Source organism: Bemisia tabaci, chromosome 6 (assembly GCF_918797505.1).
Source record: "Bemisia tabaci chromosome 6, PGI_BMITA_v3".
NCBI lineage: Eukaryota > Metazoa > Arthropoda > Insecta > Hemiptera > Aleyrodidae > Bemisia > Bemisia tabaci.
The window spans coordinates 45,574,526-46,551,572 of NC_092798.1; the positions used below are offsets into that span (position 1 = coordinate 45,574,526).

General features: G+C 40.2%; 14 protein-coding genes, 3 long non-coding RNA genes and 1 other non-coding gene across 38 annotated transcripts; 13 read left to right on the forward strand and 5 right to left on the reverse strand.

Annotated features, from left to right (window-relative positions):
• Window positions 1-13,956: 13,956 nt before the first annotated feature.
• On the reverse strand, window positions 13,957-320,415 carry LOC109031673 (uncharacterized). 2 transcript variants are annotated; one of them, XM_019043332.2, is made up of 15 exons: window positions 319,892-320,415; window positions 306,213-306,258; window positions 31,926-32,027; window positions 30,775-30,903; window positions 28,512-28,838; window positions 27,368-27,630; window positions 26,643-26,760; window positions 25,662-25,818; window positions 23,273-23,567; window positions 22,345-22,508; window positions 21,640-21,730; window positions 19,226-20,627; window positions 18,412-18,532; window positions 15,951-16,032; window positions 13,957-15,535 (listed from the first exon to the last, which is right to left on the reverse strand). In XM_019043332.2, exons 1-15 carry the CDS (start codon window positions 319,943-319,945, stop codon window positions 15,431-15,433), a joined length of 3,456 nt encoding a protein of 1,151 aa, XP_018898877.2. In that variant the 5' UTR covers window positions 319,946-320,415; the 3' UTR covers window positions 13,957-15,430. The 2 variants fall into 2 exon arrangements, with proteins under 2 accessions (XP_018898877.2, XP_072157789.1); XM_072301688.1 differs by lacking the exons at window positions 30,775-30,903; window positions 31,926-32,027; window positions 306,213-306,258; window positions 319,892-320,415 and adding an exon at window positions 29,440-29,588.
• On the reverse strand, window positions 49,266-119,165 carry LOC109031674 (uncharacterized). 2 transcript variants are annotated; one of them, XR_011900069.1, is made up of 3 exons: window positions 118,042-119,165; window positions 113,139-113,214; window positions 49,266-49,404 (listed from the first exon to the last, which is right to left on the reverse strand). It is a non-coding gene; the product is annotated as an uncharacterized lncRNA (long non-coding RNA). The 2 variants fall into 2 exon arrangements; XR_011900070.1 differs by lacking the exon at window positions 49,266-49,404 and adding an exon at window positions 79,520-79,941.
• Window positions 320,416-332,527: 12,112 nt separating the features above from the next.
• Window positions 332,528-846,622, reverse strand: LOC140224856 (uncharacterized). 11 transcript variants are annotated; one of them, XM_072301692.1, is made up of 5 exons: window positions 846,125-846,622; window positions 820,684-820,751; window positions 819,041-819,066; window positions 732,448-732,493; window positions 332,528-334,158 (listed from the first exon to the last, which is right to left on the reverse strand). In XM_072301692.1, exons 1-5 carry the CDS (start codon window positions 846,263-846,265, stop codon window positions 334,155-334,157), a joined length of 285 nt encoding a protein of 94 aa, XP_072157793.1. In that variant the 5' UTR covers window positions 846,266-846,622; the 3' UTR covers window positions 332,528-334,154. The 11 variants fall into 11 exon arrangements, with proteins under 11 accessions (XP_072157793.1, XP_072157801.1, XP_072157791.1 ...); XM_072301695.1 differs by lacking the exon at window positions 332,528-334,158 and adding an exon at window positions 460,847-460,956; XM_072301691.1 differs by lacking the exon at window positions 332,528-334,158 and adding an exon at window positions 528,440-529,178.
• LOC140224797 (maltase 1-like) lies at window positions 346,895-356,608 on the forward strand. The gene is made up of 5 exons (XM_072301481.1): window positions 346,895-346,910; window positions 347,565-347,660; window positions 353,768-353,928; window positions 354,822-354,947; window positions 356,309-356,608. Exons 1-5 carry the CDS (start codon window positions 346,895-346,897, stop codon window positions 356,549-356,551), a joined length of 642 nt encoding a protein of 213 aa, XP_072157582.1. The 3' UTR covers window positions 356,552-356,608.
• LOC109031671 (maltase A3-like) lies at window positions 357,398-362,218 on the forward strand. The gene is made up of 5 exons (XM_072301784.1): window positions 357,398-357,664; window positions 358,567-358,786; window positions 359,814-360,009; window positions 360,849-360,998; window positions 361,503-362,218. Coding segments are annotated over exons 1-4 (609 nt in total). The 5' UTR covers window positions 357,398-357,472; the 3' UTR covers window positions 360,850-360,998; window positions 361,503-362,218.
• LOC109031679 (probable maltase) lies at window positions 363,003-391,321 on the forward strand. 2 transcript variants are annotated; one of them, XM_072301653.1, is made up of 10 exons: window positions 363,003-363,339; window positions 364,085-364,264; window positions 365,255-365,415; window positions 366,977-367,102; window positions 368,389-368,627; window positions 369,887-370,082; window positions 370,661-372,094; window positions 375,269-375,464; window positions 389,155-389,304; window positions 391,047-391,321. In XM_072301653.1, exons 1-7 carry the CDS (start codon window positions 363,177-363,179, stop codon window positions 370,877-370,879), a joined length of 1,284 nt encoding a protein of 427 aa, XP_072157754.1. In that variant the 5' UTR covers window positions 363,003-363,176; the 3' UTR covers window positions 370,880-372,094; window positions 375,269-375,464; window positions 389,155-389,304; window positions 391,047-391,321. The 2 variants fall into 2 exon arrangements, with proteins under 2 accessions (XP_072157754.1, XP_072157753.1); XM_072301652.1 differs by lacking the exons at window positions 389,155-389,304; window positions 391,047-391,321 and adding exons at window positions 376,498-376,647; window positions 377,348-377,621.
• Window positions 379,406-388,458, forward strand: LOC109031680 (maltase A1). The gene is made up of 8 exons (XM_072301651.1): window positions 379,406-379,791; window positions 380,330-380,509; window positions 381,974-382,134; window positions 383,632-383,757; window positions 385,090-385,328; window positions 386,471-386,666; window positions 387,241-387,466; window positions 388,235-388,458. The coding sequence occupies exons 1-8, from the start codon at window positions 379,629-379,631 to the stop codon at window positions 388,441-388,443; spliced, it is 1,500 nt and encodes a 499-aa protein (XP_072157752.1). The 5' UTR covers window positions 379,406-379,628; the 3' UTR covers window positions 388,444-388,458.
• Window positions 407,687-415,032, forward strand: LOC140224798 (uncharacterized). Its single transcript, XM_072301482.1, has 3 exons — window positions 407,687-408,353; window positions 413,050-413,151; window positions 414,600-415,032. The coding sequence occupies exons 1-3, from the start codon at window positions 407,687-407,689 to the stop codon at window positions 414,995-414,997; spliced, it is 1,167 nt and encodes a 388-aa protein (XP_072157583.1). The 3' UTR covers window positions 414,998-415,032.
• On the forward strand, window positions 418,081-421,212 carry LOC140224847 (uncharacterized). Its single transcript, XR_011900064.1, has 2 exons — window positions 418,081-418,171; window positions 419,330-421,212. It is a non-coding gene; the product is annotated as an uncharacterized lncRNA (long non-coding RNA).
• On the forward strand, window positions 562,318-567,630 carry LOC109031675 (uncharacterized). Its single transcript, XM_019043333.2, has 3 exons — window positions 562,318-562,557; window positions 564,225-565,767; window positions 566,883-567,630. Exons 1-3 carry the CDS (start codon window positions 562,492-562,494, stop codon window positions 567,602-567,604), a joined length of 2,331 nt encoding a protein of 776 aa, XP_018898878.2. The 5' UTR covers window positions 562,318-562,491; the 3' UTR covers window positions 567,605-567,630.
• On the forward strand, window positions 747,492-749,003 carry LOC109042789 (uncharacterized). The gene is made up of 2 exons (XR_002010110.2): window positions 747,492-747,923; window positions 748,691-749,003. It is a non-coding gene; the product is annotated as an uncharacterized lncRNA (long non-coding RNA).
• LOC109041555 (uncharacterized) lies at window positions 760,936-769,379 on the forward strand. Of its 2 annotated transcripts, XM_072301677.1 has the most exons (4): window positions 760,936-761,401; window positions 766,510-766,998; window positions 767,932-768,139; window positions 768,170-769,379. In XM_072301677.1, exons 2-4 carry the CDS (start codon window positions 766,630-766,632, stop codon window positions 768,403-768,405), a joined length of 813 nt encoding a protein of 270 aa, XP_072157778.1. In that variant the 5' UTR covers window positions 760,936-761,401; window positions 766,510-766,629; the 3' UTR covers window positions 768,406-769,379. The 2 variants fall into 2 exon arrangements, with proteins under 2 accessions (XP_072157778.1, XP_072157777.1); XM_072301676.1 differs by having other exon boundaries at window positions 760,938-761,401; window positions 767,932-769,379.
• An 8,788-nt stretch (window positions 846,623-855,410) lies between the features above and the next one.
• LOC109030105 (gamma-glutamyl hydrolase) lies at window positions 855,411-862,742 on the forward strand. 2 transcript variants are annotated; one of them, XM_019040904.2, is made up of 5 exons: window positions 855,411-855,558; window positions 856,445-856,665; window positions 859,022-859,133; window positions 860,803-861,038; window positions 862,083-862,742. In XM_019040904.2, the coding sequence occupies exons 2-5, from the start codon at window positions 856,445-856,447 to the stop codon at window positions 862,498-862,500; spliced, it is 987 nt and encodes a 328-aa protein (XP_018896449.2). In that variant the 5' UTR covers window positions 855,411-855,558; the 3' UTR covers window positions 862,501-862,742. The 2 variants fall into 2 exon arrangements, with proteins under 2 accessions (XP_018896449.2, XP_072157805.1); XM_072301704.1 differs by having other exon boundaries at window positions 862,099-862,505.
• A 4,717-nt stretch (window positions 862,743-867,459) lies between these two features.
• LOC109030104 (uncharacterized) lies at window positions 867,460-893,120 on the reverse strand. Of its 6 annotated transcripts, none has more exons than XM_019040902.2 (9): window positions 892,903-893,120; window positions 890,947-891,045; window positions 887,825-888,082; window positions 885,287-885,594; window positions 883,823-884,120; window positions 881,825-882,013; window positions 880,635-880,747; window positions 879,257-879,326; window positions 867,460-875,404 (listed from the first exon to the last, which is right to left on the reverse strand). In XM_019040902.2, exons 2-8 carry the CDS (start codon window positions 890,996-890,998, stop codon window positions 879,300-879,302), a joined length of 1,245 nt encoding a protein of 414 aa, XP_018896447.2. In that variant the 5' UTR covers window positions 890,999-891,045; window positions 892,903-893,120; the 3' UTR covers window positions 867,460-875,404; window positions 879,257-879,299. The 6 variants fall into 6 exon arrangements, 5 of the variants coding, with proteins under 5 accessions (XP_018896447.2, XP_018896444.2, XP_072157806.1 ...); XR_011900071.1 differs by having other exon boundaries at window positions 875,326-875,404; window positions 879,257-879,464; XM_019040899.2 differs by lacking the exon at window positions 879,257-879,326.
• LOC140224946 (U11 spliceosomal RNA) lies at window positions 886,506-886,630 on the reverse strand. Its single transcript, XR_011900167.1, has one exon. It is a non-coding gene; the product is annotated as a U11 spliceosomal RNA (small nuclear RNA).
• Window positions 893,121-908,612: 15,492 nt separating the features above from the next.
• On the forward strand, window positions 908,613-927,435 carry LOC109030028 (uncharacterized). The gene is made up of 9 exons (XM_072301706.1): window positions 908,613-908,772; window positions 911,072-911,322; window positions 914,613-914,817; window positions 917,166-917,743; window positions 919,676-919,784; window positions 920,944-921,224; window positions 923,843-923,942; window positions 925,429-925,475; window positions 927,116-927,435. Exons 1-9 carry the CDS (start codon window positions 908,709-908,711, stop codon window positions 927,359-927,361), a joined length of 1,881 nt encoding a protein of 626 aa, XP_072157807.1. The 5' UTR covers window positions 908,613-908,708; the 3' UTR covers window positions 927,362-927,435.
• Window positions 927,436-943,028: 15,593 nt separating this feature from the next.
• On the forward strand, window positions 943,029-957,244 carry LOC109030026 (uncharacterized). Its single transcript, XM_072301397.1, has 6 exons — window positions 943,029-943,527; window positions 945,820-945,928; window positions 948,775-949,076; window positions 954,831-954,930; window positions 955,499-955,545; window positions 956,976-957,244. The coding sequence occupies exons 2-6, from the start codon at window positions 945,913-945,915 to the stop codon at window positions 957,195-957,197; spliced, it is 687 nt and encodes a 228-aa protein (XP_072157498.1). The 5' UTR covers window positions 943,029-943,527; window positions 945,820-945,912; the 3' UTR covers window positions 957,198-957,244.
• A 3,693-nt stretch (window positions 957,245-960,937) lies between these two features.
• LOC140224899 (uncharacterized) lies at window positions 960,938-961,381 on the forward strand. The gene has a single exon (XM_072301939.1). The coding sequence runs from the start codon at window positions 960,938-960,940 to the stop codon at window positions 961,379-961,381; it is 444 nt and encodes a 147-aa protein (XP_072158040.1).
• Window positions 961,382-977,047: the final 15,666 nt, after the last annotated feature.

Consider the following 977,047-nt stretch of genomic DNA (forward strand, 5'->3'; position numbering starts at 1 on the left):
CGAATTTAAGTTTTTTGATCTGCCTCAAGCAAAATCTTATCAGATTCTTGAAGAAAAGTGCTGCGGAGTAATTTGAGCGAAGAAAGGAAAAATTTTGTCGAACTCCTAGAAGACAAAGTCGATTTAAAGGTATTTTGGGGCTAAAATACCAAAATCACCGGTAGTATAAATCCCGTTATATTGTTGAAAAGAAATTGACTCGATATAAATGCAATTGCTTTAAATATGTCTTGATTTTTTTTACTTTAAACGTCTTTCCATGGAAAGAAGTTCAACCATGTTTATGCTTTATTCATTCTTGAATTAAAAGTAAGAAATCTACATACCGAAGATCTACCGATTTGCCGTAAAATAGTGCAGAAACGTGATATACCAGGTCGATGTACCCACTCGTTGAATTTACGAATCAATTTCGTGAGTGCACATATGTAAAAGTCAATATGCGATAGTCATTTTGGGTGCCTTTATTTTTCAAGAAACAATTACAAGTGATTTCAATCCCGAAGAACCATCAATTTTCCGTATAAAATCGAAAAAATCAAAATATTTCCACTCCCTGACGTGAAAATTAGATTCTACATGTGAAAATGCTTGCTTATGCATCGATATGCTGAACAGAATCCATGCCTATCTCAAAATTTTTCTCAGAGGTTTCTGTTATTATCAGCTTCCCTTTAAACCCCGGTTCGATGGCCGAATCGGCTGCCCAAAAAGCAAGTCATTTTTGAAGGGTTCTATGAGAAATTCGTGATATTATCGGCTCTCAGGAAATCACCTCATGGCTAAAACTGGTGGTATAAATGTTTGCGTGCTTAAAATAATCGTATTTAAGAAACTAAGGCATTAAACAATGGATTCAATTTCTTTTTAATAATATAACGGGATTTACTACCGGTGATTTAGCTAAAGCGCCTTTACGTTTCCGAATCTCGACGGATTTTTTTTTTGCTTAAACGACTCAAGAAACACTGTAGTTAAAAATATAAAAAATTTTCGATTTGGATGTATAAAACATGTTTAACTCGTTGAGGCATATTGTGTATTGTATGGAGTACTGTTGCTATTCGACCCTTGTCTTCAGGTCAAAATTCTTACAAGGAAGTCCCTTGCAAGAGGCGAATTTTTTGTAATTACTCCCAATTTTTTCTCCGACATATAATGGAATTGCTTGTCAAATTCTGAGGTCAATTTTATCTAATTGTAATTTATACATTTCTTTTTTCCCCTTCATTTTATTTTTTGTTTGAAGAATTCGAGGTTTTGTTGATTTCTTCAGATTTCGAATACTGTAACTTCTCTTCTATTCGGCCGATTGTTATGAATGAGACCTCCTTTAATTTGTGTTTTAACGGAGAGTAAGAAAAAAATTGCTAAGTACACGCGAAACATTTTTTTTTTGAAAATTGGACGAATCCTAGCGTGACGGTGAAATGGTTAATGAAGCGTAATAAGTAGGGTCGGGTTCTCGGCGCGCGGCGGCCACCTTTTTCTCGCAGGCCATTGTCGCCGACGCATTTCTAACTTTCTATAAAACCTAACCTAACGTAGATTCTTGGTATTCACTGCACATAAACTAGAGAGCCCCCGAATGAGAAACAACTTTAAATCATAATTATTGTCGGATAAATAAACTTTTTACACGCTTTGGGAGATCTCAGAAGTTTGCGGTAGTCACTTTTCGGTAAGGAACTAAGGGACTCGGTTATTGTATCGAGCAGGGTTCGAAACGATCGCAAAGGCGGTATACTACGTATACGCGCCAAAATGTACCATCCAATTTTCGTGGTTACAGAGAGGTTACTTGATGGCAGCCCATGTTTTGCCGTTACGCATAAAATCGGCCACGTTTAATAGAGATACATCTAGTCGCTTTCAGTTTGAACCAAGTTTCAGGTTTGAAGTTTCATTTATTCATAAAACTTAGGTAATGTTAAATGTGAAGTTTAACGTGCTTTCAGGCTTAAAAATGTTTTCTCGACTTTGAATTTTAGCCAGGACTAATTGTATTAAACTACTTCAAACTCTCCTCTTTTCAAAATGCGGCATGGTAACTGGTAAGTTCCAGCTGAACTTGGTCCAATTCGTTGCTCCTATGGCGTACGGGTGTATCTCAAATTCCGCATGAGTCCCGGCACAGTGGTTTTGAAGCAAAAAAAAAAAAAAAAATGCGACAAAAATGTACCCAAAAATGATTTGCTCGGGGTGAGTCCATGGTACGTGCACACTTAAAATCGCGAAAAATCAAAATCTTGGCTAGTGCTATTTTCGAAGTACGCGCTTTGAAATTTTCATAGTAAATGCAACTTTTCTACTGATCTTGATCCCTTTTTTTATTTATTTGTACATTGAATCGGTGTTGATCGGTTCACGTTTTTATTTTTTGTTCGAATCAAGTCGATCGAATACATGCCCTCTCTTTACACGCACACTTCCTTTCATACTCTTTTTTTCAACCGAAAAATTCGCTTTCTGCTGCGTCTGCTGCAATTGTTGTTACGAGTATGCGGTGCGTGCTGGTTTCAGGTAGTTACATACTCGACTCTTTGAAGGCGTTTTTTGTGCGAGAGCAATTCGCCAGTTCTCCAACAGGGTACGCCACTTGCGCACATAAAACGCCTTCAGAGAGTCGAGTATGTAATGACCTGAAACCAGCACGCACAACATATTCGTAACAACAATTGCTGCAGACGCAGCTGAAGGCGAATTGCTCTCGCACATAAAACGCCTTCAGAGATTCGTGTATGTAATGACCTGAAACCAGCACGCACAACATATTCGTAACAACAATTGCCGCAGACGCAGCTGAAGACGAATTTTTCAGTTAAAAAAAAGGGTATGAAAGGAAGTGTGCGTGTAACGAGAGGGTATGTATGATCGACATGAATCGAACGAAAAATGAACACGTTAACCGATCAACACCGATTAAATGTACAAATAAATAAACTAGAAATGATAAAATTTCAACTTTTTTTTCTTTTTTTTTTTTTCTTGGAGGATGACAATACTTCCTCTCTACCCTATGGGAGCGAGAAAGTAAAAATCGGATCAAAATCAGTGGAAAAGTTGCATTCACTATGAGAATCTCAAATCCCGTATTTCGAAAAGGGGATCAGTCAAGATTTTGATTTTTCGCAATTTTACGTGTACACGTACCATAGACTCGCCCCCTGCAAACCATTTTTGGATACATTTTTCTCGTTTTTTTATCTTTTAGATAAAAAATCTCGGCAGATTTTGAATTTTCAACAAAAAAAGGACGATAGCCCCTGCGCATGAGTCTAAAGACTCATTCTAAACCCAAAAATCGGCAAAATTAAGAGAAATGAAAGCAGAATAGTGTTTCGAAAAAAACCTCACATTCGATACAGAAATCGGTCAAAGGTCAATTCAAAGCGAGCTTACTTGGTTCCAACCCTATCGGCGAAATTTCCATTTTGACCCGAAAAATATAGTCCATATTATCCGTGTCGATTTTTCTCGATTTGGGACGGGGAAAAATATTCAAGATTTCAGTCGTATCCTACGTTGCTGGAAGCGTAGAATCGATTCCATACGGTCCCGACTCTCGGCGAGGCTTCCTGAGCCGAGAAACAGTAAAAAACTGGTCAAAAACGAGCTTTTCTGACCACTTTTTGACTCTTTCTCTAGAGCGTTTTCAGCGGCTAGCTCGAAGCAAGGGACTTGCGGAGCTATTCCGACTAAAAAACCGTACTCGGCGGGTCAATTCCAAGCGAGGTTACTTGGTTTCGGCCCGATCAGCGAACTTTAGATTTTGACGCTAAAAATTTAGTGTATGTAACCCCTGTCGATTTTTCTCGATTTGGGACTGAGAAAAAAATTTCGAGATTTCAGTCGCATCCTACGTAGTTGAAGGCGAAGAATCAATTCCGCAGGGTCCCGACACTCGGCGAGGCTCCACGAGCTAAGAAACAGTCAAACATTGGTCCAAAGCTAGCTTTTCTGACCACTTTTTGTCTCTTTCTTCGGAGCGTTTTCAGCGGATAACTCGTAGCGAGGGACTCGAGGAGCTTTCCCGACTGAAAAATCCCACTCAGCGGGTCAATTCCTAGCGAGCTTACTTGGTTCCGACCCTAACGATACTAAAGCATTTTATAGATGGTGAAAGTGCAGAAGTGCGAATCTCGGAAAACACGATTTTCCAGGAGAGTAAAAAAACTGTCTGCATTCCTCTTTATTGTATTTATTTATATTTAGAAGGGATTACCCTCCTACCCTTCTTAATATTAATTCTTGAGGATGGCAAGAATAAGATGTTTTTTCAAACTCCATCAGCAGTTTCAATGATTTCTCGAACTGTTACAAAATACGGCAGAAATGCCGAGATTCGCGATTTTGGCACTAAGAATCGACCCTTCATCAGTAGATTCGCATTTTTGCACTTAGTGTTTTAAACTTGTTGGTGGATTTGGATCATTTAAAGACGGAAAAAAGGGTTTCACACGTAAATTTCCCTATCAGATAAGATTTAGTTGGTCATCCGATGCTCCATTAATCCATGCTTTACGCTTTCCTAATGGACCAGTGGACAAAGTACTTTTTCTTCAATTATGATTATTCACAGTTAATCAAAGAAACCTCATTTTATCCGTGCGAAACTATTTAAATTCACGACCGCTTTTGAGTGAGTTTCGATCTTGTAAACGGCGACTCTTTCAGTTTCACTTCAGAATACGATGACCGAACCAAGGGACTTAAAATACACAATCTGATCCAGCCACCTGCGCTCTCTTCATTTAAAAAGGACGTAGATACCAAAAACAATCTTAATATTATTTCAAAATAATATTCCTCGGCATTTTCCCAATATGCAACTCGATTTAAACACCCAAAAATATGAACTTCTTGGTCAACATCATTGTACAAGGCCACTCATAATGGATACAGAAGAGCGCCTTCAAATCAATCCGTAAACTTAATGTAAAATTCTGATACCACTATTCGTGCGTCACGGCAGATATTTTGCATACCCGGCCATTTGAAGGCGTCTCGTTGACTTCAGGCAAACTGGTCAAAAACGAGTGTTTCTGGCCACTTTTTGAGTTTTCTCTGGATCGTCTTCCGCGGATAGCTCGAAGCGAGGGACTCGCGGAGCTTTCCGGACTCGAAAATCGCACTCAGCGGGTCAATTCCAAGGGAGCTTACTTGCTTCCGACTCGATCGGCGAACTATCTATTTTGACGCTAAAAAATTTAGTCCAAGTAATCCTAGTCGATTTTCCTCGATTTTGGACTGAGAAAAAATTTCGAGATATCAGTTGCATCCTACGCAGTTTGAGGCGTAGAATCAATTCCGCACGGTCCCGACTCTCGGCGAGGCTCTCTGAGCCGAGAAACAGTCAGAAACTGGTCAAAAACGAGCATTTCCGACCACTTTTTGACTCTTTCTCTGGAGCGTTTTCAGCAGATAGCTCTAAGCGAGGGACTTGCGCAGCTTTTCGGACTCGAAAATCGCACTCAGCGGGTCAATTCCAAGTTACCTTCCTTGCTTTCGGCTCGATCGGTGAACTATCGATTTTGACGCTAAGACTTTAGTCCATGTCGATTTTTCTCGATTTGGGACTGAGAAAAAAATGTCGAGATTTCAGTCTGATCCTACGTAGTTGGAGTCATAGAATCGATTCCGCACGATCCCGACTCTTGGCGAGGCTTCTTCAGCCGAGAAACAGTCATAAACTGGTCAATAACAAGACCACTTTTCTTTAACAAGCCTCACCGAGTGTCGGGACCCTGCGGAATTGATTCTTCGCCTTCAACTACGTAGGATGCGACTGAAATCTCGAATTTTTTTTCTCAGTCCAAAATCGAGGAAAACTGACAGGCTAATGACATGGACTAAATTTTTAGCGTCAAAATCGAAAGTTCGCCGATCGAGCCGAAAGCAAGCTTGGCCGCTTGGAAATGACCCGCTGAGTGCGATTTTCCAGTCGGAAAAGCTCAGCGAGTCCCTCCCTTCGAGCTATCCGCTGAAAACGATTCAGAGAAAGAGTCAAGAATTGGTCTGAAAAACTCGTTTTTGACCAGTTTTTGACTGTTCCTCGGCTCAGGAAGTCTCGCCGAGAGTCGGGACCGTGCGGAATCGATTCTACGCCTCCAACTACGTAGGATCCGACTGTAATCTCGAAATTTTTTTCTCAGTCCAAAATCGAGAAAAATTGACATGGGTTCCATGGACTAAATTTTTCGGGTCAAAATCGAAAGTTCGCCCATCGGGCCAAAACCAAGTAAGCTCGCTTGGAATTGACCCGCTGAGTGGGATTTTCTAGTCGGTTCCAAAAGGGGGACGGAAAAAGCTATTTTTGCATCAAGCTCTTTTAGTCCATGAAACCCCAGTCGATTTTTCCCGATTCATTCCGATGAAAGAAAATAATCCGAGATTAGTATCAAATCCCATGTAGGTATTTGGAGGCGTAGAATCGATTCCGCGTGGTCCCGAGGCTCGCCGGAGCTTCCTGAACCGAGAAACAGTAAAAAACGAGTGTTAATTTCTTGACGTTTCGGGCATGGTCGAATATCCGCGGTTATCCGCGATTGTCAAGTCTGATCGACTCGTGAAGCATTTTGGACCGGAAATTCGGACTCCTCGACTCATTTTATGGGGGACGAGCTTCATTTCAGCCCGATCTGAGAACTTTCGACTTTGACCCGAAAAGTAAAACCTGCATGGTTACCCGACAAACACAAAATTTCAACAACGAAGCTGCTGAGAGTAAGGTAAGTCTCTAAAGCATAGGAAATCTAAGTAGTCCTTGAACAATGAACTTTTTTACAGGTTTGTAGAATCTTTTGGGATTTTACGGTGCTTCCGCAGGGCCGGATTTATACCTACCCACTTGCCGCCCGTGGGCCGCCCCTTTTTCATTCGTTTTGAAATATCAATACAAACCATCAAGTGAACAAGCCGGAGTAGGAGGGGTGCATAAGACGTGTTTATGCGTGTTGGGCACATTTTTTTGCGAAAGCCCTGTCAACACTAGCCAAAGTTCACGGAACATAGCGCGAAAGTTAAGTTCCGTAAACCTACCTCTGTGTGGTCCTGGCCTTCCATTTATAAGAAATGAACGAAAAAATTATGAAAGAATAAATATGAATGTGGTTTAATAATTTTAATTTCCGCCACCGCGGTAACCGCTCTGTTTTTGACGAAATGCATTAAGTATTCATGCAGTCTTGTAGGCACTATGAGTCTCACGCCAACCGCTGCTGACCGCACTGCGTTTGACGCAATGCGTGAAGTATTCGGGGAGTCTTGTAGGCGCTAAATGTGTTTCATGCTGACTGGCGCGGCGCGCGAAGGGCTTTTCCTTTTCAACTCAAATCCTCGTCATCATTGCTCTTTGCGCTGCGCCGCTCCAGGCCAAACTGCGTGTTTGGTTTCTCTCTCAACTATACCAATGAAAGGCGCTGTCTCTTGTATCGCTGAAAGACGAACAAATTCAACGCAAAAAATTCATTACTATACGTATACTTTAACTCTCAGGAAATGAGAGATTTTGTCGCCTTTTCTCGTTTTTAATTTTTTTTTCTGAATCGCGGAGACGCTATTACAATATTAAGCTTCCATCGCCTTGCTAAGGCGCAGGGGTGCAACTATTTGAACTCTCCGGAACGCGTGAGGTATCCCAATCGGAAATTTGACCTTGGGCAGATCGGAATAATATTGTGGCAACCTTAGCGAGATTGTGAGCATATTTCAACAGTTAGGTTGGCCTGAGAATCTTGGTACAATATACCATCAATACTGGATATATAACCTTAGTATTTTAATATTGCACCAATATTAGCAACATTAGAAATCCAACGTCAGGTGGTGCTCGGTGATTCCAAGATTGTCACAATGTTGTCACAATATTGGTTATACAATATTGGTAAACTAATACTGTCGTAGAGTTATGTTTTCAATATTGTAGTAATATGTTAGTTTTAACATTGGCGCATTATTAAAAAAAATACTGAACATAGGCTTCTGCTTATAATATTGACACAATATTGACACAATATTAGGGAAACAAAATTGCTAAAATAATATCGAGACGATGTTATCTCTGTGATACTGCGGTATCGTTATTATGTTAACATTCAATTAACGTTAGAACAACAAACATAACAGGCTTTTGTTCGTAATATTGTCATAATATTGACACAATATTGGATATCTAAAACTGCTGAATTGATATTATGCTAACATTATTTTTACAACATTGTGGTAATATTCGCTCTTTAACATTGTCACAAGATTAAGAAAATAAACATTTTAGGCTTCTGTTTCTTATATTGTCATAAGATTAACACAATATTGTGCGCGGCGAACACAATTCGACCGCGTTTGCTATTTCCGCCACCAGGGCGCGCTCGCCGCTGATCTGCCGTTGCGGTCCCTTTAAGGGCAAATTAAAGGGCAAAAACTGCGACCTTTCGCTTTTTGACGTAATACGCACATGATCCATAGGCGTCTAACCCATCTTACCGATATTTTTAGGCCAAGGGCTCAAATGGAGCTTTTTGGCAACGGTCCGCGCGCGGCCGCCCCGTCAATGGGGCTGGTTCTCGTTTCGCCTGGGCAGTGCCCGTTACAGTTGGGATCTACGTTGAATACTTCAGCCAGTGCAAGCAGCCAAGAAAGTAGCTGACTTAGGAAGGTTCCTCAGTACTCCAATGTTCCGTAAGCCTGCTTTAAAGGCATTGCGACGTTAAGAAATATCTTCCGCGAAGACGGCAGATAATACAGCGTTCTGTCACCTACCTTGCCTCAGAGGTAAGATTGCAAATCCAAGCTTGTCTCAGAGGTAAAATAAATATCCTGCCAATACTGTGGCAATATTTTAACATCAAGTCTATGGCAACATCATGATCACAACAACCGCTGAACAAGCTTGGAGCAATATTATTAACATAACGTTGTCACAATATTGAATATCCAAGCTTGTCTCGGAAGTAAAATAATGTCCCACCAATATTGTGGCAATATTGTCAGGATAGGCTTGGAGCAGTCTTACAAACCTAACCTTGGCACAATCTTTGGGCTCAAGCTTGTCCCAGAGGTAAAATAAATGTCCTGCTAACATTGTGGGAACATTAGCAAGATAAGCTTGGCAACTCTATTCAAATGTGAAAAAATGTCATACTAAGCTTGTACCAAGGTCAAATTTCCGATTGGGATAACGCTTCAATAATTGAAGGCGTTTACGAATCTTATGTATTTACATGACGAGACTTTCCAAATTGTTTTGCATTATATTGTAGATTTGAGTTCCTTTTATGAATTAGTTAAATTGCTCCTGCTCCTAAATTTTTAGTTATTCTGCAAGCACTATCCATTTAAGAAATACAACCCTGGCTTTAGAGCCCTTAAACTGCGTTAGTTTCTTGCATTATATTGTAGATTTGAGTTCCTCTTATTATTTAGTTCAAATATTCCTGCTTCTTAATTTTTAATTATTCTGCGAAAATCATCTTTTTGCGAAATATTATCCTGGCTTTAAAGCCTTTTAACTTCGCCCTTAACGGTCGAAACTGCAGTAGCGGCACAGGAAAGCCGAAAAACCAAACGGAGACGCTACTTCAATATTAAACTTCCATCACCTTGCTAAGGCGCAGGGATACAACTATTTGAACTCTCCGGAACGCGTGAGGTATAACGCTTCAATAATTGAAGGCGTTTACGAATCTTATGTATTTACATGACGAGATTTTCCAAATTCGTTTGCATTATATTGTCGATATGAGTTCCTTTTATTATTTAGTTCAAATATTCCTGCTTCTTAATTTTTAATTATTCCGCAAAAATTCTCTTTTTGCGAAAAAATATATCCCGGCTATAGCCCCCTTAAACTACGGATTTAACGGTCGAAACTGCAGTAGCGGCACAGGAAAGCCAAAAAACCAAGCGGGGACGTTGCTTCAATATTAAACTTCCATCGCCTTGTTAAGGCGCAGGGATACAACTATTTGAACTCTCCAAAACGCGTGAGGTGTCACGCTTCAATTGAAGGCGTTTTCGAATCTTCTGCATTTACGTGACGAGATTTTCCAAATTTTTATGCATTATACTGTAGATTTGTGTTCCGTTTATTATGTAGGTAAATTACTGCTGCTTCTTATATTTAAATTATTCTGCAAAAATTATCTGTTTGCGAAATACAATCCTGGCTTTAGCGCCCTTAAACTACAGATTTAACGGTCAAAACTGCAGTAGCGGCACACGGGGGCGGACTGTTAGTCAAAAAGTTAGGAGGAGACCTAAATGTATGGGCCCCTCCTGTCGTTCGGGGGCCCTTCTAAGAAGGTCCAGGGGCCCTTCCCCGGTCAATTTTGAAAATTTCACACTTTTTAAACACGTCGGCATTATTGGAGTTGGATTCTGCAGTACTTGAACTTTAAAATAACCCATTCTCAGGATTCATCGGGGGTCCCTTCATCACAAATGCTTTCGGCGACCTTCCATGTCTCTTAGAGACAAATTGTCAGGGAATTCGGGGCCTTTTTGTGATTGAAAAGGATAAGAAAATTACAACATTACGGGAAAAAAACGATGACTCGAAAAAAATTCGCTGCGGGGGCCCCTTCGAGACCTCCGCGGCAAACTGTTAGGGGGCGATCGCCTCCCCGCCCCCATGGCTAGTCCGCCCCTGTCAGACCAGTTTTTCGCTGTTTCTCGGCTAAGGAAGCCCCTCCGACCCGCGGGATTTTGCGCAATCCATCCAGCGCCTTCATCTACGTAGGATCCGACTGAAATCTCGGAATTTTTTCTCTTGACCGGAATCGAGAAAAATTGACAGGGGTTACATGGACTAAATTTTTAGGGTCAAAATCGAAAGTTCCCCGACCGGGCCGAAACCAAGCATGTTCGCTTGGAAATGACCCGCTGAGTGCGATTATCCGGTCGGGAAAGCTCCTCGAGTCCGCTGCTTGGCGCTATCCGCGGAGAACGCCTGGCAGATACAGTGAAAAACTGGCCAGAAACACTCGTTTCACACCAGTTTTTCGCTGTTTCTGCCAGGCGTTCTCCGCGGATAGCGGATAGCCCCGCCGAGCCGCGGGAATGTGCGCAATCCATCCAGCGCCTTCATCTACGTAGGATCCGACTGAAATCTCGGAATTTTTTCTCTTGACCGGAATCGAGAAAAATTGACAGGGGTTACATGGACTAAATTTTTAGGGTCAAAATCGAAAGTTCGCCGATCGGGCCGAAACCAAGCATGTTCGCTTGGAAATGACCCGCTGAGTGCGATTATTCGGTCGGGAAAGCTCCTCGAGTCCGCTGCTTGGCGCTATCCGCGGAAAACGCCTGGCAGATACAGTGAAAAACTGGCCAGAAACACTCGTTTCACACCAGTTTTTCGCTGTTTCTTGGCTCAGGAAGCCCCGCCGAGCCGCGGGAATGTGCGCAATCCATCCAGCGCCTTCATCTACGTAGGATCCGACCGAAATCTCGGAATTTTTTCTCTTGACCGGAATCGAGAAAAATAACAGGGGTTACATGGACTAAATTTTAAGGGTCAAAATCGAAAGTTCGCCAACCGGGCCGAAACTAAGCATGTTCCCTTGGTAATGACCCGCTGAGTGCGATTTTCCGGTCGGAAAAGCCCGTACTCCTAAAGGATGCCTGTAATCCGTTATATGTTGGAGCGCCTTTAGTTTGTATGATACCTACTGTGCAACTCCTCTGTTGAGGAATAGTTGCTTGAGGCGCCGTGGCACGCTGAGGCGCGGCGGGCGGCCGGCCAGTGCAAAACACGCATAGGCGCTCCAAACCTAAGTGGATACTTCAAGCATTGCGCAATACGTGAAGTATCCCTGTTAGGTTTGTAGGCGTCGGTGCGCGTTTTGCGCTGGCAGCGTGCCACTCCTTTCTCTATTTGGCTCTAATATTTAAACTCGCAGAGTCATCGTTTTTCAACTCATGATTTTGAGAGTTTTGCTCACTCTGCATGGATTGGATTATTCTCATTGAGGCAAATTGAAGGAGAAAAATGTGTAGGTATTAATGGAAAATGTAGTGTGCGTTTTGTAAATATTTAGGTGGTTCCGTGTCAAATTTAATGATCCTCAGAGCTTTTTAATTTTTTCTTTCATATTTGGTGCATTTACTATGTCGCAGTGTATTGTAGGCGCAACCAAACACTCAAAATTGGACGTATATGACTCTGAAAGATTGACCTACAAATGGGTTAAAACCAAAGATCGCGTGTTTTTTGGTTTTTTCCTCTTTTATTCATTTTTGTAAAGCATCTTTCAACACAACTACCGCTCAATGATGTTAATATCGATCCCAACACTTGGGAATAGTTTTACAAATATTTGCTATTTTTTAAAAATGTAAATGACTTCAAAATGAAGTCATATTTTTATTAAAAAAAAAGGTATATATAAGATGTATTTTATATCGAAAAAAGAATTGAAATAAAACCAAATATTCACCAATGACAATTTGAAAAGATGAATCAAAAGGAGAAAGTAACATTTCATTTAAAAAATGAGTTACCATACCCATCAACACCTCCTTATCTCTCAATTTTCTCACTTCGATATTGTCAAAATAATTTTACATACAGACTAAAATATAACGCTTGGACCAAGTCACCGTTGCTTATTTTATGCGTGCACATACACTACTGAACAATAAAAACACACTAAAATACAAAACAAAACAAAAACAAATGGGTATACAAGGCTAGAGGAGACATGAAACAAACCAGGACGTTTTGGGCCAATTACATGCCCATTCTTAACTGGAACAAAAGCTAAAAAATGTAAAAATTAAAACAAGAAAGTTTGTACTGTTTCCTACCTCGGTCAGTTGCATGCTCATTTTCTTGTTTTAATTTTTGTATTTTTTAGCTTCTGTTCCAGTTGAGAATGGGCATGTAATTGGCCCTAAACGTCCTGGTTTGTTTTATGTCTCCTCTGGCCTCGTATACCCATTTGTTTTTTGTATTTTAGTGTATTTTTATTGTTGTCGGCATTTGGGCTATTGTGTCTCTCTCTCTCTTATACCACTGAACAAAACAGGTTCACGGACAAAAAGTCGTTGACGGAATGTCCTGAAACCTTTCGGACTTCAACAGAAGATCGTGCAACATCAGTTTATCATTGAATCACAGCAAGAATCAAGATGGTGGATCTTCCGTCGCAGTCTAAATGTGTGAAAACTTATTTGGCGAGGACTCTGAATTCAGCAGAAAGTGGTCAAGCCAAAACAGTCTGAAACGGTGGAGAGTTTGATGTCCTACTTTTCCTTGAGATTTTTATTCTTGACAGGGAAAAATTTGTGTAAAGAAAGGGCAGTTTTACTGAATCTCCTTCATAATTAAAAAATCACTGTAATGGAGAAGTGCCCTCTTTGCATTCTTTCCTCGTACTCACATTGAAAAAAAGACTCAGCTTCAGGGTCATAGGTAAATGAGATGGTTAGAAGGTCCACGCCCTGTCCTGCTGTCCTAGCATATTCATAAAAAGATACAGTAATTCATAAATTATTCGAATTCGAATAAAATATTCCGAGGAGACTCGGAATTTTTGTATTTTGAATATACAAACAAAGGAGGACAGGAAGTTCCTCGACAGGATCGATATATTAGACAGGTAGAGGTGTCGTCAGCTAAGTTGAAGGTTGTTTACTTTCGGTTTGCAAGCGCCAACGACAAATTTGTATAACAAGATGGGATTTTCTTGAAAGATAATTAAGTCCTGTTGTACCGAAGAGGTGTAGAAAGTTTTAGTGAATTTGCCCTCATGGAATTGATGCTCTCCCATTTTTACCAAAATCTCGATTATAAATTTTACTCCATTGGACCAAATAAAACTCCCTGACATGCCCCATAACCGTCAAGAAGGGCTTAATCTTATTTGTCGTGGACTCTAATTCAATTACCACTCTTTGGCTCTTAACTGCACACACAGACTGTAGGATTCTAGAGGAATGAGGAAAACGAAAGACAAATTTTAAACTTGGTTCGTTTATTGTTTAAACTTATTTTGTCTAAATCAAATGAAAAACCAAGTACTTATGAAATTATTAAAAGATGGAAAATATTGGCTGTAAGTATACAATGTATCTTGTAAAAACGAAAAAGGTAAAACAACAAACACTGTGAAAAACAGCCTCTACTATACACAAAACTGATACTGACTAGGCAAAATGCACCAAATTAAATTAAGAATTTATACACTTTGTACAATCAAAGAAGACTTGATTTAGATACAATTGAATAGTTTCACTCAAAATTCTTTATACTTCCTTATGCAACTCATTTAATTTTTCTTGCATACATTTTTCAAACCCTCAAAGAGTTTTTCAACTCTAGGTGTCGGTAAAATTTCAAAGGTGCCATCAGCTACGTGAATGTAGCCTTATATAGGCACATAACAGATGCTCACCATCATACTGAGGTAAGTCATAAACATGTCTTTTCCAGGCAAAATTTTACAAAGATTATCGTCATATAAAAGGTAGTTTGTAGTTCTAGACTATTCTTGGTTGTAGAAAATTAATTCACAGAAAAAAGTTTGAAAGAAAATTGTGTATCCTTCACTCATCGGAAGTTTTTCGATGAGGTTTCTCAAATGGCAAATTCAACAGATGATTATATGTTCCTCTTCTCTTCACACATAAAATGAATAGAAAAGAGAATATGAAATTAATTTCAAGTCTCTATTCGTGTCACAATTGTGGTTCACTACCTTATTTTTGACACAGTACTTATTCTGAAGGTCAGGTATTCTTAGTTGGTATTTGAAATAATATTTTGAGAGGGACACACTTTTTCCTTGTAATATGGAATACTACATATGTATAAATAACACTGTCTTTGCTTCATTCTCAAAAAAATGAATACATCTTTCGAAGTTAATTAAGATAACATAAAGCAAAGAACGTTGTAGGTGCTAGTTAGAGCTACTTGTGAACACACGGTTCACAATTAGTGCTTAAAAAGTTTAAGTTATTATGTGATTTCATAAAAGTTGAGCTTTAATTTGTGGTTAGTTCATCAGCAATAGATCAAAGATGATTACTTTGACCTTCTCAAAATCAGGAGTTGCATGTGATAAAGATACTGATACACTATGTTCTAACTGAATCAGCAAAAAATTGACGGGTAAAATGGATTCCTGTGAACTAAATTGCGCATTAATTTGCAAGGTTAATTTTAAATTTTTTCTCTGTTTCATCGATAAATTAGTATTAATTGTAGTCATTTAAGAATGATTCAGGGCACAAGTAAGTCTGAGGAAAAATTGGCATTGGGAGCAAATCTTCATTAACAAAATTTTTTAAGGTAAGTGCTCATGACAGAAGAAAGTAGTGGTGTTCCCTCAGGCTAGTTGAAGCGATAGACTTTAGGGGGAAAATGTTGATAGGTTGGCAGCTGCCACAGAGTGCTTGAGGTCAGGATAAGATCTGGTTCCACATGCTAATGAAATTCTTGTACGGATGAATATCCAGATGAAGGCGAAAGTTCAGGCTTTTCGAATAAAGGCGTAATATTCATATACGGTGGTAACTGTTTGCCGTCCATCTGAAGCAATGAAACAGATTTAATAAAATTTTACATTTTTAGAAGGTTGAGGGTGAAAAAAAAAACGGAGGGATAATTTTACAGTTCAAAAATCGGAAGAGTTAAACATTTTCCAATGTAATTTTAGAGTGTCTTAGCAGCATCAAATCATCTTCATAAAGACCAGGAAACCTCTTGGGTGAGAAAGTGCACTGACTAGACGCTGGAAATAACATACTCATGTAAAGTAGGTAAATATAACTTTGAAACAATATCTTGACCGTCAATATATATATGAGAGGTGTTAAAAGTCAAAGAGGCGACCAATTTTTGTCCGTTGGCCATACAAACAACTTTACTAAATTCCTCCATTTACGAGGAAGGACTGGTGATCATGATAGGTAAGTTATTGGTGGGATTCAATTTGAGTACATACCTTTAAATCTCCAGAAAGGAAAAATCGGTCAATCTTCTGATATTCATTTCCTGAGCGAGGCCTCAACGTAGTTCTCCCCAATCTGAAATAGAGGTAAACATAAGCTTAAAAATAATATAAAAAATATAATTCCAAAATTTAATTGTTGACTTTACAACTAAACTTCTGCAGCTATGATTTGTACTGAACGGATGCATCATCAATATTGTGGTGTCACAACAAATCGTTACAGTTTAACTCTTTTCCAACTTAACAGCTATACCAATTTCTCAATAAGAGACACAAAAGTTGTCATTATTTTCTGTAACCTGGCAGCTGAAGAGCTTGATGCAAAAACGGCTTTTTTCGCCCCCCCTCTGGAAGTTCTTCAGACTTTGTCTATTGATTACTCATACTTGAGCGCTTCTTTTCCCAAATTTTCAGACCCCCAAAAAATTTTGGGGGGGAGCTAGGGGGGAAGGAAGTCAAAACCTGTGAACCTCGATATCTCTTGAACAAAGAGAGATATCGAGGTCCGGTTTGGACGAAAAATCGTCTAAAATTGCATACTTTAAGATTCTAAAGGTCAAAATCCCGATATCACATTTTTAAGTCAACATATGTGCTTTTTTCCAGTTTTTAGGTCTAGAAAATTTCTTTAAAACGAAAAATTTACAAAGATCTCAATTTTTTATTTGAACCAAAACCAGTTTTTTAAATTGTTCGTCTTTTTCCGCATCCAACGAGTGGTCCATTAAGCTGGGGAACCAAACGGTTCCGGAGTTATGATAGATTGAAGTTTTCGCTCAACGCGCGCCGACCGATTTTCGCGCGCAAAAAAGTCGGATTTGACTGTTATTAGATCAGATTGAATGTTCAAACTGAGCAAAATGCTTTATTAGGGACTCTTGAGGGTCGCTGAGTTCAGAAATTACCGATACTTCCAAAAAATTCACGTTTTTTAAATTGCAGCTTCGGACAGGACCACTGAGCGGCCGGTCGGCGCTCAGTGGGCCTCTAAAATAGCGCTGCGGAGCTGTAATTTTAAAAACGTAAATTATTTGGAAGTATCTGTAATTTCTGGACTCAGCGACCCTCAAGAGTCCCTAATAAAGCATTTTGCTCAGTTTGAACATTCAATCTGATCTAATAACAGTCAAATCCGACTTTTTTGCACGCGAAAATCGGTCGGCGCGCGTTGAGCGGAAACTTCAATCGATCATAACTCCGGAACCGTTTGGTTCCCCAGCTTAATGGACCACTCGTTGGATGCGGAAAAAGACGAACAATTTAAAAAACTGGTTTTGGTTCAAATAAAAAATTGAGATCTTTGTAAATTTTTCGTTTTAAAGAAATTTTCTAGACCTAAAAACTGGAAAAAAGCACATATGTTGACTTAAAAATGTGATATCGGGATTTTGACCTTTAGAATCTTAAAGTATGCAATTTTAGACGATTTTTCGTCCAAACCGGACCTCAATATCTCTCTTTGTTCAAGAGATATCGAGGTTCACAGGTTTTGACTTCCACCCCCCCTAGCTCCCCCCCAAAATTTTTTGGGGGTCTGAAAATTTGGGAAAAGAAGCGCTCAAGTATGAGTAATCAATAGAGAAAGTCTGAAGAACTTCCAGACGGGGGGCGAAAAAAGCCGTTTTTGCATCAAGCTCTTTAATTTGGTCAAAATGAAACCTCAAACTGAACCTAGCTTGGGCTCCATATTGGTTTTGGCAATACAGCAATTCAAATTAAACATTTTTAGCACAAGTACACAGCGAGACGTCAGATCTGTCTTTTTTCCAGTCAAGTCTTCTTGGGGATTTTCTCTCAGTCATTTCTTTGGACTCCGCTTGATCACATCCACTGACCCCGAAAGTGACTGTCTGACTAAACTTCCAAGTTATTTTTCTCTTTGTTTCCACCTGAATCTCATCTCACTATTTTATGCCCAGGGATGTTTATTATCACTTTTTATTTTAATGTTCCTCCCACTTTTTCTCATGTCATCATTTTCTAAAAACCTGTAAATCGAATTTGCTTGTAACAGGCCAACAGAAAAGTATTTGACAGTCTCTTTATTTTCCTGTAAATTTTAAGCACACCTTTTTCAACTTTAATGTTTCTCAATTGCAATTTGATTTAGTTTGATCATTTTTGCTCTCCCACACTATTTCAGGAGGTGTACATTTTAAAATGCTCTGGGCCCACAGAGTGGTGAGTTAGTCGGAATATCATCTGACTACCCACTCTGCCAGTGATAGATTTGCCTCCATGTAAAATATCTGCAAAGCTCTGAGGATATTTTACACAGAGCCAGGTTTTCATTTGACAGAAGGAGGTTCTGTCTCTCTCTTTGTTTTCTCACTCCTTCTTAGCAGAGATGAATCTCTTAAATCGAATTGTCTAAACTTCCATTCCCTTCTTAATGGCTCTCTGTTGCGACTGTATAAAGCTTGACTTTGATAAAAAATAATGCAGTGGGTACCTGAAACCCTCTGGTGTGTCAGAGGAACTATGAGAGGACAATGATAGAGTCTCGATGTAATCACTCATATCTGAAGTTCCACTACTTGTACTACGTGAGTCAGTATAGACAGGAACACACTCTGAAAAGATTAAAATAGCAAATCAAATTAACGAACGTTAGTTGCATTACTGTTATACACCACAAGAAATTGCTTCCAATTTAAATTTATAAAATTTATAGATATGTAAAAAAACTAAAATTAGGGATAAAATTGCTAAAACTTTAACTTAACAGAGAGTCCGCTGCCCTCCCTCTTCTGCGGCGATAGTGCCACTATCATTATCATTTTTAAAAAAAAACTGTTTAAAACTAAAATTAGATGTTGAGTTATGAATGAATCACAGAAGTTAAATCAAATGTTAGGGCAAGGAGAGGGAGCTTCATCTTTTTACCTGCAACAGGCATTTCCAGAAATTAACAGTCGCCCTCTCATCATCAGTTGCCTTCAAGAATACGAGTCAATCAATCTATTCCATGTAATTAATTCAGGTGATGTTAGATTGATTTTTCATTAAAAACCTAAGTAAAGAAATTTGATGAAAAATGTATACTTTTAAGGATTTGTAATTAATTTTTCACTAGGCAATCAAGTTAATTTACTCATTGAATGGATCTAGTGTCATTGATCATGCTTGTTATTCTGTAAAGATATTTTTTAAATGAAAATCACCCACATTTCGCTGCAATGCATCTCATATTCACTCTCCTTCTCACTAAGGACAACATATCGTATCTCACTGTAAAAACATAATACAAAACATGAGGTATTTACCTTTGGAAGATTCTAATTTTGGAACACAAACAGGAATCTCGGCCTCAGCAGAGGAAGATTTGGCAGGTACCTTTTCTTTTTGAAATTCAAACATCAACTCTCCTAACGGGTCCTGGGACTTGGACTTTCTTGGTAAGGAAGCATGCAGACAAGTCGAGTGGCCAACAAGTCCTTGACTCATCGCAATGTTATGCTGTCTGGTCGACCTTGAGGTAGTTGTGGGAAGCTCAAAATCTGTGAAATCGCTTCCTCGTTGCTTCAATGAGCCTGTAGAGACTCCTGAATCATTCGAACTTGAGGAATCTCTGTTGTTTCCTGGTTTGCAAGGCACGCTCGAAGATCTCCGGATGTGTACCGTTTGAGACTGTGAGTCATCGACAGTGTCACGGACTAATGTTTGCAACGAACTATCGCTGTCACTTGACAGTGCCTTTTTATCATTCTCAACAGTACTTACAATTCTTTGGCTTGAAAGAGAGTCGATAGAAGAGTTCTGACTACTGGCAGTATGTGTGGGTGTTGCGGACGAGAGGCGTTCTGATATACACTCGAGGTCCGTTGGATGCCGCGTCGACTCAGCAGAATTGGATCTCTTCCTATCTACTGAATGCCTCCTCAAGTACGGGCTGGTGCATGCAGATGCTGGCCGATTGATACCCAACATAGCTGAGCCAGGTATCCTCACAAAGTCTGATTCTGTTCTCCGACGACACTTATCGAAGTTCGGACCGTACAGACTTGGAATGCTGGCTGAGCGTTCATGGTTCCTCTCGTTATTTAATTTGAGCTTAAGCAGCTCATTCTTGCTCAGACAACTAAGATTTGAGATGGGTGACATTGGCAAGTATCCTAAGAAATGTTGAGGTGGTCTTGAAGGATTGTCAGTCAATGTCTGGTTTTGAACACCACCAGGCTCCATTACGAGGTAATCCTCGTGACCTTTGCCGTTCATCTTATTCTGATCGCTAAAGTTTGAGTTAGGTGTGCAGGCGTGTCCACATTTCTGACAGAAGTTTGCTCCGATATCATTCGATCCGTTGAGACTAGTTCTGTATTTTTCACTCGAGTTACTCTGAGCTGATTCTGTTCCGTCACCTAGAACTTTTTCTCTCAACTGTTTTGAATTCTCATAATATTCTAAAGACTGTTCAAATTCAAAATTTTGGTAATTTGAAGTACACGACGGTTTTTCAGAGGAGCAGGATTTGTTATTTTTGGCATCTATGTTCATGTAATTGTTGCTAGTTTCATGGTTTACCGCTGTCTCTTCTGTTTTTGAATTTTCACTATTTAGCTCTTGGGCATACTTGGTTTTCATTGCTTTATTTACAGTTGCATAAATTGCTAGTTCTCCAGACTGTTGGTTCACAACAGGCATTTTGCCTTCTCCACTCAATTTTACCTGTAAAACAGAGGAGAAACATTTTGTTATCAATCACAATTCAATCCAAAACTGATAAAGAAACGTAACACTAAATTTGGATTGTATTTGAGGATGGTTCCGATAGAGGAGTCCATAATAACAGTTCAGCTATGCATATTTCTGTAAGCAGCAGCTATAAACGGCAGCATAGCTGCGACAAGAGCTATCCCTTGTTCCAATAAAACAACCGATAGAACCAACTCCATGTTGTATGGGTCCTAATTCCTCTGAAACCCTCCTCGATTTTAATCGCTCATTATTGAGGAACATGAAGTTATGGATGTATGCTAAGGCTAAAAAAAAACGATTGCTATAACTGGATTGAGTTTTAAAGGGAGGAGTCAAGTCTTACAGCAAATGTATGGAGTGCTCGTGCCTTACTCAAACAAACTCTAGAGGCAACAGCATGCATTTAGTTCCTTTCTATAAATTAATCTGGCTCTCTTTACATCAAAAAGAGGGGAATGAAATTATTAACAATTGAATAAATAATTATTTTTGCAGCAAATTTGATTTTCTTGGTTGAAAATAAACAAACAAAACTCTTACAGTATATTGAACATGCAATTTGTTAACAAAAGCTTTTCTTCATGAGAAATAAATATTTTTTTAAGAAAAGCAGACCTCTTGTTTCCCAAAAAACTCAGTTCCTTTTTGCTGAACTCAGTCTAATTTTAAAGGATGAATGAAACTTTCATTTGTGATTGATTCATATTCACTTTAGTAAAAGCTGAAAATGTATGTAATTATGTGCTCTAAAATGAAAAAAAATTTTGTCTCAACGGTAAATTTTTCCACGATTTTAATTTGTCTTTCAAAATATATTGCTATGTGTAACAGCTAAAAGCCTCTTTTGAATAAGATATTTGGAGTGAATTAGTTTTGAAAACTTAAAGCATACACAAAAAATCGTGAAAGGAAAGTATGTTTAAAGAATTTTCCGACTCAATTCTTCTGCATCTTCTAGGTGCTTAAAAGGAGGGGTACTTACTCTCTGAATTGTGTTGTTAGGGACACAAATTCCGTTTTCCACCGAGCAATAGTGAGATGGCGTACTTGAATTGCTTTGATCAAGAATTTTTCTGAGAAAAATAAAAAAAAAACACAATAACAATTACCAAGAGATACTAAGGGATGAGTTCATCATAGCCATTGAAATTATTAAAATGAGAGAAAAGTACATAAGTCAGGGGAACATAATGTACATCTGAAAACAAAGAAGGACAGAAAGTGCTTAAACCCTAAAATGAAGATTAAACTTCGTGTTCCTGTAAGTTATTAATTAAAAGGAACTTCTCCAACGGACCCTCAGTTTGTAATTTCCTGAGATTGGCATTGCAAACGGCTGACAATGTCACTTTATTTTAGTTCTGTCTTACAACTACAGTGTGTGTTCCTCCAAGCGCAAAGAATCATCAAATCATATCGTTGTTCTTGTTCTCGATCCAAGGAATTGCTTCACGGATCGTTGTGGAACTTTTACAGTTCAATATACTTTCCCGTAATAGATTATGCAAATCTCAAAATTACCGAATTTTTAGTGGAATAGTTTTGTGAATTTAAAAGGTTGTACTAGATGCAGTGAACATTTTTTCTTGAGGGTTTATTACAGCTTCAAATAATAACAAAAACAGCTCTGAGTATATCTGATTTATAAGGGGTCCAGAATGAAAATTGGGTAAAAAGAGAAACGCACCTCTCACTTCCTGATGAGGTTTGGTTTAGGGCTACTGGTATAGGTGGTGTGTCATAGTTGTCAAACACACGACTAGTTTCCAGGGCAGATTTTATACTGCGCGGCATATCATACAAATCACCATTTTTGTGAGAGTTGGGTATTCGGTTCATCCGAGAGGTATCCTGTAAAAAATTGAGGAAAAATATTTTAGGACAAATATTTGAGACGTAATTTCAGCACAAGTTTTATACTAAAATTTAAGAGCTAAATTAAGTTCTTGGATATTATTTAAGTGATTATGGTGAATGCTTTTATACTTATATTTTGTAAAGAGTAAGTGACAGTGACCTGTGGCACATGAACATAAGGATTATATTCATCTAAATTGGACAGTAAAGACATTTAATTTCACAGAGGCTTTTCTGAATTAGATATACTGTTAAGCGCAGATTCCTCCTTCAGCGAGAAATAATCTATCTGAAAAATTGAGCTGGAAAAGGACTAAAAAATAAGGGTATGCTATTATATTAGAAACTCTCATTGCAAGATCAAAATTTAAAGAAATTTCAATTTAAATAGATCATGTAGTTGCTGAGGTAGCCACTTGAGCAAAAAGTGATGGTGACCCTTCAATATTTGGTGGTAGATAGTATGTACATTTATTATTTTTGCTACTTGTCATCCTTCACAATTTCTAAAAAAGTTACTGCAAAATTTTGCTCTGAAGAATTCCAAAAAAGTATTTTTTGCTACATTTCTTATATTCACATTACTGTTTGATGAGAATTCATTCATACTTTGACGATCTATCAAAGATCATAAAGTCAGGGTTGCCACAAAATTTGGAAAATGAAATTCCCTGACATTTCCCGGTTTTCCCTGACTGTGGCAACCCTGTACAGTGACTGAAAATTCACAAAAAAGGGATAGAAATTAATGAACTTACCTGTGAGTTGCAGCAGAAGTTCAAAGTTTTTGGCACATCGTAGTTATTGTAAGGATTATTTGAGAAGACAACTGAGCAAGATGGGCACTGATGGACATTGGTCGATGAGGTACTAATATTGGGAGGTTGATATGTTGAGGCTACCGTTACCGGTAGAGGCATTGGAGGTTTTCTGAGTTTCTTCTTGATTGGGGATGATTGATTACTATTGGCTTGTACACTGAGTTGAGCTGGCTTTGGAGGCCGAACGGGCGGACAGCAGTGGCAATGATCCATGGAGGGAGGTAAACTAGATCTGTAAAAAAGTTCATACACGAATGAAAAACAACTTAATCAGCCAAAATTCACATAGTAAAATAACAACTTAATTTGGGGAAAAGTCTGCAAAAAAAACCAACAAAGGATAAACAAAAAACCGGAACGTTTCAGAATATTAACATTTCCATTTTCAACTGGAAAAATAAAAATGAGCCGTCGATTTGCTGTTATTGCGAGACCGAGACTGATTACAAGGTAAACAGACTCTGCATAGAGCAGCAAAACCAAAGCACGCAAGACAAAGATTACGAAGGATGGAAATTTAATTACCAGCTCCCTCTCAGAAAAAAACTGGTGATAAGAAGCACAAAGACCTTCAACATCAGCGCGGTAATTACAAAGTTTGTCCCTGCGCTTCAAGATGTTCATCATTTTGAGGAGAAAATGAGAAGGATTTCATACACGAGTGAGGATATGAAATCTCAGACGGAACTCATGGTTCCAAAAAATTAATTTGATTTTGTCAAGTTCATTTTCAGTAATGTGATTCGTCTAAATTTAAATTGAGCGAATGATTGGTGAAACCGATTTTGCCGCAACTAGACAAATTTTTAAAGAGAATAATTTTCGTCCGATTGGGTGGAAAAGTTTGAATTCAATTCTTCACTGAAATACACTTCTTTTTCTCTTTATTATATTCGAGTATTAGTTTACTCGTTTAATTACTTGGTTTATTCAATCTTCCTTTCACACTTTATTCATACTCTCATTCATATATTACAGGAGACCAGAAATGCACTTCTCAGCGTCTTGAAGAATGAGTTGTGAGCCATTCAGATTCGTTGAACCAATAGAGGGCACAAACTTGAATTTATCTACTCTGAACATGGCAGATAAGGATAATGTTGATTTTTTTTGCACGATCAACCTGTGTTGACTTTTCAGCTAACTATCACCAATTTTCTGAGTAAAGCAGAACAAGTTTCTCTTGTACAAAGAAATATTGCATTTTGCTGACAATTTCTGCACAAAAAAAATGCTGTTAGGAGCAACACAAATTATGCTCCGTCAGGAAGGCAGTTTTGGACACATAGAAAACCTTTTCTGATTTACTCAGAAGATCAGCGCATGTTGGCTGAAATACCAACTTTGTCTGTATGACTTTTCCAATAAAGCCTCTTATTAGCTGACAGATTACTATTTCTAATCACTATTTTTAGTATTATTATGAGTTGAGTATTTCAACTCATTTAGGATTGTGTCATGGTATTTGTTGCAATTCCACTCGGCAAAAACAAGTTAGATCCTTAATTATCTTTAACAAATCAAAGCACAAGTCTCAAGAGTTAACATACATATCGACAGTGTAAGTCGGCAATCACATAACTCGGTTTGTGAAGTTGCAGACTTCCTGTCATACTTTATTTTTTAAACAGAAAACTACTTAACAGCAATTCTTTAGAGCTGCCGTGATTTTCCTTCTTTGTGCGAAGAAAATTCGGCAAAAACTTCAAGGAATGATGTCAATTTGCTCTCCTTCAAAAAAAATAACTTAGAGGCGGAGATTTTCAGGTACCGCAAACGCGTTCTGTGATTGCTGACTTACACCGTCCTTAGGTTAGGGAAGCATTCCACTCTTGCGTACGGCATGTCTACCTGCATAAAACAGCTGCTCTACATAAAATGTTTAAAAACTTGCATACTGAACTGCCAAGGTAGCAGTGATCATGAAAAATAGCAATTTTATCAGTTAATTATCGCAATTATATCAATGGCAATATATCGAGATATTATTGCATTAAAAATTGCAATATATGGCGATTAAATCGCTACGTATTGCAATTTTTTGTTCGATAAAATCGTGATCAATTTTTGTCGATAAAATTGAGATTAAATTGCCATTTATCGCGATTTTCATTTTGAAAATATCGCAATCAATTGTCAGGCAATAAATGCGCGATTTTATTGCGATAAGATTGAGGATACTCACTCAAATGTTGATAATCCAGGCGATTTTATCAGCGATAAAGTCGCAATATACAGCAATTTTTCCGTTGAGGAATGCTACTTGGGTGGTGCACTTAAAATGCACTTATTCTACAGTGATTAGCTTTGATGGAATGTCACTTACAATGGATGAGGTTGATGTTCACGTGTCGGAACAGATGTGGCTAGATTTCGTAACGAAGTTCTCGGCACAGAATATTCCATGCCACTACCGCTTCCACTCCCGCTACCCCCACTTGTGCTACTGTCTTGAGAGTACACACTCAGGTGCCTACAATTCACTAAAAAATAAATAAAAACACTAACAATCAGTACTTCGAGAGGTGATAAACACTGAAAAACAGCCCCAATAGCATGGACTGTCAAATTTGATCTTCAAAAAATGCAAAACAAACTTCAATCATGTCTTGCTGTCTTGTTTTCAAAAGGGAATGAGCAGTAGAACATTACGTATGTTGCAGGCAACTGGTAAATTCAGGCATTTTGTCAAATGCCTGGGCAAATAGTCAAATATTCCAACTTAGTTTGAAATTATGATTATTTTCCTAATTTTACAGAAAATAATTCATTGCTTATGTGAAAAAACATTCTAAGTAAAAATGTGCATCATACAATAGTATTTTAAACAATTTTTAGCTTCTGAGCAGCCATTTATCTTGAAATTTTCAGCATGTCATAATTACAGAATTTTCGGAATTTCAACATTTGCAAATATGAGAAGCAATTGAAGAGGAAGAGACAAAAAGAGTTCGTCGGTTTCATGAGTTATTCTTCCAAAAATATTGAAAACCGTCAAAATTTAACTATCTGCCTAGGCATTTGACAAAATGCCTGATTTCACTATTTGCCTGCGATATGTCCATAAAACTGCAATTTCGAGAGAGGTTATAACAAGAACGACTGTATTGAAACATACAAAATAGGATTCTACTCGTACATCTGGCAATTCTTATGTAAACTTTTTGTAAAGTACGGGGAAAAAATGTACGAAAAACGATTAGACAAATTTCTTTTTAAAGTCTAAAAATTGTTAAGTGATGCTAGAGCAAAATGCAAACTTAACTGCAAAACTTGCTTTAAAAGAAATATAGTTGAATGAAAATACCTGAGTTTTCCATAGTCCAGGCAGGGCTGAAAGCTGTCGTAGCAGTGGACGATCTAGACATCATACCTAATTTACTAATACAGCTAGCGCATCTTCCCAGGGTATTTTCACCACATTCCTGCATAGAAAAAGATATAATAAAGAAACATAGACATAAAAAAATGTTACATTCTTCTTTGTAGAGATGTACCCTTAGAGTTCATTATGCTACAATATTTTTGATGAGTCTTAATTTTTTGCCATGCTAATCGTTAAAAGATTGATGCGTTAATCAGAGCTGGTTAGTTAAAACATGCACTGTGAAAATTATCTACCACAGATCTCAATGGGGAGATTGTATTTCAAGGGAGTTGAAAGATTACATTGAGCCTTTCTCCAAATTCAATTAAATTTCAAAAAAATTATCAATTTCTATTAAAGACTGAAATTAAATGAAAACTATTCCCTCCATACACTTGGAATTTTTCACTGTTAGAATGCGGTAAAAAAAAAACCATTTAGGTAGAAGAAAATCCCCTTTCACTTGGCCTGCTCGCAACAGGACTGGTCGGTGGTCAAAAAGTCTCTACACTCCTGCTATGTTTAATTTCCATTTGAAAAAATAACACCATCATTTAAGAGTAAAAAAATTAGTATGATAGTACGAAGAAAAATCTTCTGCTAATTTTCTGGGAAAAAAGTACTGAAGCTATAGAGTTTGGAGTTGATTAAAAAAAAATGAATACCGGTATGTTTGGGGCAGGACCGTACTCTCCAACAGAGGCAGTATCTGCGTAATCACAACTTCCGGGTCTCGTTTCTGAGGAAGGCCAACCAAGAAGGTCCTCTGCACTTTGCCGACTCATCGAGAAACTTGTTCCATCATCATTTATCCTTTGGTTTGAGTCTAAGACACTGATTCGTTGGCTAGTGTATGATTCGGAGCAACTGAAGTCGGGAGTCCTTGTTCCTGCTCGAGAGTTCATCATTTTTCTAGGACTATCCATGACTGGAATAAAAGGAGAGCAAATTACAGAATTAGTCGTTTAACATAAAGAGACTTACTTATGTTCACTATGCTTGTGGATTGGATACAATAAAAAGAACGAAGGGTTATGCTAATTCCAACAGATAAGAAATTGCTACCTATTTATTTAATTGATTAAGTTAGAGATCTTGGCAGATTTTGAATTTTAGCCAAAAAGGGACAATAATCCTTGCACATGCCCAATGAATAATTCGAAACCAAAAAATTAGCAAAAATCAGAGTGATGAAAGCAGGATTCTTATTGAAAAAGCCATTGCATTTGATATAACAATGTAAATCTGTTGTGAATGCAACTTTTATCCCCGAGAAGAATCAAACTTTCATTTCTCTGAGTTTTGCAAACATTTACTTAGGGTGTGAATGATTTTCTCAGTTCATACCTACGCAGGAACCATAGTCTTTTTTACTGCTAAAAAGTCAAAATATGCTGAGATTATTTACTTAATCGATGCAATACACCTATCGCACGCCACTTTAACCACGCCAAGAACGTAGGACGAGTCATCTTGAAAGTTTCTGTTCATTCGTTTCTTAAAGAGATTCATGAAAATTCACTGAAATGTTTAATAGAAGAGTGCACTTGCTGATGAATGAAGAATAAAGTTGTCAAGAAAAATTTTGCAGCTTTGCAATGGAATCTAAATTTATTGCATCAAAAATATGTTTCAAAATTGAATCTTCTGCCTATTCATATGCGCTTTCGATAAGAATTGCACAGAAACTTGGCACAGAATCATTCTTTATGAATAATTTATTCTTGACATACTCACCCAGTAGAAATAAATAAACAAACCAAGCAAAGCCTATCAAAATTAAGAAAAATTAGGTGCAGCCATTTTTACCTGACATGTTTCGGGCAACAGGCCTCCTCCTGGTGGACAGTTTATTTTCTGCCGCTGCCTGCATTGTTTGAGTGATCTGTTCTCCTTGATCGCTCAGAAGAACATAGAGTCCCTCGCCTCGGCCGCATTGTGAGCCGCCTTCAAAGCAAAATCTATTTTCTACAACTCCGTACCGACGGAGGTGGCTGATGTTCCAACAGCCTGCTAGCCGTGGAGGAACACCTGTGGTCAGACAGAATCGTAAATCCTGAACATGCAGTCTTGCTGGACCAGGGCTTATTTTGGCTTTTGCTGGAGCTGATGCCAGTTGAATTAGGAACTGGACATCTGAAAAATAAAAAAACCCGTAAAGAATGAGTACACATGAGGGTTTGTAACCTGGTATTTTATCATTAAATTTGTTGTGTGTTTGATTGATTATACATATTTTGACGGTGTAAGTCAGCAATCACAAAACTTCAAAGAATGATGTCAATTAGTTCTCCTTTAAAAAAATAACGCATCTAGAGGTGGAGATTTTCAGACACCACAGACGAGTTATATGATTGCCGACTTACACCGTCGATTTACTCATAGAATTACTCACTAAAATGAATACATTGTGCATAAATCGGATAAACGTAGTTAGGTAAGAATGTGCCAAAAGGAGGCGATTTGTGTAATGAAGGCAACCAGTGAGTTCAGGGCTGAAATCATCCCGCATCATTTTTCAACTCCAAAAGTTTATTCCTCCTTAATTTAAATACGATAGATTTATTTGGAGGTAAAGTATCTATGTCTATACATATATGAGATGTAAATACTACAGCCAGCTGTGGTATGATGATTATGAGGGAAGAAATTAAGTAAACTACATTTGATTTGATTGATGAACCAATTTTTTGACCAATCTGCATGTCACATTTGAAAAATTAAACATTAAACATACCGAAAATTTACGTTCTTCAGATGTTTGCTTAAATTTAAATGATGATATAACATCTTAACACCCTTGATTTCACACATTATTTGATCAACCAAGAAATCTGCGTCGAAACAATCAAGAGAAAAATCACCATTGCTTCGTTTGTTTTACAACCAACGCTCCATGCCGCCCGTGAGCGCTCGCGTCGCGTGCTGCGCATGCGCCATGAGCACTACGCAATTCATGAATGAAGCATTCAAAACAGAACGGACCAATAAGAGGCCAAGAAATCGTCATCGTACTCATCGTAGTACTACACGTAGTATTTTGTAGTGAGTGTTGCCAGATCGAATGAGCGAATGACGGTAAAAGCTTTCTAGCCCGTAAAACATGATGATATACCCGCGATTTGAATGGGAATTTCGCATTTTCTCGTCTTGCGCGCTACAGTGGCACGAAAATTAACTAAACCCCGCGGATGAAAGCGGTTTTCGTCGAAATCTGAAAATATTGTTTTCTGATTCCAATTGACGCTAACAGCTTATTGTTAGCTGAAAATTTTCTGGATTTGAAATAAATAATGCATCTTGTCACTAGGAAATTTTCTTGGTATCAACTTGGCAGCAGCGATTTGAGAAAATACCGCTAAAATTAAATGGACTGAGTTAAGCAGAAAGGAACCAACCCACATTTTGGAAAAAAATGAGTTATGAGTGGTTTTTAACTCAACCACTGTTCTACTATCCATCGCCAAAAATTCAAAGTTTTTGTTGGAGCAAATTTTTCAGAAAGTGAACTTGAAGTTTATCTTTTACATTGATTTTTATTCAGGAGCTAAACTTTAAACCTCTTTTTCTCGGTTCGATCCCGATGTGGCTTGGTTCCTTCCTGTTTAACTCCGTCCAAATGAAACCCGCCAAGTTTGAAATCACGCAAGTATGATGGAGGGTCCGTAACCGGCAGAATCTGATTTTTGGTGATAGAGTAGGTACACTCTTAAGTTGACGCACTACTGAAGTGCGACAGAAGATCAGCTAACTACGCATTGAAAGTAAATCCAAGAATCAAGTAATGGATTTTCTATTGCACTCTAAAAGCGCGAGAACTTACTTGACGTGGGCTCCAATATTTACGCTCTTCATTCTGAACGTGAGAAAAATTTGAATCTGAGAAGAAAACTTGAAATTAACGTAATTGTCTACTTACGGAACATGTAATATTGCGGCATGAAGAAAAATTTAATGAAATTGATTTTCTATCTTTCTTTCTTTTTTAAAATACCAATTTCACAGTAAGTCTATAAGTTTGGCTGTTTTATCAGAAATTTAAAATTTTGCGGATAAATTGGAAGTTGCTCACCTTCTCCTAGGTTACTGGCAACTTTGACCTGCCACTGAATGAGCCTCTCCCTCGTGTCGAACGCAAGAACAACGATCACATCTTGACAGATTATCGCAAACGTATTAGATTCTTTGTCGAGCGTGAAACCTGGGAACAAAATAAGGGAAAAATATGGGAAACGGGCTACAACTATTAAAAAATGTATCAAATCGTTGTTTCCTGGACGAAAGAACGTAACTTCATTCCAATGTTGCCAGATTTTCCCTCGCAAATCGCCTATTAATCACGAGAATTTTGGGCATTTCTGACTGAAAATATCATTGATTTTTTTCTAGATTCCAAGCAAAAAACAGAGATATTTTGGATACAAATTGCTTAAGTACATTTTTGTAAAAAAAAGGAATTTTTTGAGGCAATTTGGCAACTTTGCAATGGAGTTACGTTCCTTCGTGCGGGAGACGACGAAATGTGCCAACATATTATTGAACAAATACATCGATGCGTGACCGTGCATAGGAACCTCAATACAAATGAACTGCGTTTAGCAGAAAGGAACCAAGTCACAGCTATTTCCAAATTAAACTTTTTATTTTGGTGTGTGTGTGTCGCACTAGGTGGTTTTAAAATTTCGAAGGAAGCGGGCAAGTTAATTTTTTACCAGAGAACATTTGTGCGGATTCCTTAGAAAATTTTCAGTAATTTGCTTCAAACTATGCAGAAACTTCACTGAAATTTGCTCAAAAATCTGCACAACCCTTTTTTGGCAAGAAATTAAATCGCCCAATGAAATTTGGCAGTAGCTGATGTGGCTTGGTACCTTTCTGCTTAACGCGGTCTATTTGTGCAACCCGGTTAATTCAATATACTTATCGCTGCTTTGTTTTTCTACCTCTAATTTTTTCTCTCCTCCGTTTACACGTATTTTTATTTTTCTCTCATTTTAGCACCCTTGTGACGATGGGGCATGGAGCAGTCGCTCCTCATACCCCACTCAAAACCAGCCCTGCTTCTCCAAAAAGTGTGCAAAAAGATCATCAGCCTATCATGAGAACAGTAAAGATTTAAAAAAAGAAAATTACAACGCTGCAGACCCAGATAAGGAGTTTGGTACTTTCACCGTTGATATGGAAAGAGAAGGAAACAGAAAGTATGATGAACTGAAGATTTACCAGATTCTACTCCTAGGAAGTACTGCAACGACAGGGACGCTTTGGTCTGACCCTGCTTGTATCGATCCCGACTATCACGGTAAAGTTGTAAGTGTAAGCAGTCTGAAACAATAAAACAAATGCAAAAATATATTATTATGAAGAATAAAAATTAAAGAGGAAAATGCGTTTGGAAACATTTGATTCTTAGGCATAAATAGGTATCTCTTTTTGGCGATGAAAACACGTATCTTACCTGCGACGTTTCAAAACCTTTGCGGACATTTTATTTTATTTTTTTTTTTTTAAAAAAAGAGAAAACTTAGTTTCTCATAGAGCATCAATGGCCATAGTGCAAGTATTTTCATTGCGGTGTTTCAAAACTTACGCTCATATTTTCTTTGCTCAAAGAAAAGCAAGCCAACTTCATAGGTCGTTTACTCAGAATATTCTGCTAACAGAAAATAATGAGGGAAGTTTTCAGTGTGACCAGTTTTCCAAAGAAGCAACCAAGTCTGAAAGGAAGTCTTCAACATCACAAAAGGAGATACGAGGTTTCGCACTTAAACCATCGACATTCTATAAGAGAGAGTAAAAATTTCAACAATAAAAATATTCATCAGTTTTCCGTCGAAATATGAAATGCGAAAGTAAAGTCTGCAACATCGCGAGTCAAAATACGCGTTCTTCGACTTTTCCCGTCGTATTTGTTCGCAAAAGATATGTAAGAGACTCTGAATTTTTTTAAAAATCTGCAACCATGTTGGAGGCCAGGGAGTCCCTCAGAATCAAAGTGGGTAAAGTTCAATGCAACACCAAGCCCGTGGGCAAGGTTTCTCTCGAGACTGAAACGAGCTCGTAAAAGTCACAAAAGCACGAGGGTGACTTTCATCGGACACGCAGTATTGCCAAATTAGTCTGCAAATACACGCAAATTTCAAGTACATTTAACTTTGCGAATGAAATCCTAAATAAAAAAGCTTGAAAATTCTAAAATTTCCCAGAAACTTCGTATTCTGGCGGGAAAAAAATGGCGACTCCCAAAGATTCATATACGGCGCCTTTCCTCACCACAGCAGGAAACAGTGGCGAGGCATGGCTGTTCGATTTTCGATATTTCCCTATTCGAAGCTATGGTAAAGAATCGATTATTAAGATGTTCGTCGCGAACGCCCTATCTATTGATCCTTTTTCATTGGTTTAAGTGGCAGATCAATCTATACATCATGAAACGCGCCACGCCATTGGCAGGAGAGGGGAAAGCGGTAGCTAACGCCGTTTCAAGGAAGCTGCCTTAAGTTGATTCTAGAACACTGTTTTCCCTGCTTTCACTAGAATAATCAATTCTAGTCAAGGCAGCCTACATCGATATAAATCGATTGATCTTCATAAGTTTAAACGGACGAATTCCAGAATTACGAACCGACGAACATGGCAAACCGGGTGCATTTGAAAACGTGCCCGCAGGCACCCCACCCTCGACCTACCGTGTTTAACATTTTAACATCTAACGTCCGCAACATCATTTATTGATGGCGGCTCCCCTGATTCCCTCTCTTTGTTTCTGATGGGTCTCCCTGCAAATTTCATGCTTGTTTTGCTTCGCGCAAGGCCTTTTCCCCTTCAGGTATTTGAACGCCGCTTACCGTTGACCACACTACTGTGCTACTAAGGAAGAACGCCTTATGAAGATTCAAGAGTTGCCAAATTTCCTTCGATAAAATGTTTATTTTTGAGGAAAGTTATGAATATTTTTCCTTGAAATTTTCAGGAACTTTAGGTGAAATCGCGAACAAAATTGGAGGAAAAATATTCGTAAATTTTACCGAATATTCGTGATTTACTAAAGGAAATTTGGCAACGCCTGAAGGTTTATACGGCATTTTTCCTTAGCACGGCAGAATACGTACCGTCTTGCTTCTGCCGAAGCGAAGCCCCGCGAAGAATCGATTGTTTTGCACACATGTAAATGGAGGAAACACAGTGTTGCCGATTTTTAAGAATCACCAATGCTTTTCAGTGACGTAGCGTGTTTTGCGATCTCTCGATATTTCCTCATTTGAAGCTGTGATAGATAATCGATTATTAAGGTGTTCGCTGCGAACACGCTGCTTGTCGATACTTCTCCATAGGTTTAAATGACCGATCGATCGATATATCGCAAAGTACGCCCGCCACTTCTGCTTTTAGCTCAAGCGCAAGCTGCAGCAAACCCGACAAAAGACAGGATTCCACATCATATCGAACAATTTATCACAAGAGCAGCATACTCGGAGGGGGAGTGTGTAAGCACGGTGTGGCGGTGGGCGAGGGAGGGGGGGGGGGGGTTGGATCCGTCATTCGAAGACGTCGCATGACTGCGCAGCAAAATGAGCGCTAATATTGTACTTAGCTCCGAGTCGCAGAAATGACGTTCGTTAAAATTTCGTCTCGGTGACGGCGGAGTGAGAAAGCTCCCGTCTCGACTGTTGAGCCGGTGACAAAAACTCCCGGGCCCAGGGAAAACGGAGTATCAACATCCCGACGTTGCCAAATTTCCGTCGATAAAATATTTACTTTTAAGGGAAAGTGAGAATATGTGAATGGGTCAGTGAAACCTCCAAAAGTCAAGTTTCGAGAAAGCACCGATGGCTGAAGTGCGGAACGTACCTCCGTTTGCGACGTTGCAGTCTTCCTGTCACACTTTATTTTTTCGTTGGAAAGCTAGTCGACGCACTTTCATTCAGACTTCATTGATTTTTAATCTCTGTTAGTGGGATATTATGTATAAAAGTTAGCTTGTTTCTTCTCGAAAAAATACAGGAGCAGTCACTGAAAATTTGGCGGCCAAATAACTTGTGTACTTGCGAGTAAAATTCTCTGTAAAGTTGGTTGATATCACCAGCTTCTCAGAAAATTAGTATTTCACAGGAAAGTTTGGCAACATCTGAAAGCTCATACGGCGTTCTTCTTTGGCACGTCAGAGAAGGAAACGCAGCGCGCCACGGAAAACGTGTGGCAATATAATGAAAATCTTTATTCGGTCCTCAGCGAGCAGTGCGCTTTTCGCTTTTCACTCGATTTCGGATCCGCAATTATTTTCGCCCCCCTTTCGTTTTCACCCTGGTCGTCTTAATGAGCGACGAATTTTCTATGCTTCTCGTCTGGAATTGAGATCAGGTTCAGGTGAGTCGAGTCAAGCTGGAGAACCCTACAAGCAATAAATCTGAAAGAAGTTCGTTAAAAACGTTATGTTCGCAATTCTTGAATTTCCTCCTCTACGTCTACCGTCGTAACCGTCTACGTGAAGAGGTGCCGTGGTTCGAAAACTTTAAAGTGAGTTATTGATATAATACGACGATGAAGTAGTACACGAACATTTTCAGGAAAACCAGTTCAAATATTTCACATTTTTTAATCTAAAATATCTGAAACTTTCAAGGAAAAATAAATGACTTTCCTCCAAAATGGAGATTAAAGGCTCAATTGGAAGAAATTTGGCACCGTTTGAATGATCTTACGACGTTATTTCTCATACCGAACGTATAGTGGTAGAAATTGCACCGGAAAACATTCTCTCACTGCGAGCAAGGCTGGGAAAACGTGAAACTATTGGCAGGCGCAAGGATACAACTATTTCACCTCGAACGATGGTCGGGCGGTATCGTGAAAAATTGAAGGCGATTTGAAAATGTTTCGCGCTCTATTTGGAATGTTTCGATGCTCTATTTTCTCTTAGTCTACCAATTTCAATAACAGCCCGCTGCACTGGTGCTCTAAAATTGGTAAGTTTTACTGGGAAATAGGACTACACTGCCCAATTTGGAACATCTAAATCATAACTGCGAACTCGCCCTGTGCTCAAGAGAACGCACGATGAAAAGATGGGAGAGTTGTAAATTCCACGAACTGATTAAGAATTCGAGAATTGCTACCGAAGCCCCTTTCATCATTGCTCGAATCAATACCAAAGCTGACTCTCGTCGAAATTTACGTCCGAAAAGTAAAACTTTCCGTGGGACGTGCAAAGAGACGAAAAGGCTGCTAAAATTGCGGGTACTACAGAGACGGCAAGTTCGTGTTTTCCGCGGTAGCATTTAAAGAGGGAGGGTGACATTGTTGTAAAATATTTCGATAAAATACTTATTCACGTTAGAAATATTCATAAGAGAACTGTGTCTGATTGTAAGACACACCGTTGCACTCGTAAAGAAAGTATATTCTAAATTTCATTAAGAGGACAGCCACAAAAAACGCCTGCCGATCCTGTGGATGCAACATGCGTTGCAGCAAAACGCATGAGGACACCTTTTCTTCGGTGTTCAAGCTCAGCTCTCGGTTATATTTGAGGAAGGGGGGGGGGGGAGCGAAGAGGAGACAGAAGAAAAAGATAAAAAAGAGAGAAAGAAATACGTGAGGATTCTAAGAAATTTGATAACTGAGATACCTTGGTAACGTATAGCAACCATCTATTTAACATTATGTTGATCAGAACAGAGGCTTTAAAATAAACACGAAGAAACCTTCGTCGGGAAAGATCCCATAATTTTTAATTCTATTCATTCATCCCTTAATCTATTTCCTCCCTCGAATTTACGGCTATCGAGTTTCCGCAAAACAGGGGGGAAAGTTAAAACGATTATGATGGAGGAGACATTAAAATGTTCAAAACTTAAATCAGAGCCTTTGAGGCAGTCGAGTAAAATAAGAGCCTCCGAGGTAAGAGGAGGTGCAGGGAGGATTTTAAACTTTCTTTTTCACCCTCGGCTGACAATGCGTCGCTCTTTTGGCATAAGGGCGTACCTCCAATTTGACAAAAGCCCTAAAAAGCGTGTAATTAAATGGATTTCAAGGCTTCTCGAACGGTGTAGTGTAGATACGTTCAGAGACGCGACAATTCTCGTGACACTGCCGGCAAAGTTGTGGACTTAGACTCTTTAACCCTCTTTGAGAGCTCTATGATACTTCATGGAGAAAATTCTCTGTTGCAAGCACCTGCGAAGGGGTGTTTTTAACGGGGATGAAATAATAAGAATATATAAAGCTTTCTTCGATTTTCTTTAAAATCGGTATCTCAATGCCATATCGACTAATTCGACTTCATTTTGCAATTAGGAACTACAATTTCTGGATCATTTGTAAAAGCACTTGTCTGTTTATGGAAACTTACGGCACATGCGTTGTTTTTAAATTGAGCCAGAAATCGTAGTTCCAAATTACAAAATGTAGCCCAATTATTGTTTCATCAATCGGTCCCGTCTTTGTATCGATATATCGTCACCTTCCGGGCAAAGTATCACAAGCGCCATGCGACGTTTAAAAATTTCCGCCGCCATTTTATTTTTTTACAGAGAAATTGTTCAACGAAGCTGTCCAAAACTTTCACTGAATTTTCTTTGTGCTGCCAATAAAATTCAGTGAAATTTTCAGACAAATTCAACCAGAAATTTCTCTGTAAAAAAATAAAATGGCGGCGGAAATTTTTAAACGTCGCATGGCGCTTGTGATACTTTGTCCGGAAGGTGACGATATGCACTCGTAAAACTGCTCGTGAGATATAATCGATGACCGAAGTACGAGACCACATATCTCCGATTGCGACGTTGCACACTTCCTATCATACTTTAATTTTTCCTTGGAGAACTAGTCAACGTAGTCTCTTGGAAACTTTTTTTTATTTTTCTTCGTTGTTAGCAGATTACTCTGTGTAAATTTCAAGCTACACAAGGTTGAATTATTTCTCTGCAGAAAAATAAACTAGGGGCAGAGCTTTTGAAACACCGCATCCAAGATACGCGGTTCCACACTTTAGCCATCGACGTATGCTTCATAAGGTATGCACTCTGTCCTTTTTCTCAGATTATGGCACTTTCCAGCAGGCTTTGGGATTTTTTGCATCAGTGGCAAGGCGTGCATAATAGATTATCGATTATCGATATCTCCCCATCAGGTATATGTTGAAGAATCGATTATGGAGGTGTTCGCAGTTTATCGATCCTTTTCCTAGGGTTTAAATGATAGATCAATCGCGCTACCACTCCTTTGCCTAATCTTTTGCCTACTCCTTTGCATGCAGCAGCTTAAGGTTTGAACTATGCAACGAAAGGTTGAATGAGGTAATGAAAACCACTCATAAAAGCAAGGTCGGTGCGTTGGCGCTAGAAGCGTGATCAAGAGACTTCGAACGACACCCTTTCGAAGACTGTCACGTAGAACTATTAATTCCCCTCACCTGTCTCCAAGTCGCAAAAATCTCACCGGCAGCGAGACACTCATGAATAAACAAAACAATAAGATTAATACCTCGTAGAACCTGCCGCGAAGATTTAATTACGGTGACAAACCCCATTTGTCAAACGATCCCGAGAATCCTCCCCCTCCCGGATTTCACCCCTTTCAGCTCTCACTCCAGCTAATTTATTAATTAACAGCCCCCCAGACGTCGGGGAAAAATCACCGTTTTTCCCGGGTAAGTCCGTGCGTCTTGGGTGCTTTTTCAGTGAGATTTATGAGCCTTCGGCTCTGTGGCGAGGCGTGAAAGATCGATTATTGATATTTCCCCATTTGATGCCACGGTAAAGAATCGATTACAAGGTGTTCGTTGCGAACACCCTGTTTATCGATCCTTTTTCATAGGTTTAAATAGCAGATCAATCGATATATCGCAAAACATACCACGCCACTGCACCCACTCCGCGTGGTGTCGTGATTTAAAGAAATTCCTCAGCTCTCTTGTGTCCTTTGACACTTTTGCTCGCTGTTGCCAACGCAGACATGTGGAATTTGACGATGAATCTTGTTGATTCAATCCATTTCCTCGATGATTGCCCTTCTAAAACCGGGTATCTAGTTTCTTTTTCATTCTGGGAAACCCTAATGAAATCCTGATTTTTCCTGATTTTTGACTGCTAAATCCTGATTTCATGATTTTTCCAAATCCTGATTTATTTTGCGGGGAATAATTGAAACTTCACAAAATAGCTCGATAAAAAAATCCGATCGGACGGCCGAATTTTCTAAAATCCTGATTTTACGACCGAGTTCTCCTCAAATCCTGATGAAATCGGAATTAAATCCTGATTGACCTCAAATCCTGATCGAATCAGAAAAATCCGGATGCTAGACACCCTGTAAAATGTTAGATAATTTCAGAAATTCTGTTTCAAAAAGTTTTGGGAGAGGTGATATGTTATTAATTTAGGAAACTTTATCGATTTAGTATAATATGCACTTTTTCAACTATCATTTTTAAAAAGGAACGTTATAATTCGATGGTTCGCAACAGCGGTCAAGTAAACGCTTGGTGACCGTTTTGGGCGAGATGCAAGTTTGCAAATGATGTTACAGGCGAAAACAAATATTTCATGATGTAGTAAAACATACAAAAAGGCAAAAAAAATTAAATGTTTTTAAACAATTTTTTTTCGTGGGAAGAGTGATCTATTTCATTATCAATTTTTTCTGATGAAAGGGATGAAGTCACAGCCTATCGTAAAAACTTGGCTACTGATCAAATCTGGGATATCTCCATGAGAAAAGAAAAGAAAACTCCTACAGAAATGAACTTTTAGATTTTTCATCCCAAATCTTGCACCAACGGGAGCGCTTGAGCCTGGATGTCGCGTGCAACTATCACCCTTTTGAAAGTGAGCCAATGATTAATGTCGCAATCGCGCAGATTGCATGGTCCTTTCTTAACTCCTTCCTCCACCTCACTCCCTATCGATACTTGATTAACCACTACTCCTGGCACACCGGGAGCTACTTCAATACTTCAATTCATTTGTTTCCGCTCTATTCATTTACTTCTGTCTTCTCTTAATATTTTATTATCCTTATCAATCACTAGAGATAATTTATAAAATTACCCTATGAAGAGTGTGGGAAAAATTCATCGCAAAAATTGAAATTTAAGAACCTTTCCTCCATTCTCTTTTTTGTTAATACTTATGGGACCGCCGAAATCTTCTCACAAAATTAGTTAACACCAAATTAGAGGTGAATTATTATTGTTGATAATGAAAATGAATAACTTTCTAGCTACAGAATAATGAAATTTTTTTAAAAAATGGAAATTTGTATTTACAGCTATTGATGATTACGTCTATTAAGCATAAACAATTTGATCAACTTTTAATTAATTTCAATCAGTAGATCAAGCCAATAGGAGAGATCGGACAGGTAGAAACTTTGAGAGCTCATATCTTCGTTAATACCTACAAAACGTAAAATATTGCAAGTGGTTTCATTGGTTATCTTGAAGAATTTTATTCAAGAGGAACCCCTAAAAATTTAAAATGTGACAAAATTACATCAAATTTTCCAGTTTGATTCAAAACTGTCAAATCCGGTATATCCAGAGAATCATCTCCAGGTATGTCTACAAGGGAATTTTTTTTTTATATTCTGGAAGATTGGGCTATACTGTGGCAATATAGTGCCAGTATTGGCTAAATCATCCGTAAACTGCATAGCATTTTGACCGAAAGTGGTTCGTAAATCGAACGAGGTGTAAACGCGAGGGGGAAAAAGGGAGAGCAGCCGCATGTTTCGTTGATTTTTCAAAACCACCGTCGAACTAATTATCAATTTATCACCTCAACCACAACAAGGAAATCATTTGAATAATTGAATTTTTCCGCGCGGCAGGCAGGCAGGCACACTTTCTCTCCTGAAAAAATTATTTTCTTTCATCGGCGAGACAGAGTCGTCAAATTTCCCCACAAAATTCCCATTTCCTACACGCGGGCTTCACTCAGAGTCGAAATTTTCGATGCGAGCTGGAGGCGTATCTCGGACAGATGAGCCTTTTTTACGGGCGAAATCCCAGGGCTATATCGGCGGCGCGGAGGGAGAATATTGATGAATCGACAGAAGCGCGTAAATGGACGTGAGAGAAAAAGCGGCTCCTTTGAAAAGCGGGCGACTCGACTACTCGCGAGCGAACGGGGGAAAGATGTCTTTGCATAGCTGATGAATGGAAACGAAAATAATTTCCCCCGCGCAACACCTGGGTCCTGCAAACCCCGGCGAGAAATCTCCCGGAGCAATCCCTGCTTTCTCTTCGGGGCGATGTACGAGGGGAACTAAATTTTGGCCCACGCACGTGTTCTTTTCCTACATTATGCTGTGTATTTATTAACATCAGAAGGGGGTGGCTTGGTGATTTTTTGGTTTCAGGACGATTCGTCCATTCTTTTTCGACCAAACTTAATTTGTCCTCTTTACTAATGCTTCCACCGCAGTTTTTTGACCAATAAATTTGTTTGTCCAAATGCAAATCTTGTTCAATTGATATTTGACGAGATTTTGGACGATTTCCAGGCAGGACGATTATGGACCTTTTTTTTGGCAAAATTTTTATATCGTATATTCGTCTAAAAAAATATCGAATTTTTCCTATCAATTTTGTAGCTTTGAAATGGAGATATTCCCTTTGTCTGAGGAACGAACAATTCAAAGGTTTAAACAACTTTCTGAAAGAAAAAACTAACAGGAATTTTTTACTGCGCTCATCCAATTTTCTTCAACACGGTGACACCCTAGACATCATGCACAATAATTTTCAAGAAAACTGTCTCAAGTCTTCTGCTGGAAATTATTTCGTTGGGGCTGATCATCCTCTCTGAGAGAAGTCCTCTCGAATTCCAACGTTATGCTGCGGTGATAAGAGAAAACGCAGTGTGAGCTTTCAGACGTTGCCCAGTTTCTTCCGATAAAATATTAATTTTTTTTCCTCTAAGAATTTCCGAGACTTTTCTCCGCAATTTCACATGGTGCAAGAAAAAATTTCAAGGAAACATATCCATAAATTTAGTCAAAATTAAATATTTCATCAGAGAGAAATGTGGCTGCAAGGCCAAATTCTTTGGATGCTCTAAGGCCATGTTTCTACGAGACGTTTTGATGGGATTTGTCCCAAGTTTGAATCGCAGAAATGAAACAGTACTTTTTCAGGACATTTCCAATACATTCAGTACTTACTTCATAGAAAAATTCAGTACTTATTCAGTACCTCGAAATTCGAAAAATTTCCTTTGAATTTCTCGCTTAAATTGCCACAAGAATGGCAAAAAAATGAAAAAAATTCCGGACCTATTGCGGAATTTCCGTACTTTTTCAGTACTTCCTGACCGCTCTTAAAAAATCAGTACTATTTTCGGACTTTCCGGAGATTCCGGATTTGTAGACACCCTGGACAAGGCCTTACAACTTTTTCGTTGGCAAGGCAGGAAAAATATCCCGCTAAATTTGGAAATTTGGGGACACTGCGAAGACAGGAGACGGTCGCGGAGAGGCGGGTGAGGACAGGTGGAATATGATTGAAACAGAACGTAACAATATGAGAAGCGCACTCTTCCAAAAACCAGGAACGAGGTGGGAGGGGTGCGCTACCCCCACCCCCTCCCCACTTTCGCGGGTTTAATTCGGCTTCTTATTTCTATTCACGTAGTTACTTTTCATTATCCAATTTCCTATCCGGCTCCTTCTCGGGGCTTGTTTGCATTTTCGGCGCCTTAACGAGCCCCAACCGACATTGTTCCCGACTCTGAAAACTGATCTCCGTTTCGGCGTCGGCGTCGCGGCGTCCAGGAAGATGGGAACGAGACGCGCTACGAAAATATGACGAAATTCGCCGAGGAAATATTGGATGGCATTTAGCAGAAGAGTACCAGCGACCGGCGCACTTTCCAATGGCGTAGCGTGCTTTGCGATTTATCGATTGGTCTGCCATTTGAACCTATGAAAAAGGATCGAAAAACAGAGTGTTCGTGACGGACGCCTCAATAATCGATTCCTTGTCACAGCTTTAGACGGGGAAAAATCGAAAATCGATAATTCACGCCTCTCCACTGGCGCTTTCAGCTGTTTCGAGAATCGGGTCGAAAAGTTTAGCGCTCCCATTTTAGAAAATCGCTCAGAAAAGCCAGAGATACTGTTCTGTCAACTGAAACACAATTTTTTGGACTGAAGTAAAACGAAGTACTTAATTGAATTTATATCATGATCAAATTCATAGTCGTTCCTTAAACACCTCCTTCCTCAGGAAGCTCCATGTAGATTTACGCTGTGGTTAAGGGACATTTGGACGTATTTCTACCAAACGGAACTGTAGATGAGTGGGAAAGATGGAATGTGCTCTGGAAAGCTGCATAAGTTGCAAGCTGCATTTATAATAAACTGTTTATGAAAAAAGAAAATACATGCATATATTTAATACATTGAAAAGAATGGCTTTAGGCTCATTCGGATCAACTGTTAACTCGCTTTCCACTATAATCGCGTTGTGTCTCTTCCGTTACATGAGTTCCCATTAGAATGCTTACATTTTAGGGCTGATCAGATCATGGAACGTACGGTTTCAACACCAACAGACTCGTTTACCACTCTTTTTACTGTATGGTGGCCCCTCGAGTATTTCCATTGAACATTTGCTTTTCCCCGCCACAGTCTCGTTCGCAAGCACGTATTTTATAGCTTCCCAGACAGGTTCCCTCGAACAAAAGAGAGGCTCGAAATGAAAGCGGGCTCCCAACCTACAGCCCACGTCATCGTGTTAAGGAGAAACGCCGTGTGAGCATTCGGGTGGTGTCAATTTTCCCTAAATATATTTATTTTTAAGAAAAGTTAGTGATGAGTTTTTTTAAAGATTTTTGGGAAGAAGCGCTTCATACAATTGTGAAAACTTTAACAGTTCGTGAATAATACTCACACAGTTTTTCGTTGCAATAAATTGCCCTTAAAAAATACGAAGAAAAAATAATTTTTTTAAGATGAAAGACGACCTGTACAGCCTGAAACAGTTTCTCCATCATTTTTCCAGTGATAATTTTGTAGAGAAAACTAAACAATAAAAGTTCAGCCAAAAAATATTCATAAAATCATAGAGAAAAAAATGTAGTATTAAGCTATATAATTCAATTTTTGACGACCGTCGTAAGGATAAGGACAAATTTTCATCAATTTTTTCTCAAATGCATGAATTTTTATCAAGTTTATCCACTGTAATGCGTCCACATGCCTGATACTGCAATGTCTGGACAAACATGGCTTATTCTCTAATCACGGAGGAAGAAAAAGAAGAATAGAAAAAAGGGATAAAAATAAGAAGAAAAATGTGAAAAAGAAAGAAGAGAAAGAGAGGAGGAAGATGAAGTATGAGAAAAAAAGAAGAAGAGAAAAACAGGCACATTTTTATTGACACGGAAAAATTACACATGCTTTTAGAGTAAAAACGTCTTTCGCCGGAAGAGATCGAAGGAAATTTGACAATATCGGAATGCTCATACGGCGTTCTTCCTGACTCGGGACCCACGGGTTCATCCTGGAAATCGAAAGTCGCGATAAATCGTAGCCACGCGGTGAACCAGAACCGGGAAACTCCGACCCGCGACCGGCGGAACGGGGAGAAGGGCCCGGGAAATTGTATTGCGCCTCCTTTTCCGAGGGGGAAGGGGGGTTTGCGGCCAGACCCGCGGGGAGGGGCGGGGGTTATTGTTTTCGCCCTCGATTACCGGAGAGAATAAAATAATGTCTAATCGAAGTCGCTATACCGGATAATTTATTTGGTTCCTTCACGAATCCCCCCGGAAGTTGCGGAACCGGGCGAGAAACGCCCCCGACTTGGGCCGATTTCGGTCGAGAGCGGCAACGTTGGGTCGCTCCTTTTCAGGGGGATAAAGCCCCTGTTTACGCACTTTTCAGCGCTTCCGTTACACACGACCGCGACGTTGCTCTGACTCGAAATTGGATGTTTTTAAATCAAAAGGAAGTATAGCCATTCTGACATGAGCTCTGGGATCAATAATAATACATGAAGGACAGAACCCATGTCGCAATGGCTGTAGTTCCTCTCGGTTTACGCGTATGCGGTTAATACGTAAACGCGTATCGGTTAAAACGTATTAAATGCGTACAATTACAGTCTGAGCTGGATACAACTCTTCGATAGCAACGACTCTTTAAAAAAAAAAAAAAAAAAAAAAAAAAAAAAAAAAAAAAAAAAAAAACTGAAAAACTTGCAAATTTTAGGATCTCTGTAATGTCTTAATTTTCTAATTATCTGATTTCCCTAACTTTTCCCTGACTGTTCTGCTTCTCCTCGACTCCAAATTTTAGGATTCCCTGATCTATCCTGGCCCCTTGAACAAACCTTTTACTTACATTTTTCCTTTTTAAATATGCTGGCTTTCTGCTGGGTTCTGCTCGTAGAAATCCCTGAATTTTCGTATAAATTTGTTAAAAGTTAATAAAGTTGCCATGAACTCCCTAATTTCTCAAGTTTCCCTGACTACCGGAAACCCTGAAATTTTGAAAAAACAACCCTAAGATTGTTTAAAATTTACGTGAAAGAAAATCCATTCGGTGTACCTTTTAAGGTACAGTTTTACGACTTCAAGGAAAAGTATTCATGACTTGTCTCCAAAATGAACACTTTATCAAGAGAAATTTGGCAACCTTCAAAAGATCTTAGGACATTTTCCCTTAAAGGTGCGGAGTAGAAATTGCACCAGGAATTGCTAGCAGCAAACACTTCCTCAATGCGCGCGAGGCTAGAAAAACGCGACATTGTTTGAAGGCGCAAGGATACAACTATTTCACCTCGAGCGATGGTCGTATGGTATCATGAAAAATTGAAGGCGTTTTGAAAATGTTGCGTTCCTTAACCGCTTAGAAGTATCAGAAGTTTCATTGGTAATCTCTAACCTTGGCAAAGGTGTTCTGCTAATTGAATGATAAATCTCGTCCACCTTTTGAAAAAGTCAATTTTAATGTTAACAGTTTTTCCCGCTTAAACACATATATTTTAGCAGAGTAGATAATTTTGTCATATCTCCCCCAATAACTGTTAAATCCATGATCCAAAGGTATCCTCGTGTTAAGTTCACTTGATGGTTATCACCTAAACACGAAATTCATCAAATTTCAAACACCTGCAAACTCTCCATCATTATGCCAGTTTGAGTAAGGAGCCAAGGAGTTAAGTTCACTTTTATCTCATTTTAAAAAAAATTGTTTACAATTACAAATATAAAGATGAAACTTTTCGGATCTTGGCCATCATAAGAGTGTAGAGGGTGCACGTATAACATTAGTAAACAATAAATTATAGCAATTCGTATTAACAACAGAAAACTTTACAACGGTCAGAATCAAGTCAGTTAAATTTCTGTTGTTAATACGAATTGTTTTAATTTATTGTTTACCAAAGTTATACATACTGAAAGCCGAAAAGCTTCAGCTTTATGAAAAAAATTGTTTTAAAGAAAATAAAAGTGAACATAACACTTTGGCTCATTACTTAAACTGGCATATTAAAAATGGTGTTACTCATGAACGATTTCATAAATACTCTCCATTATTCTTTAAACGATGTTAGAAGAAATTCCCGGTTCCTTGAACCGATTCCCTGATTTTCCCAGACATTCCCTTATGGTTCTCTCGGTTTTTCCCGGCCCTAGATACTATGCACTGAAGTTAGGGAAAAGTTGCAACAGCCGAACTGGCAGTCGGACTTCTCTCCGACTCGGGTGAGCGGCTACGTGAGCGTGCACGGATAACGACCCCTCCATCCGATCCCTGAGTAATCCCTTCGAGTCGGTCTGTTCCTCCCGCGGAGTGCAAACTCTTAAAAATCCCCAACAATTTACTAAAGTGCTCGGGCTCGACCTGGCCGCCGATGACACGTCGTCGTTCGATCGGAATCGCGGCACGGCGCTGGATACCGCCCGCTTGTCAACCGGGGTTAACGCCGCTACGACGCGACGCGTCGCAGACTTGCAATATCGAAAAGTTTTCAAAACGCCTTCAATCATTTACGATACCGCCCGACCATCACTCGGGGTGAAATAGTTGTATCCTTGCGCCTGCCAATAATTTCGCGTTCTCCAGCCTTGATCGTAGTTAGAGAACGTTCGCTGGTGCAATTTTTACCACTACGCTCCTAGTAAGAGAAAACGACGTAAGAAAATGCGAATGTTGCCAAATTTTCATAGATAAAATATTCATTTTTACGGAAAATGATATCTCTATAAATTATCCAATACTTTGAATCAAGATGAACTTCTATTTTAAAAAAAATTGGAGGACAAATATATACAAGTTCTCCTGAAAACCTGTGTTTTATTGACGGAGATTTGGCAACTTCTGAAGGTTATACGTCATTTTTCTCTGGCACTGGAGTCTATTTTTTAATTGTATAGACTTATCTTAAATCTACTTTTTTAATTGAATTGGTAAAATACACCTTCACACTTCACAGGTTAAAAGGTATCAATGCAACTTCTAGAGAACGGTTGCGGAACGAAACATTTTCAAATCGCCTTCAATTTTTCGGATACCGCCCGACCATCGCTCGAGGTGAAATAGTTGTATCCTTGCGCCTGCCAACAATATCACATTTTTCCAACCTAGCTCGCACCGAGAGAATGCTTGCTGGTTAACTTCTATCACTACGCACCTTGCAAGGAGATACGACGTAAGATTATTCAAACGTTGCCAAATTTCTACTGATAAATTATACATTTGAGAAGAAAGACATGAATAATTTTCGTCGAAATTTTCAGATGCTTTAGATTTAGCTCATAGGAGGACTACATTAAGCGCCAACCGCATTCAAGTTTTACGTAACGCACGTTGGCGCAGGCAGGGGGGTGGGTTAGAGCATGTTCAGGTGTATGACGATTAAGAAGAGATTGAAAGTTAGGGTAACGCAATAGTATAAATTACTACATGTGAAGCAGCCACTGGAAAAAAAAACACATTGGATCTAGAGTCCAGACTCTTAAAAACATCGACAAGAAAAAGTACTCTTGATTCAATCGGATTTTTGCTTAAGTCAAGAACCAAGCCTCTTAATTTGAGCGGATTTCCTTTTGATCTAAGCAAACATCTGATTGAAACAAGAGTACTTTTTCTTGTCGATGTTTTTAAGAGTCTGGACTCTAGATCCAATGTGTTTTTTTTCCAGTGAGTTTCTAAGCGGTCTAGAATTTTTCTATGTTTTACTGCGGCCTAGAATACATGGATTGAATGATTCCCAACTCGTACATCTTTAGCGATTTATTTTTTCAGCGATCGCAGAGTATAAAATAAATTCATTTACAGGGTATATAAATCGAGCGGATGAAATCTGCGACTCCACTGGAACAGTACACATTCGCGTTTTCAGTTTTACGGTCCTCGGTTGATTAAAAACTTCTACTTCACCGAGCCGCCGCGCGTTTCAAATTAATTACGTTAAAAGCGAAATGACTCGGTATGAACGCTCCTGCCACCCTTTCCGATCGTGCCAACACTTAACGGGGAAAAAGGTAACACTTCACGTTTAATAGTACTGCCGTGTTGAGGAACAACATCGTATACATCTATCGGATATTAATACAATTTTCTTCTTATAAAATCCGAATTTTCATGGAAATTCACACTGGGAAAAAAAAACACATTGGATCTAGAGTCCAGACTCTTGAAAACATTGACAAGAAAAAATACTCTTGATTCGATCGGATTTTTGCTTAAATCAAAACGAAATCCGCTTAAATTTAGAGGCTTGGTTCTTGATTTAAGCATAAATCTGATTGAATCAAGAGTACTTTTTCTTGTCGATGTTTTCAAGAGTGTGGACTCTAGATCCAATGTGTTTTTTTTTCCCAGTGAAATTCAAGGAATATTTTTCTTTAAAATTTTCAGAGAATTTAAGTCGTATTACACCCTAAAGTATTGAAACATTTCGTCAAAAAATATTGATAATTTTGCTCAAAAATAGATACATTGGCAGGGAAAATCTGTCATAACGTCAGAATGGCTACACTGCGTTATTCCTCGGTGACGCATTGATTTTAAATGTCGAGGGAGGATTGTTGCGCGTTCGAATGCGAGAAGCTACCGTTTGGTAAAATTTGGAGTAAATTTTGGTAAAACTTTGAGTACTTATTTCCGCGGCTGGAAAATGACTGGAGATGGTTATTAGAAAAATATTCTGTCTCTTTTGATACATTGACTTTTAAAACCGTCCACAAAAATTCAACACGACGAAGAAATGATATCATCGTGAAGCACACTTTCATGATTTTAACGGCTACATTGACACTAATACATTTTGGTTTTTTGGCGAGTTGAGAGATTTGAATCCGCGAATTCGGAAAAGTTAATTTCTCCCTCATGGATTGAATTTGGAAACCATCAATAAACCCCGCATGTTTTACATGCGATTTCGATGGGTACACATGTGCTATGGTACTTAATTCATCACTCGTCCTAGAGGTCGATCACCCCAAACCACAAAGTTTCAAAGTATTCAATTGAAATTAAGGAAAAAGCCGCTAAAAATATGAACTGATGAGAGAAGAAAAAATTTAAGTCTTGGGTACTCCTTTTTACGTATATTTGCAGAGGCTACAACATGTTTGAAATTTAATGGAACGGACTAGATTTATACAGACTTGATCCCAATTTGGAAAGTTTTCGGCTTTAAAAGGTAACATGTTTCGGGGAAAACATCAGTCCGCATGTTGGTGTTTACCTGTAACAGAGAAAGAAAATATACAATGTAAAAATATTGTAATTGAACAAGCGTTAATTTCACTCAGCGGATAAGTTATAAAGAAGATGAAATGAAAATGGGTCCATGATGAATCAGAACAGATTCAATACCGATCATATTATGTTTTCACTAAACCTACATCTTGGTTTATAAGTTACCGGTTAAAAACTTATTGAATAGCACCTCGCTTTTCACCCTGTGAAATGAAGTTTCCCGATGAATCGCCGGACTCGAAATAAAAAACGACCAAAATACACCTCATATAAACCGGGCCTCACGCTGTTTTCTCATAGAAAGCGGTAAGTATGAAAAGCGACTAGGCTCTCATTTACGACGAAAGAGATCGGCTGGACCGGAAAAAACCGGGCGAAAAGTCAAGGATCCGTTTCCACAGCTCGTGCGAGAGCAAACAAAAGTTCAAGGGCACGCCAGGAGAGGTGACTGCAGGACGGCTGATCATTATTTTTCAAGTTCAGCAGAGGGCGGGCTTTCACATTTCAGGAAAAGGGGGGGGGGGCAGGGGGCACTTAACGCACGCTCCGTCGAGCGACAACAGTTAAACGTAATGAGACCCCCCTGGATTCTGGATACGCCCCCCTGCCCCCCATCCCGGCATCATTCGCGCATTTTCTATTCTTTTTCAGGGCTTTTGAACTTTACTATACTCGTACAACTCTCACTCCAACAGGGCATATTATGATTCTACCAAAAATCCGGAATTTTCAATCCGCAATCCGGATCAATTGGACGTATTCATGCTAAAAGGAACTACGTCACACGCACTCCCTATGCACATAGTTCCTTTTAGCATAAATACGTCCAATTTCGGAATGTGTGGAGAGAGCACCAATAATTCGGGGTGTCGACGTTGCCATAAACGAGGGACCCTGCTGAAAATGAAGAGTATACGGGGTGATTTAAAGTTAAACTACCAGAGGGTGGAAACGTATCCTATCGGTCATAGTAGGACTTGCTTCTCCAATGAAATATTTTCCAAAAGCGCTTTTTTAGGGGGCTGGCCCAAGTAACAGTGATCGTGATAAGTTGCGATTTGATCGGAAAATGTATCACAATTTTATTGACGTCGATTATTGCAATATTAACGGACACAAACTTGTGATTTCATCGCTTGCAATTGAATCGCGGTTTTGTAGACGGCGATTTATCGAAATATTCGAACAAAAAACCGTGATAAATTGAGATAACTTTCGATTCTATCCAAAGCGATTTTATAGAGATAAAATTGCGACCAGATCGAGGATAACGTTATTGATGATAGCGATTTTATCGCCGAAAAATCTAAAAAAAATTGCAATTTAATTCTAGAATATCGCAATTTATCCGAATTTTTCGATTCATCGGAAAAAAACACATTGGATCTAGAGTCCAGACTCTTAAAAACATCGACAAGAAAAAATACTCTTGATTCAATCGGATTTTTGCTTACATCAAGAACCAAGCCTCTTAATTTGAGCGGATTTCCTTTCGATTTCAGCAAAAATCTGATTGAATCAAGAGTATTTTTTCTTGTCACTGTTTTCAAGAGTCTGGACTCTAGATCCAATGTGTTTTTTTTCCAGTGTGCAAAAAGCTACTTGGACGACGAGGCATTATTATTCTACTTCAAAACAAAAGAAGTAAATAAATCGTAGTTGGAAATACTAAACACGAAGATCCAACGAAACCGGGCAAGAGGAGATGTAGAAAAGCACGATTTTGGCAATAAAAACAGACTACCCACCGTTGCCAGACAGGGTATTATCATTCTAATTTGCGCAAAAAAAAACCGAAATTAAATTGTAAATCCTCTGCGGAAAGCGGGACGGGAGCCCCTCTTGAAACAACAAGAAAAACAAGCGCTCGTCAACGGCTCGTCTCGGGCCCGGAAAGCAAAACAAGCGAGGGGATATGGACGTATTTCTATCAACCGGAACTATGTGCATTATAAAGTGAGCCCTGTTGTGCATGTATTCTTATGGGTATCAGGGCTCATGCCATCATGCACATAGTTCCGTTTGATAGAAATACGTCCATTTAATATATACGGTATCGAGTTTGAGTAAATAAAGCTTTTGTGCTTTTGCCGAGTTCCTGCCGTGGCGTTTGCGTATAGAGTAAGTTGACGCCCCCTCTACCTCGAGGTTGGGAATGCAGCGCTGCAGGGACATCTGGACTAGATTCCGCTGCATGGAACTGGTATTTCTGGGTAATTTTAGAAATAGCATACGTGCTATTGGTTTCTTTTTGCAGATAGGAGATTTTACCAATATGGTAAAAATAGTAGTTCCTTATTTCAATATCGATGGCTGATGAATAAAAGCGTCTAACTGACGATTTTGGCAAAATAAAGTTGGCAACTTTGCCGCATTCTACAGTATAAAGTACGGAAACTGATGATTTTAGTTTTTTTCCAATTCTGTGGGAGAGCGCTTCAGTATATGAAAAAATTGCAAATCTAACCCCATAATTACAAAAATGGCGAAGTTTTCCATTTGCTTTGCAAAATCGTCAGAATCAGATAGGCGGTATTGTCTGTTAGCCATCGATATGTAAGCAGTAGCTTTAGGTGTGATTCTTGTCACACCAGTTGCCGCAGCTGATATTGAAGGCGTTTTGGAACGGACCAGTGCAGAGCCGCGTTGCAGCGAGGAAGAGCAAATTAATTAGAGAATTGGACTGCACTTTGCGATTGGGAATTACAATTTCTGACTCATCCGTGAAAACACTTATATGCATAGGGAAACTAATGGTACATATACGTCGTTCAAAGTTCCAAAATTTCCAATAACGAACCGTATTTTTACTGGAAAAATGGTGGGCGTTTCTAATTTAACATTTCATCGATTTTCGCCAGGTTACACTCGCAAATCAGCAACATTCCATTTAGAAATTGCATTATTTATTCTTTTTTCTTATTGGCATTTTCCGTGTCAATTCGTTCTTCCACAGACAAAGGAACGTAACTCCATTCCTAGGTTGCAAAATTGACTCAAAAAATGCAATGTTCTACAAGAATATGACTGCGCAGATTTCACCCACAATTTTGCTGATTTTTAGAGGCGGATCCAGGAATTTGGCAACACCGGATTTCCTCCATTTGAACCTATGCTACATAATCGATTCTTGTCGGAGCTTTTGGCCCCTCCAAGAATCGATACATTTCCATAGGTTTAGATGGAGGAAATCCGGTGTTGCCAAGTTGCTGGATCCGCCAATGCTGATTTTTCCGGGTGATCAGAAGAAAAATCACCGACATTTTTAGCAAACACATGAAGCAGTTTCCCAGGAAATAAACAATGTGCGAAGAGAAATTTTGCAACTTTGAAAAGTAGTTAAGTTCTTTCGCCGGGAAAACGACGAATTTGGCAACCTTGGCTTCAGTTGCGTTTTTTCGTCTGTGGAACAACGAGTCCTCGGATTTCTCCTATTTTTTCCGTCGCTGCAACTGCTGTAAGAATCATGGGTATGTACATGTAAACGCGAAAGCACTTCAACGCTTAATCTTTGACAGAATAGCCGTCTTGGGAGACTCGATCTTCAAATCATTTTGTTTCGTAAAGTTAGAATCCTCAAAATACACAACAAAAGAGCGGACGCTAAGAAAGCTCTATCCCGTGCGATAAATTTCGCGAAACTTTCTGTTTTTACAGGATTGTGGCGGCGGTACATGAGCGAAGATAACATTTCGTCACTCCGGCGATAAAAGAATGTAACCGCGTTCCCACGCGAGCCCCAGAGACTTTAAAACTAAACGAGGAGAAGGAATTATGCCAAAGTGCAGTTACGCTCTTTTGTCGCCGAAGAGACGATTTCCTCTAACGCACGACTCCATGAAATCCGTATGCATGCATATTGGAATCAGTTGTTTTGGAGAGGGAACAGGCCAATTTTTCGATGGGTCTTAGGTAGCATGTCCTTTCGTGCAAGCCAAGGCTCATGTAAAAATGGACTTGTTCCCATTTGAAAACAACTGATTCATTGTTCGGAAACGACCCAGTTCTCGACTCCCGGAGAAGTTGGCGCTCTGGTTATGGTCCAGATAGTTTTCGTGCATTTTATACGACGAGATTTCGCTCGAGATTTGTTCGGGGGGGGGGGGGGGGGGGATGGTGGCTCCGAATTAACAACTGCTAAACGTAACAGTTCAGTCCCCGCGAAGAAACAGTGTGCGAACAAAACTTCACGAGTCGTGAAAAATAATAAACTTCACGCGAACGGCGGTTAGGAAGGGATGTGCCGGATTTCATAGGCAACCTTCAATTCTTGGAAAAGGACATGTCTTCTGCTAGGAGGAGATTTAAGGGATCTCCGATGATATTCATGAGTTTTTCCACGTTAATTTATTATTCATTGGTTTAAATCATAATGAAAACTTGACAAGATGCTCACTATTTCAATGGAAAATGGTGAATTCTCGGCAGAATCAGCTTTCCTGGACCCAAACACATTTTCGCCTTGATTTTATTGACAAAAAAACTCATAATTCGAGATGCTCAGAACTAAAAAGTTCAACTCTTCCAATGAATTTAAAGTTCTTCTTTGTTTTTTTGTTTTTTAAATTGACTTATCGTTTTTCAAAATGATATTCTCCAACTTTGAGACATAGATGGACGGATTTAGCAGGAATCAGTCCAACTATAGCAGACGTTGCCTGAATGTCTCTGAAGTTTTATTCTTTAAACAGAAAACTATGGAACATCAAAACTTGTAATTTCGTGAGTATATTCTCCACAGTCATTAGAAACTTCACAGAGCGTTTGATGATGTTAATAAGTTGAGTGCTTGTTTTTAAGTAGTAAAACACGAAAAAGAATCAGTGGCGTGGCGTGAACAATCGATTATCGATATTTCCCCATTTGAAGTTACAGTAAAGAATCGATTATCGAGGTGTTCGTTACGAACACCCTGTTTAGCGATCCTTTTCAATAGGTTTCAATGGCAGATAAATCGATATATCGCAAAGCACGCCACGCCACTGGAAAGAATTAAGCAACGTGAGATGCAGTTAAGCTGAATCCGTCTATATTATTGCCCAATCTACAGCTCGATTCATCGATCTAAAACAATGGCGAGACGTGAATGATCGATTATCGATATTTCCTCTTTTGAAGCTGTCGTAGTGAATTGATTATACTATTAGGATGTCCATGGCGAACACCCTGTTTATCGATCCTTTTCCATAGGTTTAAATGGAAGATTAACCGATACATCGCAAAGCCTGCCACGCTGCTATAGTATGAAGCCGGAGCATCCAAGATCAATATTTTGAAGCTCAGATAGTCCGTCGAGACAAGTCAAGAAAAAGCGGTTGGAACATTTAATATCTTTCGGTGGGAAAAGTTTTTATCCACCCCCACCACAACCCACCCTCTAACTTTCTTCCCACTAGTTTAGAATAAGTCCTTAAAAAAATACTCTTTGAGTCCTTTCCTGTCCCTGGGTGTGTAATATTCATGCCAACGACCCAACTTTCGTAAACACAACAGGATGAGCCCACGCATAAGTTCTCGTGCGCCGCAACATCGTTTCCTCCGTGCTCTCAAATTTCCGATGGGAAGTTTTTTGAACCCGGGAGGCTCGGCTTTTGGGACGGCAAAACTGTCGTGCTGGAGAAAAACAGCGTGTAAAATTTCAGACGTCGCCAAATTTCTCTCGATAAGAACATGGTTTTCTGTAAAAAATTCGGAATAACCTCCATTGAATTTGTAGGAAATTTCGAGGAGTTATGAAATTCGTTAAATTTTTTTGATAAGTGGGATTTTTTGCGTAAGCGACAAGTTTTACTATCGCGTTTGAAATTTTGTACTTTGGATTCCGTATGGAATATTTTCCTGAAAATGGCCAAAAATCGAAGAATTTTTTGCATCGTGGTCCCGGGTTTAGAATCATCGGGTGCTTTCAGTTTTGAGAAAAGAGAGAAACCCCAATTCTGTCTCACTTTTTATGGCGACATGTTAAAAAAAATGTAGCATAAACCGCCACTTCCCAGACAAGGGAACGTAATTTTAAAAGTAAAAAATAAAATGACATAAAATTCAAATTTTTGACAAGAATATGACCGTGCAATTCCTATCCAAAATTTTACAAGATCTTCCGTTTCATCGGAAGGAAAATTATGAGAATTTTCAAGCGAAGACTTCCAACTATCCTATTCAAAAATAAAATTTGCGAGTGAATACTGTGCACGCTTGACATGTCACAGTTACGTTCTGTCGGCTGGGAAACGGCGAAATAGCCAAACTTACCCCGACAATATTCCTTTGCGGAAATTCGGCAACGTTAGAAAACTCATACACGGCTCCTTCTAGAAAAGCCTGGCGACGACCTTTGCCGCGCGGCGGGAAACGGTCTGGACCCCTCGAATCTAACATACGCTCGGCCGGCCGTTAATCGTGTGTTTTTGATTCGATTTATCGGGGCATAGATTGCGAGGATCCGCCGAAAAATGGTGTTTCCCAGTCGGGTATCGCCCTCAACTCTATTCTTACGCCAAGATTTATACCCCCACTCGGACACCACCCTGGCGCCCCCTTTTTCTTAGTCAAGGGTTCAGAGTCCCCCGCCCGCCCTGGCGCCTAGACACGTGTCGAAGACCCGGTAATTTCCTTCGCCGGGCAGGGGAACAGGCCATTGAGTTTTGTCGGACATGACATTTTCAACTATAAAAACTGCAAATTTTGATGTTCATTTCGTCATATTATTAATTTTATTAGGGGGCGTCTGGTGAGGAAAATTCTACGGGAAGACAAAGTAATGAGGCAACTTTCAAGAAAGTAGAAGTCTGTGTTTTGTACCAACAAAGATATACTTAAGCTTTTAAAGTTTCCTCTTCCTCGTCATGTTCGACTTCTACGGCTCCAATGTGCGCTGCGATCTTCGTTCGAGCCTCAGGTTTGAACTTATTTCATTTTCTTTATTTCCTTCCCGGCGATGCGACTTCGTTATTGTCATCCCACGTATGCTTTGCCGAGTTTCTATTCGATTAACGGCCTTTTAATAATCATCCTCTCAAAGAAAGCGGGAGGTTGTTCGATTGCAACTCTGAATCAACTACACCCTACATTTGATGGTTCAAAAATTAAGTAGAGTTACATCGATCCAAACGCCTGTAATTTCTGCGTCCTATTTCAACGCAGATATCACCCTTCGAAGAGCACGGTGTTTGATGAGATCCACCGCCTTATCATGGTTTTTTCCACGTTGGGTTCATCAATTAATGATATTGATTTTTTACTAGGAGAATCTAGGGCATTACAAACTAAACATTTTACTGATTTTTCCACAGAATTCATGCAAAAAGCAGATAAATTGTGGGGAAAATTGCACATGTACATTTAATTCAAAAATTAATTAATTAATTAAAATAAATTAATTGTTTGAGTCAGTTTGACAAACTTGAACTGGAGTTACGCTCCTTCGTGCAGGAGTCGGCGAGATGACCTATCCAAGAAATCTGCCATGAATTTCCCCTGAATTTGCTTCACATTTTTACTAACAACGGTATAGAAGAAACTATCGACTGTGAATACATTTCATTTGCTACAAACGCTGTGAAAATTGCACAATCATTTACTTTTCTGTGAAAATAATCACATGTATGTGTAACTTGGTTCCCTGAAAATTGTATACAAAGTCGCACAATCTTAGCAGCATTGAAACTCTTATACGCCCTTTTACGGAAAAAGGCCTCAATTATAGTTTACTTTAGATTAAAATGTCTGGTTGTAAAAATTACAGTCTACTATAGATTACAATGCCTGGTTGTAAAATTGGTTGAAAATCCGTCAATTTCAATTGCGAAAATCTAGTAATGTCTGCGGCAATTTTGTCGCGAAACTCGACAAGCAGGGACCCGCCCGTATGCCGCCCAGTCCGGCGGGTGCTTTGATGATACGCTTAAATAAACAAACACATTTGTCCTTTGTCCGCGGCGGCGGCGGCGACTCTTGCGGTGGGATCCCTGCCATGATGTGATTCAGCCGAGTGCCATTATTTTTATGCAATTGCCCCGCCCGCCCCTCCCTTTGTCGCCCCGATCTTGTCTGATCCTTGATTAATCCCTGTCAAACAATGATCGTAGCCCGCGTTTTCCGTTTTTTTGCACGGGCCCCCTTCTGTCACCCTCTTCCAGCATTGCCGCACTAGTGTGCGCCCTGATTGGATTGTAATCCTACCAAATTAATAACCAGCTAAGAGCTGACCGGCAATACTACCGTGCTAAGCAAGAACGCCGTAAATCCATCCAAATTTTCCCGCGTTTTTCGGAACTTAACTCTTCATAAAATATAAATTGTTTTACCCACGGACCTCACATTTTCAGGTTAAGTTCTTGATAGTATTTGCGAAACAATTCAGTAAAAACATTGTCCCAAGGTACACAAGTTTTTCAGCTGTGGTACATTGTTTCCAAAAAATTCATAATGGCGTTTACTGCGTTTTTGCGTTGCACGGCAGAGTAATTAGACCACTATACTGCCTTGCTAAGGAAAAACGCAGTATGAAGTTTCATGCGTTGCCAAATTTCCTTCGATAAAACACAAATTTTCAGCTAAACTTATGAATATTTTCCTTCACATTTTTCAGATAATTTTGCTCGCAATTTCAACTAAACTGCCTGAAAATTTCGGAGAGAGTTACAGCTTTAATGAGCTTGTTCAGCGATTTTACTTCTGGCACTGTTGAAAAAATAGTGAGGGCATTTCGTTTTTGTATACATTTTTAATGATTTTTTTGGACGACACTAACTCATAAAAAACGAGTTGAAAATTGTGGTCTGAACATTCGAGAGTTGACAACTTTTCCTCAATTGATTTTATTTTCCAGGGAAAATATTCATAACTTTCCTTAAAAATAAACATTTTATCGAGGAAAAGTTGTCAACTCTCGAATGTTTAGACGACAATTTTGAACGCGTTTTTCAGGAGTTGATGTCGTCCCCAACAATCATAAAAAATGTATAAAATCGAAATAATAAAAATATAATATATAATAAATACATATAAAATGCACTTCAACAGTGCCAGAAGTAAAATTGCAGAACAAGCTCATTAAAGCTGTAACTCTCTCAAACAGTCCATTGATGAGGAAACTTGCAATTCAACCGGGAGATTCACGTCTAAAATAATTCAATGTCTCTTATTGACTCTTTCAATTGTTAAGGAGTCGCCCACGGAATCGGGAGAGGCTAAACTGTTTCAAATCGTATTTTCTGGAGAGAAAAAAAAACCGAACAACTGGACGTGTATAGGTACCTTTCAGTGCAAAAGCAAAACGATAACGAGGTCGCATTTCGAAACAAGGCACGGATGAGTTGAGGGAGGGGCCGATCCCGAAAGAATACCGCCGTGTTAAGTAAAAACGCCGTGTGAGCTTTTGAACGTTGCCAGATCGTTCTCGACTAGACACGAATTGCCTGAGAAACTTGTGAATATATTTTATCCAATTTTCCGGAAAATGTTATTCGTGATGCACTTTAATGTATCTAAAAATTTCAAGGAAAAACATTCAAGTTTTTCCTCTGGAATGTATACTTTTTAAAGAGAAATTTGGCAACATTCGAATATTCATTCGACAAAATTTTGCGACGTTTTTCCATACAAGGAGCTTAGTGGTAGATATTGCACCAACAAACACTTTTTCAATGTGAGCGAGGCTGGCAAAACGGTGAACTGTTTGCAGGCGCAAGGATACGACTATTTAAACTCGACCAGTGGCCGGGTGGTATCGTGAAAAATTGAAGGCGATCTGAAAATGTTTCGTTCCGTGACCGTTCTCTGTAGTGAGCGACGTCGAATTGGTACCCAGAGACCTAAATTGTGAACATTTCGGAACTTCCATGAAAAAGTCGTGAAAAATCGGAAAGTTTCAAGGAAAAGTATTAAAAAATTTCCTGAAAAATAAAGATTTCATTGGGGGAAAAAAATAACACACTGTAAGCTTTCAGACGTAGCCAAAGTCGCTTCGATGAAATGCGACTTTAACAGGAAATTGATGAATACTTTTTTGCCAATTTTTTGGAGGGTTTTAGTCGCAACTAATTCCAAAGTATCTGATAATTTTCAAAAAAACTATTTAGAACTTCTCTACGAAATGAAAATTTAATGGGGGAAAGTTTATGAAAAAGTTTGTAAGAATGCGATTTTACAGGAAAATGTATGAATATTTTTCTTCCAATATTTCAGAGAGGTTTATCGGCAAATAGACTGTGTTTACCACGTCAGCTACAGCCAAATTTAACTGGGCGATTTAATTTTTTAAAAGAAAACGTGTGTGCAGATTCCTTTAAAAGTTTCAAGGAATTTGCCTCGTACCATGCAAAAAATACACAGAAATTAGTACGAAAATCCGCACAAACGTTTCCATGTAAAAAATAAAATTGGCCGATTGAATTCGGCAATAGCTGATGTGGCTTGGCTCCTTTCTCCTTAACGCGGTCCAATTCCGTAACGTGCAAATGTTGATACAGCATTTTTCTTTCGCGCCGTGCTAAGGAAGAACGCCGTATGAACATTCGAGAGTTGCCAAATTTCCCTCGATAAAATGTTTATTTTTGAAGAATGTTCTGACTCTTATTCTCTGGAGTTTTCAGGAGCTTTAGATGAAATTGCGAACAAAATTATCCGAAATAGTGGAAGAAAAATGTTTGCAAATTTTTGCGAAAATTCGTGATTTACCAACGGAAATTTGGCAACGCCTGAAGGCTCGTACGGCGTTTCTCCTTAGCGCGGCAGAATAGAAAACCGGACCACCTTGGAATCCCGGACAACGCACGGAAGGGATCGTTAAAAACGGAGCCGAAGAAAACGCGTGATAATGGAGGAAACCATCCGCGGAAGAGGGATTATCCCTGAGATTGCACTCCTAAAACAACCCAACTCCAACGAAAACTCAATGAGAAATACGACGTTTCTACCCGCAGTGTAACGTGGATCGAGAGGAAGAGAGTAATAGAAAATAAGGAACCGGAAGCGACGGTCATTACGACTGCAAGATGTAATACTTAGGTAATTAACAGTGAGCCGAGCTTTAACGTCATAAAAATGCAGCGCCGAGATATTAATGCTGGCGCTCTCTGCAGATTGAAAATAAAAACTCCGCGCAGTTGGGGGGGGGGGGGGGAGAGAGGAGGAGGATGCTGCAATTAAGCGAGAGCAGTTTATCAGGGATCCTTTCCGCGCTGCATCCCGAGGAGCAACGTAGCGACTCGCTAATGGTCGAGACGCGATTCGAATCGTGATGAAGGTGCTGCGATCTGGCGTTTGTTCTGCAGCTTTGAGAAAAAAACCTTGTGTGAGGGAGCTCCTCCTACAGTAAGCCGCGAATTCAATCGTTGCAGGTGAAGGGGATAACGTGGTGTTCTTTAATGTAAGGTGCCTTCATTTCACCAGGGTAGGCTAATACACTCGGTAATACACTCGGTGGGGTAATACACTCGGAGGTGCCGTGATAGGGAAGAGCCGTAACTCTCAACTTTTCGAAATCGAGTTTCTTTCAAGATTCATCTGACTCATTCAGATAAAATCACTGAAACAGTTGAAACAGTACGATTTTTCTTATGTATCTGAAAACTAGAGTTACGAGAAAGCCGCGAGTGTACAAAAACTGAAGTTGTCTCAGACAAAACAGAGGTCAGGAGCAGTTTACCGCCGGAGAGTCTGTGTTGCTCACGTAGCCTTTGAGGCACTACTGCAAATAAGACGAACGAAAAGTAACACCATGGAAATAGAGCAAAGGAAAGGACCCTCGTCCCTCGTTGATGACGGCGCAGAGATACAACTATTCGTGCTTGATGGATGTCCGTGTTGCATCTGGAAAATTGAAGGCGCGATGGCACGCGGTATGAACTCGTAATCTCTGCTGCCTTTGAGGAGTCCCTCAGATTCGAGAGAAAAATTAAAAGACGAGACCGGAGTACATCTTTCCTATCTTCGAATAAGTAAACAATCGATTTTTATATTTTTTTAAATTTTATGATTACTTCTTTATTTGAACTTACGTCCTAAGCTCGTATGTACGAGACAATCCATGCAAGCCCATACAACCCGCGCGGCAGGTGTTTTTAGCAACTCTCGGGTCAGTTTGACCCAGCATGGGCATCTGAGGATTATAAGGGAAGTTCAGATTTATGACGTCAGCTATCCACACGATTTTTCACTTTCAATCGTCCAGTTTCCAACACCAGACAAAAATTACAACAAGCCTTATGATTCCAATTCGAAGAGCGTTCTTCCATACAAATACCAATGGAGAATTTGCACACTAAAATTGTATTGCTTCATCTGAGAGTGCCTGATAAGCCGAGTTCGCAGTATTTTTCATAATTTTTTTCTGACATGTGAAATTGGAGAAAAATGGATTTAAAAGTGGGAAAATTTGCCGCCTTGTGACGTCATCTGGCGGCATTTTCCATTTAAACACATGTATTTTAGCAGATTAGGTTATTTTGTCATATTCTCTCCAATAATTGTCCAGTTTAGAAACCAAGGATATCCTAGTACTCAGTTTTCCTAGCAGTATATTTAAAACACCTGCAAATGGAGATATTGCATATGAGAGGAATTTGCGATTTGACTGTTGATTCTTTGTTGATTCTTTGATTGGGAGCAAGTGCATTGACAGGGCTGCCACTTTATTTGGGGACCCCAAAACTGAGAACACGGCAACCCTGCTAATGTATTTGCTCCCTATCTTTGCATGGAGCGTTTGTCTTGATGTAGAGGTGGACTCTCAGGATAGCGTGGGATATCCCCTCCATTTTGGCCACAACATGAAAGCTTTTTTTGAGCTTGGGAGTTGATTTCAGAGAAAATCAGTGGCACCATCGTGTTTCTCGCAAACTTTTACATAAGAATCGACAGTCAAATCGCAAATGGAGATGTTGCATGTGTGAGGGATTTGCGATTTGACTGTTGATTCTTTTGTAAAAGCTCGCGAGAAACACGATGGTGCCACTGGTTTTCTCAGAAATCCACTCCCAAGCTCAAAAAAAGCTCTCAAGTTGAGGCCAAAATGGAGGGGATATCCCACGCTATCCTGAGAGTCCACCTCTACATCAAGACAAACTCTCCATGCAAAGATAGAGAGCAAATACATTAGCAGGGTTGCCGTGTTTTCAGTTTTGAAGTCCCCAATTAAATTAGCAGCCCTGTCAATGTATTTGCTCCCTATCTTTGCATGGAGAGTTTGTCTTGATGTAGATGTGGACTCTCAGGATAGCGTGGGATATCCCCTCCATTTTGGGCTCAACTTGAGAGCTTTTTTTGAGCTTGGGAGTTGATTTCAGAGAAATCCAGTGGGACCATCGTGTTTCTCGCGAACTTTTACGTAAGAATCAACAGTCAAATCGCAAATTCCTCACACACGCAACATCTCCATTCCAGCGTAAATTTCACTTAGCATGAGAAAAACAAGGGGCTCAAAGACAATAGAGGCTATCGCCGCAGGAGCTGCCGTGGCAATCGCGCAATGCGGCTTAGCCTACCCTGAAGCAACAACGCACCAGATAGGCGACAAGCTTCTCTGTACCCCTTACGCCCCTCTCTTTTCCGCCCTCTCCTTTCCTTATCTATCTCTTTCTGCACCCCTTTAAGCCCCATTGGCCCCCTGCATAACTCCGTACCGTGTAAACCGGCTCACGCACAAATCGTTTGCAGTTTTCTTCCTGCATTCGTGCTTCTACGAAGCCTATTTACCAACTCGGCTTTCGCTCCTGCCTCTACTGCGATCCCTTATTTGTCGCCTTCGGCTCACCAAGTCCCTGGATCAAAAGAATCGCGCTCATGTATAAAATACGTTGCCGAATATACGGACTGCATTTTGCAATTTGGAACTATAAATTTTGGCTCACCTGAAGAAAAAAAAAACTTATGTGCATAGGGAAACTAATGGCACATACGTTGTTTTTAAACCGGGCTAGAATCTACAGGTTCAAATTGCAAAATGTAGTCCATATGTCGCAGGCAAATAGTGAAATCAGACATTTTGTCAAATGCCAAGGCAGATAGCTAAATTGTGATGGTCTACACAATTTTGTGAATTTATGGCGGAGAGCTCACGAGTTCCGATTAGTAAAATGCAGTCTATTTAATCCTGTGTCGAATAATCGATTCTTGTCGGAGCATCGAACCCCTCCAAGAATCGATAAATTTCCGTGGGTTTACATGGAGAGAAAAAAATGTTGCCAACTTGCTGGATCCGATAATGCCTACTTGAGAGAGTAAAAATCAGTTGTGTGGCCATGCTTTGCGATGTATCGATTGATCTGCCATTCAAGTCTATGTTAAAGGTTCGATAAACAGGGTGCTCGCAACGAATCATGGCTTCAAAGGGGGGAATATCGATAATCGATCATTCACGCCTCGCCACTGGTATGAGGCCATTGATTTGTGAGGAAATCGAGAATTTTGACCGTTTCGCAAAGAGTCAAGGTTTATAACTATACGAACTCAGCCAACAGCAACTTCAAAGAGCAGATGATTGAGTATGGTCTTCCCATTGGTTAATTTTTTGGCGAGAAGCGGCAACAGTGGTAGTAAGTGTCGGCGGCGAAAAAAGATTTCAGGCGCCTTATTAGTTTCAAAAACGCGTTCCATCCGTTCCGGCTCAGACGTCAAAGAACTTTCCTCCGCCCTCGCCCCCGCTGCACGCCGTAAGTTTTCGCCCCTGTCGTCCCCCCCACCGCCACCCCGAAGTCGGCGCGTCAAAAACAGCATCCGATCCGGGGAAACCATCGGACCTGTCTGATTGAGGCCTCCTCATCACAGTTTGACGGTGATTTGGAGAAAACCGAGCTCAGAATAGAAATTGATGCACCGACCAATAGAAGAACAAATTCTACAATACAGACTCTGATGTTGGACTCACGGCAACCCTGTTAATATGTATATTTGCTCTTTTTCTGTACATGAAAAGTTTGACTGGACATACAGGTGGACTCTCAGCATCTGGTGGGCGCTCATCTTTTACACTGAAAAAAATATGGTAGATTTTACCAAACTTTGACGCAGTGATCCGAGTATGGTTCCACACACCAGACTCTATGATGGTAGTCACCATATTATGGTAAGTATAACCAGAGTTCTGATGAATACAACTATAATTCTAGTTATTGCCACTAAATAGTATCACTGTGTAAAAAATCAAGTAGACTTATAATAGATGCCGCCATTCTTTCTTTTTAGTGAATATGCCCTCAACTTTGAGAGCTTTTTTGAGCTTTGGAGTTCGTTTCGCGATAAACCAGTGGCACCATCGTATACTTCGTAAAATCTAACGGGTGAAAAGGTTCTTATTTCGCTAATTCCTGAAGCATGCAAGAGCTCCGTTCATTTCAAATCTTGATTTTTTTCAAATACTTTTCTCCGGACTGATGTCCTATCTATTTGAGAAAAGTGCGGGAACAGTGAGTAATGTGTCGCAATACGCGCAAAAAGCGACGGATCGCAAAAATGATAAAGGCAAATCACGACAGGAGCTCTTCGCGACACGCAAATGCTGCCTTGCTAAGGAAGAACGCCGTATGAGCATTCGAGAATTGCCAAATTTCCTTCAGTAAATTGTTCATTTTTGAAGAAAGTTATGAGTATTTTTCCTTTAAATTTTCAGAATCTTTAGGTAAAATTGTGAACTAAATTATCTGAAAAATTGGAAGGAAAGTTTTCATGGATATACCAGGAATTTCGTGTTTTATGAAAGGAAATTTGGCAACGCCTGAAGGTTCATGCGGCGTTTTTCCTTAGCATGGCAGAATGCGACGAACGCCGACGCAAATTATCGCACAAGTAGGTTCGTGCGATCACACCTTATTTCATTATATTCACTTCCTTTCGCCTCTTCGCCGCGAGATAAATACTTAATACGGCTGACAAGGGCCTTAAACTTTTGTCACGAGAAGGGAGAAGGGAGGAGGGGAGAGGGGAAAGAGGAGGGAGGGGGAAAAACTTTGAGACGTAAATTAGAATGTCGTGTACAACTCTGACCTCTGAGCAACACTTCATCATAAAACTCTGTTAACGACCGTTTGGAAGTTGGGAACTTTTCCTCAAGTAGTTCAGGAAGAGTCGTCTCTTTTTTTCCAGTCCATTTGTCACGTTTGTCTGTCAGAGCGCAATGACCTGTGCTCGCTCCTCAAAATTAAAACTTCGGGATGTTTCCATGTTACTGATAGTGAAAGGTCCAGAAATCATGGATTTTAGAGACCCCACACTCCAAGTATCTTCCATATGGACTGAATATTGCAATTTGAAGCTATAAATTCTAACTCATCTGAAAAAACACTTATACGCATAGGGAAACTAATGGCAGATACGTTGTTTATAAAATGGGTCGAAATTTATAGTTCTTAATTGCAAAATGTAGTACAGTCTTAAAATCAGAGAGCCTATTTGTGGAGGGGGAGGGTATTGCCATGTCTCTCCTGCTCTCTGATTTGTTCATCAGTTTTCAATGGTGACCGATGTAAACAAACCCAATCGAGAGGAATTCGTACTACTCTACCGTGCTAAGGAAAAACGCCGCATGAGCCATCAGGCGTTACCAAATTTCCTACGAAAAAAAAATAATTGGTTGGAAAATTTGTGAGTATCTTTTCTCTGATGTTGCGGAGAATTTTATACGAAATCTGAAAATTTTAAGGAAAACTATTTATAACTTTCTTCAAAAATAGACATTTTCTGAGAGCAACTTGGCACCATTCTCTCTACGTCTCTACGCAAAACATAGCTCTGATCAAATTAAATACAACACATTCCAAACATAGCAAAAAAAAGTTGACACATTTTCAATGCAACGAAGTGGAGTCTCCCATTACTTCCTCATTCCTTTCCACCGTTCCTTCTCACCGCTCGGCGAAGGAGCGAAATGAGGGATCGCGCCGGATAATTCGGAGCAGGAACAAAAAAAGGAAATTAATCGCAATTCCGTTAACTTCCCGCGAAGCCGTTAAAAAAATGGGACCAGAAGCGTCTCCCGGTTGCAGTGCCCTTTTTACTCCGCCACCCCCTCCCCCGGGCCGGCGCGGCGCGGGGGTTGAAAGTAAATAAATAAATTAGTAAATAAAGGAGTTTGAGTAAAGAAAATGAGGCAAGTCGTATATTCGGTACCTTGATCGCATCCCTTCCCCGAAACCTGGAGCGGCTCCAATTCGGCGACCTATGGAGGGTGGCGACGGTTGCCAAGATTTTAAGGGATGTTGCCGGATTAGCGCGTCGCAAGCCACCCCTTCAGTCGAGAATAAGAATTATTGAATTCTAGGCTCTGAAATTGCTGTGCTCTGCAAATAGCCGCCTCCCTTGCCGTGCTGGAGAAAAGTACGGCGCACAGTTGGAAAAGCTATTAAAAGAGGTCACACGGGAAAAAAACGGAATGCTGATTCAAAAATTAAATTGTTAAAAAATATGCCCGCCATGTTTCAAATGTACATTTTACAATTCAGCTAAATTAACCACGGTGTTGGTTAAATTAGAGTTTTTTAAGGTAAAATCTACATTGAAACATGTCGGACACTTCTCTTAAACTACACAATTGTTAGATCAGCAATATAATTTTTTTCTGTGCGAAAGAACAATTTTTGACTAAAGCTGCAAATTTTTATGTACCTTCCGTGACATTGTACATTTCAAGTGATGCTTTTTGTCAGCAATTTTGCGGGTAAACCAATGGATGTAATATTGAACTTCAGCGTTTTCAAATTGAAAAAAATAAAAGCATTTTCAGTTTCCGCACATCCGTACATTGTCTCAACGTCCCTTTTCTCGTTGACGTTGACATCTCCGAAAAATCTACCGTGGTATTTCGTTAACATTGGCAACGAGCGTGTTGGAGTCGCCCTTCTTACGGTGGAAAGTTCAGCCCGCGACGAACTTTTGTCGGGAGAAAAGCGGCGCGTAGATAAGGCGGAATAAGTGAGAGTTGTGTGATGTACTGGTCGATGATTACCAGAGATGTGCCGTCGTTTCCTTTCAGTCTCCCCCGCCCCCATCCCACTTTCTTCCGCCGGCTCCCTTAATCGTCTGCGAATAAATCGCCCAAATGTACCCCAATTGCATCTCTCCGTCTCGCGCCAAAATTGACGTCACAAAATCATTTTATTCCCCCCCCCCTTCCCCTTCCCCCGTCACCGTTTTAGTTTCCTAGTTTGACGTTTTTATATGCTAAAAGAAACAATGTTCAAGTAAACTAAAGACAAATGAGATATGTAAGAAGGATTCGTGTGCTTCTTGGTTTCTTTTCATTTACTTCACTTACATATAAGTCGTTTAAACATCTTGTTGGAGCTTGTGTGTCTATGCGTCGTTCATAAAAAAAAGAAAAAGGAATTCGCTTCATTATCAATCGCTTCCTCCTTTAATACTCATTTCATCATTTGGCTAGACTAGAGTGAACAGCGAGCGAGCTGAGATTGTAGGATACAACTAAACAAACGCGGCTGCAACTCCAGGTGGTATCTCACCGCATTGAAGGCGCACTTAGTTTCAGCTAGAAATCCAGGATCTGTACGATTCCTTAAAACATACTTTTCAACCACTCTTAACTATTCAAAGGAGGTGCTCGTGTACTGTTCGAGATGATTTGAGAGAAAACTAGCAATTAATACTCTTGGAATCATATTATGATCATGAGAATGACTTTATTACTGTGAAACAAACTGCCAATTAAGGAATAAGTTGGACTACGTTTGGCAGAAAGGAACCAAGCCACATCAGCTATTGCCAAAATTAACCTAGCAATTCAATTTTTTACAAAAAAACGTTTGTGCGGATTTTTTTGAGAAAAAGGCATTTGTTTCAAGTTATGCAGAAAATTCACTAGACTTTGTACAAAAATCCGCAGAAACGTTTTCATGTAAAAAATTAAGTTTCCCCACTTTTGACAATAGCTGATGTGGCTTGGTTCTTTCCTGCTTAACACGGTCCAATTGATGAAAATCAAGTTTTTGTAGTTTTCTCCATGCACCTGTCTGATCGACTTGATACATGGTATGCTCCCACTGCATCGCAAAAAAAAACAAAAAGAAAAAGCAAAAAAACCTAAAACTTTGTTAGAGCCCTAACATTACAGTTATGCAATGTCTTTCAAGGGTTTCTCAGTAGATTTTAGGATGCATCAAAAAATGTTACCCGAGTTTCAGCGTTTTTAAACCCAGCTGGTCAAGAGCTTTTTGACACAGACTTCGGACACAACCTCAATTAATTAAGCGCCAATAAGAGATATTTAGGCGGAGTTCGCTTGTCGGACTTGAAAACTGTCCTCATATTTTACGAATGGCCATTTACGTCGCGCATCAGTCATCTTTCGCAGAGAAAGTTTCGATACCCGGGGTTTTGAAAGTTTTGATAACTTTATAAAAATTGCAAAACCGTTCGTAACTGGTCTCGAAAATACTCCAACGCTCCGGCGCCAAAAAACATCGCCACTCTCAACCAATCTACACTTTTTTACATCGTTACTTGAAACAGCGAGTTAAACACCCCAACTTCATTAATATTGATTAAACTCGCGTGGCAAGTCGGGGGAAAAAACGGCACAGATGCAAGCTCGCCACTGCTTTGCGATATATCGATTGATCTGCTGTTTAAAGCTACGGAAAAGGATCGATAAACACGGTGTTCGCACCGAACACCTCATTAATCGATTCTTTACCATAGCTTCACATGGGAAACATCGATAACTGATCATTTACGCCTCGCCACTGATGCTCGCCCCGTTGTCCGAACTCGGAAACAATAACCCCTTCTCGAGACGAGATATGCAACGTGGACTACGATAGGGTTCGACGGATGCGATGCATCGTGGGATTGGTCAATTGTTATCGAATGAGATTGATCGATAGTTCACATTGCTGAGATAGGGTGTTATCGATGCGATAGATCGACTCGCGGGTGGACTGCACGGTGCACACATTATGCCTCGGTCAGGGATGATTAATGATGGCACTTAACCGCACTTCACTTCATCATCGGGTTTTGACTCGGTTCCCGCGGGAGATTGCTCCGAAGAGAAGGATTACTTCTCCAGACGGGATTTGCAACGATTGCGATGGATTTTGGATTGACTGGCAGCCCGATGTATGGACTTCTCGCACGTGTATCTGTATCAAAACTCTTTCTACGTTAGTATTGTATGTGGAGGACTATTCGGGAAAGGGAAACAAAAATCATTTTTTGCTGCTGAGATTTTGTATGAGAGGCAGAGGCGTCGCGTGGGCTTTTGCAGAAAATAGGTCCACTCACCGGGGAGTCTAGGAAGCCTCCCCGGAAAACTTGGACATTTTAGCTTATCTAAAATGCAATTTTAAGCTATTTTTGCTAATTAATGCCCTTAGATTATCGCATGAAAACCGCAACATTATCGCTAAAAATGCGACTAAAGCTCTCATAACTCTCTAGCTCTAAAACTCTCTGACCCGGTCTCTCAAAATCTTGCACCCTTCACGCGCCGCCAATGATGAGGACCTTATATCTAGTCTATCATTCTCCCCCTTAGTCAATAACGACCTTCCGTTTCAACCAATAGGATCGCTCTAATTTCTCTTAGTCTTCTTTCTCCATTGCTTTTTCCATCGAACTCAATAATCAGCCTTGAGATTCTGGTGGAATACACCTAATTAAACTATAAAAGGCTATATTGCACGGAGATACTATGCCCACAGTTCCGATGCCTAAATTTTCGCTGGCCTCTGCCCCAAGAGCTCTGAGGGCTGATTATTTGAATTGATAGACAAGGCCATAGATAGAGAAGACACGAGGGAAATGAAGCGATCCCATAGGTGGAAGTGGGTGGCTGCAATGGGCAAATGAGGTAAGTAATAGACTAACTAACAGCAACCCGCAAGAGTCCCTACAGGAAGGCTGATTGTTGAAAATGATAAACAAAGCGATAGACAAAGAAAACGTAATGAGTGAGGAGCGATCCTATTGGTTGTAATGGATGGCCATTATAGACTAAGGGGTTAAATGATGGACTAACTAACGGGTCTCTCCTGAGTTGTCTTTAGTTCGTCTATCACGTACGTTCTTTGTCCATTGCAACCACCCGCTCCACTAATATATTTTTTGTATTTTCTTTGTCTATCACTTTGTCTATGAATTGTAACAATCAGCCTGCAGTTAGTCCATCATTTACCCCTTTAGTCTGTGAGAATCACCCGTTTCGACCAATAGGATCATATGGACGTATTTCTGTCAAACGGAACTAAGCGCCAATTTGTGTTCCTTTTGAGGAATTTTTAATGCCGGATAGCGCGTTCTGTCAAACGGAACTAAGCGCCATGGAAAAGCATTGCGAGTATAGGACGGAACGAGCCCGACGCCCGATTTCGCCGCCAATCCAAGCCCCCCGCTACCTTCCTCCACCGATGGCGCTTGGTTCCGTTTCACAGAAATACGTCCATATGTCTTCTTTGTCTAGAGCTTTGTCTATCAATCTCAATAATCAGCCTGCAAATACAAGATATTACCCCCGCCGAGCCCGAGCGGCCAGAATCCGGGGGAGCCATTACTCACGTGTAGCCTCGCCGTTGCCCCGACCCGGGCGAACCGCAGAGCGTACGCTTTCAACACGCACGGTGCCCCCGGCGCCTTCATCGAAAATAATACCGCCCGCACCGCACCGCGCCGAGCGCAACGCAGGCCTAATTCCCTCCGCCCAATTAGTTTAACAGGTTCTGTATGAATATTTATCACCATCCGGGCCCGGGCACTCCCGCGGGACCCGGGGGAACCCGCTTTATCCGCGGGGGGCAAAACGGGATATCCGGGAACTCTCGCGCCGTGCACGTATTAGTCCTACTCCTCTCCCGTGGTATGGAAAAACGTCGTATGAGTCTTCGGATGTTGCCAATTTTCCCCCGGTAAAAAATGTATTTTTAAGGAAAGATCCTCATATTTTCCATTGAAATTTTCAAATATTTTAGATCAATATGCGAACAAAATAATCTGGAAAAATCGAAGAAAAATCTTCAAAATTTCCCCGGTGAATTCGGTTTTTATTAAGGGTGATCTGGCAACGTCTGAAGATTTATACGACATTTTTTCTAAGCACGGTAGCACTCCTGTCTGGGCTCTTTTATCCCTAAATTCGCGATCTCGCCCTACGATGGAGGGAAGGGCCTCGATTCGCAGCCGTGATTCCTGGTACTCCACACGCTCAGGCGTGGGGAGACTGCCACTCTTGCCCATTGTTGCCAGATCGTGGTGAAAAATCAGCGATATCTCCCAATTTATTGACCCTATGTAAAATATCCACATTCTATGTCAAACATAGCACCCTTGCTCGGTGCTCCTAACTTTCCGGATAGGTGTCTCGGATTTTGAATCTCTGCCCCCTTCCTCCCCAAGCATCTTCCGCTATTGAGTAAGCCACGACGGAGGAGGGGAGGGGAGGTAGATTTTATTGAACTCATATTAAATCGAAGTTTAAGTGAAACTAGTAAGAGTCATATGAGGGATGTATTCTTTGTCTTTCCTGACACAGTTCCTTTCCGTAAAGGAGGCCCTGTCTAGTTTACAGTGTCATTGCGGGAAGTTTAAGATGATCCTCAATTGAACGTATTTATGCCAAAAGGAACTATGGCTCACGCAAACCCCATGCATATGGTTCCTTTTAGCATAAATACGTCCGATTTAACGTCACAAAATAGGAAATGTTTGCGAACCGAGAGTAATTCAGTGGTATGACTTTGGAAATGGATTGAAATGGTTTGTCATTGTAAATTGCACAAAATATGGAAGAACAAATTTTAGGAATTAGAAAAATGTTTCAGTTGAGCGTGAACTCGCCTTTTTAATTCAATTTTTTCGCATGGGAAACGACGAACTGATAATTCTTCACGTTGCTCAATCTCTGCATCTACCACTGTCTATTCGAATCGTGAATGCGAGTAAACTAAATTTCCAGTGAGGCGTGAAGTATCTTTCGAAACTGAAGGGGCACTCAATTTTATGCTGACTAGTTTCTTCAAGTTGCGTTCTTCAGTTCAGTTGTAATAATACGATTTAAGAGTGATAATGTTGCAAGGCCTGAAGTATCTTTCAAAACTGAAGGGACACTCAATTTTATGCTGACCAGTCTATTCAAGTTGCGTTCTTCAGTTCAGTTGTAATAATACGATTCACGAGTAATAATTTTGCAATGCCTGAAGTGTCTTTCAAAACTGAAGGGGCACTCAATTTTACGCTGACCAGTTTCCCCTAGTTGCGTTTTTCAGTTCAGTTGTAATAATCCGATTTACGAGTGACAATGTTGCAACGTTGGAATGTAGTTACACCTCTCGTCCGGGAAACTAGGAACCGTGACGAGTGTCGTCCAGGAAAACCAGAGGCTCGACGAGACTTTACCCTCCCTCAACACGCGGACTAAACGCTGGAAGGTGATGTTTAATTCCACGCTCTGCGTTTTTTATCCCCGTCAATATTTCATCCCGCCCAGCGTTGCCGCTCATCGCGCACAATCCTCCCAATTCACAGCCCGTCTCTGCCTTTCTAAGGAACAACGTCGTATGAGCCTTTAGACATTGCCATGCTTCCTTCAACAAGAAGTAACTTCACCGAGGAAATCGTGAATATTTTTCTTCAATTTTTTCAGACAATTAAGTTCACAATTTAATCTAAAATATTTGAAAATTTCAAGGGAAAATATACATAGTTTTCGTCTAAAATGCATGTTTTACGGGGGGAAATTTGGCAACTCTCGAATGTTTATACGGCGTTTTTCCTTAGTTCTCGCGGATTTCCCGGCGAAATCGGGCGTCGCGATTCCGCATTCCGGGTCGAGCCGTGCGCGGGACGGCCGTCGCGTCGTCGACTGCGTGCGGAAAAAGTCCTCCTTTTATTTATTTATTTATTTATTTATTTATTTATATATATATATATATATATATATATATATATATATATATATATATATATATATATATATATATACACGCTTTATAACGCACTCTGGCGTTCTACGACACCCAAACGCCACATATGCCTGTCTTCCCAGAGACAAAGTCCTCCTTCCGGGCCTAATTAATTAACCAGCGCTGCGGCTTTCCACCGTAATCACGCCGCTCCCCGCCAAATCTGGACGGCACGGAACACTGCACTCCCGAGCGAGAACCGCGTAACTCTTTATTGGAACGCTATTCAGATGAGTGGTTTTGGAATTGGGCGGAAGAGCGAGTCGCCTCTGCGTCAAACGCGTCTCGCCTCGGGTGAAAGCAACCTCGACAGGGTTGCACTGAATAAAGCATTTTCTTTTGTACAGTTGATTCTTTTCAGTGGCAAATTATTATAATCCCATGCAGGGATCCATTTCCAAAGTCAAACTGGTGAATTTAACTCGAGTTCTGTCCTTTTTTTTATTTTTATAATGCTACGTTCAAGGCATTCGTACACCTCCTTTCATCGCAATGTAAATAATTACAGGTCGTGTTCCAGTCGTTCCTTGAACAGCTTCTTTTCCTTGGAGATCCCATGTTATTTAATGTTGCAGAGTTTCCACTCACGAATCGTATTTTTGCAGAGCAACTGTTCGGCATTTCTGCGACCGATTTCGGGTGGGTAACTGGTGGCATCTGGTGCCCCTTCAATTATGAAAGATACTTCACGCCTTACCTGAAAGTTGAGTTGCATTCACAAGCCGAAGATAGTGACTAAACTGCCGTGCTAAGGGAGAACGTCGCATGAACATTCGAGAGTTGCCAAATTTCTCGTGTTAAAACATGTGTTTTTGATGACGTTTATGCATATTTTTCATTGAAATTTTCAGAAATTTTAGATTAAATTGCGTGCAAAATTGTCTGAAAATTTTGAAAAAAATATTCACAATTTTCCTATTAAATTCGGTTTTATCGAAGGAAACTTGGCAACGTCGAAAGACTCATACGGCGCTCTTCCTTAGCACGGCAGTAAAGGAGAGGTTGAGCAACTTAAAGATTAAGCGTTTCATCGTTTCCTATACGGAAGGACGTAGCTACGTTCCAACGTTGCATAATTTCACGGAAATATACCTTGCAAGTGCATAGATCCACACTCCAATTTCGTCCATTTTAATTTGTTTTTTCCGCCCGACGATCACCTCTAAGAAAACTTCACAACGACTCTTTTAAAACCTTGAAGCACATGGTGGATGCCCCGGCCAATTAAATAATAAGATAAAGACCTCGCACAGAGGAGACCACCGAACACAAAGACAAACGAGAAACGAACGAGCCGTCTCCCTACATGAGCCCCGAAACGCTAGTATTTCCACACAGCTCGGGGCTCATCCGAAAACGTTCATGCTCTCTTTCAGAAACGACTCTTCAAATTGCAAGGTCCCTTTGACACGCACCGTAACGCGTTTGCAATTCCGATAAGCTACTTTACGTCAAGAAAACGACCAACTTCGAAAGCTCCAAGCACGAGATTAAAGCTCGGGAACTTCCCGATTAGAGGGATCCGAGCCCCGGCAATCCACGAAAAAAGGGGGGGGGGGCTCGCTTTTATTCAAAGTTTCCGTCAAAGATCCGAAACTAATTCGAAAAGTGTCCGAGAAATTAGCCAGGGCTCCTTCCGTCTCCGCTCGTCCGATTTGTCTCCTGAGGGAATCTCGATTTCTTCGACGGACTTTTAAAGGCCCGGGACTTTTAAAGTTCCCCGCCGGTCTCGCGAAGTTACCGGTACCGCAGAGACTCGGACCCGGACGCCGCGAGACTAGGCAACCCGCAACATGAGCCCCGGTTCGGCCACGAATGCACACCACCCGGGGCTCAAGTCGGAATGACAATGCCTTTTCTTTGCGCTCAACGCTGGCCACTTGTCGGAGGAACATTGTGTAAACAGAAATTGAATTCCGAACAGTTGAACGAGTGTTCCTGAAAGCGAACACGTCTAATTTCGTGCGAACCCTGAGCTGTGTGAGAATATTACAGTTTCGGGGATCGTGTGAATCTGGACTTTGGGGATAGCTGAAGCGACGATTCTAAGCTCACCAGAAATATATTTTAGGAGTGGGAGGAGACTTTTTTGCTTGAATCGTTTTTCGTTTCACTTTGAGGACGGGTCCGGATGCCTGATACACTGGAACGCTCGAGGAAACTGACCGCGGTGGAAAGGCGACAGAAACTTCTACAACTTTTTTGATCTATTTATCACGGTCCTAGCAGACATATTTCTTTCCGGTTTTCTCCTCTGGAATTATTTTAAACATGAGAGGTAAGTTTTTCGCCTTCTAGTTCATGGCGTGAGACGTTTCTGTAAGGCGATGTCGCAATGATACGAAAATCGATGACGAAAATTAAAAATTTCCTTTCCTAGCGGGCTGATTGTTCAAATTGATGGATAAAGCTATAAACAAGAAGACAGGCTAGACAAAGAAGAAAAAAAAAAATATGGAGAGATCCTATCGGTGGAAGCCGGTGGTTGCAATGAACAAAGGAGGTAGGTAATAAACCAACTAACGGCAACTTACGAGAGACCCTTTAGTTAGTCTATCGTTTAACCCCTTAGTCTATAAGAACCACCCAAATTAACCAATAGGATCGCTCCATACTCATTATGTCCTCTAAGTCTATTGCTTTGTCTATTCATTTCAACAATGAGCCCGCAGTTTATCGATGAACAAATTTCGAAACCACTGTCTGTATTGCGGTGTTTTAGAATTTCCGCTACTACTTTTTTTTCCGAAGAGAAACAAGCCATCTGTACAGTTTGAAATTCATGCAACATATTTTGCTGGCAATGGAGAAAAATCAAGGTGATTTTCAATAAATTACGATATTTTTTAGTATAGTAAGAAATACAATGTTTCGGTAAAATTTTAGAAACGTTTAAATGAAAGGTTTGGAGGACAAGGCGCATAAGTTCAGTTTTTGCTATTTCAAGAAATAGGTGTTTAAAGGTTCAAAATTACGTAGAAAGTATTAACTCACTTGTTGATGCTTTAAAGTCGTAAATTTATCACAAAATATACCTTCAAACTAGTTTTAGTCGAGCTTATGAATACCTCAATTTTTTCAAATACTTCTTTTATGTACCTTGTCCTCCAAGCCCCTCAAACTTGCTTACATACTTTCGTCTAGGAAACTACGAAATATGCGACATCGCAAACTATGACGCATGGTTTTGTATTTTTGTACAATCAAATTATGTTGCATATCTCATACATGAGCTATGGACCTGACTCCTAAAAATGTGAGAAGAATTGCGAAGAAGTGCTTGATTTCTGTGATCCTTTAAAATGTATGTCGATCAATTTTTCATTTACAAAAGCTCAAACCTTCTCTAACGCCGTTGGAATTTTCAAAATACCCTTAAAGTAAGCAAGGCACAGAAATAGATTGACGTGATAAAATGCAGGTGCAAGAGATACTGCATGCAAAGGCTTCGAGTAATGCAGAAAAAGGGCAAGCAAAAGGGACGAAGAAAAGAGGGAACCAAAAAAAAAAGAAAGAAAAAAACCTCGACTGGAGGATTTCCGACGTTCTGTATGGACGGTGGGTTTTTACGGGACTTTTATCCATATTTACAGTGGGCCGCGAAGCTTCACGGATTGCGAAGTGCTGATGAGAATTTTTATTCTTGGCGAACTCTGCTGTGCTAAGGGAAAACGCCTTAGGAACGTTTGAAGGCTGCCTGACTGCCACTGAGAAACTGCTATTTTCCAAAGAAACCATGAATGATTTCCTTTGAAATTTTTAGGCACGTTGGATATGAATGTCTGTGAACGATTCCTAGAGAAGATTACAGAAATAGACCCTATTTCAACAAAAAAACGACCCGTCCATAGAAAACGGGCTCTCAGTCGACGCATAAAATGTACTGCAAAAAAATAGTACGATTTTTGATCGAGGTGGGTTGAAAAATCAGATTTTGCGATTTCTGAGGATACTCTCTCTCTCCCTATTCCCCTGGAGAATAAGTTCTGATGGAGTAAGTTAATTTCTGTACCGATGATGTGCACTAAGTGACAATCCAACAATTCCATTCTCTAAAGAAAGTAAAATGTAATTGTAGATAGCTCCCTTCTGAGACTATGTATTTAGAGCTGCAAAAAACCACCATGCTACGGTTCTATTTAAATTTCTATTGAAATTTACGGTCTTTAAATATTCGCGAGAAACCCGATGTACTCTCCCAACAATGATCATAAAGTAGAGCTCAAACATTTTTATTCCACTTTCTAAGGTATCAGATTTTCAATTTGAGCTGAAGTACACGAACATATCAAGGAAAAATATTCACGACTTCCCTTCAAAATGTATATTTTATCAGGAAAAATTTGGTAACGTTCGAATAATCTTACGGCGTTTTTGTTACAAAGGGCGTAGTGGTAGAAATTGCACCAGCAACCACTTCCTCAATGCGCGAGCAAATCTGGAAAGACGTGGTGTTGTTCGCAGGCGCATGGATACAACTATTTCACCTCGAGCGTTGGTGGGGCGGTATCTGCAAAATTGAAGGCGACTTGAAAACGTTTCTTTGCTTAACCGTTCTCTAGGAATGGGTGAAAAACTCTGTCAATTTCAATACTCATCCTGTAGATAGTGAACGGGCCGACAGAAACACTTAATACTGTTTTCCTTACCTTTTAATTTCTGAATTTATCAGATCCTTCACCAACACCATTATTAGAAAGAAATTTTTGGATCTAACGAAGTAAAGGTGTTGGATTTGGATTATTAATAACACTCATGACGGTGATGCCACCGCATGTTGAAATGCAAAATGTAAATAAAATGAACAAGTTAATGCGCCAATAAGGCGTACCTTATTAATTATACAAATCCAACACTTTGGCTAAATTCAAAAATCTATTTTTAATAATGGTGTTGCTGAAGAATTTGATAAATTCAGAAATTAAAAGGTAAGAAAAACAGTTTAAAGTGTTTCTAATGGTCCGTTCACTTTCTACGGGATGAGTATCGAAATTAGTAGACAAAGCTTCACCCATTTCTAGAGAACGGTTAAGCAAAGAAACGTTTTCAAGTCGCCTTCAATTTTACAGATACCGCCCGGCCAACGCTCGAGGTGAAATAGTTGCATCCATGCGCCTGCGAACAATACCACGTTTTTCCAGACTTGCTAGCTTGGTCAGAAAGTGGTTGCTGGTTCAATTTCTACCACTATGTCCTTTGTAACCAGAACGTCGTAAGATTATTCAAACATTGCCAAATTTCTCTTGATAAAATACACATTTTGAAGGGAAGTCATGGATATTTTTCCTTGATATTTTCGTGTACCTCAGCTCAAATTGAAAATCTAGTACCTTAAAAAGGAGGAATAAGTGAAGAAAGGTGAGTCTTTTTGAGAACGGCATATTCAGTTTTAATTTTTCGTCGACTGAAGTTCCTTTTCCTGTGGAAATTATGGCTTCTAGGAAGAATTCAATTTGTACCGGCAGAAATAAGGCAACGGCTGGATGTTCATACGGCGTTTTTCCTCGGCATGACAGAGTGGATGCCATTTTTAAAGGCAGTCACGTGGCTGCACTCTGCAAGTTATTTAGCCTACTTCCTCAGGGCTACGGCGCGTTCTTACTATTTAGATTCTCACCTCGAGAATCTCCCTCGCCCCTTTGCGCTCGCATTTCTTTTCTGCCTACCTTCTACTCGTACCCATTACATTATTCCAACCTTTGTTCGCAGTCCCTTTGTTCTATCTTGTTCACGCTTATCTGATTTGGCTCGGGAATTTTTTTACATAAAGAAAGTCTCGCACATTTTCCGACCGTTGTAGGCTTTAAAAGTTCGCTCCGCTTGAGATATGAAAAACTGTAATGCTACAAGGTGAACTGGACCACATTTCGCAATAAGAAACCACTGTAACTGGCACATGTTAGAAACAACATAAATGCCATTTATCTCTTAATGCAGAAGGGCATTTTTGTGGAATAGTGAGAGATAATGGTTCCTGATTGCAAAATGTAATCCACCTAAGGGACGAATCTCGTGTATATTTTACAAAAGGATACGGTAAAATTGAAAAAATAAAAAATAAAAAAAAATAAAAATAAAAAAATCAATGAAATTGCAATAAAATTATCATGTGTTAGCACAGTTAACTTTACAATACCTTGTCTCCTAGACAAAAGAACGTAAATACATTGCAAAGCTACGAAACGGAATTTTTGCTTGGAAATAGTTCTGTATTTTCAACTGATAATTTAACTGAATGTTCATCTTATTATAAGAAAAAATTGGTAACATTTAGGAAAAAATCGCACCGTCGTATTTTCGCAAATTGCTTTGTTTGAGTGAACTTTGCATTCTCGTAAGGTAGTTAAAGTCCCTTCGCCTGGGCAGCGATGATTCAAGGCAAGGATGGTGAATAAATGTGACAAAATTCTTCATTTTGAAGTGTTTCGATACATTCCAGTGGAAATGTAACTGGACAGGCCTCTCAGAGGGTATAAATAAGCATGCGAGAAATAATCGTTCATTAAAAAACATACAGGTTTCCAATCGGGTTGAATTGATTATATTCTCAATGGATAGATGACTACCTTAGCCGCATCTTTTTTTTTAAAACATGAATACATCTGAACATGACTAACCTGCAACAAACAAAGAAAAAAAAAAAACATTACAAGCGAAATTATAAAGAATACAGATGGGTGTTTGGCCATCAAAGCATGCATCATTTTGTATTTTCTGCGAACAAACGGAGAAAAACGAAACGACACACAAATGCTAATGCAACAGTTAGGTCATGTAAGAAGGACTTCAGCGGGCCGATTTTTGAAAGTATAGGGCAGCACGATAAGATATCAAAATACGATGTATTATATGATTAAGATAGGGCTAGGCTCTGTCTTGTCTTGTATCGACATAGATTCAATAATCGGGTCGCAGAGGTCGCGTCCGAAATATTCATCGCGAGCGATGAAGCAGCATTCCATTGGGCGGCGTACAGTGGATCGAGTCAGTTAGAGAGGTCGGACATGCATTTTTTTACTAAAACTGCAAAGTTTGATGTTTGTTTCATCACATTTTAAATTTTAAGGGGAGCTCCGACGACAAATTTTTACGAGGAAACCAATGGTCCCACTTTTAGAACGTCAAAACTTTATATAAATGGAGTTATAAGCTTTTAAACTTTCAAAATTTTGTCCGACCTCTCCTTTTGACTCGATCCACTGTGCGGCGTTTAGTGCCTATCAAGAAGACAAAACACATGAAGAGGCTTTTCATCGTCGAATCAGCGGTGGAGCGAAAGTTCAAACCGCCGAAAGAGCGATTAATTAGACCCATTACCCTTAAGCAGCCGGTGCGAGAGGGAGCTAATTGTAAGCATCGCTCAAAAGCGGCAACTTCATTAACCACCGCATCCACCGTCGTCACGGTTATCAACTCCTGACGTCATACCTTTAGCCTTATACAGTAAGAGGCACGCAAAGTTTTAATGAAATGTTTAAACACCGAATGTGGTTCGTGTTTCGTAAAAGCTTCGAATCAAAGTCTAAGAGATGTGCTGCACTGCTAAAAAAAAGCGCCGTAAGGGGGTTTGGGCCTTACCAGATGTCTCTAGATGGATTTTTTGAAAAATTTGTGTTTTTTGTAAATTTTTCAGGGATGTCGCTTCGATGATCTGAAAATTTTGAGGAGAATCCGTTGTTTCCCGGACGAAAGAACGTAACTCCGTTGCAAAGTTGCAAAATTGACTCAAACCATTAAAATTTTTCAAAGAGCGTACCTGCGCAATTTTTATCCAAAAATATTCTGATTTAGGCATGAAATCAGGAGAAAGCTCAGAGAAATTTTCAGTTAGAAATGGCCGAATTCTGCTGGTTAAAATGCGATTTGCGAGGAGCAATTTGGCAACATTGAAATGCAGTTACGTTCCCTCGCAAGGGGATTGACGAATCGCTTCATTTTCCCTTTTCGGCAGTCCGAAACAGCGTATCTCAATTGCCTCTTGAGCCGTATTTTACATGTAAATCCATGCTTTCTGGGGCTCATGTGAAAATCGAGATACACCCTTATGTCAGAGGAGTAAAGTTCTGTCCTCTTTGTCTATAGCTTTGTCTGCCAGTTTCAATAATCATCCCGCTAAGCGTCTTCTAAATGTGCGTAGAGAAATTTCTGGTTCAACCAATAAAATAATATACCGTGAAATAAGTCAAGATGGTAATTTCTCATTTTACCCGAACTCTCCTCATTTTGAAAGGTACTGCTATTATTTTACAGAGGCGTGCAGTCCAGTCGCTTTGAGGAGATACCAGTCGACTCAACGAAAAATCATGTCTAAGCAGATTTGAACTTCATTATGCAATTAGGAATTATAATTCCTAGCTCATCCATAAAAACACTTATGTGTATAGGGAAACGAATGACAAGTATGATCTATCTAAAATGATCCAGAAATTGTATTTCCTAATTGCAAAATGTAGTCCCTTTGCGAGGAACATCACGCATCTCAGTGCAAAGCAATCCTGAATGTTGATTTTTGAGAATCAAGGCCTTTTCACAGTAATACGTTGTTGCCTTTCAGTTCGACGGGTGGCTTGTGATTTCTGTCGGTGTAAGCTTGTAATGTCAACATGTTGCGGTAGCGGAGGCAAACACAAGAGTTTATTTACTCCGTCATCGGAACTTGCATGTGCCCTCCGGATATGCGAGGGGATGTGTTCCAACTTCTGTGAAGCGCCTTATTAATCGTCAGAAACTTCCGACGTTACCTAGTATGGTGAATCTATAGTGATAAGTTTAATTTCCTCGTTTTTGCACGAATTTTCGCGTTTTCTCCTCAAACCGTCCAACTTAGAAAAATCCAAAATAAAAATCTCAAACAGCAAATTTCTAGTTTCCTAGTTAAAATAAATCATCATCATAAAGTTCAAATGATCATCACGCCAAAGCTGTCATATCCTGTAATTGCTTTTGAAATTCGGAACTTTTCAAATAATTGGACATTCGCTCGGAATCCTTAAAATTGCTAAAATTTTAGCTATTTTAGAAATTTTGTTGTATTTTCTCGGAATGTCGGGATTTTTTGTCATCAAATTTGATGATCTTCGAGACTAAATTCGGGCGCATTTCGGATTTTCCTCAGAACTTTCGAAACGAACGGAATTTTTCTCGGAACTTGGAGGGTTCGGAAATCTACACGAATGAAGTATCAAAACACGAATCTAAGACCAGCGCAACTCACCCACCGTCAGGTCAGTAACAACTCTCAAAAAACAAAATGCAGAATACACCATTCAAATCCCGTCGACGAACCGCGTCAAGTCCCGTGGAAAAACACGGAGAAATCCTAGCTACGAGGGAAAAATCTGGGCGAAGGTGAAAGTCGTGGACGCGGGGCGTTTCACGGGGTGGGTAATTGGGTAGGGCGTCCCTGAGGACACTCAGTTAAGCCTAAGAGACACGGCGTCCTCTGTAAAACACGAGACGGGCGAGGGATGCGTCGCTTCCAAGGGTTTCGCGGACCTCGCACGGTCCCCCCCGGCAGAGGGCAGCACCGGCGATGCTCTCGAGGGGTCACGAGACGAGGGAGTCAAGTGTTGCCTCCCTGTTATCTCTTACACTTGAAATGATAAATAAAATAAGTTTCAACAGTCACCCCGCCCTCCGACGCGACGCCTGGGTTTCCAAATCGGGCCGAGAATATTTGGCGAACACTGCCGTGCTAAGGAAACACTGGGAAAAAAAAAAAAAAAAAAAAAAAAAAAAAAAAAAAAAAAAAAAAAACCACATTGAATCTAGAGTTCACACCCTTGAAAACATCGACAAGAAAAAATACTCTTGATTCAATCAGATTTTTGCTTATTTCAAAAGGAAATCCGCTCAAATTAAGAGGTTTGGTTCTTGATTTAAGCAAAAATCTGATTGAATCAAGAGTATTTTTTCTTGTCGATGTTTTTAAGAGTCTATACTCTAGATCCAATGTGTTTTTTTTCCAGTGAATGTCGAACGAACATTCGAGAGTTGCCAAATACCCTCGCATGAAACATAAATGTTTGAGGAATGTAGTTGATATGTTTCCTTGAAATTTTCAGATAATTTAGATAAAAATGCGAACGAAATTTTCTAAAAATTTGAAAAAAAATGTTCATGATTTTCCCAGTAAATTCGGGTTTTATCGATGGAAATCCGGCAGGGTCTAAGTTCGCACCTACTTTAAAGTTTGTCAAAATCAAAGAATTTTTGCTTCCGTATCGTGTGTTATTTGCACTGGCAAATCCTCGAAATACCTTGCAAGACTCAATTTCCAAAGTTACAATGATACATTTTACTCGAAGTTTGCGAAAATTGTCCTTCTTACGGTGCTATGTCATACGGATATCCTGCACCTTCTTCAGTCATAATGTAAACCATATGGGGCCTTCCTGAGAAAATGATGTATTTAAGGAACAATTATGAGTATAAAGCGGCGCCTAAATAACATTATTGAATGTGTTGCCTTACGTCCTTACGTAAGAGAATAGAATGTGGCAACCTTGCCAAAATCTTGCCAAATCCTTCATGCAAAAGAAATTAATAGTCTACTTTCAAGATTCATTCTCAGAAAATGAAGGGAGCTGAGGATATACCTAAGAAAACTGTCATAAGAGCTACCTAAATCTATTGTTAGTGTTTTAATAATTGTTTAGCCTTATTTACCCATATTTTAATTAAATCTCCTCCTTACTCTATTGTAAGGATGCAGTATTGATTGCTCAAAATGTTCTACAAACGAACTCAATGCGAGACGATTTTTATGGTGTAAGGTTAAACAATAGATTTTTATTAATTTTATATACTGACAAAAGAGAAAAGTCATTGATGAAACGAGCGTATTCTTTGCGAAAGAAAATTCTTAATAAAGACATTACTTTTTCAAAAGATCGACGAGATTTATCTTTGAATTAACAAAACACACTTGCTCGGATCAGTGGGTATCAATGCATGCAACTTCTAAGGAGCGGTTACGGAAACGCTTTCAAATCGCCTTCAATTTTTCAGATACCGCCCGACCATCCCTCGAGGTGAAATAGTTGTATCCTTGCGCCTGCAAACAAATTCACGTTTTTCCAGCCTTGATTGCATTAGGAGAGTATTTTCTGGTGCAATATCTATCACGATGTTCCTTTTAAGGAAAACACCGTTAGATTATTCGAACGTTGTCAAACCTCTCCCAATAAAGTATACATTTTGGAGGAAAGTCATGAATATGTTTCCTTGAAATTGGGAAAAGAATACTCCCATGTTTTTAAAAACATCCGCACTTTATCAAACGAGATTTGGCTAAATCTTAAGGCTCACACGACGTTTTTCTTTCGCAAGGTAGAGCGGCTCAAGAAAAACTGAAAAATTCAAGAGTTTTCAAAAAGTGAGTGTAATATTACAATCAATTTCAATTTTGCAAAATCCTAGGGAATGGTTACGGAACGGAACATTTTTACATCGCCTTCAATTTTTTAGATACCACCCTTGAAAAAAGTTGAAATAGTTGTACCCTTACGCCTGCAAACAATTTCACGTTCTTCCAGCGGTTACGCAACGGAAAATTTTCGAATCGCCTTCAATTTTTCAGATACCACCCGACCATTCCCCAAGTTGAAATAGTTGTATCCTTACACCTGCAAACAATTTCACGTTTATGCAGCCTATCTCGCAGTGCAATTTCGACCATGAAAAAACGGGAAAATACGAGAGTCTGAAAAATAGTGTACTATCATACGAGCCAGGCTCACGGCAAGAATTAAATGGACTTTCTAATGCCCAATTGCGAGAATTAGCGTCAACAAAATTGCTTGGCGGGACGATCAAAGGTTGATCGGTAATTAAATTTAGGATAACGGCGGGGGAGAGCGCGAATTTAAATATTCCATCATTGCGAGGCTCCGCTAATGAAACATCAGCATTCATCCAGTGGCGTGGCGAGCGTTGCGATACATCGATTAATTTGCCATTTAAAACCATAGAAAAAGATCGATAAACAGGGTGTCCGCAACGAGCGCCTTATTAATCGATTCTTTACCACAGCTTCAAATGAGAAAATATCGAAAGTCGATCTACCATGCCTCGTCACTGCATTCATCTCTGCGTCCAAGGGCGGTAATGACTGTCTTCCACCCCTCTCCGCCTTTTTCTTTGGCCTTTTTCCCTTTCTGAGGGGCGCCGTGGATTTTAATACAACGGAAGAGGTTGAATGCTTCATTTTCCGAAACTTTTAATGAGTTGGCTTTTTAACGCTCGTCCGTTGATTATACTTTTATATCTCCGCTTTATAACGGGGAATCGGAGGGGTCACTTTTAATGCGATGAATAGTCAATATCGCAATGAATTAATTACTGCTTATCGAGAGATGAAATGTAGATATTCACGGTACTGATTTATATTTACCGAGGGGGAAGCGGTTGAAAATATCAATGGTTCGGTTATTTTACCGACACGAAGGGACGGGGAATCTCCTGAAAATTTAAATCGCTGAAGTTAGCTGGTATTTTTTGAGTCAAATGGACCGGGATAAATTGGATGAATGGTTCTTTCAAGTCTTTGATACGTACAAACGTTCTACGGGGAAAAAAGACCAGACTGGACTTTCGTACTTTATCAAACTCATGATCAAATCGAGAGCACGAATTAAATGAGTGCCCATCGCTGATTCCTTAAAATCACACTCCCTGATGAGAAATCACACTTTTCCCCCTAAAAATTGGAAAAAATATGGAAAATTCTTATCTTGTCGGTCTCTTTGATATCGGAGTGTTCGCTAAAATAAATGAGCTTCTAGCTCAAGATTCTGCAAAAAATAGGATCAAAAACTCGCTTGCAACCGTGTTCATCCGTAGCTGTAAGAAAATTCGCCGCTCATTGATTCAATCCTGTTTAAAACCATGTCTTGCTGACCATGAATTGATAAAAGGAAAGGGCAAAATTACCAAGAATTCAGGGTTCTATTGGTAAAATTATTGAATTTCTCGGTAATTTTACTGGACCTTGGTAAAAACGCCAATATTTTTTATCGACTGTGGTAGAATTACCGAGATAAAATGGCAAAGTTACCGGGAATTGATTACCAATAAAAGTGGTATTCTCACCTGAAAAAAACAGTAAAAATACCGGTTTTTAAGTAAGCTTACCAGTCTGTCATGGTAAGATCACCAATAATTGGTAAAAAAGTGAGATGGTAAAGGTACCAACGGACCTCGGTAAAATCGCCGAGAATTTTTTTTCAGTGTAAACTCCAGTTCTAACTTTTCCTTCAAACCGTTTCTAATTTCTAAATTGGTTGAGCAGCAAGACTCCTCTCTGACGTTCCCTCGAAAAAGAGACATCCCGATCCCGCGTGACGACACGACACGTGTAACTACTCTAAAGCCTCATTACCCGGTGCCTCTATCGCGCCTCATCCTGCCCTCAGCAATCTCGCTCGGATAGTATTACGTTCGATAACGCGCGATCAAAAAGCCAGCCCTAAACGAATTCCCCCAGACAAGACGCGTAGAAAGCGACAGGAAAGGCATAAATAAGGTAAAATAATAAGTGCAGGCAGGGGGATCGCAGGTAGGGAAAGCTGCGAAAAAAAGCGACGAGACGAGAGCAACGTTGCCACGTTTCACTCAATTTACTTCAATCTCTGCCGTGCATGGGAAGAACACCGTGTAAGACTGTAAGCCTTCAGGCGTTGCCAAAGTCACTTCATAAAATTGGACTGTATAAGGAGATTGACTGATAGATTTTTTTCGATTTTTGGGAGGGTTTTATTCGTAACTAATCCTAAAGTATCAGACGATTTTAAGAAAAAGTATTTAAAACTTACCTAAAAAATACAAATTTAATCGAGTAAAGTTTATGAAAAAGTTTGTGAAACTGCGATTTTACAGGAAAAGATATAATTATTTTTCTTCCGATATTTTAAAGAGGTTTGAATAAACCTGACGCAAATGCATTATTAATCCTGGAGTATCTGAAAATTTGCGGGAAATGTTCCTAAAAATATCATGAAGGTATATTATCGGGAAAAGTTTGACGACATTTTGAAGTCCATGCATCGTTTTCCCTTGGATTGATGGACAAAGGAGGCAACACTGCAACACGGATACGGAGGGATCCTATTGGATGGTGGAAGCGGGTAGTTGCAATGGACATAGAGGCAACCTACGAGAGACCCAATAGTTAGTCCATCATTTTGTCCCTTAGTCTACAAGAACCAACCAATTCAACCAATAGGATTACTCCATACTTCCTATGTATTCATTGTCTATTCCTTTGTCCATCAATTTCAACAATCAGCCCGCTGGCGAGAAAATGCGCATAAACTCATGCTGAGCGGCAACTTTGGACGGGGTCTATGCGTCTTTGAGACCTCCTCACATCGGCGCGGCGCCCGCACAAGACATGCAGTAATTGATTTTACCCATTTGAAAAAGTTAACGCTATCAGTCTCGGAGCTTTGCCAGGGGTTTGATTGCCATCCCCATCCCTTTCAGGGGCAATCGTTCAATATTGTCCCCGTATCTTCGGTGCGTACTTACGCTCCTCCCGTGTTTTGCGCTTTTTGCTTCGGCGTTAAATCCTCGCTCCTTTGACGTAAGGACGCATCTCAGTTTCCAGGTGAGCCCTGATCTCAGTGTAGCCCTATGATTTCTGGGGCTCAAGAGGACATAGACATACGTCATTGCGTCAGGGAGCGAAGAAATGTCTGCCCACTTTTGCTGAGAGCATTTTTTAGTTTCTCCGGAGCGTTTTTCTACAGCCTTAACTACCTCGACTTTCCGAGTGAGAATGAGGAGAGTGTTCGATTAACTTGAATTCTCGCCTCCAAGGGCTGATTGTTGATATTGATAGACAAAGCGATAGACAAAGAAGACGAAAGGGTTGTGGAGGGATCCTATTGGTGGGAGCGGGTGGTTGCAATGGACAAAGACGGTAGGTATAATAGACTCACTAACGACAACCCACGAGAGACCCTATAATAATTAGTCCATCATTTTCTCTTTTAGTCTCTATAGGAACCAATAGGATCCACTTCTTGCACCAATAGGATCGCTCCATACTCCCTAGGTCTTTTTTGTCTGCAGGCTTGTCTATCAATTTCAACAATCAACCCGCTGGCAGTTGAGGGTCTGAGATTCATTAGACTGAATCATTACCCTGAGCTCTTTGACCCCTTAAATTTCAGAAGATCGACGAGATTTATCTTTGAATTAACAAAACACACTTGCTCAGATCAGTGGGTATCAATGCATGCAACTTCTAAGGAGCGGTTACGGAAACGCTTTCAAATCGCCTTCAATTTTTCAGATACCGCCCGACCATCGCTCGAGGTGAAATAGTTGTATCCTTGCGCCTGCAAACAAATTCACGTTTTTCCAGCCTTGATTGCATTAGGAGAGTATTTTTTGGTGCAATGTCTACCTCTAATGCTCCTTGTAAGGAAAACGCGATTTTGGCGCGATTAATGATGCGCGACGGAAATAAATCAAAGTGTTTAAACCATAAAATACACATTCAAAACGTCTATCCAACGATCAACTTTCCTCCTTACTTCCTAAAAAGGAAGCACGTGCATGCATATTGCACCTTTAATCTACCCCTACAAATCCCCACCCCATAAAAGAGACCACGAAAGGTAACCACTCCCTTTCTGCCACATGCGAAAGCTCCTCCAGGCCACCCCCGAATCAATTAAAATAATCGCGTCGAAAGTTGGCGCGCACATACACCTCATACATTCCGCGGTAGCTTACCACGTGGCGCACAAGGTCGCCAGCAGGTCGATTATCGAAGCAATATCGAACGACCTCGATCGATAGATCCCTATCCTACCCGGGCTATCTATCGATCGATCGATTAATCGACAACGATTCGACAGTCGCAGCGCCGGTGGGAACCCGCTGCATTCATTTAGATTCCGCCGAACTATTCGAAAGGGGTGGGGCGCGTAACAGCCACTCAAAAGACGTCGGTGAGGGGCGCCGTCTGGGGGGGGGGGGGGGGGGGGGGGGGCGTCGTCGTGAGCCAGATGTCGAGGTGCGCGACAACTTCGATGCGTCGCGACGCGCGAGCGAATTAAGAAGTTTATTGAAAACAAACGGCGGTTATAAATAAGTGCGCGACGATACCGAGAGCGACCCCCGGTAATAAATCGGGGAGCTGCAGTGGCGTGGCGTGAATAATCGATTATCGATATCTCGCCATTTGAAGCTATGGTAAAGAATCGATTACTAAGGTGTTCGCTGCGAACACCCTGATAATCGATCTTTTTTCATAGGTTTAAATGGCATAACAATCGATTAATCGCAATTCACGCCACGCCACTAGGGAGCTGTGACGGGCGGGGGTCGGGGGTGCGGGCGAAACGGTCGCGAGCGTGTCGGCGTTACATATTGAAAGTTTGATCTAATAGAGAAGTGGCTTCTAATTGCTAATTGGAGAAGTTTGACAACTTTCGGCGCGTAGTTTAGCGGCGGTACGTGTTGCCTACCGCGTCGGGGGCGGCGCGGGCAGCCCTCTTTCTTAATTAAATGATTCTGCGGTGTCGCGTTCTATGCCCCCCTCCCCCCCCCCCCCCCCCTACCCGCGGTGATATCTGATGTTGACAGTTCCTCGGTTAATGCCTCTCGACGCGGTGCGGCTCTGGAAATCGGATACGAGAAGTTTCGACTTTGTGCGGCCCTACCCACCCGCTCGTCGAATTTGTATTTCTTGTTGATTAGAATGCGTGCATTGGGAGTTCGAACACTGGGATGCGGAACCGAAAATTGTTGCACGAACTTCGAGTGCGACTCGTGTATCAACAGTGAAGCTACAAAACTGCTCACTAATTTAGAGAAGTTCCTGATTTTCTGTCTCTTTTTTTCTGGCGGTGACTAATTACCATTCCATTCAAAGATGTTGTCTTTTTTTCTGCCTCGTCAGGAAAGTAGCTTGTAAAGTGGATGGCATTTTGGAAAAAGGAACCAAGAGTATTCCAATGTTGCTAGGATTGTGCAACTTACAATCTTTGCAATAAAATTACTGGAATCTTGCAAAAAATTAGATTGACCAAGATAATTTTTGACTTGAATTTATAGTCGATTGGGAGTAAAGATATAACTTGTTTAGATGATCAATTTATATTTACAAGGTAAAAAGAGTTGGACAATCTTAGCAACATTGACATGCTCTTGGTTCCTTTTTGCAAAATGCAATCCAAGTATCCTTGTGATACCTCTGCAAATGATTCAGTCAGACATTAAAGCCCTAGAGATGAGAAAAACAAATATGAAATAACTGTATCATAGTTTGGGCATAGCATAGTTAATTATGCAACACGTGGAAAAAAGTTCACCCGAAAATTACTGAACTGTTCCGTTGAACCGAACGATAAGAATTTTCATCTCGTAGACTTCTTTGCCTGACTCTGTGATATAGTTCCTAAGAAAGCTAAAATAGTCAACGCAATTTTGTTTTCTCTTTGAAGAGGCCATATTGCGCGCTAATAAATAGAAAAAGTGTTCCTTCTCAGAGCGGAAGTCCCCCTTATTTGATAAATTGATTTATGGTTCACTTTAAAATAACGGCACGAAAATCTCCGCACTTGAAAAGGGGTGTCGCAGAGTTGTTACGATGCGATGTTTAGCTAATCTCCTGTCATGAAAGATAAAATCCGCTTGTTATTTCCTGCCGAATGTTGTACGGCCAATTTTATTCATATCGAACAAAGCGGATTGCCGAATTTATCGATAAACTGATGCGCCCTCCACTTGTTTCAGCATCAAATTCTATAAGAAAGATTTTCTGTCTCGCTCCGTCAGGGAATACATGAATGTTATAATCATGCAACGATGGATATTCGGGCATCCGTTCTGATGTTTCAATATTAGACGGGATTTATTTCCACAGAAAATCTTCATTTTCGTCAGATACTCCACGCCTCATCGGGCAGTTAAGTTTAGTTGCACCGATTGACCGAATAAATATCAGCAGATATACGTGGCGGTAAGCTGCAATGAAGAGATATGGTATTTTTATATGTTGAAACCTGGAGGATTTCCACCTGTTATAGGCTTTGTTCTAACTTAAGAAACGGGTATTTGTATTTTGTCATCGTCAGGTGAAAGGACGTAACTAAATCTCAACGTTGCAACTAATCTCAACGTTGCAACTTTTGCATAGGCTAAAATTAATTCATAAATATCAGGGAAGTTAAGGGAGTCGCAGACAGACAATTTCACTCATTTTTTTTTTTTGATTACACTATAAACTCAGCAAAATTTTGGACAGGAATGGCACAGATATAGACGTGGAAAATATTGAATCATTATGGTAAATTTTGCAACCTTGGAATGAAGTTACGTTCATTTACCACTGACTTAAAATCTTAAAATTGAAACGCACGTTTGAAGTGGCAGTGCATTCGTTCGTGGCACAGCTTACGGTCATCGAACTGGGGGACCCGGTAAATCCTCTTATATTTTATCGATAAGCTCCGCATCGAAGGGACGCAAGCGGGAAAGGGCGGAGGGTGGAAGACAAACCATTGGACGAAGAAGTGAGGTTAGAGGTTGTTACGGAAATGCTCTTTGAGCGAACGATGAAAGCGGCGCAGTTTTTGCTTGAGTAAGCCCCGAACTGAATTAAATCAAAATAAAACCGCACAAAATAAATACCGGCTCCTGATTCAGTTTTCCGACCTCGCGAAAAGCCGCGTGTTTTTCAGAAAGGTGGAAGCGTTTAATCAAAGTGGGGCTGGCGTCTTCGGATGGAAATTGGAAGCATGAATCCCTCTCGCTCACATCCTCCGTCTTTCATCGGATGAAACTTTAGATTCATCGCCACAGGCGACTTAGCCGGACCCGCAGAGGGAAGTCTACGAATACTGTTGATTTAAGTTTTCACTATGGTTAAGAATAGGATCGAATTTAGCAAAAAGGAAGCAGCGCGAGTATAGTGTTTTCAAAATTGTGCAACTTCTACTTTTCTTTTGAAAATACTCAATATATGGAAAGTTTTTTCTTTGTGTGTGTTTTTTCTTGATGAATTTTATTTAAATATAACGTAACTACTACAAGTATCTATTTACATGGTTTAAAACTTAAACTAAACGAATTGCATTAATGTTACAGGGCAACGTTAGATAATACGATGATTATCTGAAAAAAAACAGGAATTGTAAAACTCTCTGCCTTCTTTTTTAGAGATATTAAAACTTGAAGGTTTTTAGTTTAATTTATATGGGAAGTGTTGAAATTTACAAAATTATTTTCCTTTGTCATTGAAAATTTTTCTGTGGGAAGCAAAACAAATTTCTGTTTTGGGAATTTTTTTTTAGACATAATTATGAAGAAGCAACATTTTTACAACACTGTGATCGGTTTCTTTTTGCTAAATGCGATCCAATAAAAGTAAAACATTATTAACTCGTCTGAATGTTTATATTCCTCATCATCATTATTCCTTGAAAATGATATATATTTCATTTTTAGATCCTAGAATTGTACACTTCGATTAGCGTTCTGCCATACGAAGAAAAAACGTCGTATGAGCCTTGCGATGTTGTTAAGTTTCGTTTCATAAAATTAAGATTTTTTAATGGAAAAAATTGGGATTCTTTTTCTCTTAACTTTCTAGGAGATCATTTTGACAATTTGATCTGTACATCTGAAAATTTCAAAAAAATATTCACGACTTCACGCTAAAATGCACACTTTTTCGGGAGAAATTCGGCAACATTAGAATGGTCTTACACCGTTATTCCGCACACGGAACGTAGTGGTCGAAATCGCACCAGCAAACATTCTCTCAATACGAGCGAGGCTGGAAAAACGTGAAAATATTCGCAGGCGCAAGGATACAACTATTTCACCTCGAGCGATGGTCGGGCGGTATCGTGAAAATTGAAGGCGTTTTGAAACTGTTCCGCTTTTTAATCTACTTCTCTGGAGGGAAGGAAAACGCGACAAAGCGTAACTACATTTCAACGCTGCATTTTTTCTTACTAACTGCAACCTAAACCAAACCTAACGTGGGAAACCACGATACTTGCTTCCAAATTCCACCATCGATCTTTTAAACTTCAAAAAATACCAAATCGTGAGGGCGCTAAAAATAAGGCGTCAAGCAGCGCGACACTGACGAGACAGCTAGAAAAAGAGCTCGTGCGACGGACCATACGTCATCCGCTCGTGTTTCAGGACGATATCATCGAAAAATTGACTTCTGGGTGAACTGCCGTTCCACGGAAAAACGCCGTACGAACATTCGAGAGTTGCCAGATTTCCTTCACTAAAATGTTGCTTTTTAAGGAAATTTTTGAATATTTTCCCCTGAAACTTTCAGGAACTTTGGTTGAAATTGCGAACAGAATTATCTGAAAAATTGAAGGGAAAAAATTCATAAATTTACCGGAAAAGTCGTGTTTTATCGAAGGAAATTTGGCAACGCCAGAAGGTTCATACGGCGTTTTTCCTTGGCATGGCAGTGAAGACGCACAGCGTTCAAAACCCGTCGAAACTCGTGAAAACGGAGAAGAGACCGAAATGAGCGGATGAAGGACCATTAATCAACCCGCGAATATATATGGAAGTCGCCGGCCCGGGCCGCCGAGAATCGAGAATCTCCTCGAGGGGGGGGGGGGCGAGGAGGGAGGGGCTGGGAAGTGGTCGAGTGAAATGTTGATTTTCGTTTGATTCAATAACTGGATGAAAACACTTTAAAGCCATTTATCAAGGCGCTTGCATTAGGACTAGGCGTGGCGCGGCGCGTTCTTTCATGTTGGCGGCGTCGGATTATCCGGTTTCCCGGCTTTTCCGCCCTCGGCTCCTTGATTTTCCGATTTTCCGGCCCGTCCTACGCGAGACAGCAGTATCTCCGCCCGGCTTCGAGCTACGCTTAGCACGCTGTCTTACGCACTCCAAGGCTGAACCTGGAATGGAGTTACTGCTCTCTTGCGTAGTAAAATAGCGGACGCTTCTCGAGCTGCTTTGCTATCGAGCGGTGGCGTTACGTGCTTTGCAGGTATCGATATTTCCCCGTTAGAAGATGTGATAAATAATCGATTATTAAGGTGTTCGTTGCGAACACCCTTTTAATCGATACTTTCCCATAGATTTAAATGACCGATCAATCGATAAATCGCAAAGCACGCCACGCCACTGCTATCGAGTCGCTCTGAGGGTTTCGTTGCTGCTTTCTCTTACCCTCTTTCTAACCGTAAAGGATAATGCCGAGAGGTCTTGCAATGTACAGGGTGTGCCAGATTTCGCGACAAAATTATTGCGGAAAATGCGTATCGATTGAAGCGTTTACAAATTTTCGATTGTGTTTTATTTTTCTCAAGGAATATGAATCGAAATGTTTCCTCTCAATTTTGCGTGAATTTTAAAAGGCGAATAAAGAAAATCCACAAAACAAGTCAACTGAATGAATAAAAAAAAATATTAATAATTACTTAAAATGCTTATATATCTAATTGATAAATGTCAATGTCTGGTTCCTCTTTAAACATATACAACTTGGGTTGAGAATATTCTGCCGCGCTAACGAAAAACGCCGTATGAACATTCGAGAGTTGCCAAAGTGTCCCGGATAAAACATGTATTTTTGAGGAAAGCTATGCATATTTTTTTTTTAAATTTGCAGATATTTTAGATCAAATTGCGAACCAAATTGTCTGAAAAATTCGAGGAAAAATATTCACAATTTTCCCAATAAATTTGTCTTAGCACGGCAGAATTGACACCACATTATGAGATACATATTTTTCCTCTTGAGCGTCTATATTTGGAAGATTATTCTGAAGTCAAAAGTGGAATCTTTTGTCCTTTGAATATGGGCCCTAAAATCGAAAATTAGAGGAAGGTGTGTTAATTTGAAGGAAAACAGTTTTAAAAAAAAATCCTCTCCACTTTTCATCCTTGAAGTTCGGAAGGGTTGGATTTTTGGACTCGTGTCTACGGACAAAAAATGTCTCATTAAGACCTCTGAGAAGCCTCTCGACTTTTTAGACGTTGACCCTGAGGCACCCTTCAGCGGAAAATAGGAAAAGTCAGCGTAACGTGATTCACTATTGGAGATATTTCTGCCAAACGGAACTATGAGTATTATGGCGTGAGCTCTGTCATGCATAAATTCCGATGGGTCTCAAGGCTCATGTCTTAATGCACATAGTTCCGTTTGGTAGGAATACGTTCAATTCAAACTTTACGAAATTAACATGGTAATAACAAAAATCAACCTAGAGGGCTCAATAGATTGGTTTCGTGGGCACTTCGTCAAGTGGAAGCGCATAATTCGTCGCCCTCCTGACATAAGAGCGTAACTACGAGACGCGATGAGCCCTGTCGTCCGTACAACTCAATGCTTCCCCGAGCTCATCTCAAATTGTGGTTACGCCCTTTCTCCGGCCAATCGACGATGGACGTTCCGATGACCGGAGGCAAATTCGTTACGGTTGGCGCGGTGCATGCTTATCGTTTGGGCCGGTGTTTTATTGATAGTCCATAAAAGCACTTACGAGATTCCGAACACTTGGGCGATTAATCCCTTTCAATTGCACCGTGCACGCCCCCGACCCGATCGCAATCGACCTAGCGAATAATCTCGCCGACCCATTACGTCACATTACACGGCCGCACGGTTTCGGCCTCCGCCTCCGTTTAAGCCCCCCCCCCCCCCCCCCCCCCGCCTCGGGTCAGCTGCAACTGATTTAAACGCTCTCACAGCTCTGCGCTGTTGGCTCCTGACCTCAGTCGAGTTGCTTCAATTTTGTGGAGAGAAACGTTTTTCGTTTTGACCTGGGTACGTTATAAGGAGAGTGCGGCATTAGAATTGCACTTGGAAAAAAAAGAAAAAAAAAGAAAAAAGAAAGAAAAAAAATACTGGATCTAGAGTCCAGACTCTTAAAGACATCGACAAGAAAAAATACTCTTTGCTTCAATCAGATTTAAGCTTAAATCAAGAACGAAGCCTCTTAATTTGAGCGGATTTCCTTTTGATTTAAGCTTGAATCTGATTGAATCAAGAATCCTTTTTCTTGTCAATGTTTTCAAGAGTCTCTAGGTCCAATGTGTTTTTTCTTCCAGTGAACCGAAAACATTCCTTGCGAAAGTAAGATGTACCTTCGAAATTGACTTTTTCAAAAGATCGACGAGATTCATCCCACCCATCCGTCAATCAACATGCGTAGAGCGAAAAATTTTCAAAACGCCTTCAATTTTGCACGATACCGCCCGACCATCGCTCGGGTTAAAATAGTTGTATCCTTGCGCCTGCCAACGATTCCACATTTATCTAGCGTCGCTCGCACTGATTGTGAATGTCTGCCGGTACAATGTCCACCACTACGCTTCTTGTGAAGAAAAATTTCGTGAGAAAAATTGACAATCGTCGTACGAATGGCGACAATGGCGAATGAAAATTCCAAGGTTACAAAATTTCTCACGATTCAATACTCATTTTTCAGACAAGCTATTAGTATTTTCTCTTCTAGTTTTTAAAGACATAGCATCGACTTGTGAATGTGCTAAATTTAAAGAACAATAATTAATTACAAACTGTCCGGAAAATTAGTAAATGTTATCAAACGGCAAATGAGAAAAAACAGGAAGGAGAAACAGCGAGCAAAATACAAGGGAGGGGAAAAAAGAGAGATGACTGCGCACAATTTTAAAATTTCTCCTAAATAAAATTGTAAAAAATTTACGCGAGAAAACGCGGCAAATCGGAAGCAAATCGGAGGTCACCGGAAGTCCCTCGAAACGTTATAGCTGCGTTAGGTTAACGTTCAACCCGCTTCGACCTCTGCGAACCGACACGCGATGCTTTTATTCACCACTTTTATTGGCGCTTTGCATCCGCGGAAATTACAGTCGAACGCGTGATCCCGAAATTACAGCGGATAACTGCCCCGGGATGCAAGAAACGCGTAAATCCCACATAGATCGTACCCAGATACGCTGTTTTTCTGCACCGTGGATGAGCATGGCGGGTTCGGCGTGGCCTGGAAGTTGAGCGCAACGCAATAAAAGTTGGGGTGTAGTACGCTCCGGGGTTCGATGGAGGAATGTGGAAATTGATACCTCGCCGAAACAAAGGCAGGGCCAAACACGGTCTTGAATATTGCATGCATTATAGAGCGGAAGCTTACGCTCTTGGCTGAAATCTTCTTCTTCTTCGTCTCCTCCAGGAGGTTTTGATAGGTCGCTCTAAACCCTGATCATGCTTTTCTCAATTTCCTCCGAGGACTCCTTATCTTTACACGTTTTATGGAACGGTTGCCGTTTGAATCTCTGGTATAATTAGCAATAAGTAATAATGGGTCTGTTGCATGCACAAAAGTGTAAAATTTTTTTAGTTATCTTCAATTTCACATATTAATGTTTTTATTAACTAGTTGGATTGAAACAATTACCATATCTGGATTGATAGGAATCGAAACTATTGGGATAATGTGTATAATAGAATTATTGGTATAAATTGGATTACATTTTGCAAACAGGAACCAGGAGCATTGCAATGCTGCTAAGATTGTTCAACTTCTTTTGTCTTGGAAGAAAAATCTGATTATTCATCAACAGTTTCTATTCTACTCGCTAAAAACTGTGAATTTAAGACGAAAATTCTCATGTAAGTTTTATATTTTGTCATGATATCGGCAATTGTATTGCAGAGGATGAAGTTGCACAATCTTAGCATCATTGTAATGCTTATGGTTCCTTTTTGCAAAATGCAACCCAATTGAAACAATATTATCAACATTTGTTCGATACCTCGATGTTTGCGTTCTTCCGGCGAAGAGTATACCTCAAGCCACCGAAGTATTCCTCACCAACTCTTCTGGTGCTCCTCAAAGCTCTTATCTGCTCGTCTTGTCAAAATATTCTTTACGGTCGACAAAGGGACCCATTCCGTTGACGTTACTCGAGGAGTTAATAAAACTAATGGATTGGACTCAAAATTATCGGCACGACATCAACGCTCCGGCGTCGTAAACCAAAACCTCTCGCTCTTCTACTCCCATTAGTGGCTTCGCCCTTACACTTTGTTTATTCTCGGCTAACCTCTTCGACTTTCCTGCTATTAATCAAGCTAAAATTAACGCCGTCCCCGTATTTCTTGGCACCTAATTGAATGAAGGACTTCAGAAAAGTACTGAGATTCTGTGGTGTGATCAAGGCGAGAATGATCGATTGACGAGATTTCCCCATTTGGAGCTATGCTGAAGAATCGATTACTAAGGTGTTTGTTACGGACACCCTGCTTATCGATCCTTTTCTATAGGTTTAAGTGAGAGATAAATCGATATATCGCAAAGCACGCCACGCCGCCAATCGCAAATGATGAATTGAAGAGATTGCCGTCAAAACATAGCTCCAATGAATCTTCATCTTGACTCCTTGATCTCCGAATGCGACTGTTTGAGGGAAATGAAAGCTATAAGGTTGGAGACGGATTTTGTGGGGAAGTGATACTTGTCGAGATGGGACTGATACTCAGAATTTGAGGTAGCGATGGAAAATACGCTTACTTCCTTTTATTCTCTTTGAGGAGAATGGTTCAACATCATTCTTTGAAGTTTTTTGGAATTTGCCTGGCACAGAGAAGGAGAATCACGGAAGTTTTTAAGAATGGACGTCCAGTATTTCTTTATTGAAAAAATGAAGTATGAGAGGAAGTCTGCAACGTCGCAAACCGAAATGTATCGTTTGGTAGTTTCACCATCGATATACGAATTGTCCATAATATTATCTCTTTATAAGTGTTATTACAGAATTATTTCAATCAATTTGAAGTTCAGAGAGACAATTGACAAAAAATTCCTCATAAATATACAACTATCGCAAACCGGGAAATTCAAAAGCAAGTGGCTTACGAGTCCAGACTCGTAATAACATTGACAAGGAAAAATACTCTTGATTCAATCAGATTTTTTCTTGAGTCGCGGAGCCGAGCCTCTTGATTTCGGTGGATTTCCTTTTGATTCAAGCAAAAAATCCGATTGAATCAAGAGCATTTTTCTTGTCAATGTTTTAAAGAGTCTGGACTCTAAATCCAAGCGACTTTTTATCCAGTACATCTGACTCAAGCTTGAATGTTAAAATTAAGGGATCTTTCAACAACTTCTGACGAATACCGCGACTTTTCCTAGTCTACATAATGCAACCTTTCTATGACATACAACGCGCACAACTACTGACCCATTTTCGGGGAAAATTTGATCCCTTCCTTCGACCCTCGAACAAGGCAACTCAACAAGCCGATGAGGTAAAACTTGCAGCTTTGAGCTTTAATGAGAGGCCACCGAAGTAACTGCGACCAAGTTACTCTCTAAATTCCGTCGGCAAATTTGAGCCGCGACCTCCTCCCGGCTTCTACTCTTTAAGTAAATCCGACCCCCCCCCTTGATCCTTAATCTTCGGCGCCCGGTATCGCAAGTAAAGACGAGGGAAATTAAGTAATTAGTCCGCCATTCAGGTTAATTCGTCCCTGCAGTGCTACCGCGCTAGGGAAAAACGGCGTATAAACATTCAAGGGTTGCCAAATTTTCCTGGATAAAATATGTATTTATTTGAAAAATGATGCGAATTTTTCCTCGAAATTTGTGGAAGTTTTAGATTCTATTGCGAGTGAAATTGTCTGGTAAATTTGGAGAAAAACATTGGCAATTTTTCGAGTAAATTCGGTTTTTATCGAAGGAAATGTGGCAATGTCTGAAGGCTCGTGTAGCGTTCTTCCTTAACATTGCAGAGTGCTTCTTGCACTCAAGTCGAGAGTACTATAAGTTTTCTCGGCCAAACTACCCGGCCCAAAGAGAATAGAGGCTGGGCCCAATCTTTGTTGGTTCACGATCGACCGCAAGTTGAGAAACCTAACCTCTAAATCCGATTTTAAGTCAGGAAATCTATATTCTAAACTTGATTTGTACGCAAGTTGAGCTTTTTTTACAACAGGGTCGAGCCATCCTTAGTTTCTCAGCAGTGGCGCCGCGTGGCGTTAACTACGATATATCGATTGTTATGCCATTTAAACTTCTGGAAAAGGATCGATAAATAGGGTGTTCGCAGCGAACACCTTAATAATCGATTCTTTACCATAGGTTTAAATGGCATAACAATCGATGCATCGCAATTCACTTCACGCCACGCCACTGTTTCTGAGCGGTGCAAACCATCAATCAGCAACCGAATAACAAAGTCGACATCCTTGCCTCAAATTGCAACGGACCGCAAATCTACCAACATGAATCGGGCCATGGTGTTTTACGATACCGGTATCATACCGGTCGATAGCTATACATTGGTTAACATACATGCGTAACAGCATTCCAATGTTGCCAAATTCCCCCTCCCAAATTGCGCACATTAACCAGAGGAATCTTGGACATTTCTCACTGTTTATTTCACAGTTTTTTCCTCAGAATCCATGCAAAAATTTGACAAATTTGCATTAAAATTGCAAATGTGCATTTTTGTAAAATTAATATACTGTTTGAGTCATTTTGGCAACTTCGGAATGGAGTTACGTTACTTCGTCCGGTCGACGACGATTTTTGTCGCCACTAGTCTCGAGAGCAAGGTGTTTAAAAACAAACAAAGTGACGAGCACTCGAGTCTAAAACACAGCCCCCCCCCCCCCCCAGTCGCACCTTGAGCTTCCGCAAGAGCCCTCTTCACATTCCGCCAAACTTTCGTGTTTTCGTTCGGTTTCGCCTCTGTTTTCCTCGGTTTAGGACTTTTTTCTCTCCATCGCTCGCACTCGGAACGTGTCTTAAGTGCACTTTCGCACCACCCGAGACTTTTTAGGATCCAGACTGCGTGTGGGGGACGGGGAGGGGGTAGTCTAGCGCCCCGACGCTCTACCGACGCCAGACCCCCCCCCCCCCCCCGATGAATCCCCCGGTCGATAAAACCAATACCCATGAAAGCCTCACCTCGGTCCCGGTCACAAATCTTCGGTGACGTCGATTTCACGCGGGAATTTGCTTCCTTTAAATCTTGTCTCGGAGGACGAGGACTAGTTGTCGTTGCGCCCCGCAATAAGAAACGCAACTCCACTCCAAGGTTGCAAAATCGACTCGAACAATTCAATTTTTTACAGGAGTAAACTTGTATCATTTTTGTCGAATATTTTTCTGATTTTTGCATAGGATTAGATGAATAATCAGTAAAATTTTCATTCAGAAATTCCAAAGATTTTCTTAGTCAAAATGCAATTTGATGGTGAAAATTTGGTGGCATTGAAATGTAGTTGCGTTCTTTTGTGACGGGAACGACGTTGTGTGATTGCAAACCGAGTGGTGATATTGCTATGCGATAGACACTTTTATTTGAGTCTCAGTTGAAATGGGATAACGTGGGCTCGATATGGTGGAAAGTCCTCTCGCGTTTCGAGGACATGAATTCTTATTTCAAGAGTATTGATTGGGTACTGATGCGTATATACATTCATCTTGAGGCCTAAAAGGGCAACCATCCTATGAATACAACTTAGCCAGAGTACTTCATTATTTCAATTGTTACTGCCCTTCGTTCCTAATGCAAAAATTGAACTTAGCTCTTGCATAAATACAAATTTTCGCGGAATGATGCTCTTGTACCACCATTCTGCTGTGCTAAGGAAAAACGCCATATGAATATTCGAGAGCTGCCAAATTTCCTCTGAGAGAATGTTCAGTTTTGAGGGAAATTTTGAATATTTTTTCCTGAGATTTTCAGAATATTTAAGCCACATTCTGAACAAAATAATCTGAAAAATTTGAAGACAAATATTCAAAAACTTTACTGAAAATTAGTGATTTGTCACAGGAAGTTTGGCAACGCCTGAAGGCTCATACGCCGTTCTCCCTTATCACGGCAGTATCTTGACCATCTTGGTTTAATATTGGAATCTGAAAACTGCTGGCGAAATTTGTCTAGTGTATGTCTAGTAGGAAAGTTGACTGCCTTTTTGGGCCCTGGTGGCCACATGGATTGCATTTTGCAAAAAGGAACCCAAAGCATTGCAATGATGTGTGCATTTTCATCCTTTGCAATAAAAGTAATGAAATCATGAAGAAATATGAAATTTACATGGTAATTTTTGTCTTAAATTTACAGTTTTTAGCGAGTGAGATAAAAACTGTCAATAGATGATCAGGTTTTTTTCTCCCAAGACAAAAGAAGTTGCACAATCTTTGCAACATTGCAATGCTCCTGGTTCTTTTTTTCAAAATGAAATCCACAAGGCAATACTATATCTCTAGGCGTTTAAGAGAGAGGGTTTCCAACACACCAGGTCCGTTTTTTCAGCTTTCAATTGAATTGCCAGCGCGCGCCGGGTCGGGTACTTAACTGAAAAACGATGTTGCACGGGATGAAGACCACCTATATTTCCACGCTTAAATATCTCGAGTTACATTTTTCTTTAAGCGCGGGCACGGGTAATATTTCAACTCACCGCACGAGCCACGGATTACCGTAAAGCGGATTTATTTAGGAATGGATCTGAGGAAGAACTCCTCTCCCCTCTACCTAATGTTATTGCCGCGAAAAAATCCCATGTTCCTCGATTTCATAACTTAAATACAATTTCAGCATTACCTTTATGCATATCAATTCTTCGCTCGAGTTCAGGTTTGTTAGATAATTTCGAATCCTGCTTTTCACGTTGCCCGATTTCGTCTCATATTTTATTTTTCAAAATGAATTTGTAAAATGTTTTAAGCGAAATCCTATTTGAAATTTCTAGTATATCATGTAGTATGTATTTCGAGAAGGTTACCAATAAGTCTCGAGGTATGCCGTAATTAAAATGTTTAAAGGAAAATACTATTTGAAATTTCGAGAGTATTTTTTTAGTGCATATCCTGTACTAAATGTATTTGGAGAAGGTTCCCAGCAAGTTTCGAGATATGCTATAATTTTATATTATAGATTAAAACGACTGTATATGAGAACAAATTAGTCAACGTAAAATGCAATGAGACTGAGTTTTGCAGTTAGGAACTACAATTCGTCGTCTCCCGTACGAAGGAACGTAACTCCATTTCAAGGTTGCCAAATTGACTCGAACATTAATTTATTTTACTAAGTTGTACCTGTACGATTTTCATCAAAAATTTGCCTGATTTTTGCATGAAATCTACGGGAAAATCAGTGAAACTTTCAGTTAGGCATGCTAAAGATTCTCATAGGAATCTCTGCGATTTGCGAGGAGAAATTTGGCAACGTTGAAATGAAGTTACGTTATTTGAACGACTTGTCTTCTTCCATGAGACTTTATCGAAGATGATGTTTCGCACATATATTCATAATTATAAAAAATATCATTTTTTTTTTCATATTGTCTAACAGGGAGAAACAGAGGAGAATTGAGCTTAAAACAACGACAAATGCATTTTCCATCTATATTTTGGCTTTCGTTCTACTGAGCTTTATCCAATTGATAAAATGAACGATGTTGAACGTAAAGCCTATCCACATAGGTCTTTTAGCATAAACACTTCCTATTGAGCCTGAAGTAGTGGATCTTCACGGTGTCATAATTATCCCCCTCCTACCCCTGATTACTAATTGGATGGGATGGACACAAATATAAAAATCACGTATCTGCGTGAGTAAATCAATAGGAGATGAGCTTTCTGAAACGAGCCAAAAAAGTTGAATCCTCTCTACTAAACTTCAATTAAAGGATCCCAGGCGAAAGGGTGGGTGATAAAATGAAAGAGTTGGGGCTAATTAAATGGAAAACCTTACCCTTCATGAATAGACTCTCTCCGAGCTTTCATTGAAAGCACGCATGCTTTAGAAAATAAATCTTACCAAGAGTCTTTAAAATCACGCTGCTTACAACCGGTGGCGTGGCGTGCTTTGCGATTTATCGATTGATCTGCCACTTAAAGCTATGGAATAGGATCGATAGACAGCACGTTTGCAATGAACACTTGAATAATCGATTCTTCACCACTGTTTCAAGTTGGGCAAAATCGATAATCGATCAGTGGCGTGGCGTGCTTTGCGATTTATCGATTGATCTGCCATTTAAACCTACGGAAAAGGATCGATAGAATGTTCGCAACGAACACTTGATGAATCGATTCTTTACCACAGTTTCAAATGGGGGCAAAGTCGATAATCGATCTTTAACGCCTCGCCACTGCTTACACCAGACGGCTCCTCAGAATCACTGTTTAAATTTTTGCAATCTCAAAGATCTGAGGGGTACGAACGGGAAAGAGAAAAAAAATCTTTTTCTCAACGCGGTTCAGTATTTCATTGACCCCTCTGACATAAATGCATAATTCCTTTTTGACGTTAGCCTTGTAAAGTATAAAGTAATATGGGAAATAGGGCTCATCCCATAATGGAAATGACGTAATAGTCTGTCCGATTTTTCCGATCTTGGTATGAGATCAAAGGAAAAACTTGTAAAATTGTCAATTAAAAATACCCAAGATAATCCTGGTAAAAACGCAATTAGCGCGGGAAAATTTGGCAAAATTCAAGTGGCGTTACAGTCTCTTGAGATTGAAACGACGAATTGTCCCTCCAGCGGGCCGATTATTGAAACTGTTAGACAAAGCGATGGACAAAGAAGATATAGGGAGTATGGAGCGATCGTATTGGTTGACATGGTTGGTTCCAATAGACTAAGGAAGAAAATGATGGACTAACTGTCGGGTCTTTGGTGGGTTGCCGTTACTTAGTCAATTGCCTACCTCCTATGAACATTGCCACCACAGGATCTCTCCAACTCCCTTTTGTCGTCTTTGTCTATAGCTTTGTCTATCAAGTTCAATAATCGGCCCGCAGGATCGAAGGTCTCTTTTACAACGGAGGTCACAAATTCTAAATACAGTCCTGGCAAAATACTCTGCGATAGAAACTTTGAGAGCAGCCCGTCATCAATGCCAGGTTGTACGATAAAATTTGAGTATTTTACATGCTTTTAAATAGAGACAAGTGCTAATTTTAAGCACAATCTGGCAACAATGAGCCCGATCATCATGCACATCGAGAGGGTCTCCCTCACAACAACGTACAGTGGGGCGAAAAGATAATCATGGAGGACATGAGAGCAGTTAAAAGCGCGGTAGAAATTCATTGGAAAAGCGGGAGAAAGTTGCAGCGGAACGATAAAGCCACAATGAAGAAATCAAGGGGAGATAACTCGGGGTTCGGGCAGCGGAAACGAATTAGAGTGGGGACGCGGTTGATGGGACCCCATCTCGCCCCCCCCCCCCCCGATCGCCCCCGCACCCTCGATCGCTTAACACGCGAGTGCGAATCTGCGGAAGGGATGAAAAACTACTACATCTAACAGCGCTGCGTTGCTGTTCGACGCTCAGTTGAAAAATTGGTGGGCTTCAATGAGGTAATGAGGGTTGCATACATGAATACACCGCAATTTTTGGTTTGATAAAATCGCGAGTAATTTCCGTCGATAAATCGCGATTAAATCTCCAAAAATCGTAAAAACTTCGTAACTTAATAGCAAAATATCGCGATTTGATCGGCGGTGAAATCGCCAAGATCATCAACATCCGAGCGTCTATTTTCGGTCTTGGCGCAATTTTATTTCTGTTACATCGCTTTCGATAAAATTGGGATTTATCTCATTGTATCACAATTTTTTGTTAGATTTTTCTTCTTCTTCCGTGTCCGGAGTAACAGATGTAAAACATGATCAGCGATCAAACTTGTTCAAAATTCGATAAAAATTAGACCTGAGAGCTTCAATAATTAGCAACATTAGTTGTGACGTCATTTGCTGAAATTAAGTTATCCCAAGTGCAAACCGATTTCAGTTGAGGGGATTCTGCCAGATGCTTGAAATCCTAGATTTCCCCACACCCACATCTCATTAGCTAAAAAAGTCGCTTGGATCTAGAGTCCAGACTATTGAAAACAATGACAAGAAAAAATACTCTCAATTCAATCGGATTTTTGCTTGAATCGACAGGAAATCTGCTTAAGTTAAGAGGCTCGGTTCTAGATCGAAGCGAAAATCCGATTGAATCAAGAGTATTTTCTCTTGTCAATGTTTTTAAGAGTCTGGACTCTAGATCCAAGCTACTTTTTTTCCAGTGGTCGTCGCTTTGTTCCATGATATTGCGATTAATCACAATCAATAGAATTGCAATTTTGTTGCACCTTTGTGTGATGAAAGTTGTGGTTCCCTTTTCATCCCCCGATTACACACCCGACGAGTAAAGCTCGATTCTGATAATAGTGCCAAAATTTCCAAGACGATGGAAAATACCTGGCCAGGCGCGGCGGAACACGCGAAACACGCAAAGCACCCTTAATGAAGCCAGAGCCCCACCCAGCCCCAGCCCCACCCCCACCACCCCACCACCCCCTCGGCCCCCGTTAATTATTGCGTAAACGCGACGACTCGTTTTATCGCATGATTTACATCCATTCTCTTGTAATTTGTTCCGGCAACGACACGATAATTACAACGCCGGAAAAAGAGCTATTAATTTATGGCCCCCGCCCCCGTCCCCCGGTGGAAATTCCCTCCTCCCTTCGGAAGCGGTTAAATCATTTAACTACCTCCGCGAGATGGACACTTTTTCCACGCGCTTCTCCTGCGACTCCACCTCCGATACGAGATTCCTCCATTTCACGGTGCGGCAAGCGTACAAGGAGCCGATGCAACTAAACTAACTCCTAGATGAGGCGCGAAGTATCCGAAACATTGAAGGCGTTCTCTCCACGACCAATTACCCAAGCATCAAGCAGCTCGCTATTCTGCCGTGCTAAGGAAAAACGCTGCACGAGCCTTTAGACGTTGCCAGACTTTCTTCAATAAAAACTGAATTTACCAGGAAAATTTGGAATATCTTCCTTCAAATTCATCACACGATGTTGTTTGCAATTTGCTCTAAATTATCTGAAAATTTCAAGGAAAAATATAAATAATTTTCCTCTAAAATAAATGTTCTATCCGGAAAAATTTGGCAACTCTCTAATGTTCATACGGTGTTTTTCCTTAGCACGGCAGTAATGTTTACTTCGTTTTTTGGTGTATTTAAACATACTCCCCAATTAGGCTTAAAAACAGGGTTTCCACAGAATTTAGAGAATGAAATTCCCTGACATTTCTCTGACACATTTTGGCGAAATTTCTTGACAATTGAAGATGTGACGGATGGTTAGAGGGCATATTGAAAATATTTTTCGGGCAAAATTTGTTGTTCGAAAATTCAAACCCATTCTAGAAAGCAAATAAAGGTGATTTAACAAATTTTCCCTGACATTTGCGTCATTTTCGTCATTTTCCCTGACATTTCCCGGTTTTCACTGGCTGTGGCAACCCTGTAAAACGTTCGGTTTCAACAAATTCTAAACTTTTAAACCCTCAAAATGTGAGTATGACGAAAATCCGGCTTAATTGATTTTGATCCCTACCATGACGTCAGGATACACGACTCCATCACTACCGTCAACAATAGACGGACTCCTGACGCCTAACGCTGAGAGTAACGCCCAAGCTAACGAACCTCGGAATGAAGCGGGGGGGGGGGGGAGAGTGACGTCGCGGCAACGAGATAACGATGCGTCGAACGGAGCCGCTACCCCGTTCCACGACGTGTATCAGTCGAATCACCCCTACTGCTGCATTGGCCTCGTCACGTCGCGTCAGTGCTCTCACGTCATCCACGTCATCGGTTAATGACGTCGTTTCCTCCGGCCGTCGCCACCGCGGTCACCCGACCCCTGCCCTATCGATGCAGCGTTGTTCATGGCTGCTGTCTCTTCACCAGGAGTGGGGAGAATGAAGAAATGCAGTGAAAATGATAGAATTTTTCTTTAAAAGCTCACGATCTGAAAAAAAGAAACGAAGGCTTGCGTTCCAAAGACACTGAAGTAAATTTAAATAAAAGTAAAAAAAAATATCATTCTATACTAAAAATCTTGAAAATAGAGAGAAATCGCCAAAGAAGTACGAAGAATTCTACGGTGCCCCAGCGTGATTTTGAAAAATCATTCACCCTCTGCGAAATTTTTAGGTTAAATTGTTCACTTTTCCTCATAAGAAAAGCGTTACATGTGAGTTCGATACCAGGGACCCAGTATCCTCCTCCCCCTTCCCTTGTGACGGGTCTGAATCGGGCCGCTGAAATCGAGTACGTAAAATGGCTCACAAGGAGGGAAAACAATACTACCGACTTGGAAGAGCCGATGGAGGCGCAATCTAGATCTCCAGTGGAGGATTACGAGTATTGCGAACGGATAACACTCTCGCAAGGTTCGCTAATCGCATCGCGAGCGGAAAATACGATAACCAACGCAGGGCCTGTTGAGTAAAAACCACGTAACGAGAAAGTGTTTTACATAGGAGGAATGAGGTTTCCGTTCGGCTGGAATCTGCTAGGATCGTCGTGAATTAAGATAGAACAACACGCGCATAAAAAACTATCCGGAGTCCTGACAAGAGCACACAACACTATTTCACACAGACACAGAGACACACCACGAACGCAAAATAGGGACGAACAAACAGCGGCAGAGGCAAACACTCCGAGGGGGAGGAGGCAAGGGACAAGGCGCCCGTTCTCCCGTGCTGAGGAAAAATAGCGTATGGACATTAGAGCGTTGCCGAATTTCACCCGGTAAAATAGGAATTTTCCGAATGACTTGTGGGTATTCTTAATCTTAGCCTCGTTTTTTAGCATTTCTCCCAAATCTGAGCCGCACACCTCTTTGGCAGTACAGATCGAATGCATTGCAAGTTCACGCCTCGCGCTTTCGCGCCTTCAATTTTTTATATGAGACACGGACAACCATCAAGCATGAATAGTTGTATCTTTGCGCCGGCATCAACACGCGTATTTTCCCTTGCTATATTTCCAACTTGTGCTTCTTTCCATTTCTCTAATTCGTGGTGATGCTCCAAGGGCTATATGAGCAACACAGTCGAGGATGAGAGACAAGCAATCGGACCTTGTTATTCAAACCTCCCCCGAATCTAAGCAACGTCTCATTGGCAGCACAATGCGGAGAATTGCGAGTTCACGTCTCGCGCTATCGCGCCTTCAATTTTGTAGATGCGACACGGACATCCATCAAGCATGAATAGTTGTATCTCTGCGCCGGCATCAATCAAATCTTTGGGTTTAGAGAATTCCACTTTCCTGGAGTTCTACTAAACCAAATTTAAAAATCTACACCGCGTTAGAGACCTGACAGTAGTGGTTTTTCAACGCATTTTACATAGTTTCACTGTCTAATTTAATTTAGGAGATATTTAATCAGAGTGTCTACTATAACAGGCTGGCCAAAAATCAGTATTTTTACAATACTTTTTCAGTACATTCCTGAGATATTCAGTACCTCCTCAACAGACAAATTCAGTACTTTTTCAGTACCTCCATTTGACGAAATTCGAAAAATTTCAAAAATTTTAATTTCTCGCTGAAACTGCGACAAAAATTAAATTCCGGACCTTCTTGCAGAATTTCCGCACTTTTTCAGTACTTCCGGATCGCCCTTAAAAAATCAGCACTATTTCCGGACATTCCCGACTTGTAGGCACCCTGTTAATAGATAAACTTACTTTCTGGATGACTCCCCTCCCACGTCTTGGTTCAATTCGTTTTCAAAAATTGTAAAATGGCGTCGTTCGATGCAAAGTTTTCAAATATTCTATCGAGGGTAATCCGACAACGTCCAGACGTCGATAGGACGTTCCTCCGGAGGACGCGGGAGCCCTGGAGGTGCCCTTATCGATTGCCGACAACAGTGGCATGAATCTTAAGCTGCGTCCCGCTCTTGAACCGCCGCCAAAACGGAGCAACGGGTCCGATTCCGAAAGCGCTATGCATCGAGTGCTCGTTGAGTGCTAGCCACCCCCCCTCGGAGGACGGGGGTGAAGAAGGGGCGAGGGACTCGACATCTTCATCACCTTGCAGCGCATGCAAAACAACCGTCGCACAGTGAATCGAGTCAACAGGAGACGTCGAACAAAATTTGGAAACTTTAAACGCTCATAACTCCGTTTATACGATACTTTGAGGTTTTAAAATTGGTTCCATTGGTTTTCTCGTGAAATTTTCTCGCAGGGGCAACCCTCAAAATTTAAACTGTGATGAAATGAACATCAAAATGTGCAGTTATAATCGAAAAATATTTGTCCGACCTCTCTGATTGACTCGTCCCACCGTGCGGCGGGCCGCAATATCGTCCTGAAATCGGAATCAATTCACTTGCTTTATATTCTCGCTCCGCGAAATGGTCGCAGTCGGGATTGGATGGTTCGTCGCTCCTCTGACGTAAGGGCGTATCTCCGTCTCTGAGTGAGCCCTGAGAAGCGTGAAGTTATATGGAGAATAGGGCTCACGAGGACATTGAGATACGACCTTACGTGAGAGGGACGACGGGTTTTGGTGGGGCGACACCCACGAAACGAACTTAGGATAGAGTTTCGGAGTGATTTCTTCGGCGAGGAGTTTTGCGTTTGCTGGATTTTAACTTCAGCGGGTTAGCAGCAGATTTCGAAACAAGGGTGACCCATAATCAGGGTAAGAATGATAGCACTCGACGGAATTCTTTCGCATTGGTAAAGCTCAACTTTTTTGTTCCTCCACCACCCCTCGTCCGTATCATTTGAGATTTTTAGGAAGAACACGGGCTCGCAAGTGAAATACACTCTTGATTTCACCCCGGAAGTTCTATCAGTGTACATTGCGAATGATTTCGCATCAGCAGCATCAATTTCAAAGCACCAACTGAGTATAGGTATTTCTTCAACTTTGACGAGGGGCGAGGATGCTACAAGCGTCACAGAAACGAATCTAGCAGATCAGTTTTGCATACGGAAGCCATCGCATTCCCTCGCGAGGGATGAGAAACTAATTTGGCTCCTCGCAGACGCCGTCAGAAGCGCCAGAACTTCAATAAAGAGTTAATGAGTCGTATCCTGAATCGTCTCATAGTCTGAGTAAAAAATAGACACGTCTCGGCGGCGGCCTATTTCGGGGGGGGGGGGGGGGGGGGCTCCACCGTTGACTGCTCACCGGTTTACGTTGCCCTAGACCTTCGAACCACCCCCTCCCCGAACTGCACAGCCCATTATGCAAATATAAAGCAACGAGTTGTAGGCTGTGGAAAACCAGGGGACGGATCGTGAATATTAAATGCGGGGCTTCTTCCTCCCCACCCCCTCCGACGCACAGTGGGTCGAGTCAGGGTGGCAAAATTTCATGAAAATTAAAATATTGACATTTCACGTGAAATATTTCATGAAGTTCTAGAAATTTATGAAAGATATTGAAAAATACTGGTGCTTTTTCACGTTTCGCAGAATTAAAAAAATTGTGACTTTCTTCTACTTTTGTGTGTTTGAGTGCGGGTTGCATGCCCTAGCCCCTGAATAATATGAATATTTCACAGCCTTGTGAATAATATGAAATATTTCACAGCCTCGTGAAAAATCATGAAGTATTTCACTGAATCCATTATTTCAGTTCTTTTTTACGTTTCATGCCACCCTGGGTCGAGTCCATCAGGGGGTGCAAAGAGGTCGGACATAACATTGTTTACTAAAACTGCTAATTTTGATGTTTATTTCGTCACATTTTAAATTTTGAGGGGTATTCATGGAAGAAAATTTCAGCAGCGCGGCGCACAGTGGATCCAGTCAATTAGAGAGGTTGGACATTAAAATTTTGACTAAAATTGACAATTTTGGTGTTTATTGCGTCATATTTTAAATTATAAGGGGTGCATCTTGAAGAAAATTTCACGAGAAAACCAATGAAACCCTCTTTTTTGAACCTCAAAGTTTCGTATAAATGGAGTTACAGGCGTTTAAAGTTTCCGAATTTTGTCCGACCTCGCCTATAGACTCGATCCATCGTGCGACGTGGGGGTAGGGGCTGGTTCGCTCATTTCCCTCTCGAAGCCGTTCGGCGACGGGGTAAGCCGCATTACGGTCATCCCGTGTTTTCTCCGGGGAAAAATTTCTCAAAGGACGCGGCGCGCGGTTTTACTCGATCATTTGTAGAATTTATGTTTGGCGGTGAAAGGCGGGCGCCGAACGGAAAGTCGTTTGATTTACGCGGGTCCGCCGAGGGTTTTGCGAGACGGGAACAAAGCGATTGAAAAATGCTTTTCGATGTTGCGAATCCCCGCTGCCGGGGTTCGTAAAGAAATTTCTCCCGTTCTACACGGTTTTTTAATTGAATGATGATGAAATGGTCTTCTGGACGAGGATTCGTAGTTTTTAAGATGAAAAGGCGTGACTCCGTTCTAAGATTTCAAAATTGACTCGTACAACTCAATTTTCCGATGTTGCAAATCGGCGTTGCCGGGATTTGTAGGGATTTTTCCCCCTTCCTACACGGTTTTTCCATTAAATAATGAAAATGATCTTTCGGAAAAGCAATTTGTCGTTTCCAGTATGAAGGAACTCCATTTTAAGATTTCAAAATTGACTTAAATGACGCAGTTATTGTCTGGAATATGAATGTCAAAGTTCTGTCCTTATTCCATATGCAGAGGAAAATTCACTGCTTTTTCAATTAAAAATACTCGTTGGTCTCCTGGCAAAAATATGATTTGCGAAATGTGATTTTGCACTATCGAAATTTAATCACTTATTTCGTCTAAGAAACGATAGATAGTGCCCGTCCATGAGAAAATAAACATTAATTCAAAGTGATAAAATACACGCCTTTCATTTTTGCAGAGGATGTTTTTTTTTTTTTTTTATTGCTATTACTATTTTTGGGAGAGGAAGGACAAAGAGGATGGATATTTTTTTCCTTGCTCATACTCAATTTTCAAAAACATTTTCGCTGATTGATTATGCTATAATCAACAAGCAAATTGACAATTAACGAATGCTTACTTGTTAAAAGACGTCACCACGTCCGAGTGACATCATACTTGATCAGCTGTGTTTTTGAAAATGAAAATTTACGAACCTGAAACACACAAACATATCAAATTTAAAAAAAAAGTCGGAAACAAAATGTCGGTAAATGATAGTATAGGGGCCGTCCACAAATGACGTAACGCTGTACGGGGAGGGGGGTCAAGGAGACCGGTACGCCATTTTGTTTTCACATGTTAAAGGATAGGAACCTACACGGAGAAAAAAACTTCGTGCGTGGGACCCGAAGTTTAGGTCATATGGATCTCTGAAGTTTTCGGATTGAGCATCTGAACACTTAAGGGCTAGCTGCCGAAGTTCAGGTCAGACATCTGAAAATTCAGTTCTTACATCTGAAGTGCTTCAGTTCTTACATCTGGAGTACTTCAGATGTGAGAACCGAAGTTTTCGGATGTGAAAACCGAAGTACTTCGGATGTAAAAACTGAAGTTTCAGATGTCTGACCTGAACTTCGGCAGCTAGACCTTAAGTGCTCAGATGCTCAATCCGAAAACTTCAGAGATCCATATGACCTAAACTTCGGGTCCCACGCATGAAGTTTTTTTCTCCGTGTACGTTACAAAAGCGTTACAAAATCAAAAATGACGAAAAACTGCGTTAAGTAAATTTTTGGACGGCCCCATAATGACCACAACAAAACAAAAGTTAAAACTTGCGCGGATAGCGAGAACCACTTCAAAATGAGAAAATGGATTCTCCCTCACAAACTTAAAATATTTCACTGTCATTCCGCTTTAAAATTGCTACTGTTTAGAAAGTGAAAGCAGTTGAACATTACGCCAAAAAGGTGGGCGAGGCTATTAGAAAGGGACGCGAGGGCGCGTGAGGAAAATTGAGGTTATGAGATGGTTTATGCATAAACGTGAGGGTCGAACGGTCACTTTTGGGCCGGACACTCGAAATGAGCCCGTAATAACATGGAGGAACGTCGTAAGGGACAGTCGGGTGTTGCCAAATCCCTTCTGAAAAATGAAGAATTCGTCGATAAGATTGTAAGTATTTTTCCTTGAAATTTTTAGATGATATTGGTTTCAGTTGCGTCTGGTTTATTTAAAAATTTCATGGGAAAATATTCATGTTTCTCACCAGAAAATCAAGTTTGAGAAGAGGAAATTTAGCGATTGGCGTGGGTTCATGCGATATTCCTACTCAGCACGTGAAAGGGAGGTGCTATAAACGAGCAAAAAGGGTCTCCCCACTGGAATTGATAAAAACGACCGGACGTTGCCAAGTTTCTCACAAAATTACGGATTTTCTTGAAAATTTTTGAGCGGTTTTCCTTGCAATTTTAGAGAATTTTGCCAGTTTAGTTAAACTTTTAGAGGTGGTGGTAAAATAGTGCTCGGTTCACACTATTTTGCGGGGAAAACAAGGCCATCCGTTCAACAATTTCTATCATTAGCTAAATTAGTGCTCGAGATTTTTGCCTCTAATTGAACTTATTGGCCTCGTATTCCCCTCAAAATAGTAAGGACCCAGCACCATTTAACCACCTTGATACATCGTCACCTTCCAGGCAAAGTATCACAAGCGCCATGCGACGTTTAAAAATTTCCGCCGCCATTATATTTTTTTACAGAGAAATTGTTCAACGAACCTGTCCGAAAATTACACCGAATTTTCTTTGTGCTGCCGATAAAATTTAGTGAAATTTTCGAACAGATTCAACCAACAATTTCTCAGTAAAAAAATAAAATGGCGGCGGAAATTTTTAAACGTCGCATGGCGCTTGTGATACTTTGCCTGGAAGGTGACGACATACAGTTCAAGCCACGTTTCTCAGTGTTTTTTTTCTGGTATATCATTTAGATTAACCTGATTTAAAGCAAAATATTCATGACTTTCCTGATAAAATCCTTCTTTTATCGGTAGAAATTCGACGACATTGGAACGCTCTCACGTTGTTTTTCCTTGAAACGACAGAACGGGCGATGGGACGGAGCAAAAAGGGTCTCCCTCCCCGAATTTGCGGACCCTCCCGGCTTTGATAAGAATTGATATTCCGGTCACACCCCGCACGGAGCCACCTCCACGATAAGTGGCGGCGAGTTGATAAACGAAATCCGAGGGGCGAATCCCCCGCGTAAAAATCGCCCCTCCCACAGCCAAAACCTCATATCCCCACGGGGTTCCAATATCCCAGTTACGTCGTTTTTGACCAGAAAGCAGAGCCGTGATAATGACGGCGGCTTTGAGATACCGCGGAGCCTCATTAAACGCGACAGGTTCGCTGCGGGCCCCTCTTCGTTCGGCCGTTTGGCCCCCGAAAACACCCCTCGCTGGGGTTTCAACCGGTGGCGTGGCGTGCTTTGCGATATATCGATTGATCTGCCATTTAAACCCATGAAAAAGGATCGATAAACAGGGTGTTTGCAGCGACACCTTCACAATCGATTCTTTACCATAGCTTCAAATGGGGGAAACATCGATAGTTTTTCGCCACTGGTTTCAACCCCCGGACCGCGAAATGGACCTGACCACCCCCGGTCAGGGTGAGGTGGTCTGGAATAGATTGAATAAACGCGCTACGCTTGCGGTTTTCATTGAATTGAAAGGTTATTCAAAGCAACGGTAATAATGAAAAAACAGAAATAATTGATTCTTTATGAGTGATGTTTGAAATCAGTTATGATAATTTTGGACTGTACTCAAAATAATTAAAAAAAGAAGGAAGTCAACACAGACGAATCTAAAACTTACTCTGAAACCTTAAGATACAGGCAATAAAATATCGTAGGTTCGCGAAAACAGATTCTGATCATTTTCAATTCCTTGATGAAATTTTTGTGGGTGTTTTAAATGCCAATCAGTTCAAAATGATTTTTTGTCTTGCGATGAAAATCTGATAAATTGTGTTCTTAAATGACATGTAATTCATTACGTATTGTATAAAATTATGAGCGTTTCTTATGATACTCAAACGTTGAGTTGAAAATGCACGGAAGCCTACAAAAAAATCGTCGGAATTGATGATATTTCACTGAATTGTCATTAAAAATGTTTAAAATGATGGCAGGAGAAATTGAAATTTAGAGTACTAAATTTCTCTCAACGTGCTGAATCGATCGAGATAAAGTTCGTGAGAATTTTTTGGATTAAAATCTTTGGCATGTCTGAGAAGTCATTTATTGATTTAAGATTAATGTTAAAAACGAATTCATAAGATACAAACACCTTGAATACGGTTACGTACAGTTTCGGGCCATTTTTTTAGTGTTTTTGTCGTCACCATGAATACTTAACATAGAAGTTGCACTTGAAGTTTTTTCTTTTTTTTTTATTACGTTGACTCCATCGAACATAGATGAAACGAATACCGCAAGAATGAAGCAGCCGCGATATCAGTTTATTCGTTTAAAAAGTCGACGCAACTATATGAGCTCCAAGGAAGGGCGTAAAGTTTGTTTCGAAACTGAAGGCGCACTTCATGCAGTGCACTCAATGACTCTATCAGTCCCTCCACTCGGTCAACGCAACTAAACTAACTTCCAGGTAACGTGTGAAGTATCTCGCAAAAGTGAAGGCTCGTTGAATGCGATACATATATACAATGAGTGCATCTCCAAAAAAAGAGAGAAAGGGCTCGGTCCGAGATGGACAAAAATTTCCGCGAGGATACGTTCACTTTCCGCGTAAATATTTTCACAGCTGCACCGCTTAATGAGGTCGTTTTAATTAGACGACCGCGGGGGAAGGGGGAAGGGCGAGAGTGGGGGCGAAGATGTAATACGTCAAAAGCGTGTTTACATAGCGGGCGGAGAGACTGGAAGGGAGGCAGGGCGGGGGGGAGGGGGAGCAAACAAATAATGCGAAATCCAGGGTGTAACTAACGGGTGGAGTCGTGAGTTTGTGACCGGAGACAGGAGAGAGACATACCGTCGTCTCTTGGAGGAAGGAACGTAAGTCCATTGCAGGGTTGCCAAATTGACTAAAACAATTATCTCATTTTACAAAAATGTACCTGTGCAATTTTGATCCAAAATTTGTCCGATTTTTGCATAGAATCTGAGGAGCAATCGGTGAAATTTTCAGTTAGAAATGCCTAATATTCTTGTGATTAACTTGCAATTTGCGAGGAGAAATTTGGCAACATTGAAATGGAGTTACGTTCTTTCGTGAGGGAGATGACGTGTGTGTATTTTTAATGCACCGCGGATTAACCGGCCTTCGCGAGCGGGTCCCGTCGATTGTTGAATCGATATTCGAATCGATTAATCGAATGAATTAAATCGATGCAGCCCTATCTCGGCAGCGCATTATATCGATTAGATGTTAGATGGGTTGATTTTGGGTAAATCCGGCCACATATCAGTTGGTTTTCTCGTGAACGAAGGAACGTAGCTTCATTTCAAAGTTGCCAAATTGACTTAAACGATTGATTCATTTTAAAAAGTTGTACCTGTGAAATTTTCGTTGAAAATTTTCCTGCTTTTTGCATGAAATCTGAGGAAAAATCTGTGAAATTTTTGGTTCGGAATGCTCAAAATTCTCCTGGTTCATTTGCAATTTGCGAGGAAAATTTGGCAACATTGAAATGAAGTTACGTCTTTTCGTGAGGGAAGCGACGATTCCTGTTAACCCTTGTCAAATTAAATTGGAAAAAGGAATCATACACTGAAAAAAAAGTAGCTTGGATCAAGCATGATGATTCTTGAATTTGCCGCCAAGAATTTTTTTTTTATCTTGCTTTAGGCTGACTTTTTTTGATACAAGAAAAGAAAGTTCGGGTTAAGCAAAAAAGTAGCTTATATTACACAGAAAAATTCTTGATTTAAGAAGAAATACTTCTTGGCGGCAAATGTAAGATTCTTTTTTTTTTCAGTGTAGGAGACTGACATTATAATTGATCATTACATACCTACAGGAGAGGTCACTTGATTAAAGGAATATGACACCACTCTCGGCCTCACAGGATTCCATCGGGCATACACGTAATTTAAAAATATTCGTCGGTGTTTAGATAGGGCGATAAGAACATCGTTGGTGTTTCCGTCTCTGATCCTTTGAAAGACATGATGAAGGAAACCGTCGTATGTAATTGACCATGTTTTGGGGGGTCAGGGGAAAAGCTACAGCTCAAGACTAGGTCATCGGGGTTGAAAAGTGACGCAACTCTGTAGGACAGCAACTTGAAGAAACAAACCAAAAATGTATTGACAGCCATTTTTTTTCAACAGGTGATTTCGGTATGGAAATGTTTACTTTTTACAGCGCTTATCTACATGTTGATTTTTCGATTGGAAAAAGGGGCGAAAGCACATTGATCAGGAGAAAGGGGACGGAAAAATGGGACATTTCTCCAAATGTAGATTTTTTTGGAATATTCCTCAGCTTCCATCACACTGGTTGGTAAATTTCTAGCTTCAGTTATCACTCTAAGCTTCTCATGACTAAAAATACATAAAACTCGATAAGAAAACGGACACAATTCTTCGAGCAACAAACTAAAAATATTTTAACCGGCATGCTACTTTTACAGGTTATCCAGGGGGAGGATTCGTTACTTTTTGAGTGATTCTTTTTCCGGAGGAAAGGAGGCCACAATTTTTATTGTAAGCTGTTCCGCGAGAAATAACAGAAAAATTACTCACAACATAGCAGTGACGTCACCATGACGGTGGGTCACGAAGCGAGTTCGCGTCCTCGAGATTTTGGCAACATCTGGGATCACCGCTCGTTTCACAGCTGTTTGAATACTATCCATCCAATCGGCACTTATTCTAGGTTAGAAAAATATACACACTTTTTTCCTCGGTTTCATAATTTTATACAGGAAGAATAACCCCCAGCATACCAGACAGATATGCCAAAACGTTAGAGTTGCGAAGAAAAAAGGGGACTGCTCGATCCCACGAGTGGGGGATTCTAAATATGTCTCTCGTTCCTCTGCGTGGATAGGTAATAGATGAAATATCATGGTAACAAATTAGGTGAGTGGTGAGAGAAAAACTATCGGTCCATCAGAATTTTTTTTTTCTTTTTTTTTTTTTGCACGGACTAGCGCAGGATCATGCGGTTACCATGGTTACGACTCTCCTGAATCCACCAAATGCAAAATAATTAATAGTGTGACTGACTGAGCTGCTCGCAACTGCAAGTGCAGACCGAACACTCTAAAATGGGGTTTCAGTCAAAAACTCGATGCCAGTTTTTAAAACCAACATGACTGAAATTTCTTACATGAAGTTTTGCTTAAATATTTTCTTTTTATGTTTTCGTTCAGCTAAGTAAGTTGCACCAGCATACACTGGAAAAAAAAATCTTAAATTTGCCGCCAAGAAGTATTTCTTTAAATCAAGAATTTTGCTGTTTAATATAAGCTACTTTATTGCTTAACCCAAGCATTATTTTTCTTGAATCAAGAAAAAGTCAGCTTAAAGCAAGATAAAGAAAATTCTTGGCGGCAAATTCAAGAATTATCATGCTTGATTCAAGCTACTTTTTTTTCAGTGATTCACGCAACACATTCAGGGATAGATTAAATGGTTCCGGCAGCTTTCCTCGTGTGAAACAGGCACAAATTCACAATTCGGATGCAAAATGGCACCGCGGTTGACTGCGGTGAGCGAGGGTTATGACCCCGGGGGGTAAGGGGGGGGGGGGGCTGAGGCTGGTCCGCTTCGACTTGGGGACAGAAACGCCCGGTATTAGCGAATGTTTGTTCCGCTAATATTTATTCGACATTCTTAACTTTCCGTTATGATCAATGGCCCCTAATACACTCCTCCCTCGATCCGTAATCAGTTACGTATCTGTCGGCCACCCTCCGCCTACTTAATACTAAGTCCTCTTAAGCCCACCCCGGAGGACCCTCGACAGCCGGGAGTAAGGGACATGTCTTCGTCCCTTACACATAAGAGCGCATCCGTATTCTCACTTGAGCCATGAAAAGCGTGTAGTTATATGGATCATAGAGCTCAATAAGAAATATAGTTACGCCAGTTTGACAAGGGAACGACGCGACGACTTAACGCAAGGGAAATTGATTCTTACGACCATATGATGACTATGCGGTCTCTTTAATGGGTAATAGATGAATGATGCCGATGGCTTTTTCCTTGAAAATGGACTCACTCATGCTGAAATAGCATGCAAGCCAATGATACCACTATTCGCACTCTGCGGTGGGAAGTAAGTATCCTCTTCAATTGAAGGCGAAATGTAAATTCTTGAGTACACTTGAACGAGTAAATCAGCGCGTGCTGTGTTAGATGAACGCTGAATATGAAAAAAATGCAACAATATCCTAACGATCAAAACTTCGGGACTTCTTTGTCAAATAATATTGATCGACGAAACCTACTCGCTATAAGATATTTGTCGATCAAGAAGATTTGACAATTGATCGACACCTGAAGACAGCGGATCAAGACCTTTGATTTGGAAGAGCAATGCTCAACAATTGTATCGATAAGCAAGCGGAGAGTAAATTATTTTAAAGCTGTACATCATTTTTCCAAAAATGTTAATTTTTTTCGGCTATCAAAGGTTTTGGTAAAGCTCTACTTTTCTTTGCCTCCACTGAACTCTCCTCAACTGAGATACTCGCAAGTGAAGCAGAGCTTTGCCAGAAACTTTGCGATAGCTGGAAACAATTAAAATTGTTGGTTATCACATCAATGTTCTATTTCGATCGGCTCCTTTTGATGGTGAAAACAAATTTTGAAGTTTTCTCAATTTCAGCTGTGCATCAACATATAAATGTCGCAGGCAAATAGTCAAATTAGGCATTTTGTCAAATGCCTAGGCAAATAGTCAAATATTCTAACTTAGATTGAAATTCTGATTCTTTTCCTAATTTCAGATAAAATAATTCATTGCTCCTGCAAAAAAAAAATCCTCAGTAAAAATGTGCACGCACAATAGTATTTTAAACAATTTTTAAGCTTTTGAAGAGACACGTATCTTGAAATTTTCAGCATGTCGTAAACTACAGCATTTTTGGAATCTCAACATTTAAAAATATGAGAAGCAATTGAAGAGGAAGAGACAAAAAGAGTTCGTAGGTTTGATAAGTTATTTTTCCAAAAATAGTGAAAAATCGTGAGCTCTTCGCCATAAATTCATACAATTTCGTAGACCGTCAAAAAACTTTATGCCTAGGCATTTGACGAAATGCCTGATTTTACTGTTTGCCTGCGACATAGACATCGAAACGGTAGTCACACATTAACCATGAAAAGTTCAGCCACAGCGTGGCAAGTAACTGTGGGGAAAAAAGCAGCCAACAGCTTTCCAACCCCGGTACATGACAGTTTCAGTGAAACGGAGTAAAGGCTCAGCCACTCGTACATTTCAACCGTCTCTTCAATCCTGTTAACGTGATTGTGCTCGACCATTCCTCCGTAATAAAAAAATCTCGAGACTCATGAGCGGAACGGAAACGAGAAAAACTTGAATAAACACAGATAAGAGCGAGATTTTTTAATTAAGATTGCCCCCGCCTCGCGAGTTATTCCTACTCGCTGACTGGAGTTAATCATCTAAAGATCTTTATTTAGCGGGAAACTCTTTCGCAGCGTGAACTTTGCACGGAGCGAATAAGTTGCCAACGGAGATTTCGCCTCGTTCGGACTCTTTGAAAGTTGATTGTTAACCGCGCTGAAAACATTCGCTCCTTCCCTTTGTTCTTAACCGTATCAGCTATCAAACGGCTCGATTTCAGCCGTGATAGACATTTAATCTAACTTCGCCCGACTGAAAGCCAACGCTCAGAGGATTGTACCCAGCGACTAATATTTCTTTGTGAGGGATTTACTGCCCCGGTTAATATCGACGTTAAGGGTTCGATGCGGTGGTACTTTGCGTCAATTTCTTTCGGTAAATTCTACTGAACAGTGGTGCGGCGTACTTTGCGATAGATCGATTGATCTGCCATTGAAACCTATAGAAAAGGATCGATAAAGAGAGTGTTCGCAACGAGCACCTTAATACTCGATCCTTTACCTTAGCTTCAAATGGCATGGGGATACATCAGAAATCGATCATTCACGCCTCGCCACTGAGTAACTGTCTCGTAACAAGAGGGTGGAATGCTGGATAAGTGTAAAAAATACAGAGGGTAGAGAAAGTACTTCAATACTGTCGTGCTAAGGGAAAACGCCGTATGAACCTTCAGGCGTTGCCAAATTTCCTTCGATATAACACGAATTTCCTGGTAAACACGTGAACATTTCCTTTCCAATTTTTTAGATAATTTTGCTCGCAATTTCACCTAAACTTCCTGAAAATTTCAAGGAAAAATATTCACAACTTTCGTCAAAAATAACTATTTTCTGAGAGGAAATTTGGCAACTCTCGAATGTTCATAAGGTGTTTTTCCGTAGCACGGCAAAATAGAGTATGGGGTAGTTCATAAAATACATGACTCTCTCAGGGCAGCGGGGTATGCACTCATTTCGTACTGGTGCGCATTAGAGTTCTAAAAATGTATTTTTGACTCTAATTTTAATTTTTGGTGTTTCTTGGCTTTGTTTCCCCGCGAAATGGTGTGGACCCAGCACTATTTCTCCACCTTGTTACATACAGTTCGGGCCACTTCTTAGTGTTTAATTTTTTCACTAAAAAATAAAGTAAGCGCGGGAATGTTGAAATCGAGAATCGTGTTTTTGCAGTTCCCTGCGCAGTGTGGCAACTTGCACCCTCGACACGACGCGGTTATTCGCGGATCATTTATGCATTTCCATGTGTGTTCAGTTCCAATTACTCGCTACACCGACGAGCAAACACTGCGCCGACGGAATATTGTTTATTACCGAGTCATTGTGTCCTGTTTGATTTCCACCGCGCCGTTGCCGCCCACCCCGCGCCCTTAACAACAGACTTATATTTCACGGGGCTCTGAACCACCCCTGGCACCCGCGAATTCCCCGGCCCCTTGTCGATTTTTTTCCTGACCTCGCAGGACACGCCCTTGTTGAAATTTGCGAGAATCGGACCAGAATTTACAGTAAATTTAATCCATTTCTGGGGAGAATCTGGCGACGTGGTACAAGGGTCATCGGTCGCCAATCAAGCCCGAATTATGACTTTATTCAAACACAACTTTGGCTCCTCTATGCCTTTCCCGGCTGAGTCAATTCCGCAATTAATAGCGAGCTTTCGTTGATTACGGTTTGCCAATAATGCGAGTGCAAAAACGCCCAGTGCATTGCCATGAAAATTCCGCTTTTCCTTCGAATTTTTTAGTGTTTCTTATGAGAACTAAATATATGATGCATGGTGAAATCTTATTCGCAGAAGTCAAGCTTCGTCGAGGGAGAAACAATAGTGTAGAAAGTTTTTCGATTTCTGGGGATTTTTTCCTTTCTCCACAATTTTTTTTTTTTTTACGAACAGAAAAGCTACGGCACTTTTTTTTAAACTCGATTTTACCTTGAGATGTGCGAAAAGTTTCCAAAAAATTGTACGGGAAACTTAGAGCAGGTAGTAACATCGCACCACCGACTCTGCATGGTTTGGAGTCCAGTGCGCCTTAATTTTTTTGCATATGCAACACGCACGACACCGCAGCACGTGTGTATTCAACTAAATTGCTATCGACATTCAATATACACACTGTAGTGTAGAGGAAAACCGTCGTCGTGAGATCAATCAGAATAATTCACCAAAATTAATTGGATAAAAGACAAGTTTTCTGGGTGGGAGAAAAAGAAAAGAAGAAGAAAAAAAAGAAGAAAAAGGAAAAGAAAACATAGCCTTTTAAGAGGAGAACGTTATTGTTTGGTTTAATTTTTTAACGCTGAAAATCTAACACCCCTATCCTTCTAGCAGTAAATTGAGTCTCAACAACACATTCAATCATTATACTAAATAAATCATACACACTAGACACCCCTACAGTAATTGGATCGGAAATTCAACCCGACTTGTGAGAGTTTTTTAATTTGTTCAGATCTCCTACAGCCGCGACTCCTTTTAATTCTTCAACCTCTACACAAATCAGCGCAGAAGTAACCATTTCCCGGTCTCTCTCCAGCCGTAACTTCAGCCGAAATGGACGAGAAACTTTCGGACAGTTACAATCTGCATAACCGACAAATCTAATGTTGGAGCCAGTAAATTTCTGATGAGAATGAGAGATAAACGCACGTGAAGCGAACTACGAGAGAGAATATGACAGGCGGGGTGGAAAAGGGGTGGGGAATCTCGGAAAAGTGGCGGGCAAGATTCCGTTCTTCTGTCCTATTGGAGAGTGGAGAGCACCGTAAGAGCATTCAACCCTTGCCAAATGTCTTCGGTTAATAATTCACTTTTGAGATAAATGGGGAGTGAAAATTCAAAATCTGTTAAGTGCCATAAGGTGTCAATTTAACAATTTTCGTCATGGATATAAAACCAAACTGCAGAAAATTTTTCGATAGCACATCTAAGAAGAGAAGGTATAAGTTTTTAACAGTGATGACAACCATGCGTAATTGAACTAGATTTTGCAATTAGGAATTTAAATTTTTAGCCCTTCTGTAAAAACACCAATTGGCATAGGGAAACTAATGGTAAATACGTCGTTTCTAAACTGAGCTACATCTTGTAGTAGCAAATCGCAAGATCAGTCCGATTTTATAGTAACCGCTGGCGTCGCATAACCAGGTTTTGAATATTCAGTAATTTTTCACCCTTCAAATCATGATCATTTGTCCTTGAAATTTTTAGGTGTCCAATAAAAATACATATCCTTAAGTAATCAGTCCAATATTTTTGCAGATCTCTTTTCGAAAAATCGAATAGATATGGGTCCCCATTGATTGGCTCCTATTCTTCGGAGGATTTTTTCTGGACTTTTATGCAGTGGCGTGGCGTGCTTTGCGATATACAATGATCTGCCATTTAACCTATGAAAAAAGATCGATTAACAGGGTGTTCGCACCCTTAATAACGAATACCTCAATAATCAATTCCTGACCATAGCTTCACATGGGGAAATATCCATAATCCATCATTCACCTCTCGGCATTGATTTTAAGGCGGGTCAATTTGACTGAGCGACGTGTTAAATTTTAAGCTTTCAAAAGAAAAAACTTCACAAGTTTTCCAGAAAATCAGAGATTTCTCAGATGAAATACGGCAACGTCTGAACGTTTATACGTCGTTTTTCCACCTAACGGCATAGCTGCTCTTTCTACCGCTAATACGGTCCTAACAACACTATATTACAAGCGCGGGACATAATATTCGAGCAGATATTTCTTAAAAGTTGGAGCGGGAAGTTCAAAGAAAATTTCCGAGACGAGAAAAAGTTTCGATAATTCGTTGCGAGGCAGGAGGCGCGTCCCAACTTTTCCGCAACAAATTATTTCAGCGCAAATATTCATCGCGCTTTATTAAATTTAAATTCGTTGGCGGCTACGGCGCTGATTCCGCGTTGAAATGTAAGACCCACATGTTTTGCCGTGCTAGGGGAAAACGACGTATGGAACTTCCAACGTTGACAAATGGATCGCGTTCAGCAGAAAGGAACCAAATCACATCAGCTATTGCCAAATTTAATTCGGCAATTTGATTTTCTACATGAAAACGGTTGTGCTTTTTATGCAAATTTCAGTGAATTATCTGTGTGGCGTCCACGCCACACAGGCCACGCTCCTGAGCGTGGCTCACGAGTTGGCAACTACGCGCCCCGCCAAGCGCCGCGCGGAGCCTTTTCCCGGAAGGTTCTCGAGCCTTCCTGCATTGTTCCACCACCGCTGCGCGCTCCCGCATCTCGGCGCCTCTGGACTCTTCTAGGATCCTTCGGACCCATATATATGCCACCGGCCCGACCGGCCAGAGTCAGTCTCGCATCTTTCACCTTTGCAGCTAGTTTCGTAGATTATAGTGCTGTTGTTCTTTTAGTGTTCTTTTGGTGTTCGAATAAATATTCTCACACCGATCCACGCGCGTCTTATTTCCTTCGTCCCCCACACTGGTGACCCCGACGTGATCTTGTTTCCCCCCGTTCCGTGAAATATAATGGCTACCGACGGGGACCCCCAGCCGACCAACGTCATACTCTCCGCCGACCAGTTCGCCGCCGTCCAACGTGTGACACTCCGCCCCATACCTATGCAGCCCGAGGACCCGGAGCTTTGGTTCGACTTACTAGAGCAACAGTTCGCCCTCCACAACATCACCTCGGAACGCACGAGATTTATCCACGCCAGCACACTCCTGGAGGGACGTTTCGCGCAGGAAGTGAAGGACATCATACGGAACCCGCCCGCGGACACTCCTTACACCACACTCCGACGTGAGCTGATCAGCCGTCTCTCCATCTCCGAAGCGCAGCGCATCCGTCAGCTTCTCGGCCAGGAGGACCTCAACGGCCGCTCCCCGTCACAGTTCCTGCGGCACCTCCGCTCCCTCGCCGGATCACTCAGCATCCCGGATCCCATCCTGCGGAATTTATGGCTCCAGCGTCTCCCGCCGCAGACACAGGCCATCCTCCAAGGACATAAAAATCAGCCACTTGACGAGCTCGCCAGCATCGCAGATGGCATCATGGACGTGTTCCCGCAGCCACCCGTCCCCGCAGTGCACGCCTGTTCCAGCACGCCACGCGCTACGTCTGCTACCAGTCAACTCGCCGACATCGACGAACTCCAACGAAAGCTCGAGGCGCTGATGACCTACTGCAAGGACATTTGCCAGTCACGGCCCCGCCACCGTTCGCCGTCCAGAGACCCATCCCCGCACCGCGGTTACCGCGACGACACATCACGCCGCCGCTACCGGGACGACGACACGCCGCGCGACTATTATCCTGCCCGCGACTACTACCAACCACGCGAGTACTCCCGCGGCGCATCTCCGTCCAGAAACCGCTACCGAGACCAGCCCTCCGAGCGTCCACGCAACCACCACCGCTCGCCACCCAGACCTCGACGCCGCCTCCTCGAGCCGAAAGATGGAACCTGTTTCTACCACACGAACTTCGGGGATGATGCTCGCAACTGCGCCCAGCCCTGCAATTACCAGTTAAACTCCACCGGCAGCCGTTAAAGGCGGCGACCGACTGCCCCCCGTTCTCCAGCCGCCTTTGCGTCGTCGATCGCACAACGCAGCACCGCTTCCTCGTTGACACTGGCTCCGACGTCTGTTGTTTTCCACGCCGACTTCTCAAAGGAAAATTCAGCCCCTCCTCCTACGAACTCAACGCAGCCAACAATTCTAGCATTCGCACTTATGGCCTCCTGCCATTCACGCTTAACCTGGGCCTTCGCCGCGATTTTACCTGGCGATTCATAATCGCCGACGTCGCGGTGCCCATCATCGGCTCCGATTTTCTCGCACACTACAACCTGTTGGTAGACTGCCGTAATCACCGCCTCGTAGACGCGCTGACCAGTCTCCAAATTCCAGGCCTATCCGCAAACCTCAAGCAACCCAGTGTCAAAATGCTCAGTCAAGATCTCAACAACGAATACGAAATACTTCTGGCAGAATTTCCTGAACTCACTCGCCCTGCAGGGACGCCACGCGAGATCCGCCACTCGACGCAGCACTTCATCCGGACCAAACCTGGCCCGCCAGTGTCCTGCCGCCCACGGCGCCTCGATCCTGAGAGGCTCAACATCGCCAAACAAGAGTTCGACATTATGGTTCGTGACGGTACGGCTCGCCGCTCTGACAGCCCCTGGTCGTCCCCCCTCCACCTCGTCCCCAAGAAGGAAAAAGGCAGCTGGCGACCCTGCGGCGACTATCGCGCCCTCAACGCACGCACTATTCCGGACCGCTACCCTGTCCGCCACATCCACGACTTCTCCAACAACCTTCGAGGCTGCACCGTTTTCTCCAAGATTGACCTCGTCAAGGCATACACTCAAATCCCCGTCTATCCACCGGACATCAAGAAAACAGCCATCACCACGCCGTTCGGCCTCTTTGAGTTCCCGTACATGACATTCGGTCTCCGCAATGCCGGTCAGACCTTCCAGCGCTTCATGGACGGAGTCCTCTCGGACCTGGATTTTTGCTTTCCGTATATTGACGACATCTTGGTCTTCTCTCGCAACCACGCCGAGCACAAGAAACACCTCCGTATCCTGTTCCGCCGTTTGGCCGAGTACGGAATCCTCGTCAACATCAAAAAGTGCGTGTTCGGCGCCGCCTCAGTCTCCTTCCTTGGCTACCAGGTCTCCGCCGAAGGCATCCAGGCCCTCCCAGACCGCATCAAGGCCCTACAGGACTACCCACCTCCAGCGACTGCACGTGGCTTACGCCGCTTCCTTGGAATGATCAATTTCTATCGCCGTTTTCTTCCCAAGGCTGCCGAGTACCAGGCACCGCTCAGCTCCGCACTAGCCGGCCTACGCGGCAATCAGCCCATCAACTGGACCCCGGACTTACAAGAAGCCTTCACTAAGTGCAAGGACAGTCTGGCCCAAGCTACACTCCTCGTCCATCCCCATCCACATGCGCGCCTTGGCCTTTTCGTCGACGCCTCGCTCCTCTCTGTCGGTGGTAGCCTCCAACAGTACATAGACGGGATGTGGCAACCGCTCGCCTTCTTCTCCCAGAAGCTCACCCCGAAGCAATCTCTCTGGCCAACTCCCTATCGCGAGCTCCACGCCATTTACACGGGCATTCAGCACTTCCGACACCACCTCGAAACCCAGACTTTCTCGATCTTCAGCGACCATAAACCTCTAAGCACCATTTTTGACCCGAAGAAGGACAAACTTCCGCCAGTACAACTGAACCAGCTGACCTTCATTTCACAGTTCTCCACGGACATCCAGCATATACCTGGCGAGGAGAACGTCGTAGCTGACGCAATGTCCCGCATCGAAGCCGTCACCTCCACAATCACTCCTGACCTTCTGAATATCTTAGCCAATTCTCAAGCTCAGGACGCAGAACTGCAGCAGCTTCGCGCCTCTCCGGACACGTCCCTGCGTTTCGAGCGCATCCCCATACCTGGCTCCGATTTTCAACTATACTGTGACGTCTCCACGCCTCGCCCACGTCCTTTCGTACCTGCTCCATTACGCAAGAAAATCTTCGACTCATTACACAACCTCAGCCACCCAGGGACAAAAGCCTCTGCTCGCCTGGTGTCGTCACGCTACGTCTGGCCTCACGTCAAGCAAGACTGCATTGCCTGGGCCAGAGCATGCCAAGCCTGCCAGTGCGCCAAGGTCTCTCGCCACGTTCAGACTCCTTTAGCGACCTTTTCACCCCCCTCATCCCGGTTTCAGCACGTACACATCGACCTCATCGGACCGCTTCCACCTGCTGGCCCCTACCGCTACTGCCTCACCGCCATCGACCGTTTCACTCGCTGGCCGGAGGTTTGGCCCCTCCAGTCCATCACGGCAGAGGAAGTTGCCAATGGTCTCATCTCCTGTTGGGTGTCTCGCTTTGGCTCGCCGCACACCATCACGACGGACCAAGGAAAACAGTTCGAATCTGAGCTCTTCTGCGCCCTCGGCAAGATCCTCGGCACCCACCGCTCCCGCACAACCAGTTACCATCCGGCCGCCAACGGCATCGTGGAGCGTTTTCATCGCCACCTCAAGGCCGCCCTCATGTGTTACCCTAACGAAACCTGGCTCCAGGCCCTACCTATGGTTCTCCTCGGCATCCGCACTTCAATCAAAGAGGACCTACACGCATCTCCAGCTGAGTTGGTTTACGGGGAGCCTCTCCGTGTTCCGGGCGACCTCCTCACCACATCTGCCCCTGCCGACGCGGTTTCAACTCCAGAGCTATTACATCGTCTTCGCCGCCAAATGGCCGATCTACGCCCAGTGCCAGGCACGCGTCACGCCAAACCACACTCTTTTGTCTTCAAGGATCTGTCAACATGCACACATGTTTTCCTTCGCGACGACACCGTTCACCGGTCACTCCAAAAACCATACACTGGCCCACATCAGGTAATCTCCCGAGACGACAAGACCATCACACTTCTCATAAAGGGCAAGGAGTCCCGCGTCAGCCTCGACCGCGTCAAGCCCGCCTACGTCACGGCTCCTGATGGCAACGTCTACACCAAGCCTGCACCACCAGCACCACCTGCAAGGACTGCATCTCCAACGACGCCAATTCCTGCGCCCCCCGGCGCAACACCTGAGACTGCTCCTGCCACCACTCGGCCCGATTCTACTCATCCTTCGGCACTCTCGGACCCGCACTACACCACCCGATCAGGCAGACGTGTACGCTTCCGGTTTCCGCCCCAAGTCCGTTTTCTCTCACCGCGGAGGAGTGGTGTGGCGTCCACGCCACACAGGCCACGCTCCTGAGCGTGGCTCACGAGTTGGCAACTACGCGCCCCGCCAAGCGCCGCGCGGAGCCTTTTCCCGGAAGGTTCTCGAGCCTTCCTGCATTGTTCCACCACCGCTGCGCGCTCCCGCATCTCGGCGCCTCTGGACTCTTCTAGGATCCTTCGGACCCATATATATGCCACCGGCCCGACCGGCCAGAGTCAGTCTCGCATCTTTCACCTTTGCAGCTAGTTTCGTAGATTATAGTGCTGTTGTTCTTTTAGTGTTCTTTTGGTGTTCGAATAAATATTCTCACACCGATCCACGCGCGTCTTATTTCCTTCGTTCCCCACATCTGCATTGTACGAATAAAATATCTACAATTTTTAAAAGAATTCGCAAAAACGTTCTCTTGTGAAAAATTAAATTGCCCAGTTAAATTTGGCAACAGCTGACGTGGCTTGGCTCCTTTTTGCTTAATGCGGTCCAAATATTCCATCGATTAAAACATTTATTTTGAAGAATGTCTACTTTCAAGATTTATTCTCGGAGAACTAATAAGGAAGCCAGAGGAAAATTACCATGGGAGCTATCTAAATCTCTTAAGAATGCAGTATTGTTAGCTCAAAAGAAATCAACCGAAACTACCAGACCACGTATCTCAATTGTGGTGTTAAAAACTCCGCTCTCATTTTGTTTTTGTTCTTTTTGGAAAAAGAACAAACCAATATCGTTCCTTGAAATGTTCACAGAGTTTTCTTCGCTCAGAGCAGAATTATCACGGACATTTTTAAAAAATAGCGTGCAGTAGTTTCATTTGAAAAATCAAATATGACAGGAAATCTACTGAAGTAATGAAACCCACTCTGGTTAGTGGGTATCAATTCAAGTGCAATAGAGAACGGTTACGGAACGGAGCGTTTTCGAGTCGCCTTCAATTTTTTAGATACCGCCCGACCATCGCTCGAGGTGAAATAGTTGTATCCATGCGCCTGCAAACAATTTCTCATTTTCGCAGCCTTGCTCGCATTGAGGAAGTGTTCGCTTGTGCGATTTCTACCACTGCGCTTCTTTACGGAAAACGCCGTAAGATTTTTTGAACGATGCCAAATTTCTCCCTATAAAGAACTATTTTCCTCGAAAATTTCAGAAACTCTGGACCAAGCTACGGATAAAAATCTCCAGGGTGACGCTTTCTTGAATTTCAAAATTCCCTGATCTTGCATGCTAATCTTCTTTCTTCCCTTTATTGGGTGACGGAGGGGGGCCCTTTTCAATAAAAAACTTCAGCGTGAAGTCTTTTGAATTGAAAAAAATAAAAAAAAAGGATCTATCTTTCAAGAACTTAGAGGCAGAGGCTCTAATTTTCATCTCTATACTGAGTGAAAATGTACCGCCGAGAATCCCTTTTCAGGGTTGAGCAAAATTATTTGACTTTTTCAGGTTTTTTATGTCTTTTCAAGTTTTTGCTTTACCTTCTCATAAAAATTGAAAGGAGAATTTCTACAAGTTAAATAATAACAGTAATTTGTCAAGTTAAAGTTAGAGTTATTTCGATCTAATCATTGAATATAGATAAATAACTAAACACAAAGTATGTCAATTACACTGATACTAGTACCACATTTGATCTTTATCTTAAAAATGTAAATTTTAAATAAAAAGTTTACGAGTTTCCCCTGAAAATCGTATCGTATCAAAGGAAATTTGGCGGTGTCTGGAGGTTTATACGGCGTTCTTAGCGCTGTTCTTTTAATTCTGCATACCTCCGCGCATCGGCAATTCTCTCCGCCCACTTGAATCCATGTAAAACAATCGATTTATATCAAGGCATCCGCATCGATTGATTTTCGCTTTGAGTCTCGTCTCGCCCCCCTCCTCCCCGCCTCCCAACGACGCTGGGTGTTTGAACTTTTTCAATTTTCAATTGGATCCCGTCTCGGTGCCCTGCGGTTGTTTCTCGATCATTTTCGAACTTTAATGGCAATCGAACGTATTTATGCCAAAAGGAACCATGTTTCGCGCAAACCTTATGCACATAGTTCCTTTTAGCATAAATAGTCCAATTCTTCTTTGCCTTCTTTCGTTCCCCATGCTGCACCACTCGCACCTTTATTTGCAAACATCGAAGGAGTGTCAACTACAAAGTTCGAATGGTTATTGACGGGAGCGAGGTTCGCTACCAGGACTAGCGCTGCCGTGCTAAGGCAAAACGCCGTATGAACATTTGAGAGTTGCCGAATTTTTCCCGATAAAATGTTTATATCGAAAGGAAGTTATGTATATATTTTACAGATGAAAAAGATGAAAAAGTATACCGAAACACGCATATTGTTGAATAGTTCCCAATGCATTTTTGACCAGTTCCCAAGTGTTTCAGTTCGCTTTGCCTCTCGCTATTCTTCTCCATCATGCATTGTGACAATGCTTTACTGTAATTAACTTGTTTCTGTGTTTTGTTTTATGTGCTTGCTGAAGATGGGCTAAGCCCGAAATGCATCCAAGCCATTAAACCTTATTCAACAATATGCGTGATTCGGTATACTTTTTCATCTTTTTCCTCTTTATCATAACAGCGCGCGAGATGCGTTTTTCCAGTTATATATTTTACCTTGAAATTTTCATGTATTTTAGATTGATCTGGGAACAATATTGTCTGAAAAATTGGAATAAAACTATTCATAAGTTCTCCGATAAATTCGTATTTTATCAAAGGAAACTTGGCAATATTTGATGGCTCATACGGCGTTCTTCCTTAGCATGGCAGAGCGGCTCTCTCTGTGCGCGAAGATCAAGACTTTCAATCAGAGGATTCGAAAAGAGAAAAAATCCTATTTCCTGGAAGCTTTCAGTGATTTAGCACTAGTAATAAATAGAAAATTGCATCAAATCGACGGATTAATAGTGGGAAATTCAAGTTGCCGACAGGGACAAAGCAATCGGTTTTCGTAGGGTCATTCTTTGATCTGTTCTCAGATCATGGAAGTCGGGACTGACATCGTATTCGACGCCATGACCAAGCAGTGAGTCTGGTATGTTCATGAACAGAGATTATTAAAGTAGCGTGTCATTGATTAGGAAGAATCAACTTAACAATGGGATATAATACTTGTATCTATTTTTATTTATTTTTTCTATCCACTCCAAAAAACAAACAATAAAATGATGGCAATATTTATAAATACATACTTAATATGAAGAACAAATACAAAATGTAATAATGGTAAAAAAGAAGAAAAGAGAAAGAAAAGGAAGGGATGGGTCTTGCCCACTAAGCTTAGGCTTGTGCCGGGCAAAACGCAATCTGATTTTTATTTTATTTGTTTAAAATTTTTTCTTCTTTTTTTCTGAGGAATGTTATCAAAACAACGTGTTGCTCATTGTAGCGCATCGACCGTTCTTGTTTTATGAAATTAACCAAATCGGTGGTTATGGAGAAATGAAGCCCTGATTATAAAATCACAAAATCCTATTTAAATACATTCAAATAGTCGTCTTTTTGAAAACTGAGTATACCTCAGACGAAAGTTAAACCATCAAAAAATTTAAAAAAATTGGCACACATAATAAAAATATGCCAGGGGCATCGATAGAAATAGTTTAAAAAAGAGGAAAAACCCTTTTGTTTCGTGGTAACGATAAAACGTGCGGTTTTCATCCGTGGTTTCAGATTTTAAAATATCGCGCGGGGAGGGGGGAGGGTGGGATGATCGTTGCTGAACCCCAGCTGGTGATCTACCCGAATGAGGTACTGAGCGCACTTTATTGGATTAATGCCCTGTTCGTCACAGCCTCGTTCACAATTATGTTATCCGACCAGAGATCAAAGCCACGGATTATCCCGAGGCGATCGCTTCGTTTTTGCTCTCGACATTTAAATATGTGGGCGCGAAAAAAACGCGGGATGGTGACCTGAATCGCGGCCCAAAAACCGGCAATCAAGCTCCGGGAAAATCGTCATTATATGTAGAGCGGAGTGTACCCTCATTGTTTCGAATTGCCCACTTACTGGAATAGCTTTTAGCGTGTTTACACGCAAGTTTACACGCGCGTCTACAAGTTTTACGAAAGAGAGAGGGGGGGGGGGGTGAGAGTAGACTGTGCTTTCAGGAGCATTCTCGAGGTGCATAGAGGTGCTCTCGTCTATTTTTCAGGGCGAGAAGGCTTTGGAAAAAATTCTTCGCTTTTCAGGATCCGTCTCAAGAGTGTATGTTCTTGCTCAGCTCGTATGGTTAAGAAACATGTTACTTTTGAAAAATATATCGACGGTGTAAGTCAGCAATCACATAACTCGTTTGCGGTGTCTGCAAATCTCCGCCGCAATGTTATTTTTTTAAACGAGAACAAATTGACATCATTCCTTGAAGGTTTTGCAGAATTTTCTTCGCATAGAGAAGGAAAATCAAGGCAGTTTTGAAGAATTGCCGTTGAGTAGTTTTTCGGTGTAAAAAATAAAGTATGGCAGGAAGTCTGCGACGTCGCAAACCGAGTTATGTGATTGCCGACTTGCACCGTCGATATGTTACATTAGTTCTATGGCGAAGACGGAAATGAAACTAGAGCATGTTGAATTGTTGAAACATATCTCAGTTGCGACGTTGACCTTCTGCCATACCCTATTTTCGTGTTAATTGTTGAAATTGATCGGCAGATCGGTAAATGGAGAGGACACAGGGAAAATGGAGTCATCCGTTTGGTCGACACGAGTGGTATACGTAGACCAAGGGACAAAACGTGCCGATAGTTAGTCTAATACTTCGTTCATTGCAACCTCAAGCCTCTATCGATATAGGATCCTTCCATTTTATCTCTATCTTCTTTGTCGATCAGTCTGTTTTGACGGTTACTATACCGCTTTGCCCGTAAGTACTATGCACTTTATTACTTCTTACAGACTCTCCTGAATAAAACGAAGACAAATCAGCGCAAATTTTAAGAAATAACATTCGTAAATTTTTTGGGTAAAAATACGATGTTGAAACACTATGCCCGTCACAAAACTATACACTATCTACCAACTATGCTCGTTATCTATCATCTAGGGTAGAGTACCTATATTGAGAAAGTACGGCCACTGAGCCCCAGGGAGAGGCTTAGGACCCAAAAATGGCGGTACTTTGTTTTGGTTTTTGTGGATGGGAGGGGGTCATCGCCAACTTTTGACGGTTATCACCAATCGCACTTGCTGCCAACCTTACTACATCTAGGATAATTTTTCTCAAAAATTGCACACGATTAGCCTTAAAAATATGTAAAGAAGTCGCAATAGGGCATTTGGGTAAAGTTCTCGTTACGAAAAGCAAAGAAAACTACATTTTGAGTCATTTTGCATTACATTAATTTATGGCGTCCGCCATTTTTGGGTCCTAAGGGCTCCATTCAGCCTAAGATGAGCCAATCAGAGGTGGTAACACCAGTGGCCATACTCTCTCAATATAGGTACTCTAATCTAGGGTTCTCACAGAATATTCTGAATAAAACGATGAAAAATCAGCGAAAATTGCAATAAAGAACAGTCGTTGGTTTTTTTGCACTGGAAAAAAAACACATTGGATCTAGAGTCCAGACTCTTAAAAACACCGACAAGAAACAATTCTCTTGATTCAATCAGATTTAAGCTTAAATCAAGAACCTAGCCTCTTAATTTGGGCGGATTTCCTTTTGATTTAAGCTTAAATCTGATTGAATCAAGAGTATTTTTTCTTGTCAATAATGTTTTCAAGAGTCTGGACTCTAGATCCAATGTGGTTTTTTTTCCAGTGTGGGTAAAAAGACAATGTGACGAAAAGTTTGCGATGTCGCACATCGAGATACATAATTTAATAAGCCCACGATGTCTGAATTGAATGATTCTAAATTTTTCGTCCTTTTTTTTTAAAGACAAGCGGGAGTCACATAATCCCGCCTGCAAATCCTCATGGCATTTCGTCTCCATCTCCCATACGTCTTTCGAATTAAAAACCCTGTTGAGCACTCCACCACAAAAGGTACGAGTATTAAAAGCCACGACAGTTAGCTGTGTGTGAGCGTTATAAATAAGCCTCAGAATTTCAATTACGTCAAGAGCGTTTTCTCGGTGACGCAATTAGAAAGGGCTCAGCGATCGCCCCGCTCGTCAACTGTGACAAAACGTCGTACTCGCGACGAAAGAACGTAACTTCATCCGAAGATGAGCCCTGTTTTCCACGTGATTCAACGCTCTCCAGAGTTCACGCAAAAGGGGATTTACTTTCTTTCGTGGAGTTTCGCGGTCCTCAAGACCATCGAGTGGCGAGGAGGGAATGTAACGTATTGCTACGTCTCCGCTTCCAGCAGTGGCGTCGCGTGAATTGCGATATATCGATTGTTATGCCATTTAAACCTATGGTAAAGAATCGATTATTAAGGTGTTTGCTGCGAACACCCTGTTAATCGATCCTTTTCCATAGGTTTAAATGGCGGAACAATCGATATATCGCAAAGCACGCCACGCCACTGGCTTCCAGAGTGGTAATGAAACGCGAATCGTACCGACACGAGAATGGAATTAATTTTAAGTAGGCTCTTGAGACAGGCTCGTTGGGTGAAAAGATTACGAGGACCCAGCATTTTTTTTAAAGAACGCGCGGAGAAAATGGATATAACGTGAAGCATAACCAGTCATATTTACATTGGACCATTTTAGCGGAAAAATTTGGGTTGAACTCAGTTGTATATAGACGCTAAGTTTGGGGTGATTCCGTACAAGGAGTCTTCATGCTTCGTGAAAATTGCCCTTTCTGCGGTGCTTCGAATGAAGTATCTTTAGAACTTTTCATACAATCTCAATCTAAATCATATGGTGCACTGCATCCCATGGAAAAAAGCATAATATATGTACCGCGTTCAGCAGAAAGGAACCGAGCCACATCAACTATTGAAAAATTCAAGTGTTTACAAGAGAGCGTTGGTGCGAATTTATTTGAAAATTTTGAGGAAGTTGCTTCGTACTATGCGGAAAGTTCACTGAAATTTGCAAAAAAAAAAAAAATAAAAAAAACCCGCACAACCGTTTTCATATAAAAAATTACTGTCTAATTAAATTTGGCAAAAGCTGATGTGGCTTCATTCCTTTCTACTTGACGCGGTCTAAATCCTATTTAACTTACGAGTACATTCTAAGAGTATTTGCAATTGTTTGAATCGTATTCACGAACGTTTTTTATGCAGCTCATTTCCTTTAACGTGATCTAGGGCGATTCAAAGATACCTTTAAGATAGCATCATAAAAAAACCATTTTTGCTAACCTCTAGTGAAATATAGTAGTTTCATATCTGAAACAAATCCTTGCGAGTAATTTCAAGGATTTACCACAATTACAAAACAAAACCAGATGTAATACGGGATTCGCAAATACGGTAAGTCTATCGTGTCAATCTTGGAGTTTGCCAAAATTATGAGACTTCTCTGTTTGTATTTTGCACTTTTTACAATGGCGAATGATTAGTAATCCTTTGCTAGCATCCCGCCATAAAATAGCTGAATTTTACTTAAAGTTTGCAAAGATTGTCCTTTTCATGATTCTACGTTAGTAAGTATTATACCTTAAATCTCCCTTCGTCAAGATGTGACCCGCATAGAGCGTTTCTGGGGAATGGAAATGTTTAAGGGGCGTCTAAAGATACAAGCCTTAATGTCATCTTGCGTGAATTTCTGATCTCATCCGGAATATGGTAAATAAAAAAACATCAGTCTGCTCAACCACATCAGTGATACATGGGAACGATATGACTGTAAGGTCCTCCACCCGCCGAAACGAAACCTCCAATTTCGAAATGCCCGGCGCTGCCGAGCGCTTGTGAGGGGGGTGGGGGGCGGCCATAATTTATCAAAATCGAATTAAGATTCAGAGCCGACAAGCGCGCTGGCTCTGGAAAAATAACCAGCCATTCGTTTTAGGGCCTCTTTAAGTGCAGCTTAATTATTATTTATAGTCGGGAATTTTTCTCCCCAGCTCGAGATTCCGCAATTAATGCGAGTTTTAATATCCGGCCTTAAAAGCCCCCCTCCTTGCCCGTCATTACGCCCAGCGCAAGCTGCCAATTTGAATATCCCCTTGCGTCCTTCCGGTAATGTTAATTTCAGCGGCTGAAATGAACTTTGCTCCAGTGTGGAGGCAGGATTTTGGGGGCAAGACTGACGAAGGTTCGAGTTTGCAGCCGGCTGATGGTTGGAATTGATAGCCGGAGCGACAACCCACGAGAGGCCCAATAGTTAGTCCATCATTTTCTCCCTTAGTCTATAAGAACAAACCATTTCAACGAATAGGGTAGCTCCATACTCCCTATGTCTTTTTTGTCCATCGCTTTGTCTATCAATTTCAATAATCGACCCGCTGGATTCAAGTCATCGCAACTCGATCGTTCTCTAGTCATGCCGGTCCGATCCGTTTAGAAAGACATTACACGTTCGTTTTAAAATAATTCGGGCTGCCTGGATGTGAAACTTTTCCGCTTTCATGCACTCCGCGCCAACTCTCGAAATGGAAATATGATCCCCCTCTCCTCCCTCGAGCTGTTTTTATCTTGACCGGAGCGTTATTTATGGCGGATTTTTGCGAGAGCGTGTATTCATTACTGCGCGCGCCAGATAAAAAGCGCGACAATATTTTCACTGTAAACATTCATCTCAGACGTTTTGTTTCATCGGGGTGTGTTCGCGCGCGGAGCTCCGCGAATTCCAGGGGGAGGGGGAGGTATGAAAGCTCCTTCCCCCGAGGGTCAACAGGAAACTTTGGGACTTTTTTTTAGCTGTGCGAATTCAGCTCGCGTGTTCGACTTTTTTATATCGATAGTGGAAATCCGGACGCGAAGTATTTCGATCGTCGTTTCCAAAAGATAACTTTTCAGTTGAGTAACTGGCAGTTTTCAGTGCCCCTTCGATTTTGCATGATACTTTACGCTTTACCGGAAAGTTAGTATAGTTGTGTTCACGAACCGAATGAATACTTCCAAAAGATAATTTTTCAGTTGGGTAACTGGCAGTTTTCAGTGCCCCTTCAATTTTGCATGATACTTTACGCTTTACCAAAAAGTTAGTATAGTTGCATTCACGAACCGAATGAATATTTGAGGTGGTTGCTTGAAGCAGAGGTTAGGCAAATTAGTGGCATACAAACGCATTAAATATCCCGTGATCTGGACTTCATTCAGCAATGAGGAACTACTAAAATAAGTCATCCAAAGAAGTAATTATCTGCATAAGAAAACTTACAGCGCATACGTTGTTCCTGAAATCAGTCAGAAATATTACTTCCGTGCTGCAAAATGTAGTCCATTATAAGATACTGGAGAGTGATTTCCGTCTGAACTGCGACGTCTGATTTTTGACTCAACCTGACAGAATTATACTTGGCGTCAATGCAGCACTAAGATCCCTTCTTCGTGTGGATGGTCACAATTCTTCGTTTCTCTCACGATAAAACGTAACTATATTACAATGTTGCCAGATACTTCTGCGTAAATTGCATTTTTCCTATGAGAATTTCGAGAGTTTTTAAGCGAAAATTTCACTGATTTTTCCTCTCATCCCACGCAAAAATCGAACACATTTTCGATAAAAATTGTGAAGATTCATTCTTGTAAAATATTAAATTTTTTCAGTCAATTTGGCAATATTGGAATACAGTTACGTTCCTTCGTGAAGGACAAAGGATTACGGCCTCTCAATTGGACGTATTTCTATCAAACGGAACTATGTGCATTAAGAAATGAGCCCTGGGACCCATAAGAATATGTGCATAACAGGGCTCACGTCATAACGCACATAGTTCCGTTTGATAGAAATACGTCCAATTCGTGAACTTTTGGCATTTGGGCGATTACCTTTTTACTTCCGCCGTTTACCTCAGCCGATTCAAGTCTTGCGGGACTAAACAATTCATCTACTTCACCGCCTCACCGAAAATTCAATGGGCAACTCGAAGATTTTACGTCTGGTCTGTAACCATTTCCGCGTTTTCCAACAATAGACAGCCCGCTGAAATGTTGTCACCCCCTCAAGAAGCGGTGTGATGAAACTGCCGCGCGGCCGCACAACGCCGTTGGAGACTCCAGCCGTTGTCAAATGGACGTATTTCTGTCAAATGGAACTATGTGCATTTAGACATGAGCGTTGAGACCAATAAGATTACATGTATAACAGGGCTCACGTCATAATGCACTTAGGTCCGTTTGGTAGAAATACATCCAAATGAGGGTCTTGGAGGACAATAAGGCGCATAAGTGCAGCTTTCGCTAATTTGAGAGAAACGTGTTTCAAGTTTCGAATTCACATGGATCCTCATGGCGGAAAGAAAGTTCAAACTGACTTACTGATGCTTAAACATTGGAAACCGGGGAGCGAATTTTTCAGAGAATGTGCATTGAGACCAGTTTGACTTAAAATCATAGATATTTAATTTTTTGTCTAAAACTGCACTAATGCATATTATCATCGAAGCCCCTCAAATTTCCTCTGATGAGGTATGCACTTTCCAGAAAACTTATAATTTTTGTCGGAATTTTTCCAGACATTTTTTCCCGACTTTCATCTACGGTTTCTGGGAATATTTCGATAAAATATTCATGACTCTCCTCAAAAATTAATAATTCATCGAAAAAGCCTTCGCAAACTTTAAATTCCATCATTACCAATTTACAATATTTCGCAGCGTTCTGCGAGCACAGCTGGTTCACACAGCTTTCTGACTTACCGCAGCGAAGGGAGCAAAGTATTGCTACGGAAAAACACCGCATGAACATTCGAATATAGCTAAATTTTCCCTGGCAAATATTCATTTTCAGGGATGGTTATGAATATTTCTCCATGAAATTTCCACCACGGAAATCCGCTAAAAAATGAATGAAACCTATGCACGAATGACGTAGTTCATTATAGGAAATTTGGCAACGTCTGACGGCTCATACGGCGTGCTCCAGTGCTCCTATACTGCCCTAGTCAGGAAAAACACAGTATGAACATTCGAGAGTTGCCAAATTTCCCTTATTAAAACCTGTGATTTTGACGACATTCATGCATATTTTTCTTTGAAATTTTCAGATATTTTAGATTAAATTGCGTACAAGAATTGTCTGGAAATTTTGAAGAATAACATTCACAATTTTTCCCGCAATTTCGGTTTTTATCGAGGGAAACTTGGCAACGTCTAAAGGCTCATACGACGTTTTTCCTTAGCACGGCAGTATCTTTGCGCATTCTAGTGCGCCCATTTGACACCGTAACCACCAATTCCACCACACGATTTCCACCGGCGCACAGTGGATCGAGTCAATCGGAGAGGTCGGACGTGAAATCGTTGACTAAAATTACAAATTTTGATGTTTATTTCGTCACATTTTAAACTTTTAGGAATGCTCCCAGAAGAAAATTTCACGAGGAAACTAATGGAACTACTTAGAACTTCACAGTTTTGTATAAGTGGAGTTATACGCGTTTAAACTTTTCAAATTTGATCCGACCTCTCCGATCATAGAGAAAAAAAAGGAGGTGTTTGCATTTCGGGCATCTTGGAATTTTTTGATGACTTGATGACGTAGGTGGGTACAGGCGACGTTTTTATCCTGTCGATTTTCTTGGAAATGGTGGAATATAAGGGAAAAAGTCATTCTATAAAAAGTGCTTGAAATTATATAATGAGTTGATTTAAGTAAAAAAATCGGACATTATGTTCCGTTTTTCATATTTAGCTAAACGTCGCTGTACCCACCTACGTCATCAAGTCATCAAAAAATTCCAAGATGCCCGAAATGCAAACACCTCCTTTTTTTCTCTATGCTCTCCGATAGACTCGATCCACTTTGCTGCGATTCGGTCGTGATGCACTCCTTTTTCGCGACAATTCTGCTCGTAATTGGCGGGTAATCGCGCGGATTTCGGGCGATTTACCCCGTCGTCACTAAGTGCCGCAAACCGAACAATGGGCCCCGAAAGTGGCGTATGTACGCGTGTCAGTGTGTTTGTAGGCTCGAGTATTCGTATGGAAGTGTTTGTGCGTCGCGTGTTCACGATTCGAAGTGTTTGAGCACGGAGTTTTATCTTGACGCTGCATCTAATTAACTCTAATGGGCCTCCGTTTAGAGTAAGTGTCTCGGCGCGTTGCCGCTGATTGCGTTACTTAGGGGTATGATTTCAGCGGCTTCAGTTGCTGAAACGAGAATTCTGCAATAACAAGGAAGAACGCCGTATAAACCCCCGTACGTTGTCAAATTTCTTTCGGTACAATACAAATTTTCAGGAAATCTTGTGAATGTCTTCCGTCCGATATTTCGGAGTCTTTACTTCGCAGTGTAAAATATCTGAAAATGTTTATAATTTGTCTCAAAAATTAATTTTATGAGAGGAAATTTGGCAATCCTCAAATGTCCATACGACGTTATTTCTTGGCACAGAAAAATTGCAATATGCACTGGAAGAAAAAACACATTGGATCTAGAGTCCAGACTCTTAAAAACATTGACAAGAAAAAATACTCTTGATTCAATCAGATCTAAGCTTAGATCAAGAACCAAGCATCTTAATTTGAGCGGATTTCTTTTTGATTTAAGCTAAAATCTGATTGAATCATGAGTCCTTTTTCTTGTCAATGTTTTCAAGAGTCTGGACTCTAGATTCAATGTGTTTTTTTTCCAGTGTGGTGAAGAAAGGTGTTGGTAGTTTTCGAAACCAAAATTTTCGAAACCATTGATTTTCAAAAACTTTTCAAGAAGATCCGGTAAAGAACTTAAGGAATTTTGACACGGTTCTTTCAATGAATTGCGAATAGATTAGAACTAGGAATGGATTAAAAACGAAAGTTTCTTTTTTGTACACTTCATCTTCCGCTCCTAGAACACTTTTAAAAATAAACGTAAAAATGAAGAAAAAAAAGAAAAAAAAAAAAAAAAAAAAAAAAAAAAAAAAAAAAAAAAAAAAAAAAAAAAAAAAAAAAATACATTACAAACGCACGAGACTCCTCGGCACTCCCGAACTCCTCATGGCAAAAGAAAGCATCTTAAAACGATATGTCAAACGTATGAAATACAATTTCGAATTTGGCAACAGTGGCGCTTCTTTGCTCCCCGCTGAAATTTCTCGCGTGCTCCCTTCTTGTTTCTGAAACACCGCCCCCCTCCTTCCCTCACTCAACTGCCAATTACTGTTTACATTGTTACGAGTCGAACCGAAAATTTGCTCTAATTGAATAAGAACGGTAACAGATCTTGATAAGGGCAGGCACCCCTTTCTACCCCTCGCTAAATTGACGCGCGTAGAGAGCTGGCACACAGCACAGCTCAAACAATTTTTCTACACTCTTTTTGTTCTTGTATTTTTAGATTTTTTCAGATTGGCTCGCACTGTTTTTGTCACTACAATTAGTATATATTTGCGTTTCACATGCCTCATGATATTAATAATTATTTGATAATTGAATCAGTGAGAACGAAAACACACCAACTCGGAAAAATGAAAATAGTTAAGACACACAAAAACTGCACAGTAGATGAAGAAAATAGTCCAAGAAAAAGATTTTTGGTGCCAAAAGACAAGCACTTACGGACATTTTAAAGGTCCAAGTTGGAACAGTGGCGCGAACTTCAATAACCTTCATAAAAATTGACCGTCTTCAATGAAAGTTGCGCATTGTCGAGTTACCGAGTTGGTGCGTTTTCGATCTCACTGATTCAATTATTTGAAATAGTAAAACATGAATAATTTACCGAAACCGACAAAAACTTGACAAAAAAGCGTTCTACAAACTACGTAGATCACGTGCTTAGGAGCGGATTCCAGACTTTTTTGACACGTCCAACGTGTTTTTTGAGCGAGCTTACCCTTAGAATCGTGCATTCATTTGGCTGAATCTCTTGAGGGTAACAGACTCATTATGATTTCAATAATATGCGAGACAGTTCCCGCTGCCTTTTTGTCATATTCCCTGATGCCCTGATGAAAACAGTGCAAAACTTTGGCGAGATAATTAGGAATGGCAGGAAAAGACAGAATTGGCGGTAAAAGAAGGAGGAGGAGAAGTTGCTCAGTTCGATGCAACAACTTGGAAAGACACAGGTGTTGAGGAGCGGAGGAAAAGAACAGGGACTTTTCTCATATTAGGAGGGCGAAAGGAGGAAGAACAAATGCTGCGAAGCTGTTTGCTTTAGCATTCGAACCGAGATTAACCTACGAGTCGTAATTAGACGGCGTCAAATCTGTGATTAAGCGAATCCCTCGACGCGGTGTTGCCGGTTGCCGCTGCGCCTCTCGTAAGGCGCTGAAGCAACCCTCGGAAATCGAAGTCTCCTCCTGCGGCTAGTGCAGTTAGGGCTGAATGGACTCCATTTTGCAATCCGAAACTATAATTTCTGCCTCATCTATAAAAACACTTATGTGCTTAGGGAAACTAATGGTGCTTATGTTGTTCCTAAATTGATCCAGAAATTGCAGTTCCTAATTGCAAAATCCAGTTCAAATGTCCCGTGGAAAACGCCGTATGAACATTTGAGAGTTGCAAACTTATTTCTCTTAAAATTAGGATATTTGGGGAAAATTATGACAATTTCCGGATATTTTAGATCAAATTGCGAAAAAATTGGACGGAAAATATTCACAAGTTTTCCTAAAAATTCGTACTTTATTAAATTTGACAACGTACGAAAGTTCATACGACTTTGTTCCATAGAATGACAGAATTTTAGTCTAGCAGCTGAAACCGTTGAAATCATCTCCGAAAAACACGCAATCACCAGCTTCTCTCTTTTCTGAGAAACTGAGAGGGGTGCATTTTCCTGGCTTGAAGATAGAAAGTAAGAAGGAAGAGAGAAAAGAGAAGATAAAGAGGTAGAGGAGGAGAAAGTGTGATAAAGAAGGAGAATTAAAATATTATGAATTTTTTTTAAACCAATTTTTAAATAGCCGACGGGCTAATCCCACATAGCCCCAGGTGACCATTGCCTGGGGCCAAACATTTGTCAAACTAAAGTGACCTGGGTGGGAATCGAACCTAGGACTTCTTCGTCCTAAATTGGGTCATATCGGTGGAAGCGGGTGGTTGCAATGGGCGAAAAAGGTAAATAATAGACCGACTAACAGCTTGCCACGAGAGACCCTACAGTCAGTCCACGATTTTCTCCTTCAGTCTGTACTGCCGTGCTAAGGAAGAATGCCGTATGAACATTCGAGAGTTGCCAAATTTCCCTTATTAAAAGACGTAATTTGACAACATTTATGCATTTGTTTCCTCGAAATTTTAAGAAATTTTAAATTTAATTGCGTACAAAATTGTCTGAAAATTTTGGAAAATAATATTCGCAATTCTCCCAGTAAATGCTGTTTTTATCGGAGGAAACTTGGCAACGTTTGAAGGCTCATACGGCGTTCTTCTTTAGCACGGCAGTATAACAACGACCCGTTCAACCGATAGGATCGCTCTATTTTCAATTTGTCTCCTTCGTCGATCAATTTCAGTAATTAAACCGCTGATCAGGCAACCGGGCAGCCGGTAAATTAGCCCCGTTTCGGGGAGGGGGGAGGGGCGCCCTTTGTTAATTGATCGGAAAAGTTCTCTGTTGACTGTTGACAGTGGGGGCGGGTAGTCGAAGATAGCGGGGGCTCCTCTGCGGAGAACGCGCTGACAAGTGGAAAGTTGTAACGTCAGAATTAATAAGCCCGCATCAAACATCTGCGTTCGAGCTTTGAGCCGGGGGTGGGTGACGGGGGTTGCGGCTAGGGGTCGAGGAGGAGCCACGGGAGGAATTAACCCCGACGTCGGGGACGACCAGGAGGCCATTGTTTCCCTCAAATACGATTAAGTTATTATATTTAAGCGACCCGGGCCGGAGTCTTCACGCTTCGATGGCCGTTACGGGGGTCTGCAATGCCTTGCTAAGGAAAAACGCCATATGAGCCTTCAGACGTTGCCAAATTTCTTCTGATAAAATAAAAATTTCCCGGGAATCTTGTGGAGATTTTTCTCCCAAATTTCCAGAGAATTTATCTCGGAATTTAACCCACAGTATCTGAAAATTTCAATGTAAAATATTCATAAATACTCTCGAAAATGAATGTTTAATAAACGGAAATTTGACAACACTCGGATGTCCGTAAGGCGTTTTTCCTTACCGCGGTGGTGCACTACTCAACCTGGTCCGCGAATGTTGCGGGAGGAAAGGCCTCTCTTGAACGCGCCCTTGATTTCTGCGAGTCGCGTCCTGCGACCCTGTGATTTTCCCAGTAGCGAGGCGTGTATGATCGATTATCGCGATATTCTCCCATTTGAAGCTGTGGTAAAAAATCGATTATAACGGTATATTCGTTGCGAACACCCTGTTTATCGATCCTTTCCTATAGGTCCGAATGACAGATCGATCGATACATCGCAAAACTCGCCACGCCATTGGATTTGCCCCCTCGGAGACATGATTTCAAGGTGATAGATATGGCTAGCGTGAAGGGAAAATCACGAATTACCTACCAGTGTAGCAGATTTTCAAGATTGATAGTGATAAATGAGCTATTCAGATCGCGTTCAGCAGAAAGGAATCAAGTCACGTCGGCTATTGCCAAAATTAAGTGAGCGATTTAATTTTTTACGAGAGAACGTTTGTGCGAAATTTTTTTAAAAGTTGAGGGAGTTGCTTCGTACTATGCAGAATATTCACAAAAATTTACTAACACACACAACACACACCGAAAAAAAAATAAATAAAAAATCCGCAACACCGTTTTCATGTATAAAATTTAAATTGCCCAATTTAATTTTGTAATAGCTGATGTGGCTTGGTTCTTTCCTGTTTCACGCAGTCTGTCTATCGTCAATTTATTAGGGTTATCTATTCGTTGGTGATTTTTAAACTAATTGTCAACGATTGAGGGATGAAGCCTCCCTTAGGAACCCGAGATCGATCGGACCAAGTTTAAGACTTGGCTTTACGCACGCTGACATTTAATATAAGTACCTATACTTGTAAACACTAAACAAGCATTAATGAGAGGTTATCGTTTCCGAGAGAGTAAAAAAAGGGATTTTTTTATCCCTGTCAACATCCAAGAAATGACCAGACGATTACAGTTGATTCGTGAATCGCTGACCTTTCGCGGGTTCTGCCACAAAAACGGAATAAATGTACAAGTTTGGTCCCTTCCCTACTCTCGGAGTGTCTTCGAACGGACTTGGGGTAATTTTTTACCAGTTTCTGAGGGGTTTTCGTCCCCTCATTGCACCCTCGTGCAGTTTATTTTCCCGGGTGAGCTCCACTTGAGCGACTCGTAAATATACATTTCCGTCACGAGATCCTCGCTTTATTCCGCGCAGAAGTGTCTTTAACTTTTATGACCGCAGTTTTTGCGGTTTCAAGAGGGATAAGAGGTTACCGTGCTAGCTACCCTCTATATAAGTAGAGATATAAATACAGATGGACGGCTAAATGCGAAAAATGCGTACCTCAATTGAATCCGCTATTTTTATAAGTCGATTTTTTAAAAAAAATGTCCCTATTGTTTTTTCGGACTTTTTTGGATGTACGCGTACGCACATCTACTGTGTAAACATGGCTCCAGTCCAATGCATAGAAAAAGCTTGTCAAAGCTTGACTCGTTTGGACCTTTTGAGCAGTTGTCTCTTTATCCCGAAAAATTCGGTTTTTTGACTGCCGCCCTTTTAAAAATAGTGTGACTTCAATAATACCATTGAAAATCTCCATTCGATTATGTTTTACTTTCTTCAAATAAAACTAAAATCAAAATGTTTTCTAGCAATAATGTGTGCTTTTTTTAAAATGAGTGAAGATACTGTCAGAAAGATTCAATGGAGATTATTGGTCAGTTTTCATTTCATAAAAATAAAACGTCTGGAAAGACATAATACGGCTTTCATGGGTGTGCTACTGCAAATATTTTCTCTGTGTAATTACTTAAAAGAAACTTACAACCTTAGCCAGAACTGCCAGCATGGGGGCAAGCTGTAAGCTTGAAATGATATATTCATACCTGAAACACAAACCAAAAAAAAGAATATCAGCAAAATTTCGAACGATAACATCTCTCAGAACAATGTGATATTTGACAGAAAACTAAAAGAGCCATACAGAAGTGCTTACTTTGACCTATACTAACGCGCAATCGGTGAATTTCATCTTCGTTTCACTTAATTATTATGGCTTGTTTATTGAACGAGCTCGAGAATTTTTTGGCAATTTCTTGAATCAAGGTAAAAGATGGTAGAAAAATGTGCCCGAAATGTAAAAACCGTAATTTATGGGGTCAACTTCGTTAAGTCGATGTAAATGATCAATACTACATCATGAAGCAGAAAATAGTGATTTTGCCTTCAGTACTGATCCCTGAGGTATCGATAAATGCAGACCAAAAAAAATTAGGTATTTGATCAACATCTTACGGATTTTAAAAAATTTGGATAGACCCCAAACTGTTTGTCCCGAGTGCTCTCACTGTTAACTTAACATCTTCAGGATGGGAAATTAACAGCTGAAGCAGTTGAGACGAACTTTTTGAGATCGTCACACATGTTTTTATAGCCAGAATGCTAATACAATCCTAATTTTTACTTAGTGAACTTTCAAGGCCCGCTTTACACTGAAAAAAAAACACATTGGATCTAGAGTCCAGACTCTTAAAAACATCGACAAGAAAAAGTACCATTAAATCAATCAGAATTTAGCTTAAATAAAAAACCAAGCCTCTTAATTTAAGCGGATTTCGTTTTGATTCAAGCAAAAATCCAATTGAATCAAGAGTACTTCTTCTTGTCAATTTTTTCGAGAGTCTGGACTCTAGATCCAATGTGTTTTTTTTTCCAGTGTATGAATTAAAATTGAAATTTTTAGTGTTGTTGGCCTGCTTTGGGGCCAATCGAGATCCATGCAACAATGGCTCAAACTCACAGATTTGCTGAACCCGAATTGATGCGCGTCTAAATAACTCAAGGATGAAAAGCTTACATGAATGCCCGGATACTGCACATACCTCAGCTCGAGTATTCAAAAAGAACAACGGAATCCGGGGAAAGGATGCGAGGAAGGCAATGAAAGAAAGGGATAAAATAACATGGGCCGGAAGAATTTACGAAAATAACGCAGACTGAGTGGTTGCTGGAAACGGTCGAAGAAGGAAGCGAGGTTAGGAGCTTGTGGCGGGGGAGGTGGGGGGAAGAGCCGGCCGATGTTTGCACAGAACCGATTTGGCAGAGGCAGGAGTTGTGAAAAGGCATGAAAGCTCTGTTTTAATCGAAACAAGCCATCTTTGTCGAGGTTCACGGAATGTTGCCGTTTAGAGTATGAAAGTGAACATTTTTGCAAGCTATCGCTACCCATATTGACCACTGAAATGGTCATGAAATTAAAGCATCTTAAGGACTAAGTGCTTTAAGATAAGAAGGGGTATCGATGGAGACTTTTTTTGGGCCCATACCCTGAATTTCCTCAACTCTACGATTTTTAGCGCATTGAAGGTCTAAATTTTACGAAATGCATCATGAGTTGGTCATTTTTTGTCTCTTTACAGGTCTAATACTGGCCTCAACATGGATTTGAAGGCTAATTATGGCGGAAAATGCAAGTTTTGCGGTTATCGCTGTTGAACGCCACAAAATTCACATTTTTCGCCGAAATCTTCCTTCAAATTCACACCCATATTAAGGCTGGTGTTAGACCTGAAAAAAGGCCGAAATTGACCAAATCATGATGCATTCTGCGCAATGTAGACCTTTAACGAGGAAAAATTCCGTCTCCCTAGTCAAGGAAATTCATATTGTCGAGAAAACACATATTTACATTAAAATATTCGCATGGTGTGGAGAAAAAGGTGCATTAATGAAGCTTTTGTTATTTCGAGAAATACGTTTTAAAGTTTCAGAATTACATGCAGCTTTTTCGCGGAAAGAGAGGAGAGTTCAAACTCACTTTTTGATGCTTAAAATTTCGATTTGAGCGATGAATTTTTCGCAGAATATATTTCGAGACTAGCTCCAGTTTAAATCATTAATAACTCAATTTTTTTTTTTTTAAAAAAAAAAAAAAAAACTGCTCCCTTGCGCTATGCCCACCAAGATCCTCATTTCTAGTCTATATCAACCTATTCAAAATTGGTGAATTTGCTATGAATCCGACAACGCCATTTTGCAAAACCGAACGAGAGCCCGACTCCAAATCAGACTGCACGACCGACAAAATTAAATTCCACATTTCCCCTCATTAAAAGTTCCCTCCCCCTGGCCACCCCCTTACGATTTCCACCCGTGCCCCCTGTCCACCCCCTCCCGCCATTCCCCAGCCGCAGCGGCAACATTTTTAACGATGATATTCCTTTCATGTTGCAAAATTACGATTTCATTTTCGAGTCGCCGTAATTTCTTTGTTCCTCGGCGGTCGCCTAATTGGATAACCTGGGAACTTAGCCCGCGCGATTGCCCTGCAATAACCGCGTATCTACTCGAGGCTTACGGGTGCAGTTAGGCGGTTCTTGCCGGGGTTGTCGTCGCGAGCGTTTTTCATCTTGTTTCGGTCTCCGCTACTTTCAATTAACCCCGTTCGGTCCCCTGGATTTAGAACGGCCTTGGGGCTATGCGCTCCTACTTTCAACGTGCAAGGCTGTATGTGAAAGGAATGGTCTACGCTGTAAATTTCAATTTAGAATATTTAGGGGCGTTCTGGAGAGAGGGGCCTTTCGTTCATGGTATCTGGAGTTTCTAATTCTTTTCTCATGTTTACATGATTTTCCCTAGTCTCCAGAGGAAAATTCTCACGTGAAAACTTGGGATACACTCTTTCAGAATTCAGTAAAAAACAGATTTTTCATTCTTTTGTCAAACTTTTTTCGGCTGAATTAATGCAGACTACCGAATTAAAAAAAGTAGGGAGGATAGACGGCCAACCTGTCCCAACCCCGCTTCTCACCAATATACTAACTGAACTCGATTTTAATATTAGGAGCTGGCTTATCCATGAAAACACTTATGTGCATATGGGGACTAATAGCGCATAAACTGAGCTATACCAGAGTTGATAATTGCAAAACGTAGTCCAACTGATGTGCGGAATAACGAAGGAACAAAAAGTCATGATCTCGGATCGCAAGGAAAAGAAATTGCTGGCATCAAAAACAAATTCCACAGGGGTTCCGGTAGCATCCAATTTTCCCAAATTCTTGTTGCCATGTGTTATTGCTTGATACTAGCAAATGGAAATGGTACGCAAAATGGACTACACCTCGCAAATAGGAACTACCCACTATATTTCCGGCTTATTCATAAATGCAGCAATTTGCAGAATCCTAATTGCACTTGTGCTGTTTCTAAACAGAGTCAAAAATAGCAGTCCCTTATTGCAAAATGTAGCCCAAATAATGCGAATACGAGCAGCCCCCCCCCCCCCCATTTTTAACTTCTTGTTAATCTCGTTGAGTTCATACTGAATTTAACCGGTTATAGACGTTATTTTAGGGTTTACGTAGACGAGACTAGAGAATAGAGATGTGGCGGCAATACATGTTTTCTCTTCATAGCAAGGAAAACGAAAGCTTGAGCAAACAAAGTTGGCTTCGGCAAGTAGGATACGATGATCAAACAGCGATACTCGGACATCGGACAGTAGTCGAAAGACTAACGCAACTCTAATCTACGTCCCAGGGAAACGGTCCAGCCCACTGCACTGGACGCCATAAAAATTCCCCCACCGGCCCTTCCACAGCGAGGCATACAACGTAACAAGCAGGATGCTTGGTTGCCGTTTTAAGGGAACTTATTTGGATTTTTAACACCAGGGTGGGCTACGTGTAGAAAACTTTCGTTTGTCGATGACGTAATATTAAGGCATTCTGATTGATCTGGTCTCGACATTTTTTTTGACCGGGAAAACAAAAGGAATACGTTTGGACGTATTTCCGCCAAACGGAACTAAGTGCATTAAGACATGAGCCCTGAGACCCATAGGAATATGTGCATAACAGGGGTCACATCATAATGCACATAGTTCCGTTTGATATAAATACGTCCATTTGTTGTGTCAGTTGTAAACTTTCGGATAAGCGAAAAAAAAGTTGCTTCTTGAGATAAAATGGCTCAAAAGTTGGACTACATTTTGCAATTAAGAACTACTAGTAATTCTCAATCGGATTAAGGGGTCCAATTACGACGAGAATTACGGGACAACCCCCTTGAAAATCGACAATATTTTGCTATCTTGCCCAAAAATCTATTCTACACGTATCGAAATTCAAAAATATCTCCCTCCGAACATCCATCCTTTAAGTTCTGAAGATCCAAAAGTTATTACCGAAATTTTAAAGCTCTTAAAGCAAGCCCTGGCAAAAATTTGCAGTAAAATCTGTGTTCCAAAATACCATAGACCTACGGCCGGCTGTAAGATTTCCAATATCTTCTACAGCCGGCTACACAATTTCTTATAGCCTTTTATAGCCCACGGCGATTAAGCAACAGCCAGGCGATAAAGTGTACGCTAAACGTTACTAATTACGGATGCTAGAACTTAGTGAGTTTTTGGACCACTGCTCTCTTTTTGGGCCGTGGTATCTGGATTTATTTTGCGAGGAAAGCTCCGTACTTTTGATGGATGCCTGCCATTCCCAATATATTAGAGCGCCTTCAGTTTTGTATGATACTGTGCAATACCTCTGGTGTGAAATAGTTGCTTCAAGCGCCGTGGCACGCTGCGGCGCGGCAGGCGGGCAGCCAGCGCGAAACGCGCATCGGCGCCTACAAACCTGACGGGGATACTTCACGCGTTGCGCAATGCGTGAGGTATCCCTGTTAGGTTTGTAGGCGCCAGTGCGTCGCCGCTCCGCTTTGTGTTGGGCTCTAATATTTAATCGGGCGGAGTCAGCGTTATTCAACTCATGATTTTGAAATGTTTGCACATCCTGTACGGATTACTCTCGTTTTAATTGATGAAAAAAAACATGTATTAAAGGAGAATATAACGTGTGTTTTGTAAATATTACGGTGGTTGCGTATCAAACTCAATGATTTCCAAAGCACACGAATTTCTACACAATTTCTTATACCCTTTTATAATCGATGGCGAAAAAGCAACAGCCAGACGATTAAGTGTAAAGCCCGGCGATAGGAACTATAGCCCGGCTGCATAATTTTTTATAGCTTCGTATAGCCCGACCGTATGATTTTCTCCGCATTCTACAGCCAATTATATGATTTTCTGTAGCCTTCTTTAGCCGGCTATAAGAATTCCTATGGTATTATGAAACGCAGCTCTTATCGCCAATTTTTACCAGGGAGTAAGTTCAAAATTTAAGATAAGTTCCTAGTCTCCGGCGTAAAAAGCCTAGTTGCTGATCGTCGTAGTGTGTTAACTAAGTATTACTAAGTAACCAACAGGATGTATAGAAATGAAATTCGCCTGTACCGGACTATATTCGGCCGTATGCGTAGGAAGTAGCGGTTCAGTGTCCACCGATCTAAGACCGGATTATCACCAAATCTGCGTTAATTGGTGAACGATTCGGCAACTATGGCATCAGGTGATTTACCGCGAAGATCCAGCGACGACGGAATAAGAGCTTCGAAAAGCTTTTGTCTACAGTTACTTTTCCTTTTTCGCAGAAACAAATTCTAAGTACATATCTTAAATGCGCAAACTTTTTTTTCCCTCCGACTCGAGATGTTTCCCTCCCGCGAGCTCAAAGCGCAAGAGTCTCTCATGGCCTCGAGTACTTACATCACTTCATAAATCTGTTCTGCCCTTGCTGCGCCCCCTTTCGTTGTATCCAGAAAACGCTTTCCCCGGACCAGACGGACGCGAAAACTTCCTCCTCGTCGCCGCTGCGTTTGCGGATTTTTCCGACGCACTTTGACTCGATATTGCCACGTTTGACTGATTATAAGTACAGTGAAGAGGCAAAAAACAAGAAAATTGGAAACCAGGGCTAAAATGAAGCCAAATGCCGGTTGCAATCCCCTCCTCGGCCAGGAAGCAAATTTATAAAAGTAGGTATAAAAATAAAAAAAAAACCTCAGAACATTATTTACGATACACGAAACAGAGGTCACACTCGAAACATCAGTTATTTTGAGTTAAAAAAGCGTCCTTTTTATTGTTAAGCTTAAGTTCAAAAAACGATGACAAAACGACGTTTCTTTAACTAAAATATAAACTGACTTGATATTAAATCCGCACTGATTTCACTTTAAAAATACCAAATTTTGTCGACAAAAAACGACGCTTCGAGTCAAAATAATATCTCAAGAATTTTTTTTTTCAGGGTATCAATAAATCAATGGTGCCTATCAACAATCAATTAAGGCTAATCAAGGAATAATATTGTTTTTATGTTTCTGTTTTTTGGTTAAGGAGGAGGTCGAAACCACCCCGAAACGTCCCAGTTGTTCTGTTTCTTTATTTCCAGCCTTGGTTTCCTATTTTCTCGTAATTTGTTTCGGTAAATTATTGTGTATCATTCTAACAGCGAAGAGTTCTATTCATCAGTTTTACCCAAGTCTATAGGTATGCTTGTCTCATTACTTGTATTATGAAGACCTTGGGCGAAGACCCGCCTTTGACAGCTATTCTGCCGCGCAACGCAAAAACGCCGTAAACGACATTTTACATTTATTGGGAACAATGTATCACAGAAGGGAAACTTGTGTACTTAGGACAATGTTTTTACAGAATTCTTTCGCAAATACTATCAAGAACTTAATTTGAGAATTTGAGGTGCATGGGTAAAACAGTTTGTACTTCATAAGGTGCACTGGGAAAAAAAACACATTGGATCTAGAGTTCAAACTCTTGAAAACATTCACAAGAAAAAATACTCTTGATTCAATCAGATTTAAGCTTAAATCAAAAGGAAATCCGCTCTAATTAAGAGGCTTGGTTCTTGATCTAAGCAAAAATCCGATTGAATCAAGAGTATTTTTTCTTGTCGATGTTTTTAAGAGTCTGGACTCTAGATCCAATTTGGTTTTTTTCCAGTGTGTTGAGTTCCAAAAAACGAGGGGAATCTTGATGGATTTACGGCGTTCTTGTTTAACACGGTAGTGTTTCTCGTTAATTTCTCCGTGTAAATTTGAATTGCCCGTAAACCGCTCTCAGATAAGCGTGTAACTGATGAAGTCCGTTCAAACTGAAACACTAATGAGCATTCCCTCGGAGAAGTCATTTTTACCAACTTTTTCATCGCCCAGTCTCAGTCCACGAAAAAAAAGTTCCAAAGTGGAGTGCGCTATCCGTTAACTCCCAACTTGACGGAACAAAAACTTTGACCTGCATAACAAATCTATTTCATAAGCGGATGCGCGCCGGCTTTATTAATTCCGTATTTCGCTACAAAGCAGCTGGTTATAAAAATGGAAAAAAGAAACCCCGGTGGGGAAATAAAAACTAGAGCCCTGTGTCCCTCGCTCCCTGCCGAGTGCCCTCGAGTAACCAACCAAGGGAATGAAAATAACGATGATTAGAGAATTTGTTTTTGTTGGGAACTTGGTGGATCCTCGTTGAATATCTCGTTGAGTTCGGATCGAGGCTTTAATTATAAGTTTCGAAGTCCACAAGTGCGGTAGATGACCGATGACCCGAGCGTCCTGCACTCCCAGGCTAAGGAAAAACACCGTATCAACATTCAAGAGTTGCCAGATTTCCTCGGTATTTTTGAGGAAAGTTTTGCATATTTTCCCTCGAAATGGAGATGTTGCATGTGTGAGGAATTTGCGATTTGATCATTGATTCTTATGTAAAAGTTTGCGAGAAACACGATGGTCCCACGGGTTTTCTCTGAAATCAACTCCCAAGCTCAAAAAAAGTTCTCAAGTTGAGGCCAAAATGGAGTCCAGCTCTACATCAAGACAAACTCGCCATGCAAAGATAGGGAGCAAATACACTGACAGGGCTGTCACTTTATTTGGGGACTCTAAAACTGAAAACACGGCAACCCTGCTAATGTATTTGGTCTCTATCGTAGCATGGAGAGTGTCTTGATGTAGAGGAGGACTCTCAGGGTAGCGTGGGACATCCCCTCCATTTTGGCCTCAACTTGAGTGCTTTTTTTGAGCTTGGGAGTTGATTTCAGAGAAAACCAGTGGCACCATTGTGTTTCTTGCGAACTTTTACATAAGAACCAACAGTCAAATCGCAAATTCCTCACACATGCAACATCTCCATTGTCCGTTATTTTAGACTGGACTGCGAGCAAAATTTTCAGAAAAAATTAGAAGAAAAATATTCTCCATTTCCTCGGTAAATTCGTTTTGTGTTGGAGGAAATGTGGCAACGTCTGAAGGCTCATACGACGTTCTTCTTTAGCAAGGCGGTGCAGTCGGTCATTCATCGGCGCTCGACGTTTGCATCGAAGGGCGACTGTCGGTAGGACGGGAAACAATTATGTTAGAAAAAAAGAGAAAAAAACCAGGAAGCCATAGAATCATACGGTAAATGTGATGTAAGTTGATACTTTCATTGCCTCGCAGTTCTCTTTCACTGGAAATAAGTTTGGTAGTTCAGCGTTCCGTAATTTGATTCATAATGAACACTGTAAATGAACAACCAAATCTTCAGTCCGCTCGCCTAAACTTATGTAAGATTCCATCTCTATTTAAATTTTCAGACAGAATCCTAACCATAGTCTGACAAACCATGTCTTTTGGACACTTCACTGAGAAAAAATTATGTTTATAATTACTATATTAGTGGTGTTCAATATGAACTCATAATTAGTAGTTGCCATTACCAATAATAGAGATGTTTTTACCATTAAATGGTAATTTTACTACCGCACACTTGTAAAATTACGATTGCTCCAGTAAAAATATCACTATTATTGGTTATGGCCACTACTAATTAAGAGTGCATATTGAACACCACTAATATGGTACTTATAACCATAGTTTTTTCTCAATGTAGGATGAAGAAGAATGATGCATATGTCAGTGGTGTGACTCAATTTGCGATAAACCGATTTATCTATCATTTAATCTTCTGGAAAATGATCGATAAATAGGGTGTTTACAACGAACACTTTAATGATTGATTTTTTACCACGGCTTCAAATGGGGAAATATCGATAATCGATCATTAACTCCTCGCCACGGGTATATGTGCTAAAAGGAACTATTTGCATAAGGTTTGTGTGGAAAGTGGTAATTTTTAGTGTAAGCACGTCCAAATCAAGATGTAAACAGGGTAGCAATAAGTGTAAGAAGGAGACGCATTGTATCTCAGAAGATGAGAAATTAAGTTGAAAAAGAGTTGAGGAAAAAGAAAAAAGAAGATGAAGAAATGAAGAAAGGAATGAAGAAGGAGAAAGAGAGGAAGAGGTTGGAGAATAGGCAGAATCCTCAAGAATAAGTCAGTTTTTTCTATTTTACAAATAAATAAAATAATAAAAAAGAGCGAAAAACATTAAAAAAGGGCGCCATGGAGAATAAAACCCTTCAGAGTAAAAAAGGGGGCGCTGAAAGGGACTAAAAGAAAACCCTGGCGATGATAAAACAGAGATAAATTTACAGACGTGAAGGTTGAAAACCTTTACAATTACGATACAGTTTCATAAAAATTTATGACGCTCGTATACGAGGAAAAGTTACGCTCACATCGAACCGTTCGGGTTGAGATCCAGGAGTGGTGGGGGAATCCTGAAAGGCGTTGGGATAGGAGGACGGAAGCATGCATCACGGGAGGTGTAATGCCTTTTTGAAGGCGCAAAGTTATCGCGTGATTAGTGGATAGCCTGCGACACTCGCCGTTCAGATTTACAGCGCTGTCCTCTCTTCTTCGGATCTTATTGAATTTTACAACGGCAATCAACGGTTCGCGCAGACGATCGTAAGACTTGATGGCTCTCTTCAAAATCGGAAACGGTCAGCAGAAACCAAAAATTGCTCGGTTGTTCCGGACGCGGTGCCGGATGTACCCCTGCATTATGGGGTATTTGGAACAATTTTTGCGGATGCGAACCAAAAGTTTTGGCAAACATGCAGAAGTATGCTGGAAGATGCTAGTCCTGGGTCTCTCTTATAAATTGTCTCTGGCTTCACATTTAGTATTTTTTCAGGTATGTTATGTAGGTTCTTCTTGAAACCAAGCTCCGAAGATTTAAGAGGATATCACCCTCAGCGGAGAAATCGTTCTTCTCACGACAAAACGTAGCTAAATTTCGAAGTTGCCAAATTTACCTCCTGCAAATTAAATTTTTACCAGTATAATCTTGGGACTTTATAGCTGCAAAATGTTTAAGATTTTGCGTTTGATCTCATGCGAAAATCACAAAAATTTTGCACAAAAATGAGCCAATTGCACTGGTCTCAAAATTGTGTTTTGATGCCTATTCTCGTCCATTAGCTGAGAATAATAAGATCCATCCAAACAGCAACTTTCTACGTTCGATATTAATCGAGATATTGCCCTCTGAAAAGTCGGGTCTCTGACGTCATCCACCGAGGTCGAAGGACCCTTGGTTTTTTCCACCTTGCTTTCATCGATGCATAGGTCACTCACCGTGAAACTCGCATGAAAGCAAGGTGGAAGAAACCAATTCACTATTTTTAGCTAATCCATAAGAATCAGGCATCAAAACACGATTCTATGACCAGCGCAACTGACCCACGCTGGAAAAAAAACACATTGGATCTAGAGTCCAGACTCTTGAAAACATTGACAAGAAAAAATACTCTTGATTTAATCAGAATTTTACTTAAATCAAAAGGAAATCCGTTTAAATCAAGAGGCTTGGCTCTTGATTTAAGCGAAAATCCGGTTGAATCAAGAGTATCTTTTCTTGTCGATGCACTGGAAAAAAAACACATTGGATCTAGAGTCCAGACTCTTAAAAACATCGACAAGAAAAAACACTCTTGATTCAATCAGAATCTAGCTTAAATCAAGAACCAAGCCTCTTAATTTAAGCGGATTTCGTTTTGATTAAAGCAAAAATCCGATTGAATCAAGAGTATTTTTTCTTGTCGATGTTTTCAAGAGTCTGGACTCTAGATCCAATGTGTTTTTTTGTTTCCAGTGTGTTTTAAAGAGTCTGGACTCTAGATCCAATGTGTTTTTTTTTCCAGTGCATCGTTTGAATCGATGTTGCAACCTTGAATTGAAGTTAGGTTCCTTCGTTCGGGAAACGACGAAATCAGTGAAAACGATGACTATACAATAATCGAGGAGCGGATTAGATTCTGCGGAGGGCGTTGCGAAGGACCCCGATTCGACGAGGAGTGATTGGTCGGAGGGATTATTGAAAGAGCATTTCGGGGCTTCGGGAGGAGATGATCTGTTGGAATGGCTCCGAGCAGACGGTATATAGGGGGTGCGGCGAGCCACCGTCGCATTCTTCACCCCCGCAGCCCTTGCACCCGATTCGGGGGATGAAATTATGAGCTTCGGAGGGGAGTGTCGGGCACCGTGTAGCTTTCGATGGTCGTTCGTCGAACGTGAGGTCACTCTGGAATTTTCTCGTCGAGCTTTCGAGCTTCCGTCACAAGTCGTCGTTTTCCTCACGAAAGAACGTAACTACATGAATTCTTGTAGAAATCGAAAATATTTTCAACCAAAATTGCGCAAGTATAATCTCAGAACAAAAAAATTCAACTTTAAAATCTTCCACGATTGGCAATTGGTAATTCGTTTTCTTGAGGAGACTCATTTAGAGGATCCCTTGGAAATTCGCAAAAAAATATATCGAACTTTTCCCCCAGGGTGTCTACTGAAACAGGCTAGTCAAAAAAAAAACTTTTACAGTACTTCTTCAGCACATTCTCGAGAAATTCAGTACCTCCTCCAACAGAAAAATTCCGTACTTTTTCAGTACCTCCATTTGACGAAATTAGACAAATTTCCAAAATTTGAAATCGTGACAAAATTGATAAAAAATTAAAAAATACCGGACCTTTTTCGGAATTGCCGCACTTCTTCAGTACTTCCGGACCGCCCTTAAAAAATCAGTACTATTTCCGGACTTTTCAGAAATTCCGGACTTGTAGACACCCTGTCCCCACATCATCTCGCGTGCAAATTCCGGGTAGTGTAGACGCATTTCATCCACTCGCGGAAAACTCGCGAATCTACGCTTTCCCCCATTTCCCACCCCACCCACGCCACGGCCCGCCTCTCCACCCTCCCGGCGACTTGCACTTCCGCCACCTAGAAGTACCCCATAGGATTTTATTTAAGAATCGTATTGGAACCTTTATCGACGTTTTTACGGCCTTGTTACGCCTTGAATTTATACCCGGCGGCGGAGGCGCGATCATTTCGATCGTTCCGAAACCTTTTTGTTACCTTTTTAAGTGAAGTTTATGAACTGCGTCCCTTGTCCCTCGTCTCGCGACTCCCGTCGGGTAATGAGGGAGAGCCCTTCGCGTCCCTAATTTCACCGGCAGCCTTTGCAGGAATCTCCGTCGAGTACTCCGTTTTATGGCTCTGGCTCTGGTGCCATTCCTCGAAAAACGCCGCAAGAGGATTCGAAGGTTGCGAAATTTACCCCGGCGAAAGTATTGATTTTAACGACGGCCATAATATTTCTCCTAGAACGTTTTTACTGAGATCATTTGGACTGCATTTTGCAATTTGGAACTATAAATTCTGGCTCGTCTGGAAAAACACTTATGTGCATAGGGAAACTAATGGCACTTACGTCGTTTTTAAACCAGGCTAGAATGTATAGTTCCCAATCGCAAAATGAAGTCCATTTGGACGTGTTTCTACCAAATGGAACTATGCGCATGACGTGAGCCCTGTTTTGCATATATTCTAAGGGGTCTCAGGGCTCATGTCTTAATGCACATAGTTCCGTTTGGCAGAAATACGTCCATTCAGAACTCTCCGTTTTTCGTCCAAGAACTTTGGGTTGCTACCGAAGCATCAATTTGGGAATTTTTTCGTGGTTTTGTGCCAAATGATGTACGGTTGGAGCACATTTTGCAATTGGGAACTACGATTTCTGGCTCATCCGTAAAAACACTTAAAAGCACAGAGAAACTATGGTAAATACGTTGTTTCTAAACCGAGCCAGGGACTGTAGTTCTTATTACAAAATGTTGAGTCCAACTGATACCTCTCATATAGTTGAACTGCATTTTGCGATTAGGAGCTGAAATGTCAGACTCCGTTCAAGAACAACGTATGTGCTATTAGTCCCCCTATGCCCATACGTGTTCTCATAGGGATGAGCCAGAAATTGCAGTTAAAAATTGCATGATGTTATCTCATTCTCTTCGTCCCCCTCGCACTCTACGGCATCTTTTGGCCTACTGCGTTGCAAATATTCACAAGTGTTGTAGAAAATAATGTTTTTTATCCAGTGCTCCCATTCCATGTCCATTGCAAAAGTTCCGAAATTCGAATTTTTTGTTCCAATTTCTTCCACTCCATGACCGTCAAAAGTTCCGGGATCTATTTAAGATTTTTTCTAAAGTTCCGAAAAAGTCCCGGAAAATTCAACAGATCCGGAACATTTCAAGAATTTCAAAAGTTCCGGGAAACATTCTTTTTTTATCCAGTGCTCCCATTCCATGTCCACTGCAAAAGTTACGAAATTCGAAACTCTTTTGTTCCAATTTCTTGCACTCCATGACCGTCAAAAGTTCCGAGATCTATTTTAGATTTTTTTTAAAGTTCCGAGAAAGTCACGGAAAATAAAAAAGATCCTTCCGGATCTTTTCATTTCGAGAATTTCAAAGTTCCGGGAAAAATTCAGGAAAATCTCATAAGTTCCGGGAAACGGAAGAACTGTTTTTATCAAATGAAATTTGGCAATGCGTTAGAGATACGGCGTTCTTCCTTAGCAGAACAGATTGAGCGGATACTTATTTTATTCGCCCCGCGTTTCCGCGTTTTACTCGCGCTTGTCCTTGAAAAAAATCAATCGCCAGGGCTCCGTGAGACATGCCAGGCGGCTGTTGTGAAATACCCCGCATCCCTCACTTCACGCGGTATCGGTGTGATGGGATTCACTCTCACATTTGGCAAGTTCGGGAATCGGGGGCGGGGGTAATTAGTTGGGCCAGATTAATTAAATCCATAAAAACGCCGTCTAAACGCTCCTCATTGGTGCCGGATCGGTTGTTGATTCCCACACACTTCCTCCAATCTTCGCTCTGGAAAAGCACTGGAAAAATGTTCGACTGGATTTTATCACCTTTAATCAGTACTTTTTAGTTGACCCCAAAATCAGCACAAAAACATATACTTGTATTTTTCTCTTTCTTGCAGTGGAGGTTTGAAGAATAGCTAAGACTAGCTAAGCCCAAAAAGTAGAACAACTTATTAGAAATGGGCTGCATTTGGCGACTGGGAGCTCAAATTTCGACGCTCCTCTGACGTAAGGGCGTATCTTGATTTCTTCGTGAGCCTTGTTGTACATAAAACTCCATACTTTTTGCGACTCATGTGAAAGTAAAGAATTTGCGATTTGACTATTGATTCATATGTAAAAGTTCGTTAGAAACACGATGGTCTCACTGGTTTTCTCTGAAATCAACTCCCAAGCTCAAAAAAAGCTCTCAAGTTGAGGCCAAAATGGAGGGGATATCCCACGCTATCCTGAGAGTCCACCTCTACATCAAGACAAACTCTCCGCATGCAAACATAGGGAGCAAGTTCATTGACAAAGCTGCCACTTTATTTGGGGACCCTAAAACTGAGAACACGGCAACCCTGCTAATGTATTTGCTCCCTATCTTTGCAAAGAGAGTTTGTCTTGATGTAGAGGTGGATTCTCAGGGTAGCGTGGGATATCCCCTCCATTTTGGCCTCAACTTGAGAGCTTTTTTTGAGCTTGTGAGTTGATTTCAGAGGAAATCAGTGGGACCATCGTGTTTTTCGCGAACTTTTACATACGAATTAATAGTCAAATCGCAAATTCCTCACACATGCAGCAACTCCATTTGCCGAACCAACGTTCCAATCCAACTCAACCATGCGTTCCGACCGAAATCTGGACTGTATTTTCCAATTTGGAACTATATATTCTGGCTCTTCTGGAAAAAGACTTACGTGCATAGGAAAACTAATGGCACATACGTTGTTTTTAAACCGGGGTAGAATTTATAGTTCTCAATTGCAAAATGTAGTCCATCTGGCGTCGTCGGCGGGATCGGTCCGGCGTCTCGGGTGACGCCAGCCGTCGGCGCGCGGAATGAGCCCTTAAAGTCCCGCAGAAAAAGGTGCTCTCGCTCTCGGTGGCGTTTTCAATTAAAGTTGCGCCGGAGGTTGAAAAAGGTTGACTCCGGCGAGGTTTAGGGTGATCCGCGGGCCGCTGTTTACCTCCGCGATTTGCTCCTCTGGTTTCGCGGCCGAGCGATTGAGAGCTGCTTTTATTTATTCTCCCCCCCCCCCCCCACCCCCTCCCCCGGGCCCTTGATCCCTCCGTTCGGATTTACAGCTGTCGCGTTGCGGCCTCATCAGGGATTCGATGCGTGTCTGAAATAATTTCGAGACCCATAAACTCGATCGGAATGAAGTCACCGTCGGCTGTGAAACTTTTCCGAGGGAAACGAGTTTCCGCAGTGTCTACAGGTCCGGAAAGCTAGGGAAAAGTGCGGACTTTTCGATGTTGGTCCGGAAAGCTAGGGAAAAGTGCGGACTTTTCGATGTTGGTCCGGAAAGCTCAGAAAAAGTGCGGACTTTTCAATGTTGGTCCGGAAACACTGAGAGTGCGGAATATTAACGAATGGTTGAAAATTTCTCGAGGTATCGGTTCCCTCAATTGAGGGTTTATATTCCTGAACCGAAAAGCGCTTCATCAACTTTACAGTTCATATAAACTGGATTCTATTCCCCGTGCGTGATGCACAGGATGATCGATAAGTCCCGCCCACCTCTGTAACCCGAAAGGTCCGGCCTAGGGCCCCGTTCCGGGGTGGTCCCATAAAATTATGGAAGTTCCCTAAGTTGACCTGGAGGCGCTAATAAAATTCAATTATTTATCGCAAACTGTTCGAAAGTTACAGGGGTAATGCCTAGCGCTGTTCTGTCATGGTAAGGAAAAACGCCGTATCTGCATTCGAATGTTGCCAAATTTCCTCTCAGAACAAACTAGTTTGAAGATGTTCACGAATCATTTTCTTTAAAATTTTCAGACTTTCAAATCAAATCACGGAGAAAATCCTCTGAAAAATCGGAGCAGCAATTTTTACAAATTGCCTTGAAAATTCACGCTTCGTTGAAGGACATTTGGACATATTTCTGCCAAACGGAACTACGAGGGGGGACCCCAAAAAAACCGGAATTTTGCTGTAACTTGGCAACAATGGAAAATATTCAGGTTCCACCGCTAGGAGGTGTAACTAGGAGCTATGAAGAGTCACTAGACCAAATTTCAACATCGTAGCACATTTTCTTTCCATTTTGGCGAGACTTGGCTTCAGGAGTGTTTGGCGACTTCGTAGTTTTTTAAGATGGTTCAATTTCAGTAACAACACTTAGAGCTCAAATTTTTCTCTCTTGCTCGATAAAAATACGGCTTTCTCCGTTAACCTTTTAAAGTGCTGCTTCTGAAGGACAAGCCTTATCAAAAAGTTCAGTGTAAGTGCGGTTTTTCAGTTTCAAAATAGTCTGTATCGCCCGAAACCCCTGTACGGCTCTAAACCGCTATCGCCATCGGCTAGAACCGATGAAAACATGAAATAAATCGCGTTTTTGTGAACGAACATGGTTAAATATCGTTTTGTCTACTAGCAGATATCACTTGGATGTAATACAGAAATATTCAGAACATTGCTGTGAAAAATTTTGGCATAAAACGCGTTGTTGCCGAATTGATCCCCTATTTTGCGCGCTAGCCGGTGACGGCCGCCTGGCGTTCAGCCTACGTTCGAACAATAAATCACACTTTAAAACGAAGAAAAACATTTTTTCACTCATGTCATAGGTAAATCATGTTCCCTGTAATATTCACTCCAAAAATTGACCGAGTTTAGCCACACATAGCCTATGAAAATCATCCATCTTAAAAAACTACGAAGTCGCCAAACACTCCTGAAGCCAAGTCTCGCCAAAATGGAAAGAAAATGTGCTACGATGTTGAAATTTGGTCTAGTGACTCTTCATAGCTCCTAGTTACACCTCTTAACGGTGGAACCCGAATATTTTTCATTGTTGCCAAGTTACAGCAAACTTCCGGTTTTTTTTGGGTCCCCCCTCGTATGCGTATTGAGACAACAGGGCTCACTTCATAGTGCACATAGTTCCGTTTGACAGAAATACGTCCATTTGGCAACGCCTGAAGGCTCATACGCCGTTTTTCCTTGGCACGGTGGTGTTGGTGCAGGACTTTTGGATCAACTTGTAGACCCTAGCTACAAAAAGTACTCCGCAAAAACAGAAAAAATTCCCGCCAAAAATTCATATTTTACGGAAGGAAGTTCGACAAGACCCATGCATGTTCTTCCTCAGCACGTAATCGTATTCACTCCGACTTATTCACACCGCACACTACCCAGAGCACACAGCACCTCCGCCTTGGCTCACCGACCCGCGAATAATTTTCAAAATGCGGTTTCGAAACACACCGCACTCCGACTTCCTTCACGGGGCCTGGCACGCGCGTTAATTAAGGCCCTTCGCATCCGTCAAGTCGGTAATTAGAGCCCTGTATTTTTCACCTCGAACAAAGCTCCCTCGGCCGAAGGGGTAGTGGCGCTGCGCCGGGGGGGGGGGGGGGGTACGCAAACGAAGAGGAAATACTTTGACGGGAGCGCTGCGGAAGATCAAAGACCTTTGCACTGTCGATCGGTTGTTTAACTCTTGGCGCGCGGACCCGCGATAATGGAGAGGCGCGCGCGAAGTTTCTTGAGTTAGTCGCGGCCGGGGCGGGGGGGGAGAGGGGAGGGGTGGGGGAGGGGGAGTTTGGGGGGTCGGAGGGCGAATGTTCGATCACTTGAGAGGATAATGAGTCAAAAGCCTTCTCTGGCGGCTCTAAGCCTCCGGCGCTCGCACCTAGACGTTGCTCGACGAAGGGGGGGCCTTTGCGTAGGGAGGAGGGGGTTGTCTTTGGGGGAAGGGGGCCTTTGTGTGGGGGCTCGTCTGTCTCGTGGCGTCGTGTTGTAGGCGCATCGAGTGCACTTTGCGCAAGCTCGTTATCCGGGGAGACTCGTTGTTTCGCCGCTGGAATAATGTTATTTCCATTTCGGGGTGGAAAATCTTTACGGGGGTGCGTTCTTTGGAGGTCGATAGACGGCTGGACTGAGTTTAACTTGAGGATGGCAGCTTTGGGGTCTTTAAGACCCCTACAGAGAGAGTTTTAAAAAATCGCGTGCCCTTGTTTATGATACAAAGGAGGGTAACTCCATTCCTAGGTTTGGATATTGCCTTGAACATCTTGGTTCTTATAAGAACGAAATTACTATGGAATTTTTGTCTAGATTTTGCTGATTTTTGCAAGCAGTTTGAAGAAGGAAAGTCAAGGAGTTTTCAATTAGAAACACTCAAGGGTTTCCTACTGATAAGATTTGCGAGTGAAATTATTCGACGTTCGTTACTTATGTTCATTACGTTCACGAAGGAAGAGACTTCGTGCATAGGACCCGAAAGTTGAGGTAATATGGATCTCTGAAGTTTTCTGATCACGCATCCAAAAACGGTCGAGCTGCCGAAGTTCGGGTCAGGCATCGAAGCACTTCGGTATGTATCGGAGTACTTCAGATGAGTGACCCGAACTTCGGCAGCTCGACCTCAAGTTTAGATATGTGATCCGAAAACTTCAGAGATCCATATGACCTCAACTTCGGGTCCCACGCACGAAGTTTTTTTTCTCCGTGTGGAAGAAGTTATTAGTTGTAATAGCTTACACGGAAAAAACGAGCTTAGGGTTGGGACCTACATGTTAGTGCTGGACACTAACGACCCAGTCAGCACCGCAATATTTTTAAAACATTTTTGACATTATTTTGTAACTATTTTTAAAACATTGTCAAAATATTTTCAAAATTGCTACGTATGTTAACTCCATGTACATATTTTAAAAATATTTCCAAGGAAAATTTTAAAAATATTTTCAAGGAAAATTTTAAAAATATTTTCAAAATATTTTATCGAAAATATTTTACCGGAATGTTTACCTATTTGTATACCATGCGCGCTCCATCAATGGTTATTGACACTATTCCCTTCTGTATACTCAGCGCGCTCTGTCAAGTAGATGTGGAAGTACAGGCAAATTTCGTCATTTTCATAGTACTGCAATTTTATTACATTTGAAACATGAAATACACAAGTACTGAACATTTTAAACCACTTACCTGAATTCCTGCGACATTTAGGAGCGTAAAACACCCGGACGCCCTCGTGCGGACTGGAACGTGGGCCGCGGGTTTGGTAGCCGAGCACTCTAGCCACTGAGCCACAGAGAGCTCATGGTGGGCCGGATTAAAATCACGCCTGTTATAGCATGCGTTGCGTCAGTGCGCGGCTCGTTCCTGTTATTTGTTTTTTTCGATCTCACGTAATAGGTACTTACATTAAATTTACACTAATGTAAATAACACCTCATAATAACTGAAAATAAGGACTTGAAAATATTTTTAAAATAATTCAAAAATATTGTTTGTAAATATTTTTTACCAGGATGGAAGGACGGATCAAGCTATCAGGGAAAGGAACACCTTAGCAAGGAAGGCTATAGCGATTTTAAATGGAATCCTCTGGGATCAGCGGATTTCCAAAGATAACAAGAGGAGGATATACAACGCTGTAGTCAAAAGTATATTAACATACGGATGTGAAGTTTGGCAGCTGAAGAAACGGACACAGGATATGCTAAGAGCAACGGAGATGGATTTCTGGAGAAGGTCAGCAGGAATTTCTAGGAGAGATCGGGTCCGTAATGATAGAGTGCGTCAGATAATGGAAGTCGAAAATGACATCGTGTTCGACGTCATGACCAAACAACTTGTTTGGTATGGTCATGTCAATAGGATGACGGAAGAGAGGCTGCCAAAAAAGATGCTTGATTGGGTTCCTCCTGGGAGGAGACGTAGGGGACGCCCAGTGAGAGGTTGGCGACAGGGGGTGTTAAATGAGATAAGAGATTGTCAACTCCCTGATGACCTGTGGGAAGACCGAGCTTTGTGGCGATTAGGCGTCGCACAGCGCCAAAGAGCGCTATAAAAGCGACTCATATTTTAAAACTCTTCAAGAAACTAAATTTAAAAATTTAAAATTGCCTAGTCCCCGACGTAAATAGCCTAGATGCTGATCGTCGTTAAATAAAATTAATTAACTAATTAATTAACTAATTATATATATATATATATATATATATATATATATATATATATATATATATATATATATATATATATAAAATATTTTTTAAAAAATACTTTAAAAATATTTTCAAAACATTTTTTATTAATATTTTAAAAATATTTACAGACAATATTTTTGAATTATTTTCAAAATATTTTCGAAAAAATATTTTCAAAATATTACTTTAAAAAGTTTTGAAATATTTTTGAAAATAGTTGGAAAATATTTTTTAAAAATTATTTACGTGACAATATTATAAAAAATATTTGTATGCTTTCATTTTATAAATAATTACATTAAATATTTTTACAATATTGCTATGTAAATTATTTTTTAAAAGTATTTTCCAATTATTTTCAAAATTTTTTAGCAATGTTATTTAAAACTTTTTCAAAAATATTTTTTAAAACTATTTTAAAAAAGTTGTATCAATATTTTTCAGAGGATATTTTAATAGCAATAATGAAAATATTTTTAAAATGTTTTTAAAATATTGCGGACTGACTGGGCGAGGGTTAGGTCAAATGGAGCCACCAAGTCAGAGGAGTGCTGGGCACTAAACAGCTCGAGGCTGGGTCACTAAGGAAGAAGTAGTGTCAAGCCCTAAAGTGACTTTGGAGCGAGCGTAACATATGTAACGCCTCCGCATGGGATCGAACTCGGATTACGCCGGTGGAAGACCAGCACGTTACCACCAGGCTATGGTGACTCCGACGTCTCACGGGTGAATGTACACCTGTTAAGCGCAACTACGTCTCGCGGCACCTGATTAGCACTACTCATGTTCAGTGCCCTCCTGTACTGCCTTCCGGTGTTGAGCTGTACAGCGCATAGACGCCAGCCCTCAACTACTCCCCACTAAACGGCCAGTAGTGCTCAACACTAGTCTTGTTTTTTCCGTGTAGAACCCCCAATTTATGTCAGGTAGGGAAGCATTAGAAGAGATCAAAAGAAGAGAAGAAAGAAGAGAAAAAAGGAGAAGAAACAGAAGGTAAAAACTAGTATAGAAATCGAGAGAAGAAAGAAGAAAGAACAAGGAGAGAAAAAGGAAGGAGAGTAAGGAGAAGAAGAAGAAAATGAATTAAAGTAGGGCAAAGGAAGACCATGATTATTTTCTCAGCTTTTTTCTCTTCCTCCTTCTTGTGTACCTACATCTCTTGTGTGTGACAGACCCATTCTCCTTCCTCTAACTATGAATAAAAAAATATCAAGGCTTAATTGAACTTTTGGAGCATAGTTTAAAAACTTTATGATAAAAGGATCCAAACTAAGTCGCTTTGATACAAACTTGCGAAAAAAAAATAGCTCTGATGATTCTTCACGTTATTTTGAGGATAGACAATTTTTGCGTTGGAAAGTCAGTTTTACAGAGAATAATACATTTATTTCAACTTCTTAGCTATTTCAACAAGCAAAGGAGAGAGAATCACCAGTACAAGAGAGGTGCAATAAGAAGATTTATTCCGTCAACTTTAAAAAAGAGCTTTGATTTACGGACCGGAACCAAGAATACAATTCGAACCGAGGACAACTCACTCGAGAGCACGAGTATCCTACTAGAGCGTAGCGAAGAGGTTTATTTTGCCACGGCAAGTAGAAACATCGCATGTGCATCCAAATGTTGTCAAAATTCTCCGGACACAATATTTATTCGTGAGAAAAGATACAGTTATTCATTTTGACATTTTCAATCACGATACACTAAACTGCCAACATAATGGAGATGTTGCATGTGTGAGGAATTTGCGATTTGACTGTTGATTCTTACGTACAAGTTCGCGAGAAGCACGATGGTACCACTGGTGTTCTCTGAAATCAACTCCCAAGCTCAAAAACAGCTCTCAAGTTGAGGCCAAAATGGAGGGAATATCCCACGCTATCCTGAAAGTCCACCTCTTTATCAAGAAAAACTCTCCATGCAAAGATAGGGAGCAAATACATTGACAGGGCTGCCACGCTGCCACTTTATTTGGGGACTCAAAAATTGAAAGCACGGCAACACTGCTAATGTATTTGCTCCCTATCTTTGTACGGAGAGTTGGTCTTGATGTAGAGGTGACTCTCAGGATAGCATTGGATATCCCCTCCATTTTGGCCTCAACTTGAGAGCTTTTTTTGAGCTTGGGAGTTGATTTCAGAGAAAACCAGCGGCACCATCGTGTTTCTCGCAAACTTTCACACATGAATCGAGAGTCAAATCACAAATTCCTCACACATGCAATACCTCCATTCTCTGGGAAAGTCACAGAAAAATGTTCTTTAATATCCCAGAGAATCTTCGTTTTATCAGAGGGGATTCGGCAACAGTCAAAAGCTAAAACATCGTATTTCACATAGCGCGTGGGTGGTTGAGGCGGGGGCTGGGGGTGGATCGGACACAACCGGGACAAATTTGGGGCGGAAAATTGGCGCGGAAACAAGGGGGCGAGGGAGCCGGTGTCAGCGTATGAATAACAACGGATTTTCCGCGGCGAATGACATCGGGCGGAATTTGGACAGTGAAAATTATCGCCGCCAGGAACAATGGGACGGGCTTCGAGTCCTCGACGAAACAATCAGGGCGGACCACTTAGGGATTCGAGGCACGGGGTGTCTTCAATCCTGAGTGTTTGTCGCGTCCCTCCGCCATCCAGGGATGTAGGGATGGGGGAAGGAATGCCGGTCTCCCGTCAGAGAACAACCACCGCATACTGCGATTACTCCTCGGAAAAAAATGGGTCAATTCTTAAGTTGAGCGATTTTCACGGAAACAAATTTTGAGATGCAGCCTAGATTCTCTAAAAAATTTACAATAATTTTACGAACGATTTTAATTAGAATCACGGGAAATTTCGTCGCGAAATTATATTTAGTCCTATTTTCCTTTTCTTCTTTTTACGGAAAAAAAACCACGGTCCCTGATTCTAAATCTTAGCTTTTAGAATAGTTATTTTGTTTGTTTAAGTCGAAAATTAGATGGGAGTCATAAATAATGACGCATCGTCTAAGTGTCGCAGCGATTTTAGCGTTTGTCTCACCCGCCAGAGTTGGCAGGGCGGTCAAGACATCTTCGCAGTTTGACGCGCCTTCAATCCGGCGAAGCTGCAACATGCTTACAGCCGTGGTCAAATAGTTGTATGGCGCCGCCTGCCGTAAACGAACTCAAATATCGATGGTTCCACGCGAAAATCAGCATATATACCTCGATTGCAACGTTGCAAACCACAGTTAATGCTTCAATTTGAATCAATATTTTTTAAAAGTCGGCGCACAGATTCTCTAAAAAATTTACAATAATTTTACGAACGATTTTAATTGAAATCACGGAAAATTTCGTCGCGATATTATTATTAGTCCTATTTTCCTGCTTTTTGACCGCTAAATACTGATTTCAGACTTTTTTCAAATCCTGATCAAATCCTGACGTTTTGCGGAGAAAAATTGACGGACGGATAGTGGATAATGAACGGCCAACTTTTCTCAAATCCTGATTTTACGACCAATTTTTCTTCAAATCCTAATAGACCTCAAATCCTGATGCTAGACACCCTGTTAAAATTTAGGTTTTGTCGAAGGAAATTAGGCAAGGTCTATAGACTCGTACAGCGTTCTTCCCCAGCACGGAAAATTACACCTGCTGCATTACATCGGATAATCGGGATTCGACTTCGAGCTGAAAATGAGCGTCTTCAGCTTCCGTTTCAGGCTGAAATCGCGAATTAAACGACACAGACGAACAATATACAGCTCCAGAGCCGTGACTAATTTATCCTTCGTCGCCGAGAATGCGACTCGACAAAGCGACGCTAAGTTATCCCGAGAGAGCGATCTGCGAGCTCGTTAAACGCGCTCACGTTCTTCGTCGAGTCGACGTCTTGACGCGGCTGTCAAACCGTGTTACCGTAACCCCGAATCAAATCACTCCTCGGGAACTCAGAGACTCCGTTTTTTCATCCTCTGAAACCGAGTAATGTGCATCTACTCTGTATCCAATTGAGATTATCATCGCGGAGGTGTCCCCGGAAAAACGCCTTCACTTGAGAAGATATGCAACACGCTTTCCTGGGAGTTGAAATAGTGGTATCATTACTCAGCGAGATGCATCTACTCTTCATCCCGATGCGATTATTATCACGGAGATGTCGTCGGAAAATCGCCTTCATTTGAGCAGATATGCAACACGCTTTCCTGAGAGTTAAAATAGTGGTATCATTACTCAGTGAGGTGCATCTACTCTTTATCCCAATGCGATTATAATCACAGAGATGTCCTCGGAAAATCGCCTTCATTTGAGCAGGTATGCAACACGCTTTCCTGGGAGTTAAAATAGTGGTATCATTACTCAGTTAGGTGCATTTACTCTTTATCCCAATGCGATTATAATCACGGAGATGGCCTCGGAAAAACGCTTTCACTTGGACAGATATGCAACACGCTTTCCTGGGAGTTAAAATAGTGGTATCATCGTTCAAGAAGCAGCGAACCGAGCTATCCTCATCGTACCTTATCATAGAAATGGCGTGGAAAAGTCGCCCTCACTCACAGGAAGATATGCAACACACATTTTTGGATGTTAAAATAGTGGTATCATAACTCACGAGACGGCAAAACAAGTTTAGGGGTCATGCGATTATCATCAAGGAAACGTTTCCGGATAATCGCCTTCACTTGAACAGATATGCAACACGCTTTCCTGGGAGTTAAAATAGTGGTATCATTGGTATCACTCAGGAGGCATAGCAAATGGAGTTTGAAGGCAATGGCAATCGTGAAAACGTCCTACATAGCCCGTAACGTTTTTCCCCAGTAGAATAGTGGTTGAAAAGTCTTAATTTTAAAGGAAAACTACACTGAAAAATTATTTCCTGAGATGTTATTTTGACTTAACGTGTCGTTTCTGGTCGACAAAATTTGTTTTTTTCTAAGTTCTAAGTTAAAAAAACGATACAAGAAAATGAAAAAAAACTTTTCTTTGATTCAAAAAACCCAATTTTGTCGATAAGAAACGAGACTTTATGTCAATTTTTACAGGAAAGAAGAAGTTGCACTAATTGAAAAAACTGCAATCGCGTTGATTCTCTCTTCTGCTAAACACGATCCATGTTTACTTACAGCTGTTCAGCTACTAAGACACCCTGTGCAAAACTTATCATGATTCTACAGCTTGATTTCAAGTTTTTCATTACTAGCTCCCTTTTGACACGAGCAAACACTTATTCCCACTTGCCTTTTTTCAAATACTTCAAGGTAGTTTGATGGCAGGGCGATTATGCCGAATTATCAATCATCGATATTTCCCTATTTGAAGCTATGATAAAGAATCGATTAATAAGAAGTTCATTTCGAACATCTTGCTTATTGATCCTTTTCCATGGGTTCAAATGACAGATCAATCGATATATCGCACAGCACACCATGCCACTGAGGTAGCTTAGAGACACATTGTGCATAACTAGAAGTAATTTGCGGCTGAATTTGACTTACCACTATTCGAATACTTCAAAGACACCCTGTGCAAAACTTAAAACGATCCCTTCGCTCTTCGCTCTACGCGGAATTCGAATTCCATCTTCGACTGAAAGAGGAAAAGAGCAGCGCCAAAGCTCACTTTCAGAGACAAGGCGAGTTCGTCATAATAAACGCAGAGGATTGAAATTAAATACGCTCGGCTATGAAACAGCGACTAAAACGATCTCAATTATGATTCATTTCAGCGGGCTAATTAGGAGGAGCTTGAATTGAAGTGTAATTGAGAAGAAATAAATGGCTTTCCCGGGAAGTTCAGCGCGCGCCATAACTCTGCACCTCAGACATTCTAGTGGACTGCATTTCGCAAAAAGGAACAGACTTTTTGGAAACGACGTGCGTTCTTCTGATCTAACTATACAGATAGGTGCTTTTGGAGATGAGCCGTAACGTTAGCTCTTTTTAACGTGATGCAGTCCAGTTTTAGCAGGACCCCTTTTCAGCAGTGCCATAGGGGTGAATTTGCTCATTACAATTAAAGCTTTGCTTACCTCATACAATTATACATATCGACGGTGTGAGTTTGCAGCCACGTACTCGTTTACGGTTTTTCAAAATCTCAGCTCCTATTTTATTTTTTCAAAGGATAATAAATCGACATTATTCCTTGAAGTTTTCGCCAAACTTCCTTCGCTCAGAAAAGAATAATGACGGCAGTTTTTCAAAATCTTTGTTGAGTAGTTATCCATTTAAAAAATAAGACATGAAAAAAGGTCTGCAATGTAGGAAACCGAGATACGTGGTTACGGATTTACACCGTATATACACTGCCTTTCTGTTGATCTGGCGTCTAGAATTCTTAACTTTTTTAATGCCTGGATGAAACTGATGAAAACCTAGGGTTTCCTTTCTATTTAATCCGAATTCTTTCGGAAAAACTTATACTTTCTTTAGGTATTAGAGGAATATGAAAATGTTTCCATTTATTTTTTTGTCATCAAAACGAAAATTTTGCGCTTACCAGGAAAATTCCCGTAGCAAATCGTCCAGGAGTTTGGAAGCTCATCCGTTTCAAATGCTCGGAAAAATTAGTTTCATTATTTTAATTGGCACAGCTGGAGAAAACTACTTTTTCCTCCTATTTTATTGCGAATTTAACTTATTGGTCGTTAGATTACTTCATTCATCGATTTAACATTACAACGACACTCCGTAAAAGAAGGTAAGGGAGAGAGGGAACAGGAAAATTTTGACAGAACTTTTACGACTCCTTCCTCACATTTTTCTTCTTTTTCCTTCTATTTTTCTGAGAAAATTCGTACGACGAAAGAGCAAAAATTGCGAGGAAAAACGAACAGGACACGCACAGACACGGGACTAAACAACCGGGAAGCAGGAACGACCACAAGGTTGCCAGATTGCGGTATACAAACTGAATATTTTACGTGGGTTCAAGGGAAAAACGTGCTGAAATTCAGCACTATCCGGCAACAATGGAACGACACGTCGAGAGCCAGGAAAAAGGAGAGAAAAATAAGCCGGGGCAATAAAATATCACCCACAATAAAAAAGAATCCGGCGTGACAAATTGGGACGGAACTCCAGAGGTAGAACACCGAAACTCGCGAACGTCGGAAATTACGCGAGCCCGCGAGAAAAACCGCGTATCCGACACGAGCTTTCGCGTGGAGTTGCGGGGTTTTGCGCGGAGTCGAGTCGAGACATTACGGTGCCGGACACAATTAATTGAAAATTTAACGTATCATTTTGCCGGTTGCTGAGACGCTTCGGGCGTCGGGGGCGTCGGGGGGAGCGCGGGGGGGGGGGGGGGCGTCGGGAAAGGATACCTGGGCCCTCCGTCTTGCTCACGGAGACGTTTACTATTTGCCGGGACAGCTTAATTGATCAAGGGCCGCGCCCAAGCTACACGGAAACGCATCTACATCAAGTGTGTGCGTGTGTGTATGTGAGGAACAATATCAATTTGTGAGGAAACTGTACGGAAGTCTTGACCCGGCTCGCCGTTTGAACCAGCTCTGCCAAATTTTCTCCAGGGTGTCTGGAATTTAAAAAAAAAAAAAAAAAAAATCCCTGATAAAAACAGCCGAAAAATCGGAGGAAATTTTAAATTTTCCTGACACTGCTGGTTTAATGTCATCGAAGACGGAATGGTCGTATTCTGATAAACGGAACTAAGCGCCAAATTGAGTTCCTTCGGAGGATTTTAGAATCCTGGATAGCGCGTTTTGACAAACGGAACGAAGCGCCATGGAAAAGCACAGCGAGTATAGGACGGAACGAGCATCGCGTTCCGCAACACCCGCCAATCCAAGCCCCCCTCTCCATTCCTCCCCCTACGGCGCTTAGTTCCGTTTGATAGAAATATGTCCAAATGTACAACTAAAGTGACAATTATCAACCACAATAAAAAGAAAAAGAAAAACATTGATTGTCCATTTGGGGGCAGAGACAAGAGACTCTCCACTAGTATCTTGGCATAGTGGAGGCTTTTACTTTCTGAACCCCAACATTCAACTGTTGACCTACCTACTTGGTTGATGGTTCACAAGGAATTGGTAGTTTCGTTTGGCTAACAATCCGAAGTTTGGGAAATTTGTTTGGCTCATGACGTCTCCCCGAAGCTCATCATCCACCAAGCAGGTAGGTCAACAGCCGAAAAAAGAGTGATGACCGTTGCTCCATTATAATTGTTGAATCTGTTGAAGGAAGAGTTGAATCCCCGGAAGTAAAAGCTTCCACCTGTCGCCAAGAGGCCGGTGGAGGGTCTCTTGTCTCTGTTTGGGGGTGTCAAAAGTTAAAGCCGTCTAAATGAATGTACTTTCAAAATATCTCTGAACCCTGAGAGAATACTTACAAAAAAATATCGGGGAGAAACGAAATTTAATCCTGTTCGATGAAAAGATATTGTCTTTATTTGGTGGCAACTGGAACATCCCTTATTTCAAATTACGTATGCAGTCAGTGACAACACTGTGTAGTAAGAGAAAACTTTCAAACAATCGTATGCGATGACACCTCAGTGAATTCCAGTATTGATAACAATTTCATTAAAACCTAAACAATTCTATTTGAGCGATCCGCTTAATGATGTAGGAATGCGAATGGTTAAGGGTGTTGCTTCAAAATAACAAGCAGGCCGAGCAAATTGTGTGTGTAACTTCGGTATGAATTCCAGCATTGACAATTCATGATAATTTTGACGCTCAGAGAATCGGCTCAAGTGCGTTACACGTTGCCTAATTTAATCCCATATTTTATTTTTTCGATCAAAAGCAAAGTATAAACAACGTTGTGTTAAGCAACTTTCTCTGAATGGAGATGTTGCATGTGTGAGGAATTTGCGATTTGACTGCTGATTCCTATGTAAAAGTTCGCGAGAAACACGATGGTGCCACTGCTTTTCTCTGAAATCAACTCCCAAGCTCAAAAAAGCTCTCAAGTTGAGGCCAAAACGGAGGGGATATCCCACGCTATCCTGAGAGTCACCTCTACATCAAGACAAACTCTCCATGCAAAGATAGGGAGCAAATACATTAGCAGGGTTGCCGTGTTTTCAGTTTTGGAGTCCCCAAATAAAGCGGCAGCCCTGTCAATGTATTTGCCCCCTAATTCGCATGGTGAGTTTGTCTGGACTCTCAGGATGAATTTTATTTATCATGAATTTTATCTTTTTCAGCTTTTCTAATTTAAATCCGACAATTTTCGTTTTTGTGTCGTTTCGAACCAAAAGATACACCGAGTCACTATCTAATAAGATCCATTGTTTTAGTCATACTTGTCGCCGTAAGTAGCGCGCTTCAGTGCGTTAGCATGTTTTCGTCATTGCAACGTCTAAAATAAGGAGAAAAAAAAAGCACCTAGTAAGAACACTCACCTTGTCTCTTCGCGAAAATATAAAAATTTCGGGAGAGTGGTGAATGAAGCTGTTATTTACCTGCAACAGACAAACAGAATTTCACGGATGAGAAGGTTAAACAGAAAGAAAACAAATTAAATGAACATACTCGGAGTGTCACAGACAGGAGGTGAGAACGAGAGGAGCAGGAGAGACGTCGAGTTACCTCTGGAAATGAATCTTCACTTTTGGCAGTCAGGCGCCGGGATACAACTTATTTAACGTCTAGGTAGTGTTGGAAAGTATCCATTCCATTTGAAGGCGAATCTTGCGCTCGCAAGACACGTATTTTATCCGCTCCTCGCGACGCGACGAGACGGTTGAGTGTTGGAGCTTCGACGTGGAGGAAGGGTTCAAGCTCTGCGCCGCGTAGTTTGGTATATGCATTTTTCAGAATTTACTAGGATCAAATATTTAATAAGCAGGGTGTCTACTAAAATAAGCTGGGCCAAAGTCAGCACTTTTGTAGTACTTTTTCAGTACCTGAAATTGACGAAATTCGAAAAATTTCAAACATTTGAATTTTTCGCTCAAATCGCGACAAGAATAAAACAAAATTTAAAAAAATCCCGGACCTTTTGCGGAATTTCCACACTTATTCAGTACTTTCGAACCGCTCTTAAAAAATCAGTACTATTTCCGGACTTTCCGGAAATTCCGAACTTGTAGACACCCTGATAAGTGACCGATTCCAGAAAAATGAATCTGAATTCAAACGGGGCAACATATTTAGGATAGCTGATGATGTTGAATTGGGTAAAAAAATCGGAATCTCATAGTTTTTTTACAGGAAACACGCCCTAATGGAAATTGTTTTAAAAAAAATAAGCGACGAATGGAGTGGTTTATGTTAAACCAACCAGGAGGGTAAGATGCATTATAAGCCGAAAGTTTAAGACTTTAAAGCTGGTAGATTAAAACTGCAAACGCTTTTCCTCAAAATGATTTTTTTTTTATCTGTCCACCTCAAGTCATTATGACTTTATAGAGTAAGCTGTATTGGTCATTTCGGGGGTCAACATGTTCCGAGGACTATCTTTCAAGCAGTCACAGCAAAGCCTAAATTTTAAGTATAGTTTGGCATAAAAAACAGAGGTTGATACGTGATGCAGTGCTTTACTTGGGTCAAAACTTCACCGTTCAACTTTAGAATCTCTACACAAATTCCTGAAGACCCTCTGTTTTTTGCTAGTAACAGCCACGGGCTTAAAAATTTCTATAACCGAGCTCAAGTTCTGGTGACATCAAATCCACTTTTCCTTGTCCGTCATTACGTAAGTGCGCGGGGGTCCACTATTCTGCCGTTCTAAGGAAAAACATCGTATGAACATTCGATAGTTGCCAAACTTCTTCCGATAAATACTGAAAAAACAATTTCTTGAGATATTATTTTGACTTACAGCGTCATTTCTTGTCGACAAGATTTGTTTTTTTTTTCTTTTTACAGTTTAATCCGTGCGGATTAAAGATATACGGTAAGTTTTTTCGAGTTAAAGAGACATTGTTTTGTTATCCACTTATTTTTTTTATTAAACCAAACGATAGCAAACCGACGCTTTTTTAACCACTAAAACTGACTTTAGGTTGAATCCGTATGATTTAACTATAAAAGAAAAAAAAATTCCGTCGACAAGAAACAACGCTTTCAGTTAAAACAGTACTTTTAAGTTGTTGTTCTTTTTTTCAGTGGTACCTTTATTTTGGAGGAGAGTTTTGAATATTTTCTCTTGAAATTTCCTGAAAATTTAGATCTAATCGCGGATGAAGTTATCTGAAAAATTCGAAGAAGATACTCCCAGATTTCTCTGATAATTCATACTCAGCCAAAGGGAATTCGGCAGCGTCTGGAGACTCATACGGCGTTTTTTCTTAGCACGGCATCATTTAAGACTTCAGTTTTGATGAAACATGAAGCCGAGGGCGGGGTGGTGCTTCCACATCAGGAAGACGAAGGAGGCACTGAATCCGTTGGAACGATCCTCTGGCTCAGGTAAGAAATTCAGAGTAATAATCTCCCTAAGGAAATTGTCCTCCTATCCAGTTACTCCGCGACCCGCCCCCTCCCACTGCGAGGGCTAATCTACTTTTATCCCTCCTCGCCACTATTGTGTCTTGAACTCATCCTGACGAGTTCTCTGCTCTGTGAGCAAAAAAGAGGAAGGCCGCGAAAAGTTCAGGAAATCTGGATACGGATGCCTTGTTGCCGGGTTCATCCGAAAGACACGATTTTTTCCGATTTTTTTTAGAATTTATTTTTTCAAAAAAAAGTAAAGAGTACACAATGGTTACATTGTGCATGTGCAACATGCGTCAACAGCACGTCAGGAGATGACCCCGAAAGTCATGATTAAAAACAAGATGAATTTTGATCCAATTTAATAAATCAGTAAGATATTAGATAAAAATCGGTAAATTCAAAAGCTAAGGAGACCAATTATGAAAGGATAAATTGAACGTATTTCTATCAAACAGTCCTATGTGCAAGTGAGAAATATAGGGTGTGCTCGTTAGTTCTCTGGCCGTAAGAGTGAGTGAAAATAATAAAGCGCCAGTGACGTCAACGGAGATGGAAATGCCGCCGTTCGCCGCGGTCCCGCCTCCGCTTCGTCTTTAACTCATGAGCCCTGTCCACAACGCTCTCGTCCCATCCTCGCGGCTCATGAATCCCGCATTCAATTGGCACATAGGTCTGTTAGATAGAATGTAAGATCCCGCTTTTCCAATTCTTCAAAGGGAATCACGCACACTTTTACATTGCTTCTTATGCAGCTTCGACGAGCACACCCCATATTTCTCACCTCCACATAGGTCTGTTTGGTAGAAATACGTCCAATTAAAGGAATAAACGTGACACTTCCACTTCGACAAGAGCAATTACTGTTATCTATACCGTGTTACGTAGAAAGGAACCAAGCTGCATCAGCAATGGTCAAATGCAATTGGGCAATTTCATTTTTTACATGGAAACGGTTGTGCGGATTTTTTTTTGCTAACTTAAGTGAATTTTCTGCATCGTACGAAGCGAATTTCTTGAGAATTAAAAAAAAACCGCACAAAGAACGTTCTCTTGCAAGAAATTAAATTTTTCATAAAAAATACAATAAGATTAGTTTTACTTGAAATTATTCATATTTCAATTTTTTCAAAAACTGCACTTATGCGTCTTGTCCTCCAATCCCCTGAATTTCTCATTGTTTCAACGAATCGCATTCCCTCGAACGTCTGCAAAACTGGCAATAGAGACCAGCGTGCTGTCGGTGGCAGGCAGAAAATTGTTTCATGCGCCCGTGCACTCCCGACACCCCTATTCCCTCAACGCCCCCACATCATCCCTCCACCCGCCCCCTTCCCACAACGCCAAGTGAATCTTTCATTTTCTCACCTTCCGCAGCCTGATATTTGATGTTTTTGTTTATTTTTCGTCCGAGCTTTCTGCCTCAAACTGTTTCAAACAGAGACAATATATTTCAGAGACCCCGCACCGCTTTCCACCCTTGTAGAGTAAAAGGTACTCTCGATGGGTAATGCTCCGATTCGCTTCATGATGAATGATGATCAAAGAGTTGAGAATTTGGTTTGGCAATTTTGACCTAATTCGCAATTATTCGGCTGCTAAATTGATCATCTGGCCATTCATCAGTCAGTCATCATTAGTCTTGTAGAGTGTCTACTAAAATTTCATTTTGGATTTTCCTGATTTTCCCTAATACTTCAAATATAATTTCCTGGTGTTATGAGCGAAAATTTTTTCGCTCGTTTCGCTTTACAACCCAATTTATTTTATAGGGTGAATCAATTGTTTCCATTTTGCACTGCTTAACAGCCCTTAAAATTGCTCGAAGTATTTCGAATTTTCTGATCCACGACCGATTTTTTTTTTCCGGTTTTTACTGACGGTCGACACCCTATTAGACAATTTCTCATGTGATTTCTTGCTTCAAAATTTGTACATCAATCATCAAAAGGCGAAAAATGAGTCTGTGTCTGCTACACGAGCGTAGGTCCAAAAACTCATAAACCCTAGCGTCCTGCGTAATCACCGAGATTCAGGGCTTATGAGTTTTTGGTCTTACGCCTTTTCAGCAGGCATATATTCAAATAACATTGACATGTGCGCTTAATTTTTGCCTCACCCTTGATTACATCGCTCGAATTGACAGTGCAAGGTCTTAAAAATATTCCGTCTCAAAGTGCTTCTCATCGCGCAAATCCAAAAGCTGGAGATCACCGGAGAGGATGCTAATTAGTGGGGAAGCCTGAATGATCGACTATCAATATTCCCCCGTTGGAAGCTATATGGTAAAGAATCGATCCTTAAGGTATTCGTTGCGAACACCCTGTTCAACGATCCTTTTCCATAGGTTTAAATGGCAAATCAATCAATACATCGCAAAGCACGCCATGCCACGCCACTGATGCTAATAGAAAGTAATAACGATAGAGAGATACACGCGTCAAATTAGACGCGATAATGGAGCGATCAGTGTTAACAAACGCGGCGAGGCGGCCGGGGCCCGTGACGTAGGCGGGGTACGCGCGGGGCACCCGCACCGCCCCCCCCCCTCCCTCACTCTCGCGGGCGGCTCAATTAACTTGTCGCGATTCGCCTAATCGACTCCGATGCCTCATAAATCGGGCGCCCGTCGAACACCCCCCCCCCCCGCGCAATTCCACCCCCTCCCGCTCATCGATGCCCTGAATCAGGGCTCGCATTTACATAAACTGGGAGTTTTCTTCCGCCATTGTTCAGATTTGCCAGTCGGGTGGACCCGGTGAATGGGCCAATTTCCACCGATCGTCATTTCGTTTCCTCCCGCGCCCGCCCCCTTTTTTCTCTCTTTTGTGTCCGTTAGGGAATCAAATTTGCGACGTCTCCGTGCCAAAGCTCGCCGGGCGGGTGCCGGGTGGTGCCGATAAATTGCGCGCTAGAGTTCGGTGGAAACTGGAATTTTGGGATTTGTGTCCGTTTTGGCAACGTTGCTTGGCGGTAGCGCGCGCCCCGATGACGTAAGACCGCATAGTCCGCATATACCTTTATCAGCGGACTGATTGCTTAAATTGATAGACAAAGCTATAGACGAAGGAGCCAACAGGGGTATGGAGGGATCCTATCCTATTGGTGGAAACGGGTGGTTTTAATGGGCAAAGGAGGTATGGTAATAAACTAACTAACGGCAACCCACGAGAGACCCTATAGTTAGTCTGTCATTTACCCCATTCGTTTATAAGAACAACCAATTTCAACGAATTGGATTACTCCATACTCCCTATGTCTTCTTAGTCTATAGCCTTGTCTATCAATTTCAACAATCAGCCCGCAGAAGGCCTTACTACTTATGATATTATCTATACGACCCAAGATGCAATTATTCGTGCTCGATGGATATCCGTATTGATTAAGCCAACAATTGAAGGCGATCTTGTTTTCTTAATGAAAACGACTGAATGGAACCATTTGTGCTCCAAATTGGACACCCGTATTGCATGAGCCAAAAATTGAAGGCGCTCTTTCTTTCTTAATAAAAACCACTGGATGCAACTTTTCAACTAATTTTGCTGGCTAATCTATGAAAGCTTGGATCCGCATCTGGAAGTTAGTGTAGCTGGGTCCAATTTGCAGCAATAAAATCATCACTTCAAGTTCTTCGACTTCTAAAAAACCCATTTTCTAAAATAACCCTTTCCCGAAAACATCTTTTCTCAACCAAGTGACGAAAAATGATCGACGTATCCGTACAGACGTCTAAAGAAGCGCTGTCCACCGTTGATGTGAGATTTCGAATAAAATCCATCTATTATATATTGTGTCATACGATAAAAGGTAACCAACTTTACACGGACAGGCACCACTGTCGGATGCGCTTTCGAAAGGAGGCGGAAATAGGAGAAGGCCCCGGAAGAATTCCGAATACGTGGATACAAATAGGTTAAGTAGGGCTTCTCTCGTGGAGTTGTTGGTTCATTGGTTTTCTCCGCGGGCAAGTGGAATCTCAAGTCGAATTTCGTTACAGTTGCCAGCTCCTTGAAGGAAAAAAAGGAGAAACCAATCCCCAACCGATTGCCTGCTTATTCCTTTTAAAAAACGACGTAATCACACATTCAGGCGAGTCCTATCGTACCTAAACCTCAATGCAAACCATGGCTCACGTGAGAACGGAAATATGCACTTGAGTCGACAGATTGAACGCAAAGAAGAGCGTAAGTGTCGGGGGATCTCTACGGCGTCTAGGTGTTTTTTGAATAGGGTGTTCGATTTCTCAGCGTTGGGAATCCGACTCAGTAAAATATACAGCCGGGTCCTCCCGAGGTGAAGTTGCTTCCTTTCAACTTTCCTTTCAGCTTCCGTTTCAATATTTGCTCTCCTTCGACGACTGAAATCATCCCGGATTTGCCGAAGCCCCCGAAACTGCTCCGGAAAGATTCGTCCGGGGGTTTTTTCCCTTCGGTTCCCCTCCGATTTCCGAGCGTGCCCCTTATAAGGGATGAAAAAAGTGACGTCTGCTCACCGCCGTTACTTGGTGGTTGATTTTTTGGAATCCTCGAAAATTAAAACGATCTCCTTCCATTGCTACACGGAGAAAAAAACTTCGTACGTGGGACCCGAAGTTCAGGGCATATGGATCTCTGAAGTTTTCGGATTGAGAATCTGAACACTTTAGGTCCAGCTGCTGAGGTTTGGACTACACATCTGAAACTTCAGTTCTTACATCTGAAGCACTTCGGTTTTTTACATCCGGAAAACTTCGGTTCTCACATCCGAAAAACTTCGGTTCTCACATCTGAAGTACTTCAGATGTAAGAACTGAAGTTTCAGATGTGTGATCCGAACCTCGACAGCTAGACCTAAAGTGCTCAGATGCTCAATCCGAAAACTTCAGAGATCCATATGACCTAAACTTCGGGTCACACGCACGAGGTTTTTTTCTCCGTGTATAATTACCTCCACCACGTTTTGAAAGGAAGGGACACATATTTCTGGCTCATCTTTAAAAACATCAATCTCCACAGGGAACCTGGTGGCACATGGGTTGTCTCTAAAATGGACTTCATTTTGCAATGAGGAACTACAATTTCTGGCTCTTCTGTAAAAACACTTATACGCATAGGGAAGGTTATGGTACATACGTTGTTTGCAAACCAAGCCACATATTATAATTCTTAATTGCAAAATGTTGTCAAAATGTGAGTTTAAATGGATTTTGAAAGTAGAAACTACAATTGGACTGCATTTTGCAATTGGGAACTATAAATTCTGGCCCGATTTAAAAACAACGTATGAGCCATTAGTTTCCCTATGCACATAAGTGTTTTTTTAGATGAGCGAATTTATAGTTCCAAATTGCAAAATGCAGTCCTATTTCTGGCTCAGTTCAGAAACAAATAGTCTGGCCCAGGGAACTGAATCGTTCGGTCGACAGTGCACATGAACCGAACTTTGTTTCTAGATGCGAGGGAGGATAGAACAGAGAGAAACCCAAGGTCGGAATTTAAAGGAGCGAATACGTCACCATCACAAGAGACAAGCGCTCAAAAAATCCAGGAGCCTGAACGTGTGAGGGGAAAAAACACCCCACGAAACCATTAGAGAAACCAAAATTGGAATAGGCGCCGGAAACAGACGGGATTTTTCCTTTTGAGAGACTTCAAACTTTTCATTCCTTGTCTCGATTTTCTCGCAGCTGAACACACCCCGACCAACGGGGTGCTTCTCGCACCCTGCGAAATCCCTGCCACCCCATTTCGTCGCTCCCCCGACGCAAAGGCCGAAGTCAATTCAAACATGAGCCCTAGAAAGCACGGATTTACGTAGAATTCATGGTTCGTTTCAAAAAGCAGTTACGCCCGTGCCTTGGTGGAGAGACGATTTTCCAGCTTCCAGATTACGGTGTCATTAAAACAGACACCTTTTCTTCCCGAGTATAAAGCCATTGCCAAGCTCGCGGCTCCCACACGTTGTAAGATCGAGCATGATAATTCAGCATTTCAACCAGGGCACTATTGGGAAACTTGAACGATTTTGCAACGTCCAGACACCTATTTGTTCGCGCATCTCGGGCGAGGTTTTTTGTGTCGTTTGATCCGCATTTCCTCCCAGGAACATATCCGTTTATTTTCCTCGCAGTTCAAATGGGACGGGAAAAGAACGGAAATTTCAAGAAAGGAGGAAAAAAAGGAAGAGAAAATGATAATAATATGTATCCGAGATTTGTGCGGCAGATGGGCTGGCTGTCCGCTCACCGTTTTTGTTATTTCTGCCAGGATTAGAAAATTGAAATTGGAACCGATGAAAGAAAGCTTGCGAACACGCGAAATCTTGAAATTGATTGAAACGTGATTTTACGTCAGGCGTTTTCTGACCGAAACTTTAGAGGAAGCGAAATTGATACGAGGAGGGAACGGATAGGTAACGCGCTTGCTATTTCGCCTTCAATTTATGAGGTATGCTACATAACATCCTCGGGGTACGAATACTTCGTCGTTTTTTTTTCACGAAAGAGCCGAATTTACGCTCGTATATTGCATTTCTACCACGAGAATTTTGGAAATTTCGCACTGAAAATATTGTTGATTTTTCGTCTGATCTCATTTAAAAATCAGAAAAATTGAGGACAAAAATTGCATCGGTACACCCTTATAGAGAAATTAAACGTTTTGTGTCAATTTTTCAAATAGTGTGGAAAAATTAATGACAGAGCTATTTGATAAGATACATTACATGTCCTTGAAGAACTACGTTTCACAACTTTAACAGCACTAGCGGAAGCCTCATACGTCCTTTTACCATACAAGTCCTCAATTTTACCTCCAGTTGCAAAGTAATAGTGCAATATTGGAACACAATTTCGATGCACTTTTCCAAGATGCACAACATTACCGCGCCACTTGGTCCTTCACGGACCGAGCGCTGGAACTTGAAGCACTTTCGACCGTGTATTGTTTACGCTCTGATTAGTGGGACCAATCTGGGAACTTGCGGCGCAAGACCCGACAACAATCAGCGTCAGTCGTGTTGATTGATCAAGTGTTTCCGCTGTCCTTGTCATCGATAAGACTCCGGCTTTGGGGCTCAAGGGATTTCACAATATGTATAAGGGTTGTGGGCTTCGACAGTGTTGGAAATTGACGGAAAAATGCACCTGCTTGCAACTGTTGTCGGGAAAAACTAATCTTTTTACATGAAAAATACACAACGTCGATTTCGATCTCTGGAAAAAAAAACCGCATTGGATCTAGAGTCCAGACTCTTAAGAACATCGACAAGAAAAAGTACTCTTGATTCAATCAGAATCTAGCTTAAATCAAGAACCAAGCCTCTTAATTTAAGCGGATTTCGTTTTGATTCAAGCAAAAATCAGATTGAATCAAGAGTATTTTTTCTTGTCAATGTTTTCAAGAGTCTGGACTCTTGATCCAATGTGTTTTTTTTCCCCAGTGATGATTCGGTGACTCGATGAATCGAATTTCGAGTTTTTACTCGGAGTACGTAAGGAGAGATATGAACCCGCGGAAACTTTTGCATAGGGTTGACATTTTTTATGAAAAAATAAAATCTCGAAATTTTATGTGAAATACTTCATGAAATTTCAGAAAATATGAAATACTGAAAAAATATTTTCGAAATTAAATGCGAAATTAAAGGAAGGCAAATGGTTTTTGCTTTTTGCGTTTTTTAGTGAGCGTTACATACCCAGCCCCTGAAAATTTCTTTCATATTTTTCACAGCTTCGTGAAATTTCATGAAATATTTCATGGAAATATTCAAATTTTCGTTCTCTACATTTTACTTGTGCAACCCTTACCTTTGCCGGGTCTATTTACATGTTGCGATCATTGAAGTCAAATGGACTACATTCAGCAATCACGAACTACTATTACGGGCTCATTTTACAAGCCTTCAAATGGACTGCATAATACAAGTAAGAACTACAATTCACAGCTCAGTTTAGAAACGACGTATGTACCTTTAGTTCCCCTATACAAATAGAGGTTTTACCGATGAGCCAAATATTGTACTTGAACTTTCCTAGAAACCACCATGAGCATTTTAAGAACAACTAATCGTTTTTTCTTTAAGCAGATCACTGCTGAATATATCATCAAAAAACAGTAACTTTGAAAGAATTAATAAAAAATAAAAGCTCCAGTAACTCATCTTAACAAGACGAGACATTCGAACCATTGATGGCACATCAAGGCAACCTCGCATTCGGCTGATGGTGATGAAGCTGGGCTTCCTGCTTTTTCTACAACTCCCTTGATCCTTGTTCCTTTCACACACACCACCTCCCGACAGCACGAATTTGACACCTAATCAATGCTTAAACATCTAGACTCAAATGCGCTTGTTCAGGAACATTTCCGGTTACTCTCTCAAGCCTCATCGCATAAGTATTCTTCCGCTCGATGATTAACCAAGATCTTGTCGATATCTCCCCATGTGAAACTATGGTAAAGAATCGATTATTAAGGTGTTCGTTGCAAGCACCCTGTTTATCGATCCTTCTCTATAGTTTTAAATAGCAGATTCATCGATATATCTCAAAGCACGCCACGTCGCTGCTAAGGGGGTACCACAACACAACTGAACTTGAATCACACGTCAGCATCTTTTCGGGAGGATTTACCGTCATTTAGGGCCATTTGATGTCAGTTAGTCGATTCTTGGACCCCTCCATATCTTCCGGAATAATGATGTAGCACAAAAATGGTGATTATGTTGGATGAGAAGAGATTTTTAGAGTAGTATCTGAGCGCAAAATTTCTCCATTTACTTGCGGGACATTTTTTCTTCATATTTTTCTCATATAAGGAAGATGTGATCCCGTAATATTCCAAAATGTTACTTAGAAATTTTGTTTACAAAAACAGGGAAGAATATTTTAGAAAGTTTTTCATGAGAATAATCAACTCGATCGATTTCGTAATTTATTTTCTTTCGAATTAGGGTCATTTTCAGCTACCGCTTAAATGGCTCAATAAAACATATTATGTGGGTCTTCATTCACTTAGCTTAATAATTAGGTTAAGATTTTAACTTACAAGTACTGCAAAAGGATATTAGCAAACCAATTCTGAGTGGCCTCACCTATAACAGAAAGAAATTATAAAATACGGATTAGTTTAATAAAATGGGCGACAGTTAATGTGATTAGTTCCTTTTCAAGCGCGACCTCGGAAATCCGAAAGTCATATACACATATTTTGTGTAAAAAAATAGGTAAAATGACATCTGGACTACATTTTGAAGTTCGGAACTGTACAATTTCTGGCTCGGTTTCAAAACAACGTAAGTACCCTTAGTTTCCCTATGCACATACGTGTTTTTACAAAGGAGCCAGAAATTGTAGTTCCTAATTTCAAAATCTAATCTATTTAAGTTCTAAGATTGACAAAACAGTAAAAGCAAACAAGGGAACAGTGGAAACAAGGCTAAAATTCTAAAATACATAAAAATACACAGGACGTTTCGGTGTTTCACGACACGATTATCAACCACTAAAAAGGTACAAAAATAAAAAACACAGATCACTGCAGTCTTTCATCACCATGTAACGCCGTGCTGGTCTCTTTTTATTTTAATTTTTTCTTTTTTGTTTTTGTACTTTTTTAGAGGTTGATCATGGTGTCGTGAGACACCGAAACGTCCCGTGTATATTTATGTATTTTAGCCTTGATCTGCTTCTACTATTTCCGTTTTGGGCTGCCTGTGTACTTTTGCCCTTGTTCTATTGACAAAACATTGTTTTGCAAGATTATGCGCCGACTTGTGATCGGAGGTAAGGGATTGATGCTCAAAGATAGGCCAACAAATCTTGCAAATCTCGTACAAATCTTTCACACTATTACACAGAAAAACAAGGGTGTTTGATTCTAAGAAACTTTCAGAGCCTTAATGAGCGGTCTGCTAGCAAGGGTTTTAAGGGACGTCCTGCCTGGTTCCGCCCCACGTTTACTTTTGATTTATCCTCGTGCGCGTTGCGTTCAGGCGCCCATGTTTTGCAAGCTAAACGGCAGATGTCACGACTCTTAAATGGACGGAGTTAAACAGAAAGGAACCAAGCCACATCGGGATCGAAGCGAGAAAATGAGGTTTAAAGTTTGGCTCCTGCATAAGACTCAATGTTAAAGATAAACTTCAAGTTCAATTTCTGCAAAATGTTCTCCAACAAAAACCTAGAATTTTTGGCGATAGATAGTAGAGCAGTGGTTGAGTTCAAAACCACTCATAACTCAATTTTTTCCAAAATGTGGGTTGGTTCCTTTCTGCTTAACTCAGTCCAAATTTACTTAGCTAAAGACTCGGTGTCATTTCCGAAAAGACGCGTGCCACGGGTTGAGATACGACCGACATTCTTCAAATTCAGGAACACCAATTATCGCACTGAGGGTTCGGGTGGGCGTGCACTCAGATTGGAAACAGCGCTAAGATGAAGTCTGCCAAGCTAAGGAAAAACGCCGTATGTTTTTTCAGGCGTTGCCAAATTCCCTTTGATAAATCACGAATTTTCGGGAAAATTTGTAAACGTTTATTCTCCAATTTTTCAGATAATTTTGTTCGCAATTTCACCTGCATTTCCTAAGAATTCCAGGGAAAAATATCCATGGCTTTCTTCAAAAATAAACATTTTATCGAAGGAAATTTGGCAACTCTCGAATGTTCAAACGGCGTTTTTCCTTAGCACGGCAGAAGTGGATACGGTTTTCTGCAGATGCTTTGCAGATAATATTCGGAGACCAATTTGGTTGGATAAACTGATTGCGGAAGACACACGGATCGTAAGACACAGATATGCCACAGAATTTAGGAAATGAAATTCTCTGACATTTCCCTGATTTCCCTGACAAATTTTGGTGAAATTCCCACACAATTGAAGATGTGAAGGATGGTTAAGAAGGCATAATTGAAAATAGTTTTCTGGCAAAATTTCTTGTTCAAAATCTCAAACCCATCCTAGACAGCAAATGAAGGTGATTTAACGAATTTTCCCTGAAATTTTCGTCATTTTCCCTGACTTTTTAAAATTCCCTGAAATTTCCCGATTTTCCCTGATTGTGGCAACCCTGTAGACAGTATTTTGGAATTTTTTAGCCAACGTGCGTTAAAAATCAGCATAAAGCTTAATATCTCAATACAGAGGGGAAAAACTCACGAACGAGCACAATTTTCCCTCGAAGAGATACGCTGTTCGGTGCAACACTAGAAACGACCATTCAAGGAATTTGTTTAGGTTATTGAAAGGTTTAAGAAACTTTTTCCGACTCATTAAGTCGATTATAAAAATAATCAAAATCGTTCAAAAAGATTGTTTGGAGCATAAAATAAGTTGAGATTGAGAGAACTCTTCCTCCGAAGGATTCGCGAACAGTGTAAACACAAAGCACGATGAAGCAGAAGTTCTGATGTTTCTGACCCCGTCCATTTTATGAGTTCAATAAAACGCTCGGCTTCTGATTCAGCGAAGATTTTACGATCATCGAGAGAATTGTCATCCGAAGCTTATCTCCATCTTCCTTCTTAACCAGAGGACTACTTCAGTATACTTCATTCTTAAACATTGCGAACATCGCCTTCTAGTTTTTGAAACGGTTAATCCAAACGAATCCAAAAATTGGGAAAATTTCGACTTTTAAAATTTCAATGGGTCGACGCAATTCCTCAGTTCTTCCCAGATGCGCAAGGGAGACAGAAGGGAGACTTACGCAATAAAATCATTCAAGCGGTTAAATCTTAAAAACTGAAAACGTCAGTACTGTAAAAAGCGAAAATTCACTACGTTTTTCAGTTGTTTCCTCAAATTTCCTGTGCCTCTCGATAGCTTTTCCAACCACATGGAATTCCATCAATTTTCCTGGTTTTCATTATTTTCCCAGCTACTAAGAACCCTGGATTACGAGTCATATATACGCAGATGTTACACACATTGTCTCTATAAAATATATGGGGACCACATACCCTGGTAAAAATTGGCAGTACAATGTGTGTTCCAAAATACTATAGACCTAAAGCCGGCTGTAAGATTTCCAATAGCTTCTGTAGCCGGCTGTACAATTTCTTATAACATTTTATAGCCGATGATGATTAAGCAACAGCCAGACGATAAAGTTTATGATAAACGTTACTAATTACGGATACTAGGACTTAGTTAGTTTTTGGACTACCGCTCTCTTTTTGTGCCGTAGTATCTTGATTTATTTTCCGAGGAAAGCTCCGTACTTTTGATGGATGCCTCCCATTACTGATATATTAGAGCGCCTTCAGTTTTGTATGATACTGTGCAATACCTCTGGTGTGAAATAGTTGCTTCAAGCGCCGTGGCAGGCGGGCAGCCAGCGCGAAACACGCATTGGCGCCTACAAACCTAACAGGGATACTTCACGCGTTGCGCAATGCGTGAAGTATCCCTGTTAGGTTTGTAGGCGCCAGTGCGTCGCCGCTCCGCTTTGTGTTAGGCTCTAATATTTAATCTCGCGGAGTTAGCGTTTTTCAACTCATGATTTTGAAATGTTTGCACACTCTGTATTTTTGATTTTGACTATTTGACTTTCGATTGACTTTTGACTATTGATTTGACTATTCTTATTTTAATTGATGAAAAAAATAAAAAACAAGCAGAAAAATCCAACATGAATATGTTGGAAAAGCGTGCCGAATAACTAAAATGTTGGACACATACCTACTATTTTCACGTCTTTGTTATTTGCATCAATTGGTACTTTTTGCTAAATTTGGGAGAAAATATTGATTCATGAACGTTGAATGTAAATTGATTTTAAAGATTCCGTCCAATTATCTTGATTTTAAGCTGATATGCGGCATTTCGCACGACCGTGATTTGGGCGAACTGCCGTGCATCGAAATCGCGTTGAGTTAATCTCTTTGGATTTCGAACTGTAACTTCTCTCCTATTCGGCCGATTTTTACAAATGAGGTCTCTTTTTATTTGTACTTTAACGGAAAGTAAGGAAAAACTCGCTAAATAGACGGAAAACAATTTTTGTGAAAATTTGGTGGATCCTGGCGTCACGGTGAATGGTTAATCGGCGTGGAAGATAATAGGTTCGACGAGGCGACCCTCTCCTCGCCGTCTTTTATTGCCTTGCTCGAAACCTGACACCCAAAGCTATATCGGGAGATAACTGCAGTGGTTTGAGTGGATTTCTGCAGGGGCCACGGTTAGTACATGGTATAAAGAGTCACGAGGCTCATCACAGATTGCACTTGCAGTGCAAGACGCTCATTGGCTAAACAGTTTTGGCGGGAAAGAAGGTTCTAGAGTTGAGTCCTCCGAGCGTAAGAAAGCTTCTATGAGGTTTCTGTCAAATTGAATAATACGGTTTTGACAGGAAAATGTTCTCAAGGGTTCCCAATTAGCAGTTCATTCGGTGTTTTGGTAAGAGACCATCAGGGCTTGACAGTATAATGGTTCAAAGACAAGAAAACGGGTCCGAGGAAAAAAATATTTGGACGGCCCGTTGAATAGCATTGGTTGATCGGTGTGCTGTACTATGGTGCATCCGAGTGATTTCAAAAAGCGAGCCCTACTGGCACGCTTAAAAAAAATTAAAGGAAAATATAATGTGTGTTTTGTAAATATTAAGGTAGTTCCGTATCAAACTGAATGATTTCCAAAGCACACGAATTTCTACACGATTTCTTATAGCCTTTTATAGCCAGTGGCGATAAAGTGTAAAGCCCGGCGATAGGAAATACAGCCCGACTGTATACTTTTTTACAGCTTCGTATAGCCCGGCTATATGATTTGCTCCGCTTTCTACAGCCAGCTATATGATTTTCAATAGCCTTTTTTAGTCGGCTATAAGAACTCCTATGGTATTTTGAAACGCAGCTCCTATCGCCAATTTTTACCAGGGTACAAAATCTCATGTACGTACAAGTTAATTTATTTAAAATTGTCGGAATGAAATGCGTTTTGAGGAAACAGCGTTTTCAGTTGAAAATGGAGCTTAAAAGGCTTAGCATGACGCGGACACGTTGTAAAATTGAAACGATATCTGCACGAGTCACCGGGTTTCACCGCTTTTCACGTGCAGGGCTTTAGCATTAAGCTATGCATAATTTAAGCTTCTAGGTGCTTTCCACGGATAAAGAGTTTTCCGCAGTATAAAATAGTCGAACTATTGCGATGAAAAATGAAAGGAAAAAGAGTCACATGTTAAAGTAAAAGCCATACGGGAGCGAGGACAAAACAAAAACGAAAACAAACGACTTCTGAAAGGAATTTGGACACAAGAAGCGTAAACTACGCAGATCAAAAGCGCGGTGACGTAGATTACACGCACAGATACGCAGGAACACACGAGAGATATCGCCGATGAAATATAGTTCTTTCACCGACGCGGCGACATGTTCGGGGTTGAAAAGGCTTACAACCGAGGAGCTGAAAAAGAAACTGAAACGAAATTGAAAGAATAGCCCGGAGAGTATTTTTCAGAGACTTAAAAAAGGAAAAATATGGCGGGGATAAAATGTGAAAGAAAGCAAATTAGGGGCGGGGGGAGGAGGGTTCCAGCAGTAAATACAGGGAGTGGCATCGAATAATGTTTGCGAGGGGACGATTTTGAGTGCCACGAAAATGACTTTAGTTTCGTCCCTGGCGCATCGGGAATTGAGGCTCCAAATCGTGATTAGCGATAAATTTGCCGGGTGAAACGCTCCGTTGCCATTCGGGGTAGGTTTTAAGAAAAAACAGTGTGACGAAGCATAAATGTCCCCTTCGATACTTAGATCAAAAGTCGCTCTTTACACCCACTTGGATCTTATCTTACGCATGGGCTCATTTGAACCGCGTTTAACAGAAAGGAACCAAGCCACATCAGCTTTTGTCAAATTTAAATGGGCAGTTTAATTTTTTACGAGAGAACATTTGTGCGGATTTCTTTGCAAATTATAAGGAATTTACTTCGTACTGTACATATGAAAAAATTACTAAAATTTGCACGAAAATCCGCCCATCCGTTTTCATGTAAAAAATTAAATAGCCCAATTAAATTTGGCAATAGCTGATGTGGCTTGGTTCCTTTCTGTTTAACGCGGTCCATTTAAGCGACGACTATTCTAACACACCTGTCAAAGGGTTACCATATACTTAATTTCGAAGGCTAATGGTACACGGGCAGTTTGAGCTGGAGGCAAGTGCTCCTTGATTTCAATATTTGCTGACTTTTAATGGTTTTTGCTCAACAATTTTCGAGGATGTATCGACACCTTCCGGCCAAAGCGCCACAAGCGTCATGCGACATTTCAAAATTTCGGCCGCCATTTCATTTTTCAGGGTGTCTAGTTTTTTTCATTTTGGGAAATCCTGATTTTTCCTGATTTTCGGCCGCTAAATCCTGATTTCATATTTTTATCAAATCCTGACTTTTTGCGAGAGGTATTAACAGACGAATAGCGAATAATTAGTTGAAAATAAGTTGACAGCTGACTTTTCTCATCCTGATTTCACAACCGATTTTTCTTCAAATCCTGACGAAATCGGGATTAAATCCTGGAACCTCAAATCTTGATAGAATCGGGAAAATCCTGATGCTAGACACCCTGTTTTTTCCAGAGAAATCGTTGGTTGAATTAGTTTGAAAATTTCGCTGAATTTTATCGGCAGCCGAGGAAAATTCAGTGAACTTTTCGAACAACTTCGTCGAAAAAATTTTCTGTAAAAAAATAAAATGCACTGGAAAAAAAAAAACACATTGGATCTAGACTCCGGACTCTTGAAAACATTGACAGGAAAAAGGACTCTTGATTCAATCATATTCAAGCTTAAATCAAAAGGAAATCCGCTTAATTTAAGAGGCTGGGTTCTTGATTTAAGCTTAAATCCGATTGAATCAAGAGTATTTTTTCTTGTCGATGTTTTTAAGAGTCTGGACTCTAGATCCAATGTGTTTTTTTTCCCCAGTGTGGTTGCGGAAATTTGTAAATGTCGCATGACGCTTCTGACACTTTGGCCGGAAGGTGACGATACAAGGGAAAGTCAGAAATAACAACATCTTCCTGGAAAATAAATTTCCCTTATTCTCGGCAACACGGGGCAACACCCGGAAAAGCGGACCTCACGCGCGGAGGACTTCTGAACTTACGAACTTGCGCTTACGGCGTCGCGTCGGTGGCTGAAGCCGGGAGTTGGGGGTTGGGGGTTGCAAGAGTGGCTCGCGCGAGCCGATGCAGAACCTTCGATTGTGGCGCTAATTTCGCCCCCCTCCCCCCTCGGGTGATTTTCCAAGATTCCACTTTCACGGCTTCTGAGTCCTCTCCCTTTTTCCAGTCGCGTGGAAAATTTGTAAAATGTTGCCCGGCCTGTGACTTCCCGGCTCCCTGCCCCTCCCCTCGGCCGAACAATGCTCCCGGGGGTTTGCCCGGAGGAGGGTGGATTCGATATAACCCCCCGTGATTCCGATATCAATATGAAGGCGGTGTCGATTTTTGAGAGTCGGTAAATCTTGTCAGCTGCGTGAGATTGTTGGAATTTTGGTCTATTTGGTATAAATTACGAGATTCACGCTGGTCAAAGAAGATTTTGAAGAAATTCAGCCCATGCACATTACGCGAATAAACATTGTGTCGATAAATATGATACGTGACTGTTTAGGGAAAAGGCACCGTAATGCAAGGAGGCAATTTCTTTTATTTTAGAGACAATAACTTCAACCCGTCATAAATTCCTATTTTGAAATTGAATCAGCGAGAACGAAAACACATACCAACTCGAAAAAATGAAAATAATCAAGACACACACAATACTGCACAGTGGGTGAAGATGTTAGCCTAAGAAAAATATTTTTGGTGCCGAAGGACAAGCACGTAAGGACACTTTGAAGGTATAAGCTGGAACATATGCGACCTTTGTGAAAATTGACTGCCTTTAATGAAAATTGAGCATATTCCAGTTACGGAGTTTGTGTGTTTTCGTTCTCACTGATTCAATTTTTGGAAGAGTTTGCTACTAAAATGTTATCAAAATAATATTTTCAGCGATGATGCCAACTGGTGGCAAAATGTTATGAATTTTGACTCTATTTTATATTTATGCTTTTTTTGGGAGTTATATTTTATGCTGTACTTAAACCAAGAAATTAATTACACAAAATTCCTTGAATTTTTGAGTTAAATGGACATGGAGTTGCTTTCCTTCCGTGAGACAAAAAGTTTACAACGTCATAAGTCGAATTTAGACCTTCTAATTACACCATCAATGTATACAGCAAAACTTGCAGCTCCAAGTTTAAAGTGCTTGTCATCTGCTTTGCACGTGTGAGATGTCAATTTTTACAATTGAGTACGAACACCTCTACTACTCTTTTAGCGAGAGTGCAAGAGTAAATCTGTGAGCAGAAAAACGTCACCGTCGGTAATGAAGACCAGCCAGCCCGCCTCGACATGACTTCCACCCCTCCTTCTGTCAATCAACGAAGACGCAACTTCGCTACTTTTTGCGAAGCTGTTTTCGTCTCCGGCCCACACAGAGTCACCACCAGGAGTCTGTTTAACCTTAGCCAGTGGCATGGCGTGCTTTGCGATGCATCGATAGATCTGCCATTTGAAACTATGGAAAAGGATAGATAGGACGATTGGTCGTTCGCCGTGCTAAGGAAGAACGCCATATGAAAGTTCGAGAATTGCCAAATTTCCTTCGATAAAATGTTTATTTTTGAGGCAGATTATGAATAAATTTCCTCGAAATTTTCAGTAACTTTATGTGAAATTGCGAACAAAATTGTATGAAAAATAGGAAGAAAAATATTCAGATGTTCACCAAGAAATTCGTGTTTTATCGAAGGATATTTGGCAACGCCTGAAGGTTCATACGGAGTTTTTCCTTAGCACGGAAGTAAAGCAAGGCAGATTGTCTACTCTGGCCAAGCCTGCTGGGCAAAAAGGAGTATTCTGGCCGCTACGCGACCCAACCCATGGAGGAACCGACGAAGCTGGTCCCTCATTATAATTCACTTTTTTGCTGAAACATAATGTAAATTCTCCGATAACCAAGCTCGGTCGAGCCCGAAGAAAAAGAAAATTAGGCAATCATCACGCAAAGTGAACAAAAGGGACGCACAAACGCGGGACCACTCGCGGACTCCGGGGCACTCCGCTCGGAATTCGGTGAGCAGCCCCATTTCGTAAGCCTTTTGCAATCAAGGTTCCGGGGGATTAGGTTTATCGCGGCGACAGCAGTGCAGCATTAGCTCCACTTTTTGGGACGCTCCGGCCCCGTAAGCCGAATGAATGTCAATTATTCGTCGGATCCAAATGCGCTTGTGAATAAAGTCACGTGGTCCTCCCCCACCCCCCTCCCGCGGTGGGGGAGGATTTGGACCCTTCATTTCATGACTTCCCTTTTTCCGTCGTTTTTTCTCATTGTTGATTTGCGCGGTTCCTATTCGTATTCGACCCGATTGTGATCTTCCAGAAAGACAAGAGTGCCTTGCTACCCGTGCTCTCTCATAAAAATCGCGTTTATTGGCAGATTAAATATGAATTTAATAACTCGTATTCGTCGCGGAGGGGATTTTCAAGTTAAGAGTATTTCGATGGCTGAAGTGCGAAACCACTTATCTCCATTGCGGTGTTGCTGAATCTCTGCTCCTATTTTATTTTGTCGAAGAGAAACATTTAAACTAAATGATTTGACCGAACATTCAGCTGATGGTGAAGAAAAATCAAGGAAGGTTTCAAGAAATTCAGTTTTTAATTTTCCAAAAAATAAATAAATTATGACAGAAAGTCTGCAACGTCGCAAGCGTAGATACGTGGTTTCTCACTTTGGCCATCGACTCGGTCAAAAAAGATACCCGAGGGAAAGAGTGAATGAAATAAAGATTCAATTTCAAAGGAGGTAACTAAAATATGATTCAATATTTTCAAGAAATTTCCTGTAAAATAGAACCTTTCGGCTTTAGAAAAACCCACGTGCTAGATTCCCAACACTTTTAAAAAGTCGGTTTTTTTTTCTAATAACTCACGACTTTGAGATTTCGTGATACTTTAGCGTCTAGGCCCTTACAAAGGTTCAATTTCGTGTAAAATATCTTAAAAATTAGAAGTAGATACCACAGGCTTTCGGCTTCATTTTCTTACTACAAACACCATATCGGAAGGAATCCACGATATTCGAAAATTACTACGCAATTTCCCTCGCCACGGCAAAATAGTTATGATGATTAAAGGACATAAAACTAAGGGCGGGTCGTTCATTTGGGGAGCGTTGATGAGAAACGAAAACCACTAACTACCCCCACCCCTGACCGAGCCGCGTTCAAAAATGTTACCTCGCAGCGCGGGGCAACCCGACTAATAATGGTCTGCAAACAAAACAGAAAATTAGTGGAGAGGTAAGCAACTTCCAAAGCAAACAACCCCACCTCTCGGCCTCTTCGCCGCCGCAGCACTGACCCGTTAAACAAAAACCACCTAACACCAAAACAAATTCCATTCACATCCGCGGTTCTTCCCCAGGACGACAGGGCACACTTTCACCCCGGACGGAACTTTGTACCCCCTTTGAACGAAAGCACGTAACTGCATTTTCGGGTGAACTGCGGGGGTTACACGGCGGATGGGTTGCATCTTGAGGTGTAGATACGCTCTTTCGTCGGCCGAAAGACGAGACTTGCCTGCTTGAGAAAACAACCGCCCGTGCTTCGGGGTTCCGGCCCGAAATTTTCGCACACAGCTCGCCCGGGCGGGGTGCAACTTAAACAAGAAAGAATGGGCTCGAATGACTAAGGTCTAAATTAAAACGTTTTTGTGTGCGTTGGTTGAAAACTCCGCAAAGAACACCGCGCGGTGCACACACAGCGAAAAGTTTGAAAATCAACACCTAAGCAAAGAGCGAGAGCGCATGGTTTCCGCGGATTGGATCCTTGGAGTAAATTAAGCAAAAAAGACACATCTACATTTAGATCTTTTTAAAAAGACCTATGTGCAGCATGCTCATCACTTTATTTACTTAAGCGGAACTAGAACCGTATTTTTAGTTGTTCCTTAATTAGCTCATTTCATTAGGAGGACTTACAATTGGACTGAGTTAAGCAGAAAGGAACCAACCCACATTTTGGAAAAAATTGAGTTATGAGTGGTTTTGAACTCAACCACTGCTCTACTATCTATCGCCAAAAATTCAAAGTTTTCGTTGGAGCAAATTTTGCATAAATTGAACTTGAAGTTTATCTTTTACATTGAGTCTTATGCAGGAGCCAAACTTTAAACCTCTTTTTCTCGGTTCGATCCCGATGGGGCTTGGTTCCTTTCTGTTTAACTCCGTCCAATTAGAGATATTATGAGACTTTAGCGCCTAAGCCCTAACAATATGGTTCAATTTCATGTAAAATGTCTCGCAGTTTAGAAGATCATCTCATGGAGGTTCACATGGTAAAACAGAAGATTATCCTCATCTACAGTTCAAAGTAAAATCGCCGTATCTCCATTCAACGTTTTTTCAATTTTTTTCTGACAATATGCCGTTTTATAAAGAACTCAACAAATATTCATCCTTTGTTTTTTCAATACAACTCCGCCACACCATAAGGAATTAAAAATGAGAAAATGAAGCCTTGTGGCAATTGAATTTATCTTGTGATAGAGCAGTGCGTGCTGGAAAAAATGAGAACATTTTGAATGGAGTTACGGCGTTTTTGCTATGGACAGCAGTCGTGTGGTTTTACTCCTTCATTTGCTATAAAGAGGGGAAAAGTTTGAAAACGTCGAGTAAAAATCAGTGGCAAAAAAAGGCTTAAAAACAAGAAACGTACACTTAAATTTCGAATAAAATCGCTAAAATTTAAAAACTCCAAACTTTCCTTACTTAATTTTCGTCCCGGGCAACTTTTCAGCGGTGACAGTGCGATTCAAACATTAAGTTGATTGCATTTCGGAAAAAGGAACCAAGAGCATTCAAATGTCGCTAAGATTGTGCAACTTTTTTTACCTCGCGAATGTAAACTGATCATCCAAACTAGTTTTATCTTCACTCCAAATAAACCGTAAATCCAAGACCAATATTACCTTTGAAAATTCCATTTTTTGCATGAATTCTGTAATTTTATTGCGAAGAACGTAAGTCGCACAATCCTAGCAACAGTGGAATGATCTTGGTCCTTTTTGCGAAATGCAATCCGAGTAAAGAAAGTTCTGAGTTTCTTAAGTTTCAGCGATTGTATTCAGTAGCGTGGCGTGAATTGTGATGCATCGATTGTTCTGCCATTTAAACCTGCGGTAAAGAATCGATTATTGAGGTGTTCGCTGCAAACACCCTGTTCATCGATCCTTTATTCTTATTTTATTTAATTTTTTTTTTATCTGAAGATCCCTTAGCCCCCTCCCCAAAAGCTCCATCGGCAACATCGCGACCTCAACCTTGACGCCGGCACGAGGAAGCTCACGCTGGGATCTCGAGCACCCTCGGTGGGCGGGAGCGGGGGGAGGGGGCGAATTCCTCCTCGATGAAAAGTGGGCCCATTGAATCCATCGAATCCCACTCCCCCTCCCACACTCGGGATCCCATTGTCGCTCATTGATCCCGATTGAATTCGGCCGGGCCCGTCGACCACTCGACCACCGGAAAAGAGCAGTAAGTGCATCGCGGATGAGCCCCGCAGCGCGTGAGGACGAGTGATACCGCGGTGAATGTCGCAATGCACATACTGCTGTCTTGCGGTCGAGCCGCGATGCGTTTTGACTCGCAACTAAATCATGCCACCGTTGAGTGGTGCTGTCATCGTGATGGTCAATCCGAGGCGCTTCGATCAATCAACCAATCGTTTTGGACCGCGTCGTCGGCGCTGTGTTGACGTTTTCGATGAGCGTCGTGTGAATCGAGCTCGAATTTCACCGCGAGGCAGTGGCGTGGCGTGCTTTGCGATACATCGATTGATTTGCCAATTAAACCTATGGAAAAGGATCGACACACAGGGTGCTCGCGACGAACACCGTAAAAATCGATTCTTTATTGCAGGTTCAAATGGGGAAAAATCGATAATCGATCAATACTGCCACGCAATCGCGAGAAGATCGGAGGACTATGCCGAGTCTTGAGGTTGGTTTACACGTGTCTGCGGTTGCATACACTAATTGAATGATGCAAGTTACAAGAGGAACGCTGAGTTTGTCAGATTTTCCCATAGTGAGATTCATTTATCGCTTAATTGATATAAGACTTATCAAAATTTTCGAAAGTTTCGTTTTCCCTCAACAAAGAGCAATGGCGTGGCGTGCTTTGCGATACTTTGGAAAAAAAACACATTGGATCTAAGGTCCAGACTCTTGAAAAAATCTACAAGAAAAAATACTCTTGATTCAATCAGATTTAAGCTTAAATCAAGAATCAAGCCTCTTAATTCAAGCGGATTTCCTTTTGATTTAAGCTTAATTCTGCTTGAATCAAGAGTCCTTTTTCTTATCAATGTTTTCAAGAGTTTGGACTCTAGATGCAATGTGCTTTCTTTCCAGTGTATATTGACTGCTCTGCCGTTTGAACCCATGGAACAGGATCGATAAACAAGGTGTTTGCAACGAACACCTCAAGACCTAGATCATAAACTCTACACGCTTTCCACTGAACTTAGTTTGTCCAAAATTGAGTTTAGGACGGACAATTTTCTACTCCTTGTGATGTCTGTATACTTTTCGACTTGCTAGCTTCTGCAACTCTGTTACTCATGTTAGTTGGAAATCAATATATCAAAGCTTGGAATGATCTCATTAAAGAACTAGTCGTAGTGGAGGTTTCTTAGGGAGCTTCATTCTTTTTCTCAGTCTGGATGTCAAACAAAAAGAAAACCAATTATCACTCTCGATTAGATAGCTTAGAAAGAATGGAATTCACCTTCCCCTATAGAATCTTTTGACCGCTGAGGAGGTCACTGGCCCCGTGGGTTTTGTGCCCTCATATTAAAAGAATGTTGCAGCGGTGTCGGAATTGGAAAGGGGCTCATTTGGATGTATTTACACCGAAAAAAAAGTGAAGTTGATTTAACATTCTGGATGTAAAAGAAAGTGAGCGAGAACTTTTAAAATGCTGAATTTCCCGCTACAGTGGTTACTTTAGCAATGCCAAAATGTGAAACTAACTGCTTTGGCGGATAATTCTGCATTTTATAAGTTCTCGCACACTTTTTTTACATCCAGAATGTTAAATCAACTTCAAATTTTTTTCGGTGTAGATCAAACGGAACAATTTTCATTTTGACTTGAGCCCCAAGATCCATAAGAATACAATCATGATAAAACTCGGATCAAAACGAATATTGCTGCTTTTCATTCATATATACGTCCATTGCGTTGAGCGAAGTGAATTTAAGGGAGGTTTTTTTCACTATTTTTTTTAATATCAAAAACGAAAAAAGTTGAATTTTTTACGGCAGGCAATTTTTCATAATTTCAACGAATTTGGAAATAAAGGTTAATAAGGAGTAAAATTATGGTGAGGAGTGAATATGAGATGAAAGACCCTCTTCTCTGAGAGACTTTGTTCTCCTTTTTTCCGAATGCAATAAAGGAGAAAATCCAGGATTTTTGACGCAAGTTTGTCCCTAAAAGTTTAACAATTGAAGGAGATTTGAGTGCCGATCATTCAAGACAAAAAATTTCAAGTTGTAGAAAAATGCGGTTTGAGATTTTGAAAACAGTTGAGGTTTTTCCCGGAAGGAGAGGTCCCTTCTATAGATTCGGTCACAAATCGTCGCTTCCCGCACTAAGGAAAGTTGCTCCTTCGAAAATTTTTCTGATTTTGGCATGAGATCAGAAGAAAAATTGGTGAGAATTCCAGTCAGAAATTCTCAAAATTTCCCTGGTAGAATGCAATTTGCGGGGAAAAATCTGGCATCATTGAAAAGTAGTTACGCTCTTTCGTGGGGGAAACCACAAAATGCACAGTACGATGCTACGAATAAGTCGCGCTTTTTTTTCCGCTGGTTCTTTGAATTACGCGGCTTACGGTTGTTCTCCCGTGCAAAGGCAGGAAAAACGTAAAACACCTAACAAAGCTTGAAGTCTGCGCGAAGTTGAGAGAGAAATCAAAGAGATTGACCAACCGTTGATCCGCGTAATTTCCTTTGTGGAACAGAATCCCTCCCCCCCCCCCCCCCCCGGGTCATACAATTAGGTTTTCCTTGTTTTTCCTCAGTCGGCTTCAACCTGCCAACGTGAAAACGGCGCCCTTGGTAATTGGTTCTTCTCGGAGAAGCTCCTTTTGATCGCTAACGATACTGGCAGACTTTTCAAAAAACAAAAAGAAGGTTCCTTTTTTACCTTTTTCTCCTCGAGGTATCCGAGCAGAGAATTCGGGGCTAAATAAATGTACGCGCCAAGTCGGGAAGTTTCAAGGAAGTTCCTCTAAGAAAATGACAATCTATCTTTTGAAGAGTCCCTCGTGGTTTTTTACGTATATTTTTTTTAAACAAGAAAGAAAATGACTGTTTAAAAAAAAAAGATTATCGTCGATAAGAATGATAAAATACAAAGCGGGAAAAACGTCACGAAGCATGAGTGAGTTGAGTTTAGCCACAGTCGATCATGAAAGTTATTTTCTTTCTGTTTAAGAACGTGTGATTTATTTTCCTGCTTTCAAGGTGGATTATGAAACAACTGATCATATCGGTTTGGCAGGAAATACGAGGATTTTTTCGCGAGAGCTTCTGAGTGTTTATTCAAAAAAAAAATCTGCATCCTGAATTGAGTAGTGCTCCACCAACAAAACGCAGGTGCAGTTGCTGTTTAATCTTAATGTTTTGATGGATTGAATTTTCTCTTACGAAAACGTTTCGCAGGTCTTATATGCTCTCAAATGCTTCCTGTATGTGAATGCAGATTACTTTTACGGCAACCTTAAAAGATGAAGCGCTTTCTATTTGATGGATTTGAGCTTTGTAAATTGTGTGCGGAAAGAGAGAATGGAAACTTCGCTTACTATGAGCCGAATTCCGTCCGATAAAGAACAATTTTACGAAAAAGTTATGGATATTTTTCCTCGCGATCTCAGGAGCGCTGGATTAAATTATGATTGAAATCTTCAGAAAACCCTAGCGGAAAACTTCTCGAGAAAATCTATCTGTTTCTGAAAAAAATGTTGACAACCACTGAATGCTTGTGCGGCATTTTCCTCAGTCCGGCAAAATAGCGATCTAACAGTGGAGAAAAAGAATGAAGAACTTTATGCAGTCAAAGTTCGACCAATAAAACAACCATTTAAGGGAAGCACTATGGAGTTTCCTCGTAATTTTCAGAAACTTTGGCGAATAATTTAGGCGAACAAATTCTCAATTTTTTGGAAAATCAGTTTTTCAACAGGAGAAAGGAGAAGTTGAGATATGGGCCGAAATCGGCCCCTCCACGGAATCGGGACATTTTTGGTTATTTGAAGGTTGACGATGCATATTTTGACAGAAATAATCGAGTTTTGCCGATAATTGGATTTTTGGCTGCGAAAAAGGGGCCTAAACATGGCTCCGGGGCCCTTTATTTTCAACTATTTTGGGCTCAGGAACAATGTTTATTGTTTAGGTCCCTGCTTCGCACCCAAAAAATGTGAGTATCGGCAATCTTCAAACGCTCTCACGATGTTTTTCCTTCAAATGACGGAATACGGCCCCAACAGTTGCGAAGAGTAGACTGCAACGCAGATGGACGGATCATCAAGGAGCCCCGTGCGTCTGGCCGTGACTTGAATGCCGGGCGCGGCGCCTGGGCGGTAGGCAACCCGCAACCGTCGATACAACCTCCGACCCGGCCACGTGTCCCGCGGCGAGGGCCGATCGTGACGAGGGTTTCGCGGAAAGCCCTGACGAGACCGCGAAAACGAGACCGAAGTTGCCGAATCCCACGGATTCAGCGCTAGATAAACGCATTTTTAAACGGAAATTTGGCAGCGCGGCTGGAGGCGAATAACTAAATTTTACAAAATTTCACCGCGCGCGGACGTGCCTCGAAACGGAGGTTCCTTTTTGTTCCATCGCCTCGGTGAACTTTCGGAATGAGTGATGTGTTGTAAGAGGCTACAGTAAGAGATGGACGAGGTGATCTGTGGAAAAGTTATACTTTCTTGCTCAAATACCGATTAACGATTAAATACCGAAAAAAAGGATGTTGACTCAACGTTCTAGACGTGGAAAAGTGTGCGACAAATCATAAAAAGCTAAATTAACCGCCAAAACAGTTACTATGCACTGGAAAAATCTAGAGTCCAGACTCCTAACAATATCGACAAGAAAAAGTACTCTTGATTCAATCAGGATCTAGCTTAAATCAAGAACCAAGCCTCTTAATTTGAGCGGATTTTGTTTTGATTCAAGCAAAATCCGATTGAATCAAGAGTATTTTTTCTTGTCAATGTTTTCAAGAGTCTGGACTCTAGATCCAATGTGTTTTTTTTTCCTGTGTGCTAATGTCAAGAGGTAAAGCTAACTGCTGTGGCGGTTAACTCAGCGTTTTGTGAGTTGTCGCACACTTTTTTACATCCAGAATGTTAAGTCAGCATCCTTATTTTCGATGAAGAATGTCACAATTGGACATATTATTTTGTTTCTCGGACAAAACGGTATAACTACCATTGAGGGGCTTGGAGGACAAGGTGCATGAGTGCAGATTTTGAGAGATATTCACGAAATTAACGATAACTAGTTTGAGGGTATATTTTGTGAAAAATTCTCAGCTGAAATCGAGCATCAAAGAGGGATTTTAAACTTCCTTTCCGCCTTAAGGCTCCATATAATTTTGAAACTTTTAACAAAAATGTCTCCGAAAAACAAATGCTGCACTTATGCGCCGGTGGCGTGGCGTGAACTGCGATGTATCGATTTTTATGTCATTTAAACTCACGGTAAAGAATCGATTATTAAGGTGTTGGCTGCGAACACCCTGTTCATCGATCCTTTTCCATAGGTTTAAATGTCATAACAATCGATATATCGCAAAGCACGCCACGCCACTGTTATGCGCTTTGTCCTCCAAGCCCCTACAGACCATCATTTTGTTTCTTTCCACGGATAAGCTTCAATGGACCACTAGACTAGGTACGAATTTCAGCATTCTGATACAATGTTTCTGAACTAAAATTTCACGTAAAATGCGATGCTCATAGCAAAAGTTACCGAAATCAACGCCTTACGAAGATATTTAATGATTCATGATGCGTGAATTCAAACCGCCCGCTCATGAAAACTCAATGCTCTACATGATTCACATCGCGCGCTAAACGTTCATCATGATAGTCTCTGCGATATAAAAATCTGGAAACCTCAATCTTGACGGTTTGGCTCAGCTATAGCAAGTTTCTTGTGGTTTAAACAACATATGATGGGAAATGAACATTGCTCGATGGAGAAGCTTGCTGAAACCGTTGTAGCGCGCGATTTGACTCGAGTAGAGCTTTGAGTTTCTTGTGAGCAGGCAGTTCAAATTCCTCGTAACCAATGTGAAATAAAAACGTTGAAATCTTCGTTAGGAGTTAGTTTCAGTAATATTCGTTGCGCTAATCGTGTCCTACGTGAAATTCTGGTTAAGAAACATGTATCAGATTGCTTAAAACGTACCTTGTCTAGTGGTCCATTATGGTTTCATCGACGTTTTTTCCACCAAATTGCTGATCAAGGGAAGCGTCGCCTCACATCAAAAACTTCGTCAAAAATTCCTCGAATTACTGTCCAGACATTTCCGATGCATCCAGAGGACCCACTAATGAAGAGATAAAACACGAGATAAACGATTCGGGACTCAAAACGATGCCGCCTGAGTGACGTCACCGCGGTCCGCGATCAAAAACGAAATAATTTGGTGGAAACACTCGACAAATCTGTCCATAAAAAAAAAATCCAACCGGGAGACAGCATGACGGTCAGGGGGACAATTTATGGGCGGAATATGTAATGTCCCCTCATCGGAGCAGCGGCACCTATTCAACGGTTTTCGGGGAGATTGGTGGATAATGCTCACGCGGTCCTTTATTACATTCCTCAATGGACGTATTTCTATCACAAGGAACTATGTGCATTAAGACATGAGCCCTGAGACCCATAAGAATGCACGCATAACAGGGCTCACGTCATAATGCACTTAGTTCCGTTTGATAGAAATACGTCCAATGATGGTTTTATCGCTGCGTACCTTGATTCATATCTTTGGCCGCGGAGTCTAATACTGCCATGCTAAGGAAAAAACGTCGTATGAGCCTTCAGGCGTTGCCAAATTTCCGATGATAAATCACAAATTTTCGGAAATGTTTAGGAATATTTCTCCTCCGATTTTTCGGAGGATTCCGTTCGAAATTTGGTCTATAATGTCTAAAAATTCAAAGGAAAAATATTCGTAACTTTCTTCGAAAATAAATATCTTCTGATACAAAATTTGGCAACATTCGAAGGCTCAGACGACGTTTTTTCTTAGCACGGCAGAATGATGGAGATGCAATTTGGACGCACTCACGATATAGCTTTGTGTTTTGGATAAAATATCATGCGAAGGGACTTATTCGTGTAATTCTTTTCATTTTAGCAGTTACCGCAGGGTGGAGTTAAACAATGTACTGGTTACTGTGGTAATACATCGAGAGAATTATGGTCAAATTTTAAGTGGAATGACACAAACATAGTGGAGGATGATTTGTGTATCTGTGGCTTATGTCAAAGTTCTTGAAAAACTTACAAAAACTTTAATCGGTTATTCGTCCTTTCTGGAAGTCTACAGCAATTGAGAAATAAAATGTAATGCAGTGATCGTATGCTGAATTCACTATCAATCTGTAAGGTATGTCAATAATACTGCTTCTGATATAAGTTCCTTTGCTTGGAGAAAACGCGTTTATTACGTAATGATCAACAAATATTTTTTTTCCTGTTAATCAGCGCTGAGAGGAAAATTCACGACATATGACGGGCTCATTCTGAAATGAGGTGAGAATTGAGAAATAATACGTTTCATGCTTTAGTGCTATATATAAAAACCCATGGATTTATTTTTTCCAAAAAGAGGAAAAATTATTTTGAAATTATACGTCTCATATTTTAGTGTTAAAAATATATAGAAACTCTTTAATTCTCTTTTTTAAAAAAATAAGTAAGTGTAATAAAAATAAATAATATTTTTTTTTATTCATACGTGTACAATCGTCTTGTCAGAACTTTGAAGTAGAAATAAATGACTTGATGAATTTTTACAGAGTTTTATACAGTCGAAAAGTAAATGGTCGTTCATACTGCGAATTGCTCACCCATGCTTAACTGTATCTTCAACCGTACTTTAGATTTACAAAAAATGAAATGATAGAAATTCCGACGATGATCTTAAAAGAATCAATCGACCGCAACTTCGAACTCTTTCCATTCTTCTTTTCAACTTACTCAGAGCAAACTCGAGAAAAAAAATTGAGATCTACCGACTGCATTTGATTCTCTCTGTCTTCCTTTGCAAAAAAGCGCGAAACTTAGGGAACTTACGCCGGTGAAACTTCCCAGACAAAGACGAAAAAACCGAGCGAAAGAACAGAGGAGACATTTTGAAGTAAGAGGAAGTATAGATGCAAAACAAACGGATCATGACTGTCGCAAAACAGAGGAGGAAAGTTGAATCCGTTGCTTTCGAAAGGTAGCGAGTACATTTGCGGATAAACCCTGGTTCACGTGTATTTATGTGTCTTTCAGGGCTCTTGTAAAAACTGCCTTGTTCCTCTCTGGAAACAACCGATTGAGTTGACACTGGGAGGACTTTAAACAAGATATTTGAACTGACTGTGTCCTTTCGGTAAATAATTGAAAGATAACATTTTACTCTTTTCCGTTCGGGCGGAAGAGGGGGAGGAAGCTCAACTCGCAGTTTAACAGAAGTTCATAATCTCATTAAGCCGCTACAGTACGAGGAGACTGTCTGAATTTAAGCTCGCGGCTCTTCGTGTAACGAAAAAGACGCCGAGAGCGGGATTGTAGGGGGGGGGGAGGGTAGGAGGAAGGCAAAAAACGCAAGAAAAACGATAAAAAGGACGAGGCATGAGGGTATAAATTGGGAACAACTGTTTAAATGAATGGACTGCAAATTTCTCCCGACTTTGCCAGGGTGCTTCAACTATTCAAGCTTGCGTTAGCGTTAAGCGAGAATCCTTTGTCGTAATACGCGAGGACCGAGGACTCGGAGAAAAAAGTTGCGTGTTACAGTGTGGATTATTTCAGAAGTGGCGTTTGTTTAATCGAGATGCGTTTTTTTTAAGATTTATTTTTATTTTGTCCATTTTCAGAAAATTGAACAGAGCCTCAACTTTGAACTGCAGTTTTTGGCTGAGTTGGGGGATTTTTATCATGGTTTGAAATTTGGAAGTGTGGACGCCTTGCTAAGGCAAAACGCCGTATGAACATTCGAATGTTGTCAAATTTTATTCTCAGGATTTACCATTTATGAGGAGAGTTATAAATAGATTTCGTTGAAATTTTCAGATATTTTAGATCAAAATGCGAACAAAATTAAGAGGTGTTATCTTGTATTCAAAAGCAGAGAAAACGTACAGAACGTTCGTCTTTGGACATCAATGGAACAGCATGAAAAATTATTTCGCAAAATTTTCTCTCACTTGAGCACTCAGTAAGGCTAAAATAAGAATAATATCATTCCTGGGAAACATCATAATTTCAAACGATAAAAAAAAATTCTGATCTTCTTTTTAAAAAAAGTGATCGGAAATCTTAAAAAAACATCCGAAAATCCAGAAAGTATCAATCAATCGTTCGGGTATACTGCCATGAAAAGGAAAAACGTCTTGCGAATATTCGAATGTTGTCAAATTTCTCCGCATAAAACATGTATTTTTTAGGAAAATTATGTATGTTTTTCCTTGAAATTTTCAGATACTTTAGACTGAATTGCGTGCAAAATTGTCCGAAAAATCGGGCAAAAATATTTACAACTTTCCAAATAAATTCGTATTTTATAAACGGAAATTCGGTAACTCCCAAAGGTCCGTACGGCGTTCTTCCCAATAGCACGGCAGTATTGAATCGTTCTCAAAAATGCTGAAGATACTAAAGGCGCGGATCACAACGCACAAACGAGCGTAAAACAATCACACTTTGCAAGCTAGCTCTAATCGGACACCCCTTGAACACACAAATCTCATAATCTCCGACTAACCCAGCCTCAGCTTTCTTCCTCCCTCACCCACCCCACTCGCCCCCTCACCTCACCCACCCCACTCACCCCCTCCAACCCCCCGGGCTCGACGAAGGCATTGGTATTCCGTGGATAACCTGGATAGTCTAATGAATGCATTAGCCGATCCCGACAAGTGCTTTTCCGCGCTCATCATTGCCGACCCCCCCCCCCTCCGCCCCCGTCGGCCATGAATTATTTATAAACAACGGATTTTTCCGATTTTCCCGCGAAGCTCTTGCTCTCGGAGCAATGAAAATATGAGCCCGTCGCCGTCCGACTCGGATAATTCCGCGCTTTTCCAACACCGTATCCTCCTCGCGCCTCCTTTTGTTCACGGTCCAATCCGCTCTCGCGCACAATGGGATTTCTTTGCAATACATCGAAGGGTATGCCATTTAAGCATATCGACGGTGAAACTACCAAACCACGTATCTCGTTTGCGGTGTTTAAAAATCTACGCTCGCATTTTATTTTTTTGAAGTAGACCAAATCAATATCATTCCTTGAAATTTTCACAGAATTTTCTCCGCACGAAGAGGAAAAATCACAGAAATTTTCAAGACTGGACGTTAAATAGTTTTTCATTCAAAAAATAAAGTATGACGGGAAGTCTGCGACGTAGCAAACCGAGATACGTGGTTTGGTAGTTTCACCGTCGATATGGAAAAGGATCGATGGACAGGGTATTCACAACGGACGCCTTAGTAATCGATTCTTTACCGCAGCTTCAAATGAGGAAATATCGATAATCGATCATATCGAGTGGTCTGCCATTTAAGCCTATGCTGCCGTGTTAGGGAAGAACACCGTATGAGCCTTCGGTAACGGCCAAGCTTTCTTCAATAAAAACCGAATTCACTAGGAAAATTGTGAATTTTTTTTCTAAAATTTTCAGACGATTTTGTACACAATTTAATGTAGAATCTCTGAAAATTTTAAAGTGAAATGTGCATAAATGCCGTCAGAAATACAAGTTTTGTCAATGGAAATTTGGCAACTCTCGAAAGCTCGTACGGCGTTCTTCCTTAGCACGGTAGTATGGAAAAGGATCGATGGACACGGTGTTTGCAACGGACGCCTTAGTAATCGATTCTTTACCGCAGCTTCAAATGAGGAAATATCGATAATCGATAATCACGCCTCGCCACCGCTCGAGCACTGGCTATCCTTCTGTTTCGTTTCATTTCACTCGACGCTAGAATGGCAATTCATTCAATTTTGCGGGAACGATGGATAAGCACCGATCATGAACCCAGGTTTTCTAAGCGTAGGTTGTGATAATGTCAAAGTTTTGGGAAAATTGTACGTTAAATTTTCAATTGGTCAGTTGCACCTGCGTCTTTACAATGTTTTTACGGTTGAAACAGCGTAGTCAAGAAGTCGTATGAGTATAGCCTACCTTAATCACAATCTAAACCATTTGCGCCTTCACAAGGAAACGAGCTGCACAAGCAGCAAGTATAAATTCGGCCGTAAAACTCGCTTTGATGCCTCGTGATGAATGATACCACTATTTTAACTCCCAGGAATGCGTGATGCATATCTGCTCAAGTGAAGGCGTTTTTTCGTGGACGTTCCGTGATGATAATCGAATGGCCCTTAAACTCGCTTTGCTGTCTCGTGAGTAATGATATACCACTATTTGAAATCCTGGGAATACGTGTTGCATATTTACCCGAGTGAAGGCGATTTTCTACGTTGTATTTACGATGAGTCGTTGTGTTAGTAGTTAGCTCAAGGGTCAGAATTGTCGGATAGCACTTTTGAGCCCACTACTAAAACAAAGACTCATCGTAAATACGACGTAGAAAATCGCCTTCACTCGTGTAAATATACAACACGTATACCTAGGATTTCAAATAGTGGTATATCATTCCTCACGAGACAGCCAAGCGAATTTAAGGGCCATGCGATTATCATCATGGAAACGTCCACGGGAAATCGCCTTCACTTGAGCAGACATGCAACACGCTTTCCTGGGAGTTAAAATAGTGGTATCATTCATAACGAGACAGCCAAGCGAGTTTAAGGGCCATGCGATTATCATCATGGAAACGTCCACGGGAAATCGCCTTTACTTGGGTAGATATGCAACACGCTTTCCTGGGAGTTAAAATAGTGGTATCATTCATAACGAGACATCCAAGCGAGTTTAAGGGCCATGCGATTATCATCATGGAAACGTCCACGGGAAATCGCCTTCACTTGGGTAGATATGCAACACGCTTTCCTGGGAGTAGAATAGTGGTATCATTCATAACGAGACAGCCAAGCAAGTTTTATGGCTGAATTCATAGTCGATCCAGTAGCTTGTTTCCTTGTGAAGGCGCAACTGGTTTAGATTGTGACTACGGGCTTGTAAAGGCGGAGATCTTTCACATAGCAATATGAAAACGACGAGCTCAATAAATCTAGATTAAAATCCAACGATATAATTTTTTGTAAATGGACCCTTATGTGACATTGAGAAAATGCGATGATTGACCTTGGCAAAAAGTAAAAATGCAACGAAATTTCATATCCAAAATTTTGGCAAACTTTACGGTAGGTCTGAACCTATCTTACCATTTTCGAAACTGCAAAATTTTCGTTTTGTATTTTGAATTATTTGAAGAGGCAAAAGCCCCGATTTTAAATACTTTGGCTTAAAGTATCTCTCTCAATAAAAAGTATTAAATTCATTTGTAATGAAAGCATCGTTCTTTAAAAGCACTTAAGGCATACATCTCTTATGAGCAATGGCATCTATGTTCAGTTGGTATGAACGTGACGAAATTGAAAATTCATGTTCCCAGTCAAAATGTTAAAAATCGTGAAACGCAGTGCTACACCGCCGCAAACTTCCGGTTCACTACTTAAAGTACATCGCCGGAGTATTTCTGACTCTTTGAGGAGGTCTGTCTGTCTTTGAACGGTGTTCCGTCGATAATTGAGGTATAGGCAGTGGAGTGCGCGCAATTAGCCAGCTGCAAACATCGAAGTTAAGTTTGGTACAGATGGCAAGAATAGGTTACGGTATTTAACCGATGGCACGAGCCAATCGAGACAGCCGAGGTCCTCAAAAGATTTTTTTTATTTGACGTGGAAGATGGTATTCTGGCACCCTGAACATTATTGACTGAACACCTCTTCCTGGCTCTGTTGCCACTTCGACTCATCCACTGAATCTGTCGCGATGGTGGGAGAAAAAGAGGAGGGACGGATGGAAAAGACAGAGACTGATTTTATTTATTTATTTATTTTTTTTTTTAGAGATAACATAGTCCACATGGACTTCATTTTGCAATAATGTACTAGTATTTCTAGTCTATCCATATAGGCATCTACGTGGGGAAACTAATAGCACACATGCTTTTTCTAAAATGAGCCAGAAATAATATAGTTCCTCAATACTAAATGTAGTTTAATTGTGAAATGTGGTTCAGCTGAATCAAGATACGTCGGAGGGAACTTTCTTAGAAGAGAATAGCCTTTCGAGGGGAGAATTGCATGCAAAAAACTTCTTTAACCTAAAAAAGCTTACTTTGTCATCGATGACAATGTGATATTTATTTTAATTTTTCAAAACTTGCTTTAGGTTTCAGCCTGGTTTCTTTTTTCGTTTCGAAAAAACTGATTTCTTTAATGAATTGATAAAACTGAATTTATATAGATAGAAAGAAGATAATAGAAATGAAGTAAGTATAACTAAAATGTACTTTTTTTTTAAATGATAGATAATTCTTCTTTTAGATTCGGAAAAGCAACTACAACAACAACAATAAATCAATCAATTTCTCGGTGCGAATAAAGATTGGTCTCAGTTCCTTTCCTTCACTGGGAAAAAGTTCGATTCCAAGGACTGACATTTTTTCAAACAAATCAAACTTTTCTTGTTCAGGAAACCTAATTTTGATTTCTGCAACCGGAAACTTCGGTTCTTTAGGCCGAAATTTTCTCCTTCGTGTAAGCACCCAAAAATACCGAGACTCTCCAAATCGAAGGAGCGGCAACCAAGCATCGAGTGGTGTAAAGCGGAAGTGTTTATTAATACACCCAATCGGTGTGGAAAAGGTGGGTGGTCCCCGATCTCTGGAACCGAGATTCCGTGTGGAACGTGCCCTTACGTGGGGGCCCGCGGCCCGCGAGGAACCCCTTCCACCCCGCTGCCATCCTCCCGATATCCCTCGATTTCCCCGTGAGGAACAATATACAGTACTGCCGTGCAGAGGAAGAACGCCGTATGAGCCTTTAGACGTTGCCAAGTTTCCTTCGATAAAAACCGAATTTACTGAGAAAATTGTGCATATTTTTTTCCAAAATTTTCAGACTATTTTGTACACGATTTAATTTAGAATATCTGAAGATTTCAAAGAAAAATGTGCGTAAATCGTCACCTTCCAGGCAAAGTATCACAAGCGCCATGCGACGTTTAAAAATTTCCGCCGCCATTTTATTTCTTTACTGAGAAATTGTTGGTTGAATCTGTTTGGAAATTTCACTAAATTTTATCGACAGCACAAAGAAAGTTCAGTGAAATTTTCGGACAGCTTCGTTGTACAATTTCTCTGTAAAAAAATATAATGGCGGCGGAAATTTTTAAACGTCGCATGGCGCTTGTGATACTTTGCCTGGAAGGTGACGAAATGTCGTCAAAAATTCATGTTTTATCAAGGGAAATTGGGCAACTCTCGAATGTTCATACGGCGTTTTTCCTTAGCACGGCAGAGTAGGCGAATTTTACCCCGAACTGGTAACCCCGCATCGATGGCCCTGGTGCTAATCGGTGGCTCAACGTTTCCGCTCTCGTGCGTGCCGGAACCGGGAACAAGGACTCGGGGCTCACCGTCCATCCGCGCACCATCCATCATAATCGAGCAAACATTTGCGCTCCGGATTAAAACGGCTTAGCCCGGTCATCCCCCGCCCCACCTCCTTCCGTCCGGAGTCTCTAAATTTCCAGCCTCGATGACATTCGGCTTCGAGTGCCTTTTCGACTTCAGCGGGCCGATTATTGAAATTGATAGACAAAGCTATAGACAAAGAAGACAAAAGAGATATGGAAGGATCCTATTGGTGGAAGCGGGTGGTTGCAATGGACAAAGAAGGTAGGTAATAGACTAAGTAACGGCAACCTAAGAGGGACCCGATAGTTAGTCCATCATCTTCTTCTTTAGTCTTGAGAAACCACTCATTTCAACCAATAGGAAAGCTCCATACTCCCTATGTCTTCTTTGTGTATCGCTTTGTCTATCAATTTTAATAATCGGCCCGCATCAGAGAGAGTATGAAGTCGATTAGTTGAACGATTTTGTCGTTTTTTAGACGAAGGAACCTAACTCCATTCCGAGGTTGTAAAATTGACTCAAACAATGGGTCACTAAAACTTTTGTGGATTTTTGTGTGGGCTCTTCCGTGGTTGAATAGTGATATCATCGTAAATGTATTCGGAACACACACAAAATATCCTCTTTCCGAGCAGGGAAAGGTATGATTCTGACGCATTGCTAGTTCGCCTTCAACTTTCGAGGTAGGCAATCTGGGCACCCACGTGGTCGAATAGTGGTATCATCGTGTAATGTCACGCTTCGGTACTTGGATGACATAAAAGGACGCGAGAAAGTGACTGTTATTCTTGGATTTTAAAACGCTAAAAGCAAGATAAATGGCTTGGGAGTTCACCAGTAGTCCGTGCAACGCACTTCCTATCAGACCGAGCACTCTCTTTCGTCGTTGTCAACAATCAGATTTGCCCAGAAAGGGATGTGTAAAAACCTAAGCTTAATTCACGAAGAGGTGATTTCTGATTGAAAATAGTGTGTACGTGAATTTTATGGATTCTATGCCAACGCCTCGGCACAATAATTGAGGGGCTTGGAAGAAAAGGCGCATAAGTGCAGTTAATGAAAAAATTGAGATATTGATTATTTTAGGTAAAACTAGTCTGTATGCATATTCTGTAAAAAATTCGCTCCCAAATTCCGATTTTTAAGCATCAAGAAGTCAGTTTAAACTCTTCTTCCGCCATAAGGATTCATGTGATTTCGAAACTTCAGACGCAAATTCCTCTAAATAGCAAAAACTGCACTTGTGCGCTTTGTCCTCCAGGCCCCTCAACACAATTCATCAAACAAAAGGCCAGGCATCTCGTCAATTCTTCGTACACTTCAGAAGCTATGCAGTAAAGAGAGACCAAGAATCAAGACATTTTGGCGCTTGAGTTCTTGAGGAGGCTTCGGTAAAATTAAAAAAGATGAGTCGGGAGCTTCAGGCGACTTTTTAAACCTTCCATAATCCGTGACTTTCATCTTAAATCTGCGAGAATGCCTGAAGAATGTGTGTGTGCGTTCCTCACCATTGTTTTTCTATCGGCTCTTTGATGTCCTATCATTTCGCGAATCGAGGGGGACTAGTGAAGCTGTGCGCTTTCAGCTGCAGCTCTGCAGTGAAATTGAGCATGACTGCGCCGTTACCCCTCATCATCGCAACTTCTTGCAAGTCTCGACAGTGAGCGTATTCTAGGGAATTATACAAGGGGGAATGAACAACTTGGAAAGTGGCTTAAAAACAACAGCGTCCTTTTTTGCGTTTCTGGATGTAGACTTCCAAACAATTTTCTCTCTATACTCGTAAAATTCACTGACAATTAATGAAGATATGCCAGATGGTTAAAAAGACATAAAATCAAACAGTTTTCACGCACAATTTATTGTTTGAAACGTCAAACCTAGTCCAGACAACAAATAAAGGTGGCTTGACAATTTTTCCCACACATTTTCGACATTTTCACCATTTTCCCTGACAATTCCAGGTTTTCCCTGACTTTTTAAAATTCCATAACATATCCCAGTTTTCCCGGTATTTCCTGACTATGACAGCCGTGTCTAGAGTAGCCCGCCAAGACGGGAGATCTGAAAAAAGTTTTCGATAATGTATGAACGATCCCCCACGTAGATCCAAAACTACGCTCCTCATTGCTCGCATTGAGGACAAACACACAATTTTACTACTCAAACTAAACAAACGCACATTTAAAAAAAAGAAAGAGAAAACAAGGAAAAAAACGAGAGAGAAAACAAAAATCGAATGACAAAGAGCTCGCTCCAGCGAGCCGAGGCGAATCTGGAGGATCGGTCAATTAACCCTGTCCCTGAGTTGACGCTGAAGCCGCGGTTACAGCGGCCAGGAGGAGGCGAATTTCAAAATTAGACGCGCAAACCGCGAGCCTCTGCTCCGTTCTCGGCGGCTCTGCTTCCGTGACTCCTTTTATCTTCGCTCGCGCCGAGACCACCTAAACCGCGCGCAGAAATCTCGAATCATTTAGTTCGACACGAGACCCTACCTCCCTTTTAAAGTTTGCCCTGGCTCAAGCTGGCCCAGGTTACGAGCTCCAAATGATCCACATCGAATCCGGCACCGTAAAGACCAGCGCTTGAAAAAACAATTCACCGACAGACCTTCGTGGATCTGGGTTCGTTTGAAGATTTTGAGAATGAGACCCTTCCTTGGGAACGAAAATACCAGCCCGCAGGAGTATGCGTAATACTGCCGTGCTAAGGAAGAACGCCGTATGAACCTTCAGCCGTTGCCAAATTTCCTTTAATAAAACGCGAATTTTCCGGTAAACTCATGAATATTTTCCTTCCCACAATTCAGGTAATTTTGTTCGCAATTTCACCCATAGTTCCTTCAAAATACAAGGGAAAAAGTTCAGAACTTTCCCCAGTTCTTCTGATTAATATACATTTTCAGGGCATATTTCAGAAAATTGAGTTTGCAATTGAAACGCGTCAAGCAGAAAGGAGCCAAGCCACATCAGCTATTGCCAAATTTAATTGGGCAATTCAATGTTTTATAGGAGAACGTTTGTGCGAATTCTTTTGAGAATTTTAAGAAATTTGCTTCCCACTTTGGCAATAACTGATGTGTGTTGGTTCCTTTCTGCTGAACGCGGTTCAACTGGAGCGCTTGCATGGTGAAGGCGCCAACCCTGAAAAAAAATTCAGGATCCAATTTTACAGGAGGCAAGGGTTACTTTTCCGTAAAAAACTCAATTTCGGAAAAAATCCAACTTGGCACCTCTCCGAAATGATCGCTTTAATTTATGTATTGAAAAATTGCAAGAAATACATTAATTTCTTTCCTTGAAAAAAATGACAACATTAGATCGTTCATAATTCGTTTTACCTTTAGCCCGGCAGTTTTTTTTCCAGAGACCAATCTTTCGCCAATCTCCCTGCATTTGGATGATTTTCTAGATGGTAGGCTGCTCGCATTTTTCCGAGTCCGCGATCATGAAAAACTCCCCGCAATATCAATATTTCCCGAACCACGACCATTGGAAAAACGAGAAAAATCAACGAACTCGGGATCGACAGAGATGTTTGTCTTTTAAAACAAACCGATTGCACCGTTCGAAAAGTTCAAAAGCCCGGAATCCACCACCCCTTCTCCTGAATTCCGGCGATAAGAAAACTACAAGGAGCTCACGGTGGTGCAGCGGGGAGAGGCATCAATCGTCAAAAGTTCAGGACCGATGCGGGTGTGCAATTAATCAACCCGACCCCAAAATGATTGAGGGGCGGGGTAGCGCGGGAGGTGGGGGGTAGGGAACAAGGAAGGAATCAACAAAACAGGAGCGGGCAGAGGTGGCAAATCGTCGTCTCGGGGACCGAAGAACCTATCTACGAATCAAGATGAGCTCTATCGACCGTATAACTTCGTGTTCTTCGGGGCTCAAGTGGGGGTTGAGTTGCGGGGTTTTGAAGGCGAGTCGCTGTTCCGGGGCTTGGAGCTCTCCCAGACCAATTAATTAGAATGGCGATGGATGCCAGCCTGGAGCCGGGCCCGGTGTTTGTGCCGCGCAAAAAGTTTTCGGATCGAAGCTCCAAGCTCCGTGTTCCGACGACGACGACGAAATTCGGACGGGTGCCACCACAGACGAGACGCCTTCGACGTGACGGTGCCGCGCTTCTACCCCTCCCCCTCCTACTCACCCCATCCCCACCCCCGACCCCACCTCGCTCCCGAACTTTCGCTCGAAAATACGAGCCTATCTGAAAAGATGGGGGAAATTGGGGGGGGGGCTACATATTGCTGGCAAACAAGATCCAGATCAGAATGTCTAGTTTTTTTCCATTTTGGGAAATCCTGATGAAATCCTGATTTTTCCTGATTTCTGACTCCTAAATCCTGATTTCAAAATTTTTCCAAATCCTGATTTTTTGCGGAGGAATATTAAAATTTCTGCATAAGCGTATGCGCAAGCATAAAAAAATCTGATCGGACGGCCGACTTTTCTGAAATCCTGATTTAACGAGCGATTTTCTCTCAAATCCTGTTGAAATCGGGAAAATCGGGATAATCCTGATGCTAGACACCCTGCGGACAACTGTCGGAGAGGGGCCATTCGGTGAGAACGAGTGGGTGATTGAGGAAGGTCACCCTCAGCTCAAAGGGAGAATTTAGGGTGCCTCTCCCAAAAAATGTTCGCAAAAACAGCTCCGAAACTGTTGAAAATTGCGGAGTAAAATCAGGATCCCATTTCATTCCAAAACTTACTCGGACCAGATTTTGCAATAAGGAATTACAAAATTATGAATGTGCCAATCGTGTCTTTACTTATTGTGTTTAGAAAGTGTTTTTATGGATGAGCCAGAAATTGTGGTTTCTGATTGCAAAATGTGGTCCATACTATCGAAATGATATCGTCACCTCCCAGAAGCGGAAAAAAAACTCTATTTCTACATGCAAATTTGACCTTCAAAAATCGAAGTTTTTAACTAGAATATGGTTATACAGTTTCTGTCTGAAATTTTGCTTACTTTTGAATGTAATTAGAAGGGAAGTGAGCCTCGTTTGACCTATGGGAGCTTTCACAAAATTTCAAATCTCCATCATCAATAATTCGTTAAAGTTTTATAGAGGGATAAAGTTTCATGGTGCAGTTGATGCGGGACTTTCAAATCACCCTGTGGGTATGCAAAGAGTGCACCATTCACTAACTGCGCAATCCACCATTATTATTATCAGTGATGGATCTGTGCTTTAGACTGCACACTATTTTCAGTCATTCGTTATTTTATCTTCAATTCCATTTTGTGTGCCCGACAACGACGAAGCTTTTCCACCACAATTTTATCACAGCCGAAGTTTTTGGATTGAACTATATCGGATTTGTGTCACGGGGGACAGGCGACAGGTGACAAGCGATGGCAATCGCAGGTAGAAGACGAACGCTGCGCCTGATTTCATTAGCTCCGAATCGCCTCGGCTTGACACGGAATTATCGGAAAATCGACGCAACAAGGTGACAGCCAAAGTTCGCGACACCTCGCCTCCCTAATTGTTTTAGTTTTCTATTAGCCAGACTTCTCGCGGTACTTGACTCGATTTCCGCGTCTTTTTCCACTTGCCTGTCATAATAGACGTCAGTTCCATTCTTTCGGCTTGTCTCGACTTCTTCGTTGAAAAATTTCAGGACACTGCTGCTGCAGCGAGAAGAAGCAAGCTGTTGGAATTTGCGGTGACGAAGTGCAGCAAAGAGGATGCACTTCTCTTCGATACAGGGAAGCTAATCTTGGTCAGATATGGTGATTGACAGAGAAAAAAAGATGGTGGAAATTTGTGATTTTCTCACACTATGACGTCAATGGACACAATGTAGTGATATGTAGATTTTCAAAATTCACAAGTTGGAAAACGGACCGCAGTGCACATTTTTCTTTATTTTGCGTAACTCAATATAATATGGATTACATTTTGCAGTAAGGAACCACTACCTCTGGCTCTTCCATAAAAACGCATATCTGCATCGGGAAACCAATGGCACATATGTTGTTTCTAAAATGAGCTAGAAATAGTGTTTCTTTATTGCAAAATGTAATCCATATGTAAATTTGAATATCGACGGTGAAGCTACCAGACCACGTATCTCGTTTACGGTGTTTTTTACAATCTCCGCTCCTCTTTTATTTTTTTGAAGGAGAACAAATCAATATAATTTCTTGAAATTTTTACAGAATTGCCTCCGCAAAGAAAGGAAAAAGCGTGGAAGTTTCCCAGAATTGACATTGAGTGATTATCTATCTAAAAAATGAAGTATGACAAGTAGTCTGCAACGTCGTAAACCGAGATACGTGGTCTGGTAGTTGCACCATCGATATACTTCATACATTATGATTTCCATGATAAAAAAGTCAGTGTTCACTTACGTAGTATACTTCTTTAAAAGCTGTTGGAAAAGCCTCCACCTTCTTTTTTCTGTGTGGTGGAGTGGCATTTATTAAAATCGCCCATGAAATAGGTCACGTTATGCCGAACGGAGGGTGTTTCACAATGGGGTAGTCAGAAAATATCCGCGCAAAGGGGCCATTTTTAAAAATAACATTTGACAAATTTGGTTAATATCTAACGAGATGCCGATTTATCGCATTTAAATAGAAAATAGTACAAGCAAATTGTTACGAATTTTCCCTAAAATTGTTAATTCTCGACCAAAAAGTTTTCAATTTTTTACTGAAGTTACCGAACGTAAAGCAACGGGGGAAGCTGAGGCAAACCTGAACTTCTTGTACTGGAAAACCCTGCTAGCATGTTAAAAATTACATATGCAAATAGGTGGAGCTTTATTTAGATTGCTACGAACGCGATTATGGATAATAATCCACAACCCCTTGGAGCATTACAACTCCTCGTTATGAATCGCTGTTAGCAACTCGCTGTTGCTGCAATGGTTTCTTTGATTGTTGCCAAATCTAATCGCCTTCCTTGAAATTCTTCAGAAATGGTTCAGAGTAGCTTCATAAATTTTTGTGCTGAACGGAAAGTAAAATATCCGTACATTTTAACTATGTATTGAACTCTGAGCCAGTTTGAAGTCTTAGAGATAATGATTCCATCCGAACTACTTTTTTTGAACCTTTATTTCAATTCGACTTAACGTCAACCGTGGCTTAAAACCTTGGTGCTTCCCACTTAGGTGTGCATTTTAGGGCGTTCTTTTTCTTCATGTTAAATGTAAAAACGTTGGATTCCCGGCGTTAGTTTTGAAGAATGCAAGTTCCATTAACCAAAACTAACACAAGAACACAGACATAATTACCAGAGTAGGATGCATGGTGATTTTGCAGTATTTTTGGTTATTCTCGTGACTTCGACTGGTATTTTTTAGGATTCAGTGAAAAAATCGGGAACAGCGAGGAATATTCTGCCGTGGTAGGGAAAAAACGCTGTAAGAAACTTCAGGCGTTGCCAAATTTCCTTCGATAAAATAAGAATCTCTTGAGAAATTTGTAAATATTTTTCTACCAATGTTTCAGATAATTTTGTTCGCGATTCAATCTAAAATATCTAAAAATTTCAAGGAGAACTATGCAGAACCTCCTTTCAAAATAAATTTGAGGATAGATTTGGCACCATTCGAATGCATATACGGCGTTTTTTCTTAGCGCAAGGTGGAATTGATAGTAGCTATCTCAGTAAAGTGAAGCTTTCCCCGCTTCCGACTCGGCAACACGGTTGTAAATGGTGAACATTGAAACGACGAGAAAAGAGGGGGGGGGGGGGGGCGAAGAGTGCGAGGACGCATTAGAGACGCGGGGGAAATCATGCGTATTGTGTGAATGTGCGTCTCGGCGCATCTTTTTACGCGGCGGCGGAAGTGCCGGGGAGCGAAACGCGCGCTTTCCGCGTCAGAAATAGAAAAATCCCTGAAAAAAGGAAAAGAGCCGTGCGACGCGCCGAGCACCCCCGAGTTTAAAACAAAGCAAGTATTTTCAGTCGCCACCCCCGACGAGAGCCGACCCTCTTGCTCACCCTGAAACTTGCGTTTTGCTCCCAGCAGCGCTGCCATCGTCGGTGGAAAATAATTAACGCTGTCGTTCGGGATTCGAACTTGGAGACAGATCTGCCGTGCTAAAGAAAACGCCGAATGAGCATTGGGGCTTTCTCAAAAGTTTCTTGGATGGAGTACGTATTTTCGGGTAAAATTATGGAGTGAAATTCTATGTTGGAGTCTATACAGTGCCCTAACACCTCGAGTGATTTGAATGTGGAGCGGAATCAATTATCCTTAAGGAATAACTTACCCCATGATGGAACGGAATCTACACTTTTAGCGAGAATACAGACGCTTCTAAGTGAAATCAGGTGAAATTTAAGTGAAATTATTTCACTTCACATATTCATATCACCTGGGGCGTTTGGGCGCTATACAGCCTCCGGCATCGAATTTTACTCCTCGATTAACTGTATGTGTCTTTAAAATGTGAGGAAAAATTAATTTTCAATTTGATCTGGTGCAGTTAAAACATTCAGAGGCATAACTTTCTCCAACCGTAAATATTTATCACATGCAGAAAATTTGGCGACTTGGAAATGCTCATACAACGTTACTTATCCTTGGGGATAAAATTTCCGGGATAAAATTTGTCGGTCTCCTCTTTGATACCATGATCATTTTTGAAAAATTCGAAATTTTGGATTTTTTAAAGGAAACAATTCCCCCAAGAGTATTTGTTTCCAGCGAATTCATCAAACTTTTTAGGGTCTTTCCAGACTTTTCCTGAGAGTTATAGAACGAAAGCTGGCGTTGAAAAAAATCCATCCCGTTAGGAATTTCTACTATTAGAAGATTTCGATTTTTTCTCCTAAAAAAACTGATGGAGGCTCCTCAGTGTACCGTAATTTGCAACGAGTAAGAATTTTCCAATTCAAGGAGGAAAAAAGGACAGAGAGAAATTAAAAAGATTGCAGATAAATCGATTTTTTTTAGCGGGGAGGTTTTCTATAAGCGAGAAACCACAAATGAACCAAGGTATAATTTCCGCAGTTGAGCTTGGCATCAAGGCGCAAAGCAGCAGGACCCTGCAGCCCCCGAAAAGTTCCATAAAAAGTTACGGGCATAATTTTTCACCTTGCCCCGGCTAATTCACGAAAAGCTAATTTCAAAATACGCACGTTTCACCTTCTAACGACAGGGGTGCGAGGCCACTTCGACTTCCGCAACCCCCTCCCTCCCTCGACGCGTTTCCGCACCCGCTGCCCGCAGGGAAAACCCCAACCCCAACCCCGCTGATCAAATAAATTTCAAAAGAAATTAACGGCCCACCCTGTGAGTTTAAAATCCCGCTGAACTCCGCATATTCAAAGGCGGGTCCCTAACTTGGACCCAGCGCTGCTGCTTTGACGAGGAAATCTAAGTTAAAATGTTTTGATTGTGAAACTTTTATGAAACAGTTTTCTGTTCTTCAAATCTAACCTTTAACAGGGATGCAGAAAGTAAGAGGAAGTAAGCGGTAAGTTCGCGCGTGCGTCCGGGCGTGTAGTAAAATTAGTCACAAGTCCGGATAGGCAACTAAACTAACTGCGTAGCAACGCGTGGAGTATCACGGAAAAATGAAGGCGCTTTAGGCTGAGTTTGTGTCTCGTCCAGATAGACAACTAAAATAACTGCATAGAAGCGCGTAGAATATCACGGAAAAATGAAGGCGCTTTAGGCTGAGTTTGTGTCTCGTCCAGATAGACAACTAAAATAATTGCATAGAAGCGCGTAGAATATCACGGAAAAATGAAGGCGCTTTCGGCTGAGTTTGTGTTTCGTCCGGATAGACAACTATAAACTAACTACGTAGCAACTTGTGGAGTATCGCGGAAAAATGAAGACGCTTTAGGCTGAGTTTGTCTCTCGCTCCTTCGCCGATGAGTTGTGCACTATAATACTAAGTTGCGTTAGTTCCGTTCGTGATATTGCTCAGGCGACTCGAAAGCAGTTTGCAAATTGCCTGCAACTTATATCTGTGATGAAGAAAACTTACCGAATGAAAATAGAAAGATAATTTATTTTCAAGCAAAGGTTACTCCAGATTGGACCTTACCTGAAACAGACAAATAACAAAAAGAACTATTAAAATGTGGCTTACGATTATGACACGTTTGATTGTAGATTAGTCAAGGAATTTGTAGAAATAATGTGTCCTTTGCTGCTGCTTGATACATAAACGAGGGGTTTGGAGGATAAGGCGCATAAGTACAGCTTTTGAAAATTGAGATATTAATTATTTCAAGTAAAACTAGTCTTGATGCTTCGTGAAAGATTCGCTCCCAAAATCCAATTTTTAAAAGTATAAAAACGTCAGTTTGAACTCTCTTTCCGCCATAAGGATCCATGTAATTTCGAAATTTCAAACGCGTTTTTCTCGAAATAGCGAAAACTGTACTTACGTGCCTTGTCCTCCAAGCCCCTCAATGGCTTTGCTAATTTTAATTAAACAGAAATTGTGAGTCTCCGTAACTTTTCAAATATCTCCTTTTACTTGTTCAGTTTTGAAATTTTATAGTGCAATAGTCTGTCCATCGGCTCAATCACCCCGAACACTCTTGGCTACTTAATTGAAAAGGGAAAAAATAATTCGTGGGGAAGCCTCATGGACATACGAGCGTACATATTCCACGGATCCGAAAATGAAGTAAACGACCTTAAAATATTGTCCTACGGTACATCCAGTAGCCCAGTGCTCGGCCATTAACTTGAAATTTGTGCTCGTAAATTCGTAATTTAATCTAAGGTGGAAGCGAGTCGGTAACCCTAAATCGACCTCGTCGCAATAAAGACAGAAATAAAATTCAAGGGACCCGAGACCAAACGAAGCAGGAATTATGACGATACCTGGCCGAGGACAGGACAAGGACCGGAGCTGCTTATCGACGGTGAAACTACCAAACCACGTATCTCGTTTGCGGTGTTTAAAAATCTACGCTCACATTTTATTTTTTTGAAGTAGACCAAATCAATATCATTCCTTGAAATTTTCACAGAATTTTTTCCGTACGAAGAGGAAAAATCACAGAAATTTTCGAGACTGGACGATAAGTAGTTTTTCATTTAAAAAATAAAGTATGACAGGAAGTCTGCGACGTCGCAAACCGAGATACGTGGTTTGGTAGTTTCACCGTCGTTATGTTGTTTAGAACACAGTATGAACATCCCAACGTTGTCAAATTTGCCCGAGAAAATAATTGTTTTCCAGAGAACTTAAGAATATTCCTCCTTGCAATTTTCAGAAACGCTGGATTGAATTACGCTAAGAATGAAGATGTTGCGTGTGTGAGGGATTTGCGATTTGACTGTTGATGCTTCTGTACAAGTTCGCGAGAAACACGATGGTGCCACTGGTTTCCTCTGAAATCAACTCCAAGCTCAAAAAAAGCTCTCAAGTTGAGACCAAAATGGAGGAAATATCCCACGCTATCCTGAGAGTCCACCTCTACATCAAGACAAACTCTTCATGCAAAGATAGGGAGCAAATACATTATTGACAGGGCTGCCACTTTATTTGGAGACTCTAAAACTGAAAACACAGCATCACTGCTAGTGTATTTACTCCCTATCTTTGCATGGAGAGTTTGCCTTGATGTAGAGGTGGACTCTCAGGATAGCGCGGGATATCCCCTCCATTTTGGCCTCAACCTGGGAGCTTTTTTTGAGCTTGGGAGATTATTTAAGAGAAAACCAGTGGCACCATCGTGTTTCTCGCGAACTTTTACATAAGAATACACAGTCAAATCGCAAATTCCTCACACATGCAACATCTCCACTCTCTTAAAAAAGATACGGGGAAAAATTCACACACTTGCAAGAAAATACGTGTTTTATCGGAAGAGATTTGGCAACGTTTGGATGCACATAGTATGTTCTTCCTTAGCACGGCTGTTCACCGGGAAGGTGTATTTCGGGAGCGCGACGGGCTAAGAATACAGGGCGGGGGGAGGGGGCGAAATTGGAGCCGGCGAGATGACAACGGAATACGCCAGGGGCCGTGTTTACCCATCCACCTGTGCGCTGTTTGATCATCGAATTACAGAAAGCCCCTTTGATAATACTAAACCGTTGTACTTTTTAGTTCCCCTCCCCCGAGACCTCCCGCTCCTCGTCTTATTTCCTTCTTGCCCTTAAATTCGAGCCCTTTGCCTTTAAAATTGGGTTTTATGCCATGGAGACCACTTTGCACAGTGATGCTTCAGGTTTTCGCAGTGCTGTCATTTTATTTTATCAAAGATTCTGGAATTCTCGGAATTGATTCCGATTTCTTAAAGTTCCGAATAAAAGTCCGATTTGTTCAAAAGTTCGGCGGGAAAATTCCGAGATACCCTCGGATTTGGTTCCGAGGATTGTCAAATTGGATAAAACATCAATCACACGGAGAAACCCCGAACTTCCGTGAATACTCCGAACTAGGAACTTCCAAGGTTCCGGGAAAAGTTCCGATTATTTGAAAAGTTCCGAAATTCGGAATTATTTTCGGGAAATGGCATCACTGGGTTTTAGTAAAGCCCCTCAGCGCTTATGACAGCATTTGATGGACAAAGTCGAGAACTTTTTGAAGAATTACAATCGGAAAAAGAAGTACGGAACAGAAATTCTTGAGATATTATTTTGACTTAAAGCGTAGTTTCTTGTCGAAAAAAATCTTGTAGTTAAAGAGACGTTACTTTGCTATCGTTTTTTTAAACTTAAAATTAACGATGACAAAAAACCGTTTATTTAACTCAAGAAACTGACTTTAAGTTAAATTTACACAGACTGAATCATCGTACTTGAGGATTTGAAAAGGGGAAATATTCCAGTGTATGTGAGGATTTGAAAATTCAGAAAAAAATTCGAGCATACTGAAGGATTTTTCAACGCGATATGAGCCCAGTACATAAACGGGTGAGAGTACAGTTATACCTAGTTTCTTTACAAAGAACATTAATACGTTAAGTTAATTTCGTTACGCAGATAGGTGTTTTCATGGATGAGCCACAAATACTGTGTCCGTATTGCAAATTTTAACCCATCGTGCGTGGTCGTAACTAGCTCAGTCCCTTAGTCATCTCTATCTTCAGAAAAAACACAAGTGCCGTTTATTATTTTAGGCTGATAGACGCTTCTATGAATGAACTAGAAATAATGGCTCCATTTTGCAAAAAGTAGTTCAATGTACCCACCGTGCGTTGTCGTAACTAGCTCAACCCCTTGCCTGCGCGCTCTGCATTTATGGGCTCCTTTCATCCCCCAGTTCGCCTCCACTTAAAAATCCCTCCTTCCGATAACTTCATCCCTCCCTCAAAGCCACGTTTCCACGTAAGGCACCGGAAAAAGACCGTGGGTACGCCGCACAGGGGATCGAGTCAATAGAAGAGGTAGGACAAAATTTGGAAACCTTAAACGCACTGGAAAAAAAAACAACACATTGGATCTAGAGTCCAGACTCTTGAAAACATTGACAAGAAAGAGGACTCTTGATTCAATCAGATTTAAGCTTAAATCAAAAGGAAATCCGCTCAAATTAAGAGCCTTGGTTCTTGATTTAAGCTTAAATCTGATTTAATCAAGAGTATTTCTTCTTGTCGATTTTTTTAAGATTCTGGACTCTAGATCCAAAATGTTTTTTTTTTCCAGTGCGCTTATAACTCCGTTCATTCGAACCTTCGAGGCTCTTAAAGTGGTTCCAATGGTTTCTTCGTGAGATTTTCCTCTAGTGGCACCCCTGGAACTTTAAAATATGACGAAATAAACATCAAGATTCGCAGTTTTTGTCAAAACTTTCATGTCCGACCCCTCCGATTGACTCCATCCACTGTGCGCCGTCTTAAAATACGGGGGGTAACAATGGGTTTTTTAGACGCACTTGGCAGTGTGAACGGGCCTTAGGCCGCGGTTTTATTGCGCCTTTTACAGCCCCGAGGGAAACAGTGAAACGAGCTCGGGTATAAAAAAGGTAATAAATAGAGCGGTCGAATCGACGAAGGGCTGATTTACACAGAAAATACATCGCCGGGATGGGCCCATCATTTTTTTAACTTTTCGATTTGGGCCTCTCCTTTTCCCCGGATCGGGGTTCGGCCGCCCCCGAAAGTTACGAGCCACCAGAAATTAGGAAATGAAATGACGGAATTTGATGTTTTCATTCGGGACGGACGTAAAGGACTTGAAGGTTTTCTGCGGTTGATTTTCTCGACTGAACTTGGACGGAATACGGACGGAGGGGTTTTTGGAGTCTGCAGTTGGGTGGAGCTTTGGAGAAAAGATGATCTTTTGAGTGGATTGTGCGGTAAAGAAGCTTTAACATGAAAGGATTGAAAAATTTCACCTTTGATTTTTTTTTCTTGTACGTGAGTAAAACTTTAAGTCCATTTTACTCGGGTTCAACTTGTGACTTAATCTATTTTTGCTGATGTCGGTCCAAGTACCGAATAGCAATTACACGACTTAATTTAGGTTTGAGATTATATGAATGACCTTAACAGCATAGTTCAGATATACCTCCTGAATTATTAAGAAGTAAATTTTTTCGTTAAATGTATTGTTATCGCTAAGTTTTGTTACGAACAAAACAAATACGAAAGATTTTTTCGGGTATGCGACTTTGTTTTATTAGTTTATTTTATAAAATATCAGGCCCTTTCACGACCTATGCTGTCCGTCTTTTCAGAGGCATTTTTAAAGATAAACAATAACACATGACTCTTAACATGAGACGGAACTTTATAATGCTTCATTTTAGGAAAACAAGAAAAACGAAAAATTGGCTTGAGCCCTCGGCAGAATTCTTAGTTTGCACTAAAAAATATGGTTACTTGAGATATTATTCTGACTTAAAGCGTCGTTTCTTCTCGACAAAATTTGCCTCTTTTTTTTGTTAAAAAAAATTTGCACGATAACAAAACAATGTTTCTTAAATTAAAAAAACCAAATCTTGTCAACAAGAAATGACGCTTTAAGTCAAAATAATATCTCAATATTTTTTTTTCCATTTAGTGTGATTCTACTTTGTGCCAAAAGGGATGGACCCCATTCCTACTTAAACATTCTACAAAACATTCTAGATTTACCTGAAAATGTGTGTCAATGCTCTTTTCTTTTTTGTTGTTTCTCAAAAATTAAATATAAACGAAAATTTTCAACATTGCATGCTGGTTTTTAAATATTACTGGAGTGCAATTCCGCAACAACTTGAACTACCATCCGACCGGGGGGATTTTATTGGTTCAATTCCCCGTGTCCACGCGGTATCGATTGGTAGTTTTCTGTCATGGACAACCGCAGTCCGCCGACCCCTCAGGTCGAGTAATGATTGATTATCCCACAGTCATCCATGAGCAACGTTACGATAACAGCGTTCCCAGCTCTGATAAGAATTGCATATTACCATCAGAGTAAAATCTTGCTCATGAAACAGAAAACGCGAGATCCGCACCAGAATTGACAACGTTCGTTTTTTCATGCCATTCGACCGAAGAGGAAGCCTCGTCAAAAAATAAAAATCAAAAAGCCTTGCCATCTCGTGTTCGGGTATCCACCAGGCATTTATTTCGCTGTGTAACAAGATATCGATCCCGATGACATACAGAAGCAAAATAATCAAGTGGGAGTAGAAAAATTGGATGGTCGCATGACTCTTATCTTACATTCCTCACGATGCAATATTGTAATAGCTTCCGTTTCCGCTGGTTGTTATGATTCGGAGGGTCTTAGGTCATCAACTTCTCATGAGCCCCCGAGGCAGTAACCCACGGTTCACCGCTTTTGGTGGCTTTTGGAGAGTTGGGACCGAGAAAAGTTGAAACCATTGGCGGATCCAGCAAAGTGGCAACATTGTTCTGCTCCATTTAAACCTATGCAAATGTATCGATTCTTGGAAGGTTCAGGTGCTCCAACAAGAATCGATAGTTTAATATAGGTTTAGATGGAGGGAATCCGGTGTTGCCAAATTGCTGGATCCGCCTCTGGTTGAAACGAATTGAAAACGCAGAGTTGGAGGGGAATATAGTTCAAAAACGGTTGGATAAGGCTTAAACTGTCACGATGAAAACATCCCCTTTCAATATGTTTTACTGGTTGACTAACAAAATTAATCGAAGAATTTTATTGCGTTTGGGAACGAGTAAAGCGAGTTCGGTTCGTGCAACCGAACTCGCGCGGTTAAGTGAACTGCCGAACAAATTTCGGTCATTTTTATGCGAAACGTTCGGTTACACAAACCGAAAGTTCAGTTTGACGAACCGAAAGTTCAGTTTGACAAACCGAAAGTTCAGGTTGACAAACCAAATACATGGGGTGATATGGAACACCGAACATGATAGGTTCAAATGATAGAATTTTTCTTTTTAGTGGCATACAACCCGAAGAGAATGAAGTCGGCAGCCGTGCAAAGCTTAGGTGTCGCGGACTGTCGACGGATTAAAATAAATTGACGGACCCCGGAACCTCTCGCCGTCGCCGGGTAGGCTGACTCACGTGTTAACGTCACTAACGTCACTGGGAAAAAGTTTAAAGTTAATGAACTTGAGTCGAAACTCAAATTTAACTCGCGGGTTTCGCCGGCGTTATTATTTACCTTGGGCTCCGATTCTCTTTCGAGCTTCCCTCGAGATAATTGCCATTGTTTTCACATCGCTCCCGGGAGAGCACCGGTCCAGGAGCGCGGACCGCTCATCTGGCAACCGCGGAGGGGAGGGTTGTTAGGGTGTTGTTAAAGGTGGAGTCAGCGAGTTTTGTAACTTTTGGAGACCCCTAACGATGAATCGATTTCCTGTTTTAAACTGGACCCGTTTGACGAAAATAACTCTGGACGATGGGGTTGCTCTTACGTTCAAAGGAAACAATCAAGAGGGAGAAAAACTATTCTTACCCGATCCACATGGCATCGTTTCCAGGACAAAAGAACGTATATCCACTCCAAGGTGCAATGTTGAGTGAAAGAATTGATGTTTTACACAAATATATCTCCACACTTTATGTTGATTTTTTTTTTATTTTCGTATGAGATAAGAAGAAAAGTGAGCGAAATTGTCGGTTAGAGAAGACCAAGATGCTTCTGGTATGTATGCATTGTTCGAGGGGAAGTTTGGCAACATTGAAATGCAGTTACGTTCTTTCGTGAGGATGACAATTAACAACGGCACGACCACAACTTGTTATAATAAAAATATAGTGGATGTGTCGCACGACCACAACTTGTTATAATACAAATATAGTGGATGTGTCGCAGGCAAATAGTCAAATCAGGCATTTCGTCAAATGCCTAGGCGCAAAAAGTCAAATATTCTTACTTGAATTCAAATTCTGATACTTCTGCTAATTTTAGACAGAATAGTCTCTCGTTCAAGTAGAGAATAATTTTTTGTAAAAATTGGCATCACGCAATTGTTAATAAATCATATCATGTCCTTAAAAGAGCTTTCGTCGCGAGATATTCAGCTTGTCATTAAATATCGAATTTTTAGGACGGTAACAGTTGAAAACATATACGAGGAGCATTCGGAGATCAAAATACAAGAGTAAATGTGGTTGGTCAGTAGATCGTCAAAAATTTATAGGTCCGGAGAGAAAAAGTCTAGGAACTGTAATTTAATCACCGCAAATCATGTTTTCCTTTCTTTTTCATGTTTATCTCCTCGCGGCTTCAATTTTTATTTAGTTTCCAAAGTCCTCAGACTCATTCTAATTCAAAATTAATCCTTCCCTTCGACGAAAATCCTCCAAGTAACCCAAAAACCGATTTCAAAGAGGATCACTTAACCGAAGAACAAACGAACCTCCTGCCTCTCGCACCACTTAGCAGTTGGTTTGCAGCCACGATCCACCTCTATCATTTTTATGCTTGAAATTTCTCATTAAGCGCCTGAAAAGCTGGATGTGGTTTTTAAGGGTGGATCACTAACCTCATCAACGTCGGTCCTAGTCGCCGCCCCCCGGCCATTACCCCTCGTTTTTCCGCGCTTCTGCGCATTGTTGCCAAATTGTGCAGAAATTGGGCATATCTTCTCAGTCTAAATCAATCCAAAAGTTTATCATACAAGCCGACAGTCTCGGTCCGCCGTTTCATCCTCCTCATTTTGAAAATGCAGTGTTTTTGTTGTGGAAATTCCGCGCCGACACCCCTAAGACCTCGCCAACTCGATGGTAAGCCCTCGGGCTTTATTATCGCGACGAGCTGGGAGTCCCTTTGTAGGCTGTAATGAAGCCCGATTTTTAGAAATGACTGACGAGCGGTTTAGATGACACTGCGCATGCGTCATTTTTTCGTCTTTGGTTTCGGATGTTTTTATTTTTCAGCTGAGCTAGCTTTTTGCAGCCTTACGGTACGGCAAAGATAACTACTCAACTTAAGAAATCACTCTTTGATGATCGTATTTTGGAGGGTGATTAACTGCACTTAATAGTATATTATTTGGTATGTTAAAAAAACACAACTATGAAAATTGGTTATCCATCCTTATGCATACTATTAAGAAATGAATTAACTATTCTACTGGGGTAAAGGTTCTTTGGTCTGAAAAGAAACATAGCTAAAAATGAAGGCGAACATATTTGGAACCTGAGTAGATTTTTAAGTGCGCAGTCTATCAAAATGCTGGTTATATTTACTGTATTTTTGCGCAATATATTTTCGAAAAATTCGTAAATAATGCTAGGAGTTAGACTGCCTTCACTCAAAAGTCTTCTCGAGTCTAAAATCAGGTGTAGAGTAAAATTTTCTGTACTAATTTCCGCGTGTAAAAATTTTTGAAGTTACCAAAAACATATTCATCAGAGGCAACATATTTATGTTAAAGGGAGCTATGTGTGTAGGGTTTGTGTGTAACAAAGTTCTTTTTAGCGTAAATACGTTCATTTAAGTCACGCAACTTCCAGAAAAATACTAACGAGAACTTGGTTATCAACTCCGACTCAACTCCGGACCATCCCCTAAACCGATATCCCGTCACGTCCGAGCATTTTTCACACTTTCGAATTCCTCCCCCACCCCGCCCGCCGTCTAATGATTCGATAATGAGAGTAGGAAGCAGTCGTCCGGGGGTTGAAGAACCAGCTCCACTCACACACACACGGCCGTCACCCCTCGAGAGAGTGGTCGACCATAAATCAAACTGGAGTGTCACTCAGCATCCGCCGAGGAGTCCGAGACCAGCCGGCTGGGCTGACTCGGGAACTCGGGGGTGGATAGGGGAGGTTCAGGTGTAGCCGCAAGCACACCCCCTCCCTCGCCGACAACCCCTTGGACGTGGACCGCCCTTAAGAACGGTTGTCAATCATAAAGTTATGCCGTCGCGTGCATGTGCGTCCGATGCCGGCAACAGAAATGCTACGGGAGAATGTAAATATTGATGTTCGGTTGCGTCCAGCGGTGGGAGGGGGTTGGTTGGACCTTTGTGCTTGAGGCTCGGATTAAAAAAACGAGGGAGAACATCTGAGACCGCGACGTGTTTTTTAAAAATAAATATGGTGCATGTGTTTGTGCTGCTCTTGTATTCATTTTTCAAAACACAAAATACTGTACGGACACAGCCGCCAAGAGGAAAAAATTAATAATTTTCCTCATAAAAGAGGACAGCAATGGTTTTGTACTATAAGGAAGAACGCCGGATGAGCTTCCAAAAGTCACTTTTCTTCAAAAGAGAGAAAAATGATTTCAGGGGGAGAATTGTGAACATTCCCGTACAAATTCTTCAGAAAATTGTGTTCAATTTCACTCGATTAGTCATATCGAGCGGGCTATTTTCACGTTTCCATTCTCCACGTCTCCATCGTTTTCAGCGCTAAATTCACCAAGAACTGCATCACCAAAATCAACACAGAATTTGTGTTAGTTTGTGTTTTACTTCAAAGTTTAGGTCATATGGATCTCTGAAGTTTTCGGATTGAGCATCCGAACACTTGAGGACCAGCTGCTGAGGTTTGGATCACACATCTGAAACTTCAGTTCTTACATCTGAAGTACTTCGGTTTTCACATCCGAAAAACTTCGGTTCTTACATCCGAAAAACTTCAGTTCTCACATCTGAAGTACTTCAGATGTAAGAACTGAAGTTTCAGATGTGTGACCCGAACCTCGACAGCTAGACCTAAAGTGTTCAGATCCTTAATCCGAAAACTTCAGAGATCCATATGACCTAAACTTCGGGTCCCACGTACGAGGTTTCTCCGCGTATATTAGCCAAAAGTAACACAAGAACACAAATATTTTTATCGGTCATAATCGCTCCGTATTAACAAAAACTCAAGATAAAACTAACATTTTCGCAAAATGTGTTTGGCGTCTCGATTTTTGCTTCCTCTCGCTATAGGTTCACCATAAGTTTGCCTCATCGTTCACCACCAACGCCGCGCCGTCTCCGTTTCAGCTGGAGCACTAATTCACTTAGCACGAATTGTAATTTCTCGCTTTGCCGAAAGTTGCGTCCCAGCCACGGAAATGCAGCATCCCCGGGGACCAGACGCGAGGTGGGCCGAGACACCCATCGTCCCGGGAGCCAGCGAAAGGTGAGCTAATTAATTTATTTATTTCAGCCCCCCCCCTCCCCCCAGCCTGTCCGACGAGCGATCATTACATGGACCGGGATGATTAATTGAGCAATTATCAGGCGCTCACCGGTGGCGCGATGAGTAATGGAAGCGAAATTTTCGAATCCATCCTGCATACTCATGCCATGTGTTCGGGTTTATGAACCGCGCTTGCTGCCGCGACCTACGGCTCCACCGCGCAGGACAACCGGTTCCGTGATGGATTGGACGTATCGGATCCCAGGAACTTCAGATATTTTGTTTTTCAGTTGGAACCGTGGACTATTTTGAATCACACGGGAAATTGCATTTGCTTGCATCAATACGATATCAGTCTAAAACATGATGATGTTATTAAAGAGGATTAATTTAAGAGAGGATAGGCGAGAGTCTATCAAAACATACCCTGGTAAAAATTGGTGATAGGAGCTGCGTTTCAAAATACCATAGGATTTTTTATAGCCGACTAAAAAAGGCTATTGAAAATCATATAGCTGGCTGTAGAAGGCGGAGCAAATCATATAGCCGCGCTATACGGAGCTATAAAAAAGTATACAGTCAGGCTATATTTCCTACCGCCGGGCTTTACACTTTATCGCCATTGGCTATAAAAGGCTATAAGAAATTGTGTAGAGATATTCGTGTGCTTTGGAAATCATTAAGTTTGATACGGAACTACCTTAATATTTACAAAACACGCATTATATTTTCCTTTAAAACATATTTTTTTTTCATCAATTAAAATGAGAATAGTACATACAGAGTGTGCAAACATTTCAAAATCATGAGTTGAAAAACGCTGACTCCACGGGATTAAATATTAGAGCCTAACACAAAGCGGAGCGGCGACGCACTGGCGCCTACAAACCTAACAGGGATACTTCACGCATTGCGCAATGCGTGAAGTATCCCTGTTAGGTTTGTAGGCGCCAATGCGCGTTTCGCGCTCTCTGCCCGCCCGCCGCGCCGCGCCGCGCCGCAGCGTGCCACGGCGTCTGAAGGAACTATTTCACACCGGAGGTATTGCACAGTATCATAAGAAATTGGAAGCGCTCCAATGTATTAAGAATAACAGGCATCCTTCAAAAGTACGGTGCTTTCCTTCCAAAATAAATCAAGATACTACGGCACAAAAAGAGAGCGGTGGTCCAAAAAGTAACCAAGTCCTAGTATCCGTAATTAGTGACGTTTAGCATAAACTTTATCGTCTGGCTGTTGCTTAATCGCCATCGGCTATAAAAGGCTATAAGAAATTGTACAGCCGGCTACAGAAGCTATTGGAAATCTTACAGCCGGCTTTAGGTCTATAGTATTTTGGAACACACATTCTACTGCCAATTTTTACCAGGGTATGTCCGTTAAAAATAGGGAAAAGGAATAGTTGAATTTTGAAAACTTCGCGACTTAATATTTAATTACAACATGATGTCTAGTATTATCAACTTTTTTTCATTCCCTTGTACTACCCCGATTGTTTCTGTTTCCATGGAAAGTTTCCCTGGATTTCCTCTCATTTTCCTCCATATTTTTTTTGTTTTTTGTTTTTTTTTTTTGTTTTTTTTTTTTTTTTAAATAAAGTTTCACTAATTTTTTACTAGTTTATTGCCAAATTTTGGTTATTTGAGAGTTTATTGAAAAGTTTTGAATGATAAATTACAGAAACCCCTTTAGAAATTCCACATTTTTCAAGGAAATGCATCGGGAAAGCTCTGGCCTCGCTCAATACTGACAAAACAATGGACTCCGTTTTGCAATAAATTAGGAACTGCAGTTTCCGGCTCATTCGTGCAAATAGTTATGCGTATAGGGAAACTAGTGGTACGCATGTTTTTTTTAAAACTGAGCTAGAAATTGTAATTCCAAATTGCAAAATGCAGTCCAAATTAAGTCCAGAAAACCGAACGACAAGCTCCACATTGCGGCCCACCTACCACACACGCGGTCCTTTGATTAAACGATTCCAGGATGGGTCCTGGTCCAGGCATTCAAAACGAATGCTCCTGTTCTCTAGCACTGTTGTCGTGTTGATAATCATCATCCTAGCCGTTAAACCACAACGAAATTTATATTTAATGCTGTCTGATTTGACAACGTCGCGCAGAACACGAGCAAGCAGCTAAGCACCTATTAATCGTTGCTGGTGGGGAGGCCTCGCGCACATACCTAATTTGACGCATTAAAAAGGAGGGGCTCGAAAAAAATTTCCCCGGTGCTCACTGAATCATACGAATACAAACTAAATGAATTAAAGAATTAATTTATTATCCTCACTGGGACAGAAAGGGACCCGCGTGGATACGGGAGAGACGCGTGCGGCTAAAATAATGAGGTCAAAAGCAAAGTAATTTTGACAGTTACGATTTGAACTACCGGGGGTCATTTTTCACTCGACATTTTAATTTGGTTGGATAATTGACAAAAAGAGCCTCCAAGAGGGAATCCATTTTAGAAATACACACGAACTAGACGAGAAAAAAGTAGAAATTGTTTGAATTTCGATAAATGAACCGGTTAAATTAAATTAAATATTTAGCCGATTTGTTACGTGTTCATCATTTAGGCGGCGCCTTTTCTACACATGCTCCAAGTGTTTGCGGAGAAGGTAAAATTCAAGAGGGAAAAGTTTCGAGGAGCCACTTAAAACTTATCTCTACGCGGTGAAATGGTTTGCAAGGGGTGGTGATTAACCAAGCCTCCTCCTTTTTTCCATGAAATCGTCGTGTCACATCGGAAAATGTTGACTGATGCTGAAGTAAGGAACTACACACATAAAAAAAAGAAAAAAAATGAGAAAAATGACTATAACATTCGGCTCAAAGGTTAATCTTAAAAGACAAGTTGTTTTTGAACTAGTACTATGTAGTTAAATATCTTCCAGAAGCGGGTTAAACTGATTCAATGTTGCGTGGAAAACTTGTTGTGTATTATCACGTAGAAGGGTACAACTCAAGGAGTCAAAATGCCTTCGTTTTTTCAAGTGATCGTATTTCTGCTAAACGGAACTATGGAGCCTAAGTCAGCGCGCCTTCAGTTTTTTGCATATGCAATACGCACATCCAACGAGCAGGAATAGTCTTATCCAGGCGTTGGCATTGAGAAAGTCAGCGCGCCTTCGGTTTTTTGCATATGCAATACGGACATCCAATGAGCAGGAATAGTGGTAACCAGGCGTTGGCATAGAATAAGTCAGCGCGCCCTCGGTCTTTTGCTTAGGACGATTGCGACAAAAAAGACAACGGAACAGCTCATATACCAACATAAGGCTTGCATTGCCTCAATCTGTGTTCACTTTCCATTTTAACGAATCCCTGAATTAATTTCTCCCTTAATTTAACTGGTCCTTCAGCTACATTAGACAAAGTGAGAATCTTCAACGTGAAACCCAAACTAAGATAAAAGAATAAATAAGTAAAAGTATGAATAAAACGCAAGACGATTCTTAGACGTCGTTTCTCGACAAGATTCCCGGCGTCGTCACTCTTCTAACGTAATCGCGTACCTAAATTTCCACGTGAGCCCTGTTTAACGAAAGGGTCCATGCTTTCTGGGGCTCATGCGAAGATCGAGGAACGCCCTTACGTCAGACAAGCGACATCATGAGCCCTTATGGGATTAAAAACTACGGATACAGAGAGCAGGGCCGCTCGCCCGAACTGCGAAGGAAATGAAACGACGGTGAAACTGCAAAAACGCATATCTCGATTAGCGATGGCGCAAACTTCCTGGCATATTCTACCTTTAATACAGAAAAATATCTCATGTCATTTTTTGAAAACTTCCTTCATTTTTCACCTCTGTGTATAGAGTATTCTGTGAAAACCTTGAACACTGAAAAAAAAAATTTCTTGACGTATTATTTTGACCTAATGCGTCGTTTCTTTTCAATTTTTTTTTTTTTTTTTGTTTTGTTTTTTTTTGTTTTTTTTTTTTTTGTTTTTGTTAAATCCGTGCACATTCAACTCAACATCAGTTTTTTTGAGTTGAAAAAACATCGTTTTGGTACCGTTAAGTTTAAGTTTAAGAAAACGATGACAAAACAACATTTCGTTAATCTAAATAAATCAATAAATGAATTAAAAAAAAAAAAAAAATGTTGACAAGAAACGACGCTTTAAGTAAAAAAAAAGCAATACTGTATTTCCTTCGGAAAATACACTAATAATATCTCGAGAAAAGGAAAATCAGCGAACGATAGTGTTGGTTTGTTCTCCTTTGATATGATGGGCTTTTTTTCTTCGGTTTAAAAAGAAAGTCTATTCATCAAATATAAATGTTCACAAAATTAAATATGTTCTGTCTGTTAACTTGTTTGTACTTTCTATAGAAAAACTATTCTTACAAACTAAGGCTGTCATTCTGATATGATAAACTGAGAGCGGAGATTTTGTAACACCGCAAAAGAGATATGCGTTTTTGCATTTTGAGCGTCGAAAAGTTGTTGCCCGCGTTATGAGGAGGATGCGAAGTTTAAAGTCTGAGCGGCTCAGACAGGAAGTTAGATGGGCCGCCGGAGGGAGCGACGTAGGACTGCCGCCGCTCGCGGCACATTTAATCACGTTTTCCGGGGAAACGAGCTAAGTAGAAGACATTCAAAGTATCTTAAACAGCGAACAGGGCAACTTAAGAGGGGCCGGGCCCCGACGAAGAACCTACTCTATGCTGAGACTAATGGCATTTTCCATGAGCGCCCGACGTCGTCGCATGCGTTTTCACGCGGGGGTGATTTCGGAGATGACGCGCCCAAGGTGTGCTAAGGGTTGTTTCGTAGGTTTTGCTGCGCGTGGGGAGGCTGTGGCATGTGTTCTCGTGCTTGAAAAATTGATTCTGGTACGGTGAATTGAGTTTAAACTGAAATTTAATCGGAGGATCGAGTTTTAATGGCATGCAGACAAAATATGGAATACACAACACTGAGAACATTTTTCTTGAGATATTATTTTGACTCAAAGTGTCGTTTCTTGTCGGCAAAATTTGGTTTTTGGGTTAAATCCGTGCACATTTAACTTGCGGTCAGATTTTTTAGTTGAAGGAACGTCGTTTTGTTGTGTGTTTTTTTAACTTAAACTTGAAACTTAACTTAAACTTAAACTCAAAAACGATAGCAAAACGACGCTTTTTTAACGAAAAAACCTGATGTTGAGTTGAATCCACACAAGTTTTACCAAAAACAATGAAACCAAATTTTGTCGACAAGAAACGACGCTTTAAGTTTAAACAATATCTCAAGAAAAATGTTGTTTAGTGAACGATGACTTCCGATTAACTAATGAGGAAAATTACGACGAAATAGCGTTTGGCATAATTTATGTTTAGGGAGATCTAGAGGCGTCAGAAAAGGAGGAAACGGTGAACAAATTTGGTGACGTAATTTATAGGCAGTCTATCGTGATTTCACATTAAATTTAACTTCGTATTCAAGAAATTAGATGGAGGATGGTGGGGATCATTCAAGACGGGTAGGCCCAATTTTGAAAAATATCGTATGATAAGAGAATCACAGTCGATTTCCTGTGGTGACCGTTGGAATTCCTCGCTTCCCAGGGTCGAAACCACCCTGTGTTGTCCGTTCTTCACGAATCTCACAAATCCCCACTGAGGAAGAGGGATTTCGAAGTGTTCCCATTCGAACTCCGACACCGGCCGCGACAAGTGTAACCCGAATCCCAGAGAGATCTCGACATCGGTGACAAATTAGGAGCTGCTCGCTTCGAACGGAGCGAAACACCCCCAACCCCGGCCCGCGGGGGGTGCCGGAGGGTGGGCCGTTGTTGGGGCTGGCCCTTGTGTCCTTACTTAAGTTGTCACACAGAATATTTTCGGCCGTGTTTATTATTTTCCAACACGATCCTCGGTTCCGGCCAGACATCGCTATTGTCTCAAGTCCGTGTTTTGTAATTCAAGTCACTTTTTGTTGAACTTTGAGAACACTCTCTGAGACACAAGATTACTAGCGTTTTGGGACTCATCTGAAAACTAACGCATGCTCTGTTTAAAGAACATTTGTTTCTATTGTGGTAGGCTTGCGGCGGTGCCTTTACGGGACGAAGACGATCTTAAAAAGGTTTTAATTGCGAATGAGAAGGGTTTTCGGTCCAATCGACCGTAAAGGACCCCCTGGAAATTTGGAAAGCCAAACATTACTGGCGGGGGTCCAATTATTAAGATGGATTTTTGGCCTTTGATTTGGCCGCTTTTTGGTGGAAATGGCTTCATCAAGAGACCCGAAGGATTTTGGTAATGAATTGAATTAGAGAAAAAGGGCGGGTTGGTAGTGTTTTAACAATTGAATGTTTGACACAAAAATGCTTGGTATTTGGGGAGAGCACAATTATTTCATATCACCAGAGAATTATTTTACCGCTATTAAGGCTCACGTAATTTCTTTTAATTAACATGTACTTAGCTTCTAGTAATTTAAAGGCACTGTGGTGCAAGGAAAACTGGCAGAAGAAATGTAAAACTAAAATCTCATTCAATAATTAGCTTTGTGAGGTGAAGAATGCGAAACTCATTTCAGTCGCTGGTTCCGAAATTTATCTTTCACAAATTAATAAAAAACGGTTTACATGATCCAAGTTCAGTAATTTAATCAATCGAACGGACTGGTGTACTCACAGCATGAAACCAAAATCACACTTCTGAGACTTAAAATCGCGATATCTTGCTTTTTCGAGTGTACCCTTCTGTTTGATCAAACTAAGGTTGAAACTTTTAAGAAAATCCGACAATCCTTGGATCGGACTTTCCCGCTGAAAATTTCTGAGGGTGAGACAATCCCCATCCAGGATTGTTTATTGTATTTCCGCGGAGCCAAAAACAAAAACAGCGCCAGAGAATGAATTAACGACCGAGATTCAGGATGAACGGGTAAGGGGTGAAAAGTGGTAGCTTTTCAGTTGGCAGCGCCAACTGAAAATTAAGCTGTCAATAAAAAGTAACCGGCTCATTTTTCTCCACGTCAGCGCCGCTTGATTGCGCCAGAAATCATCAAATTAAGACAAATAAAAGAACAACGGCTGCACAATGTGGCAACGGCTTCCGGTAATCGACCACAACGTTTCTTTGATTCTTTGCCCTCAACCCCATCACCGGGGGCGGTCGATATATTTAAGGTTATGTCGTAAAGAGTCTCTCTCCGTTGTTTTTTCTAGCTTTCTATCTGCCTTTCCCGTTTGTTTTTGTTGTGATATAATAGTTTCCGCGGTTTGAGAATGAACGCTTCCACGCGAACGGCCGTCGGTCCTCCTTCGGGAGAAAGTGTATTCGTCGAAAAGGAGATAAAATTAATGGTTTTATTTATGGGGAATGAGTCGGGCTTAAAAAGGGGGAGCCTTTCCCTTCCATCGCGGGCTTTGAGGGATGAGTAGGTTTATGATCATTATTCTTTCGGAATCGTTTTAATGAGAGTTCTGTCAAATGTTCAGACGTCTCCTCCCCCTCACTTTCTTTTATTTTTTTTTCATTTTCATTTTTTATTCCGCTTTATCTTCTGGTTGCATAAGCTACGGAAAATACCTGGGATAAACACAGTAGGCTTGCAAAGAAACATTCAAGTGTACGTTAGGAATTTTATGTTGTCTAAGAAGTATCATTGAAAATTGCAGGAGCTGCATGTTGCTAGAAAACTGAAAGTGATCTCCCCCGTTACCTCGTCATCGATCGGAAGCAAAAGCGCCTTCATATTTTCTAAACGCAATACGCACATCCAATAAGCACGAATAGTTGTATGAAGACGTTATTAATGAAGTCACTATCATCTCCTGTGGAGGAGATTCGCACATCTTGCAAATATTTTTATTTATCAGAGCTTTGCCAAATGTTCATAGGTGTACCCTATGAACCCCCCTCCCTTATTTACTTCTTTCTTATTCTTATTTTTCATTTCATTCCATTCTTTGGTTTCATGAGCTGTGGGAAAAACCGGGGATAAAATTCATAGTCGACTTGCAAAGAAGTATGCAAGGATGTATGGACCGTGTTTAGCAGAAAAGAATCAAGCCACATCAATTATTTTCAAATTTAACAGAGCAATTTAATTTTTTTTACAAGAGAACGTTTGTGCGGATTCCTTTGAAAATTCAAAGAAAGAATGCTTTGTACTGTGCAGAAAATTTACTGAAATTTGCACAGAAATCCGCAACGCGTTTTCATGTAAAACATTAAATTGCTTAGTTAAATTTGGAAATAGTTGATGTGGCCTAGTTTCTTTCTGCTTAACGCGGCCCAATGTTACATTCCTCTTGTTGTGTATGTGGTGTCATTGAAAGTTGCAGGGGCTGCATGTGACTTGAAATCAAATGCGATCCCCTATCCCCGTTCCTAATATGTATATTCTTTCACAGAAATCCGCAGTTAAAAATTAAAAATTGTAGTTTAAATTATGAAATATATTTAGGGAAATGAGGCCAATTTCAACCCTCTGCGGAGTTTAAAACTTACCCTGATCGGAGTGAAAGCTCAATAAGACTTAAGCCAAACTTCTCTCAAGTCATGAGCCTACAGATTCAAAAATTTGAAAGGCACTAGACCAAAATCGGACGATGCCATAGCTGGTAACATCATGTAAAATTCATCTCATTCATACGAATTTCGGATTTATATCTACGTAGGTTACCCCGTTGCGATTCTTGCAAGCTGGCAATTAATTCCTCCATTTAAATTCATTGAGAAGATAAGTCTGGGTGATGTGCGTCATTTTACGAGACGTCGATTATTTGACATAAAATTAAATGGAGGAAAAATAGTTCCACCGTTTGGAAAAAATCGTCACTGGGATTACCTCGAGCGTGGAAAATCGGATCAATGAAATAAATATCTGGAGACAACCCTCCAACGACATCATTCGATGTTGGTTTAGTGTTCATTTAATTCTTTCTAACGATGAACATTCAACAGTCAGCCAGCTGGGAAAAACAATGGATTTTCAGCAAACTTCACCGACCTGCAACAGACAACAAAGAAAACCATGAGTTCCGTTAAAAAGCACAGTTTTGAAATGCAAATCATATGCTAAAGTTCACGCAGGTCATCGTGGAGCGATTGCGAACAATCGCAGCACACCGATCGGCGGAGTTGCTGTTCGAACCATAAAAACAAAGGAAATTCTAGGCAAATTGAAAGGTATTCGGAATAAAAGGCAACCCCTCATCGAGCCGTGCGAAAATCAAATCGATGTAGGTTTGCGGTCTCTGGCACGCGGAAACTCTGAGAGCATCGCTTTGAAAACTGGTGCAGTATCACGGTGTTATCACAAAGCCAGTGGTGAGGCGTGAATTATCGATGATCGATATTTTTCATTTTTATTTTGAAACTATGGTGAAGAATCGATAATAAAGGTGTTCGTTGCGAAGACCCTGTTTGTCGATCCTTTTCCATGGGTTTAAATGGCAGATCAATCGATTTATCGCAAAACGCGCCATGCCACTGTGCATTTATCGCGGTGTTATCACGGAGACACTGGAAAAGGAGGCCAGAGGTTAATAACTGCGCGCCTTAGGATGCGAGGTGATTATTGCACTTGCAAATTAGTTGGATTTAATGAAAATCAGGTTGATTGCAATTTGCTATACCTCATTCTCTCGCACGTTTTATTTTTTTTTTAGAGAAAATTGAGAAACGTAACGCCTTGAAACTAGCTAAGGATTTAGGGGTTGAATTCACAAAATTTTCAAGTGCAAAGTTACTTAGATTTCTTGGAAAAAAATAAAATAAAATAAAATAAAAATGAAAGATTATCAGGCAATGTCTCATTTAGATACACCGATTCTGATTGGTTACGTTCGATTGAACGTCACTATGTGAAAATGAATAAAATCAAAAGAAATGTGTGCATAAGATTAGCATGTCACATATTTCCTTCTGATTCGACCCTATTGAATGTAGTTCCATTCGGCATATTTACGTCCAATTAATAGTCGGTAAACTTATGATGATGATAATAAGCAGATGAAACAGCCTTAATTTATTGATGAGTGAGCTTCTGTGGTTCTGATAAAGCCACAAACAAGAACTTTTATCATAATAAATGTTTCTGAGTAGTTTTTTTTTGGCGTTCTCCCTCTTTTCCTTTCCTCGATTTTTCCCCAACACATCACATAACTCATTCAACCATCAATTGGACTATACATTTTGTCATTCGGCACTACAATTTCTGGCTCATTGTAAAAAAACATACGTGCCTTTAGTATCCCTATGTAGATGGAAGCAGTTTTATGTGCGAGCCAGAAATTGTAGTTTTTTTTTTTTGCAAAATTCATTCCATCTATTGAATTAACGTTAATATTTGGAGTGTTACAACACAAAGCATCGACATAGATAAAGAGACCTCGATTGAGACAAACGCTGTCACCCCGTGTTCCTCAAAAACCTCGTGGGTAGATAAACTCATTACAGTGTCCCATTAAAACTTATAATGCCATTCTGCGGGTCACAAAATTCGCGAGAATGCTCAAGAGGTGAGCTGCGAGAACATCTTCTTCGGTTGGGATGCTCATTATTGCTGATAAAACTTTTCATGTCCCTTCATTTTTTCTCCCTTTTACGGTGACGGGGCAGAACAAGAAACTTGAAAGTGAAAGAACGCCGTATGAGCACTTAAATGTTGCCGATTCATCTCCCTGACTTCTCACGGAAAATTCTCGTCTTTGCTGACAAAAACTCTAAATACTTGAACGGAATTTCCCTGCTATTCCCTTCGTGTTCTCTGGGGGCTGATTTTTGGAATTGATAGACAAAGAAGGGATATGAAGGGATCCTATTGGTGGAAGCAAGTGGTTGCAATCGACAAAGAAGGTAGATAATAGACTGACTAACTAACGGCAATCCAGGGGCGCGTAAAAATGTGGAAAAGCCCCCGAAAATGTGGGAATAGGGAAAAACAATTTAGAGCCATCAGTCGAAAGCTAACGGAAAATAGACAAAAAATTCATCTTTTTTTAGATTAGTGGGAAATTTGTGAAAAACCTATGAGAAAAACGTGGAAACATGGAAGATTCTGCACCCCTCCCGCAACCCACGAGAGGCCCTATACTTAGTCCATCATTTTCTCTCTTAGTCTGCAAGAACCAACCATTTCAACCAATAAGATCGCTCCATACTTCCTAAGTCTTCTTTTACTTTCGGTTTGTATATGACTTTCAACAATCAGCAAGCTGGTTTTACGAAAAAAAAAAAAAATGAAGAAAAATAAAGTATGTTCAATGACTTTTTAAGACGCCACGAGCCGTGTTCCTCAAAATTGGATTCACCTAAAAAAAAGTGAAATTGATTTAACATTCTGGATGTAGAAAAGGGTGCGAGAACTTATAAAATGCTGAATTACCCGTCACAGCAGATAGTTTTACATCTCGGCATTGCTGCAGTAACTGATGTAGCTGATTCAGCATTTTATAAGATCTCGCACACTTTTTTTAAACATCCAGGAGGTTAGATAGATAGAATTTATTGACGCATACAGTCTATCATAAAAAAAGCTCTGGCTTAAGTCAAATTTACTATTTATACAACAATTACAAAAATTTAAACAAAATGAATGATACAGGTTCTTGGAAAAATTCTTGTGGACTATAATAGGCCTTATTTTTAAGCTTTATGTTCAACTGGTTAAGGAATATGTTGACGGAACTTTCCCTATACATCACTTTCAATAAAATGTTAAATTCAATGTTAAAACTACTTCACTTTTTTGCGCTGTTTTTATCGAGAGCATTTAGACAACATTGGCGCCTTGATACGGCGTTTTTCTTCACAACGCCGCTGAGATGTAGACGCTGGCGTAACTTCACTACCCCACTCTTTTCTTCGGTGAGATGGGCTCGCAGGGCGGAAATGAATTCCACGGCGACACCTTTTACGAGCGTCAAAGCGCGACTCGAAACATAAAATATATTCAAATTGAGTATCAAGGGTTGTCATACGGCGTCTTCGGGGTGAGAGGACGCGCTTGAGAGGTGATAAAAACGTTACACCCCCGCTGTAAGAATCCGGCTCGAATATAGACGTACGGTGTATCGCCAGGGGTGAAATTTCCAACGGAAAACGGGTTATCCCTGTTTTCTAACACGTTAAAGTTTCTTCTTCTTCTCCTCTTTTTTTTTTAAAGGAAAAGGTGAGGGAAAAAGCACTGGGCGAGCATTATACGCGGGTGTTGATGCATGCCTAGGGGTCGCAATTTTTCGAACTCTTTAAAACTCCCTGCATGAGTATTCAGGGATTTTGAAAACATTGAAAATTTCACGATAAATTCGAAGCCCCAAGTTTTTTTTCCAATTTTAACAAATGCGATGTTCGATTGAAGGGAAAAACTGGAATTTCGGAGCAAAATTCCCTGATTTTTCAGGGTTACACAGGAACCCTCGATCTTTTTTCATTTCTATGACTTTTCGAGATTTACTTCTGTAATGCATTTGGGAACCTTAAAACTCGTTTAAAAGGTAAATTAAACCTTGCAAGCAATTTATTGGCACGGCAACCAATGATAGTCAGAAATTTCCTGAATTTAGTATTTCATACGTAGATCTCGTTGGTTAAAGGCACATACCATGACACTAAATTATGCAGAATTGTCAAATGTACACATTTATGAAAAATATTCACGCAAAATTAACATTAGCAGCGAGCAAAAAATTTCCTTGATACGTACAAAACTCAATACTTTTCTTTGAAATATCTAACCCCTTATGGCCTTAAATTAATAAAAAAGGCAACCGTCTAGAATTTCTATCTTCGAACCCTCCCTTGAAAAATACCACGGATCAATAAATTAAATGTGTCTGGCAGTGCTGCTGTAATCCCTGCATGTATTGAAATTTTGATGAAATTTGAGAATAATTTACGTAAAACTCATTCCAAAGTTTTATCCGACCTAATGCTCGTTTTAAATCGGAAACTCGTAAACTTGTCCGGTTTTACATTCTCTGTTTTTCCTCAACCGATACTCTCTCGTAATCACTAGACGTCAGTCGTCACTCCTAACGAACGCAACAAGCAGAGCGGAGCCGCTGCGATTTTTGCGGCATCATTTTCGCAATTTTTTACACTACAGTGGTCGAGGTATGCATATTAAAGATACGCGCTTACGAGAATTCCCCCCCCCCCCCACTACCCCACATTCCCCCACTTTCCCCCAAATTACTGCCCGCCGAAACAACAACGAGGAGGCGGATAATCCGACACAACGAGCAATAACATCGAGGCAACTCATTTTTCGGCCTAAAACGAGCCAAATGAAAACGTTTGCAAAGTTTGAATTATTATCGCTCCGGAGCCCGGCCGGATTTGCACCCCCTCCCCACACAGCTGCCAAATAGGGGTACTATTTGACAATTTTGACGTTGAAATTCAGATTTCAGGGATATTTTAAAACAAAATTGGCAAACGTGTTTGGGGCCCAACGCAATTCTAATTAATTTCAATTCGCTTCCGTCCTTGGCGCCCCCCACCGAGGGGTGGGGTGGGGGTGGAGGGCAGGTCCCGATTATTTATTTTTCCGGCGTGTTTTGGTGTCATTACCCCACTTTTGTCAAATATTCATGTTCGGCACCGCTCGCTCTTTCCTGGCTCACGTGCGATTTTGCGTCCTGCCGTTAATGGGAAAGTCGCGTACTCGTGCGTTGGAAAGTGGGAAACGCGAGCGTTCCAGAAAACGCCGTGCTCCAACCCTGCCAACGACAGATTTCATCGATTCTCTTCGTTTAAATGAAAACAGTTGTTTTTTGTTTTTGTTTTTTTCGTGAGGAAAAAACGATATCGAATACGGAAATAGCTCTTCATACGAGAGAAAATTACAACGACGATTCACTTGGTTTGCCCTTTACCCTTTTCGCTTAGCGACCTGCAGCACATTTACGATGCCGATGCTCCTACAAAAAGTTTAGAATATGCAATTCGATTCGCTCTCATGATGCCATTTCAGATTCTTGGTTAACAAGCATGCAACACAAATTGCGAAAAAAAGGGGGAAAAAGATTGGATAAAAATTCACGCACAAGAAACACTCGGGTTTGTGCACACATCAGTGGTAGCGGGTTTACAACTCGCGAGTTAAATATAATGAGCATTCAATCTTTTTGATATGTAACTCACAGTGCACCTGATATGCTCTTTCAATCCCCGATGCCCGCAATACACCTTGCAATTAGATACACTTACCTGACTGCGGTGACCCCTGGGACATTTACAATGTGTCCCCCAACTCCTGGAAAGGCAACTCGGTTGCAGTTATTGCTATTTCCAGAAATACACGTTTGAAGTTTCGAAATCACATGCATTCTTATGGCGGAGAAGAAAGTTCAAACTGACACGCCGATGCTTAAAATTTGGAATTTGGGAGCAATTTTTTCACAGAATATGCATTAAGACTAGATTTACTTGAAATAATTAATATATAATTTTTTTCAAAAACTACGCTCATGCGCCTTGTCCTCGAAGCCCCTCAAATAAACTTTCATGGGGTTCGAGACCTGTGACACACTCCAAAATGTTCCTTAAACTGCTGCATGTGCAGCTCGCGGTGGGCAAACGAGGCATGTGTCTAACTTTAAAAGCATACATGGAAAATGAGAACCGTTCTAAAAATAAACCCGAAGCAATAACTTAATGCTACCGAGATTCTCAGGCCTATTAGCATCCCACCCATCCCGAAGCACAGAAATAAAATTAGGGGGTGTATTCCCGGCTCCGTTAACCTGGGAGCGGAGGGGAGACTGCGAGAAGCGTCTTGGAAAATCGTGAAAACCCGCGGAATGAAAGAAAAACAGGGAAAACAATGCAAGTGCATATCATCGTAGCTTCCGGCTCTCCGCTCCGAATTCCGCGTTTTTTGTGCCCCCTCGCTTTCTACGGGACTGGCCAGCCTTTTCCCGGCGTTCCCCTTGGAGAATTTTTCATGACTCGCTCCATCCCTTGTTTTCCGCCCGTTATTCCTCGTTTATGATTGATTCCTTTTCCGCCCTCTTCTGCGCCCCCTTTCCACACCTTCCCCGCTCGTCAATCTCAAGGTCCAGGCTCGTATTTTTAGCATTTCCGGCGTTGCTAGTTTTAGTTGATTGTGTGCTTGAAGGAAGGAGTAGATTCTAAGGTGAGGTTTGAATCGAAGGGTTGAATTCTTTTTATCTCTTAAAAAAGGGACCATAGCTCAATTTTAGTTTTTCGGTGAGGAGGTCTCATTTCCATGGAGAACCTCACAAACTCATATTTTAATGATTTTAGTCCTTGGTATATACATTAAGACTCCAAAATTTAGATAGTATGCGTAATCTTTACGGATAATAGAAACTTCGAGAGCCTACGTTTTTATCTAGGTAACGGGTATAGGAACCGGGCTTGGATTACAACTAGAGACTTAAGTTAAAGACGACTAGATTTTTAGTGACCCGCCAGTAAAAAATTCGCTTGGATCTAGAGTCCAGACTCTTAAAAACATTGAAAGGAAAGAAATAGTCTTGATTCAATCGGATTTTTACTTGACTCGAGAGCCAAGCCCCTTGGTTTAAGCGGATTTCCTTTCGATTCAAGCAAAAATCCGATCGAATCAAAAGTATTTTATTTGTTGAATATTTTTAAGAATCTGGACTCAAGATCCGAGCGAATTTTTTTTTTCCGGTGCTCTTCTAAAGACTATGTAATCTCAGGCTTTGGTTATCTGAGCTGAAGTTAAGGGGTAGAACCGGTTAACTTTGATCTTCCATATGGACCGAGGTTCTTTTTTCTGTGATGATTTTAATTTTAACCATATGACGTACCTGGCAACCGCGTCATCTTGGTTCGTGTTGTTGCACTTGATTCAATTTATTACTTCCAAACTCGAGTCTTTCACCCTCCCTCCTCTTCCTTTTCTTCCCCCGCCTCGATTGTCGGATAGCCAATATTTCACCAGGCTGTTACCGGAGCCGAGCTCGAAATGATGACCTTCGGCGGATTAAATTATGGTTAGGAAGCTTGTTATGTTTACTGACCGTCATATCGTCCCTTCCTAACTTCTCGCTCCGATGGACATCGGCGTTATAGTATCGGTCTCCCAGATGGTGCGGCGTATCGAGAAAGAGTTTCTATGAAGTAGCTTAAAGAGGTAGAAATAGAAAATCATTCTGCACTCGCAAGATTCTCCAATTTACGGGAGGACACTTTTAAGGAAGACAAAGTTGGTTATCAGCCGACATGCGATTTTTTTTATTTTTTATTTTTATTTTGTAAAATAAAAATCGAATACTTATATGGAGAGGGAATGCATTTTACTGACATTCCTCCTCATAAAGTTAGATGCTGTTAGGTGCGACATGAGATAGGTTCACCAAGTCGTTCGTCAGTCCAGTCAAAGTATTATAATTTACTGTATTTCCTCGAATAGATAACTATTCGCTCTCGAAGGTGCGTATGTTGCCTATGCAGAAAAATTGAAGGCAAACTTGAGATAGATAATAACTACCAACAGGATCACAACGCCATTCAATTAAAGCCCATAAAGCGATATGAGTGTGTGCACTTTGAATGGATAACCATTTGCGCTCCGCGGTAGGTAAGTATGTTGCCTTTGCAGAAAAATTGAAGGCGAACCTCAAGTGGACGATATCTATTTACACAAGGCCTAATGGCTCAAGTTTATGGAGCAAGGTTAGTGAGCGCTTTTCGAATAGACAACTAATCGCGCTCTGCGGTAGGATGCTGCCTACTCAGCAAATTGAAGGCGAACTTCAGATTGACGATATCTATTGATACCGATTAAGTTTTTATACAACCTCGTTTATCAGCTCGATCAAAGCTAATCGGAAGGAAAAGAAGGATAAAAAGAGTGGAAGAGACGAAAGAGAAGAAAAGAGAAAGATAAAAGGAGGAACAAGCAAAATAAGAAGAAAAGAAGAAAGAGAAGTAAACAGGAATATAACAAGAGAAAGAGAAGAAGAATGAGAAGTAAAGAGAAAGATAACAAGAAGAATAAACAAAAGAAGAGGAAGAGAAGGCGGAAAACAGGAGGAGGAAGAGGAGGAAGACGGAAATGAGAAAGAAAAAGTATTAAGAAAAATGGAGAAATTAGGAAAAAGGTGAAAAAAAGAAGAAAAAGGAGTCAGTTTTAACGCGCACGCCCCCCTTCTTTCTAGTCCCACACTATGCCCTAGATTCCTGATATACTCGTACTCGTACCGTGTAAAAAGGAAATTGGAAAACATGTGAAGAACAGATGAATACGTGCAGAATGAGAAACGGAACCAGTTGAGAAGACACGGACCAACGGACCGCGAATTGAGAAACCACGGATTAAGAAGAACCTCGACGTAAACAGCATTCGATACCACTCGAGGGCTGCGCGACATGAATGATGTCGCGAGTGGTGGGAACAAAGCGATTTTAAGGCTACATGTTAATTTTCCGAACTCCTTTATTTCCGCACAAACTCGGGGTAGACGACGAGGACGGTAAATCAAGCACACAATGAGAGGTGACAGAGTTTGGTCCAAGACGCTCGCGCTCGCCGAGCAGGCCGCAAGACACACACAGAACAGGAGAGTGCGGAGCGAGTAAATAAAATACGCTGCCATCCTATAGAAAAACGCCGTAAGAGCATTCGAATGTTGCCACATTTCCTCTCATAAAATATTGAGCTTTTAAGAAAGTTATGAGTATTTGTCCTTGAAATTTTCAGACATTTTAAATTAAATTACGAACAAAATTCTCTGAAAAATCGGAAGAGAAATACTTACAATTTTTTTCCCGAAAATTTGCGATTTATCCAAGGAAATTTGGAAACGCCTGGTGGCTCATACGGCGTTCTTCCTTAGCACGAAAGAATGGGGGAGGCTCCTATGCACCGCTTCGCGAGAGGAGTGAGGGGGGTGCTAGGGGGTCCTTTCTGAGAGGGGTGATCGAGAGGCTGAATTCGTTATGTGTGTTCGAGTGCGCGCTGGTTCCAGGTCGAGCCAAGTAAACGCAAAATTTCTAGTGAGTATCGGAGAATCTGCTCACATAGAGCTGATGGTGATGGCTTTAAAAATTTCGAAATCTCATCTTAAAAGGGAATTTTGGAGAGTTTTGGATCTTTCAGCGTAAAATAACTTGAGCCGTTACCCTAGGACTCCGTGAATTCCACATTAAACTTAAAGTTCTATATTTTTGAGACCACCGATGCAGTCAGCGCTACAATCTAGGGAAGGAATCCATTTCCTAAAGTTTTGGTTCATAGCCGTCTCCAAAATTCAACTAAAGCTACGATTTTCTCGAAACTTTCGAAAAGAGTCGCGTTGCTTCCGCTTTTTCAGAAAAACGTTTTAAGGAGAAAAATCTTATTTGAACTTATAGAACATGTACCCACATGTTCTGGCAGCGCGCCAAATAAAACACCTTGGTACCCAGACCCGGGGAAGTCCGACCCAACCCTGGGTACTGTAATCGACAGCCCTGAATTCGAACATCACATAGCAACACCTAGATGCATCAGTGTAGGGTATTTTGACTTACCATTGTCAAGTCACTTGGGTTCGATCCACTTTCGGTTTCCTACGGTGTAGTGGTTGTACCTCTTGCTCTTCGACCGGGAGGTTCCGAGCTCGATCCTCGGCCAGGCGACCCGAGTTTGACGGTCTCAAACACCGGCTGTCTGGGGCTGGCCTGATTAGGAATTGAGGGGGTTGGGGCGTTATGGACGGTAAAGGCGCAAAATTATCCCTCGTGGGATATTTGAAGTAAAGAAGAAAATAAATTAAAGTACATATATTTTACCGAAACTGCTTCAGATTTTTCAGAGCAATACCTACGACGAGCAGAATCAGCATGACTTGGCAACGTGGCAAATAATGAAATTCACGGGCGCAAGAAGTCAAGAGGTAAGTCGGTGACGCACCTTTTCAAATATTTACCCCGTCACCACCGCGTCGCGTGCAGCGACATCTGGCGGGGGCCCGGACCCGAAATCTTAGCACGGATGCATTCTCGAGAGGGAAACCCGAGTCCCTTATCCCTTTGTGGCCCTCGCGCATGATTTACGGCTCTCCAACTTGTCAAAGATTATTGACTCGCCGTCCAACCAGCGAATCTTCCGTTCCGGCAATGTTGACGCAATATCTTATCTTGCGCAACGCCGAATATCGAGTCGGACTGTTGCCGGCGGGTGGTATTTGACACCCCACGCGGCATCGGCAGCTGGGAGGCATCCAGGAGAAGGAATTGTGGGAAGTTTCACAAGGAGCCACAAGAATAACAGAATGGACAGATTTAGAGGTTGGGCAATTGCCCTGTGCCTCTATGATTAGGTGGAACCACGGGGATGAGAGATGAAGGGAGTAGGTTCATCCCACAACATTATCCAAGGAAAGGTCCAAAACTGGATAAAATGGCAAAATAGGTATTTCTTTGGACATCTTAAGGCTGAAAATTTTAAACCCGTCAATACATTTTAACCCCTGCGAAGAGTCAGCTGAAATGGATGTGTTATGTTGGAACGAACGATAAGTAGATGAATTAGATCAAAAGAAAGTATATGGCAAGCCAATTCTATTAACATAGTTCCTTTTGACTCATTGCATGTGCACACACTTTTTTGGAGAATTAATGCGTGCAAATTATGCCCCTTCGAATTGGGAGGCAATGACCATAGAAAAATGAGAGTTTCCTGGAAATTGACTTAATTTTTTCCGTCCTGATTCCATTTTCTCTCTCTTCCTGGCCTTCCCGTTCAAAAAATTTGTCAATTTCCTAAAATTACACCCAGTAAGCTGAAATGTCACTACCTTGTGGACAACTCTGAGCAATTTATAATTTTTCCCTAGAGAAATTAGAGAAATGAGGTCCCAGAAAAATTGCAAGAGGATAAATAAGGGGTGGCAGAAAACAATTCCTTGATTCAGGCGTTTTCTTCACAAATTGTCGAAATTACCTGATAAAAAACTGACAACAAGTGTGATTGAAATAAACTGGAATTTTCGATGGACTAGTTGGGCATTTTGCCGACTTGTAGGGTCAAAAGCATTTGAGAAAATTAGACCCTCGTACTGATATAAATCTTAATAGATTTTTCTCCACAACAATCGCGCATGTCACCGACACGAGATCGAAAGCCGTCGATATCCAATTCGACTACCCTCATTTACGCCACCATAAATCCAATTTTAATATCATTAATCACCACCAAAAAACCACACACGACACCATTCGCAATTAGCCGCGAGAATTTGGCAGTTGACAACTCGCGGACACGTGTCCCTCGAGGAGAACAAATTCAGCCAACACCTCCGCTTTCGTTGGTGTGGGGGGGGGGGGGGGGGGGGGGGTGGCAATATGATCGCGGTTGTTTTCAACGGTGGCGACTCCATCAGCTAACATCCAACAAACACACCGCCGCACCGCGGTGCGAATCGTCCGGGGGGTGGCACACAGCTTCACACGCACCACACACAGCCACCAAATCTCCTCCAGTTAGGTTTTAGAATCTAGAAGTTTGTACCTAAAGGGTGTCCTAAAGTTGACGGTAAAAAGGATGGGTCGATTTGGGCCGTTTATGGCCCACTCTGATTGAATTTTCTCAAATCAGCGATCTTTTGCTCATCGAAAGTCTATATTTTACAGAATGCATCATAATTTGTTCATTGCCGGTCACTTTTCGTGTCTAATACTGGCCTAAACGTGGGTCTATAGGCCGATTTAGGGGGGAAATGCAACTTTTTCGGAATTCGACTACTAACCCGCAAAATCTCGTATTGTTCGTCAAAATCGGCTTTCAGAATTCTCTCCCCCATTTTCTTGATGGAAGGGCTGGGAGTGTAGAGAGGTACTCATACAATGTGTGAAAAAGCGATTTATTCTCTCGCGACTCTGCATCCCTTTAGCTCGACAAGATCTAATTTTAGAACCAATGCTCGAAGAAAGTCAGTCTAATTTCGAGTTATCTCGGATCGCCTCTTGAATTTTGTGACATTATCCTCGGGACACCCTGTATATATTTTTAAAAAAATATTTCACATGAATTTGGCATCGGTGGCTACAAATAAATCTTGGGAGATGACGCCCGAAGACGCGGGAACGTGGATCTGAGCCGGCGTTGATCGATGGTCGTAATTAATCGGTCTCAACGATGGCGACTTATGATGTTTCGCCGTTGAGATGGCACCTGCGCAGATGCGCTTGCACTTATTTCCGAGCTCAACGGAACATGTGTTCGGAGAGCGAATCTTGACACCGGTTAGAGGATCGTTTATTTTTAGGTTAGTTCGAAGACCCCGTTGGCGGTGTCATGTCGTGTCGCGCGGTGCACTTGCTGCGCTTGAACTTCTGACACCGTTGCCGAACATACCAACCCTTGAAAAAAAAAAAAAAAACCATACGTCAGTGGATGAATGTGGTGTAATGGTTTTAACTAGGATTATAGAGGACTCTGTTTCGATTCCCGGCCAGGGGCTGAATTTTGTCCAGATTTTCTTGACAAAATTTGGCCCTTAATTTACAAGAACCTAAAAATAATTAAATTGCGGCAAATTTTCAAATGGGCTGCAATGCCGTAGTTTCTGCTCATCGATGGATGCTGCATTTTGGTTCGAAAATACCGACAAAATTCAGCTCTTAGCAACGTGGGTCTGATCGTCTCAAGCTACAATTAGTAGGAGTTAGATGCGGGTTCAAGCGTGGAATTAGCCCATAAGAACTACTGAAGTCTGAAATACAGGGTATTTTTTTAGACTCAAAAATGGAATTGCTTAGAAAGCAGTAATACGAGTATACTTCCGAGACACAGAAATGGTGAGTAAAAAGAAGTACTAAACTTCTGTTGTGTCTATTACTCATCGGTTTAGGGCTGAGATGCGATCCTGCCTGGAAAGGTTTCTGTTTTTTATTTGACTTGAGGATGTGGTCATTTTTAATAAATTGATTTGTACATTTTCAGTTTCATCATTTGAATTGTTTGCGCCCTTATCAAAAAACCGTTCGATATAACAATCCAAAAAATTGTCAATGTCACTTTTCATCAGAATATTAAATGAAATGCGTTTGACTTTTATAAAAAAATAAATCCTTTTTCAACACGCTTGAAAAATCACGATCGTTACTAGTAAGGCTACTTCGATAGATAACACTCCCACACGAAAGAAAAAAAACGGACTGAGAACTTCGCGAGGAACATTTTGAGATAGTAGAGGTGTTCCTCCCGTGCCAACCGCGTTTACAATGAAAAATTAGAGGAGGAGAAAAAGACAAGGACGGACCGGGGAAAAATTTCTCCCCGGAAGGGAGGTCGTTAACTTAATATCTCCGAGTTTCAAACTGCAGTTTTTCTTTCCCCGACTGCGGACTGCACCCAAGTTTATATGGGCACTGAAATAGACGAGATAATAGATACCTCCTTCCGTTATGACTTGGCACTACTTTCTCATCCCTCGCCTTTAGTGCTTTCATTTGAGCGCGAAAAGAGCAACAGTAGCGATAGGGTGACTATTTACGGCTTAAAAATTGCAAATGGGCTATTCGGGGCCGGCGCTTAGACATTGATTCGATTTGATTCATCTTTTCGCGCGGTTTCGTGGCCATAAAAAGTTCCTCGGATGGGTTCCTCCGCTCACTTTGGAAGTTCGTCGCGTCAGCTTAAACGTTCGAACGTGCGAGCGTTTTTCACGTACACAACACGACGTTCGTGCGGATCGATGCGGCGGAATCCGAGATACTGATGGAGCGCCGAAGTTTTGAGTGGTGGTAATTAAAGTTTCTGTGCGAGAGTGCGCCAACTTCACTGGTGGGAGTAAATCACTTAGGAACACTTATCGGGAATGTCTGGTGTTTGTGACTAATTGACTTAAAAGTTGGGTTCAACACCTCGGTTATCATTATCGGAAATTTTGGAAGTAAAGTTTAGAAGATTCAGGTTTATACAGCTGAAGTTTTTGAATACGTTTCGTTACAATGTGTAAAATTGTTTGTTTCTTTAGGATCACATTGTTACAAAATTGAGTTCGGGAAAGTAAACATTTTTTTAGCCCAAGAAGGCACGTTTTTCACCACTATTTCGGACTCATTTCAGAGAAAAAATTGTCATTCGTCTTCTTACGCTTAAAGGTGCTTCGATGCACGGACAAACGAGTTTGTGTTGAAGACACAAAATGGGTAGGTATATTAGTGTTACCTAGCTTACTTGAGTCCACACCTGCCGGCTCAGGGCTGCGACACAAACCGACGTATATTGGCAAATGTGGGTCCTGTGACTAAGACGCAAATAAGCTGTAGGTAACGCCAGTTTGCCTACACGTCTTATGCCTCCAATGCAAACCATTTTTCCCATAATGAATGAACCAGAGATACCTATAGGTTCCTTATTGCAAAAAGAACTCCAATTGTGGCACTTTTCTTTTAAGCAAGTACGTGGTTTTATGGATGAACCAAAAAGAGTAGATCCTGAATGGAAAATAAAGTCTGGTTATGCCGATAGTTTCCTTGAGCAGAAACGTGCTATTATGGACTAGCTGGATTGCATTTTGCAAAAAGGAACCACTAGCATTGCAATGTTGCTAAGATTGTGCAACTTTTTTTGTCTTGGAGGAAAAACCAGATCATTCATTAATAGTTTCTATTTTACTCGCTAAAAACTGTGAATTTAAGACATAAATTACCATCTAAATGTCATAGTTTTTCACGATTTCCGCAATTTTATTGCAAAGGATGAAGTTGCACAATCTTAGCATCATTGCAATGCTAGTGGTTCCTTTTTGCAAAATGCAATCCAGCTGGTAATCCACCCAAAATAAAAAATTTCAAAATCCAAATCCATGGATTACTTGCTCCAAATTCTAGTCTAGTAGTGAGTGCAGGAGAGCCACGTTAACGTTGAAAAGACGGGGGAACAAGAAAGAACATTTCGCTCGCTATTTAAGTTCAAAAACGCACAAGAGTCAGCGCTTCCAATCGCGCAACGGAGCGGGTCGGGGGGGGGGGGAGTCGGGGACAAACCGCAGCGGAAATGAGGAGGCCCGCGAGTTATTAGATTCAAGAAAAACGTAAATAAATCGACGGGAGAAACGCCCGTAAATCTATTTTTCGGAAGCTCAGCATCCATTCCCGTCCCGGCGGATCCCCAGTCGATCGTAAGCGATGACACAATTATAGCATCCGACCGCCCCGGAAAAACCACCTATCTCCCATCGTTCCGCGGCTGCAGTTACGCGGTTCGGGAAGTCGCCCAAGACGAGGGAGCTAACCCACTATCCCGCAAAAAGGACCTATATTCAGCTGATCTACGAGTGCAGTTGCGTGGTTTGGTTCGGGAGTTGGGCCGGGGGAGCCCGGCGTGACGTTAGTCACCTCTTTGTCACTTCCCGATCTTGCGTTCGGGCTTTGTCTAGGAAATGTTTACAAAGGGATTCTCAGCCACCCCGCCCCGATTTTATTGTCCGCGAGCAGATAAATCCTGTATCGGTCTCGATATTGCCGTTGCTTGAGGTGTAGTCGGTGCTGGGAGCGCGGAAGAATCGCCAGTCCATTGAGAGATTATGGCTGGAGCTGGATGACATTTTGGTCTGGCTCCATCTTCGTTGCGACGTCTTTCGGCCATAAAATGTGCGAAACTACAAGTTTCAAGGGCCGATTGGAGAATTTGCAGGTGTCTGAAATTTTTTAAATTTCATGTTTGAAATGAAACCGCCAAGGGAACTGAGCACGAGAATATCCTTGGTTTTTAAATTGAACAATTTTTAGATGAACTATGACAGAAATCTGACCTAATCTGCTGAAATACATGTGTTTAAATGGGAAATGCCGCCAGATGACGTCGCAAGGCGGCAATTTTTCTCACTTTTAAATCTATTTTTCTCCAATTTCCGATTTCAGAAAAAAATTATAAAAAATACGGCGAACTCATCTCATTCAGCGCCCTCAGATGAAACAATAAAATTTTCGTGAGCAAATTCTCCATTTCTTGGGTGGCAGAGATATATTATGGACACTACACAATAAGAATCTACTTAACCCTGTATGATTTGAAGACAAATCTCAAGTCAGCTATATCCACGGTGGTTACGAATTGGTTCTTTCAAAGCTTATGGAGCTAGTCTGTGTTTCGAATAGATAACTATTCGCGCTCTGCTGCAGGTATGTTGCCTATGCACCAGAATTGAGGGATAAATTTCGATGAACGATTTATACCAATCAGTTCACAATGTATCAGTTCAATCTAAGTTCATGACGCGATGCAATTGTGCGTTTTCCGAAACGAAAGTACTACTAGTACGAGAGTAATACTGCCAAAACCCGGGCAATTTCATTTTTTACATGAAAGCGGTATTCGGATTTTCGTACGACTATAAGTGATTTTTTTGCAAATTACGGAGCAAATTCCTTAAAATTTTCAAAGAAACCCGCATAAACGTTCTCTTGTAAAAAATTAAATTGCACAGTCAAATTTAGTAATAGCTGATTCGGCTCCTTTCTGCTAAACGTGGTCCATATCGACGGTGCAAGTCGGCAATCACATAACTCGTTTGCGGTGTCTGAAAATTTCCGCCTCTATGTTATTTTTTTAAAGCAGAACAAAGTGACATCATACCTTGAAGTTTTTGCAGAACTTTCTTCGAAAAGAGAAGAAAATTTGGTAGTTTTCCGTTTAAAAATGGAAGTGTGACAGGAAGTCTGCGACTTCGCAAACCGAGTTATGTGGTTGCCGCCTTACAGTCGATATAGCCTTCTCAGAAGGATTCAAGTAACAAGATCGAAAAATATGATGGGATAGTTTACTTTAACCCGAATTCGAAAGATCCCTTGAACTAATCCATTCTTTGCTTATGTAAATTAGTGCAGTATCCCAAAGGTAACCGCATTCCTGCCCAACTCCAACGAAGATACCTTCAGCTTGTTACCAGATGTAATGGGATATTCGTATGCTAAGATGTGTACTGTGTAATGTTGCACTGTTCCTGAAGACAGCTTAAAATATTGATTTTTCAGGCTCATTACTCACATAAGCTCTACGCGCGTCTCGAAGCGATGCAATCGTGCATTAATGGAGCAGAAAATCCCCTGCAACCGATGCGACGGGGGCAATTTGCCGTCGAATCAGCGCAAGTCGCACTTCCACCCGAAATCCGGAGACGTTTATCGGGTTAAAAATTAGCCCTGTCGGATCCTTGGGGCCACTTAACGTGAGAACTCCCCATGTTTAACGAGGCCCGCATCCCTGCGGCTCAGAAACATGCGTAAACAATTTCTCAAATAAACAAACAATGAGAAGGAAACGGGCATAATAAAAAGAAGAAAAATGACGGGGTGAAGGGTGGGGCGTGGAGGGGGGAGGGAGGCCCTGCACACCTTCAAAGGCAGAGACTGTCACTTACGGTCGCGAGGGGAGGCTGCGACTTTCCGAACATGAAATATTACTCATATCTTCGACCCGGCTCCGGCCGCAGCGACCCACAGGCACCGCAGTTCTGGGGTCAAAAACCATGCACTCGATGTCGTTGACGCAGCGCTGCCGTTTTCCGGAATAAATTCCGAACTTTCGTAATTCCTCAAAATCTTCAGAATTCCCGGAATTTCCATCTATTTTGGAATTTTGGGGGTTTTTGGTCAGGATCAATTATTTGATCAAATTTGACGACATTTGAAACTAAATCCGGGCGATTACGGAATTTTTTCCCGGAACTTTTGGCAAATTAGAATTTTTCTCGGAACTTTTGAAAAATTCTAATTTTTCTCGGAACTATGAAAAAATTGGAATTATTTTCGGAACCTCTGAAAAACTGGAATTTTCCTCGGATCTGCAAGAATGATTGTACAATAGGGCTCATGTCACAATTGAGATAGTTCCTTTTGATTTAAATGAGTTCAATCATATTAATTTTGATCGTCTACAATAGAGTAATTTCAAAGTGACCAGGACTTCCTAATTTATATTTTAGAAATAAAACTATTGGGCGAATATTCTGAAATGTTTAGTTTCCAGCATCGTAAAATCATGAGGAAAATTCTGTAAAAGTTTTAAAGAATTACATACATTTGTTACAATTAAACTGTATGGAACGCTAACGGAGATCCTGACGCACCGAAACCAAGAAAACACCTTCCTGTAACCAACGCTTCAATTCACGTTGAATTCAAGAGATTAAAATTTGAGTTTAAATTTTGAGTTACATATTAGTTTGAAAAAAAAAAAATAATATTTGAAGGGCAAAGCACTTAAAACCATCATTTTCAAAATACATTTCCGATCTGAAGTTGCTATACTGGCAACATGTTACTAAATCTACAGTAGGAGTCGGATGCATATCATTCTGAGAGAGCCGATTTTACGCGCTTCCTCCGTTGCAGTTTTCTTCTTCCTCCCTCGATTTTGAACTCATTTTTTCAAAGGAGATTCCTCCCAGCGCAGAACAGGACCCTACACTAACATCTGGTCTTGTTAGGAGGACGAATAGTCAATCTCTTCTTAATGTCGCATGAAATATTTCACCACTTGCCCCACCTTTGATGTCCCGCAGTCCTCTCGATCCCATTCATCTCCATGTCATAAATATGAGATTCTCCAGCTATCTTGTGATGCTGAAAAAGTTTGCGATGAGCTTACAAGCGTATTGAGGCAGTGAAATTTTTCTAACGTCTGAAAAGCCATTCATAAGGTGTCTGTTGGTCCGCTGCTCTACGGAATCCTTACTTACTCGTTGCCTTTTCTTTCATTTTTCCATAATTCGTAGTTTCCCTCACGACGTAACTTAATTTCAATGTTGCTGAATTTCCCCTCGCAAATCGCATATTGGCTAGGAGAATTTCGGGCATTCCTACCTGAAAATTTCACTGATTTTGCCTCAGATTTCATGCAAAAATCAGGAACAAATTTTGATAAAGAATTGCAAAGGTTTATCAGCTATGTAGAAGAAATTAATTGTTTGAATCAATTTGGCAACCTTGGAATGGCGTTACGTTCCTTCGTCCAGGAGACTACGATTTGTCAAGGAAATTCATCAAGGGACGATTGACGACTTGGACGTATTTATGCTAAAAGGAACTATGTGCATAGGATTTGCGTGAAACATGGTTCCTTTTGGCATAAATACGTCCAATGAAAAAATATTCTCGGCGTTTTTACCACGGTCCGTTGGTACTTTTACCATCTCACTTTTTTTACCAATTATTGGTAATTTTACCAATACAGACTGGTAAGCTTACCTAAAAACCGGTATTTTTACTGTTTTTTTTTCAGGTAAGAATACCACTTTTATTGGTAATCAATTCCCGGTAACTTTGCCACTTTATCTCGGTAATTCTACCACAGTCGATAGAAAATATTGGCGTTTTTACCAAGGTCCAGTAAAATTACCGAGAAATTTCAATAATTTTACCGAGATCTCTCGGTAAAATTACCAATTCCATGAATGGTAATTTTACCAAGAAAAAACTGGGATCAAATAGAACCCTAAATTCTTGGTAATTTTACCCTTTTTTTAGTAAATACACCGATATTTTTTTTTCAGTGTCCACTTGAAGGAAATATGGTGGCATTCGAAGGCTCATACGGCGTTTTTCCTTGGCTCGGCAGGATAGTGGGATGATGGCGTCTCTGGTCTTATGATCGGCAACGCTGCGTCGATAATATCGAATCAGAGTTGCTTCGATCTTTAAACGGATTAAATCGCCATGGTACAGTGTCGATCCCACTGTTTACTTTCAAAACACATCACGCCCGACCGATATTCAGGTGTGAAATACAGCCCGGGGGCTATCTATTCCGTCGAAGCAAAGCCAACCCAATGGCGTGATAGTTGAATCGTTATCGAATGACCTTGATCGATAGAAAGCATTGCAAAGATAGGGATTTATCGATCAAGTCGATAACGGTTCAACAATTGACCCGCCGGACAGAGCAAAGTTAAGAGGTTACTTCGAGAAAGCGCCAAGCTCTGGCTCCAACAAACGAAGGTAATTCACAAGAGCTGAGTAGTCTCAAATGCTCGTCATAGAGACAAGTAGAGACCCGAGACCCTACACGATGGCAATGGTGAAAGCTTTTAATTTTGCATTTTTTGAACTCTATTAATAAATTGTTTCCCATTTTCTCTCCCCGCAAAAGGGAGTTTTCGGCTAATTGTAGAGTATCTGTATTGGAAACCGTTTTGAGAGCGCTGACATTTGAAACTGTCTTTTCATGCGTGTACACTGCTTAAGTGCTCCTTCTTCAAGACGAAGACCATGATTCGTTTTTAATGTTCCTGGAGGGTGAAAGCATGTAATTTTCTTGTCTACTTCCCTTTTTTCGAGTCCAGTCAACTATTATAACATCAAGGAGAGAAGCGGATTTGAGCCTTGACTTCACTCGATATTAGCGTTCGACTGCGCAACACGTTACTACTACAATGCAAATCAAAAATTCATAAAAAAAACAAAGAAATAAAATCAGAGTAGGTGTAGGAGCCGTCAAATAATTATGTAAAGTACATTTTTTTATATTTAGACCCTTTCTTTCCTCCCACATGACATCCGTGAGGCACCTTTTCATTCATAAATTGAGGTTAGCCCACTTTCCTCCCATGATGCATGGTTCATGATATGGCGCGCACAATTAGATGGAGAGGAACACCTGATACAACTATTTCGACTTCAAAGTAGGTAAAATTGCATACCCTCAAAAAAGAGGGAGAATTTTGTCGCTCTTCCGCAGACCAAGAGACTTGAACGTAGAGTATAGAAAAATTACATGGAGAGAACCCCATGATACAACTATTTTGTCTTCTAAGTAGGTAAAATATTGCATACCCTCAAAAATGAAGGAGAATTTTGTCTCTCTTCCGCAGACCAAGAGACTTGAACGCAGAGTGTAGAAAAATTACATGGAGAGAAACCCGTGATACAACTATTTTGACTTCCAAGTAGGTAACATTGCATACCCTCAAAAATGAAGGAGAACTTTGTCTCCTTAAATATGATATGGTAAATTCATATTATCTAGGTCTTAAATACAATCATGCGGCCGAAAATACGAAATTGTTTCGTCTTTGAATGGCAAAGCAAGATTTTTCTTATGCCTTGGAGTCGGTCACTTTTCGAAACGAAGGAAATTCTTGCCTATCTTCACAATGTTTGTAAGATGGGGAAAAAATAAAATAAAAGTTTCGTATGATACTAAACAACTTTTCTGCGATAAAACAGAATTTTACATTTCTTCCGGGGTAGTTTTTGAGGAAAAAGATTCTAACATAAAAAATATAAACGAATACGAAAACACTCTTTAAAAACTACAAGCACTGGAAAAAAACACATTGGATCTAGAGTCCAGACTCTTAAAAACATCGACAAGAAAAAATACTCTTGATTCAATCGGATTTTTGCTTAAATCAAGAACCAAGCCTCTTAATTTGAGCAGATTTCCTTTTGATTTAAGCTTAAATCTGATTGAATCAAGAGTCCTTTTTCTTGTCAATGTTTTCAAGAGTCAGGACTCTAGATCTAATGTGTTTTTTTCCAGTGTATGACCATTTTCTAACACTGCTACATCCAATTATTTGGCCAAAACGGGGCGAAAATTTCAGAACTGAACCTACGATTCGACAGCTGCGCGTATCAATGTTTACCTCCACATTCGGCACAGTTCGATTTCGAACGCTCCTTGATATCACGAGTCAAAATTGGAGCGTGTTGAGAGCTCGAAAAGAATCCATCACAATAGAGGTCCTAATTTCTACCTCTTCATGGGGGCGCGAAGAGGTCCCACCGTTTTACCGCCTCAGGTGAGAATTTCAATAGAATACCTCCGCTCTGAGAACGGCGTCTCGGCACCTTGACCCTGATGAGTTAACATGAGGCTACTGTGTCACAAGTGGCTCCCGACACCTTTTTCGGACTCGACTTGTAGCCGTAGTTGTGTGTCCTCATTTTTAGATGAGCCCTACTGTCCATATAACTCTATGCTTTCTAGGTGTCAATCGAGACTGGAATTACGCCATTACGTCAGAAGAGCGAATCGAGCGTTAGAAAACAGGGCTTAATAAGGTGGGGACTTGCTTCAGTACACCCCCACCCCCCGTTCCTGATCTAGTCCGCGTAACACTCATAAATTACAACCAATAAGAGCATATGCTTTTTGATGTCAACAGAGGAGTAACGGTTAGTTAACCGCGGTTTAAAGTCAAGGGGATTGTGTTGAATTTGAAGGGCTAGTTAAGGTATTTCGAATACAAAAAGGAATTTAAAGTGGTTTCAAGGGAAAGTCTTAAAAGTAGAAAATTAAGGATTGAACTGGAAATGAGCTCACGGAAAAAACGAGTTTAGGGCTGGTACCTGCACCGAAGGTCCCAGCCCTAACCGGGTAGGTAAAATTGCTTCACCTCCACCGCCATAGGGGCAGGCCCGGCGCGCGTAGCGCCCAAATCTACCTACTTCAGGGTTCAGCCCTACCTGGTAAGAGCTGCACCCTGTCCAGGTAGGGCTGGGCCTTACCCCCGCAGGGCCTGCCCCTGTGGCGGTGGAGGTGAAGCAATTCTAGGGCCCAGCCCTAATCTCGTTTTTTCAGTGCTGTTCGACCCAGAATTTAACCTTGCAAGGCTCTAGATATATCAGTAATTCATAGACACAGCTTATGCATGCATAAATTTGATGATACTTCAATGCATTGTTGCTCATTTATGTCACAGACGGGAATGCACTTTTTCATCTTCTCGAGGATATAATTCATACAAGTTTCATACGCGCAAACTTAAGGTTCGAGAAAATACGAGTGTAAAAAAAAAAAAAATAAGAAAGAAATTATTCAACCACACAGGAATACGATTAGCAGTGTAAATATGAGACGTGATTCGATTTGTGCAACGGGTACATAAAAGTTAAAAACTTTTAGATGCGGTTGAGGTCACGAGGTGTATCAACAGTGCATTTAAGCTAAAAAAATACCTCAAAGAAAAAAAAAACATTAAAACGTGATTGAATTACTAAATCATCAATTAAAAAAAAAGTGAGTTCTAAGACTAGACATTAAAATGCTGTTCCCTCGAAGCTCAGGGATGACATTTTAATTCAAAATTAGTAAAACGTCTGTCATCCGAGGTAATATAGGCATGATGTTTATCCAAAGACTTGAATTCACTTCCAACAAAGCTGGGGTATTTATATTTAATGTTGATGATGTCGAGTCCATGAGGGCAGTCATGTGACAAATATCTCATTTAACACGGTGACTGGCAGTTACGAAGGTGACTTTAGGGCTGTTCTAACGCGAGGGGTAGTGGCGATGGACCACGAAAAATCGAGGGATGATCAAACTTCAATTATTAGAATGTAAGTCCGCGCATCGCTTATTTCTTTTTTCCTCATGGAATTTTAAAAAAGAAAGTGGAATGCTGCCGTGCTAAGGAAGAACGTCGTATGAACATTCAAGAGTTGCCAAATATCCCTGAATAAAATGTTTATTTTAAAGGAAAGAAATGAATATTTTTCCTTGAAATTTTCATGACCTCCAGTTGAAATCGCGAGCAAAATTATCGGAAAAATTAGAGGATAAATATTCACAAGTTTACCAGGAATTTCCTGTTTTTTCAAATGAAATGTGGCAACGCCTGGTGGCTCATACGGCGTTCTTCCTTAGCACGACAGAATTGGTGGCGACTATCATTCGGGTGCCGACAAAGAGAGTTTCGTCGTATCTTGGTGTCAAAAATCGGCCGGAAGATCAAAGAATTAATCAATCAAACCAAACCTGTGATAATAAATAGGAATTTGAGCGTTTTGGAGTATTTTTTAGGTGTCACCAATCTATCAAAATCACACGTCGATTGCAAGTGACAAGTGTCTCCCAAGGCGCGCGCGACATTCCTGACCGCAGAAATGACACTTCATGTCGTTAATCAACTCGCCGATAAGTTCGTGCCGACTGACGGTTCCGAGGTGACCGTGTTGACCACAATTGGACCTCATTTTGCGATTAGGAACTACAAATTGTGGCTCAATTATAGAGACGCTTAAGTGCATACGGGAAGTAATGGTACGTACTTTGTTCCTAAACTGAGTCAAAAATTGTAATTCCTAATTGCAAAATGTAGTCCAATAGTTAAAGGTTGCCGTCAAATCTATTAAATTAAATCCCCTGACCTATCCCTGATTTCCCAGACACATTTTGGTGTTACCTGACAATTGGAGATATTCCAGATAGTGAAAAAGACACGATGAAAAATGGTTTTTGACCAAATTTGATGTTAAAAGCGTCAAACTCTTTCTAAAAAACAAAAAAAGATTCTTATAAATTTTTCCCTGACTTTTAAAAATTCCCTGACCTATTCCGGTTTGTTCGGTATTCCCTGACTGTGGCAACCATGCGATATTCTTAAAACAATTGCAATCGCATTAGATCTATCGATAAGTGAAATGTGTTAGTGATTAGTAGATGTGTCGCAAATTCCCTGATTTTTCCAAGTCGTCGCAAAGTCCCTGATTTTCCAGATTTTCCGGACCGCTGGCAACCCTGAATATAAGTATCTCCGACTAATTAACTCGCGTCAAACCTTCTCTGCCTGTCGCACATTTCAACCTATCCTTTCCTCGTCGTCCATCTCGGAACAAAATCGTGAGCGCTTGACCGCAAAATTCCGCGCGAAAATGAAATGTCGCGTTTCGAATGTCACTTGAGTCTGTGTCCGACCATCTGGCTCGGCGATGAAGCGTCTAATTACTGCAGTTGCCATTTTTTTGAAAATTTGATCCGTCATCGTACACGAAAGCTCAGATGACTTGCTTTCTGACGAACTTTCAAGTCAGCCATCCGGATTTTTTTCTTCTCTGGATAGCGGCTGGATTCTCGTGTGTCTTGTGATCGAGTAATTGGACAGGTCACGCTCCGCTCTTGGGAGGAGAGAAAGGGCTCTATGGATATTTCCGGTCGTGAGTTCGCTTCGGAAGCGGATAAACGGGATTAGTTTGGGTCTAAGGTTGTCGGATCAGATGAATTCTAGCCACAGTTTAGAATAAAATTGGATCCACTCTGGAAAAAGTCAAGGGGAAAACATCCATAGATCGAGAAATTTGGGCGTACGGGTCATGAGCTCTCGGTTGAGTTATTACATGCGACCATTTGAACGTATTTATGCTAAAAGGAACTACGTTGCGTGCAAACCCTACGCACACACATAGTTCCTTTTGGCATAAATTGGTCCATTTATGGGAAAATGGGACTCCAATGCCAAGAACTGAAAACTGAGTATTACTTTAAAAAAAAAAAAAAAAAAAAAAAAAAAAAAAAAAAAAAAAAAAAAAAAAAAAAAATGCGTTGCTTGCAGGTGATTAAAATTTCATATTTTGGAGGATTTTCTGAGCTTTGAAACCAATTTTGCAGATTGAGTTTGAAAAACTGTTTCTAACGCAGAACTTTACTTTGTCGAGGCTGAAAACAGGCGAGTATAGGTGATACCCGTCAGGGTTGATGACAAACTCCACTCACCCAGAATCGCCGTCATTTTTGATACTTTGGCACCTGGGAACCATGAAAAGCCTTGAGGTGACGGACCAATCAGAGAGCGTCACAGACATGCATGGCAATAATCACACCGTGAGGATACTCTGATTTTTCTCGTGACGAAGCGGCAACAGTGGAAACGGAAGAATAAATCCGTGCTCGTTGACGTTTTGACTTTTGACGTCCTGGGACGAAGACGGAGGCGTCAAGGTCTGGATTTGGAGCGGGATGAGGCCGGAGTGAACGGAGTCCCGGATCACGATGAAGAACGAGGAACGACGAACGAGGGGCAAGTGTCAAGCAAACAACGCGCCGGGTGTCAGCGCCGCGACGCCACGCCACGCCATCCGACGCCGGGCGAAGCCATCGAGAATGCGACTTCCATGGATGCGGCTGCAGGCTCCCGAAACGGAGCTTCCATGTCGGAGGCGATTTTGGCAGATCATCAGGAAATTCATTGACTCAGAGGCGATCAATTGGAAGCGTTTGTGCGAAAGAGGCTGCAAAAGGCAAGTAAGAGTTGGATAGGAAAAGTGCGTGATCCCCAGATCTTCCGGCGATTTTTTTAAGGCAATTAGATGTCCGACGACCGCTTGTTCATCCCTAATGGAAGATGACGTGGGAAATCGAAACTATACATTTTCCTCGAATTCGCTCAATTTTTCGGTAATAATATGTTCACAACTAAGTTCTTGAGCATTTGGCGTTTCTACAGAAATATATTAGAAATTTGTTCTACTCTCTTAAATAACCACCAAAGATCTATATTTTTGAAATTTTAATTTTCTTCCTCTCAAGTCGATGTTTTGACAAGAACTTTTACCGGATGGTCAAAACCAACGACCCGAGTGGAGAAAAATTGAAATTTCAAAAATTAAGATCTTCGGCGGTTTTTCGAAATAAATGGAACGCATTATACATTAAATCATCGAGATGTTAGTCGTAAACATATTTTTGCCAACAAAATGACCGGCTTTGAAAATTTACTTTACGATTATACTAAATGTGCGTAAAACTTGCACCTTTCAAAGCGTAATGCGTTTAGGAGTTATGCCGTTTCTACAATAAACCAGAAATAGTGTGAAAAAAAGAAGAAAATTGTTTTCTATTTGTGATTCAATTACTTAGTCCAACATTGAGCGCATTCGTTTATGCAAATTATTTCAATGGAATTTCTTACGGTACATCCCTCAGAACACAAGGAATATTAGAACTCACTTTACATTGCATCCTGGGTGCAAATATTCCAGTATCATGACTCGAGGTAGATGATCAGAACGTGGCATCATTAGCATTGCATGAATTGACAATATAGTTCTCGCTGAAAAATTGAGTTCTTCCTTTCCCGCGTGTATTTTCTCTCCATCCAAAATAAAGCTATGCTTTCAAAGAATGGTAGCGAAAGAGGAATGATAATTGGGACAGAATGAAACCTCGCGATTCGGCGAGAATTTTTGGTGAATTTAAATATGCGCTGATTTAATGGGTTGACTAAAGAAGGATCCGAGTATGATAGGTCTGAAGGGAGGGGCGGAGGCAGGAAATCGTGAATGCTAATGACACTGCGACTGCACTGTCATAGCTGCCAAACTGAATGATCGCGCATTGTACAACTGTCGGTGAACTGTTAGAAAAAGACAAAATTCAGAAATAAATGAACAATATGGGGTACTAATTGTTTTGCCTTGAATGTGAAGAGACATTTTTTCCTCCTTAAAAACATAGTAACAGGCACACTTGGACAGCGTTTTGCAATTAGGAACTACAATTTCTGGCTCAGTTTTGAAACAACAAACGTAACCATCAATTTTCATAAGCACACAAGTGTTTTTACAGATGGACCAGAAATTTTAGTTCCAAATTGCAAGATGACATCCACACAAGAGGACGTGTTTTGAAAACCATGACCCTAGTTGAGTTTGGTTCAAACAGGCAACTAAACTGACTCCGTGACAAAGCGTAGAGCATCATAACAAGTGAAGGCGCTCTAAGCTGAGATACTGCAATTGATGGTCATTACCCATCAAACTTTCATCATACCAATGCGTAAGTATTGCGACTCATCGAAACAGCAAGCAGACCGCTTGCAAATAGAATTCTAAACCTTGTGCATTTTCTTGCATATTCTGAAAGTACCAGGTGAGTAGACTACGTAGGGTTTTATTAAAACCATAAACTATTTGTTTGTTTGCTATGTTGTTTTTCACCATTATTTGTTAAAAAACCATAAATCCGGCAACTTGGGAAGAAAGAGCGAGGTCCTCAGCATACATTAATGAACTAGCGGGAGGATGGGCCGCGCCTAGTGGAGTAAGACCATTAGCGCGCAGTGAAACTGTACATGCTTAAGCACCCTTCACCGGCAGCTCACGATAACTCACCACCCCCACGGGCCGCGGGGGTGTGGGGTACAGGGACTGGGGGTGCCTCCCACCCTCCCACCCCCTCCGAAGCCGCGATCCGAGCTGCTTATCTGCTAATACCTTCCGCGTAAATCCACGGATAAGAGTGCCAATGAAGTGACGTCACGGAGACCGACACGTTATTCGGGGGGTCGAAAAACTTTATATTAGGGGTTGCAAACTCTGGTTGATGGAGTTTTACTAGCCTCACTTGACACGATTTTATTTTCTTAACCCTATGGTATGCAATTTATATAATCTCATTCCCTGACACCTGAAATTTTCTTGATTTTCACTACTTTTTCGGTAGTTGAAGAATTTAAGGTATGATTATTGAGATTTTCAAAGAGGTTTCTCCGGTGAGATTTGTTTATTTTACTTCTGCTCTCATATTTTGAGGATATATTTGTAGTAGTAGCTAAATTGAATGGACACGCAATACTTTTTCTGAGGAAAAGGCATTCCTTCGTTGTGGTACATGCTTGTGCGGTATCTAGTCTCAGGACGGAAAACTAAGAAAATCCTGATATAATTTTTTTTTTATTGTTTTGAACATAATTCCGTGATGAATTCACTGATTTTGAGGCGCAGTTTCGTGCGCAGGTGAATTCCGGTACTCCTCGCTTTTTTCAAGGCCTGGACACCATACCTCGTAGTAAGACACTCGAAAAATTAACGCTAGATTTTAACGTCTGTAACGCACAGTGATGCAGAATGAGTCCCCCTGAAAGTGTGTATGGAAATGCTTCAAAGCAACGCTTCCAACGAATACATCAAAAGCCTACCTCAGCTACCATTCGCCCATCGCTCCGACGAAAGTTCCTCGCTCTAACCAACCAACCCTTGCCGGTTCGTTGACAGACGTTGCGGATCGATTTTACTTTCAAGCGTCAAGAATTCTGCCTCCTCGATGGGAGACTTGGAAGTGTTTTTTTATTCATCGCACGCACCGTCTGTGACCTCCGCCCTCTGAACTTGCAGACTCGAATTGTGCTCTCGATCCTCAAAGGTTGCAGACGATGCGATGCTTCACCTCGGGGGAACCTTTCTCCGAGAAAGGTTTGCGATGACAAGGCGAGCATGATCGATTATCGATATCTTCCAATTTGAAGCTATGGTAAAGAATCGATTCTTAGGATGTTCGTTGCGAACGCCCTTTCTATCGATCCTTTTTCATAGGTTAAAATGGCAGATCAATCGATACATCGCAAAGCAGGCTACGCCACTGCGATGGATACCTGCGGGGGTGAAGCTCAACCCATGTCCTTTCCGTCTCGCAGCTCGCAAGATCGGTACTGCGAGTTTATATCAGAAGAAAGCTTTTCAGGAATTCGCAATTTCCCGGACAAGGGAACTTAACTCCATGTAAAGGTTTCCAAATTATCTAAAAAATTGATTTATTTTACAAAATTGTACCTGTAAAATTTGTTTTCCCAAAAAATTTCTGATTTTCGCACGACATCTGAGGAAAAAGCAGATTTTTAAGTTCGAAATTCCCAATATTCTTTTCGTTGATATGCTGTTCGAGAGGGGGAATTTGGCAACAACGAAATGTGGTTACGTTCTTTCGTGCGGGAAACTACGAAATGTGGAAGCTTCTTATCGAATTTTTGAATAATAATTGATGCAGGTTGCATATGTAGCCCTTGGAGAATTTTTGAAATTTCATTGAAAAAGAAATTTCATTACACATCTCAGGTCAACTGGTCACTACGAAGCCCATCCTCAGTATACTCTCCTACATTCACGAAGTTAAAATCGAATCGCGAGTTATTACAAGGAACCGCAAGTTTGAGACAAAACGGAATTCGAGATGACATCGTTTTCCCCGAAAAGTTACCTCCAGGCTCGTAACTCCTTCAACTTCTCGACGACGAACGCGAAAAATTAGCATTCCGGGTTCGGCCGGGCACAGTTCTACCGTACTAAGGAAAAACGCTGTATGAACATTCAAACGTTGTCAAATTTCCCCATGATATACGTATTTTCTAGAAATGTCACGGGTATTTTTCTTGGAAATTTTCAGAGACTTCCGATTCGATTGCGAATAAAGTTTTCAGAAATTTTACTCTCTCTTCAATGAATATTACTCTCTGCTTCTTGTAGATTACGTGGAAATATTGATACAGGGTGTCGAGTAATTTTCTCAATATGTCTCTCTTCTCTCTCTTTTCCCTGAGAAAAACGGCTAAAAAACCGGGGAAAAGTTTGAAATTACCCGATAGACGGAAAAAACAATTCCCGACAAAAGGAAAAACATTCCTAATTTTTCAACACTGTTGACATAAAATGTATAAGAGAGAATTTTTCGATTTTTTAGGAACATAATGTAATAAATAGAACATAAAATATAGTGCCTACACTTAGACCAGATAATTTTGTCTCAATTTTAAAATTCAAAAGACATCAGCAGAAATTTTTGTTGAAATCTCCGCGAGAGTGAAATTCGCGAAAAATTTTCCGGAAAATCTGCATTTTTCGATTTCTCTAACGTTTTCCTGAAACGAAAATCGCTTGCAAAAGATAATGCCCTGACATGCCGATTTTTCGCGGATTCTCTGACGTTTTCCCACATTCCCCTAAGACGAAACATTCCCTGACATTACCTGGTTTTCACTAGACACCTTCAAACGCCCGACCGTGAGTGGAGCGACGATTATCTGGACCACGTTTTGCAATAAGGAACCGCTATTTCTGGCTCATTTTAGAAAGAACATAAACGCCATTGGTTTCCCTGTACAGATAAGGGCTTTTATGGAAGAGGCAGAGATAGTGGTTCCTTATTGCAAAATGTAATCCATCTATCGATGAAAATTTGGCAACGGCTGAATGTTCCTACGACGTTCATGCTTAGGACGAGAGGGTTGGTCTCGGCGCCAGCCCTAAGGAGGCTCTTGAATTCATTAGCGGAATTTTCTCGCTCGAAAACTGGGTCGGTCGTCTTTCCGTGGGATCCTCGTCGCATTATCATTCAAATTCGGTGTCATCCTGCAGTCTCAGCAATTTTCGCTTTTCCGGGAAGTCGCCCGACTGTAACTTCTTTCGCCGTGGAAGTTGGAGGCGCTGCGCAGCGATTCGCGCTCTGTAACTAGCTCCCAAACTGATGCTTCGTAAATTGGATGGATTTACTACCGTGAGAAATTATGCCGGTTCCCTGCCTTACTGAGCAACACATGCGCAATAGGGAGTATATTTCTATACTTAGCCAGAAATTGTAATCCCTGATTGCAAAATGTAGTTCAAATGTTAATTGGGGACGTCTTGGAAATCGGAGGAAAATATAAGAAGAAAGAGGAGAAGAAGAAAAAGACGAAGACGGAGAATAAGAGGGAAAAGGGGTGGAAAAAAGAGGAGGGAGAGGAAAAAAGGGATGGAAAAGGAATGGGAGAAGAAAATGAACAAGAATAGAAACGGATATTATTCTGATTCAATCGATTTTTCTTGAATCAAAACGAAATCCGCTTAAATTAGGAGGCTTGGTTCTTGATTGAAGCTAGATTCTGATTGAATCAAGAGTACTTTTTCTTGTCGATGTTTTGAAGAGTCTGGACTCTAGATCCAATGTGTTTTTTTTCCAGTGTGCCGTACTCTTTCACGAATGGCTTAAAACGAAAAATACAAATCTCTTCACTTTGCAAGTCGTTGTGAAACGTAGGAATAGAAAGGAATTTGGAGTAGAAACATACCAGGGCGTGACGAAAAGAACTCCGCGAAAGAAATTCCGCTTTTGAATAGAATCATTTACCTGCAACACACAAAGAAATACTTGAGATTAGAAAAATGAGTAGAGAATCTAGAACGTAAAAATGCGGTAAAGAAAAAGATGAAGATTGAAATACACGTGCGGAAGCCGCTTGATATCTCCCGTGGAGGAATCTCCCATACACGGATCAATCTGAAGCGCGTGGATAAAAATTCGCCGGTGAGATATGCAATACGCCGTACGCCACAGATCAACCACGGCGCGGTATATTGAAATTCCCCTCTGAGCCGCGCGATGCGACCCCGCGGGTCTCGCACGCCTCCGAATTCTGCCGTGCTGCAAAAGAAAGCCGTAAAGGCATTCAAATGTTGCCAGATTTCCGCGATGAAAGACTTACTTTTTAAAAGTTATCGATGGGCCCCCGACTAAGTTTCAGACACTGTAGGATTCACTGCAAATGAAATGATGACCGTATACTAGCAAAAAAGGCATTGATCACGGAGGAAAAAACTGCAATGGAAGCAGTTGGCAAGCAGATTAGGTCGAAGAATCGGCTTATTCAACTTTCGACATGAAACTGAAAGGCGTATACGGTTCAGATCATGTTAGGATGTTGGGATCAATACAGGGCAACAAATTGCAATATTTACGAGCTGCGAATAGCTCTGGATTGAAGTTTGAATAGAAACAAGCAGGAAGCTCCAACGCATTGGCGTCGGAGAGCGGCTCTGGGGGCAGTAGTTGTAGTCAAGAATGAGGGCCTAGACACATTTTGTCATTGATGTACAATCCGACAACTGTCGATTCATGTTTTGTAACTTAGCAGATTTACGTAGCCGGTGTATAAATGTGTATTGGGCTTTGATATGGCGAATACATGGCATTATCACTTGTTGTATACTTTTAATTTTGAAAGCTCTTTGGAGGTCCGCTTCCTAAAAAATCTCTGGTTGATAAGTCGTTTAGCGAGGCTGCAAAAAATTTGCATTTTTATATCTGAAAGTGTAGGTATTGGTTTTTTGTATAATTGTTTTTTTGGATTGCTGGAAAAGTAACGCATACTTCTATAATTTAGGACTGAGTCAGGGAAATATAAGGTTCGTTAAATAGTAAATATTCCTAGTACCGTGTGACACTATTGTTAACGAAAAGTTTTTGCAACTTGTCAAAGAGGTTGTTGAATGATCTAGTTGAGCAGACAACTTCGAGTAAGGTACGGTGGAAATGGGGGGGGGGTGAAACAGGGGTAAAGGGGGGAAGGAGGAAATAGGTGGGGTCAAAGTTTATGAACCATAAAGACAGAAAAATAATTCCCCACAAATAACACCTTCATATCTGCCGCACAGGAATATACACTTGAGAGGGAGTGTTTAGAATTGGGGGGGGGGGGAGGTTAAAAAGGGAGAAAGGGGGAGACAACATTAGAATTGGTCAAATATAAAGAAGAAGAAAGATTCCTAACAGAAAATACCATCATGATTACGGCGTGGAGAGGAGTCGAGAACGAAGCAATTAATGCCAGTAAGACGTATACGAACGGTCATGATAGTATGAATAAAGCTCCCCCCCCCCCCCCGAAAAACCATTTGCGGGTTTGTAAAAGATGTGAAAAAATAATCCAGAAATAGCTTGACAAATCACCGCAAACCGCGCTTCAATATCTACATCCGGTACCTTGTAGCAGCCGAAGTTCGACTATAAAATACCTGCAAATATGAGTAAAAATCGGGGACTTTGCCCCCCCATATTTCAAAAACGGTGCGTATACTCAATCTGAAATTTTATTATGTGTAAAGGGTCACCCTATAGATGAAAAAATACCTCACACCGACCCCAATTTCGAGGGCCCAAAACGGGCGAATTTGTGCATGGCTCTTTACTTACTTCAGCATTTTCGGCAAAATCACTGCAATTTCCGAACCTTTTTCTGGCCAGGGGCCAAAATTAAATGATTATGAAGGGCCACTTAGATGTTGTAGATAAAAATAGGACTGTTGAAAAAGTCGCCGTTTTCAATAAATATGTACCCGGAATGGAAGACATCTAGGGGAAAATTGTTACGATTTTCCGATGCAAATATTTTCCTACAATCTATTTTCCTGCGTTTTGGGATTATACGTACTAAGCAGGCTAAGGGCCCGTTCGCCAAAACTAATCGGAACTGTATGAATGAATTGCTCCTTTTAAAAATCAAAACAATATCGAATTGCGATATATTACACAGTTAAGATAGGGCTATGTCCTGTCGTAAGCGGCGACATAAAGTCGATATCATTTCAATAATCGCCCCAATGGCCACGATAGTTGTTAGACGTTTACGGTTTCCCTGGTAACCTTTGTTTGCTATCAGCTGATATCGAGTAAATGACTAGGAAGCTCCAACCAGTGGTTAAAGCTTCCTTAACCGCGAAAACTTTAAAATTCAAATTTTCAAATTTTGAACGTAAAGTACATTTTTTCCATCACGAGATAAAAGCACAAACAAGTTTTGAATTGTTGACTGTATCACCATGATTCCAAAAATACAATACACAACATAGCATTGACTAACAATAAAACAGTATGCAATAAAATAAAGTCATGACAAGGAACATAGCCGAAAATGGCGCCGATTCCCATCAACCAACGCGCGGTCTCTACAATGTAACATGCTGCATTGATACTCCCCAGCTGGGACCGTCCGGAATAGCAGCTCTAGTGCAAGCACCAGAGCCGCTAAAATGGCATAGGACTGGAAGTAAATCTCGTTTTCCTTCATTTTAGTTGATATGCAGTTTGAACTACTCGAGGGTTAAATTTGTTGTATCACGAAACTCATCCGCAGAAAACTAGGATGACTAAGTTTTCCTTCAATTCGATGGGTATGCAGTTTGCGCTCCTTAAACGTTGAAATAGTTGCATCGCATATATTAACCGATCTGAATAACTTATCTTATCAGAATAATTAAGACGGAAAAAATTCGCATGTTATCTCGAAATGTCCCAATTTTCCTCATGAAATTTGGCACCGCCAACAAGGCCATACTCCGTTCTTCCTTAGGAGGGCCAAGCTTTCCCGCCGTTTCTCCGTTTCACATAAAACTGATGAATAATGTGTTTTCGTAGCCCGGCGTCTTTTATTGGTTTATTTCAAAAGCTGTCAAAATCGGGGCGGAGGGGTGGCGGAGGGGGAGGGAGGAAGGGGGGACTTTGCCCCCGCATTCCGCCTTTCGGGAGATTTCGGGACTCGTAAATCAACATCCCCGAATGTGCGCGGGATGTATTAAAAACATAAAAACAATCGCCTAGGCGCGGAGCATAGGGCGCGGGACGGGGGAGTTTACGGGACCCGCAAGGCGCAGCGTAACGGGGCGGAGAGAAAAAAGGGAGATTAAGGGAGGTTTACGTTCCGATCGTAATATAAACGACAGGTTTATTCCCGCGCTTTCTGTCGACGGGCCGAAGGGAGGATTTTGATTGCTCGAGCTTTCGCGTCGCATCATCCGTTATAATTTAGTGGGCGTTTATAAACCGAGTTAGGCGTTTTCGTCGTTTTTTAATACTTCCCTTTCTCTCACCTGAAATACCTAAAATTTGAATAGGAAAAACTGCGTGAAAAAAAAAAAAAAAAAAAAAAAAAAAAAAAAAAAAAAAAAAAAAAATTGGGACCACATATCGTCGTTTCCCTCACGAAAGAACGTAACTCCATTACATTGTTGCTGAATGGGCCTGTTGCAAACTTTTGCTAGAGCAAAAATAAGAGTTGTTTCTTATAGACAATGCCTCAAAAATCACGATGAGCGCATCGGCAAAGTCTGAAATGCACTCATAACTTCACAATCTGCGTAAGAAATTTGCGTTTTTTTAAGCTTCCCGCTTCAAAAACGATACTACGGCATAGGTGAACATTTTGTTAGAGGAGTCGCTCCATCGTCGGCGATATTCATCATGGCCGACGCTTGCACGCAGTTCCGCGCGTAATTCAAGGAGAGTTCAAGGTCAATCAATTCGGGCGTGGAAAATATGAACGTTAACACACCGATTGTTATCTGGTCTAATCCAGTTCAGGTGTTATCTCGTCCCATCAAACGTGTTTTGGCGGATTGGCGTCGGCTATGATGATTATTGCCGACAATGGAACGACTCCTCTTACAAAATGTTCACCTGTGCCGTAGTATCGTTTTTGAAGCGGGAAGCTCAAAAAACCGCAAATTTCTTACGCAGTTTGTGAAGTTATGAGTGCATTTCAGAGTTTGCCGATGCGCTCATCGTGATTTTTGAGGCATTATCTATAAGAAACAACTCTTAGTTTTGCTCTAGCAAAAGTTTGCAACAGGCCCATTTACCCTAGGAAATTTCACATTAACCAGGAGAATCTTGAGCATTTCTAACTGGAAATTTCGCTGATTTTTCCTCACGTTTCATGCAAAAATCGGGGAAATTTTGGATAAAACTGCACCGGTACATTTCGGTAAAACAAATTAATTGTTTGACCCAATTTGGCAACCTTGAAATGGAGTTAGGTTCCATCGTACCGGAGACGACGATATGAGGGGCTTGGAGGACAAGGCGCGTAAGTGCAGTTTTTGAAAAAATTGAGATATTTATGATGTCAAGTAAACCAAGTCTTGATGCGTATTCTGTAAAAAATTCGATCTTGAACTCCAATTTTTAAGCATCGAAAGGTCAGTTTGATTTTTCTTTCCACCATAAGGAGCCATGTAATTTCGAAACTTCAAACGAGTATTTCTTGAAATAGCAGAAACTGCACCTATGCGCCTTGTCCTCCAAGCCCCTCATATGTTTTCAGATCGCAGAAATCGCCCTGACTTGAGAAAACGCAACTTCCACGGAAAATGATGAGCTTGATTTTTCGATTTTTTCCACTCTGATATGTTCCCTATATGAAATTTTCACCCAATACCAAAACATTGAACATTTTGCTACTCTGAACAAACAGCAATTTTCGTAAACAATTTTAAACAAGCAGCAAAATTTTGAAGAGGAGGTCAAGCTGATGCTTACACCGAAAATAGATGGGATATAAATGAGGCACAGGTGAGAATATTTTAGGTTACTTTAATAATAAAGGCTGTTGAAATCCAAGGGAGTGAGAGGACCCGTAATAAAGGCCTAAAGAAATTAGGTCAAATAAAATATGAGAGCATTCCACTCCCTCCAGGTCCTTAATTTAGAGCACATGTGCTTTTTATGGTGCGGTCTCCGTGGATGGCTGAAATTAGGCCAGTTTGTATTTAGGTCTATCGTTTAATATTTTCTGAAATACTTTAAGTCGTTGAACCAGAAAATGAACTACGAAAAGAAATATAGAAAATATATGGACACGATGACACTATGGCATAATAAAGAACATTCAGTGCAAAACTGCATTTAAACATGTTATTTAAAAATCTCGTTTCTACAAACGTTTTCAATGTATGTATAAAATTAAACATTCAAAATCTGAAAATTTGATATTTCTATTTTATTAATTTAAGATATTACTTTCCATCATAACCACGTATAATATTTTTATTTTCCTTTCCTCTCGACAAAATAAGTTTATATTTCTAGATTTCAAAATCACTGGAAACAAAAATTTGCAGAACTGTCAGATACAACTCTACTTAATTACTATTGTGTCAACATTGAAAAAAAAAAAAGTTCACGAGGGGTATGGGCATGGGCATACCGACCCTTCTGGGCTTTCGGCTTCTGAGCCCGGAACGCGGACGGTATGTACATTTATAGTCCGTAAGCACGGCTTCCACGGCCGGAGTTTTTTTTTTGCAGTGAATTCGTGCATCCATGATGGGATTCTAAAACGAGATTTCTTTTAAATTAAAGATTCCTTTCGAGGCTAAAAAAACCCGCAAGAATAGTTTTACTACCAATACTCATCGAAATTGCGTTTCCACGCCTCTCTCTTCCTACCTGCGCCTACCCCTACTTTCGACGCAATACTAAAAGAATCAACCCCTAGTGAAAAATTGTATAGTGACTGTCTGATAATCAAATTGAACGAGGGTTTCTTGACGATGATTGCTTGAAATAAAGTGCGCTTTGGGCAGGATTAAAAGTCACTGAACCGAGCGGAAACCACTACATAAACTGTCGTTTAAAGTTGTTTATCGGGTCGGATGGAGTTAGGTCATGGTGTCGAGCCAACTCTGTTTGGTTTGAAGGCAGTTGAGCAAATTGTTTCCAAAAGGGAACACGCCAATATCCCGGATGAGCCTTGGGCAACGCCGGAATAATCGTGTTTCGGGGCTCATCTAAAAAACGCTCATGTTCCTTTCGGGAAAAAACTCGTTGTGTTCGGATTTAGGGATCTGCATTTGGCATTGAACTGTACAACGGAGCCCGATGAAGCTGAAAAAAGGAAATAGAAATCGGGCTCTGCAGATGAGACCCGACCGCAACTGTGCAAATATTTGATAAATAAATGACTACGGATACTTGTTTGTCCCGCCCTCTTCTTGTTCGCGCGGGTTTTGTTTCTGTCGGCGATATACCGGGCACCGCTTTACTGCCGTGCTAGGGAAGAACGCCGTATGAACATTTGAGAGTCGCCAAATTTCCTTGGATAAAATTTTCATTTTTGAGGAAATTTATGAATATTTTTTCTTGAAATTCTCAGGGATTGTCGGTGGAATTGTGAGCAAAATTATCAGAAAAATTGGACGAAAAATATTTATGAGTTAACCTGGAAATTTGTGTTTTATCGAAGGTAATTTGACAACTCCTGAAGGCTCACACGGCGTTTTTACTTAGCACGGCAATTTACAGATAGTTTATAACACCGAGCAAAACAAGATGAAATGATGATATTGATTGCGCGATTTGCCGCGTAATGTCTACAGTAAATTCGGTATCTGACGTCTTCCGAAATGGAGTTTTTTTCTCTCGAATTTCTTTCAGTTCTTTGACGACTATCTCTGGTGCTTCCGATCGATTCTCAAAAACGGAAATCCGTAAATTCTGGAGTGATTGCCTGTTAATCTCTAGGATATAGTTCAACAATACGCACTGAGAACATATTCAAATTGGTGAAAAAATCGGATCCGGAGAAATATTTTCGTTCTCTGATTTTCATGTTTCTTCAGAGGTCGTCGTGCGAACTGAACGGTTCAATGTCAGCTGTGAAGAAGAGGGCGCGGGAAGGGAAGCTAAAGGATAAACCAGAGTTATCAAATCTATGTCATTAACCCTCTCGAGGTAATAGACAATTTTTCGGGTCTCCCGATTCTCATTCAAGTGTTATCGTTCCCAATTATTCTCGATGGCGCTCTCTGGCGCGCTATAGGAAAGAACGCATTATGTGTCTCAGAATGTTGCCAATTCACCAACAATTATTTATTCAATCGTGAAAAATATTTTCATTGTTTTTCCTTTGAAATTGCCACTTATTATTCTCGGAGAGGCTATACGCCAAATGTTCATGCGACATTGTTCCTTAAAACGACAGAGATTGAGTTGTCGTTTCGACCCCGGTGTGTCACCGAAGTCCAGCGATTTGGAATCGTGCTAAGCGAAGAATAAGCGTTTTCGGACCCATTTGACACTCGCCTATGCAAGATCGTTCCCAACTTTTTGATGATGCCATTAAACGCCATAACTATTCATTTTGGCACGATTGTCGTCGCACGCCACGAGACGACCTCCTTATCTCGAAAATGATGGGGGTGGGGATTTGTTTCCAAACGTAGACTTTTCCCATCATATCCCCAATTCTTTTTCCGTTTGCTTCATCTTATTGGAGCTGATAGAGGAGCACTTTAAAAACAAATCCTCGAGGAAAATTTTTAAGTCTAATTTTGGCTAATATTATTCAACCCATTGGAAGCCTCCCTTATTAGTCCCTTTGTTATACCCTTAAAGCAACTACTAAGTCTACATTTTCTAACTTTGTATTAGATAAAACTAATGAAAGCATTATTGTTATAAGTTTACCCACTTCGCTTTAGAACGAGGAGAAGAGTCATCGTTCGTTTGTCAGTGCCGTGGCGTGCTTTGCGATACATCTATTGTTACGCCATTTAAACCTATGGAAAAGGATCGATAAACAGGGTGTTCGCAGCGAACACCTTAATAATCGATTCTTTACTATAGGTTTAAATGTCATAACAATCGATACATCGCAATTCACGCCACGTCACTGTCGTTTGCCATCGTCCAATGTTGTATTAATTCACCTCTATCGGATTGTTTTCACTCATTATGAATTTTTCTCTGCATTAATACGTCCTTAAATCATATCGTAACCATCAACACTTCGTTTCACTGATTTATTCCTTGCAGGAGAACGTTAATCACCTGCGTGAAGGCTGTCACAATATGTAGTTTTGAAATAAACCACACGACACGAGTGAAAAATAAATGAAAGACGGTTGCAAGGCAGAGCTGTCAATTGGAGCTACTTTTTTTCCACTGCTGTTGCAGTCCACCTGTCGCATCACTTGTCTTCATATGTAACCCCCCTTCCCTCCAAACCAACATCAACCCACCCTCAACCCTTCACCCACACGCCCACGTCACTGAAATTGCATCTGTTCTGTGTTGCGGCTCTAATTTGGGTTGTTTGCAAAACAGCCCTGAAAATACACATTGTTTGGACTTGGACACTATAAATTAAAGTAAATCCGCAGAACTGTGACAAAGATTCGGCAGTCACTTAATAATTTAATAATTTCTGGATTTCCCCCTTTATTTCTCTCTCTTTTTTTACTTTTTTCCAGCCATCGAAAGTAGCACCTTACTCAGGAGCATCGCGTATTCAATAACAAACGATTCAAGCGAGTATAATTTTGAAAATATGTGATTTTGCCACGATTCGAGAGGATATCGTAAATCGGAAGGCAAAACGACATGTGATATTCACTTATGACATATTTTGGAGTTATTTTCAAATATATATCGATTAAAGATTTTGTGCGAATACCTTACATACTATAGTATTCGGACTTTTTTGGGGAAATGTTCTAAAATCCAGGGAATACCAAAACTGATAGATCAAATTTCGAATCGTTCTCAAAGGCTCTAAGGCATCACATTAAACAGAATTATCCAAATGGAGAGGGAGAGATAAGTGAAATAAATGTGTAATAGATATGAAGAAGTCTTTGTTTTAGCTGTTGCTGCAGAAAATGTTCCCAGGTATTTCCAAAATTTAAACATCAACGGCTTTTCTCGGACGGTATGGCAACCCTGAAACTTTTTGGATGGCTATTTTGAAACTACATACGGAGACATTCTCTCTAGAGTTAAAAAGCCCACCATGTATCTTGACACAGCTATGACATTATGAGGGCGAAAACAGGGCATGCAACATCTTTTGATGGTCCTGATTCTTAGTAGCGTTAACTCATTTCGTTTATGTTAAAGACTAAACTTTCAACGTTGATGCGCCAGAACTTCCGCGCTACGGCAGAACGCCGTATCCACACTTAAAAGCTGCCAAATCCTCTTCGATAAAATGTTAATTATTGATGGAAGACAGCAATAGTTATCTTCGAAATTTATGATTATTTTCAATTTTATTACGAATAAAATTTGCTGAAAAATTGGACGAAAAATATTCACAAGTTACCCTGAAAATCCGTATTTTATCGTACGTAATTTGGCAACATCTGAAGGCTCATACGGCCTTCTTCGTAATCACGGAAATATTGCGATGGTCTCACGGGAGCCCATGTCTTCATGAGCCCGAGCCGTAGAGCACGCCTCCTCAAAGAGTTGGGGATTGCCGCGGGTCCCTTAATAATTACAACAGATTTAAGGGCCGTAGCTCAAAAGTTTAACCGCGTTTGAGTTCGCGGGCCGCCAAACTCGCAGGAACAAATTGTTTTAACGACGCCCGTTTAAGTCGAGTTTCCGGTTGCAAGTACTTTCCGTTTCGTCCTTTCGCCCCGGGTTCGTGTTCCTTATCTCAGGGGTTGCCGCTCAAACGACCTGAAGGGGAGGTCGATGGTGAAAGGTATTTTGCCGGGCTAAGGAAGAACCCCGTATGAACATTCGATAGTTGCCAAATTTCCTTCGGTAAAATGTTTATTTTTGAGAAAAGTTGTGTTTTTTTCCCTTGAAATTTTCAGGAACTTTAGGTGAAATTGCGGAAAAAATTATCTGAAAAATTGGGAAGAAATATATTCATAAGTTCACCAGGAGATTCGTTTTATATAAATTGAAATTTGGCAACGCCTGGAGGGTCATACGTCGTTTTTCTTTAGCACGGTAGTATTTTGCCGGGCTGAGATGGAAAACGTCGTATGAATATTTAGCCGTTGCCAAATTTCCTATAGGTAAGAGTTTACTGGAAAAATTGGGAATTTCTGTCTTAGAATTTTCAAGAGAATTTTATTCGCGATTGAAGTGTTCCTGAAAATTTCAATTAAAACGTCCAAAAATAGTCGTTTTCCGCCCGAACGAACGTAACTCGATTTTAAGGCTGCGAAATTGACTTAAACAATTAAACTTTTCACAGGAGTATGAATGAGTCATTTTTAGCCGGTGCCAAATTTTTTCTGATAAAGTAAGAGTTTCCCGAAAAAATTGGGAATTTCTTTCTCAGAATTATATAGGGAATTGTATTCGCGATTAATCTTGTGTTCCTGAAATTTTCAATTAAAACGTCCATAAATTTTTATTTTCCCCCGAAAGAGCGTAAATCGATTTTATAGCTGCTAAATTGACTTTATATACGATTCAACTTCTCACAGGAGTATGAATGAGCCATTTTTACCCTCAAATCGTGCTGATTTTTGTGGGTAATCGGAGGAAAAAGTAGTGACCTATCCAGTTGTAATTCTTAAACATATTTACATCAACGAGTTACAGACAAATGGACTGAATTTTGCAATTAGGAACTATAAATTCTAGCCCGGTTTAAAAACAACGTATGAGCCATTAGTTTCCCTATGCACATAAGTGTTTTTTCAGATGTGCCAGAATTTATAGTTCCAAATTGCAAAATGCAGTCCGAATTATCGTTTTCCGGACAAGGGAACGTAACTCCATTCCGAGGTTGCAAGATTGACTCAAACAATTCAATTTTTTACGAGGACATGCACGTACAATTTTTGTCAACGATTTTTCTAATTTTTTCACGAGATCAGAAGAAAAATCAGTGAAATTTTCAATGATGAATACCCGAGATTCTCACGGTAAAAATGCAACTTGAAATGGAAATTTAGGCAACGTTGGAATGGAATTACGTTCTTTGGTAAGGGAACGACGAAGTATAAGAATTCCATAAAGACTAATCATTAGAGTGCGAGCCAAGCGTTGAAACTCATTGTCGGGCGAGAAACTCATATTAATAATATAAAGCAGGCATTTCCCCAGGCCTTTAATCATAAATGAGCCCACTTACGATAGAAACCAATAATATTTACCCTCACTTAATTACCAATAACGAAATGAATAATTCCAAAAGTCGCCCTCGATAAAAAAAAAAAAAAACCCCACGTGATAGTGATAACAACCGCTACGGGGAAACCTACACCATATAATAACAATGAAATCTCAACGCGGAAATGACAAGCTCAATAAATTCAAATGCGTGCCCGTGATAGCGGCGTAAAACACAGGGATGATAAGCGACCGTAACCGAACAAAACCACGTTTCTCCATTCAATTTTCCATGAGAGTTACGCGAGTTTAGCGTACGTGCGGGCCACCGTTTTGAGCGGCTATCTAATTACCCGATTCCCATTTTAATCGTTCGATTAACGTTAAATTAATTATTCGGATAACGGCGCATTTTTGAGCGCCGCTGCGAAACGGAGAGGCGCCAAGGTCGGCGTTAACGTCCCGTCGAGAGTTGCCGGATCGTGCGAAAAAATTATGATTTCTCTCGCGTTACTTAACGTGGAAAATGCGGGGTTTTGATGGTATTGGCGGCGTCGCGCCGGCTTTCACGCCTTTCTTATCAGTGCGTTTGTTCGCTGGTGCGGAGATCGCAGTTGGGTTACCTCATACTTTAAAGAGATAAATTGATAAATTATTATAGGCCTCAGTTGGCTAGGCTTCCGCAAATGGATATATTTCACGCGATTATTTAGAACTGGGGAAGTACTTGGTAGCCGCTACGCGACCCAACACTCAGGGAATGCATCGCGCCCTGAAGGGCTACTTCTCGAGTTATATTTCAAAATTTGAAAAACAATTTAGAAATTATGGTCTGCCAAAAGCTGGAAAAATCATGGAGACTGGCGCAGTAACTCTCTGAAACGAAATATGACATGACATAAAATGAACATTTACACTGTTTAAATATGAAGATTTACGACTTCATCAAGTTGAATTGAAATACCTGAGACATTTCTATTCGTTTTACTCCAAACAGATTTATATGCTTTTTTTCCATTCTTTTTTTTGGGGTGTTTTGGTGCAGATGTACCTATATGTCGCAAGTAATCAGGTATCTCCGGAAATTTGTAAGCTGCTTAAATTTTGTTTCGATAACGTGCAATGATAAGCATCGGTGAAATAAAGATTCGATGAGTAATGGTTTTCAAAGCACAATTCGGGCTTTGAGCGCCTTCAATTTTTAGTGATACTCTCAGCATTGCCACGGAGTTAGTTTAGTTGCCTGTCCGATCGTAACCTAACTAAAGTTACGGATTTCAGTACATGTTCGATGAGTGTGCCCTTAACTACCATGTTTATAAAGAGGAAAATGTTTCTGTTCACTTAAAAGGCAAACTAATCTATACTTCTTCTTCCCGCATTTCTGAATCGTATGGTTTAGAATTTGTTCACTGGGGGTTTGCAAACTACCGGCAACATCCACTGGAGTGAGGAAGTTGTGGATCTCGACTACTATTAACCGATCACGTTCTTTGATATACACTGAAAATAAATTTCTTGAGATATTATTTTTACTTTAAGCGTCGTTTCTTGGCGACAATTTTTTTTGGGGGGGGGGGGGGGTTCAATCCGTGCGGATTTGACTTAAAGTCAGTTTTGATGAGATAAAAAAGCGTCGTTTTGTTCTCGTTAAGTTTAAGTTTAAAAAAAAACGATAACAAACAACGTTTCTTTGACTCAAAATAATTGACTTTAAATTGAATCTGCACGGATTTAACTCCAAATTTTGAAAACCGAATTTTGTCGACATGAGTCGACGTTTTTAGTTAAAATAATACATCAAGACGAACAATTTTCAGTGCACTCTGCGAATATTCAAAGCTGTTTCATTAGAGCAGGAACGGCACCTCATATTTCGGATGATCCGAGTTCTTGAAAAAAGAAGCGACTTTCGCGAGGCGAAGAGTATTGTACTTGACAGTTCTCAATTAGAATAATTCTGTTCTGAAGAGTTGCAAAGTGGAAAGGAACTTGTATCAAGCCGTAAAATCGCGGGTGCTGCGCTGAAGACTCTCGAGACAAATTGTACTTGACTCGAGTAACAACCCGCAGTTTTTTCCCACCTCGCGATTTGCGAAACGAAAAGCGAACGTTCTTGATGAGAGGAATAGAGAATCTTCATGCATTCGAGCATATTTCAGCAAAATCTGTTACTATGAATGGTTGAGTTCGTGTGCAGGGCAAAAGGATTGAATTGATCCAAGAATTTGCTTCTTTCTCTTCGAAAAAATAAAATAAGAGAAGAAATTTTGTAACGCCGCGATGTAGATACATGGTTTCGCACTTGGGCCATCAATTTCGACGGGGAAACTGCAAAAATACGAATCTCGATTGCAGCGTTTCAACACTACAGTTCCTACTTTATTTTTAGAAGAAAGCCAACATTATGTCTTGAAATTTTCAAAAAATATTCGTCACACAGAGAAAAAAAATCACCGGCGTTTCCAGGAAATGACGCTTGGCAATTTTATCGTTGAAAATATAGTATGCCAGGAAGTCTGCAACGAGATATGCATTTCTGCAGTTTCACCATCGATATGACGTTTTTATGGACTGCGTTTAGCAGAAAGGAACCAAGCCACATCAGCTATTGCCAAATTAAACTGGGCAATGCACTTTTTGACTAGAAAACTTGGGTGCGGATTTCTTTGAAACTTTTGCGGTAGTTCGCTTCGCACTTTGAAGAAAATTCACCGAAATTTCCACGAAAATCCGAAAAACCTTTTCTATGTAAAAAATTGAGCTATACTGGAAGAAAACGCATTGGATCTAGAGTCCAGACTCTTGAAAACATTGATAAGAAAAAGGACTCTTGGGTCAATCGGATTTAAGCTCGAATCAAAAAGAAATCCGCTCAAATTAAGAGGCTTGGTTCTTGATTTGAGCTTGATTCTGATTGAATCAAGAGTACTTTTTCTTGTCGATGTTTTTAAGAGTCTGGACTCTAGATCCAATGTGTTTTTTTTTTTCCAGTGTGCCCGATTGAATCCAGTGGCGTGGCATGAATTGCGATAAATCGATTGTTATGCCATTTAAACCTATGAAAAAAGATCGATTATCAGGGTGTTCGCAGCGAACACCTTAGTAATCGATTCTTTACCATAGCTTCAAATGGCGAGATATCGATAATCGATTATTCACGCCACGCCACTGATTGAATCTGGCAATAGCTGATGTGGCATGGTTCGTTTCTGCTTAACGCGGTCCAAATGAGGCTAGAGATAGTGTTTTTCCATCGCAAAATCTAGTCCATTTGCATACGTATGTCTCAATCCCGGAGCGCCCCGAAATAACGTCATGAGCGGGCGAGGTGGACATCTGTTCAAACCGGAGTTGTTCGTCAGCGACCCGTGACGCCGCCGCGCCGTGACGTGGCCGCAGGCTTGCTTAAAGGCCGCGGGTCAAGCTTTTTAATGGCAGTTTACTCGTCGATGTTTTCGCAGTGTGATTAAATCAGGCGTTGTTTGCGCTCGCGGGGCCGGAACAAAGGCCCGTCAAATTACGCGCGAAAAAAGTGTAATTACGCCCGCCGAGGCCGCCCTTTGATTCCCGAAGCTCCGCCGAGCTTTCCCCGCTCGTCACCTTCCGCCGTTGCCACGTTTCGGGGGAAAGTGGCGATTTTCTTGAGTGGGACTGTTGCACACACTTGTCACACACTATCGTCTTTGGCGTTTGATTTTCACATGAGCCGCAAAAAGCATAGCGTTATACGGACAGCAGAGCTCACGTGGAAATTGAGATACGCCTTTACGTCAGAAAGGTCTGAAATCCAGTTCTTCCCCACAATTTGTCGTTTCCTTGACGAAACGGTGTCTTTCAGTTTATTATATTTCATCGTTAATATTTCTCGTTAATAGCTCGTATATTGCACGTTTATATTTCAACGTCGCAAAAACTCCGTTAAAAGTTAGCATTTTTATTCGGGAATCAATGGACAATTTTACTGAATGTTTCACAAATTTTTGATGCATTCTATAGTGAAAAATCAGTGAAATTTAAAGCGACCATTGCTCGTTTATTTTAGTGGGAGAAAAATAATTTTAGGCGTAGAATTTGCAACCTAGGAATAAGATAATCAGGTTTGGACGCAGCTCACAGATATTTTTCCCCGATTAATATATTATTAACCAACAAAAAGAGAGTTCAAAGTTGTGTATTTTGAGCATCCTTCAGAGTGCATTTAGCCGATGGGTTTAGCCAAGATGGCGTCCGAGAATATCTGATGCGCAACGGATGGACATTCGATTGTCGGACTCTTTTGACGCGATTTATAATTTTTGTGAATAATTACTATATAGGTGAAGCCCGCTCAAATGGGAGCTCAAAATACGCAGCATTGAATTTATTTTTCGTGGATGGACATTGTTGCATGAAATTAGGAAAAATTTGGTTGAAGAATTTGTTTCTTCCAATGACAGGACCCTTACAAGAAGGCTTAAGATTTTTCTCTCTCTCTCGTTTTTTTCTTACCCTTACAAAAAAGCTTAAGATTTTTCTCTCTCTCTCTCGTTTTTTTCTTACCCTTACAAAAAAAATTATGATTTTTCTCTCTCTCTTTTTTTTCTCTTTTTTTTGGACAAGGAGGCAATGGCGCAGGTAACTAAATCGCTTTTGAAACTAGAGCCGGATACGGCATCAAACGAGTTTGGATTCAAAAAGAATCGCTTGCCCGAGTTGAACGAGCAATCGTCCCTTGCCACCCTCCTCCCTTTCCGCAACCTGAAAACGCTCTTGTTCAAAGTTTATCTTCTCTCCCATCATTCACTAAAGCGCCGAGCGACGAAACAATCGCCACCTTCCAGTCGCGACCCCGATTCGTCAAAAGCTCACCAGTTTTTCCACCGGCCGTCGCGCCGCGCCTCCATTGGACGTATTTCTGTCAAACGAAACTGCGTGCATTAATACATGAGCCCTGAGACCTATAAGAATACGTGCATAAGAGGGCTCACGTCATAATGTACATAGTTCCGTTTGATAGAAATACGTCCAATTGGACCGCGTTTAACAGAAATGAGCCAAGACATTTCAGATACTGCCAAATTTAACCGGCCAATTTCATTTTTTACAGGAGAACGTTTGTGCGGATTTCTTTGAACTTTTTAAGGAATTTGTTTCGTACTATGAAGAAAATTCCCTAAAATTTGAGCAAAAATCCGCAGAACCCTTTTTACAGAAAAAATTGAATTTCTCGGTGAAATTTCGCAATAGCTGATTTAGCTTGATTCCTTTCTGCTTAACGCGGCTCATTATTATTGACTGGCTGAGGAGAAACGAGGTAAACACATTCAAACGTTGCTAAATGTCTCCTCATTACACAAGACTTTTCTGGAAAACGTTATTACATATCTTTAAATTGATCAAAACAGATTTATTCAAGTATGCCTGGCCATATCAACTAAAAATACCATTACTTATTCTCTTTAAAATAGATATTTTATCGGAGAAATCCGCCCAAGTCCGACAGGTCATCGCTATCGATTTTTCGATTCATTTCTTGACACTAGGTTTCCGTTAAAAAAGATTAAAACAAAAGTAGTTGGACTCTCCGCTCAGAAAAACGCCTCACTATGATCCGAAGTAGACTCGTTTCAAAACTCGAATCAGTCTGCCGTATTTTAATCCCGAGCCCTTCACAAGAGAAACACTCAGAAAATACTAAAGAACGTTCAGTTCAGTTCCCAGTTTCCTGAGTCCCCTCTGAGCTTCATCGGTGGAAGTGACGTTGGCTGGAATCAATCGGTGTAAACACAAACAGCGATCTCCTGTTTGTTTACCCGGCGGGAGAATATTAAAATCAGCCGAGCGCCACCATAATGTCGCCGCGGTGCGCCACAGAGCACTTATCGCAGCGCAAACACTCAAATTCTTTCTGTCGCCGTCGGTTCACCGATTTTGTCGCGTTTCAGGTTAATGACGGTTTCCGACTAATTTTTAAGCCACTAGGTGTGAAACTATTCGCACGAAGAGCTGCGACTGGAAATATGTTCCTTAACCCTCTATGGCATAGAGTTACGAATTCGTGGAAACATATTTTTGGGGTTCTTAAAAATTGAATATTTCCTCTGTGGCATGATTTTGCAAATTTTTATTGGTCCTTTCTCTTTTGAGCAAACTAATTCAAAAATTTAAAATTGTGAAAAAAAATGCGGTACCCTATGTTTTAAATGCAAGCTACAAAATAGATTTATGTCCCCCAGAATCTGAGATACAACATTAATTCGTGCCGTAAAGGGTTAAGGTGATTGGAGGGACGTGAACAAACATCGATATATCGAACAAATTTTGCTAAAATACAAGTTTTGCCTCCAATTCTTGGAAAAAACAGAGATGCAACAGTGTGTGAGCATACCTTAGCAATCTATGAAAAATCTCTTCCGAAAACCCTAAATTAAAGCCAAAGAAAACTAAGCTCAAAAGATTGCATCAGATTAGTCAAATCAAACTGGAATTTTAGCGTTAAGTCTCATTTTACTTTAATTTAAGGATTTTCTGAAGAGATTTTTCACCAAAAGCGAAAATGTCCTCAATTCACATGCTGAATTCATTGTAATATTAACTGAAGATGCGACAATCTCACTTACATAAATATGGAGGGAAACATGGTGAGAGACGGAACGAAATTCATTCAGAAATCGTGAATTGAAAACATCAAAGCATGCTTTATTTTCAGCTAAATGAGGGCAACTAATTTTACGGCCTAATTTCGCAGCTATTTCCGATGTTCATTAGGTTGAAGAAAGGAATACGCAGAACCGCAGGGCTTTCCAAAGATGAAAAGGCAACGAAAGATCCGTATCATTCCTCCTTTATTGTTCCGAGTGTTGGTAAAAGTCACTCCAGCGCCTGATATTTTGTAAACCGAAACAATCGAAGAGACAAGCTGAGTCGAAACACGAAAACAGGACCTTTTCAATGGCTTCGCGGCCTTAAAAGGTTGCCGATTTGAAAGCAGCGAGGCGCGCAAGGTTGAAAAGGACCGCCGGGAAACGAAGGCGAGAGGCTGGAAGACAAACAAATCAGAGCTGGATCGACACCCGGAACGCAAAAATATGACGCTGGCGAATTTTTCACGAAATCCAGGCTGCGGCTGGAGTGGAACAAATCAGAGGCGGAATTGGACGTATTTCTGTCAAACAGAACTATGTGCATTATGACGTGAGCCCTGTTATACATGTATTCTTATGGGTCTCAGGGCTCATGTCTTAATGCACATAGTTCTGTTCGATAGAAATACGTCCAATTAATAAGTGTTTACCATCACAAAACTCACACTTGATTGTGTCTCAGCCCCCTGACAAAACAAGGGCACCGTTGCCACACACAAACACGCTGATAAAAATATTCGTGTTCTTGTGTTACTTTTGGTTAACATAGGGAGTGAAACACAAACCAACATAAATTTTGTGTTGATTTAGGTAAAGTTTGCGGTGAATTTAGCGCAGAAAACAATAAAGAGATTAGGAAAGTGCATTCCTCCGATTGCGAGACGTTGGTATTCACTACTCTTTTTTTTAAAAAATGTTCTTCAAGAAAAGTGGCTGGCATTTTCTCTTGAAACTGTCAACCAATGGCTATTTATTTTGTGTTTTACTTCCCGTAATAACCAAACTTCTGTGTTGTTCAGATAACCGGAATTTTATTAGCTATTCACGGTGTCTACTAAAACAGGATGGCCAAAAATCAGTACTTTTACAGAATTTTTTCAGGACATTCCCAAAAACTTCAGTACCTCCTCAACAGAAAAATTCAGAACTTTTTCAGTACCTACATTTGACGAATTTCGAAAAATGTCAAAAATTTGAATTTATCGCTCAAATCGCGACACAAATGCCAAAAAAATGAAACAAAATTCCGGACTCCTTGCGAAATTTCCGCACTTTTTCAGTACTTCCGGACCGCCCTTAAAAAATCAGAGCTATTTCCGGACTTTTCGGAAATTCCGGACTTGTAGACACCCTGCTATTCTGGGACTCTTATTCTTCATAGAGGACTTCGACTGCGTATATCTGAAATAAAGTTTGCTCCCTAAAACTTCAGAACCCAAGACTTCAACGTTACGTACGAAATGAAGTTCAGTCTTTCCTTATAACGGAAGTTTCTTCCTCGATACACAGGCGAAATGAATGTGACCAGCTTTTCTCGGTGAAATTGTGAAGTTTCCCGCACAATTTGGCAACTGAGAAGACTCGGGGCGGATAATAAAGCAATAAACGGCGACAGAATGCAGCGAGATGAAGACGATTGGGGCACAATGAGTGGCGGGGGGTGGGCGGGGGCGGGGGCAGTCGCGGCCTCCGAAGGGTCCAAAACAGACGTCTTCGTCGGAAGGCAAGGTCGCCGGCAGATGACATCGACAGCCTCTTTTGTCCTGGTGAAAGTGAAATCTTCACTGTTGCACCGCATCGCTTCGCAGCCCTCGGACCAGCAGTGCAACCCGCGGCAGGGAAAAAGAAACGGCCATCAAAGGCCACTTGCTGAGAGGGTTTGGATCGGCCGAAAAACAACACTGCTTTGTCGATCGATTTAACCGTGTACAGATCGATTCACGGATTTGACGATCAACTTTTTGCTTTTGTCGATCAATTTAACGGTGTATAGCTTGATTCACGGATTTGTCGATTGACTTATTGCTTTTGCCGATCGATTTAAGGGTGAATCGATTGAATCATGGGTTTAAGGATTCACTCACGGATTTCGTCACGTACTCACGTTTGTATTTTTCGATCGATTCAAATCGAGCGATGCACGTCGATTGATTCATGTCGATCAAGCTGACACCGGCTTAATAATCATTATTCATTTGTCGATTGAATCGGTGTCGATCAGTTCACGCCAATGGATTCATATCGGTCAAATTCATACCCTCCCGCTAATTCAGCCACAGATTTTCACGAGGGTGTCTGAAGAGCAAAGCAGGGCCGTACTCATGGTCAAACATAGACGTGAAGTCCTAGATGCGTCTACAAATTAATTACTTCAACCCTAGCCTCATCTTATATATCCTGTGAAAATTGCCTTCACTTGGGCAGATATGCAACACGCGTTCCTGGGAGTTAAAATAGTGATATCATTTCTCACGAGACAGTCAAGCAAGTTTGAGGGCCAAGGGATTATCGACGTTGAAACATCCACACAGGAAATCGCCTTCACTTGGGCAGATATGCAACACGTGTTCCTGGGAGTTAAAATAGTGGTATCATTTCTCACGAGACAGTCAAGCAAGTTTGAGGGCCGAGGGATTATCGACGATGAAACATCCACACAGGAAATCGCCTTCACTTGGGCAGATATGCAACACGCGTTCCCGGGAGTTAGAATTGTGGTATCATTACTCCTAAGACAGACAAGCTAGTTAAAGGGCCATGCGATTATCATCGTTGAAACATCCACACGGGAAATCGCCTTCACTTGAGCAGATATGCAACACACGTTCCTGAGAGTTAGAATAGTGGTATCATTTCTCACGAGGCAGCCAGGCAAGTTTGAAGGCCATGCGATTATCATCGTTGAAACATCCATGTAAATCAAATTCACTGGAGCAAACATGCAGCACGCATACTTGGGGGATAATTTAAGAATATCATTGATTTTTTCCTTTGAGGAAAAACAAATAATTATTCATTTATTTCTGGGTGAGATTCACCAACAAAAAATTCTCTAAATAGAGGAAAGATAAAAGAGTGACAAGAAAACTGACAACATTCTTAAAATGTACAAACTGAATGTGAATTTACGAACCATCCTGTGGTTCGTTAAATGCAGGGCACAATGGTCTTGCCCCGTAACTTCCCTCTCAACGGATTAAGCTGAAGGACCTCGTTTGAGGGTACGGGCCTTAATTGGTGGGTTTGATTAAACGAACTGGTCAAACTCAACCCATTGCAGTTGCAGTGCCTAAATAGGTATACGGAACTTATATCAAGGAGAAAACCATCCTTCTTGGATGAATATCGTGCGAGCGTGCGTAGTTCTTAAAATGCCTTCGATGGGAAAAATGATGAACATTGTTTTTATATTGATTCACTCACATAATGATTGCACAGAGGAGTGGTCAAAAATACAAAATAAAATCGTGAAATTTCACGTGAAATACTCAACAAAATTTCAGAAATGCATGAATAAAGTGGATATGAATCTCAAATCTTTGATAAACCAGCCCATGCTGATTAATTATAAAAATGCTGCCAAAACTATTTAGGTGCCTTGCTCAGTTCGTTTTTATTATACATGTTTTCCATACCAGAGAATTAAATATAATTCCAAGGTTGGATGAAAAAATACGGAATTTTGTCTTGTTTTGTGAGTTTTAGTGCTGGTTGCATACCCTGCTCTTGAATCGAATGTTTCATATTTTTCAAGCTACTGTATCGTGAAATTTCAGGAAATATATCACTTAAATTTCTAATAATTCCTACATTTTATGCCACCTTCTTGCACAGAGCACAGACACTGTGGGTTTTTACAAACGAAAACGTTTTTTCATTGAGTGAAGTAAAAGTCTTAATACAAATCCATGACTTCATGATATAAATACAGCATCGGATCAAACAGCTTTCAAATGAACTGCTCTGAAATGAAAAAGTTCTCGATGGAAAGAGGATGCAAAAAGTTCAAGATTGAATGATGGATCTGCGAAAGAAACCTCCACCTTCTTTCGCGCATCGGAAGGTATTCCTTCATGTATTGATTGCTAAGTTTGTAAGTAATAAAAGCTTTTCCACGACAGTGAGTTATTATCGTCGAGGTTTATAGGCTTTATCGAGCTCACTTCCTCAAAGTGTTTCCGTTGTAAAGATCGGGAAAGTTTGAAAGTTTCCCGCACTTAATTAAATAACGATGTTGAGCGGGGCAAGCTTATAAAAGGAGCCTTGCCACTTACTGAGTCGGCATTTAGCAGCAAGCGATCTGCGTTTGAAATCCTTCATTTTTTTTACAACCTTCAAGGTGTAGAGGGAATATATTTTTATAGATGAGGAATTTTTTATCCGTATTATGATGTGATAGTTTACTTCAATTAAACTCAAAGAAAGTTTTCAGGCAGGTTCACTTTAAATGAAAAATAAATATTTTATAAAACGCGACGGGTGAAATTGCCAAAATTTGGGCTGTCAACAGTCACAAGTTGAGAACCAGGATTTAGCCGACCTAAACTGTCGTACTATGTAAGAGCGCCGTATGAACATTCGAGAGTTGCCAAATTTCCTCCGATAAAATGTTTATTTTTGAGGAAAGTTATGAACATTTGTCCTTAAAATTTTCCGACACCTTAGATCAAATTACAAACGGAATTATCTGAGATATCGGAAGAAAAATATTCACAAATTTTCCAGGAAATTAGTGATTTGCCGAATGAAGAACAGAGCATAAAACACTGGAAAAAAAAGAATCTTAAATTTGCCGCCAAGAAGTATTTCTTCTTAAATCAAGAATTTTGCTGGTTAATATAAGCTACTTTTTTGCTTAACCCAAGCATTATTTTTCTTGAATCAAGAAAAAGTCAGCTTAAAGCAAGATAAAGAAAACTCTTGGCGGCAAATTCAAGAATTATCATGCTTGATCCAAGCTACTTTTTTTCAGTGAAGAATCATGACCGTAAAAATAGTATCGATAGTTTAACGCCTTCAGATACCTACCTATAATTCGATCACAAGCGCGTTTTTTCTGGATTTCTTGGCTAACTTAAAGAATGAGACAGAAAATCTTCCATCTTAGTTCTTCCATTCGGATCCAACGCTTAAATTAGGACCGCATATCGTACCTCACTCCAAAAGTCGGCCAAGATATTTCACGAGGACTTTTTAAAATGCAGCAACATTGTCAAATGCTCCACAAAACGCACAATTTCGATGCCCCACACTGAAATACCAATTTTACATGAGATATGACAACGCAGCATTCCAAGTTTCCACGATTCGCGGGTGAGGAAACGTGGCCGATAAAGAGCATAGAGCACGTAGAACAGGAATAATCAACTCGTTTCATCAAGAAAAAAACATATGTCATTCGTGTAATGGGGCGACAGAGGGCGTGGCGGCAAGCGGGGCTCTGAGGGCTGTCAAATAAATTTGGCAAAAAACTAAACAAAAAGCCACGTGCATATGTTGCAGAGTCCATGCTAAATTTGCAACCGGAAGTTCAATCATTTTTTCTTTCTCCTCTCGTGACAGGCCCTCTCTTTTTTTGGCCCGCGTGAGTTGTTTGACCCGTTAGGTATGCGTACCTGGCAGACGAAAAATACTCGGGTTGAAAGAAAAAACCGTGCATCCAAAAAAAAAAGAAAATTCTTGGAAGTAAGTTACTGGCACTCCATTCTAAAGTGTCTGAATAAAACGCTATGAGAGTTTGATGTCAAGTGAAGCTTGATTTTCGAGCACTGAACTGGTTTTTGGCGTTTTCATGTTAGAATCATGGATTACACAATTGCATGAAGTGTATGTGGGATTATAAAAGCATGGAATTACTTTTTGTAACTTTAAAGTACCGCACAAAATTGTATGTTTTTGTGTCATGATGGATTTCATTGAAGTTAAAACTTTAATTATTCTCGTAGATTTAGACCAGTGTGATGACTGCTATGAGAATTTTCAGATTTGCCTTAAATTATTATGTAGATTTCTAAGAAGGAAAAATGGATTTGTGGTTTTTCAATTCTAAAGTATTTTTTTACGATGTTAAAACTCATTCATTTTTATGATTTTAAAATCTTAATATTTTAATCAAATGGTGTAACTTCGAAATTTTTGGGGGAGAGGGCACATGGTAATGTGAAAGGAGGCGAATTATGAAATTTTCGATGGATGTTTTTTGGTGCATTCATTTTTCTGGGTAAGTTTTAATTCAGCTTTTGAACACTCTTAAAATTTTAGGAAAACCTCCGAACCTTCAAACTGTTATTTTTGCAGAATACTCCACTTTGAGAGCGTGGCGTCAAAAATTTCTCATCGTGACTTGCGTTTTCAAAAGGGAAACAAAATACAACATTTTTGTAATACATTTTCAGTCAATAGTTGTAGATGAGAAAAATCACGCGGAATTTCACCCGAAAAATGGCGTAAACTTCCCGATGTCGCAAACCGAGAAACGTGTTCTCTAATTTCGCTATCGATGTTTCCCTTGAACCATCTCGCAGCTGCGGTGAGGTCAGTCAGTGGCGACCAGGTACTCGAACTCTGAATTGGCTGGCTCGAGAGTGTTAATGAGCAGTACCGTCTCCCAACGACACTTTCTTAGATGTTATCAGCCGTATTTTTTCCGAGGCCACTACGTATACAATCAAGTCACCCTACAGCTGACTTTTTTCACACCTGGATACCCGAGGCCGATGGAACCCGTGGATACGACTGAATTCGAAAACTTCTCTTCATCGTATTTGCATCAAACTTTGCAAGACCTATCGGCAGCGAGGCGTGAATGATCGATATATCCCCATTTAAAGCTGTGGTAAATAATCGATTGTTCAGGTGTTCGTTGCGAACACCCCGTTTATCGATACTTTTCCATAGGTTTAAATGGCAGATCAATCGATATATCCTGAAGTGCGCCAAGCCGCTGAGATCTATTCATACTGCGATGAAATTCAGACATACATGCTGCCTTCATTCATAGAATCCCTTCATTCCTTAAGAATTCCCTAATTTTTCCAGATTCTTAAAAATAAATTCCCTGCTTTCTTGTCGTAAATTTTCAGATTTGCAGTGAAAGCAAAATAGGCAGATATAGAAGGGCGAGGGGACGTAAAGCCCCCTCCTCGCGTTTGCCCAAAAAAGGATGAAAAAAAGGGAAGGGACTGGTGAAAAAGAATGAAGGATACTTGTAGTTGGTAATTATTCACGACGAAACTGACTCAAACTGCATGTTAGATGCTTTAAAATTTCAAAAATTTTAGTTGGGACCGCCCCGGACATGCACTGGATAAAAAAAAACACATTGGATCTAGAGTCCAGACTCTTGAAATGATTGACAAGAAAAAGGACTCTTGATTCAATCAGATTTAAGCTTGAATCAAAAGGAAATCCGCTCAAATTAAGAGGCTTGGTTCTTGATGTAAGCTTAAATCTGATTGAATCAAGAGTATTTTTTCTGGTCGATGTTTTTAAGAGTCTGGACTCTAGATCCAATGTGTTTTTTTCCAGTGTGTATAATAGCAGATTAGGTTAATTTCTCATATTTCCTCCGATACTTGCTCAATTTAGAAACCAAGAACACCCTCGTGCTCAGTTTTCTTAACAGCTTCATTTTAAACACGAAATTTACAAAATTTCAGAAACCTGCAAATTCTCCATCCCGTTGTTTTCCATGTCCTAGACAACATGTTTTCAGTCGACGCAAGCTATGACGTACTCATCATCGGATCCCGATTCCCCGACTCGAAAACCCGCAAAAAAACTTGTTGACAGAGTCTGTAATACTCGCAGAAGGATGCGCAGAGCGAAACCACGATCGCGATTGTGGGGGGGGGGGGGGGTAGAGGGGGGAGGGGGCACGCAATCGAGAGCGATGGAGGAGGAGGAACGCGGCATGAATAACGCATAGCGTTATTAGTGCTTAGCGTCGGATAAGGAGCCAGTGCTTTGAGAGATCGATGCTCCGAGTTTGGCCCCCTCAGCGCGGCATGCCCGGATTCATAAAGGCTAATTTAGTTGTTCGCCACTCGAGAGCGCCCGCTAAGTAGGCAGCCTGCTCATCACGGATTCCCTTTTCGGAACCCCCCGCCCGAAAATCATTGCCCTGGCGCCGGGGCGAAACGGCATAAGTGCATTTTGGAGAGGAACCCAACAGTGGCGTGGCGTGCTTTGCGATGTATCGATTGTTATGCTATTTAAGCCTATGGAAACGGATCGATAAACAGGGTGTTCGCAGCGAACACCTTAATAATCGATTATTTATCATGGTTTAAATTGCAGAACAATCAATACATCGCAATTCACGCCACGCCACTGGAACCCAATGGGTATACGATCATACAGGCGTTTCGGTCAGTTGCGTCCTTTTATAGGCAAAAAGACGGAAAGGCGAGGCGATGGGATGAAGAACAAACGGCACTACGTCGCTTTGCTGCCGAAAGGGCGTAACTGATTTTTAAGATGACCCCTGACGTCGGTATGACTCCATGCTTTCCAGAGCCATACCGGGGTGGAGATACGCGCTTACGTAGGAGGAACGATGGCTATTGGTCGCTAGGCAAACAAAAGTGCGTAGCTACGCTTGAAATTGAGCCGGAGAAAGCATTGGATTATATGGAGGACAGGGTTCATCGCAAAGTGTGGTTACGTCCCTGTTAGGAGGGTTGTGTAGGGGTTAGGGCAAACGGCTGAGTGGGTGCCTTTGCCCTTGACTTTCGGGGATTCAAACAGAATCGGTGAGAAAAGCATGGATAGTGCGCTTTTGTCCGAAAGTGGAGGATCCAGACGCGATAAAGCAGACTCACGTCGAAATCTCGGAGAAAGAAGAGAGATATCCTGTCAAAATGTCCTCGTCGGATATCTATTTGAAACAACTATAATTCCCGTTTTCAGATGGAATTCTCGTTATGGCACTTACAATCCCACCAGGATATCAGGAATTCCGATTGTTTCAAGAAGAATTTATTAACAGGAATTTTGCCGGTTTGAGACATATTTCTTCGTGTGAAATCTGAAAAGCGTTTAGTCCGTAGCTTGATTTGACTCATGGAAATCTGATTGTCAATGATAGGAATGGGAGCTGAGTTAACTCTGCAAACGGAGTTGATTCCCTAAAAGAGTTAATTCTACTCTGTAAGAGCGGCGTTCACTCCGCAAAAAGAGTGGATTCCGCTACACACTAGTGTTACTTCGGTTTTTTGAGAGTATTCGAGTAAAATCCACTCTGAAAATCATATCGAAACTTTTAACCGTATGGAATGGGTAAAAAATGTAGATATTATTCTCGGTATACGATTCCTAAAAATAATCCCGTTCGCGTCATTCTTTCTACTTCAGGTTTAAGCAAAAACCTAAAAATATAAATACGAGTGCCAACGATAATTATATATCGTGCTTGAACTTGACCGCTTGACTATAAAAATATAATCTTAGACCTTCAATCTATGTTACAGCAAATGAAAGTAAATTTTGCGAGAAAAAAGTCAAAGAGCCCCACTTGCAAGCGACAAAAATGAAACAAAAAACTTACAGGCAAAAACGAAATGGTAATGTACCGTCTGCACATCATTACGAGTCAAGTTTTTATTTTTTTTTTTCTTTTATATATAAATCCAGGTGGCTTTGTTGATGAGGTTAATTTCTGAGCAAGGGTAGGCCCAATTATTTTCTTTATATAAACGTCGAGCACAAAAGGTCCAGGACAAATACACCGGTGATGTTTTATTAGAACTGCTGATTTATTTCCAACCCCGAAAAATGTGATGGTGACACAGTTTGATTTCGTGACAGGGTGGCGCCGCGCCTGGAGGGTTGTAATTGAATGAGCGTTTAGACAGCTGCGCAGACGACCCGGCCCACTTCGGCAAGGAAATCGAAGGCAACAATCGTGATGGCCTAATTGATTTTTACCATTTCTCCTCTCAAGGCTCATTTTGTTTCAGCTGCTCTAGTGAAAGAATTTATGTTTTAACAATAAGAGGACACGAAGAAGGTGCTAATCAAAAGTTAGCCGACATTCATTGGGGGCTGATTTTTTGCGATTAGGAACTACAATATCTGGCTCGGTTTAGAAACAACGTATATGCGTATATTAGTTTTCCTAAGCAAAGGAGAGTTTTTGCAGTTGAGCCAGGAATTGCTGATCCTAATTGCTGAATGAAGCCCATTTATTTCAGATTGTCTTGTCACAAAAAAGATGAAGCTGTTTTTCAATGGAAAAGAAGTCTCAATAACCTAGGGTCCAGACCCTCAACAAATTTGACGAGGAAAGTTACGTTTGATTCAAAATCGAGAGCCAAACATCTTAATTTGATAGGATTTACTTTAGATTCAAGCCAAAATTCGATTAAATCAAAAGTAATTATTCTTGTCGAATTTTTATGAGTCCGAACTGGATCTAGATCTTTTTTTTTCCAGTGTGGCAAATATTTTTTTTTTTTTGTGATAGAGTCAATTTAAGAATGCATTCAGATGGTTCAGTATACCTACGGTGAAAAACCCAATTTTGCATCTAGAATGCATTCAGATGGTTCAGTATACCTACGGTGAAAAACCTAATTTTGCATCTAAAAAATCGATTTTCATTACGTTGAGCGCTTCATAATATTTTCGCGGATGTTGGGTCAACATTTCAAGGCATTATTTGTATGTTTAAGAATGTTGTGAACATCTGAAATGAATCATTCCCATGGTGGAAACAGTGCCGGCAAACTTCAACGTTCTCTTCCTTAAATTCTCGATGTATATTGTTCTTGGACTTTGAAATGTTCAGAATCGGTCAATTTGTAGGCGTTCTCTAGTGGTATATCTCCTTTTATTTTTATTTCATCATAAGAGAGATCATTTATTCAAGACTCCATCACATTCTGAGAAAATAAGGAACGGATATTTTGCACCATTGTACATATTTTCTCATGGAAATTGCCCTCAGAATACAATCGATGTATCAAACAATCGCAAATGTAAGAATTCAATGCTTAAAAGAGAAGAGAGCGTTTTCTGCAATCAACCATTCAAACTCCCCGTTAGCTGAAAAATTATGATCAACATTTGGTTACGAAATATCTTTAACGGGCATTAAAATTAAAAATTCTAAACGTTGAGTTGAATTTTTCTTTGGAGGATACAATGTGATGGAAATGAGCTACAGGTTTTTACATTATTCACTGCCATCAACTCATCATCAACTTCCGCGGTTCATTTACGATCCTCCGCCACAAGTTATTATAAATATTTGTTCCTTTTAGTCATTGTGACTTTTGCTACATAGTCACAATCGGTCAAAATTATTTAAGCAGGAGCTGAGAGGGGCTGTGAAAAAATCCTTTCGCCATGAAGTCGGAGACATCATTACCTGCAACGGGAGACAATTTCCGCATGACACACCATCGCGGTTTCCACTGTAACAAAGAAATTCGCAAATTAGTTGATACGCAAGGACACATAATATCAAATTTACAACATTTTCAAAGAGTTCCGCACAGCATTTGATGAGCAAACATTTTATGCGAGGCTATAATTCTGACCCCATGTAGTGGTCCATTGAACCTTTGAAAAATGAGTTATTACCATATTGCGGCTAAGAGACCTGTAAAGAAACGCTTGATGAGACTTTGAAAAATGGGAGGACAGTCCATGACATGTTGACGCCCGAAACCGCACAGTGTTGGTCATTTAAAAGCAACAACGTTGTTCCAGGCGTTACAATAATTTCCAAGAAATTGAGCAAACATTGGCAACACTGTAATGATGAGTCAATGTGCGGTCATTGCGTCGCGCTTTATGCGTTAGTCTGGATACCGTAAGGTGTTTAGCTGATTACCGCGTGGGATTGCCCGTAATTAGAACGAGCGAATCGAAAAGTGCTCGCACTTATGCAAAATAAGTCTACCTTCATTTCTGAATGAGTTCTTCTGAATACTCACTTTAATACGATCGAGAGCTCATGTTAAAAGGCGGATGGAAAACGGCGTAATGGCATTCTGGTGAACTCTTTCTTTGGTGATGTATAGTGGTGAAAACTGATGAGGAGGAATACCGTAAATGGGATGTTTTAGAACACGCAATAATTTAAAATACAGAATTTGGGCTAACCACTAGAAAGCTTAACGACATATCGATGGCCAAAAAGCAAAGCCACTTATCTTCATTGCGATGTTCCACAATTTTCACTCCTAAGCATATTTTTTTTTCTCCTATTGGGAGAGGAGGAGGAGGAGGAGGAGGAGGAGAAAAAAGCTATTTTTAAGACTATCTTAAAAGGAGAGGGGCTTTTTTTGGAGCCACCCTAGCTTAGTGCCTTCAACTCAACTATTTTTCGCTCATTTCCAGTCTTTTTTGGGTCCATAACTGGCCATAAATTGGATCTGAAGGCCGATTTTGGCGAGAAATGTGGACTTTTCGGCATTCATTCAACCGCATAGCCACAACCTTCGAATGTTCTTGCGGCTCGGCGTTTTTATTTAGCGCTGCAGTGTACATACTGCCTTTCTTCGGAAGAACGCCGTATGAATATTCGAGGGTTGCAAAATATTTTCCGATAAACCGTTGATTTTTGGGGGAGGATTATGGATATTTCCTCTCGAAGTTTTCAAATAATTCTAAGCTAATTACGAATAAAATTCGCTGAAAAATCGAAGGAGAAATAGCCGTAGGTTCCTTGAGAGGTTCAGGTTTTATCAAAATAAGTTTGGCACTTTCTGAAAGCTCATACGGCGTTTTTCCGTAGCACGGCAGCGTGATAAACTAACGCGGAAGAAGTGTAGGACCAGAATACTCCCGACGGCGGTACCAGAACATAAATAATATCGTGTTACCATCCACAAACGACACAAATCCACACAAAAAAACCTTCAACGAGCGAAAAGGGCCAGGACGGAAGTCGGGGGAAAAAATTAAGTAGATAGGTTACTCCCATCAAACATCAAAGTGACTGTCAGCTCGGCGGCAATTCTCCCATGCTAAGCAAAAACACCGTAAGAGCCTTTGGGCGTTGCCACATTTCCTCTCATAAATCACGAATTTATGGGAATATTCATAAATAATTTTCTTTCAATTTTTCAGAGAATTTTGCTCGTAATTTGCTCCAAATAGTTTAAGAATTCCAAGGAAAAATACTGATAACTTTTCTAAGAAACGAACATTTCATCGGAGGAAATTTGGCAACTCTCGAATGTTTATACGGCGTTCTTCCTTAGCTCGGCGGCTGTTGACGGTGCCGCGGTACCCACATCCATATCCACATCGGCACATGAACGAGCTACTTCAAAACGAAAACTCCATTCTTTGAAGACCCTCGAAACGCTAGTGATTCATCATCGCCTGGGGTTCATCCTGAAACGGACATACGCGGTTTCAGGAACAATCCGCGTTCACATCTAATTAACCCGCGGACGAACCCGGGGCCAAGTGACCCCCCAAGGGCGTGGGCTAATGGGGTTGTGCCCGACCCCGGCGGAAACCTCATATCTCCGATGGGGATCTGTTGGTAGATACGCGGTTTTTGTTCGGCTCCTAGCCTGCGATGACGACCAGACACAATAGTTTAACTTGAAGCCTCGCTGTGGATTTCCGGTTCGTGTGTACACAACAATCACACATCCGAATAATTACGCCGTGTCTCGCACGTAGGAACTACGCACACACAGACGGCTGCGGCGTAGGATGTGATCGGGTGACGGGTAATTCGGCTGATTTGAAATTTAAATTCTTGTTCTTGGAATTCTTGATGAAAGGGAGAAAATTCGACCGATATCCGTTATGTGTTTCGGAACTTGAGATTGGCATAATTTAGGAGATCCTTGGCAAAATATGACTTGCAACTCCTCTAAGATTGTGCTACTCAGCTGTTCATTTACTACTCTGCCGTGCTAAGGAAGAACGCCGTATGAGCCTTCAGATGTTGCAAAGTTTCCTTCGATAAAAACTGAATTTACTGGGAAAATTGCGAATGTTACTCTCCAAAGTTTTCAGACGATTTTGTACGCAATTTAATCTTGGCTAAAACGCATAGAAACAGTATCCTTTCTTATCAACCCCTCCTTCCCACCCTTTCTAGCAAAGAAGAAAGAAATAAAATAAGCGACTTTACGCGGGAATACCTCGACATAATTCAAGTATAGCCTTGCCTAAGGGTTGAATGAACTTAAAGAACACTTTTTCCCGTTTTTGCAGGAGCAGAGAAACCAAGGCAAGGGTAGGCGGTGCAGCAAAAAACTATCTCAGTAAATTGAGAAAGAAGAGATGTGGGGGAGAGAAAACGCCATCGCAGGCTAGGGCGAAGGAGGAAGCGACTTATATCTCCAGGAGCTAAAAAACAGAAAGAAGGGAGGATGGAAGTATGATAAGAGTGCAAGTGTGCTTTCAGGAGATAGTGTGCATGTGCAATCTCGGCGTAGGGGAAAGAAATATTCCAATACAGGTTTAAAGCCGGTGTTGTCAGCAAATGCTCCAAAAAGATTATGTGAAAAATTCAGATTTTAGACTAAATTTGAATGCGGGTGAGCCCTTCAGGACGCTTTACGCTCCGACCCTCAGTTAGTGATCTGCACTCTCAAAGGGTCAATTTGACTAGTGTCACGATTCGAAATTTTGAGGGCAATGAGCTTACCTGCAGATAAGTTTCCCGAAACAAAGGAACATTAGTCCATTCCAAGGATGCGAAATTAACAAAAATTCAATTTTTTAAGAGGAAATGATTGAGAGGTTTCTGTCCAAAATTTTGCCGATTTTAGGAATACCTACCTAACTAGTCAGAAGAGAAATCAGTGGAATTTTCAGTCGGAAATGCTCAACATTTTTAACTTATTATGAAGACGACACAGAGAAAAAATGACAGAGGTGAAGAAGTTGGGACCTCAAGGCAAAGGTTAACCGTTGGAATGAACCTCAGAATTCCAGGTGAAAATTCTGCGGCCACAAGTAAATGGACGTTCCTCGAAACTAAATAGAAGTAAGTGTGAGGGCATGGTTGATTATTCGCCGCACATTCGACACTGGTGACGATGAACTGACCTCGTCGGAACTTAAAACGCTTTGGACACAAATTCTTGCGAGGTTGGAAATGGAAAAATCAAAGATTACTTACAATAAAAAGCATATAATACTTTGGAGGATTTTCCGTTATACACTGGAAAAAAAAACACATTGTATCTAGAGTCCAGACTCTTGAAAACATTGACAAGAAAAATACTCTTGATTCAATCAGATTTAAGCTTAGATCAAAAGGAAGTCCGCTCAAATTAAGAGGTTTGGTTCTTGATTTAAGCAAAAATCCGATTGAATCAAGAGTATTTTTTCTTGTCGATGTTTTTAAGAGTCTGGACTCTAGATACAATGTGTTTTTTTCCAGTGTAGTTTTTGTTTGCTCGTTTTTATTAAAGAAAAGATTCATTGAAGGTTAATGACCGACGCTCTGTGACTATGTGGACGGGGAAAACATATTTGTGAAAAATCAAGGAATCTTAATATAGTTGTAGCCAAAGAAGAAGCTCCATGAAACGCACATGAATATTGTTTATTTAAACTTATAAACAGGGATGCAGAATGTTTACGAGCCAACGATCGATCGGTAGCTCGCGAACTACGTGTGCAGGGGGAAGGATAATATGGATTACATTTTGCAATATGGAACCACTATCTCTGGCTCTTCCATAAAATCACTTATCTGCACAGGGAAACCCATGGCATATGTGCTTTTTCTAAAATGAGCCAGAAATAGTGGTGCCTTACTGCAACACGTAATTCATATGATATTAATTACGATCTGATTAAAATGCGCTCCTTTCATGGGTGCACCTTCCAAATTTGTGTGTACGCGCGTTTCCAAATAGCGTGCGTATCTGGGAACTTAGCGGGATTCAAGAGCCAGTGCTCGAGATAAACCGTCAATTTTGCCGGCGCTTCCTTCGATCGTTTTACGCTCCAGTTAAAAGTTGCAGAAATTTTTCCTCGAAATATCAAGTCCCTCTCCATAGATCCGATCAAAATTATGAGGCAACAAAATTTTCTCGCGTGACCCAAGAAAGAAAAAGAACTTAGTCTTTCTTCGGCTGACTCAGGGATTTTAACGTAGGAATAAAAAATTTTGACGAAGCAAGGTACGTGATGCATATACAACAACTTCCAAGTAAGTAAAAGTGCGTAACCACAAAATGAAAAAGACTCCTCAAATGACTCGGAGACTTTAACGCAGGGGAGGAAAAGTTGGATGGAGCGAAACACGTGATACAACTATTTCGACTTCCAAGTCGGTAAAATTGCATATCCACAAAATGAAGGAGAATCTCTTTTCCTCTGACCCAGGGACTTTAAGGCAGGAGCGGAAAAGTTGGATGGGGCAAAAGTGTGATACAATTACTTTAACTTCAAAGTGCGTAAAATTGCATATCCACAAAGTGAAGGAGAACATGATGCTCTATCAACATTCGGTTAATAAAATTAAACTTAAGAGGTTAAAATAACTGATGAAAGAAGTTCCGTTAAATGAACCGAAGTTTCCTGACACGAATCAAAAAAACTGTTTTATTCTATAAAGTGACCACTCGACGAACTGACTGTTACGAGAACTTATAAAAAGGATGTTGTTATTTGGTAACAATTATTGCGAACTCTATCCAATGTTAGATTTCGATGACTGTCTAATTTTCGACTCAGTATGTCTCATGTCCAATAGGTTATTTATTGTTTTGAAAATTATTTCATTTATAGATTTTCAGAAAATTCTGTTTTCTGTTTCGAGTGAAAACACGTTTCTTACAACGAGATTAATTATAAGGCGGCAACGTAGAAATCAGGACTTGAGAAAATATCAAGCGCATATTGACATTTTACTACAGACCGGTGGGACTTTCAGTTGTGGGAGTCCGTTTCCAGAAACTTATCTCAACGCAGACAGATGGCACGGGAGAGAAGGGGGCTTCCAGACCGTAGCCCCCCGATTCGGGGAAACCGGCCTGAGTGAACGAGACATACACTGATTTACGATTGATATGTGGGCTAGGCATGTTGATTTATGGCCCTATCTCCGGCCCAGAAATGGGTCGCATTCCCGAAAGTTTCACGAGCGGCACGGGAAAAATGGAACCGTGAACTGATACGCACTTTTTGGGAGAGCAATAATATTGCTATCAGTTCTAGTAATAAAACGAAAGGGTGCAAAAATAAGGTTTAGAAATGCTGCTGCAGCGTTACTAGGCAATACTGCTACGATCATATCAACGTTTAGCATCATTGCTACAAAATTCGTTCGTCGGGCGGGCAAGGATTAGACTTAATTGGACTGCATTTTGCAATTTGGAACTGTAAATTCTGGCTCTTCTGGAAAAAACACTTAGGTGCATAGGAAAACTAATGGCATGCACGTACGTTGTTTTTTAACCGGGCCGGAATTTATAGTTCCAAATTGCAAAATGCAGTCCATTAAAACGGAACTAAAATTTCCGGCTCAGTTTCGGAACAACGTGAGTACCATTATTTTCGCTATGCACATACGTGCTTTAACGGATGAGCCACAGATTGCAGTTCCTGATTGTAAAATGAAGTCCAATTTATGATCGGAATGTGCGTTATGGATGGTGACAAGAGTGATACGAAGATGCTACCACTTGATTTTTCAGGAGGAGGCAGAAGATGAAGATAAGGTTTGGCGGCTTCGAAGACGCAACTATATACGAAATTGACAGCGGTATTGAAACCTAACACCAGTCTGACTTTTTTCAGATAACAAGGCGAACATGAAAGTAAAGCTGACGAGGCAATTCAGAAACTTGAAAGTTAAGAGACTGACAAATGATACGTGTCCGAACTTGCCCTGATCGGATCGAATTATCGATGGAGGTCGATAATCTACAGGACGCGAAATGTCTGATGACACATCTTATTGCCAATTCGGTAGAGACAGGTAAGCGATTGAATTATGATCTTTTAATAGATTCGCCTTCAATTAGTGATGACGTAACAATGCACGTTAGGATATAGCAGTCATGCATCCAACGACTAAGTATTCTTGAACTTTTCGCAATACTTACCTCACGCGCATAGCAGTTATATGAGAAATATCTGCTTTCCCTTTAATTTAAAGTAGGTAACACGGGCAACTGTGGCCATCAACGTATCTACAAGTCCCAAAGCGAAATTTTTGGGGAGTCCAATTTTCGTTCAGTTCGGTCGAAGATCAGACCTTGACCTTAAGTTTGTGTCGTAAAATACTTAACAAAGTTAAGAAATTGTGAATGTCTCCGTTCATTTTATCGTATTTTAGACGAAAGAGGGTGACTACTAGACATTTTAATAGCACTTTCCACACAGAAATTGTGTTTTCACTTGGAACCCACACCTTGGCATTTTAAACGGAAAATTTCACTGATTGTTGATCAGATTACATGCAAAAACTTCCAAATTTTGCACAAGTTTTGGAATTTCATAAGGAAAATTAAATCGTTGAAGACACTTTGCGACCTTCAAATGGAGTCACGACTCTTCGCCTGGTTTATGCAAATGAGGAGCGTAACATTGCAATTCTAAACAACGATCTTCAATCTAAGATAAGGTGGATTGAAATTTTAAATCATAAATTCAATGAAACCCTCCGATCTAGAAAAAGAGGGAGAAAAAAAAACCCGAGTAGCATCTATCTCTACCGCGGCACGATGCAATCGGGACAATCTTTGTTTACTTTGACAAAACTTAGCTAGACAGTAGACAGCCGTATCTACATCCCCATGTGAGCCTCCAGACTCGTTAGAATGCTTATGTGCCGGGGATCAGTTGAAATCCTCTTAGGACTTGGCGAATCTCGGTTTATTTTTCCTTCGCGCGGTGATCACGCTTGAAAGGGAAAGTGAGAGGGGCGATCAGACCGTGTCGGTGGCTCACACTGCGGCACCTGCAATATCTGCAACCCCCCGGGCAGGAATTGAGCCTAGAGTAAACATATCGTTATCGTCCCCGATGAACTCGCGATTCTGCTGTTATTTTTTCCGACCGGATCAAGGCCCCGCATGCTGTGTGGTGTGGTATCCGCTCGCAAACAAGGGGCATCCTTCGAGACCCTCCGGTTCTGTCAAGCGTGCGCCGCGGGCTTTGTCAACGGCACCTGTCGTTTCACAACCCGACAAATTCATTTCGTAGTTTCCCGGACGAAGAAATGTAACTCCACTCCAAGGTTGCAAAATTGACTCAACCAATTTGGTTTTTAAACAAGAATGTAACTATCCAAAATTCCTCTGATTTTACTCGCGATCAGAAGAAAAATTAGTGAAATTCCTGAGATTCTCCTGGTAAAAAAGTAATTTGCGAGTGGAAACTCGGCAACAGTGAAATGAAGTAACGTTTTTTCAAGTGGGAAACGACGATTTGGTGTGATCTCACTAAATTTTTCGTTCCTCTGACGTTAGGGCATAACACTATTTCTGCTTGAGCCCCAGAAAGCAGTAAAGTTATACGAAGCATAGGGCTCACGTCTCACGTGAAAATTGACGTATCCCCTTACGTCAGAGTAGCGACAATTTTTCGCATGCGCAATGCGCATGTCGCAGAAGTTAAGTTTCAGCGAGTCAGTGGCAAACTTTTTCTTCCCTGGCAAAAATGGTATTTTGGAAAATCAATAAAATTTTCGGAGACCCGCACAATAAAACAGATTATAAAAAAAATACCTACTTAAAAATCTTTTTTTTTTTTTGTTTTGTTTTGTTTTTTTTTTAACGATTTTGGAATACGGTCTGAGTTTAGGATTGTCATTGCCCTAAAAGCGTATAGCTAAGCCATAGGACACTAGAAAATTTTAGAGGCAAGATATGCAGTGTGAGCAACAGGAAGACCCACCTTGTAGGAGAACGACTTAAAAAGTAAAACATCAGGGTTAGAAAATTGGGAATGTCTGAAATTCACAACTATATCAAATTCACAATCTGCTTGAGAATCGTGCGTATTCTTAAAGTCCCCGCTAAAAATTAGTTGAACAACATATCAGACCGCTCAGAATTTATTTTACCAGGCGCTATGGTGCCTGCGAGACACCGCGAAAAACCAATTGTGAGAGTTTTTGAATGGAAGCCTACCATTGGGAAAAAGCTGAGATGTATTCAGCACAGCAATGCACCAACACTCAGAATGAATTCGAGAATTCGAGCCGTGAGGGATAGTATCAAAAAACGAGTTTAAAAAATCCGATTTCACTTTAACTCCCTCACCTACCCGTGCATGTCACATGTTCTCGCGTTCCTGTTTTAAACGCAGCATCCGACTCGACAACTCTAATTGATACCAGTGGCGTGCTTTACGATACATCGATTGATCTGCCATTTAACCCCTGGAAAAGGATCGACAAACGGGCTGTTCGCAACGAACACCTCAATAATCGATTTTTTACCATAGCTTCGAATGAGGAGATATCGATAATCGATCATCCAAGCCTCGCCACTGTACTCTAATTGATACGTCCTCGAGAGAACGGGGAGAGAGAAACGGGAATAGTCATCAAACCTGCAGAACGAATAGCGAGGGGTGGTCTCATTGCGGGGATGAAATTCGAAAGGGTGGAGAGGGTAGGGGCACTGTTCGGAGTCATTACTCAGAGCTTGCATTGTGCGGATACGCAGTCTTTTGCACACGGGAAAGTCGCGTTTCGGCCCGTTTCAGTAGAGAGCAACGTTGTCAAATTGCCTGTTGACTCCAAGTGGACCGAGTTTGACAAACACGCACTGATTCGCATCGAGTTTGGATACAAAAAAAAAATAAATAACCGTTGAAGTTAGAGATATTAATTAAATTATTAAATTGATAAATTGATGGGAGATTTACTCAAAGAATTACATTAAAATGTCAAGTTAAAATTAGAATCAAGTCTAATCCAAGAGGACCGAGTTTGAAAAACACGCACCGCGTCGCATCGAGTTTGGACACAAGAAGAAAAAGTAAAAAGTTTGAAAGTTAATAAAACGTTAACTTTTGAAGTTAAAGATATTAATCAAATGTATTAAATTTATAGGAGAGTTACTTAAAGAATAACATTAAAATGTCAAGTTAAAATATGAATCTTCAAGTCTAATCTTCGGATATAGATAAAAAAAACTAAATCCAAACGAATGAATGTTCAAGACAATGTTTAACGACTGTTCTCGCGTTGAAAATATATATTTATTTCCTCCGATTTTGAACTATTGATAGGTACCAGGGGGAAATCTACGATGAGATGAATTACTATTTTTGAACTAATTTTTTTCCAAAATTTGAATTGGTGCGTTTCGGTTAAACTCGATCCATGCACAGCTCTGCCGCGCTAATAGAACATCGTTCGAGCTTTTGGACGTTGCCGAATTTCAGTCGATGAAGTATGAGTGTCAGGAGGAACTTGGAAATACGTTCTTCTTTTACTTAAGTTTGCAGAGAATTTTTCATCACATTCATAGGAAAATTAACTGCGAATTTCAAGGATGTGCATTCACAGCTTTTCTCAAAAATTAGTATTCAGTCGTGGAAAATAATTATACAGTATTTTGTATTGACACGAAGTGGTCTGACGGAGATTAGACCACGTGTCGATGAGGAAAGCTCCTGATGGCGCTCGGCTGGAACGAACAGGTTGAAATAAGAGATGCTCGTTTCCCACCAGAACCAAAGGCTTAGATTGGGCGATACGAACCATTTTAACAGATTCGGCAACGATGCTGTGGATTGCACAGCGCCATCGCGTGAAGTGCCGTGGGCTCTGTATCGTGCGGGGGGGGGGGGGGGGGGTCGCAGGGCTGACTAAAAAGTTCGCCCTGACAAAATAATGACAAAAGATGGAACAAATCGTGATAAACGCCGACGCCTCTCGATGTTGCCGCCAATGGGGCAGAAAAGTATGATGCCTTCGCAAAATCGAGACGCGCTTGTCGAATCACTATAAGCGGGCTGATTATTGAAATTCATCGATAAAGCAATAGACAAAGAAAATATAAGGAATGTGGAGTGATCCTATCGGTCGAAATGGTTGGTTCTTACTGACATAATGAGAAAATGATGGACTGACTGTAGGTGTGCAGTTAGTCTCTTACTTGTTCACATTGTGCATTCCACAACCCGCTTTCGCCGATGGGATTGCTTTATTTCCGTTTTGCCTCGTTTGTCTATCAATTTTGATTATCAGTCTGCTAGTGAACAAACAAACGAACAAATAAACAAACAAAAAAAAACGACCTAATTTGTCGTTTTCTGGACAGACGGAGGACCATACCTCCATTCCAAAGTTCCAAAATTGACTCGAAAAGTTCGATTTTTTACAAGAATGAATAGTAATTAATAAAAAACGTGCATTTTTCTCCGTGAGAGGTGGAGTATTTAGTTAGAAACGTTCAAGATTTGGTAACACCGCGATTTCCGAGGGGACATTATTTTGACGACATTGAAATGCAGTTACGTTCTTTCGTGAAGGGAAAAACGACTTATGCTCTTCTTAAAATGAGAGATTGAGAGACCTCAAGCCCCTCCCACGCCTCTGGACGCTTAATTGCATCCCAAATGGCAACAGTGTCGCTTGCCGTGGACTAGAGAACTTGCAGCTGGAATTACGTTCTCCATTCATGAGACTAAAAGAAATCTAAAAAGCGGAGTAATCGAATTATTTTACAATTTACTGCGATGCTCTTCACGCCTTGTTTCTCTCCGTGCTTTCCTCCAGACTCGCCAGGACTGTCTAGGTCTTATTTTTAAGTCCATTTCGTTGTCTCCTGAACGCGAATTTCAAAAGATTGCTCGGTAATGAAATAATACAAATATGTGAAGGAAGATAGTAATTTATGTTTTCAGTACGATCGACGGAGGGTTACGAAACTCACTATGGACCACTAAACAGGGAAAGGAATGAAAGTCCAAACGCCATGCTCCTTCATTTTCACGTGGACACTACACGTTGAACATATTGAAAAGTTTCAAAAGCATGTCATACCTAAGTAGTTTCAGTAAATTCTTTTCCTTGAAATTCTCAGGTAATTTACTTAGACTAAAATGCGAAAAAAACTGTCTGAAAAAATCGAATATTATGGAAGAAAAAATGGTAACGTATAAAAGCTCATGCGGCGTTCTTCCTAAGCACGGCGGCGTGGGGCAAAAACAAAAACAGCACACAGGAGAACACTCCCATCTAGAAGTGTGCCGAAATAAGTTCAATTCTCAATTTGACTCGAGTGGACTTCAGTTGTTTGTGAGCAAAAGTGTGAATTAACTCAAACCAAAAACGATGTTCCTGTTACATCAGCAAAAAGAAACCAAGCCACAACAGGCATTGCCAAATTTAGCTAGGCAATTCAATTTTCAATAGGAGAACGTTAGTGCAAATTCCTTCGAAAATTGTAAGGAATTCGCTTCGTACTATGCAGCAAATTCACTGAAATTTGTATACAAAAATTCGCACAACCGTGTTCATGTCAAAAATTTAATTGCGTGAATAAATTTGGCGATAGCCAATGAGGCTTGGTTCCTTTCTGCTTAACGCGATCCAGTTACGAGTTGAATATGAAAAAATGTCAATGTGTTAGTAAAATTTGAGTTTTTTAGATTTACTTTTCTAAAATTCACAAGTTTTTTTTAGAAGAGAAAAAAAATCCGCGATTGTTGCTACTGAAACCCTTTCTGCTTAATTCGGTCCGAATAATGAAGTGGTTTGAGCGGGAGAAGAGCTGAAAAACAAAAGCGGAGAGAAAATAGGGGGAAAAGGAAACGAGAAAAGCTTGTTAGCGGCATTTTGGCGTCAAGCTCGGAGGACGACGAAAGGGTAGTTCGACAACTGCACCGCAAGGAAAATAATTTATGAGCTGAAAAAAAGCGATGCACCGTATTTGTTTCTAACTCGACTCGAAAGGAGTTTATTCTGTAAATACTCCATCTCGCCTCCACTGCATGGGGTAGGTCTCGCATCTTGCAGTTTACGACTGGCGAGCTTTCGACGGCTCAGCAGCATTGGAGAAAAGACGAGATTACGATAAACTCGTCGTCGAAAGCTGTTTCATCCTACGGGTTTCGATACCGATTGCTTCTGGTACCTACATCAATGAATGACCACACTGCCGTGCTAAGGAAAAACGCCATATGAATATTCCAGAGTTGCCAAATTTTCTCTTAGAAAGTATTTATTTTTGAAGGAAGGTATGAATATTTTCCCTTGAAATATTCAGCAGATCAAAAGACCAAAATTCTCTGAAAAAATCAGGGGAAAATATGAGGAAAAGTTCCCGAAAATTCATGATTTGTCGAAGGACATTTTGCAATGGCTGATGGTTTATACGGCGTTCTTCCTTAGCATGGCAGCGCAGTTCAATGATAAAAAAGTTCGAAAGCACAAATCGATTGCTAAAGTGCGAAACCACGTATCTCCGTTTGCAATGTTGCAGACTTCCCGTTATTTGTTCTTAGGAAAACTAAGTATTTGACGTACCTAATTTCACGGAAACTTCCATGATTTTTCTCCCTCTGACAGTAGAGTACCTATCCTGTGTAAGCTTCAAGCTAAAAAGTTGGCTTGTTTCTCTTTCAAAAATTAAACTAAAAGCAGAAATTGCGAACCGAAAATGGAGATACACGTGGTTTTGCACTTTGGCCATCGATAATTCGATTGGTGCATCTGAGACGTTGCAAAGCTCCTTAACAACACGGTCGGCGTTCCTGTTGAATCGTGCCGTGCGAAACCCGTAACTTTTTCTTACTTTCCGTTTTTAGTGTTAGTAATATACTTCTCAAGAGTTAGTACAATAATGAATGCGGTCCACTCGTTGTAGGAGTATGATCACTTACTCTAAAACGAGTACAAACGTACCATTTTCATGGTAGCATCCATCTCTGAAAAGTACCTAGGTACAGTCAATCTCAAAAAGCTCAAGACTAGAAAAATGAGCAAAGCAATTTTCTCACGAAACGATTCAATGAGAGTCAAATGGTCTTCCATAAGCACGGTTAATCAACTTTTCCCCATTCACCTGTGTGAAAGGAACCTTATTTGCCAAGTTGTTTAACCTGAAATCAATGAGGAAAAATTAGAGGTAAACAAACCGTGCTTACCTTTTTGTTGTCCCGGAATTTGACAGTCCCCTCGATGATAGTGTTAGTATCCATTTTGAAATCTCAGCAGATGACTAATAGAAAACAATCACATGACACACAATAAAATCTGGAAAACCATGATTACACACAGAAAGGATCACTGCACTGATATCCTTCGGTAAAGCCACAATCCGGTGGCTGGTTGATCGAAAAACACACCTCGAAAATCACATACCACGATTGGCGAATTTCAAGATGGACACTTCGATTAGAGCGAGACGAAAAATTCGATCATGATTATCAACACGAAGTACAACACAAAAATCCACAATTTTCAGGGTGGAAGAAACAAACCACGAAAGAAAGCGCCGGTCACGAGCGAAAAACGTGTTTACGAAATGCCGAGAGACACTCGCAGCACAGCGTCTTACGCGCATTGACAAAATCGTGAGACTGGCGCCGCGCGCTCCGTCGCGGCACGCGGACGCGAAGGGTGCACTCTTGCGGGTGTCGCGGTAACTACCGGCGGTGGAAGTTCACCGACACCTTCACATGGGGTTGAAATGCGCGAGTTTTTGTGGGCAGGTGTCGGGTGCAATTTTTCTGATGATGGCATTATAAATGCGAGTGGTTTCAAGGGCAGATGAGTACTTCGGCCGGTGCTAATTAAAACGTAAGATTGATGAGCTGAGACGCTACTAATTTGATACGATCAAGTTGGCTTCTGATTTATCTCGCTGATAGGACGGAACTGCCTCCTTCCTAGAAAAATAACACAAGCGCTGTTTATATTTGCCAATTTAGGAGACTGCTGCATAAACACGCATGCGCGAATACCTGGTTTTGGGGAAAATGCATTTGAAGTTAAAAATTTCCCATTACTCGTCTTGTTTTAGAGAAAAAGGATGAGTTTTCATGCATCATGAGCGTCATAAAGATTTTTGAATTGTTTGTACTTGTATGAGACGAGGTTCTCGTAAGGGCTGTCTTTTACAGCCGCCGCCTTAAATTCTGATATTGATTTTCTGCTATTTGATTTTGTGCATTGTTGGACTAACTATTCGAAAAATTCTTTGAATTTTTTTTCGAAAGCAATTGGCAAAATCCTTAAACTTGATAGTCCAACGGGAGGTGTATTGCGCAATTATTTTAATGAAATGTTAGAGCAATTTTTGACAACGCTGGATCATATGTTGTGATACCTCTCTCGATTCATGTAATATTGATTTTTTTTTTTTTGGAGTGGCAGATTCATAAAATGAAGCTGCTAATTCCGTCAGTGTCAGCACCGTTCATGATCTAAAATTTCGAGAGGAATAAAATTACATGGATGTCAGCTTCGCTCTGAGAAAATGTACGGACTGTCGACTGGACTGCACTTCGCAAAAAGGAAATACTATTTTTGGCTCATCCGTAAGAACACCTTTTTGCATGGCGAATCTATTGGCACAAATTTTGTCTTTCAAATGAGCCAGAAATAGAAGTTTCTTATTGCACAATTTTCCTACTAAAACTGCTGTGACATGATTCCTCGATGAACCAACTAGATATCTCTTTAAAGCGACAAGACATCTTTTTGAATCAATACGAATACAGTCTGAAACGAGGGAATTTAGGTGTGAAAGGTAAAATTAAGGCAATTGCCATGCAGAATGATGTACAGAAAACAAATGTGTAATCCCCTCGTCCTTTCTTTGAAGTATTTTTCATCGCAAGATTCTCTTGCTTAGTAAAAATCAAAAATTGCAACTACCCTCTGGGTTTTTTTTTTTTTTTTTTTTTTTTTTTTTTTTTGGAGCAGTATATTTCTCGTGCGACTCTGCGGGTACTTAAGGTTTCAGAGCATTGAAGCTCCTTTGCTACATTTTGTTCTGTTTTCGTTTCGCGAACTTAATAAATTTTCTACCAGGGGAATTAAGACAGGTCTTGAAATATGGAATTATGCGATGAGTTGATTAACCCGAACCGAATGCAACATAATAAACATTTAGATAAAAAAATTGGAACGAAAAAAAAAAAATGATAACCTGGTAATCATTGAACAACAACTCAAGATAATTCCACGTATTTGAGTCACATTTTGTGATTAATGCTCTCTGAGAAACGTAGTCAACCAGACGACACGATCTCACGTGCGAAAAAAAAGTTTTACTGATAATAATTGTTGCGTGAAAAAATTACAGGAAAACTCAAATGATTCAATAAGAGACTGCATCAATAAAAAAATGAGAGGGAACGGTGGAGGAGGAGGAGTTATCAAAATGTTTTGATGCTCCATGAACGACGTTTGATTTCTAATGTGCGGAGCAGTTTAGGCGATAGATAAGGGGAAGGGTGGGGGAGAGGGGTTTTGCGGCTGAAATGGGGCGTAAGCTGAAAACAACTTTTGCGTCAGATCGACTCAGATTGCACCCGTGTCACCCGCTCTGTCACCTGCGTCGCTCTGGATTTGACTTCGAGATCGACTTGAAGGAAGCGCTGTTGTCAACCAACACAACCAGATGTAAGTACCACGAAGACTCAGAAAATCAAAAATAAAGTTTAGATAAGCGAATAAATAAAGTCAATTTTACTCGATACTCATTGATCAAGTTGTGCTTTTTCTAGAGCTTTCCCTTCGGATTTCATTTGCAGCATGTGGGATCAAAACGGCACAACAAGTTTCAGAGAAAAGCAAAGCTTTTCTTGAAATGATGGGTTTCTTAGAGCTGAAATTCATTGGAACTTCGGAGCAGAGTGATTAGACCTGAAAATTTCAAACGTCAAAATCTTCATTATTCTGGGGGGGGGGGGGGGGGGTTTAGAAGGAAAAATGGATGTGCGTCTTTCTGATCCTTTTATTCACTACTATTTTGATGTATGTAGTCGTGATCCCAAAACTTCAATGGTCGAACCTCGGAAATGTTTTGTGGTACATTACTCCATTTTTATGCTTTCAAAAAAAAATGTGACTTGTGCCGTTTTATTCCTACAAACTGCGTTCAATTCGAAAATAAGATATGCTAGTTTCAAGATAAAATTTTGTCATTGCAATGTTTGACAACTTCGGTCAGAACAATGTGCGATGAGCGGTGACAGCTCGAATCGATTTTTCGTCATCTGGCAAGTATTTACGACCCCTGATCCACCAGTGATTGCCTCACCAACTTGTCTCAGATTATTGTAATATTCTATTTTCTGCTCTCAATTACGAGTTAGTGACAGGAGGAAAATGAGAGATAGCGAGACGGGGTGAGATGAGAGGGAGAGGAGAAAGGGACGAAGACGAAGGAAAAGGTGATCCTCCCCTTTTCGTATAGTAGTTAGATACTGCGGCAGACGAAGTTAGAACTTCACCCCTACCCCTTCGTAATTCTGGCGAATATAGAAATTAATTCCCATTGATACAGGAAATAGACAGCTCTACATATATTAAACTAATGCATTGCTTGTTTACATTCTTTGATTAAACTCCATGCTGTGGTTCAATTGTGTTTCATTGCTTTCTTTTTGGTTATTTATACTTAACTCACATTTTATGTAAGGCTTTTGTAAGATTCCGATGCATGTTGCAAGTAGACAGCAATCATATGCGATTTGCAAGCGGCTTGCGAGCTAACTCGTCAAATTGAAACAATTCTCATCACAGTGAAGGTTTTATTGGTATAAAACTTCAAAAATACGATCTCGTTTCGGGGCGCCTTCAAATCCTGTGTGATCTCCGCCTTGGCCGGCTGTTAGTTTAGTTGCCGATCCGAACTAAACCAAACTATGGTTACTTATCTCGTTACAGGCAATCCCTAGTGTGCCAGCTGGTGCCATTCGTCCAAGAAGAAAAAAAAGTCTGTTTGAATTACAAGCACAATAAACTGTGTTTTCTATCTTGTTTCTTTACTTCTAATTCTGTACATCTTTCTTTTTCAACATAAATAGATAGCAATTTGCCGGTGATTGCTGTTGGCTGCGACATGTATTGAAGGCTAAAGTGCGGAACCACGCACTTTCGTTTGCGACGTTGCAGACTTCCTATTATACTTGATTTTTCCTTTAGAAAACCAATCATCGTATTTCTTTGAAACTCCTTTGATTTCCCTTCTCGGTCAGTAGAATATGCTGTATACATTCCAAGCTATAAAGTTGAATTGGATTGCATTTTGTAAAAAGGAGCCACTAGCATTGCAATGATGCTAAGATTGTGCAACTTCATCCTTTGCAATAAAATTGCGGAAATTGTGAAAAACTATGAAATTTAGATGGTAATTTTTGTCTTAAATTTACAGTTTTTAGCGAGTAAAATAGAAACTATTGAGGTATAATCAGGTTTTTCCTCCAAGACAAAAGAAGTTGCACAATCTTAACAACATTGCAATGCTAGTGGCTCCTTTTTGCACAATGCAATCCAATTGTTCCTCTTCAAAACAGTGAAACAGGAGCAGAAATTTTGAAACACAGTGGAGGTACGAGATTTTGCACTTCAGTCACCGATATATTCTCGTTCTCTATATCTCTAGCAATAGTAGTGACACGCTCTTAGCCTAATTTTGAAGCTACCCTTTGCTTTGATCACGCTCTCATCTTTCTTAGTATGGCATTGCAGTCTGATATCTACCATGCGGTTCCTCTTGGTGTGGTTTGAAAATAGCAGTTGAAAGCAGATAGGAAGCAGGCGGTGAAGTTAGGGACTAGATAGGCGACCTAAAGGGTCCACGAGCGGACAGTGTCTCCTGTCTCAGGCTGTTGGGAAAGCTCTCTAGCTCTTGATTGTAGAGTGTTAAATCATCGGAACGGTGTAGATTACCGTGATATTAATATTAATGATCGTCAAATCTGGATTTCAGGAGTGCTCCCACTAAAGCAGCGTTGTCACATTCAGCCGCGAAATAGGCGTCGCGAGACTGAACTCCTATGCTGTCGTGCTAAGGAAGAACGCCGTATGAACGTTTGAGAGTTGCCAGATTTCCTCTTAAAAACGTTCATTTGTGACGAAACTTATGAATATTTTCCCTTGAAAATTTCAGACAATTAAGATCAAAATTTTCCGAAAAATAAAAGAAAAAATTATTTACAAATTTTCCTGAAAATTCGTGATTTGTCTAGGGAAATTCGGCAACCTCTGAGGGCTCATACGGCGTTCTTCCTTAGCACGGCAGTATGTGGATGCACTCTAAATTCTGAACGTGCATGTTAGTACACGCTTTGAGGTCAAGACAAACGTATGCAAATATTACTGTGATTTTGACATGGTCCTTATCAAATTTCTGGATTTTTTTCACGTTGACTAAAATGTTTTTAAAGCAAAAATATGCACTTATTTGCTATCGCACGCATCGCTAACATAATCAGAGACTCTCAGTCTCAGAGACTTGAATTCTTTTCAATTTTTTTTTTTTTTTTTTTTTAAACCGTCACGTTTGCGAGGTACACAGGAAATGTGTCACTCGCAATGCAATCCCCAAAATAACGACAGTGCACACTGCATCTCGAGTTGGTTTTCAAAATCCTTTTCCTCATTGCGAACATTCCTGTTTCGGAGATTCTCAGTGAGACGGAAAACAATATTCAACGAGTATGTTTAAAATGTTGCAAAATCTTCCGACTATTCTTAAATGTGTTTAAGTTTGATGACAGTATTCTTATAATTCTTCATGTTTCTGCTGTTTAGTAAAAAGTATGTACAAGGGGATAGTGTCGAAAAATGCCTACCTCCATTGCAACATTTCAACAAAGCCGATTATCTTTATTTTTGTAAAAGAAAGCTAACCCACGTTTCCTCTTCACATTTCCTGTGAATTCATATGTCTATAAAATGGAGGTATATAGTTGACTAAAATTCAACGTAAATTTCAAGAACTGATCTGAATTAAAATTTGAATTGTAAAACGCTTTACAAGTCAAAATAGAGATATCCCGCCCAACACGGAAATATTTTAAAAATATTGCTGAAATATTGTCAAAAACATTTTAACAATATTTTCACAATATCGAAATAATATTGCTGCAATAGTTTGTTGTCCGCCCCCCTGACAATATTGCAGCAATATTGTCAAGGTAATATTGATAATATATTTTAAAAATATTTACTTGCGATGAGGTTATCATATTCCATATCCGTGTGCGCGCACTCTAGGAGACGTCTTTGGTACTAATTTTCTTTCTAACGTACACATGCGTCCAGGTTGTGGATCGTAGAGTTGTTACTGACCTTAAAATCCGCGCCGTCCTTTAACATTATTTTGGCTTAAGTTTTCAAAATATGTATAGTTTTGTTCATTTCAGAGACAGAGAACACGAAAAATTTTATTTCTCAAACGTTTTGTCAATATTTTGGAGATATTTAAAAGAAAAAAAAATAATTAACAAATATTTTATAAAATACTACAAATAATGACACCTGAAACAGGTATGAAAATTAATAAGAAAATACACGGAAAAAAACAGATTGCTGATTTCATCATTAAATTTTTAAAAAATATGTCCGATAGGTTTCAAATGTTCATTTTACAATAGTGGAAAGCTATTTTAACCGCGGGGATTGTTAGATTAGCATATTTTATTGTAAAATCTGCATTGGAACATGTCGGACACTTTTTTTAACTACAAAATTGTTAAACCAGCAATTTTCCGTGCATTACAATCAGCACTTTTATCAAAATATTTCCCCTCCAAGCGGGATTGCAACGGGGCACGCCTCGGGCATCCACCAGCGGCCCCTCCCGTAACGAGGTCGGGGTTCGATCCCCGATCTAATCTGTGCCCCTGTCGACTTAATGAATTCATGCGCCGCGAAAGATAACTCGGATCCGGGGATGGAATTCCCGCTGATTTATTATATTTACAGGAAAGTCTCGCTCCGCCCGCGCCGCGCGACTAATGACGCTTCCTTCTTTCCGACTAATTAACCATTATTCCCGGTCGCACGTGTTTCGCCGGCGGGGGGAGGGGAAGCTGCGGCCGAATATGGAGCAATTAATTGAATCGGATCCGAGTCGGAAAAATGCAAAACGGAGCGCGGAATGTTTATCACTCGGGCGCGGACGATAAAGTCCGGATTTTGGAGACGGAGATGCATTTCCCTGGGAATTGTCGTTAATCGCCGCACGCTGGACCGAGTCAATGGGAGAGGTCGGACAGATATAAAAAGCTTTAATAGCGTAAATCTTTATTAATATGAAATTTTGATGTTGTAAAAGTAGTTTCATTGGTTTTCTCGAAATATTTTCTTTAAAAAGCAGCCCTTAAAAATAAAATTGTCATGAGATAAACGTAAAATTTAACACTTTTTTTCAAAAATTTCATGTTCGACTTCTTCCAAAGACTTGAACCACTGTGCGCCGGTCGCATTTTGTTGCCATCAAACTGAGCGGTTAATTGAGAGCGGTCGTTTTTTATTACTTTGCCGTTTAGCAAATTGCGCTGCATTTTTTTGGTTTTTGGTTCCGAAATTAGCGTGAGGAGATTTTTTCGAGATCTTATCAGGCATATGTGACCGATATTAATTGCGCAAGTAGAATTTTAATTATTTGTGTTGATTTTGGTACAGTTTGCGGTGAATTTAGCGCAGAAAACGATGGAAAGACTGAAAAAATGCATACTTCCGATTGCGGCGTTGGTATTCACCGCTCGTTGTTTATTAGGTTTCTTCAATAAAAGTAGCTGGCATTTTCTCTTGCAATTGTCAACCGAAGGTTAGGGTTATATTTGGTGTTTTACTTCCCGTAATAAGCAAACTTTTTTGTTGAAATTCCTTGCTGTACATGTTCTTTCTGAAATGAAACAGAAATAGTAGTTCCCAAATGTGAAATGCTGTCCACCTCTGTGTGAACATCAGGTCTTTCCAAAATTTGTCTACGAAAATTCTAATTCTATGGGAAACGTGTAAAAAACTTTCTTTGAATTTTTCAGAAAATTTTCATTTTGAGTTTCTGTGGGTTTATAAAAAAATTATAAAAATATTCACATACATTTTCTCAAGAACAAACATTTTACTAGGGAAAATGTCGCAGCATTTGAATTTTCATGCAGCGTCCTTCCATAGCACAACCAGTGGCGCGACATTCTTTGCAATATATCGATTTATTTGTCATTTAAACCAATGGAAAAGGATCGATACACAGGGTGCTCGCAACGAAAACGATACAAATTTATTCTTTGGCTTCAAATGGAGAAATATCGATAACCGATCATTCACGCCTCGCCACTGAGCACGAAAATCAACGAATCTTGTCCACCCTGCTTATTTTGGAACGCCAGTCAATATTTTAGAGTATACGGAGTCACTCAATACACCCGTTATATACCCATCGAATCATGAATCTGCATCCAAGACGAACGAAAAACAGATCATCTCGAACTTGCAACCTAAATCCCAAAACCGCGGATTCCATCCTCGAGAGAAAAATCACGACGTGGAAGGGCGGGAAGGAAAGGGATTTGATTGGCAGAGCTGAGCGGGGCGCAGGGCCGGGAGCCGTGATGTTAGCGGTGAGTGGCGACCCGACCGGGAACCCTGCGAAGACGTCCGAACTGATATAAAGGAGGCTTTTGAAAAATGAATGCACATGCATCAAGTCGACGCAACGAGGATTACAATTTCCTTTCGGGCCACTTGATTTCCGACCCGGGGGTTGTCGGATTTCGGATTAGGCCGTCGAGCTCTGTCCAAAATTCACCCCGGAAATCGCGCGTCCGGGGCTAAGCCGCGTGGGCCTCTACGTCTATTCGGACGAAAATGCACTGAACATTTTTTTCTTGAGATACTGTTTTGACTTAAAGCGTCCTCTCTTGTCGACGAAATTCGTTAATTTTTGTTTATTTTTTTTATTTTCGTTTGCGGATTTGACTTAAATTCAGTTTTTTTGAGTTGAAGAAACGTTGTTTTGCCATCGTCTTTTAACTTAAACTTAACGACAACAAAACAAAGTTTCATTAACGATAAAAAATTAACTTTGAAATTATATCCGCACCAGTGGCGTGGCGTGCTTTGCGATAAATCGATTGATCCGTCATTTTACCTTTTTCACCATTTTTATCATTAAACCTATATGACCTATGAAGATCGATTAACCAGATCGAAGAATTGAATGAGAATCGATTTTTTACCACGGATTCAAACGGGGAAGTATCAATAATCGATCATTCACGCCACGCCACTGATCCGCACGACCTTAAATAAAAAAATAAACTCAATTTTGTCGACAAAAAACGACGCTTCGAGTCAAAGTAAGGAGCTTGGAAAACAAGGCTCATAAATGCATTTTTTGAAAAATTGGGATATTAATGATTACAAGTAAAACTAGTCTCAATGCTTATTCTGTAGAAAATTCGCTCTCAAATTCATATTTTTAAGTATCAAAAAGTCAGTTTGAACTTTCTCTTTCCCATTAGGATCCGTATAATTTCGAAACTCAAAACACGTATTTCTGGTAATAGCAAAAACTGCACTTGTGCGCCTTGTCCTCCAAGCCCCTCAAATGGACGTATTCATGCTAAAAGGAACTATGTTCCACGCAAACCACATGAACATGGTCCCTTTTAGCATAAACACGTCCGAATAATGTATCAAGCATTTTTTTTTCAAGGAATGACTATGTAAACGACCCCTAGTGTGTAGAATGAGACAAATAAGAAAATCAAAGCACCAAAAAGTGTAGGCCTCTCGGTCATTTAAAGTGACAACAGCGTATTCCTCGGCCCTTTACGTCTGTCTCGTGTCCCCTTCAAATCCGCGTAAAGGGCCTTGTTTGGATTGCATATCTACATCCTTCTTTCCGGGGTTTTTGCCGTTGTGTACCAATTTATCTCCTCCTCCGCCCTCGTCCTTCGCGTGTCATCACTCTCAGACACTTCGACCACTACAAAAACCCGAGGAGCGAGAATGATCGATAATCGATATTTCCCCATTTCAAGCTATGATTAAGACTCGATTATGAAGGTGTTCCCTGTTTATCGATCCTTTTCCATAGGTTTAAATGGCAGATCGATCGATATATCGACACTTCGGCCCCTACAAAAACCCGAGGAGCGCGGCGAGGCGTGAATGATCGATACTCGATATTTCCCCATTTCAAGCTATGGTAAAGAATCGATTATTAAGGTGTTCGCTACGAACACCCTGTTTATCGATCCTTTTCCATAGGTTTAAATGGCAGATCGATCGATATATCGCAAAGCATGCCACGCCACTGTCGAAAAGCGTGTCCGTATCCGTAAAAAGCATTCCATTACTCTGGTCCGCGTCTCGGCTCATTGTTTTACACGTGCTAGTTGTTGCTCCGCTATGGCGTGTCATGCGATATATCGATTAATCTGCCGTTTAAACCTATGGAAAAGAATCGATAAATAGGGTATACCTTAAGGATCGATTCTTTACGCCAGCTTCAAATGGGGAAATATCGATAATCGATCAGTTATGCCTCGCCACTGTTACACCGGCACCGGCGCTTGCTATTCTTTTCGCGCTGCTTTTTTTCAATAACGAGGAGTGCTCCATCTCCCGCCCTCCTTGACATTCGATACGGCGAGATTTTCGTGATTTAGTGCTTCGCATTTTCTTCGAGGATGCGTTTTAGTTCCGGGTGGGGAATCGATCATCGGTGAGAAAATTTAAGGAGAAGAAACAACTTTTCTACGATTCGGTTGAGTGATTGAACCAGATAGATGCAGGTATCAAGAAGAGGTTCATTCCACTGGTTTCCATTTTTCTGGTTCAATGACTGGCTCACTGGTTCTCTGGTTCACTAATTCATTAGTTTAATTCATCTTCGTGGTTCAATCACTCGACCAGATTGTAGATTCATTGATGTGATGTGTGATCCTTCAAAATAAAAAAATGCTTGGATTTATTATACTTGGTTTGAGCAAACATCGAGATAGCACACTTCTGCGAAAACACTAGCTTTAAATTTTGGGCAAAAAACAGATCCATTACACCTGAAAGCTTCATTCCTAGAAAAAATGTTTTTTTTTTTTTTTTAAAGCAGCTTTTTCCTAGGGTTGACAAACAATATTTGGTGAAAAGAAACAGCTCTAATGGGGCTTCTGGCGTGATGGATCCGTTTCCCTCTAAAACTTCGTGCTGAAACCAGTATTTTAGAAAAAGTGTTCAATAGCTTGATTTTTGGAGTCCTCTTTCAGTTTAATTCCGTCTTAATCTGTGAAATGAACGATAACTTGCACAGTCTTTCCATTAGAGGTATCACACAGATGTCTTTTCTAAAAGTCAATTTTGGAAGAAGACTCTCAGATTCGCCAAAAAAGTCTGATGATCAAACTGAAGAATCTGGTTTGCAAAAAGCACCAAATTTTAGGAGGCATGCTTCGTAAAAAGCTGGGTATAGTATTTTTGATGAAAAATCGAAATCTCCAAGGGTCTACCACTATTCGATCACAAGGAAGCTCGTGTTGCCTACACTCAAAATTGAGGGCACCCCGGCAACGAGCTAGTCACCGTTCCACGGTCGGTGAAGTCTATTCCCGCTTCTTTCCTCGAGCAATCGTGACACCTGAGAGTGATACCACTATTCGACCACATGAGAGCTCGCATTGCCTACACCAAAAACTGAAGGCGAACCGGCAACGAGCTAAAGTCACTCAACCACACTCGGTGAAGCCTAAAATTCTGCCGTGACAGCGAAGAGAGCAGTAAGTGCATGCTGGGATGTGCCTTGAAACGCATAAAAGCACACTGGAAAAAAAACCACATTGGATCTAGATTCCAGACTCTTAGAAATCTCGACAAGAAAAAGTACTCTTGATTCAACCAGAATCTAGCTTAAATCAGGAACCAAGCCTCTTAATTTAAGCGGATTTCGTTTTGATTCAAGCAAACATCCGATTGAATCAAGAGTATTTTTTCTTGTCAATATTTTCAAGAGTCTGGACTCTAGAACCAATGTGTTTTTTTTTTTTCCAGTGCATTTGCTAACCATGGCTTATACAGAAATGCACTTACTGCTCTCTTAGCTATCATGGCAGAATTGTCCGAAAAAAGCCCCGCGGACCCACCTACGTCAGTTAAATTTGGTTTCAAGCCCTTCGCAGGGATAGTTGATACCTTCTCAAAATCTAGGTAACGCCATTTTACTAACTTGCTTACGTATTTCGGCGTTAGGTGATTTTTTGGGAGCAACTTGAGTCAATTTAGCACCACTCTAAATGGTCTTAAACTTAAATTCTCATCTTACTTTCTTCAAATCCTGCGCTAAACCGCACCACCGGAGCATTCAAAGAGCTTCACTCGTTCCAAACAGCAATATTCAGCGTGCGGAGCTGAAAGTACCCCCGATGTAAACAAAGAACGAAACCGTATCCTCCAACTTAAACGGTGCTCGACGTCATTTAACCCGAGAGACGAAGAAATATCATATTAATAAATAAATAAGGCATCATTATACTGCCGTGCTAAGGAAGGACGCCGTATGAACCTTCAGGCGTTGCCAAATTTCCTTCGATAAAACACGAATTTTCTGATGAACTCAAGAATATTTTCCTTCCAACTTTTCAGATAATTTTGTTCGCAATTCCGCCCAAAGTCCCTGAAAATCTCAAGGAAAAGTATTCATAACTAACCTCAAAAATAGACATTTTATCGAAGGAAATTTGGCAACTCTCGAATGTTCATACGGCGTTCTTCTTTAGCACGGGAGTACACGTCATTTTGTTAGGGGGGGGGGGGGGTAAAAAAGCTTCACCGCGACATTGCAGGATCCTCGCTTTTGAGGTTATGTTCATTCGAAAGTTTAACAGTAAACAACGACATTAATTTCAAATAGCACGGAATTCATCGGTCCTCTGATAAAAGGGCGTAGCTCCATTTTAGAGCGCGTTACGGAGAGAATGGAGTTATGCGGGCTACAGGATTCATTTTTAAAGGGAGTTATGCTGTTTTTGAAGGATTTGGAGCCGCGTAAAGCTCGTTCATTTTGATTTCTGGAGTTCATCTCGAGTTCACGGAGCCCACTCTTCAAAAGCGTGCGCGAGTCGAGGTACGGAAAGCTTTGCTTTATCTTATATCAGTGCTTTTTACTCCCTCGTGTGGAAGGGGCTAAATAAAATATACTCGGCGGGAGAGTGTGACGGTTGGTGGCACCTTGTTGTTGTTACCGATGTCTTTTCAGCTTCCCAGACTCATTCTCGAAAGCGGTGGAACTTATCAACTTGTGTGGCCCGCTGATACATTCGCGCTTGAAATTTTCAGCTAAAGATCGATGTCTGAACTTGAAAAGTGCGTGCCATATTGCAGTGCTTCAAATATCCGATCGATTTCCATTTATTACAAGTGAGCTGATCAAAATATCGCCTTGACTTTTAATTTTGTGAACATTTCTGCATAAGTGAAAAAATTAGACTACAATTGAGAGGAAAGCCGTATGTTGTTGGTTTTTTTAAAAAAAAAAAGTAAACATGAGAGAAGATTTGTGACATCCAAATCGAACAAATATTTTCCGACTTAAAACAAATTGATATTATTCATCTTATTTATTCATTTCTTTTTGTTATTCATTTCGTTTTGTTCTTCTTGTTGTTATTTTGGCATGGCTGTTAAGCCAGTATCTTTTCTAAAAAACTAACGATCACAGACTGTCTATTAACATAATTTACATAAAATTCATCGCTCGCAGAAATGACAGTCAGGCCGAATTGGTCGCTGGGTATAAATGCATATCTCAGCAGTCAGTGCCTAATGAGTACTAGGATGGGAGAAATATCAATGCGCCTTCAGTTTAGAGGGTCGGCAACAGATGTTACAGTCCTACCTTTCGAACTTTCGGCGAAAGAATTCAAATGAGAAAAATAGTTTAGACACCTTTAAAATGCGAAGTGCATTGAAACGACATGCATATCTGTATTTCGCGTTATTAAAGATGAGGAGTTTTCAAAGAATTGAAAATTAAAAAAATATGATCCCAGTTTTTAATATGCATGAGTGCATGACATCTAGATTCTCACGCACGGTATCATTTTACACTGTAAAAAATTTCATCGTGAAATCTAAAATACGTTTCCCTTTCGAACCTATTTTTCTCCAAGAAAATCTGAAGGATATGAAAGCGGAGCGAAAATCTACTACTTCCGCGGAGTGAATACTCTGCTCTTAGGGAGAAAATATCACTCCTAGTTCATGTCACTCGGGATTTCTATGAGTGGGGGAGATAAGTGAGATTTCTAACAGTATATTTCATGGTCTGTCAGAATCATTGAACAATTAAAGCTTCGATGACTCGAAGAAAAATTGACAAGGTATTACTCACCAAATCAGTCACGTGATAAGTCCCCAGTCCGCCATTAATTTAAAGTTTCTCTCTTACCTGGAACAAAAAATTAAACAAATTATATTCTAAAATTTTCGTAAGATTTCCTATGTAAACATTTGAACTTTGAGATACTCGTAGTAGATATATTTTTTTGTTTCGTTACTCATATGATAGGGAAATTACAGCGCCGTAGAATGAGTTTGAATTTTGGTCCCAACAGGACTCAAGTGCAGGCTCAGATCGGCATGCGGAAATTTGAGCTTTTTGAGCTCTATACATTTCAGTAACCAGAAGAAAGAGATTGCAGTAAAATAACCGACAAAACTGCCCTGGATGGCAATACGTTTTCCACGTAAAATACTTCATAGTTTGCATTAGCAGGTGTTTCAGTATTTCTTTTTTTTCGTTCCGTGAAATTTTCATCGCGGATCTCATGTTGTGCATTTGTTGCAGACCCAACATCGGCAACGCGTTGCAAAAAGCGTCAATTCTATGAATTGGCTAATCCCTTTGACTATTTCTATGGCTTGAATAGTTAACAAGCTACATTCACATTCATTTACGTCACAATATTCGCTAATGGATTCAATATGACTTGCTGAGCACTGCAGGTTCGCCGCTGAATTTTAAATTTCATCGTTCGCACTGATTTCAACTCACAGAGATGGCGAAATGTTATGAAACGAGTGGATTTTGCCGCATTTTAGCCACTTTTTCTTCGAAGTTCTCCCTTCATCTGACTTCTGCGGGAACTTATACCTTCTGAAGAAGTAGGGTTTGAGAAACTGCATTCTGCATTTCATTTTCTATTTTTAACACAAGATTTTGTTATTCTTCTTCATGCTCGTAAAGCCACAGACTATTGACATTAACGAAGAGAGGAAAACTTTTTGCTTTAAAATGGCGATTAACGAGAGGCCGCAAATACGTAAAGTTTGTGTAAAAACTTGACCTGTGGTAGGAAGGAAATGAAGAAAAAAAATTGAACCATTATGAAAACAATTAAATCTAGAATAACGACTACAAGCTTATTCGTATCCCCGAATCTGGCCTTAAAGTAAGCATTAATTTGCTTTACTTATACATGTATTAAAATAGGAAATAACACCAGATCACGTCACTAGGCGGTGCATTTTCTCACTTTAAAATCCATATTTAAACTGTACCCATGTCAGTCATGTCAAATTAAACTGCGAAATCAACTCTTTCAGCAGTTTCAGATGAAGTGCTAAAAAATGTTGGTGCAAATTCTCCATTCTGATTTTTATTCTATGAAAAGTATCTCGCCTCCAAATGTATTTTGGGAAGCAATGCTGTCATTGACTTATTGTCTTCAGTAGAGGGGCTTTGAGGACAAGGCGCATGAGTGCAGTGATTGTTATTTCGAAAAATACGTGTTTCAAGTTTCGAAATTACATGGATCCTTTCGGCGGAAAGAAGTTCAAACTGACTTTTTAATGCTTAAAAATTGGAATTTGGGAGCGAAATTTTCACAGGATATGCATTTAGACTAGTTTTACTTGAAATAATTAATACCTCCATTTTTTTCAAAAACTGCACTCATGCACCTTATTGTCTACCGAGCCCCTCAGTAGCTTCTCGCCCTTCTCCTACAATGTCGAAAACGCCATTATCCTAAGATTTTCATGTGAAAATTGAAACCTCAACTGAAGTCCTCTCTCTGAACATTTCGTCGTTTCCCTTCATAGAGTACAATAGAGTCGCAAAGTACTGGATCGCCGATGAAGTCACTTTTCGAGGCTGTTTTGTCCAGTTCTCCGGAGACTAGTGTGCGGCGACTAGCGATGACGCATACGCAGAGACTCGCGCTCAGCGCTCCCCACTCCCGACAGTCCCGACTCGGCTCCGTTCGTCGGCTAGACACACACTGAACCAGCTAAAATAAGTAGGCCGGTAATAAGTCTGAAATTGAGTCCATATATGAATATTATCTCGGAGTAACATACATTAATGGATTCATTATGGCTTTGAATATCTATTTCAAGCAAAATTTGCACAAATTAATACCGATGGAATTAAAAAAAGTCGAAAAAACACAAGCAGTCGCTGATTTCTCCATAAGCCACCGTGTAAAAAAATGCCGGTTGGTTCACACTTGGTATAAGTCAGAAATTAAATTCCTATATGAATTTTATCCGGGAGTAATATACATCAATGGATTCATTATGACTTTGACTATCTAATTATAGCAAAATTTGCACAAATTAATATCGATGAAATTAAAAAATGTCGAAAAAACACGGACAGTCGTTGCTTTTCCCGTAAGCCGCCGTGATAAGAAATGCCGGTTGGTTCACACTTGGTATAAGTCAGAAATTAAATCCCAATATGAATATTATCCAGGAGTAATATACATCAATGGATTCATTATGGCTTTGACTACCTTTAAATAGCAAAATTTGCAAAAATTAATGCTGATTGAATTATGAAATACCTAAAAAACACAAGCAGTTCTTGATTTCTCCATAAGCCGCCGTGTTACAAAATGCCGTTGGGTTCGCAAATGGTTCACTATTTTCGGAGCACACGCGGCTCGGAAACGCCTGTTCATGGATTGGCTTCATCGCCGCTCCAGTACTTTGCGACTCTATTGTACTCTATGTTTCCCTTATGAAAGAACGTAACCTCATTTCAATGTTGTCGAATTTCCCCTCGCAAATTTCAATGTAACCAAGATCATCTTGGGCATTTCAAACTGAAAATTTCACTGATTTTTCATCTAATTTTATGAAAAAAATCAGTGAAAGTTCGGAGAAAAATCGGACAGATACATTCTTGGAAAAAATTTAATTATTTGGGTCAATTTTACAGCCTTGGAGTGGAGATACGTTTCTTCGTCGGGGACACGACGATTTAACCTTGAGTCGCGCTAAAAACCAGACACTCGTCATTGGTAGCGGGGCCGGAGGGCGAGTGTTTTTTATGGGACGGTGAGTGGAGCGGGTCAGTTGGGATCGATGGTGCCGTTTACGATGGGATCGGCGAGGAGTCTTGCGCTAGAACAATACGCACTTCTTTTGACGATCCATTATCCGAGGTCATTAAAAGCGGGTTAAAGTCACTCTCAACCCTACCCGGCGCCCGGCCCGACGCGACGCGACGCTGAAGCGTGCTCACTACACGGCTCCAACCACCCTCTTTTTCACCATCCCCGCGCTGTCGCGTCCTCACACATTCGCCATCGCCATCAACACCGTTGCCAAACTGACGCATTTTTTCGACAGAGCTTTGTTTGATCTCTGAATGGAGATGTTGCCATGTGAGGAATTTGCAATTTAACTGTTGATTCTTATGTAAAAGTTTGCAAGAAACACGATGGTGCCACTGGTTTTCTCTGGAATCAACTCCCAAGCTCAAAAAAGCTCTCAACTTGAGATCAAAATGGAGGGGATATCCCACGCTATCCTGAGAGTCCACCTCTACAACAAGACAAACTTTCCATGCATAGATAGGGAGCAAATACATTGACAGGGCTGCCACTTTATTTGGGGACTCTAAGACTGAAACCATGGCATCCCTGCTAATGTATTTGCTCCTTATCTTTGCATGGAGAGTTTGTTTTGATATAGAAGTGGACTCTATTGATAGCGTGGGATATCCCCTCCATTTTGGCCTCAACTTGAGAGCTTTTTTTGAGCTCGGGAGATTATTTCAGAGAAAACCAGTGGTACCATCGTGTTTCTCGCGAACTTTTACGACAGAATCAGTAGTCAAATCGCGAATTCCTCACACATGCAACATCTCCATTGGAAGATTTAATGTGGTTCCACCACTTTCGAAAACGATCGTATAGTCGGTCTATTAATGGGACAGTTGCGCTGGCCACAGAATCGTGTTTTAATAATAATTTCTTGTAGATTAGCAAAAAATTATCAGAATCTGTCCAAACAGTAACTTTCCACGTCAAATAAACTGAAAAAGAAATTCTGTCATGTGAACCGAACGTTCCTTGTCCCATATCATCTTTAATATTTGGTTTGTCGAACTGAACTTTTGGTTCTGGTAACCGAACGTTTGGTACATATGACCAAACTTTATTCGTCAGTTCCTTTTACCGCACAAGTTCGGTTACACGGACCGGGAATTCGATTTGACCAACCAAAAGTTCAGTTTGACGGATCGAAAATTCAGTTTGACGAACCAAATTCGTTGGAATGATATGGACCATCGAACTTCGGCGCATGTCACCGAACTTATGTTTTCAGTGTATTAACCGAGAAATCGCACTTTGAAGAATTCGGTTTATGACGTCATTCACGGCGGCAGTGACACCCTTGGTTTCTTCCACCTTAATTTCATCAGTTAGAGAGACACACATTTGTACTGGTCACCTAATGTAAAACTTGGATGAACGCAAGGTGGAAGAAAACAAGGGTGTCACTGCCGCGGTGGATGACGTCAAAACCCCAACTTTTTAAAGGGCGATATCATATATATTCGATATATAAGTCTAGTATTAGCACTAAAATTTGACCGGAGGAAATAACTTCGTAAGCACATTTACAGCGAATATTGCTAATTGTGCTTTTTCGATTTGCGATATTTACTCCGAGGTTATTTTGAAGTGTTTTTAGATGAAACATTGTATACAAATACTTAAAACTACTTCAAAATAAAGTGACACTCAAGGGTTTGAGGTAAAATGTCCAAAAAAATCCAAAAATTATCATTCCAGCGATCCGACGTCGAATTTTTCTCCTAAATGATATGAATCAATCCATCTAACTGAGAGAGTGAGAGACCCATCGGATTTTAAGTTTGTTAAGTTAAGTCTGAGGTTAAGTCCAATAGCTGTTTAGCCGTATGATACTGTGCCACACTCCTATTGGGAAATAGTTACTCGAGGTGCCGCGTCGCAGCGCGACATGTGCATTGGTGCCTACAAACCTAAGGAGATACTTCACGCATTGCGCAATGCATGAAGTATCACCTTAGGTTTGTAGGCACCAGCGAGCCTTCCGCGCTGGCAGCACGTCGCTTCGCTATGTGTTTGGCTCTAGTACTTAAACTCGCGGAGTCAGCGTTTTTCAACTCATGATTTTGAAATGCTTGCGCACTCTGAGTGGATAATTCTCACTTAAATTGATGGGGGAAAAAATATGTATATATAATATTGAACTATATACTCTTAAAAAACTTAACCTGGAATCGTCAACTTGGCGGTCTATCACACCCAGGTCCAACATTCCCAGACCGTTTCCCAACGAATTTAAATTCCGCGGCGCCAACATCGAAGGGACCGCACCTGGGATCCCCCTATTAATTTCCCCCACTTCCAAAGCACGCGCACATTTGACAATCCCGATCCGCGGGCTCAAGTGTCGCCGGTAATGAGGTCGGAAAGGGTTGAGCCCCCCCCCCCCCCTTCCATTCACTTTTCGAGTGGCAGGGAGGGTAGATAAAACCCCGCAGGAGGGGCGACGGAAAGCGATAGGACGTTCGGACGGAGAGGAGAGTCGACAGAAAAAAGGGGCGTGTGCGGTGGATCCTCTAATGTAGTTATTATTGGCGTCTTGAGAGTTGCCCGGGGGAGGGGCGGCCCTCGAGATCTGCCCGGGGTAATTAGCCTTTGAGCCCCTCCGAATTTGCTTGACGGGCCCTCGCTTCGACCACCCCCCCTCCCGTCCCGCGGTATCGCGATATCGTGTGCGTGTAAGTACGGGAGATAAATTTCAATTCGTCTTGATGGCTCCGGACGCCTACCGCATCAGACATGCTGGATTTGAATATTTTTGAAAGACAAGAGGAAGAGCGCCTTAAATGGAGAATAATTGGGTTCCGCGAGTCGTAATGACTGTCTTGTATGATATGAGGATCAGCAGCACCTCATCAGAATTGGACTGCATTTGGATATGGAGTAAAGCGAAACAGTCACATCTACTCTGCGGTGCTTTATAAATCTCATCATCTATTCTGATTTTTCGGATGAAGACGTTTCTTGGTTGCGGTGTTTCAGAATCTCTCGTGCTAATTTTTATTTCAGAGAGGAAACCATCGGATGAATTTTCTGAAATTTTAAGTTTTTAGCGCCGTAAAATCATGAAGTATGTTCATCAAAAGTTAAGTGCACACATCTATGCTTTAATCATATAATGGATGAAATGTTAGCAGAAAATTTGAGACTTTACAACCAAAATAAGCCCTTTCAGTTCCAAGATCTTTTCAATTTCGAAGTGTAGTGTAATTTTCTCAGTATATATTGGACTACGTAAGATCATTCAGCCACTCTCAGTGTAAGATAAGAACAAGAGTATTTTTCTGTAGGAAAAGGACACACAATCGTCTTTTATCTGCCACTAAAGAGAAGCTCTTTTCATCCTAACCAAGACTGCGAATTGTGAAGAGCGGATAAAATATGGTAGACTACCTTCTTTTCTCGTTCCTCGTGAATTCAATTTTCGGAGGGAGGTATAATGTTTGCAACTGGAAATTGATCAATGTAAAATAATATTCCCGGGCATCGCGGGCGAAATGCACATAGCTGCATTCATGAATGCGAGACGTAATTGCTTGCCATCGCGGACTTGCTTTCATAATTGTTAGAAGTTGCGGAAAAGACACGGAAGAGAGTTCGCGAATTAAAATAATTTACTCTCGAAACTTTTCCGTTAGTTATTTTCTCGTGCGAAAGGCGCTCGTTGACAGCTTGCTCCGAGGGCGCGAAGGCGAATGCAACTGAAAAGCACTCTCCACCACTTCCCGTCGGGAGGGATTCGCGGAGAAGTTGGTAGCTGACGGTAATTTTAATTCTTCCGAGAGGATACCAGGTTGAGCTGGTGTTTTTGCCTCTGTTCCCAGCTTATCTCCGACTACGTCTAAGAGGATGATATAAAGTGGTTGCTGAACAACCAAAAATAGAGAGAAAAGTGAGCGATGTCGTTTTATCCTTGAAATGTACCTAGAGAAACACTACGACCTAAAGAAATAGAAGAGTGAATTCTTATTTTTATATTATTAAGTCATGATCTACCAAACTGCCAATGAACTGATCTAAGAACGCCATATGAAACATTCGAGAGTTGCCACATTTTTCTTAATAAAACATGTATTTTTGAGAACATTCGTGTATAATATTGTATATACATATAGGTCGCTTTACAGCACTCCCTCGCGCTCTACGACCCCTAACCTCCACTGCTCTCTTTCAAACCACAAATCTTGGGGGATTGAGCACCTTAACATTTCCGCTTCAATCCCTTCCCTCCAACCTTTCATTGGGCGCCCTCTGCGTCTTCTCCCAGGAGGAACTGAGTCAAGGACCTTCTTCGGCAACCTGTCTCCTGCCACTCTCTGGACATGACCATACCAAATGAGTTGTTTTGTCATAATGTCATGCACGATGGTCTGCTTGGCATCCATGATCTCCCGTACCGTCTCATTTCTGACGCGATCCTTTCTGGAAATACCAGCGGATCTGCGCCAGAAGTCCATCTCTGTTGCCTTGTCAATAATATTGTATATTTTTCCTTCACTCAAAAAAAAAACTACGGCCCTGTGACCCGGTTGCTCTGGACACTGGTGATCCCGGTGCTAACGCGCCGTCAGCCAGCTAGTACCGGACGCCGCGGCCGATGTCCCGTGGAACCCGAGCGGCCTTCGTGGCCGTAAGACCGGCTAGGAGCCGAGCGTAAGTTACGGGTTTCAGGATCGGAACCAACCGCTTCCACGGCCGTTGGCAGTGAGGTGAGATTCAGTTTTCGGAAAATGGCGTCACCATCAGATTAAAATTGAGACGGCTCCGTGTATATTCGCAGAAAATTATAATATTTTACGTCAATGTTATTCAGTGCGTGAATTTAAAGTTGCCGCCAGCCTTGAAAATATTCGGGAGCGATCGAGCCACCACTCAGCGTTGTTTATTGAGGTTAGAATCTAGTCACTAATGCTAAATTGCTTGGTCATTGCTCATTACGTGTGTTCGTTTTTCGTTTAATTTTGGAGGTTTCCGATATATTTTCTTGATTCTGTGTGGTGCACGATTGATTCTAAAGTTCTGTGTGATAACGCTTGTCAAATACTTTCGGAAATGCGACGAGAGTTAAGTGAAAATTGTCAGTTTTGGTAGTACCTACGCACTGAGCTCATATCCTCTCCCCTTGTAAGTTCGTTTGCAATTCACTTATTTTCCCCCTACTAAGAGAAAGAACTTAAATTAAAGAAAAGCAATCAATTACCTGCCACGCATCTTCCCACAGAGTAAATTACCGCCACACTAAAATACTGATAATGTAGGCACGAGAATATCCATTTATTGCTGACTGTATTTTATCATCACTTTTGCTTTGTTCTGCCTGTGTAAGAGGATACAGTTTTTATTCCATTTCGATCTAATCTCTAACTCATAGATGTTTTCAACTGTGAGTAGTATTGCAGTCTCTGACATCTTCCCTCTCTGTTACAAGGACAGCTGTTTGATAGCGGAAACTTTACAGATCCCATCCTGCGCAGATTATCTGATAGTGAGAGCAAGCTCGAACGTTGTTGCTGTGAATAATCTCTCTGATTCCATATCCCAATTCTAGGGAGCTCAGTGTTACTGTAATAGTGGTAAAATTTTGTGTGAATCGCGCTTCAGTTTGCTGAAGGGAAGATCTATAATTTTAACAAGTGTGACAATTTTCGGTGGTATATTTCTTCGCTAATATTTTGTGGAAATTGCATCCGGTAGTTATTGCGGAGAGTTATATCTCGAAGTTTTGTCAACTTTTACTACTGAATTTACACCTTGAAATATTCTCAACCTCATTTTCAAGATCCTGAAGCTCTTCTAGTCGTAAGGAGTAAAAATCTGTAAGTACCTAGACCTACGCTTGTGGTTTTCCTTTGTTCATCATTTAGGTGATTTCCTACTTTGCATTCGTATTTTTTATTGAGGGATGAACCAGGTTTTGTTTTTGACAAATGCTGAATTCTCATTGAGTGAAAGTAATTACATTTATTGAGAACGGGCTGCCAAGTGATAAAAATGATTTTTCAATTTACATTTTTCGCTGCAATGAGTTTTAGCAATTCATCATACCTTGGCAGTCTGTTCTAAATTTAAAATAGGTAGCAAGAATTTTTGATCTATCTACATTTGTTCCTTCCAGTGCTTCCCCAGTGCTTTATTTATTTCTAGGAAGGCTTGCAACATTAAAGTTAGGTTTTTGAAAATTTCTCTTGATATCTCTACACGATGAATAAGCTAACATTCATATGCTGATTTTCTTTCTCTAAGATTCATCTCTTTTCTCAAATTGACTTGCTGAACTATCAGCCAAGGAGTTCACATCTCTCTTGATATCTGAAACATGATCAACAAGCTAACGTTCATATGCTCTTTTTCTTTCTCAGACAGTGAATTATCCATTACTTTCCTGAAACTAAATTGTTATGAACTATCAAGAAAGAAATATATACCTATTTTAAAGAGAAGGAAAGAAAAAAAATCTTGTTCAGAAATTGACACAAGATAATTCACTCAATGTTTAAAATTTTGCTGGAAAGTTTTTCTTTTGTATGTACTTTAAAGGTGAATTTTCAGCTGTAGTTCCGAAAAAATCCACCACGTCGCGGACAGCGGCGGCGCGCAGAGCTCCGGCCGTCCAGCGCGTAAGTAGCGCCGAGAGCGCAAGCTGCCTATGCCGCTCGAGGCCGCGACTTACGGTTTTCATGTCCGTAGGACTCCGCGCCGTCCCTGCACGTAGCAACCTGACCGTCAGGCGCGTAGGCGAACGGTAGTGCCATATAGCACACCCAGATAAGACAGGAATATTTAGCCAATATTTAAACAATATTGTTTTGGTATTTATGCAAACATTGGGCCGATATTGGTTAAATATTGAGCCAATGTTAAAATCGTACACCATCTTTCCTTTTGGCATAAATACTGTGCCAATACTTTGGCTGAGAATACTGTGCCAGTACTTCAAAGGGAAAGTATTTGGATATCAATATTGAGACAATACTACACCAATATTGAATCAATTTAGGGGTTCGCAGCTAGGGGATGGTGGAAAAGGGTTAATTGTGAAAATAATTTTAGAAACCATGAAAAATAAAAATAATGAAATCACTGGGATGTTATTGAATCGATTTTGCAGATTAGAAATTTTTCATCCACCTTGGGGATTGAACCCGGGACCTACCTAACACTAACCGACGACCCTACCGATTGAGCTTCACCAGACGATGTATTTTAGTGACTTAAAACCGGTATTTAACGTCGAGTTGGACGGGCAACTAGGATATTTTCCATCTGCCTGGATTTGTCCGTGTATTTATTTTACTTTTTACTTTACTATATTTTTTAAATTTATTTTATCGTTTTACTTTGTTTTATTTCCTTGCTGACTCTATTTTTTTCTTCACTCTATTTTTTTTTTTTTTTTCAAGCACTTCATTTTTTTTCTTTAATTATTTACTTCTTATTCCTTTACTTTGTTTTGTTTTACTGTAATTTATTTTAATACTTCATCATAATTTTTTTGACTTCAGTTAATTCTTTAAATTCATTCTATTCTTTAACCTCATTTAGTTTTTTCCCTTATACTTTATTTTTTTCTTCATCTCAGTTTTTTTACTTCATCTCCTTGCTCCCTCTAATGTTTTACTTCAGTTTAGTCTTTGACTTCATTTTATCATTAATTTGATTTATTTCATTTTATTTCTCTTCTTTTGTTTCTGTTATTCTATTATTTCCACCATTCTATTATTTTATTTATTTTTTTCTCTTAAATTTTTCATCGACATTCTGAGATGCATTTTGCATTTGATTGCAGTTTGATGTCTTCCTCATAAAGACTATGCAGGTGCGATTGCCATAATCTCACAGCTGCACAGCTACTAAGTGCAAGTTCTACAGGAGACCAATAAGCACACGAGATCAAGAATTTCTTCTTCAGTTGAATTTAAATGTTTCATTTGAAATTTGAAAAATAAAAAATAAACAACCAGATGTGAATGAATGATAACATTCTCATTCAATGATAATATTCACAACAGTACATGAACTACAAACGAAACAAAAAAAGAAATAAACTGAGATCACGCGCAAATACATTGAAAATGACCTCAAGGAGGTGGAAATTCAACAATTTCTTGGGAGGCAAAAAAATATATATTATATTATATTATATTAAATTTGACAACAACTGCAATAACCTTTATGAATAATAAGGTTGAAAATAATGGATAATTGTTCAGAAAGAACACATTTGAGCTACGTCTTAAATCTAAGCCTTATTATGTTTAATACTTTTCGTTATGGGCAGGCATTTAGTATGATGACTTATACCGATTAGGATATTGAAAATATTTTAAAAATATTTTGAATAGCAGTATTATTGTTTAAAATATTTTCAAAATATTTTGAAAATACTTACCAATGCATTACTGTCTTTTAAAATGTTTTTAAAATATATAATAAATATTTTGAATATAAATATTATATGTACTGATATTTTAAAAATACTCTCACGATATAAATTTTTACAGTATTGAAATACAAATATTTTGAAAATATTTTTATGATGTTTTGGGTAAACATATTATTTTTAAAAATACTAAATGATGATTCTTTAAATATTTTCTAAAAAAATAATTTTGATTATAATATTATCAAAATATTGTCAGTATTGTGTAAATATTGCGACAGTACTGACAATATTTGCCCAATATTGTAAAAATATTATGTCTTATCTGGGCATACAGTCCGTGCTCCAGGTTCGGTGCTTCTGGCCTCCACGGCCGGAGCTTTTTTTGAGTGTTTGAATTTTCAGATATTTTAGATTAAATTGCGTACAGGATTGTCTGAGAATTCTGGAAAAAAATATTCGCAATTTTCCCAGTAAATCCAGTTTTTATCGGAGGAGACTTGGCAACGTCTGAAGGCTCATACGGCGTTCTTTCTCAGCACGGCAGCATAGCCATTTGAATAGAAGACCGAACTAACGTAAAAATTATCAGGGATGAGTTTAACCAATTCCTACTTAGCATTTCTGGCAACGTGAGTAATAGTGTGAGTGTGTATTGGTAATTTTGGCGGAGGGAAATGGCCGAGCTAGGAGTAGCACGCGAAAGTGGGAATTTTCGCTTTTCAGGGGTACAGTTTCACCCATTGAACTCTGTAAAATGTTACGTAGCTCGCAAAGTCATATTCTTTAAAAAAAAAAAATAATCCTCTGAATTGATTTCTCAGCCTCGGAATGGATTCACGCTCCTTCGTCTGAGGAACGACGCAACATCCTAGGCTCCAGAGTGTATCATTGGTATCAAGATTAATGCGTTGTTTATTTATTTTGAGCGGGGGCTCAAACCGGAGATAATCATTTTTAATTCGTCGTATAAGTTCCCGTCGACTTCTCTTTTGATCTGTTTCCCGCATTCGCGGCCAAGGCGCAAGTGATGTCACTGGGACACAAGAGACCCGCATGACTTTCAGATGAACTTTCTCAGCTTACATGCACGAGATCTCCGCCCCCCCTCCCCCTCAAAACACAGGCACTGCTCGCGATGGGTTTCTTCCACAGCTTCCAAAAAAACCCAAAGAATTAAAACTTCCCTGAGGAGGGTGCTCGACTGCGGTGACGAAGAGGGAATAAATTAGGGTTGAAAGGGTAATACGGCACGGACGAAGTACTCGTTCCAATCGCGGACAATTGGACGTATTTCTGTCAAACTGAACTACATGTATCACGACTTGAGCCCTGTTATACGTACATTATTATAGGTTTCAGGACTCATGTTTTAATGCACAAAGTTCCGTTTGTCAGAAATATGTCCAATTAAGATGATCGCGTGCTCAAGTATGTACCTCCTTGTCAATCAATCTATTTTGGGTCCTTAGCGGTCGTCCATAAAATACGTAACGCAGAAAGTCTGATCGTATTGGAAGTAAAATTTTAAGAAAAATTCACACATTTTTCACAGAGTCCACTCTTCAGCAGGAAAAAATCGTCAAGGGTCGATGGTTCTTACGGAGATTATGCTCTTACCATAGGAATTGGTGTTTGCATTAGGGTGTTTCAAAAAAAACCTTTTTTTGAGAAACCTTTGGTCGGAAAAATCACATTTTTAATGAATGAAAAAATTATTTCGGGATTGAAATAGGCAGGCAAGAGAGGGTTCACGAACTAAATAGTTTCAGCAAACTAACAATGAACTATAAATGACTGAATAATAGTGTCAATGAACTGCGAACTGAATGAATGGTTATCTTAGTCTAGAAACGCATTACATCCTGGGACCTATGATAGGATAGGTATAGTCTTATCTGATTCCTATCCAGTATGCTTCAGCGTGGGATTCTCGTCTCTATAGGTAACCTCTTCAAAATTCGTCTGGTCTGAATAACTCATTACGAGTACGAGCTTTATGCACCTATGGCTTCTTCAAATTCGTCCTTCAAATTTCATCCTTCGTCCTATAAAAGGTAACGTTTTTCAAATCTCCAAATGTAGATTTTGGATTTGATGTGTCTGATCATAAAGCTGTTGACCCAACGTACGGGACAAGTGAAGATGTTAGACGCTTGGTAGACGCCATCCACGAAAAAGGTATGAAAGAGAAAATTTGAATTTTGTTCAAAACAAAATTTTACAGGATCGAAGCAGATTTCAATGGCAAGGCGTGCTCTGCGATGAATCAATTGATCTGCCATTTAAATCTATGGAGAAGAATCGATGTCGGGTACTCGTACCCGTATAAAATGAAGTTGTTAGCTACCGATCTATTTGAGTGAAAATGAATACTCGAATTCAAAATCTATTTAATTTGGTTTTATTGATAATGAAATCAAGAAATTTTAATTTTCAGTATTTTATCAAACTCGTATCTTGTGTATAACTAAAATCTTTTATAAGCAGTTTATAACAGTTTCAGCCAAATGAATCGGGTACGGGTACAGGTGTCTTTTTGTATGGGTGTTCGCAACGAACACTCTCTTAATCGATCCTTTTCCATAGGTTTAAATGGCAGATCAATCGATGTATCGCAATGCACGTTACGCCACTGGCAAAAACTTTAACGCGGGAGGAATTTGTACCGTATTTTGCACATAAGGACTACTATTGCCAACTTATTTTACAAACGACGTGTGTTGCCATAAGTTTCCTTATGCAGGTAGATGCTTATATGAAAGAGTTAGAAATTTTTGTGCTTTTATTTTTCAGGTAATTTAGCGGAACAATGGTTGACTTCGGAAAAAACACCGAAAATTAAGTAATTTCATTTTCAACATGAAATTTTCAAAGGTCCAGTTACACGATCAAATTGAGCCATCAAACTGAATTTCTGATTGGTGGACAAAGACCTGACGTGAGGATGCGACCAATGAGAGGCCCAATTTGATGGTTCAATTTGATCGTGTAACTGGACGTTAAAATTTTAGACCCCTGCAAATTCTGCATTCAAAGTTGACTCGGTGCAAGCCAGCTCGTTTGCCCTTTTAATTGGATTCCATTTTGCAGGAAGGAACCAGAAGAATTGCAATGATGCTAAGATTGTGCATTTTCATCCTTTGCAATGAAATTACTGAAACCATGAAGAAATATGAAATTTACAGGGTAATTTTTGTCTTAAATTTACAGTTTTTGGCGAGTAAAATAGACTCACTGGGAAAAAAACACATTGGATCTAAAGTCGAGACTCTTGAAAACATTGACAAGAAAAAATACTCTTGATTCAATCAGATTTAAGCTTAAATCAAAAGGAAATCCGCTCAAATTAAGAGGCTTGGTTCTTGATTTGAGCAAAAATCCGATTGAATCAAGAGTATATTTTCTTGTCGATGTCTTTAAGAGTCTGGACTCTAGATCCAATGTGTTTTTTTTCCGGTGCTGTAAATGGATAATCAGGTTTTTCTTCCAAGACCAAAGAAGTTGCTCAATCTTAGCAACATTGCAATAATGCAATTGGCTCCTGGTTCCTTCTTGCAAAATGCAATCCAATTAATTTGAGTCCGTTTTCCCAATACGTTCCCAAGCGGCAGTCGCAACCAGGACATCAGATCCTAATATGCGAATTGCTCTCTCAATGAAGATAGAATCAACGTTCGATCACTGGCAAGGCGCGACGCGACGTGCTGCCACGCAACATTATCCGGATCCGATTTGACGATATATACATCGAAAATGTATATATCCGGCTTAACTGGCTCCACCAATCGACAAAAAGTGGCTCACAATCGGGGCTCCGACCCAGTTCGAGAATTTGAGCGCGGGTCCGCAACGCGGCTCACTCAGCGACACCAAACCGGTTTACCTGCTACTTGTTTCTGATCCCCTAATACCCGCGCCGTGAATCTCGAAATGCACGGTATTTATCCGCATCACAGATCGTCGACCCAGGGCGTATCTCAATCTCCACGTGAACCCTGTTTTGCATATGACGCGATTTTTTCCAGGGCTCATGTGTAAATCGAAATGCGCCCTTATGTCGGAGGAGCGACGAGATCAGCAGCTGTGTTCATGCGGAAGATGTATTCATTATGAACCAGCTAGAATTGTGCAGACGCACTACCGTGTTACGTCATTGAAGAGCGATATATATCGATTCACTCTCGTTCTACCATGCTCGGGAAAAACGCCGTATCAACATTCGGGTGTTGCAATTTTGTTTTTTTGACAAAATAAGAATTTTCCGGAAAATGTTTAAATTTTTCTCTTCGAATTTCCGGAGAACTCACCTGTAGGTGAAACAACTTCTTATCAAAAAATTTTGAATGTAACCCATTTTTTTATGTACCTAAGGCACTTTCTCTGTACTTAACTTTATGCTCATGAATTTTAATTTAAAATCTACGTTTCCCTCTGTTTTTCCTTCTTTCACAATATACCTTCCTTTCACATCCACTTACATTTCAAATTTAAATGTTATTTTTGCTACTGCTCTCGAAATTTTCTGAGAAATGTGTATTTTTTCAATTCAGAGCTTTCAAATAATTTTAACCGTAATCTAATTTAGTGTATCTAAGAAAATCAAGAAACATTTCCCAACTCGTCTCTGAAAAATTAGTATTTTAATGGGAGGGGGGAGGGGGGGGAGGGGTGTTCATCTGACAACAATGTCAGTGTCAGCTGATAAAATGTATATTTTTCTCATAAGAGGTTAATAAAAGTTTTCAGTCAGTCTTTGACATCTACCGAGAATTGTTTTGGTATTTATTTATAATTACTACGTAATTATATATTTTTCTTATTAAAAACTAAGAAAAACATGGTGACCCCGACGTGATCTTCATCTGCGCAATTTAGAAGACGTCAACAAACATTAAAAATTTTCATAAAAGTGGAATATACGGCCGAATTGAAAAGATAATTATCATCTTTTGGTTGAGACATGCAGTGATCGCTCGATCTCCGTGTCAATACCAAGTATGTGCAGTAATGGATTTGTCTCCACATACCTGAGCTATTAAAAATCGTGCAGTAATCGACCGATTTCCACGACTCGATTGGGCAATATCAAGCGGTAATTCGGCCTAATAATGCAAAAAGCGAAAAAAGCCAGCCTTTTGGCAACAAAATTTCATCTTAACTATCAGCTGTCAAGCCTTGAGAACTTCGTAGCTCAAGAAAACGTTAAGTAACATGACGAACTTAAACATTCGTTATGAGGAAGCCAAGCAGATCTTTACCCAATTTTCCCAAGCAAATTTTGAACTTCAAATGATCGAACCAGATGTAAATCCAAATAAGTTGAGTGAATTTGAAACAAGATTTTACGAAACAATGATAAAAGTCTAAAGACGCTAATGGAAGAAAAGAGAGAAGAAACTGACAAAAATACAAAAAATGATTCTTCTAACAACAATAAAAAAAAAAAAATAAACTCTGGGGGATATGAAAAGTATGGCAGAACGTCGAGCCATTTTTCATTTTTCAACAATTGCGAAATTCTATCATCTCGAAGGTGCATTAAAAAAAAAAAATATGGTATGAAAAACTACAAATAATTTTATTTCAGTTTTATATGTTTTATAGTCAAATCATCGTACGATTTAAATATTGTTGAGCTATGTTCAACGATTGGATAACGTTAATTTAGGTTGGCATCGGTGCCAAGTAAGTTGCAACATTTGCTACAAAATCACATAGCTTATCTAAGCGGAAGTGCATTTAGGCAATAAAGACCTAACGAAGCAGGTATAGGCAACAACGTCGAAAGACAGTCGTCTCAAAAAGAAAGCTTGACTCCAATTTACAACCTGAGTGAGAAAAAGAAAAAAAATATAAATTTGAGTAAGAAGAAATAACCTACATGCGAAAAAAAAGAGTGTAAATCTGAATGAGAAGAAAAAGTATGACCTATAAGTGAGCGGAAGATGTTAATGAGGTTATGATCAGAGACTGATTGTATGAGTTTTAAAATCGAGCATAATGGAGAAACGAAGCAAGTTTAACATATATGGATTTAACTAATTCTAATTTATCATCGTTGCAGATTAATTATTATAAACTATTTTAACTCATGGTGAAAATAATGCAAAATTAATAATTCCTCAGTAAATTATTATGGCATACATAAAAATCGAAGCGGAAGGAAATCATCCAAAATGATTGATGTATTTATACTTTTAATAATCCTCTTGAATAGAGATAAAAGACTTAAGAAATTCATTGTGAGAAAAAGTAGAGACATTTAAAGAAATATTTAAAGATTATATTTTGAGCTGAAAGACTGTGGAAGACTAATAAATACTGGTGAAATAAGAAAATGAAAGAAAAGTATTAACAAACGAGTCTGAGTTCAGTGGTTTACATAATAAGAGTGAAGATCCTTATTGATCGAATGTGCCACTGAGTAAAGTTCAAGAAGTATTAAAATTCCCGTATTGGCGATTAAAGCTGTTCTTATTTCTAGCTGAAAATAAGTGGCATCTCTGGATTAGAAAGAACCTAAATAAGATTTTACACTAGGTGCAGAAGCAAGACGGATTAAATTATCTGATATTATCTGACTTATCATTATGATCTCAAGTTAATATCAATGTGCAAAATAGATAGTTCGTTTTTCTATTTCTGTTGTCATCTTGTTTCAGGCAGCATACTATCAACAAAGAGCAAAAATACTGCAGGAACTAAATCGAGCCTATCCATATCCTCTGCTGTCCCGTCCGTCCTATGTTCTCCTGTCCATCTTGTGTTGTCCTATATATATCCTACATCCTATGCATGTAATATTGTATGTAACCCTGACTGAATGCTCATCGCCTACTTTGCTGTATTACCTATAAGCGCCACCACCCTCCGTTGATATACAAATTAACAAAAAGATGAGAGACGATGATGAAAAGAAACGCAAAAGAAGAAAATAATGAACAAAAACAGAACTCCTCCTTTAACTTCCTTTATCTCTAGACCGCCTAGAATAACGAGCAGAGCAGAGAGTACTTTAACATTTACAATTTTATACGATACTATACATATATTGTACATACTTTAACAATTTTATTTGGCCAGGAATGATTATTCAAGAAGAATAAAAAAAAAAATCATCACCTGTGATCGATTACCCAAATCAAATGATTGACATTTGAGGTCTTATGTGAAAATCAATCATCAACTTCAAACAATCTCTAGATGAACTTGAGACAAACTGACAGAGCTTATCGGAAAAGAATAGATTAACATCGGAAAACTTCGGAGAAGGCGACAACAATCATTCTGTCAATGCTTATTCAAATCAAACAAATCAGAATTCAATCATACATTGCACTCTTTTTTCCCTTGCCTATGTTTTTATCCAATGGTTTTTCATATGGTTAAGGTTTTTAATGAGGCAGTATTTCTTGTGGATAATGAAGTTCATAAAAATCTAATTCCATGCAGTGATCGATTTGATCTCCGTGGGCTAATAAATCCATGCAGTGATCGATTTGATCTCCATGGGCTAATAATTCCATGCAGTGATCGATTTGATCTCCGTGGGCTAATGATTCCATGCAGTGATCTATTTGATCTCCGTGGGATAATAATTCCATGCAGAGATCGTTTTAATCTCTGTGGGAAAAAATCAGTTCTGAAACACTGGACTGTTCGACTGCAGGGGACGCCCGTAAGACAGTCACATTTTAACTGCAGGGACGCCCGTAAGACAGTGGCATTTCAAATGCAGGGGACGCCCATAAGACAGTGACATTGTATGCATATAGCAGCACAAAAAGCCCATAAGACAGTGACATTGTATGCATACAGCAGCACAAAAATTGCATAATTAGCATATAAAATGGACATCCACAAATATATCAATACATTATAACATGTCATGTATGAATTGTAATCACTTTCGCTCCCTCGGGAGAATGTTCATCTGACAACAATGTCAGTGTCAGCTGATAAAATGTATATTTTCTCATAAGAGGTTAATAAAAGTTTTCAGTCAGTCTTTGACATCTACCGAGAATTGTTTTGGTATTTATTTATAATTACTACGTAATTATATATTTTTCTTATTAAAAACTAAGAAAACAGGGGGATTCCAAAGCTCTCGTCGCGTCCTCTCGATAGAACGGCGTCTCTTTCTCTTGACAAAGCAATACTCCTAAATTATGTAACGACGTATACTCATTTGAGCGTTTTATAATTTCAATATTTTCTCCTCTCTCCCTGTAAAAAATCTCTATCCCTTTGTTATATGCCTGAAGAATCATATTTGTTTAAAGGAATGAGAGTGCTGTTTGATTTCATACCGAACCACACCAGTGACAAAAATGACTGGTTCATAAAATCGGTGAATAGAGAGGACCCTTACACAGATTTTTACATCTGGAGGGATCCGAAAGGTTTTGACGCGCAGAATCAACCGATACCTCCTAATAATTGGGTAAGTAAACGTTCTGGCTGATAAGGAATATGAAACGCACCTTTACCTTAATGCATAAGAATAATAAAATATTAAAGTGTCTGAAATAGCAATTACAATGCAGAATGAAACACACGGAAAAATCTCGGAGTGAAATCCAGAGATCATTTGACTGCGCAGCGCAGTCTCCGCTGCCTAGCCCCGCTTCCCGGGCTGATAAATAAAATATTGATAGACACAGTGATAAAGAATACTAAGGGAAAATGGAGGGATCCTATTGGCTAAAAACAGGTGGTTCTCATAGCGCAAGAGAGAAAATGATGGACTAACTGAAGGGGTCCCTCGTGGGTTGCCGTTGTGACATACGCTGTATATCACAACGCTGTGATATGTGATACGTATTATACGATTATCATCTTTCATGAATTACATAAAAGAAACTATGTGCACGTTAACCCCATGCACATGGTTCTTTTTAGTTTTAATAGTACAAGCGTCTGCACTTTTGCGACGTCGCGTCGTGAGTGCGTTCACGTGTTCGCCTTCAATGTGCATGGGTAGGCAATTTCTCGACTTAGGATTACGTAGATTTGTATCCTGTTCTGTATTTGTATTCTGTTGCGCAAATCGTGTTCTAAGTAAAATTGTGTACAGAACAACCGCTAACTTGGTTCCTGCGCCGACCCTAGAGTGCTTTCTTCTCCAAAAAAGTGACTTGAAGTATGAATCTCGAAAGCGACAATTTCCAATAAAAAAATTCAGAATTTTTACTATTTTTGGATTGAGTGCCACGCACACGTACACTACAAAGCTCAAAACCTATCGGCCAAACAAAACCATGGCCACCGACTTGCATTGACTGCATCATTCCTCATATATTTCTCAGTGTTGATTCCTTCTTTCTATTTTTGTAGCTGAGCATTTTCAACGGCCCAGCCTGGCGATGGAATGAAAAAAGACGTCAATTTTATTACACACTCTTTACTGCGGCTCAACCCGATTTGAACTATCGCAACCCGAAAGTTCGCAGCGCTATGGAGGTGAGTTTAACGATTTTGGTTTCGAACAATACTCCTCAACATCCTTCGCTCACATCCTAGAAACACACATTTTTCGCTGTATTACAGAGGAGCGGCGAATTCTCGCGATGGATTGGATGGATCTTGTGAATCTGATCCAGTCAATTCGTATTTTCTCGTAAATCCGATTCCCATTTTCGGAGCTCACCAAACGGATGGTTGGTGCTCACCGAGGTCATCTTTGGGTAGCAACCTACTCCATGAAATTCTAGGGATTCGATGAATCTGGAGGGAAGCTTAAAGATTGGTCAATTCTGATGGATGGATCTGTTGACCCACTGATGGCTCCGATGTTAGCATTTTAATCGGATGCACACGATCCATCCGACTCAACGTAAACATTCGCTTCTAATGTGTGATTTTCGAAAAGTAATTATTCGCGCTAAGTACGCTGTACAGTAAAATAAAAGGCGAACTTCAAATAGACGATATTTGCCAATAAGTTAGGCATGGTCTATTAACTTTATCAAAGTTTACAGAGTAAAATTAAGGTGTGTTTATCCGAATTTCCTATTCGCACCTCCAGGTATGTTTGCTACCTGAATGGACGATTTTTGCCAAACGGAACTATATGCATGAAGACATGAGTCCTAAGACCCATTAGAACATATGCATAACATGACTCACGCTATAATGCACATAGTTCCGTTGGGCAGAAATATGTCCGTATAGCAAACGCGTGGCATTAAATTCACGTATTGTGTACCGGTTCGAGTAAAACCTATGATAACTAGGAGTTTTTAAACAGACGTAAAAGTTTGCACTCTCAAGTGGAGTTGTTGCGTATGTTGGTCTGTATGAAAACAGCTTGTGCGAATCATCACTGATCTTGACTAAGCTTATAGTAGGCAGATGGTGAAACCAGTGTAATTGAACTTCTCAGTTAAAAAACGACCCATCTCGGAAAAATGAAATTTTTCAGGAGCCGATAAAAACTACATATCAGCCATGAGAGGAGTGTTCCTATACGCAAGAAAAAAATGAACACTGTAAAAAACCGGAGTTGGGGCGTCTTCGAATTTAGAGGTAGGTACAATCGGATTGCATTTTGCAAAAAGGAATCAAGAGCGTTCCGATGTTGCTAGGATTGTGCAACTTACATTCTTTGCAAAAAATTTACTGAAATCATGCACGAAGTTAATTTTACAAGGGTAATTTTCGTATTCAATATTTATAATTTATGGGAGTGAAAATTAAAGTTGTTTGAATGATCAGTTTATATTTGCAAGGCAAAAAAAGTTGCAAAATCTTAGCGGCATTCGAATGCTCTTGATTCTTTTTTGAAAAACGAAATCCAATTGTATAACCCTTAATTTTTATAGGATGTGATTCAATATTGGTTGGATTTTGGAGTTGATGGCTTCAGAGTGGATTTCCCGGCCGGTATTTTTGAGGACGAACAACTACGGGACAACCCATGGGTTTCTCCGGAGAGTGTAAATTCGACGAATTACCATGCGCAAATTCACACTTATCAGTACAGTCTTGACGAAGTTGCGGGACTGGCACAGGAATGGCGCTCACTCTTGGACAGAAACAAGCAAAAAGACGGCAAAACAAGGTGAAATTTTGATACTGACCTAATCAAAATATTTTAAAACTCATTTTCCAATACTGCCATGCGAAGGAAGTACGCCGCACACGGAGAAAAAAACCTCGTGAATGGGACGCCGAAGTTGAGGTCATATGGATTTCTGAGGTTTTCGGATCACGCATCCGAAAACTTGAGGTCCAACTGCCGAAGTTCGGGTCACACATCTGAAGCTCTCGGTATGTACCGAAGTACTTCAGATGTGTGACCTGAACCCTTCGGTACATACCGAAGTACCTCAGAAATCTGACCCGAACTTCGGCAGTTGGACCTCAAGTTTTCGGATATGCGTGATCCAAAAACCTCAGAAATCCATATGACCTCAACTTCGGCGTCCCATTCACGAGGTTTTTTTCTCCGTGCATGAGCCTTCGAGCGTTGTCACATTTCCTCCAATACAAAACGAATTTACTCGAAAAATTGTGGATGTTTTTCTTCAAATTTTTCAGAAATGTTTTTTCTCATATCATCTAAACTATCTGAAAGTTTCAAGGGGAAATGTGCATTCTTTTCCTTAAGAATACATGTTTTATCCGGGGAAAGACAACTCTCGGATGTTCATACAGCGTTTAAAAAAATAGTTCATTTTTGTTAAACAAAAAAAAAAGCTGTATTACAAATAAGTAATGTGTGTCTCGCTGACTGATGAAATTAAAGTGAGGTGGAAGAAACCAAGGGTGACACTACCGCCGTGGATGATGTCATAAACCTTCTTTTTCAAAGGGCGATATCTTGGTTAATACTGAACGGGGAAAATTGATTTTTGGACGGATCTTATTTTTTTTAGCTAATCTACATAAATTAAGCAACAAAACACGATTCTGCATGTGACCAGTGCCACTGACCTACTAACTCATTGTACTCATTAGAAAATCAATATGCTTTATTTAGATTGATGGTTTTGGAGTTCTTCCTCCATCCGGATGGACTCATCAAATTCTTCGGTGACTCAACCGATAAGACGTCTCTTTTACCATTTTATTTTAGGCTCATGTGGATGGATAACTCCTGGAGAGCGACGGATTTGAATCACACTATTCATGGTTTCATGGATATCTTACCAGCGAACGGAGTCCCAAGCTGGATGGTAAGCAGTGGCGGAGTGTGAATGACCGATTGTCGATATTTCCCCATTCAAAGCTATGGTAAAGAATCGATTATTGAGGTGTTCGTTGCGAACACCCTGTTTATCGATCCTTCTCCAAAGGTTTAAATGGCAAATCTATCGATATATCGCGAAGCACGCCACGCCACTGATGGTAAGTTAATCGAGAATGTACAACATAACTCGCCCATTTTTTTACTGAGAAAACCCTGAATAAATAATATTTCTTGGAACATCTTCATTTGTCTTGTTGGTAAAGGTACAACGTAGTACTAAGTTTTAAATATTTAAACATTTTTCATATATTTTATCCAATTGAAGAATTCTGTTGCGTTTCCAGCCAAAGGCGGATCTAGCAACTTGGCAACATTGTCTATTCTCCATTTAAACCTAGGCTAAATAATCGATTCTTGTCGGAGCACTTGGCCCCTCCAAGAATCGATACATGTCCATAGGATCAAATGGAGAATAGACGCAATGTTGTCAATATGCTGGATCCGTCAATGTTTCCTCCTGAAATGTCTCGGTGAATGAGTTCTTTTCTAGCTTTGTTACCGGCAGTTGTATTTTATAAAACATTTATTTCTAAATATAATATAATTACTGATTTTTCAGTGCGACATATTCCCTGAAAATGTTGATCAATAACCGAACACTCCCTTTTTCTTTTATATAAAAAATATAGCCGCAGCAGAGGTTTTTAAACGTGGCAATTGAGAAACTCATTTTGCGATTTCACCAACGTTATTCACCTCTTGTGGTTGGCAAGTTTTCTAAAGAAAACTTAGTTTTTTCGATTTAAATCAAAGTTAAAGTTTTTTATGATGTTATAGAAAACAGCTCCAACTAAAATTTCTTAATATTCGTTCCTTTTTTTCCCTCAGGCTAGCACGCACGACTTTCCCCGTATCGCCACCAGAGTTGAGCCTGAATTTTCAGAAGCAGCGTCCATGATTCAACTTATGTTACCCGGACTGGCGAGCATCTACTATGGCCAAGAGATCGGTATGACAGACGTTAGAATTCGAGCAGATCAGCGACAAGAGGATAATGGAAGAGATGGTTGCAGAGGACCCATGCAGTGGGACGAATCTTTAAATTCAGGTGCGAAATGCAAAAGTTATGATTTAAAACGAGAATTTAAAAATCACCCTTGTTGAATGTTGATAATAGCATCCTTATCAATAATATTCAATGTACGTCATTACATACGCAATAATAATCCTTCATCTAAATTGTATATCCATATACAGGATGATCCAAGGTTAAACGGCAAGACTGCAGGAGCTGAAATACCCCCATACCCCCTCTTTAAATTGAGATTCCAATTTTTTTAGATCATCTATGAATAATTCAGGGCATTCAGGGGAGTACAAATTTTCATGAGATTTGGTTCATAACCGTTGCCAAAATTCAGGGAAAACAATTTACTATCCGAAATTTGGGGGGAAGGGGGCGTAACTCCAACTGAGGGCACATTTGGAAAAAACTTATGCGACAAAAAGTCTTAATTTGACCCATGGAACACGCTCTTGTAGTCTGGCCGTTTAACCCTGGATCACCTTGTATAACGCAGGAACAGACAGTCAGCAATTACCGGCAATTTACGAGCAGCAACAGTGTAACTCGTCAAATTTCAATTATTCGCCGACATAGTAAGGGCCTCGTAGACCAAGAACTCCAAACGCACGACCTCGGATAGCAGCGCCTTCGAATCGCAGCGATACGCTCCGCTTTGCTGAAGCGGAGTTGCCTGACCAAACTGAACTCACCCAGAGTCACGAATTTCATTATGCGCACTCGCAAATGTGATCGAAGGTATCATGCTTGCAAGGAGGAAAATAACGCGTGTTTGAATTTCAAGCATAATAATCAGTGTTTTCTATCTTGTTTCTGTACTTTTAGAATTTTCAATTTTTTCTTCTTCTTTAAACACAAGTAAATTCAATTTGCCGGCGATTGCCACTTGTCTGCGACACATGTAACAGTTATGAGAAGAATTTATTAAACGTATACCTAATAAGGATGAGTCCAGCATTTTGGCCGTATGTTTTGATTATACTTGAATATTCCTCGTGCTGTTAGGACATTATTCCCTCAGTTTTAACTCCTTTTGCGTTCTCTCTTGAAGGATTCACAACTAACAAGAAAGCATGGCTACCCGTGAACCCTGAATATTGGCGACATAACGTGAAAGAGCAACTTAAAGATCCTCTCAGCCATTTGAATATCTTCAAACGTCTACTGGAATTACGACATAATCCGGTTATTAAAAACGGAGAATTGGAGACATGTGTTATATCAGAATGGATGTTCTTGTTCGCATGGTAAATACTTTTATTGTTTTAGCATCGATACCTCTTCGGAGATTATCGTCCTGTCATTCTCGGCAGATAATAGAATCGCTTGAGAGTCGTTTAAGTGCTCTTCAAAATAAAATTTTTCAACTCATTTTCGTAACGATTCACCAGCCGAATATTCACAAAATCTGGTTCAAAGAGCTGCTTGAAGGTATTGCAAAATCAAGCGAGGATAATCGCAATTTAAAACAAACTAGCATCAAATGGAGCAAGTTTAGCAGAACCGTACCTGGTCCCACTTAGAAAAAAAATGAAGGGTTATTAGTTTTGAATTCAACTAGTCGTACATGTTTCTATCAAAAACCCAAAGTCAAGAAAAAATACTTTAAATGTGAAAATAGTCACTAAGCTTCGGCCTTAACATTGAGTCTTATAGTGGGAAAACACTCCAAACCTATTTCTCTTGGTCCAAAATTGAAGCAGCTGAACTCGGTTTAAAAAAAAGCAGTCGGTAGAAAATCAACAAAAATTGCCCTTAGTCCGCGCATTCAGATCTCTGATAATTTTTAGACCCTGAATAACAATAGAATAACGATAAAACGCTCAAAAGCTGACGGCTGCCTTGGCCAGTATGCAATCGGCAAATGACAAAACGTTTTGCAAAGCGGCGAATCGCAATTCGAAAGCTTGAGCAATAACTTTAGAACTGTTACCCACACAATTTATCTTGGACTGACGACATGATTTCTTCCATCCATCAGCTTTCCTCTCGTACTTAAATTCAAGTATAGTCTAGGCTGATTGTGTTACGAGTGTGTCCTCATATTCAATATGCTAAAAATGTACTTAATTTACGTTCCATTCAGAAAACTTCAAGGCCAACCTCCTATTTTCATCATCGTAAACATGGGATCTGAAACCGAATCTATGTGCCTGAACCAATGTGCCATTTATAAAAATCTGCCAGACTCACTGGAAGTTCATACAAGTAGCGCGAACTCAGGTCACAGCTTTGGGTAAGCTCAAAAAAATTAGATAAAACAATGTTTAATAATGTTAAATAAGCAGATAAACCTGCGATCAGTTTTCAGTTAAATGCATTCCGGGCTTCTTAGGACATCTTCAGAGACCATTTCAAAATATGCCCATCAAAAATCGGATTAATATAACAAATTGAAATGAGCTGCGCCTTCCTAATTTAATGCCTTAATACAGCGCCATTTATGATTTATAATTTATTTACCTCCTTTCAGAGCTCTTTTCTTTAAAAAATATTTTAATATTAATCGAACTTATAACCCAATCCAACATTATTGCAACTCTAATTATCATGGCGTACTATGAACAATTTGACGTTTTGACATTTATGATGCTTTTAAACAATTAGTTCAAAACTGTTGTTCCTTGTTTGTTGTCTAATATCATTCTAAATAATTTATTACCGACTGAGATTGCCTTGATATTTCATAATAAATGAAAAAGGATGATTTCACCCACTCGCGCTAAATTTCATATTTCAGGGATGAAGTGATCGTGCTGGGATCAGATTCCAAGTGTTCCAGCTTACGACCAAAATCTGGATTAGTTCTCACGTCTACTACAGACAACCACACCTCCGGCTCCAAAATGATATTAACTGATGCAGTGCTGATGATCCCACTAGCTATTATATTGCAACGAATTACTCGAAGAGATTTTTGACCTATAGAAGTCAATGTCTGCCCATAGCCTTTTATTTGAATAATGGTGATTTTTGCCGTAACTTTTAGCACTTACACAGAAGATCACAGCGAACAGGTGATAAAAGGCTTGGACTCACATCTTTCGAGTGGCTGACGCTGAGCCAAAATTACTTTGTTTCACTTGACTAATGGTCCATTTGCAAATGGACTCTTAAGTGTATTGTATCTCAATGAATCCTGGCTCATCTTCGAAAAAATGACGAAGGATGTGGGTTTTTTGGTCCCTTAACGTGGCATGCGTTGTTGCAAGCTACGTGAAACTGTTGTTACCGGTCAAAAACGCCTTCAGTTTCGCGCGATACTTCACCGCTCACACCAGAGTTAAAATATTTGTATCATGAAGTGTCGCGCAAAATCCTCCGGTTTCCGAGCATTCATGAAGGATTTGTTTCGCGTTTAGTCGAAAAAACCTTCGTGGGACTGTTGGTATTATTAGTATGTTGTTTCTGAAATGAGGCTGAAATATTTCCGTGTTGCAAAATTTAGTTCAGTTGTACCTTAGCATCCGTAAAATATACATAGGTAAAATAAATACCAAGCCAGGTACCTCTGCTTGAGAAGCCACTGGTTTTGTATTCATAGTACCTCAAAGTTTTTGCTCAAATTGAATCACTAAATACAAAAAGGGCACATGTCCAGAAAACCAAATTGTTCAGGAGACACAAAAAACTGTTTATTTTGTCTCCTGAACAATTTGGTTTTCTGGACATGTGCCCTTTTTTTATTTAGTGATTCAATTATGACCGCGAGAGTCGCAAACCGAGGTGCAAGATTTTGCAGTTTCATCTACCATATATATGCTTTCATAACATGCCAAAAATGCTAATTTTTGTAAATACAGCGTAAAAATCATTTTTAAGGCTTCATTTTACCAAATTTTATTTGAAGTTTATGTAATAAAATACGATAATGTCACAATTGTCACATACGCTTATTTTCATTAATTCAGTCAGCTCTCGAATCATTATTCCTGCACAGAATTGAACTTTTCACCTTTAAATGTAAGTAATTAAAGTCTGCAGCTCTCCATGGAAATTGTGCGAGTTAAATTGTATGATTCTTCACTCTTTATTTTGCTCTTTTTAAGTGACCTTCATGACTCGTCGTCTGTGGGCTAATTTCAAGTTACTGTTTTGATCAATTGACCGGATTAATTCTTTATATCTGCATGAGATTTTCACAATCACAGATTAAAAATTATTTTTAAGACAGCTCTTATCTTTGAGAGCAAAATGCATGTTTCGGTTGTTTCATATCACACACTCTAGTCTTTGTGCGAGTGGACTAACTCAAAACCTTGGCATTGTTAGAAGAACTATGATACTAAATCGAGGATTAGCCTAGGCTTAAAGAGTATATTCTTGTGTTTAAATTAGGTTCAGACGTATTCATATTGACGATTAAGTTCTATTAAAAGTGTCACAGCTTCATTTTTAAAACGTACCGTAAAAAATGCGGATCTCTTTATTAGTCGTGTTTCTTGTGCCTTTGGTGTTTAATTCGATCCAATGCAACGCAAATACGGAAAAAGATTGGTACGAGACAACAGCTTTATATCAAGTATATACAAGATCGTTTAAAGACTCGAATGGAGACGGTATAGGGGATTTGAACGGTAATTATTCGTTATAATTTATTAGATTCAATTTCTTTCATTTACTTTTAATGTTTATTGAACTGGATATTAAAAATATATGATTGAAACTGATAATAGTTTTGTTACGATGGATAAAAAGAACAATAAAATTAATCAAAAGTAAGATATATGTGATTCATTGAAAATTTAAACTTGCTAACAAATATTGTATTTACAAGCCAAACAGTTGCAATCATGAAAACAACAGAAAAGAGAATAGTGTTACTGAGCTGAGCAACTTTTTTGCTCCAATTTTTTTTAAACCAATTTTCAAACATAGGATTACAGAATCTCAACGTATCAGGGAGGGAAGGGGGTTCTTTATGTTTTGATTTTTCAAATAATCATAGGAGCAATATCATATTTGATTTTATTTTATAACGTCTAAGTCATTGAAAAACGAAATCAAATAACAGCATCAAATTGAAACGCATTACTAATCCTTCCGTGTTATAAAATGAAATATACCGACCGAGGTAATTTGAATGATTTGAAATGTGGAGGAGAAACAGTTAGAGCGTTATGTTAGAAACAAATTCTTCTTACTGGAGAGAAAAATTAAAGCGAGTCTCATGAGAACACGCTCCTCAGCCATTAAATTATGAAATATGAAAACAAATGTAGTCAGTAAAACGCGGAAATTAAATTTAGGGGCTCTGAGATTTGGATGTCAGAGGACTCGAGATTAGTGTGCATTATTATTTCAAAGTGGAATATTCCTCAGGAATCTTCGAGAAACTAGATTACATCAAGGATATCGGATTCCAGACGGTATGGATTCAGTCATTTTTCAAATCACCAATGGTGGATTTTGGTTTCGACGTAACAGACTACAAGACGGTTGAGCCAACATACGGCTCAATGGATGATCTTAGACGGCTTGTTGATGCTATCCATGAAAAAGGTACTTTTCGCTACCTCTTCCCATCTTAATAATCAAATCTTAATAATCCAATCTTAATAATCTTGATAAATAATGATAATAATCTCATAATCTCAATAATAGCAAAAACCCTGTTCTCAATTTGGAACAATTTTCAGACGTCAAATTGCTCGTTTATTTGACTATTTAAGGCAAAGGAACTATGTCCACTGTGACTTGGACATCGATCAGACTTATGAGAACGCATGCAAGACAGGCCTCATGTCACACCGGAGATAGTTCCAGTGGCGAGGCGTGAATGATCGATTGTCGATAAATCCCTATTTGGACTACATTTTGCAATTTGGAATTATAAAATCTAGCCCGGTTTAAAAACAACGTAAGTGCCATTAGTTTCCGTATGCTCATAAGTGTTTTTCCAGAAGAGCCAGAATTCATAGTTCCAAATTGCAAAATGCAGTCCATTTAAAGCTATGGTAAAAAAGCGATTATTAAGGTATCCATTCCGAGCACTCTGTTTACCGATCCTAATCCATAGGTTCAAATGACAGATTAATTGATATATCGCAAAGCACGCCACGCCGCTGGATAGTTTCCTTTGCATTAAATATGTTCAATTATCTCAATTCGACTGATTTCACAAGAATTAGCATAGTAACAACAGAAATAACTTAATCGTCTATCATGATTTATTTTTTGGCAGAAGAATGTCATTCTAAAAAATACCCTGTATGTTTACCCCCCCCCCCCCCCCCAATGTAAGGGGTACTCAAAAGAGTTTGGGGGCGCTAAGTTTTTAGATTTCTATTTTTTAAAAAATACATTAATAAGGAGAAAGAATCAGATAATGCAAGTTACGGTCAAGCTGACCCTGGTCAGATCTACTAAAATGATAGTCATTAGTATTTATAGCCAATTTAGCCTCATTATTCCTTCTTATTCTATTTCTCTCTCCCTCTCCTTTTTAAACCAGTATATTGCTCCTCATTGATCCTATATCTTTGGCTCAAGGAATGAAAGTGCTGTTTGATTTCATACCCAATCATACGAGCGATGAGAGTGAATGGTTCAAAAAATCTGTTAACAAAGAAGATCCGTACAAAGATTTTTACGTCTGGAAAGATCCGAAAGGTTATGATGCGGATAATCGACCTATACCTCCAAATAATTGGGTGAGTAAAGTTCAGTATCACGATTAGAACAGTCCAAATATGAGATACTTACAGGAACGAATGTTATGAAAAATCAAATGGTTTTTGAGTTTATGGTTTTGAATCGTGCTGTGCAAACCTGCTGCATGAGTTATCAATAATTAACAAGACAAGACCAAAATTGCAGCATTTTTAGGCATACCTCCTCATCATTTATGCAGAATATGTTGAGTTCATTGTGAATTTTCAAAATCAACTGACCGCCAATAATTAACAGGACAAAGCTAACAAGCTAGAGTAAAAAGTAAGTTTACTTAAAAATCAAAAGGAGCTATTTAAAACTCCCCTATATCTCGCTTATTATTCATATTTTAATAGTTTTGACAACCTGTGGTCTTTGAAAAACTTGTCAGCTTTCGAACAAGCTACAGAAAACAAAAATCCGTTTATTAGTACACAGACGCCAATACTTTTTGCAGAACTTGCTCTACTGCAAAGTTCGAAAATAGCGTATGGTTCCTTCCAGCATAAATAATTAAATACGTCAAATTATTGGCAAAAGCGTATATTTCTTTTCTCTTTAATACATTTTAAGCGTGCCAGTAGGGCTCGCTTTTTGAAATCACTCGGATGTACCATAGTACAGCACACAGATCAACCAATGCTATTCAACGGGTCGTCCAAATACTTTTTTCCTCGCACCCGTTTCTTTGTCTTTGAACCATTACACTGTCAAGCCCTGATGGTCTTTTACCAAAAAATCTAATGAACTGCTAATTGGAAACCCTTGAGAACATTTTTCTGTCAAAACCGTATTATTCAATTTGACAGAAACCTCATAGGAGCTTTCTTACGCTCGGAGGACTCAACTCTAGAACCTTCTTTCCCGCCAAAACTCTATAGCCAATGAGCGTCTTGCACTGTAAGTGTAATCTGTGATGAGCCTCGTGACTCATTATACTATGTACTAACCATGGCCCCTGCCGAAATCCACTTAAACCACTACAGTTATCTCGCGATATCGCTTTGGGTGTCCGGTTTCGAGCAAGGCAATAAAAGACGGCGAGGCGAATAACCGATTAACCATTCACCGTGATGCCAGGATCCACCAAATTTTCTCAAAAATTGTTTTCCGTCTATTTAGCGACTTTTTCTTTACTTTCCGTTGAAGTACAAATAAAAAGAGACCTCATTTGTACAAATCGGCTGAATAGGAGAGAAGTTACAGTTCGAAATCCAAAGAGATTAACTGAACGCGATTTCGATGCACGGCAGTTCGCCCAAATCACGGTCGTGCGCAAATGCCGCATATCAGCTTAAAATCAAGATAATTGGACGGAATCTTTAAAATTAATTTACATTCAACGTTCATGAATCAATATTTTCTCCCAAATTTAGCAAAAAGTACCAATTGATGCAAAAAGCAAAGACGTGAAAATAAGAGGTATTTGTCCAACATTTCAGTTATTCGGCACGCTTTTCCTACATACTCATGTTGGAATTTTTCTTCTTGTTTTTATTTAGTGTCAAAACTTTATTTCATCTTAACACTCACAATGATTAAAATTTTGATTTCCTGCAGTTAAGCGTAGTAGGTGGCTCAGCTTGGCGGTGGAATGAGAGAAGGAAGCAATTTTATTACTCAGTATTCTTTCCAGGTCAACCAGACTTAAATTATCACAACCCGAAAGTTCGCGGATCCATGGAGGTAAGTCCGAATGTTTTTATGTGCCTATTTCCAATTATGTCTGATCCATTGGAAACAAGTTTACAAAATTACTCAATTTCATGGATCAAAATCATGTATTACCATTAAACTTATACTCACGTCGAGCATAATTTTTTACGCATATTAATTTGTGTACGATTGTTTGTTGAAAATAACTTAACGGTGGACCTATATTGTCTGATACACTAGTATATTTGGACTACATTTTGCAATTTGGAACTATAAATTCTAGCCCGGTTTAAAAAAAACGTATGTGCCATTACTTTCCCTATTCACATAAGTGTTTTTTCCAAAAGAGCCAGAATTTATAGTTCCAAATTGTAAAATGCAGTCCATTTATGTTAATAGGACATTTTTAGGGCCCTCGTGGCCCTGTATGGTGTATTCTTGTTTGATTATATTGTACCTGATAAATATATGACTAGCACTAATCTCTGAACAAAAGAGGGAGGAAAAAATACTCAGACATGATTAAAATAATGAGAACTTTGCGGGGAATGTAAGTTAGGGGTGAATAATGTGTATCGAATTGTGTAATTGCTTCACTACACTTTTTGCAGCGAAAAGGCAAACACTTGCAAATTTCTTACGTAAATTGTGAAGTTAAAGAGTAGATTTTAGACTTTATCATTCCAATTTGCTCATTGTGATTTTTGGATCAGTTTTCACATGAGACAACCCTTTTTTTATGCTCTAGTTAAAGTTTCGATGCCTGATGTGGGACTATACTACCTATCTGCAAACTGGCAAATTTGCAGGACGAAGAGAAAACTTTACCATTTTTGTAATTATGAGGTTAGATGTGCAGTTTTTTCACACATTTCTGTGTCTTTACAGCGTTCCCCTGAAGAATTTAAAAAAGAAACTAAAAACATCAGTTCGTATGTCGTGAAATGGGGGTTAAGTCGCTTACTAATTTTTGCCAAAATTGTCAATTACGCGGTATTGTTCCTCAGCCTTGGGTTTGCGGGAGACCCATCCTGCTGTGCCACGGAAAAACGCCGTATGAACATTCAAGAGTTGCCAAATTGCCCGTAATAAAACATTTATTTTTGACAACATCCATGAATATTTTTCCTTGAAATTTTCAGATATTTTAGATTAAATTGCGTACAAAATTGTCTGAAATTTTCGGCAAATAATTTTCCCAATTTTCTCAGTATATTCGGTTTTTATGAGAGGAAACTTGGCAACGTGTGAAGGCTCATACGGCGTTCTTCCTTAGCACGGCAGCATACGGAACGTTATTGGGTATTTGGTTCCAGGATGTTCTTCGATTTTGGTTGGATTTCGGATTTGATGGATTCCGAGTTGATGCCCCGGAATTCATATTTGAAGACGACCTCATGCGGGATAACCCTTGGGTCTCTCCGGAGGTGGTGAATTCAACAGCTTTTACTTCTCAGATCCACACCTACCAAATGGATTTTGAGGCCGTTCTACCGCTTCTTTACGAATGGCGCACGCTTTTGGATGGATATAAAGAGCGAGACAATGTCACAAGGTGAGATTTCAAAATTGAAACACGTTTAATTTAAACTGAAAAAGTATAACGTAGCCACTTAGCCAGTTCTGTTGTTTTCCTGCTAAAATTTTTTTACACAGGAAATTTGTCAAATGTATATTTCCTACAGAGGCATTCCCATGATTTTCGGCTGTCGGCAGATGGTAGTCCCTAGATGAGCCCGATCTGTCCAGATTTTGGAAATATGACCCAGGGTGTTTATATTCGGGATGACTGGTGAGCTTAGCATGATTAGGGGCAATAAGCAACATTTGATATTCCCGCCAATGAAAAATGGAGGGAATTTAAAATTTGGCGGAAAAGTGTCCAAAGTAGCTTATTGAATCTTGGTTTGTTCCTACATTCTTCCACATAATTCGATTCAAGAACGGATTGCCGAAAACGTTACGAGCAAAAAAGGCCTGCTAAGTAAGCCTTGGACGGCGCGACGAGCCCTCGGGGGAGGTCTGCGTGGCTGCCAAGGGGCATACCCGCTGGTGTCCGAAAGGATGTGCTCGAATTCTTTTCAATCTCAATGATCATTCTCAAAAGCTGTGTTGTAGATACTAGGCTTTTAATCCATAAAAAATGTGAAAAGTATGAAATGGGCCTGTTGCAAACTTTTGCTAGAGCAAAAATAAGAGTTGTTTCTTATAGATAATGCCTCAAAAATCACGATGAGCGCATCGGCAAAGTCTGAAATGCACTCATAACTTCACAATCTGCGTAAGAAATTTGCGGTTTTTTGAGCTTCCCGCTTCAAAAACGATACTACGGCAGAGGTGAACATTTTGTTAGAGGAGTCGTTCCATCGTCGGCAATACTCATCATGGCCGACGACAATCCGCCAAAACACCTGTGATGGGACGAGATAACACCTGAACAAGATTAGACTAGATAACAATCGGCGTGTTTACGTTCATATTTTCCTCACCCGCCTTGATTGACCTTGAACTCTCCTCGAAATACGCGCGGAACTGCGCAAGCGTCGGCCATGATGAATATTGCCGACGATGGAGCGACTCTTCTAACAAAATGTTCACCTCTGCCGTAGTATCGTTTTTGAAGCGGGAAGCTCAAAAAAACGCAAATTTCTTACGCAGATTGTGAAGTCATGAGTGCATTTCAGACTTTGCCGATGCGCACATCGTGATTTTTGAGGCATTATCTATAAGAAACAACTCTTATTTTTGCTCTAGCAAAAGTTTGCAACAGGCCCATTGGATATGACAGCTTATTTTTGCTCCTATTCTGTTTAGAATAATGGCACCGGAAACCTTCGCAAAACCATGGAGAGTTGTTAGATACTTCGGTAACTCAACTCATGAAATTAGTCATTTTCCATTCTACTTTGGACTATTCGGTTTAAAGGATACGGCGAATGCAACAGACTTGGAAAGGATAATTCATAGTTATATGGATATAATGCCACCGAATGGGGTGCCCAGTTGGGTGGTAAGTTGATTTTTTAAAACTCCCGCGACTTCTTACCTTGCAAACTTTAAATGTAAAGAGAAAACTATTAGAAGAGAAAAACGGGAAAAATTAGCGAAGAGAAAGAAAGAGAAAGTCAACGTAAAAAATAAAAGAAAAACAGAGGAAAGGCAGATAGTTCGATTGCGAAGATTTGAAGATTTACATGTTGCACATATTTTATTCGATTCATTATTAGCTACTGCTGAATAGAACATAAAAAATTATCTTGAATTGTAATTTTCTATGCTTTTGGTCTATGCCTAAATAAATCGGTGAGAATGAAAACACACCCACTCGGTGACTCAAAAATGCTTTATTTTCATTAGACAGAGTCAGTTTTCATAGAGGTCACTGGAGTTAGTGCATCTGTTCCAACTTGGACCTCTAAAGTATCCTTTAATACTTGTCTTTTGGCACCAAAAATCTTTTTCTTGCACTTTTTCAACAACCGTGCAGTTTTGCCTGTGTCTTGATTATTAGTGTAGTTTCCGAGTTGGTGTATTTTCGTTATCACTGATTCAAATATTGTATTATGCAAATACTGTTTTATTTTTCAGTCAGACACCCATGACTTACATCGCTTACCGAGTAGATACGATCCTGAGTTCTCAGAGGCTGCATTCATGATTCAACTTTTGTTACCAGGAGTGGCCAGTGTTTACTACGGTCAGGAAATTGGCATGAAAGATACCAAACTCCGCCCGGATCAGAAGAGAGAAATCAAAATAGATAACCGTGGGCTGCACGACACTTGCGCACACTTTTCGTACCGATAACGGTTGCGCACAAAATTCCGAATTTTCATTTGCGCACAGTTTTACCGATAACGTTTGCGCACACTGCACTATGTGGCAACGCTGCACCTACGCAACGCGAATCACCCGGACACCGGCCCGGGTTTGTTATTGTCGGCGAGGTGCATTATCGTGTTGTGATAAGGAAGGTCCACGACAAAAGGAGGAAGAGGTGTGTCTGGAAAGGAGTAACTCAGTAACCTGCGGACCGTTGCTGTCAACACAGTGCCGAATTTTAAATTTTTGAATTTTATGCCGAGTTGTTCAATAAACGCAAGGCTCAACAAACGAAAGATGATGAAGTTATTGTGCTGACCAGTGCTTTTCAAAGTAAAGACCTCGATATAATGGAGTTCCTTGAAATGATCCGTGATGTGAAATATGCGAAGCAAGATGCATCAGACTCAAAAAATGACTCGGGAGCTGAAAATGACTCCTTCAATGAAGACGATCTGGACGAAGAAATTTCCTTTCATGAACCACCCACCAGCCATCCTGAGAATACTATTGGCTCCAGTTCAGACTCCTTCAATGAAGACGATCTGACGAAGAAATTTCCTTTCATGAACCACCCACCAGCCATCCTGAGAATACTATTGGCTCCAGTTCAGACTCCTTCAATGAAGACGATCTGGACGAAGAAATTTCCTTTCATGAACCACCCACCAGCCATCCTGAGAATACTATTGGCTCCAGTTCAGACGACTCTGACGATGGCATTTTCTTCCGGCGAGAGTATTTCCTTTCATGAACCACCCACCAGCCATCCTGAGAATACTATTGGCTCCAGTTCAGACGACTCTGACGATGGCATTTTCTTCCGGCGAAAGTAAAACCAAAAATCTGTAAGTATAGCCAATACTATTTATTCAATTAATTTAACTATTTTTTACATAATTCATGTGGAAATAAGCACCTCACACACACTCTCAAACTCACTCACTTCTGTTTCATCACTCGTTTACTCGCCCCCTCTGTTCGGTTTTAAACAATGCGTGCGTATAAATATGCTCCGTATAATGCAGCGTTGCCACATAGTGCAGTGTGCGCAAACGTTATCGGTAAAACTGTGCGCAAATGAAAATTCGGAATTTTGTGCGCAAACGTTATCGGTACGAAAAGTGTGCGCAAACGTCGTGCACCGTAACCGTGGTGCATGCAGAGGACCTATGCAGTGGGACGACTCCATAAATGCAGGTTTGACAGCAACAGCCCGCTGATTGTTAAAATTGATAGACAAAGCGATAGACAAAGAAGACGAGGAGAAAATGGAGTGATCATAATGTGGGAGGAAGCGGATGGTTGCAATGGACGATGGATGGCGGTAAGTGATAGACTATAACTCACGGCATCCCACGAGAGAATCATAGTCAGTCTATCATTTTCCCTTACGTCTATAACCTCAAGATGAACCGTTTCAACGAATAGGATCGCTCCATTCTCTTCGTCACCTATATCTATTACTGCGTCAATCAATTGCAACAATCAGCCCGCAGTGGTTTTGGCGCGTATACGTAGTATACCGCCTTTGCGATCGTTTCGAACCCTGCTCGATACAATAACCGAGTCCCTTAGTTCCTTACCGAAAAGTGACTACCGCGAACTTTTGAGATTTTCCAAAGCGTGTAAAAAGTTTATTTATCCATCAATAATTATGATTTAAAGTTGTTTCTCATTCTGGGGGTCGCTAGTTTATGTGCAGTGAATACCAAGAGTCTACGTTACTTGGTTTTTTTAAAAAAAGCCTAAGAATGGGGCGCGCTGATTTAAAATATGCATATATAAGCAGAATCAAGCGAATTGATTCGAGGATGGCTGAGCAGGTCGACACTCTCGGAATGAGAATCTAACTCCTCCGTTTTGTTCAAAACGTTGCTTTGACAGATCTGTAACCTCGGTTATACTTTTCAAAAGTTGGTACCCGTGCTCTGAAAAACCCAAATAAGCCAAGTTCGTGTAACTATGGTGTCATTGCCTCGACCGGGCTGTGCTGTGTTGCCAATTGTTGGAGGATAGGTTACTTGCCCGGTGGTGGCTACCGCCACTCATGATAGTGCAATCTGTGTAAGTGCAATCTGTGATGAGCCTCGAGACTCATTAGACCATTAGCTAAACGTGGCTCATACAGGAATCCACTTACCCCTCTCTTCCCCACGCTCCTGATCACTGCGTCGGCGTCTCGACGAACAATAGCTAATGACGGTCGCCAAGCGAGGCCGGGATCCTCAGCCCCTCGCCCAATTACTTACGCTTCATTAACCATTTCACCGTCACGCTAGGATTCGTCCAATTTTCAAAAAAAATTGTTTCGCGAGTTTTAAGCAATTTTTTCCTTCCTCTCCGTTAAAACACGAGTTAAAAGAGGTCTCATTCATAAAAATCGGCCAAATAGAAGAGAAGTTACAGTATTCGAAATCCGAAGAAATCAACAAAACTTCTCCAAACAAAAAATAAAATGAAGGGGGAAAAAAAGAAATGTATAAATTACAATTTAATATGATTGACCTCAGAATGTGACAAGCAATTCAATTATAAAAAGGAGAAAAAATTGAGTGACATTACAAAAAATTAGCCTCTTGCAAGGGGCTTTCTTGTATGAGTTTTGACCTGAAGACAAGTAAATCCCGTTATATTATTAAAACGAAATTGACTCCATAGTTTAATGCCTTAGTTTCTTGAATACGATTATTTTAAGCACTCGAAAATTTATACCAGCAATTTTACCCATGGGGTGATTTCCTGAGAGCTGATAATATCACGAATTTCTCATAGAGCCCTTCAAAAATGGCTTGCTTTTTGGGCAGCCGATTCGGCCATCAAACCGGGGTTTAAATGGAAGCTGATAATAACACAAAGCTCTGAGAAAAATTTTGAGATGAGTATAGGAACGGTTTGTAAATTACGAGGAGAGGCGGGCATTCTGTTCAGCATATCGATACATAAGTATTTTCACACGTAGAATTTAATTTTCACGGCAGGGAGTCGACATATTTTGATTTTTTTAATTTTATACGGAAAATTTATGGTTTTTCGGGATTGGAATTACTTACAATTGTTTCATGAAAAATGAATGCACCCAAAATGACTATAGCATTTTGACTTTCACATACGTGCACTCACTAAATTGATTGGTAAATTCAAAGAGTGGGTACATCGACCTGGTATATCAAGTTTCTGCGATTTTTTACGGCAAATCGGTAGATTTTCGGGATGTGGATTGCTTACTTTCAATTCATGAATGAATAAAGCATGGACATGGTTGAGCTTCTTTGCATGAAAAGACGTTTAAAATAACAAAATCAAGGCATATTTAAGACAATTGCATTTATATCGAGTCAATTTCTTTTCAATAATATAACGGGATTTATAATACCGGTGATTTGGGTATTTTAGCCCCAAAATACCTTTAAATCGACTTTATCTTCTAGGAGTTCGACAGAATTTTTCCTTTCTTCGCTTAAATTTTTCCGTAGCACTTTTCTTCAAGAATCTGAAAAGATTTTGCTTGAGGCAGATCAAAAAACTTAAATTTGTTCGAATAGCTTTCTAGATTCACAATACACGGTCTCGTGAAGGTGCGTCGCTGACCTTGCAGTGTTGGATCGTGAATTCTCTTGTTGTGCTGCTTGCCTTTTTTGAAATCTCTGTAAATGAAAACTAAAGGGGTTGATATGTGCGAGTTAATGACGCGCCTTATCAACACATTGTGTTGGAGTTCACTGCTTGTTTTTTTTTCCTTTATTAGTGGTCGATAAAGCTGGTTAAAACAACAACTGTATTCAACAACTCAACAGCGGTTCTGATCAGCATAACCAATCGAAACCTTCCAGGAGTAGGAGAGGCGTGTTAAAAACTTAAAGAAGGTTAAAAAGGCTAAGTCATGACTATTCCGCAAAATGGCGGGCGTAATAAGATATTAAGTAGAGTTACAAATAGAGCTCTAATCAGTATCCCGATGGATGTGCTTGAGCTGAAGACCCCATCCCCCTCTCAGTCTTTTACTGATCCCTATTAGAGCTCAGTTGTATGTACGTATAAGTCGCTCTAACGGCGCGCTAGGGCGCTCTGCTGTCGCCACAGGAATCTGTCATGGTTGAGATCTTCCGGAAACTGGCATCTCCGCATCTCTTCACGGATGCTCTCTACCCACCGGTTGGCTGGACGTCCTCTCCGTTACCTACCTGGGCTCAAATTTTTAGCTCAAATTTTTTACTCTAATTGAAATTTTTGTCATTTTCGGCATTATTTTTCTCGCAAAACAGTGTGCATCCAGCACTCTTTTACCACCCTGTCGCATACGATTTTGACCACACTTTTGAGTGTTTTTTCTTGCTTATTATTAATTTACTTTCCTTCTACTCCTTCACGAAGGTTTCACAACGAAGAAAAACGCATGGTTGCCGGTGAGTTCAGATTTTTGGAGAATCAATGTGAAGAAACAACTTGAGGACCCTCGGAGCCCCTTAAACACATTCAAGCGTCTGATGAATTTAAGGAGCTCTCCAGTCATACAATACGGCGAGTGGGAGACTTGCGTCGTATCAGAATGGATTCATATGATCTCGCGGTAAGCGGAAATGAAAACGGCATATTTGTAGAATAACACCCACACTGAAAAAAAAAACACATTGGATCTAGAGTCCAGACTCTTGAAAACATTGACAAGAAAAAATACTCTTGATTCAGTAGGATTTTTGCTTGAATCAAAACAAAATCCGCTTAAATTAAGAGGCTTGGCTCTTGATTTAAGCTCGATTCTGATTGAATCAAGAGTACTTTTTCTTGTCGATGTTTTTGAGAGTCTGGACTCTAGACCCAATGTGTATTTTTTCCAGTGCATTACGAACTATCCTCAAAAAAAACAACTTTAAAAAAATAGCTCATGTAATTTTTTTGTGAAGTTGTATAAAGCAAAAAGGGACCTTAGTCCACTCGATATTGAGATATTGATCCGAGAACATGGAGTTTTCTTCTAAGAAAATTTTGGGGGAAAAACGGTTGAGACTCTGAGACTCTACTGGAATTATAAAGCGGTTTGAAGTATTTCTACGAATACTTCAAAAAATGAAGTTTCGAGAAGGCCACTTAAGTACCTTGACGATGGTGGAGGCTTTTTCTTTCGGGACTGCAACATTCAGCTGTCGACCAACCTACTAGGTTGATGGTTAACAACGTGTTGGGAATTCCGTTTTGCGAACAAACCGAAGTTTGGGAAACTTGTTTGGCTAAAAACGTCAGCCGAAGCTCATCATCCACCTAGTAGGTAAGGTAGGTCAACGGTCGAAAAAATAGTGATGACTGATGCTCCCTTACAATTGTCTATAAGGAAGTGTTGTATTCCCGAAAGTAAAAGCTTTTACCTGTCGCTAAGAAGCTAGTGGAGGGTCTCGTGTCTCTGGTTCCACTGCATCATGCCGCTACCCAAAGCAAATGCATCAATGGATACTTGCTTGAGAATTGAATTCCGCACCAATAAATCATTTTAGAGTATGACTTTGGAGCTTATCAATATCAGGTTGTCGGTTGTCAGGGTGTCAGGACTTATGACGCCCAATTCCAATTTCACTAACGATGAAAAGCCGTGACATTATTTGTTTCAGAAAACTTCAGGGTCACCCTTCAATTTTTGTTTTGGTGAATATGGGGTCCGAAACAGAGTCAGTATGTCTGAATAACTGCGCCCACCATCAAAACATATCAGCCTCTATGGAAGTTCATACGGCTAGTGCGAACTCCGGTTACAATATTGGGTAAGTTTAAAGTATCGTGTTGATAATGGCGTCCCTAAGAGACGACTTACGAATGAACAACAACAAACCTTACCTCGAACAACAACATTTTCTAACACATTTTCTCTAACATTTCCTCTGAAAACCCCTATCTTTCTTTACGTTGGGTTTGTTCGTTCAATTTGGTAAGTGAATTCTGTAATCACGTGACAACGGAAATTCGATCTCAAAATTCGATAAAAATGGCAAGAAGCTAAAAATATGGAACTAATCGATGCGATATATCGCAAAATATGACGTTCATTGAATCTCCTTAACTCGTCAAATTGCTTCAATTCGCAACGATTTAGAAAATGTTTCACTCATAAACGACTCCAAAAGAAGGAACTCGGCTTGAGGTGCCTTCAAATCCTGGCGATACTTTTCGCTTTGCAAAGTTGTTAGTTCAGTATGTTGCAAAACGAAACCAAATCCAACTGAGGTCACCAAATTCACTGTATGCGCTCGCGTGTGTGCTACCTGATATCATTCGATTGAGAAGAAAAAATAGTGTGTCACGAATTAGTACAATCTATCTTTTTTTCATCTGAATTTTTACATGTTTTTATTCAACTTAAATAGACTGCAATTTGCCAACGCAATTGCTAATTGCCTGCGACATTATCAGTATCATGTAATTTGATTTAAATTGCAAACTCAAACTAAACATTTTACATTTCAGGGATAGAGCCATCGTTTTAGGAGCAGACTCTGATTGCTTTAGCTTACGGCCGAAAGCTGGGGTTGTACTGACAACTGCGCATATTTCTTCGACCGGTTTCAGCACAATTTCGTCAACGCTAGTGTCCTTCACAATTTTGTTGCTGAAATTTATGGTGTTGGATTGTCAATTCGGATTGAACATCCATTAATGTTGTCTTTGCACTGCGTAATTTATTAAGAGCTGTGATGTAATACATTGGTTTTTGAAGTGTCAAAAGAGATGGGTCAACATTTGTTTCTTTCTTTCTTACTTTCCCTTCACAGATTACTGGACTACAAGACAAAATGTGATTTAACATTTAGAAAAAAAAAAAAAAAAAAATTTTCAAGATTACATTCAGAGCATTTGGAATATATTGAAAAATTTCAAAAATTGATTTCTGAGCGAGAAATTGACGAGTAAAAAAACATAATGGACCACTAGACAGGGTACGAATTTTAGCATTCTAATACATGTTTCTGAACCAAAATTTCACTTAGAACACGATTCGTGCAACAAAAGTTACTGAAACCAACTCTTAGCGAAGATATTAACGTTTTTATTTCACATCAGTTACGAGGAATTTGAACTGCCCGCTCTCAAGAAACTCAAAGCTCTACGTGAGTCAAATCGCGCACTACAATGGTTTCAGCAAGCTTCTCAATCGAGCAATGTTCATTTCCCACCATGTGTTGTTCAAACTATAAGCAATTTGCTACAGCTGAGCCAAAGTGTCAAGACTGAGGTTGCCAGATTTTTACATCGCTGATACGTTTATGATAACGTTTAGCGGGCGATGTGAATCACGTAGAGCATCGAGTTTTCATGAGCGGGTGGTTTGAATTCACGCATCAAGAATCATTAAATATCTTCGTAGATAGTTAATTTCGGTAATTTTCGTTGTGCGTATCGTGTTCTACGTGAAATTTTGGTTCGGAAATGTGTATCAAAATGCTGAAATTCGTACCCTGTCTAGTGGTCCATTATCATGGTTCACATTAGCCATTGAAAACAAATTTAAAAAAACGTCACTGGAGCGTAGTTCCACACAAACATCCTTCCTTCGCTGATACACAGCACCTCTAATCTTGTCAAAAGAAGTAAGTAAATACAAAATTTCCCTGTAAATGTTCCTTCCACCGTAAAATTTAACGAAATTAGTTGAATAAGTGATCTATCTGAGTCGAACGAAATTTGGTTCTCTTTATCAGCGGGAAGGTATTGACGCATTCACAAAAAAAAAACGACATTTGCTCACTCACTAATCAATTACGGAGGGTTTTAATACATCTGTTGTATTTCACGTAAACTTTTGAGGTAATAAAAATACTAGGCCACGTACCTCTGCGTGAGAAGCTACTGGTTTTGTATTCTCAGTACCTCAAAGTTTTTGCTCAAATCGAATCACTAAATACAAAAAGGGCACATGTCCAGAAAACCAAATTGTTCAGGAGACACAAAAAACTGTTTATTTTGTCTCCTGAACAATTTGGTTTTCTGGACATGTGCCATTTTTGTATTTAATGATTCAATTATGACCGCGAGAGTCGCATATTTGCGTTCATGACGAACCGAGGTGCAAGATTTTGCAGTTTCATCTACCATATATATGCTTTCATGACATGCCAAGAATGCTAATTTTTGTAAATACAGCGTAAAAATCATTTTTAAGGCATCATTTTACCAAATTTTATTTGAAGTTTATGTAATAAAGTACGATGTCACAATTGTCACATATACGCTTATTATCATTAATTCAGTCAGCTTTCGAATCATTATTCCTGCACAGGATTGAACTCTTGACCTTTTAACGTAAGTAATTAAAGTCTGCAGCTCTCCATGGAAATTGTGCGAGTTAAATTGTAAGATTCTTCACTCTTTATTTTGCTCTTTTCAAGTCACCTTCATGACTTATCCTCTGTGAGCTAATTTCAAGTTGCTTTTTTGATCACTTGACCGGATTAATCCTTTAATTCGGAGATTTTCACCATCACAGATTAAAACTTATCTTCATGACAGCTTATCTTCGAGAGCAAAATGCATGTTCCGGTTGTTTCACATCACACTCTCTGGTCTTTGTGCGAGTGGGCTAACTCAGAAACTTGGTATTGTTAGAAGAACTATGATACTAAATCGAGGATTAGCCTAGGCTTAAAGAGTTTATTCTTGTTTTTGAATTAGGTTCAGACATATTCATATTGACGATTAAGTTCTATTAAAAGTGTCACAGCTTCATTTTTAAAACTTATACCGTAAAAAAATGCGGGTCCCTTTACTAGTCGTGTTTCTTGTGCCTTTGGTGTTTGATTCGATCCAATGCAACGCAAATACGGAAAAAGATTGGTACGAGACAACGGCTTTGTATCAAGTATATACAAGATCGTTTAAGGACTCGAATGGAGACGGTATCGGAGATTTGAACGGTAATTATTCATTAAAATTTATTACATTCAATTTCTTTCATTTACTTTTAATATTTATTGAACTGGATATTAAGAATATATGGGATTACAGAATCTCAACGTATCAGGGAGGGGGGAGGGTTTCCTTTATGTTTTGATTTTTCAAATAATCATAGGAGCATTACCGTATTTGATTCTATTTAATAATGAGTAAGTCATTGAAACGCGAAACAAAACGAAACCAAATGACAGCATCAAATTGAAACGCATTAATAATCCTTCAGTGTTATAAAATGAAATACCGACCGTGGTAATTTGAATGATTTGAAATGTGGAGGAGAAACTGTGAGAGCGTTATATTAGAAACAAATTTTTCTTACTGGAGAGAAAAATTAAAGCGAGTCTCGTGGGAACACGCTCCTCAGCCATTAAATTATGAAATATGAAATAAATGTAGTCAGTAAAACGCCAAAATTAAATTTAGAGAGAGATTTTTATGTCAGACTCAGAAGATTCAAGATTAGTGTGCATTATTATTTCAAAGTGGAATATTCCTCAGGAATCTTCGAGAAACTAGATTACATCAAGGATATCGGATTCCAGACGGTATGGATTCAGTCATTTTTCAAATCACCAATGGTGGATTTTGGTTTCGACGTAACAGACTACAAGACGGTTGATCCAACATATGGCTCAATGGATGATCTCAGACGCCTTGTTGATGCTATCCACGAAAAAGGTTAGTATTTCGCTACTTCTTCCTATCTTAATAATCTTGATAAATAATGATAATAATCTCATAATCTCAAGAATAGCAAATAGCAAAAACCCTGTTCTCAGTTTAGAACAATTTTTAGGCGTCAAATTGCTCGTTTATTGGACTATTTACGGCAAAGGAACTATGTCCACTGTGACTTGGGCATCGAGCAGACTTATGAGAACGCATGCAAGACAGGCCTCATGTCACACCGCGGGGCGATTATTGAAACTGATGGACAAAGCGATAGACAAAGAAGTCATAGGGAGTATGGAGCGATCCTATTGGTTGACATGGTTGGTTCTTATAGACTAAGAAAAAAAATGATGGACTAACTGTCGGGTCTTTAGTGGGTTGCCGTTAGTTAGTCCATTACCTACCTCCTATGTCCATTGCCACCACCTGCTTCCACCAATAGGATCCCTCCAAATCCCTTGTGTCGTCTTTGTCTATAGCTTTGTCTATCAGATTCAATAATCGGTCCGCTGGAGATAGTTTCAGTGGCGTTGCCGATAAATCCCTATTTAAAGCTATGGTAAAGGAATGTGTTCGATTATTTTAATTCGACTGATTTCACAAGAATTAGCATAGTAACAACGGAAATAACTTAACCCTCTATCATGATTTATTTTTTGACGGAAGAATGTCATTCTGAAAAATACCCAGTATGTTTTACCCCCAATGTAAGGGGTATTCAAAATAGTTTAGAGAAGCTAAGTTTTTTAGATTTCTATTTTTTAAAAAAAATACATTACTAAGGAGAAGAAATCAGCCGTGGCGTGGCGTGATTTGCGATATATCGATTGTTATGCCACTTGAACCTATGGAAAAGGATCGATAAACAGGGTGTTCGCAGCGAACACCTTAATAATCGATTATTTACCATAAGGTTAAATGGCATAACAATCGATACATCGCAATTCACGCCACGCCACTGAAATCAGGCAGCGAGAGTTGCGGTCCTGATGACTCCGGTCAGATCTACTAAATCGATAGTCATTTACAGTCAATTGATCGTATTGATCGAATTAATACATTAATTGGACATATTTTTACCAAACGGAACTATGTGCATTATGACGTGAGCCCTGTTACACACATATTCTGAAGGGTCTCAGGGCTCATGTCTTAAGGCACATAGTTCCGTTTGGCAGAAATACGTCCAATTGAAAGTCAAACTAGCCTCATTATTCCTTCTTATTCTATTCCGCTCTCCCTCTCATTTTTAACAGTGGCGTGGCGTGCTTTGCGATATATCGATTGTTATGCCATTTAAACCTATGGAAAAGGATCGATAAACAGGGTGTTCGCAGCGAACACCTTAATAATCGATTCATCACCATACGTTTAAATGGCAAAACAATCGATACATTGCAAATTCACGCCACGCCATTGATTTTTAAACCAGTATATTGCTCCTCATTGATCCTCTATCTTTGGCTCAAGGAATGAAAGTGCTGTTTGATTTCATACCTAATCATACGAGCGATGAGAGTGAATGGTTCAAAAAATCTGTTAACAAAGAAGATCCGTACAAAGATTTTTACGTCTGGAAAGATCCGAAAGGTTATGATGCAGATAATCGACCTATACCTCCAAATAATTGGGTGAGTAAAGTTCAGTATCACGATTAGGACAGTCCAAATATGAGATACTTACAGAAACGAATGTTATGAAAAATCAAATTGGTTTTGAGTTTATGGTTTTGAATCATGCTGTGCAAACCTGCTGCATGAGTTATCAATAATGGGCCTGTTGCAAACTTTTGCTAGAGCAAAACTAAGAGTTGTTTCTTATAGAAAATGCCTCAAAAATCACGATGAGCGCATCGGCAAAGTCTGAAATGCACTCATAACTTCACAATCTGCGTAAGAAATTTGCGGTTTTTTGAGCTTCCCGCTTCAAAAACGATACTACGGCACAGGTGAACATTTTATTAGAGTAGCCGTTCCATCGACGGCAATACTCATCATGGCCTACGCCAATCCGTCAAAACACGTGTGATTGGACGAGATAACACCTGAACAGGATTAGACCAGATAACAATCGGCGTGTTTATGTTCACATTTCCCTCGCCCGCCCTGATTCACCTTGAACTCTCCTCGAATTACTCGCGGAACTGCGCAAGCGTCGGCCATGATAAATATTGCCGACGATGGAGGGACTCCTCTGACAAAATGTTCACCTGTGCCGTAGTATCGTTTTTGAAGCGGGAAGCTCAAAAAACCGCAAAGTTCTTACGCATATTGTGAAGTTATGAGTGCATTTCAGACTTTGCCGATGCGCTCATCGTGATTTTTGAGGCATTTTCTATAAGAAACAACTCTTAATTTTGCTCTAGCAAAAGTTTGCAACAGGCCCATTAACAAGACAAGACCAAAATTGCAGTATTTTTAGGCGTACTTCCTCATAATATGTGGAGTTCATTAGGAATGTTCAAAATCAACTGGCAGTCAATAATTGACAGGACAAGGCTAACAAGCTAGACTAAAAAGTAAGTTTGCTTAAACATCAAAAGGAACTATTTAAAACTCCCCTATATCTCGCTCATTATTCATATTTTAATAATTTTGACAACCTGCAGTCTTTGCAAAACTTGTCAGCTTTCGAACAAGCTACAGAAAACAAAAATCCGTTTATTAGTCTACAGACGCCAATCGACGGTGAAACTACCAAACCACGTATCTCGGTTTGCGACGTCGCAGACTTCCTGTCATACTTTATTTTTTAAATGAAAAACTACTCAACATCCAGTCTTGAAAATTTCTGTGATTTTTCCTCTTTGTGCAGAGAAAATTCCGTGAAAATTTCAAGGAATGATATTGATTTGGTCTACTTCAAAAAAATAAAATGTGAGTGTAGATTTTTAAACACCGCAAACGAGATACGTGGTTTGGTAGTTTCACCGTCGCAATGCTTTTTGCAGAACTTGCTCTACTGAAAAGTTCGAAAATAGCATATGGCTCCTTTCAGCATAAATACGTCAAGTTATTGGCAAAAGTGTAAATTCCTTTTCTCTCTAATAGGTACATTTTTTTTCATTTAGTATCAACACTTTATTTCATCTGAACACTCACAATGATTAAAATTTTGATTTCCTGCAGTTAAGCACAATAGACGGCTCAGCTTGGCGATGGAATGAGAGAAGGAGGCAATTTTATTACTCAATATTCCTTCCAGGCCAACCAGACTTAAATTATCACAACCCGAAAGTTCGCAGATCCATGGAGGTAAGTCCGAATGTTTTTATGTGCCTATTTCCAATTACGCCTGATCCATCGGAAACAAGTTTAAAAAATTACTCAATCTCATGGATCAAAATCATGTATTACCATTAAACTTATACTCACGTCGAGCATGTTTCTTTACGCATATTAAGTTGTGTACGATTGTTTGTTGAAAATAACTTAGCGGTGGACCTATATTGTCTGATATACTAGTGTATTTATATTAATAGTATATTTTTAGGGCCCTCGTGGCCCTGTACAGTATATTCTTGTTTGATTACATTGTACCTGATAAATATACAACCAGCACTAATCTCTGAACAAAAGAGGGGGGAAACAATACTCAGACATGATTAAAATAATGAGAACTTTGCGTGGAATGTAAGTTAGGGGTGAATAATGTGTATCGAATTGTGTAATTACCTCACTACACTTTTTGCAGCGAAAAGGCAAACACGTGCAAATTTCTTACGTAAATTGTGAAGTTAAAGAGTAGATTTTAGACTTTATCATTCCAATTTGCTCATTGTAATTTTTGGATCAGTTTTTACATGAGACAACTCTTTTCTTTTGCTCTAGTTAAAGTTTCGATGCCTGTGGGACTATACCACCTATCTGCAAACTGGCAATTTTGCAGGACGAAGAGCAAACTTTGCCATTTTTGTGATTATGAGGTTAGATGTGCAATTTTTCACACATTTCTGTGTCTTTACAGCGTTCCCCTGAAGAATTTAAAAAAGAAACTAAAAACATCAGTTTGTATGTCGTGAAATGCGGTAAAGTCGCTTGCTCATTTTTGCCAAAAGTGTCAATTACGCTGGCGTACGCCCTCCTGGGAGAAGACGTAGGGGACGTCCAGCAAAATCGTGGATAGGTGGCATTCAAGATGTAATCACGAGATGCCATTTACTAGGTGACCTCTGGATCGATAGGCAGGGATGGCGATTAGGTGTCGCAGAGCGCCCGTGCGCGCTGTAAAGCCACTCGAATGTATGTATGTATGTCAATTACGCGGTACTGTTCCTTAGCCTTGGGTTTACGGGAGACCCATATTGCCGTCCTAATGAAAAACGCCGTATGAACATCCGAGAGTTGCCAGATTGCCCTCAATAAAACATTTATTTTTGACAACATCCATGAATATTTTTCCGTGAAATTTTCAGATATTTTAGATTAAATTGCGTACAAAATTGTCTGAAATTTTCGGCAAATAATTTTCCCAATTTTCTCAGTATATTCGGTTTTTATGAGAGGAAACTTGGCAACGTCTGAAGGCTCATACGGCGTTCTTCCTTAGCACGGCAGCATACGGAACGTTTGGGTATTTGGTTCCAGGATGTTCTTCGATTTTGGTTGGATTTCGGATTTGATGGATTCCGAGTTGATGCCCCGGGATTCATATTTGAAGACGACCTCATGCGGGATAACCCTTGGGTCTCTCCGGAAGTGGTGAATTCAACAGCTTTTAATTCTCAGATCCACATCTACCAAAAGGATGTTGAGGCCGAGCTACAGCTTCTTTACGAATGGCGCACGCTCTTGGATGGATATAAAGAGCAAGACAATGTCACAAGGTGAGATTCAAAAACTGAAACACGTTTGATTGAAATTGAAAAACGTTACGTAGCCAGTGTTGTTGTTTTGCTGCCAAAATTCTAATTGAGAGCCGAGGGGGTCTTGAAAAAATTGGAAAATTCAAATCATGAGAGTGTTGATAGTGAATTTTAAAACAAAAGCAAACACGATGATCGATACTGATCTATTATGACTTCAAAAATTTGGAAGGATCGCGATTTCTCATATGAGTGTAGTGAAAAATTTTGGGCGCAGTGCAAATAGTGTATATCTGTGTAGAGAGAAGACGATCATTTTTATGCATCTTTTAGCACAGGAAAGTCAGATTGCATTCCCTGCAGAGGCTTTCTACCAATACGCCACAAGCTGGTCTTATACGGTTGTAGTGTGATAGGCATCTATACTATAAGCTCACAAGCCTCCTAAATTTTCATTTCTGGTAACGCTTAATTCTACCGTTCTACCGCGCCGATATGCATGGTTCTTGCGGCTACCGACAGTTAATTGTCTCTAAATTAGCCCGCTGTATTTAGATTTTGGAAATATGATCCAAGTTTTTGTATATTACGTGTCAAAGTTGCTAATCCTCCCATTCAAACAATGAAAATTTTAATTTTTTGTCACAGTTCGTTCGAGTGTTCCATGGGGCAAATTCCCATGATTTTCGGCTATCGGCAGATGGTAGTCTCTAGATGAGCCCGCTCTCTCCAGATTTTTGAAATATGACCCAGGGTGTTTATATTCGGGATGACTGGTGAGCTTAGCAAGATTAGGGGCAATAAGCAACATTTGAAATTCAAATTTGGTGCAAAACTGACTAAACTAGCTTATTGAATCTTGGTTCGTTCCTACATTCCGCCATATCGTATAATTCGATTCTATGACGGATATTCGAAAACGTTACGAGCAACAAAGGCCTTCTAAGCAGACCTTGGAGGGCGCCACGAGCTATCGGGGGTTGGTCTGCATGGCTGCCAAGGGGCATACCCCCCGGTGTCATTTTGATGTACTCGAATTCTTTTCATTCTCAACAATCATTCTCAAAAGCTATGTTGTAGATACTAGGCTTTTAATCCATAAAAAATGTGGAAAGTATAAAATTGGATTTATGAAAGCTTAATTTTGCTCCTATTCTGTTTAGAATAATGGCACCGGAAACCTTCAAAGAACCAAGGAACGCTGTAAGATACTTCGGTAACTCGACTCATGAAATTACTCATTTTCCATTCTACTTTGGACTATTCAGCTTAAAGGATACAACGAATGCAACAGACTTGGAAAGGATAATTCATAGTTATATGGATGTAATGCCACCGAATGGGGTGCCCTGTTGGGTGGTAAGTTGATTTTTTAAAACTCCCATGACAGCTTACCTTGCAAAATTTAAATGTAAAGAGAAAACTATTAGAAGAGAAAAACGGGGAAAAAGTAGCAAAGAGAAAGAAAAAGAAAGTCAACGTAAAAAATAAAAGAAAAGCAGAGGAAAGGCAGGTAGTTCGATTGCGAAGTTTTGAAGATTTACATGTACTTATTTTATTCGATTCATTATTAGCCATTGCTGAATAGAACATAAAAAATTATCTTGTATTGCATTGTTCTATGCTTTTGATCTATGATTAAATAAATCGGTGAGAACGAAAACACACCAACTCGGTGACTCAAAATGCTTTTTTTCATTGAAGAAAGTCAGTTTTCATAGAGGTCGCTGGAGTTAACGCATCTGTTCCAACTTGGACCTTTAAAGTATCCTTAAATACTTGTCTTTTGGCACCAAAAATCTTTTTCTTGCACTTTTTCAACAACCGTGCAGTTTTGCCTGTGTCTTGATTATTCGTGTAGTTTCCGAGTTGGTGTGTTTTCGTTATCACTGATTGAAATATTGTATTATGCAAATACTGTTTTATTTTTCAGTTAGACACCCATGACTTACCTCGCTTACCGAGTAGGTACGATCCTGAGTTCTCAGAGGCTGCATTCATGACTCAACTTTTGTTGCCAGGAGTGGCCAGTGTTTACTACGGTCAGGAAATTGGCATGAAAGATACCAAACTCCGCCCGGATCAGAAGAGAGAAATGAAAATAGATAACCGTGGCGCATTCAGAGGACCTATGCAGTGGGACAACTCCATAAATGCAGGTTTGACAGCAACAGCCAGCAGATTTTTAAAATTGATAGACAAAGCGATAGACAAAGAAGACGAGGAGAAAACGGAGTGATCATAATGTGGGTGGAGGCGGATGGTTGCAGTGGATGGCGGTAAGTGATAGACAGTTAGTCTATCATTTTCCTCCTGCGTCTATAACCCCAAGTTGAATCGCTTCGACTAAAAGGAGCGCTCCATATTCTCCTTGTCTTCTTTGTCTATTGCCCTGTCAATAAATTTCAACAATAAGCCCACAGCGATCCTTTTTTTTTTGCCTTTACTTTTATTTATTTTTTTTTGTTTCACTAGCGGTGGATAAAGCTGGTTAAAACAACAACTTTATTGAACAACCCAACAGCGGTTCCGATAGCATAATTAATCGGGACCGTCCAGTGGTAGAAGCGGCGTGTTAAGAAGTTAAGAAGCTTAAAAAGGCTAACTTATCACTATTCCAAAATAGCGGACGTAATAAGACGTTAATAAGATATTAATTAGAGTTACAAATTTAGGCTCTAATCAATATCCCAATGCATGTATTTGAACTGAACACTCTCCCCCTAATTCTTGTACTGATCCTTATTAGGGCTTAAATTTTATACTGTAATTAAATTTTTGTCGATTTTGACCTTGAGTCTCCCGCAAAATAGTGTGGACCCAGCACTCTTAAACCACCTTGTGACATACAGTTCTGGCCACACTTTTTAGTGTTTTTCCCCTGCTTATTATTTATTTATTTACATTCCTTTTACTTGTTCACGAAGGTTTTACAACGAAGAAAAACGCATGGTTGCCGGTGAGTTCAGATTTTTGGAGAAATAATGTGAAGAAACAACTTGAGGACCCTCGGAGCCCCTTAAACACATTCAAGCGTCTGATGAATTTAAGAAGCTCTCCAGTCATACAATACGGCGAGTGGGAGACTTGCGTCGTATCAGAATGGATTCATATGCCTCGCGGTAAGCGGAAATGAAAACGGCATATTTGTAGAATAACACCCATTACGAGTTATCCTCATAATTAATTGTGACTTAACTAATTAAACATAAAAAAAGTAGCTCATTAAATTTTTTTGTGAAGTTATATAAAGCAAAAAGGAACCTCAGCCCACTCGATATTGAGATATTGATGCGGGAACATTTGTATTGCATTTTGCAAAAAGGAACCGCACTAGCATTGCAATGTTGCTATGATTGTGCAGCTTCTTTTGTCTTAGAGGAAAAACCCAATTATCCATTAAAGGTTTCTATTTTACTCGCTAAAAACTGTACATTTAAGACCAAAATGACCATCTGAATCTCATAGTTTTTAATGATTTCCGTAATTTTATTGTAAAGGATGAAGTTGCACAATCTTAGCATCATTGTAATGCTAGTGGTTCCTTCTTGCAAAATGCAATCCATTTAGTATTCCTGGTCAACATCCGAAAAAAGAGTGACAACGGTTACTCCCTTATAATTGTCCTTAAGGAAGTGTTGAATCCCCGAAAGTAAAAGCTTTTACCTGTCGCCTAGAGGCTAGAGGAGGGTTTCTTGTCTCTGGTTCTACTGCACCAATGGATAATTGCTTGAGAATTGAACTCCACCAATAAATAATTCTAGAGTATGACTTTGGAGCTTATCAATATCAGGTTGTCCCCCATTTTTGACTAACACCGAAAAAACCGTGATGTTGTTCCTTTCAGAAAACTTCAGGGTCACCCTTCAATTTTTGTTTTGGTGAACATGGGGTCCGAAACAGAGTCAGTATGCCTGAATAACTGCGCCCACCATGAAAACGTATCGGACTCAATGGAAGTTCATACGGCCAGTGCGAACTCCGGATACAATATCGGGTAAGTTTAAAGCATGATGTTGATAATGGCGTCCCTAGGAGACGACTTACGAACTCCCAAAACTCCGAACATTTCGAACATTTTACTCCGAACAACACAACATTTCCTAACATTTTCCCTAAAATTTCCACTGAAAAACCTCTGTCTTTCTTTACGTTGAAATTGTTTGTCAAATTTGGTAAGTAAAATCTTCAATCTCGTGAGAATAGAAATTCGATCTGAAAATTCGATGAAAATGGCAAGTAGCTGAAAATATGGAACTAATCGATGCGATGTATCGCAAGTCGTTCTGACACAAAATATGACGTTTATTGAATCTACTCAACTCGTCAAATTGATTTAATTTGCAATGACGTAGTAAAGGTTTTACTCATAAATAACTTCAAAAGAACGAACTCGGCTTGGGGTGCCTTCAAGTCCTGACGATACTTTCCGCTTTGCAAGGTTGTTAGTTCAGTTTCAAAATGTTGCAAAACGAAACCAAATTCAACTGAGATCACTGAATTCACTGCATGAGCTCGCGTGTGTGCTAGGGTGATTTCACGATAATAGGCATAGTCGTGTCGCCGTGGGTTCTGAACGACATAGGGCAAAACGATTGAAAACCAAATTAATTAATCAATAGGAATGATGTCCCTGAACCTATCCATGCTAAAAAATATGATGAATTATTATTATATTTAATAATATGAGACTTTAAAGGCCGAAAATGTCCGGTCGGTTACGCGTCGCCAACCCCGATTTTGAAGCAAAAGAGCAATTTGCGGTAACATATCAGTACTGATCATGAACTCTTTGGCAATATTTGCTGAAAAGAGACTCTAGTGTTCAAGAAAATTGCCAGTTTGAACTGAAATGTTTATTATTGAGCGAGAAAAGTCATAAGAAAGAGATGTCGCAACATTTGGCAACAAATTTTTGCAGTTGTATTAAGTGCAGTGTTTATCTCGCCAGATGGAGTCAGGAGTTTCAAAACTGCCATCAAATTGTTCGCTAAAGTCTTCTTGACAAAACCATTACTGATAAGTCAGTTTTTTTTACAATGAAAACTTAAATTATTATGAAAACCAGTGATTTTTACGTGTGTAGCACTAATTCCTCACTACGCAAAAACCTCAATTTAATAGTATTAAACTAAAATGAAGTCTCCAAAGTCTAGAAAACTTTTAAGGCAGCATTAATTCCACCTCATAACTCAAGAATTGCCAAGTTTCATCTTTTGTATCATCTTTAATCTCACATTTTTGAGTGTCGGTTACGCTGTATCTGTTACGTAACCGACACAATTTGGCAGGGCCGCCATGTTTGCGTGGACCTCCAGCAGTCCCGCGGGAAGCGCTGATACCTGATTCAATGGCTTGTTTATCAATCACTTTAACTTTGCACTGAATCAAAATAGAGCGTGCCAGAGCTGGAAAAAGGAAGTTTAATACCTTTAGAATGAGGTAATGAAATCCTGTTAAAATTGGTGCACTTTTATTTCTCAGGTATTTCATATTTTAACTATTCCTGTTATCGTGAAATCACCCGCTATAGTTGATATCGTTCAATCGAGAAGAAAAAAAGTGTGTTACTAATTAGTACTTTCTATCTTTTTTTTTTTTCATATCTGAATTTTTACATTTTTTTATTCAACTTATATAGATTGCAATTTACCAACGACTGCAAATTGCCTGCGATATTTTCATTGTCATGTAATTTGATTTAATTTGCAAACTCAAACTTAACATTTTACATTTCAGGGATAGAGTAATCGTCTCAGGAGCAGACTCTGATTGCTTTAGCTTACGGCCGAAAGCTGGGGTTGTACTGACAACTGCGCATATTTCTTCGACCGGTTTCAGGACAATTTCGTCCACGCTAGTCTCCTTCACAATTGTGTTGCTGAAATTTATGTTGTGGGATTGTCGATTTGGATTGAACATCCATTAATGTTGTCTTTTAACTGCCTAATTTATTTAGAGCTGTAATGTAATATATTGGTTCTTGAAGCGTCAAATCAAGAGATGGGTCAAAATTTGTTTCTTTCTTTCTTAATTTTCCTTTAAAGATTACTGGATGGACCACAAGATAAAATGAGATTTAACATTTTTTTTTAAAAAAAAAAAAAAATCTTCATCAAAATTACATACAGAGCATTTGGAATATATTAAAAAACATCAAAAATTGATTTCTGAGTGAGAAATTGACATTTGTAGTTTAACTGTAAATAGTAACTTGGAACTCATTTGAGTAAAGAAAAATAATTATCGTGATTCACAAAAGCCATTGAAAACAAATTTAAAAAGCGTCGCTGGAGCTTAGTTTCATGCAAATTTTCTTCCTTCTCTAATACACAGCGCATCTAATTTAGTCAAAAATGTAAGTAAAAACTTAATTTCTCTTACCGTAAAAAAATAAATTAGTTGGGTGAGTAATCGATTTAAGTCGAGCAAACTTTGGTTCTCTATGTGAGCGGGAAGGCATTAAAGTATTTACACAAAAAACGGCATTTGCTCACTCAATCACTCATTAATCAAAGGAGGGTTTTAATGCATCTGATGTATTTCACGTAAACTTTCGATGAAGTAACTTTATGACACGGTGCTTAATTTCGGATACTGCCGAGTGCAGCGGTGATTCTTGCATTTTAGCAACAATGTTTTTTCACCATTTAAATGTACGCGAAATAGTTGATTCTTTGTGAGGCACCTTGCTTAACCTAAAATTGATACTTTTAATGTTTTTAGCGCTTGAAACACTTAGTAGCATCCATTCTCTGTTCATGGTGGAAAAGTTAAGGCATCAAAACCTCTCGATCTTGATTGGGATAAACGCTGCGTAACCAAAGCAGCTCTCGGAATCCCCCAGACAGTTGAACGCTTACTTAGTTGGGGGATTATTACCGACGTTGAAGTCATTACAAAACTTGTGGGTTCTCTCTAAATAACTCCCAAGGGCTAAATTTTTGCTGAATGGCAGTCTCCTGTTTGAGGTACGAGGTACGCTCGGCTCATGGTTTCCTGCAGGTGTATTTATTCTGACGGCCTGCAAATAAAGGAGAATTTCCTTCTCCGTCAATCTTTTGTTGCTATACGTGGAACTCTCCTTGCAGATGCTAGACACGAAGTCAATAACCCACCAGAAAAAAATAAAAAACTCTTCTCCCAATCCTGATCAGAAGCCGTGCTTTGTGATACATTGATTGATCTATCATTTAAACTTATGAGAAGGGATCGATAAAGGTTAATCGAATAAGGTTGGCAGCAAGTGCGGTTAGTGATAACCATCCAAAGTTAGCAATGACCCCCCCCCCCCGCCCACCCGCAAAAACCAAAACAAAGTGCCGCCAATTTTTGAGCCCTAACCCCTCCATGAGGCCCAGTGGCTATACTCACCCTGTAAAGGTACTTCACTGAAAATTCGAATGTGAAAGAAAAAAATGAGCGACTATAGTCGCTCAGATATATCATATGGACGTATTTATGCTAAAGGGACTATGTGGATAGGGCTTGTGTGGAACATGGTTCCTTTTAGCATAAATACGTCCAAATATGATACGAAATCGAATCAAATATCAATGGCGAAACTCTCAAACCACGTATTCCGGCGTTTAAAAATCCCCGCTCCCATTTTATTTTTTAAAGGAGAATAAATCAACGTCATGCCTTGAACTTTCCTCAGAATTTTCCTCACGCAGAAGAGAAAAACGAAGGAAATTTTTGAGACGTGATGCTGAGTAGTTTTTTATTTTAAAAATAAAGTATGGCAGTAAGTCTGCTACGTTGCAAACCGAGCTACGCAGTTTTGGAGTTTCGCCATCGATATTTGATAGCGAAAAGTCGCGTTGAACTGAATTTAATAGTCTCTATATTTTCCTAGACTCCCTTTATTAAAAGAGTTGAGACAACGCAGATTATGTATGTCACAAACAGGAATAAAGATTATACAAATCGGACGTATTAGCGGCTCTGGTGCTTGCACTAGAGCTGCTATTCCGGACGGTCCCAGCTGGGGAGTATCAATGCAGCATGTTACATTGTAGAGACCGCGCGTTGGTTGATGGGAATCGGCGCCATTTTCGGCTATGTTCCTTGTCATGACTTTATTTTATTGCATACTGTTTTATTGTTAGTCATTGCTATGTTGTGTATTGTATTTTTGGAATCATGGTGATACAGTCAACAATTCAAAACTTGTTTGTGCTTTTATCTCGTGATGGAAAAAATGTACTTTACGTTCAAAATTTGAAAATTTGAATTTTAAAGTTTTCGCGGTTAAGGAAGCTTTAACCACTGGGTTGGAGCTTCCTAGTAATATTACTTGATATCAGCTGATAGCAAACAAAGGTTACCAGGGAAACCGTAAACGTCTAACAACTATCGTGGCCATTGGGGCGATTATTGAAATGATATCGACTGTATGTCGCCGCTTACGACAGGACATAGCCCTATCTTAACTGTGTAATATATCGCAATTCGATATTGTTTTGATTTTTAACTACTGCCCCCAGAGCCGCTCTCCGACGCCAATGCGTTGGAGCTTCCTGCTTGTTTTTAAAATCTACGATCAACCCATTCTCGAATTCCTGTCTCCGCTTATTCCCTCTCTCATTCATTTGTTCCTTGTCGTGCTCCCCATTCTCCGGTCCATTCCAGTTTATGATCTTTGCAGTTGGTGAAACTGTAATCTTAATTCCCGTTTGTGACACTGAGAAGGCCCAAAATACGGGAACCAATCAGAAATGGATTCGCATTGTCTTTACTAGTATAAAGGGACTCTAGTCCGTGATGGAGGCGGCTTGGCAACAATTCCGACGGCCGCAACCGCGGACCGGGCCCGGAGCAGGAAGCGCAGATGCGAGGCAGCATCCATCCGAGAGGCAGCGGCGCGGCGGCGTTTCGGTAACAGGGTTATATCGTTACGTTTGACATTAATGACGATAGCGGATCGGACAAAGTGAAATTACATTTGTAAATATGAGTTACGTGAGACGCGCATGTATGTCCGATTGCCTAGCCGCCCCGGCCCCGGCCCCGGCTCCGGCAGATAAGGGCTCCCGGTGATGGATGAGGGTCGCGCATCGTGCTTTCGCTCCCAAGTGCCACGCCGACCGTGACACTTCAACCCCCTCCGCCGACTCCTGTCGGGCACCCTCGTTAAAGGGGTAGTTGCGGGTTTTCGCCGGATTCGGCAACTGTATGACTGCTTTATGTATGTGGATTGAATGGTCCAGTAGACAGCCGTGATAAGGAAAAACGCCGTATGAGGCATTCAACGTTGCCATATTTCATTCAATATAGATGTGTTACTGGGAAAATTGTGAATATTTTTACTCCAAAATTTCAGACAAAATTGCTCGCAATTTTATTCAAAATATCTGAAAATTTCAAGGAAAAATATCGACGGTGTAAGTCGGCAATCACATAACTCGGTTTGCGACGTTGCAGACTTCCTGTAATACTTTATTTTTTAAACGGAAAACTACACAACGGCAGTTCTTTAAAACTGCCATGATTTTTCTTCTCTGTGCCAAGGAAATTCTGCAAAAACTTCAAGGAATGAAGTTAAATGGTTCTCCTTTATAAAAAAATAACATAGAGGCAGAGATTTTCAGACATCGCAAACGAGTTATGTGATTGCCGACTTACCCCATCGATATGCATAACTTTCCTTAAAATTTCACGTTTGAGCCGGGGAAATTTGGCAACGTAAGGCTTATACGGCGTTCTTCTTTAGTACGGCATAGTAGATGTGGCTATGAGTTTGAGGGATTTGAACAGAAACGAATCAAGTTTGAACCCGAGAAAAGAAGGTTTGAAGTTTAATGGGCCTGATGCAAACTTTAGGTAGAGAAGAAAGAAGCGTTGCCGGCCAGGTTGGCCTAGTGGTCAGCGCGTCTGACTCTAGGTCAATAGGTCCCGGGTTCGAATCCCGGTGGTGGCGTCTAATTTTCACGGAATTGACGAGTAGATCTGCTGAAACAGATTCTCCTCGGCCCTAATCCCTGATAATTAGAAAAGCCTGGAGCATGGAGCCTGATGTCTACGGACACTAAACATTGTCTAAAGTTGGCTGAAGGTGCTATAGACACGAAGCCATTAAACCAGCAGAAAAAAAAAGAAAAAAAAAGAAAGAAGCGTTGTTTTTCAGAGAAGATGGCTCAATAATCACGATGAGCGCATTGGGAAAGTCTCAAATGGATCGCGTTTAGTAGAAAGGAACCAAGCCACATCAGCTATTGCCAAATCAAACTGGAAAATTTGATTTTTATAAGAGAACGGTTGCGCGGATTCCTTCGAAAATTTTAAGGAATTTGCTTCGTACTATACAGAAAATTCCCCGAAATATTCACAAAAATCTGCACAGTCGTTTTTATATGAAACATTTTATTGCCCGCTTGAATTTGGCAATAGTTGATGTGGTTTGGTTCCTTTCTGCTTAACTCCAAATACACCCCTAACATCAAAATCTGCGTAAAAAATATGCGTTTTCTTAAGCTTCCCGCTTCAAAAACGATTTCACCTGTGCCATATACATTTCATATGAGAAGTCGTTCCATCCAACCCTGGCGCACTGGGGTTCAGCTTCCAATTTTTAACGACAGAAAATTTACGATTACTTGGATTCAAAACAAACCCCCCTCCCCTCCCAAAAGTGAATATAAGTGCGTTTTATTTAAACTCGATCAAAGTGTAGGATTATGTCACGTGACTTTGCATACACAATTTGGTAGCACTGACAAGCAGGACTTTTGTTTGCGAAAATATTGGGTGTTCTTATTCACTGAAATATTTAACTTTTTCACGCCAGGCAATGAAGATGCGCTCCTAGCACATATATGATTGAACGTGTTCACACATGAGGTCCTATACATTTTGCAAAAAATTTTGATTGTTACTCGCTCAAAAAAAAATCGAGTATGATCAGGCAACATGCCTCTAACATACATGCCCCACCACTCCGCGGTAATAAAAGTGGGGTACCTCACCACCCTTCGCGCTCATGCAAATATTTTTTTCATTTCCCCCTTTTTTTCACATTTGACTTGTTTAGTTTTCATTGCGGAGAAAGGGCATTACTAAAATGAGTCGACCCGGTTCCCTCGACTTTTGTACCGCTCCGTGCGGAATCGTGCTTTTGAAAAATTATTTCTTGCGCTTTGTTAGAGAACTTCACGCATAACTATTTTCGCTACGGTTTCATTTCCGCTTATTTTTTCAAATATTGGGCGAGATGTTGAGTTTTCCTGTAAATTTCCCGTGGGATGATTATAAATTGAAGTGGACAAGTTTAAATTAAAATGAACGCTTCACCTCGGCTCGGTGATATTACCTCTTGCTACGAGTGTAAAATCTGGCTAAAATTTGATGACTGCTGTAAATACCTATCAAGTTTTGGCTGGAGGTCAAGACGCTCGGTTTTAAAATGTCAGACACGAGTAAAAACCGTCATTCGAAGCATGAATTCTATTGTACAAGCTCTAAATTCTCTAAGTATATCGCTTAGAAATTTGATTTAAGAAGGAATTTATGACCGAAAAAGGTAGAATCGGTCCTAATTTGTCTTACTTTCAAAATCATCCGTCGCAAATTTAAAGTTTACAAATTTTCGCGGAAACTTAATTTTTTCGGGAGGAAGAAGAATATTTTAGGGATCGAATCAAGTTTTCCACTCTTAATGGGCCAGTAAATGAACCAGGTTGTTTCCTAGTATCCTAGTGCACTGGGTTTTGATAGAGCGACACCTCTAACGAAATGTTCATCTGTGCCAAGGTATAGTTTTTGAAGCAGGAAGCTCAAACAAAAAAAAACAAAAAACAAAAAAACGCGAAATCCTTACGCAGATTGTGAAACTAGGAGTGCATTTCAAACTTTGCAAATGCGTTCATCGTGATTTTTGAGACATTTACTGTTAGAAACAACTATTTTTTTTTTTGCTCTAGCAAAAGTTTGCAACAGACCGATTGAAGGGAAGAAATTCAAGGCCATAAGGGTATTGCTACCATCGTGTAACTGTTCTTATTTGATGGAAATCATGGTGATAAGAACAAAATGTATCGAAAGTTTCTGTATAAATTGTTCATGAGACGAAGGCATCTAGGTGATACCGACCATGCAAAATCCAGCAACACCCAACACCTGATGGCGCTTACCAGGTTTTAAATTGTAGCTCCCCCAGCGTCTTTTACAATAGAGACCCCTTGCAAAAGTCCAGGTCACTTTATAACCGGACAAATAATCCCCGATTTCCTGCTCGAATCGGCACCAAGAATTGAAGAGCCAAATCGATGAGGATTTAGGCCAATCGAGAGGTTCGCGAGAGTCTGTCCTCCTCGTATTTCGAGCTTAAATTGAACACTTCAGCCCGAAAAAAAACGTAACCGTCGCAAAGATCCGCATCACTTACGCCGTTACTCGCGAAACCCACTCGGGGTAGGGAGGATACTTAAGAGTATAATACTCGCTTTGTGTGTCGAAGGGGTGGAAACAGTCTATCAGATGTGCGGCGAAATTTTGATTGAAATCTCCACCCCATTTTATTGTTTATTTGACACTCTCCGGGCCCGGTGCTTATCCTTTAATCCCCCCCCCCCCCCTAAAAGCTCTCACCCGCTAAGCACTAATGATCTCCCGTATATATATCTTCACCTTCCGACCCCTTTTAATTGACGCAGAAATTGGAGGTGTGCACGCGTGGGTTTCAGTGGCGTGGCGTGAATAATCGATTATCGATATCTCGCCATTTGAAGCTACGGTACAGAATCGATTACTAAGGTGTTCGCTGCGAACACCCTGATAATCGATCTTTTTTCATAGGTTTAAATGGCATAACAATCGATATATCGCAATTCACGCCACGCCACGCGTGGGTTTGTTTGAGTGACTCGGGATCGGATCTTTTTGCTTTGTTTGTTTACCGTCTGTTCGAGCCTCATCGATAGCTCGTGAGGGAAAACGTTTTTGAAATCCTTTTAGCGAAGGTTGTTGGCTCCGCGCTGCCAACTGTCGAAACGGGCTCGGTATTTGCACTCTTGTTGCGTGGAGAAAGGAGTGGGCGGTCCTGTCAATATCAACTAACCATACTTGCGGGCGGATTATTGAAATTGATAGACAAAGTTATAGACAAAGGAGGCAAAATAGTTATGGAGGGATCCTATTGGTGGAGGCGGGTATTTGCAATGGACAAAGAGTGTAGGTAATAGACTAAGTAACGGCAACCCACAAGAGACCCGACAGTTAGCCCATCATTTACCTCTTTAGTCTAAGAATCACCCACTTCAACCAATAGGATCGCTCTATACTCCTTATGTCTTCTTTGTCTATAGCTTTGTCTATCAATTTCAATAATAATCGCCTCTGTTTCAGGATGTCGCTGCCGTCCAAAGTAAAAACGCCGTATCTCCATTCAACAGTTTTTCAATTTTTTTCTGACAAAATGCTGTTTCGCAAAAGGCCTAACAAATATTCATCTTTCAATGCAACTCAACCACACCATTGGGAACTAAAAATGAAAAAATGACGCCTCATGGCAATTGAATTTCCTTGTAATAGAGCAATGTGTGCCGGAAAAAAGGAAAACATTTTGAAGGATGTTAGGGTAGGTGGGGGTAAAAGGCCGCATTTTTCCGTTTCGGCCGTCTGTAGGCCGCCGTATCGCGTGAACATTTCTGGAATGTGGTAAAATATGTGCTAAATACCCTTAGGCACAAAATGGCACACTTTCCAGAATTTTAAAAGCATTTTCGAATTTTTTATGAATTTTTTTCAAAAATTTCGTTAGTGCGGCCTTTTGCCCCAAAAATGGGGAAAGAGGCCGCACTTCCGGAAAAGTTCGTAAAAATTTCGGAAATGCATTCAAAATTCTGGAAAGTGTGCCATTTCATGCCTAAGGGTCTATAGTTGATATTTTTACCACATTTCCAGAATTTCCATGCGATACGGCGGCTGACAGACGGCCGCAACGGAAAAGTGTGACCTTTTGCCTCCACCTACCCTAAATTTTAGGATCTTTGGTAATTATTAATAATATTTCGTAAAATATGTAGTAAAAGATTTAGTATTGGTAATATTAGTTGATAGATTAAGTATTAGTGTTATTTTAGTGAAGACCGTATGCGGCCTTTTGCCCCATTGGACCTGCGGCTTTTTGCCCCATTTGATGACGTAGGTAACCATAACCTCAAAATTTTTTTTTTTTTTTTTTGCTGGTTTAGTGGCTTATATTCCGTTGGAACCTACAGCCATCGATAGACAGTATTTATTGTCCTTAGACATCATGGGATTTTAGGCACATCCATGCTCCAGGCTTTCAAATTTTCAGGGATTAAGGCCGAGTGGAATCTGTTTCTGCAGATCCACTCGTCAGTTCCATGAAAATTTGTCGCCACCACCGGGATTCGAACCCGGGACCTATTGGCCTAGAGTCAGACGCGCTGACCACTAGGCCAACCTGGCCGGCAACCTCAAAATTCTAAGACAAGGTCATTAGCCGAAAAGTGACGGCGGGATATTTAAACCATCCTTATCATTGTTCGAACTGCAGCTCGTCCGAATTTTTCTATCAATTATAAAACTTGAAATTGACCAAAACAAAACTGGAAAAATCGATTTTTCTTCACGAAAAATCAACTCTCCTCATATTTTCGAGGGAGCGCGTCCGTTCGGTCCGAAACTTCGTCAACACAACAGCACCACCACTACCAACATAACTGACACGGTCCCGGTGCCAACCTAAAAAAATTTCGGGGAAAAAGTCGGGTGCGGCCTTTTTCCCCGTGCGGCCTTTTACCCCCACCTACCCTACGGTGTTTTTGCTATGGACGAGAGATCTGGTCAAAGCTATGGAGAGCATGCAGGATCGTAAAAGGAGGACTTTTTTTGTTGTGGAAAAAGTGGATTCGTTCCGAGCATAGACATTTCAGGCGAATTTCTCGGAAAAAATTGATCGAATGAAACAAACCTGTACGACAGAATCACATTTTAAATGAGGGATAAATGATTTATCGTATGACAATATGGGGAATATGAGGATCCAGATGCAATCTGCCATACGTATACATGGACGAGGGGGTTAGGAGGATCTGAGGTTCCAGCTGCGATAACAGCTTTTCTTCAATACTTTTAATTCTTCGCGGCCAAAAATGTCATATTTCAATCCTGCAGATTAGAAAGTCTCATACTATGGAGTTCATTGGATGAAAAGTAACTGCTGAAAGTCGAAAGTAAGCGCTTTCGCTCGCTACTTACAGCCCGGCTGTTTCCCTCCGCAGAATTTGCTAACACACTCTCACACAATTTCTCAAGTAGCTAGGAACTTTCAGTAGGAATTGGCTCGGTTCATCACAGCAGGCGATGTATCACCAACACAGTGTTAGATCAACAAGAAATTTCCGCAGCTCGACTCAAAATTGTGTTAGTCCGACATAGTTTCGTGTACATGCAAAAAACTGAACGAACTCAACCAAAATGAGCCCCACTACTTTCACGTTGCGTAAGTTCCTCTCATGTTTCATCTATAAATGTAAATATTTGAACGGATAACTGAGCAAATTAACGCTTCGCAATTTCATATAAAAACCTACAAAATACACTCATGGAATTTTAAGTTAAAGAATGTTCCTTTCTTTTCTGTAAAAAACTAAACTTACTTTCAAAAGCAGGTCTTGACGATTACGATGATGCGCTGCTGTGCAACGATTGTGTGAAAACTTACCTGCAACAGAGAAATAACGAAAAACACGAATAAGTCGATGCAGAAAAATAGAAGAGCAGAGTGAATATTATGGAGGGCTCTAGAATAGAAATTTAAATAGGCACATTTATCTTTTTTCGATGGAAATGAACCTAGATTTCAAAGCAGTTAACAGGTATAACAGGCGTAAGACCAGTAAAGCAGTGTTCGATAATCCGAAAATTTCACTCATAATGTTCATTTTATATAAACATTGCGGTATCCAGCAGGCTGATTGTTGAAATTTATGTCGGCACGACAAGAATCGAAAATCGATTTATTACACAGCCCAGATAGGACTATGTCTTGTCTTATCTTGCTGAAGAAAGTTTCAACAATGAGGCTGCAGATACATTTTGGCAAATTGATATCAAATAATTTTGTGTTGATCTTAAATAACGTCACGATTCAGTGAACTGGGCCAAAAATGCATTTTGCTTCTCTTCATCGCAAAATGTAGTCCAAATGTACCTCGATGAGGCGATGCAACTCGATGATAACGCCTGGATGCGACTATTCATGTTCTTGTGTTGTCAGTGTTGCATACGGAAAAATTGAAGGCGCACTGGATTTATAGCTGACACTTCGCAAGATCAATACATCGTCACCTTCCGGCCAAATTATGACAAGCGCCATGCGACGTCATTTTTTCATAGAGAAATTATTCAACGAAGCTGTCTGAAAATTTCACAGAATTTTCTTTGTGCCACCGATAAAACTCAGTGAAATTTTCAAATAGATTAAACCAATAATTTCTCTGTAAGAAAATAAAATGGCGGCGGACATTTCTAAACGCCGCATGGCGCTTGGGATACTTTGGCCGGGGGGTGACGACATATTGTGTATAAATAAACACATTCGAATCCGATCAATGAAATTTTCTGTAGGCCAATTTCTTTAGTGATAGACTCAAATCCTGCCAAAAATAGAGGTGCATTGTTGAAGTATAAATCTCTTAAAATTACGGTATGCGCAGGTCCATTTGGCACCTTCCTGAGCATCCCCCATGACTAGCTTTTTCAGAAGTGGCGGGCTGGGCGGGGGTCTCTAATTGACATTTGATGTCCGGCTGCCAATTTGCAGAATCGTCACGGCGAAGCCGCTATCCGCTGAAATTAATTGCGAGTGCGTTTATAAATCATTCGCAAGTCTCCATGTAAACACCGATAAAAATGAATTCGCCACTTTGTCAATTCCCGCCCACGCTGTTGGTGAAGGGGGGAGGAGAGGGGGTGGCGTCCACTCACTGCGAACAATTGTTTCCTCGAATATTAATGGGCGGTGGTCCGCACATACACCTTTGTTCGGGGTCAGTCATTCTGATCCGGGAATAACTCAGGGGTTGAGGTAAATACTGCCGTACTAAAGAAAAACGCCGTTTGAACATTCAAGAGTTGCCAAATTTCCTTCGATAAAATGTTTATTTTTGCGGAATGTTATGAACATTGTTCCTTGGAATTTTCAGGAACTTCAGGTGAAATTGCGAATAAAATTATCTTAAAAATTGGAAGGAAAATATTCATAAGTTTACCATGAAATTCGTGTTTTAACAAAGGAAATTTGGCAACGCCAGAGGGTTCTTACGGCGTTTTTCCTTAGCACGGCAGAATAAGTTGGGTGGACTGAAAATTCGTGAGCTCCGCGGTTACTGTGCAGGGAACGAATCTGCGGTTCATGAGTTAACAGGGGACGTTTTGTTTCATCATCCTCACCTTTTACTGTGTTCAGAGAATTTTGATTTAAAGCGATGTTCCTTATTTGCCTACATTTGCGCTTTCGTTCTGGCCCAGTTTGTAATGGGTTAGTTCGCTGGTCACGGAATCGTGTTTTGATGCAGGGTTCTTGTAGATTAGCTAAAAATAATGAGAGCCGTCCAAACAGCAACTTCCTATGTTCAATATTAGACGTATTATGTTTGCCGCAACAATTGTTTCCTGCTACCGATTTTGTGTTATTTGCGTCACTTTTTCACAACCAATGAGAGCAAAGCAGCTAGAAGTGAGGTTAGAAACCTCGTAACAATTCTGCAACCTGCTCCGGAGCACGTTCCAAGTGTTTCGCATCAAAATGTTACGACAGCGTTGCCATGTTGTGCAAAAAAATCCAATTAAATAAGCCACGCCCCCTCATTTCCGGTAACACTCAAACAAAATACGAATGTTACACACTGATGCGAAACAGTTTCGATTGTTACGCCAAACAAAATACGTCTATTAACAGAGATGTCGTCGATTGAAAATTCGGTTCATGACGCCGGGGTAGTGACTTTTTTTTTCGGCGAGTATATTTTTATTTCTCCGGGTTGCGGAAATGATGCCATAAGTGACACCCCAGGACTATAGATTTCTCCCACCTTGCTTTCATCAGTCTGTGTGACGCAAATTTGCAGATCCGGCCGACTTAAATGTTTTACACCTCTGCTGATCTCTCACCGTCGTATTTCAGGAGAATATCTAAAAAAAAAAATTAAAAAAAAAAAACTCCGAATATTTGTCAAGCTGCTTTCTCAGCGGTTAAAGTTGGGGTGGGACAAGCCAGCGTTACGTAATTCAATTGAGGGGGTGTGGGACTGCGTTACGGGTGCGTTACAAGAGATAGATGATGGGGGTAAAAAATCGGAAGAAGTGCGTTACGTTAAACTTCAACAGTCCCTTAAAGGATGACATGATTTTTTCCCGTTGTAGGCACTGTATAGGCCTGTATAGGCACGTTCCGCAAAGGGTTGGCGGCAGGGCGTTGACGAAGAGATGTTGCGGTGTCAGTTGCCCGAGAACCTCTGGGAAGACAGGCATATGTGGCGTTTGGGTGTCGTAGAACGCCAGAGTGCGTTATAAAGCGACTATATATATATATATATATATATATATATATATATATATATATATATAATTCTAATTTCATGGTTATTTTATGTTTAATAAAGCGAACTTCATGAGTTGTTTAACCGTACATTTATTTATTTTAAACAAAAAATTTTTAATGCGACGTTTCGGTGCTTATTATTCGCACCATCTTCAGGCAGAGACTGAGGCGACAAAACAACAAACAAATTATTATACAATATTATACAATTATACAATTAGACAATTATTATTATATATATATATATATATATATACACTGTATTAGGGCAACTTTGCTTCCTACGTCAATTCTTTTTGCCGCGACTCCCATTGGTTATTACACCCGTTTGGAAAAAAAGTTTGAAAGTCTAAAGAGTCCCAACATTATCTTTTTTTATAGGTACGTGACTGCATCACTGCCGTTTTGCACTTATCTACATCTTTTACTCTTACGCAAGTACTCTTACTCTTAGTACGTGAAATCTGAACTGAAAATTACCCGGATCTATAAAAAAAGTCTGTTCCCATTAACGGAACACTTATTTCACGCCTCACGCTGCGATTTGAACGATTTACAGAGTTACCCACTTTATTTTTTTTTTTTCCTTTCCTGAGAACGATACATTAGTGCGAGGGAAGGAACGTGGAATTTAAAAGCCTTCATTTTAAAAGCCTTGATTCCGATAAAAAAGGCATAAAAAAGTATATCGACAGAAAACGCAGTTTTTTACGTGCAGGAAAGGTATTTTTTGCAGTCCGGAAAAAAGGAAAATCAAAAATCGGTGACTCGCTAGAGTGTTCATAAATGATGACACGTGTACGTATCGATCCGTAGCTGCTGAAAAAATATGTTCTCATATAAGGTATCCCTTAAGTGAAATTCTACGTCAGTTTTCTTCGTCATTTGGTAGTAGGTAGTTATCATTCTGAGCTCTTTTCGTTGGCTGTTCAAAGTAAATTTACTAACTTTCTCCTGTGGAGACAAGCTCCTACCAGGATGAGTCCCCAAAGATCCGTTTTTCCAAATCTTACAATTAGTTTGTTCGTTTTAGTATCAATGTTTTTCTACCGAAATGGAGAGGCGGTAAGTTATAGACACTGACTAAAATTTGATTTTACATTAAGCTTATGTTTTATTACCTATAGATTTTGAGCCTTCATTTTATTAATTTTTACAGTTCCCGGTAGACATGAATGTGAAAACCAGTGTGAAACGTCTCAGGTATTTTTATTTTTCCCTTCCTTACGTCATGTTTGGGTATCCATTTTAGCATGACCTATGCCAGGCGATTGCACTCTTTTGCTCTGAATGACCAAAAACATAATGACGATGTCATGATGTCGTAATATCGACGATAAACACTAAAACCACGTATTTCGGTTAAGAGTCTCACGTCCAGTAATCAGTGCACATGCTGCCGTGCTAAGGAAGAACGCCGTATGAACATTCGAGAGTTGTCGAATTTACTTCGATAAAATGATTATTTTTGAGGAAAGTTTTGAATATTTTTCCTTTACATTTTCAGAATCTTTAGGCGAAATTGCGAACAATATTATCTGAAAAATTGGGAGGAAAATAGTGATGAGTTTACCAGGAAATTCGCGTTTTATGAAAGGAAATTTGGCAACGCCTGAAGGTTCATACGGCGTTTTCCCTCAGCATGGCAGCATGCATGTCACACCGATTGATGAGAGGAGGGTGAAAGAAACTAAGGGTGTCACCACCGCGGTGGATGACGGCATAAACCGAATTTTTCAAACCCTGGTAAAAATTGGCAGTAGAATCTGTGTTCCAAAATACCATAGACCTACAGCCGGCTGTAAGATTTCCAATAGCTTCTATAGCCGGCTACACAATTTCTTATAGCCTTTTATAGCCGATGGCGACTAAGCAACAGACAGGCGATAAAGTGCATGCTAAACGTTACTAATTACGGATGCTAGGACTTAGTGAGTTTTTGGAATACTGCTCTCTTTTTGGGCCGTGGTATCTTGATTTATTTTGCGAGGAAAGCTCCATACTTTTGATGGATGCCTGCCATTACTAATATATTAGAGCGCCTTCAGTTTCGTATGATACTGTGCAATACCTCTGGTGTGAAATAGTTGCTTCAAGCGCCGTGGCAGGCGGGCAGCCAGCGCGAAACACGCATTGGCGCCTACACTTCACGCGTTGCGCAATGCGTGAAGTATCCCTGTTAGGTTTGTAGGCGCCAGTGCGTCGCCGTTCCGCTTTGTGTTAGGCTCTACCTAATATTTAATCTGGCGGAGTCAGCGTTATGCAACTCATGATTTTGAAATGTTTGCACATCCTGTTTGGATTATTCTCATTTTAATTGATGAAAAAAAATATGTATTAAAGGAAAATATAATGTGTGTTTTGTAAATATTAAGGTAGTTCATTATCAAACTTAATGATTTCCAAAGCACACGAATTTCTACACAATTTCTTATAGCCTTTTATAATCGATGGCGAAAAAGCAACAGCCTGGTGATAAAGTGTAAAGCCCGGCTGCATGATTTTTTATCGCTTCGAATAGCCCGGCCGTATGATTTTCTCCGCATTCTACAGTCAGCTATATGATTTTCTGTAGCCTCCTTTAGCCGGCTATAAGAATTCCAATGGTATTTTGAAACGCAGCTCTTATCACCAATTTTTACCAGGGAAGCGCGACATGTCGCTTAATTGAGCGTTAAAGGTTGCTTTTCGGACAAATCTTATTACGTCTATAATTAATCTCCATGAATCAAGAATCAAAAGCGGAGGGTATGGATTCCATCGACATGAATCAACCAACACCGATTCGATCGACGAATTATTACACAAATCGATTCGATCGATATGAATCATGGAAAACTTCAAGCGGAAACCGATCCAATCGACACCGAATCGATCAACAAAACAGTGAATCGTTCGACTAACAATTGAATCGTTCGACTAACCCGTAAATCGTCCGACAAATCCGTAAATCGATCGACAAACCCGTGAATCGTTCGACATACCTGTGAATCGATCGACAAATCCGTGAATTGTTCACTGAAAAAAAAAAAAAATTACGGGCTATATAGACATAGTTCTGGGTGCTGGAACCGTACGTTCGATTGCTCTGAGCTCTACGCCCGGATTTTTCGGCCTCTGGGCCCGGAATGCGGACGGTATGTCTATACAGCCCGGAAGTACGGCTTCAATGGCCAGAGTTTTTTTTAGTGTTCGACAAACCCGTGAATCGTTCGACAAACCCGTGAATCGTTTGAAAAACCCGTGAATCGTTCGACAAACCCGTGAATTGTTCAACAAACCTGTGAATCGATCGAATTTCGTCGATCGATGCACGTTTTCGTTTCGATCGAGTCCATACCCTCCATCCAGAGGTTCAATTACACGATCAAATTGAGCCATCAAACTGAAGGTCTGATTGGTGGAAAAAGACCTGAAGTGAGGATGCGACCAATGAGAGGCCCAATTTGATGGCTCAATTTGATCGTGTAGCTGGACCTAAAACACGACCCTTTGACAGGCCTCGATAGAAGATCAAATTCCCGAACCAGTTCCGATCAAAGTAGCATCAAAGTGTCGGGAGTCATCAGTCATAAACTCATTCATTTGCTTCGTTTTAAAATGAAAACTTGGCAGAAATGTTTCCTGTGGCAGGAAATGATGAATGGTGGCACTCCGTTCTGATCTTAATTTGAACAAAAAAGTGCGGCACGTCGAAATTTGATGGTAGATGGTGACCATCAGTTATCAGCATGACTACTTTGATCGGAATTGGTTCGGAATTTGATCGTCTATGCAGAGCTGACCAGCGCAACCAACCGATTTGCAGATGAAACCGGCGGAGCAGTACAACTACTCCTTGGCCAGTTCCGCCGTACCGCTCAGCAACGAATGCAAGAGCATCTCGCGACAATCGCTCTACAGGGACAAGGAAAATGCCGACGACAGATGTCTCCAGGCCTTCGCCTTTCTGGACCAGGCCAGATACAACGTCTGCAACGGTTACAGCGAGGCCAAGTGCCGCTTCATCCCGCTTCCTTCGAGTACCAGTACCAGTTGTGGGACTTACCTCTGTACCGCCGTGGTCTCTAATGTGATCAAGTCCTTTGAGGACTGCGCTCCGGCCCTCGGACTCCCGACCTTTGGCGAGGGGAGCACCTCCAGCACCGGTGGAGACGGATCCTCCAGACTCTTGTGTTTTGCATCAGCCAAAAGGTTACAGATCGGAGAAGTCGGGAAGAAACGTCGCGTATCCCCACCACCACCCTTTCCAACCCTAAATTCCTCTTGGGGCGCTCAAAGCTTTGGGTCCTCTAGCGTTAAAAGATCCAATACCCGTCCTACATATGCAGGTCCTACGTCGCAAGGAATTTCGTCAATACCCCCACCGCCCCCTGCGATCATGGATCCCTCTTGGGGCCCTCAAACCTTCGCGGGGTCCTCTAGCGTTAAAAGAGCCGATTACCCTTCTAGATATACGTATCCTACGACACAAGGTATTTATGGCCAGAATCTGATATTTTCATAATGTCCAAGGTTCTCTTTTCACTATTTAATACTAAAGGGCTATGCCCCCTGCCCGCTAAGTGGGCTCTTGTGAGTGAATATCAATAGGATTGCATTTTGCAAAAAGGAACCGAAAGCATTCCGAAGCTGCTAGGATTGTGCAACCATGCCAAAAATTAAATTTACAAAGGTAATTTTTTGCATGAATTTATAGTTTATTGAGAGTAAAGATAAAACTTGTTTGGATGATCAGTTTATGTTTGCAAGGTAAATCAAGTTGCACAATCTTAGCGACATTGGAATGCTCCTGCTTCCTTTTTGCAAAATGCAATCCAATATAGTAGAGCGGATAAGGGGGAAAAGTTCCCAGAATCGTGCATTTCTGGAAGAAAGCATGAAACTTTCAGGATATCATCTTTACCTATAGAAGGTTCAATTTCGCAAGTGAGCCCAAAATTCTGAGGCCATGGGGCCGGAGGGGGGGGGGGGCAGGGGGCCCTGATTTCGCTATGTTTTGTCGAATTTTCGCATTGGATCATCGTGAGAAAGCCGTTAACAATGTAAAATGTTATCAAAACCTGTGTAAACGTCATTAATAGGTTCTCTCAAACAGTATCCTAAAATGCTAGCACTGTCCGATCCCGGAGCACCCCTCAAAATGCCTAAAATTCAAAATGGCGCCCATAATAAGGCCTCCGGAATATCGGTATTTTCACTTGTGCATATCCTGTCATGTGAGGTATCGTTTTCTATGTAATTTTGGTCGCAGATCTCATATTTGAAGTCAAAACAACCCCCCGGTCAAAATTGGTGCCCCCAATCCAAGATGGCGTCCAGATTTGAAAGGCAGGAGGGTGCATTTTTTAAACTTTTACGCGATAAGGCAAGTGATATGTCATTTCCTATGTAATTTTGGTCGTAAATTTCATTACTGAAGTCAAAACAGTCCTCCGGTCAAAATTGGTGCCTCAAATCCAAGATGGTGGCCAAATTTTAAAGGCAGGAGGGTGCATTTTTTCAAATTTTTACGTGATAAGGCAAGTGATATGTCATTTCCTATGTAATTAAGGTCGTAGATTTCATTACTGAAGTCAAAAAAGCCCCCCGGTCAAAATTGGTGCCCGAAGTCTAAGATGTCGGCCAAATTTGAAAGGCAGGAGTATGAATTTTTATGAGAAAAATAATCACGTGAGATGACAAGAGAGGTAGGTATCAATTCATACGCATTTTTAGTCAACAAAACGAATCTAAATGAAATGTAAAAAAAAATCTTTTACACCAAAATGATACGAGATAATTAAGAGGGTGATCAGTTTGGCCGTCTACGGTAGGGATGATTTTAACAGGAGCATCTATAATGAGCTATTTTATTCATTTTTAAGCCCATATAATTTCTCAATAAAGATAAGGACATTTCACGCGACGCACATGCCGTACCCTCTCCAGTCAGTATAGGAGAAAATCCTAATCAACACATGCTGATTCACATTCCCAGTGAGGCTCTTCAGGATCTTCCTCCTACGGTTCTGTAAGTTTTTACAGTTGGAGTCTTCAGAACTTCTGCATGAGTCTAAGAACGAAAGTATTATTTTCTCGGTGGTACAGCATGGTGTCACTCCCTTTCTCACAATTACACCGGATAATTTTAAGCGGGGATTCCGGAAGCTGGAGGCAAGTCACTTAAACTTAAAATAGGATGAAGCTACTTGTTTTTATTAATCCATCCCCAAAGACAAGCATCCAGATCACTTCATCCCATCCACAGTTGAGTATCAAAGTAGCTCCTAAATTAATGTTACCTACTTCATTGCTGATGATATCGAGGGTAATTTCTCTAATTGAATGAAGACTTTGAAAGCTGGAAATTTTTCCTTCGATATATGATGACGGAGGTCTTCGAAAGTCACATTTTTTTGGCTACCATTGAGGAGTAATATTTCGACGGTGAAACAGCAAAAGTGCGTATCTTTGTTGCAGGATTTCAAAATATTCGCTCCTATTTTATTTTTTGAAAGGGGACCAAACCAAAATCATGGCTTGACATTTTTACAGAATATTCCTCACATAGAGAGTAAAAACAAGCAAAGTTTTCAAGAAATGACTCAATAAGTATTTTTTAATGAAGGAACGGAAGTATGACAAGAAGTCTGCAACACCGCAAACCGAAATAGTATTTAAGCAGTTTCACCATCGATTTACTCCTTTCCAGCTCTTTATATCCGTTCATGGTTTTGATTAGGTTCCAAGAACCTTTCTTTAGATTCTTGCAGGTAAGGATCACATAAAAGCGTACAGAATAAAGTTGCTGTTCCTATTTTATGGATGTGAGGGGTTGAATGGCAACCAGTAAACGCATGCAAGAACAGCTATCATCTCGGATTTTGCGCGTTTCACATCACTTTGAAAACGCAAAGAAACATTGGTGTCTGCTCATCAATTTGATGGAACATAGGTTTGTGCAATGGATTCGTAAGTATGCCTATGCTTCGATCGCACTCGATGGAGTAGAGACCCACCACCTGAAACCGACTGAAAGTTTTCTAAATTATTTTCGGTACTTATTAATTGTTCATCCTTTGAGTCTAAGGCATCTGAAATTGAGTTCAGGGTTTTTGTGCAGTAACCAGCAAGACACCTCACTATTAGTGGCTCATCATTTTTCACTTGTCAGCCATGATGGCAATCATCTTGATTCGTTTCATTTTTATGTAAAAGATTTTTTTTACATTTCATTTAGATTCGTTTTGTTGACTAAAAATGCGTATGAATTGATACCTACCTCTCTTGTCATCTCACGTGATTATTTTTCTCATAAAAATTCATACTCCTGCCTTTCAAATTTGGCCGACATCTTAGACTTCGGGCACCAATTTTGACCGGGGGGCTTTTTTGACTTCAGTAATGAAATCTACGACCTTAATTACATAGGAAATGACATATCACTTGCCTTATCACGTAAAAATTTGAAAAAATGCACCCTCCTGCCTTTAAAATTTGGCCACCATCTTGGATTTGAGGCACCAATTTTGACCGGAGGACTGTTTTGACTTCAGTAATGAAATTTACGACCAAAATTATAGGAAATGACATATCACTTGCCTTATCGCGTAAAAGTTTAAAAAATGCACCCTCCTGCCTTTCAAATCTGGACGCCATCTTGGATTGGGGGCACCAATTTTGACCGGGGGGTTGTTTTGACTTCAAATATGAGATCTGCGACCAAAATTACATAGAAAACGATACCTCACATGACAGGATATGCACAAGTGAAAATACCGATATTCCGGAGGCCTTATTATGGGCGCCATTTTGAATTTTAGGCATTTTGAGGGGTGCTCCGGGATCGGACAGTGCTAGCATTTTAGGATACTGTTTGAGAGAACCTATTAATGACGTTTACACAGGTTTTGATCACATTTTACATTGTTAACGGCGTTCTCACGATGATCAAACGCGAAAATTCGGCAAAACATAGCGAAATCAAGGCCCCCTGCCCCCCCGGCCCCCATGGCCTCAGAATTTTGGGCTCACTTGCGAAATTGAACCTTCTATAGGTAAAGATGATATCCTGAAAGTTTCATGCTTTCTTCCAGAATTGCACGATTGTTATGCTTATCCGCCCTACTAATAGATCGGTCGTCTAGAGACTGTCTGTTATCGTTAGGCGCATAAGGCATGGGAATCGGCCCTGTAGAACGGTGGAATGAGTTGTGACAGAAGAAAAATGAACATTTACGTTGTTCAAATGGGAGAGGTCATGATTTTATCACGTGATGTAAAAAACTTAGGTCATAATTCCAAATTCTGAAAAGAAAGGCTCATATAGAATGCGATCAGAAGCGATTAAAGTATGGAAATCGGCCCGGTATATCTGTAGAACAAACTGTGAGAAAAAATGAAAATTCAGGTGGTCAGCGAGTATGGAGTAATCATCACATCACACTATAGATTCCATAGTCCCGATCTTTTTCTGATAATTCCGCGATTTCCATGACAAAAACGAAACGAATTCTCATATTGTTGGCAATTTTCGGAAACAGTTTCCATGAAATTTCTGTCATTTCCCCGGAAATTTTCTTCGGTTTCCGAGAAAATTCTGATTTTTTTCAAACACGAAAGAGAATATTTGATCACCCATGAAAATTTCTATAACTGACCAATTTTATGCAAAAGATCCACGACCTTTTTTGAAGTTATTCCTTGTGCCAAAAATTCCCCGATTTTCTTGCTTTTCCAGGAGGAACAATTAATCCTCAGTTGAATGAGGGAACGGAAATGTTCGACCAAGGGAAACTGTAACCCGCGAAAAAAGACAATTTTTTTTTCTGCTATTTAATGGCTTTGTGTCCAAGCACCTAAAGACAAAATTCAACTTTTGGACATTAAAAACAATTGGATTTTGGCCGTTCCTCCGACGGCAACGAGAACCATCCATTTGTCGCCACGGACACGGGTAATGCTAAAAGAAATTGATTGCAAAAGAGCTCTCCCTAGTGGGCGAGCTTAAAAAGCGCAAATTTTTTACACAAAATGTGATGGTAGGAGTAGATTACAGATCCTCTCGTTGTAATCATCGTGTTTTTTTAGCCACCCTCTATTACAAACAACTTAGCTCGTCGCCCTGGCTTACAACATCATATACAATGATAATATTTAAATATTAATGTCACATTACCATGGTTCTAGGAGGTGAAAGTCAAGAGAGAACGCCTTTCCAGTGCTACAAGTGCAAAAAATATTACAAAACCCAAGCCATTTTAGAGTTGCATTTCAGGACTCACAAAGAAGGTAAGCTCATTGTTGGCAATTTTCGAAAACAGTTTCCATGAAATTTCTGTTATTTTCCCAGAAGTTTTCTTCGGTTTCCGAGAAAATTCTGATTTTTTCAAACACGAAAGAGAATATTTGATCACCCATAAAAATTTCTATAACTAACCAATTTTATACAGAACATCCACGACATTTTTCGAAGTTTTTCCTTGTGCCAAAAATTCCCCGATTTTCTTGCTTTTCCAGGTTGCCAGACGTCCAGGTATTTCTCGTTAATTTTTGCCAAAATATACGCCTTATACAAGGTCAAAGATTTTCAAAAATCAGTCAGAGGAACTCTTGGCCTCTATGATTTTAGAGAGAGTTTTATTTAATGAATTCTAACCATAAAGAAATACGGGCGCTTTAAGAAGGAAAATTAAAAAGAATTGGACAAGTCTCAATTTTTTTTCATATTTTGAAGTGCAGGCATCTTGCTTTTTACAAAAAAAAAAAAATATATATATTCTTTACAGACACTTGGAAATTTTCATTTGGTTTAAAATAGTTAGCATTTAAACGACGAGAGATTATGTCCTCTCTATAATATATGATGCTTTGAGGGATGGGAGCCCACATTAAGTGAAGAATTCAAACTATGAAACTTGTCTAATTTTCTATTTTTAAATCATAATGGATCCAGCTGCTGCATTTGTAATTCAAATTTATTTTTTTTTATGAAAATATATTAAGAATAATTTTGGCATCGATATCATTGGTAGGAAGCAAAGGAATTAAACAAAAAATTCACTCAAAGTAAAGCTCACTTTGTGTTGAAATTTGACTCGGATTGGAGTTAAATTCTACCAACGTTAAGTCAAATGCACTCCCTCCCCATTCAGATTGTCAAGGGGGCTTTCCTCCCATTTCATCCTAATTTTCAATTCATCTCTCTTTAACCCATTGACTTATGATTTAATTTGACCCTGCCGGGCCAGGAATTACGATTTAATTTGGCGAAAATCAGCAACTTTGAACACTTCAAAATAATCCAGAAATTATTTCTCAAAGGGTGAAAATTGACAAAATAAGCATTCACAATACGACGTTTGAGAAAAATGGTGAAAACTTTGAACACAATGATTTTTTTATGTGGTTTATAGCTGTCAAAATCGCAAAAATCGCAAGATCAGCGAAAATCAGAAAATTTTGAGGTTATTTCATGTGCAAACGCACAGTAATATGAAAATACCGCAACAAAACAAGAAATTACCGTACACAATAAGTCATAGGGTGGCCACACTACTCATATAAACATTGATGAGAACGCAATCTACCGGAGAATTGCCGAAATAACGCGAACAATCAGCGGACGGCTCTGAGCCGTCATTGTAAGTCAATGGGTTAAATCTGGTCTCGGTAATGTCAATTATGCCCTCCCTGAAATGCGGGATTCAATTCATATGCAGGTTATTTCCTCGGTGTAGGTCAATCCAGCAGTCGTCGTACTTCACCTCCTGGAGGTCAGTCCAGCAGTCGACGTACTTCACCTCCTGGAGGTCAGTCCAGCAGTCGACGTACTTCACCTCCTGGAGGTCAGTATCCACAAGATCCGTCCGGACTCATTCAAGATCCCACTTTTGGTGTAGCTGATCTGGATGGTGCCGACTCGCAATACACAATGTTCTTTCAACCCGGTACTTCACAGACGGGATCCGAAGCTGGACACTTCAGAGGTTCCAGTGGTCTCGATGAGGCAGGTATGTACTGTAGCAGAGACATTGAGGAAACAAGGAAACATAGAAAATATTCAGAAAGGTCGAAAAGCGCCCCCCCCCCCAAAAAAAAAATGTGGTATGAAGTAGTGAACACGGTCCGAGTTTAGTACATTTTAATATGCCAAAGATGACTGGCTAAGCTGTGTAAAATTAAAAAATTCCGATTATTCTATCTTCATTGAATTATTTACATTAAAAGCGACCTACAGAAGCATAAAAACACGAAAACTTGCAACCTGCAGGCAATCCGGGGGGCGCAGGTGACCTTGAGACTCGGAACATACAAGGTTCCCGCGCGCCGCGTCAACTTTAAAGACTCATGACTCCGGTTGTAATCGTTTCCCCAAGCTGAACTTGGGCTTGTTTTAAACCTTATGCCCTCTACTTTCATTTAAGGTTGTTTTTGTTTTGCTCCGTGCGAACCGAACGACCGAAAATATCGAAAAACGAAAATTTACGAAAGGGGGACCTTGTATAATTCCCCCAAAAGTGGGTCAAAATTTAAAATTCTATTAATTTCATACATATATTCTAAAAGCTCTCATTTTTTTTGGAAATTTTGACACCAAGATCATCTTTCTACGACAAACCGTTGAGAAGTTATGCTACTTTAAAGTTTTTGACTTTGACCCCCCATCCCCCCTTTTCCCCGGGGGTTAGGCAAAAAATATGACCAGTTTTGAGTGTCCGGGAAGACCCTCTTTCATCCCTGAGAAAATCGTAGGATTCCGTGTTTAAGCCGATTTGGCCGTTTTGTTGTAGGGTCCTTTCCTTCCATAAAATGTTTATTTTTGCGGAAGGTTATGAATATATTCCCCTGCAATTTTCAATGTATGAAATCGCGAACAAAATTATCCGAAAAATTGGAAGAAAAATATTTATGAGTTTACCGGGAAAGTCGTGTTTTATCAAAACGTGTTGTATAAATTTGACAACTTCTGAAGGTTCATGCGGCGTTTTTACTCAGCACGGCAGTGATAGTATTTTGCCTACAATCCAAAGGCGGCAAAAACCTTGCACTTTTTGATTAGAATGTGCCGCATTTAGAGCTCATTAATGGCGTCCTCAGGCGTAATTCTGGAAGGGCAACACTCTGAGACCCGCGACTGGAGCAAGATGGTGGACATTAAAGACTGTCATTTTGGTTTTTCCAATGCGCTGTCCCTCGATTGCTATTGATCCGATTTTGATCAACCCTTTCTTCAATGAAAGATACACTTGTATTTCCCAGGAGAACAAGTTTACTCCTATTGAAATAGTTGAAAACTACATATACCTAGGTGTAAAATTTACAAGCATTTTTTTTAGGTGTCTTTTTGTTCAACATGGAAATGATGCGACAGCAAGAGCGAATATTTCCGCCGCACAAAGGATTGAGTCAATGGGAGAGATCGGATACGCTTTAAAAACTTTAAAAGCGTATATCTTCATTAATATGAAATACTAGTGTTTAAAAGATAGTTTCTTTGGTTTTCTCGTAAAATTTTCCATAAAAAGCACCCTACACTGGTAAAGGAAACAGATTGGATCTAGAGTTCAGACTCTTGAAAACATTGACAAGAAAAAATACTCTTGATTCAATCGGATTTTTGCTTGAATCAAAACGAAATTCGCTTAAATTAAGAGGCTTGGTTCTTGATTTAAGCTGGATTCTGATTGAATTGAGTACTTTTTCTTGTCGATATTTTTAAGAGTCTGGACTCTAGATCCAATGTGTTTTTTCCAGTGTATCAAATTAAAATTGTGACGAAATAAGTGTACACTTTTACAATTTTCATTAAAAATTTCTTGTCCGACTTCTCCTGAAGACTCGATCCACCGTGCGCCGGATCAGTTAAATAAATTCTTTTGAAAGCAAAAAATGTTTCTATTTTATCGTGTTTAAATTCCGACGCGGCCGTTGCACGTCGCGTCATAGTTGGTGTATTGTCAACAATTTTGGAGTAAAATGTTGGGATAGAGTGTTTATAGTCATAGAAGGATGCGATCGAAAGTGACTTGAAGTAATCTCTCAAGGAGTGCATTTCGCTCCTCACCAGTTGTTATATTTCCGAGTTGATTTCATTTATCATCATGAATTCATGCACTCCGTGCGCGCAATTCACTCCAAAATTTTAGGAAATTTGCGGCGTGAATTTCCCCCTGCAGTTTTCCCCATCTATTAATTTTTGACAGGCAAAAAATAGTTATTTTGCCCAGTGGCGTGGCGTGAATTGCGATATATCGATTGTGGTGTCATTTAAACCTATGAAAAAAGATCGATTACCAGGGTGTTCGCAGCGAACACCTTAGTAATCGATTCTTTACCATAGCTTCAAATGGCGAGATATCGATAATCGATTATTCACGCCACGCCACTGATTTCGCCTTATCTGACGGAGCCGTGGAATTGCCTAATCCTCAATTTGATACCAACACCAGTTTTGTGCGGTTATAAATAAACCCGTGAGGGCTATTGGACGTATTTCTATTAAACGGAACTATGTGCATTATGACGTGAGCCCTGTTCTGCACGTATTCTTATGGGTCTCAGGGCTCATGTCTTAGTTTGAATCTAGTTTGAATTCCGACTGGGCCGTCAAGCGTCGCGTCCTAATTACTGCACTGTCAAAAAGGAGTAAAATGTTGGACTAGAGTGTTTATAGTCATGGAAGGATGCGATCGAAAGTGGCTTGAAGTAATTTCAACTACGGCATGGAGTGCATTTCGCTCCTCACCAGTAGTTATAATTCCGAGTTGATTTCACTTATACATCATCATGAATTCATGCAGTCAGTGCGCGCAATTCACTTCAAAATTTCAGGAAATGTGCGGTTTGAATTTTCCCTTGCGGTTTTTCTCATCTCTTAATTGTAGCATATTCAAAGAGAGACACAAATAACAATTTCAGCCGTCCGAGTGTTGTGATTTCGTGGCTGGACAAGGTAAGCATGAGAAGGTAATCATAGTGCATTTCGTTCCTCACCAGATCTTATTCTAAGTTGATTTCAGGCGCACCACATCACGGTTCCATACACTCTGGCCTCACACTTCATTCCAAAATTTCAGACCAAGTGCAGTGAGAATTTTCTCCTACGATTCTTCTCACATCTCATATTTGCGATAAATTCAAATCAATACATTTTAAACATGAGTCGTTCATCCAATTTGTCAACACCAAACGTTGAAATTGACCGCTTTATTTCTTGATCGCATTTTTATAGGAATATAATTCAAATCTCTGATGTTTTATTTCGTTCACTTTTCAGCTAAGCGCGGCAGACCCCTCGCTTACCCACCAGGTAATTTTGAAAGTATCTTCTCTTTTGTGGTTCTTGTGAATAATAATTGTTATGGTGAGACATCAAAGTAATAATTGTCGGGAGGCAATCCCTTACAATCCTTGCTTTGGGATCCTCGTAGGATGTGAAGTTAATGGAGATGTTGCATGTGTGAGGAATTGGCGATTTGACTGTTGATTCTTCTGTAAAAGTTCGCGGGAAACACGATGGTGCCACTGGTTTTCTCTGAAATCAACTCCGAAGCTCAAAAAAACGCTCTCAAAGTGAGGCCAAAATTGAGGGGATATCCCACGCTATCCTGAGAGTCCACCACTACATCAAGACAAACTCTCCATGGAAAGATAGGGAGAAAATACATTGACAGGGCTGCCACTTTATTTGGGGACTCCAAAACTGAAAACACGGCAACCCTGCTAATGTATTTGCTCCCTATCTTTGCATGGATAGTTTGTCTTGATGTAGGCGTGGACTCTCAGGGTAGGGTGGGATATCCCCTCCATTTTGGCCTCAACTTGAGAGCTTATTTTTTGAGCTTGGGGAGTTGATTTCAGAGAAAACCAGTGACACCATCGTGTTTCTCGCGAACTTTTACAAAAGAATCAACAGTCAAATCGCAAATTCCTCACACATGCAACATCTTCATGGGCTTCATTTATCCAATATGAGTGATATTTTTAAAACTCCGCACCATGCGATTATACATAAGGTTTAAGGGTTAATTGGCAGCAGCAGCGTGTTATATGGGTTGAAATATCATGTCTTTCTCATTTAAAATGTGACACAATAAACATCAAAATTTGCAGTTTTAGTCACAAAAATTATACGTCCAACCTCTCTGCTTGACTCGATTCACTGTGTGCGGCTCCAGTTGAACGCATTGCCACAAGTATACTAGAATTATATACGCAGGTTGGAATAAAAAAGCGCTCCCTATCGGCTGAGCGCTTGAAACAGGCGGTGTTGTCGAAATTCCACGGTGAAATCTCAAACGCGGTAAATATTAACGGTAGAAATTTCTGTGTGGCAATTTTGTCTGAAAATTTTCCATCTCAGTTCTCGGCTCGTTCCTGTCGACAGTGTAGATTCACCCGACAAGGAACACTCCTCGAGTATCTTCGATTTTTATTTTTTGATCGTTTCATTATTTCTTTTTGATAGGTACCATGTGTCTTGCGTGCAACAAAGATTTTCATAACCGGATGAAGTTAATAAACCACATAAAAAAAGAGCACGAGGGAGCAACTACCTGCCCTATTTGCCAGCAGGTCTGCTCAAGTACTTCAGCCTTGACTGCGCATAAGAAGAAGATCCACAAAATCAATTGACCACGAGCAACAAATTGGACCAAATTGTGCTTTGAGGATTTATCACTACAATCAATATGTATTACAGTGGCGTGGCGTGAATTGCGATGTATCGATTGTTATGCCATTTAAACCTATGGTAAAGAATCGCTTATTAAGATGTTCGCTGCGAACACCCTGCTTATCGATCCTTTTCCATAGTTTTAAATAGCATATTAATCGATACATCGCAATTCGCAATACGCCACGCTACTGATGTGTTAGTCACTTGCAGCGCACTAGGGTGCTTGCCCCCCATCCACCACTCTGTCGTGCTAAGGAAAAACGCCGTATGAACATTCGAGAGTTGCCAAATTTCCTTTGATTGAATGTTTATTTTTGAGGAAAGTTATGAATATTCTTCCTTGATATTTTCAGGGACCTTGGGTGAATTTGCGAACGAAATTATCTAAAAGATTGGAAGGAAATTATTCATAAGTTTACCAGGAAATTAGTATTTTATCACAGAAAATTTAACAACGCCTGAAGATGAAGGTAGAGATTTTCTGGAAGCTGGTATTCCTCAAATTCTTTTCGTATGCCTTCTAACCACCTTTTTGCTTAATGTCCGCCTCTTTTACGACACCTACCTGAAGGAGCCCATAAAGTCACTTATCTGCATAAGAAAACTAATGGCACATGCCTTGTTTCTGACACTAGCCACAACTAGTACTGCCGTGCTAAGGTAGAACGCCGTATGAACATTCAAGAGTTGCCAAATTTCCTTCGATAAAATGTTTATTTTTGCGGAAGGTTATGAATATATTCCCCCGAAATTTTCAATAATTTTGGATGAAATTGCGGACCAAATTAACCGAAAAATATTCATGAGTTTACCGGAAAATCGTGTTTTATCAGAGGAAATTTGGCAACGCCTGAAGGTTCATACGACATTTTTCCTTGGCACGGCAGTGTTGAAAGTTGTCATGCGGTTCTTATTTATTTCAGCTGATCACGTCCCTGACCAAGTGTCAGCACCGAGATGCATGAAAATGTCTGCGCATGGGCAGGTGTTGGCGACGAAGACTCTTGCAAGTTGGTAGTATTGTGTTTCCCATATAAAAACATGTTGAACAAGTGAGACTAGAGTCCTTTATAGAGAGAGTATGGACAACTCAATTTATGTAGCTTTGAGGGCCCAAATGGGCGACACCGTGTTAAACGAAAATCACTAGAAATATGCCACTGCCAACCTACGCATTTGAAATATTAATCAATACGGCCAAAAACGAATTGTGAGCCAGCACCTCCAAGGATTAAGACATTGGAACAGAGAAAATTTATATTCAAAAGAAATTTATGAATTAATTATAATAAAAATACTAATATAATTATATAATTAATGAAAATTAGTACCAGAGGATAATTCGAGTTCATAGGTTGGCAGCCCTTTCGGGCCCCAAGAGCAACATGACCTGATGAAACCTAATCTCCAAATTTTCGAGTGTCCATACTCTCCCTACAAAGGTACTCAATGTGAGACCTGTCTTGCCTAGAATGAATATATTCAATGGATTTAAAAGGAGTATTAACAGTGTTGCCAACTAGCTGGAATACCAGACCTTAAGAAATATTAGAACATTAAGTAGTGTTAGTTTAATTATTATTAATATTAATGCTGTATTTTGTTCTCATAGTATTCAACTTATTTGTAATTCTTGTAATAAATGTCTCGTTAAAAAAAAAAAAAAAAAACAAGCAGTGAACTCCAACACAATGTGTTGATAAGGCGCGTCATTAACTCGCACATATCAAACCCTTTAGTTTTCATTTACAGAGATTTCAAAAAAGGCAAGCAGCACAACAAGAGAATTCACGATCCAACACTGCAAGGTCAACGACGTACCTTGACGAGACCGTGTATTGTGAATCAAGAAAGCTATTCGAACAAATTTAAGTTTTTTGATCTGCCTCAAGCAAAATCTTATCAGATTCTTGAAGAAAAGTGCTAGGGAAAAATTTAAGCGAAGAAAGGAAAAATTCTGTCGAACTCCTAGAAGATAAAGTCGATTTAAAGGTATTTTGGGGCTAAAATACCCAAATCACCGGTATTATAAATCCCGATATATTATTGAAAAGAAATTGACTCGATATAAATGCAATTGTATTAAATATGTCTTGATTTTGTTATTTTAAACGCCTTTTCATGCAAAGAAGCTCAACCATGTCCATGCTTTATTCATTCATGAATTGAATGTAAGCAATCCACATCCCGAAAATCTACCGATTTGCCGTAAAAAATCGCAGAAACTTGATATACCAGGTCGATGTACCCACTCTTTGAATTTACCAATCAATTTAGTGAGTGCACGTATGTGAAAGTCAAAATGCTATAGTCATTTTGGGTGCATTCATTTTTCATGAAACAATTGTTAGTAATTTCAATCCCGAAAAACCATAAATTTTCCGTATAAAATAGAAAAAAATCAAAATATGTCGACTCCCTGACGTGAAAATTAAATTCTACGTGTGAAATACTTATGTATCGATATGCTGAACAGATTGCTCGCATCTCCTCGTAATTTACAAACCGTTCCTATACTCATCTCAAAATTTTTCTCAGAGCTTTGTGTTGTAATCAGCTTCCATTTAAACTCCGGTTTGATGGCCGAATCGGCTGCCCAAAAAGCAAGCCATTTTTGAAGGGCTCTATGAGAAATTCGTGATATTATCAGCTCTTAGGAAATCACCCCATGGGTAAAATTGCTGGTATAAATTTTCGAGTGCTTAAAATAATTGTATTCAAGAAACTAAGGCATTAAACTATGGAGTCAATTTCGTTTTAATAATATAACGGGATTTACTTGTCTTCAGGTCAAAACTCATACAAGGAAGCCCCGTGCAAGAGGCTAATTTTTTGTAATTTCACTCAATTTTTTCTCCTTTTTATAATTGAATTGCTTGTCACATTCTGAGGTCAATCATATTAAATTGTAATTTATACATTTCTTTTTTCCCCCTTCATTTTGTTTTTTGTTTGGAGAAGTTTTGTTGATTTCTTCGGATTTCGAATACTGTAACTTCTCTTCTATTTGGCCGATTTTTATGAATGAGACCTCTTTTAATTCGTGTTTTAACGGAGAGGAAGGAAAAAATTGCTAAAAACTCGCGAAACAATTTTTTTTGAAAATTGGACGAATCCTAGCGTGACGGTGAAATGGTTAATGAAGCGTAAGTAATTGGGCGAGGGGCTGAGGATCGTCGCTTGGCGACCGTCATTAGCTATTGTTCGTCGAGACGCCGACGCAGTGAGCAGGAGCGTGGGGAAGAGAAGGGTAAGTGGATTCCTGTATGAGCCACGTTTAGCTAATGGTCTAATGAGTCTCGAGGCTCCTCACAGATTGCACTTACACAGATTGCACTATCAGAGCACGGGTACCAACTTTTGAAAAGTATAACCGAGGTTACAGATCTGTCAAAGCAACGTTTTGAACAAAACGGAGGAGTTAAATTCTCATTCCGAGAGTGCCGACCTGCTCAGCCATCCTCGAATCAATTCGCTTGATTCTTCTTATATATGCATATTTTAAATCAGCGCGTCGCATTCTTAGGCTTTTTTTAAAAAAACCAAGTAACGTAGACTCTTGGTATTCACTGCACATAAACTAGAGACCCCCAGAATGAGAAACAACTTTAAATCATAATTATTGATGGATAAATAAACTTTTTACACGCTTTGGAAAATCTCAGAAGTTCGCGGTAGTCACTTTTCGGTAAGGAACTAAGGGACTCGGTTATTGTATCGAGCAGGGTTCGAAACGATCGCAAAGGCGGTATACTACGTATACGCGCCAAAAAAAAAGAAAAAAAAAAAAAAAACTAGCTGGAATTGCCACTGCTCCCTGTACAAAAACTGAGAATGCTAAAGATTTTGTTCTTGTCCATCGTGCGCCCGGAAAATATCATACGAACATTTGAATGTTGTCGACTGTCCCATTGTAAACGGTGTATATTTTTGAGAATAATTTTGAATCTTTTTCCATCACATTTTTTAGATATTCTACACGAAATCCGAATAAAATATCTGAAAAATTGAAAGAAAAATATCCAAAAATATCTCGGATAATGCGTATTTCATGAAAATAAATTTGGCAACGCCTGAAATAGCTTTTAATTACAAAGTTCATTGAAACTGAGACAAAAATAATTTCTTAATGAAACGCGCTAAGTGAAATTCTTGTTTTATTTGCTTGGAAAATATTCGATCCCCCAATATGATTGGATGCATATTTATTTACAACTTTTGGTAAGATTTGCTTGAATAATTTTACATATTTATTTTAAATAACCGTTTCAATATTATATTTTTGGGTACTTTTAATATTACTTTTCTTATTCATTTTATATACTATGTAACTTTTAATCATAATTTGTACAAATTTGCTATAAATATAACCGAAAATAAAACTTCAAACCACATTTAAAAATATATGTTATGTGTCTTTAACATTTGTTGATGGGTCTTCTACGGAAAAAGAATTGTTCATTTTCAGCAATTGTGATCCTGCGATTTCAGTGGAATTTTGCAATCTAACTCATCTACTATTTTTCTTTAAACAAATATTAAAAAATAAAAGAAACTAAAAAAATAAAAATCATAATAACATCTCAGCAGAAAGCAGTAGTGTTACGGACGGCTCATATAGTACAAAAGGCATACATGAGACAAATGAACATATAGAATGTAATTGCAAGTAAACGATGCAATTTTCCACTCACAAACATTATGTCTACAAATAATAAGTTGGGTGTTCCAAACTGAAATTTTCACTGATTTTTACGCTCATTACGCATGAAAATCGCCAAATTTTGGACAGAAATTGCACAGTTATTTTCATGCAAAAACTTAATCTGTTTGAGCGAATGTTCTAATTTTCGAGCGAAATTACACACGAGATACTAAAGTACTGATGTGGCGAAAGTATTTCTATGTACATCATTTTAATACAGGGAATGTGCGCTGCTCTCTGATTGGTCGGCGGGTTTTAGGCTCCCATGTAAGCCGCTTCTCTTCTAGATTGATCTCAATAAACAAACAAGACGGTGACCGAATTCTAGGCCTGAGAGAGATTCTCCTATTTCCAATTTCTACATTGAGTTCTGAACAAACTTTGATGGATATTTTTGTCGGGAATAACACTATTCGTGTAAATATCATTCACTTCTCTCCTGATTGCATAGATTCCTCTGGATCGAATTTGGTTACATTGGTCCACGAGACCCCCATGGGACGCCTAAAAGTTTTGAACCAATCAGAAAGTAGCGTAGGTACGACATTACTCTCTAGGCACTCGACGGGAGACGAAGGAGTGAATGGAGATAGTCATTAATTTTAAGGTCTCGGCCTTTTCGGAGAAATCGATGGCTGTTCTGGTTGCAATGCGTTTTAAATTGAATAAATCACCGCATATGTCGTCAATTCTAATTTCTATGTACAGAGAGCAAATGATTCGAAATTAGTAAAAAAAAATAATTAAAAAAAAAGTGATATCACAAGCGCCCTGCGACGTTTAAAAATTTCCGGCGCCATCTTATTTTTTTACAGAGAAATTGTTCAACGAAGCTGTCCGAAAATTTCATTGAATTTTCTTGGCGCTGGATAACATTTACTTAATGCAATTTTCAAACAGATTCAACCAAAAATTTCTATGTAAAAAAATAAAATGGCGGTGGAAAGTTTGAACCACAAAGCACAGTAAAGCGAAGCATTCCACAAGCGAAGTACTTTGGCCGGAAGGCGACGATGTATCAGCGGAGTCTTGGTCGGTTGAGTGGTACCTTGGATCGGTTGCAAAAATAATCGGAATGCATTTTGCATTTTGGAACTATAAATTCTGGTTCTTCTGAAAAACATTTATGTGCATAGGGAAACGAATGGCACATACGTTGTTTTTATACTGAGCCAAAATGCATAGTTCCTAATTGCAAAATGTAGTCCAAATCTTCTTGAAATAAATGAGCGGCCAGACACCTGAAATTACTGTACAACTATCAAATGGATTGCCTTTTGCAAGAAGGGACCAAGAGTATTCCACTGTGATTGTGCGACTTCTTTTACCTTGCGGAAGGACTGATAAACTGACCATCTAAACAACGTTTATGAACGTTTACAATAATTTTGTGTTGATCTTAAATAACGTCACGATTCAGTGAACTTGGCCAAAAATGCATTTTGCTTCTCTTCATCGCAAAATGTAGTCCAAATGTACCTCGATGAGGCGATGCAACTCGATGATAACGCCTGGATGCAACTATTCATGTTCTTGTGTTGTCAGTGTTGCATACGGAAAAATTGAAGGCGCACTGGATTTATAGCTGACACTTCGCAAGATCAATACATCGTCACCTTCCGGCCAAATTATGACAAGCGCCATGCGACGTCATTTTTTCATAGAGAAATTATTCAACGAAGCTGTCTGAAAATTTCACAGAATTTTCTTTGTGCCACCGATAAAACTCAGTGAAATTTTCAAATAGATTAAACCAATAATTTCTCTGTAAGAAAATAAAATGGCGGCGGACATTTCTAAACGCCGCATGGCGCTTGGGATACTTTGGCCGGGGGGTGACGACATATTGTGTATAAATAAACACATTCGAATCCGATCAATGAAATTTTCTGTAGGCCAATTTCTTTAGTGATAGACTCAAATCCTGCCAAAAATAGAGGTGCATTGTTGAAGTATAAATCTCTTAAAATTACGGTATGCGCAGGTCCATTTGGCACCTTCCTGAGCATCCCCCATGACTAGCTTTTTCAGAAGTGGCGGGCTGGGCGGGGGTCTCTAATTGACATTTGATGTCCGGCTGCCAATTTGCAGAATCGTCACGGCGAAGCCGCTATCCGCTGAAATTAATTGCGAGTGCGTTTATAAATCATTCGCAAGTCTCCATGTAAACACCGATAAAAATGAATTCGCCACTTTGTCAATTCCCGCCCACGCTGTTGGTGAAGGGGGGAGGAGAGGGGGTGGCGTCCACTCACTGCGAACAATTGTTTCCTCGAATATTAATGGGCGGTGGTCCGCACATACACCTTTGTTCGGGGTCAGTCATTCTGATCCGGGAATAACTCAGGGGTTGAGGTAAATACTGCCGTACTAAAGAAAAACGCCGTTTGAACATTCAAGAGTTGCCAAATTTCCTTCGATAAAATGTTTATTTTTGCGGAATGTTATGAACATTGTTCCTTGGAATTTTCAGGAACTTCAGGTGAAATTGCGAATAAAATTATCTTAAAAATTGGAAGGAAAATATTCATAAGTTTACCATGAAATTCGTGTTTTAACAAAGGAAATTTGGCAACGCCAGAGGGTTCTTACGGCGTTTTTCCTTAGCACGGCAGAATAAGTTGGGTGGACTGAAAATTCGTGAGCTCCACGGTTACTGCGTAGGGAACGAATATGCGGTTCATGAGTTAACAAGGAACGTTGTGTTTCATCACCCTCACCTTTTACTGTGGCCAGAGAATTTTGATTTAAAGCGATGTTCCTTATTTGCCTACATTTGCTCTTTCGTTCGGGCTCAGTTTGTGATGGGCGAGTTGCGCTGGTCATAGAATCGTATTTTGATACGCGATTCTTGTAGAGTAGCTAAAAATAATAAGAGCCGTCCAAACAGCAACTATCTACGTTCAATATTAACCGGGATATGGCCGTTTGAAAATTCGGTTTATGACGCTGCGGTAGTGACTTTTTTCTTTCGGTAAATATATTTTTATTTCTCAGGGTTACGGAAATGATGCCATAAGTGATACCCTAGGACTATAGATTTCTCCAATCTTGCTTTTATCAGCCTGTGTGACGTACATTTGCAGATCCAGCCGACTAAAAGGTTTTACACCTCTATTGATCTCTAACCGTCGTATTTCAGCAAAATATTAGAAAAAAAAAAATTAATAAAAATACTCTGAATTTTTGTCAAGCTGCTTTCTCAGCGTGCTCTTGATTTTTTTTAAAGTTGGGGTGGGACGAACCAGCGTTACGTAATTCAACTGAGGGGGTGTGGGACTGCGTTACGGGTGCGTTACAAGAGATAGATGATGGAGGTAAATAATCAGAGGAAATGCGTTACGGTATACTTGAACACTCAACAGTCCCTTAGAGGATGACCTTGATTTTTTCCCGTTGAAGGCACTCTTCGAGGGCACCCTTGCCTCTTACGTCAATTATTTTTGCCACGTCTCCTTTTGGTTATTACATCCGTTTAGAAAAAAAGTTTGAAAGTCTGAAGAGTACCATCATTATCTTTTTTATAGGCATGCAACTGCATCACTGCCGTTTTGCACCCATCTACATATTTTACGCTTATATACGTACACAGTACGACAGTATGTAAAATCTGAACTCAAAATGACCCGGAACTGTCAAAAAAGCCTGTTTCCATTAGCGGAACACTTATTTCACGCCTCACGCTGCGATTTGAACGATTTGCAAAGTTACCCACTTCATTTTTTTCGCTTTCCTGAGAACGATACATTAGTGCGAGGGAAGGAATGTGGAAAACGGAAAAGATCCTTTAAAAGTTTGAGATCCATTTTAAAAGCCTTGATCCCGAGTACAAGGCATAAAAAAGTATATGACAGAAAACGCAGTTTTTTATGTGCAGGAAATGTATTTTTTCCAGTCCTGAAAAAAGGAAAATAAAACAAGCAGTGAACTCCAACACAAATGTGTTGATAAGGCGCGTCATTAACTCGCACATATCAACCCCTTTAGTTTTCATTTACAGAGATTTCAAAATAGGCAAGTAGCACAACAAGAGAATTCATACTGTCGATGTCGAAAAAATTCTGTCGAACTCCTAGAAGATAAAGTCGATTTAAAGGTATTTTGGGGCTAAAATACCCAAATCACCGGTAGTATAAATCCCATTATATTATTGAAAAGGAATTGACTCGATATAAATGCAATTGCTTTAAATATGTCTTGATTTTGTTACTTTAAACGTCTTTCCATGGAAAGAAGTTCAACCATGTCTACGCTTTATTCATTCATGAATTGAAAGTAAGCAATCTACATCCCGAAAATCTACTGATTTGCCGTAGAATATCGCAGAAACTTGATGTACCAGGTCGATGTACCCACTCGTTGAATTTATGAATCAATTTCGTGAGTGCACATGTGTAAAAGTCAATATACTATAGTCATTTTGGGTGCCGTTATTTTTCAAGAAACAATTACAAGAAATTTCAATCCCGAGGAACCATCAATTCTCCGTATAAAATCGAAAAAATCGAAATGTGTCGACTCCCTGACGTGAAAATTAGATTCTACGTGTGTAAATACTTATGTATCGATATGCTGAACAGAATCCATGTCTATCTCAAAATTGTTCTCAGAGCAGGTTTGTGTTATTATCAGCTTCCCTTTAAACCCCGGTTCGATGGCCGAATCGGCTGCCCAAAAAGTAAGCCATTTTTGAAGGGTTCTATGAAAAATTCGTGATATTATCGGCTCTCAGGAAATCACCTCATGGCTAAAACTGGTGGTATAAATGTTTGAGTGCTTAAAATAATCGTATTTAAGAAACTAAGGCATGAAACTATGGAGTCAATCTCTTTTTAATAATATAACGGGATTTACTACCAGTGATTTAGCTATTATAGCGCCAGAATACTTTTAAAGCGCCTTTACGTTCCCGAATCTCGACGGATTTTTTTTTTTTTGCTTAAACGACTCAAGAGACACTGTAGTTAAAAATATAAAAAAAATTCGATTTGGATATATAAAACATGTTTAACTCGTTGAGGCACACTGTCTATTGTATGGAACACTGTTGCTATTCGACCCTTGTCTTCAGGTCAAAATTCTTACAAGGAAGTCCCTTGCAAGAGGCGAATTTTTTGTAATTACTCCCAATTTTTTCTCCGTTATATAATGGAATTGCTTGTCAAATTCTGGGGTCAATTTTATCTAATTGTAATTTATACATTTCTTTTTTTCCCCTTCATTTTATTTTTTGTTTGGGGAATTCGAGGTTTTGTTGATTTCTTCAGATTTCGAATACTGTAACTTCTCTTCTATTCGGCCGATTTTTATGAATGAGACCTCTTTTAATTCGTGTTTTAACGGAAAGTAAGAAAAAAATTGCTAAGTACACGCGAAACAATTTTATTTGAAAATTGGACGAATCCTAGTGTGACGGTGAAATGGTTAATGAAGCGTAATAAGTAGGGTCGGGTTCTCGGCGCGCGGCGGCCGCCTTTTTCTCGCAGGCCATTGTCGCCGACGCAGGGGTCAGGCGCGCGGGGAAGAGAGGGGTAGGTTGATTTTTTAAATTGCACGTAGCTTCCTGTATGAGCCACGTTTAGCAAATGGTCTAATGAGTCTCGAGGCTCATCACAGATTGCACTTGCGGCTGCCTGGCTATCAGAGCAGTGGTACCAAATTTTGAAAAGCATAACAGGGGTGTGGAGATCTGTCAAAGCAACGTTTTGAACAAAACGGAGTGAGTGCAATTCTCATTCAAAGAGTGCCGAATTGGTCAGCCATCCTCGAATCAGTTCGCTTGCTTCTGTTTTTTTTTTTTTGTAGTTTTTCCGGAGAAAAAGTGGCGAATCTTCTCGAAGATATGACAATTTAAGCGACTTATTCCGCCGGCTATGGAAAACCAAAGTTGGGGGTTTCGATTTCCATCCGTTTCGCACTACCACCCCAACATGGGGTGGGTTTCGGCCGGATGGTCATCTAGGCGGTTAAACTATCATATGTTGGTTTGGCTCTAAATGAGAAAAGCTTTGATCAGAAGCTGGCTAGGGAGATCGGGGACCGAAGTCGAGCCGACCAACTAAACCAAACTCACGGCTGCATATCTGCCCGGATAACGCCGGAATGATCCCTGTTGAGGGATATTTCTCCGGCTGCAACACTGTGAGGTGTTGAGGTGCTGGGGTTGGAACCATTATGCTTCATTTTTAATCGAATCACTTTAGTAATGAACAAATGAATTTTGCTCCAAGAATCCTTGGAGTCCATCATGAGAGGCATGATGTTCTTAGGAGAAATGTTACTGTTGAATTCTTTTTCGAGATCTGGTTTAAGTTGCATCACCGAGTTGCAGCCGAAGAAAGCGTGTTCCGGCGTATCCTCGGCAGACAGGCATAGGGCGCATAACGGGGAGGGAGTTAATTTGAATCTATAAAGGTAACTATTAAAGCAGCTTGCTTCTGCTTATATATGCATATTTTAAATCAGCGCGGCGCATTCTTAGGTTTTTTTTTTTAAAAAAAACCAAGAAACGAAGACTCTTGGTATTCACTGCACATAAACTAGAAAGCCCCAGAGTGAGAAACAACTTTAAATCATAATTATTGACGGATAAATAAACTTTTTACACGTTTTGGAAAATCTCGGAAGTTCGCGGTAGTCACTTTTCGGTGAGGAACTAAGGGACTCGGTTATTGTATCGAGTGGGGGGTCGAAACGATCGCAAAGGCGGTATACTACGGCGTATACGCGCCAGAAATATCGACTTTTGTCACATGCATAAATACATTTTAAACCCCTAAAGTTGCTGTTTTTTCTTCAAAAAGTCATCATCAAAGTTCATCAATAAAATTATTTCGTTGCTGAGAAAAATGTTCGCGAGAATACAAATATTTAGTGAGCACCTGTTTTCATGTTTCACACTGACATTCAAATTGATTCGCAGAATTACAAAGTCATTTTTTTGGTGCATTTCTGAGAACGATAGACCTATACGAGGAAAAGAATGAAAAAAAGCAGACATGACGCTTTTAGTTCGTGCACAATTTTAAAAAGTTTGCTAACAAATAAGAGGCATGAAAAAGGGGTATGATGGTAGGAGAGGGAGCACTGGAGAGTCCTCATACGGTGTTTCGTGAGCTCTCTTCGCCATATGGTCGAAAATGGTTAATTTTCTGAGTTCTTTTCGTTGACTGTTCAACGTACATTTACGAATTTTCTCGTCTGGAGACTAGTTTGCTCGTAATGTACTAGAGGAGAACTTCTCTTCAGGATGAAGCCCCAAAAATGCGTTTTTTCGAGTCTCAGCTTATCCATTTTGACATCGTTGTTTTTCTACCAACATGGGAAAGCGGTAAGTTAGGAAAATTTACTAAGATTTAATTTTACATCTATCTTTACATCTATTCATCATTACTCCCAATGGACTTTATTCCTTTTATTTTGTTAATTTTTCCATGTCCTAGTTCAGACAAGTAAGCAAATCAGTGGCGTGGCGTAAATTGCTGTGTATGTTGTACCTTTTAAACCTATGGAAAAGGATCGATAAACAGGGTATTTGCAGCGAACACCTTAAAAACCGATCCTATACCATAAGTTTAAATGGCATAACAATCGATATACCGAATTCACGCCACGCCACTGGTGCAAACCACCCCGAAACGTTTCGTGCATTTTTATTTTTCCCTCCCTTAGTTGCATCACACTTGGTTATCCATTTTAGCATGCTTCTCATTCGATTGCTCTTTTTCATGCTAAATGACTACAAACATCCGACTTAATATCGACGGCAAAACACAATAACAACGTATCTCGGTTTGCGATGTTGCAGACTTTCTGTCATTCTTTATTTTTAAAGTGAAAAACTACTCCACGTCAGCCCTTTAAAACTGCCGTGTTTTTTCCTCTCTTAACGAAGATAATTCAGTGAAAACTTCAAGGAATGATGTTGATTTATGGGGCTTGGAAGATAAGGCGCATAAGCGCAGTTTTTGCGATTACCAGAAATGCGTACTTGAAGTTTCGAAATTACATGATTAATTATGACAGAGAGAAGGTTCAACCTGACTTTTTGATGCTTAAAAATTGAAATTCGGGAGCGAATTTTTCACAAGATATGCCTGAAGACTAATTCCACTTGAAATCATTAATACCTCCATTTTTTCAAAAACTACACTTAGGCGCCTTGTTCTTCAAGCCACTCATTTGTTCTTCGTCAAAAAATAAAATGGGAGCGGAGATTCTTAAACACCGCAAACGATGTACGTGGTTTGGGAGTTTCAGCGTCGATATGTCTAATCTGTCATGTTGAGAGCAGGAACATTCCGATCTGCAAGCACAGTAACGCAACGCGCGTTACTGTGCTTTCAGATCGGAATGTTCTTGCTCTCAACATGACAACATGAGCTATTATTGATTCTAGTTAACTGGTCCGTTCGCAGATGCAATCTAGGGACCTGTACACCATGGCTCTTGTCGCTCTGCAACGGAGCGAAGCTTGCATGAACGTCGGGCCGCGATCGCTCTTGAGGGCCAAGGGCAACGCCGACAAGGAGTGTCACGTGGCCTTCCTCACTCTGGACATGGCCAGATACAACTCCTGCGTCGGTTGGCAATCAGCCGAGTGCCGCCGTATCCAGACCACTGGTCCTTACTACTGTTCCGCCTACGTCCCGGCCTCCGGAGCCTTCAGGACCTTCGAGGACTGCGCGCCGGACCTCCCAAAGGAGAGGAGTACCACTGGCACTGGCGGCGCTGGAGGGAGCGGATTGAAGAAGATACAGTGTTTGACATCATCCGGGAGAGGGACCGAGGATGTCAGGAAGAAACGTCGCGTATCCCCATCAACCCCTGCACCCTCTGCACCCCCCGCACCATTTGCACCCCCTGCACCATTTGCACCCCCTGCACCCTCTGTACTCCCTGCACCTCCTCCACTCCCTACACCTTTTGCACCCCCTGCACCGTTTGCACCACCTAAAATCCTCAAGTCCTCTCGGGCCCCTCCAACTCTAGAGACCTCTAGGGTTGAAAAATCCAAATCCCGTTCTGGATATGCTGATGCTACGTCACAAGGTATTTATGACCAGACTTCGATATCCTCATAATGTCGGAGGTTCTCAGCCGTGCTGAGGAAAAACGCCGTATGAAAAATCGAGGTTTACTTTTGCGGATATTTATACATGTTTCTCTTTGAAATTTTCAGATGTTTTAGATTAAATCGTAAACAAATTGGTCGGAAAAATTTGATGTAAAATATTCATCATTTTCCAAGTAGATTCGCTTTTCATTGAGTGAAACGCGGTTTTTCCTTGGCACGGCATTTCTCTCATTTATTATCTAAAATACTATGCGGCTAAACCCCCTCGCTCAGTCGTGACGTATTCTCCGAGGGTACTTCGCACCCTTTGAGCCCCTTTTCGGTTAATTTAAATATCGCGCTTGCTTAGAGACTCTTTTTTGTCGACAGTCGCAAAAATCATGGGAATCGGCCGAGTAGAACGGTAGAACGCGATGCGACAAAAAAGTAATCTTTTGAATTGCTTGGGTTGTAAATGGACCACTATTTAGGGGGCAAAATAGAGCATTCTGATGGATATTGCTAGTTAAAATATCACGTAGTTTTACTCACTTACAGTAATATCAGTGCTGCCAATATCCGGAATTAATTCCGAATCTCGGAACCTTTGCAATTCCTCGGAATCTTCAGAATTCCCAGAATTCCCCTCTATTTTCGGGAAACTTCGGGGTTTTTCGTCAGTTTCACCGATTACTTGATCAATTGTAATGATTTATAGGTCAAATTTGACGACATTCGGAAGTCTGGGAGTATTTCAGAATTTTTTCCAGAAATTTTTGAAAAATCTGAATTTTTCTCGAAACTTTTGGAAATTGAAATCAATACCGGGAATCTCGGAATCTTCGGTAAAATAAAAAAGCACCTTTTTTGTGGTGTTTTTTGCACCCACAATTCAATTTTCCATAACCTGATAATATTTGAACATTAGTTGAATATAGTTGTATTTATAGTAATCGTAATGGGCATCTGAATTGGACGAATTTCTGCCAAACGGAACTATGTGCATTAAGACATGAGCCTGAAACCCATAAGAATGTATGCATGACAGGGATCACGTCATAATGCACATAGTTCTGTTTGAAATACGTACAATTAAGGGTTTTACTTAAGTAAATTTCGTCTCAAAAATCATGTTCTGCTGGAAACTTTGATCGGAAAATATTTATCAGAGTGTCTTGATTAGTATCTTGTCTAGTGTCTTCATCTTCATCTTCATCTTCATCTTCATCCTTGTCTAGTGGTCAATTCACAACTTTACGTATAAGAAGCTGAGTTTTATTTACAAAATCTGACATAGAAAGACTATCACCAGTCGATGGCCGCAAAAATCATAAAAATTTACCCAGTAAAACTGAAGAACGAAATATGACACACAAAAAAAAAAGAGTTTAGGAAGTCCCGGAGCTCATAATAATGAAGATATATTATTGCAGCCACACCACACTGCGATTTCAGGGTGATTTCGACCCAAAAAAACAGCAAAATGTCTCTCAAGCAATAAAAAATACACTTGACATCCTGGATGTGCACCCATTGCATGGTTTTCGAAAATAACTTATTGCCAGAGCGTGTCTAGTACGTTTCAACCAAAAAAACGTTCTTTGGTAATTACATGCCTTCCATGACGAAAACGAACAAAAAATTAACAGATCGTCGGCAGGTTTGAGAAAACGGTTTTCATGACTTCAGTATTTTTCTCCAAAGATTTTCCAGCTTTTTCGAGTGAGTCCTGATATTTTCCAACACGATAGAGAATATTCCATGACCCACATAAAATGCTATAATCAACCAACTTTTTAAAAGATCCACGACGTTCATCAAGGTTTCCTGATACTGAAAAATTATATGACTTTCACGATTTTCCAGGTTGCTGAACGCTCTGGTATTTCTCGTAATTTTTGACAAAAATTACTTCTTATATACGGTTGAAGTTTTTCAATAATTAGTAAGAAGAACGATTGGACTGTATCATTCTTGGGAAAGTATCTCAATAAACACCAATCGTAGAGAAATACAAGATGTTTTAGGAAGAAAGGAGAAAAGAGGAGAGGAAGAATATAAATTTCGGACACTTCTCTGAAGAAATTCATTTTAAAATTTCGTTTTTTCACTTTAGAAGTAAACGTTTTTCTTTACATAATTCGATACTTGATCCCCTTCCTCCCCCCCAAAACAGCCGTAAAGTACCTGCAGACTCCAAGTCCACTCTTGGTATTCTACGAAATTTATGAAAAGACGGCAGTGGAAAAGAATTTGAACGATGAGAGGCGTTAGGATACATTTAAATGTCAAAATAGTGCATTTTCTATAACATACGATGTTTTGAGGAGGTCAAACCCACATGAAATTATGAATTCAAGCCTAGAAACTAATCTGGTTTCCAATTTTTGAATCATCACGAATGCCAATGATGCATTTGTATTTCAAATTTACATTTTTTCAAACATTTTAAGAACATTTTTGGCCTCCGCATCATGAGTACGAAGCAAAACATTTAAGTAATAAAAACGCACCCGTGGTAAATTTCAACTTGCTGCTCACATTTGATTTGCATCAGAGTCAGATTTAACTAAGGTTAGGTCAAACTCCCTCCCTTCTCATCCAGATTTTCACGGGGCACAGTGGAACGAGTCAAAAGGAGAGGTCGGACGAAATTTAAAAACTTTAAAAGTTTATAACTCCGGTTATACAACATTTTGAGGTTTTAAAAGTGGTTCCATTTGTTTCCTCGTAAAATTTTCTTTCTAAAGCACCCCTTGAAATTCAAAGAGTGTTACGAAATTAACATACAAATTTGCAGTTTTAGTTAAAAATGTCATGCCCGACCTTTCTTATTGACTCGATCCACTGTACGGAAGCTTTCCTCAAGTCCTCACCTCTTATCCTATTTTCCATTTCTCCCTCCTTGTATCTGGTAAAAGTAATGTCAATTGGACGTATTAATGCTAAAAAAAAAATAGGTGCAAGTGAAAGGTGGGGTGTGCTCGTGCAAGCTGCAAAAGAAACAATGTAAAAGAGGGGTACACGGACTTTATGTCCACTTTTTTTACGTCAACAGACTCTTCGTCCACAATTTTTACGTCCACAGTTCTAAAGCCCACACTATTTTTAAGTCCATTACTTGAACGTCCACTAAGTTAAGTCCACAAATGTAAAGTCCACCAAAATCAAATTCAAGCGTCATATTTCAGTCCGTGTGTAAAATTAAATCAGTAGTCCATATTTTTTTTCATCAGTTTAAAAGGGAATAATCAATGCAGAGAGTGTAAGCATTTCAAAACCATGAGTTGAAAAACGCTGACTCCGCGAGTTTAAATATTAGAGCATAACGCAGAGCGGAGCGGCGTGTTAGCAGCGCAGAACGCGCACTGGCGCCTACAAACCTAACGGGATACTTCACGCATTGCGCAACGCGTGAAGTATCCCGTTAGGTCTGTAGGCGCCTATGCGCATGTCACGCTGGTTGCCTGCCGCGCCGCAACGCTTTAGGCAACTATTTCGCGTCAGAGGCGTTGCATAGTATCCTACAAGATTGAAGGCGCACGAAATAACTAGTTAAAGAGGACTTTCAATTTTGACTGCATCTGTTACTGAAAAATGATTAATTTGGCATTGGAGCGTTTCCTAGGCTCCCGCTTTGGTTTTCATCTTATCATATCCGTACAGAGTACACATGAACATATGTTTCTTATCTGCTCTTAGAGTCTGTTCTCTCTTGATTCATGAATGAAATGTTTTTAAGAATGAAGGAACTCTTCTCCTCTCTTAATTTAAAAATCTAAATTTTCGTATATACTCCCACTTTCAAAATTATCTGTAAAGACGTTAATAGCCTGTGACATTGAACGTCTTAAAATATACCAACTAAGTAACTAGTAGTAGTATGCATTTATTTTGGAGGTGGTTCCTGTCATTTAAATGAGAAGAAAAAAATGTGGACATAACGTGTCCACAATTTGGACAATTTTGGACATATTCATAGTTGGACATTAAATCGTCTGGACTTAATAAAGACTGGACTTGACGTTTAGTGGACATAAATAGCAGTGGACATTTATTTAATGGACGAAAGGCGAAAGGTAGGTTTACATAAAGTCCTGGAAGCAAAAGAGGATATAGTTCCTTTTTGAGAAAATGGAAAAGCGGGAGTTTCAATTAAAGCAAAAGGAATTGAGCGCTAACTCGTGAGCCGTGGGCATGTGACAAGAGCGGTGTGGGCAGGGCTCATGAGTTGAAGACCGAGTTGCCGGTCGTCATCGCTCCCGTCGTTGCCGCTGACGTCACTGGCGCTTTTAAATTCCCATTCACTCTTAAGGCCCGAACACAAACGAGCACACCCTATCTTTCCACTTGCACATAGTTCCATTTCGCATAAATACGGTCAATGGACCACTAGACAAGGTACGAATTTAAACAATCTGATACATGTTTCTTAACAAGAATTTCACGTAAAACACGATTCACGCAACGAAAATTACTGGAACCAACTCCTAACGAAGATAATAACGTTTTTATTTCACATTGGTTACGACGAATTTGAACTGCCCGCTCACAAGAAACTTAAAGCTCTACGTGAGTCAAATCGCGCACTACAACGGTTTCAGCAAGCTTCTCAACCGAGCAATGTTCATTTCCCGCCATGTATTTTTAAAACTATAAGCAATTTGCTTTAGCTGAGCCAAAGCGTCAAGATTAAGGTTGCCAGATTTTTACATCGCAGAGACTTTCATGATAACGTTTAGCGCTCGTTGTGAATCACGTAAAGCATTGAGTTTTCATGAGCGGGTGGTTTGAATTCACGCATCATGAATCATTAAATATCTTCGGAAGGAGTTGATGTCTGTAATTTTTAATGTGCGCATCGTGTTCTACGTAAAATTTTAGTTACGAAACATGTATCAGAATGCTGAAATTCGTACCTTGTCTAGTGGTCCATTATGATTTTTTTGTATAATATATGATGCCATTAAAATGTAGATTATTTTCACTGTGTAGGTCAATACCTCAGTCGAGGTCCCTCATTTTCTGGAGTTCCGTATCCGCAGAACCCGCCCGAACTCGTCGAAGATTCCAAATTCGGCGTAGATGACCAGGATGATGTTTATTCTCAATACAGTATGTACTTTCAGAGCGGTGCTTCACAACGGGGACCCGAGGTTCCCGAAGCTGCCAGTGGTGCAGATGAAGCAAGTACCCCATACTTCTATTTTCCAGGATTGTGCGACTTTATGCGAAATTTTTTACACAAAATGTGAAGGTAGGAGTATAGATTACAGATTCTCTCGTTGTAGTCATCGTGTTTGTCAGTCACCTTCTATTACAAACAACTTAGCTCGACGCCCTGGCTTACAACATCATATATACAATGATAATATTTAGATACACTGAAAAAAAAAGGATTGCTAATTCACCGATTTAGGGTGGAGCAAAATTTGCTTCACTTCGTAAAGCTTTCTTATCCGTGCACGGTGTTGAATCAAGTGAACGACTAGCACGAATTGCTACACCGATTTGCTATATCTGCGCGCCTTCATGCAGTTAATCTTGCATCGAGTGGCTTGGAAGTGTAACTGCATTTTTTGGTATTGGTACTTTGCGAACAGTAAAAGTAGCTCAGTGGTTAGGCTGAAATAGCGGGATTTACGGGAAAATAGTGAAATTTACGGAATAATAACTAAAAAGGTAACAGACGTAGCTTTTCAGAGAGCAAAATCACCTACACGCGTGTGTGTAAGTTGGCTGAAATTTGTGTAGCGATTTTACCTGCATGGTTTGCACGTTCGTTTTTTAAGCTACACCATGCCATGAAATACCCGCGTGCACGGCAATTTCAGCAATATTTTTTTTTTCAGTGCATTAATGCCACATTACCATGGTTCTAGGAGGTGAAAGTCAAGAGAAAACGCCTTTCCAGTGCTACAAGTGCAAAAAATATTACAAAAACCACGGCTTTTTGGAGTGGCACGTTAATAACGAGGAAAATGTGCATCCAGCCAACAGGACGTGCGGACGTTGCAAAACGCAATTTGACACGATAGATTCCTTCAGGTCTCATCTGGCACAGGTGCACGGAAAAGGTAAGCTCATAGTCTTCTCACCAGGTTTTGGCACTCCTCTTTATTTTCAACTTTTATTGAGAGGAGAGAGCAGAGTCCTGATAGTCCTTCGCCTACAATCCAAAGGCGGCAAAAACCTTGCTACAGTGGCGTGGCGTGCTTCGCGATCTACCGATATTTCTCCACTTGAAGCTGTGGTAAATAATCGATTATTAAGATGTTCGCTGCGAACACCCTGTTTATCGATACTTTTCCATAGGTTTAAATGGCCGATCAATCGATATATCGCAAAGCACGCCGCGCCTCTGCTTTGCTCTTTTTGATTAGAACATGCCGCATTTAGAGCTCATTGTCGGTGTCCTCAGACGTAATTCATAATTGGACGTGTTTCTATCGAACGGAACTATGTGCATTAAGGCATGAGCCCTGCGTCCCATAAGAATAAATGTGTAACAGGGCTCACGTCATGATGCACATAGTTCCGTTTGACAGAAATGCGTCCAATTCTGGAAGGGGCAACACTCTGAGACCCTTGACTGGAGCAAGATGGCGGCCATCAAAGTCTGTCATTTTGGTTTTTTTAAAGCGCTGTCTCTCGGTTGATATTGATCCGATTTTGATCAATTCTTTTATCAATTAAAGATTTTTGTATCTCCCAGGAGAATAAGTTTATACCTTCACAATTTTTCTGTTGACCTTTAAGTTTTTTTATTGCGAAAAAGTAAACATTTTGGAAATTTTGAAGTCAAATAACTTTTTTACAGGCAAAGAAATGGTTATTTTGCCTTATCTGACGGAGCCGTAGAATTGCCCAATCCTCAATTTGATACAATAACCGCATTTTTGTGCGGTTATAAATAAACCCGTGAGGGCTATTGGACGTATTTCTATCAAACGGAACTGTGTGCATTATGACGTGAGCCCTGTTCTGCACGTACAGGGCTCATGTCTTAGTTTGAATCTAGTTTGAATTCCGACTAGGCCGTCTAGCGTCGCGTCCGAATTACTGTACTGTCAAAAATGTTGGAGTAAAATGTTGGACTAAAGTGTTTATAGTCATAGAAGAGTGCAATTGAAAGTGGCTCGAAAGTAATCTCGACTACGGTATGGAGTGCATTTCGCTCCATACCAGCAGTTATAATTCCGAGTTGATTTCACTTATATTATACATCATCACGAATCCATGCACTCCGTGCGCGCAATTCCCTCCAAAATTTCAGGAAAAGTGCGATGTGAATTTTCCCTTGTGGTTCTCCCCTATCTCTTAATTGTAGCAAATTCAAATTAAAAAATTGTATACATACATGAGTCAATGACCCAACTTATCAACACCTAGTGCTGGAATCGGCCAGTTTTTTTTCTTGATCTCTGTATGGGAATATGATTAACTGTCTGATAGTTTATTTTTATTTTTTTTTTAGCTCTTTCTCTGGTCCAACAAATTGGAAAAGGTTAGTCTGAAACTATGCTTCTCTTCTGTGATACTTATGAAAAATGGATGTCAATGAGTGTCTGGAGTTAATAATTGACAATCTTCACTTTCAAATCCTTGCATGTTATGAAGTTAATTGGTTTAGGTTCCATGGGAAATTTTAAAGAAAAAACATACACACACTCGAGTCGCTTTACAGCGTGCCTGGACGCTCTGCGACATCTAATCGCCATCCTTGCCTATCAATCCAGAGGTCATCTGGTAAATGGCATCTTGTGATTTCATCTTGAATGCCACCTATCCACGATTTTGCTGGACGTCCCCTACTCTTAAGGCAACCGAGATGGATTTCTGGCGAAGATCAGCCGATATCTCTGGGAGGGATCATGTAAGGAACGAGAGAGTGTGTGAGATCATGAACGCCGAGCAGAATATCGTGCATGAAATTATGACCAAACAGCTTGTCTGGTGTGGTCATGTTCAACGAATGGCGGATGACAGATTGCCTAAGAGGTACTGGATTGGGTTCCTCCTGATAGAAAACGTGGGGGACGTCCAGAAAACACATGTAAAAAAAAAACTAAATAAATAAAAGATCGATGTACTTTAATTCATACCTCGTCTAGAGGCCCCTTGCGCCTCTCTCGGACTGAAATGGAAGACAGGCAACGTCATCGAAATTTTTAAAGGTAAAATTTCAAACGTGGTAAAAAAGAATCGAAATTTCTGCTTGGCAATTTTGCTGGAAATTTTCAATCTTAGCTCTCAGCTTGTTCTTGTGCACAATGTAGATTCACCCGAAAAGTAGCACAAAAGAAAAATTTGAACGCTGCTTCAGCATTTATAATGTTATAAAAATGTGCGACAAGGATAAATTCTGATTTTACAATAAAAAAAAATGCTACGTTAGCTACGTCCACGGTTAAATTAGCAAATTCAATGCTGAATTAGTATATTAATTTAAATGTAAAATCAGCATTTGACACTTGTCACACATGTTTTTAACAGTATAAATGCTAAATCGACATTCAATTTTTTCTGCGATGCACGCTTCGAATATCATCAGTTTTAGGTTTTTGATTATTGCATTATTTTTTTTGATAGATACCTTTTGTCTTGCGTGCAATAAGGATTTCGGGTCAAAGCACGCCTTACGAGATCACATGCAAGTTCACGCTGGAAGAACACGCTGTCCTTTTTGCCCTCTAACCTTTACAAGTGTTGGAAACAAGAATAGACACATAAAGAGATGGCACAAAAAAACAAATTGACGACCATGATCCACAATTTGACCAAATTTTGCAATAAGGAGCCACTAATTCCGACTCATCCAGTTTGTACTTATTATGTATTGTGCGCACATAATATGTATGTGAACTTTCCGAAGGCTGGTATTTCTCTGCATCTTCTTGGACATCTTCATTCCACTTTTTAGCTGGACGCTGGGACAAAAAGCCCATAATTTAGCTTATCTGCATTAAATATGTGCGTACATAGTATGTATGTGAACTTTCCGGAGGCTGGTATTTCTCTACATCTTCTTGGATACCTTCATACCACTTTTTTGCTGGACGCTGGGACAAGGAGCCCATAATTTCACTTATCTGCATGCATTAGAAAACAAGTAGCACGTGCGTTGTTTCTGAAATTAACTAAAACTAGTCGTAGTAGTTGCGATACCGTGGAAGACCTTACTGCTGTGCTAAGGAAGAACTTCGTATGAACATTCGAGAGGTGCCGAATTTCCCTTGATGCAACATGTATTTTTGACGACATTCATGAATATTTTTCCTTGAAATTTTCAGATATTTTAGATTAAATTGTGGAAAAAATCGTCTAAGAACTCGATATATGGAGTGAAATATTTACACTTTTCACAGACATTCGGTTTTTATCGAAGGAAACTTGGCAACGTCTGAAGGCTCATACGGCGTTCTTCCTTAGCAGCTTAGTTGTTTGGCGTAATAACCTGAGAATGCTGGAGCTTTACACTTGCCCACTGAGCGCCCGGAAAAACATTACAAGAACATTGAATGTTGCAGACTTTCCTCCGTAAAAACTGTATGATTGAGAATAATCTTGAATATTTTTCCCTGACATTATTTAGATATTCTCCATTAAATCCGGACAAAATACTTGAAAAATTGCAAGAAAAAAATATTCTCAGTTTTCAGAAATAGCGTGCTTTATGAAAAGAAACATACCAACGCCCAAAAAAGCTTAAACTAAGCTCAAGGAAACCGAAAAAAGAGAATTTTGTTATAAAACACGTTTGATAAGATGTTTAAGTCATCTGCGTCGGAAATTTTCAATCCGCGAGTATAACTGGACGTATTTATACTGAAACAATTATTTGTATTTACGTGCAACGTAGTCAGTAAAATTTACTTGAATCATTTTCCACTTTTATTTTTGAGACAACGGTTTCAATATTGTTTTTTTACTTGGTCCTTTTCATATTATTTTTCATAGTTATTTCATTTTCGCTTTTTAAAAATACTTTGAAATTGTTCATAATAACTTGTATGTGAATATATCCGAAAATCCAAATATCAAACTACATTGTAAAGTATATTCAATGTGTTTTACAAAATGTACCGATGGGTTATGGACAGAATATGATTAGTTGTTCATTTTCAGCAATCATCCTAAATATTCAGAGGAATTTTGCATTCTGACTCAGCTACTACATTTTTGCAAAAAGAAATCAAATAAAATGAAAGCAAATAATCTTTTTACGCAAAAAAAAAAAAAGTTACAAATTCCATCTGGAGTTCATCTTGATACGTGAGATTTAACCAAAATTAAAATTTCCGTATGATTATCAGTCATATTTCGCCCGACTTCACGCATTCCTCTTGATGGGGTTGTCTGCATCGGTATGTACCAATCAGAGCGCTGCTCAGACATGACAGTACTCGCCAGCGGGCTCATCGTTGAAATTCGTAGACAAAACTTAGATAAAGAAGACAAAGGGAGTATGGAGAAATCACTATTGGTTGAAAAGGATGGTTGTTCAAGACAAAGGGGGAAAATGATTGACTAACTGTATAGGGTCTCTCGTGGGTTGCCGTTAGTTCATCTGTTACTTACCTCCTTTGTCCATTGCAGCCACCCCCTTTCACCGATAGGATCGCTTGATTTTTAGTTCGTCATCTTTGTCTATCAATGGACCACTAGACAAGGTGTGAATTTAAGCAAATTGATACATGTTTTTTAACCAGAAGTTTACGTCAAACACGATTCGCACAACGGAAATTACTTAAAGCAACTCCTAACGGGCGGCACCCGATTCCCTCCCGAGATTCCCTCCCGGATCCGATTCCCTCCCGCTAATGACCGCTGCCCAAGTCCGTTTCCGATTCCCTCCCGCTAATGACCTTTAATAAAATGAAGCGGCAACGTCGCATTAATCATTCAACTTACCATTTCCAGAGAGATGCGCTGTTTCCGGTGAGTGTTCCAGGAAAATTAGGGTATATTCACAAAATTATGATGATTTGATGAAGAAAGTGGGCTAGGTTGATAGAAAGTTTTCAAAGTCTATTTCATATGCATGCATAAAACAAAATTTGAGAACCCTCTCTCCCTTCTATGACCCTCTTCATGGCTGCCGGATGTTCACAGAAAAACTAAAAGGGGTGTAGAGAGCCCGATATGCGTCACACAAAAAATAAAATCACAGTAGTAAGTCATGTTCATGGCTGCCGGATGTTCACAGAAAAACTACATACAACATGCATATGAACACATACATATGAAACAGACTTTGGGAACTTTCTATCAACCTAGCCCACTTTCTTCATCAAATCATCATAATTTTGTGAATATACACTAATTTTCCTGAAACGCTCACGGGAAACAGCGCATCTCTCTGGAAATGGTAAGTTGAATGATTAAAGCGACGTTGCCGCTTCATTTTATTAAAGGTCATTAGCGGGAGGGAATCGGAAACGGACTTGGGCAGCGGTCATTAGCGGGAGGGAATCTCGGGAGGGAATCGGGTGCCGCCCGAAGATATTAACGTTTTTATTTCACATTGGTTACGAGGAATTTGAACTGCCCGCTCACAAGAAACTCAAAGCTCTACGTGAACCAAATCGCGCACTACAACGGTTTCAGCAAGCTTTCAATCGAGCAATGTTCATTTCCCACCACGTGTTGTTCAAACTATAATCAATTTGCTATAGCTGAGCCAAAGCGTCAAGATCGAGGTTGCCAGTTTTTTATATCGCAGAGACTGTCATGATAGCGTTTAGCACTCGATGTGAATCACGCAGAGCATTGAGTTTTCATGAGCGGATGGTTTGAACTCACGTACTAGGAATCAGTAAATATCTTCGTAAGGTATTGATTTCGGTAAGTTTCGTTGAGCGCATCGTGTTCTACGTGAAATTTTGGTCAAGAAACATGTATTAGAATGCTGAAATTTGTACCTTGTCTCGTGGTTCATTTCAATAATCGGCCTACTGGTACTCAACAGGAAATGACGGAATGAATTCAGATAGTTATTAATTTTGAAGTCTCGGTCATTCGGGTGAAATCGATGGCTGTTCCGGTCGCGATGCGTTAAAACTAAATAAATCACTGCATCCATCGGCGAAGTCTCCGCCGGTTAAGCGGCCGCTTACATCGGTTGCAAACCCAGATGGAGAAAGAAATCTTCTTACAATAAACGAGACCAATGGGGAGCGACGCGAACTCATTATACGCAATTGCTCGGCAGGATGATGAACTGCTCCGGGGGAATTTTTTATTAAAGCTCGTTCCCACAAGTTTTTCATCGATAAATTTCCCACTCGCCGCTGACCAACGGATGTTTATCATCGCGGAAAGACTCCTGCCCCCGGTTCCGCCCGCTGGGCCCCCGTTGAGAGCCCGTCAGGTTACGCTCGTACAATATTACTTTCGCCGGGAAAGGGTAATGGCATTTAAAGGGGGCTCTTATGAAGGGGCCTTTTTCGCCATTTGGAACGGGAATGTACGGAGGCGGACTCGTCGTAGTCATCTGGGGAAGCGTTCCGGCCATAAAAGGTTATTTGAGGAGCAAAGATCGTCGAATCTTTGGAACGTTGAGGGGCTGTCTGTCCGGTAGATGGAAGGATGGATGTATCTTCAAAATAAACAGATTTGAGAGAGAAGTGCAAACCCAGTGACGTTGCTCCGAAAGTCGGTTAAATGTTCATATCGTCCACAGCAAAAAAGCCGTAACTCCACTCAATTTTTTTCCAGCACGCACTGCTCTATTACAAGAAATACATGCTTAACTGTAAATACATAAAAATCGGAGAAAATAAGGAAACGTGTAATGCAGTGCGCCTTCAACTATTGAAAGAGGCACCACGGACATTTGGAGAGCAGTAATAGTTGCACGATGGCGCCGTATAACGACTTGAGCTCCTGGCGACATAATACGTGATGGAGCCGTATAATGAGTTCAAACTTACGGAAAATGTTCCCCAGGTTACGAAGAATATAGTCACAAAATTTCAAAGCACAGTGTATAGGTTAGTTTTTTATTTGTAAACACATAAAACGCGAGAAAACAACTGAGAACCGGGGCGCCTTCAACTAGTGAGATAGGCACCATGGCCATCCTGAGTGCAGTAATAGTTGCATGAAGGCGCCTTATTACGTTTCGAGCACCTGGTAACATAATCCGTGATGGAGACTAAATGTGTTGAAACCTTCGGAAAATTTTCTCCAGATTACCAAGTATATAGTCCCAAAATTGCAGAGCAGAGAGTTGCTTATTTTATCATTTTTAAACAAAAACGCGAGAGAAAATTAAGAAAAGTTCTCTCCAGTTGATCACAAGGAGAACGAAACGGGTAATGTTGTTGTGTGTTCAACTATTGAAATAGGCACCATGGACATCCATAGAGCAGTAATAGTCGCATGAAGGCGCCGTATTACATTCTGAGCGCCTCATAGCATACTACGTGATGAAGTCGTGATGTGTTGAAACTTTCGACATATTTTCCCTGTGTTACGAAGAATGTGGCTCAAAAATGTCAAAGGAGATGTTGCTTAGTTTTTTTTTTTTGTGAAAAAAGTGTAAAATGTGATGAAAATGGCGATGTGAATGTAGTTTGGCTGATTCGAATAAAACCCCCGTCCAGTTATTGTACCGAACCACATTCAAGAAAGTTAAATTGCCATTCTCTCTCAGCCTCAACTTTGACATCGGACAAGCCGAGAGAAGCAGCAGGGATCGATCAATAAGAACATAACCATGAAATCATTTCGGCACGATTATCCTCGACCGCAAACGCCTGTACTTCCGCGCTGAGGAAAAACGCCGTACGAATATTCTTAGATTGCCAGATTTCTCAGGATAAAATATTTATTTTTTATGAAATTTACGAACATCTTTACGGAAAATTTTCGTGTACATTATATTAAGTTGCGACTAAAATTCTTCGAAAAAATGGAAGAAAAAAATTCACTAGTTTCTCTGAAAATTCGTGTTACATCGGGGGAAATTTGGCAACGCCAAAAGGCTCATACGCGGTTCTTTCTCAGCACGGCAGTGTAGACCCCTTCCTCGGACAGAACTCGGAGCTCAGGTTCAGGAATTGGATTAGTTGAAAACAAGGAGTTAGGAAGTGAGACTTTAGGACTCGCCGCAATAAATTACATTCGCATGCGAGCAAATCCCCCGTTCGATCCCCACTTATAGCGTGCGCCAGTATAAGCGACCGCAGGCCTCAGTCCTATTATGTATAGTTCCTTATTTGTTATGTCTCCCACCCCTCCCCCTTTCGCCCGGCTCTCCTCCCCACCCGTCGTGCAGTGGATGGAGACAATGACAATTGGCGGATAAACACTAGAAAAAATGGTCTGAAACTCTTTTTGGAGAGAGAAAATGTCTTTAGGCAACACTTTCTTCGAATAAAAAGAATTGAATATCTTTTAAAGCAGAGAAATGCTTTTTGACTTAGAAAATCTTTCGATAAAAAAAACCAGATTTTACAACTTTCTTTAATTTAAAAAAAGGTTTTGAAACCATTTCATCTCTATGAAGGCTGAAAATCCTATGCTTAAATAAATAAAGTAAGGTTGAAAATCTTAGCCGATTCCTGGCTTCGGATTTTTTACACTAAAAAGTGATTTTAATTTCAATGAAAATAGGAGGTATGCATTCATTTGTCATAAATGGTTACATTTCATACCCAAACAAATGAGCCACTTATGCTAAATTGGTAATTTGTTTGCAAATGTAAACGAAATTTTATGGTAGGTTTATATTATTTCTGTGCAAAAAAGTCGAAGTTTGAAATCAAACCATGGTCGCACCTTCATTGGTCCCAGCTATAAGTGATGTACGCATTTGCGCACATTCACACACACATAACATTGGTTTCATTTGTGTTGCTAAACAAAAATGAAACCTGTCTCGTTTCTTCTGTTGTCACCACGGTGAATGACATCATAATCATACTTTTTTAAGGGCGATATCTTTGTTAATATTTGACGTAAAAAGTTGGTGTTCGGGCATCTCTCAGATTTTTTATGGTAAATATGAGCGATAATCTAAAATCATCAAAACATGATTCCGTGGCTAATACACCTGACGAATTTCGAAACTTTACTTTTGGTTCAATGTCCGCTTTTCTCGATCCACCGTGCGCGTGCCGTGGTTTCGCGTGTCCATGACAGCGGTATTTCACCCCGCGCCGATTTCGCCCGAATATTTGCTTCTCATTACAGAGTTTATATTTTTAGAGCCGGCCCAAGTTGGCCACAAATCAGGCCTCCTCTTTTATCATTTACGCGACGACTGTCTAAACAGGGCTTCCTTTTTATTTATCGATTTCCCGAGCGGAGCTTCAATGAGCCGCTCTAAGCCGCGATTCCTCACATCCGATTTGTTTGTTAATGTTCGCAGTATTTTACTCCTTCCCGACGTTTAATTAGTGAACATGTTTAAGCTTTGGGGTGTGTCACTCATCCACTTATGGCTCTCTTTTCGCTTCTCCGTTTGATTTAGTTGCTGCTGAACTTTTGCGGTTTAAATGGAGACGTGGTGTGAGTGAAGGAGCAGTTGTTCCTTTCGGTTTTTTTATTTTATTTTAAATATAAGTGGGTTCAACGAACAATTGAGATGTAAATGCGCTTAAATAACCTCTGGCTTTATAATACATTAAGTAGGCGAAATATTTGTTGCGCGGCTGGTAAGAAAAATCCTGAATCATTGTGACCATTAACGGGACGATTGTAAAATTATCGTGCAAGGTGTACTTCAGACGGAAATCAAATCACCCTGTAATAAAATAAAACATGATTTATTTAGTTAAAAAGATATTCCCTAGAATTTTTAAGGCCAAATATTTGAGAAACTAAGAATATCTCTTCTACTTCCTAAAGACATTACGAATTTCATTTTCTTCCAGCACACTTTAATGAAGTCATTGGCATTTCGAATATCACGCTGAAGTGAAAGTGCGCGATACAACTATTTCAACTCCTAAGCCGCTCAAATTGCATCCATCGAGTCGAAGGCGTACTCGCCTTCTCGTTCCCTTCAGTTAATGAGACGTTAGTGACGAGAGCGGCGCTACGCTCTAACTTTTGCAACTTATCTCAATATCAATATCTGGATATTTTTCTGCGGAGAGAATCGAGAAAATCGCACCGGACGTTTGCTGGAATGGTCATTAAAAAAATGCAGACTTAAAACTAATGAGATTAATAATTTTTAAAGTAATAGCTATCCAAAGTATGTATTTTTGGAACTTTGCTTAGAGGAAAGAACTTAGGAAAGTTTGGACCACGGATCAAAAATAAAATGGAGGAAAATAATGGCCACGCACGACCAGCAACCATTAAAAAGTTTACTGATTACCTTCCTATGGTATAGGTCCAAAACCTCTAGGTGTACAACTATACTTTGGCTGAAGCTTCAATTTTTCCCTGTGGAACTTCGCTTATTTTTAAAAAAAATAATGTACGTATATTGTAACATCTAGTATTAGCTTTACTGCAAGAAAACACCAATCCTCAAACGGTTAGTGCCTCCCAACCATTGGCTAAAAAAAACCATAAACTCTAAGAAAACCCTCTTCTAGACCTTCGACGAAATCTCTCATACGATCAAATTGAAAATCAATCTCTTGCATGCGTGTTTAATCCAAGCTCTTCATAAACCATCCCCTCCCTCCACGCAGCAGTAAAGGGCTGGTCGCGAGCGACTCAATCAAATCTGGCCTTTCCACGCTCATCCCCTCTCCCCCTCCGGAATTTTTGGAATTCGGAGATTGCGGACTTAATGTCAAGAGCCGGAAAAGATCCGGAGGAAACGCACTCTTACGGTCGGATAAAAGACTCCAAACCGTTAAAATGGAATAAACTCAATTTCAGATGAGTCCTATACCACTGTTATCCTTATGCGTTCCAGGGATCTTCCAAAAGAGGATATGTGGGCTTTCAATGAGAATGGATTCGAGGCGACTGCAATGGCACGCTTGCCGATACGGAAGGCTGCACTCTGCTGTATGAGCGATTTGGTGCTCCTTATCCGGCTAATAAGTCCTAAGGGGTGACGAAGATGATTCCGATGAGTCATTGAAGACCCCTTCACGAGGACCGTCCAAGCCTAAGCGCTCTGCGGGTTGTCGCTATGCATGCTTGCCAGATTGTGTGTTTACTCTGACATGGGACTATCGCAAGATTTAGAGATTGATTTTGAGATTACGTGTCTTTAAAGTTAGTTTTAGCGAGACACGCGTCTCCGGGCTTCGAAAAGCTGAGAATGGCTTTCTTGACTGCATGGAGGCTTAAAGCTGACGTTATGGAAAGAACGTCTCTCAAAAGGTCTGAGGTGTATGACGTCATATAAGGCGACGACCCTTAGTTTTCTGAAACTGATGCCATATACGAAATCTCCAGAGAGAAAGAAAGGAAAAAAGGAAAGAAAAGACACTCAAGCTCATAAAAGGTTGAGGTACATACACTCTTGCTGCAATTACGCACAGAGAGAAATGAACAAACACAGGTAAAAGGATACACGGTAACCAATTTTTCCCCGTAACTTTAAAAATCTCATGGCGCGATATTTTTTCGTTTGAAACGGGGTGAGATTTCTAGCGATTTTGAAAGTCTTTAATTCAACAAAAATTTGATGATCAAATGATTATATTGGGTTTGTTGGAAAAATAGCTCAACTTCCAGAGTTAAAATCGTTCATATTAAAATTTCATTGTGAAAGAGTAGGGATTAAATGTCAGTCTTAGAAGGCTCAACAGATGAGCACAATTCCATTCTATTCTCATTTTGAGTTCAAGCTGCGACGGTGCTCATTTTGAGCACAACTGCACACTTCAAGCACTACTGATTGTGCTTCATGTGTTGAATTTTGCTCAAAATAAGCCCTTAAGCACAATTGCGCTTGAAGTGCGCAGTTGTGCTCAAAATGAGCACTGGTGCAGCTCTTAAATTCAGAGCAAAATGCACGTGTTCTAATCTGGTTTGTGTCCAAATGCAGACATTCGGACTACATTTTGCTACAGGAAACTACAATTTCTGGCTCACTTTAGAGACAACGCACTTGTAAATAGTTCCCTTGTGCAGATAGGTGATTTTGTAGAAACACCAGAAATAATAGCTCTCTATTGAAAAATGTAGTTCATTTCATCCCTACTTTAAAAGACAGAAAATGTTCATGCTTTCAGCTATGGAGCTCTCTTAGGATATCACAACATGCGCCAGAAGCATTTAACATTCACCAAAAATTCCGAAATTCCCAAATTTTCTCCATTTTCTGAACTTTTTTGGAGTAGGGAACTTTTCAAAACAAGCTACTCGAACACACTCGCACTCCAGCGGCGCGAGTAGACCCTGATACACGTGCAGCGCGGCAGCGGGTTCCCCTTTGACCTCTCGCTGGAGCCGCGGGACACTCGTCACAGCTTGTGACATTTATATCCTTCCTTTCCAGTCCTCCACCAGTGGGACCAACTTTCGTTTCAATTAGCGCCCTCCCAAGTCCCGCCCAGCCGTGCCTGCCTCTCGGCGTCTCCTCTCCGGCGATTTATCAGTCGCGAGGGGTGCCCGCTGCCGGCCCTGGAAATGATACTCTTATGATGGGGGAGTCATTCCGAGTGGAATTGATTTAACCCTCGTTGGATATGAATGTGATGACGCTTTTACGAGCCTTTTACAGCTCTCAAATGACTATTGTCTTTTAAAGGCCGCACTGCATCAGCGCTGGCTGCGAACAACTTTCTGGTAGATGCTTTTGGACGCGTTGTCGTGGAAAATTTCTGGTCATTGTGAAAGAAGCTGCCGGACTGTGGTTGTGTCGGTGTAATTGCATCACTGGCGCCAATTTATGTGCTCTAAGTACATACCACCGTGACGTTTTTGACTGGCGTAAGAAGTTAGACCACACAGAATGACATGGAATGTGTATTGTGTATGGAGATGATATGCATCAATATTTCGCCTGCAATGGGACTCAGGACAAGGTATGAATTAAAAGCACGACGCTATGCGTTTCTCTTCAAAATTTTATGAAATAAACAAATCACACAACGAAAGGTATGGAAATCAACTCCCTATCAGCACGATATAAATGTGTTCTATTAAAATTATCAGGAGTTGATTTCAAAACTTCCAGACGTACACATTGTTTTCTATATGTACGATTTTGAAGAGAAGACTTGTGACGTTTTCCTCTAATTCAGACCTTGTCTGATAGTGATCTATTTTCTAAGTAAGCTAGAAAACATCTTTAAACAACAACAGTTATCTATTCAAATATTTAAGAAACAGATCATGTGAACAAGTATATGTCCTTTCTCGAGTCCCCTAAGTAGATCGATTTATTTTGGATAAATGAGTCCAGTTGAATTACATTTGGCAAAAAGGAACCACTTTCTCTGGCTCTTCTGCAAAAGCACCCTTCTACACACGGAAACCAATTGCATACATGTTGTTTCTAAAATAAACCAGAAATAGTGGTTCCTCATTGCAAAATGTGATCAAATTCGAACAGAGTGGTGCGAAAGGGATATAAAGGTGGCCGAGGTGGCAATTTAGCCTTAAATTTTCTAGCTTGGCCAAAAATCATCCTCTGTGCATTGATAGTTATACATATACATTTGAGGATTTGTGTCTTCGAGTCGTCGATATATCTTGTTTCACAGTGCATCATGTCGAAATCCACACTAGCAATTTAAATGCAGACTCTTTTTATTCAAGTTCCTGAATTGATAATAAAAAATCGCCTGAAAATGTCATTTGTTCTCTCAAATTCTATTCATGCTACAAGACCCTTTGTATCATCCGAAGTTGAGTTTATGTAATAAACATTCAAGTTGATCCTCGAAAGTAACTTTAGGAACTGCGGAAAGCCAAAAGCGATTAGTGCAGGGTTTCCGTGATATTTTATCTCCGGATGAAAACGAAGTCGGAAGGCTGGGGATTAGAAAAATTGCAAGAAAAAAGGGCGCGGAGAAAAGGAATAGGGGGAGTCGAGCATCATTACAGTATATTGTGCCGTGCCGCGATGAATTTGGGGATGCTGTCTGCAAGTCGCAGTGTTGGCGCCCTCTGTTGACAAACTGTGCAATAAGACCTCATGTCGAATTATGAGTTTTGAATGTCACAAAAGATATTTTGGATAGTTATTCTTCGATTTAAGAGTTAACAGTATACTCTGATCTATACGTAATTGATTATTGAATCATGATTATAAATAATTAAAGTTTTTAGAAGTTAAGCACCAAAAATACAACTTAGAAAAAAAAAATTATGTCTCAACAGAGCTGATAATTTTTAATTTTTAAATATAACCCAAGTAAAATGTAATATTTAGTTTATAAGGATTATTTCAATTGGAAAAATTACGTTGAATACATTGTTGAGAACTGTCATTTGCTTAGTAATTAATTGCACGTTCTCATAAGCTAAAAGAAACTAAAAACAAAACAAAAGTAACAAAATGAATACATTTGAGGGTTCTTTTCACTTTGATGGCTGCCCTAATTTGGTTTTGTGCTCATTTCTGTTTGAGGTCCGATCCTTTGTTTCTGTGTAAGGTGATTACGCGATGGCAATTTTGAGCCTTACTATCCAAACAAACGGATCGGACCTCAGAAAAGTGAATATAAAACCAAAAAAAGTAAAAAAAGTAACATCAAGTATGAAACCAACAAATCTTATGTATTTAATTTATTTTGATTTATTCCACTTGCATTTGGTTTTTTTTAGCACGCATGCGTCAAATTTTTGTAATATCTAATTGAATTATTTTTTCAATAAGATCTTGGTACATTTTCAATTAATTATTAATTGCAGCGTATTTGTGAATTGGATGTTTTATTTCTGATTTTTCGTATTCTTAAACATTAAGACATATCATTTCTCCTTGGTTATAAACTATGTTTTTACTAAATTCACATATTTTTGTATAACTGATGGCGAGCAATCGGCTAATTAAATTGGAAATGTGTGTTAAATTAGGCATCATCGGATACTCAAGTCGTCGTAAAGACACGGCAAAGCGCGCGTCGCGCCATGCCGTAGTATCACGCGCTGCACCGATTTGTCGTCGTTAGAGTAAGAACCTACCCCCCTCCTCACCCCCTGCCGCCCTTGCATCAGCTTCCCTTCCGAGCTAAATGTTGTTTAACGTAAATTTCGTAACTCAATTTGTAGCGCGAGTTGTAAAAACTGCTCGTAAGTCCCGCGGGTACGTTTGGGAGAGCAAAAATAAGTCGTTATACGTATCTTTTTCTGAGAACGGTTAGAAAAGCTCTACGAAGAAGTTTTCGTTCCCCAGTTGTTCCGGAGTGTGCGGAGCTAGGGAAAATATCTTAAATTTTAAATATTCTTGCTGTATTTCAAAAGAAAAAGAAAGTGGGAATGTATTAATGCATTCTCTACCATTCCGTTTCCACGCGAGACTCTTACTAAAGACGAGGCAGGAGGCTTAAGTTTCTTAAAGTTTGTCCATTAAAAAAAAGGACCCTTTTTCTGGGAAACGGCATGCTCTTTCTTCCTCAGCGAAAATTACGGATCAAAATGTTAAATTTCACTACACTATTTTTAAAGAAAGATATTCCATCAGTTAACAGAGAGCAATAAGAACCGCAGCTCTTACAAACACAAAAAGTTACCAAAATGTTACGTAAGCGCTGAGCTTTCGTTTTGAGAGGGGAGGGTAAAGCAGGATTTTATTCTGCTCTCTTATGGATCTTCAATTTGTTCTGATCAAAAAAACATGATTCACATCACAGAATTAGTGGTATTCTAATGAATTCATAATTCAGATGACCAAAACTATTAAAATAGGTATCTTTTAATTGATAGGTAGTTTCACCAACGTGGTGGTAGAGATATAGCAACGTAGTGGTGACAGTATCAACACACGGAAAAATTACAACTGCAGAATGGACTTGTAATTAGCCGACGCGATTTTTTCATCGCTGATTCGTGGCATTTCTTACATGACACGACAGAAACCGATATTTTGGCCAAAAAATGAATATTTGTGTAATTTTCTGTTTTTTTTTTTTTTTTTTTTTTAGTGCAATGCATATTTCACACATACGACAGGACATCAGAACATCTCAAATTTTCGCAAGATTCGAAGATTTCCACCCCAATAGTGTCCACAAAACTTTCACGACGTCGAATCCCAACGCAAAATCCAAGCTCCCCAAAGTGACTCCCCGACCGGTTGAAGAGGGGGGGGGGGTAGGAGTTGCCTCAAAAGACGACGGATTAATGCGGCGGGCGATTTCGAGTGTGAAATCGGTTTTCCGGGCCCGGTCGCTCATCCCTCCCCCCCTCCCCCCGGGCGCGGGTACTCCCAAGAAAGTAGCTATGAATTATTAATTAACCATAACCGTTTACATCGCGAGATGAGCCTCGAGATCGGCCCCCGGCCCTCTTCTTAACTTCCGGATGCTATGCATAATTCAGCCGTCGTCGTAGTTTCGGATCGCCTCCCCGCCCCCTCCCCCCTCTCCCTGGAAAAGTGGTTTCCGCGAATTCCCGCGACGACGCGGCAGGGTCTCAATCCGGCGGAATCGGAGCAGTCTGTTGCATGCGAATATTCCTCCCTCCTTCGGGATGTGTGTAGGTGTGCGTGGTGGTTGTCAAACCGTGCCGATGGTAGGTTCGATTTCTCAGCTCGGAGGTAACCTAACTCGAAAAATTCCAATCATGGAAAAAAGTATCAGAATCCCACCTATACTCCTGCGGGCTGATTGTTGAAATTGATAGACGAAGCTAAAGACAAAGAAGACAAAAAGGATATGGAGGGATCCTATTGGTGGAAGCAGGAGGTTGCAATGGACAAAGGAAGTAGATAATAGACTAACTAACAGCAGCCCATGAGAGACCCGATACTTAGTCATTATTTTTTCCCTTAGTCTATAAGAATCACCCATTTCAACCAATAGGATCGCTCCGTACTCTTTATGTCTTCTTTGTCGATCGCTTTGTCTATCAATTTCAACAATCACTCCGCTGGCTAGAGTACCTATGTAGGGAGAGTACGGACAACTCGAAATATGTAGCTCTAAGGGCCAACAGGGTAGGTAACCTTTGAAAACGAAAAATGTCACTGTCAATCTTTAGACTCAAATTTCGAACGAAAATGGACAAGAAAATTCATAAGTAAGCATTCTTCCGCAAAAATGAGTAATTTTGTGCAAATACCAAGTCAAATACGTGCTTTCCCAACGACAGTTCCCAACAATTGTGATTATAAATCATTCTGGATAAGTTGAATTCATAGATTGCTTACCCTTGGGTCTAAGAGCTACTCCATCACCTAACCTCGAAATTTTCGACATGTCCATACTCTCCCTATATAGGTACTCCACTCCTGGCCGATTTTGGAGTCAGGTATCAGGGTAGTTGCACAAGCCAGAGGTATGGTTAATCGGTTATAAGTCAGCTGAAAAAGTGGTTGGATTAACTATAATTGCTGGATGGTGCCTTTACACTTCTACCTAGTGCAAGTACTCTTATGAGTGGCACGAAAATCAGATGGAAGTATAGTTGAGATTGTGATTCTTTCTTTTTCAGTGACGATTCATTTTATGGTAAGGGAACAGTATTTGAGGTAAGACCCATCTCTGGTTTGTTATTGATTTTATATAACTTTTTCCCCCACAAAATTTTGTTCAAATCCAGAAAACATGCTCATTTGGACTATATTTTGCAAGTAGAAACTACAAATTCTGCATCTGTCAAGAAACAACGTATCTACCATTAATTTTCGTAGACGCATTAGTGTTTAAACGAATCAGTCAGAAATTATAGTTTCTAATCGCAAAATGTAGTCCGTTTCTCCTTGAAAGTGTAGAAACAGCTGAGACAAATTCGTTTTTATCTAGTGCAATCGTGCGTTGAGTTTTGGTCGGATAGGCAACTAAACTAACTTGGAAGTAAAAAGTGAAGTATCGAGGTAATCTGAAGGCGCTCCAAATTCCGATCGTGATCGACAAAATCATGCGGAGACCCTGGTACATTAAAGTAGTCAATCTATATTGGCTAACAAAATGCAGTAAAAATATTCTCAAATCTTTCAAAACTACCAGCCTCAATCAGCTTGTTTCGTTTGTTGCATTCTCACCTATCCTCGTTGCTGGGTCCTCGTCTAATTAAACGACTTAATTTGCAATCTGTTTACAAATAGGTTTCAAATTAATTCGGTAAATATCCGCCGAGCCGGCAACCAGGAAGCAGCGATGTGGCTAACTGTTTTAATTTCCGCCTAATGTACAAGATTACATCCCTTATGGAACCTGTTCTGTCTACTTAGTGACAGTCTGTGTGCAGACATGCAAGGAAACCCTCTGTGCGCGTTCTGCAAACTGGCGTTTCCATCTTGTCGTGTATCACCTTGCAATATGGGGTATTTCAGCGACCTCTTGAGGGTCCAGACTCTCAATGTAAATTTCGCAGGCAAAATTAGCAATCGTCATCAAATTGCACGGCACAAGTCACAAACAGAGTCACGTCTGGTGATCATCTTGATTAGCAGGGTACTACGGTCCTTCACTTTCTCACATCAAATCCTTAAATACTAAATAATTTGATGCAAACAGATAAAAAAACCCCTCTTCAAATGTGCGGTAGCAGCTGTAACACTCGTAGTTGTATCTAGTGAAATTAGTATCTTTGTTTGCATTTTGCAATTAGGAACTACAATTTTTAGCCCATCAGTAAAAACACTCATGTGTATATATACGATAATGGTACATAGGTCGTTTTTTAACTGATTCAGGCATTGTAGTTCCAAACTGCAAAATGCAGTTCATTTGTGTTTAGGTCGGATAGGCAGCTAAACTACCTTGGTGGCAAAGCTTGAAGTATCAAGATGATATGAAGGCGCTCCGTTCAGATCCCGCTTGCCGCTTGCCTCAGAACCCTCGGCCGCTTAAATCTTCATTATAGTGCGCTATTTTAAAAACCTCCCTAAACCGCTTTTAATTTTAATGGTAACTATGTAAAATCTCCCTGGGGTAAAGAGCTGATAGCGGAACACGAATGAATATTACTCTTCCAGCATTACATTATAAATACGACACTCAGAATTTGGATAATTTAGCTGCTCTAAAATTGCAAAAAAACCCAGCAGGGCGTGGAAAGACAACTGATTTATGTTTTAACGCCACAACAGGCATCTTAAATCTGTTTCCTTTTTCCTCCTTTTTTTGGAAAGGGGACTCGATAGGAAAATAAACGGACTTAATAGACCGTTAAGCTTTCAGAAAAAGCTCATACAACAGCAGAATAAGAACAAGTATTGCCAGGAGGGAGAGGGAGAGACAGCAATAAATAGTCGAAATGTATGCGTCTCAGACTCCAAGACAACGGCACGGCTACGTAGGTCGGCCGGAGGGGGAGGGGGCCGTCGCGTCGGTGGGGTAAAAACTGCAATTTTCCAGTCATTAGTGAAGTTCATTGTTGCTACGTGCTAGAATTATTAACTGTCCACTTGTTTTCGGGAAAAAATCGATCGATTGAACGGAGAGAAAATTGCAGGCCGCCTCTATCCTTGCTTCCGTAGCCTCTCCTCATTGACGTGTATCCTAGCTCAAGATTTTCAGTTTCCATCCCCCTATCGCAATGAACCCATTTCACCCCTATGCTGTCATGCTACGGAAAAAAGCCGTATGCGCATTTGGACGTTGTCATATATCATCCGATTATTTGGTAGGGGGAGGGGGGTTGAAAACAATTCTCAGGAGAAGTCAATCATCGCAAAAGAACAGCTTCCAGCTATTGATTAGTATGAGTAAAATACTTCTTGAGTCAACAGGACGATCAATTACAATGATTCACAACATTATTTTTAATGATGGTGACATGGGGAAGTGTTCTCATAGCTTTATTGGAGCTCACATTTTTAATGGGAGGAATCATTCGTTGTCAAACCAAAGGTATGCTTTCTTTCTCATTTACTTTCGATCATGTTACAGGAAGAACTTCCCTTTGAGATTTCTCTTTGGTCTAAAAATAATATTTGTTGCACTAGGAAAGTGAGGCAATACTACAGGTAAACTCTTAGGTGTGACGATAGAATTTCACTTGTCTTATAATGAAATGTGTCTGACGGACACAAACAGAATTTATTATCACACACGGAAAAAAATTGCGTGTTGATTCAGCATTAATACTGTTAAAACAAGGTGCGACAAGGATCAAATGTCAATTTTACATTAAAAAAATTTGTTGACTCAACACTGAATTTGTTTATTTAACCGTGGAAGTAGTTAATCCATTTATTTTTTATTGTAAAATCAGCATTTGTACTTGTAGCACATTTCTTTAACTTTATAAATGTTGAACTACATTCAATTTTTTCCATGCGTGAGAAGTTAATTTATGGTATCACGTCTAAAATTTTACAAGGCAACATTAACCGCTTTTTTATGACGCAACAAGTCTATTCCTTGGTGTGAATGGAGCAATTCCGAAAATGAGTTTTCCTCGTTTTCTGTTATTTTTTTTTGTTTTGTTTCCGTGACACTTATTCTACTCAATTTTTGTTTCTATGAAATGACTGTTCACTCAAACGACTCGCGAAAAAAAATTCTTGGAGGCTCAAAGCAAAATTCCTCGAAATCAAAGTTTTTCCCGGTAATACTAAAAATGTATCAGGCACCTTTCTTGAGTACATACGGATACGGAGTTTTTCCTTAAGAAAACATCATCGACGTACCTCCTGGTTCTGGTTGTTGAATCTCCCTCCCTTCCTCTCAAGCCGAACCCCCTTATAACCCCCCTACCCTCCCCCATTTCATCCCTGTGACGCGATCGCTTCTTTCTCTTTACTTTTCCCTCTTCACTGCCAAACGCACAAACGAAATTCATTTTCTTTTCAGTCGGAGATGATCTTAAAACGCGGGGGCGGTGAATGAGGCGCCAGATGAGACGAGAGGGAGAAAGTGAAAATATATTTTTTCCGAGATTAAATTTTCTCCCCGCCAGGTGGGGTTTTAATTTAGAGGGATTGTTGTGTTCTCTCTGCATTCTGTTGACCTTGGTTCAGGTTACGAAAAAATACGCAGTGATTCGAAAGGGTGGTGGTAAACAAGGAACGTCGAAAAAATCGCGATCCATCGGTAATGTACTAATCAAGGGACCCTAGGGCTCAAGGCTTTTCAGGACCTTGGGTTTTTTTATCCTTCCATCCTTCATTTGATGAGAAAATGAAGGGAGAGTAGCGTGTCTTCGAGGGGATGAAAATGATGAGTGTAGTTTAATCGAATTATAAAAATGTACAAAGACTGAGATTCAAATGCGCGGAAGAGGATACGATACGAATTAATTTAATAGCTGATTAAAAGATCTTAGTTAAACAATCCAAGCGGAGTTGCAAATTTGCGAGAAAAAATCGCGAAACTTTGAGGTTTCTGGGTTATAACATGAAAAAAAGAAAGAAAGAAAGAAAGAAAAAAATCTCAAGATGAATGAAGATGTGCTTTCTGCCATGTTCTAACGGGTTCATTTTTCATGGCTTGTAACCGTCCAAGGGAGAGGGGGAGGAGCCCTAGTCGAAATGAATTTAAAATTAAATTAATAATAGAAGCACATAGAGAATCATTCCTCGATTTTTGTTTACCTTATTTTCACATGGCTGACTACTTGAAGTGACACTCTCGAGATCATTTTGAATACAATCAGGATTGTGGCAATTACCTGAAACAGAGAAAATAGCACCAAAAGAGTTAGAGATCATGATTGAGGTAAGCATTTTGATTTTTACTCAATGCGTCGTTTCCTTCACGAAAGAACGGAACTCCATTTCAATGTTGCCAAATTTCCCCTCGCAAATTGCTTACTAACCCAGAGAATCTTGGGAATTTCTAACTGAAAGTGCCACTGATTATTTCACAGATTTCATTCAATAATCATACAATTTTTGGATAAAAACTGCGCATGTACACTTTTGTAAAAAAATCAATTATTTGAGTCAATTTGACAACCATAAAATGGAGTTACGTTCTTTCATCCAGGAGACGACGGATAGTCGGTCCGACTGGTGATTAATACAAAATCCACGGGCATATTGTGTAAAACCCAGCATGCTGTTTTTTTTGTTTTTTTAAGGTCTATTTTAGCCTCACGAATGCGCTTTGACTGGAGTTAAAAGAAGAGAAAATTCAAAGTCTTTTGAAAAGATACAGCAGAATATGACATAGTCAAGAGAAAAAAGTCTAAATAAAAAATCAACATTCAAGGTTTTGTGCGTCATTCTATCCATATAAGTCATCCACAACTCTGGACAACTTTTGAATTTACATGGGTAATTATAAAGATATTCACGAATCTTTATTTCTTTTAATTCATATTTTACATATACCTAGTTTTAGTAAACTTCATTGCACAGTAATTATTTACCAAGAAATGGTATCATGGTTCAAACCAATTTGAAATCCCCTCAATCAGGGTGTGACAATACGGTTGTCTGCAAGGTTGGCTAAATGATTCACACATTGAGTCAACTGTTTCTTCATGGATCGTTGACCATACACAGTGCGTGCCGCGAGGTTTATAACAGGTGATATGGTTTTACAGCTCAGGTGCATAATTGTCCAATTTAAAATTAAAGTCTTATTATTTCGATTTTATATTCAGGAAGTTAATGCATCATGATCGTACTTTTCAGAAGACTTTTTCGACATAATTTCTTGCTTTATTTTAGAGGGATTGATCATTGTGTTCGATCGGCAGTATACGTATCATGCACCTACACGCGTTCATGTAAAAAATGCGACTGTTGCCACTTTGAATGACTAATCCTTTAAAGATTGGTCGCTTTTTTCAATTAATCTGAGATGGTGCTGTATTCAGATTTGAAAACTGTGCAGAGATTCAAAAGCCTTAAAAAGGTACTCTGTAAGAATGTCATATTCAGCCGCGAAAATATTGCAGATATTCAATGTTCCTTTAGAGGGTTCCCTCGAGGCGGCTCCCACGCTCAAAGCTTCCATGGGGGTTTACTTTCACAATAAATGTATTCTTTAAGAAGTTTCCAAAGTTCAATCATCGAAGAGTTAGAATCAAAAGTGCATACATTCAAATGGTATTGATATTTGTGAAAATTTGATATTTGTGATATTTGTGGATCAACAGGGCAAAAGTCGTTTTATCTTTCGAAATGATCCTTAGAATAATATAGACTTTGACTTTCAAAATGTTCGGTCCTGGTCAGTGGTCACTCAGGTTCTGAGATGTAATTTAAGCTTTAGCTGAAGAAGTTGGCTGAGAAAATTTTTGTTGAGGAATTATTTTGACTTATAGAGTCGTTCCTTGTCGACGAAATTTGGTTTTTCACAACTTAAAGTCAGGTTTTTCCCCTTTTTTTTGAGTTGAAGAAACGTTGTTTTGCAATAACGCTTTTTAATTAAATTCAACGATAGTGAAACGACGCTTTTTTCACTGAAAAACCAAATTTCGTCGACAAGAAACGACGATTTAAGTCAAAATAATATCCCAAGAAATGTTTTTACGGTGCGTTATTCGTGCCAAAAAAAGTTTCAGTTTTTTGCAGTCTCTGCAAATTAGAAAAAATGATTTTAAGCCTTCATATTTTGACACATCTGCTGCTGTAGCATCATCTCTTTACTCGAATATAACGCAACTTCCTCCAACTGACAACAGCGCATCAGTTGAAAGCTTAACGAGTTATGTGGCCGTTTACAGGGTAACACGGCCGGATCGCGTGTCTTAAAATCCCACTCGTTGCAATCCGAGGGATATGACTCAATTAATAGAAAAATAAGCTGTCGGGAGCCGAACGACCCTCCGGAGGGCCATTTGCAATATTGACTCGGACCTAATTAAATTATTAAGATTGCGTGTTTGGCGCTGTTTGTCGTTGTTCAACACCGGTGTCAACGATGACTCAAATCGCGCGTCAGCTGCGAGCTACCCCTCCACGACCTCGGCTCATTTTAATGATAATGGGACCACGCGTTTTAGTTGGGTGTTGACTTCGCTTTTGTGTCGCATTATTTATTATACTTATCGTTTTTTTTTTCTTTTTTTGCGGGAATGATAAAAGGATGGCTCCATCGATGATAGTTAGGCGAATTTAAAAGAAATACCCTCTTGATCTGTGATGATGAAATGAAAAAGTTGAACACTGTCGAAAAGGTTTGCAATTTGCTGCGCTTGAATTCAGCCTTTAAATTATATCGACGAGGCATAGTAATTGAACGGAGTTAAGTCATTAATAACTTCATTTTTACAGAGTTCAACGGATAGGAACGAAAGAAATCATCTAAGCTTAGAATGGATAAAAATAGTATTTTAGTTGTACTCCTCTTAGGATGAATATTGGAAATGAACTTCAGTTCATAGACGGAAAAAAAGTATCACAGTCCCAACTATACTCCTGACTGATTTTGGCGCCAATTATAAGAGTAGTTGCACCAGTTAAAGGTATGGTAGAGTAAGCCGAAAGTGTAGTAGGATCAACTATGCCTCTGTCAGGTGTAACTACTCTTATAACTGGCGCCAAAATCAGCTAGAAGTATAGTTGAGATTGTGATTCTTTTTTTTTCAGTGACGTCCACTTTGAATGTTTTTACTTTGGACTTTAGTTTGTCGGACTTTTGTTGTGGATCGGACCGAATTCTGTTATTATAAGGAACATTTTGTTCAGACACTGCCTTTTCTCTCTAATAACATATTACTTTTCTGAGAATTTTTTTGAATATTCCTCTCAAAGGAGGAATGAAAGGTTCCAAGTCCTATAAATTTTAGAGATATTAATATTGCGCCTTCTTCAGAATATTTAATCTGAATACAAACCTCCAGGGCTGGACCACAAAAAGTAATGGGATGTGAAACAATTGGTGCAAGGACGGAACAAACAGGAACGAGCGAACACTAAAAGTGTTGGTGTTGAAGGTGTATGATAATTGGTAGGACACAAGATACACCCTGAGAAAATATGAGGTAGGGAAATGATAATGTGGTGTGGCGTAATGCGCGGAAACCACGGTGAGGCAGGGTAATGTGCAAAGCTTGAATCAGAAGAAAAATAAGAGTGAAAAAAGAAACCGGTAAAAAATGCACCTTCGTACTGACGCTTGCATTGCTGAGCAGGACTTTTATTTTTACCCAGGATGCCGGTTTGGTCACAATTCTGAATTGCGAGAAGATGTAGTTTTTAAATTTAAAAAAAGGATATACATTTCATTAAATTTCGATTGGACCCTCTGTAATAATTGATATAGACTTGAAATTGAAAACACGGAATAATTTGTGCGCGAAATAGAGAATCCCGTTACTTAAGGATTGAATGCTATTTTGGATTGAAAAAATGATATTTTTCCTGATTTTAGACAAATCAATTATTCATCAATATAGGTAAAAATCGACTTGGAAATATCGAATCATTTTGAAGTATTGTCCAAAATGCCGTTTGCCTAGTTGTTAATTGTTTAATTGTCTAATTTTGCATTTTCTACAGATAGGATTAGAAAGTTTGACGGGAAAAAATTACCTGATAAATTTTAAACTCTCGAATTCCTCGAAAAACTGAAAAATTCCGACCTACTCTTCCTCAGGACATGGACAAAACTTAGTAAGTCTCTATACGGACTACATATTGCAAAACTGAACTACTACTACTAATTCATGAAAACTCATGTCTGCAAAGGGGGGGGGGGGGGGTAGTGGCGCATATGGTGTTTCTAAAATGAGCTGACAATAGTAGTTCCTTATTGAAAAATTCAGTCCAATTGCCTATTTGCCTATAGGCATCTGACAAAACGCCTGATTCGGATTTGACCTGCGAGTATTTTGTATTCCATTCCTGGAGCCTCAACCTGGTAACAGCGCACTCTCGTGGCGAAAAGCACGAAGCACTTGGGTCATCGTTCTGTTGTCCCAGGCGCGAGAGGAAGGAAAACTAAATATTGAATTAACCGCCGCAGACAGAGTTGCGCGATTTTTATGACGGTCACGTAGCGCAGAAATATAAAAATGTTTTATCTCAGCGAAAACCGCATAAATCAGGGCCGACGTCAGCGGCAAGGGTCGATGTTCCGGGTCAGGAACAAAAAAGCAAGACTGACCACCGACCGACCTCGGGGTGGAGACGCGGCGCCTGGCGACAATGCAACCCGCGCGACACGAGGACCCGTCTACGTGCTCGTACGACGCTGCGGAATCTCGTGGGATTTTGGAGGTCGTTCTCGGCGAAATGAGGACATTTTGGCAACCCTGCGTCGTTCTGTACTAATCGTCCGACTGTTTTTGCCGACGATATTTCATCTCCTCATTTTTAACGACCCCGCTGGATGGTTCCTTCGGGAATGGAATGGAATGGACGGAGTAATTTTATTGCGGCGGCCGCTTGAACAACTGGCTAAGAATCATTATCCGCAAACGAAAAGAACTGCGAATAAATAGGAATAAGTAAAATAAGATTTTAGAATAAATAGTTTGATTTGCAATTTTTGAGGCCAATAATGTCAATATGTACAGAAATGCTGCCATCTTTAGGAAAAACAAAATGAAAAACTTTCGAAAATTGGCTGACTATCTTTTCCGCACAAAGTACATTTGTGGTAATTTTTCCGAATATCGTTGCCGCACAAAATCATTTTTGCGCAAATAATTTTCTGTAGTATGTGGCAACGTCGAGAAAAATATGAGGCATATTTAAGAAAAATGAGTGAACAAAGATTGGAAACATTATTGATGTCGTCAGATGTTTGAGGTCTGATTTGTATGAAAATGATTTTGTGCGGCAACGATAATCGGAAGATGTACCAAAAATGTACTTTGTGCGGGAAAGATATTCTGCCCGGAAATTATTTCCTTTCACGTTATAGCTCGATTATACTGTGGCGTCTTATGGACCATTCTTATTTCTACCCTCATTATTTGGATATTAACGAGTCCATACTGTAATTTATCGTACGGCGCTTATTAGCATAATACAAGATTCAAATGGAAAGGCTGATAATTACTTTTTCCAGCGATTTGGATATTCGCCTACCTTTGGGCTTATCTTTCTGTTAGACATTAATGATATTTGGTCTTTTTGGATTTTTGGACATTTTGATCGAGCATCCGCAAAAAATGACGTAGTTTTAGGCAAAACAGCCGTAAGTGACATTATATTCCTTCGAGAGCGAATAGAAACAGTATGCTTTCTTGAAAATGTCACTCACCTCAGCCAATTTCCAACCTGAGAATGTGTTTATGTTCTGTGTCTGAAACGCAACCACGAAAGCATGCAGAAGATAGCACTTACGGCTGTCTTGCCCATAACACTAGCCTAACATGAAAATAAAAAATATCCTTTTTGTGTAATTAAAATAAAATCGGTCGATTTTTAATCAACGAATTCGAAGAGTCTTTCGGATGATTAGTGGCAATTTGATAAAGAACGGAGGCTTCTTTCGATAAAATTTCCCGGTCAGACGCTTATCCGAGCCCATTTTCTCGAAACTTCATTTTTGCACTTCTCTCTCTCTTCGCTATCACGGCAGAGTAGTGTGGAACCGTTTCGAGTTAACCACCAAGACAATGCAATTGCCTGACTCCAAAAACAGTACGGCAGTATGACGAAATTATTCGCGGGGACTGCCGCCGTCGTCGCAAATTGCCGAATCCGTTTGCCATCATCAAGTTACCAACTTCGCAAGTTGCAAGCCTGGTTGTCTCCCCACCGCCACAATAGCACGGCCCTCGAATCATAAAGTCGGAGCAGCAATTTTCACTCAACCTGGCGATTATCAAAGTTCCTTGTGGGGGAACTTTAGCTCGAATCAAAGAAACCCGAAACTCTGCCGCGCTAAAGACAAAGACCCTATGAACGTCTAACATTTGCCGAATTGCTTCTGATAAACGTGCATTTTCTGGCGAACTTGAGTACACTGAGAAAAAAAGTTATGGGCTGTATGGACTTTCCGTCCGTTCCGGGCTCAGAGGCCGAAAGTTCCGGGTGCTGGAGCCGTAGCTTCGATTCCTCCGGGTGCTACGCCTGTAACTTTCAGACTTTGAGCCTGGAACGCGGACGGTATGTCTATATAACCCGTAAGGATGGCTTCCACGGCTGGAGTTTTTTTTTAGTATGTACTTTCTACCTAAAGTTTTTACGTGGACCACTTGACTTAATAACTTTAGAGTCAATTAATAAATAGACTTGCCTTCACACGCATTTTGATTCTTATTTTGGTTTTACTGTATGTACATTGCGGACTACGAGTCTTTCCTCAGCACTATTAACACAATCGTCACGGAAAATTCACTTAATTAATATGGTATCGCAATGTACACTGGAAAAAAAAAACACACATTGGATCTAGAGTCCAGACTCTTAAAAATATCGACAAGAAAAAGTACTCTTGATTTAATCAGAATTTAGCTTACATCAAGAACCAACCCTCTTAATTTGAGCGTGTTTCGTTTTGGTTCCAGCAAAAATCCGATTGAATCAAGAGTATTTTTTCTTGTCAATGTTTTCAAGAGTCTAGACTCTAGATCCAATGTGTTTTTTTTCCAGTGTATTTTTCGGGTTATTAAAAATAATAAAATAAGATCGATTAATCGAATGACAAATTAAACATTCACTAACAAAAATTATCTTTCAGTTCAAATTGAACCACAAATCTTAGTTCCTAATTGCAAAATGTAGTTCAAAATATACTCTCTCTGGATTTTATTTGAAACTTCCAAGAGGCACGTTGGTAACTTTCCTCAAACCTAAATATTCTACTTCAATCGCAGGAAATTTGGCAAAATTTGAATGCTCAAACGACGTTCTTCCTTAGCGTTTCTCGGCAATTTCCCGCGAAAAGTTGGCCGTCACCTGGAGGCGGGGAACAACAGCGCGTGGACCTCGTTGAATTAGCCACTGGAGATAAGCACTCTGTTCCGGTTGCCAGGTCGCACATAATTCCTATTGTTTTAATACGAAAATCATCGATTATTTCCGTGAAACTGGCAACGATGCCCGAATCGCGGAAACTCCTTGGGCAATAATTAAATCTTGGATTAGCCGACCGTGTGCGGTTCCCATTGAGAACTGAGAAACGACTTACGCCACCTCGAGAACTATAAATTAGCCGCTAAACGCAACTCGCCGAGACGCTCGCAACTTGGATGCCTACACTATCGAGTTATGGAAAAACGACGTATAAGCCATCAGACGTTGCCAAATTCCCTTTGAATCGACGCAAATTTCCTAAGAAACTTGTGAATTTATTCTCTGCAATTCTTCAAATAATTTTATTCGCAACATAGTTGAGCGTTTTTAAAAATCTTAGGGGGAAAAATTCATAGTCACCCTTGAGAATAACTATGTTATTGCGGGAAATTTGGCAACGGCTGAATGATCATACGGTGTTCTCCCTTTTGACGACAGTAACTCCTTGCGTGAGACTTCTAGACATTGTCTTTCTGCCAGGAACGGGACATAAACACTTTTTGACCGTAATTTTCGCGAAAACGAGCTATTTTAGTTTTAAAGATAGAGAGAGAGAGCGAAGGCAATTAAGACAATATGCTAGTACCCCTAATCCAACGTAAAAAGTGTCTCAGAGTTAAATCACTTTTCTGCATGGGCCAAAATAAGAGTGTTTTTTTCTTTGCAGTTTTTTAAGTTTTTCAATGTTTATGGACAGAATGATAAGCTGTATTTGATTTCATTGTACTTTACGCTATATCTTGGTAAGGTTTCTGGATGAGATCTGAAGGCTCCGCCCCCTGACAGCCCTCCTACCCAACCCCTCATAGCGCTTCGCATCTCAGCCATTATGTTAGTCGCGTTATTTATATGATTTTATACATATCGTAAAGTATGATAAGCGAAAGTTTTGAAAATTTTTCAAGGATGCGAGGAACATTGGATAGATGCTTAATGATACAATTAGGAACAGTCACTATTGAAGAAAAAATATTTGTTATACAAATTTCGATTTTGTTTAAAGCACATTGAGAGAATTCAGATCGATTCAATTAGGAACACACAGTTAAATCTAAATAAGCTGATATTTGAAAACTGGTGCTTGATCAATTCATTTTAAATTATGGGTTATGAGAGAGAAGCTCGACTGAGTCCATACTAATAACCACATTACACATTAAACTGTATTTTTGAGAATAATTCTTTGAATTTTTACTCGCTACTAACTGGTCAGTATCAATTAAAAAAATTGTCATGGAGCAATATTTGGATTTCTGTCATAGTTCTTGGTATTCGAAATTCTGTAGATTTGTTTATAAACATTCTCCTATTCAAACGCACACAAAGTTCACACACACACACAGTGAGCTGATAAAATCTGTGGATAATCGGAACCCTTTTTTAAGTGACAGCCGGAGCCATGCACGGGCCCTTTCAGGTCTTCATCGTCGGTGATTAAAGCGATAATGATGACGATAAAAGTCCCCTAAAAAATGATCACGTAAATAAATTAGAGCGATGAAGGTAAAACCGGTGACAGTTGATGAGGCTGGCGCTAAGAGGGAAAATTGTTACCAGACGTATTATCATCATTTTAGGCCGCTCAACTCCTAGCATCACAGCGTTGCCGATTCTAGAAATATAACTCGATTCCCACATTCTGTTGATAAATTTTAGACCTGCGGGCTGATTGGTGAAATTGATAGACAGAGCGATAGACAAAAAAGACATAGGGAGCATGGAGCTATCCTATTGGTTGAAATGGTTGGCTCCTATAGACTCGGAGAGAAAATGCTGGACAAACTATAAAAGGCCTCTCACGGGTGGCTGTTTGTTAGTCAGTTACTTACCTTCTTTGTCCATTGCAACCACCCGCTTCCACCAAAAGGACCCCTCCATATCCCTTTCGTCACCTTCACCTTTAGCCTTGTCTATCAATCTCAAGAATCAGCCCGCAGCGGACTGATTGTTAAAATTGATAGACAAAGCAACAGACGAAAAGGACAAACTGAAAATGAAGCGATAATATTGTTGGAAGCGGGTGGTTGCCATAGACAAATGAGGCAATAGACTAATTAACGGCAACCCGCGAGAGACCCTATTGTTAGTCCATCATTTTCTTCCTGAGTCTGTAGGTACCAACCATTTTAACCAATAGGATCGCTCCATACCCCCTATGTCTTCTTCGTCTATCGCTTTGTCTATCAATTTTAATAATCAGCCCGCAGGGGTTGCGATTTCGTTTATTTAATAATTTAGTTTTATTCGTAATTGAATCAGTGAGTTCGAAAACACACCAACTCGGTAACTCGAAATTGCTCAATTTTCATATAAAAGACGGTCAATTTTTATTGAAGTCATTGAAGTTAGTGCGTATGTTCCGACTTGGACCTTTAAAATGCCCTTAAGTGCTTGTATTTCGGCACCAAAAATCTCTATCTTGGACTAATTCCTTCATTTACTGTTCGGTTTCGTGTGTGTCTTGATTCTTTTCATTTTTCCGAGTTGGTGTGTTTTCGTTCTCACTGATTCAATTGTTCATTGGAGAAAGCCACACGGGTAAATTTTCAGCAGAAATATGTTTAACTAACTAGAGAACATTCAGAGACCATTCTTACATGGGATCGCTCCATGTGCCCTATGTCTTCTATGCCTATCACTTTGTCTATCAATTCCAATAATCAGCCCTCAGGTCGGCGAGCGCGAGGGCGTTCGTTTCTCCGATGACCCGGCAACTTAGGCCTCGACTTCTGTTGTGCATTTATCACCCTCTTCTCTCCGTTCCATCCTCCTCGTCTGGTGCAAGTCTCCGAGGGGGCTTTGGGTGTCGACGAGATCTATTAATCACGTTATATTAAAGTCGTATTACCGTCCCGGGCTCGGGCAGGGCCTATCATTTTTTCCCTCCAATTCGGGAAAATGTGCGTTTGTTAAGTTGATCCGTCGATAAGATCATGAGACCTCCATCATCTCCGTGCAACCCCTCCAAGCTGCCGGGAAGTGCCACTCCCGAATGTTTGGTTTCGCCCTGTGTTCCGACGTGAAGATATGAATGAGTTTTGATGTCTCGAGCTAATGAGATTCAAATAACCGATCAAAAAATGCATGGAAAATTGAGGGATCTCGAGTATCAAGTGACAAGCGAGATTTTATCTTCGTAATTAAGGATATGTGAAAACGGAACTAAAATACGGCGTAAGATGAACATTCTGCCCATCATTGAACGAGCGTATGACTGTCTAATGGAAAAGGAACTTAAGCCTATAGGAACAAGATTCTCTTCGGAGAGGTTTTAAGATGTTAAGTTCAACTAACGGTGGAATTAATAATTTCTAATCGCGTTTTAAAGATAATGAACTCACAACTTTCACTTAAAGACGGAGCAACCTTAAATAAAGAGTAAGTGAGTGAAAGTTGTGAGTTTGTCTATCATTTCATGCGATTAGAAAATGGGGAGTTTTTTGTCGAGTTGGATCGAGAAATTAGATTTGGCAGTTTAATGTAAAAATTCTCCAATCCAAAGAAAAATAATTCAAATTCCCCATAATTCAATTCCCCAATCGGGTTGCTTTAAAGTTCCAATAATCGTCCCGCAAAACTCGAAAATAGCACGCAAACAAGTGATACCAATATTTGTACTCCAGGGTAGGCGTGAAGTATCACCAAAATTGAAGGCGAAATAAGAAACGCACAACTTCGGGTCAACTATTATTCCGATATTTGTTTTTTTGCTGTTGTTTTTCTTGAGGCCCGATTGTTAAAACTATGTCGCTAGAGTCGCAAGAGTAGACGTACAAACCTATCTTAATCACGCAATACATCGCATTTCGATGGCAAATCGGGTTACTTTAAACTTCCAATAATCGGCCCACTGATAATCATCCCACAAAACTCGGAAACAGTATGCAAACGAGTGATAACGCAATTTGTACTATGTGATGGGCATGAAGGATCACTCTTAATTGAAGACAAAATAAGGAACGCATGACTTAGGATCAACCGTATTTCCGTTGTTAAGTGCTTTTGGTGCAATTTCTCGTCAAGAATCTCGAGATGCTTGTTTCCAATCTGAAGATACCACTATTCGTACTCTGCGGTGGGTTTGAAGTATCACTCTTAATTGAAGGCGAAATGAGGAACGCACGACTTTTGGTCAACCGTTAGTTAGTACGTTGGTTTTGTGCGTGTGTTTTTTTTTTGCAGTATGTCAGTACAAATCTAGAGATGTTAGTCACTGATCTGAAGATATAACTATTTTCACTCTGCAGTGGGCGTGAAGTATGACCGAAACTGAAGATGCAATGAGAAACCTGGATTGCGTGTCATCGTTTTTGGGTTGGTTTCTTGTTTTTTTTGTGCAGTTTCTCATCAAGAATCTCAAGATGTTTGTTATCTTTAGTTTTTTCGGTTACCGTAAGGAAAAAAGGCGAAACTTCTCTACGATATGACAGTTTAATCCCAGAGCAACTTCCACTCATTTTGCGCGACATTTAACAAAAAAAGATGTTCGTGGCTCATGTGAATAAATCAAACATCAAGTGAATTACATTTTGCAATAAGGAGCCACTATCACTCGCTCTCCCATAAAAGCACATATCTGCATAGGGAAACCAATGGCATGATGTTGTTTCTAAAATGGGCCAGAAATAGTGGTTCCTTAATGCAAAATGTAATCCAAGTATGAAACCTCATTATGGTCTACACAATTAAAGAGCCGATTCATTGTAACTTAAGCCCGCGACTGACTCCAAGGCTAAAAGTAACTAATTGCCAGTGAGTAAGATGAAAAGCGTCTAATCAAACGTCGATTGAAATCGATGATCCCCGCAGACACGTGGCACACCCTCGACACGTGTCGGCGCGCATCCCCTCGGCGGAATCTCTCGAGCTTAAAAATCGCTGCGCGGGGCGACAATGGCCCCGGAAGACGCTGAAAAATAGCGCGACTTCGGCCGAATAAATAAAAAATAAATAGTCCGACCGACGTGAGCTACCCAACAGCTTGATAGAGGGCTTCGTAATATATTGCTCACCTGCGGTTTACCGGACCGGATAAGAAATTGCTTCAATTTATTTGGAGTGTGTTTCTAAAGTGCTGCAATTTATTCGCCGGCCGGCCCTCCTTGGGGTGGTGAAAAGCCACGCGGGGATGAATATCCGAGCGCGCTCTGTCGGGGAAACGATGAACTAAGGGAGTGGAGGTTGTCTTGTGCTGCGCTCCGCAGGGTGAGCTTTGAACTATAGTGACTTGTGGCGGTTTATTCGATTTCACGCGCTTGTCACACGATAGCGCCATGTATCGCACCTTCCTATTTGTTCAACGCTTTTCGTAATTCTATACTGCTGCGTGACTGGATAGAGAGGTGACAATCTCGTTCTCGAAAATGAAGATGTTTCAGCATTTGACTGCTCTAATTTAAGTGAGCATTGACCCAGCTAATACAGCAAAATTTGTTCAAAAAACGATACAATATACGAAAAAAGCAGTAAGTGGACAAAAATTGACGTCGATTCAAACAGAACAACATTATTTTGCATTCTTATATTTCATTGGAGAGAATCATCTTCTGCTGTCTCCGGCAAATTACCACCAGTTCATGCAAATTTCCTGCTAGAAAATTGGTTTATTCTCCATTCAAAATCAACGTCACGCAAACATGCTGAGGATATACTGCTGTATTGCAGAAATAGGAGCATTTCTCGAGGGTCTCGGCATTGCAGATATTGCACTAATTTCTCTACGGAACGGATAGAATATGCAAAATCCAGCAACATTTTGAACGGAAATTGCTCGGTCATTTTTGTGTGACATGGTGAGCTCCCATGCCACTCATACGTGTTCGGTGCTGAAACTCGACCATGGTTTCAAACCAAGATGGGAATTTCGTAAATGTCGAAAATTTCCTCCTCATAACGTTCAATTTGTTCAGTCTACATCTCAAATTTTCATTTGATCAAGAATTTTTTCTTGCGACACGAAGAAATTCGAAGGGGAATTATTGAAATTAAAGACGAGAATTGTTTGTGGGATGGTTCGTCTGTTTGTTCAGCATAAATTTCCTTACACGTTTCTCTTGGCGATCAAAGTAGCAGGTTATTGAGGGAAAAATGCGTATGGACGCGGTTAATTTGAAATTGTGCCAAACAGACTACGCAATGTGGGCGTTTAGGATTAGACTTCTAAACATTAAGATGTCACCGAAAAAAATAATATGCTGTTTTAGCATCTAGGATGTCAAAAATGTGTCTGGTGATCCCAAGATGCTGCTTTTACTGCCCCCGCAGTTAATTTTACATCCTGTGAATGCAAATTCAACTGCGGGAGCAGTTAAGGCAGCATCTTGGGATCACCAGACACATTTTTGACATCCTAGATGCTAAAACAGCATATTATTTTTTTCAGTGTGCTCATTAGGTCTCTCAGCATTTTATCCTATCAAGGCACCTATCAGTTGGCTGTGCCTCCTGTGAATAGAGCATCCATTCAGATCTCTGTTTTTTTTATTCAGGGTGTCTAGCAATTTTCACATAAAAAATTCCCTGATAAATTCCCGATTTCGCTGACAAAACGGCCAAAAAACCAGAGAAAAATTTAAAATTGTCTAACAGACGGAAAAAAATAATTCCCTGAAATATTCCTGACAAAAAGGGAAAAATACCTAATTTTTCGATACGATTGAACTAATTAGATGTAAGTAAGATTTTTTTCATGTTTTAGGAAAACAAGATAATAAATAGAGCAAAATATACGGTGCTTGAACTTATGCGAGCTGTTTTAGCCTCATTTTTAAAATACTAAAGTCATCATCAGAAATTCTGGTACAAATCTCCGCGAGAATGAACTTCGCTAAAAATTTCTCGAAAAACCCGCGTTTTTCGATTTCCCTGACGTTTCCTTGCTACAAAATCGTTTGCAAAATAAAATTACATAACAGTCTGAATTTTTTCGATTTCTCTGGCGTTTTTCCTGATTTTTCTGACAAAAGAAATTCCCTGACAATTCCCTGTTTCCCAGTCGCTAGACACCTTGCTATTCCATATTTGAACTCGAATTGAGAGGAAATTGAAAGTATCCCAGCATTCAACGAGGATTTCCATCAAAACTTTGGCATCAGAGTCGTGTTTTGTTTCCGCCCGGATTTCGCACGCATGTTTTTGTTTTCCCTTCGCGGGTGCGCAGCGTCTAATGTGAACTTAAAAGATCTAAATTTCGACGAGCGGCGGAGGAGGATTTGGGCGGCGAAGAAAACATCCACGCTGCGGAAATCCGCGGAGCAGATGCTGATTTCCCGTCTTCCACCGAAAGACGGGAAACGGGACTAAAGCCGATGAGGGCTCCGCCAACGAGGGGGGGGGGGGAGGGGGCGCGGCGGGTAGGAAAATTGAGGGAGGCACGAAATTTGGTCGCGGCAAGGGGCGCAATTCCCACGCAGGCCCCCAGAAAACAACGTTGCCGAGTTTCAGACCCTTTATTTGCGTTTGATTTTAGCTAATAGTTTATGAGAAACGTTGGAGAGTTTGCAACGTCCGATTCAGGCATGGGAACCGGGAAGGCGGAACGAATTACACAGTCAATCTGAGGCCACTCGAAACTTCTTCATTTGTATTAGGGGGCTCTGAAAATGGGGTCCCAAAAATGCCTTCGCTTCGGCAGTCAAATGTTCTCGAACGGGTTTTAAATTCAGAGGAGACGATAGAAACGAGTGTGTGACTTTTTAGGAGATAATGGATTCTAGGTTACATGGTGAGATTTTCATTGGAGAGATTTTATGATGTAAATTTCAGCAAATAGTGAGAGTAATACTTTCTAATCGGAATTTAAACAAGAAGAAAAAATCCAACATGAGTATGTTGGAAAAGCGTGCCGAATAACTGAAATGTTGGACAAATACCTCTTATTTTCACGTCTTTGCTTTTTGCATCAATTGGTACTTTTTGCTAAATTTGGGAGAAAATATTGATTCATGAACGTTGAATGTAAATTAATTTTAAGAATTCCGTCCAATTATCTTGATTTTAAGCTGATATGCGGCATTTGCGCACGACCGTGATTTGGGCGAACTACCGTGCATCGAAATCGCGTTCAGTTAATCTCTTTGGATTTCGAACTGTAACTTCTCTCCTATTCGGCCGATTTGTACAAATGAGGTCTCTTTTTATTTGTACTTCAACGGAAAGTAAAGAAAAACTCGCTAAATAGACGGAAAACAATTTTTGAGAAAATTTGGTGGATCCTGGCATCACGGTGAATGGTTAATCGGTTAATCGCCTCGCCGTCTTTTATTGCCTTGCTCGAAACCGGACACCCAAAGCTATATCGCGAGATAACTGTAGTGGTTTAAGTGGATTTCGGCAGGGGCCATGGTTAGTACATAGTATAATGAGTCACGAGGCTCATCACAGATTGCACTTACAGTGCAAGACGCTCATTGGCTATAGAGTTTTGGCGGGAAAGAAGGTTCTAGAGTTGAGTCCTCCGAGCGTAAGAAAGCTCCTATGAGGTTTCTGTCAAATTGAATAATACGGTTTTGACAGAAAAATGTTCTCAAGGGTTTCCAATTAGCAGTTCATTAGATACATACATAAAGTCGCGATTATAGCGCCGCCTCGCGCTCTGCGACGCCCAATCGCCATTGCCCCCTATCCTCCCAGAGATCATCAGGCAATTGGCACCTTCTGATCTCCTCCTCCACCCCTTGTCGCCAACCTTTCACAGGACGTCCACGCCATCGCCTTCCGGGAGGAACCCAATCGAAGACCTGCTTGGGCAACCGATCATCTGCCATCCTTCGCACATGTCCATACCAGACCAACTGCTTGGACCTGATATCGTGCACGATGTCCTTTTCCACACCCATTATCTCGCGTACCCTTTCATTGCGGATACGCTCTCTTCTCGATATCCCAGCAGACCTTCGCCAAAAGTCCATCTCGGTTGCCCTAAGCATGTCTTCAGTTCTTTTCTTAAGTTGCCAGACCTCACTCCCGTAAGTTACGATACTCTTCACGATGACGTTGTAAATTTTCCTTTTGGTCTCCTTGGAGATACTCTGGTCCCAGAGAACCCCATTTAGCATCGCGATAGCTTTCCTGCCTTGCACATTCCGATCTTTAATGGCCCGATCCAAATTTCCGTCCTTAGTTAACCAAACTCCGAGATATTTATACTCTTCACAGTCCAGGATCTTCCGGCCATCCTCCAGTTCAATGCTTTGCTGATCACCACCGATAACCAACTTCTCCGTCTTAACCACATTTACTTCCATTCCCCACTTTCGGTATACTTCCACTAGCTTCCGCGTCATGTAATTCGCATCTTCTTCGTCCTGAGCTATTACCACCTGATCATCAGCAAAGCACAGAGTATAAAGGGTGCCATCTTCGCGTAGCGGGACGCCCATTCCCGAACAGCATCTTTTCCTGTCATCAGTCCTGTCCATCAGTTCATTAGATGTTTTGGTAAAAAACCATCAGGGCTTGACAGAGTAATGGTTCAAAGACAAAGAAACGGGTGCGAGGAAAAAAGTATTTGGACGACCCGTTGAATAGCATTGGTTGATCTGTGTGCTACGTACTATGGTACATCTGAGTGATTTCAAAAAGCGAGCCCTACTGGTACGCTTAAAATGAGAAAAAATTGTGTTAGTCACGAGCATTCTGGCGGTTGTTTATTACTTACCGCAGACGTGTTTCTCCCCCCCCCCCCCCCCATGCGGAGCTGACACATTATATACAAGAAACTGAGACACTAGATAAAAAATGATAATCTTCGCGAAACTGAACGCAATTGATAAGAACATGCAGTCACATTAAAAAAAAATCCGATCAGGTTGATGCCACGACAGTTCATGGCTCCAACTTTAATTTAATAATGAGCTCACAACGTTCACTTAAATATAAATTAACTTTAAATAAAAAGTAAGAGAGTGAAAGTTGTGAGTTCATTCTTAAAATGCAATTAAGAAAAAGGAGAATTTTTAGTCGAGTTAAATCGAAAGATAAGTTGTTAAATCTTTTTTTTGCAGCGCGATTGTTGAAATTATGTTGCAAGACAAGGCTAGACACATAATCATATCTTATTCACGCAATATATCGCATTCAATTTCCAATTAAGCTGCTTTAAACTTTCAATAATCGCCCGCTGATAATCGTCCCGCAGCTACAAAGCACGCAAATGGCACGCAAACTGGTGATACCACTATTCGTACTCAGTTGTGGGCGTGAAGTATCGCCAAAATTGAAGGCGAAATGAGGAACGCGCGACACCGAGTCAACCTTTCTCCGTTGTTTTGTGTTTTTTGGTGTGTTTCTTTCATCACGAATCTCGAAACGGTTATGACTGGTCTGAATAAATAAAACACCAAGTTAAAATTCCTATAATCTACCGAAACTTTGGAACCGTTGATGAAGTATTTAAGTTGCCCTGTTGTGAATAGATCTGGGCTTTTCTTGGTAGGATTTCAAAACTGCATTTGATGGGTCATCCAAGTATTACTCAGGTGGGTGATACTAATCAGAGACAATCTATAACGACATTGCAGCGTTTTGAAGTGGTATTTAGGATTTTAACCACCCCCCTCCGCTCACACACACGATCCACTGGAAAAAAGTAGCAAACCGTTATCAAAATATTTTGACATTTGATTCTGCGTGATATTCTTAGGATTTAGTAAGGTATGAAATGAACACGTTTTTATGGAACGACAAAGTTCACTCCAGAACGTTGCACTGCTACATGGTGTGCGTTTTGAGGGGACATTCAATAATGTGATTTGTCTTTTTTTCATTACGTGACGAAATTTTTGAACCCTTCGTTTCAAAGGCTGCGTATTATTTACTTTGCTAACCCATGGCTAGAATGCAAATTAGAGAGCTTGTAAATCCGAGGAAAATGCAATGAAAGGAAGAGCATGGAAGTCGACTAGGACATATAGAAACCACTAATCTCGATTGCCGGCTTTTTGAACATCCGTCCCGACTATATAATTTCAGTTGGATACTGTCCACAGCCGTTACCTTAAAATGTTTGCGGTTCTCCTTCCGTCCAGTATAGATACTGTTTAAAAATTCTGAATAATGATATTCGGTCGTTTCACTTGAAAAAATATAACAGGAGTGGAGATTTTGAAACAACGCAATCGAAATGCGCGGTCTGGAACTTTTGCTTTCGAAATGTAATGAACAACAAGTGAATGTGATTAAAAGGGACTGCATTACGATTTCGCGCAGCTGAAATTTGCCCACTCGAAAAAAAGGGATTTTGGGGCGAACGCTCGGTTGACAGCTTCCGTTTGGATCCTGAGTAAGCTGCTTAGAAAACAAATCCTATTTTTGTCGACGGAATCGGATAATTGTATTGCTTTCCTCGATTGCCACATTTCGTAGTTAAAATCAATACTTTACGATGAAGACGTGTTTTTACAAGCAAACTGTACTGATGGGTGGCAAAAATGTCAACACTACTTTCACTATTCGCTGAAATAGAACGTATCAAACTTCATCACTGAGGATGTTGGACTCGAATCAAATTCGCGGGAGAAATTGTCGTTTTCTGCGAGCAGGAACGTAACTTCATTCTGAGGTTGCAAAATTTACTTGAACAATTCAATTTTTTACAAGAATGCACCCGTCCAATTTCTCTACTTTGTCTGCTTTTCGTATGAGATCTGGAGATTAATCAGTGAAATTTCCGGTTCAAAATGCCCAAGATTCTCATAATAAAAACGGACTTTGCGAGGGGAAATTTGGCAACATTGAAATGCAGTTACGTTCTTTCGCGAGGGGATGACGAAATGAGAAGATATACTCATATTTCATAAGAGAGGTCCTTTTCCGCCACGTTTACATCACTGGGAAAAAAAGAAAAAAAAAAAAGAAGAAAAAAAAAAAAACATATTGGATCTAGAGTCCAGACTCTTGAAAACATTGACAAGAAAAAGGACTCTTGATTCAATCAGATTTAAGCTTGAATCAAAAGGAAATCCGCTCAAATTAAGAGGCTTGGTTCTTGATTTAAGCTTAAATCTGATTGAATCAAGAGTATTTTTTCTTGTCGATGTTTTTAAGAGTCTGGACTCTAGATCCAATGTGTTTTTTTTTCCAGTGATCGATCTGGATGAGATTGGCTCTTTTTGAAAGCATTAAGATTTTTACATCGAATAATACGGTTTTAATCTGCGATTTTAAACTTCACTCGCACTATATTGTCTAACGTAATTTTCCGACTTCAAACGCGTTCCCCTTCCCTTTAATGGGAATGTTACTTAGCCTGCACTTCTCTATACTGTGTCGTAAAAATCCGGCTGCTTTCGTAGAGTTTCTTTCATGGGTAATTCCGATGAGAGAGATCCCTTTATGCAAGGCGAATTCATCACGGAAGCTTAAAGTTTCGCACATAAATCGAACTTGATTAAATTTAACGACCCTCCGAGTGCAAAAGTAAGCCCCTCCTTCATCTCACGCTATTTACCGGTTTTTAAGCCTCCCCCAGCGCCCTCAGACCCCGTTCGTCTTTCTTTTGAGAAGATGCATGTAAGAAATCGCTTCGAAGGACTATCATCACTTTTTCCGTTTTATTGTGTTGGATCAACGAAATCTGGCTCAATTTTACGCAAGCATGTGTATTTCCTTAAGCCCCCAAAATGGGAATTTTACGTCTTCATCAAGTGATTACGCAGCCCCCTACGAGGCATTTTCATTAAGCTGCGTTAAGTTTAACGAAGTTAAGGCTGGGGTTAAAAATACTCCTTTGAGTTAATCCCCTCGCCCAAGACCCTTCATAACTGGTCGCCCTCTGTTCTGTCCCCTAACGTTCAATTTAAATGCATAATGGCTATCCACCCATTTCTTCAAACAAAGAAACGCGGGCCTCTAATGAAAGATAAGTGAATTTCGCACAAGGAAGATGACAAATAAAGAAAACGGAGTGTTTTAATTCATTTAGCCTCGAGGCGTATCTCGTCTTGTTTCGGTCTTGCTAACTTGAAGTCATGATGATTAACTCTTAGGGGATTATTATCTACTTGCCGAAAGGAGATTAAAAGAAAACAAAAGTAACAAACGTAATTGTATGGGCTTTGGATCTAGTTTAAGTTGGATCACTTTTAAAAATAGTGTACTTAAACTTGACCATGACATCTAGCATTATACACGTGGGAAAATTATTCCCCCGGTATAGTTGAATATATGATCGTGTACAGAATCGAGGATTTTCTGGAATTTTCTGCGGTTAATTGTGACTCTATCATTTTGTCCATGTTCCGAAGATATCACCTTCTTGGATGTCAGAAGCATAACTGGATGGGCATGCATTTGTTTTTCCGCGAAAAAAATCATTCCTACGATGCAGTAAGTGATTGTGCAAAATATTAAGAGAATTGAGAATTTTCCGCGGTGAAATTATTTCCCGCATGTTTCGATGGTATCTCTGTTCGATCAATAACAGCCAAATCGGATTGACCAGCAATGGTTTTGCAGCAGAAAAATTATTCCCGCGAGATATTTAAATTTCTATCGAAACATCGAAGAACACCGCCCTCTGACGTCCTAAAAAATAAGCTGCGATTGCTTTCATTAATTTTCAGAGTGAATCGAATTGCTTAAATATTTTCAAAAATATTTTATGCGTGATGGACGCAAAAATCATTTAAAATTCCAAGATTTGATACCAGATAATCTGAGAAAAAAAATTGACGAGAAAGCATCGTTGGAAATCTAGATTCTACATTTTGCGACTTTCGCCATTGGCTGTTTTCGCCATTGTCAACGTAGTGGCGATTCCGCAAATTGGCAACATTGTTTTTCTCCATTCAATCCATTAAAAATATCGATATTAGGCGAGGCAATAAGAATCGATTGTTTTACATACATTTAAATGGAGTAAAAACAGTATTGCCAACTTTCACTGCGTCAACAAGCCGGGCGCCCTCCGTTCGGAATATGGAATGAGGCCTGAGGACCCCCCAAGAAAGTGATTAGAATTTTTGAGATTGTGTTCGCGAACCGGAAATATCGTTCCCCGGGGAGCCGATCCCAACGAGCTCCAGGTTGAAAAATTAATCTCGCTCCGGGGCCGCCAACCAACACTGACTCCCAACTTCGCGATTAATTAAACTGTTTCGGCAGTCGAGCTAAAGCAAGCATTCAATTGCAGGCAGGAGCCAAGTCTTGGATAGTCTCGCTCAAGACCAGCTGTTGCAGTTGTTTCCGATCTCTAAAGATCCAAAATACATGGGAAAAAAACGACATTGCTGATTTAACAAACTTGTATATAAAAGGAATACTTGGAAATAAGATAAGGAGGAATCATATTGATCACTTACATGATAAGCCAAATGCAGATGAAATACTGATCATCGCCACTCACCTGAAAAAGAATTAGAGAGGATAATTAGTTTTAAAGTGGAAAAATACGGACATTATTCATCCCTAGCGTAAATATTACCTTGCGGTGAGCTAACCATCACCTTGCGGCAAGGTATCGGCCTATCCACCCTCACCGAGCCCTATCCGAGCCCTCGCCGGGTCAGTTCGTGGAACTTAACGACTGGGAATAATTATGCATGGCAACGCTGGAGACGAAAATCGTACCCAACACGGGGTATTTCCCGATGCAATGTCGCCTTTTTCAAGCCCTGCGTCTGGATTTGGGTCTACAGTGTTGTCATACGGTTTTAATCCTGGTCGTCGAGTTCCTTGAACTGGCTTGGCGAGGGCTCGGATAGGGCTCGGAGAGGATGGATAGGCCGATACCTTGCCGCAAGGTGATGGTTAGCTCACCGCAAGGTAATATTTACGCTAGGGGCAAGGAAAATACGAAATTGCTGATTTAACAATTTTGTAATTAAAAATATTGTCCGACATGCTTCAATGTAGATTTACAATAAAAAAGTGCTAATACACCAACTCCGTGGTTAAAGTAGCTTCCCACTATTGTAAAATGTACTGTCTGAAATATTTTTCAACAATTTAACTGTCCAATCAGCGATCCATTTTTTCCGTGTAGTCGAGGACGCGTCCTTTCGATATACGAGCGCCTAAAAATCCTACTTTTGAGGGAACGAATATTTGAGATTGGAAAGATTTCTCTATGTCTGTTAATTTTTTGTGAAAAAAAGATACCAGATATCCTTAAAATGACTGATAATTATCCGCGAAGCATTATAAAAGGAAGGATTTTGAGATTTTTGTACCGTCAATTAACGATCAGCAGGCAGGTTATTAAAACTGACAGAGAAAGCGCTTAGCCAAAGAAGATGTGGGGAAAGTGTAAAGCGATCCTATCGGTAAAAATGGGTGTAATACAAAATATAGGTAATATTAGACTAACTAGAGGAACTCCACAAGTGACCTTTTAGTTAGATTATCATTTTCTCTCTTAGTCTATAGCATCCACCCGTTTCAACCGTAAGATACTCCATTCCCCCTTTATCTACACTGAAAAAAAAAGAATCTTAAATTTGCCGCTAAGAAGTATTTCTTCTTAAATCAAGAATTTTTCTGGTTAATATAAGCTACTTTTTTGCTTAACCCAAGCATTATTTTTCTTGAATCGAGAAAAAGTCAGCTTCAAGCAAGATAAAGAAAATTCTTGGCGGCAAATTCAAGAAATATCATGCTTGATCCAAGCTACTTTTTTTCAGAGTATAGTTTTGTCTATCAATTTCAAAAATCAGCCCGCAGTTAGGTGAATTACATTATGTAATACTTGCAGATCACCTATATTTGCTTCTCTCCTATCGATTATGGGTAGCTAATAAAAAAACCAAGTATACGGACACCGAAATGTGGATTGCACTTTGCAAAAAGGAACCAGGAGCATTGAGATGTTACTAAGATTATGCAACTTGATCCATTGCAATCTAAATATTGGAATCATGTAAAAATATGAAATACACATGATAATTTTTGTTTTGAATTTACAGTTTTTAGCGAGTAAAATAGAAACTATCTTAATATTTAATTTGAAAAATAGAATGAAATTGTGAATCAACCACTGTACTAATTGCGAGGGGCGTTGGTTCATTTGAAAGGTGTTGTTCTCAATGCTTCGGGAAAACTATAAATTATTTTCTGGGGTTCGTCCCCGATTTTTAAATCCCTAAAAACTCATAAATTGGATGAGGGGAAGTGGGGGTTTTTTGTTTTTTGTTTTTCGGAAAAGTTTTGTTGCTACGCATCTTACTTTACTGTTTGCTGTCTTTTTATCAGCTGTTTTCATTCAACAATCATCATTAAGTGAGGTTACTTCCAACACTCAACTGCCATCAACTTACATTTTTCTTTTCCCGCGTTTTTTTTTTTTTTTTTTTTTTTTTTTTTTTTTTTTTTTTTTACGGGTTTTTCATGATTGCTTCCATCTTTTTCCTATTGCCAATTTTTCCTCATTAAGTCAATAACCTCCAAGTTTTTTTCTCATTTTAACATACCAAAAAAAAAAAAAAAAAAAAAAAAAAAAAAAAAAAAAAAAAAAAAAAATTCCGATCAGAACTTTTCACGCTGTTTCTTTTCAATGTGTATAAATATGTTTATTATTAATTTCCATTTTCATTTCATCCTTTTTCTTCTGATTTATTTTTTTTAATTTAAAAATTGAACTTTTCAGTTATGATTTTGTTAAAATAATAATAATTTTTACTAATTTTAATTTTAAATTTAACAGTTGTTATGAGTGAAATTTTCAATGACCGAGGCGGTCGTCCTCCAAAACGTGGTCGCGTTTTCCAGAATTCTTCGCATGTTCGTTTAGTGAAGCAAGAACTTAACTCTGTTATTAGTATAGAAAATCAAAGTTTCATTTCTTCATTTCGGAAGTATAAAATTGATGATCAGAACTTTGATGAAAATTTTGTTACCAAATTTTCAGTCGGTTCAATGAATATAATTTGTCATCATTGTGATGCTCGCCATTTTCAGGGTGAAATGTCCAATGGTCATTTTAATAACTGCTGCCAAAATGGCTTAATTTCTTTACCGAGTATTTATATTCTCCAAATTTCATAAAGCGTATCAGAAATTATAATAGTGCTGTTGCTTTTGCCTCTTTCTCTGTAAATCGAATTGATATTCCGGGTGATGGACCTTACTGCTTTAAAGTTCAAGGATAGATATATAGGTAAGTTTATTTAATATTTACCGTTACGTAACGTACTTTTTTCAGTTTCTCAGTCCGTCCCTCCCTCCTTCCCACCCCTTAACGCATCCGGAATGCAGCTGCATTCCCCGGAAACCAGAAAGCAGACTGAACATGGAAAAAACGAAGAAGAAAAAGCGGAAAAATTAGATGAAGTTAAAACAGGAGCAGAAAAAGAAGAAGAACCAGAAGGAACAGCTACTGAAGAAGAAAAGAAGAAGCAAAAAAATAAAAGACAAAAGGAGGAAAGAAGAAGAGCAAAGTTGTAGGAAATATAGGAAGAAAAGCAGGACAGAAATGGCAAAAGAAGAATCAACAATTTAATCGAAAAAAAAGCAAAGTATTTAAAAAATAAAAAAAGATCTTCTTTAAAATTAGTTTGAAAACAAATGTAAAACCTAAAAAATAATTTTGTATGAAGATTAAAACAAAATTTTAGTTTAAAGTTTACTAAATAAAATTACAATTTTTGAAAACATTTGTTATATTTATTCTCTCAAAAAAATAATTAGACCCGATTCAAAGACAAAACAGAAAATTAAATGAAAATAAATAAAAAAAAAAAAACATGTGAAAGTGAAAAGTGTACAGGAAAAATAAGGGGCTGCGAAGCAGCCCCATAAGCCCCTAGTTTATAGATAATTAGGTTTTTCTTCCAAGATAAAAGAAGTTGCACAATCTTAGCAACATTGCAATGCTCCTGGTTCCTTTTTGCAAAATGCAATCCATGTAATAATCACTAAAACATACCCAAACTTGAGTATTAACCTAACTTGTTGCATGTGGTTTAACTGGGATTACAATACAATAATTTCTGTGAGTGGCTTATGGTCAGCGTGACTATTTCACTTTACCGCCCAGTCTAAAAATGGTCCTAATTCGCTATTTATCACATCATATGAGGTCACATAAAAGGCAAACAGAATCACCCCCTTGACTTCCATTTTTGCAATTTTTCATCGTACAAAAAAGGGAAAAATCATAAAGTAACGACTAACTCCGACTTAGACTCAAGAGCTGTAAGAGTGAGGACACAAGACCCACAAGGCAGAAACAAAAGAACAGCGAGATCAGGAGCTATTTTCAAAGCCCAGAGGAGGTAATAAAAGATCATAACTCGAAAAGCCGTGAAAATAAATCTTTTCTAAGCGGTCAGACTCCTCTATTTCCACACTTCCCGCTCTAAAAATGGGGATATTACGAGGAGAAAGGGGGCAGTGGCGAGACGTGGATGATCAATTATCGATATTTCCTAATTTGAAGCTGTGGTAAAGAATCGATTATTAAGGAACACCCTGTTTATCGATCCTTTTTCAAAGGTTTGAATGGTAGATTAATCGATTTATCGCAAAGCACGCCACACCAGTGGAAAGGGGTCAAGTTTTATCGTCGAGTCCAAGCACAAGGGTACAAGAAGTCGGTGAAAGAATCGGTAAATGATGCGAATAACCTTGATCCGTCGTCTGAGATGAGCTATGGTCGTCTTGCGCCGGTGTAAAGCTTTTTTGGTGAGTTAGGATGGCTCATGTACCTAAAGCATTTGATTCTCACTTGAAATATAATGCGAATGGACTAGAAGACAGTTAGTTAGTATAATTTTAAGACATTCAGCGTCTCAGGCTATAAACGTCTTTACAGATAATTTTGAAAATGGAGTATAAACGAAAATTTAGATTTTTAAATTAAGAGAGGTGAAGAGTTTTAGAATTTTGATGGAAATATTGGGTTCATCGCATGTAAGTGGGTTTGTATTTCTGTTGATTGTAGGGGAGTAGATCTGTGATTGTAGATATCGGAGGGAAGAGCAGTCCATAAGTATGTGTTTGATAAGTACGAATTTAAGCACTGTAATACATACACAGAGAAAAAACTTGGTTGTTTGGTTATCCATGGATTTATCTTTAAGTCAGTTTTTTGGGTTAAAGAAATGTTGTTTTGCTAGGGTTTTTTTAAATTTGAACTTAACGTCACCAAAAAAACGTTTCTTTAACTCAAAGCAACTGACTTTCAGTTAAATTTGCATGATAAAAAAAAAAAAAAAAAAAAAAAAAAAAAAAAAAAAAAAAAAAAAAACATATTTTGTCGACAAGAAACGACGCTATAAATCAAAATAATATATATATATATATATAGAGTCGCTTTATAACGCACTCTGGCGTTCTACGACACCCAAACGCCACATATGCCTGTCTTCCCAGAGGTTATCGGGCAACTGACACCGCAACATCTCTTCGTCAACGCCCTGCCGCCAACCCTTTACGGGACGTCCCCGTCGCCTCTTCCCAGGTGGTACCCAATCCAAAACTTGTTTGGGCAACCTCTCCTCCGACATTCTTTGCACATGTCCATACCAGCATAACTGCCTGGACATGACGTCGTGCACGATATCTTTCTCAACCTTCATCACCTGGCGAATTCTCTCATTACGGACACGGTCCCGTCTCGAAATGCCGGCAGATCGCCGCCAAAAATCCATTTCAGTTGCCCTCAACATTTCTTGCGTTCTTTTCGTCAAAGGCCACACTTCACTACCATAGAGCAAGATACTTTTAACGATGGCATCATATATCCGGTGCTTGTTTGCCTTTGAGATGCTTTGATCCCAGAGCACCCGTTCAGCATCGCAATGGCTCTCCTGCCCTGGATGATCCTGTCCTTAATTGCTCTATCCATCCTTCCATCCTGATCGAGCCAAACACCGAGATACTTATACTCGTCACACTCTTCGATGCGCCGTCCATCCTCAAGCTCTATGCTTTGCCGTTGATGCGCTGCTCCCACGACCAGCTTCTCTGTCTTGGACACACTAACGTCCATGCCCCATTTCCGATATTCTTCGACCAACTTCCGCGTCATGTAATCTGCATCTTCCTCATCTTGAGCTACAACGATCTGGTCATCGGCAAAGCATAGAGTATAAAGGGTCTGCCCATCAACGAGTGGAACGCCCATTCCCGCAACCTTATTTTTCCATTCCTTTAAAACGTGCTCTAGGTATACCTTAAATAGTGTTGGTGACAAGCAGCAGCCTTGTTTTAGCCCTTTTGTGACGAAAAAACCTCCGGACAACTCTCCACGACATTTAATTCTTGCTATCGTCCCGTTATAAAATGATTTAATTGCCCCCACAAGTCCTTTGCTAAAACCCCTTTTTTCCAAGGCTTCCCAAAGCTTCACTAACGGCACGCTGTCATAAGCTTTCTGAAGATCCACAAACACCAAGTGCAGCTCCTGGCTGACCGCCCTTTTCTTCTCGATGACCTGGGTAATGGTGAACAGATGGTCGACGGTAGACCTACGGCTCTAAAACCAGCCTGTTCTTCGGCTTCCTGGCCGCTCCAAAACTCTTCGACCTTTGCCTTGAGAATTTTACCATAGACCTTGCTCAAGGTTCCTGTGACCGATATACCTCTGTAATTATCGCAATCTTGTTTACTACCTTTCTTATGACTGGGAGTAATCCAAGATTCCTTCCAATCCTTTGGTATTTCGGAACCATGCAAACAGTCTTGCATGAGTTTCCTCAGATGTTCAAATAGTTTACCGGTGCCACATTTTATCAACTCCGCCGGTATACCCCCAGGTCCAGGAGCTCTGCGAGTTTTCAGCTCCCTCACAGCCTTCACTACATCTTGGAGCTGGATCTCCACGTTGGAATCTTCTTTAGTGCTTATGACTCCGCCTTGAAACTCGGGTCGCCTCTCCGTTAATAAATCTTTAAAATAGTCCTCCATCTTGTCAATTGGTATCGGAGATATGATGTCGCGCATTTTATTTCGTCGCAACCCTTTGATCACTTTCCAGCCTTCCGTACTTTTCCGGCCTCCAAGGTAGGTATTTATCTTCATACAGCTTTCTTCCCAAGCCTCATTCTTCTTCCGAGTGATGACCCGACGGACCCTTGCTTGAGCCTGTTTGTACATGATTTTATCATCCAACTTTTGAGAAGAGAGAAACTGATGATACCTATTCCTTTTCACATTTATTTCCTCCTCTACCTCCGCATCCCACCAGTACGGTTTTTGATTATCATTTTTTGGATCAGAAACCCCCAGGGCCTCCGCTGCCGCCGAGTGAACGCAATTCTTGATAAACTCATACCGCTCTTCCGTACTGCCATCGCACGCATCTCCTAACTTTTCATCCAGGCGCTTTGCGTACAGAGCCTTGACACTCGGGTGCTTTAGGCTATCGATGTTATACTGAACTTGATGTACGCGTTGTCGCTCCGGTTGTTGATTGTCGCCTTGATCGTTCTGCGACACACGAGCGGGAAAGGCTACATCCGCTCTGAGGAAATAGTGGTCACTACCGCAGGAGAGTCCTCTACATACTCTCACCTGCTGGATCTTAAGGTTTGTTACCTGTTTAACGAGCACGTAGTCAATGATGGATCTTAAGCCGCGAGTAGGTTGGACCCAAGTATATTTGTGAATATCCTTGTGTTGGTAGAACCCGTTCAACACTTTTAGTTCCCTCTGCTCGCAAACGTCGATAATGCGGCTTCCGTTGTCGTTCACCGTAACTTCACCGAACGGGCCGACGACTTTACTGTTCACCCGGGATCCCGTTCTACCGTTTAGATCTCCCAACACAAGGACTTCCCTCCCAGGTCCTACCTTCACTACCTCCTCGTCTAGTTCTTCAAAAAACTGATCCTTAAGTGCAATGGTAGCATCATCATTGACCCCGTATACTCCCAAAACAGTGACTCTGTGACCGTGCAATGTTAGGTTCATCTTAATCATGCGAGCGTTGATGGCCTCCCAGTTCTTAATATTTTTTCGAAATTTTTTGCGGATCAGAATTGCGACACCCTGTTGTGCACGCTGATGTTTCGGCACTCCACTGTAGAATAAATCGTAGTCCCCAAGGCTCTCTGATCCGTGGCCTTTTTTCTTTGTTTCCGTTATTACCGCCACGTCGATCCCGTTGTTCTTTATCTCCGATACCACTTCCGTCAGTTTCTTGGAAATGCCTTGCACATTCCAAGTACCAAAAGCGAGTGTCGTTTTCCGTAATCTAAGTCGAAGAGTCCGTTTGTTTCCATGATTACCGAGGCATATGTTATTGGGTTTTTTGACATTGTACATTTTTTCCAAGGATCGGGGAGTCAGCCCGATGCCCCAACCCCCAACCTGGAGGACCAGGGTTTGATTTCGGAGTTTCCTCTCCTAGACAGGTTGCTTCCACCACAGCTAAGAGCCCTGTCTACCCACCCCCTTTGAGGCAGGGGCTACCAGCTGGGGTCCGCAGGATTGCTAAACCTGTGACAGTATAGTCCCCCATACGGAAAATCAAAATATCATCATAATCAAAATATCATAATCAAAATAATATCTCAAGAAATTTTGTTTCCAGTGATGGCATAAAATGATGGTCATGGGATCGAAAAATTTTAAAATCAGAGTAATTTCATAATATCTTACACTCTCCAGACGAATGTATACTTTTTAGTTTACGTCTGGGGAAACTACCTAGATATCTTCTTACCAGAAGATGCTTTAGCCAGACCACGTCAAAACAAAATTCACAAACCCTCCACGTTTGATCTGTTTGAAATCCTGCGATTTCGACCATACGTCGCTCCGGTAATTTAGCCGAGAAAACCCGCCGGGCAAGTTGATGATACCGCACCCGAGGCCCTTAAACGAGAGGTAGCGAGGCTTTGAACTTTTTTCAAAGTTAAGTAAGCGGAAAAAGGTGACTCTAATACGTCCCTGTTGTTGCCTGTCGGCTCAAAGCTTAGACACGCTCGAAATTACGCACCTTTGACCAGAGCGCGTAATTGAATTTTGAGATGAGTCCTATCTACCGCAAAACTCTATGCTTTCCCTCACTCGCAGGGATTTGAAGTTATGCTTTTTAGTCAGTGGTGACAAAAAAAGGTGGGGAACTAACGGCGCAAGCTCCAGAAATTTATGAGCTGCAGGGCTTTGAGATCAGTGAGAAGGACGGGTGTAAAGAGTTTTCAGCGTTTGTATCATTATTTGGACGTATTTCTAACAAACGGAACTATGTGCATTAAGGCATGAGTCCTGAAACCTATAAGAATATATGCATAACAGGGTTCATGTCATAACGTACATAGTTTCGTTTGACAGATCCATTTGATTCCGTCCTTCGCGCGATGGGGTTTCGCGAAATCTGATAGTTTTCACAACAATCTGACGCGGGGGTGGTGGGTCGTCAGGTAAGAGTGGATAATGGGTCAAAGGACGAGCCACGGCTTGATCTCCTTCGACCCCTGCCCCTGCAACCCGCCTTACATTACACCACACTTTCGGCTCCGTCGTTGAAAGCGAGATTTTACGCAGAAAAATTACAAGGGCGCACAGTGGATCGAGTCAGTTAAAGAGGTCGAACATGAAATTTTTAACCAAAACTGCAAATTTTAATGTTTATTTCGTCACGATTCATATTTCTAATGGTACTTTAAGAAGAAAAATGTAAGAGCAAGCCAATGGAACCACTTTTAAAATTACAAAGTTTTGTATGAACGGAGTTATGAGCTTGTGAAGTTTCTAAATTTTTCTGACCTCTCCTGTTGACTCGATCCACTGTGTGGCGTGGCGTGCTTTGCGATACACTGATTGATCTGCCATTTAAACCCATGGAAAAGGATCGATGAACAGGTTGTTTGGGACGAACACCTTAACAATCGATTCTAGACCATACCCTCTAATAAGGAAATATCGATATTGATCATTCATGCCTCGCCACTGAAAAATTATATGTTCGAGTAGCGGCTTATGTGAGAACCAGGCTGAACTTTTCCTGCCAATCGTATCTATCTTCATGGGTGATATTTTGATGGCCAAATTGCGAAATTTCGTTCGTCCGTTTCCGATGTCGCAGACTTCATGGCATATTTTATTTTTTCCTTGGATGACTAGTCTACGTTCACGGAAAAAAATAGGGTAGTCGACACAACCAGTGGCTACTTAAAAATGCGCCAGCCACCGTGCGGTAGTTACGATAACTACCGCGGTGGAGGTCACAGCTAACTCGGCAGTTACATTAACAACCATTAACAACCGCACGGTAACTGTCGCATGTTTAACCCGTCACTGGTTGTGTCGACTACCTTATTTTTTTACGTATAATTTCTTTAAACATTCATGGCTTTTTCTTCTCAGTTAGAAGAATATTCTGTATTTTCAAAGTATAGATTTTGCTTGTTTCTCTGCAAGGAAATAAAATATGAGCGAAATTTTTGAAACACCACGAGTTAGATACGTGGTTTTGTAGTTTGGCCACCGATTGGTGTGTCTCTGGGTTCTTTTATTTTGAATTCATAGCCACCTCTTTTGAAGAAGAATCTTTAACATAAAATATTTTTTGTATTATTACTTAGATTTGGACGGATTTTACGGAAATCAGGCTTTTTCATTTCATGTCGTCTGTTTCTCTCTCATTTTTTCCCGTTTTTTTCTTTGTTCTTCTTTTTTTAATACAGATAAATAAAGGAGGAACCTCCACTCCCTTTGGTCCAAGAATTACCCAGGTGCTAGTGCGCACGGCGTGGCGCGGAACGCATGGTGGCGCCTTACAAGACCGCAGGATACTTCATGCATTGCGCGTACTGCACGCGGTGCCTGCAGCACATAGCAGCGCCTTACAAGTCTGAAGGATACTTCATGCATTGCGCTCTCAAGTCTTTGGAAAGTCGTAATTTCTTGGTGTCGAACCTATCCCAGTGCGCACCATTTCCGAACAGATTTGCAATCCTGTATGTTTTCCGCCGAAAATAAAATTTACTGGTGGTAATTTTTCAAGTTGGAATGCTGTTGCATTGTATCGTCCGGAAAATCCCGAACCTAGCTAACTTCCGGGGAGTGGAATAGTCTAAGAACTATACGACAAATTCGACCCGCTAAGGAAAACAAATTAATAACACATTTTTAGTCAATTTATTTGAACTTTCAACTTTAAACCTTAAAGCTAATGGTATCATTTGATCTTTCTATCAGTTTGATCGACATATTTTTATTTACTTATTATCTATGTTTAAAGATTACATTTAAACATTCTAATTTTAACTTGACCGCCTGTGATCCCTTGAAAAAATGTACGTGCAAAATAACACTTCACAATTCTGTTCAAAACGACTATCTACGAACACGGCCCGAATTTCCCCCGCATTTTTGATGGAGGAAAATTAGCCATAACACCGGGACCAATTACGGCGAAAAGTTTACATTCCATATTTTAATTGATAATCATTCGCGCTATTCACATACGGGATCCGCTCAGCAAACAAACAGAGGGGCTGCGGGATAAATGATGCCGCAACGCAACATGTTTGCACCCTCATTTTTGCGGAAAGGCGATTCGGTTGATATCTCACTCGAGTCACGTTCGCGTCGTGTTGTGTTTTTGATACACTTCATGTCCAACGCCCGAGCTCGGCAGATAAAACCAGGATCCTCCGTCGCGAGGAGAAAAAAAAAAAAAAAAAACGGGGCGAATTAAGCGGGCGAACGGTGAACGAATTAAAACGTCAAGACGGGAGATTAGCGAGGAAAGCTCGTGTTTTTAATCCCCCCCCCCCCCGCCCCCCTCGCCTCTACGGCCGTAGCGTCGCGCAGAGTCAATAAACCGAGAGCGAGACGTCATGTTCATCGTCACCGCGCTCGGGTAATTGACTACCATATAGGGTATGAAATTGAGGATCACACTGTATATTTTGTCTTCGAAATTTCACGGCAAATACGCAAGGGTGGATTCTCTGGCGTAAGGGTTCTCTAGCTCTCAATTCATACGTGAGAAAATAAACTTTTTCTGTTCGCGGTAAATTAAAGTTCTAGCACATTTGGACGTATTTCTACCGAACAGAACTGTGTACTTGTGGGAAGGATGGATTGTGAGCGAAAGGAAACATTTATAGAATTAAATACAAAATTCCAATTTTTTCTCCCCTTTAATTATTTGGTATTTCTGAGTGTACGCTGCATTGCACAGATACCCTGCCTCTGAATGTTCCATTAAACACTATCTCGTTAAATTTGATGAAATTTTCAAGAAAATGTCTTCTTTTTTGAAAGTCTCTACCGTTTCATGACATCCTGGTCCTCTTGCCTTGAGTGGTTCTTCATTCAAAATTTTCAAAAAACGCGGATATAATATTGAAAGACAAAAGAGACAAGGGAAAGATGGAGCGATCTTATTAGTGGAAGTGGATTGTCGTGATGGACTGAAGGAGGAGTAGACTAGGGAGTAGGTAACGGCAACCCACCAGAAACCCTATAGTAAGACTATCATTTTCCTCCTTAGTCTATGAAAACTACCCGCTTCTACCAACAGGATAGCTCCGTTTTCTCCTTTGTCTTCTTTGTCTATCGTCTTCTCTATCCATTTGAATGATCAGCCTGCAGGGAATCAAACCAATACTGCCGTGCTAAAGAAGAACGCCGTATATGAGCCTCCAGACTTTGTCATATTTTCCTCTATAAAAATCCAATTTACTAGGAGAATTATGGATATTTTTCTTTTATTTTTTCGCACAATTTTGTTCGCAATTTTACCTAAAACGTCTGAAAATTTCAAAGAAAAAAATACATAATTGTGTTTCAAAAATGAACGTTTTATTCGGGGCAATTTGGCAACTCTTGAATGTTCGTACGGCGCTCTTCCTTAAGATGGCAGAACAGCAACCATATGCTTTTGTTACTCGTGCGAAGTAATCACGATTAACGAAGTTTCGACTGCAATTTGACTAATACGGGCGGGGTCCTAATCGCGCGAGCGGAGGGGGGGGGGTGGCCCGGGTTCAAAAACGAAGTGGAAAAAGCTCAAAATGCGGGACATCACGCACAAAGTGCACCTATCCTCCCCCTCCGACAAAACACACCCACCAGCTGACGGTTCCCTAAAACAGATTGAAAGGGTGGCAACGCGGACCGGACGCCCCCACCCTCCAACCACGCGCGCCCTATCATCCCCCAATCGGGGTGACAAGTGCCGGGACCCCACCAACCGCGTCCCTAAGATGCTCTGTTTCCGCGTTTCTGGAAATCAGTCACATTTTCACACCCATGATGACACAATCGGCGAAAAGCAACTGTGAACATGCGATTAAGATGTTCCAAGCGGAGAGAGGATAGTGTAATGCATATTTCGTAAACGTCGGAACGACTGAAATCAAAGAGCAAAAGTATGCTTTTAATTTTTAAAATACCATCATTTTTTTTTAAAACAAATTTCGAAATTAAAGACTTTCTCTCTCGAAATATATTTGATTTGAAGTGTCCTTAATATGGGAACTGAGTCAAAGTTAACTCACTACCATTCGTCATGAAAGGGGTTTTCGTTGAAGGTTTTTTTTTTTTTTTTAATTTTATTTTTGTCAGCTTTTTCCAAAAAGAGAGAGAATATATGCTTTGAAATAATAGAAACCACATGCGAGAAAGATTATAAAGGTTTGCGGGGTTGCTTGTGTGTGCAGATTGGTTTTCTTAAACCTCTTTCTGGGCGAGCCTGCTTCCTGACAACTAGGATTAAATTACATGCAAATATAAGAAATTTAGAACCATGGTACAAACCACGCATATTGTATGTAAAGGAGTGAATTTAGGACTTTTTTGATGTGATCATCGAGACTTTAGTGCAGTCTCCTTCAAAAAAGTCTACCTTTACCTCATATCGTCCTTTCTCTTACGAAAGGACGTATCTACATATCTATGTTGCCAGATTTTTTCACGCAAATTGCATCTTTCCAGGAGAATTTTGAGAATTCCTAACGGAAAATTTAGCTAATTTTCCCTCTGATCTCATGCAGATCTAGCTGACAAATTTTCGACGAAAATCATGCAGGTTTACTCTCGTAAAGTATTAAATTGTTTGAGTCAATTTTGCAGCCTTGGAGTGGAGTTATGTTTCTTGGTGCCGGAAACGAGATTCTGTGCACCAGATTCTTCCCATAGACAGTCTTCACTGCCCACGCTTCCTTTATTTTGGAAAAAAAAGTATGTATAGACACAAGTTGTTCGATTACATGATCAGCCCAAGGTGATGTAATTTTTCTGACCATAGAGGGAAAAGCTTGCATGGAGTGTCATTTCCTTCATGGCGTTAAGACGTAAGGCACAGCGCTATGACGTCACCTTGGGCTGATCGTACAATTATTAACCAACTTTTGTTTATTTAACTGGTGCATCTAACCGCTCTATTCTTTGTAAATGTATCTATGCCGCAACTTTAACTGGTCAAAACTTGTGGGAGAAAGTTTACGCCACACGTTGGCAACAGCGTCAAGGAGACAGCACTCGGAAAAGTGCACGGCGTGTTGTCGAATTCCACGGCGCGGCGCCGGATGAGGAATTAAAAATCCCAAAGGGTGCATATATTGCGCGGGGCGGAAGAGGGGCTCGCTGCAGCTCACGTCTCGGATTCCGAGGGCTTTTTTAAGGCCTCCGCGCGGATTTGCTCCAATCCGCGCAGCGCTGAATTCCGACGCAGATAACAATAGTAAATGAATAAATAATCGTTCGGGACCGTCTCCTTATTACTTTTCCACCCCCGAATAAATCAAAAAGAACGTGCGATAATAATTAATGATTAAGGGAGGGCTTCACCCTTCTCCTGTCTTAGGTGCGAGGTGAAATTGAGAGGCTCGCCTTCTGAGTATGCAACCCGCATGTCTCGCACGGTGTTCCGGCCCACAACTCTGCCGTGCCAAGGAGGAACGCCATATGAGCCTACAGACGTTGCCAAATTTCCTTTGATTCAATATGAACCCTCAGAGAACTTGCTACTTCCCCCACAGATCAAAATTTTCTGAAGGATTATGAAACTAAAAACTAGAATGCTTGGGAAAATTAGTACGCGGTGATAATAACCAGCGGTGAGAAACGCCTTCAATAGATGGCTTATGCAACATGGACATCCATAGAGCTGGTATAGTTGCATCCAGGCGCTAATAATTGTTGACTTTTAAGTCTGATCCAGCAGCATAATTGGGTATCGAAATTTGCTGGGTGGATTGGTGTTGTATTATCATTATGTCGTGCTCCTCTTTTATTGCAACTTTCAATCTCAAAGTATTTGAATGTCTCTAGGAAAATATTCATTATTTCACTCTGAGTCAAATATTTTATTGTGAAAAATTTGGGAAAGGTCAAATTTTCATCCGCAGCGTGGCAAAACTATACGGCCATGGGCAGAATAATCACCGTACGAACATTGAAACGTCGCCATATTTTATTCCTAAAAATCGGAATTTTCCGGAAACCTTAGGAATTTATATTGCAGAATTTTTCAAAGATTTGTTTAGCGATATAATCCGGCTTTATTAAAAATTTCATGGGAAAAAAATCATAACCTTCCTCAAAAATATATATTTATCGCATCAAATTTGGCGACATTCTAACACCCGTAAGGAGTTCTTTTTGAGCACGACAGTGTAAACTTACGATTTCAACCCTTGCCCCTCCCTCCTTTCATACCCTTTTACAATTCGAATGCTAGACGTCTAATCAGGGTTCATCTTTCATTTGTGACTGAGCAATAATTAACGCAGAATGGTACTGGCGCACTGTGAGAAATTACGGAGAGAAATATAGACTACTTGAACGATTATAATATCCGAACGACTCGAAATTGACTGTGGCTGGAAACGAAATGCGCCTCAAAGGGAACCTTTGAACGTCTTAAACTCTTTTTGCCATTTGCTAATTTTTTTATATACTTCAGTGGTCTAAATAATATTTATATTATATCTCGTCACCGTGCACTGAGAAAAAAACTACGGTCCTATGAACCAAATGTACGGTGTTTGGGTTCTGGGAACTGTCCATGCAATCGAGCTATTTCGTTAGTTCTGTTCGGTTTGAATGCTCAGTTTCCAGAACCGAGATTATATGAACAGGACAATACGGCCAATATTGAACACTGTACATTCGGTTCACAAGAACGAGGTTTTTTTCTCAGTATGTATCTTATAAAAAATTACATCTCAATGTAGAAAACCATTACTACCAATTTAGACTGAAGTGCTTTGAAACTGGGTGTGCGGTGATAATGATTAGAGCTGAAAAACGCCTTCAATTCATTGCTTATGTAACACGGACGTCCATAGCGCTGGAATAGTTGCATCCAAGCGCTGATACGAGAGACGTCTCTAATTTTGTCTGTTTTTTGTGAACGCTTAACTTCTTATCTAAAATTTTTTTTGGATACCTCAACTGTCTGAATTTTTTTCAAACTATTCCTCTTCTCCATGTATCTTACACAATGTGTTGTTTCCCTCACGAATGAACGTAACTTCATTTTAATGTTGCCAAATTTTGCCTCGCAAATTTCATATTAGCTAGGAAAATCTTGGGCATCCCTTTAATTTCACTGATTTTTCCCCAAATTTAATGCAAAAGCCAGATTATTTAAATTTGTTTTACATAAAAATTTTTCAGGTACAATTGTGTTAGATAAATTATTTGTTTTAGTCAATTTGACTACCTTGGGATGGAGTTATGTACCTCCTTTCGGGAGACAACGAATTATGAGCCGTAAGCAACCATTCAAACTAAAATGCTCGGAAAATTTAGTACGCGGTGATAATAATTACCGCTGAGACGCGCCTTCAATTCACTGCTTATGCAACGCGGACATCCAAAGAGCTGGAATAGTTGCATCCAGGCGCTGTTACAAGAAGCCCCAGACTACCCAACAGTGTTTCAAATCCTCCGCACAAATCAATGCAAAATTTTTTCGCCCACATGGCGCGCCGGCGAAAGCGGTGAATAATTGACGTGTCTCCTTTGCCTGGCGCAAACATCGCGCTCCGGTGGGTACGGCGAATTCCCGGGGGGCACGAGGTGGGTCCGGGTCCCGGGGGGCGCCGCCCCCTCCAGGGCGGGGTGGGGAGGGGGGAGGCGCAGCTTCGGGGGCTGGAGCAAATTAAACGAGTCAACATAATTATGAGCCCCACGGTACGGTAGAGCGGCAGCTTTAAAACGTGATTAAGTCAACAATGATCCGTTGTCGCGCTGCTGGATTCGCCGTTCCTCTGAAAAAGGACGTGACTGAATTTCCACGTGAGCCCTGGAAAATATACAATTATATGGAGCATAGAGCTAATTACGAGATGCAGTTACGCCCTTACGACATAGGGGCGACGAATTATGCACCCGGTTACGTGAGCGAGATATTTCCACAAGGGAACATGTTTCAATTTAGATGAGCCCTGAGCTGGATAAGAATACGAGTGGTCTGAGGCTCGTATGAAATGGATATGTGTCCTTTTGGAAACAACTTGTGCATGTGTCTCGGACTTAGACGTGCCTTACGGTAATCGTTGATTCGGTCCAATCTGTTGCGGAAAGGAGCCCATGGGTCAGTAACGTATGATTGGGTTTCAGCGGTTGAATCTCAGATCAATCGAAGGACTTGAACGACAAGGCGCATAAATGAACAGCATTCTGCAATGAGGATCTGCAATTCCTGGCTCATGTTTGGAAACGCCTATCTGCGTAGGGAAGTTAATGGCACATACGTTGTTATTGAAATACGCCTGAATTTGTAGTTCCTAATTGCAAAATGTAGTCCAAATGGACTGCGTTTAGCAGGAAGGAACCAGGCCACATCAGCTGTTTTCAACTTTAATTTGGCAATTTAATATTTTATAGGAGAAAGTTTTTGCGGATTCCTTTGAAAATTTTGCTTCGCACTGGGCGAAAAATTTACTGAAATTTGCATAACAATCTGCACAACTCTTTTCATGTAAAAAATTAAACCGTCCAATTAAATGTCGCAACAGCTCTTTTCTGCTTAACGCGGTCCAAATGCAGTTTTTGAATAATTGAAATATTAATTTTTTCAACTGAAACTAATCTCAATATACATTCTGGACAAAATTCATTGCTAAAATTCAATGTTTATGCATAAAAATGTGAGTATGAACTTTCTTTCAGCCGCGAGGCTTCGCATAATTTTAAGCTCAAACATGTATTTCTTGAAATAGCAAAAGCTGCTCTCATGCGCCTCAACCTCTATGCTCAGAGGCGGGTCTACCAATTTGGCAACACCGGATTTCCTCCATTTAGACCTATGTTAAATAATCGATTCTGCTTGGAAAATCTGGCCCCTCCAAGAATCGATACATTTTCATACGTTTAAATGGAGGAGAGACAATGTTGCCAATTTTTTGGATCTGCCAATGTCTATGCTCCTCAATTATACGATGTTTAAAAAAGAAAAATGCAGTCATAATGAACCGCAGGGTAAGAAGTAAGCCTCAACAAAACATGTCCCTTTTTCAAACTTTCTCAGAGAATACATTAAAGGATTAGAAACTTCGGCATTTATTCCGTAAGAGAATAGTAGACGTTCTCAGATCACATTAGAATCAGCCAATTAAAATCACCCACTCACACAAAAATCAAAATCGACGCAAGTCAAATCAAAAAACAAGTTGATTTATCCATGAAAACTATCTCATTCATTTGACAGAAATCAGTGTTTGATTAACCAACATTTTTGCCCATCTCAAATTCACAAAACTTCAAAAAACTTGGGAAGTAAAATCAGCACAGGAAAATAAATTAGAATGACAATACTTTCCTCATCCGGCAAGGAAAGCAAGAGAGTGAAAATTGGACGTATTTCTATCAAACGGAACTATGTGCATTGAGACATGAGCCCTGAGACCCATAAGAATATATGCATAATAGGACTCACGTCATAATGCACATAGTTCCGTTTGATAGAAATACGTCCAAGTATACGATAAAACTTACTGAAATCAATTGAGAGCTCCATTTAACTCGAGTGGAATTCGATTTTTTACTAATGCAAACTTTGAATTAACGTATTCAAAATGATCTTCATTTTCCTCGTTTATAGAACCGCGAAAAATTCAACACGTTCATCGTATTCCACGAGAAATTTTAACGAGTAAACATGTCGGTACATGTGTTTCGGTGCTTAATCTCATAGCCTCTCCATTAGTCCGGTGATTTATCGATGATTGGTCAGCGATACAGCCCAGCATATCCCTGATTGGCACCCTGTCTTGTCTCCTAGTTAGATAACACGCTTGTCACGCGACAAAACGGCTGAAATTGCAAATTAGCGCTGTGAGTGCTGAATTATGTAGCTGCGAGAGAATAATTGCAGCTACGACGGCGATATGACACGTTTTGGCGGCGGTGGTTGATAAATTCCGACATTCTCTCATTGTCTGCGGCTGCTCCAATTAATTATACACATTCTTGCTCATGTTGCCGCATTTGATTGATAATCAGCCGGTCACTTTGGGCTTTCATAGGAAAATCTATGTGATTTTCAGAGTAAATCGGCAAGTCTTGTTCGAAATAGCAGCAACAGATTGCTGCGGGGATTATCTGTGAGCTAGTGGATCACGGTATCCCTGCTAAAAATGATCATGTTGGTAAGTTACGTATATGTTACTACGTATGTTACCAAAGAATTACCATGTTGAGATCAGTCTGTAAACGAATGTGGTAATAGAATGGTTTCACAAGGGTCTCTTTGACCTGGCAACAGTTCGCTAAAAATGATTATCTGTGGGCTAGTGGATCACGGTATCCCTGCTAAAAATGATCATGTTGGTGAGTTACATACATTTTACTACGTATGTTACCAATGAATTACCATGTTGAGATCAGTCTGTCACCGAACATGGTAATAGAATGGTGTAATTTGGGTCTCTCTGACCTGGCAACAGTTCGCTGAGATTGATTTTCTGTGGGCTGGATGATCACATTATCCTTGTCGAAAACGATCAAGTTGATGAGTAGCCGAAACATATTGAGATCACTATGTTAAGACGATTGAGCCGACAGGGTAAAATTATTTTTTCGCGAGGGTCTTTTTAACCAAGTTGCCACCATGTAAAAAATTTGTTAATTGACATCAACATGGTCCGAAACAGGTCATAAATGGTAACAAGGGTGCCTTTTTCCATGCAGATAGAATAGATTATGATTGAAGAAACAAATTTAAATACCTGGGAGAATTTTTACTTAAAACTAAAACATTTGTATTCTTGAGATAACGACAACTGACCATTAGTTCTACATAAAAAATGAATAAAAAGGTTTTTTTATGCTCCACATATATAGAATTTTTCTAGAAGAACCTATCAAAAATAATTTGAAAAGGAGGAGAGGCTCGTGTTTTTTGCTCCGTCAACTGCAATATGGTGATATAACGTCTTAACCTGCCATGCTAGGGAAAAACATCGTAAGAGCCTACAGACGTTGCCAAATCCCCTTGAATAAGATACAAATTTTGAGAAAAATTTAAGAATATTTTTCTTCAAATTTTTCGGAGAATTTTATTCCAAATAAGGTCTAAATAATTACCTGAAAATTTCAAGAAAACAGAATTTAACACTCCTCAAAAAGAATCATTTTATCAAAGGAAATTTGGCAACTCTTGAATGTCCATACGGTGTTCTTTCTAAGCACAGCAGCATAGTATGAGTGTCAATTGGACTGTATTCTGCAATTTGGAACTATAAATTCTGGCCTGGTTTAAAAACAAAGTATGTCCCATTAGTTTCCCTATGCAAATAAGTGTTTTTTCAGTTGAGCTAGAATTTATTAGTTCCAAATTGCAAAATGCAGTTCAATTAAGAAGTGTATATCTTACAAGCTTAATATTGTGAATAAATATCGTTTACACGGCACTGTTTGTTCGGTTATTTACCGCTAAGCTGTATAAAACGTTACCTTTTGGGCCGATCGCGACTTTAATCAAGGAAGCTTACATTTCTTGCGATAAATTCCCCGAGATACATGAGAGTGAGAAATAGGTTGTATGAATATTCATATGAATTATTCAAATGCAATTTCAAGCCGAGAAGAAGAGGGTAAAAGTGGATATTTGAATGTTTTATGCGCTAATACGGGATTATACCCGGGTTTCGCTCCACACATCCGCGTGCACGCAGCATTATTTGTCTTCATATTTCCACGAAGTTTCTTTCGGAGGCAATGTGCACCAGACTTTAGGTTAAATTAGATCAGCGAACTGATTGTTGAAATTGATAGACAAAGAAGACAGAGGGAGTATGGAGCGATCCTATTAGTTAAAACGGGTGATTTTTTTAGATTAAGAGTCGTACAATGATGGACTCACTGTATAGGGTTTCTTGTCGGTTGCCATCAGCTATTTCAATACTCACCTCCTTCATTCATTGCAACTACCCGCTTCCACCAATAGGATTGCGCCATGTCTTTGATGTACGTCGCTTTGTCTATCAAATTCAATAATCAGCCCGCAGGGTGGTCTGAAACGGTAGAAACATTCGAAAGAGAGTAAATTTCCGAGACTGTTTAAATTGAAAATTCATTTCAGGAATAAGCTATCTAATACTATCTATGCAACGTGCACTCAGAAATTCACACGATTTTTTTCTTTTTTTTTCTTTCTTTCCTCCTTTTTTTTTAAAGAAAATCCCCGAGGTTTTAGTATAGGGTCTCTTGTGGGATTCCGTTCGTTAGTCTTTATCTACCTCCTTTGTCCATTTCAACTACCCGCTTCCACCAATAGGATCCCTCCATGTTCCTTTTGTCTTTTTTGACGATCAATTTCAACAATCAGCCCGCTGAAGTCAATACTGACGCTTGATACTCCTCGTGATTATATTATTCTATAATTGAATTTCTGGTTCCGCGAAATTCCCAACTCAACAACGAGAAGAGGAAAGGAATGAAAAATGAAAGAAGAGAGTGGGAAAATCAGGATAGGCCGGAAGGATTTTAAAGAATTGATAAAAGGATTTTCGGTCATCTTTTGAGCCCACTGTGAGAACCAGTGGACCAGTTGACTAGATATGAATTCAAGCATGTTGATGCGACAACGACATTAACATGTTTGACTGAAAAAATATCAGAGTTTTTCGCGATGGTCTTTAATTTAGCATTATGGGCTGCATTTTGCAACAAAGAACTACCATCTCCTACAGACACAACCAATGATCCATCAGTAGCCCCATGAAAATAGGAACTTTTATGAATGAGCCAGAAATAATGGTTCTTAATTGCAAAATGAGGTCGAAAAGAGCTGTTGCATTTTTCTTTCCAAAACTCAATCTCAAATATATATTGTGTCATTATGACCCCTAAAATTAGTACTACTGATCAGTAATCACACTTTGAGTTTTTCACACGAGTGATCACACTTTTTGAGCTCGGTAGGGAAGTGTTTTTGACAGCTCGTCAAATTGTTACTGATGCAGTGCCATTACTTCCTACTTTCCAAGAGGTTCAATGCACCACTCGCTGATCAGAGACCATAGTTACGATCGTTTTTTTGTAGTATCTTTTTTTAAAAAAAACCTTTATGTTAAATAGAGGGAGCGTGCCGCTGGGGAACCAAATGGTACCATCACCAAGTAACTAATTAAACTCAACAAACCTTATTATTACTCGATAATGGCGCTTCTACTTGTGCCGATGGGTGCCAACAGGTACCTCATTCCACCTCGGTTTAGAAATTGACTTCTCAACAATCAAATACCGAACAAGGGTGATGTTTATAGACCTTAAGCATGCAAGCGGTCCGGCTCTCTCTTATGTACGGGTGTCTCTTCCTGAAACATGCACTTTCGGCTCGTAGGGTCTAATTTTATGCATTCAAATGGTGAGAAATTCATGATATTGATTAATTTATACCTGAAATTTTGGCGGATTCTCAGGGATGTATGGGTTTTTGTGCTTCGAAAACATGGTATAGAGAAGGAAATCTTTGGCTTGGAGTTACATTTTCGTCCCTCCCCCCTCTGTTTTTTTGGGGGGAAATTCCGAAGATTCTTTTCTGGAGATATTAGCACAGATTATTTTACGGACCACAAATTTTGTTACACTAGCCGAAAGAACAAATCTAAACAGTTGCTCCTAAACATTTCTTCCTCAAGGATCCCTATACCTAGATTTAGTTATGTGACTTGAATGGCATTTCTATTTCGTCTCACTGTCCCTTCGACTTAACTCAATACTATAAAATTCTCGATAAAATAGAGATGATTGTGAAACCAAAAAGATAAAGCAATGACATTTCCTCTATTAAGAATGATCAGTCAGAACGCTGCTTACATTTTATTCTTAATTTTAAATTCTCTTATTCTGGGTTGATCGCCCCGGCTTTTATCATTATTTACCAACATTGACACACTCCTCAATCTTTCTGTATCATTTGTACGTTCGTCCGTGAACCCTCTAGGTCCTATATTGCCGTGCTGAGGAAGAACGCCGTACAAACATACGAGAGTTGCTAAATTTCCTTGAATAAAAGGTGTATGAGGAAAGTTATGCATATTTATCCTTCAAATTTTCAGATATTTTGGATGAAATCGCGAACGAAATTGCGTGAAAAATTTGGTAAAATTGTTTCTTATTGCAGAAAATATGACAACGTCTCATACGGCGTTCTTCCTTAGCACGGCAGCATAGGGAAGTTTAGAAGCCGCTTTACTAAGAAGAAGTCTAATTACGACCTAAATGAATGATGTCAAGAGGCTTTTTATCACTATCAGCGTTGAAAAGACTTTTTACCCTCATGGTGAGGGTTTTGTGCAAAAAGTCCGTCGAGTACATCGTATTATACAGAAGCTTCTCGGATGAGTAAAAACACACCGTAACTCTGCTATTCAGACCTCGGACCTCTCAGACGTATTTATGCTAAAAGGAGCTATGCGGAAATAAATAAAAATCAAAAGGAATTATGAGTCACGCCAGTGGCGTGGCGTGAATGATCGATTATCGATATATCGCCATTTGAAGCTACGGTTAAGAATCGATTACTAAGGTGTTCGCTGCGAACAACCTAATAATCGATCTTTTATCATAGGTTTGAGTGACGTACCAATCGATATATCGTAAAGCACGCCACGCCACTGAATCACGCAAATCCAATGCACATAATTCCTTTTGATTCGATTCATTTTTACACGGTTCCTTTCAGCGCCGTAAACGCGTCCGGCTCATTGAACGGCGAACACGGCACAAAGAAAAATGTTCGTCAAAGAACAAGAATTCAATAAACTTTGCTGGCGGCGTTTAATTCCTGTTGAATATTTCATTTCCTCCGACGGGGAGCTGCGAGGTATTTCGTCGGGCGGGAACGGAGGAGTTCGTCATGAAGTGGGGAAATGAGCGCGCGGCGCGGTAAATGAAAAAGTGTTCGAGAGTCGGACGGACCCGCTTTTCGAAATGAACGTGAGCAGCTCAAACGGAACGCCCGCCTTGCCCCGAATTTAAATTCAATTTTCGATGGCGGAAACGTCAATGGTGTCAAAGCTGCGAGCTGAGAATGCATTTGTCGGGGTGTAAAACAATAGAGTGCTGTCAGAGTATCACGTATCTAAAATTTTAGTGATATTTTCTGCGATTTTTTGATTTCCTGAAGACCGGGTTAATAGTTTGAGTCAGGCCGGAGTGTCAAGAATGGACTTACAATTAAATACAAATATCGACGCTGTAAGTTAGCACCGCGTATCTCGCTTTGCCACGTGGCAGACTTCTTGTCCTACTTCCTTTTTAAATAGAAAACTACTCGACAAAAATTCTTAAAAACTGCCGTGATTTTTCCTCTCTGTGTGAAGGAAATTCTGCGAAAGCCTCAAGGAATGATGGCGATTTGGTCTCCTTGAAACAAATAAAATAACAGCGGATATTTTCGAACAACGCAAACGAGATACGTGGTTGCGGACTTACACCGTAATATAGTACATACGCTCCTATTTTGGGTTGATTTGAAAGGTGGGTACAAGAATCATCGACACAATTCGATCGAAAAATGAAAACATAATTCAATCGACATAGATTCAGTCGACACTTTTTCGATCGACACAATTCGATCGACATTTTCTTCATCGACATACTTTCAGTCGAAAAATTTTTCATCGACATATATTTTAGGGTTTGAATTTTAAATTTTCGAACGAATCAATGTCGTTCGAATCTATGTCGATTGAATTGTGTTTTCATTTTTCGATCGAATTGTGTCGATGATTCTTGTACCCACCATTTGAAAAGAATAAAGCTTAAAGATTCAAATGAGTAACTCAATGTGACAGCTAAACGTAACTATCGTAATACTCTGCACTCGCTGCAAGGCGCAGGATAGACCAGTATTTTAACTCTTAGGAATGCGCGTTGCATACTAGCCCGGATGAAGGCGAAAATTATTGCAGAAAACGTCGGACTGGAGACTGCGTAGCGTGATACCATCTGAGCCGCTCGTAGTTTTGCGTATTGGGCAAACTGTTGTAAACTACGAGGGTCATCCAAAAAGTAAGTTTCCCTACCTTGTATCTTCCGAACGAAAAGAGATAAATCAAATCGGCAAAAACGCACATATTAGGCATACTCTAAGCTTTAAAAGAAGCTCAAGTTTTTGAAAATCGGTCAAGGGGTTCGCGAGTAAACTTAATTTTACTGAGACAACCTCCTGTCGCCGCGTGCCCACCTCCGGGGTCAGGATGCGCGGAGAGACGATTATAGAAGACTCGGGTTATCGCCTCTAGATATCACATCAACAAGGAATTTTAATGTTTTCATTGAGTAGGCCTTACCTTACTTTTTGACATAGTCTCCACGTCTTTTTTGATATTTTTGGTATCATCATAGCAGCTTCTTGATGCCTTCCGCGTAGAAACTTTCGCCTTGACTCTGAAACCAGTCATTGACAGCGATCTGTACCTCTGAATCGGTTGAAAATCGCTTCCATCGTGGAAGTTTTTCCGCTTCGGAACAAATGAGAGTCACATGAAGCTAAATACGAAAGTTTGAAGGATTGGGGGAAAATTTCCCTACACAAAGCAACTATAATTTGGGAGTTCAGATCGCTGTCAATGACTAGTTTCAGAGCCAAGACGAGATCTTCTACGCGGAGGGCGTCAAGAAGCTGCTGTAATGATACCAAAAATGTCAAAGAAGATGTGGAGAGTACGTCAAAAAGTAAGGTAACTACTACTAACTACTAGTAAGGTAGTTATACTCAATGAAAACTCTAACATTTCTTGTTGATGTGATGTATAGAGGCGATAACCCGAGTCTTCTATAATCGACTCTCCGCGCATCCTGACCCCGGAGGTGGGCACGCGGCGACAGGAGGTTGTCTCAGTAAAATTAAATTTACTCGCGAATCCCTTGACCGATTTTCAAAAACTTGAGCTTGTTTTAAAGCTTAGAGTATGCCTAATATGTGCGTTTTTGCCGATTTGATTTATCTCTTTTCGTTCGGAAGATACAAGGTAGGGAAACTTACTTTTTGGATGACCCTCGTATTCAGTTTCGCTGATTGACAGTCATTCACAATTCTTTGCTGTTTGCAAATATGAAAAAATGGTTGTTTTAACATGACCATAAAACAACGTCTACAAATAAATGATAATAATAGTGTATTGTTTGCGGATTCTGTAGCCGTTTTGGGGTGATTTCAAAAATTAAGGCGAGTAACAATAGATGAAAAATGAAAAATTGATTTCAATAATATATCATGACATATTTGTGATTATCAATAATCAATCGATAATTTCTAGGACAATTCCATTAAAAATTGTAATGTAAAATCTACCTCTCCAGTGCGGGTATTTTTTACTCTTTTTGTCACTTTGGTTTCTGAAGAGAGAATGTGGGACACAAATTTTAGACTTTATTTACTCATAGAGGCTTCAAATAAAATGTCGTTAAACATTCCTCCCCCACCCTTTGTTTCAAAGAGGACTTGGTCCCAAAGGAAGATGAAAAATTAAGGTTTTTCTTAGGCTTTTCAGTGTATCATGAGAATATCCGAGTATGCACATCTTTGAGCTTTTCAGCAAAAATATTGAAGACAAGCACAAAAAATCCTTCCGCATTTTTGTCTTCCTTTTTTTTACTTTAAAGAAAGTTCCTCCAACTTGTAAGCATTTTTTACTTTTAATTTACCTAAAACCAAGAATCAGCGAATGGGAGGAGCAAGAATAGCGAGATGTGCGTCTCTCTGGAAGCGGGATGGAGTGCGGTCTGAAAGAACAACACGAGGCGACGGACGGAGTAAAAAACCCGGGATGGGAAGGAACAATGGGGGTGGAATTAATAGAGTGCGTGTGAGGAGGATGAAATGCTCACGATGCGAGATAGGGGTGAGTCCGCCGCGGAGGGGGATGAGGGGGTGCGGTAGGTACTGCGGAGCATCCGCGCGCCGGCCGGGTTAATACAATGTTACTCGGGGCTTTTAATCAGTGCCGGCGTAATTTTTTCCATTGAGAAAAAGCCCAAGATTTACTTTTTCCTTTTTTCATTAAAACTTGTAATTAAAAGCGGGGCGACTTCGAGTACACTTTCCTCGGTGCGTTTTTGCCGAGGAGGGGGGGGGGGGAGAAAAAATTGTTATGATTATAATTGCTGGGGGTTTTTCCGTTATTTTTCCCGCGTATCATTTTAACTGGCATCGTTTTGTTTGGGTTTGTTTTTGTCCGCATGAAATTACTGAAACTCGATTAAAACGGGTTGGGTCGGGACGTGCCGCGGTCAATGTCGTGTCTTTATGGCTCAATTCGTCGTTTACATCGTGAAAGAACGTAACTGCATTTCGCTGTTGCCAAATTTCTCCTCGCATACTGGATTTTTACCAGAAGGATCGGGGGTGTTTTTGACTGAAAATTTCACCGATTTTTCTTCTAATTGCATGCAAAAATAAGACACATTTTTAGATAAAAATTGCAAAGGTATATTCTTGCAAAAAATCGAATTGTTTGAGCCGATTTTGCAACCTTGGAATGAAGTTACGTTCCGTCGGGAAAATGGCTACTTGTTAGTGATTTGCATCGTGGGGATTATTTTCTGCTGCTTGAAGCGGCATGGTTTTGCGAAATGCATTTGATGATCGGAAATTTGGGGGTGAGACTGCACGATCACGCATCTCGGTTTGTGATATTTCCATTTTTCGGTATCATTTTAGTTTTTCGATGATTATGGAAGCTCTAAGTTCGCCTTCATTGAGGTGAGTATGCAACGCGCGTTCTAGGAAGTTGGAATAGTGGTATCGTAATTAACGATGCGTGCTGCTGAGTGCAGACCATCATTATCGCACCTAATTTTGTTATCATTTTCTTGCCCAACGCGTAGTCGGAAGATGTATTCTCCGAAAATCTTGCATTTGCGAGATGCTTATCAAAACATTAACAAAAACATTCTCCAACCATTTCGCAATGCATCACATTCAAGTTGTGTGATTGCCTTCATTGAGGTGGGTAAGCAATGCGCGTTCCCAGAAGTTAGAATGGTGGTATCATGATTAACGAAGGACACAGTGCAGTGAGTACTGACTCTTTGTACAGGGTGCATAGCACTCAGTGGCGATTCTTGAATTTCTTCAATACTGTTTTTCCTCCACCATGTATATAAAACAATTGGACTGCATTTTGCAATATAGGAACTATAGATTCTAGCCGGTTTAAAAACAACGTATGCACCATTAGTTTCCCTATGCACATAAGTGTTTTTTCCAGAAGAGCCAGAATTTATCGTTCCAAATTGCAAAATGGAGTCCAATTGGGATATCGTTTTATTTTAGGCTACGAATGTTTATATTTTCAGCTTGGCAGCTCATATTCACATGGAAATGTTTTTAGCGGAATGAATATTACTCACAATTATTTTGAGGCGTTTCTATAATTCGTTCAGTAACTAAAAACCAGGATAAGCCTGAATGAAACTATTCAGATATATGCTTATGGCGCGCTCTTCCAACACTACGTGTTGGATTTACCAGCTTGTTTAACCATTGAGTATTTTTATAGACTTAGAGTCATGCCCTTGCATTTCGCCTTCATTTACGTGTGATACTAAACGCCTATCGCAGAGCACGAATTGTGGTATGACCTAACTACACGCTGATCCTGTGACACGCGGGTCGGTTTTTAACCATTCAGTATTTTTATTGACTTGGAGTCATGCCTTTTCATTTCGCCTTCAGTTACGTGTGATACTTAACGCGTACCGCAGAGCACGAATAGTGGTATGACCTAACTACAGGCTGATACCGTGACACGCTGGTCGGTTTTTAACTATTGAGTATTTTTATTGACTTAGAATCACGCCTTTTCATTTCGCCTTCATTTACGTGTGATACTAAACGCCTACCGCAGAGCACGAATAGTGATATGACCAAAATGCAAGCTGTTTTTGTGATCTGCGGGCTTGTTTTAAACAATTTGAGCATATGCTGCAAAACAAATCTGCCACACATACCAATGATAGGCATGAATATTCAGACTCCTTAATGACTTATACGAGGGTCTCTCTTGAAGAAGTTTACTTTTGAATTTTCATTATTACAAATTCTCCGTTGCAAGGGAATTCAAAACCCTAAATTAAGGAAAAATTGAGTAAATTTGTGTAAGAAATTAGGGGTCGCAACCATCATTTTCTCATTTTTTGCGTCATGTGTAATGAGTTGACATTGGACGAGCAATGGTTTTTCCCGTGGAAAAATCATTCCTTCGTCGTAGTAATTGTAAACGTATCTCTCGTGCGAAACAGACCCATTAGTTTGGCAATTTTGAGGCCCCGGTACCTGTCAAAGCGTGCAACGCGTGTCGGCTACATAAACGGCGCATGCAAATTCCGATGATCCGAGCACATCACTCGGGCAGGGATTAAATAAATAATCGGGTAGTTTGACTTTTCACTGGACTCCCAACTTGGTTATGAAAGCGCAGTGCGCTTTCATAACACTCTTATACGGATGCCAATTACCGAGACATTTAAGAGACTCAAGGCGGGAAACAAGAAAAAAGCCATTGATCAAGGCTAATTAAAGCGTTCGATCAGGTACTCGGTGCGAATTAGGAGTCGAATAAATTCGAACAACCGCTCCCGATTCCCTTTTTTCCCCGGTGTCGAGGCCTGTAACCGTAACCAACAAGCGAAATCCGCGCCGGGCTCCCCCCTCGTAATTACCGGGAGGCGACGGGATTTCCCGGATTTGAATGGCGATCACGTAAATCTAAACACATTTAATTGTTTATACTAGCCATAAATTTATCCGACAAAGCTCCCCATTGACATCCCCGGCCCCCGGGGAGGGGGGGGGGGGCGAGGGGGTGCAAGAGCGCCGCGCCGCATCGGCCGCGAGCATCACTGTTGCGGCTTCAGTTTTTCTCGCGGAGCCCAGCGCCGATTCCGCCATGTTGCCAGGTCTTCATAATTAGTGCTTAATTTGGTTGTTTAAAAGAACAAGGGCCATGATCATTGTCGATTGTTACACAGCACCTTTCCCCAGGAGGCATCATGTAGTTTACGGTGTGATCAAGAGAGGTCCAAGAAGCTGCTTTATTAAAATTTAAACTAGAATATTTAATTATAATTTTGAAGATTATTAGTTTTAACTTAACTTAAAATTTTAATAAAAAAATAAATAGAATAAAATAAGATATCAAAAATAAAAATCTTAATAGCCCAAATTTAATAAAATTAATGGTATATCATTTTACTCATCTACTAAATAGTAGTATAGCAAAAAAAAATATTTGTAAATAAAAATAAACTGCCAAAATCGAAATTAGGATCATTAATCTTACTAAAAACTTAAAACCAAGATACCAAAGATAGTTAATTACCAATCATTTAATTGGAAATCCAAGAAAAGGAGGAAATCCACTGAGGAGCTAATACACTGGAAAAAAAACATATTGGATTTAGAGTCCAGACTCTTGAAAACATTGACAAGGAAATGGACGCTTGATTAAATCAGATTTAAGCTTATATCAAAAGGAAATCCGCTCAAATTAAGAGGCTTGGTTCTTGATTTAAGCTTAAATCTGATTGAATCAAGAGTATTTTTTCTTGTCGATGTTTTTAAGAGTCTGGACTCTAGACCCAATGTGTTTTTTTTTTCCAGTGCATAGCATAATAAAAGAGACAATATAATGGTGATTTTACCCGCTTTGATACTTAATCTGAAAGCACTTTTGATACAAGGGTTTCTTTGTGTGTTTAATTATTTTAGTAGAATTGACTCAGACACAAAATGTATCGAATTTCAGTCACCGGCCAATTTTCCATGTATGCCAACATCGGGTGGAATTCAGCAATATAACTCTGGAAATGGGTTCTTCAAATGATTAAAATGATTTACCACTGCATAAAAAAAGAATACGGAATAAAATACCTTTTGAGTTTTGTAAATGATAGGGTAAGTACGGACGCACCCCTTTTTAGAATGTTACGTTACGTTCCTAGAACATCCCTTAATCACAATGTAGACCACATGGGATTAGGAAACCCATGGGTTTCCTGAAGAAAGGAGCTGATTACGAAAAGACTATGACTCTAAGTGTCTAAGTCTATAAAAATACTCAGTGGTTAAAAACCGACTCGCGTGTCACGGGATCAGCGTACAGTTTGGTCATACCACTATTCGTGCTCTGCGGTAGGCGTTTAGTATCACACGTAAATGAAGGAGAAATGAAAAGACATGACTGCACGTCACAAAAAATACAGAATGGTTGAAAACCGACCTGCGTGTCACGGGATCAGCGTGTAGTTTGGTCATACCACTATTCGTGATCTGCGGTGGGCGTTTAGTATCACACGTAAATGCAGGCGAAATGAAAAGGCATGACTCTAAGTCAATAAAAATACTCAATGGTTAAACAAGCTGGTAAATCCAGGTCTGGTGGATCAAGGTCATCAGGCTGGTAATCTGGTACGGCCGTTGAAACTGTCGCAATGGCGCAGTTGGACTAGATTTTGAAAATAGGAACTACAAATACGGTTTAGGAAGAACGAGTGAAGGCCTTGAAGGACAAGGCGCATAAGTGCAGTTTTTGAAACATTCAGATATCAATAATTTGAAGTAAGACTAGCCCCAATGCATATGCTGAGGAAACTTCGCTCCCAAATTCCAATTTTGAAGCATTAAAAAGTCAGTTTAAATTATCTTTCCGCCATAGGGCTCCATGTAATTTCCAAAACTTCAAACACGTGGTTCTCGAAATAAAAAAAAAAAAAAAACTGCACTTATGCGCCTTTCCCTCAAAGCCCCTCAAAAGTACCATCAATTTCCCTATGCACATACACAAGTGTTTTTACGGATGAACCGAAAATATTAGTTCAGAATTGCAATTGCCGTCCAATTGATGATTTCCAAAAATCGGTCCGGCAACGCAGCGACGCGCGGAGCAGGCAGTGGGCATGTAAAACAAGTGCGTATTATCGCCGCTAGGGGGTTGTGAAGCGTAACTTCACCCGCATTTACATATTAATATCGCGTGTCCACTGCGAAATCGCAATTTTCCACCCCGACCACCGCGGTAACTCCTTCATCTCTCCAGGCTTCGGTCAGAATGCCTTAAGAGCGCTCTTGATTTCTTCATGAGGACCATTTGTCTCCTTCTCTCTCCTTTTTCTTTCCTCTCCTTCTCCTTTTCCTCTTACACCGCCTCCTTTTCGACCCTTATCTGTCTGGGCGAGGCTTCATGGGCTTCAGAAATCACCCTTTTTAGACCTTTCGAGATTCTGATTTGCCACGCTTGGCGTAACAAGACTTTTTACACTTTTTGGGAGGAGATGTTCAACCTCCTTAACTCATCGATTCATTTAATGTGAATTGGACTGCATTTTGCAATTTGGAACTATAAATTCTGTCCCGGTTTCAAAACAACGTATAATCCATTAGTTTCCCTATGCACATAAGTGTTTTTTCAGATGAGCCAAGTTCCAAATTGAAAATTGCAGTCCAATTGACGGAGGGCTGAGTCACTGACCGAGATAGGGATCATCGACAATGAAAAAGTCAAAAAATTAAATTGAAATCTACTCATCGAATTTACATTTTTTAGGACATTTTGAAGATTTTATCATCTCTTTCTCTCATTACATTCATGCCACTTAATTGAAATCGACAGTGTTTAAATTAGATGGGCTCAATCGTCATTTCCCTGAAAAAATAAAAAAGAATGTATTCCTTCATCAACGTTGCAAAATGACGACTTACGAATTTTATTTTTAAAAGGAAACTATAAGGCGTTTCTAAATAAAAATTCCACCGCTTCTTTCTGATGAAACGCAAAAATCAACAAAATTTTTGATAGAAATTGTTCACTCATATTGTTATGAAGAATTTAATTTTTTTAGTCAATTTCGTGATCTCAGAATGGAATTACGTTTTTTTGTTGGGGGAACAACAAATCTTGCAATCTTTCCTAACTCGTTTCCAGAATTGTTTAAACTCAAATTGGACTACATTTTGCAATTTGGAACTGTAATTTCTAGCCCGGTTTAAAAACTACGTATGTGCCATTAGTTTCCCTGTGCACATAAGTGTTTTTCCAGTTGAGCCAGAACTTATAGTTCCAAATTGCAAATTGCAGTCCAATTCATCACTGAAAATCGAGGGAAAAATATGGAGGCAAATCCCTCAATTAAAATGGAGTCAATGAGCTAATATCCCATACCGCTCAAATTAGAAACCACCCCCTCCATTTTATTCAACACCTCAACCTCAACACGAAGTGATATTGAACTTAACCTTGCTCCCTTCCATGCCACGCGCTCGCGCTCTCCTCAGGAGATTCCTCATTTTTTACCCTCGCACCCTTGGATCCCATAAGTCCCTTTGCATCTGACAAATGCCCTTTTAACTCCACTCCCTTCCCGTGCGTGTCACAATTGCGTTTGCGAGCATCTTGGATTTACAAATAATTATCGAGGCGGTCGGTTCCACGAGGCGGAGGTGAAAGAGGGCGTTGTCACTGAATAATAATGTCCAAACTAATCTTCGTCACGCCAACATCCCTCGCGTCATCCCCTCTTGTTCCTCCCCGCGGCAGCGATGACGTTTAAATTCATGTTAGGTTACATGTTTAACCGCGGGAAAACGATTGAACTTCTGCTCTGATGTAAAATGCGCCCGAAATGTAGTTAAAACTGTTGTTAAAGTGGAATGCTGTAGCATCGCTCCTCTGGCGTATGGGCGTATCTCAGTTTTTGTGTGAGCCCTGTGATCCTTATGACTCTACGCTTTCCAGGATTCATGTGGGGATAGAGATACGCCCATACGGCAGAGGAGCGACGGTGTAATGACGGTGAAACTCCCAAACCACGTGCCTTGTTTACCGTGTCTCAAAATCTCAGCTTCATTCTTATCTTTTTGAAGGAGAACAAATCAACATTATTCCTTCAATTGGGGCAAATTTTCGGTCAAGTAAAAATTCGGATACATAACGAAAACCGTTGATTGTGGTTTCCGGTCGGCCAAATTACCAGGTGCCAGGTGGGCAGCCCCCCCCCCCCGGCTTTGGCTTCTTAGGGTTCAGGGGGGCGACCCCCGGCTTTGGCTTCTTAGGGGTCAGGGGGGCGACCCCCGGCTTTGGTTTCTTAGGGGTCAGGAGGGCGACTCCCGCCTTTGGCTTCTTAGGGGTCAGGGGGGCGACCCCCGCCTTTGGCTTCTTAGGGGTTAGGGGGGCGATCCCCGCCTTTGGCTTCTTAGGGGTCAGGGGGGCGCGGGCGACCCCCGGCTATGGCTTCTTAGGGTTCAGGGGGGCGACCCCCGGCTTTGGCTTCTTAGGGGTCGGGAGGGCGACCCCCACCTTTGGATTCTTAGGCGTCAGGGAGGCGGCCCCCGGCTTTGGCTTCTTAGGCGTCAGGGGGGCGACCCCCGGAGTTGGCTTCTAAGGGGTCAGGGGGGCGAGCCCCAACATTGGCTTCTTAGGGGTCAGGGGGGCGACCCCCGCCTATGGCTCCTTACTTGCAAGGGAGGCGGCCCCCGGCTTAGGCTCCTTAGTTGCCAGGTGGGCGGCCCCCGGCTTTGGCTTCTTAGAGTTCAGGTGGGGACCCCCGGCTTTGGCTTCTTAGGGTTCAGGGGGCCGACACGTAGCCCCGTCTCTTGGCCTCTTGGTTGCCAGGGGGGGCAGCCCCGTCGCAGGGCCTCTTGGTTGTCAGGGGGGGCAGCCCTGTCTCTGGGCTTCTTTGTTTGCCAGGGGGGGCAGCCCCAGTGCGGGGCCTCTTGGTTGCCAGGGGGGGCAGCCCCGGTGAAGGGCCTCTTGGTTGCAAGGGGAGCAGCCCCGGTGCAGGGCCTCTTGGTTGCCAGGGGAGGCAGCCCCGGTGCAGGGCCTCTTGGTTGCCAGGGGGGGCAGCCCCGGTGCAGGGTCTCTTGGTTGCCAGGGGGCTCAGCCCCGGTGCAGGGTCTCATGGTTGCCAGGGGGGACAACCCCGGTGCAGGGCCTCTTGGTTGCCGGGGGGGGGGGGCAGCCCCGGTGCAGGGCCTCTTGGTTGCCAGGGGGGGCAGCCCCGGTGCAGGGCCTCTTGGTTGCCAGGGGGCTCAGCCCCGGTGCAGGGCCTCATGGTTGCGAGGGGGGACAACCCCGGTGCAGGGCCTCTTGGTTGCCAGGGGGCTCAGCCCCGGTGCAGGGCCTCTTGGTTGCCAGGGGGGGTAGCCCCGGCGCAAGGCTTCTTGGTTGCCAGGGGGCTCAGCCCCGGTGCAGGGCCTCTTGGTTGCCATGGGGCTCAGCCTTGGTGCAGGGTCTCTTGGTTGCAAGGGGAGCAGCCCCGGTGCAGGGCCTCTTGGTTGCCAGGGGAGGCAGCCCCGGTGCAGGGCCTCTTGGTTGCCAGGGGGGGCAGCCCCGGTGCAGGGTCTCTTGGTTGCCAGGGGGCTCAGCCCCGGTGCAGGGTCTCATGGTTGCCAGGGGGGACAACCCCGGTGCAGGGCCTCTTGGTTGCCAGGGGGCTCAGTCCCGGTGAAGGGCCTCTTGGTTGCCAGGGGGCTCAGCCCCGTTGCAGGGCCTCGTGGTTGTCAGGGGGGGCAGCCCCGGTGCAGGGCCTCTTGGGTGCCAGGGGGCTCAGCCCCGGTGCAGGGCCTCATGGTTGCGAGGGGGGACAACCCCGGTGCAGGGCCTCATGTTTGCCAGGGGGGCAGTCCCGTTGCAGGGCCCCTTGATTGCCAGGGGGCTCAGCCCCGGTGCAGGGCCTCATGGTTGCCAGGGGGCTCAGCCCCGGTGCAGGTCCTCTTGGTTGCCAGGGGGCTCAGCCTTGGTGCAGGGCCTCTTGGTTGTCAGGGGGGGGGGGGCAGCCCTGGCTTTGGCTTCCTAGGGTCCAGGAAATTCGTGCCCCGTTGCTTGAAGTCAATGATTCGCCTTCAAATGGCCGGGTATGCAAAATGACTACCGTGATGCACGAATAGTGGTATCAGAATTTTGCAGTAAGTTTACGGAATGATTTGAAGGCGCTCTTCTGTATCCATTATGAGTGGCCTTATATTTTGATGTTGACCAAATAGTTCGTAATTTTTTGTTTGAAATCGAGCCCCACATTCTTCGAGTAAAGCCGAAGAATATTATTTTGACAAATAATAAGATTGTTTTTTGTCTCTACGTCTTCTTATAAAGAAGACGCGCAGGCGGCTGGATCAGATTGTGTATTTTAAGTCCCTTGCTTCGGTCATCGTTTTCGGAAGCGAAACTGAAAGAGTCGCTGTTTACAAGTTCGCAACTTACTGAAAAGCGGTTGTGAATTTTGAATGTTTCGCGCGGATAAAATGAGCTTTCGTTGATTAACTGTCAATAATCAAAATTGAAGAAAAGGTACTTTGTCCACTGGTCCATTAGGAAAGCGTAAAGCATGGATGGATGGAGTATCGATGACCAACTAAATCTTATCTGATCAGGAATTTCAAGTGTGAAACCCTCTTTTCAGTCTTAAAATGATCCAAATCCACCAACAAGTTTAAAACACTAATGGCAAAAATGCGTATCTCCTGATGAAGTGTCGATTCTTCGTGCCAAAAACGCGAATCTCGGCATTTCTACCGTATTTTCTAACAGTTCGAGATATTATTGAAACTGCTGATATAGTTTGAAAAAAAATCTTATACTTGCTATCCTCAAGAATTATTACCCTTCTACCGACAATAAAGAGGGATGCAGACAGTTTTTTAGACCATTTTCTCTTGAAATTGTTGACCGAAAACTAGCGTTAACTTTTGTTTTACTCCTCGTATTAACCAAACTTCTGCGTTGAAATTTCTCTCTGTGTAGAAAAAAGGGAGAATCTACCCGATTAGTTTCGGAAAAATGTAGAGGGCGAAATTTTCGTGCGAGAAAACAATTAATCACGTCGTCCGCGGCCGAGGAAACTAGTTAAGCGTCGAACATAAATGTGCGGGGGTGCGGAGAGGGGGGAGGGGTGGAAGGAGGGGGGTGTTTGCAACTAATACGATACATAAACAAAGTCGGGATCCGCAGTGACGGCCACTCGAGAGTAAACAAACGGTTGACAGTTTACAAGATACTTCGCTGCCTCGACGTTGTGCCGGACTCGTTGCGTCGAAAGGCTTCTTCACTGAGCCTCGCACAGGCACAGCTCGTCCGTCGAGGGAATGAACTTCCTGAGGAAAAAGCTCTCTTGGAACTGAGGATGATGCCAGGCCGGTCGAAAAAATCATTCGCAAAAAAAAAACAAGCGGGAAAGCTCTAATACGTTGGTATTAGAGAAGCGCTCAGCATTGAGGGTCTGCCTGAAGTGAAGAAATATTTAACTTTTAAACCAATATATATTTACTTTATTTCAGAATTTTTATTAAAAACTAAATTACAGAAACTACATTAAAGCTTTCTTAAATATAATTTTTTTTTTCTTAAAATTTGAAAATTCAAATCTATAAGTTTTCGCGCTTTTTTCGAAGAATGCCGTGGTTGGAGCTTCCTATAGTCATACTACTCGACATCAGCTGATAGCAAACAAAGGTTACCAAGGAAACCGTAAACGCGTAACAACTACCTACCGTCGCCAGAGCCAAAGACAAATAAGTCAAAGACACATAACCTAGATGTAAGCGAATTCTACTAAGGTCTCCGAATAAAGTTATCACCGGTGGAAAAGTTTTCGGAAATCAGAACGCGCATCTTGAACTTTCGAAAGTAATTATAGAATAACTATAAACCGCATAGCGAAGAGAGTTTTAGGACTGTTATTTATTTCTCACGCTAATTTGCATTTAATCGTATTCACAGAGCTAATATGAGGTAATCAAAAAATAAATTTTCCTAAATGACGTTCCGTGCATCGATGAGTTGGTGCGCCATTTGACCGCTTGAGCGCCCTACTATACTAGAGCTCTAGTGGCAAATCGAAATCAAAAAGCGCCGCCTATCGGCTGAGCGCTTAACAAGACGACGGTTCCAACGTTAAGACGTTGGAAAGCGTTCACCGTAGCACCTCGTCAATATGTAAAAGTGGTTTTGCGCGGATGGAAGAGAGCGCTGCAAGACGCTGTTGAACTAAACGTGGAGTTAAAACTAAACTTATAAAATCAAGTCAACACATAATTTTTTAAAAATGAAGTGGGTTACATTTAAATTGATTTAATGGAATAACTAGATAACCAAAGTTTTAAAAAGAATTTAGAAGTAAGCTGAAATCAAGTTATTTAGCTAAATTTGATATAAGCTATGTATAAATCGCCCGTCATTCCTACATAAATTAAGACAAGTCATAACAAAGTAAGATCACTGGAAAGTGATATTAGATAAAAGCTATTAACTTGAGTTTTAAACAGTAACCTTTGAAGTTAAATAAATTAATTAATTTTAACAAGTTCATAATTTAAAGATTTAGTTAAAATGCCACAATAATAGGAAACATTCATATATACAAGAAATGACTTGTCTTCATAGAGTAAAATATAGGGGTCATTAGTGAAGGGGTACTTTGTACCCAACAATTTTTTTAGATCTCCGACGACTAATTTGAACGAGTCCTGAAAGAGTCATTAAATAAAAGTACGTTGCAGAGTTTTAAAACGTAAAGATATTAATTTATTAAAGACAAGCCTACAGGCATTACATAAAGTGGACAAAATAGAAGAAAAAAGGTAGAAATGGTACATACAAAAAATTAAGGAAATAGGTATTGCTTCCCGCCACGAAAAATGGCGCCGATTCCCATGGAGCAGTGCGGGCCTTTACTTTACCAATGGATACATTATTAACATAGCCGATGCAAAACGACGGAAAAGAGCGCACACTACTAACGTGGTGAACGCTCAAAAATTGAAGTTAATTGAACATTCTGCATTTTGAAAAGTGTGCATGAACTTAAAAAATGCTGAATTACCCGATGCAGCAGTTACTTCAACAATGCCAAAATGTGAAACTAACTGCTGGGTAATTCAGCATTTTATAAGTTCTTGCACACTTTTTTTACACCCAGAATGTTGAATCAACTTCACTGTCGGTAGATATTTCCCAATTTGAAGCTATGGCAGAGAATCGATCATTAATGATTTTGTGTTTCTGCGAAAACCCTGTTTATCGATCCTTTCTCATTGGTTTAAATAGCAGATCAATCGATATATCACAAAACAAGCCACGCCACTGATTGGCGCCTTGCCAAAGGTGGTCAGTTTTGGTGGCTATGGGTTCGATGTGCCAGTCATAGAATCGTGTGTTGATAGTTCAAGCTTGTAGATTAGCCTAACTGATAATATCTGCTCACTTGGCTTTCTGAGTCCAAACGGATCATCGCGAATTCGCGCCTCGCGCCATTGCGCCGTCGATTTTACAGATGCAACACGGACATCCATCGAGTGCGAATAGTTGTATCTGTGCGCTGTCATTAACGCGTGTTGTGGTGTCTCTTATGTTAGAAATTTGAGAAATGTTGAGGGTGAGTTTGCTCAAAATATGCTCCGATATGTCCAAATTAAAATTATTTAAAGAGGAGGTGGGAGTGCTAAGACATCTCTAAGACATTCTCTCTCTCTAAATCTAAACTGTCCACGCCTGAAAATTGGTATTTTGACGAGAGTTGTGTCGTGTTGGGGATTTTTTTTGACGAGTACCCCTTGAAAGGAGGCGAAGATGAGAAAGCGCCAATATATTACCAGCTTGGGACATCTCGACCTAGGACTTCGCGTATGAAAAAAGTCTTGGTCATCTAAGAGTTGGAAGTGATGGACATGATTCTAAACATTACGTTTTCTCTATGGTCACCACGATGTTGAAAATTCGAGCCTGCCACATTCAGGATACCAAATTTCCAAATGATGGCGATATCGCATATCCTCGATTCGCACGGGCATAAATTGAGCCGCTCGAACAATTTTCGGGGGACCAAAGAGAGATTTAATCGTCAGAATCTCAAAATTCGATTCTCGACCGAGCTCAAAAAAATCACACTACTAAAAATGCCAAATTAGTTGCAAATACGACTCCCTGAGAAAAATTGATACCAAACGCAAAATACAAGCCTCTCTAGAGTTGCAATGGGGCATATTTAAATCAAAATGAACTAGATCCATTCTGACTTGGGCTCTGATATTCATAAGAATACGTGTAAGACGGGGCTTATGTCACAAAGGATAAACACTGTGAGTAAAAACCTTCAGTCATATGAACCGAATGCACTGTGTTCAATATTAGCCGCATTTTTCGGTTCATGTCGCCGCTCTCTCGGTTCTGTATCCTCGGTTCATGCAAACGAGCATTAAAACCGAACAGAAGTCCGACAAAACAAAAAAGACCGGTTGCATGAACCGAGGATACGATTCACAGAACCGAGAGAGCGGTTACATGAACCGAACAACACGGCCGATATTCTGCCGTGCTAAGGAAGAACGCCGTATGAACCTTCACGCGTTGCCGTTCAACAATGTTACCGAGATGCGCTCCTTCATTTTGGGAGATATGCAAAATGAGTTCCCGAGTGCCGCAATAATTGTATTCCGCAGCCGTTCAGGAGATAATATTCCACAACTTGACACGGGAGCTTAACTCTCCGGTATTCACAACATGAGCGGCGGCTGGGGTGCGAAGATTTTTTCCTAGTTTTCTTTTGTGAAAGTTTTTCACTCTCCTACAAACGTAGTTTTCAATCAGTGGCGGCGATTGGAAAAGTTTAGTCTCTCGGTCGCGGCAACTTGGCGTATTGATTCTTGACACGATCACACCTGCTCGCATTCCTGGCACACTTCCTAATGAAATCTGTAAACACTTTCCGTTGCCAACTCGGTCATGATTAAAATTCATCGAAGAGATTTTTTTTAGAGAGGTCCTTTCAGTATAAAAGAAATGAATGATAAATGAAAAATAATGGAGATACAATGGCTACTCAACAGGGTCTGAACTAAAAAAAAGTCACATATCGATGATAAAAGTGCAAAATTACGTATCTACATTGCAATTTTTCAAAATTTCTATTCCTATCTTATTGTTTCGAAGGATAAAAAGCCAACATAACAGCTTGAAATTTGAACAGAATATTCTGCTGACAAAGAAGAAGAATCACGATAGTTTTCAAGAAAATACAGGCACTAGTTTCCCGAAGAAAAAATGGAGTGTGACAGGAAGTCTACGTCACAAAAGGAGATACGTGGTTCTGCACATTGGTCAACAATATTTTTTCTAAAAAAACCTTAAGAAAAAAATGTGGTAAAATTCCCTGAAAATTGAAGGCACACCAGATGGTTGAAAAAACATAATTTGAGATAGTTGCCAGGCACGATACGCTGTCCGCAACTTTAGACCTGTTCTAGAAAGCAAATGAAAGTGACATAATAAATATTCCCCCACAATTCCATAATTTTCTCAAAAATTTCCAGGATTTCCGTGATATTTTGAAATTCCATGACATTTCCCGATGTTTTCGGTATTCTTGACTGAGGCAACTCTGATCAATTCCTCCTTTCAAAATAGATAAAGTCATTTCCTTCGTGTTTAGCAATTATATCCGCATATTCCACACGACGAGAAGCTATACAGCTTTCATCAAAACACGCAACCAATCTCGTCCCTTGGGATTCCGCAACCCCCTCCCCTCCTGACAGTACAAGATGTGCATTTTGGGCGAAAACACCTCGTCGCGTTTAATTTTCCGCGAAAGGTCAATACACGGAATCCCTCATCAGTCGCTACTCGCTAGACGCAGGCTCTCAAAGAGAGACACCCTTCTCCGTCGCATCCTACCACTCCGAAAGTCTTCCTCCCCCCCTACATCCCCCACCGGCCCCCTAACCCTACCCCGTCAGTGCCACTCCAAGAGGTGCGTGCAGAACGGGGAGGGTGCGTAACAGTTCAAATAAAAACAGGAAGAAGTAGGTGGTTGGAAATTTGCACGCACCGCCGAGACGTCACTCGCTGAGATGTGAGAGGTAGTAACAGCGGTGCCAAATTGGAACAGAAACCAGGAATAGTTCTCCGGGTTACCAATCTTTTATCGTCACTGTTCCCTGAAATCCTGAATTTTATATTCTTCCTATCCGAAATAGTTATTTAGTTGATATATTTGAGGACATTCAGCGTCACAGGCTATCAACGTCTTTACAGAGAATTTTGAAAATGATTGTATGTACGAAAATTTAGATTTTTAAATTAAGAGAGGTGCAGAGTTTCAGAATTTTGGTAGTGACATTGGGTTCATCGCATGTAAGTGGGTTTATACTTCTAGGTATTAAGGTGGTAAAGTACACAACATAACATAAACTAAAACACGAGCTATGATTGATGTTTCGCAACCCATGACAAGTTATATGATATTAAAACAAATTACACAGCGGGTAACAATGTAATATGACTAATTTTCACGTAAATATCACCTGAGCGTTTCGGCTGAAAAGTCAGCTTTCCTCAGTTGGATGAAACAATGAAAAATTATAAAAATCTAAAAAAGTAGAACTTGGCTGTACCTTTCAAAGTTAGAACAATGTTGTTATGCGATTTTCTCTCGGGAGAGGAAAGGATCCTCTCGGGAGAGAAAAGTATTCTCTCGGGAGTGACAACTATTCCCTGAGGAGAGGAAACTATTTTTTCGGGAGAGACAACTATTCTCTCGGGAGATACAACTATTGTCTCAGGAGAGAAAACTATTCTCTCGGAAGGGAAAACTATTTTCTCGGGAGGAAAAACGATTCCCTGAGGTCAGAAAACTATTTTAATAGGAGAGAAAACTGTTTTCTCGGGAGGGAAAACTATTCTTGGAGGAGAGAAAACTATTTCCTCGAGATAATATTTTCTCTGGAGGAAATACTTGTCACTTCGGAGAGAATAGTTGTCTCGTTCTCTTTCCTTAACCCTCGATGTGACTTTGTCTATCTCGGATCTTGTCTAGAGCCCCACGCGTGAATGATATAATAGAACTAGAGGTCTGATTCAATTATTCAGAGCTTGGGCGACGCCCGAATCTCACCATTCGGCAACCGTGGAAGGTTGCTTAGCCCCAGCATCCCAGGGAAGTGTGTGCCGTGGGGGTGGCGAAAGCCGGAAACAACCACTTATTGAATCGCAATGTCAGCTTTGGAGGGAAAGTTTAAAGGGATGACAGGCAACATATTGGCAAAGATGCGCCTCCCTGGCATCCTCCCCCTCACCCATCCCAACGTGAATTCCAACGGATCGGCTAAGATCTTGACGTTGCGTTCGCGAATTAGCACCACCTCGGATTTTAATCTCCACGTCTTCAGGTCGTGTGATTTGTAAGACGCGCCTCCTTCGTAATGCTGTCATTAAATGCCACCAATCAGAAAATCACAATGGAACATAAACGGATCCAAGCAGCAATCGTGTGAAAATGAAATTCTAGCATTTTGCCTTCAATTCTTGAGATAGGCAAAAGCGGTCACACGGGAAGTGCATTCATTAGGGTGTTCACGATGTAAGCTAGTAATAGGACAGTGATGTCATCTCCGATTCACATAGGCATGACTCGTTTCAGGGCTCATTGGGAACTCTGTCGTGCTAAGTAAGAACGCAGTATAAGCCATCAGGCGTTACCAAATTTCCTTCGACAAATTTAGAATTTGACGGAAATATTGTGAATATTTCTCCTCCGATTTTTCGAAGGATTTCATTCGTAAGATCTCTAAATAGTCTTATAATATCAAGGTAAAATACTCAAGACTTTCTTCGAAAATAAATATTTTCAAAGAAGATATTTGGCAACATTCGAATACTTTCACGGCGTTTTTACTTAGCAAGGCAGCTCTATAGCTAGAGCAGAGACTAAAATTGTGCCTTATGGTACATAGCTCAAAGCTAACGATGAAGGCATTGGCAAAGTCTAAGATGTATTATTAACCCCAGGATCTACTTCAAGAATTTTGCAGTATATCCGCTTCAAAAAAGTATACCATGACATGACGTAATCTCATGATCCATACTCCCTGGATAAACTCAACCAGCACCAAATCACTGCATATAACCGTCTTGCAAAACTGCCGTACCTAGGGGAAACGCCGTATGAACAATCAAGAGTTGCCAAATTTCACCGGATAGAAAATGTATTCTTAAAGAAATTTTTCTATCTCTTTCCTTGAAATTTTCAGATATTTTACATTAAATTACAAGCAAAATTGTCTGAAAATTTTGAAGAAAAATATTCACAATTTTCCGAGGAAATTCGGTTTTTATCAAAAGAGGCACGGCAACTTCCGGAGGCTTATACGGCGTTCTTCCTTAGCAGGATAGAAATGATGGCAAAAATGATGAATCTCGACAAGTCGACGATGCTAAAAATTTGCAACCCGCGCGATTTTCTGCGTAACGATAAAGTCGAGGTTAATCATTTCGGCGTTCCCATTGTATTTTATTTCTCGTTCGACGTATGAAAACTCCATACGAGATTTTCCCGATGACGTGGCATGTCAACGTCAGCGTGATGATGACGTCACATTGTGGCCGCAGCTTTGACGCGCCATTATGAATCGATGTGTCGATGCTATAACATCCCTCTCTCGCCGTGATTAATGGTCCGGTTGTGTTTGCATTCCCGCTTGGGCGGCGCGACTGTGGCTCTTGATTTACGGGAAGACAGCAGTATGTGCGACGCGGCGTGGGTCGCGGGTGCCACGTATCTTTACGCAATCCGAGAATCACGACGAAGTGGAGTTACTGCTGTTTTTCGCGGTGCTGTCGTATGACTGTTGATTTATCGATCTCGCGCCGAAGAAAATGGAATTCAACAAATTAAACGGAAATAAACGTCTGCGAAAGAAATATTACGCGCAGCGAGGCCAGTGCACGCACCCAGTGATATCCTGCGAGCTGTACCGAGGAAGAAAGCCGTATGACCATTTGCACGTTGCCAAATCTCCTCTGGTAAAACACGCATTTTTGAAGAGACTTTTGAATATTTTTCGACGGATTATTCAGAAAACCTCAACTGCACTTAGATCTAAAGTTTTTCGGGGAAAATATTCTTAGCTTTCCTCAGAAACAAGTATGTAATTGAAGGAAATTTGGCAACATTCATATGTTCATACGTCGTTTTTACTGAGCATGACATTCTGTTGAACGCCTCTGCATGCAGATGCATCGACTCACACAGTTTGTTGCTTCTCTGGCGTAAGAGTGTATTTTAATTTCTACATAAGCTCTGGAAAGTATGGAATTATATGGACAGTAGGGATTATCTCAGAAAGCAGTTACGCCCTTAAGTCAGAGGATGAATGGTTCTAGTGCTCTGAAAATAATTAGAGATCGTGAAAAAGTCCATGCAACGTTTTAATTTATTGCGATTAGGATTTCAACGTGAAAAAATGAATTGGGTGTCAGGGTATGGATATTTATTATCATTTGAGATATGACCTCATATCATTTTTTGTGGATATGTTTTATGTCATGCTCATACGCAAATCTCGTCGAAATTCGTGCACGGTGCCAATCTAAGCCCTCTAGATGTGTGCACTAAGTTCAACGAATGTGCACCTGAGCCTCTACAAATGGAATCTGTAATGAAGGATATAATCAATCACGCGAGAATCTCGAATTTCTAGTCTTTATGCTTCAAGGTATTGAAATCAAGTATCATCATGAGAAGATTCTGTAAATGATTCCATGACATACTGGTCACTTATGTATAATTATCTGTGAAAGAAAGCTAACCTTCTTTCGAAGAGGGATGGTTTACCTGGATTTCTTTGGGTAATATCTAAGGGAGACTGAAAATAGTAAGACTTAAGAGAGAAGTTTCAGTTTCCCCTTCGTTTTCACAAAAAAAAAAATCTATGAGCTGTTTAATGATGTCTCTCAAACATTTTAGGGGGCCTTTCGAATGTAAATTTTTTTTTTTTTTTTTTTTTTTTTTTTTTTTTTTTTTTTTTATTTGACAAGTTCTATTACAAAATTAGTACAGTTCATTATTTCTCAAATTAGTAATTATCTAAAGAATAAATAGACAAGGAATATAAAGAGTAAATAAATTATAAATAGTGACATTTGAAAAGTAATGATATAGTATGTGATTGACTAATTGTGAGTAACACTGGACGGCAGGTCGGGAACTTGTTGTCAGCCTTTTGCTGACACACCGGAACCGCCCTCTGGCATTTCATCGGTGGGATGATTGGGGGTGTTGAACGCGTTATTTTTTGTCTTTAATATTGCAGTTATCATTTTGTCTATTATGAGCCAATTTTCTTTGCACTCAAGCATGGTCTCAACTATATTTTCTCTGTTTATTTTGTGTTTCAGGTAGGTTTCAGCATCGTATCTGTCTTTTTCAAATTTGGGGCAAACAAAGAAGGCGTGTTCCGGTGTGTCAACCGCCCCGCAGAACGGACAGTCCGGAGACTCCCTCAGATGGAATCTATGGAGGTAGCTTCCAAAAGAGAATTTTTGTTTTTAAAGAAAAAAAACTGAATCTCATATTTTTACAAGGAAACATGCACAGACAATCTTCTGAGAATGCAATAGGTTGAGTAGTCCTGTTTTCAATGGATCGTGTTGGCCAAGACTAGGGTGATAATATCCAAGGACGATGGTTAATCATAAAATATTATGGGAACACTAACATGCACAAAAACATACCAAAAAAGTTTGAAAAATGTGGTGGCATTCACACAGACAGTTTATTCGTACGCACCATTATTGTTTTAATTGTCAGCGAGGAAAAATTCGAAGAGCTGCACATTTACCTGAAACAAAAAGAATACATCCTAAATCAGTAAAAAATAAAGAAATCAGGAAAAGGACATAGGATGTTAATATCAATCAACGTATACAGGGTGATCCTAAAGTCCCGTACCACCGTACCAGTAGCATCAGGCACCAGCCCTGTAACTATTGAACACATTGAGTAACAGGCTTGACATTTTTTGAAAGCCAGGTCAAAGGCACGACTTTTGGGACTCTCCAAAGTGTAAAGAGGGTCACTTTTAAAAGAGGTAAGAACTCCTGGAGAATAGGTATACTGTCGCCTAAGGAAGAACGCCGTATGAGCCTTCAGACGTTGCCAAGTCTCCTCGGATAAAAATATAATTAACTGGAAAAATTGCGAATATTATTTTCCAAAATTTTTAGACAATTTTGTACGCAATTTAATACAAAATCTCTGCGAATTTCAATGAAAAATATTTGAATCAGTGAGAACGAAAACACTCCAACTCGGAAAAATAAAAATAATCAAGACACACACAAAACTGCACAGTAGGTGAAGAAGTTTCTTTAAGACAAATATTTTTGCTGCCGAAAGACAAGTACTTATGGACACTTTGAAGGTCCAAGTAGCAACAGATGCGCTAACTTCAACGACCTTCATGTAAATTAACTGTCTTTAATGGAAGTTGAGCATGTTCAAATTACCGAGCTAGTGTGTTTTTGTTCTCGCTGATTTATTTATGAATTTCGTCAAAAATACATGTTGCACGGAAATTTGGCAACTCTCGAATGTTCATACGACGTTTTTTTCTTAACACGGCAGGCGAGTCCGCAGGGAAAAATAGAGTAAGAAGTGGTGGCGACTAATCAGGATCGGTTATCTAGGGTGAAGAAAGGGCGCGAGAAGGCCCCGCAAGGGAGAAAAGCACGATAGCTGGATCAAGAGGGCTGTAGTGGTTTGCAGGAACCGACAGGAGACTCCGGTGCCGCCATCCAGCGGAGAAAACCCCACAAAATACCCCGTAAAGCTTTGATTTCGAGTAACATCTGGCAGCGACGCTCGTCACCGAACAAAAGACGCTCTTCTTTTAATCTTCGACGTCGCTGCAGGTCGTCTAACGAGATAACGTCAATTAGGTCCGGCTTTGAAGTGCTTTAACGCATCGGCAAGCAAATGGCGCTGCTACTGCGGAATAATTCTCGATTCGCGGAAGAACGGAGCGGGATTGAGGCGAGCTTACGCCCTTGTCGAACGGGTTTAACGCCCGTTTTGCGGAAAGAGAACAGTAACTCCATTCGGACAAGAGCCGTTGTTAGGATGTGCTCTAATGCAATTGAAGACTCGATCCTGGATTGAGTTACTGCTCTGTTCCGTAACACGACACACGTGTCACTTAGTGCAGAGAGTACTAACTCCATTGGGACTTGAGCCGCGGTTAGCAAGTGCTCTTATGCGCTTCAAAGCTCAACTCAAATGGAGTTACTGCTGTCTTCCGTAACGCGGCAGCGTGACTCCGCTGCGAATCTTACGTTGAGATTATTCCAGATTCCTGGAAATTATGCCATCGTTAATAAGATCACTTCCTGATTTGTGAACATGATAATTTGTCTCATAATGGGTCAACGGGCTACTAACTGAAACTGATAGATAAAGGAATAGACAAAAAAGACAAAACGAAAATGGAGCGATTCTAATCGTTGAAACGGGTGGTTGTTAGAGACTGAGGGGTAATATGATGGACTGACTATAGGGTCGCTCGTAGGTTACTGCCAGATTGTCCATTCTTCACATATTTTGTATGACGCAACCACCCGCCGCCACGAATAGGATCACTCGATTTTCTCTTTGTTTTCTTTGAATATCAATTGCATTAGTCAACCCAGAAAGATTTCTACGCGATGAACATAATTTTGAGGTGATGCAATTGCAAATTAGCCAGTTTTTCTAAAAATTACGTGCATTAAGCTTTACAGTACAGACAAGACATATCTGCCGTGCCTTCAGTTTTTTGAGTATGCAACACGGACATCCATAGAGCACGAATAGTCGCGTCTAGAGCTAAGTACTGCAGAGCCAGTGGAACTTGGTGCGTATTATCGTAGTGTTCCGGGCGAAGCAAGAACTAGACTCTATTTCATGATCGCAATGTTGATAATAATGGTTATTAATGACACCCTGAAACGCTTAGCAATTTTCTAGGATAAATAAATTTTACGAATGGAAATTTCATGTTGCTAAATTTTCCCTGGTAATAAAGGAGGGGTTGCGATTTGGGCCGAAATCGGCCCCTCCTCGGAATTGAGAAATTTTTGGATATACGGCAGTTGACGGTGCATATTTGACAGAAATAATCGAGTTTTGCCGATACTCACGTTTTTTGGCTCCGAAACAGGGGCCTAAACATGGCTCCAAAGGCGAAAATAGCTAAAACTTCGCATTCTTCGCGGTTCTACCTCAGATTTCGACCTCGGCCCAAAGGCGACGGGTGATGAGCTTCGAATATGGTGTCAAGGACACCTAGACACGTAACATACTTGAATATGATCAAACGTCGCCTTTGGGCCCAACTTCAAAATCGAACTTTTCCAACTTTTTAGCCCGAAATAGCTGAAAATCCATGTTTTTCGCGGTTCTACCTCAGATTTCGACCTGGGCCCAAAAGCGACGGGCCATGAGCTTCGATTACGGAGAACACGAATTCATATTTTATGAGAGAAAATTTGGCAACGCCTGAATGTTCATAGGTCGTTTTTCCTCAGCACGGCAGTATAATCGTCGTGATTTTTGAGCGGTGTTAAATATGATAAGTTCATTCATTATTCAGAATATTCTGGATGCCAAAACTCCATTTTTCCACTTTCCAAAGCACTTTTACCAAATGTACACCAAAATTCTACGACAGACTTCCTCGACGACCGGTCTATGTAAGAGGCACTTAATCTTTCAAAATATTTCTCACGACCTCCGCGCCGCGACTATCGTGTGCGGTAAGACAATCTACTTTCTCCGCGGAGTTTGAAAGAAATACGAGCGCCTTCCAGCCGTTTTTTTAACGGCTGGATTTTTCCAGTCGCCCCACGCATTGTGGCGCTAATGCAAAGTTGGAGCCGACCCAAAAACACGTGTACCTCGACCCGACGAATCCGAAAGTTCCCACAAATCAACTTCAAAGTAAATTGCAAACGACTCGACTCCGGCTCAAAATAATGCAAAGGAGTCACGCAGAGTTATTCCATTATTCCTCGCCGGAAATTCAATTTTTCGTAAACTTTTACCGGGCGCACTTGCGTAAGTTTCCTCGCGTGTTCTCGTCGCGAGTGCCCCCTCCCCCTCACTTGCTGTTTTTTATGAATCCCCCGTGAATGATACTGAAATGAGTCTGTCCATGTTCAGCCTGACACTGGCGAGCCCGGAGGTTCATCGAAGAGTGTATACGGGGTGATTCGGGATTATGAGCAGAGATTCCGCCTCTGTGCAGCCAAAACAGCAGTTATCTTGGGAATCGATGACGAAACTGTAGAAATGCATATCTCGACTCACGGCGCACACTGGATCGAGTCAATGAGAGAAGTCGGACGAAATTTGGAATTTGTAAAAGCTTATAATTCGTTTAATCAAAACTTTGAGGTTTTAAAAATGGTTCCATCAGTTTCCTCGTGAAATTTTCTTCCAGAATCACCCCTCAAAATTTAAAATGTGACAAATTAAACATCAAAATTTGCAGTTTTAGTCAAAAATTTCATATCCGACTTCTCTGAGTGACTCGATCCACTGTGCGGCATTGCAACTTCCTGTCATACTAAATTTTATGCGTGAATAACTACCAAACGTCATTTCTTGAAACTTCCGTGATTTTTTTCTCCATGTTATGAGTATTCTACGTTTTCAAGCCATGACGTTAGTTAGGTCTTTTTTTTTTTTTTTTTTTTTAAATAGAATTAGAGCGGAGCTTTTGAAACACTACGACCGAGTTACGCATTTTTGAAGTTTCACCGTCAAAATGCATTTAAAATGTTGAGTCTGCGTTGTCCGGCAACTCAGAGTTGTTTTGATATAATTTCAACTTGAAATTTCAGCGCAAACTTTCATAGATATTTCAGATATGCTTCTTAATGACGTACATGGTGAATGTCGGATCAAATTTCTGGTTGATTTAGTTCACGGCTGCTTTCCAGCATTACGTCGAAGCTCAAATGACACTCTTGCTCCTTGTAGCGTTGTTATCACAAATACGACGAACGAAACAAATACAATATAAAAATAGATGATGTAAACATACTCGTTTTGATGAAGGCGCAGAGATACAACTATTCGTGCATGATGGATTTCCGTGTTGCGTCTGCAAAATTGAAGGCGCGATGGCGCAAAGAGCGAACTCACAATGCTCCGCTCAGTCAATTTTCTTGGAAGAAAAAATGTGAAGCAGATTTTATGGGTAGTAGGTAGTAGAGGTGCCTCATAGGGGGCATAAAAGATTCTTGTACTCTAAGCTAGATCACTATTTGGATTACATTTTGCAAACAAGAACCAAGAGCATTTCAATGTTGCTAAGATAGTGTGACTTATATTTTTCGCGATTGAATTACTGAAATCATGCCAAAAATCAAATTTAAAAAGGTAATTTTCGACTTGAATTAATCATTTATTGGGGATTAAGATGAAACTTCTCTAGATGATCAATTTTCATATGAAAGGAAAAAAGCCGCACTATATTAGCAGCATTGGAACGCTCTCAGTTCCCTTTTGCAAAATGCAATCCAATTATTCATTATACGTAGCCAAACTACAACTACCTACAACATGTCTTATTTGGATCCCATTTAGCAAAAAGTAACCAGCGCAATGTCAGTATTTTCAAAATCGTGCGAAGGTTTCCTTTCTTTTAAACATTCTCAATTTACGTACAGTATTAAACCTGGCGGAATTATTTTCTTTTAAAATTAACACTTTTCTGGTGGGAAGCAAATACTATTTGCTCTTGTGGAAGAATTTCTAGATAATTATGAAGAAGCTACATTTTTACTACACAGTAACTGCGCTGGTTCTTTTTTGCTAAATGTGATCCATTGGACCCATGTCTCACTAAGCACATCTTATTATGTGGGAAGTAAAGACGGAATGAAGTATGACACAGGGCATGAATGTTGTAGTATGCGTTTCATTGATAAAAACATAGTTTTATACCACTAGATTAAGAACTAGTAATTAAGAAAAATTAAAATAAATGTAATTGACACCCCAGTATAGGGGTGGTTGTACACTTTCTAATTAATAAAAAAAAAATCTTATTATTACTTCTCAAGATTATACATCTAACCCCGAATCACCCTGTAGACGGAGGCAGGCTCGCAAGAGTTTCTGCACGGCCTGATCCAAATAGACCCATAATAGCGTTCGCGTGCCGGCGATAAGATTACGATACTCTGCCTGATTAGACGCGACAAATCCCTTCGCGGCACCACCCCGCGCTCCGCCAGATTGCGCCACTGACACAATAATTGCATCTCGCATTCATACTCTGCGGTTTCCGCTTTCCGCTCGGCTTTTTTAGGCCCGTGCCCAAATTGAATCTATTCAATTTGACGAACCTCCCGTCGAAGGCTATCCGGGGATCGGGAAGGGGGAGGGAAAAGGAGGGGGTTCCCGAATCGGAGTAACGGGATTAGCCGCGAGCAAATACAATCGCAACATTCGGCGTTTCCCCTCCGCCAATCAAAGGGAGTCTAATGAGTGCACCAACACATCTGACCGCATGACTGGCCTCGTGACTTCATTTCCATATGCGCCTCCGTCATCTTGGCCTTTGCGAGGTTCGGGCAAGATTATTCTGTGAGCGTCGGTCACCAGATTGCACTCTCTTTCCGCTTATGTTGTTCGGTAATGCATGAGCGGTAACCCGCTGTGCTGTTTTCCCTGCATGCCCAAGGGCGGTTCTAGAGAACAATGCTGCCGTGCTGAGGAAGAACGCCGTATGAGCTTTCATGTGTTGCCAAATTTCCCCGTATAAAACATGTATTTTTGAAAACATTCATGCATCCTTTTCCTTGAAATTTTCAGGTACTTTAGATTAAATTGCGTAAAAAATTGTCTAAAGTTTTTGGAAAAAAATATTCCCAATTTTCTCAGTAAATTCGGTTTTTAATCGGAGGAGACTTGGCAACGCATGAAGGCTCATACAGTGTTCTTCCTTAGCACGTAGAATGGACCCTGTATCCGTAGGCGGATAAGGGGCCGGCGGTTGCTACCGGACGAGGAGCTCATTACGTCGTACGAGACAAGTCTTAATATGTACTTAGTATGAAGTACATATTGAGTGCGTATTTACTTATACTTAGTATGTATTTTAGCATAAATTTAGCCTTGACAAAAATCTTAGTACTCAATACGTACTTATATCAAGTCAGCTATGGAACACATTTTAGAATATTTTTCACTTGATAGTTTCAGTAGCATAGCATTTGATGAGGGTTGAAACTATTTTAAATAATTTTGAACGCTTACGATCAATACATTGTACGGGTAAAGAGTAGATTTTTCAGACATTATGAAAATCACAATTTAGCTCTTAGATCATCGAGCCGGGTTCAATTGGACGTATTTATGCTAAAATGAACTATGTGCATAGGGATTACGTGTAACATAATTCCTTTCAGCATTAATACGTCCAATTGACTCCTGGCATACTAAATAAACGTGGCCGTGGGTTGCACGGATCCAGTATTTACAAGCTTTCGATTTATGTTTGTGCAAATACATCGTAAAAAAATATCAAACATAAAAAAGAAGAAAAAATTGAGGGTGACAGATTTTTTTTTTTTTTTTTTCGACACCTACTCTAAAAAATCCTAAGGCAGGTCACATTGACCCGAATATCTCTTCTGGAATAGTAATGGTGGTGATGAATGTGAGCAAAAATACATCCTAAAAAAATCAGACATTAAATTAAAACAAAACAAACAAATAAATCGAGTTTCAACCAAGCCAAAGAAAGGAAAGACGTAATCGGGCCTCGTGTTTTAACTATACTCCAGAATCTGCAATGGCAACATAGAGCGGAACCTTGATAGTTCACGCGTCGCGCCATCGCGCCTTCAATTTTGCAGACGCAACGTGGACATCCATCAAGCACGAATAGTCGTATCCCTGCGCCGTCATCAACGCGCGTAGAAGACAACACGGTACTGACATGCCAACAGGCTTAACACATCGAGATAGTCGCATTTTCATCTTTCCCTTCTCACATCTCACCTCTCTCTCTACTAAACTATGTAAATTTCTTTACAATGTTATTTTTATTGCTGTGTTTTGTTAATTTTCTTTGTTTTTGTAAATTGCACGCTGAAGATGGCGCTAATGCCGAAATGCATTGGTATGTAGATTAAATTAATATGTCTAATTTCATGCATCTAGGCTAATCTTGTTAAGTTACTTTCATTTGTTTCTTACGTTTTTTACGTTTTGGTAGTTCACTCATCAAGCTGAAAGCTACATGGAAAAAATTAAACTGCTGATTTAACAATTCAATTGTTAAAAAATAGTGACTGTAATGTTTCAATGTAGATTTTACAATAAAAACAATTCTAATGTGATTAAATTAGCTTTCCACCATTGTAAAATGTACATTTGAAATATTGCAGTCACTTTTTTTACCGACTCGGTTGCTTAATCAGCAGTCCATTTTTTCCGTGTAGCCTTTTAATAGTAATATTACCGAACGTGAACTCAATTTCGTCCCATCCTCGAAGGCCGTTCCCAAAGCCTCCAAAGCTTTTCGTTCTCGGTGAAGATCCGTTTTTACCCAGGAAGAGTGGGTGGAAAGCCTCACTGGGCTCGACTTGCGACAAGTTATCTGCTTCACGCCCAACGGAACAGGAGCCGGTCGCGCGGGGGGTCGGGGCCATCAACAATTCCTCATTCGGAATTCTCGTTTGAATAATTTCACGGAAACGTCAGCATGATTGTCAGGAAATCAGTTCGGTCTCACCCTCGCCCTAACCCCGTCCATCCCTCCGTTGCCCTGTGCCACCTCCTCGTCGCACTCAACTTTTCCTTGCCGATGCGGAAGCTGTCCATCCGGTGTTGTCGAATTATGAAATATATTTATTGATTTTTATCGTGACACTTTTGTACAACATTTTGCAATAGGGAACTATGGCTCTTTTCTGATACAGTGCGTGCCACACAGGAAAAAAAGTATCACGATCCCAACTGTACATCCGGCTGATTTGCACCAGTCAGAGATATTGTTGGTCCAACTATACTTTCGGCAAACTCAACCGTACCCCTGACTGGTGCAACTACTGGCACCAAAATCAGCCAGGAGTATATTTGGGATTGTGATACTTTTTTTCTGAGCAGTTATTTTCTTTTGTAGATAAGTGCTTAAGTATAAGCCTCTAAAAATAGCTTTTTATTGAAAAATTTAGTCCATTTGAATGTCCACAAGAGGAGGAATCTAAATCTGGAGAATCTCAAAATTGAATTCAGGAAGTGAAAGCAAAAGGAGTGGTCTCGGTGTTTTTCGGCATAAAAATTCCAAAGGTGTCTTAAAAAAATAATTGGTCGATAGTTTAAATTTGCAGAATCTTAAAAGTTAATTTAGGAAGTGAAAGCAAAGGAGGGTTCTCGGTACATTTCGGCACAAATAAGTCCAACCTTTGCGATTCAAAAATCTAAATTTAAAGGAAGAGGTTTTCGTAAACCATAAGCTGTCATGTCTAGGATACAAAAGTGCTGGGTCATATTGAGTCACTTGGCGCGATGAAGGTTAAAAAGACCGTGAGCAAATTTTTTCAGGACACCTGAGAGAATTTCTAATCGAGAGATCAAAATCTGATTCCTCTACCTGTCTGCCATACTGCCTTCAGTCTGACGACTGAATATTTGGACTGCATCAAGCAGCAAGGAACCAAAGCACATCAGCCTTTTCCAAATTCAATTGGGAAATTAAATTTTTACGTGAAGACAGTCGTGCGGATTTTGGTGCAATTCTAGTGCAAAGCAAATAGTGCTTTCGTTTTGTAAGTTACAATCTCTTAGCAACATGGCAACAGCCTCGAAACCTGCCACCAGAGTGTCAGGGTTGTATCATTTTCGGATTACTCCTCCACTCGCTCCGAAGAGGGGGCGGGTTGGGGGGGGGAGGGGGAGGCGAAGGGACAGATGAGCGCACCTCCGTGCCCCGCTCCCCGGCCGGCGTCCCGCGGTCCCCCGGTCCCCAGGGACGTCTTTTCAGCGACGCCGGTCGCCGGTGGTATCCGAATCGGGTTTGGGCTCGGGCGCCGCTAAAAATTGTCACCGGGGCCTATGATTCGATTCCTCTTTCGCTCACTGGACTGTGCTGATCGCCAGGGGACGATAGCCGCACCGAGGTCCGGTCGAGGAAGGGGAGGGGGGCGGGAATCAATCATCCCTCGCGCGGCCCGGCGCAACCCTCTTGTCTCCCGCTCAAATTATTCGAATCGCGAATTAAATCGCTCTGATGGAAACCCGAAACTGAACGAATTCATCCTGGAAGGAACTATGAGCGAATGGGTTGAAGCAAAATGACCTATGAAACGCGATAAACCTGGGCGCATAGTTCCTTTTAACTAGATGCATTTGGACGCAGGTCATTTTTGCATGGAATGTACTCGGTCTCGTTGCACGTCTTTCGTCGCGTTTGATTATTCGTAGGTGACTTACTTGCCGAAATAAAGTGGGCCACAGCGCTGACTTTTATGACTAGTTTCAGCCCTTTATGGCCTTATATTTGTATAACAACTAACATCGCATTTTATGGTTTTTTTAAAAATTGAATTATTTTTCTGTTGCATGGTGCTGCGAATTTTTATCCCTGTTTTTATTTTTTTTTAAAAAAATGAAAATACCGAAAATTCGAGACAAAAATTTGGGACTCTACGTTTTTAACAGAAACCATGTCACAGATGTGCGTGCCGCGGAATCCAAAATCCATAATTAATTCATGCCAAAGAGGTTTAAAAACAATATTGTATGTGCCGTAAGAAGCGCGAAAGACTCATTGAATTAAGCGCCATACAACAAACTGAATCTTCCTGAAGTGGCCTAGTGCGTAGTACGTAACTGACTATAAGTTTCCTAAGGTAGATACGTGTATCTTCAAGTTTGAGGGTGGAAAAATACTGACGTACTAAGAAAAAAGTCGTATGAACTTCAGACGTTGCCAAATTTCCTCCAATAAAAATCGAATTTACTGAAAAAATTGTGAATATTTGTTTCCAAATTTTTCACACAATGTTGGAGGCAATTTAATCTAAAATGTCTAAAGGTTTCAAGGGAAAATACGCATACATTTCGTCAAAAATACATGTTTTATCGAAGGAAATTTGGCAACTCTCGAATGTTCACACGGCGTTCTTCCTTAGCGCGGCAGAATACCCGGTTTCCTTGATGACGTCAAATTGACAGTAAATTTTCGCTCATCGCAATTTCTGGTTCCTCCCACGCAATCGTGTATTTTCTTGATGGTTCTGACCTTCAACTTCAAGTACGGGGGAGAAAAAAAGAAACTACGAAACTTAGGTCCGTTCATCGAAATTTATTCAAGTTGCGTGCAAAGTTCCGAGCGGAATCGTTACTCGCGACTATTAGCAGTCAAGATGGTGCGTTCGGATGAAAGTTTTTATGATCGAGCGAAGCGGTGGCAAGGCGTGATTGATCGATTATCGATATTCCCCCATTTGAGGCCGTAGTAAAGAATCGATTATTAAGGTGTTCGTTGCGAACACCCTGTCTATCGATCCTTTTCCATAGGTTTGAATGGCAGATCAATCGATATATCGCAAAGCACGCCGCACCACTAGAGCCCGCTCTGACCCTCAGCTCGTTTTGGATCATTCAAATTCGGAAGCCCTCCAAGTTATTTATGCTCCAACTTTTTACCAGCCCTTCTCATATAGAGTATGAACCCATTCTACTCCTCCCACCTCCTCCTTCAATTACATGAAATATTGAGTCTCGTCGCGAATTTGCGAAACTCCGTGTTGTGAGTAACAAGTTTTTTTCTAGTCAAAAAAATGAAGAAAATGGGATCTCCAGTCATCAATACATCAAAAAAAAAAAAGGAATCGATACCAAGGGAGGGTAATAATCAGTGACGTGGTGTGCTTTGCGATCTATCGATATTTCCCCATTTGAAGGTGTCGTAAATAATCGATTATTAAGATGTTCGTTGCGAACACCCTGTTTATCGATACTTTTCTCTAGGTTTAAATGACCGATCAATCGATATATCGCTAAGCACGCCACGCCACTGGTAATAATCATCGTTCCCCGGATGATGGGACGTAACTCTGTTCCAAGATTGAAAAATGAACTAAAAAAATTCGATTTTTTACAAGGATGCACCTAAGTAATTTTTGTCCAAAATTGTTCGGATTTTTGCATGGCATCAGCTGGCAAATCAGTGAAATTTTCAGTAAAATTGCAATTTCCGAGTGAAGAATTCCGTTAATTTTCTTTAGATCACTAGCAAAAAACACCAAAATTATGAATAAACATTGCGCAGTTGCATTTTTGTAATATGCATATTAATTTCTTGATTCAACTCTGCAACCATGGAAAGGAGAATTTGCACGCAATTTTTTTATTGCTTCATCTGAAAGTGCCTAATGAGCTGAGTTCGCAATATTTTTCATAATTTTTTTCTGACATGGGAAATTGGAGAAAAATTGATTTAAAAGTGAGAAAATGTGCCGCCTTGTGACGTCATCTGGCGGCATTTCCCATTTAAACACATGTATTTTAGCAGAATCGGTTATTTTGTCATATCTCCTCTAATAGTTGCTCAATTTATGAATCAAGGGTATCTTCGTGTTCAGTTCACTCAGAGGATTCCACTTAAACAGGAAATTCATCAAATTTCAGACCCTTGCAAATTCTCCAATGGAGTGGTGTTCTTGCTTTGTGTGGGAAACAACGATACAACGCACCAAGTTCCACGGGCTCAGCAACACATCGCTAATACAACTATTCGTGCTCTATGGATGTCCGTGTTCCATACTCAAATAACTGAAGGCGCTAGATACAACTATTCGTGCTCTATGGATGTCCGTGTTGCATACTCAAATAATTTAAGGCGCGCCAGAATTGTCCTTGCTGCAAAGCTCGTACGTAATTTTCACACAAATCAGCTTATTTGCAATAGCAACCACTTCAGACTCATCTATATATTGCGTAGTGACCAGCGGGTTTATTATTGCAATTTTTAGACGAAGCGATAGACAAGGGAAAAACAGTGAAAATTCAGGGTTGCCGCAGAATTTAGAAAATTAATTTTCCTGACATATTTTGGTGGAATTCCCTAACAATGGAAGATTAGCTAGATGGTTGAAAAGACATCGTTTGAGAACATTTTCACCTATTTGTTGTTCGATACATCAAACCCACTCTAGTAAGCAAATAAAGGTGACTTTGCAATTTTTTCCTTGCACTTCTGTCATTTCCCCTGACTTTTCTAGGTTTTCCCTGACTTTTTTTATTTTATTTTATTGATTAAATACATAGGACTCTACAATGTACACGTATTTACCCAATTCATTATAACTTACATACTATTTGCAATAATTTAATGGGTGGGCCGGAGTACCGGTCCTAACTACTTACAAATTGCACAGTGGCTGTACACTAGGATTTATATTAATTGTTGACTTTTTAAAATTCCCTGATATTTCCTGGTTTTCGCGGTATTCTCTGACCGTGCGGCAACCCTAAAAGGAGCGACCCGATAGGTGGAAGCGGCTGATTGCAATAGACTAAGGGGATAAGTGATATAGACTAACTAACTCACACCCACACACACCTTATAGTTTGTTCATAATTTTCCCTTGTATAAATAAGTTCTTTTTAGAGTAAATTCCATTTTCTTTCTGTTTCATTTGTCTATCGCTTTGTCTAACAATGTAAAGAATCCGCCCGTAGAGAGACTTGACTGGATACCAACGCCGATCGCCTGTTGGGTCCTATCAATTATCCCAAGTCGTTTTCCTCGCTAGTTTTCCCCGTGGCTCATCCGAAAACTTTCCTCCCGACCGGGCCGTGAATTACACGAAACGGTAACTTTCAATACTCTGCCGCGTTAGGGAAAAACACCGTATGATCAACCGCTTGTTGCCAAATTTCCCCCTGGGAAGCATTCATTTTTGAGGTAAGGGACCGCTCAAATATTATGGAACACACTTTTCTCTATTTCACCCCCTTTCCAACCCATTTTAAAAAAAAATCAAGAAAACTCTGAGAATACAAATTGAATAAAATTCGAGGTTTTCTTGGAATATTTTTTGCTGAAATACGACGGGAAGGGATCAACGAATATGTGAAAATACATGATTCACTGGAAAAGAACACACTGGATCTAGAGTCCAGACTCTTAAAAACATCGACAAGAAAAACTACTCTTGATTTAATCAGATTAATACTTAAATCAAGAACCGAACCTCTTAATTTGAGCGGATTTCCTTTTGATTTAAGCTTAAATCTGATTGAATCAAGCGTCCTTTTTCTGGTCAATGTTTTCAAGAGCCTGGACTCTAGATACAATGCTTTTTTTTCCAGTTCTAGATTTGTTTGATTCACAATTTTAATGGAAAAGTGCACTCGGACAATTTTGAATAATAGCGAGATTTTCAATTTTGTGCAAGTTTTTTTTAAAAAATTTCCCCCTCCGCTTGGATTTGTTACGTAACGCTGAATTTGACCCGCTCCCCCCTAAATGCGTTACGCAATACTTGAACGGCACCCAATTTATGAATATTTTTCCTTAAAATTTTCAGATACTGTGGCTTATAGGTTGCGGCTGAAATTCTCTGCAAATTAAAAGAAAAATACTCACAAGTTTTCCTGTAGATTTGTATTTCATCATAGAAAATTTGGCAACGTCTAAAGGCTCATACGGCGTTTTTCCTTAGAACGGCAGTATTAGTATCCAATGGCGGGGAATTTGAATGGGGATGGTGGAGCCCACGGGGGCGACTTTTTTTGTTAAGAGGGTCAGAAACCGGGTCGAGCCCAACAATGGGACCATTCAACTGGGAACTTTCTCACGGAGCCACGGGCGAGAGGTCCATCGACTTTCAATCATGAGCCCCGGGGGTACTGTGTCCTTACGGCAACGAGGGCTCACGGCTGGATTTAGATAGGCTGTTTCTGCTCAGCGATCAAGTCCGGGATCGAGAGCTTTTTAACAAAGTCCAAGATAGGGAGCTTTCGTCGAAGAATTGGCCGGATCGAGTGAGCTTTTTTTCGGGGGCTTGTTTGCACTTTCTCCGTTTTCAGCCGGGGGAACAATGGAAAGCTTTGACGAGCGTTCACGCTTAGCGCTCTTTTCACGGGATGAGTTTTATTAAACCAACGTCTCTGGAGGAAAGGAGACATTTGATTTTTTTTCGGGTTCTATCGCGGTTGTCTGGCATGCGGCCTGTTAAGAACCTGACACCCTGTTTTGTTAAACCACTTTGAAAATTTTTCGAGCAAATCATCATTCATACTCAATCTACATATTTAATTTCCGAGAAGTTTAATGATGTAAAATAGATGATGTGAAAATACTCGTTTTGATGAAGGCGCAGAGATACAACTATTCGTGCATGATGGATGTCCGTGTTGCGTCTGCAAAATTGAAGGCGCGATGGCGCAAAGAGCGAACTCACAATGCTCCGCTCAGTCAATTTTCTTAGGAGAAAAAAATGTGAAGCAGATTTTATGGGTAGTAGGTAGTAGAGGAGCCTTATGGGGGGCATAAAAGCTTCTTACACTCTAAGCTTAGATCACTATTTGGATTGCATTTTGCAAAAAAAAACCAAGAGCATTCCGACGTCGCTAAGATTGTGCAACTTACATTCTTTGCAATAAAATACTGAAACCATTCAAAAAACTTAATTTTACAAAGGTAGTTTTTGTCTTGAATTTATTTAATTTCTAGAGAGTGAAGATAAAACTTGTTCAGATTATCAGTTTATATTTGCAAAATGCAATCAATGTAGGAAGCAAATTCGAAGTAAAAAAAGAAGAAAGAAATTCCCCGTTGCCATAATGGGACATTTAAAACCGTGCTTTTTTTCTAAATACCAAGATAAAAATCGATTAACAAAGAAATATGGCCAATCGTGTTTTTTAGTCCGAGCATGTCAACCAAAAAGGACGCGCCACAACTGGACTACATTTGGACCGAGTTTATCAGAAAGGAACCATCCCACTTCAAGTTGAAACTGAGAAAAAGAGGTTTGAAATTTTATTCCTCCGGAAGACTCAATATAGAAAGTAAACTTTAACCCCGTTTTTTACAAACTAATATTTTTTTTCGACTTTGAACTTTTGACAGAAGAAAATATGCAACTACAGGAACTCAAAACCTTTCTCACTCGATTTTTTCGAAAATGTGGGTTGGTTCCTTTCTGATGAACTCTGTCCATTTTGCAATAAGGAACTAATTTGTTTGGTTCATCCAAAAAAGAACGTATCTGCGTGGAGAAAATCTAGTCACACACTTTTTTTTCTCAAATGAGGCGAACATAGTAGTTCTTTATCCCAAAATGTGGTTTAACTAAACCAAAAAGTAGCCACCGAACACTGGAAAAAAACACATTGAATCTGGAGTCCAGACTCTTGAAAACATTGACGAGAAAAAGGACTCTTGATTCAATCAGATTTAAGCTTAAATCAAAAGGAAATCCGCTAAATTAAGAGGCTTGGTTCTTGATTTAAGCTTAAATCTGATTGAATCAAGAGTATTTTTTCTTGTCGATGTTTTTAAGAGTCTGGACTCTAGATTCAATGTGTTTTTTTCCGGTAAACTGCATCGGTTCACATAACCAGGTTCTTTCCAGGTTCTCAGCACACGCCTTTGGCTCTGCCGTGCAATCTGCATAATCATTTTAATGCAGGGGCAACACCCGGCTCTCCATCACACCTCCCGGCGCGCGATCCCCGAACAGAACGTGCCCTCGACTCCCGGTGACTGAGGGCCTTCCTGACGAGTCGCGACAAGACGCAGCGGTCGAAAAGGGATTACAGGGACGCGAGAACGAATAAACGAATCAACGTTACCGTCCAGACGTTTATAGACGTCACCTGACTTAAATTATTGTGCGCCCGATCCCCGTCTCTCTTTTTATTACCACTTAAGTGTATTACAGCCGGGACGGGGGGGGGGGGGGGGGGGGGGGCTCGTGGGGGATCGGGGGAAGGGGGTGCGAGGGCGGAGCGTCCGGCGACAGATTCGGGAAAAAATCGTCCCTGATAGTGATGCATGACCGATGTCGAGTGCCAAGTTTCTTTTTATCAAACTCGAGGGTGACTCTCGAGATCTTAAAAGCGGGTTGATTGGACCCTTACAACCCCCCTCCCCCTCCCACGGTTTCGTCTCCGACGCTGTTACCCTCGTCCCCCCCCCTGCTTCACCCCGGCTCCGCTGGCTTTCCTTAATTTTTATTTTGTCTGTGATGCTTTTCGTCGATTCTCAGGGGAGGGAAGTCTATTCCGATGATGCAAGACTGACTCTATTTCGATGTTAGAGGTGCATGACCCAGTGGCGTGGCGTGAATTGCGATGTATCGATTGTTATGCCATTTAAAACTATGGAAATGGATCGATAAACAGCGAACACCTTCATAATCGATTCTTTACCATAGGTTTAAATGGCATAACAATCAATACATCGCGATTCACGCCACGCCACTGGTAAAACCGCGTATCTCCGTTGCAGTGTTTCAAAATTTCAGCTTTTATTTTATTTTTCCGAAGAGGAACAAGCAACTTTATAGCTCGAAATTACAGCATGTTCTGCTGATAGAGAGGAAAACTCAAGGAGCTTTTCAAGAAATTTTATTGACTAGTTTTTCAGAGAAAAAATAAAAGAGGGCGGGAAGTCATTTAGTTTAGTTGTGGTAGAGGCCCGGTAGCAAATTAACTCTTCTTTTCAAGTACTAATTTGAGTCACAAGAGCGCTGCACCGACACCATTGAATGACTTATAGGTGAGCTCTAAGTTTCTATTTTATGCTGCAAAAGACAGATCAATTTGTTTGCGATTTTTGACGATGTGAAAAGTAAAAATGCGAAAAGTTCAAATGGACTCAGGACTGGAACACCATAAGAATTATAAAACCTTCTGGTTTTAGGATGTTGAATCCATGCGCAGCTACAGAATTTGCGAATGTGCGGGGGGGGGGGGAGGGCGTAAGGGGTGTCTGGACCTCCCCGGAAAATTGATGAATTTTTGAAGCATCGTATATACAATTTGAGTCAATTTCGTCATGAATAATCATTGAATGTAAGCGTATTTCCTTCTACTTTTCTCCATTCCTTCCTCCTTTCCTCCTTCTCTTTTTCTCCTCCTTTTTTTCGGACAAACAGAGGGGCGTAGGCCCTCTACGCCTGCCTCCCTGGATCCGTCCATAGTTAGATCCACGAATTCCAAGTAGATAACAAGATAGTCCAGAATGGATTCAAAGTGCTCAGAGCAAATAACCAGACCCACACCCCCTCGCGAGGGAATAAAAGTCAAAGCGGTCGGTCGGAAAAAAGTGTCTGCGTTCGCAATGTTCGAATTCTGCGACGAATCACCTCGTTACATGGACGGCAAAAAGACGAGACGATCCACTTAATTCGTTTCGAGGGAAAGACACAAATGAAACGAGTTTCCCTCGCGGAGGGAGGACGGAGGAAGGGACTCCTTTTTAAAAAAGCTAATATGCGAGCGAGAGTGCCTCCCGATTCTTTTGATATATTTTCGTATTTATTGGATTGCGTTGTCATCGTTTCAACCGTTTAAAATCGCTTCAACTCGCGTTTCAATAAAGGCCATTCTTCTCGGCCGACGTTTAAAAAACGAGCGGGGACTAAGACCTGCCGGTCGTCGAGTGCATGAGCTTTATAAGAATTTATTTATGTTGAAAGGAACTATGTGCATAGGGTTTGCCTGAGACATAGGTCCTTTTGGCATAAATACGTTCAGAAAATCCCCGAGCAAGTGTCTTTTAAACGCGAGGAATCCGCGGCGATGATGCACAGAGGATCGAGTCAATAGGAGAGGTCGGATAAAATTTGGAAACTTTAAACGCTTATAACTCCGTTCATACAAAACTTTCAGGTTCTAAAAGTGGCTCCATTGATTTTATCGTGAAATTCTCCTCTAGAAGCCCTCCTTAAAATTTAAAATGAGAAGGAATAAACATCAAAATTGGCAGTTTCAGTCAAAAATTTCATGTCCGATCTCTCTGATTGACTCGATTCACTGTGTGACACCCCCCGCGCGCCTTCACAGTGGTCTCTAAGCAAAAAAAAAATGCGACAAAAAAGTACCCAAAAATGGGTCGTAGTAGGTGAGTCTAAGGAACGTGTAGATTTGAAATTGCGAAAAATCAAAATCCTGTCAAATCCAATTTTCACGATATCACAATTTGAAATGTTAATAGTAAATGCAAGTTTTCTACTGTTTTTGCTGATCGATTTTCTCCCCGTTTAGTGCGACTGCTCATCTGAAACATGATGATGGTAGAATGAAAAATATTGAAATATATGTGGTTTAGATGTCCAGGAAGAGGTAATCAGTGTTTGAAATTCCGAGCCCCCCCTCCCCTCTCCCCGATTCAAGTAGGCAGACAAAATTGCCACTTTAATGGTGAATAAATCATTACCAACTAGAAATGGACTACATTTTGCAATTAGGAACTAAAAATTCCGGCTCGGTTTAAAAACAAGGTATGTGCCATTAGTTTACTTATGTACATACGTGTTTTTTCAGATGGAACAGAATTTATAGCTCCAAATTGCAAAATGCAGTTCAAATAACGTCAAGAGAGGTGCCGATTCCTATGTTTTTTGGACGCAGAATCCAGATTTTAAGTGAAAAACCGACATTCATGCGAAGAGAGTTCCAAATCCAAAGTGATAGCTGAAAACCGTCCGCAGCAACTATAATTACGAATATGTTGTGCGTGCTGATTTCAGCTCATTGCATACTTGACAATCTGGAGGCGTTTATTGTACATGAGCAATCCGCCTTCAGCTGCATTTGCTGCAAATGTTGTTACGAATATGTTGTGCGTACTAATCTCTGTTCATTACATACTTGACTCTTTGAGGGCGTTTTTTGTGTAAAAGCAATTCGCCTTCAGCTGCGTCTGCAGCAATTGTTGTTACGAATATGTTGTGCGTGCTGATCTCAGCCCATTACATACTTGACTCTCTGAAGGCGTTTTATGTGCGAAAGTAGAGCACCCTGTCGGAGAACTACAGAAGTGAGATTGAAAAATTTTTCCTTACTTCGTTTGTTCTCCAACAGATGGCGATGCTTGCACACATAAAACGCCTTCAGAGAGTCGAGTATGTAATGGGCTAAAATCAGCACGCACAACATATTCCTAACAACAATTGCTGCAGACGCAGCTGAAGGCGAATTGCTTTCGCACATAAAACGCTTTCTAAGAGAGAGAGCCAAGTACGGAATGAACTGAAATCAGCACGTAAAATAAATTACTAACATCAATAATTGCTGCAGTAGATTCAGCGGAGGGCGAATTGTTCTGTTAAAATAAAGAGTCTGATTGGAAATTTGCACGCAACGAGAGTGTATGTAATCGACAAAAACCAATCTATACCGATTCAATCGAGGAATAAATAAAAAAAAAACAGAATTCAAATCAATTTGGAACTTGCATTTATTTACCATGAGGATTTCAAATTGCAATACCTTGAACATAAGATCGCCAAGATTTTGATTTCCCGCGATTTTAAGTCTACATGCACCATAGATTAACCCCCCTGCAATCCGTTTTAAGAACCATTTATATGTAAAAACGTAAAAAGTCCAATCACAAACTGCTCGAGGATTTTACAGCAATATAGTGATGAGGTCTTCAACTGACAAATGTTTATACAGTATGTCCCACTCATCGATTCCGCAGTATATCTCCCCCATCAATCATAGCTCAAAAATCTGTGAGCTTGCAAGCTGCGAAGTTGCGCGACGTGCATCGAGAAGCAAGAATCACACATGCGAGCAGAAAAAAAAACCGATATTCACTGCAATTCCATCGCTCTTCTGACGTAAGAGCTTATCTCGATTTTCACATGAGCCCCAGAAAGCATGAATGTATATGTAAAACAAGGCTCACTTGGAAATCGAGATATACCCTTATGACGAATCGAGGGGAGGGTAGGGGCGGTGACCCACGACCATCAGTGTCGAGACCGTCGGAATCTCTATCGGCGGATAAGAAGGGTGGGAGTTCTGCAGTGCTTAGGAAGAACGCCGTATGAACCTTCGAGAGTTGCCAAATTTCCCCGAATAAAACGCGTATTTTTGAAGAGCGTCGAGCATATTTGGACCGCGTTAAACACACGGGGAAAAAAACCTCGTGCGTAGGACCCGAAGTTTAGGTCATATGGGTCTCTGAAGTTTTCGGATTGAGCATCTGAACACTTTAGGTCTAGCTGTCGAGGTTCGGATCACACATCTGAAACTTCAGTTCTTACATCTGAAGGACTTCAGATGTGAGAACCGAGTTTTTCGGATGTGAGAATCGAAGTTTTTCGGATGTGAAAGCCGAAGTACCACAGATATAAGAAGTAAAGTTTCAGATGTGTGATCCAAATCTCAGCAACTGGACTTAAAGTGTTCAGCTGCTCAATCTGAAAACTTCAGAGATCCATATGACCTAAACTTCGGGTCCCACGCAGGAAGTTTTTTTCTCTGTGCAGAGAGGAACCAAGCCACATCAGCTATTGCCAAATGTTATAAAATTTTTGTAAATTTTAATTTTGAAATTAAATGTTTGCAAAATTTGTGTAAAAAATTGTATTGCCCATAGTTAAATTTTGGCAATAGCTGATGTGGCTTGGTTCCTATCTGTTAAACGCGGTCCATTTTTCCTTGAAATTTTCAGATAATTTAGATTAAATTGCAAACAAACGTCTCTGAAGATTAACTATTCCGAATTTTTCGAGTAAACTCGCTTTTTACCGAAGGAAATATGGCAACGACTGGCTGCTCATACGACGTTCTTCCTTGGCACGGCAGACTGTCGGCAGGAGGTGAGAATAAAACAATAACCGCAATTCAAGCTGTGTTTCGCCGATCCGCACTCGATATAAAACACCCGAGTTTATCGAGCAGGAAATTTGCTTCGTCCAACCGCGCCCGCTGCATGCGGGGGTGGATGGGGGTGGGGTGTGGAGGTGTTGGCTGATGATTCTTCTTCCATGAGCACACCGTGAAGCAAGGACCGAGTTTTAGCGATTCCAGACCACACGGTCGCTTTGGGAGGGCGCAGACTATGGCCGGGGGAGGGGCGGGGTTGAAATAGACGCTGCTGCACTCTGTATGTAAGTCATAACCGACGACATCAATCATTTCCAAGACGTGATTGGTGAGCGCATCGTTGCCGCATTAAGAAATATCTCACTCTAATCCCTCGTATAACGTACACTTAAAAAAAAAAAAATTCCGGCTCCAGGAGCCGTAATTTCGAGCTATACAGCATTACCGTGCGTTGCAGGTTAGGAGACCGTAAGTCCCACATTCAAGAGCCAGATCGGCCTCTCTACTGGGAACTCTTTTAGCTACGGGTTTAGAGGCCGTTGCTCTGGCTCCTGAATGGGGACTTACGGTCTCCTCATCCGCAACGCACGGTAGTGCTATATAGCCCGTAATTACGGTTTCTGGAGCCGGAGTTTTTTGTCCCGTGTAGATTGCGTTAAATCGTCACCTTCCGGCCAAAGAATCAGAAGCGCCATGCGACGTTTAAAAATTTCCGCCGCAATTCTATTGTTTTTACGGAGAAATTGTTTTCAACGAAGCTGTCCTAAAATTTCACCTAATTTGGCCATGCTGAGGCAGAACGTCGTATCAGCCATCAGGCGTTGCCATATTTCCTCCAATACTAAACGAGTTTACTGAGAAAATTGTGAATATTCTTCTTGAAATTATTCAGACAATTTTGTTTGAAATTTAATCTAAAATATCTGAAAATTTCAAGGGAAAATATTCCTTTTATCCTCAAATATACATGTTTTATCCACGGAAATTTGGCAACGCTCGATTGTTTATACGGCGTTTTTTCTCAGCTTGGCAAAAAAGTGAATCCACCTTGAGAAATTTTAATGCGATCTGGCTCCTCAGCTATGGTACCTTTTGTCCCCGCTAGGCCTTGGAAAGAGTGCACCCGATGGAAAGCCGAAATTCTCCATTTCCTGTGTTTGCTTAGGCAACCGCCTATACATGCGAAACCGCGCTACTTTCCCCTTTAGCCGCCGGGGAACACGCTTTTACTCAAGGAGCCCGACGCCAGTCTTGTCACGGCCTACATTTTCCTCCAAGATTTTCCGCTTTTATCCGTGAGAATTCTCATGTCAACTTCGACAACTTCTCATATCAAGCCTGCAGCTCCTCAAAGAAGCAAAATTCAGGGCAATGAACGGGATGCAGAGTAAAAATCTCACGGGATAATAAGTTAGGACAAAACTGAAGTATAATTTTAGTGAAATCTGGAAATATTCAAATATTTATAGATTAGAATACCTTATTAAAGTGAGTTTTTGTGATCCAGGGACGAGGTTTGCCACTAAGTTGCTATGTTATGCAGTTTGTGTCTTTGGGAAGAAACCATTATGGTAATGTACAAGATAATGTAAGAAACTTATCCATAACGAGTAGCAGTATGTATTATTACTGAGTAGAGTGACAACATATTTGTGTAGATTCACCGCAAATTTTTACGAGAATGGACGTCGCCCATTGACTCAATACGTAAGGGAGAGTTATTATAGCAATATCTCTCTCTTACGCAATGAGTCAACGGGTGACGTCCATTCGTAAAAATTTGCGATGAATCTACACTTTGATGTCATTCTTCTCAGTAATAATGCGACTACGCGTTGCGGATGAGTTTTTTGCATTATCTTGTACAAGCATATGGCACCTGATTTAATCGTCTTCACTGGAAGAAAAACACATCGGATCTAGAGTCCAAACTCTTAAAAACATCGAAAAGAAAAAGTACTCTTGATCCAATCAGAATCTAGCTTAAATCAAGAACCATGCCTCTTAATTTAAGCGGATATCGTTCTGATTCAAGCATAAATCCGATTAAATCAAGAGTATTTTTTTTTTGGTCAATGTTTTCAAGAGTCTGGACTCTGGATCCAATGTGTTTTTTCCCCCCAGTGTTCCCTCTTGATTCCAAAAGGAAGTCTTTTCTGTGGTGGATTCGAGAATATTTCTGCTTGAATCGAGGAGCTGCTACCGTTATATTTAAAAAATTTTGAAATTGACAAATCTAACATAAACTGGAGATAAAAATAGCTGTACACCAAGCGAGATCTCTCAATCAGACACCTTCGGTAGCACGGATCACAAATAATATTAAATCGTTCCGTAAGGGATGAGGGTGGTTGGAGTCGGGGCGAATCCAAGCGTGGGGAGGGGGGGGGGATTAAAAGACTCGTCCGCACGCGCCTATTAATTAATCGCCCCTCCCCACCCCCTGCGCGACGGGAGGGGGGAGGGGGGTCACACGTAGCCAATTGTCTGGTGGATGTGAAAGACAATTAGACCCTTCCACCTTGGATCCCGGTGCACGGCTCCTTTCCCGCCCATTAAACTGTCCCTCGCGGGAACATTGCATTAATTAGTATAATGCATTCGCACTCTCCGCTTCCGTGTAGCCTTCATTTTTAATTTTCGCGCCCCAGATTTTCCCGGAGCGGGATGAATCTCGTTCCCGTTGAGGCGTGGGATCCCTCCAACATGCCAAGGAAGAACGCCGTATGAGCCATGAGGCGTTGCCAAGTTTCCCTGCGAGAAATCATACTAATTTTCAGGAAAATTCGTGAATGGTTTCTCCCAATCTTATTGAGGATTCCGTTGATAATTATAATCCGAAAAGTCTGTAAATTTCAAGGAAAAATATTTGGAAATTCTTTAAAAATAAATATTTTCTGAGAGGAAATTTGGCAACATTTGAATGCTCATAGGGGGTTTTTATGTAACGCGGCAGACCTGTTAGCGAGATGTGCACCGCGAGTCGCGTCGGTGAGGATGGATCTCGCTTGCGTCGAATGAGTCATTACTTGTGAAAAATATGCACTTGCATTCTGAGTTGCAAAATTTATGGTGCGAATGTTATGAAAATTTCGTTGAAACTTATTTTCTTATGGATCTTTTGGAGACATTAGAAACAAGCAGGAAGCTCCAACGCATTCGCGTCGGAAAGCGGCTCTGGCGACGGTAGTTGTTACGCGTTTACGGTTTCCTTGGTAACCTTTGTTTGCTATCAGCTGATGTCGAGTAGTATGACTAGGAAGCTCCAACCACGGCATTCTTCGAAAAAAGCGCGAAAACTTATAGATTTGAATTTTCAAATTTTAAACGTAAAGTACATTTTTTCCAGTGCGAGATTAAAGCACAGACCCGTTTTGAATTATTGACAGTATCACCATGATTCCAAAAATACACTACACAACATAGCATTCGCTCACAGGAAAAAGATATCAATTAAAATAAAATCAGTTCCCCCTAAACAGCAGAAAATGGCGCCGATTCCCATCAACCAACGCGCGGTCTCTCCAATGTAACATGGTCCAATGATACTCCCCAGCTGGGACCGTCCGGAATAGCAGCTCTAGTGCAAGCACCAGAGCCGCTAAAAATATACACTGGAAAAAAAATACATCGGATCTAGAGTCCAGACTCTTGAAAACATTGACAAGAAAATGGTCTCTTGATTCAATCAGATTTAAGCCTAAATTAAAAGGAAATCCGCTCAAATTAAGAGGCTTGGTTCTTGATTTAAGCTTAAATCTGATTGAATCAAGAGTATTTTTTCTTGTCGATGTTTTTAAGAGTCTGGACTCTAGATCCAATGCGTTTTTTTTCCAGTGTAGGATGTATATACGGTAAGGCAAACGAGGACTTTTTTCCCCCGAAAAAGTTTTTATTTTACCCCAAAAAGGACTTCTATTTGAAGCTGCGGCTCCTCAAAATGTTGCACCAAATATTTGGGGAAAGATTGAGCTTTGGTGAGTTTTTTTTTTTTTTTGCCCTTTAGCGAGATGCCAGTTTTGGACTATATTAGAACGCCGATTGGCGAAATCACCGACACTCTTTCTGTACGACTCGTTCGTCAAACGACAATCTGTTCGTTATTTCAGGACGTCTTGGGTCTTTTAAGCTAAAAAACTTGATTCTCCATTGGACACCCTAAATTTCCCCTTCCATCCAATATATATTATTTTAAAGCTTATTACTGAATGTAGCACTGATATTACGGGAGCAAGTCATTTTACCTGAATTTGGTTTTTTGAAACTAAAATTTAAGAATTCACTATAATTGAGATAAACCTGTGATTCTCCAAAAAAAATTGAGGGCGTCACTTCTGACTAGGGCGCTTGAGAGGTAAAAACTTTGAGGGAGGAAAAAGTCTTATTTTGACCCACAAAACACTCCTGCAGTCTAGCGGATTGACCCACTACGCGTCCCGTATTCGCATTTTTAACTTCCGCGATGAGATGTAAACCATGTGGATTAAATCACACAAAACATGTTGAGGCACGAAGTATGAAAAAGAACACCAAAATTATAGCAAGAATCTAGCGTGCCATTTGACATTAATAAAAAAACATAAAAACCCAACAGTTTTTTTTAATAATTTTCTCCATAAGGGTGAAAGTCAGGCTTGCTCATAATTTTCAAAAATTAAATTCTATCCCCTTTGTCTACCACATCCTCTCTCACCAGTCGTAAACCCCTACAACGTATACAGCTTCGAAAATAGGGGGTGCTGCCAACCCCTAATCGCAGGAAGGGGGTGACTCACGGCTACCGCAGGAGTCCAAAATAAAAGAAGTGTGGACCCCAACCAGGGTTGTTCTAAAGAACAAAAACAAAACCCAAATTAAAATAATGAAGATACGACATGGGTGTCGTCCAACATTGCCAATTCCTACCCTAAAAATACTATCTTGTCCTGGAAAAAGGAGAGTATGGGGAGAATTTCAGCACAGACGGGCGACCCTGTTGCGCCCGGCTGCGCCGGCGAATTCAATGACGCAACCAGCGAGACAATGCGGTCCAAGATCGAAGGAACCACATATCTACACGAGGTATACATAAGCGTTTCGTGGTTGTGCCTTAGGAGGCTAGAATTGGGCTCCCCCTTAAAAATCCTCCTTCCGGGGTTAGTGCCCGAATTACTCGCGCGCAATTAAACCTGTCGTTGCGCCGTTGCGTCTACTCTTGGGTCGTTTATCTGACCATTATTTATCGGTTCGGAGGTTTTGTTGTGCACTTCCTTATCGGTTGTTTCTGGTGCGCCCCGCCAGGCGGGCCGCGCGCCACCGTCGTCATTTTTCGGCGTCCATCATTCCCGCTCGATAACGTCGGTCAAAATTGCCTGGGATGTATTTTAACGCGGTTAAAAATGGAGATAATGTATCGTTAATTTAGTTATGTCGCCCCATGTAATTTGTGGGTGTACGGTCATGTGTCTCGTCTCTCGCTCCCCAGAGAGGGTGAGAGGCTTGAGATGGGCTTCCTCCTACACAAGGTCGATATGCTCTTGTTAAAAAGGCTAAATGTAGATACTTAGTTCTGCTGAGTGAAATATCGCGATGATATTATTTTGTTGCTAAGACTCATCTACTAGCATAGCAGCCGTCACTCGAGTACATTTTTAGAAACGACGACTGATTGCTATTAGACGTACGAGTCATTTAGATGATATGATATCATTTAGTCGATAGGCCATCGTGTGTTTAAGTTTAGTGAAAACTGAAATTCTATAGGCAAATTGTGCTCAAAAAAGCTTTTTCTCTCTTTTTCTCCTTATAATGAGTATTTTAGTTTCAACCTGACTTTAATGCACGTTGGCTGAATCACCAACATTGTGTAATTTTTAAAATGTTAAAGTTCTCTAGAATACAGAGTCTAAAGCAGGGAAAAAAAGAGCAGGGCGTTGTTGGATGATATGGAAATGTCCAATATACTGACTGACAGTCACTCACGAATGCCCTATAGTTGGACCACGTTAAGTAGATAGGAACCAAGCAGAGACGAACCAAGCCACATCAGCTATTGGCAAAAACTGGGCAATTTAATTTTTTATATAAAAACGGTTTTTGTGCAAATTTCAGTGAGTTTTCTACACACTACGATGAAAATTCCTTAGAATTTTCAAATGAGTCCGCAAAACGCTCTCTTGTAAAAAATTAATCGCCAACTTAAATTTGGCAAGAGCTGATGTGGCTTGGTCCCTTTCTGCTTAACGCGGTCCAGTTGGTTCGTCATTTTCTCCCTCAGTCCGTAACAACCGCCCGTTTCATCTAATAGCATCGCTCCATTTTCCGTTCATCTTCTGTATCTATCGCGTTGTCTATCGATTTAAATAGTCGCCCGCTGGACTTTTCCCCACCCCCATTTCACGCATATTTTCATTCCCCTGTACCAATACGTATTTTTATAGATAGTCCAACCACTACAACGGAACCGTCATTTTTCCGCATTGACCCCTTCTCGAAATGGACGAACCAAACGTTCATCGCATGAGTTTCCCAATTCCGCGCATCAGAAACTACCCTTTCAGATACCGAGATAAAACGCCACGAAGCGCGCGGTAGCGAAATGAGAATCATTGGCGTTCAATTCAACAAGAGTAATAAATTACCGTAAATTCCTCTTAGAAAATCATACATTTGGAAAAATTAGTGAACTTTTTTCCTAGAAAATTTCAGACTTTTTAGATTAAATTATGAACTAAATTCTCTGAAAAATACGGAATAGAAATATTCCCAAATATTCCTAGAAATACGAGTTTTGTCGAAGGGAATCTGGCAACGCCTGACGGCTCATACGGCTTTCTTCTTTTAACACGGCAGTTTACCGATTCGTATTTTATAAACGGTCCAGCCACTACAACGGAACCGTCATTTTTCCGCATTGACCCCTTTCAAATGTTCATCGCATGAGTTTCCCAATTCCGCGCATCAGAAACTACCCTTTCAGATACCGAGATAAAACGCCACGAAGCGCGCGATAGCGAAATGAGAATCATCGGCGTTCAATTCAACAAGCGTAATAGATTACCCAGTTGTACGGTCGGGTCCGGGTTGGGGAAGGGGCCATTCATTAGGAGCATTAGCGCTCCATAAATATGTAATTCATGAGCGGGGTAGGTAAACCACTCGAAAAGGTATTAGCTCGAGTCCGGGACCGGCACGAGTACCCACCCACCCGATGGCCATGTCTGACCGTTTGCGCTCGTCGCGCCGTACAGTGGAGCGAATCAATGTGAAATGTCGCACATGATTTTTTTTTTACTAAATCTGCAAATTTGGATGTTTATCTCGTCAAATTTTATATCTTAAGGGTTGATTCCTATAGAAAATTGTACGAGAAACCCAGTAACCACTTTGAAAACTTAAAAGTCTTGAATAATGGACCACCAGACAAGGTACGAATTTCAGCATTCTGATACATGTTTCTGAACCAAAATTTTACGTAAAACACGATGCGTACGACAAAAATTACCGAAACAAACTCTTTAAGAAGATATTTAATGATTCTTGATTCTTGAATTCAAACCACCGGCTCATTAAAACTCAAATGCTCTGCGTGATTCATATTGCGCGCTAAACGTTACCATGACAGTCTCTGCGATATAAAATTCTGACAACCTCGATCTTGACCCTTTGGCTCAGCTATAGCAAATTGCTTCTAGTTTGAACAACACATGGTGGGAAATGAACATTGCTCAATTGAGAAGCTTGCTGAAACCGTTGTAGTGCGCTATTTGTTTCACGTAGAGCTTTGAGTTTCTTGTGAGCGGGCAGTGCAAATTCCTCGTGATCAATGTGAAATAAAAACATTAATATCTTCGTAGGAGTTAGTTTCAGTAATTTTCGTTGCGCGAATCGTGTTTTACGTAAAATTCTGGTTAAGAAACGTGTATCAGATTGCTTAAAATCGTACCTTGTCTAGTGGTCCAATATGAGGGTTGATACCAATAGAAAATTTCACAAGAAAATCAATGGGACCACTTTTAAAACCTCAACGTCTTGTATAATCGGAGTTATGAGCTTTTAAAGTTTCCAAATTTCGTCCTCCCTCCCCCATTGACCCGATCCATTGTGCGCCGTACCCGCGGGTACCCGTGCTCCCGCTTTTTAAATGGACGTATTCATGCTAAAAGGAAGTATGTTACACGGAAACCCTATGCACATAGTTCCTTTTAGCATAGATACGTCCAAATACAGGGTGGGAAACTTTCGCGCGCCAACAACGATCGCCCCACTGTGATGTTTGGAGCTTGCTCGCACGCAGCCGAAAGCTTGGTTGCCGAGCTGAAAATTGAAAATATGCTGCAAGGAACATGTACATGTGGATCATTTTTTTTTAAAAAAAAAAATTATATGTATAACGTGCAAGTCCTCTGCAGGGGTGGAAATCTGACTTCATTTTGAAATTCGGAACTACGATAATTTCTTACTCAGTTAAGAAGGACGTATGTACACGGAGAAAAAAACTTCGTGCGTGGGACCCGAAGTTTAGGTCATATGGATATCTGAAGTTTTCAGATTGAGCATCTGAACACACAAGGTCCAGCTGCTGAGGTTTGGATCACACATCTGAAATACTTCGGTTTTTACATCTGAAATTCTTCGGTTCTCACATCCGAAAAACTTCGGTTCTTACAACTGAAGTACTTCAGATGTAAAAACTGAAGTTTCAGATGTGTGATCCAAACCTCAACAGCTAGACGTAAAGTGTTCACTGTTCAGACGCTCAATCTGAACAGCTCGAGTAATAAGATATTCCTTACAGATCAACATTTTGTTAAAATACCTATTCTGCCGGAAACTTGATACATTGTTTTTACATCGGGAATAAAACTCATTACCGGACAAATTTTACATTTTCTTCCGGTAAAATGTTGAAAAATCTAGCTCACTATTGCACATGTGCACTAGCACACGTACTGATGCTATTTGTCAATATTTTGGTAAAGAACATGAGTAATAATAATGCCTAGGAAATAAGTTAAAATGAACCTCACAGGGACCGTGGTCTGAGCCGTTCCTAGCGTGGAGGTATAGTGGAAACTCACCTAGAACAGACCAAAAAACAATCACATTAGTTTCAAAAACGATGCACTGGTTTTTTACTGGAGATCACTGGGTTTGCCAAGTAAAATAAGTACAATTAAAAATGAAAAATTATGTTGAAAACATATTGTAAATTTTAAAAAATAAAGATATATCGAGAAAATGGACTTTTTTCTGCACGAGGTGGCAATCCCACCCAAAAGCTCAAAACCGTTCGCCGTTGACCATCCCTTAGCGTTCATTATGAGCAATTTATATTCTTTACACAGACTCCTACTTTAAACTTTCATTTTAAGTTTTTTAACTTCCTTTTCTTTGAATTTATCTAATAAGTCCGAGGGGTTCCCGCCCCTCCACCGACTGCGCCAGTATGGTCTGGGAAGTATCAACGATAACACTCAGCTTTCCCCCTCAGTTTTTTACCCATCGACAACCCAACCCCCTCCCTACGTTATAATCAAATCCGCCTCCTGATTATCTTCACGAAAGCTTCTTTTCATAGAATAATAAATATGCAGCGAGCCAACGTCGAATTTGCGTGTTAAATGCGTTTATTAATAAAAATATCTCCGCTTTGAGGTTTTTCCGTTACTTTATTTTATTTTTATGTTTATGAGCCTTTGCTGTATACTTTGGCTTGTCCTTTTTCTAAGCTACTATTCTCTCGGTGAACTGTTATCACAGTGAGGGAGAGGGTGGGGGAAGGGAAGAGAGTCCCTTTATAATTCGTCCGCGTAACAGATTAATTAAGCAGAACCTTCCTCTTTTTTAACCGCTTTCATAACTGCCTTTTTCCCAACAGTAAGGATACTTTGTGGAAAATGTGATACCGATCATGGTGGAACTTTCTTTTAGGTTTCTGGCTTTGCTTTTTAAACGTGGATTTTTAAGGCATGCAATTTTTTTAAATAATTTTTTTCTAAGTGTAGGAAAAACAGCGTCAGGATCCCCTGGTAAAAATTGACAGTAGAATGTGTGTTCCAAAATACTATAGAACTAAAGCCGGCTGTAAGATTTCCAATAGCTTCTGTAGCCGGCTGTAAAATTTCTTACAGCCTTTTATAGCCGATGGCGATTAAGCAACAGCCAGACGATATAGTTTATGCTAAACGTTACTGATTACGGATACTAGGACTTAGTTAGTTTTTGGACTACCGCTCTCTTTTTAAGCCGTAGTATCTTGATTTATTTTGCGAGGAAAGCTCCGTACTTTTGAAGGATGCCTGTTATTCTTAATATCTTGGAGCGCCTTTAATTTCTTATGATACTATGCAATACCTCTGGTGTGAAATAGTTGCTTCAGACGCCGTGGCACGCTGCGGCGCGGCGGGCGGGCAGAGAGCGCGAAACGCGCATTGGCGCCTACAAACCTAACAGTGATACTTCACGCATTGTGCAATGCGTGAAGTATCCCTGTTAGGTTTGTAGGCGCCAGTGCGTCGCCGCTCCGCTTATTAGTAATAGGCTCTAATATTTGATCTCGCGGAGTCAGCGTTTTTCAACTCATGATTTTGAAATGTTTGCACACTTTGTATGGACTACTCTCCTTTTAATTGATGAAAAAAAATGAATAATGTTTTAAAGGAAAATATAATGTGTGTTTTGTAAATATTAAGGTAGTTCCGTCTCAAACTTAAGTAATAATTTCCAAAGCACACGAATTTCTACACAATTCCTTTTAGCCTTTTACAGCCAATGGCGATAAGGTGTAAAGCCCGGCGATAGGAACTATAGCCCGACTGTATACTTTTTTATAGCTTCGTATAGCCCGGCCGGCTATATGATTTGCTCCGCTTTCTACAGCCAGCTATACATATGATTTTCAATAGCCTTCTTTAGTCGGCTATAAGAAATCCTATGGTATTTTGAAACGCAGCTCCTATCGCCAATTTTTACCAGGGTCGTAAAATAAAAATCGTTTCACCTCATCTACTAGCATATTTAGATAAATTTGCCTTAATTTTAGAAAACAGATAGGATGCACGCACCAAATTCGAAAAAAAGGAAAGAAAGTGTTTTGTTATTTATTAAAGGAAAGTTTTCAGAATCTTTGGTCCAATTTTTTGTCCATTAATTTTTTCGTCCAATGTATTTTGTCCACGGTTTTTTGCCCTCGAAATCTCATCCGAATTAAATTCGTCCTAGTACATAGTTAGTCACATGCTTTCTCTCTTTCGACAGGGTTTTGGACCTACATTTTGAACCTAGTTTTTGACCTTACTGGACAACAAAAATATGACCTAAAAACGCTAGACCAATGAGAGTGTAGGACTAACTATTTAGTAAGCTGCACTTCAGTTGGACAAGATTCTGAGGGCGAAAAACCGTAAATAAAATGAATGGAGAAGTTGCATGCAAATTTTTTATTGCTTCATCTGAAAGTGCTTAAGAGCTGATTTCACAGTATCTTTTATACTTTTTTTCTGATATGAGAAATACTATTAAAATACGAGTATATTTAAAGTGAGAAAATGCACCGCCTAATGACATCATCTCGCGGAATTTCCCATAAACACACGTATTTTAGCAGATTAGATCATTTTGTCTTATCTTCTCCAATAATTGTTCAATTCATGAACCAAGAGTATCCTCGTATTCAGTTCACTTAGTAGTTCCCACTTATCACGAAATTCATCAAATTTCAGACACCTGCAAATTCTTTGTTGGGTGAAAAACTTCATGGAAAAAAAATTGGACCAACCTGGAACCGAAGGAGATATGGCAACATTTGAATTCTAATACGGCGTTGTACCTTAGCATGGCAGCTTTGGCGGCCGTTGCGGCCCTGGAAAGCCTCACGCCGAGGCCTTTGCAGCCTTTACATGGCCGACGAGGTCTCAAAGGCGCGTCCCCGCGTGCGCTGATTAACGTCACGTCTAAAGTCGACGTACCTCTGAAGTAAACGCGCATTCACATTTTAGAGTAGACCTTGTTTTTCATATTACTCCATGCTTTTCAGAGCTCCTACGAGTGTAAAGTTACGCCTTTACGCGAGAATTTCGACGAAATGACGTAGATTTTTCCATTACCCGATCGATCACGAACTGCATCGACACGGCATTTCCTCTCACGCGCATCGGACGTCGCTTCTCGCTCCATCGCGGAGACAGTTTTCTGGTCTGCCAGTTCAAAAAATATCACCGTCCTGAAAAATTCAACGTCTCTGCTTTTGTCTCATTGATTGGAATCTTGCGTGCTTTATTGTTTTCCTCGTCTGTTTTTGTCCGGGCGCAAGGATGCGGTTACGACGCGCGGCTGGGTGTTCGGTAGTGCAGTTCTTCGTCTTGGCACTTCTTGTAGAGGTAACTTGATGACATTTACAAAGATTTGAGAGGGTTCTCTGTTCATTTTGAATTTTCAAATTCCCTGAGTTTCCCTGATGTCTCACTGACTTTTTCCGATATTCCCTGATACACGGAAAAGAAGTTCTAGGAATTCTGACGTGCTAAGGAAGAACGCCGTAAGAACATTCGAGAGTTGCCAAATTTCCCTTGAATAAACGTCTATTTTTGATGCAATTTAGGCATATTTTTCCTTGAAATTTTCAGACGTTTTAGACCAAATTACAAACAAAATTATCTGAAAATTTTGGAAAATAATATTCACCATTTTCCCAGTAAATACGGTTTTTATCGGAGGAAACTTGGCAACGTCTGAAGGCTCATACGGCGTTCTTCCTTAGCACGGCAGAATTATTCCCTAAAATTCGTCGTTCTCAGGACGAAGGAACGTAACTCTGTTCCAAGGTTGCAAAATTGACTCAAACGATTAAGCTATTTTTAAGAATGTACCGGTGCAATTTTTGTCCAAATTTTTTTCTGATTTCGCATGAGATTAGAAGAAAAATCCGTGAAACTTTCGGTTAGAAATGCCAAGATTTTCCTGGTAAAAATGCAATTTGCGAATGAACTTTGACAACATTGAAATGAAGCTACGTTCTTTCGTAGGGGAAACGACGAACTGTGGTACCATCCCATTTTTTTTGGATGATATGAAAATTTCTGATTGATTGTGGTAGTACCGCGATTCCACTTAGGGGAACTACCGTAACATTTGGGTTCGTAACTTATTTGATAGGGTACTACCAAAATTAATTGGGATACAACCAAAATTACTTAAGGTATTAACACAGTTAATTAAAAATGCCCATATCATCCAACAATCCCTTGCCTCTTTTTTTCCGTATAGTCTAACGAAATATTCATTTCTGAAAATTCTCAAGAATTCAGACTTTTACTGACTGTTGCAACGAAAATTCCCCCATTAAAAATGTTTTGAGGACACTGATTTGTCGAGACGACGTGCCACTGAAGGAATTTTCCAACCTTTTTAAAAAATCCCTGACTTTCTCAGTCGTCAAGAATGGCTAGACTTTCCCGGTTTTCTAGGTTGCCGTCAACTCTCTTTAAGGATCTTGGCACTTGGTCAAAATGCAAAAAAACTCCTGCGTCAAATTTAAGCTATTGTGAATTTTAACGTTAATTCTAGATGCTTTGATGTCGACATTTTTTTCACTTAATACTGGTTTCAGTTCTTTAAGATTTGAGTGAATGAGCTATTAGTAATCGCCTTGTCATAATTGACCGGAACTTAGTAGAAAGGCTCTACATAGACATCTTAAGCTACGAAAAAAGACCAACGTGCCTATGTTCAAAACGCATGACATATGCATACTAGGTAGGAACGCATATGAAAAACCACGGAAGGCTCATTAAAATTAAAAGTGTCTTTAATTTTTTTGGAAATGTGCTTATAAGCGATTCTGCGATTCTGCGTTTCTGCTTATAAGCGATTCTGCGTTTCCGCTTACCGACTTACGGTTGTCCCTATATTCCGTATGCTCACACTAAAAGCACGTGGTTGGACGTGCTGAATGCAGTTAGGTGCTTAGGCAAGGCCTTCAATTTGACGATCAAGTTTAATCCTATCATTTGATTCACCTGTTATTCGTTCTTTTCGCATTCTCTAGGGTTCAAATACAGCGAGGAAGAAATCAGATTCCAGGGCTAAAAATTATGAAGTAAATCGATATCCAAGTCGATCTGTCACTACGACTGTCGACTACGCAAAATATCTAGACGAGAAGTATACCGCTCCTCCTTTACTGACGGTGGAACGATTGGCAAAAAGAGGCTTGTTGGATGCATACAACGATCCAGATTTAAAAGCCTTGGAGAAACGAACAGAGGAATCTTACAGGCAGAAAAATAACCTCAACGCGGACGAAGAGATAGACGTCTATGATGCTGAGTTCCTTGAGACTTTGCAAAAACAAGTTAAGTTATCAAAAGGCGAATCCAAGACGACCTCCGATGAGTCGGAGAATCGTTTAGCAACTAGAGGATTGTTATTACGTATAGTATTTGGAGGCTCACCATGGGGAACCAATTCTGCCAGTAAAAATGAACCAAAAGGAGTTGATGCTTCGCAAGGACAAGCCGATCCCTCATCTAAAAATGAGCCAGGAAAGACGCAATCTCCTTGGAGCTGCCGCTCCTTGTTTTCAAAAATATGGTCCTTCTATTCAAGACCAAAGCCAGCAGAAACAACCAAGCCACCAGAGATAACAAAGCGAGATCTTGATGGAAGTAGATGGTTCAGCGACAAATTCTCAGGCAGGCAAACTGAAGCAACTTCGAATCAACAGGAACAAAAACTGACAACGAGAGGACTTTTAGGCGGTATTTGGGGGAGTCCAGCACCAAAAGCAAAGCCAGCGGAAGACGATGGACAAGCGCAAGGACAAGCCGAAGACACATCTAAAAATGAGCCGGAAAAGACACAATCCTCTCGAGGCTGTCGCTCCTGGTTTTCAAAATTATGGCCCTTCCATTCAAGACCAAAGCCAGCAGAAATAACCGAGCCAGCAGAAATAACTATACCAGCAGAAATAACTAAGCCAGAGGCAACCAAGCGAGATAATGAAGGAAGTAGATGGTTCAGCAAAAAATTCTCAGGCAGAGAAACTGACGCAACCTCGAATCAACAGGAACAAAAACTGGCAACGAGAGGAATTTTAGACGGTCTTTGGGGGAGTCCAGCACCAAAAGCCGCTGAGAAACCAGCCGCAACACCAGCGGCGGACGATGGTCACGGGCAGGACCCACCAGCTGATGGAGATGTAGACCCGGGTCAAGGTGACTATTATTACGACGACCCTACGGCGGACCAAACCGGACTTCCGGCGTTCCAAGAACCGGAACAAACCGGAAAACCAGAGCAAAAACCGGAGCAAACCGGAAAACCAGAGCAAAAACCGGAACAAACCGTAGCCCAGGACACAACGCCACCGGCGTCCCAGAACTGGTGGCAGCGAGCCTCGAGATGGGCATTGCCGTCACCGCAATCTGAGAAACCGCAAGAAAAAGCGCCTGAACAACAACAAGGCAAACCTCCCGCACCCGATAAAGCAACTAAACCTGAGGATAACACTGGAGGAGGATGGTTGAATTGGGGAGCACCGAAACCGAAAGCTCCCGAACAGAAGGCCGAGCCAAAGGACTATGCCGCAGGTAATTAAACATCTCTGCGGGCCGATTATTGAAAGTTCATAGTGGTCCGGTAAGACATCGAATTGCGATATATTACATGGTTAAGATAGGGCTATGTCTTGTCGTGTCGGGCTGACATAGTATCAATAATCGGGCCTCTGCAATGAGCGAGGTAAATTAAGCACAATCTGTATGCGGAAGTTATAAGAGTGACGTGTTGATTTTGACGTATAATATTGCACTTTCTTTGAAAAAAAAGTTTCTTCAGAAAAAATTTGCCAAAATTCAAATGTTCATGAGGCGTCTTGCCTTAGCATGGCAGTCAAGTATTATTATGCGTGTTTTAAAATTGATCTATATATTTACTTTTCCGCCGTGGTTTGGAAAAATGCTGTACGTACATTCAAACCTATCTGTATTTTTCACGACGAAATATAAATTTTCCATGAGAAGTGTGTATGTTATTCCTTGAAATTATCTCGTACTAGATTCAGTTGTAATCGGATTTATTTAAAACAAAAACAAAAAAAAACAGGAAAATTCAAATTTCATCGCAAGGAATGAGGCAATGTCTGATGACTTCTTTCTTGACATCGCAAATTATTGAAAGCAAGGAATGACTGAAAGTTTACTTTTATGACGTATTCAAATCAAAAAGAACTATCTCACTTGTAACATGGGCTCTAACATACATTTTGACAGGGTTAGTCCGCAATCACGTGTCTCGTTGTCCTGAAGGAAAACAGATTCACATCATTCCTACAGTTTTTGCACAAATGGGAACAATCTCGGCAGTTTTTCAGAATTGCCGTTGAGTAGTTTTCCATTCAAAAAGATAAAGCATGACAAGGAGTCTGTAAACGGAGAAACGTGGTTGCGGACATCGGCGGATCCAGCAATTTGGCAACACCGAATTTCCTCTATTTAAACCTATGGATATGTATCGATTCTCGGAGAGGCCAGGTGCTCGATTATACAGCATAGGTTTAAATGTAGGAAATCCGGTGTTGCCAAGTTGCTAGATCCATCTCTGGTTGCGGACTTTTACCCCGTCGATTTATTTTTATGGGTCTCATGGCTTGGAGTTTAATGAGGAGTTCGATTCGATTGAAATAAGCTTATTTATAATTTCGCAGGTGCAGGTCAAAGCGGGTGGCTTTGGGGCTCCCCCGCCTCCCCCGAAACCTCCTCCCGGGCACCTCCAGTTCCCGCCTCGAAATCCGGCTCATCCGGCGGTCTGCTCAGCTGGTTGAACGGCGGCGAAGACGAGAAACCCAAGAACTCACCACCGAAGCAACACGGACCCCTGCGCTCCCTCGTGAAAACCGTCGAGCACACGATAATGCCGTTCAAGGGCGTCCGGCGGGCTCTCAAATCCATCCCCGGCGTCCGACCCACCCGGAAGACGATGAAGTCCACCCTGGACGCCGTGGACTCGGTCGTGGACACCGAGTACGTGCGCCACATCCGGACGGCCGCTGCCGAGAGCAGGAAGCGGGTGGGCGCCAAGGCCGTGGGCTTGGCCGACGCCGTCTGGGAGCTGGGCACCGGGACGACGGACACGACGCTGAACATGGTGGACACGCTGAGGAAGGAGTCGGCGCGGACGCTGGACTCGGTTACGGTCGCGTTCCCGCCCACCCGCTCCGCCGTGGACTACGTCAAGACCAAGATGGCCGACGGCGTGGGCTTCCTCCAGGAGGAGAACGATCGGATCCGGAAGCAGGGGAAGGGCGTGTTGTCCAGGATCTCGGGTGGGGCCGTTGGTACGGCTCAGACGGAGGCTCCGACGCCGGCCGCTGGCGGGGCTGGTGGAATTGGTGAGAGGGACGTTGAAATACACAGAATGGAGTGCTGATTTAACAATTAAATTGTTGAAATATATGTCCGACAAGTTTCAAATGTACATTTTACAACCGTGCCACATTTTGCCTTCAATTGTTCGGTTATACTCAAACACCACACCGGAGTTATAATAGTTGCTCACTCGAGAAATCATGAATTTACGTTTCTTCTACTCATCACGTTCGTAGTGTTCTATACCTAACGCCGCGAAATATCAGTCTTTTCTCGACATTGAACCTTTTCCTTGCCCTACACTATTCTGATAAGAAACACAAGAAAAATGAATTGCTGAGTTGACAATTAAATTGTAAAAAATATGTCCGACATGTTTCAAAAGTACATTTTACAATAGTGGAAAGCTAATTTAACCACGGGTGTAGATAAATTAGAATTTAATCGTAAAATCTGCATTGAAACATGTCGGACACTTTTTCTAACTACAAAATTGTTAAAGCAGCAGTTTCATTTTTTTTCCGTGTAGAGTACTGGATAATGATTTCAGTGGTGCACAATATTATATTTATACATACATTTATCCTCGTGAGTCTTCGTTTAAAAAGCAAAACAGAAAACGAGGGCAAACGAACAAAACCGCTTAACTGACAATTTTGGGAGGATGAGTTATAGAGACCTTGCCGCATTCTCCAGTATAAAATGCGCAAGCTGATGTTTTTCGTTTTTTTTTTTTTTTTTTTTTTTTTTTTTTTTTTTTTTTTTTGTAGAAGAGAATTGCAGTGACGCTGTAATGTATGAAAAATTGCAAATCTCACCTTAGATTACAAAAATGGCGAAGTTTTTTCTTCGTCATTCAAAATCGTCAGTTTGCAGATGAGTTGTATTGTTCGTTAGCCATCGAAAAAGGTAGCACACCTCTTTTGAACGATTAGTCAGACGAGTGACAAACTCATGGCGCGAGTTTTGATTACTTAAATCGATAGCCGTGCGTTATCCGATACGAAAAACGGTCGTATGCCACGTTGTAGCGTAGGCTGCGATAGGATTGCGCGAATGCCCCCTTATTTTCCTTTTTGGAGAGGCATAGGATTGCGCAAATTCGTCTGGTACTGAAAATTCACATGTTTGGGCGAATAGTAAATATTCAACGAGAAAGTATTAATCTGGCAACCTTGGTAGTTTTTGGTAGATAACGGCATCGCGGAAGACTGTTTATCCCATCCTCACCTACGGGCATATCTCTCTTCGATGGATAGCCCTCGCAGCACAGAGAGCCTAGAGAGCCCAGATAGCTCCAATAGACGTCTATAAAGTGAACTAGGGGCCTGTGGCTGCTACGCGACCGCCAACCACTGAAAAAAACTACGCGTAAAAAATCGTAGAACAACTAAGTTTTTCAAGGGATGAATGGATTCAAGACCCGACGGGTGCTCCTGAAAGAAAGCGTATATTTATCCCTGATTGCAATGTTATGCACCACTCTCATGTATTACTTGTAATAAATATTTATAAAGAGCTACACACCGTTTTTCTGAGAAGTTTCCGCGAATTTGCTTAAATGATCTCAAGTAAAAGTATCGAACATTTCGACGCGATATTCGTTCGTTCTATTTTCTTTTAAAATAAATAAATAAATAAATAGAAAAAATCAAATATCATCCGAGTTTCTAAATCGTTGAAATGAGGATACATATTTCCCCTTTAACTATGGTAAAAATTGGAGCAGAAAGTCAAGAATAATACGCAGTTCTACATCATTCCTGCAGTATTGTAGGCGCTAATATACGGTTCACGCCAACTAACCGACTGCACTGCATTTGGAGCAATGCGAGAAGTATTCATGCAGTCTTGAATCGCTAATACAGGCCGCATGCCGACCGCACTGCTTAGCGCAATGCGTGAAGTATTCCGAAAGCCTTGCAGGCGCTAATATACGTTTATCACTGTATTTAGCATTGTGTTATCACGGTATTTGGCACGATTATTCGAACTCGTGTTAGAATAATCGCGGCATCGATTAATGGTACTTCAAGATAAAGGCCCATGTTGTGTTTCGACGCTGTATGAACATTCCAACGTTGCCTCGTTTCTCCCGATTGAAAATTTTTTCCGAGAAAAGTAGGGAAAATTCTTTGTACCCGCGACCATTATTCAATCATATCACTTCATTTATCATCGAATGCTAAGACATCGATGACTTGTCAACAACTAATCTAAACTAGCGTTAACAGAAAAATGCGTTTAATTCCCAAATGCTTTCTGTTTTGCCAAATTTCTACCTTACATAAACTTCATTTTAAATTCCCACATCCCTGTAGCAGATATTAAGGTTTCTATTCGCGCAATCCGCGTGTATTTTCCTAGACCTTCCTCGCAATCCTGGATTACTGGTAGCGTGTGCTGTGCTCTTACGTGGCAGACAACTATTTTTCGTATCAGTGCAGATTTAAGTGGTCAGAGCTCGTATCACGATTTTGTCACTAAATATCGTCTGGCTCTCGGACTTGGTGATTTGATAATGATTTACGTTTCAGCTGTCAATATTGGGTCAGTATTTTAAATGTTTCAGGACAGAGACTTGACACTCATGTCTAGAAATTTGACTTTTTTAAGAAGAGAGGAGCGTTTTTCTTTACATTCGGATACATGTAACGGCCTCCTAAAAGTACCTAGAAACAACCACTGATGTTACAAAAGAATGATGGTGTCGTTACACGTACAAAATCATCATTCTGTTGTAAAATTGTGAAATATACGAAAATAATATCGATGTAACAATGTTGTAAATTAAATAATTCAAACTTCCTCTTTTTCAAAAGCAAAAGGTTAATTAAACAAATTATAAAGAGCATAGAAAGAAAATCCTCGATTTTGATAATGAGCTCATGTCCCGGCAGAAGTATGACGATAGAACACAGTTGCCCCTTTCTTGTTTTTTAGTTTTGGAATGACAATGTCTATTGTAAGCAATGTAATTTCAACATGGTCATTCCCAGTCTCCTCTATTTTCGATACAATTTTCAAAGGAAAAATTGACTAGTCTTCGAGGAGACTCTCGTTTCATCGGAGAAGATTCGGCAATATACTTGACGAATGCTATTATAGGGCATTTTCCCTCCATGCAACAGTGTAAAACACCAGTGGTGAATGATCGATTAGCGATATTTTCCGGTTTGAAGCCATGGTAAAGAATTGATTATTAAGGTGCTCGTTGCCAACATCAATCTTTATCGATCCTTTTCCGTAGATTTAAATGACAGCTCAATCGATAAGTCACAAAGCACGCCACGCCACTGTAAAATACCTATACTTCCAATATATTGGAGAAATGCATCCAGAACGCTAATCATCGGTGAGAAGGCGGGCGGTTGGTATGAAGTCGACATTTCTGCCGTGCTAAGGAAGAATGCCGTAAGAGCCATAAGGCGTTACCAAATTTCCTTCGACAAAATATTAATTTTCCAGTAAATTCATGAATCTTCCTCCTTAAATATTTCAGAGGATTTTATTAATCATTTTATTTAAAAAGTCTGAAAATTGCAAGGAGGAATATTCTTATCTTTCTTAAAAAATAAATATCTTCTGCGAGGAAATTTGGCAATATTTGAAAGCTCATACGGCGTTTTTACTGAGCGCGGCAGATTTCGGCACCGAAAATCCTGTTATTTAGTGCCGAGCGGGCTCCCCAAGGACTCGGCGGGCAATTGCGACGAACATTAACGATGGAGGATCCCGGACCAGCTAATTATCAGGTCGTATGAGATCGCATGCAGCACGCCCCGTCCCACTACGGTAAAACAGTCGCATCGCCCGATAAACACTTGTCACACACCCAGACGCGACGTCGCACCACAATTCGCAATTCGCAATCACGGCGGGACGAGAGCAAAGGTTCGCGGATGGCGTTTGATTTTCGCCGAACGTGACGTCACGTCGCGTGAATCGAGGGTCGAATGTGCCGTCTACCAGGTGTGGTTTCAACGACGCCATTCAGCTGAGGCTTGAAGGAGGGAATAATGTATGCACGCTTTTAAAAATAGAGGAGTGAAAGTCGATGCTGGAGTCTACATAGCGTCCAAAAATCTCGAATGATATGAATGCGAAGTGAAATTAGCGCCAACAGCGAATGTCATTACTTCGCAAAAAGAATATCGATTCCGCACCGTTTTAATTTATACTATACGTAATGTAAGTTATCCCGTTAGAAGCATAGATTTAACTCTGCGTTCGTATAACTCGGGGTTTTCGGCTATACACATTACACACTGCGGCGCAGAATTTAACTCCAGAATTCTTAACAGTGCCAGATTCACTCGTCGGGAAGAGAGGGACCAAACTTCGAAAAATCTCGAAAATATTTAATAGAAATTGCCTTAAAACGACTGAAATTTCAAACATAAAGGAAGGCCAATTACTGAGTAGGTTGGAGGACAAGGCGCAGTGTAATTTTTGAAAAAATTAAGATATTAATTAATAATTTTAACTAAGACTAGTCTTAAGATATATTCGGTCAAAAATGTATCACCCATATCCGATTTTTAAGCACTAAAAAGTGAATTTGTACTTCCTTTCTGCCACGAGGCTTCAATTTTATTTTGAAACTTTAAAAACTTACTTTCAGCGAAAACTGAACTTTTGCGCCTTATTCAAGCCCCTCAATCAGGTTTTTTTAAAGTAAATGCCCTCAAAATAGGACAGGTTTAATACAGGGAGTGACACAAAGCGCACTACTCAATTTTTATACATCAAATTTATAAAGAATGACTCAATTTATAAACGGCCCGTAGATGTAGAATCGCTAGAGAGGTAAGTCACTCGAGGAAAAATATTACTGCGCTAATTACACTCAGACCATTTACTTTTCATCGCAATGATTCTTTTCTAAAGTTTTTCGAGTTAATTACTGGAATTACGTGCATAATAATTTAAAATATACAGAGCTTTGATGTTGAAAGTGATTAAATGAAAGGAAAATTATATGAATAAAATCCCCCGTAAAAAGCCTTTGAAGACGAATAGCTCTTAGCCGCTTGTAAAGCCATTAAATGCGCAACAGGTGCTGTTCTGGAGCATCTTGAAAAAGAGTTGAAAAATCAAGTACCGACTATTTGTGATCTGATTTCAGCTCTTGATGAGTTGAATAAATACAGCTTGAAGATTCTTGAGCGTTCCTTTGAATAAACAGGGACTTATTTGCGATTCAATATTTGAACGAATCGCACCGACGATCGCAACCGAGATTGTCGGAGCTGAGAAACCTCTCTTTGCTCACTCTAAGAAAAACGTGATCCCCCAAGTTTCATAGATTCCATGATTTTATTAAGGGCAACTTCGCGGGCAATGATAACTGCATTAAAACGCTTGCGTACATACCTAGATATGGATCGCATTTTGCAAAAAAGAACCAGGAGCATTGCCATGTTGCTGAGATTGTGCAACTTCACCCTTGCCTTAAAGCTACTGTAATCATGCAAAAATATGACATTTACCTGCATGGACATTTTTGTCTAAAATTTACAGTTCTTAGCGTGTAAAATAGAAAATGTTTGAACATAATCAGGTTTTCTTCCAGGATAAAAGAAGTTACACAATATAAGCAACATTGCAATGCTCTTGGTTCCTTTTCGCAAAATGCAATTCATATAATACATGTTTTTGATTTTAAGGCGGCTGATCATAAAAAATAATAATTTTGGGTAGAGCTGTTTGGACGTAATCTATGCTAGGAACAGCTTATTTCATTCAGGACATGCTGAGCATAACAGTGCAAGAATTGAAATTGATAAGAAAGATTTATTACAAATTCCCTACAAGTGCTGGTGAAAAACGTTCCGGCAAGATGCACTCATGCCTTATTCTTCAATGCCAATCAACTTGTTAAAATAAAAGTCATGATTCAAAAGTCTTAGTGTGCATACTTAACATTAAAACTTTAAAAACTTTTTTGAAAAACTCACGCTTTCACTAATTTCTTATTTTTCGGACGCGTTTCGGCGGCTACCTGGGCCGCCATCATCAGCTAACTCAAGCGTGAGTTTTTCAAAAAAGTTTCAATACAGCTTTTACTGTTTCTCAAAAGTTTCGATTATTTTATTAAAAACACTTAACATTATGAGGAGTGTATTTCAGACTTTCCCGGTGCGTTCATTGCGATTTTTGAGTTTTTTTTTTTTTTACTTTTTTTTACAAGAAAGAACTTTTTTTCTCCAGCTGAAGATTATAACAGGCTCATTGACTATCAGACCCTCGCGCATTCGAAAATCTTGAGTCCTCGAAAGTATCCTGCCCTTAGCCGTTCACGACGCCTGGACACCCAGTGCGGGGCCTCTGAAATATGGTGTCTCCGACACTTCAGTCCCATCCCATCTCCGGAGCATTATAATTAGCGCCAGTTTCTTCCAGCTTTCTAATTAGCTCGCATTAATCGATTCAAAATTTGCATTCGGCGAAGGTCGACCCCGCCCTTTCGCTGCCAAGAGAATCGCAGAACACAGCCACCGTGCTGAGGAAAAACGCCGTATCTACATTCAGACGTTAGCAGATTTCATCCGATAAAATATGTACTTTCAGGGACGTTAAGAATATTCCTCCTCGGAATTTGGCAGGTACTTTAAACTAAACTGCCGATGAGACTCTCTTAAAAATTGGATGAAAAATGCACAGGAGGGTATGGATTCGATCGACATAAATGGATCGAATAATGATAACGTGAATCGATCGACACCGATTCCGTCGACAAAATTAGATTGATTCACGGGCTTGTCAATCGACTCACGGGTTTGTCGATCGATTCACGAGTTAGTCGTTCGATTCACGGGTTTGTCGATCGATTCACGGTTGTCGATCGAATCGGTGTCGATCGATTCACGTTTTCATTTTGCGACCCATTCATGTCGATCGAATCGACACGATTGTTTTTAAATTGACCGTCGATTGAATCAGTGTCGACTGATTCATGTCGATCGATTCAAGTTTGTATTTTTAGATCCATTCATGTCGATCGAATCGACACCGATTTTTTAATAATTTGTCGATTAATTCGCGTTTTCATTTGCCAATCTATTTATGTCGATCGAATCAACACCGGTTATTTAATAATTTGTCGATTGAATCTTTGTCGATCGATTCACGTTTTCACTTTTCGATCGAATCCATACTCTCCAAATGCACACATGCTGCCTCGAAAATAAATTTTTCTTCAAGGAAAATTTGGCAACGTCTGAAGGACCATAAGTCGTTCTTTCATCGCTCGGCGCAGTCAGGGAGGAAAAATACGACGCGACGCTTTAATTCTCGCTGTTATCGGTACTGACGATGTGCAGTCATCCTGAAGAGGGAGGGGGAAGGGCGATGGGGAGGGGGGGGGGGGGTAAAGAGAAGGACTTGACGCCACGAGGCGTATCACAAGTTATACTAGATTGCCATCATAACTCAACGACAGGGCCACCGCCCGTGGTTACATTAATCAGTTACGTATGTCATAAAACCCTTGAAGTTGGTTCCGCACGCCCACCGAGAATTTCGGGTGCTTACGCCCTCGCAGGCGGCTCGTCCGAAGACGTTGCTGTAAGTTTCCAAGTTTTGATGAGGCTGTAAATTTTCGTAAAGTCGTTCGTGTTTTCGCTGGAAATTTAAGATTGGGAGTTCAAAGCATGGCAAGCGCCGTCAACTACACGGAGAAAAAAACCTCGTGCGAGGGACCCGAAGTCTAGGTCATATGGATCTCTGAAGTTTTCGGATTGAGCATCTGAACACTTTAGGTCTAGCTGTCGAGGTTCGGATCACACATCTGAAACTTCAATTCTTACATCTGAAGTACTTCTGATGGGAGAACCGAAGTTTTTCGGATGTGAAAACCGAAGTTTTACGGATGTGAAAACCGAAGTACTTCAGATATAAGAACTGAAGTTTCAGGTGTGTAATAATCCAAACCTCAGCAGCTGGACCTAACTTGTTCAGATGCTCAATCCGAAAACTTCAGAGATCCACACGACCTAAACTTCGGGTCCCACGCACGAAGTTTTTTTCTCCGTGTAGCGTCGAGATTCCTGACTGAATAAAGTCAAAATCGTTTTGCTTCATGAATACTTGTGAAGAAATTCTCTCCAGATTTTGGCCATGCTTTAATTATTTACATTTTTATTCTGAAGCCACTAGATTCCTGCCATATGAGAGAAATAGTTGTATAACCTCACCAATGCCTGCAGGCGCTAACCAGGTTTCCAATTGCCGAATTTAATCGGACAATTTAATTTTTTACAAGAGAAAGTTTGTGCGGATTCCTTTAACTATTTTAAGGAGTTTGCACCGCTGAAATTTGCATCGTAATCCACTCGACCGTTTTCATGTAAAAAATTAAAGTGCCAAATAAAATTTGGCCTTATCTGATGTGGCTTGTTTCCTTCCTGCTTAACGCGGTTCAATTCAGCCTCATTCGCAATGACTTTTAATGGTAAAATCACCTGTATCGCTCGCCGGATGCCTGTGTTGCATATCCGGAAGATTGAAGTCGCCAAGTAGTTATATACACACAGTAGTTATGAGCACGCCTGGATGCAGCCATACCTTCGCGACGGATGCCCGTATTGCATTCACAAGAAATTGAAGGCGCCCTAAAGCGCTCTACAAAATCATAACACCAATACGTTAGTTTCTTGTTACTTTCCTTCGCCTCCTCAACATTTCTCCACTACATCACTTCCGTCTGGTAACAAAACCTTGAAAGTTAAGGGCTGGCAACAAAGATGCGATAATTAAAACGCCTAATAATAACGCCTGGATGCAACTATACTTTCTCGACGGATACCCGTATTGCATGCACAAGAAATTGAAGGCACCCTGAAGCTAAGAGCGCTGTGTACAACATCATTACACTAATACGTAAGTTTCTTGTAAGTTTCCTTCACTCCCTCAACATTTCTCCACTACATCTCTTCCTTCAAGTAACGAAACCTTGAAAATTAAGGGCTGGCAACAAGGGTGCGGTAATTCACCTGAGACGCGGCACTAGATGAGGAGTGATAAAGCAGGTACGTAATTCAAGGTGGGTTGCAGTTTTGTTTACGCAGGTGGTGGTTGGCGGGGCGGGGGAGGATCATGCTCAGACGTCTTTAAAATAATGCGTTCAATTACAACTGGAATTCGGCGGTGGGGGTGCGGGGGTGTGCTTTGTATTGGTGGGTATTAATGACGTAATTTAGAGGATTAATGGACTCGGAATCGACTCGCTCGCATCGCGTTTCTCACCTGAGCGTTCGCTAAAAATGCAAACTCGTCTCGCTGACGAACGTTCGCGCGGATTTGCGCAGCTTCCAAGGTCGGCGGTTTGTGATCCATGTATCGTGATTTTCACAGATTGTGCGTCTTTAAAGCTCCAAGGTTGTTGACGGTGTCTTTGCTTCATACGATCAAAAAAACGGATTCAAGAGGTGTTACAGATGAAGACGTTAACAGGTGGCAGGTGAAAATTATTTAAATCCAAGAAACTTAATAGGGAAAGTATACATACACTGTATGTCGATTTAAAGGAATGCGAACCGGAGAGGCTTAATCGCATTGTGACGTTGCAAAATTCAACTCGACAATATTAATTTATTCACTCAAGATCAGATGAAAAATGTATTCGAAAATGTATTGTAAAATTTTTAGTTACTGGACTAGTTTTTTTTATTTATTTTTTTTATTGCAATATTATAGAACAAAAAATCGTTATAAACTGGGATAATTTATCGAATCAACGCGATTTTGTAGAGAACAAATGGCAACAAGATCGAGGATAATCGCTCATATGTTTTTTCGCCAAAAAATCGTAAATTATCGCACCTTAATTTTAAAATATCGCGATTTTGCAGTTGGAAAATCTTACTTGGGTCAATAGCAAAATGTAGTCCGATTAATTTCGATTCAAATCCGGTAAAATCCACTAGATTTTCTTAGGGTTATGCTAAGAGACCAGGAATTCAGTAACCACTAACATCCGTTTTGACCCAGTAAACTGTCTACATGTGCGTGAAACGTATGAACTACAATGATCTGAATTTTTTAACCCTTAAACTTCTTCAGCGCCAGTGTTTACGCCAATGCTAGTACAATGGATGAAAAAATTACGGTATGGCGGGGAGTTCCAACGCTTTGACGGTGTCAAGATCGCGGATCGGGTCCAGGGGCGACCACGCTGATTGGAATTTGATGTCGCGGTTAAATCCAACTACATAATGCACGCCGCGTGTCGGGTCCTCTGTTTCGACCGTCGTACAGTGGACCAGAATCGGAGTCGGCCGCGATCTGTACCCAAGTAGCATTTTTCAACGGAAAGATCGCGATATTTCGAAAAAAAGTTGCGATTTATTTGCAATTCTTTTGTGATAAATCGCTAGGTTCTTCAACGCAATTATCCTCGATCATGTCGCAATTTTATCTCTGTAAAATCAAAATTGAAATTGTATTCCTATTTATCACGATTTTTTGTTCGACAACATTGTGAATAAGCGCCGTCGGTAAAATCGCGATTTGATGCAAATTTATGTGATAAAATTGCAATTTATCGCTATTTTTCAATCCGATAATATTGCAAAAAATCGCTGTCAATAAAATCGCTATACATTCTTCGTTCAAAGCGCAACTTATCGCGCTCTCTGATACTTCAGGAGAGGTTACGCGTTGCGCTTTGCTATATATCGACTAATCTGCCATTTAAACCTATGGAAACGGATGGATAGACAGGGCGTTCGTACCCAGCACCTTAATAATCGATTCTTTACCACAACTACATATGGGGAAATGTCGATGATCGATCATCCATATGCCTCGCCATTGGTCGATATCCGACACACTTAGCTAGAAATAGTAGCTTCTCATTGCGAATTTTAGCCCTTGAGGGAATCGTAACAAAATCAAGGCATTTTTAGATACATAAAATTGGGAATCAGATCTGCCTCTGTTTTACCCACTGTATGCAGATGCTCACCTCTCCCGTGAATCCGACTGGCTAAGGGGGACACCCAGCGAGGGGACGAGGGATGATACGGAGGGAGGGTTAAGGGGGGCGGCGATCCACCCTCTAATCCGCGCATTCGATGTCTCTCGAAACATGTTTACATTTCGCACCTCCCGATCAATTAGTAATTAATTCGATCGCGTTCTTTGTCCTCATCTGTCGCGTCTCATTCCGCACTGTGGGACGGCTATCGATTTTCAGACGCCTTCATCTCCAGCCCTCGTTTCGTCGTCGGCACGAGATTTCAGTATTGTCAAGTTTTCATTTTTCCCGGGCGCTTTCCGAAGATACACCGGATATTTACCATGATTTTTCTGGTATCCGAAAATATTAGTTTCTAGATAAGTGGGAAAAATTCCAATTTTAGAGTATCGATTTAGGATTTGCATTTAAGAGAAACACTTTTATAATGCAGTGGCACGGCGTGAATGATCGAGTTTCGATATATAACCATTTGAAGCTATAGTACAGAGTCGATTATTAAGGTGTTCGCTGCGAACACCATTATTATCGACCCTTTTCCATAGATTTAAATGGTAGATCAATCGATATATCGCAAAGCACGCCACGCCACCGGTATGAGACCGAAGGAGCTGGGCTGCGTAGCGGCTAGAGGGGGCTTCTCTAGCACATTTGGACTCCATGTTTCCATTTGAGACTACCATTTCTGGCTCGGCTTAGAGACAAAGTATATACAATTTATTTCCCTGTGCACATACGTGTTTTTACGGATGAGCCAGAAATTTTAATTCCTTAAATGTTTGTCCATTTATTTCTTCATTATAATTTTTTTTAAACATTTAGCCATAACAGAGAGAATCTTTCAGCGCACTGCAAGACTGCGCAGATTGTGTTTGAACTTTTAAAATTTTTCAACTGTAAGTGCGGATCAGTGGATGAAATTTACATTCCACGTGTTCTCAACGAACATTACTTTTTCTGTATTCACATATTTTTAGGTTCTCCTCTCAATACATAAAAATTTCGCACAAAAATAGCAGAATTGCAATGAAAAGATTTCTTCTATGAAAAATACAACCCAAATATCAAAGAATGTCAACTAAGAATCCCATCTCGTGGGTAAATTGGATGGCGTTAGTAACTTAATTAAATAAAAGGTGTCGAAGTGAAGCCCACGTGGCGGTAAGAAGCTTGCCTGAAGAGTTTTTCGAGAAAAGGATGAAATGAGGGGCTTGGAGGACAAAGCGCATAAGTGCAATTTTTTTAATAAAAAAATTGAAATATTCATGGACTAAAATTAAACTTGTTTGAAAGTATATTCTATGTATTTGCAACTAAAATCTAACTCTAAAGCGTCAAAAAGTGTGTTTACTTCGTCTCTGCCGAAAGGCTCCATGTCATTTTGAAACTTAAAACACAAATTTCTTGGAATAGCAAAAACTGGACTTGTGTGCCTTTTTCTTCCAAGCCCCTCAAATGAAGTTTTCCGGCGACAGTGTGGCAGCGGTGTTTTGACGCGCGGTTAAACGAGTTTGAAGATACTTTTTCTTTGAAATCAAAACAGAAGCAAGGGCGGATGAGGGGCTTTAGACGGCTGCGGGTGCCGGGTTAAGGGCGGGCGGACATGATTATGTTGAGCTTGCAGTGGCCATAAAATTAATGGTAATAACGGAGACACATCGCTGCCGCGCGGAACTCTAAAACACGAGGAAACTCTTGTGTTGGAAAAACAATGTTTTGTACATTGATATAAAGATGTACAGAAATGGCAAATAAAACGGACCCAATATAAAATAGTCTATAAATTAAAATCCTAGTTGTTACTATTACTTCTATGAGAATGAATACTAAAGACTTTTCATCTGGTAAAAAAAATATATTTATGTCACTTCTTCTCATTGACGTGATTTTTCACTCTATTATAATAGTTACGATTTTTTTTAAAATTATCACGTTAATTGCTACTAACAGAATAATAGTCGAGCATGTCAGTAAAATTATACTTTCAATAATCTAAAAACTCATATTTAAAGTTATTTGTTTGAGAGACAATAATTGTGTTGTCTCTGCTCCACCCTCTTTGATCTGACGTAAATATCACGGAAAAAACGAGTTTAGGGCTGGTACCTGCACCGAAGGTCCCAGCCCTAACCGGGTAGGTAAAATTGCTTCACCTCCACCGCCATAGGGGCAGGCCCGGCGCGCGTAGAGCCCAAATCTACCTACTTCAGGGTTCAGCCCTACATGGTAAGAGCTGCACCCTGTCCAGGTAGGGCTGGGCCTTACCCCCGCAGGGCCTGCCCCTGTGGCGGTGGAGGCGAAGCAATTCTAGGGCCCAGCCCTAATCTCGTTTTTTCAGTGATGGATCAATTAATCACAACAAGTTGTGTTTGCTGCACTGAAAAAAAAAACTGCTAAAATCAACACATGAAATAGTGAAAAAGGTTGTCACCTCATCAAAATAGATTAAGAACACCGGGTTGATTTAACTAATTTGGTGATTTGTCACCATATTTTAGCAATTTTTTTTTCAGTGTGGTTTTACTCAACAGTCAACACCATAGTTGTTTCAGATTCATCCAGATTGTGTCTACACCAATGAAAAATACGTGTGTTCTGAGATTCCTCTTAGTGAATGTATGAACTGAAGCACAAACGAACCCAAATTTTGTGATGATAACGATTTACTTTTGGTTTAATCAACTCAATAAATCATAGGGAAAAATGGGAAACTCTAGTGTCAACCGAAGGTTTAGATTACTTTGTACTTCTCTCAATATAAGTGTACACCACAAATTAGTCATATTAATGCAACGTCTTGTTGATATTACACTGCTTTACTGATATGAAATTTATACCATGATGAATTAAGTTCACTATTTTCTCCATTCGTGCTGAAATTCTTGCCCAACTAACTCAACAGTTCTGCCGTGTCGACGGATTTCTAAAGATGAGCTGATACTGGCAGCTATTATAAAATGCGAGGAAAGCTATTTCAAACTAGATCAAATTAATTGATCTATTGAAAATCTGTATAGCAATTACGATCTAAAGTTTGAAAAACGCAGATGAAATGATATTTCCGAAACCCGATGTTATAAACTTACGACTACGGATTTTCGTAAAAAATGTTTTCACACGGCACTAAAGAATCCCTCGTTTACTTTCCTGCTCGTTGCCCCGAAAAGTGCGTTTCTTCAATTTTCTCTTTGGATAATTTTTGGAGGAAAAACGCCAAATCATGTGCATTGAGAATGATGTATCGGCCTATTTAGACTCTATTATTATAAGTGGAAATATGTTAAGCGCACAGGGATTATCTAAATATTTAGCTCTTCTAATTGCATCTGATGACTGCATCAAATTACTAGAACTTTGTAATCGCACATGTACCGTTTTAAAGTTGAAAATGTGTTTTAAAACTCATACTTGTTTTTGGATCGTTGATTCCGTCTTGGAATGGGTCATAAACTGTTCAAATTGATATAAAAAAATTGATTGATGGTAAGAAAACATGTTTAAAATGAATAATTTATTGAAAAAAGGGAAAATATGTTTACTATGTTTCAAGCACTAATGTATGCGATTACAACATCTAATAATTTGCATCGGAATCGCAAAGCCCTCAATCGATATTGCATTGCTTTTGCGGTCAAAATAAATTCAGAATGCTTTTCACGTCCACCAAAAGGATTTTAAAGTCTTCCTTCTTGATTCAACTGTATTGAGAAGTATCGCCAATGTACGTTTGCCTTCAATTTTGTCGATAGGCAATTTTCCCTACCGGAGAGCGCAAATAGTTATCCATCCAAAAAACACACATTGATCTCGTTATTAAGGCTTTGACTGAGCCAATAAACAACTTTATCATCCCATTGATGCGCATCGCCTATCTAAAGTTCGCCTTCAGTTTTGCTGTGTAAGCAAAATGCCTTTCGCGGAGCGCGAATTATTATCCATCCGAAATACACACATTTGTATTCCTCCATACAATTTCGTAACCTTTTGGTAATTCCATCTGAAATTTGCCCTCAATTATGCTGGTACTTAATGTTACATCTCATGAGTAATTTCCTCAAATCCGTGCACTTTGAAACTTGAAACTTGACAACAGGGACAGAGATACCGCTGTTCCCGTGACATCTTCAAGCTATTCTTTCATATTTACCCACTTCTCCCTCTTTTTATTTGTTCACTGGCTGCTTAACCTTTTACAGGTGCGAAATCCCTCGCTTTAATTTGATGTTATGTTTTCTTGTTTGTTATTTTTGTACCTTGACGTCTCTGCTCTCTCACCGCGCCTTCTCATCCCGATTTTTTGCTCTTTTAAACGGCTGGAGCTTTTGTTTTTCTTTGATGCGTTTGTTCCCAAGTTCTTGCGCGAAATCTTCGTCGCAATTGTCTGATAGACTTGAGCTGCATAGCTTTAGGTAATTCCTCCCAGGAAGGAAACAAACATCGATATATCGAATTTTTTTGCTGAAATACGAGTTTTGCACTTCAATATTTGTAAAAATAGAGATGCAACACTGAAACAGTGTACTGTTACTGATACTTCTTCATCAGTCAATTATTGGTGAAAAATCTCTAAATTAAAGCCAAAATGAGACCTAGCGCGGAAATCCCAGTCCGATTTGACAACTCGAATGCGATATTTTGCGTCTTGTCTCATTTTGGCTTTCATTTAGAGTTTTTGGAAGAGATTGTTTACCAATAGACTGCTAAAGTATGCTTCTGCTCTGTTACATCTTCGTTTTTACAAAGAGTGAAGAGCAAAACTTGTATTTCAATGAAATTTGTTCGATATATCAATGTATGGATCCTCCTCTTAAAACCTCCCTTAATATGGTTTCGGATTTCTAGTAGTTAGATTTATTTAGCTTGTGAAAAAACACGTAAGCTCCAATTTTCGTACATTTTCATTTGTAACGAAAACATTATTTTGATCCTGAATATCGATTCTGAAAATATTATTCGAAATTAGGTTTAGGGACACCCTGTACAAAAAATAGCCGATGATTTTTCATTTATGGATTTTTTTTTTTTTTTTTAGTGGTGAAAAATGCAAATATGCACGTAACAATTACACAGGACTCCTTGGGGTAAAAATACTTTTCTTTCCAACTTTAGTAATAACTGAATTAATACCATATATAGATTGATTTTAGAAATAGTAATGCATTCAGCATGAAATTTTTACGAGAAAACACGGATTATGAGTCCTCATCGCCAGTCTTGTCGTCCATTCAGCGTCACCGCCACAAGACACAGGATATCAACGCAGGGAGAAGAAACAGCCGAGAGCGCAGAACAAATTGACGTTTTTATGCTAAAAGGAACTATACACAATAGGGTTTACGCGCAACATAGTTTCTTTCTGCATAAACGCGTCCAAATCCATATCATCCGGGCCCAGGAAACGCACATCCATAAAACGCGTCTGAGGCGCGGAGCATAGGATTGTCAACAAATAAAAGAGGAATGTAAAGAGACCTATTATTCCGAACGCCGGCGGCGGATTCGGCCGGCGAGACGACCTTGAAACTACCACCATATTCTATTCAAAAGCTCGTAAAAGTATTCGATCGGGGGAAAAATAAAAACCGAAGAAAAACGTGGGGGTGTGGGGATCCCCCTCGTGGGGATCACCAGGGCTCTACGGGAGTGTTGGCTGGGCCCCCTGTCTAGAGCTGCCGCGAATCCGCTTCGTTGCCGCAAATAGCGTAACGTCGGAATGCGTAGCTCCTGATCAGGAAGGAAAGCAGCCAACAAGGGCAGAAGAGAGCAACTCGCTAAAATTCGGATGACAATGACAAACCAAAGAGAGAGGTAGGGTTTTGGCTGTGAAAATTGAGTGAAGGAAGATCGCAGGCATGAGCCACAGCTAGATCATTTCTCCGACTGACTGCTCCTGCTCCGCCAGCGCGAGACCAGCTTCGCTGGCTGCCGGCCTCCGCGAGTGCGCAGACGCAAACGCATGCGCGCTCGGGCCGCGATAGCGAGGCGGAGAGGGACGTTGCCGACAATCTCAGATTCACGGAAACGTCACTCTCCGACATACCACCGACTCGGCGAAAAGAGAAAATGGACGAAAACTGAGACACAGGCTGGAGAAGCAAAAACGAAATTTTGAAAATCGGAAATCTGAAAGATAAATTTTGAAAAGACAATATTGAAAAATGGAAGTTTGAATTTGGGGGGGGGGGGAGGGAAACGAAATGCTTGAAAATAGAAATTTTGAAAAGGGGATCTCTCTGAATGAACGTTAGAATGTTGCCAAATTTCCTTAAATAAAACAAAAATTTGTACACGGAGAAAAAAACTGTGCGTGGGACCCGAGGTTGAGGTCATATGGATCTCTGATCTTCGGATCACGTATCTAAGAACTTGAGGTCCAGCTGCCGAAGTTCGGGTCAGACATCTGAAGTATTTCGATATATACCGAAGGGTTCGGGTCACACATCCGAAGTACTCCGGTGCATACCGAAGTGCCTCGATGTCTGACCCGAACTTCGGCAGCTCCACCTCAAGTTTTCGGATGCGTGATCAAAAAACTTCCGAGATCCATATTACCGCATTTCGGGTCCCACGCACGAAGTTTTTTTCTCCGTGTAGTAAACCGTTTTTCTTTCACCGTAAGGACCATTTTGCCATTGCAGCTCTTCAAATGATTTTATTCACAGTCTAATCAAGCGCCTGAGAACATTGCACGTGCATATTTTTTTCTAGGCCTTTTGTATCAAAAGAACTTGTCACAGTGATGTGACTTTACTCTTACATACAAGGAGGCATATTTGGACCGCGTTTGCAGACAGGATCCAAGCCACATCAGCTATTGTCAAAAACGGAGAAATTAATTTCTTCCTAAGAGAACAGTTGTGCAGATTCTTTTGAAAATTTTAAGGAGTTTGCTTCGTTCAATGCAGAAAATTCAATGAAATTCGCAAAAAAAAAATCCGCACAACCATTTCCATGTAAAACATTAAATCGCTCCATTAAATCTCGCAATAGCTGATTTGGCTTCATTCCATTCTGCGTAAAGCGGTCCATCCGACAAAACAGTCATCAAAAGCAATATAGATTTTCTTTCTAGGGCAACAAATTGTACAAAAATCGAGATCCTACGGGAATCAGTACTGCAAAACTCATTTAAGCAGCACTTCAGCGCACCCTCTTACTTTAAGGTGAAGGTGTATGCCACCTACAGATGGATTAGATCACCGATTTGACAACGTTGTGAAGCTCATAAGAGATTCTTCCTAAAACGGCAGTCCTCCCGTAATAAAAAGCTAAACTTGGCGGGGCTCGAAAGCAATGCACGATCTATCAAAAGTCCGGGTTAAATATTCATTTCTCAAGTGATTCCCGCTCAGTTCGCGGTCCCATAAATTCATAAAATCATAAACCCGAACCTTTAAGCGCGCCCGGAACGAGACGGCAAGGAGGGCGGGGAGAGGGGTGGGGGTAAAAGTTGCGTGCTTTCTTACAAGTTCACGAGTCGAAAACAATGGAGACGAGAGCGTCATCCGAATCAAAAGTTGCAACTTTGCTGACGTAAATCAGTTGGCTCGAAACATGTTTATGCTCGTTAATGTCCCAGCTCAGCGTTTTCTTCCTCTCGATTTAAATTCACTTAGGGGCGATATGATATAATCATGCTTGCCAGATTGTGCTCAAAATCAGCAATTCCTGTCGAATGACCACAGCTATGAAAAGTCGTAAACTGTAATGCATATACGTTGAATATGATATGTGTTGGTCACAAGAGCAGGTAAAATTGTACTTCATTTAACATCTAACAGTCTATTTAAATCAATCTGATCTCAAGTAAAAGTCAAGTAAAAGTTGCTTAATTTTCCGTTGAAATATAATCAGACATAACTAATTAACGCACGATGGGTCACGCTGATTCCGGAAAACTTGGTGAGATTAGTCAATAAAATAGAGTGAAATAGCAATAATTGTGTAATCGGCCTTTCGATAGGGTCTGATGTAGGAGGAAACGTCATATCGACGGTGTAAGTCGGCAATCACATAATTCGGTTTGTGACGTCGCAGCCTTCCTGCCATAGTTCCCCACGGGGATTTCACGTGGGTTTCACGGTAATTTCACGTGGGTTTCACGTGGGTTTCACGTTAATTTCACGTGGGTTTCACGTTAATTTCACGTGGGGTTCACGTTAATTTCACGTGGGTTTCACGTTAATTTCACGTGGGTTTCACACACACGGGGTCGTGACCCCGTGTGTGTGAAACAATAGAATATGGTCAAATACCGTGGTGAGTATTATGAGAGCAAACCCGTAACAATTTAAAACGAAACACATCTATTGATTTGAAATACAGGGGAGGGGGGCTGAAAAATCATCCTGATGGTGTAAGCCGGCAATCACATAAATTGGTTTGCGACGTCGTAGACTTCCTGTCATACTTTACTTTTTAAATGGTAAACTACTCAACTGCAATTATTTAAAACTGCCGTGAGTCTTCTTCTCTTTGCGAAGAAAATTCTGCAAACCTTCAAGGAATGATGTCAATTTTTTCTCCTTAAAATAAAATAACGTAGAGGCGGAGATTTTCAAACACCGCAAACGAGATACGTGGTTGCGGACTTACACCGTCGATATCTTCAATCTAGTACGCTCCTATTTCGTGTTGATTTGAAAAGAATAAAGCGTAAAGATTCAAATGAGTAATGCAATGCGACAGCTAAACGTGAACTAATACTCTGTCCTCGATGCGAGGCGCAGGATAGACCACTATTTTAACTCTTAGGAATGCGCGTTGCATACTCGCCCGGATGAAGGCGAACATGATTGCAGAAAACGTTGGACTGGAGACTACGTATCGTGATACCATCTGAACCGCTCGTAGTTTTGCGTATTGGGCAAACTGTTGGAAACTATTCCGCTTCGCTGATTGACAGTCATTTGCAATTCTTTGCTTTTTACAAATATGGAAAAATGGTTCTTTTAATCTGACCACAAAACGAACGTCTACAAATAAATGATAATAATAGTATATTTTTTGCGAATTCTGTAGCCGTTTTGGGGTGGTTTCAAAAATTAAGGCGAGTAATAATAGACGGTGTAAGTCGGCAATCACATAACTCGGTTTGTGGCGTCGCAGCCTTCCTGTCATACTTAATGTTTTAAACGGAAAACTACTCAACTGAAATTCTTTAATAAAACTGCCGTGAGTCTTCTTCTCTGTGCGAAGAAAATTCTGCAAACCTTCAAGGAATGATGTCAATTTTTTCTCCTTTAAAAAAATAACATACAGGCGGAGATTTCCTGACACCGCGAACGAGATATGTGATTGCAGACTTACGCCGTCGATATGTTTTCTTTTGAACATCTTACATAGAAGACAATTGACACAACATTGACAAGAAGTTCCAAAACCAACTCCTGAGCGAAATATTAACAAGTATTTTCAACACAGATTAAATGGAAAATCAATTATACTAATGACATCATTTGTATTTTTATCATAATTAACCTGTGTTAATAGAGAACACTAATATCTTTTTCAGGAATTGATTTTAGACTTCTCTTTGATTGGTTCGTTTTCTTCGTAAAATTTTTAACAGAAAACACGTATTGAGTCGTAATTTGAATCACACCGTGTCTATTGGTCCGATGCTTATGCCCGACTGGAGATGTTTTCACTTTCTCTACTTTCCGAAAAATGCACGTTTTATTTCACGATTTGGCAAGAACGAATATGATTCCGGGGAGGGGTCAGGGGTTGACGATACTTTACCGTGGGAGTGAGACTAATGACGAAAAAGTTTGGAGCTTTCGACCGCGGACTCGCCGCAGGAGGGGACGACGAGAGCCGCCGAGACGATACAAAAATCATTCTCACGTGAACTTTCCCCTGACATGCTCTTGTTGACGAACACGATAAGTTTGCGAGAAGATGAAATGGACGAACTTTCACCAGGAGTCATCCTGAAATTCATTAAAGCGCTTTGGGACGAGCGCCGAGCACTGGAAAAAAAACCGCTTGGATCCAGAGTCCAGACTCGTGAAAACAATGAGAAGAAAATATACTCTTGATTCAATAGGATTTTTACTTGAATCAAAAGGAAAGCCGCTTAAATTAAGAGGCTTGGTTCTTGATTTAAGCAAAAATCCGATTGAATCAAGAGCACTATTTCTTGTCAGTGTTTTCAAGAGTCTGGACTCTAGATCCAAGCGGTTTTTTCCAGTGAGGGCGAAAAGGGTTTACTTGAGTGGCCAAAGAAAACCCAAGTATAAAAAACATTTTTGCCACTAACAGGAGGGACAAGAAATCATAATTTTATGATATCCATGACTTATGATGACCATAACTTATGTGACGCTGTACTGATGATGATTTCCACTTAGAGCCGAAACGCATCTGCAAGTTGCTCTCTGATTGGACGTAAGAAGTGTTGCGCCAAACAGCACAACTCCAAGAGGGAAAATGATTCTCGTACAAGTTATTTTACCCTCAATAGTAAGAATGCGTAATCGTAATGTACGCATGCAGTGCATGACGTCACCATGGCTATGATCATATAATCGCGTATTTCATATGATATCTATGTAAAGAGCTGAGAGGGCGGATGGAATTGAAGCAACCGTCGTATAAAAGCAGGAATATCGTAACTTTTTGGGAAGCACAGATTGTTAGATTTGGGTTTCAAAGAAATTCAAAAACGATTGTTGAAATGTATGAGTTAATGAAATCATATTGTCCTAGTTGAGTATGTTTCATGTAAAATTTAAGTTAGGAAAAGTTACAACCAAATAATTAGCATAAAAATTTTGTTAAATTCTAAAAATCGCCCATTGCTGCATAAGCACACAATTCGTCGCTCTTCACACTTGAGGCCGTAACTCGATTTTTTATGAGTCCCAGGAAGTATGGACTTATATGTGAAGCAGGGCTCACATGGAAATTCAGATACGCCCCTACGTCAAAAATGCCCTTACGTCTTATTGCACGTAGTTCCCGACGTAGAGACGCCGTATGAGCATTCGAATTTTGCCAAATTGCCTCTCGGAAAATATTTATGTCTGAGGAAACTGATGAATATTGTTTGATTGGAATTTTTGGACACTTCAGACCAAATTACGAGCAAAATTTTCTAAAAACTCGGAAGACAATTTTTCTCATATTTTCCCGAAAATTCTTGAGAAATTTGGCGACGCCTGAAGGCTCATACGGCGTTCTTCCTCGACACTGCAGTATGCTGCGTGCTAAGGAAAAATGGCGTAAAAATCTTCGGTCGTTGCCAAATTTCCTTTGGTATAACACAAATAGGATGTATTTCTGTCAAACGGAACTATGTGCATTATGACGTGAGCCCTGTTATGCGTGTATACTTGGGGTCTCAGAGCTCATGTCTTAAAGTACATAGTTCCGTTAGGCAGAAATACGTCCAATTTTCTGGTAAACTTATGAATACTTTCCTTCCAATTTTTCAGATACTTTTGTTTTCAATTTCATCTGAAGTTCCTGAAAATTTCAGGGAAAAATATTCATACATTTTCTTAAAAATAAAAATTTTATCGAACTTATCGAAGGAAATTCGGCAACTCTCGAATGTGTATACGGCGTTTTTCCTTAGCACAGTAGCATAGACGAAGGTTTCTATCCAGCGCAATGGTAAACAAGACGTGACAGTCAGTCGAGGAGCAAAGGATTCGCAATCGTAAATAAAAAATCAGGCAGGGAGCTAATCCTTCTTCCTTGGACGTTGCGCGAATAATTTTTCGAGCATTGGCCTCCTGGGTGAAGTAAATGCGAAAGTTTGAGGAGAGATACGGAATAATCTGCACGGAGCGGGAGCAGGTATTAACCTTGGTGCCGCGTCAAGAGACAGCAGCGGCAGCGGAACGGTGGGTTGGGGGAGCGTCTGGAAAGGGAACGAATGAAAACGGAGCACGAATGCGAATAGAACGCCACCCATCCACCCGACTGCTACGCACTTGAATTTTTTACTCCCTCAAAACACTTGCGTTCCCCCGTGTCTCCCCGCGTTGCCACGAGACGTCACAGCGAGAGAAGGAAATAGAGCTGTGGGCTCATCATTGAAATTGATGGACAAAACTATGGAAAAAGAAGACGACAGAAAAATGAAGCGATCCTTATTATCATTTTCAATTGTAAAAAATGAACATTTGCAACGTTGATTTGTCAAAATGAGCTTTGAACTCGAGCTAATACTTTCATCGAAGGATAGTCTCATCATAATTTTTGTTAGACATTGAGTTTTTCAAAACATTTTTTTTAACATTCTGGATGTAAAAAAAGTGAGCAAGAACTTAAAAAATGCTAAATTACCCGCCACAGAAGTTAGTTTTACATCTTGGCATTGCAAAGTAACAACTGTAACGGGTAATTCAGTAACTCATAAGTTCTCGCACACTTTTTTACATTCAATATGTTAAATCAACTTCACTTTTTGTTTCGGTGACCATTTTTTACTTTAAGAACCAGACAAGAAAAAAATATTTGAAAAATTATAACAGTATGGAGAGCGCTTCAGTTGATTGCTGAAAGCGCTTAAAAAACAACAATTTTAATTATTTCCTCAGAAACTTCGTTTTTTAAAGTAGAGCGTTTTTCAGACACACTTGTTTTTCGCTGTGCTGTTAGGGTAATGTCACGAGACACTACAGAGGCGAGGAAGAATCGGAGACCTTATTCAACCAAATCGTCGCTCCTCTGACGTAAGGCCCTATCTCTATTTTCACATGAGTCCCGGAAAGCATATAGTTATACGGAGAACAGGGATCACGAGGAAATCGAGATACGCCCTTACGTCAGAGGAGCGACAAAATGACGAGCTGTTGTCGATTGTCGAACCTTTATCGAATGAACTCGATCGATATATCCCTATCTTGGTAATGCTATATATCGATCAAGGTCATTCGATAACGAATCAACAATCGACCCTCTAATTCCGAGGGGTGGAAAACGGAGGTAGAAGGATAAATCGAGGATATCAGGTTACGATGAATTGACGGGGATGGCCCGGTGCCAGAAGCCAACCGCCCAGTTACACCGCGCATAATGCATCCCCCCCCCCCACCGCGCTTGCGGAATGTTGCACCGGGGGAAAAGGCACGCCGATCGTGTTTTATGAGACGATTCCGTCGCTTAAATCATTCCCGAGGTAGGTGAAAATGACTCGAAGCAACAGTCCCCTGCCTTGTCCTCGACGCTCGTATTTCCCGTTTTTTTGAGGAGAAAAACACGATAAATGGACGTATTTATCATTAAAGGAACTATGTGCATAAGATTTGCGTGGGACATAGTTCCTTTTAGCATAAATAGTCCAAATCGTCGTTTCTTTTACGAACAAACGTACAGTAATTCGCCAATTGGACGTATTTATGCTAAAAGGAACTATGCGCACAGCGATTACGTGTGACATAGTTCCTTTCAGCTCAAATATGTCCAATTATCCCTGGTGCGATTTATCTAGGGTACTTATTCTAGCATAGAGTTGGTTCTTTTCATTTATTTATTTTTGAAAATTTTCAGCATTGTTTTACATTAAATTTTAAATGAAGCTTGTCTATTAAATCGGCAAAATTATCTTTAAATCGAGAAAAATTCCAAATCCGAGATTCAATAGGCGTGTTTAAGTTTTGGCCGCGTGACTAAATTCAATTCCACTCTTGTAGAATTAATAATAGTTTTTAAAACCACTTGGAATGAAGATAAAGGAGAATCATATTGATACACTTACATGATGAGCCAAATGCAGAGGAAATTCTAGTCATCGTCACTCACCTGGAAAAAGAATTAGAGAGGGTTATTAGTTTTAAGGTGAAAAAATACGGACATTATGCGCGGAAAAAATGAAATTGCTTATTTAAAAATTTTATAGTTAAAATTAGTGTCCAACCTGTTTCAGTGTAGGTTTTACAATGAAGAAATGCTAATTTAAACACCCCTATGGTTAAATTAGCTTTCCACTTTTGCAAAATGTTTTATTTGAAACATGTCGGACATACATTTTTAACACTTTAATTATTATAAATCAGCAATCCATTTTTTCCCGTGTTTTTTATCAGAATATTATAGGGGAAGAAAGAAGTTCCATGATGAGAAAATACCGATATTCTGCCGTGCTAAGGAAAAACGCCGTATGAACCTTCAGGCGTTGCCGAATTTCCATTTCCACAACACAAATTTCCTGCTAAACTTATAAATATTTTTCTTCCGATTTTTCAGATGATGTTGTTTGTAATGTCACTTAAAGTTCCTGAAAATCCAAGGAAGAATATTCACAACTTTCCTAAAAAATAAATATTTTACTTAGGGAAATTTGGCAACACTCAAATGCTCATATAGCGTTCTTCCTTGGTACGGCAGTGTTTTGTAGCGTTAAGCACAGACAGCAACGAGCGTGATGAGTAGAAGAGACGTAAATTGACGTTTTCTCGAGCGAGCAACTATATTAACTCCGGTGTGGTGTTTGAGTATAACCGAACAATTGAAGGCGAAATGTGGTCGCGCCGCCGCGCTGTCTTGTCTTATTCCACCGCAGGTCGCGATGTGTCTGATACTTGTACTGTGTGGCATGCTTAAGATCAAGACACGACGGATCTTATCATTTTTTAATATTTGTATTGTATTATAATTATGAAGTATGCATTTATTATACAAACGCTTTTTTAAAGGTGCAGTTTTTCTCATGAACATATTTCGGAAGTTCACGGTTTGCACTGCGTAATCTTCAATTGCCTGCTATCCAAGGTACGAAGTTAAGAATCCTGATACATGTTTCTTGATCAAAATTTCACATTGAACACGATTTGTGCAACGAAAATGATTGAAATCAACTCCTAACTAAGATATTTAATGTTTCTTGACGGATGAATTCAAACCTCCCGCTCATGAAAACACAATAGACTACACGTGAGGCAAATCGCACCCTAAACTTCACCATGACGACGAGGGCGGCATTCCTCTTGAAAGCACTGTTTTCGTTGGCTCTTGTGCACCTACGGCTGTCTTGAAAAAAACCATGTCATTTTTCGAGCACTTACGGCTTTTTCATACGTCTTGTTTTCATTAAATTAGGATGAATTTTGCTGTTTTAGCTACCTCAGTAATTTCATCTAAAAGAGTTTAGACGAATTTTGAAGAAAACTCGATTTTGAAAATTTTGCACTTACGGCTCTCTTCGCTATCACGGCAGCCTACCTCTAGGTATTTTTAACTATTCAGCCCGTAAATTACGGTTTAAATCTCCGTGAAGACGAGCGAAAATTGAACCAATTCACCGGCGACAATCGAGCAAGTCAAAGCGCAGACGAAATCCCTGTCGAGGTGCTTGAAAAATAATAAGCAGCCGCCGCGCTGTTCGCTTACGGAACGAACCGTTCGTCACAACATTATTTCGCCATTAAAACAGGCCACGCGCATCTGCAGCACCGCTCGCGCAGTCGACCAACTTCCCAAAAACTCCCCGTATTTATCGCCCTTAAACGCGCGTTACGATAATCGCGGATTACCGTGACAACCTAGCACGAGACAAAAACCTACCTCAGCTAACGTAAGACCGTTCCTAGATTTTGAAACTGTACCCGTCCTGCGTATGATTTTATTCACTCCAGGGTTCAAGGGTGAAATCAGATGTGTCCTTACATAGGCGGAGCTACGAAGTGTCTTCATTAAAGAGAAATGCTCACTATGAAACATGTTAGGAATTTAACAGGAGCCTTGTTTATCTCTGCAGTGTTTCCCCCGCCCCGCCCCCGAAATAACCGCACGAATAATTGAATCTTTCAAGGAGGCCGCCGCCGCGCTAAGGAGGGAAGATCGCGTTTAATTTTACCGTCTCCTGATTGAGGGAAATTGAATCCTGCTTCCTCGATGGTGGGGTGGGGGAGTTAATGTAGCATGTGACGCAAGGCAACTGCCGTTGGTGAAGGTTAGGGTTCTCGCCCGAGTTAAAAATGCAACAGGATTGACGATTGACTTCCTTGCCGTGCTATGCTGCCGTCCATAAGAAGAACGCCGCAACTCCGATCAAAACTTCGCATTTTTCTTCCACACATACTGTCTTATTACGAGAAAACCTCATCACTACGATGCTTCATTTTGTAAATTTGAATTTTCAATGGTATGACACACACTGGAAAAAAAACACATTGGATCTAGAGTCCAGACTCTTGAAAACATTGATAAGTAAAAATACTCTTGATTCAATCGGATTTTTGCTTGAATCAAAACGAAATCCGCTTAAATTAAGAGGCTTGGTTCTTGATTTAAGCTAGATTCTGATTGAATCAAGAGTACTTTTTCTTGTCGATGTTTTCAAGACTCTGAACTCTAGATCCAATGTATTTTTTTTTCCAGTGCAGTTAATTTAGAATTCAGAAGGATAAATTGATCGCATTTAGCAAAAAGGAACCAGCGCGATTACAGTGTTGTAAAAATGTTGCTTCTTCATAATTATTGAAAAAACCTTTCAACATGGCAAAAAAGTTTTGCTTCCCTCCAAATTTTTTTTTATTTTACAATTTTACAGTTCGTTCAGTAACTAAAAACCAGGATAAGCCTGAATGAGACTATTCAGATTTATGCTTATGACGCCCTCTTCCAACTCCACGTGTTGCATTTACCAGCTTGTTTAACCCATTGAGTATTTTTATTGATTTAGAGTCATGCCTATTCATTTCGTCTTCATTTACGTGTGATACTACACGCCTACCGCAGGGCACGAATAGTGGTATGACCAAAATGCAAGCCATTAACCATTCACTAGAAAAAAAAAACACATTGGATCTAGAGTCCAGACTCTTGAAAACATTGATAAGTAAAAATACTCTTGATTCAATCGGATTTTTGCTTGAATCAAAACGAAATCCGCTTAAATCAAGAGGCTTTGTTCTTGATTTAAGCTAGATTCTGATTGAATCAAAAGTACTTTTTTTTGTCGATGTTTTTAAGAGTCTAGACTCTAGATCCAATGTGTTTTTTTTCCAGTGCAGTTGTTTTAGAATTCAGAAGGATAAATTGATCGCATTTAGCAGAAAGAAACCAGCGCGATTATAGTGTTGTAAAAATGTTGCTTCTTCATAATTATTGAAAAAACCTTTCAACATGGCAAGAAAGTTTTGCTTCCCTCCAAATTGTTTTTCATTTTACAGGAAGACAATGGTGTGAAGTTTAATATTGTACATAAATTTAGTCATTCTAAAGGAATAAAATAAGTTGCTTGGGTTTGAAAACACTGTAATCGCGGTGGTTCCTTTTTGCTAAATTCAATCCAAATGGTCGTTAGTTTTTCGGCAGTAAAACATTTTGTGAATAAAAAGATAATCAAATCTAGAATGAAGTTACGGTGGTCTTGCTGAGGAAGGCAGTGTATGGAGGAACGCCGTATGATCATTCGACATTGCCAAATAATCCCCCATAAATAATTTATCCTTAAGAGTATACTCAAGAATAGCTCTTCCTGAGAGGAGATGTATCGATCAGAGCCGTTTTCAGGCCCAAGTAGCTGAATTTCCCTTACTCTACAATTTTTTGCGCATTGAAGGACTATATTTTACGGAATGCTACTTGATATGGCCATTTTCGGTCTCTTTTCGGGTCTACTCCTGGCTTAAATACGGGTCTGAAGGTCGATTTTGGCACAAAAAATGCCGGTTTTGCTGATGGTTTCCGGTCATACATAACACATTTCAATAACACTGTTGGTCAATTTTCCTTGGAAATGTGAATAATTAGCAAAGCCTTAACAGGTCGCAATCCAAAAAACGTATTTTCTGACTTTGGCCACTCTTCCATTTTTGCACAATTTACATTCATTCTTCCAATTTCGATTTTCGCAGACTCGCCTTGTTCCATAAATACTCATCAAGAATCCGATGTACATCAGGGCAAACTCGCTAAATAATTTATGCAAAGACTCGTCCTGTACCATCCAACACCATCCATTTTCCTATTCGTCGTTTCTCCCACGAAATAACGTAGCTTTATTTCATTGTTGCCAAATTTCTCCTTGAAAACTGCAATTTTAACTGTAAAATCTTAGGCCTACACTGAAGGAAAAAAAATTATTGAAATATTATATTGACTTAAAGCATTGTTTCTTGTTGACTTTTTTTATGGTTAAATTCGCTTAACATAACATTGGGTTTTATAGTTATAGAAACGTCATTTAGTTATAAATTTTTCCCCTTAAACTTACAGATAACAAAACGACGCTTTTTTAACTCAAAAAAACTTATGTTCAGTTGAATCCGCGCGAATTAAACTCAAAAAACCCAAATTCTGTAGACAAGAAACGACGCTTAAAGTAAATATAATATGTCGAGAAAATTGTTTCTCAGTGTATTTAACAGAGAATTTCACCGTCTATTCATTTGATCTCATGTAAAAATCAGAAAAATTTGAGGAAAAATTGCACAGGTACATTCTTGTGAAAAATCGAATAGTTTTAATCAATTTTGCAACCTTGGAATGCAGTTACGTTCTTCCGTTCGGGAAACGACGTAATGAGTCATACTTGGACGTATTTATGCTAAAAGGAACTATCCACACATAGACTGGTTCAAAAGGAGCTATGCAATCTGAGCTTTGTACGCTTCATAGTCCGTTCGGATTCAATTAGTTCGTACATAGTTCCTTTCGGCTTGAATACGTCCTTTTTATTGCCGCTATCGAAACATTAAGCTCCCGGTTATGAGCGACCATTACCCGAGCCAACGTCTGAGGTGGGAACGTTTTAAGACGTGCGCAAACTTTTCAGCGGAGTGAACTCGGCAGGAAATCATTAGCAACGCACACCCAATAATTTACCTGCGAGAATTTTGCCGGGAAGTGCGCGCTCGAGTCGGTGGAAAATACCTGGAAGTAATGAAAATTTATGCGTGGAATTTAACTAGCCCGCAGAGGTTAAACTTGCGCTACGGGCACGGGTACTCCGGCTACGTAAAGAGTATAAAATATTAAGCCAGGTACATACGCCTCGCGCGCAGTTTTACGCAGGCTCGCTGTTACTTGCGATTATACACGCGTGAGGGACTTGCGTGCAGTTGCGGATGCGTTTGGGTAAAACAACATATCGACGGTGGAAGTCGGCAGTCACATAACTCGGTTTGCGACTCGATAACGACGCCATGAAAATATACGTTGACAATTAATGTTACCGAATAGAATGACGAAAATTTTAATGACTTTCGGGGTCAAAGCCACACACGGGTGTTTCACGGGTGTCTTAAGGGCGTTTCACGGGGATTTGGCGGGTGTTTCACGGGGCTTTCACGTGGGTTTCACGGTAATTTCACGTGGGTTTCACGGTAATTTCACGGGGATTTCACGTGGGTTTCACGGTAATTTCACGTGGGTTTCACGGGGATTTCACGGTAATTTCACGTGGGTTTCACAGGGATTTCACAGTAATTTCACGTGGGTTTCACGGTAATTTCACGTGGGTTTCACGTGGGTTTCACGAGGATTTCACGGTAATTTCACGTGGGTTTCACGGTAATTTCACGGGGATTTCACGTGGGTTTCACGGTAATTTCACGTGGGTTTCACGGGGATTTCACGGTAATTTCACGTGGGTTTCACAGGGATTTCACAGTAATTTCACGTGGGTTTCACGGGGATTTCACGTGGGTTTCACGGTGATTTCACGAGGATTTCACGTGGGTTTCACGGTAATTTCACGTGGGTTTCACGTTAATTTCACGTGGGTTTCACGGTAATTTCACGTGGGTTTCACGGGGATTTCACGTGGGTTTCACGGTGATTTCACGTGGGTTTCACGGTGATTTCACGTGGGTTTCACGGTGATTTCACGTGGGTTTCACGTTAATTTCACGTGGGTTTCACGTTAATTTCACGTGGGTTTCACACACGTGAAACAATAGAATATGGGCAAATACCGTGGTGAGTATTATGAGAGCAAACCCGTAGCAATTTAAAACGAAACACATCTATTGATTTGAAATATAGGGGAGGGGGGCTGAAAAATCATCCTGATGGTGTAAGCCGGCAATCACATAAATTGGTTTGCGACGTCGTGGACTTCCTGTCATACTTTACTTTTTAAACGGTAAACTAATCAACGGCAATCGTTCAAAACTGCCGTGATTTTTCTTCTCTGTAAGAAGAGAATTCTGCATAAATTTAAAGGAATGATGTCAATTTGTTCTCCTTTAAAAAAGTAACATAGAGACGGAGATTTTCAGACAGCGCAAACGAGTGATGTGAATGCCGACTTACACCGGTCATATCTATGTATGTCGCAGGCAAATAGTCGAAGTAGCCTGTTTTAAACTTCAGCTAGAGCTAAAGGAAGAGTTTTATTCCTTAAAAATGGCTCAAAAATCACCATGCACGCATGGGACAAGTCTGAAATAAACTCCTAACTTCACGATCATGCGTGAGAAATAAATGCAATAGGTATTCTTTATTTTATTTCATAATCTCAAAAGAAGCATGATAACTGACTCTAGGCGAAGGAAAAATTCAGCAACAACCTTGTATTTTCTTATTAAATATCGCAAAATGTAGAATCTTCTACAACTACTTAATAATCAAACAGTTCGGAGGGGAGTAAGGGTGCATCGAACTGGAAAAATATATAAATAACTCTTAAATCCGTTCAGCCAGCACTGTATACAGCACTAAGTTATTGAAATACCCTTCGTTTTCTCTCAAAAAGTTAATGAGATTTTGTTTTTAAAACGGGTTTCACACCTTAGCGCGGCAAATAGACGACGATACTTTCACCCTCTTTAACAAAGTGCATCCCTCTGTTAATTATTTTCTCCCTCGGGCGAAAATACACTTCCGCAGCTTCTTACTCAGTCTCAAATTTCTCTAAGGAGATAAAGGTCGTAATCTCGGGTCTATTCTGCGCTCGGCGTTCGTGGCCTATACATTAGCCGGCTCTTTTCCTTTTTTCATGGCGCGTTTAACCCGATATTGAGGTCGCCGGTAATGGCTCGAATCAATTTTCACGCTATACGCTGCCAGCGACTCTGGAGTTCACGCTTGTGCCTGATAAAAAGCTTCCAAGGTTTAGTTGCAAAAGCTGTCTCAACGATTTTTCAGGGCGGCTGAAGAGAAAGGAAGACTCTGTGAGAGAAGAAAGTGACGGAGAATCGACAAAACCATCTATTTTAGATTCAAAATTTTGGAATTTGGAAGCTCCTACATTCACAAGTTAACTTACCTAAGTGCATATCGAATAACGTGTATTTGTGTGTATTTCGTTTCTCAAACATACCAAGGTTTGCAAACTTGTTTGGCTCATTACGTCACCCGAAGCTCATCATCCACCCGGTACAAAGAGAGAAACTCCAATACGAAATTTTGGTCAATACACATACATAAAGCCGCTTTTATAGCGCAGCCTCGCGCTCTGCGCTGCCCAATCGCCATTGCCCTCTATCCTCCCAGAGATCATCAGGCAATTGCACCTTCTGATCTTCGTGTTTCCGTGATTTATCTAAATGATCTCAAATATAAGTATCAAAAATTTTGAAGCGATATTTTCGTTCGTTCTATATTCCTTTAATGTAACCAAAAAAATTAAATATCATTCGAGTTTCTGAATCGTTACAATGAGGATACATATTTTCTCTTTAATCAAGGTAAAAACTGGATCAGAAAGTCAAGAATGACGACACGCAGTTCTAAAGCATTCCTACAGTCTTGTAGGCGCTAATATGCGTTTCACGCCAATTGATCGACTGCACTGCGTTTGGCGCAATGCGAGAAGTATTCATGCAATCTTGTAAGCGGTAATATGGGCTTGACGCCGACCGCACTGTTTGGCGCAATGCGTGAAGTATTTCTCAAGTCTTGCAGGCGCTAATATACGTTTAACGTGTCGGCCGCACTGTGTTCAGCGCGATTATTATTCGAACTCGCGTTAGAATAATCGCGGCATCGAATAATAGAGCTTAAAAGGCCCATGTTGTGTTGCGACGCCATTATGAGCATTCCAACGTTGCCGCGTTTCTCCCGATTGAATGTTTTTTTCCGAGAAAAGTTGGGAAAATTAGTTTACCCACGACCATTATTCAATCTTTTCACTTCATCTATCATCAGAATGTAAGACATCGATGACTTGTCAACAAACTAACCTAAACTAGCGTTAACATGAAAATGCGTTTATTTTCCAACTGTTTCCTGTTTTGCCAAACTTCTACCTTAAATTAACTTCATTTTAAATCCACGCATTACTGATGCAGATATTAATGTTTCTATTCGAGCAATCCTTATGCCTTTTTCACGTAATCCTAATATATGTTCTTAGACCTTTCGCGCAATCCTGGATTACCGATCGAGGTTAGCGCTTCTGTTCCACCTTTGACCTTTAAAGCGTCCTTACGTACTTCTCTTTCGGCACCAAAAATATTTTTCTTAGATTAACTTGCACCTAGTGTGCAGTTTTGTGTGTGTCTTCATTATTTTCAGATTTTCAAGTTGGTGTGTTATCGTTTTCACTTATTGAATTAACTAAATAACTATCTCTTCAATAGACTGGCTTGACTGTGTGTCAGTCAGTGTCTAAACCTCAAATATTTCGATCTGTTTTCTCGGACACGACGGCGCATCGACACCCGTAAAACCGGATGAAAACCAGCCCCGACCGAAAGTTTACTCTGACGAATTCGGCCGAACCGCCGACGGCACCACAAGATACCCCCTCTCCACCCCTCCCGACCGCGGTGGAGGGGTTGGAAAGGAAAACCGCAACAAGCGGCACACGTATGGCCCCGATATCTCCCGGTCGCAGGGCCCGGCCGCTCCGATAAATTACGCAAACGCAATAATCTTAAATTCAGGGGCGGACGCATTTCGGAATTGAAACGGAATGAAGTTTGCTTAATTGCAGACGAGGAGAGGCTGCGGTAGGCGGGGGGGGGGGGTAGCAGGGGTGGGGGGTGTAATTTTAAAACTGCTCACCATCCCGCATTCCGGCCTCCACCGAGGAGGCTTACATTTTACGCGATTCAACTTTTACTCCGGTCCCCGGAGATGGATAAAAACAATACGAGCCGCACCCGCGCACTACAGCGTTGCCGATCCATATTAAATTACAAAATTTTTTCGCTTTTTAAGGTAGACTTGGTTTCGAAAAATTCACGTTTCAAAAAATTTCACAAATTTCAAATATAATGCGTGAAATTTCGCCTTTTTTATTTATGTTCCAACAAATTAGCGATCGCCAACAAATGGACGTATTTCGGTCAAACGGAACTATGTGCATTAAGACATGAGCCCTGAGACCCATAAAAATACATGCATACTAGGGCTCACGTCATAATGCACATAGTTTTGTTTGGTAGAAATACGTCCAATTTACAAGCGGCTTACGTGTTATTTCGATTCGCCGTCAGGATCGAACCAGGATCACATCAATGATAATCCATTGCGTTAGCGGCTCGCAAATCACAACCTCTGAGTCACTGAGAGGAAAACAAGAGTACATAAGTTTGCTGCGGGCTGATTGTTAAAAGTGATACACAAAGCTATAGACAAAAAAGACATAAGTAGTATGGAGCAATTCCATCGGTTGAAATGGTTGGTTCTGAAGACTGAGGGAGAGAATGATGAACAAACTATAGGGTCTCTCATGGTTTGCTGTTAGTTAGTCTATTATCTACCTTCTCTGTCTATTGCAACCACCCGCTTCCAACGATAGGATCCTTCCATACCTTCTTCGTCTTCTTCGTCTACAGCCTTGTCTATCAATTTCAACAATCAACCCTCTGAACTTAACTCCTAAGCAAGGCTCTTTTTTTTTTTCTAAGCGGCAGTAGTGAAAATTGCAGCAGCAAGCACTCCCATAATGCGAGAAAGGCCAGGAAAACGTGAAATTGTTCGCAGGCGCAAGGATACAACTATTTCACCGCGAGCGATGGTCGGGCGGTATCATGAATATTGAAGGCGTTCTGAAAAGGTTTCGTTCCTTGACCGTGCGTTCTCCAGGTATGAATTGAGGTAGTAGCCTGCAGGACACTCTCTCCATGACCCGATGTTTCAGAGTAACTTAATTTTGGTCGCTTTAACACAAAATTTTGTTGAGCAACCAAGACCTTCACGTTTATCTGACACAAAGAAAAGCAACACCGAACACGAAAATTTTTGACTGCACTGGTAAAAAAAAACCTCTTGGACCAATGCCGCATTGCATTGACTTAAGAGTGCAGTTTCTTGTCGCCGGATTTAAGAGTCTTGAACTCTTATTTCAAGCGGATTTTGCATTGAAACAAGAGTCCAGACTCTTAAATCCGGCGACAAGAAACTGCACTCTTGAGCCAAGAGGTTTTTTTTACCAGTGTGTGTACCATTTACCGTCCAAGTCTGGTTATCAGTCAAGTCAAGTCGAGTGATTATTTTTTTGGAAACCCGGCAGCGTAGCTGCACTACGTCACCTCGTCTGACATCGGAGCCGGTTTTTTGACAGCCGTTCGCCTATCTTTGACAACTAATTTGACACTCTAATTCATCGGACGGGCGCATCCCCCCACCCCCTCCCCGACTACACCGCCCTCCCCGGCGCCCTTTTTCGCCATTGGAATCTGGATGATCCCACCTCTGCATTGCGTGTATCGAATTAAACATCCCTGAGATCCCTCCCGCTCCCGCGTCCCAACGAACTCGTCCCTTTGACGTAAAGGCGTACCTCAATTTCCACGTGAGCCCTGTTTCACATATAAACCAGTGCTTTCTAGGGCTCATGCGGTAATCGAGATACACGCTTTCTCTATAGGAGCGACGGATACTCCTGGCCGGGTCCTTTTTTCCGCTGGAGCCGCGTAATTTCGAGTGGTTTTTAAAACTCCAATTTTAAACTCGGTGTAATAGTGTCGCGCGGGTCGATCTACAGGGTTATTCAAAAGTCACGCACCACTGGCCATAACTTTAGTTGTAATTATGATATCGATTTGCGGTTTAAGACATTTTTCCTCATATCAACGGGGAAACATGTTTGGGTACTTTCGAGGTTTTGATCCCCTCGGGGGGCGGGGGGCAACTCAAAAATTTCAAATTGCCGCCCCCCTCATGGCCAGTGGTGCGTAACTTTTGAATAAGCCTGTATATGCCGTGTTGTGGGTTTAAGACCGAGTAATAGGAAAGCTGAGGGCTGGCTTCCAAACTAAACAATTTTTTACTCAATACCTCTTTCTTTTTTTTTTCCAAAAAAAGGGTCATGATATTTTCGGCGGCTCAATCTCATGGCTTTATGAGTAAATCTGGTGCTCTATTACAAATTCATTTCAGAATGATTTCCCACCCTACCTTGTTCTACGGAATTTTCAATGGAATTCGTCCACTTGGACTAAATTTTGCAATTAAGAGCTACAATTTCTGGCTCATCCGTAAAAACTCATGTGCATAAGGAAACTAATGGTGCATACATTGTTTCTGATTTGAGTTTACTTGATTGCGTTTGCATGCAAACGGATGTGCAGAGCAGACTTTTGTGCAAACTTCGGTGAATTTTCTGATTGCGGTAGAGGCACGGGTTGTATAAGGCAGTATGTTTGAGTTTTTTGCCAACGTGCGTTAAAAATTCAGCATAAAGCTGAAAATCTCAAGACAGACGGAAAAAACTCATTCGAGCACAGTTTTCCCTCAAAGAGATATGCTATTTATAGCGACACTAGTATATCTCAGCATATCTCTTTGAGGGAAAACTGCGTGCTCAAATGAGCTTGTTCCCTCTGTATCGAGATTTTCAGCTTTATGCTGAATTTTTAACGCACGTTGGCAAAAAAACTCCAACATACTGTCTCTTCTAAGAAATTAAAAGGTCCAATTATATTAAAAGCAGTGAGTTCGAAAACACACCAACTCGGGTTTTTTTCGATTTTCTCTTTATTACGGTTTAGTAATACTTATGGACAGAGGCATCTGCACGCAAAAGGAAATTTCGAAATTGCAATCGGAAGTGCTCGAAACAGCGTCGGAAAAGGAAAGAAACGAAGTATTTCATTGGAAATGCAAATTTTTGGCCATTTCAAGGGAAAGGGGTGACCATCCGATTTTGCTGTTTTCTTTTTTCGGTTCAGTATGCCATGCACCAACAAGTTACATAAATATTCAAGCGTTATTCAGGTCGAAAAATATAACTTTTTTAGGGCAGATTATGAAAAATCAGTATCTGAAAGTCGGTGAGAACGAAAACACACAAACTCGGAAATTTTTAAACGCTTCATTCTCTGTCATCAAACATGGTGTATCGATTTCAACTTGGTGCTTTACAAAGTCACTGAGAACTTGTCCTTCGGCACCAAAAAGATTTTTCTTAAACTAACTTCTTCGCCCGCTGCACAGTTTTAGGTGTTTCCTGAACAATTTTTTTTTCGAGTCGTGTGTTTTCGAACTCAATGATTCATTTAACATTAGCGGAAAAGGCTTGGATCCCTTACTGCTTAACGCGGTCCAAATACACAAACCACACAGAAGTGTCATGAAAATATTGCAGGAGGAAGTCATTCTGATGTAATGCTCGAACAGAGTAAGCAACATCCAAAGAGAGTAAAACCTCTCTACGCGGGACATCTCAATCACCGCGAAACACAATATCTAACGAAAAACGCTTGTAAGTTGTAACGAGCCCAAAAAACTCGAGGTAAAACTCATACCCGCCCGCGAATAGCACCGAGTTTTTGCGGTCATCGCGGGCGTTCATTTGTCACCGTAAACTCGGGCGCGGAGCGGTGACAAACTACAGACCGCGCGCACCGCAGTCTCGGATCGCCGCAGCTGGACCACGACACCCCTTAAACCAAAACCGCATAACTCCACCGCCGAACCGCGGGGAGATACGCGGTTTCTGTCCGGCGGTCCAACGCAGCTGGGAATCAATCGACAGCTAACCGAGCGCAAAAACCGCGACCCCCCCTTCAACCCCCGTCACGGACGATGCGTAGCGGGGGTGGGGGGGGGGGGCCGGTTGCACCGGGGCGCCGTGCAATCCCGCGTCGATAAATTCATAAATCCCTGGCGATGGGGGGGGGGGGGAGGGGAGGATAATCTGTGACTGTTGAGACATAACTCCTCGTAGCTTTCGTGCGTGGTCCGAGCGTTTTGTCAAATAAGCAGTTAAAACGCCGTCACTTTCGGCGTCATTACCGCGGCCCTGGCGTGTTCAATGGCTCGCGGCGAGGATAGTCGCTCGCATGCTGGGCGCCGGTGATGTATGTTAGTTGCAGTGGCGCGGCGTGCTTTGCGATGTATCGGTTGATCCGCCATTTAAACCTATGGAACAGGATCGATACCTACACCGTTAGAAATGTATAGCTTTCCGTGCTTTCTGTGCAGTTTGTGTTGGAAAATTTGGTGTATGGTTTCACCGAAGCATCGTGTTTGTGAAGCCAATGTTGTATTTCACAAACACAGAGAAAACAATTTCCAGTCCTGAATGTCTAATCCTGAGCTTCATTAACACGGACAGTTTTTCGTTATAATCAAACTTGGGCTGATAGTAAGCAAGCCATTTTGGTGCTTGAACTTGCACGGAGTAGTCAAAAATTACGGAAAAGTGTGCTTTGAGGACATTCTGGGAATACGAAGTTATGAAAGAATAAAAACTAGATTTTTTCATAGCCAGGACACCTCCTTGCCTGCGTCTTCTTAAATTGTTGAGTGCAAAATTAAACACAATCTAGTAGGGCGGATAAGGGGAAAAAGTTCCCAGAATCGTGCATTTCTGGAAGAAAGCATGAAACTTTCAGGATATCATCTTTACCTATAGAAGGTTCAATTTCGCAAGTGAGCCCAAAATTCTGAGGCCATGGGGGCCGGGGGGGGGGGGGGGCCCTGATTTCGCTATGTTTTGCTGAATTTTCGCGTTGGATCATCGTGAGAACGCCGTTAACAATGTAAAATGTGATCAAAACCTGTGTAAACGTCATTGATAGGTTCTCTCAAACAGTATCCTAAAATGCTAGCACTGTCCGATCCCGGAGCACCCCTCAAAATGCCTAAAATTCAAAATGGCGCCCATAATAAGGCCTCCGGAATATCGGTATTTTCACTTGTGCATATCCTGTCATGTGAGGTATCGTTTTCCATGTAATTTTGGTCGCAGATTTCATATTTGAAGTCAAAACAACCCCCCGTCAAAATTGGTGCCCCCAATCCAAGATGGCGTCCAGATTTGAAAGGCAGGAGGGTGCATTTTTTAAATTTTTACGCGATAAGGCAAGTGATATGTCATTTCCTATGTAATTTTGGTCGTAGATTTCATTACTGAAGTCAAAACAGTCCTCCGGTCAAAATTGGTGCCTCAAATCCAAGATGGTGGCCAAATTTTAAAGGCAGGAGGGTGCATTTTTTCAAATTTTTACGTGATAAGGCAAGTGATATGTCATTTCCTATGTAATTTTGGTCGTACATTTCATTATTGAAGTCAAAAAAGCCCCCCGGTCAAAATTTGTGCCCGAAGGCTAAGATGTCGGCCAAATTTGAAAGGCAGGAGTGTGAATTTTTAGGAGAAAAATCATCACGTGAGATGACAAGAGAGGTAGGTATCAATTCATACGCATTTTTAGTCAACAAAACGAATCTAAATGAAATGTAAAAAAAATATTTGACACAAAAATGAAACGAGATAATTAAGATGATTGCCATCATGGCTGACAAGTGAAAAATGATGAGCCACTAATAGTGAGGTGTCTTGCGGTGACTGCACAAAAACTCTGAACTCAATTTCAGATGCCCTAGACTCAGGGATGAGCAATTAATAAGTACCGAAAATAATTTAGAAAACTTTCAGTCGGTTTCAGTTGGTGGGTCTCTACTCCATCGAGTGCGATCGAAGCATAGGCATACTTACGAATCCATTGCACAAACCTATGTTCCATCAAATTGATGAGCAGACACCAATGTTTCTTTGCGTTTTCAAAGTGATGTTAAACGCGCAAAATCCGAGATGATAGCTGTTCTTGCATGCGTTTACTGGTTGCCATTCAACCCCTCACATCCATAAAATAGGAACAGCAACTTTATTCTGTACGCTTTTATGTGATCCTTACCTGCAAGAATCTAAAGAAAGGTTCTTGGAACCTAATCAAAACCATGAACGGATATAAAGAGCTGGAAAAGAGTAAATCGATGGTGAAACTGCTTAAATACTATTTCGGGTTGCGGTGTTGCAGACTTCTTGTCATACTTCCGTTCCTTCATTAAAAAATACTGGAGTCATTTCTTGAAAACTTTGCTTGTTTTCACTCTCTATGTGAGGAATATTCTGTAAAAATGTCAAGCCATGATGTTGGTTTGGTCCCCTTTCAAAAAATAAAATAGGAGCGAATATTTTGAAATCCTGCAACCAAGATACGCACTTTTGCTGTTTCACCGTCGAAATATTACTCCTCAATGGTAGCCAAAAAAATGTGACTTTCGAAGACCTCCGTCATCATATATCGAAGGAAAATTTTCCAGCTTTCAAAGTCTTCATTCAATTAGAGAAATTACCCTCGATATCATCAACAATGAAGTAAGCAACATTAATTTAGGAGCTACTTTTATACTCAACTGTGGATGGGATGAAGTGATCTGGATGCTTGTCTTTGGGGATGGATGAATAAAAACAAGGAGCTTCATCCTATTTTAAGTGACTTGCCTCCAGCTTCCGGAATCCCCGCTTAAAATTATCCGGTGTAATTGTAAGAAAGGGAGTGACACCATGCTGTACCACCAAGAAAATCATATTTTCGTTCTTAGACTCATGCAGAAGTTCTTAAGATTCCAACTGAAAACAAGCAGGAAGCTCCAACGCATTGGCGTCGGAGAGCGGCTCTGGGGGCAGTAGTTGTAGTCAAGAATGAGGGCCTAGACACATTTTGTCATTGATGTACAATCCGACAACTGTCGATTCATGTTTTGTAACTTAGCAGATTTACGTAGCCGGTGTATAAATGTGTATTGGGCTTTGATATGGCGAATACATGGCATTATCACTTGTTGTATACTTTTAATTTTGAAAGCTCTTTGGAGGTCCGCTTCCTAAAAAATCTCTGGTTGATAAGTCGTTTAGCGAGGCTGCAAAAAATTTGCATTTTTATATCTGAAAGTGTAGGTATTGGTTTTTTGTATAATTGTTTTTTTGGATTGCTGGAAAAGTAACGCATACTTCTATAATTTAGGACTGAGTCAGGGAAATATAAGGTTCGTTAAATAGTAAATATTCCTAGTACCGTGTGACACTATTGTTAACGAAAAGTTTTTGCAACTTGTTAAAGAGGTTGTTGAATGATCTTCGAATAACTTTTGATGAGCTAGAGGTAATGGTTCTATCTGCAGCTCGTGGACTTCTGTACGATATTGTCCAGAATCATCTAAATTTTCAAAAAGTGTCCGCTTGTTCGATACCCAATTTGCTCATTCATGCATACAAGGAGAAGCGCATGAAAGCTTTAGCAGACATTTTGGAGATGAATCAAGAATTAGATGAAGAATTTATGACTTAAATCACGGCACCTTAATCACGGGATGACCTTAATTACGGCAACTATTTATTGTCCATGAGATGCAGATGGTTCCATTTCCCTAGCTCATCAAAAGGTATTCGAAGATAAATTTCATCAGCCACCTGTACGAACCACGTTTCTAGTGACCCGTACTTGCTTCGCACGTATGAAACATACAATCAGAGAAAACAGAATTCATCTTACAATAATCAATAATCAGTAGGACATGAATCGTTGCGATGTATAATACGACATTATAATGCGGCATTACTATTGTAATTCATTTTAATGTTTAGGGCATTATAAATCATTATTGCCACGTCGGAATGAAATGTTGTAGACTGAATTGAAAAGCATGTTGGCAAAATTTATTATAAAAATAGTATAACATGTAGGTACATAACATAAAGGTAATACAAATTAAATGATTAGAGCGTGTATATTTCATTACATTATAGGTATATTACAATCATTTTTGTCATTGTTGGAAATTTTGATAGTTTGAATTTTGATAGTTGATAGTTGATAGTTGATAGTTTGAGAGTTGAAAATTTGGTTATTTTATTTAGTTAAGGTGATTCGATTCAAAAACTAAATTTTTGAAATTCTATAAATACATTGAGGCTTTAAAAATAAAAAAGAAGAGCAAGACACTCGTGAGGAACTCTTGAACTATAGGTTAATGAGCTATAGATTGTGCATAGAAATTGCCAGTCTAAAGTTTCAAGAATGAGAAAATAATCAGCCCATGAGTGGGTCCAGAATGAGGGAGAAGGAAAAGTTGAAATAATTTTACTGGAAGGAGGGATAAATGAGGTACTCACCGAATTTATTCGTACAGAACATTCAAAAATCCCGTGAAAAAACAGCTCACAAATAAAAGCACATTGCCATAGAAACTTCTTCACGAAATCACACACACAACGAAGAACGAGGCGCTACAGACGAGTCCGTCCAGGACAAGTTAAAAAATTCCCATGAGCCAAGTGCCGTAGGTTAAGGGCCCGTTCGCCAAAACTAATCGGAACTGTATGAATGAATTGCTCCTTTTAAAAATCAAAACAATATCGAATTGCGATATATTACACAGTTAAGATAGGGCTATGTCCTGTCGTAAGCGGCGACATACAGTCGATATCATTTCAATAATCGCCCCAATGGCCACGATAGTTGTTAGACGTTTACGGTTTCCCTGGTAACCTTTGTTTGCTATCAGCTGATATCGAGTAAATGACTAGGAAGCTCCAACCCAGTGGTTAAAGCTTCCTTAACCGCGAAAACTTTAAAATTCAAATTTTCAAATTTTGAACGTAAAGTACATTTTTTCCATCACGAGATAAAAGCACAAACAAGTTTTGAATTGTTGACTGTATCACCATGATTCCAAAAATACAATACACAACATAGCATTGACTAACAATAAAACAGTATGCAATAAAATAAAGTCATGACAAGGAACATAGCCGAAAATGGCGCCGATTCCCATCAACCAACGCGCGGTCTCTACAATGTAACATGCTGCATTGATACTCCCCAGCTGGGACCGTCCGGAATAGCAGCTCTAGTGCAAGCACCAGAGCCGCTAAAACTTACAGAACCGTGAAGAGCCTCACTGGGAATGTGAATCAGCATGTGTTGATTAGGATTTTCTCCTATACTGACTGGAGAGGGTACGGCAGGTGCGTCGCCTGAAATGTCCTTATCTTTATTGAGAAATTATATGGGCTTAAAAATGAATAAAATAGCTCATTATAGATGCTCCTGTTAACATCATTCCTACCGTGGACGGTCAAACTGATCACCCTCTTAATTATCTCGTATCAAATGTGATAAAATATTTTTTTTACATTTCATTTAGATTCGTTTTGTTGACTAAAAATGCGTATGAATTGATACCTACCTCTCTTGTCATCTCACGTGATGATTTTTCTCCTAAAAATTCACACTCCTGCCTTTCAAATTTGGCCGACATCTTAGCCTTCGGCACAAATTTTGACCGGGGGGCTTTTTTGACTTCAATAATGAAATGTACGACCAAAATTACATAGGAAATGACATATCACTTGCCTTATCACGTAAAAATTTGAAAAAATGCACCCTCCTGCCTTTAAAATTTGGCCACCATCTTGGATTTGAGGCACCAATTTTGACCGGAGGACTGTTTTGACTTCAGTAATGAAATCTACGACCAAAATTACATAGGAAATGACATATCACTTGCCTTATCGCGTAAAAATTTAAAAAATGCACCCTCCTGCCTTTCAAATCTGGACGCCATCTTGGATTGGGGGCACCAATTTTGACCGGGGGGTTGTTTTGACTTCAAATATGAAATCTGCGACCAAAATTACATGGAAAACGATACCTCACATGACAGGATATGCACAAGTGAAAATACCGATATTCCGGAGGCCTTATTATGGGCGCCATTTTGAATTTTAGGCATTTTGAGGGGTGCTCCGGGATCGGACAGTGCTAGCATTTTAGGATACTGTTTGAGAGAACCTATCAATGACGTTTACACAGGTTTTGATCACATTTTACATTGTTAACGGCGTTCTCACGATGATCCAACGCGAAAATTCAGCAAAACATAGCGAAATCAGGGCCCCCCCCCCCCCCGGCCCCCATGGCCTCAGAATTTTGGGCTCACTTGCGAAATTGAACCTTCTATAGGTAAAGATGATATCCTGAAAGTTTCATGCTTTCTTCCAGAAATGCACGATTGTTATGCTTATCCGCCCTACTAATCTGTGTAAAGCTGTGGTGGTGAGTTCAGTTTTTACTCGTTACGTCTTTTCCGTCGCGTCGTGTTCGAATTGCACATGGACCGATCTCGACCTACGTCTAAACTAAATTATGAGTCATTTCACAAAATACTCCCGGAGGGCCTCTCATGTCTGATGCCATGGTGCAAGGAAGTGGTGGGGAAGGGGGTGGGATCCTTAACAGGGGCGCAGCAAAGGCGGGGGGAAAGGTCATGCAAAAAATGACTTTCAGATTGTGACGTGAAATTTTGATGAGGAGACTCACATCATAATTCTCAAATTCGCAGCTTGTTCAGTGGTTCTTACTTATGACTTCAACATTATGAAGTATTCCGGCGAGAGTAAATCACCAGTTCAGAATATTATACCATTGAAGTTTGGGATCATTATGAAATATTTTATCCTGCAATCTGAAAAGTAACATTCCAAGTGCTCAACGAGTTACCATTAAACCTTAAAACTCGACCTAAGTCCCAAATGATATGAGGCTTCGTAGAATGAAGCTACTTCAAAATTTAACGTAGTATGTAATAACAATTGCGGTTGCCTTGGAGAGGTAACAAAATCCACATCCAATTTGATTAAAAGCTGTGGTTCTAACCGGCGAAACCTGAATGAGGGGTGAGGGGATTGAGGAGTCTCACACGTTGAGTAGAATTGAAATCAGAGACAAAAAATATAGTTTACGACTCATTTTTTACGATCCCAGACACCAGCAAAAGCCAAGTCCAAACAAAACCGCGACATAAAGTCAAAACAGGAACTTAAAGTCACTTTGTTCCGGATTCTGAGAGAGGGGGGGCTGGGGCCCAGGAACGGCAGAAAGTTCTTAAGAGAGGACTCTTAACGACGCTGCCAAACGTCTCTTTTAACATTCGTTCCAACTGGCACGAGATAATTGAAGCTCCAGGCAGACGAAGATTGTGACTCTTTAAAGTTTCATCTTTTTACGGTAATTCTGTTTTTGGCCTCCTTTCTATACCCGCATTTAAATTTAAAAACTTATATCAAACTTTTTGTAACAGATGCAAACCGTAAAAGCTCTGTGAATTCAGCTCTTGAAACACTTTCATATGATGCAATACATTTTTTCGTTCCAATATTTATTGAGTTACGACAGTTTCAACCTGATCCGCCTTCAAATCTTCGGGTAGGCAAAGCGGGCTACTCCAGAGTTCGAATAGTTGCTTCAAGCAGTTTGTTATATTTGCTCTTCTAGCTAATGGACAACTTCTGCCACGTTGCGTTGGCTTGAGGAGTATTCATCGCTCCTTGACGAGAGGGCGGATATCAATTTTCGAATGAGCCCCAGAAATCATGGACTCATAAGTAAAACAGGAGTGGTGAGATACGTCAAAGAGGCAAGCGTCGTTTCTTGTCGACAATTTTTTTTTTTTTTTTTTTTTTTTTTTTTTTTTTTTTTTTTTTTTTTTAGTTAAATTCTTGCAAATTTAACTTCAAGTCAGTTTTTTTCAGTTAAAAAAAAAAAACAAAAACGTTATTTTGGTATTTTCTTTAAATAAAAAAGCTTGACGATACCAAAACGTTTGCATAACTAAATAAAAAAAAAATTGTCGACAAGAAACGACACACCGAGTTAATATGTATAATAACTGAAGAATTTTTTCTTTTCAGTGTAGATAAATCACGTAAAAGTAGATACTTCAATGCATCGCGCAAAACACTCGCTTTTTCGTGGTATATTGAATCGAAGGAAAGTATCCAAATCTGGCAACAGGTTTAACGGACTTCGCGTCGCGACGGGAAAAGACATAAAACGCGGCTAATGTGTACTAAAAGACAAAAACAGGCCGAGCCTACTGAATAATTGACAACTCTACTTCGGTGGTCCTTAAAAATATATTTTTTATTGAAAGATCGACAGAACGCCCCCCTCATTTCAATTTGCTCCCTCGAATAAGAGCCTTTTTATTCGTGCAAATAAATTCCCTTCAGCTCCGGTGAGCCTTGGCCCAACTTTCGGTTTTTTATTAATGACTGGCCCGCAGCCAGAGTCGTATAATGGGGTGGACTTACTTACAGTTTCAAGGGGCTGGCAGCTTTTGAATGATGCGCTTTTTCATCCTGCAAGTTTCCGATCCGAAAAATCACGATGCGAAAGCCGTGAATAATCGATTATCGATCTTTCCCCATTTCAAGATATGGTAAGCTATCGATCATTAAGGTGTTCGTTGCGAACACCGTGTTTATCGATCCTTTTCCGTGGGTTTAAATGACGGGTCAGTCGATGTATCGCAAAGCCCGCCACGCCACTGTGCGAGAGTCATTGTTCGGTCTTGATTTTTCCGACTTTTTTGTACCCCTTATCCTCGCACCACGGAATTCTTCAGCCGTGAATTTAAAATGTCTATGGTCGAATTATGTTAATCAGTGAGAGTATCGTTCGGACTTTGCCCACAGGATCAGAAGCCCCAAATGAATAGATGAACTTAACAAAAAAATATTAGCAACAGCATGCACTGAAAAAAAAAATCTTGAGATATTATTTTGGCTCAAAGCGTCGTTTCTTGTCGACAATTAAAAAGTCATTGCTTTGATATCCTCAAGATTAATTTAAAAATAAAAAACGATGGCAAAACAACGTTTCTTTAACTCAAAAAAAAAAAAAAAAAATAGATAAGGAACAACGCTTTAGGTCAAAATAATGTCTCAACATTTGTTTTATTTCAGTGTGATTTTTGATCAACGACACAAAGTGCCGTGGTTTAGGAACGGTCACTTATGTCAGGTAGAGAAGCACGCAAAAACAGAAAATGGGTGAAAACCCATGCATTCAAACCACACGACGAAACGCAGAATCCACTCAAGAATCTGTTAACGGCAAATGTCAATGAGAGAGATCTGCATCTCTAATGCAAAATTCATTTAGATCATTGCGCATTAAAAATGTATACGCATAGTAATACTAGGCGAAAAAGCTCAGAATAAGAAGGCTCATTTCCTATCAATGCGTCCAAATAAAAGTCATGAAGAATGAGAGTCCAAATTCATTAAAAGAATTACAAATCGCATGTTGCGGAGTCATTGCCTATCTAAAAGAAAAATACGTTCGAAACACAAATTCCTGGTAAAATTAATCTCGAATTTTAATCTGCACTCTGGATCGAAAACTCTATAAATTGTCTCGTGGGTGGCATTCGAGAGATTTTATGTCTGACCTTGGAAAGCGATGATGACTTTCGCTGTTGTCACATTACACGCATTTCAATGCAAGGTAGGCTCCGCTCATTCTTCAATTATTTAAAAGACTAAACGAGCTCCCAAAAATGCGCCTTTTGCAACCTTCAGCTGAAGCAAAAAAAAGTTATATATATCTTATGGAATTTGGCTGAAGAATCACGATGAGCTTACCAAAAGTCTGAAATACATTCCTAACTTCACAATCTGCGTTAGAAATATGCGTTTTTTATGCTTCCCGCTTCAAAACCTATACTACGGCACAGGTGCAGGGTGCGAATTTCGTAGGAAGAGTCGTTCTGTCCAACCCTTGCGGCGCGCGTCCTGGGATGCTAAGCAATATTCAACATGACCGACGCCAGCCCGCCAAAACACACGCGACGAGACGGGATTTTATTAACTGGCGTGTTTATATTTACATTTTCCTTGCGTTGATGAGGACCATGATGCTTCCCCACGATTTGCCCGCGGAAGCGTTAGATTTGTTGGACATTGGGTAGCATCCTAGCGCGCAAGTGTTGAGTGGAACGACTCCTCTAATTACGAAAAGTTCACGTGTGCCGTAGCGTAGTATCGTTTTTACAGCGGGAAGCTTTAAAGAACGCATACTTCTCATGCAGATTGTGAAGTTACTAGTGTACATCAGACTTTTCCGAGGCGCTCTTCGCGATTTGGACCGCGCTCAGTAGGAAGGAACCATGCACCATCAGGTACAGCCAAAATAAGGCAATCCAATTTTTTTACATAAAAACGGTTTTGCGGATTTTTGTGGAAATTTCAGTGAAACCCTAATAGTAGGCAGCAAATTCCTTACAATTTTCAGAACAATCCGCACACGCGTTATTTGTGAGAAATTAAATCGCCCACTTACATTTGACAATAGCTGCTGATGCGACTTGGTTCCTCTTTACTACTCGTGGTCCATAATTTTGTGCGCCGTTTTCTATAAAAAATAACTCTTCGATTTGCACAAGTTGAAGTTTGCAACAGGTCCATTGAAACAGGGGGTATACGTGAATCTCAACACGCCGCGCGCCATGACAGACTGATTCGCCTTCATTTGAGAGGGTAGACCACACGAGCTCCCAGGAGTTAAAATAGTGGTATCCGCACGACACGAGAATGTAATAACATTAAATAATAGCTGTATAATGTAATAATATTAAATAAATCTGACCATTTGGACTACATTTGAACGTAATTATGCCAAAAGGAACTATGATGCACGCAAAGCCTATGCACATAGTTCCTTTTAGCATAAATACGTCCATTTTTCAATAAGGAACTACTATTTTTGGCTCATTTTAGAAACATCACATTCGCCATTGGTTTCCCCATGCAGGAATGTGCTTTCATGGATGAGCCAGAGAGTGGTTCCTAATTGCAAAATGCAATCCATTTTCAATTCCACGACGACGGCAACGTTGAGATGGGCTGCTCAGGGGGCTCTGCGAATATTCAATTTCAATCGAATGAATTTTTACCGGATAAGTGGGGGGGAGGGGGGCATCGAGAGGGGGGAGGGGGAGGGGGCGTGAACCCGGCGACTCGCGGCGCATAAATCACCACTGGTCCTCCTTCCAGGGCCCGGTCCCCCGACCGAATTGATACCCCGTCTTCCGATATCAATCGCTCTCCCTCCCCCCCTCCCCCCCTTTCCCGAGCACCGCTCTTTAATTTTAGGTCTCACTTTTCACTCTTGTGGAGACGCCGTCGGAGTCAATGGAGTGGTTCGGCTTGAAATGCGGAGTGTGGGGAAGGCTGCCGTGCTGGGTAAAAACGCCGTATAAGCATTCGAATGTTGCCGAATTTCTTCATTACAAATAATTATTTATGAGGAAAAATGAGGATATTTTTGGTTGACATTGTCAGACTTTTTAGATCAAATTGCAAACGGAATCCTCTGAAAAATCGGAAGAGAAATATTCACGAACTTTCCTGGAAATTTGTGACTTTTCGGAGGAAATTTGGCAATGCTTGATGGCTCATACGGCTTTCTCACTTAGCACGGCAGACGGGGTGAATGAATGAGAATCCAGGCATTACAGTCAAGTTTCAGTCATTCGCAGTTTGGATTATCATTAAGCGCTAGAGAGATGCTTCTTTTAGTAATCATCGAAAATATTTGAAAACCTACGTGTGACATTTATAGTTAAAATAGATCTCAAAATCAGACCTGTCGATCTGAATTCAGGATTTGACCAATGTTGTTTTAATACGTCTGTTGGCCTGAAGTATTAAGCTTCGTGTAGGCAAGTTGATTTCTGTGCCCAAAGAGGGCAAGAAGTTGCATTATACTCGCAGTTTTCATGCCTGGAACGTGACGTAACAGAATTGCAAATGGTATTTCTCGGAACTACGTTTTTTATTTTTTATTATACCACAAACTTTAAACCACTTTTGCTCCGATTTGACATTTTTTGGTGGTTTTTTCCCAAAATTGTTCTAAAACACTCCTCAATTGGACGTAGTTCTACCAAACAGACCTATGTGGAAGTGAGAAATATGGGGTGTGCTCGTTAGTCTCTGGCCGTAAGAGTGAATGAGAATAATAAAGCGCCAGTGACGTCAGCGGCAACGAGGCCGCCCGCCGGGGATGCCCCCGTCCGCCCGCCTCCGCATAAACTCATGAGCCCTGTCCACAAGGCTCTCTTGCCATGCCCGCGGCTCATGAGTTCCGCACTCAGTTGCACATAGGTCTGTTTGATAGAATGCAATATCCCGCTTTTCCAATTCTTCAAAAGGAACCACGCCCACTTTTACATTGCTTCTTATGCAGATTTCTAGAGCACACCCCACATTTCTCATCGCCACATAGGTCTGTTTGGTAGAAATACGTCCAATTCTGGTACTGATACCTCAATTTTGAGTTTTTTTTGGGTAAGCCTCTTCATCTATGAACCCGGTAACTCATAAATTTTAATTTTTAGTACTTTTTTCGTAAATAGACTTTGAAGCTTGAAATGGCATCCGTAATAACACTTTTTGCACACGAAAATCTTGGTAATTGCAAAATTATTTGCTCGTCCATTTCGCTTTCACTTACGCAAGATACTTTACGCATACTCGCATACCGCAAGGCACAAATAGTTGTAGCACAGAATCAGAGACAAAGCGACCCTCCATTGGCCACTTGGCAGCAGATGGAAACTTATACTTTCGGGGATTCAACACTTCCTTAAGGACATATGTAGATGATTAACAGCGGCATTAGGTACTCTTTTTTTGGCTGATGACCTGCGTACTAGGTGGATGATGAGCTTCGGGTGATTTAATGAGCCAGACAAGTTTGCTAAACTTCGATACGTTAGCCAAACGGAATACCCAACACGGTGTTCAACATCCACCCCGTAAGTAACCCTGAAAAGCGGCCGTGCCATCAGATGTAGGGCCCCGTTTCAAACTCAACAGTTGAATTTAGGAGTCCCGAAAGTAAAAACTTCCAACCTTACCAAGATAGCTAGCAATGGAGGGTCTCTTCCCTTTGCGCAGAATAATCATTATGAGCTAACATTTCGCCTTCTACTTCACGCCTCCCGCAGAGCACGAATAGTGGTATCTCAGAATAACGAGAATAAAATGGTTCTTTCATCTAACATAATTCCATTTGTACGTTTAGTTATCAAAAATACCGTATAACTAAAAACGAGCAAAGGTAGACGATACAATGTAACGAAAAAATAACAGCTTAATTTGGGGAAAGGCTGCAAAAGGGGGACAAATCACAAGAAAAACCCGGAACGTATCGAAATAGTTACAATTCCATTTTCAATCTGAAACAAAAATTACGAAAAAATGAGCCGTCGATTCGCTGTTATTTTTCGGTCTCGCAATAACAGCAAATCGACGACTCGTTTTTACTTAATTTTTGTTCAGCTTGAAAATGAAATTGTAACTATTTCGAAACGTTCCGAGTTTTTTTTCTGATTTGTCCCCCTAGCCTTTCCCCAAATTAAGTTGTTATTTTATTATGTGTTTTTGGCAGATTAAGTTGTTCTTCAATGTAACTAATGTTCTGTCTCTTGATCTTCGGATGTGTCCATTGACATACAGGTCACGGGCTCCTTCACCAGAACGCCACTTCCATTCAAGTATCTGGCAAAGCGAACCAACTCTCTCTATCTCTCTCTCGTCCAAGAGGATCCGATACAGGAAACTTCCTCCAGCAATTCCGCTGAATTCAAAATCACTCGGTGCCCGAAAGGAGCATCATCCCGAGGGGCGGGGCGGAGGGGCGCGGCTATTAAATTCGTATAAAAGAAATTGGAAGCAAGTGAGGTACGAGATGTTTTAAAATAATGGACGGTAATTCGGGGGACGAGGATTACAAGCATGTATCGCTCAACGGGACTTCCAACGTTGCGCGATGGACACGAATTCCCACCGAAAACCAACTTGAAACGACAAGAAACTGTATGTCAATTTGAACATGGTCCATGGAAAGCATTGAGTCTTACGGGCGGTGGGGCTCAACTTGAAGGGCGGTTACGAGGTTATGGGGCCCCGCGGTGACGTTGCAACGCTTTGTCGGTGGGTGGATGGAGTGGGAGGGCCACATCACGGCTTGATTTAAAAGCATTTCCTCTGTTTTATTTCAGTTTCCCAGCCTGCGTGCCGGGTCTCGAGGCAAAAAAGAAAGTCGGGTTCCCCCCTTCCGCCCTGCGCGCGTGGTGTGCTGCTCGAGGAACGATTAGACCGACGCGTTTCCGATTGAAAGAAAGGGAAGGTGGAGAGTGAACATCCCGGCTTAACACTTGTCTTCGAGCCGAGGGTTGTTGCGGTGAGTCGTTGCAATAAGCTCTCTGAACTTGATAAGAAAAGGAAAGAACGGTAAAAATATCCCGGCTATGGTGAAATTTCCAGGGATTGACAGTTGTTATCGATTATGAGCAATTGCTTGTAATTGCACCTTCATTTGAGATTATTATATTCACTGGAAAAAAAACACATTGGATCTAGAGTCCAGACTCTTGAAAACATTGACAAGAAAAAGGACTCTTGATTCAATCAGATTTAAGCTTAAATCAAAAGGAAATCCGCTCAAATTAAGAGGCTTGGTTCTTGAGTTAAGCTTAATTCTGATCGAATCAAGAGTATTTTTTTCTTGTCGATGTTTTTAAGAGTCTGGACTCTAGCTCCAATGTGTTTTTTCCAGTGTTCGTCGTTTTTGTGAGGAGCTTAATTCCATTCTAAGATTGCAAAATTGACTCAAACAATTTTTTGCAAGAATGTCCCTCTGCAATTTTAGCCCCAAATTTTCTAACGTCCAAGTTTCTCCTTGAAAAAATGCAACTTGTGAGGGGAAAATCGGCAAACATTTTTAAATGTAGGAAAACTAAGGAGCATTCTTCCTCTAGAATTTGGATATCTGTGGCATACTACTGAGCCGTAACTGTGAAGATAGAGCAGAATGTATAAATGAAAAATGCGAAATCTTGGATGAAGACACGCACTTTTTGCTGTGGACGACAGTGCTGGCTTGAACATGAGTCCGAATGCCGGTATTGAGAGAAAAGAAAGAAGGAGAAAAAGAAAAAAAATATTCGAATTTTTGTCATTTGACTGCAAACACGCAAAAATCGCATTTTTTTTGCCAAAATCGGTCTTCAAACCTATGTTTATAGGGCAGTACAAGACCCGACGAAAACCACAAAATTATGATACATTCCGCAAAAGTGAGCAAAGAATTGAAGAATTAAGCGAATTCAGGGTGGAATTAAAAATTGTCCCGTACTGATACCCCTCTTTTTCTGAAACTTTCATGGAAGAATATTCGCAAGTTTTTATGCAAATTCGACGCTTTAAGGGGAGAAATTTGGCCGCGTTCTAATGTTGATACGACGTTGCACCGGTGTTGAGGAGCGCAGCGAAATGATTCCGCGGATTTGACGAGCGGATAAGGATCGTGGATGTTGGCGGGGAACGGATACACGAGATGAGTATCCTGAAAGAGCCCTGCACATGGGAGCTCGCGGATCCGATAACAAGTTGCATTCAAATGTGGATGTGGGCGCGCGTAATAAAAATAAAAACCCCCGACGATATGAGCGTATTATCAGTCTCCGGGCCCTTTACATTCTTTTAATGACATCGAACACCCTCGACATGTCTAACTTTTGCATTCCTGCACCCCCGCACCCCCCACCGCCGCGTGCGCTAAGAAGCCCGCTCCCTTTCTCAATTATTAAACTTGCCTGTCAAGTCTGGCCTCCGTTCTCCCCGAAAGGTTTCGTCTTCCCGGGGGTTTTCCGGCTCCGCACAGTGGGACAGGAGCGACGTTTTTCTGCATATTTGGGGAAATTTTGTGGAGGGGAAATTTCTATGGACCAATTTTGCAGAATCGAGTCAAGAAATAGGATGCTGAGATTTTGACGGGAAACTCGCTTCTTTGTCCTGCGAGGAATAAACTAACAGACAAAAAAAAAAATCTTCGATTTTAATAAAACGATCGAAATTTAATAAACAGTAAAAGCTGTTGTGTTTAAACTTTTGAATGATGTAAAAAAACTCACGCTTTCACTTATTGATTATTTATCGACGCGTTTCAGTGGCCCGGGTAGCCACCAAAACGCGTCCGATACATAATCAGTAAGTGGAAGCATGAGTTTTTTTTTTTAAATTTTCAAAAGTTTCAATGAAAAAACTTCGACTACCCGAACAGCGGAATGATTCTTAAAATCGATTAGGTGGACGGACAAATCATTTTACTTTTCCTGTGTGGATTTCTCGGCGCAAGCACACAATTTTGTGATACCACTATTCATGCACCGTAGTAGGCGTGAGGTATCACTCACATATGAAGGCAAAATGGAAAGGCGAATCATTTTAAATTGCCAGCATGGATTTTTCTGCATAAGCACGCAATTCTGTGATACCACTATTCGTGCACGGAGGTAGGTGTAGAGTATCACCTATAAATGAAGGCGAAATAAAAAGACAAATCATTTTACATTGCCTGTATGGATTTCTCGGTGCAAGCACACAATGCTGTGATACCACTATTCATGCACCGTGGTAGGAGTCAAGTATCACTCATGTGTGAGGGCGAAATGGAAAGGCAAACCATTTTACGATGCCTACACTCGAAAAAAAACACATTGGATCTAGAGTCCACACTCTACAAAACAGCGACAAGAAAAAGTACTCTTGATTCTATCAGAATCTGTGAACTGATCAATCAGAAACGGATTTCGTTTTGATTCAAGCAAAAATCCGATTGAATCAAGAGTATTTTTTCTTGTCAATGTTTCCAAGAGTCTGGACTCCAGATCCAATGTGTTTTTTTTTCCAGTGTGCCTAAAAAACTCGGGAAAAACACACTCCGCACTTTTAATCACCCGCTCCACTCATGACTCCCCCTTGTGCGGCAGGCGGCGTTGGGGTTTTGCGCGGAATTCCCAGCATGCGTTCGCATCTCCCTTGACAGCGCGACTTTGCGAATCGAAACCCCCGCCGCGCCGCGGCCCGCGGGGCGGGCCCCAAAAATACTCGATCGACCCCAATTATTGCGGCCGAATCAACCCCGGATCAACGTCACTCGCCGTCTTCGCTTTTTAAAGTGCTTTATGACGTCATATCAGAACGGGGGAAGTATTTGTCGGGTTCATTTCATCTGTCTCCTTCGTCTAAATAATTCACCCAAATGCCATCCGTTTAAAATTAGACTGCGGAGAGAACCGATTCGAGTCGGATGTTGGCGAATTCCTCCTCATAACTTGACTTTGTTTTGCAATACTGACAGGTTAAGGAAGAACGCCGTATAAGCCTTCAAAGGCCGAGTTGCCGAAGTTCCTTTAATGCAATACGAATTTTTTGGGAAAGCTGTGAAAAGTGGCAAGGTGGGGTAACGTCAAATTTCCTCCTTCCGCCTTTTAGACCTCTGATCCTTCACTTTCTTGGAGATAAACACCACTTGATGAAGATGATGGTCTAAAATTAGGAATGCTTAAAGGGCAGAAGAAAAGGGTCCAGGCTCGGAAGGGGGTGTTCCGAGAACTGCCAGGACTAACTACTTCTAAAAATGGAGAAAAATTACCTATCCGAGAGGGACATGTCTTGGGAGTTGAAGAGCCTCTCCTAATTCCTTCCCCACCCTTCTAAATCCACAAAATTTACTTTTGCTATTGCGACCATATTGAGCTTTTACTGATAATACTGAGCTTTTATTGCTTATTGAATGCAAATGCAGAAAAATCGAGATTTATATTTCTGCCGGAACCCCCCCCCCCCCTCTCTCTCTCTAGAGTGCCACAAAGAATGAGGACAGGGTTATCTAGTCCGTTTTTAAGCAAAACAGGGATGCAAAATCGTGTTATATTTCGGAAATTTGAGTTCCGAACATCGTGCATTAAAATTTTTGACAGCTTAATTCCAAATACTAAGTTGTTTGAGTTGCAAGCTTCAAATTGTCTTAATTTTGATTTGGTTTGAAATTTCTGATCTTTTGGATATCAACATTCTCGCCAAACGCTCCTCTGAACGGAGACACCGACGAATTTGAGTTTTTTTTTTTTTCCAAATCGGAAGATGAGGAAAAAACAAGAGGAAGGATTCTTCCTCCTCTTTCGAAAAATAGCAAGAAGAGAAGGAGGTCCAAGAGGAGGAAGGAGAAAAAGAGAACAAAAACCAGAAAATTCATTCAAATTCAGACTTCAATTCATGTCTAGACAACGCACGGTCAAGGAACGAAACCATTTCAGAACGCCTTCAATTTTCATGATACCGCCAGACCATCGCTCGCGTTGAAATAGTTGTATCCTTACGCCTGCAAAAAATGTCACGTTTTCCTAGCCTTTCTCGCATTGTGGGAGTTTTTGTTGCTGTAATTTTTACTACTGCCACTTAGAGAAAAACAGAACCTTGTTTAGGAGTGAATTTCAGGAAGCTGAATGTTGTAACTGATAGACAAAGCAATTTAAGCAATAGACATAGAAGATATAAGGAATACGGAGCGATCTATTGGTTGGAACGAGTGATTGCGATGGACAAAGGAGGAATAGCAATAGACTAACGGCAACCCACGAGACCTTAAAGTTAGTCCAACATTTTCTGCCTCAGTCTACAAGAACCACCCATTTCAACCAATAAGATTGCTCCATTCTCCGAATGTCTTCTTTGTCTATCGCTTCGTCTATCAATTTCAACAATCCTGCGATTCAACAGCCTGCAGGGCGTCCCTACTGTATTCTCTGAATCCGCGCCAGACCACAGAGTGAAAAGCCACCCCAGCTTGGTCGAACGAGGGAACAGCGAAAATTCAGCGAGGGCCGTAGACGTTTTTAACAGTTTTCAGAGGTCGCAAATAACGAGGGGATGAAGAGAGCCAGGGCGCGTTGACGCAAACTGCAGGTCGTAGTGGTTAATAGCGGCTCGATCCCGCGCCTCTAATGGAGCCAAACACAATAGACAAAGCCCCTCACTCACACTTTGTCTATCGAAATTAGAGAGGACAATGTCTCCTCTGCTTCTGACGCAAAAGTCCGCTGCACACGAGTTGAGAACGCCGAGGCTTTTAACGAGGAATGTACTCGTAGGCTGGCCAAATGTTTTCCCCGTACGTATTGAATTCCAAGTTGGCTCGGTTTGGACAGATTTTCTAGTTTGTCGGAACAAAGTTGATTTACTTCCTTTTACAAAAAATAATCTATGGGTAAGAACTAATGAGTTGAATGAGAGAAATTTTCTCCTCAATGCGGTTTTTGTCTGATTCATACATTTTTAGACGAAAAGTGGTTGAAACTAAGTGTTAGTTTTTATAGTACATATATATCGCAGAATACTGCTAAATAGAAGCCATCTCAAACCCAAACTATTAGTCAAAACAAGCAATTTGTCAGATGCCTTCACACATGGTCGAATCGTGAAGACCTATACCAAGACTTGAACATGTTTCAGAGGAGTGTTTGAATTTTTCAGCACTTTGAAACAAAAAAACACTAATAATACCAATCATTTTTAGATTGGAAAATGCATAATTTTTCAAATGTATTTATCGGTCAAAATTTCAAATGACACATCATTTATAAGCACCTAAGCTAATTAAAGGCAGATATTTACGAAATGCCTAGGAGTTTTAAAAAAAACACTATTATATAATAGAATATTTTACAGAGGATTGTTACTTATATAATTGGATGATTTTCAGTTCAAAAATTAGGAAAAGTCTCAGTTGTACAGTCTAAAACAGAATAGATGATTATCTACCTGGGAACTTAGGATTGGCCTGACGAATATGCATCGATCCGGTGCCTCAGCAATAACCTGATGTAGCATTCTTCCAAAAAAATTGTGTTAAGCATAAAACTTAAATCACATACAAACACATACCATTTCTCTAAAAACATCTAAAAAAAGGCAGAGGTTGTTCCTGGATTCAATAAAAAAGTATCGAAAAAAATCCACGCTGCATAGTGAGAGCGTACTGACGTCTTTCCAAAAACAGTCGAGTGCAAACATAACCTCAAATATACGTGGCTTCAAAGAGAAAAGATATTTCCAATACGATCAAAGATTTTCCTAAAGCTCATTGCGGTGAGCCTTTAGTAACCCCACTGCTGACTTGAGGAAACCTCGCAGGACTCCGCGTGAGATTTGAGCTGAACACACGAAAATAAGTTGAGAGATCAACATGGGTTTGCCCAGACAGATTTTTATCGAGGCGAAGCGTGTAAGCTGGAAAATAAAAGGCACTACCTCAGACTCGCTCTAGCGGTACTAACGTTACACCTCACCTTTTTATCGCTTGAACGCGCGCATCGCATCGCAAGCGGACCTTTTCCCCGCGTTGCTACATCTGACGTCGTATTGCATCGACGCTCGTTAATCCGATGTTACAGCGAAATTTCTCCATTTTTCTCTGATTTTACTAGGTTGAGTAAAACACTGATGACCGAAGTTTTAAACCAAGGACTCTGTTTGCGACGATGTCATACTTTAGTGGAAAACTATTGAAACAAGTTTCTTGAAAATTTTCTCAATCTTTCCTCTCTGCTAGATGAATAATTTTTAAAACTTTCAAGTTTTGTGGTCTGTTTATTTTTTTTCCGAGAAAATATAATTAAAGCTGAAATTTTGAAACACTAAGCTGTAATGGAGATATTTGGTTTCTAACTTTGGCAATTGATATGCTGAATTCAAATCAAGCTAAACAGAAAGAGACCAAAGTTTCCTCTTTTTTTATTTTTTTTAAGATGAAACTTTTTTTGTCCTATTGATTTTCTCTTACTCTCAGGATGAAGGGTTTCATTTCAAAATTGAAATTTTAATAAACTGAAGGAGCTTTTTGGATTATTTCTGACCAAGGAAGTTGAGTTCGCCGGAAAAAAATAATTGGGTTTCTCCTCCGATTTTCAATGGCTTGGTTCTCGTGAATACAAATATGGCACTGGATCATCTCAAGGAGAGGAACGAAGTGTACAGCAGGACTGTATTTTCTGAAGAAAAACTTCTACTTCAGGCTCATTATAGAAACAACGTTTGTACCATTAGTACCCCTCCATAGACATATGCTTCTAAGGATAAATAAGAGATAGCAGTTTCCTGTCACAAAATGCAGTCCAGTCGGTTCTCTCTCAGACTATTTTATCGACGAACAGTCAATTCAAAGACAGGAATTAACTGCGTAGTGATGATTATGGAGTTCTTCCAGATAACTAACAAACACACCCCTTTTTCTATAACGTTCCTTCCTGTTCCACTCGACAAAATTCTCTACACTTTCCTTCCATTTCTAAGAGCTTTGGGCTGTAAAATTACTGCAAACCGCAGTCATTTTACAGCATACGGTCTCTGATCGGTGCGCGGAAGCCTACACTGAGAAAAAATTATGGTTAAAATTACCATATTAGTGGTTTTCAGTATGAACTCTTAATTAGTAGTTGCCATAACCAATAATAGAGATATTTTTACTATTAAATGGTAATTTTACAACCGCACACTTGTAAAATTACGATTCCTCCAGTAAAAATATCACTATTATTGGTTACGGCCACTACTAATTAAGAGTGCATATTGAACACCACCATTATGGTAATAATAACAATAGTTTTTTCTCAGCGTACTGCGCAGATAGCCCTCGCTAGTTTGACAACTTCAACGTGATCGTGCGACCCAGGCTTAGCCGAAACACGATTCTCACTGACAACGAATCCGGATTAGGGGGTCAAATCAACGCCCCTTCAATCCGACGAGATAGGCAACACGGCCGGCGCATCTCGTTGCAAAGCACGGTAGTTTCGCCGGGAACGAGGAAATGTACCCGCCCGACTCGGAACGGTATTATTGATACGATAATGGGGCAACGCGATGTAATCATCGGAATTACGTTATTATTTTCCCCCTCCCCTACCCGTCGGTGCGCCGGGATCTGCAAGCGGAATGGGAGTTCCTCCATTCACTACTTACCCGAGTTCCGACACACCTGTGGTCCGTTCCGACGAATCGTGTCCCGAGACCAATTAGCCAATGAAAGAAACTTTTTCCTTTTCCGATCCGGACGTCTTCATACTCAGGGCTCTGGACTAGAGTCCCTTTATACTGAGAGTCAAGACAATTTGAATCCATTTCTGATTGGTTCCCGTATTTTAGGCCTCCACAGTGTCACAAACGGGAATAAAGATTACATTTTCACCAATTGCAAAGATTATAATCTGGAATGGACCAGGGAATTACGCGTTCGGCAAGGAACAAACGGAATGAGAGGAGGAACGGAGAAAGACATTTGAGAATGGGCCGATCAAAGATTACGAAAAACGTTCAATTTCTGTAATCTTTATTCCCGTTTGTGACATCCATGAGCCGAATTGTCTTGACTCTCAGTATAAAGGGACTCTACTCTGGACTCCGACTGGATTCGCCCTCTTGAATGGGTTAAGTGCAGTGGCGTGGCGTGCTTCGACAGATATCGATATTTCCCCATTTAAAGCTATGGTAAATAATCGATTGTTAAGGTGTTCGTTGCGAACGCCCTGTTAATCGATCCTTTTTCATAGCTTTAAACGGCAAATCGATCGATATATCGAAAATTACGCCACGCCACTGGTTAATTGATGTAGGATTCATACCCGTTTGTTGGAGCCCGGATTGTTACGTCTACTCGATGACGATACAAGGTGATCAAAAAGTCTAGACTCTCCCTGATGTTCTCTTTTTAGTAGGGTTGTACTTAGAGATGCGTATGTTAGGGCAATGATGTTAGAGGGTTGGCTGATGACGTCATTGTCCGTCCGATGATCGCAAGGTTGACGATGACTACGCTGATTCACGCCAGAGAGATTGGCCCCACAGTACAGCTGGAGTGAAGTGTCCGAGATTGCACGAATTGTGGCGCCACACAACAGCATTTTTTCCAAGTCCGAAAACTCCTTTTTGCTGTTAATCTTTGCCACATATTCGTGGAGGGATCCAACAGCTCAAACAATAATTTGTCGAAACATAAAAGACCGCCTATTGGCCCATAAATGTCACCTGTAAATGAAGGCGAAATGGAGGGCATATCATTTCACAATTCTCGCATGGACTCCTCGGCAGAAGCATGCCATTCTGTGATACGACTATTCGTGCACTTCGGTGAGCGTGAAGTATCACCTATAAATGAAGGCGAAATGGAAAGGCAAATCATTTTACACTGCCCGCATGGACTCCTTGGCAGAGGCATACAATTCTGTAATACCAATATTCAAGCACTGCGATAAGCCTGAAGTATCACCCATAAATGAAGGCAAAACGGAAAGGAAACTCAATTTACACTGCCCGCACCTTAAAAATTCCGGTTAATCACATTTTACTCTTTTGACTACTTCCTGGTAAAAACTACGTATTGGTAAAATGTCAAAGGTTTGATAAAATTTACACTCTGGTTTCAAAATCAGTATAAAACAGAAGCAAAAAGTCTACCAATAAAATACCTTACAAGGTAACAATGGTGTCTCCCAGGGTCGCAGAATACCGCGACTTCCCTCATGACAGCACCGAGTAAAGAGATATCTTTGCTACTCTGACGTAACAGTCTTACTCAGTTCTCACGTGAATCCCGAAAAAGGTGGAGTTTTACGATCGTCAGGGCTTTTCTAGAAACGCAGTTACGCTATTACATCGGACGAACGACAATATATTAAAATTCACGGACCCCTCCACAAAAACCTCATGTTCCCAGCTTTATTTATCTTGACTGATGCGCCAAAGTTTCGGGTCCGTCTAAAATTGTGCAAATTGAATATTAGATGCGTCTGCTCCGCTCCCCGCCGCAAGCAACACGCCAAACGCTAAACGCAGACCGTTTTGTCTTGCAGGAGGCTGAAACAGCATGTTGCCGAATTTGGCAACATGTTAACAGTACAAAGAGTCCGAATTTTCACCTCGGAGCCTCGGATTCGAGCTTTTTCTCCTACGTTTCTTCCTTTTTTCTTTCTTCCCTTCTTCTTACTCCTTTTTCCGGGTGAACGAGAGGGGGCGTTCTACGCCCTCGTGGGTCCGCTTATGCTCTTTTATGCCGTACTAAGGAATAACACCGTATGAGCCTTCAAACGTTGCCATATTTCGTGTAGTAAAAATGTAATTTACTGGGAAATTTGTGAATATTTTCCCTCCAAATTTCAGACAATATTGCTCGCAATTGTAGTGTAAATATCCGAAAATTTCAAGGAAAAACACGCATAATTTTCCCAAAAAATACAGGTTTTATCCGGGGAAATTTGGCAAATCTTGGATGTTTATTCGGCGTTCTTCCTTAACTCGGAATTTTTGGGCCCTGAAAGCTCCATGACCTAACCTCTAAATTACCAACATGTCCGCACTCTTTCCATACATGGAATCCAGAGGAAAATATTGATTTACTATAACTTAGGGCTTAACCCCGAAACTAGAAAATCCGGCTACGCAGGATAAAGACGATTAGGAGGAAGCCGTTCGAGGAGTCGCGAAATGCCGGAGGCCAATCCCGTGCGGCAGACGGCAAACGTAAAATAAATAAAAATACTCGGAGTAAAGAAAAAGGAACCGCAAGGCGGGCGGGTTGCCTACGCGGCAGGGGCACGCGGCGAAGCGGGGGCGGGGGGACGGGGGATATTTGAGGAGTATTAACGGTATAACTCCGTGTTCGGTTGTTTGCTTGCGACTTCGGCGACGACGCTCACAGCGACGTAAGTTTAGCGCTTTTCTCCTTAACACAATCATTCATTTCGACTGCTCTGTTGACAATCGAAACTTTTTATCGGCCGCGCGACGTTGCGATGCTGCCGTCTTAGGGAGTAACGTCGTAATGAAAGTCGGATGTTGTCGAATTTTTGTAAAAGCGAATTTTAGGCACTTACATATTTGCACGATAAGCGCTCATTGAACATAGAGTACCTATACGAGGGAAGTAGGGACATGGTCATGATGGTAATTTTGAGGATAGGTCATGGACCTTTTGTGGCTCAAAAAGCGGCCGTTCCTATATGAATTCAAACTATACAAAGTGATTTCCTTTATTAATGAGACACGTATTTGACTTATTATTTGCATAAATTCTATCATTTTTGCAAAAGAACGCTCATTTATGAACATTCTTGGCTATCTTGGTTTGATATTTGGACTGAAGGTTGGTAGTGGCATTTTTTTGTGTAAGTGTGCGTTACAAGGTCGGCTGCCTTTTTGGGCCCTAAGAGCTCCATATTTCGACAAATCGTACGACATTTCAACACACAAATTTGGCAATAGCTGATGTGGTGGCTTCGTTCCTTTCTGTTTAATGCATGGTGTCTAGTTTTCTTGGCAAAGCTCATTCCCTGATTTTTCCCTGATTTTCCCTGATTTTCAGGAGCTCATTCCCGGATGAGAAACCAAAGTTTTCTCCCACTTTCCCGAGGTTTTCTTGGGGAAAGGAAAATAATTTTCCAGGGTTTCAAATATGAATATAGATTTTAATTAATCTTACAGCCATTTCTTTAGCGCACATTCAAGATTTTAATTCAAAAAATGTTCCTGATGTTGATATTATCTGGTCAATGAAAGCTTCTACATGATTCCCGGTTTCTGGAACAAATTCCCTGATTTTCCCGGTTTCTTGATTTTCCCGGTTTCTGGAAAAAATTCCTTGATTTTCCCGGTAAATTTTCATTCCCTGATAAATCCCGGGTTTTCCCGGTTTTTAAAGAACTAGACACCATAGTTTAATGCAATCCAATTAAAGGCGATAGCGAATGTGTCTTGCTTCCTTACTGTTAAAAGTGGTCCGATTCATCCCAAAAAATGAACGGTTTATCGGAGGAAATTGGCAAGATGGGACTGCTCATACGGCGTTGTTCCTCGGCGGCGGTTGTTCTTTCGTCGCGCGGCAATTCGATTAAACCGACGGCGGAGTCTCCGAGCGGGTGTTTTGAATTCCGCCCGGGTCCGCCTCCAAATCCAATTTTTCCCGCAGCCCACCGGGGAAACTTTTCCGACAACCCTTCCCCGGACCCGCGGGGGCGGGGGCGGGGGGTGCTTCGGCGTGGAGACGCGCTTTTGTCTCGACGGCAACAGGTGTCGAATTTTACCGAACGAGTGAGCACGGCTAAACGCCTCTTCGCGGCGCGGCGCCGCGGCGCCGCGCCGCCGGACGCTGGCTACTTTCGTTTTCGGCAGGAAAAGTAGCGGGTGGTGAATGTGGTGATGATATTTCTTTGTTTATTTTTGTTTTCACCGAAAAAAAGGATGTTAATTAAACATTATGGATGTAAAAAAAGTGTGCGAGAACTTTCAAAATGCTAAATCACCCGCTGCAGCAGTTGCTTGTTGCTTCAGCAATGCCAAGATGTAAAACTAACTGCTGTGGCAGGTGATTTAGCATTTTATAAGTTCTCGCACACCATTTTTACATCCAGAATGTTGAATCAACTTCACTTTTTTTCGGTGTTTCTTATTTTGATATCTAAAGAGAAGAAGTGATGGCATTCCAAGGCAATGGAGAATATGCACGAAAAAATGTATCCTTCATCTAAAAATCAGTGGCGTGGCGTGGTTTGCGATATATCGATTGTTATGCCATTTAATACTATGGTAAAGAATCGATTATTATGGTGGTCGCTGCGAACACCCTGATTATCGATCCTTTTCCACAGTTTTAAATGGCATAACAATCGATATATCGCAAACCACGCCACGCCACTGCTGAAAATGCATATGGAGTAGAGTATGTAGTATTTTTTTTTCTAATTTTTTTCTGATTTGTAAAATTGAACGACTCCAGATCGGTGCTCTTTACATGGTCCAACGTCCATGTCCCACCATGAAAGAGAACGCAACAGTGTATATTTCCCTCGGAAAATACACTAGTTACATAAAAAATTGCAAAAATCGTGAATTATCATATGGCCTACGTTTTGCAATTATGAACTACACTTTTTAAAAACAACCAATGTATCGTTAGTTTTTCTATAAACATGTCGTCGTTTCCTTCACGAACAAACGTAACTACATTCCAATGTTGTCATATTTACCCTCGCAAATTGCAGTTTTACCAGAAGAATTATGGAAATTTCTATCTGAAAGTTTTACTGATTTTTCCTCGGATCTCATTCAAGACTCAGAATAAATAGTTTGGACGAAAATTTAACAAGAATTTTTGAGGAAAATAATTGAATTCTTCGGGTAAACTTTGCAACCTTAGTATGGCGTTACGTTCCTTCGTCCGGGACATGACGACATGTGTTTTTACGGATGAGCCAGGAATTGTAGTTCCCAGTGGAGATGTTGCATGTGTGAGGAATTTGCGATTTGACTATTGATTCGGGTGTAAAAGTTGGCGAGAGACACGATGGTGCCACTGGTTTTCTCTGAAATCAACTCCCAAGCTCAAACAAGCTCTTAAGTTGAGGCCAGAATGGAGGGGATATCCCACCCTACTGAGTCCACGTCTACATCAAGACAAACTCTCCATGCAAAGATAGGGAGCAAATACATTAGCAGTGATGCCGTGTTTTCAGTTTTGGAGTCCCCAAATAAAGTGGCAGCCCTGTCAATGTCTTTGGTCCCTATCTTTACATGGAGAGTTTGTCTTGATGTAGAGGTGGACCCTCAGGATAGCGTGGGATATCCCCTCCATTTTGGCCTCAACTTGAGAGCTTTTTCTGAGCTTGGGAGTTGATTTCAGAGAAAACCAGTAGCACTATCGTGTTGCTCGCAAACTTTCACATAAGAATCAACGGTCAAATCGCAAATTCTTCACACATGCAACATCTACACTGGGAACTAAAATTCCTGGCTCATCCGTAAAAACGCATTTCGTCATCTCCCAGACGAAGTAACGTAACGCCATACTAAGGTTGCAAAATTGACTCGAAGAATTCAATTATTTTGCTCGAAAATACTATCAAATTTTCGTCCAAACTATTTCTGAGTCTTGAATGAGATCCAAGGAAAAGTCAGTAAAACTTTCAGATAGAAATTTCCATAATTCTCCTGGTAAAACTGCAATCATCGTGTTGCTCGCGTACTTTTACATAAGAATCAACGGTCAAATCGCAAATTCCTCACACATGCATCATCTCCATTGCAAAATGTAGTCCAATTATAGACCAGATTTATCTTGTAAGTCGAAAGGGCCAATTTTTTTAGGTTTGAAGCTGATTTACGAAAGTGATTCGCTCAACAAGTCGACTTGGGGCCTCCTGAGGAAGGGATAGGCTCGGCATCATGAATGAAATACGAGGACAGGCGTTTTCTGGCACTCGAGTCGACTCCATAACATCGGCCGCGGTGGGGGCGGCAGTAACCAGACGGAGCCTCAGGATAATGACATTATTCACGGAATATTATTGTCGCCCCTCTGACAGAAGGGCGTATCTCTATTTCCACGTAAGCCCCGGAAAGCATGGATTCACACGTAAAACAGGGCTCAAGTGGATACACAGATACGCCCTTTTGTCGCGAGTGAGCTGAGCCAACGGGCACATCCGCTCGCGAAACGCGTCTCGCACGGATGCCGTTTCAATAAACGCACATACTGCACCGATTTCCTGGATTTTGTGTCTTCTTCGTACGAGGAAATTTCATTCATAAAATGCGCGGTTCCTCTGTTTTTTTCATAGTTTTTTCAACTTCAAAGTAAAGTTTAATGGTGTTTTAAAAAAGTGTTGCCAGTTCAGCAAACATCAGATCAGTCATGGATATCTCGAGAGTCGTGATGGAAAATACAAAAGCACACGGGAAAACGGTTCACTCGCCGGCGTGCGTTCTTTATTTCGCCTTCAATTTTCGGCGACACTTCAAGCCCACCGCAGAGCACGAATAGTGATATCGTCGGATTGCGTGCTATTTCCAAGTCCTAAATGAAAATTGAGAATTTCGGCTTTCCTAAATTGGACATATTTCTGTCAAACGGAACTAAGCGTCAATTTGAGTTTCTTTTGAGGAATTTAGAATCCCGGATAGCGCGTTCTGTCAAACGGACCTAAGCGATATGGAAAAGCATTGGGAGTATAGGACGGAATAAGCCGGACGCCCTATTCCGCCGCCAATCCAAGCCCCCCTCTACCTTCATACCCCGATGGCGCTTAGGTCCGTTTGATAGAAATACGTCCAATTTTGTGTCTTCAACGCGCAAGAACATTACATCCATAACTGAATTCTTCTTTTCTTCTCAGTTTTTCAACTTTGAGTACGGTTTTAAGATGTTTGATAATAACGCTTTCAGCAGTCAGCTTCGGATCAGCCGCAGACATGCCGAGATTCATTGTGAGAAGCTGCTGCACCAAATGACACGGAACCAAGGAGAAGCAATAGACTGGCAACCGTGCGTTCTTCATTCCGCCTTCAATAATCGGTGATACTCCACACCCACCGCAAAACACGAATAGTTGTATCAGCGATTCGCGTGCTATTTCCGAGCCATGAGAAACGATTATTTGGTGTCGATCGACCAGTAACCGTTTTAGCAATATAAATATCAATTGAGAATAAGGATTTGTTGATCATAATCATTCGATAAAGGGATTGTGAAGTTTTAAGGCGCTGCGCTCCTGCATTGTTGCACGTTCAGCGCTCATTCAACACAACGCGCTGATTTGCTTGGTAAGGTATATTCGAGAATTTTCATTTCGCATTCAATTACCGTGATACTTCACGCCTACTCCGAAGTGCGAATAGTGGTATCATTGAATCACATGCTCCTCGACTCGGATCTGATACGCGAATATGAATCGACGACCAGGCGAAAGATGGCATTTCGAATGGTTGAAAAAAACCTTGTCGATCAGAACTACTTGGCAAAGAAGTGATAACATTTTAATGCCTACCCTGCCATTCACATTGTCACATCTTACAGCGAGCATACAAAATATTGTGCTGGTTTCCTTGTGAATATGCGATTGACACTATGTAAGTCCAAACAGCATCGTCATCAAAGAAAGGAGATATTTGGACCGCGTGTAGCAGAAAGAGACGAAGCTACATCAGGTACTGCCAAATGTAAGTGGACAATTGAATTTGTTCAAGAGAACGTTTGTGCAAATCCCTTTGAATATTAAAAAGAATTCGCTTCGTACTGTGCAGAGAACAACTGCATTGAAACTTACTGCACTTAAGCACTGAAATTTGCGCTAAAATTCGCACAACAGGTTTTATGTAAAAATTAAATTTCGTAATTAAATTTGGCAATATCTGATGTGGCTTGGTTCCTTCTTGCTTAGCGCGGTCCATTTTGGAAGACAAAGGTAGAATCGGCTCCGCTCGATTATTCCACGTTATACACACATTTAAAACAGGATTTTTATAAATTTATTCCAAATTTGGCATCGTAGCGTGAGTGCATGGGTGCAATGTGCAGTACATGTCACTGTATCTAATAAGTGTGCGGACGTAAAAATTATTTCCTCTTTGTGTCAAACTTCCGCGACCTATCCTCGCCCCCCCCCCCCCAGCTACCCCCACCCCGCCGCCTCTGGCGTTCGCCAACAGGCTTATCGCCATAAACCAGGACGAGCAGGGTGAATATGTCGCTCTCTTAACGCAAGGGCGTATAACTCGGTGTCCGCCTGAGCCCCAGATTGCATGGATTTATACGTAAAACAGGGCTCACGTGAAAATTGAGATAGGCCCTTACGGCCCATGTCTGTTGGCGTCGCGTCGTAGCGTTTTCCGTCGGCAGTCATGCCAATTTAAACGGCTCCGGCTGGAGTCTTGAACTCTGCGATTTCCGCCGAGACGCACTGAGCAATAGCGTGGCGTTTTTTGCGATACATCGATCGAAAAGTACAGCGCCAGAAAGTAATAATCATAGGTGGGTAAGTAAACTTACGACTCTACCTAATTTTAATACTGAAAAAAAACACCAAGATACCAAGAAGTGGCCCGAACTGTACGTAACAAGGTGGAGAAATGGTGCTGGGTTCACACCATTTCGCGGGGAAAGCAAAGCCAAGAAGTTCTAAAAATTATAATTCGAGTCAAAAATCTTATTATGCATTTATTTTTGACTCTAATTATAATTTTTGGAGCTTCTTGGCTTTGATTTCTCCGCGAAATGGCGTAGACCCAGCACCATTTATCAACCTAATTTTAAGTGCGGGTATACTTTCGAATGAAAGTAATTAAACTCCTGGGACCATTTACCTTTTTGTGCTAGAGGTCCGCTACCAACAGCCTGATTGTTAAAACTTTAACTGAATGGCAATTTCGGCAAGCCGAGACAAAAGAGCTCTATCTGCGCTGTGTTGTAAATCGATTTTGATTTTTGAAGTGCCGACATAAATTTCAAAAATCAGGCTGTAGGACTCCTGCTTACTTTCACCAGGAAGTTTATACTACCGCGATAGCCAAGAGATCCGAACGTACAAAAATGAAGTTATGAAAAATTGACTCACCATCGTCTGAGCGGAAAATTTTATTGAAAGAAGCTTCCGTTCTATGTCAAATTGCCACTAACCATCCTAAAGACTCTTATAAATCTCATACGGCGTTCTTCCTTAGCACGGCAGCATTATACAAGCTTATTTTTCGGACAAATCATCGTTTGGGTTGTAGTTCTGCGCTTTTGGAGAAGGACAGCGCCTAAGAAACAACTTGGCACCGCTTGCGGTTAGCAAAGGGCGGCTGAAAGCCCACGGCCCGCATGAGGTAATGGCTAACCCACGAAAACCGGAAGAAAGAATTAGGAAATGGCAAGGACCCAAGTCATGGCCGTCAGAGACACCTTCTCCAGTCCCATCCTGGCCATCAATCTTCGTTTGTATTCTGCTTCCTTTCCACTTTCTTGGGAAAAAGCCTGCATTTTCCCCTTTTTTGGCTCTATCCTCCGAGGTAACTCCCGGTGTATATTTAATGAGCTCATGTCTGTGGTGTGCTTTTCAAGCGGTGGCGTGGCGTGCTGTGCGATATATCGATTAATCTACCGTTTAAACCTATGGAAAAGTATCGATAAACACCCTGTTTGCAACGAACGCCTTAAAACTCGATTCTTCACGATAGCTTCAATAGGTCGATGGGACTGGACTTGAAACCAAGTCGTGAAAAACCATAGCAATCACGAAAAATGTATGGCGTCTGGTGCCTGCAAAATATTACAGATAACTAACGAGAAGAGATAAATATTTACGTGCAATTTATTCATTTGGTATTTTAATAGAGCTCGATGCAGGTTAAATAAACAGCCCCCTCCTTCTACTGTCCCTCTCATTGAATTTTTGAGGTGCATACAAAAATGTTTAAAACTTGGTTAGAGTTCATTCCGACAGTGAATAGTTTTAGTTTGTGATGTAGTCAGGGCCAGTGGCGTGTCGTGTTTTGGGATATATCGATTGATCTGCCATTTAAACGTATGGAAAAGGATCGATAAAACAGGGTGTTCGCAACGATCGTCATAATGATCGATTCTTTACCATAGCTTCAAATGGGAAAATATCAATCATCGATCATTCACGCCTCGCCACTGTTCAGGATCTAGCTCAATCACACTGAGCAAAAATATCGCAATTATTGAATATACTTTTCTACATCGAATTCAGCAAATCTATCTGAGCAAGTTTATTTCACCCAATAGCCAAATTCTGATTGACTAGGCAATATTTTTATTTTATTTTATTTTATTTTATCCAACATCACGTTTAGATCAATTCTTGTTATCGGACTGTCATTATTTTAAAATCTGGCGGATACGGTTCGTTCAAATCAGCGAATTTTTGCACTCAGGAGTAAATTGAAGGAAAATTCTGTCTCTGCTTCCTTGCTTGTTTATACACACATAATTCTGTACATGCACCTCTTGTGAAGTAACTGGGGAACTGGGGAAAGAAATTAGAGATTGGACAAATGTCACATCAAAAAATGGCACCGTCATTCAACGGTAATTTATGTGCTAGCCTATGGGCAAACTGATGATTGATAGGATAGGATGATTGAACTGATCAGGTTGATGTGACTTTTTGTCGTTTCCTTCACGAACAAACGTAACTACATTTCAATGTTGCCAAATTTCCCCTTGCAAATTTCATTTTTATCAAGAGAATATTTCACATTTTGAGTGAAAATTTCTCTGGTGTTTCCTTTGATCTCATGCAAAAATCAGAGAAATTTTGGACAAAAATTATATAAGTACATTCTGGTGAACAAAATTTTGTATGGTTTCAGTAAATTTGGCGGCCTTGAAATGGAGTTACGTTCTTTGTTCGGAAAACGACGTTTTGTCCAATGTTTTCTTTCTCCAGTTCTGTGCATCTTTCGTCTCCATGTATCGTTGATCTCCCAATTCAACAGATAAAATAATTAGTTAACAAACCCGCTGTTTTCATTACTAAAATGAATACTTCAATCAAAGGTTTAGAGAGTTTCTCGATGAGTCCCATGAGACTGAAATAGGAATGACGAGCTTGCACATCGAAACGTTCCGACTGTAAAAAGCACGAATAGAAACGTTAGAACTTAGTATCCCTCTTTCATACGCGTATAATTGCGCGGAGGTAGACAAATCAGATTAAAAGCTGAAGCACCAAGAAGGTATGTCGAAGGGTGTTTGTTCGTGCAGTCAGCCTGAAAATGTTCTCAAAGACTGATATGCCTATCTTGAATGAGAACCACAAACACAGGTGCCTTTGTGTAAATACGCGTCGCCGTATAAAATTCACTCAAGTAACCTTTAATAATATTATTTTTACGCGCGGTTAGTCTCGACTTCGTTCGAGCACATCTTTATCAATAGAACGGAATCAAGGAGAAACAACGTACCTCGTTCTCTGTAAAACCTCCATCATTGAGAATTCTTGATGGTCTCGGAGCTTAAGTTTGAAATGCAAGTATGTCTTTAATGTGTCACTTTACCCTATTCTTCTTCTCTTTATAATTCCACCTTATTTCTGCCATGCGATGATGCATTCCAAACCCTGCTAGTTAGGGTCGAATGATGAATATCAAACATCATCTAATTTTTAAATAATTTTCTTCCAAATTCAAAGCAAATTCATAACCATGGCCTATAGAGTTATTAAAAATTATGAAAAAAATTATTTATAAAAAAGCAACATTTTGACAATAGAAAAAAAGAAACATCCATGATTTCGGATTTGTATATGTATTTATGTAGGAGATTAATAAGGAGTACAATAATGTTCTTATGATGTATTAAGAATCGCCTAAACAGGCTGTTCTATACTCACTAAAGTGTGGACGAGGAGTGGAATACAATTCTTCAACTTTGACATACCTGAAACATTCAAGGAAAACCAATCCATTAGTATTTGAAACAAACCAACCAAACCAAAAAAAAAAAAAAATACACACACACAAAATAATAAAATTTCCATCGTACACTGTGACGATGAAACTACAAAAACACCACGTCGATTCTGGTGTTTCGAAATTTTCGTATCGAGTTTTTCAAGACCTTTCCGCAAAAACATTGAGAGATCATATTTAAAAGGGTGAAGGAAAATCACAAAAAATTTTATGCAGTGACAACGATTTAGGAATGAATACTATAAAAAAGCTAATGGAAATTGGATTCCATTTTGCAATTAGGAACTACAATTTCTTGCTTATTTTAGGAACAGCTTTTTCCCATTTGTTTTCCCATGCAGAGAGGTGCTTTTAGGTCTAAGCCAGAAATTGTAGTTCTCTATTACAAAATGCAGTCCAATGGACCACTAGACAAGGTACGATTTCCAGCATTCTGATAAATGTTTCGTAACAGAAACTTCACGCAGAATACGGTAGGCACAACGAAAATTACCGAAATCAACTCCTTACGAAGATATTTAATGATTCTTGATGCGTGAATGCAAACCACCCGCTCATGAAAACTCAATGCTCTACGTGATTCACATCGCGCACTAAACGTCTATCATCACATTCTCTGCGATATAAAAATCTGGCGACCTCAATCTTGACGCTTTGGCTCAGCTACAGAAAATTGCTCATAGTTTGAACTACACATGATGGAAAATGTACATTGCTCGATTGAGAAGATTACTGAAACCGTTGTAGTGCGCAATTTGACTCACGTAGAGCTTTGAGTTTCTTCAGTTCAAATTCCTCGTAACCAATGTGAAATAAAAACGTTAATATCTTCGTTAGTAGTTGGTTTCAGTCATTTTCGTTGCGCGAATTGTGTTCTGCGTGAAATTTTAATCAAAAAACATGTATCAGATTGCTTTAATTCGTACCTTGTCTAGTGGTCCATTACAAATATAATTAGTAGAATTAGCTTTGTTGACTTAATTTTATGGCGTCTCATGGACCGATCCCATGTTGATCCTGGTTTTTTACCCGCTAATATTGTCTTCATTTTTCCATTGTTTTGTTCCTTTAACAAGCGGACAAAGTTTTTGAGTAAAAAGAGCTACGTCAAATGCCTGTTTTTGCCTGTATTGTGCTTTTTCTTCGCAGGACAGTGTAGCATACGCGGAGCTTCAAAAGTCGGGGAAAATGAGGGACTGAAGGTGGGTTAAGTCTCGAAGGGATACTAATAACTTTGCTGATATTTAGCCTTCACCGCAATGGTACTCAATAAAGTATGCATCAAAGGGCTCAAACTTTGAACCCAACGCGGGGACGATAAATCACTTCGTAAAATCCCAAACTCCTCCCTGGTGACCTTTCGGTTCGAGGCTTGACGTATTTCGGCAGGAGGTGACGGGACACAGAATTTGTCACTACTACCTTTACACTGAGACTTGACCGCCAATTAGAACTTTTGAACTTTTTTATGCAACCATCGCGTAATATAATTAAGTATACCAAAGGACACATTGTGGTATGAAAATAAAACATAAACTATGTTGGATACAATTGTAAGTCAGATTTCAACTTCTAATAAAGCCTGGAACGAATGGATGTATTATTGATCAAATGGATATCAAGCGACATCATTCGTCAATTAATTGGACTTCAATTTGCAATCAGGAACTACAATCTCCAGCTTACCCTAGAAACAACGTATGTAACATTAGTTTCCCTAGCCACATAAATGTTTTTACGGATGAGCCAGAAATTGTAGTTCCTAATCGCAAAATGCATTCCAATTAGGCTTTGCTAATTTCAAAAGTTCCAGCTTTTCGTGGGGCTGCTTTTAAAGACAACACACATTTCAGAAATTTCGTCAAATACCTGGGCATTTCTTCAACTTTTAGAAGAGAACAAAATTTATCATGTTTTCGCCAAGTGAATTATGACCAATCTGCCAATTTTGGTGTGTGCATGAATCTAACTGCAAATATTTTTTGAATTTATCGCTGCATTTTTTTCATCGCTTTCGAAACTTAAAATTGTAAAATTGTAAATTTGCAATTCATAGAGTGATAGACGAAGAAGAATTTCATGCGATATTTTATCAAGTTTGCCCATAGTAAAACAATTGGACTACATTTTGCAGTATGGAGCTACTATATATCTGTCGCAACTATAAGAGCACGTACTTGCATGGGGAAACTAACGGCCCACGTGTCGATTCTTAAATGAGTCATGTATTGAAAAATGTAGTCCAATCAGTACTTCCAATATTCTACCTACTTCAGAGAAAATATCGAAACATTCTCACTAAGCAGACATTAGAAACTACTCTAATTTATTCTAACGAGTATGAAAATTAATATTGTGCGGAAAAGTAAACACAATTAAATTGAGAGATTTAAAAATGTGAATAGAGCGTTCATTTGTTTTAGAAATCGTAAGCCGTAACCTCTCAGAGAGAATGGAAAGCGACGAGGGCGGTAGCGGACATACATGGACGAAAAGCGGAGGTACATAAATATTAATAGGTATCATTGTTTCTAAACAAGCGAATGTTCAGGATATTAATGACCTCCCCCCCTTCCCTGTCAACGCGCGTGATTTTAAAACACCTTCCTTTATTTGCTCGCATTTGTGTACAAATAAGTTCCCAGCCCGGGTACCGCGAACGCGGAGGTTATCAGGAGTCCTGCTAATGAACCGTATTTACATTTTATGGTAAAATATTTGAGTTTGTCACTCGGCGCCTTCCGACGGGGGACGCAGCCCGCCGAACTCCGAAGTGCGGCGTGCAGCATTTCCGAGCGGCAGGAGCCCATTACGCAGTTTGATACCGATTCGATATTGACGTCCGGGCTCGTTTTCCTGCACGTCAGCGAAACTTTCCGACTCGCTCTGCCGTGCTCGGGAAAAACGCCGTATCGACCCTCAAGAGTTGCCAAATTTCCTCTGGTAAAATGTGTGTTTTTGAGGTCAGATTATGTATAATTCCTCTTGAAATTTTCAGATAATTTAAATCTGATTGCCAATAAAATTCTCTAAAAAATCGAAGTAAAATACTCACACATTTCCCCGAAAATTCGTTTTATCTAAGGAAATTTGACAACTTCGGAAGGCTGATACGGTGTTCTTTCTTAGCACGTCAGCAAAACTTTCCGACTCGCTCTGCCCTGCTCGGGAAAAACGACGTATCAACCGTCAAGCGTTGCCAAATTTCCTCTAATAAAATGTCTGTTTTTGAGGTCAGTTATGAATAATTCCTCTTGAAATTTTCAGATAATTTAGATCTGATCGCCAATAAAATTCTCCAAAAAAATCGAAGGAAAGTACTCATAGATTTCCCTAAAAATTTGTTTTTTATTAAAATGAAATTTGGCAACTTCTGAAGGCTCTTACGAGGTTCTTCTTTACCACGGCAACGCAGATCCCCCTCGCCAAGGCAAATAGATCGATCCGCGAAACCCACCTCTGTTTGCTCACTTCAAATCGGCAAAAGAGCGTAATTCTACTCTCGCGTGAGCCTTGAAAAATATGAAATCGCGGGACATGAAGGGTTTTTTTCCGCGGTGTTTGTACCCTTTTGTCACCAAAGCGGCGATATCGCCGTTTTATTTTCTCCTTGCCGAAAACTCTCATATAACTTTTTTCTTTAAGACCTCTTGTGCTCAATCGAGATTCAGAAAGTTTCTCGGTGGTTTAAGTAGGGATTGACTCTGATATTTTGAAAATGAATAGACGTATTTATGCTAAAAGGAACAATGTAAAAATGAATTAAATCAAAAGGAACTAAGTGAATAGGATTTGCGTGTATCATAGTTCCTTTTGATTCAATTCATTTTCACATAGTTTGTTTTTGGCGTGGATACGTCCAATAAGACCAAGCACTTCTCAGTTTCTGATGCGATTCATTTTCTTGGTTGAATTGTAATTAAATGCTCCCTTACGGTCAGTTAAGTTGAGAAGAGGCATGGTAAAACACTAAAACTTTGAGCGAATGAGGAAATGAGAAACAGAGATCAAGAAAGCTATACTTTTACTGATTCTATTTGTAAGTGGACTGCATTTTTTACCAGGGAACTACAATTTCTGACTCAAACATAAGATAACCTATCTGCGTGGGGTAGCCAATTAAAAAAAAAAAAAAAAAAAAATAACTGTTTCTAAAATGAGGAAGAAATTACAATTCCTAATTGCAAATTTGATCCAATTATACCTAAGAAAACGTCCTGATCGACGAACCCGTGAAGCAATCAATTTTTTGCTTGTTCATGGAATCAGCGTCAACCTTAATGTAGATCCAAGCAATGCCGATTGGTTCACGTTTTTACTTTTTTATAAAATCAGCACTGATTATTAATTAGTTTCCTGACGATCAATCGGACTGTATTCTGCAATTTAGGAACTATACCATTTCTGGCTCATATGTAAAAACACTTATTTTCATGGGGGAATTATTGGTTTAAAACGTTGTTTCTAAACCGAGTCAGAGGCTTTCGTTCCTACTTGCAAAATATGGTCCAAATATGCGTCGATCGGTTCATGTTTCTATTTTTCGATCAATTCATGTCTCATGTTTGGCTCACTACGTCACCCGAAGCTCATCATTCACCAAATAGATTGTCCATATAAGGAAGTGTTGAATCCTCGAAATTAAAAGTTCCCACCTGTCGCCAAGAGGCCAACCAGTGGACCGAAAAAAATGGTATGTTGTTTTGGCACCTGGGATGTCAAAAATGTGTCTGGTCATGCTAAGATGCTACCTTGATTGGCCACGCAGTTGAATTTGCATTCGTAGGATGTAAAGTTAACCTCGAGGGCAGTAAAGGCAGCATTTTGGGATCACCAGACACGTTTTTGACATCCTAGGTGCTAAAACAGCATACTATTTTTTTCAGTGAGGGTCTCTTGTCCCTATTTATAGCCTGATCAAACCTTACCTCCAAAATTACCGACATGTCCATACTCTAGTCCCACCTCCATGCTTGCGAAGAGCGCACTGAAAAAAAATTCTCGGCTTTTTTACCAAGGTCCGTTGGTATTATTACCATCTCACTTTTTTTTACCAATTACTGGTAATTTTACCAAGACAGACTGGTAAGCTTACCTAAAAACCGGTATTTTTACTGTTTTTTCTAGGTAAGAATACCACTTTTATTGGTAATCAATTCCCGGTAACTTTGCCATTTCATCTCGGTAATTCTACCACAGTCGATAAAAAATATTGGCGTTTGTACCAAGGTCCAGTAAAATTATCGAGAAAGTTCAATATAATTTTACCGTGATTTCTCGGTAAAATTACCAATTCCATAAATGGTAATTTTACCAAGAAAAACTGGGATCAAATAGAACCCTGAATTCTTGGTAATTTTACCCTTTTCTTAGTAAATACACCGAGTTTTTTTAGTACGACCGGAAACTCCAGCAAGCAAAACCAACAATTCCGACAACTCGACAACCGCGAACACGAGGCAGTCACATAAGGTCTGGAAACGGCCCGCTTTTTCATTGTTATAGGCCGATAATGCGAGTGCATTTCGAAAAATTACCAAACATTTTAACATGTTTAAAGCCGCGTAATAAGATTACACCTGACGTGATAAAAGCCCGGCACCGGAATTCGAATGGCCCGGCACCCGATAACTTTCACCCCCTCTGATTTACATTTATCCGCGCGGGCGCCCCCTCGCCCCTCGCGGAAAGCCACCCTTCCGCTAAGCCATCGCCAGCGGTGCCCTCCGGGCTCGACCGCTCAACCCCTCCGCCAAGAATGGACCGCTCCGCGACGGGCCCCCGCGTACGAAAAGCAAATTATTTGCTTTTCGGTCCTCGCAATTTGCATATGTTTGCACTTTACGGCTCTCGGCTTCGGCAACTTTCCATCGGCTCTGCAACTTTTCCGATCGGCGCACAGAGGAACGAGCTATACAAGAATTTAAGCACCAAAATTCAGCAACACTCAAAAACAAAATTATATAAACGGGGAACTAATTAAGTCTTAAGTTATAAGAAAGAAACTGCGTGGATCATAAATTTCAAAAAGTCTAGAAATCATTTGGACCACATTTTGCAATAAGGAATCACTATTTCTGACTCATTTTAAAAACAGCATATATGCCATTGGTTTACTTATGCAGAGAGGTGCTCTTACTGAAGAGCCAGAGACAGTGGTTCCTTATTGCAAGATGTAATCCATTTGATTTCAGATAATTAAAATTATATAGATACATCATATGGATAATCTCCTGAAAAACTTACTAAATTACCATGAAATCATATTAGATATAAGCCGAACTCTGGAAGACCAAAGCCGAATAATAAAAATATTAAACAATTTAAACGTAACCAGATAAACTTTCCTATTATTAGTTTATAGACTAAGGATCGCTGGATTTCATCCCTTTCTCTGATTCACAATTAAATGAGTAGTAGCTAATTATTTCTGGTATATTAAATTTGGAATTAGATTAGTAACCTTAATTTCTTTACTATCAGTTTATTTTAATTTGCAATTTTTTTTGTTATTATAATTTTCGATAGGTAGGTGAAATCTACTAAGAAGAAGTTGGACATGGAATTTTTGACTAAAATTTCAAATTTTGATGTTTATTTCGTCATAAATTCAATCTCAAGGGGTGATCCTTGAAGAAATTTCACGAAAGAACAAATGGAATCACTCTAAAACTTTTTTGTTTCATATTTTTTAAAAGTTCAGCTTTCTAAGTTTCCAGATTTTGTCTGACTTCTCCTATTGACTCGGTCCAGTGTGCGGCGGGAGGGGAGACCGAGGAACGTTATCAAACTTGAGGGTTACGCTTTGCAGAAAACTGATGAGCCTTGGATTCTGCGTTAAATAAAGGGTCTTTGGGCTCATGAGTTTTTAGTACTTACTTCACGGACCACTGGATGAGGTCGAAGGATGACTTTCATGACGGTTTCTTCATTGAAACACATGGAACTCGATGGACCTCGGTTAACGCATTTATAATTGGACGTATTTCTGCCAAACGGAACTATGTGCATTATGATGTGATCCCTGTTATGCATATATTCTTAAGGGTCTCAGGGCTCATGTCTCAATGCACATAGTTCCGTTTGACAGAAATACGTCCAATTTTCAAAATCCCCTCGTAAATGAGGATAAAGTCTTCTATGTCTATAATTACAACGTCCTCGACCAGACATGACCAACTTAGGCACTTCGGCATTTCCCGGACAAAAGAACGTAACTGGACATTTGAGGTGCTTGAAGAACGAGGCGCAAAAGTGCAGTTTTCGCTATTTCGAGAAATACGAGTTTAGATTTTCAAAATTACATGAGGCTATGTGGCGGAAAGAAAGTTGAGACTCATTTTCTTATGCCTGAAAATTGAATTTTAGTGGATTTTCCACAGAATATATTTAAAATCAAGTTTTGGTTGAAATGTTTGAAACCTTCATTTTTTCAAAAACTGCTCTTACGCGCCTTGTCCTCCAGGCTCTTAGTTTACTCGTAAATTTTTTTTACGCCGAGACCATACTGACGCAACATTTTACCGATGGATCTTCTAATCACAGGCTGAAATAAAAAAAAAGGTTGGGCAGAAATCGCATAAATATACTCTCATAGAGAGTTGCATTATTTTAGTAACTTTTGCGATCTTGGAATGAAGTTGCGTATTGATTTCTCATACTCCTGTTTCTCAAATGAAAATTTGAGAAACAACAGTATGAGAAATCAATGTTTGTGTGACATTGATCCGTAGTCTCAATCCAAAGAAATGACACAACCTCTCTTTGAGGCGTTAGCAAATGTATATGTTGTAGACAAATCCCGTAATTTGGACACATCGCGATCTGTCTAGACAAATCGCGAAGTGTCCAAATTACGGGCTTTGACTACAACATATATGAAAATAAAACACCCGAAAAAATCTCCCTCTCGAAATAACGTAACAGCATTTCGGTGTAGCCAAGATTCCCCTCGCAAAATGCATGTTCACCCGGAGAATTTCGAGCACTTATAACTGAAAATTACATCAATTTTCCTTCCTATCTCATGCGATTCATTTTGGACAACAATCGCACAGGTACATTCTTGTAAATAATTTGCTTGTTGGAGTCACATTTCCAACCTTGGAGTGGAGTTACGTTATTTCATTCAAGGAACGACGAAATGAGCTTGAAAGAATAGAAGAATAACGACGCAGAGACAAAAAGAACAGACTTGTGGTGTGGGGGACATTATGTCATTCCGTTAACAAAAAGACACAATTAACTTTTCAGAAAAGCCTCCAGTCTGTATAGCTCCCCGCTTTCCGTGACCCAAAGAAAAACGGACGTACGCTCTTTTGTCACGAGAGAAAGGAAATGTTAAAAAACGCGCGGTGGAGCATTTGAAATTCAGCCGATCGTCTGCGGAGTCCTGTATCGTGGAAGAATGAAAAGAGCGTCGCCGTGCTGAGGAAAAACGCCGTATGAACCTTCAGGCGTTGCCAAATTTCCTTTGATAAAACGCAAATTTCCTGGTAAACTCATGAATTTTTCCTTCCAAATTTTCGGATAATTTTTTTCGCAATTTCACCTGAAGATTCTGAAAATTTAAAGGAAGCATATTCATAGCTTTCCTCAAAAATAAACATTTTATCGAGAGAAATTTGGCAACTCTCGAATGTTCATACGGCGTTTTTCCTGGACACAAAAGAGCAAGAGCCACGTCTAGGAATGCTGAGTCGGAGCATAAAAAGTTGTTGAAAAGCTGCGACGCGCTCGGTAATTATCAAAGTTCAAATTATACGTCGCGAGCCCGGGCGGGCGTCCGACCGAAGATGCAATTACGTATTCGTCGTCTCTTCCTCGCGCCAATTGAAGAATCTCCGGGCGAGGCCACGTTTCCACAGGCAACTGGTGACGGGAAGTTGGGTGCGCGTGGAAAATCGAGCGCTACCAGGTGCGCGAATTTTATACAAGAAAAAACTCAATAGGACCGTTTAAGTATAACGTAACGCACTTAGGGGAGAGGGATGGTCTGAGCCAGCGTTACGGAGCACTGGAAAAAAAAAAACCACATTGGATCTAGAGTCCAGACTCTTGAAAACATTGACAAGAAAAAATGCTCTTGATTCAATCAGATTTAAGCTTAAATCAAAAGGAAATCCGCTCAAATTAAGAGGCTTGGTTCTTGATTATTTAAGCTTACATCTGATTGAATCAAGAGTATTTTTCCTTGTCGATGTTCCAAAGAGTCTGGACTCTAGATCCAATGTTTTTTTTTTTCCAGTGAGAGTTACGTGGGGGAGGAGGGTCAATTGCAGCGTTACATAAGAACTCAGAGCTGGGGGAGAAAAAAAAAACCTAGGTAAAAAAATGAGAAAAAATCGAAAATCCCGTCCTTCCCGAATGCGAAGGGGGGGGGGTTAAGGCCAGCGATACGTAATTCAGAAGGGGGGTAGTGCTGCGTTACGGGTGCTTTAAAAGGGGGAGGTTGGTCAAAAAATTGGAAAAAGTGCGTTTCGTACTACTCGAGCGGCCCCTAAGAAACGTGGCCCTTTCCCCGCAAATTGGTGTGGACTTAGCACTATTCCACCACTTCGTTAGGTACATGATGATTTTAAACCTGTTTGTTGCAACAGACTCTTGCAACGCTAATACATTTCACTGGCAAAAAGGAAGTTCAAAAACATTGAATCCGCTCGCACGGTTGATTTTTCGCAGTCGACTTCGCGTCGCAGACTATCGGTGGAACCGTGGCTTTACACCAGACGCAGGGACTTTTGGTCCTCCTGTCTCTGCGGTTCACTGTCGTTCAGGTTGGGGTGAGGATGAATGTCTTACATTAGAAAAGGAGCAGTCGTGAATAACAGTGGTGATCCTCAAGTTGGCAACACTGGGGTTTCCTCATTCCGAATGCATGTCGAAGGGGACAACAGAAAAAAAAAGCTTTACAATGAGAATTTTAAACAACATCAACTGGACAAAATTTTGCAAATAAGAACTACAATTTCTGGCTCATTCATAAAAACACTTGTGTGCATGGGGAAAATAGTGGTATAAATGTTGAATCGAACCGAGAATTGTAGCTCCTAATTGCAAATTATACTGCATTTTGCAATTTGGAACTATAAATTCTAGCCCGGTTTAAAAACAACGTATGTGCCATTAGTTTCTCCATGCACATACGTGTTTTTTTCAGATGAGCCAGAATTTATAGCTCCAAATTGCAAAGTGCAGTCCAATTGATGTCAAATTATTCACACTTTAAAAAGCCACCGGGAACCTCCCCGCTCCAATCCTTGGCATGTGACTTTCCAGGAGAAGTTTGATATCTGGGTGAATTCAAATAAGGGTCAAATTCCAGGTTCTATTTCCTCCCAAAATTTTTTTGTGAATTTTTGGGCAAACCAAACTTTATTTTGACTATCATTAGGTGTAGACTTAGGAAATATAGCTCGTCGAGCTTAACAGTTGGGCTTAAACCCGAATTTCCACCGTCAAGTGTATCACTTCCCAAAATTTGCTCTAATTTTGCCTGATTTCCCAAATTTTCGTCCCAGAGGTGACATATGATACTTTTAACTGAAAATTGAACACAATTGTCATAAAAGCATCGTCGAGCACTAAGTTAAAGCATAATTGGAAACATGTAACCCTTTCATATCTTGCAGAACCAAAAAAATTGGGGGAAAATTATCCGTCATGAAAAATATCTGGAGCTTATTCTGCTTGTCTTTTAGACAGTTCCGTCTGTTTATCAAAATGCGCACCGTTTTCCTTTAACACGAGAGGAAGCTTTTATTTCTTGGAATATTGCAATACAAAATGGATCAAAAACACCGAATTTTAAAACTTCGAGTGGGCGTGTACCCGCTGAAGTGGAGATAAAGCCAGGAAAAGTTTGAGGACTAACACCGGTCAACGTTTTTTTTTTTTTTTTTTTTTGATTTTCTGAAGATTTGCCAATGGTTTTTGGAGTGGATTTTTGGCGCTGATTCTGAAGAACACCTCCATTTAACTGTATCAGTGCGATTTATCCTGGGAAAGTTCGGAATTTTTTCCGGAGAAATCGGAATTTTCCTTAAAAATCTAGCTTTTCTAGTAGAGTCAATTTTCCGGAAGAATCTATGCACGATGGAAAAACCCCGGAATTTTTCGATTTCGTAGCCTAAGATACATAAGAAACCATATTGCACCCCTATTAAAATTTCCTTTCTATTCCTAATACCAAAATTTTCCGGTCCAGTTTCATTAAAATCAATTAGTTAGTCACCGAGATAGTGTTTTAAGCCACGGCCACCATCTTAGATTTTCGAATCTTGGAAATTTGACTAAAATTCGAGTTCCCCATTCAAAATACCCCCGGGTACCAAGTTTCACTTTAATCTACTGATTTGGTGCTAAGATAGCATTTTAGGCCACGTCCGCCATCTTGGATTTTTTAATTTTCAAAATTCGACTAAAAATTCGAGTTTCTTATTTCAAAATACCCCCGTGTACCAAGTTTCGCTTAAATCGATTGATTAGGCGCTGAGATAGCATTTTGGGTCATGTCCGCCATCTTGGATTTTCGAATTTTCAAAATTCGACTAAAAATTCAAGTTCCCCATTCAAAAATACCCCCGTGAACCAAGTTTCACTTAAATCGGTCGAAAAGAGCGCCTACAGGGCTTAAACAAACAAGTCTCAGTCGCGATTAGGCGCAGCGATAGCATTTTAGGTCATGTCCGCCATCTTGGATTTTCGAATTTTCAAAATTCAACTAAAAATTCGAGTTCCTCGTTGAAAAATACCCCCGTGAACCAAGTTTCACTTAAATCGGTCGAAAAGAGCGCATACAGGACCTAAACAAACACGTCTCAGTTGATTAGGCGCTGCGATAACATTTTAGGTCATGTCCGCCATCTTGGATTTTCGAATTTTCAAAATTCAACTAAAAATTCGAGTTCCTCGTTGAAAAATACCCCCGGGTACCAAGTTTCACTTAAATCGGCAGAAAAGAGCGTCTACAGGGCTTAAACAAGCAAGTCTCAGTTGTAACAGTTTTCCACTCTGTCCCACTAAACTGGGACATGGGACAGGATGGAAACATATGGGACAGGATGGAACGGGACAAGATGGAACGGGACAGGATGGAATAAGCTGTTTTTTAAGCTTATCTCTAACAGTAAAGACAATTTTGGTGTTTTTTTTTCACGGAATATTTAGTAGCACATCCTAGAGGATCGGAATAAGAGAAAATTTTCCCTAACGCACACTTCGAAAGTATTTTACGAGCTGATATTAGTGTGTGTGTGTATGCTTGACGCCCTGTTAGTTATCGTGTATAGAATTCTGTTTGGCATCGTTAATGGCGTTAATTTTGCACAAAAATTTGCGAATTTCAGAATTTTTGCCATCTACGACATGTGAACTATTCAATCAAAACAAAAAAAGTCGTTTTTGGAAAAACCTCAACGTTACGGCAATCATTTAGAGCTTCTTACATCGTTGCCATGTCTCTCCTGACTGTTGCTGACTGTTGCTCGGGACAATGATTCTAGGGCGTGAAAAAGTTATTGATGGAGCAAATAAGAAATTGACATATTTTTTTTCTCAAATTCAAAAGCATTACCTATCATCTCCGATAAAGTTTTCTCAAATAATCACTCTGGTTATGCTGCAACATCGATTTAAAGTCAAGAACCAGGCACGGGGGACACGCAAATTTGGGACAAATATAGGCAATTTGCACATTCAAAGTTCTCCTAAATTTTTATTTCAGTCCAAATAAAGTGGGAAATAGCATGTAATAGTCAACAATAGTGTGGAAAATGAGAAAAAAATTTGATTTGCCCATGTTTCTCAGATTATGACGATTAAAACAGCTCGGGACACCAGATTAGACGCTTATTTGAACTCACCCATCTACCCACTTTGTTTATATTCTGTAAATAACAACCTCTTAAATGACTTTTGTAGTTGAATTTATTTCATATCATTAATGTCTCATTTTCATTTCTTTCACCTTAAGAGCAGTTTGGACTACATTTTACAACAGGAAACAACCGTTTCTCGCTCATTTTAGTTACTACGTACGGGCCATTTGGTTCCCTTTGATTGTTTTTGTGGATGAAATTGTATAAATTGATAGAAATTGTAGTTTTTAATGGACCACTAGACAAGGTACGAATTTCAGCATTCTGATACATTTTTCTTCACCAAAATTTCACGTAAAACACGATGCGCACACCGAAATTTACCGAAATCAACTCCTTCCGAAGATATTTAATGATTCTTGGTGCGTGAATTCAAACCACCCGATCATGAAAACTCAATGCTCTACGTGATTCACATCGCGCCATAAACGTTATCATGAACGTCTCTGCGATAAAAAAAGTTGGCAACCTCAATCTTGACACTTTGGCTCAGCTATAGAAAATTGCTTGTACTTTGAGCAACACGTAGTGGGAAATGAACATTGCTCAATTGAGACGCTTGCTGAAACCGCTGTAACGCGCAATTTGACTCACGTAGAACTTTGAGTTTCTTGTGAGCAGGCAGTTCAAAGTTCTTGTAACCAAAATGTGAAATAAAAACGTTAATATCTTCGTTAGGAGTTGGATTTAGTCATTTTCTTTGCGCGAATCGTGTTTTGCGTGAAATTCTGGTTAAAATATATGTATCAGAATGCTTAAATTCGTACCTTGTCAAGGTGGTCCATTGCAAAATGTAGTGCGGTTCATTTTCTTTGGGCGGCGTATCCTCTAGTATTCATCTGACGGGCTGACTTCACTGAAAACACTATGTCATTCCACATAGTAACTGCAACCAGTACAAGAAATGTGCTGCTCAAATTTCGTCACCTTTCGGCCAAAGTATCACAAGCGCCATACGACGTTTAAAAATTTCCGCCGCCATTTCTTTTTTTACGGAGAAATTTTTCAACGATCCTAAAATTTCACTTGATTTTCTTTGTGTTGCCGATAAAATTCAGTTAAATTTTCAAACTACCTCAAGCAAAAATTTCTCTGTAAAAAAATAAAATGGCGGCGGAAATGTTTAAACGTCGCATTGCGCTTGAGATACTTTGGCTGGAAGGTGACGCTGTAATGTTTTCGTTTGCAAACTAAGCAGCCGAGAAATGTTGATAATGACTGTAAGCTGAGAGAGAGCGAAAAAAACGCTCAGGGATGTTTTATTAGGTGTTGGAAATCTATTTTTGCAAGTTGAGGGATTAGGAATATTTACTCGAGGGAATTATTGCTCGTGACAACTTGTGGATTTTTATGACGAGAACAGTATAAACTTTACAACTTGTTTTATTCCAGTAAAGCTCTTTAAACGGTTCCCTCTCGTCACAATGTTGCACGTAAAATTCACCCTGTCTCCGAGCTACTGCTCGATTCGCCGAAAATAACGAGTGAATAATAAAAAGGAACTAGGTGTTTTATTTCAATGACTACTGTCACGGTTACGATTAAAGTGCATGAATCTGTCTCAGAGAATGATAGCGATTTTAAGTTTCCTTTTTTATTTTTTTATTGAATTGTCATTGATGACTCATCTGATGAATAGATATAATAGGCGAAGTTCGGAAGTGATGAGGATCAACATTCTATTCTTCCCTCAAGGTTTTTATAAAATGGTGTCATGAAGTTCGTCCAAAAAAGTTAAATAATATAAACCAGTGCAGATGATGTCAGTGACCTTTTCAGGGTAGAGCCATCCGGGCTCGTGTTTGATTTAAATTCGCGCCTTTTGTTAATGACTTCTCTGGATAGTTATCGTTTCTACAAAACGCTGATATCAATATCTGAGATCCCCATTAAGTCCAGAGGTGATCTTAAAAAAAAACCTTTAGATTAGTTTCCCAATTTTATACTATGTTTGTAAGAGTGAACTTAAAATTTTTCCTCAACATTCTCATGGTCCTGGGGGAATATACCGTCGAAATCATCTGAATATACTGATTGTTATAAACTTCGAAATAAAATTACGTCTGCTGGAAGGATTTAAAGCCTAGATTCATCATGGAATTTAAATTCATATTACAGGGGGAAGAACGATTTTTAACGATGCTAATATTTATATCGTAGATGTTCCGGGAAAAAGTCTCTAAGTAAATCTTTCCGTATTATTAAAGAATTTTTTGACACGTTGCCTTTGGTCTTTTCGTGCATTCCTTGTAACCGCAAGACTTCTAAAGCAGTGGCGTGGCGTGCTTTGCGATAAATCGATTGTTATGCCATTTAAACCTATGGAAAAGGATCGATAAACAGGGTGTTCGAAGCGAACACCTTAATAATCGATTCTTTATCATAGGTTTAAATAGCAAAACAATCGATACATCGCAATTCACGCCACGCCACTGCTCTAAAGTAATAATGTGCGATAATATGGAAAATGAGGCGATTTAATGAATGAAAAAAAAATATGGTTAAAATATTTGAGATTTGACAGCATAGGAGGGAAGGGCAGACTGAAGGCGGAAGTTAGGTCAGACCGGAAGTAACGGCGGATCAGTCGATCGGATCATTAATTTTAATTTAAATCAGAGCCAGACAAAGGTTAAGCCAACTAATCGAGTTAGCTATATTAACTAGCATCCGAACTCGCAAGAAAACAACCGTTCTCTTCCATTAGTTCCCATCTAAAATAGTTGCTCTTGAAAAGGATGGAAAGCCAGTGGGCGAGAAGAAAATAGAAGAAAAAAATTGTCGTCAGTTGACAGATTGATTTTACTTATAAAGGTAAAAAGACTGCATCGAAATTGTTGTAGGGTGACTTTATCAGCCAATGAATGCGCTTCGTAAAAAAAAGAAAGTGATAAAAAAGTATGGGTGTACGGAAAAATTCTAACGGTCGCGAAAAATATGCAAATGCATGATAGGCAACTACACATATTGTTCGTTGATGAGTGGATTCCAAATTTTTTGGTAAGATTAATGCGATTTTTAGGTGTCTTAATAATTGAAAAGTCAATTTCTAAATTTTAATATCCTGTACGTATGTGTACAACCACCCGTTTTTGCTTAAAATGCTTAAATTCTTAAAGAGCCACCCCGCAGGTCGCGAGATCAGCGTGTAGTTTGGTCATACCACTATTCGTACTCTGCGGTAGGCGTACTGTATCACATGTAAATGAAGGCGAAATAGAAAACGCATGGCTGCAAATCAATGAAATTGCGCGATGGGGTTTGGGTATTAACGCACAATTGTGCCATAAATCTATAAAAAAGCAAAACGTCAATGTTTTCGATGCAAATTACCAAAGTTACTGATTTTGGGGACCAAAATTTCGTTTAAGTAACCACGGTTTTAGTTGACCAAACTAAAAATCGCATTTTTCTTTCTTTCTTTCTTTTTTTTTTCTTTTTTTTTTTTTTTTTTTAACGAAAGCTTCTGTTACATAAACTAAAATTTGATTTTTCGGATCGGAAACCTTGGGGACCTCGGCTAAAAACATTGGCTCGATGCTTGTATTTGAACTTCTCCATGGTTGATTCGATTTTAAATACGCTTATCTGCACTCAAAAAATAAGGAATAAAAAATAATATCCATTTTTGAAATTATAATGATATTGGTAGAATAAACGTTCATCTCTTCAATCAATTAGTTTTGAGTGCTCGGGTTGTAATCATCGCTAAATTTTACGGAGAACATAGAACACATTTCTTGATGCAATCATCGTATTATCCAACGTTACCATGTAAGAATAATGCAATTTGTTTAGTTTTAGTTTTAAACCATGTAGATAGATACAAGGAAATAATTGTGGTAGTTACGTTATTATTTAAATAAAATTCCTTCCAAAAAAAAGAAAAAAAGTTCTTGATGCGAGGAGAAGAGGGGGAGTTCATAACTACGAAAATTTACTGCTGACGTTGCAAAAAACCCCAATAGGAAGAAAACCACTTGGAAACAGGCAATCAACCTAAAACCGCATCGCTGATTGGCGGCCTCAAAATGCACCCGAGGCTCTCCCCATTTTTCAAAGACCAGGCTCTCCTTCGAAATTTTCCGAGCCAGCGGACGAGGAATTCCGCTTTCATATCGGGTTCAATGGAACCCGGGCTCCCGGGGGAATTAAGGCGCATAAAAGAGGACTCGCTACTCGGCTCGCATAAAAGACTCAACTGCATTTCGAATCGGTCGCGCAACTCCACGCTCCCGAGACTCGAGCGCGAATGAACTTAGGCGGTTCTGTCGGGGACGCGATAAGAATGAGACGGAATGGCGAAAAATCCCGGGTAAGATTAAACATTTCACGGTCAAATTGGCAAAGTTCTGGGAGGGACTTGCCAGCAATATCGGAGATTACCCGGGCCCGATATTTTGTCTCCGCGCCGCACAGTGGATCGAGTCGACGGAGACTTTGCGAGGGTCTGAAATTTGATAAGTTTCATGTTTAAGTGGAATCTGCTGAGTGAACTGAACACGGAGATATCCTTCATTATTCATTAATCGAGCAATTATTAGAGGAGATATGACAAAATGACCGATTCTACTAAAATACATGTGTTTAAATAGGAAATGCCGCCAGATGACGTCACTGGGCGGTGCATTTTCTCACTTTTAAATATATTTTTATACTTTTTCCCACAGCAGAAAAAAAGTATGTAAAACATTGTGAAATCAGCTCTTTAAGCACTTTAAGATGAAGCAATAAAAAATTGGCATGCAAATTCTCCATGAGAGAGGTCAGACATGAAATTATTGACTTTAAAAACAGTTTTTGCTGTTCATTTCCCCGTATTTTGAATTTTAAGGGGTGGTGCTAGAAGAAAATTTCTCTAGGAAACAAATGGAACCACTTTTAGAACATCGAATTTCCGTATGAACGAAGTTATAAGCGTTTTAAGTTTCCAAATTTTGTCCGACCTCTACTGATAACTCGATCCACTGTGCGCCGCTGGCTAGCTCGGTGAAATATGAGGCGTAATGCGCCCTGGAGTAAGTCCCCGGAAGATTCATAATATCCGTCATCGGTGCACAGCCGTTCTTGGGGAAGAACGGTGGATGTGTGTATGGTTTTCGTTTGAGTTAGGCGGTTCTTGCCTAGCACGCTGGAGAGGCGGAGTAATTATCGTCGCTTGACGATACGCAAACTCCTGCGCTCTCCGCGTGGGCGGAGGTCGGTGCATGTAGGCTTAGGCTTGTCGTAATACGCGGAAACGTCGAGTCTGACGTCATTTTCGGCTGAGTTTTCGAGCGGAACTCGTCGGAGCCGGTGCCTCCCTCGTCATCGCGAGGATCAAAAATGGACTTCATTTTGCAATAAGGGACTGCAATTTCTGACTCTTGTACAAAAGCGCTTGTCTGCATACGGAGACTAATGGCACATATCGACGGTGTAAGTCGGCAATCATATAACTCGTTTGCGGTGTCTGAAAATCTCCGCCTCTGTGTCATTTTTTTAAAGGATAACAAATTGCCATCATTCCTTGAAGTTTTTGCAGAATTTTCTTCACAAAAAGAAGAAAAATCACCGCAGTTTTCAAGAATTGCCGTTGAGTAGTTTTCCGTTTAAAAAATAACGTATGACAGGAAGTCTGCAACGTCGCAAACCGAGTTATGTGATTGCCGACTTACACCCTCGATATGTTCTTTCTAAAGTGAGCTGAAAATTTTAGTTCCTAATTTATTACAAAATCTAGTTCAGATATGCAAGGAGCGTAAACCTTTGAGGATGCTCCACCGAGTAATGCAAACATCGTAAATTTTTTATTGAGTCTATTCAATTAGTCCATAATAATGTTGCGTCCTAAATGGACTTCATTTGGGAATAGAACTGCGATTTCTGGTTCTTCCATATAGTAAAGTTGGATATTCTATATCATCCCAAATAATTTGGTTCGTCAAACTGAAGTTTCGATTTGTCAAACTGAATTTTCGGTTTTCGAACCGCACTTTTGGTTCATGTAACCGAACTTGTGTGGGTAAGTAAACTGACGAACTAATAAGTTTAGTCATGTATGCCGAACGTCCGCTTACACGAACCGAAAGTTCAATTTGACAAACCGAATATTTGGGATGATACGGAACACCGAACGTTCGGTTCACATGACCAAAATTTGTTTTTTAGTGTAGAGTCGACGAAAAATAATGTTACGCACTTCTAGACTGCGAAAGAAGATCCGCCATCTTGATTTTTCCATTTAATTCACACGATGAACTGACGTCACGAGATCACCTGTTGCTCTCCAGAAGTGCGTAACCTTATTTGGTATCAACTCTAGACACATTGGCTCCTCATTGCTAAATGTAGTGCAAATATGTGTCTTTTTTAAAATATTGAAAATAACACGATGTACATAAAAGAGAAGTCGAAAACTGAACCTCATCGTAAGAAATTGAATCCAGATTCCCCTCCGTTGGGATTCGAGTCAAAAGTCAAACGACCCGATTATTTATTTAAGCCTGCCCGAGTGACGTGCTCGGATCATCGGAATTTGCATGCGCCGTTCATGTAGCCGACACGCGTTGCACGGCTGCTTTGACAGGTACCGCGGCCTCAATGTTGCCAAACTGATGGATCCATTTCGCACTAGAGATTCCTTTATAATAGTTATTACGTAGGAATTATTTTTCCACGAGGAAAGCCACTGCTTGTCCAATGTTAACTCATCACACATGAGGCAAAAAATGAGAAAAAGGCGATTTCATACCCCTAATTTCGTGTACAAATTTACTCAATTTTTCTGTAATTAAGGGTTTTCGATTCCCTTGCAAAGTGCAATTTGTAATGATGAAAATTGAAAAGCAGACTTCTTCAAGAGAGACCCTCGCGTAAGTAATTGAGGAGTCTGAGCATGCATGCCTATCATTGATATGTGTGGCAAATTTGTTTTGCAGAATATGCGCAAATTGTTTGAAACCGGCCCGCGTGTCACGGAACCAGCGTATAGTTAGGTCATACCACTATTCGTGCTCTGCGGTAGGCGTTTAGTATCACACGTAAATGAAGGCGAAATGAAAACGCGTGATTCTAAGTCAATAAAAATACCGAATGGGTAAAAACCGACCTGTGTGTCACGATCAGCGTGTAGTTAGGTCATACCACTATTCGTGCTCTGCGGTAGGCGTTTAGTATCACACGTAAATGAGGGCGAAATGAAAAGGCATGACTCCAAGTCAATAAAAATACTCAATGGTTAAACAAGCTGGTAAATCCAACACGTTATGTTGTAAGAGCGCGCCATAAGCATTTATCTGAATAGTCTCATTCAGGCTTATCCTGGTTTTTAGTTACTGAACGAATTATAGAAACGCCTTAAAATAATTGTGAGTTTTATTCATCCCACTAAAAACATATCCATGTAAATATGAGCTGCCAAGCTAAAAATATAAACATTCGTAGCCTAAAATAAAACGATATCCCAAGTAAAAGATGCCAAGGAAAATTTATTGACATTAATTTAAAGTTTCTCTTGTCTTCAACATTACTCTCGGGAAAACGCAAGATATAGACAAAGAAATTTAAAAAAATCGATTCAGATGTATCGATATTTTTTGTAGTTCAAAGCAACATCTGTCATCACAGCTTGCTTTGGTTGATTTCCTGTAAGTCACGGAAAAGGTTGCTTGTTGATATTGCTGAGCTCTTAATGGCAACCTTGGAGGATGGCTACGAACCACGTACGCAATGCTCGTCCCACCCCTCCCTCGCTCGGTCGGTATTGTTTACCGGGCGGTTTGCAACATCACCCTGCCATTCATAGAGTCAATTAAACTCATTCGACTTGGAGGGAAATTACGGGGTGGACCCAAGCGGTGGGGGGAGGGGGTGGGGAAGGGTAAAATACTGGAGCAGCCACTTGCGATATTTAATTATAACGAGCAGTTTGAGTCTTTGTGCGAGTCAATTTGCGCGTGATCTAAATAAGAGTGACACACTGCGGACTGGTCGTAAATTGGCAAGCACGTGTACATGACGGCGCAATGTGCTATTCTCGCAGGATGGGGCTGTTCGCTTGTCCAAGATTTAGGTGCTTATGTTTCAGTCCTTTTTTCACACATCTCTTTGATAATTGAACGTATTTATGACAAAAGGAACCACGAGCATAAGGTTTGTGTGCGACATAGTTCTTTTTAGCATAAATATCATCGTTTCCCAGACGAGGGAACATAACTCCATTCCAAGGTTGCAAAATGGTCCAGTTAATTGCAAACTTCAGCTAGAGCAAAGAAAAGAGTTGTGCCTCAGTGATAATGCCTAAAAACTCATTAAGAGCGCATTAGGAAAGTCTGAAATATACTCCTAACTTCACGATCTGCGGGAGAATTTTCCTTTTTTTGAGCTTCCCGCTTCAGAAAGGAAAGTGCAGCACAGGTGAACATCTCGTAAAAGAAGCCGTTCCATCCAACTCTTGCGCGATTGGAATGCTACACAATATTCAACATGGCTGACGCCAACCTGCCAAAACACACGAGACGGGATCTGTCGACCGGTGTGTTTTGTGTTGATGAAGACCATGGTGCTTCCACACGTTTTTCGTGCGGAAGTGTTGGCCATGTTATTTATTGTGTAGCGTCCTTGTGCGCAAGTGTTGAAAAGCTTCTGGCTATTGAGCTAGAAAAATGCAAAAATTGTCTAATAAAAAGGCAATTTTTGAGTGGAAGTTTAACAACGTTGAAATATAGTTCCGTTTTTTGTCCGGCAAACGACGAATAGGAGACATTAAAATAGAATAATTTTAGTCTAGACTTAAAACTCGCTGTTGCGTGTCATCTGGAGTGCATTAGGCAGAAATTAGAGTGAATAAGGGGGAGGCAGCCGTTGAAAGAAGTGAGACGAACAGCACCTTGGAAGTCTCGAGTTGGAACTAGGCCATTCTCACTGTAACACCTGCTGGAGCTTGGAATGGAACGTTGCACTGCACTGCGACAAGTATCTCCTGCTTTTGATTATGGAAAAAACCCCGTGCCCCCAGCCCCCCCTACAGTCGACCCTCAACCCCCGACCCCCGGCTGCCTACCCCTCGCGAACAGTCTCAACACGCGAATCGTACAAACCTGTATCTTACAATATCCAATTTCCTCCGGCAGGAAATACTTCCAACTCGCTATAATTTATTATTTTCAGTTTAGTCTTGTTCACCTCCTTGTTGCTTCTTTTCTGCTCCCTTCAAAATTCTACGTCTCCTTTCGTGCCTACTCTCTCTCCGATTTGTAGTCCTTTCGAGAGTTCAACCAATGTGACCCTTTTCGTCGTCTCCTTCACGAAAGAAAGTAACTGCATTCCAATGTTGCCGAATTTCTCCTCGCAAATTACAATTTTACCGGGAGAACCTAGTAGAACCAGTCCGGCATAATTGTAGATCAGAAGATTCTGCTAGATTTCTCGGTTGATGTGAATGAAGTGTCTTATTAACGTAACATCCCATCTTTATTTATAATTCTTCATTAATTTGTTACTTATTCGCATCCATTGGGGGATCAGGATTCAGAATCAGAAGAGATACGATATGAGCGAGCTCAGTTTGATACACTCGTGGGGATTGTAGACACATCCCAAAACATAAACAAAAGAAAATTAAAAAAAAAAAACCGGGAGGACTATTGGCGTTTCTAACTGAAAATTTTACGAATTTCTTCAGATCTCGTGAAAAAGTCAGAAAAAGTTTGGACGAAAATTTGAGTGGTACATTCTTGTGATAAAATGAATTGTTTTGGTAGATTTTTGCAGCTTTTGAATGAAATAACGTTCCTTCACCACATTTTGCTTCACACAACATAGTTTTAGTACAAAATACGAGGTGTCCCAAACGTCTTGTCCACCCTCCTCTGAGATTGCCACTTGAAAGAAAAGTTCGAGTCCGCAACCATCCTAAAGAGGGCCCTCGAAAAATTTTGGGGGCCCCAAAAGTTGCTCAGTTTGGTTCATGGACTTCCCAAAGTTTCGTTTCAAAATGTATGAATAAGAAAAATTTTAGAGGACTGGACCGGACGTTTTGGACCCCCGTTATGAGCATTTTATCAAAGATCTGGAAATACATCAGAGTCGTGCAGTGCAGAGGCAACTAATATGGTGTCGGATACCAAATACTTTTGTAATCCCGAACTGACAGTTTAAATGGTCCACCAGTTATTTTTTGGAGCATTGCTACTATTTTCGTTTGAAAGATGACTAATGGGGGACATTAGATGCAATTTATCTAAAATAAAGCATTTGCCTGGTTTTCACGCTGGAAAGAGGAGTCAGGCTGGAAGAGTAATGTCATCGGTAATTTTTCGAAATGTTTCCTATTTGCGGTATTGCAGCATCGCCAGCAACGCATGAGTAGTCAGGGCTGCAAAAAGTTCCTGGCCCTCTCATTTTCAAAACCACTTTTTCCTCTGAAATTTCAAAAAAATACGACTATTTTATGGTTCTGAACGTATAAATTGCAGCCATTTTGTGAAAAACACTCGATGTGTACTGTAATTTTGCAAATAGAAAACGAAACAAAACCCCGCAATTTTCCGGCTTCCCATTAAAAAACACGGTTTTCAGGACCTTTCCATTTTCACTTACAACCAATCGCAACCCAATCGGTTGCGCGATCGATAAGTTTTTGCACCCCTGCGGGTAGTAAAAATAGTTCTACGACTACACAGAAAAAAATAGATGGTGCTGACGACAGAACCTTCTGTTCACAGGGCTCCTGCAGTTTCTTCGTTACACTTACAGCATTTTTCTGTTGTGAAGACAGGACTTCGGTCGTGGGAACAGAGTACTCTGTCCCCATAACCAACCAACCAGCCAGCTGTCCAGCTTCTGTGACTGTTACAAAAGAAGTGCAGGAGCCCTGTGAACAGAACTATTTCTTTCAGTGAGCATGCACAATACTGACCTATTAAATAAATCCACTCGAAATAAGAGCGACCCCATCTCGTGCACAGGGTATTTCGAAAACATCAATTTCTCCGGCAAAATAACATGTCCGGAATCGGGAAGAACAAAAACTTGAGCGAATAGAAGAAGCGGGGAATAACCGTTGAGGTGAATGATCTCAAGCGCCCTCGAGTCCTCCTCGTAAGATGCGCGGAACAGAAAACTGTGTCTCGCCAAGTGGATCCTTGTTATTCGCTTAACAGAATCATTCCGCATGCATCCGAATGAACAGCGCCTTGAAGCAGGCCCGGAATGCTTGCCAATAATGCCGTAATAAAATACGCGCCGTAGTTTGACGGTGCGCCTCCAAGACCGATAAACGTCGCTCCTTTGACGTTACAGCAAAACTCAATTTTCACGTGAGCCCTGTTTTATATATAAAACCATGCTATCCGGGACTCATGTGGAAATCAAGATATGTCCTGACGTTCTGAGGAGCGACGCATATATGCCACGAGGCTCGAGACATAGCCCCCATTCGCAACTGAATAAACAACTGGGTGGAGGGGTGGGGGTAAGAACAACAATTCAGAATGAGTTCGTCTGCGCACAAAGTGGTGGAGCTTTGTACAGACTGATTGTGAGTGATTGTCCGTTTCGTAGGTGTCAGTGGCGGGAAAGGGGGTGGAAATCTGGTGCACTGAGGAGAAACGCCGTATGGACATTAATACGTTGCCAATTTTATTGATAATTCTGCCGTGCTTAGGAAGAACGCCGTATGAACATTCGCGAGTTGCCAAATTTCATCTAATCAAATTGTTATTTTACAGGATAGTTATGAATATTTTTCCTAGAAATTTTTTGACACCTCTGATCAAATTACAGACAAAATTATCGAAGAAATTCTAAGAAAAATATTCACAAATCTTCCTGTAAATTAGTGATTTGTCGAAGGGAACACCAATCTGCAAAAAAAACTAACGGTACACATGCTGTTTCTAGTAAGAGCCCAAAATAGAAATTCTCGGTTGCAAAATTTTGGTATGCAATGGCGGTCTATGAACGCAGAATCGACGCCAGCAGCAAACAATCCCCATTAGATCGTTACAAATTCAGAACTTTTCAGAAAAATCGGAAGCCAAAGTGCGGCCAAGTGTGTTTGCGAGGTTGTAGACTTCCTGTCACAATTTATTTTTTCTCGGGAAAAGTAGTAAATGTAATTTCTTGAAAAATTCCTTGAATTTCCTTTCTCTGTTGTCAGAATATTCTGTACGAATTTCAAGCTATAAATTTAACTTGTTTCTCTTCAAAAACATAAAGTAGGAGTAGAAATTTTGAAATATCGCAATGAAGATACACCGTTTTGCTCTTGGTCGTCGAAACACTTATTCCATCGGGAGATATCCGGCAACTATTGAATACTCATACGACGTTCTTCCCGAACAAGGCATCAAGAACGTTCTAAAATATGAAGTGATTGCATGCGCAGTTTCTCGTCTGCATAATTTGTCTTGCTCGGCGAGCCTCTTTTTTCGGGTTCAGAGGACGCGAGACTCCAAGACGGGCCCGGTAGTTTGTACCGCGTGGCGTTAAATTCACCATTTATCCTTGTCTTTTGAAATCTGAAAAATGGCTTCTTATTATATGCTCGAGGAAATCTTTCCAGTTTATCTCCCGTGCGTATCGCATTTTTATCAATTTATACCTCGCTCTTCGCGCCGATTCAATTGTTCGTCCGCTTATCGCCCAGACGACCCGCCCTAAGGGGGGTGGGGGGAGGCGGAGGGGGGACACATGGAAAAACATGACCTCCGTGGCGCCGTTATTTATGATGATGCAACCCGCACTACCCGCAGACACTCCACGCGGCTCCTTAAACTACATTATAAGTTGGTCTCCGGTATCCGCCCGACAATTCGCTTAATGCTCCCTAAACTCTTTCTCCTATTTTTCCCTTCACTTGTAACCTACCTGAAATTATGATGTCGAAACTTTCCTTTTACGGAAGCGCACGAACTACCGTCCGCGATTTGTCCGTTGGTTTTTTCACTTGTTTCGCCTATCAAGAAAAGTTCCGTGAAAAAGGAGAGATAAGAAACTAACGACAAGGTGCTCAGGAAGAAACTTGCAAATCGTGAACTAGTAAGGTCGAATGGGGAGGGGCAGAGAAAGGAAGCAGATTAAAAAGAGAAAGAGGTGGATAAAACGTCAGTTTAGAGGAACTGAATGTAATCAAGTAAACAAGACTAATTGGACTGCATTTTGCAATTAGGAACTACAATTACTAGCACATTAAAGATACGACATGCGTACCATTACTTTTTCAATACAGGTTGGTGTTTTTATGTATGAGCCAGGAATGGTAGTTCCCTATTACAAAATGCAGTCCTATTATTAATGGTCATTTACTCTGGAGTTCATTTCTTTGGGCTAAACGAGATTTCTCGCTCTGATTGTGAGGTATAAACGTACATGATTAATTTGAAAAAGAGGGTGATACTCATGTGGTTTAGTGCTCTGAATTGCTATTCAGTTTTCAAAAATATTTTGTGAAACGAAATTGTAAAACGTTGACACGTCCTGAATCAAGAATTCAATTTTCATGGTGGAAAAACTCAGAAAGACCGTGCCATCCTTTGTAAAATATTGCCGAAAACCTTTCTTATACGGTCTGAAAATTGTTTCCTGGACTATTGACTACTTGTTAGACACCATGCAAGGTAAATTGGATTACATTTTGCAATAAGGGACCACTATCTCTGGCTCTTCTATAAAAGCACCTTTCTGCTAAGGGAAAGCAATAGCATAGATTTTGTTTCTAAAAAGAGCCAGAAATAGTGATATTCCTTATTGCAAAATGTATTTCAATTGGCAATATTCTTACATGGATAAAAAAGCGTTACTTGTACCGACTGAAACTTGCGACGTTGCAGACTTCCAGACGCTTTATTTTTTACATAAAAAAATACTCTACGTCATTTCTTGAAGACTTTCCAAATTGTTTTTTTCAGCGTGAAGAATTTCCATAAAAATGTTGGACAGTAGCGTTGTTTTGTTCTTCTATGATGTAAAAAAATGGAAAAGAAATTTTGAAACATAGCAAACGAGATACGCTTCCTTGTACTTACACCGCCGATATGTCAAATCATGAATGAATGGTAGGGTCGGCGATACAACAAGGATCAAAATTACAAAAATACTCACAAGTAAAAGCGAGTGACCACGAAGCCATGAAAATGTTGCAATTGACCATAATTGAGAGAAACTCACCTGAAACAAGGAAAAGAAAACATATTGAAAAATATACCCAAGAAAAATATACGAGTACATACATTACACTATGGGCTGGTCACTGAATTTGACAGAGAAAGGTATAGACAGAGAAGATGGAGGTAAAGTGGATGGATAAAGATGATACATGTTGGATAAAGGCATTCAGTAGCAGGTTAACAGATGACAATCCTTAAAAATGAGCAGAAAGGTAAGCAATTAGAAGATCAGTGATGTTGTAGTGGATAATGCAGAAACTCCCTGACTTTTCCCAGTCGTCACAAATTCCCTGACTTACCCTGATTCTCCCGGTTTTCCGGACTGCCGGCAACCCTGCAAGTCCCATCAAGATTGAACTGAGAAGCAGAGGTTTGAATTTGTATTCCTCCCGAAGACCTCAATGTTAACAATGTTAAAAGACCATCACCATGTTCGAAATGTTGTTTCTCGACTTTAAATTTTTAAGGGGAGAAGATTTACGATCAGTTGCAATCAAAACTACTACAGACTCGTTTTTCTTCGTCCTGACATCGGGTTGATTTCTCCAGTTTTCCAAACGCAAAAGTTCTTAGATCCCAAGAACGTTTGGTAACCTTTCCCAGCACGCAAAACCAGTGGCGTGACGTGCTTCGCGATAAATCGATTGATCTGCTATTCAAACCTATGCTGCCGTGCTAAAGGAGGAACGCTATGAACATTCGAGAGTTGCTGAAATTCCTTCGATAAAATGTATGTTTTTGAGAAAAATTATGAACGTTTTTCCTTGAAATTTTCAGGAACTTAAGGTGAGATTGTGGACGAAAAATCACCTTAAAAATTGGAAGAAAGATATTCATAAGTTTACCAGAAAATTCGTGTTTTATGGCGGGAAATTAGGCAACGTCTAAAGTTACTCCAACGTTTTTCCTAAACACGACAGCAAGGATAAGGATCGATAGACAGGGTGTTCACCGCGAACACCTTAAAAATAGACGAAACATCGATAATAATCGATCATCCACCCTTCGCCACTGCTCAGAACCCAGTGCTCCCATTCCGTGTTAAAGTTCCGGAATTCGGAACTTTTCTGTTCCAATTTCTCTCACTCCGTTACCGTCAAAAGTTCCAAGATTTTTTTAAGATTTTTTTTAAAAGTTCCGGGGAGCTCCAGAACATCTCAGGAATTTCAAAAGTTCCGGAAGAAATTCCGAAAAATCTCAAATGTTCCGAAATTCGGTACTGGTTTCAGGAAATGGAAGCACTGGCAGAACCCTTGTAATCACGTGTAACTGATGCAAACCATTTCATTATTAACCACTTTGAGGGCAAGACGATGAATAATTGAACGTATTTATGCCAAAAGGAACTATATCTCACGCAAACCCTATGCACATAGTTCCTTTTAGCACAGAAACATCTAATTCACCAGTCGTCTCCAAGTACGCGGACGCGATGTTCACCGGATTCTTTCTCTCCGTCGCGACTCGGCCCGTTTAATCACCCGCCACTCTCACCCTCAAAACCGTTCAAAGCGACTCGGAATTAATTACTGAATTGAAAGTTGAGCTATTCAAACTTTCCTTGAATAACTTCCCAACTCCGCGGCGCCGGCACAGCTACCCTTGGCGGCTGATTAAATTTGATATTTTACTTTTTCCGCCAACGGTATACTCAGCCGTACTAGAGAAAAACGTCGTATGAACACCCGAGTGTTGTCAAATTTCCCCTTTTAAATTTTCGTTCATTCACATTTGAGTACAGACATCGACGACCAAACACTCAAACCTCGTAGGTCTTTGGCGGTAATTAAAAATCCACACTTCCATGTTATTATTTTGAGAATTAACAAATCAACATCATCCTTTGAAATTTTTTCAGAATTCGCTTCGCAGAGGAGAGGGAAAATAACAGACAATTTTCAGAATCAACGATGAGTAGTTTTCTACTTAAAAACGTGTATATGACGTCATTCGCTGTTTTTCGATCACTGGGAAAAAAAAACACATTGGGTATAGAGTCCAGACTCTTAAGAACATCGAAAAGAAAAAGTACTCTTGATTCAATCAGAATCTAGCTAAAATCAAGAGCCAAGCCTCTTAATTTATACGGATTTCGTTTTGATTCAAGCAAAAATCCGATTGAATCAATAGTATTTTTTCTTGTCAATGTTTTCAAGAGTCTGGACTCTAGATCCAATGTGTTTTTTTTCCAGCGATGAGCGACATATTCCTGTTTTCTCATGTAAAAAAATAACAACACTCCTGAAACTGGCAGTTTTTTAATCGACTGCATTTGTAATGTGGACAAGACGACAAACTAGAAGTGGGTTATATTGAACCTATGATTTGCCATGGAGTTACAGCAACAATCTTCCCGCGGGAATTCGAAAACTAACTTATTGATAATCTGACATAGGTACTGATTTCTTAAAATTTTGAGTGTTTTGAGCTATTTTAGAAACACCTAATTTTTTAATTATTTTAATTTTGGTTAACAATACTTAGAGAATCAATTGGGCTCTTTATATTTAACGGAGAAACTTTACGTTTGAACAGACCCTTTAACCTTTTTATGCTGTTTGCCAATCTTTGAGCTTAAAACCATCAAAACTTGATTTCGTGAGTAGCGCAACTGACCCGTTGCGAATTGAATTCTGTGAAAAATTGTAAGAAAAATTATTCGGAGTGTCTAAGAAAATGCGCGTTTGCCGAACGAAAGTTGGCAACGTCTGAGGGGGTTACGGCGTTCTGCACTAGCTTGCGCGGCATTTGAGCCGGCTTTTAACTGCAAAAGACACTGCTCATGATTGAGAAGTCTGTGGTGCAATTCGGCATCTCTGTCTGAAATTCGAGAAAGGGACCTAATTACTAGCACCCATAAAAATCGTCCCAGCTTTCTTTGCTTGTTTTAGGTGACAGTGTCTTTAGGAGTTGAAATCTTTGTTCTTACTTTGAACCTTGAAATTGTTAAATGCATTCCGTCTACTCTGATCACGTAGCATTTCACTTTCAAGGAGCCTTGTTGCATTTGTTGCAATTATTGAGGCATGAGGAAAACTCCAGAACGGAAAAGATTTCCGGTTTCATCAATGGCTGCCGTTAGGTATTGGTATAGAAAATGCCATCTGATAGTATGGACTGCATTTTGCAATAACCCACCAAAATTTTCCTCTCATAGATTAAAAAGACGTATCTATATGAAGAAACCAATGAACACATGCCTTTTTTTAAAATGAGGCAGAGATTGTAGTTCCTAATCGCATCATGTAGTTTAACTCAAAACTGTGTAAAATTGAAGGAATAAGAAGCAAAATTGGGCGTATTTATGCTATAAAAACTCGGTGCACAGGGTTTGCATGCGTGATATACTTCCTTTCAGCATTAATACGTCCAATTTTTGAAAGCTGAAAGTTGGCGGGCGGTTATTTTGGATAAATTCACACAAAATAAAGCGTCTCCTTGCTGAGTTTTTTTAGACAGCATCATTTTGCATATTACGTGCATCTTTGATTTTTACTGAGCCTACGGTTGAAATAATCGGTTAAATGTGCAATAATCGTCAAGTTATCAGGGCCTTTAGCTCAAATCAACTTGACGCAGAAGAATAGCTATTAATTTTCACCAGAGTGCAGCAGTTCGAGCCACAAAAAAAAAAGCTTTCGAACATCAAGTAAGATGGTTCAGCTCTCTTTTTAGTGTGTCCTCGCGCAATTTAAATCCTGACTACCGTAATGGACTGAACATGTTTCGTTCAGTAGAATCCTGGCTCCGATTTTTATCGGTTTTAACAAAAATTTTATACATTCAATTCTTCCACCGAACCCACCTTTTTAAATCTTGGCCATTTTATAGCACTTGTCCAGGACTTCACCCCGAAAAGCGCAAACAGATATCCAGCTCGAGAGCTTTCTTTACAGGTGAGAAGTGAAGACGATATCGGAGTTGTTTACAGTTAGACGACAGTATATAGTAGTCTTCTATTTTCTGCCTTCTCCTCCTCTTCTTCTTCAGATATCCAAAGTCTTCCTCAGTATCGGTCTCATTCCTTGCCTTTACGGATAAAAGGGACTTCGGACAGTAAGCTTCGCAAGAATACTCGATTAACATCGTAAAATGAGCTATCACAACGTTAACGCAAACAATCAAGGAGCCACGTCAAAATGTAGATTAGCTTCCATTGTTAAACGCACAGTCCAACGGAACGCTGCCCGACAGAAAGCGATTAAGCGCTCAAGCGCACCAGCAAAAACCACACATCTGCATAGGAGAATAATGGACAGATGCGCGGTTTTAGAAACGAACCAAACATTTTGATGCTTATTGATGAGCGGAAGTCGATGGTGGTGACTCGCGAATCCCGATTTGCGGCGAGATAGCGCCACCGTCGCGTAACTGTACAATTATTTACCAAGCGGGACGGAATTATTCTACCCTTTCGTGCTGGAACCACGTAAATCCGATGCAAGCCTAACGCAGGTTCGTCTTTTTGTTCGAGTCAGCTGTATTGTCTAAGACTTCCCTCTCCTCTCCGCCGCCCCTCCAACCCTCTCTCGGCAAATCGTCGCCCCCCTGACATAAGGGCGTATCTCAATTTCTACATGAGCCTTGTTTTACATACAAATCAATGCTTTTGGGGCTCATGAGGAAACCGAGATACGCCCTTTCGACAGAGGAGCGACGAAAATGTGCCTCTCGAGTTAATTTCTTAGCGCTTAAGTTTTCTTACTCGTAAACTCCCGCCCCCGCAACGAAGACAACGACGAGGTAAACTGTAAATAGTGCCTCGCGAGAGCGGAAAGCGCTGCCTTGAGCAAAAACCACGTAAGTTCCGACGAAACTAATGGGATATCCGCGGTTTTCGCGAGGGGCGACGAAGCGGGTCTCGGGCTTAATCCCATCGGCGCACCTGTTTGAATCACAAGCTTAGGTGTGTTCTCGGCCGTGCTGGGGAAGAACACCTTAAGAGCTTTTGGATGTTGCCAAATTTCCCCGAGAAAATATTCATTTATATGCGAGGTTACGAATATTCTCCTCTTTTTACAGGAATATTAGTTGACTATGAATTATGACTAAAATCCCGTTTAAGTTTCAAAAACAAAAATAGTCACATATTTTGTGAGAGAATTCGTGTTTTATCGAGCAAAATTTGGCAACGGTGTAATGCTCTTACGCTGTTTTTCATCAGCACGGTGGAGTTCCGTCCCTGTCGCAGCGGGATTTCTGTTATTATTGCATGCACGCATCCAACTTGCATGGGGTTGAGTGGATTCTGACTTCGAATTGAGTAAGAAGTGTCTTTCGACCGGCTTATTTCACCAGCAATAACATGTGAACTGGTGGATTTTAAAAGCGAGTGAGCTTTAGAATACGGGTATTCCTTCGAAGCTAAAGGCTCATTAGAAAATGCACTTGTTAGGTATCAACCAGGAACGATTCATTCACGACTCGGTCGAAATTCGGTGGTTGCTTCCTGAGAGTAAAGATCAAATGCTATAGCGCACGTAACTATGGTCTGTCAAAAGTCTTGTGAGGATGAGACAGGGATCTTACGGAACCGATAAATACGGGAAACTGGGAAAATGTAACTTTAAAAATGTATGGTTAAAAGGGGTTAAAAAAAACACTAAGCATCTAAAAAAGCACTAGCAGCGCAGGGATTTTGGTGCCTTGTAGTAATGACGGCCGAAGTCATCAGGCTTTTGGCGACTTGACAGGGAATTTAAGCCAAATCCTGTCTTTTTTCGACACGTGGAAACTTCAGATCAAGGTAAACGCAACAAAGTATTAAGGTAGATAATGATAAAGAATTTACTGTGCTTTTAAATCAAGAAATACATTTTAAAAAAGTTATGAAAATCAATGTTTAAGATAAAATCTCTCAAGTCTCACTACGAGATCCACAGAGGATTTTAGCCGAGAGAAAGTCGAAACGGGACCACACTTTACAAGACGGAGCCACCATTATTCCTGCTTGACTTCAGAAACAACCTGACATGAGCTTCTACGTATAAGCGAAACGAGATGGTCTCCTTATTGCAGAATGTCGTCTAAGTGGTCTCCACACTCTCAATAGAAGTGCTGGCTGGGTGAAGAAAGGACATTTCTTGGTTGCGGTGTCTCAGAATTTCTTTTCTCGTTTTTCCAAACGTTTTATCCATAATTAAAGCAAATGTCATGGAATTCGTCCAAACTTTCACTGAATTTTCTTCAAGATTTTATGATGCTGAAGCCGAGAAATTTCAGAGAATTCATCCAATAGTTTCCTCTTTAAAATATAAATTAGCGGTGAAGATTCCAAAACACCACAACCGAGAAATGCCCTTTCTGCACCAACGACGCCTCAAATTAAATACAGATTTGTTATTAGTTTGTTTTTTTTTTTCGAAATTAAACCCGCGATACGAAAATGTAAATTATGTTAACGTTACTCACTATCACGTACATCACTATTTCGCACTCAATTCTGAGCCCATCTGCTCATTAATGTACCCATTTTAGAGTTTTTCCACCGACACTCACTATTATCACGTCGCCGTCTGTTTCTTCATCAGCGCTCGAGATGATTTGGCTGATTCTAGACTTATCAAGAATAGGGTAAGGGGGCGAGGAGGACGGGGTGATTAAGCAGGCACAGGAGGGGAGCATGGGGGGGGTCTTGAGGCTCGAATCTGAATTTGAGTTCAAGTTGAGATCGTCGAAGGGACGGAAGGGGGGGGGGGGGGGGCACCGTGATTTTGAGTGGGCGGTCGGGACTCGGGCCCTCCTAATGGAAAGTCTGTGTTTTCGGCGATTCGGGCGCCATTCATCAAGCTCACCTTTGTAAAGGCACGTCTCATTAAAGGAGGGGTATCTCAACTTACCCTGCCAGAGCCCCGGTGCCGATTCTGATGCCCCCAGAAGGAAAAGCGGTGAGAGGTCCTTGCGCTCAGAAAGGACACTGCTGTGACGAGGAGAAATTTCTTCTTCGCGAAAAAAGGGCGGTCAGATCGAACGGTGCCATCATGACGACCAAAAATGTCATCAACATAAGTGTATTTTCCATGTCATTGCTGATATTTCATTTGAAATCATAAGTCGCCTCCGTGACGTAACAAGTTTCCTCCGCAACACAGTCAGGGACTTTCAAATAGTCTGTTTTTTATGCGGATATAAAAGCATTTAAGTCACCATTACTTGAATTCCTTCACATTTGCGTTAAAAAAAACCAAAATAAAGAGAAAAAAACAGAAAACATGAAACACAAACAGAGAAAACAAAAAAACCTCATAAAGTATGACTTTTTCATAGATCTGTAGGCGTTCATTTTCATTTCGCCTTCAATTTTAGTATTCACGCTCCTGGGACGATATCCGAATGTTCGCCTGCCGACTCGGACATTAAACCTTGAGCAACTGCTTATCGAATTGTTTTCGATCAGCAAATAAACTGAGGGATAATTCATTTTTTAAATCGTTTTCCATTCCGCAAAGAGAAGAAAAAAAAAAAAAAGAAAAAACTAGTAAAGTTTCAGTATTCAATCTTTCGTTGCATCATCGCTTGTTGGTTGGTACGAATGCAGCAAGTTTCTTTGGCTTTCTCGTAAATTTGCATCTAAATAATCTAGAATCGAATAATTCATTATGAACATTTACAACCATAGTCTTGAGTCATGCTATCTACACTTCACGTTTCCTAATTTCTCTCTATTTTGTTTTTCTTGTTAATAAATCATCAAGCAACAAACTCTGTCTTGCAATGTTGTGAGTATACTACTCACAATCCTTGGTGCGAATTGGACCGCGTTTAGCACAGAGGAGCCAAGCTTCATTAGCTATTGTCAAAAACTGGGCTATTTAATTTTTTGCAAGAGAACATCTGTTTGAATTCCTTTGAAAATTTTGAGAACTCGCTTTGAACTATGCAGAAAATTCACTAAAATTTGCACAAAAATTCGCACAACCGTTCTCATGTAAAAAATCAAACTGCCCCATTCAATTTGGCAGTATCTGATGTAGCTTGATTCCTTTTTGTTTAACGCGGTTCAATTCACTGACAGTCGCACGGCACAATGTTATTGAGTTTATGGGCAAACAAATGAAACCCAAGAGATAGATAAAAGATATAGGAAATAACTTAAGCTGATTCTTTTAAAGCTGTCCATATTTCCCACACTCCTCGGGAGTCAGGAAGCGTATCCACAATTTATTGAATTTAAACTACCGGGTTGTAAACATCACATAATCCCACGGCGTTTTCCTCTTGCAAACAAATCATGTTGTTAATCGTGAAAGTTTACGTTGCGTTACAAGAGCTGAATACATTAACAAGTAATAATGTTAGAAATTACTGTACGTTTGGCGGCAATGTGTACGGAGAGCTTGGTCGATTCGGTGGAATCCAAGTGGAATAGGTCTTAAGCACTGGTCCAGAGTGCGGGTCAAGCTAAGTTGAATGACTGCGCAAACAATCAAAGTTCTGACACTCACAGATTTTCAGAGTGACGGTAAACCTCCCACCTATTTCCTTTTGAACTCTTCGTATGGAGGTACGGTATAAAATAAAATTTACTTTAGAAAGAGACTTTAGACTTTAGAAAGAGCGTTAAGAATGATCTATCAGGACTCAACCGATCGGCCGATCGCCTTCATTTCCACATGATACCGCAATCACTACTCCAAAGTTAGTTTAGTTGCTTAACCTAACCTAGCCCGACTTAGTTCGGCTGTCCGTAGCTTTAAAGACACATCAACGGAATGGACTGCACAAAATGATACAACTAAAACACGTAAAAAATCTTGTGTCTCTTGAACGTACGTTTCACAAAATGGCGAATAATTATTTTTTGTCACATTCCATTCCTTAGTTCGACCTCTTGGCAGATTTTCATGATTTTTGGGGCTATCGGTAGGATATACTCCCTAGATGAGCCCACTTTGTTTAGATTGCAGTCAGACATAGCTCCTTTTCATTTCGATGACTTAACCTCAGCAGGCTGATTACTGAAATTGATAGACAAAACAATAGACAAAGAAGACAAAGAGAAAATACACGGAAAATATGATATTGCTGATTTAACAATTTTGTAGTTAAAAAAAGTGTCCACTGTTTGTAAAAATGTTATGTTCCAAAAATGTTTCACTGTAAATTTTACGATAAAACATTGCTAACCTTCACCACCCCCGTTGTTAAATTAGTTTTTCACTATTGTAAAATATACACTGGAAACATGTCAAACATACTTTTTAACAATTGAAGCGCTGGGCGTAGAAAGGACATTTCTTGGTTGCGTTGTCTCAGGATCTCAATTGACGTTTTATCCACTATAATTGAAGCACATGCATGAAATTCGTTAAAATTTTTACTGAATTTTTTTTTATGACTTTACAATGCTGAAAACTAGAAATTTCAGAAAATTCACCAATAGTTTTCTCTCTAAAATAAAAATTAACACTGGAGATTCTGAAACACCGGAACCAAGGAATGCCCTTTCTGCACTCACCGCCTCATTTTAATTGTTAAATCAGCAATCCATTTTTTCCCGTGTACACTGAAAAAAAAAAAGATCGGTAGAATTTACCATTCCTTCACGCTGTATTTCACAGCTGAAGGATGGAAATTCTACCAATCTTTAAGTCGATTCTGCCAGAGGAATGGTTACCTGTACCACTGTACAGTATAGTAACATTTACCCTTCTTCTGACAGAATTGACTCTAAATTGATACCGTGTGAAGTATAGCGTGAAGGAATGGTAAATTCTACCAATCTTTTTTTTTTCAGTGTAGTTTACTGAAATCAAAACTTTGAATGTTTCGAGCTATTTTATAAAACGAGAGCGCTGAAACTCTTGACTCGATTTTCTCAAAACGACTGTACACGTTGGTTCCCTCCTCCCGAATGCAATCCAAGGTCCGTATGAAATTCAGATTTTGACCACGCATATCACGGCGGTGGCCGAAGGGACTGCCGAGACGGGAGGGCGCGGAACAACCCACTTCACCCCTGAAGCGTTTAAAATGCCATTTCACTCGTGTCTGCCCGAGTGTCAAAAGGTCGGGATAAACAAGATGGACGAATTTCCTGCGGGGATCCTCGGCGCCCCCGCCCGCCCCACCCCCGTCGCGAAGCGGAAAGGGAGGAGGGGGAGGGGGAAGTTGACGACACGAACGAGGATAATCCTAGACAGTGGCCGACCGACAATTATCGTGCTAATCTACGCTGCGAGAAACCCCCCGGGCTTTGTTTGCTGATAGCCACGTTGCAAGATTTTGTGGAAAAAATACCTGGGACTCTCGTTCGAGGTGTTTTCAAGTGCTGTAAGACGTGGAAATAAAATCGAATGGGTCCATCTATACCCGTAAAGCTGCATTTCGATGACTAAGGAGCAATACGGAAAATCTGCAAACGGACGATTTTGTGAGAGGAAGAAAAAACCTCGCTATTTTTCCAATTTTAAAATTATACACCGAAAAAAAAGGATGCTGATTTAACATTCTGGGTGTAAAAAAGTGTGTGACAACTCGCAAAACGCTGAATTAACCGCTGCAGCAGTTACTTTAGCAAATTTCAAGATGTAAAACTAACTGCTGAGGCGGTTTATTCAGTGTTTTGTGAGTTGTCGTACATTTTTTTACATCCAGAATCAGCATCCTTTTCTTCCGATGGTTTGTAATTTTGTATACAATACGGTGTCATTACAGCACTCCCATGCAAAATTGAAAAACTTAAAAAAATCAGCTTATTGCGTATTTCACCCTGTAGAATGCGGCGAAGTTGCTAACTCATTCCCGCCAAAATTGTCAGTTCGGCAGTATTGTTGCTGAGACGTCAATTTTCAAGTTTGTTAACAAGTGATCAGTGAGAAGATCTTACCTCGATTCGTCGCTCCTCTAACGTAAAGACGTATCTGGATTTCCACATAAGCCCCGTTTTCCATTTAAGTCCATGCTTCCTTAAGCTCATGCGGAAATCGGGGTACGCCCTTACGCCAGAGGAGCGAGTAATTTTGGGACACACATGAAACATTAATTGAGACTCGTTTCAAAATTATTTTCAAGTTTGGCAGAGGTAGAATCGAAAATTGAAGGATTCATCTATATATATCGAGCGATTTCACTACGAGTATGTCAACGGCTCACGGTCTCACTAGTCAGTGGTGTGGCATGCTTTGCGATATATCGATTGATCTACCATTTAAACCTATGGAAAAGGATCGAGGAACAGTGTGGTCGCGACGAACACCTTAGTCGATTCTTCACCATAGCTTCAAATGCGGAAAAATCGATAATCAATCATTCACGCCTCGCTACCGTCGCGAGTGATTACCGCCATTATTACAGAGAAATATTTTAAGTAATTTGTGAAGGTTAATTAGAATTAATTTCAAATATTAAGAGGAAATCGAGTGTAAGATAGTGTTATCCTGATCTCACGTTACACGAGAATTCTTAAATATCACGCATCAATTTTTTCCTTATCAATGTCCATTTCCTATTGCACCCTTGTTCCCTCTGTCAATATTTCAACGGTGAGTGCGTTTATTTCCTCCCATTTGTATCAATTTAGCGTCAGGATGTGACAAGAAAATAAAAAAATCGCCAAAAAAACCACGCGATTTTCTTACAAAATTTTTTTTGCTGCATAATACTGAGTTTCGCGCGTTCTTAGATGAAATGGGTCACCTCAGGTCCCGTTTAAAGGCCTTGGTTTCTCTGCGTAATGTAACGCAACGCCGTACCGCAGGTTCAGACCTCCATCCTCCTTTGAGAGATACGGAATTAGTACAAAAGTTGAATGCAATGAACGATGTCAGTACTAATTCTGTTTTTATTTGCGACGTTGCGCTGGTCAAAATTTCCTTTGAATGATCGCTCTTCCGGCGAAGAATTACGCAGGAGGTATAAGTTTTTAATCCAATTTGGCAACCGTATAAGTCATATCCACAACTGTCGTTAACTGTCCCTTCGACCCTTTCCACCCGTCTCTCCTTCGACCAATTCAGCTCCTATAAACCCTACCGCGTCCGCTGAAACCCAGCTTAGGGGGATTCCATTCCTGGCCACAAAACACTTCTTTCCAGTGGGATTCGATTTGATAGGGTGGGCCGAACGAGATCTAAGGAGAGAAAAAAGTGGAAGATAGTGGTATCCTATGAATTTGAAGGCGCGCGTTGATCGCAGACTGATTCGCCTTCATTCGAGAGGGTAGACTAAACGAGCTCCCAGGAGTTAAAATAGTGGTATCCGTACTGCAACGTTAATGCTCACCAGTATCTTAAGGGAGCCAGACACTTGACGATTGAAAAAAAATGTTTTTTTTTTTTTTTTTCATTTTCTGCTAATCTTAATCTCCTACTCCTCACGTTTAATATCAGACCAAGTTTTACTTGATCTGATGCGTAGTTTTGAAGTTACGCGCGTTTTAGTGAGGGAAGGTTGACTAAATACACTACTAATTACACTAAAACTGATTTTGCTGTTTTTTTTAATTCCTCATTTCCTGAAAACTACATTTTTCAGCACTCATGTACCTTTTTCTCAGGATCTACTGAACTGATTTTCAAAAACTTTGTTTTGTTCTAATCCTTGCACTCTCCTGCACATTTTGACACGAGTTTTTCCAAAATTTCGAGCTGGATTTTTTTAATTTGATTTCAAATTTCCAAAATCTATGATTTCTAACAAAAAAATTTCAAAAATTCACCAAAATTTCAAATTTTTAAAATTTAAAAAAAACCCGGGTTAAAATGTTCAGGAGGGTTCAAAGTTCAAAACAAAAAAAAAAGAGAAGTAATTTTTGTTCAGTAGATCCTGAGAAAAAGGTACAAACGTTAACATTGGGTAGATAGGGTGTCTGGCTCCCCTTAATACGCTACACGCCTATCACACTCGAATTTGCCTCCTTATTGGTAAACATGGGCCAAACGAATTCCTTAAAGTTGAGATGAAGAAGAAGAGGAGGAGAAATCAAGTTAGAGAGGAGCAGAAGAAGCATTTTTTCCAGCCCTTTTCCTCGTCTTCTTTTGACTTATCGTCGTCATCCTTCTTTCCTTAGTTTTTCTACTTCCTTCTTCATTATTTGCTCTGGCTTTGATTCGTAATGCATCCTTTTTGGATGAGGAATTCCAACACGGAGAAAAAAACTTCGTGCGTGGGACCCGAAGTTTAGGTCATATGGATCTCTGAAGTTTTCGGATTGAGCATCTGAACACTTCAGGTCTAGCTGTCGAGATTCGGATCACACATCTAAAACTTCAGTTCTAACATTTGAAGAACTTCAGATGTGAGAACCGAAAATCTTCGGATGTGAGAACCGAAGTTTTTCGGATGTGAAAACCGAAGTATTTCAGATGTAAGAACTGAAGTTTCAGATGTGTGATCCAAACCTCAGCAGCTGGACCTAAAGTGTTCAGATGCTCAATCCGAAAACTTCAGAGATTCATATGACCTAAACTTTGGGTCCCACGCACGAAGTTTTTCTATCCGTGAAGCTATTGGGTATACGTGTTTTTTGTGTTTTTCTTCCCCCAAAACTCTCCAAGAGAGTATCTAAAAGACCCGGGTCTGATAGATCGGGTTAAGAGATATTAAGTTTAATAGATCGACAAAAGCAGTTTTCAGAGAAAGTCATTTCTGATTTACCAGCTGAAGGCACAGAAGAGCCGTCTCATATTACCAAAAGTTGGTAAATTTCTCGTTTTAGAGCTTGATGAAAATTTGGTGACTCCGGTCCCTCCTATCCCGTTAAGATTCACACTATTCGTCGTCTCCCGGACGAAAGAACGTAACTCCATTCCAATGTTGCCAAATTTCCCCTCGCAAATTGCCTATTAATCAAGAGAATCTTGGGCGTTTCTGACTGAAACTTTCCCTGATTTTTCTCTAGATCCCAAGCAAAAAACAGAGATATTTTGGATAAAAATTGCTTACGTACATTTATGTTGAGTACCTGTATAGGGAGAGTAGCGACAGATCGGTTCATGGAGGGCTTAGGGCCCAAAAGTGCAGCCACCCTTCTGAGCAACTTCTAACACACAAAATTTCACTGCCAGCCTACAGATTTCAATTCTAACCAAGATGGCTAAGAATGTACATAAAAGAGCGTTCTTTCGCAAAAATAAGTGAATTTATGCAAAAAGTAAACCAAATACATGCTTTCTAAACGACGGTTCGTAACAATTGTATTTGTAAATCGCTCTGGACATTCGAAATTCATAGGTTGGCTGCCCTTTTGGGCCCTAACTTTATTCGCGGAGGCATCGGTGAAGGCCTGATGGACTTTCGGAGTTTCAGATCTGTCGCTACTCTCCCTATACAGGTACTCTACATTTATGTATCATAAGTTAATTGTTTGAGTCAATTTGGCAACCTTAGAGTGGAGTTACGTTCCTTTGTGCCGGAGACGACGTATTGTGAAAATATAACAGACGCTCGATTCGAAATGCAATGAATATTCCCCAACTTTACATTTCAAGCTTTCAATGAGGGCTTTGGAGGACAAGTGAGATAAGTGCAAGTTTTTCTACTTCAAGGTCATTAATACACAAATTTTCTTAAAAAAGTGCACTTATCCCACTTGTCTTCCAAGCCCCTAAAATGTTTTCAACGCATAAACTGCCCAGAAAACACAAGCGGAGGGTTCGGAGCTCTACCGAGACAACCATTCAACAACTGTACTGCCGAGCTAGGCGTAGGAACCCCGTATGAGCCCTCAGACGTTGCCTAAGTTCCTTAGCCAAAGCAAGAATTATCGGGGAGAACTGTCGATGTTTTTCTTCTAATTTTTCAGCGAAGTTTGTGCGTGATTCGATCTCAAATTTCTGAAAATTTCAGGGAAAAACATTCATAACTTTCTTCAGAAATACATGGTTTTTATAGAGGAAATTTAGCATCATTCGAATGCTTTTCCAACGTTTTTTTCTTAACACGGTGGTGGAAAGTGGAGGTCTGCACCTTTGTTTCGGGGCTTCCCATTTTCCGCAGCACTCGTTCCCGCCCGCTTCGAGTGGCTGTTAATCGACTCGCCTATGACGTAGCATTAATTGCGTCGGCCATGTTTTAACTGAGCGGTTTAATGATGCACGAAATCTCTCGGACTCCTAATCGCTCCGCCCGTCTACCAGTGGCATAGCGTGTTTTGCGATACATCGATTGTCCTGCCATTTAAACCTATGGAAAAGGATCGATAGAAAGGATGTTCGAAACGAGCACCTTATGAATCGAGTCTTCATCATGGCTTCAAATGGGGAAATAGCGAAACTCAACCATTCACGCCTCGCCTGTGTCGTCTACCCGCTGTCTGCCAACGATTGAGAGGTAAAGCGCTCATTACTGTAACGAGGTGTTCGTCTTTCAGGCGAAATTTCTTCCAGGAGTTTCTTAGAGAGAAATAATCTAACTATTGTTGAGAGTTTTTGCTCCGAATTGATCACAGAATCTCCAGTAAAATGAAAAGGCTTGAGTTGTTGATTAAAGTTGTTTTCATTATGGAAAGTATCATTTCCATGTATAGCATAGTAAAATGTCACTGAGTTTTCGTGCCTCGTAACATTTTTAGTGTGGTAATCTGGGCGTTTTTCATGGGTGTTTTTACAGAAAAATTAAGTACGAGCAGCTTTGTTGGTAAAATTTGGACAGATTTAAGGTCGCCATAATTTCTTCATCTTCAAATTTCTTGACTTCTTCCTGACTATTTTTCATTTTCCCAGACTCCAGAATTTTCTACGCATGGGCTACTATTAAGGAGAATTTCTCAATATCTGGTAACCGTAGAGGTACTACTGTAAATAAACTAAAAAGAAAAGTTTGTAACGTCGGAAAGAGACGCACCCAATTCCACCGATGCATTCTAAATGCATTTCAAAACACGTCCCTGAAAACGAAGATGCTTTTGAAAACCCCTCTCCCCGAAAACCGCAAATCGACGAGGATTGAAGTGCGAGGCTGCTTTGCGATATATCTATTGATCTGCCGTATAAATGTACGAAAAAGGATCGATATGTAGGGTGTTTGCAATGAACAACCATTCTTTACCATTGCTTCAAATGGGGAAATATCGATAATCGATCGACGTTTTGCCACTGGCAACTAGCGCCTAGGTTGTTGGGACGCTATCGAATAATCTCAATCGATATATAACCTTGCGAAGGTAAGGCTTTATCGAGCATCATTCGACAGGTATTCCAGAATCGACCAGCAGAAATCGTCCTCCTGACATAAGGACGTAAGTAAACTTCGTGATGAGCCTTGTAGTCTGTGTAACTCAATGCTTCTCCGGGTTCATCTTTAGACGGAGTTACGCCCTTCTGTTAACCAAGTGACGAAATAAAGACAGATCGGCGGGCAGCGGGGGTCAGATCAGGAATACGAACCAGCCAACCCGCGCTGATCGGGAATGCGCATTTTGATCAACGACCGATTGATCAACCCTCGCCAATCATCAAATGGATTCATCGCTTTTCGCTTCTGCACCCTCGATACAACCCACGTTGCCATGCTCCAAGAATCAAAAATCTCGTTCCAAAAAAAACCTAAGTACTGAGAGGTCCTAAAGACGCGTATGCCTTTCTTCCCATTTCGTCTCTTTAATTTCCACCTTCCTTCCCTGCGATCCAGACCTGGCGAACACGGAAGCAAACCTCTTCACGCAATGTTGTCAGATTGTGCCATAAAATTCGGATGTTTTACGTGCGTTAAAATGGGGAAATTTTCTGATTTTTCAGTACTATCTGGCAACAATATCTTAGCGTTATTTTTCTTTCGATTTCCTTTTTTTTTCCTCGTCTCTTTTTTCACTCGGCCGGGCGAAACGGAATAATTATCGCCCGAAGAAAAATGATGCTAGGGTCGCGGACTTACAGCTTTCGCGGAAGCGGCTTAAATTAAATTACGCGTTTATGTAATCTTTGTCGGGGAATTATTACTCGTTATAGATCACGCGGAGCGTTCGAGGTTTTTAGTTCGGCCAGGCGTTGAGAATCGGCTTTCGAGGAGCGAAATGGAACAGTTACGATTGAAGCGTGCCAATGGATCTTCTCGGGAATTCCTCCATGTTCGAAGATCCAGAAAATGCTATCATGATAGGTACACTCATCTGCTCAAGAAAAACATTGTACAAGCTTTCAAACGTTGCCAAATTTTGTTCGAAAAAATATACGCCGAAAAAAAGGATGCTGGCTTGACATTCTGGATGTTAAAAAGTGTGCAACAACTCACAAAACGCTGAGTTAACCGCCTCAGCAGTTACCTTTTCATCTTGAAATTATTATAGTAACTGCTGTCGCGGTTAACTCAGCGTTTTGTGAGTTGTCGCACGCTTTTTTACATCCAGAATGTTAGGTCAGCATCCTTTTCTTTTTCGGTGTAATTTTTTAAAAAAATTTTTCAGTAATTGTCTTCAAAGGAGAGGTTTCGATAAGGGTCGTTTTTGGGCTCCCCCTGCGAATTGCCTCAATTGCAAGAGTTTTTGCTCGTTAAGCATTCCCATAGTCTTGTCAGTAGGCGGTAATATGCGTTTCAGGCCAACTGACCGACAGCACTGCGTTTGGCGCAATGCGAGAAGTATTCTTACAGTCTTGCAGGCGCTAATATGTGTTTAACGCTGCGCCGGCAGCATTCGCATTCCGCATTGTGTTTGGCCAGGTTATCCGAACTCGCGTTAAAATAATCGCGGCATCGAATAATGGGGCTTAAGCGGCTGTGTCTCGACGCCGTATGAGCATTCAAACGTTGCCTCGTTTCTCCGAATAATTTTTTTTCAAGAAAAGTAAGAAAAGTTCTCTGTGTGCTTTTTTATAGATTGAATGGACCATTAAACAACGTGCGCGAATTTAAGCGCTCCGATGGATGATTCTTTGATAGAATTTCACGTAGAACACGATTCGCGCAATGAAAACTACTGAAATCAACTCCTATGTCTAAGATGTGCACTACCGTCGTAGTGCACCGTCGTAGTATTGTTTCTTTCCCACCCTCATCGGTTGTTTAATGTGTGCAAAGCTTGCTATACAAGAGCCAAAGTGGCAAGATTGAGGTTGCCATGTTTTCATATTGCTGACACTGTCATGGTGACGTTTAGCGTGCAATTTAATACCCAAATTTATAAAAAAAAAAAAAAAAAAAAAAAAAAAAAAAAAAAAAAACGTTATTACCACGGTTAGGAGTTAATCTAGGGTTAACTTCGGAGAGTCAGGATTTCGATCGCTCGATGCCGAGCAGTCAAAATTGATTGATTGATTTATGAACAGTGTTGCATGGTGACCAACAGTCCGCAACTAGGTTCCTTTGATTGGAATTTGATTCGTGTACCGAGGCCTTGAGAACAAAGCGCAGATTAAAAAGAAGTTACAATTGATGAGACTCGAGTTCGATTCGCGCAATGTTGCGGAAATAAGAAATCGGCGCTTACAAAGAGAGGTAAAGCATTGTTAAACTCATCAAATCCAATTCAAAACTTCCTCAAGCTCTAATTTTTTCCCACGTTGCCACACTGACTTCATTGATGAGGAGTTTTTACAAAGAAAGAAATTCGCGCCATGAAAAACATTTCATCGAAGTTCGTGTGGCTCGCAGTGGAATTTTCTTTAACCGGAAATAACAGGTACCAATCCTCGATCTCTTTCTCCCTGCATGCTTTTAGTTTTCGTTTTAGAAATCATCGCCGATCAATCGTCAATCACGATGGTAATCGAACATCAAAAACGGAGGAAGTTGGTACTTTTGCCAACGTGCATTAGAATTCAGTTTTAAACATTTTACGTTGGCAAAAGTACCAATTTTCTGTTTGGACGAGTCGGAATCGTGCGTCGAACCGTCATTAGTCTGTATCAGTAAAGTGGGTAAAGGTTTTGGTTTTAAGTCCTTTCACGGGAAAAAGTAGGACGGATACTTATGACGCCCTTAAAAGTCATACATAATCCAAGAAATTGCTCAAAAATATCCTCCATATACTGGAAAAATCACAACTTCTTGTCGTTCTCAATGATTCATTGCATATTTTATAGCGATAAAGTATATTTTTGGCGCGTTTGAAAGACACTAGAAAAAAAGAGTCACTTTTCAAATATATCGGACTCAAGTATTATTCACAGAAAAGAATTCGTAAAATCCTGATTAATGGAAAACTTGGGCTGAAAACTTTTGACTGCTAGGTAATCATTGGGGTTATCATTACCCCTGAAAAAAGCTTCAGCTGAATAAAGTTTGAATTAGAGAAAAAAGATGCCATATGCTGTAAACCCTAAGGATCCATACTAAACGTATTAAGACATGCACGCCTAGTCTAGTAACTTCTAGTCTCAGGTCCTGCCGAATGTTCGGATGTCATTTAGAGCAAGTTAAAACATCATTAGGATGAGCGGTAACTCGATTACATCGCACTAATACCCGAAGCCCCGAATACAGAGACGGGGCTGGCGAGGGCGGTAAGTGACGGACAAAAACTGCAATTCAATTTTCAGTCCGAGTGAATATCGGCGCTTGGCTCCGGCGGCGAACACTGCAATCCTAATTGAAATCAAACAGGGATATGCCAATTAATCTCCGAGCCAAACAGAGCGAGCAAGTCAAGCTTGAACAAAGTTCCGCGAGTAATAAAAAGATTATCGAAGTCGTTTTCAGGCAGCGTGTTAAATCGGCACTATCGTCTGCGTTGCCACAGTGGGCACATTTAGACCGACTTAATTTTTTTTTTTTTTTTTTTTTTTTTTTAAGGGGGTTAATTACGCAATCAACAAACTTAATGATTGATTTCAGTTGTGTGGATGTTGGAAAAGACACTGGCGCTGGAAAAACACTGAGATATCAATAAACCCGAGCGTTTGATTTAGGTTTATAAGTCACATCACTTCAATATCGATATGGTCAGTGAGCGAGTTTGATACCCGCGAGATTATAAATGGAGAAATCAGAACTTAGAAGATGACACGAGTGGTGACTCAAAATAACACAATAAAATAATAAATTCTGTTTGAAAAGGATAAACTCCGCCAATTTGATATTTTCCGAATTACAGATCTGAAGCAGTGATGAATTTTGTAAGATGAGGGGTTCTAAAAAATTAATTCACAGAATAAAATAAAATTCGTATTTTTGTGTATAGATGCACGGCAGAAATGAAGATTTCATTGAAGAGGATTCAATAATTGGACTGTATGATGCAACGAGACTTTCGCTAGGCGAATTTTTGCAAGGCGAATTTTGCTAATATTAGAGTGCTAAACCAATGAATGCTTAACTCCTTGTCATTAGTCATAATTAGACGCATCTGCCGCGGGCTGATTGGTAAAATTGATATACAAAGAAGACATAAGGAGTGTGGAACGATCCTTTTAGTTGAAATGAATGTGGTTCTTATAGACTAAGGGAGAAAATGATAGACTAACTATTGGGTCTCTCATAGGTCGCCGTTAGTTAAGTCTATTAATTACCTTCTTTGTCCATTACAACCACCCGTTTCTACCCATACGATCCCTCCATATCCATTTTGTCTTCTTTGTCTATCGCTTTGTCTAACAATTTAACAATCAACCCACAGATCGTTCATCTCCGAAGGTAAATTTTATACGGTACAGAAGATTGCAGTGCAAAGGCTCTCAAATAATATTTTCTGTGTTAATGATGATGATATTTGGCAACAGTATCGACTTTATCCGTACAGCGGATATAATCCGCGAAAACGGGAATTAAATAATAATTCAACTGCGGAGATCTACGCTAAATTAATTACCTTCGTGCATCAACCGAACTATAAATTCACATTTTACGAGTTGGTGTATCGGTTCCCTATCCCTTTCTGCACCGGAGCGAGTGTATCACACAACTCAGCAATACAAATCCTGAGTTATGATTTTTGAAGTTAGCAATTTAAGTACGCATTTTTTAGACTAAGTCATTTAAAGTCACGAAGATACTGCCGAGATAATACAACCATTAAGAGGCTCCACCCTGCTAAAGGTATTTGGATTGCATTTTGCAAAAAGGAACCACTAGCATTGCAACGATGCTAAGATTGTGCAACTTCATCCTTTGCAGTAAAATTGCGGAAATCGTGAAAAACTATGAAATCTACATGGTAATTTTTGTCTTAAATTCACAGTTTTTAGCGAGTAAAATAGAAACTACTAATGGATAATCGGGTTTTTCCTCCAAAACAAAAGAAGTTGCACAATCTTAGCAACATTGCAATGCTAGTGGTTCCTTTTTGCAAAATGCAATCCATTTGTGTTCTTGTGTTACTTTAGGTTAATATAGGAAGTGACACAAAACAGCATAAATTTTGTGTTGATTTTAGTACAATTTGCAGTGAATTTAGCGCAGAAAACAATGGAGAGACTGGTAGAACGCATTCCACCGATTGTGACGTTGGTATGAAACACTCGTTTTTTATTAAACTTCTTCAAGAAAATTTCAAAAAGAAATTTCGGTGAATTGTCTGAAATTTTACAATTTCAACACCGTAAAATCATAAAGAATTCTCAGTGATAGTTACAGCAATTTACAAATATTTACTTCAATTGAAGGGATAGGAAGATGAGGCGCATTGGTGCAGTTTTTGCTATTTCAAGAAATACGTGTTTCAAGTTTCGAAATCACATGGATCCTTAAGGCAAAAAGGCAGTTCAAAGTGACTTCTTATGCGTATAAAAATTTGAATTTGGGAGCGTATTTGTAACAGAATATGCATTATGTGCAGAATATTGTAGTTCTACTTGAAATCATTAATATCTCAATGATTTCATAACCTGCACTTATGCGCTATGTCCTCCAAGCCCCTCATTTGACGGAGCCTCCAATAATTTTAGCGTCTCCGATAGAAGCTTCAAAATGACAGATGTCTAAATTCGTTGGCTCTTCGATGTAAGAGCATAATTACATTTGAGTCCTAGGAAGCGCCGAGGTACACAAATCATTGGACCCATCTCATCGTGTAATTCCGCTCTTTCATCAACAAAACTCCAATTTTCCGAATGTCACTCAAACCATCCATTTGCGACATCCCTCATAGGGGGAAACCTTCCAAATTACGTCAAAATCTCGACAAAGTCGCGTCAAAATAATGCGTAGGCCGAACTACTTGTCACCCGAAACGAGAAGCAACGAGAAGTACGAGAACCATCCCCCAGATGATACCATTAAGTGTGGAGGAATGTGTCATGAAAGCAAGCCGGCTCCCGGTTAACTTTAAACTTTAAGTAATTACTGTAATGACTCGAAGCATGAATGCAACGGGGACCGGGGGGAGGGGGGCGCAGACCCCCTTGCCGGACGGGGGCGGGGGAGCACCCACCTAGCACAATTTACTCGCCGTTTTGCGTTCAATTACGATGAGAAGCCCGCCGAGTATAAAAGAACCCGGGCATTTTAAGTTTCCGGATAGTCGTTCGAGCGGAAAATAAAGCTACTGCCGGCTGAAATTAAGGCCCTGGTTCGCGAGCTGAAAAGCGCTGCAGCAGCGGTCCAAAAGAAAAAGTGTTTCGGCGAAAGTTTCGAACCGGGTGCGTCGAGCCCCGGGTTGTCGATTCTCCCGAAATTGCTATTTAGCACAAAACTGTCGTGCTAAGTAAAAACGCCGTACAAACATTTGAGAGTTGCCAAATTATCCCCGGTTAAAACACGTATTACTGAGGGAAATAATGTATACTTGGACGTATTTCTATCAAACGGAACTAGGTGTATTAAGACATGAGCCCTGAGACCCATAAGAATATGTACATAACAGGGTTCACGTCGTAATGCACATAGTTCAGTTTGATAGAAATACGTCCATTTTTCCTTGAAATTTTCAGATGTTTTAGAGTAAAATCCAAACAAAAATGTCTGAAAAATTTGACGAAAAACTTTCACGATTTTCACAATGTTGTTGCATATTGCACACTTTTTGAAATTTTATCGGCACTAAGAACACAAATTATTTGTTTAACTTAAGCTTTTTTGAAAACCGATTATATAGCACTTACTTTCTTATTATATTCGTGCGTAGCGAATAATAAGAAAGTACGTGCTATCTAATCGGTTTTCAAAAAAGTTTAAGTTAAACAAATTTCACGATTTTCCCAGCAAACTCGTTTTTTGTTGAAGGAAATATGGCAACCTCTGAAGGCTTATACGGCGTTCTTCCTTAGCACGGTAAAAAAGAGATACAAATCAACGGCGGAACTCCCAAACCACGTTTCTCGTTCGCGGTGTTCTAAAATCTCCACTTCAATTTCATTCTTTGTAGAAGAACGAATCAACATTACTCCTTAAAGTTTTTATCCAATGACGTTTAGACAGCTTCAATTTAAAAAATAAAGTACGGCAGGAAGTCTGTAACGTTGCAAATTGACACACGTGGTTTGGAAGTTTCGCTATCTATATCTGTAATACAGTTTCAAGAGGTATGTGATCGAATGGATATCACGTAGAACACATCAAGAAAGTTCAAAATTTACTGGGTTTTTTTTTTCAGGATTTGCGTGACGCGTATGATAACGGTCGGTATAATATATTGGTTTTTGACTACTTTTTCCACTTGTGTGATGAAGAAAGTACCTAATGCCTAAAAATGTTTGAAACATTGCATGCGAAAGATACATAACGGTTAGCAACGCAAATTTTATGCCAGGTTGAATTTTCTTGCAATTTCTTTCTAAACAATCCCAGAAAAGGAAAAAAAACGTAACTGCAAAAATTTTTCCGAAAACTCCTCTGTGTGACACATCTATTGCGTTTGCCTTCCTGAAGAGTGGGCGGTGAAATAATGGCATTTTGGAAGAATCTTGGCAACATGTTTCGCACACTGCACAGCTACCAGAAAGGATTAGACCCTTCAGTGTTCTCCTCGAGTCCTCCAAAGAATCGTCGAGACGTCGTCGACGGGCAAAAAAAAACGTAAGGTATTTGAAATTTTTAGTTGCGTATTGTTTTCCAAATATTCAATTTGTTCCCTGTTCCAATGAGGAGCTAATCACTGTACAATTTTTGTTATGATTCACTGACGCCTAATTTGGAAGAAATTAAACTAAATCCATCCTCAAAAACGAATGAACATTTTTTGCAGCCAATTGAGTTTTCAGAAAAACCAGGCAAAAACGTGGTGCGAAAAAGTAAACCTCACGAATAAAAATTATTTTAAATTATTCCTCTATACCAGTTTTTCCAAAATTTTTATCGTTGAATGCATAACTTTGTTACTTTCCTACTACAAAAAATACAGCAATCTCTCCGGGGCAAAAATATGTTTTATGCGACTCCCAGCACATCCCAGACCCTGTGTTCTCCACCGAAAATATAAATAAAAGAAGGAAACTTTGAAATGGAGCAATTCAGAAACGCGCTGCTCCAGTTTCACCGTAGACACATGACAATAAATCACGATCTAGGAGTGATTGAACAGCATTAACCGGGAACGTATATCTAATTTTCGTCGTGAACCTTGAAAACGGTATATTCTCGAGCAGAAGAAGGGCCACGCCAGAATTTAGATGGAATCCTTTCGCTCAGTGGTGTTCAATTCGAAACCTCACGCTGTCCTTCGGAGAGAGCGACTTCGATAACTCACTTGACTGATCCCTATGTTTCTTTAGTATTACGTGTGTTTTATTTCACGGTTTTTGGAGACGGTGATCCCTTTCGTTTCCTTTTTTCGTGCCCGGCATTTTCGATCGCCCCAGGGAGCGCAAAATTCAATGATAATGGACCCTTTAGACAAGGTGAGAGCCCATGTATTATCGAACGCGTTCATGGAAGTCTCACACATCAAAATCGTAATGGGCATACTTTCTTATAATTTTCTTTATTACATTTGAACGGTTAAAAAACCTACCATATAAATGAGGACAGGAGAGTAAGATAATTCAGATATATGCAAAATTGGCAGGGGGGGGGGGGTGTCTTGCCTAACATTAGTCTAAAATGAAAATGAAAAATACCCTTGTAAAATTAGTGCATTTTTAATCAGCCAAACGATTTTTAAGAGTCTCTCGGATGATTGGCGGCAATTTGACAAAGAACGGGGTTCTCTTGTGATGCAATTTTCCTCTCAGACTCTAGTGAGGCCACCTACTCAAAACTTCATTTTTGAACTTACGGCATTCTTCGCTATTATGACAGAATAGTTACTCTCTTAGAAAGTCTCTATGCAACATGTCTCTTCTTTGAAATAAGACGTAGAGACCAAAAACAATCTTATTATTTTTTCAAAATAATATTTCTCGGAATTTTTCTAATAAATGGCTCGATTGGTAACCCAAAATTATAAACTTTATGGTCAACGTCATTGTACAAGGCCACTCACAATGGATACATAAGAGCGCCTTCAAATCAATCCGTAAACTTAATGCAAAATTGTGATACCACTATTCGTGCGTCACGACAGTCATTTTGCATACCCGGAGATTTGAAGGCGAATCATTGACTTAAGGCAACGGGGTACGAATTACAGCAATGTGATTCGATATTTTTATGGAGCAAAAACTCCGGAGGTGAACCACCTGCAACTCAAACCTCGCGGGCACCTGGGGTATTTTATTGGTGGCTTAAAGATTGACGGCACAATCGGGATCTTACATGCCTAAACCACTACCTGTGAGTAATCAAAGCGCAGGGGCTTGCCCACTGGCACAACGTGATGCGAAGCCGATTTCCGCAACTTTTCCCTGGTACTTCCAAACCGCGCCTTAAACAAATCAGTGCTGACCTCCTAAAATTCCAGGACGAAGGACACCACCTGCTCTAGGACCCAATGGAAGGTGAGTCAATTTAATAATTCTAAATTGAGCAACGGGGTTTCTATAAGTCACAACAACGCTACTTTACGCTTGAACTCAGTTTTTTGGAAAGGAAAGGTCCTAGGAGTGGCAACAAATTTGAAGAGGCCAACACAGCAGCACACGGAGCGTTCACATTTCGTCCGACTCGTGGGCCTCGCCCGATAAAGCCTGCGCCCGTACCCTGAATTGAATATTCGATGCGTGAATTTGGTGTCAGGGCAGGCGGAAGCTCAATATTGTCAAATTTAGTTTTCATCCACGCGCATTAAGGAGCTTCAGTGGGCCGACAGAAAAGGTCAGAAAGGACAGCGTATCCTAGTTTCTTTTCAAAATCTTACGTAGAAAACGATTCACACGACGAAAATTCCGATACTCAACTGCACTCGGAAAAAAAAAAAGTTTTAGGGGCTATCCCCTAAAATTGCGGTATAGACTCTAGAGATTCTACAGACTATATAGACTCCACAGTGATCCAGGGTTGTAATAATTTATTCATCTTCAAATTGCCTGACTTTTCCTGATTTTCCCCCGACTATTTTAGATTTTCCCAGATTCCAAAATTTCTAATTCCCTGACTTTTCCTGATTTTTGCCGACTATAGTTTTGACTTATCTCTCATTTCAAAATATGGATCAATGGTCAAATGGATCTCTGTTAAAATAAAAATAATTTTAGAGGAAATTAGCAACGAAAAATGCCGTTAGGCTGATTTTGATCCAATGAAATCGGTCCAGTTAGGCTTCTCTTTGAAGGGGTTTGGCATCGAATATACTCGAAAGAAACATTCGAAAATCCGAAATCGAAGAGATTTCGAAGAGCCGGCGACACCGGCGGGGGGCTAGATGCACGTTTGGGGGCAATGTTGGAGCGAACCACTATATTATGCAAACTGCGTGAAAGTTTCAACAGTTTGGAGTCTGGATGCGAACCGAGTCACTTTTTCCCGTCTTCGATTTGTTGACCAATCCTCTTTATACGGGCAACACGTGGAGACCAATTCCATCCCTACTTTCACCTCTCTCTCTCCACTTCTCAGTCCTCATCCTCCCTTTTCCTTGGGTTTGTGGAGTCTCGCCGACCCGGTTGGTCAATTTTTCAGGCCGTTGTATTGACCAGAGAAGTACTAATCTGTTACGAAAATAAATTTTTAGGAAATCTCTGATCACCATGCTATCGGTGCATGCGCCAAACTGGAAATTGACGGTGTAAGTCGGCAATCACATAACTCGTTTGCGGTGTCTGAAAATCTCCGCCTGCATGTTATTTTTTTGAAGGAGAACAAATTGGCATCATTCCTTGAGGTTTTGGAAGAATTTTCCTCGCAAAGAGAAGAAAAATCACGGCAGTTTTAAAGAATTGCCGTTGAGTAGTTTTCCGTTTAAAAAATGAAGTATGACAGGAAATCTGCGACGTCGTAAACCGAATTATGTGATAGCCAACTTACACCGTCGGAATAGCTTGTGCTTATTGAAATACCCCAAAACCAAGCTTGCTCTTCGAGTAAAAGATTCAAAGGAAATAATATTGAAATGATGGCTCCAAGGATATCTTAAGACTTTTTTCTTACTTCTTCTTCCTCAGGGTTTTTTTCTCCCACATATTGCATCATTTCAAAAGAAGGCAAAACATTACATGACAATGTTTAAAAAAGTACGTAATGATCGAGTGAACGGTTGAGCGAAATTTGAGTTGAAGTTCAATATGGTCATTATATTTGCGATTGATAGGTACTATAAGTACCATTCAATGGCAAGGCGGGAGTGATCGATTATAGATATCACTACATTAATTTGAAGCTGCAGTAAAGAATCGGTTATTAATATGTTCGTTGCATACACCCTGACTATCGATCCTTTTTCATAGGTTTAAATAGCGGATCAATTGATATATCGCGAAGTGCGCCACGCCTTTGATATCATTGAAAACAGATAGAAGTTTCGTCCGTCCATCCTGTATGAATTTATCGAAATGAATGGTGGATGAGGGTGTCAATGCTTTCGAATTTAATAAACCATGCTTTATTGAGTCTCAACGCAAACATTAGTCTCGTGTTGTTTCATTACCAAACATTTGTAGAAGCTCTTATTTTTTTCCCCAGATTAAATGACTGATAAATATCTATTTGTCCATCTTTAGCACTTTCATTGAGTCGTTATCTATACCTTTCTATACAAAAAAAAAAAAAAAAAAAAAAAAAAAAAAAAACCTTCCATATACTTTCGTTTGGTTCAAAATAACATGCAGTATGAAGTAGCGACCCTGCATAATGAATCGTTAAAACATTACAAAACTTAAATTTGTAAATTCTTACCGGCAAAATTTTTCATTGATAGTTAATCGTATTTCCTAAATAGGAAAAAGCTCCACTGTATTCTTACCTGAAACACATGAACAAAAATCAGAATTAATTATAAGTCGATTCAATTCAGTACAGATACAATACAATTCTAAAGTATCACTCGGAAAGTCTAGACATATTTTTTGAGAGTAAAGGCTGATCCCATGCGCTAAAAATTGGACGCTTCATTCACGGTGGTAATACTCTGCCGTTCGAAGGAAGAACGCCGTATGAGCCTTCAGACGTTGCCAAGTTTCATTCAATAAAAACTGAATTTACTGGAAAACTTGTGAGTATATTTTTCCAAAATTTTCAGACAATTTCTGTGCGCACTTTGATCTAAAACATCTGAAAATTTGAAAGAAAAATCTGCATGAATGTCGTCAAAAATATATGTTTTATCAAGGGAAATTTGGCAACTCTCGAATGTTCATACGGCGTTTTTCCTTAGCCGGTAGTACTCAAGTCTGGTCTTTTCGTAACGCAGCGCTCGCATAAGTTCTAACTTTGGTGTGGTTTCCATTTACTTGTTTATCTTCAGTTTCAGAGTTTGAGTTCCCTATACAAGACTAAATGGATTGAAGCATAAAATGGCTCTGGCTCTGTTTTTAGAATACCAAAAAGTGGTTTAACTCACTCCAACGCCATCAGGGGCATTTGCATTTTGTTGAAGAGATTAGCCATTACAATTGAATCACTAAATACAAAAAGGGCACGTGTCCAGAAAACCAAATTGTTCAGGAGACACAAAAAACTGTTTATTTCGTGGCAGATATTTTTCAAACATAACGACTTTCCAAAAAATATCTACCACGAAATAAACAGTTTTTGGTGTCTCCTGAACAATTTGGTTTTCTAGACATGTGCCCTTTTTGTATTTAGTGATTCAATTGGTTCTTTCGTAGGACTGGACTGTCCATGGCATGGCGCCCACAAATGAAATTGGAAAATCGATGAAAGTATTTTAAATGACTGGTTGAATAACACGCGGGGCACAAAAAAGGGAGGGATGAAAAAAAAAAAAACAAGCGGGATAGCTCGAAGCACAGGGTTGCTCGCGGTCTGGAAAACCGGGAAAATCAGGGACTTTACGAAGACCGGGAAAAGTTAGGGAATGTCAGGGAATATCTGACACATCTACTGATAAATAAAACGTATATCTGGTCCTCCAACTGTTTACCATTCTGGTCATTTTTAAGGCTTATCATTTGCCTTTATCCATCAGTTGATCCCTAACCAAAAAAATTTCGTTCAAAATTCATCAAAAGTAGCGTATTTTTTTTTTCTTCTTAGAAAAAATTAGTGGAAATTTTGTTCAAAGAGCAGAGAAAGTCAAGGAATTAGAAAATTTTGACATCAGGTGAAAACAAAAATAGTCGGGCAAAAATCAAGGAATGTTAGGAATTTATTTATTTTTGCAGCCTCTCCCAAATTAAGTTTCTAATTAAGTTTTTCTTTTTATTTAATTAATTAATTTATCTATTTTCGTCATGTTTCCTATATTTTAATCGTATCACGTTTCTTTAATTTCTTTCCCCTGACGATGTGCAACAGCACGAGAAGCTTTAGACTTAGATAATTTTGGTATGTACCATACGTGTCAACTACCTTATCACCTCTAAGGCTTTGGTCGAAATCCTTCCAATTGCATTTCCAAATTAAGTTGTTATTTTAGTTAGAGTCCCTTTATACCCGGAGTTAAGACAACTCACTTTTGGTTGGGCTGAAAGTGGCCTAAAAAAAATCCAATTCTGATTGGTTCTCTCATGGAAGCCGAAACGAGTGCACCAAGATGGCGGTACCTCGAATGTGAACAAGAATAATGAAAATATTACCTAATTGTGGTTTATCAAGAGTAAATTGTTATTTCCATCGGTCCAAAATGAAAATAGATTAAGAAATTATTCACAAACCAATCTCATTTTCTTTTTAATCGATCAATTTGTTGATGTTGTTGTTTTTGTGTGACAGACATCGCAGGATTCCTGATCCTTATCCCTCAATATCGTTCGTTTGGGTGCACTCGTTTCGGCCTCCATGGCCAGCCAAGGCCGGCTGCCAGTCAGCTGATAATCGAGTTGTCTTAACTCTGGGTATAAAGGGACTCTAATTTTAGTAAGTACGAGTTGGGATTTGCTGTTTAAGGAGTGTGATTTTGCAATTATGCGAGCGTGCCGGAACGCATGGCGACCCTTTGGCGGAGGCAGGGGTGGGATGCGGGATGCGCGAATCGTGACGGGGTGGTTGAAGAGGGAAATGAACTGGAGTTTCCGCTCAAATGAGCCGTTTTATCCGCCCGCCCGCGCCGCGACGCCAAGAGCGGCTTCTCGCCGTGCACTGACAACGCGGCTCTTACGCGAGAGATGAGAGCCGTCAGTGGTTTCTTGCTTTCCAACATTATCCCTCTCGTGTGCTTTTTCCTCCTCCTTGTTGCGCGGGCTGGAAAAAAAGCTGAGAATACATGGTACCGCTGGGTTAAAAAAAACAAGGTTTGGTTCCAACGTAAGGGCCAGTGGCGTGGCGTGAATTGCGATATATCGATTGTTGTGCCATTTAAACCCATGAAAAAAGATCGATTATCAGGGTGTTCGTAGCGACCACCTTAGTAATCGATTCTTTACCATAGCTTCAAAGAGCGAGATATCGATAATCGATTATTCACGCCACGCCACTGGTAAGGGCATTGGAGAGCGTTCGCCGCACGAAACAGTTGAATTTTTGGTAGGCTTAGTTAGTTCAAACAGCATAAAAATCACATTACACGGAAAAAATTGAATGTTGATTTAGCATTTATACTATGATACAAAATATTCAACATGTACCAAATGGTGATTTTACATTAAAAACATGCTAACTCAACATTTAATTTGTTCATTTAACCGTGAACGTAGTTAACCTAGCATTTTTTTAATGTAAAGTCAGCATTTATGCTTACTGGTCACACATTTTTCTCTAACATTATAATTGCTAGAGCAACATTTAATTTTTTCCGTGTGCACATTCACAGATTTTTTGTATGACATTTGAGTAAGAAAAGTGGAATATTACCGAGCAACGACTTATATGACTCATTCTTTCAATAATATCATGTAGTGATGTATATCCGGGTTAATGCTATATTTTTGGTTTTACAGGTCCCGGACACCATCAATTTTATGGCCAGAGTTAGCGAACGGTGGAAAAATAAGAACATTATTTTTTAAAGATCAGTATAAAGGAGTAAGCAAAATGTCAATAAAGAGAAAAGATCGCTATTTCATAGCGCTAAACACAGGCAGCAACGAGCGTAATGAGAGGAAGTGAAGTCAATTCTTGATTTTTCGAGTGAGCAACTATTTTAACTTCGGTGTTGCGTTTGAGTATAACCGAAAAATTGAAGGCAAAACGTGGCGTATGGCGCGCTGCGCGCCGTCTCGTTTTCGCATCGCAACTCTCAATGAATCTGATACGTGACTGTGAGATGGGTCAAGATGGAGACAAGTCGGACCTTCTTCATTTTTTAAATATTTCAATTGTATCTTGGTGGTTATAAAATTTTTAATTTAAACTTATTTATTAAAAGTATAATTTTTTGCATGAATATATTTCTGAAGCTCACGGTTTACATTACTTGATCTTCAATTGCCTGCTGTTTTCTCACCTAGATTTGCTCCAATATAAAACGAGTTTTACTGAAATTCAGTGAACTTATTGTGAATTGAATAAAGGACGAGTAGTTTTCACTGAGAAAAAATCACTGAAGGGTTCCTTAACAAGCAAAATAAATCCGTTCTTACACAGGAAATGGAAGAAGAAACCAGTATTTCAACGAAGTTTGTGTGATACCTTGATGTTTGTTTGCTCTCGGTGTAAGCTCACTCTAAAGGTGAATTAACAGCTTAATAGAGAGAGTTTCACGATAAAATCGACTGATCGACGATAATCTAAGTATTTTAAGTTTTTTCAAACATCCTTTAAATCTACACTGTACTTTAGTGCGTCGTTCAAGTATTCATAAACGCAAGATTTAAGATCAAAGACTTGGGTTCGAAACGCAGTAAATGATCGATTATCGATTATTTCCCCATTTGAAGCTATGATCAAGAATCGATTATTACGGTGTACGTCACAAACACCCTATTTATATCGATCCTTTTCCTTAGATTTAAATGGCGGATCAATCGATAAATCGCAAAGCACGCCACGCCACTGTTGATAAGTAAAGTGCTTATAAAGTAAACACGGGAAAAAATTGATTGCTGACTTGACAATTATAATTTATTAAAATATGTCCGACATGTTTCAAATGTACGTTTTACAACAATGGACAGCTATTTTAACCACGGGGGTGGTTAAATTCGCCTTTTAAATTGTAAAATCTACATTGAAACATGCCGGATACTTTCGTTAACTACAAAATTATTAAATCAGCAATTCCATTTTTTCCCCAAGAAACATCAGATTTTCGGTTCACATGATCGAACTTTTTTCACTGTAGAGCTTTTGCAGGTTCCTCGATTAAGCTCAACGTTAACCGCTATCCTCGGACTCGAAATTTTCGCCGCGGAACTTTGTTCTTCATTTTTGCAGCCGGGAACCGAACTTCGAGCCGGGGGAAAGGGACGGACTGAAGAAAGAAAGGACATTAAACCTCCGGACTTGATTGGATTTTTATGGTCGACACAGATTGCCCCGTTTGATTAATTTTGACACCTGGTCGGATAACGAGCCGGGCTGGCAACACAAAGCGTTCGAGCGAAACCCAATCACGTCGGCCTCTCCGCTAGGAGATCCTCCCTCCAAGTTGCCTCAAAGTTCTCTATCTTCCGCCTCTCCGGCTGATTAATCGAACTAGTTCTTTCACCGAGGAACGGGATGGGGATGGGAGCCTCACCTGTTGCCACAAAAACCCATTGACAAGTTTACTTATTCAGGGATTCCAGTGATTTTTCGGTGTTTTTCGTAACGTACTCTTTACAAAAATATTTTCTCTCTCGTACCATTATTACCGGGAAAGTACCATTATTTTTGACTTCCTCGATAATTCTAAGCTCATATTACAATTTTATTTATATTTACAGTAATATTATTCTCCTTTTCTAAAAATTCCTCCACTTTATACAATTCAATATCGATACACCTCGGTTCATCCCAATCCATCTGACCAATCCTGTATCACCTCGAATCATCCCATTACATTTCAATTTATCCCGTTGTATCAAAATTTATGCTGGTTTGTGTCGTTTTACCCCGATTTCTTGGGATTTCAATTTCCCTGGGCTTTTTGATGGCGTCTTCTGATTGATTAATCAAACGATCAATGACAAAGCAAACTGACACAGATTCACACACACACAAAACGGCTTATATTTATTCCTTATCCAGCAAGAGTAAGACAAGTAGAAGGTAAGCCTTATGCTATTTTCATAGGAATTTTAGAAAATGAATGAACCGCTTCGCCAAGCAATCATTAATATGTTTGCCGATAAGTCGTTTTTATTAAGCTTTGTCTTATTTCATACTAGATTAACCAACAAGAGGGAGGTCCGCGTGGAAGTCAGGGGGTGCACCCCCTAGTTCCTCATGAACGCAGAGGGGGTTCCGCGCGGAACGATCTTCCGAAAATCCTCTTACAGACAATCTCCGGGCTCTCGCGAGGCTGACCGCAAAAAAGCGAAGCAGACATGTCTTTGACTTTCTTCTCAATGAGTAGCGCCGCGCCGTTGCCATAAAAACAAAAAACGAGAATTTTTTACTGTAATTACCTCCCGGGGAGATAATTTCCGAGCGATTTTTGCAACCGCGCACGTCAAAGCTCAGACTCCAGGATGTCCTCTTAATTGACACTTCTTGAACCAACCTCTCATTAAAAAGTGAAAGAGGAAATAAAAAAAAAAAATACGGGCGAAGAGGACTGTGAAAGGAGGGAGCTCTAGCACAGCGACCGAAAAGAAATTGTAAAGCTTCAAGATAACAAACCGCGTGGGAGGATGGGAGGAGGGGCGTGGAAAGACCCCTGACTTTTTTCAACGTTTTCATTCATTTACTCTCTGCGGCGACTAGACAATGTCTTTTGTCTCTCGAACGTTTTTCTATCGTAGGGTGTTATACTCGGTTACAAGACGCCCTTGAATACAGTTTTGTATGTATTCAGTAGTACCTAAAAAACTTGTGAACATTTTTTATCAATTTTCCGGGGAATTTTTTCCACAAACAAATCTACAGTATCTGAATACATTGAGAATTGGATCACATTTTGCAATAAGGAACCACTATTACCAGCACTTCAATAAATGTACATTTCTGCATAGGGAAACCAATGGCATATACGTTGTTTCTAAAATGAGCCCGAAATAGTGGTTCCTTATTGCAAAATGTGGTCCAATATTTTCAACTTGTCTAAATTATGAATATTTTATCTGAAGAAATTTGTCAACGTGTACATGTTTGTAATTCAAGAGGTAAAACACAAAATAACCCTAGCCTTTGGTTGAAAATTTCAAGCGATAATGCCAGCTTGTTTTCTTGAAATAGTTAAATAAAAAACGTGTGGTGTGTACCAAAGTCGCAATCTCGAAAAATGCACTTTCCCAGTACCTCCATTGTTTTCTGCGCTAAATTCAATGCAGGTTGTACCAAAATTAACACGAACTTTGTGTTGATTTGTGTTTCACTTTCTATAGTAACCGAGAGAAACACAAGAACACAAATATTTTTATTGGTGTGCTTTTGTTGAAACTCACTGTGATGACGCTTACTTTTGGTTGAAACTACGAGCGCATTAATATTTGGGTATAGAAAAACTGCGAGTACACAATGATATATACTGCCGTGATAGGGAAGAGAGCCGTAAGTGCACAAATGAAGTTTTGAGAAAATGGGCCTAGAAGGTTCTGAGTGGAACATTTTATTAAAAGAAGCATCCGTTCTTTGTCAAATCGCAACCAATCATTCGATAGACTCTTAGAAATCATTTGGGGGATTAAAACTCGACCGATTTTATTTTAAAGTACACGAAAAAGATAAAATTCAGTTTCATGTTAGGTTAGTCTTTGGCAAGACAATCATAAGTGCTATCTTCTGCGTGCTTTTGTGGTAACGTGTTGGACACACAACATACACATTTTCAGGTTATAAATCGGCAGATGAGGGCGGCATTCAACTTGAAAGCACTGTTTTCATTGGCTCTCATGCACCTACGGCTGTCTTGAAAAAAACGATGTCATTTTTTGTGCACTTACGGCTTTTTCATACGTCTCGTTTTCATAAAATTACGATGAATTTTGCTGTTTTAGCTGTCTCAGTAATTGCATCTAAAAGAGTTTAGACGAATTTTGAAGAAAACTCGATTTTGAAAATTTTGCACCTACGGCTCTCTTCGCTATCACGACAGATATAGTGCGAACGCTGAAACCTAGGATCGCATTCACTACAGAAGAAAATGCACCCTTGCACCTGCAGCACTAGCACGTATTGGCATCCTTCGATTATTAGGAGGATATGCGACGGGCTGTAGAAGAAACGTCGCGTCGTTCCACGGATGTAAAGGATGTATCTGTATTTCCACATGAGACGCGGAAAGCATTAAGTTATACGGAGTGCAGGGCTCACGGGGAAATTGAGATACGCCTTTCAAAAGAGGTAAAGAGAGATGATACGCAAAGTTGCCCGTTATGTTGCGGAACTTAATTTTCGCGGGAAAATCCGCAGATTCCGCGCCGTGACGTGACAGGCTGGATGACGAGGTGGCGCGGCGTCGAGATCCGGGCGGTTGGGCGTAATAAAGTGACAAATTATGTAAAATGCAAATCCGGGCCGAACGCCGTATCATTTGCGCGGTTTATGACACGTTAAAATTGGCTCCACGGCTAAGCGCCTCGTCGCTACAGTGTCCCGTTTATTACTCCGCATACGTCACTTTCGCCCCGCTGCACGTGTGATCGCCCCTTCCACCGCGCCGACCGCAACCCGCCGTGCTCGCGCGGGGAAAAAAATTAGCGTCTGAATTTCGACCGTGTTCGGTGAAAAATATTATTTTCGAATGCAAATGGGCCTGTGAGACAAGGTATGAATTAAAGTACTACGTCATTTGGATCAGTACTTTTGAAAAGAGACGGAAGTTCATTTTTAAAAATAGTTTTTTTTTTTCTTTTTTTCATTTTTTAACTCTCTGGTTGTCCTTGCCATATAATCTGAGGAGGCAGCGGTATAGTCCTCATTTTAGAACGCGAGTGACCGACGCACAGAAACACAAAATGGACCGCGTTAAACAGAAAGGAACCAAGCCACATCAGCTATTGCCAATTTTAACAGGGAAATTTGATTTTTACGGGAGAACGTTTGTGCTGATTCCTTTGAAAACTTTGAAGAATATGCTTTGTATTATGGAGAAAATTCATTGAAATTTGCACAAAAATCCGCACAACCGTTTTCATGTAAGAAATTAAATTGCCCGATTAAATTTGGAAATAGCTGATGTGGCTTGGTTCCTTTCTGTTTAAAGCGGTCCAAATGTCACGTAAAAAGGGCGTCTAAAATAAAATTTAAAAAAAACTTGTTTGAAAAATTGCACTTTTATGTAGGTTTTGGCTTTTACTCCTTTTCTATTTTTATTTCTTCAAATTGAAAATGTGGTCGCTAGGGCTCCGGAACAGCCCGGCCTTTTAAAAATCTGAAAAATTAGGATATATGGAAGGGCAGTCAGCTGATTTTGAGTCAGCTTTGGATGCGTTCATGACGTCAGGGCCCTACAGGGGTGAATATGGGGTTTTAAGGGTTTCTAATTTGAACTTCTCACGGGAAGAGAGTAATGAGTAATGAGTAAAGATGGTAAAGCCTGCCACTAATTGGAAAATTATAAAAATCGACACAATGGGTCTTTAGATATGTATACAATTTTGGAGAAGTCCTGGCAGCTTATAGTGTAGATTGGCCAATATATTTTAACTACACATCACGCAAAGCTCCGAAAGTTAGGCCGTAGTTAATCAACTTCTGAGGGCCCGAGCCTTTGCACGTGAGGAATTAAAGTGGAGGAAATAACAATTCATTAAGTGTGAACAAGATAAATCTCTCGTCTGAAGGAGCATCGCGGAGGAGGCTAAATAAGTTGAGGGAAGAAAAGTTGGCGCGATCAAAAATAATGCGTCTCTAATTAGGTTTTAATACTCCGGCGCGAAAGGCCGTCGCTTCGGTGATAATAGCAAATATTTTCGGGGAAGGGGTACTTTGTCGCTACGGTTCCTGCGTTTGTAGTGGGAAGAAACTTTAGCTGCACTTTCTTGGTGCGCCTTTTCATTGATGCCACATCATTTGATGAAATTATGAAATAATTCTGTGCGTTTATTGATGCCTACGCTGGGTTTAGAAACATCAGACATCGCTTAATTTTCACCGATGATTTACTTTACATGCAGGAAAAAGGTTGTACAGTTCCAAGTGCACGTTGTGGAATCAGTGATCTTACTTTGCTTTGGATCGGATAGGCAACTAAACTATCTGCCCGGCAAAGCGGTGAGAATCATGTGATCTGAAGGCGCTTCGAGCCGAGGTCATTCCGTCATCGTATTTCCTTACCGATGAAACCGTTATGCCTAAGCAAATGGATCGTATTTGATTTGGAGTTGTTCAATGTATTGTTTGATTCAAAACAATAAAACATAACCTCAAAAAAAAAAAAAAAAAAAAAAAAAAAATTCGGATCGAAGTTGGAAAAGCTGAAAATGAGAAAATTCCTGACAATTTCACTTTTCATTGCCATTTGGTACTCAAAAGAATAAAAAAAAATGTATCACAAAAGACCCGTTACCTCAGATTTCTGAATTGACTTTTGAGGCTATGTTTACAAATTGAACCAATCGATATCGATACAATCTCACATGTTTGATGTATCTAATACGATTTATGAATGCAATTTGATAAAGTAACAGCTAACACGTATGCCGCTGGCAAAGTGCCGGCAATTTCGGACTGCCTGCGGCACATTCTTCATAATTTACAGGAAATTTAGGGAAAGTTCAATGGTGTTATGTAATTATTTAGCTCTGAGTTTTAAAAAAATTAAAATATGAAAAAACAATTAGGCAACGTGAATTTGCTGAATTACAGTAGAGCTGATTTCGACTGGGTGATTCCGATTATTTATGTAATACAATACAAAAGATTTACTTCACCAGATTCCTCCCCCGACATGAATCACGGAAACTTCAAATCAAGTTTTCTCTCCGAAACTATGAGTTTTGAGCTACATCCTTTTTATCGTTACGATTTCAGTTCAGTGTGATATCAGAAATTTTGTCAATGAAATACCCCTTTAAACAATGACCCTCCGCAAAAATCTTCTTGGGAATTCCTGAATGGGAGATAGTATTTTCTTCAAATATGGTTACGTGAATGTCAATGAAATACTATTTTAAGAAATGGCCCCTCTCTTTTGATCCTCTTGGGAAAACATATTTGTGGGAAAATATTTCCTTGAAATCTGGTAACATGGTTGCACGCACTAAGACTTTAATTCGGTGCTCACTTTCTCACGAGGCCATCGCACAGCGATGAGCGAGCCTATCCCAAGGTCGTGCTCAAACTTCGTAATGTCTCAAAGTCGGATGCTGCGGAGGCGCAAAGGACCCTACGCACAACGAATTTGCCGACGTCACGACTTTAAAAGCCAAGCTCTAATCTACTTTTGAGAGAGCCTCTTCGCCGAGAAGAAGAGTCGTACTTGCAAGGACAAGGACTCTCTTCATTATTTCACCTGAAAACTAGCGTATGGTTGGTTGGTAGATACGTTTATTTGGTGCTTTTAACAATTTAGCCATTAACACCTTAGAGGAGATATCAAAATATAGTGCAGAATTTAAAAATTTAAAAAGTAGGGGTCACAAAAAGGCAGTAAAAAATTAAAAGTTAGGATAAGGAAAAGATGTATACATGTATACATGTGCGTATGATTAACGTATGCCTACATATGTAAAAGAAGCTCAGTTTTAAGAAGAGAGGCTAATTCACATTGATTGTAATTAAATCAATAAATTGTCTTTCATTGGTGCCGAAACAGGCGATTTTTTGTGGGAAATTCAATTTTCCGTAAAATTGGTGGGTGATGGAGAGAACTTAGATCATTTTCGGCTTCAGCAGCTAAAAACAAAGTTGGAAGTGGGCCCCATCAAAAACTTGAGTGAAATAATCTATCCGTCCTTTTAGACGCACAAAACAAACTGATCAGTTTTATATGGAAGTATACAATACATGGGCGGATCATGGCCTATCACCAGAAAATTTTACCACCAGACACATCGTTATAACAGTTAAAATATGCAACACATGGTTTCATTTGTATTTGCGGCTGATGAAACCGAAGAGTATATCGTTATTTCTCCATCCTGCACTAATTTTCAGGAAACTTGAATTTTCCTCCTCAAAATGGTAAAAACTAACACTAAAATCGGACCTAGCGCTAAAAAAAAAGAGAGTCAAGTAACAAATCCAATGTGTTCACTTTAGAACGGAACTGTATATGAAATGAAAACCCCGGTGACCAAAGGATTCTTCACTTACTGCGGGTATCCACTCAGTGTATCACTCCGAAATTCCGGTGATAAATATTACAACGAAATTTTATCGCCTTAAAGTAAAGTTGCAACCCCGGTCGAGGGAAAGTCATCATCATTTTCAATCACCCAAGATTGAAATAAGAAGGAAAAATCCCAGGTAAGGCAGGATAAGAGTGTAAATAATGCAAAAGATTTTATCAAAAGAGGGAAATATACGCCTGGCGGCCGAGACCCTCCTTCTGCCTCGGCTCCAGATTTCCCGCCCTCAGATGCAGATAAGAAAATGCTACTGGACCCTGCGCTGTGGCGTGGCGTGAATTGCGATATATCGATTGTTATGCCCTTTGAACCTATAGAAAAGGATCGCTAAACAGATTGTTCGCAGCGAATATCTTAATGATCGATTCTTCCCTATAGGTTTAAATGGCATAACAAGCAATACATCGCAATTCAAGCCACGCCACTGGTGGCTCGGCACCTTCTTTCATCCGACTTCGAAAAATTACGCGTGAAACGCCGTAAACATCATTGGAATCTTGCGCCTCTTACGTTCTTCTTTGAAAAAATCGAGACATGCAAAAAGGGCACAAGTCTAAAAAGCCATGAGCCATGCTGTACTTAAGGAACACCGAATAAACATTCCAAAAGTAACAAGATTCCCCCCAATAAAAGACTTCTTTCTGATGGAAATCATGAATTTTTGGAAACATTAAATTATTGTAATACAAAGTCTGTGCACAATTCTTCGGTGAATGGACTTCAATGAATGGGCATCTAGACAAGATATGAACTAGAGAACAACGCATCATTTTCTCTCCAAAAGTTCACGAGGTACACAAATCACATGACAGAGAAAGTCTAAAAATTAACCCCTATGCAAGATATAAGTGATTATTTTTAAGATTTCTCAACCAGTAAACTTAAAAATTATGTCATTTTTATAATCTAACTTTCATTTGATCCATGTTAAAAATACTTTTTGGCAAGCCGAGACTCCGTTGAACTTCATTTTGCAATTAGAAACTACGATTTCTGACTCATTGGCAAAATCACTTATCTATACATGAAAACTAATGGCACAAAGCCGTTCCCCAAGAAGCCGAGAATCGTAGTTCCTAATCACAAAATTAAGTTCCATTCCCGTTATGACTGCATATTTTTTCACTTTTTCAAGCCATTTTAAGATTTTTTGGCGAGACGTTCTTTCAATCTTGGTAAAACTCGGTTGAGGGGGGTTCGGTCTTGGCTAAAAAATCCTCCTGAACCGAGTTTATCGAGCAGAGTGAAGCAATGCTTGGCTAAAAAATCGTGAATCGGCTGGATACAGTAAAATAATATATTGGTTAAGAATACTTCAAAGAAAAAGAGATGCTAATTTAACGTTCTGGATGTAAAAAAGTGTGCGAACACTCACAAAATGTTGAATTAATCGCTACAACAGTTACTTCAGCGAAGTCAAGATGTAAAACTAACTGCTGTGTTGATTCCCTCAGCGTTTTGTGAGTTCTCGCTCACTTTTTTACACCCAGAATGTTAAATTAGCATCACTCTTTTTCGGTGTTTTCAATATCTCATCAAACACTTTCCATTGCGCAAATAACCGATGTGATCGTAAGAACTTCAATCATAAGACGTTTTCTTCCCTAGTCAGACCATGCCTTATGGCCATTTATTAAAAAAAAAATCCAGTTTTTATCATTAGAAATCTGGCAGCGTCGAGATGTTCTCACGGCGTTTTTCTTAAACAAACCAGCCGACTGGATACTTTCAACGAGGGATGCCAGGGCTCACGAGTTTTGGCTTTTCCGTTCGTCTCGCCTGGAATAAGGTAGCGAGTTGCTTTTGCCTACCCGGCCGGCGGCGGCGGCGCGGGCGTCCTTTATCCCTGACATCCCTCGGGATCCCCTAGCCCTGACCATAATTTAGTTATCAACCGGAGAGAGCGTCTCGGGCCCACGATGAATTTCTTCCACTTTCACTTTCGTCCCTCCGGTATCTAACATCTACCGGGCCGGTGGCCACTTCAGAGAACTCCTTATTCGAGCACCGACGCTCGTTGCGAGATGTATCAAAATGATTATTCCTTGGGATTCTCGTTTCAAAGTATCTCATTCGAGGGGAGCCTTATCAGGAAAATCTGGCTTTTCATTTTAATTAATAATTTAACATGAGAGGTGCTCGATCATTATCAAAGCTCTGTGACTCCTAAGACTCGATCATTATCAAAAGCTCTGTGACTCTTAAGATTATGATTTTTTATCATGGTTACACTGCGTCTTAAAGGGGGAGGGGTATCGATTAGGGCCAAAATTGGCCCACTTTTGAAATCTTGAGGTTTTTCGATATTTTGCAGTTGATGCGGTATATTTTACAGGAACAATTATGTCTTGGCGACACTCATGTTTTTTTAGCTTTGAAACTTCATTATGATGTTGGAAGAGATACATTCAATATTTCTCAAAAGAATCTGCGTTTCATCAAAGAAAGTATTTGACAACAGCTGAAGTTTCATTTCGCTTTTTTTTTAAACATAGCAGCAAAGTTTTCGTACCTATAAACTAAAAATTCAAAATCGCAAAAGTAGAATGACGATGATAACTACAGTTTGACTGTTGAAGCGGAGCGCAGGGCCGAATCGCTTGGAAACGAAATCGCTGCTGGTTCGCCTTCAAATTAGCCGACGCAACCCAACCCTACATCGAAGTTAATTAAGTTGTATCCACCGATTTGATGTATTTTGAGTATTTCTACCTATCATGAGGCACTATTACTCACATTTGTGGAATTATCAATACATCGACAGAAGCGCGAAGACATGCTAAGTCATGCAATTGCTGCGATCGGCATATTTGTCCACATTCAATCTTTTATAACGACGAAACTCGTTCAAATACACACAGAAACTTGACTGCCTCCTGCCTCCGAACTGCTTGAAAAAAAAAAACTCTCTTATAGGTGGACACCGTCTAGCACCTTTAGAGTTACGTACCAAGGGCAGAACTTTCGATAATATTCATATTTATCATCGCATATTTTTCGCAACAAGCTGGTTTCTTCCTCGAGACGGTAGCGTTTTCCTTAACCCATCCCATCTCGCTTATGACACCCATGGGGAAACCCATAGAGATCATCAGAAACTTGCACAATCCTATTCGCATACGACTGTTTTCAGCGAAAACACATCGAAAACCACACCGACTAACAACACCCCCCCCCCCCATTCTTCCGGCCCCCGTCCCCCTTCAACCCCCCCCCCCCCCCCGCGAGATACGTGAGAACGTGTTGAGTATCAGCACTCGCGGCAGGATCCGATTATTCAAATCAAACCCGCGAGACTGGATAATGATGTGTTTTGAATTAAAACTAAAGCATATTTGCGAAACTTTTAATACGCTCCAAACTCGGGCCGCCTCCGGAGCGGGGAGGTTAAGTTCGCGGCGGGATATGATCAAAAGTTGAGCCGAGTTCCCGACGAGAGCTAAATCGAGGCGTCGTCGTCATAAAAAAGGGATGGAAATTGGCAGTTTCAGCGCGACATGGGGGGTGGGGGGCGTGTGTCGATGCATAGTTCTTCCGTGCTACGTAAAAACGTCGTATGAGCCGTCATGCGTTGCCAAATTTCCTTCGAAAAATCACGAATTTTCAGGAACATTTAGACCGCGTTTAGCAGAAAGGAACCAAGCCGCATAAGCTATCGCCAAAATTAACTAAGCAATCTAATTTTTTTTAGAAGAGAACGTTCAAGCGAATTCTTGTGGAAATTTTAAGGAATTTGCTTTGAAAAATGCAGAAAATTCACGGAAAATTGCCAAAAAAAAATCCGCACAATCGTATTCATGTGAACGATTAAATGGCCAAATTAAATTTGTCCATAGCTGATGTGGCTTGGTTCCTTTCTGCTTAGCTCGGTCTATTTATGAATGTATCTCCTCCGATTTTTCGAAGGATTTCGTTCGCGATTTCATCTAAAAAGTCTGAAAAACTCAAGGGAAAACATTCATAACTCTCTTCAAAAATAAATATTTTCAAAGGAGAAATTTGGCAACATTCGAATGCTGATACGGCGTTTTTACTTAGCGCGGCAGAGTTCACGACCTGACTCGTCGTTCTGCAAACGATTCATCATCTCGGTAATGCGATGGGGAACAGGCTGACAAGTTCTCGAAAAGTCGGGAAATTTTAGTCAAACAGAAAGGAGGAAGAGAGTTGGGAACTTTCAAACTTCAGACTCGAATTTTTTATTCTTTAATCCAAAAAATTTCTAATGGACAACCCTAAGGGATTGGAGAAAACACGATTTCGTTGTTTTCCGGACGAAGAACCGTAACTCCATTCCAAGGTTGCCAAACCTAGAGGAGAATAGCGGAGGAAGGGAATTTTTCTACCCTTGCATGGTGATTTTTAACGCAGACGATTCGTCATGGCGAAGCATTCAGAAACTACAATTTTGTCCCAGAACAGGACTGTAATTAAATTTTTTCCAGAAAAAAAAGGGGAAAAAGAGGGAGAAGAAAAAAACCTCGTTTTTTCCCATATACTCTGGGACAAAACGATGCAATCTTAACCAAGCCTTCGGGGGAACCCAAAAATGTATCAATCTTTACGGGGTACAGGTTGGTCGGAAAATGAAAATACCCATAACTTTGCTTTAAAAAAAAAAGGCATTTACGTTTTCTATTTACTCCCATTCATCAACCAGCAAATTGCACGCATACAGGAATCCTTTTTCCCGCACGCAGAACAAAGTTGAATTTTCTCCTTCCTCCCTCCCACAATAGCAGGAGTCTCCAATCTCGGTGAAAGGTCCGAAAACATTCATACCCTCATTACCGGAGCCTGCAGAGTAATCATAAGCATAATACACGACGAAAAACGAAGCTATACACGCTCGAAAACGTCAGTGAAAATGACAGAAACGCCATATATCCCAAACGGAACATCCGTCATTCTTGCATGCGTGGCTGTAAATAACGGTCACTGAATGGGCAGCGGCTCGAAATGGATTGAAAAATGGAGCCAGCGACGCATGACGGGTGAATTCGATGACGCAACCACATTATAAAATGAGACCTGTCGTGCATACATTTTCACGTATCCCAAGGCTCAAACGAGAATCGAGTTACGTCCTTTCGTCCGAAAAGCGATGGATGGATAGACACGAGGGAGATGCGTGCGTGTTTTTTTTCGGATCCCCAATTTTTTTAGCGGATACGCAAAAATTAGACGGATTTCCATAAAACACGGCGAACTCTAAATGATAAACGGAACAACCCCCCGCCCCCCTCGCCAGTCCCCCTATTTCATCCGCATCTCGAAAACTGTTTTCGAGATGCCTTCATAATACGAGAGAGTTCCATTCAGCATGGAAAAGCTCACTCACGCTACGGGGAATTTTCCAAGGGCAAGAACCGCGTATCTGCCCTTTCATCGTGGTCGGGAGTTACGCGGTTTTTCCGGGGCGGGGGAGTGTTATTCACAGGGCGGTTATACTTTCGCCCGGGTTCCCGCGGAATACTCCGCGTATTTATTTTAATGGAAATTTTCTTACGGTCTCCGCCAGCCGTATCCTCGCCCCCCCCCCCCCTCTATCGAGGAGTGCGCTTAGACGTTGTAGCTTGGTGGAGTGGAATAAAGATTGGTTACCTGCGGTGTCTGTGCTCGTTTTAGAACTCATGCCCGTGGCTCATTTTTCACGTGGGTTTCTCAAGTTTTGACATCGGTCTGAACATGCAACTGTTCGGAGAGGGGCCTCGAAGCGCAGGGACGAAATTTTTGGGAGAGTTTACCTTGGAAACTTCAGAATTGAACGCGTTATTTGAAGAAGGGCATATCCGATGCATTTCCGACAGAATAGTACTCTTTGAGGGAAGGTAAAAACCGCGGGCCCAATTTTGAAAGTGATAAAAAGGGTGGTAGACAAAAAAAGCATAGGGAAAAGTGAGCAATCCCAGGGTGGCTACTAAACGTTGATTCTGGATTTTCCTGATAGATTCCTGATTTTGGCAGAGATTTCCCGATTTTTATGGCGAATAAATTTGACTACATTTTGCAATTTGGAACTATAAATTCTAGCCCGGTTTAAAAACAACGTACGTGCCATTCGTTTCCCTGTGCACATAAGTGTTTTTCCAGAAGAGCCAGAATCTATAGTTCCAAATTGCAAAATGCAGTCCAATTGACATTCGTTTGATTTAAAGAATCGACTTATTTGATGACTTGAATCAAATGTCTGAAAAATGTTTGAAGCACTTAGAAGCTCCTCAATCCTCATCCGTGGCCGATTTTCCTGACATTTCCCTGATTTTTCCTGTTAACATCAAATTTCCTGATATTTTCCGATTTCTACTAATAGTAGAAATCCTGGATCCTATTGGTGGAAGTGAGTGGTTGCATTAGACAAAACAGGGAAAGAAGAGACAATCTAACGGCAGCCCGCGAGAGACCCTGAAGATGGTCTATCATTTCCCCCTTAGGCCATAACAACCAATAAGATCCCTACAAGTCCATCGGTAATACAACCTGCCGTCCAACGTAAAAACGCCGTAACTCCAAAATTTGAAAAAATTGAGTTAGATATGAAAATAGGGTAATTGGGGCATGGGAAATTTAATGGTGAAGTCAAATTTCTGATATCACCGTTAGTTTCCGAGATATGGAGCCCGCGCTTGCCGTACATCCACCGAACGTGGTACCTCGACACAGCAAGAACGCCGCAACCGCCGCGTACACAACAAGAACGCGGCTCATCCAGCGGCGCCGCATGGATGAGCCGCGTTTTTACTGTGCAGGTGGCGCTTGCGACGTTTTTGCTTGGGAGCGATCGGTGTTTTCCGCCAGTTAGCACGATTTTACCTAGCTGCGCTCGCCGTTTCTCCACCCGTCCCGTCCCCCGGTCTGTGTTTTCGGCAAATGTGTGTGCCCGCGTTACCGTTTTACGTATTTTTCGTGTGATTCTCTGTGTTTTATTCACTCTTTTTACGATAACGTGTAGTGTAAAATTCACAATGCTGAAAAGAACTAAAAAAATCTTGTCAGCGGCCCTCCGAGAAAGGGACGAGAATTCGAATATCGCGAGTGAACAAGAAAATAAAAATGTATTTTAAAAAAGTGTGTTCAAAGTGAAATTATTAACTGATAAAGAAAATTGCTCTTTTGGTGATAAACCGTCAAAAAAACGCCCCAAAATCCGGTCACCGTTGAAAGCTTTACATTTTAAAAACAATGAAGAAGTGCTTACTGAGAAAAATTCCTCTTCAACCACGACAGAGCCTGCCGTCTCACCTGTTCCTGTTCCCGTTGATCCGGCTCTGCTTCCTTTAACTCCGATTTCATCTACAACTACAGAAACGCGAGGAAACGACTTTTTTCACGATAAATCCTGTTCCGAGGAAGGACTTTCTTCAACCTCACTAACCTCTGGTGTCTCACCTATCAATCCGGAAAGCTCATCGTTCAATCTGCCAAGTTCGGTGTCAAGTGTGATTAGTGTTACTGCCCCCCTGGATATTCCTGTGTCACCCACAGTCACGAATAATCCTACTACTTTGATTCCTTGTGAAACAGAAACTAATAATGAATGTGGTGATTCTCCTCCAGTAAATTTAGAAAAGACAGAAAGCTCATCGTTAAATCTGCCAAGTTCGGTGTCTAGTGTGATTAGTGTTACTGCCCCCCTGGATATTCCTGTGTCACCCAAGGTCACGAATAATCTTACTACTTTGATTCCTTGTGAAACAGAGACTAATAATGAAAGTGGTAATTCTTCTCCAGTAAATTTAGAAAAGACAGAAAGCTCATCGTTAAATCTGCCAAGTTCGGTGTCTAGTGTGATTAGTGTTACTGCCCCCCTGGATATTCCTGCGTCACCCACAGTCACGAATAATCTTACTACTTTGATTCCTTGTGAAACAGAAACTAATAATGGAAGTGGTAATTCTTCTCCAGTAAATTCAGAAAAGACGGGGAAGAAAAGAAAAGCCCGCATCGACCCGGCCGAGAAAATAATCGCGAAAAGAAAAGCTCTTTCAGAAAAGCATCCAGTCTTACCATTTATTTGTACGTGTAAGAGAAATTGCTTGTTAAATTTTAATGAAGAAAGAAGGTCAAAAATAAATATTCAGTTTTGGGAATTAAATTGGTGCGAAAGGAAAAATTTTATTTTGCATTTGTGCTCAAAATCGGAGGTAATCAGGAGGCGACAATTCTCGAATGAAATTAGAAAAAATTCATTTTCCTATTTTCTAATGACTGAAAGTGGCAAACTTCTCGAAGTATGTAAGGGTTTTTTTCTTACAACTTTAGGATTCAAGCCAACAAATGATCGATTTGTGCATGATACTCTTAAAGTACAAGACAAAAGCACCATTCTACCTGTTTTTAACGACGGGCGAGGCAAAGCTCCATCTGTTAAAAGGAGTCCTTGGGAGCTCGTCGATGAGCATATTGAATCATTTCATCCAGTGATTTCTCATTATCGACGGGAACATGCTCCAAATATGCGTTATCTACCAAGTGATATTTCGATATCAATAATGCATGCGGATTGGAAGCAGAAATATCCGAACACCCCAATTTGTTATGAAACATACAGAAGGCAAGTTAAGAAGAAACGAATATCGTTTGCAAAGCTCGGGCTGGAGGAGTGTGAAAGCTGCGAAGAATTCAAGTTGCACGAGCATAAAGATGTGAATAATTTGCAAGAAAATTGTGACGTGTGTCGATCCTGGAAACAACACATAGACCTGGCAAACGCAGCCCGAAAATTATACCGGCAGCATGCGGACAACGACTTCAGCACAAATGGCACGGTATGTTTTTCAGCCGATCTCCAAAAGATCATAATGCTTCCTCGTGTCGATATGTTCAAAAAAGTGTTATTTTTACAACGGCTTATCGCCTACCATGAAACTTTTGCGCCAGTAGGAACTAAATGTAAAAAAATTCAACCTCACGCTTTCATTTGGAATGAAGCCATAACTGGTCGATTGAAAGAGGATATAATCAGCATTTTTTACAAATTTTTCTTGATGCAGAGAGATGCAACCAAAATCATAGTATGGCTAGATAACTGTGCCGGCCAAAATAAAAATTGGGCACTTTTGAGTTTCCTCGTCTTCATAATTAATTCAACCCAAATTTCAGCGACTGAGATTCATTTCATTTATTTTGAACCGGGCCATTCTTTCATGTCAGCGGATAGCTTTCATCATCAGGTGGAGTTGGCTCTGAAGCGTCAAGGCAAAACTTATGATTTTGGAGATTTTGCCAGCGCCGTTGCCGCAGCAAACAATGGGAAGAACTTGGTAATTCCAATGCAGCATCAGGAGTTTTTCAATTGGGTAGATTATGCATCACAAGCTAAATTAAAGAACGCCGCTGTAAGAGTTTACTTAAAAGACATTGTGTACTTAAAAGCAGTCCGCGGTGATTTTCAGCTATATTACAAATCTTCTTATGATGGAGACTTTAAAACTTTAGATTTTTTAAAAAAAATTGCAGCAAAAACAGACGGTATGCCTGTCCCAAGCCATCTTTCAAGGCCGCGCGGCTTTCCCTCTGCTAAAAAGGAGAAAATTTTGTCAGAGTTGAAAGGAATAATTCCAGATAATAGGAAAAAATTTTGGTTGGATCTACCCGATGTTTCCGCTGAATAAAACAATCTTAATCTATTAAAATATTGTTTCCTGTGTAATGAGATGAGCTATTCTCCTTGTTTCCTACTGACTTTTAAGTACATGTTAAATCTTTGCTGAAACGATTTTTAATTTTTAAAAGTCGACTGATCGCATGTGTTATTTCTCTGCAAGAAAATTAAAAAAAAATTAAAAAAAAACGCAGAGTTAGATTTGAAACTTTCGAGACTTGAATTGATTTTTTTTTTTGCTCTTCTTTTTCAATAATTTTTCTCCGCGATTACATGCGTATTTTATCAAGACGCGTGAGAGGGAGGAAAATCTTTAGTTTTTAATGTAGATAAGTCATTATAGTTAAAGTTTAGATTTTTAAATACGATTATTTTTCATGTTTTGGCAATATTCGTTGTTCTTAATGTGCTACTTTGTACTCTCAAAGTCATTTCTTTTTAAATTTCACTATTTGATTGTCTGATTAAATTATTGATGCAGCAAGAGTGGGCTCCTTGCAAGTCAAGAATGTGATAATGTTGAGGTGCAATTTACATGACCCATATGAAAAGGAAATCGGATTATTAGTCTGTATTAATGATTTTCAAAGTTGCATAACGAAGGAAGAACTAAGATATGATCCGATAGGTAGGTTAGTAAACTAATAAGTGCGTACTTCAGGTATTCACCGTTTGAGTTTTATTGATTTTTAAATGACATGTCAAAGCAGTTGTTTATTATCATGAAAATTCAGCTTAATTCCTTAATATAAGCACCCACACCATTAATATATAAATATATGATGATTATATTTCATATTTTGGAGGCATCATTTTTTACCTTTTTCTTAATCCATCCTAAGGATTCTTTGTATGCTCCATAATACAGAAAGCGTGCCTTTCTTTATATGCCTGATAAGGGCATTCATTCATTCAGCTATTTTTTCCTACAATTTCTTTTAGAATAACATGTGAAAACTCATAAGGTATCACAATTGCAATTTAGTTTTCAATTTTGTTTCCTCAAGAATCAAGATGCTTCCTTCCCCATTCTTAATAATCTTGTGGGTTTTTTTTTTTTTGTTCATTCTTCTTTATAATATTATTCGTTAATTTACCAAACTCTCTTGTCATTTCAGCAAAATTAAGTTGAATCTAATTAATTTTTTGTACATAGTTTAAGCGAGAGGTCAAATATTAAAGAGTCAAAGATTAATCACATCTTTTCTTCTTTTCTTTGGTTTGTCAATATCCATACAAAATTTCAAAATTTCTATAATCATATTTTTGCTCATATGCATTTAATCTAAACTGCACCTAGAAGAATTTCTTGTCGATGCAAGTAGAATGTTGATATGATAATGGTCATGTTCTAAATCCAAACGACTTGGGAAAATTTTGAACGGAACACACAGGAATATTTTGAACAGAACACACTTTAAATTTTTAACTTTTTCTTCTGTTCTTCGTATTGAAATTCTAATTGATCTTACAGAAAATATTGAATCGAAATGCTGATAACTCTCTTGAATTAACCATGAAAATAACATCCTACTTGGATCCCTTGGTGATATCTGTGATTCAATATACCCTTTACTGAACTATTTAGTATAAATGGTTTTGCGTAAAATATTAAAATAGAAAGAACAATTAAATAATAAATTCCTGATTAGAATGCCTCTTTGGTGGTTTAGTCCTTCTGTGGAATCATTATTGGGATGTTCAATGATTGCATCACTAAATTATATTACCTACATTTGATCAAATTCACGATTTGCTAAATCGACAATTGGACCGCGTTAAACAGAAAGAAACCAAGCCACATCAGCTATTGACAAATTTAATAGAGCGATTTAATCTTTTACAAGAGAACGGTTTTGCGGATTCCTTTGACATTTTTGAGAAATTGACTTCGTACTACGCAGAAAATTCATTCAAATTCGCAGAAAATCCGCACAACCGTTTTTCGGTAAAAAATTAAATTGCCCAATTCAATTTGGCAATAGCTAATGTGGCTTGGTTCTTTTCTGTTTAACGCGGGGCAATTGGACCACATTTTTTAAAAAGAGAACTTTTTATCGCTCATTTTAGAAGGAAACTATGTACCATTTGTTTACTTATGCATATATTTTTTTATGGATGCGCAGAAATAGTAGTTCTTCATTGGTAAATGTGGTCCAATTCGTTATTCCATCGGAGCGATCTTGAAAATCTAATCAGTCCCTTCAGTGAATTCAGATTATTTTAAAAGAAGGTCAGGAAATATTGGGCATTATTTTTATGAAGGGATGTGTACGAATTTCAACAAAATCTGGCAATCTTGGAAATGACTTAAGAAGGGGTATGAAGGAATTTGGCAGCTGAGAGGAAAGTGTAAGGGTTGGGGTATGAATTGAATGCATGTGAAAGTTAATCACGTGCTTAATGCTCCTGGATTTTGAGAATCACACAAAGACGACTGAAGCCAGATCGAGCGTCGGGTTTTTTCGTCGAAAAGGTAGCGCCCACGGCGCGGCAGATGCACTGCAAGAATGCCGCAAATCCGAGCGATGACCAAGCTGCACTTTCCCACTGTAAGAGGCACGGCGGCCGGCCTAGCCCTACAAACTAAAAACGCCGCTTATCCGAGGCATCCCTGTTCACGCAGCATTATTGAGAGCAATAGGCGCCTTTAGTACGATTTTTTAATAAAGTTAGACTCACAAGTGTGTCAAGAAGCGAAATGACATAAAAAAACTTCAAAAATTTCAAAAGGGATAAAAGGAGAGGATGAAAACTTTGAGAGTCATTTTCTCGGTTCGCGCGGCAGTGGAGTTACGGCGTTCTTGCGTTGCACGGCAGAACGAGGGTCAAAACTACAAACGTACTCACGAACACAACGTGGTACCAAGAAGCCATGAAAATGTTGCAATTGAACGTAATTGAGCAAAATTTACCTGAAACACACAAAAAAAGAAATCATAATATTGAGAGACATATATAAAACAGGATGAATACATACGCGAAAATTATACGACGGGCTAATATTTAAATTGATAGAGAAAGGCATAGACAAAGGAGGCGAAGAGAAAACGGACCGATTCTGGTTGAAACGAGTAGTTATTATGCATTGACCATAGATAGACCTAATCGACCAATGTATGAGACCTTATCGACCATAAGATGTCAACGTTATCAGCGGGCTGATTATATTGAAATCGATAGACAAAGCTATCGACAAAGGTGATGAAAGGAAAATGGAGCGATTCTCATTGGTTGAAACCGACGTTTGTCATAGACTGTCGGGGAAGATGATGGACTAACTATAGGGTCCATCTGGATTGCCGTCACAGTTAGTCCATTACTTACCTCCTTCGTCCGTTGCAACCAATCGCTTCCACTGACAGGATCGCTCCATTTTCTCTTCGTCTTTTTTGCATATTCTGCCGCGGTAAGGAAAAACGCCGTATGAGCATTTGAATGTTGCCAAATTTCCTCTTGGAAAATTTATAATTTTGAAGAAAGTTATGATTATTTTTCCTTGAAATTTTCAGACTTTATAAATCAAAGTACAATCTAAATCATCTGAAAAATTGGAAGAGAAATATTCACAAGTTTTCCTGAAAATGTGTGATTTGTCGAAGGAAATTTGGCAACGTCTGATGGCTCATACGGCGTATTTCCTGAGCACGGCAGCAGCATTGCTTAGTCTAACAATTGGACGTATTTCTGCCAAACGGACTATGTGCATTAAGACATGAGCCCTGAGACCCACAGGAATATGTGCATAACAGGGCTCACGTCATAATGCACACAGTTCCGTTTGGCAGAAATACGTCCAATGGACCACTAGACAAGGTACGAATTTCAGCATTCTGATACATGTTTCTTAACCAGAATTTCACGTAAAACACGATTCGCACAACGAAAATTACTGAAACCAACTCCTAACGAAGATATTAACGTTTTTATCTCACATTGGTTACGAGGAATTTGAACTGCCCGCCCACAAGAAACTCAAAGCTCTATGTGAGTCAAATCGCGCACTGCAACGGTTTCTGCAAGCTTCTCAATCGAGCACTGTTCATTTCCCACCATGTGTTGTTCAAACTGTAATCAATTTGCTATAGCTGAGCCAAAGCGTCAAGATCGAGGTTGCCAGATTTTTATATCGCAGAGACTGTCATGATAACGTTTAGCGCGCGATGTGAATCACGTAGAGCATTGAGTTTTCATGAGCGGGTGGTTTGAATTCACGCATCAGGAATCATTAAATATCTTTGTAAGGAGTTGATTTCGGTAATTTTTGCTGTGCGCATCGTTTTTTCCGTGAAATTTTGGTGAAGAAACATGTATCAGAATGCTGAAATTCGTACCTTGTCTAGTGGTCCAGCGTCGAATTTGTTCTTGACCCTCAATGAAATCATCCAGAGATGCAATGAAAATGGCAACGCCGACGACATTGCATCGGTGCGGAGGAGGGTGGAGGGTCCGGGGTAGAGGCAGGATGTAAAATCAAGATTCGCGTCGCGTCCCGGACAGCAAGACGTGCGAAAATGGCGTCGCGACGCCGGGCAGGAGCGGGCGTCCCGGTGCAGCGTGTCGTCGGGGCGAGCGGGCGCGAACACGTGCTCCTCTACCTGTGCCTGTACCCGAGACCCGAGCCTGTGCTTGAGCTCGCTATTGCTCATCTGGCTCCCGCGTCCCGCGTCGCCCGTCGAGTCCGTGTAAACGCGCCTTCATATATCATAATTCCCTCGGCGGCATTTTCACCGAGGCGCCGCTGCCGGATTTTGCCCACAAATTCGACTGCATTATGCAATTAGGGACTATAATTTGGATTGCATTTTGCAATTAGGGACTATGATTTTGATCCCAATTTGAAATTAGGAACTATGATTTGGATTCCATTTTGAAATTAGGAACTATAATTTGGATTGCATTTTGCAATTAGGAACTATAATTTGGATTGTATTTTACAATTAGGAACTATATTAATTTGGATTGCATTTTGCAATTTGGAACTATAATTTGGATTGCATTTTGCAATTAGGAACTATGATTTGGATTCCAATTTGCAATTATGAACTATAATTTGGATTGCATTTTGCAAAGAGGAATGTGAAGCATTGCGATGATGCTAAGATCGTGCAACTTCATCCTTTGCGATAAAATCATTGATATCATGAAAACATATGTTCACCTGGCAATTCTTGTCCTGAATTTACAGTTTTTAGCGAGTAAAATAGGAATTGCTAATGGATAATCAGATTTTCCCTCCAAGACAGAAGAAGCTGCACAATCATAGCAACATTGCTCAGATCCTGGTTCCTTTTGGCAAAATGACATCAATTTGGACTGCGTTTAGCAAAAAGGAACCAAGCCGAATTAGCTATTGCCAAAGCATTTTAATTTTTTACAAGATAGCATCTGTGCGGATTGAATTCATTGAAAGCAAAATGAAATCCGTACGGCGAATTCAGTCATCCACACCTCGCCACTACAGTGACTGATCAGTGAAAAATTCCTGAAGAGAAAATGCATCAACAAATTCGTTGACTTCACACGTAAGCATTTACGAGCAGCACGGATCCCCCGTGTAAATTCGAATCGAAGGAGTCGCGACTCGGTCGCGTAATGGAAGACAACGAGCCCCTCGTTAATTCCGTTAATGCCGGCTCCACCATTAATCCTGCATAAACAGAGGCTGTCAAGAATATTGGATTGGATTTAATATTTCCATTCGGGGCCTCGTAATATCCGCGTCATGAAAAGGGACAATAATGAGCGGTGCTCAAGTCGAAACATTCCCTCTCCGGGCCAAGACGGGTCGGAGCCACGAGATGCAAGGGGTAAGCGAAGAGACAAACACCCCCGCGTTGAGGAAAAACGCCGTATTAACCCTCAGATGTTGCCACATTTCTTCTTATAAAATTCCATTTTCATGGGAGATTTGTAAATATTTTTCTTAAAATTTCACTGAAGATTTTTTTGGCATTTTTATGTGACGTGTCTAAAAATGCCAAGGAAAAGGCGTTACAAATTCTCTTAAAAATAAACATTTTATTGCGAGAAATGTGGCAACATCCGCAAGTTTCTGCGACGTTTTCCCCTAGCAAGACGGAACAGTTCCTCCCCGAGTGAGGGGCGGCTACATGCCGAGGAGCGCTTTAATGCAGGACTACTTCCTGCTGAAATCAGCAGGTGTCGGCTCCATTCCAATCCCGCGACTGGGAAACTGTATTATACGTATTTTAGCTTGAACCCTGGTGAAGACATATTTTAATGACATTCGCGGTTCACTGTGGAAAGTGTTAACTGCTGTTTTCCTTGACAAGGCATTGTATGGGGTCTGCGTTTACAACTCGAGCACTGTCGAGTTCAGAAGCGGTGCGCTTACGCTGAAACGCATTGGTATGTGAATTGCACTACATTTTGCAATGTGGAACTATAAATTCTAGGCCGGGTTAAGAACAGTGTCATTAGTTTCCCTATGCACATAAGTGTTTGTCCAGAAGAGCCAGAATTTGTAGTTCCAAATTGCAAAATGGAGTCCAATTGATAAAAAATTTGTAATAAACTATTTCATGCATCTAGGCTATTCTCTAAAATTCAAAAACAGAGAGATGCAATAATACAGAATTAACAGGAAAAACGTTTTTGTATGATTTGCGGGGGGAGGATAAACCTTGAAATTTCACAAATATTCTCTTTTGGAGATGAATATAGTTATTCTAGAAGTTTCAAGTATGATTACTCCCACATTTTCATCGAAATAAATGTTTTGTCGAAAGGAATTCGGCAATATTCGAATGTGCGTTCGTCGTTTCTCATTAGCATTGCAATATAATTTTCTCGTGCTTGGCTGGTTGCGTCCAGACTTTGTGGAAGACGCACATACCAAGATGGGCCAAGGAAACGCTCGATACGCCATTACTTCCTAAATTATTGAGTTAAAATGTTCCGGTTGAAATCGCTATCCTAAATGGAGGGAAATCCTTGTTGGAACTTGAGGGACTCCCAAAGGGGCCAGAAAGAGAACCCCCCCCCCCCCCTTCCCCCGAAATATAACAATTTTCAAATGAGAATTTATATCTCAGGTTCGGTGTCTCAGAATTCGCATCGACGTTTTGCACCTAAAGTGGGAAGCAAATGTTTGTATTTTCTTAAAGTATATTGATTATTCTTTATGATTCGATAATTTCTAAACGAAGGTCTCAGAAAAATCATCAATTATTATTTCCCTCGCCAAAATATGAATAATCAGCGATACTCTGGAACACTACAACCGAGAAATGCCCGTCCAGCACCCAGCATCTCTTTTAAATACGTCCTATTGTGAAATATTTGAAAGAGATTATCAATGAGAATAGACGGAAAATTCAAATTGACAGTTCAATACGACTGAAATAATCAGATCATAGTGTTACCACTATCTTCGTGGACAAAAGAGCAACTGACACGTACCTCGCCAAGTTTCCTGAGCTTTCAATAAACGGAGGTTGTGGATTCTTGGTGGAAAATGAAAGTCGATGAAGAAAAAAAATCAAAAGGAGGTCGGCGGTGAGAAAAAACCAACCGATGCGGACAGTGGCGTGGCGTGCATTGCGATATATCGATTGATCTACCGTTTATAAACCAATGAAAAAGGATCGAAAAGCAGGGTATGCGCAACGTACACCTCAATAATCGATTCTTTACCATAGCTTCAAATGGGGAAAAGATCGATGTATCGCCATTGGATGCGGAGCCTTTTTGCTCCATCTGCTGCTGCAGGGAATCGCCGAGCTCCCGTTTTTTTCTTCTCTCGGAGACGAAAAGAAATTTGAGGAGATTTATAAAAGGAGGAAAATGAAAATCTTGAAAGTTTCTCGCGGCTACTAGATTATTACAACGGCGAGGGTGGCAGCGACGATGGCACCCAAGTATCGGATTGAATTCTTGCACGGTTTTTTCAACGGCAAATCTGTCCCATTATCACATCCTCGCCAGGACACCGTGTTTGCGACGCCCGCGTTTGCCACGTTTCAAAATAATAGTGTTTTTTCCCACCGGAAAATATCTCTTCGAAAGGCGTTACTTACTATAATCACTTTTAAAGGTTCTCAGAGCCTTTATCGAGGTGGGTATGTCGAAGACAAATAGTCAAATCAGGCATTTTGTCAAATGCTTAGGCAAGTAGTTAAGTATTCTTACTTAGATTGAGATTTTGATTTCCTACCCTATAATTTTATACGAAATAATTCGTTGCTCCTGTAAGAAAGAATTCTCTCTAAATATATGCAGCGTACAATAGTATTTTAAACGATTTTAAAATCCTGAATGCACATGAATCATGACATTTTCAGCACGTCATAAAACATAGAATTTTTAAAATTTTAACATTTAAATGCACTGGAGGCATGCAAGAAGGAAAGAGCAAGGACAGTTCGCAGATTCGCAGCATAATTTTTCCCAAAATATTGGAAATTTGTGAACTCCTCGGCATAAATTTACAGAATTCTGTAGACCGTCAAAATTTGACTACCGGCCTAGGCATTTGATAAAATGCCTGATTTTCCAGTTTTTCCGGCTTTTACTGACGGTACACTGAAAAATAAATCACCACACTTCCAGTAGATTTTGGCGCCAGCCATAAGAGTAGTCGCACTAGCTAGAAGTGTGAAGGCACAAGCCCAGCCAGCGGTAATGCTAACTATGAGAGCATCAGCTGAGGGTGTGGTTGATTCAACTACACTTTCAGCTGACTTAGCCATACCACTGACTTGTGCAACTAATCTGTTATCTGGCGCCAAAATCAACTAGGAGTAGAGTTGGGATTGTGATACTTTTCTTCCGTGTAGATACCCTCTGATACCTACCCTGTTTCTTCAATAAACTATGGAATTGCATTTTTATTTCATACAACAGTTCAGTCTCGATAAAGGTTGAGTCCCTTTATACTGAGAGTTAAGACAATGTGAATCCATTTCTGATTGGTTCCCTTATTTTAAGCCTCCACAATCTCACAAACGGGAATAAAGATTACATTTTCACCAATTGCAAAGATTATAATCTGAAATGGACCAGAGAATTACGGGTCCGGCAAGGAACAAACGGAATGAGAGCAGGAACGGAGAAAGGAATTCGAGAACGGGCCGATCAAAGATTTCGAAAAACTTTCAATTTGTGTAATCTTTTATTCCGTTTGTGACTTCATGAGGGGAGAATGCTACTCTCAGTATAAAGGGACTCTAGATGAAGGTATTTTATGCGCCCCGCTTGACATCGCAGCATAACTTACTTCATCCTGCGCCCCAATCGAAGCGGGGACAAGCGTCCTCTCTCTATATCCCGCCGGTTCCTCCTAAATCTCCTTCATATAAACTCCCCCGTTCCCGATCTTGCATGTTCTCTCACGTTCCAGCTCCGACGCGGCACTGCAAATAGACAGAGGTGCAAGAGGTCTCGAAAGGAGTGAATGGTAGTCCATTCGCCAGGTTTATGTGACAGAGGTGAGCAGGCAGAGAATGAAGAGATGAGGTATGGCAGAGTGATAAAAAGGACTACTTTTAGCCATTCGGAACGATCTTTTCGCACCTGCAGTCAATTGGGCTCTATATTTCAGTCTGAAAACCGAATAACTTATTGAATATCGGGCTGAACTATCTCTTATGGGGCAGAACTATCTCTATCGGGCCGAACTATCTCTTGTGAGATACACGAAACCTTTGTGAGGTTGGTGATAGTAGGTTAAAGTTTGGTATTCGTTTGCAGATTTTTTATCTCCACGAAACACAAAAAGAAAAAAAAATATAACTTATTGAAATTGTCAATAACCGCGGTTCGAAGTTAGCATCAATTTAAATGTATTACGTGCGGGGAACACGAGAGAAAAGTATGATAATTTCAAGTATACCCCTGGCTAATTTTGGAGCTAGCGCCGGGCACATCTGTATAGTCGCACTATAGCCAGAACAATGATTTTGATGCCAACTTCAGCTAGGGCAATAAGAAGAGTTGTTGCTCCTCACGGAAAATGGCCCAAATCAAGATGAACGCATCGGACAAGTCTCAATTACACCCCTCACTTCAAAATCTGTGTAAGAAATATGCGCTTTTTTAAGCTTCTCGCTTCAAAAACGACTTTACAGCACGGGTGATCATTTTGTAAGAGGAGTCGTTCTATCCAACCCTTGCACACTAGGATGCTGCGCAATATTCAACATGGCTGACATCAACCCATCAAGACACACGTGACGAGACGAAATTTTATCAACCGGCGTGTTTATATTTACATTTTACTTGCGTTGATGAAGATCATGGTGTTTCCTTAGGATTTGCGCACGGAAGCGTCGGTCATGTTGAATAATACGTAGCATCCTACTGCACAAGGGTTGCATAGAACGACTCATTTAATGACGAAATATTCACCTATGCGGTATGCCGCAGTAACGTTTATACAGCGGGAAGCGTAAAAAACGCATATTTCTTACGTAGATTGTGAAGTTAGGAGTGTATTTCAGACTTTTCCAACGCGCTCATCGTGATTTTTGGGCCATTTTCGGTAAGGATTAACTCTTTAATTGTTGTAGCTGAGGTTTGCAACATACCCATTCTTCTGGCTGGATGCAGCCACACTACTGCCTACAACTAGCGCAAACAATCATTATTTGCCCAGTATTAAAAGACCGGTGTCGATACGATCGTTTCACGGGTTTTTCGATCGAATCGGCTCACGTTTTTATTTTTCGATCGAATCGGCTCACGTTTTTATTTTTCGATCGAATCGAGACCTTTTTTAATAATTTTTCGATCAAATCGGTGTCGATCGAAACACGTCGATCGATTCATGTCGGACCATTCATGTCGATCGAATCCATACCCTCCGCTTCGTCGAATCCATACCCTACGCTTCGTCGAATCCATACCCTACGCTTCGAAAGGGTTCATTGATGAAATAAACTTCATTTTGCAGTTAGGAACCACAATTTCTGGTTTAGTTTAGGAACAACAGTTTCCTTGGGCACACAAGTATTTTTACAGATGAACCAGAAAATTTAGTTCCGAATAGCCAAATGTAGTCCAAATGATCACGCTGCTACATCGCTGAGCAAGGAGGGAGAATACACGTAAAAGTCGTTTCACTTGCATGCTTCTATTTAGAATTATTTATAAACATATTTAAATGAAAAAAAAGTAAATTAGTTGGGTTTTATTTAATATTTTATCATTTGAAATGACAATAATTCCAATTACAAAACTTCAAAATCATAAGCTGAAAACGCTGATGCCGCAAGTTCGAACAATCGCGTCAAACGCAGTGCGGTCGGTGCGAGGCTAGAGCGCACGGCACGGAACGCATAATGGTGCCTTACAAGACCGCGGGATACTTCATGCATTGCGCGTACAGCACAGTGCGCCTGCATGATACTTCATGCATTGCGCGTATACCGTACGGTGCGCGCTCAAGTCGTTGAAAAATCGTATTTTCAATTTGGAATGCTGCTACGCTCTATCGTCCGGAAAAAGACGAACTTACTTAACTTCCGAGAGGAAATGGACACAATTTTTTACTACAAGTGTGGCAAATTTTCGAGGGAGATATTTTTGGTAACACATTCACACAAAAATGAACTCTGGCAATCTGACCTTACTTCGGCAATTTTTGCAAAATGACCTAGGTACGCCTATGGCTAAATCGAATAATTATGGGAGGGGGGGAGGAGTCCACCGCAGCATCGCGATGGGCTGGTCTGTTGGCGATTTTCCGGACCACTTCGAGGAGTCAGTCCGCCTCTGATCATACACAAAGTAAGCAATTAATTTTTGTATTTCATTAAAATTTCTCCTTTACGTGTTATCTGTTGCCCAAAAGCAACAATTTTTCTCGCTCCAGAATCAAATCTGAGTCAAGTCTCCACGAGCTTGAATGATCCATTTTTTCTCGGGAAACGTTTGTGCACACTGAACACTTAAACACCGAAAACAATTATTTAGATATTATTTTCACTTAAAGCGTCGTTTCTTGTCAACAATTTTTTTTTTTTTTTTTTTTTTTTTTTGTTATACGAACGTTGTTTTGCTATCGCTTTTTAAACTTAAACTTAACGTTAGCAAAATAACGTTTCTTTAACTCAAAAAAACTGACTCTAAGTTGGATATGCGCGGATTTTTCAGAAAAAAAGGGGGAAAAACAAATTTTGTGGACAAGAAACGATGCTTTCAGTCAAAATCTCACGAATTTTTTGTTTTCAATGAGCCCTGTCTTAAAATCCTGAAGGATCTCATATCTTTGACCTTTTCATATTCTCTCCCTTCCTCCCTTCAATTGCCGGACCGAGGACCTCAGCGAAACATTCCTTCACATCGTGTTTCCGTGCACTTCGGAAGTAAAACACAGGTGTAACCTCGAAAAGTTTGAAGTGTTCACCTCGTGCGGTTTGGGTGGTTCGCGAATGAATACTTGTAATAATTTCCAGCGTGTACGTGTACGTCTTCGAAGTCACTTAAAGTTCCTCGGTTTGTTCCCGCCGACGTGAACTTCACATTCCGCGCGCCCAAGTTTCGGAACAAATCAACTTAAGCTGCCGCGATCGTAACTTCTAATTTTCCCGCGAGGTTCCGAGTCTGGCGGCGGAAATAAAACAGACCCTGGAACATGTTCGTAAGTCCGGAATCACTCCCAATCTTGAAATACACGCTTTTAATTTATGGCACTGCTGTACGTGGATTATGCCTTTGGGCTTTTTATGGCCCAAGCTGACCGCCTTTTTCTTCTTTTTTTTGGACCAAACGGCAATTGAGACCGAGAAAAGCGTTCAGTCTTCCAATGGTCCTATTTTCAAAAACTTAAAAATCTTGTTATGAAATCTTTATGTTTATTTGTTAATGCTCCGTGCGTTAATCCTTTGACGTAATGACAAATTTCATTTTTTGCATGAGCCCTAGAAAGCATGGAATCATATGTAAACCAGGGCTCAAGTGAAAATAGAGAGACGTCAGAGGGTGGTAAAAGGAGCGAGTCAATGAGAGAGGTCGGATATGATGTACACTGATATTTGTGTTCTTGTGTTACTTATGGTTAATATAGGAACTAAAACGCAAACGAACACAAAGTTTGTCTTGATTTTGGTACAGTTTGCGGTGAATTTAGCGCCGAAAACCACGGAGAGACTGGGAAAATGCATTCCTCCGATTGCGACGTTGGTATTCACCACTCGTTGTTATCACATTTCTTCAAGAAAACTAGCTGGCATTTTCTCTTGAAATTGTCAACCAAAGGCTAGGTTTATTATGCGTTTTACTTCCCGTATATTAACCGAACTTTCGTCTTGGAATTTCTCTCTGTATGGGAACTTAAAAATCATTCACCTTTTTTACTCCAGAATTCAGAAACATAAAAGCGGATTTTTCTCGGAAAATTTCCAAGTTAAATGCACCTCTTAAAATATAACATTTGACGGAACATCGAAAATTGCACTATTAGTCAAAAATTGTATGCCCGACCGTTCTCCGAGACTCGCTCCTGAGTGCGATGCTGGTGGATCTACGCTAAAACTGCCTCGCGTTGATTTGAATGTCTTACTTGCATGTTGCATTGTTTAAAAGAGGAAAGCTTACAAGCAGGTTATGGAAATCAGGAGGACAAAAATAGCGAAATATCGATGGTGGAGAATTTTCATCGTGCTATAGAATTTGGCGACACTGTTTTGTCTGTAACTCAGGCTCTAACCACACATTCCTCGTTACTTTTGCCAACGAAGGATAATAACCGTAAATCTCAAAACAGCTTGGTGCGAAGTCAGGTTTACGTTTGCACTCTTTCCGCCCATTCTCTTTCTTTATCATCCAATCATCTCCTTTTCTTTCATTCCATATCATATCATATCTAATTATACCAACACGACGCTCCGTTCCTCTCACGAAATTTCATTTGAACCTGATTATCATGTCAATTAGTACACGATATGCAGATATGAATATCTCAATCACAATAAAGATACACCAAAGCCTTATGGAAGATTGACATATCCGCCAAAATGTTAAAATATTTTAGTTGTTCCTGTTCAATTTCTCGCACTCTGTTTCGTGCGAAATATTTTTCGAGAAAAATACGATGGCAAGTCAGTGAAATCAAGTTCTACATGTTTTCTCGAAACTTGACTTTTTCGGGTAAGCTTTCCTGCGTATGACCTGTTAATTTTGTATCATCTATCAACCTTTAGGGGGCAGTTTTTTTTGTCAAGGACACTGCGTTTCGATGCATTTTAAAGTTCCGTAGAAAGGACTGATTATCTGGAGGAAAAAAATTAAAAAATCCTTAGGCCTATGCAAGGACCGGGAATCCTCATTTTACGATCAAAGTTTCATCTAAAGACCTAGGCCTTAGGAAGAGTTTAACTGAAAAAAAGAGTCACAGACAGTGAAAACGTAACCTTAAACGAGAATTTTTATGATTCAAGTAGAAAAAGTGGAAAATGAGAACACTCCTAACAACTACACTTTTTATTGCCATTTTCTACTCACAAAAACAGAAAAATCTATCACAAAAAACCTGTTCCCTCAGATAACTCAGTTGACTTTTGAGGATATGTTTACATATTGAACCAATCGAGATTGATAAAATTTCACCTGTCCGATGTAGGTATCGAATACGATCCACTGGCGCACCCCGAATCGGATCATGGTCAACGGACAGAGACGTTTTCCACAGTGTCGTCTCGTTTCGGGCTGGTGCAACGGCCGGACAGAGTGGTCCAGAGGCCGGAACCTGGTGCAAAATTGATGGTTATTTATGGTCTGGAGCGGGCCCAAATTGCGGCGCGAAATCCGAACTGCGGGAACTGTCGGCCGCGATAGAGTGAAAAAGGCCCTTGGACGGGCGATGGTTCCCGACAACAATCCTCTCCATCCGGGCCTCCCTATAGACCTATTTACATATTTTATGACGCTCAGATTTCACGTGGATACACGCCCCCTCCCCCTCCGCCCACCCCCGATTTCGTTTCGGCCCGCCCGCCTGAAATCGCCGGGCCGACACAAATCAAAATATTTGCAGCGTCATTTCCATTAAACGGCTTTTTGCTCCTTTTGATACGTTTTAAATTGTTTTGCTTGTTCCGCGAGAGGGCCGGCATTTCACGGGCGGCTAATAAAGTTGTTACGGTGGGGATGTGGTCATCTATTCATATTAAAATTAAAAACCGTGGGATTACGGTGCAGGTGTACGAGTCAGAGAATGGACCGAGCATTGAAATTGAAACATCACGAACTACATTCATACATCGTACGTTCGCGCGGGACGCGTAAAAATAGCTGTAATTAACAATTAAGTGGGGTAATTACGTCTATCTTTAAATTAATACTGGACGGTGAAACTACCAAACCACGTATCCTACTTGCGGTTTTTACCAATATCCACTCGTATTTTATTAAAGGAGAACAAATCAGGATCATTCCTTGAAGTTTTTTAAAGAGCTTGATGCAAAAACGGCTTTTTTCGCCCCCCCTCTGGAAGTTCTTCAGACTTTGTCTATTGATTACTCATACTTGAGCGCTTCTTTTCCCAAATTTTCAGACCCCCAAAAAATTTTGGGGGGGGGAGCTAGGGGGGGTGGAAGTCAAAACCTGTGAACCTCGATATCTCTTGAACAAAGAAAGATATCGAGGTCCGGTTTGGACGAAAAATCGTCTAAAATTGTATACTTTAAGATTCTAAAGGTCGAAATCCCGATATCACATTTTTAAGTCAACATATGTGCTTTTTTCCAGTTTTTAGGTCTAGAAAATTTCTTTTAAACGAAAAATTTACAAAGATCTCAATTTTTTATTTGAACCAAAACCAGTTTTTCAAATTGTTCGTCTTTTTCCGCATCCAACGAGTGGTCCATTAAGCTGGGGAACCGAACGGTTCCGGAGTTATGATCGATTGAAGTTTCCGCTCAACGCGCGCCGACCGATTTTCGCGCGCAAAAAAGTCGGATTTGACTGTTATTAGATCAGATTGAATGTTCAAACTGAGCAAAATGCTTTATTAGGGACTCTTGAGGGTCGCTGAGTTCAGAAATTACAGGTACTACCAAATAATTTACGTTTTTAAAATTACAGCACTGCAGCGCTACTTTAGAATCATCCATATGACAATACATCCATATGACAAACTACGCGCGATGATACAGCGCCTTCAACTACTCGGTTATACTGCACGCACATCGCGAAGCTGGAATAGTTGTATCACTGCGTCTGAAACCTTGATGGCGAATCATTCTTTGTTCGGTCTCAAGAAGTACTCCTAAACTGAATCAAAGACGGTTCCTATCAAATTCGATCAACGATAATTATATCTTACATGTTCTAAACCCTCTGCCAAAAAGAACCCTTACTGATATGTTCTGAAACCGAGAAAATCTGTGGATTAAAATATTTTCGGATGATTTTACCGCACACCAAATTGACTAGATTTTGAAATCAGGAACTAATATGTCCACCTCATTTTAGAAACTATGTAGGCGCTATAGTTTCCACATGCAGATTAGTGTTTTTACAAATATGAGTCAAAGCACAAATTCTACGATTCAGCAAAAATAAATAGTTTTTACGAGCTCACTTCTCTTAGAATCTCGGAGGGGTTGAAATAGAATGTAAATGAACAATTCTCACCTGCTGCAGGAGATAACTTTGTGACTACGCCCCATCGCTGCTTCCACTGAAAACAAACAAAACAAAATATTTAGTTTTATATATTAATATTTATATTCTTGTTGGTCTTTGTTAACTGGCCTTTTTAATGTTTTTTTTTCAAGAAAATAGAAAATACCGGAGGAGTCTTAAAAGTAGGTTTTAGTAGGTTCAATTGTGTAAAAAATTGATCTTGTAGCAAAAGTTTCAATAATTATTGATTCAACATAATCAATGCGACTATACATAAAAAGTATTCTGGGCGGAGAATTTATATCATTACTGCATATGATTATTCTTAAAAAAATAATAAAACTCAGTGGATAGAAATACAATAATGAGATGAGTAAGAGGGGAGAAAACCTTTCTCCACGATTCCCGAAAAAAAAAACAGCAAAAAAGGTGATTATGCATCAACCATGTGCCAAAGCCGCGTTAAGGGGACGCTGCAATAACAGTCTTTCTTTCGAGCCACTTTGACCGACTTAATGCTTTTCAGAGTTGGGTAATTACAGGGCATCTTTTTCTTGGGAAGAACATTTTTGAAAGGAACTGACATGAAAGACACAGCGAGGGCAGAGCGACGCACAGTGGATGAGTCAATTCTAGAGGTCGGACACGAAATTTTTGACTGAAACTGTAAATTTTTATGTTTATTTCGTCTTATTTTAAAATTAAAGGAGTGCTTACAGAAGAAAATTTTACGAAGAAACCACTGAAACCACTTTCAGAACCTCAAAATTTTGCATAAACGGAATTATAAGGGTTTAAAGTTTCCAAATTTTGTCCGACCTCTCCTATTGACTAAATCTACTGTGCGCCGTGCTAGGGAAAAACGCCGTGTGAGCATTCGAATGCTGCCAAATTTCTACCGACGAAAATTAATTTCGAAGGAGGGATACGCATTTTTCCCTCTATAATTTTTCGATACTTCAGATTACACTACAAGTAGAATTTTCTGAAAATTTGAAGAAGCATATTCACGAACCCTACGTCTTAGTGGTTCATCTGAGGAGGTTTCGCAACATCTCAAGGTTCATACGGCGTCTTTAAGTAGGGCAGAATAAGGACCTTGACAAGTTTGTCTACACCGCGCTATGCTGCCGTGCTAAGGAAGAACGCCGTATGAAAATTCGAGAGTTGCCGAATTTCTCCGAATAAAACATGTATTTATGAAGAAAGTTATGCGTATTTTGCCTTCAATTGTTCGGACATTTTAGATTAAATTACGAATAAAATTCTCTAAAAAAATTGGGAGAAAAATATTTAGAATTTTCCCGGTAAATTCGTTGTTTTACAACGGAAATATGGCAACGCCTGAAGGCTCATATGGCGTTTTTCCTGAGCACGGCAGTGTCGCGCCGGCCATCGATTGATAATATTGAAAAGATGTGCTCGGTGTTCGCAAAAAAATGCACGGAGCGAGGGGATGATGGCGGAGGCTTTGACCTTTCTTTCAAGATTAATAGGGTGTTTTATTATTAAATCAACATCAATGTATGATGCTGGCATGTTTTCAAGTTCATTTTGTTTTTCACCTCCCCTCGGTCCTCGGTCCCTCGGATAATAAATGCCCCGGCCCCGGCGTAAAAGTTACGGTCCTCCTTGGCGTCTCCTCGAGTCTTCTCCTTGACTTCCGTAGCTCCTGACCCCACCTCTGCCCACCTTTTCACCCTCTCCGGGGTTATTTTCCCTTATTTTCCGTCATCGAAGCTCCATGATAAACAAGTGATAATGCGTTTCCCCCGTTTTCGAGGGGGCTCCTCTCCTTTTATTTGAATTTTAAAACTCATTATTTTATTTATAGGTGCAGCGTTCGACCCTCCTGTTGCGTTAATGACCCAGCACGGGTTTTTTTCCGAACTCGAGTGGAGGTTTTCAAACAGGGGGTGACCTTTTTCAGAATCTGATTTCGGCTTTGAAACATCGAGGAACAGTGGAACGCAAAGCTTTAACGCGCGACTCGCAGACATAGATCATAAGACTTTTTACACATGCTGAACAGCCTTCGTGACAATTCACAGTTCCCCCCATGAAAGATTTAATCCCCCAATTTTAACTGTAGAGTCTCGGGCATTTCTAAATGAGAATCTCACTGATTTTTCATCTGATCTCGACCAAAAATGGGAAGAATTTTGGACGAAAATTGTACATTTTTTTTTGGTGAAAAATTGAATTGTTGGCTTAATGAGGAATCCTTGAAATGAAGTTACGTTCTTTCGTCCAGGAAACGATAAGTTTTGCAAATAGCTTGGAACACTATGCCGAGCTCTCGACAGAATTGCCGAGTTGCCGCAGTCAGGACTAGAAAACTAGGCCTCGAATGGCAAGGTTTTTCGAGGAGCGGATTATGCCAGAATGTTTTAAACGTGCGTTATTCCACTGTTGTCTAGTGCTACTTTTCTCTGATAAAGTTCCATAAAAATTCCTCAATTTCTTGTCTTTCAATTTTGAACAGTCTCCATTTCACCTAATATCGTGTAGAGGCCGCTGAACAAATAAGCACTATAGATTCCAAAAACAAGAGACCATTGTGACCAATTCTAAAAAATCCAATTATTGTCTCGTATACATATATGTTGTACTTAAAAATTTCGAAAAGGCTCCTAAAATCGCAAGCTTGTCTACTTTGCCGGCCCCATTTTACCGCCTCTACCCAGGATGTCTTTCATCCGACCCGAATTACAAGCCGCGCATTGCAAAACATAAAACGGTGCTACGGAGATTGGACATGCAGCAGACTTTTCTGCAGAGCCTGTCAAAGTTTCCGAGACGGAGCATCAAGGGGTGGGGGGGGGAGGGTTGCTGTGCAGGGGGTGACTCTGATAACGGGGTGAGCTCTAGGCAGGCCGCTACGTCTCGTCGGTGAACGGTCGGTTCCGGGTTTTGCGAGTTAGCCGACATGCATGCTCGCTCAGCACGTTAACGTCAACGCAGAGTCTCGTCATTGTGACGTCACGACTAGACCAACCCCGCTGCCGCGGTTACCCTACCACAGGTTGGGATGTTGCCGCACTCCATCAAACGAAAAAAACAGAGACAAGAGACCCTCCACTGGCCTCTTGGCGACAGGTGAAAGCTTTCAGTTTCGGGGATTCAACACTTCCTTACGGGAAATTAACCACTAGTTAAGGCACGAATTTCAGCATTCTGATACATGTTTCTTATCTGTGCCCCATTGAAAGAGCCGCAAATCGCAAGCGCGCAAAGTTTGCCCGCAAAATGTAGCGTATGCAACCCAGCCCACCTTAGAGTTAAAATAGTTGTATGTTGGGTTCGAACCTAACTTCGTAGATTGTACCCCATTTCAAGAGCCGCAAATCGCAAGCGCGCAAAGTTCGCCCGGAAAATGTAGCGTATGCAACCCGGCCCACCTTGGAGTTAAAATAGTTGCATGTTGGGTCCGAACCTAACTTCGTGCATTCTCCCATTGTTGCTCTCGTTTTTCTGAGTTGAAGGAGCGATCTGTTAGTAAGTTACCTTTGATTGGGAGTGATGAATTTCAGCCTGCAGATTTTAATATTTGTGCAGTAGTATAACAAACGATTTAAGAATTTTTACAGAAACAAAAAATAATATTAATGTTGAATCTTCAAGGCAGGAGCTCCTTCATTTTTGTATAATGGACCACTAGACAAGGTACGAATTTCAGCATTCTGATTTATGTTTCTTAACCAAAATTTCACGTAGAACACGACGCAAACAACGAAAATTACCGAAATTAACTCCTTACGAAGATATTTAATGATTCTTGACGCGTGAATTCAAACCACCCGCTCATGAAAACTCAATGCTCTTCGTAATTCACATCGCGCGCTAAACGCTATTATGACAGTTTCTACGATATACAAATCTGGCAACCTCAATCTTGACGCTTTGGCTCAGCTATAGCAAATTGCTAATAGTTTGAACAACACATGGTGGGACATGAACATTGCTCGATTGAGAAGCTTGCTGAAACTGTTGTAGTGCGCGATTTGATTCACGTAGAGCTTTGAGTTCCTTGTGAGCGGGCAATTCAAATTCCTCGTAACCAATGTGAAATAAAAACATTAATACCTTCGTTAGGAGTTGATTTCAGTAATTTTCGTTGTGCGAATCGTGCTCTACGTAAAATTCTGCATGACCAGGAAACATGAATCAGAATGCTTAAATTCGTACCTTGTCTAGTGGTCCATTATAAGGGAGCAACAGCCATCACTCTTTTTCCGGCTGTTGACATACCTACATGGTGGATGATGAGCTTCGGGTGACATCATGAGCCAAACAAGTTTCCCAAAATTCGGCTTGTGTGCAAAACAAAACTGCCAACGTTGTTAAACATCAACCATGTAGGTAAGTCAACAGTTGATTGTTGAAGTCCCGAAGTTAAAGCTTCCGCAATAGCCGAGACAGGAGTGGAGGGTCTCTTGTCTCTGGAAAAAAATCACGATTTTTAAATGCATATCGATGGTGAAGTACGAAAGAACGGATCTCGGATTCTGGCGTGCAATATTTGTCCTATGATTCCATTCCTTCAAAATAATACTGTCAAACAATTTTGCGAAAATGTTTTGAGTAATACTTCTGAAAAAACGAAAAATATTTTTATGCAAAAATCATGATGACCCTCCACGAAAAAGGTAAACCGCGACTAAAATTTTGCGACACGGCAAAGCGGAACACACACTCAAAAAAAAAACTACGGCCCTGTGACCCGGTTGCTCTGGACACTGGTGATCCCGGCGTTAACGCGCTGTGCGCCAGCTAGTACTGGACCCAGCGGCCGGTGTCCCGTGGACCCCGCGCGGCCTTCATGGCCGTAAGACCGGTTAGGAGCCGAGCGTAAGTTACGGGTTTCAGGATCGGAGCCAACCGCTTCCACGGCCGTTGGCAGTGAGGTGAGATTCAGTTTTCGGAAAATGGCGTCACCATCAGATTAAAATTGAGACGGCTACGTGTATATTCGCAGAAAATTATAATATTTTACGTCAATGTTATTCAGTGCGTGAATTTAAAGTTGCCGCCAGCCTTGAACATTTTCGGGAGCGATCGCAGCCACCACTCAGCGTTGTTTATTGAGGTTAGAATCTAGTAAATTGCTTGTCATTGTTGGTCATTGCTCATTACGTGTGTTCGTTTTTCGTTTAATTTTGGAGGTTTTCGATATATTTTCTTGATTCTGTGCGGTGCACGATTGATTCTAAAGTTCTGTGTGATAACGCTTGTCAAATACTTTCGGAAATGCGACGAGAGTGAAGTGAAAATTGTCAGTTTTACCTACACACTGAGCTCATATCCTCTCCTCCTGTAAGTTCGTTTGCAATTCACTTATTTTCCCCCTACTAAGGGAAAGAACTTAAATCCAAGAAAAGCAATCAATTACCTGCCACGCATCTTCCCACAGAGTAAATTACCGCCACACTAAAATACTGATAATGTAGACACAAGAATGTCTATTTACCGATTGCAACTTCATTGTGCCACCTTTGCTTGCTCATAAGATTGGGTTGATTTTTTATTCCATTTCAATCTAATCTCTGGCTTATACTTAAATGTTTTCAATTGAGAGTAGGTAGTATTTCACTCTCCGACATCCAACACCTCCCTTCTCTGTTGCCAAAATAGCTGTCCGCCAGCGGAAGCTATAAGCCAATCTTGCCTGCGTTGATTATCCGATAAGAGCCAGTGCAAACATTGTTGCTGTGAATATCTCTCTGATTCCATATCCCAATTCTAGGGAGCTCAGTGTACTGTAATAGTGGTAAAATTTTGTGTGAATCGCGCTTCAGTTTGCTGAAGGGAAGATCTACAATTTTAACAAGTGTGACAATTTTCGGTGGTATATTTCTTCGCTAATATTTTGTGGAAATTGTATCCGGTAGTTATTGCGGAGAGTTATATCTTGAAGTTTTGTCAACTTTTACTACTGAATTTACACTTTGAAATATTCTCAACCTCATTTTCAAGATTCTGAAGCTTTTCTAGTCGTAAGGAGTAAAAATCTGTAAGTACCTAGACCTACGCCTGTGCTTTTCCTTTGTTAATCATTTGGGTGATTTCCTACTTTGCATTCGTATTTTTTATTGAGGGATGAACCAGGTTTTGTTTTTGACAAATGCTGAATTCTCATTGAGTGAAAGTAATTACATTTATTGAGAACGGGCTGCCAAGTGATAAAAATGATTTTTCAATTTACATTTTTCGCTGCAATGAGTTTTAGCAATTTATCATACCTTGGACAGTCTGTTCTACATTTAAAATAGGTAGCATGAATTTTTGATCTATCTACATTTGTTCCTTCCAGTGCTTCCCCAGTGCTTTATTTATTTCTACGAAGGCTTGCAACATTAAAGTTAGGTTTTTGAAAATTTCTCTTGATATCTCTACACGATGAATAAGCTAACATTCATATGCTGATTTTCTTTCTCAATAAGCATCATCTCTTCTCTAAGATTCATCTCTTTTCTCAAATTGACTTGCTGAACTATCAGCCAAGGAGTTCAAATCTCTCTTGATATCTGAAACATGATCAACAAGCTAACGTTCATATGCTCTTTTTCTTTCTTAGACATTGAATTATCCATCACTTTCCTGAAACTAAATTGTTATGAACTATCAACAAAGAAATATATACCTATTTTAAAAAGAAGGAAAGAAAAAAAATCTTGTTCAGAAATTGACACAAGATAATTCATTCAATGTTTAAAACTTTGCTGGAAAGTTTTTCTTTTCTAAGTATGTACTTTAATGGTGAATTTTCAGCTGTAGTTCCGAAAAAATCCACCACGTCGCGGACAGCGGCGGCGCGCAGAGCTCCGGCCGTCCAGCCCGTAAGTAGCGCCTAGAGCGCAAGCTGCCTATGCCGCTCGAGGCCGCGACTTACGGTTTTCATGTCCGTAGGACTCCGCATCGTCCCCGCACGTAGCAATCCGGCCGTCAGGCGCGTAGGCGAACGGTAGTGCCATATAGCCCATCCAGTCCGTGCTCCAGGTCCGCTGCTTATGGCCTCCACGGCCGGAGCTTTTTTTGAGTGCATGATTCGGTAGTTTCAGCATCAAAATGTATACTTAAAAACTTAAATATAAGTGAATTGGATCACAAATTAGAATAAAAAAACTCATCTTTCTGGCTCATCCATGAAATCAGCAATATGCTTAGCGAAACGAAATACACACATGTAGACTCTAAAAATAAGTCAGTAATCGTTGAACCTAATTGCAAAATGCGGTCCAATTTACTATGACCCAAAACAATCTAACATTGAGACACGACCTGGGGATTGGAAGTTAGGCTAATATTGCAGCAAAAAGGTAAAAAATTAAAAATTCACCTATATACTAGGAGGAAAATTCGTAAATCCGTCTTCTGGAAGGCTCCATCAACACTTTTCTGTAACGTGCACAGCTAACAGAGATGCCTTCCTTCCATTTCCCCGTTATTAACAATTAATCTTCCCATTTAATAAACCATTTTCGCCCCTCGTCCGGCCGCAAACATTCTATCGGCCGACGTGGTCAGCGGCTCAGACAACTTGAGGGAAGCGCGCGGTTTGGGGGCGACTGCCTCCCCCAACCCCCACCCCCAAACTGCTTTATCTTGCTCACCGGGAACGCCATCAAGATTTTGTGGAACCGCTCACCGCGGCACTCGACAGAATCCGATCGGAAGTTGTCTTCTCCTCGAGCCGAGTGTTTCTCTTCCTCCTTCCGCCTATTTTTATCCCCCACCCCCCCCCCCCCACATAGCCCCCAACCCACCCCTCGTCCATCCCCCAAGTTTCATCAACACTCGGGCGCAAATCACATTATACGTTGTCCTCGACACCCTCTCGGCTACCTTCCTTCCCTCAGGACCGAAGAGAGAGGTAACACGCCGCCCTTTGGAAATGTTTCAGTAGCACGGCGCGGCGTGGCGTGCTTTGCGATATATCGATTTATCTGTCATTTAAAGCTACGGAAAAGGATCGATGGACAGGGTGTTCGAAACGAATACCTTAATGATCGATTCTTTACCACAGTTTCAAATGGAGGAATGTCGTTGATCGATCAGGAGCGAGGCGTGATTTGCGATATATCGATTGATCCGTCATTTGAACCTACGGAAAAGGATCGATGGACAGGGTGTTCGAAACGAACACCTTAATAATCGATTCTTTACCACAGTTTCAAATGGAGGAAAATCGATGATCGATCTGGGGCGAGGCGTGCTTTGCGATATATCGATTGATCTGCCATTTAAACCCATGAAAAAGGATCGATAAACAGGGTTTTCACACCAAATGCTTAATAATCGATTCTTTACCACAGTTTCAAATGGAGGAATGTCGATGATCGATCTGGGGCGAGGCGTGCTTTGCGATATATCGATTGATCCGTCATTTGAACCTACGGAAAAGGATCTATAGACAGGGGTGTTCGTGAAGAGCACCTTAATAATCGATTCTTTACCACAGTTTCAAATGGAGGAAAGTCTATGATCGATCTGGGGCGAGGCGTGCTTTGCGATATATCGATTGTTATGCCATTTAAACCTACGGAAAAGAATCTATAGACAGGGTGTTCGCAACGAACACCTTAATAATCGATTCTTTACTACAGCTTCAAATGGATCGATAATCGATCAGTGGCGTGGTGTGCTTTGCGACACATCGATTGATCTGCCATTTAAACCCATGAAAAAGGATCGACAAACAGGGTATTCGCACCAAATTCTTAATAATCGATTCATTACTACAGCTTCAAATGGGGAAACGTCGATAATCGATCACTCACGCCTCGCCACTGAAATGCTTTCTCCAGCTCGCGCGCTTCCGAAAGTTTTCTTTTCAACTTTTGACGCCGCTGAGACTTGCGGACGGATTAGTACTCATAACAGCTAAACGATGTAATTTTATTCCGGCTTATGCGGATGAGAATTGGAGATGAGTTTGTATTTTTTAACGCGGGCGAAGCGGGGAACTTGGAATTGGGAATCCTGAGACCTGAAACCCCGATAACTTTTCATATTTCATCGTTCCTCGCGCGGAGGGACGTGACTCCATTCCGAGGTTGCATTTCTGGCTCGAACAATTTAATTTTTTGCAAGAGTGTATCAGTGCAATTTTTATCTAAAATATGCCTAATTTTTGCATGAGATCAGAAAGAAAATTAGTAGAATTTTCAGATGGAAAAGCCTAAGATTTTTCATTTGTAAGAACGAAATTTGTGAAGGAAAATTTGGCAACGTCGAAGTTTAGTTACGTTCTTTCGCGAGAGGAGCGACGATTTATCGTCACTGAGGTCGTCTCTTTCATTTCCTTCCTCCACTCCATCTTTCACTTGTTATTCTCGATTTTCCTCGCCATTATCCTCGTGTTTTTCCCTCTCTCTTCACGCATATCCTCTCATACGCTGTTAAATATTTTGGAGTTATATGAGAATATTTATTGGTGTTTTTTTGTGCTCGTTACTTGATAACCTGAAAAACAGGACTACGCCTTGGTAATGCGCACTAAAAGAAATTTCCCTTGAGACATTATTTTGACTTAAAGCGTCGATTCTTGTCAACAAAATTTGGCTTTTTTTTTCGTTAAATGTGTGTGGATTTGACTTCAGTCAGTTTATTTACGTTTGTTTTACGTTTCTTTCGACCTAAACTCCACGATAGCAAAACAACGTTTCTTTCACTCAAAAAAACTGACTTAAGTTAAAGTCGCACAGATTTAATTTAACTAAGAAAAAAAAACCCTTTTTTTCTTAAAAGTTATTTGAGGTCTTTAATCCATTTGAAGATTCTGTGACCTTAAAAGAGCATCGGGTTAGGGGTTTAGTGCACAGGCTTGCTCCAGGCTTTCAAATGTTTGAGTCTGTTTCTACAGATCCACTCGTCAGTTCCGTGAAAATTTGTCGCCACCGCCGGGATTTGAACCCGCGGGGGACGAACCAAATTTTGTCGATAAGAAACGACGCTTCAAGTTAAAATAATATCTCAAGAAAATTTGTTTCGTGCGTAAAAGAGGAAGATCAAAAAAAGAAAACAAATTCTTCCAATCAAGAAGAGTTCAGATATCATCCCAAAGTTTTTTGATCTGTATTCCCGAGGTACTTCACCCCAACCCGAATGATTACCGAACGTAATGAAGTGCAACTCGAAGATGTTCGAGTAAGGAAAACTAACTTCTGATGCGGAGGGAGGCCGTCACCTCCAACCTTGACGTCCATTAAGCCTGATCCATTATTGAGGATGACGAGCTTTTTTTTTAGGGCCGTATTTTTCTCAATCCACGTCACCGCGACATCGGCGACCACCCTCCCCCTCCCCAAGACGTTAATGACTTTGAATGTGTCAAAAAATGCCTACGCCTGGGGGCCCAGCGACAGCTAGGGAATTTCACGTGTTCAGCGTTATTTTCCCGGAGCATTGTTGCCGGATCAACACTTTTCCCTATTCGGACCCGTGTAAAATATCCTCATAACTGCACGATCTGGGAACCTTGCTCCGAAGCGAAACAGAAAAGAGGGAGCGGAAAAGTTGGGTTCCGGGGGAACTTGAAGGGGCAAAGAAAGTCATGTTGAGGGTGCGGTTTGGGCAGGCACAATGGGATGAAGTGTTGGAGACTTCATGAAGAGCTGCGTGCTCTCGAGAGGGTGGGGAGACAAAGTAGGGGATGGAGTGAAGGATTGCCTAGGAAAAAACTTGATAATTGGGTTAATCATCCAGTCTAGAGGCGGTATTTATGTAAATCGCTAGTTTCGTCTTTTAATCAACGATATTCGAGGGGCTTGGAGGGCAAGGCTCATAAGTGCAGTTTTTGCTATATCGAGAAATACCTGTTTGAAGTTTCGAAATTACATGGATCCTTATGACGGAAAGCAAGTTCAAACTGACTTTTTGTGCTTAAAAATTGGAATTCGGGAGCAAATTTTTCACAGAATATGCATTGAGACTACTTCAACTAGAAATCGTTAATATCTCAATTTTTTCAAAAACTACACTTATGCGCCTTATCCGCCAAGCCCCTTATTTAGATAAGTCCCCAGCAAAAATGGTACTCTTTGAGCATTAATGAGCTTATACGCTGTGCGATTAGAATACAGAGTAGTTTTACTTTAATCGTCGATTTATCGGAGCAAAATAAACTTTCAGGGGGCTTTTCTGAAGTGCACGAAAAAAGATTACGTTGGTGATTCCCGAATTCCTGATTACGATACGGTCCTTAGTGAATCCAGCAGCTAGTACATACTACACTGGAAAAAAAAAAAACACATTGGATCTAGAGTCCAGACTCTTAAAAACATCGACAAGAAAAAATACTCTTGATTCAATCAGATTTAAGCTTAAATCAAAAGGAAATCCGCTCAAATTAAGAGGCTTGGTTCTTGATTTAAGCTTAAATCTGACTGAATCAAGAGTATTTTTTCTTGTCGATGTTTTTAAGAGTCTGGACTCTACATCCAATGTGTATTTTTCCAGTGAAGGGTGGAAATACATTTTTTCCAGTGTGGTGTTTCTGAATTAAGCCAGAAATTCTAGTTTTTCATTGCACAAGAGATCCAATTGAGCGATCAACTATCTAATCTTCATCTTGGGTGCTGAAGAACCTGCATACTACAGCGACAGCACCTTGATTTTTGAAACCCTTGACTTGGGAGCCGTGCAGAAACTAATGGTAAAATTAGATCATCGAGCGTCAAGGTAATCAATCTTCGCCACGCGACACCTTCGGCTCGATCTTTTTAAGTGCGCACGACGACTTCCTTTAAAAAAAAGGCGGAAATGAGCAGGGGCAGGGGATGAAAAATTCGACTGGTTCTTTTTTATATTACTCGGCATGGAAAGAGGGGATGTTGTTACCACGAACAATAGGAGCCCTGATTAATTAGAGTTGCGAACTAATGATTGCGACACTTCCCCGGCGGAAGGCTCTCCTATTTCCTTCTCGTCGCGACACTTCGAACCTACAAATAGGTACCTTCCGAGGTCGACTTGCAGCTTCTTTGAAATGCTATTTTCGGTATTCGTCCGATTTCCTCTCAGATGCGATAGCGCTAAGATGACTCGATTATATTTTGTGGCAGAACGACATGCGATTTATAGCATCGATTAGTTTCATTTTTTTCAGCTTTTCGTCATTTTTCTCGAATTTTGAGATCGCAATTCTGTTTTCAAGGGACTAAAGAATTCACAGACCAATTTTCACAAACAAATTCAACGAAATAAAGGCGTAGTTTTTTTAGAGGAAAAATATCGCATTCGATACTGAAATTGAAACTGCACTCCAATGCGATCTTTTTCCTCTAGAAGAGCCACGCCTTTATTACGTTGAATTTGTTTGTTAAAATTGGTAAGTGAATTCTTTCGTCCCTTGACAACAGAATTGCGATCTCAAAATTCGAGAAAAATGACGAGTAGCTGAAGTAATAGAACCAATCGATGCGATATACCTCATGGTGTTCTGACACAAAATATGGCGTCCATCGAATCACCTTAAGCTAGGTGAGATTTCTCTCGTGATAGTGAATTGCCAACGATTAGTCTTCTATGATGACGATGCGTCTTTCTTTGGCGAAGCAATATGGGACAGGAAATATGCAACGGCGAGGAGCGAGTTGCGTGGTTATGCAGTTGTGTACGGATATTACCCGGATATGAGGGATTTTTGTTCCGATTTCATGGACTAAGGTCGTCCTAAAGCGCGCGGCACAAAGTAGAGATCAAAACCAGCTGTCTCATTCCGCCTTCAATGTTGATGATACCTCAAGCATACCCTCAAAGCACAGATAGTGGTATCAAAGAGCCGTGTGAGTGAGTTTGAAATTCTAATCCTGTTGTCATCTGTTTATTTTTCTCACCTCATTACGCAGTTTTTCTTACGATTAGTCATCGAGTAAAATGCGACAGAAATTCTGCAGCGACGCAGAGTAATTAGCATGGTTTAACATTTTTCCAATTCGTATACTCGCATGTCTGGAACGATTATTCCGTTTTCATAGAAAAAGGCCGTCCTAAAGCGCGGCACGAAGACCAGATATCTATCTCGCCTTCAATTTTGATGATACCTCAAGCACAGCCACAAAGCACGAATAATGGTATCAAAGAGCCGTGTGAGTGAGGTTGAAATCCTAGTCCTGTCGGCATCACTTGATTCTTCACATCTCATTACGCAGTTTCTGTTACGAATAGTCATTAAACAAAATATGACAGAAAATCTGCAGTGTCGCAAAGTGACTTGCGTGGTTTTATATTTTTCCCATGGGATAGTTGCTCAGTTTTCATAGAAAATGATCATCCTTAAGCGCGGCACAAAAACCAGATGTCTCATTTCGCCTTCAATTTTGAAGATATCTCAAGCACATCCACAAAACTTGAATAGTGGTACACTGGACAAAAAGTTGCTGGGATCTAGAGTCCAGACTCTTATTAACATTGACAAGAAAAATGAAAAAATACTATTGATTCAATCCGATTTTTCCTCTTGATTTAGGCGGACTGTCCATTGATTTAAGCACAAAGTTCGATTGAAACAAGAGTATTTTTCCTTGTCAATGATCCTAAGAGTCTGGACTCTAGATCCATGCGACTTTTTTTCCAGTGTATCGGAGAGCCGGGTGATTTAAAAAGCCTAGTCCTGTTGTCATCACTTGATGTTTCACATCTGATTACGCAAGTGTTTGTTACGATTAGTCACGAAGCACATCGCGACAGGAACGTACTGTCCAGGAGCGTCCCGACGCTCGGCGGTTTAATCGTCGAAACTCGAGGAAAACAACTTAGCGCGTCGCGACGCTGGACGTCGAGAAAGTTTTCTTCTTAGTTCCATTCCGATCCCCGCGTTCCCGGTTCCGGTCAAGGACTTCCGAGACGCCATGAATTTCGCGCACCTGCTCCCCAGACGTGTCGCCCACTAGGAGAACGCTTTATTATCCCGAGTTTCCACGAAAAATTAATTACCTCCGGCTTAAATTACATTGCATCCGACCTAAATTACATTGCATCCGGCCTAAATTACATTGCGTCCAGCCTGCGGGCTGATCGTTGAAATTGCGGTAGACAAAGTGATAGACAAAAAAGACAAAATGGATATAAAGGGATCAGGATCTTATAGGTGGAAGCGGATAGTTGAAATGTACAAAGGGGGTAGGTAATAGACTAACGGAAAAAAAATAAAAAAAAATAATCAAATAAAATAAAATAAAAAAAATGAACAAAAACAAAACTTATGGCAACCCACAAGAGACCCTTTAGTTAGTCCATCATTTTCTCTCTTATTCTATAAGAACCACCCATTCCAACCATCAGGAGCGCTCCATACTCCTTATGTCTTCTTCATCTCTCGCTTTGCCTATCAAATTCAACAATCACCTGCAGCGGGCTATAATTATAAGAAAATGATAGACAAAGTGCACTGTGAAAAATAAATCAAGCAGTGCAATTCGGTGCTGAAAAGCTCACAAAACCCCCGATTGATATGAATGCGAAGTGAAAAAAGCACCATAAAAGCGTATAATACTCCGCAAATAGAGTAGATTCCGATCTGTATTACACGAAAGAAAAAGTTAGGGATCAGCCCCATAAATTGTTATACTACTCCATTGGCTTAGACCATTTCCAATTAATTTTGGTAGTTCCGCAACTCAAGTTGGGGTATAGTACACGCAACACTTGGGTTAGGAACAAAATTCATTAGGTGTACAACCACAATTAATTGGAAATATCCGTAGAATCCAACAAATAAGAGTAGGGCAACAATTTTGGGAGATGGTCCCCTCAAACTTTTTTCCCCATGCACGGCAAGTCACTCCGTGAGGAGAATTCATTTCACTCCGCATTCATTTCACTCGGAGTTTTGGGCGGTATGTAGACTCCTGCACATAATTTCACTCAGCATTTTCAACAGTGTGATAGAGAAGACAAAAGGAAAATTGAGGGATCCTTGGATCACATTGGTCGAAACGGGTGGTTGTTAAAGACTAAGGGGAAATGAGAAACGATATTTTCCTCAAAATCCAGTCTTCACTGGAGTTACTTGACAGAGACACGTTAAGGAGAGAAAAATTTACCGGAATTCCCTCAAACTTAGCCATCGGTGTAGGTTGCTCTGACTCTAATTTAGTGATCACGAAATCAAAAACACAACAGTCTAGTGCCAATTAGCGAAAACATTTCGCACCAAATGGTGTTAAAGATACACCTTCCGCGGAAAAACTATCTTCTTCAGAATGGAAGTAAATTCTGGCTCGACGTTGGCTCTCGGTATCATAAACAAGTAAAACATCGGCAGCCGACGCTAGGTACGATAATTGCCAATTTTTACGGCTTGAGCCTTAACGACACAAACTCATAGTGACATCGGATCCTCGCGAATCTGTACGCATAATCGCTCTGGAGTGTTCGTCGTCGAATTTTTTGACTAAAACGTCTGGCGAGCTAAGTACACTTATTTGTTCCGTGTGTCTGCAGAAATTGCGGACGGTTGAGGAAACTATCTCCGGTTTCAGGTTTTTCTTTTTATCATCTTCTCCATCTATTTATTTTTTCCTACTTCCTCTACTGTTGTTTTGATCTCCTTTTCCCTGTTTTGTCTCTTGTTGGAGAATGCATATTACTTGCTTAGGAATTGTAATCGATATCGCAGAATTGGACGGGTTATTTGGATGTATTTAAATCAAAAGGAACTATATCCATTTTGACATGAGTCCTAAGATCCATAAGAATTCATGCAGGACAGGGCTCATATGACAATAGATATAGTTCCCTGAGATTTAAATACGTTCATTTAAAGGGGTGTAACCACCAAAAGTCATATTTCATGAAAACATAAAAAAACTTTATTTCTCCGATATTTCTGTTCGAAAACATCAACCAGTGTTCTACATACGATCTGCGATAAGAGCACGTTAGCACAAGAAGGCTCTCTGACCCTTTTTACTTCTAATTTTATCTTTTAAGTACCCAATTTCTCTAAATTGGGCAAGAGATAAATCTATTTGAAATTCTGTTAGATATGCTGCTTCTACATAAGCGCTCAGTGCTGTCATTTTAGCAGAATTATGACGGTTGAATAGAATAATACGTTCGATGAAAATATTAAAAATATAGTTTGTGCCCTCACTCATGTTTTTTATCATAAGGAAACGCCTTGCGCTGGGAGATGTGGCTCAAAATTACGCCTTTCTCCCTCTGAGACAGAAATTCAAATATTAAAAAAGACATTTAAAGAGCAATTTTAGTAAAATTATCAAAATATTCTTTGTCTGTTTTGAAGGTTTATCCAGCGAGAAAAAGGTACCATGCTGCGTGTTTCCCTATTTTTGCTCACGGCTGTCATGATCATTTCTCAGACGTTTGCTCATGACGAGTGCATACCGAAGGGATACAGATGCTATCCGGAAGGGATCCCCTGTTGTCGCAAACTTGCCTGCGAAGTCCATATTTTCTCGTTGTCTGGACGCGGATATTGCGTTGATGATTGATATCGTGGAGCTCACTGGAGGATTTACATGAATAACAACAGAAGTAAATATATTTTCAGAAAATTCAATAAAATCGTACAAAACCTAACCGATTGAAACAACGAATGGACGGATTTGACTGTGATGTTAGACTCCTCTTGCATCCCCAAGTAAAAACTTTTCCTTGATTTTTTCAAAATTTCAGTTTAAATTGCGTATGGAATGCTTAATTAAAGAAAATTGAGGAAATTTAAGGCAACACATAAAAATTTCAGGAATTTACTTATCGACTTTGCACGCCATAATGTTCTTCGGCGTCTACTTGAAAGCGCTATATTATGACGTTGTATCCTCCTTCATTTATTCCATTTAATATTAACACGGAAAATGCGTTACCATAATTATCTGTACTTTCTTTCACTTATCTAAGACTCGAGATAACAACGAACGCAGGATATATCTACGCTATAAAATAGCAACAAATGGTTTGAGGAGAACCTAAAAATGAGAGTCTTTCAAATTGTGAGAGAAGTGTTTTCGACCGCATGGTCCCTTCATACGCACACTGATAAAAATGACCCGTTTAACCAGACTTGACGGGTTAATTCCGTAAGTGAGCAATCCATTTCGTGTCCTTTGTTGCAATATATCCGATTGGCCTTCTTTTTAGCCCAGCACTTCAGTAGACTGTAACATTCGATCGATTTGACCTTATTGAGCAATCTATGCGCTACGCATGAGGGTAATCGCACGTAAACCAAGTACAGTACGCGGAGGGCTTGTAAACCGATTACTGGTCCAAATGGAACACCACTAGTATGTACTACAGGCAACATATAATAATAGCATAAATGGACTGCATTTTGCAAAAAGGAACCAAGAGCATTGCAATGTTGCTGAGATTGTGCAACTACTCTTGTCTTGGAAGAAAAATCTGGTCATCTATATAAACATGTTCTAATTCACACGTTAAAAACTGTAAATTTAATACAAAAATTACCATTTAAATTTCATACTTTTGCATGATTACAGTAATTTTATTGCAAAGGGTGAAGTCGCACAATTTTTGCAACATGGCAATGCTTCTGGTTCCTTTTTGCAAAATGCAATCCAAATACCTTAGTATGGTTATAGACTGAGAATTAGTAGTTCATTAACGACTATTAGTGGTGGACATCTATAGTGGACACATAGTTCCGTTTGATTTAATGTAAAATCCCACTTTTCCATTTCCCCAAAGGGTGTCACTTCCTCTTTCACGTTGTTTCCTATGCAACTTCCTAAAGCACACCCCATCTTTCCCACGCGTGCGTAGTTCCGTTTGGCAGAAATACGTCCAGCGGGCCGATTAGATTATTGACATTTTGTGTTTGTCGGGCGGAGATAGGTTTTAAACGGCGGAGCATGATTGGTCGGCTATGTCTTATCACTATTTTGTCGTGCTTTTGTCGATATATGATAGACGCTATACTGTCGGGAGCTCAAGAGGTGCCTTTAGGTTGTCGTGAATTCCACCTGACAAAGGCACGACAAATCAGCGATAAGACATAGCCGACCAATCATGCTCCGCCGTTTAACTTAAGTCCGCCCGACCAACACAAAATTTCAATAATCGGCCCGCAGTTGTGTTCAGAGTGCCTTGCAAGAAAAGAGAGGGGAATGGGGCAGAAGTCGAAAAACGCCACGTTTACCCTTGAATGGCCCTTATAGAGAAAAAAGGAGGTGTTCACATCACTGGAAAAAAAAAAAAAAAAAAAAAAAATTGGATCTAGAGTCTAGACTCTTGAAAACATAGACAAGAAAAAATACTCTTGATTCAATCAGATTTTTGCTGAAATCAAAAGGAAATCCGCTCAAATTAAGAGGCTTGGTTCTTGATCTAAGCAAAAATCCGATTGAATCAAGAGTATTTTTTCTTGTCGATGTTTTTAAGAGTCTGGACTCTAGGTCCAATGTGGTTTTTTTACAGTGATCTTGAGGATTGGTTACCCCGTGGCGTAGGCCGGTACAAAGTTTCAAGTCCACACTTATATAGATTCGAGTCACTTTTGCAACCTTCGGGTGAAGTCTTGTACCCCTTCCGCGAAAGCGGAACCTCTTAAGCTCAGCCCAATTCGCCGCTTCGCACTTAGGCTCCTTTCCCCGAAATCCCGTCGACAATCACACCTCCTATTTCAAGTCAACGCTCCGGCACAGCAATTCCCGTACGCCCCGTAGAAAACGCAATAAAACCATGAAGCAAGTCTCGCGAACCCATTCAAGGCGACCCCGCGAACTGGTAACAAGGGAAAAACACGGCGAGGTCAACCATAAATTCGGAGCTGAAGAGGTTGCCCCCCTAATTAGCGATTCCGTCGCGGGGTGTGGCCCGGCGTCGGGGGAAGGGGGGTATTTTTACGGGGGCATTTAATTTATTGGTCCGCGGGCCGACGGAGGGGGCGGGGGTCTGGGGGGGAGGGGGAGCGAGGACAAGGAACGGTTCCCTGTCGTTGGCACCGCAAGACAAGGAACATAACGACCGCGAAGCACCGCCGAAAAACAAGTACAAACAATGCGGCTGAGGCTGTGGGGCCGGCTACACGCTTGACAGATTTCACGGGAAATCACGCATTTTCGGCGGGTTCGAGGGGAAAATAAAGGGATTTTCGGGCGATTTGGCGACAGCTCGAGGGGAGTTGAAGAGTTTCCCGCCGCCGTCGGCAGAAGAGAGGAGATCTCTCGCAGTGCATCCGCGTGACGACGTGACGTTGCCGTCCTACGAGACTTTGCGTCACGTCATCCTGTTCATCTTCACTGGAAAAAAAAAGAATCTTAAATTTGCCGCCAAGAAGTATTTCTTCTTAAATCAAGAATTTTTTTGGTCAATATAAGCTACTTTTTGGCTTAACCCAAGCATTGTTTTGCTTGTATCAAGAAGAAGTCAGCTTAAAGCAAGAAAAAAAAAAAATTTCTTGGCGGCAAATTCAAGAATCATCATGCTTGATCCAAGCTACTTTTTTTTCAGTGTTTGGACGTATTTATGCTGAAAGGAACTATGTGCATAGGTTTCGCATGCGACATAGTTCCTTTCAGCATGAATGCGTACATTTGGGCCGCGCTCAGCAGAAAGGAACCGAATCACATCAGCTTTTGCCAAATTGAACTATGCAAGTTAATTTTTTACGAGACATCGTTTGTAAGGATTTCTTTGAAATTTTTTAGGAATTAGCTTTGTGCTATGCAGTAAATTCACTAAAATGTGCAAAAAAATCCGCATAAACGTTTTCGTGTAAAAAATTAAACTGCCCAATTTTTGGCAATGACTGATGTGGCTTGGTTCCTTCTTTAGGGATAATCTTGGAGACTTTTTATCGGTGCTACCGCAGGAATTTTCTTAAAAGTTTACAGAGCGACCACCGAAAAATTTTGAAAACGAGGTTTGTGCCATTGGTTTCCCTACGCAGTTAGGTGCTCTTATGGATAAGTCAGAAACTATATCTCCTCGTTGCAAAATGAAGTCCATTCAACGCAACAATGGTACATTGATGCCCTGATTTTTGCGATTGGTTCCTTTTTTATGAAATTTGCTCGATTGGGCAAATTGAAATTGAAAGGAACTACATATATTGCGCTTGGACCACGTTGAGCAGAAAGGAACCGCGAGCCACACCAGCAATTGCCAAATTCAATTTCGCAATTTAATTTTTTACATGAAAATGGTTGTGCAGCTTTTTCTGCAATGTCAGTGAATTTTCTGCGCATATAATTGCGAATGAAATGTTTCGCAGCTTTGAAACACGGTTACGTTGTTTCAGCTGAAAAAACAACAATTTAAACTATATTTCACAAAAAGTCGTCGAACTGTGCCAATAGAACAGTTTATCGCGCTCTATGAGGAGAGAGTTTGAAGACATTGAAATCTCGTGGTATGACCAACTTCTCTATGGTTTCTTCTTAGCCAAGCAATTCAGAGACTTGGATTCTGGGCCTTTTGTTCGATATAATCCCCGGTGGATTGCGAATCCAACGCGTCTGATTAAAACGTTTCACAAAGTTCTTTTTCATCGCTTCGAAAGAAAATAGGCTCAAGCAGTGTTGCACTAAGGAAAGAGGCTGGTTGAGCCCTCAGATGTTGCCAAATTTACCTTGATGAACTACGGATTTTCTTGGGCAACTTGTAAATATCTTCCTTCCAATTTTTTAGATGTTTTCATTCGCCATTTTATCTTATATGTCTGGAAATTTAAAGAAAAAGTTCATAACTACCCTCTCAAATACATAATTAATCGCAGAAAACTTGATGACACACGAATGTTCATACAGCGTTTTTCCTTAGCACAACAAATAGGACGCGACAAAATTTTGAAACCTCGGCCAGATTTTCTGGGTCTCTGGACTTGTCTCAGGAATCCTCAAGTAATTTTCAAGGGATTCAAATATTAGGCCAATTTTTATAAAATGTGGCAATTGAGATCTCGCTGAGAGTTTTGTTTGTCTAAATATCCTCCCTAACGCTCTGTCGCTCTTCCGCGCCCCACTCCCTCCCCCCTGAGGCGTTTCCTGCCCCTTGTCCCACTCATTTGACTTTTAATTTAAACAAATGCTCGTGGATAATTTCCCAAATGCGACAAAAGGATATTTTGAATTAATTAAAAGATCGTTCTAAAACCGTTGGAGAATACTTGCGAAAAGTACAGAACTTTCGAAGAAAGAGCTGCGCGAGGCGTCACAATGGCTCGGGACAAACACTGCAAAAACATTTGCGATCTTGATAAAGATTTCCACTATAGTAGAGGAAGGATATACAAAGTTATATAGTAAAAATTTTCTGATTGCAAGTTTATGGGGCGTTCAATTATGAGGCTTCGTCATTGCAACAATATATACTTCGACTGCATTTTGCAATTTGGAACTATAAATTCTGGCTCTTCATTAAAAACACTTAAGTGCATAGGGAAACTAATGGTGCATACGTTGCTTTTAAACCGGGCTAGACTTTATAGTTCCAAATTGCAAAATGTAGTCCACTTGTGCCATTAGTTATCATAATGAATTACGCGAAGAAATTGGCAACAAAGGGTCACTGGACGATGTGAAAAATGAAGCATAGTGACGTATACTTTCTCACCAAAACTATGAGCAGAGACAGTTCTCTGTCGAGATCAGAAAATCCAATTTTCTGACCAAAATCGACTTAAATCGCTCCACAGAACATATTGACTCCTAGACTAAGATCTCTTATTTCCGTGGCGAGGCCATTTTTGAATTTCTTGCTTCAAAAACTGCCCAACAAGAAATTTGACAAAGTCGTAACGCTCAAACGGCGCACATTGGATCTAGTCAATCGGAGAATTGGACATGAAATTTTGTACTTAAAATTCAAATTTTGATGTTCATTTCGTCGCATTTTAAATTTGAAGGAGTTTTCCTTAAAGAAAATTTCACAAGAAAACCAATGAGGCCACTTTTAGAACCTAAAAATGTTGTCTAAACGGAGTTATAAGCGTTTAAAGTTTCCAAATTTTATCCGACCTCTTCTATTGAATTCGATCCACTGAGCGGCGTTCCTGCTTAACACGGGAGCATTATACTGCCGTGCTAAGGAGGAACGACGTATGAGCCTTCAGACGTTGCAAAACTTTCTGTGACAAATCACTAATTTTCAGGAAATTTGGTAAATGTTTTTCTTCCAATTTTTCAGATAATTTTGTTCAGAATCTGGCCGAAATTTTTTGAAAATTTCAAGGAGAAATGTTCATAATTTTCCTAAAAAATAAACATATTTCTTCAGAGGAAATTTTGCAACTCTCGAATGTTTATACGGCGTTCTTTCTCAGCACGGCAGTATACACGAAATCATTCCTGTGACAAATCACTAATTTTAAGGAAAGTTGGTGAATGTTTTTCCTCCAATTTCTCAGATAATTTTGTACAAAATATGGCCGAATATTTTTGAAAATTTCAAGGAAAATATTCATAATTCCCCAAAAAATTAACATTTCTTCAGACGAAATTTGGCAACTCTCGAAAGTTCATACGGCGTTCTTCCTCAGCACAGCAGAGTATACACGAAATCATTCGTAAGACAACAATGGCCCTGGCTCTTTTTTAATTCGGCCTCGAAAATGCGCCCTAATGAAAGCGGGAACAATGGAGGCCCGGACCAGATGAGGGGCATAATTCAAGCGCAGGGCCGAAGCGCGGATGGTGCTGACACGACGAAGAATCGCAAAGAATCCCCGGCGAGGGATTTGGGAGAAGCCCCGGGCAAGGTATATCACTTATTAATATTTCAGCCTAGATAAACAATTTGCCCTGGAAACAATAGACGGCCACAGACAGAAATTAGCCCGAGAGGGGGATCGCCAAGTGCTGTAGTGCTGCCATGCTGAGGAAAAACGTCGTATCAACATTCGGTCGTTGCCAAGTTTCTTCCGTTAAAATTATTATTCTTGGAAAGGCGGGGTGGTGTCGATAAGGGCAGTTTTCTGCAGAACGGTCAACCGTGAATTTCCTCAACTCTATTTTTGGCCCATTTAAGGTCTATAAATGGACCGAGTTTAACAGAAAGGAACCAAGCCACATCAGCTATTGCAAATTTAAGGAGGCAATTTAATTTTTTTACAAAAAGGTTTGTGCGGATTCCTTTGAAAATGTCGGAGAATTTGCTTTGTACTATGCAGAAAATTCACTGAAATTTGCATGAAAATACGCACAACTGTCTTCACGGAAAAAATTAAATTGTCTAGTTAAATTTGGCAATAGCTGATGTGGCTTGGTTCCTTTCTGCTTAACGCGGTCCAAATACGAAATGCATCATGATTTTGTCATTTTCTGTCGATTCTAAGGTCTGATACTGGCCTTAACATGTCTCTGAAGGCCGACGTTGTTGGAGAAAAATACGATTTTTTTTTACATTCGACGGTCAACCCGCGAAACCCGCATTTTATGCCAAAATCGGCCTTCCGACTCATGTTCAGGTCAATATCAGATCCAGGAGTAAAACGAAAACGATCAAATCATAATAAATTCCTTAAAATCGACTCTCAATGAGGAAAAAATCGCAGAGTTAAGATAATTCAGCTACGGTTGGCCCAAAAACGACCCTCATTAATACCTCGCATTCACGAATATTTTCACTTGAAATTTTTCGATTAGATTTTGAAATGTTGATTCAAAATTTGGAAAAAAAAATTTTCAAAACTTTTCCAGAAAATTCGTATTTTATCAAAAGAAATATGGCGACGTTTGAAGCCTCATATGACGTTTTTCTATGAGGGCAGAGTGAAGAGGCTCAATGCTGACTCGAGGCACAGACACAGAACGTAAACCCATCCAAAAATTGCAAAAATAACCCAAACAATGCAATTTATTTCAATGGTATAACTGTGCAGTTCCTGTCCAAAAGTTATGTAACTTTTCGGTGTGGCCAGATAAAAAATTGATGAAAAGTCTGAAAGGAACGCCAAACAGCCCACTTCAAAAACCAATTTGTGAGAGGAAATTTTGCAACGCTGAAACGTAGTTACGTTCTCTTGTGTGGTGAGCAGCGATGACTCGATGCGCAAACTGCTCAATGTTTTCTGAATAGCTCCGCCCTCATTTTCCAGTAGGGACGAATCTTTCCCTCCGGTCCGCAGAGGCGGTTCCAGCAATTTGGCATCACCGGATTCCGTCCGTTTAAACTTATAATAAATAATCGATTCTGTCAGAGCACTTGGCTCCTCCAAGATTCGATACATTTCCATAGATTTAAATGGAGAAAAACGATGTTGCCAATTTGCTGGATACGCCAATGCCGGTCCGGTGTCCCTTAAAAATTTCGCTTCTGGGGAGGCCTCTCCGGCTGCTATGCCGTCCAACCCTAAAATAATGCTTCGCGCTATTGAATTACGGTTCCACAAGAACCGCGTGACACGAATCGGACTGCCTTTTTCAATTAGGTACTACAAATTCCAGCTCACTATATGTAGATCAACGTATTTGCAATGATTTCCGTATGCAGATAAGTGCTTTTTTATATGATTTTGAAATTGTAGTTCATGATCGCAAAATGAAGTCCAATTCGGCCGCGCGACCGGATATAATGATTCTCGAAGCGTGAACTTTCCCGGTGGAAAGGTAAGTCTTGTTAAAAATTGCTTTACTTGATTGTTAAGAATTTTTGGCGAGAAAAATAGGCGTTGTTCGAGACGATGCGAGTCCATGAACCAGGGTCATGTAAGATCCACTGAAGTTGTGGTAGTATTTTGTGGTTTTAAGGGCGAGGGAATATAACGCAATTACAATATCGCAAAGTTGACTCGCATTAATCTTCTTTAAACTGAAAAATATAATTCCTGGCCGAAAAGAAATAAGATTCCTGGCCAACTCTTGCTGGTTTTTGGGTGAAATAAAAGAAATCAGTGTCGTTTTCAGTTTGAAAAGTTGTGTGTCTCCCGGTAGAAACATTATTTACACGTAGAAATTTTGGATTATTGGAGTTCAATTCAATCACCTTGTTTTGGGTGGAGAAAGACGTGATGTGAATTTTTTCAATATTTTGCTCGATAGATTAAGTTTTAAAAAATGCAATTTAGAGAAAAAATTATCCTCGAGAAAATGAGAGACTGCGAATTTTTCGTCACCTCCAAGAACTATACACCAATCCGTAGCCAAGGTGCGAAACCACGTATCTGCGTTTGGGACCTTGCAGATTTCGAGTCATACTTTATTTTTTCCGTGGAAAACTAGTTAAATAGTTAATTTCTTGAAAACATCCTAGATTTTTCTTCTATGTTAAAAGAATATCCTGTAAAAATTTCAAGCGATAAAGCTGAGGATCATTCTCAAAAAAATCAAATAGGAGCAAACATTTTGAAACACCGCAAATGAGGTATGTGGTTTCGTACTTTGGCCATCATAATGCTTTCCGCCGTAGGAGAATTAAACTTAAAGAAAGATACTCGCGTAATGAGAGAGCAAAACCGATAAAAACATTACGAGTGCGCCACAAGCAACGCGCGTAATGAATTATATCCCCTGTCACAAGAGGGAGGGGAGGTGTGTAAGGTAATAAGAAGGTGTCGCCGGAAAATGAAATTGATGAGTCTGAAAGGAAACGGGCGAAAAAAGGGCGAAAAATGTGGAGGAGGTGCACAGGTCGCTGAATGCAGCGAAACCAAGCGCCACAGCCGCCGCGCCGACCCATTAATTAATATTTCAGCTTTCGGTCGCACTTTTACTCCAAACGCGCTCACAAAGCTCAAATCGACGCCCTGTTGCCGATCGTCTCACTGCGAGAAAACTTAACGTGTGAGATCTCTGAGAGGCCATTCAAGTAATACGTAACGAAGTTAGGGGGGAGGGGGTATCAAGCCCAGCGTTACGCAACGCATTTGAGCCGGGGAATAGGGAGAAACTTTGGAAAATAACACTGGAAAAAAAATACATTGGATCTAGAGTCCAGATTCTTGAAAACATTGACAAGAAAAAGGACTCTTGATTCAATCAGATGTAAGCTTACATCGAAAGGAAATCCGCTCAAATTAAAAGGCTGGGTTCTTGATTTAAGCTTAAATCTGATTGAATCAAGAATATGTTTTCTTGTCGATGTTTTTAAGAGTCTGGACTCTAGATCTAATGTGTTTTTTTCCCGGTGATTTGAAATTACCGCTCCTCCCGAATAAATACTTTCGGCGCGTATTTTTGATCTCTTCCCCTCGTTTTTCAGCGAAATATCTAAAAAAGAAAAAAAAAACATTTTTTTCAAGCTCTTTTCCCAGCGTTTTCTTGAATTTTTGAAAGGGGGGGAGGGGAGACCAGCGTTACGTAAATCAAAAAAGTGGGGTGCAGGGCTGCGTTACGGATGCGTTAAAAGGGGGGAAGGGAGGTCAAAGAATCGGGCAAAGTGCATTACGTAATACTTGAACGGCCCTTGGAGGGTGCCCTTTTCGATTCAACTTGACAAAAACCAATGGTTGACCAATGGTTCTTGATCATTAGGTAAATTTTATTCACTTGCAGCCGAGCGTTTTTCATTTCGCCTTCAATTAGGTGTGACACTACACGGCATGCCTACCGCAAAGCACGAATAGTGATATCACCAACATCCAAAATGTTTCGATGCCCTAAGCACTCGTTCAATTATATTGACTTACAGCCATGCGCTTTTCATTTCGCCTTCATATGTGTGTGATACTACACGCCTACCGCAGAGTACGAATAGTGGTATGACCAAACTACACGCTGACCCCATGACACGCTGGTCAGTTTTTGACCATTGAGTATTTTTATCGACTTAGAGTCATGCCTTTTCATTTCGCCTTCATTAACGTGTGATACTAAACGCCAACCGCAGAGCACGAATAGTGGTAAGACCAAACTACACGCTGATCCCGTGACACGAGTATTTTTATTGACTTGGAGTCATGCCTTTTCATTTCGCCTTCATTTAAGTGAGATACTACACGTCTACCGCAGAGCACGAATAGTGGTATCACCAAATTGCAAGCTGTTTTCCTGATCTACGCACACGTTCAATTATACGGATTTGCAGCCATGCGTTTTTCATTTCGCCTTCATTTAAATGTGATACTACACGCCTATCGCAGGATGAGTGAGGGATTAGAGTATTTTTTCTCATTTTTCAAAGATACATCGGACCAAAATTCAAAATTTAGGGAATCCGGGAGTGGATGATAATGATTCAACAACGAATTTGAAAAAATGAGATAATTTCTTGTATGGAATGGCATCGATTCTGCGATTCGAAATTCATTGTGAAAACGTTTGGATGCCCGCTGAAATTCCCTCGTCTCTCATACGCAATCTATTCTTTTTCTGAAAGGGGACCTTTTGCCCTAACCTCACTTCAAATGGAAATATTCATGCTAAAAGGTACTATGTTGCACGCAAACCCTATGCATATAGTTCCTTTTGGCATAAATACGTCCAAATGTGACGGGAGAGTCTGCGATCAGGGCTAATGGTGTGATTGAACTGCCCGCTGGGACCCAGCGGAGACAATAGCGGTTGGAGTGGGGAAAGAAGGAAGGAAATGGTAATTGATGAATCGACACCAACCCGCGGATATGGAGATGTAACCTGTTCTTTTTTAATTTTTTTTTTTTTTCTCGTTGAATATTCTACCGTGCTAAGGAAAAACGCCGTATAAGCCTTCAGCTGTTGGAAAATTGTCTTTAATAGAGAACAAATTTTCGAAAAATACGTAAATATTTCTCCTCTAAATTTCCAAAGCATTTTATTCGCAATTTAATCTCAAGTGTCAAAAAATTTCAAGAAAAAAAAAGTGTAAAGTTTCTAAAAAAAAATTACATATTTTCTGAGAGGAAATCTGGGAACATTCGAATGTTCATAGGGCGTTTTTCTATAGCACCGCGGTATTAAAAGTGTGTGTACGGATAAATATTATTTTTGACAATCATTTTTGAGTCGGCTCAGAAACCAATGCTGCCATTTTGTTACATTAAACCTTCCGGGAACCCCGGAATTAATTCCAATTTCCCGAAGTTCCGAGAAAAAGTTCGATTTTTCAGAAGTTCCGGAAAAATTGCCGAAATACGCCCGCATTCAATTCCGAAGCTTGCCTAACTTGATAGAAACAAATCAGCAAGTTTAATCAAATAATCGGTCAAACAGACGGAAAACCACGAACTCCCACCAAAATCTGAAAATAGCTGAAAATTCCGGAAATTTCGCAAATTCCGGGGAAAGTTCCGATCATTTGAAAACTTCCGAAATCCGGAATCAATCCCAAGAAATGGCAGCACTGGGTCCTCTTCATGATGGAACATATCTTACACTGAGAAGAAAAGAATCTTAAATTTGCCGCCAAGAAGTAACTTATCTCAAATCAAGAATTTTTCTGCTTACTGTAAACTACTTTTTTGCTTAACCCAAGCATTAATTTTTTTGTATTAAAAAAAAAAAAAAAAAAAAAAACTCCGCTCGAATCAGAATAGAAAAAATTCTTGGCGGCAAATTCATGAATAGTCATGCTTCAGCCAAGCACCCTGTTTTATCAGTGTCCACAACGGGCGAAAACTACGATTCAAAGGTTGGTAGCGCCGGAAATTTTTCCCGACACCATCCATGACAACCTGCCTCGCTCTTCCTCGCCGGAGGCCAGTCGAAATTTCAGGTTAGTTCCAAAATTACAGTGTCCAAATTCCAAGTGATAAACCTCAATAGAAATAAGAAAAAAAAAACCCCGAAGTAAATTCTCAGTTCCTCCGCGTTCCCGGAACTTGTTGTTCCGTCGGCGTGGGACCCCTTAAACGGAGTTAATTGGTTCGCGGCTGTGAATAGAGCGCCATGAACGGGAACTCGTCGAGAGAGACAGAAAAAATGCATTAAAGGAACCCGGGTTCCGTCGAGAGGTTATATTTCCAGTCAATTATCGCCCGCGCCAATTTTACAACGGAAAAAATTAATCTTTCTCGGCGAACGTGCGCCCCGACGCCCTGCCCCGCTCCCGGAGGAAGATGACGTCATGACGTCATTCACTGCAACTTGACGCTATTATCATTCTCGCCGGATAGCAGGTGATGCTTTCTCCGTATTGTTAAACGCTTTTCGAATTAGGGATTTTGTCTGCGTACGCGGTAATTGCGTCGTTAGGAGTCGGACGGCGATTGAAAAAACTTTTAAACCTCGATAATTTAACTATCGGAAGGAATGGTCCACAGGGGTCGTTCGCAAATTGTGTCACGTTGAAATTCGAAATTGCAAATCCTCTCAGCGTCTTAGCGCCACGCAACCGCGTCACGCAGACTTGATCTCCTACCTCTTAAAAATACGCTACGCTTTGCTTAGTACCTAAGTAGCAATCAAATTTAGAAAAAAATTCTCAAAAATGTTTAAACTGTTCAGTATTTCGTTTTAGAGAAATAATTTCGGCTATTTATTTAAGTAAACAATTTTACTTTTCTTGAAATTTACTTAAAAAAGAATGACTACTTTTTGATGAGTTTTCCAGCATTTTTGTTAAGTGATGCAGTTAATATTTTAATAGCTTTTAATACTTTTTACACACATTTTACTAAAATTTTACCACAAGTAAATTTTACTTGGAACAATGCCCGAAAGAACGTTCCCTAAAGCGAGCATTTTAAAGGTTTTTGAGGAGTCAAGTTTTGAAATGTTGTGAGTTTTTTTATATAGTTTTTAATGTCTACGATTCGATATTTTTGCCGAAATAACCACCTTGGCAAGGACAATAAAACAATTTGCATAAAGTGCAAATATGTGAAGGAGATAAAGTTATTTGAAATTTATCTTACTGAGCAGATAGTTTGAGCCGCATTTACAAAGTAATTTGGAAACTCACCTGAAACAGACAGAAAAAACATTTGATTAGGTTTTAAAAGTATAAAACGCAAAAATTAAACGAAAAAACAAATTATTGAACAAATGGATGTATACAACCGTGGGTTGCTCGCGACTGTGAAAAGAAACGATATTCACTTTATTTTTCTTTGTTTATGGCTGTTTTCTTTAAATAAAAAAATATAAAATACTAAAAGGAGGATAGTAAAAAAAAAAAAAAAAAAAAAAAAAAAAAAAAAAAAAAAAAAAAAAAAAAAAAAAAAAAAACAGTAGACCTCAAGAAATTTTGAGAAATAAATAAAATGAGAATTAGTATTCAGGAGGAAGAACAAACTTAAAAATAGAAAAATTAGGACACAGGGGGAACAGACATGCCGGAATTACCGTTTAACGGTATATCATTGGCTTATTTAATATTTAATTTTATTAATTATAATTTGTTTCTCAAACGCAGTGCAGTTGACAGTGAAATATATTTAATTTCGCAGTAAAGCGAGAAAAGAGGCCCCCTTCTACAAAGATTTAGAAAAGTATTTACTAAAATCATTGGAAAACTTATGCCTCGTATTGTTAGACAAACCCGATTCATGGCTGTCTAAAGTTGGCATTTTAAAAAACAAAGTTCTTTCGAGTAAAATATATTTGAGATTCCTAGCCTCCATGTTCATAGCACGAAATTTATGAATTTGACTGCGAAATTTATAAGACGAATTTTATAGAACACCTGAGAGTGTCTCCCAAAGAAATCTTAAAATTCAGTCCCTCAACCCAAATGCAACGAAAGTCGCTCGACTGAAAATGTTGTCCCCGTAACATGAGTCCCTTTTTCCGCAAAAGATCATAGTTGGACGTATTTCTATCAAACGGAACTATACGCATCATGACGTGAGCCCTGTTATGCACACATTCTTATGGGTCTCAGGACTCATGTCTTAATGCACATAGTTCCGTTAGATAGAAGTACGTCCATTTGAGAAACGATCTGCAGTGCTGATCTCTCTTCCATGCCTCCCCGCGTCTCATTTTAGCAAACGTGCTGCTCTTTAAGCTCCTACGGTCTCTTTGACGGCGGGGGGGGGGGGGGGGGGCGAAAACTCCCGCAAGACTCCCGTCTTTGCAGTGGTTCAAGGACCTCTGAAATCATTTCGACCGTGCACGGTTAGTGCCAAAATAAACAGACAGTAATTAACCGAATAAATTGTAGCGGGGTGGGGTGAGTCTTTAGTGTCCTCCGGATTTCAACTAGGCGAGGTAATGACTTCACCAGCGTCTTGGCCAACGTTGCCAAACGTGGATATTTTACATGGGTTTCAATGGAAATGTTGCATGTATGAGGAATTTGCGATTTGAGTATTGATCCTTACGTATAAGTTCGCGAGAAACACGATAATGCCACTGGTTTTCTCTGATATCAACTCCCAAGCTCAAAAAAACCTCTGAAGTTGAGGCCAAAATGAAGAAGATATCCCACGCTATCCTGAGAGTCCACCTCTACATACAATATCTGGTCAAACTCTCCATGCAAATAAGGTAGGGAGCACATACATTAGCAAGGTTGTTGTGTTTTCAGTTTTGGAGTCCCCAAACAGAATATGGCCAGCAACCCTGTTAATGCATTTTCTCCCTATCATTGCATGGAAAAGTCTTGATATAGAAGTGGACTCTCAGGGTAGCGTGGGATATCCCCTCCATTACGGCTTCAAGTTCAAGAGCTTTCTTGAGTTTTAGAGTTGAAATCAAAGAAAACCAGTAGCATTATCGCGCACTGAAAAAAAGTATGGTAACATCTTCTATAAGACTACTTGATTTTTTACACAATGATATTATTTAGTGAAAATAACAAGAATTATAGTAGTATTCACCAGACCTCTAAAGATGCTCGCCACGATAGGGAAATTCAACCATAGAGTCTGGTGTTTATTACCATATTCGTATCACTGTGTCAGAATATGGTATAATCTACCATTTTTTTCAGTGGTGCTTCTCGCGAAATTTTACGTTGGGATCAGCGCTTTAATCGTCGTATCCCTCACGAAGGAACGTAACTACAATCCAAGGTTGCAACATTGTCTCAAACAATTAATTAATTTCACCAAAATGTGCCTGTGTAATTTTTAACCCAAAGTTTCATTTTTGTAAGCAATTTGAGGCATGTAAAATCAGTAAAATTCTCAATTAGAATTGCCAAAGATCCTCCTGATCAATATGTAATTTGCGAGGAGATATTTGGCAACATTGGAATGGAGGTACGTTCTTTCGTGAGGAGAACGACGAAATGGCAAATTTCTGCCACATGCAAAAGCTCCATTGCTAATTTTCAGCGCTATTTGGCAACAGGTGGCCTCGCGGCGGAAGCTTGTTTATTTCGGGGGCCCCCGCCCCACGGAGGGGGTTCACGAGGGGTCAGAAGGGGACCGGAAGTGTCATTTTTTGTGGCTCCGACCGTGATGACATTCAATTAGTCATTCGGATAACGATCTCGGCGAAAGATGAATGAATGGAGACGCGTGCAGTTCGCGAGGAGGAAATGAGATGTGAGCCGAGCGCGATTAGAGCCCGCTTCGCCGCATTAATTTTTCAGCGGCTCCTTCGTTTGCGCTTTATTTTTTGCGCTTTTAGTTTGTTTTAGGAGACTGAAATTAATCGTATCCGAATAATCTTTCCCTAGCTAATCCTGGGACCATAATTGAGTTATGTCCCGGGGAATTATTTTAGAATGCGCTTTCGCGCATTTAGACAGCTCCGCAATGGACCACTAGACAAGGTACAGAGTTAAGCATTCTAATATATGTTCCGAAACCAAAACTTTACGTGGAGTACGATTCTTGCATCGAAAATTACTGAAATCAACTCCTAAAATTCAACATATTTAACATCTGTAAATTTCACCATGCCATCTAGGTGAGGTCATCAGGTAGTGAAACCACGGAAGAAGTCATCGCGCAAGTAATTGATGCCGTCATCACACAAGTTATCGATGACGTCGTAGCGCAAACTGGGCGTCCACTGGAAAAAAAAAAAAACACATTTGATCAAGAGTCCAGACTCTAGAAAACATTGACAAGAAAACGAACTCTTGATTCAATCAGATTTAAGCTTAAATCAAAAGGAAATCCGCTCAAATTAAGAGGCTTGGTTCTTGATTCAAGCTTAAATCTGATTGAATCAAAAGTATTTTTTCTTGTCAATGTTTTTAAGAGTCTGGACTCTAGATCCAATGTGTTTTTAAGCGTGCCAGTAGGGCTCGCTTTTTGAAATCACTCGGATGTACCATAGTACAGCACACCGATCAACCAATGCTATTCAACGGGCCGTCCAAATATTTTTTTCCTCGGACCCGTTTTCTTGTCTTTGAACCATTATACTGTCAAGCCCTGATGGTCTCTTACCAAAAAACCGAATGAACTGCTAATTGGGAACCCTTGAGAACATTTTCCTGTCAAAACCGTATTATTTCATTTGACAAAAACCTCATAGAAGCTTTCTTACGCTCGGAGGACTCAACTCTAGAACCTTCTTTCCCGCCAAAACTGTTTAGCCAATGAGCGTCTTGCACTGCAAGTGCAATCTGTGATGAGCCTCGTGACTCTTTTATACCATGTACTAACCGTGGCCCCTGCAGAAATCCACTCAAACCACCGCAGTTATCTCCCGATATAGCTTTGGGTGTCAGGTTTCGAGCAAGGCAATAAAAGACGGCGAGGAGAGGGTCGCCTCGTCGAACCTATTATCTTCCACGCCCGATTAACCATTCACCGTGACGCCAGGATCCACCAAATTTTCACAAAAATTGTTTTCCGTTATTTAGCGAGTTTTTCCTTACTTTCCGTTAAAGTACAAATAAAAAGAGACCTCATTTGTAAAAATCGGCCGAATAGGAGAGAAGTTACAGTTCGAAATCCAAAGAGATTAACTCAACGCGATTTCGATGCACGGCAGTTCGCCCAAATCACGGTCGTGCGAAATGCCGCATATCAGCTTAAAATCAAGATAATTGGACGGACTCTTTAAAATCAATTTACATTCAACGTTCATGAATCAATATTTTCTCCCAAATTTAGCAAAAAGTACCAATTGATGCAAATAACAAAGACGTGAAAATAGTAGGTATGTGTCCAACATTTTAGTTATTCGGCACGCTTTTCCAACATATTCATGTTGGATTTTTCTGCTTGTTTTTTTTCCAGTGTCACTGGCGTTTCATAATAATTCCAATTGATTCTTACGGCCCTCGACTAACGAGCACACTTCTTTCTTTCCCTCCTGTCTCTAGTTCAGTTTGTCAGAAATACTCCAATTAATCAACTTTTTCCCAAAATTCCAGGGTGTAATCGCTGCAGTGAGAGCAGGCGATGGTGAAGCTCCCTTTCAACCCAAAAAGTAACACAGGTCGACCATGGAAACGACGTTGATACAGGACGAGTGAGGCGACAGAAAATCCTGAATGTCGCAACCGCACCGGTGTCCAGGGATGTGCGGAGGCGGGCGAGCCCTGACCTGCGGCTGCTTCGGGGTCCCGCAGACGGACTCGGTCGACTTCTGCCAGGGGCCGGAGTTGCAGTTCCCGCGAGAGGCGTGCGCGCGCATAGCCGGTGGCGCCTGCTCCTGCAACAAGCAGCGGCAACAACAGACCGCCTGCAACAACCAACGGCAACAACAGACCAGGTGCTGTCCGCAACAAACGCAGTGCAAGCGGAAGGAAGAGTGCATCGTCTGCTACATCCCGCAGGACGGGGCCGGGCAGAACTGCTGTCGCTGTCAGCCGCGCAGGGCGTCGTGTCAGCAGCCCCAGCTCCAAGCCTGCCCGTCGCAGGTATGGTTCCGAAAATCGTACTTGAACTAAAAGAACCTGGTCATGAACCAGGTGATATGGTTGGTGAAGCACATCACCATACCAGAAAATCATATTGCATGTACGGAGGAAAAAACTCCGTGCATGGTACCCAACGTTGAGGTCATATGGATCTCTGGAGTTTTCTGATCACGCACCCGAAAACTTGAGGTCGAGCTGCCGAAGTTCTGGTCATAGGCATTCAGGCACTTTGCTATTTATCGAAGTACTTCAGCTGTCTGACCCGAACTTCAGCAGCTGGACCTCAAGTTTTTAGATACGTGATCCGAAAACTTCAGTGATCCATATGTCCTCAACTTCGGGTCCGACGCACGAAGTTTTTGTGTCCGTGTGGGTCAGCGGGCTAATTGTTGAAATTGATAGACATAGCTACAGATAAAGATGACATAAGGAGTATGGAGCGATACTATTGGTTGAAATGGTTGGTTCCTATGACCAAACGAGAAAATTATAGACTTACTATTGGGCCCCTAGTAGGTTGCCGTTATTTAATCTATTAGTTACCCCCTTTGTCCATTGCGATCACCCGCTTCCACCAATGGGATCCCTCCATATCCCTTTTGTCTTCTTTGTCTATAGCTTTGTCTATCAATTTTAACAATCAGCTCGCAGTTATGGTAGTTATAAAATCGTGGATTGATGATTTCAACTTGTAGATCAGCAAAACATAAGATGATCAGTTCAAGCGTTACGCTCAATATTGACGAAGATATCGCTCATTAAAGCATACCGCTTATGACGTCATTCACCGCGAGATAGTGCATTTTAGTGAAGGAAATTCTACAGCTCTCGAATGTTCATAAATTTTTTACACACGTTTTTCCTTAGCACAGTAGAACTGACTCGATTCACTGTGGGACGGTCAAAATCTATTGATTTGTTTTCTGCACGCAGGCCTGCGTCCAGCCATGCCAGCCGAAACCCCGCTCGAACTCCTGTTGCTCTCGGAAGCCCCTGCTCGAGTGCATCAAGTTCCCCAACGGCCCCGGCTGCGTGCCCATGACCTGCGAGGCCCTGCCCAACTGCCCCAACAAGTTCATCTGCCGCCCGCTCGAGCAGAACCCGTGTCAGCAGCGCGAGCGGCGCCAGGAGCCGTGTCAGAGGCAGGAGCCGTGTCAGACGCAGCCGCAGCCGCAGCCGCAGTCCTTCATATTCCAGCCGTGTCCGTCCAACCACAAGAGCGGCTGCAAGACGGGCTGCAAGCCGGCGGCCGCAAAACCGCTCAAACTCATGTGTAAGATCACGCCCATCCCGGCGCCGAGCCCGACCGCGCCGGCTGCCGAGCCCAAGGACCTCTTCGGGAGCGCCAGACCCACGGAGGAGGCCAAGGAGGACACTTGGAGTGAGTTCAGGAGGAACCTTAACTAACGGGAGCGCAAGACCCATGGAAAAGGCAAAGAAAGACACTTGGAGTGAACTCAAAAGGAAACTTAACTAATGGGAGCGCGAGACCCACGGAAGAGGCCAAGGAGGACACTTGGAGTGAGTTTAGGAGGAACCTTAACTGACATTCAAACGATGCGACAGAGGCGGATCGTCCAATCAGGGTGATGGCTTGACCTCCACGCTCCTCCGTCGCAGATCTCCGCGGACCTTCTGGTTGCTGGTTCGAGACCCACGGAAGAGGCCGAGGAAGACACTTGGAGTGAATTCAGAAGGAACCTTAACTAACATTCACACGATGCGACAGAGGCGAATCGTCCGATCAGTGTGATGGCTGATGGACCGTAGTGGATCTCTACGGAGCTTCTGGTGGCTGGTTCAAGACCCACGGAAGAGGCCAAGGAAGTTACGTGGAGTGAGTTCAGGAGAAACCTTCAATTTTGCGGATTCAGGACCCAAACATTGCGAATTCAGTAGTGTAAGAGTTTGAAATTTGAAAACTTTAATATTATGGAGGTATGAGTGAAGAAAAAGTTGTGGAAAAATGAAAGCCCGGGGTGGTCAGGAAGTCTCTCTCTTGGAAATAGTTTTGACTTTGTAATGATAAAAATTGATTGATTAAAGGGCACCGCACTGCTGTTCAATAGGGAAACTTCAAGCATATTTCACGTATGATCTTGAAGTATAAAAATTCTACCGCTTCAATTGAAAAACGGGGGTAAATGATTTTCTTATGTATAACTGAAACGCCAAATTTTTGATCTTCCAAAAGGTTTCCCCCTCTATTCTGTTCTCTGTATTTCGTTTTAACTTAAGCTGTTTTGATTAGGTCAAGTTTACTATCTAATTTTGGTTTCAAATTATTCATGGGTAAACTATATACAAGTACACACTTGTCAGAATATATATATTGCACTCCACAACACTTTCATGTTGAATAAAATCAGTTCGGAAAATTACTTGATAGTTTGTAAATGTTCATTTATTATGTCCGTGTGTCAGTTGCATATAACTTGTGGTTCTGAAATAATTTTACAATTTTATCATTGATTCTATTTTCTACTGTTAAGAAAAAGAGGGAGAATAGCGATCATACAGCGTCTTTCTGATCTGTATAAACTCGTCTTTACCGGATCACGGATTTTTTAAAGAAAGCGTACGAAAATCTGAGAATTAGCGAAAGCAAGGCGCACATTTTGACTTTTTCAGACTAAATGTTCCTAGTAAAAGATAAAATCAGACAAGTCTCTCAACTGATTACATACAAGCTGCACAATACATGCGAGCGATGAAAGAATGAGTTCATGTAAAGAAGAAGTAGTAAATCATTCAAGGCTCGTAAAAGGCATCGGCAGTCGGCACAAGGTGCGCCTTCGAATGGTTGGTTATACTTCAAATATCCTACGCGCACGTATAATTGCATCAAGGAGCGTGGGGCAAGTCATGTAACTCTGTCCTCTCCACGCTGGAGGATAATAAACATTGACTTGAATTTTTGATATTATGCGGAAGAAAATACTTTAAAAATGTTTCAAAAACTGGGATTTAGCTTTCATAGTCCACTGAAATATTGAGTCTTTTCATTGAGCGTGTAAACCATATTTAAGTTTCCATAGATGCCATCGAGTTACAGAATTAAATGCATTTGGATGTTTATCTTCGTAAGATGCAACCTTGTATTTTGGGCTCGAAAAGTGAGCAATGGTGCCTCTCTGTTACGCCGTAAAAAAATTTGGAGTGAAATTCTGAGTCGCTGTCTGTTTAGCGTCAAAAAAGCCTGAACAATATAAGTATTCGGAGCGGATTCTATTCTTTTTACGGATGGACTTACACTATTTCGGGGTAGAATCTACGCTTTTTACGGAGTGGCATACGCTTTTCTGGTGCTAATTGCACTTCGCATTCACACCACTTGGGGTCTTCGGGCGCTATATAGACTCCTGCATCGAATTTCACTCCTCAATTTTTATGTGTGTGCACTATGAGGTTTTTTAAACTTTTAGGTTGGCTTTACAGAGAAATCAGTGCGTTATGGCAGCATAGTGTCCTTACGACATTTCACAGACGAGTAGATCATCAAATCGAAAACCCCCGCTGCATGCGAGAACTCCATCCTGCGAAATTCTGGGTCAAATCTCCTCGACCCAATCTCACGGATGAATCGAGCACCTTTCGGTGCAAAACCTCATAAGTGCATTCCCAAAAAAGCCCTGCACCGAGCCCGAAGCTCCATACATCAGAGTCCACTAAGTATTCTTCCTCGCACCCGTGTCATGTTGACATTTTTAAATCAAATAGAACTATCTCCATCGTGACGTGTTATTCCCGCATCATAATGGATCTCAGGGCTCATCCCACGATACAGATAGTCCCTTTCGATTTAAATACGCCCATGTGTGGGCTCATTCGATAAGAGTCTTCTTTTGTATTCCTCGCTCGAACTGGGCCACGACTCGGACGCATTTAGACCGAAAGGAACTGCGCCTATTTCGACATGAGCCCTGTCGTGCGTGTATTTTTACGGATCTCAGGGCTCATGTCAGGATGGATATAGGTCCTTCGGGCGTAGACAAGTTCCTTTGATCTTCGCCCGGCGGCCGGGACCGATGTGATGCGATGTCGTCGCAAATTGAAACGGAAAGCGGCGCCGTGAAAAATAGGGAGAGAGGCAAGGTGTTCTTATCGGGAGAGGATATTAAGGGGGCGTTTTTCATTTTTGAGCGCTTCTTTTCCCCGTCATAATTTCCGCGGGAGCCGAGAGCGGGGCAGGCTCATCCTGGCGCTGCTGCGTCGGCGGGGGAGTCGTGGCTTTGACAAAACAAAGCTGCTCCGTGACAAATGAAACCCGAGGGAAATGTAGATCGCAGGCGCGCGCTGCGACTACTCTCGCGTTTCGGGGAGAACGTCGTATGCATCCCGCACGTTGCCGAATTTTTTTCAGGTGAGATGCGGGCCTCCTGGAAAATTTCCCTATACTGGAAAAAAAAACACATTGAATCTAGAGTCCAGACTCGTAAAAACGCATTGTCAAGAAAAAATATTCTTGATTCAATCAGATTTAAGTTTAAATCAAAAGGAAATCCGCTCAAATTAAGGAAAAAAAAAAAAAAAAAAAAAAAAAAAAAAAAAAAAAAAAAAAAAACCACATTGAATCTAGAGTCCAGACTCGTGAAAACATCGACAAGAAAAAATGTTCTTGATTCAATCAGATTCAAGTTTAAATCAAAAGGAAATCCGCTCAAATTAAGAGGCTGGGTTCTTAATTTAAGCTTAAATCCGATTGAATCAAGAATATTTTTTCTTGTCGATGTTTTTAAGAGTCTTAACTCTAGATCCAATGTGTTTTATAGTAGGATAGAAAACTCGTGAAAAATGCAACGCAATGTACACTGGAAAAAAAACACATTGAATCTAGAGTCCAGACTCGTGAAAACATCGACAAGAAAAAATATTCTTGATTCGATCAGATTCAAGCTTGAATCAAAAGGAAATCCGCTCGAATTAAGAGGCTGGGTCCTTGATTTAAGCTTAGATCCGATTGAATCAAGAGTATTTTTTCTTGTCGATGTTTTTAAGAGTCTGGACTCTAGATCCAATATGTTTTTTTTCCAGTGTACTGGAAATTAAGTTACTTTAAGAACAATGTCTGAGTTCTTGATTTTCTCCATTTCCTGATAAACCCCCTGATTTTCCTGATTTTCAAGGGTAGATTCCCTCCTGGAGAGTATCGCTTGGACATTCCCTCCTAGAATTTTTAATTTTCACCATTTTTTTATAAGTCCCTGATTTTCCCGATTCTCTTTATTTTACGGGTAGATTCCCCCCTGGAAAGTGTTGCTTGGACATTCCCTCCTGGAAATTTTAATTTTCACCATTTTTTTATAAACCCCTAATTTTCCAGATTTTCGCGGCAAAATTCCCTGCTGAAAAAACCAATAAAAATACTGTATCAAGAATTTTCAATTTCCTCCATTTCCTGATAAACCCCCGATTTTCGTGATTTTAAAGGGGAAATTCCCTTCTGGAAAACACTGCAAAAAAAGTGTCTGGAATTTTCAATTTTCTCCGTTTCTTGAAAAGCCTCCGATTTTCTTGACTTTCACGAGAAAATTCCCTGCTGGAAGGCTCAGAATTTGTAATTGTTTTCCTCTAGATATATATTTCCTAGTAAAAAACAAGATTTTCCTCCAGAGTTCACGGACTGAAATCAACTCTCTCATCTCTTGTCGATGGTTCTTTGAAATCAAGTTAACACAAATCAGAAATCCCTAAAATAATTTTTTAATGAATATTTGCTTCAATTTTGAGTGACATTCAATTCACAATGTCTTACTGTCTACTTGAATATTTCAAAAAGTGTGAAAATTTTAAAATATTTCAATAGAAATTCTGAAAATTGAATATTTTTCGGAAGAAATTTGGCTACATTCGAATGCTCTTGTAGCGTTCTTCTGCTTTTGCTGAGTCTCACGGCTGCAACTGCGGTCGTCTTGGAGACTTCATCGTCGCCAGCCGCACCTTTGCAGCGCCTCACTCGCCGCCAGGCTTTTAAATCAAGTTTCAAATGTGACGTTTTCATGGAATCCGGGGTCATTCACACCGCGGAAACGGATGCGGAACATACTTTCAAGACCCAGTTTCACAAAAGTTTCAGTTCCCCTGCTTGAAAATTACTGTTTGATCAGGAGAAAGGAGAAGCTCGGGCACTTCTAACTTGAAATTTCACTAATTTTTCCCCTGATCTCGAACAAAAATCAGGAAAATTTCGGACAAAAATCGCATAGGTACATCTTTGTAGGTACACAATTGAATTGTTTGGATCGATTTTGCAATCTTGGAATGCAGCTGCGTTTTTTCGTCCAGGAAATGACGGTATACCACTTATACCAGCAACTCAGAGTGAAAGGATCGTAACTAAATTTTTCCATTTCAAAATATCGAGAAAGAGTTTTCGGGTGGGTCCGTTGCTTTCCTGTAATCCGCAAGATTTGAAGTTCAGAATCTCGTTTTCGGCATTAAATATATCGAAGCATGCTAAAAAAGAAATATACTCTTTTTTTAAAAAGCGTTACCCTTTTCTAAGATACGGATGTCGTTTAAGATCATCTGATTTTATTTGCTTAACTGCCCGCGGCATCCTCAGACTTTGGCTAGGTTCTTATTTTTCAGATCAAACATCCCTTTCTTTGAGATAGACGAAGGCTAGTCACCCAAGTGACGTCACTTCCTTTAACTCTCCATAATCGGTAGAATCAAGAGAGAGAGGTCGGTCAATTGTAATTTTCTCGCTCTGTTCTATGCTCATTTTTATAGAAAACTCCTCTGATTTCTGACGAGATACAAAGTATCCTCACTGAATGCAGTCTCAAAAGAACGAAACAAAATTCAACAAGCTGCTGGTTCCAACACTACTGTGTTGGAGAGCTCGCCTTCGTGAAACTATTAACATGACAAATTTTTCACACCGCAATAAATAAACTGAATCATTAATAAAACAGAAGATAAGAGTGAGATAAGACAAAATACAATAGAAAAATGGTACAACGAAATTTATTGTAAAGTTGACAGGGAAAGATGAACTAGGACAATTATTGGCAATAAATTTTATTAGTGGATGTACATGGGGCATGGTGTTTCTGATTACTATCTGACACAGTTCCTGACAGTTTTGATGCCTTATTCAGCTAGATGTTGTTTCCACAAATTTATCAAATTATAATGCACGTCCACCTGTATATATGCAAATAAAAAAATAAATAAAATAAACAACAAACTCAGTTTATTTATTTATTTATTTATTTATTTATTTTTTATTTTTATATTTGCATATATACAGGTGAATGGTCACTGAATTCAGTGTGCCTCAGTGGCCTGTTGCAAACTTTTGCTAGAGCAAAAATAAGAGTTGTTTCTTATAGATAATGCCTCAAAAATCACGATGAGCGCATCGGCAAAGTCTGAAATGCACTCATAACTTCACAATCTGGGTAAGAAATTTGCGTTCTTTTGATCTTCCCGCTTCAGAAACGATACTACGGCATAGGTGAACATTTTGTTAGAGGAGTCGTTCCATCGTCGGCAATACTCATCATGGCCGACGACAATCCGCCAAAACACCTATGATGAGACGAGATAACACCTGAACAGGATTAGACCAGATAACAATCGGCGTGTTTACGTTCATATTTTCCTCACCCGCCTTGATTGACCTTGAACTCTCCTCGAATCACGCGCGGAACTGCGCAAGCGTCGGCCATGATGAATATTGCCGACGATGGAGCGACTCTTCTAACAAAATGTTCACCTATGCCGTAGTATCGTTTTTGAAGCGGGAAGCTCAAAAAAACGCAAATTTCTTACGCAGATTGTGAAGTTATGAGTGCATTTCAGAGTTTTCCGATGCGCTCATCGTGAATTTTGAGGCATTATCTATAGGAAACAACTCTTATTTTTGCTCTAGCAAAAGTTTGCAACAGGCCCATTATTAGTCAATGTAACGCATATTTGCTCTGGTTATAAAATGTAAAACTCGGCAAAAAACGTACATCAACAAAAATTCTGTGACCAGCGCATTATCAGATCCAAAAATTTGGCAACATTGTTCTTTCCTCATTTAAACATATGTAAATGTATCGATTCCAGGAGGGGCCAGGTGCTCCGCCAAGAATCGATTATTCAACACAGGTTTAAATGGAAGGAAGGCAGTGTTGCCAAATTGCTGAATCCGCTTTTGAACTAGCCCATTAATATGAGTACATATTACCTTGTACAATCTAATTTTTCAACAAAACTCAACACGAGTCTTTCACATAACAAGTAAATTTGAATCTGTAAACTATAAACCTTCTTTTCCTGCGGACAATCATGTGTAAAATTCTATCACATTTATTCTTCGTCTTTCACAAAATTATTAAGATTTATCTGGAAAGTAAGTATAGTACTTCGTAAAAAATAGGAAGAAAATAAATGAGTTCAAAAAGCAGTACCTGGTTTGTAGAGCGTCTCTTCATTTTATCGGAAATAGAAAAATTCAGGATGTCACTGTCTCATCGGAAAAGAAGGATTTTCCATTACACTCTGTAACCGAGGAAACTGGAAGATTCTCTAATAAGATAGCATAGAGATAGCAGTCAGCTGATAATTTTATCGCAACGGAACAGCAAAAAAATAGGACTTCAGTTTTTGAAAATGTGAACGGAAAATAATACATATAAATAATTTAGCATAAAGGTGAACACATACACAAACAAATTCGTGTTGGTGTGAGTCAAGTCTGCTCGGCCACCGGAAAGTGCTGCTCTCTAGTGTAGCAAACGAGGAACAATTAATCCTCAGTTGAATGAGGGAACGGAAATGTTCGACGGAGGAAAACTGTAACCCGCGAAAATTCAACTTTTAGACCTTGAAATCAATGGGATTTTGGCCGTTCCTCCGACGGCAACGAGAACCATCCATTTGTCGCCACGGACACTACCAATGCTAAAAGAAATCGATCGCAAAGAGCTCTCCCGAGTGGGCGAGCTCAAAAAAGAAAAACCCGGGTAAGCAACGAATCTCTACACGATAAGGAGGATTTATAACCAGAAAACCGCCGTTGGTCCGCAAAAGGTCCGTAGATACCGCACAACAAACTTGTCTTATTTATCAGCGTTTACTCGTAATGAAATGCATTCTGTCGTTGGCGAAAAGGAAGCGGGGCAGCCGTTGAACCTTTGAAAGAGGTTCAACGCGTAATTCAAACGGAGCTGCAGTTATCAGACAGTGGCTAGCGGAGGAGGATGAAAAAGATCTTGCTTCTTTGAATTGCGATGGCCTAATTCGTCGTTCTCCTCACGAAAGTACGTAACTGCATTTCAATGTTGCCAGATTTTTCCGCGCAAAATGCTAATTTACTCGGCGAATTTTGAGAATTTCTGACTGGCAATTCCACTAATCTTCCTTTTAATCTCATACAAAAATCAGACTAATTTTCGACGAAAATCATGCAGGTTGATTCCCGTAGATAATTGAATTGTCAGAGACAATGTTGCAACCTTGAAATGGATTTACGTTGTTTCGTGCAGGAAACGAATTCTGGTGAAACTGCATGCCTTTTCGTCGACTTAACCACGGTTTTGTTTGTAGAATGTAGGATTAAAGAGGTTCAATCTGCCTATTAAAGTTTAATAAGTCCAAAATACACCAAAAATGGTACATTTTCTAAAATCCGATAGGCCTGACCACAGTAGGATAGAAAACTCGTGAAAAATGCAACGCAATGTACACTGGAAAAAAAAACACATTGAATCTAGAGTCCAGACTCTTGAAAACATTGACAAGAAAAAATACTCTTGATTCAATCGGATTTTTGCTTGAATCAAAACAAAATCCGCTTAAATTAAGAGGCTTGGTTCTTGATTTAAGCAAAACTCCGATTGAATCAAGAGTATTTTTTCTTGTCGATGTTTTTAAAAGTCTGGACTCTAGATCCAATGCGTTTTTTTTTCCAGTGTATACTTTTTTTTAGAAAAATTGAAATTAAGTTTACTAGATTATATCTTTCCAAACGAGACGATAAAGATGTCATGAAAAAAAAAATTGATAACCTTGGTTACACGCAGTTGTATTCCTTAAAATCTGATGTTTTGTCATGAGCTGTCATGAACTTTTTTTACACATCTCAAAGTTTTAAAGCAAGGGCTTTCTTTCATGCGTATCGATAGATTGATTGGAGGCCTGGCTTTTAGACCAAGCACAAGCTTTGCTGGGCTGGGATTGGCCGACGACTGAAGGTCGGGCGGAGAGGGGGGGGGGCGCTAGTGGGTGCAGGTGCGACTCCGCGAGCCAAAACTTCAGTGCGGCAGGACTCGAAGCGGGCGCGGCTACGGGGATGGGACGCGGCTCCTGGCCGAGAGCCAGCTCGTATTTCTTTTGCCCAGCGACAGGAGTCTATCTCCCGAGGGAACACTCCGGACACCTCCCTCCGACAACGCCAGCTCCCGGATCTTGCCACATTCACCTTCCACGAAAAATCACCCGATGACCCGCAGATGGATCTTTGGAAAAAAAAAAACACATCGGATCTGGAGTCCAGACTTTTAAGAACATCGACAAGAAAAAGTACTCTTGATTCAATCAGAATGTAGCTTAAATCAAGAACCAAGTCTCTTAATTTAAGCGGATTTTGTTTTGATTCAAGCAAAAACCCGATTGAATCAAGAGTATTTTTTCTTGTCAATGTTTTCAAGAGTCTGGACTCTAGATCCAATGTGTTCTTGTTTCCAGTGATCTTCAGTTTTTGTGCAATGCATCCTGGACACAGTCGATGGATTTCGACGGAAGTTCACGAATACGTGGATTATTTTGGAAAAATCGCACGGAAAAAAAGTATCACAATCCCAACTTTACTCTTAATTGATTTTGGTGCCAGATATTAGAGGAGTTGCACAAGGCAGGGGTACGTTAAGTCAGTTGAAAGTGTGGTTGAATCAACCATACCTCTAGCTGGTGCCCTCACAGTCAGCATATGTGTGGTTGGATTAACTATACCGCTGGCTGGTGCCTTTACACTTCCAGCTAGTGCAGCTACTTTAATGGCTGGCGTCAAAATCAGCTGAAAGTGTTGTTGAGATTGTGATACTTTTTTTTTCAGTGCGAAATCTCAGTTTCTAGATAAAAACTCAAGGAATGTTCATGCCAAATATCACCTTCTAAAATCTTGAAACCAAGTCGTAAGTATTATATTACCAATCAACCATCGATACGAAATCGATGTATTTCAAAGTTAGAGCATTAGGCAGGTAATTTAGGAGAATTGAAATTTCAGCCTCTGGATCAAGAAAGGAATTTTTATGCCAAATACCTTCTCAAATATTGGAACAAAGTCGAAAGTAATACTTCCGATTAACCATCGACATCGATACACTGAGTCGGTTACAAAATGGATAAAGTACTTTCTACTTCATTTATAGATTTTTGAAGATGATTTTCAGCCCGATCATGCAATTTTATTATTAATCTGGGGCCTGAAATTCCAATTTTCTAACGTGCCTGCCTACTGGAGTCAAAAAAGTCCCCTCCTTTCCATAATTTAGCGCGAGCCGAAAAAGTGCTTTCACAAAAAAGTATGCCTTTTTCTTTCAAGTCGTCAGGGTTTTCGGTCGACTTGCGTGGTAGGATGGGCCTTAATCAACGCTTATTTTACCATGGATATTCCGGACTTAGCCAAAAATCCGAGGGATTTTCACAATTTTCGCACTAGCTTTGCTTCCGTGGTCGGGAATAAAACCGACCCTTGCCCGCCTAAAGGTTATAATCCGAAATAAGTATATCGATCGTAACCACAATGTATTGCGCAGAGGATGAAGACTCGCCTTAACAGCAAAAGCAGTTGGGACAAATATTTTGAGGTCATCGCAGAAATGGCGCATGAGAACGCTTTTCGGAAGCAGTGATGGAGAAACTTTCGGGCCCGACGCAAAGAACGCTACAGCGGAAAATGCGCCTTCAAATGGTTGGTTATACCTCAAACATCCTGCATGCTCGAATAGTTGCGTTAAGGGGCAAGTTACGGAGTACAGTTTTTAATACTCTCTGGGAGCTTAAAAGGCCGAAGAAACGACCTCTATCAGGGTTAATTGAACTGCATTTAGCAATTCGGAACTACAATTGCTGGCTCATACATTGAAAAAACATTTCTACATAAAGAAACTAATTTGTTGTATCTATAATAAGCTAGGAATTGTTGTTCCTATAATTGCAAAATGTGGTCCAAATCTTCCTCTTCCTTTCGGTCCGTTCTGTAAAAAGCGCAAGTGGACTACATTTTGCAATTAGGACTACAATTTTGGGCTCAGTTTAGAAACAACGTATGTACTATCAGTTTCCCTATGATTAATACAGAGTCTCTGCTGAGATATTATTTTGACTTAATGTGTCGTTTTTTGTCGACAAAATTTGTTGTTTTTTGTGTTAAATCCACGCGGATTAGAAGGACTTTAAATTAATCCGCACGGATCTAACTAAAAAAAACCAAATTTTGTCGACAAAAAACGACACAATAAGTCAAAATAATATCTCAATTTTTTTTTTCAAAGCTCGATTTTTCGTACCTTTTCACGGCAAATCCTTACATTTTCCGTACCTTCGTACCGACCTCCCGAAAACTATGCTTTATCAGTGTATCCGCAGTTTTTCCGTACAACAGACATCTGGATATAGGTGTTCTTATAGATAAGCCAGAAATTGCAGTTCCTAATTGCAAAATGAAGCCCAACGAAGTGAAGTCCGAGTAATGCTCTGTCTCCGGGGCTGCTACACTGCCGAGCTAAGGATAAACGCCGTACGAACATTCGAGAGTTGCCAAATTTCCCCGAATAAAACATGTATTTTTGGGGAAAGTTGTGCATATTTTTCCTTGAAATTCTCAGATATTTTAGATCAAATCGTGGACGAAATTGACTGAACAATTTGAGGGAAAATATTCTCAATTTTCTCAGTAAACTCGGTGTTTCTTGAAGGAAATATGGCAATATCTGATGGCTCATACGGCGTTCTTCCTTAGTGCGGCAGTATAAAGATCTCATCAATCGCCGACCCCGCCATTCGACTTGACAACTCGCGCGTTCACACGCCGCGTTTATCCTTTACTTATTTCTCGTTTCACTTATTTATTTCGCGGTTCCTCCTCTATTTTCCCCCGATCCGACAGAGCACTCCGGTGGAGGAATTTCTCGGGCCCCTAACGAGCTGCGTTCGACACTAATTACCGTTCGGTCGGCATGCGTCTTCCAGGGACTCGACCTCCCCCCCCCCCCCCCTCCCCTCGGATCCTGACAAGCACTTCAAAGCGTCGCGCGCTCGCGACCGGAACCGGAAACCGTAATAAAATACGCCGACAGTGACGTCACCCTGACCTTTGACACTGTGGCTTTAAAGACGTCTAAGCGATTCCAATCGAGCAAATCTGAGGAATGCATCCCAACACGCCAGTCATTCCTGCGTCGTATTAAAGGGCTAGAAGGGTTGACTTGAAAATATTCGCGATCGTCTACGCGGATACTGTCATGGTAAAGAAGAACGGCGTATGTACATTCGGCAGTTGCCAAATTTCCTCGAAAAATGTCTGTTTTTCAGGAGAGTTATTAATAGTTGCGATTATATTAGCATACAAGGGGGTGTGCCCCCTGCCCGCTACGCGGCCCAACCCCCAGAGGACGCTTCGCCCTCTCTCAGGCCCGCTTTGGCAAAAGAACGACATTAATATTTTCTTTGGAAAACTAGTCAAAGTACTTTTCTGAAAACTCTCTTTACTTTCTCGGTCAGCACAATATTCTGTGAACATTCCAAAATATTACTTGTTTCTATTCAAAAAACGAAAAAGGAGCGGAAATATCGATACACCGCAATGGAGATACGTGGTTTCGTACTTCGAAAATCGAAACATAAAGCTGCACTTTCTTCCCACCCCCTCCCCGACCCAAAACCGCAGAATAAAACCCGCGGTCATTCAAACACGGTCCCATCCTCCAGGAACTGCCAAACGGCGGCACGGGGACCCCCAAACAAAAGCCAAAGCTATCTTCTCCAGGCCTGGCGGACGGGGGGTGGGGGTGGGGGAGGTTGAATAGCCGCGTAAGGAGGATCCTCGACACAGCTTTAATTGCTTCAATGTTGAGATTTTAATAGCCTTTTCTGCCTTTTTTTCTGCCATTCGTCGCGGACGGGCCTTTAAACTCGGGCCACCCCCTCGGCGATCCTCCGCTGCCCCGTGCAAAAATCGCGGTTACGCATTTGATTCGTGCGGAAGTTACGCGGTTATCGGAGTGTTGGGGGTTGCCTACCTAACCCCTCCCCCACTTTCTCCGGCCCGCCTTCCAAGGACTGCCGCGCATATATTTCCGATGCCATGTAGATTCCGTTGCCTTCGCCGCGTCGAGTCGGGCCCGCATTTCACTGAAACAAAAAGCTGCCCCTTCCTCCGCGGACCACCCCCGCCCCCTTCTCGCCATTCAGGGCTGTAATTCATTTTACCCGGGCGAGGGGTGGCTTCGGAGTATGCAAATGAATCCGCGAGGCCAGGTTGCCGCGGAAAAGTGTGCGAATTACAGGGTGCTTCTACATCTCACTCTGCACTGAAAAAAAAAAAAAAACAGACTCTTGAAAACATTGGCAAGAAAAAATACTCTTGATTCAATCAGATTTAAGATTAAATCAAAAGGAAATCCGCTCAAATTAAGAGGCTGGGTTCTTGATTTAAGCTTAAATCTGATTGAATCAAGAGTATTTTTTCTTGTCGATGTTTTTAAGAGTCTGGACTCTAGATCCAATGTGTTTTTTTCCAGTGTTCGGTAAAACCGAACTATATGGAGCCAGGTTTCGTTTGGTACACGCAAAACCGAATTATTCGGTCTGCTCGACTAAACAGTTCGGTCCGCTGAACCGAAATATATGAATTTGTTATAGTTCGGTTGGACAAACCGAACAGTTTGGTTGAACAGACCCAATGATTCGGTTGTGTGTGCCGAACAAAACCTGGTTCCATATCATCCTAAATAGTTCGGATTTACTGAACTTTTTTTTCAGTGTGTAATAATTACTCATTCTGCCATGGAGAATAAACCACCGATGTCCTATCGTTACCACGATAGTAATGTCACACGGGATTCCGCGGTAGTAGAACCGTGGGTTTTGATGATTGTAATGATGAGCACGGTAATGTTACCGCGGGTTCACTGTGATATTACTGTGCCACAATAATGCTACTGTGATCAGGGATGTGCTCCTACGCTCATGAATAATCTTACGAAAGTCCACGATTCTACTATACCGCGGAATCCCGTGTGACATCACTGTCGTGGTAACCTTCGAATGACTGTGTTTTTGTCTCGGTGTGTAAATGTTTCAAAAATTGAAATAAAAATAAAAATATGAATTCATTATAAGTAAAGATAACCTTTCACGTTTTGTATCAGAGTATCGATTTTTATTTTTATTGTATTAATATTTTAAGTGAAGTGAAACTAATGATTTTAAAGACTAAACAAACTTTAAAAAATTAAATTTTGATGAAGAAGTTTTGAAAGTTATGCTTAATTTAAGAAGTTAAAATCATAAGAGTCACTCCTAAAGCAAACAGAGGCTTTGTGCTATAAAAATTCAAAATCAAAGTTTGCAAATTAAAGTTGCAAATAAAAAGACATAGAGACGAGGTAATAAGTTCAGTCACGTAGGAAAGGGATGTATGGAACATCCTTTATCATGAAAGGTCCAAAAACACGATTTTCCTCGCCACTCGGCAACTTCGGTGTGAATTACAGTGTGCAACGCGGTCGGTGACTGCATTTCGCGTTTCTTTGATGGGTCGAAATATTTACTTACTTAACTGCTGTTTATGGATTTAATTTAATGTATGAGCTTGAGGGCCGCGCATTAGAATTATGGACCGGTTCCTGCATTTTTTTTCACCGTCCGCGAGTCAATGCAGGTCCGTGCGAAAGTTCGTATATCATCACGCTCTGGCGCAGGGTTGCCGCTTGGCATTACACAATGAAAAAAAAGGAGTATCAAATTAACATCGCAATAATTCGAGTAATACCAAGACACCTTATAAAACTTAAGGTATACTCCAGCGAAAAATGAACTTCATTTTACCCAGAAAAAAAATTGATTGCTGATTCAACAATTAAATTGTTAAGAAATACGTCCGACATGTTTCAAAAGTACATTTTACAATAGCTGTCGATGTAATTTTAACAAAATATCAGCGCGGGTACTACCGAAGCGTACACCATTCACCTGCGAAATACAGATCGCCAGTTTGTGATCACCCTGCACGCCTGGTTGGGATGCGACGCACAATGGATCGAGTCGATGAGACAGGTCGGACATGAAATTTTTGACTAAATCTGCTTTTAATGTTTATTTCGTCACATTGTAAATTTCAAGGGGTCCTATTAGAAGAAAATTTTACGAGGAAACCAACGAAAACACTTTCAGAACCTTAAATTGTTGTATAAACAGAGTTATAAGCGTTTAAAATTTCCAAATTTTGTCTGACATTTCCCAAGGCCTCTATCCACTGTGCGGCGTGTATCCTCAAATACAAACCTGAGAAAAGTCGGCGTTATATACTCTGATTGGCATCGATAGAGGCATCAGCGATTTCCTTCGGATTCCACGACATAATACTGCAAGAGTCCATCACCTACAACACGCTTAAATATCGATCCTCGAACTGCCCCTGCGTGAATATGTTCATTTTTCTGTAGAACACTCGAAAACCGAAAGCGACGACGATTCGCGATGCAGTCTGGCAATTTGGCTGCACATTCCGCTAACATGCGAGCCTTGTTGGGCGAAATTTACCGGCATTCCTCTGCCATATCACCGCAAGGAGCAAACACGCACATCCGCGCATGATGGGCTTGCACTGCATTTAGCCCTACCCTATTTATTACTCCTTTATACCCTTCATATTTTCTCATGACGAGGTAACTTTCGCTCCTATAAACCTTTTGTTGGTTTCGGAATGGGTGCTCTCCTTAAAAAATTGCACGCTTCGGCTAGCGTTTCTTTTGCACAATGACGTCATTGCTGATAGAGAAAAGAGAAACGATTTTTAAGAATCTATGGAGGCCCCATTTGGTTTACATTACGATTAAGGGAGATTTAAAAAGTCCTGATGGTGGCATCATAAAATGAATAATTTTTGCCCATCTCGAGTCAGCGGTATCACTTTGGAAATGATCTCTGAAACTTGAAAGGGATTAAGTTTATTTGTGACTATGAAGTATAAACAATACAAAATAGAAAGGAAAATGAATTTGCGGGTTTTGTAAATTTTAAGGCACATTCAGCACCTACTTTGAAATCCTTTGAATCCTAATTTTTATGATGTTTCACTCGAAATCTGGATTACAAAGAAACTATCATGCCCTGGTCCTTAGACATTATGAGCGATGTAGCATTAGCTCCTAGGGGGGTGATATTTTGGAAAAAATACTGCGAAAAGTCTCCTATTTGGCCATCCTCAGAGAAAAAATGTTCCTGCACAACATGCAGCAGCAAAACTTCACGTTGAATCAACCAAGGACCTCTCTTCGGAGAGACAGGTTGATTCTTGGAAGTATTGGGAATGCTGGAATGATACCGTTGGAAATACGAAGATTCCTCGATGTTTCAAAGGGGAAATGCCTGTCGTGGCGGACTATTTAATAAGATTTCCTGTTGATTCAACAAAAAATTACTCTCATTATTTGATATCTCCCTTCATTTGAACGTATGGTGTGTCTTTTTCTTCGTTTTCAGGACGAAGGAACGTAACTCAATTCCGAGGTTGCAAAATCGACTCAATTAAATTTCTTACACGAATGTACCTGCACAATTTTTGTTGAAAATGTGTCCGATTCTTGCATGAGATCCAAGGAAAAATCAGTAGGAATTTCCAATTGGAACTTTCCAAAATTCTTCTGGTTAAAGTGCAGTTTTCGCAGGGAAATTTGGCACCGTTGAATTAGAGTTACGTTCTTTCGTGAGAGAAACGACGATTCGTCCCTGGTTCATACTGCCGTGCTAAGGAAGAACGCCGTATGAGCCTTCAGACGTTGCCAAGTTTCTTCTGATAAAAACCTAATTTACTGGGAAAACTGCCGATATTATTTTCCAAAATTTTCAGAGAATTTTGTACGCAATTCAATCTAAAATATCTGAAAATTTCAAGGAAAATCCTGCATGAATGTTGTCAAAATACATGTTTTCTCAAGGGAAATTTGGCAACTCTTGAAGGTTCATACGGCGTTCTTCCTTAGCACGGCAGCATACGACCGAACTCTCTTCCTCCGCGCACGCAGCGCTGGAGAAAAAAAAAGGGCGAAATCATAACAAATTTAGGGGTTGGAAATTGCTCGATCGCGTCGCACCACTTCTGGAGAGAGGCGTTTACTCGTTTTTTTTCCCTGCTCCGGCTCATCCCCCATTTTTTCACCCCCCCCCCGCCGCTGCAGTCGCGCGCGATGCACGAGCGAGCGCACCCGGAGCGAAAACAAGGGATGAGCACATAAGGGAATCAATTGACTTTGCGAAAAGCTCGTGGGTTTTTCAAGACGCCCTCCCCCCTCGATTTTCCCGTCCCCCCGGCCCCCGGCGGATTATTTGTTTTCCCGGCGTTTTTCCAGGGCGCCGGGCCCCCCCGTTTCCCGAACTGGCGACGCACATGAATAAACATTATCAATTTGCCTCCGCGGCAGCTCCCAATTCCGACCTGATGCTCCGCGCCCGGCAGGAATTCATCGCCCCTTCATAAATATAGAAAACTACGCGCCGAGCCGCCGAGCGTTGCGGGTTGCGTCGCGCCGCCGTGCGTGAAAACTTCGCCCTCGGGAGATTTTTCTCTTGCCGCCTCCGCTCGCTCTCCACTCGCGCGTTCTACTCGCGCGTTTGTCTCGCACTTTCACTTCCGAACGCCGGGGAGCGAGGCGGGAATTGATCCTACGTCGTTGTGCCCTTTTTTCACGGCGTTCCAGGTGGCCCCGTGTGATAAAGACGCTATTCGAGGGCTAACAAACAATACCACTTAACTGACGATTTTGGCAAAATTGAGTCAGTGACTTTGTCGCATTTTACAGTATAAAATACGCAAGCTTATGATTTTAGTTGGTTCCAATTTTGTAGTAGAGCGCGTCAATGACGCTGTAACGTATGAAAAAATTGCAAATCTAACCTTGAAATTACAAATATGGCGAAGAATTTTTTTTCATTTTGCACATATTATTCGTTAAGCGTCGCTTTGCCGCTTGTCGTGGACTTAGGGTCGTCGTATTCAAAATCGTTCCTTTGCCAGTTCATTATTCCTTTATTTCCTTTTTCCTTAGGAGGTCGTATACGATTTACATTGCGGTTAAGGTACGTTTAAGGACTTTTACCGATACCAGTAGGATTTTGGTAATAAGACCCCAAGTTTTTTTCTATAAGAGTAGATCAGGAAAATTCGGAAGGGAGGGCAAAATTTGGAATTCCCGCTCATTAAAAATGGCGGAAATTTCAAATTTAGCGGAAATTGGGCTAATCGGGAAATAATAAATCTTGGTCTGTTAGGAGAGGGGGGGGGGGGGAGGAGTAAATAGAAAGTACGCTCCTACGCTCCTTTGCTACAGGCTATCCAGAAGTTACGAAACGCGCTCTGTTCCGTTCGTTCCGTTTCGATTCAGGTTTGGTGTGAAATTTGAAATAAATGCCAATTTTTGCATTCGATTCTTGTTGAGCCAATCGCTCCAGGCTAGAGAAAGATTTGACAAATGAGAGTCGGGTTGAAAATCTTTTCATTTTTCCGTCGAGGCGGACCTGAGAGAATAGCCCCCTAGTATAATCATAATATATCGAGCAGGGCAAATTAGAGGATCCAGCTCAAAATAGCCCAAAATCCCTTATCCCAAGTTTTATCTAGGAGTCGAGGGAACATGTCCGAGGTTTTATGCTCGTCCCCGTTTTGATTAAGTTTAATGAGCCTTCCGGTCCCGGCTCGAAAGTTTGGAAGTTCATTACTGATACGGAGCACCCCGACCGAAGCGGCGACCCCCCAAAAAAGAGCGAACGGTGCGAAAGGGAAGCCGCCGCTGCAATCCATGAGCATGAACGCTATCCACACTGTTGCCGAACCGGCCTAAAAATTCGATTTTCCGCGAAATCGCAATAGACCACTAGACAAGGTACGAATCTAAGCATTCTGAAACATGTTTCTTAACCAGAACTTCACGCAGAGCACGATTCGCGCAACGAAAACTAATGAAACCAACTCCAAACGAGGATATTAACGTTTTTATTTCACATTGGTTACGAGGAATTTGAACTGCCCGCTCATAAGAAACTCAAAGTTCTACGTGAGTCAAATCGCGCACTACAACGGTTTCAACAAGCTTCTCAATCGAGTAATGTTCATTTCCCACCATATGTTGTTCAAACTATAAGCAATTTGCTACAGCTGAGCCAAAGCGTCAAGATTGAGGTTGCCAGATTTTTATATCGCAGAGACTGTCATGATAACGTTCAGCGCACGATGTGAATCACGCAGAGCATTGAGTTTTCATGAGCGCGTGGTTTGAATTCACACATCAAGAATCATTAAATATCTTTGGAAGGAGTTGATTTCGGTAAATTTTGTTGTGCGCGTTGTATTTTACGTAAAATTTTAGGTAAGAAACATGTATCAGAATGCTGAAATTCGTACCTTGTCTAGTGGTCCATTGTCGCGAGTTGGCAACATGGGGCTTGGTCCATTTGAATGTATGTAAAACAATCGAAATGTATCGACGCAGAGGGGCTCTCACCTTGAGTCGACCATTTGAAATTGGTGACATGGTGGACAGGCAGGGCTACCGACATTCATGAGACTTGGCAGGGCCGCCGGAAACGCTTTTTGTCGAACTTTCTTGCCGGGCAAAAACAAATACGGGTTCCTCGCAAATCGGTCTACGCTCAGCGGAAAGGGATTAACTTCCCAGGCTCGACTATAAAAACGCATATGCGCAAGGATAAATTAATGTCACGCACGTTGTTTCTAAAATGAGTCGAAAAAGATAGTTTCTTTTTCAGGAGTGAAGTCTAAATCGGTCTAGTGAACGTGTCCCTCCAACCCCCCCCCCCCCCCCCAATCGCGACAAACGGTGGCGCTCACCTTTGCCTTTCGAATGTTCCGATTCTCCCCAGCAAACAAATCGAACAGAGTTTGTCAGGAAGGAACTAAGTGCGTGGACGGGTTCATAGAGGCACCTGAATGCAAAGGAAAATCAATGTTGGATGCGTCGTTTCTGAAATAAGCCGGGGAAGTTCCGCTAAATTCGGTGCGGTTCGCGTCGGCTTGAATTTCGCCGATCGGCGACTTGGAATCCAAATTTGCTCGGGTTAAACCGCAGCGACCAATCGGCACGAATTTTCGAATTTTGGATGCGGGCTGAGAGGTTTGTCATTCGGCGTGCCACTAAGGCTGCTTGTAGGAGCCGCTTTTGCCTATTCGATCAATTGAAGGCGAATGTGACCGGAACGTGATCATGGGAAGTGTTCTAACGATCTCGTGAATGAGGAAAGCGATATCTGGATTCACCAGAGAAACAGAGCAGCCAACAGCGATGTGTGATTTACTCAGGATTTTTGTTGACGGTTTTGTGCGCACTATCTGATCTAGGAGAAGGGTTTTTTTATTGAAATGCGCTCTGGGTAATACATTTAAACCAAAAAGGCAGAAAGGTCATTTATAATTTTCAGGAAGTTTTCAATCTTAAGTCTCTCGAAAAATGCGTCACTCTACATCTCTTTATCCACATCGAAAAAATAAAGTTTTTTTTCGGGTAAGGAGAGTGCTTTGCGTCACCCAAATTAAAGATAGTTGGATGAGATTGAACACTTAACAACACTTGAATGACACTCCAGTGGGTCTTTTGTTGATTGCTAAAAACTCATTGCACAATTGTGTGAATTTTAAAGAAAAGTTTCAAACTTTCATAACCAACACAAAATCTTGTACCAATGCTTGACAAAGCTCTACGATTTTTTGTTTGTGAAAGTTATAAAACCTCCCTTGAAATTCAGACAATTTTGTTAGACACAAACAAAATAATACTGGGAATGTTACTCATGTATTGTTAAGTGCTTTTAGACTATCCAATCTATATTCTATACTATTTAATAATTATGTAATCAACAGTAAACATAAATAAAAAAGTAAAAAAAAATAGTAACATAATGGTTAGAGATCTCCTTCTTTTTATTTTTAGTTTAAACTATCGTTCGATGATACCGGAAGTATTCGTCAATTTATTCGTTCTTGCAATTTTGACAGAACTAAATTTTTGTGAGAGAATCGATACCCTGTTCGTTTGTTGGTATGTTTGACGTGTGTGCACACTTTATTTTCATCGTCAATGTAGCTCAAAAGTGAATGATCTCCTGATCTCTGAGTATTACGCTCAGATGAAAATTTTCCTCGTGACATTATGAGGGTCGAGAGCAGCTCATATTTACCTTTAAAAAAGGGCAAAAAGACCGAGCCAGTGCAATCAACACGCAGTTAAACAAATGAGAAATTACTGAGAGGAAGCAAGTCCATTTTTCAGATGAGCCCCAGAACACAAGTATTTCTATGTAGCCCAGAGCTCGTCTGAAAATTTGACACGCTCCCTCAGAGAAAGAACTCTTTAAAATGAGCCATGCTATGCGTTTATTGCGCTCGAACGTTTCAACCAAGTTAACGCGTTTAAAATTTCAGCGCAATAAACGTGGAGCAAACAGCTCATTTTGTCGGACTGTCATTCCCAATTAGCATCGCCACGTCCAAATATCATACCAACACTGTTAATTTTGCAGCTCTAGCGTTCATGGGGCAAAACTCGGCGGGTCGCCGTCTGTTTTTAATGTGAGGATCGAGGTGAACAGAGTGAGGTTGACCTTCATTTAGAAATAAATGTAAATGAACAAATTGTTGATTACTTTTTGCAGGAATTCGTACCGCAGGGATGAAACATTCCCTAAAAATCCTTGTCAACCTGGATATAATAATTCCCTTATAACTTTCGGTTTTTCAAGTTGCTTGATACCTCGATCGCACCGTGCTTAGTGAAAACGATGTATACTCATTCGAATATCGCCAATGCACTACCCAGCTCGGAGTGTGCACTGTTCCAAAATGGTATACAGTGGGGTAGGTTTGAACTAAGACACCAAGGAAATACGATTTTTCAACGACTCGAGCGCGCACTGTGCTCTGCGCGCAATGCACGAAGTATCCTGCAGACTTGAAAGGCGCTACTATGCGCCGGGCTGCTGCACCGTGCCGTATGCGCAATGCATGAAGTATCCTGCGGTCTTGTAAGGAGCCACTAAGCGTTCCGCGCCGGCCGCACTGTGTTTGACGCGATTACTCGAACTTGCGGCGTCAGCGATTTTTAACTATTAATGACGGTATTTTTGATGCAATTTAAGTATATTTTCCCTCGAAATTTTCAGATATTTTAGATCAAACTGCCCACATAATTGTCTGAAAATTTGGGAGAATAATATTCAGAATTTGCCTAGTATGTTCGGTTCTTATCGGAGAACATTTGGCAACGTCTGAAGGATCATACGGCGTTCTTTCTTAGCACGGCAGAATACGCCTGCTGAAAATCTCCCTTGGCTGGGAGGAAACACCATGCAAGAGTACTCACTTTCTTGTGATCGCGGAACTTCAACCAGCCGTCGACGATGGTCTGATCAGGACTCCCAGGAACCTCGGTTATCAAATCCACTGATTCCGATTCGTTCTCCGACTCGGAATACGAGTCTCCCTTCCCGATACTCCTGGCCGGGGAGTTGCACACACTGTTAGACATGTTTCGATCACTTCACTCCACGATAATTCACACAAAATTCACACAATTCTCGCGCGAATTCCAAGCGATTCCGCGAGAGCGCACTTCACACCGAAAGTTGGAAATTTCCGAAAATGATCAAACTGTGTTTGTAATTACAAGAAAATTATTGAATTTCAGAAATTTTCACACGATTGTTCCTCGTTTTCACCAAAACAAATTTCGCGTAAAGTTGGTCACCTTGAAGTTATTTGGATGTAATTATAAGTGGCAGTAATTTTTAATGAGTTAATATCTAACGAAATCTAGCTTAATGCTCATAGAGAGAACCAGCAAATTCGAGCCCGATTTTAAGAGTTTGTTTACTTAAGTTTTGAACGAATTTTTTTAAATTTAAAAAAACTTTTTCTCAAATTAGAAAAAGAGGGAAGAATATATGTACAATGAAGTTAAAAAAGATTAGTATATTTATTTAAAATTAAAGCTATATACTTTTAGAAATAGCCTATTTTGACAAGACAAAATGAACACCGTTTAAGATGATTGTTTAAAAAACCAATTGAAATTTGACCAAAAATGTTACGATGATAAAAAATAAAAAGGTTCAAAATCAATGATATTGACAATCAGATACTTTCTTCCTTCACGGGTAACCAACTTCAAATCGAAAGATACGCGAACGAATTTCCGGAGTCATCCCTGCAGAGTATCACAGAGCCCGCCTGGCCACAGAAACGTTGATTTTCACAGCTCCTGGTGAGCACAATTTTCCCACTGATTTATGTGTCAGCAGTCACTTGAAAATTATGCACCTGTCTCAATTTTCTTTCGCACTTGGGATGGAAGATTATCCTCTATTCTAACCGATTCCTTTCACCTTATCTTTCCTTTTCCGTTCGGTATATTCAACTTTTGAGATATCGACCGAAATTCAGCAGTAACTTCAAAATCAAGAACGCAAAATGTTTAGAAATTTGATCGAATTAATGTAACCGGGTATAAGAAAGAAATTCGCACGACGAAATCTGGTCAAAATCCACGTTGAAGGCTAAAAGTTTAAGAACACGTCAGTGGGGCTATGTGTTCCATCTTCGTCACATTTCATTGCACTCAGCGATTTTTTTATGCTCTACAATTATCCCTGTCAAGTTTAAGCATTAAGATGCAAAATTTTATGAATACGCCTCCAATTTAAGAAGGTGCAACACCGCTTATTTTTAGAATTTTACCATTGACACAAATATACGATTCGATTACTTCTTGACCTATACAATACGATACAAATTTAATTTTTTTCGCAAAAATTTTCAAAAACCTGTGAAATTTGGAAACACTTATTTTTCACAAAGTTATCCACAAAAATTTGCCAAGGGTCAATAATTGTTCTACGAGCTCGATTAGTCCCTGATTTTCATTGAAATTTAAAAGAAAAATATAAATCGATAATGATGATTATAAATTCAAAAACCTCCGAGGGCTGAAATAAAAAACCGACCACCGACGAATAAACCGGGGTTAAAGAGGCACGAAATCGATTCGGCCCCGAGGTCAAGTGTAACCGAGGCGCCGGCGGGGGGGGGGGGGGGGGTGGTCGTATCGGATCGCACAGATATCGGGTATCACGTCGGCGAGTCGCGAAATCCTCGAGGGATGCGGACTGACGGAGGCGCGTCGGTCCTTGCGGTGTCGGCGTCGCGGCGCGAGTGCGGGGCGCGTGCCGGCGTTTTCGGGGCGCCGGCGAGGGTGGCGCTCCGCGGCGGGGAAAGCGGGAACCAAACGCCGCCGCGCCGGCCGGAACCCGCGACTCCGCGGGGTCTAGGTCGCGGATCCGCGGTCCACGGTCACCGCCCAGGGGGCGGGGCGGGGGAGGTCGTCGCCCGCGTGACGTCACGGGGGATCGATGCACCCCGAACGGGAACCGGATCCGTGCGATTAATCGAGACTGCGTTTGGGAGGAAATGAGATGGACTGCATTTTGCAATTAGAAACCATAATTTCTGGCTCAATTTAGAAACGACATATGTACCAGTAGTACCCGATGAACATAGTTGTTTTTAAGGATGAGCTAGAAATTATAGTTCCTAATTGCAAAATGCGATCCAGATGTAAGAGGGGTCCGTCCATGAATTATTGGACTGCATTTTGCAATTTGGAACTATAAATTCTGGCTCTTCTGGAAAAACACTTATGTGCATAGGGAAACGAATGGCACATACACTAGAAAAAAAAAACAAAAAAAAACACATTGGATCTAGAGTCCAGACTTTTGAAAACATTGACAAGGAAAAATACTCTTGATTCAATCAGATTTAAGCTTAATTCAGAAGGAAATCCGCTCAAATTAAGAGGCTTGGTTCTTGATTCAAGCAAAAATCCGATGGAATCAAGAGTATTTTTTCTTGTCGATGTTTTTAAGAGACTGGACTCTAGATCCAATGTGTTTTTTTTTCCAGTGCACGTTGTTTTTAAACCGGGCTAGAATGTATAGTTCCAAATTGCAAAATGTAGTCCAATTTAGGTATAGATAGGTAAAAACGCAGATAATGGAAAACAAAAAATATTCCAAAAAGGAACCGATAAAAAATACACAAGGTGGTGATGCTAGCCACGATGACGTCACTGCACAGCATACGAAACGCATACTCAGTATAGAAGGAAAAAACTCGTAAGAGTACAATTTTCCTCTCTGGAGATGTGTTTTTTGGCGCAACGCTAGTTACGTCCAATCAGAAAACAACTGTAGTCTGACTACGCGCACTTGTTCTTCGTAATAAAAAAGAGTTAAAAATTAGTAAAATTTTATAAAAATGTAGTGCACTGAGAAATTGGAATGGATGAGGATCGGTATCTGAAAACGCATTGAACTATTTTTCGAAAATTCAAAAAAAAAAAAAAAAAAAAAAAAATCCTATCTTGCCTACAATATCCTATCTCTAGTACGAAATGAGTCGCAAATATAACCGGAGGATCGAAGCCTGCTTTTGCTGGATAACGCCTTTTTTCGCAGCACATGCTTGCGGATCATTTTTCCTTCCATTTCACTCAAAACAATGTGCATACTATCTATTAAGAGATAATATCGTGAAAATTCTAAGTATATACTCTTCTCAAAAGGGGCGTAAGCCGCCTGCCTATATTACGTTGCGTTCAAAAGAATATTGACGTCTCAGCTCGCAGAGACAAGTAGGAGGGAGGAGGTTTGACAGTACATTGAGTGCGTGACGCAAAACATCGAGGGTGCCAATTTATATTAAAAGCATGTAACTCATTGAGAAACTCAAACCTACTTTGTTTCAAAAATAAAACTGGAGCTGGCGTGGATAGAACCAGTGCCGCAGTCGGAGCGGTGCGCATTGCTGTGAACACTGTGAATGTCAGTGCGCCTTCATTTCGAGCATATGCAACACGCATGGTCGTCGCACACGAATAGTTGTATCAAGGCGTTATCTTTTATCAGTAGCTTTCTCGCGACTTTTCCTATCAAAAATATAGGGAGAAGAGCTTCTAATTTCTCAAACCCACCGCTCTAATAGCCGTCTGAGCCTAAATGCTGTATGATTTAAATGTGCTGAGTAGTGTAATTCTCTGTTTAAGAGAAAAATAAAATAAAAGGGGAAAAAAGTGAGATAAATTAAGCAACTTGAAATTCACTTAAGCTTGTTCCGACTAAATCCGTACATTTAATCCTCATAGTACTTTTTCAGATTCATCAGCGTCCCAGACGCCGTGGCAACATGAAGCTTGTTCCGACTAAATCCGTACATTTAATCCTTATAGTACTTTTTCAGATTCATCAGCGTCCCAGACGCCGTGGCAACATGATAATAGGAACATCGGAGGCGAGTCACAATCACGGGAGCTTGGTTAAGAGAACACTTTTGATTTAGAGGCGTTGATTTGTAGCGCGGGAGTGTTGTGAACAAGACGAGAAGAAGAACCGTGAACCTCGATGCCAAAACCCATCATCGGCTCCTAAAAGGGTCCCTTTCCTCCACCTCCCGGTGCAGAGACCCGACAACCCACGGGGAGGAGCCTTGATTATTTGGAGCTAATGGACGGAAGACGAGAGGAATTTCGCGCAAATCACTACCAGACCCCGCGGAGACTCACAGGCACGACGATTGGGGGGGGGGGGGGTGCTGGGGGGAGTGATCTTCAGAAAATAGCTGGGAAATAGCCCCGGCGAAATCACTCTTTTCATCCTTTTTAATAACTTCGTCCCTCCATGTTGCTAGATGTGGCTCCCGATGGTATTGGAAACGCGCCGGTATTCGAAAGTCTGGTTTTTCATAAACGTTTTTCGAATTTTCTTGAATACCGAAAAAAAAAAATTTTCGAGATATTATTTTGACTAAAAGCACCGTTTCTTGTCCATAAAATTTGTTTGATTTTTTGAAAAAATTAAATCCGCGCGGATGCAACTCAACATCAGTTTCTTTTAGTTAAAATATAGCGTCGTTTTGTTTTCGTTCAGTTTAAGTTAAAAAAAAAAAAAAAAAAAAAAAAAAAAAAAAAAAAAAAAAAAAAAAACTTTGTCAAAAGAACGTTTCTTCATCTCAAAAAAACTGACTTTAAGGTAATTCCGCACGGACTTAAAATAAAAGGCGCGGTGTCGTTCGGTCACGTTGGATGCGCTGTTGCCTTTGCGAGAAACAACTGTGTTTAAGTAAAAAATGTACTTTTAACCCGAAAAATAAAGAAGCTTGTTCAGAAATTACGTGCGCTCGTTGGCCACATGATTCACATGTGTTTTTTCGAAGCTCCACCTTAGCGTCCACCTTGGCTTAATGGATTTGCCTTAAGGCAAATTAGTATTTGGGATTCTCATGAATTAAATCAATCAATCGTTCAATAAAATCGTCTGATTTTGGCTTTTAAGGACGTAATGAAGCCTCAAGACCAGAACTTTAAAAAAGTATCAAGACTCGCAATTTTAGAGGATTTGTATGATTATCAAATACACCGTGTATGGTTTGGATATAACAGTCAAAATGTGTATTTTCTTTCATGAGCCTCCGTGAACATGCGTTTTATTTTAATTCAGAGCTCAACTTCAACCGTCCACTTGCCCAGATTTTGGTAAAAGAGGCAGCTCTGCTCAGAGCACCTCATTCCACTGGTTGTCTTCGTGCTGTTGTGGCAATAAACTTTCGACAGGTCTCTTACTGGAACTCCTCGACCCTAAGCCAAGGTTTCACAAACAACGCGAGACGCGAGATTGGGCGCGCGAAGTCAGCCGCAAGGGAGAGCCGCTCGACTGAGTCTGAGTGACAGTGTTTCATGAAACAGTAAAATCGTGAAATATTTCGTAAAATTTTAGAAATACGTGGAATATGTTGGGTTATGAACTTTATTCTGGATTTTCTGGAAAAATTATTGGAGGAGATTATGACAAAATTATCTGATCTGCTACAAGCTTTCAAAAGGGAGATACTTGCCAGATAACGTCACTTAGCGATGCACTTTCTCACTTTCAAATCTAAGTTTAAACTATTTCCCATTTCAGAAAATAAGTATAAAAAATACTGCAAAATCATGCTCTATATGAACTCTAAGATGAAGCAATAAAAATTTCCGTGTAAATCCACTACGGTCATTTTTGAAATACTGTCAATTTTTGAGCAGCTATCACTTTTACATAACTTGTCCTTTTTTTTTACAAATATGATGTATCTTTCTTCCTGGCTGAATCAGTCAGCTAGTGTTGGGCAAATTTTAAAGGAAAGTCAAAATCGAAAATTAGGGCATGTCTGTCCTCTCCAGTGACAGGGCTGAGTGGCAATTGGCAGTGGCGAGGCGTGAATAATCGATTATCGATATTTCCCCATTTGAAGCTGTGGTAAAGGATCGATTATTAAGGCGTCCGTTGTGAACACCCTGTTTATCGAGATCCTTTCACATAGATTTAAATGGCACAGCAATCGATTTATCGCAAAACTCTATGCTTTCCGGGGCTCATGTAGAAATAGAGATACGACCTTTTGTCGGAGGAAATACGAATCATAGTGCCGAATTCGCGCGACCAACTCCTCATCGCATGGTATCAGGGGAGGGATGGCTTCACCATCTGGCCAAGATTTTATGTCCGATACAGACAAACCAAAAGCCAATCAAAACCCCTTCCTTTCCCGCACAGGGGCCCTACCGATCAAGTAGATTTTGACTGCATCAAAGCCTCCATCTACTCATAATGAGTCCGAGATTCCCAGCCAATGACTTGAAACAGCATCTTTAAATGATCAATTGATTCAATGATGATGTGTTTCTGTTTACTTCACAACACAAAATGTTTCTGGCGCAATTTTTCCGAAATCGTGCGGATGATTTTATCGATTTTGAAACTGTAGGAATGCGTTTCTCGACCTCTGCGATGATCCAGACTTCCGGTCATACTTTATTTTTTACAAAGAAAATACTCTTCATCATTTCTCAAAGACTCGTCTGATTTTTCTGCTCGGCGTGAAGAGGATTCTGTAAAAACATTGAGCAGTATCATTGTTTTTCTCTTTTTTGGTGCAAAACAGTGTAGGTACACAGTTTGAAACATAGCGAACGAGATACGCGTTCCTGCACTTACACCGGTGATATGCCAAATCATAAATAATTGGTAAGATCAAGAATGCAACCAGGGTGGTCAAAAATAAAAAAAAATACTCACGAACACGAGGCCATGAAAATGTTGCAATATAACGTCATTGAGAAAAACTCACCTGGAACAATAATACAAAATCATAAGTATTGAATGACATACATAAAAAAAATAAATAATTTAAAAAAAAAAAAAAAATAAAAAAAAATAAAAACATGCAAACATTACAGTACGGGCAGATTATTGAAATTGTTAGAGAAAGCGATAGACAAAGAAACCAAAGGGAAAATAAAGCGATCCTGTCGATTGAAATGGGTGGCTCTCATGGACTAAGAAAGAAAATAATGGACTAACTGTAGTTATAGAGTGTACCTCAGGTTGCCATTAGATAATGAATCCATTACTTACTCAACCACCCTTCTCAACTAGGATAGCTCCGTTTCACTTTTGTCTTATACGACTGTAGCTTTGTCTATCGATATCAATAATCGCTGATAATAACGCTAGATTCTCATAGTCGATATGGTCCCATCCATCGGACGATTATCCGCCCGTTTAGACCTCCGAACATCTGACGCGTATAAGACATGGCAAACAAACGCGCAGATACAGGGTGATCTTAAAGTTTTATACCACCAACATTAGGCATCACCCCGTAACTTTTGAACGAATTGTCAGACTTGAAATTTTGTGAATGCTCCTAGGTCAAAGGAAACGACTTTCAGGAACCGCCAAAATTTTAAAGGTACCCCCTCAATGAGGACAAGAAACCTGAGGTGTCACAGGGGCGGTGGCAGGACTTTTCGACAGGGTGGCCAAACATGAAAAAGAAAATCGTGAAATTTCACGGGAAATATTTCATGAAAGTTCAGAAATTTATGAAAGATATTGAAAAATTCCGGTTCTTTTTCATGTCATGTAAGATGTAAAAACAAGCGGGAAAGTTCTAATACTGTCGTATTAGAAAAGCGCTCAGGTGTTAGTAAATGTATTTAGTGGAGAAAGGAAGTATAAACTCCGTCGACTTGGCTGGGAAATGGAAATAAAACATCAGCTGATATCAAACAAAGGTTACCCAGGAAACCGTAAACGCGTATTTTTGTTTCCCAAAAATGAGCTCACCGTTGAGCTCATCAGGCGCGATTTTTTTAGGCTTCATTTGAGTTCAACGATCAATTTCGATAAGAATTACTCTACCGCTAAGAAATTTTCTTATGGACAAACGATCGAAACTACCTGCGCATTACGTTAAAAGCATGAAATACAGTTTTCACAGCTTTATTTATTTTAAAAATGGACCCCCCCCCCCCCAAAGCCTACACATCGATGAGCTGGTGCACCATTTAAACGCATTAGCACTAGTATACTAGTACTCAGAGGCAAGTCGAAATCAAAAAGCCTGCCTATCGGCTGAGCGCTTAATTGTGACTTTCTTCTATTTTTGTTTGTTTGAGTGCGGGTTGCATACTCTAGCCTCTGCAAAATGTGAAATATTTCACAGCCTCGTGAAATTTCATGAAATATTTCACTGAAATTTCCAATCTTTCATTTCTTTCTTACGTTTCATGCCACCCTGCTGTTCGACGACCCTGTATAGTCAACGACGAGGGACGGAAGATACCCCTCTGTATTTACTCGATCCTATCAAAGAATTTGACAAACTTGACTTGCGGGGCTTCTGAAATTAGACCCCGATCAAAGTTCCGCGCGGAGGAGCTGAAGCCGCGGCTTAAGTGCCCCCCCCCCCCCCCCCCCGCCGTCCGGACCTTTCTAAAATTGACCTCGCCACATACCACCACTATTAATTACAATTACCTTCCGTTTCCCCTCTTGCGTAACGGCGCGGTCTGGCGGACGGTCTACCCGGCGCGGCGCGAGCGATGCTGTTCGGCGGGCGGCCTACCCCGCGAGGAGCGGGTCGGATCGACGACCAGTAGAATCCCCTTGTTTTTTCGCGACGGAACACAGTGGATCGAGTCATTGGGAGAGGTTGGACATGACATTTTGGACTTAAACTGCAATTTTTGAAGTTTGTTTCGTCTCATTTTAAATTTTAAGGGGTGTTCCTAAAAGAAAATTTCACGAAAAAACCAATGGTACCACATTTAGAACCTCATAGTTTTGTATAAACGGAGTTGTAAGCGTTTGTAGTTTCCAAATTTTGTCCGACCTCTCCTACTAACTCGATCCACTGTGCGGTGACGGGACGTTACACGCTCGTAAGTTGAGAAAATAGCCCTAACAAAACAGAGGAGGGTCGCCCGTGTCTGCTTTTACGCTCCCGCGGGTTCGGGAACTTCCATCCCTGCTGCACTTATCAATTGTGTACGTGGTGATCTGGAATTTCACCTCGGAGTGAAAACAAGGGATGTCGTCTCGGCGAGGGAGAACTGCACTGCCGTGCTAACGAAGAACGCCGTATGAACCTTCAGGCGTTGCCAAGTTTACTTTCATAAAACGCAAATTTTCTGGTAAACTTATGAATATTTTCCTCTCAATTTCTCAGATAATTTTGTTCGCAATTTCACCGAAAGATTCTGAAAATTTAAAGGAAAAATATTCACAACTTTCCTCAAAAATAAACATTTCACCGAAGTAAATTTGGCAACTCTCGACTGTTCATACGGCGTTCTTCCTTAGCGCGGCGGAATTGACAATCAGCCTGTATTATAATCTCTCAAGCCTCCTAAATTTTCATTTCGGGTAACGCTTGGTTCTAGCGTTCTACCGGGCCAATCATCACATTTTTTGCGCTTATTTACAGGTGATTGTCTCTAGATGAGCCCGCTCTCTATTCAGTTTTTGGAAATATGTTCAGTTTTTCTATATTACGCGACAAAGTTGTGAATTCCCCCATTTAAAAAATGTAAATTTTAATTTTTTATCACAGTATTCCGCATTTCCGGCTCATTTTGGAAACGACGGGTATGCAATCAGTTTCTTCACGCAGTTATGAATGCTTTAATGGACAAGGCAGAGAACCCGTTTAACTGCATTTTGAAATGCAACTAAATTAACTTCGCGGGACCTTCAAATGTGTTGAAAGACGATGAAACATTGGAAACTGCGCATGAAAAAACGTAAAATGAGTAAGTGCGCGCCTTGCCCTGAGGACCCCGGTCGGAAATAAATCAGAGAGATGCGAACCTGGGGGCGGGGGATGGGTTACTCGCTGCGGGGGTGCAAAGACAGACGGGGGGGGGGAGAGGGGCGGCGGGGACAGCACGTGTCACGACGAGCGATCCTATCAAGTTTAAGTAGATACTTACAAATTAATCAACGCGTCTGAGGGACAGCCTCCTCCTTCAACGGTCCCCTTTCACCTCGCACCCAAGCCCAGGGACTTATGTAGGTACTTACTTGGCGTCGTGGCCCTTACGAAAGAGCGTACCTGCATTTCCACTTTGCAAAATTTTCGCGCAGAACATACATTTCTCCTCGAGAACCATCCGGCATTTTTAAGGTAATAATTTCAGCTAATTGTCATTTTTTCTGAATTTGTTCGGGTTCTTATGTTCAAAAAAAGCTTCCCGTGGAACGGTAAGTGAAGCAAGTGTGGAAAATATCTTAATCTCTTCATTTCGATGCGTAAAAAAAGAATTTCGATGTTGTCAAGCTCAATTTTGCGTCTAACCCCCCAAAATCAAGATGGCGGCCAAAATGGGGGCTCGGGGGGTGAAAATTATGGAATTTGATTTTGATGTCATGATTGGGGTCAATTCTTATGTAATTTTGGTCGTAGAATCCGAATTTGAGGTCCAAAATACTCTCCGACCCAAAGGGATGCCCCAAATCCAAGATGGCCGCCAAAATCTCCAAGATAGGGTCAAAACTGCGATACGTATGTAAAAGTGCCAAGTAGGGTGTCCTTGGTAGGGTTCTTTGGGTCGGAGATTTCACCTATGATGTCAAAAACTTACCACGAATCCATTGAAGCCCAAAAAAATCAAAATGGCGGCCAAAAGGGCTGCCGTTGCGGGGTGAAATATTTTGTTGAGGCAAATATCGTCAAATGAGGTGTCATTCTATAGGTTTTTGGGGTCGTAGATTCCAAAAATGAGGTCCAAATAACAAAATAAGCTGATAGAAGTTCACCGAAAGCCAAAATGGCGGCCATAATGGCTGCCGCCCAGGCATTGAACGCGTTTGAACAGTAGGGTGTCCCATTTTGGACGTTACAAAAAAAAAATTGCGAAATCCAACAGAGATACCTGCCAAAAAGTTGTCTCATAGTTAGAAAAAAAAGCACAAAAAAATCTCAGGGTCGTAGCTAAAGTTTGAGTGGTCCCGCAAGGTACTTAAGATGTTTCACCGATTTCTCATCTTGGCAATCTTGGCGATCTTGCAGATTTTTTTTCGGTAAATGCAATCGAGGTAAAAAGTCGCAAATGCGGATAATGAGACTTCTGATACTATATTTTAAGAGAAAAATAACGGTTTGGACCCACGAGGATCAGAATCCCTCGTTCTTAGCTCTCAAAATGCAAAAATCAGCGATTTTAGCATTTTGTAGTCAAACCGCTGCTCGACCGTCGCTCGACTTAAATGTCGCGGCATTTGACGCGCTGTTTCACAATGATCCCATTGTAGGAGTAAAAAGTCCTTCAAGTATGTTCATTAGAGGTGTAAGAGGGTCACTTTGGCCAATTTTTGTTGCTTTTAAACATTGAGCTCATTGTTTAGAATGTTTTTATTTTTGTTTTTTGTCTTTTTTTTTGTTAATATAATTTTCCTGTTTTTCATCATTTTTTAAAATGGTTTAAAAAGGGCGACTCATCTTACACCAAAATTGAACTCCTTTGGCGAACAATATACGTAGATGGTCAAATACTTCCTCTAAAACAGTTTTTGGATTCAAAGCCTCCCAAAAAAGCCGATGTTGCCATATTTTATCCCCGGAAAACACAAAAAACCGAGTACCTATTTCAGTATTTGGAGGCTGTTCCTCACCGAGCTCATTGAGCAAATTTCAGCAAACCTTGAATTTTCATACGTTATGACCAGATTACTAGTGATTATGTACATGTGTTTATCTATACAGCCTCCCACCGCGGCGCGACGTTGCCACATACCATCGATAAGATTCGATAGAAATCCGCGTTTCCTTAGATTTGAGCCATTTTTTCGGATATTGCACATGGAATACATATGGGTCATTCCACGTCAACGCAACCAAGCTCGAAACCCGACCCCCTCCGATTTGGCTGAAAATTGGTGTACGGGGTCTTTATATCATATTAAGAAACCAATTTTGAAAGGTTTACCCATCTGACGCCCCGTTCGCGAGATATCGACCCCCAAAGATGGGGTGAATTTTAGCGGTATTCAAAACAGCCCGTTTTAGCGATTCTCATTTTCTCGACTCTCCTCTCTTTGACTCTCCATAGCGAGACTCTTTATCAATCCATCATGCTTTGAAAGAGTGATTCTAGACCACTTTTTCATGCAGATTCTGAATATGCCATCGAAATTGAGCTAAGAATTATTTAAATGGCCGTAATTCAGGCTTTTTTAAAATTTACTATTTCTTTGCCATTCAATGTTCAAACTGAAATATCCAAAATACAGTCTCTCCGATTTTGTGTGAGTACTTCATAGAACAGTGCATAGAGCGCGCTAAATATGCTCGTACAAGTAGAGTAACATCCTCGAATTCTTTTTTAGGGGGTCCGGCCCTTCCCGCATTGCAGGGTCCAGCCCTACCTTCTTCAGGACCCAGCCCTACTTTCTCCAGGGCCCAGCCCTATGTGGTTAGTGCTCGGCCCCGCCTCTGGTAGGACTAGGCCCTGAGGCAGGTAGGGCTGAACCTTAACTTCAGCATGGGCCTGCCCCTTCGATGTTTAGGTGAAGCAATTTTACCTACCCCAGGTGTAGGGCCGGCCCTGCCCCGCAGGTCCCAACCCTAAACTCCTTTTTTCCGTGGAGATAGAAGGAGATCATACCTTGTGCCAATATCTATTATTTTAAGACCCTGCGCTTATAGACGACCCATTTCTTACGATTTCTAGTCATGATGTTTGTGCACGAGGATGCGACTTTCAAACATTGACCGTGATCTGAGGACCAAAAAGAAACAGTGCCACATTTCAAAAACACGGGTTCTCAATGCTGAATTTTTGCCCACCCTTAAATCTAGCCCTCTCCCCCCCACCCCCGTCCTTTTGGAAGGGTAACGATTGCTAAGAATGCTGCCTCGTAATTTCCCCATTTTTTTCTCAAACTGCAAAGTGGAAATTCCTCTACCCTCCCAAAGTCCTTCAAGGAGTTTGCACCCCCTAAGATTTGGAGACATCACAAACATCATGCTTAGAATTCGTAAGAAATGGGTCGTCGATAAGCGCAGGATCTTAAAATAATGATTATTGCCACAAGGTATGATCCCCTTCCATCTCTGAATACTGCATTTTAAGTTTTACATAAGTATTCCATGTGCAATATCCGAAAAAATGGCTCAAATCTAAGGAAACGCGGATTTCTATCGAATCTTATCGATGGTATGTGGCAACGTCGCGCCGCGGTGGGAGGCTGTATAGATAAACACATGTACATAATCACTAGTAATCTGGTCATAACGTATGAAAATTCAGGGTTTGTTGAAATTTGCTCAATGAGCTCGGTGAGGAACAGCCTCCAAATACTGAAATAGGTACTCGGTTTTTTGTGTTTTACGGGGATAAAATATGGCAACATCGGCTTTTTTGGGAGGCTTTGAATCCAAAAACTGTTTTAGAGGAAGTATTTGACCATCTACGTATATTGTTCGCCAAAGCAGTTCAATTTTGGTGTAAGATGAGTCGCCCTTTTTAAACCATTTTAAAAAATGATGAAAAACAGGAAAATTATATTAACAAAAAAAAAAGACAAAAAAACAAAAAATAAAAAACATTCTAAACAATGAGCTCAATGTTTAAAAGCAACAAAAATTGGCCAAAGTGACTCTCTTACACCTCTAATGAACATACTTGAAGGACTTTTTACTCCTACAATGGGATCATTGTGAAACAGCGCGTCAAATGCCGCGACATTTAAGTCGAGCGACGGTCGAGCAGCGGTTTGACTACAAAATGCTAAAATCGCTGATTTTGACCCATTTGAGCCATAATGACCGCCATTTTGGCTTTTGGAGAACTTCCAAACCAAAATTTTAAAAACATTTTAAAAAACATTTTAAACAATGAGCTCAGTGTTTAAAAGCAACAAAAATTGGCCAAAGTGACTCTCTTACACCTCTAATGAACATACTTGAAGGACTTTTTACTCCTACAATGGGATCATTGTGAAACAGCGCGTCAAATGCCGCGACATTTAAGTCGAGCGACGGTCGAGCAGCGGTTTGACTACAAAATGCTAAAATCGCTGATTTTTGCATTTTGAGAGCTAAGAACGAGGGATTCTGATCCTCGTGGGTCCAAACCGTTATTTTTCTCTTAAAATATAGTATCAGAAGTCTCATTATCCGCATTTGCGACTTTTTACCTCGATTGCATTTACCGAAAAAAAATCTGCAAGATCGCCAAGATTGCCAAGATGAGAAATCGGTGAAACATCTTAAGTACCTTGCGGGACCACTCATACTTTAGCTACGACCCTGAGAGTTTTTTGTGCTTTTTTTTCTAACTATGAGACAACTTTTTGGCAGGTATCTCTGTTGGATTTCGCAATTTTTTTTTTTGAAACGTCCAAAATGGGACACCCTAATGTTCAAACGCGTTCAATGCCTGGGCGGCAGCCATTATGACCGCCATTTTGGCTTTTGGAGAACTTCTATCAGCTTATATTGTTATTTGGACCTCATTTTTGGAATTTACGACCCAAAAAACCTATACAGTGACACCTCATTCGACGATGTTTGCCTCAACAAAATATTTCACCCCGCAACGGCAGCCCTTTTGGCCGCCATTTTGATTTTTTTGGGCTTCAATGGATCCGTGGTAAGTTTTTGACATCATAGGTGAAATCTCCGACCCAAAGAACCCTACCAAGGACACCCTACTTGGCACTTTTACATACGTATCGCAGTTTTGACCCTATCGTGGAAATTTTGGCGGCCATCTTGGATTTGGGGCATCCCTTCAGGTCGGAGAGCATTTTGAACCTCAAATTCGGATTCTACGACCAAAATTACATAAGAATCGACCCCAATCATGACATCAAAAACAAATTCCATAATTTTCACCCCCCGAGCCCCCATTTTGGCCGCCATCTTGATTTTGGGGGGTTGGACGCAAAATTGAGCTTGACAACATCGAAATTCTTTTTCTACGCATCGAAATGAAGAGATTAAGACATTTTCCACACTTGCTTCACTTACCGTTCCACGGGAGTACATAAGAACCTGGACTAAATTCTGAGATCGCACTTCTGTTGTCATGAGACTGAAGAATTCATGTACCAAATCTGACAAAGAAATTCAACGTAATAAAGGCAGGGTTTTTTAGAGGAAAAATATTGCATTCGATACTGATCTTGAAGCTGCACTCGAATGCGATATTTTTCCTCTGAAAAAACCCTGCCTTTCATGCGCTGAATTTCTTTGTCAGATTTGGTATATGAATTCTGTAGTCTCATTACAACAGACATGCGATGGTACTGGTTCTATCAAAACTAAAGGAGCCACAATATAGATGTGCGTTTCTCGGATAGGTAACTGTATGCGCTCAAAAGTATGTGTGTTGCATATGCAGCACAATTGAAGGCGAACTCGAGATTGACGATTCGTATCACTAGATTAGCTTAGTTAGTGGGTTACGGTTCAAGCGAAGCTTATGGAATGCAACAAAATGTGTCCGCTGAAAAGACATGATAATACGCTGTGTTTTACTAGAGTCCCTTTATACGTAGAGAGAGGTGAGACAACGCGGCTTGTGGATGTTACAAACGGGAATAAAAATTACACAAATTGGACGATTTGTGTAATCTTTGATCGACTCATTCCCGAATTCCTGCCTCCGTTCCTTCTCTCATTCTATTTGTTCCTTGTCGTACCCCCAGTTCCCCGGTCCATTCCAGTTTATAATCTTTGCAATTGGTGAAAATGTAATCTTAATTCCTGTTTGTGACACTGTGAAGGCCCAAAATACGGCAACCGATCAGAAATGGATTAGCATTGTCTTTATTCTCAGTATAAAGGGACTCTACGTTTTACACGTAGCTCACACGTTATTTCCCTTAGAGGCTCCAAAACGAGACCAAACACAGTCTGAAAGCCCCTCTCGCATACCGTAGCTTGATATTTTCATCACGGCAAGCTCAATAAATTCAAGGATCCTCGAGTGGGCGACAGACGGGGACAAGGGACAAGGGTGCGCGGCGAAGATTGAAACCTGGGCGGATCTAAACAAGCGATCAAATCGATTACGCCCCATTACGGGCTCTCGATTTGATTTCTGTTTCGCTTTACCCCCCGATAATCGCGACTCCGCGCCGCGGGGCGAAAGTAAAATGTAATTACGCACCCCCTCCCCGGTACTTTCCCGCCACATCTCCTTAAAATATGGTCCGGAGCGCGTCCGGCTGCTTTGCGTTCGGGTCCAGGCCTAGGAAGGGATGAAAGTTCTTGACGCGATACGCTAAAGATTTATCTGACCAATTACGGTAGGCTGACCCCTCTCGTCAAAGTTCTGAGCGCCGGAGTTGCCGCGCTACAGATGCTGCCAACTGCACCGACCCGCCAGAAAGCCAAACCTTGGGAGTTTTCAAGAGGGACACTCTCCGAAGATGTTTGTGTTCTTGTGTTGCTTTCGGTTGATGGGAATGGAGAATGGGCTTGTTGCAATCATCCCAAAGACTCGTGGTATTCGTCCGGATGATTAATAAGCGACCGATATTATTTCAAAACTGGGAAAAAAAAAACACATTGGATCTAGAGTCCAGACTCTTGAAAACATTGACAAGAAAAAGGACTCTGGATTCAATCAGATTAAAGCTTCAATCAAAAGGAAATCCGCTAAAATTAAGAGGCTTGGTTCTTGATTTAATCATAAGTCTGATTAAATCAAGAGTATTTTTTCTTGTCCATGTTTTTACGAGTCTGGACTCTAGATCCAATGTGTTTTTTCTCCAGTGCGTGTCACGGGATCAGCGTGGATAGTTTGGTCATACCACTATTCATGGTCCCCGGTAAGCGATTAGTATCACACGTATAGGAAGGCGAAATGAAAAGGCATGACTCTAAGTCAATAAAAATACTCAATGGTTAAAAACCAACCCGCGTGTCACGGGATTACCGTGTAGTTTGGTCATACCACTATTCATGCTCTGCGGTAGGCGTTTAGTATCACAAGTATAGGAAGGCGAAATGAAAAACGCATGCCTGTGAGTCAATAAAAATACTCAATGGTTAAAAACCGACCCGCGCACTAGAAAAGAAAAAACACATTGGATCTAGAGACACATTGGATCATTGGACTCTTGAAAACATTGACAAGAAAATTGACTCTTGATTCGATCAGATTTAAGCTTAAATCAAAAGGAAATACGCTCAAATTAAGAGGCTAGCTTCTTGATTGAAGCTCAAATCTGATTGAATCAAGAGTATTTTTTCTTGTCGATGTTTTTAAAAGTCTGGACTCTAAATCCAATGTGTTTTTTTCCCCAGTGAATTATATAAAAAGGGTATTTTTTATTGGTGTTAGGGAAGTCAGCCATAATTGCTATCTTCTGCATGCTTTCGTGGTTGCGTTTTGGACACACAGCATACACATTTTCAGGTTAGAAATTAACAAGGGAGGGTGACACTGTACTTCAAAGCATGCTTTCAACGGCTCTCTGGAGGAATAATGTCACTTACGGCTGTTTTGCCTGAACCTACGGCATTTTTTGCGCACTTACGGCTTTTTCATGTTTTTCGTTTTCACACTATTGAGATGAATTTTTCTTTTTTGGCTATTTCAATGATTCCATCGAAAAGAGATTAAACGAATTTAGAGGGAAACTTGATTTTGAAAATTTGACACTTACAACTGCTCTCATCGCTATCACGGCACACAGTGTATCTAGTCAATAGGAGAGGTCGGACAAAATTTGGAATTTTCAAAAGCTTATAGATCCATTCATACAAAATTTTGACGGCCTAAAAGTGGTGCCATTGGTTTCCTCGTGAAATTTTCTTCAAGCAACACCCCTTAAAATTTAAAATGTGACGAAATGAACATCCAAAATTACAGTTTTGGTCAAAAATGTTATTTCTGACCTCTCTGATTGACTCGATCCACCGTTCGGCGGCGCGGGGGGAGTTCGCACGAGTATTTTAATGGACAAAATCTGGCATCGCTGTGAATAGCGGGTGCGGACATTAATGCCCGTGTATAGCAACGCGCATAATCGGCAATAAACGGTCATAAGAGCGCGTTAAACGTAGCCTCACCGTGAGTTTCTAATGAAAAAATAAATAACGGCCCCCTCACCCTCGGATTGGGGAGCCCACTCTCTCTCGATGAGTCGGGGGGGGGGGGGGGGGGGGAAATCACCGGTGGCGGCGGAATAAAAACCCGCGGAGGAACGTAAACGGAACATTGTCGCGAGGCGGGACCGAACTGTCCAGTGTCCATTGTCCGGGCGCTCGTTAAAACACCGCCACCTCGACAATGTCACCGAGGAAAGGGGAGGGGGCGCACAGTGGATCGAGTCAACGGGAGAGGTCGGACAAAATTTGGAAACTTTAAACGCTTATAACTCCGTTCATACACAACTCTGAGGCTCTGAAAGTGGTTCCATTGGTTTCCTCGTAAAATTTTTATCCATATGCACCCCTCGAAATTTAAAATGTGACGAGTTAAATTAGACGTATTCGGGATCTTCCTAAACGGAATTTCTTCAAAATTCGGGAGGAAAATTTTGACCGTGCCCCTGGAGTCCCTTGGATTACATTATGCAATAGGAAACCACTATCTCTGGCTCTTCCACAAAGGCACCTTTCTGCATACTGAAACCAATGACATATATGTTGATTTTTAAAAGAGCCAAAAATAGTGGTTCCTTACTGTAAAATGTGATCCACTTATCCCTCATGGCCGCTGAGTGTTAAAATAAACACGAAGTTAGGGAGCCTCTCATTCCTAGATTCTTTACTGATGCATCGCGATTTTCTTCTGATTATTTTTCTGAGTTCATCTTTGTACATGTACGTGACCTTGATCGTCACCAATCTAAAAGGTCAAATTCTGCGCTGAAACATTTCATTTGAGGGATTGCACTGCAAAATCTCCTCGTCCAATCTACAACATTTGGACTACATTTTGCAATTTGGAACTATAATTCCTAGCCCGGTTTAAAAACGACGCATGTGCCATTAGTTTCCCTATGCACATGTGTTTTTTCAGATGAGCCAGAATTTATAGGTCCAAATTGCAAAATGCAGTCCATTTCTTTTAAATTTAATTCCGCACGTTCGAGCGCAACACTTTTTCAGGCTTCCCCGGGATAATCTAAAAAGACGTAAGTCAATACAGCCGCGCTAAAGAAGAGCGCCGTATGAACATTCGAGAGTTGCCAAAGTTCCCCGAATAAAGCATGCATATTTGAAGAAAGTCATGCATATATTTCATTGGAATTTTCAAATAATTTAGATTAAATTGGGAACGGAAGAGTCTGAAAAATTGGCGTGAATGAATTCAGAATTTTCCCAGTGGATTGGTTTGTTATTTAAGGAAATATGGCAACGCTTGAACGTTCATACGGCGTTTTTCCTTCGCTCGGCAGAATAGAGAGCCCTTATTGGTCCCCGGCGAGCTTCCCGATAAATAAGTTGCATGAAATGGAAACCCATTAGACAATGTAATTCGAGTTCGTTAGGGGACGACACAGTCGCCTCCTCCCCCTCCCCCTTCTTTTGCCACCACTCGCGGGGCCTTGAGTAATGGAGTGGTAGTAGACCATATGAAATGAATTAAAGGTGCATTTCGCACTTCGCTCCGACGACAAAGAGAGGAGATGAAGTGACGCACTGGGGTTCCAGATCTAAAGTCAGCATGACGAGAGCCGACAGCCGGGACTATTGAATTTCTGCGGATCTGACGGAAAGTTTTTCTCCGGCTGATTATTGAAATTTATAGACAAAGATGACCAAAGATAAGTGACCGCGTTACACTGAAAAAAAAGTAGCTTGGATCAAGCATAATGGGCCTGTTGCAAACTTTTGCTAGAGCAGAATGAGGAGTTGTTTCCTATAGATAATACCTCAAAAGTCACGATGAGCGCATCGGCAAAGACTGAAATGCACTTATAAATTCACAATCTGCGTAAGAAATTTGCGTTATTTTGAGCTGCCCGCACGGAAAAAAAAGTGGTCCGCTACGTGAGCGGACCTGCTCGGTGAATTTGAGGTACGAGCTTGAGGAACGACTGTCTGATAAAGACCCAGGTGACTCCTGGTTGTCAACCCCGTACTCAGGTCGCCTGTGGAACCCGGCTGTTCGGGTCTGAGATGAATACCGTAACTTCAGTAATGACGAGCGGCTGGTCGGCGCCAACGAACGGGGAAAGTCCACCCCGTGGATACCGGACGCATCGACCCCCGTCGGCACAGAAGGATCAGGGCTCAACCCCGCGTTGGTCCGCATTTCCGCATGTCCGTCCGGCCAACTAATTACCGTTGGCGTGGTCTTTGTCCACTTACCACCGCGCGCCATATTGGTGTTTGACTTCCAACCGTTCTGACCGTTTTAACTGCTTTCCAAGTTTCAGTTGGAATATTAATATCTGTGTGAACACTGTGTTATTTTCTGTTTTGTTTTTGTGTACGATGTTGATGTATTTGAAGAAATCTGAGACGATTCTACGAGAGCTGTAGGCAGTTAAGGATTAAGTGTGTTGTCAAGGTGAGTGTGTTTATTAGGCCATTTTAGGCCCTCGAATATTCTAGATTTTCAGAATTCGTCACTCATACATTATTACTCACATTTTTATCTTTCTTATTTCATTTCTCACATTTTGCTTCACAGAATCATTCAATTTTTCGTATCTTGGATCTTTATTGTTTTTGCCCCATCACACCTGCAAACAAGTGCACACCTACTTTATACATATATCAAGTACAACGCGAGAATATTTACCATTTGAGTTACGCATAGCTAGACAACAGTGAGGAATTTAATGTAACTAATATTCAATTTTTATTTGCATTCATTCATTTTTAATGGAATCGATGGTTTTATAATGCTTGTATATTTGTTATTTGGTCACTCATTTAGAAATCAATCAATGATAAAATCCGCAATTTGAATTTTTAAGAATACTGGCATTTCATTACACATTCACGACATTAGTAACGCAACTATTAAGTCCCACTGATTTATTGAAAGGCTGAAATCCAAAGAGAGAAAATACTGACATCGACAAACGCGTGATGCACGTTAACTTCAAAGCAAATGTGTTACATGAAACAATTATTTCCCCCCATTCTTTGCTTATTTATTTATTTAGTTAATAAGTAACTAAAGGGTGACGAATTTTGAAAATTGGTAGAAAATTCATGACGGTGTTCAATGACTAATAAACACACACATCTTTGAGCTTTTGAACAGCTTTGACGCCTGACAGCTCTTTTAAAACACTCTCATCTTTCGGAAAAACTATCAAAATCAAACAGAAACTGATACAGGAGCACCAGATCTTGATTGCGGGAATTTTTTGGGTTTCTGACTTACATCATGAACTGCGCATGAACGGGAAGTACGAAATTGCTAAAACGGATGCGAACCTGAAGAACTAATAAACTCTTATTCCTATATAGGAACAAGAGCTTTCTCAACGAATAATAACTGGTCTAATGCATAGGGAAAACCTGAGGATCCCTGGAGCAGCAGGGCTGAGAAGGGGGGGAGGGGAAAGAAAAAGAAATTCGGTACTGTGATTACATCAGTCTAGCTCTGCTACAAAATTCGTCTTGGTCTGATCTAACGAACGAATAAGCCCGCATGAACGACCGGGAGTTCCGGTATTCACAGCGGACCTCTCTGGGTCAGCGGAGGAACAGTGCGTTCGTCTTAGCGAGACATTCGCGGTTGTCCACTCCGGCATAGTGACCATCAAATTCACAGGTACCATTACAGTCGTCAACCCCGGTAACCCTCTATAGCGCTATATTCACAGGAACTTTCCTGCAACCGGTACGGACTAGTCCGCTCGGGTAGCAGGCCTTTTTTTTCCGTGCGCTCCAAAAACGATACTACTGCACAGGTGAACATTTTGTCAGAGGAGTCGCTCCATCGTCGGCAATATTCATCATGGCCGACGCTTGCGCAGTTCCTCGCGTAATTCGAGGAGAGTTCAAGGTCAATTGAGGCGGGCGAGGAAAATATGAACGTAAACACGCCGATTGTTATCTGGTTTAATCCTGTTCAGGTGTTATCTCGTCCCATCACACGTGTTTTGGCGGACTGGCGTCGGCCATGATGAGTATTGCCACCAATGGAACGACTCCTGCAACAAAATGTTCACCTGTACCGTAGTATCGTTTTTGAAGCGGGAAGCTCAAAAAACCGCAAATTTCTTACGCAGATTGTGAAATTATGAGTGCATTTCAGACTTTGCCGATGCGCTCATCGTGATTTTTGAGGCATTATCTGTAAGAAACAACTCTTAGTTTTGCTCTAGCAAAAGTTTGCAACAGGCCCATTATTCTTGAATTTGCCGCCAAGAATTTTCTTTATCTTGCTTTAAGCTGACTTTTTCTTGATTCAAGAAAAATAATGCTTGGGTTAAGCAAAAAAAGTAGCTTATATTAACCATCAAAATTCTTGATTTAAGATGAAATACTTCTTGGTGGCAAAAAGATTCTTTTTTTCCAGTGTAGTCAGAAAGGAACCAAGCCACATCCGCTATTGCTAGATTTAATTGGGCAATTTAATTTCTCACATAAAAACGGTAGTGCGAATTTTTGTTAAAATTTCAGTGAATTTTCTGCGTAGTGCAAAGCAAATTCCTTACAACTTTCAAAGAAATTCGCACAAACGTTCTCTTGTAAAAAATTAAATCACCTAGTTAAATTTGGCAACAGCTGATTTGGCTTGTTCTTTTCTGCTGAGCGCGATCCAAATAAAGCGATCCTATTGGTGAAGGAGGTAATTAATTGACTAACTAACGGCTAATAGTTATCCTATTAGTTCTTCATAAAAACTCACTTGAAACAAAACAGCAAAAAGAAGTATTGAAAAAGATACAACTGTGTTGATTGTCTCAACTCTCTCTATGAAGGGACTCTAATCACAACCACCCATTTCAACCGATCAGGATCGCTCCATGTTCCCTAAGTCTTTGTCTATCGCTTCTACCTAAACACTTCTGAGCCACTGTTATTTCATTCACAGTTTCAGAAGCAGATAATTCACGACGAACGCAATATCGAATTGTGTATCATTGCTCTTGCTTCAACTCCGCGGGTGAACTCATAACGAAACACAAAAAAAACGCGTCATCAGGCCGGACAATTTCACTAAACTGACTTTGCAAACAGAAAAAAAACTTCTCGGCTGTGATGGAAACACTTGCTGACATTCAAGTCAGACTTGCATCCAGACAAGTGGAAACTTCATTCATAACGACTGAACCAATTGCACAGCTTGTGGAGGCAAAGTTAAGGAATGAAAAATTACCGAAAAATTCCGTAGGGGTATTTCTTACACGTCTCGGGAAAATTGATGTAACTCGTTGAGTTTTTAACCAAACTAGCTCAACTTAGGCTCGTTTAAGAGCTAAGAGTATGAGCTATCACCTCCCGCAAACCGCATGTCGATATCTATTGTGGTTCCCGAATGACAGCCTTAGTGCCAGTTGTTTTGGGACGGCCTATGTAGGATCAGCGATGCAAAAATTATCCGGCAAAAAATCGGTGCAATAGGTTCGCTTTACAAAGCGTCGCTCTTGGCTCTTCTGACACGAGAGCTTACCTCTTTTTCCGCATGAGCTCCAGGAAGCATGGATTTATACAGGGTTATTCAAAAGTCACGCACCACTGATCATAACTTAAGTTCTAATTAAGATATCGGTTTGCGGTTTGTGTCGTTTTTCCTCATATGGAGAGGGAAACTTTTTTAGGTACTTTCTAGTTTTAGACCCCCTCAGGGGGAGGTGGGCGGGGTACAACTTAAAAATTTCAAATGAATGGCCACCCCCCTCATGATAAGTGGTGCGTGACTTTTGAATAACCCTGTATGTAAGACAGGGCTCACGTGGAAATTGAGATACGTCCTTACGTCATATATGCGAGGATACATGAAGGAGTTGATTTCTGTGAAGTAATTCAATTGGAATCGTATTTAAACACTAGGTTCAACCGTTCTGCAAAAGAAGAGATTGGATTAGGGGATTGCTTTCCGCGGCATCCGCCAATGCCTGAAGGGACTATCAAAGAGAGATTTCGCGACGAATGGAGGAAACGTCGATTGGCCGCGACGTTATTTATGACCGAAACAGCTCACGCTAGTTGAAGCCACGGTTACACAGGCAGCGCGCGACGCGAAGACAACCGCACGGCGCACTGTGTGCCAAAACCCCAATCTAGCTGCTCAAAACCTCTTCACGTCTCTTTTTTTCGGATAACCACCTGCACAGGCATTAGTGTAAGCTCGAAGAGGGCTCACCTAAAATTTCAAAACTTAGTCATCAAAAGTTTCAAAATGGCGGCCATCTAAAAATCCTGTTCATCTCATGTAAAAATCTTACAAATTTCAATCAATTTTTAGGCGCCGTATGTGACCTAATAAACTCCAAAAATTAGTTAAATTTTGTTTATCGATCCAAAATACGTCCTCGGGGACGTCTTGAGCTTATGCATTCCACTTGAAAATGGTGAATTTCTCATTTGGCCATTCAAAGAAATATGAATTTTCAATCGGATTTTTCCTTTAATCAAGAACTAAGCCTCTTCATTTGAGCGGATTTTCTTTTGATTTAAGCAAAAATCCGATTGAGGCAAGAGTATTTTTTCTTGTTAATGTTTTTAAGTGTCTGGACTCTGGATCCAAGCGACTTTTTTTTCATTTTTGAATTAGAAATAACATAACAATAATTAACTTTTTGCGATGACCGGAGTAGGTTCCCATGAATAACAGTTTCAAAATAACGGCCGTCATGATGGCGGGAAATTGGTATCTTTCTCCTCGTATTTTCTTGATTTTTCATAAAATTTAAATACAATTTCCTGAATTTGGCCACGAATGAATAGACACTAGTTTGACTTCACAAACCGACATTTATGGTGAACTGAATAAATAGTTTCACTTTTGAACGTGCTCAACTACATATGGTTAAAAATGCTTGCGTGACAGACTTAGAATTTTCTGATCCATGATATCCCGAAATTTTCCGGTTTTTACTGACTGTAGAGTCCCGTATTACGTATCTTAATTGAATCAGTGAGTTCGAAAACACACCAACTCGGGTTTTTTTTTCGATTTTAACTTTTTGACGGTTTAGTGACATTTATGGATAGAAGCATCTGCACGCAAAAGGAAATTTCGAACTTGCAATCGGAAGTGCTCGAAACAGCGACGGGAAAAGGGAAGAATCGAAGTATTTCATTGGAAATACCAATTTTTGGCCATTTCAACGGAAACGGGTGACCATCCGATCTTGCGGTTTTCTTTTTTCGGTTCAGTATACCTTGTACCAACGTCCAAGAAGTTATACAAACATTCAAGCGTTATTCAAGTCAAAACATGTAAATTTAGACTATGAAAAATCAGTATCTGAAAGTCTGTGAGAACGAAAACACACCAACTCGGAAATTTTTAAACGCTTAATTCTCTGTCATCAAACATGATGTATCGATTTCAACTTGGTGCTGTACAAAGTCTCTATGTACTTGTCCTTTGGCACCAAAAAGCTTTTTCTTAAAATAACTTCTTCGCCCGCTGCGCAGTTTTAGGTGTTTCCTGAACAATTTTTATTTCGAGTTGGTGTGTTTTCGAAGCTCACTGATTCAATTAACAACGATTCAAAAACTCGGATAAACAGAAAAGAACAGATATAAAATGAATGGAAATATCGCGACAATATTCTCCGTGATTTGACTAAAAACCATCGAGAAAACCCCAGGAAACTTTTCAGAAAACCTGTGAGTGGCTTTTTAAAAAGATGTCTTTAAAAATTAAACAGAAGTAAAGATGTGCAACGTTGCAATTGGAGATAAATACGCTTTTTTTCGCGTGAGCGGTAAATACTCGAATTCATTTACGGCTGGCGCAACGAGATAACTATTCGACCACAGGTGTACCCATGTTGCCGCTAGCCGGATTGAAGGCGCGTCACTTTGCGCAGATGATTCGACCGCGTTTCCTTTGCTTCCTGAACACTTCCTTTCTTTCCTGGCCGGCGCGAGACTAAAATCGCCGCAAAATTGAGACTCCGCTACACCTCGTCATTCTTGACTTTCTGCCCCGTTTTTACAAAAATTGAAAGCAAATTATGTATCTTGATCGCAACCATTCAAAAACTCAGATTGTATTGTATTTTTTTAGTTAAAATAAGAAAAGAAAAGAAAAAAGAAGAAGAAACGAATGAAGATTTTGTATCGAAATATTCTGTGATTTTTTTTGAAATCGTTTAGGTATATTCCTGGAAGCTTTCCAGATGCCAGTGTGTAGCTTTTAAAAGAAATGAATTTATAATCGAACATGAGAGGCGGTGTACAGCGTTACAATCTGAGATAATTACGGTCACTATTTTTGCCTATCAGCCCCGTTTTAATTATAATTTAAGAAAATATGCATTTTAATCGCATCGACTCAGAAACTTAGACCGTGTTTAATTTCTTTTAGTTTAAAAGAAAAAGATATGAAAAGAATTTTACGGGATGTCGACTATTTCATTGCAGATTTTTTTATGTATTCCTTATTTTTCCTGGAATTTTAAATACAATTTTCTAGATTAAGACCGCGAATAAATTGACACTCGTTAGACCTCACGGACCAAAATCTTTGGTGCATGGAATCAAGTGCTTTGCTTTTGTGTATGCTACACTGCATGTAGGTTAAATTTGGAGTTTCCTGATCCGTGACCGATTTTCGTGATATTTTCCTGATGACATCGAAATTCCGGGTGTTTGTCGTTTTTATTCTGACAGGAGACATAGTAATCTTGGTTGTTAACCGGCCGACTTGGATCAAACTTGGTGTTAAGGGCTTTTTGGCACGAAGAGAAGGAATCTGACATCGGAATGCAAAAGTATATTGCATTATTTTCAATGTGGCAGCCTTAACAAGGCGAGAAGTTATCATCTCGGTTTCTTAAAAGAGCGAATCTAACGGCAAAATGCAAAAATATTGCACTATTTTCAAGATGAGGCGCTTTCCGCCATTTTAATGGTAGTCAGATTTTAAGTAGCACAATATTTTTGCATTGAATGTCAGATTCGTTCTTTCCGTGCCAAAAAACCCAGGCACTCCAAGTTTCATCCCAGTCGACCGGTTAACGACCAATTTCTCGTCATTATGAACTTGAGCTGGTCGTCATTATTAAACGGTGATATATGGCAACCTGCAGTTAGCCCCCCCCCCCCATCGGGAATAACCAGGTAGACGTACGAGAAAGATGTAAAAACTTGTACCCAGAAATATCTGGAATAATCGCTGCAAACCGCGCTTCGATATCTCGATCGAGTAACATGCCACGGTCGAATATAGACATTAAAACAAGCGGGAAAGTTCTAATACTGTCGTATTAGAAAAGCGCTCAGGTGTTAGTCAATGTATTTAGTGAAGAAAGGAAGTATATACTCCGTCGACTTGGCTGGGTAATGGAAATAAAACATCAGCTGATAGCAAACAAAGGTTACCAAGGAAACCGTAAACGCGTTTTTTTCGTTTCCCGAAAATGATAGTCACCGTTGAGCTCATCAGGCGCGTTTTTTTAGGCTTCGTTTATTTTCAACGATCAATTTCGATAAGAATTACTCTACCGCTAAGGAATTTTCTTATAGACAAACGATCGAAACTACCCGCGCATTACGTTAAAAGCGTAAAATACGGTTTTCACAGCTTTATTTATTTTAAAACTGGACCCCCCCCCCCCCCCCCCAAAAAAAAAGCCTACACATCGATGAGCTGGTGCGCCATTTAAACGAATTAGCACTAGTATACTAGTACTCTAGAGGCAAGTCGAAATCAAAAAGCGCTGCCTATCGGCTGAGCGCTTAATACCCTCAGAAATGAGTGATAATCGGGGACTTTGTTCCCTCCCTCAATATCGCGAAAACGGTTCGTATATTCAATCTTAAATTTCAGTTAACGTCTAGGCAGTATGGAGTCATCCAAAGGACGAAAACAACCTCAAAGGGACTCCAATTTGAGGGGCCCAAAATCAGGCAATATTGTGCATGGCTCTTCGTGTTCTTTTTCAAGCAAGCTCATTCATCTGAATATCGCGCAAAATACACGCTTGTTCCAGCGGTTTTGTAAAATCATAAAAGCTTTTCTCATCTTAACATCGCGGCAAATACGCAGTTTTGCCTAGCGGTTTGATAAAAACACAAAAGAGTACGTGTTCATAATCTGAGCATCACGGCATTCGTAAGCGTCAGTAATCTGAGACAGGCAAAAGCCAAGATCTGCCTAAATTTTCGCGTGATACCACATACCTACTCCAGAGTTCGAATAGTTGCAAGCGTAGTTTCCACATTTAACTGTAGGACCACAATTTTTCTTTTAGATGAACAGACAGCTATTAGAGATTAACTCATCATTTTGGAAATTCAAGAATAATTATTATGGATACATACCGATTAACAGCTGGCGACATGCACTCCTGAAACAGAGAAAATAACATTCAAGGATAAAATAGGGCAGAAAAAGATCAGATCAATGACAAAATGAGGGTGGGGTTGCAGCGAAGTAACGAGTTAAAAACCGTAGCCTAGAAATCTCTACCCTTTAGATCCGTTCAATCTTTTTTAAATCAAGGGCGAGTCTTCAGAGAGTCTCAGCCTCTGTATCAGTCAGCAAGATAGCTATTTTCGTGTCTCGTCAATTAACTTCGATACTGGCTTCGGTTCAAACAGTAAGTTTTCCTGTGTTACACCACCTAACGTTGATCGGAAAATCTGGAGTTTTAAAGCAAAAAGAAAGCTGTCCTAAATATGTCGTTGTTACTGACATTCTTGCGATTTTTCCAAAGATTTTCTTAAGAAAATGAGAAATCACACATTAATCTTCGCAATTTTTTGGCGGCAACCACGCGATTTTGCAGCAGTTTAGTAAGAACATCAAAAATTACGCTAATTCTCCTAATTTTCGCGGCATACACGCGAATGCTCAGCGGTCGATGAAAAATATATGGGATCGCACAATTTTCACCCAATAGTGCTTGAAACTCGGCATGAAGTCTTAGCAGCCATCTGGCGTGCAACTCTTTTTCTTGGGGCCAAAATGAGAAATTGTCTTTTCGAAATACATCGAGTCAGGAATATATATATATATTGAATAGTAATGTTAGGACAAGACCCGATGCGTCACGATACTTGACGAAGACGGAGGGGAAGAATTGATAACACGACAGATAACACCTTGCAGAATGCGCCAAAAAATCCCAAAAAACGGAGTTTAACGACGATTTTCTTTGCGGTTACATTTTTCAGCGGCCAAAGGCGATTTCTTACCGGCAAATCGCTGTTTGGCAGGCGTGTGTTTTAAACACTGTTTTCACCTCAATATTGCGAAAGATACACGATTTTTAGATACGCGAGCCTAATGTTAGAATGTCAGGAATGTGAGATACGAAAAAACATAAGATTCTCCTATACAATAGCGCGTGATACTATGTACACTCCGGCGTTCGAATAGTTACTCAACTCATTTTCGCCTTTTAAAAAGTGAGGAGTTACGCACAATCCATCTCAATATCCCGAAAAGTACGCAATATTCCCAGCGGATTCGTTAAAGCCTAGACAATTAAGCGCAGTTCATCTCGGTATAGTGGGAAATGCACGACTTTTCCAATATTTGTTCAGAGGGAAAAGAGAAATTACGCGTTAATCACCGCAATATTGCGGCAACTACTCACTCTCAATATCACGGAAAATAAAATCAATTCAAGATAATTTCTTGATAACTTTTAATTTGTATGTTGCATGCACTCTCCGATATTTGTTGAAATATGTTTAATTTTGCCTTTGTAGTGCTTACCTTAATATTGAGCTCTATTCTAAAAGTAATATGAATTTTGGAATAAATCTCGGCATTAGGTAAGTACTCAAAAGGCGAAATTAAAATATATTTATCCAAACAGATTCCTTGATACTTACGCAACACTAACTTGCTGAATTCAAATTAAATTTCAGCTTTAGACTTTGAAATTCTAATGAGGAAAGTGAATATTGATCGAATAAAAAAACAACAAATTGAAAATATAATTTAAAGTACGTACCAGGAGAGGGTTATCCAATTGCCCGACGCCACGCTGAAAGCACTCATAACACTGTCACTAAGCCTGAACTAAAAAACTTGCCCATGAGAAGATTTGAGATATTAATGAGATAGTGATAGTGATAGTGATATTTGTAAGATAGTGTGGAAATGTGTACAGGTTCACTGTGAGGTGCACAAAATGTACGAATTTACTATTCTGATTTAAATTCTGCCCATGTCAGGTGTGTACAATTTATGTAGTTATACAAAGCAAACAAATAAAATAAAATAAAAGAGAAAATGATCGATGATTTTGTATGAACGACCAATTTACTGAAAGAATACACGTATGGCACTTCATAGAGACTTCTTTCAAATCCTTGCTTACGTCAGTGGACACAAATGCAGCGATAGTAATATTGATTACTTCCTGAAAAATGTTTCGTGGGACTATTATTCGTCACGTGGTTCAACCGTCTTAACGTAGATGCATTGTTGTCAACTTAATGCTACATATTTCTAGACGCTTGACGTCAAAAAATTTAAATGAATGTTTCCATTATCAAATTTAAGCGCTATCGTTTTAACTAATTCATCTACATTTGGATAAAATATTTTGGAATACGTATAATTTTGTCACTGGTCCGATTTTTATTTCAATAATGAGACATTCCTCCAATTTCTCTCGCCAGTAAATAATATTTCAAAAATGTTTTCGGCTCAATTATTTATAGATCTAAATGCTAGGGTATATTCATGAGGAGTAGCGGAACAATTCAATTACTACATGTTAAGCACAGCTTTTAACTTCGGATTATTATTCTTCTCCAATGTCTCTCATCACAAAAAAACAAAAAACAAAACAAAAGGTACTCTCAACTCAAATCATAGATCTCTGAAATTATCTTGTCTCAGCTCAAGATGTAAGTGCTGTTGTCTCAACTAATTCATTTAAATTCGGATAAAAGTGGGTCTAGACTTTGAAACGCATCAACAATTTTTCTTCTCCAATTTCACTCATCACAAAAAAACAAAAGGTGCTCTCGGCTCAACTCATAGATCTCCGAAGTTATCTTGTCTCAACTCAAGGTGTAAGTGCTGTCGTTCTAACTAATTCATCTACATTCGGATAAAAGCGGGTCTAGATTATGAAACGTGTGACAAATTATTCGTCTCCAATTTCTCTCATCACAACAAAAGCAAAAGGTACTCTCGGCTTAACTCATAGATCTCCGCAGTACTCTTGTCTCAACTCAAAGCAGTACTAGAGTTGTAAGTGCTGTCGGCTCAACTTATTCATCGGGACACAATGAAAAATGCCTTCACTGAGGCATAATTTCTTAAATCTAAAATTCAAAGACTTTTAGGCGGAAGTTGATCTTCGTCCACAGAGTGTGTTAGTTCAATGGACAGCAATTTGTACACATTTCGACCGGAAAAAATAATTTCCAAGTTCCGTAGCGAAAATCACTGAATTTACAATGTTGGGCGAATTACCCTCACTGTCCCAGGTTTTCAACGACTTATCAAGAACTATTCACCCTGAGATCTACATCTTTTTCAGGGCTGCCTACACTCACGTTTTGCGAATTCCTCACTCATCCGCTACGCACAGTTATAAATTTTGCTCACTTCCTACTCACCGTTCTATATTTTTCTCACTATTCATTGTTCTCGATCTAATTCACTTATCGCTCACCGCGTTTCTTGGTTTTACTATCTTTTCACTCATTGCATCTCGATTTCACTACTCATTTTACTCATTATGTCTCGATTTTACTCTTTTTACTCCTTGTGTCCCGATTTCACGACTCTTTTTACTCATTGTGTCTCGATTTTACTATCTTTGTTCTCTCTGTTCTCGATTTTACTCCCAATCGATTTTACTCACTCTTTCCTCTCCGTTCCTCGATTTTACTCACATTTCACTCACAATTTCTCCATTTTACTCACTCGTCACTCACAAATCACACAAGTAATGTATTATTTTAGGATCGATCATCACTTCATCGATCGCTAATCACACCGCGGGACACTATGATGGAGGATCACTCTTTGATTTATTCACAGCTCAAGGGAATTCTCACACACTACTAAAATGACACCCATTTTACTCACCGATACTTAAATTACGCAAGAATTGGCAGCCCTGATTTGTTTACCAACTAAGAATTATTGGATATTCATGACTCACAATAAAAAAAACTGTTTCCTTGACAGTTGGTCGTTACGCAGAGAAAAATAATTGCTGTGTTAAGGAACAAATATTCCTACTCTTAAAAATTCTGCCGCTGATTTTCCTTCGTCTGCTACTGACTGCTAAAACTTCTTCCTCTCCTACTATTACTGTCGTTGTTTTTATTTTTGATTGGCTTGATTTCCCAAATCAAGGGATTTTTACAGCTGCTGAAACTGCTATTGCTGCTTTAACTGCTATTGCTGCTTCGACTGATATTGCTGCTTTAACTACTATCGCTGCTGCCTTTCCATAAAAAATGTGAGTTTGATGTGCAGATAGATTTGTGCCGGTGAAAACACGGACATATCGATCAAGCAAAACTCTGGCAAGGAGGTCATTCGCAGAATAGAGCATGTTGCGTAGCTGAAGTCCCACGGCTATGGCTGAAATTCGACGATCATCGTACACAGCTAGAAAGGTGGCGAGCTGCATTGACTAAAAATATGTTCTTTTCCTATATTAGCTTAAGTGTTGTAACTATTTAAAAAAAAAATTATCTTTGAATTACGTAATTAATTAAATTAAGTTCTTGCATGTGATAGCGATTTGCGATTTAAGGTGATTCGACGGACGCCATTTTTGTGTCAGAGCGACATGCTATACATCGCATCGATTCGTTCCATAATTTCAGCCACTTTTCATTTTTTTCGAATTTTAAGATCACACTTCTGTTGTCGTGTGACTGAAGAGTCCATGTTCCAAATTTGACAAAGAAATTCAACGTATTAAAGGCAGGGTTTTTCCTCTAAGAAACCCTGTCTTCATTACGTTGAATTCCTTTGTCAAATTTAGTACATGAATTCTTCAGTCTCGTGTCAACAGAAGTGCGAGCTTAAAATTCGAAAAAAACGACAAGTCGCTGAAATTATGGAACGAATTGATGTGATTTATCGAAATGTAGAAATTCCCGAAGAATACGCTGATTAAATTTACTATCGACTTTCTTAAGGTGCGACTTTAATTTTTAAACTATATTAAGTATATTATTTAAGCTTATATTATTTAAGCTGACTTCATTAGGGTGATTCGATGGACGCCATATCTTGTGTCAGGACGACATACGATAAATCGCATGTCGTTCTGACACAAAATATAACCTCCATCAAATCACCTTGAGATCAAGAGTGAGGTATAATGCGAGGGATAAAACCATCATACGTCCTACTTCTACCTTGAACTTCCTAATCTCAAATTATCCCGTAAGTTGATTCTTCCCAGGAAATGAACGAGCATCGATCTGTCGAACAAATTTTGCTGTAATACGAGTTTTGCTTTTCACTCTTGACAAAAAAAAGTGCTAACACAGTGTGGGAGCATACTCAAGCAGTCTGTTGGTGAAAAGTCTCTTCCCAAAACCCCTAAATTAAGCCAAATGAGAGACTAAACGCGAAATATCGCATTCTATTTAACCAATAGAATGCGATATTTCGCGGTCAGTCTCATTTGGCTTTAATTTAGGGGTTCCGGGAAGAGACTTTTCACCAAAGGACTGCTGATGTATACCTCTACACTGTTTCAGCACTTTTTTTTGCTTTCAGTGAAAAGCAAGACTCGTATTACATCAAAATTTGTTCGACAGATCGATGTCTGTATGCTTCCTGGGTGGAATCACCTTAACCCAAACCCTAGTCCTAACCTAACCCCTCGTCCCAACCGAAACCCTCTTCCCCCTCTTAGTCTTGGCCCACCTAAACTCATAAGTCCCGCCTTACCAAGTCAGTCAACTGACGCCTAGCCCGTTTCGGCTAACCCCGAGGTAAATGAAACGTAGGTATGCTCTTCCTGACGCTCTCAGTCAGAAGTGGACTTTCGGCTCCCGCCGCTAGAGCTGTGGCGCGAAATTAGAATTTCAACAATGTAAGGTTATTGACATTCAAATTTCACGGCTCAGCTCTAGTCGCGGGAGTAGAAAGCATACTTCTGACTGAGAGTCAGGAAGAGCATACCTACGATTCGTTTACCGCGGCCATACCCAACCCAACACACAATCACACATTAAAACTAGGCCTAACTTCTAAAATAAACTGTGCCCACACCAATCCCCCCCTTCCCCTCTAACCCATCCCTTAATCCCAACCCAAACCCCCCACACCATACCCCTAACCCCCGCCCGCCCTAGCCTGCCCTAAGCATATCATTCCCACATAGCTAACCTGACCTAACCTTACATAGCACAGCACACCACACACGGAGAAAACAATTTCGAGCGTGGGACCCGAAGTTGAGGTCATATACACCTCTGAAGTTTTCGGATCACGTATCCAAAAACTTGGGGTCCAGCTGCCAAAGTTCGGGTAAGACATCTGAAGTACTTCGGTATGTACCGAAGTACTTTAGATGTGCGACTCAAACCCCTCGGCATCGGTTTTCGGATGCGTGATCCGAAAACTTCCGAGATCTTTATGACCTCAACTTCGGGTATCACGCAAGAAGTTTCTTTCTCCGTGCATCACACTACGCCACACCATAACCCAACACAACACAATACAAAACAACCAAATGAGCCACGGTAAAAAAACTCGTTTTTTACCGCAGCTGTAACTCGGGAGCCAATCCCAAGGTCACTGACCAAGGGTACTAAGGGCACTCCACGGTGCCCGCTACCATCCACCGGGGCAGACGTGCGGCCGGGGCGGTGTCTGCAGATCGCTCCTCTAGTGCCTCCAGACGGTATGACGTCCGCCGACCGGATGGACGACCGCGCGCCGGGCGCTCCGACGAGTGCTCGGTCGGACGACAGAGCCTCCAACACAACTTCACTCTCGGACCGAGGCCAAGGCCTCAGCCTGAGAGTGAAGTCGATACGGAGGCGATGTCATCACGGTAGAGCAGTCGACGGAGCGTCCAGCGGGTGTCCACCCGCTCGTCGGACGTCGGACCGCATCCGCCGACCGGATGGACGACCGCGCGCCGGGCGCTCCGACGAGTGCTCGGTCGGACGACAGAGCCTCCAACTCAACTTCACTTTCAGACCGAGGCTAAAGGCCTCAGCCTGAAAGTGAAGCTGATACGGAGGCGCTGTCATCACGGTAGAGCAGTCGACGGAGCGTCCAGCGGGTGTCTACCCGATCGTCGGACGTCGGACCGTAACCGCATCCGCCGACCGGATGGACGACCGCGCGCCGGGCGCTCCGACGAGTGCTCGGTCGGACGACAGAGCCTCCAACTCAACTTCACTTTCAGACTGAGGCTAAAGGCCTCAGTCTGAAAGTGAAGCTGATACGGAGGCGCTGTCATCACGGTAGAGCAGTCGACGGAGCGTCCAGCGGGTGTCCACCCGATCGTCGGACGTCGGTCCGTAAGGAGGCACTATAACCGAAACTGACGGCCGTCGTTGTCGTTGTGCGTCACGGCTGTGAAGTGCACGTCGCGGCTGATACGGAACTTCCGGGACCTCTTTAAGGTGATGCGATGGACGCCATATTTTGTGTCAGAACGGCATGCGATATATCGCATCAATTGGTTTCATTTTTTCAACTACTCGTCATTTTCCTCCAATTTTGAGATCGCAATTCTGTTGTCAAGAGACTAAAGCACTCACTTACCAATTTTAACAAAGAAATTCAACGTAATAAAGGCGTGGTTTTTTCAGAGAGAAAACATCGCATTCGATACTGATACCGAAACGGCACTCGAATGCGATATTTTCTCTCGGAAAAATTGACGCCTTTATTACGTTGAATTGCTTTGTTAAAATTGGTAAGTGAGTGCTTTAGTTTCTTGACAACAGAATTGCGATCTCAAAATTGGAGGAAAATGACGAGTAGTTGAAAAAATGAAACCAATTGATGCGATATATCGCATGCCGTTCTGACATAAAATATGGCGTCCATCGAATCACCTAAAGCTCGGGTCAAAATCACAGTGCGGAGCCCGGTTTCCACCATCAAATTGAGCCCATCAAAATTGATCACCGGTGGAACTGTGGGCTCAATTTGATCGTGGAAACGGAGCTCCACGCTGTGAGTTTGACCCGAGCACATACGCCGATTGCACAAGTCCCAAATGGGAACCGATACGACAAGTTCAGCTCATCGTCTCGACTCCCATTTGGAACGTGTGTAATCAGCTCTTCTAACCTCTGCACCTTCCCTCTAAAAGGCACTCACCCTCGAGACTTTCTTCAAGTTGATGCTCAAATGCTGAAATACATTTATAATTTTTACTTCTATTTCAAGTAACTCAATATTAACTTTCAATTATGACTTAACGCATTAATATTTCAATTGCAGAGGTGTGAGTGCCGAAGTTGCTAAGGCACCTCTTAAAAATAAAACTTATTACTGTACCACTACTATTACTACTACTATTACTACTACTGCTGCTGCTTTTACTACTACTGCACAAGATATACATAGGGAGAAAGAAGAACAGTCGGTAGTGATGTCATATATCGCAGTTTCAGGCCCGCAAGTTTGCATTACGTCAGTAAAATGTATTTTTTTGCTTCTGGTAACACTGTTTCCGTACGAAGAGAGCGCATCCGAGAACCTACTTCTTTCAGATGCATTAGCTAAGGAAGTTGTTTAAAATTTGTTTGTTAGAAAAATATTAAGGAGAGAGAAAAGAAAAGCCGCAAATTTCATAAAATAGCACAACTAGTTGCAAATATTAAGTTGGAAATCTAAATTAACGTGAATACTGATAATCTGAAAACGTCCTCTCAGATAGCTCGAGCGAAAAATCGCGTTGGTTTTTTTATCGGGAGCTTCAGTGATAATTTTATTTATTTCACGAATCAAGAGTAATATCTTTGAACGATTTTACTCCCTAGAATTACAAATCATGGGGACAGGGCATCAATACGATTCGAAAAGATAACTATCATAAAAATAAAACTGAAATATTGAATGAGAGATCAGCATCATAGCTACTTGAACTTGCACAACGACATCAAAAAATGAGGCATTACAGTACTACGGAGGAGGGGGCACTGAGAGTACTAGGAACCCCCTCTCCCCGTCAGAGAGTTTGAATTTATAAACTTCCCCCTTCCAATGAAAAATTTCTGGCTATTCCACCGGTATGAAATAAAAACTACGGCACAAGGACTCAAGTGAACTTTTTCCACCGGTATGAAATAAAAACTACGGCACAAGGACTCAAGTGAACTTTTTCCACCGGTATGAAATAAAAACTATGGCACAAGGACTCAAGTGAACTTTTAAAAAATCTCTGCAATGGAGCTTCAGAAAAAAGCATGTTTTTCCATTATATTGGTTTCTGATCTATTGCTACAGTGATGTGCGACAAGACACATGAGGACAAGAAAAAAAGAGAAGCGAAAAAGTTGAGTTTCAGCTGCGATAAATTGCTGATTAGGCGCCACGCACTACCAGATGCCCTACCAACAACAAATAAATAAAAAGGCGACACGTCCTGATCATCAGAACGCGCAACCACTAGCGACTTGCTTCATGTACTGGGAGGGGAATAAGTTCCTCCTTTGATCAAGGAAAAATGAAAAAAATAAATCGATAAAAAGCCGCGATAACGGTAGGTACCTAGCTCTAAAAATACTGTTGCTAACTTGACAACTAAATGGTGAAGAAATCACCTACCCACTAATGTTTATAGGACGAAAAATTCCCCCGGCTCCAAGAGCAAATAACAACTGCCGTGATAAGGCTACTGAGAGATGGGACTGCTCGAGAGCCAAAGCGTTTCTCACCAAGAAAAGATGCGAGGAAAAAAGGATCAAAATTCGGAGAAACTGCGATGACTTTCACGGCAAGAAAAAGTTGGGTCTCTAGATTTTACATAAAGCTCTGGGCGGTAATGGGCCAGGGCCACCTAGTGAATGAAAATTGTATGTTTCTGCAACCCAGAATTATCATCGTTCACCTACCCCACCGATACTGATGGCAATAAAACTTTTGGATAAAATTGTTTTTATCTCTGAATCCCAAGTTGTTTGGGTTCACAGAGAGGGGATTTTTCATGGTAAAACTATAGCACTCCGATGTCAGTCAGGATCCAAACGCAACACGAGCAGTTATGCATAATAACAAGCTTTAGTAAATCCGTGAGAAATCAAGAAAATACCGATTCTAATCGGTGTAGAAGTAAATGCGGGGAAATACAACAAATAATTTTATAAAATTTCGAAAATAATTCATAGAATTCAGCCCATAATATTAATATACCCATTTAAAGTGAATCAGCTCTTGAGAACACTGCTAATTTCCTTTTTTTTCATCTTTGAAGCTTCCTGGTTTATAAGACTTCTTGCGGTTCAAGGGTTAGCTTTTGCGTATTCTTAAATTGGACTGCAATTTGCAATTTGGAACTATAATTTCTGGCTCAGTTTAAAAACAACATACGTACAGTTAGTTTCCTTCTGCACCTAAGTGTTTCTACAGATGAGCCAGAAATTGTAGTTCCAAATTGCAAAATGTAGTCCAATTAAAAGTTCAATTACTCTCACTGACTGTTTCGTCTCTGCCCACACACAGTGCGGCGATTTCGGCCAGACAATGAGAGCAAAAACCGCCATTAAAAGTACAGTTTTTTACACTTTTCATAAGATTAGAAAAAATAAAAATAAGCAGTTTTCGCATGAGCTGATTCGCTTATGATGTATGAATCCGAAAATACTAAGACACTCAATATATTCTGTTTAAATTCTTGTTGTTTTTTTCCCTCCTTTTTTCCTATGTTATTGTTCTCTTAGCGCTTAGTTTTTGAAAGCCGCTGCGAGACTCAGACGCCACAATCCTTGGGGAGGGTATCTCTATGTGCCAGAAATGCGAAATCACTTTAGAAGAAAAGTACTATTCTAATCTAATGTATGTTGATGGTGTATGCCCTAATGACATTTACTTATCTAAGTAAATATAATTAAAACACTAATACTGTGGCCCAAATACTGTAAGTTACAGGATGATAGAATAAAGCTGGGTCCACACTGTCCTACGGGGAAATCAAAGCAAATCAGCAGTGAAACCTCAGACACCTATTCATCGTTTTATCAGGGATTTTATTTATTAAAATTTAAAGTTAATTTCAAAATTTCATTCTCATGTTATTATTGGACTCTTAATGTTTGTACATGAGAAAATTTGGTTTTTTTAAATTAACCATATAAAGATATTGGAAAGTAAAAATAAATAATGATCCGTATACACTGCTACATATAATGGTAAAATACTAGTATTTCTATGCATCAGCCTGAGCTGATAACTCTTCCACCTCCTCCTTGCACTGATACTCATTAGAGTTCTTTTGGTGACTTTCGTGCTAGTTTTTGGAATTTTTGGCTTTGACTTCCCCGCAGAGCAGTATCTTACCTAATTACTCCCATCGGCTGTTTCGTCTCTGCCCGCACACAGTGCGGCGATTTCGGCCTGCCAATGAGAATAATACCTAAACTTTTACATTGCATATCTAAAAACGCGACAGTTTTTATAATTTAAAACATGTCATTATTCAATAAGAAATCGCACATGGCAGCATCAAAGATACACCGAAGGTCTCCCAAAACGGTAGGTATATGCAGTGGCAAAATATGAATTATCGACAATCGACATTCTCCCATTTAAAGCTATGGTTAAGAATCGATTATTGAGGTGTTCATAACCCTCTTGATCGACCCTTTTCCATAGCTTTAAATGGCATATTAATCGATTAATCACAATGAACGATACGCTATTTGCCACTGCAGGGTGAACTGTGCGGCTGATGTAGATACCACACACCACACCCCCTAAAACTTAATCCCTATCGTAAACTGACAAGCGAGGTTTTGGAAAAACCGATGTGTAGAGATCTCCGGATAGGAGAAGAAAGCCCGATGTGTAAGCAACGTTGGTGATGATGAATTTCTCAACAAAAATCATTAATTCGCATGCACTTAACTTGAACAATTGCTTTTACTAAATTTAGCAGTAGAGAAACATATTGCCTTACAGTATAGTTCAGTGGCGTGGCGTGAATGATCGATTATTGATAATTCTCCATTTGAAGCTATGGTAAATAATCGATTAATAAGGTGTTCGTTGCGAACACCCTGTATATCGATCATTTTCCATAGCTTTAAATGGCAGATCATTCGACATATCGCAAAGCACGCCACGCCACTGGTATAGTTTTCTAATGCTTTACAGATACTAACACACAACTGCAGATATGAGCCGACCGACCGGGATTAAATTTACAAAAAAAGAAAAAAAAAGAAGAAAAAAAAATGGTCCTTAACAGGTAGCTCATTAGTATATAATTTGAAGCAATGATGGAAGCAATGATGATGTACGATATTTTTTTTTTTTTATTTATTATTATGTTTAATGCTTCGTTGCAAACTTCCTCTCTCTGGGAGATTTCAAAGTGGAAGAATGCGCCTTTTGAAGGTACAAATCAAATCACTACGCGACGTACTATCTCTTCAAAATTTCACGAGGAAAACACATCACTCAATGGAAAGTCCGAAAATCAACAATAAACTACATATAAAAAAACAATTAAATTGGTTGAAAGGCAAGAATAAAAATTACACCTTTTTCATCAACGAATTTTCATTTGATCTATGTGAGAAGTACTTGTTATTTTTTCGTTCAAGATTTGATATTCGAACTTCCCGTTGTGTGAATATTTTCCTGCGTACGATTTTGAAGAGGGTACATGTGTGGCGGTCGTTCGGCTTTTTACTGCAGACTTCATGCAAACGGATAAACCTAAAACGGTTTTTTTCTGTTTTTTGTGTTTTTTTTGTTTTTTGTTTTTTTTTTTGTTTTTTTGTTTTTGTTTTTGTTTTTTGTTTTTTTGTTTTTTTTGTTTGTCGTTTTTGTTTTTTGTTTTTTTGTTTTTTTTGTTTTTTTGTTTTTTTGTTTTTTTGTTTTTTTTGTTTTTTTTGTTTTTTTTGTTTTTTTGTTTTTTTTGTTTTTCGTTTTTGTTTTTTGTTTTTTTTGTTTTTTTGTTTTTTTTGTTTTTTTTTTTTTGTTTTTTTTGTTTTTTTTTGTTTTTTTTGTTTTTTTTTGTTTTTTTTGTTTTTTTTTGTTTTTTGTTTTTTGTTTTTTGTTTTTTTGTTTTTTTGTTTTTTTTTTTTTTTGTTTTTTTGTTTTTTTTTGTTTTTTGTTTTGTTTTTTTTTTCTTCGGCAAATTCACTTCACTTATCGGGTTCCACGCTGTGTTCATCCGTAGCACTGACCATCCAAATCTTCTGCAGTGGTCATCCTCTTCTCCTTTTCCCATCTTGAGTGCACCACTAGGGCGTTTTTCTTGATCCATCGTTGACATTTGTTGCAGAAAAGTCACAGCTGTTAACAGCTAGCACATTTGAGTAAAGGTGCTTCTGACAGAGGTAAGTCCTTACAGGCTACAAAAACTCTCCATTCCAGCCGTCGAATTCATCGACAAATTCCTCAGAAAAGCATTGGATACGCTCATCGAATTGATGGCTCTGCATCAAATATTTTTAAAGTGAAACGCTCATGATGACATGTAGTCCACGGCAAAGAACGCCGGTCTTGCTCAAATGACGAATAAAAGGTCCATGGACGCTGAAAAGTATCGGTGGGTGCGCATTTTCTCCAAGCGAATAAATTGTGGAGTCTCTGATATATTTGACATAAGTTAGCGAGCTGATGTTATTCGTCTGAAAAAATAGGGCTCGCCGTGATTCCAATTCATCGTGCTGTGTTGATTTGATCAGTGGTCCATGCGTCACCAGCTGTTGCTACAGCCCATGTTGGGGGCCATGTTTACGGGGGCCATGTTTACGAGGGCCCTTTGCAGTCCACTTGCTTGTTCCTTCAAAGTAAAAAGAAAAGGCCGCAACGCTCGGCTTGTCTGTGAAAAACAGAAAAAGGCCACTATTCTAAGTCAGCATGCCTGTTGACAGGGAGAGGCTGCTTCAATTAAGGGACCAGCAATACCAGCATGCCTGTCAACGGGGAGAGGCTGGCTTAGCGCACAGTGCCCACAAGTTTCTGTCGTTCTGTAATGATTTGATCAATGGTCCATGTGTCACCAGCCGCTGCTACAGTCCATGTGTCACCAGCCGCTGCTAAAGTCCATGTTGAGGCTATATTTACGAAGAATCTTTGCAGTTCACTTGCTTTTTCTTAGAAAGTAAGAAGGAAAAGCCGCAACGCTCAGCTTGCCAGTGAAAAACAGAAAAAAGGCCACTTTTCTAAGTCAGCATGCCTGTTGACAGGGAGAGGCTGCTTCAATTAAGGGACCAGCATGCCTGTCAACGGGGAGAGGCTGGCTTAAAGAGTAATGCCCAGACGTTTCTGTAGTTCTGTGTTGATTTGATCAATGTTCCGTGCGTCACCAGCCGCTGCTACAGCCCATGTTGAGGTTATGTTTACGGGGGCTCTTTGCAGCCCACTTGCTTGTTCCTTGGAGGTAGGAGGGAAAGGCCGCAACACTCGGCCTGCGTGTTAAAAGCAGAAAGAGGCCACAATTCTAAACCAACTTGCCCGCTGACGGGAGAAGCTGCTTCAATTAAGGGACCAGCATGCCTGTCAACGGGGAGAGGCTGGCTTGGCGCACAATGCTCACAGGTTTCTGGACGGTTATGGCTGCGAGGGCGCTTCTAGAAATCGCAGGGAAGAAAGAAAACAGAATCATATCCAAGGACGTTGACGAATGTTTGTAGATGTGCGGAGCATTTTTTCCGAGCGATGAAATTGCGGCGTCGATGACATTTTTGACGAAAGTCGGCGAGCTGACGTTTGATTTCAGGAAATAACGTGCGTTGATTTCAATTTATTGTGCTGCATTGATTTGATCGACGATTCGTGCGTCATTGGTCGTTACTACGGCCCATCCCAGTCAGCTGAAACCTCGGGCCTGGAATCCAGTAGACTAAAATTCGTGGACCAGTTATATTTTTCAGCGCACAGAGTTGGCAAATGCGAAATTTCAATTTTCAAATTGACATTTCAAAAAAAAATTTGACGGACTTTGAATGCCTCGAGAAATGCACGATCAACAATTTGGTGAAAACAGAAAAATCTCGAGATGAAGTTCGGGACCCGCCTCGTCTCCTGTCCGGATGCAGTGATTTTGCACAGTCATGCAAAATACCAACGAAGTGAAGTCAGCATGAACTGTTTGGAGCGTCTGCAACATCATATGAATACCTCCAACATTGCACCATCGAACGCGAAGATGCGCCAATTGCCTCACCGTCGAGGTTACTTCAGCATGTATCGTTTGGAGCGCCTGCAAAGTCTGATGAATACTTCAAGCATTGCGTCATTGAACGCAAAAGATGCGCCTCGAGTAACGCCATTACCGGCACAGAGGATATGTTCACAAACTTGTGAATTTTTCGCAACCTCGATGATTTCCGCGAAAATTTGACTTTGACTTGAAAAGTATTTCACATGATTTAGGGTGAAATTCAGCCAACTGGAGATCAGAATATATCCTTGTAGTATTCACATGAATCTCGTATGAAACGTATTTCGTGAATGTGCGAACGGATGTGATCTTACGACCATTACTTCTACTAAGAGTTTGACGACGGAAAATATCTTCTTCAGGATACGTTAATTGATCAAATTGAATCCAGTTGCCTTCTTCGCATAAAAATTCAACTAATGGTTGCAACGAAGTCCGGTTGAAACTCCCGTGAGGCCACGTCAAGAGATGGGAAAAGGGCTGGAAACGTTGCGACGATAGGGATGATTAGCATGAAACCCACGGACCGAGAATAAACGACACTTATTTATACACAATTTACAACACTGCCACGGGAAGGGAAGATAGCCGCATGACCATCCAAATGTTGCCTAACCTCCCCCTTTTAAACATTCATTTTCGGGGAAAGTTATGGAATTTTTTTTTTTTTTCTTTTTGAAATTATCAGAGAGAGTAGATTAAGTTGCGAATGAAATTCCCTGAGGAATTGGAAGAAAAATATCCACAAGTTTCCTTGAAAACTGGTACTTTAACGGAGGAGATTTGGCAACGTCAGAGGGCTCATACGGCGTTATTCTTCAGCAAGGCAGAACAATGAAGCTGCAGACAGCCCCTGCAGACTATAGGCATTTACACACGTCAAAGTCACGAGTGCACGAGAATGGAACTTAATTTTGGAAACACGAGCTAATTACTGGTTTTTTTTTTTCAAAGACAACGTACGTGCCATTATATAGTTCCCTCATCTAGATAGGTGCATTAACTAAATATTTAGAGATATTGATACTTAGTAATTGCAATCAAAAATAATAAACATAGATTAGGCAGACTCTTCCTTCCAAAATTAATTTTAGCAATTTTTTCAAGCTCGGAGTAGAAAAGTCTCGAGTTATGTTTGAGCTAAAACCCTCTCTGGTTGTCTTAAAAACGATCAAAATTGCTTTCAGTATTGTTTTTCAGAGGGTATCTTCGATGTGTGAATTACGTTGCTTTACTTAGGTACTACTTTTTTCTTTTTTTTTGCTATGAAAATGTAGCGTTTTGGAAAGAGCAGGAAAGAAAATTTTTCTATTTAAAAAAAAAATCTTTCTCAAATAATACAGGAAGCAATTTTGATCATTATAAGACTAATCCCTTGTCCTTAGCTCATTCTGAACTCGAAACATTACTCGCATAAATTACGTCTAAAACATGATCACATTTTAATTTAGATATGTCTATGTACTGCGCCAGGTTGCGACCAGTTTTGACCAAAATTCCGGTAAATTTTAATTCAAAGGTGTTTCACATCAAAAGAAGAAAACAAAGAAAAAAAGGCCAGCTATCTGACAATAAAAAATTAAAGTTGATTAAAGCTGGAGAAAGTAACCCTCAAACGCTGCAGATGGAAAAAATTAGCTTACAATTGGACTACATTTTGCAATTTGGAACTATAAATTCTAGCCCAGTTTAAAAACAACGTATGTGCCATTAGTTTCCCTATGCACATAAGTGTTTTTCCAGAAAAGCCAGAATTTATAGTTCCAAATTTCAAAATGCAGTCCAATTAGAAGCGCAGTTATCAACCTTCACTGAATGCGCGAATAACAGAACGTACAACATGCGTTACTTAATTTACAACATTGACGCATTTTTATTTCAAGTGGAAGAAATAAATTTTTTGCAAGTTTTCATCGATACTTCAGTTAAAATCATACATTACAAACATTGCACACATATTTTAAAATCATAAACATAATCAGTTTCAGTAATGCCGCACCAAGGCGGAGAAATTCATCATCACCATACGAAACTTGTTTGAACGTTTCCATTTGCATTACTTGCCTGCCGTCTACTCTACATTCCTCTTGATATTTTAACAACCGCGTTTGAGCATAAGCACAGAAAAAACATACTTATACCTGATGTTTGCATTATTCGCAGAGCGAAAACTTGACGAGGAAAATTAGGCGTCTAAGTCAGTTTCAGGCTTGCCATGTCGGAATAAAACGCAAGACTTAAAAAAAATTAAGAGTCTATTCACGCATAATGTCAGTTACATTACGATTACCAACAACGGTGTAATGTAACACGATTATATGACTAGAGTAATTTTCTTGCAGACTGAGTTGCAATAATTTTTGACAGCGAGGCGTCGATTAACTAAAAGAGTTGCTAGCACCGAGAGGATCCTGACAAACATTAGAGTTGCTAAACATGGGCTGGAGTAGGAACATTTTGCTGGGGGGGGGGGGGGGTTGCAAAAGGATACCTCGTCTAGGGAAGTCAAGGGGCCTTAAAAAACACCCCGCCATGGAGAATGGGTGGGATTCCGCAGATCTATAGAGAAGCTCGGGGGATTTCTCGAGCTTTAAAGAGGATCTGGGGGGCCTCCCCCGCAAGATTTTGAAAAATGGAGTCGTCTCGGGAGCAATTCTGAGCTGTTCTCACTATCAAATTAAACAATATCCGATCTTATGCAAGTTCCGATCATGCTTTTATGATTTCTAAACAACGGATACGGCTTCCGAATTGAGAACGACGAGGACAGGGAATTAAGGAGTACATTTTTTAGTTTCAAACTTCTCAGATTTGAAAGTCTAGAAAACCAACGATATTAACGTAAACCCCAAAAAACTACAATCTGTCAAATCGACAGCCATCTATGTTTAGTTTAGATTCCTAGGCTTAAAAGTCATGTTCAAAATAAGGATGTCTTTCCTTGAAAATCTTTATCCATATAAAATTTACTCTAAAATAATTATTCCCGCCAATTAAGTTCAAACTTCATACTAAACTAAGTGAGTTCCAAACGCAAGAAACCTCGCAAAGAGTCTAGTTTCATGATGCAATTTTGTAGAACTAAGTTTGAAATAAAATTCCTGATTCGTATTAACCACTGACAGAACAAAAGCGCAGACACCGATGACACGAAATACTTATTAGTAACCTGGAAAACTTTGAGCGTAAGAAGACGCGTAACCAAAAGTTAAAGGCGGCTGAAACTAAAGGTGGCTAGCAAGTCGAACAATTACCAAGGAATGTCCCTGTCTACAATGAAAAGATATGAGGGGGGAAAATGCTGATTTTCCTACATTTTTTATTCATTTTTCCTTGATAAAAAGATGAACTTAGCCATTTTACATATATTTCTACGGGCAAAATTCTGATTCTCCTTAATTTGTGACTCGTGTTTCCTTGATAAAAGGAATGACTTAGTCAGTTTACTAATATTTACATCCTAAATCGTAAATTGTGTTCAAGGCAATAAAACGACAGTTGATCGAAATCAAAACCATCCGAGTGATCAAAGATGGAAGCTTTTCTCTTCTCTTTTTTAAAAAAACAAAATGAAACATGGGCGACCTTGAATGATACTAAGTACTAGGGATTTTTTCCACCTTCTTTGTGCCTCAAGGTGTATAAGTTCAATTTTTTTAAGTTTGACAATATTCCGCTTATCTATGCTTTCCTTAAACTCATATATATTGAAGTCCATATAGTGAACGTCCATTAAGCATCAGGACGCACATCGGTGTGATACAACTATTCCTCAAGAAATTTTACAGTCTTTGTGAGCGTTTATTCATTTCGTAACTGTATGGGAGAGGGGGCTATGAGCTTGCGTTACGCTGTGTTACAAGGGGGAAGGGGGTCAGTGCCAGCGTTACGTAACCCTCTCAGTTGGTTACAAACACAGAGAATCCGAAATGTATCATTCTCCATTCTTCACGGTTATTTGTCACACTACCTTCTCAAAAAATTCAATTATACAGCGATATATTCAACAATCTCTCACAATTTTTGGGATATTAAGGGATGTTAAAGAGTTACGTGATGACTAAGGAGGTCCGTGGTTGCGTTATAAATCATTACTGAGGGAAGGAGGGGGGTCGGGGTCAAAAATGCCGGAAAAATGCGTTACTTAACTTATGACCGCTCCCTGTCCTACAACTGAATCAGTTAGAACGAAAACACACCAACTCGGAAAAATGAAAGTAATCAAGACACACACAAAACTGCACAGTGGATGAAGAAATTAGTCTCAGAAAATATTTTCGGTGCCGAAATGCAAGCAATTAAGGACATTTTAAAGGTCCAAGTTGGAACAGATGAGCTAACTTCAATGGCCTTTATAAAGATTGACAGTCTTTGATGAAAATTCAGCATTTCTGAGTTACCGAGTTGGTGTGTTTTCGATCTCACTGATTCAACTCAAGATCATTGGTGAAAAGTTTCAAGTAGCTATCATCTCTCAATGCTCAAATCAATTTAAACTGATTGATAGAGTTACTTTTTTAAAAAAAGAAAGGAATTCCGCATTAAAATTAGAAGTATGTTACCTACATGAGTTACTAACTTTATTCTAACTATACGTCCATGTACATTTCATGTACATGTTCATATGTACATGTTTCATGTTCATGTACATTTTTCTATCGCGCTATTAAATTAGCAAAAATTAAAGTGGCAAAATCAAACTTGTCTATATATTGATCCAAACTAGCAGGTAGACGTTTTCAGGAAATGCGTAGTACTAAGAGACTTTTCGGTGGACAGTACTTACAAGAGGCAAAAAAATATGAACAGAAAGTTTAACAAGTTATTGGTCAAGTTCCAGAAAAATGGCGAACCCAATAAGTTTTCTTAAACTTGAATCTATGATAAGGAATTTATTTAAGAGGGTGGCAGACAACTCTAAAGTTTGAAAAAGCTTAAAAATTCTCGTAGAATGAAAAATAATTGTGATGATACAGAGGAGCGATACTTCAGTCACCTCATTCATTCTCGACGACTTATTAGATGGATATCACGAGATTATGCGGCTTGAAAGATGGGTTGCATTTAAAAACTATGACATTCATTTTTAATTAAACCGCTTCTTTGATTGTAGGGACCAATATTTCCCCAGGAAATCAAGTGCCGGGAAATGGAAAATAAGTAGCGGGAAAGATCTATGTAGCAAACGTTTCCGGAACGTTCACAGTGGCCTGGAGAATTTGCATGAAAAAATTTCGTTGCTTCAACTGAGAGTGCTTAATGAGTGGAGCTCATAGTAATTTTTATCATTTATTATTATATGGGAAATTGTTGAAAACGAGATTTAGAAGTGAAAAATTTAACGCTTGGTGACGGTGCCAGGCGACAATTCCCATCTTAACACAATAATTTTAGCAGATGCATGGGCCATCTGATAGTCATATCTCATCCAAAAACTGGTCAATTTAAAAACCAAGCGTATTCTCGTGCTTAGTTCGGTCAGTAGGTTCCTCTTTCGTGTGAAATTTATCAAATTTTTGATACCTGCAAATTCTCCACTACCGGTAAGATAAAAGAAGGTCGAGTCTCAGCGTAAGGAAAGCAGGGCCACCAAAACACGAGATGGGACCCGGGACAAATTGAAGTGACGGGCAACATGGGTGAGGGCAACCACCGCCTAACAAAGGGAAGGTCCGGGAGGCTCCCCCGGTGAATTTTTGAAATTGAAGGTAAAATAGATGCATTTTTTAACTTACTCGATGTAAATTATTTCAAACCTTTTTGATCTAATTGCTGAATATGGCTTCCAAGAATTAGGAGAATAGATGCATCAGAGGGGCTCGTAAGACTGCAAGTGAGGACCCAAACTTGGTTAGTACGCAAAAATTGTGCTTACTCAAAAGGTCCAGAGACGAATGAACAAATTGCTCCGGTACCTTACCTCACAATTTTGAGCCACTTCGACCCCGGGCCCCAAGATTAGAAGACCAGTTTGCCCACCTCCCCCCCTGCCCCTTCTGGGCGGCCCTGATTAAGACTCAGTAAAGTAATAGTAGTAGATGCTGCAGTAGAAGTAGTAGTAGTAATAGTAGCAGTAATAAAAAAATTGTACATAATTATGTAAAAATCAATCTCTAAATAAGGAGACGAATTCAATAAAATGTTTTAAAAAACCATTTTTCCCATGAGCTGCATCCAACTTAGGACTCATTTGAACCGATTATTTTCCAAATCACGTAAATAATTCATATAAAATAATTTAAAACAAAATACAAATGGAAGAATCAATATTAACTCTACGTCAAAGATGAGAAAAATGATTGACACAAAATAAAAGTGTAGAGAAAAAGGAAGTCGTAAGGACGTTATTAGATCTATTCCACATTCAAAAGTAGAGAATTTCTCTCGAGCATTGATTGACTTTTTGTTAATGACCTTTGACGAAGGGGTTGTTTTTTCTTCGTTCTCTCTGATGTTATCAATCATGTCCGATTTCAAAATAGCCTTCTACAGGAACACTCATTTTTTGGAATTCGAAGATTGTCAAGAAAGCGAATAAAACAGTTTTTCTTGTTTTTCTTGCATTCGCTATTTTGGCGCTTACGTAATTTGGAAAATAATCGGTTCATTGCATCTCGCGTTCAGAAGTACAAATTCGAGAAACTGCAAACCTACGTTTACCGCGTGACGCATTGAGTCGTCACTTTTTTTCTTTAGGAAACAGGTGTGACATCTTAAACCACGAGACACAAAGTCGGATGCAGAGTTATTATGAAAGTATAATTTGGTGCCTTAGTAAAGGGTGAGAGGTGCATTCGGCCCCAGAAAAGTTCCGTTGGGTCCGGATTCCGTTCCGGATCGTCCGGAACGGAATCCGGCGTGCAAATCACAGCTATGCGCCCAACGCCAACGACCGCAGGCCAGCGTCGGCGGGAGTTCGACCGCAGACTTTGCCACACGACGGCAGGTCTGACCGCGCAAGGTGGATGGTATTAAAAATGAAAACGGCTTCCCAGCTAACCATCATGAAAAGCGCTCGTTGCATCAACAGGTTACGAGCACACTCCCGTCAAAATGAAGTCATCGCTGACCATACAATGATGGGAGTTTCTGATCGTAACCTGATGATGCGACGAGAGCTGGGTGAGGCCTCGCGGTTTGTCAGACCGTCATATGGACAGTATAGGTCGAACGATCTCTCGAAAACTTTTTCCGGGGAAAAAGCGATCGACAAATCGTTCGACCGACTGCACACCCGACCGTCAAACAAACCACATGCACTCACCGTTTGTCAGACCGTCAGATGAACAGTATAGGTCAAACGATCTCTCGAAAGCTTTTTCCGGGGAAAAAGCGATCGACAAAAAGTTCGACCGACTCTCCAACCGACCGTCAAACAAACCACATGCACTCACAGTTTGTCAGACCGTCAGATGAACAGTATAAGTCAAACGATCTCTCGAAAGCTTTTTCCGGGGAAAAAGCGATCGACAAAAAGTTCGACCGACTGCTCACCCGACCGTCAAACAAACCACATGCACTCACAGTTTGTCAGACCGTCAGATGGACAGTATAGGTCGAACGATCTCTCGAAAGCTTTTTCCGGGGAAAAAGCGATCGACAAAAAGTTCGACCGACTGCCCACCCGACCGTCCAACAAACCACATGCACTCACCGTTTGTTTGACCATCAGATGGACTGTAGGTCGACTGGTCTATCGAAAGCTTTTTCCGGGGAAAAAACTTTCGACAAATCGTTCGACCGACTTTCCAACCGACCGTCAAACAAACCACACGCAATCACCGTTTGTTTGACCGTTAGATGGGCAGTATAGGTCGTACGATCTCTCGAAAGCTTTTTCTGGGAAAAAAGCGATCGACAAATCGTTCGACCGACTGCCCGCCCGACCGTCAAACAAACTACATGCCCCGTCACCCTCAGTCCCGGTTTCCCACCCCCCCCCCCTTCCAAGACAACATCCTCGCGGGAGGGATCAACATTCACCCACTTCTGATCTCAATAAAGTCATATTTTTGTGCTTAAAATTTCGTGAAAAACACAATAGTGCCACATGTTTTCTCTGAGATCCATTCCGAAGCCTAAAACACTGTCCAAGTTCAGTCCGTATTGGAGGGGATACTCCTCGCAACAATGAGAGTCCACCTCCATATCCAAGCAAATTTTCCATGCAAAGATAGGGAGCAAATGCATCAGCAGGATTGCCGTGGTGCCGACTTTGAGTCCCCACACAAAGTGGCAACTCTACTAATGTACGTGCTTCTATCTTTGAATGGAAAAGGCTGGATGTAGAGGTGAATTCGCAACGTTGCGTGGGATACCCCCTCCATTACGGCCTCAACTTTGAGAGCTTCTTTTGAGCTTAAGAATCGATTTCAGAGAAAATCAGTAGCACCACTGTGATTCTCACGAAATTTGAAGTTAGAAAAAGTACTAAAGCTGATTCGATGGACGCCATTTTTAGTGTCAGAGCGGCTTGCGATATATCGCATCGATTCGTTTCATAATATCAGCTACTTGTCTTTTTTTTTCAAATTTTGAGATCGCACTTCAGTTGTCATGAGACAGAAAAATTCTCGTACCAAATTTGACAAGGAAATTTAACTTAAGAAAGTTGTGATTTTTTTTTAGAGGAATATCGGATTCGATACGGATATCGGAACTGCACTTGAATGTAATATTTTTCCTCTAATAATACCACGTCTTTATTGAGTTGAATTTCTTTTTCAAAGGTGCAGGAATTCTTCAGTCCCATGACAACTAAAGTGCTGTCTCAAAATTCGAAAAAATAACAAGTAGCTAAAATTATGGAACGAATCGATGCGATATATCGCACGTCGCTCAGACACAAAAATGGCGTCCGTCGAATCACCTTAAATCGCTATCACATGCAAGAACTTAATTAAATTAATTATGTAATTCAAAGATAATTTTTTTTTTTTTAAATAGTTACAACACTTAAGCTAAGATAAGAAAATAAAAGAACATGAAAGGAAAGAAACAAAGTCAAGAACGATTTAATTTTGTGAGGTGCAAATTGCTATTAGTGAGGAAAGTGAATAGGAAAGGTAAAGAATGACAAATATTGAAAAGAGAAACTCTCAAATCGTGCTCAAATCTGCCTGTAAAAGCAAGAAAAAGGAAAAGGGTGAGAGGGGAAAAGGTGAGGCCGCCAACTCTTTGGCTCCCTTCTCCTTGACAAAAAATCACTTTTGCACTCGGACCTAACAAAAATCCTCTTCCGATTCTGCCATACTTAGGGAGAACGCCGTATGAGCACTCAGGCGTTGTCATATTTCCTTCAATAAAAGACGGAATTCACTGGGAAAATTCTGAATATTTTTCCTCCAATTTTCCAGACAATTTTGTTCGCAATTTACTCTAAAATATCTGAAAATTTCAAGGAAAAATATGCATAACGTCCTTCAAAAATCCATGTTTTATTCGGGGAAATTTGGCAACTCTCGAATTATCATGCGACGTTAGTCCTTAGCACGGCAGTTTTGATGCACCGATATGAAGTTAGAGAATCAATAATCTGATTGAGATATATTTCGTGTGGCCTTATCTCCTTGGATATGGACAAATGTTTCTGACAAAAGTTACTTTTCCTTGTAACAGCAAGTTATAATTATTCAAACGGGCAGGGCAAAAGGTGTCCCTCAACCTTAGAATCATCAATTTCAACATGATTTAAAAGTTACAACAACTCGAAATTTTCTAGGGAGTCATTTAGGCTGGGACAAGGGAGTAAAAAGAACCCCCCCCCCCCCTTCATCTATCCTTCTTTTTCTCTCTCCAATTTCACCTGATGAGCCTAGTCGACGAAAGAGGACACTCAAAAAATAAGATTTAAAAATGAAAAACAGGTAAGTAATAATAAGTAAATAAAAAACCTAAGGTTTTGCTCTACCAATGCTTATAGAAACCATCTCATGATTTTTCCTGTCTTTATATTCACGCCGGTCATGACAATCCATCAGAAGGGGCGGAGGGGGGCGCTCCTTGCGTTCTTCTCTAAGTTTCCGAGATAATAACTATCACAGTAGACGGGAGGAAGGGGGGAGGGAGAGAGAGAGAGAGAAAGCGAGGGTTTGACTGAAGAAGCCTCGATCGTGCAGACCACCTGCACCTGCTATGAAGAAAACTCAGATTCTAGAAGAGCAATAAGTGATAAAGTTGAAAAGCAGAAAATCGACTGAAATCGTTCCATGCGGCTTCAGGATTCTGAGAAAAAGGGTTCTCTGCCCGAAAAACCAGACAGGAGACACAAGCCGTGAGGGCCCGCATCCGGTTCCAAGGCGTCAGTTTTCGTCGCCGATTTCTTATCTTGCCCGTTTTGCTTCACTCATTCACTTCAGGCAAACCACAGGGGGAAGGGGAGAGACCCCACAGCGTGTTGGAATCGGGCGGGAGAAAATCGCCCGGCAAGCACAAGATAAGCGAGAGGGAAAAAAGGCGGGAGAACTCGCCGCTCCTCTGACGTAAGGACGATCCGAGATTTTCGAGTGAGCCCCGGAGAGTATGGATTTTCATGTGAAACAGGGCTCACGTGGAAATTCAGTTACACTTTTTGGTCAAAAGACCGACGAATTGGACTTCTTAATGCAATTAGGATATACAATTTCAGGCTCATCTGGAAAAACACGTAAGTGCATAGGGAAAGTAATGGCCCATACGTTGTTCTTAGACATTGCTAGAAATGATAGTTCCGAATGGCAAAATGTAGTTCAATTGAGAGATTGAAAAGAACAACAATCGACACATTTGGCTCGGCGTTAGGAAAACCGGAAATAGCGCCCCAAGTGCAATAGGACAGAAAAATCAAAACAACACTGCAGCAGCTTTTGAAACTTTGGCAAGAGGGGTTGAAAGGCTTCCAACTTTCGAAAATACTAAATTAGGATCATTTAGAGGATACTTATTGAGTTCAAGATTTAGTCTCAATTTTCAACTAACGACGTGGAAACATTTCACAGAACTGTATTCTCACACTGAGCAGCATTTTTGAATTAATAAAACTGTAGCGAAACTTCTCTGTTTCAATGAAATTGCTCAAATTTTACACGGGATTTTCTATCTTGGTAAAGTAATCCCTTGCAAACTGCGAAAGGAAAGTGTGGGGGGGGGGGGGGGGCAGCAAGCAAGGGCTTGTACGATTGGGTTGAAATGATAAGTTCCAGTTAGACACTTCAAAATGCAAAAAGAAATATGAGGAATAAAAGGAAAGCTCGAGATGACTGAAACAAAAAATCCCAATTCAACGACTCAACCTTCCACGATAGATTTTTAGCTCACATTGATCATACGTGGAGCCCTCAAGTAATAATGAACGATTTAGTCAACCAATGAAGTAACATAAGGAGAGGCTGCAATAACATAAAAAACTTAGACATTTCGAAAAAATAGCAATTTCATTTCCGACTGGAAAAAAAACCAAAAAGGAGTGTCGATTTCTCTCCAATCAACATATTTCCTACTCTTTTCAAAGCGGACAAAACTTGCCCGAAATGATCGTCTGAAGGTACAAATGTAAGACACAATGTCAATGAAAAATTCATATTATTTTCATCGAACAACCTAGGAATTCTCAGATGAGGGAAAGGTAGCATGGTGAGTCTATATTGGCAACCTGAAATGAGAGGGTACAAAAATATTCATGGAAGGGCTTGGAGGCAAAGGCTCATTCAGTACAGTTTTTGAAAAAATTGAGATATTCATAAATTCATCTAAATCTAATTTGAGAGTAGGCATATTCTTAGAAAATTCACAACTAAAATCCAACTTTAAAGCATCAGAAAGTGAGTTTGAACTTCCTTTCCGCCATTAGGCCCCACGAAATTTTGAAACTAGAAACACATATTTCTTGGAATAGAAAAAATTCAAAAAATTTCTGTGCGCTTTGTCCTCCAAGCCTCTCCATTTAAAAACTTGGCAAAATTTCCTTTCAGTGGCTTGTGAGTATGAAAGAAGAGGAATGACTGAAGAGAGAAAGAAACAGGAAAATCACAAGGGTAGATCACATGACAAGTAATACATATTTACACCTTAGTTGGGCAGAATTTAAATCAGAAGTAAGTAAATTATCTCAAACCTCGATCACAGACCAAACCGTGATAAACAGAAGCAGTAGTAGCCAAAATTTCCCATCGAGAGAGCCCATCACAAGATTCAGTTCTGCGTGAAGTTGAAAAGCTTCGCTTTGACCGGGGAAACCGACGCGAAATGTCCACATCTCCGAACGAAATCACACCACGACAAACCGAATTTCCGCACGATTTAATTGCACGACGAAATACAAAACGATGCGATCAAAATGAAAAACATGACGAGACGGAAGGCGAATCGCGCGATGCAGTTCCGAACTTCCGAACGCGTGTACCGACGAAAACTTCGAGACGTTGTGAATGAATTCAAGAAACAGAAGCGTTAAACACGGCACAGATTATCGACACACTTCATAAAGAAACACACGAGACTTAATTACCGACAAATGAGAAGAAAACTCAAAGGAAACTCTAATAATTTCGGAGGGTTGCAGAGGAGCCAAGGCGGCCGACGCGTACGCGACCCGAGACGATCACCGAATGCGACTCCAGTGAGCGACGCTGGCCGAATCTTTTCAAGGACAGACTCGTTCTCAACCTCGAGCGGCCGTAACAGTGATCAGTTTTGCAGGAGGGTAGCTTTCCCGCCAGCAGAGGGCTCGCGAGCCAGCCTCCGGCCGGCTTCCGAATTTTGACGATTTGCTCGCACCTTATCTGTTCTGTGATCACACCATAAACAATGTTGCCAGATTTTTCGAATAATCTTGTGGGGTCTCTCTCGAAGTAAATGACTTGTGCACTTTATACAAACACAAATCCTCTATTATATTATAATTTATTTCCTGCCGTTCAAGTCTTCCTTTTAAGTTACTCCTGTTAACTAATCCAAATCAAAATGTACTTACCTCCCTTCTCTTGCTCATTAGATGTCACACTATTTTTTCACACTTACATCTCATTCAAAATAATTGAATTAGATCTAAGACGTGTACACACATTGTTATCGTTGCTGGAGGTTTCTTCAAAAAATAAATTAATTTATGATAAAGTACCGACCTGCGGCACTTTTTTCTGCTGAGAGAGGAAACCTCGGTCCGGTCGGAGGAAACACCGTCTCCTCGGTGCATAAATTAGTCGAGTGCATCCAGGGGCCGTAGCTGGGAAATTTCTCTGGGGGGGGGGGGGGCATGGGACCACCTCTCGTGGTGAAGAGAGCGGGGGGGGGGGTGAGGAATGGAGGATCCCGTTTTTCTGGGGGGGGGGGGCAGGCCCCCCCAGGACCCCCTAGCTACGCCTATGGGTGTATCATGAGAATTTTTTCATTATTCTGTTTGAAATGTTTGGATAATTTAGATCTGATTGCGTAGATCTCTGAAAAACGGGAGGAGAAATATTCACAGATTTCTTCGAAAATTCGTATTTCATCAAGGGAAAGAGCCCTCCCAAAAAGTGGCCCCTTTTTTGAAACTCGGGGATTTCATTCGTATGCGGCTAAAATGAAACTTTTTGATGATACAAGCCTCCAGTAAAAATTTTAGCTTGAGTATACGTCTGGTTTCCAAGATACAGCGTTGCAAAGTTTTGCATATTTAAGCTTTAAAAATTCGCATATTTTCAAGTATCTTACTTTAAAAAACAACTCCATGTTATTTTGTGACATTTTACCTGCAGTCAGTCTTATCTTTAAATCCATTATTCCTATTGATACGGTAATACTGCTGATTCTCTTGATACAACTTTGCATAGTTGACTTCGAAGACCTATAAAAATTGCTCACTTTTGTAAGTTTCTCAATGAAAAAAAGGAACTTATTGATCGCCAAAAGATCTGAGTATGGTGTTTAGATGTAACTTTGTAATATGATAAAGTGTCTTCCATATAGGCCTTACGCGAGCGTAAGTATAGATTTATTGATACAGCGTTGCTAAGTTTATACATTTGCTCTTTAATAATGTTTATATTTCTAAGTTCTACGTTTTTAAAAAGCGACTTTCGTGGATCTTTCTTCAGAATTTGAAGCATGAAATCTACCAAATGTGTCATTTGTAGCTCTATGTTTGTATTTAAACAGGGATACTTTGATAGGTGGTGATTACAGCGATGCCAAGCTAAACAACTTTAAACTCTCGAAATTATTATTTATTGCTAGTTAAAGAGGACGTTCAATGGGTTGTCATACATATATCCAGGAAAAATGTCGAGGGCTGATGTCTGATGAGGGATGAAAACTTTTAATGGAGGCTTTTTTTATCATTATGCTTTATTTACGCTTTGTTTTAGATTGTAAAGTTCACTCTGATGTTGGTTTTCGGATGATAATATTTGAAAATATGAATAGTCTTAAAGCTTAAATATGCAAATTTTGCAACGATGTTATCTCAAAACCAAACGTATACTCAAGCTATAATTTTTACTGGAGTCTTAGGTCTTCATAAGGTTTCGTTTCGGCCGCATTTGAATGAAATCCCGAGTTTCAGAAAAGGGGCCAAAAAGGCCCTTTTTTGGGAGGTTCTTTAATAACGTTCGAAAGCCTCATACGGCTTTCCTCTATTTCGCATGGCAGCATTCTGGTAAATCCTGATTCCAATCTTGAATCAGTATACGGTTCAAATTCAGCCTCCTCATAATTTTCAACGAGTCCAGAGGATAATCATGTTCGACTGCACGCTGATTTTAATTATAGGAGCATCTCAAAACTCTGAAAGTAAGGCATCACATATTCCGAGTTGTTTGGGGGAGTGTCGGCCTAGCTCGAGGTTCCAAGGATGATAATTATTTTTCTGAGTCCCTCCCCCGGAAAATTTTGAAAATCCATATTATGTATGGTGTAATTTTAAGATAATGTCCTCAACTATAAACGTTCATTGAATTCATTGTAACGATAAAAGAGCATTCTTCCAATTTTCCTGTAATCAATATTATTAACTTTTTTAACATTTTTAATTCTTCTTCAGTAATGAAAAGTGAAAACACTAAGAATGTGAGGATTTGCAGGAATCACATGAATGAAGGAAAAAGTATAGTTATATACAGGGTGGCCCAGACTTACCGTACCAGGCATTTTTTTCGGTTCATTTTGGATCGCACGAAGTCCAGGATCGCGGGGATAAATAGGGAATCGACCCCCGAGGATTCCGAATTTCATGGTCCCAGAGCCCCCCTGGATCCCCTTGGGAGATAAAGGGGGGGTCCGTACTTCAAAAGTCAGGGTTTATGTCAACATTTTGAAATTATTTCATCGGAATCAGAACGTACGGAAATTTTTAACTTAAGTCGACACCATGAAATCCAAAATCGGCCCATCCGTTTCCAAAATACCGACCCCTAAAGGTGGGGGATAGAGCCCCCTTTCAAAAAAATTCAAGTTCGTAAAATTGACGTGGAGACTCGGCAAAAATGTGTATTCATGGGTAATCGATCCCAAGGAGTCCTTTAAGGGTCCCGTTGACCTCAGAGACTTTTCTAATGGGGCACAGGGGGACTCTGAACTTTTAAATTTGACCAGTGTGGAGGTTACCCCAGTGCCCCATCAGAAAAGTCTCTGAGGACAACGGGACCCTCAAATTTGGATTCCTTGAGGTCGATTACCCATGAATACATATTTTTTCCGAGTATCCACGTCAATTTTACGAACTTGAATTTTTTTGAAAGGGGGCTCTGTCCCCCACCTTTAGGGGTCGGTATTTTGGAAACGGATGGGCCGATTTTGGATTTCTTGGTGTCGATTTAAGTTAAAAATTTCCGTACGTTCTGATTAAGATGAAATAATTTCAAAATGTTGACATAAACCCTGACTTTTGAATTACGGACCCCCTCTTTATCTCCCAAGGGGGTCCAGGGGGCTCTGGAACCATGAAATTCGGATTCCTTGGGGGTCGATTCCCTATTCATCCCCGCGACCCTGGACTTCGTACGATCCAAATTAACCGAAAAAAAGGCCTGGTACGGTAGGTCTGGGCCACCCTGTATTAATGTTAATATACCTGAGTTTTGCAATTCTAGTAAAAAAGGGAAGGAGCACTCCCCCTCAACGCAAATATTGCATGAAACACTATATTATTTTCAGACTCAAAAATTTCTTGGATCCATGCGCTGGCACTGACTGGCACTGACTAGCATGAACTGCCTCCGTTCCGTCTCAATTGGACTGCATTTTGCAATTTGGAACTATAAATTCTGGCTCATCTGAAAAAACACTTATGTGCGTAGGGAAACTAATGGCACATACGTTGTTTTTACACCGGGCCAGAATTTATAGTTCCAAATTGCAAAGTGCAGTCCAATTGACCTGTGACAGCCTGTAAGAGGGGGGGATCGCATAACGCCGCCCGCACGCTTTTACACCAGGAATCGCCGAACATAATGTACTCTCATTTTCAAGGTTGCGGAAGGTTGCAGTAAAACTAAAGATAGGCATATCACATCTGGATAGTTTTCTGAAAACTCTCATATGAGTTTCATGCCGTTCCGTATGGTTCGATCGTCACTTTTGCGGCTCTACTAAAGCCAGGAAAAGTAAACGGTCTTGTACACTGCAGGTGATTCGATGGACGCCATATTTTGTGTCAGAACGGCATGCGATATATCGCATCAAATGGTTCCATTTTTTCAGCTACTCGTCATTTTTTTCCAATTTTGAGATCAAAATTCTGTTGTCTGGAGACTAAAGCACTCGCTTACCCATGTTAACCAAGAAATTCAACGTAATAAAGGCGTGCCCTGGTAAAAATGGCAAGTGTTAGGTCAGTGAATTTTCCACTGAGGTCAGTGCAATTTGCTCTGAGGTCAGTTCAGTTTTCTCTGACGTAAGTGTTAAAGCACTTACCCAAGAAGTCAGCACTGAGGTAAGAGGCACTGACGTCGGGAGAAAGACTTACCTAAGTGCAGAGATGTCTCTGAGGTAAGCGGGACTGAGGTCAGGACTTGGTTCAGAGGGTAAGTCTCTGACATCAATCTTAATCGAACCGCACTCACTCCCAAAAAGTAGAGATGGCTCCCCCTTCCCCCACCCTATTTCATTTTCGTGGGGGAATATTTCCTCGGGACACGGGGACCACAAACTTTATCTTTCAGAGAGGCATATTTTGTAGAAGGTGGGATTTTCTAAGAGGGAAGGAAAACTAGTTTAAGTAGCCACACTCTTGAATAATTTGTTTTACCCTCTTCGTTTAAGATGGCACTTAAATAATTAAAACACAACAAAAAATGAGATCGATAAAAATATTATCACCGCTAAAATATGTATTTAGATATATTTATTTAAGCATTATTATTTTTTTATAAAAAAAAATAGTTTTAAATTTGGTTTTAATTTTTTTCAGTTTTAACTGTTTTTAAAATGTTTCAGTCTCAATTTTTTTTAAAATTTTCCTACTTTATTTTCAATTCTTTTCTAACTTTTTTACTCCTTTACTTTCAATTTTTGTATCTGCTAATTTATATTTTTTGTATAATTTCAACTTTCATTATTTTTTTTTGCATCATTAGCTTTAATTTTGAATTTTAGTGCGATCCATTTTTTTTTCAAAGAAACGTAACTTACAAAACTTCATTTACATGTTGATTGATTAAAAAAGAATAATAGAAAAATTAAGTATCGGATTCACATTCAAAGACAAAATCATCATTTGCTGGCAAAATTACCCCAATGGGGGCCCTGAAATGGTAAAATTACGCCCCTAACACGTACACGCGCAGGTAGTGTAGTGGTTCAATCGCTAGGACGATCACCGAAGTTAAGTTACGTCGGGCGTAGTTAGTACTTAGATTGGAGACCGCATGGGAACGAGCGATGTCCCCTGAAGATTGTGATACTTGCTTGGGATTGAAAACTCACAGCAGCCCTCCCTGATCGTCAAATAGTGACTTAACGTACCTGGCAGATCGGTAATTAACGAAATTTTTGCCTGTACAGTATTTCTGGGAGTTTCCACTCCGCTTACGTCTGAGACACTTAGGTCAGTGCCACTTACATCAGAGGCACTTGCCTTTGGAACAGACCTAACACTGAGGTAGCAGATCAGCGCCCGGCAGCACTGACATCAGTGCTTAGGTCTGTTCCAAAGGCAAGTGCTACTGATCTGAGCACTTGCCATTTTTACCAGGGTGGTTTTTTCGGAGAGAAAATATCGCATTCAAGTGCAGTTTCGATATCATTATCGAATGCGATGATTTCTCTCTAAAAAAAACCACGCCTTTATTACGTTGAATTTCTTTGTTAAAATTGGTTAGTGAGTGATTTAGTCTCCTGACAACAGAATTGCGATCTCAAAATTGCAGGAAAATGAGGAGTAGCTGAAAAAATGGAACAAATTGATGCGATATATCGCATCGCATGCCGTTCTGACACAAAATATGGCGTCCATCGAATCTCCTTAAATAATGATTTTGGAGAAATCGACGGTCATATTTCCTTTCTCTGGCCTTTGACATCTTATTTCATCCAGAAATGACACTTTTTCGCCACGAAGTACTCTAAAAAAAAGCAATACAGTGGCACCACTCCTGAATCCTGATGGCGAGATTGAGGTGGGACGTTTACCGGCCGCAATCCCTATCACTTTAGAGACCAAAATATTTATTTTGGTGATAACCACGATAGATACGTAACGAGTGGGTGCCTGTGGACCCACTCTGACCATAAATAACACCATTTGTCGACTTGATATGAGGGGGGTTTTGAGCAGATAGATTGGGGTTTTGACACACTGTGCGGCGCGGCGCGGCGCACAGGTTCTTCACGCTTGTATTAGTTTGCTCAGTTTAGAATAACGCGTATTTTTTACGTAGATCGTGAAGTTCGGAAGGTCTTTCAAACTTTCCCGATGCGCTCATCGTGATTTTTGAGTAATTTGCTATCTGAACCAACTCTTCTTTTTACTCTAGCTGAATAGTTTGCAACAGGCCCATTAGAAACTATCATTTCTGGATCATCCGTGAAAAGACGCACTGGAAAAAAAAGTCGCCTGGATCTAGAGTTCAGACTCTTCAAAACATTGACAAGAAAAAATACTCTTAATTCGATCGGATTTTTGCTTAAATCAAGAACCAAGTCTCTTAATTTAACCGGATTTCCTTTTGATTCAAGCAAAAATCCGATTGAATCAAGAATATTTTTTCTTGTCATCGTTTGCAAGAGTCTGGACTCTAAATCCAAGCTACTTTTTTTTTTTTACCAGTGCGCATGTGTGTGGAAAACCAGTGTTTCATGTGTTGCTTCTAATCCTACCCGGAATTTGTAGGTCCTAATTGTAAAATGTAGCCCCAATAGAAGAGGCCCTATAAAAAAAATGGAGCCTGAAGATAGCGAAGGCTTCTGCCAACCAATTTACATAGGTAGAATTGGATTAACTAAGTGATTAGATTGAACTGAACTTTTGGAAGGATGATAAGCATTGAAAGTGAAGCGAATTTTTTTATTTTACCTTAAAATGTGTATTAACTATAAGTAAGCATCGAATAAAAAGATTCGAAAGAAAACCCCTAAAGTCCCTATTTGCATGTTTTATTTCATAGAAAAATGAAACCATTTCATTAATTTTCAAATTGCTAATGATTCGAAAAAAACACGTACCTCGCTTCACAAACTTTGATAAAGCCAAGAGACGGTAACCTATTGGCCAAACATCATTCATTTGAAGTTCGCCCTCAATTTCGCCGTATGCGCAACAAACATATTAAGGAGCGCGATGTAAGAACATCTTCGAAAAAATACATGTTATAGCGAACGTCCATTAGTCTTACTAGTAGTCAGTCCGATTGACCGATCATCATCAATTATTACTGGAAAATCCGCAATTGCAATTGCCCGATGCGATTTGAACTCAGGTTGAATGTTCTTATAATGTCAGCAGTGGCGTGGCGTGAATTGCGATGTATCGATTGTTATGCCATTGAAACCTATGGTAAAGAATCGATTATAAAGGTGTTCGCTGCGAACACCCTGTTCATCGATCCTTTTCCATAGGCTTAAATGACAGATCAATCGATATATCGCAAAGCACGCCACGCCACTGAATGTCAGCTGTCATAAAGCACTTATGATTCGCCTGGCTTTCAAGAGGTTCAACAAATTCAGCTTGCTTTATCACGTATCATCAAGAAATCATTTAAATTAATGGAATACTAGCTGCTCCGGGCGCCCTACGGGCGCCCTCCACAGCTAGCAATGGTGGTGCAGTAGCTTTAATTGGAATCGGGGCAATTAGTTGAATCTATTTAATAATCTATTTAATAATGATGAATAAAATGTCTGTAACAATACGTGTTCATAGCAATACGCAATACTGCAGTTAATAAGTCAGGGTTAGTCAAGCCGCAGAGAAGAAGATGCCAGGATATCAAGAGGCTGTGAAGCGGAGCAGCCGAGGGATTGCGAAGGAATGTGGGTGGCGAGTGACGAACTGACGAACGACGATGCGACCCGAACTTCCTTCTTTGAGGTCGGTGGGAGGAGAGCTATACGAAAGAAAACGGAGATAGCCGAAAGAACGTGGCAGGAGGGGTAGCTGAGACCTTAGAGGGGGGTACCTAGGGACGGGCAAGCAGGTAGCGGCCGGACGACCGCTTGAAACAGCTGAACTTTACTCGTCGATAAAAGTAAGAAAATTTGAGAAAATCGAAAAAACAATTACAGCCTGCAAATCTACAGATCAGAGGCTTTCATTTAAAAAAAACCCCATGCAAATCGGTCCGGTGGTTCTCTCAAAGTTAACGTCCAAAGATTCGGACCTCCGTTCTAATTCATTGGAGAAAATTTGAGAAAATTATAGAGGAAAATTTGAAAAAATCGGAAAACAAATTACAGCCTGCAAATCTACAGCTCAGAGGTTTTCATTTAAAAAAAAGATCAGGCAAATCGGTCCGGTGGTTCTCTCAAAGTTAATGCCCCAAGATTCGGAACTTTGCATTTTAATATATAGGATACCCACAGGAACCATAGAGAAAAAAAAGGAGGTGTTTGCATTTCGGGCATCTTGGAATTTTTTGATGACTTGATGACGTAGGTGGGTACAGTGTGAAGGGGACGTCCCTGTACCCAGCTGTACCCACCTACGTCATCAAGTCATCAAAATATTCCAAGATGCCCGAAATGCAAACACCTCCTTTTTTTTCTCTATGCACAGGAACATCAATTAAGATACGATGTCCATGGGCATGCCTTCAAAGAACGTCTCCGCGTGAGGAAAGCTCACTGAAATAAGGTTTATGCAAATCCAAGTGATTTTCTTTCAACAACAGTAGGTAGGTATTAAATTTTAATCATAGTCTCACCAATAAATCAACCGAAACTTTATGGGTCTTATCTTTAGTTGATATCCAGCAAGATTAAGCTACCATTGTTTGTTTATCCGTGTATCAGTTGCACTTTGGTGTTAAAGTATTCAAATCGGTACAAGCTTTGAACACTCACGATCAACACGTTGTCCATCCCTGTAGATTTTCATTTTGTTTTAATTGTGAATATTCCTGAGACTCAAAGGTAAGTTATCCTTTCATTGACAGAATAGCATGCTAAATCAAGATGTCTAGCAATTTTCAAAATTAAAATTCCCTGCACTGAAAAAAAATTCTCGGCGTTTTTACCAAGGTCCGTTGGTGCCTTTACCATCTCACTTTTTTTTACCAATTATTGGTAATTTTACCAAGACAGACTGGTAAGCTTACCTAAAAACCGGTATTTTTACTGTTTTTTCAGGTAAGAATTCTACTTTTATTGGTAATCAATTCTCGGTAACTTTGCCATTTTATCGCGGTAATTCTACCACAGTCGATGAAAAATATAGGCGTTTTTACCGGGGTCCAGTAAAATTACCGAGAAAGTCAAAAATTTTACCGAGATTTCTCGGTAAAATTACCGATTCCATAAGTGGTGATTTTACCAAGAAAAAAACTGGAATCAAACAGAACCCTGAATTCTTGGTAATTTTACCCTCTTCTTTAGTAAATACACCGAGATTTTTTTTTCAGTGTGACATTTCCCTGATTTCCCTGACAAAAACGGCCAAAAAACCGGAGAAAAATTTTACATTCCCTGACAGGGATCGGACATAATTCTCTGACATTTTCCTGACAAAAAAGAAAAATATTTCTAATTTTTCGAAACGGTTGAACTAATAAGATGTAAGTAGGTAACAATTTTGTCACGTTGTAAGAATATAATGTAATAAATAGAGAAAAGTGTATGTTTGCCTCACTTTTGAAATTTAGAAAATTTTAGAATATATTTAGAAATTCTGGATTTCTGAAAAGAAATCACTAACCTTAAATTTTTAACTGCGAACTTAGGATCACCGCAATTCAACGAGTGGATTCTGTATCACGCAATTTGTTCACACACCCGTGCATCCGTGTGTATTTGTTTTTAGATGTTCCGTGGCTTCCTTATTTTCTGTGCTATGGCTCAGTTAGGGGGCACCGTTTCCGATCGACCGATTGTCGGTATAATGACGATGGACCTGGAACGATCTTTCAAACTAGCTTATCCAGGTCATGATTCGTATATAGCCGCCTCGTACGTTAAAGCGGTCGAAGGAGCAGGCGCCAGGGCTGTCCCAATTTTCATCGGCCAAAGTGAAGCTTACTACTGGTATTCGTCATCATGTTTCATAAGACTTTTCCAATTCATGTGTTGCACTGTAAAAAATGTGGGTCTTGAGCACGGATAAACTGCTAATTCGGACTCAGTTAGCTTAATAAGATTTGCATAAATCGGGAAAGCTGTGCCATTTGGCGTGCGCTCAATCTTTGAGATCAGTGGCGTGGCGTGAATTGCGACAAATCGATCGTTATGCCATTTAAACCTATGGAGAAGGATTGATAAACAGGGTGTTCGCAGAGCACACCTCAATAATCGATTATTTTCCATAGGTTTAAATTACATAACAATCGATATATTGCAATTCACGCCACGCCACTGTTCGCGATCCAAAAACAGTAGAGAACCTGTATACGGGAGAGTATTGCCATCTCTGTGCCGTTCTCTGATTGGTTCATCAGTTCTAGGTTATCATGGAGCTCCAAAGTTGGACCAATGCAAACAAACCCGCCCCAAAGGCATACGTATTGTCGGCTGAGAGATGAACGATAATCACACTCAAAGCTTAAGTTTCGGCAAAAATATCCATTAAAGGTCGATCCAAGCTCAATTCTGAAGTTGATCATAGAAAAATTTCTATCATTTAAAACTATAAAAAAGGATCGATAAACACGGTGTTCGCAATGAACACGTTGATAATTGATCTTTTACCATAGCTTCAAATAAGGAAACATCGATAATCGATCATTCACGTCTCACCACTAGGCAGAGGCGTAGGAGGGGGGGAGCAGGGGGGGGGGGCCTGCCGCCCCTCCGGAATTGGAAATAGTATCATCTGCCCCCCCCCCCCCTAGAAATTCTGGATGGTGCAAAAACACCTTCTTCAACGGTAAGTCTCTGTCGCCGTGGCCCGTGAGAGGATGCCTATAAATAGTATAACCTGTTGAATGCAACAATTTCAAAGTATTTTAACCTTGAAATGCATAAAACTGGTTTAGGCAGAAATTGAATAAGGAAGATTAGTGCCACAAGTGCCTCGAAATGTGCTCAAATAGAGTTAAAATTTCAAAGATTTTCCAGGGGGGCCCCCCGGGACCCCCCATTGAGCTGGGGGGGGGGGGATATTCCATATCCCCCAGACCCCCCAGTGGTGGGGGGTCGGGCCCCCCAACAAAATGATTTAGCTACGCCTATGATTAGTCTCTTGCTTTTTTTGGATGAGCCAGAATTTTTAGTTCCTTGGTGCAAAAGATATAATGCATTTATAAGGCTCACATCGCAGTCGTCTGCTTAATCTTATATGACTGAAATAAATGTTAGTTCTGCCTGAAAATCTTTTGGAACCTGGCAAGTTTTAGTGAACGCTTAGTTAACTGTTAGTTTGTGAACGCTTAGAACACCTTCAAATCTGGCGATACCTCCCGCTTTGCTGGGAGGTTAGTTTAGTTGCGTGACCCAACCGAACGCTTAGAACGCCTTCAAATCTGGCGATGCCTTCCGCTTTGCCGGGAGGTTAGTTTAGTTGCGTGACCCAACCGAACGCTTAGAACGCCTTCAAATCTGGCGATACCTCCCGCTTTGCCGGGAGGTTAGTTTAGTTGCGTGACCCAACCGAACGCTTAGAACGCCTTCAAATCTGGCGATACCTCCCGCTTTACCGGGAGGTTAGTTTAGTTGCGTGACCCAACCGAACGCATAGAACGCCTTCAAATCTGGCGATACCTTCCGCTTTGCCGGGAGGTTAGTTTAGTTGTGTGACCCAACCGAACGCTTAGAACGCCTTCAAATCTGGCGCTATCTCCCACTTTGCCGAGAGGTTAGTTTAGTTGCGTGACCCAACCAAACGCTTTGAACGCCTTCAAATCTGGCTATACTTCTCGTTTCTCCGGGAGGTTAGTTTAGATGCGTGACCTAACTGAACGCAACACATTGTTAGTTTACTCATTTTACTGCACGCAGCAAGCTGATACCATCAAAAAAAGCATTACAAACAGTGTTTTCTTTTTCTTCTTTACCTTTTAATTTTTCCATTTTTCATGCGTCACTAATAGAAAGTAAATATTTCGGCAATTAGTAAACATGTAGTATATTAGTATGTATTCAGTATGTTAGTCAACCATGCCTAACATATGCCTCTAAATAGTATAACCTGTTGAATGCAACATGTTAAAAGCAGAAGTTCAGGTCCTCATTTATCAGGGAACAAATACACTGAAAAAAAAAAATGCTAAAATACGGTGACAAATCACCAAATTAGTTAAATCAACCCGGTGTTCTTAATCTATTTTGATGAGTTGTCACCTTTTTTCACTATTTCATATGTTGATTTTAGCAGTTTTTTTTTCTCAGTGTATGTTTACATTTTACCATTTTCAAATTGAAATATTCCGTTGTTTTGTATCTATAGGAAAATGGCTGAATCTATAAATGGCCTTTTGATACCAGGAGGCGGGGCTCGTTTCAACGGAACCGACAATTTTTTTGCGGCTAGTAAAATGATGTACGACTTAGCATTGAAGGTAATATGTATAATTCTTGTCGCGCTGATCACATTTGAACATTACATAATGAAAGCGATTTAGATACATGTTTCTCGCTTAAAATAAAAAATACAAGCTAACTGAGATATCTTAATGGTATAACTTCGGAAACGGCATGGCGGGGCGATTATTGAATTCGGGTGACAAAGCTCAATCGACTCTATGTCGTGTCGATTCGGTTAACGGAGAGCGATTTTTGAACTTCTCGGACCCGATACGACAAGACTTTTTTTTTTTTTTTTTTTTTTTGCAGGTTTCATGGCTTACACCTCTTATCAGAGGTCTACAGCCAACTATAGAGAGATTTTTTTTTTTTTTTTTGAGTTTTGTGGCTTCTATTCCTTTGTATTGTTTAGATAGGAATCTACAGCCATCTATAGACAGAGGGGGTTATATATTAATGTTACGAAGGGTTTAAAGAATAGGAATGTATAGTAGGATTTTTTAAGGTTTTTAGAGAGTTGGGTGGGTAGATAGTAAGGTAAGAGTCCCCTACACCAGCTTCACGCTAAGAGGCTCAACATTGCGACTAGTAAGAAAATAATTGACTGACAATGAGCCATGGAGAACATACCAAGTGAACAATCAGGACAAGTTGTTTGGTAGGGTATAGAGAGATTTAATGTCCGTCCATACAACAGGGCGATAGGGATATAGGGCGATAGGGATATAGGGCGATAAGACTAATGGGCAGCGTTGCCGTCGTCGGCTGCGTAATTATCGAATTTTCAAAAGTCTTTCAACCGATCAAAACGCGGCACGGCCAAGCGAAAGACGTCAGTCCGCCATTTTTACTTATCCACTTATCGATGACGTAGATTCGGTTGTAAACAGCCCGTTGACTGCTGACTCGGCTAACACATGGTTGGTCATCGGATCGAACGATCGGATACTCAGCGCTGCGCAATGTGGACTATACAAACGCGTTTGAATTCGTTGGGACGAATCTCAAATAAAAAGTTGCACTTTTTCACTTCAAAAATTCATTTTTTACTGAATCGTGCGAGAATAATTTGAAGTTTATCATCGACTGAGCTTTTGCGGGTGCTCGGGAGGTCCCTTTAGCTTGTCGACGCTTTGTCACTTCTGACCATAACCGCCATGAAACGATAAGACATAGATTTCAAAAATCGCGCTTTTTACTCAGTCGATTGCGCGACACGACAAAAGCGGCGACATAGAGTCGATATCATTTCAATCTGCTGATGTTCATGCAGGAGCGCACGGGTCGTGCTGGTACGGGTTGGTTACCAACAGTAAGAAAATTGCAAGTTTTACAACATTTACGGTGACTCTGAATTGATCTGAAGTCTGTCAAAATCGTACAATTTTCTTCTTTGTATTTTGTACTTTTTTGTGTGACAAATTAACAATCGGACCTATTTCGATAGCTATTCTGAGGAATTTTGCTCGATCCAGAAAAATGTCTCCATTTCATGACGTTTTGTTTTAAAAGAAACCCTGGATCGTGTTATGGACCCCGTTTCATTGGATGAATTTTTCCATCGACTGATCAGAAATATTCAATGATTTATTTTTTCTGTCTCATTTGCATTATTTCATTCTTACTATAGCTCCAAAAAAATCTCATGATCGCCTATACCCAACCATGATTTAATCACGTACATAAATTTGCGATTTTTTTCAGATGAACGGAAATAACGTTCATTTTCCTGTTTTCGGCGTTTGTCTCGGATTTGAATTGCTCCTACGTTTCGCCAGTGACGATGAAAACGTGAGGAGAAGTTGCAAAGGAGGTGTCATTCATCACGTTAACATGCCCCTGAAATTTGTTTCGGGCTTTAAGAAATCCTCTCTCTTCAAATCACTCCCGAAACGAACTTCGCGCGCGTTGCAAACGAACATAACCATCAATAACCACGTGTGAGTTCTTTTCTCCACCTTCAACCACCAAGAACACCCTTGGCCTTATTTTTCATTGATTTTGATTCAGATTCTCGTCCTGTGCGGTTTTTTTATTATTAAATTCAAAAAACGTACTACTGCCCCTTACGGGGCATTAATTACATGGATGTTAACCTAAGCTTAAAGCTAATCTTAAAACTAATGTAATAAGGTCCTGTGTGGTTGAGATCAAAAAAGCCATCCGGTGCATCAAGGAGCTGGATAACTTCCTGATCTCGTTCGAAAACCCTCGTCCATCCCGGTGAATCCTTCAGTGTAAAAACTGTTGGTCCTTCGTCCTGTTCCTCAGTTCCACCTGTGTATTGGTACGCTAATAAACGAAGCCCGTCGGGGGTAAAGAAGAAGAAAAAAATTCAATCACTACATTGAGATTTTAAAGAATTTCTTAAAATATCCAGAAAGAGAATTGGAGTTGCACACAAGATTTACATTGCACAAATGAATTTTAAACGCGTTTCGAGTGTAAGATCGTTGCACGGGGACGGGGAGTCAGGGATGTAAGTTGATTTAGGGGAGAGTAACGCAAGCTCGTGGGTCAAAAAGTTGGAAAAAGACCTCGAAAAATAGGCAGCACACGCTTATATGGCCTTGCTAACGTTACGGGTGGGAGACAAAAAGACTACTTGTGATTGGCTGGCTATAATCTATGTAGCTATCAGCTGCAAGTTTGGTAATCAAATTTAAGGGTTAATAAAGGAGATGGTTGGAGGATAACTGGAAAGAAACGAAATTTTGAAGAAAGCGGGATGAATCCAGCCGGCCTCATTGAATGAATTAATTAATCAAAAAAATTCATCAAAACATAACTTTTGAGCTAATAATTAATTAATAATAATTAACAATCAACACTTTTGAACTTGGTATGATTTTGGGAGATTGTTATAGACATGCCAAAACTTGATACAAAAAAAAAGAAAAAAATAGAAAAAAAAAGAAAAAAAAATACGCAAAAAATATCGCAGCCAACCTTCATATTCAACAGATTCCATGCCTATTTTGCAGATGGTGCCTATATCAGGACGATTTCAAGAGGAATAATTTGGAAAATGATTGGAAAATCCTCGCAACATCTGACGACTTACAAGGCAACTCTTTCATTGCTGCAGTCGAGCATGCAAAGTATCCGATCAGCGGGGTTCAGTTTCATCCTGAAAAGAACATCTACGAATGGGGCCGAGCCCTGCCTTTCATTCGCTCTCCAAAAGCCATCGAGGCATCTCGATACTTCTACGACTGGCTCGTCGGCGAGGCCAAGAAAAATAGCCACTCCTTCACGGAGCCTCATCTAGAACAAGAGGCCCTGATCTACAATTTTGCGCCTTCTCATAGTGACCTCTTTCACGAGTCAATCAAATTGAATTTTACACAAATTTACTTGTTCAATACGCGGTACTTGACTTTAAAATATGTGTCTGATTAAAACCCTTAATCAAAGGGAATATGTCAACGTTTGAGAATTGGACGAAATGGGTTTTGACACTATATCAAGGTTTAAGAGATAAACGTATGGAGCGTGGAAGAGAACTGTTAAGTTCATAAATGAAATAATTTTGCCGACACAAAATTTCAATTTGATGATTCCAGAATTAGCATTGTAGATGCACTGAAACTGTATTTCTTTAAATACTGTTTGACTTAAAGCATCGTTTCTTGTCGACAGAATTTCGTTTTTTTTTTTTTTTTTTTTTTTCCCAACTTGAAGCCAGTTTTTTTGTTATCGCTTTTTTGAACTTAAACTTAACGATAGCAAAACGACGCTTTTTTAACTCACAAAACTGAGGGGCTTGGAGGACAAGGCGCATGAGTGCAGTTTTTGCAATTTCAAGAAGTAAGTGTTTGAAGTTTCGAAATTACATGGATTCTAATGGCAGAAAGAGTTCAAACTGTCTTTTTGATGCTTAAAAATTGGAATTTCGGAGCGAAAATTTTAGAGAATGTGCATTGAGACTAGTTTTACTTTGAAACATTTATACCTCAACTTTTCCAGAAACTGCACTTGCGTGCGTCTTGTCCTTCAAACCCCTCAACTGATGTTGAGTTGAATCCGCATGGACTTGATTTAAAAAAAAAAAAAAAAAAAAAAAAAAAAAAAAAAAAAAATTTCTCGACAAGAAATGACGCTTTAAATCAAAGAAGGGCTGTAATGTTCAGCGTTGCATTGCAAATCAAATAACTCAAGAAAAAATCTTCATAGCTTTTCTCAGAAAAAATTATTTTATCAGTTGAAATTGAGCAAGGCCGTTTTCGGCCCTTCAAAAGAAAAATGTAGGTAACTATAAAAACACAATAAGAAGGGGAAAGAAAAAAAAATGTGGAGCCACTGAGGAAGGTGTAAAATAAGGTATTTTCAGGATAACTGAGTGGATTTTTCGCTCTGGCCGATTCCAAAAATGCCATCCGTTTTCGTCAATCGGCTTTAACAATTAATATTTTTCAATCACTAGAGAAAAATATCTCGCAATATTTTTTAAATCGCTAGAAAGACGCATCTCGCGTTCCATTCTCAATGAAGAAATAAGTAGAGAGTACACCAAAATATTTATCTTCATATGGACATATTTCTTCATTTTTAAATCGAATTTTTTCCCGTTTTTTGTATCATTAGTCTATTCATATACCTTTGTGTTTCTTCTGACTCTCATAGAAACCTCGGTGACGCTTGTCACAAAATGGAATTGAATAAAAAGTTATTTGACTTTGCCAATATATTTTTGAAGCTTAGAACGTATCCAATTATTTCAATTCTTAGTTCTAAATTTTAGTCGCGCAGCCTCTTAATTGTGGAAAAAATCGACATCTCTTGACAGGTTCTGTGGATGAAGATTCGTAGATTAATTTTTGGATTGGCATGAAAATTACAAAGTACATAATACTCGTAAGAAAATATAGGTATTAGAGTCCCTAACTGAAGATGCATGAACCGCACACGTGGCCTATATTTTTGTAAACCGCCTAAATGATGGCATGATATTATTTATTTAAATAAAATTATAAATGTGATAAAGTGTTTTTGGTTTACATTCTCGGTTGACTGAAGTAGACTTAGCCCCATCGATTTTCAGTGGTGATTGACATTTTTAAATGGATCCAGTTTGACAGAAACGCATCAACTCGCACATAGTTTGAATCGGGAAAATATCAAGAGAAGGTTTCGCAGTTGAGGCCATTTCTGGACTTACCACCTATACTCCTGTGCTAAGGAAGAACGCCGTATGAACATTCGAGAGTTGCCAAATTTCCTCCGATAAAATGTTAAGTTTTGAGGAAAATTTTCGATATTTTTCCTTGAATTCTCTGACTTTTTAGATCAAATTACAAGCAAATTACCCGAGAAATTGGAAGAAAAATATTCACAAATTTTCTTGAAAATTAGTGATTTGTCAAAGGAAATCTGGCAACGCCTGAAGGCTCATTCGGCGTTTGTGGGCGGAAAAACACTGGTACTTGTATAGGTGGTTATTCCATGCACTAATCATTTGGTCTGAGCTCACTGCTCTAAAATTCAATTCTTTAGCCGGGTAGCCAAAGGGATCAACTTGCTATCACTACCAACGAACCCCAAGAATGCAATAATTTGAATAGACAGGGAGGCGGAATAACCACATACACATACGCGTATAGATGGTTATTCCAGCGTGGGGCTCATTTGGACTGCATTCTGCAATTTGGACCTATAGATTCTAGCCCGGTTTAAAAACAACGCATGTGTCATTAGTTTCCCTATGCACATAAGTGTTTTTCCAGAAGAGCCAGAATTTATATAGGTCCAAATTGCAAAATGCAGTCCAATTGATCTCGCGCGGTCAACTTCGCGTCGCTCATTGCTTGTGGAACCGTACCTCAGAAGAACAGCGATGTCCGGGGACAAAGCGCACTATAATGTACGTAATGGAATGCGAAGCGAGAAATTAAAGTTGAGTTTAAGCGAAACAAAAGCCATAAATCCGCGGAGTAAGTAATTCGGGCGCCGGAATGAGATTAAAGAGCCAAATATCGAAGGAAACAGTTCCTGAGCCAAACTAAGGGGTAAATCGAACGAATTGACGCAAAGAGCTTCGTTCCTATTGCCAGCGGTTTGATACAACGCCGTATATGTATAGGTCGTACATGGCATTCTTGCTTTTTTAAAGCTGTCTATGAGTACTAATACAAAATGCAAAGAACCAGTTGATTTCCTAACTTTTCAGTGCTTGAAATTGTTTTCGTGTTATCCATGTTTCGTTCGAAATTTGAGTTTGTAGTTAAACAGTGATCTCGAATTCGCGGTGAAATTCGATCCTATCCTCTATAATGAACCTAACTCCACTAAATTTTCTAAAACTGATTTGCAGAATAATTATTTTTCCGAATCGTATTGAAAAAAATGCGATCTCAATTTTATCGAGTCAGAATAATAGTTAACTGAGGACTTTGAGCTAATCCACCTTTAATATTGTATCACGTGTGAAGTTGTCCGCTCGATCGGCGAAAAACGCGCGGTCGGTGGACTTTCATGAAACGGTCAAAAACACTCCAAAATCGAGAAAAATCGACAAGAGTACCATGAAGAAAAATTTCGGGGTCAAAATCGAAAGTTCACCGATCGGGCTGAAACTGAGCTAGAACCCTTGGGAACGACCCGCTGAGTCCGATTTTCTGGTCTGAAAAGCTCTGCGAGTTCGCCAGTACCTACGCTCGATCAGCGAAAAACACGCGGTCACTGAACCTTCGCGGAACGGTCAAAAAGACTCGTTTTTGACCGTTTCTAGGCTTGGAAAGCTCCGGCGAGTAACAGGACCAGAGGCAATCGGTGCTACGCCACCAACAATGTAAGATCCGACATTAAACTCGATATTTTTTTTCTCCTCCAAAATCGAGAAAAATCGACAGGGGTACCATAGAGAAAAATTTCGGGGTCAAAATCGAAAGTTCTCCGATCGGGCTGAAACCGAGCTAGTCCCTTTGGAAACGATCTGCTGAGTCAGATTTTCTGGTCTAAAAAGCTTTCTCTGCAAGTCCGCTAGTCCGGCGAAAAACGCGCGATCGGTGAACTTTCGCGAAACGGTCAAAAACACTCGTTTTGGACCGTTTCTCGGCTCGGAAAACTCCGGCGAGTGCCAGGACCACGGGCAATCGATTGTGTGACTCTAACTTCGTAAGATGCGACAGGAATCTCGAAATTTTTTCTCTCCTTCAAAATCGAGAAAAATCGACAAGGGTACCATGGAGTAGAATTTCGGGGTCAAAATCGAAAGTTCTCCGATCGGGCTGAAATCAGAGCTAGTACCATTGAGAATGAGCCACTGAGTCTTATTTTCGGATCTGAAAAGCTCTGTGAGTCCAGTAGTCCGCTCGATCGGGGAAAAACGCGCGGTCACTGAACTTTCGCGAAACGGTCAAAAACACTCGTTTTTGACCGTTTCTCGGCTTGGAGAGCTCCGGCGGGTGCCGGAACCAGAGGCAATCGATTCTACGCCTCCAACAATGTAATATTCCACACTAATATCCATATTTCTTCTGTCCTCGAAAATCAAGAAAAATCGACAGGGGTACCCGTGGGGTGTCAAGTACGCGTTTTTCGCTGTTCTCGCGAACCAGCGGGCTCGTGGAGCTTTCCCGAGCAGAAAATCGGAATTAGCGGCTCTTTTTCAAGAAAACTAGCGCGGCTTCTGTCCGATCAGAGATCTTTTATTTGATTTAGACCCCTAAAATTTAGTCCATGTAATTCCGAGGTCCGGGTTGAATCCTGCGTATTTAATGCCGTTGAATCGACTTTCCCTAGAGTCTCTGATCATTGGAAGATGAGATTCTTGATCTCTGGAGTGGATTTCCTGAAATCGTTCGTTCCTCTATGAATTCTGGATTTTCCTGGTTTTTGTTCCAGTCTAGGCACTATGCTCCTAATTATGAAGGTAATTTGTGCAAATCTTGGCGTGGTAGAACAGGAGTGTGATATGTTTCATCGATAAGATAAATAATCTCGTCAGAATTTGATTTTGAAGACAAAAATAAGACGGTAGACCCTGCGTATGAGCCTTCAGAATCTTCTTGAACCATAATAACAGCTAAATTTAGAGAAATGAAAGCAGGATTCTTCTTTTAAAAAGCATTCAATGTACTCAACGGCCTTTGTTTTGCATGTATTATTTCTTCAAAGGAGAATTTTGCTTTCAATTTTTTGATATTGCCAATTTTGTCGGTCAAGAATGATTCACCGGGGTCATGCACAGGGGCTATAATCCTTTTAGCGGCTAAAGTGTCAAAATCTGCCAAGATATTTGACTTAATTGATGCAATACATCGCAAGCTAGGTAGTAGAATCACACTCTAAGAGCGTGGGATCAATCACCTTAAATCGATCACATCTTTGGGAAAATTCAATAAAATTTCACACGCAGAGTAAAAATACAGGTATGCATTTATTATACTGAGAACAGGTGATGACAAAGATGATGTAATTTCTACAGATAAATGAATAAAATTACACTCGAAGTAAAACAATTGAAATAAAGTAATTACATGTTCAAAACTACTAGAGTTTTACAAGTAGGTGCTGAAATAAAATGTGTGTGGACGGGAATGATGAACAGAAAATCTGAAAAATACAAACGTGAAAAATTCTAATTGATACTTCAGATAACTTAATTTAAGAGAGGGGAATATATATGTCTTAACAACAAGTTGTTGGATGTCAAGAATTGATGTCACAAAAGCACACTAGTTTTGACTTCGATCATTTAACAGACCTGTACCAGTGGGGTCCTTTATTTCTTGTTCTTGCAAGTTATTTAAACTTTTGTTTAAAAAAATTATGATTTGTTGAAGTCCCACTTTTATCGATCCCATCACATTTATTCGTATTGTTAGTAACAAGCCAAATTAGCACAACAGTGCAGAGCTATTTTTATTTTTGATATGTAGCAATTGAATGATTTAATGCATAGTTGCAAAATTAATTTTTAAGTAACACTTTACCCTAATTCTGAAAATTAACGTAGTGTTGCACCATGCACTTATTCTGCTAATGTTAGCCATTTCAGGCAACAGTGATAACAGGAAAGAGGTAGAGACCAAATACAGTTTTCATTAGGCTTGAGTTACTAAACCTTTTCAAAAACTACGGAATATGAGGGATATCTTGTGAGTTTTCGAAGTGAACGACCAAGTGAACAGCATCTTGCGGAAGGAAGCGGAAGTGACATCAGCTATTGCCCAATTTCATACTGTAGCTCAACTGTGAAGATTCTGTATGATCCAGAAATCTGGAGAGAATCTGTAGAACTGTTCTTTAGTTTGAAAAAAACTGTTCAGCAAAATGGCAATAGCTAATATCCTCGGAATCTTTTCTCTAAATATCACTCAAATGATACTCAGATGCTTACACTTCTTCATCAGCTCTGAATTTAGATGTTTTATTTGGGTAGCAGATTGGTCCATTGGGCTTTTCACCCCAGCAAATTCATCAATTAGTCTAGGAAATATCAATCTTACAAATCACAACCTAACTTCATCAGGGTAGAAAATTTTAGAAAATCAGCAATCTGTCTTACTGAAAATTGTTGACATCACAACCTTTAAGATTAGTCAAGAAAATTTGGAAGAGTTTGATTTTTTTATAATACTGGCCGATTAAAGTAAAGCTTTGATAATCTCTTGTAGATTTGATCGAATGGCTAAAAAATATTTATGCTTAAAAGGAGCAAATTAAAATTTTGAGAAAAAGTAATGTACCTTCAATTCATGTTTCTTCTTCGTTTTATAAAAATAAACGTTACGACACCAACCAGCTTCAGAGTTGCTTGACAAGGCTTAGGCCATGACCAGCCTAGGATTGGGTAGGTGGTGAAATGTTAATATTTTGAAGAAAAAAATGAATGGACCACTAGACAAGGCACGAATTCAAGCATTCTGATACATGTTTCTTAAACAGAATTTCACGTAGAACGCGATTCGCGCAACGAAAATCACTGAAACTAACTCCTGACGAATATATTAACCTTTTCATTTCACATTGGTTACGCGGATTTTGAACTGCCCGCTCACACGAAACTCAAAGCTCTACGTGAGTCAAATCGCGCACTACAACGGTTTCAGCAAGCCTATCAATCGAGCAATGTTCATTTCCCTCCATGTGTTGTTCAAACTATAAGCAATTTGCAATAGCTGAGCCAAAGCGTCAAGCTAGAGGTTGCCAGATTTTTATATCGCAAGAGACTGTCATGATAAACGTTTAGCGCGCAATGTGAATCACGCAGAGCATTGAGTTTTCATGAGCGGTTGGTTTGAATTCACACATCAAGAATCATTGAATATCTTCGTAAGGAGTTAATTGCGGTAATTTTTGTTGTGCGCATCGTGTTCTACGTGAAAATATAGTTAAGAAACATGTATCAGAATGCTGAAATTCGTACCTTGTCTAGTGGTCCATTGTAGAAGATTTTGTAGGTTGAAAGTAATACTGTCCTAAAGTTTTGGTAAAGCCATGGTATTAGCAAAATTATAAGCCAAAAAAACCAAGGGCCGCCAACATAATACAAATTGACAGTGAAACTGCAAAGACGCATAATTGATTTGCAGTGTTTCAAAATTTATTCTGTTTTATTTCATCAAAGGAGAACTGAACTTTATAGAAATTTCTTCACCCAGAGAGAAAAATAACAGAGAAATATGAAAAAGTAGTGTTGTGTATTTTTTCATGCAGGAAATACATTGTGACAGGAAGTTGAACCGAGATACGCGTTTTGCAATTTCACTGCCGATATGTGTTCTACGTACAGATGTGAGGCTGGTAAAATTAGCCCTTGTCCGAAAATGGAGGAGGAAGAAAAAATTAAAATTACATGAAATAAACACTGATAGTTAAACTCATGCACTCTACAAAGTATGGTGCGAATAAATATCTTTCGACCACTATATTTAAAACCTCAGGTCAAAGTAGTTAGAAAAAATAACTCTGGGAAACTTACTAAGTAACTATAATAACTTAGAATGAATTTTATCACAATACATACACTTTTGAAAGGACTAAAACTGAAAGTGAAAAGCAATTTAAGTGAACTTTACAGGGGATGTGGGTGTGATGTATTCAGGTTTTAATTCCCTACGCTAATTTTTTACGTTCTGGATTCACGAAATGAAAATTGGATGAATCAAAAGAGGAGATCGATTTTCATCTTCGAGAGCATGGTGCCTCATTTACATTATATATGAGACTTTGTTTTATATGTACAAGATTTAGGCTGATAACAACAAATACCTAATTTTTTTTATGTTACAGAACATAATGTCTGACCATCTAAACACTCGTTGGTCTGAGAACTGAGAAGGATTCGATCTTGCATCATAGTTCTTGTAAGCTACCTCATTTGTTTAAAAATTGGGAAAAACTTGCATCTAGATGTCAGTTTAATGTAATCATGAAGCTAACTAGAGACTATATTTCAAAAGACGATATTCTATAGGATTGCGTACGGATTTAAAAAGAATTAGTTCAGGGTTAATTTGAAACAATTTCGAAGGTTAAACTAAACTTTCAAACAAGTAAAAAATATTCATTAAAAGCCAATATCAATGGCCAAAGTACAAAACCTTATATTGAACCTTATATATTAATTTCGTAAAAACTTCCTCAATATTTCTTCTCAATTGAAGAATATTCTGTATAAATTTTAAGTTTTAAAGATGACTTATTTGTCCTCAATAAAAGAAAAGAGCAGACATTTTAGAACACCACAATGGAGATACATGCGTAGTTTTGCACTTTGACCCTAGATATGTAATGGCTCTGCAGCAAAACAGAGAGATTTTCCTTTGTTCTTCTTCTTTTTCCTCTTTTTATCTTTGAAATTTGTAAAATACTCCTCAAAGAACTTAAATGAGGCTTTAACTACTGAAGAATGACAGACTTTCACTTCTTAGGAAGTGCTTTCTAACACTGCTAAATTCACCTTTAATAGATCAAAAAGACCAATTTAATAGGCAATTTAATAGGACCAGTTTAATTAACATTCGTCATTGAAAAAAGTTAATTGGTGCTGGATATCTTACATAAAATTAAATTTTGTAATTTATCCTACATATTTGAGTAGCGAGGAAGTATTGAAGTACCAAGAACTATGAAACAACTGAGGAGATATCTTAATATATAATCGACAAGAAAATGTTTAAATCCTTTCAGGGATATTCAACAGCGGTGAATTTTTACTTTTCCATTATTCATGATCAAATAGGTTTTTCATTCTTTTGGACAGCATTCATAATTCTTTTGATTACTATAATATATTGCAAAAAATAAGAGCACCTGAATTTACGCACGATACGAAAAAATTTGCTGATATCAAAAACGTATGACAGGAACTGTGATTGCAGAAACAAACATGCTTTCCTACTTAAATAGAGATTTGGCTGATAACTATTGCATCTTCCTTTTCATACAAAAATACTAGCATGAACACAATTTGCACTGAATCGCAATTCATCAGTGGGAGGAGAAAGAATGAAGGGAGGTATACTTCCCTCTAACAATAAATTAAGGGTTTTGTTAACCTTAAAATTAATACTTTAAAATAAGTACGTTATGTATAAGCCAATTGAGTTAATACTGCTTGCCTACTTTCGACCTCTTGAAACCCGAGAAAAAAGGTTCCAAAGGCAAAAGATATGATAAACTGAAAAATATTAGTGAAGAAATGGTAGATGGTTAGAATCTTCCCGTGGAAAAAGTTTATTACCAATCAATACGTTGCCCTCCTGACATAAGGACGTGAATACACTTTGTGATGAACCCTGTCGTCCATCCAATGACGATTACAGCGATATGAATAAAATAAAGGGAAGTAGGGTGAGGGATAAAAACTTAGGATAAAAAGAGAGAAAGTAAAAGTAAAAAGCGGTTAATGAAACCTCAGAGAATAAAATGGGTGAAAAATTCTTTTGACATTATGGTAAAAATGGTTTCAAAATTTAAAAATTAGATTGGGGCTTATGACGATTAAAAAATTCAAAACGACAATGTACGTGGCAATTAATTTTGAAATTTGGTAAAATTGTGAAGTCTTGGGTGATTTTCAAGGTACTTTTTGGCTTGAGAAACCTTAGAATTAGTTTAATAAAAGTTCCTCTCTTTCAGTTTACTTCAATATTTCATATAATAACCAACTTCACTTCTGATCATGATCTAATCACTGACAGATCACGATAGGAAATAAAGAAACGGTAATAGATGCAAAAGGATGGAACATAAACATGACAGTCACTATTAATAAGGGATACAAGAGCTCATGGATTTTCAGAAATTTAATTGTTTTGCATGAGTGAATTTAAGTAAGGAAAAAAGTAAAATGTGAGGAAGATGAGACTAAAAATAATAAAAGTCAACAAGATAATAAATACAATAGATTAAATTTAAAAGTAAGAGGGCTAGAGTTTAAAACAAAAGAAATCAAGAGAATTTCTTTTTGGACGAATTATGGAATAATGCAGGAACATAAAAGGTCAATCATACAAATAAAACAAAAAATGCAAAAAAATCTGGTTGAAATTGCTGGCAAGTCCATTTACAAACATTAGCATTAAGTAAGTATTATTGAATAACTTAGAATGTTGTAGTTATTTGGATGAAATTCAGGGTATAGACTGAATAAAATTTCTTGGATAGTAACTATTTTCTGAGATAACAAGCTACGCAAGTTGTACATTAAAATATTTAATGGAAATTGAAAAATTAGGATTAACAAAAACCCGATATTTTTTTCCTGAATAACCAAAAAAAAATTCTGTACAAAGAACAACATACTGGAAAGTTGAACTAGATTTAAAACCATAATGGCGGTAAAACTGCAAAAACGCGTATTTCCTTTGAGGTGTTTCAAATTTTTTGCGCTTATATTATTTTATTTCATCAAAAGGTGATGGACCGACTTAATTGCTTGAAATTTTCACCATGTATTTTTCAGAGAGAGAAAAAAAAAATCATGGAAATTTTCAGATTTGTATTTTTTCATTGAGAACATAAATTATGACAGAAAGTCTAAAGCGTTGCAAACCAAGAGTTTTTGCAGTTTCACCATTGATGCTAGAATCAAACTATTAATTTGAAATACACTTTTTACTTAAAGAGGAGACAATGCCTTGACCTTTATTTAATAGATCGTGCAGGGTTGGGCAAAATAAATAAAACCTGCCACTGCTTCCTCAAAAAATATTTTCAAAACTAAGATGTCACATATAATTTTGAAAAATATTGTTTCATGTCAAAGAATCAAAATTTGAACGGATTTTCAAAAAAACACTCTTCGAAGATTAAAATTGAGGATAAGCTAAGAGATTTCTGATGAGAAATCTCTCAATAGAGCATGAAAAAAAATCAGCAAAATAAGAAACGTTAGACGGCAAACTAGATACATATCATCATGGAAAATAATTCAGAAGGGGAAGACATTACTTCATTCAGACCCTGTAAAATTTTGAGGAAAAATTTCGGATGTCAACCAAGCGGGAGAGAAAGTGTTTCTCTCATACAGCTTAATTTAAAAATTGTACTTTGTAAACATGTTTCCTCTTTGAAAAGTTGTATTACAACAGAAACCTTCGAAACATTACAACTACTTATGTCCATTTTTAAAAATATATATACAACAAGGTGAGGAATGAATAACAAAACTGTATGCAGTTCACCATACTGAAAACTCGAAAAAAACATGACAGGCAAGAGAAGAAGACAGGTAAACGTTACACATTAACGAGGAGTTAAAAAAAATAAACAATATCTCAGTTTTCAACAAAGGTGACTATGATACATTAAGTACGGAAATTGCAAGACGTGTGGCATCACAAGGAGTTTACATTTTTAAAAAAATAAAACCCTTTTTTTTTTTCAAAAAATACAGTGGAAATTTCTATCAAATTTTGTTTTTAGGAAAAAAGTCCAAGAGAAGTATTTTAGGTTACAGGTATTAAAAAAAATACACAGCATCATTTATCATGGAAAATCGCAGATATGGTCTCAACAGAAACAATACAATGAACACCTACCCCTGAACATGATATAATTAAAGCTTAAACCATACCTTTCACAGCAGGGATATGGTCGGGACACACTTTTAAGACACTTTCATCAAAATAATTTAATGTTGCACACTGTTTCTTGTCTAAAAATACTTTTTTAAGGAAACAATATGACATGAATTCAAGGTTGTTCGGAACTTTTTAGAAACTTGAGTTTTTTTTCTTTCCTTCCTCCTATTGATCGACTTTAATTTTCACCAGTTGCTGCATTGGAAAAAAAAGTCTGATCGGATCTGTGTAAAGGGACCTTATCTTCCAAGAGAAAATTTTCCCTTACTATTTGTAAACATTCAGACCATGTCTTTAGACAACCCAAGAATTATTGTCTCTGAACTTCAGGACTAATATCTCCTTTAATATTTAAGATTTTTGGGGTCGACTTACACAAACATTCTCCAAAAAAACTAGGGAAAATTTTCTACCAAATAATAAGGTTCCTTTACAGAGATTCCATCACAAATCAATCTTTTTTTACCTATTTAAAAACAAAAAAACTGCTGACAGGAAAAGCAACAGTCAGTGTGGGATTGATTCCGAAAGGAATTTCTATGATATGGGGTTCTTTAAATGTTGAATTAATGGTTCAACGTAGAAAACACACATCTCAATTTGAAATGTTGAAAATTATTCATTGTGTTTTACACTGTTAGTAAGGTACTTGCAAATGTATTTCCTCAAAAATTAGTATGGTTTTTGGTATTGGTTCGATATTTTGCAACTGTTTTAAGTGATAGTGAAAATTAAGGGATAGAAATTAAAAAACACTGAAGTTGAAAAATGTAATTTTAGAAGCTGGTCATTTAGCATCTTTTACTTTTGAGATATTTTTGGGAGGAAGGAGATATAGAAAAGACACTGGTTGATGCTAACATTTTGATAAAACGTCTTCATTTCATAACAGTCTCCATTCTTGGAGAAGTGAGTTAAAAATTGTGACAAATTCTCCACAAAAAACCGATAAGTTAAAATTGGTATACCGAGGGATCACAATGCATTTGGAGTATAATGAGAAAATAATTTGAGAATCTAATATTGCCATTTACAACCGTGAGTAGTAAAAAATAAGGATTGCTTACAATAATGTGCATAGTTGCTGATACTACTTTTTACTTACAGGGGTTGAAGTGGACGATGACTTTTTCGCTTTCCAGTCCTCCGCCGATGCGCAAACTTCACAGTTTTGTATGTTTTACATCAGTCCAATAATTCTGAATTGTCATTGCTTCGAGACTGTTCAGAAAGGAGTCATTGTCTAAACTGTACATTTCTTCAGAATTTTCCTGAGCACAAAACAAAAATCAATTAAAAACATGAACTGAATTTTTACAAGTTAATTATTGCCATTATTTGACCACTTTCTTTGCGGACACCTTGCTAATGATAGAATAGAACAAAGTAAAGAAGAGATGGTGTCTATCTTTTATTTTGGTCTTTTATTTTTATTTCAAGGCCGAAAATGAAATGAAAAGCTGGAAAAGAAGTGTTTTTTCAATAGTATTTGTACAGAAAATAACGTTTTATTAGACCTCTTGTGCAACCTACAGTTGCTAGATAGAATCAAGTCAAAATTTATGAGGATAAAATTACAGTAAATAACGGCAGAAAAATTGCGAGAGGCTATTAACCCACCTACTTAGAATTTTTAGTCATTCAAATTCGCTGTGCAAGCCCTGCTGTTGGTTTTCAAAAATATCAATCTAAATAAAAAAGTCGGTGAAAATTTGAAGGAAACGTTTTAACAAATTCTGCAAAGCAAGATATTTGAAGGCACCATCCAGTTATGATTGATCAACTCTTGCTATTGCTCACCCTTGCTGAAGTTACCTGATCTAACACTTTATGTATAGACTGATTTTCAAACATTTAGCGCAACAAAAATAAGATCTTCAAGGCAACAGAATAGCATAGCATTGCCGGCTGTAATTTCCTTTATAAAACCTTGAAATTTAAAGGAACATGGCCTTGTAATGTTACTGTTCTCTACTTTTTAAATGATATTTTTACCATCTTAATCTTAAGCCCACAATCAACCTAATGAGTAATTCAAAGAAGATGAGAAGCTTTACTTTCTGAGAGCATTTACCATGAATTGAAACAAAAGTACAAATGAGGAAAGATGAAGGAATCTACTTGTCTTTGTATGCATTGGCTTACTAAAATTAATTACCTGCGCTGAGAATGAAAAATATTTAGTGCATCAAATTTTAAAATTTCTAGGATACTGGGTAAATTTTTTTTTTAAGGAAAAACACTCTGAGTTTTGACAACAAAAATTACAGACTAAGTTTACTACTTAGACCGCAATACGAGTCACAATCATCTACAGGATGTCTCAGACCATCCGTGCTTGGTTTTTTTCCAGACATATTATGTCAAACGAGTTTAAGGACCATGAGGACGAATATGAAAGTGACCCTGAAAATTCCAAATTTTGAAGCCACCTAATTTTCCTTTATGGATATCGAGAATTCACCTTTGAAAAGCAGGATTCAAACCAGAATTTGAAATAATTGGACCTAATCGAATCGATCATGAAATTCAACAAATTTTGACCTATTTAGAGGGGGCGGCAACCTTAAAAACAAGTTTGGCTAAATCGACGAAGAAAAGTGTGCAATGAACGATGCCGAAAGCCGTTTGCGAATATCTGCATTCGTTGAGCCGCTATCGCCAAAAAGCAGCTGAGTGCGTGATGTCATGAGCTCATGATCTTGCATTTTGCAGTCTGCACTCTGCATTCTGTCTCTGGTGTCAAGTGGCAAACGCGTGTTCACGACAACTTATTAGTTCGCCGCGATCTTGCTCGTTCCTGGCCAACTCTTTTTTCTTCGCTTAGGTGTGACTATTAAGGCGACTTCGCAGCGCCAGATGGCGATCGAGCCAGACTTCGAGTTGTGTGCGTGTGAACGGCAACTGCACTGGGAGCGCATGACATCACCAGTTAGACTAATAATCTTTCATATCTCTGCCGATTTTGCGATTCTTTCATTCAGGACAGAGCCATTTTGCTGCTTCTACCATCCTGCTTCAATCTTTAATACTATCTCACTTTCGATTTTAGGGTTGCCGTCCCCTTTAATATCGAAAATTCCAAAATCAGCCTATCCCTGGCAAATACTGACCCGTGAAGTTGGCAGACAAGAGAGTCGGAGAGCTAAAAATAAGGGCTTATCCTAAGCAATTAAAAAACATTTCTCCTGTATGAAAAGTAAAATTTGGAAAATATTGCAAAATGAGCACACAAACTCTGCCGTGATAGCAAAGAGAGCCGTAAGTGCAAAAACGAAGTTTTGAGAAAATGGACTCAGTGGCTTCGGAGCGGAAAATTTTATTAAAAGAAATCTCCATTCTCTGTCAACTTGCCACCAATTATCCAAAAGACTCCTAGAAATCGTTTAGATGATTATTAATGCACCGATTTTATTATTCATTTCAATGATATAAAAAGGATATTATTAATACTCATGTTAGGCTAGTGTTAGGTTAAACAGACGTGAGTGCAATCTTCTGCATGCATTCGTGGTTCCGTTTTGGACACACAACAAACACATTTTCAGGTTAGAAATTACCAGGAAAATGCAGCATTTTACTTAAAAGCTGTATTTTCATTGGCTATCTGGAGGAATAAAGCAAGTTCCAGCTGTCTCGTCTGAAACTACGCCATTTTTTCCTGACTTACAGCTTTCTCATAGGTCTTGTTCTCATTAAAATAAGACGTTTTTTGTTATTTTAGCTATTTAAGTGATTTCATTTAAAAAAGATTAGACGAATTTATAAGGAAATTTAATTTAAAAAATTTGACAGCTGCAGCTCTTTTTGCTATCACGACAGGACTTTTTATTTTTTTTCCTGTAAAATAAGCAAGAGTTGTATTTAATTTCTCTGTTGAGTCATATTTGGTCTGGGACTGTGGATGTATGCGTTAGTAGAGGTAGAATTTTCTAATGTTAGTGTTTATCTGTGACTGATAAGGGACTTTCCTCTCCCAACATAACTTAAATGTTTACTTTTTGGCCAAATTATGAGTCATTCCACAGTCACTGCCATTGAGATTGTAGAATTGAACGTAGACTCAGATTGTCCAAGTTCATCACGTTTTGTAACACTGTAACTGATTGTGAGCTCAAACTTCAAACTTCGCTGATTTTTCAAACTTTTTCCAATTTTTCTAAAATGTTCCCTGGCTAATCACAGCAATTTTTCCTGACTCATCCCTGCCTTGAAAGATAAAAATAAATATTATGATTATTTTTTGAGAGATGAATCTACGGCTCATTGCAGTGTTTCCTCTGAATGAAAAAATTAAAGTTTCCCCTAGTCTTTTCCACCCTGCTTTCATCTACAGGTTCACGAAACTAGAATACATGACTATGTATCAGACTATTGTGTACTATGAAACATAGGGTTCACAACTACAGTATCAATTAAAATAAAAAGCTCATGATAAAAATGAGACAAACGCGAATTAGTGGTCACTTTATAGAATACTAAACCGTCCACGAGAAAAGGGACCCTAGTGCTCTAGTGGCGCTTTTTCAAAACAAAAATTTTTCTTGAAAAAAAGGAACTGAATGTATACATTGTACATTTTCTTACCGATAGTAGGCTTAACACTGCATATTAAACAACGATTCAAAGCCTTCATTGAAACAGATTAAAATTCTAACAAGTTTTTCTTGGCCTTTAAATTTTGTTTTTCTTAACTGTACACTACCAAAGCTACTGCTGGGTTTGATTATTTCAAGCTTTTTGTGTCATGATATTTGTGCACCACCCTTCAATGCTTATTTAGGTATCTCTTTAATCTTTCCTCTCTTTAAAGAATCGGCATCGAACGGAATAATTTTTTGTTGTAGAGAAATTCTTGTTACAACGAGTGACACTATTGTTAACAGAAAAAGTTCAAGAGACCAGAGAATTTATTTGTTATGGAGAAACTTTAGTTATAACTGGTGTCATTGTGTAGAGAGAGTGCTGTACTTTTAGGGTCTTTTTTCTTGTTGACAGTGCTTGTTTTTCCCCCCAAAATTTTCTAGAGGATAGATTTTTAGACGCGAGATTACAAGTGATTCAAAATCTAAGGGTCAAGGATTAAGCGTATTACACATTTAAATTATTCTTGAAAAACTAACGCTGTCATAGGTAAGTCGAGCAGTGAAGCTCACAGCTGTTACTTCAGAGCCACTCGGACTTCATGGCACGCTGCGATGAAAAGGAGAACATCAGTAACTGAGCGAGCTATATAGTAAACTTCTGAAAGTCATATATTTAATGGAGGGAAACTCTTTAATAGTGACGAAACGAAATCATGGTTTGTCCATCCGTCATAGTATAGTGTACCTATGCAAATGACAAAGCACCATTAAGCTTTCGCATTCTTCAAGTACAAGTTTTCAAGGATTGGAATTTACTAGATATGCTTTTACGTTTGGCATAATCTTGTGGCAAGAAGAAAAAATAAAAGATAACTTCGAGTCAAACAATGCACAGCATAAAACCACAAAACCAATTTGATGCTAACTGCTATGGGATTTTTTGAAGCTTCCAACAATGTCTGTTTATTTTCTGTGATCATTCAACGGAAAAGAGATCTTGATGCCAAAAAAAAAAAAAAAATGAGATATCAGTGTAACCGCACAGAATAAAGTTTCAGGGTTAGTTTGGCATAGGTTATTTGGAACAGTTCGGTACCCAACTGAACTGAAATTACGAGGAGTTGAAGTTCATAGAGCAAAAAACTTTTTTACAATTCCATCTGCCATGTTGGAATGAACAGCCATATAACAAAGCAACGACAAGTTTTTTTTTGTCTTAAATAAAAAAATTGATACATGGTAACTTATTTTTCAGATGGTAAATAATGGTTTCCATAACAATCATGGATACCGAATTTTGGCTCAACTTGACGAAAATTGCAATTCGAAAAAATATTGCAAAGTTTACAGGAGAAAAATTCTTGACAGATTAAGTTGATAAAGAGATTCAGTTATCAGCTCCCCCCCCCCCCCCCCCAAAAAAAAAAATTCTCTGATGTGCGAGAAATCTGAGAGAAAAAGAACATCAGGTTAAATTTTTTCAATTAGAGGCATTATTAAAAGTGAAGCTCTTCTATATAAGGGCACTAATATCTCAGTTTTTAATTTTCTAGCACTGAAATTCTTTTTCTTGTAAACGGTTAGATATTTAATGATAAAGCAACTCGGACATATGTCACGAACCAATTAGTTTGGCTTAATTGACAATCAATGATCACAACCAGAAATGATTACTTGAAAATAAGATCAAATTTTCAGCACGTCTGGGTGCAAAAATTGCTTGACTGATCGAGTGCATAGGATGTGGAAATAAACAGGCACAGAAGATTTTGACAAAAAATTGAAGTAAGAAAGTTAAAAACTAAATTGTTACGAATTTTGAATAGAGTGTGGTAGAATTTTCATTCAGTGGGAGTCAACAAGCAGAGGGCAAGAACTGCTTGATCAAATCGGATGAAGAATTTGTTTTACTTACTCTTAAAGTGCTGTCATCTATGTAGCCACTGGAATCAGCATTGCTGCACTTATCGCTCAAGGTTTGTGGTTTGTTCCATCTGTATCGACGGTACATGACAAAACTAACAGCACCTAAAACGGATTAAACGGATTAGATTATTTTTTAGATTGATTAATTCTAACAAATTCTATGTAAATATTTTCACCATCTGTCTTGAACCAGATTCCACTAATATTTTTTCTTTAAAAAAATCCTAACACATATAGATCTTATTTGTTCAAATGTGCCTAATTATTGATTACCCTTATAAAAGCATGGCAGAATTTTATGAGATTCTGCAAACACTAAGATAAGCTTGTTCAATAATTTTAAATTGTTACATACCTGTCTTTTAATTTACACGAAGTTTTCCCTGACTTTTTTTTTAACGAGAATAGGTCATGAAAAATGAGTTCTAAGTTGCATATTGACGGTGTAAGTCGGCAATCACATAACTCGTTTGCCATGTCTGAAAATCTCCGTCTCTAATGTATGTTAATTTTTTAAAGGAGAACAAATTGACATCATTCCTTCAAGTTTATGCAGAATTTTCTTCGCACAGAGAAGAAAAACCAAGGTAGCTTTTAAAGAATTGCCGTTGAGTTGTTTTTCGTTTAAAAAATAAAGTGTGACAGGAAGTCTGCGACGTCGCAAACCGAGTTATGCGATTGCCGACTTACATCGTCGATATACTGAGCTTGTACTTGAACACGCATTGCCCAGAGGGCCAAACTGGCATCCGAAAATATACATATCATTGTGAGAACTTTTTAGATTATACAGCCTCTCTGTAACGAATTACAGTCTGTCTCAATGCATGGCCTCACAGACTATGAATTACAGCAGACAGAACACGCTATCGAACGGTGGGATGGATACTTGAGGACACCATCTAGGCTTTCTGGAACAATGCACTTTTAAATAGGAGCTCAAAATGCAAAAAATTGCGCTCTATTTTCTGGAGTTACGCTGATGAAATATCTGCCAAAATTATTGGACGAATATTTGACAGCTTCAAAAATATAATGCAATGTAAACTGACTACAAAGCACTCACTGACAAAAGTTTGAATATTCTGAAAAATAAAAAAACAGCCTGCAGGAAGAAAACCGTGGCTATTTTAAATGACATGCTGACTGCGGAGACGTGAGAAAATATTGATTATTTACCAATGAGTCCTGTTAGAGCAACCACTGTCGCAGAGATCACTACTATCACAATGATGTTGAAACTACTCAGGGTAGTTTCATCTGGTGCAACTATACGTTCATTTAAAGTTGAAAATGAAGCATTTTCAGCACTTCTATTGAAAGATGCTGAGGTTTCGTTACTGCCAAAAAGCAAATCGTCATCAGTTTCTGCAAAGCAAAAATATTACAACATTATAAGGAGAAAACTACCGGTAGAATTATCATATGACTCAATTCCCATGAGAATTTCAGATTGTCGTGATCAGAGCTCATCATCCTTAGGAAAGTAAATAAATTTAAAAAATGAGAAAGAAATCAATTTTGGCTCCTTGCGTGACAAGTCAATTTCAGGGGCAAAATGAGCTAAAATTGGCCTTTACTTTGCAAGATTTACAAAGAGCCGCGTTAGATGATAAAATCTGCCAGATGGGCACCCAAAAATGTTAACACTAAAATCATGATACCTTTTATATTCACTTCCTTTTTATTTTTATCTTTCATGGAATGCCTCTCAACTCTTTTCATAATCAAAAAGAAGGCCTCTAATAAGATTGAGGAACACATACAAATCAATTAATTGAAGAAAAATGATGAAACTGCAAAAAAACGTATCCCATTTGCTGTGCCAAAAAAACTCTGCTTCTGTTTTATTTTCGCAATGGGCAATTACTGCTTGAAATTTTCGCTAAGCACTTTCGACACAGAAAGGAAAAATCGGGGAAGCTTCAAAAAAATGGCAAATAATTTTTGCTCCATGAAAAAAAATTAGAGCAGGAAGCTTACAGCATTAAAAAGCAAGATGAGCATTTTTGCAATTTTACCATTGAAACATGACCATCAACTGGAAAGGAGACCTTTGCACCGAAAAATTCAAAAGTGAAATATTTGGAGCTGGTGCTTAGAAATGTGTTTCACTGATATTTCAGCCAAAAAGAACCCCGCACAGACCTTATGGGCAATGGCTCTCTCTAAAATCTGATGAAACTTGGATATGTTGCTCAGCTAGTCATTCTGATCAAAAGTTCTCACGGGTCGAAAGAGATCCCACGAGCGGTTTCCGAGATATTCACCGTTTTAAGTGCGTAAATTGAGGTTTCGCTGGCCAGACCATTGTGCCCTTCCCTTTCAGTCCACTTCGGCCGCTCTCCACTTTCCTGCCACCCATACCCGAGGCTCAGACTCCGACGCTCACGAGGCTTTGCCCATTGTCGCCGAGCCGGGTGGTCTCATCACCGTGAGCATCGGAATCCGAGCCTCAGGTATGGGTGGCGGGGAAGCGGAGAGTGGCCGGAGTGGACTGGAAGGGAAGGGCAAAAGAGGCGCCACACAATGGTCCGCCCAGCGAAACCTCAATTTACGCACATACAACGGCGAATATCTCGAGAACCGCTCGTGGGATCTCTTTCGACCCATAAGAACTTTTGATCAGAATGACTAGCTGAGCAACATACGCAAGTTTCATTAGATTTTAGAGAGAGCCATCGCCCACAAGGTCTGTGCGGGGTTCTTTACTTACTAAACTGTACTACAAATACGACAGTTTTATGTTTCTGGTAAAAAAAAAACCTGGATAGTAAGGGCTATTTCAAATTAGAATCTGCTATTTTGGTGGCTCAAAATTATTGGCTTAAGTTACAATAAGATGTATTTATAAGCGTGTTTTTAGTTTTATTGAGAGGAAACTTGTGAAAAAGAATTAATAAAAATGAACTAAGTGAATGGGTTTTGTGTGCATTATAGTTTTTTTTTTATTTCATTCATTCTCACATAATTCTTTTTACCATCAGTGCGTCCAATTGTAGGCTCTAGGTGAGCACAAAAATGAACTACACTAACTTATTCCCTCTATTTTCTGTCAAAAAGTAAAATTCTGATTTGCAACCCAACTTTATTGAACTTGCTCAGGGTATTGGATGGTTTTTTTTCAAGTGTTTAGGTCCTATTCCCTTCGAACAGTTAAAAATAAATTTGACTGACCATTTTTGACAGGAACGACTGGAACAATGTTAGAAGGCTGGACAACTGGAATCAAACCATGCGCTGCTTCGGTTGTGTGATTCAGTAGCGTTGTTTTGTTCTCCGTTGCTGGTGAGTCATTTTGATATGATGTATGATCTACATCTTTGAATTCACTCGTGCTCAGACTTGTATTCATCGAATTTACAGCCTCTGCCGAACTGTTGGACTGTACCTGCTGCTGCTTTGTCTTATTGCTTGCAAGAATTTTCTTCAGTGTTATGCCATTTATTGAGTTGGTTGCATTTTTCTTGAGTATCTGCCGAACAAAAAGAATGTTTGAAGAATGATAATAGAAATAGGAGCACTGCTTGCAGAAAGGACACTTCACAATTGCAATGTCTTGGAATCTCCACTAACGTTTCATCCATTGTGATCAAAGCATATGTAAGTGATTTGTTAAAGCTTTTACTCAATATTCTCCATGATTTAAAAATGCTCAAATGAAAAATTCCAGAAAATTCACCCAACAGTTTCCTCTCTGAAGTATAAATCATCAGTGAAGATTCTTAAACACCGCAGTCAAGAATAGCCCTTTTTGCACCCGACTTCAAATTTTTACAGATGGCCATGTTCACAAGGTAAATAGGTATAGAGGAGTAAAGAATATATTGATTGAATAAAATGAACCGTGAATCCTATTACTTAAGGATAAAAAAATATTACAATAGAGTGAACAATGCAGCCAAATTAGAAAATAAATTCAGCTATTAGCATAAAAATGTATTCATTATTTATATTTTGTCCTTTGGAAAATTGAGTTCTAGGCACAAAAAAGTTCTAGATAATAGAGGCAGTAGTCTTTAACACTTTGAAACGGTATTTTCCTTTTTAACGTATTGACTTCAGTTTTTTCAAGTTGCGTTTAGTACAGAACTTCGATTCTCCTCATCAATCTTTTCATTACTGCTTACCTCCATATGGAAAAAGAAGACGATGAATTAAAAATTTTAAAGAATACTACATTAAAAATCATTCAGTGAATACATATGCCTTCAGGGAGGATTTTATTTGTCTGTTCATTCTTGAAAATATGCTGAAAAGAGCAAGGAAAGATAGTTCTTCATCGAAAAATGTGGTCTGAATGTGGGATATGTCTCACACTTAGAGCGAAAAAAAAAAGTACTCTAGTGCAAAATTTCTTTATGCTCAAAATTTGCCTTAATATTGGCGACAATGATAGGATGTCCCGATTCTGGGATCATAGGAACAGGCATTTTCTAAAATTTTTTGAGGAGAGACATTAAAAACAGGAGATTTTGAGGCCTAGAATGCTCTTGTGAGTGACAATTAATAGTGCACATTTTAATAGATTCAAATTTTTACCAAAATGAGATTTTAGAGCAAAGATGGCTTCCTCCTTTGGTTAAAATTTTTTGAGCTGAAATCTTTCAGTTTTTTTTAGGATAGAGAAAAAATGCAAACCTTTTCTTCTGGGATTTTGTTTTTGTGCACTTTATTGATATTGATTTTGGAGATGGTTACAAATGGTCCACTGCTCGTTACTGGCTCTGTTGATGATGAATAAGGGTTTTGGCTTGCTTCTGTGGCGTTGAATGAGTCAACCGAGTATGCTACAGTATTTCGGTCTGGTATTGCATGAGTTGAAGTGCTAGTATTGGAAGTTTCATCGATGAGGTAACTATCGTGAGAGTATGTTGTGATGATTTCTGTGGAACTGGGCTCGCTCCAAGCTTTGATGGGTGTCGGCAAGAATTCAGGCTTCGAACGAGCTGGAATAATAAATTGGATCATGAGAAAATATATCTATCATGCGACAATATTCCATTGAAAGGAGCAGTAAAAATGAATTCTTCGACTAAAAGTGACCATTTCTAGGAAAAAGAGACCTCAGCGGAGCATGGATGTGCATTTTTTTAACAAAAATTTTTTGTACGTTGAGATAAAAATTGGAATTTCAGTTTTTGACTGAAAACGCTCTCTCACATTTCAAATATTATAAATAATTTTCTTTTTTTTGCTTCAAAAATGTTGAGCTTTGACTGAAGTAGAGTAACACTTTCAAACCAACAAAACTTCAATTTGTTTCAGAATTTTTTTCTATCCATGGCAAAGTGTTTGAGTGCACTTCTCAACCACAACAACAGTGCAGCAACAGTGTTGCTTATACCTCAATTTCGAACTTTCAGACTCACAAGTCCCATTTTTTGTGGTCACAAATGTTCAACAACATATTATTTTAGTTGAAATGACCTCATACATTGTCTTAAGATTGGTACACTCAATGCAGTCTTAGAAAAAAATTTAGCGTTTCCGCATATAAATAATTTTTTTTGGACAAAAATCAGTATCATTCCTTGAAATTTTCACAAAATTTTCTTTGCACTAAGGGGAAAAATTAAAGCAGTTTTTGGGAATTGCTATTGAGCAGTTTTCCATTTACAAAATAAGGTAGGATATGAAGTCAATGGTGTCGCAAACTGAGGTGCGCAGTTTGGAAGTTCCACAGTTGATATCCAATGTGCAACCAATAAATGAGCTGGACACAGTCACATTATAAGATTGTTTCTTAAGACAGAAAGTAAACCTCTCACAGGATATCACAGAGCAACACACAAAACTGAAACAATTTAATCCAACTAGAAAATATGAAACATTGAGGAAATCTGCAAAGCCCAATGAGAGAAGCGCCAGGGTTCTTGGACACCTAACTGCCTCTCAGTCCAAAAATTATGTGCTGAGTATGTCTTGATAGCCATACTCTACAGGGCTAAAGACCCTGTATGCCATAAAGCAAGCACCCTTTTTATACCTACTTGAGGAAATTGTTTCAGAAGTAGGAAATCCCGCCCTATGACGTTTGATGGAGTAGTCTTACTTCACTAAGCTCCTACAATATTTACACAACAATGTCACAAATCACACAAATTTCTACAAATTTAAAAGGATATTCGCACTCAATAGAATTAAAAAAAAGTTTCTCAACTTCATGCTTTAGGATTCTTGGACGATTTACTTGATCTTTTATGGTTTTTATTAGCCAGTGCTCTCTGTTGGAGCTGGCAAGAACTATAATTGAGGAGGTAGCTGAGGGGTTGCCAATTGTGACCATAAATTTGACTTTTTTTTAAAAAAAAATATACTTCAACAAACAAACAAATTTTAAAATAACATTCTTGGTTTAGCATTCAGGTTTCTTGACGGGTAGAAGCCAAATAAGTAATTTCTAATTTCATTCAATCTTAAAATCTCAAGGAGTTACTAAGCTTTAAATGCTTTATCAAGCTGAAAGTGTACATTGAAAAGTGACAGAGCTTTGGCAAAATTATACCAAGGCTTAAATGAAAGTTGCTTCTTGAGGAAATTGCTCCAAAATCATGATATGCCCATTGACATAGTCTACAATTCAGCCTTCACAGCATGATATGTGGCGAGAAATTCTATTTTCTCCAATTCAAGAAGTGAAATGTGTGAAAAGCGTGACTTTACTCAACGATGCCACCTTGATTTGTAAAATCGATGCTTTTAATGATTTTTTAGGCAAGTTTAGAGATAGATCAATTTCATTGAATTCTTAACTTTAAATATCGATAAAATATGTATCTCCATTGCGGTATTTAAACATTTCCACCCCTATTTTCTACTTTATTTTTTTAAAGAGAAACAAGCCAGCTTTAAAGCTTTTAATTCGTGCAAAACTTCCTGCTGACAGGACTTAAAAACAAGGAAGTTTTCAAGGAATTTAGTTGTCTAAAATTCCAAAGAAAAAATATAGTATGACAGGAAGTCTGTGATGTCGCAAACAGAGCTATGTGGTTTTGCACTTCAGCAATCGATATGCTTGAATGTGTGATCTTTAGATTTCTAAAATCTTCAACTAGGAAGTAGAGGAGAATCTTCTTTTTCTTTGAATTAACTTTATTTTAATGTTAAAAGCTAAATCAGAGAATGAATGAGGAATCCGTAATCCTTAGAAGCTCGATGCTCCTATTTTACACTAACCTGGAAATTCTGATGAATCTGCTGCGGATAATCGCATGTTGAGGTAAGAGATGCTCTTTGCCTCTCTGGCATCAGAATTTGATTGGCTGATTGTGCCTGCCCCACTGGAAATAAGACTTGAGGTTGACGAATGTTCTGGAGGTTCTAGCTCTTTACTATCTAGATCAGAATTATGACTGCCAAAATGCACCGGGCCTGGTGATATCTCTTCTTGAGATGAATCATCGATCGTTTCTGCTACCGCATTCAGAGTCAGCACTATTTGAACATAAAAAAAAAAAACATAATGAATATACAATCTATTTTTCTGACGAATGGTATTCTACACACAATCCATGAAATTTTCTCCAACAGGATTGCTGTCCAACTTGTACTGACTAGGACTGATTCAAAACTGCAAATGCTGCTAGGCTCTTCACAGAATTTGTTCCAACTGTTAACTGCTTAGAATAACATTATAAAATGTTGCGCAAATACTGCTGTTACATTCATATTGGCAGTAACATTGTGACAAACGGTTGAGCTGCGAGCAAGACAGATTAAAGTCTTATACAGTTTTTTCATTAACAGAAATTTTTCTTCTTATTTATTTTCTTGTTCCAAAATGTCCATAATGTGTCCTAAATAATGGTGCCATTGAGCACCGAAGTCCCTTTCTCTGACAAACATATTTTTTTTTTGTTCACTCATGAAAAATATCTACAACTATTCTTTAAAGAAACTTTAATTTTAAAAGTACCTTAAGTGATGAGAACATTTTAAACTAGGTCACCGCAGAAGTCATAATTTAATCCCTCACCCATAAAATAGACGCAATGAGAGCAATAAGAATGGAAACGAAAAGGGATTGAAAGAATTTTCTGCATTAATGTATTTTCATCCCCAGTATATATATCAATATTGAAACTGACTTCACTAAATTATCAACTTAAGAATGCTCATATAAATGTCTATGAGAGATAAAGCCACTTGAGTAGAACATTGCTAGATTAACTTGATGGAGGGCAAACTTTTACCTGCGAGAAATAATGTATACACACACATGGAAGCTGAATTGAAGAGCAGTGTCTAAACAAAGAACGGTTTAGCAAGACTGAATGTAGGTAGGGGCAGGTAATGATCTGAGAAACCTTAGATATGCACTCAATCTAATAAGGACACAACACATGAGAGGCATCTGTCCAAGTTCAGGGTTAAAGACGCAATTTCTTTTTTGAGGGGTGTTTGAATTTCCCTACCACAGGTGCCAAGTGTGCCTTGTTTTCAATGACACTTAATTTAATAAACATTTGAACATCAATAACACAGCCTTGCGAACTAAGGGCAATGTCATATTCATAGATACCTTACTTAATTCCTCTATTTCATATGGTGCTGACATACAGAAAAATGCTTTTGAAAAATTCAATCAAGACACAATTTTCCCACAAACCTAAATTTTCCTGAAGCACCGGCTTTAAACATTCTTTTTACTGAAAGTTGGTCTGAAGAGAAAAACGACGAATTTCGCAGCAAAAAGCACAGGGGCATTCACCAAAAGCTAGCCAAAGAATTTTCCTCACTCCTTTGAAGCGCAAAATTTCTTTGGCCTAATGATCAACTTGAGTTTAACAGAGACACACCAGGTCGAATTTCGGAAAATAATGAGTTGGGAGTAGTTTTGAGCTCAACTAGTCATAAATTTCCTTCAGTCAAAAATACAAGGTCTGGAAATAATATTTTAATCATGAAAAAAATTGTTAAACTTAGTCCTCAGTATAAAGTCTTAAATGAGAATGAACTTTGAGCCTTTTTATATCGATTCTAACTTGATGCACTTCAGTTAAATTCGATCAGATTGATACTGGCACCCCGCACCAACTGATATGCTAGTAGGTTTTTAGTGGAATTTTGAAAAAGTGATAGAAAGGAAAGCAGCATCACAAACAACTGATTTATTTGTTTAAAATTAAAACCGAAAACACAATCATATTACTTTAATCTCTAAATCTTTTTTAGCCTCTAAATGCTTCTTTGTATGATGTTAGTTTTGAGAGTGCTGCGAACAAATTAGCTCTCTTCTCACTAAAGAGCTTGAGGAAACATGAGGTTATGGAGTTCGAAGGAGAGGCGAGGAAAAATTTGCATAATAATTGAATAATAGAGCTGACACACAACAAGGAGTTGGACAAAAGCCTCTTTGTTATTCATAATGAGATACATCATTACAATGGGTAAAATTGGCCGGTGCCCTAATTACACTGATATTAAAAAATAAAGAGAGAGAAATAGGAAATCAACTTGTTTTTTGGCTACCAAGAAAGAACATATAAAAAATTGGATCTTCTGCTAATTTCTTTCTCTTCTATCTGGCGGTTTATTCATTATTTTATTTCTCCTCCCCTCTTCCGCACATTAGAAACTGATTTTGTAGTTTTCTGCTTGAAATTCTGCTCTGTAGTACAAATCATTTCCACGAGCTTCGCTAAACTAAGTACATAGATGATCTCTATTTTTTCACTAAATGTTAAAAAAAATGTACATCCAAAAGTGCAAAAATACCACAGGTTTTCCCCCCTTCTTCTTTCTCTCTTCATCCAGATTTTGTAAAACAAGTCTTTAAATTCTTAAAATAGCCATTGATAAAAATATTTTGTTTTGAAATGCATTTTACACAACAGTCGTTCTGAACAAGATAAAACATATTTTCGCTACAGGTTCTGGATGATTCAGGATGACTGTTGTGAACAGTGCTATTTAAAAGTGGATAATTTGACCAGTGACTATTTAAAGAATTTACATAAAGGCTTATTTTTCGTAATCGGCGCAAAGAGAGAAAGAAGAAGGGGGGAAAAACCTCATTTGCTTTCTCACAATACAAGTACATAGGTATATGTTTTTCACATTTAGTGAAAAAAAGGAAGATTATTCGTGTACTTAGTGTACCTATCCTGGTGAAATGGATTTCTGCTTTGGACAGCAGGAGGACTAAGTTACTTGAGGAACTAACTGCAAAAAAGTATTTATACCTGAATAAATACTTTTTTCTCCCTTTTTTTCTTTCTTCTTGTTTTTTAAACTTTAAGTTGCGTGAGCATCAAACCTGAAGTGTAGGAGTATGATAAAAAAATGAAAATACTTACCAAAAGTGATACAGGTTATCCAGAACCAGTGACTCCAAAGGTGCAATGTCATGGTGCTATTAGAACCATTCTGTCATTGTAGAAAACCCAATATCAAACCTGTTGGGAATAGAAAAAAAAATAAAGTCATTCTGTTGAAACGTTCAAATTAGCCTAAATAGCAATTTCAAATTAGAACACCAGATATCCTTACTTTTGGTTCGTAACTAATTCTCAAGTTTCAGAAAATCCAAGATTGACTGCTAGTGTAAAGGATAACATCAATGTTCAAAGAGTGAAACCACATATCTACGATTGCAACGTTGCAGACTCCCTGTCATTCTCCACTTCTTCTTTTGAAAAGTAGTCATCGTAATGTCTTGAGAAATCCCCTGATTTTTCTTCTGGATTGGCGAAATATTCTGTAAAAATTTCAAGCTATGAATTGGCTTGTTTCTTTTCAAAAAAATAAAATAGAGGCGAATATTTTGAAACACCACAATGGAGATAAGTGGTTTTGCATTTTGACCATCAACATACTGAGACTGAAAGCTCGCATGCTAAGAAAATTTCTTTTTAAGACATTCAGATGATGGAAGGAGACACTTGGAAGTTATTAGAGCTTTTTTAAAAGGCACTGGCTAAAGTTACCGAGCCTATACGCTATATTTGCAGATTTTCTAGACTTTTCCCACAAATTCCTTAACTTTCACTAGTTGCCGAGAATTCCTTGACTTTTGATTTTCCAGACCCTGCGCCGATCACCTTCCCCTATGATTGGTTTTATGGTATGTCTGCTTGAATATATTTCGTCCTTTTCCTGCGGTCTACAAAATTTACTATAGAGTTATCTTGATGCGATCCATGAATGATTTTCGCTCAAAATAGAACTCTATTGCAAAAACTGATGTTCCCACTGGAGAAATTGACAGGTGCAAGCAATGAGGTGTATACTTACAAGGATCACTCTTGCAACAACCTACTAGAAGGCTGCTTTGAACTTGTCGAATAAATTGTTAGAAGCAGAAGGCCACTCAGTTTCCTCGTCCCCATAGAGAAAAAAAAGGAGGTGTTTGCATCTTGAGGATTTGTACCCACCTACGTCATCAATGTAAACAAGACGCTCGTTGAGGGTTATGTTGACGCTGTAAAAACGGACCATAATGTCCGATTTTTACTTAAATCAACTCTTTATATAATTTCAAGCACTTTGTATAGAATGACTTTTTCCCTTAAATTACACCATTTCCAAGAAAATCTACAGGATAAAAACGTCGCTGTACCCAATGACGTCATCAAAGCTATAGATACTCTATGAAAAATTCCAAGATGCCCGAAATGCAAACACCTCCTTTTTTTTCTCTATGCCTCGTCCCTGTTACTAAACATTTTAATTGAAGAAACGATATGGTAGGTATGTACTTACTTCAAAGTTACATCAGTCTTGCAGTTAATTTACTTACGAAGGAGGAAAATGAACATGTTTAAGGTATTATAATACCAGGGGCTGATGGCAGATGAATACAAGTAAAAAAGTGAAACTGAAATCTTGCAGGTATTCAACTGGCAATTTCAGAGGTCTTTGACTTTAAAACAAGATGTTTGTCAACTCAGAATAAAACACTGCAAAAACTGGAGCAAATAGTGACACATGTGCCATTAATGGCAACCTGTCATAGATGTTACTCTCCAAGTTTTCCATTTATGGAAATCCATTACATAAGGCTGATAGATAACGTAACTAGAACAATACCTTTCACATAGTAACAATTCGAGAGACATAAAACCACTTAATTCGAGAGACATAAAACCACTTAATTCCTGAGGTAGGTAAAATGTAACATTAGAGCTATGAGTTTCCCAATTTCACATCACTGGGGAAAACCAGTGTGCTAGTCAAATCATACAAGGTTAAATAACCAACTCTTGAGAAACTGTCATGTTGAAAAATTAAGTCAGTTATACCCAAAGACATACCTTATGCTGATGTAATGGTTCACTGCACATCAAAGGGAAAGCCAAACTGGATAGCATACTAATATGATTCCACACGCGAGAAGATGCTATTTTACTCATTAACAAACTAATTTGTTACTAAAGTCAAACATTAAAGCTTAATAATCTAGAATTTTAGAATAAAAGGGATCTGCTAACCTCAACGACAGGACAACAAAACAACAAAAGCAAGACCAATCAATTTTGCAGTTCTGAATTCGTCCGCAACGCAGCGCTGGTTGCCAGGATTGCACAAAGTCACGTGACCCAAAATTTCACAGCGCGAAAATATGAAATACTGCGTCACATGTATGGACCATTGCCCTGTGCCTGTGCAGTTTGATGATGAAAAACTTCTGAATGCTCTTTTTCTGTTGATCAGGGAAAAGCTGAGCAACTCATCTTCAAAACATTGCTAATCAAATTTTTATGAATTATAGTTTTATATTTTATCAATTGAAAGCCTCTCTTCACTTTATCCTCATATTTCATTACTCTCTGATTTCAGGTAATCTAAGTAAAATATTAAAATTTAAAACTCCTCCGTCAACTCTATTAAAATACTTTCAGTATAATGTCATTTTTGTTGTTTTTATATTTCCTGTTTCCCATTCCTACGAATAAAGTGCACTCGGAGCATTAAACTATTCTTTGTGACAGAAAAAGGGCCAAAATTACGAATGATTTTCTGAATTGTTGCTACAGCTGTAAGTCATTACTGCTTATACGAGCAGTTGTAAAATGAATTCACCAGAAAAGTGAATAAAAACAGTTAAAGGCCTTGAGATTAATAAATAAATGATAAAATTTAGCCATTTCCAGGAAAAATGTTTCACGGTATTTTATGAAGAGGAATAGAACGGCGGAGCTAATTTTTAAATCCCATCTTTAGATATTTAAATGTAAAACTAGGGGCCTGTAGCTACTGCGCGGCCGCCAGCCACTAAAAAAATGCTCGTGCAAAATCTTAAAACAACCATGCTCAAGTTACTTCAGAGATTGAAGAATTCAATAGTCGACGGGTGCACGCGAGAAAAAGCGTATTTATCTCTGATTGCAAAATTATGAACCACTTTGTAGGTTTTAATTTGAATACCGTTTTCCAAATTTCCACACAGTTTCTCTGAAGAGTTCCCTTTTCTAAATGAAATTTTTCTAAATGATATCAAATGTGAGCATCAAAAATTTCGACGTGATGTTTTCGTTCATTCTATTTTCTTTCATGTAACAAAAAAAAAATTGAGTATCATCCGAGTTTCTGAATCGTTACAACGAGGATGCATGTCGACGGCGTTCGGCAATCACATATCTCGTTTGCGGTGTCTAAAAATCTCCGCCTCCATGTTATTTTTTTACAGAAGAACAAATCGACATCGTTCCTTGAAGTTTTTGCCGAATTTTCTTCGCACAGAAAAGAAAAATCACGTCAGTTTTAAAGAATTGCCGTTGAGTTGTTTTCCATTTAAGAAATAAAGTAAGACAGGAAGTCTGCGACGTCGCAAACCGAGTTATGTGATTGCCGACTTACACCGTCGATATTTCCCTTTACTTATGGTAAAAACAAGAGCAGAGAGTCAAGAATGATGACACGTAATCCTGGTTTAATAATCATCGAATAGGAAACACACCTACATGGAAGGATAAATAGTTATCTTCTCACTCGTCGTCGTGCAGGCGCTTTTTTGCCATGAAGGAACCAACAGATGATGCGTCAGCGTTTATCCCGAACATAACCCATTAGAGGTTCGCCTTCAATTTCGCCGAACAAGCAACAATCTTACATAGAAGCACGTAAAGTTATCTCCTCGTAGTCAAGGCGGTTTTCTCACTTCATGCCTGAATGATACAACAGACCGCGCGCCGTCCGCAGCGCGCATGGTGCGCGAACCGCCTTTCATTATTACACTTCCTTTAGTGTTGAAAGTTCACTAATTACTTCACACGAACAGTGAGTAATTTTAAAAGTCGGAATTTAAATTTTAAAAAAAAAGTAAAAAAAAAAAATTTAACACGAAGTTGTTCATTTAACAGAAGTCGCTAATTCATTAAAAGGCTTCAGAGAGCTCTCCCCGCTAAAGATAGTTCACCACCCGCCTGCCGGAAGCACCGAGGCCGCGGCGTGTTGTCAGGCAAAACGCGCACTGACGCCTACAAACCTAATGGGCTACTTCACGCATTGCGCAATGCTTGAAGTATCCACTTAGGTTTGTAGGGGCTACTTCTACGCATTGCGCAATGCTTGAAGTATCCACTTAGGTTTGTAGGGGCTACTTCACGCATTGCGCAATGCTTGAAATATCCACTTAGGTTTGTAGGCGCCAATGCGCGTTTTGAGCTGGTAGCTCGCGGCGCCTAGGCGCAAAGTCTTTATTTTGCACATCATCTACTTGAAATTTTGCCTTCAATCTTTGCCGAAATGACCTCCAAACCCTCGTAAGAGCACTACTTTCAAGAGTTATCTGGACGATGTTCACTCCATTATTGCATTCAAGTGGTATCCGGGTTTTCCTGACCCCTCAGCAAATAGCCGTATACCAACAGACGATGTTTTTAATGGAATAACGATTTTTCTTCACTGTTTAACCATTTTTTTTGTTCAGAGAAAATTGATTGTGCTTGGGTGTAGCAACTTTAGCCACTTAATATCAATTTTCCGTTTCTTTTTATTTTCTTTTCATATCAGCACCTACCCTAGAGCCAAAAGGTATCTAACTCCATTTTAGTCTTTTTGAGGTATCAGGGGAAAATCGCGCGTCAGCCACATTGACTCCAATGTAAAAATCATTTTTGATATTCCGTATCGCATAACCGGCGTAAGGTAGGTGGGACCACCAAATTTTCCACGCACACGGAAACATTCATGGAGATTTCGCAAACTTCGCGCCTACTAACTCTATTTTTTTGAAAATGTGAGTTAGGTACATTTTAGCTGTGGGGTACTGATATGATTTCTGCCTTTTTCACCACTTTTTTCACCGTGTCCGCCGTGTTTACCTTTTGCAACCGCAACAGTTCTGCAGCAACTCAGCAAGTGTCTAACTTCCTGAATCGGGCTGTTGTATCATCACCTTCCGGCCAAAGTATCACAAGCACCGTGCGACGTTCCAAAATTTTCTACCGCTATTTTATTTTCTTATATACAGAGAAATTTTCGGTTGAATCTGTTTGAAAATCTCACTGAATTTTATCGGTATCTCAGAGAAAGTTCAGCAAAATTTTCCGGCAGCATCGTTGAAAGATTTCTCTGTACAAAAATAAAATGGCGGCGGAAATTTTGAAACGTCGCATGGCTCTTGTGATACTTTGGCCGGAAAGTGACGCGGTATGCCGCATTTAATTTCACCATGCATTTCCAGAGTTTGAAAAGTATCACGGGCTGACAAGATTGAAAACTTTCGCTGTCTGGAGTATGACTTCAGATTCATATTCACTGCGTTTTAAGCCGCATAAGTGTGTTAATACGAACTTCCGGTGCGGCGGTGTTGCGTGGCGAGGCTCACCGGTCACCGCGCGCTGCTCAGCGATACAATCAGATCGGAACCGATGATCCTCTCATCTCAACGGATCAAGACGCCATAGCATCGCTCCTCGGGCGTAAGGGCGTATCTTCATTTCCGCACGAGCCCTAGAACGTATGCGTTTATATGTAAAACAGGGCTCACGTGGAAATTGAGATACGCCTTTACGCCAGAGCAGCGACGATATTCCGACAACTACCGTTTCACGGAAAAAAACCGTATGAACTTTTGATCGTTGGCGCTGCCACATTTCATCTGAAATAATATGAATATTTTGACTTGAAAACCCAGTGTCCGTTTTTTTGACTAAACAATTGCGAAGGAAGTGGACTTTGCACACGGAGGCAAATATCGACGGCGTAAGTCCTCAATCACAAATCTGGTTTGCGATGTCTAAAAATCTCCGTCTCTATGTTATTTTTTAAAGGAGAAAAAATTGACATCAATCCTTGAAATTTTTGCAAAATTTTCTTGGCACAGAGAAGAAAACTCACGGTAGTTTTAAAGAATTGCCGTTGAGTAGTTTTCCGTTTAAAAAATAAAGTATGACAGGAAGTCTCCAACGTCGTAAACCGAGATACATGGTTGCGGACTTACACCGTCGATATGCTTCAGACATCCCGGCATCATGAATGTAAGTATTGTAATTAGGTAAGCCAAAGATTATATTCAAAAGTCAACGCTATTTTACACTCCCATAAAAGCACATATCTGCATATTGACGGTGAAACTACCAAACCACGTATCTCGGTTTGCGACGTCGCAGACTTCCTGTCATACTTTATTTTTTAAATGAAAAACTACTTAACGTCTAGTCTTGAAAATTTTTGTGATTTTTCCTCATCGTGCGGAGAAAATTTTGTGAAAATTTCAAGGAATGATATTGACTTGGTCTACTTCAAAAAAATAAAATGCGAGCGTAGATTTTTAAACACCGCAAACGAGATACGTGGTTTGGTAGTTTCACCGTCGATATGGAAACCAATGGCATGTATGTTGTTTCCGATCTGAGCCACAAATAGTGGTTCCTTAATGCATAATGTAATCCATTTATGACTTACAGAATTCAAATATCACTACCAAAGGGGGAGCTATGCTTCTCCTTAGATCAGGGTCGGACTGGCTCGCATCTGAGGGCGTAGACCCTTGGCTGGTTCAAGGGGTGTAATGTGACATTTCCGGAAGGGCATCCTCTACGTGGAGAGGTGTTCAGAAAAATTTTGGCAAAGCAGCACAAGTTTACGCTATTTTCAGATTCAAAGTGTATTAATCGTACAGAGTAAAAATTGCATAATTGAAGGCATCAAAGTAACCGACAGACTTCTGAATTTAAAAAAAAAAAACATAACTACTTAAAGCCATCAGACGCATCCAAGCACCATTATTTCCAAAAGGACCGAGCCAGTGCTGCGGTTTACACGAGCTAAGGGCGTGGGTCTGCAAGTCCATCCTAAAAAAGAATCAGACAAGAACCTGAAAGAAGAAGAAAGAACGAGTATCAACACAGCCGAAGGTAGGAGAGCTGTGTTCGGGCCTCTTTTTTGACTTTTCTTCCGAATCTGAGCGACACCTCATTGACAGCACATAGCAGAGAATTGACAGCTCACGCTTCGCGTCATCGCGCCTTCAATTTTTCAGACGCAGCACGGACGTCCATCAAGTACGAATAGTTGTATCTCTGCGCCGTCGTAGACGCGCATTCTTTTCCTCGCTTCATTTCCATATTGTGTTCGTTTGCGTTTGTCTTATTCGTATTGGAGCTTCAAAGTAGTAGTGTAGAGCAGAGTATTGCGAGTTCACGACTCACGTCATCGCGTCTTACATTTTTCATATGCAATGTGGACATCCATCTTGCGCGAATCGTCATATCGCGTTTACAGTTTAGATGCCTCTTATTTTTGAATTTCGAGATAAATGAAGGTTATGTTTGCCTGAGATATGCTATTATTTTTGAATTTCGAGATAAATGAAGGTTATGTTTGCCTGAGATATGCTATGGTATGTCCAAATCAATAGTCATTTTGAAAAGGAAGAAATATGTTTAAAGGTCTCTCAAGAGGTCTACAAAGAGTGCGTATGTTTAAAAATCGAACAGACCTTCGCTTCTAAGGGAGTTACACAGAGCGAATGAAGGAGGGGGATGATAAAGCGCCTGTATGTCGACAAAAAGGTGAAAATTTCACAGAAAAGTATTTATACTTCAGAAAGTAGTTCTTGGACCTCTGTTCACCACTGTCATGCGAGAAAGCCCCTTTCTTTACTCATCCTAAGACTCTCTTCTTCTCTTCATTTAAGAAATTTTCCGCATATATTCCCGGTAGTAATTTTTTTTCTCTTCTTATTTTGCTATCTGTCAGAGGGGCGCGTTTTCGGCGTACCAAGGGTACTTGGCCATAAGGCCAATCTGCCAATGGCAGATTGGCTTTATGGCCAGTCCGAGCCTGCCTTAGATTTACTCGCAATTCGCTTTCGAGCGAAAAACTGCGAATGATTTTATTTCAATATTTCGATAGATTTTTTGTTCAGGTTAGTTCTAAAGTTTCGATGGTTTCAATGATGGTAGTTTCGATGGTATTGAATGTTTCAAAAATGAAAGATTTCACGACATTTTGGCAGCATTTGAAATCAACTCGAGGACACTACCCACCTACGCAATCGAGGATATCGAAGCGCTATCGCTGTCTCATTCGGAAGTGAAAAGGATCTCGTCCCACGGCTCGAATGTTGACTCGTTATCGAATGACGTTCGATAAATAACATTGCTAAGATAGGGCTTTATCGATTGATGTCATTCGATAACAATTCAAAAATCGATTAGCAGGACAAAAAAGCGGAAGCATGGAAAAAAGGCGAAAAATCTTACAACTTGATCAATTTCAAGGTGCTAGGGCTTGTACAGGTAGAGGCGGATCTAGCAATTTGGCAAATCCAGATTCCCTCCATTTAAACCTGTGTTAAATAATCGATTTTTGTTGGAGCACCTGGCTCCTCCAAGAATCGATACATTTCCATAGGTTTAAATAGAGAAAAGCAATGTTGCCAATTTGCTGGATCCGCCAATGGCTACAGGTATTTTTTGGGATAAAGTCCTGCGAATACATTACTCCTTAAAATTACGAAAGGGTGGAAGTACATTTCTTCCGGCTGAGGAATGAAGCATACACAATTAAAAGTGTATGTACGGGGCGCAACGTGTAACGTTTTGGACGATTTTTATCCTTGAAAAAGATAAACAAATTATATCCTATGATTTTTTGTAGAGGTTGAAAGTAACTAAAAATTGCGATTTTGGGGTGCCTGGTCGTAGGCTTCAACGTTTTTCCTGTAGAGTGCCCCCTCGGCTTCGAGAAACCCCCCCCCCCCCCTCCCAGTATCAGTCCACGTGCTGCCATTGCAAAAGAGCACGAGAACAATTTGTGACGAAAATGAGATCATGGTACAATTGAATAGCAGTTCTCCAGCCGCATCAAATAGAATAGAGACAAATTTGCTAAAAGTAATTTTTGAAGTGCTACGGGGAGATATGCCCTTGAAACATTTTGAAAGTTATCAAATGATGGATTAAAATACAAGAAAAAATTGATTCATTCAAGGATGCTCCTGGAGAATTTTGTATTTTGAGTCCTTGCTATTTGCAGTACCTACAAAAATTAGGAAATATGCAAATGATTGGCTCACTTGCTTTAAAATTGGCTGATATTCCCACGAATAGGCGAAGGGATCTTAAATATGCGAACTTACAACATTAATATAGAACTGACTTAATTCGCATTATGAAGAATACATGACTTAATAAAAACACACTAAAATACAAAAAACAAATGGATATATAAGGCTAGAGGAGACATAAATTACATTTATATGTATGTTTAATGATAAATCTATGATATGTATGTTTAATGTAAATGTATATTTAATGCATGATAAATGTATGTTTTTACATGACTGAAGCATCATGATTACTTTTGGATCAAGGTATTTCTTTTGTAAGTTTATCATTATGAATCACTATAAGGTTTATTGAATGTTCGAGTATTTTGAGCTTTGAGGTTTTATATGTGTATACGTATTGGACAGTAAGAATTTTTACTTAAATATGGAAGATATTCACCAGACAACAATCCGAAGCAGGACGAGACAAAAAAAGTATTTGACTGAGAGATATAAAATAAATCTATGTCATAATTGAAGATGAAACGGATATGATAAACTATCCGCCAACAAATGTTTTCAAATTTCCCTTTCGGCTAGTAAAATTGTGACATGATATACTTTAAGGACAAATCAAACAACAACAGACTTGATTATATTATACGTTTGGATAACCCCCTTCCAAAAAAAAAAAATCCATTTGCAAGATGTATTGTTCTTTGCAAAACATCCTAGTACTTAAACACTCAACTAGGTTATCTTAAATATCAGGCATTAAATGATAGAAACCCAAAATCCGCGACTTTATATGAAAAGAGAGAGTTTTCAAACATCGTATCTCGCAGGTTTCATCAAGATCGGGCATGAGACCAATCTTTCACCTTCGAACAGACCATTTGACATGAATAACATGCATGACATGCATAACATGCATAACATGCTATAACATGTATTTGAAATTTATATTATATTCTGCACAAACTAGAATACCGAAGTTCGCATAATTTTTTGTTGTACAACTCTGCCTTGACTTCAAATGCCGCAAGGGGCAATGTACCTTTTTACTTTAAAAAGCTCGTTTTTTTTGGAATCGCAAAAATGACATGCAGTACAATTTTTTACAATCTCAAAATGCAGGAATATTTCGTTTCTGAGTGTATTTTTGTCACCGCCAGATGCCGGGTTTTTTCCATTGCAAGGTGAAATGAACTACAGGTGTGTGGCAGCGGCAATGCCATATACTCCGTGAAATTGTGCAGTTCATCAGACATTTTTCCTTAAATTTAAAGCACTTTGGCGCCGCTCGAGAGGAAAATGTTGGACATTAAAGTTCGCTTTCTTAAATTGACGAGCCCCCGGAGGAAATCATTCGAAAAATGTTGCGGAAAATTCCACTTGTTAGTTCGAGCCTACCCGACCGGCACCGACTGCACTTTTGAATTCTTGCAAAGTGATGTTTATAAGTGACATTCGTACAGCGTTGTGAGTTTGGGTTTGAAAATGAGAATTTACAACTATCTTTATTTTCGGAATGTTGTAAATTCTCATGGCATTGTAATGGTCACGACGATCTCCCAATTTCGTTCAGCATATTTTATTTTTAATTTAGAGTGATAACGCACTGATAGTCAGGTCTGAGAATACTTTAACTAACCATATCGTATCAAAGTTGAATCCGTCCTTCTCCAAAAACTTAAGCACCACAAATAACAATACGACAAAAACAGTGGTGACTGTGGTGAATGCGTTTTAAATCGTAGATCAATTGATGATGTAATCAATTATTTCATCGCTTTTGTATAGAAAACTGAGGTGTTGAACTGGTCCCTCAAGACGGTTTTCACTTTTTCCTGGCATTTTCATCTCTGGCGCTTAAAGTCTTTTTTTGAAATGACATATTCAATTTCAAGTTCGATTTCTTGGTAGTTTTTACTCTTCCTGCGTGTAAAGAAGGACTTATTACCAAGTAAATGTTCAGTTTACTGACGAAAGCTTACTTGCCGTAAGGTACGATTTTTTCGACTGAGATGAACCCGTTCATTTTCACTGCTTTGAATTTCGTGTTTTGCGACGAATGTAATCCTATGTGTCACACTATTTTATTTTTCTATCAATAAATAAATAAATAAATAAAAAAATAAATAAATAAATAAATAAATAAATAAGCGAAAGACGACCCTCTTACATCTAACAGCCTGTGGATGCTCTAGATCCAATTACATTTTTTGCAATATACTCTAATTACAAAACGAAAAAATGCAATAAGAAATAAAATCGAGCAACTGGGGCACAGGGTAATGTGTAAAACGGTAATGACCTTTATGTGGACGAAGAAAATTAGTAACAAAACGAGCATAACCACGTTGGAAAAGAAATGATAAGTCTTGCCACACTCTGATATCATACTTTACAATGATACCACTATTCGACCACATATGAGCCCGTGTTGCCTACACTATAAATTGAAGGCGAACCGACATGGTGCGAGTCTCGAATAATTTTGACATTTACGGCGATACCGCTATTTGATCACGAAGGAGCCCGCTTTGCCTACACTAAAAATTGAAGGCGAACTGTCGATGCGTTAGAATCACCTCTCCACTTTCAGTTAAAGGTATTTTTTACGCCTCCTAAGTATGCTTGAAATTTATGGTGATATCACAATTCGGTTACGCAAAAGTCTACAGTTTCTTTTGCTTGCATTGAAAATTGAAAGTGAAGTGACACTGCGATTATTTAGTAATATTTTAGTGATTATTTCGAGTAAATGTCACATTTTACGCTGATATGATTATGTGGTTACACGGGAGGTTCTTATTGCAGCGTGAAGGCTAAGTATTCCTTTCCAAACTATCAGCTACCTAAATGGACGAATCAAAAAGGAATCGATCGACCAGTGGCGTGGCGTGAATTGCGATGTATCGATTGTTATGCCATTTAAACTTGAAGAGAAGGATCGATAAACAAAACAGGGTGTTCTCAGTGAACACCTCAATAATCAATTCTTTACCATTTAGGTTTAAATGGTATAACAATCGATACAACGCAATTCACGATTCACTTGATTCGCCACTGCGCTCGACCGTTTCCGGGCAAATTTTCTCACGCGCTGGCGGGAAAATATCGTATCAGTATCAGAAGATCGTTCCGCATCGACTTTCGGTCATTTTCATCGAGAAATCGATCCTTTCTCATAGCTCTAATTGAGAAGTTTCTTCATTTTTTAAAAAAATTATATTAAGAAAAAAGGAAAAACGATGCATCGGTAAAATTGTAAGTCGATGCACCCCCCCCCCCCCCCTTACAATCAGCCTCAAGATGAAACAAAGGGTAAGATTATCAAGCGAATCTTCCGAAAAAGACAGACAAGCGCAGTGGACGACCAGACATTCTACGAGTTTCATATATATGGATATAGTTTTCGATTTCAGGCCGAAAAAGCCGTCTAAAAAGCAGCCCCTTGTTTGAGAACCCTGAGCATCTATTTGACATATGCCTTAATGGAAACACTTATTCACACCGCCTGGTGATGAGCCAAGCCTCCAATTTATACTACGGTTCGTGTTTCCGAGAACTGTCGCAGCTTTTAGTCCGTGTGCAAAGCTAGTTTTAGCAAACCCTTGTTGCAAAATTTACATTTTTGAGAGTCAGAAAGGCTCGAATTTTTTTTAGTTCTTGTTAAAAAAAAAGAAAAAAAAAGAAAAAAAATCGTAAAGTGTTTTTAATCAATTAAGTACGCTCTGGAATAAAAAAGGAAAGGGAAGGGTCTGAGGAACTCGCGAAGCACGATGCGATGGCGTGCAGGAATAGCTCCTCTAGGAGTGACAGTGTTTGTTCATTGGCAACACTAATTCCCTACGTTTAAATAAATTAAAATAATTTATGCTTTGAATCGATATTAAAATAAAAAAAATATCGATTATTTTACATGAATTTCAGTTTTGTCGACTTTTAAGAATCTCCACTGATGCCGGAATCTTGCGCTGAATTTAACAGCTGAATATGGAAGTCAACAGTCATCGCCCAACGCGGTTGAAATTCCGCAAACTCGAGTTTTTTTCATCAGAATTTATATAATATCTATTCGAATAATTCAGACAAATCCGATTTTATCTGATGGTTGCTAAGCCTCGTTGCTGAACTTGGCACGACACGCGGAAAATGGAGAATTTTCAGGTGTCTGAAATTTGATGACTTACGTGTTCAAGTGGAAACCACTGAGTGAACTGGACACGAGAATATCCTTTGTTCATGAATTGAACAATTATTGGAGAAGATGTGACAAAATGATTTAATCTGCTTAAATACATGTGTTTAAATTGGAAATGCCTTCAAATGACGTCACTAGGCGGTGCATTTTCTCACTTTTACATCTATTTTTATACTATTTCCCATATTAAAAAAAAAAAAAAAAATTATAAAACATACTGTGAAATCGACTATTTAAACACTTTCAGATGAACCAATGAAAAATTTGCATACAAATTCTCCATTCAGGCATCGGGCCGATGACTTAAACATTCAAGCCACATTATGCTCCCACATTCATTTGTGATTCCGGCTTGAGCCTTTTTTCTCGTCTTTTGTCTGCTTGTGCTTTTCTCTGAGCTACCAGTTTCAGTGACACATCAGACATAAAGTAGGTATGGGGTTCACTGGAAATCTTCTACTTAAAGATGAAGGATCTGGATTAAAGTTGGCGTAACATTATCTTTTAGGGAAGGCCCAGACCCACACAGTAGAGGTGTAGCCTGGAATGGTTGGAAGTCCAAAAACTTGATTTTTAGCTTGACATAATTTACATGCGGCCTCGCACATATTTTTCAGGTGTGAGGCAGAATATGATGGAGTATCCTTTGCAATTTTTTCTTCATCAAAAATCTGATTCATACCAACATTTTTTGTGCTTGAAAATGTAAAAACATGCGATGCAGTATCACTGAACCTAGCTCAGCACTTAAGCTGAAATTGTTTGCCGGAGGCTCGTTCCATCAAAAGATTTTTCAATCTTGACATGTCACGGGAGTCCCCCGCGGGTTCTCAAAAAATGGGTCTTTAGATATTTTTTATGGAAGATTCTCTGCAGAACGACACAACTGCTCAAATCTTATCTTATTTTGATGAACTTTTTCTGACATACATGTGATTTGAATCAGTGAATTCGAAAACACACCAACTCGGAAAAATAATCGTTCAGGAAACACCTAAAACTGCGCAGCGGGCGAAGAAGTTAGTTTAAGAAAAACCTTTTTCTTGCCAAAGGACAAGTACTTAGAGACTTTGTAAAGCACCAAGTTGAAATCGATACACCATGTTTGATGACAGAGAATTAAGCGTTTACAAATTTCCGAGTTGGTGTGTTTTTGTTCTCACCGACATTCAGATACTGATTTTTCACAGTCTGCCTTGAAAAATTTACATTTTTTGACCTGAATAACGCTTGAATATTTATATAACTTGTTGGTACAAGGTAAACTGAATCAAAAAAGAAAACCGCAAAATCGGATGGTCACCCGTTTCCGTTGAAATGGCCAAAAATTGGTATTTCCAATGACCATTTTCGAAGTTTGGTACCTACGTTTCCAACAAAATACTCCCAAAAGTTTGAAGTTTTTTGAGTAAAAAACCATCAAGTCACAAAGCTTGATACTTTCCTCTCCAAATGTTCTGTAAAAATTTGAAAAATTCTGTACCTTCCTGTAAATTTGGAGGTAAATGTACCTTCGAAGGCTAAAGATAAATACGGATACTTTTGTATAATGTACATTTTTATACTGAATTAATTAATTTCAACAGAGGTAAAGAGTTATATTCATTCTGAAATCAGCAAAATAACCAAAACTTAAATTCAATAAAGATTCTTTTTTTATACTATCTGCCTCGGCATTTGACAAAAAGCTTGATTTGAATAATTGTCTGCGACATAAGGCCGAAGTATGTTATCTTCAAGTGTCTCGATCTCATTTCAAAGCCCACTATACTCAAGTCATGATAGACGTACATCGCAGGAATAAAGTAACAGGCCTAGATCTCGACTTTGAGGGAAAGAAGGCCGACAATTTGAGGGAAATTTCTTAGGAATATCCACGTTCAAAAAATCGATGATACCCGTTCAATTCTGATAAGTTTGGACCGTTCACCGAAAACTTAGTACGGGGAAGCTCAAAACTATGAGATATTCGTGCCTCTTTCAGCGAGATGTTACGTAATAGGCACAAAAACTTGCGGACTGAAATTACGACCTTATGAGGTTCTTTCTTTCTCTCAACCCCTCAATTGTTAATTTTTTTTATTATTTTTTAAATTTTTTTTTTATCAAAAAAAGGAAAACCTGCCTTGGGTTACACCCATCCCAAGTGAGGAGCTCGGAGGACAAGGCGCATAAGTGCAGTTTTTGAAAGATTGAGATATTAATTATTTTAATTAAACCTAGTCTTAATGCATATTCTGTAAGATATTCGCTCCCAAATTCCAATTTTCAGCATCAAGTCAGCAACAACTCAGTTTGAACTTTCTTCCCGGCATAAGAATCCATGTAATTTCAAAACTTCAAACACTTATTTAGGTTTATTGATTTTAAATTTTCTATCAGTTTCTACTATAACTGTTATAACCAAAATTATAACTGGTGGAATCGATTTCTCTGTGATAGGCAAGTAAATCACATCTTTGTTTAATTCTATAAATCACAAAAACTTGTTCCCTAAAATTACAGATGGAACAAGAAGAAGAATTTTTCTGATCTCTTAATTATACACTTCTTTTTTTATTTTTATAGTTAAAGATATTTTGTTTAAATTAATGATTATTATACCCATTTGAAATTTGGAAAAAAACCCATTGAAATCTTTGCCATTTAAAGAAATGGCAACAATTTCACTTAGCGGCTTAGCCTCCAAGCTCTTCAAGTGTAATTGCCTCTCCGAAGAGGAATGGAGATGTTGCATGTGTGAGGGATTTGCGATTTGACTGTTGATTCTTATGTAAAAGTTCGCGAGAAACACGATGGTGCTACTGGTTTTCTCTGAAATCAACTCCCAAGCTCAAAAAAAGCTCTCAAGTTGAGGCCAAAATGGAGGGTATATCCCTGCCTACCCTGAGAGTCCACCTCTACATCAAGACAAACTCTCCATGCAAAGATAGGGAGCAAATACATTAGCAGGGTTGCCGTGTTTTCAGTCTTGGAGTCCTCAAATAAAGTGGCAGCCCTGCTAATGTATTTGCTCGCTATCTTTGCATAGAGAGTTTGTATTGATGTAGGAAAGGACTCTCAGGATAGCGTGGGATATCCCCTCCATTTTGGCCTCAACTTGAGAGCTTTTTTTGAGCTTGGGAGTTGATTTCAGAGAAAACCAGTGGCACCATCGTGTTTCTCGCGAACTTTTTCATAAGAATCAACAATCATATCGCAAATCCCTCACACATGCAACATCTCCATTCCCCCACGAGCTTAGTTAGAGAGAAAAAAAGTTTCCATGAAAAAACTTTCAAAATAGAAAATTCTCCAAATTTGGAATTTGGTACAATCGGTCAACCTAATATTTGAAAATTCACGCCCTACAGGAAAAAAAGACTCTTCTGAAAAGGCCTCTGCCCGAAGCACCATTTTAAGATTCAAGCGCATGCACTCCGGTTACTAGGAACCATTAGTGGAAAATGTCCGCCGGATTTTCACACGAAGAAATTTAAGTAGAGGCACAGGGTGATTATTTTTACCATGGGCCACCTCCTCTCCGCCTTCGTGGAGTGGAATTCTGGAATCTCAGAGCAACCTGATCTTTCAGTTTAGGCGACTTTAATGCAGAATTTACGGCGCAAAGGATGGGACTGTTGAATTGTTCAATAAAAAAAGAGGATCATTGTTTATGGTTGAAAAATCGTCTAAAAATCACAATGAGCTAGCTCAGAATCGATCAACCTTGCCAGACAAAGTGTGTGAGGAATTTTTCGTAGTTTTTAACACTCTGCCTCAATCATTATCTCGCAGGGTAAAACTAATTTTTTACATTCAAGTCGCTCTGGTTTTATGATTTTAGCCAAAATCAAAAAGACTGGGTAACCTTCTGAAATAAAATTTTCCAATTAATCAGAGTAATTGTAGTTTTAACGTTGAACGGTTAGTTGGAGGTTTCTGTCTCTAAAACTTTCGGCGTGAAGAAAGGTTATTAAAAGTCCAAAAACCACCGTGGGAAGTAAGGGGGGAAAAGCAACGGAACTGTATTTTTATATTTTGAGAATCTGCGTCTGATTGGTGTAACACTTTTCTTTGGAGGAATTTCCATTCCGTTAGTTAACGAACTCCATAATTTCTAGCATACATTCAATGTGACTCATTTTTTCGATCACTCTGTATACTCTCTTCATCTCTTTTACACTTACACACACACCCTTTCCCTCACACACACACACACACACACATACCCACCCTCACACGAGGCACCAAATTGTTTTAATTGCATCCAGTCGCCGACGGAAATTAAGTTAGCTCTCCCGTTCCACGTCAGATCTTCTGCGTATATATAGCAAAGCTGCTATGAGCAAAAAATCAGTTGCAGATATTTTTGCGTCCCACAGCTGGACGCACCTTTCTATCGCGAGTTTTCCCATTATCTCCCTCCGATGAAAAAGTGGGGTGCAGCGGTTTTCCTCTTGGGTTTCATGGGATTCCTTTTGCTCGTTGGAGGTAACAGTCAACTTCAATGATTCTTGAATTATTATAGAGAATTCGGCCTTTGAGGCCAAATGCCTCTCCTCCGCCTAAAGGTAGGCGGGGGCCCCTCTTTCTAAAAAAATTCCGAGAGTTAGACTCACTAGCATTCAATTCAGTAGTTTCTACGACAAAAAGTTGGTATAATTAACATTGAAAATAGGGTTCCTGTTTGAATAGTTCTGGGGTCAATTCTCTTCTGAGCGATGAGAGAGATAAGTACAGGGGGAAGAAAAGGTTAACAATTATAATCAGAGCAGGTCTAACATCTTCTCGACTATATTAAGGCCACTCGGGCACAGTTGAAACAACATATATTATTATTATTAAAAGAAACATGTATTTGTTATGTAGGGTAAATAAGGGAGATCTCTAGATAATTATTTGGGCTTTTTTTGTTTGGTTGTGACCAAGAAAAAGAGGATGAGAAGGGGAGAAATAGAGGGGAAGAAAAATGGAGAGGATTAAAAATCATGGATGATTGAATTGTGCCTTTCTAATTTCTAAAAGGAAACTTGGTTTATTATTATAATGCGTGGAATTTAATATATCAATTTACTCTAATTAATATTGACTTTTTTAACTTACTGAAGATTCTTTGTTTTTATTATTTTCTCTCTTATTTTATTTTTAGGTCTCCAAGTCGAGATATTGTTATAATCGTGAAATTTAACGCGCTGAGTACAAAAATGACCTCCGCTTTTTCCCATCTCCTCCCAGTTTACCGAAGTAGCCATTTTCAATTTGAGAAATGGGCATGTATTAGCACTTTTGCGATAAAATCTCAGTTCAAAATGAGCAAAAATGTTACTAACACTTCTAAACGGGTCATTTTCTATGCATTATTAGCTGTTAAAATTGAATATGACTACCGTTTTTCATAGACAGGGCAAGAAAGGGGCTGAGGTGGGGAATCTACTTGGCTTTTAAGAAATTTGAGGGATTTTACTGAGTAACCATGTAAATTTTCTCTAGTTTGTGTTTAATTCGATCAATTTTTCGGCGAAGACATCTCAAAATTGCTTTAGAGACGACTCAATTTCCCTAAATTTTCCAGACTCCTCCCCTTTTGGAGCTGAATAAATGCCCCAGACACTACTTTAAGAGTCCCACATATCCCTCTTAGTGCCTCTTTTAGTGCCTCCAAACCCTCTCCCCGATGAGGTCCCCCTCTGGGCCCTCTCAAAAAAGTTCCTACTTACTCAATACCATGCTGTTTTTCCAATAACCCTTCAATTTTTTAAACTACACAACGCATGCGAAAACAATGAAAATTAATTTTTTAAAAAAAGCTTGAGTAGATCCGCTTTCAGCGGTCAAAATGCAACCACTTTACTAAATGGTTGCGTGACAGCAACTATGATCGGATCGCAACTCATTTTTTTTTCATTAATTTAAATTTTTTTCCGGCTGAAAATGAGCTTGTAGCGGGTGGAATTTTCCTCTTTTTTAGTGATTCAATATTTCAGACTCGTTATACCATATTTTCGATCTTTTAATCCGTCGCGTTCAAGATTTTAGGATACAAAATTAGTGCATTTTCTCTGGGAAATCAGATCGAATTGGACTACCTTTTGCAAAAAAGAAACTACTGCCCTGCTAAAAATGGCGAGTACAAATGAGTAGAAAATCAAAGTCATATGAATAGAATTTCAACTCATAAAAATAGAATTTCAATTTATATGAATAGAATTTAACCCATAAGAGCAGAATTTCTCTATCCAGTTTCCGCCAACTCGTGACTAGAGATGACTAGAGAATGACTAGAGATTTCAACTCACATGAGTTCAGCGTTGAATTTACCGTGTCCGATATTTCAGAAACTAGTCACCGCATCAAAAAAATTTTACGAACAAAATGTTTTTTATTTTTCAAAATTACATTCCATGTCTGTGTCTCCTGGTCAGAAACAGCACTTCTGAGACATGGAAAGAAATTGAACTCATATGAGTTGAACTTTTCTACTCTTATGAGTTGAACTTTTCTACTCTTATGAGTTGAACTTTTCTACTCTTATGAGTAGAATAACCTAGTGATATGAGTAGAATTTACTCTCATATGAGTAGGATTTCTACTCATATAAGTAGGAAGTTCTACTCATGTGAGTTGGCGAATTCTGAACAGCCTACTCGTCATTTTTAGCAGGAATATATCTGCTCATTTTAGAGGCAAAATTTGCGCCGTTAGGATCCGAATGTAGATGAGTGTTTTATGAATGAGCCAGAAATGGTAGTTCCTCATTGCAAAATGTAGACGAATGCATTTTTGCTGGCAGTTCTCGGAGACGAGAGAGCGTGTAGAAACGCCGAGGACGCGAAAGAGTGCGACAATTTCTGCCGGATGACGTATGGCAAAGCCTCCCTGCACAACATCCCGTGGACTCGTGGTGGCTGCTTCAAGGAGAAATGCGATTGTGTCTTCAACGAAGAACAACTTGGCAGATACTCACTCCCCAAGTGTCCGAGGACCACAAAGACATGGCTACCACTCGAGCATCAAGTCAATCTGGCCGAAGCTAAATATCAGGTAAACACGTTAAATGGTTTCAGGACATTTTGTCAACGATTTTTTGTCCGCGCACCTTTTTTGTCCAGTAGTGTACGCCCACACGTAAAATAAGCAACACTGACTTGGTCCAAGTGTTATATTTTAGTCGGTATGTAAAATTATATTGACAATATGGAAATGAGAAATTGAGAGAGAAGGAGGTGTTGTTACGGCTGCTCATTTTCTAAATGAAATGTCATTACTTTCTCCTTTTGAATCATCTTATTAAATTGTCATTGGTCAATATTTGGTTTTATTTCTATCCTTAAAATATTGAATGTACAATATACCTTATATATGTATAGGTACTTTTTTATTTTTTTATATTTTTTCTTTACGAAATTAAGTATTACTTCATTTTGAAAACATTTATATTTTTAAAACGTGACAAACATTTGTGCGACAAGCGACATTAATCTCAATGAGCCGCAGTTGTACCGACAGAAACTGCACAAATGAATAAAAGAGAAAAAAAAACCAAGAAGCACGCAATCTTTAGTTTTAATCCATTTGTACATAGATCTTTTAGAGTCAAATACGTCAAATTTTGAGCGTTTTGTTGCGCGTACACCTCGCTGCAGCACCATAAAAGCACAAAATGTAAAATAAAAAATTAAAGTGCTTTGGAAATCATTAAATTTGACACGGAACCACCAATATTTAAAAAGCACACATTACATTATTATTTTCCTTTGATAAATTGATACATATTTTATCCCCACCAATTTAAATGAGAATAATCAATGCAGAGTGTGCAAACATTTCAAAATCATGAGTTAAAAAACGCTGACTATGCGAGTATAAATATTAAAGCCGAACAGAGCGGAGTGGCGTGCTGCCAGCGCGAGAGACTCACTGGCGCCTACAAACCTAAGTGGATACTTCACGCATTGCCAATGCTTGAAGTATCCACTTAGGTTTGTAGGCGCCAATGCGCGTTTCGCTCTGGCCGCCCGCCCGCCGTGCGGCGGAGCCTGAAGCAACTATTTCACAACAGAGGTGTTGCACAGTATTATACGAAATTGAACGTATTAAGAATGACAGGCATCCTTTAAAAATACAGATCTTTCCTCGCAAAATAAATCAAGATACTTATCGTACACAGGAAAAATCTAAGAGCCTTTAGCTGAGGCAAATATAGGTTTATCCGGTTCAGGTATAACAAGGTGGGAATTTCTTGAAAGATAATTAAGTCCTGTTACACCAAAGAGGTGTAGAGAGTTTTAGTGAATTTTGTCTCATGGAATTGACGCTCCCCCATTTTTACCAAAACTCTCAACTATATATTATTCTCCGTTGAACCAAACAGACAAAACAAAAAAAAAAAAGCAAACCCTCATTCTTCCAAGACATTATATATTTTCATCCAAAAACGTCGTGAGCAATTGTCGTTTGTATTTACGTGTGGGCCAATTAACTTCGGGTCTCAACTGGCACGTGGACCAAAACTCCTGTGCCGAAAAAACGCGTGGACGTAAATTACTGGAAAAAACAGGTGAGCGGACGAAAAATCGTTAACGAAATGTCCTACGACCCGTTAAATGGCTATTCATCGCTAAGGAAAAACGTCGTATGAACATTCGGAGGGTGCCAAATTTCTCCAGATAAAACATGTATATTTTTTAGGAATGTTATTCGTATTTCTCTTTGAAATTTCCAGATATTTTAGATCAAACTGCGAACAAAATTATCTGAAATATTTGAAGAAAAATGTTTGCAATTTTCCAAGAAAATTCGGTTTTTATCGAAGAAAATCTGGCAACGTCAACAGGCTCATACGGCGTTTTTCCTTAGCACGGCAGATGTGCTCTTCGTGTGACAGAGTGAATCGAGGCTAACGTACTGTGACAGGCTAGTTAATCTAGCATTTTTTTATTCATATAACTTTAGGTTCCTCAAATCTATAGTGATTTTTAGACCTTTTGAAATGATTCCCTGTGTTCGAAATGTTGTTTTTGAGCGTTTCTGAATTTTGGTGTTTAAATTCTTCTACTACTTGTTTTTACGGTTATCTATCATCTTTTTTAAGTAAAGAATTTATCAGTTATCAAGAATTAATCAATATCATTTATCAAGAATAATCAAAGCGGAAAACGGTATTTAGCATTTTGAAAACTTGGTTGCGAACCAGGATAAGTGAAACAAAAGTATGCGATTCCTCTAATCAAGCACCCAAAATCAACAAAATGCTCCGTTTCTTTCGTTTCGCACCAGCCTCGGCGGGAAATACAAAAGATAATCCCACTTTTGCACATTCAACTTTCATTGGTCTAATATCCCCTGAGCAGGAGGCCTTCGAACCAATGAGAGTCGGTTACCGCAAAATTGGCATTTTCTTTCAAACTTCCCGCAAGGGCTGAAATTCAACGAACAGAACGGAGCATTTTGTCGATTTCGAATGGTCTGTAGCAAAGGTCTGTAGCAAAGGAATATACCTTCGTTTCACTAGTTTTCTTCGGGTGAGAGCGGTTTGGAATGAGACGCAAGGCTTAGAATGAAAATGAAATTTTAAGAGCCGCGTTTTGGGTTTTTTTTACATCTTTATTTTTTTAAATTTTTTTATTCGTTATTGAGTTATTCTAAAAAGGATTACACACATTGTTCTTAAAGGTAAAATAAAGTAGAGTATACAAACTACCGGACGATTTGTAATTTATTAGCATGTAAAAGGTTTGATATTTTGAAGTATCTTTTTTCTTTTCCAAAACACTGAAAAAAAATCTCGGTGTATTTACTAAGAAAAGGGTAAAATTACCAAGAATTCAGGGTTTTATATTTTGATCCCAGTTTTTTCTTGGTAAAATTACCATTTATGGAATTGGTGATTTTACAGAGAAATCTCGGTAAAATTATTGAACTGTCTCGTAATTTTACTGGACCTTGGTAAAAACGCCAATATTTCTTATAGACTGTGGTAGAATTACCGAGATAAAATGGCAAAGATACCGAGAATTGATTACCGATAAAAGTGGTATTCTTACCTGAAAAAACAGTAAAAATACCGGTTTTTAGGTAAGCTTATTAGTCTGTCTTTGTAAAATTACCAAAAATTGGTAAAAAAGTGAGATGATAAAGGTACCAACGGACCTTGGTAAAAACGCCCAGAATTTTTTTTCAGTGAATGTTTATACAAAAACTTTTTTGGGAATGAGGTACTTTTTCTCACGATCAGTAACATTATACAGCTTTTCTGTACGTAACACTATCAAAGCGGCTGTTGGTTTTTCTTTTCAACACTTCTTCGCTTTAACTTCGAATTCTGTCTCCAGTACCAAATGGATAAGACGGGCGCTAGAGCACAATTCGACGTGTTCAAAAAAACGTGGGGTAAAACGTACAAGACGAAAGCTGAGGAAGAGAAACGATTCATAATATTCCAGGAGAGTTTGGAAACAATAAAAAAACTCAACGAAGAAAGAGAGAAACGCAAAGACACCGCTGTTTTCGGAGTTACCATATTCGCGGACCTTACCGGTAAGTATACCACGCCGTTCCTGTGACGATTCTTCGTAGTTCACAACATCAGGTTTCTTTCATTAAATGTGCGAAAATCAGTCGATAATTTGTTAAACAGACAGACCTCGCGTATATAGAATCGATTTTATAGTGGATTTGTGACATTTTTGTGTCCTACGCACGAGCTGTATTTTATTAGTAGAAGAAAATAATGTCCAGAAAATATAGACGATACCTCATTCTTCCACTATTGGACTGGCTAGAAGCTTCAAATCAGTTTCAAAAGTTCCAAGTTTAATGTTTTTTTTTTTTTTTTTTTTTTTTTTTTTTTTTTTTTTTTTCATGCGCACAAACCTCTCCAAAATGAAATAAAATACAAGACGGAGAGGACTCCTTGCTTCTTACGACGGCTATGCAATGTGTCACACGGAGTCTACTTTCGTAAATTACGAACATTTTCGAGACTTTACTGAGTACTTTAAAATGTCATTGGTCAAAGGTTGAAGTAAGTCGCCAAAACTAAAATCAAAAGAAACTTCGTTTCAAACCTTGGACTTGTGTTTTAAAATTTTGACTTTTCTAGGATTTTTTAAAAAATAGAACGCTCCTCGAGTACAGTCAGTTCTGTACCTTAAACATGTTAAAAAAATAAAATATGATTGATTACAAGAAGAAGAAAAAAAAACTTAACAAACCGACACGGAAAACTTCTGAAATTCGATGAAAACGTAGACTCGCACAAAGCGTCGACTGAAACATTTTTGAAACTCACCTGTAACAAGAAAACCGGAGCAAAATATTAGAGGCAGAGAAAAATTAAAAAGAAAGACTCTACAACGATGAACTCATGGTATTTTTTAAATTTTAAATTCCCTGAGTATTCCGAGAATTTTCCCTGCGCTCCGGAGAGGAAAATACATAACTCAGATGAAAATCGTCCACGCATTCAAATAACTGCTCGTGTCACGCTCATCTACAAAGGCAAGAATAATGAAACGCCTTCATTTTTTTGTAAGCAACACGCACATCTACGAAGTTCGAATAGTTGTATCTAGACGATATCATCAGCATCTCATCGAGTTTGAATTGTTTGCTGGGGGTTAAGGTGATTCAGAACGTATTTTGTGTCAGAACGACATGCGATATATTGCATCGATTGGTTCCAGTTTTTCAGCTACTCATCATTTTCCTCGAATTTTGAGATCGTAATTCTGTTGTTAGGAGACTAAATAATTCACTTACCAATTATGACAAACAAATTCAACGTATGATAGGTGTGGTTCTTTTACAGGAAAAATATCGCATTCGATACTGCATTCGAAACTGCACTCGAATGCTATCGAACATCTAAATTACAGGAGGAAAAAATGATTTTCATCCTGAATTATGTATTTTTCTCCTAGGGATACCTACAAGGAAATAAAGTAAATTTGAAATTCACCGCACTTACATCTATTGCGATTTTCTGTATGCGATTATACTACAGCGAGAAAAAAACTTCGACCATATGAACCGAACGTACGGTGTTCAATGTTGGCAGTATTTTTCGGTTCTTGTAACCGTTCTCTCGGCTCTGGGACCCGTATGATACGAGGATACGGGCCGCATCCTCGGTTCATACAACCGAACTTTCAAACCAAACAGAACTAACAAAAAAGCTCGATTGCATGAACCGAGGATACGGGTTCCAGAATGGACCACTAGACAAGGTACGAATTTCAGCAATCTGATACATGTTTCTTAACCAGAACTTCACGTAGAACACGATTCACACAACGGGAATTACTGAAACCAACTCCTTACGAAGATATTAACGTTTTTATTTCACATTGGCTACAAGGAATTCGAACTGCCCGCTCACAAGAAACTCAAAGCTCTTCGCGAGTCAAATCGCGCACTGCAACGGTTTCAGCAAGCTTCTCAATCGAGCAATGTTCATTTCCCACCATGTGTTGTTCAAACTATAAGAAATTTGCTATAGCTGAGCCACAGCGTCAAGATTGAGGTTGTCAGATTTTTATATCGCAGAGACTGTCATGATTATGTTTAGCGCTTGATGTGAAGCACGTAGAGCATTGAGTTTTCATGAGCGGGTGGTTTGAATTCACGCATCAAGAATCATAAATATTTTTGTAAGGAGTTGATATCGGTAATTTTTGTTGAGCGCATCGTATATTACGTGAAATTTCGGTCAAGAAACATGTATCGGAATCCTGAAATTCGTACCTTGTCTAGTGGGCCATTGAGAGACCGGTCGCAAAACCGAACAATACGGCCGACATTGAACACCGTACGTTCGGTTCATACGACCGAACTTTTTTTCTCAGTGTAGCTCTGCATATTTTTACTTTTTCCACTTTGAACAGAGAAAGAATTCAAGAGGATGTACATGGGGCCTGCTCCGGGAACCCACAAGCTTAAAAGAAGTGCGAGTCAAGTACAGCGTTTCGAGCAAGTGAAAAAGGCGTTCGGGATACCGACGCGTCCGTCGAGAAAGACGAGCGAGTCCTCGTCGAGGAGCAGGAGGAGCAGGTACCCCGAAAGGTCGCAGAATTTACAAACCCGAATGATGAAGAACCCGTTCAGGAGCGGCTCGAAGAACCCGTTCAGGAGCGGCTCGAAGAACCCGTTCAGGAGCGGCTCGAAGAACCGGTCGCAATCGAGCTCTCCGCCGAGGAAATCCAAAGGGAGATCGGGAAAGCGCTCGTCCTCGAGAGGTGCCTCATCGTTGAGCGACGACGAGCAGTCTTGCAGGGAGCAGTCCACCTCCGGAAGAAGGGGTCCCTACAGGATGGACGATGACGAGGGGAACGGGAGGAGGCGGCGCCGACGCCGGCCCCAGTCGCCCCCGCCGCCCCCGGCAATTATCGGCTTCGACCCCCGCGGCACACCCGAAGTCGACTGGCGAGTCCCTGCCAGCCTTTACCCCCCGGTTGGAAATCAGGTCAGTGGACAGTGATCCGATGTCTAGGATTTATCCCTCGATCGAAGGATTTTCCGCAATTTCTAGGGATCTAGGGATTTTTCAGAAAATCTAGGGATTTTTTTTGATGAGGTAAAGTAACCAAAAATCCACTTTAATTCTAGCTTCGACCATCGAAAATATAATTCATCTATATTTTGTAGGCCTTTTCGGCAACACTATTTTCCCCGTAAATAAGCCGGAAATTAAAACGATTGCGTCACTCGATGTGCTTGACATTCAACTGCATTCAACAGTAAAAAAACAATAATAAGAACTCAACTAACATTCTTTCATTTTATTGGTCTGGATTAGCACTGATTTCAGAGAGTGGCAAAATTCAAACGAGCCAATCTGATTTAAATATTGCAGATCGATACATCGAATGGCGTCATGATTCTACGTTAAAAATGGCGGATTTTGCAAAATCGAGGGATTTTTTGGGGATATTTGAGCAAATCTGGGGATTTAGGGATTCTTAGCGAAATCTAGGGATTTTTTTCTTGCCCGCTAGGGATTTAAAATCGGAACACTGTCAGTGGACCTTCGTCCGTCCTGCCGCACAGTAATAGAATAAATACAGATTTTTATAGAGCAGCCCGATACAATGGTAACAGTAGGAAAACACGCGAGAAAAAACGATATTTCTCCGGATTAACAGTAAACGAGTGTAAAAAAATATCTTTTAATTCCTTAAAACGTCTGTAACCGCCCAGTACCGCCGCCCCCGGCAATTATCGGCCCCGACCCCCGCGGTAGACCCGAGGTCGACTGGCGCGTCCCTGCCAGCCTTTACCCCCCGGTTGGAAATCAGGTCAGTGGTAGGGATGACGATTTTTTCGAATTAATCGATTTGATTTTCGGTAAAAAATCGATTCGATTTTAAAATCGGAAGGAAAAAATCGACTAAAGGTAAAATGTACAACACTTGTAAACACTCGATGTAAAACACTTACAAATCCACCTTCAACGCCAAAAACAAATCTGAACCTTGAAATGCAACTCGGGTTTCGCAGAATTTAGGCCTAGTTTTGTGCCACATTAACGTAGAAAATTTCCATTCTTTCAATAATTCGATTTCTACTCGAAAAATCGATTTCGATCAAAAATCGGCAACAAAAAATCGATTCGATTCGACTTTGCCGACGTGTAAGATAAATTCAGTATGCAACTAAAATTCTCATTACAGAGGGAAAAAAGCTCATTCAGGTATGGAATTCTGCGTGGAGAAATGCTGTTTGGTGCAACACTGTCGTGCTCGGATGAGATTTTTTCAGGAATTTGTAATGAGAATTGCATTAAGTTGTGTACAAAGTTATCGCACGTTGAAGAATCACTAACTCTGTCAAAAAAAAAAAAAAACAAAAAAAAACCAGATCAAATTTTGAACAGTTTTAGCTTGAGACTTGTAAAAATTTGAAAGTTTGAAATTTACAAATTTTTACCTCATTTACTGTGAATTTTCTAGCTGTGATGGGGCTGATTTGGGCCTCCCAAATAAGGGGTATCGAGAAGCCTCCCTCCTTCACCCCCCGAAATGTGGAAAAATAATCTGAGCAATTTGCAGAAAAATTGATCAAAGTAGCATATCGAAGATGAAAATATGTCTTTTATTGTCATTCATTTTACAAAGATACACAGGTTGACTTAAGACAGACGCAATTGCATCAATTGTATGCACTTGCATAAACAGATGCAATACGTGAAAGTGATTTTACGTACAGTGTAAGGGAACAAATAAAGTTAAAGCTGTAAGACCTAAATAACCTTAAAGGGTAACCAATCAGTGTTGAGGCAATTGGTCAAACATTACTGAAGTTGTATCGTTTTACATATAAATGCCGTTATTTGAGGAATACCCTCTTCATATTATCAATATAAAAGAATATTATCGAACATTCCTTTGATTGACAGAAAATAGGGGACAGGGAATGTGGATGTTGTTGGTCCTTTGCGTGCATTGGTGCCATGGAAATCATGTGGGCCCACCAAGAAAACGAAGTCGTCCGGTTCTCAGTACAAGGTAATGATTATTCATAGTTTGATAGAAGGCTGAGGCAAGCGTACCGCATCAAACTTATTTTCGTGCCAGACAATTACCCTACCCTATGAAACTGTTTAATTTGTGCACAAGAAAACTTATAAAATTACAGCGTCTGAAGTTGATCGTAGCCTTTGCCACCTGTGCGTCAAAATTTTGGGTTTACGACGAAAAATCGAAAAACCGAAGCCTTTGATCTGCTGCCCATTCATTTGACTCAATGCTTAACTCTTTGATTTTTTTAAAAAAAAAATGCAAAAATCGAGAATTCAACAGATACCGTGCTTATTCATAGTAAGGAAAAAATGACAGACTTAACCGGCGGCCTGATTGTTGAAATTCTGTTTTTGTCGGGTCGACATAGATGACTTAAATTAAAAGGCGGAGCGTGATTGGTCGGCTATGCCTTATCGCTGCTTTGTCTTGCCTATGTCGGATTGAACTCACGACAAGCTAAACGGCACCTTCTAAGTTTCCGACAGTATGTCGTCCGTTCCACCTGACAAAGGCACGATAAAGCAGCGATTCAGGAACTCGCTGTACGTTAGCAATAATTTGTTCCGCGAAACCCCGCTCGTGGAACTAATTCGCCCATATCACGCTCGTGTGAAAAAGGCCTTCGTCTTAAATTAAAGGAAAAAATGAACGTATTTTTTTATTTTTTTTTTTCAAAATACTTTTGCTTAACTTTCAATATTAGCCACAGAAGAAAAAGAAAGCGGTCGCATTTCGGGAGTCCTGGATTCTGTCGATGACGTAGGTTGATACGGACGGTGTTAATCATCAATTTGGGATGGTATCGTTCATGAAAAAAATCATTCTACATTAGGTGTTTTAAATTATATTCGGAGTTGATCTAAGCAAAAAAAGACACCATGGTCCGTATTTCAAACTTTCAATCTCGGATTTTCCTGGAATATCGACGCTTTATTGCACCGACCCACGTCACAGGATGAATAATCCTCAAGATGCCATCATCTCCTCTTTTTCCTCTATGAATTTCAGCTTGGAAAAAATTTACATCTAGTTGAAATATATAAACTCCTCTTAGCTCATTTCCCCCAAAATGCGACGTGATGAGTATCTGTATGGGTTCTCATGAGGAGACATTTGAATAAGACTCTGATTGTTATTCGTATAGATTTGATCGATTGCCAATTGGATAATCAAGGGTGCAACGGCGGTTTTGTAAACATAGGCCTGGATTGGATGATGGACAGCGGCGTGTGTTTGGAAGACGTCTACCCTTTCACTGCGGACGGTGACAGTCACTGCCAATTCGAGCTTCCGCGACACGCGAGGATCAGCGGCTATGAAACCTTAAATCCATATAATTCTTGGGCCCACGATTTTATCATCGAAAGAGCCTTGAAGGATGGCCCCCTACCGGCTGGCTACCCCCAATCACCCTCTATCCTCAGGGTAAGTCATGAGCTCCAGGGAACTGATTAATGGGTTTTTTTTTTTTTTTGAGGCAGTACACTGAAAAAAAATTCTCGGCGTTTTTACCAAGGTCCGTTGGTACCTTTACCATCTCACTTTTTTTACCAATTTTTGGTAATTTTACCAAGACAGGCTGGTAAGCTTACCTAAAAACTGGTATTTTTACTGTTTTTCTCAGGTAAGAATACCACTTTTATGGGTAATCAATTCCCGGTAACTTTGCCATTTTATCTCGGTAATTTTACCACAGTTAATAAAAAATATTGGCGTTTTAACCAAGGTCCAATAGATTTACCAAGAAAGTTCAATAATTTTCCCGAGATTTCTCGGTAAAACTACCAATTCCATAAATGGTAATTTTACCAAGAAAAAACTGAGATCAAATAGAACCCTGAATTCGTGGTAGCTTTACCCTTTTCTTAGTACCTAAATACACCGAGATTTTTTTTTCAGTGTAAGTCCACATTTATTGATAATCTATCTCATGAGATCTGAATTCTGACGCTTTTTAAATTTGGCTTGCATATGGAATTCATGCATATGGTACACTATATGCACTATATGCATATGGTATACTATAGAGGCAGTAAGCCTAATGATTCTCTTTAATGTAGTAAAGCATATTCTCCGATGACGATTCATTTAATTGGACCGCGTTAAACAGAGAGGAACCAAGCCACATCAGCTATTGCCAAATTTAACAGGTAAATTAAATTTTTTACGAGAGAACGTCTGTGCAGATTCCTTTGAAAATTTTAAGGAATTTTCTTTGTTTTATGGAGAAAATTCACTGAAATTTGCACAAAAATCCGCACAACGTCTTCATGTAAAAAATTAAAATGCCCGATTAAATTTGGCAATAGCTGATGTGGCTTGGTTCCTTTCTGTTTTACGCGGTCCAATTTTGAATTTAAATTAAGGATTTTTCGCTTTGAACGCTCGAATGTCTCAGAAGCGGTCGACATCGCATTGGTAATGTTAATGGGCGAAAATTGTAGTACTTCTAGTGTTCGAGTCAAGCGTCGTTTTAATCAAAGCAGATACAACTATACGTGTTTCCCTGTGGTGCGTTTGGCATACCTGTGCACTGAAGGCAGTTTTTCGAGATTGGAACCGCGACCCTGCCTAGTCGAAAACGGTATTCACTGCAAGGATCACGCTCAAATTGGTTCCTTCCTGTAAATTCAGTTACAATCTTGAAAGAACTAAAGATGGAGCCAACTGTGAGTTGGTTTCTTTCCCCGGATCGATTCCGTTCGATTCATGAAAATATAAGAAGGTACCAATCATAGTGAATACAGTAGAAAAACAAGGAGGGAAAATCGGGAAACAAGGCTAAAATACATATAAAAAAAAAATAAAAATAAATAAAAATAAAAAAATAAAAAAAAAACCGATACGTTTCGACGCAAAACTGAGTCATTTTCAGTCGGAAATGTTACAATAAAAATTTAAGAAACGATAAAAAACCTGAGCCCTACAAGGTGTGAAAGTGAAGGTAGTGAAAAGAAAATTTGATTTTTTTTTCCTAGATCCCGGCCACCACGCGTACGGTTCAGGTTTTTCATCGTTTTTCAAATTTTTATTGTAACAATGGACCACTAGACAAGGCACGAATTCAAGCATTCTGATACATGGTTCTTAACCAGAATTTCACGTAGAACACGATTCGCGCATCGAAAATTACTGAAACTAACTCCTAACGAAGATATTAACGTTTTTATTTCACATTGGTTACGAGGAATTTGAACTGCCCGCTCACAAGAAACTCAAAGCTCTACATGAGTCAAATCGCCCACTACAACGGTTTCAGCAAGCTTCTCAATTGAGCAATGTTCATTTCCCATCATGTGTTGTTCAAACTATTAGCAATTTGCTATAACTGAGCCAAAGCGTCAAGATTGAGGTTGCCAGATTTTTGAATCGCAGATACTGTCATGATAACGTTTAGCGCGCGATGTGAATCACGTAGAGCATTGAGTTTTCATGAGCGGGTGGTTTGAATTCACGCATTAAGAATCATTAAATATCTTCGTAAGGAGTTAATTTCGGTAATTTTCGTTGTGTGCATCGTGTTTTACGTAAAATTTTTGTTAAGAAACATGTATCAGAATGCTGAAATTCGTACCTTATCTAGTGGTCCATTCCGACTGAAAATGACTCAGTTTTGCGTCAAAACGTCCCGGTTTTTTTTTTAAATTGTGTATCTTAGCCTTGTTTCCCGTTTTTCTCCCTTGTTTTTCTTGTTTCCTTCCTTGTTTTTTCACCATTATCTCGGGCTGCTCTATAAAGTATCCCGGTGAATACTTTCAATTAAATACTTAACGGATTGTAAATCGAAGTATCTGGTTTAAGTAAGTTCCAAATACGCGTTTTTGTCTATGAAAAGCAAACATTTGATTGTTTAAAGCGATTTTTAAAAAAAGGAGCGTGGAACTTTTCAGCTCGACCTCCGTAACGATTCAACAAACTATATGCCCGCTTGATCTGTTAACCGTGAAAGAGGGTTTGCGGGACAAAAAAGAAACAAGACACCCCCCCTCCCTCAGTGGGGAAATATTTCTAATAACTCATTTTTTGAACGCTTTTTATTTCAGTACTATGTGCGGGGAGTTTTTGCTCCGAGCATTACGTTCCATGATCAGCCAACAGGACACGCTGTTGTACTCGTCGGACATTACACACGACCACCCACAGGTATATTCTTTTTAATATTAGTAAATAAACGTATGGACAAAGTGACTTACAAGCCGAGTGTATGAATCACGGAGCCATACAAATATAGCTCGTGGATCCATACTTACGTGTTCACGACTCATAAAGTATGGTTCAGAAAGGTATAATTTAGCCAGTAAGTCACGTTCGGTATGGATATTATGTACCTTTGAACTATTTTGAATGGGTTTCATCAGAGTCATAAAATTTACTGATATACTGATAATTATAAAATCTTATATGAATACTTTAAAATTACTTTTACCGTATCATGAAATTGACAGCCGCTGAAACTTGGACATACAAGTTCAATTTATAATGAGAAAACTTGTGTATCATCATTCAAAATCTCCCCACTTCATCAAAGGGACGGATTCTATTATCAAATGGACGTATTTCGATATTATTCGTATATGGTAACGAAAATTGGTACGTATAATGGACGTGAATAAAAAGGAACTATCCATTCTGATATGAGGTCTAATATCCAGGCACGACACGACTAGTGCAACAATGGATCCACTTATGTCCGTCCAAATATAGATACACAAAATTAGATACAATCCTAATTTCACAATCTGGGTTAGAAATATGCGTTTTTTGAGATTCCCGCTTCGAAAACGATACAACAGTGAACATTCCGTAAGAGGAGTCGCACCATCCAACCCTTGCGCACTGAGGTGCTGCGCACAAAATAATAATTAACATGGCTGACGTTTCCACGTGCAAATCGTGAGGAAGCACCAGGGTTATTAGTATCGCAAGGATATGTAAATATAAACATGCCGGCTGATAAAATTCCGTTTGGTCACGTGTGTTTTGGCGGGTTGGCGTCGGCCATTTTGAATATTGCGTAACATCCTAGTGCGCAAGGGTTGGATGGAACGATTCCTCGTACGAAATGTCCACCTAAGCCGTAGCGTAGTATCGTTTTTGAAGCGGGAGGCTTGAATGAACGCACATTTCTCACGCAGATTTTGAGGTCAGGAGTGCATTACAGAAAGTTCTCATCGTGATTTTGGAGTTATTTTCTGTGAGAAATAACTCTTCTTTATAATCTAAATGAAGTTTGCAACACCCTCAAATTGTTTGCACGCCATTTAAAGAAAAACATTATAATGCAATATTTGGCTGGCTAAGTTTCATAGAACATGGTAAAATGATTGAAAAAATAATCGAGCTACAAAAGCCAAAAATAAATTAAACGAATAATATTTCGAACTACGCAGTTTGTTTGGTTTGTTTCCTGAAAGTTTTTTTATAATTTCCCATCTCTATGTAGTTTGAAATATTATTTTTTTATTTTATTTTTGGCTTGTAGCTCGATTATTTTTTCAGTCATTTTACAATGTATAAATAAAAAGTTGGTCGAAACGGAATCTTAACGAGTACAAAATAACTTAGCTTATCGTGGCAATGTTTAATTTTTTGGACTGAGAGGCGGTTGGTGTCTAATTTTTGATTCCAGATTCCTGGATCATCCGGAACAGCTGGGGTCCTGAATGGGGTATGGAGGTGTGTGGTATAAGTATTTGGTCTTACTCTAAACTATTTAATCATAAGAGTAACGCGTTATGCATTAGAGGTTCTAACCTCGAGTTAGGTTCTAACTAGGTTCTTCTAGGTTCTCTCAGTTCTAATTTAGAACTGAGATAAAGCGCTTCGGAGAGTTAGACCTTGAAGCGGTCTGCGGGTGCAACCCCTTCTTTCTCTTGATTTTTTTGCTCAAGATCGTTTCCAGTATGCAGCTGTTTACACTATATTGAAGTGGTCTTCTTCCTATAATGTTCTGTCCTATATAATATTTCCCGGACGAAGCGAAGGAACGCGACTCTGTGGTTGCAAAATTGTCTGATATAATTAAAGATTTTACAAAAATATGACTCAGTTTTACTGGATTTTTTCTGTGCATGAGCAAGGAAAAAATCAGTCTTTATGAAAATACATTTTTTAGTTGAATTTCTTTTTTTTAACAATGTTCGCCGCTGTCTGAGTGATATCCTATACTGAAAATATGTGTTGTAGCGCCTGATTACTTATTTTTTCTATGAGTACATCATCGCGAAGACACTAATGAGGGACACTGAGAAGAAAGATCGGTAGAATTTACCATTTCTTCACGCTGTATTTCACACAGCGTCAATTCAGAGTCAATTCTGGCAGAAGAAAGGTAGACGTTACTATACATATACTGGTACAGGTAACCATTCCGCTGGCAGAGTCGACTTGAAGATCGGTAGAATATACCATTCCTTCACGCTGTGTGAAATATAGCGTGAAGGAATGGTAAATTCTACCGATCTTTTTTTCTTCTTTTTTTTCTTTTCTCAGTGGACTTGGAGGACAAGGCGCATAAATACAGTTTCTGCTATTTCGAGAAATGCGTGTTTGAAGTTTCATTTACATGGATCTTTATGGTGGAAAGAAAGTCCAAACTTACTTTTTGGAGTTTAAAATTGGAATTTGAGAGCGAATTTTGTTTTGAGACCAGGTTAACTTGAAATCATTAAAATCTCAATTTTAAAAAAAAAAAAAAAAAACTGCACCTATGCGCCTTGTCCTCCAAATCCCTTAAATGTAGATTAGTAAAAGATCGAGAGAGAAATATTGGCAAGTATTCTTCGAACACGGATCAAATGGACGTATTTCTATCAAACGGAACTAAGCGCCAATTGGAGTTCATTTTGAGGAATTTAGAATCCCGGATAGCGCGTTCTGTCAAACGGACCTAAGCGCCATGGAGAAGCATTGCGAGTATAGGACGGAATAAGCCGGACGCCCGATTTCGCCGCCAATCCAAGCCCCCCTCTACCTTTCTCACCCTATGGCGCTTAGGTCCGTTTGATAGAAATACGTCCAAATGGAAGTTAGAATATACGACTGACTTCTTTTGTAATTTTAATGTCACAACGTCTATATCTTGTTTAGGAGTTGATTTTCAAACTTATCGATCTGCGATTCGTTTTCCGCGAGTGAACTTTTAAGGTGAAACATATTGCGTAGTGTTTTGCGTAGTGTTGCGTGTCATACTTAGTCAAGAGGCGCATCATACTAGCCAGTTCCAACACTTTTAAATTTTGAAAAGTTAATTCTAACGTCCTCTCAGTGTAGGACGACATGTTCTTCGTTCTAAAACGTTTGTCTTGTTTTTGCAGGGACATTTTCTGGTGAAAAAAGGAACAATGGGCATCGGTCATGACATTCATAAAATAACAGGTCCGATCATACAAATTTGGCACAGTGAGGAAGGTTCTGAATCACCCGAGACCCCTCCGTATGGTGGCGCCGGCTCGTCTAGCTATCAGCCCGGGGGATACTACCCCGACTACCCCAATATTGGCGGGTTGAGTATTCACGACAGTGATTATTATCCATATCAATCTTCAAAGCCGACTAAATGAATGTCAATTTTATTAGTTTTTACTTGTAAAATATTTTACTCAATAAAATTTTATCCATTCTTGAAAAAAAAAAAGATTCGAATCAATCCCTTTTTGTTGTCTAATTTTAGTCCTTAAGTCGATGAATTCTGATTTTTTGTTTGCAACCGATCAGTGGGTCACGTTGGTCATTGAAAACGAATTTATTTGGTTGCCAAATATTTTGTAGATGCTAGGGGGTATGTCCCCTGGCCGCTGCGCGGCCCAAACTTCAGAGACATTACATTTCATTTCACCTCGGCCTGTGGCGCCACATGTACAAAAAAAATTGTTGCATTCAGCCACAGACTATATATCCTGTGTGGCTAAATGAAACAAGAAAAAATGAGTGTTGCAATCTGAACTAGGTAGAGCTAGGTTGAATAACCTACCCTTAAATAACCTCAGGGAGGAGAACTGGACTGAACTGAGTGCATGAGTGAGTAATTCCTCCGGATACTTCTGTCCTCCTATTTGTGTGCAATCTTTGGCATGGGCGGAAATTTATAAATATGAATTTAACGAGCTACTGATTTTCATGTAATTCAGCGTAAAGTGGTTTGAGTATCGGCCAGTATCGGAGGATAGTGAAAGAATTAACTTTTACGGAAAACGGGTGTTGATACTTTTTCACTGATGCCAGATCTTCATTAAAAGCATTCTCGCACCGCAGTAAAATAGATATGGATGGATAAATGGAAAAATTCGCTGAAATTGATTGGTAAGCCATTTCGCCACACTCGTTTTTCTTGTTTCATTTTGCCACAGAGCACCGAAAACCTGTGGCAAAATGCAACAATTTTTGCTGCGTGGCGCCATGAGTCGTGGCTAGGTAAATGAATTAGATTCCGTCCGTTTCGCGGACCCCCGTTACTTAAACATCTATTCCTATCAAACGGAAATATGTGCATTATGACGTGATCCCTGTTATGCACATATTCTTATAGGTCTCATGGCTCATGTCTTAATGCACATAGTTGCGTTTGACAGAAATAAATCCTATTGATCGGAGGCGAGGCGTGAATGATGGATCATCGATATCACCCCCATTTGAAGCTGTGGTAAAGAATCGATTATTAAGGTGTCGTTACGAACACCCTGTTTATCGATCCTTTTCCTTTGATTTAAATGACAGATTAATCGAGAGGTCGCAAAGCACGCCACGCCACTGATATTGGTCACCGCCACCTGTCTGTCTTTAATACTTCACGATGTGATTAACTAGTTTTAACGGCAGCGTTGTCAGAACCCACGTGAAATGGTGCCGTTCGCAACCGATTCTTTCCTTATACGCTCATAATTTTGACGCCTGTCGAAAGGAAAATTTTGGCCAGTGAAGCTCGTTTTTTTTTTTTTAAATTAGACGAGCCTTCGGAGGGAATTATCTGAAAAATATTGCGGAAAATTCCAGAATCAACTTCAAGGAAAGTTGTCAGGCAACGACTGAACTTTTAAATTCTTGTGAAAAAGTTCTGATGACTGTCGAACAGCGTTGTTGGATTGGTCTTAAAAATGAGACCGTAGAGTACTCAGAAAACATAGATGGAATATGGTCGTGAGGATCGCCCAATTCTATCCCAAGATTTCGACCTGTGTTCAGTTTTATCCCACATATTTTATTTTCTGGATACACATTTTTATAGAGCAGCCCGAGACAATGGTAACAGTAGAAAAACGAGAGGGAAAACGGGAAACAAGGCTAAATTACACGATTGAAAAAAACCGAGACATTTTGACTCGAAACTGGGTCATTTTCAGTCGGAAATGTTACAGTAAAAAGTTTAAAAAAACGATGAAAACCCGAGCTCTACATGAGTGGTAGCCGGGATCTGGAGGGAAAAAAATAAATAAAAAATAAAAAATGAAAAAATACAAAATAAAATAAATACAAAAAAATACAAAAAATGAAAAAAATTCCCCCTCAGATCCCGGCACACGGAAAAACACTAGAAACCATGAGCACACAAGAATAAAAAAAAAATCGACGCAAATGAATTTTAGTCAAAAAAAAAGTTGTTAAACTACACCTCGTGGATGTTGCAATGGCTGCCCAGAGACACAGCAATGCCCACAAACTGTAGTGGTTTAAAAATTTAATTAAAAAAAGTTTAAACACTCAACAAAAAGAAAAAAAATTCCTGTGAGGGCACTGAATCACTGACAAGTTAAAAAGATTAATCGCAAACAAAAATCAATGGAACAAAAATTCAGAATGAAATTCTAATTGTCATATCTCAAAATTAGAACGCCTTTAAATCCCTTCGATCGTGTAAACAAAGTGAAAAATTAAAGCATGTTAAACAAAAAATAGCATGAAATAAAATTCAAATAGCTGGAAATAAAAAGAAAAATTAAAGGTTCTTCAACAAAACAAATTGAAGACCGAGGTTTCGGCACCACTTGTGATGGCCACCCCTATAAGGGAAAGGTCACCCTTCCTTCAAAGATGGACTCGATTTCTATAAGACGTAATTCTATAAAAATTTAATATTTACTCTTATAAAAATCAAGTCGATCACTGGAGGAGCGGCTAATAAGATGTATTTGACGAAATACTTCGTGATTCACCCTTGAAGTGAAAAACAAAGTATTTTGACAAATACAAATGCTGAAACAGTGTGGGAGAGCAGTATCAGAAAACTGATTGAAAATAAAAATTTGAAAAATTAAACATTCATGCTTTTTACGGGTATTACGATCGGGATTTCTTTCTAATTGAATAACACAAGAATATTGGCGTTTTACAAAGATTTATTACTTAAAAATTTTGAGAAAATTTGAAAAGTTACGAATTTTGAAAAAATGAAGAATTACGAATTTTGAACAAAAAGAAATTTGAAAACGTCTGATATGACAAGCTATCAAAAGAATAAGAAAAGTCTTTCGACGATTCACCGAGAGGAAGTCCAAAAGTGGCCAGGGTTGAAAATCCAGAGAGAGAGCAAGAGCAGTAGGAGCTGAGTCCGAAGTCAAAGTAAGCAAGGGAATGAGAGATCCCGCCAGGCCGAGGCTCCCGGCAGGAATAGATTGAACCTCGATAAAAAAGAGCGTTCGAGTTTGACGTTTATCAAAAAAAATAATGAGCGCAATTTAGATAAAGAGTGAAGCTCCTTATCTAAATATCTCACCATTACCATGTAAGGCTCGGGTTTTTATCGTTTTTTTAAAAACTTTTTATTGTAACATTTCCGACTGAAAATGACTCGGTTTTGAGTCGAAACGTCTCGGGTTTTTTTTTTAATTGTGTATTTTAGTCTTGTTTCTCGTTTCCCTCTTGTTTTTCTGCTGTTTTATTTTTTATTTTTTATGACAACCCTGCAACATAGAACCGAAATGATTCAACTAGTCATCAAATCATAAAAGTTCTGATTTTCTAACACAGACACCCTACCGTCATTGAACTGAAAAAATCGGATTTACTACCGTTAAAAAAATCGATTCCTTGGTAGTTTCATTTTCGCAACCATGGAAAGGCTTATCACGTCCAGCCAATTTTCAGATGTCCGTATCACTGTTCAAAATATCAATATTCTGTTTCTATTATATTGAGAATAAGTCGAGTCGATTGACTTTCGCAGTAGGTCAATAGAATAATTAATCTAGATCTAACTTAAAGGCAGTTGAAGTAATTTCAATCAATCAGAGTCACTGTAGATTCACTTCAAGTCAACTTGAGTCCAATAAATGGGAAAAAATTAATAATGCAATAAATTAATAATTAATAATAAATTAATCAATTAATTATAATATTAATTATATTAATTATATTATTGTTATATTATTTATATTAATTATATTAATTATTATTAATAATATTAATTAATTAATTATAATTAATTAATAATAAATGAAATTAATAATTAATAATTATATTAATAATTAAAAATTAAAAATTAATAATGAAAAAATTAATTAATAATTAATTATTAATTAATTATTAATTATAATTAATAATTAATTATTAATTTAATTAATATTAATTAATAATAATAATAATTAATTAATTAATACATTATTAATTTTTATTAGTAAAATTAATTAATTAATAAATTATTAATTTTTATTGATAAAATTAATTATTAATGGCTTTTTTTTATTAATAATGGGGAAAAATTTGGCTGAGAGTAGAGTCCAACTTGACGCATCTTTAATCTACCGTCCTCGGCAAAAACGCCGTAACTCCATTACAAATTTAGTATTTTTCTTCCGCACATACTGCTCTATTACAAGAAAATCCAAGCGTGACAAGGCTTCATTTCTTCAATTTTGAGTTTCTAAGGGCATGTCAAAATTGACTCGAAAAAATGGAGGATGAATATTTGCTAGTTTTCTTGTAAAATAATATTTTGTCAGAAAAAAAAATCGAAAAAATGTCGAATGGAGATACGGCGTTCTTACTTCGGACAGCAGTTATGTGGTGGCAAAATATTCTTATTTTTAACAATGAACAGAAGCTTACTTGCCATGTATGAATTTTGTTGGTTGAGATAGAACTATTTGATTCCATCACCATCTTGGTAGTTTTTTTTTTTTTTTTTTTTTTTTTTTTTTTTTTTTTTTTTTTTGTAACGAGGACAATCAAACTAGATTTTGTAGTAAGGAACTGATATTTCTGATTGTTTTTAGAAACATTACAAGTGCCATTGGTTTCCCCACGCAAATAAAGGCTTTTATAAATGAGCCAGAAATATTGAGTTCCTAATTCCTAATTATATATATAAGCTCAACTATCCGTCTCACGAACGTTTAGGCCTTAGATGCTAAAGCACCGCTTTAAAATAAAATTATTTTACTACTACTACTACAAAATAAATTGATGAAAAGCTTCAAGCACCTGATAGGCCATTAAACGTTTAGAGGCAGATAAATCTTTTGCACTACCACTTAACAGTAACAAAAATGCAGAGAAGTTATAGAGCCAAACAAGGGTAAATACTGGAAAGGTAAATTGCCTAACAATGGTGACATTTTGCAGAAAAGAATTGAAAAAAATTCTAGCACCGCTAAGTTGAACAGAAATGATGAACCCTGCCGCGTTTCTAGCTCTCCATGTTAGATTAAATGCATTACATTTTGCATTAAAGAGTCACTATTTCTGGCCCATTTTAGGAGCAACATACATGCCATTGGTTTCCCTATACAGATATGCGCTTTTATGAGAAAGTTAGAGATAGAGGCACCTTATCGCCAAATAATCCTTCCAAAAATTAGCTCTTTTATCGTTTGAGCACCCTGAGCGTATCTATTGGGCATTTGACAAATTCTTTGATGGAACACTGTAAGTCATATACTGCATAATATATAATTAGTTGCGATCTTTCCGCAATCAAAAATCTGGAACATTTCTGCATTATTTTTTATGCTAAAAAACTTAAATCTTACAATGCAGCATCACGAAATCCATCTCTGCACTCAAGCTAAAATTTTTTGCCGGAGACTCGTTCCATCGAGCGGTTTTTAATTGTAAAACCTTATATTAGAATCCTCAGGTTTAAAAAAAAAAAAAAATAGTGCTCTTGTGAGAGGAGAATGTTGTCAAATCGTACCTTATTTTAACGAACTTTTGTAGACCAATACATCATTCCAATAACCACCAAAAACCCAAAAAAGAGTAAAAATCTCGTAACGACCATGGGATCCTCGCACCGGATCTTGCATTGAAAAAAAATATAAGAAAATAACACTTGCAATCTTAGGATCGTAGGATTGTAGAGATTTTGTAATCCTGTGTGTTTTTAGGTGAAAATCTAATTTTCCCCAGCTACCTCGAGGAGCCAGTTCGCTTCTGATCTTGATTGCAGGGATTCAGAAATTCGGACGTTGTTGAGTTTTTTTGTTGATGAACATAATGAAAAAAATAGAATGAACAAAAATATGGGGTCGACATTTTCTTTGATTTTGTTTGAAACCAGTTAGGCGCTTTTGATTCTAGCCCGGTTTTTACGATTAATTAAAAAGGAAAATATGTATCTTTATTGCAACGACTCAGAAACTCGAGCCACATAAAATTAATTTGAGTTTAATAAAAAGAAAAAAGGACGAACGGAAATATCGTGTCGAAATTTTCGGTGATTTTATTTTTGATAATTCCGATAAATCCTCGGAGGCTCTTCAGAAAAACTGTATGTATACTCTTAAAAACCCTAAAATAAAATAAAACATGAGAAGTAGCGTGTAACTTTGCAATCGAAGATAAGTAAATACACTTTTCTTAGGTAAATAGGTACTTAAATGGCTCATTAAATTGAATAATCTATCGAAGTATTAAAGTTAAAAATATTCACATATTTTTTTCGCCTGAAAAATTTTCCTCTGTACACGGTAACATTTTGCTATCGTCGTTTTCTCTCTAACTTTTGCAAATATTAGCGATTTAAAAAAAAAAAAAAAGTTATCAGTCTAATTGCTATTTGGATTTGACATTCGAGTAGAAGTACGGAGTGATTTTATCTTCTAGGACCTATTTTCAGTTTGCCCTTTTTGCCTCCTTTGGCTTCGTGGAGTGACTTTGCGAGATCACACAATTGCGTCAATTTACTAGTTAAAGTGATTTTTATGCAGATTCTAGTGAAAAGGATTGAAACTTTTTACGGAAAAAAGAGAATTATTTATTAGTATTGAAAATTGCAAGAAAGTCACGATAATGACATTGATAAAATACAGATGTTATATCTTGCCGGATAGTTTTTCTAAACTTTTGAACGCTGCTTTCCGGCTGCGGAGGTTTTAGAAAAAAGTGACTCATTTTCTGCATCACTAGAAAAAAACACATTGGATCTAGAGTCCAGAATCTTAAAAACATCGACTAGAAAAAGTACTCTTGATTCAATCAGAATCTAGCTTAGATCAAGAACCAAGCCTCTTAATTTAAGCAGATTTCGTTTTGATTCAAGCAAAAATCCGATTGAATCAAGGGTATTTTTTCTTGTCAATGTTTTCAAGAGTCTGGACTCTAGATCCAATGTGTTTTTTTTCCAGTGATTTGCTAAGCTTGAAATGTCATAATTCTGGTCAGAATATTATCTATAATTTCAAAGTTTGCCGTGGCTCTCATCGGAATTGTTGGCTATTAACTTCAGAATTGAATTCCTGGCAATACCCCCCTCCCCCCATCCCCCTCCCGCTAAGTATGATACGCATTACTTGAACAGCCACGTTGGTGGTTTAAAAATGGATTATTTTCAGCGTATCCTAAAAACCATTCGTGTTTTAGAACACTCTATATGTGCCCTCTTCATCACTCACGCACATACACTTCAAGTAACTGCATGTAAGCACTCTAATAACTAATAGGAACTGCCGAGATACAGCAAAAAAACATATTGGCAACGAGGGAACCCCACGTCGCTGTATATATACCGAAGCTGCCGAGAGGGCAATTTCAGTTCTCGATACTTTCGCGTCCAGGCAGCTGGACGCCCCTCTTCGTCGTGAGCGTTTCCACCATCTCATTCGAGATGAAAAAGCGCAGTGTAGCAGTCTACCTCTTGGCTTTGACGGGATTCCTTTTCCATGTTGAAGGTAACAGATAGCATCAATGGTCCTTGAATTATAGAGGATTTTGTTCTCAAGGGTCGAAGGATACACCATACTGACTGCGATAGCGAAGGGAGCAGTAAGTGCACAAATGAAGTTTTGAGAAAACGGGGCTCATTAGCATTGGATCGGAAAATTTTATCGGAAAAAGCCTCCGTTCTTTGTCAAACTGCTACGAATCATTCGAAAGACTCGTAGAAATCGTTTGGATGATTAGAAATCGACTGATTTTCTTTCAATTATATATGAAGGGTGTTTTTTATTATCATGCTAGGCTATAGTGTTAGGCGAGACAGCCGTTAGTGCTATCTTCTGCATGCTTTCATGGTTGCGTCTTGGACACACATCAAACATATTTTCAGGTTCAAAATTGGCAAAAAAGGGCGACACTCTGCTCGAAAGCACTATTTTCATTGGCTCTCTGGAGGAATAATGTCACCTACGGCTGTTTTTCCTGAAACTACGTCATTTTTTGCGCACTTACGGCTTTCTCATATGTATATCGTTTTCGTATAGTTAGGATGAATTTTGCTATTTTTGCTATCTCAGAGATTTCATCTAGAAGAGATTAAACGGATTTTTTTTTTTTTTTAAAAAAAAGCTAGATTTTGGAAAATTGACACTTACTGCTCTCTTTGTTATCACGGCAGCATATGCCTCTCTTCCTTTTGAAGGTACGCGGCTGACCCCTCCTTCCATAGATTTTCTGAGAGCTAATCCCTCTAGTAGTTATTTCAGGAAATGTCTGCTCCAAATAATTGATCGGTTAATTTATCGTTGAAAATAGGATAGGTATCTGTTAGAATGATTCAGAGTCAACGTCATTCTGGGTAATGAGAGCAAAGTTTACAGAGGAAGGCAAAAAGAGAATAAAAAGGACAAAAATTAAAATCAGAGCTACTCTGGCATCCTGCTCGACTGTATTTGGATCAATTGGACACACTTAATTAAGACAAAATCGAATATTATTGAAATGAATATCTTTATTTTTTTATGTATATATTTTGGTCCTGATTAATTGTCTCATTTTCCAGCTTTGCTATATTAATTTCTTATTATTAATTTCTTTAATTTCTTAATTCCTCATACCTTTTAATCTTTATCATCTTCTTGATGATAAAGATAAAAAGGTATGAGGCATGCAGTTCAAGTTTTTAAAAGATTATTATTTTTTTTTTTTTCAATTTAAGATTTTAAGTTTTACTCATTACTTTTCATTGTTTTTTTTTATTCATTTATTTTTTGGAAATTCAAGCTCGTGGGTTATGCATCCTGCATATTTATATAAAATCAATTAAAGTTCAATTTTTACTATTTTTTCATCTCTCTCTGTTCATTTCTCTCGTAAGATAAATTTAAGATGGTCTTGAAGATATGCAGCATTGATCAGATACATATATGTAGAGCAGTGTTTAGCGGAAAGAGACCAAGTTATTTGCGAGTTTTTATTTTTCTGGCAAAATTGAAAAGCCCCTAAAGGAAAAGCCAAATGATGTGAAAATATTGCTCTTTTTCATGGTAACGAATTGCAGTTTTATCGCATTGAGACTCGCAGTTCTATCTTCATATTTTCGTTGGACTGTCCTACTTGAGCCGTAATATTACAGTAAGATGTAGTTGTGCCATCAGTAAATTTACCATAGTCCACGGTCCTACTATTCTGGATCCTAATATGAATTTCGGACCGTGTGCCCAAAATGGGCATGTTAGGTCGGATAGATACAGATGAATCGATAGATTTTTTGGAAGTAAACCCGGATAAAAATCACGATATGGAAATCGAAAAGGTCTTTGAAAACGTGTGACTCTAACTAGGAAAATTGGGTACAAAAAGTGGGTTTCGGACCTCTTTGAAGTGATATTTGTCATTTTTAGGCGGATCTGTGTTTTATTTTATTTCCCTTCTCTTATCTGGTACAAAAAGCAACTAAACCTTTCACAAAATATTCTTAAAGACGTTAAGACCCATTACCATGATTTTTTTCCATCGTATTTTTTGGCACCGAAAAAATACTTAAAAGTCTCGCAATTTTTTCTTTAGAACACTAACGAAAGTCTTCTGTCGCAATCTTAAAATCCAATTTTTCGACTCAATTTGACGAAAATCATTCTTCCGAAAATATTGTCTCGTAGACCGAAGTGATTTTTCCCGGCGAATGGTCACGAATTAATTCCCCGGAAAACCTGACAGAATAAAAAGGTAACAAAGCGAGGAGAACTAAGCTGAAATATTAAAACTCAAGAAAATCAGGACGTTTTGAGTCTGCAAGGGTTCATTCTGAGTTGCAAATCTCCGTAAAGGCTAATCAAATATAAGTGGCGACTTGGAATCACGCAATCATGCTACGCGAGCTACTAAGTGCTACTAGGAAAAGATCGCCTCTGATTTTTCCGTTTTTTCTTTTTTCCGTTTTTCCTAAGCTTAAAATGAACTTGTGATAGTAAAAAACGTCCTGCCTTTCTCTAGGGTTTTACACCGAAAAAAGGGATGCTGATTTAACATTCTGGATGTAAAAAAGTGTTTTTTCCTGATTTTTCCGTTTTTCCTTTTTTTTCTAAGCTTAAAATGAACTTGTGATAGTAAAAAACAGCCTGCCTTTCTCTAGGGTTTTACACTAAAAAAAAGGGATGCTGATTAACATTCTGGATGTAAAAAAAAGTGTGCGACAACTCACAAAACGCTGAAGTAACCGCAGCAGCAGTTAGTTTCACATCTTGACATTGCGTAACTAACTGCAGTAGCGGTTAATTCAGCGTTTTGTGAGTTGTCGCACACTTTTTTACACCCAGAATGTTGAATTAGTATACCTCTTTTGTCGGTATATTATCTAATAATCTATCTAATCTATAGGTAACCTTCTGTTACTATTTTTAATTTTTTTTTTTTTTTTTTTTTTTTTTTTTTTTTTTTTTTTTTTTACTCTGTCTCGTTTATGTTTTTGGGTTTGCAATTTGCGTATTTTCCCGGAAAATAAGTCAGGAATCGCTTTATATGTTTGCTGGCAGTTCTTGGAGATGCAAGCGCTTGCAAAAGCGCCGCGGACGCGAAAGAGTGCGACAATTTCTGCCGGATGACGTGGGGCAAAGCCTCGCTGCACAACATTCCGTGGACTCGCGGTGGCTGCTTCAAAGGGAAATGCGATTGTGTCTTCAACGAAGAACAACTTGGCAGATACTCACTCCCCAAGTGTCCGGGGACCACAAAAACATGGTTACCACTCGAGCATCAAGTCAATCTGGCCGAAGCTGAATATCAGGTGAACATGTTAAATGGTCTTTGCACTTCTCGCATCGTAGAGCAAATCGAAGTCCACGTATAAGTTTGGCTCTTTCCCCCAGACCCATAGACAGTCTCATATCGACGTTGAAACTGCAGGTACAGGTAGACTGAAAAAAATATTGGTATAGAATTTACCATTCCTTCACGCTGTATTTCACACAGCGTGAAAGGATGGTAAATTCTAGCAATCTCCAAGTCGATTCTGCCAGACAAATGGTTACCTGTACCGGTATATAGTAACGTTTACCTGTCTTCCAGTAGGATTGACTCTGAATTTACGCTGTGTGCAATACAACGTGAAGGAACGGTAAATTCTACCAATTTTTTTTTTCATTGTATCGTATCACGGTCTACGACGTTGCACATTACGTGTTATTCATCATTTTTTCTAAAAAAAAAAAATACTCCACGTCATTTCTTAATTAGCCTTTTCTGTGTAAAGAATATTCTATGAAAATGAGAAGCGATACCGTTGGTTTGTTCACTTTTATTTTTATTTATTTATTTATTTTTTTTTTTGTGGTTTATTGACTTATATTCCGTTATGAACCTACAGCTATCAGAGATTGGCATATCCATGCTCTAGGCTGTTCAAGTTTTTAGCGATTAAGGCCGGATAGAATGTGTTTCAGCAGATCCACTCGTCAGTTCCGAGAAAATTTGACGCCACTACCGGGATTCGTACCCGGGACCTTTTGACCTAGAGTCAGACGCTCTGACCACGAGGCCAACCTGACCGGCGCGGCGGTGGTTTGTTCACTTTTGATCGAATAAAATGGGAGCAGATATTTTGAAACACAGCCGACAAGATACGCGTTGCTGCAATTTCACTATCGTGGTTTCTTCGGAACAACGGAGGTCTAATGTTCATTATATTCTGACTCCTCCATGTACATGTTCTAATGTTTAATGTTTCAATGTTTGAATGTTTAATGTTCCAATATCCTCCATTTAACTTCAAATTCTATCCCCAGTCCCAGTTGAGAAAGATGGGCGCGAAAGCCCAATTTGAGGTATTCAAACAAACGTGGGGTAAAAATTACGCAACGGCAGAGGAGGAAGAGAAACGATTTAAGATCTTCGAGAAAAATTTGGCGGAAATCAAACGACTAAACGACCAACGGGGTGAGCGCGAAGACACCGCCGTTTTTGGAGTCAATAAATTCGCGGACCTTACCGGTAAGTGCCAGATTGTCCCTAGGGCGATTCTTGGAGGCTAACAACACAAGATTTCTCCCACTAAAATGCATGTCGAAAACTGGACATGCTTTTAAACAGTGAGCCTTTACTATAATCAATTACCTAGAATGTATTTATTTTAAAGAGAGGAAAAATATGATATTGCAAACTGTCCCTGGTAAAAATTGGCTGTAGAATCTGTGTTCCAAAATACCATAGACCTACAGCCGACTGTAAGATTTCCAATAGCTTCCATAGCCGGCAACACAATTACTTATAGCCTTTTATAGCCGATGGCGATTAGGCAACAGCCTGGCGATAAAGTGTATGCTAAACGTTACTAGTTACGGATGCTAGGACTTAGTGAGTTTTTGGACTACCGCTCTCTTTTTGGGCCTTAGTATCTTGATTTATTTTGCGAGGAAAGCTCCGTACTTTTGAAGGATGCCTGCCATTCCTAATATGTTGGAGCGCCTTCAATTTCGTATGATACTGTGCAATACCTCTGGTGTGAAATAGTTGCTTCAAGCGCCGTGGTACGCTGCGTATTGCGCAATGCGTGAAGTATCCCTGTTAGGTTTGTAGGCGCCAGTGCGCCGCCGCTCCGCTTTGTGTTAGGCTCTAATATTGAATCTCGTGGAGTAAGCGTTTTTCAACTCATGACTTTGAAATATTTGCACACTCTGTATGGATTATTCTCATTTTTATTGATGAAAAAAATATGTAGTAAAGGAAAATATAAATTGCGTTTTGTAAATATTAAGGTGATTCCGTGCAAACTTAAGAATTTACAAAGCACACGAATTTCTACACAATTTCTTATGGCCGATGGCAAAAAAGCAAAAACCACGCGATAAAGTGTAAAGCCCGGCGATAGGAACTATAGCCCGGCTGTATAATTTTTTATCGCTTCGTGTAGCCCGGCCGTATGATTTTTTCCCCATTCTACAGCCAGCTATATGATTTTCTATCGCCTTCTTCAGTCGGCTACAAGAACTCCTATGGTATTTTGAAACGCAGCTCCTATTGCCAATTTTTACCAGGGGTGTTACGTGCAAGATTTGCCACCGCACTCGCACTGTCCTTTAATCACAGTTGCTTTATTAGCTGGAACAAAACTTGTCCAGAAAATCTAAGGAAAACCTTATTCGACGAGGTTGAGCACCCAAAAGGTGGTAAATGCAAAAAGGCAAGTATTACATTATTTTTTTCTAAATTAGGATAGATTGTTCAAAATTTGGAATATATGTCTATAATTTTTCATCAATTCCCTTTCCTTACATCAGGTATTTAAATGTTTTTTCCAAGGTGTCACTCCGTATCATTTTCATTTTATATTTAGGTATAAATATATATTTTCAAGGATTTTATTTGAATAGAATAAGTATAAAGTAGCAATTCGCTTGTATTTATCTACATGTAACAAGATACGCACCTGAGAGAAACGGTGAATCTGAACCGTAAATACGGTGTCCAATATCGGACTTATTATTCGGTTCATGTACAACCGTTATTTCAGTCGTAGAAACTAGATTGCAGAGTGCCTTTGGTTCGCGCAACCAAGTTTTTTTGTAGTTCGGTTTGATTTTGAAAGCCCGGCAGCTTGGACCGAGGATACAGGTTCCCAGAATTGAGACAGCGGTCACATGAAATGAACTGTAAGGCCGATATTGAGCACCGTACGATACATAATGACCGTACTTTTTTCTCAAGGAATTTTTTTTAAACCAACGGGTAGAGTTAGTCACTCAACCAAAGAGCACCAATGATTACATCGTCGTTCCTTCCACGAAAGAAACGTAATTAAATTTAAAAAGTTGCAACATTTCCCCTCGCAATTTGCATTTTTACCAGGAGAATCACTAGCATCTCTAACTAAAAATTTCATCGATTATTCTTCAGATCGCATCCAAAAATCGGAAAAACTTTGGGCTAAAAATCGTACAGATACTTTTTTGTTAAAAATCCAACCGTTTGAGTCAATTTTGCAACATTTGAATGAAGTTACGTTCTTTTTTTCGGAAACAACGACACATAGGCGAGAGGGGGGGAGCATAGCGGTTGTATGTCCGACCGCACTCCGTTTGTCCGAAAAAAATTAAGAAAAAGGAAAGAAATGTAAAAAGAAAGAAACGGAGGAGAGAAGAAAAAAGGACGTTCACATTTGGTACTTATTCTTGAGAAATTGGCTTACACTGCATTTTTGATGCTTTACAATTTCGAAAATTTTCTGGGGAAGCCCCCCCCCTCCCCCCAGACCCTTCTTACGCCCCCCAACTCCCAGGTCGAGTTATCTGCTAATCGCCTTTGCGACGACATGACACTAATTCTGCATCTTTTATACTATTAACAGAAGAAGAATTCGAGGAGAAATACGTGATGAGCGCGAGTCAAAAAGCGGGCTTAAAACGGGACGAGGTGCTGAAAGGCAAGTCCCCGTCTAGAAAGATGAGCAAACCCCTGTCGAGACAGATGAGCAAGTCTCCGTCAAGACAGATGAGCAAATCTCCGTCAAGACAGATGAGCAAACCTCCGTCTAGAGAGATGAGCAAACCTCCGTCTAGAAAGACCAGCAAACCTCGATCGAGAAAGGAAAGCAAGACGCAGAATTTACGAACGCGAGGGCTCAACTCGTTCAAAAGGAGTAACTCCAAAGATGGCTCTCAATCTGCCTCCCCTCAGAGAAGCGATTCCAAGGGGAGGTCGCGCAGGCGCTCGTGGTCGCCTCCCAGGACCACGTTGAGCGAGGATGAGCGATCTTACTCACTCGGACGATCTAATGATAGGACCTGCAGGATGGACGATGACGATGAGAATGGGAATAGGCGAAGGAGGCGGCGACGGCAGCCACAACAGCAAGAGGAAGAAATTCCTCGGATCATCGGGCCTGACCCCAATGGCCGCCCCGCTAAAGACTGGCGTGTCCCTGCTAGACTTTATCCCCCCGTTGAGAATCAGGTGAGTGCTAAGAGGACCTGCAGGCCGATTATTGAAACTGATAGACAAAGCTATAGACAAAGACGACAAAAGGGATTTGGGAGGATCTTATTGGTGGAAGCAGGTGGTGGCAATGGCAATTGACATAGGAGGTAGGTAATAGACTAACTAACGGCAACCCACTAAAGACCCGACAGTTAGTCCATCATTTTCTTCCTTAGTCTATCGGAACCAACCATGTCAACCAATAGGATCCCTCCATGTCTTCTTTGTCTATCGTTTTGTCTATCAGTTTCAATAATCGGCTCGCTGGACCGGCATCCTGGGGCCGAAGGAGAGTCAGAGACAAGAGACCCTCCACTCGTATCTCGGTAAAGAAATCTCCCCTATAATTGTCCATTAGGAAGTGTTGAATCCCCGAAAGTAAAAGCTTCCACTTGTCGCCAAGAGGCTAGTGGAGATTCTCTTGTTTTTGAGTAGAGTGCCTGTATATTGTAGTGATGGCGATTATAAAAACGGACCAGGGTCAATTGGACGTGTCTCTACCAAACATAACTGTGTGCGGGTGGGAAAGATGGGGTAGGTGCGGGGTGGCATGAAACGTATAAGAGAGAAATGAAGGAATGGAAATGTCAGTGAAGTTTTGTTTATAAAATTCATGTTGGCTCTGACATATTTCACATTTTTCAGGGGCTAGAGTATGCAAACCGCACCTAGACACAAAAATTGAAAAAAAGTCAGAGTTTTTACAGTTTTCGAAACATGAAATACCTAGAACCGGTAGTACCGGTTCTAGTTAATAAAATAATCTGTGTTGTGTTCTGTCTTTAAATGATCCAAATCCACCAACAAGTTTAAAACACTAATTGCAAAAATGCGTATCTCCTGATGAAGTGTCGATTCTTAGTGCCAAAAACTCGGCATTTCTGCCGTATTTTCTAACAGTTCGAGAAATTATTGAAACTGCTGATTGAGTTTGTAAAAACATCTTATTCTTGCTATCCTCAAGAATTATTACCCTTCTACCGACATTAAAGAGGAATGTAAACAGTTTTTTTACTCTCCTGGAAAATCGTGTTTTCCGAGATTCGCACTCTTGCACTTTCACCATCGATAAAGTGCTTTAGTATTGTTTAATTATTATTTGCACAGGCAGTGATTGTGATTATTCAGTCCGTAATTTTTCTTCTTTTAATGTCTTCACAAACATTCTAAGGTATATATGTGTGTTGCAGGCAGTTAGCAATCGCCGGCAAATTGCAATCTATTCGTGTTTAATCAACAAATTCAATCGTTTTAAAGTGAAAAAACGAGATTGGAAGTAAGGATTATTATGCTTTGAATTCAAACATACGTTAGCCCCTTCTTCTCGGATACATGGTGCCAGCTAGCATACCCGCGAGTTCGTGAAATGTCATCAATAATCTGTGTTAGGTTCGGTTAAGCAACTTAACTAACTCCTTGGCAATGCGGAGAGTATCGCTGGATTTGAAGGCGTAAAGAAATCTTTACTATATCGATGTTATCGTAATTACAATTTGACGAATTGACAAGTACGGAGCTGGCAAATTGCTGGCGATTCCTGACTCCCTGCGATTTCACAGATATTTATTTCCATCTTTAAGTTTACATGTACTTTTCTCTCTTTTAATCAGCATGTGTGTTTCTTTTTTGTTTCGGGTGCATCCCTCGGAATTATTGGATTCAAAAATCTATGATATTCCTGGACATCGCAAATCGTCAATTAAAAACTTGGGATCGTTCAATAAAACGGGGACACTTGATTAACTTAACTGAATCTTTATATTAACTGGAAACTCAAATTTACCACAAATCCTACCCAACTAAAAACCTGATCTAACCCTGCTGACCAAAACTTTCCTCGACCGGTGATCTTACCCACTGGAAACTCAAATCAATCGACCAATCGTCCGGTCTAATTTTACTTAACCGGAAATTGACAACCGTTAACTCTGCTCGACTGGAAACGTGCCCCAATCGAAAACATGACCCAACTGGAAATTCGATCCAACCTGAAATCTGACCCATCCCAAAATTCCAATTCTTTGGAAACGTAATCCATCCGTACATGACGTGGCTGGAAATTAACCCAACTGGAAACTGTTTCCAACGGGTAACGTGTCCCTGTCAAAAATTTGACTTGACTGAAAATTTGATTCTATCGGAAATCTGACCGACCGGAAACCACAATCAACGGGATTCGTTATCCACCCGAAATTTCACTTGGCCGGAAATCGAAAATCTTAATTTCTACTCGACCGGAAATGTGCCCAAATCGAAAACTTGACTCAACTGGAAATCGACCCGACCGGAAATGTGTTCCAACCCAAAATTTGGTTGTTCTCGGATGGAGAATAACCAATTTCAATACCAACATATCATTGATTTTCCTAAAAAAAATCGCAAAAATTCGATGTAAGCGATTGATATAACGACTCGTTAACTTTAAATGTCGATTCTACAAGAAAAAATACGTAGGTGTCGGTGTACTACAGTCATATAAGTTGCATTTAGTCATCCATGAATAAAAAACGAACGCTTTCAATCTCAAAAAATGGTCGATTTTCCGTAAAGAATCTCGGAAAATGTATATATTCGATCGATATATCGACTCGTCAATATTAAAACTTGATTTTGCGTGTAAAAATACGTAGGAACCGGTGTGTATAACATGTGTAAACAACGATAACAATCTTGTGGGCACATCAATTCATCAAGAAAATAACGAAAAATATGGCCGGAGTTTGACCCCTCTGCCCCCCCCCTCCCCTCGCCGTAACTCGAAAACGGTTCGTATACTCATCTTGAAATTTTTTTCTGAGTTTTCTGTTATTATAAGCTTCCACTTAAACCTTGGTCCGATGGTCGAATCGAGTACCGATAAAGTGGCGAAAGTTTGGGAGGCTCTTTCATGATAAATTTCACGTAAAAATTCAAGATTTCATTTTTCATTAAGAAATAATGTGTCAGTGTGCGCGATTCGCCTATAAAATAATTGTAAAAACGGGATTTTAAATCCACGAAACGGAACCATGTGGCAAATGTATCTGGGACTTATGAGCCGTGGACATGTGACAAGAGCGTTGTGGACAGGGCTCATGAGTTAATGCGGGGGAAGAGTGACCCCCGCTACGGCTTTGTCGCCGCTCATGCCACTGCTCCTTTATAATTCCCATTCTTTCTTACTGCGCCCGCCTAACGAGCACATCAGCACACCCCATGCATATTTCCCACCCGCAGATAGCTCTGTTTGATAGAAATACGTCCATATGTATCTAGCAATCGCATACTGATTGAGAACCTAATTTGATATTAGTTACTTGAATCAGTTAGTGCTATCTTCATATTTCACATCATCAATGTAAATGAAATTATGTCCCCATCTAGTAATCGCGTGCAGTGATCGAGAATCCAATTTTATATGATTTTCTTGCACAAATTTACTGCAATCTTGATACTTATAAATTATAATTTCCTTGGTTGACAGTCCATAGGGAACAAGAACTGTGGATGCTGTTGGTCCTTTGCGTGTGTTAGTGCTGTGGAAATCCTCTGGGCCCATCAAGAAAGGGAGGTCGTAATGTTCTCAAAACAAGGTAAAGGCCATTAAAAACTAACGGATCAGTTTGTTATTGTACATTCACTCTATTTTTTTTTCTTAAATTGATTTGCCGTATATTTTTTTCATTCGTTAAATTAAGATTGAGAAGACAGTTGAATCAAGATTTGGATTCGAAGTTTTATTCCTTCTTTTTTTGCGAGTAATTGCTTCATTTTTTGTCAGTGACCTACCTACCGGCTGTTCGAGTCACTATTTTTCACCGATGGCTGACAGAATATGTTTGCATTTAAGCTTTAGACTCTCCAATTTTCAGAGTTAAGGCTGACTGTGAGTAGAATGCTGTCGTGCCAAGGAAATCCGCCGTATGGAGCCTCAAGGGTTGCCAAATTTTCTTTGGAAAGACACAGATTCATTGAAAAAGTTGTGAATATTTTTCTCCCAATTTTTCAGATATTCAAAGGAAAAAATGCATAACTTTCTTTGTGAGAAAGAGCCATGCACAAATTCGCCCGTTTTTGGGCCCTCGAAATTGGGGTCGGTGTGAGGTTTTTTTCCATCTATAGGGTGACCCTTTACACATAATAAAATTTCAGATTGAGTATACGCACCGTTTTTGAGATATGGGGGGGCAAAGTCCCCGATTTTTACTCATATTTGCAGGTATTTTATAGTCGAACTTCGGCTGCTACAAGGTACCGGATGTAGATATTGAAGCGCGGTTTGCGGTGATTTGTCAAGCTATTTCTGGATTATTTTTTCACATCTTTTACAAACCCGCAAATGGTTTTTCGGGGGGGGGGGGGGGGAGCTTTATTCATATTATCATGACCGTTCGTATACGTCTTACTGGCATTAATTGCTTCGTTCTCGACTCCTCTCCACGCCGTAATCATGATAGTATTTTCTGTTAGGAATCTTTCTTCTTCTTTATATTTGACCAATTCTAATGTTGTCTCCCCCTTTCTCCCTTTTTAACCTCCCCCCCCCCCAATTCTAAACACTCCCTCTCAAGTGTATATTCCTGTGCGGCAGATATGAAGGTGTTATTTGTGGGGAATTATTTTCTGTCTTTATGGTTGATAAACTTTGACCCCACCTATTTCCTCCTTCCCCCCTTTACCCCTGTTTCACCCCCCCCAATTTTCACCGTACCTTACTCGAAGTTGTCTGCTCCCTCCGCAGCAGAAATGAGGATGTTTCCAGCGAAGAATTTTTTACTTTTTTAAACTCAATACAAGGGAGACACCCCCCACCCTTTTTTCTCTTTCCCATCCCCCTCACTAGTTCATATTTCCTACCTTATTCCCTCTTTCCACTGCCCCCCCCCTCTCTTTTCTCTTTTTTACATGCTTGAATACTTTTTTTTGTGAGAGTATAATAGTTATCGGATAGTGTAATAGTTACCGGAAACATCCTCATTTCTGCTGCAGAGGGAGCAGACAACTTCGAGTAAGGTACGGTGGAAATGGGGGGGGGGTGAAACAGGGGTAAAGGGGGGAAGGAGGAAATAGGTGGGGTCAAAGTTTATCAACCATAAAGACAGAAAATAATTCCTCACAAATAACACCTTCATATCTGCCGCACAGGAATATACACTTGAGAGGGAGTGTTTAGAATTGGGGGGGGGGGGGGTTTAAAAAGGGAAAAAGGGGGTAGACAACATTAGAATTGGTCAAATATAAAGAAGAAGAAAGATTCCTAACAGAAAATACCATCATGATTACGGCGTGGAGAGGAGTCGAGAACGAAGCAATTAATGCCAGTAAGACGTATACGAACGGTCATGATAATATGAATAAAGCTCCCCCCCCCCCCCCGAAAAACCATTTGCGGGTTTGTAAAAGATGTGAAAAAATAATCCAGAAATAGCTTGACAAATCACCGCAAACCGCGCTTCAATATCTACATCCGGTACCTTGTAGCAGCCGAAGTTCGACTATAAAATACCTGCAAATATGAGTAAAAATCGGGGACTTTGCCCCCCCCATATTTCAAAAACGGTGCGTATACTCAATCTGAAATTTTATTATGTGTAAAGGGTCACCCTATAGATGAAAAAATACCTCACACCGACCCCAATTTCGAGGGCCCGAAAACGGGCGAATTTTAGCCCTTTTTGTGCAAGGCTCTTTGCCAACATTCGAATGTACGAACGGCGTTTTTCGTTACATAATGTAAGTGTCCGAAACGCAGTCACGAGAAAATGCAGAAAATAGCAAGAACAGCTAGGTGTCTCGCCTAACTTCGCTGAATTACGACAGGAAAAGATCAAGGTGTGAAAGTACATTATTAGATTTTTCATTTTTTGCACGTTCTTTTAAAGTTTTTCCCTTCACATTTTACGTAACGCTGGGCTTGACTCCTAACGCCCCCCTTTAGTGCGTTACGTAATACTTGAATGGCCCCTTACCTAGGGTCCTCTGGTTGATATTTGACAATTTTACAAAAAACGGAAGACTTTTCAATAACCTTTTACGCTGGGACATATGAGAGGTCGATTTTTCCACAACTATATTTTTGCATTTACGGCTCTCTTTGCTGTCACCGCAGTGCTATGCTGCCCTACCAATGAAGAACGCCGTGCGAACATTCGAAAGTTGCCAAATTTCCCTCGACAAAACATGTATTTTGACAACATTCATGCATATTTTCCCTTGAAATTTTCAGATATTTTACATTCAACTGCGAACAAAATTGTCCGAAATTTTTGGAAAATAATATTCAACATTTCCCCAGTAATTTCGGTTTTTATCGGAGGAAACTTGGCAACGTCTGAAGGCTCATACGGCGCTCTTCCTCGGCAAGGCAGTATGACCCTTCTTAGGAGGGCGGAACGAGTGTTAGTACGTTCTAATTGGATGCTCTTACTGTTATCCGCAGATCTGATCGACTGCGTGGCTGAGAATCAAGGGTGTTACGGCGGCACCATCAGGAACGGCTTGGATTACCTGAAGACTTATGGTGTGACTTTGGCAGAAAACTACCCTTTCATCGCGGACAACGGTTACTGTGATTACGAGTCCAAGCCATACGTGAGGATAACCGACTATCAGGAGCTGAGCAGACAGGGCGACCCGGCACGGGGTATACAGCCCGCTTGGGCGCAGGACTTCGTGATGGAAAATGCTTTGAATGAGAGTCCCCTGTCGGCCACGTGGCCCAATAGCCCTTCCATCCTTAGAGTAAGTCATTTGCCCCGGTTGGTCCCTCAATGCACGTTTTCGTCCACGGCTCCTAATAAGCAGTGACGTGCCGTGCTTCGCGATATACCTTTCACAGGCAATTAGCAATCGCCGGCTATTTACAAGCCAGTGGTGAATAAATATAGAAAATCTTAAAATTCAAAAAGAAAAGAACAAGATTAAAGTGCTGATTATGTTGCCTATAGTGTTAATACACACTTTTCCATCCGTAAAAATATGGCAGGAATATACACACTTAGGAGAGGGTGTAGTGAACTGCGTGACACTAGTTGGGTTGAGATCGGACAGGCAACTAAACTAACATCGTGACAAAGCGTAGAGTATCACAAAATATGAAGGCGTTTTAAGCCAAGCTCATACTTTTGAAGACCATAACCCTTAAAAATTGCATCATGCCGATGCGCATTATTGCGATTTATTGAAACAACGTGTGAACCGCTTTGAAATTGCCGGCGATTACTAATTGCCTGCGACATATCGATTAATCGGCCATTGAAACCTATGGAAAAGCATCGAAAAACAGGATGCTCGCAGCGAAATCGATTATTTACCACAGCTTCAAATGGGGAAATATCGATAGATTGCAAAGCACGCCACGCCGCTGCTCCTAAGTTTTCTAAGGTTTTCGCGAGAAATCGTTGACGATATTTGCGATCGGCGCTGAAGCAGACCGATCCTTTTCTTTCATCTCTCATTTTTTGGAAGTTTGACAGACAGGCACCGTATGGGGGACTGTACTGTCACAGGTTTAGCAATCCTGCGGACCCCAGCTGGTAGCCCCTGCCTCAAAGGGGGTGGGTAGACAGGGCTCTTAGCTGTAGTGAAAGCAACCTGTCTAGGAGAGGTAACTCCGAAATCAAACCCTGGTCCTCCAGGTTGGGGGTTGGGGCATCGGGCTGACTCCCCGATCCTCGGAAAAAATGTACAATGTCAAAAAACCCAATAACATATGCCTCGGTAACCATGGAAACAAACGGACTCTTCGACTTAGATTACGGAAAACGACCCTCGCTTTTGGTACTTGGAATGTGCAAGGCATTTCCAAGAAACTGACGGAAGTGGTATCGGAGATAAAGAACAACGGGATCGACGTGGCGGTAATAACGGAAACGAAGAAAAAAGGCCACGGATCAGAGAGCCTTGGGGACTATGATTTATTCTACAGTGGAGTGCCAAAACATCAGCGTGCACAGCAGGGTGTCGCAATTCTGATCCGCAAAAAATTTCGAAAAAATATTAAGAACTGGGAAGCCATCAACGCTCGCATGATTAAGATGAACCTAACTATGCACGGTCACAGAGTCACTGTTTTGGGGGTATACGGGGTCAATGATGATGCTACCATCGCACTTAAGGATCAGTTTTTTGAAGAACTGGACGAGGAGGTAGTGAAGGTAGGACCTGGGAGAGAAGTCCTTGTGTTGGGAGATCTAAATGGAAGAACGGGATCCCGGGTTAACAGTAAAATCGTTGGCCCGTTCGGTGAAGTTACAGTGAACGACAACGGAAGCCGCATTATCGACGTTTGCGAGCAGAGGGAATTAAAAGTATTGAACGGGTTCTACCAACACAAGGATATTCACAAATATACTTGGGTCCAACCTACCCGCGGCTTAAGATCCATCATTGACTACGTGCTCGTTAAACAGGTAACAAACCTGAAGATCCAGCAGGTGAGGGTATGTAGAGGACTCTCCTGCGGTAGTGACCACTATTTCCTCAGAGCGGATGTAGCCTTTCCCGCTCGTGTGTCGCAGAACGATCAAGGCGACAATCAACAACCGGAGCGACAACGCGTACATCAAGTTCAGTACAACATCGATAGCCTAAAGCACCCGAGTGTCAAGGCTCTGTACGCAAAGCGCCTGGATGAAAAGTTAGGAGATGCATGCGATGGCAGTACGGAAGAGCGGTATGAATTCATTAAGAATTGCGTTCACTCGGCGGCAGCGGAGGCCCTGGGGGTTTCTGATCAAAAAAATGATAACAGAAAACCGTACTGGTGGGATGCGGAGGTAGAGGAGGAAATAAATGTGAAAAGGAATAGGTATCATCAGTTTCTCTCTTCCCAAAAGTTGGATGATAAAATCATGTACAGACAGGCTCAAGCAAGAGTCCGTCGGGTAATCACTCGGAAGAAAAATGAGGCTTGGGAAGAAAGCTGCATGAAGATAAATACCTACCTTGGAGGCCGGAAAAGTACGGAAGGCTGGAAAGTGATCAAAGGGTTGCGACGGAATAAAATGCGCGACATCATATCTCCGATACCAATTGACAAGATGAAGGACTATTTTAAAGATTTATTAACGGAGAGGCGACCCGAGTTTCAAGGCGGAGTCATAAGCACTAAAGAAGATTCCAACGTGGAGATCCAGCTCCAAGATGTAGTGAAGGCTGTGAGGGAGTTGAAAACTCGCAGAGCTCCTGGACCTGGGGGTATACCGGCGGAGTTGATAAAATGTGGTACCGGTAAACTATTTGAACATCTGAGGAAACTTATGCAAGACTGTTTGCATGGTTCCGAAATACCAAAGGATTGGAAGGAATCTTGGATTACTCCCAGTCATAAGAAAGGTAGTAAGCAAGATTGCGACAACTACAGAGGTATATCGGTCACAGGAACCTTGAGCAAGGTCTACGGTAAAATTCTCAAGGCAAAGGTCGAAGAGGTTTGGAGCGGCCAGGAAGCCGAAGAACAGGCTGGTTTTAGAGCCGGTAGGTCTACCGTCGACCATTTGTTCACCATTACCCAGGTCATCGAGAAGAAAAGGGCGGTCAGCCAGGAGCTGCACTTGGTGTTTGTGGATCTTCAGAAAGCTTATGACAGCGTGCCGTTAGTGAAGCTTTGGGAAGCCTTGGAAAAAAGGGGTTTTAGCAAAGGACTTGTGGGGGCAATTAAATCATTTTATAACGGGACGATAGCAAAAATTAAATGTCGTGGAGAGTTGTCCGGAGGTTTTTTCGTCACAAAAGGGCTAAAACAAGGCTGTTGTTTGTCACCAACACTATTTAAGGTATACCTAGAGCACGTTTTAGAGGATTGGAAAAAGAAGGTTGCAGGAATGGGCGTTCCACTCCTTGATGGGCAGACCCTTTATACTCTATGCTTTGCCGATGACCAGATCGTTGTAGCTCAAGATGAGGAAGATGCAGATTACATGACGCGGAAGTTGGTCGAAGAATATCGGAAATGGGGCATGGACGTTAGTGTGTCCAAGACAGAGAAGCTGGTCGTGGGAGCAGCGCATCAACGGCAAAGCATAGAGCTTGAGGATGGACGGCGCATCGAAGAGTGTGACGAGTATAAGTATCTCGGTGTTTGGCTCGATCAGGATGGAAGGATGGATAGAGCAATTAAGGACAGGATCATCCAGGGCAGGAGAGCCATCGCGATGCTGAACGGGGTGCTCTGGGATCAGAGCATCTCAAAGGCAAACAAGCACCGGATATATGACGCCATCGTTAAAAGTATCGTGCTCTATGGTAGTGAAGTGTGGCCTTTGACGAAAAGAACGCAAGAAATGTTGAGGGCAACTGAAATGGATTTTTGGCGGCGATCTGCCGGCATTTCGAGACGGGACCGTGTCCGTAATGAGAGAATTCGCCAGGTGATGAAGGTTGAGAAAGATATCGTGCACGACGTCATGTCCAGGCAGTTATGCTGGTATGGACATGTGCAAAGAATGTCGGAGGAGAGGTTGCCCAAACAAGTTTTGGATTGGGTACCACCTGGGAAGAGGCGACGGGGACGTCCCGTAAAGGGTTGGCGGCAGGGCGTTGACAAAGAGATGTTGCGGTGTCAGTTGCCCGATAACCTCTGGGAAGACAGGCATATGTGGCGCTTGGGTGTCGTAGAACGCCAGAGTGCGTTATAAAGCGACTTTATATATATATGACAGACAGGCATACAACTTCGGTTGAAATAACGCATTGTAACTATTGAATTCTTCAGAATCGTTTGAATATTTACAAATGATTATTGAAGAAGGCAGATTATACCTTTAAGATTAACTATTCACCGGTCTCTTAACGTTTTTGCACCACCCTTTTTTCACAAAGTACTGCATTTTTCTGGAGTTGCCCCGCCCCCATCAAAAGAAAAGAATAAATAAATGAAAAAAAAATGGTGTGGCAGAGGAGGAAAACACAAAAAGCCTTAAATCAAAGTCTCCGTCCGGTTTTCAGCCGATCTATTAGCGCCTGGGGTGCCGAGACTATTGAAATCTTAAAAAAAATTTTGAGTATCTTTTACAGCGTTTTGTAGCTCTAATGTCCCCTCCTTCCCTCGCAAACCCCCGAAAGCATCTTTGTAGACCCCGCGTGATTAAGTTGATATAGGATGACATGAAAAGCGTTCCAATCAAGCGAGATAATTTATTGCCTATAAAAATATATTCGCTACTTTCTTAACGTCTCGTTTGAGTCTCCAAAGTATGTTGGGTGTTGCTTACTTAGCAGCAGAGAGGTTTCATTTATTTCAGGTTTGACGATCGAATTACATTGTGCGTTGTTGCTTACATTTAGCAACGATCAGAACTATTGAATATCTATTCAACTTCATAATAATAGTCATAATAATACTGTGGATATGACTTTACTCACACGGGTTTATAGCGCTACGGTGCGTATGTACATAGAACTCTGTTACCACGGAGACATATCTAGTTGAAACTTAATTAGCTTTAACATGCGTTGAGGACCTAATATACTACTACTAACTTAGAAAATCACCTGTTTACATTAAAAAATTATTGACATTTAAGTCTTTTCTGAAATGGGTCAGAAATGTGAGTTCCTGCTCAATGCACAATGAGGACCAATTGAGGAACTTCTCGGGTGAAGGGTGTCAAGCAAAAAATCGCGTTTGAGAAAAATGCATCTGAAGTTTCCAAAATTACATTGTAGCCACTTACGGTGACTTTACATACAGCTTGAACTCCAATTTCCGATACAAATCACCGTTAGTGGCTAGAAAGTAATAATGACAACGTCAAATGCTCTCCAAACGCGATTTTTCGATGTGCTCCCTTTTCCCAGGAAGCTCCTTGGGCTCGATGGGCCTAAAGTCCCTTTATACTGAGAGTCAAGACAACACCCCCGCATGGAGTCACAAACGGGAATAAAGATTACAGAAATTGAACGTTTTTTGTGATCTTTGATTGGCCCATTCTCAAATTCCTCTCTCTGTTCCTTCTCACATTCCGTTTGTTCCTTGCCAAACCCGTATTTCCCTGGTCCATTCCAGATTATAATATTTGCAATCAGTGAAAATGTAATTTTTATTCCCGTTTGTGACACTGTGAAGGCCTAAAATACGGGAACCAATCAGAAATGGATTCACATTGTCTTGACTCTCAGTATAAGGGGACTCTAGATGGACCTCGTGTAGCTTCCTCGTTTATGCAAACTTACTTGACGAATGCAACTAGTGGCGTAGCCAGGAATTCTTTAAGGGGGGGGGGGGGGGATCCGTGACGGTGAATTTACATTATGTTGTGTACGTTCCTGATAATATTTTATGTCTACCCTCCAAAAGTAAAAAAAAGGTACAATTCACGAGACTAAGGGGGAAAGGAGGGGCCCAAACCCCCTGGAACCCCTTCGTCTACTCCTCTGCAGCTCGTATCCATTGACTTGAGTCACTAGATGTCACCCGTAAACGAGGAAGCTACGAGACCCTCCTCGTGGTAAAAATTTACGTTCACTTATTTTGGTGGAACTTTTTCATTTCAGTTCTATGCGCGGGGAGTTCTTGCTCTACATCCATCGATGCATGATACTCCAACTGGCCACGCGGTTGTGATCGTCGGACACTATTCACGTAGACCCAATGGTACACTCTTTTTGTTACATTATAATTATAATTATGATCTTGTTAATACTTTGACATTACTTTTACTACCTTGTGAAAATGGTCATCGAGACTTATATCCAATAATTCAATTGATGGCGAGAAAATAAATGCGTAGCTATTCAAAACATCCGTATTGTATGAAATATTAACCAAAACAATCCGTTTTTCAATAATTTTTCGACTACTTTAGCGAATTTCCAAATTGTAACAGATGAAATTTGCCAGTTTTAATAATTATTTTAATTTTTTTTTAAAAAAAGCCTGTGACAAAAGTGCCAAAATAATACATTTGAACGAAAATATTAATCGCCAACGTCCTTACGAAACTGTAAACATAATATGTGGCAATCTAACCTCCGAGCTTGAACAGGGTGCGCACGGGTGCACCTGTACCACTATACCAGGCTTTTTTTTGGTATACTACATACAAAATTCGCAAACTTATGAATGTTGAAAAGGAAGTTTGTAAGTTAACTTCGTTTTTCGTGGCCTTGATTACTTGATTTGTCTAATTAAGAGACGATTGGTGTCCAATGTTTCATTCCAGATTGTTGGATTATCCGGAATAGCTGGGGCGCTGACTGGGGTATGGAGGTATGTGGTATAATTTATTATTCTTTTAAATTTTCCTGCTCAAGATCGTTCCCGCATATATAGTGATAGTCGTCAACTTTCTGTAATATTCTGTTCCACATGAAAGAACTTCGTTCGATCATTGACGGAGCTCTTAGTTGGCACAATTGGGTTCCTTATATTCATAACCATCTTAAAGAATCAGTTATAGGTGAGGTAGCCGCATTGACATTGGTAGATTGGTATACGTGCGTTTGAATCGTCAATTTCCTCACGAAAGATAGTAACTAAATTTCAACATTGCCAAATTTCCCCTGACAAGTTTTACCTTTATAAGGAGAATCGTGGGACTTTCTAACTGAACATTTTATTGATTTTTCTTCAAACACCTCATGCAAGCATCTGAAAAATTTCGGACAAAAAGGTGAGTTCTTGTAAGATAAATCCGCGGACTTGGATCCTTGTCCTCTTGGACAGCCATATTTACTCCACGGCGGCTACATATTGCTCCGGACTGATTACTGAAATTCATAGACGAAAAAATAGACAAGTAAGACATAGGGGGAATGGAGATCGCCTATTGGTTGAAACGGTTGGTTGTCATAGCCTGTAGGGGAAAAATTATAGACTAACTACAGGATTTTTCATGGGTTGCCGTTAGTTAGTCTATTAGTCACCGCCTTTGTCCGTTGCAAAGGCCTCGATTCAACAATGGGACCACTTCACTTTCTCTCTGTATTCTTTATTTAAAGCCTTCCATATCAATTTCAATTGGGATTTTTGTCAAATTTTAGCTTCCTATCAATGTCACGGTGAGCCGCCATCTTGTTTGTTTATTTACGGCCGCAAGAGCATCGGCCTTTGACGAAAAGAACGCAAGAAATGTTGAGGGCAACTGAAATGGATTTTTGGCGGCGATCTGCCGGCATTTCGAGACGGGACCGTGTCCGTAATGAGAGAATTCGCCAGGTGATGAAGGTTGAGAAAGATATCGTGCACGACGTCATGTCCAGGCAGTTATGCTGGTATGGACATGTGCAAAGAATGTCGGAGGAGAGGTTGCCCAAACAAGTTTTGGATTGGGTACCACCTGGGAAGAGGCGACGCGGGGACGTCCCGTAAAGGGTTGGCGGCAGGGCGTTGACGAAGAGATGTTGCGGTGTCAGTTGCCCGATAACCTCTGGGAAGACAGGCATATGTGGCGTTTGGGTGTCGTAGAACGCCAGAGTGCGTTATAAAGCGACTTTATATGTATAAGAGCATCATGAAGCCTAAAAACTCGTTGACCAATCAAAAAGCGGCACAGTTTTCCTGTAGTAAAAAGATAAGAATGACCATACTCTGACTACAAAGGTACTCCAGTCCCAGCAATTAAAATGTGAAGCTTTGACTTCAATTTCTTCGTGTAGGTGATAATGTTTTTCGTTCTATAGATTTGTTTCATTTCTCAGGGACATTTACTGGTACAGAAACGAACGATGGGCATCGGTTTCGACGTTTACAAATTAACGAGTCCGATGATACAACTCTTCCACAGCGAGCCACGCTCCGGACCCTCCACCCCCTCTGACGACGAAGCCGGCACTTCTTACGATCCCGACTCAATCGACATGTCACGCTTCCGAATCTCAGATCCTTACGATTATTCATACTCTTCAAAGCCATCTAAATAAAAGTTTTTTTTGTAAATTTTATTTTTTGTACAATTTTTGCACTCAATAAAGTTCCAACCATTCTTTAAAAGGAAACCACTTCATATCGTATCCTATTTCCGTGTATCTAATTTAAATCCTGGAATGGTGAATTTGCGTGCAAATTTTTTATTGCTTCATCTGAAAGTGCGTAAGTGGCTGATTCCACAGTATTTTTTAAAATTTTTCTCCGGTATGGGAAATAGTATAAAAATAGATATAAAAGTGAGAAAATGCATCGTCTTGTGACGTCATCTGGCGATATTTCTCATTTAAACACACGTATTTTAGCAGATTGGATCATTTTGTCATATCTTCTCCAATAATTGTTCAATTCATGAACCAATTGGATTGCATTTTGCAAGAAGGAACCACTAGCATTGCAATGATGCTAAGATTGTGCAACTTCATCCTTTGCAATAAATTTGCGGAAATTGTGAAAAGTTATGAAATTTAGATGGTAATTTTTGTCTTAAATTTACAGTTTTTAGCGAGTAAAATAGAAACTGTTAAGGGATAATCGGGGTTTTCCTCCAAGACAAAAGAAGTTGCACAATCGTAGCAACATTGCAATGCTAATGGTTCCTTTTTGCAAAATGCAATCCAATTGTATCCTCGTGTTCAGTTCACTCAGGACTTACCACTTAAACACGAAATTCATCAAATTTCAGACACCTGCAAATTCTCCATTGGTCCATTAGACAAGGCACGAAGTCAAGCATTCTGATACATGTTCCATATCCAAAATTTAGCGTAAAACTCGATTTGCGCAGCGAAAATTACTGAAATGGACTCCTAACCAAGATATTTTATGTTTCTTGACGCGCGAATCCAAACCTCCCGCTCATAAAAACACACTGATCTACGCACGTCAGATTGCAAACTGCTCGTTACCGTGACAGTCTCTGTGATACGAAAATATGGCAATCTCAATCTTGACGCTTTAGCTCAGCTATAGCAAATTGTTTACACTTTGAGAAATATAGGGTGGGAAACGAACCTATTGAGAAGCCTGCCAAAACCGTTGGCGAGCGCGATCTGACTCACGTAGAGTATTAGGTTTCCTGTGACCGGGCAATTCAAATTTTCCGCAACTAATGTAAAATTATAACACTAATAGCTTAGCGCGGAGTTGATTTCAGTAATTTTTGATGAAAAAATCGTGTTTTATGTGAAATTCTGGTTAAGAAACATGTATCCGAGTGCTTAAATTCGTACCTTGTCTATTGGTCCATTCCGACAATGGGCATAGGTCATCCCTAGTAGCAGAACCATAGGGGAGAAAGATAAAGATTATGCGCGAAAGTTAATTTTTTTATAAAACGCATGCATACGAAAGTGTTAAAAGTGAACATTTTTATGTAACCATTATATGAAAAAAAGTCATAACTTTCGTGAGATTTTCGCAAACATACTAAAAATCTTCTAATTCGCGAAAAGCTCACGAAAATGATGACAATTTTTTTAATATAATAGTTACATAAAAATGTTCACTTTTAACACTTTCGTAATCATGCGTTATATAACAAAATAAAAAAATTGTCTATAAAAAAAATTACCGTACCTAGCTTTCATCATTTTTCATATTTCATGGTCAGGTCAGGATTTTTTTTTATACAAGCGTTACACGTTTTTTATATAAAACTACCATTTAGATAACAGATATGTTTTTTTTTATACTTTTTTAGAAAAACAAAAATTTGTTCTGCTACTAGGGTAAGTTCATAAAATAAATAGTCCGATGATACCTATCTTCCATGCTGAGCCACGTTCTGGATTTTTCACCCTCTGACGATAGAGCAGGCTCTTTTTATTATATTATCATCTTTCCGAGGGATGCAACTCCTTCCCAGGCATGTCACAGTTGAATATACACGATGATAATTATTATTGATACTAATCTCCATAGCCATCTGAGAGAACGCCGTTTTTGAATGTTCTCATTTGTAAAATTTTATACTCGATGAAGTTTCAACCATTTTTCGAGAGGCGACAATTTCATAGCACATCTTGTTTCTGTGCTTAAATGGCAGATCAGTTGACTCATCGCAAAGCAAGTCACGCCACTGTTTCTCACGGTGCATTTTCAGCAATGCAATTTAAACGATTTTCTGTGGGATGAACTATCGTACAATAAATTCACGGTTCCGGTCATCAGATTTTCCCAAAGTCTGATGAGTATGAAAAGAAATTATCGAATGATAAACTTTAATCGGGGTCAGATACAAGTCAACTGAAGAAAATAAGGGAATAAAATGGTTTCAAGTCACTCATTTGCACTTCAAAGAGCCTCCCAAAAGTCTGATTTTGCATGAGATCAGAGGGAAAATCAGTGAAATTTTTAATTAGAAATTCTCAAAATTCTCAAAATTCTGCTGGTTAAAGGATGTTTTCCGCGGGCGTATTTGGCAAAATTGAAATTCAGTTATACGTCCTTTCGTGAGAGGAGAGACGAATTCGCTGACAGCTGAGGATGGAGCCGAATTTACTGCAAAACGAGTTCCAATGAATGTTACCAGACCGTGAAAAGAGACCATATTTTCCAGGAGAAAAAATTGTCTCAACGTTTTGCAAATGCAGATGAAGAAAATATGGAATTTTGCAGCAAGCTTGAATCCGTGTGCGGTTACACAACGTAGCTAAAACTTTTTTTAGGCCAGAGGGGTCAATTCGTGCTTTTTCACCTCAAATCCATTTTTTCGCATTTGCAAAAATGAAAGGCGGCACGGTTTCTCGGAATCGAAAAATGTGTTTTTTTCCGAGATGTATTTTTCTCCTTGCAAACTGTCAGCCTTTTGATCGGACGGTAAAGTGGATTCCAGCGGTGTGTCTCGCGGTGTTACCGCGCATAGCGCATAATTGTGAATTTTGCAAATTATTTCCCCACAAAAGTTGAACGCTCTGACGCCAGCTGAAATGGAAATGTAGAGCTTCAGATATTTTTTTAAAAAAGACGAGCCCTCTCGAGGAAAAAATCTGAAAAATTCTTCGGAAAATTCCGTTCATTACTTCGCGCGGTCACCAGTATGGCACCGACTGCACTTTTTAGCTTTTGCATATTGACGTGGATTATCAGAACGTATAAGAGGTTGTACGATCGAGCTAGAAAACGAGACCTTAAAATATTACTGCTAAAATCTACACAGAAAATGGTCGTAAGAATGTTGCGAGTAGATGGCATTCGGGTGCTTCTGTAAGGCTACCGACTCAGCAGATGTTCTGCCTCACTATTTCCACGAACCGTCTCTTAATATTTAAGCACTATATATGCGGATTTCGTGCAATATTCACGAAAGAGTTCAAAATTCAACACTTGGACTTCAAATGAAAACACTCAGAAATATATAAGGAACTTAACAAAGGTTTATGTGTCTGAAAGATGGATGTGTACTTGGAGTTCTTGGAGCTCAGAAGCTCTCATAGCCTCCGTGACATTATCGGTCACGCAATGAGCAGAGTTCTTATTGGACAGTTCGGCTCAACATTCTCCAATCTTGTCGATCAAGTAATCATAATTAAGGGTTAAGATAGGGTATAGGTAATATACTAAAAATAGCTGAATAAACTGAAATGTTCCCAGATGCTTGATAGAGTTAGTTAAAGATTTAAATACTAACACGAGGACCCAAATTATTACCGCTGAAGGTCTCTCGGATGCCATCGTCATAAATAAGGGAGTGAGACAGGGTGATTCGCTGAACGCATTTCTCTTCAACTTAGTGATGGACAAACTAATTCGCGCCGTACGACCAAGGCGAGGATATACGCTTAGGAACAGAAATATTAATATCAATTGTTATGCTGACGATGCTGTGCTCATAGCAGATTCGGAAGATGAACCGCAAAGAATCTTGCATTCATTTAATATGACAGCCAAGAAGTACAATATGAAAGTATCCGCCGCTAAGACAAAAAGTATGGTAGTCAGTAGAAACCCTATACGATGCAAGTTGGAAGTAGATGGTAAAATGATCGAACAAGTGATGGAGTTTAAATATCTTGGAGCATTGCTGACAAGTGCAAAGGACGTAGGAACCGAAGTGCAAGACCAGGCACTCAAGGCGGCGAGAGTTGCCGGATGCCTCAACGAGATGGTGTGGCGCAACAATACATGGCCCGAGAAAGTAAAGTCAGAGTCTATAAAACAATCGTTAGACCAGTGTTAACATTTGCCGCAGAGACCAGGGCTGAGACAAAGCGCACCAAACAACAATTCCGCACCGTTGAAATGAAGGTCTTAAGAAAAATAGCGGGCTTTACACTTTGGGATCATCAGACCAACGAGTCCATCAGGGATGCTTGTAATGTGCAAGATGTAGCCAAGTGTGGACTAGGATGAGGAGAAAGATGTGGTCGGAGCACGTTGACAGAATGGATGAAGAGAGGGAGGGTATGGATTCGATCGACATGAATCGATCGAAAAATGAAAACGCGAATTGATCGACATGAATCGATCGACACCGATTCGATCGACAAATTGTTAAAAAACCGGTGTCGATTCGATCGACATGAATCGATCGAAAAATGAAAACGTGAATCGATCGACGTGAATCGATTGACACCGATTCGATCGACAAATTATTAAAAAACCGGTGTCGATTCGATCGACATGAATCGATCGAAAAATGAAAACGTGAATCGATCGACATGAATCGATCGACACCGATTCGATCGACAGTTAATTCAAAAACACCCGGATCGATTCGATCGACATGAATGGATCGAAAAATCAAAACGTGAATCGATCGACGTGAATCGATCGACACCGATTCGATCGACAACCGTGAATGGATCGACAAACCCGTGAATGGATCGACAAACCCGTGAATGGATCGACAAATCCGTGAGTCGATCGACAAACCCGTGAATGGATCGACAAACCCGTGAGTCGATCGACAAACCCGTGAGTCGATCGACAAATACGTGAGTCGATCGACAAAAGCCGTGAATCGATCGACAAGCCCGTGAATGGATTGACAAACCCGTGAGTCGATCGACAAACCCGTGAGTCGATCGACAAACCCGTGAGTCGATCGACAAACTCGTGAATGGATCGACAAATCCGTGAGTCGATCGACAAACCCGTGAATGGATCGACAAACCCGTGAATCGATCGACAAATCCGTGAGTCGATCGAATTTTGTCGATCGAATCGGTGTCGATCGATTCACGTCGATCGATTCACGTTTTAATTTTTCGATCCATTCATGTCGATCGAATCGATCCGGGTGTTTTTGAATTAACTGTCGATCGAATCGGTGTCGATCGATTCACGTCGATCGATTCACGTTTTCATTTTTCGATCGATTCATGTCGATCGAATCGACACCGGTTTTTTAACAATTTGTCGATCGAATCGGTGTCGATCGATTCATGTCGATCGATTCACGTTTTCATTTTTCGATCGATTCATGTCGATCGAATCCATACCCTCCTAAAAAACCGGTGTCGATTCGATCGACATGAATCGATCGAAAAATGAAAACGTGAATCGATCGACGTGAATCGATTGACACCGATTCGATCGACAAATTATTAAAAAACCGGTGTCGATTCGATCGACATGAATCGATCGAAAAATGAAAACGTGAATCGATCGACATGAATCGATCGACACCGATTCGATCGACAGTTAATTCAAAAACACCCGGATCGATTCGATCGACATGAATGGATCGAAAAATCAAAACGTGAATCGATCGACGTGAATCGATCGACACCGATTCGATCGACAACCGTGAATGGATCGACAAACCCGTGAATGGATCGACAAACCCGTGAATGGATCGACAAATCCGTGAGTCGATCGACAAACCCGTGAATGGATCGACAAACCCGTGAGTCGATCGACAAACCCGTGAGTCGATCGACAAATACGTGAGTCGATCGACAAAAGCCGTGAATCGATCGACAAGCCCGTGAATGGATTGACAAACCCGTGAGTCGATCGACAAACCCGTGAGTCGATCGACAAACCCGTGAGTCGATCGACAAACTCGTGAATGGATCGACAAATCCGTGAGTCGATCGACAAACCCGTGAATGGATCGACAAACCCGTGAATCGATCGACAAATCCGTGAGTCGATCGAATTTTGTCGATCGAATCGGTGTCGATCGATTCACGTCGATCGATTCACGTTTTAATTTTTCGATCCATTCATGTCGATCGAATCGATCCGGGTGTTTTTGAATTAACTGTCGATCGAATCGGTGTCGATCGATTCACGTCGATCGATTCACGTTTTCATTTTTCGATCGATTCATGTCGATCGAATCGACACCGGTTTTTTAACAATTTGTCGATCGAATCGGTGTCGATCGATTCATGTCGATCGATTCACGTTTTCATTTTTCGATCGATTCATGTCGATCGAATCCATACCCTCCTAAGGTTTAGTTTTGATTAGCTCATTGAGCTCTTAGAACCCCAAAAAGACAGTCAAATTAATCAGAATTACTTATTATTATACGCAATTAGGGTATTTGTATTAGTGAAGAAATTATAAGAACACGTATACACTTTGTTTCTGACCTAACTTTCCTCGGTTTGCGGGAGGATACCTGTATATAAACATTGTCGGCTACATCTTTGTTCGATATTCGAATATGAAAGTTGGCACCGACATTTTTCTATCGTTAATCGTGTTGGAGGAGAGGGTTGCACGCATGAATTGAAAAATATGAAAGATTGGACTTTTCCGTGAAATATTTCATGAAATTTCACGAGGCTGTAAAATGTTTCATATTTTTTAGGGGCTAGAGTATGCAATCCGCACTAAAACATACGAAAATAGAAGAAAGTCACAATTTTTAAATTTTGCGAAGTATGTAAAGGAACCGGTATTTTTCAATATCTTTCACAAATTTCCGAAAATTCATGAAAAATCGCACCCCTGTTGGAGGATTGTCTGTTTTTCTGAGCCTTTGGGCCCGATTTTACACGGTTAAAATTTTCATTCAACTTTTATTGCTGAAACTTGAATGTGACATCAACCTCAACCTTTCATCCGAGATCACGGATGAACGAATTTTGAGTTGCGAATTCATTTACAAGGTGATTGACGCTCAGAACGCAGTGTGCAAATTAAAAAGTAGACTCATAGAGGATATTACCATACTTTTTTTCAGTAAACGCATTTACTGCCGCAGCACATCACTTTCATCATTTAATTTTCCACCACTCCGGCGTAATTGAAATTCCCTCAAGTCCTCGGACTTTTTAAGAGCGAGTTTGTCCGGGATTCTGACTCCAAAAATACGTAGTAAATCACCGTGCGTTATCTACTCACCTGAAACTTAATTGAATCATGAAACTTAATTAAATAATGAAACATAATTCATTATATAAAAGACACAAGGTTTTGTGACCCACTGGCGACAGCATTGACCGGAAAGCTGAAAGGAAATCTTCCGCTGGACATGTGGATTACATTTTGCATTAAGGAACTACTATCTCCGGCTCTTCTTTAAAAGCACCTTTCTGCATAGGGAAACCAGTAGCATTTATGTTGTTTCTAAAATCAGCCAAAAATAGTTGTTCCTTATTGCAAAATATGGTCCATATAGAGCCGCGGCGGTATCTTCGCGAACCGGAAGCTGGCGGATATACTCGAATTCCGTTCCGTTTGACGATACATCACGGGAATTGCGACGGTTGGATCAAATTTTGTTGCCTTCAGCTGTCGTTTAATTTTTAATCCGCTTTTATCAAATGAAAAGAATTTGACTTCATTATTTGACGCCATATTCCGATACGTCCATACTCTTCGCAGATAAATATAGGCAAATCCCAAAGACATTTTTGGTGCATTTCAGTATTTTTTAATCGGAGGGCCATGTTGTATGTTCCAAGCACCTTCGTTTTTGAATACTTTTTCTCTTGTTTTCTGTCAGTCTGGGCTATGCTGTTGAGTTGTCAGTTTCAGTAATACATTCTGCCGTGCTGAGCAAGAACGCCGTAAATCCATCAAGATTTTCTCTCGTTTTTTGGAACTTAACACTTTATCAAATAAAAAATGTTTTAGCCATGCACCTCAAATTTTCAGGTCAAGTTTTTTGTAGCATTTGCGAAAGAATGCTGTAAAAATATTGTCCCAAAGTAGACAAGTTTTTCTTATATGATACATTTTTTCCAAAAAATGTAAAATGGCGTTTACGGCGATTTTGCGTTGCACGGCAGCATTAGCCATAAAGCTTGAGTTCTTTTCAGCAAGTTCACGGAAAAAAATGAAATTGGTGGTTGAACAATTTTGTAATTTAGAAAATGTGTCCGATATGTTTCAATTTACACAAACAAATGATAATTTTACCACGCCTGTGGCTAAATTAGCGTTCCACTATTGAGAGATGTACGTATGAAACATGTCGGACCTATTTTTCAAGAATTTAATTTATATGAGCAATCCATTTTTTCCGTGAATCTGGATAATGCCAGCATTTTTTAATTGCTAAAATGTGTAAACCTTGCAATGCAGGATCATGAACTCATTCTTCGAACTTAAATTAAATTTTTTTGCCGAGGGCTCGTTCCATTATCGGTTTCGAAATACTACTTTTTCATGGAATTGCGAGTCAACAGAGGTTGTCAAATCTTAGCATAATTCAATGAGCTTTCGCTGGCCGATACGTGAATTTCATTACACAATGGCGATAATTTTGAATTCGGAAATTTTGAGAGAACAATCGATTTTAGAATATGGCCCAAAAGCCACCATTGAATGGAGGGACGGAACAATTTTCCCATATTTTGAATACCTGTGTCTGATCGGTGTATAATATTTCCTTTTCAAGGCAAAAGCCATTCATTTGGTTTGAAAATGCATTTTTCCAGCGTAGACATTTTTCAAGAACACGCTGTGTGCCCTCTTTGTCACTCACACACATACTCCTTCACCAAGTGCATACGCACACACACGGTGCCCTACATGTCGAGGAATCTAAAGATACGTCGAGAAAAACAAATTGAAGTGGGAAATTTGGCAATCAAGCAACGCCAGGCTAGTATATATATAAGAAAGATGCCGTGTGGGAAATTTCAGTTCTCGTTTTTTTCGCGTCCCTGGCTGCTGGACGCTCATTTTTATTGTGGGCTGTTCTATCGTCTTACTCGAGATGAAAAAGCGGGATGCAGCGGTCTGCCTCTTGACTTTGACAGGATTCCTGTTGCACGTTGGAGGTAATGGATTACATAAAAGATCCTTGAATTACATCAAAGATCCTTGAATTATATCAAAGATCCTTGAATTACAGAGGATTTTGTTCCGAAGGGTCGAAGAGTATACGCCAAATGCCTCTCCTCCACCTAAATGTAGGCGAAGGCCCCCTCTCTAAAAATCGTCTGAAAGTTAAACTCTGTAGTATTTACAATCCAGGAGTTTTCACGCCAAATTATCGGTTTAATCGTCATTAAAAATAGGATACCTGTTAGAAAAATTCTGGGTCAACACTATTCTCTATGACACTCTTTACTCTCTCTATCTCTAACACTATTCAATACTAAATAGTCCGACATCAATTTTTTTGGCAAAAAAGAAAGAATTGTAGCCTTTTCCGTTGTAATTTATAGATCTGCAGTCTGCACGTTTCAATATAGCTTCTTGATTGGTAGATTCATGGGTGATTAATTTGAGCCGCTGAATGTAATGCTTTGTCCGCACGAGCGAGGTTCGAGGAACTTGGGGCAAACTTGTTCCAGGACCTCTAACTCATCCGTCCTCATCCGCTGATTCGAGAACTAATTCGTCCTAACTAGGCTCGTGTGGACAAGGCCTGAATATGATCACAGTTTATTTCCCGAGTTCTCTAGTTTGTCGAGACCCTGTTTTCTCGCGCTCAACTAAGGGAGAACAAATCTGGAATCTTCAAGTTTCAAACTAATTGAAAAATGTCTCAATGACCTGAATCTTACCTTCGGTTTCTGCTCAGACCCACCATTTTCCGAAGAAAGCCGATAAACTCCTCAATGAACTGGCACAAGAGCCTTTTTGTTATTTTTATGATAATGATTCCGTTTAAAAAATGTTTAAATTTTTTTTCGAGGTTCATTGATCTATGCGTGAGTAATTTCAGCTGTTGAAACCGTTAGTGACCTTCATTTTTTCCTACCACCATTCAAACCTCGAGAAACTTCGAATTTCAAAAGTGTGGGTAAAAGTTATAACGCGGTTCTTTCCATTTCCAAAGAAAATAAAATAAAACTCAGGAATGTGGAAGGTTAATTCTCACTTATTCAGATTTGCTGAGCCAAAGAGAATAATAGAGCCCATACTGAATAGCAGAAGTTCGTGACCATCAGATCCTCCCGCGCATTTTTTCAGCCAATCCAACACCCAAAACTCATTTTTTTTCATTCTTGTGGAAAATAAAATGGGAAATCGAAACCATATATATTTGTCAAATTCAGTAAATTTTTGAAAAATATGTCCACGACTGGCCTCTCGAGGATGGGGTGTTTCTATTTGTGTATACTCGCTCTAAAAAACATCAGATCTTCAAATTTTGAAAATTGAATTTTCTACCCTTCCTTCCGGTCGATGTTTGCAATCAGAGAGCAATGGACGGAATCGTCAAAAACATCGACTCGATTGGAAGGAAATTCAATTTTCAAAAATCAAGATCTTCGATGTCAAAAATTTATATTTAAAAAATCAAGATTCAGTCGTTTGTTCGGCAATCTTATGTCCACGCTTCACTTTTTGAAGATGTCGATGTGTAATACGTCCCGCTACCTTCCAAAAACATCAAAGATCATAATTTTTTAAATTTAAATTTTCGACATCGAGGATCTTGATTTTTGAAAATTGAATTTTCTTCCAATCGGGTCGATGTTTTCAATCAGAGAGCAACGAACGAAACCGTTAAAAACATCGATCCAATTGGAAGAAAATTCAATTTTCAAAAATAAAGAACTTCGATGTCGAAAATGCAAATTTTAAAACTAATGATCTTTGATGTTTTTGGGAGGAAGTGAAACGTATTACACAGCGATAGAAACGAACGCAACATCTTCAAGAAGCCAATCGTGAACATAGGATTGTCGAACAAACGACTGAACTCAAAAAAATTGTATGGTTTTGATAATGGTTCGGTATATTACACCTTTTATTAGTGACAAATAGCAATTTTATAGCATTGAGACTTGCGATTTTATCCCAACACTTTTGCTGTGCCACTACGAGAACGGGGATGCTGTTGAGAGCACGGCAATGATGTTGTGTTTATTAATAAACTAACTAAAATCCACGGTTCTACTTCAGTGGATTTTCATGCGACATTCCACCCGTGTAACCGTGGCATGGGCATGCTAGATCCAAGAGATACAAATGAATCAACAGTTTTTCTTTGAAGTAAATAAGCTTGGAAATCACGCCAATACATAGAAAAATTCTGATTATTTCGATCCAAATCGACGAAAATCCTTCATCTGAAAATATTTTCTCCAAGATTAAAGTTTTTTTCTTCTTTTTTTTCAGTGAATGGCCACGAATAAATTCCTCAAGAAACCTAACAGGATAGAAAGTCAAAAAAGTGGAAAGATGAAGGCTAAAATATTAAAGCATTAAAAACGCACGACGTTTTAAGCCGTCGCTAGCTCATTTTCAGTTACGAAAACCCATAAAAATTCATACAAGTTGAGTGACTAGTGGCGACCTGATGCCACGCAACCGCTTAAGCCATGTGCCTACTAAAAATTGGGATCAAATAGGCTCTTTTTTCCAGCTGAAAATGAACCTGTAACAGTGCAGAATCCCAGCCCCTTCGAGTATCCCTTTTCCTATTCTGTGCCTTATGAGTGTTCGTACAAATACATTTAGGCCTTCTAGTACTTTTTTTTAAATGATTTCAGGGCATTCCGTCAACTCCTGTTTTTCTCAGTAGTTTATGTCCACGCGTGAAATGAGCAACAGTGACTTGGTCCAAGTGTCATATTTTAGTCTGTATGTAAAATTATATTGACAATAATGAAATGAGAAAATTGAGAGACACGGAAGTGTATTGTGGTAACTCATTTTTTAAATGAAATGTTATTTCCTTCTTTTGATCAATCTTTTAAATTTTCATTGGTGAACATTTGGTTTTATTTTCATCCTTAAAATTTTCGACGAAAAATAAACCTTATAAATAATTTTTTTTAATGAAAATATTACTTTATTTTAAAAACATTTACATTTTTAAAACGAAGCAAATATTTGTAAAACCTTTTCCAAGCGATGGCATCGATATTAAAGTCAATGAGCAGTACTTGTGTCGAAAGAAACTATGCACAAATGAATAAAAGAGGGAAAAAACCGAGAAGCATGCAATCTTCGGTTTTAGCCCATTTGTACATTGATCTTTCAGAGTCAAATACGTCCTATTTTGAGCGTTTGGTTGCGCTCACACCACGCTGCAGCACAGTAAAAACACAAAATATAAAAGAAAAAATTAATGTGCTTTGAACACCATTAAATACGAAAAGGAAACAACTGAATATTTACAATATACACATTAAATTTTCCTTTCATTTATATAATTTGTTTTTTTAATCAATTTAAATTAAAGTAATCCATGCAAAGTGTGCAAACATATAAAATTCATGAGTTGAAAAACGTTGACTCCGCGAGTTTAAATAATAGGCCCTAGCATAAAGCGGAGTGATGCGACGTTCTGCCTGCACGAAACGCGCACTGCTCGAAACGCGCACTGGTGCCTACAAACCTAAGCAGATACTTCACGCATTGCGCAATGCTTGAGGTATCCCTTAGGTTTGTAGGCGCCAATGCGCGTTCCGTGCTGGCTGGCTGGCTGGCCGCGCCACAGCGTGCCACGTGCCACGGCGCGGCGCTTCACTATTTCACAATAGAGGTGTTGTACAGTATTAAACGAAATTGAAGGCACTCCAACATACCTCGAGTTAGGAAAGATGCCATCAATCATGATACGTTGGGGTGCCTCCGATCTCATATGATACTGTGCAACACCTTCGTGGCAAAATAGTCGCTCGAAGTGCTGCGGCAAACCAGTGCCGAAGCGAAGTTATCATGCACAGGAAAAATATGAGATCCTTTAGCTGAGGCAAATCAAAAGGTTTTCCAGTTCAGGTATAAAAATATGGGATTTTCTTGAAAGATAATTAAGTCCTGTTGCACCAAAGAGGTGTAGAGAGTTTTAGTGAATTTTCTCTCATGGAAATGAAGCTCCCTCATTTTTACCAAAAATCTCAATTATATATTTTTCTCCGTTGGAGCAAACAACAGAAAAAAAAAACCCCACTCTTCCAAGACATTAATCATTTTCATCCAAAAACGTTGTGAACAATTTTCGTTTGTATTTACATGTGGACCAATTAATTTTGGGTCTCAAAAGGTAAGTGGACCAAAACTCCGCTTCCGAAAAAACGCGTGGACGTAAACTACTGGAAAAAACAGGTGCGCGGACAAAAAGTCGTCGACGAAATGTCCTATAACCTTTTGAATTGTAATTATTCCAACTCGTTTATGCTTTTGAGCTATGCAATTTGTAGAGTGATGCGACTTGCTGCCAGCACGAAACGCGCAAGGGTGACGCTGACTCCGCGAGATTAAATATTAGAGCCTAACACGAAGCGGAGAGGCGACGCACTGGCGCCTACAAACCTAAGCAGATACTTCACGCATTGCGCAATGCTTGAGGTATCCCTTAGGTTTGTAGGCGCCAATGCGCGTTCGGCGCTGGCTGGCTGGCTGGCCGCGCCACAGCGTGCCACGTGCCACGGCGCGGCGCTTCACTATTTCACTTGCAATTTGTTGCCTCCGAATATAAGTCACACCTCGCTTTTATGACTGTTGGCAGTTCTCGGGCGGGATGGAGACGCGTGCAAAAGCGCGGAAGACGCGAAAGACTGCGATACTTTCTGTCGGATGACATGGGGCAAAGCCTCCCTGCACAATATTCCGTGGACTCGCGGTGGCTGCTTCAAAGAGAAATGCGATTGTGTCTTCAACGAAGAACAACTTGGCAAATACTCACTCCCCAAGTGTCCAGGGACCACGAAGACATGGCTGCCACTGTCAAGTCAAGTCAATCTGGCCGAAGCTGAATATCAGGTGAACATGTTAAATAACCATTCTAACGATGTATGTACTTCTCGCATCACAGAGCAAATCAAAGTTGACGTCAGGGCATGTCAGTGGCATGAAACGGAAGAAAGAAATGAAAGATTGGAAATTTCAGTGAAAAATTTCATGAGAGCTCACGTGGCTGTGAAATATTTCATATTTTTCAGGGGCAAGAGTATGCAATCCGCACTCAAACACACAAAAATAGAAGAAAGTCACAATTTTTACATTTTGCGAAACGTGGAAAGGAACCGGTATTTTTCAATATATTTTGTGATTTTCTGAAATATGATGAACTATTTCACGAGAAATTTCGAGATTTTTTGAAATTTTGCCACACTGGTTGACGTATCCTCAGTATCCTTGACTTATTCCTGTATTGCTTGAGCCACTCTCCGATTTTGGAGAGAAAATCTACATCGTGCGGTATTTTCTCGATTGTAGAGACAGCTGAGGTTGAATTACAAAAACAAAAAAAAACCAAAAAAAAATTTGGAGATCAGACTCTTAATTATCCTAAAAACCATTCGTTACTTTGGTGCAATCAAATACTATAGTGGACCGAAACCAAAAGACCACTCGTTGCTTTCATGCAACGGAATGCAATACAGGGTATTAACTTTAACTTTAAAGCTTAAATTTGGTTTGATATTCAACAGTTGTTTTTCATTTCCAAAACGTTTGTATATAAACCATTAGGCAGGACTGCTCATAACTATTTTTAAAGTTGATTGGTATAGGTGGTTCCTTCTCCTATGAACACTTACATATCGTCGTTCCCCTAACGAAAACACGTATCTTAAATTCCACATGAGCCCTATTTTCCATGTAAATCAATGCACGCTGGGGCTCATATGGAAATAGTGATACGTTTTTACATTAGAGGAGCGACGATTTTGACGTTGAAACTGCAGAAACACATATCTCGGTCTGTGAAGTTGCTGATTTCATTGGCGGATCCAGCAATTTGGCAATACCGGATTTTCTCCATCTAAACCTATGGAAATGTATCGATTCTTGGAGGGGCCAGGTGCTCCGACAAGAATCGATTATTTAGCATAGGCTTAAATGGAGGAATCCGGTGTTGCCAAATTTCTGGATCCGCCTCTGGCTGATTTACCGTCGTACTTAATACTTTTTTACGGAGAGATACTTCACGTCATTTCTTGAAAACGCCCTTGATTAGACTTCTCTGTGTGAGGAATATTCCATGAAAATTACAAATAATGTCGTTATTTTGTTCTCTTTTGATTTAACGTGAGAGCGGAGATTTTAAAGCACCGCGAACGAGATACGCGCCGCCGGAGTTTTGCTGCACGGAAAAAATTAAGTTGCTGATTCAACAATTCAATTGCTAAAAAAAGTGACTGCAATATTTTAACGTAGATTTCACCTCACAAAAATGCAACTCTAACCACTATTGTAAGCTAATTTAACCACGGGGGTGGATAATGTAGTATTTTTGTGTTGTGAAATCAACGTCGAAATATTGCGGTCACTTTTTATAGCAATTGCATTGTTAAATCAGCAAGTTAATTTAAGTGTCTTGGCTCTTTCGTGATGTCAGAGGTTTGACGTTACTTTTTTTCAAAACTTCTCGATTTAACTTTCAAATTCCGTCCCTAGTTCCAGTTGGCGAAGATGGGTGCGAGAGAACAATTTAAGGTGTTCAAACAAACGTTTGGTAAACAGTACAAGGATGGCGTTGAGGAGGAGGAACGATTTAAAATATTCGAAAAAAGTTTGGAAACGGTAAAAAAACTCAACGAAGAAAGAGAAAAACGCGGGGACACCGCCGTTTTCGGAGTCACTAAATTCTCGGACCTTACCCGTAAGTAACGCAATTTCCTTGCGGCAGTTCTTGGAATTTGAAGACACAGGGGTTTTACCATTTAACCCTTAGATGCCTGAGACTTATTTTATACTCGAAGTCCCGAGTCGGGTCAAATTGACCCGTATTTAAATACATTGGTTTTGATAGTTGTCCAGAGAATGGCAGGAGACAGGTTGCCGAAGAAGGTCCTTGACTGGGTTCCTCCTGAGAGAAGACGCAGAGGGCGCCCAATGAAAGGTTGGAGGGAAGGGATTGAAGCGGAAATGTTAAGGTGCTCAATCCCCCAAGATTTGTGGTTTGAAAGAGAGCAGTGGAGGTTAGGAGTCGTAGAGCGCGGGGAGTGTTGTAAAGCGACTTATATGTATGTATGTGGTTTTGATAGTTTTTGAAGTATTAACTACTATTTAATTTTGAAGGTAAGGAATAATTTATTGATATTTTTACCTTTTGGGTAACATCGTCACCTTCCGGCCATAGTATCACAAGCGCAATGCGACATTTCAAAATTTCCGTCGCCATTTTATTTTTTCACAAAGCTGTTGTTCAACGAAGCTGTCCGAAAATTTCACCAAATTTTCTTTGTGCTGCCTATAAAATTTGGTGTAATTTTCAAACAGATTCAACAACAATTTCTCTGTAAAAAAATAAAATGGCGGCAGACATTTTGAAACGTCGCATGGCACTTGTGATACTTTGGCCGGGAGGTTGATAACATACTGGCGCTTTGTCACCCCCTCTCTTCATCTGCTTTGTGCGACTCCCCAGAAGAGATGGTCGGATCAATTCGTCCCGGCTTGGGATTTTTATTAGGGGCGGTCGTCAAAATTAAATTCCCTGACACGACACAACTCTCGCCAGAATAACAATTTTTAGACGTGCGCTCTTGAAGGCGCTCGAGAGACGTCTTAACATTTTTTCTTCTTTTTTTCAAAATGATTATTGATTTTGGACACATTATTGCATATTTTTAGCAAACTTATCTCAAGTTATTCTCATAGTTCAAAAAATAATAGACAGCTCAACGCGCGTTGATGACAGACACCGCAGAGATATAAACGCGTTCTTGTTGGATGTCCTTGTTGCATCTACACAATTGAAGGGCAAAATGGCGCGAAACTTGAATTCGCAATGCTCCACTGCTCTCTACTGCCAATGGGGTGTCGCTTAGATGAAAGATTCGGGAGAGAGGATAGAAAATGAGGTCGTATTACATTATTTCTGTCTTTGGCTAGGGTTTTTACGTAGCCCTTGATGCACCACGACAACTTAGGCAAACGTAACCAACACAACATAGGAATAGGGCAAGGGGAAGGAGGCGCGTTGATGACGGCGCAGAGATAAAACTATTTGTACTTGAAGGATGGTCGTGTTGCAGGTTGGAGCAGCGGGTCGGTTGTCGAAATTGATAGATAAAACTACATAAGAACGACAAAGAAGACATAACGAGTATGGCGTGATATTATTGGTTGAAATGGGTGCACAGTGGTCTTGTAGCAAAAACAAATAGTTTTGTATGGTTTTATTCAATTCGCCTTCAGCTGCGTCCGCAGCAATTGTTGTTACGAATATGTTGTGCGTGCTGATTATTGCTCATTACATACTCGACTCTTTGAAGGCGTTTTTTGTGCACAAGTAGTGCAATCTGTTGGAGAACAACAGAAGTCAGATTGAACGAATCAATTAATCCCTACTTTTTTCGTTCTCCGAAAGATTGCGCTACTTGTGCACACAAACCGCCTTCAAAGAGTCGAGTATGTAATGAGCAATAATCAGCACTCACAACATATTCGTAACAACAATTGCTGCAGACGCAGCAGAAGGCGAATTGTTCAGCTAAAAAAAAGAGTATGATAGGAAGTCTGCATGTAACGAAAGTGTATGTGTTCGATCGAAATTAATCGAACGAAGAATAAACTTGAACCGATCAACACAGATTCCAAGGACAAATAAATAAAAAAGCTGATCAAAATCAGTGAAAAACTTGCATTCACTATGAAAATTTCAAATTGCAGTATCTCGAAATAGGAAAATTCAGTCAAGATTTTGATTTTCCGCAATTTTAACTCCACGCTTACCATAGACTCACCCCATGCAACCCGTTTTTGGGTACATTTTTGTCGCATTTTTTTTTTTTTTTTTTTTTTTTTTTGGCTTCAAGACCACTATGGGTGGTCCTGATAGATAAAAATGGAAATAATGGACTAACTAATAGGTCTCCCGTGGATTCTCGTTAATTAGTCTATTGCCTACCTCCTTTGTCCATTGCAACCGCCCGCTTTCCCATACCAGGGATCCCTCCATACCCTTTTTGTCTTCTTCATCTATCGCTTTGTCTATAAATTTCAATAATCAGCCCGCAGGAGGGATTATGTGACTCAATTTCTTCCGCAGGATCTCTCCATACCCTTTTTGTCTTCTTCGTCTATCGCTTTGTCTATCAATTTCAACAATCAGCCCGCAGGAGGGATTATGTGACTCTAATTCTGCGTATTTCATATTATTGACAGCGGATGAATTCACCAAGATGTACGTGAGGGGTGTCGGTATTCCGCCGGACCCAAGGAAAAAGAAAAGAGGTCGCGGCGACGGAAGACCGGACTGGATGAAAGGCAAACCAAAGGTCAGCAAGGCTCCATCTAGACAAACCAGCAAGGCCCCATCGAGGCAAACCAGCAAGGCCCCATCGAGACAAAACAGCAAAGCCCCATCGAGACAAAACAGCAAGTCTCCAGCGAGACAAAGCAGCAAATCTCCACCGAGAACCGGAAGCAAGTCCCCTCGAAACACAAGGTCGCAGAATTTGCAAGCTCGGGGGCTATTAAATAAAGGGGATTCGAAAAAAGAGCGGGCTCAGTCGAGCTCCCCGCCGAGGGGGAGAACAGGGGGACGCTCGCCGTCCAAGCGGAGATCCGCCTCCGCGGGCCGAGAGGACGATCGAACCTGCAAGCTCAACCCGAAAGGCAATCCCATCCTCAAGATGGACGATGACGAAAATCGTAGGCGCCGAGGGCGGAGGCGCGGGAATCAACCGGTGCAAATTCCGCAGATCATCGGGCCCGACCCCATTGGCGAGGCTGCCGTGGACTGGCGCATCCCTGCTCGCCTTTATCCTCCCGCTGAAAGTCAGGTGAGTGCAGAGACAGAGACAAGAGACCCTTCACTCGTATCTCGGCTATGGACCACTAGCCAAGGTACGAATTTAAGCACTCTGATACATGTTTCCCAGTCAGAATTTCACGTAAAGCACAATTCGCACAACGAAAATTACTTAAATCAACTCCTGACGAAGATATTCACGTTTTTATTTCACATTGGTTACGAGGAATTTGAACTGCCCGCTTACAAGAAACTCAAAGTTTTACGTGAATCAAATCGCGCACTACAACGGTTTCAGCAAGCTTCTCAGTCGAGCAATGTTCATGTCCCCCCATGTATTGTTCAAACTACAAGCAATTTGCTACAGCTGAGCCAAAGCGTCAAGATTGAGGTTGCCAGATTTGTATACCGTGGAGACAGTCATGATAACGTTGTGAGCGCGTGATGTGAATCACGTAGAGCATTGAGTTTTCATGAGCGGGTGGTTTGAATTCACGCAACAAGAATAATTAAATATCTTCGTAAGGAGTTAATTTCGGTATTGTTGTGTGCATCGTGTTTAACGTGAAATTTTGTATAAGAAACATGCATCAAAATGCTGAAATTCGTACTTTGTCTAGTGTTCTATTGTGGAAGCTTTTACTTTCGGGACTTCAACAATGGATCACTAGACAAGGTACGAATTTCAGCATTCTGATTTATGTTTCTTAACCAGAATTTCACGTAGAACACGATGCGCACATGCAACGAAAATGACCCAAATCAATACCTGCTTACGAAGATATTTAATGATTCTAAGTGCGTGAGTTCAAACCATCATCCGCT

What these genes read in the sequence shown, in the direction of transcription:
- LOC140224798 (XM_072301482.1), top strand. Translation starts at nt 407,687, where the DNA reads ATGAAACCGGCGGAGCAGTACAACTACTCCTTGGCCAGTTCCGCCGTA. An exon ending in TACGTATCCTACGACACAAG is followed by an intron (nt 408,354 to 413,049) that starts GTATTTATGGCC and finishes CCATGGTTCTAG; the next exon opens with GAGGTGAAAGTCAAGAGAGA. An exon ending in TTTCAGGACTCACAAAGAAG is followed by an intron (nt 413,152 to 414,599) that starts GTAAGCTCATTG and finishes TCCTCGGTGTAG; the next exon opens with GTCAATCCAGCAGTCGTCGT.
- LOC109031671 (XM_072301784.1), top strand. Translation starts at nt 357,473, where the DNA reads ATGGTTTTGGAGTTCTTCCTCCATCCGGATGGACTCATCAAATTCTTC. An exon ending in ACGGAGTCCCAAGCTGGATG is followed by an intron (nt 357,665 to 358,566) that starts GTAAGCAGTGGC and finishes TTTTTCCCTCAG; the next exon opens with GCTAGCACGCACGACTTTCC. An exon ending in GGACGAATCTTTAAATTCAG is followed by an intron (nt 358,787 to 359,813) that starts GTGCGAAATGCA and finishes TCTCTCTTGAAG; the next exon opens with GATTCACAACTAACAAGAAA.
- LOC140224797 (XM_072301481.1), top strand. An exon ending in CGATACCTCCTAATAATTGG is followed by an intron (nt 353,929 to 354,821) that starts GTAAGTAAACGT and finishes CTATTTTTGTAG; the next exon opens with CTGAGCATTTTCAACGGCCC. An exon ending in AAGTTCGCAGCGCTATGGAG is followed by an intron (nt 354,948 to 356,308) that starts GTGAGTTTAACG and finishes TAATTTTTATAG; the next exon opens with GATGTGATTCAATATTGGTT.
- LOC109031673 (XM_019043332.2), bottom strand. Translation starts at nt 319,945, where the DNA reads ATGGATACTAACACTATCATCGAGGGGACTGTCAAATTCCGGGACAAC. An exon ending in GAACATCAACCTCATCCATT is followed by an intron (nt 23,568 to 25,661) that starts GTAAGTGACATT and finishes ACTTTTTTACAG; the next exon opens with ATCTAGTTTACCTCCCTCCA. An exon ending in AAAATTAGAATCTTCCAAAG is followed by an intron (nt 18,533 to 19,225) that starts GTAAATACCTCA and finishes TAATCTTTTCAG; the next exon opens with AGTGTGTTCCTGTCTATACT.
- LOC109031679 (XM_072301653.1), top strand. Translation starts at nt 363,177, where the DNA reads ATGCGGATCTCTTTATTAGTCGTGTTTCTTGTGCCTTTGGTGTTTAAT. An exon ending in TGATGCTATCCATGAAAAAG is followed by an intron (nt 364,265 to 365,254) that starts GTACTTTTCGCT and finishes CTTTGGCTCAAG; the next exon opens with GAATGAAAGTGCTGTTTGAT. An exon ending in ATGGGGTGCCCAGTTGGGTG is followed by an intron (nt 370,083 to 370,660) that starts GTAAGTTGATTT and finishes TTTATTTTTCAG; the next exon opens with TCAGACACCCATGACTTACA.
- LOC109041555 (XM_072301676.1), top strand. Translation starts at nt 766,630, where the DNA reads ATGTCGCAACCGCACCGGTGTCCAGGGATGTGCGGAGGCGGGCGAGCC. An exon ending in TCCAAGCCTGCCCGTCGCAG is followed by an intron (nt 766,999 to 767,931) that starts GTATGGTTCCGA and finishes TTCTGCACGCAG; the next exon opens with GCCTGCGTCCAGCCATGCCA.
- LOC109030028 (XM_072301706.1), top strand. Translation starts at nt 908,709, where the DNA reads ATGAAAAAGTGGGGTGCAGCGGTTTTCCTCTTGGGTTTCATGGGATTC. An exon ending in ATTCCTTTTGCTCGTTGGAG is followed by an intron (nt 908,773 to 911,071) that starts GTAACAGTCAAC and finishes TTTTGCTGGCAG; the next exon opens with TTCTCGGAGACGAGAGAGCG. An exon ending in AATCACCCTCTATCCTCAGG is followed by an intron (nt 921,225 to 923,842) that starts GTAAGTCATGAG and finishes TTTTTATTTCAG; the next exon opens with TACTATGTGCGGGGAGTTTT.
- LOC140224899 (XM_072301939.1), top strand. Translation starts at nt 960,938, where the DNA reads ATGGACAAACTAATTCGCGCCGTACGACCAAGGCGAGGATATACGCTT.
- LOC140224856 (XM_072301689.1), bottom strand. Translation starts at nt 846,265, where the DNA reads ATGTGGACATTTCGCGTCGGTTTCCCCGGTCAAAGCGAAGCTTTTCAA. An exon ending in CGGTTTGGTCTGTGATCGAG is followed by an intron (nt 820,752 to 846,124) that starts GTTTGAGATAAT and finishes CAAGTTTTTTAG; the next exon opens with TTCAGGCTTAGTGACAGTGT. An exon ending in ATGTCGCCAGCTGTTAATCG is followed by an intron (nt 732,494 to 819,040) that starts GTATGTATCCAT and finishes GTTTGTTTTCAG; the next exon opens with TGGAAGCAGCGATGGGGCGT.
- LOC109030104 (XM_019040899.2), bottom strand. Translation starts at nt 890,998, where the DNA reads ATGACATTGCACCTTTGGAGTCACTGGTTCTGGATAACCTGTATCACT. An exon ending in AGATTCATCAGAATTTCCAG is followed by an intron (nt 885,595 to 887,824) that starts GTTAGTGTAAAA and finishes TTATTATTCCAG; the next exon opens with CTCGTTCGAAGCCTGAATTC. An exon ending in TAGATGACAGCACTTTAAGA is followed by an intron (nt 875,405 to 880,634) that starts GTAAGTAAAACA and finishes TTTTGTGCTCAG; the next exon opens with GAAAATTCTGAAGAAATGTA.
- LOC109030105 (XM_019040904.2), top strand. Translation starts at nt 856,445, where the DNA reads ATGTTCCGTGGCTTCCTTATTTTCTGTGCTATGGCTCAGTTAGGGGGC. An exon ending in CAAAGTGAAGCTTACTACTG is followed by an intron (nt 856,666 to 859,021) that starts GTATTCGTCATC and finishes TTGTATCTATAG; the next exon opens with GAAAATGGCTGAATCTATAA. An exon ending in ATAACCATCAATAACCACGT is followed by an intron (nt 861,039 to 862,082) that starts GTGAGTTCTTTT and finishes CCTATTTTGCAG; the next exon opens with ATGGTGCCTATATCAGGACG.
- LOC109031680 (XM_072301651.1), top strand. Translation starts at nt 379,629, where the DNA reads ATGCGGGTCCCTTTACTAGTCGTGTTTCTTGTGCCTTTGGTGTTTGAT. An exon ending in CTATACCTCCAAATAATTGG is followed by an intron (nt 382,135 to 383,631) that starts GTGAGTAAAGTT and finishes GATTTCCTGCAG; the next exon opens with TTAAGCACAATAGACGGCTC. An exon ending in AAGTTCGCAGATCCATGGAG is followed by an intron (nt 383,758 to 385,089) that starts GTAAGTCCGAAT and finishes ATTTGGTTCCAG; the next exon opens with GATGTTCTTCGATTTTGGTT.
- LOC109031675 (XM_019043333.2), top strand. Translation starts at nt 562,492, where the DNA reads ATGCGGTTACGACGCGCGGCTGGGTGTTCGGTAGTGCAGTTCTTCGTC. An exon ending in TCTTGGCACTTCTTGTAGAG is followed by an intron (nt 562,558 to 564,224) that starts GTAACTTGATGA and finishes CGCATTCTCTAG; the next exon opens with GGTTCAAATACAGCGAGGAA. An exon ending in GCCAAAGGACTATGCCGCAG is followed by an intron (nt 565,768 to 566,882) that starts GTAATTAAACAT and finishes ATAATTTCGCAG; the next exon opens with GTGCAGGTCAAAGCGGGTGG.
- LOC109030026 (XM_072301397.1), top strand. An exon ending in ATAGCCCTTCCATCCTTAGA is followed by an intron (nt 949,077 to 954,830) that starts GTAAGTCATTTG and finishes TTTTCATTTCAG; the next exon opens with TTCTATGCGCGGGGAGTTCT. An exon ending in GCGCTGACTGGGGTATGGAG is followed by an intron (nt 955,546 to 956,975) that starts GTATGTGGTATA and finishes TTCATTTCTCAG; the next exon opens with GGACATTTACTGGTACAGAA.